The 1,153,433-nt window shown below is 41.6% G+C and overlaps 4 protein-coding genes, 1 non-coding gene and 1 pseudogene across 31 annotated transcripts in view; 3 read left to right on the top strand and 3 right to left on the bottom strand.

Moving 5' to 3' along the window:
* The window catches only part of PTPRG (protein tyrosine phosphatase receptor type G), a 908,944-nt gene extending 659,711 nt beyond the window's left edge, over nucleotides 1-249,233 (top strand). For 2 of the 5 annotated variants that reach the window (XM_066351767.1, XM_066351765.1), the window contains 26 exons: nucleotides 4,945-5,040; nucleotides 70,923-70,989; nucleotides 93,018-93,175; nucleotides 116,806-116,998; nucleotides 137,546-137,730; nucleotides 141,243-141,351; nucleotides 148,979-149,028; nucleotides 150,905-151,691; nucleotides 166,900-167,032; nucleotides 181,468-181,554; nucleotides 193,312-193,403; nucleotides 207,581-207,672; nucleotides 215,673-215,769; nucleotides 219,627-219,709; nucleotides 219,887-220,021; nucleotides 222,140-222,274; nucleotides 224,241-224,413; nucleotides 226,402-226,537; nucleotides 227,054-227,200; nucleotides 229,730-229,823; nucleotides 230,698-230,774; nucleotides 231,269-231,397; nucleotides 234,498-234,644; nucleotides 235,333-235,475; nucleotides 246,280-246,415; nucleotides 246,976-249,233. In XM_066351767.1, coding sequence (XP_066207864.1) covers nucleotides 4,945-5,040; nucleotides 70,923-70,989; nucleotides 93,018-93,175; nucleotides 116,806-116,998; nucleotides 137,546-137,730; nucleotides 141,243-141,351; nucleotides 148,979-149,028; nucleotides 150,905-151,691; nucleotides 166,900-167,032; nucleotides 181,468-181,554; nucleotides 193,312-193,403; nucleotides 207,581-207,672; nucleotides 215,673-215,769; nucleotides 219,627-219,709; nucleotides 219,887-220,021; nucleotides 222,140-222,274; nucleotides 224,241-224,413; nucleotides 226,402-226,537; nucleotides 227,054-227,200; nucleotides 229,730-229,823; nucleotides 230,698-230,774; nucleotides 231,269-231,397; nucleotides 234,498-234,644; nucleotides 235,333-235,475; nucleotides 246,280-246,415; nucleotides 246,976-247,122 — 3,828 coding nt within the window. In that variant the 3' untranslated portion in view covers nucleotides 247,123-249,233. The remainder of the gene's footprint in view (nucleotides 1-4,944; nucleotides 5,041-70,922; nucleotides 70,990-93,017; nucleotides 93,176-116,805; nucleotides 116,999-137,545; nucleotides 137,731-141,242; nucleotides 141,352-148,978; nucleotides 149,029-150,904; nucleotides 151,692-166,899; nucleotides 167,033-181,467; nucleotides 181,555-193,311; nucleotides 193,404-207,580; nucleotides 207,673-215,672; nucleotides 215,770-219,626; nucleotides 219,710-219,886; nucleotides 220,022-222,139; nucleotides 222,275-224,240; nucleotides 224,414-226,401; nucleotides 226,538-227,053; nucleotides 227,201-229,729; nucleotides 229,824-230,697; nucleotides 230,775-231,268; nucleotides 231,398-234,497; nucleotides 234,645-235,332; nucleotides 235,476-246,279; nucleotides 246,416-246,975) is intronic. The other 3 variants (XM_066351768.1, XM_066351769.1, XM_066351766.1) reach the window with 2 other exon arrangements.
* Nucleotides 249,234-279,353: 30,120 nt separating this feature from the next.
* Nucleotides 279,354-294,048, top strand: CEP15 (centrosomal protein 15). Of its 4 annotated transcripts, none has more exons than XM_066352070.1 (5): nucleotides 279,354-279,419; nucleotides 280,741-280,821; nucleotides 282,715-282,838; nucleotides 291,297-291,371; nucleotides 293,638-294,048. In XM_066352070.1, exons 2-5 carry the CDS (start codon nucleotides 280,769-280,771, stop codon nucleotides 293,752-293,754), a joined length of 369 nt encoding a protein of 122 aa, XP_066208167.1. In that variant the 5' UTR covers nucleotides 279,354-279,419; nucleotides 280,741-280,768; the 3' UTR covers nucleotides 293,755-294,048. The 4 variants fall into 4 exon arrangements, with proteins under 4 accessions (XP_066208167.1, XP_066208168.1, XP_066208169.1 ...); XM_066352071.1 differs by having other exon boundaries at nucleotides 279,361-279,449; XM_066352072.1 differs by having other exon boundaries at nucleotides 279,370-279,423.
* A 45,145-nt stretch (nucleotides 294,049-339,193) lies between these two features.
* Nucleotides 339,194-342,892, bottom strand: FEZF2 (FEZ family zinc finger 2). The gene is made up of 5 exons (XM_066350975.1): nucleotides 342,689-342,892; nucleotides 341,445-342,332; nucleotides 341,010-341,144; nucleotides 340,676-340,808; nucleotides 339,194-339,787 (listed from the first exon to the last, which is right to left on the bottom strand). The coding sequence occupies exons 2-5, from the start codon at nucleotides 342,273-342,275 to the stop codon at nucleotides 339,528-339,530; spliced, it is 1,359 nt and encodes a 452-aa protein (XP_066207072.1). The 5' UTR covers nucleotides 342,276-342,332; nucleotides 342,689-342,892; the 3' UTR covers nucleotides 339,194-339,527.
* A 25,015-nt stretch (nucleotides 342,893-367,907) lies between these two features.
* Nucleotides 367,908-966,532, bottom strand: CADPS (calcium dependent secretion activator). 20 transcript variants are annotated; one of them, XM_066352049.1, is made up of 32 exons: nucleotides 965,295-966,530; nucleotides 802,860-802,973; nucleotides 789,875-790,207; nucleotides 675,368-675,448; nucleotides 664,433-664,666; nucleotides 650,976-651,097; nucleotides 591,489-591,600; nucleotides 580,963-581,102; nucleotides 558,460-558,526; nucleotides 546,506-546,614; nucleotides 536,205-536,417; nucleotides 523,158-523,294; nucleotides 519,429-519,616; nucleotides 517,264-517,422; nucleotides 490,869-490,970; nucleotides 489,410-489,473; nucleotides 488,874-488,997; nucleotides 485,591-485,608; nucleotides 471,519-471,625; nucleotides 466,413-466,433; nucleotides 465,055-465,211; nucleotides 464,162-464,303; nucleotides 455,036-455,182; nucleotides 451,593-451,748; nucleotides 447,783-447,930; nucleotides 441,481-441,495; nucleotides 440,527-440,601; nucleotides 439,565-439,648; nucleotides 415,169-415,201; nucleotides 406,652-406,759; nucleotides 372,375-372,479; nucleotides 367,908-369,086 (listed from the first exon to the last, which is right to left on the bottom strand). In XM_066352049.1, exons 1-32 carry the CDS (start codon nucleotides 965,736-965,738, stop codon nucleotides 368,907-368,909), a joined length of 4,239 nt encoding a protein of 1,412 aa, XP_066208146.1. In that variant the 5' UTR covers nucleotides 965,739-966,530; the 3' UTR covers nucleotides 367,908-368,906. The 20 variants fall into 20 exon arrangements, with proteins under 20 accessions (XP_066208146.1, XP_066208153.1, XP_066208154.1 ...); XM_066352056.1 differs by lacking the exon at nucleotides 406,652-406,759 and having other exon boundaries at nucleotides 965,295-966,532; XM_066352057.1 differs by lacking the exon at nucleotides 455,036-455,182 and having other exon boundaries at nucleotides 965,295-966,531.
* On the top strand, nucleotides 392,427-392,560 carry LOC136382698 (small nucleolar RNA SNORA42/SNORA80 family). The gene has a single exon (XR_010747319.1). It is a non-coding gene; the product is annotated as a small nucleolar RNA SNORA42/SNORA80 family (small nucleolar RNA).
* On the bottom strand, nucleotides 795,570-796,760 carry LOC136382211 (sterol-4-alpha-carboxylate 3-dehydrogenase, decarboxylating pseudogene; annotated as a pseudogene).
* Nucleotides 966,533-1,153,433: the final 186,901 nt, after the last annotated feature.

Below are 1,153,433 nucleotides of genomic sequence, written 5' to 3'. Positions count from 1 at the left end.
AACACTTGAAGAACCAAAGTGTTCTAATCTCAAACATATTTGTAAACCACCTGAATTAGTAATATTTGTTCCTAAAATAAAAGTCCTCACTAAAGGGAACCAGGGTTCACTCAAGAAAGGACCAGTTTTAGGACTGGAGCCGGTAGAAGAAAAGGAGCATAGAACATCTGCCAGCTAATGGAGGTATTAAAAAATAGAAAGGGGTGGGAACATGGTAGACTGATAGACGAACCTGTTCAGAATGTCTCCTGTTGGTCAAATCTGAGACAGTTTGAGCATCGGCAATACATATCGTAATGGATTATAGTCCTCTGAATAAAAGCAAGAAATTACTTATTCCACATTAAATGAATATATAAATAACTGTGAAGAAGGAAAGGCTGTTTCTTTTTTTTTTTTTTTTTTTTTTTTTTTTTTATTTTTCTGAAGCTGGAAACGGGGAGAGACAGTCAGACAGACTCCCGCATGCGCCCGACCAGGATCCACCCGGCACGCCCACCAGGGGCCATGCTCTGCCCACCAGGGGGTGATGCTCTGCCCCTCCGGGGCATCGCTCTGCCGCGACCAGAGCCACTCTAGCGCCTGGGGCAGAGGCCAAGGAGCCATCCCCAGCACCCGGGCCATCTTTACTCCAATGGAGCCTTGGCTGCAGGAGGGGAAGAGAGAGACAGAGAGGAAGGAGAGGGGGGTGGAGAAGCAAATGGGCGCTTCTCCTGTGTGCCCTGGCCAGGAATCGAACCCAGGTCCCCCGCACGCCAGGCCAACGCTCTACCACTGAGCCAACCGGCCAGGGTGAAAGGCTGTTTCTTACCCTAGAATGCCATGGATGTATATAGGAATATGGCAGAGTTAGAAAATCATCAATGGATACTAAAAGGAGGGGATAAAAGTTAGATGAGGAAAAGGATATGTATCTAATCCCAGAATATCTCGCTACAAGATACTTTATAATTACAAAGGGAAAATTATTAACTTTATAGTAGAGAAGCCTAGCAAACATCACCTTAGCCATGTGATCAAGTTAAATGCCCATTTAATGTGCTTTCTGATATGGCACATTGAGAAGACTCAACATTATCACTGTGGTTACCTGCCCCAAATGCATCTCCTCAATCTAATGATAACAAATCATGAGACAGACCCCAATTCTGCATGATAACTGGCCTGTACATTTCACACTACCAAAGAAAAGAGAAAGCTAAATGATTGCTCCAGGTGAAAATTGGGGGTGGGAGAGGTCAGCATAGCGACATGATGACTAAATGCAAAGTTTGATTGTAGATTGCATTCCTGGACTGCAAACCAAAATAATGACCTATAATGGGCTTGTTTGGGCACTTGCCAACATGTGAAAATGTACTGCAAATGAGATAATAGTATTATATCAAAATGAAAATCACTAATTTTAATAATTATACTGTAGTTATATTTAAGAGAACATCCTTATTCTTAGAAACGATACACTTAAGTACTTAAAAGGAGTATATTTTCTTCCACTACCGGATGACTCAGACAAACATCTCGCATGCGGTAAGACAGGACGCAAGAGGGAAACGTGGATGATGGGCAGCAGCGGTGGGCGGGTGTGCAACAGTTAATAGATCTCTTTATTGCCACATTCCCACCTCTTTCAGCTTATGTCACCGTGTTTCTTTAGGAGGGTGCTAGTTGTCACACTGGCAGAATGAGCACGTTGGGGGTGCTGCAGGCAGGCTCCACGGGTGGTCTTGAGAGCAGGTGCAGAAAGTTGATGGGCTATTCAAGTCGCCACATCAAGTTTCCAAGATGTTCTTGGAAAATAGGTTTCTATCCTCTCTTCAAATATGTGTCATCAAGAAAAACACTAAAATAAAGTCCATTTCCATTTCACTCAGCAAAACTCCATCTATTTATTTTTGTATTTAAGATAGTTTCAAATGTTAACATAATTCAGTAAACTACAACTTGAGAGAAATAGCCAGGGAAATGGCTATTTCAGACCTATGCTGCTGTTCCTTTTATGTGACATTTTATTATCCTGATGGGTGGGGTCATGACTCAGAGTCATATATATTTTTTAATTTAGAAAATGAAATTTAATGGGCTGACATTGCTCAATAAGAGAATGCATAGGTTTCAGGTGAACATCTCTATAGCATTTGAACTGTGGATTGTGTTGTGTGCCATCACCCAAAGTCAAATCATTTTCTGTCATCATATATCTGTCCTCTCACCCTGGTAACTACTTCACTTTTGTCTATGTTTATGAATCTCGTTTTTATATCCCAACTATGTGTGAAATCATATAGTTCTTAGCTTTTTCTGATTTACTTATTTCACTTAGTACAATGTTCTCAAGTTCCGTCCATGTTGTCAAAGACGTTTTCTAAAAATGAATTTTCTCACCCAGTTGTAAATGAAAATGTCCTTGAAAAAGACTTAAACTATTTTGTACTGCACAGAATTCAGGCGCTGCATTAAACAACGCTCACAGTGCTCGTGCACTGATGAACAAGAAAACCTGTGGATGTACTTCATTTGAGGGTCTGAGTTTTAAAAGGAATCTGAAGTGTTATTTCCTGAATATACTTATGTGGAGTTTCTTCTCTGAGGTAGTAGCAATGTACCCAAAGCAATTCACCCAGTATTAAACTATTTTAATCTGCACCTCATTGAATAGATTTGTCTCAAGGTAAATTTATGATGTCTAAAGCTGTCCTAACCAAAAGGCAACACATTTCCAGGAAGCTGCCAGGTTCAGTGGGAGTTCACAGTCTGAGAATAATTCTTTTTTTTTCTTTTTTGTATTTTTTCCAAAGTGAGAAGTAGGGGGCAGTAGACAGACTCCAGCATGCTCCTGACCAGGATTCACCCTCCATGCCCACCAGGGGTCGATGCTCGGCTGCAACCAGAGCCATTCATTCTAGGGCCTGAGGCGGAGGCCATGGAGCCATCTTCAGCACCGGCCAACTTTGCTCCAATGGAACCAAGGTTGTGGGAGGGGAAGAGAGATAGATAGAGAAAGAAGAGGGGGAAGGGTGGAGAAGCAAATGGGTGCTTCTTCTATGTGCCCCAGCTGGGAATCGAACCCAGGACTTCCACATGCTGGGCCAATGCTCTACCACTGAGCCAGCTAGACAGGGCTGAGAATAATTCATTTTAAGAAAGAAAATTCTGGCTCCGGCCAGCTCCTCAGTGAATAGAACATCAGCCCAGGGTGCGGATGTCTTGGGTTCGATTCCCAGTCAGGACACACAAGAGAAGTGCCCATCTGCTTCTCTCTCTCTCTCTCTCTCTCTCTCTCTGGCTCGATTGGTCCAAGCATCAGCCCTGGGCACTAAGGATAGCTCGGTTGATTTATCCAGCCCCAGACAGAGTTGCTGGATAAATCCGAGTCAGGGTATATGCAGGAGTCTGTCTCTCTATCCCCACTCCTCTTACTTAAAAATTAATTAAGTAAGTAAGTAAATAAATCCTTAAAATGTATCTACCCATTCTTCTCTCATCCACTTGGGTACCTGAGTTTTCTTAAACAGTGTTCTGGTTTGGGTTTCCAGATTTCACCCTTCAGAAAAGAATGTCAACCTTGTCCTTAAGTTCTTGGTTAATCAATCAGCAGGACCCTGTTTACCTTTCACCTAGACTTCTGCTGGTCTTGGTGACTTCAGTTTCCCCGCTGGGAATTTATCATTCAGCATCAAATCTTTAACCTCCATGTGGGTCGTGGTTGTTCAGTCAGTTACAGAATAGCATTGTGACATTTGGAAAAGTGAAGGAAAAGTGGTCATGGAAGAGACCTGCTGATACTATAGGAGATTTGATTTCATGCAAGGAGTAGGGTCGTTCTAGAAGATTCAGTGGAATCAAATTCTTGTTAGAAATTTTAAAATGTCTTCAGATGTGTACCAATACGGTGGCAGTGGTGGTAGGTTTGCTGTACACTGGTGATCTAGGCATGCTGCTCTGTGCACTGACTTGTTTGGTCCCCATGCCCACAAGGGACAATGCTGGGTTCTGCACATGGGGAGGCTTGCCTGTGGTCTCACAGGCACGTCAGTGAAGGACCAGGCACAGGATTGCAGATCTGTTTTTATCATAAATGTGGTCTCAGGAGAATATTCTGTGGTCTGTTTTTGTTCTCTGAATTATCAGTGTTCAAGCATTGAAATTATACAATGCTTTTTAGGTGATTTATCTTTGTTCTGTGTTTTGAATAAGAAATGCCAGCCAAATATAAGAGAAAGTAGCCAAGGTTGGGAAGAGAGAGCCTGGATTTTACATTCTGCCTCTGAAGTTTCATCTTAGCCACGATAACAACTTCCTGAAGCACCATTTCTTTATTTCTGATTGAGTGTAGAAATCTTTGCCCTACCTTCAAAGCAGTTGTTAGATGGATTAAGTGCAAATGTATGTGATAGCTTTTCCCAAACTGTGGAATGTAAGGCATCATTATCATTACCATGATATTTCTTTGTGGGGGTCACTGAAATATTCCTTTTAGGCTATTTTTCCAGGCTCCTGAGAGACCCCATCAAATTCTCATTATTAGAATGGGGGTGTGTTTGTAAAGATGTGCCCATTTGATTATTTATAATTTTAACATGTGGATTCAGTTTTCTATTTCAAGGTGTATAACTCCATAACATTTTTTGCTTCTTCATAGCGAACTTCTACCATAACATGAGTATTAGGTAACAAGAAGGTGTTGGTGTTACTGATTTTGGGTAGCATGAAGGTGTCATTTATGTGGGAAAATTGGTGTTTTAGTGATGCCCACTGAAGTAGATAGACGTAAAAGGAAATGATGTCTGGGATTTGCTCTCAAGTAATTTAGCAAAGGAAAAATACAGCAAGATGAATAATCTTTTAGTAAGTAGAGAATTGGTTCATTGTACTGTTCTCCTTACTTTTGTGTGGGTGTGAAAGTTTTACTAATACGTATTCATTTTAATGGTTCTTTTACAGATGCAGATTTTCTTTTATAACCCCGATGACTTCGACAGCTTTCAAACTGCAGTTTCTGAAAACAGAATAATTGGAGCCATGGCTGTATTTTTTCAGGTAAGTTAAGTGGTCCAAGTGCTTCAGCTGGAGAGTTCTTTGAGTATTCCTTTCTAATTTACTGAATTATTATATGTATGATGAACGCAACTGTTTTCTAATTCACACCTGTCTGAGTGAAAGATATTTCATATTGTTTAATGTGTAATTTAAAATGTAAATAAATGTTTAGAAACATAATAGAAAATTTTGCATTAATTATTCTGATTTTATTGCTCCTTGACTGGTACACAGATTGAAGAACACATTTATCATCTAAGTTACTTCACAGCGGAAGCATTTTGCACAGGTTCTTTCTGCATATTAAGAGGCCAATGGAAAAAAATGGTGGTTTTTAAAGAAAACAGTGGTTTTCTTTAAAATTTGACATTACTTGCAAGTACATTAATAAATAGCATTAGTCACTTCTCTAAAGAGACCCCTTTTCATTCTATCCCAGAGATCCTCATGGTAACTAAAGGTTTTATTGAGACCATTTCTTGAGTTAGTGCGTTTATGATTTGCCACCCTTTCTTTCTCTGAGTGTGGGCTGAGTATGCATTAAGGAATGTTCCTGGCCATGTGTTAACTCTGTATCTAGAAGCCAAGTCTTACACCCTTCCATAGATAATGCTGTCCAGACTTTTAAATAAGTCAAATTAAATGAAAGGAATATTGATCACCAAGTGTTTTGACCAAGTGACCTAGAGACACCTGGTGCTTTTTGTATGGAAGGTAACCTGAGTAGAAAGTGTGTGACTGTTCTTTCAGTCTTAAAAATTTGCCTAAAGATTACACGCAGGTGTTCCTTTCACCAGTGACTAACTGTTGGGAAAAGATGTCTTTCTGACAAGTCAAAGGAACATTAAAGATATCAGAACCTTCTCCAGCATGGTTCTTTAACCTCTGCCTGTTGGGCAGGCTCCTTTGTCATTGAGATGGAGCTATTCTTGTTCGGAGTATGTTAATTTCACTACTCATTTTATTTATTTTTTATTTTTTAATTTTTTTGTATTTTTCTGAAGTTGGAAACTGGGAGAGACAGTCAGACAGACTCCCGCATGCACCCAACCGGGATCCACCCGGCACGCCCACCAGGGGGCGATGCTCTGCCCATCTGGGGCATTGCTCTGTTGCAACCAGAGCCATTCTAGCACCTGAGGCAGAGGCCACAGAGCCATCCTCAGCACCTGGGCAAACTTTGCTCCAATGGAGCCTTGGCTGTGGGAGGGGAAGAGAAAGACAGAGAGGAAGGAGAGGGGGAAGAGTGAAGAAGCAGATGGGCACTTCTGTGTGCCCTGGCCGGGAATCGAATGTGGGACTCCTGCACGCCAGGCCGACGCTCTACCACTGAGCCAACCGGCTAGGGCCTCACTACTTTTTTTAGTGATAAAAATAATACGAAGGCCTGACCTGTGGTGGCACAGTGGGTAAAGCGTCGACCTGGAATGCTCAGGTCACTGGTTCGAAACCCTGGGCTTGCCCGGTCAAGGCACATATGGGAAATTACTATGAGTTGATGCTTCCTGCTCCCTCCCCCCCATACTTTCTCTCCTTTTAAAATTTGATAAAGAAAATATTAAAGCCGGACTTGTGGTGGCGCAGTGGATAAAGCGTTGACCTGGAAATGCTGAGGTCGCCAGTTCGAAACCCTGGGCTTGCCTGGTCAAGGCACATATGGGAGTTGATGCTTCCAGCTCCTCCCCCCTATCTCTCTCTCCTCTCTTTCTGTCTCTCTCTCTCCCCCTCTCTCTCCTTTCTAAAATGAATAAATAAAATAAAATTAAATTTAAAAAAATAAGAAAATATTAAAGAAAAATAATATGATGGACAATTCTCTCTACTGTTTATCTCTTCCTCTTAACTAACCTTTTCTATTTTCTTTTCTCCAGTAAAGGTTCAAAAGGGAGATAATGTGTGGAAAATTGAAAAGCCTAATATCCTGCTCAAACATCAAAAACGGCCCTGGCCAGTTGGCTCAGCGGTAGAGCGTCAGCCTGGCGTGCGGGAGACCTGGGTTCGATTCCCGGCCAGGGCACATAGGAGAAGCACCCATTTGCTTCTCCATCCCCACCCCCTCCTTCCTCTCTGTCTCTCTCTTCCCCTCCTGCAGCCAAGGCTCCATTGGAGCAAAGATGGCCCGGGTGCTGGGGATGGCTCCTTGGCCTCTGCCCCAGGTGCTAGAGTGGCTCTGGTCTCGGTAGAACGACCCCCCAGAGGGGCAGAGCATCGCCCCCTGGTGGGCAGAGCATGGCCCCTGGTGGGCGTGCCGGGTGGATCCCGGTCGGGCGCATGCAGGAGTCTATCTGACTGTCTCTCCCCGTTTCCAGCTTCAGAAAAATACAAAAAAAAAAAAAAAAATCATCAAAAACAATGAATGTTGGTCATTAGCATTGGTTACGATACTCATTTTTAAACTCTGGCTTCTGACCATGATTATGAAGCCATTCAGGGAGTCCTAACCAGTATTTTAAAAATCATGAAATAGAATAAAAAAATAAACAAAATATTAGTATGTCACACATAGTTAGGTTAAATATGTTTGTAGAACTTTCCTTCAGTTGCTTATACACAGAGAAACATAGTGTGTATGTACTGGGTCATGTTATAAAAGGCATTTGTTATAGTAGGTTATAGACAAATATTTTGGAAGTCATCTATTTATGTTATACAGAGTGAGACAAAAGTAAGTTTACAGTTGTTCGTATGGAAAAATAATATAATTAATAAATAGTAATACAAGAATATCTGTTTCACATACTCACATCTGTAAACCTTCTTTTGATCTATGACCTCTTAATATGCAAAACCTACTGAAATTGCCATTGTTTTCATTGTTCTCTTCACACCTGTCTTTTTCCTGATTACTTTCATGAGCCATAGAGTACAGTGTTGTAAGAGCTTATTCACTGGGTTAAAAGTCATTTGCTTTTGAATCCCATCTGCTCTACTTATTGTCTGCATAATGGTGATGTAGTCATTTAAAATTACCAACCACAGTATTCTTATCTGTGAAGTGGAGATAGCAACTTCTACACTATCAAGATTGTAGAAATCCTTAACTGAAGTACCTAGTGTTGGTCCTGCCACATAGTAGACACAGAAATGACAAATGATCTCTATTCATGTCTGTCTATCTCTGTCATTGTGGGATGAAACCCTGTGTGTATGTGTCTTCTTTGCATGACAGAACTGTGTTTTAACACTGTCTTGTTGGCAGCTCACTTGGGTTCTGTCTAGACCCCTTCTGCATCTAAACCGTGATTCGTTTGTCTTCGACAAAACTTGGCTCACTTGAAACATTCTTACACAGTTGTTTCTTACTTGGTTAATCCAGTGTTTTCTGTTATTGCCCTCTGGACATGCTGCTTTTCAAATAACTGGACGTCTACTCCCCTAACTCTGCCATCAAATCTAACCGCTTCTTCCTCTGCCATGCCCACCATTACAAGATTAATCTGGCCTAAATTTATCGGCCTCCTTCTAGTGGGACAATAAATTCTAAAAATGTTTTAGAAGTCATAAAAGGGCTAGTTCATAGCTTGCTCTACACAAAAGCTTTCCACTTTTCTAGCTCTATAAACCCTTGTTAATTATTAGACCAATTAGTCTTAGGGTAAGCACATTGGTGTACAAACCATCAAAACACCTCAGAGTAAAACCCAGGTTTTGAATTTGAAAGGATTTCTAAGACATGATGACTACTGGCTCCCCAAAAAAATTTAAAGTGCATTTCATCTGTTACATCCTTCGTTAAATTTTAGATTGCTGTTCTTTAGATGCAAAATAGAGGGCAGATAATATAAAATAGTACGGTTATTTTAGATAGCACTGTGTCAAGCTGCTTTCTTTGTTCTCCTTGTAAGTCCATATATGCATTTATACATCTAAGTTCATACTATGACAAGCAACGAGAAGGAAAACTTTCTTTTTGGTATTTTAATTTATCAGTCTAGATAGATCTCGTCTTCTGAGATCTTTGAATTTTGAGTCTTTGTATAAGAATTTTAAGTTTTGGAGTTTGGTATTTCTCCCCCAAGCAGTCAGTTAAATGTTGGTATTGAGTTCCCAGTTCAAGCCTGGCATCTTACATTCTGATGCTGAAGTTTTATCATCTTTTCAGCACTGATTCAGAGCCAGGAATGCTACCAGTTGCTCCTTTAAGTACAGTAAACATGTGGGCTCAATCCCCGGTCAGGGCGCACATGGAAAGCAACCAAAAAATGCACAACTGAGTGGAACTACAAATGCTTTCCTTACATCCTCTCTCACTCACTTCCTCTCCCTCTCTCTCTAAAAATCAATAAAAGTTAAGGCCTAGCTGGCTAGCTCTGGCATGTTGTGTTAGAGCAGGGAGGTTGCTGGTTCGATCCCCAGTCAGGACACACACAGGAGCAGCTGGATGTTCCTGTCTCTCTCTCCCTGCCTCTCTCAAAACAACAACAAACAAACAAATAAAAAACAATAAATGGGATTAGCTCTTGCCTGCTAGGACCCCACAGTGCCGTGTGCTGATGGGGAGAAGGAGGGGAGTGGAGAAGTCCTCCAGTTGTGGAGAGGCCATGCCCTGACCGGGTGCTCCCAAGCCCACATACTCTTATCCGGAGGGACATGCAAATGTCCACAAGCCCGTGTCTGTGCAGGGCTCAGTCCCGCGCAGATGTTGTAGCCTTGATGCTGACCTAAGACTAATTTGATTTCACTAAATTTTTCATTATCTGTGTTTTTTTTTTCTTTCTCATCATGTGCCTATAATTCCCGATAATTTTAGCTCTTTTACTGCCTTTGCTGTGACTAGATGTGGAGAAGTTCATCTTTCCAAAGCACCGAAACAGTCACAAACTAAGGGCTGACCAAGGAGCCATGTATTGGCCTAGACTAGAGGTTGCTTGCAGGTGGTCTTATTGTGGCTCATAGGAATAATTGTGGAATGTGTGTATTATTTACAATTCTTCAGTTAAACAAACAGGAAAGATTTTTACATAAGATGTGCAGATGGTGTAGCAGCATTTGAGTCTGAGCCGTGGCTGTGTTGTCTACTTTGAAGGGGACGTGCATTCCCATTGCAGTGCAGTCTTATCACACCTTCCTGTCAACATGATCTTAAAGTCATGATCCTGACTGGACCCCAGAACTTTGAATGGTAGCTGACATCTTTTAGTTACAGACAGAGTTGAAAGTTAGCGTCAGTTCTGAAAGAAGCTGACCCAGGTCTCTCCTGAGTGCTTAGTGTGAACGCTAGTGAAGGAAAGAAGGGCCACCTGCACGTATGGAAGGTCGTGAATCACGGCAGCCATATAGGGTGTGCACATCTGGACCTGCGTAACTCTGGAGGGTGCCTGCATTGCACAGCCCCTGCTGAGTGGAATATTTGTTATACAGCAACACATGTTAGTAGTTTGTCTGGAGGAAGGATTTCTAATTCATATACAACTTTTGACCAGGAGCCCTCTGGAAGATACAGGAAAAAGGAAGGGAAGCATTTGATTTTAAAAAAATTTTAAATGAATTAAGATATTCATTGTTAATCCACTGAAGAAATAATTAAATGTTTGTTTAGCTAATTTATATAAGTGAAAAAATTAAAATGATTATTTTCTGTTCGTTAAAGTATTCTTTACTGCCAGTCTGATTTGAATTCCTGCAAAAATATACAATACCAAAAATTATTAAAATGCTCTTTGAAATATTTATTTTAATAATACTCTACATGGGTTTAAAGAGGTAAGAAATAAGAAAACCTGTGTTTACAGAAAATGGACGTGGCAATGGAATGATTAGGCAATCTGTAGAGGATACTTTCCTTCGAAATAACTAAAAAAAATTTTTATTAGTCGTGATTTAAGGTTATAGAGCAGGGTTCGGGAACCTATGGCTCGCGAGTCAGATGTGGCTCTTTTGATGGCTGCAACTGGCTCACAGACAAATCTTTAATAAAAAAAATAATAACGTTAAAAATATAAAATATTCTCATGTATTACAATCCATTCATTTTCTACCGCTCATGTTCATGGTTGCGGGTGGCTGGAGTCAATCACAGCTGTCCTCCGGGACAACAACAAATTTTTATTGGATAATGCGTAAGGTACACTGGTCGTTGTATGACTCTCACAGAATTACATTTTAAAATATGTGGTGTTCATGGCTCTCTCAGCCAAAAAGCTTCCCGACCCCTGTTATAGAGTAAGGAGTACCCAGTACTCGCAATTATCTTACCTTTAACTAGGTCTATATTTTTATAGACCAAGACTCTGAATTGGGTTCCGATGTGCCTTTCCTTTTTTACAATCTTTCCTTTACCATTTCTAATAAACACTTCTATTCATTTTTCCCCCCAGAACTAAAATGCCTTCGAACCAGGCACCAATCTTAATGGCTTTGACTCTGATGCTCATAGATGTTTGGTAACCCCAAACTTTTTATGGTTTTGATTATTGTAGTTTTATAGTTTTGATTATCATATTTTTTTTCAAGAGGTACATAGTCTTCATTGAGTTTTGATTTGGATGAGAACATTCCATTAATTTTACAACTCATTTGCCATTGTTATTTTTTTTCCTTTTAATTTAATTTATTGGGGTGATACTGGTTAACAAAATTATACCAGTTTTAGGTGCACAATTCCACAACACACCATCTGTACACTGTATTGTGTGCTCACCATCCCAAGTCACATCTCCATCCATCACTATTTATCCACCCACACCCTCTTCCACCTGCTCCAGCCTCTCCCCCTCAGAAATCACCATACTTTTCCATGAGTTTCTCTCTCTCTCTTTTCCTTTTACTCAATCTCTCCTGAAATTTTATTTATATTTTCTGATTCCAATGAACTTTGAAATTATAAATGCATGATTCTTTAAGAGCACCTATATTTAGAAACTTCTCTTTTGTGATATACTTTCCGGCTTCCTTATTAGACCTGTTTGGGTGTAGTCACTTCTGACTATTTGCATCAGACACAAACATATAAAATTTTCATCATGTCTGCATCTAGAGGCCCAGTCAATGACATATTTCTTGTACATTTCAGAAATAAATTGCATTCTGACTTATTTAAAGGTTGCCTTAAAGGATTACTTTTTGACAATGTATCTTCAACAATTCTATTGAGGTTTATTCATTCAATGTTAACAGTTTTACTTCTAGTGGGAGGGTTGAGCCCCTTTGCACCAGCATTTTTTTCTATTTAAATTTCTGCCTAGGATCAGATGAACTGCAGTGACTTGGTTTTCCCTATAGTCTGTGTAGCTCAGTCACTTGTCCATGTTCATTTCTGCCCTTCAGAATTGAATGCAAACTTAAAAATGAAATGTTTCAAAAGTTGCTACCCTTTTTTTATATCATGTCGGTACAGACTGCTTAATTATTTCTCTCCGTCTGGAGAGGCTTAGTAATTAAATGAAATGGCAGCACCTGGAATTCTTTATATACCCTGAGAAGGCAGGAGGAATCCTTAATGACACATGCATTCAGGGCTGGCAAGGGGCCTTTCTCTTCACTTCCCTGTGTTTCACCTCCCTCCCCCTCAAAGGTAGATATGATCCATCCTTCCTTTAACCATCTTCCCGCCCCCATTCCTCTTAGCCTGCCGTTGTGCATTAGACCTATGATTTTACTTGCCTTCTCTGTCTTTGTACTGTGAGATCACTGAGGAGTTAGGATCTTAGCTTACTCATCACTGCATCTCTTGCAAGTGACTAACTCTGGGGGCTGGTTGTGCAAATACTTAACTGAATTCAGTGAGAACATATTCTGTAGCCTTGATTAGGAAGGAACAACTTGATAGCCTATCAGCTAGGGAGTGTTCGCAGTAGGCAGTAGGATCTGTCAAGTTTGAGGTCCATGTCTTGTTTCTCTTCTCATTGTATCCCATCACCACTTTTCCCTGCATTCACATCAGTGTCTTAACCTGAATTGCAGCTCAAGAAATATATACTGAGTTGGACTGAGTTATAGGAAACTTCTCTGGGTGCTTACCACAACATTAATAATTTGGATTTTGGAAAAGCGTGTGTCTAGGTGGATATGTAAGCTTCACCTAAGAATGGTGATGCTTATATCTGAAGTGTGAGACTGTTGAAATGGTCAAGGAAGGACATTAAATTGAATGTTCTGGGTCTACTGACTCACTGTGGGTGGTAACTTTCTGACTTGGGCTCCACTGGGTCTAACTAACATGCTGTTAAAGGCATGTATCTCCTTTTATGCCTGTAGTTTTGAAAAAGCAACAGGGCTTTAAAAATGTTAAAGTAGTAGTGCATTCAGAGTGCCAAGAATATCTGGGCATATTTGTGTCTTTGAATGTTTTAATAAAGTTTCCCATCAGAATGCTTTTATCTCAGTAGATGGTGGGTTGAGAGACTCTTGGATTATTTTGCTATTTTTTTTTTTCTGGTTTGCCTCTGTCTTTTGTATTTCCTTCCTAGGGTCTCCCTGTGAGGTTAATGAGTTAGTTTCTCTGTGCTTCAGCACACCTATGTGTATGTTTCTTGCTCTTGCTATTCTTTATATGTCTCTGGTTTTTCCTTTTCCCTCCTTTTTCATCATCAGTCCCTAAGTAAACAAAATGTAATATTTTTTTATTTATTATTCATGCTCTCATTTGCTAAATCACTTGCTTATTCTGCAGTATTTAGGAGACACCTTCTTTATACCATTCTTCATGAACATTACAAGTGTATCCTCAGAATAGTAGCTTTACCTCAGAGTTGTTGGGGAACCATACATTTGGAAAAGGGTTGGGCTTTGGATTCTTTCATTGACAGGAGCATTATTTTGTCATTGGAGATAGGGGAAGCTGAAATATCAAGAAGCAAATACAAGAATTATATCTTTTGTATAATTTCAAAGTGATAAATATTTTATTTTGAGAATATAAATTTCCTATTTGTGAATTTTAGAATTGGACTCTCCAATTGTCTTCCATTTCTTTACACAGCAAAACACCAATATTAAAGTATAAATCTTCCTGTGGTGACCTAAATTGGTCATGTTGGGTTTTTTTTTACCATTCTGAGAAGTCTTTTTCTTTTTCGAATGAAGAGTACTTTTTCTATCATTACTGTAGGTCTAATGTTTAAAATTTTTTTTTTTTTACTGGTTCTCTTGGCAATATGAAACAAGGACTGCTACACCAAAGGAAGAAGGGAAGGAAGGATGGAAGGAAAGAAAGAAAAAGGAAGAGATAAGAAGGAGGGGGAAGGGGGAAGAAGGAAAAGAAATAGTAATTATAGTCATTTACCAAACATCCACCACAGAAAACCCAATAAGCAGTATTGAATTGGAGAACATGAGCTTATACTAGAGAGCAGGGGTAGGTTGTTAAGATTTTCTTCTTACACTGCTTTTCAGGGTGACTGCAGTATACTAATATGATTCTTAATTTATTCCTTTCCAGTTACTGCTGTTTGAGTATCATCTTTCTTACATTTTCCATATCCTTGGTTTGATCCCGTTATTAGTCCAGATCTTTCACTGCATTACCTAGAAGTGTAATTTCACAATGTTTTGGGTTGATTAAGAAGAACTTTTTTATACATACAAAAAATTTAAATGCATATGTTCCAATTAAATTTTTTATACAGATAATTGATTTCATAGGATTTGTCATTAAGTGAAAGCCAGAGTTATTTTTAATGTTCAGATACAGTTTTGGAACAGATTTGTGGTTGTACGACATTGAATCTATAGCCTAGCAGGTGTTTTCAGTACATCTCCTGTCTGCAAGTAGCCTATAATTTAAAATTTCGTTTAGTGAACATCACAGAGAACTGTTTAATAATTGGTGAAGCATTATATAATCAAGAGACTTCGAATTCTTTAATGTGACCCTGTGAGAATCTTTATATCATTGCACTTCAAGGGCAGTTAGCAAGTAGGTTACTTTCGTTTATAACTGAACAATGATACCTATCATTTAGTTTAGAATTGAGTTGTTTTGTTCATTAGTTCTGATACAAATCTTAGAATTTAATTACCATAGTTTCAGAAAAAATATTATAAACTCTATGGCGATCTCCCTAATCTGAGATGAGAGAGCTGGCTGTCTGAGAGGTTACGTGGTTGACCGTGGCGATCTCCCTAATCTGAGATGAGAGGGCTGGCTGTCTGAGGGGTTATGTGGTTGACTGTGGCAATCTCCCCAATCTGAGATGAGAGAGCTGGCTGTCTGAGGGGTTACGTGGTTGACCGTGGCGATCTCCCTAATCTGAGATGAGAGAGCTGGCTGTCTGAGGGGTTATGTGGTTGACCATGGTGATCTCCCTAGTCTGAGATGAGAGAGCTGTCTGTCTGAGGGGTTACGTGGTTGACCATGGTGATCTCCCTAATCTGAGATGAGAGAGCTGGCTGTCTGAGGGGTTACGTGGTTGACCATGGCGATCTCCCTAATCTGAGATAAGAGAGCTGTCTGTCTGAGGGGTTATGTGGTTGACCGTGGCGATCTCCCTAATCTGAGATGAGAGAGCTGGCTGTCTGAGGGGTTACGTGGTTGACCGGGGTTCTGTAGCTCTTTGGAATCTGCCAAGCCGAGCATTCTAGTTTCCTGATTCTCAACCCAGTTGTCTTGTTTTTCCTAACTGTGTCCTCCCTGGAGTGTAATCTAGTGGATGCCTTAGCTGATGAGACAGACCTCTTGAAAAAACTTACCCGTAAAGCACTTTGCATCTTAAGATTCGAAGCAATTGGCAACTTGCCTCTCCTCACCCTCCCTCTCCAAGATACACTACAGCTAGTGTTCCACGTATGACCACGATTGGTTCCAACAGACTGGTCATAACACCATTGGGTCGTAAGTTGAGTAGGCTATATGTACAGTACTGTGAAATGATGTTATAAAAATCTTTAAGTCATTTTATCATAATTTTCTTTCATTGTTATATGTCATAATTTTCTTTGTTCATTTTATGCCATTTATATCATCTCTACACCATTTTGTTTCTTATTTTTACATTAGTCAGGTTTAAGTAAAACACTGCATTACCAGTACAACTGGTTTAATATTGCAAAGACAATTTCCTCTTGGTAGATATCTTGGGAGGGGTTTGATGAAAAATATCCAAGACACAAAACACAAATTGCTGTACTGAGTCTGAGATAACAGTTGAAATGGTGCATGCGGAGATGGTAGTGCTGCCGGAAGCTGGTCCGCACTGTCCTATGCCCAACTGGGCAACGCTTGCACTGCCAGACGCGGAGCAGTCGTGGCTAGCGATTGTGGTCGTAAAGTTGAATGGTCGTAAGTTGCATAGGTCGTAAGTCGATCAATATTTGTAGTTGAAAGATGTTTCTAAGTAGAATAGATATACTGTTGATAACAGTTAACATTTATTGTGGACTTAATATATGTAAAATGCTAAAGTTAAGTCCTACAGTAAGTATTATCTTATTTAATCTTCACTGGGACCCTCTTAAGTTATTATTACATCTACTTTACAGGTGCAGAAGTTGAGGCATGGAACATTTTTCAATATAAATTCCTCAAGGTTACATAGGCCAATAAACGTGAGAGCCAACATTTCTTTTTTCTTTCTTTTTTTTAAAAATTATTTTTATTAAGTGAGAGGTGAGCAGACAGAGACAGACTCTCTCATACACCCTAACTGGGATCCACATGGCAAGCCCACTAGGGAGCAATGCTCTGCCCATCTAGGGCCGCTGCTTTGTTGCTTAGAAACTGAGCCATTTTTGTGTCTGAGGTGAAGCCATGGAGCCAACCTCAGCACGTGGGGCCAACTTGCTCAAACCCTTTGAGCCATGGCTGTGGGAGGAAAAGAGGGAGGTGGTAGGAGAAAGAGAGAGAGAGAGAGAGAGAGAGAGAGAGAGAGGAGGGATGGAGAAGCAGATGGTCCCTTCTTCTATGTGCTGTGACTGGTTATTGAATCCAGGACTTCCACATGCCCGCTGACACTCTACCAACTAGCCAATCTGTCAGGGCCCAGAGCCAACATTTCAACAGAAACTATATCTCCAGTGTCTGTGCTCTTAGATGAGTGCTGAGTCGGAGAAGTTGGATATTCAGTTGAAGAGGATGAAGAAGGAATTCTTGGTCACTGGTCCCAGTTATTAGCATGTCTACATAGTGCTTTAGAGACTATGTCAATTGTGCTGGTACCTGAGGAGGTGTTTTGGGGTTTTTTTGTAACTTAAAATTGTGTTTTCATTCTTTCTGCCTGTATTAAATTCTTTGATTCTATTCTAAATTCTCTCTGGCTCTGCACCTGTAATTAATTATTTTATAGATTTGAAGACAGTTTTGTGGGGGGTTTTTTGCTTCCTTTTCTTATGCAAAGGCAACGGAGAGTATTGAATGGATAGTGTGGTTAGATAAGAACAGTGTGATGAATGGGGAGAAACTTTAAACAGCCATTTAATAACTGTTTTAATGGTAGTTGTTCTTATGGAGAGGAAGAGAGAGGAAACAGAGGGTTTTGTCTCCCAAGGGACATGTAGCTGTGTCTGAAGGCACTTGGTTGTCGCATTGGGATGTCAGTTCACTGACATTCGGTGGATAAAGATGAGGAATGCTGTTCAACATGCTACAGTGCTCAGGACAACCCCCCACAATAGAAAATCATCTGGCCCAAAATGTCAGGGGTGGGGGCAGAGAGGGCTGTTTGGGTTATTTGAGTCTGATAGGAATAACTAATCATAACAAGAAAAACTAGCATGCCTGAGAAGTCCCCTAGTCCCTAACTAACCAAGGTTTAGTCAACTGGATTCCAAGATCAGGTATAAAGATTTAAATGCTGTTTAAATGGATGTGGCTCCACCAGTTGTGTGGAGGGTAATTTTGAAGAAGAGAATAAAGAGAGGGGTAGAGGTGAAGAGTGAGCCAGAGCCCAAAGCCATTTAAACATCTGGCTCAGTCTTCCTTCCAAGGATGGTAGATGAGCACAGCAGCAACTACAGCAATAACAGATCCAAGGCATATTTGGCAAGCAAAATAAGCAGGATTTGGTGACTGATTGAATATGGGATGTCAGGGAAAAGAAGGACCCCAGGAGCAGTGAGTGGATATGAGCAATGAAATGATGACAGGAGCAGGAGCTGCCCAGGAGATAATGATTCTGAGAGGCCGGTGAAATTTCTAAAGAGAGATATCCTGTAACCATTTGGAGCTGTGTGACTTTTAATCTTAGGGGAGAAATCTGGGCTAGAAAAGAATATAGGATCATTAGCCTATTTATGTGTGTCAGCTGAGATCAGGAGAATTTTTGAGATCAAAGGTTCAAGTCTGGAACATTCTGGAACAGCAATATTAAGGAACAGAATTCAGTGGAATAGTGGAGAGCTCATACTGGCTCTTGCTCATTGTGCAATTGTCTGGACATTTTGCTAACTTGTTAAATGCAGCCATTAGAAAAAATCAAATGGTATAAATTTAAAATTACAACTTTTGAAAACAAAGATAATAAAGAGGAATTGTTTTTTACTTTACATGAAAAAATGCTGATAGCCCCTTTTCTGAGTATTCCAGCTTCTTCTTGGTCCCCTTAAATTAAAGAGCTCATATGAGTATTGTTCTCAGACACTGCAATGATTTGTGAAAGAAGCACCAATATAGAAGGACATTCATTTAGTCATAAAAAAGTAACCAAAGGTAAGAGCATGTGCAAATGCCTTTGAACTTGAAATCAGTGGGAGCTGGTTGGAAAAACTCAAAGATCAATAAAACTCCCTTTGGTGGTTATAGGAAAATCTTGCCGTTCCCCTCCCCCCAAATTCCAGCACTACCCAGTTCCTCTGCCATTGCAGAGTTGTATCCCAGGGCAGAATTTTACAGCTGCTAATGCTGGTTTCATTTCTGAGGTTTGTTATTGTCTCTTTTCTAATCTTTTTTCTCTGGCCTTAATAGGCATTGTCTCAGAAATGTTTCATCATCTTAACTGTGTGGATCTTGATGCTGCTCACGTGGGGTGCTGCTTCATGGAGTGCCCCTGACTAGAAGCTTGCTGTTCTCTTTTGTATTCAGGTTTTACTCTAAAACTGCTGTTGGTTTTTCTGTCTGTAGCATCTTATAATATATGGTATGTCTATACCATCTGAATTCAGCCCAGGGCCTCGTTTCTCACTTTGTTCAGGATGACACCTGCCTGTGTCTTGAATGTACCTCTGACCTCCCAAAACCCATGTCATGTACACCACATTGCATAATTATAAAGACAGACCAGTTTGCACAGAATTTTCCTTATAGTAGAAATCCATTCAATCACTTTTACTTGATGTGAGAGGAAACAAGGAAGAAACATAATTTATTTATCTATGTGAAACTTTTTATGATTTATCCAGTTCCCTTTTTTTCTCTTAACACCTTGATCTTAGTAAGACGTTTGGACAACTGTTGTATTTTTCAGGAGAGCAACTCTTGTGTCTGCGAGGGGTTAGGATACAGAGACTACGGGAGAACTTCCATAATAGAAATATTTTAGCCTTTATGGCTTTTAACTTGCAACAAATGTGATATAGTAAAAGGCACAGGAGTTGGGACTCATATCATTTTTTTATTTTTCTTGCACAGGTGTCTTTTGAGAAAAATGATTCCCATGGGCTCAGCCTGTGTGGGGTTTTTAGGAGCTGTGAATGGACCGGTACATTGACTTTCCTGGCACCTTTGTGCAGTCGAGTTTGTCTTTCTTAGCCCTTTCTGTTCTTTGGATAGCTGCTAAGTTAGATGTGTTTGGTGTGTGTGTGTGCAAATTCCTATGTAGCTATATATAAAATGATAAAATCAAGCTATTAATTTTACTTCTTGCTTATTTGGAATTTGGGTTTGTTCAAAGTTGAAGTAAGCCAGGATTTACTTTGCTGAAGAAAGCGTTAATTAGGCACATTAATACTATAGATAACATTGCAGTGATAGGGATTTGCTCAATTTATTTGTATCAGTTGAGTATTATAAACTGAATTTATGTAGTATTCATTTCATATTAGTCCTGTGGTCATACAGAGAACGTATATGTCATATAAATAGATTTGGTGAGGGATACTCCTAGAATCACACTACTAGTATGAACCACATATAATAAAATAAAATTATATATCTCAAAAGGAATAACCAGTCTGACTTTAGATAATTTAATTCCTGGGGTTTCTCAATCCATATTACTAGAATGTTACTGGACTTTTGACAGTGTTTTCCCTGGTGGCCTCGCTCCTTGAACACCGTTCTAATGAGGTTTAAACGGCTTATTTCTAATTTTAGACACTCTCCAAAGGTGGCTGCCAGGCACTAGGTCTGGTTTTTTTAAAACTGAACTGATTACAGGCATACCTCGTTTTACTGTTTTGGTGATAACGTGTTTTTATCAGCGTGGAGGCCAAATGCTCCAACAGCAGAAAGATTATGTTGCACTGAAGGCTCAGGTGATGGTTAGCAATAAAGTCTTTTTAAATTGGTGTATGTAACATTGTGTTTTTAGACATAATGCTATTGCACACTTAATAGTACCATGTAGTATAAATATAACTGTAACATGTACCAAGAAACCGAAACATTTGTGCCACACTTTATTGTACTATTTGCTTTATTGTGATGGCCGCAACCAAAGCCACAATATCTCTGAAGTATGTCTGGCTCCAACGGCTGAGAAACCCTACCTGCTCACTAACCCAAGGCCCGTTACTAAATTTTTCAAGAAAGGAAATGAATGTCCAGGGCCACATCTGAACTTGGTAGCTTGGCTACCTGCTTTTATTTATTTTTTTTTTATGGAAATCAGCCTAATACTTGGATTCCTCTGTATTTTGAATTGTAATAGGTGGAAGGCGTCCTCATCCCAGTAAACAGTAGACAGATAAAATCGCAAGTCTTCTAATAAGAGAGTCCCAATTTCGGATTTTCCTTGAGTATAAAGAAAAATACAAAACAATAGGCGGTAGTTATGGACACTGGTCATATATTAAGCCCGCCGCCAGCTCTGCTAAGCAGCTCACGTTACATTAGCCTGTGTAATGTTCATAAAACTTCTCTGAGAAGGAGCTTCTGGTCACAGAACCTTTCCCAGTGCTTGGATCCACTTCGATTATGAAGTCAATGTCTGGGAAAGTCACTGGAAAGGTTCGGGGGTTTAGAGTGATAACTTCTAGGCTAGAATTCTGAGCTGCCACCTATTGCTTGTTCCTATGCACAACTGTATTTATTCCCTCTGCCTTCATGCCTTTGCTCATCAAATGGAAATATCAACACCTGATTGGTTGGCTGTGAACTTAAAGTGAAAGTGTGTACTGGAAAGCACTACAGAGTAGGTTTTGAAGCACTTGAAAAAAATGTGTTAATAATAGTTTTGATTATGGTGATATTACTCGCAACTAAGGTTGAAATGCTGATATAAAAGAGCATATTTTGAAAAATCTTTCCCATATCCCTGAAGCCGGATCCGGAATAGACACGTTAAAATAAACTTTATTTTGGTACATCAAACACATGCACGCTCCCAGTCTACTAGCATTTGGAGCAGGTGCTTCTGCTCTTCGACCCCTTGGCTGGGAGACAGGGTTCTGAAGCCTAAGTGTTGTTTTTGGTGTTCTAACTCAGTAATTCCAGAGCAGGTAACCAAATTCCAATTTCTCAAGGATCATCTCCATGTCTCACTACTTTGAAGAGGAACTCACTACTTTTACTAGTCGTAACACCTTGGATGATGAAATAAATACTGTATTTCTCCTTGTATAAGATGCTCCCATGTATAAGACGCACCTTGATTTTGGGGCCTGAATTTTTGAAGAAAAAAGAAGTATTACATAAATTTATTGAACTCAAGTTTTATTCATCATCAAATTCATACTACTCCTCATGACTGTCAAACTCCCATCCATTAGGTTGGCCTCATCTATGTCTGTTGACAAATCACTGTCTTCAACAAGGAGCGCAAAAACAAGTGCAAAAAAGTGGGAAATGCAAATAGTATATAAAAACTACAATCACTGTATAAGACACACCCAGTTTTTAGACCCCAAATTTTTCGGGGGTGAAAGTCTAACACATGGAGAAATACGGTGGTTCATTGGAGGAGATGGTCAACTTGAAGAGAGAAATTGAACACATTGGCATGGGCCCAGAGGCCTGAACATGGCGGGGACACCATTTGGAAGTGAAAGGTCCTCATCAACTTTTTTATGACCATCAAGTGACTGCTTAATTTCTAATAGTGAATTCCTTTCTAGTGTTCAAGTTATCAACTAGCAGCCTTTATGTGGCCTTGTTAGTGCTGGAAATGCTTCCTCTTTTATGAGAGCCCTTACTAGTGTCTGCTTGGTTAGAGGCACTGCCAGCAGTAGTGATGGATCATTAGAGAGTTTTAAGTACCGTGGCATGTGAGTTATGGCCTGTCCTGGGGATTCATTTAATCCGTCGTCCCCGCTCGCTGTGGCTGAAGGTTGGGGTCGTCAGTGGGAGATGGGCTCCCTTCTGCATTTTGGCACCTGTGACTGCGTCCCCTAGCTAAAGAGATGAGATTGCCCAGTGGTGGGATTCAAATAACTTAACAACTGGTTCTCTGCCCTAATGACTGTTTTAGTATAAAAAAAGATATACCAAAAGGTAGTTTATTATTTCATGCATTTAATACTTAAATAAGAACAATAAAAGAGGCATACAAAACTAGATTATGTTATAGGAAATAATTTTACAATATTAATGAAAAAATATTAAATAATACCTGACAAAAAAACACTAAAAGTGTTATTTAAGATATTTTCATATTGCTTCTTGATTGGCATCCTCACTTGCAATTTTTTTCACCTATGGACAGAATAAACATTACTACAGGCACTTAAAATATGCTGTTGCACAGATGAACATTTATAAGTAAGGAATGTAAATTTTTGATTTCCACATTGGGTGGCTGTCCAGGTGCCCACCTTAGAGAGAACCCTGATTACAAGCGCCATTTTAACAACCGGTTCACCAAACTCAACAAAAAAGTAGATATCGGTTCTTCTGAATGGGTGGGAACTGGCTGAACCTGCCACTGAGATCACCCCATAGACACACCCCTCCCCCCCATGCCCTTCCATTGCCTTCTCTGTTCGTTCCCTTTGCAGAGTCACTGCGGTGTGCCATACACAGTGGTCAGTAGTGGCCAGAGTAGATAACAATAGAGCACAATCCCTATCCTGAAGGAGATCACTCCATGCACACACAGACACACACACCTACACCTGTAAACTCCTTAAGACAAGGAGCTTTGCTTGTTTGGAGTTATAATCTCAAAGTTTGCCAGAGAGGGGTGGAATGTAAGCAACATAAATTACTTGAGAGCCTGCTTGATGACATGAGGAGACTCTGGCTCCAGACTGTTGGATTCAATTGCAGTTTTACCTATTAGTAGTAGTCGACTTCAGTCAAGTTCACTTAACCTTTTTATACCTCATTTTTCTCATCTCGAAAATGGAGACAGCTGTAAAAGACTCACCTGGAAGGATTGTTTGGAGGCTTGTGTTAATGCAGGTGAAATTAGCGTGTCCCTGGCACACGGTTAGTCTTCAATAAACGTTAGCTCTCACTGTAATTTAAACACTAGCAGGTATTGCCATTGATATGCAGGTGAACATCAGTTACCAAGTTCAGCGAAATTAGTTCTGTGGGAGTGAGAACGATGGCCCTGCCTGTATGAGAGGCCCAGCGTTCTCCCTGAGCTGGGCTTAGATCATGACACCTGTGATTTTATTTTCTCTTTCTCTCAAGAGAGAGGAAGAGAACAGTCATCATCAGCTGTGGCTGCATGCTGAAATCACTGAACAAACTTTAAATAACACTCGTGCTTGGGGCACGTGACAGAATTTAGGATGTTGGTCTGGGAGGTACCCTGAGCATCGCCTTCTCAGTAGTTGCTCGTGTAATTCTTCCGTGCAGCGCCCGTGGAGACCAGCATGGCCAGGCCGTACGTCCCCCAAGCCCACCCCTTCCCTGCCAATTCTGCCTAGACAGTTGACAATCTGTGGGATCCCACTTTTCCTGAGATAGTGTTCTCAACTGCTGGGGCCCTGCTAACCCTTTCTGCCTCCACATCTCAGGGCAGAGACCCACCCATTCCACGTGGATTTGTTCCTATTTAGTAGTGAGCATTTGCAGAAGTGCTGCTGGCTGTTGGTGACTCCACCTTGTACGATATGAAATAGTAATATTCTCTTCGGTGTCAGGGAACCTAATCCTTTGCCCCACCTCCTAGTTGGAGTCAGAAGAAAGTCAGGATGGGATTTGTTGGTGAAGAGTCAGATTGAAGATAGTACCACTGGAACTAGAGCTCAGCTGAGGCTCCGTCTTCTTTCCTTCAGAGGATGAGCAGGCAGAGGGAGCCCAAGCCATTCATGCCCCCCAGGGCAGGGGTGTAGGCTTGGCATCTTGGCCTGGCCCCTGGGTCCACTTAGTGCTGGTGGCTGGAAGCTGGGAAGCCACTCCAGAGCAGAGAGCTGGACTTGCTTTCCTCCGAGTGGCCCAGGACTAGGGGAGCCATCTCTGCCTTGGGGGTAGGGGGGGGGAGGGAGGGAGAGCTTATTCCCAAGTGCTGTTACTAAATTTGTGTTGATAACAGTTCCTACTTCTGTGAGCCCAGGAGAGACTGTGGGAGCAAGGGGAGCAAGTTTGTGTTTCCCCTCTGGCTCCTCCCGTTTCTTCTATCGCTCTGTTCCGTTAGAGAAGAGACATGTTTCTGTGGGCCAGTTCAGACCCATTGTCTCCTTCGGTGCCTCGGACTTGTGCAGCAGCTCCTGTTTCTAATGACAAATGGGAAAACTGAGCCACATACTCAAAATTGCTCAAGTCACATGACTCAGAAATGGTGGCATTTGAACTGCCATTAACCCCCTCCCCCCCAGGCTCTTCTCCCAACGGTCTTATGTTGCTCTACCGTCCTGTAAACACATAGCACCCTGCTGTGCCCGGGAGTTGGACCTGGGATGGGTGCCCTGGTGACGTGTGCTTGCGACCTAAGACAATTAGGACTTTAAGGAAAAGTTTTTATTGTGGAAACTTGTATTTTTGAACCACGTTTCTTGCCAGCAGCTCTCTTAAAATTTGGAAGGATGCTGAGGTTATAAGAGCTTTGCTTTCACCAGCCTTCTGCTGGAGCACAATTTATTTATTTATTTATTTATTATTTTTCCAAAGTTAGAAGCAGGGAGGCAGTCAGACAGACTCCTGCATGCACCCAACCAGGATCCACCCAGTATGCCCACCAGGGGGCGGTGCTCTGCCCATCTGGGGTGTCGCTCTGTTACAACCAGAGCCATTCTAGTGCCTGAGGCAGAGGCCACAGAGCCATCCTCAGTGCCTGGGCCAGCTTTGCTCCAATGGAGCCTTGGCTGCGGGAGGGGAAGAGAGAGACAGAGAGGAAGGAGAAGGGGGGGTGGAGGAGCAGATGAGCGCTTCTCCTGTGTGCCCTGGCCGGGAATTGAACCGGGACTTCCACACACTGGGCTGACACTCTACCGCTGAGCCAACCAGCCAAGGCTCGGAGCACATGATTTTTATGGGCTGCCTATGGGATCTTGCTTCAAGCTCATCAAAAAATTGGGTTTTTATGAGTTTTTTGCCATGCAGCTCCCCCAGTCCTGCTGCTTCAGTAAAAGATGTGGGGGCTTCTTTACTCGAGCGCTCCAAGCTGGGCGGCAGAGGCAGGCCTCACCCGCACTGTCCCCACTGAGTCCATCCAAGTGCCCACGCTGAGAATGGGCCAAGAGGGTGTTTGTCTCACGAGAGCGGCGAGGTTCCGTGAGTCCGTCCTTGGCTGCCGCTGGAACGCTCAGGGAGGCTCCGTGAGTCCGTCCTTGGCTGCCGCTGGAACGCTCAGGGAGGCTCCGTGAGTCCGTCCTTGGCTGCCGCTGGAACGCTCAGGGAGGCCCCGTGAGTCCGTCCTTGGCTGCCGCTGGAACGCACGGGGAGGCCCCGTGAGTCCGTCCTTGGCTGCCGCTGGAACGCTCGGGGAGGCTCCGTGAGTCCGTCCTTGGCTGCCGCTGGAACGCTCGGGGAGGCCCCGTGAGTCCGTCCTTGGCTGCCGCTGGAACGCACGGGGAGGCCCCGTGAGTCCGTCCTTGGCTGCCGCTGGAACGCTCGGGGAGGCCCCGTGAGTCCGTCCTTGGCTGCCGCTGGAACGCTCGGGGAGGCTCCGTGAGTCCGTCCTTGGCTGCCGCTGGAACGCTCGGGGAGGCCCCGTGAGTCCGTCCTTGGCTGCCGCTGGAACGCTCGGGGAGGCTCCGTGAGTCCGTCCTTGGCTGCCGCTGGAACGCTCGGGGAGGCTCCGTGAGTCCGTCCTTGGCTGCCGCTGGAACGCACGGGGAGGCTCCGTGAGTCCGTCCTTGGCTGCCGCTGGAACGCTCGGGGAGGCTCCGTGAGTCCGTCCTTGGCTGCCGCTGGAACGCTCGGGGAGGCTCCGTGAGTCCGTCCTTGGCTGCCGCTGGAACGCTCTGGAAGCTCAGAAGCGGTTCTGCTCACATTTTGCTGTGTCATGTCGAGAGGTGTTGCTTGACATTCGGATCAGAAAGGTGGCAAACTGCCGCCCAGGCGCACTCCTGCCCATGGGCTGAGGACTGAGCAGAATGATGACCTCCCTTCCATGCATGTATCCACCAAAGCACCAATGTAGTCATCTTCTACTCTCTGGTTTTATAAATGATGAAATGTTGCACAGCGTTTTTCTGTCGGGCAAATGTGTAAAGTCAGCCCAGGTACTGGGCAGAGTACCTTCAATTATATCCTTGTTATAAAAGCTTCATTTAAAAATTCTTGGGCCATAAAGCAAAGTGAGAGCAGTGTTTGCCATCACAAGTTGTTAAGCAGATAGTCTTGGTGTCAGAGGGGACTCTTTTAAGCAGTGATGCTATCAGTTACTGAGAATGTCAAAGTGACATTCCCAGTGTGGCCTTATGTGAGTCAGAGGAGGGATGTCTGAAAGGAAATTTTTGTGACTCGGTTTGGGCGCAGCCTAACTGGGGACTTCCAAGGCTCTTCGGGATACAAATGACAGTGGTTGTACATTACAGCAGTACAATGGGTCAGGTACCATACTGCATTCTCCGTGAAAGGTGAGTATTAATGTCCAGACCTTTCCAGTTTACATCTAGAGAGTGTTCTGGCCTCTCAGCATTCATTCACCAAGTAGCTCTCCTAGCCGAGTGTGTGCCAGGCACTCCACAGGCACTGGGCTGCCCTGGTGAGGGCATAGCCATGAGGTCGTGGTCTTTGGGCCTCCCAGTCTGTTAGGGGACTAGATCCTGATCACATAAATGTGCCAATGGATGCACAAGTAAACGTGTTATGTCAGAGAAAGAAAGAGCATTTGGTGCTTTGATAGCCAGTGTTGGGGATCAGGCCCAATGGGGGTGTCACCAAAGGCTACTGGAAGACACACCTGAGCAGAATTTAGCTAGGTCAGGAAGTTCCCAGCACAAGGGAACAGCCTATGAGATGTCCCCAAAGCAGGAGAACTGAGTGTCCGGGGACCTGAAAGGAAGCCACTAGGGCTGTAGCTGGATGCCACAGGGCTTGGAAGGCCATCAGCTCTGGGCTTTTATGGGGAGGCCAGGGCACAATTGGCTGGACAGCGGCCTACACTGGCTGGCCTTCCAGAGCAGAGCAGGAAGGACGGGGTAAGAAGGCTGTGCTGGAGAGAAGCCAGGGCGGATGCACTGTCATCCGTTTGTCATAAAGAAAAGAGATGGTGGTAGCTGGGACCTGGGGGAAAATGATCTCTCTCTATTACCAAGATTGGAGGGATTTTATGTTCTTATGTAGGAGGAAGAAAATTAGTTTCAGGCTCTGGAAGCATGCATTTGAAGCAACGTGGTAACTAATGAAAATAACACTTCTGGGGTAAGAAAGCAGGTCAGATGGGTTTTATAAATGCTGCTCGTGATCCAGTTTGTGGAAACAGCCTCGTTTTTGTTCTGATACTGGTAATTTTTCTGCTCTCATTTTTTACTGCTTTTCACATTTGATGTTTTCTTCTGCTGTGTTTATTTCTTACCATGTTTTATGTGCATTGTGTGAGTATATTGAATGGGCCTCCATCTTCTGGTTCCATTTCTATTTTGAAGAGCTGGACAGAAGCAGGATTATGATTATCAGTTCATGTGTGCATTTTGCTGTCAGTTTTGCCAATGCAACTGACTGCTTTCCGCTGTGAAGGTTAATTTTGCAGCCATATTGTAAAGTGTATGAACCCCATAGATCGAACTTCTTGGGGATTTCATTAATATATTTCTGCAAATAGCCCTGAGATGTCTAATATATAAAAATTACAGTCGTCATTCATGGTATCACATTATGTCTCTGCTCCCTGTGTTTTATGATAGATTGATGACCAGGCTGAAGCCTCATTACAATTATCAGATTAAAAGAACAAATTAGGTGGATGGTCCCTAGCTGGAGTGCCCTTTACTGCAGATCACATTTTATACCCTGTCAAAAGTTACAGTTCCAAAGACCTTCCTGTAGGTTTCATTGATAGCACACAAGGGTTTTGATACATCACAGTTTACCAGCTCTTTTTAAAAAAACTTAAAGCATAAAATTATTCATCTTGAAGGTGAAATTATTGGGCCAAGCCAGCTTAAGATTAGGAGCCCACTGTCAGAAACACAAAAAGCCTGCAGCTAGCTGGTGCTGTTATTGTACATTTAGGCAAAGGGTGAACCCAAGTTGCTCATTGTCACCAATTGTCATGTTCCACTTAGGACTGTAAAAAAGGGTATTGGTTGTAAAACCTAATGGTATGAAATAGACTTGGTGAAGGGTAGCCTTCCAAGTCCTTTAGATCTTTCTCATGTAATCTTCCAGCTGAGAAGTAAGAATATAACTCCTATAAAGTGCAGGTCAGGATGTTCCACCAAACGCGATATTACTGCAGACCTGAGACTGTTTCAGCCAATGTAAACCTAAATAAACCCACAACAGCACCTGATGTTCTCTAGTCTAAAGGACTCCCAGCCAGAGCATTTCCACATAAACAAACACTCACGAGTAATGGTGCATTTTTACAGGCTCATGTTATTGGTATACAACTGTGGAGGAGTGCACACCTCTTCTAGAGGCAAAAGAAGGTTCCTCTGCACCCCTCCCCCAAGTTAGAAAATACCAGAGCATTGTAGGGATCTGTTCAAAAACCAAATTTTAGATGGTATCCTTGTATGAACTGTTTGAAATAAAATTCATTCAATATTTTCTATTGTCTGTATTTAGAATGCTCAGAAAACAGAATTTCCAAGAACCACAATAGTCCAATAATTAAACTCACTGCATGTGTGTATTAAATAATGAAAATAATATTAGGTTATATATTTAGTAAATAATAAATATGCAATAATATGGTCAGAAATATACCTAAAAACTAGGAATCTCTTCTGTGAAATTTTTATTGTACTATATAGTCTTTCTATTTTGAAACTTGGGTTAAATTAAATGATACATTTTTAATACAGAGATATGATGTTGATTTTTGTCTTCAGCTCCCTTTAGATTTTCTATTATTTTATATGGTACACAAAATATATTATTTATGGTTTTAGAAAAATTTTAGTGGGAAGACCGACATGGCCAAACATCATTATCTCACAGAACACTCTGTAGAAGAGGAGGCATTTAAGATCCTCAGAAGTACTTGCAGTAAAAAATGTTCAATTTCACAATATAATGCTAGGAAATTCAGTCATTAAAGTAAATAATAAATATCTCGGGGTAATAATTACCACCATCATAATGTCCCTGGTTTGAATGGCTGCTATCTTAGAGATATAATAATCCTAATTAGAGATTATCTTTATTATGGATACTAAGCTTTTGAGAGATTACATGGCCAATTGATAAAAGAACTAGAACAAATATTTTAACATCGGTTTGCCTTTGTACACAGGTTGGCAGTGTATCCCACACCTTTACATTCATCGTTTGAGCCTTCGGGCAAGTTGAGAGATAGTCACTGCGGATTTTATTCCGGCTTCTGTCCTGGCCCCAGCTTTTTTTCTGGTCATTTTTCTTAACAGATTTGGAGGGTAAGGAAAGAGCAGAAATCAAGTGACTTGCTCAAGTTCACAAAACTGAAACTAGCACTCAAACCTTTAGTTTTTATGCTTGTATTCTTTACTGCCTTCCAGGAAAGCTGATGTTATATCAGCTGTTGGCCTTCCCTTAGATTTCATGGGTGGACAGGTCAAGTAAATATTCTGGAAAGCATGCTAAGTATTTTTATACTTTCTGTCAAAAAAATAGCAAAGTTTGGTAGTCCCTAACCTTCCATGCCTACAGCTCATTATTAACGATGGTAGAACTAAATGAATTAGATCCATGAACTTGAAGGGTTAAGCCACAGAACGTATTCTGAGTGGAAGGATGGCAGAGCTGAAACATAGATTGACTTAAAAAAATACAATGTCTTAGAAACATATGTGTGTTTCTCATTGTCACTGGGCAGATTTCGAGATGGTAAGTTTTAATCCAAATGTAGAATTTAGAATTAGTTGTTTGTCACATAAAATGGCTCTGATAGCCATCAGCCTGCATGTGTAGCTGTGCTTTCTGATTTCCACACTTAGGAATTCTCATCACTGGTCTTAGGCGTGGGGCCCTTGTCTGGGGTTTGGCTGTATCAGGAGGATTTGCTTGTTGGATTAGAATCCAAGGTTGGATTAGTTTGTGATTTTCATTAAGCACCTTCCTTCTTTCATCACAAATTCTGGTTTAGCAAACCCTTAGTGTAGAATCTAATTTTTTAATTTCTTATCATCCATCACTACTTAAATTAGTCTATCAAAATGGTATGTTGAGGCCTAATAAATAATTTTAAAGGTAATTCAAATATTGGAAAAGTTTGGGCTTCAAAAGTGTCAATTACACAATTATTTATGTTAGTACAATTGGGGGAACAAACCCAGATGCCCAACATTTTAGAAAAGATTAAGTGAATTAGGTCATCCTGAAATTGGAGTATCATGTAGCTATTAAAAATTATGCTGTATGGAGACCTTAAATGATATAACAGACATTATTAATTATCATTGTTATTGATAAAGTGTTAATAATATAAGCAAATCAATTAAGAACAGCAAACACATACATGGTAAATATTACCAGGCACTCATCTAAGCACTTTACATATATCAAATCACTTTGAGGTAATTACTCATAGTTCTTAGGAGGGAAATACTTTGTTGGTAACCTAATTTTTAGATGCAAAAACTGGAGTCCACAAACCAGGTCACACACCTAATAAGAAGAGAAATGGGGTTTTGGACCCCCAACCTGCTGTATGAAAACTGCTGTAGTTTCATACCCAATGATCTCATCCATACTGTAAAATATGTCCCGGTGTGCATGGAAAATTTGGAAGGGCATACGGCCCAATTTCCAGCACTGGTGACCTATGTTCTAGTCTTTTCTGTATCTTATACAGAGCGTGTGGTATTTGTGTTATAGAACATAAGGCAAGTTTAAGTAAATTAATCAATGGAAGACACCTCCCAGAATTCCTTTGTATTGAGTGAAAACCCACTCCATACACTCATTTCCGGTCTTCTCGCTTCTGTGCACTCAAACCACAGCAGCGGGGCTTTCTCCAGCCCTGAGTTGGCATCACTTTAGTGTGAAAGTAGATCTGGACACATACCAAATTTGTCTGGACACTTTTCTGTTTCCCAGCCATAAAGCAAAAGCCCAGAAGACGCACAGGATGGTATGATCTGAATTCATAATCCCTCAGTTCTCATAAGTTTCTAGTTGATTTGGCTAAATGCTTGGGCATTTTAGCTGTGGAATAAATACTAGTAAAGGCTTTATAGACTAAAAAGTGGGAAGTATTTTCAAATGGTGTACTCTTTCCATTGAGCTGTGGACAGAAGTGTTGTTTATGCAATTTCAAACAATCCCTTTTTTTTGGTCTTTTGCTGGTGAAAATAGAACCAGGGTTCTTTTAGGTTTTTTCCTTACCTCTCTGCTAATCCATGTTAAAACATTTTGCCTTATAAACTATCATTTGCAATGATAAAGTAGTATCCCAAATGCTAAAGGAATCATTAAAAGACATTTGAAAGAATCCTTTGTTTTAAAAATATGTATAAAAAGATTTGCCAGTAAAATACGATTGAACACTTTCCTTGAGCATAATTGTGGAGGAGTGAGAAGACACTGACAGAGAGGATGGTCATGTCACTGAGTGATGGGTACATGCACACGTTAGGCTACTCCTGCTTTTGTTGTTGTTGAAAAATGTCATAAAATAATGAAGCAGACACCTGACTGCTATCTCAGTGATTCAATTGCATCATGAGATGAAAGAAATGTAATTTGAAAGGGAAATTTTTAGGGAAGTTTCAAAGAACTTTAGTCTATAGTAATGCCAAAACAGGCGATTGAAATGTGAAAAATTTTGACAGTCTGTCAGTCTGTCACATTGTTTGCAAACCAGGGCTTAAACTGTGTTAAAGAATAATTTGACTGTTGTTTTTTTAAATGCAACTAATCTTTCAATAATAACATTAATGGGTTTTGGCACATATTAAGTCTGGCTTTTGAGCTATAAGCCTTTTGGAGATGCTCACTATCTTACCCTTGGACTTCTGTATTTGAAATGCTCGCTTTGATTTCAGTCTGAGGCTTCCAGGCCATCTTCCGTGGTTTCTCAACACTGCTAGCACATTGCCTTTATGTCCTTCTCCTTGTCTAGAACTTGTCCATCGATCTCTGGGTACCTGTTGATAAAGTCCAGATGTTTTAGTCTGGCCCAAACCTACTCTCTGCAGATTAATTTCTACTACAAACTACGTCCTAGATATGGAATCACATATACAAGAGAATGAGCTATTTAAAAATCCTCTCTTTTGTATATGTGTTGTTTTTTTAGTTTTATTATATTTATTGGGGTGACATTGGTTAATAAAATTATACAGAGTTCAGGTGTGCGATTCTATAATCCCTCATCTGTATATTGCATTGTGAGTTCACCAGCCCAGGCAAGGTATCCCTCCATCACTATCTGCCCCTTCCAGCCTCCGCCACATCCCCTCGCCCTCCTTTTCCTCCTGCAGTCCCCACAGAAAAATTCTTGATTCTTATTTCCAGTCTTCTGAGAGAGCTGTGCCCATCCATACTCCCAACAAATATGTAACAATGCCTGTTTCACCACAAATTAACAATGGACATTAGTAGTTTTCAAAACTCTCTCCTGATAAGCAAAAAACATACAATCTCTTTTTGAAAATTATCACTGAGGATGAAAAATTTTTAAATTTTCATTGTTTTCATTTAAATGTATTTGTTTATATTTCCTCCTATTTTATTATTATCATATTCTGTAGTATAGCAGGATACAGGTTCCTTATTCTCAAATGTAAGTTTCCCTACAGGGTCCTGTTACCAGACTCATTTTTGCATCCTCAGTACCTGGCCTACTACATAGTGCTGGGTAGGTCCTTAAATATTTGTCGTTACCTTTTGATTTCTTTCTTTAAAAATAACAAGAATAGAATAGTGTCCATTTTGAGTAGGAATTTCTGTAATACTTGCTACAGAAACTTTTTTCTTTGTATCTCCTGAAGGGTGTCCCCTGGAGAGGCCTGGGAAGGCAGGGCTGGGGCCGTAACTCAGGAGTAATTGCCCTTTTGATTTGTAAGCTTGCCCCACGTACTGGGGCACTATGTCGGAAAGGAAATGTTTGCGGCCAAAATGTCAAAATTGCTCAGCTGCACCACCTGGCACTTAACAGGAATTTCTCTTTCATTCTTGCTGTCATCTGAATCAAAGGTTTAGTGTGATTTAGCAAGTTTCCAGAATACTTTTCTTAGCTTGTTGCTCTAGATTGTTTTAGTAGCATTTTCCCCTCATTTTTTGATCTTGATAATAAAAATTAGGGATTAAATTGGAAGCCTTTTTGTTGTATTCTACTGGCCATCTTTTGTGGTATCCTGCTTCTCTTCTTCTCTCCATGATTTTTGGTTAAGTAAAATCACTTTTTAAGCTAGTCATTGTTTCATAAGTCCTGTTTCTCAGTGACTTCTTATCAGATTTTCTGTGTTTTGTATTTCCAGCTATTGCCTACATAACCCAAAGGCCATGCTCTTTTGCGCATGCTTGAGCTCACACCACATGAGGAAGCCAGATTTCTGCATCCTGACTGTTCCGCAAAGATATCCATCAAGTCACCCTCTTTCTTTTCTTTCTTTGAAGGTTTTATTTATTGATTTTAGAGAGAGTAGACAGAGAAGTAGGGGAGAAGCAGAAAGCATCATAAGAACTCATAGTTGCTTCTTGTATGGTCCTTGACTAGGCAAACTCAGAGCTTCAAACTGGCGACCTCTGCTCTCCAGGTCAAGACTCCATCTACTGCGCCACGACTGGTCAGGCTCGTTAAATCACTCTTAATGAGATCTGTAGCTCTCAGCTCTCACCGGTTCGCCACTCCCAGTGCTATGCAGAGTGCTATCTTCTCTGCCCACACGTCTATATTTAATTCTTCTGAAGGAGTAAAATAAGAGTGATATACCTAAAACACCTGAGATTCCGTTCTCATTTTTTAAAAATCTACCCTGTTTCTATAGTCTGCAATGTACCTAGGAGGGCCAGCCCTAGAAAGGAATATTTAATTGCTCCCAGTTCATTCCATCTCCCCGGTTCCCATGAAGAAATTCAAGCCCATGATGCTTTCTCCTTCTTTTAATTCTGATATCATTTTGTGACAGATGGTGAATAAAAACAGCATCCCGAGCCAGGTGACAGAGTGTCTGTGTCTGTACTTTGATGGCACCTGTCACTGGAGAAGCCAGGCACACAGACTGAGAAAGTGTCCAGGGGCAAGGCAAGGTACATGGGTAGCCTGGAAACCTCACAAGCTGAGTTATCTGGGGTCTCAAAAGCTTATGTGATTTAAAAAAAATTTTTTTTTTTTGACAGAGACAGAGAAAGTCAGAGAGAGGGATAGATAGGGACAGACAGACAGGAATGGAGATGAGAAGCATCAATCATCAGTTTTTCGTTTCGACACCTTAGTTGTTCATTGATTGCTTTCTCATATGTGCCTTGACCGCGAGCCTTCAGCAGACCGAGTGACCCCTTGCTCGAGCCAGCGACCTTGGGTCCAAGCTGGTGAGCTTTGCTCAAACCAGATGAGCCCGCGCTCAAGCTGGTGCCCTGGAGTCTCGAACCTGGGTCCTCCGCATCCCAGTCCGACACTCTATCCACTGCGCCACTGCCAGTCAGGCCAAGCTTATGTGATTTTGATGTGTTTTTCCACTTAACCCAAACTTTTAAGCAACCTTCATTTTGCAAGAGTGGGTCATAATTTGAGTCATGTTTTTTCTCACTTGACTTTTTCACCATTAGGTACAGGATTCTGTTTAAATAAAATCAATGAAATAACAGTGCCATCAGCATTATGCTTTCTTTCTAAGTGACCAACGTTATTAGCTCAGGTCCTAGAATTTTAGGTATCCTTTCAATTGTCCAGCATCGCTGCTCAGAACTGTTTTGGTAGAGAGTCGGCTGAAATTTTCTTTCTAGACCTGTATCAAATCCACGTGTCATTTCCTAGAGTAACTTACCAACAAAGGTCTGTCCTTAACTTCTTGCCAAGCTACATTCTGGAGGGGAGTGCAAAAACAGAACAGATGATAATTTTGACCTTTTGACTTTATAGGCTTTTCTGACACAAAGCAAAGAAAGGAAGAGTATACTTAAATTTTCTTCATAACTAGCTATTTTTCTGTCAGCCTCCTAATACTCTAGTATTCTCTCTCTCTCTCTCTCATATTTGTTTGTGTATATAATTTAGCTACTCACCGTCTCTTGAATATCACCAATAGTTCATTCTAAGATTCTCAAAATATAGCAAAGCAATGCTCTTCCAATTCTGTCTAACGTGTGGCTGCTGTACTCCGCATGGGCAGTCAGCCTTGCCTGGTGGGACTAGGAAAGAGGCTATGTGGCATAGATATATGTGTCCCTAAGTGTATCACTTGTGTGGTGTCCTCTTAAGGGCACACACCGCACCACAATCTGAACTCTACTACGTTGCTTTTTTTTCTGCCAATACACAAAATATACTTTATGACAACACTAGTTTAGAATCTTGCAAGCATTTTCTTTGTTATTATAAATGTCAGAAGGTCATTGTTACATGGTATCATTGTGGAATCCCTGTGTATGATCACTGTTCTCCATCGATCCTGCGCTGCTTGCTTTTGTAAGCCGAATGTGAGATGTGGGCATGAAATCTGACAGCTTTGGTAACTCCAGAATTGCTCTCTAATAGCCAAATTAAGTTGCGACTCTGCATGATCCTGAGTAGTCTGACCAAAAGAGCTTTCAGGCTCTTGCCTTGTTAATTGGAAATTGTCTTTTTCTTGGTAATTATCTTGTCTTTATTCTTTATTAAGTCATTCATTCAGTAAATTATGATGCAATACTTGGTATGTACCAGGCACTGTTGGACTATTTCATAGCAGTCTCAGTGTCCAGGGGAAAAGTATAGGCTGGTGAGTGTGTGATTATGGCATCAAGAACTATTTAAAACAGTGGACTTAAGCATAATCCTTTGTTACTCCATTAGGCCTATGTTGATGAGGACCAGAGGTCGCATAAGCACTGCACTGAGAGAAGGCCCTCCTGTACCTGCTTATGGGAATGAAGTCTGGAACATACAGTGCAATGCCATGTGTGACCATGAATCCAAAATTGTAGAGCTTTACAGATATTTTTAATATGAAAAATCTACCTTTAGAAGTTTATCCTAAGGAAATTAACATGAATAGGCACATGGCATAATAGTGAAAATTTCAAAATAATTTATGTGTTTCAATAGTGGGATGGACTACATACATTGTGGTCTATCTATACAGTGGAATCATAAGCAGCTACTAAAAGTGATGTTAAAAAATATTTATTAACCAAAAAAATTAGACTTTTTGTGCATATACTTTTCATATATTTGGGAAATAGGGTAATGTAGGGGCAAATGAGAATCTCAATTGGCAAGTCTTCACTTATAAGCCTGAGTTCCCTTATCTATAAAATAGTAATGCTTTTTCAGTTGCACAGGATCTTTGTGGAAATTGAGATAATTTTCATAAAGGGCTTAGCATACTGTTTACCGCAAGGTGATTGGATGTTGCATTGAATAAACACTGGGTGTCCATATATCAAAATATTAATGTCATTTATATCTAGATGATAGAATAACCTTTGGTTTGATTTTTTTTTAGTTTGCCTATAAGTATTTTCTAAAGTTTTTTTTGTAATTTACATGCCTTACTTAATGATGATTATTACAAAGAAATATTATTTTAACTATAGTTTAGGGAAGCACCTCAATTTAAAAAGTGTGGTCATGGCCCCGGCAGGTTGGCTCAGCGGTAGAGCATCGGCCTGGCGTGTAGGAGTCCCAGGTTCGATTCCCAGCCAGGGCACACAGGAGAAGCGCCCATCTGCTTCTCCACCCCTCCTCTCCTTCCTCTCTGTCTCTCTCTTCCCCTCCCGCAGCCGAGGCTCCATTGGAGCAAAGATGGCCCGGGCACTGAGGATGGCTCTGTGGCCTCTGCCTCAGGCGCTAGAATGGCTCTGGTTGCAACAAAGCAATGCCTCAGAGGGGCAGAGAATCGCCCCCTGGTGGGCATGCTGGGTGGATCCCAGTTGGGCGCATGTGGGAGTCTGTCTGACTGCCTCCCCTGTTTCCAGCTTCGGAAAAAATAAAAATAAATAAATAAATAAATAAAAAGTGTGGTCATTTTGGAGTTAGGAGTACCTGTGGTTTTTATTCATAAATGTAGGAACTTTATTGTCACAGTGGAATTAGAGGATTGAAACAATTGTCCACAGAAATTTATGGCTAGAGTATCACTAGGACAATAACATGCTTTAGTCATTGTCAGTGGGAAAATTTATTGTATTTCTAGGGCATCCGTATTGGCAGCATTGGCCAAGGAGTTATATTAATGTTCTAGTGTATGATTTGGGTTAATTACTGTCATAGTTTTATTAGGCTTTGACATGACTTTTTTTTTCTTTCAGCAAATGACATGGGTGAATTCAAGATTGGTATTAACTATCATGCTGCAACTGAATTTCTAGTATGAATAACTAAAATCAAGAACTATAAAATGACCCTATCAATAGGAGAGAGGAGATTTCCTAATAGAGACTCACATTTGAATTTTGACTTCCCTTTGGAAATGTATTAGTTCACTGGCCTAGATAGGCAAGCCAGAGGTTGTAGGTAGGCTTTCTGGAGAAGGGACTGATGGAGTTGTCTCCAGGTGGAAACTAGCTTGAGGGAGCGTATAGGAGACAAATTGGATTGATTCAACATTTCCAGTTTTGGCAATAAAGGGTGTGTAATTACAGGTCCTACGACTTGGAGAGAACATGGAACTAATCACTTATCTAGTAACGAGTTGTCCATCATTTTGCACATCAACTTGGAACTTGGTCTCTTCTCAGGCTGATTAATTTGTTCACTTAATAAGTGTTCCATGAACACTGCACAGTCTGGTTAGTATATAGCCGTGAGCATGGCAGATGCAATTTCTGCTATTATTCTAGTACTATTATTTTCTGTAGTAATGGTCACAGATTTAGGGATTATTGCTACTTTTCTTGTAGATGTCAAGGCTGTATCACAGTAGCTGATCTTTATCACATGTATCTAAAATGGAATTCTCAGGTTTTATTCTCATGGTAATCCCGTTGAATCTAATCTTGTTTTTATACATACATACATATTTACACACTATTTTTTACCCAGTTAAAATCACATCCTCTATTCCAAGAGAAGGTGATATGGACTGATATTCTTCCACTTCCATTCTTTTGTCCTCATGGGCACAGAGATGGAATCTGGAGGGGCAGGGACATTAGCTTATAGTAGGTGATTTTTTTTTAAGTTAGATGAACTAAAGCATCAGTTAGGTAGCAGGTTTGGGAACCATTTTAGCAGATAACACACACTGGACAGAGAAGTGCTGAAAGCGCTGCCTCGAGCAGAAAGGGAATGTCAGAGAGGAGAGCTTCGTTAGGAGTCCAGTGACTGCGCGTGGTCTCTCTCGGCGTGCTGGTGTTTGATTCTCTTCCAGTCCTAGTTCTGATTTTATTTGGTCCTCTGTATGGTAAAGCATATTTCTATAAAATAATTACTTGCTTCCAAATTTCAGTAAGATTTTGCGTCCTCTTGTTTTCATATGAAGGGGAGCCTAGGCTGCTAAGGTGTCCTGACATGACTATGCCATTACGCCATGGGAAGTACTGCTATAGCACGTCATGATAAAGAAGGCTTTTCATAATTCCACTAAGATGTTTCTAAGTCCCAAGCAATAACGTATCATATATTAACTTAGAGAAATGTTAATTTTGGCTATAAATACCAATGTGTAAATAGATCAGGACATCTCTAGAGATTTTTTTCCATGTAAATTCAGTTTTGAGATTTTTATATGTTACATATAAAAATTTTCTTAACTGATCTTATAACAAAGTATCTGAATACTGGCATTTCCCTCCCAAATCTGACAAACTAACCAGAATCATGGTTAAAGGTAAAACAGTAACAACATTTATTCATTCATTGGTTACATATTTATTGAGCACCTACTTGTATCAGGCACTTACTAAGTACTTACTATTTGCTAACTCTTCTGATATAGAGAAAAAAATTAGCATCAGTGAATTACAGAATGTTTGCCATCTGTTGATAATCAATGGAAATTCCTATTTTCGGACTCAAACTCTCTAATGGAAAGTATGCCATTGGCCATGCATTGTTTCTCAGTTTCAAATCTACCTTTCCTTGCCCATCATTGTGATATTGACCTGAACCATGTAAACATGTCTCCTTTGGTAGCTGGCATAGCGGTAAGTAAAGCTTGTCTATACAGGGCCCTGGGGGACACTGCCAGGGGTGAGCCTTCTGCATCGCTTGCCACATGGACAGGTAGGCAGCTCACAACAGCCACTGACACATACGTCAGCAAGTTTCTTCACCACAAGGTGGGCTGCCCACTACATTTTTAGTCTTTCATGTGCACTATGTCTGTGTGATCTGGTCAACCCCTTCACCACCCAACAAACCAGTCTCTGGTTTGCTCTGGCCATCTCTCACTCTGCAACAAATCTCTGCTACTGAGTGGACCGGCTCTCTGATCATTTCAGCCCACACATGCAGGTTCCTTGTCCTGGATTGCGTGTCCTGCAATATCCACACCCTCCCTAAAGAGGTCTGAATGTCTGGCTTGTGGAAAGGGTCCTCTTTGGAGTTCTTAATTTCATTCTTGCTCACTCCCTTTTTGTTCTACAGGTAGTAGAACTTTCTGCCTTTGCTTTTTCTCTTCTGGTTATAGCCTTCTTTATTTCCCATTGTGTTAGCCACCTTTACTTGTTAGTGGTTCTTAATATTTGAATTACGGATGTGATTTCTGTCTCCTGATTGGACCCTGGCTGAAAGAGAAGGGGCAAGAAAAGAGCCACTTGTAAAAAGAATTAATTGCTACTACTGAACTGCCAATTCATGATGACCAACCAACACCCTGTTTTCTTTAACATGTTCAATAACTGGTTTTTATTTCAGTATGGATTACATCAGACATTCTGGAATCAGGTGCTGAATATTCCCACCAGCCATATGCATTGGGTACAAAATAAGTACATACTCCTTTATGTCTCCATAATATGAAGGCAGTTAGCCACTCTGCAGAGATTTATTCTGCACCATTGGCCGGCTTGGCACAGGAATAGGGGCTAAAAATGCAGCGATGCTGCAGCCCTGCCTCCTGAGTGTGTCGGGGAGAGCAGGACCTAGGTGTGTGAAAAGTTAACCAACAATGCAATAGAGTTTGCAAGGCAGTGTACAGCCCCATTAGCATTTGTATTGTTTCATATTTCTTGACTAAGTAATGTTGCAGAACACAGGTATTCTGTTATGTGCAATCTGGTCACATTTCTAAGTGCATGGGCATTAGTTTATCTTTTCAATTGTTTCCCATTTTCTCTATATACACACTACTTGCTGGTAGGAATTAAAAGGGCTGCAAATTGGTACATCCTCTATAATCAATGAAAATAATTTATGACAATAAATCTTTAGAATGATGTTTGAATGCACACACTTTGGGACTTTAGGTGGCATGTCTTTTAGTGGATGACTTACTGGAAGCCAGCTATGTGGGACAAAGCAAGAGTGCTCTGTGGAATGTCATTAATTGGGAGAGTGTGAGCCTCCATGTGAAGAGATTCTATTCTAGTTCTGCAAGCTTGACGCAGGCAACATGCACGGAGCCAGATTGAGTCTGGTGTCCCTCATACATGTACCCTCTACAGAAAAATGTTGAAGAGGTTATCCTTCCAGATGGTTCTGGTGAGGCCCTGCAGTGAAATCAGTGCCCATATCTTGAAGAACTGTAAATCACAGTGACAGACAGTGCCTTTGCCTTCTGGACATCTGGCCAGTTGTTGAAGGTGAAGCCTTTGAATCCTTGACCAACATTTCCCAGCATGTACCTTGAAGAGCACTGGTCCTAGGAGACACTTGATCTTAATGGAGTCCTGGGAAATGCGATCTAGTACCTTGTCCTCCTCCTTTTAAGACTGACAGTGCATTAGCATAGCAAAGGCTCCCTGATGAAAGGGACGTGTCATTTTTCACCATGATATTCCTGAAATATTGTTCAACCTAGATACCTTTATAGCTGTTGTCCCACTGAAATACTGTTTTTCCTACAATAATTAGGAATCTGTTGTTTGTACATATCTTTCTTTTTGTGAGAGAGGTAAGGAGAGAGAGACAGGAACATTAAACTATGCCTGTATATGCCCTGACCAGGGATAAAACCGCAACTTCTGCGCTTCAGGATAATGCTCCAACCCACCAAACTATCTGGGCAAGGCAGCACATATCGGTCTTTAAAGCCTTCACAATGTGTGTGTTGGGGAAGGAACCTGAATGGCTTTCTTTTTTTTTTTTAATTAATTTTAATGGTGTGACATTGATAAATCAGGGTACATATGTTCAGAGAAAACATCTCTACGTTATTTTGAAATTTCATTATGTTGCATTCCCATCACCCAAAGTCCAATTGTCTTCCGTCACCTTCGAACTGGTTTTCTTTGTGCCCCTTCCCTCCCCTGACACCGCCTTCTCCTCCCCCAACCCTGTAACCCCCACACTCTTGTCCATGTCTCTGAGTCTCATTTTTATGTCCCACCTATGCATGGAATCATATAGTTCTTAGTTTTTTCTGATTTACTTATTTCGCTCAGTATAATGTAATCAAGGTCCATCCATGTTGTTGTAAATGATCCAATGTCATCATTTCTTATGGCTGAGTAGTATTCCATAGTATATATGTACCAAAGCTTTTTAATACACTCATCTACTAACAGACACGTGGGCTGTTTCCAGATCTTCGCTATTGTGAACAATGCTGCCACAAACATGGGGGTGCACTTCTTTTCTTTTCTTTTTTTTTTTTTTTTTATAATTTTTTTTAAATTTATTTATTATTTATTTTTTACAGAGACAGAGAGAGAGTCAGAGAAAGGGATAGACAGGGACAGACAGACAGGAACAGAGAGATGAGAAGCATCAATCATTAGTTTTTCATTGCACGTTGCAACACCTTAGTTGTTCATTGATTGCTTTCTCATATGTGCCTTGACCGTGGGCCTTCAGCAGACCGAGTAACCCCTTGCTGGAGCCAGCGACGTTGAGTTCAAGCTGGTGGGCTTTTGCTCAAACCAGATGGAGCCCGCGCTCAAGCTGGCGACCTCGGGGTCTCGAACCTGGGTCCTCCGCATCACAGTCCGACGCTCTATCTACTGCGCCACCGCCTGGTCAGGCCACTTCTTCTTTTCAAACAGTGCTATGGTGTTCTTGGGGTATATTCCTAAAAGTGGGATAGCTGGGTCAAAAGGCAGTTCGATTTTTAATTTCATGAGGAATCTCCATACTGTTTTCCATAGTGGCTGCACCAGTCTGCATTCCCACCAGCAGTGCAGGAGGGTTCCCTTTTCTCCACATCCTCGCCAGCACTTATTCTGTGTTGTTTCGTTGATGTGCGCCATTTTGACTGGTGTGAGGTGTTATCTCATTGTGGTTTTAATTTGCATTTCTCTAATGATTAGTGATGTTGAGCATTTTTACATATGCCTATTGGTCATCTGTATGTCCTCTTTGGAGAAGTGTCTATTCATTTCTCTTGCCCATTTTTTGATTGGATTGCTTGTCTTCCTAGTATTGAGTTTTACAAGTTTTATAAATTTTGGTTATTAACCCCTTATCAGACATATTGTCAAATATGTTCTCCCGTTGTGTAGTTTGTCTTTTTATTCTGTTCTTGTTGTCTTTGGCTGTGCAAAAGCTTTTTAGTTTGATATAGTCCCATTTGTTTATCCTGTCTTTTATTTCACTTGCCCGTGGAGATAAATCAGCAAATATATTGTTGAGAGAGATGTCAGAGAGCTTACTGCCTATGTTTTCTTCTAAGATGCTTATGGTTTTACAGCTTACATTTAAATCTTTTATCCATTTTGAGTTTATTTTTGTGAATGGTGTAAGTTGGTGGTCTTGTTTCATTTTTTTTGCACAAAGCTGTCCAATTTTCCCAACGGCATTTGTTGAAGAGGCTGTCTTTACTCCAATGTATGCTCTTCCCTCCTTTATCAAATATCAGTTGTCCATAAAAGTGTGGGTTTATTTCTGGGTTCTCAGTTCTATTCCACTGATCTATATGCGTGTTCTTATGCCAGTACCAGGCTGTTTTGAGTACAATGGCCTTGTAGTATAACTTGATATCCGGAAGTGTGATACCTCCCACTTTATTCTTCCTTTGCAATATTGCTGAGGCTATTCGTGTTCTGTTTTGGTTCTATATAAATTTTTGGAATATGTGTTCTATATCTTTGAAGTAAATCATTGGTATTTTATTTGGTATTGCATTGAATTTATAAATTGCTTTGAGTAATATAGACATTTTAATGATGTTTATTCTTCCTAACCATGAGCACAGTATATGCTTCCACTTGTTTGTATCTTCCCTGATATCTTTTATCAATGTTTTATAATTTTCCAAGTACAAGTCTTTTATCTCCCTGGTTAGGTTTATTCCTAGGTACTTTATATTTTTGGATGCAATGGTAAAGGGGATTGCTTCCTTAATTTCTCTTTCTGACAGTTCATTGTTAGTGTATAAAAATGCCTCTGATTTCTGAGTATTAGTTTTATATCCTGCCACCTTGCTGAATTCATTTATCAGGTCTAGTAGTTTTTTGACTGAGACTTTAGGGTTTTCTATATACAATATCATATCATCTGCAAATAATGATAGTTTTACTTCTTCTTTTCCAATTTGAATGCCTCTTATTTCTTTTTCTTGTCTGATTGCTATGGCTAGGACTTCCAGAAGTATGTTGAATAAGAGTGGTGAAAGGGGGCACCCCTGCTTTGTTCCTGATCTTAAGGGGATTGCTTTTGATTTTTGCCCATTGAGTATGATGTTGGCTGTGGGTTTGCCATAGATGGCCTTTATCATGTGGAGATATGTTCCCTGTATTCCCACTTTGCTGAGAATTTTGATTATGAATGGGTGCTGGATTTTATCAAATGCTTTTTCTGCATCTATTGAAATTATCATGTGGTTTTTCTCCTTCCTTTTGTTTATGTGATGAATTACATTGATTCATTTGCGAATATTGTACCAGCCTTACCTCCCAAGAATAAGTCCCACTTGATCGTGGTGTATGATTTTTTTCATATATTGTTGGATCTGGTTTGCTAATATTTTGTTGAGGATTTTAGCATCTAAATTCATCAGGGATATTGGCCTATAATTTTCTTTCTTTGTATTGTCTTTGCCTGGTTTTAGAATCAGAATTATACTCGCCTCATAATAGGAGCTTGGAAGTCTTTCTTCCTCTTGAATTTTTTAAAATAGCTTGAGAAGGATAGGCATTAGTTCTTCTTTGAATATTTGGTAGAATTCACTTGTGAAGCCATCAGGCCCAAGACTTTTCTTTTTTGGGAGTTTTTTGATAACTGTTTCAATCTTATTTGTTGTAATTGGTCTGTTTAGGTTTTCTGATTCTTCCAGATTAATTTTTGGAATATTATATGTTTCAAGGAATTTGTCCATTTCATCTAGGTTGTCTAGTTTTTTGGCATACAGTTCTTCATAGTATTTTCTTACAATATTTTTTTATTTCTGTTGTGTCAGTTGTTATTTCTCCATTCTCATTTCTAATTTTATTTACTTGAGTCCTGGTTAAAGGTTCATTGATCTTGTTTACCTTTTCAAAGAACCAGCTCCTGGTTTCATTGATCCTCTTTATTGTTTCTTTAGCCTCTATGTCTTTTATTTCTGCTCTGATCTTTATTATTTCCTTCCTTCTACTAGCTCTGGGCTTTACTTGCTGTTCTTTTTCTAGTTCTTTTAGATGCAAGGTCAAGTTGTTTATTTGAGCTTTTTCTAGCTTCTTGAGGTTTGCCTGTAATGCTATGAACTTCCCTCTCAGGACTGCTTTTGCTGTGTTCCATAAATTTTTTTTTTATTATTTTAAGTTGGAAACGGTGAGATAGTCATACAGACTCCCGCATGTGCCCGACCTGGATCCATCTGGCATGCCCACCAGGGGGCAATGCTCTGCCCATTTGGGGCACTGCTCTGCTGCAACCAGAGCCATTCTAGCACCAGAGGCAGAGGCCATAGATCCATCATCAGTGCCTGGGCCAACCCTGCTCCAGTGGAGCCCCGGCTGTGGAAGGGGAAGAGAGAGACAGAGAGGAAGGAGAGGGGGAGGGGTAGAGAAGCAGATGGGTGCTTCTCCTGTGTGCCCTGGCTGGGAATCGAACCCGGGACTCCTGCATGCCTGGCCGATGCTCTACCACTGAGCCAACTGGCCAGGGCCATGTCCCATAAATTTTGAGTTGATGTATACTCATTATCATTTGTTTCTAGGAATTTTTTTAATTTCTTCTTTGATCTCATTGTTAACCCATTCATTTTTTAATAATATGCTATTTAGTTTCCAAGTGTTTGTGTATTTTTCAGTTTTTCTGTTGTGGTTGATTTCTAGTTTCATGCCATTGTGATCAGAGAAAGTGCTCGATATGATTTCAATCTTCTTAAATTTGTTGAGCCCACTTTTGTGCCCTAACATGTGGTCTATCCTAGAGAATGTACCATGAGCACTTGAAAAGAATGTATATTCTGCTGCTTTAGGGCGAAAGGTTCTGAAAATATCTATTAAATCAAGTTGATCTAGTATGTCCTTTAAGTCTGCTGTTTCTTTGTTAATTTTCTTTCTTGAGGATCTATCTAGTGATGTTAGTGGGGTATTGAAATCCCCTACTATTATAGTATTGCTGTTGATCTCGCCCTTTAAATCCATCAAAGTCTGCTTTATATATTTAGGTGCACCTATATTAGGTGCGTAGATATTTATAACGGTTATATCTTCCTGTTGGATTGCTCCCTTTATCATTATGTAGTGACCTTCTTTATCTCTTACTATAGTCTTTGTTTTAAAGTCCATTTTGTCTGATATAAGTATTGCTACCCCAGCTTTTTTATCATTTCCATTTGCATGAAATATTTTTTCCATCCTTTTGTCTTCAGTCTATGTGCATCTTTTGTTTTAAGGTGTGTCTCTTGTAGACAGCGTATGTATGGGTTGTATTTTCTTATCCACGCAGCTACCCTATGTCTTTTGATCGGATCACTTAATTCATTTACATTTAAGGTTATTATTGATAGGAAGGTGTTTATTGCCATTTTATTCTTTAAAACTGTATTCCTCTTTTGCTATATTCTTCTTCTCCTTTGATCTGTTTACAACAGGCCCCTTATCAATTCTTACAGCCTTGGTTTGGTTGTAGTGAATTCCTTGATTTTTTTTTTTTTTTTTTTGTCTGGAAAGCTTTTTATTTCTCCTTCAATTTTAAATGATAGCCTTGCTAGATAAAGTAGTCTTGGTTGTAGGCTCTTGTTCTGCATTACTTTGAATATTTCTTGCCATTCCCTTTTGGCCTCAAGTGTTTCTGTTGAGAAGTTAGAAGTTATCCTTATGGGGGTTCCTTTTACGTGATAGTCTTTTTTTCTCTAGCAGCTTTTAATATTTTCTCTTTATCACTTAGCTTTGGTATTTTAATTATGATGTGTCTTGGTGTAGATTTCTTTGGGTTTCTCTTTAATTGAGTTCTCTGTGCTTCTTGAACTTGTGAGATGTTTTTCTGCCTTAATTGAGGGAAGTTTTCAGCTATGATATGTTTGAACAAAGTGTCTATCCCTTGTTATTTTTCTTCTTCTTCAGGAAACCCTATGATGCAGATGTTATTTCTCTTCATGTTATCAGAGAGCTCTCTTAGGGTTTCCTCAGACTTTTTGGTTTCCTTTTCTTTTTTTCTGCTCTGCTTCTGTGCTTTCATTATCTTGTCCTCTAACTCGCTGATTCGATTCTCAGGTTCATCCATCCTGCTTTTAATTTCTTCCATTGTGTTCTTGATTTCTGATATTGTATTTATCATTTCTGACTGATTCTTTTTTATTATTTCAATGTCTTTTTTTATATTTGCTATCTCTTTAATTTTCTTTTTTAAAAATTTTATTTATTTTAGAGAGGAGAGAGAAAGGGAGAGAGAGACAGAGACAGAGAGGGAGAGAGAGAGGAGAGAGAGATAGAGAGAGAAGGTAGGGAGGAGATGGAAGCATCAACTCCCATATGTGCCTTGACCAGGCAAGCCCAGGGTTTCAAACTGGCGACCTCAGCATTTCCAGGTCAACGCTTTATCCACTGCGCCACCACAGGTCAGACTATCTCTTTTTTTAGATGTTCATAATGACCATCTATTGTTGTTCTAATATCTTTGAGCATCCTAACAATCATTATTTTAAACTCTGCATCTGGTAATTTGGTTATATCTGACTCATTCAGGTCCTTTTCTGGGGATTTCTCTTGATTCATTTGTGTTGCATTTTTCTGCCTTCTCATTTTGTCTGTGTAAAAGAAGGTTTTGGCCACTGGAATCCACTGGGTGTGGCCTCTGTGTTCCCTAGGTGTGGTCTGTCTGCAGGCCCACCACACCCTCTGCTACTGCTGCCTAGGGCGCTTGGGTATGGGCGTTGGCAGTGCCTGCCCACTGGGGCTGTTGCTGTGGTCTACGCCTCTCCTTCCCGGGAATGGCTGTGATCACGTGCTCAGGTGTACAAGCCTCAGTGGCCTTGGCCTTCAACCCGCCCCCTCAGGTGGCGTTATGCTCAGCCCTGATGGCAGGGGTGAGCACCTTTGCTCATCTGCAGGTCTCTGCCTGATTCCGGGCTTTTGCCCCACCCTTGCAGGAGAAGCCCACCTGTGGGACGGTTGCAAGCCTTGGCTCCACAGGCCAGGTGGTACTGTGTGCCCACACTCAGTATTGGGACTCCGCCTGTTCTGGACTTTTGGCTTTACCTCCGCAGGAGGAGCCGGCTCCCAAGTCAGGCCACAAGCCTGGGTTCCACGGGTGGGGCAGGGCTGTGCTCCTGCACCCTTGCTCAAGGGTGGGTCTCTGCCCCTCTGGGGCTCCTGCCCTTCCCCCACAGGCTGGATTACAGGCAGGCCGCAGCTGGGCTTGACCACTTTTGCACATCCCTTCCTCCCCAGCCAGCCAAGACTGAGCTCACACCTGGGCCTCAGTGGTGACTGGCTTCCACCCTTGCCATCAGAACCGCGCTTCCGCATCCCCCACACCACCACCCGCCCTTGGGCGAGCCCTCCGCTGTGTGGGTGGGTGCGCTGCAGCTCAGACCCTAAGTCTCACTACTGTAGTCCTGAAAGCTTCCTCCTGCTAAGCGACTCTGCTCTGAGTGCCATGGTAGAGCTTGTTTGGCTGATGTCTGCTTCCCTTTGCTGGTATTGCTGTTTCCAGGGGAAATATTCACTTCAGATTTTGGGATTGACTCGTCCCAGGGGTTAGGGTGGCTGTCTCTCAAAATGTTTCTCCTTGTGCCTCCTAGATTACACTCTCTTCCTGCTACTCTGGTTCTCTTCTCTCTCCCTGTCCCCCGGAGCCCTGGGTGAGTGGTTGTGAGAGAGGTGTTCTGCGTGGTCCCTTTAAGAAGAATCCTGGGTCTGAGAAATCAGTCTCTTTCTCACAAACAGTATCCTGACTTGTTTCCAGCTAAATACTGTCCGTATGCCTCTTCTAGACTCTGAGGCTGAAGGCTGGGCTTTGTTCCTGGGATTCAGGACCCTCCCATCTCTGCTAAACTCACTTCCCGCCATGCGAGTCTCTCCCGGCTGCCGTTCGCTCTGGCGAGCTGGGCAGCCCTCTCCACATTTCCACTTTTCCTATCAGTCTCGGTGTGGCTTCTTCAGTGTTCCTTGGTTGAAGAGTCCTCTTAGTTTAGTCCAAAGTTGGTTTTTCCAGATGATAGTTCTTAAAATTAGTTTGTAATCCACTTTGGTTCTGGGAGGTGGAAGTTGGTACGTCCGCCTACTCCATCGCCATCTTGTCTCTCCCTGAATGGCTTTTTAAAGGATTTTTTTGTGGCTCCCACTGTCTTTAAGAATCAAAATGATTGGCTCTCTGGTCATGGGACCTGGAAGGAGAACCATGCACAAAGGGCGTTGTAGTTATGGTGATGCAGGTAGTAGCTTGGGGTGGACCAGAAAGCCCATGGCCTCAGGTTTAAAACCTATGCTGCCACTTTTCAGCTGTGACATTTAGCAGATTACTTGTTCTTCCAGAACCTTTGTTGCCAGATCTGTTCTATGAGAATAATTGATCTTACCATGCAGGTTGTTGGAGGTAGAGTGGGATAATGAATGTAAAGCATTGGTGTAGTGTGTGGCACATGACAACCTCCCAGGTGATGCTAACGGATCCTCACTGTTACTGTTTTGAAGAAGATGAGCTTGCGGCCAGCATTTGGGATGGTCCCCTGCAGGTCTTACCTGGCCATTACAGAGGAAGTGACAAATCATTCTGAACCAGGTTTGCACTGGTCCTGCTGATGGAATGGAAGAGACTATAACTGATACCAGGCAAAGCCAGAAACATTACTGTAGCCCTAAGATGTGTGTGTTCCTATCTATGAGGGGGGATCCTGGAGGACTGGAGAGAAAAGCAACTCACAGTCGAGGTTGTTTTTTCCAGCTTGGGTGTCTCCTGTTGACTCGCCACCCCTTGGCTGCGACTGTTCTGGCTGCCACTTTGGAGTGTAGCTCTTCAGGTCTTAGCTGCCTTTCCACATGGACCATGTCTCCTCAACTTTGGAGTGTAGTTCTTCAGGTCTTAGCTACCTTTCTGCACGGACCATGTCTCCTCAACTTTGGAGTGTAGCTCTTCAGGTCTTAGCTGCCTTTCCGCATGGACCGTGTCTCCTCAACTTTGGAGTGTAGCTCTTCAGGCCTTAGCTGCCTTTCTGCATGGACCATGTCTCCTCAAACCCTTTCCCTAAAGAATCACATGCATCTCAGTTCACAAGATAGGAATAATGAGGTCTGTCTGAGAGATGTTTTCATGCTGGGACTGTTGGAGAAAACAGCATCTTATACTCAGCAAAACATTTTCTGCTCCCCTTGCCTGGGTCTGGAGTAGGCCAGGCTCCCTAATGTCTACAAAGCCATTCGACATCAGCATTTTCCTTCCCCATCCAGGTCCACACAGGAGAAGACGGGAGCAAAGATGAGTGGTGTGGGGCCGTGGGCTCTGGTTTGCCGCGCTCTGGCCCTGTCAGAAAGACATGTTGGGAACCGAGGCAGCGCTGGTGCCGCCGGTCGCCCTGAGGTGTTTGCCAGAATGCTCGCTGAATCAGGCACATGTGGTTTTAATGCTTTTATCATTTATATGTTGGATGCAAATATGCATAAGTCAAAATCACAAAATACAGATATCAAACTTGATGTGTATACAAATATTATCAACATTGATATATGCAAATATCAGCATTTGAGTACAGTGTTTTTAAAAACTGCAGTTCATTTTTTTTCTGCTTCTAAAAAGAATCATATGTACAAATTTCAAGCAGTGGGGATGGAGGGCGAAGAGAGGGAAAATAAAATGGCCTTGTTCCAGAGGGAACCACTGATGTGTATTCTGTCTGCTGTCATAACTTTCAAAATCCTTTATAAATATGCATCAACTAAATAGAATGAAACTCTACTATAAAGTGCTTTTGGCCCTAATAATATATCATAGTCATGTCTTGATGTTGGTAGATATAGCTTTTCCTAATCCCTTTTTAAGCATTTTATGGTGTTACATTCAAAGCTGATATATAATTTATTTAAATTCTTAGCTATTAATGGGTGTTTTTTTGGTTGTTTCCATTTTTTTTCCTATAATGAATAATACCTGTTTGTGCCCTTTTTTTTAATCTTATTTTTATTAATTTTAATGCAGTGACATTGATAAATCAGGGTACATATGTTCCGAGAAAACATCTCCAGATTATTTTGACCTTTGATTATGCTGCATACCCCTCACTCAAAGTCAAATCATCCTCCGTCACCTTCTATCTGGTTTTCTTTGTGCCTCTACCCTCCCCCCACTCCCTTTCTCTCCTTCCTCGCCCCTTCCCCACCCCTCCACCCCACTCCCTGTTACCATCACATTTTTGTCCATGTCTCTGAGTCTCATTTTTATGTCCATCTATGCATTGGTTCATATAGTTCTTAGTTTTTTTCTGATTTACTTATTCAAGTTATTTCTCTTATTGTGTGTCCGGTAGTGGTGCAGTAGATAGTGTTCACCTGGGACGCTGAGGCCCTAGGTTTGAAACCCCACGTTCGCCAGCATGAGCATGGGCTCATCACCATGACCCCAAGGTCACTGGCTTGAGCAAGGAATCGCTGGCTTGGCTGGTCAAGACATGTATGAGAAGCAATCAATGAACAAAAAGCGACACAATTATGTGTTGATGCTTCTTCTCTCTCTCTCTCTCTCTCTCTCTCTCTCTCTCTCTCTCTCTCTCTCTGAAAAAGAAATTGTTTTACATTTATTTTAGAGAAAGAGGTAGGGAGAGAGAGAAAAAAAAAAACAGGAACATTACTCTGTTCGTGCATGTGCCCTGACCAGGGATCCAGCCGGAAACCTCTGTGCTTCAGGACAACGCTCTAACCAACCAAGCTATTTAGGCCAGGACTAAGCTGTTTTCTTTAGATAAATTCTTTGAAATAGATATCCTGGGTCAATGAGCATGCCCGGTATTAGTTTTGAAAGGTTATCCCAGATTACTACTACTCTAACCAAGTATGCCTGTACCTGTATGACAAGTTTCTCATCAACATGGGGTATTTTTGATTTGGAGATCATTATTTTAAATCATAGTTTTGTGCTATTACTAAGTCTCATTCTTTCTCTTTTCGATCTGCAGTAGTCTAATGATTTCATGCATTGCAACTGTTTATAATATAAGAAAGTCAATAGGAAACTAACAAGCAAAGGAGATGTTGACCTCTAAAGATACTGTTAATTTAAAAAGTAACCATTTTTTGGCCCTGGCCGGTTGGCTCAGTGGTAGAGCATTGGCCTGGCATGCAGAAGTCCCGGGTTCGATTCCCGGCCAGGGCACACAGGAGAAGCGCCCATCTGCTTCTCTGCCCCTCCCCCTCTCCTTCTTCTCTGTCTCTCTCTTCCCCTCCCGCAGTGAGGCTCCATTGGAGCAAAGATGGCCTGGGCGCTGGGGATGACTCCTTAGCCTCTGCCCCAGGCGCTAGAGTGGCTCGCTCTGGTGGCAACAGAGCGACCCCCCGGAGGGGCAGAGCGTCGCCCCTGGTGGGCGTGCCGGGTGGATACCAGTCGGGCGCATGCGGGAGTCTGTCTGACTGTCTCTCCCCGTTTCCAGCTTCAGAAAAATAGGGAAAAAAAAAAAAAAAAAGTAACAATTTTTTCAACAGAAAGTAAACATGGTAACTTATACCCTTGGGCCTAATATTAATGGATATAACTTTGCTAAAATGGATTCAGCTGAATACTTCAATTATACACAGACACTTTCAAAGCTGGGAAATTCTCAGGCCATCAGGAAATATAAATTTTCAGGCCATCATCATGTATATCTCTTTTTTTATTGTCTGAAATTCATGGATAAGCCTCCTGTCAGTGTATCTTCTCCACATTAATGCAAATGACTGAAAATCACAAACAAAACATTCCCCTTTCTCTCAGAAGATTAAAAAAAAGGATCTTAGGCACAGGTTCCCAACTAAAATTTTGTTCTGTAGTATTAAAGTAATAGCAGATTTTCAAGTTGTTGGGGATAAAAGCAGTGGGTGACTGCTCTGAGAAAAGGACTGATCATGGAAGACTGTGAAACTCCTGTTTGCTCTTCACGGACAGCTAAGCCCAAAGAGGAGAATTACTATGTCCCATATATGTGCTTGAAGTCAGTATTACTAATTTGTCTTTATTATCTAAGAATTCCAACTTACATTATAGAGCATAACCGTAACAGGCACAGTATTGATTGTTCCAAGTTACATTCCAATAGTGGGAGAGAATGTAAAACAGTGAACTGTTCACAAATATGCTTACTGTAATATTTTAATTAGCGAGTCATGGTTTTGCATATATTGAAAACAATTTTCCAAGCATGGTGTATTGTATATATTATAGTATTATAATACAGTAATAACTAGTGTTTGGTGGTGATGTTCAATGAATAGATTATTTTATTGGTTTCCATGACAGTTATAAGAGGTTATTGATGCTATCTTTATTTTAAAGTTGAAGGTATTGAATCTCAAAGAGGTAAGTGACTTGCCCACATTCAGCCAGGTAGATTAACTCAAACCTGAAAGTCTGCCTGACTCTTAAAGTCCTTGCACTTTACCATAATGCTCTGCTGATTCCCCTGGTCCTGGGACAGAATGAGAGTCTGTCATAGTATCTGTCATGACTTTTGGGACCATTTGACTAAAGTTCAAATTCAGTATCATTTCTGTGCTTCCTGCATTCCTGAAACATCACATCCGTTCTGATGTACGTAATTGGCTGGAAACCTTTTCATATCTACATCAAATTGGCGATGGTTTCTATGACAGAAAGAGAAATCATTGCTCACTAAAACAGAAAATTGTTGGATGAATAAGTCATGGCATTTTCATATGATAGGATTCTCTGTGGTAGTCAAAAAGAACAAACCACTGCTGCCTGGAACATGGATGACTCTCCAGATGCAGTGATAGATGAAAGCAGATAGAACAAGAGATTGGTGTATGATGCCATCATTACGTGGGGTGGGGGGCATCAAATAGGAGGCTTCTAGGGTACTGCATAGAAGTTGCATCTGTGAAAATCCACACAGCTGAACAATTCAGATTTGTGTGCTTTGCTATTTTATGTTATACCTGAATGAAAAGTTGACATAATAAGTAAATCACAACTCTCAGTTTGATCCAGGGCCTCAGTTTCTATGGGAAGTTCCTTTTAATGTAAAGACCTCTGTACTTAGAGTTGATGTTTAATAAAACCTCTTACTGGCACCCAATTCACATGTGGGGCCAGTTACCTGACGACCTTAAGAAGGTGATACACAGGCAGTGATTTAAAAGTAATTTGGAAAGTTCAGAGGAACCAGTGTATATGTCAGTTGCTCCATACACTAAAGAACACACATACATTCATAAGAGAGCTTTCCAAGGCTCTACCTTCTAATGACGTGGCATGAGAGAAAAGCACCCTGAGACTTCAATATTATTAGAACATGGTTACCTGGTTATTATGTAAAAGGACTAACTTAGTCATTTACCAAGGCTTCAGTTATGTTTAAGAAGGCAATAAAGCCTGAGATAGATTTTGTAAAGGTTTTATCTGAAATTATAAGAAAGTTTGAGGACTTAGGAGGGGCCTGCAAGCAAGCAGGCTCACAAGCTACATCATGTGGCCCCTTCACCAAACAGTTCTACCGGCAGAGTTATTCTACTGTGCCTCGTCTAACAGAGCTGAACATTGCGGATCTAACATTCCAAAAGGACTCTCACATTTTCTAGTGCACTCAGTCTTTTTGAATACTTTTACAGTGATACCAAGATCTGAATAATACGCCATCTGTGAAATGCTGTTCCTGGATTTGGAGTGATTTAATATGCCATTTACAGATAGACACAGGTCATTTACCAGAAGACTTGGGCAGGTTCTGCACCATCATTGGAAGCCTCTCTGCCTGGTAGTTGGACCTTTTGTAACAACCATCAATCCATTGTCTTTTCCCCGAAAGTTTTTGAAGGCTTACTGTGGGCCAGGTGCTGGGCTTTCTACTTCAGTGTCTCTGCAAACAAAACGAAACACAAAGTGTGGTTGACATTGTACTAATACTAAATCTACTAAGACTCATATCACTGTTACAAAACAATAGGCTTTGAGTACATTGCAGACAGAAAATTTTAATTCTATTTTTATTTTGGCTTTTGTTTATCTAATAATTGTATCTGCAGTAAAATATATCCTATTAACTTGTTGGCACTTATAGGTGCTTAGTATCTGTGGAATGTATTAATGAATGAGTGAATTAATGAATGAGTAGGTGGATGGATGAATGAATGGGATTTATTACTGATATTTTAACAAAAATACGTAATCAATATTTATTGAATTTTTCATATTTACCTGACATTGTGCTAAGTATTATATATGAATTATCTCATTTGACTTTCTCAACAACTTGGGGGGGGGGAAATACAGTTATTACCTCTATTCTATAGATTGAGGAATCTGAGGTTTAGGGAAATGAAGTACGTTAATTTGCTTAAAGCTGCGTTTGGCAAATTTCTTCAATAAAGAGATGAATAGTAAATATTTTTGGCTTTGGAGGCCATGAAGATTTTGTCCCAACTACTCAATTCCATCATAGTGAAAAAGCAGCCAAAGACAATGTGTAAACTAGTGGTCATTGGTGTGTTCCATTAAAACTTTATTTACACAGTTAATGAGTAGGACTGTCGTAATGACTATAGCTTCCTGACCCCATCACACATCGTCAGTGATGGAACTTTGACTTAAACCAAGGCAATAGAACTTTGAAACTGTTAACCAATTAGGAACAAAAGGCAGGAAACTTGCTTTTGCAGTCTTCATTAATATTTATGGTTTATTTTTTCCTTTCCTTTCAAAGCCCTCTTAATCCTCTACACCACTTTCAGTTCTGAGTTGAAAGAACATGAAATGACCCCTTGCCTCAGTGTCCTGGTGCCGCAGTCAGGACGCTGTGAAGTATGGTGCCCTTTCACACCTTTCACTTGACCCCTGCAGGACCACTCCAGGAGGCAGGCCCATCATCCACTTGTCCATTTGTCCAGAACGATTGGGTTCTTACTTCTGGACACTCAATACACGTCCAGGAGTTGAATCAGATTCTTTGGACATAAATCTCAAAATTCTTTCAACTCTATAGATCCCATGGCTAAAGTTTTCATTTATCTTTTTCTCCCTTATTCCTTCCCTGTTTTTCACCTGTTGTCCTTTTCAGAAAGCAAACATTTGTCAGCGTGTTCTCTGCGCTGACATTGAAGTGGAGCTGGGAGTTTAAGAGCAGGATGGATAAGTGGGTCCTGCCTTCAGGGAGCTCCCAGCCAGGTCAGGGAGCAGGTGTGGAAGCAGAGAATTAAAGTGTGGTAAGTGCTGTGAGAGAGGATGATATAGGTGGCACCCTGGTGACACTGGAGAAAATGAGGATCTCTGACCTGCTTAAACTTCAAGGGTTCTCCAGCCCAACTTTCCTTCCAGCCACCTGGCTGTACCCTGACAGGCAGAAGCTGGCGATAGGAGGGGACCAAACAGTAATGAGCTAGTATGTATTTAGGGTGAGCCGGTTAGGGTTCGTGGTCAGGGGAGAGTTCTCGATGATGTCACACTGACAGATTAGAAGAGTGACAGCCTGCCCTGCAAAGAGCTGAACAAGGAACACTCTAGGCAGAGAGTGGGGTCAGCTGGACGAAGGCCTGCAAATGCCAAAATGCTCAGAATACTTGAGAAAGAGGAAGGAGGCCAACAGGGCTTGGCTGGAGTGAAATGTGGGACTCACGGCAAGGAGAATCTACAGGTGGCCTGGGCCAGACCCTGGAGGGCTTATAGGCAGGCGTGTGTTAAATGTAATTTTTGAAAGATCATTCTGAGTGGTTCTAACTCTCAAAATTATGGAGGAAGCTTTTAAACATCCAGACGCCCAGGCCACACTCAGGTTAATCAGAACAACATTTTGTCACTGTTGGTGTCTGCCTTTGTTTTTCTTTTAAAGCTGATGAAAGGCGATGTCAGTGGGCAGCAGGCAGCGACTCCCTGGTCTCACTGCTGTCTGGAGAAGGGAGTGGAGGGAGTGGAGAAAGCAGGGAGCATCAGGGAGGCTGGGGCGTTGTTGTGGTTCAAAGTGACGGTGGGTTGGCTAGAGCTGGTGTGATGGAGCTGGAGGGGGGTGTTGGGCAGATTCAAGGATGTTTAGAAAGTAGAATCATCTGGAGTTTCTGATATATCATATGTGGGTGTGTCAAAAAAGGAGGAATCAAAATAATTTCTAGGTTTGGGGTTTGGTCTACTGGGTTGAAAGATGGTACCATTTTATTAAAATGAAAAATTAGGAAAATGAAGTAGGGTGGAGGTGTCATGGCTGACTGAATTTAGCTTGGAACCCCAAAGCTGTTCATCTGTCTGTAACCAGAAGTAAAGTTATTATTGTATCTGTATGTGTTTGTGTTGCCCGGCTGGGTGGGCACCAGCCGGGAATGCCTGCCTCTTTGGAACAAGGGTTGCTAAAGCCACATTTTATTTTATTTTTATATCTTAATTTTTGGATTTTATTTTTTGATTTTTTGAGAGAGGAGGGAGACAGAGCGAGAAAAGGGGGGGAGGAGCAGAGCAGGAAGCGTAGTTGCTTCTCATATGTGTCTCGACTGGGTGAGCTGGAGGTTTCGAACCAGCGACCTAAGCTTTCCAGGTTGACACTTTATCTACTGCACCACCACAGGTCAGGCACTATAGCTACATTTTAAAAAATAGTCAGATGTGGCCCTGGCCGGTTGGCTCAGTGGTAGAGCGTTGGCCTGGCATGCAGAAGTCCCAGGTTTGATTCCCGGCCAGGGCACACAGGAGAAGCACCCATCTGCTTCTCCACCCCTCCCCCTCTCCTTCCTCTCTGTCTCTCTCTTCCCCTCCCGCAGCGAGGCTCCATTGGAGCAAAGATGGCCCGGGCACTGGGGATGGCTCCTTGGCCTCTGCCCCAGGCGCTAGAGTGGCTCTGGTCGCAACAGAGCGACGCCCCAAATGGGCAGAGCATCGCCCCCTGGTGGGCAGAGCGTCACCCCCTGGTGGGCGTGCCGGGTGGATACCAGTCGGGCGCATGCGGGAGTCTGTCTGACTGTCTCTCCCCATTTCCAGCTTCAGAAAAATATATAAAAAAAAAATAGTCGGATGTGTTAGGCACTATGATAATGTTTATTTAATCCTCTTAATAATCCTGTGAGGTTATGGAGGAGTGATCTGTGCTTTACAAGTGGGGAAGTTGAGGCACAGTGAGATTTCAGTGATCTTCTCCAGGATTACACAGCTGTTCCTTGGCAGGACAAGATTCTAACCTGGGTTTACCAGCCTGGTTTCAAAAACTCTGCACTGAACCACTACACTAGTCTTTTATATACCCAAGTCACTGTTCAAAACTAGCTCTTCACAGTTGAACTAGAGCAGCGGTTCTCAACCTGTGGGTCGCGACCCCGGCGGAGGTTGAAAGACCGAAACACAGGGGTCGCCTAAAGCCATCGGAAATACATATTTATTATACATTTTTAAATACAATATGTATTTCCGATGGCTTTAGGCGACCCCTGTGTTTTGGTCTTTGGACCCCTGCCTGGGTCGCGACCCACAGGTTGAGAACCGCTGAACTAGAGGAAGTTTCTCTGCATTGTGTTCTAAGGAGTGACTTTTCTCCATTACTCTCAATGGCAGCTTTTATAAGATAAGCTTCTTCCTGCTTAAGTGTTACCTACACCTCCTTCACTGGGGCCATTTTTTCCAGCTGAACTGCTAGAAGAATTATAAGATCCTGAGCACAGTTAGTAGACTCCGTGCTCTGTGGAGAAATCGTATCATTTCCTCAAAGGAGAGAAAGCTGGCCCAGAGAGGCAATGCTGTATGGGAACAGACTTTCTGGTTTTCTGTTTTGTTCTGCTACAAATGGCACGTTCTATCAACCGGGGCTTCTGGGAAAGACTTTGTCTTTCTTCATTGCAATTTAATTTTATCCTCTGTTGAACTCAGGTGCATTTTAAATACAAAGTTGAAGTGTTCAGGTAGTGTTATTCTGTGTCCTCTTTGATGTGGGCTGGCCTTGGTTGAGACTACCACTTACCTGGAAGTTATTTCCCGAACTTGTGGATTTGAAGAAGACATTTGGCCAGTTAATCTTTTTGGACACCCCCTCCACACACACACACACACAAACATTGCTTACCAAAGGCTCTTTTCTCTGACAGCTTTAACACTGTCTAGAGAAAGTGGGACATTGAGATGAACTAGTGGGTCGGTTTCTGAAGGACCGTGACAGGGAACTGCAGCCCCTCTTACCATGTCAGGCACCAAAGCTCTCACGTGAGTGCGTGGTTCAGAACAGGGAACCCCTGTAAGGTACTGCTGAGGAGAGTGGATTGATTCTTGATCAGTCTTCAGAGATGGCAGTATGGTAGCAGTCCTTCGGTGCTCAAGGGCAGCACAGAGTGGAAATATCCTCTCCCCAGAAGAATGTGCTGGAGTGTGTATTTAGTTTGCACTTAGCTTGGTTGCTCTGAATTAGAAACAGTAGCTGTTCACACCAGAGCATGTTGCGATACACCTTGCCCAGGGACATCTTGCATTAAGGCTTTAAGTTTATTGCTGTAATGTATTGGTTTTCTATGTTTTTTTAAACATAAAAGCTGCTGAAAGGTCTTTGTCCCAGAATTATCGATGTATGCTTGCATCATTTGGAGTTTGCTCATTGTGTTCCCACATTTTCCCGGTTGGAACTTGGAGTCTAAGCATATTTTTCCCCTCAAACTCTAGAAACTGTGATGATAGCAGCTCAGGTTTGTGAGGGGTAGTTTTAACAGCTGGTGTGCCAGCATAAGACAAATGGTGAGGCAGGCACTCTTTACCGAAGCCAGAGCCCCCATCTCTGTGGGAACTAGAGCTGGGCTCTCAGCTCTGCAGGCAGAGTGTTGTGGTTTGTTCAGTGTCCTGTCCCCTCCCCAGTCCTTGGTGTGTGATTCTCTATGGCTATGTAGCCCATTTCTACAGCATAAGCAACTAAAACAACATGCATTTACCATCTCATGGTTTCTGGGGTCCCTCTGCTTCATGGTTTCTCACAAGGCCGCAGTCAAGGTGTCAGCTGGGCTGCGGTCTCAGCTGAAAGTTTAGGTGAGGTAGGGGTCCACTTCCACGCTCACTCAGGTTGTTGGCAGAATTCAGTTGCTCAAGGACCTCCGTTTCCCTTCTGTTGCTTCGGTTTCTATGTGGGCTTCTCTAGCCCAGCCATTGACGTCAGCAGTGTGTAGAAGCCGAGTAGGCAGAGATGGAGGCTGGACTCTCACATAACCTAATCGCAGAAGGATTTCCCTCTGCCTTTGCCATGTTCTGCTGGCTGAGAGTAAGCTACTCGACCATCCCACCCTCCAGGGGATGAGATTACACAGGGCTCGAGTTCCTGGAGCCAGGGATCACTGGGAATATTGTCAGAGACAGCGCACTGTAGCATGCAGGAGGCGCCCTGTTTGTATTGGGTGTGTGAGTGAGTGTTAGCTGCGTTCTTGTGACTTGAGCTAAGGACACCATACCATTTTCCCATCACCTCTTTATACAACTATAAGAAAAAGCAAGGTGGTTTTAATATGTTACAGATGGTAGCTCCATGATATTGACAGAGTCCTCCCTTAATCCTCATAATGCCATCTGGATGCTTGGTCACTGAACCTAAACTGTATCCCAAGTGATGACCTTACCTATTGCTAAGAAAAAAATGTTTAAAGGGAAGGATCAGTCTGGTGACCCCTTTGATCCTATATGCCTCATCTCATATTTTTTTGGTGCCTACATTGTGGAAATTTAAATTGGCCCTCACACAGGGCTCTTTGAATTCTGAGTCTTTTGTAAACGGAGTGCCCTGCACAGCTTTTTGCTCCGGGGGAATGAAAAGGCAAGGGTGAAAGCTCATGTCTAATGTGTTTCGGTTGAAGGCACTTGCTACATGTGGGGATGGCAGACTCTACGTTCTCCCCTAAGCCTTTGATACCGTTGGGGCTTTTTAGTGCATGGCCGGATTATTAACAAGAGAAAGTCAAAGTTGTCTAGCAAGGCCACACCGAATCAAGAGAAACTCGCAGGCGAGTCACTGAACCTGAAATAAGCTTCTTTTGCCCAGGCTTCCCCCAATCGCATGCTTTTTTAGATTTTTTATTCAAAGGTCCTGACCATGTCTGTGTGAAATGGTTTGCACTGGAGCTTAAGACTCTAGGCTGTAGTTTACTACGTTGGAATGTGTTTTTTGCTTCTTTTCGGTACAAGAGCAACCTTTACTTTGAGTAGACTGGCAGGGGTGGGACAGGTAGGGTCTGAGACTCTGTCTTTAAATTTTTTTCTGGTTTTTAGAAAGAGAAGAAGGGGGAGGGTGAAAGAGAGAGAGAAACATTGATTTGCTGTTCCACCTTTTTATGCATTCATTGGTTAATTCTTATACGCATCCTGACGGGGATTGAAGCCACAGCCTAGGCGTATCAGGACCACGCTCTGACCAGCTGTGCTCTGGCTAGGAGCCTGGGACTGTGTCTTGAGCTGCTGTAACAAGGCTTCCCCCACTCCCTTCTTGGCTCTGAAGCACAATGCCTGAGGAAGACAAAGGGAGACAAAGGTCACCATGTGGCCCCTATGAAAGGTCCGTTTGCCAGGGCCTCAGCCTGCCCTCTTCCTCTCTTCTGCTTCGGCTGTGAAACTGAGTGCTGAGGCCAAGGCCAGAGGAAATGGCATCGCATACCAGCCCAGGATAGTTTGATCCTGGTGAAAATGAGAAATAGCCTGTGTTCACAACAGGCAAGCCTGCTGCTGGCAAGAGGAGCTTGCTGTCGCCCGGCTGCATTGGTTTTTTTAGAGGCCCCTCTGAGCCAAGTCTGAGAATGAAGTGATGAACACTCTGGTGGGCTGGAGATGTGGCAGCAGAGGGAAGAGAGTGGTTAGTTTAAGTTGACTGACAAGCATTAAATTCATTTCCTCTGTGGCTTTCTCTGAGCATGAATCGCAGTTCTCTGGAGAGGAGCAACTTGGAATTGGCTGGTTTCCGCTAATAGTTTGAATTAACAGTAAGTACACATGTCAGTGCTCAAGCTCCATTCCAAGTGGGGAGGGTGAATCCTATTACCATTTATAATTGTGTTGCCTTTTCATATTAACCCCGTCCCCTAGCTGAGAAGTTTGGAGTTTTCTGGTCTGTGGATGAAAACCAGCCCAGGAGAGTGTGCTGTCAGGTGCCGGAAAGTGGGTGTTGATGAGGCCTGACCCTGTTTCTGTGCTGGGGCTCTGCCTTCTCCTGCGCGCTGCCTCTGTCGTGTTGTGTGTGTCTGTGAGATCAGGCTGGAAGTGTGAGGCTGGAAGTGGATGAGTGCAGTAAGCCCAGCCTCCTGGCCTGGAGACCACACTCAGTGATCTACCTTAGCTGATAGGGAGGCAACCACCCCTCATTTCCTGAAATGTCCGTCTGCTTCCGGAGCCACGCCCGCTCTGCACCGCACCTCGTGGTCTGCTCTGCCGGCTGCTCTGCCTGTGTCCGGCAGTTGGGGGTGCGCTCTGCACCGCACCTCGTGGTCCGCTCTGCCTGTGTCCCGGCAGTTGGGGGTGCGCTCTGCACCGCACCTCGTGGTCCGCTCTGCCTGTGTCCCGGCAGCTGGGGGTGCGCTCTGCACCGCACCTCGTGGTCCGCTCTGCCTGTGTCCCGGCAGCTGGGGGTGCGTTCTGCACCGCACCTCGTGGTCCGCTCTGCCTGTGTCCCGGCAGTTGGGGGTGCGCTCTGCACCGCACCTCGTGGTCCGCTCTGCCTGTGTCCCGGCAGTTGGGGGTGCGCTCTGCACCGCACCTCGTGGTCCGCTCTGCCTGTGTCCCGGCAGTTGGGGGTGCGCTCTGCACCGCACCTCGTGGTCCGCTCTGCCTGTGTCCCGGCAGCTGGGGGTGCGTTCTGCACCGCACCTCGTGGTCCGCTCTGCCTGTGTCCCGGCAGTTGGGGGTGCGCTCTGCACCGCACCTCGTGGTCCGCTCTGCCTGTGTCCCGGCAGTTGGGGGTGCTGAGCACTCCAAGCCCTCCGGCTCTACTTTGTGCCATCTTGTTGTAGCATGGCGTCAGGGAGAACAGAAAACATTGTTGGGGTGTCAGAAAGGAAAAAAAAAATAAATCTGTGCTTTAGAAACAGTGAGACAAGAATAAATGTCCAATCTGTGAGTATTGAAGAGGCATGTGGGGAAAAACAGTGTTCATACAATATGGGTCAGTGGTTGGTGGGTTCGTTGGTATCTTCTTGTCCGTAGACACATTATTGACAAATTATGTGTCATTATCAACACATAATTATTGACAAGTTTTTAATTTATTAATAAAGAATCTGGTCTGTGCTCTGTCCCAGTAAGGCCTAACTGGAATGTAGTGGTGTGAAAATAGCCAAGTTTTAAATGGTTTGTGCCAGGAAGTTCTTGATAGCAGCTGGAAACAGAATCTTGTGAATGGCAGCCAAGATGTTGGAGTCAGAATGGAAGAGGCCGCAGCAGCCTTGCCCCATGGCTATTTAGGTCAGAGCCATAGCCGGAGAGGGGAATCCATCCGAAATCACATCTGATGAGAAATGCCGGCCCTTGTCCTGGTCAGACACTATAGCTTCTGAGTACACATTACCTGCTGACTGTCAGCGAGGGCAGATACTCATCTCTGCGATTCAGGAAGGCCAGGCAGAGTCTCTAGCCCTGCCATTTGTCACTTTCATCTGCAGCCATGCTCAATGGTGTAACCATTCACCCTCAGCAGGTATAAATCCTTTCCCACAAGAGAACATTGGCTGGATGTGAGGTTTATAGGACTATCGGAGCAGCTGGTGGTGTCTGATTCAAGGCAGGCAGGTTGACTTGTACATCCTATTTAGCAGATAGCTAGGACTTGATAGATTGAAGATGGTCAGGATCCAAGTCGAGGGCCAAACGGCATGGTGGGCAGGAAGAATAAGTGCAGTAGGGATCTGTGTGGAGCCCTGTGTGGTCTGGCTGGGCCTTTCTGGCTCCATTTCATTTTGCTTTGAGCGTGAATAAACACAGACCCTCCTGTAGGGCCTGGATTACAGAGATATCTCTAGAGTTTATTGATAACTTGGTTATTAATTTGCTAGTTGGTTGAATCTTTATGGTGGGCTGTTATTTGGAAAGAAAATTGTATGAAGCTTAGATCAGCATTTACATAAATTGGGCCTTCTGCCCAAACCCTACGTGTCATGGTTTCCTGTATTGCTAGTGTCCGTGTATTTTGGTTGTGTTGAAAGACACTTCAGAGTTTTAACGCAGAGCCCTGTGTTACATGTGTCCACCGTCCTTTTGGAAGATGACTGATGCCAGAGGCTGCTCTGGAGCAGAGAGCCGAAGCTGAGTGCTGCAGGGCGAGTACCGGCTCTGCAGGGAGGTGTCCAGGTCTCCTGTCCACTGTCCACCGCGAGCTCCTTTGTGCTGCAGGGAGGTGTCCAGGTCTCCTGTCCACTGTCCACCGCGAGCTCCTTTGTGCTGCAGGGGAGGTGTCCAGGTCTCCTGTCCACTGTCCACCGCGAGCTCCTTTGTGCTGCAGGGCGAGTACCGGCTCTGCAGGGAGGTGTCCAGGTCTCCTGTCCACTGTCCACCGCGACCTCCTTTGTGCTGCAGGGGGGTGTCCAGGTCTCCTGTCCACTGTCCACCGTGAGCTCCTTTGTGCTGCAGGGGGGTGTCCAGGTCTCCTGTCCACTGTCCACCGCGAGCTCCTTTGTGCTGCAGGGGGGTGTCCAGGTCTCCTGTCCACTGTCCACTGCGAGCTCCTTTGTGCTGCAGGGGGGTGTCCAGGTCTCCTGTCCACTGTCCACCGCGAGCCCCTTTGTGCTGCAGGGGGCTGTCCAGGTCTCCTGTCCACCGTGAGCTCCTTTGTGCTGCAGGGGGGTGTCCAGGTCTCCTGTCCACTGTCCACCGTGAGCTCCTTTGTGCTGCAGGGCGAGTACCGGCTCTGCAGGGGGCTGTCCAGGTCTCTTGTCCACTGTCCACCGCAAGCCCCTTTGTGCTGCAGGGCAAGTACCGGCTCTGCAGGGGGGTGTCCAGGTCTCCTGTCCACCGTGAGCTCCTTTGTGCTGCAGGGGGCTGTCCAGGTCTCCTGTCCACTGTCCACCGTGAGCCCCTTTGTGCTGCAGGGGGCTGTCCAGGTCTCCTGTCCACTGTCCACCGCGACCTCCTTTGTGCTGCAGGGGGCTGTCCAGGTCTCCTGTCCACTGTCCACCGCGACCTCCTTTGTGCTGCAGGGCGAGTACCAGCTCTGCAGGGGGCTGTCCAGGTCTCCTGTCCACTGTCCACCGTGAGCTCCTTTGTGCTGCAGGGGGCTGTCCAGGTCTCCTGTCCACTGTCCACTGCGAGCTCCTTTGTGCTGCAGGGGGGTGTCCAGGTCTCCTGTCCACTGTCCACCGCGACCTCCTTTGTGCTGCAGGGCGAGTACCAGCTCTGCAGGGGGCTGTCCAGGTCTCCTGTCCACTGTCCACCGTGAGCTCCTTTGTGCTGCAGGGGGCTGTCCAGGTCTCCTGTCCACTGTCCACCGCGACCTCCTTTGTGCTGCAGGGCGAGTACCGGCTCTGCAGGGGGCTGTCCAGGTCTCCTGTCCACTGTCCACCGTGAGCTCCTTTGTGCTGCAGGGGGCTGTCCAGGTCTCCTGTCCACTATCCACCGTGAGCTCCTTTGTGCTGCAGGGGGGTGTCCAGGTCTCCTGTCCACCGCGAGCTCCTTTGTGCTGCAGGGGGGTGTCCAGGTCTCCTGTCCACCGCGAGCTCCTTTGTGCTGCAGGGGGCTGTCCAGGTCTCCTGTCCACTATCCACCGCGAGCTCCTTTGTGCTGCAGGGGGGTGTCCAGGTCTCCTGTCCACCGCGAGCTCCTTTGTGCTGCAGGGGGGTGTCCAGGTCTCCTGTCCACCGCGAGCTCCTTTGTGCTGCAGGGGGGTGTCCAGGTCTCCTGTCCACCGCGAGCTCCTTTGTGCTGCAGGGGGGTGTCCAGGTCTCCTGTCCACCGCGAGCTCCTTTGTGCTGCAGGGGGGTGTCCAGGTCTCCTGTCCACCGCGAGCTCCTTTGTGCTGCAGGGGGGTGTCCAGGTCTCCTGTCCACCGCGAGCTCCTTTGTGCTACAGGGGGGTGTCCAGGTCTCCTGTCCACCGCGAGCTCCTTTGTGCTGCAGGGGGGTGTCCAGGTCTCCTGTCCACCGCAAGCTCCTTTGTGCTGCAGGGGGGTGTCCAGGTCTCCTGTCCACTGTCCACTGCGAGCTCCTTTGTGCTGCAGGGCGAGTACCAGCTCTGCAGGGGAGTGTCCAGGTCTCCTGTCCACTGTCCACCGCGAGCTCCTTTGTGCTGTTGCTGCCTTCGCAGTATTGCTGCATAACTCCTTTGATCTTAAAGTGGAAGGAAGCAAATTTCAAGAGCCAGGAACACTCCTCCTGAGGTTTCATAAGGAATAGCATATTATGAAATTGAGCGGATGTCAAATAAAACATAAATTTGGATTTTCTTCTTTGTTGTTGTTTTTGAAATTTGAACTCAAGTAGTTATTACTTTTAGAGCTAAGTACATTGAGAAGTTCAGGGATAAAATTGCTGTTTTTTTATAATAATTTAAATTTGAGCATTTGGTTCAAGTTGTTTCACAGTCCTGTCCACCCCAGGCAATGTTGCATTTGTATGCAACATTATACAACAAGCTTTCCATGTTTAATCTCATGGCAGCATTATGAGATTATACCCTCTTTTTACAGATGAGAATCCCCAAGCTCTAAGGGTTCATCTCTGACACAGAATTTTTTTTCTATCTCTTCATCTCCTCTGCTCTGGACAGAGACCAGAATTTGTAAACATGAGTTTATTTTTTATTGTAAGCATATTTTAAAGCTGCCAGAATTGCTTAGCTTATATCCATGAACTGATTGAAACACAGAGTGGAAGGGATTATTTCATTTTGGGTTGTGCCCTACTGGAACAAGCCCACTTATTAGCATACTATTTGGATTCCCACCATGAGTTTTGGAACCAAGACATGAACTAGAGAATGAGCTTAGTATTATTACTAAATTACTCTGGCCAGCCAATAATCTTCATTTTATTCTCTCTCTCTCTCTCTCTCTCTCTCTCTCATCACCCGTTTTCTCAACCCCAGCCATATGAACCAGCAATGGAGGGTGTTGAGGTGAATGGCCATTGCAGAAGGGTTTCCATTTATGTGCTTGCTTTGAATCTGAGGTCAGGCCCTGGAGCTTGAATGAGACCAGATCTGAGTAATCCGTCACAAAACAATGTAGCAAAAGTGACCAGAAATTGAACTTAGGTTAGGTTGTCTGCTTATTTCTCTCTTGCAAGGGCTGTGGATGTTATCAGTGGGTGTAGTCATGGAGGATTAGAAACACTATGTTTGAGCTTCTACATTATCAGATAAAACCAAATGCATTTAAGAGTCCCTATAAATACAAAATGTTCCCACAGTAGAGGAGGGGTGGCTCAGTTTTGGAGAAGGATATGAGTCGATCAGGTTGACAGCAAATGCTGTGTCCTATGACATAGAACCCCATTGAGAAACCTGAAGACATACCACAAGCGAAGTGCATTGGTTTAGAAAATTATTGATATCTTAGCCTGCCCCCAATCTTCCATCTCTACACACTCATAGAAACTAACAGCTAAATTTTGTTCTGTAACAAATGATCCCAATTAGTTAAAACAAGTTATTTCATTACTTTATGATTCTGTAGATTGGCTGCCTGGGTCTTCCTGTCCAGGTCAGCTTACATGATCTCTTCACAATGCAGGTTCTTCTGAAGCTGGTGGTCTGGAGTGGACTCACTCTCCTCTCTGGTCGTTGGCAAGCTGGTGGGTCGGAACAGCGTGAACAACCTCAGCTGAGACTGCCTTTGTCTTCTCTGTGTGGTCTCTCATTCTCCCTTAGGCTAGCCTAGAATTGTTCACCTGGAGGTCCCAGGATTCAAAGAGTAACAAGAGAATATAAACCCCTGCACTGATGTTCTGTATAAACCTCTTTGTGCAAAATATTTGCTAATGTCACATTAGTCCAAACAACTCACACAGTCAAACCCTGTTTCAAAGAGTGGAGAATTTGATAAACACTGTTTTGTTTTGTTTTTTGTATTTTTCTGAAATGAGAAGGGGGGGTTGGGGACAGACAGACAGATTCCCACATGCACCCAACTAGGATCCACCCGGCACGCCCACCAGGGGGTGATGCTCAGCCCCTCTGGGGCATTGCTCTGCTGCAATCGGAACCATTTTAATGCCTGAAGTGGAGGCCATGGAGCCATCCTCAGCACCCGGGCCAGCTTTGCTCCAGTGGAGCCTTTGCTGTGGGAAGGGAAGAGAGAGACAGAGAGGAAGGAGAGGAGGAAGGGTGGAGAAGCAGATGGGTGCTTCTCCTGTGTGCCCTGGTCGGGAATCGAACTGAGGACTTCCATACACCAAGCTGACACTCTACCACTGAGCCAACTGGCCAGGGAGAATAACGCTCTTGATGGGAGGAATGGCAAAGTAAATTGCAAAGGTGCATGCAGTGACACAGAAAGCAGGACTTTGTGGCCATTTTGTCATTTCCCATAAGTATTAGAGTAAGTACAAGTATATAGTTGAGCTGGGTTTAACATCTCCTCCAGACTCAATCTGGAGATGGGCAGCCATTTTTTGTGTATGTAATTTCAGTTTGATATGGGGTAGTTTTCTCGACTCTTTATTTTATTCTGCCACTTTTGAAGTTTGGCTGCATTTACTGGTAGACTCTCTTGTGCTCTCTCGTGTTCTAGAGTTGCAATTCCATGTTTTGACCGTGGTTTAAAAGTTTTGTTCAGTTATTTGCTATGATGCAAAATTTTTTTTCCATTTTGGCATATTCTGTGGATGTTTGTCATTGAAGAATATTTCGTGCTTCAACATATTTGTTAAACCTCTGGCTTGAGCTTCCTGTTAAACAATTTGGAAGTACACTCTGCCAGCCCCTAGTATTACACCTTTATGATCTGCTATGCTGGGTTCCTGGTCTTCTCCCCTCCTCCCGTACTTATAGTATTTACGTTTAGGACCAAATCCCACATCATTTTATTAGTCTATAAACAACACCATACATAATGACTCCTGTGTTTGGATTTCATTATCTCTCGAAGTTCCAGACATTAATATGTAATCACTGTTAGCTCACAGAGCATCTAACCCAGGTTCTCCACCCCAGCTTCTGCACACCATTATTTTGAACCAGATAATCCTTTGCTGAGGGCAGCAGAGGCTGTTCTCAGCACTGTGCGATGTTTAGCAGCAGCCCTGCCTCTACCCTTTTGTACTAGTAGTCCTGTCTCCTCCACCCCTGTTTGTGACAACCAAAAATGTCTGTGGACATAGCAAATATTCCCCGAGAAGATGGGGGGTGGGAGATAGGTAAAATTGCCTACAGTTGAGAACTGCTGCTCTAACCTGGAGATGCAGAAGCTGAAGAGAGAAAGAAATATGTGACGTTCAGGTTATTACCAAAGAGCAAACAGGGAACAGCCACCAAACAGGAGACTATACGTGGGGAAGGAGAGTGGAAATTCAGTTCAACCTAAGATGGCCCTGGATTCCTCTGGATAACTAGGAGACATCAAGTTGTGCTTTGGCTACAAATCGAAATGTTCATTGATATCTCAGCTTCATTATATTAAAAGGGGATTACAAATAAATATCATCCCTGGAAAAAAAATTAGGAGCTATGCTGACCACAGATGATAGTGTTTGAGAAATTCTTTATTTGGGAAAAGTTAAACTTAACAAAAGTAGAGTAAGTTGTATCATGAGCCATCCAATACTCATCACCCTAGGTTATAAATGACTGGTGAATGGCCAGTCTTGTTACATCTATATCCTGTTTACTTCCCCTGCTATACATTCCTGCATTATTTTTAAGCAAATTCCAGTCATCATTTCATTTCACTTGTAAATATTTTAATATATGTCTCAAAGAAAGTACCTAAAAAACAAAATTATAATATGCTGGCGAAATTTAATTTTCTAGAAAGGGCAAAAATGAGAATTTATGCTGAGTAGTATCAGAAAGTTAAGGGGGAAAAGAGTGAATAAAGATCAAGATCAAAGAGGCTTGACTTTACAGAGGGATTAAAAACCCCAGAAGGAAATGAAGGTGGAAGACACTGTCTCTTCAAGCTCTTCTCTCCTCTCATCTCTCCTGCTTTGAATGACTCTTAGAGATGTCCCTGTAGCATGTGATAAGACACAAGAGACCAGGTCCTTAGAAGGAGTGTAGGCTACCAGGGAGCAGATCATGTTTTAGAAAGAAGAGAAATAAACACAATCACAGTATACCATTGGAATATTCAGTCAATGATGGATTGCTCTCTGATGACTTACAATGACTTTTTAATCTATCAGTGTGTCACTACTCTGAATAAAACAAAGCAAGTAGAGGAAGTCTTGCCATTGTTTTATAAAATTTTGCTGGGACTGTGGTATTTCTCTCCTGTTCTGATATATTCTGAGAAGTTTCTTTCTTTTGATTTAGACTTCCTCACTTGATTTTATTATGTCATAAATCTATGTTTGGTGAGAGCCATGGTATATGTGAGACCTAAGCAGCTTGCTAGATAACATCTATTTTTCCCTCCTTCTCTTTAGAAGATTAAACTGAGACTGTTGTGTCTGATGCCAGAATAGATTTAACCAATCATGTTTCCTTTACATATAGGTCAGTCCAAGGGACAATTCTGCACTGGATCCTATTATCCATGGGTTGAAGGGCGTCGTACATCATGGTAAGTAAGCCATGTACTCTTCCTTTTGCTGGGAGGTGAAGGGCTAAGATCTCTACCGAAAAAAATGGGGTTATCTCGCAGAGGACAGAGGGTGACACTCATTCCTCATCCACTGCTATTGAAGGGCATTAGAGCCATTATTTGGTGGGTAAAGAGCACACCCATTTATTACCTACAAATGGATCTGGGTTAACAGTAAGCAATTTCTTTCTTCTCAGGCACCACTTCGAATAACTGTGTCATAAATCAAAGTGCCCTAAGATGTACCATTCATATGCATTGGAACTGCCTCTTGTCTCTTATTTCTTCAAAAATATTCTTCTTTCAAGTATCTGTTAATTTATAAATTTCTTGATTTACCTCTCGGATTGAGGGGAAATTTTTAAGTAGCCATGACAAGTCATTAAACTTTGCCACATGCAAACAAGCATCAGCTCCTCAAACAAAAAGAGCTCAGCTGCTGTTCTATGTGGTAGACATCTCATCCTCAGGCATAGAACTGGGAGAGAGAGTAAGATAAATGGGTTCTATCTTTCCCAACTGGTTTTTATTGGAGAAATTTTTCTGCCACTTCATTATTGGTAATACATCATTACTGTGACATCAAGATCCTCTCATTTCAAAAATACTCTTGTCAGAAGGAAGAGTGGAGTCTAGGTGTAATGTAATGATTTGCAAAGGTTTAATAATCTAATTAGAATTTCAAAGACATTGACAGAAACAGCATTAGTAATTATAATAAATCTCCCCTTCATCTCCACAGCTGTGACAAAGTGTCTTCACACTTTACTGGGAGGATTTTCTTTAGACATTAGCCAACTCTGCGGAACTTAACAAGCCCTACCCCCTTTTTATAGAGAAATTAAAACCAATTGTCAGTGTTCAGTTGAAGCAAGTGAAAGTTTGGATTAATTATTCTGCTTCTATATTATATAGCAGGTGACAATAATGAACTCAGTCACCATAGAAAAAGAGAGTGACTGAAAACACCCCATAGAGGTATTTTATGGTAGGAAGTTTCCATTGCTTCTCAATTTCAGTTTGTGTCTTTAAAGCAAACCTCACAGAGCTGGGAAGTAGGTCATGTGACAGGTACCCTGGGCAGTGGTCGGCAAACTCATTAGTCAACAGAGCCAAATATCAACAGTACAGCGATTGAAATTTCTTTTGAGAGCCACATTTTTAAACTTAAACTATATAGGTAGGTACATTCCCTATCAAGGAAGCGCCCGCACGTGGTATTTTGTGGAAGAGCCACACTCAAGGGGCAAAGAGCCGCATGGGCTTCTGTCTGCACATTTGTGTTTTGATGTTGGTAGTAAGCAGGGCGCCTGGGGGTGGGGAATTTGCACTGTCCTCTGGGCAGCTTCAGAAGTGCAGAGAAAGCTGGTGTTGTCAGCACCGTATTGTGTATTCTGAGCTCCTTTCCCCAAAAATCCCTTGAACACTCAAGTGATCAGACTCCTTCTTAAAATTCTGGTCCATAGTGTAGATTATGAGTTTTGGAGTTTGAAATGTAGTAAATGGTGGATAGATCTTCCTTCCCCCAGACTAGTCTTCATGTTTTTAAAACAAACACACAGTAAAGAGTTCTACAAACTTCAAAACAAGTACCTGTTCTTCAGCCAGAGAGGAAGCACTCCGCTAGCTATGGCATTTGAGTAGATCTGGGTGTTCTTATTTCCACAATTATATCTGGGAGAGATTCTATATGTTAGAGATAAGCAGTAGGCTCCCTTTACCTCTCAGATCTCTGAATCTCAGTAAAGTCACGGCATAGTCATCATTCAGTTCATGAGCTGAATTATGTACAGTTATAATTGTGGTATCTTTCCTCCTTATCCACCACTACCTGTAAGAGGCTGTAATGAGGGAGACTTGACTTGGCATCTGGGAAGGTGGCAGATGCCTGGGCTGCACTTTCTACCATATTTTCGCATCGAGAACTCCAAGGAGACCTGAAAAAAATAATTCACCTGCAAAGATAGTTCACTAACTTTTCCAGCACAGAAGTGTTGCCTGTCTACTCTGTGAGATCGCGGGTCAGCATGTTGATTAGGGCTGACACGGGCCAGCCCTAGGGGACCTGGAGGGGGTGGAGTGCCGCCTCCCTCTTGCTCCAGCCTACCCAGATGTCACCCATTCCAGCTTCTGCAGTCACTGTTTCTTTTTCCTTTGTCAGGAAGGTTCCTGAGACCCTTATCTCACAGCAAGGTGTTGCTCTTAACTATAGTATTTCAGTTCTCAGTTCCTGTCTTGCCTCCTCAGGAAGTTTTTTCTGAATCCTCTTATGAAATCACCTTCCGTCTCCCCACTGCCTGTCACATCACCCTAAGTTTCTTTCTTCAAAGCATTTAAAAGTATCTGAAACTACCTTGTATGCTTATTTACTCATCTGTTGCCTAGTAAAGTGTAAGCTTCATGAGGACAAGAATCGTGTGTTGTGTGATGCAAATAGTAGATGTTCAATAAATACTAACCAAGTGAGTGAATCAAGTAAGCCTACAGATAAGTGAAAATATCAAAATGTAACACAGGAAAGGGCACTCAGTTCTGCTTCGATTGGGGAGAGAAAGGAGCAGGAGAACGCCTGGAAAGCATGTGCTGCCCTCAGTTCTTGGGCCGTTGTGGACTTCTGTTTTGATGTCCTCATCACTTTTGTGGACTTCCATTTTGATATCCTCATCACTTTGTCATCCTTGCAAAGGAGAATGAACATTTGAAATAGCTAAAACAAAAGTTTTTGTTGGAACTAGAAGCATTTTTAGTTGAAGGTCCTGGGAGGGATTTGAATGATCTGTTAAATTGGTAGGACATAAATTGTGCCCTTCACAGAATCTCCGGCTTGGGAATGATGGTAAAGATGCGTAAGGAGAAAGATATCAATATAGATTTTTGTTGTAGTTCAGAATTGGCTTATATTTCTTCAGCTCAGGGAGTCATATCTTAGAATATTAACTTCTCAGTAAGTGAATGTTTATTAAGAAGAAGCATCTTATATGTTTCTTTAGCTGAAATGGGAATGAGTAATCTGGTCACACCAGCCCCTAGGGTTCTCTAGGAAGTAGACACCATGATGGAATTTTAAGTGGAGGAGACATTTTTGTCAGGAAGGGACTTTCTGCAAAGGATGAGGAAGAGAAGCAGAAACAGATGGGGCAAGTGTGGAGACCACTGTGCAGCTCCAACACCTCTGAGAGAGGACAGAGCCCGGATGATGGCTGAAGGCAGCTCTAAGACAGTCTCGGCCCGCCTTTGGAGAACCACAGACAGCCCATGAAAGCCGTGTTCTAATGGGCAGAAGTGGGCCAGCCCTGGTCCCCCCAGCATGTTTAGTCATTGGCTGGAATACCTAGTGAGCATGGCATCCATGTGGACACAAAAGTGGGTCCCAAGGGTGTGATAGCTGCAAGCTGTCAGCTAACGAGGCTCCTCAAGGCAGTTTGTCTCTGGAAGGAAGGTCATAGGGGTGCCTTTCCACAGCTGGCACAGAGGTCCACATCTTTTCAAAGACATTTTCCTGATCACATTCTGATCCTCTCGCTTCTGAAATGTGCAGAAGTTCATACAATGGTGCTGGTCCCTTTTGTACATGGTCACTAAGTACTTACTCTAAGTATACCCTGAAGCTGGGCACTGAGGGCACGGCACATGTGGAACGGTCTCCAGAGCTCATAGGCTCTTGGGAGAGAGAGATGGTTAAGCATGCAATTACATTAAAGAATGGGGAGCCGCACATTGAACTCAGACTTGGAGGTTTAGAGAGGCGTCTCAGACAAAGGGACCTCTGAGCCTAAGAGTGCGTGGAGACTGGAAGGCAGAGAAGGGAGCGCAGGGTTTCCGCAGGCCCAGTAGAAGTGCAGGGCTCCAGGGGTGAGAGCTGTGACGAGTGAGGCTCTGGGCGCAGCGACTTGGGTTCTCCAGTGCTGCGGAGAAATAGCTAGAAACCTTTTGCCAAAATAGAGCACTGTTTCTTATGTGTTTATTTTTCTGTGTAAATAATGATTTTTTTCGAACTTGAGAACCATGGAGAAATATAAATAGAATGGAGAGAGGCCATTTGCTATGGATTCTGGTTCTGTCTACTTGTTGAGCAATAGAAGGAAGAACTTAGACATATCTAATTAGGTATTTCATCCACTAGAGAGGAAAGATTTAGGGAGAAATCGTGAATCCTGTGCACGGCATCCACTAAGTCATTCTGAGTGCTTTTTATGTACAAGAACCAGCCCTTACGAGGAGCCACACCTCATAAAGTTATTGGTTCTGAATTTAATCTAGTTCTAATATTTTTTATGCTGAATTTAGAAGAGGTTTATTTTGAAACATTGAATAGTGTACTGAAAAAGAATATGTTGATAAATCTTTTTTTTTTTTTAGTTCTATTTTTTTTAATTCGTTTTACTTGGTGTCCACCACCCACATCTACAAACTTGTACATGAACTAGTATAGAAATCTGGCCTTCCTTTTTAAGAACTTTTACCCAACTGACCAATGTTAAGAAATATATATTATATCTTATATCAATTAAAAAGTATTTACTGTTTTCTTTCAAACTTTTGGATTACTTACTTTTATTCTCTTTCATAGTTCTCCAACAATAGAAAATTGAGCCGGCTGTTTGTGTTCCTATCCTAGGATACTGTCCAAAGGCATTGAAACACTAGCCACTTCCTCACGTCAGCTGTCTAGGAAACACCAGTCTTTATTTTTGAAAGGCACTTGCTAGTAGTAATTGGTTGTTGAGCTTTGATGCGTCCCTCCTTTCCTGTCCCCCTGCTTGACATCACTTCTGTCTTCCCACATGTGCCACTTAGGTGAGTGAGAAGGTTTCTCTCTCCTTCAGAGAAAATGTGAGGGAAGGACAGTTAGAAATGGCCACAGACACCAGTCAGAGTGAGATGGGTCATCTCCCTGTCTGCCCTCCCCATCCTCTTCTGAGAAAGCTAATCAGTGAAAGTACAAATAAGTTATTACCTGGGAACACCCTTCTTTCTGTGAATATCACAAAATGAGGCTCTTGGAAGCTTTTGTCTAGAACGCTCCATGGGAATTGGGGCTGTGACAAAATCAAAAGTTCCCTTGGAGAGCAGCTTCCCTAACTGACCAGTTTGCTCACTGTGTTCACTTTTGCAGTCATTTCTACCCCTTTCCTCCCCTGCCCCAGGGTACTTACTCACTATCAACTCCCCAGATCTGTGGACAAAGTCATTGAACAAGTCAATCCAAGCATCTAGCAGGAAGGGAAGAAATGGAGTAAATTTGCCAAATGACTCCCAGCCAGGCGTTTTCCTATGGTGCTCAAAGCTGGTGCCGCCTCCTCTGTGCCCTGCTGGAAAGGAGGTTCTACCGTCAGAAATAACCTGGAGACACTCTGAGCCCAGAGCAACCTGAATTCCTTCTAAAGCAGCGGGTGGGCTTTCCCTGGACAACTGCCCTGGCCCCAGGCCCCAGAGGCACCTTGTAAGGAAGAAACAGCCCCGGGGTGGCGTGGCTCTCCCCACACAGCTGCTGTGCATCAGATGGTTCTGCCTTTCAAAGGCCATGGGGCCATTTCTGCCAAAGGGGCACATGGCTTACGCTCTGAGCCAGCAACGCCACATGCAGGTTACATACCCAGGAAAAATAGCCACAAAAGACTGAACATAGGGGCTTTATTCATAACAGTTCCAAAATGGAAACAGGCCAAATGTTCACCAGTGGGAAACTTGATATTCATGGTGCAGTATATTCATACCAGGGAATATTATTAACCAGCAATTAAAAATAAAGAATTATTTGATTTACACAAATACTAATGAACACATGCTGCATTTTCTATTTATGTCAAGTTATTTTTTTAATTTTTATTTATTTACTTATTTTAGAGAAAAGAGAGAATAAGAGAGAGAGATAGAGAGACAGAGAGAGAAGGGGGAGGAACAGGAAGCATCAACTCCCATATGTGCCTTGACCAGGCAAGCCCAGGGTTTTGAACCTGCCACCCCAGCATTCCAGGTCGACACTTTATCCACTGAGCCACCACAGGTCAGGCTGTGTCAGTTTAAGAACAGGCAAAACTAATCTATGATGACAAAAGTCAGAAAGTGGGGTAGAGGATGTATTGAATGAGAAAGGGTTATGAGGGAATTTTCTTAGGTGATAAAAGTAGTGTATATCTTGACCTGGAGGATGACTGCATAGGTATAATATAAAAATATAAGACTATCCTCTTAGATTTGTGCATTTGACTATTTATAAATTAAAGAATAGTCTATATATATTACACATTGATTTCTCAAAGATATCACATGCACAAATTTCAAAAATAATCTGGCATCCCCCCACCAGATAGATAATTATTAAAAATCCTCGCACTGTTATGTTGGCAATGGTCTGAGTGCTGGGATCGCTCCTACTTGCTGGAAACAGTTTAGCAGCATCTAGCCATGTTCACCAGTCCCACACCTGTGTGTGTTCCCGAGAGGAACTCAGGTGCACACGTGCTGTAAGCAGTGTACAACAATGTTTGTGGCATTGTTTTTCCCACTGCCCAAACCCAGGACTGCCCGAACAGCTGTCGTTAGCACGCGGGGCAGACCCAGCCCAAGGCAGCCCTGCAGTCGGACGTCGCAGCCCACAGGAAGGACTGGAGCCCGCGCCTCTGGCCTGCACGGACCTCCGGGAGCCGTGAAGGGAAGCACAAGTCTGAAGAATATGTAGAGCAGGGGTCCCCAAACTTTTTACACAGGGGCCAGTTCACTGTCCCTCAGACTGTTGGAGGGCCGTACTATAAAAAAAACTATGAACAAATCCCTATGCACACTGCACCTATCTTATTTTAAAGTAAAAAAACAAAACGGGAACAAATACAATATTTAAAATAAAGAACAAGTAAATTTAAATCAACAAACTGACCAGTATTTCAATGGGAACTATGCTCCTCTCACTGACCACCAATGAAAGAGGTGCCCCTTCCAGAAGTGCAGCGGGGGCCAGATAAATGGCCTCAGGGGGCCGCATGCGGCCCGCGGGCCGTAGTTTGGGGACCCCTGATGTAGAGGATTCCTCAACCTAAAGTTCAGAAAATGAGGAACCCCCAATCTATGTTGTTTAGGGGTGCACACATAGCCGGTAGAACTCAAAGAAACACCAGTGCTAATCATTTTTAAGAGAGACTGCTGGTGACCCTGGCCGGTTGGCTCAGCGGTAGAGCGTCGGCCTGGCGTGCGGGGGACCCGGGTTCGATTACCGGCCAGGGCACACAGGAGGAGCGCCCATTTGCTTCTCCGCCCCCGCCCCCTCCTTCCTCTCTGTCTCTCTCTCTTCCCCTCCCGCAGCCAAGGCTGCATTGGAGAAAGATGGCCCGGGTGCTGGAGATGGCTCCTTGGCCTCTGCCCCAGGCGCTAGAGTGGCTCTGGTCTCGGCAGAGCGACCCCCCGGAGGGGCAGAGCATCGCCCACTGGCGGGCAGAGCATCGCCCCTGGTGGGCGTGCCAGGTGGATCCCGGTCGGGCACATGCGGGAGTCTGTCTGACTGTCTCTCCCCGTTTCCAGCTTCAGAATAAAATAGAAAAAAAAAAAAAAAAGAGAGAGACTGCTGGTTCCTGTTGGGGCAGGAAGTTGGGGTCTGGACTGGCCAGGGTAGTGGGGCACGGGCTCCTGCTCTGTGTGGCCGTCACACCAGGTTGCACTTGATTACTTGTTAACAGGACATTTATGTTCTGTGCACTTTTCTGCATGTGTTCAGCTCACCATCAGAGAAGATAGTGCTTAGCCTTCCAGAGTTGGAGTTCAGACTGTGCTCTCCTCTGGGTGCATCAAGCACCAAGTGGCCTCATGACAGCAGAGAGGGGGTGGCGGCGCTCTCCAATAAACTGGACCGTAAGAAGCCCTGGCAGACTGTTTGTTGTCTCTATAAACTGATTGCAGGCCAAAGAAAGAACTGTGGCTGCCTTGGGATTGTGTCATTAAGAGATGAATTGGGAAGCCTATACTTCCTTTGAGAATTTAGGAAAGGAAGTCAGAAATCAAAGGGGTGGGGGCCCTTGGCTTCTGCTGTGCTGGTGCATGTTGGTCTGTACTGAGGGTGTGGTGTACTCAGCCCAGCAGGTATCAACGAATCCTCCAGAAACCCCCTGAGATAAAGCTCATGGCCTCATTATACAGAATGGCAAGTAAAGCAGGCAGTGACTGAGGGACTTGAACCAAGGTCTCTGTGACTTCAGACTGGCCCTCGTTAATCCTAGACCGCCTCCCACTCTGCTCTCGGCCACATCACCACCCACATCTTTCAGGCTTGCGTCAGGGCCATCATATAAACTGCTGAAGGGGCGAGCGAGGACATGCGTAGGCCACACTCTGTCATTGTCACTCCAGTATCGCTGTGATTATCCCTGGACTCGAACATCTTGATATAAATTTTCTGTCTGAAGGTAAATGTCAAAAGTTTCTAAACTATATCCTGAATGGACTTTGTAAGAAGATAAATCCTAGAACAAGGGACTTGGGAAAAAATAAACTATTAGGCAGAAATAGTAGTCTGCATCTTTACAGGCCAGCAGCATGAAGATGAAGCAGAGATGAGTTGAGGTGTTTGAGGGCTTCTGTTTTGTGTGTGTGACCTTGAGGCTCCTTTAATCGTAGCGTCTGTTCATCCTCCCCTCCATCCAGGCCCCGGTCAGTGTGAGTCAAGGTGTTACGGGTAAGCTTAATGAGCAAGATTTTCCCTCTCATGAGGAATCTTTTGTGTGTGGCCTTTTTTTTTTTTTTTTTTTTTTTTTGCTTCAAGTCAGAACGACTAATATTACTTGTCTGCAAAATAATCTCATGTGCACATGAATAAACAGAACTTTGGAATGAGTTTCAATAAAAAGTCTACTATAGAGCACTCTTAAATAAACGGACTTCTGGTAACACTGCGGAACGGGAATCCGGAGCAGTGCCTCCGAGTTCAGCTGTCCTGAGTCTGAATTCGGCTCCCCGTCCTGGGAGCTGTGTGATCCTATACAAACTGCTGCGCCTGTGTCCCTGTGCTCCACCTTGAGACTAAGGAGCATCCCTGTCTCATGGTTGTTAATGCTAAATGCTGTAAGGGAAGTACAGACAGGAAGGGTGCCTGGCATGTGGTCACTGTCCTCAATCTGCAGGCCTTTCTGGCCTGCTATTGTTGTAAATAAAGCTTTAGTGGAACACAACCACACTTACTAGTTTAAGTATTGTCTGTGACTGCTTTCACATGAGTAGAGTAGTTCTGGAACTGGCCTGCAAAGCCTTAATTATTTGTTCTCCATCTCTTCCCACAGAATTGTCTAGCCTGCCTCGTCTGTAGTAGCTATTACAGGGACCCCACCAATCCTGTCGTCTTCACACAGTGGCTTGTTAATGTTGGGACAATGTGAATGCCCAGACAGGTCCTTCCTTCCCATCTGACTCACTTTATGGAGATGGACTTGATTTTGCCCAGATCACCATGTGATCAAAATGTATTTCTTTTATTTATTTATTTTATTTAAAAAATTACATTTAAAGGGGTGACTTTAAAGAGGGTTCTGTTTTAGTGTTTACCTCAAAGAAAGAAATCATTCAAATTACTGTCTCCCTTGTGAATGGGAAAGCTAGTGGTGTATTTCCTACAGTCTACTGGTAATTTTGAACATCTTAACATGTGAGAGGATTTCCTGTGTGAAGCTGATGTTTTAATCACTTAATTATTTGGACGTTCCTGAAGTGCGCTAAAAATATGCAGCACTTTGGAGTTGACTAACTGACTTATGTCTGTGATGGGTCCGGGAAGGGCAGATGCTTATCTGAACACTTGTGATCTCAGAATCTCCTAGAAACAGTCACACTTAGGCTATTTCCGCAGCTGCCTGGACTCCGGTGTGTCTGAACCTCCACCATGGATGCTAGCTATTTCCCTTTCTTTTCTTAGCTACAGCCAGAAAATGGACGCAGGGTGACTTCTATGACATCATTAATAGTGTTGTTAACAATAGCGTGCAGACAGAAAAAGACTTCAAAAGTGATTCCTCTGGGATTAACTTTGAGTTTGAGGCTGGTTCTTATTTGGCCAGCCTTCTCTGTCACTGTTTTGTCATTTGAACAAAGTTACAGCAGCCCAGGGAAGCGGCCTCTTCCTGGTTGCGTCAATGGGACGTAGAGAGCAAAGAGACGTTAAAAATATGTCTCCAGTCGCCTATTGCAGGAGTGCTTGCTAAAGCATGAAGGCTACCTGTGTGATCTTTCCCTGCACACATGTGTCCTGTGTTGTAAAAGAGGCGGTGTTAGATGGTGTGTGACTTTCTTACCCTGTGCCCCTGTATCCCATGGTGTAGGAGAGGCATTGTTGGGTAGTGGCCAAGAGTTTGAATACTAGTCCTGCTTTTTGCTAATTGTACAGCCTGCTCAAGTCACCTAATGCGGCCCAATTTTCTCAAAACCTTACTGGTTTGTCCTGAGTAATCAGCGACTAGTCATATGCACTCGAGCCTGGCATGCGCCAGCACTGCCCCACCCCGCGCTGTCACCGTTATTTGTTGGCTGGAGTGTGGAGCCCATATGGGGACAGGAGATGATTGTGGAGCTCGGAGTTCTGTCTCCATCGCTGCCTGGCTACTGAGTCAGAATGTGTGCTGCTTGACTTCTCTGGGTCACACAAAAATGCGAAAAAGTAATTTGGGGTTTGGTGAGGGGTGTCCCTGTGTGATCGGGGGGAGGGTAGTCAATGAGGAACCAGAAGGTGAGTGAAAGGAAGAAGCACAGCCTTGCTGTCCACCCAGCTGTGTGCCCAGCCCAGCTAGGTGGCCTACACATACAGTCTTTCTTCATCCACAGCTGCACAGTAAGATAAGAATTTTTTAATTCCATGGGAAAGATGGCTATACTGAGGTTTGTAGAGATGGGCTAATTTCCCCAGCTCATGCATCAGAGTGATGATTTGAGCCTAGTATTGTTAGGCTTCAAAATGGCCAGACCTGTGGTGGCACAGTGGATAAAGCATTGACCTGGAATGCTGAGGTTGCTGGTTTGAAACCCTGGGCTTGCCCAGTCAAGGCACATATGAGAAGCAACTGCTACAAGTTGATGCTTCCTGCCCACCCTCCCTTTACCTTCTCTTTCTCTTGCTTTCCTCCTAAAATCAATAAATAAAACCTTTTAAAATTTTCAGATTTCAAAATGTACTCTCTTCCAAGCTCTGCTGGGCCAGTTTCTATTTCTAGCATTGACTATTTTCTGATTATTGTCAAAATTCCTTAACTCTTGTATGCCTCAGTTTCCCTCGTGTGAACGAGGTCTTTGAGCATCTAAAGGAAGTTAAAAGAATGTACACAATATGTCAGTTCTGGCCACCAGTCTCATGTAGGGGAGAGAGGCAAGCCACACAACTGTTCAGAGATAACATTGGATTTTGTCACTATGACTATATCATTTAAATGTTGCGTTCATTTCCTTGATTGTTAACACGACTCTGTTCTTTGCATAATTTCTTATTGGAAATATTAATGTCAACATGTTTCATTCAAACATCAATGCTTAAATCAAAATGCCACATTTGGCCAACTGAAACCTCCAATAAACTCAAGGGGGATAGATGTCTTTAAACCAGGGTGCACTATGTCATGGCCTTGGAGCAGCTCTGTGGGTGCTTGTGTACAGGAACTTGGTTAATCAGGTGGACCTTCTCCCTCTTGAGCCGCTCTTGCTCATATTTTGTAACACTGCTACTCGTGCATAATCTGGGCCTGCAGGCTTCCTCTGGCCTGTGCCCACTGGTGGGGGTGTCTGTGCCTCAGGGCACCCAGACCCACTCCCGACCTCACTGTGCAATCTTGGCGCAGTCGCTTGCTCTCTCTGGACCTCGTTTTCCTCGTTTGTAAAATGAAATGGAACTAGTGTCCTATGAAACTCTTCAGAGTACTCTGTGGTTGTTGGGTAACTTCCCTAAGATCTCCATGATGTCAACCTAGTGCTTATTCCTTAAGATCATCTCCGTGAAGCCTGGCAGGTAGCTGTTCTCTAGAAACGGGCCAGCCACATGTCCACTGTCCTGTCCTTCCCATTTCATTCTCACTGAGGATGAAGAAATGACGTGCCTGCAAGTCAGCATCTGGCCTTGTGTTACCTACAGGTAGTATCATTGGTTATATTTAGATCATAAAATTAATTCCTTGGCTCCCTCTGAAAGTCCTTGCCAGTGTCTTAATTATAATCTAATGCTTTCTGGTGATTTCTAGAAGCCAGGCTTCTAAAATTCCAGGGTCTGGTCCTTGGGATCTTCCTTTCCATCCTGACCTCCCAGGTCTGGCTCCAGTGTTGTCACCATCAGTCAGATCCATTGTGGCTCCCAGATCACAGAGTCCATTCTGGCTGGTCCAGACCTAACCCACAGCTGCTGGCTCCAGGTCTAGTGTTTCTGCTGCCTCACGATTTTTAGTCAAATTCCAGCTGTACTTAGCCAGCAGCTGATGGTTTCCTCCTAAAGCAGGGGTTGGGAACCTTTTTGCCTGAGAGAGCCATGAATGCCACATATTTTAAAATGTAATTCCGTGAGAGCCATACAATGACTCATGTATGTTACACATTATCCAATAAAAATTTGGTGTTGTCCCGGAGGACAGCTGTGATTGGCTCCAGCCACCTACAACCATGAACATGAGTGGTAGGAAATGAATAGATTGTAATACATGAGAATGTTTTGTATTTTTAACGTTATTATTTTTTTATTAAAGATTTGTCTGTGAGCCAGATGCAGCCATCAGAAGAGCCACATCTGGCTCGTGAGCCATAGGTTCACGACCCCCTCCCTGTCCTAGAGCCTGTCATATTTTGAGTTCTGAACCTTTTTCTTCTATTTTCCCTCTTGCTCATTTCATTAAAGCCACACAACAGACAGAATCCCTTTGTGCACTGGCTGTTCTCTCTGCCTAGGCAGGCGTCCCCAAACTACGGCCCGCAGGCCGCAATGCGGCCCCCTGAGGCCATTTATCCAGCCCCCACTGCACTTCTGGAAGGGGCACCTCTTTCATTGGTGGTCAGTGAGAGGACCACTGTATTTGGCAGCCCTCCAATGGTCTGAGGGACAGTGAACTGGCCCCCTGTGTAAAAAGTTTGGAGACCCCTGGAGAGCGTTCTCCCGATGTAGCCACATGGTTTACTCCTGCCTTCAGGTTTTTAATCAAATGATTCCTTCTTAAGGAGCCTTCCTTTAAAATTTGCATTTTCTAAACAGTATTCAGGAGAGATCTCATTGAGAAACATCATTCAAATATGACTAAGTTGTTATTAGCTGAAAGGCATGTGGTCTAAAATCTTCAATTAATAGAGAGCAGTGAAGAAATGTTCCAGACAGTGTGGAAAGCCAGTGCAAAGGCCCTGGGCTAGTATGATCTGGAACAGCATGAGCTCTACTGGAGAGTCACAAGTAGCAGTGGAGGAAGCTGCAGATGCTGCAGGAGCCCACTAATCCAGTCCTCAAAGACACTGGCAACTGGAACTCTGGCCCCACTCCAGACTTACTGGATTAGAATCTACAGTTAACAAGCCCCCCAGGTGATTTGCCTGCATATGAACTTTTAGCAGAACTGTCATAAGTGTTCTCCCATTCAAAGTGATGACCTAATACCCAGATATTTTTCACTGTCACTCCCTTCCTACCCTCCCTGACAAAAAGCAGAAGGCCAGCCCTAAACCCAGTAATTTTAAATGTCTAAGGGAATTTTTTTTTTTTTACAGAGACAGAGAGAGAGTCAGAAAGAGGGATAGACAGGGACAGACAGACAGGAACGGAGAGATGAGAAGCATCAATCATTAGTTTTTCGTTGCGCATTGCAACACCTTAATTGTTCATTGATTGCCTTCTCATACGTGCCTTGACCGCAGGCCTTCAGCAGACTGAGTAACCCCTTGCTTGAGCCAGGGACCTTGGGTTCAAGCTGGTGAGCTTTTGCTCAAACCAGATAAGCCCGCGCTCAAGCTGTCGACCTCGGGGTCTCGAACCTGGGTCTTCCGCATCCCAGTCCGACACTGTATCCACTGAGCCACCACCCAGTCAGGCTGTTTAAGGGAAAATTAATAGTTTTTTTCTTATAAACAGTTTTAGGAAATTCTGAGAAACTAAAACAATCATTGGTTGGTTCCTTGTTTTGGGGGTAGCACAGTTATTCTTTCCCAAAAGACCACCACATCCTGTCAATACACCTCTGAGTGTAATACTGTGTTCATTCGTGTGTGTGTGTGTGTGTGTGTGTGTGTGTGTGTCTGCGTTCAGATTAATTCCATGATTCTTAGTTATTGCATAGGTCTTGTCTGTATGTTGATTTCTTTTTTCTTAAATAACTAAAGCATTGAAAATATTAGGTTATTGCCTGACTAGTTGGTGGCACCGTGGACAGAGTGTCAGCCTGGGTCGCCGAGGACCCAGGTTTGAAACCTCAAGGTTGCTGGCTTGAGCGCGGGCTCACCAGCTTGAGCAAGGGGTCACTGGCTTGAGAAAGGGGTTTCTAGCTCAACAGGAGCCTCCCAGTCAAGAGCACATATGAATAGCTAAGGTGCCACAACTATGAATTGATGTTTCTCATTTCTTTCTCTTCCTCCCTATCTGTCCTTATTTGTCCCTGACTGCGCACCCCACTAATAAAGAAAAAAAGAAAATATAAGGTTATTAACACACTGAAAAAAAAATGCAATCAATCATATGATTATCATCTAATGATTTAATGATCACATTTTTAATCCAATTATGCATGTTTGAATCTTTCAAATTTTCTTTAATTAAAGATTGCCTTCTGGCACTGCTATCGGAAATAAGAAATTGAACAGAATTGAGCCAGATATAATTTAATGTTGAAAGGAAGCTGCCAGGATAACTGGGCCGCGCTGGGCTTAATGGTGGACCATGACTTGAAAGCTCTCATACAAAATTTTCTAATTGGTAAGAAAATTTTAATCATTTTCAGATATACTTCGTTTGCATTCAAATAGGTATTTCTCTTTTCTAAATAAACCTCTCCTAACTGATTATTCATATTGTCATTCAAAATGCTTAAAAATGAAAGACAGAGTTGGGTGAAATATAGACTACTTAACACAGTGTGTATTTAATATAAAAGTCATACATTATTCATTTCTGCAATTTGAATAACTTTGAATTTAGCATCCCTGTTCCTCATCTTTCTCTTTGATGAACAATTAATTATTAAAATATGATATTGTCTGCATACAGCACTGGGATCCTTGAAAGTAGAATATGAGATTCATTTCTTTTGAATTCTTTTATCTAATAATGCACAGTACCTGTTCATTATGGTATAATGAAATGAGTGGTAATATAACTAGAGTGTTTCAAATATTTTTCTCAACTAGTTAAGTGGCTGGGATAGGGGTGTTTTTAATTCAAATTACTAATTAAGATAAAAGTTAGAAGCAGAATGCTATGATCAGGACGGGTTTGAAGTCATACTGCCCTTTTATAATAAGATTTATTTAATAAGCACTTGAATGTACTTCTCTTGTGCCTAAACCTGTTACTATGGTGATTCATTCACTACTCAGAACCTCAGTGTGTGAGTGACACTATCAGAACCCATTTTACAGGTGAGGGGTCCATGGTGGGGGGATTTGATAAGTTGTCTTCTGTCAGACCTTTAAGTAGATGAGTTAGGATCTATATCTCGGGGGCCTACTTCTAGCACTTTTCTCCACTTTACCAGATCTACATTTGTTTAGATTTTCCTACTTGAATGGATTGAGTTTTTAGGTGAAAACTGCTATTTTCCTTCTTCCCGGTGGCTGTACTCAGGAACTCCTATTTTGGGGTCCAGCCAGTTGAGCACCTAATAGCTTATGTGAGCTTTGTGGATAGTGCTAGAAATATAGGGCTACTATTTCTAAATTTATTACTGAGTTAGAATTAAGCTCCCCATTTGTCAGCGGAGCGCTGCCTGTGAGACTCAGCAGGAAATGGTATTTTCAGGAAGATCAGTAAAAATTTATGTTAAATTTGAACTTAAAAAGCTGAAGGAGGAAAGTAAATAACTTAAAGAGTTAATTTTGTAATGTGATGTTCACAAAAGAAATTATCATAGTGATGGAAGCACCTGAACATGTAGTATGACCTGCCCCCCCCCCCAATTCTCGTTAGGACTACTAAGGTGACTTTCTAACATTTGCCCCCAATCCCCATCACAGCTTAAAATAAGAGAAGTAAAATGTGTCCTGAGGGCCAAATCAATTCTACTGCCTATTTTTGTATGGCCCCTAAGGTAAAAATGGTTCTTACATTTGAACCCTAATTAAATGAAATGGCATTTCTCCCAAATAGAATCCCATTCTTATTATAAAAGTCCCAGATTTTTAAAACTGTCCTCAGTGATTATTAGCATTTTGAATAACGTTAATAAGGTTGTGGAAATGTGTTTGTTATATAAGTAACTATATAACAACGTCGATTTTGCCTCTAGACCTGCAAGACCTAAAATATTTACTATCTGGCACTTTATAGAAAACATTTGCTAATCCCTGGCTTAAAACACAATATGAGTCAGCCTGCTCTCAGCCAAGTGCTTGCCTTGATAAATCAGGGTTCACAGGGCACTGTGTTAAGCCCCTTACATTATTAGCTTGTTTAATTTCCACAGCAACTCCGAGGAGTCCATGTTCTCAGTATTCCCATTTTATAGATAAGGGATGTAACCGAGAGGGGCAGGTCTTTCTCTATGGTCACACAGTTGTTAAATGTCAGTTGGTACCAAAGCCATGCTAGAACTTTGGCAAAGAAAGGTAAAAAATTCTAATCTGTGCTGCTCAGATTGATGAAGAGTATATCAAATAAGATGTGGCTTTAAGGCATTAGTAATATAGAGTTTAAAAAAAATGACACATATACAAACACTTAAAGAAAGAACTTTGTTATGTAAAGTGTACATGGCTAGGCCTTGGTAGTTTAGAGCAGTGGTTTTTAACCACCAGTCTGCAGTTGAAAAGGACTAGTTTAGAGGAATAATAACAATAATGCAAGTAACAGTTAAATACGAATACTATTTATTGTTTATGGCAGGTTTTCTATTTCCAAGCTGTTCCTGAAACTCTTTCTTGTGATAACTTAATTTTCACAACAGCCTGGGAAGGTTTGGGTAACCGAGACCACACAGCTCACAGATGGGAGCGTTGGGATTTGAACCAGCAGACTGGGCATCTGCTCCCTTCACTGGCTCCTGCAGGAATGGAGATGTGAGGTCTGAGGACTGCCGCAGTTCAGTTTCAGTTTTCAGCACGAGTCTGTTTTCCCTGACCCATGCTGACTGCGCAGATTCTAAGGGGTTTCCTTGAGGAAAGAATCCCATCCGAGCGTCGGGACTCTCCTTCAGCTTTTCACCTTGACTCCCTTGCAACCTTGGTCTTCCATCTACATAGCTATAAAATTAAAGAATTGGACTGATGTGGTGGTCTGCAGTGTCCCTGGGTTTCCAGCTTGGCTTCTGTGTAAGATTTTGTTAAGAGAAAGGGTTCTTTCACTCCTGAAGCGACTTGACTTGGACTGTCTAAGGTCCTTCCGGTCTCAGAGCGCTGAGATCCAAGAGCAGAGATGGTGACAGAATGAACGAGATTGAAGCCCCTCAGCAGGTCTGCCATCCGACCACCCATCTGACTGCACCTTCTCGTCATTTCTAGCCAGAATCAGCCCTTGGGTTGGTCAAGGGCAGACTAGCCCTGTTTTTTAGCAGTGGTCACAGCTGCAATTTCCATGTGTCCCGACTCCACTCATGAGCCCATACAAGAACTTGCTTTCCTGATCATGCTGAAACAGGCTTCGCTTTTGAAATCTAGTCTCCTAAGGTTGGTAGCGTAGTGTTTCTGCTTTATCTTTTATGTCCTTTGTAGCCTGGTCTCTCCCTCAAGGGGGTGCTTTGCCTCTGTGGGGCTTGAAGGGACCGTCTGGGTACTTCCTATCTGCCTACAGTGTTCTTCACTGCAGCCCTAATGTTGGGTCAGGCCCTTCAGGGAAAACTCTAAAGATTTTCTGCTTCTTCGTTCTGGAGCCCTTGATGCAGGCAGGTTTGTGCTGCACTGTCACTCCAAGTTCACTTAGTTGGCGAGGGCAAGCCCTACGCACCCTCAATTGCTTTGGGCCTTGTGTTGACTATTTACACAGCTCAGGAAATGCAAGCAAAGGCCAAAATATCTCCTCCCCTTAGCTCAGCGGTACTCAACCTGTGGGTCGCGACCCCGGCAGGGGTCAAACGACCAAAACACAGGGGTCGCCTAAAGCCATGGGAAAATACATATTTCCGATGGCTTTAGCTGCTGAGAAGCCATACTACCATCTGCAGCAGCGCTATTCAGCTTGAACGCAAGCCATTATGGACGTGCGTTCCAAACTGAATGCCTGCGGTCATGCGCAGATGTGATTGCATCATCCGTCCGGGGCCTAAAGCGGGGTGGGGGGGGGGGTGTACAGGACGCTCCACAGTCCATAGCAGCACGGCTGCTCGTCCATAGCAGCACATTACATGTGTCGGGGCTTGCTGACGTCATCAGTGGGCGGGTGCAGCAAGCGCGGGAGGACAGAAGCCTAGGAGGCGGAGAGGCAATGAGAATACATGATACATATCAGGTATTTACATTCCGAATCATAACTGTAGCAAAATTACAGTTATGAAGTAGCCACCAAAATTTTTTGGTTTGGGGTCACCGCAACATGAGGAACTGTTTTGCGGGGCTCACGGCATTAGAAAGGTTGAGAAGCACTGCCTTAGCTGAACCACCCCAGGAAAGCTCGAGTGCAGAGACCCCCCCCCCCCTCACTAAGCTGCTGGGAACCAGGTTTAAATGAAAGCCCAGACTTGTCATTGGGCAGAGGGACAATTCCATTATTATATTGGGCCTTTTGTCCAACAGAAACCACTTTTGTCATTTTGATTATAGAGCCCTATGATTTGAGGACTTCTGCATTTATTGTTATTATTTAATTCTTCTTTTTAAGTGAGAGGAGAGGAGATAGGCAGACTCCCACATGCACCCCAATGGGGATCGCCCCCAGCAACCCTTGTCTTGGACTGATGGTAGAGTCAACCAAGCTATTTAAAGTGCCTGAGGCCAATACTCAGACCAACTGAGTTATCTTATCTTACCAGGGTGGCTACAGCAGGAGAAGAGAGAGAGGAGGAGGAGAGAGAGGGGAAGCGAAGCAGATGGTCACTTCTGTGTGGCCTGAGTGGGGATCAAACCCTGGACATCTGAATGCTGGGCTAATGCTGTATCCACCAAGCAAAACAGCCAGGGCCTAAGTTTTGTTTTTAAAAAGCCAATTCTAAACCTATATAAGAGTTAGCCAAATTTCTGATTCTCATGGTTAACTGCTGCTACTTCACTATTCACTAGTGACCTTGGGCTTAGTTACTTAACTTCTCTGTGCTTTATTCCCACAGATATAAAATTATAGTATTAAAAGTATATACTTCAGGCCCTGGCCAGACGGCTCAGTGAATAAAGTGTTGACCTGGCACACCAGAAGTTGGAGGTTTGATCCCCAGTCAGGGCATGTATGAGAAGCAATCCATAAGTGCACAACTAAGTAGAACAACTTAATGAAACGAGTTGATACTTCTCTCTTTCTCTCTCTCCCTTCCTCTCCTTCTCTCTCAAATCAATGGAAAAATTAAATATAAAAATAAGTATATATTTTATAGGGTCTTGAAGTGAGAGAGGGCAGTAATGGTTTAAAAATAATAGAACCTGGATCCAGTCTACCTGGTGTTGCATTCGAGTACTGTAAACTCTTAGTAATAGTGAGACCTCTTCACAGGACCATTTTAAGTATTAGATAATTTAATAGTTATAAAGCTCTCAGAACTGGGCCTGGTACATTACAGTAAGTGTTACTTAAATGTTTGCAAAATGTTTTCAACTCAGAATGGTGCTTGGCATATACTAAATATTAAGTTTTGTTCAACTAATCTCTATTAAAAGAAATGCAATTTTAATTATTCCAATACAGTTGATTTCTATTGGAGTTTTTGCACCATTCCCAGTTACATAAACCTTTTGAGTTTAGGGATACACATTTGCCCAGATACTTGCACTCTCTGTTCTTCAAAGAAGAAGAGGGAGGAGGCATGAGGCTTGGGAAGAATATTCTTGTAGGCTCAGGTGTGTCCATGAAGTAAGGTGGATCCTGCAAGACCTCCAGGAATGTGCTGGGGCCCAGGAACATTGAGGCCATTAAGAAGTTAAGGACCGGCCCTGGCCGGTTGGCTCAGCGGTAGAGCGTCGGCCTGGCGTGCGGGGGACCCGGGTTCGATTCCCGGCCAGGGCACATAGGAGAAGCACCCATTTGTTTCTCCACCCCCCCCCTTCCTCTCTGTCTCTCTCTTCCCCTCCCACAGCCAAGGCTCCATCGGAGCAAAGATGGCCCGGGCGCTGGGGATGGCTCCTTGGCCTCTGCCCCAGGCGCTAGAGTGGCTCTGGTCTTGGCAGAGCAACGCCCCGGAGGGGCAGAGCATCGCCCCCTGGTGGGCAGAGCATCGCCCCTGGTGGGCGTGCCGGGTGGATCCCGGTCGGGCGCATGCGGGAGTCTGTCTGTCTCTCCCCGTTTCCAGTTTCAGAAAAATACAAAAAAACAAAGAAGTTAAGGAGCCTGACCAGGAGGTGGCGCAGTGGATAGAGTGTCGGACTGGGATATGGAGGACCCAGGTTTGAGACCCCAAGGTCGCCAGCTTGAGCGCGAGCTCACCTAGTTAGAGCAAGGCTCAACAGCTTGAGCCCAAGGTCGCTGGCTCAAGCAAGGGGTCACTTGTTCTGCTGTAGCCCCACGGTCAAGGCACATATGAAAAAGCAATCAGTGAACAACTAAGAAGCCACAACAAAGAATTGATGTTTCTCATCTCTCTCCCTTCCTGTCTGTCTGTTCCTATCTGTCCCTCTCTCTGACTCTCTCTGTCTCTCCCACAAGAAAAAAAGGAAAAAAAGTTAAGGAGAGCCATTAGCAGGACTATAATCTCCCAAAAGGGGGAGGAAGGAGTCTTGGACTTAAATTCAGGTCAGGGCTAGACCTTTGGATACCCAGGTAGAGACTAGATAGATCCTTCTCTGACTTGAGATAGAAGCTGGATGATCTACTGAGCCTGACTGGGAGAATTACAACACAAACCTAATCTATGTTGCACTGTTTCTTCCTGCCTCAGGACCTTCACACATGCTGTTCCCAAGGCCTAAAGTGCTCTTCTCCTCTGTTGCCCCCACCCTTGAGGATTTACCTAGTTCACTTTAGTTCCTTCGTTAGCTGAGTCAGACCATGCAGGCTCCCATGTCCACATGCCCGGGTTCATACCTCAGTGTTGCCACTTAGGAGCTGTGTAACCTTGGGAAGCTATTAACAACCCTTTTTTCTACCTTGTTGTCCTCATAGAGTTATTGAGAATTATCATTGTTAGGTCCCAGCTTAAATGTCCTTTCTTTTGTAAAAGTAAGAGGCCTGTTTCCAGGACCTCCGTTTCTCAGTCCATGGTCATTCCTGAGTTAGGGTTCACTTTGATATCCATAGGCCTTGGATGAAAACAGAATGGGATGTAACCAACTTTGGAGCTACACTTACCCTTTGATTTACAGTTCCTTTTTCACGCTGATTCTCGTGTGGTGCCCCAAAGTTTGCTTGACGAGTTATTTATTCTTCAGTACCAGCAAGGAAAGGGATCTCTGGTGACACACGATTGTGAGGTTTGGGGTTAAACAAAGTCAAACCATTGCACTTCTGCAGGACTGTTCATTTCTGTCCATTTCCTGGCAAACAAGGGAGGGACTGCAATTTTGCCCAGCGTTGTCCGTCATGGAACCTGTTCTACCTGAAATACAGTGCCATGCAGGTGTCTCAGAACACGCTCTGGGAAATGCTGCCTTGTTTTCTGGGCCTTTCCCACCCCCAATCATTAGTGCTTCTCAGGATGGAAACACACATGGGGCTTGTGATGTGGCCTCACACACAGAGCCTGTGCCCGGGTGTGTGCAGCCTGGTACAACTTACAGTGTTCTTTTCTTCTGCCTCTTCCCCACAGAGAAGGAGACCTTTCTGGATCCTTTCGTCCTCCGGGACCTCCTGCCTGCATCCCTGGGCAGCTATTACCGGTACACAGGTTCTCTGACCACCCCACCGTGTAGTGAAATTGTGGAGTGGATAGTCTTCCGGAAGCCCGTCCCCATCTCTTTCCACCAGGTAGATATTCAGCCCCCAAATGGGGCATCTGTGTTTATTTGTTTTGTGTTGTCTCAACTCTTTAACATTGCTAGATAGTGGGGGGGTGTTGGGGGGGGGGGTCTTTTGATTCTCATTGATTCCTTAATTTTTTTTAACAATCATGTTTCTGAACTAAGAATTGTAAAATATAAGACATGGTTTTTCAGCTACAAATTAACTAGCTGAAGAGAATTGCAGGCATGAAATCGGGGATTGTATAAGCATTTTATCTTGAGGTGCTAACAGCTTCCCGGGTTTCGGCACCAAATGTTGGAATCCATGGGAGACCGAAAGAACAGAGTAACAGGCTTTATTGAAAGGAAGAAAGGAACCCTGCCGGGCACTTCTCCAGGGAGAAGAGCACCGATTACAGACTAGGGGCAAATTATATAGTGTTTGGGACAGCCTGGGGGGATACTGAGGCAAAAGTCCTGGTATGTTCCCTTTTACGGTTTTAGGATTTCAGCTTTCTGGAATGCTCCTTCTTGGGGCAGGTTGACCAGCTTCTTGGAATTCTTGTGCCTCAGGGGCCATGGTCCAGAAAGGGTGAGGTCTGACAGATAAGCAGAACATCAAGTGGGCAGTTTGGAATTCCTGTATCTATCATTTCTCAACTCTGTGCTTACATATAAAAGAAAGGCAGTTATTAATTTTATAATATATGGTGAGGGGTGACAAGGAGAAAGAGGACAAAACATTGGAAAATTATTGCTTCTTCTGGAGAGAACTCAAGAAGGGAACCTTGCCAAGCCAAGTCCCTCATCCAGTTAAGGAGGTCGTCAATTTCCATGCTGCGAGGTCTGAACCAGGTGATGTCCTCGAAAACCTGAGTGAGGAAGTAAAAAAATCTTGCGAGGTAATAATTGTTAGTTGCTTGCTGCAAGTACGGATTGAACAGGGTGACATGGTGATACACGGTCTCCTGGATGAGCCTCATGAGACGTGCTGGTCTGGTTCCTCTAGAATGGGAGGACATGTGGAGATTTTTAGAGACAGGGAACCTGTTGATGTAAGTTTTTAGAAGGACTGAGTATGTGTGGTTTAAAAAGAAGGGGGTTTGGAGAACATTCAGGAGGGAACTTCTCGGGCTGAGGGGTGGCTTCTTCCTGCTGTCATCCCTACCTATTTGATATTTCCCTCATGAAGTTCTCCTTGGGGTATTGGGGAATAGGAGTGTAGGAGCATTTGATTGTAGGTAATCCTAGAGATTTCTCTCATCCGGGCCTGTACGAACCTGATAAAGAATGGGACAAGTATTTGGAGATCAGCAATGCAGAGATAAGGAGGGTTGTATAGTTGGGGGGAGGGTGAAAGTTCTTCCATGGTAAAGTTAGAGATATTCTTTCCTGGCATCCCTGGAGAGAGAGCAGTTAGCTTGAGCTAAAAGAAATGTTTCATGTCCGTTTGGAGGCTCTTCTTCAGCCAAGAAGACCCAGCGATCTTGTCCCCTTACTATGTGAAGGGTAAAAAGACTGAGAAGCGTTAAGAGGTGAATGCTATTCATTCTCCTAGTTCTTCACAGATATGGGAGAGCTTTAGGGTTAGGGGACCTGTAGGAGTTGAAAGATAGGATTTAGGAGGTTTGCTGATATAGGGTTTCAGATTTTTCTGTTTCGCGAGGGCAGGTTTCAGGGTTGGTGTGTAGGGTTAGTTAGATTTTTCCAATTTTCTGATTGGTGAAGGTCTGCATGCAGTTCTGTAAGAAACTTGTGAACAAATGTAAGAGGCAGGGTCCAACAGTTCGAAAAATAAATAGGAGAATGAGTGGACCAATGAAAGGCAATAGTCAAGACACCCAGTTTGTGCAAAACCACTGATTCCATGCTTACGAATTCGCTGGGCTTCAGAGAGAGAGAGAGAGAAAGAGAGAGAGAGAGAGAGTGGGAATAAATCAGGGCAGTGTGGCCAGTCCCCCTGTCCCTAGACCTACTTTTATAGAAATTTTTAAAGCAACAAGAAAAGAAATTACCTATACAGCTCGTTTAGTCCTTATATTGACGGGTAGTGTACTAGGAATTGAAAGAGGCTCATGGGGTGGGATGAGGTTGATATTTGGGGTGAGATAGAGTAGGGTACAGGTTTCTGTTCAATTAGTAGGGAGACACATATAGGTGTGGGTCCCACACAGGTAAAAAGCCCCTGTTTGGTTGATACAGGATGAGAGGTGGATAGAGAATTGATGGACAAGGGGTTGGTTTTGTCTGTCAGACTCTGAACTCCAGATGGTCAAGGTGGAGGAAAGTGCAGCCCTGACTAAGGGGGAGAAGACATGGTCAGAGGCCTGCTTTGAGCATTGCAACCGTGTGGTAGGGTAGTGAGCTGTGTGGTGGGATAGGAGTATTTATGTTGTGAAGCTGTAAGAGTAGGGGGTTTTGTGAATTGAACAGGATTAGAAAATCATTCATTTGTTTTTGGAGAAACTTGATAGTTGACTTGATGATTGTGATGGTTTTTCGGAAATTGGATAGTCATTGTGGTGTTGCAGAGGTTAGAAGGGCAGTGACCCACTGGGACAGTATCTTGAGCAGTAAAGTATAAAGGGGCAGGTAAAAGCAGGGGTGTTCAGAGTGACTAATTAAACATTTTTAAAAAACCAGTTTTCTGACTGTTCAAATTCTTTTTTCTCGGTACAAATCTCCTACTACCTGCACAAACCTTCTACAACTTACATAAACCTTCAACTTTCATAAACTTTCTTATTCAGAAATAACTGGCCCTCATAACAACTTGCTTTTTCCTTTTCCTTTCAAAAGTATTTCCATACCTTATACCTTCTACTATCAAAACCATATAATTCTTTTCTAGTCAGAACTATTGATTTTAAAATCTTTAACCTTTAGTGATAATTAAGTTGACTTTCTTTTTACCCTAGTTTTCCTTTTCCCAAAGTTTGATTAAAAGAGTCCTTAGTTTTTTCATATATTCGCCACACATAGACCAACCAGCTTCCGGTTTGTGGTTGGAGTAAGGCATGCTGTTTTTCTACCGTAGCAGCAGTGGGAGTTGTCAGGATCATGGTGTGTGGACCCTTCCATGTGAGAGTCAGTCCTTGGGTGATGTACTGCTGAAAGCGCCTCTTGGACAGTCTTTGAACAGTTTGCTGAGTAACCTGTAAATCCTGAAAGTACTTAGGGAAAGGGTGGTTACATTTCTACACTTTGCAGCTAGAGTTTAAGTTCTAGTGACCACTGCTTCCAGCTGGAATTAGCAGCAGGTCCCAGCCTACAATAGGCATGGGGCATTGAGACAAGGAATAAAGGAGATACTATACATTAAATAAAGTAACAAAATCAGACTGTAAATACCCACATTAGGGAACTTTGAGGGATAAATAAAATTCAAATATTTAGGCAAGGCATAGTAGATGGCCCTTGTGTTTACAAGAAATGTAATCAGTTTATCTACTACTTGGAAGAAATACCTTAGGCTCATGAACGATGTCCTTGGGCCTTCAATGGCAATTCCCAGCATGCTGGGCAAGGTCAGGTCACAGGTAGCTGGAGCAGGGCTAGAAGAGACTGAACCCTCCCTCCATGGAGCAAGGGGGCAGCTTACCTTCTCATGTCCCTCTTTCCACAGCACAGACTTGTCAACCAGTGGGGCCAGGATGCCTGGCAAGCTGCAGTTCAGTGACCTTTCTTTCCACTCTAGAGCAGGGCCCTGATGGAATCCTATGAAGCCCTTTAGGGCGCTGGAGTCTTTAAGAGCGTATGCCAAAAGCTGGTATTTTCTGACCTCTTTGGGGCCTTATTTGCCTTTTCTGTTACTTCTTTGGCCATTATAGACCTTAAAAGCCATGCTCAGAAGATCTCAGTGAAGGGCTTGACTAAGAGAGCAAAATTGGGAATCCAGTGTCTAAAGAAGCCTATTAGACTGAGGAAGGAAAGGATTTGATTTGCAGTGGTAGGTGGTTGGAGACTGCAGAGGGTCTGAGTTTGATTTAGGGTGAGACCTCAGGTGGTGGGGTTAAGGTGATGCCTAGATAGACTATGGACTGAGAATGAAGTTGAGCCTTAGCAGAGAAGACACAATATCCCTTCACAGTGAGGAAGTTAAGAAGGGTGGAGGTGTGTCTCCTTGAGGCAGGCAGGGAGGGGCTGCAGAGGAGTAGGTCATCTACATATTGTAAGAGAGTACTAGTTTTGAGATTGCATGCTGCTAAATCCTGAGCTAGTGCTTGTCCAAACAGGTGTGGGCTGTTTTTGATCCCCTGGGGTAAGACAGTTCATGTAAGTTACTGGATTGCATTAGTGTCCAGGTCAGTTTAAATAAAGGTAAACAGAAAGTAAGAGTCAGGGTATAGAGGAATGGTAAATAAAGATGGCATTCTTGAGGTCTAGGACCCTGAAGGGAGTGGTGTTTGAGGGAATGTGTAACAGTAACTTGTAGAGATTAGGGACTACTGGATGGAGGGGAACTATCGCCTCATTGATTAGATGTAAGGCAGGGGTCCCCAAACTACAGCCCGCGGGCTGCATGCGGCCCCCTAAGGCTGTTTATCTGGCCCCCACCGCACTTCCGGAAGGGGCACCTCTTTCATTGGTGGTCAGCGAGAGGAGCATAGTTCCCATTGAAATACTGGTCAGTTTGTTGATTTAAATTTACTTGTTCTTTATTTTAAATATTGTAGTTATTCCCGTTTTGTTTTTTTACTTTAAAATGAGATATGTGCAGTGTGCATAGGGATTTGTTCATAGTTTTTTTTATAGTCTGGCCCTCCAACGGTCTGAGGGACAGTTAACTGGCCCCCTGTGTAAAAATTATGGGGACCCCTGATGTAAGGCTTGTACGAGGCAATAAGCCCCTGAAGGTTTTTGAACAGGAAGGACGGGGGTATTGCAGGGAAAGTCCATGGGATGAGTAAGCCTGGTTTAAGAGGTGGGTAATTATTGGTTTAAGGCCTTAGAAACAGACACAGTTATACATTAAACAAAGACTTTAGATACACATTATGAATTAAGGAATTTAAATGAGTGTGCTTTACTTGTTTCAATTAAAATTATACTAGAGATATTTTCTGACAAACAAAAAGACAAAACAGATTACTCACTCACACAGCTCAATAGACAACTTTGCTTTTTTAAGCTTTTTGAGATGGCAGGGAGTTGTCAGCGTAGAGGGGAGGAAGAGAAAAAGCAGACAGATGGACAGTGTGAGCAGCTGGATGGAAAGAAGGAGGGTCAGAATCTTCAGGAGGAGGAGGAGACTGAGGTATTAGTGGTGGCGCCACATGGTTAGAGGAGTCAAAAGATTTAGTGTTCTGTAGAGAGGGGAGAGGACGAGGGGTAGTGGAAGGCACAAGGCACAGTCAGTCTCTGAGGAGGAGTAAGGATGGGTCAAAGAAGAAAAAAAAGACAGCTGAAGCCGGTAGGGTAGGGGGAGGGGTCAAAGAAGAAAAAGAGACAGAGCTGCCCATCTGCAAGGAGGGAGGAGGGGTTTAAGAACACAGTGGAAAAGGGAGGGGCCCCTGGCCAGCAAGGGAGGAGAAAGAGAGTGTGGTATTTGCAGGTGAATGAGAAACAGGTTTCTGCAAAGGGAGGGGGCTTTCTGGAGGGAAGAGACTCAAGTGGGAGAGATTTGCAGAGGGACCAGAGAGGGGTCCCAAGAGAGGGGTGCCCTCGGGGTCAGGCAGGAGGGGGAGAGAGTTGGGAGTCTGCGGAGAAGGAAAGATTAGGAGCAGAGGTTTTAGGTGAGATTTCTTTGGCCAAAAACGGCCTGAGTGGTGGAACAGAAGTCACAGAAATTAAGGACAGGAGAGAAGGGAGAGGAAAAACCTGCATGTAAGGAATCTCTGATGCTCTCCTCGTCTGGTGGCAAAAATTGTCAAGATCTCTTAGGATATTGTAATCAAGTGTCCCGTTTTCAGGCCAATGAGAGTCATTGTCTAGTCTGTACTGAGGCCATGCTGTGTTACAGAAGAAGATTAATTTCTTTGGTTTGAAGTCTGAGAGACCAAGTTTGGTGAGGTTTTTTATGAGACATCCTAGAGGGGTCTTGTCAGACGGCTTAGACTCTGAAGAGCCCATAGTGGAGACAGGTGAGCAAGAGGGGGCGTCCCCGCCTTTTGTCACTGTCCCAAGAGGAGAGAATCTTCGTGTGGGGGAGTCATCCCTGATAGAGGTCGTCACCACCTGTCAGGGAGCTCTGAGGACGAGAAGTCCGAGAGAGTGGAGAGGTTTGGCTAGGCGCCTAGTCTTCTGTGCTGTCCACTGAGACTGAGTCAAACCCCTCAAAACGTGAGGTGTGTCAGAGAAAACCATCCAACCAGAAAGGGGTGTTTTTAGAGAGAAATTTAGAGGCCAACCGGGGAAGGGGGAGGGAGAAACTCCTTACCTTTCTGGTCCAGCAGGGGTTCAGGACAGGGTTAGACTGCCGGCCAATCGACCTACAATTACACGTCCAAACAGAATCAGGGAGTAAGCCCGGGATGAGCTGCCACTGCCCATTGCTTCCCTGGTTGTAAGTTTGGACGGCAAAGAGGGATTGTCCAGGCAGTTAGTACCCTGTCCCAGGTTTCAGCACCAAATATTGGAATCCATGGGAGTCCAAAAGACCAGAGTAACAGGCTTTATTGAAAGGAAAAAAGGAACCCTGCTGGGCACTTCTCCCGGGGAGAAGAGCGCCGGTTACAGATTAGGGGCAAATTATATAGTGTTTGGGAGAGCCAGAGAGGATACTGAGGCAAAAGTCCTGGCATGTTCCCTTTTACGGTTTTAGGATTTCAGCTTTCTGGAATGCTCCTTCTTGGGGCAGGTTGACCAGCTTCTTGGAATTCCTCTGTCTCAGGGACGATAGTCCAGTAAGGGTGAGGTCTGACAGATAAGCGGAACATCAAGAGGGCAGTTTGGAATTTACATATCTATCAGTGAGGAGCCGCTGTATGTACCCTGACTTCATAGAGGAGAGACACAGAGTGCAGTTACTTACTGATTACCAAGTCATGATGTCTGATCCCAGAGATCATGCTTGAACCTGCTGAACTTTCTGAATGTTCCAGGAAGAGAGAGTTTTATATACACAAATGAATAAAAGGAAAGCGCCCTGATAGAGCTCTTTCTGGCACCAAACGTGCTGCTAAGCATTGTACATATGTTCAGTTTAATTGCAAAGCAATGGTGAGAGATGAGTGTGGCACTAAAATTGGATACATACAACATCATGGTGTGGAAGGAGTGGGTAACATGCCCAGGGATTCATGGTTTAGAAATGTTGAAGCCAGAAACTAAGCCTGGGTCTGTCTGATAATCAAAACGCTTATTTCTAACCTCTTCACTGAACTACTTACCTCTGAGTGTGGACTGGGCAATTTTCGTAAGAATGTGAATTTAGACTAAGTTGATAACCGTGGGTAGGAGTTGCTGAAGTAGACATGACATTGGGGCAATGTCAGAGGAAGTGGAGCCTCAGGGGAATTAGGGGCCTTGGGGGCCTCATCAGGAATACTAGATGAAAGGGGGAAGTTCTTGGAGGGATTATCTAAGTGGCCAAAAAATGTCGCCATACACTATGGTAGAAGTGTGGATCTCTTCTCTACAATTCCAGAAACAGAGCCAGGGACAATGAGCAGGATTTGTAAGAAAGGGATGTGAGCCATTAACCAGCAATGTCTAAAAATGGAAAGTTCCTATCTGGCCATTCATAGAAATGTCTCACCATAGCTTGACATCCAGGGGTAGAGATGTCGTACTGGGATGGAGGAGATTTTGCAATGTTGTAATTATAGCAGTAATATGACTGAAGGCACTGGAAATGAGATTATGAACCTGACCGGCCTGTAAAATAGTCCAAAGATTTTCCCACCAAGAGAAGAGACTGGAACAGGGAATACAGGAAATAGCGTTGGATGATGTGCTGGTCAGATCTGTTTTGGGAACAAGAAACAGAAGCCACTTAAAGTGGCTCATGTAGAGGCAGTATTTTCAGGAAACAGAAGTAGGGGCTTCCTGAGGCGAAGCCATTGTGACCAGGAATGTAACTAGAAAATGAGGTATGTGTTTACTCTTTCAGAGGGGCCACATGGACTCTTAAATAATGGAGTTTCTGCTATGGCTTTGTGTTTCTGTACTTTTGCAAAATTCTGACCCCTTCTCTCTCAGTCCCCCTATGTCCCAATATGGTTATTCTAGTACCATTGACCTTTCAACTCAAGGATCAGCTACCAACGGACAAGTCTGGGTCTTATGTCAGAATAGTATTCAAGAATAGATCCAGTAGACATTAGCCAACCAACAAATTGGCTGGTCTTGGGTCATGTACCCAATTTGAATAAAGCAGTAGAGTTATGGGTAGCATCCTGAGATATTGGGGTTGGCCCTGTGGGGGTAAATGGAGCTGATTGTTAGGAAGGAGCAATGTGCAAGGGACACCATACCCCACTACCATAGTTAAGTGGTGTGGGGCCAGGTGAAACATTTACTTGGCCTCACTGCTTTTGGCAAACATTTGACTTTCAGATTTTTTTTCATATTTTAATTCTGCTCTACTTTTTATTTAAATTTTTTTTCATTTTAAATTCAATAATTCTGTTCTTATCAAAAAAGAAGAACTAGCAATTTGGTTTCTGAACAGAATCCGCCAGCCTCAAGGAGATAATGAACTATGAAGCATTTTCTTCCTAATGGTGAAGCCAGCATTGTTTTATTAAAATAAAATTACTACCCACATGTTTAAATCCTGAGGGTTGGAGGAGGAGCTTTGAAAAGGAACTCTTGTTGTGGATTAAGATAAATGCTTTCATCTTTAAAGATATAAAGGCTTGGAATAATGAGGTTAAGAAATACAAGTCCGGCCCTGTGAAGGGCAGAGACAAAGAGTGGTAGTTGTGAACTTGGGGGAGATAAGGACCCTTAACACATACTGGGTTTTGCCTCAGTCTCAGAGTTTTAGGCTTGGATGTCTTGTCAGGTGTTTGTCAGAAGCATTTTGACATTTGGTAACTGGGCCTTTCGATGTTAAGAACTCCCTGCCACCCATATACTCAAAGAGAAGCAATGATGAAAGAGTTTTTCTCTTTGACTTTCAGTAGGTGACTTCTCTAGCTGTTAATTATTGTTTCGAAGAAATAGAGACTAAATAAATTAGTTATATCGGCTTCCCCATGTCTTTACTCTAAACCACATTTAGATACTTTACTTTTACCAGGCACAGCTTCATACACCCCTTTCTGCCTCCCAGGGAGGAAATAGCTCCTTTTTATGGGGCCAGACTGGATCCCTGCTGGTGAGCTGCATGGAGGTCACAGCTGTGTCAGCCGTCAGAAAGGAAGGCATTCGCCAGCCAAGTTTTATTGCCTCAGACCTTCCCCCTGGCACTACCAGAATTCTTTCTGAAGTTAGCACAGCATGTTCATTTCAGAAAAGTGAGTGGCCAGTTTGGAAGAGTCAAGTGACAATTCCACGTCCGCTTCTATGAGAGAGAGGAAATTCCGGTCCTTCCTCCTTCCCACTCTGTCTCATCTCCTGTCTCCTGGCTCCTCTCTAACACAGGGAGCGTGTCTGCCTCAGTGAGGGCGAGGGCACGCTCGCTGTAAACAGAGGGTCAGCGCCAGCAGCCAACTTGTGTGATGTGGTTTTCTTTCAAACCTTCCTGACTAAATATGAGCGACTACTTAACTTTATCTCTTTTGTTCGCTGTTGTGAGTCTGCTTGGACATTCACACCAGCCCTGTAGCCAGGGAGCCCTGACTCTGGCTGTGGCAATCTAGAGCTACAATAAATTCGGTGTTGCTAATGATGTCATTGTAAAGCCAGAAGCCAGGGCCAGGGCCACTATCAAAGCAGCCTTCAGGCCCATGCAGGTTCGCATTGGATTCGGACAGTCAGTGAAGAAACAATGGAGCCACAAACTGGTGGGCCATAGTCTTTAATCCTAGCTTGCACCCGGCGGGCAAGTAAAAACACACACTGGGCTCCAAAACCCACTCACATTCAGTGCTCACAAAGCCACTGACTTATCCGAGTTTCCTAGAATCAAAGGTTTCTAGCTCACCAGCCTTATTCTCCTCAGTTCCCCATCTCCTTCCTTCTCCAGCATCAAACTGCACAAACTGGCATCTCACTCAGCACCCCGCCATCTTGGCTGCTTCTCCTGGCCTACTCCACATGGCCTCCTTCTGCTCTCTGCTCTGCTCTCTTCTCTAATCATCCCAGGAACCAAGAGCGCAAGCTCCCCGCTCCGTCCCCATTTTATAGTGTAGAAATCCAAACCCTTAATCCAATATACAAAACAGGGAAGTCTCTAATACAAAAAGTCACTTCTCTGAGGCATGATTGGATTGTACCGCCCTACATCAAAAAGGGTAGGAAAGGCTTAATCCCAAAACCAAGCCCCAGGCTACAAGGATTCTGCCTGCCTTTAGCCCACCCCCAACACACATTAATATCACCTGGGCGACGGCCTCCTGGTGTCATCGTTAACAAAGTGAGCATAATACATTTTATCTGCCCAACAGTCATACATAGGCTTTGTTGGCCAGCAGTCAGGACAGCTCATGTGGCTCCACTAAGCATGTGCTGTTAATACCAGGCAGCAATCATGCCATGACTGTCACCCAGACAGAATGGTGGCACTCAGTCCTGGTGTGGCAGGTCCGAGGAGCAGGGCTAGGACATTGAGACTGGTGCCTACACTATGTTCATGACCACTCAGAAAACAATCATCTTGAGCCCAGTATGTATTTTATTCCTGTGCTTCTTGGAAACTATGAGAAAGGCAATGAATGTTTAAACATGTCTAGTTTGTTTTGTTTTGGATGTTTGATATCCTCCCCCCACACAATAATAGGCTAGAATGGCTAGGAAAGACTTGTTTGCATGACTTTTTTTTCTTTTTTTTTTGTATTTTTCTGAAGCTGGAAACGGGGAGAGACAGACAGACTCCCGCATGCACCCGACTGGGATCCACCCGGCACGCCCACCAGGGGGAGACGCTCTGCCCACCAGGGGGCGATGCTCTGCCCCTCCGGGGCATCGCTCTATTGCGACCAGAGCCACTCCAGCGCCTGGGGCAGAGGTCAAGGAGCCATCCCCAGCGCCCGGGCCATCTTTACTCCAATGGAGCCTTGGCTGCGGGAGGGGAAGAGAGGGACAGAGAGGAAGGAGAGGGGGAGGGGTGGAGAAGCAGATGGGCGCTTCTCCTGTGTGCCCTGGCCGGGAATCGAACCCGGGACTTCTGCACGCCAGGCCGACACTCTACCACTGAGCCAACCGGCTAGGGCCTGACTTTTTTTTTTTAACCAGTGTTTTCTCTCTCACAAACAGTACAACAACTCTTTTGAATTAAGACCATATTTCACTGGAGCCAAACTGCTTGAGTTTTCACTCCTGGCTCCATTGTTCAGACACATTACTCCACCACTCTGCTAACTCTTTGCCTCAGTTTTCATCTGTAAAACGGGGTGATGATAATAGCCCCGTGACAGAGCCATTATAACAGTGCATGATGGAATGTGTCTAGAATGTTTGGACTGGTGCTGGCTCTGTAGGGTGTGCACAGAAGATACTGGTGGGTTTTTTGTTACTGTTAGGAAATGATCATCCCCAAGACTGCATTTCTAGTAGCCACAGTAAAAATGTAAAGAGCAACAGGTGAAGTTAATTTCACTGTATCTTATACAGCCCGATATTTTGAAATTACTATTATTTCAACATGTAGGACTGGCCACATTTCTGGTGAAGCAGCTACATATGGCTACTGGTTGTTGCAGCTGTAATGTTGATGACAAGACCATAATAGCTAATGAATCACTTGATTCAGAAAATTTCTATTCAAATACTACATAATGGGCAATGCATGTGAATAAAGCTTTTTTAAATGGTGGGGTGAAGGTGTCATTACTAATCCATACCACAGAGCTTTCTTTGTTAATTATGGTTAAATCCGTTTTTTTCTGTGAAAGGCCTTTCTATAGTCACCTTCATGAAAAGCTGTAAAGTTGTGTGTAGCTATGGGGCAGGGGGATATGGTCCTGTAGTTAACCAGCTATTCTTCCATTTTATTTTGCAGCCATGTTTCAATAAGTAAATGCTTGGATGCTCCAGGTTATTGAGAATTTAATATTCCATTATCATTGTCTCGTTTAACACCGAGCCAACACAACAGCACCTCCCTTGTCACCTCTCAGATATATGGCGAAACTAAAGTGTCTCCTTGACCTTAGGTGTGACATTTCAGTTCCTGGTGCTTATCCTGGAGTTTCTCATTGTGCTTACAACAGACGCTGGAGTTGTCTAATTGCCATTATATACTCATTCCACAAAATACTGTGCATATCCACCTTGTCATGACTCATAATGTTATTAACTTTAATTTTCTCTCATTTCTCCCTTCAGCCACTGTGGTCCTCACCCCACGTCTTGTGGACGAGAACTCTCGCTGCACACAGTGGGTGTGAATAGATTCTAGTTTCCCTTTGATTCCAACCAACAGATTAAAACTAATTATTCTCTATAATATTTGTGTAATAAAAGCTAAGTTGAAATTATTTATATACACTTCCAGCTAACACATTTGCAATTTAAGGTAGAAATTGTTCTTGAAGCAGCACCAGTTAAAATGCAATTACAGCTCCCTGAGCAGGGATAAAAGAAAGAAATGTTTTACATGTTCACTTCAAAAGTTAAAAAGTCACCCTAATATTACAGAACTGAAAATTTTCAGTTATTTTTACTAAATGAGAACAACTTCCTTCATTATGTTAAAGCAAAGATCACTTCTTACGTGTGTTTACGACCTGTATCTGGAAAACAGTGAGGGTCTGACACATGGGCTCTGTCAGGTGGTGGCGGTTCCCCTCACGCCACCATGGGCATGCCTCCCGGTTTTTCCCACATTGGCCACAGGCTCTTTCTCACCAGAGCACCAGAAGTGCTGAGAGATTGATGCCCATGCGTGGTCTTTTGCGATTAGCTAAAAGGGAGTGTTTGGGGCACCACCATGCTCAGTTTCTCCTCACAGTATGACTCTCCCAGTGAAGAACGCTACGGGCCTGATGTGGGTTTGTCTTCAAGCAGCTGAGAGCATGAGGAGGAACGTTCCCTCTTGGCTCTTAGGTGATCTTGGGCAAGTTGTTTGATGTCTCAAAGCTCAATGTCCTCACTCGTCAAAGACAATAATGAGGTGATAGTACCACCCACCTCCTGGGGTGTCTGTGAGGATTGAGTAAGAGAAAGAAGCACAATGCCTTACATGTCATAAACACTCAGTAAGTATGAGCTGCTGGTGTCGATGACATAATAATATTGTTACAAATAATTTTAATTTAATGTTATTTTAAACCAAAAACAAGTTAGAAATCAACATAGTGTTTGTAAAGTGTGTAACTAAGCCCATGGCCCATGCGGGCTGGTGTATGTTGTGAAGAGGAAGAGGAGGGAGAGCAGGTGGAGCAGTTCATGCTGGCTGGGAGCTTCTAGTGCAGTCACGGCTTCCACAGGCCTCAAGAATAGTGATGATAGAAATAGTCATGATGATAATACTTACTGAGTACCTCCTGTGCCCTGGAGTAATGCCAGACATGTTAGAATCAGTAACTTGTTTAACAGTAACAAAAACCACATGAGGTAGGGGATGTTATCTCCATGATACAAGTAAGAAAATTAAAGCTCATCAAGGGAAAAAAAGAGATTAAAAAAAAACTAAGAATAAAATGGCAAAAATATAACAATATACTTTAATAAAAGTAATATGAATGACTTTGGGGCAGTTATTTGGTAAAATAAGGGTTAACCTTACACAAGCCCTGCAGTACCAAGACAGTCAATCTGATAACCAAGGTAGCTACTAAGTGACTAATCAGCAGGTATGTAGTATAAATACCATGATCAAAAGTATGATGCACCCTGGGCAGGGCAGAGCAGGATGCTGAGAAACTGGATCACAATCCTCAGAACTGTGTGCAACTTAAAATTTATAAAATGTGTATTTTTGGAATTTTCATTTAATATTTTGGGACTATAGAGGAATATAGGTAGCTGAAATTGCAGAAAGTGAAACCATGGATAAGGGGGATTACAGTAATGGATGGCTGGTTTAATGGCCTGGTTTTCTTGCATTCTAAAATAAAATCCATTTAAATGTAAAAATATGCAAGTTTTGTTACTATCCTTATTTCTCAAAATAGGTCTTTAATTTTGACTGTCTTTAATAAGTAAATCATTTGAACAATAAGGAAACATATTTGCTTGTTTTATAGATCACCATAAAATGACTCTATTAAAAGATTGTCTATAATGTTCAGTAACAATATTTAGACATAAGTTAACACTATTTTCTTAGCCAGTGTACCTCAATAGTGAGAGAAAACACCTAGTAGTTATTTTGTTAATCTAGAATTAATTTGAGCAAGAAATGCTAAGGGGCCTGTTGTAAACAGATCAAAGGAAAAAAAGAATATAGCAAAAGAGGAATATAGTTTTAAAGAATAAAATGACAATAAACAATTACAAATCAATAACCTTAAATGTAAATGGATTAAAGAATCCGATCAAAAGACATAGGGTAGCTGCGTGGATAAGAAAACAGGACCCATACATATGCTATCTACAAGAGACACACCATAAAACAAAAGATGCACATAGACTGAAGATAAAAGGATGGAAAAAAATATTTCACGCAAATGGAAATGAAAAAAAAGCTGGGAAGCAATACTTATATCAGACAAAATGTACTTTAAAACAAAGACTATAGTAAGAGATAAAGAAGGTCACTACATAATGATAAAGGGAGCAATCCAACAGGAAGATATAACCGTTATAAATATCTACGCACCTAATATAGGTGCACCTAAATATATAAAACAGACTTTGATGGATTTAAAGGGCGAGATCAACAGCAATACTATAATAGTAGGGGATTTCAATACCCCACTAACATCACTAGATAGATCCTCAAGAAAGAAATTTAACAAAGAAACAGCAAACTTAAAGGACATACTAGATCAACTTGATTTAATAGATATTTTCAGAACCTTTCACCCTAAAGCAGCAGAATATACATTCTTTTCAAGTGCTCATGGTACATTCTCTAGGATAGACCACACATTAGGGCACAAAGGCAGTGTCAACAAATTTAAGAAGATTGAAATCATATTGAGCACTTTCTCTGAACACAATGGCATGAAACTAGAAATCAACCACAACAGAAAAACTGAAAAATACTCAAACACTTGGAAACTAAATAGCATGTTATTAAATAAAGAATGGGTTAACAATGAGATCAAAGAAGAAATTTAAAAATTCCTAGAAACGAACGATAACGAGTATACATTGACTCAAAATTTAAGGGAAACAGCAAAAGCACTCCTGAGAGAGACATTCATAGCATTACAGGCATACCTCAAGAAGCTAGAAAAAGCTCAAATAAACAACTTGACCCTGCATCTAAAAGAACTAGAAAAATAACAGCAAGTAAAGCCCAGAGCTAGTAGAAGAAAGGAAATAATAATGATTAGAGTGAAAATAAAGGACATAGAGGCTAAAGGAACAATACAGAGGATCAATGAAACCAGGAGCTTGTTCTTTGAAAAGGTAAACAAGATTGATGAACTTTTAACCAGACTCACCAAGAAAAAAAGAGAGAGGACTCAAATAAATAAAATTAGAAATAAGAGTGGAGAAATAACAACTGACACAACAGAAATAAAAAATATTGTAAGAAAATACTATGAAGAACTGTACACCAAAAAACTAGACAACCTAGATGAAATGGACAAATTCCTTGAAACATATAATATTCCAAAAATTAATCTGGAAGAATCAGAAAACCTAAACAGACCATTTACAACAAATAAGAGTGAAACAGTTATCAAAAAACTTCCAAAAAAGAAAAGTCCTGGGTCTGATGGCTTCACAAGTGAATTCTACCAAATATTCAAAGAAGAACTAACTCATATCCTTCTCAAGCTATTTCAAAAAATTCAAGAGGAAGGAGACTTCCAAGCTCCTATTATGAGGCAAGTATAATTCTGATTCCAAAACCAGGCAAAGACAATGCAAAGAAAGAAAATTATAGGCCAATATCCCTGATGAATTTAGATGCTAAAATCCTCAACAAAATATTAGCAAACCAGATCCAGCAATATATAAAAAAAATCATACATCATGATGAAGTGGGATTTATTCTGGGGAGGCAAGGCTGGTACAATATTCGCAAATCAATCAATGTGATTCATCACATAAACAAAAGGAAGGAGAAAAACCACAAGATAATATCAATAGATGCAGAAAAAGCATTTGATAAAATCCAGCACCTATTCATAATCAAAACTCTCAGCAAAGTGGGAATACAAGGAACATACCTCAACATGATAAAGGCCATCTATGACAAACCCACAGCCAACATCATACTCAATGGGCAAAAATTAAAAGCAATCCCCTTAAGATCAGGAACAAGGCAGGGGTGCCCCCTTTCACCACTCTTATTCAACATAGTTCTGGAAGTCCTAGCCACAGCAATCAGACAAGAAAAAGTAATAAAAGGCATTCAAATTGGAAAAGAGGAAGTAGAACTATCATTATTTGCAGATGATATGATATTGTATATAGAAAACCCTAAAGTCTCAGTCAAAAAACTACTAGACCTGATAAATGAATTCAGCAAGGTGGCAGGATATAAAATTAATACTCAGAAATCAGAGGCATTTTTATACACTAACAATGAACTGTCAGAAAGAGAAATTAAGGAAGCAATCCCCTTTACCATTGCAACCAAAAAAATAAAGTACCTAGGAATAAATTTAACCAGGGAGATTAAAGACTTGTACTCGGAAAATTATAAAACATTGATAAAAGATATCAGGGCAGATACAAACAAGTGGAAGCATATGATGTTGGGATAATTGGACCGCTACCTGCAAAAAAATGAAACTAGACCATCAACTTATGCCATTCACAAAAAAACCCCCCAAAATGGATAAAAGACTTAAATGTAAGCTGTAAAACCATAAGCATCTTAGAAGAAAACATAGGCAGTAAGCTCTCTGACATCTCTCACAGCAATATATTTGCCGATTTATCTCCATGGGCAAGTGAAATAAAAGACAGGATAAACAAATGGGACTATATCAAACTAAAAAGCTTTTGCACAGCTAAAGACAATAAGAACAGAATAAAAAGACAAATTACACAATGGGAGAATATATTTGACAATACGTCTGATAAGGGGTTAATAACGAAAATTTATAAAGAACTTCTAAAACTCAATACCAGGAAGACAAACAATCCAATCAAAAAATGGGCAAGAGAAATGAATAGACACTTCTCCAAAGAGGACATACAGATGGCCAATATGCATAAGAAAAAATGCTCAACATCACTAATCATTAGAGAAATGCAAATGAAAACCACAATGAGATATCACCTCACACCAGTCAGAATGGCGCTCATCAACAAAACTACACAGAATAAGTGCTGGCGAGGATGTGGAGAAAAGGGAACCCTCCTGCACTGCTGGTGGGAATGCAGACTGGTGCAGCCACTATGGAAAACAGTATGGAGATTCCTCATGAAATTAAAAATCGAACTGCCTTTTGACCCAGCTATCCCACTTTTAGGAATATACCCCAAGAACACCATAGCACTGTTTGAAAAGATGAAATGCACCCCCATGTTTGTGGCAGCATTGTTCACAATAGCGAAGATCTGGGAACAGCCCAAGTGTCCGTCAGTGGACGAGTGGATTAAAAAGCTTTGGTACATATATACTATGGAGTACTACTGAGCCATAAAAAATGATGACATCGGATCATTTACAACAACATAGATGGACCTTGATAAAATTATACTGAGCGAAATAAGTAAATCAGAAAAAACTAAGAACTATATGATTCCATACATATGTGGGACATAAAAATGAGACTCAGAGACATGGACAAGATTGTGGAGGTTACGGGATGGGGGGGAGGGCAGGGAGGGGGTTGGGAGAGGGGAGGGGCACTAAGAAAACCAGTTAGAAGGTGACGGAAGACAATTGAACTTTGGGTGATGGGAATGCAGCATAATCAAATGTCAAAATAGCCTGGAGATGTTTTCTTTGAACATATGTACCCTGATTTATCAATGTCACCCCATTAAAATTAATTAAAAAAATTTGTGTTTACAACAGTTGTTAGAATTTAGAATCACAATTTGTAGGTTCCATAATAGTTTCACATTAGAAAGTGGTTTTCACTTTCTGAAAAGCAGAAGTGATTGATTACCTTGATATTTTTTAAAAAGCAATTCAAATATTACATTTTTCTTAAATGGAAATAATCAGATACTTTTTACAGAAGGCTACTAAGTCTTTTTCCATTTCATAAGTATATACCATTGAGTTTATTTATTTTCAAATAAAACAGACACACAATATTAAAATTATTTACAAGTTACTCAAAAAATGTACACCATGAAAAAGTAAGTCTCTCTTCTACCTTCTGTCCTAGCTACCCAGATCCTTCTCAGAACTATCTACTGTTTAAGTGTCATTTCTTAGTTGTTCTACAGATACAGGTGTGTGTTTGTATATGTGTATGTAAAATATATATATATACACATAATTGCATGAATTATCAATTTATTTCACCAGTCCTCTCCTGATTGGCAGTGTGTTCTTTTTAGTTATTTACTATTATAAACAATATAATATCAGTGTATTTCTGTGAGACTAGATTGCTGCATGTAGAAAGGTTGTATCAAATGGAATTTTTTAAAGTTTAATAAACATTGCTAATTATTTTTTATGGGGGAAAAATCCTGAAATTCAGAAATATTAACTACTTTGACCAGGGTCATATTTAGCAAGTAGGGATTGCAAACAGGGCTGTGAACCCAGGTAGCAAGGGTACGAGTTTGGAGGTTGGAGAATTAGGCACAGGCCCGTCTTTAGGGCCCCACAGTGAGAATGGGAGTTTGTTGAAAGCTCTGAGCGGAGACGTGACATGATCTTGTGTACATTTTAAAAGGGTTACTGTGTGGCTGGTAACTAAATCTAGAAGAGTTGAATGGATTGAGCTGGTCAGAGGCCCAGAGAAACTGCTTTGTACACTATGCTGTCTGGCTCCAGCGGTGTCAGGGCTGCTGTAGTGCACATCTCCAGGGGCCCCTTCTCATCATCTCTAGGTAAATGGCATCCTGGTAAGCAAAAAGTGGAGGCCCAGTGGCGGTCAGTTTCACCTTTGCGAGTGCGGTTACAAAGGCCAAGGGTAACGATCCAGGGACGATCTGAAGCATCTGAGTAATGATACACAGTAGTCTCCCCTTATCTGTGGGGGTTGTTCCAAGGCCCACCCACTCCAGTCGATGCCTAAAACCACAGACAGCACCAAGCCCCTCACACACATGTTTATATATTTCTACACACATCTTTTCAGGTAAAAGAAGCACTTTCTGGCTTCTTTGTGGTCTGAGTTGCCAGCATCACTACTCTGTGCTTTGGGCCATTATTAAGTAAAGTAAGGGTGACTTGAACATATGCACTGTGATACCGTGACAATTTATCTGATTACCAAGATAAGATGGCTTCTGAGTGACTGTGGAGACATTGGACAAAGGGATGATTCACGTCCTGGGCAGGACACCAGACGGCACAAAATTTCATCCCATTACTCAGAACAGCTCACAATTTAAAACTTAACAAATTGTTTATTTCTGGAATTTTTTATTTGGTACTTCTGGACTACGGTTGACCATAAGTATCTGACACCGCAGAAAGTGAAACTGCTGATAAGGGGGAGACGGCTGTTTCAGTAGATTTCTGCCCAGATGATCACTGCTTACATGTCAGAGTGAAGCGTGCAGCCTCCGTCTGCCAATCCAGGGATCACGGGGGTTTCCACTCAATACCAAGCCTGCCAGTTACCAATGAGAGAGGCCACTGGCAGTTTTCATTCAACTTAGAGGAATGACAGGGTTTCAGTGAATGCTGCCAACCTGCCGAAGGACATTTGATGAGTCTGCTAAGCTTGTCTTCCTTTTCCTCTTTTGTGTGACTGTCAAGCGAAGGTGTGATCCAGTTGACAGTGTAACATCTTTCAGGTCATTGGTTCACTCTTAGAGCCATCACGTCCTCCCCTCAAAATCTTTGGGCAAAGTGAGTTAATGACGAGAAAGTGACTGAGCTTTTAAGCCATAGCATGTGATTAAGCAGAAAGAAGCAGTTTTTAGGCAAAAGCATATTGTGTGTGTGTATGTGTATTAAACTTAGAACTTGCCTATTTTTATGCTTATATGGCTAATTCTTTCCAGAGGCATCAGAAATAAACTTTTTAGGAGAACTAAATGCTGTCCTGTAAAAGAAGCAAATATTCCAGGGAATAAACTAAGCTCAGGTCATATTGCTGAGACAGCCTCCCAGGCACTGTGCCCTGGAATCTCAGAGATTAAACTATTTCAGGACAGGTGACTGTCTTTTCCAGAGAATCTCCATTCCAACTTGCTATGTATGGTATCCCAGTCTATTTGGTTTTAAAAAGTTACTCGGATAGTTGAAGCCATGGCCAGATAGCACAGCTGGTTAGAGCACCGTCTTGAAGCTCAGAGCCCCCCCCCCCCAGGGCACATACACGAACAGATTGATGTTCCTGTCTCTCTCCCTCTCTCCCTTCCTCACTTTCTAAAATCAATACAATAAACATTAAAAAAAGAAAGAAGAGAAGGGAAGGGAAAGGAAAGAGAAAATTTTAGGCCTGACCTGTGGTGGTGCAGTGGATAAAGTGTTGACCTAGAACATTGAGTTCACTGGTTCGAAACCCTGGGCTTGCCTGGTCAAGGCACATATGGAAGTTGATGCTTTCTGCTCCTCCCTCTTCTCGCTCTCTCTCCTGTCTCTCTAAAAGAATCAATAAATAAAATCTTTAAAAAAAAAGTGAAAGTTAAGGAATTCTTTCCTCTATTCAACTCACATCTCCGAGGCTCTGATTTAAGCCAGTTCCTTCTTATTCGGCCTTCTCTGGCCATGGAGAGGGGCTGGTCAGCATCTTCCACATACAAGAGACTAATCACACTGCTCCTTGCTCACCTTTCTTCAGGCCGCAGGATCCTACTTGCTTTAACCTTTTCTGTGCAGGATTTATTCTCCATTCCTTTCGTCCTTTGGTTGGTCTTTCCTAGACTGTCCCAGAGATTCTTTAATTCCCTTCATGTATTTTTAAGAAGTTATTTTCTCTTAAGAAAACCTGAAACCTCTCACTTTTGGGTGCATTTGGTTCAGATTTTGGTCATCTTGTTAAGTGACTGGACCAAGCTTAGTGCCTTTTCTTTACAATACCTTCTATTACCTTCATCTGAGTGGGTCACACTGGGGCAGAGTAAACCACCCAATTTAAAAACTGATTTCTGCTATTCTTGCCTCTCTCCCTTAACTGTTGATAAAGAAGGAACATCTGAATGAAGAATGGGGGAAGACGCCAATCCCACATTGCACTCGTGTAGGTTGTTAGAAAAGACGTTGTGTGAATGTAGGGAGTTGAAGGAACACGGGATGCCACTCTGGCTTTTGGACCGGTTGGGAGACCACCTGGTTCACCTTGATGAAAAAACAGAAAAGGTCTCTGGCTTTATTATCACTTCACATTTGCATAATTGGAGGGAAGGTAGAATGATAGGGTAATCCATATACTTGAATGATTTTTCTTGGCCAGAATCACTCAGCGCTTTCTTTATGTTTGCATTGCTTTCTAGTGCAGAGAGGGGGTTTCATACAGAAGCAGGTGATTTTTTGCCTGCTTCTCTGAGCTGTTTGAGAAACACTAAAGTTCATTCTAGGCTTCAAGATGTCCCTCCAGAAACCTAGGTAGCAGTTCTCTTGTTTATTTCTGTGTTGGTGTAGACACCTTCCTGCCCCGAAGCTGAGGCAGCCCTCAGTGCCGGGCGAGAAGCCGCCGGGCCTTGCGCTGCGTCCTGCAGAAGTGTTCCGACTCAGCTTTCAGGGCGCAGATGGCCCAGAAAGACTTCATTCAGTTTCTCTCTTCACGCCATTTTCTTTCTGCACATCAAGGGGTTAGTATTTTTGGTGGCTGGCACTGTTTGGTTACAGTCCATTTCTTTGGTGACAGGAACTTTGTGGTCCATTAATCACAAAACCCCCGCTCCTCTTGTGACCTGTTTCTCTGAGCAGAATGCTAACGCCAAGGGGAATTTTTTTTTTTTAATCCTGGGGAAATAATCCTGGAGTTCTGAATCTTTTTTCTTTGTTTTCCATAAATGTTTGGTCATCAATCTTGTGGAAAATGTTTCTTAATAATATTAATAATGATGATAGCTGTACTGAGGGTTTCCTAGGTGCTAAGTGGTTTACATCGATTTTAATCTTTTTCACAACCTGGTAAGATTGATACTAGTATTACTTCTTTTTTACTGATGAGGAAAGTTGAGTTGCAGAAAGTTTGACTATCTCTCTGGGATTACCTGCCTGGTCAATGCTGACCTTGGTGAGCAGCTTACCTTGCAAACCAGGTATTTAGCAACTTTGATGCACTATGTCCCTAGTATGTGAGGAGATGCTTAGTATGAGTTAAACCACTAATGTTTATTGAGGTCTCATGTGCCAGGATCAGTTTTAAGCCTGTACATGGATTAATTATCTCATTTAATGCTGACATAAACCCTATCAAGTAGATGCTCCTGTAATTATCTCTAGTGAGGAAATTTTGAGGCTCAGAAAGATAGGCATCTTTGTCAGGGTCACAGAGTGGTTGAGCCATAGAGCTAGAATCCCACCCAAGCAGTCTGGATCTAGAACCTCTTGATTTCATCTAAACTCGATATTCCCATGCTGCCAGAAGTCTTGCCAGAAGGTGGCCGGGGGTAGAGGCAGGGAGGGGTGACCGTAGAAAATATGGGACTCCTACCTGAGACACAAACGAAGTTCTGTACAGCCTCAAATGAAGTATTTTCCTGGTTAGTTGGTAGTGCAGAAACCTGGGCCAGTAAGCCTACTGGCAGTGACCCAGGCCTGTGTCCTGCAGGGTTGGTCAGATCCAGGCCTGTGTCCTGCAGGCTTGGTCAGATTTGACGCCGGGCTGACCCAGGCCTGTGTCCTGCAGGCTTGGTCAGATTTGACACCGGGCTGATCCAGGCCTGTGTCCTGCAGGGTTGGTCAGATCCAGGCCTGTGTCCTGCAGGGTTGGTCAGATCCAGGCCTGTGTCCTGCAGGCTTGGTCAGATTTGACGCCGGGCATGTCCTGCCATTTTTGTGTTCTTGTCACCCCAACTTTCTCTGTACCATAGAGCTTTTATTTTTTCTTTTCTTTTCTTTCTTTTTATTTTTTTATTATTATTGAGAGGAGAGGAGGCAGAGAGACAGATTCCTGCATGTGCCCTGACCAGGATATACCTGGCAAGCCCCATGGGACAATGCTCTGCCCATTTGGGGCCAGTGCTCCATTGCTCTGCAACCAATCTATTTTTAGTACCTGAAGCGGAGGCTCTACTGAGCCTTTCAGCACCCAGGGCCAACTTGCTCGACCACTCGAGCCATGGCTGTGGGGAGGAGGGAGAGAAGGGGGAGGGGATGGGGTGGAATCGAACCTGGACATCCACATACTGGCCAATGTTCTACCACTGAGCCAACCAGCCAGGGCCAGAGCTTTTCTAACTGATGTTCTTTTTTTCTTCCCTCTCTGGTTCCCCGTTCAGCTCGAGGCTTTTTATTCTATCTTCACCACGGAGCAGCAAGACCACGTCAAGTCGGTGGAGTATCTGAGAAATAACTTTCGACCACAGCAGGGTCTGAATGACAGGGTGGTGTCCAAGTCCGCTGTCCGTGATGCCTGGAACCATGACATGACAGACTTCTTAGAAAACCCACTGGGGACAGAAGCTTCTAAAGGTATATTTGGATAATGTGCTCTTGCCCTGAGAAAGATTCCTTATCATAAATTACTTTAAATTAAAAGGAGTTCAAACAACCAAGAATTGGAACTCGGTGTTCAAAGCGTATGTTCTTGTAATAGAGAGACTTGTCTGGATGGTAAATGATAGCGTTTGTGGGAATAACTTCAATTAAGCAGATATATGCAAAATTGCCCTTTTGACTAGTAATATATTAGTCATTCTCTCTGATTCTTTACTTTGTAACATCAACACTAGTTAGTTTGTATCTAAAGATAGCTTTTGGGTGTCTTACTTTTTAACTGTTTACCTGATGAGTCAGGAGTTTATCTCTGAGCTCAACATCAGGACCTTGGACTTGTTCCCAGGACCCTGGTCTGCAGTTCTTACAGACAGCCACTCCAGGCAAGGACTCCACCTCCAGCTCTGCCCCAACTAGACACCACATGGCCTTTTAAAACTATTACTTTATTACTTAACAGTTTAATTTCCCTATCTTGATAAATGTAAGATTATTATTTTCAGGCATCTGATCTTTTTCATTTCTACTTTTTTATGTGAAATAACCATGAATTTCTTTCCCAGGAAACGAGAAAGTCTGATTCTACCCTGGCAGCCCTCCCTTCAAGCTCTGGGACTTGTCATAACTGTGGCTTAGAGCTTGGGAAACACTTAGAGGAGTAAAGGCTGATCAAAGTCCTATTACTAGGAAGGGAAGAAGGAAGAAGGAGGCATTTTTATGGATCTTCCCCAGGCCAGTGCTCTCCTTCTTTGAAATTATTAACATGGGTAATACAGGATGAGCTGTGTCATTTATTAACACTGGAATTTTTAGTGTGGTGAGTTACATGGGCGGCTTTATTTCAAGAGTGCCCCCACCCCCCAATAAAAGGAACCAGGTTACTGGCATATGACCTTTGTGGGAACAGGGGAACGAGGTTCTGTTCCACAAATAACTGCATTGATGTGCACTTTGATGGTAAGAACAAGCCCATTTTCCAGGCTCATATATCTGAAAAGGAGCTAAAAGAAAAGGGAGTTTAAGAGTGTGACTATATCCTTCCTGTCGGTGTTGTTTTGAGGATGGTGAGAAGCTAGTCTAGCTGGATTCCATCAAGAACTGCTTGAGATTCAAGAAATTTGGGGCTGACCTTGGGAAACAGGGCTCTTAGGGGCTATTTTGTGAGAGATGAACTTAGAGGACGTGGAGGGACGAGGAGTTTTTATCTCAAGTGAGCACCAGATCCGTTAGTTCAGAATTGCTGAGGTTGTGACAGTTACAAAGTTCCTTCCTAAAAGAACAGGCTGAAAATACAATATATACCAGCTGTGCAAAGAGAATGCATTCCCTTTTCTACCCAAGAAAGTGAAGATAATGGTTCCTATTGCATTAGATTCCTGAAGTGGGCCGGAGCCTCCAGTGAAAGGGCTTTCCCTGAATTTGAACAGAGCCATGGACCTGTTCTTAAATATAGGGGGTCAGTTTTTTATTTTACAAGTTTTCTTGCAATTATCACAGTGTCCATTGCTGACTCCTAAGCTATGTGAATATTAAGATATTTTGTGATCTTTCTAGAGGCAGAGAGAGATGTAGGTGCTGTGATATTTTTTAAACAAAGTGTTGGAGTGTGAACATGGAGAAAAGCATGCACATAATACATGCACAACTTGATGAATGTTCACAACTGAGTACACTTGAATAACTCACACCCAGGGGAAGAAGTTTACAACTCCACTGCTTTGTTTCCTGTCACAGACTGTTCCCAAAGGTAACCATGACCCTGAGTTAGCTTTGCCTGCTGGTAAGTGTCATATAAATAGAACCCTCCAAATGTCCTTTTTGTGTCTTGCTTTTTTTGCTCGTCACTGGGTTGGTTTGAGAGGTAACCTATACTGTCTCATGTAGTTTGTTCTTCTTTATTGTTGATTTTCACTGTGTGAGTGTACCTGAATTGATTTGTCCTTTTCCATAGACATGAATGTATGGATTATTTCCAAGTTTGGGTTTTTTAATAAGCATATGGAGACACGTCTATAGGGCATGCCCCCGGAGGTGAAGAGACTGCAGCCGGCACGCACAGGCGAGTTCAGGTTTGGTCGCCAGTGTACTGCTGAACATTTCCCACGCTGGCTGTGTGCACCGCGGCACAGGAAAGGTCGTATTTTTACAGCCCTTTTTTTTTAGGCATAATTTACATGCCATAACATTCAGCTATCACAAATGTACAATTCAACAATTTTTAGTAGATGTATATATACTTGTACAGCCACTAGCCGCCCAGAGAGACCCTCCCTGCCCGTCTGCAGCAGCCCTTACCTTTGCCCTCCTACTCCAGGTGGCTCTGGGCGGCCTCATCTTCCTCTTGGTGTTAAGGCTGCAAGATGGATCCATGATGTTGTATATTCATGTATCATAACTTATTTCTTTTTATTGCTAGATAGTCTATTTGTTTTATATTTTAATCACAGCTTTATTGAGATTTAATTTACATACCATAAAGTTCATTCTTTCAAACATACACGTCAGTGGTTTTTAGTATAGTCACAAAGTTGTGCAGTCATCACAACTATTTACTGTCATAATGTTTTTATCGCCCCCACAGAGAAACTCCATTCCTATTAGCTGTCACTCCTGCCCTCATTCCTTTTCTTTTTTCTGCCTCCCCCCCAAAGTTTCCAGCCCAAGGTAACCACTGATGTACTTCCCGTCTCTGGATTTGCCTGTTCTGGACACTTCCTATAAATGGACTCATGCAATCTATGATTTTTTCATCTCTGGCCTATTTCACTTAGCATTATATTTTTAAGGCTCATCCATATTCGAGCATATATTAGAATTTCATTCTATATTTTCCCTGGCCAGGTAGCTCAGCTGGTTAGAGCATCGTCCTGATACACTCAGATTGCGGGTTTGATCCCATCAGGGCACATACAAGAATCAACCAATGATAGTATGAATAAGTGGCACAGCAAATCAATGTTTCTCTCTCTCTCTAAAAATGAATAAATAAATTGATTAGTTAACTAAAATTTTTTTAAAACACTTTAAAAAAAAGAATTGCATTCCATTTTTGACTAAATATATAGTATACCATTGATTCGATATGCCACATTTGGTTTATCCATTTATCAATTGATAGACATTTGAGGTTTTACCACTTTTTTGGCTCTTATGAATGGTGCTATGAACATTTATATTTGAGTTTTTGTGTGAATATAAGTTTCAATTCTTTTGGATATAAAACTCAGGAGTAGAATTGCTGAATCATCTAGTAACTATGTTTACATGATTTTTTGTTTTGTTGTCTTTTTCTTTTTTTATTGGCTGATTTTAGAGAGGAAGGGAGAGAGAAAGGGGAAGCATTTATTTGTTGTTCCACTTAGTTTTGCATTCATTGGTTCCCATATGTTATATGCCCTGACTAGGGATCAAACCTGCAACCTTGGCGTTTTGGGACAATGCTCTAACCAATTGAGCTAACACACCAGAGCCTGTGCTTACCCTTTTGAAGAACTGCCAAATTGTCCCTGGCCGGTTTCTCAGTAGATAGAGCATCAGCCCAGCATGCAGACATCCCAGGTTCAATCCCAGGTTAGAGCACACAGGAGAAGCACCCATCTGCTTCTCCACCCTCCCCCTTCTCTCTCTCTCTCCCCTCCTTCTGCAGCCATGGCTCGACTGGTCCGCGCGTAGCCCTGGATGCTGAGGATAGCTTGGTTAATTTGAGCATCAGTCCCAACTGGGTTTGTGGGGTGGATCCTGTTCGGGGCACATGTGAGAGTCTGTCTCACTCTCTCAACTTCTCTCACTAAAAAAAAAAAAAGAACTGCGAAATTGTTTTCCAAAGTGGCTATGTGTTTATATTCTGATTGGCAGGGTAGGAGGGATCTGATTTCTCCATATCCTTACAACACTTGTTAGACCTCTTTTACTTGGCCAGCCTAGTGGATGTGAAGTAGCATCATTTGGGGGTTTTGATTTGCACTTTTCTAACGACTAATAATGTCCCTGTTTGCTTTTAAATGCACATGCCATGGAACCGTGGTCCACATGACCGAATGCTCCCCCTTCCCCGCTGCCCCCCAAGAAAACACAAGGAATTCCAGGGCACTGCAGGGCCTAAGGCAACACAGGTGCTGGCAGTCCTCGGCCGCCGGAGGACTCAGGTGACTGACGAGAGATCTAAGCAAGAAAGAGCCAGTACACGACTAGTTTCCTTCCCCTCAGTGTCCTGCAGAAAGGGTTTCAGAAAGAGAAGGATAGTATTCTGAAATTGTCAGGTAATTCAAAAGGAACCAATCCTGTCTGACATTCTCTGATCATTACTAGAAGCTTTCAGTGCTTAGCAGAGCTATGATGTTGAGCATGCACCTGTGCATTTATTGGGCTATTTTCACAGAAGAAAGAAAAATTAATTAATTAGATAGGACAAGAGTCCGTGAACTTCTTTGTGTAAGCACCATGTAGTGGGTGTGGTGGAGTCTGTTGGAGCTCCTTAGCTCTGCGCTGGAGCATGAAGGCAGCCGCAGACAGTACCTAAGTGCCTGGGTGTAGAAATCTTAAAACTTAATTTACAAAAATAGGTGAGAGTCTTGATTTGGCTTGGGAACCATAGTTTAAATGATCCCTGCCCTAATTGATGGCTCAAACTAAAATTGAACCTAATCACAGGTTTGCTTTAAAGTAACTATTTTCTGTCTTAAAGATGATAGCAGCCATGAGTGTGAAAGTGTCCATTGATTGGTTTTACTCCTCCATTCCACCACAGAACCCTTGGACCAAACTCTCCAGGTTTGTTAACTGGCAATTCCCCATCACACATGGTCATCTTTCCTACCAGGGCTGTAAGCAGAGCCTCAGTAGACTAAATACAGCATCCCACCTCTTTGTCCCCGGGCTGCGATCATTAACTCATGTGCACTGAGCAGCCCTGTGGGGGATGCTTGGGCTAATGTGCTCCCATCCTTCCCCCTGCCAGCAGGGTTGGATGTTCAAAATAGAGAAAACAGAATCAAGCCTTTCCATGCCGATAATGAGATGCATGGCCATGTGAGACACCAAAGGAAAGGGGGAAGTCATCATAAAGTAGAAAGCTTTAGTTCTAGTAAATGAAAACAATATTTAGGCTTGGCAGATTGTTCAAGGGCCATCCAGTCAGCTGGTCTGCCCGGTGTCAGTAAATAATGTGGATGGACTTTCGTATTTAATGGGCTGTCGTGTCCGTTACTCTGCAGCACATCCCGGGCCCACAGAAGAGCAGTCAGTGATTAAGTGCTGACTACTGTCGTTGTGAAGACTTTTGGAACAGTGAACTGAGAAAAGTAACTTTCCTTCCAACAACATGAAACATATGGTTTATTAATTTAACGAAAACTGTTCAGATCACAGCGGAATCAAAACCACTCGATCTGATAATTTGACTTGATGACTTAATTAAAGTGGCATTCTATGATGTAATGAAAGCGGAGGAAATGGCGAGGACACTGGCTACTGTGTACCCTCCAGTCTCCTCAGCCAAAGCCATGCTTTTTTTTTTTGAAAATGGCCTTTGCTTCTGCTGATGGAAGGATTCCTTTTATAGCCACATTTTCAATTCATGTTTTGGTTAAAGCAGTTTTTATTAAGGACATCTAGCACTGTGTGAGAATGCCTAAGTAACTAGCCTAGTTTAAATCAGCATGCTCAGAGAAAGAGCATCACACATACCACCCAAATTAGCAGAGAAAAGTAAATCCACGATTGCTTTTTAAGAGTTTGACACTGAAATCACGGTTCTCTGCTATTTGGGGAGAAAATATTAATGTTGGTCTATTTTCAATTTAATCATTTCCACTCACCAGATAAATGAGCTTGACTTATTTTATCTTATTTAAAGAAGCTCTGATATGAGTGCCTAATTTTTTTTGTAGGCAGCTGCCCTCCCAAAAATTCTTCCAAAAGTTACCTTGTTACTTCCAGAAACTTTCAGCACAGAAAAGTGTTAGGGAAAACACTTTTTTTTTTTCTTAAGTGAGAAGCGGGGAAGCAGACAGACAGATTCCCACATGCGCCTCGACTGGGATTTACCCAGCAAAACCCCCTAATGGGCTATGCTCTGCCCATCTCGGGCATTGCTCCATTGCTTGGCAACCAAGCTATTTTAGTGCCTGAGGCAAGACCATGGAGCCATCCTCAGCGCCCGGGGCCAGCTTGCTCCAACCAAGCCATGGATGCAGGAGGGTTAGATAGATAGATAGATAGATAGATAGATAGATAGATAGATAGATAGATAGATAGATAGATTAGATAGATTGGTAGGTAGGTAGGCAGATAGATAGATAGATGATAGATAGATAGATAGATAGATAGATAGATAGATAGATAGATAGATAGATAGATAGATTAGATAGATTGGTAGGTAGGTAGGTAGGCAGATAGATAGATAGATGATAGATAGATAGATAGATAGATAGATAGATAGATAGATAGATAGATAGATAGATGTGGGGAGGGATGAAAAAGCAAATGGTCGCTTCTGCTGTGTGCCCTGATCAGGAATTGAACCCAGGACATCCATACTCCAGGCTGATGCTCTACAACTGAACCAACTGGCCAGGGCCAAGAAAACACATTTTTAAGGCAGCCTTGTTGGAGTGTTTGTTACCTCCTTCTTTTAAAAATAATGATTACTTAGCTATTACTTCTTAACCTTGGGAGTGATAAAGAAATAAGGCAAAAAAATAGGGCTGGTTTTAAGGCTGTCTAAATTTCTGAGTCCCTCATAGCTTTGAAAGTCTTATAAATGTTATATCAAACATTTTTGCATGCTCAGACATCCCGTGTTAACTGTAATTTTATGTAGCTATATAAAGAGTTGGTGTAAGTTGTCTTTGATCTATTGGCATAAAGTTGATCTTTCGTAGACTTTTAACATGGCATTAACTACTTTGGCTTCATGTTTTGTAGCCAGTGAATTTCTTTTCATCTATCAGATAGCTCCATCCACCACTGAAGGGTTTCTCACCTCCAGGAGCTGTGCCTGAGGCCCTGGCAGTGGAAAAGGCTGCGGAAGGCTTTGTGTGTACCAGGTGCTATGCTAAGTGCTTGTAATCATGCATGTTTTTACTAATCCTCAAAACAACCTCTGTCACGACTCACTTTCCATCTATCAAGTATCTGTGGAACGTCTACTGCAGCACTGGAAATAAAGGGTTGGAACAAGGGAGAAGAGTTCGTCAGCATCAGCATACATTTTAGTGGCGGGACAGAAAGAAACAAGTCAACTGATGATAGAACTTCCGCGTTGTTCTGAGATCACGTCAGGTCATGTGCTAAGAGTGTTGCAAGGTGGGGAGGCAGCAGGGAAGCTTTCTGCCCTGTACAAGCCAGGTGGTGATAAGAAGCCAGCCCTGCAACGTTCTTAGAGGGAGTGGTTATTTGCAAAGGCCCTGGGGATGGGAACCAGCAGGAAGAGGGGGGAAGCAGGGGTGAAGTGCCAGAAAGACTTTTTCTTAAGGATTTAAGATCGGGAGAGTCTTAAACAGAGCTATAGAATGATCCGAACAGGGTGTTAAACCCATCATTCCGCGATGTGAGGACTGGAATCTGCAAGACCAGGAGGAGGCTGATGGGAGTGTTCCAGGCAGGATGCCGGCAGTTGGATGTAGGTGATCCTGGCAGAGGTAGAAGTGATACTTAGGGATGGACTTTGGACCAGAGCCCCTGAGATTTCTAACAGTTTGGATGGAGGTGGGCGGTGCAAATAGAGAAGTGCAGTGTTATTGTTTTTCTTTAACGGATGAGGAGTCTGAGACTCAGAGCAAGCGATTATCCAGAGCTTTTCGACCAGGTAGTGACCAAGCTGAGATGTGTACCAAGATTCTCTTATGTCCAACGCAGCATTTTCCGTTCTCCGCGGGGCCGCCAGGTTCAGTGGAGCCACAGCAGTGGCCTCTTTGGTTTTATGTCAGCTGGTGGCTTGAACAACAGTTTATCACTCCTTCCCCTAGTGAAGGAGCTTCATAATGAAACGTACTTGTGAGGATGGGTGCTTTTACTAAAGATTGAGATTTTTACCTTTTCTAAAGGAATCAGTCTTTATTTGCTTGGCTTGCTTTTGGCAGGTTATCTTGGGTGTTCAGCACTCAGCTACTGAGGCCTTGATCGTAGGTTCAGTTCCTTGCAGGGCCAGTGACCCCTTGATCTGGACTGTGAGGCCTTCTGGGCTGAAGAGCTTATGCACCTTTGGATCAGCAGAGCCTAACACAGTGCCTAGGACAGAGTAGGTGTACAGACATTGCTCACTGAATGGATGAAGGAGTGAATGAATGAATGGTGAGACAATATAAGGCACTGGGTAAGAATGTAAATTTTAGAGTCAAGCAAACCTGGACTCAAATACCAGGTCAACCGTTTATTTCTATATTTCTTGCTCTAGTTAATATCCAAGTCTTGGTTTCCTTGTTTGTAAAATGGAGATAATAATTAATGCTCCCTTCTTGGCTTGCAGCCCTTTTATTGTAGGGAACACACGGCAGAGCCTGGGACATGGAAAGTACTCTGCAAATGTCTGTACTTTCTAGTTTGTAGGTGAGCAGTGGCTTCTTTGTATGTTCAAAACAACCTGTTCTGTGTGACCTGATCACTAGAAAATAAATACCTTTCAGAATAGGGGACCATACTTTCTTCCTAATAGAAATGGGAATTCAGGTTGTTTGGAATTGTTAAAGTCTTTCCACTGAAATCCACTATTCCTAACATGGTCCGCAAGCCCTGCCCCCCTCCCAGCCCCATCTCGCATCTACCCCCTTGGCATCCTACCTCAGTCCACCGGCCACCCTCCCGTCCCGATGGCTGTTTCTTCTGAGCCTGGGTGACCCGTCCTCAGCTTTCAGAGCTCAGCTCTCAGGTCAGGTCCCTGTCCCAGGGAAGTATCCTGCCTGCTGTGGCCCAGCCACTTGTCAAAACACCAGTATTTATAGCACTTATCTCAGTTGAAACTGTACATTCCTGTGAATTTTTTTCCCTAATATTTAACTCTCCCATTACCACATAAGCTCCATGAGGGCTAAGACTATCCTTTTATTCTTTTTTGTTGAAAAGAGTACAATGTTCTCTCAGTAAATACTGGACTGGATGGATGGATGGATGGATGGATGGATGGATGGATGGATGGATGAGTGGGTGGATGGATGGATGGATGGATGAGTGGATGGATGGATGGATGGATGGATGAGTGGGTGGACACACAGGCATACTAAGCTAACCCACATATTGGATGGATGGGTAGATGGCCAAACAGATGGACTAAGCTAACCCACATATGCCATGTGACCAGAAGTAAAAAAGATTCTGTTCACAAGAACTGGAACGGCCGGAGTACTTGCGCCCGAGCCCCGGCTGCGCGCTCCTGTGGGAGAAGCAGAGCCAGGCACCGGGAGCAGGATTCCACATCATCACCAGGAATAGCCAGGCATTGGGAGCAGGATTCCACATCATCACCAGGAATAGCCAGGCATTGGGAGCAGGATTCCACATCATCACCAGGAATAGCCAGGCATTGGGAGCAGGATTCCACATCATCACCAGGAATAGCCAGGCATTGGGAGCAGGATTCCACATCATCACCAGGAATAGCCAGGCACTGGGAGCAGGATTCCACATCATCACCAGGAATAGCCAGGCACTGGGAGCAGGATTCCACATCATCACCAGGAATAGCCAGGCATTGGGAGCAGGATTCCACATCATCACCAGGAATAGCCAGGCACTGGGAGCAGGATTCCACATCATCACCAGGAATTGGAAAGGCTCCTTGGATTTCCATCTTCCATTTTGACCATAAGCTACTTGGATGAAAGCATTCATCTCAGAAAAACCATGAAGAGAGGGCTTTCCTTTCCATCCCATGGACCAACCACTCTCCCCCACCTCTCTGTAGGAATGGAGGAATTTAAAGCTGCAGGTGCTGGTGGCAGGGGGCTCCCTGGCAGACCTGTTTTACATCTGGGGAGCTGTTGAACTGATATTTTTAACTGACACCAGGGGCCATGTGTCGTCTTCACACTGTAAATATTATCCAGTTACTCAGTCCTCTCTGTCTCAAGGCAGGTTAGGCAGTTTGATCTTCAAGCCCAACTTAGCACCCTCCTACTTTAGCATTCCTTTGCTCTCTCAAAAAATCTTTCTTGGCATTGTGTTTATTTGTGTGGACACTGTGGTGCTTGTGAACAACAGTCTGGAAATGAACAAAGGCAGCAGTACCCTTGTTCCCGAGAGACTCACTTCTCTGTCTCTTGCTCACTAGGTTCCCAGCCGGGAGCCTGCGGCCTGAGAGGTGCCTGCGGCTCCCGGAGTCCCCCGAGGGGCTTTACAGGAGACAGACTTATCTTCCCCACTCTCTCCGCTCTTTATCCCACCAACACCTTAGTTAAGGTTGTTTTCCTTCAGGTACAAGGAACTGAGACAGGACCCTTGGCTTTGTGGTCTCAGGAGAAACAGTCTCACCTCCTCAGCCCGAGGCCTGAGATTCACGACCATCTGTAAAGGCCCTGAAGTGCATGCAGGTCAAGAGCTCTTGGGTCATCTTTTCCTCTTCTCTGTACAGCTAGTGGTCGCCATGGTTGCTGGCTTCACTCCTGGGCCCCTCCGGACCGGTTCTGTGATCCCAAAGCACTGGCCTGGACCAGAATGAGTGTCCTGGCTCTTGTTTCAAAGCCGTGCCTGTCCGAAGGCACTGTATGTGTGCTGACGCCGGCTGCTGGAGGGCAGTATACATCACGGCACGGAGTCCTGCGGCTTCTGCGCAGGCTGGCCCCGCGAAGGCTTCCCAGAGGAGAGGGGCCTTCTCAGAGAAGAGCGTAGCTACCATGGAAAACTGTCGGCTTTCCCCAGCCAGCCAGAAGCCCAGGCTCTGCAGAGCATGTGGACCCAGATGCCGGAGGTTCGGTGGCCTGGTCTCTCCATGTTAGTAATAGCAGGACCCTGTTTTCCTCTAAGTCCCCTTGACCAAGCCCAAGAGGAGCAGCCTGAAGCCAGATCCCACTGTGGGAGATCCTGGAGCTATACCATCAAGGGCCGTCCTTACCAGATGACCCACTGGTGCAGATGCCACATCTAGGGGTCAGACCAAGGTTGGAATCCAAACAGTGGGGCTCATCCTAAGGCCTCTCTGCTCCAGAACTAAAAAGAGAGGCTGGTGCCAAAGCTCATTAGTTGAATGTCAGGCAAGAGCCAGGGTACTCCTTTTAAATATGTTAGGTGCCAAACCTCAAAAGCACCCAATTCTAAGAGAAAATCATTTTAAGGACCAAATTGGAATAAATGAAGGCACTCTGACCTCTTTGTATCATGACCATTTAGAGTCCATGGGTTAGTAAATCCTGGCTGAACCCATCAGTGTGGGTCACTAGGTGACCACTTGACATGGCTTTGGGATTACTGATTCAGGCAGCTTGTGGGATCTTAGGTCTTGGACGGTGGTTAGATAATAGTCCAGAGTTCCTGAGGGCAGCTATGGGCCTCTAAGTGATACAGGTGTTTCTTTTGAATAAATGGGGGCTGTAACATCATCTGAGCAGGGGGAAACAGGAGACTCAGCCAGAGAAAACCCAGCCTCAGTGCAAGGGCACTGGGCTTTGCCCACCCTAGACCTGACCGTGGTCTCTGGTACAGACCCTTCATCGGAGTCCAGACTAGAGCAAGGTGGAAGTTAAGAGGTACCACGTGGACAGGATGCTGTGTTCAGTGAGAGAGGGAGATGTCCGCTGCGCCCTTTGGCAGGAAGCCACATCATCTTAAAGTTGAAGGGGAGGGAAGGTCCTGAGGGTTCATGGAATTCAGCCTTCCACCCAGTGTTCCAGAAGCCCCTGTCAAGTGCGGCTGGGAAGGTGCCTCATTCTGAACTTGGCTGCCTCCCTTTAGCGCCAAACCAAATGATGCTTTTTCCTGCACAGGACATGTACACTTCCCATGACCATTAGCTCTCAGAGGAAGAGGGATGTTGCGTAGGAAAAAGACTTTAAGGAAGTAAGAGAGGTCGGGAACATATAACATGGGAAAGTCAAAACCACATGTTTAGGGGCTGGAGAATTGAGCGTCCACCTCTGCCTTCCCAGGCACAGGCTGCGGCTGCTGTACAAGTGTGTGACTCTGTCACATGAACAGTGGAGACAGGGTAAAGAAATTTTCCAACTAGCTGTCTCCCGTGGGAGTTGCTACACTGAGCATCTCATAGTCGTCAGCTGAGAAAGAGCTGCACAGCAGGCTTGTTCATGGAGTCAGGGACGCCACGGGATGGTGTAGAGAAAACTCCACGGGTGGAGGAGGAAAATGCTTCTCCCTCCTGAGTAGGGAAAAAGCCACCTGTTCATTTCTTGTGTCTTTATCCTTTACTTTCACATAGAACACTTCACTTCTGCCGCTGCTGGTCACCAAATATGGGGGAGAGGTGCTCCCCCACCAAGCAATTCTCTGCGATACCAGCTGGGTGTCCTACAATTTATCTCAATTCTGAGTGTCTACCTGGAGGTAGCGTCAGGTCTCACAGGTTGAGGGCTCAGTCCTACAAGACTCCTCCCACCCTTTCAGGCACCAATCACAAGTTACAGATCCCTGGGTTACTAACAACTTCTGTCCAACTTGGCTACAAATCAGAAGTCCCTGTAAGTCTTTCTTTGGGTCAATTAATTGGTTGGAGTGGCTCACAGAACTCAGAGAAACTCTTACAATCACCAGTTTAATAGAAAATATGATAAAAGACATAGATGAACATCCTGATTGGAAGCTTCCTAACCCCCCCCCCATAAGTTTGGAATTATTATTGAGGCTTCATTCTATAGGTGTCATCAATCCCAGGTCCTCTTTCCTCTGGAGAAGTGGGGCACGGGGCTGAAAATTTCAAGTTTATAATCCTGGCGTGGTCTTCCCAACGACCGGTGCCAATCCAGAAGCCAACCAAGAGCCCACCCAGGATCCTCTACAGAACAGAATCCCTAGTGGTCTCACCACTTAGGAATTTACAAGGAATGTAGGAGCCCTGTGTCAGGGACTGGGGACAAAAACCAAATAATAGAATAAGAGAGACATACAAATAGCCAACAAATACATGAAAAGATACTCAGCATCATTAATCGTTGGGGAAATGCAAATCAAAATCATAATGAGCTATCACCTCACACCTGTTAGAATGGCTATCATCAAAAAGACAAGAAATAACAAGTGTTGGGAGAATGCAAACTGGTGTAGCCACTGTAGAAGAAAGTATGGAGGTTCCTCAAAAAATTTTAAATAGAATTACCATATGACCCAGCAATTCCACTTCTGGATATTTATTCAAAGGAAATGGAAACACTAACTCTGAAAGACAGCTTGCACTCCTATGTTCACTGCAGCATTATTACAATAAGCAAGGTGTGGAAACAAATGTCCATGGATAGATGAATGGTAAAGAAATCATGGTTTATATACAATAGAATATTGTTCAGCCATTAAAAAAGAGAATGAAATCTTGTCCTTTGTGACAACATGATGGACCCAGAGGGTATATATATGCTCAGTGAAATAAGTCAGATAGAGGACAAATATCATAAGTTTTCTCTTATATGTAGAATTGAAAAACAAACAAGCTTATAGAGAGAGAACTGATTGGTAGGGATTAAGTGGTTGGTGAGTTTCCTCCTATGGGCCCTAATCTCAAAGAGGTCAAAAGCCATGTCACCTGTGTTCACCTTTATGGCTAGTTCCTGGGCACGGTCCTGGCATGCAGCAGGCACTCAATAAATATTGAACAATAGCTACTCCGTCCAGCATACTTCTTATACATCAGTCAGCAGGTGTTTGGGCACGCCATGAATTTATGCAAGACCATGCAGCTGGTATGTCCAGAATGGAAGTAGTCTGACTTCAGGACAAATAGGTGAATGAATGGCCCTCTTGGATCTCGTCTCTAAAACAGAAGTGATGATGGAACCAGCAGCCCCACTGAATTACCGTGAGGACTTGATGACATAATTTGTGAAATGTGCTAACTCAGCCCCAAGCCAGGTTTGTCAGATGGGATTTGTTACTCTTGCTGTGTCAGCACAGAATAGCACGGAATAAAGGCCTTGGGGATGGTCACTCTGCCCACCGCATATATTTCCAGCATCCCAATGGTGGCCTAAGGGGCTGCGAACTTAGTTTTCATTTCTGATGAAGGAGAACAGCGATTGGGCTGCTTTCAGTATTAGAGGGCCTTCAAGGAGCTAAGGCTGTTCTGGAAATTGCCAGACCCTGTACTCTTACCTGTCATTGAGAAAGAGAAGCTTGGGAAGGCAGAGGGAGGGAGAGGGAAGGAAGCTGTTTTTGCACAAAGGACTGTTAACCCAGTGAAGAAATTGTAGACCTGAGGCTGCGGGAGGTCAAGGCTGGGACGGCCTTCGTTCTTTGACCCTGCTGACATCTGTGTTCCCATCTTGCAGATAGGAGAACAGGTGTGGGAGGTGTCTGGGTGGGAGACGCGCAACCTCCTGGTCTGGAATGGGACAGACTAGGTTCCGTCCTTGACCCTTCCGCCCACTCTGTGTCCTTGGTCCAGCCCAATGACTCGGCCTCTCTGGACCCCTGTGTCCTCACTCCTCTTTAGTGGGGAGGATGCTGAAGCCACCTCCTGGGTTGAGCTCTGTGCACAGACCCCGTGAGAGGAATGCTCAGAGCCTGGTCCACATGTGTCCTGGCCAGCCAGCAGCTTCAGACAGACGCTATTGGGACGCTGTAAATCCCTGAATGCTGGAACGGGGGTTGCTTTGACTTCCTCTGTCCCTGTTCTGGAACCTTTGTCCTCACACATCCCTTCTGACACCTCAGGGCTCCAATATTCCAGGTTTGATGTCCTACACGGTTTGCTTTGGGGGATTTTGTGTTTACCTAGACCTCTTTGATACAGCCCTTCAAAAAGAGAAATCCTTCCCTGAGGCCATTTCTTTGGAGATTTCCCCTAAAGGACTCCATAGTCAAGGGTTCTTGTGCTGAGTTGGCGATAAAAAAAAAGATACGTATTTAAGCCTCCTGAGGCAAAGCTCGTGTCTCTGTTCCACTTGACTCGCTCCCTTCTGCTGTGAGAGGAGACGGAGCCTGCGCACTCTCCCTGCCCGGTCCCCTCGGCTGGCTCAGGCCAGGCTGGTCCCTGACACCACCCTACGTGATGCAGGATGTCCTATCTCTACCTCTCCCAACCCCACCCCAAGTTCCATTTCTGTTGACAAGCACTGTGGAAACAGTGAACTGGCACCAAATTGCTGTTTGAGCCGTGCTTTTCTCTGACTTCTGACCAGTAATGGGCCTGTTGCCTCAGGTGTGAAACTCTTGGGGGACAGGGTGCCCAGGAGGACTTTCAACTCCAAATAGTTTAAGGCACTTGGAAATTACACCAACTTCACAGGGATCGGATCACATTAGTTTGTCTAATGTCCAAAGTGAAGAGGAGTGTGGTGGAGCCACTGAGAAAATGCCCTGATGTTGATTGAGAGTCAGAGACCTCGGGCACTCTGCGAGAGGCCTCTTCGTTATTTAACGAGGTCTGGGGTCATAATTACAGGTGGTTCAGAATGAAGGCAGAATTGTCAGGGCTGGTTGTGTCCAAGAGGCCTGTGAAAGGCGGGGAATTCAATCGGCGGGGAAGGGAGGAGCGCCTCACAGGGGTATTTATTTAGAGAACTGCAGGGTGCGGGGCTTCCCACATGGTGAGGCCTCAGTTCTGTGCAAAGGGTGTGTCGGGACGACTGTCTGACCCCCGTGTCAGCTGCAGTTTGCAGTGGGTGTTAGGTTTCTAGTGCCCGTTTTAGACCACGGGGGCCAGGCAGCTGTGGGTGAGGCGATCAGGGTAGAGGCAGGCGGGGGGGAGGAGGACTGACGCCAGGGTGAGCCCCACCCCCGTCTGAGCTGCTCTGCTGCTCCAGGTAACTGCTCTGCTGCCCTGCGCGGATGCGGACCGATGTGAAAACCCAGCTTTCTATGTAAAACATACCAATTTGTTGAACACTGTGAGGGCCCAGCAGCCTGCCCTTGGGTGTGCCGTGGCCACAGGCCCACTGACGCTGTGATTCTCACCTGATCCTGTGAGAGAATATTGCTGGACACTAGCCACCCATTTTGTAGATAAGAACACAAAGGGTCTCTGTGTGTGGCTCCAAAGCCCACACTTGTTCACAACAGCTTTTCCAAATGGTTCCATAAAACCCCATGATGCTACTTTTGTCTGTTTTGTGTTCAGAATTTTGAGGGAGGTTTTATTTGAAAGAAGGATTGCATCACTGAAAAATCAGGCGAAACTTAGAAGCACAGGCTGTCCTGTGCCTCTGTAAGTCCGCTCATTCCCATGGTCTCTGCAGGGATCTGGTCTTCTCGCCTCCCCAGCCAGCAAGCACACTGGGGTATTGTCACCTTTGTAGACCAAATGCTTTTTCTAATTAGCAGATGTCCCCTTGGTGAAGCTGTGAGGGGGAGGCTGGGGACAGACTCCTCACACTGGGGACAGACTCCTCACACTGGGGACAGACTCCTCACACAAACTCGCGGCTCCTGAACGTGAGCCCAGGAGTGGACGGTGTGGTATCAATTTCGAGTGGGAAAACTTGTATCAGTGGTCCTGACTAAAGGACAAAATACCTTCTCTCCTTCTGTCAGGGGAGTCTGAGGCCCTGGGCAGGTGTGGTGAAAAGCCTGGTGCCCGCCTGGAGGTGCTCACAGCTCAGGCTGAGGGGCGGAGCCACAGATGAGCTGTGAGTAGACGCACTGTGGGCCCTGTCAGGGGCACAGAGGAGACCTCCAACGGGAAACATGATGGTGAAGCTAGTTTGTCCAGTGTGTTAGGGTGGGGCTGCCAGTGATTAATACGTGAGGATAATGGAAGGCCATGAAGTTGGAGACCTGGGAGGTCGTGTCCTACGGGCCCCGTGGACCAGGAGAATAAGGAGTCCTATGCTGAGCATCCCCACACTAAGCTAACGTCTGCCAAGAGCCCACTGTGTGCCAGGCCCTGGTTTAGCATCCTGGGTAATGTAGCAAGCAAGACGGAAAAGGTGCCAACCTCAGGGAGTTCACATTTCTAGTGGGGGAGTTAGGTTATTTATTACATATATTTAGTGAAGTCAGTAGTTCAGCCCCACACAGCTCCGTGTAGATAGGCTGACTGGTGCAGAGGGCGGGCCTCAGGCTGTGCTGAGGGCAGAGCTCAGTGCTGAGGACACGAGTTTGCAGTAAAGGTGTGCCCTTCCTTTATCTTGGTGCGGGATCAGCAAACCATGGACCCAGACTTGCCCACCACCACTGTTTGTACAACAGTAAACGAGAAACAGTTTTTGTGTTTTAAATGGTTGAAAACATCAGGAGCAGTAGAATTTTTTTTTTTTTTCTGAAGTGAGAAGTGATTGGGGAGGCTGACAGACTGACTCCCGCATGCACCCGACCAGGATCCACCCGGCATGCCCACCAGGGGGTGATGTTTGGCCCCTCTGGAGCGTTGCTCCACTGCAATCCGAGCCATTCTAGCGCCTGAGACGGAGGCCAAGGAGCCATCCTTAGCACCCAGGCCAACTTTGGCCAGTGGAGCCTTGGCTGCGGGAGAAGAAGAGAAAGAGAGAAAGGAGAGGGGGAGGGGTGGAGAAGCAGATGGGCGCTTCTCCTGTGTGCCCTGGCCGATTGGCTCAGTGGTAGCATGTTGGCCTGGCGTGCAGGAGTCCCGGGTTCGATTCCCGGCCAGCGCCCATCTGCTTCTCCACCCCTCCCCCTCTCCTTCCTCTCTGTCTCTCACTTCCCCTCCCGCAGCCAAGGCTCCATTGGAGCAAAGTTTGCCCGGGCGCTAAGGATGGCTCTGTGGCCTCTGCCTCAGGCACTAGAATGGCTCTGATTGCGGCAGAGCATCGCCCCCTGGTGGGCATGCCGGGTGGATCCTGGTCGGGCGCATGCGGGAGTCTGTCTGACTGCCTCCCCGTTTCCAACTTCAGAAAAAGGAAAAAAAAAAGTACTATTGAGTATTTGTGACAGTGACAGTATAGCCTACAACACCAAATATATTTACTCTTAGGCCCTTGTCAGAAAAAGTTTGCCAACCCTGCTCTAAGTCCTCTTGACACTCTGCAAATGTCTCCCCCCAGTCTGGTCAGACAACTCCTCCCTGTCAGGGAGTTGGTGGCAGGAGGTGGCAGAAGAGGACTTCCTGTCTCACCTGCCTGTGCCATAGGCCTGGACCTCTGGCCCACAGCTCTGTTGCATTGTCTGTGGAGGCCCCTGGATCCCAAAGTTCTGTCCCTGGTAGGTGGTCCTGTTAGAGTGACACGAGACCTGCCTCGTTTGTGAGCTTAACTCAGTACCTTCTGGTCCATTGAGACAGTGGAATTCTGCACCTTCATTTAAAACGGGACACCAAGCTCTGTTTATTGACAAGGAAATGTCTCCATGACTTACTGAGTAAAACACAACAGCAACAATAAAAAATTCAGCTCTAAGGCTAAAATGCTTCATACCCCATCTACATCAAATTGTATGTATGTGCTGCTACACGTGTAGGAAGGGCCGTCTGGATGCTGACTCCCCGGAAAGTTCACTTATCTCTGCGTGTTGCAGTTTTCGGTGATTCTTAAAAACTTTCTTCTTACTTTTTTTTGGGGGGGTACTATTCGAGTTTCTTTAAAAATAACCAAAACATTAACATGAATCATCTTAATCAGCAAAGAAAAACCTGCTATTTTAATTTTAAAGAATAAATAAGAATGGTTGCAGCTGCGTGTGGGTGATAGAATTATTTGTGTGGTGGTGATGTAACCACCAGGGGCACAAGAATCCCCATCCAGCTCACCGATTGGGATGGGCATGCCGGCCGCAGAATAGGGGGGATAGATACGAATATGGTAGGAGGTGAGAGAATATGTAGAAGCCAGGAAACCTGACACGGTCATCATTGTGAGGGACAGGAGCTTCCAATATATAAATCTTGGTTCATTTTTGGCGTTTGGGAAGATAGGGGTGTAGGTCATCTGACTTTCCCCCCACTCTGCTGTCTTGAGAAACTGTTTCAGGGATATTTGAAATGGTATGTCAGCGCCACCTAGTGTCCACATGCTGTCATTCCCCCACACCACCACCACACACACACCTCTGGAAGCCTTCAGACTCTTTGTTTGATGTCCCTGCTCTAGTGGCATTTGTGCAGCAGAGCCAATGCCTGCATTTGTGCAGCCTGATGCCTCCAGGGTTCTTTGGGGCAGTGGGAATGCCTCATTAATTTATCCCTTCCTTCCTCTCTCAGCTACACAAAGCAGATCTCTCCGATTGCAGAGTGATTTGGCAGCTGAAGAAGGAAAGGATGCCTCCCTGTCAGAAGCAATCTCCTCTGTTCTCCAGCAGGCAGCTCCTTAAAACGGCCTGCACCCCTGGCCAGGAAGCCGTCGCGCTCCCCAGAGTGGCCGTGGGCTCTGGGCTCCGGGCTGCCGGCCGCGGCAGGCTCCTAGGAGATGGCAGGCCACGCCGTGCTTCCCTGGCTCCCCTCCTTGAGCGAGGCTCCCCTCTGCCACTCCAGACCTGACTGTGCCCTCACACCAAGTGCTCACTCTGGAGCCTGCTGTTCTTCCGCCCTCCCTCCCTGGTTTGCAAGCACCTGGCAAAACAAACTGTACTTATTTATACTCTGATCTTTTGACAATTTTTCTACAATTTTAGTTCATTGGGATACCTCACAGGTCAAATGGCCTGGCTTCCACAAAAACAGTCATCAAGGTAAAAAGGCCAGGTGACTGCTAGATTTAGAAAGGCTGAAGCCCCAGGATAATGAAATGCAACTCTGATAAGGGAAAAACAGCTATAAACAATCTTTTGGAGACAATGGGGAAGTTTGAGTATGGACTGTGCATCAGATGGTGCTATTGAATGAAGTGTATTTTCTTAGGCATGATCATGGTATTGGGGTTCTCATCACAGGCTGCTATAACAAACTACTACAGGCAGAGTGGCTTATACACTACAGAAATTTGTTCCTCACCATCCTGGAAGCTGGGGAGCCTAAGATAAGGCCCAGCAGGTTCACTGTCTGGTGAGAGCCCCCCCTCCTGGCTCATAATGCAGCATCTCATGGTGTCCTAACAAGGTGAAGGGGCAGGGAGCAATCTGCGGTCTCTTTTATAAGGATACTAATCCCATTCATGAGGGCTGCACCCTACAACACCCTCATGACCTAAATCCCCTCCCAGAGGCCCCACCTCCAAATACCATGACATACGGGATTAGGTTTCAACATGAATTTGCGGGAACAAAACATCCAGTTTCTTGGGTCATACAGGAGAACATCCTTATTCTATAGAGATGCAGGGTGGAGCAGGCAGGAGTGAAGTGTCAGGACGTCTGCAACTTGCTCATGATGGCTTAGCAGGAAAACAGTTGTGTGCAGGAGGGGGCGAGATGTGGCCGATGTAGGTGAAGGGAGTGCAGCTGTTCTGTGCACTGCTGTGAAGTCTCGGTGTGGGCTCTAAGGACACGGCCGCCCAGAGAGTGCCCCGTTGTGCCGGGAGCCCCTGAGCTGGTGATCTGTGTGTTCAGTTTGCAGCTCTCCGCCCATCCACATGAAGGTGCAGCCCCTGAGCCAGTCGGCGCTGCAGGTGTCCTGGAGCCCGCCGGAGACCGTCTACCACCCGCCCATCATGAACTACGTGATCTCCTACAGCTGGACCAAGAACGAAGACGAGAAGGAGAAGACGTTCAGGAAGGACAGCGACAAAGACTTGGTAAGACTTGGGGTGCCTGCTGCCCTTGTGCTTAGGAGAGGGGTCCCTGCCGCGTCGTCACCAGGCACTGCAGGCGAGCTCTCTCTGGTCACCCCAGCCGCACATGGACGCTGGCCCTGCAGCAAGGCAGTGGCTCCTCGTGTGGACTGGGGCTGGAGCAGCCCTCACACCTGCTGGCCAGCACCCCCTGGAAGAACTAGTTAATTTCTTTACAATTGGGCCCTTCAAAACTGACTCCTTGTCTTTCATTATTAGAAAAACAGAAAGCTTCTGTTAAGGTCTTTTCATTGGATAGGGTTATTGTAAATATTAAATGTTATGTGAACGTGCAACAGGTTCTGGCACATGGTGAGCACTAGGGAAGTACTAGCTATTATTACTACAATCAGTCCTCTTCCTCTGCCTTACTGCTAGTCACCGCCGCCACGAAACTGCCCACTGTCCCCACACTCCGTCGGCCACAGCTGAGCTGCCTCACACATTCCTACCTGCCGAAGCCCTGTGACCATGTGATTTTAACCATTGCTCTCGGGCTCTCAGCACAGATATCTGACCTCATTTTGAGCTATATAAGCCCAATTCCACATCTCTTCTTAAAATCTACATAAATGTTTAGTGGCCAACACCCAATGAAGCCCTTCAGAACAGATGTTTGTAGATGCCATCTTCTTCCCTGGTAAAAGCAAACCATCCAACAGCACTAGTCTTTAAGTCTTTGCATAGAAACTCAAAGTGACACAATTGGGTGCGAAAGCCTTTGCTTTTATTGTTAATCAAAGAAAAGCTTTGAAATAATGAAATTCATAATTGTATGTGCACATGAAAAATGCAATCGCCCAGAGTGGGATTCTTAATGACGGTATCACTTTTTTCCCTCCCAATACAGAGTCCCCAGGGCCCATTCAATCAGTTCCAGAATAGTACTTTTTACATCCCTTTAGATGAAGGTTCTTTTACTTCATTTCCATTTATATTTTCAATTTCCCCACTAGACATTGTTATCTGGGTCACATTAGGGAATGATGAGCTTCGTGAAATCAGAGAGGAATCTAGTGAAAGTTACCCAAGGTTAGGATGCAGTTTAACCTCTCTCTTGTCACTCCTGGAAGTCTACAAGGGATTTTTCTCTTTCTGAAGTAAAGATGTTCCATTAATCAGCAGAAATGATGTGGGCGCTTAGGCAGTTTCTTGTTCTAAGTGAAAAATAATTAAACATGCAAAGATGAATAGATGCGGGGTTGGAGTGAATGCTAATACATCCCAGCCGAGATGGAGCAGAGATTCTGCTCGGAACAGAAGTCGGGTCAGAGGGTTAGAGAATGAGGCATAAATTAGTTTCAGAGAAAGGGAGCGACACACAGAAAAATGTGTTTTGACAGCAAGTTTTTGTTTGTTTGTTTTTTTCTTGGTAAGGATTTCTAGGGGTGGTTAGTTTCTTTTGGGATATACAAAACTAATTTTCTTAATTCCTCAGGAAGTCAAGCATGTGCTGACTCAGTGGCAGCAAGGCCATTATATAACAGTTGCCTGCTGCGGGAAGTAACATGGAACATGGGTGAGGCATTTCCTGGTTTACGTGCCTCTTGCACATCCTTACCACAAACCTGTGGGGCAGATGTCTCCGATAGAGATAAATGAGGCTTCAAGTTAAATAATGTGACCCTGGCCTATGGCTCTGTTCCGGAAGCAGTTCTCTGGGCAAGGGCAGCAGGTGTGGCAACAATAGCGCTTTAATGCCTGTCGGAGGTTTTCAATAGCTGGCCAGGGAAGCCCACTGATGGGTAAGCTCCCAGCGCTGCCTTTGATACTTGGCCTGGGACCCACATATCAGTGACAAGGTACTTCATCCATTAGGGGAGTCTTTGAAATCAGTTGCTTTTATTGCTTTTTTCTTCACAAAGCAAGTGCTGTCTGCTTTTCTAGGTACTTTCTCTTTTCTCATTTTTAAAGACTCTTGGAATAAAACTTTGAGGAATGGGTGACCTGAACTTGGTGGGTATCTGATGACTAGGGATTAGTAAGCATTTTCTAGAAAGGGCCAGATAGAAAAGATTTTAGAGTTTATGGGACAAGGGACATAAGGTCATGTAGCAGCAACTCAACCCTGCTGTATGGTGAAAGCTGCCACAGACAGCCTGTAAATCAGGGGTCTCAAACTCGTGGCCCGCGGGCCGCATGCGGCCCACCCACCAATTTTGTGCGGCCCGCAGACTGGCCTGCAGATTAATCCACAAAGTTTGATTAGTCTGCAGGCCGCACAAAATTGGTGGGCGGGCCGCACGGCCGCGAGTTTGAGACCCCTGCTGTAAATGAATGGGTGTGGCTGTGTGCCAATAAAACTTTATTTACAGAAGCAAGCGGGGCTGGATTTGGCCTGTGAGCTGGAGCTTGCTGGCCCTGTGTTGAGTGGTGTGGGCTACATATGAACACAGTTTGCCTGGCCTGTGTCATAGAGCTTTGACAAGAGCTCTGGGAGGCAGCTGTTTCTCTCCCCCCTTCAAAGTGGAAGGTAGCAGAGGCCAGAGGTGTTGAACACTTGGCTCACCATCACAGCTTGTGAGTGAGTGGAAAGGCTACCCCTACCTTACCTGACTTCTGACCAGGGGTCCTTCCTTGCATCCTGCCCCATGTTGCCCGTGGACAAGCTACGACGAGGCCTTTAAACCATAGAGAAATAGAATGCAGAGATCCTTTTTTTTTTTTTGTATTTTTCCAAAGCTGGGAACGGGGAGAGACAGACAGACTCCCGCATGAGCCCGACCGGGATCCACCCGGCACGCCCACCAAGGGGTGACGCTCTGCCCACCAGGGGGTGATGCTCTGCCCCTCCGGGGCATCGCTCTGTTGCGACCAGAGCCACTCTAGTGCCTGGGGCAGAGGCCAAGGAGCCATCCCCAGCGCCCGGGCCATCTTTGCTCCAATGGAGCCTCGGCTGCGGGAGGGGAAGAGAGACAGAGAGGAAGGAGAGGGGGAGGGGTGGAGAAGCAGATGGGCGCTTCTCCTGTGTGCCCTGGCCGGGAATCGAACCCGGGACCCCTTGCACGCCAGGCCGACGGTCTACCACTGAGCCAACCGGCCAGGGCCGATGCAGAGATCTTACTGCTCGTGTTGAAACTCTGCCTGGCTCTGGAAACTCAGCACACTTGACGACTATAGATGCCGTTTCGGTATATAAGCACAGTCTAAAAGGTACAGTTGTGATAAAAGAAGTCCAAGACTTATGAGTGTAAGGAGTGCCAAAGACACGGTCCAAGCTGCAGTCAAGAATAAGAGTCCAAACTGATTCTGTTACCTCTTATCCTGCACATTTCCGTGTTGACAGCACATTCCCAGGCAGGCTGTTCTGACGGCTCTTTCCTCTCAGAGTGAGCCGTGGGCCCACGGGGGAGCCTCGTGCTGGCAGGCTGTGCGTGCACCAGAGACCTGGAAGTGACACTGAACATCACTTCAGGGTTGTCTTCAGAAGGTGAGTGCACTGGCCTTCACACCAGCTTTTCTTTCTTCACCCACAGAAAGCCACCATTAGCCACGTCTCACCTGACAGCCTCTACCTGTTCCGCGTCCAGGCCGTGTGTCAGAACGACATGCGGAGTGACTTCAGCCAGACGATGCTCTTCCAAGGTGAGGCGGGGCCACCCCACACCCTTTCCTGCCACTCTGTCTGCCCTGCGCCTGCTGAGCTGCTCGGGCAGAGGACGGCGAGCCTGGCCACTCTGTCTGCCCTGCTGAGCTGCTCGGGCAGAGGACGGCGAGCCTGGCCACTCTGTCTGCCCTGCTGAGCTGCTCGGGCAGAGGACGGCGAGCCTGGCCGCTCTGTCTGCCCTGCGCCTGCTGAGCTGCTCGGGCAGAGGACAGCGAGCCTGGCCGCTCTGTCTGCCCTGCTGAGCTGCTCGGGCAGAGGACGGCGAGCCTGGCCACTCTGTCTGCCCTGCTGAGCTGCTCGGGCAGAGGACGGCGAGCCTGGCCGCTCTGTCTGCCCTGCTGAGCTGCTCGGGCAGAGGACGGCGAGCCTGGCCGCTCTGTCTGCCCTGCTGAGCTGCTCGGGCAGAGGACGGCGAGCCTGGCCGCTCTGTCTGCCCTGCGCCTGCTGAGCTGCTCGGGCAGAGGACGGCGAGCCTGGCCGCTCTGTCTGCCCTGCGCCTGCTGAGCTGCTCGGGCAGAGGACGGCGAGCCTGGCCGCTCTGTCTGCCCTGCGCCTGCTGAGCTGCTCGGGCAGAGGACGGCGAGCCTGGCCGCTCTGTCTGCCCTGCGCCTGCTGAGCTGCTCGGGCAGAGGACGGCGAGCCTGGCCGCTCTGTCTGCCCTGCGCCTGCTGAGCTGCTCGGGCAGAGGACGGCGAGCCTGGCCGCTCTGTCTGCCCTGCGCCTGCTGAGCTGCTCGGGCAGAGGACGGCGAGCCTGGCCGCTCTGTCTGCCCTGCGCCTGCTGAGCTGCTCGGGCAGAGGACGGCGAGCCTGGCCGCTCTGTCTGCCCTGCGCCTGCTGAGCTGCTCGGGCAGAGGACGGCGAGCCTGGCCGCTCTGTCTGCCCTGTGCCTGCTGAGCTGCTCGGGCAGAGGACGGCGAGCCTGGCCGCTCTGTCTGCCCTGCGCCTGCTGAGCTGCTCGGGCAGAGGACGGCGAGCCTGGCCGCTCTGTCTGCCCTGCGCCTGCTGAGCTGCTCGGGCAGAGGACGGCGAGCCTGGCCGCTCTGTCTGCCCTGCGCCTGCGGAGCTGCTCGGGCAGAGGACGGCGAGCCTGGCCACTCTGTCTGCCCTGCTGAGCTGCTCGGGCAGAGGACGGCGAGCCTGGCCGAGCCTGCGGGCTTCAAGTCGCACCTGCAGCGCCTCCTGCACTTATGCCTGTCCTTTCGATTGGGGCAGACAGAGAGGGGCAGGGGACCAAAATAGTGGTTGTTAGAGTTGTTACTGTCATGTTGTTAGAGTTGTTAGAGTTGTTACTGTCATGTTCCAACTCTGGGAACTGAGTGTCTGTCTGACACGGTGTCAAGCCCCAGAACCCCTCCCGGTCATGCCGGGGAAGATCCAGCATTTCTAACGCGATTCAGGAACCAGAGCCTGACCGGGCGCCTGCCTCCAGCTTCTTGAGGACTAGGTATTCGTTCCTGCTGACCTGGCCGTGGGCAGGAAGCTGCGGCCAGGGCGAGGGCGAGGCAGACAAGGCGTCCGTCTGGGGCGAATGCACAGGGGAGAACCTGGGCAGTGCGCACGTGCTGCGCTAGTGGTGCTGTTTCTAACGCCAGGCCAGTCTTCACTGAAGACAGGGTCCGCTCTGTCCTCCTTGCCCTGACCCGGCCTGCAGCCGGCGTGCTGCAAGAGTCTTTCAAACATGCAGCACCTGACTATGCAGTCAGGGGACTGCCCTCCTTCCCTAGACTGTCAAATAAAGAAATGTCAACAGCCTACACAGCGATAGCCATCTGGTGTGAATGAATCAAAATTATACCGTTTTTATGTTTTTGGTCAGATTGGCACAAAGTAGAATATATTTTTTGGTATGCTGCAGAATTTTAATAGCTCGTTTATGTGTGCCATGAGATGAAACAGGTTGGAAATTGCTGCCTTCACCCAACTCCAGTCCTCCTCCCTGGGCGGCCAGCCTGTGGGCCCAGTCTGGGGCCGGGTTTTGTGATGTGCACTGAGCTCAGCTCAGCCAGCCTGAGGTCCTCCCTGACGACGGTCTCTTCTTCAGCCCCAGTTTCATGGAAACCTACCTCCCAGGCCAATGGCTCTTCATCTTTTTGAGTCATGTATCTGATAAAGGCTTCTCCCTAGAAAATGCCAAATTGAGCACGCAGCCCCAGGGCCCTGTAAAGCCTGGAGCACCAGCAGTCGCAGCGGTGTCTGAGACCTGGGAGGAATGCTCCTTCCTGGGCCCCTCTCAGATCAGTTGCCCCACAGTCTCTGAGGGTGGGGCCCAGGACTCCGAGTTAGCACCAGACGGCCCAGGCGACTGGCATGCCCATTAAAGATGAGAAGTCCTGGTTGAGAACTGGGACCCTGGAACAAGGACCCCAAGTTGGAGGCCTGGCTGCTGTTCTGAGAATGTTTATTCACTGGGCTAAGCTTCAGTTTCATAGCCCAAAATGTGAACATTAATAGTACCCACCTCACAGTGTCCTTACAGAATGACATAGGGGTGATGCACGTTAAGTAGTTCACATAGTGTCTGGTACCGACTATAAATATTCCCTTACTATTAGGTTTGATTTAAAAAGTAATGAATGATGAGCCATGGTAAGAAGCCCTCCAGCCTAGATTCCCTCCAAGGATCCCTCCTGGCTTTATAATTTTGCATTTAGTGCTTAAATATTCTTTGCTAATGTTCACATTATCTCATCCTTCCATTTAAACTAATTGAAATTAGCATGCTGTGCTTTTTACTTTTTTACAAATAAATCATGCTCACCATGTTCACCTGCGTTCTAAACATATTGGCCCCTTGCCTTTTCTGAGACGGGACCCTGGGCCAAGGTCAGGTCTGTGCTGACCCAGGGGATAAAGAACAGGAGGCCCAAGGGGATACTTGCTGAGGCTGGGGCCCTGGAAGCTTGGACGCATAAATCGTGGTAGGGCTTCCACGCGCTCCAACCAGGAGCCAGGACTCCGCAGAGTGGCCTCTCCTAACTAATAGGCCCCCAAGCTCACTGGCTTCCACATGGACTTTGAAAAATTAAATATTTGGGATGTAATATAATTCAAAAGGGCCTTGTCATCGATAAATTCTGAGAACGGAATATTTAAAGTGTCCGATCACAGTGACTTGTCAACATGCCTGGTGTCTCCTTTGTCCATAGACTTTCTTCTATCAGAGGTGGACATGAGTTTATTCACGTTATGTAGTGGCATTTGTCCCCAGATGCTAGCAAAGGTTACAGACCCTTCACTCCTCCCAGAATGGCTCTAGCATCTTTGCTACAGCATCGGAGGGGGGGGGGGGCAGTGTAAAAGCTAATCTTTGTGGAGGTGAGCGAACTTACCTCTCCTGGTGAGCCGAGCAGGGTCTGTGAGCATTTAAGGCCAGTGTACAAAATGGACTAACTCTTAGGGTGTAAGTTCTGACAGGGAAAGGAAAAAGCTTAGAGCATTTACAGAAGCCTTGTTTGGATTAACAAGGTTTCCCAGTGACAAACTACCTCTGGTTTGGGAGCATAAGGAAGCAATATGAAACATTTATCTTATCATGAAACATACCAATATTTCAGTTCTATGTAACATAACAATAAATCTGTTACATTTACCTTACTGTGCTGAAGACAATAATAACAACAATACCAGCAGTATCTATAGAATAAGTCAGTGACAGAGCATTTGCCCGTGAGTGACCTCCCCTGACCTCCTGACAGCCTGCCGGCAGGTGCCCCCTCACAGACAGGTGGCATTGCAGGCAGTTGAGTAACCGTGAAGAGTCACTCAGCTACTGAGCCGGGTCTGGTTTTCTTACTCCATAGCCCAGGCATTTATGCTCAGCAGGTGGACCCACCCCCGAGGATTGGATATTAGCCACAAACCCCTAGTCTTCAGCAAATGGATAGCAGTGGTGATTTACCAATGTTCAGAGCTCTTTTGTAACTCCCAGCAGTCACGGAAAATAGAGGCTCTGGAGTTTTTCTTTGAGCACAGACCCATTAGGCAGCCTGGTGGCAAAGCCGGCGGATCTGCTCTTGAAATGATTTTAAATGAAAGAGTAAAATACATAGGAAAGGAAACCAATTATGTTCAAATACAGTTGTCAAAATATTTTAAACAAACAAGTTTGAAATGTCATCCTATGTGTGCCTTCTTATTAGAGAATTACATGACAAGGGGTGGGTCTGTTAGCTGCTGTGGTTCCTGAGTAGCGATGAACAGCAGTGGTCTCCCAGAAGAGCTGCACGGTGAGGCAGTGAGAAACACCCGCTTCAGTGGCAGGTGCCGTCAGGTCGGGCTGACGCCGCTGAGTGCCACTGCTGTGCTACAGTGGGAGGAAGGCTGTATCTCAGCGGTGTGACTTCTCCCTGTCCCTGAATTCCGTGAGGTGATGGGCCCAGGTTGAGCACTCCTGACCAGAGAGGTCCTGTAGGAACTTCCTAGTCACCACAGCTAGAACTTTCCCCATTGAAAATTGTTCAAGAATAATAAAAAGTGGGCTCTGGCTGGTTGTCTCAATGGTAGAGTGTCAGCCTGGCACGTGGAAGTCCCGGGTTCGATTCCCAGTCAGGGCACACGAGAAGCGCCATCTGCTTCTCCTCTCTTCCCCCTCTCGCTTCTGTCTGTCTCTCTATCTCTCTCTCCTCCCCTCCTGCAGCCATGGCTTGATTGGAGCAAGCTGGCCCCATGAACTGAGGATGGCTTCATGGCCTTCACCTCACATGCTAAGAAGAGCTCTGTTGCTCAGCAACAGAGCAACACCCCAGATGGGCAGAGTATGACCCCTTGGTGGGCTTGCTGTGTGGATCCCGGTTGGGGCGCATGTGGGAGTTTGTCTGCCTCACCTCCTCTCACTGAATTAAAAAAAGAAAGAATAATAAAAAGTGGTCAGGCTGCTGGAGTGGCTATTTAGTTCATTGGCCTGCAGCAGAGCCTTTAGAAAGGACAGGCAAACTCAAGTGCCCTGGGGCCAGGCAGGGAACATGTACAAAACAGGGGACGTTGAAGGTCCTAGGCCCACTGACCTGGGGTGGTGGGCACATAGCCCTGGCCAAATGTTGCCCTGCAAAAAGATGAGCTCGGTTTTGCCAAATATTATGATTTTGGGATAAGCAGGAAATTGATTTTTTTGTGTGCTTGGTTTTGGGTTGTTTTGTATTTTGGGTTTTTTTTTAGGTAAAAGCTGGCATTTATAGTGTTTACAAAGCTACTGTACAAAGCTACTGTTTGCAATGGCAGCAAATTCTGTTTTTAAAAATAGCTTGCAGGCCAAATGCAAGTTTTGTTGGTACCTGCCGCTTCCGGCTCAGGTAAAACAACAGCAGTCACAAATGTTATTCATTGTGGTATTTAGCATTTTTTGATAATTTTTCAGTGCCATGTATATACAGGAAGCAAAGTTTCAGTTTACATAGCACTGTTGGTTTAAAGTTGGACTGGTTAGAGTTACTTACAATTACAAAAGGTTGGAAACAGACCAAACATCCATCAGTAGTGGACGGGAAAACAAAATGTGGTGCACACACAGTGGAGGTGCTCAGCCTTAGAGAGGGGGTGTGCTGATGGGGAGGGACCTTACCACACACAGGGGAGGTGCTCAGCCTTAGAGAGGAGGTGTGCTGATGGGGAGGGACCGTGCCACACACAGTGGAGGTGCTCAGCCTTAGAGAGGAGGCGTGCGACGAGAAGGGACCTTGCGGACAAGGGGCTGAATTACATAATAAGCATGTTACAAAAAGCCACACGTGGGGTTCCAGCTACAGGCAGTGCTAGAGGAATCAGACCTTTGGAAACAAAGTAGAATAGGGGTTTTCAGGGGCCGAGGGAGGGGGGACAAGGGCCTGTGTAATGAGGACAGTTTCAGTTTTACAAGATGAAAGTTCTGGAGCTCTATTGCACAACAATGTGAACATACTTAGCACAACTGAACTGTACACGTGAAAGATGGTAAGTTTTGTGTTACATGTATTTTAATACAATTAAACATTTTTTAAAGTTATATTTTTTAATAAGTGACAAATGGGTGAACAGAGCTGCAGGGCAATGAACACTAGGGAGAGTAATATGTGGTTAGCGTAAAAGAGTTTGACCATTTAAAATAATGGTGGGTATTAAAACTTAAGTAAAAATGAAATATATGATGATACACAAAATAGAGTTAAGTAATTGTACTTTTTTTGCATTCTGAGGAAGTGTTAAAAGTGCTAATTTAAGGTAAACTATAATAAATTTAGGATGTATATTATAATCACTCAAAGGATGATATAAGAAATTATAAACAAAAAGTGAATAGAGAAGAACAATGAAATAATATGATTTCATTTATATGAAGTTCAAAACCAGACAACTGCCTGAGCAGCTGTGGTGCAGTAGATGGAACATCGACTAGGACGCCGAAGTCCGCGGTGTGAAACCCTGAGGTGCTGGCTTGAGTGCCAGCTCCTGAGCTTGAGGAAGGGCTCCCTGGAGTGCAGGCTCACTGGCTTGAGCACAGAATCATGACCATGGTCTCAAGGTCACTGGCTTGAGCTAGGCGTCTCTGGCTTAGCTTGAGCCTCCAGTCAAAGCACTTAGGAGAAGCAATCAATGAACAGCTCAAGTTAAGCAACCACGAGATGATACTTCTCTCTCTCTTCTCTCTATCTCTATACCCCCCCCCACCTCTCTCAAAAACAAAAAGAAAGGCCAGAGCTCTGACAGATCAGGAGGGCAGTCCCCTTTGTGAAAGGGGTGGGTATTGACCGGACAGGGCACATGCAGACCTGGGCCTGGGCGGTGTCTCTCTCTGTGGTAGTTACATGGGTGTTTACAGAAGTAAAGGGGTGGGTATTGACCGGACAGGGCACATGCAGACCTGGGCCTGGGCGGTGTCTCTCTCTGTGGTAGTTACATGGGTGTTTACAGAAGTAACGGGGTGGGTATGGACAGTACAGGGCACATGCAGACCTGGGCCTGGGCGGTGTCTCTCTCTGTGGTAGTTACATGGGTGTTTACAGAAGTAACGGGGTGGGTATGGACCGGACAGGGCACATGCAGACCTGGGCCTGGGCGGTGTCTCTCTCTGTGGTAGTTACATGGGTGTTTACAGAAGTAAAGGGGTGGGTATGGACCGGACAGGGCACATGCAGACCTGGGCCTGGGCGGTGTCTCTCTCTGTGGTAGTTACATGGGTGTTTACAGAAGTAACGGGGTGGGTATGGACCGGACAGGGCACATGCAGACCTGGGCCTGGGCGGTGTCTCTCTCTGTGGTAGTTACATGGGTGTTTACAGAAGTAAACATTAACTGGACTGTACAGTTAAGACCTGTATATTTTACTTTACATAAATCTTACCTCAATAAATCATAAATCAGTAACAATTTAAAAATTTTTTTAAACTAACACCATAAGACAAGTTTCATCAAATTTTGGCCCACAGGTCAAATCTAGCCCTCTGCATATTTTTAATGACTCACAATCTAAAAGGTGTTTGACATTCTTAAGTGATTGGGGAAAAAATTAAAAAGGAATAATATTTCATGATATGAAAATTATATGTAATTCACATTTCTCTCTGTAAGTAATGTTTTGTTGGAACAAAAGCAAAAAAAATCATAGTTCACAATGTAATTTCTTTTTTCTCAGCTAATACCACTCGAATTTTCCAAGGAACCAGAATTGTTAAAACAGGAGTGGTAAGTAGAATAATGGTTTTGTTTTGTCCTGGTTGTTAATTTTGCATGCTTTCAAAACTATTACCACAAGGTGGCAATGTGATATTGTTAAACTGGTTAATGTGAAGAGGTTGAAATACTCTAACAAATTACATTATTCACTGTTTAAAATTCAGTACATTATGAAAACAAGCTGTACAACAGAGTTAAAGCAGTAGTGTTATAAAGTATAATTTCTATGAAAGTAGAAATTCTCCAGTTGTTAATTATTTATTATCTGTAGGATCATAGGGTATAAGGAGTACACAAGGTCTGCTCCAAGCCCATCGTTGGACATCTCTTAAAATTCAGAGGTTATCATTTGTTATATGGATTTCCAAATTTCTGGAACCTCAACCAGTATCAAAGTTTTTACATTTCTAGTGCAGCTGATAATCATAATATTGATCACATTATTGGTAATAAAAATAATAGCCTAAAATTTACTAAAACGTTTTCTGGGTTTCAAGCAGAGATTATTTTATTGACTCATTAGAGCCATAGTGACGAACCTTTTTATAAAAATCGCCCACTTTTGCAGTGCTGGTCAACCTGGTCCCTCCCGCTCACTAGTGGGCGTTTCAGCTTTCATGGTGGGCATAAGGGAGCAACCAGACGGACCAGGTTATTACCATTTTATGGTTGAGGAAACTGAGGCTCAGTGTTAGAGCAATGTGGCCACATCCCCTGGAGAGCAAGCGAGGCGCTGTGGGCTCAGCCAGCCCCGTTGGGCTGCACTCGCTCATCTTATGTGGCGTCTGGCATTTTATTAACCAACTTCAGAACTGAACATCTGCTAACTTGATCATATTTAAACTATAAAGGTTTCAAACTAAAACCTAATGATAAAACTATAAAATCTAAGGTGTTCTGGCTATATTGTTTTGAACTTTGTGAATGATCAGCTGGATTTCTGGATTCTGTACACCAGTTTATAAGAACTAAAATTAAACTCAAAACCTTGAACACAGCTGTTCTCCTGAGATGGCATGTGTGAGTGCATCCCACAGCTGAGCCCCAGTGTGGTGTGGTGGGAAGAGTGAGCTGAGGTTTGAACACAGGCAGCCCTGCCTCTGCCCCTTGACATCTCTGTGCCTCAGTTTCCTCATCTGTTAAAGTGGGTGATGATCCTCCAGGGTAGTATGGGAAGCCCTGGCCCATCGTTGGCATCATTCAATGGAAAAATGATTGTTGTCATGCACATGGGCAAAGATTTTGCCGCGGATAATCCCGGAGACTCTGAAAGGCACAGCAGCTGTGCCCTGCAGGACGGGGTATGGAGGGCTGTCAACGAGGCCCCAAAGCCTGCAGGGCAGAGTGGCTCCTGCTTCCGACCCTGCCACTGCAGATGTGGGCAGGACACTCCCACTCCATCCACCCACATCCTTCCTCAGATGGCAGACCCAGGTCCAGGAAGGCTTTTCTGGACCTGAGACTGTGTACTGTCCATAAGCACCTGTGACTTCTAACACAGCAAGGTCACCTGCCTCATCCAGAATCACCCAAGAGCAGTTGATCATCTGGTGTTGCCAATTTACTACTCATTTGACATTTGTCTTTCAGCCAAATTTAATGCTACTTAGTTTTTTGCCACTTACTCCTCCTGAACAGTATCAGTGAAAAGTTGGGTTTGATATGCTAGTTAAAAGTAATTATAAAACCATTAAGATCAGAGAAGGTCGTCCATGATCACCTAATGTCAGCTTTGGCACTATGCTTTGGGAAACCCCATGAGTAAAATAAAAAACCAGTAGAACCCTTTGAGGGTCGTAACCAGGACCTTCTTCCCAATCTAATGACTGACATTTCTTTCTCTTCCTCTGTCCCTTCTCCCAACCACCTGGGTGGCCCTTTCAAGCCCACTATGTCCCCTGCCTCTTCCGCCGACATGGCTCCCATCAGCTCAGGGTCTTCGACTTGGACATCCTCTGGCATCCCCTTCTCATTCGTTTCCATGGCGACGGGGATGGGCCCGTCCTCCAGCGGCAGCCAGGCAACAGTGGCCTCGGTGGTCACCAGCACCCTCCTGGCTGGCCTTGGCTTTGGCGGAGGCGGCATCTCCTCCTTCCCCAGCACCGTGTGGCCCACGCGACTCCCCGCGGCCGCAGCGGCCAGCAAGCAGGCCGGCAGGCCGGTCCTGGCTGCCACAGAGGCTGTCTCTTCCCCGGGCCCGGATGGCGATGCGGCACCGAGCAAGGATGGCGAGGGCGCCGAGGAAGGGGACAAGGACGAGAAAAGTGAGAGTGAGGATGGGGAGCGGGAGCGGGAGCACGAGGAGGAGGGGGAGAAGGACTCCGAGAAGAAGGAGAAGAGTGGGGTGACCCACGCCACCCGGGGGCGGGGCCGGGCCGAGCCCACCCCCGCACCCTCGTCTCCTGGTAGAACTGCCCAGGACCGAGGGCATCAGACTGTACCTGGGCCTCAGCAAGACCACACTGCCGTCCCCACTGACCGGCCCGATGACACAAGGGATGCCGACCGTGGCCTGGACTCCAATTCAGTCACCTCCACCCAAGTGCCCCCCACAGTCACAGAGGAACAATATGAAGGGAGTGACCCCAAGAGTCCTGAAATACCACCTAAAAAGCCTGTGTCCCGAGGGAACCGATTTACAGAAGATAGCAAATTTATCACTGTTAATCCAGGTAAGTGACATCCTCATAGGAGGCTCCATGCTGCTGCAAGCAGTCTTAACCTTTGAACGTTAATTGGGTTAGGGCATGATGACCTAGTGCTTGATATTCCTGGAATCGCATGTGTCCCTGGGATGGAGGGTGCGTGTGTGCATGTGTGCGTGCACGTGTGGGTCTGTGTATTTTATTTCATTAAGAGGAACCTACTGTCTTACTGTTGCTGGAATAAGTCTTGCCTTGATATTTGTTCCTGATAAAATCTACTTTTCTCTAAGCAACTGCAAGGACTTCAACTATATAAAGAAGTAAATGACTAGAGATGATATTGATATTAAATTTATTCACTAAGATTTAATTCCTTATTCACTTACTCAACATCTGTGCTTATGCCTGCCGGCCTGCTTGGTCCAGGCCCTGGGCTGGGAGCTCACCCAGGTGAGCCGGCCCCTCCTCTCCAAGCTCACAGGATATGAGCCCGGCCCCGCCTCTGCAGGGTACGAGCCCGGCCCCGCCTCTGCAGGCTCACAGGGTAGGAGCCCGGCCCCGCCTCTGCGGCCCCGCCTCTGCAGGCTCACAGGGTGCGAGCCCGGCCCCGCCTCTGCAGGCTCACAGGGTAGGAGCCCGGCCCCGCCTCTGCAGGGTGTGAGCCCCGCCCCGCCTCTGCAGGCTCACAGGGTGCGAGCCCGGCCCCGCCTCTGCAGGGTGTGAGCCCGGCCCCGCCTCTGCAGGCTCACAGGGTGCGAGCCCGGCCCCGCCTCTGCGGCCCCGCCTCTGCAGGCTCACAGGGTGCGAGCCCGGCCCCGCCTCTCCAGGCTCACAGGGTGCGAGCCCGGCCCCGCCTCTGCAGGGTGCGAGCCCGGCCCCGCCTCTGCAGGGTGTGAGCCCCGCCCCGCCTCTGCAGGCTCACAGGGTGCGAGCCCGGCCCCGCCTCTGCAGGCTCACAGGGTGCGAGCCCGGCCCCGCCTCTGCAGGCTCACAGGGTGCGAGCCCGGCCCCGCCTCTGCAGGCCCACAGGGTGCGAGCCCGGCCCCGCCTCTGCAGGCTCACAGGGTGCGAGCCCGGCCCCGCCTCTGCAGGCTCACAGGGTGCGAGCCCGGCCCCGCCTCTCCAGGCTCACAGGGTGCGAGCCCGGCCCCGCCTCTGCAGGCTCACAGGGTGCGAGCCCGGCCCCGCCTCTGCAGGCTCACAGGGTGCGAGCCCGGCCCCGCCTCTGCAGGCTCACAGGGTGCGAGCCCGGCCCCGCCTCTGCAGGCTCACAGGGTGCGAGCCCGGCCCCGCCTCTGCAGGCTCACAGGGTGCGAGCCCGGCCCCGCCTCTGCGGCCCCGCCTCTGCAGGCTCACAGGTCAAGGACTAGACAGAGACGCTGTCAGGTCTCCAGGGCTTGCACCAGGAAGTCAGGAAGCAGGAAGGTTAGAAAGCAAGCAGGATAGTGAGACGGCCAGCCAGAAGAGGGCTGATAAAGCTGGAGATGGTGACAGGGTAAGACAGGAAATAAACAGGTGCTGTTGAAGAGCATGGTGAAGAGAGCAGGGCCCTCTCTTCTCAGAGAAAGGCCACTCTGGACAAGTGACACTTACATGGAAACCAAAGCATGAGAGGCTGTATGCAGCCCTCGCAGCCCCCGCCTGCTCTCCGTCCCAGAGCCCTGGTTACGGACAGTGAGGCCAGGGCGTCCCAGAGCCCTGGTTACGGACAGTGAGGCCAGGGCGTCCCAGAGCCCTGGTTACGGACAGTGAGGCCAGGGCGTCCCAGAGCCCTGGTTACGGACAGTGAGGCCAGGGCGTCCCAGAGCCCTGGTTACGGACAGTGAGGCCAGGGCGTGGCCGGCCAGGCCTCCACTGTGCAGATGGGACTGCCACCACCCTGACCGTGGGCCGTTTTGCTCTATCATAGGTTCACATGTTAGTGAGACATCCTGATAGTTTCTGCAAGAAAGTCTTTAGCATCAAGGGTTGTTATTGTTGTGAGGGGTTTTCTTAAGAAATTCTTCCTTTTGCCAGACTACAAGATGTTTAACAACAGTTTTTTTGCATCTAAGCTGTTGTGGAGTTATAAACGTGCAAAAAAAAAAAAAAAGCAACTGGTAAATATTTATTTGCTTTTGCACTTGTAAACATTAAAATTCATCTAAAGCTGAGATCTCGTATGTTAAGATACAACTTAGAATAAATTTTCATGTTTTGAATTACGTGCCTCCTTAAAGCTGGTATGGAGTCATTTTTGGAAATGTGGGCTTCCTGTGGACGGCGCCTAGCCCATCCAGTTTAGGGAAGGTGCAGGCAGCCTTCCGCAGAATGGAGCGGAGAAACATCAGGCCACTTGTGATGCTGTTTGAAGCCACTCCTGCGTGACACTAGCATTCCCTCTAGGAATTGCTGTGGAAGAACTGAATTTCTTAGATTTGAAGATATTAAATAAATATTTATGGATTACCCAGTGTGTACCAGGCACTGAACTAGGCACAGGGAATAGGACACAGATCAGAAGAGGCCTCTGTACTTCTGGGATTGATGTTCCAGTAAATAAGTGTATAACCTCACCGAGTGTAAGTGCCAGAGTTGGGCATAGGGGCAGTGTGGCATTGGGTGGTGATGGAATAACATTTGAACAGAGACCCAAGTGGTAAGAAGGAGCTAGCCATGCCTAGATCCATGTAAGAACATTCTGGGCACCGCTGGGCCAGAGACCCAAAGGGGGGTCAACATGGAGCAGTCGAAGAGCTGTCAGAGAGCCCTTGTGTGTGGACCAGACAGTCAGGAGAAGGGGTGTGGGGTGAGTTCAGAGATGGGCAGAGCTCAGATCGGGAGGGGGCTTGTCAGCCACGGGGATTTGATTCTAACTGATGGCAAACCAGTGGTGGGTTTTAGCAGGAGACTGACTCACCTGATGAACTTCTCTTGAAAGATCATGCAGGTCTCTGTGGAGGTTTATGCAGAGGAGGTGAGAGGGAACAGAGAAATCCCTGCTAGGAGGTGATAGCGATGTGGCTAGGCAGTGTGGTTTCTTCAGAGAGAAGCGCTGGGCCTGGAATTGATTTTCGAGTGTGAGAGGCTCTGCCCCAGACTGAGGGCACTGGCCAGACAGTGTCTCGGGGCGCCTCTTACACATGGCTTTGCCCACATGCCTAAGAAAGATGGGTGCTAAGAGCTTAGGTTGGGAGTGTTCATACCTTAAGACTAGAGTGGGGCATGGACATGGGGCGTCTTCCAGGGAAGTGGAATGGCTCATTCCGCTTGAATCCAATTCCAGAGGAAGTGGAGAAGAAACAGATGGTGCACCCTGGGGATCCTCAGCTCCAGCTGTGGGGCGTGCGGGCATCTGAGCATCTGTGGTCTTGGCAGATTAGCTTTTGGAGTCAGATCCCAGTACTGTCTGCCCCTTATCCACTCAGGGTGCTCGGGGCAGTGTTTGCTCAGGGTCCTCTGAAAAGTGAGGACAGTCATAGCCATCAGTGCAGAAGGGGGACAGATAAACGGAGTCACCTTGCTGTCGTTGACAAGGAAGGGGGAGCGGTCCGAAGGCCACACAATCATAATGGCGACTGAGGGGGCTCCAGCAGGTCCCCCTTTGCGGCATCCAACAACAGTAAAGAGCATAACAGGACTGTGGTCCCAGTGACCTGGCATTACAAATGACCTCCAAGAACTGTGCTCCATCCCCAACACTGCAAATCAGAGTGCCGCCCTCACCCCTTCGTCTCAGTGGGACGGCTTACTTCTTCCCATGGTGAAGGGGGTCTCCCTTGAGAACTGCAGGCAATCCAGGCTGGGAAGTGGGGGCAGACTGGTGAAGCCAGAGGTCAGTAAACATTTCTGCAGAGAGCCAGACAGTGGCAGCTCCGGGTTTGTGGGCCATGGTGCATCAGAGACCTGTGGCCCAGAAGCGACCAAAGACCTAATGAGCAGTTGCAATTGAGTTCCAATCAAAATGTTTATGGAAACAGACAGTGGGCCTGATTTGACCTGCAAGCCATCGTTTGCTGACCCTGGGTTTAAACAGAAATGCTTGTGTCTGTTTGTCAGTAAAGGATGTAGCAACTTGAGGGTAAGACCTGCAACCCCCCAAAAGCGCCTGATCCCCAAGGACTCGGGTCACGTGCACACGTCTCATCCTTTCCCTGTCTGCCTCCTCCAGGCTGCTATTTATTTTTTAAATGAAATCACTATCGTTTTTATCTTAGTGGTGACTTATTTTAAAGTCTTTGCATGTACATTTGTTTAACTCTCTTCCACATTTATTTCCTTCTTCACTCTAAGTAAAAATGACTATATCAACTGATATTTAGTGTCTGTAAAAGGAGGTTTAACATTTAAAGTTACAAACTGTGTTTTTACCAGCATCTCCATGAGGCTTGTTTAAAGTCATTTGACGTTTGAAAACATCTTTCAAGTCCTATGAGTAATGGCTTTAGCATGTTAATTCACAGGGAAGAAGGGAGGGGAACCCTTCTGTGGAAGAAATAGCTAACACAGACACCCACAGAAATCAGACAAGTAATACCAATGAGAGAAGAAAACCAGGTGCTGGACACTAGGGAGTGGTGAGGACTATGGCACACTAAACAGCACATGTCCTTTCTAAAGAGGGCCACCTCACTCAGTTCCAACTGATTGTCGTCAGTGAGAATGCCTAGTGAGCCAGAAATCCAGGTCTTTGTGCAAAATCTCCCAATTTTTAAGTGAGTTCAAATTTTGAAACATTTCTCTCTTTTCTTCTTTTTTGTTTTTCTTCTCATGTGCCAACAAGTAGATAGGAACCAGTGGTTCTTGGCCTCACTACAGTGTTGGTTGCTGGAATTGGATCAGATGGATGAGAGGCCTATATGCAGTCGTTCTGTCTCTCATCAAGCATTTTGTTAGCATCTACTTAGTGTGACCCCCTCTGTGGGATGTGTGCTGTGTGGAAATCCAACATGGCCCCTCCCTCAGGAGCCACAGCCTGCACGTGGTGGAGACACCCCCAGAATCCACCTGATGCGGAAAAATGTCCTCAAGGTGGGGTGCAGTACAGAATGCCCTAGCAAAAGCATCGTGCAGCTGGCATGGTCTATAAACTCATTACTTAGTGCTAGGATTTTCCTTTTTATTTCCATAAATCAAGGCAACCTTTCTTTTCCATAGTAAATCTTGCTCAGAACCCCAGTATAAACACTCGTTCCCTGAGAACCTCCTCTGTCTGGACCAGCCCTAAACCAGGAGTAGTCCAGTTCAGGGCTCAGCAAGCTCCAGTTTGCAGGCCAAATCTGGCCATAGCCGTTGCCCCAGGAGCTAAGACTGCACAGAGTTGGTCAGACTCGGGCCACTGGTCTGTGTCCAGCCAGAAAGGAGGGTGCTGGGCTCCCCCTGCTCCTCTGCCCCTTTGGGCAAACCGGATGCGCCTGTGTGCATGCTCCAGCTCCAAGGACCCAGCTGGGGAAGCTTGGATTATTGAGACCCTAGTGTCCCCAGGTACCATTTGTTCCGGCTGGGGTTGCCTGTGCAGACAGTGCTGCCCTGTGCCAGTGGGGACACCGCGGCCCGGAAGGTGAAGGTGCGTGCCCTGGTGACACAGACCCTGGCTCCACAGTTCGGGGCAGTCCCCCCCACATGGTGCTTTCTTTCCCATGTTTGAGGCTTGCTCCCTGAGCGGGCCGCACAGGGTGATTCCAGATGAAATGTTCATTAACAGGTGAATATTTGAGTGTGTGCCTTAAAAAAAAGACAGCCGTTTTCCATTCACGGCAGAGGTTCTCAACCATCTATGATATTTCCACTTCCTCGCGGGACACGTGGCCACTTCTGGAAACATTGTCGGTTGTCATGCTGGGGAGGGGACAGCATGGCCTACAATGCGAAGGATAGTCCAAAGTCACTTATACCATGGTTGAGACACTGACTCACAGTATCAACAGAGTTTCCTTTTCAAAGAAGTTGACTCGAGGAGAAAATAGTAGTTAATTTAAGGACAAAGATAAGTAGTGGTACAGGTTCACAAAGGCAGGGCAGAACTCGGGGTTGTGACACTCCATGGGAGGGTCCGCACGTGGGGAGATGCCTGCTTTATTGAAAACAAATCACAGCAGCCCCTTGTGTGACGCTAGCCGGAAGCAGTTTTTACTGAGGGCAGGTGTTGTTGGCCAGCTTCCTTCGTAGGGTGACATTCCTCCATAAATGCCCCTGCTCTTGGCCACCGCTTCTTGGGAGTGACAGAAGGAACTGGCTTGGCGTGGCTTGGGCATTACTCAGGCCCAGTGTGGTTTAGTTTACTCCCAGAAAGTGTCTGGCTCCTTGGAAGTTTCTATCTACTGCTGAGTGGTCTTTGAACTAGGGTAGAATATATACATCCCTTTGTGTGGGAGACCAGACTCATGGAGAGCAAGCAGGTTTCAGAGAGGTTGACCTCAGGAACTCCGGGTGGGAGAGGCATCTGACATATGGCAGTATGTGTACAGCTGTCCCGCCTGGTGGCCGAGCCATCAGTGTGTGGTAGCATTGTGGTAGGTCAAGACAACCCTAATTATGGGCTTGGAATTTACCAAACACCCCTATGTTCCAACACCTAATTGAAATAGTCACGACAGACTTATCATTTTACTGTCTGAGTCTGATGAAGTGGGCTCTGTGTGAACTCCAGGGGTTATGGGCATGGAAACGGGTGACATCTCATCCAGCTCAGACATGTTAAGGGGGACACGGAACCAGTGTCCCATTGCAGGAGAATGTGTATATTTCATGACTATCCTCACGGCTCTGCAGTGGTGGTTTGGATAACATTGGGGCCGAGAGTCGCAGGCAGATATCCAGGCCCTTTCACTTCACACCTGTCAGGGGCTACCATCAAAAACACAAAGCAAAACTGAAAATAAACACATGTTGGAGAGGATGTGAAAAAATTGTGACCCGTGAGCACAGTTGGTGGGAATGTAGAATGGTGTGTTCACTGTGGAAAGCACTGTGGTAGTGCCTCAAAAAACTGAAAGTCCTCTATGATCCAGCCATCTCACTTCTGGTTATCTACCCAAAAGCATTGAAAGCAGGATCTTGAAGAGATACATGTACACTCATATTCATAGCAGCATTATTTACAGTAGCCAAGGGGTAGAACCAACCCAGATGTCCACTGACGGATGGATGGATAAACAAAACGTGGTCTATACACATAATGGACTATTATTCAGTCTTTAAAAAGGATGTTTCTTGCACGTGCTACAGTGTGGATGAACCATGAAGCAGTTATGCTGAGAAGAGCCAGTCACAAAAAGACAAATATTCTGCTTCTCCCAAGTGCTAGAGCTGTCAACATCACAGAGCCAGAGAGCAGAGTGGTGGTTGCCAGGGAAGGGGAAGGGGGGACTTGAATGGGGATAAGCTTTCAGCTTTGCAGATTCAAACATTCTGAAGATTGCTTGCACAATAGCAGTGTGAATATACTTAACACTGCTGAACTATACTCTTAGAAATGGTTATAATGGTCAATTTTATGTGGTTTTTTGGGGTTAGTTTGTTTTTGTTTTTTAAAGGCAGAGGCCTTAATTCACAGGTGCAGGTGGCTTTTACCCAGAACAAATACAGTTTGCCCACAATTGAGCCAGGCTGTAGAGTTATGAGTGTGCAGACTGTCACTCTCTTGATCTTTTTTTTTTTCTTATTATTATTTTTTGTATTTTTTTGAAATTGGAAACGGGGAGGCAATCAGACTCCCGCATGCTCCCTCCCGACCGGGATCCACCTGGCATGCCCACCAGGGGGCGATGCTCTGCCTATCTGGGGCGTTGCTCTGTTGCAACCAGAGCCATTCTAGCACCTGGGGCAGAGGCCATGGAGCCATCCTCAGCACCCGGGCCAACTTTGCTCTAATGGAGCCTCGGCTGCGGGAGGGGAAGAGAGAGACAGAGAGGAAGGAGAGGGGGAGGGGTGGAGAAGTAGATGGGCGCTTCTCCTGTGTGCCCTGGCCAGGAATCGAACCTGGGACTCCTGCACGCCAGGCCGACGCTCTACCACTGAGCCAACCGGCCAGGGCCTCTCTTGGTCTTTCTTGAAATGGGAAAGAATCCTGCTTTTCTCTATCCAGGTAGTGGCCTGTTGGCTGCAAGGTCGTTTAGTCCTGACGGTAGGCTGGTTGTCCTATAGCAGAAGTCGTGCCCTTCCTGTGTGCTGGGCAGCGTTTTGGATGAGTCCGTCTGATGCCTCACCGCCTGTAGCATTTATAGCACATTGTACTCCATTTTTATTTGCTTCTACTGGGATGAGAGCCAAGCCAGTAAAAGGCAAACAGCATTAATTCAGCGATGACATATGCCACTGAAAACTGTTTTTCTTTTCTTTTTTTAAAATTTTTTAAAATCGCAGAATGGAGGCACTTTACTCAGGTTCTGCTGGATTCTGATACAGAACCTGATCAGAGGACAGCTGTGTGTCTTTCGAGGGGGAGGGCCATCCAACCTCCCGGCCTCCTGTCGATGCCCGGGAGGCTCAGTGCGCTTCTTTCTCCAGGTTGCATTCGGAAGACGTTTCAGACACAGGCTCTTTCTCCGAGTCTCAGCCCCGCGGGCCTCAGACCCTCTGGCCCCCTAGCAGCCATCCTTCGTCCGCAGCTCACCTCCGGGGGGTGCGTGGTGCATGGTGTTACCCTCCATTCCACCCTCGCACAGACCAGCGAGAGTGTGGAAAATAGGTCACTGAGGGGAATGGGCCGTGTCATACCCATGGAGCAGCAGCATGATTAGTCTCTATTTGGTTGAGAAATGAAATCTCCTTGAAAATAAATGCTAGATTAGGAAAGGTCTCTTGTGCAGAAACAGTCTCATCTCTTGAGCAGGGTTCATGATTTCAGGACCATGGTTCTTGCATCGGAGTGTGAGGCCTTTTTGGAAGACCCACGCTGGTGTGGTTCTGCGGATGCCCTGCTTGGAGCGCCATCCTGCAGCCTGGAGTGGCAGGAGGAGGCGGGCTGGGGAAGGCACGTCAGGGGGTGCGCTCAGGAAGGAGGACACGGAAACTGAGGACACGTCCCCTGCGGGGAGGGTGTCCTGTGGGGAAGGCACGTCAGGGGGTGCGCTCAGGAAGGAGGACACGGAAACTGAGGACACGGACATGTCCCCTGCGGGGAGGGTGACCTGTGGGGAAGGCACGTCAGGGAGTGCGCTCAGGAAGGAGGACACAGAAACTGAGGACACGTCCCCTGCGGGGAGGGTGACCTGTGGGGAAGGCACGTCAGGGGGTGCGCTCAGGAAGGAGGACACGGAAACTGAGGACACGTCCCCTGCGTGGAGGGTGACCTGTGGGGAAGGCACGTCAGGGGGTGCGCTCAGGAAGGAGGACACGGAAACTGAGGACACGGAAACTGAGGACACGTCCCCTGCGGGGAGGGTGACCTGTGGGGAAGGCACGTCAGGGAGTGTGCTCAGGAAGGAGGACACAGAAACTGAGGACACGGACATGTCCCCTGCGGGGAGGGTGTCCTGTGGGGAAGGCACGTCAGGGGGTGCGCTCAGGAAGGAGGACACGGAAACTGAGGACACGTCCCCTGCGGGGAGGGTGACCTGTGGGGAAGGCACGTCAGGGAGTGTGCTCAGGAAGGAGGACACAGAAACTGAGGACACGGACATGTCCCCTGCGGGGAGGGTGTCCTGCTGGGTTCCAGCTCGTGTTTACCACGTGGGAACTCAGGCCTGTGCTGGCCACCTTGAGCATTTCCGGTAGACGATTCCACTGCTGATTTTTATATGAACTCTTGCTTATTAAATGTTGGCAGCCCCCTCACAATTTAATATATAATAATTGCAGGGGTAAAGGGGCACCAAGCCAGACACAGCTAGGGGCTGTCAGTTCACCCAGCCCATGGCAGGCAGGAATCAAAGGGCTAGTCCTGCTGGGAAGCCCGAGCCATCTGGAAGAATCAGATGGAGACGGGGAGAAGCTGCATTAACTCATCCTGGTGTCAGGATTTGGGCTTCACGAGGGAAGCAAACCCTTCAATGACTGGGCAGCCAGTACTGCTGGCCCTTCCGGGGGCAGCCAGTTACGCATGATGCTATGAATAAAGCAGGCTGCTCTGAACAGTGGGGAGCATCTAATGTTATCGTGCACTCGGCGCTGTTGCTTGGATCCATTGAAAGGAGAAGAATGAACATCCTCCAGGCTCCTCCACCTTGTGGGTCCCGCGCCTGTGCACATGACCAGCACGGCCACACGGACAGAGCCCTGTGCTGAGACCGAGCCCTGTGCTCCCATGGCCCAGCGCTGCTCACGTGCTCTGCTGTCGCCATCTGCAAACCCTTTCATCAGTTTTGTAAACAGGCCCGTGGTTTCATTTTGCATGTGGCACTGTAAATCAGGTAGCCATAGTTGACACATGTGGCACTGTAAATCAGGTAGCCACAGTCCGCTTCCCGTGGATTATCTCATTTAATCTTCAGAAGTCCCCTGAGAGATGAGCGTATCATCTGTCTCCCTCGATCGGGGGAGAATAGAGACTCAGAGAGGGTCAGTGACTTAATCAGAGTCACCCAGCTAGAAAGGCCTGAGCCAGAATTTGCAATCGGGTCTGCCTGGCTGGTATACAGGACCTTGGTTGCACTGAACAGTTAGCTGTATGTCTTGCTCTTTGGGGACCTGGCCTGAGGAAACTTGTCGGGAGTGAAGGCTCAGGAAGAAAGGGAACGAGGATGTACCAGCCCAGGCGGCATGTTCTGGCTTCTTAGTGGTTCCCAGGAGCTCACGGTCTTGTTAGCCTTCTCGTTTGTGCCCACTGAGCAGCACATTGAATCCGGCAGCAGGACAAGTTTCTCCTGGGGGAGGCAGGAATGTGGGGTGGCTGTGCCTCCGGCCCACTTGGAGGTCTGGCCCCCTGGTGTTCACGCCCCGCAGGTCTGAGGTTGCTGTGAATGCCACATACACACAGGTGCCATGCTCAGCTGCTGCTGGAGAGGATGGTGGTGGTGACAGCTAGTGAGACTGTGGGTGGTGAGGTGATGACAGCAGTCGTGATGGGTGACGTTCCTCAGGGCTGTGGAGGCCAGGCGGTGTTCTGGGTGTTCTGCTTTGGGGTAGGCAATGTTATCTCCTTTTAAGATGAGGAAACTGAGGTACAGAGAGGTTAAGTATCTTGCCTGGAGTTGCCTACCTAGTAGGAGACAGAACTTTTCCATATAAAGATGGAAATTGGCCCCATGCTTGGGGACCTTACCCTGATAAAAGAGCAGTGATGATTGGGTGTGGTATGTCAGCAAGAGAGGTGCAGGGCGACGATGACGACAACAATGACAGTGTTTACTGAGAGTTACTCAGTGCCTGGCTCACTTCTTAGCAGTTTCCTCTGACTGGACTTTCCCACATGTCTGTGAACTGGGTTCTTCTTGTCTCAGTTTACAGATGATTTCCAGGCCCAAACTGATTTAACTTGTTGGTTAAAGGTCACATAAAAAGTGGCAGAACCAGGATTAGAACCTGTGATCTTCACTCTGCCTTCCAGAGATGCCACAGCCCGGGGCTTGGGGAGGCTTCATAGAGTAGGGAGCCCCTGACACCAATGGAGGGATTAGTAGGAGCTGGGGGAAGGGGTCGGTGGGGACCAAGGCAGAGAGGTGGGGCTGTGGCCCAGCTGGGTCACTGGTCGGCTGGGTGTGGATAGGAGCACAGGGATAGGAGCCTCAGGAGCTGATGGGCGGGCCTTGCTTTTCCCGAGGGCAGTGCTGTTCCTCAGGAGAGTGACAAGGGCCTGTGGGCATTGAATGGCATTTAGGCTCCTGGTACCATGAAGACAAAACAATCCTATGAATTTGAAAATGAAATCAACTTTATTGTGCCCCGCATGGAAATCCAGTAGCACTCATAATTGTGCCTGGCCTTTATGGAAAAGACCCGGGCAAATCCAACTGCTGTTTGTCGAGGTTGAGATCAAACTGCTGTCAAAGTAACCTCCTTAGGTCTCTCGCTTGTGCCGCAAGTTGGTGCCGATGTGAAATCTCCGCAGAAACTGCCATTTGGGGACTGTCCAGCATGGGGTTTCATATGTACACCCCCTGACCCCCCCAAAAATTCTCATGCCGGCACTCAGAATTGTTAGGAAAATGACTGGTTTGTGGCACCTGTGTTTGAGCCTGGCCCTGCCCCAAGCTAGCTGTGACTTTATCAGGACATATGCCAACCACCTGGGTTTCAGGGACAATGTAAGGTGCCATGCACCCTCACAACTAGACCATCACTCCAAAAGCCCCTTTACGGCCCAGAAATTCTGGAGTGGCTGCTGTTGACTGGTGTTAGGGTGGCAGAAATACCCTGAGCTTCCAGTGACGGTGTAGAGATAGCAGTGTGAAGGGACTGTTTGGGCCAAGAGTCCTTTCCAGTGGTGTGAACGTGGGGTTTGCTTTCTGTCTCCTGCCTCATCTGTCTGCCCTGCAGTGACTTAGGCAAGCAGCTGTTTCTGTAGGAAGGAAGGGAGGGAAACACGACCCTGGGAGGCCCTCTAGGACAAGAGGGCCTCCCAGGGTGGATTCTGAGTTCACTGGACCCGTGGCCTATAGCGTCAATGCCCCCTGCCCCATTTTCCATTTTCAGGACCTCCAGGTCTGAGATACTTGCCTGGCTGGGCTGCTCGCTGCTGGAGCCCTGCGAAATAATTCTCATTTGCAACTCTGATGCCTCTGGCCAGTCCCCAGAGCTTTGCTAGTAAAGCTTTATGTCAAGGAAGAGAATGCACCAGAGCTTGTCTGCCTCAGTTTGCAACTCTGCAGTAATTCCCATTGACCTTGGGACTAAAACCTGTTGTTAATTTGGCCAACAAAGCCCTGGCTGCTGTGGCCTCTGACTGTCCAGCTAGGCCCCTCCCCCTCGTTCTCATACTCCCATTGCTTTAGTGCTCTCTGGCCAGACCACATACCTTCCTGCACTTGGCTGGCTCACACCCCTTCATTCCCCAGGTCTCACCCTAATGTCAGGGACCCCTGCCTAATGTCCAGACCCCTGGGCTAGGACAGCCATTTCTCCTGTTCCCTCTATGCATCCTGGGTTGTCACATTAATTTCAGTCTAATTACTCATTCCTATGTCCCCCTCTTCCCCTTTATTTTCTTATTATTCTTTGCCTCTCCCCCTTTAAATGATTCCTCGGGCCCCTCACCCCTGTCCTGGCATAGGGTCATTCTGGTGCACCCCAGCCCCTATCACCATGCCGGCACACAGTAGGGCTTGGCAAATACAGGCAGACCTCATTTTGTGCGATTCACAGATTTTGTATTTTTTTGCTAATTGAAGGCAAGACCCTCCACCAGCCAGAGAGACTATGATTTGCTTTACTGATACTCTTTACTGCAGTGGTCTGGACCCCGAACCTGTGATACTTCCGAGGTCTGCTTGTAGCCATCTCACAAAATTGTGGAGCTAGGGGTCCAAGGAGTGGGTGGGGTGGTTAGGAAGTGCTCTGCTGTGGGTTTCAGTCAGGGAGTACCTCACCTGCCTGCCTTTGTCCTCTGACCTGTGAACTGGGCATAAACCTGGCCCTGCCTTTGCCCCAGGGCCCTGCACTAAGCAGGTGATCAAGATGTGCTCTGTGCAAGGAAGCTGGGGAAAGGCCCTGTAACACTCAGGGGCCTTGCCCCTCTAAAACTCTGCGCCCAAGGCCACTTTTGTTTCCTTCCTGCTCAGCCCACCTTCTCTCCTTAGAAAGCCAGCCTGTTTAGCCTTCCTCAGTGCGTCCTGCTGAGGGAGTGCGCGGGCTCAGCGCTGGCCTCGTTTCTGCAGAGCAGGAGGAGCCCTCGCTGAGCACACGTCAGCCTGCTGCCAGCCTTGGATTTTTCCAGGGGCTTCTCCCTGCGGTCACAGTTAGCCTTTGCTTCCTCATCACCTGCCTCCCACGACTGCCTCTGCTCCCCTGTGCTCGTCTCAGCCCCACTCCACACCTGAGCTGTATTTGGGCTGCCTGGAGGTTTCCGGGCATCTGCCCTACACCAAAAGAAAAAGCAGGTTCGGCCCGGAGAGCCCTGGGGCCTGTGACGGTTCTTGGGCCTGAGACAGAGGAAGGCGCTGCTCCGGTAAGAGGGAGCGGAGGCGTGGGCCTGAGAGAGGGCCCTGGGCCGCTCCCTGCGTCCCCGTCACCTGCCTGCTGCTGCGAGAGAGATGTGTGTGGGGCGCGTGAGTGCAGCTTCCTGCCTTCTGTTTTCATAGAGCTCTTAGGAGGATGGGGTGGGGGCAAGGAAACCAAAGGAGAAGCTGCGGAGCCGTATGAGGAGAAGCAGGACCCAGGGCTTAGAGCTCTTAGGAGGATGGGGTGGGGGCAAGGAAACCAAAGGAGAAGCTGCGGAGCCGTATGAGGAGAAGCAGGACCCAGGGCTTAGAGCTCTTAGGAGGATGGGGTGGGGGCAAGGAAACCAAAGGAGAAGCTGCGGAGCCGTATGAGGAGAAGCAGGACCCAGGGCTTAGAGCTCTTAGGAGGATGGGGTGGGGGCAAGGAAACCAAAGGAGAAGCTGCGGAGCCGTATGAGGAGAAGCAGGACCCAGGGCTTAGAGCTCTTAGGAGGATGGGGTGGGGGCAAGGAAACCAAAGGAGAAGCTGCGGAGCCGTATGAGGAGAAGCAGGACCCAGGGCTCTCTCTGCTGAGCACGAGGCAGCCCCGGGTGCTCCTGCTGGGCTGTGCTGCTCTTCCCACCGATGGCTGGCTGAGGGGCCAGGGCCAGGGCACGCCCGTCCTCGGCGGGGACACGGGGCAGCCCCACGTTTGGGTGACTGTCCCTCCGTAACTTGGGGAGAGGAAGCTCCCCAAAGTAGAATTGGGGTGTGGTTACTAGGGGAAAGGTGGAGGCTGCTAAGCTCAAAAGACATTGTCTTCAGAGCTGGTTAACTCAGCAAAACTCATCCCGCCATCTCCTCTGCCCTGGTGCTGATGACCCTAGGAGCACCCCTGCCCCTCCCAGGGGCAAGTGTAGTGCTGCCTCCAGGCTGGAGCACAGCCCCGTGTCCAGGGGCTGCTCTGGGCCAGGGATGTCCCTGCAGGGAGGCTGGTGTCTGTTTTCCACAATCTTGTATTCTACCTGCAACTCCACCCCACGGCCGATACAGGACGAAGCCGTAGAGAAGGCCGCGTTTGGGTCAGGACTCGGCAGGAAATGGTGTGGGCCGCAGATGGCCTCTCCTGTTGTCAGGCGGTCAGAGCAGGAGCCAGGTGTCTGGAGGCACCCAAACCAGAGCAGAACTCTGGGTCACTCTGCCCCCCACCCGCTCTGACTGGCATGGTTTCTCTTTACAGCAGAAAAGAACACCTCTGGGATGATAAGCCGCCCTTCTCCGGGGAGGATGGAGTGGATCATCCCTCTGATTGTGGTTTCAGCCTTGACCTTTGTGTGCCTCGTCCTTCTCGCTGCCGTGCTGGTTTACTGGAGGTGAGTGAGCCGCAGCACCTGTGGGGGGCGGAGCTCTGGGGGAGGCATGCTGCCCGGGGTGGCAGCCTTGACCTTCGTGTGCCTCGTCCTTCTCGCTGCCGTGCTGGTTTACTGGAGGTGAGTGAGCCGCAGCACCTGTGGGGGGCGGAGCTCTGGGGGAGGCATGCTGCCCGGGCTGGGAGGGCCTGCAGGGAACGGAAGCCCTTGGCCCCTTCATTCTGTAAGGTGGGGCAGCTGCAATGTTTCTAGTGTCAACACCTGGGAGACCCACTTCTAGCTGGAAGAAGCCGATGGGTAGAGCCACTAGTGAGATGAGGCATCTATGATGAGGTTCTGGGATTTAGTGCCAACGAGGCTTATTATGCTTAGGAACCAGGGAGATCCAGGTTCAAGTCTCAGTCCTGGCACTTCCTGGATTCAAAAGCCCACTTTGAGCTTTAGTGTCCAAATCTGCCACATGAGTTAGGAAGTTTTATAGCATTTCTACTTTCTCGAGACCAGTGCCTCACTTTGTTATATCTACATTAGAAAACTCTGTACCTTAAGTTTTGTATAGCTTGTTGCTGTAAATTGAGTGATAAAAATACACTTAGCATATTATGTGGCATTTAATACATATAAGGTAAAAATGGAGCCACCCTTACGTCACCATTGTCCTGAACTGATTCTTACTGCTTCCCGCAGGAAGCATGCTGCAGTGTCTGCTTGAAGCCCTGTGTTTTCTCAGCCCACCCACCCTCTCAGCCAGTTTAGCCAAGGGAGGTAGATGGCTCATTTGTTTGGCCTGGCAGCTTTCACCTCTTGGACCAGCACAGTAGGCTTCTTTCCTTTATCTACCAAGCGTGATAAGTGATGAACAGGTGTCATATTTCCATCCCAACATCCTCAGTTTATTCAGTCCTTTTTGAGCCCCTGCTGTGGGGCATACATTTTCCTTGGCACTGGTGATTTAGAAGTGAGCAAACTAGGCAAAAATCCCTTCTCTCGTGGAGCTTACATTTTAGTGAGGGTGTCAGGCAGTAAACAAAGCTAGTAAGTAAAATGTGTAATTCCTAAGATGGTGTTGACCATGTAATGGAGAAAACAAAATCTTGAAAGGGAAGGGCATTCTGGGGCTTAGGGATGAGTGTCCAGAGTGGTTAAGGAAGGCCTAACTGGCACTGGCAAGTGATATTTGAGTAAAACTCTAAAGGAAGAGGGAGTCAAATGCACTTCATCTGGGGCAAGTTCCAAGTAGTAGAAACGGCATGTGGAAAGGCCCTGAGGCAGGAGCATGTCTGGCATGTTCTAGGAAGAGCAAGGGATCAATGTAACTGGAACATGTGAGTATGGAGAGAGTGGTAGGAGAGAGGGAGTCAGGAAGAAACAGGGTGAAGGGGAGGCCAGTCATGTACAGCCTTGTGGACCATAGTAAATGCATTGCCTTTTGCTCTAAGATAAGTAGGATTTTATACCCATAAGTGTTGTGATCCAGCTTCAGGATTACTTGAGTGCTGGGTTGCAAAGAAATTGAATTGGAGCAGGGACAGAAGCAGAGGGGCCAGCTGGAAGACCATCAAACTAGTCCAAGAAGTGGTGGCTTAGATGAGGGTCGCAGCGCAGGCAACAGGAACGGATTGAAGATCAACAGAAGCTGCTGATAGATTGATTGTGCATCCTCGGGTCTGCTCTCAATTGGGTGGAACAAGGGAAGAGGAAGGGGGTCATCTCAGCCTTCCTCAGGCACCTCACAGTATCTGTGGCACTGGTAGTGCTACAGACCAGCCAGATTATGAGTTACATGTGTTTTGGGGTTTGCCTAGGACACCAGTTTCACCTCTTTGTCATTCCTTCCCCAGGAAAAGTGGTTTGCAAAGTATGTAGAGCCCACTGGTAAACTAGAGGCTGCTAGGATGGGTTTAGCTGAGGACTTGGAGGTGATGGAAGGTCTGCACGAGCACCTCTTGACTCTGCTTGGCACTGGGTGGTGCTCATCTCTGACTGCCCACACAGGAGCAGAGGGGCCCACAGCTGCCCCAGGCTGGTGGCCCTAACATAGCAGCCTCAGCATTCAAATGTTCGTGTACGCAGCAGTTTCCAGCAGAGATGTCAGGATTATCCCACATTGTTCGTCTGCCTAGCCCAGCACAGATCTCCGACCCACTACAAGCTGCTGTAGGAAGGGGCTGTGAAACGGACGCCAGGGCGCTTGGAGGGCCTTCCATTCGAGGTGTGTTTTCTCACTAGAAAACGATGATCTCTACACTTTGTTTTACACACACACAAGCATGTGCATGTGTGTGCAGAGCTTGGTTTAAAGTAACTGTAGCTTCAAGCATCATCCAATAGCCTTGGTCTGCAAGCTTTACCAAATTCCGACTGCCCGTACCCAAAGCCAGCGCAGAGGAGCAAATTCTTACAGAGCCAGGAAGACAAACCTGAACTGGCATCCAGACGGATGAGTTGGCGTGAGGACAGCCTGGGAAAGGCCTTGTTTCTGACCGACTCTCTTGCTTTTCACTAGCGCGAAGGAAGGACGCGCCGGGGGCTCGCACAGAGAGCTGGTCCGTCCAGAGAGGGGTGTGCCTCCTGCTGGCGACGCCGTTCTGAAGCTCGGATGGCAGCAAGGCTCTTGGCCGTCCAGGGCGCAGTGAGAGCAGGGGCTGGCGGGCAGGCTCGGCACAGCCAGATCATGGCGGCAGAGCCAGACCTTCTGGGTCACGTCCTCGGCTGGCCGACCTGGCACCCGGGAGCTGAAACCAGCTCGCTGTGGTGGCAGTTTCTACAACCAAGGACTGACCCTTCACAGCTGCTGCTCTGGTGTCTGAGTGTGCTCACTCCGCGTCGCTGATGCAGTTTTATGGGTTCATGGAAAGTACGAAATGAAACCCAATGTCTCTGAATTCTGTTTCTCCACTAGGTTCCATTGTGCGGTGATGGAAGCACTTGTGAATGTCCCTGAGTTCTTGTTCAGTACCAGGCACTGTGCCAACCGTTGGGTGGCACCATCTCATGAGATTCTTACCACAGATCTGTGTGGCAGGGACTGTTGCTGTCCCCATTTTATGTGTAAGGAACCAGAAGGTCATGGAGATGAAGTGACCTGCCCAGGATCCTGCAGGAAGTGGTGAACCTGGTTCTGTACACAGGGCATCTTCGCTCTAGAACACAAACTCACTCAGTTAAGCACTAGGATATAGGCCTCCCACCTGTGTGCTCTGAAGGCTGAGTGTGACTGATGTTCAGCTGAGTCAGATGGAGTGGGATCCTGGCCTGTGTGCCAGTGCCTTACAGTCAGGCTCGCCTGCTTCCTTTGCCCAGAGGAGGGAAAGGGAACTAGCATTTGTTGAACGCAAACTGTGGGCTAAGCAGTGGGCAAGATTCTCACCTCTGTGTTGGTCAGAACCATTTTGGCTGCAGTTAACAAACATCTCTTTCAAACTGCCTTAACCACAAGAAGGAATAACAAGCGTGATTCATGAAATTAAGAAGTTCAGGAGCCCCGGGTCCAGGTGGACTCAGAAGTCGGAACAGGAACAGCAGGACTCTCATCCCGTTTGCTGGGATCAACTCTCTATGTGGTCCCTCTGTCCGGCAGGCCTTCTGGCCCAGATTGGATTTACATACCCCCATCCCAGTGGAAAGGGAATTTCTGATCTAAAATTTCCAGGTAATTTCAAGATGGTGTCTCTTTGGATTGACTCAGGTCATTTATCCATCCAGACCCTTCTGGTGGCCAAAGGGACTGGCGTCTTTTGTCAGGGCTGGGTCTTATATGTAAATCTGGAGCACAGGAGGGAGGTCACTGCCCTGAAAACCACCTGCCCTGAGGCTGGGTAAGGAGTGGTTTCTCCAAGGTGCAGAGAGAGGTACCAGGCAGACAGGAGCAGTTACTGTCCACTCCAAAATAGGCCGGGAAATTGGAACCGGGAGGGAAGGGACTTCCACTAAACAAACTCAGACTTGGATCGCAGGCAAATAAACACTTGAGTGGGAAGGAAGCAAGGGGGCACACAAGCTCAGCGTGGCCATCCCGTTCTCAGCTGGGGCCCGGTGTCAGGCACGCATGCGCCGTGGACTAGAGAAATCAGGGCTGCGTCCAGTCCTGTCCCAAAGTACATTGGACCCACTGCAGCTCCTGCTATTCGTGCAGGACTTACAGAGCCCTTGCTTCCATTGTGCTGGGCTGGCGACCAGGGATGAGGTTTTCCCAAGGCCCTTGCAGTCCAATGGCAGAGAGTAAATACAGTAGGATACGGAGAGTGTTTTGATAAGTCTACCTGGCTGGATAGGTTGGTTGGTTGGAGCATTGTTCTGAAGCACAGAGGTTGCTGGTCTGATCCTCAGTCAGGGCACATATGGGAAAAGATTGATGTTCCTGTGTCTCTTCCTTTCTGAAATTAATAAATAAAATAATAAAATAACATAGAAAATAGAAAAGGAAACAAGTCCAAGTTACTATGACAGCACATGGTTAGGGCTTCAGCCAGATCTGGGAACTGGTGGGGCCCGGGAAAGCTCCCAGGAGGGTCTAATTCCTAAACTCGGTTTGAAGCAAGGAAGCCAGTGCAGGGATGTGGGGGAGAGGCTGGAGAGGGGAGCCTGGCCTGTCGTAAGCAAGTGCGCGTGGTGCAGGGACGTGGGGGAGAGGCTGGAGAGGGGAGCCTGGCCTGTCGTAAGTAAGTAAATGCGCGTGGTGCAGGGACGTGGGGGAGAGGCTGGAGAGGGGAGCCTGGCCTGTCGTAAACAAGTGCGCGTGGTGCAGGGACGTGGGGGAGAGGCTGGAGAGGGGAGCCTGGCCTGTCGTAAGCAAGTGCGCGTGGTGCAGGGACGTGGGGGAGAGGCTGGAGAGGGGAGCCTGGCCTGTCGTAAGCAAGTGCGCGTGGTGCACGGTCGCAGGAGCACAGTGCGCGGCAGCAAGAGCAGGTCCTGACGGCTGTGGGGGACACCTGCAGGGTGTATGCCTCGCCCTGAGGATGAGGAGAAGGCACTGAAGGGGCCCAAGCTGCAGGAGGGCGAGAGGAGAAAAATGCCGCGCCGCATCGTGTGAAGGGGCCACGCGGGCCCAGGGACACACTGCTGCTCACCGACGTCACCTTAGAACCTGATTAACAGGGTTGCAGTCATGGGGGGGGGGGGGCAAAGCAGGTTCTTGGGAGGTGAACAAACTTACTCTTTCTGTGTATAAAGTACAGATATAGGATATGTTACAGGTGTTAAAATTTCATTGGGAGGTAGCAGTTAGGAAAAACATGTCTGTAAAGGACCCTTGGGAGAGGTAGCAGTGAAAGGAAAACACTGAGAAACACCGCCTGAGACAAGGCTCCTCCATCGCCTCCAGTGCCCTCACCTGCAGAGGAGAGCTAGGAAACGCACCCTTGGGGTCACGTGAGGGTCATGTGTGAGTGCTGGGGCATGCATTGGTAGGTATTAATTCTGGGGCTGGTGTGCCTAAAACAAAGTTGTTCTCTGATAAAGAAAGCTCAGAGTTGCAGATCTAAGTGAATGTTGTCCTTCACATGTAATCATACTACAGCCTTACATAATTTCTAGTCATGTGTCTATTGCTTAAGACATTGGCGGAAGTAACTTGGAATTTCTAGAGTTTATTCTTTTGAATGATCTAAGTAGTGCAAAGTATTTATCCTAGAAGTAGTTACCCATTATCTGTGTGAAACTATTAATAAACAGAGTATAACTGCAGGTGAACGGACTGAGCAGAGTCGCTTTGGTCCCAGAAGGGAGAGTTTAATGAAGTTGTTTTGGGTGATGCTCCCGATGGGCCCAAAGGCAGTTCCCGAGGAGCACACCCCTAAGTCCTTAGGGGAGACGCAGGACCCGCCCCACCGCCCTCCCAACACAGCTCTGGAAACTGGTGGTCAGCTGCCTGCACTCAGGTTGTAGAGGAAGCTTCACTAGCTGCTGCAGCAGATGTAACCCCGACACCCCGGGGGCCTCACAACTCGAGCTTCGTTTCTCACCCACGTGAAGTCCGAGGGGCTGGGCAGCCCTCCTCCACAAGTGGCTCTTTCTGGAACATGTGTCTTCCAAAGTGCTGCAGTGCGGAGAGAAAAATCGAGGAGGCACACAGCTCTTACTGTATAAGACACTCCCATGTATAAGACACACCTTAATTTTGGGGCCCGAAATTTTTTTTTAAATGTATTACATAAAGTTATTGAACTCAAGTTTTATTCATCATAAAATTCATACAACTCCTCATCTGCATGATGAAGCAGGAAATGCAGTAAAAAAAATCTACAACCACTGTATAAGACGCACCCAGTTTTTAGACCCCAAATTTTTCAGAACAGGGTGCGTCTTATACATGGGGAAATATGGTAACTGGTGCAGAGTGGAATCCTTCAACACCATTCACTCCCCATGGGCCCGAGATGGTCACACACTCTAAGAACACAAGATAAGATGGAGCACATGGGGATTTGATGACCACTGCCACAGTACTCTTAAGTATTTAGACCCATTGGTGTCACTGGGTTGAGCATGTTTCCTGAAAGGGACACCTTTGGAGGACAATCATCAGTCTCATCTCTTCACATCTGGCCAGAGCTAAAAAATACAGGTAGAGACTTTTTTTTTGTCAACTGAAAGATCTACAGAGGCCCATTAGAGACTATTTGAGCAGTATTTTTACAGGCAGCAGCGTGGATTTGTGGGAGAAATTTATTTAAAATATTAGCTGAGGTATTCCAGGTAGGATGCTATTGTCCCCTCTGGAATGCTCCTTGCAAAGGTCTGTCTTAAAGAGATATAGGAACCAAAATCCATGACAATGCAGAAGTTGCTATGAAGCTAGGCAGAAATACCTGCAAAGTGCCTGGGACGGGTCAAGGTTGTGGGGCAGCTAATGAAGATACAGTCAGTGAAAATCAACTCCTAGTTACAGCTTGCCTCGTCTTGTCAGCGATGCCTTATGTGTGCCTCTTCAATACTGCAGTGTACATCAACCATACAGTGGTTCAGAGCTGTAATAGTTACTATTGAAATGAGGGAGAAAATTGGTTTAATTGTTGTGGGAGTGTGTCATTTTGGCCTTAATACTCAATATGGTAATAAAACACACCTTTTAAAGACTTAAGTGCATTCCCTGAGCTCTGGCTCCCCTGCCTAACCCACAATGAGCTGTTTATGTACACTAATGTGCGACATTTTCTGAAGGGACTTGGAGTAGCAAGTAGTGCAGCTGCAGTCACTCAAAGAAAAAGGGGACATTTTAGGAAAGGTTTGCTTTTGATTTGCACTGCATTTGGTCAGTGCTGGGAGAAGCGCTGTGTTCAGGGTGTCCAGTCAGCACAGGAGGGTATGTGGCTTGGTTACTTACTAGCTTGTTCTGGAGAATAGCTTAGCTACTGTGAGCGATATGTTACTGTCCACTTAAAATTGTGAGTACTACAAACACATTTTTACCTTGAGTATTTTTATCTTCTGGAATCTTGAGGAAAACTGCTTTGAATATAGCTCTCCCCTCTCTGATCAGCAAAGTCTCACCCTTGAAGTGGCTTTATATACCAGAAGACTTACTGAGCCAAGAATCTTTTATTGAATATTTATCATACCAGACATGTGCCAAGCTGACGATATTGCCACCTGATCAGCATTCCAATTCTAGGAATTACAACCTGTTTTGCAAATCAGAAAACTGAGGCTTAGTGACATACCCAGGTCACAGGGTTGATCTTTGGTAGACCCTGGATTTGAAGCCGGCCAACTTGATAGCATACATAGCACACCGTCTTAATCATTACACTGTTTGCCTCAATGAGGAGTGGTGTGCCTAGAGCCATTGACTTCCTTCCATAGCCTGTTTTTATAGCACATGTTTGTATGTTGAAAAGATCTTATGGTTTGAATTGCCAAAAATTATGGAAGAAAAATTCTGAGGACCAACTGTCTGTTCAGGTGTTCTAGAAGCTCACTAGATTCTGATGTTGAATAATATAGCCTGTTTGTTTTCTCTTAGTCCCAGCTGTTCAATGCTAGTTACCTTGATGACAAATTGAGCATCTTACTGACCATATTGCTGGCTTAGAAAAGAACTTTCCAGAAGGGTAGAGCTGCTCTACTTCTCAGATTCAGAAAGGGCTGTACTAACTACATGGACTCTCGGAATAGAAAGCTAGGAACCTGAAGTGGGAAATGTAGCATCTGACCCAGGTTTGTTCCAGTTTAGTATTAGAAGGATTTCATGCTCTGGCTGAGAGAGCCACGTCACTGCTCAGCACATGACCACGCCACCTACAAATGCTGTAGTGAAACCAGTCAGTACCGACTTAGCCCCCGAGGCACAGAGAAGCGGGCCTCTCTTTCCCTCCCATTGTTAGGCTTTCAGAAGTGTTGCCACCTGCTGGTGCCCTTCATTAAGAATGCTGTTTGTGAAAACAAGTGAGTTTTGTTGACTTGGCAATTTTTTTCTCCCCTGGATGTCCAGTGGGGTTTGTGTTAGCACAACAGACTCTAGCGAACAAACAGATGCATGTGAAAGTGAGATGTGGGCGTGTGGTAACACCCTTCTCTTGCTCGTGGAATGACTGGCCACATGTGCCCCAGTAGAGCTCCAAACTGCCCGGCCCCAGCAGCAACAATGAACTCAGAGCTGCTGTGGCCGGGCACTCTGCACCCATGTGCTCTGGCCACTGGCCCTTCCAGTTTACTCAGTGATGGGGTCTGGCTCAGAAATTTGCTCCTTTTCCCCAGCAAAGCCACAAAGGAGACAGGTGCAATAGGAATGGTTTCTGCATGCAGGTGACTGTGAACAGTTGACAAAGGGGAAACATCACTAATCACAGCAACCCATAATGGTGGGATTCATACAAAGCACACATCATACTGTTTAACCTCATAGCAGCTAGGTGTAATAGCCAACGTGGCCAGGACTGCCCCCCTTCCCAGTGAGGGAAGTTTCCAAAATGGAAATGACTTGCCCAGGATCGCACAGCTAGTAAGTTTGGTTTGGTTTTGTTGACCTAAGACCCTTTATGGCTGACCCCTGTGTATTCCTTCCTCCCTTTGTTAGTCAAAAACATTTCTTAACCATCTAGTTTGTGGCGGGCACTGGGGATTCTGTGAGGAGATGGAGTTTCTGTCTTCAAGGAGCTTGTAGGTTAACAGAGGGGATAAGCCAGTAAGCAAAGGTTATCCCAAATAGAGGTCAAATACTTGTGGCCTCCAGGCCGATTTGATTTAGCTGACATTGTTTTAAAAAATCTGAATTATTTCAGGCCCTGGCCGGTTGGCTCAGTGGTAGAGCGTCGGCCTGGCGTGCAGGAGTCCCGGGTTCGATTCCCGGCCAGGGCACACAGGAGAAGCGCCCATCTGCTTCTCCACCCCTCCCCCTCTCCTTCCTCTCTGTCTCTCTCTTCCCCTCCCGCAGCCAAGGCTCCATTGGAGCAAAGTTTGCCCGGGCGCTGGGGATGGCTCTGTGGCCTCTGCCTCAGGTGCTAGAATGGCTCTGGTTGCAACAGAGCAACACCCCAGATGGGCAGAGCATCGCCCCCTGGTGGGCATGCTGGGTGGATCCCGGTCTGGCACATGCAGGAGTCTGTCTGACTGCCTCCTCGTTTCCAACTTCAGAAAAATACAAAAAAAAAAATCTGAATTATTTCAAAAATAGGAAAATATTACTTAAAACCCCAGCTGTCTAGGTTCTGGCCCTCAATTGGGAGAGCCAGTGATGTTCTCACATCCCTGTGACATGGGTGGGCTGCACAGAGAGACCCGCGGTGGCCCCTCTCCAGGGCACCCTCTCTAACAGACGTCTGCCCGTCCCTGCCCTCCCTGCAGTCCCCTGCCTGGCCTCCTTCTGCAGACAGTTGAATTCCCAGGTTGCAGTGGTGGGCACCCATAGTCAGAGAGCCTGTGCTCGGGAAGGCACTGACCCACCACGGGCTGTGATGGGAGGGAGATGGAGCCAGGATAGGCTTCTTGGATGAGAGAGTGTTTGGCTGTGATTTTTACAGAACAGAGAAAAACAACAAGTGCTCTGGGCAAAGGGAGCTGTGTTGGAACTGACCAAGAGGCAGTCAGTTGTGACGTGTCCAGGACTGTCACAGAAAACGCTCTCAAACTGCCCTTCCTCTATGCAAAATAAAGTCTACTGTTATTGGTAGACTCAAGATTCTTTTCCAGGCGATTCCACCTATGCAGAGGCACTGGGTCGGTCCCAGCGACTTCTGCAGGGGAGGGAATGAGAAACAAAGGATAGGTTCACGTGCAGCTTTTTTCAGTCTAGAAAAATCCGAGCTCACAAGTCATACTTTTTGGTGGTTTTGTACTATCACCATTATCTTTTCTGCAAACAGACTATTCATGGAACACTGGTATTCCCGCATTATATTTTTCTAAAACTGGTGAGGGTCTGACAGTCCTTTCTTTCTGGAACCCCTTTTTCTGTGGATGTATTTTGATAATGTTTTTAATCATTAGAAATAATTTTTATAATTCAACTCTTTAAAACCTGACAGTGTTTCAAGCTAGTGGGGAGAGCTAAGGTGCATTTCATGATCTGAAGTATTTATGGCTTGAGTTCAGGATAACGGCTGTTAAACTATCTTGCTCTGAGATGCTGAAAGGTGGGGGAGGCTCAGTTTCCCCAGCTGTTCCTGGAGGGGGGCACCTTTTCCTTCTTTCTCCAGCAGCCGGTGCAGGAGATCTGGGCCACGTGGCAGCTAATGTGTCCAATCCCTGGTAACTTTTTGCTCAATAACTATCCTAATGGCTACTCTTGGGCCTTTCAGAATTCAAGAAAACTGTCAGTTCTGCCCCCTGCTGTCGAGTTGGCCCTGAGATTCCGTCAAAGCTCTTGAAACAGGCTAACCTGTAGACTTTAGCTGAAAGCAGGGAGAGAGGGAGAGATTCACCGCCAAAGGTTGCCCCTTCAACATGCTCACTGCTACTTACAAGGCGGGCTGGGAAGGAAGACTTGGACACTTGTTTAAACTGAGCTCACTTCTCAGGAAAGGCAAACTCTGTTAAGGTGTCGGTGCACATAACCGACACCTTTCTTCGGATTTCTTAGGGTGACGTGTCCTCTCTCCCAGGGCAGCTTGTGTGTGCCCTGTTGGTGTGCTCACATCGTCCCCTGGTAGAGTTATTAGTTACTGGTGTGCTCATGTCCCCCCTGGGTGGTAGAGGTATGAGTTACTGGTGTGCTCACGTCGCCCCCTGGGTGGTAGAGGTATGAGTTACTGGTGTGCTCACGTCGCCCCCTGGGTGGTAGAGGTATGAGTTACTGGTGTGCTCACGTCGCCCCCTGGGTGGTAGAGGTATTAGTTACTGGTGTGCTCACGTCGCCCCCTGGGTGGTAGAGGTATTAGTTACTGGTGTGCTCACGTCCCCCCTGGGTGGTAGAGGTATTAGTTACTGGTGTGCTCACGTCGCCCCCTGGGTGGTAGAGGTATGAGTTACTGGTGTGGTCACGACCCCCCTGGGTGGTAGAGGTATGAGTTACTGGTGTGCTCACGTCCCCCCTGGGTGGTAGAGGTATTAGTTACTGGTGTGCTCACGTTGCTCCCTGAGGTGTAGAGGTATTAGTTACTGGTGTGCTCACGTCCCCCCTGGGGTGTAGAGGTATTAGTTACTGGTGTGCTCACGTCCCCCCTGGGTGGTAGAGGTATTAGTTACTGGTGTGCTCACATCGCCCCCTGGGTGGTAGAGGTATGAGTTACTGGTGTGCTCACGTTGCCCCCTGGGGTGTAGAGGTATTAGTTACTGGTGTGCTCACATCGCCCCCTGGGTGGTAGAGGTATTAGTTACTGGTGTGCTCACGTTGCCCCCTGGGGTGTAGAGGTATTAGTTACTGGTGTGCTCACGTCCCCCCTGGGTGGTAGAGGTATTAGTTACTGGTGTGCTCACGTCCCCCCTGGGGTGTAGAGGTATTAGTTACTGGTGTGCTCACGTCCCCCCTGCGGTGTAGAGGTAGGAGTTACTGGTGTGCTCACGTCCCCCCTGGGTGGTAGAGGTATTAGTTACTGGTGTGCTCACGTCCCCCCTGGGTGGTAGAGGTATTAGTTACTGGTGTGCTCACATCGCCCCCTGGGTGGTAGAGGTGTGAGTTACTGGTGTGCTCACGTCTCCCCTGGGGTGTAGAGGTATGAGTTACTGGTGTGCTCACGTTGCCCCCTGGTGTGTAGAGGTATTAGTTACTGGTGTGCTCATGTCCCCCCTGGGTGGTAGAGGTATGAGTTACTGGTGTGCTCACGTCCCCCCTGGGTGGTAGAGGTATGAGTTACTGGTGTGCTCACGTCCCCCCTGGGGTGTAGAGGTATTAGTTACTGGTGTGCTCACGTCCCCCCTGGGGTGTAGAGGTATTAGTTACTGGTGTGCTCATGTCCCCCCTGGGTGGTAGAGGTATGAGTTACTGGTGTGCTCACGTCGCCCCCTGGGTGGTAGAGGTATGAGTTACTGGTGTGCTCACGTCCCCCCTGGGGTGTAGAGGTATTAGTTACTGGTGTGCTCACGTCGCCCCTGGGGTGTAGAGGTATTAGTTACTGGTGTGCTCACGTCCCCCCTGGGGTGTAGAGGTATTAGTTACTGGTGTGCTCACGTCCCCCCTGGGGTGTAGAGGTATTAGTTACTGGTGTGCTCATGTCGCCCCCTGGGTGGTAGAGGTATGAGTTACTGGTGTGCTCACGTCCCCCCTGGGGTGTAGAGGTATGAGTTACTGGTGTGCTCACGTCCCCCCTGGTGTGTAGAGGTATTAGTTACTGGTGTGCTCACGTCGCCCCTGGGGTGTAGAGGTATTAGTTACTGGTGTGCTCACGTCCCCCCTGGGGTGTAGAGGTATTAGTTACTGGTGTGCTCACGTCCCCCCTGGGTGGTAGAGGTATGAGTTACTGGTGTGCTCACATCCCCCCTGGGTGGTAGAGGTATGAGTTACTGGTGTGCTCACGTCCCCCCTGGGGTGTAGAGGTATTAGTTACTGGTGTGCTCACGTCGCCCCCTGGTAGAGGTAGGAGTTACTGGTTTGCTGGCATGTGCTTCCCGGGGAAGTGTTGTCAGTTACGGGTGGAGTTTCAGGCGCCTGTGAGCGTCTGTGAGTGAAACTGCGGAGCTGCCGGCTCCACTCCAAAACTCCCGCAAGAACGAATCTGGCAGTATTCAGACTAGGGCGAAGGGTTGAAAAGAAGTCTAAATATTTTAGGAAGCTGCAAATTTCAAGTTTTTATGAAAATTTGCAAAAACACTAACACAGTCATGAATCTTCAGATTAATGTTTGTAGCCGCACTGAGGATATGTGCGTGGTGTTTTGGGGACAGTTGTAGTTCCAGAGTGTGCTCAATAGAGGGAGACAAGTTCTGAATTACAGCACTCCTCCCTCTCCTGCCCCCCTTATTAATCAGATTCCCAAGTTTTTATTTTTCCTGATTTTGGTTCCTGTGCCAAGCACTTTTACCCAATATGGAGCCTAATAATTATCAAAATAAACAAAAGCCTGTATTAGGGAGAAGAAACACCTAATGCTGGCGAGTTAGAGGACGTTTATTTCTAGAAGTAAAAGCTACTAAGTCAATCAGGAGTTAAACAATGTTCTTTGGAATTCTACACCTTATTCAGAGTTCTGCATGGGATTCATCAGACCTTCCTCAAAACAGAACCTCCATGTATCCGAGTTTGTCTTTGCTGTTATATTAACAGAGTTTGGAAATAATCGTACTCATGTCAGTGTGACATCCTAGAGCCCAGGTGGTCAGGGGATAAATAAAATTAAATAACCACTTTCCAGTGTTCTTATGACAAAGGGGCATCTTTCAAAATGCTAGAACCAAGCCTCAGATGCTACAGTTAAGTTTTAAAAGGAAACTAAATGTCAGACTTAGTGAATATTAATAACTGACAGCTGCTTCCCCACACACACACCTCTGAGTGCCTCTCCTACATCTTGCACAGTCTGTTGTGAGTCAGGAAAGTATTGACCAGCAGTGAGAAAATGCATGGGGAAAGACACTAAATTCAGAGAAGTTTGTGGCAGAAGGAATGTTCAAATGGTGCCCACTAGATGCCTGCTAATGAAGTTCTGTTCATTCCAGTGCTACTTTAAGCCATCCTGTTTGCCAGGACAGCATGCCAAACATGGGAAGATAGACATACAGATGAGAAGGGCCAAGACTGGATGCAACAGTCTTAGCCTTGTGTTAATACTCTGGTGATACAGGTTTCTAATATATGAAGACAGCTTTTTAAGAGCAAAGTTCCCATTTCGTGTTTTATACCTCAGCATAAAAATTCTTAATAAAACCAGCCACCTTTGTGTGTAAGCTCTTTTTTGAAAATGTCCCAAAGGAGTCCTGATGAGAGGGATGCCTGTGTTAGGTGGGAGGGAGGGTATTTGTATGGAAACCTTGGTGCAAAGTTGAAAGTACTGTCTTCTACACCTGTTTTCTCTCTCTCTCTCTCTCTCTCTCTCTCTCTGTCTTTTTTTTTTTTCTCGTTCATTTAGAGGGTGTAACAAAATAAAGTCGAAGGGCTTTCCCAGACGTTTCCATGAAGTGCCTTCTTCTGGGGAGAGAGGAGAGAAGGGGAGCAGGTGAGGGACGGTCGAGCTCCAGCGGGGGCGCCTCTGTGCTGGGACTGGCTTGCTGGGCTTCTGCTTTGTGGCCGTGATGGCTCATGCGCAAGCTCACCTGTCCTGACCCGCCAGCCCCAGAAGTAAGACTTGCGAGCACCAGTGCGGCTCGCGGGGAGCTGGCCCGCCCGGAGCGTGCCCGCGTGTGCTTGCTTTGCTCTCTGCCGCTCCACGGGCTGCTTTCTGTTTCCAGGCGGATACCTGTTGGGAGTGTTCTTTGCTTGTGTGTCTGTATGTCCAATGCATCCATTTTCTTTCTAAAATTTCAGATGTTTGCATGTTTTAAAGTTAAAACATTATGCATGCATTTAGCTGTGCAGGAGAAAAATATCTTTTAAGGAATCTAAATATTTATATATAGATAAGTTAGGGAAGAAGAGTAGGAAGTGGAGAGTAAAGTGGGTAAATGGGGATGTGTCATGTATTTTTCCATAAGAAGGATGAAATTTTAAAACTAAAGTAAAGGCACAGCTTCTGGATAGCTTGAATACTTGGAAAAAATGATTGTCCTGGAAAATTTATAATAAACCTTTAGAAGTCATGATTATGCGGTCTCACTCACCACACCTAACCTCTTGATGCTATTTCCGGACTATTATCTAGGCAAACTTCACTTACTATTAATGTGGTGATTATTATTTTAATATTAAATGGCCAATTAAGATCATTCACTAATCAATCAAATATTGTAAGAAATCCTTTATGCCCATTAATAGAATTTATGTTCAAATTTTTACATGGAATGATTTATCTAGATGTAACATCTGCAGATAAATCAGATTACTGGTGAAATTTTCAATATCCATTCACTATAATAAGGTCTACCTCTGAGGTCTGAGAAGGTATGCTAGAAGAATTACGGAAGATTAATGAGCAGCTCTGTGATCTATCTTCGTTTAAGCTGTATGGTGCACTTTTGGCCTTGCAGGTAAAGGCAGTCGCTGCTGACGCCGGTAACACAACTATTCTTTCTATGATCTATTTTTACTTATTGAAACTATTCTGTTTCTAATCCATTTTCAAAGCTCCAAGGGTGAAAACCGGAAAAGAAACCTGTCTGTATAGCTGTAGAGTCAGAGATCTAATCTGAGAGCCTCAGACATCTCATCACCTCCTCACTTCATGTGTGGTCCACTACACACCTAGTGAGTCTCGTAGCGCAGAGAAGCCACACCCCTCACACAGCTCAGACATCTCATCACCTCCTCACTTCATGTGTGGTCCACTACACACCTAGTGAGTCTCGTAGCGCAGAGAAACCACACCCCTCACACAGCTCAGACATCACCTCCTCACTTCATGTGTGGTCCACTACACACCTAGTGAGTCTCGTAGCGCAGAGAAGCCACACCCCCTCACACAGCTCAGACATCACCTCCTCACTTCATGTGTGGTCCACTACACACCTAGTGAGTCTCGTAGCGCAGAGAAGCCACACCCCTCACACAGCTCAGACATCACCTCCTCACTTCATGTGTGGTCCACTACACACCTAGTGAGTCTCGTAGCGCAGAGAAGCCACACCCCCTCACACAGCTCAGACATCACCTCCTCACTTCATGTGTGGTCCACTACACACCTAGTGAGTCTCGTAGCGCAGAGAAGCCACACCCCCTCACACAGCTCAGACATCACCTCCTCACTTCATGTGTGGTCCACTACACACCTAGTGAGTCTCGTAGTGCAGAGAAGCCACACCCCCTCACCCAGCTCAGAGGTAAACGCGCTCCCCATGTCTAAGTCCTCTCCAGAAACATCGCCTTAGCCACAGGCTGGATTAACTTGTAATTCATGTGCGTGGCCCAAATGCAGGAACATGCTTGTTATAAATGTATTTTTGGTCCTGAGAGGCTGTATTTTGTTACAAGCTGCTGATTTCCTCTGGTTTCCTACTTCTGATGCCCAAGCTTAGGGGAAGCACATCAATGTCATGTAGTTCTAGAAGCTGAGAGCCATCCTGGGGAACTACAGGTGTTTATACACTCCACCTGGTTGTGAATCATGCATTTTACTTGACTTTCTTCATGGAGTATCTGAGAAAGTCAGACTTGAGCTCTGGGTGATCTGGGATCTCACTGCAGCTCTTCCAGCCTCTGTGACCTTGAGCAACTATCTGAAGCCTCTGAGCTTCAGTTTCCTCATCTAGAAAATGGATCTAGTGCTCGTTCCTTCTCATGGGGTTGTGAGGAGTCAGTGAGGTTGCCTATGAAAACTGCCTTGTGTGTGAAGTAGATGATGACGCCACTGAGATGAGGAAGCTGCAGCTCTGAGCTGTCCTCGGCCCCGCCACCCGCATAGGTGGCTGAGTCCTGAACCGTGTCTCTTCTCACTGCGCAGCGAGTTGTGATGACTGCGCAGGGTGCCCAGGTCCTGCCCTCAGAGTCTTCTCCTCCCCACGCTGGCTGGCCTGCCACACTGTGTCCCCCCCAGAGCTTCCCGCCCCTGTTCTTCTCGAGCGTTCTGTGCTCTGAAGGTCCCCAGCCACGGCCCCTGCTGTATCCCAGGGGCTTCTGCATCAGCCTCCTGCCCAGTTCCACCCTCCGCTGCCTGTAAAACGCCTTCAGGACAGGGGCCCCGCCACTAGGGGCCTTCCCCCTCCATGCCTGCGTCTCCATCCAGAATATGGCAGGAAGTCAGGAGAGGAGCCTCAGAAGCTGACAAACATGGCGACCCTCCAGACATTTAAAATACCTGTCACAGAGCCCGTGCTCTCTACCAAAGGGAAGTGTCCAGTTTGCCCTTCTGTCTAACCTACTTGCCTTAACCTCCTCCCACCACGGAGGGAGGGGACCATGAGAAGTAAGAGCTGATGATCCCCCGCGCCCCCAAAAGGCAGACAAAAAACAACAAGAATTAGAAAAAAGTACTTTTCAAAAAGTTGTCCATTCAAGTTTTGTGTAGGTGGTACGTGACATGGTTCAAAAATCAAAAAGTTTAAAATTTTATATGTATATATATATACACACATAAATATATATGTGTGTGTGTGTGTGTATATAAATTTCCCTAGCTCTCCATCCTGTCACCCACCGCCCTGCTCCCTACCTTCTCGCAGACAGGTAACCTCTTCTACTGTTTGTTGTCTGTTCTCCCACACATTGTGTGCAAATGCAGGGTAAGGCCAATGTAGGTTTACAGTTTATTCTTGTTTATTATATATTAATTATTGTATTTTCCATACGAACAACTGTAAACCTACTTTGGTCCCACCCTGCATGACTCTCCCTTATCTCCTTTACACAGTACAATACTGCATACACCGTCACACACCTTTTTTCACGTAACAGTTTCTTTTCTGTGCATATGTAGTCTCTGCGTTCATTTCTATAGCAGCATGGTATTCCTCTGTACAGATGTGGTGTGATGTACTCAGCCAAGTCCCCTGCGGCTGTCATGGAGGTCAGTGGTTTTCAACCTCTGGTCTAGCGACTGGTGCCCCTCCACGATCATCAGGGTGATTAATTCTTTCGCGACTGGTGGTTGAAATACACTGATTTAGGGTTGTTCGCAGTCTTTGTTTTTACAAACAATACCTTGGTGAGTAACTTTGTTTCATTTTCAAGTAGATAAATCTATCTGTAGAATACATTTTTAAAATTGGTGGTATTACAGCTGCGTGCATTTTAATTTTGATGGCTGGTGCCACAGCGCCATCCAGAGTGGGACCTGGGGCTCCTGTCAGTAGTGTGACTTCCTCAGCACAGTGCATTATCTAACTCTGGCATTTTTGTTAACCTCATAGGTGAAAATAATGGTGTCTCAGTATAGTTTTTAAAGGTGTTTGCTCCGAATGGTGAGGTGGAGCATTTCATGTTTATGTCGTCTTTCTTGTGCTATAAACTTTTTCTCATTCTTCATTGGTGGTATTGGTCTTTTTCTAGTCGAGAGATATATCCCTTGTCAGCAATATGGTGCAAAAGTTTCTTCCTAACCTATGCTTTGCCTTTTACCTGTGTTATGCTGCTTTTTTTTTTTTTTTTTTTTTTTTTTGTATTTTTCTGAAGCTGGAAACGGGGAGAGACAGTCAGACAGACTCCCGCATGCGCCCGACCGGGATCCACCCGGCACGCCCACCAGGGGGCGACGCTCTGCCCACCAGGGGCGATGCTCTGCCCCTCCGGGGCGTCGCTCTAGCGCCTGGGGCAGAGGCCAAGGAGCCATCCCCAGCGCCCAGGCCATCTTTGCTCCAATGGAGCCTCGCTGCAGGAGGGGAAGAGAGAGACAGAGGAAGGAGAGGGGGAGGGGTGGAGAAGCAGATGGGCGCTTCTCCTGTGTGCCCTGGCCGGGAATTGAACCCGGGACTTCTGCATGCCAGGCCGACGCTCTACCACTGAGCCAACCGGCCAGGGCCATGCTGCTGCTTTTATAGACTCAGATTTATCCATAAATTTCTTTTCTGTTTTCTGGATTCTGAGTCATCCTTAGAAACCCTTTCTCTATTCTCAGGTTACTTTTTCTTTTAGATACTTTTATGATTTCAAATATTAATCTTAAATTCTTAAATCACTTTGAATATAACCTGGTTGATAGTGTGTTATCTGAAGTCAACTTTTTTCTTCCCCAGATGGTCCCAGGTATTTAAAAAGTCCTCCAATCTGGGGCTGTTCAGTGAAGAGGCACATAATACCTACTTAAAATAGCACTCAACGCAAAAGTCTGACTGACTTATTTCAGTCAGTGTGTTAATGAAATAAGTAGTTGCCAAACAGTTTTTTACCAGACGACTTTAAGATATAGATACTGAATCCTATCTGTAGTACATAAAATGTGAGTTTCAATTTCCTACCGCCTGCCTGAAGTGAGAGGGCCATCCTGTGCCCATTTACACACACACACACACACACACACACACACACACACACACCCAGTACATCGGGGATTGTGTCCCTGCTCTCAGTGGCAAGATGAGCTGGAGAAGCTTTCAAGCTTCAGCCCTGAAAACCAGAACATTCCAGAGTCCTAAGTGTGGAAAACCCCGCCTTCAAGCCTCCTTTTCTGAGTCTCAGCTTGGAGCTGTGGAAAGTGCTGTCCAGAGTTCCCTCCTTAAAGCCAGGTGTCACGTGAAAACTTTCCTGTTCAAGTTGTTGGTCTGGTCAAAATGTGTGTGGTTCATGAAATGAACTTAGCTCTTTTATCTTCTGGAAAGATTACCAGTACTTCAGTCATTCCTAATTGCCAGCAAGCTTAATGTTGCCTTGAGACCACTTACTTGTATATAATTTGTTAATTTTCTCCGACTTTCCTAAGATGTTAATTTCAGGCAATTTGTATCCTCCAACAAAATTATCACTGCAGAAATCAGATTGTTGTCACTCCCTGGTGTAATAAGGGTTGAATGGGACATCTCTCCTACCCATGTGAGATTCAAAATATTTTGAAATGTTTTCTCGTCATCTGGTATCTGTTTCCTCACTCACACCTCATCCATCTCCAAACTGATTTTGTTCACTTTCTCCTCCTTTGCCCCTTCATCTCCTCACATCTGACGAGCCCCACGTATGCAAAGTATGACAACCAGATGTCCCAGGATTTCCAGCAGAGCCCTCATGTGAAATATGCCTGTTGATTATCCCCAAAAGCACATTCACATTCATCAGTTCATACGTCCCTTTTATGGTTTGGGCAATAGGCAGATGAGAAGAGCAGGTCTGACTTCTTTGTAGACAGTCCCTTCCTGAAAAAGATACTACGCGTATAAACTGAGCTCCACAGAGAGTCGTTTAACCTACAGTACCGGAAACTTAGCCGCAAGGAAGTGGAACCACACAAGAAATCTCAGCTCCGCACTTACACGGGCTCCTGTGTGAGCAGGACCCACTCCAAGCAGATACTCCTCTTTGAGGAAAAGCCCAACAAGACCTGCAATGTTTTCCTTCTGTTGATGTCTTTGTCACTTCAATTTCTTTAAACATTTTGCCCTAATAAATCAATCCATGTCTTTTTAACACAGCTTTCAATCATCTTCCTTGAAGACGGGTGAATGTTTTCAACTTTGATTTATTAAGTGGTTCTTGCTCATACATGGTTTACTACAATAGACAAACCTGTCTGCAAAAGTAAATATTAATATGATTTCTGTACTTAACAGCATGAGAATAAATGGGATTATTAGCGGGCATGCCAGTATCCATTTAAATGAGGGTAGTATATAAATCAGTTAAGATTGCTTAATTAATATTCAACAGCAGCCCAGCCAACTGCCCTGTCCCAGTCTGCAATTAGCATTTTGAGCTGCATGCTGCTAAGAAACTCGTTGTCACTCTAATGTGATTGTAAATCCATTGAGTTTAATTTGAAGACAGTAACTTGGTGTTTAATGCTTTTATCGACATTTGGCTATTTTGTAATTGTGGTTTCTGTGGGAGTCTGGAAGTTGTGTTGTCTGTGCCCAGCAGTTGTAGTGACATTGAGGGCAGTGCTGGTGTGAGCCAAGGGTCCTGGAGGAAGACGGTGTGCTGTCTCCAGCTCATCAGAAGGGATGTAAAATTTTCCCCACGTGTTTGCAGACTCAGGAAACCCCTCCTGCATTAGATGCTCCATTTGATGGACAGCAGTGCCAAGTGGCATTCCAGACATTTTCAATATTCAGTCTTTCTGGGCTCAAGATTGGCATGTTGATTTTTAAGAAGTAGCAGTCAGGCCCTGGCCGGTTGGCTCAGTGGTAGAGCGTCAGCCTGGCGTGCGGAAGTCCCGGCCAGGGCACACAGGAGAAGCGCCCATCTGCTTCTCCACCACTCCCCCTCTCCTTCCTCTCTGTCTCTCTCTTCCCCTCCTGCAGCCAAGGCTCCATTGGAGCAAAGTTTTCCGGGCGCTGAGGATGGCTCTGTGGCCTCCGTCTCAGGCGCTAGACTGACTCTGGTCGCAACAGAGCGACGCCCCGGATGGGCAGAGCATCACTGCCTGGTGGGCGTGCCGGGTGGATCCCGGTCACATGTGGGAGTCTGTCTGACTGGCTCCCCGTTTCCAGCTTCGGGGGGGAAAAAAAAAGAAGTAGCTGTCATGTAAATTATTCCCAGATTCTTGTTAGAAGGGTGGAAAGAAAAGGAAGAAATTGTTAGGATATACCAGAAGCTATCTGAGCAGTTACCTGGAAAACAGGAGCAGCAGAAAGGAGAGTTTTTCTGGGTCATTCCAAGGCATCTGCCTTATGGTCGCATCACACTCCTGGGAGGAGTCCAGGGGCAGGCAGGGAGTCTGGAGGTTCCCTGCCTGCCTTTGCAATTTGCTGAATTTCATTTGAATAGGAACCCTCTGTAACTTGAGTATTTACTAATACCTGGAAAGCACTGTCACAGCTGCTGTAGGGTGTGTGTGTGAGTGTGCGTGTGTGTGTCAGTGTCAGTCAAGGGGTCCCGTCACATGCTGGCAGGGTGTGTGTCTCGGCACAGAGCAGGGAATGCCCTTGATGGCTTTACTGATTGGGGTTGCTATTTGCTGCATCCCGACATGAGGGTTGACTCTGACGGGTGCTGTGCTTTCTCAAGTGCAGAATTTTTGAAAAAGTGCCCTGGCCGGTTGGCTCAGCGGTAGAGCGTCGGCCTGGCGTGCGGGGGACCCAGGTTCGATTCCTGGCCAGGGCACATAGGAGAAGCGTCCATTTGCTTCTCCACCCCCGCCCCCCCTCCTTCCTCTCTGTCTCTCTCTTCCCCTCCTGCAGCCAAGGCTCCATTGGAGCAAAGATGGCCCGGGCGCTGGGGATGGCTCCTTGGCCTCTGCCCCAGGCGCTAGAGTGGCTCTGGCCACGGCAGAGCGACGCCCCGGAGGGGCAGAGCGTCGCCCCTGGTGGGCATGCCGGGTGGATCCCGGTCGGGCGCATGCGGGAGTCTGTCTGACTGTCTCTCCCCGTTTCCAGCTTCAGAAAAATACAAAAAAAAAAAAAAAAAAAAGAAAGAATTTTTGAAAAAGTAACTCTTTTCAAAATATCTCCCTTATCTGAAAGAACAAAAAGCCACTTTTAGAAATTTTAGCTGAAGGCCTGACCTGTGGCGATGCAGTGGATAAAGCGTTGACCTGGAATGCTGAGGTCACCGGTTCAAAACCCTGGGCTTGCCTGGTCACGGCACATGTGGGAGTTGATGCTTCCTGCTCCTTCCCCTTGTGTCTTCTCTCTCTCTCTCTCTCTCTCTCTCTCTCTCTCTCTCTCCTCTGTCAAATGAATAAATAAAATCTTAAAAAAAAAAAAAGAAATTTTAGCTGAAGACTGAATATTCACAACTGTAAGTATAAATTGTCCATGGGCTTTGTAGAAGCCAGACCGGTTCACAGACCACACTCCTACCTCAAGGCTTTGTGGGTCGGGACCATAGATCACAGGGTGAGAATTGAGTCCAGGGAGCTGCAAGCCACAATCCACATTGATTTGATCAGCTACCAAAAAGGATATCACGCATGACCCTCTCAACGTCTGTCCAATCAAGCCTGTCTTAGATATCTTAAAATATAGAGCCCGTGATGGTTTTCCAAAAAGGGAAGGAGGGAATGGAGAGTAACAGAAAAAGCTTGTTTCAATTTTGCTACCTAGAACTTTCTGTGAGAGGCACATAGATTTAACATGTTGCTCATCCTTGGTCAGGCACCAGAGTGTTTGGCTTGTATTTACGGACTGGGTTTTACAGGAAATGCATAGCTTTGAACAACTGACCCACCTGCAGTATGGTGAGGTACTTACTCAGTGAAAGTCATGTGACAAGTGCTACCAACGCAGGGACCAACAGATCCATAATCCCGTTCCATTTTCATTTCGGGCTGTATCCCCATTGGGTTTGAACTGTGGAAAAATTCTCTCATGAAACCAGATGTCTCCTCCTGGCTCCCATGTTGGGAGCACTCAGTGAATGTTGATGTCACTCTGTCTCAGTACTTCCTTCCTGGGAGTGTTTAGAAAGCCACCTAGTCACCTGACCTGTGGGAGCGCAGTGGATAAAGCATTGACCTGCAACACTGAGGTCGCCAGTTTGAACCCAGGCTTGCCTGGTCAAGGCACATATGGAAGTTGGTGCTTCTTGCCCCCCCCCCCTTCTCTCTGTCTCTCACACGCACATACACAGAAAAGAAAAAAGAAACAGTCAATAAATGAGGAAAAGTGTGCAATGATATATCCAAAAATGTTAAAACTGACAATCACAGTGAGAAAGATTTGGGATAATTTCAGTGGATCATTTTCTTTTTGTTCATTTATATTCATTTTTCTGCATAGATTATGTAAGATGTAGATAATTCTTTCTAAATTACTTAACTGCTGAAATGGGCTTAAGGAAGTGGTTCTCAGGCTTCTGGGCCATTGCAAAGAATGTGTTATCCACACACCTGATTCTGGGCAGCAGACGCTGATTAGTGTTCCCGAGTCCTTGACTCCTTTATTCTTAGAGAAGACATTCCCCGGAAGCTCTGTAGGCAGAGCCCCGGCCCGTCTGTGTGTGGGAGGCAAGTGTGGGAGGGGCGTGGAGGTGCAGCCGGGGGAGCTGTCTCCGCTCTGACCTCCATTCCCAGGCTGATGGGCTCCTCTCTGGCCACTAGTCATTTTTCTCCAGGGAAAATCCATTATAAACAATAGCACATGGGGCTCAGGAGTGATTTGCTTTGATACACACAGCTTTTCCCCAAAGAGAACATGGACTCTTCAGTTCCACATGTAACTGAGAGACTGAGGACTGCCTGCCTGTCTTCCACAGAAAAAAATCACCTCTGTATCCTTTCTAAGTCACTTGACATAATACCATGGCCAATAAAGATTCTCTATACTAAGCTTTATATTTCAGAAATTTAGTAGGCATAGTAAAGAAGACTTATGGGGGGGTATTCACTTATTTAGAGTGTGGCCTAGTCAGTTGGGTGCTGTTTGTTTCGATGTTGTAGAAAACTTCTTTGGATTAATAAAGACTCAAATGGTCCAGTACCTACCTCAACAAGAACAGGTTTTTCTTAGCTCTGACTCTGGGTGGTTAAAGTTCATTTGTAAAGGCCATAAATTATGTTTTTACTTGAATATTACATTTGGGAAATCTGTGCAAGTTACAGGGGAGAAATTCAAGGGTAGAAACTTTATCATTAATTTAGAAATAAAAGCTATTACCTCAAACATAAAAATTACAGTTTTTTTAAAAATGTGGATTTTCATAATTTCACATTCAGCAGATTACCACCAGATCTTAAAGTGTTTTGTGCATTTCATGTCCTAAAGCTTAGGTTAGCCTGGCTGATTTTCCAAATTTAGGTAAAGGCAGCTAAACAAGTGATGACAACTTGTTTTATTATTTATATAACAAATTCCAGGCAATTCATAGAAAAAGAACTGTCCATTGCTCCCCAAGAGCAGACCCATGAGACATATGCCAAGAGTGGAGTAGGAGGGGCTTCTGTTCAGACCCCGATGGTATGGAGCAGCAGTCCAGGTTGCTTCTAGAGCAGTGCTCCCATGTGCAACTGGTTACAGCGTCTTTCCATCAGAACACAGGCACTGCTCAGAGGAAAACACTTCACATTGTGATGTGTGATTATGTCTGATTGTACGTGGTTATAATAGCTAATGTGGAGTAATCCCTATGACTGAGCGTCCTCCCCCCTCCCACCTGTATTTTATAGAGTGGATTGATTTTCCCACCACTTCCCTCCCCCCAGCTCCCTTCTGTGGCTCCATGGAATCATGGTGTGCCCAACGGAACCATTCCAGGATGCTTCTGAGTAGACGAGCTAAGACAACTCGGAGGAACAGTTTACTTACTCCAGTGGCTGGAGTACAAAGCAGTGACGCTGGGCTTGGTGTGAGATGCCAGAGTGGGACAGATCCAGGGACAGCACCAGAAGGAAGCCGCCTGCTTGGCTAAAAGACCCAGCAGTAGGGCCAGCTATTGTGAAGCCCCTTCACCAGATGAACAGGGACCCTTCTCTGGTCACAATAGCCATTCATGCTGAGCAGCCTCATTAAACATTCAGCCTGTGCTTCCGGCAGCTCATTAAGGCTGCAGTGAGCAGTGACGTGGATGCTAGAATCCCGGCCGGCCAGCCTCAGAGGCAGAGGCTGAGTGAGCTGCTGATGGCTTTGATGTGCACTGCTTGTCCTATCATGACCAGTGTCTGCTCCCTGCTTTGCCTCAAGTACAGGTAAAAACAGAACAGAACCAGAACCAAGCAGATGGCACTGAGGGCTTTAGGACCTTCTTTCCAGTTCTGTCTGGCAGGGGCCTCTGATTCTGAGTGCTTGTCCTTGAAGCCCTCTGACCCCCTGAAGGAGCTGTCCGTGGCTCTGGCAGCCTTTGCAAAGCGCTAACAATGTGGTGCTATTGTGTCCTTGGGCTGTTTGATGACCGCTTTGGGAAGGTTGGAGGTGTGGTTTTGAACTAGTAGCTTGGGTTTCAAATGGCAGATTATTCCTCTGTAATGTGTCAGATTTAGAAATGTTATGGGGTAAATCCTTGCAGTTTGTGGAACAAGTTTACTTCCAAGTTTTCATGTATCTGAGGGATTCGTTACTAAGCCTTTCTTTCTGTTTTGACTCCCAGGATAGGTAGTGTGTATAAGAAAAATAAATATTCATCAGCTGTTTGGGCCTTTTCCAATGGGCTGAATGTTGTCCTTCTTTGTCTTGTTACTTTGTTGCTTGATACTGTGTGATATTTAAAGCTGGTAAGATCTGTGAAGGGAAAATTGGGAAATGATGGACTCTGACAAAGTGCATTTCTTTGGTCTTACTGTTGGCATGTTTTCCTCTTTCCTACACAGGAAGTGTTTCCAGACAGCTCATTTCTATGTGGAAGATAGCAGTTCACCTCGGGTGGTCCCCAATGAAAGTATTCCTATTATTCCTATTCCAGGTAAGTGAGACACGACTCTTCTTTCCAGTGGACTAATTGTTGTTCTCTTTTGTTCTCAGCCATCTGAGGCAGCCATGAAAAAATATTAGTTGTATAGCCTTTTAAAGCTTGCTCAGTTTTAGAGATTAACTAATGGTAATTTAATGAAATGTCTGCTCCTTTCTGAATCTACAAAGTAATGAAATCCTCTTGAGAAGAACAACTATGACTTAATACACTATAGATTCACATGCAGTGGAGGGAAGTAACAGTAGAAAAAGGGAGAAACATTTGCAATCTACTGGGACTAAATTTCATTATGATAGGCAGTTGTGCTTAGATTTATTTTTTTTTAAATCATAATTTGCGATACATTTTTTAAATTGAGTTTTCTCCTATGGTTCCTTACCCTGAATGTAATTTATGTTAGAATTGGAAGTTTTTGGTTCTCAAGGTGTTTGTGTGAAGGTTTAGGGATATGTTCTTGGTCCGGTATGTATTGCACATGTCCTACAAAGAAAGATGGAACACTCAGTCAGTCTTAGGGGTCGGGCTGGTGGGGTGCACTGTGGAAAACCCTAGCAGCCTACCTTTAGGAGTTTGACAGTGGCTTGGTGGTAATAGTCAGGATGTGGGGTTTGAAGATGGCCCCACCATTTTTATTTGGTGTTCCTTCTTTTTTGCCCATTTAAACTTATTCCTCTGGTTCTTTATGTACTTTACCTATCTGTAGATATCCATCCATCTTCTGGACATTAATTATTCTTTTGTAAACAAAGGTACCACTTTTACTTTAGTGTCACCTCCTGCACAGCCAAGGCTCCCCTGTCCCACTTGTCTGCCTCATTTTTCCAGAGCACTTTTCTCTAATACACTGTACACAGTACTTGTTTGTGGTGATCCCACTTTAAAATGAGAGCTTCCTAAAGGCAAGTGGGTGTCTCCTTAGGGCTAAAATAATACCTGGCACATAGTAGGCATTCTTTAACTCTGAGAGGGGGAGAGAGAAAAAGAGCTGGAGCAGGGGTCAGGAACGTTTTTGGCTGAGAGAGCCATGAACGCCACATATTTTAAAATGTAATTCCATGAGAGCCATACAACAACCCGTGTACATTACGCATTATCCAATAAAAATTTGGTGTTGTCCCGGAGGACAGCTGTGATTGGCTCCAGCCACCGCAACCATGAACATGAGCGGTAGGAAATGAATGGATTGTAGTACATGAGAATATTTTATATTTTTAACATTATTATTTTTTTAAAGATTTGTCTGCGAGCCAGATGCAGCCATCAAAAGAGCCACATCTGGCTCACGAGCCATAGGTTCCCAACTCCTGAGCTAGAGAATGAGAATGAATATGAATGAGTAAATGAATGAATGAATGTCAGAAAAATGTCCTGAAAGTCCCTAAAAAAGTCCCTAAAAGGCACCGTCACTCATTCTCTGAGTGCCAAGAAGGAGTGCCCTACTGTCTGTGTGCCCTCACTGGGTGCAGGCACAGCGGGGACTTTCCTGACCCTCCGTGTGTCTGTGTGTCAATTCATCTGCTCTTGTTGGAATTGCTCTTGTTTCAGCTTCTGACACTAAAGCTCATCGCCCAGAAACAAGAGGGTAGCAGAAAGTCTCTGATTGACTTCTTTTTTTTTTGTATTTTTCTGAAGTGATAAGCAGGGAGGCAGAGAAACAGACAGACTCCTGCATGCACCTGATCAGGATCCACCTGGCATGCCCACAAGGGGGTGATACTCTGTTGCAACAGGAGCCATTCTAGCACCATGAAGCCATCTTCAGCACCCAGGCCAACTTTGCTCCAATGGAGCCTTGGCTGTGGGAGGGGAAGAGAGAGACAGAGAGGAAGGAGAGGGGGAGGGGTGGAGAAGCAGATGGGTGCTTCTCCTATGTGCCCTGGCCGGGAATCGAACCCTGGACTCCTCCTGCATGCCAGGCCAATGCTTTACCACTGAGCCAACTGACCAGGGCCTTCTAATTGACTTCTTATTGGATCAGTCTGTGGCCACTCAGTGGTTCCCAGACAGGCAGGATAGGTCTCGTGTTACCCTGTGTCCTTCTTTACCAGCCCTTGCCCTTCATTCTTGGTGGAGGAACGGCACTCTTGTCTTTGGGAGGGGAGGAAGCAGGCAGGAAACACCAGCCCTTCATCTGCGTGAAATAAGTAGTTTTGTGGAATCTGCTGGATTTGCAGAATACTGTGTGGATAGTCATTTCCTTTTGCCTCGCCTCTGTTGCCCTCTGCAAAGTGCTTGGAGCTGATTCATGTGACAGACGCAGCTGCCGGAGAGCTGTGCAGTTGAAACCTGTTGTGAAAGGTTAAATGGTGAGACACTTCTTGTGCTGTCTGTGTTTTCATTTTCTTTTCCCACTGGATTAGGAATCAGAAAACCTAGGATCTTTTCCTGCATCCACTATGAAACCTTCAGTCAACAACCTCACCTCTCTGATCATTAGTTTTCAGAATCTGTAAAGTGAGGGGGACATCTGCTGTATTTGCCCTTGAAGCAGCATTAAATTCCATGAGATGATAAGAGCAAAAGCACTTTGGAAACCAGAAAATAAGCCCAAAGTGTCACCTGTGAAGCTTCTTCCCAAATCCTGGTAGCATTTGTGCCAGCAGCCGTGGAGGGTGAGCATTTGTGTGGCTCTCATTCCACTGTGCCACAACCTTTGACTCAGACTTGAGGACTTCCAGATCTCTGGGGTCCTCAGAAAATGTTCCTGCTCTGCCACACCTCTGAGTGGGAGTCTTAGACCAGAAACGCTTTTAAATCTTTTCTGATTTACTGTATTTCCCAGCCACCTATTTAATCACCAAGTAAAATACAACCTAGACACATTTTTTTAAATGTGACTTTCTGCTAGTTCTTACTCACTGGTAGTACATGGAAAGAAATTCCAATTCTCCACTGACTGGGTCATACCTCGCTTGGCATAGTAGGTGCGTCCTTGACAAGTTGTTATACACATTTGTAACAGTATAGTGTTCAAGGACTTACGTAGTGAGATTACTTTCTCTCTAATCTCAGTTTTTCATAGATAGCCCAGACTTTCTAACTATGAAGAAACACTAGGACAAACTCATTTCACCCTGTGCTAGGAAGGAGTTACCCTAGATGAACTTTCTTTAAAGAGCTTTCAACTTGATCCCAGTTTCCTATTTTTCTTATATAAAATTCCACAATCCTATTTACTAATTACATTTTCAATATTGTAATTTATGAAGCACTTTAACCATCTACTGTTCTCTTTATTCTTATGGTTTCTGCTAGTTATTACAGTACAAACTCTTATCTTGCATGAGGAAATTCATAATAAAAAAACCACAATTTTTAATAAGCTTGTGAGTTACTGGTATTTTCACTCTGTTAAAATTCTTAACACAACTTTTGTTTAATGCAGACCTCCTTGAGATGATTTTTTTTAATTCTAAAGAGGAAGGAAAGGAGGGAAAAGGAGAGAGAAAGAAAGAAATATTGACTTGTTCAACTTATTTATGAATGGATATTCATTGGTTGATTCTTAAATCCTGATTGGGGATTGAACCCACAACCTTGGTATATCAAGATGATGCTCTACCAACTGAGCTACCTGGTCAGGGCCCCTTGGGATTTTAAATGATTTACCTTAGGAATCATTTAATTGTTATTATTTCTTAAAATAATAGGATATTGGCTCTGGCCTGTTTGGCTCAACGGTAGAGTGTCATCAGCCCAGCATGTGGATGTCCCGGGTCTGATTCCCAGTCAAGGCACACAGGAGAAGCGACCTTTTGCTTCTCTGCCCCTCCTTCTCGCTCTCTGTCTTTCTCTTCTCATCCTGTAGCCATGGCTCGGTTGGAGCAAGTTGGCCCTGAGTGCTGAAAATAGCTCCTCAGGTGCTAAAATAGTTTGATTTCTGAGCAACAGAGCAACAGCCCCAGTTGGACAGCACATCACCTCATGGGGGACATGCCAGGTGGATCCCTGTGGAGGCGCATAAAGGAGTCTGTCTCTCTGCCTCCCCACTTCTCACTTGAGAAAAATTAAACAAGTAAAAAATTTTTAAAATAAAATAATAGGATGTTTATTGAGTTTGTATAATATACTTATTCTTCCCACTGGATCTCAGTTATATCTTATCCTTATTCAAAACTTAATAATAGGACTACTGGTCCAGATTTATCAACTTATTTTATCACTGGAATGCTTCATTTTTTATAATTGATTTTAGAAAGCTATTTTCAGACAACTACTAGTAAGCTGAACTATCATACTGGTTAAAAATTTATACAACAGAGTAAGATTCAAAATTCAGGTACCAAATTGTTATAAAATAGACCTCTTGGGTCAGCATTGTAGAATGTGTAACATATTCAGTTCCTAGGACTTATTTTACATTTAGCCTATTTTTAGAAAATATTATCATCACCATCTCATATTTATTGAGCATTGACCCTAGGTTCATGCTTTGTGTTTATTTTCACTCTAGTCCTAAAGAGATTGGTGCAATGAATGTCACCATTTTACAGATGAGAAAACTGAGGCTCAGAGTCATTATTTAATTTGCCCAAGGTGAAAGGGGTAAATGACAGGACAAGCACTATCATTCTCTGTGGGACTTCAAAGCACAGATGCTTAGAAATGGCTCTGCCACCCCTCGGTATGCTGTTTTTGCCATTCTGATGTCTCAGGTCTTGAGGCTCTTCCTTTGGATATTGCTTCATTCAATTAGGGTGTCTTCAAATTCAAAATGTGAACATTATCTATTTTTTTCTGAGTGCTTTCTCATTCCTTTCTTTCACTACCACTGACCATTTGTTTCTGCATTAAATTCTCTTTCATCTTCCTGGAGTTATTCATTCTTCTGTTAAAGTTTCCCCCGTATCAAAGAATCTATCCCATTACCTTTGTTCTCTAGTCATTTTTATTCTCTTACTTCCTAAGAAAATATTCTCAACCCACAAATACTTCAATTCCCTGTACAAAATAGGCCTGTGGGATTTAAATGACTTCAGGAGCAATTCAAGAACATGTCGAATGTTGAATAAACTTAGACACCAAATCAGCAACTTTCAGACGATTCTGCTATAGTAATAATCCATAAATAAATAGCTCTGATCTTTCAATCCCAAAGCATAAGTAGAACTTAAGTCATGCTGTCTTTAGGAAAACAATATAAAATAGGCAAATGGTTAAGGAAAGCTTTGCTAATAACCTTTTGATAGTCAGCCCTTGGAGACAGCAGTTTATAGAAATTTTAAGTTAATCAGTTTTACTAAATTTAACAAATTTAGGAATTTAGACTCTGCAGGGCACACAGTTATAAGAACGAAGGTGTTTTTTACTGGTCTCACCTGTACTTATGTAAAACATGGTAGCTCAGGTTAGTTAGCCACATTAGAACTCAGAATACAAGAGGGTTTGGCCTACAATGAAAGAAGTATGTTAGAGGTTAGGTTCCAATCACTATAGAAATGACATCAATTCTTTTTTTAAAATTTATTTATTAAATTTAATGCAGTGACATTGATAAATCGGTACATATGTTGAAAGAAAACATCTCTAGATTATTTTGACATTTGATTGTGCTGTGTACCCCTCCCCCAAAGTTAAATTGTCTTCTGTCACCTTCTATCTGGTTTTCTTGTGCCCCTCCCCTCCCCCAACCCCTCTCTCCTTCTTCGCCCCATCCCCCCTCCCCCCACCCCCCACCCCCCACCCCTGTTGCCATCTCATTCTTGTTCATGTCTCTGAGTCTCATTTTTATGTCCCTTCTATGTATGGATTCATATAGTTCTTAGTTTTTTTCTGATTTACTTATCAGGAAAATTGTGAATCGCAGTGGCCGCTGCCTGTATGATGTTTGGGGAAAGTGGTCCCCTCGCCCCAGATAAACTGTGACTTCTGCAGAAGAGTGAAAAGGCTTTGACTCTCATTTTTCACCAATGGTTTTTCTAAATTAAATAAATGTTCCATGGTTACTGGCCACCCTGCTTAAGGTGTGAGTTTAGAGCACACTTCAATGCAGTAGCTTCGCTGCTGTTCCTCTCGTAAGCTTTCTGTCTTCTAAGATACTGAAGTGGTCAAAATTTCTGCCCTTTTAGAGCCACATTATTCTGAAATCTACAAGCACTTTTAAAAATATAGTGTTTCCAATCTGGGAATATTGTTTTGAAACAAATTTGCTGCAAAATATTTGAAACAAAATATTTTGAAACAAAATATTTTTGCTGCAGTTAATAATGAAGTCTTATGTATATATGTTATCTATAAATTAAATTTGCTGTATTATATTATTCTTTTAGACTTTCGTCACAGATAGCTTTTAAAATCAGAACTTAGTTCATGAAATGAACCTGTTTACAGAGCATGTTGAAAGGGCTTTTCCAAATGTGTATATTGTCAAACAGATGTTCTTATAAATGCTTTCCTCTGGAAATTCAGAAATCTAACTTTCTAATAAGATCACTACAAAAGAAAATGTTGCTGCTAAGCAGTCGCTTAGAAATCCAGAAATGATTCATGCCCTTCCAGTAGTTAAAGACATCTTCATAATTTGAAGGTCACTGGTCTCAGCAGGGTGCCAGCACATAAAAGGGTTTTAAACATGCAGCTTTAAACCCTTGGGATTAAACCAACCTTGTTGGCATATTTTATTCATACAGAGATTATCTCCAAAGGAGATTCATTGGTCTTTTGACTATAATGAAGCGCTTTATTTATTGACTTCATTGTGTCATAAATGAAAAGATATTTCTTTTTATGGCAGGAAATAAGATGTTTCAATCTCCACAACAGTCCTTACATCCTAAGAGTCTGGACAAGAATCTACTTCTGTGTCCTAACTCAAGAACTGAGATCTCGATAGTGTTCTCTCATTTCATATTTGCTTATCTCCCTAAGTTGATACAGCGGTATTACCAAGCACAGAGAGAGGCCTGAGCTTGGCCTTGGAGGCTGCGAGGACAGACAGGAAGGGCACTGAGTTCCTCAATTCAAGGTCTGTCCACTGGAGGAGTGTACAGCACCTGATAACAGCCCAGTCCTTGGGGGTGGGAGAGGCATGTCTGAGCAGGAGTGACTTCAGCCAAGTATGACGCTGGGATTTTATAGGCTCTCCTTGCCCATGGACGTATGGAATTGGACTTCAGAATAGAGTTGAGGGAACCACTATAGGTTAAGTGAACTTTACAGAGACTGGTCACAGAGTGAATGACTTAAGTTCCACTGGAATTTTATTGATAATCCTATAATTGCCTATATACTGCCAGAGAAAGTAAGCAGGACTATATTTTAATCAGACCTTCACCAGTCGACCCAAGCCACTGAGCGTGTTGGCAGGAAGGTCAGTACTGTGACACTTGATTTGCCTGGCATCGTCAAGGTGACCAGAACAGCAGTGCGAGTGTCCAGGTAACTGAGGCTTACCCTTAAAGCTCTGTTTGTTGGAAAGTCTCTTTAAAATGTATTACATGGTTTTCTGCCCTCTCTAACCATGTATTTTCAGTTTAAGGTCTAGAGAGGTTCTGTAATAGGGAAGAAGTCAGCTTTGGATTCCATCACATGACAATGACAGGGGGCCTTGGCTAGGCTCGTTGGTCTCTGTTAGCCCAGTTTCCAGATTTATGAAACGGAGGTAATGTCAGCCCCTAGATCAGCGGGGTCACCTAAAGCCATCGGAAAATACATAATGCATATCAGGTATTTACATTCCGAATCATAACTGTAGCAAAATTACAGTTATGAAGTAGCCACCAAAATTATTTTTTGGTTTGGGGTCACTGCAACATGAGGCATTAGAAAGGTTGAGAACCACTGCCCTAGATCTTAAGGAAATTGTACATCAGGTGTGGGCAAAGGTAGATTTACAGTTGTTCGTATGGAAAATAGTACAATAATAAATAAATAATAATACGAGAATAAACTGTTGCTTGTTCTCAGAGCTGTAATCCTATTTTTGCCCTACCCTAGATAAAGCAATTAGCACCTAAAGGAAATCACAATGATTACATCCTTGATAAAGGCCAAGCACTCTTATAAGTACTTGTGTTATCTAGTTTACGACTCATAATACTCTATGAATAAGGCACTGTTGTTATCCCCATTGTACAAATGAAGAGATGGAGTCGCACAGAGGCGAAGTCATACCACCATGCACACTGGCTCTGGCTTTTGCATCCCCACCATGGCCCCTGGGTGCCTGATGCTCAGGAAGTATTCCACCACCGGCGGCTGACGGAGGGGCAGCTCCACAATTTTACTGACTTACAGGCAACCCAGCCTACCCCAGAGTGGTGTCCTGGGCTCTGCCCTCTGCAGTGCCCCCTGGGTAGCTCAGGGACAGCCTCAGCTACTATATTTTCCTTTTGAATATCCATCCAAAAATTGCAGACACGAAAGTTAGTTTTTCCATTTTTGTTTGTCTGTTATTCCTTAAGATTAACAGACAGCAAATTGAGCATGTGCAAGTAGGTTAGAAGCACAGGCCAAGTTTGGGTGCTTCCCCTCGAAAGCCTCTAACTATGCAAGTACAGCGGAGACAACCACAGGCTTTGGGGAAGAAACTTTTTCGTGTGTTCAGATACATTTTTCCTTATTTCCTGTGGTGTTGCAGGAAATTTGAGGTCAGCATTATTCAGCTTTCTCTTTGTCCTCCTCAGATCCTCTCAGCTGTGGTGCTTGCTTCTCACGTAGTGCCTGCCCCCGCCTGACGCTCTGCTTTGGTCCCAACAAACCAGAGGTTAACTTCAAGCTTCATAGAAGTGGTCCACAAGAACCCTTTATTGGCTAAAATAAAAGGCCTCTTGCCCACCAAATTTAATTCCAACCACAAAAGGCTAAAATCTTGGAACAAACTATAAATAATGTTATTTAACGACAACAGGCGCACTTTTCAGGTGATGATTCACAACAGACTATATCAAACATTTCATAGTAGGGAGGTTCAGTGATGACAGCAGTGGTCCCATCTTTGCCTAATGTAATACACCTTTGTTATCTGAAAATTCTGTAAGTAAGCTTTTTGGCACAAAATTATGAAGTAATGTTTTATCAGATTCACCGAGATACTCTTAATTCCTCACTTTTCCTTAAACTGCGACACTTTGAGAATGAAGCACAGAGCACAGGCGATGGGATCAGTACCCTGGGCTGCACGCCTGAGCTCTGCCACTGAGGAACTGTGTCACTTTGGACAGGTTGCCTGGGTGTCCCTGTGTGTGATGTGAGTGAAGATGGCATTGTCCCCTTTACCTAGTTCTTATAAATATATGAAAAGTATGTGGCACAGTTCCTGGAAACCAGTAAGGGCTAATAAAGGGTGGCTCTCTTCTCTGTATGCTGACTGTCATTAGACCGTGTCAGCCCCGTCTTCACCTGGGTTCCAGCTCAGCTCTGCCTTCTCTGTATGCTGACTGTCATTAGACCATATCAGCCCCGTCTTCACTTGGGTTCCAGCTCAGCTCCTCCTTCTCTGTATGCTGACTGTCATTAGACCGTGTCAGCCCCGTCTTCACCTGGGTTCCAGCTCAGCTCTGCCTTCTCTGTATGCTGACTGTCATTAGACCGTGTCAGCCCCGTCTTCACCTGGGTTCCAGCTCAGCTCTGCCTTCTCTGTATGCTGACTGTCATTAGACCGTGTCAGCCCCGTCTTCACCTGGGCTCCAGCTCAGCTCTTCCTTCTCTGTATGCTGACTGTCATTAGACCGTGTCAGCCCCGTCTTCACCTGGGTTCCAGCTCAGCTCTGCCTTCTCTGTATGCTGACTGTCATTAGACCGTGTCAGCCCCGTCTTCACCTGGGTTCCAGCTCAGCTCTGCCTTCTCTGTATGCTGACTGTCATTAGACCGTGTCAGCCCCGTCTTCACCTGGGTTCCAGCTCAGCTCCTCCTTCTCTGTATGCTGACTGTCATTAGACCGTGTCAGCCCCGTCTTCACCTGGGTTCCAGCTCAGCTCTGCCTTCTCTGTATGCTGACTGTCATTAGACCGTGTCAGCCCCGTCTTCACCTGGGTTCCAGCTCAGCTCCTCCTTCTCTGTATGCTGACTGTCATTAGACCGTGTCAGCCCCGTCTTCACCTGGGTTCCAGCTCAGCTCTGCCTTCTCTGTATGCTGACTGTCATTAGACCGTGTCAGCCCCGTCTTCACCTGGGTTCCAGCTCAGCTCTTCCTTCTCTGTATGCTGACTGTCATTAGACCGTGTCAGCCCCGTCTTCACCTGGGTTCCAGCTCAGCTCTGCCTTTGCTTCTCTCCCATCACCACTTCATCAGGGACATGGGTTCTCACCTTAGTCATCAGAGCCATCCCTTTGGTGGCTCTTGTAGTCTTCACCATGTGATCGCATGCTGCCCCTGGTTCCTCACTTCTACACAGAGGCCGCCCTTGGCCACAGAGCACCTTGCTAGTATCTGGCTGAGTCCTAGGTGCTCTGTCGCCGCCTCTTCCTTTCACTCTGCTCCAGATGATGCCCATTCGCTCTGAGCCAGAGCGTTCCTGACCTTGGGTCACTGGCCACTATTTGCAGCCATTCCCCTTTACTTAATCTTTCTGATCCTGTTTCTCAACTGTAAGATGAGTATAAAAATTATCCATGTTAATACAGCTAGTGCTCGACTTACGACCATGATTGGTTCTGAAAGACTGGTCGTACCACGATTTGGTTGTAAGTTGAGTAGGCTATTATGTACAGTACTGTGAAATGATGTTATAAAAATCTTTAAGTCATATTTTATCATAATTTTCTTTCATTATTGTTATATATCATAATTTTCTTTGTTCATTTTATGCCGTTTGTATCATCTCTACACCATTTTGTTTCTTATTTTTACATTCGTCAGGTTTAAGTAACACACTGCATTACCAGTACAACAACTGGTTTAATATTTGCAAAGACAGTTTCCTCTTGGTAGACATATGGGGGGGCGGTTGATGAAAAATATCTAAGACACAAAACACAAATTGCTGTACCGAGTCTGGGATAACAGTTGAAATGGAGCACGCAGAGATGGTAGTGCTGCCGGAAGCTGGTCCACACTGTCCGTAGCCCAGCTGGGCAACGCTTGCGCTGCCAGACGCAGAGCAGTCGTGGCTAGCGATTGTGGTCGTAGAGTCAAATGGTCTTAAGTTGCATAGGTCGTAAGTCGATCGATATTTGTATAGGTACATAAAAGGGCACAGAAAGTGCTTGGTTGGTGGTTGTGCCATTAACACTCTCAACTTTCATTAATGAAACTCAGCTGCTTAGGTGGAAATCTCATCTTACAGATGCATTTCTTATAACATGGGGTCTGTCCAGATGAAAACTGAGCAGCTTGGGTCTATGATGATGTCCTAATTGCTTGGCCTTCTGCTAGATACAGCAACTTTGTAATTATCTGGCTCATGCTGAAAGAAATTTAATAGAAAACTGTATAAGAGGAAAACTATTAGGACTTGTAATTAGTCATAGCCTTATATTCATCTTAATAATTGAGAAAAATTAATGACCTCCTTAGTTTCATTTATCTCGATTAAAAGACAAATAATAATATGTTCTCTGGGTAGCCAATGGTGGTCAGTACAACGGGCATGTGGTGTGTGTGTGTGTGTCTGGCTGTGTGCCAGATTTATGGTGTTCATGGTGGTGCCAGGAAATCCAGAGGATGAAGACTCAAATCAGAGAGGCTACTGAGTCACAGGTCGCCACGATTAACCTGCTGTGCTTGGCTGGACCTCTGCTGCCTCTAGCCACGGGGGCGGTAGTCAGGCTGGTTTCTGGGCATCATCGATGGCATTAGCTAGGATACTACAGTTGAGCACTTTGCAGGAAAAAATGAATTGTTAACATTAAAGCATGTTTTTAATGGCTTGAGGTGGGCTATGACTTTTAAAACGCTCTGGCTTGTACCTTACAGAGTGAAATAGCTCTCAAGCTGACATGGTTTTTTTGTTTGTTTGTTTTGTTTTTCTGAAGCTGGAAACGGGGAGAGACAGTCAGACAGACTCCTGCATGCGCCTGACCGGGATCCACCCGGCACGCCCACCAGGGGGCGACGCTCTGCCCACCAGGGGGCGATGCTCTGCCCCTCCGGGGCGTCGCTCTGTTGCGACCAGAGCCACTCCAGTGCCTGGGGCAGAGGCCAAGGAGCCATCCCCAGCGCCCGGGCCATCTTTGCTCCAATGGAGCTTCGCTGCGGGAGGGGAAGAGAGAGACAGAGAGGAAGGAGAGAGGGAGGGGTGGAGAAGCAGATGGGTGCTTCTCCTGTGTGCCCTGGCTGGGAATCGAACCCGGGACTTCTGCACGCCAGGCCGACACTCTACCACTAAGCCAACCTGCCAGGGCCCTGACATGTTTTTTGAACTAGAGTCCGTGTGCTTAATCATGGCACCAGAACTTTATTAGGAATCTACAATTCTAAACTACTATTATGGGATAAATGTCCTCAACCTGTTACCCTGTTAATGATGACACGCTGTCCTTGGAAACAGGGTTAAGTCTTTAATTTCAAAATAAACAGGAGAGAGATGCTGTAGTCTACATACCAGAGTGTTTGTGGGAATAGTCTGTGTTCCATCTCATTTCCTGTGTCTCTTGTCTGAAGATGAGTTTAATCTTGGGTGAACCTCTTAGACATGAACTTATTTTATACATACTAGCCCTTTTTTCAACCTAAGATCATTTCTTTGCCATTTGATCATTATTTTAGAATTTGCTTACTTCTGAACATTTTAAGTGAATTGATCAGATAATTTTGGAAATTTTTCTTCAACTGTGCATTCTGCTAAATATTCTGGGGAAACATTTTGGCTCTGCTTACTTTGTTAATGCCAGTTACATCATTACAGAGCTATAGATTTCTTGGGCTTGCAAAATGATTGCATATTCATGAATATCTTCGATCCTGAAATATTTGTAAATAACTTGGCAATTTTTTTCATAAGGTGGCCTATTAAAATGATTAGGTCTTTGATTGTTCACACAGAAAGAATTTGCACTTACAGAGCACCACCTTTTGATAAGTAACATTTCTGTGCTAAGTAGTTTGCATTATGAACATATAAATCACCTTCCTTAAACGAAATTAAGAGATGCTATTTTCCGCTTAAGAATGATTCAAGTTTGAAAATGTCAATAGATGCAAAAAGCCACCCCTAGAGCTTTGCTCTCTCGAAAGAAAGTAGAGAAGAAATGACATAGTCAATGTTAACTGTCACCAGATGAAGGGAAATCAGATTGTCAGGCCTGAATCTATAACATTCTTGCCAAAGTAGGATCTCATTTACACATACAGATCTTCATGCCCTTTGCTAAGAAAAGCATCTGTGGCAGTTTAGATGTTTGTGCGTTTGCCAAAGATCTTTCACTCTGAATAAAGTAAATGTCATGTCTGTTGTTTATCTCAAATTCAGCAGAGTATTTTTAAAAGGAAATATTTGTGGGGGAGGGAAGAGGTTGGGGAGCTCCAGTTAGTGGTTGTGGTATTACGACAAGACACGAGTATCAGTTCAGCTCTGGATAAAGACGCCGAAAATATACTTGGGGCTCATGAACTGAGAACGCCCCCGTGAAGTGACAGCACTGTAATAAATTGGGATGTGGAGTCTTCCTGAATATACCTAGTCTGTCAACACCAGAAAAACCCAGTTAATTCAGCCAAATGGATTATTTGGCATCATGTAGACACAGCTGTCCTGAACTAAAATTTTGAACACTTAAACATAGATGGCACTGGACCAGAGCCAGCTTGCACAGTGGCATCTATCTGTAATTGTATATAAAGGTTGCTTAGACTTCAGAGATTAGAAACAAAACTGAATTGACCCAACTTCAAGCTGGACCCAATTGAATAGCAATTAAAAAAAAAACAAAAAAACAAGGTTGTGAAAAAATTTGATAAATAGGTACCCCTTGCTAAGATCCCATTTTTAGTTAAGAGAGTGATGTAGTAATTTATGTGAATTACCTTGAATATAAAAATAGCAGTAATTTTTTTATGATTGACCTTTTTAGAAAAACAATACTTAACCTAGCTCATAGGCAAACTCATTATAATGAGCTCCTGATGTAAAATAAATTCTGATGCTTGTCTTGAGGACTTCTGTTTCAGGTGATACAATCATATCAGTCCTTCCACAAGTCAAATACTTGTCTTCCATGATCCCTTAACAGTGTTATGTGTTCTATGAAAGTTGACTATGTGGCTCTGAATGTCATTTTATCCCCACAGATGACATGGAAGCCATTCCTGTCAAACAGTTTGTGAAACACATTGGTGAGCTCTATTCTAATAACCAGCATGGGTTCTCGGAGGATTTTGAGGTATGTTTCAAAATGAAATTTCCAGTGACCTCTTATTTTACAGGGACTTTTGTAAATTTGAAATGAATTTAATTCAAGCATAACAATAAGGAAAGTAGAAATTGATTTTCTTTTTTTCTTTTATCTGACACTGATGTTAATAGGCATTATTTTCCAAATAAAAATTATCGTAGGTTGCTCATGTCCTAAACATGCAGTTCGATGAGAGAACAGGCTTAGTGGTTAAAAAAAAAAAAAAAAGCAAATTCAGGCTCTCTCTTCATTTCAATTCTAACTGGACAACAGCCATAATACAGGGGATGGGGCTCCTCAGACCACGTAGCTGCCAGGAGAGGATGCACGTGGTGGCGTGGAGACAGCAGATTTGAGGTCCAAGGAATGCAACGCGGCTCCCCTGGCAATGAGCTGTTATCCTTGGGCCAGTCACTTCAGCTTTGATCCCAGTGTCTTCATTGCTAACATGGTGTCAGCGTCACCTGCATCCTAAAGTTGTTGGAAAAAGGGATGAACTTGATCTTTGCAAGTGCTGGGTTTGCAATGAAGTCCATGCAAAGGTTGATTGCCGTTGTCACAATTACTAATCCTTGTAGAGAAGACTTGGGTCAGCTCAGCCTTCGGATTCTAAGAACTGGTGTGTGGGAAACAAGGTGGAGTGCAGCTCGTAGCACCCTGCCAGCTCCGAAACCCCTGCCAGTTCAGCAGTGACAGGGTGTCAATGAGCAGCTATTAAACAGACTGCCCTTTTCTTCACGGAAGCGCTCCACTCAGGCACATCTCTGGCAGCAAGACTTGCGCCAAAGGAGGCCAAGTTTTCCAAGCAGCTCAGCTGTCTTCTAGCTCTCTGGGTGAGTCGCTTCCTTTCTCTGTATCGTTTCTGCTCAAGTCTGGAAATGATGATGGTGATGCTACTCTGCCCACCTCTTTTTGCATAACTCGTTATTAGTATCAAACGAAAAATGGCACATAAGCACCAGGAGATTCTCCAGAGCCACACAGCTGGGAGGTGCAATTATTATGCGTGGAGAGTGAGAAAAGCTGTGGTACATATATACAACAGAATACTATGGGGCTATGAAAAAGAAGGAAATATTACCTTTTGCAACAATATGGAGGGACCTGGAAACTATTATGTTGAGTGAAATAAACCAGGCAGAGAAAGAAAAATATCATATGACCTCACTCATTTGAAGAATCCAAGGAATAATGAGAACTGAGGAACAGAATTGAGACAGAGGAGGGATCAAAGGGACCAGAGGAAAAGAGGACAGAGGGAAAGGGAATGACAGGATGGGATAAACCTGAAGGGAAGGGGGGAGGGTGCTGTCGGGAGGGGGGCAAGGGAGATGTTCAGGGGAATAGGGAGGAGGGAGGATGCATTCGAGGTGACCCTAGAATCTATGTAAACAATTAATTAAATTTAAAAAAAATAAAGAAGAAAAAAAAATAGGGCCAAAAGCCCCTGTCTCTGCATATTTGGAGTCCCCAAAGGCCATTACAAAGGCAATTATATATTGACAACTTGTTTTAAAGGAAGTCTTTCTTTTATTTTTTTTTTTTTTTTTTTTTTTTTTAGCAGAATCAGAGCAAAGGTAGAGTGAAGGAGCTCTCTGATTTATCCTGCAAAATCATATGGTTCATGGAACAAAAACATGTCGAGTATTTAATGTGCTTATTAGATGCTTACCAAAAAAAGGTGCCTGTTCAACTACAGAGAACATGGTTTAAAGTCAAAATTTAGTATTCATGAGGACAGCTGTGTGTGGTGTTAAAGTGATTTAGTTCAATTGACTGTTGGCTGGGTGACTGAGCAAAAATATTAAGGCATTTAACAATGTTGATGGTATTCAGGACAAACATTTATCCTCCAGAACGGAATTTGATTAGGATGATCAAATGCAACTCCAATTTCTCAATTATTTATGATTTGAGACCCCAGTGCTATTCAAAAATAATCAGCTACACCCCTGTAAACTTGATCTGACTTAAAATGGGCTTTGCCTCACAATCATGCCTGTTAACAAATCCTGCGCATCTGAATTGTCTTTCTATCCTAAAAAAAATACTGTGGCCAGAAGCTGCTGTAGCTACATTGACTCTCAAGCTTAAATACTATTTCTTAGCTGGTAGTTAGGGGAGGGAGTGGCGGAGACATTGTTCTACTGATGTCATTTCACGATCTGTCCGGTTTGAAAGGTTGAAAATCAGAGCTATTCAGAATGGAAAGATTATCCTTTCTTTTGCAAAGAACAGTAAGGCAACAATGTAAAGGGGGGAAAGAGAGACTGAATAAAAGATCACCGGGTACTGTAGTCTTCTAATTCAGGGAGATACTGAAATATTTCAGAACACTAATATTATTGCTTTTTGGTGGCCCCACTAAAAAGTAAAACTGCTAACAGGCTCTATACGAAAATATGAAGGCAGTTTTATAAACTAAGAGATACTAATAGGCTATAAAAGGAAGGTCAGGAAAAGAGATCTTATGTGATTTTCAAAAGCACAAAACAAAACCCTCATGATGGTAAGAGAGCAGCAACCTCAACCCCAGAATTCCACTTCTTTTCATGTGCAGTGACGATGACCAGCATGTCCTTGGGTCCCCAGTAGCTTCCCGTGAAGGGTGCTACTTCATTGTCACCACTTTATAGGTGAAGAGATTTGACCCCTGAGAAAATGACGGCTTTGGGTGGCTTCATTTTGAAATGATAGAAATAGGTGTTAAGACCAGGGCTTTCTGAAGCAGGCCACCTGTTCAACCTTGTCACCCTCCTGGATTTCATTAGAGAAGCGTCCTGTAATAAGTGGAAGTCAGAGGGGGAAAGCCAGAATTACCAGTGATTATCTGAAACTGGGCATGCCGCCGATGGGCCAGCACTTGCCTTGGCAATAAAAATGGGGTAGGGGGGCAGCTGAAATGAAAGAGCCCGCACTAGGAATACTAGGAGCCCATTACAGGGTCTTTTTGGCCTAGAGCAGCTGTAGTCAACCTGGTCCCTACCGCCCACTAGGGGGCGTTCCAGCTTTCATGGTGGGCAATAGCGGAGCAACTAAAGTATAAATAAAAAGATAGATTTAACTATAATAAGTTGTTTTATAAAGATTTATTCTGCCAAACTTAGCAAAAATCCGACATAAAGTACTTGGTAAGTAATTATTATTATATGCTTTAACTTGCTGTAACTCTGCTTTATAAATTTTATGAAGTAACTTCCCTACTTTATAAATCACCATTACTGTGGAACCAGTGGGAAGTTAGAAAATTTTGCTATTAACAGAGATACAAAAATGGGCAGTAGGTATAAAAAGGTTGACTACCCCTGGTCTAGAGCCTTCCCAGATTACTGAGAATCAGACTTATAAAAATCTTATATAGCATCTGAATAAAGCCCTAAAATTAAAGAACCTTAAGATTACAGAAAAATACCACTTATCAGTTGGTATTTGGTCACTAAGAACTAAAACAGTGCACTTAACCTTTAAAAGTGATATTCTCTGGGCGTAAATCAAGTCCAGGCTCAGTGTGCACTAGCCCAGACACAGCACCCTGGAGGCATGCAGAGGAGAGGGCCCCTGTGGATCTGGGTTGGGTATCTTACCAAAAGTTCTATTTGCCCCATTAGGTTTAAAAATCATGGATGGAAGTGAAAAAATTTTTTGGTGACTAGCTGTCATAATCTCAGAGCTTTGCTGCTTGGAAGAGACTGAGAAAAATGATTCACTGGTAATTTTGGTGATGGTGAAAGCAAGCTTTTTGTCCTTGTCAGATAAATTTTGGACACTGTTAAAAGCTGGTGACATTATACCTCTAACAGATTTTTTTACTCACTGGAAATAACATTAATTATTGTTTAATTATTGTCTCAGGGTGGCATTCAACAACTCTGTTCCCTCAGCTACCTGAGCTGACTTCAACCTCACTGTTCCCCAGCCTCCACCATCAGAATCCAGGAGGCTTCCTTCAGAAAGAGAGAGCTCGAGGCTCTGGGGTCAACAGAATTAATAGGCAGGGGTCAAGAGCATCACCATTTTAAACACTGAGGGCAGAGATGAAACCAGAGATCCAATACCCTTTGACAAGATCCTTTGGGGCATTGCCTCTGTTACATCTAACTCCACCGGAGCTGAATTTGGGCTGTTGGCTTATATTAAATCAAGAGAACAAAGCTGTGTCCACCTGAGCCCATGTGTTGAGGGACCAGTGACCACAGTCACTTTATATAAGATGCAGAGGTCGTGCTGCCTATGACACATAATGGGGAAGTGTGATGCCACATGCAAACTGCCATCTGCAAGGTTGCAGAAAATGACCCTGCAGTTTCCTGAGCCTCAGTGACAAAATGCCAGTTTGGATCTTAAATGTCTTGAAGAAACATTTTCTAAGCCCTTATGGGCCCTGGACGGTGGCACAGTGGATAGAGCATTGGCCTGGCATATAGACATCCTGGTTCCAATATCCAGTCAGGACACAAAGGAGAAGCAACCATCTGCTTCTCTCCCCCTTTCTCCCCCTTCTTTCCCTCTTCTTCTTCCACAGCCAGTGGTTCAATTGGTTTAAGCATGGCCCTGGGCGATGAAGATAGCTCCGTTGGAGCACATCAGCTTTAGGTGCTAAAAATAGCTCAGTACTCAAGCATCGACCCCAGACAGGGGTTGCCAGATAGATCCTGGTTGGGGCGCATGCAGGAGTCTGCCTCACTATTTCCCATCCTCTCGCCTTAAAAAAAATAAAAAATAAATAAACCCTTATAATGAAGAAAATCATGGCTGTTGAAGTTGAGATTTTTATGATGACTGAGACAAAAGCAAGGTAGCCAAATTTCACAAATTGCATAGGAAAAAATAATTTTCTTTTATAGACCTGCTATGGGATGATAGGCACTGTAATGGACACTCCAAAGACCAGTTGGTTTTCTGGAGCGGTGAGGCAGTGATTTTTGGTAAAGACATCTGGATTTGGAAGGGGAGAGGACAGGCAGTCCAAGGCAGGGAAATGGCAAGGAGGCAGAGAGCAGGAAATCATGTGGTCTTTTCAAAGGACACAGAGCTAAAACTGCCTAGGCTTGGGAAGGGGGTTCACAAAAGAGGAGGGGAATGTCAAAGGCTGGCTCAGGAATCTGGAATCTACCCCACGGTTACTGAGTAAGAGAAGGACAAAGTCAGAGCAGCATTTGAAGAAAATCAGTGTGACAGAAGAATAGCCTGTAGCCTGCGCAGAGGACAGGGACCAGCCCTGGCTGCAGTGTGAATGCTGGGCTGCCATCAGACCTGAGTCCCTCCGTCTTCTGTGGAACACCCGCCGAGCACCGTGTAGGCTGCCTGACCTCGGACACTAAGACTACTCCGCATACTCAGTAACCCGTGGTCACTGGACCCAAAGCATTTCCTCTCGGCTTGCTTTATGAGGCTGAGTAACCCGAAAGACTTCTGGATGTATATTTGTTCAATTATTTGTTCACACTGAGCACCAGAATGGCAGACAGTAGGTCTCCATGTGCCCTTGCAACAGCCTCTTAACCTCGACTCTGGGCAGGGGACAAGTTAGCCTTTCTCCCAAGAATTCGAAGAATATCAACGTATAGTGTTTTTGTTGGTCTGTTTTCAAAGTTCTACTGTATTTAAAATCTCTTGTTCTCAGTGGGCTGTCTTCTGTGGTGGTGTGCCTCTTAAATATTAAGAATATTCACTTTAAGAATCCCAGCCTTGTCATACATATAATAAAGTACAAACAAGCTTCAATATTAAATATCTGTCAAGAGTGCTAATAGGTAACTTTACTATGCACACCCACCGGCTAATGTCATTTCACAGGTTTTAACACCTATTAAAATGACATTAACTTTGAAATGCCAGTTCTGATGGAGAAGAGCCACTCCAGGATCGGATGATATTATCAGCATCTAAATGAGCTAAGCAGTACTGCAAGGAATTGCGGATGGCATTATTATCAACAAGACAGAATCAGAAGGCCTTAGGCAAACCGCTTGGGTTCTAACAAATCATATTTAACATTATTTATGACTATGCTTTGTTTTCTGTCATTCACATAATTGGAAAAGTGAAATAGAGGCAATGAATCAGACCAAGGGTTTTAGATAACAAGGAGTTTGGCCATTTTGAATGACTGTTTTAAACAGTGCAGACAGCTGCTCCCAAGCAGTCTCGGTCAATTGCATTATATTCTAATAGAGGCTCAACCTTAATCCAGAGCTTGGGTGGCCAGATTTACACAATGGGGAAAAATTATCAATAAACAAAGCAAATCTCAAACAAAAGTACTAAAGTCTGAAATCTCTCAGCACAAATTACCTCAACAACTCAGCCCTGAAAAGCTACATGCCAAAGGTATGACCTTCAAAACCCAGAAACAAAGAATGTCAGCTTATTTCAGGGGTTTGTATATAGACTGAATTAATGTCTTCCACAATACAAGTCCATTTCTGAAAGTTTTCTGCCCTGATACTATTCAGAAGAATATACCTTGGCTTCCAAGGCAATTCTAAAAGGCCAGTTCACCCAATACTCTGAGCGTGGCTAGCACTGCTTATGTTCTTTTCAATGTTAAGTTCTCAGACTCATTACTTGATGTCCAACACTTTATCTCATTTTAGGGGAAAGAGCCAAAGGCAGCATTAGGTCCCTTTAAACCAGCTCTGTCAAACCATAGGTTCTAAACCATTAGAATAGAAAATATCAGAGTTTATCACACTTAGTAAGAAAAAGATAAGGATTCTCACGAAACACAACTTTCCCCAAGGGATGTGTTGAATTAGTGTCTGTGGGGCTTTTTTCTCTTTTTTTAATGGACAACTGGGAAGGCCTACAGTTATGAAAAAGTCCGTCTACAGCATCTAATGCTCAGGAGTCCATGAATACAGTTTCTTTATGGTGCCCCTTTGTTTTTATACCTGAAAGTCTTTGATCCAAGTGAGCTCCTCCTTGGAGAGAAGAGAGGAACCTACCCTTGGAAGCAGTCTGAATGTAGAAGAGCCCCGCCCCTTGTTTTCATTATGCCTGATGTAACTGCTTGGAAAACATCCATAATTGCTGTTCAACTCCTTTGTGAAAAAAAATCTGCATGCTCCCAAACTCTGTTACATCTGCTACTTATAAAACTTTCCTCCTGATAATTTGTGTCACTTTGCTCCTGCTCCTTGCAGCAGCTGTGCACTGCTAATGACTTCCCTTATTAGTTAGCTCCAGTCCTTTCTGGGGTTTGAAGAATACAGTATAGAAAAATTGGACTCTTCTGCAACCTTGTTTTAGGCTAATGCATGATGTTTAGATCCATGGCCGAGACAACCAAAGAGAATGGCTTCTTCAGCTGGTTTTCTAAGGGAGGGCAATTTAAGTGAAATCACAGTCACAAATAATTCATCAGAGACATGTATTTGAGCTAGATAGGACAGTCGATTGGGCTATATATTAGTGTCATTTCAGAAAAGAGTCGTTACAATCAATTTGTGATCTGATAGTTTTAAAGCAAGGCTACATCACCAAAAAGCATACTGCAAATCACAGTAGAGATTATACATCTGCCTGGAACATTCTTGCTCGTCCTGTAGAAATCACGCCATTGATCTCCTATCCAAAGCCTTCCTCTATGCTCTGATCATAGTTTCTGCAGGTCTCTTTTCTGTTAATTACGTTTGGCTGTCCTTATCTTTTTGCATATTTTTCACCCCTTAGACTGTGACGTATTTAAATTGAGGTACTGTTTTGTAATCCCCAGGACCAGGTCAAAATGTGTAATAAAGTAGACGACTGATGAATTAGTAAAGAATGAAATCCTTTTATCTTGTTCACATCCTTCCTGCATTTGTTATGAATATGTCAGTAGTAATTATTTCTGAAGTTGAGTCTGGGGAGCTAACAGTAGCTGTGGCGAGGGAGTGAGTGAATACTGTATGCTCTGGGGTGTAGTTTCTTTCTATGACCTTGTTGTTCAGTGTCCTGAGTGTGTCTAAAATCTCTGAACTCCTGCTGTTTGTTTTCTGCACTAGGAAGTCCAACGCTGTACGGCTGACATGAACATCACCGCAGAACATTCCAATCATCCAGATAACAAGCACAAAAACAGATACATCAACATTTTAGCATGTGAGTAATATCTTCAGCTGTGCAGAAATGGAATCATCATGCTGGGTATAAGCTGCCAAAAGCAATGCCGGGTCCCCTGCCGTTAGTCCGTCTCCCACAGCACATAGGAAGAAATGGGGACTTTTTCTGCCCTCTTGCTTTTCATTAAGCTGTCAGATCTCTTTCATTAGGCTTAATAATAAGAAGATTGAAAGAAAATGTTCTGAGCTTCACTGTTTTCACATGATGTGATTCTGTATTCAATGCTGGGAACCAAAATTGTAATGTCATGTGGTTCTCTTGACATTGTTTTTAACCAATGAGAGCCAGGTGTTCTAACACAAAGAGAAATCCTGAGAATTGAATCCACTAAGCTGAATTTGAAAGCCATCTTTCTAAGACTAGATCATTGTTTTCTACCTTAAGTGATTAGCCCAAGTCCTTGTGGCCCACGTGCTTAGTCCTTCCTGTCCATCGTACGATCCTGGAGATCCTGGACACTATTTGTGTTCAAAGAAGTGTTCTTATGGAGCCTCAAGGGATACCCTAGGAGGACAGCCCACTTCTGTGGCTAAATGCCACCTATCATAGACGTTGGTGCTGGGGTCACTGGCAGATAATGTATGCTTTGATATTAAAAGTAGAGGCACAGCTGTTTGTGGCTAACATACACAGGGGTAAGGAACACATTACATAGAATTTTATGTAATAGTACATTTCAATGGAATCACTAAAATCTGGACACTACTGTAGATAGTCTTTAATAATACTTTAGTGAGATACAATTCACATACCATACACATTCACCCATTGTAAGTTAGTTTAAATTTGAATTTAAATTTAAAGTAGATTCAGTGCTTTTTAGTATAGTCACAGAGTTGTACAACCACCACCACTATCTATATAGAGAACATTCATATGACCCAATAAGAAGCCCTTTACACAGTCCCTCCCAATTCATCCTTTTACCCAGTCCCTAGAAAACACTGACCTACTTTCTGTCTATATATTTGCCTTTTTTGGACATTTTATATAAATGGAATCATACAATACGTGGCCTTTTGTGTCTGGCTTCTTCTACTTAGCATGAGGTTTTCAAAGATTATCCATGTTTAGCTTGTATCAGTATTTAATTCCCTTTTATAACTGAATAATACCTTATGGTATGGATACACCACATTTTGTTTACTCGCTTATAATTTATGGACATTTGAATTATTTCAACTTGTTGATTATGAATAATGTTACTGTGAACATTTATATATATGATCTTTTGTAGATGTTTATTTTTAATTCTCTTGCAATTATACTTAGGAATGCAATAGCTAGATCATGTGGTAAGTTTCTGCTTAACATTTCAAAGACCTGCCAAATTGTTTTCCAAAGTGGCTACTCCATTTTACATTCCAACCAGCAATACAATTTGGGTTCTAATGTCTCCACATCCTCATCAACACTTGTTTCTTTGTTTTTTTGATAAGGGCCATCCTAATGGATGTGAAATGGTAACCTCACTATGATTTTGATTTCCATTTTCCTGGTGATTAGTCATGTTGAACATCTTTTTATGGACTTGTTGGCCATTTGTATATCTTCTTTGGATAAATGTCTATTCAGATTCTTTGCCCATTTTTAAAATTGATTACTCATCTTTTTTTTCTAGTTCAAGAGTTCTTTATACATTCTGGATACATAACCCTGATTAGATAGTATGCAAATATTTTCTCTCATTCTGTGCATTGCCTTTTCACTTTCTTAATGGTGTCCTCCTTTGATGCATATATATTTTTTTTAATTTTGGTGAAATCGAATGTATCTGCTTTTTCATTTTGTGTCCTATGCTTTTGGTGTCCTATCTAAGAAACTATTGCCTAATCCACTATCATGAATATTTACATCTACGTTTTTGTCAAAGTTTTATGATTTTAGCTTTTACATTTAGGTCTTTGATCAGTTTTAAATTAATTTTTATATAAGGTATGAGGTAGGAGACAACATCATTCTTTGCATATTGATATCTAGTTGTCTCTGCACCATTTGTTGAGAAGAATTTTCTTTCCCCATTAAATTGTCCATAAGTGTAAGGGTTTATTATCTGTTTCTGTTATCTGAGAGAATGAGGAGTTAAAAAAGTAAACAAGGAAGAAGAGTCAAACTTTTCTTTTCTCTCCAAGTCTCTGAATGAATTGACTCTGGCAGTAGTTGCTGACTAACCAGTCAGGGCTCATTCTGCTGAGATTATGAGGATTTGTCTATGTAGCTTATTTCTAACCATATAACTCAGACGGGGATATATACATATACAGTATGTGTCTTGCATACGTCCACACATACTAATCTCTCGATCATAGCAATCTTTACTTCTAGTGACCTCACTGCCTTGGCTAAACATACATGGCAAAGAAGAGAGAGGAAATCAGAGCAACTTACCTATGATGTGACCACTAGTCATGGTGCTTTGCTGGAAAGCTACCATTTCCAGTTAGATGTAGTTATACTTCACAAGCTCATTGTAGTTGTACTTTCACAAATTCAAATTACATGTGATTTGATTTTTCTAAGTTTAGAGAGTTGCGTTTTGGTGTTCTCTTGGCCACTTGGTCAGATTCTGGGCGTGTCACTTGTCACCTTGGTCTTCCCCTATATAAATCCTTTATATAGCAAAGAGTAGCATGTAAACATCATAAAACAAGTAAAGTTTGTCCGTGAATGTTCCAGAAAAACAATGCAGGAAAAGCCTTCTCTCACAGAGCATGTCAGCTTCCAAGGTACATGCGGGGGCCCCTGTGCAAACCCTTATACTAATCTGTTTAGTCATTCTATTACCTTATTAATTAAATATGAAATTTTAACTTGAAGAATGTGTGTTTATTTGTCCATCTGAGAAATAATAATTTTCAGTATCATGCTAATATGGCAGAGCAGTTTATATCAAGATGCCTTGGTTGAAATTTTTCATTAGGGGTCTGTTTATATCAGGCAGCCCGGTTCAGGTCAACTATAGTCTGAAAGTTTGTCAGAACAACAAAAACAATTCACAGTTCCCAGGATATAGAAAGTTTTTAAAAGGTGCTTGGTATAGTCTGCCAGTTGTGTCTGGGCTAATTTATTCATTGGACTTCTTTTTGAGCTAGCCTTTGATGATCATGACTATAAATAAGAATGTAAATGGCTTTTGCCATCTCTAGAGAAAATTATGACCTCAGCTTTATTTTACTTAATTTGTTGTCTTAAAAATAAAAGGACTGGCTCAGCAGTTTCCTTCGAGTCAAGTTCACTTGTTAAAAGCCCACTCTGTTGGGCAACTACAGGCACACCCCCCATTTGTTCATAAGCTAAAATTAAGTAGGTCCTAAAATCTGGTCATTGACTTCAGATTCCTGCAGGGACATCACTGTTACGAGCAGCTCCAGTTCCCTCAATCATTTATGTTCTGTTGGGATGGTGAGGAGCCCAACTGAACTTAGCAGTGAAGCCTCCTGAAAAGAGATGGTGTGGGCTTGATAGCACAATCAGTTTTTTATATTTGTACTAATGGCGAGGGGATGGGTATCAAAGGCCTTGAAAATTGGTTTTAAAGTATAGGACAAGGAAATTTTGGAGGTTTGCGACTTGCAATTGTTTTATGCGGGTAAAGGACCTCAGTCTGCATTTCTGGGGCACTCGTGGGTCAGAGCATGAGGTGGAAGTGTCCTGACATTTTTGAGATGGGTTCAGATGCTGTGTCTTTCCGTTTTTAGTTTTCTTCTGCCAGAAGACTTCTCAGGGGCTCTCTGGGAGAGGCCAGGAGCCTGTTTGCCCTGTTAGCACTTCAGAATGTTTCCAGTGTTTAAATTACGCATTTTGGTTTTGCTTTTTCGTTTTCTTATCCTCTGTAGATGATCACAGTCGAGTGAAATTAAGACCTTTACCAGGAAAAGACTCCAAGCACACTGACTACATTAATGCAAACTACGTTGATGTAAGTTAGTTTTTATAAACCTGTTTCTGATCATTGAAGAATGCCACAGAGACTTTGAACGTGCTTTAATGCTCAGAGCATTTAGTAAAAACACAGCCTAGTCAGTATGGATGGCATTCAAGTTATTAACCGCTTGTGATTGTTTCATCTTTCTTTGTGCCTGTGTCATCTTTGAAGGGTTACAACAAAGCAAAAGCCTACATTGCCACCCAGGGACCTTTAAAGTCTACATTTGAAGATTTCTGGAGGATGATTTGGGAACAAAACACTGGAATCATTATCATGATTACAAACCTTGTGGAGAAAGGAAGAGTAAGAGCCTCTTGGCTTAATATCTTAATCATGTATCATTGTTCACAAAAATATTTATGGACTGCCTGCTGTGGGGTAGGAACCTGACTAGGTAGAAAGAGTTACAGAAATGAAGTGTCCCCTCTGCCCTGACCTCACTTCTGGACTGATGGGAATGAGAGCTATGCAGTCACGAGAGTGGATTAAATGTGATAAAGAGATGAATAGGGCATTGGGGGAATGCTGGGAAATGAATGACTGTGTCTTCTAGTGAAGATATTTTGTAAAGAAACCAATATTTGAAGTGAGGTGGAACAGTGAGTAAAGAGGAGAGGTACACAGGCTGGAAGAGCAGGGAGGGTGCCCACGTGCACCGGGAAGAGCAGGGAGGGTGCCCACGTGCAGCGGGAAGAGCAGGGAGGGTGTCCACGTGCAGCGGGAAGAGCAGGGAGGGTGCCCACGTGCAGCGGGAAGAGCAGGGAGGGTGTCCACGTGCAGTGGGAAGAGCAGGGAGGGTGCCCACGTGCAGGGGGAAGAGCAGGGAGGGTGCCCACGTGCAGCGGGAAGAGCAGGGAGGGTGCCCACGTGCAGCGGGAAGAGCAGGGAGGGTGCCCACGTGCAGCGGGAAGAGCAGGGAGGGTGCCCACGTGCAGCGGGAAGAGCAGGGAGGGTGCCCACGTGCAGCGGGAAGAGCAGGGAGGGTGTCCACGTGCAGCGGGAAGAGCAGGGAGGGTGCCCACGTGCAGGGGGAAGAGCAGGGAGGGTGCCCACGTGCAGCGGGAAGAGCAGGGAGGGTGCCCACGTGCAGCGGGAAGAGCAGGGAGGGTGCCCACGTGCAGCGGGAAGAGCAGGGAGGGTGCCCACGTGCAGGGGGAAGAGCAGGGAGGGTGTCCACGTGCAGCGGGAAGAGCAGGGAGGGTGTCCACGTGCACCGGGAAGAGCAGGGAGGGTGCCCACGTGCAGCGGGAAGAGCAGGGAGGGTGTCCACGTGCAGTGGGAAGAGCAGGGAGGGTGCCCACGTGCACCGGGAAGAGCAGGGAGGGTGCCCACGTGCAGCGGGAAGAGCAGGGAGGGTGTCCACGTGCAGCGGGAAGAGCAGGGAGGGTGCCCACGTGCAGCGGGAAGAGCAGGGAGGGTGTCCACGTGCAGCAGGAAGGGAACACGAAGCAGGGCGCGGGAAGAGCAGGGAGGGTGTCCACGTGCAGCAGGAAGGGAACACGAAGCAGGGTGCGGGAAGAGCAGGGAAGGTGTCCACGTGCAGCGGGAAGAGCAGGGAGGGTGCCCACGTGCAGCGGGAAGAGCAGGGAGGGTGCCCACGTGCAGCGGGAAGAGCAGGGAGGGTGCCCACGTGCAGCGGGAAGAGCAGGGAGGGTGTCCACGTGCAGCGGGAAGAGCAGGGAGGGTGCCCACGTGCAGCAGGGAGGGAACACGAAGCAGGGCGCGGGAAGAAACGTGGTCAGGGAACTACTAACAGTTGGGGGGGGGGGGTACCGACACAGTTTAAACACCCTGACCATCATTAAAAGAACCTTTTTTAAGGATGATAATAAGACTATAGAAGTTATTAGATAATGAACTTTTAATAGCTAATGCTAATTTAGGCTGGAATAAGGGCTAGGTTCAAGGTCCATTACTCAGAATCCCAGCTTCCCGTGGGCTGTTGGAGTTCCTGTCTTGCCTTTGGTGATGTGACTCAAGCTATGACTGCAGCCCAGTCTCACTTAAGCTCCCTTCATAACATCTACCCACATTTCTTAAACATCCAACATACAGATTTCTTAAGCCCGCTTTATAGTACATCCTATGTTGAAAGGAAACCATGGAAAAACATGTTTTCTCTGAACCTATATACCCTGATTGATCTATGTCACCCCATTAAAATAAATAAATAAATAGTTTAAAAAAAGAGAGAGAACCATGAATACTAGGCTCATTTCTCAAATGACCTTGGCAAAACTTGTCCCAAGGATAACCTCTTCAGAGGCCATGTTGGCTTGTAAGCAGTTCAGCCAGAGTTCCTTTTCCCATCAACATGGTGATAGCACCTGCATTTTAACACTGTTGTTTGAAGGTACATTATCAACAGTACAGTTAAGGCAAAAATTGCAGTTGTAGTTTACAGCTTTTTTCTTTTTGCAGCGGAAGTGTGACCAGTATTGGCCAACAGAGAATAGTGAGGAGTATGGAAACATTATCGTCACACTGAAGAGCACAAAAGTACATGCCTGCTATACTGTTCGTCGCTTTTCCATCAGAAATACAAAAGTGAAAAAGGTATTAGAGCAATGGGATGGGATGTCAGGGCATCTCTTTTCAAACTTGCATGAAAATGACTGTGCAACTAAGGCCAACTCTCATAACCAACTTGGTATTTAAAAAGTATTTTTAAACATTCATTCACAACTCTTTTGATTGACATCAATGTATTGTGTGAAAGATATTGGCAGAGCACATAATAGAATTTAACTGGCCTGACTGAGTTCTTTAATCTCTTTATGAAAAAGGTTTCATTTTTAAAAAATATCCTCTTAGGCTTTGGTAACCAGCAGATATGACAGCATCTGTTTGTTGAGTTAGCTTTTTAATTCCAATTTTCTGACAGCTTTAACGCATTGTTTCCCAAAGTATGTTCCAAGGAATACGAAGCCTGCAAGATGCTTGCAAAATTCAGATCCTGCTACCTAAATAAATATGTAAAACCAATGCTTCATAATCTGTGTCCCTCCCCCCTTTGAAATGTATAGTGGGCACAGGTGCAGGTGGTCAGAGCTGTAGCAAAGAAATATGTTTAACTTAGTTTGTCCTTGTGTTTCCCAATGTGACTTTACAACAGGACCCTTCTCTATATAACTGTGACCATCCTGAGAATTGCACCTCGTAGAAATGCTGCTTTCAAGTTCTCTCAGTTTTTTCTGGTTCAGAGTCTACTGTCCATCAAGACTCAGAGATCAGTACAGCAGTCTGTGCACTTTCAATAGATGCTCATTAAGAAAATGTAGTTATTCTACAGAGATTAAGGCACAGCAGCTGTTTGTAGCAATGAGTCTTTGTTGTTGAGTCTTGAACATCTTTGAGAATGTGATAAAGCTGGAGCCCCCTTGCTCCAAGAGAATTCATTTACTCAAAATTATTATTTACAGCCTCACAGGCTGTGAAGCTCATCTCTGGTCCAAGTCCAGTCCTTTCTATGCGCACTTTGTCCCAAGAAGTGCAGAAGCACATGGAAACCAGTAGCACTGGATTTTCTGTAATAAAACTGTTAGCTGGCTCAAGCTGATCAGTAATCAGTTTATACTTACAAAGCCCACACTATTAGTGGAAACCCTTGTATTTAAACTTGGCTCACCTACTCTTATTCTAGACACAGCTGAAGTCAGAAAGGAAGTCACATAGAAACTTTAGGTATTTCGCATACTGATGAGAGAAGAAAGTAGTAACTGAAAATGAGAAAGAGACAGGAAAATGAGAGTTTGGAGAACTAAGAAATCAAAGCCATCCAGGGCCTCTGTAGCACCAGGCCAGCCACCCTACCACGCTTCTGTGTTGCTTTATTAATGACCGAGATATCAAAGAATTTTTTTTTTTAATTCTTAGAGGTATGGGTAATAAAAGATTGATCCTAGGAAGTGAACTGTTTGGGAAATCTTTTATCCAGATAGTTAAGATGTAAAAAGTTCAGCCACTTAAAGGAAAACTACTCTGAAAAATTCATTTATGAAATAGAGAAGTTGATTTGCCTTTGACTGTAGAGCTTGAGAATCACTGTCACTTGGCTCCTCCCCACAACTCCTGGAGGTCACTCTGCAGCAGCCTCGCGTGGGCTGCGTGGGCTCCCGGAGGTCCAGCCTGGCCGGCGGGGAAGTGGGCGTCCTGGTCACCAGGCAGATGAGGGAGCAAAGCACCAAAGCCGCTGGAGGCGGGGCCAGGAGTCAGGAAATGAGGCCATGTAGGCAAATTACAAACTGCTTTGTATGGTGCCAGATCCAAAACCCTTACCGTGAACACATTCACTCTTGGTACAATCTAAAACATTTTGTAAGAGAGGTCTGATACTTCCCATCTAGCTAGGATAGTGTCTCCATTTATGGCAGGAGATGGCCCCAAATAGGAAATAACCAAGCCTGGGAACAGTAGTTAGGGTGAAAGAGATCAGAGACCCTGCTTCCCAACATGCTTACATTATGTTTATCCAGAATACTCCCAGTTACCTTAAAGATATCTTTTTCTACCTTTCTCCTAGGGTCAGAAGGGAAATCCCAAGGGTCGTCAGAATGAAAGGGTGGTGATCCAGTATCACTACACACAGTGGCCTGACATGGGGGTTCCCGAGTACGCCCTCCCAGTCCTGACCTTTGTGCGGAGATCCTCAGCAGCCCGGATGCCTGACATGGGCCCTGTGCTGGTGCACTGCAGGTAGGCCGGCCGCGCTGGCTCCGCCTCCGCCTCCGGCTACGGCCGGGGGTCCGCATGGGCTGGGCGGAGCCGGGCTGTGGGCTTGTGGATTTGGACTGCTGTGGGCCTGCTGCTCTTTTTGTTTTGTTTTTGGCCTGCTACAGTTTTGATTTAGAAACTGAGTTTTCTATTAAAAACTGGGACTGATAAGACTTGTCAGAACTACATAAAATAACTATATTCTCATGATATATGGTGTTATCTGCTGCTTCTGAGGTTAAAACAAAATCTCTTAGAGGAGGAAGCTCTAGTTTTTATAACAGTGGATATAGGGAAATTGCAGGCTGCTCATAATATGTAAAAATCTGACCTTAAACACAAGTTTAGAGCTCTCTACACTAGAAATTTTGAGTTTTTGTATATGGCTTTTCTTGTGGGTTCCTTGAAATAATAATTATAGTATATAGGAAATGATTTTATTTTCAGAACTTTTAGTGTATATGTGCTATATACACATTTAAAAATGCTGTTACTGAGTTTTGTTTGTAATGGTCTTGGCTTTTTTTTTTTTTTTGCTCTGGTATCGAACGGATGCTGCTTAGTCTGTGGCTTACATTGCAGGGCTGCACAATGCTCTCGAAGCACTGCTCTTCTGCTATGGCCTGCTCGTATGCTATGAAGGCCCTCTGCAGAAATTGAAGCCCATCTTCTGTTTAAAATCTCATGAGAACTCTACATGTTTGCTAATTCATTTAGGAATCATTAAAATAGAGAAACCCTGGCCAGTTGGTTCAGCAGTAGAGCGTTGGCCCAGTGTGTGGCTATCCCAGGTTTGATTCCCAGTCAGGGCACACAGGAGAAGTGATCATCTGCTTCTCCACCCCTCCCCTCCCCTCCCCTCCCCTCCCCTCCCCTCCCCTCCCCTCCCCTCCCCTCCCTCCCCTCCCTCCCTCCCTCTCTCCCTCTCTCTCTCTTCCTCTCTCTTCTCCCGCAGCCATGGCTTGATTGGTTCAAGCACATTGGCCCCAGGTGCTGAGGATGGCTCCATGGAGCCTCTGCCTCAGGCACTAAAAATAGCTCAGTTGCAGGCATGGTCCAAGATGGGCAGAGCATCAGCCCCAGACAGGGGTTGCTGAGTGGATCCTGGTCAGGGCACATATGGGAGTCTATCTCTCCTCCTCTCTCTTGGAAAAGAAGGAAAAAAATAGAAATATCTGTCAAAGGGCTTGCGTATCAGCAGACTTGTGTGAGATGGGGACCTGTTGGGGTGAGGAAGGAAGTCTGCCAGAAGGAGCTTGCTATTCAGTACTATGAAACTTAGATCTTCCTAATTTTATTTTTAGATTTGATTGATTTTAGAGAGAGAAACAGGAACATCAATCTGTTCCTGTGCGTGCTCCGACCAGGAATCAAACCGGCAACCTCTGGGCTTCAGGACACGGCTCTAACCAACTGAGTTATCTGGCCAAGACCTTAATTTTGTTTAAAAATAATAAAAAAATTAAATAAGAGGCCAAATTTTCCAGACATGACATTCTTATTTTCTTTAATAATCTCTCCGTGGATTATTAAAGAAAAGCACCCTTTTAAATAGGAACTTGCTCATGAGCAGACTGGGGGAACTGGGCAGAGGAGGGGCTGCTGGAAGGGTAACGGGCACTCTCAGAATCACTGGGTGAAGGGGAAGACTGGGCACTTGCCTAAGTAGCAAGGGAACTCCCTAGCAATGCCTCAGCAGCTGCGCTCTGGTGCGGGAGGGCTGCTGAGAAGGATACTCTATACATTTTCTTCAGCTCCCATGATATAATAAAGCAGTCTTTGCTCCCCACCAAAACTCGTGAAATGGGAATTATCCTAATTAAGTTTTTGGATGCTATCCAGAATGAACAACCTATGTAAGCAACAGAGTTATTTGTACACTCATTTAGCAATTGGGACTGTAATTTCTCCAATCCGCAGTCCAAGGCACAGTGAAGCCAGTGGTGCTAGTGTGTCCTCATCTCTTCCAGTGCTGGTGTGGGCAGGACAGGCACCTACATTGTGATAGACAGCATGCTGCAGCAGATCAAAGACAAAAGCACAGTCAATGTCCTGGGCTTCCTGAAGCACATCAGGACACAGCGAAACTACCTCGTCCAGACGGAGGTAAGAACTGGCTGCGGGTGGGCGTTCTCGCACTCAGCGAGGAGACATGCATTCTCTTAGGGCTTGAAAGAACTGACAGGTTTTATTAGAAGATATCCTGGGCGTGACACTCTTCTTTGGCTCACAGCTTTCCATTTCTGTATGGATCTTAAATTTGGATTTTTCAACAACTACACAAGCACTTATGTAGTCATACAGTTCAATCTAGGGCTGTGTTCAATACTATGGAGAGTGAAAAATAAATTTTTTTTTTCAGGTCATGTTGTTTGGCCTGCAAGATAATATACGTATATAGTATGTGAGAGAATGGTTCTAAAGCCCTTCACTGAACTCATATTTCTCCATTGCATGCTGCATTGAACATATTGTTTGGGGTGTGGCACGGAATATAGAACTACACTCACAGCTCTAAATGCTTGCAGGAATTCTCCGCGCCGTCCCTGTTAGGGAAAGAACTCATCAAAGGTAGATCTTATGGATGGGATAGAGGTGACTACTGTATACTGTACCTTTTAGGAGCAGTACATTTTCATCCATGATGCCTTGTTGGAAGCCATTCTTGGAAAGGAGACTGAAGTATCTTCAAGTCAACTGCATAGCTATGTGAACAGCATCCTCATACCAGGAGTAGGAGGCAAGACACGCCTGGAAAAGCAATTCAAGGTAGTGCTTGCATCAGGATCTTTGCTATAAAAAGCAAGGAAGTAAAGACATGCCCTAAGTTTGGGGGTTATGTCTTTTTCGCACGAACATACAGACTGAAATGGATTACTATTTATACTCCTCAAACATAATGAAAGAAATACATCGACCTCTGTCTGCATTGTTGGTTTCCACATAGATAGTGTGCTGCAGTATGTTCTTCTGAACAGTTTAGACCAGGGGTTGGGAACCTATGTCTCACAAGCCAGATGTGGCTCTTTTGATGGCTGCATCTGGCTCGCTGACAAATCTTTAAAAAAAAAAAATAATAAGGTTAAAAATATAAAACATTCTCATGTATTACATCCATTCATTTCCTACCGCTCATGTTCATGGTTGAGGGTGGCTGGAGCCAATCACAGCTGTCCTCCAGGACAACTCCAAATTTTTATTGGATAATGCCTAACGTACACAGGTCGTTGTATGGCTCTCACAGAATTACATTTTAAAATATGTGGCATTCATGGCTCTCTCAGTCAAAAAGGTTCCCGACCCCTGGTTTAGACCTTTTTCTGACCATACACATCAGCCTCTGGCCACAATGACAGTCCAAAAACTATCTTCTGTATTTTTTCTGAACTAATCTATCTTTTCCTAATTAAGAGTTGTTATTGTTGACATATTGTCCTTAAAAAGTGAAGCTATTTAAAAGACTATCTTAGCAGATAATTTAGAAAAGGGCTACTAAAGAATACTAGAGAAAAGTTCACTTTTCCTAAATGTCCTTTTTTTTTTCTTTTTCTTTTTTGGATGGGGCATGGAGAAGTTTAAAGGCAGTTAAGATTTATATGTAATTGACTGGAAGTAACAGTGAAAAAAGACTATCAGGACTGTTAAAGTAATAAGGATCAGAAAAGCTTATTAGCTCAGAGGGTTTATTGTAACTTTCAAATACTGTATCTTTAATCACTAAGTGCTTTCCTGTTTCTTAGTCTCTCAGTCTTGAATTTCTGTTTGTTTGGGTTTTTGTACATTGTTCTATCTGTAATACTTCATTTTGTGTCAGGGTGGAAAGAAAGATGAAATCTGTGTGGTAAAACTTTCCATAGACTCTGAAACCTTCATTTGAATCTCAAAGGAATAAATGAGACAGCCAAGCAAATTATAACAAGTGATACAAAGTGACAGAGTAATTTCACTGAGTTCAGTCTAACAATTTCACATTTCTAGCTCTCTTTTCATAACATTCAAATGACTCTAAAAACTATTTGAGATAACTAATAGTGGGGACTTTAAGATTCTTAAAAAATATCAAGTGCCGAGATTTCATAGATGCTGCCTTTTCTATTTCTGTAATATTTTACACATACTTTTTAAAAAATTCACTAAAGAAATCAGTTGATTCCTTTGGGAAGCAGGTAATTGGTCCTTTTACAGGTACTAACCACGTTAGAACTGAAGCAGAAGGGGAGAAAAAACACAAGATTCGAAAACTTGAAAACTACAACCAGGACCCTTGACATTAGTATGAAAGCATTTGGAGGTGACCATTTCCATATACTCTATTAAGGTGGACAAAATGTACACATATGCATATAAGAGTAACAAAGCAATTCAACCAATTTACATAATTACATAAAAGGTAGAATAACCAAGCTACTGAGCTAGTTATAACAGCTTTAGAACAATGTCAGTTCAACAGAAATTTGCTAAGAACTTAGCTCTTTAAGAAATATGATTAGCATCTGACCAGGTGGTGGCACAGTGGATAGAGCGTCAGACTGCGACACAGAGGATCCAGGCTTGAAACCCCGAAGACACTGGCTTGAGTGCAGGCTCATCTGGTTTGAGCAAAGCTCACCAGCTTGAACACAAGGTCGCTGGCTTGAGCAAGGGATCACTTGGTCTGCTGTAGCCCCCCAGTCAAGGCACATATGAGAAAGCAATCAATGAATAGCTAAGGTCCCACAATGAAGAATTGATGCTTCTCATCTCTCTCTTCCTGTTTGTCCTTATTTGTCCCTCTCTCCCTCTCTCTGTCCAAAAAAAAAAGAAAAAAGAAATATGATTAGCACTTACTACCATGAAGTAGTTTTTTTTTTTTTCTCATGTAGCTCTTGTGCTTGAGGAATTATGAGAAAACAGTTCACAAAAGCATTGACATCAATGGAAAACTCCACATTAATTCAGTAAATACCTTCTACTCTCAAAAAGAAGCCTGACCCCTGAGAGTGGAACTCAGTCAAGCATACAGCCAAGCTGATGAGAAGAACCACTAGTGAAACAGTGTTTCTCTGGGGCATGAAACTGTTTTTATCCTCAGTAGTCTGATTACTGGTATTTTTTCCAAGATCATCAAGCAGATGCTACCAATTGTTTATTGTTTTTTCCTACCTTTACTGACATATATTTGATATATAATATTGTATAAGTTCAAGGTGTACAAGATAATGATTTGATGTATGTATATATTGCAAAATGATTATCACAATGTTAGTATGTCCACAACTCTACATTTGAGTGAAGACTGAAATGTTGTTTTTCTTTCAGCTGGTGACACAGTGTAATGCAAAATACGTGGAATGCTTTAGTGCTCAGAAAGAGTGTAACAAAGAAAAGAACAGAAACTCTTCAGTGGTGCCATGTAAGATCTTAAAATCAGTTTGACTTGGCTGAGTGTGTTAGTATCTTTCCCCTTGGGTATTATGTATCATATAAAGAGGCAGCCACTGCCCCTGGAAAAGGACACCAAAGGCAGTTTGCTCAAACTAGGAGGGCTGTCTATCAGTGCCACTAGTTGCCGCATCTGCGTGACATGAAATCTAGTTTCTATTCACTTCAAAACTCAAGAATTAGGCTATTTTTACCATATCTTAACTAAGAAAAAAAAGTAAAGTCATTACCCATTATCACTGTGGCATTACTACTCTTTTAAAATTCAGATTCCCAGATTAACCTGTACAGTGGGAATTACATCATTAAAGTATTCTGGCTATTGAGATCAAAGCACTGTTGACAGATCATGACCTTTGTATAAATAACTCAGGACACAACAGAGGACACTGTGTGTGCTGCGGACACCAGCATGGGTGATCATTGGAGAGATTATCTCTACTGGAAAGGCCACTGTATTTTAAACCCTTCCTGAGGAGAAAGATATAGATCAGGGGATGGCAAAAGAGCAAAATGACATACAGTGGTACCATTGTAGTAATATCAAATTCAAGTACAATATATCTGAAACCCTCGGTCATCTCTGCATTAGTGAGCTGCTGTGAAAACCTTATCCACAGTAAAATTTTATTCCTACAATGCCTGTATCCTGGGAATGTGTAGCAAAATTTCATTTTACATTCTACCTGAGCTGACAACACTTTAGCTTGGTTAAAAATATAGATGAGTCTTAAAAAGGAAGGGGAGCTAGGGGGATACATTCTCACCAGGTGCATCTTAGGGAGCGCTGTTGGTTGTGTGTGTGTAATGGGCACATGTGGTGTTTTGTCTTTTCCATATGACAGCTGAGCGTGCCCGAGTGGGGCTTGCGCCGTTGCCTGGAATGAAAGGGACAGATTACATCAATGCTTCTTACATCATGGTGAGAGTCGGCAGTTAATTACAGATGAAGTCAATGAAATGAAAAGTGCTAAAGAGCATATACCACCTATGTGACTGATTTCATTTATCAAAGAATTCCTCAATGTGGAAATCCAAAATTATAGATATGTCTGTGTCTTGGAGCCTCTAACAAAAGACATCTAATCAGTGGGGGTACAAAAATGCTTAAATTAAGAAAAATGCTTGTTAGGGAATTAATTTTAACGTTCATTTCACCCATTTAGTCTTTGAATAAATGTTGAAATCACTTAAGTAAAAACAGCAGGGGTAACTAGAAGTGAATTGTTCACGGAAAGAATTGTCTAGATGTGTTAGTGGAAGTGCATCTAAAAATTAGCCAAATGCACTGAATGCGTTTTTCAATTATTTCAGTACGGTCGAAACAATGCTATCTTATTTCAGAAATATGTTTTACTACTGCATAGTCAGAATAAAACACTCATAATCACTGATCTTTCATCTTCCTAACTGAAGGGCTACTATAGGAGCAATGAATTTATTATAACCCAGCATCCTTTGCCACATACTACGAAAGATTTCTGGCGAATGATTTGGGATCATAACGCACAGATCATTGTCATGCTGCCGGACAGCCAGAGCCTGGTGAGTGAAGCACATCTGCTCTATATTCAATATTAATGAGCCGGTAGGGCCGCCAGCATCAATTCCTTGGATACATAGTGCCTGTAGCTGCTAGGGAGAGAAGTCAGACCACTTGTCTCCCTTACAGCCTCCCAGTGACTCGCCTTCCTTCCGTTGCTTGACTCCATGCTGGTGACATCACCCCACAGGCATAGTAAACATGGCAAAACAGTGTCAGTAAAACTGGGTAAAGAAGGGTCCTTTCACTAACTCATTAACGTATAATCGTAACCCAGCCTGTAAGTTGCTATGTGTCACTTTTCAAAAATAAAAGTAATAGCAGCTAACATTTGAGAATGTAACTGTTTATTACTTTATATGTATTAACTCTATTTCCCTTCACAGTTTTATGACAAAGGTGTTACTATCATCAAAGCTGGGAAAACAGGGAAGTAACTTGGCCAAGGGCATACATGAATAGTTAGGATTTAAACCTGAGTCACCTGGTTCCTGATGCTTTTCCTCATGCTTTTAACATTTTTGCTATACATGTCCCACCCATACTATTGGAATGTTTCCCAGCCACCACCCCCCAAAACTGTATCAAAAGTAATAACAACATTACTTTTCCCCTTGCCATAGGTAAGTCCATCACAGGGAAGGAGCTTAGGAAAGGCTATTTTGTTCCGACTTAAAGGTGTTTTTTGAACTTTACTAAGCTATGACTTCTTTCTCCTCCCTTAAGTCCTCCTCTATTGAGCTCTCTAAACCATATAGGAGAAGGGTCAACAAGTTTATAAAAATAAGCTTAAATGTTTGTGCTTAGATCTCTGAAGTTTCAGAATTAGTTGGGTTCAAAAGTTACTGTAAGGACATGTAAGCACATGAAGTAAAAAACAAAAACACAATGAGGATCTGTGTCCACGAGTGTCGGATTAGTGAGTTTTTAATCGGGAGCAAACGGCGTGTGATTGAATGCCTCATATTGGGGACGCGCCTTTGACTGTACCCAGGCCACAGTGCAGCGTCTCACCCCCTCTCCAGAACTGCCTCTGCAGGACAGAGTGGCAGCAAAGTTAAGAATCTGAAGCTCAAGACTGGTGTAAATTTTCAAGGTAGCTGGCAGTAGGGGTCTCGTCTGTTGGCATGTGGTTTGGAGGCTTTTAGGGTTGTTAAAACATTCATTTATTGGATAAGTTAGTATTTTGTTATTGTCACTTTCCAGGGGACAGTCACCAATAGCCTCTGCCCACAGGCTCATGTGTGGAGAGTTTGGGGGGAGACTAGACCACAGAAGCGGGTCCATGGTCTGCGACAGTGAGGACACAGGCGCTGCCTTGGACCCGCCACCACAGTGTCCCCGAGGCCGGGGGGCTGGGGAGTCACTGTCTGTGCTTTCAGCTCCAGGGGCAAAGTCAGGGTTATTTATTGTAATGTTTCCTAAAAATTTCTCCGGATTCCTCTGTTTCATTTATTGCTTATTACCGCTATAACTTTATAAGACTACGATTCTGTGCATGTTCCAAAAGCCACTGGTCCCTAATTCAGAAAACACTGTTAGAGATGCCTGGGCATCTTTGACCTATAGAAATGAATTTGTCAGCAAAATAAGCACAAGACCAGACTGCCTACTGCATGAAGAAGCAACATTTATTTTTCTCAGTCTTTCAAGATGATCAGTTCCCTAGTTTACTACCTGTATTCAGAAGTTTTTCTCTGCCTTTCCTTCCACCATAATAAGTCCCTTTGGTAGTGTTTAGACCAACTTGGTAATTTATTATTCATGTTATCATCACCAAAGTTCTTTGAGGTTGGTAGTTTTATTATACCCACTTTGCAGCTATGGAATTGAAGGCTTAGGTAGATTAATGTATTCAGGATCGCCTCCAACCCTAAATCCCATGTTAGTCTGTGTGTATTGGTTACATTTAGTGGCCTTGTCTGTCATTACATTGTATTTAATATCTGTTAAAAGGGCTCTACACTTTCATCTCCTTGGACAAAATGAATTGAGACATGTGACAGTTACAGACTTCTTTGTATAACCTAAACCCAATTGCTAATCTGCTTCCCCTTATGCTGAGCTTTAAAAATAAAAATGTACTTGGCAATAATCTGTACTGAAACTTGAAAGGGTGATAAGTCTTATTGGACTGTTGGCTCATTTCTAATGCAACATTGTAAGATTAAACAAAACCCTCTTTGTTTTGAACACTATTCAGAATTATTTCTGACTTCACTAGTAGTATCTAAGCATCTTCAGGAAAATGCCCATAGAAACTTCTAAATTATAGGCAAACTGTATTTTGAACTGATCAGAAAAGGGGAAGGAGGGATTCTTGTCAGTTGTATTTCTCAGTGTCTCCAACCTATGCAAAGATGAACCCTTTTTAGGCCTCCATAGTTTAAGGATAGAATTCAGGTACCAAACTTAAAAGACTTTCTGTTATCCCCTTCTGAAACCTAACGTTGACATACTAACTTTTCTTTTAAAGGACACCTTGTACTTACAGCCAACTTGCTTATTGATGTACAGCCTCTTTCCCAAAAAGTTCTATCCCTTAACATTTGTTAGTAGTGTGAGTTTTAGACAACTACAGACCTCTCTGAGCTTTGGTGTTCTCACCTGTAAAAGCAGATGATAAAATCCCTTACCTCACTAGTACATTGTAAAAATTTAAATAAGACAGCTAATGTTATGAAAGTTCTTTGCAAAATGCTAATCAACTGTAAAACTGTTACTAACATATTCCATAGGACATAACAATCATTATGTCTGTGTTGCTTGCACAGTTGTGAATAATAGGTTAAAACGAACCGACCGAAGTCCCGTCTCCTTTCTCGTGGCCGTTTTACTGCAGAGTGCTTCTCATCTAGGGTACTGCATCTCCTCTAGATGCATTGTAGTTGTTACAGTGACATAGGTGAGAAGTGCTAGAAAATGGTTATTATCACGTATGTGCCAATGAACTCAGCATGATTAAGTGGGGTTGTGATTCAGTGAATCAAACCTAAAACACAACTTGAGAAGTATGGAAAACATAAGAAATCATTTTACAAGAAAATTCATGAACCAATGTTTGATAAGACTGCAGAGGGTTTTTTGTTGTTGTTCCTATAGGCAGAAGATGAGTTTGTTTACTGGCCAAGTCGAGAAGAATCCATGAACTGTGAGGCTTTTACCGTCACCCTGATCAGCAAAGACAGACTGTGCCTCTCTAATGAAGAACAAATTATCATCCATGACTTTATCCTGGAAGCTACCCAGGTAACCTAAAGCTCACTTCCTGAGTGCAGCCATAGGTCGGCCCTGGCACATCCTGAGGAATACTGAAGTAGGTCACCACCCCTCAAGGCAGGACCAAGCATTTGAGGACATTTTCAATATGTACACTTTTCATTTTCTCTTCCTTCAAATATCTGCTTTCCCAGCTGGATAGATGAACTGTAACCAGTTCCTCTGATTGAGCACACATGCAAATAGGTCAGTTAACATAATTATAAGAATAGTACAGTAGAGCTCAGTATCTTCTTTGCCATCAGAAATGTAAACCTGGCCATGTGTTGCAGAGATGATAAGACACTGTTTGTTACACAGCATTGTGAGGAGTAATAAGTGCCTTCTTATGGGGTAGGTAAGAGGGAGCTAGCTTGCTTCTATTAGTCACTGAAATGATCTCCTCGCCCCTTTCTTTTTTCTTTCTGTAATTTTAAAGATAGGAAGAATTTTCACTTGAAATTTTTGCCTGAACAAAATAGGATTCTACTGTCACCCTGTCTGAGCTGCTGGTGTTGATGGCAGGCAGACCTTCCCAGCGCTTCCCTGCTCGTCAGCTGCACGTCTGTCGGTCGGGCGGGCTTGCTTCAGTTACCTTAAGATGGGCTTTCTCAGGAGCGGAGCGAGGTGTAGCTTTTAGATTACAAAGTGAAATAAACTCTTGTTGTCTTGGTTGTAGGATGACTATGTCCTAGAAGTTCGACACTTTCAGTGTCCCAAATGGCCTAACCCAGATGCCCCCATAAGCAGTACCTTTGAACTTATCAACGTCATCAAGGAAGAGGCCTTGACCAGGGATGGCCCCACCATTGTTCATGATGAGTATGTATCTGCCTTTTCCTGTCGCATTGCTGTGGCAGCAGAAAGGGGAGACAGGTTTTAGAGCCCTGCTCCTTCTCTCAGCTTGGGACAGTTCTGTCGTTTCTGACGAGTACCTGTGCAAGGTGTTTATGGTTCTAGCTGCATTTTAGTTGTTGAAGCCTTCCATGCTTCCGGGTCATATGCTCTAAGAAGGGTGAGAGGGCCGTGTCTTCGCCTAGAAGAGTAGGTTTGCATGCTTTCCAAGGTTTTATGTTTCAATCACACACATTAATCAGTTAAATTATTATTTACATTGATTAAATAGCTGCATTTATTTTAATGCTCCTACACTGAATTTTAGCAAATACTTATTGTGGAAGAAAGCTTTTTAAATATGGTTTAGTTGATCAGTAGTAAAAAAAGTTGAACTATGAGAGTTTACCATGTATCTTGAAGTTTGGAGTACTGTCTTTGGGGTTTAAAGGTAAAGAATACACATCAGTGGTTCTCAACCTTTCTAATGCCGTGACCCTGCAATACAGTTCCTCATGTTGCAGTGACCCCAAACCAAAAAATAATTTTGGTGGCTACTTCATAACTGTAATTTTGCTACAGTTATGATTCGGAATGTAAATACCTGATATGCATTATGTATTTTCCGATGGCTTTAGGCGACCCCGCCGGGGTCGCGACCCACAGGTTGAGAACCGTTGATATACATCTCAAAGAGAACAAGTTGCTCCTGTCCCAAGGATTCTAAGGTCCAAATAGTGTTCAAACCCAGCGCCTTCCACTTAACAAGAGGGGAAGGGTCATAGACAGACCTTATGCGATATGGATTTTTGAAGTCAAACTCCACAGCTGGAATCAGCCTGCAAGTCAGTTGTATAGAACCTCACAAACCTTGGCCAGCATGGCACCTGCTGTGCGTCCTCATCTCTGGGTTAGTTCCAAGGCAGCTAGCACCCTGGGCCAGCGGATTCCCAGCGTACCCATCATGTTCATTAAATTACCAACTATTTTAACAGCATAGGTATTCATAAGTTTGAAGGTGAAGCTTACTGGGTCTTTTTTCCTTGAACTAATGATGTAATAGAAAGTGCACAAAAATTTCCAGCCCGGGTCAGCACCTTTACCTCAAATCTGTAGTTCTCTTCTGTTTGAAGTAAGCATATTACTGGCTGCCTCCAGAGAGTTCTGTGGTCTTTCTTAGGAAATAGTGACTATTTCACAATGTTGGCCTGACTTAGAAGAGCATTATAGTCAAAGCTTTATTTAAATAGTTAGCACACAAGTAGGGTCCCTAGAAACATGGAAAGCACCAGTGGGGTATGAATAGCACACAGCCAGCCTCAGAGCAACGGGGCAGGTGCTGCTGGCTGTGCCACTTTAGGGCAGGCAGTCAGCATAAATCATAGATTTAGAGCTGTTTTTAGGAGGCCTTTCCCCCAACTAAAATGAATCAGATTTTAAAATTATTTCTGGGATTTACCATCTCCTGTCAATTCAGGCCAAATCCTAATGTTGGTGCCCAAGTTCTATGATCATTTTGGCTATTAAGATAGTGCTCCAAGGAATTTTGTCCCAAAGTCAGTAATGTAGTTAATCTTATATTTCATAGTAAGAAAAAAACACCACCACCTAGTTAAACTATTTTAACAGAACTGTTCATTTCATTTCTCTCTATTCAGCTTTGGGGTATATTTGTCCTACTCAGTATTTTTATTTTATGCCACATGCTAAATATGTCACCTTTGGAATTCTTAGGCCCAAGTAATATAAGAAAATTAACCTACACTAGTAGGTCTATGAATATATTAGGTGAACTGGATTAAAACCACCTAAAGAAATGTGTTCATTCATGTATCCATCTACCATCATTAAGAGATAAGTGATTCCATAGATGTTATTTTTCCATAGTACTCAAGAACAACTTTAAAATTTTTAAAGTTGCTAGTTCTAGTATAATTCCCTGTATGCCAGTTTCCTCTTACCTATTTTTTGTACCTATAAATATCCTTTCATGATAGGCTATAAACACCTCATATTTGCTTGTCTAAAACCAAACTCACCATCTTCCAGCCTGCCTCCACCCACAAGCCTGGTTGATGCTACTCATTCTTTCAGTGCACTTTTCAAATTCTTTTCCAGTCTGGTCTGTTTACTTTCCCAGCTATCATCCCAACCCCCTGAAGTACCTCCTGCAGGCCATGTTTCCTGGCAAACACCATCTCTTCTGAGTGCCCTTGCATTCAACACATAGTTCAAAAGTTGCTGTCTTAGAAACTGTGTCTAACTCATTTCAGAGGCAGTCACTGAAATCATTCATCAACATCATATCCTTACCGGTGCCATTCCTGTTGATCATATATTGTAATAATTTGTGTCCATGACAGTCACCCCACGTTGTTGAGACCAACAGGGGTACCATGACTCATCATAGTCTCCATAGGGTGAAGGGTGCTGTGAAGAATTTCTGATGACCTACCAAGTTTTAAGGCTGTGTACCCTTATGTGAACTTTCCCCAGAGAGCTCTGCATCTCGGTTTTGGTCATGTTTGTCATTTTGCCTGCTGAAGTTCATCTGTGAACTATAAAGCCAATTTGCAAAGTTTTTTTAAGCTTAAAAGTAGAAGTGAGCAGACTTGGAAAGAAGGCCTGACTCTTAGTGCACAAACTTCGTGATAGCTGTTCAGTCTTCAGAGTCCTCAGCTGCGTACCAGGTAGATGTTTTTAGATAAATATAAGGATAAAACCTCACCAGAAAGTAAACTGACTCTGTTATTTACAGCATTTTATATTCATCTGTTTAAGACAGTTCTGTTCAGAGGCTGGTCTGTAGCATACTGTGGTTTTTGTAAAACAGAGCCTGTGTTTCTCTAGAAGTTCGGGAGATAGGCCTGGGTCTCACAGGCTTGTGACACAATAGATCAGAACTTCCCTTGCAGAACCAAGAACAGCTCCCTGTACAAAGAGTTCCTGTTATTCACTCTGGAGATACAGCTGTCACCCTATCTGATGTCATATAGGTAAATTTCATTGAATAGTTCTTAAAGTGTGATCTTAGGACGCCTGGTCAGAGGATGTGGGGAAGGCAGTCTTTAAGGTCCTTCCAGGTGATCCAAGGGGTCAAAACTGTTTTCATAATGCAAAGCTACTCTCGGCCATGTTCCCTCCCTGTCACGGGTGCACAGTCCAGAGCTGCGTGGCACAGGGTGGCATCCTCACCCTGCTGGCTAGTGGGATGTGTATGTGCATGGTTTTGTGTTTCAGCATTTTTCTCAGTTCTAACTTCTGATAGAGTAAATGTTGATATAACAAATCAGAAAAAAGCTTTTTGGGGGTTTCCAGTAACTTATTTTAATTTCATCCTGAGATAGTGTATAGATGCAGAAATGTATGGAGTGCCTTCCCTACCAGCTACTGCAAAGACACTCATTCATCACTACCTCATTTAATCCTCACATCTACCCCACTATGACAGTGATTTTAAGATCCCTACATCACGGGGCCTGTGTGCTCATATAGGTAGTGTCAGAGCCAGGACCAGCTCCATAATTGTGGGGTCCAGGGTAAAATGAAAATACAGGAACATCCAAAAATTATTAATAATTTCCAATTGACAAGAGCAGAGCATTAAACTTAAGTTCAAGCCTCTTCTGAGTAGGGGATCCATCAATGCAGCCCCATCCCACACTGAGGGCTGGAAGCTGGCCTGTGGACTCCATAGCTAACTGCTGGTTTTCCCAGCAGTCACTCCTACACTCTTCTCTATCATTTTTTTTTTCTGAAGCTGGAAACGGGGAGAGACAGACAGACTCCCGCATGCGCCCAACCGAGATCCACCCGGCGCGCCCACCAGGGGCAACGCTCTGCCCACCACGGGGCGATGCTCTGCCCCTCCGGGGCGTCGCTCTGCCGCGACCAGAGCCACTCTAGCGCCTGGGGCAGAGGCTAAGGAGCCATCCCCAGCGCCCGGGCCATCTTTGCTCCAATGGAGCCTTGGCTGCAGGAGGGGAAGAGAGAGACAGAGAGGAAGGAGGGGGGGGGTGGAGAAGCAAATGGGTGCTTCTCCTATGTGCCCTGGCCGGGAATCGAACCCGGGTCCCCCGCACGCCAGGCCGACACTCTACTGCTGAGCCAACCGACCAGGGCCGTCTGTCATTTTTTCAGTGTATGGGGTTGCTTTCTACTTTATTTTCTAAGTCACATAGAGTGTTTTAATTTCTTCAAGTCCTGTGGAAGGCTTTCATATTGCTGTTTCCCCCCAGGATTGATATATATGCAGGCTGTAACTGTTTTTCTTCTTACCCTCTGATTTCTAAAGGAGGCTTCACTTGCTTCACAGTGACAGGACTCTGGATTGCATTTCTTGATTGTCATTTTTAAAACATATTAAAAGTACAATTGTAACACCTGACCTGTGGTGGCGTGGTGGATAAAGCATCAACCTGGAATGCTGAGGTCTCCGGTTTGAAACCTTGGGCTTGCCTGGTCAAGACACATATGGGAGTTGATGCTTCCTGCTCCTCCCCCCCCCTCCCTTCTCTATCTCTTCTCTCTAAAATGAATAAATAAAAACATTTTTTAAAAGTACAGCTATAATAATTGTGAGTAGTTAAAAAGAAGAGTAAAAAATGATTAAATGGCATATAGATTTTATGCATACTGACTATACAAGGAACCCCAGTGTGTTTTAAGATGTATAGTCAGGACACTTAAAAACACTGCATTGGTAACTCAAAGTGCTTTCATTTCTTTTCTGATTTCGTTGTGGCATAGACAGGGAAAGATGAAAACATGTTCGTTTTTTCTTAACAGCACTAGTTAACAAGCATTGCTTTGAGGAAGTGGCAAAAAAACTACCAAAGCCAGTGAATGTATATACTATTCTTATTTCATCTAGCTTATAACTTATTTGTTTCACATTTTTACCAGGTTCTGTCTTTTTTTTTTTTTTTTTTTTGTATTTTTCTAAAGTGAGAAGCGGGGAGGCAGCGAGACAGACTCCTGCATGCGCTCAATTGGGTTCCACCTGGCATGCCCAGTAGGGGGTGTTGCTCTGCTGCAATCAGAGCCATTCTAGCACCTGAGGCGGAGGCCATGGATCCCCCTTCAGCACCCGGGCCCACTTTGCTCCAATGGAGCCTTGACTGTAGGAGGGGAAGAGAGAGAAAAGAGAGGGGGAAGGGTGGAGAAGCAGATGGACACTTCTCCTGTATGCCCTGGCCAGAAATCTAACCTGGGACTTCCACATGCTGGACCGATGCTCTACTGCTGAGCCAACCAGCCAGGGCCAAGGCTCTGTCATTTTAAATGCAGATCTATGAAACTTGACAAACATCCTTTAATCCTATTTAATTCCTAACCTGCTAAAAAAGTGTGGCCTTTCTTTTTTAAGCTTTACTCTTTCATATTAATACTATGCTTGTAGCAGACGCAGTTGATTAATTTGACTTAGTTTTTAGTCAAGTTTAACGTCTCCTTGTGTAGGTACTTCCTTTTCATCTAAGTTCTGATTTAAGAGTGACTAAATATAGGAAAGCCTACCTAAGGAAAGACCAGAGTAATCCCACATGGAGGACATACTGCCTAATAAAATACAAAATACCTAACTTGTCTATCTGAATGGCTATGAATAGCATTAAGAATAAGTTATGGGGAGAGGCCTGAGTCTAACGGCTTCACTAGAACAGACTAGCAAAGGCTAAATTCTCCCCTCATGTAAAACTGTACCTTGCCAAAATGAAAAGCTAAACTCAGTTCAACTTAGCATCTGAAGACAAAGCAATAATAGTAAGATTTTAAACTGTTCTCAGAGGTCAAAAGAAACACTGTGTGAAGTAAGTTTAAACTGTGTATTGTGTGTCAAGAACAACTTAGAGCCTAAGAAGAAAGAAATAAGAGATGTGCTAGAGTAGTAGAATGGATGAAACTGAAATCAAACTGGGATGTGGAAGCTCGATACAGAAGTTTTAATATATGTCACAGAGGTAATCCTGTGGAGAGATTAAAGAGGAAAAAATGGCTGAGATCGAGAACTGAATAAAAAAAATTCGTAAATTTAATGATCAGGATACATTGGAACAGTAACATTCGGAGAGACTGAATATCCTGATTAACTCAGCTGATCTAACAGTGATATGTAAGATGGGCTAGAAAGGTACAGATATTTGGAAATGAGTGTACAAGTGAAAAACAAAAAAATATATATGAAGCACTAAAAACAATATAAAATGTAGAGACAGCCAAATCTATATAAATAGATTTATAGTACATTTTTAACTCTCGATCATAAGCATAATAAACGATACTTTCTGAACATATGGTAGATGTGCTGGTGTCTGTTCTGAGCTATTCACATTTATCAGCTCCAATACAGTCTCTGGTCACGAGCTATAAGACTTTGGCCAGAACATGCCTTCTTCCTTCAACCTCAAAATGAGAATAACAATAATACCTATACTATAGGTTACTGTGAAGATGAAGTTGATGCATCTTCTATTATCTTTTAAGTAATATAACTAAATGAGAGTCTAGCAACATAGTAAGAACATACCACACATTAATGATTACTAAGAACTAAATAAAAGGATGAGTTCTCAAAACTATGAAGGCCCACCAAGTTCTGACAGGCTGCATTTGAACTAATAACACACAGAACAGATTTAATATTAACTTAATTAAAAATAAAAATGGCTAGCACCAAAATGGAAACATATAGGCCAATCGTACTTATTAGAATATGTATACAGAAATCTAAATACTGTCAAATAAAACTTTGTGTGGTATATTAAAAGAATTATACATCATGTAAAAGTAAGGTTGGTCCTGGGATGTAGAGCTGGTTAAACATTACTAACAACCTCTCAGTGAATTCAGAACATTTATTAAAGGTATTTCTAAAAAAGCAATAGACGTTGAAAAGCATAAAGTGACACCCATTCAAAACCCTCCTTCCCCAAAGAAAACACACTCAGCAGACTAAAAGTATAAGGCATCCTCTTTAACTTGATCAATGTTATTCATCAGAAGCCTATATAACATTTTTATTAAATATTAAGAACTTAGCCCTGGCCAGTTGGCTCAGCAGTAGAACGTCGGCCAGACATGTGGATGCCTGGGTATGATTCCCAGTCAAGGCACACAGGAGAAGTGCCCATCTGCTTCTCTACCCCTCCCCCTCTTTTCTCTCTCTTTCCCCTCCTGCAGCCATGGCTTTATTGGAGCAAGTTGGCCCCAGGTTGCTAAGCAATGGAGCAGTGCCCCCTAGTGGGCTTGCCAGGTGGATCCCAGTCAGGGCACATGTGGGAGTCTGTCTCTGCCTCCCGACCTCTCATTGAATTAAAAAAAAAATTTAGAAGCTTTATTATTAAAGAATACAACATGATACATCCCTGTAGTGCTTGAATACAGAATTACTGAGGTCCTAGCCAACACAGCAAAAGCAAAAGATTTAAGAAGTATAGAAGTTGAAAAGAGGCAAAACTGACATTGGCAGATAAAGATGTAGCCAACTTCCTAAAGAAAGAATTTATTAGAACTTAAAACAAGTTCTGTGTGGCTGGATACAAGTGCACCATGTGAAAATGAACTATCAGCTGAAACCAAACAGAAAAGGTCATGAGTCCATTCTTAGTAACAAACTCTGAAGTACCTAGGAATTAACCTAAAATGACATTAGCCAAGACTAATCAGGAACTATAAAACCTAATTGGAAGCCATAAAAGACCTAAATAAATGGAGAAAAAAAAGATCATGTTCATGAACAGAAAAACTAAAAAAGATGTTAATCTCCTCAGATACATAAATATATTCCATGCCACCTGCCCAAGATCATAACAAAATGTCTTATCTACCTTGACAATCCAGTTTCAAAATTAATATGAAATGTAATGGGATGGGATAGAAAGGTACAGATAGTTGGAAATGATTGTATACAAGTAAAAAACATTTTTGAAGCACTAAAAACAATATGAAGTAAATGTAGAGACAGCCAAATCTAGCATGGAATGTTGCTTGATCAGATATCAAGACTTAACTAAAAATCTATGCAAATTAAAACAAATGTAGAAGAATTTAAAAATGGACAAATGGATGGAAGGGTGGAATGGAACTCAGAAACAGGCCAGTGTATGTGAGAATTTAGTATACGATAAAAGGCAGTTCAAATTCATGAGAAAATGAGACAATAAAAAATGCTGAAGTAATTAGTTACGCATTGCAAAAATAACTAAAATCAGACCCTACCTTATACCAAAACCAGAATAAAACTCAGATGAGTTCATTAAATGTAAAAAATAAAATTAGAGCAACGTAAAATACTGTGCTAGAGAAAGCATTCTCAGCAAGATCCCTAAAAGCCAAAAAATGAGAAATTGATAAGCTTGTCACATGTAAGCTATATTTCAGCACAACAAAAAGAACCATAATGTGAAAACAAAGTAGAAATGGGGGGGGGGGATGCAACACATGCCATAGATACTATAACTCCTATTAATCCATTTAAAAGAGACAAACCTAATAAAAATGGCCAAAGGATATTAATAGGCAGTTTCAGAAGAGGAAATACAGATGATCAATAAGCAAAAAGATATCAACTTCTCTGATAATCAAGGAATGCAAATGAAAACAACAGTAAGATACAGTTTTTCACTTACCAGACTAGCAAAAGCATTTAACTTTAAAATGATGAGGAAAAACAGTTCCTCATGGGAGGGATATGAACAGTTAACAACCACTTGGCAGAGAAATATGACAGTTACCTTTAAAATTAAAAATAATGTGCACGAAATACATACCTAGCTCTTCTACACATTGTGCACAAGATATGTACAAAACCTACCGTCAAAACTAAAAACAAGCCCTGACTGGTTGACTCAGTGGTAGAACGTCAGCCGGGCGTGTGGAAGTCCTGGGTTTGATTCCTGGCCAGGGCACACAGGAGAAGCAACCATCTGCTTCTCCACCCTTTCCCCTCTCTTTTCTCTCTCTTCCCCTCCTACAGCCAAGGTTTCATTAGAGCAAACTTGGCATAGATGCTGAGGATGGCTCCATAGCCTCTGCCTCAGGCGCTAGAATGGCTCCAGTTGCAACCAGCAACACCCCAGATGGGCAGAGCATCACCTCTTAGTGGGCATGCCAGGTGGTTCCTGGTCAGGCGCATGTGGGAGTCTGTCTCTCTACCTCCCCACTTCTCACTTCAGAAAAATACACACAAACACACACACACACACACAAACACCTAAAAACAATGTGCACAAGATACATACCTAGGTCTTCTACTACACAATGTGCACAAGATACGTACAAAACCTACCGTCATCCATACAGAAATGAGTGAGTCCGGTGTGCCTGCAGCACATGAAGTAGTGAGCTGGACAGAAATGCACTGATACCTACATCTCGGGCTGCATCTACAATTAAAACAGTTTTTATCTTTAGATAGTTGACCTCTAAAATTAATGTGGTGGTTAGGGGGACATGGGTCTTATTTGTATTAATGATGTCAAACATCTGTCTGACCTGTGGTGACGCAGTGGATACAGTGTCAGTTTGGAATGCTGAGGTTGCCAGTTCAAATCCCTGAGTTTACTTGGTCAAGCACATGCGAGAAGCAACTATGACTTGATACTTCCTGCTCCCCCTTTTCTCTTTCTCCTCTAAAATCAATAAGTATTTTAAAAATCTGTAATGTTTTAATTTCATGTAAGAATAATTCAGAAACTGCATATTTAATAGTTTTTAGCAGAACAGTAGGCGCAGGCACCTAAGTTCCAGTCTCATTTCTACCAAAACCACCACTTTGAATGATTTAATTTAATCCCTCTGTTTTCTCATCAGTAACAGGAACTAGGTGCCTTCACAGGTTCCTATAGAAACAGAGGAGCCAGCCTGGCCTGATGAAAAAGCAAAAAGAACTATATTTTTCCAAGAATTTTATAGAAGGTACCCTCCATTAGAAGTTCCACTTCAGTGCCAAAAATAATTATTTAATGTGGAACTCATTTTGAGATTTCTCTGACTGCATTTGAGCAATATATTTCTATTTTTATTCACATTTTTTAAGTTCAGTTTAGCTGTTCGGGATTTGTTTTGGAGCTTTTCACTTTTCTACATGTTCAACAGTTAAGCTTCTCATTATTTTTCCTATGATATCATCTTACTTGGCCCAACATCAGATCTTCTCCCTCCCAAGTCTAGTTTGAGCCTCCCATTTCATATTAAATATCAAACCAAATAGTTGATAAAATCAGTTTGGGAGAGTTCACATTCATGAAAAAATGTCACCTTCACCTGGAAATTTAGACTCTAAATCTCTTCCCCTGTCCAGTATTTCATTCATTTCTATGTCTGGAATAAGTGTCAATACAGCCTACTTAGCTTTTTTTTTTTTTTCTTTTGTATTTTTCTGAAGTTGGAAACGGGGAGGCAGTCAGACAGACTCCCGCTTGCACCCGACTGGGATCCACCCGGCATGCCCACCAGGGGGCGATGCTCTGTTGCAACCAGAGCCATTCTAGCACCTGAGGCAGAGGCCACAGAGCCATCCTCAGTGCCCAGGCCAACTTTGCTCCAATGGAGCCTTGGCTGCAGGAAGGGAAGAGAGAGACAGAGAAGAAGGAGAGGGGGAGGGGTGGAGAAGCAGATGGGTGCTTCTGTGTGCCCTGGCCAGGAATCAAACCCGGGACTCCTGCATGCTAAGCCGACATTCTACCACTGAGCCAACTGGCCAGGGCCCAGTCTACTTAGCTTTTGTGAAACTATGTGAGGGTAATAATTCTCGTCCCTTAGTAAATCTGAAATAACATTTTCTACCCCCAAGGTATGGAGCAGTTTCAGCAGGAATGTTGTGTGCCCTCACCACCCTGTCCCAGCAACTAGAAAATGAAAATGCCGTGGATGTTTTCCAGGTTGCAAAAATGATCAATCTCATGAGGCCTGGAGTATTTACGGACATTGTAAGTACTCTGCTTACTTAGGAATCCTGGACAGCATCAGTTAGAACTCAGGCTCATGCTTTAGAGCAGTGGTACTCAGCTGGGCATGATTTTGCCCCCCACCCGACCCCCAGGGGATATATGGCAATGTCTGGAGACTTTTTTTGATTGTCACAATGAGTTGGAGAGAAGTACTCTGGTGTCTAGTGAGTCCAGAGATACTGCTAAACGTCCTGCGATGTGTAACACAGACCTCCAAAACAAAATGATCTGGCCCAAAATGTCAGTCGTACTGAGGTGGAGAAACTCTGGTCTCTAGGATAATTATAAGGTGCAGATACACTGTTATCTTCACTTACTGTCAACTTTGAGAATCACTTCCTAATTACCAGAATTCCTAAAGGATGTGAAGAAAGCATAGGTCTTTGTTACAATATAAAGGACTCATGTTGATTTTTTAGACAGCATAAATGTATATTCCTAGTATGTTTTTCACAGTTACATTTATTATTAGTATTTCAACTTTAGATGAAATGACTAAGCTGTTCTTTGGCTCAAACTGTCTTCCTCTTGTTTTTCAGGAACAATACCAGTTTGTCTATAAAGCAATGCTCAGCTTAGTCAGCACTAAAGAGAATGGAAATGGTCCCATGACTGTGGACAAAAATGGTGCCATTCTAATTGCAGACGAATCGGACCCTGCTGAGAGCATGGAATCTCTCGTGTGATTGGAATCCTGACAGGGCACTTACTTTGTAAAACTTCTGAAGACAGTACTTTTTTGAGGCCTTTTTTGCCAGACTCTAGGTTATACAATAACCCAGTTACTTTTTTACACTGATAAAATTTTTGATATTTATTTTTTGCCATTTTATGTCTTAATGGTATCCTACTGAGCATTTGCACCTCTGTTCATGTCACCCAGTGAGACGCAATGGCCTAGTTTGCACTATATGATCAGTGTTACTGCCTACAATCTAATACTAAAGCAAACTTTGATGTGACATTCCGTAACAACACACATGCTATACTTTTTAGTTCAGTGCAGTAAAGGTCTTTGTTAGGACAGTGAATCTTGATTTTATTATTGCTGAAGCAGTTGCATTCTACTAGCAGGCAATGCTGTGTTTTTTCTTAGTACTCTTCTCCTATTTTTTTAGACATTGTTCAATACTGTATGCCTTCTATATTTTAATGACATGGAGAGCATTGTTTTCTTTTAAGAATGGCAGGTTCTTGGGAGCTCCTAAGAAGGTTTTGTGAACCTCATGGCCTTCAAAGAGTTCCATTTGTGATGGTGAAGACATCCATTAAGAAATTAGAAGGTTTAAGAGTTGCTTCATGTGAACATCACTTATTAGTTACCAACTTATATTCATAGCTTAAAAAAATGCCCAACTGTGACAAAATAAAGGATATCTCTGTATTCCAGTTTTCACAGTAGCTACGTGGACAGTGTGTGTTATTTCCATGTTGGGTTTCTGAAATAGCAACACCCCAAAATCAGGGCTAGCTTTTACCATACGGAGATGGCAATATTTTACACAACTCAGTTAAGAAACCCCTTAGTAACTCTCTATTCATGCTTCTTGGTTTATAATACCACACAGCAGGTGGAAAATAAAAATTCTTGCAGGTGTGTAATTTTAAAACAAGTCCTCAGATCCCTATTACTCACATAGAAATTGAATAAAAATTACCTATAGAGTTAACATTCTTTCCCTTTTTTGCCAAATGTTTCATAATAAATCTCATAATTACATATTCTACTTAGGATTAAATTGAAAATACTGTATTTAGCCAAAGAAAAAAGTGAATAGATCTTCCCTTAGGACTATCTAGACTCCCACACATGGATAAATGAGATTTGGAGAGAGAAAATAACCTTGAATAAAAAGGTGATATCAACATTTTCAAATAGTTTTAAAAGAGATGGCTTTGTTTTTGTGTTGTTTATCATCAAGAACAGATATGCTCCAGTAAAAGAGGCTGGTAATCATTACATGGAGCCCAGAAGTTATTTGGTCCAGCCTCGGGAGCCATAGTCACCTCGAAGTACATAATGGGAAAATCAGGAGCATTAATAAGGAATTTCAGTTCCATTAGAAATATAACCGACCTACTGAGACCTGTTTCTTCTGTTGCTTATTTGCTTTTGAGGGAAATCTGTCAGAAGTTAAATCATCACCAGAACTGGACCTGTTAAGAAAAAAAGGGGTTGGGTTATTTTTTTTGTCAATCAACTTCAACAAGAAGTCCACACTGGCTATATTATCATACTATCTTGGTAGGCACTGGAACATTAATGATGATCAGCACTGAAGTCTTTTTCTCTTGTGCTGGTTTTCTATGAACTTTCTCAGAATGGTGCTGAAGGACCAAAGCTACTAAGCAGAGAGAGGCTACAGGTCAAGACCAGGAAGTGTGTTCAGTACAGAGGCCAAGTCAATGAATTTTCAGGAACTCTGTAACTTTTCCAGGACTAGGTTAATCTCATCTTTTTATCACATGGATTCAGCAAGATAGAATAGTTCACTGTTCATAAACTGCGCAGGCTAAGGCTTGAGAAAAGGTGTGCAAATAAGCAAAGTTTGCCAAATTGTACGTGCTAGACAATGCAGACACCGTTGCTTCTCTGCTCTCAGCAGAGGCGACACAAGGAAGCTCTGCCTAACGCTTAAGGAAGGGAAAGGTGTTAGATCCTGGCAAGAGCTAGATCATTTTAATCAAGTAGGTTACTTTGGCTGTGTAGAGAATTGATAGGAGCTCCTTCCAGTAGTTCACACAGTAGACTCGACTCTCAGAAGTAATGTTCAACTTGGGGTTCATGTACTTTTTTTAATATAAAAAGTAAACACATTGATTAGAAGACATACTGTAAGGATTCCCTTCTATGCGATTTACAGAGGTGTCAATTCACAGAACTGCATACCCTCCAACACAGTTCTGTGACTATCTCTTCTGTAACCATCGGACTCATGATAAAAGATTTCTAGTAACAGAATAGAAACATTACAAGGATGCTGTAGAAGGTATTTGTGAGCCAGTTGTGTGTCTAGCAGTGGTCGGCAAACTCATTAGTCAACAGAGCCAAATATCAACAGTACAACGATTGAAATTTCTTTTGAGAGCCAAATTTTTTAAACTTAAACTCTATAGGCAGGTACATTCCTTATCAAGGTAGTGCCCACACATGGTATTTTGTGGAAGAGCCACACTCAAGGGGCCAAGGAGCCGCCGCATGTGGCTCACAAGCTGCAGTTTGCCCACCAAGGGTCTACAGTGAGGTTGAACCAAAATCTACAAATCCTGACCCACTGAACTATTTGCCCATCTTGCCGAAGTGATCCAAACACACTTCACTGAGGATAGTTACATTCAGTAGTTCCTCACTTTCACCACAGCGTGTAGCCACACTACTATTCTTCATTTGTTATCGGCAGAAAAGCTCACATCTTCCCCGAGGCAGAGCTTCAAAGATGGTGTTTTCTTTGAGACATAAGCACATTGCTTAACTACATAACAAGGTTATCACCACTTGCACTCAGGGGGAAAGGAAATAGCTGTTGGAAATTAAAGTGTACTATTTTAACAAATAGCTTATTGTGTGTATGAATTTAGCTCTAGGTAAACATAATTCATACGTCATGCGAAATTGAAATGCAATGATCAGACCAGGTGGCTGTGCTGGACATCAAAGAAAAGACACCTTATTTCCATCAGAAGAACTTCTTGCATCCCAAAGCCACAATATCCTTTTTTATATATATATAAATTAACTTCTGAATTTTCAAGAAGAATAAGATTACTTAAGTTGGTTTTCCTCAGTTTTATTCATTGGAGTCTGTTTGAAGTTGAAGAGTGCAGCAAGGTCAGAGAAGGTTATGGTATTCAAGGTCTGGCTGTTGGATTTTAGCCCAGAGTGACATTTAAATCAACAAGTAACCTTAATTTTTTTTAATGACAGCACAACTGCCTTGTTATGAATTTTTCTTAAATGCATATATACTGTATTTAAAAATTAAAATGCAGTACCAATTTACCAAAGATACATATTACTAATTTTAAGCAAAAAAAAAAAAACAAAAAAAAAAAACCCAAAAAAACCCAAACTCATTATAATTTAAGAAATAATAATAATCAAAATGTAGTTTGTCTTAACAAGTCAGCAGTTATACTGGAAAACACATTTCAACTCCTACAGTTTATCAGTGAATTTTTATATGAAGGGAAAATGCCTGCTTTTTTATTTTCCCTTTTATTTTCCCCTGACTGGGAATCACTTCCCCTTTGTACCCTCTGTTAGTCCTCACTTATCACACAATATTGGCTTCACTTGTCTCTAGAAAGAAGGCATGCTTCAAATAGGAAGGAATTGTAATAATATTTGGCCTCTACTTTGTCTTAGCTGTTAAAACTGTTTTTAGTATTTTTGTTAAATATTTGCAAAGGGAAGCATTTTCTACAGAGGATAATTAATTTCAAAAAAAAATCTTTTGAGTTTTAAGAAATAAACTTCTCCAGAAAAGGAGGCAGCTGATTTTATAAAATGTCGCAACTCTCCCAACATTTGGGGTAGTGACTCCTTTTTTGTTAGGATGTTTGAAACTAGCAAGCAGCCATTGTTTCTTAAAAAACAAAAACAAAAAAAAAACCTCAGACTTCATGTTGATTCTTGTTTATTTCACTTCATTCTGAAATAGCTAAAATCACTAAAACTAAATATTTTGTTGCTTGGATAAGCATCTTCTGGGAACTTTGTATCTATGGTATATAATCATAGAATTTTATATTTTCATATGAAGCTAATTTTTTTCTAGTTTCAACTCTGTCGTAGTTTCTTTTTTGTTTATTTTTTGGTTTTTTTTTTTGTGTGTGTGTGTGTGGTGGATATGTGCATTCATCTTTCTGTGTATTGAAGAAGCAAGAACCATCTTTGCATTCCAAAAGAATCCAACGTGTTATTTCTTTGAGGCAGTGATCATGAAAGTTGGATTTTCCTTTTTTAATTTCATTGATCATTTGTGCAATAGGAATTAGACATAGTCACCAAATACATTTGTTGCATTGACCCATTTGGAAAAAGATTTTTTTTTCTAAATTTGTTCTGAGTGGAGGGATTTTGTAACCTGAAATTTTTCCCTTTTTTCTTCTGTTTAAAACTATATCAAATCATTCTATTATAGTGTTATTTAATATGTAAATTGTATTGCTATACATAAATAAAGTATGGTTTTTGATGTATTTATTAGTGATGAGCATTTCTATGTAAATACCTGTATCCAATAAAACCAGGTTTCTAGTCTCCCTTAACAGATCACATTTACACCCACTGACCCTTGGTCTTAGTCTTCATGATAATAAATTGAATATTAGGAGTCTTCTTTACACAGAAAGCCAAAAAGAAGCGTCTTTTCTGAGTTCTTCCTCCTTTAAAGAATAGTGACAAAATTTTACCTGCATATTGAATTAAACTTTATTCACTTTATAAGTCTGCAAAGAATTACTGTTCTCCCCAGTGTATTGACTACAGTAGTAGCTACTTAATGTTTACTGTGTAGGATGAAAGACATATCCTAGAAAGACTTAGAGAATCTATATAAAATATATAGGATCATTACACTTGCTTCTACTTGCAAGGAATTTGACATTTCCAAATAGGGACCCTGAAACTTGCAGCTTCGACCCACCGTTCTTTATGAACTTTAGTTGTCCCTCATTCAGGAGTTTAACTCGACTACTAGGGTTCCAATTTTCCGTCCCATAGAGATTAAAGAGCTGTTATTTCATTCCCTCTAATTGGGAATTTAAGAAACAATGTATTAATTGTTTCCAGTGGCATCTGGACGAAAGACCAATTGAGCACAAAAGAATGAATCTTTGATGATACAATCCTAGGTTTCCTCAAATACACCCATCAGGTGAGCATGGCAACAATCAACTAGAGAGGAATAGCAGGTGTCATTTTCAGGTGAGGCATGTACTCTCCAGTTCACCCGAGTCTACATCTCTTCTATCACTTATGTCTGCCCATAATCAGTTGTTTAAACAACCTGCCTAGATCCTATGAGCAGCTGCATAAGAATTTTGAGGCCATCTTCCATCTCAGACTGGTAATCAACAATCAAGAACAGCAGAAGTGTTTATATTGGTCTTCCATCACAACCCTAGGCTCCCACATTCCTAACTACTATGTTCACCCAAGATGGTTCCATGAAGCAGCAGCTGTGACTGCTCACGGTAATGAACAAATCAGTGCTCTTCTCTATGGCTTTTTTTTTCCTTTTCTTTTTTTTTTTAAATGAGGAGGCAAGATAGACTCCCACATGCTCCCTGACCAGGATCCACCTGGCAACTCCAGTCTGGGGCCAATGCTCGAATCAACTGAGCTATCCTCAAACCAAACAAGCCACTGACTACAGGGGAGAAAGAGGGAGGGAAAAAGAAGGTGATGGTCACTTCTTATGTGTGCCCTGACTGGGAATCTGCATGCCAGGCCTACACTCTATCCACTGAGCCAGCCAGCTAGAGCCTCAAAACTACATTTTCTAACTGAATTTAAACTATTGAGAATTTAAGATTCAGAAACAAGTCACTACTAACTATATCTGGATTCAGAGATGGAATTGAAGACATTTACTTCATTTCTGCCTGTGTTGGTGGAATAGCATAAGGCATTAGAAGATATGAACTAGGCCCTGGCCAGTTGGCTTAGTGGTAGAGCATCAACCCAGCGTGTGGGTGTCCCAGATTCGATACAAGGTCAGGGCACATAGAAGAAACACCCATCTGCTTCTCCCCCTCTCCCCCTCCTCTCCTTTCCCCTCCTATAGCCAAGGCTCCATTGGAGCGAGTTGGTCATAGGCACTGAGGATGGCTCCATGGCCTCCGCCTCGGGCACTAAAATGGCTCAGGTTGTAACCAAGCAAGGGCCCCAGATGGACAGAGCATTGCCCCCTAGTGGTCATGCGGAGTGGATTCTGGTCAGGGCACATGCGGAATTCTGTCTCTGCCTCCCCTTCTTCCACTAAAATAAAAATAAGTAAAAAAAGAAGATAGGAACTAGAAGCTGGGTTTCCAGCAAGGTAAAAATTGGCTTTTGTGATTATGAAGTTTGCCAGAAAGATAATTAGACCAGCAATTTATCTGAATTTAATAATTACTTATGTTGCTTAAAAATTGACAAATAGGAAATTAACTGATTTGTGATCATTTGAAATAATTCAGCTTCTATAGTTACTGGCCTATAAATCTTCCTTTCCCTATACTATTTCTGCAAGGTGTATAGTCAGGCTTTGTGGCAACAACCAATGGGTTTTGCAAGGCTAAGGAGAACATTCTAAATAGGAGATATCTTGAACATTCCATTAGAATTCATTCCATGAGCATCTGCTAAATGTCTACCACAGGCCACCTGTTACATTCTGTATAGGTGAAGTTGTTGACAGGGACATTTCAAGTCAGATGAGGCAAAGATTGCAATTTAATCTTAATAGTTCTTTGATTTGTGCAGAAATATTTGGCATAATAGTAGAAATTACTTTTAGGGAAAAGGGTGAAAAAGAATTGTTCAGCAATGTGAGCAAACAAGTAAAACACAGATGTTCCCTAACAGATGATGCTCACAAAATTCAGTTTATTCTGCATTAAAATTTGTTACTGGAATTTAGTAACCATTGTCCCATAGTGGGAAAAGTGTTAAAAGAATGAGGACAATGGAGTCACACAGCCAAGGGTTCCAGTCAGTTCTGCCACTTTACTGGGCAGAATTGTCCAGTAATTTACTGGGTGATTGGAGCATATTACTTTACTTCTCTGTGTGCCATTTTCCTCATCGGGGAAATATAGAAAGGAATGTTCACCTCATTGGCTACTGTGAGGAGTGAATGAGATGATGTATTCCAAGATTTTGAGAGAATCAAAATTAGCCATTATAATTATCCTATAATCTTTTTAAATTTCTTTATTTCTTGATTTTTAGAGACAGAGGAAGTAGGAAAGACAGAGAGAGAGAAACATCGATTTCCTGTTCGACTTATTTATGCATTCATTGGTTGATTCACGTATGTGACCTGGACCAGTGATTGAACCCAAAACCTCAGCAGATCAGCATGATGCTCTAACCAACTGGGGGCCTATCCTATAATCTTCCTTTATTTTTTTAATTGCTTAGCAGACTTCTTGTCAATCATGAAACAAAAAGTCAACTACCATAGCTTGCCCAATTAAATAGTAATATTGAGATTATTTCCTTCACTGATTAGAAAATTCACTGCATCATTAGATCCAAGGGAGGTGAATGGGGATGAAGGTAGACAGAGAGCAATTCATTTGTCCTCCTGTCCAGAAACAAGAGTGGCGGAAGCACAGACTCGACAAACATACACGATGCCCCAAAGCTTCAACATGTCTCTCCTGAGGGCTTAAATATCTCAGTGCATTCCAAGAAAGATCTTTTATTTTTTTAAGAAGAAGCTTCATAATTCCAGAAAAGAGAAACAGTAATATTTGTTCATGTCAAACACCAAGTGCAGAACACTGTGCAGCACTGAAGAAGATAAGTGTCACTCTGTCACTAGCCACATGCTGTCTCCCAACCCCCAGACCCGATACACTGATAAGGACAGTGATACTTCCTTTTTCTTCAGACTTTTTATTTCCTATATAATCTCTCATTAGTTTCAATATACCACTGTCATTGTCAACCATCATCTTTCCTCACCCTAGGCCTACTTTGCCTCTTTAACTACTCCTTATCATACTGTGAAGTAGTGGCCATAATTAGAAACATTTGCTATTCTTAAAACCTATAAAGTACATTATTTAAGAGTATCTCACTACATGAATAAGATCATCTGTTCCCTCTGCCAAAGCCTTATTAAGTGTTAAAGAAAGAATTAGAATAAATTAAGATTATTTATCTTAGGACTCTTGGTATTTTAACAAGAAAATATATAGCCCAATAATTAACATTTATAACTCATGAATCCTATAAACATTTCAAAATTGATAATTTAAAAAATAATATAGGATGGACTGTTACAGAATACTAGGTATAAAATAAATTTTCATGGAAAGATGCGCAATAATTATGTGCACTTAAATGGAACTTAGCATTAATATTACTTATTAAGACACCTTTGTGGGGACAAAATTCTCACATTGCTTAAGAACATGTAAACTAGATTCTGTGTCAGAACATCCCAGCAGGTTGCATCGTATTCTTTCCTTTAAGCTCTCACCATACTAATAATTAGATATGCTCTACTAGATAAAGCATTTCCCATTTCCCCCTTCATCTTACTTCTTAAATGCCTCATGTGGGTGTGTGCACGTGAGCACCCAGACTATGTAGTTTTAGAATCATCCTTGGCTTTTACAAATTCTCTCAGGCATTTAAAAAATGATAAAGGTGTCCTTGCTATTCTCAAAAGGATTTCGGCCTAAACAGCTCCTCAAATTCTGAAATGGAGGGAAGCATAAAGCGCTGCGGCAGCGAACCCTGCCTTTATCTCCCTCAGGAACTCCCCTTTTTGTTCAGAGTTACAAATTTCTTCCAGTTTAGATTCATAGGTAAGCCATGTCTCTAATAAAGAGTGCGCCGGAGCAAGTGGACTGTGGTTCCTCAGACAGCAGTGGCTGCGGTCTCCAGTCAGCATCCCTCTCATAGTTTCCATTTATTAAACAGAACCCCTAGTGCAAGGCAGAGTTCTGTACACTGCAAAAGCATCCCAAGTAGGAATACAGTCTCTAGAGCAGGGCTCGGGAACCTATGGCTCACGAGCCAGATGTGGCTCTTCTGATGGCTGCATCTGGCTCGCAGGCAAATCTTTAATAAAAAAATAATAATATTAAAAATATAAAACATTCCCATGTATTACAATCTATTCATTTCCTACCACTCATGTTCATGGTTGCGGGTGGCTGGAGCCAATCACAGCTGTCCTCTGGGACAAAAGGTACACTGGTTGTTGTATGGCTCTCATGGAATTACATTTTAAAATATGTGGCGTTCATGGCTCTCTCAGCCAAAAAGGTTCCCGACCCCTGGCCTAGAGGCTCATGGTTTACTATGACACCATCTCTGACAACTGGGTGAGATGTTTACCAAAAACAAAAACAACATACAAACAAAGCATAAAGGACTTGGGGCTGCTCACTCCAGTAATTCAGCAAAAGTCAACTAAAGTCTTCCCTGCATCTGAAACTCACAATCTTCATTTCCCTCTCGTTACAGCAAAAGTATCCTTGCTCCTGTGTAAGCCAATCATTCCATCTTCCATTATTTATAGGTGGCCCATGTTCTCTTGTCGTCCAAAGGACTTCATTTGTGTAATTAGCCCTCCCCTTACTTAAATCAGATACTTCTCTGTCTCTACTGAATTATTAATTTTGTTATATAAATATGTTCTATTATCACCAACTTGGAAAAAACTTCTCTTGATGACAAGACTCCTTTGACTGCTTTTTCATTTTCGTCTTTCACTCTTGACTATAAAACTTGAGGGAGTTTTCTATAGTCACAAGATCCATTCCCTTCTTACATTCTCTCAAACTTTCTGAGCTGGGGTTCGATCATCATCCCACAGTTTTTAACAAGTTCTCCAAATAACTTGTTCTTTACCCTCAACTCTGCTAATTTGTTAGCAACTGACCACACTGCTGTCTGCTTTCAGTACATAGCAAATGTTTACACACCAACCACTGTGTACCAGGAGGAGTTCCAGGTGCTAGGGATAAATAAAGTAGTTCACAAAATAAAGTCCTTGACTTCATGGAACTTACAGTTGATAAACAAAAAACACATAAATAATATTTACTATAATGTCAGGTAACAAGGCAAAGAAGAAAACTAAATGGGGGGCAGAGCGTAATGGCAGAGTGATTGATAAAGTGGTCAGACATATTTACTGAGCAAAAAACACAAAGTTTAGAAGTTGAGCTGGCCTGTGATGGCGCAGTGGGTAAAGCGTCGACCTGGAACGCTGAGGTCGCCAGTTCAAAAACCAGGGCTTGCCTGGTCAAGGCACCTATGGGAATCGATGCTTCCTGCTCCTCCCCCCTTTCTCTCTCTCTCTCTCTAAAATGAAAAATAAAAGTTGGTGCTCCATTAGGTACTTCTGGAGAGTGAAAACTACTCAGGGTTTGAAGATAAGATTTTTCTCATACCTCAATATCTGCTATTTTTCAAGCTTCCATTGTTGGACTCACTTCATACCTACAACTCTAAATGCTGTCTTGCCACAGCCTTCTGTTAGAGTAGCTCCTTTATTCTCCATTTACGGTTTATCACATTCCGCCCAACCCATGGAATTAATGATTTTTATATGCCAATAGCTACCACTCTACCTCTCTAGTTCCAACCTGCACCTGCACTGTAGATTAATATCCAATTGAACATTTAACAATTGGAGATAGGTTAATAGATGTGACCCCCAAATAAAATGTAAAGAGAAAAAGAATGAACCAAGACATTACAAAAAGAATCTAAGTGCTATTGTGGGCAATATCAAATAATGTAACATATATAGTATTAGAATTCCAGAAGGAGAAGAAAGAAAAAACCATAAAAAACATTTTAGGAAATAAATGCTGAGATTTTCCAATATTAGTGACACTAAACCACAGATCTTAATGGCTAGAGAGAACACCAAACAGAATAGTTAAAAAAAAATCATTACACTTAGGAACACCCTATTCAAATTGCTGAAAAACAAAGTTAAAGAAGACACACATGGCCCTGGCCAATGGCTCAGAGGATAGAGCATTGGCCCAGCATATGGATGTGCCAGGTTCTATTCCTGATCAGGGCACACAAGAGGAGTGACTGTCTGTTTCTTTCCCCCTCCCACTATCCCTTCTTTCTCTCCTTCTTCCCCTCCCATGGCCAGTGGTTCAATTTGATTTGAGTCCCAGGCACTGAGGATAGCTTGGTTGGTCCAAGCATATCAGCCTCAGGTGCTAAAAATAGCTCAGTCCTCAAGCATTGGCCCCAGACACAGTTGCGAGGTGGATCCCAGTGGGGCACATGCAGAATTCTGTCTATCTCCCCTCCTCTCACTTAAAATAGAAAAAAAGACACGCACACACACACATTATCTAAAGGGAGGATGATAAGAATTACAGCTAACTCCTGGTCAGAAACCATGCAAGCCATAAAAGAATGGAGTGACATACATGAAGTGATGAGAGAAAAAAGAATGTCAATTTAGAGTTCAAAATCCAGTAAATAGCTTACTTTTCCAAAATGATTTATGTAAATGGTAAAACATATTGCTACTTACAGCCATATTTTTACACATTTTTTTCTTCCAAATTTTCTAGTCAACATTTGCTATAGGTATGTTTTCCTGGTGACATTCCACAAATATGACTTAATGATACCCTAATTAATCCAGGTGGAGATGCGCTGTAGAATTGGGCACCTGAAACCTATAAAATTATTTTAATCAGTGTCACCCCAATAAACTCAATTTAAAAAATTATAGCCTAATTAAGAGTTTTTAAAGTATTTTGTTTAGGGAAAAGTTTCAGAAATCAGTACAGCCCCTGTGTAAAATTGCTGAGTAAAAACAGTTAAAATTAGCAGAGGGAATGCTATTATATTATCATACTTTTGCCATTAAGATAGGATTATGTTGCTTTGTTAGAGTCCAACAGACCACAGGAATCTACAGTCAGATTCACATCTACATTATGTAGCAAGAGAAACAGAAATCAAAAAGGAAAAATTAAATCTATTATTGGAGAATAACCAGCATGTCTTCAAAAACACACTTTAGCAGAGTATATAAAGAAATCAAAGTACTATGCATTGTTGAGTTTGTATCGTGCAGGTTATGTACAAGCCATGTGCAATACAGAGCAAAAAGGATAAAGGAGAATATGTTTAAAAAATATATTAAAAAAACATTTTTAGAGAATGTAAGTACAAAGCTATGTTAATTGAGCTCTTTTAAAAATCAACCCAGCCCCACTTTGGTCAGATAGCTCTGTTGGTTGGGCATCAGCCTGCGCACAGAGTTTGCTGGTTCTATCTCTGGTCAGGGCACATACAGGAACAAACAGATGTTCATCTCTTTCCTTTCCTCTCTGGCTAAAATCAATAAAAAATAAAAAAAATCAACCCAGTCTTCCTGCAAACACTTAACAGTTCTTTTTCTGAATCATATCAAATATCATCTTGTATTAAAGATATCATCATTCCTTTCTAGACTAGTACCATTTATCCAACCTTATATTTCTTCTCTTCAAATCACAACTTTGCTCTAGGCAAGTCCAATCTATTCATTCATTCATTCATCCACAGACTCACTTGAAGATTTACCCTCATCATTCCCCTCACTAGAATGCCTTCTCCTTTACTCCTCCCCAATGCACAGATGATAACATTCTCCTGGAAACCGTTTCTGGCTAATTAACCTGTAACTTGTAATAGTAAGATGAATAACTGTGTTCTTATACTCTTGTTATGAAAATTTATCATAAATCTGTCCTTTATCTTTTTTTTTTTTTTAAGTGAGAGGAGGGGACATAGAGAGACAGACTTACACATGCATCTTGACTGGAATCCACTGGCAACCCCCATCTGGGGCCATGCTCAAAACAGAGCTATTTTTAGTACCTGAGACAGAGGCTCCACAGAGCCATCCTCAGCACCCGGGGCCATACATTCAAACCAATCTAGCCATGGCTGTGTGAGGGAAAGAGAGAGAGAGAGGGAAGGGGGAGTAAAGGAGAAGCAGATGGCCACCTCTCCTGTGTGCCCTGAGAATTGAACCCAGACATGCCGGATTGATGCTCTACCACTGTGCTAACCAGCCAGGGCCTGTTCTTTATCTTGTTAGCAGGAGTTGTTTCTGAGAAGATAAAGGTGGTGGGTGAAGAATGAAGACATGAGATCTGTGTTACCTTCTAAGGCAGTGGTTCTCAAAGTGTGCACCAGGGCACACTGGTGCACCCTAGAAAATTTCCAGGTGTGCCCTATCATATTCCAGAGAAATATGTGCCTGTTAGGGACCAAAAAACCAACAGAGTTTTTGGAGTTTAGATTTTTGGGGGGACAGAGGTGTGGAGAATTGGCTGTAAGCTGACAGTCTGCTCAAACCCCCACCTCACTTGCCTGATTAGGTTGCAAAAGGCTGTTAAGCTGTGGTGCTGGATAGTTTACACTACCCCCCATGTTCCCCAGAAAGACTGGAGGCAAGTTTCTTCTATCCTTTGTCTGGTGTAAAGTTAAGATGATATGTATGGTGGGGTTTTGGATTGATGATTAGATATAAGGAATTGTCTCTTGAAGCCTTATGGATTTCTATAAAAGAAGAAAGAATATGTGGCAATATCTAAAAAAGCTTTGAACATTTTACTACAATTTTCAACATCCTATTTATGTGAATTAGGATTTTCTACCCTCAACACAAGAGTAAAAAGAAAGGAATTCTTCAATATATTGATGAGGAAATGAGAGTTTGCCTTTCAAATATATGCCCAAACATTAAAGAAATTGCTAGGACACATCAGGCTCTTGTTTCTCATAAACACAAGAATGAAAAAACACATTCACTCCGGGACCTGCTAAATTTACTAAATCTTACAAAGAATGTATCTATAGGCCCTGGCCAGTTGGCTCAGCGGTAGAGCGTTGGTCTGGCGTGCGGGGGACCCAGGTTCGATTCCTGGCCAGGGCACATAGGAGAAGCGCCCATTTGCTTCTCCACCCCCCGCCCCCCTCCTTCCCCTCTGTCTCTCTCTTCCCCTCCCGCAGCCAAGGCTCCATTGGAGCAAAGATGGCCCGGGCGCTGGGGATGGCTTCTTGGCCTCTGCCCCAGGCGCTAGAGTGGCTCTGGTCGCAGCAGAGCGACACCCCGGAGGGGCAGAGCATCGCCCCCTGGTGGGCAGAGTGTCGCCCCTAGTGGGCGTGCCAGGTGGATCCCGGTCGGGCGTATGCGGGAGTCTGTCTGACTGTCTCTCCCCGTTTCCAGCTTCAGAAAAATACAAAAAATTAAAAAATTAAAAAATTAAAAAAAAAAAAGAATGTATCTATATATATAAAAAGATAACTTTTGTCAGGTTTTTTTTGTTTTTTAACCCCCTTTTTACGAATTCTAAAAAGCATAACAAAAAATGGAACATAAAAATGTTTTTTAATGTCAGAATAAATTTAATTTTGTCATATTTATTTCATTTAATTACCATAAAAGCACACTTGGACTTTATATATTTTTTTCTCTAATATTTCTTAATTATTATAACATATTTCTCAGAAATTTGTATATAATGCGCCTACAATTATTTGTAGGATTTTAAATGTGCCCCAACTTCAAAAAGTTTGAGAACCACTGCTCTAAGGAGAAGCCAACACTAAAAGATAATATGGCCAACACCCCCAAAAAGCTTTGGATGGAGTGGTGTTCCTTTAACATAATAACAATAAATTGACAGGTAGATGACCTCTCATTATTAACTATTTGAGGTAGGGGCATTCAGTAACTGCAAGCTGTATCAGAAGAATGAATGATGACTAAAGATTATTTCTTTTCTAACTAGTCTGTTTGTTTGTTTTTAGACAATTAATTTTAACATGGTGACATTGATTAATTAGGGTACATAGATTCAGAGAAAACATCTCCAGGTCATTTTGACATTTGATTATGTTGTATACCCATCACCCAAAGTCAAATGTTTTTTCATCACCTTCTATTTACTTTTCTTTGTGCCCCTCCCCTCCCCCACCTCCTACCTCTCCTTCCTTCTCCTCCCCCTGGTAACCACTACACTCTTACCTATGTCCATGAGTCTCAATTTTGTGTCCCACCTATGTATGAAATCATACAGTTCTTAGTTTTTTCTGATTTACTTATTTCACTCAGTATAATGTTATCAAGGTCCATCCATGTTGTTGTAAATGATCTGATGTCATCATTTCTTATGGCTGAGTAGTATTCCATAGTATATTTGTACCACATCTTCTTTATCCAGTCATCTATTGAAGGGCTTTTTGGTTGTTTCCATGTCTTGGTCACTATGAACAGTGCTGCAATGAACATGGGGCTGCATGTGTCTTTACATACCAATGTTTTTGAGTTTTGGGGGTATATACCCAGTAGAGGGATTGCTGGGTCATATAGTAGTTCTATTTTTAATTTTTTGAGGAACCATCATACTTTCTTCAATAATGATTGTACCACTTTACATTCCCATCAACAGTGAATGAGGGTTCTTTTTTCTCCACAGCCTCTCCAACACTTGTTATTACCTGTCTTGTTGATAATAGCTAATCTAACAGGTGTGAGGTGGCATCTCATTGTAGTTTTGATTTGCATTTCTCTAATAGCTAGTGAGTCTGTTCATGTCCTCTTCCCATTTTTTATTGGATTGTTTGTTTGTTGTTGAGTTTTATGAGTTCTTTGTATATTTTGGATATTAGGCCCTTATCTGTGCTGTTATTTGAAAATATCATCTCCCATTTTGTTGGCTGTCTGTTTTGTTGTCAAGTTTCTTTTGCTGTGCAAAAAATTCTTACTCTGATGTAGTCCCATTCATTTATCTTTGCTTTCACTTCTCTTGCCTTTGGAGTCAAATTCATAAAGTGCTCTTTATGGCCAAGGTCCATGAGTTTAGTACCTATGTTTTCTTCTATGTAATTTGTCTCAGGTCTTATATTTAGGTCTTTGATCCATTTTGAATTAATTTTAGTACAAGGGGACAAACTGTAGTCGAGTTTCATTCTTTTGCATGTGGCTTTCAGTTTTGCCAGCACCATTTATTGAAGAGGCTTTCTTTTCTCCATTGTGTATTGTTGGCCCCTTTATCAAAGATTATTTGACCATATATATGTGGTTTTATTTCTGGGCTCTCTATTCTGTTCCATTGGTCTGAGTGTCCATTTTTCTGCCAATACCATGCTGTTTTGATTATTGTGGCTCTGTAATATAATTTGAAGTCAGGTATTGTAATGTCCCCAGCTTCTTCTTTTTCCTTAGGATTACTTTGGCTATTCGGGGTTTTTTATAGTTCCATATAAATCTGATAATTTTTTGTTCCATTTCTTTAAAAAATGACATTGGAATTTTGATGGGAATTGCATTAAATTTGTATATAGCTTTGGGTTATATGGTCATTTTGACTATATTTATTCTTCCTATCCAAGAACAAGAAATATATTTCCATTTCACTGTATCTTTTTCGATTTTCCTTAACAATGTTTTGTAGTTTTCATTATATAGGTCCTTTACATTCTTTGTTATGTTTATTCCTATGTATTTTTTTTTGTTACCACCATGAAGGGGATTATTTTTTTGAGTTTGTTTTCTGATGTTTCATTGTTGGCATATAGAAAGGCAATAGACTTCTGTATATTAATTTTGTATCCTGTGACCTTACTGTATCGGTTTATTGTTTCTAATAGTCTTTTTGTGGAGTCTTTGGTGTTTTCAGTGTATAGGATCATATCATCTGCAAAAAGTGAAACCTTTAATTCTTCTTTCCCAATATAAATGCCTTTAATTTCTTTCTCTTCTCTGATTGCTCTGGTTAGAACTTCCAGCACTATGTTGAATAAGAGTAGAGAGAGTGGACAATGTTGTCATGTTCCTGATTGTAGAGAAAAAGTCCTCAGTTTTATGCCATTTAATATGATGTTAGCTGATGGTTTTTCATAAATGGCCTTTATTATGTTGAGATATTTTCCTTCTATACCCATTTTGTAGTGTTTTAAACATAAAATGATGTTGTCTTTTATCGAATGTCTTTTCTGCATTTATTGATAGGATCATATGGTTTTTGTTCTTAGTTTTGTTGATATGGTGTATTATGTTAACCGTTTTACGTATGTTGAACCACCCTTGTGATTCTGGGATGAATCCCACTTGATCATGATGAGCTATTTATTTTTTTTAATGTATTGTATTCGATTTGCTAGTATTTTGTTTAGTATTTTAGCATCTGTATTCATTAGAGATATTGGTCTGTGGTTTTCTTTCTTTGTGTTGTCCTTGCCAGGTTTTGGTATGAGGGTTATGTTGGCCTCATAAAATGTGTTTGAAAGTATTGCTTCTTTTTCTATTTTTTGGAATATTTTGAGGAGAATAGGAACCAAGTCTTCTTTGAATGTTTGATAGAATTCACTAGTATAGCCATCTGGCCCTGGACTTTTATTTTTGGGGAGGTTTTTGATAGTTGTTTCTATTTCCTCCTTGCTTATGGGTCTGTTTAGGCTTTCTACTTCTTCATGACTCAGTCTAGGAAGATTGTATTATCTAGGAATTTATCCATTTCTTCTAGATTGTTAAATTTGGTGGCATATATTTTTTCATAGTATTCTATAATAATTCTTTGTATATCTATGATATCTGTGGTGATTTCTCCTCTTTCTTTTGAATTTTGTTTATATGAGTCCTTTCTCTTTTTTCCTTAGTGAATCTTGCCAAGAGTTTTTCAATTTTTTTGATCTGTTCAAAGAACCAGCTCCTTGTTTTATTGATTTTTTTCTATAGTTTTTCTGTTCTCTATTTTATTTATTTCTGCTCTGATTTTTATTATTTCCTTTCTTCTGCTGGCTTTGGGTTGTCTTTGTTCTTCTTTTTCTAGTTCCTTAAGATGTGAAGTTAAGTTGTTTACTTGGGCTTTCTCTTGTTTGTTCATATAGGCCTGTCGTGATATGAACTTCCCTCTTATTACTGCTTTTGCTGCATCCCAGAGATTCTGATATGTTTGTCATTTTCGTTTGTATGTATCTTTTGATCTCTGCTTTTATTTCTTCTTTGACCCACTCATTTTTCAGAAGTATGTTGTTTAATTTCCACATTTTTGTGTGTTTGTTTACTTCTTTTTTGCAGTTGAATTCTAGTTTCATAGTTTTATGGTCAGAAAATATGCTTGGTATAATTTCAATCTTTCTGAATTTGTTGATGTTATTTTTGTGTCCAACATATGGTCAATTCTTGAGAATGTTCCATGTACACTGGAGAAAAATGTATACTCTGGCACGTTGGGATGAAATGTCCTGTGGATGTCTATTATATCCAATTGTTCTAGTGTTTTGTTTAAGGCCGATATTTTTTTTATTGATTTTCTGTTTGGATGAATGATCCAGAGATGTCAGCAGTGTATTGAGGTCTCCAAGTATGATTCTATTTTGTCAGTTTTTATTTTTAGGTTAGTAGATGTCTTATATACAGTGTGTCCATAAAGTAATGTGCAATTTTGACCAGTCACAGGAAAGCAACAAAAGACGATAGAAATGTGAAATCTGCACCAAATAAAAGGAAAACTCCCAGTTTCATACCTATTCAGTGCAGTTCTATGTGGGCTCATGCACAGAGTTTTTAGGGCTTCTTAGGTAGCTATTCCGTATAACCTCTACAGACTCATCACTGACTGATGGCCTACCAGAACGGAGTTTCTCCACCAAACTGCTGGTTTCCTTCAACTGCTTATCCCACTGAGTAATGTTATTCCTATGTGGTGGCACTTCGTTATAAACACGCCAATTTTCACGATGCACTTTGGTTACGGATTCGAATTTAGCAAGCCACAGAACACACTGAACTTTCCTCTGTACCGTCCACATCTCAACTGGCATGGCTGTGGGCTGCTCCGCTGTATACACAGTGTTATGTCATCATCTGCACATGCGCACATGCTGCCACATCATCCTACAGAAACTGGGAGGGTTTTCTTTTTATTTGGTCCAGATTTTACGTTTCTATCTTCTTTTGTTGCTTTCCTGTGACCAGTCAAAAGTGCACTATGACTTTATGGACACACTGTATTTTGGTGCTCCTTGGTTTTTATATATATTAAGTAGTGTTATGTCTTCTTGATTCAATGTCCCCTTTATCATTATGAAATGACCATCTTTGTCTCTGATTACCTTTGCTGTCTTGTAGTCAGCATTGTTAGAAATGAGTATGGCTACACCTGCTTTTCTTTGAATGTTATTTGCTTGGAGAATTGTTTTCTGACCTTTCACTCTGAATTTGTTTTTATTCTTGTAGCTTAGATGTCTTTCTTAAAGGCAGAATACAGTTGCATTTTCTTTTTTGATCCATTCAGCTACTCTGTGTCTTTTTATTGGTGAGTTCAATCCATTTATATTTAATGTAATTATTGACACTTGATTTCCTATTGCCATTTTATATATTGCTTTTTAATGGCTTTGTATCTTGTTTGGTTCTTCTCTTTTGTTTTTCTATCATTTGCTTTTGTTTGGTTGTATTCCATACTTCTTTCCTCTGTTTCTTCTTTTTTTAAGCCATGTGTTTTTGTGGTGATTTTTTCAGGGGCGGTTACCATTAAGTAATAGAAAGGATACATATCATATTCATTGTAGTACATTATCTCATGAGTGCTTCTGCACTTCATCCTCCTTTGCTGTTAATCTTTGTCCTCTCCCCTTTTTTGTTTTTGTTGTCACAGATGCTCCTGAGATTGTTTTTCTGTCTCTAGTTGTTGAATTTGTTTAAATTTCAGTGGGAGATATCGGGAGCACCCCTCACAATGCCATTTCTCTGATGTCATTCCTAACTAATCTTTTAAACACTTTTATTTGTCAGTTTTTTCTTTTTAATGAGAGTATTGTTCTGCTTAGAGAGCACTCATGCTGGAAGAGTCTATATATACTCCAGTTTCTAAGAGTGGATTGGGGGGGGGGGTCTGTCCATCTTTAAATTTTAAGTCAGACCTACAACCAAGAACTATAATCCTAAAGAAAGCAATTATCAAACATTTTAATATTTACTGAACATATTTCATATGCCTATCTCTATGGATTCTAAGCCCTAAAGAAGATACAAATGACGTAAAGTAATGTATTGTCTCTATATACACACACATAAATGCTCATTATGGATCAAGAATATTTACAGACCTGAATAGTTATATAACAATACAGTACAGCATATCATTATGTCCCAAATAGATCAGTATTATTAACATAAGTGCCACCAGAGTTTAGAGGAAAAGTGTAAGAAGAAAATGATACTTCAGTTGAACCTTAAAAGATGGATAGATTTTTGAATGACAAAGTAGGTAATAAAGGCCACTCTGTTTATGTAAATGTTGGAAAAAGTCCAGCATAAACAAAATTTTCATCTTAAAAATTAGGTGAGCCTGACCAGGTGGTGCTGCAGTGGATAGAGCGTTGGACTGAGACACAGAGGACCCAGGTTCAAAACCCCATGTTCGTCGGCTTGAGTGTGGGCTCATCTGGTTTGAGCATGGCTCACAAGCTAAGCCCAGGTTCACTGGTTTGAACAAGGAGTTATTGACTGGGTCTGCTGTACCTCCCCTCCCCCCAGTCAAGGCACATATGAGAAAGCAATCAATGAACAACTAAGGTTCTGCAATGAAGAATTAATGATCCTCATCTCTCTCTCTTACTGTCTGTCTGTCCCTATCTGTTCCTCTCTCTGTCTCTCTCTTTGTCTCTGTCACAAAAAGATAATTAGATGAAAAGTAAATACTATGGAAGATCTTAAATATCAAGTTAAAGAATTTGGTTTTCAGGGCCTGGTCAGTGGCTCAGTGGATAGAGTGTCGGCCTGGTGTATGGACATCTCAGATTCGATTCACAGTCAGGGCACACAGAAAAAGTGATTTTCTGCTTCTCTCCCCTGTCCTCTCCCCTTCTCTCTCTTCTCCTTCTCTCCCTCCGCCCCTCCTGTAGCCAATGGCTCAATTGGTTGGAGTGTCAGTCCTGGGCGCCAAGGATAGCTCTGTTGGTCTGAGTATGTCAGCCTCAGGTGCTAAAAATAGCTCAGTATTTGCACATCACCCTAGACAGGGTTGCTGGAAGGATCCTGGTCAGGGTACATGCAGGAGTCTGCCTCACCATCTCTTCTCCTCTCCCTAACAACAACAACAAAAAGGTTTGGGGCTGACCAGGCGGTGGCGCAGTGGATAGAATGTTGGACTGGGATGTGGAGGACCCAGGTTTGAGACCCTGAGGTCGCCAGCTTGAGCGCAGGCTCATCTGGCTTGAGCAAAGCTCACCAGCTTGGACCCAAGGTTGCTGGCTGGAGCAAGGGCTTACTTGGTCTGCTTTAGCCCCACAGTCAAGGCACATATGAGAAAGCAATCAATGAACAACTAAGGTGTCACAATGAATAACTGATGATTGGTGCTTCTCCTCTCCGTTTCTGTCTGTCTGTCCCTCTCTCTGACTCTCTCTCTGTCTCTGTAAAAAAAAAAAAAAGGTTTGGTTTTTACTTTGCCACTGAAGATATAGGTATACTAATAATGTTACTGCCAAAGACTAAAAAACAGACTAATTCTCTGAGTCCTATTTTTTCAATTTTCCTGAAAACATACCTCTTCTCAAAGATAGATAAGAATTTTCTTGTACAGCTTTAGATAAGGCTCACTTTTACTTGGAAGTGTCTTAAGAAAAATTACGAAACTTAAATTCAAATAGTACAGCTCTCTTTTAAACAGTCACTTAGAAATAACTGAATCTTTTTAATACATATAAAGATTCAATAGGATTATAGCTTTGTGTTTCCAGGAAATACCTCAAAGTCAAATAGATTTGTTTATTCTCCTCTCCTGGGAAACTTTACTCTATGGGTTTAAAAACATTTTAAAATTAAATTTAGATTGTTTACTTATCAGTGACTTTTGAGAATTAATTTTTATAAGTTTCAAAAGGAAAAATGAATACTCAGTCCTTTTGAGTCTAAAAAGCCTGGGAAGATTAGTTCACAAAGCTTAACAAAAAATGTAAAGCTAAGGATACTATTGTAAGATTTACTGTCAATAATTTACTTTTAATTGCATGTTTAATGCACAGATACCTTGATCCACATGCTAAATAATTTTTAGCAATTATCAGTCTATTCAGCACATGTTATTTCAGAGGAAATATTATCTTTGGAAAACTGTGAACTGGAAATTCATAGAATAAATCAGAGCTGTAATACACCAGAGCCATGTTATCAAGGAAACCCAAGTCCATGAAATAGAACCACATTTTACTTGAAATATTTTTTTTATTTTTATTTATTTATTTTTAAGATTTTATTTATTCATTATAGAGAGGGGGAGAGAGAGAGAGAGAGAGAGAGAGAGAGAGAGAGAGAGAAGGAGCAGGAAGCATCAACTCCCATATGTATCTTGACCAGGCAAGCCCAGGGTTTTGAACTGGCAACCTCAGCATTTCCAGGTTGACGCTTTATCCACTGCGCCACCACAGGTCAGGCCTAGAACCACATTTTAAGTTAAACAATTTTTAATAAAGTTTTTACCACACATAACAAGACAATGTGTGATACAGTCTAATAAAATAGACCAACTTTATCATTAATGCCTTTCAAAAGTGAAAATCATACTTTTCTCAGTTTGTATCAATTTTGAACCCACTTTCATATGCATTATTTTATTTGGCCCTCACAGGTATCCTGTGAAGTACAGAAAGAAGGTAGTATTTTCCCTTTCTTGTCAATGGTAAAACCGAGTTCTCAGGTAGGAAATTCGGAGCTAGAATCCATGCATTCTAATCTGGCAGCATCCCCATCTTCCCACACCACTTTTCCAGCTAACATCAGTGCAAGATTCTAGCACTTTTGTTTGCAAAAGTTAGCCTTCTTAGGTTTATATACAGCATCAACTGGGTTACAATTTCTTTATTTCTGGAATAGGAGGGTGAGTTTACTACTTTTATATTTCCTTTTCTATATATGCTAAGAGTGGTCTACTCTTAAGGTGAAAATTTCATATGGATATATTCATACTTGGCAAAGTTGGTAGAGAAATAAATTCATATAAAATAAGGTGGTTTTTTTCTCCAAAATTTTCCATAAAGTGATCCAAGTATTCTCAACAGACTATATTTATACTATCAATGGAAACAAAATAGTGGCCTTAAAAGGAATTTGAAAGCATTCAACAGCTGTCAGAAATTCATTTGAATCATAAAATTGTATAGCTTTGAGAAATAAATAATATGAGGTTCCATTGTCATACTTTTAAGTCATTTATTTTAGAAAAACTTGTCTTACACAAATAGATTAAAAGTTCACATGCAAAACAAAATTATTTTTAAAAATTATTCAAGAAAACTTTGATTTTAACAATGCTGAAATACTTTAACCAGTTAATATATTTTCTGTGTTGTCTCTATTTTGAATTACTTCTCTACCAAGAACTTATATACACCAAGGATATACAAAACACAGAAAATGCTACATAAATAATTATTTAATGTTATTTCTCTGAACCCTTAGTTATTTCTTAGCAATCCAGGGTATCATTATGAAACACATCACGACCCTCAGAAATGATAACTTTCTAATAGATATTATATTATTACAGTATAGTCTGCACTCAGAATCATACCATGAATTTAGTAAGTTATTTATGTGGCTATAGTTCTACAAAGCATGTTTAACATACCATTTTTAATCTATCCTACAATATAGAAAATCACATTTCTAAAATTCAAAAAAAAGTGATCGGAGGTCATGGGCTACAATGAAGGGCATATATATCAAATGTACAGCACTGAAGGACCTGAGTCATAACTTCCTAACTTTGCTGCAGCCCTTTCTAAACTCTTCTACCACTCAATACCACAGTGGCTACCTAGATCTTATTTCTTTTTTTACAATTCCATTATACAGAATAGGGCAAGGTGCTAGTATAGGTATTAAGGACATGGCACCAGCAAGATAGACAGGTTTACCTCATGAAATTTCTATTTTAGTGTGAGAGAAAATAATAAACAAGTAAGCAAATATATCACCTATGTGTGCATTTTACACTAATGGCAGTGGAAAGCCACTACAGGGTTTGAGGGTGGGGTTACAAATTTTGATTTCTGTTTTAGGGGAAAATTTTACTCTGACCATAAAGATGATTACAGAAAGAAAAAAGGTAGAAGAAAACTTAATTAAGAGGATATCATACATATCTTTAGTACTTGTATTTTTAGACCTCTTATTGGTACCAATAGCAAGTTACTCCCCAAACTTAATTTAATGTTATTCTTTGAGAATGGAATTAGGAAGGGTCCAAATGCAAAAGACAGGAGAGGTAGCTGTAGATATTACACAAGCTACTGATGGTGGATATGAAATTGAAGACTTGTAGAAAGAATCCAAAACCTAATTTTAAGATAACTAAGGTGTAACCTCAAAGAAGTATGGTTGAATTACAACCATAAATAAAAGATTTAAATTAATCAAATTTACAGCATGTTATAAAAAATAATAAGCAAAAACATGAGAGTGGTATACATGGAAGATTGGAAGCCGTCAGCTTGCTGGTGTGTGTGTATGTATATATACATCTGCCTTGTTGTTTTTTATTCGAATTAGTTGCTAACACTGAAAATATCAGAAAGATCTCATGTAAAAATCCAAATTTCTGTCTTCACTTGAAAAATCAGAAGCTCTGGCAATTTTATATTCATAAAAGGCACCAATCTGTTAGAGATGAAAAGTAAGTACATTAATCATTATAAAATTCTAGTAGACTTCTCTAAAATAAATGGATAAATGCTTTTACTTCAGTTTTTGAATAATGTGGGACTGGTTTTATGTTACTTTAAAAAGGAGAGAAAAGCAAAGCATTTATTCTGTTGCTAACTTATATTCAAGGAGCATTGATCAGAAACCTATTATAAACCAAGTCCTGCTCTTAGAAGTTTGGAGCCTAGGGAATAACCCCAAGGACACAGGAGCTCTACAATGTGATTACCTCTTTTGGAGAGTCTACTCAACATTTATTCCCCCAACTCAGAAAGTCAATGCTACTCCAGGATCTGAGCCTCTCCAGCTTGGTGGCTGACAGACACAGCTTCACTGTGCAAGGCCTACAAGATTTTGAAACTGCAGCTGGCTCTCTGTATCTATGGGATTTGCATCCCAGTATACAACCAACTGCAGATACAAAACAATCTACAAGTGGGAATCCGAGGATTCAGAGGGCTGACTACTTGCATTGTTTCACACCATTTTATAGAAGAAACTTGAGCATTTACAGATTTTGGTATCCACAGGGCATTCTGGAACCAGTCCCCTGCAGATAACCAGGAAGGACTAAACGGCCTGTGTACTTATTTATGGCAGGACCTTGGCTCTGGGCATCAGCTGCTGCCTATGCCCATTGTTTGGAAATAGACTCAGGGCATTAATTACTAAATACAAGGAAGGAAAAAAAGTCTATCAAATAAGTCCTCTCAAAGGGATTTTGATATTTTATATAAAATCAGCAATAAAATTTTTTTTAATATCACATCTTTTTCTAAGCCACCTGACAAATCGGAAGAGTAATTAGGTAGACTTTAAGTTCTCTTTGTCTTAGAAATCATAAACCAGAGGTGGTTACTCTCTACACGTCTATAGAAAGACAGTCTATTCAAACTGCTGAGACCCTGAGATGAGAACACAGTATGATCTGACAAGATTTTCCTTTCCCTTATAAATATTATCAGAAACATAATTTTGGTACCCAAAAAGAAACAAGCTAACACTGTGAATTAACTACTTACATGTAAAATACATTTTTAAATGTACAGCAAAGTAAAGTAAAAGCAATCCCAAATGTATATGCACAGATATCTATCCCAGATTTGGAATGGATTCTTATAGAACGCATTCCTTCATGAAAATAGTTTTTCTTATATTTAAAATTTTCAAGACATTAAATATGTAATAGTTTTCCCAATGGCATATGGTTTGAGTGGATATTGGTAAATAATTGTGCATAAAATGAAACTACACAGAATTAAATGCTAGTAAAAATGACAAAATACAAGCAATACAAAGCATTGCACAGGTGTATGCCATATTACAATACCAGCCAAAAAAAGTTTGCAGTGACAAGCCTACACTATTTATTCCACTTGTGGGTAATTACATATTATATATGTTGGTTTAGTAATATCAATCCAAGGCGTCATTTTGAGAATATAATTAACTGGATTATATAACTGAACAGAATGTGTATGTGTTTTACTCTTTTATTGTTTCTGTATTTCAAACAAGTCAGTCTTTGTTAGCTGTGTTTAACTGCCATCTAGAGTTAAAATGAATCCATTTCTTTCCCCTCTGCTATTCTTCTTCAAATTTGGGGCCCATAAGCTAACGTGTTTTACCCTTATTTTGTATAAAAAATACTCTTCAGACAACAAAACTGTAAAAGAATAACTTTATCCAATTTTTCCAGGTCCATATTATTGACATTTTATGACACCAGCTGGAGGTAGTTTAGGTTGACTAAAAAGTGAGGCTCACATTTAATCTAATTAAAAAATTAGTTTTCAATGTACAAACAACCCCATGAGCAATCTTATACTCATTTGGACTTGGGGAAATACATTAAAGTTTAAATATAATAAATTTGCAGTTTATATCTATGGCCTCCTATTTATACTTTTCTTATAGCTTAAGAAAAGCAGACCCATATATAAAGATATTCAAAAATTATTTTTTACCACTGAAAAATATGATTATTGAAATTAGTTAAATCCCAAATGTATATTAAACTAAAGATTTTAATTTTCTTACATGAAAGTGACATTTTAATCCAAATTTGAAGAAGTTTGTAAGACTAATTGCTCAGCTTTCAATTTAAGAAAGTCATTACTGAAAAGCAATGCAAAGGAATATCTAAGAGAAAAATAAAATCAGACTTGAAAACAAGACATATTCACATGAAATGTTTTAAAAAAAGTAAGTTAGGTAAAACATTTTCTCACACTGTTCTCATATGTATGAAGGACATGGATTTTTTTAAAATTATCTATTCCAAATGCATTAAAACCACAACAGCCTTTCCAACAATATTTTTACACATCATTAGATCCTGAAACAAAGAATTTGCAATGCAGTAAAACAGCAACTCTTGTTCTTTCAAAGAAAATTATATACAAGTTTTCAAGTGGCAAACAAGAATGATAAAGATGACTGACATAGTTGCAGTGCATTACAAAAGTCTGAGAATGGCAGAAATCAATGCTGACCAAGTAGTCAAGTATGCATTTAGTTTTTAATTGCTTACTCAATAGTGGGCTAATGATAAAGTTATTACAGAACTATATGTGTAAAAGGAAAAAAAAAACATGAAGAAAATAATCAGGCAGAAAGGCTATGACAGAGAAAATTCTTACTTCAAGAAAAGCCTGTCTGACCTGTGGTGGCATAGTGGGTAGAACATTGACCAGGAACACTGAGGTCCTTTGTTTGAAACCCTGGGCTTGCCCGGTTGGGGCACATGCAAGGGGCAACTACTAGGAGTTGATGCTTCTTGCTCCTCTTCCCTTCCCTACCCCTTTCTCTCTCTCTTTTCTCTCTTTCTCTCTCTCTCTCCTCTCTCTAAAATCAATCAATAATTTTTTTTTACAAAAGGCTGAGTTAAACAGTTACAGAGACTGATGAATGTAATGAAAGCAGCTGGGAAGTCAAAGAGATGGAATTTTGTGCACATACGTGCTCTCTCTCTCTCTCTCTCTCTCTCTCTCTCTCTCTCTCTCACACACACACACACACACACCTGTATAAATTATACACAGAAGGGTGTCGGTTTAAAACAAAAGGATGTGCGAGCTTTAAATTACTGATATTTGGGAAGTAAAAAAGTATACATATTTACTGTGTATACAACACACAAATGATTTGCCAGGAATTATCATGTGTGACTTTAATTTGAAAATGCTAATGTTTTCTCAAGTAACTTTTAGAACTAGTAAGGTTTTTAAATTGCTCTCTCAAAAAGAAAAGGAATATGCAAATTCTGCCTGGAAATCTTTAGGATTGCACATGGGTTTATCAGTATGGCCTTGTTCGCTTGACCAAGAATGTCTGCAGTGTTGGTACCAGCTGTGATAATGGTTCCCCCTGCTGCAGAGTTTTATTTGATTGGACCTAGATTGAAAGCTGATTCATTGACAAAAGATCCTAAAGAAGTATCTGGTCCAATTTAAAGCATTTCAGATATATTCTGGCCCTGACCAATTAGCTCAGTGGTAGAGCGTCATCCTGGCATGGGGATGTCCTGGGTTTGATTCCCAGTCAGGGCACACAGGAGAAGCAACCATTTACTTCTCTACCCCACCCACTCCCTTCTCACTCTCTCTTTCTCTTCTCCTCCTGCAGCCATGGATTGATTGATTCAAGCAAGTTGGCCTCAGGCACTGAGGATGGCTCCATGGCTACCACCTCAGGTGCTGAAAAATGGCTTGGTTGCTGAGCAACAGAGCAATGGCCCCAGATGGGCAGATCATCATCTCCTAGTGGGCTTGCTGGGTGGATCCTGGTTGGGGTGCATGCAGGAGTCTGTGTCTTTGCCACCTCTCCTCTCATTAAAAAAAAAAAAAAATCTTTGTGTGGAATATTTTCCACAGCAAAATGGACAGTTTCTTTAACTATGGAAAATGGTCAAATTCCAATGATTTTATTTTAAAGTGAAGAAAAACAGTACAGGGTATTAGACCCCTTTACTAAATTTCACCTGTGATTTCCTGAAACAGAAAGATAAACTAACTCCATTCCAGGTATGATTTTTTTTTAATTTTCTTAGTAATTGTCTACCCAGAGGAAACCCAAAGGAGGTCTAAAAAGGCTCTAGAAAAGGACTCTATAAACTATAACATTATTTACTGGTAGTAATTTGGAGTCACTGAAATTGTCAAAGATTCTGAAATTTTTTTATTTCTTACTCTATAAAGCTGTCCTTCCTCTTTCACCCTGAAGCTTTTTTTTTCTGTCCTCTCTTCTTTTTTTTTTTTTTTCTGTCCTCTCTTCTATTCTCACCTTCTCCAATAATTCCTCCTTATTACTGTCAAATCTTTATTTTTAAAGTTCTCTGACACAAGAAATGAAATCTTCAAAACTAGGGGAAATGAGGACAAAATATTCTTCTCAATGCTTCCTTCACACTGGCCCTCACGCCAGATGTAGTCTCATGTACACACTTCTGTTCACACTGCCCCCTTCACTTGGAAGACTTCACACTCTACTCTCCTGCTCCCTGCAAAACTGTTACAAAGACAGACCTCCAAATCTGACCCTGTTTTTAAAATCAGCCACTCAGTATTCTAAAATGCTGTCCAGACAATTCCAACTCACAGTGCTCTTTCTCCTGTAGCGCCCTTATTGTCTGCATGCTACTTTTTAATTGCACAGTCTCAATATAACATACATAATTACTTGACTACTAACACCAAACAAGCGGGGGTCATTTATTAGCACTGTGATCTTAAGTTATTTCTCTAAGCCTCTGTTTTCTCAGCTAAAAATAGGGATAGTAAGAGTTCAGTACCTTTGCTCACAGGGTTGTTAAAGGATTAGGCAAGGTTAATTCATGCAGTGTGCCTAGTACAGAATACGCATGCAATAAATATCAACTGTCATCCTCTAGCTTTTGGGTTTGTTCTTTTTTGTTTGTTTTTTGTATACTTTAAGAACCCAGCCAGATTCTAGGTTCTGAGAACAGAGACTACATCTTATTTTTAATAAATATATTCTTATAGAATGTATGACTAAATGACACAGTAATTTACCTATAATGAGGTTAAAAGGAAATTGATAGTGAGTTGGTGCACAGAACTGGTCTAAAGTTAGGAAATATTAACTTCACTACACACTTATAGAGTGCTCCACAGTGGACCAGGTGTTACTTAAAAGGTTGCAATAATTTGCAGAGCAGACCATGAATACCCACCCCAGGAAGTACCCCAATTTACCTAATAAATCCAGAAGCTGTACAGTTATAGACTGTAACTGCCTGGCAGTCTTCCTCCCTAGCTCTGAGTCCCACAAAAAGGTTCACCTGTGGGATGTGACTTGAGGAGGGGAGCCATCACAACGGATCTTTAAGTAGAGAGTAGGTACTTTTCTGGGAGGCTGTAAAATGATCACTATGTAAATAACCTCTAAGTGTCTCGGGTATTCCTGACAATTGTTCTCCTAAAACCTGCATGAAAATTTCCAAGGCAGGGAGGTGTTTCAAGCAATATACAAATGTTTAATGTGTTCTCTTTCAGTTCCCTATTTCATGCAACTCATTACCAAATTAAGAAAAGTCCTTATGTGTAAACTTACATAAACGATAAACAAGAATGCCCTATAACCTCTATTTCATTCTTAGAACACAGGATCAGTCAGGGGTCTACTTTTTATCTTTTCTAAGTAAAACTGTGGAACGGCTAAGTCAAAGTTCCTATGACCTAAAGACAGATCTCTCTGACATTACGATGAAATTTCAATCGGGGAATTATTTCATTCATTTATCCAAAATATATTTACAGAGCACTTACATGTGAGGCAGTTCTAGTTGCTGAGGACACAACAGCAAATAAAAGAGACAAAATACCTGTTGTTCAAAAACTTAAAGACACAGACCAGAGGGAAGAAGGTTTGGGGAGTAGTAAAGAACTCAAACATATGGTGACAAGAGGAGGGCTCACTTGGGGTGGTGGGTACACAATGCAAAGTACAGATAATATATAACAGAAGTGTATACTTGAAGCCTATACAATTTTATTAACCTATGTCACCCCAATAGATTTAATTTAAATAAATAATAAAAATGTAAAGATCCAAATTTTCTCCTAAGAAGGAAAACTTGTTCTTAGGGTATTCACATTCTAGTAAGGGTACATTGGTAAACAAATGAACAAGTAACTATAAGACCTGTGGAATAGTATGTACTGTGGGGAAAACAAAGCAGGTGAAGAGGTCAGAGAGAGAACTGGTGGAGGTACTGTCGTACGAAGGAGGTGCAAGGGCTGCTTTTATAAGGAGACAGCTCTGAAAGGCTAGAAACTGTGTCTGTGTAAGCATCTAAGGAAGGGGTTTTCCGAGCAAAGGAAACAGGAAGTGCCATAGTCCCCAGGCAGGAGCTAAGTTTTATGCAGATATTTTGGGAGGAAAAGAAGACAAGAACCCTGAGTTGGAGCTCTACCTTTTTACCTTTTACCAACTTGAAACTTTTAGGAAGAAAACAACTCTACCTCTTTTGAACCTCAGTTTCTTCTTCTGTAATTTAAGGACGGTACCACATAACTCATTAAGTTATTTGTAAGGCAAAAAGGATGCTTAAGGATGCACTTTACAGCACTAAGGAATGGTTCTCAAGTGGGTGTCCTGTGGGCTGTGGAAAATTTAATAAAGGCTCCGCTGACTTCAAACCATGACTAAATAAACAACCAAGCTTGTTTCCTCTCTGTCCAGTGAGAATAATGGTACCTATCTATCTCATCAGGCATAGTGGGGACTCAATGAAGAGCTAATCCAGGTAAATACAGCGACCGATACACAAACTAAAGACGGTGAACAATCCATACCGCTGCTCCTCTGTGTGAGCTACTGGTGGGCAGGCGCTCTGCTGCTCTGCTCAGCGCGCCACTCAGCCCGGAAGTCTCCAAAGTCAAGTGCTTCCACTGAGTTCAAAGTCCATTCAAACACATGGGACTACTTGGAAGAGTTTTTTCTCACATCCACATTCCACGGTGACATTCTAGCTTTTAACAAATCAGTGGATGGCGCAGTGGATAAAGCATCCAACTGGAACCCTCAGGTCACCGGTTCAAAACCCTGGGCTTGCCCAGTCAAGGTACATATGGGAGTTGATGCTTCCTGCTCCTCCCCCACCTTCTGTCTTTTTCTTTCCTCTCTCCTCTCTCTAAAGTGAATAAAATCTTAAAAAAAAAAAAAAAGATTCCTTTAAAAACAAACAAAAAAACCCAAATCAGCTTCACTCTCTGAAAGCTTTTGAACACATTCAGGTCTCATTTTAAAAGGCCTTGAGATTTAGCTACCAACAAATGCAGTTTCCCCAAGGTTCTTAATAACCAGCTACAGAAGAGCAGTCCTCAGAGTAGCAGAAAAGCGCAGCCTTACTATCTGGGTTTCAGAGGCCTTTTTATAATGCCCATGACATCACTTCAAGTTGCGCATGCGCAGATATGGCAGCGTGGCCCCGCCCCTGTCCACGCTGAGACCCAGACTCTGCGCAGACTCCTCACTTTCCCGGAAGAGGTCCCAGCGGGGCTCGGTGATGGAGCTCCCACAGAATCGTTACGCGGGTGGGTGCGTCACTTTCTCAGGCAGCGCAGGTGCCTTGCAGGGCCGGTGGGGACGATGTTCATGGGGGAGAGCTGGGATGATGAGCAAAGCTCGTGAGTCCTCTGGGTGTGAGCGGGACCTGGGATGACTGGAAGGTTCCTGACTCAGCCGGTTATGCTCTTGGGTTCAGAAGGCAAGAGTGCGTGTGGGTTTGTCTGAAGTGTTGATGGCAGGCTCACAGAAAAGGAGTTACCGTGGATAAACTTCCTGAGACTTCCTTGATGCTGCCCTGGAAACGGGGAGGGAGGTAGCAAGAATTGGCCTGCGGGAATTTGAGCGGAAAATATCTGTAATCCGATCCTTGCTGAGGACCCCGTGAGCGACCGCTGTCCTCGGTGCTGGCGTCAAGACAGGGCTGCCTGGAGGAGGAAACCCGCGGAGGGCGGGCGCCACGTGCGGTTTCGGCTGGCCCGGCGCCCTGCACTCTGCGTTCGCGCTGAACGAGGAGCTCAGTCTCTCCATCAGCGCGGGACACCTGGGCGATTAACAGTGTTTCATTTCATAAAACTTAGAAAAGCCAGGGCTTCGTTCCAGGAAGTAATTTCATTCCTGTCTTTCCAGGCAGGCACCTTCAAGTTTTATACCGTGTCAGATGATTCTGCCTTAAGGCTCGGACCCTTCAGAGCACTTCTCTAGACCTCTTTCTAAATTGGCCAGGGCTTTTTAGCCAAGCCAAGTGACCTTGCTCATGTCCTTTGAAAACGTGCATCCCAGACTTCCCAAGTGAGAGTCCTGGGCAGCCAGGGGAAGGTGAAGGGACCAATGGTGCTTCCCCTCCCCCCCAGTTACACATAAAAAATACTTTCCTATTTGGAAAAGAGATGGTAGGACTGGGAAGTCTTCCAATAAAGGGAAGACCACGAATATCCAGTTGGTTCTCACACTTGTTTGCCTTTTTCTCTCAGTGTGTGTGTGTGTGATGTGCATGAGGTTCCTGTGTTGAATTTTACAGAGTAGATATTTTTCTTTTTGTTGAGTCAATAAACTGTTTACTAATCTTAGTACCAGCTGCTTGTTTGTTTTAAATTCTGCTTAAGGTTAAAGTGTGGGGTGGAGGGGGAGGGGAAATATGAAATGTGTTGAATCTACCTGATTCACTATTCTTAGATGCATCTGGCATAAGAACAGCTATGCATTGGAAATAAAAATGTTTCATACATTATTACATCTCAAGTTTTCTCTCTTCTGAGAGAATCGATGGGATCAAGTAATAAAATGATCAAAAGTTGAGAACCTGAAGACATGGTAGAAGTAACTTTAAATGTTTTTATTATTTTGCAGAAAGCTTATAAGGCAGCTTTAACTGAAGATGACTTCCTTGTTTGCTCAAGAAATTCGCCTTTCTAAGAGTCATGAAGAAATGTAAGTTTTTTAAAAGGCCAAATCTAAATGTATTAACCCTTTGAGTAGTACAAACATTCATGTATGTCCTTGTGCCTCATGACCACCCAGAGTACAATTGTACTATGATGACAAATGTATGTTTCTTCTTGTTTCCATAAATTGATTATCAAACATGATTTTTAGTTAATAAAACAAACTGGAACTAATTTCATTTTTTGGAAAAAAAAAACTCACTCGTGGGGATCAGTGAGCATGAAAATATCTCACTACTCAAAGGGTTCATTGCCCTGACTTGATTAGTCAAACATTTTGTGCACAGGAAGACTTAAAAATCTGAAAGTGTGTCATTTTAACTTTCTGACACTTGCGAGATTTTGGTCTCAGGGAATGTCATTGTCTCTTAAGAATAACAAAGATTAAAAGGTTTAATTATGTTTTTACTTTTGTTACTAATATCTAGAAAATTTCACCCTTCCTCTCACCCTTTCTAGGCTACGCACTGACATTTACTGGACTTCTCCAAGCCTCTCCCCCTGGGCCAGCTTCAGGGGATATGCCCTGTGCAGCCACAGGCCCTGCACTTGGTTTAATGCTCTAATGTTGCACTCTTATCATTCCTAATAGTTTTGTAACAAGGGGCCTCACGTTTTCATTTTGCACTAGGCCCTGCAATTATATAGCCACTTTGCACTTGGATTTGGTATTAGCCCTTCTGCACCTCTGGCTGTGCGCTCTCATGCTTTCCTTTTCCTCTCATGAATTACTGGGCCCTCTTCCTTGGCCTTTTAAGATATTTTAATTATAAAAATGACTGTTGAAATATCAAATTTTAGTCCTACTCTCAATAACAACCCTATGAAACAGCATTTCTTTAGAATCTCCACAACTATTTGGGAAATGCTTAGACTATTATATTTGCCACTTACGTATTTTCTATCATCTGACATATTTACTTAGTAATCATTCAAGAGGACCAAAACTTGTCATATGAGCATTGGTCCAGTGAGAAAGTTTTTTTTTAATTTTTTTTATTTATTCATTTTTAGAGAGGAGGGAGGAAGGGAGGGAGGGAGGGAGGGAGGGAGGGAGAGAGAGAGAGAGAGAGAGAGAGAGAGAGAGAGAGAGAAAGGAGGGAGGAGCAGGAAGCATCAACTCCCATATATGCCTTGACCAGACAAGTGCAGGGTTTTGAACTGGCATCCTCAGCATTCCCAGGTCGACACTTTATCCACTGCGTCACCAGAGGTCAGGCCAGTGAGAAAGTTTTAAAGTATATTATATACAACAAAGTAGTTTGATAATTCACTTACAACTTTTTACATCTTTCTTCAATTACTGTTTTACCTTGTGGTGAGTATGCATACATACACACAGCCTCTCATTCATCTATGGAACCACCATCTTTCTCTTGAAAAAAAGAGGAAAAAATTATTTTTATTGCTTCTTCAAACATATGGAAGTTTAGCACAATTCTAAATGTGTAACATGAGATTCAAGTGTATTGAAGTGTTAAGCAGAAGGTTTCATATAGCAAGTTAGATGGATGTGTGTGTGTGGAGGTATGTGTACAAAGGGATGTGTATTACAGTTTGCATTTTCACCAAAAATTAAAACATATTTTCAACATTTTAAAATAATTTCAGAAGACCAGAGAGACTTAAAAAAAAAGACAGAAGCATGTACTTATAATATATATGTTAATGATAATTAAAACAATTTTATCCAGATTCAGACTTATTGAACTACCTAAGTGTCTCTCACTGCCTTATTAATTGACGTACCAATTGACTTTCCAAATAGGTTGAACCTAATGTGAAGTACAATGAAAAAGTGAATGTTTTATATTGGTCAAGCAATAAAATGTCTCCTTTTAAAAAAACTTGATATAGGATAATCTTCATTTTTTTCTAGAGTAGCACAAAGATTAAAGTTACTTCAACAAATGAAGAGCAAATTGGTAGATCAAAACAAGGAAAAGGCATCTCAGATTCAAGCAGCTGAGACTGCTTTTAAGCGGAACCTTAGTCTTTTAAAGGTAAGTTTCCATGACTTGAATATAAAGACTTTTTCCACCTTGCAAAAAGGTTTTAAGTGAATTTTGTAATTTTGATTTATATATTGTCTTTGTCATGAATAATAAATAGAATTAATGAAGCATTATCTGTTTTTTAGATCCATGTTATCTAGATAAGTATGGATTTTTATTTTTTAAATGAAAAAAAACGTGGTTTTCTTAAGCTAAATGTTTTCAATCAACCAGAAGATTGATGACTACAGAAGGAATTTTAAGGCCCCATTTTGTGCAATAAGTAATAAATACAAGATGTAGCTTTCCAGCTTTCATCTTCTTTTGTTTGTAGGGAGATCCTGAAATACCATAAAGTACCTATATTGTGTTTATATGTACCTCAAAACTGTTTAACATCATAAAAACAAGAACTTGATTTTGCCTTAGTGGGGTTACAGTCAACACACAGAATTCATATCTAAGATGACAGATTTTCAAGATCCTTTACGATGGTGATGGAGGGGGTGGTCAAAGTGTGTGATTGCGCAGGGCCTCACCATTTGGCCAATTTGCCCACTTGGAGTAAAATATATGTGTAACATTTTTGGCTGCTTGCTATACTTTGCTTCCAGAATTGTATGGCTTCATCCATAATTAAAACCCTAAAAGTTGCTTCCAGTCAAGCTTCCAAGAGATCCTATGACTAAAACATTTGGTAGTAAGGCTATATTATTTAAGTTATAAAGAAGTGTTTTCAGTTTTTTATTGTTAAATATTTTCATCGATAGGCATGATGTAGTTATCTTCTGTCTTCACTAGAGGATAAAGGAAGAGGAAAATTCATTTATCTTCTCAGCTTCTGGCAGTTTGATCCACAGTAATTTAAGTCACAGCCATAGTGCTACCAAAGCATTCTATATTGCCATATGTCTTACTTGCCCAATGGTGTTTGCAATATTTATTTTTAAACGGAAATATATAGGATAATCTGGAATTTGCTATGAAAAGTCAGAAAAACTAAATTAGGAGGCTTGAAGGCTCGGGTGCTCCTTATATGCAATCAGTAAGGTAGTATTTGTTTCTTAAGTATCTTTTAATGAGCAAGTATTTAATGAATGGCCAGAGGGTTCTTACTAGTTAGCTGGTTCTGGCTAGAAAGTGTTGACAACAAAATAAGTATAAATCAGAGTTCTTGACCTTAAGTAGTTAACAGGCTTAGTTGATGAAGTAAGGTTGTCACACATAAAATATGGAACTTTATATGATCAAACATTAAGTCATATAGAATACTCAGCACTCCTATTCTAGGAATAAGTGTAAAAGAATGAGTGGCCTATTAGTGTTCAGGGGGCCATGAGCTATCTAGCTTGGAAAGTCACAGGAAAAAGCTGAAAATGTATTGGGAGATCAAATGAGTAAGTTGAGACCCAATATGTAGAGATAATATAGTACCTGAAAGTGTTTGAGCAAAAAAAAAAAATTAAGACTTATGTAATAAACATATGAGTGTGTATTTAAGAAGGATTCATTTGCTATTTAGATGCAATGTGATTTTGAGAATGGAGAGATTGGATTTAATAGTAACTAGAAAATAACTTCATCATATCTAGAAGGAAAATAATGAACCATTTCATAGTCATCAGAAACCAGAGTGATATAGTATTTTCCCCCTGATTATCAAAGTGATATATTCGCACTGCAAAAAACTTGGAAGAGCAAAGATGAAATAACTTCCTCATCCTATCTAGGAATTAATATATTTTTGTATGTTTTCTTATAGTCTTTTAATAAACATTTATTGAGCACCTATTATATCTCAGATACAGATGCTGTCTCTTCCCTGTCTTTGTTTTACATATTTTGAATAGTTGTATATGCAATTTTTTATTCTGCTTTCTCTCAATTTTTTATCTTTGGAAATAATTTTAATGTCATTGTGAAAGTAAAATTAATAGGACTTGACTACAAAATTTTGTGTTGGGAGAGACGTTAAAATGCATATAGATTAGGCCCTGGCCGGTTGGCTCAGCAGTAGAGCGTCGGCCTGGCGTTCGGGGGACCGGGGTTCGATTCTGGCCAGGGCAAACAGGAGAAGCGCCCATTTGCTTCTCCACCCGCGCCCTCCTTCCTCTCTGTCTCTCTCTTCCCCTCCCGCAGCCAAGGCTCCATTGGAGCAAAGATGGCCCGGGCGCTGGGGATGGCTCCTTGGCCTCTGCCCCAGGCGCTAGAGTGGCTCTGGTCCCCGCAGAGCGATGCCCCGGAGGGGCAGAGCATCACCCCTGGTGGGCGTGCCGGGTGGATCCCGGTCGGGCGCATGCGGGAGTCTGTCTGACTGTCTCTCCCCGTTTCCAGCTTCAGAAAAATACAAAAACACACACACAAAAAAAAAAAAAAAAAAAAAAAGCATACAGATTAAATTAGATTGTCATCTAAAGGTCTGCAGTCTCCTTAACATAGTCACTATCCCAAATATGTAAAGTAAATAAACGTGGACAACTTTGGTCCAAAGTCCCACCCATTTAGCCCTTTTTTTGCCAGCTCTCCTGTGGCTCTAAGGACCTGTGAAAACCACAAATCTTCTCTAATTCCTTCATGTAGAGATGAGGAAACCATAACTACATCCAATAACCCTTGTCTAGAAAAGGTTGAGTTATATCAGGATATATACTTAAGTGCAGAACGTGCTTCAAAAATGGTTCCATTAACTCTTGAAAGCATTCCTAGAAAGATTGTAGTAACAAAATAAGGATGCCCTATATCATCACCGTTATTTGATTTTATTTAGATGTTCTGGTCAGTACTATAAACACGAAAAGGGACTGAGCTTTAACTTTTGGAAAGGAAGGTACAACACTAGCATTTTAAAATGCTATGACTATATACTTAGAAAAGCCAAAATTGTTTTAATACTAGTGTATTGAGTTGAGCAAAATTAAGGGATAGAAGGTAAACAAAATTAATGGCAATCCTACATTTCACTTTCACATTAGCAATAAAATTATAAAATTCATGGGAATGCTCTTAACAAGGGGTATGCTAGATTTGTATAAAAAAGTGATTACATTTCAGTGGGAGATTTAAGTGGAGATAAATGCCTTAATCCTGACTAGGGAGTATTGTTCTTCTAAAGTCAGCTTTCACAAAGTTTTATTTTTAGATTTAATGAAATCCCAGCAAAATGTGTATCACACCCAATAAAATTTCTCTAAATGCAATTGCAAAAATAAATTAGCAAGAATATGAAAGAATATTTTTTAAAGAGGAGTACTAGGAAGAGACTAATCACTTCAGAGATTCAAACATATTAGTAAAAGAACAAACATGAATATAAGCAGTGAAGAAAACTCACAGTGAAGGTTTCAGTAAATACTGTAACAGACAGTGGACTTTGAAAAGAGGCTGAGTGATTTTTCTGTTAGTATTAATAAGGTGAACTTCATCTGCCTTTTATAAACATAAGCATAGTTGGTATATATTTGTAAAGAGGATTTTGTTTCAATGAATATTTCCCACTTTTATCCCCAGAAAACTTAGTTTTACTCAAAAAGGGCAGTTCTGTGGTAATGAATGTCATCTCGTGACGAAGGTGTACAAACAGTCCGGGGTGGGAATGAATGGGACAGTGCTACTGCACATTCTTGATGTCCTGGAAGCCTTCGCCTGGCAGGTGGTGGTCAGACAGTGCATTCAGCACACTGCCTGCCACCCAGGGTGGCCAGTGACGTGCAGGCCCATGTGTGTGCCATTCCTCTTCACTTCTCACTTTCTCTAAGGCAATGAAGAATAAGTGTAATGAATGCTTAAGTGTTCCTTGTACCATTGACCCAGTAACTCATGCTTTAGTATCTTATCTTTTCTATCCCTGAAATCATACCTCCAGCAGATTAAAAGATTAAACCCAGCCCAGTCACAGCTGGGCTCACTCTAGACATTTATGGGGAGATACACATTGCTGGGTTGGGAGGGAGGGGGAATAAGATCTCAGTCCATGAGTTCGGTGCTGGTTTGACTTTTCCTAATCATGAGTCAACTCATTCATACAGGCTGCTGACCCCTGCCACTATGTAACACTTTCACCCTCACACACTGGAAACTTGGGATTTGTTATGAAAAATTTCAGACTTGTGTAGAAGAAGCACTAGAAGAATGTATTTACATGTGCTTATCACCCTGATACACTAATTCTCCAAACACAGCCAGTTGTGTTTCATTCATACTTCTCCTCCAGCTTCAGCCCCTTAGATTATCTTTTTTTTTTTTTTTGTATTTTTCCAAAGTGAGAAGGCGGGGGATGGGGGGCAGGCAGACAGACTCCTGCATGTGCTGGACCAGAATCCACCCGGCATGCCCACCAGGGGGTGATGCTCGGCTGCAAGCGGAGCCATTCTACATGGAGCCGTCCTTAGCGCCTGGGCCAACTTTGCTCCCATGGAGCCTTGGCTGCAGGAGGGGAAGAGAGAGACAGAGAGGAAGGAGAGGGGGAGGGGTGGAGAAGCAGATGGGTGCCTCTCCTGTGTGCCCTGGTCTGGAATCATACCTGGGACTTCCACACGCCCGGACGACACTCTATCGCTGAGCCAACTGGCCAGTGCCACCCCTTAGGATTATCTTGAAGCTAATCTTCAACATTGCATTGTTTCATCTGCAAATATTTCAGCATATTATATTATTATTTGAGTGTTTTTCACTAAAAGATAACTATTTTAAGCCAAATCACAATATCATTATCAATCTAAGAAATTAGCAATAATTCCTCATATTTCCCTATCTTATAAACATGTTTTTTACATTGTTTGAATCAGGACCAAATGAAATTCAATTTGTACTTGATTGCTAGGAGTCCTAAGTCTCTAAAAGGCCCCTTGTCCTTTTAATTTCTTTGTTGAAGAGACCAGATAATTTGTTCTATAGTTTCCCGGAGTCCAGATATTGCTAGTTGCATTTATGAGGTATGATTTGGTATGTTCCTCTGATTTCCAGAATTCATATAAATTGGTAAATCTAAGTTGTGCTGTGCAACAGAAATACAATGTGTGCCACATGTGTATGTAAATTTTTCTAGTAAACACTTTTTTTTTTTTTTTGTATTTTTCTGAAGCTGGAAACCGGGAGGCATTCAGACAGACTCCCGCATGCGCCCGACCGGGATCCACCCGGCATGCCCACCAGGGGGCGATGCTCTGCCCATCCGGGCGGTCGCTCTGTTGCATCCAGAGCCATTCTAGCGCCTGAGGCAGAGGTCACAGAGCCATCCCCAGTGCCCTGGCCATCCTTGCTCCAATGGAGCCTTGGCTGCGGGAGGGGAAGAGAGAGACAGAGAGGAAGGAGAGGGGGAGGGGTGGAGAAGCAGATGGGCGCTTCTCCTGTGTGCCCTGGCCGGGAATCGAATCCGGGACTCCTGCACGCCAGGCCGATGCTCTACCACTGAGCCAACCGGCCAGGGCCTCTAGTAAACACTTTTAATAAAATCAAATGAAATCTATTAAATAAAATGTTATTAAATGAATTTCATCACAAATATAAAACGTTTCAAATGTAATTGCTAGTCCTTTCCTCTGGCAGCATCTAGTCAAAGAAATTTTTCAGTCAGGCTAAGGACTTCATATTCATCCTCTGTGTAGTGGGTATCAATTATTTTCTTTTTTTAACCCAGGTAAGGACCTATTTAAAGTAGTTTTTAGCAAAACTAATCAATTCCATGCTCAGTATGAATTGAAGTAAAATGATAGATAGTCTAGGCATAAGTCCAAGTAAGTATTCAGTAAGTAATCATTGAATGAATAAGTGTAAAAAGAAGGCTACAGCATTGGGGATGACATAAAAAGGCTAGAGGAGATACCCTGAAGCTTTGAAATTTCAAATGGCAGGGAATTAGAAGAGTTGAAGATACAGGGTATCTGGGTGAATAGAATTCCACTATTATACATTCAATACCTATGGTGGCAAGAAGATGAGTTTCATTTTATTAGGTTGAGAAATAAGGGCTAAAAAGAAAAGGATCCTTTCCTCTACACAAACAGCTGAAGCTAGGGAGGAGACAATTTTGGATAGAGAAAAAGTAAAAAGATGATAACAGATGTCATAAATCTTAAGGAAGACCACACGTAAGATAAAAGAGAGAAAAGGAGCCAGCTAACTAGAAAGACAAGGAGCCAGAGAGGTAAGCAAAACATCTATGCAAGTGAAACCGCACTTCAGGAAGAAGTCTCTGGAGGGTGACAATTCCTGTGGAAGTGCTATAGAGGTGACAGCCAAGTTACTAACCACAGGCCTGCTCTACCCAGCCACGTGTCCCATTTGTACCTGCTCCTTTGGTTGCAGATCTGCTCTTTTGTCATTGATACTCAGTATATTTATGTTCTGATCTTTAAGAAAAATGTTTATAATCTTGTCTAAAGGTACTAGTGACATCTACATTACACCAGTAACAATAACTTTACAATTGTTCTTAGAATAGTGGTATAATTGGAGTTGTAGTTTTATTCTACCGCACTTCCCCATGTATAAGACACACTTTTCCAAAAAATTCGGGGTCTAAAAACTGGGTGCATTTTATATAGTGGTTGTAAATATTTACTTGCACTTCCCGCTTTTTCGTGCTTGTTTTTGCACTCACTGTTGAAGATAGTGATTCGTCATCAGACACAGATGAGGACAAGCTAATGGATGGGAATTTTGACAGTGATGAGAAGCTTTATGAATTTGATGATGAATAAATTAACTTGAGTTCAATAACGGTATGTAATACATTTTTTTTTTTAATTTCGGGGCCAAAAATCAAGGTGTGTCTTATACATAGGGGAAATACGGCGTTTGTTTTATAAAAGTAAAAAATTCTTCCAGGACTTCATCACATCTCAAAGTAATTACAGAAGAGTAGTTAGCTATCTGCTGTAGCTAGCTAAGAGCTATAGCTCTTCCCTATCTGCTGTAGCATTAGCATCAAAGCTCTTGCGCATGTCTTAGATGTAGACTTCTGGGATGGGATCAGCATGCTAATAAGAGGGGGTTTTCTTTCCCAAAGTGATGTTTCTTTTCCTCCTCAAATCACCTTCCTATAGACAGCAGGTGCATTAATGGCTGTGCAACTTTGGGGAGTCCCTTTAGGGAATTTCCTGTTTTTCCCTTTTCCATTTCACACCCATTCCGTGCTCTGCGCCGCTGCCATCTGCTGTCTTTTCCTCCTGTTCAGTGCTGGCTCCTTCACACCCCATTCCCACGCCCTTTTCTTCCTCCCTCCGTCTGTCCAACAGCCCTGGGCTTAGATCGCTCCAATGCTTGTACATGGATCAGGCAACTTTTTTCTTATCAAATCAGTAAGCTCAGAGGAGAGACAACATTTTTCATGGCCTTCAATCAAGGCCTTTGACCCTGACAAATACGAGCAAGCACAAGACCACACAGGTGCTGACATGGGGAGTGTGTGTTTAAACAGAACTCAATGTTTCAGGAACAACTTTGAAGGTCCTACATTTCTGGGCATGAACTTTATGCCTGCACCAAGGTCAAATCTTTCCCAGGATACAAATTAAGTTTAATTACCCTGTGTTGCTACAACCATAAGAGAAAATACATCTACAAGTTAAGCTTGGAATTAAAGCACACTGCTTGAATGCCATCACTGAGTGAGGTACCACCTAGCAATAAAACTGGCTACCAAGACCACCTTAGAAATCAAGTACTAAAAATCTAGATATTATAGTGAAAAGGTTCTTGTTGCAAAGTGCTGAGGTACCTTACTGACCTTTTAAATATGAGAAATATTTGCATTAGTTATAAAAATTTTAAAGTGGAATATTGAACAAGTGAAATGTGTCATTCATATACAGTATCACTCACATGATCCGGATAGAACCAGTCTCTATTTTTATTTTTTTTAGAGAGGAGAGGGAGAGACAGAGAGAGAGAGAGAGGGGAGAGACAGAGAGAGAGAAGGGGGGGAGGAGCTGGAAGCATCAATTCCCATATGTGCCTTGACCAGGCAAGCCCAGGGTTTCGAACCAGCGACCTCAGCATTTCCAGGTTGACGCTTTATCCACTGAGCCACCACAGGTCAGGCCAGTCTCTTTATTTTTGAGGTTAGCACAGTATGGGTCTGGGTAGCTGACTGTTTTTAGTATCTGAGTATGTGACTATTTTATCCATCTGTCTGTTTTTAATGATTTTAGAGTTAAGTTGGTACTCTGAGCAGTTTCAGAGGAAGTTTTTTTGCAAGAATTATTGACACTATTTAAAATGATAAAGCAGAACTTAGAAGTACCACTTCCCACCTTTTATTTTAAAATAAGAAGCCCTACATTCTGTATTTGAAGCTGATTAATTAAGCAGTGCTCAGCTCTCCCGCCTCAGTGCCCTCCCATCTTTCATGCTGTACCCAGAGAAGAGCTGAGGCGAGAGATATGGGCTATTGCTACAGCTGTGACAGGTGCCACTTGTGCATGCAACGAAAATACATGTTGTTGTCAAATGCTGATGCCTGTTACAGGATATGGAAGCCACAGAAAAGTCTCTACAGACCCAGACTCACCCACGTCCACTGCCTGAGGTGGCTTCTCTTGAGGTGAGATTCTTTGGAATGAATGTTCAAGAAGAGACTCAGCATTGTAAATGAATGAGCGGTTATGTGTGTATATACAGATTTATTTACTCAATTAAAATAAACAAGATGTATCTAATATGTCTATGTCCACAGAGCCATACTGTGGACATAGGCAATTGATAAGTATTTTGACTTTTTTTTTTTTTTTTGTATTTTGTATTTTTCTGAAGCTGGAAACTGGAAGGCAGTCAGACAGACTCCCGTATGTGCCCGACCGGGATCCACCCGGCATGCCCACCAGGGGGCGATGCTCTGCCCATCTGGGGCATCGCTCTGTTGCAACCAGAGCCATTCTAGCGCCTGAGGCAGAGGCCACAGAGCCATCCTCAGTGCCTGGGCCAGCTTTGCTCCAATGGAGCCTTGGCTGCGGGAGGGGAAGAGAGAGACAGAGAGGAACTAGAGGGGGAGGGGTGGAGAAGCAAATGGGCGCTTCTCCTGTGTACCCTGGCCGGGAATCGAACCCGGGACTCCTGCACACCAGGCCGATGCTCTACCACTGAGCCAACTGGCCAGGGCAGTATTTTGACTTTTAAAAAGTTTTTATCAAGTGAAAATTTTATAAATATCCTGTATCTTTTACCAAGTCACTCAAAAACAATTATCCTGTTAAACCCTAACAGACAACATGCACTAAATATTAAGGTGACAATATGCCTATCCAAAGTGCTTTTCCTGTTAGCTGATATTACATGTAGCAAGAGTTCACTTCGTCACCAGAAATTCAACCAACACTATTTAAGTGCATTTTATGCAGTGTAGTGTGGCTTTTGTCAAGAACAGATTGGGAAGATGGTTAGCAAAAATAAATCATATTTGGCATATGAATGTATTTTTGATGAAAGGAAATTTACTACATATAAAATAATTTGATTTGATATTTTTAATGACCTTTTTCAAATACAATTTTGCTTGCTGCCTAACCAGGGATGTGAATAGACTAAAATTTAAAGGCTCAGAATCTGCCCCTCAATTTTCTGTGTCATCTAGAGTAATAAAAAAAGCTGGCAATCAAGGAGAGAAAAACTCTGATACAAAGTTGTGCCCTGGACATGCCTTTCTCTTTGTTGAATTCTCCAATACCTTCGTCTGGCCTGTACAGCGCCCACACAGGAGGGGTTAATCCAGCCATGAATGGTGGAGAAAGTCCCAACCACAGGCCTCGGGTGGTATTTTTCTTAGCCAGTCTTGCACAGCAGGATGGCCTTTATTTGAAGTATGTCAGGCTGTTTCTCAGACCACATGCGTGGATGTATAGATATGTAGAATCCCTCACCATTGACAACTGTCAGAACCCATGTACCTTTTTAATGCTCAGAGTGAATCATTATGTGTTCTTAATGCTACCTAACTCTTTGGTTGCATTTCCCAAAGCGAGAGCGGTAGTGACGAACTGTATCAGTGCCCTCTGGTGGCACAGACCCTCTGGCAGCTTCCTCTTTGGCCCCCTTAGGGCAGCCACCCCAGAAACCATTACAGCTCCCACACGGGTGCGGTGAGGCTGAGCTCCCTCACTCAGAGAGCACCAGAGGGAGACCAGGAACACAGCACCTCAACCTCCACGGGCTTTGAATGAAAACATGCTTAGATCATCTTGGAATTATTTTTTGTTATGCAAAAAAACGGAAGGAAATCAAAATTTGTCATATCAAGTGTTTTGTCATTTTTAAACATGGATGCATTTTAAAAAATGTTTCCCCCATGCAATTAAGGGGTCAATTCCTCTGAATCCTACCCTGTAACATATTAGTTACATTTCAGTTCTTGATCTCATCCTAGGTCAAATATTTTTATGTTAATTTTAAAGCAATTCATGTTTAATCATTTTATTGTAATAATTATAGTGTGGGTAATCACTTGATATGATTTGGAACATTAAAAACATCTAATGACTTGGCAGCCATAAATGACACTACTGGTAATAATCACAAGGTTGGCCACAAGAGGGCGTGTAAAATCACAATAAAATTCTAAAACCTGTAATTCTGCCAGGCCCTGGTTTTACTGAGAAAATGGAAAATTAACACTAGTAAGTAGCCAGATTTTTTTCTAAAATTAACATAAAATATTCTGTAGAGAAAGTGTATTCTACATATATATGTGTGTGTGTGTGTGTGTGTGTGTGTGTACATGCACATGCACATTTAAGTGAATAAACATTTAGACTATTATGAAGAGCCAAGTTCAATTGCTTGATATGATTTTTTACTTTGGATTTTTTTTCCCCCAGACTCTTTACTGGGCATCAGTAGAAGAATATATTCCCAAATGGGAACAGTTTCTTTTAGGAAGAGCACCATATCCTATTGGTATTGAAAATCAAAATGAAGCAGAAAATACTATTTGAAAGAAGACACAGTGATAACTTCTTCACATACTAGTTCAAAAAACCTGTTTAGTAGAGCTGAATATTAAAGAAGATACAGGTCATCAGAGGAATTTTAGGAATTGAATATATTCATATTGTCCCATTACCTCCTTCATGACAGTAGAGACCTGGGAAACTCCTGGCCAGTCTCAAGCTATCCCTTAGAGACCTGCTACTATTTCCAGGGCCTGAATTTGCTTTCTGTCAAACCCATGCAAGTGTTAAAAACTAATACTGAAAGATGGACTGTTTATTAAATAAATTGTTAAATGACTATTGTGTGTGTTGTTCAACAAAAATCATTTGGTCATTCTTATCTAAACAGTGAATACCAGTTATGAGTTCTGATTTTACATTTTCTAGAATCTTTACTTTTCAATTATTTTATTATAGGAAGGAACAAGGCTGTGCACAGGGTCAAAGTGGTTGTTTGCTATTCTTTTAGTTTCTTTAATAGATGAAAAGAGTGACACTTAACTGTGAGTATAATAATATTTATCAGAAAATATATTCAGAGGATTTTGTTCCTCAGAGATAATCAAATGTCTAAAAGTTCTGCAGGAAATAACCTAACTATAAAGCGTTTGGTAAGTAGCCAGTTTCAGCAGGGCTCAGAGTTAGTTCTGAAAACGGGTCCCTGTTAGAGCTGGGGATGGTTACTGGATTTTGACTTGCCAACCCTGTGAATGCAAACAACTCCTCTCTCATCTTTTCATCTTTAAACTTGCCCTTCCCTCTCCCTTCTGTTTTCATTATTTCTGAAACAACTGTCAGCCAGAAAGCTTTGGGTCGCAACCTTAAACAGCGCAGAGATTCCTCAGTACACTGCTGCTTGAACATTCCAAAAAACGGTAACTTTTCTAATGATAGAGACGACTGCTAATAAAGGGAGTCTATGCTGTGTTACAATGAACACTTTTCTATTTCTAACTGGTTTGCGTCTTTAAAAGAAGATAATAGGACAAGCTAAACAAACCAACCATTGAAATGTCCATTGTGCTGATAAGTTCCTTGAAACTACCATCTTGGTAATATCCTGTTGAGTGGGTGTTGGTGTGGATAACAATAACGTTGTTTTCATAATATGCGCTGGCAGATTAGCATACTTCTCCACAGTGTTAACAGTTGTAATTAAGGAATAAACAGCACAGAATGTCAGTCCGATGACAATTTCATCTATAGTGTCACAATACAAAATGTCACAAAATATTAGTACTGTTATATAACTATAAAGAATGTCGACTTAAAAGCCAAATGCCTTTCAAAAAAGGAAGACAGAAAGGGAGAAAAAAGAAAGCTGGCATTGAGACCAGAAAATGTTATACTTTCTCAAGAATGTTCTGTCACGAAAATAAATTGATAATTTTTCTTCCCTGTTGCATTACAGTTTGGTTTCTAGCGATCCAGTTGATTTAGCAGGAGAATACAGCACTTTTTAGCAGCTCTGAATTGGTAAACAGATTTAGATGTAGTAGAAAGGAACATGAGGATTTTTTTTTAACATCCAATCTTTCTCAGCATATGCACATAAGAAGGTGAATGAAGCAATATGAAATTTATTTCTCTTTAGTCAAGTGAAAAAAAGGCTAAACATTTGTTGAGATGGTAAAATATTGTGTCAAGCAAGTAGGCACATTCCAAAATTAAACAGTGGTTGATACATTAACATCCTCAAATATTTGAGTGCACACTTGAGTTCTGTAAATTAAATCACCAGTAGGTTAGATTAAAATACAGAATGAATAGCAATTTATCTCAAAAAAGGTTCAGATTTTTTGCCCCTAAACTAACTTGCTAAATAGTTTTTAAAGAGCACATAAATTTAATATATTCTGGGTTAGGATTTAAGGCAGAAGGGATGGTATTTCTAGGTTTTAGCTGTATCAGTTCTCTCATTTCTAGTTAATACCTCAAAAACTCCCAGAGATGAGTTTATGCCTGGCCCCCATAGAGCCTTCTCCACCCCTCCGCTCCTTGTAGACTGTAACAGATTGCACCACATGGTGTGTGTGTTGTTGTTGTTTTTTAATTCCCATAGGGACCTGGATACCCTACTAAAGGTCTTTATCTTCCTCATGGCAAATTAGCTTTATACCGGAATTTCCAAATATTGTTTTCTTAAGGAAGGGAGAACTATCATATCTAACGTATATTTTTGTATACAATTAGTAGGAATCAGAGAAGAAAAAAGATGTCATCTACTCACTACCCCCCCAATTTAGTCCCCTTTCCATATGTTACATTTTATTTACTATTTATTCTCCATGAAAACTATGAATTTGTAATTTAAGAATAATGGGGTTTCAAAATAAAGACTGTTTTCCAGAATTTGTTTCCATGCCTTTCTTAGATTGCTGCAAATCTATAATAATCAAAACTCATTTTCTGCTAAAACCCTTCTAGTATATGAAATTTTTAAACTATAGAATGCTAAGATCAGAAGGAGCTGCTGTTTTTCTCCAAACTTCAAAAAATAAACTGTACTAAGTACTAAGGGAAAGGCCTAATACTCTGGAAGCAAATATCTGGCCTTCCCCATGCGTGGGAGCTGTGGATGAAACACAAGGCAAATGGACACAGCTTTTCTCTCATTGTGTGCAAGGTGTTTTACTTGTCAGCTTCAGACTTAGATGAGGATAACAATCACTTTCTTTACAATTTTCTCTTCTTTGCCTCATTCTCCCTTTGCATCCAACAAAGAATAATAATAAGGTGGATATGCGGATATATTTTAAAATCAAAATTAAATTTATTTGGAGGTTATTTTGTCACGGTGAGCTCCCTGGAGACAGGCTGAGGTGACGTGAAGTGAGGTGAGGATGGGGTAGGTAAAGAACCAGAGTTTGCCGTCACCAGTTTAAGACAGGAGGGAGGTATTAAGCTTTACACCCACTGTCGAGTGGTTTTAGTGTATAAAATTTGATGTACAAGCCCATGAACTTGGCTTATCTACAAAATATATTCTTTTCTTTTCCTTCTTTAATTATTAATTTGTTTTTTTACTATAAGCCAATTTACATCCTTTTATTTTTTTTTGTAAAAGTCTTTTATTTGAAACAAAATTGTTTTAAATCTCCCTAAAAAATGTCTTCTCCATTTTTAAGAATTGCCCAAATATAGCTACATGGCTTAAAATACTCTTCATTTCAAAAATCTATTTTGACCTCTTTCACTTTAATTAGGTTACTGAACAAAATCTACTTTTCAGAGAAGGCAATAACTACATGATGAGTTCAAACAGGAAAAAAAAAATCTGTAGAAAATGTGGAGAAGGGAAAGAGGAGAGAAGTTATTTTCGGAAAGCTTTGAGTTGGAACAGGAGGTCCTGCTCTCTCGCTGGTAATGTTTTTGTTTGTTTCTCTTATAATTTAGAAGTTAATTTGTGTACATAGGAAATTTAATTCCCTATTGCTAATAAAAGAACATACAGAGTTTTCTGGGATAAATATAGGGACGTTTCAAACTTCAGCAATCAAGGAGAGGATTGATTGGTGGATGTGACACCTGTCATTGTGATCTCCCTTTCTGACTACAACTGAGATTATATCCTTACTAAAATCCAAGACAAGGAAAATGACTCCAACCAAGACAGAGGCTAAAAAAATCCTCCCGGATATCATCTTACCTCTCAGAGTCAAGTTTCTGAGCTTACAAGAGAAAGGGCCAGGTCCCCTACCCTATAGTAATGTTTTAAAGTTCTTGCTATTTTAAAAACTCTAATGTGTGTATCAGACAACGACAAGACTGAAACTGAGACTGTGCTGTAGTAGTGTCTGCTTTGACCACAATACAAATCAGTAAGTAGTGGCATTAAGAGGGAACAGTATTTTCATTTCAGAAAGGGGTGATTTCGTTTGTCTCTATCTTTTTGATGATAATTGGGTCATTGAACCTCCACTGTTAAGGTCAAAGGATTCTTTATTATTTCCTAAGTCCAAGTTTCAATGTACAAGTTTTTTTGTTCTTCACAGTTCCATTTTGGGGACAATACAGTTAAATTAGAGAGAGAAAAAATTCCATTGCTATATTTTCTCTATTCCATCTCTATCTTTTCTCATCTCCCAATACAGCACAATTGTTCCTCTTATCTCTAACAGTTTATAAGATCTATAACAATTATAAACTTGTCAGTGTAGTAGAACGCTCTACCCCGAAGCAAATACTCAGATGTTCAAAAGAAGCCAAATCTAGAGCCTTTGGAAATGCTATCCAGTAAACATAAAGGTGGTTAACATTCAAGCACCATTAATTCAACAGGTCTTACTGACGGCCTACTGTGTACCAGGCACAGTTCTAAGCACCAAAAATATAGCAGTAAACAAAACACCCCAAAAATCCATAGTCTCATGGGATTTACAATCTGAAAGGGTTAGTGGGTGGACAAGGTTGAAGGCAGTGATAAAGAAGAGGTAATACTTGGTATAGTAAATGATGACAATATCTAATAGAGGATGAATGTATAAAATGTCTTCTCAATGCAAGAAAACAAAGCAGTTTTCATAGTTTCTCAGAAAATATGACTAGAACAAAGAGACATTCCCCCTATTCAAAGCAACATTTCCACTGCTACTAATTTGTACATTGCATAAGCTTAATGAATATGATTATGATAAAGAATGAAAAAATAAATCATCACTACCTCAACAGATATTTGTATATCATCACATCAACATTAATCACAATAGCCAAAAGATGGAAACAACACCAATGCTCACTGCTGGTTGAACATGTAAACAAAATGCAGTATGCCAAAGAAAGCAAGGGTAACTATGCTCCTTTTTAAACAAACTAGACTTGAACCATAAAACCATAACAAGAGACAAAGAAGGTCATTATATAATGATAAAGGGTTGGTTCATCAAGAAGCTATAACAACATACCCAATATTAGAGCACCTACATATATTAAGCAAATTCTAACATATCTGAAGAGAGAAATAGAAAGTAATACAATAATAGGAGGAGATGTCAGTACCCCACTTTCAGCAATGGATAAATCATCCAGGCAAAAAGTTAACAAGGAAACATTGGGCTTGAGTCATATAGTAGACCAAATGAACCTAACAGATATTTAAAACAGAATTCACATTCTTTTCAAGTACACGCAGAACATTCTCCAGGATAGATCATAAGATAGAAAACAAAACAAATCCTGACAGATTTAAATATTGAAATCAAATGAAGTACCTTTTCTCACCACAATGGGATGAAACTAGAAATCAACAAGAGAAAGGCTAGAAAATTTACAAATATGTGGAAACAGAACAACACACTCATGAACAAAGAATAAACCAAAGGAGAAATAAAAAAATATATATCTTGAAACAAATGAAAATAGACACACACACCCAAAACTGGGACACTGTAAAAGCAGTTCTCCAAGGAATATTTGCAAATTTCCCGACTATCCAAAAGTACAATGTTCCTATGAAACCTTTTGTAAACCAAAATGGCTTAAAGGGAAGAATGTCCTCTATTTTTCAAAAGATTGAATGACATCACTTTGGTTTACAAAAGATCTATATTACTACCTGTTTTTGTTAACTGAAAGAAATCCAAATAGAATTTTTGTTTTTATCAAAAAAGCCATTACTTTTTAAATGTAGGCCTTTCATAAAAGTAAAGTGGCACAATGCAAACTTTTGGAAAGTGGGAGATTACTAGGTAGTGATAAATGCATACATTAAGAAAATAGAAAGATCTCAAACGATGCAACTTGACACCTCAAGGAACCAGTGAGAGAGAGAAAAAAAGCCAAACCTTTGCCAAAGGAAAGAAATAACAAAGATCACAACAAAAATAAGTGAATTGGAGATCAGAAAAATAATAGGAAGAGCTGGTTTTATAAAAAGACAAGCAAAATTGACAAACTTAAATAGACTGAGAAAAAAAAGAAGACTAAGAAATTAAATCAGAAATAAAACAGGAGACATTATAACTGATACCACAAAGATTCATAGGATCATAAGACTGCCATGAACAATTATAACCAACACATTGGATAACAGAAGAAATAAATTCCTAGAAAAATGCAACCTACCAAGATTGAATCATAAAGAAAAAGAAAATCTGAATAGACCAGTAATCAGTGAGAAAATTGAATTTGTAATCAAAAACCTCCAAACACAAAAAAATCCTAGGACCAGATGGCTTCACTGGTGAATTCTACCACATATTGAAAGACTAATTAACAGCAATCCTTCTCAAACTTCAAAAATCTAAAAGGAGAGAACATTCACAAACTCATTTTATGAGGCCAGCATTACCACGATACCAAACCCAGATAAGATCACTACAGGAAAACTATCGACCACAAATTCTGATGAACATGCAAAAATTCTCGGTAAAATATTAGCAAACTAAATTTAATAACATGTTAAAGGAATCACACACCCTGCCAGGTATCTTCATGGTTAGAACATTGTCCCAATATGCCAAAGTTGTGGGTTTGATCTCTGGTCAGAGAAAATATAAGAATCAACCAATAAATGCATAGATAAATGGAAAAAACAAATCATCTCTTTCCTCTCTAAAATCAATAAAAAACATTTTTTTAAAGAATCATACACCATAACCAAATGGGATTTATCCATGGGATACAGGATGATTCAATATACTCAAATCAATAAATGTGATATACCACATCAATAGAATGAAAGATAAAAGCCATATATTATCTCAACAGACTCAGAAAAAGCATTTTACAAAATACAACATCTTTTCATGATAAAAAATTCTCAATAAATTGGGTATAGAAGGCATAAATCTCAACATAATAAAGACCATATATGACAAACCCATAGCTAACATCATACTCAATAGTAAAAGACAAAGACTTTAAGATCAGGAACAAGACAAGGATGCCTGCGTTCACCTCTTACTCAACATAGTACTGAAAGTTCAAGCTGGAGCAAGTAAGCAAAACAAAACCACTAAAGGAAAAGGAAGATGTGAAATTGTCATTATCTTATAGATGATATGATCTTATATAGAGAAAATCCTAAAGAAAACAACAAGAAAAACTGTTGGAACTAATCAAGGAATTCAGTGAAATTGCAGGATATAAAAATGAACATTCAGAAAGAATTTGCATTTCTATATAATAACAATGAAATATTTTAAAAAGAAATAAAACCATTTTATTCAGAATACCACCAAAAACAATAAAATGCTTAAGAATAAATTTAACCAAGGAAGTGAAAGGTCTGAACAATAAAAACTGTGAGACTCTGATAATAGAAACTGAAGATACAAACAAATGGAAAGATATCCCATATTCATGATTGGACTAATTAATATTGTTAAAATGTCTACAATATCCAAATCCATCTATAGATTTAATGCCATCCCTATCAAAATTCAAATGGCATTTTTTTCACACAATTAGAAAAAACACAAACCTAAACTTTGTGTGGAACCACCAAGACCCCAGAAAGCCATAAGCACCCCTGAGAAAGAAGAACAGAACCGGAAGTATCAGGACCGGAAGTATCACATCTCTTCATCTCAAGCTGCTCTTATACCACTATAGAAAACAGCATGGTCCTGGCATAAAAACAGATACATAATCTAATACAACAAAAGCATCCCTGAGAAAGAAGAACAGAACCGGAAGTATCACACCTCTTCATCTCAAGCTGTTCTTATACCCTATAGAAAACAGCATGGTCCTGGCATAAAAACAGATACATAATCTAATACAACAAAACTGAGAGCCTCGAAATAATCCCCTGAATATACTGTCGACTAATGTTTGACAGGGGAGCCAAAGAACACTCAATAAGGAAAGGACAGTCTCTTCAATAAATGGTGTTGGAAGACTGGATAACCACATGAAAGAAAATAAAATTAGATCCCAATCCTACGTAACTCACAAAAATTAACTCAAAATGTATATGGATTAAAGACTTAAACATAAGACCTGATACAGTAAAAAAAAAAAAAAAAATTAAATCCTAGAAGAAAACATAGGGAAAAAGCTCCTTGACATTGGTCTTGGCCATGATTTTTTAGATATTACACCAAAAGCACAAAAAATAAAAGCAAAAACCAACAAGTAGTATTACATCAAGCTAACAAGTTTCCGTATAGCAAAAGTAAAAAAGAAAAAAAAAAGGGCGGGGGCAACACAAAGAATGGGGAAAATGTTTGTAAGTCATGTAACAAGTAATAGGCTAATATCTAAAATATATGAAGAACTCATACAACTCAGTAACAACAAGACCCACCAACAATCCTATTTTAAAATGGGCAAAGGAACTGAATGGACATTTTCCCAAAGATGACATCCATATGGCCAACGGATACATCAAAAAGTGCTCAACATCACTAATCATCAGGGAAATGCAAATCAAGATGGCTATTATCAAGAAGGCAAGAGACAACAAGTGTTGGGTGGGGAAGATGTGGAGAAAAGGAAACCCTTGTACCTTATTGGTGGGAATTTAAATGTTAACCACCAAGGAGAATGGTATGGAGGTTCTCCCCAAAATCACAACTCCCATATTATCCAGCAATACCTCTTCTGTATAATACCCTGAATAATTGAAAACAGGATATTATAAAGGTTTCCCATGTTCACTGCAGCATCACTCACAATAGAGAAAATATGAGAATAACCTGAATATCCCTCAACAGATAAAGAAAATGTGTTATATCTATCTATATGCAAAATGAAATATTATTCAACCATAAGAAGAAAATCCTGCCTTTTCTGACAATATAAATGGACCTTGAATGTATTATGCTTAGTGAGATAAGCCAGATAGGAAAAGCCAAATATTGCACCGTATCACTTATATGTGTATTATTAAAAAGCTGAACTCATAGAAACAGTAGAATGGCGGTCATCCAGGCCTGGGGGCTTGGGGAATTGCAGAGATATTGTTAAAGGGTACAAAACTGCCACTGGAAAATAAGTTCTGGGGATCTAATGCACAGTTTAATGATAATATCCAACAATCATATGCTTCAAAATTGCTGAGGCTAGATTTTAAATGTTCTCATGTCAAAATAAGAAGAAATAATTATATGATGTATACAGGTGGTAGCTACAGCTATGGTGGTAATCATATTGCAATATATAAATATACCAAATCAACATGTCATACACTTTAAATGTATACAATGTTATATGTCAATTTTATCTTAGTGTTTAGAATGTGGCATATACATACAATGGAATGTTATTCAGCCTTAAGAAGGAAGAAAATTCTGGCCTGACCGGGAGGTGGCGCAGTGGATAGAGTATCAGACTAGGATGCGGAGGATCCAGGTTTGAGACCCCAATGTCGCCAGTTTGAGCGCGGGCTCATCTGGTTTGAGCAAAGCTCACCAGCTTGGATCCAAGGTCACTGGCTGGAGCAAGGGATTACTCGGTCTGCTGAAGGCCCACAGTCAAGGCACATGTGAGAAAGCAAACAATGAACAACTAAGGTGTCGCAACGAAAAACTGATGATTGATGCTTCTCATCTCTCTCCGTTCCTGCCTGTCTGTCCCCATCTATCCCTCTCTTTGACTCTATCTCTATCTCTGTAAAAAAAAAAAGAAAAAAGAGAGAGAAGAAAATTCTGAAACATGGATGAACCTTGAGGACATTATAGTAAGTAAAATAAGCAGGACAGAAAAGGACAAATGATTCCACTTATATGCAGTAACTAGAGGAGTCAAATTCAAAGGCAAAATAGAAAGGTGGCTGCCAGGAACGGGGGCGGGGGAGTTGGTGTTTAATGGGTGCAGAGTTTCAGCTCAGGAAGATGCAAACAGTCTGGAGGTAGATGGTGATAGTGGTTTCACAACAAGGTGAATGTGCTTAATGCCACTGAAATGTACACTTTAAAAAGGCTAAAATTGTTAAGTTTTATGTTATGTTGCCACACACACACACAAATTCTTTCCTGAACATAACCTGAAGTCTTCCATGGTATAAGTATTGAATTTAAATCTTATGTGGGACAACCAAGCATAGCTTGTTTATTCCTCCTAGAAATTTTCTCTATCAATAGTTAAAGCATTATAATCAGTGTGTTGAAATTCATTTGACTGTTTGTCTTCTGTAGGGTTGATGTTCTGGGTGTTTTTTTTAACGTTTATGAAACTCTTTAGAAACAAGTCCCAGTTCTGCTACTAACAGCCACTCAGTTTTTTCCATGAATTGAATTACACCTGCATCACCAACCAGAACTTTCTGCAATGGTAGAACTGTCCTACACCTGCCTTGTCCAGTGTGGTAGCCACTAACTGCATGCGGCTATTAAGCACTTAAATGGAGTTAGTGTAACTGAGAAACTTAACTTTAATTTCAAATATTTAAAAAAAAATTAATATGTTTGAAACAACTTGGGTATGTGAATCTACTTTTTCAATTTTAAGTTTTATGAAATCTAAATAGACACCCAATGAACATTTAGCATCCAAACAGAAATATGCTATAAGTGTGAAATACCATTAGATTTTGAAGACACTGTGTACAAAAGAATGTAGCTTATTAATTTTGTATCAATCACATATTGAAAATAGTTCCAATATATTCAATAAAATATATTAACATTAATTTCACATTAAATAAATTAACTATTTACTTTTCCTGAAGTAGCTACTAGAAAATTCAAAATTGCATGTGGGACTTACATGAAATTTCACTAAACAATATTAAACCAGGTTATCAATCATAAAAGCCAATGCATTTCTCTGAATCAGCAACTTTACAAGTATAAAAAATCTAATATTCAACAATGAAGAATATAATTACTGAATTTGGGAGAAAACTTAAGGTTAAATAGTTCATTGACATTTTCATACTTCACTTTAAACAGACTATATACTTCAGGAGGTAAGCAAAGGACATTTTTGGCACTGGCCGGTTGGCTTAGTGGTAGAACGATGGCCCAGCGTGTGGAAGTCCCGGGTGCAATTCCGAGTCAGGGCATGCAGGAGAAGTGACCATCTACTTCTCCACCCCTCTCCTCCCCCTTCTCTCTCTCTCTCTTCTGCTCCTGCAGCCATGACTCGATTTGTTCGAGCATATCAGCCCTAGCACTGAGGATGGCTCCCTGGAGCCTCTGCCTCTGGCACTAAAAATAGCTCAGTTGCGAGCATGAACCCAGATGGGCAGAGCATTGGCCCCAGACAGGGGTTGCTGGGTGGATCCTAGTTGGTGCACATGCAGAAGTCTGTTTATCTCCCCTCCTCTCACCTGGAAAAGAAGGGAAAAAAATGTTTTTTCTTTTTTTTTAATTTGGTAAGTGAAAGTTTATAAGAACAAGTTTATTGTTTTGACCTCAGAGTTGTATTTAGATGTATGTTTATTTTTAGAGTCCCAAGTTCAAGTCCTAGGAGATAGTAAATGCTTCATAAATATTTGTGAATGGGTATTAAAACTAGGACTTGCATTTTGACCAGACTCTTTTTTTTATTTTTCTAGTGATGGGGGTTGGGGTGGAGAAAGAGAAAGAGAGAAGCATCAACTCCTTGTTCCACTTAGTTGCTTCATTTAGTTGTGTACTCATTGGTTGTTTCTTGTATGTATGCTGACTGGGGATCAAACTCACGACCTCAGTACACTGGGATGACACTTTATGCACTGAGCCACCTGGCTAGGGCTTGACCAGACTCTTAATGAAACACATTTAATGAGAACATTTATTAAAGATGAACCAGCATGAGGCCGCAAGGAAGACAAATTAATTTGACACTGGATTTTTTTACAATACAAGATAGAAAAAAGCTGGATACTAAAACCAAAGGTTCATTTTTCCTCAAAGGACCCTTTTAATCATTGGAAACTATACTAATACTGATAACAAAGCATCTTGATAGGAAAAGTACATTACAAATACTATCATTTATAACAACATGGATGGACCTTGATAACATTATACTGAGTGAAATAAGTAACTCAGAAAAAACTAAGAACTGTATGATTCCATACGTAGGTGGGACATAAAAATGAGACTCAAAGACATAGACAAGAGTGTGGTGGTTATGGGGGGGGGGGAGGTGGGGGGAGGGGAGGGGCACAAAGAAAACCAGATAGAAGGTGACGGAAGACAATTTGACTTTGGGTGATGGGTATGCAACATAATCAAATGTCAAAATAATCTGGAGATGTTTTCTCTGAACATATGTACCCTGATTTATCAATGTCATTCCATTAAAATAAAAAAATATTATCAATAATCAAATGGAAGCAGTGTAACATTAAGTGACTGTTGACATCACACCAGGGGCTCCCTCTTATACCTGGGGACTCAGCAGTCTCAGTTTCTGCTTCTATGTTATTCCCTCTACCACACCAACAGGTTTTCCAGAGGAACTCTAGAGAAGTAATTACCAGTTAAAATTAAGTTGAAAGGAAACAGTGCTTTTGTGAGGTATGTATTTTAACTTCATAAAAGTAATAGGCTGAGTCCAAAATGGAATTAACATCACTGTCACTCACTTAGGAAAGGCTGTGAGCAAAGACCTTTGTATCATATTAACTTCATTCAAAATTCACTTTGTTTTTTAAGATACAATAGGTTCTGCACCAGTCTGCATTCCCACCAGCAGTGCAGGAGGGTTCCCTTTTCTCCACATCCTCCCAGCACCTATCATGTGTTGTTTTGTTAATGAGCGCCATTCTGACTGCTGTGTGAAAAACAGTATGAAGATTCTTCAAAAAATTAAAAATGGAACTGCCCTTTGACTCAGCAATCCCACTTTTAGGAATATATCCCAAGAATATCATATCACTGATTCAAAAAAAAGAAATGCACCCCCATGTTTATGGCAGTGTTGTTCACAATAGCGAAGATCTGGAAACAGCCCAAGTGTCCATCAGTGGATGAGTGGATTAAAAAGCAGTGGTACATATATACAATGGAATACTATGGGGCTATGAAAAAGAAGGAAATATTACCTTTTGCAACAACATGGATGGACCTGGAAACTATTATGTTTAGTGAAATAAGCCAGGCAGAGAAAGAAAAATATCATTGTTCTTTGAGGAATCCAAAGAACAATGTGAACTGAGGAACGGAATTAAACCTGAAGGGAAGGGGGGGAGGAAACTGTTGGGAGGGGGGCAAAGGAGATGTTGAGGGGAATATGGGGGAGGGGGGATGCAATAGGGGTGATACTAGACGTAAACACAATAAATTAAAAAAACAAAACAAAAAAATTTAAAAATACAAAAAGAAAAGATACAACAGGTTCTTAAAGTGCTCTGCCCTACTGTTATTGATGATACAAATGTCATGAGAAATGGTGACATTTTGCACCAGTTACTTGCTTGCTCATCTAATGGAATGTATTTTATTTACTTCTCTCTGTGCTCATCAAATTCAGACTCTCTTCTAAATAGAATAGACTTCTTTTACCCTCTTCTTTCCTTTTAAAATTGAATCAGAAGTGAAGTTCGATTCAACAAATATTACTGAGACTCAGAATGGACTAGAGATTCTGGGTGAAGACAAGTAATGTGGCTGCCCCAGAGCCTCTTGTCTATGGGGGAGTCAGCTGTATACACAGAGAGACTGTTATGAAAAGACCAAGGTAAGACTTCTAACACAACCTGGGACATGGGGGTATCGTGCATGGGGAAGTAAGGGATCTGGGAGAGAGAAAGAGAAACAGTGCTACATTTTAAATAGCTCTGAGTAGAGAAGTAGAATTAGCAAGAGACTTCCAACTTCAAGCTAGCAGCAAAGCAACACTGATAGCTCTCTCACCGTACCTAACAGTTACAAATTATTTTCTCCTCAACTCTCTCTACTGAGACTTTCAAGCTGAGGTCACCAATATTGTCTACTAAGTCTAATGTTTGTTCTAAGCATGCACCTTTCTCAGTCCTTTGACAGCTTTTGACACAGTTAGTCCCTCCCTTATTCTTCAAATGCCCTTGGTTTCCATAGCCCTGACAATCTCTTATCTTCTGGCTCCTTTTCCTCATCCCTGAATCCTAGATACTAGAGTGGCCTTTGGCTCAGACTTGGACCCTACTTCCCTCTCTAGCTATTCCCTCAATGATATTACCCCATGCATGCTGTTACATATTATCCCCTAAGAGGACAGCCCCAAATATATATTCTCAGTTCTAATTTTTCCCTTGAGTTGAATGTCCACCCAATCCCTGGATATCTAATAAGCATCTCAAATATAACGTGTCCAATACAGAGCCTAGATTTTCCCCTCAAACCTACCCCCACCTGCCATCTTCTCCCTCTTTGTAAGTGCAATCACTACCCTCCCAGTAGCTTAGGTCAAAATCCTGGAGTCACCCCCAACTCCTTCCCCCCACTAACACCATACATATCATCCATCAGCGTGTCATGCTGAGGCCATCTTCAAAATATATTCCTCACAAAAATTAGGGGATGTTTTATCACTTCATATTCATTTTGAAATATCCCCTAATTTTTGTGAGCAGTGTATGTCCCATATTGGACTATTCCTTACCACCCTAATCACCATGATCCTGGAAACCCTGGTCTGGACTACTGTTATACTCACTTGACAATCTGCATACTTCCTTTGACACTTGTCTCTCTTTTCAAGAGCAACTAGCATCATCTAAATGACACTCTACTGCCCACACACCACCAAAGCTTCCCATCATCCTTGAAATAAAATAAAGAATTTTTATCATGGCCTTCAAAGGCCTTCATGATCTGGATTCTGGCTACCTTTCCAATGTCGTTTTCTAAGCTCTGCCCCTTAACCTCTGAGCTCCAGCCACATCCTTTTCCCCATTTCTCATTTCCCTAAGTGCTTTTGCAGGCACTTGTCTCCTCAGAAGATGCTCCTCTCCCTCACTTCATTCAGGGCTCTGCTCTGACCTCACCTCTCAGTACAGGCCTTCCACACCACCTTCTCTAAAATAAGACACTGCCTGCCTTGTGCCTCAGAGCCTCTATCATTGTACCTGCTTTATCTCTGGAGCACAGGACATTGTAATCTGCCACTCATTAACACGCTGTTTCTCTCCCTGCAATGCAAGTTCCATGATGGCAGAGACTATTCTGTCACCAGCATGCCATCAACCCCACCACAGTGCACTCAATGAATGAGCTTTGAATAAATTAAAAGAGAATAAAGTTGCTGCCTGTGGAACTGAGGCTTGTGGCCTGACTTGGGAGCTGACTCCTCCCATGAGGGTGGAGCCAAAAGCCCAGAACAGGTGGAGTTCTGCTACTGAGCTGAGCATGGGCATGCAGTCCTGCCTGGCTGGTAGAGCCAAGGCTAGCAGCCGTTCCATGAGAGGGCTCCTCCTGCAAGGGCAGGGCGAAAGCCCTGAAATAGGCAGAGACCTGCAGCTAAGCAAAGGTGCTCACCAGTGCCCTCAGGACCGAGTATAACGCCACCCATGGGGGTGGGGCAAAGGCCAAGGCCAACAAGGTTTGTGCACCCGAGCATGTGATCACAGCCACTCCCGTAAAGGAGAGGTGGAAACCACAGCCCCAGCCCCAGTGGGCAGGCACCGGCAATGCCCAAACCCAAAAGCCCTAGGCAGCAACAGAAGAGGGGGTGGTGGGCCTGCAGACAGACCATACCTAGGGAACAGAGGGCATACCCAGTGGACTCCAGTGGCCAAAACCTTCCTTTACAAAGAGAAAATGTGGAGGCAAAGAAATGCAACACAAATGAACCAAGAGAAATCCCCAGAAAAGGACCTAAGTGAATCAGATATAACCAAATTACCAGAAGCAGAGTTTAAAATAATGATTGTTAGGATGCTCAAAGATATTAGAACAACAATACATGGTCATTACGAACACCTAAACAAAGAGATAGCAAATATAAAAAAGGACATTGAAATAATAAAAAAGATTCAGTCAGAAATGACAAATACAATATCTGAAATAAAGAACACAATGGAAGGAATTAAAAGCAGGATGGATGAAGCAGAGAATCAAATCAGCGAGTTAGAGGACACTATAAATAAAGGCACAGAAGCAGAGCAGAAAAAAGAAAAGAGACTCAAAAAGTCTGAAGAAACTCTAAGAGAGCTCTGTGACAACATGAAGAGAAATAACATCCGCATCATAGGGGTTCCTGAAGAAGAAGAGAAAGAACAAGGGATAGAGACTTTGTTCAAGCATATCATAGCTGAAAACTTTCCTCAATTAAGGCAGGAAAACATCTCACATGTTCAGGAAGCACAGAGAACTCCATTAAGGAGAAACCCAAAGAAATCAACACCAAGACACATCATAATTAAAATACCAAAGCTAAGTGATAAAGAGAAAATATTAAAAGCTGCTAGAGAAAAAAAGACTATCACCTACAAAGGAGCCCCTATAAGGATGATTTCTGACTTCTCAACAGAAACACTTGAGGCCAGAAGGGAATGGCAAGAAATATTCAAAGTAATGCAGAACAAGAGCCTACAACCAAGACTACTTTATCCAGCAAGGCTATCATTTAAAATTGAAGGAGAAATAAAAAGCTTTACAGACAAAAAAAAAATCAAGGAATTCTCTACAACCAAACAAAGGCTGCAAGAAATGCTAAGGGACCTATTGTAAGCAGATCAAAGGAGAAAAAGAATATAGCAAAAGAGGAATACAGTTTTAAAGAATAAAATGGCAATAAACAACTACATATCAATAATAACCTTAAATGTAAATGGATTAAATGATCCGATCAAAAGACATAGGGTAGCTGCATGGATAAGAAAACAGGACCCATACATATGCTGTCTACAAGAGACCCACCTTAAATCAAAAGATACACATAGACTGAAGATAAAAGGATGGAAAAAAATATTTCACGCAAATGGAAATGAAAAAAAAGCTGGGTAGCAATACTTTTATCAGGCAAAATGGACTTTAAAACAAAGACTATAGTTACATAATGATAAAGGGAGCAATCCAAAAGGAAGATATAACTGTTATAAATACCTACGCACCTAATATAGGAGCACCTAAATATATAAAGCAGACTTTGATGGATTTAAAGGGCGAGAGCAACAGCAATACTATAATAGTAGGGGATTTCAATACCCCATTAACATCATTAGATAGATCCTCAAGAAAGAAAATTAACAAAGAAACAGCAGACTTAAAGGACATATTAGATCAACTCGATTTAATAGATATCTTCAGAACCTTTCACCCTAAAAAGCAGAATATACATTCTTTTCAAGTGCTCATGGTACACTCTCTAAATAGACCACATGTTAGGGCACAAAAACAGTCTCAACAAATTTAAGAAGATTGAAATCATATCGAGCACTTTCTCTGATCACAATGGCATGAAACTAGAAATCAACCACAACAGAAAAACTGAAAAATACTCAAACACTTGGAAACTAAACAGCATTTTATTAAATAATGAATGAGTAAACAATGAGATCAAAGAAAAAATTTAAAAATTCCTAGAAACAAACAATAATGAGCATACATCAACTCAAAATTTATGGGACACAGCAAAAGCAGTCCTGAGAGGGAAGTTTATAGCATTACAGGCATACCTCAAGAAGCTAGAAAAAGCTCAAATAAACAACTTGACCCTACAAATAAAAAACTAGAAAAAGAGCAGCAAGTAAAGCCCAGAGCTAGTAGAAGGAAGGAAATAATAAAAATCAGAGCAGAAATAAATGACATAGAGGCTAAAGAAACAATACAGAGGATCAATGAAACCAGGAGCTGGTTCTTTGAAAAGGTAAACAAGTTTGATGAACCTTTAACCAGACTGACCAAGAAAAAAAGAGAGAGGACTCAAATAAATAAAATTAGGAATGAGAGTAGAGAAATAACAACTGACACAACTGAAATACAAAATATTGTAAGAAAATACTATGAAGAACTGTATGAAGAAAATACTATGTATGAATAAAATACTATGAAGATTGCCAAAAAACTAGACAACCTAGATGAAATGGACAAATTCCTTGAAACATATAATCTTCCAAAAATTAATCTGGAAGAATCAGTAAATCTAAACAGACCAATTACAACAAATGAGATTGAAACAGTTATCAAAAAACTTTCAAAAAAGAAAAGTCCTGGGCCTGATAGCTTCAAAGTGAATTCTACCAAATATTCAAAGAAGAGCTAACTCCTATCCTTCTCAAGCTATTTCAAAAAATTCAAGAGGAAGGAAAACTTCCAAGCTCCTTTTATGAGGCGAGCATAATTCTGATTCCAAAACCAGGCAAAGACAACACAAAAAAAGAAAATTATAGGCCAATATCCCTGATGAATATAGATACTAAAATCCTCAACAAAATATTAGCAAACTGGATCAAGCAATATATGAAAAAAATCATACACCATGATCAAGTGGGATTTATTCTTGGGAGGCAAGGATGGTACAATATTTGCAAATCAATCAATGTGATTCATCACATAAACAAAAGGAAGGAGAAAAAACACATGATTATTTCAATAGATGCAGAAAAAGCATTTGATAAAATCCAGCACCCATTCATGATTAAAACTCTCAGCAAAGTGGGAATACAGGGAACATACCCCAACATGATAAAGGCCATCTATGACAAACCCACAGCCAATATCATACTCAATGGGCAAAAATTAAAAGCAATCCCCTTAAGATCAGGAACAAGACAGGGGTCACCCCTTTCACCACTTTTATTCAACATAGTTCTGGAAGTCCTAGCCACAGCAATCAGACAAGAAAAAGAAATAAAAGGCATCCAAATTGAAAAAGAAAAAGTAAAACTGTCAGATGATATGATATTGTATATAGAAAACCCTCAAGTCGTAGTCAAAAAACTACTAGACCTGATAAATGAATTCAGCAAGGTGGTAGGATATAAAATCAATACTCAAAAATCAGAGGCATTTTTATACACTAACAATGAATGGTCAGAAAGAGAAATTAAGGAATCAATCCCCTTTACCATTGCAACCAAAAAAATAAAGTACCTAGGAATAAATTTAACCAGGGAGATTAAAACTTGTACTCAGAAAATTATAAAACATTGATAAAAGAAATCAAGGAAGATACAAACAAGTGGAAGCATATACCGTGCTCATGGTTAGGAAGAATAAACATCATTAAAATGTCTATATTACCCAAAGCAATATATAAATTCAATACAATACCGATTAAAATACCAATGACTTACTTCAAAGATATAGAACACATATTCCAAAAATTTATATGGAACCAAAAGAGAACACGAATAGCCTCAGCAATCTTGAAAAGGAAGAATAAAGTGGGAAGTATCACACTTTCAGATATCAAGTTATATTATAAGGCCATTGTACTCAAAACAGCCTGGTACTGGCAATAAAGACAGGCATATAGATCAGTGGAACAGAACTGAGAATCCAGAAATAAACCCACACTTCTATGGACAACTGATATTTGGCAAAGGAGGTAAGAGCATACATTGGAGTAAAGACAGCCTCTTCAACAAATAGTGTTGGGAAAATTGGACAGCTACCTGCAAAAAAATGAAACTAGACCACCAACTTACACCATTCACAAAAATAAACTCAAAATGGATAAAAGACTTAAATGTAAGCCATAAAACCATAAGTATCTTAGAAGAAAACATAGGCAGTAAGCTCTCTGACATCTCTCGCAGCAATATATTTGCCGATTTGTTTCCACAGGCAAGTGAAATAAAAGACAGGATAAACAAATGGGACTATATCAAACTAAAAAGCTTCTACACAGCTAAAGACAATAAGAACAGAATAAAAAGACAAACTACACAATGGGAGAATATATTTGACAATGCGTCTGATAAGGGGTTAATAACCAAAATTTATAAAAACTTGTAAAACTTAATACCAGGAAGACAAACAATCCAATTCAAAAATGGGCAAAAGAAATGAATAGACACTTCTCCAAAGAGGACATACAGATGGCCAATAGGCATATGAAAAAATGCTCAACATCACTAATCATTAGAGAAATGCAAATTAAAGCCACATTGAGATATCACCTCACATCAGTCAGAATGGCACTCATCAACAAAACAACACAGAATAAGTGCTGGTGAGGATGTGGAGAAATGGGAACCCTCCTGCATTGCTGGTGGGAATGCAGACTGGTGCAGCCACTGTGGACAACAGTATGGAGATTCCTCAAAAAATTAAAAATCGAACTGCCTTTTGACCCAGCTATACCACTTTTAGGAATATACCCCAAGAACACCATAGCACTGTTTGAAAAGAAGAATTGTACCCCCATGCTTATGGCAGCATTGTTCACAATAGCGAAGATCTGGAAACAGCCCAAGTGTCCGTCAGTAGATGAGTGGATTAGAAAGCTTTGGTACATATATACTATGGAATACTACTCAGCCATAAGAAATGGTGACATCGGATCATTTACAACAACATGGATGGACCTTGATAACATTATACTGAGCGAAAGAAGTAAATCAGAAAAAACTAAGAACTATATGATTCCATACATAGGTGGGATATAAAAATGAGACTCAGAGACATGGACAAGAATGTGGGGGTTACGGGGTGGGGGAAAGGAGAGGGAGGGGGTTGGGGGAGGGGAAACCAGTTAGAAGGTGACGGAAGACAATTGGACTTTGGGTGATGGGAATGCAGCATAATCAAATATGAAAATAACCTAGAGATGTTTTCTCTGAACATATGTTCTCTGATTTGTCAATGTCACCCCATTAAAATTAATTTAAAAAAGAACTCAACTAAACACTGTAACCAGCTTCTTCTGAATCCCTCCTATAGCACTCACTGCTCTTGGTTGCCAGCAACAGAAACAGACAGGAGAGTAGGAGTTTATGGAGCAACTCACGGAATCTACTGAAGGCTGGGAAACAGGCTCAGTCAGGGACCAAGAGACAAAGGAGGTGGAAGCACAGTCAAAGGAGCCACAGGACCAGTTCTGCTTGGGATGCTGCGGCTGCTGCTGGGCCCATGGCCCTTTCACTGGACGCCTCAGGGGTGTCCTCCGATGCTGGTGCGCCTTCTGTTTCTTCTCTTCGAGTCAAAGTTCTGAGCTAGAGCATCTGTGCCTTTAGTCACATTCTGTTTGGGAAGGAGGAAGGAACATCTCTTTCTTTTCAGTTTCCCTGGATTTTGGATTTGGATTTGGGAAGCCAAAATGAGAAATGTCTATTTAATCTCTTGTAAATGTACGTATGTATGAAGAAACACTCCACGTGTACATGCATACAGATAGATTTGCTTATTAGTTTTTACATTTCTTAAAGGCTGGTCTGCCCTTGATGCTTTTATTTAAAGACTCAACAATGTATCTTGGCCATTTTACATTTACCAGCATATATAAATCTACTGTATTCTTTTTTCCTGGCTCCATTGTATTCCATTGTAGTGAAGGCTGGAATTTATATCACTACTCTCGGGAGGCGTTTGAGTCTACCCTACTGAGGCAACATTCCTGGCATGTGAAATGCTGTTTCTATTCTGCTGTCTTCAGGCAAAGGTGTACCACAGTCCTTGCCTTGGGCTGTAGAGGGCAACTGTAACAGAGGCTGTTGGTGCTGTGCCCACTCCCCTGGACCTTGTCACTTCATTGCAACTAGTCCTGGTTTTCCCACAGCTGGTCTTACATTGATTTGCCTGAGGGCTTTCTGCGATGACCAGAGCTTTCTTTGTCCATCTGCTCTGCAGGCCTGAAGTGCTCGAGAATGATTCCCTGCTTTCACCTCTCAGCCACCCTCAACCCATGAAGAGAAGGGCTGGGGTATAAATATCCAGCTCTCTCACCTCTCAGGAGGGAAACTCCAAAATACACGTTGTAGCCTAGCTCCCATTTCTCTAGAGTGATCAATTACCAAATACCCACGGAAGGGAAGGTGGCCTCCTTCCCTTCTTGCTCTCCCGTCCCCATTCCTCTGGGTGTCCTGGGACCACCTCCCAAGTAAACTGTTTGCATTAGAATCCTCACCTCAGGGTCTGTTTCTAGGGAACCCAAATTAAGGCAGTGATGATAAAGAAGGAGAGACATGGAAATTTATTTATTCATTAATTCCTTCCTTTAATAATTACTTACTGAGATGCACGTCAGAGGAAAGTAAAGGAGAGTACACATAAATATGGACAAGGGGGACAAATTTTTCTTGTCCAAGGCACAGAAGCAAATGGTGAAAAAGGGATTGGGTGTTAAGAATACCTTGCTCAGCCCAGCTTCTAAAGGATGGTGACTTCGTCATAACTGAGCACTTGCTGAGCACTGAGGGATTTTTGTTAGTTTTTGTTTTTAGCACTTTATATGTATTAACTCATTTAATCTTGATGGTAACCCAATGAGTTTATAACAATAGGTCATGCTTAGGATATTAGTATTGTAATATCTGTTTTACAGATGAGAAAATGGAGTCCTAAGGAAATTAAGTAATTTAGCTAAGATCAGATGGCTAGTGATTGCTATTGAGTGAAATCTGGACCAAGGTCAGCCTGACTCCAGACCTGTGGTCTTCACCTCGGCTTCTGTCCCTCATGCTGCACTGTCACCCAGTGCTCTACAGCCCTGCGGCCCTTGTGTTCACCTTTACTTGAACATCTTATGAGAGCGGTTTGAGCCTCTCCTCTATTAACAGGATCTAGGTCCCTCCTGTTTTAGGGATCATCTTTCTCCAATACAGTGGGCAGAATGGGTATGTGTTTCATGTCCACTCCTGGGTCAGTTCCTCGTTCTGCCTCTGCCCTCTGTTCACTGTGTGGGGGGAGGAGAGAGACGGGGTTAGGGGAGGGGAGGGCCACAAAGGAAACCAGTCAGAAGGTGACGGAAGACAATTTTATCAATGCCACCCCATCAAAATTAATCAAAAGAAAAAAAAAAGAATGTGTCTCATGGCTAATTCAGGCAGTTAGAAGAATAGTATAAGGATGCTAATTCTGCTTCTCAGGCCACATCCTGCAAAAGGGGCCCCAAGCAAATTGGTGATTTCGCTCCTCTGATTTTGCCAATTGGATTTTAAAAAAATAGGTCAGGAACGCCTTAAAGTGGAACTAACAATACATGAGCATAAATTTAAAGGACTTTTTGATACTGGAGCTGATGTATCTGTCATTGCTAAGCTACATTGGCCTCCTTCCTGGCCCACTCATGCAGCAGCCACAGAATTACAAGGTATAGGGCAGAGTAAATCCTTTTAACAAAGTTCTAGCTTTCTACATTGGGAAGATTAAGAAAGTCATTCTAGATTTTTTAAGCCTTATGTGCTCCCTGGATGGCCAGTTAATTTGTGGGGTAGAGATGTTTTGAAAAATATGGGAGTCTTGCTTGTCAGTCCTAATGGTTTAGTCAGTACTCAGATGCTTGATTGGGGATTTTTGCCCACCAAGGGACTAGGGAAAGAACAGCGAGGAATTCTCACCCCCATAGAAGTGGTACCCAATACCAGAAGGTGTGGATTAGGATATCAAAATTTAGCATAGGGGCCTTGGTAGCTCCTGCTACCTCAATAATGCATTGTGCAGACCCAATTACTTGGAAATCAGATAATCCTGTATGGGTAGACCAATGGCCCCTTTCTCAGAAGAAACTTAGGGCAGCTCCTCAATTGGTACAAGAGCAGCTACAGCTTGGGCACATTGAACCATCTAATAGCCCATGGAATACACTTCCATATTTTGATCTTGTTGCCTCCTGGATTATCAAGGGGCATAGGCGACCCTTACAACTTATAGGTTTTGAGCATCAAAATTTATTGTTGTTCCTTTTTTCAAAGGATCAACAACAATGGCTCTGGGAAACTTCCACTAAATGGCAAATCGCTCTTGCAAATCAATGGACAACTTTATACTGAAACTATCAAATTAAAATCAGCTCAAAGTCTAGAATTATATGCCATTATCATGGCTTTTCAGCATTTGCCATATTCTCCCTTTTATCTATATACAGACAGCAAATATTTACTTATGGTGTTTCCACTATAAAGACTGCTTGCTGTCTTAGGGACAAATGCTGATGAACTATTTCAGCAGTTCCTCCTTCTTCAAAGACTTGTATGTCAACATAGAGCTCCATGTTTTATAGGACATACTCGAGCTCACTCCATGCTCCCTGGAGCTTTAACACAAGGGAATGCCCTTTTTTTTTAATTTTTAATTTTTTTTAATTTTTTTGTATTTTTCTGAAGTTGGAAATGGGGAGGCAATCAGACAGACTCCCGCATGCGCCCGACCGGGATCCACCCAGCACGCAAAAAAAAAAAAGGGGGGGGGAGAGAAAAAAAAAGGAGAACAATGTTAATACCTACAAAGCATGGCTCAAAAACAAGAGGAGAAACAAGCAAAGGCCAAGAAACAGTGAGAGCAGAGAAGCCACAACAGTGAATCATGGCTCAGACCAGAAGGAGGAGTGTCACAGAATAACCACCACCACCCACACTGAGGAAGAATGCGAAATCCCAACCACAACTAGGGAATATGAGTTAGACCAAAAGACTGTTTCTCACCTATCAGATTGGAAAAAGCAACCAAGTTTGATATCATTAAGTCCTGGTAAAAATATGGGGGAAATGTTCTCTCTTTGCTGCTTATAGCAATGTAAATAGTTGTAGCCACTTTGCAGGGAAATTCTGTAGTTTCTATAATCCCCCCAAATTCACACACCCTATGACCTAACACTTCCATGTATATTCCACAGAAACATTCACACTGTTGGACAATGATGCATATACAAGAATGCTTACCGAAGCTTGGCTTGCAGTATTAAAAAAAATTAGGAACAACTTGGATACCTTAGCAGAGAAATGGATAAAAACTCCATTATCTGTCCATACAATCAGATGCTGCAAATAGTTAAAAGGCATGAACTCAATCTACATGTAATATTATGGACACCTCTCTGAGACACACTTTTAAGTAAAAAAGAAAGTATGCAGAATTACTCGATATATAATTTTTATGAAAAATGCATACAGACAGTCTAACTATGTCTCACAGGAGACAGTGTGTGCCTGTATTCTGGAGAACACAGAAGAAAGTGAGTTGTCAGAGGACCTCATCTTTATACGCCACACTTTCATATTTCACAGGTAACTTACAAAAAATATGCATATATTGTAAAGTAGAAGGAATTTAGCAGAGAAAATTGGGATATGGTAGGTATTTAGAAAAGAGCTAAAAGCACAAAAGATTGAAAGAGTTGGGCACAGGTGAGGAACAAATAGTATATATAACCGGAGCATTAAGACTAATGCCAGAAGTGGCAGAAATTGAGACAAGAGAGGCTGCCTGGGCCACACTGGACAGCCCTTGTGCCAGGCTGATTGTGTCACCCAGTGGGTGCATACCATCTATTGATGTCTCCAACACAAGGCAGAACTTTGAGAACTATGGGAAGTTTCTCAGTAACTAGCATAAACCTGATTCTCAAATCACTAAGCTTTCTTGTAGTCTTACAAAAGAGTCATTATCTAAAAGCCCCTTTCCTAGTTTATAAAAGTTGCTCGCTAAAATTATTACATTCTTTCAGAAATCATAAAAAAACAACAGACTGACTATGGTACCTAGTAAATGACTCATGCTTACTTCTTTGAAATTTCAGGACAAAACTTAAGTTGAAAAAAAAATTAGGATGCTTAATTGTAAAGATGTCTTCAGCATGCATATTTAACTGTTGCAACCAGGGCCATTCTAGCACCTGAGGCAGAGGCCACAGAGCCATCCTCAGCGCCCGGGCCAACTTTGCTCCAATGAAGCCTTGGCTGCGGGAGGGGAAGAGAGAGACAGAGAGGAAGGAGAGGGGGAGGGGTGGAGAAGCAGATGGGCACTTCTCCTGTGTGCCCTGGCTGGGAATCAAACCCGGGACTCCTGCACGCCAGGCCGACGCTCTACCACTGAGCCAACTGGCCAGGGCCAAGATTTATTTTTTAAATGAGTCTATTGTGCAAACAAATATTTAGATATTTTGGAGTACGGATATTACAGAATATCAAATAGATTTTATTTTATTAGGAATGATACTGATTACATTGTGGTAATATAGGAAAATACCTATACTTTAAAAAAATCCTGAAATATATGGAGTGAAATGACATCTGGGATCTGCTTTAAGGTATATCAACAAAAAAAAAAAAAAAAAGAAAAAGGAAAAAGATGAAGCTGTATGGCACAAATGTTGAAAATTGTTGGATCTGAGTGATGGGTACATGGGGGTTCGTGATACTATTCTTTCTACTTTTGTTTGTGCTTGACATTTTAATAAAAAATTAAGTTCAAATGAAATGAACTTACTCTTACTTGTACTGTATAAAATTCTCTCTGATATACTTTTTTCTTAACTAGATCATATAAGACAGAAAGGATACAGGTAATGCCCTCTCAGTTGATTTTGTGATGCACTAAAGGCTTGTGACACGTGAGCTTGCTGGCTACCTTGGTCTTTGTTCTGCCCATATGGAGTCCTTCTAACATAAAAAATATTTTTGTTCACTTGAATGCAAATTAAAAACAAAAAGCCTAATTCTCCTCAATGTTTCCAAGCTCCAAATATGTAATGCTTCTTGACATTTCCATAGTTGCCTACTTAAGTTCAATGTAAATAGCTGCTGCCACTTTGGGAGTGCCTGGTGTCTATCACAGTGCAAGGATGGATGTCTCCCTGATGACATCTAAATGCTGATCCTGTAAATTCTACAGCAACACATAATGTAGTACAAAGATAATGCCAAGTAGCATCAAAAACATTTTTTTCAAATTCTGCATTTAATATAAATGTCAAATCACATTTAGAGGAAAACAAATTACAAAGAGTATTCAGATGACTTTAGCTAATTAATTCTCTCCATTGATAATATTTTGAACTTTGGACACAGGAGTTATTAAATGCTTTATTTCTGTTGTTAACTTATAATTGCTAATTTACAAAAATAGTTAACTATATAAGCTGCTAATTTTTAAAAAAAAGACAAATTTTACTTTTGTAGTAAGTGGGAGTTTTCAGCATTAAATAAATTATATATATATCCTGTTTTTATTGGGCTGAGCTGTGGATTAAAAAGAAAAAATGCTATGATCCAAAAGATAAATATATCACTTCCAACCTTTTGCTCACCTGGGGGCAAGTGTCCTTCAGTTCTAAAATGCCATTCTGACTTCATGAATATATTTCTTGTCCTTTTCCCAACATCATATATATATATATATATACACTGTAGACTGAGCATCCGTATCACTGCTTCTGGCCAATGAGAAAGGAGAGCAAGTCATAATTGCACATGGGGCTAGAACTGCTGTAGTGTCTTTCTACCAGCCCCAAGGAAAACTTCACATACAGGAGAGCTGATCTAAAGAACCACACAGGAACAGACCTGCCTCCTACTTCTGAGTTTCTTACAATGGGAAATTATCTATTATCATTTAAGCCATGTGCATGTTCCTAGCAGCTAAGAGTGCTAAATGATACAGTAACTTTTTAGAACTTCAGGCAAAATTTCATATCTACTATTGGTTATAGACAATTTTGTGTACTTAAACCGAGAGTGGGTCTGTGTGACTCCAAAACAGCTGGTCACTTCAGCTCAAAAACAGAAGCTAAGTACATGAATTGGTATGCTATCAAGGAACAACCCTAATTGCGCCAGTCTCTGAGAAGTGTAAGGGTACTCTAGCAAATGGGGTGAAGTTGAATAGTGAGAGCAAAAAGGTAGACAAAGAATTCTGCATAGGTTGACCTTATTAGAACAAGGAGAAGGCATCCTTACCCATCTCAATTTCACACATCATTATCCCCATTACATTTGGAGGCATGACTACAAGGTGTCAGCTGACACGAGAAGGATTTTAGCATTCTGGCTAATTATGAGACAAGCTGTACACTTAAAAGTCCAAATGGCTAAAGTTCTGTACACAGATAAGATGGAAAAACCTATCTCATTACATACAGTTTATGTACATAATGTACAGTGTACAGTGTATATACAGTGTATGTACATTGTATACCGTGTATATAAATAGGTGATTTTTTAGGTTAAGTGGTTAAGTGTCAGCAGAGGAATAGATGCTAACCTCATCTAATGACTGGAAAAGGGTGGGAGAGACAGAAGACTGAATTTTGACAACAGATCTTTTTGTGGGAAAGGAGAGGTTAGCCACCCTCACTGTTCAATTGAGAGATTACTGGGCAAGGCACTGGCAGAATTGACACTCTGTCTACCTTTACCTAGCAGTGTGTAAATTAGTCCTTTCCAGTTTTAATTTCCTAGAAAAGCATGCCTGGTGCAAGAAAATTAGGTAAGGCTTGGTTCCCATCAAGTTCCAGAGGGAAATGTGAGGGTAATTGTCTTGACTCTAAACATGTTGAGCTCCTTGAAAGCCAAGAACTATGCAATTTTAAAAGAGAATAATTATGTCCTTTATGGAAAGAAGTTATATGCTTGGCTCTTGATATTTAAAGCAAATAATCAGCACGTTTGTTTCATATTATTTGAGAAGTGACATTCAATTTTAGAACATCGCCTAGCACATAGTAGGCTCACAGTTACTGACTGAAGAAATATTTGTTTGTTGAATACTTGCTAGAAAAAAATTCAAAGGATGAAAGTACATTGGTCATTCATCTGAATGGAGGGGAAAGCCTTTTTAACTTCTAAAACTTCTAAATAAATTTAAAGCCTTTTTATTTTTTTGCATGATATATCCTTAGAATAAATTATTCCTATTATTACCTTTGGGATACTTTTAAAGGTCACAATTTTTTAAACTAGCAAATATGTTTTTAAACACTTTCTAAAACAAAATAAAACTTGATAATTGGGTATAAACTGAGATGTGAGTGGGAATTCTATTTAAACTCTTTAAAATCTATTCTATACTAGTATTTTTAATAAAACATTTAAATTTTAGAGGAATTTGAATGTAGATAATGTGTAGCTATATCTGCCTGCAACATACATTTCCATGGATTTATTTTAAATACATTTTGTTTTATTGTTTTTTAATCTTATAAAATAAGACTAAAAGTTCAATAGGAATAAAGGGGCAGAAAATTATAATCTACATTTGAAAAGTATACAAAGTACATTTAATTCTAATCTGACCCACACATGTACTGTTTCTTAGAAGCTTATAAAATTCAAGCCTTTGAAAATGCATACACTGTAACAGATTTTTCAAAAACATGATGGAAAATATATACCACCCAGCTAAACACACTCTTGATTTAGAATCGAGGCCTATATGATTCTATTTCCATAGTGACTATTGCTGTGGGATCGACATGTTTTAATTTAGATTTGAGATTATAAACATCATTTGGAGACAGAATTTATTTTTGCTTCTACAACTTCTGAAGATTGATCAGTCTAAGTGCTACAGAACAGAGGCAGATTCTGGAGCAGGAGTCAGACATTATTTGGACGTTTGGGACTAACAAAAGTTGAGTTTTTACAGAAATTCATGGTTTAGTCCTTAATTTTTTTGTGGCTTTTCATACTTTACAAAATAAGCTAAAAAGGGGATTTCTAAAGCCTTCCACAAAAGTATTTAAAGAGTACACATGTAACGTGTTTTGTTTTTAAAGAATCAGGGTGATTTGAGAAATACAGATTCTGTAAATATTTTGCCTAAATGTCCTAAAAAGTTGAAATGAGACATTTTATCTTCCTCACATGTCTAAGAAGAGTAGTGCAGATGTGACTCACACTGAAGTCAAATGAAGGCTAGCAAACCAAACTTCTAATGAGAGGAAAAGAGAGCATATTATGTTTATGTGTGTCCTTGTCCAGCAAACTTTTGGGGACACCCTCCTCTCCTTGCACTCAGAAAGCATGTGAATGAGGGTGACAGGAGGAGGGATGGGCAGGTAGCAGAGGCTGGTGCATGCCAGGGCACACAGCCACTCACGATACTGGAAAAGCAGAAAGGAGGAACGCAGGGGTGGCCCAGAAAGTGTTCTGAGATCTGGGCTGAAGGAAAGAGATTTCTACACAAAAAGGAGGGGCTGCTTCTTAAACTAAAACAGAAAACTCAAACAACTCCAATACAGTGAGTCACACAGTCCAACTGGCAGGCAGCTGGCTCCACCCCACATCCAGGACCTGCAGTTATTAAAAAGCCAAACTCATCAAGGTAAGCCTTGAACTGCAGTGCTTAGCCTTGAATAAACAAGGTTGAAAATGCTCTATGAATCCAACCTCACCAACTCTCTGCTTGTTTATCTCTCTCTCTCTTTTTCTTTTAAGTGAGAGGAGGGAAGGTAGAGACAGACTCCCACATGCGCTCGGACCAAGATCCACCCGGCAACCCCATCTGGGGCCCATGCTCGAATCAACTGAGTTATCTTCAGTGCCTGAGGCCGACATTCGGATCAACTGAGCTATCCTCAGTTCTTGAGGCTAACGGTCAAGCCAATTAAATCACTGGCTGCATGAAAGGAAAGAGAGAAGAGGGGAAGACAGAGAGAAAGAGAAGAGAGAGAAGGGAAGAGAAGAGAGAGAGGAAGGGAAGGGAAGGGGAGGCAGAGAGGAAGGGAAGAGGGGAAAAGAAAGAGAGAAGAGGGGAAAAGAGAGAGGAGAGGAAGAGAGAGAGAAGCAGATAGTCACTTCTCATGTGTGCCCTCACCAGGTATGAACCCAGGACTTCTGCATGCTGGACTGATGCTGTATCCACTGAGCAAACCAGCCAGGGCCTGCTTGTTTCTCTCTTAATTGTAGTGCTAAACCAAAAGTTAATACACCCCAAGGATTTCTATAGCTTCCCCGCCTTTAGAAGTCAGCTTCCTCGCCCAGAGAAGGTCTACAATGAAAGGAGAAAAAAGAAAAAACCAAGTCTGCAGAAGGGAACCTATGAGAGATATCAGCAGTGAGAAGGAAAAACAGATGGCAAGAAAAGACTCACAAATGAGAGTCTTTCATTAGTGATTAGCTAAAGTCACCAATGAGAGCAGAAGGTCAAAGCAAAGCTTATACAGTGTTACTTCAGTATTATTTTTCTGAAAGTTCTGCAAGTGTTTGCTGAAGATCTGCAGTTTATTCAAATGTGTCTGCTTTATATTTTGAAGGGACCATATTTAGGTCCTAGTGACAGATTCATTCATTCTTTAAAGTGATGTTCAGTGAAGGCTTAAGAACTCTGAGACTGCCGGAACTCTGAGACGGAAGAACAATGGAGCAAATCAGAAAGGAAGGCCAGCCATTCCTTCCATAGCTACTGAACACTGACTGCGTGGTTGGTGCTGTCTGGGATGCGAGGGATGCAGTAGTGAGGAAATGCAGAAAGACACCTGCTCCAATGGAGCATACGCTCTAGTAGGGGAGACAGGCAATAATAAAGCGGAGAAGGGAGAGAGAATGTGTGGGAGTGAGTGTGAGCATGGGCATGTGTCTGTGGGGTGTGGAAGGGGAAGCTTCACGTTTCAAATATCTCAGTAGGGGAAGGCTGCCCTCAGGAAACAAGCAAAGACCTCAAGGAAGAAAGGGATAATACATGAGGAAAATGGTTCCAGACGAAGACATAGCAAATGCACTAGTCCTGAGGCAGGAACTTGCTTGGCATGTATTAGAAACATCAAGGAGACCTGTGCAGCAGGAGTGGAGGGAGGAGAAGTAGGCAGATGAGCTCACAGGTATAAATCAAGGAGTAAGAAGCCTTGTAAGTCACAGGAAAGCCTTTACTCTGAGAGATAAATGGTAAAGCGTTAGAGGTTTTTTGAGCAGAGGAGTGACACAATCCAAAATTTTTCAACAAATATTTGCCGAGCATCTACTATGGGCCAGGTATTGTGGTAGGCCATATACTTGGGTGCTGGAGACATACCAATGAACATGACTGAAGTGGTCCCTGCCATCGTGGAGCTCATGTCAAAGTGGGAAAGAAAGATAAGCAAATAAACCTGCTCAGAAAAATACTCCTAGCTGTGATCATGCTGAAAACAAAACCCAGGACCTTGCACACTGACAGATACGGTGAGGAGCACACGGAAGTGACGACTCACTGTGTCCAGGCACCGGCAGATATCGCTAAGGAGGAGGTGTTGTAGCTAGGTCTTAAAGAAGGCAAGGAAGAGAGCAAAATAGAGCCCTGGGGAAAGAGTTCACTTGGCAGCAAAACTACATGTCCAAGGGCCCAAGAAATTAAAGTATGTGGCTTGCTGCAAGAACAGAAAGAAACCGGCACAGCTCATCCCCAGAGCAGGAAGGAGAGAGCCCCATAGGGTGGGACTGTGGCAGGGGCTGGAGCCAGGCCAGGCTGGCTGAGTCAGTGTCGGGAAGGGGTCCTGAGTAAGAAGTCAATGACCCAAGGTAGCAAAATGTCAGACATCACAGGAGAGTGAGGGATAAAGAGCTGTGAGAAGTTGGAAGAAACACAGCTCACGTGAGACATTTGGAGGAAGGAGGCAGTGTTCCACAGAGCTGTGTGGGTGCCTGGAATTCAGCCAGGTGGGAGGGGAGGTGGCATCCCGGGAGGTACAAAGGGACAGACTGGGAGGCTGACCCAGCCTCAAATGCCTCCTCAGCCAGGAACAGCTGGGCCAAGCTGCAGCCTTTGGTAGCCTCCTTTTACGCCAAATGAAATGATGTGCCTTGCAGGTTTGAGAGAATTAAAACTAATGTTCATAAAATTCCCTGTGCATAGCAAATGCCAAATAAATGCTAGTTCTCATAACAGAATCTACGTTCTTTGGGGTTGAGCTTCTGCTCCCCAGTTTGAGTGAGAGCATGGAACTGGAGACAGTTACAGTCTGAACCTTGCAAGGCATTTTCAACACATGATTTTGTCAAGGAGGAAGTAACTTTAGTCATACCTAGCCTTGATGAGTGCCTACACCATGCCAGGCACAGCTGGCCACTGGACACACACTGGGGACAACGTGACCCACACTCTGTACTTCCAGTGAACTTGGGAACAAATAAGAAAGGAACAAGTGAATATGTGACTTGTGGTAAGTGCTCTGAAGGGAAAGAGGGAGGGAAGGTGGGGGAGGAGAACAGAGGGAGTAGTGGGGGGGGGGAGACTAAGGTTCTTTCCAAGAATAAGCCTCTTTGTAGACTAAACCCACCTGAGCGTGAATACTTAGTCTATATAATTTAACTCCTCTTCCAAGGAGACCTTTCCAAAGTAAACTATACTCCAAGGATGAGAAGGGGGCAGCACAGAAGACTGAGGGGGAGGGAGGAGGCCACTCCAAGGGCTGTGTAAACAGATCAGCAGGTGGGAAAGGTCAAACTGAAGAGCAAATCAGTTGGCATTAAAAACTCATGGGGAAGAGAACGCCTCCCCATCTCTTCTCTCCAACAGACACTGTGGCATTTCTACTCCCAGAGGATGCAACGTATAACACCGACTTCAGAGCTAACTGATTTCCCGTGATCTCAGCAGAAGTGATGTGATGAGCACTTTAAGCTCAGAACAGCCACTTGAGAGTTCCACAAAGCACCCCTCCAGGGATACAACTGCAAACACCAGCACATTCTTTTTCTAACACAATCTTCCTTTGCAGTAGATAGTCAACAGTATTATGTCAATTTTATAGATTTGAAAGAAAACCACGGAAACCCTGCTCATCGTCTTCAAATTAATCTTAGACCTGCAGTTTAAATCCTACCTTTACTCTGGCTTGCTCAGACATCCAACTCTGCTCTCACCCCCAGAGAAAACCTGCACATTTCATTACAGATGTATAGGTATGAGAACATAGTAGGACAGAAAATTCCATCCAGGACAGCAATTTTACTAAAAACCATGCGTTCTCATGACTCTGCCCCAATAGTCAGGCCTTTGGCTTCCTTCGTCTCTTTTTCCAGGAACTCTGTGCCGTGACTCAAGTTGGCTGGCTGCGATCCATATGCAGGCTTCTGAGCACATACTTCGCCATCTTCAAAACTGAAGAGGTAACTTAAAAGGAAATCTACAAGAACATCTGACCAAAGAAACTGTTCTGTTTGCTTTCTGGTGTCTTAAAGAATGAGAGTATAATATAACCCACCGTCTTTCACTTTTTGGCTTAGCTACCAGGAAACTCAGTGTCTGTCAAAGCCAGTCCTCCCTCTCAGTAAGCCTGGTAGCCAGCATATTTTTTTCCTATTTTTTTTTCAATTTCTATTGACCACTTCACTGAATATATGAGGTTTTGAGTAAGTTATATTTTACATTTTGAAAAGGGACAAATGATAGCTAAATACCACTTCTTGCTCAGGTTTTAGGATTTGTGTTCTTCAATAAACAAAGCACAGACTTCTAGGCTCAGACCACCAGGAATTAAAGCCAGCCTTCTTCCCATTTCCCTGCTTGGTCTTAGGCAACTCTTCCTAAAATCTGTTGAGATGTCCTTCTTTTTTGTAGACTACACTTAACAAGTTGTTCCTACATCATAGAAGTGCTAGGGGAAATAATAAAATTATAGCCTGAAAACTCTTCCTGGGAGAAGGGGAGTTATTTTATTTTTGTTTGTTTTTTTGCCCCAGATTTACTGAGATATAATTGACATATTAGGTAAGTTGTTGTTGTTTTTTTACAGAGACAGAGAAAGAGTCAGAGAGAGGGATAGATAGGGACAGACAGACAGGAACAGAGAGAGATGAGAAGCATCAATCGTCAGTTTTTTGTTGCAACACCTTAGTTGTTCATTGATTGCTTTCTCATATGTGCCTTGACCATGGGCCTTCAGCAGACTGAGTAACCCCTTGCTCGAGCCAGTGACTTTGGGTCCAAGCTGGTGAACTTTGCTCAAACCAGATGAGCCCGTGCTTAAAAATGGCGACCTCGGGGTCTTGAACCTGGGTCCTCCACATCCCAGTCTGACACTCTATCCACTGCACCACCACATGGTCAGGCATATTAGGTAAGTTTAAGGTACACAACCCGTTGATTTGATACACTTATATATTGCAATATGGTTCCATGTTAGCATTAGCTAACACCTCCACCATATCACATCATTACCATTTCTTTTTTATGGGGAAGACATTTAGGGTCTACTTTCTTAGCAACTCTCAAATACAGAATACAGTGTTGTTACCTACATTCACAACACTACATATCAGCTCCTTGGAGCTTCTCCACGTCTAACTGGAAGTTCATATCTTTGACAAACACCTCCCCATTTCTCCCCAGCCAGAGCTCTTCCTAAGCACAAACCAAACCAAACCCTAAATCTCATCACTGTTATCACTGTTTTGCTGTGTTTTTAATCTCTCTTTTGCCTGACTTGTTTGTGTTAGCCTCACCTTAATCTGAAGACATTTTTACACTGAATATAAATGTGGGGTTTGGATAGGATTATAGGGGGTTTTTTGCTCCAAAATTTTTATATGTAGCAAATTTATCCATGTCTATTTGAGTCTCAACACTAAAAGAAGGGACTCTGACAGACAATAAAAATGCTGGACAGGACAATCCTATCTTGATCTTCAGATGCTGTTTCCAAGGACCATACGAGAAGGTGGGTCATGGGTTGGCAGATTTCTGTACAATCAACATCTTTGGTTATAAGCCAAAGAAAACTTTGGCCTATGTGGAATTTTAATTCATTAGAATGTTATGGGAGAGCCCACAGAGCAAAGGGAAGGTTGGAATACTAGATGTGGAAGGGCAAGGGCTAGGGCCACTCAGGCTGATCTACAGTCTCCTTAGAATGAGTGAGCATCAGTTATGGATAGTCTTAACCCTCTGCTCAAGGGTCAAACTCCAAAGAAAGCATCTGTATGACCCAGCTGTCTGTGGGTCTGTCCAATAGCCCATGGACATGTCATTGGGGCTTTCTTCACAAGTGCATTGGCCTGTGCTCAGTGGAGAAGGGCAGCTCCCTCAAGGCCAACTCAGAATGACAATAACCAGAAGAAGGGAAGGTGGGTGGTGGTCAGGCAAAAACAAACAATAGAACCCTCCTTATGCTTATGAATCATTCATTAGTAGCAGTCATTGGCACTAAGATATCCTATAAAGCTGATCATTCTACGAGCTGTACAATAATAGTTCACTCTATTATTCCCCTCTCCTGAAACCACAGCTAGGTATCTGACTTTTGTGACTTTAGGAAGTGTGAGAGACAGAGTGGGATCCTGGAAAGCTCTTACCCAAAAGTCTGTTGAGAGTCTCAAGTTCCTAAGACAAGCAACCACCTCCTTGTGGAAAAATATGGCCTACCCCATATAACTGTTAAACAGTCACATTTAAGTCAAGGATGTGTTGCTTCGGTGATTCCATCTGGAGACTTGGCTAGGATACGCATGCTTTTAAAGCATGGCAGCAGTATCTCTTTCTATAAATTTGTTTTACTTTGATCAATTACCATTCAGTGGGAAAATGGTATGTGGGTCAATGGCCTAGAGCAGCCCTGCCCAAAGGTGCTTTTTGTTTTCTATAGCATACCTTGGGAAACCTCTTTTCTGAGTCCCCTGCAAATCTGAGCTGCGCCAACCAATGGGTAATTTGGAGATTAGGGGAGGAGAGGCTTTTTGATGAAGTCCAAGTGGATGTACTTCAGGGACCTATTTGAATTTGGTTCTGTCAGTTTCTGGGTGCAACAGGGACTTGAATGGCACCAACCCTGGTACTGACCACTGACTTTAAGCAGCCTTCTTCCACACATGTTTTGTATGGTCACTTGCTCATTTCCTTCCTGGTGTTTTCAATAATCTGAAATTATTGCCTGTTTCTTGGCTTTGTTAAAGAGAGGACCACAGGCCCAAAAGGGCACCACTTGGGCTTTAGCATGATTTAGCCAATGACGCCAAACCTAGATTTAATCACTAACCTAAGTGTTCTTTTAACCTTTCCTAGAAATATAATCTTAATCAACCAGTCTGAAGTTTTCTGGTCAAGCACCAGATTCCCAAGGTAATCTGTCATATGAGCTCTCTCCATGGCCCTTACCACATCCAGAGAAAGAGGCGGCAGTCTGCATGGTCAAAACCCTGGCTCTTCTCCTCGCCCAAAAGAAATTGTTTTGGTTTAAAAATAATCCTTTTTAGCTCAGTTGATTTGAGCATCGCCCCCAGAAGGGGTTTGCTGGGTGGATCCCAGTCTAGGCACATGTGGAAGTCTATCTCTCTATCTCCCCTCCTTTCACTAATAATAATAGTAATGATAATAATAATAATAGTAATTCTTGTTTGGTAGTTAATAGCTCCCTTGCCCTACTCTTCTTCCTTTAAAAACCTTCCATTTTGTACAACCCTTTGATGACCCCTTCTAGTTGTTAGATGCGATGCTGCCCAATTCATGAATCACGTATAAAGCCAATTAGATCTTCAAGTTTACTCAGTTGAATTGTTTTTTTTTTAAATGAGTTATTCATCACCTATCTCCCACCATTGGGGTGTAAGTTCCACAAGGTCAAAGTCAGTCTTGTTCAGTTATATCTCCATCACAGTACCTGGCACGCAAGCCTTCAATAAACATTTGTTTTATGACTGAATTGCTACAGGATGGAATGCATGTGGCTGCCCAGAAAACTGAGCAGGGTAATCTTTTGCCCATGGAGAGGACAAACTGACCTCTAATTCTTAATTTTAGTGTACCTGTTATGTGCCAAGCATTGGAGACACAGCTGTGAACATAGCAGACAGTCTCCATCCTCGTATTGCTTACAGTGCTTTATTTGCCAAAGAAATGTCCTATTGTTCTGTGGACCAAGGATCTCAAAATTATTTGAATGGCAATAATTGTAATAGTAGTAATTAGTAACAAATAAATAGCCATAATTTATTGAACATAGTACCTAATTAAATCCTTCTAACACCTCTGTTAATGCTAAGATTTTAAAGATGGAGCAACTGGATCTCAGAATATTAAGAGAAAGAACCTATGGTTATACAGCTAGTGAGCACTGAAATCAGCTGTGCTATGTGACTCTGAAGCCTATGATATTTCGCCTACATCTCCTGCTTAACTCAGAAACAGGCCGGCTTCAGGAGCTGGGCAGATACTAAGAGGATTCTGGGGTACTAATCTTTTTCCCCAAGACCTCTCTGGCTCCAGTAGACCACTCCACTGGACCATGCAGGAAATTATGAACACCAACCAATCATTTACTTCTCCTCGAGATGCCTCACCCTCCCGTCATAACTGCAGTCATTTACGTGAATGTCTGCAATGGATCAGGTGTTTAACTTGCCTCATTGCACTGACTCAAAAGAGTCCTAGGTGGCATTATGATGTTATTAAATAACGAGCTGTTATTAAATAACGAGATGTTATTCTTGTGTTGATTCTACAGAGAAGAAATCTGAGGCTTAGAGAAAGCAAGCCTAGCCCCTTCAGCTGCTCAGATATAGCACTAGGTTTCAAAATTACACCTATCGATATTAAGCCCAGCCAGCCACAGCAAACAGTATCGAAGCTGCATCAACTCACCCTCTTTCTTTCCCCTCTGGACTTTCACTCAGGCTGCCAAGAGATCTCTTCCTTTTTATCTCCACAGTGAACACCTCCTACTCTTGGTCAACTCAGGCATCATTTCCTTTTTTCTGCTCAGTATCAGTCAGCCAGGAGTCTTGGGAAGAGAGCAGAGAGACTCCTTTGAGAATATCTATGAAGTCCACGTGTGCATTGGGCTTCAGTGACAGCAGGGCCAATGAGGTTTTTAGGGTGCTCTCAAGTCTGCTCCCTTTTCACCTCTAATACTGTCAGTACAGGAGGTCTTCCCTGATATTGTAACAAACAGTTTACTGGATCCCCAGATGAACATCCAACCCACTCCTAGACCCACAAGGAAAGGCACTGCTCTGAGACCAGGGTAGGATGTTTATTGGCCTCATTTGGGTCAGGTGGCCAGGAAGATGCTGTGCTCCAATTGGCCATCCCTGGGTCACATGCCCACCATGGAGGCATGGAATAGTGTCCACCTGAACCATATGGACTGAGAGTGGGGGAGGAGTGACGTCTCCAAAGGAAATGTCAGATGTTACCAGATGGGAGAATGATGATCAGCAAGCAGAAATAACAGATGTCCACTACACACCCCAACTCAGACTGACTGAATGCCCAATTTCATCTTCATAATCAAGTATCAGATGAGGATTTTGTTGTATGTGATCCGGCCCCCAAAACTATAAACTCCAAAGCAAAGGCTATGCCCTTCTCTGCCTTGTAACTCCAGCACCCAGTGTAGTGTCTGACACATTAGAGGTGTTCACATCATATTTGTTGAATGAATGATCAAACCTAATTTAGGAAGAGCGGATGGTGTTATCTTTCAAAGGCTGTGTCATTGTGAGGTGGAGAGAGCACAGATGCTAATCAGTGTTTCTCAAAGGACAGTCTGAGGAACCAGCTGCTTCTGTCTGAAATGGAGATCCCTGGGCCACGGAGCAGGTCTGTTGACTCAGCATCTCCGTGAATGGGATTCAGCTGCATTTTTAAACATCTTTATGTGATCCTTATCACATTCCTGGTGGAACCATGACCTCATAGTCAATCAGAATCACCTGAGTATGCCCCCCCACTCCAGCAAGTTTCAGCTGTGTAAAAGAAAGGGAATCATACCATCTTCAGAAGCTCAGTTTGCTCCTCTTTAAAACAGGGTTAAGAAAACCTACATATTACTATGTAATGAAAAATCAATAAGATAACACAGGTTAAGTTTCTTTATAAAGTACTATATTAAAGTCTTCCTACTTGAGTGTTTCTAATAATGATGCTAACTTCTGGAGTGCTTAGTATGCATGTGCCAGGTGCTATTCTAAATTCCAGTTATAAATGTTAACTCATTTAAGCCTCAAACAGCCCTGGGAGACAGGTACTCTTAATATTCTGGTTTTGCTGGTGAGGAAACAGAGACAAGGTAGTTTCTTGTGATAAGTGGCTGAGCTATTATTTGAATATGAATGGCTGCTCTGATGGCAGATGCCAAGCTCCTAAACCACTCACTCTGATTTCTTCTTATAGATAATGTTGTCCTTCCCTACACAATCCACTCCCACCCACTTTCAGGGGAAAATGAAGACATTGAAACTCTTTGAGGAAAAAACATCTTTAAATATAACAACACAAAAAAGCATAGACGAAAGGACAGAAACGAGGATTGTGTGTCGGTCAGATGGCCTCGACAGAAATGCCTTGCTGAAGAACTATTTATGTCAGACAGGTTTATCTGCAGTATAAAAGTCTGATTCCTAAACTGCACCGTGCTTGATTTTCTAACATCTCTGTGCTTTGAAAACCAGAACTAGCTTTGAATCTTAGATGACTGTTTTTATTTTGAATTGGTGTGTGTCTTCTTTCTCATTCTTTACTTCTAGACACCAGTGTATTTTTTTTCCATGAAGCATGAGAAAAGCCTGAAGTGCAAGCCAAGCCCCCCAAAATGTGAGAGATGTTATCAAGGATTTGAGAGTAAGAATACAAAACTAGAATAAAGACTTAGATGCTGCACTCTAGTATCTGAGATGGTACACATGTAATAAATAAAGCATTAAGAAACCACATAGTTTGTTTTGGGTTCCTTAGCTGGTGGACTTGGCTGAAAACCCAGCACACTGCCTGATTCTGATCACCTGGCTCTACTGGACATTGAGTATAAAATAACCTTCAAACTCTTGCTGCTGGAGTGCCTGGATGCTTATATTTAAGATGTACTGTTTATCTCAGATATAGACCATTGATCTACTTTATTTAAAAAAAAAGGAAAGCATTAAAATTAGAGGGTTTCTTAAAGCCAGATAAACAAATCTGAGAAATAATTTAAATACTTTGTGGCCTGTTCCACCAAGCCATGTGCCTGTCTTCATTTCCTTGCCCCTGTGCTCTATGCAGATTTGGGGGGATAATCACTTGGGGTGAGGGTGCTGAACGGTCACTAGGAGGGAGAGTAGAACTGAGTGTGAACTGGTACACATAGAGCCCTCGGAGTGGGGGCGGTGGCTGTAGAAGAGAAGATAGTCTGGTGAATGTCCAGATTACTTTAACATTTAGGTAACCCTCAAAGGTGAACCAGATACATTTTTCACCCATCATAGAAACATCCAGAGGATAGGGGTCGGGGCACCCACAGCTTCATGTCAGCGCATCCCCAAGGCCTGGGCCAGTGGCTGGCGCCTGCTCTGTGATGGAGGGCTGGCCCTTCTTCCTGTTCCCTGAGCATGTGGCCTGCTGAGTCCTGTCTCTGTCCAGTGTCCACCCCGGATCCGGCCGAGGCTCCCTGTTCTTGGGCTATGTACTTTCAACCAGTTTTGAGCAGCCCCATTTCAGATTGGCCTTTTTATGTTTGATATAAAGAATAGTTGTTGGCCAATTTCATCTTTTCATCGCTGTTCTCTAGGCCTGAATCCAAGCGGTTTGTCAGATGCTCATTAACTCCCCCTTTGGCTCTTTCTAGTGTGTCTCCTAAGCTCATTGTGCCAAGAACTAACGCTTTCTTTTACACGATTCTCTTTCTCTGCTCCATCAGGGAGACAAATTACTTTCCAAAAGGGATCGCCAGGGATGGTTTAATGAGAATTTCTTTGGGGCTAGGCATGGAACGCAATGTAGTTAACATTCGGTGGACTTAATTGGACTTTTCTTTTCTGCCTCTTTTTTAAAAAATCTGAAGCTATCCTGTTAATCTCTCATTTGTAATCAATTGTGTTGACTAAACAAAAGTCTAGGTCGTCTTTTCTTCCTGTCCCAGACAATCCTTTGTTGCCTCTAAATGCCTCATTCTTGAGTGATCCTGGTCTGGTAGATGGGCCCGATTGTTGACAGTTCATTATTGCGCTTTTGTCCATTTAATCTTTCTTGCTGTGTTTTGCATGTGCATGCTTTAATGAGCTCCATTGGCAATTAACATGTTTCTAGGAGCAAACTGGTTGCTCAGACGGTTGAGAGGGAAGTGCAGGGAAAAGGGCAACGCAGCTGCCTTGAGGTTGTTTATTTCCCAGCGTTCTCTCGACTCAGGTCCTCTCTTTGGCAGCCCCCCCCCTCACTTTGACTCCTCCCCTCTCCTCCCCCAGCCCACTCGGCACCACCACACCTGGATGCCTGGTTGCTAGAACCGGTGGGCCTGGCTCAGGCAGCCCTCTATCCTCTTGTGAGCCAAACAGCAAAATGGGGAAATGGGGACCTTATAGGTCCACTTCTGCAGCCAAGGCAAGAAAGAGCACAGTGTGCCCCCAAATATGTCTGGATGCTGGCAACTTCTCTGTGTCGCTCTCTGCAGAGAGGAACCTCTAACCCGCCTAAGGCAACAGGACTGTACAATCTGTTATGTACAAGGCTGTGGCTTTGGAAGGAGAGGTTTTTTTTTTTTTTTTTTTTTTTTTGTTTTTTTTTTTTGAGTCTTGCTGGCAAGATTGCTGAAGTGTGAGCAGTCATGGGCAGAACAAACATCTTGTAGGGAAGAGATAATTGGAGTCTTTTTTGTGTCTGTGACAGGATCCCCCCACCCCCGCAATTTGAATTTTTTCAAATATTTGTTAAGGGTGGCCTCTTCAATTTAATCAAGGTTAGAATATTAAAATACAGCTGATGACTACCTTGTTTAAGCTGTTTACTAATATTGCAACTATAAGTCATGCAACCAGTTTAATATTAAGAGGGGAGAAAATCAGAAAACAGAGCCTTTCACCCATCAATTCTGATGCCTGCTGAATTACTAAGAAGGCTCCTTAGCGTTGGCTTCGGACCTACACTGTCTGTGAAAGGTGTTTAGTAATTTAGGAGAAAGTTTCCTTTTATCTTCGTAGTACTTTTCAGGTGAAGAAATCCTTTATTGAATCCCACACCTGAAGGAAGGAGATATATTAAATCCGGGAAGCAGAGCTAAACCCTATAGATACAAAATAACTGTTTATCTACAATTACTACCAGATGTGAAATAACACCTTCTCAGGTGTGAGTGATTGACAGGAGCTGGTGTGAAGGTTAAGTAACAATCAGGTTATGAGGAAACAACCTCAAGGAGGTTGGAATAAGCAAGAAACTCCTGTTCAGGTTTGCCCCAGAGCCACTGTTACTGCAGAGATGAGCAGTTCAAGAGAAATGCCTCCATTAATTGGATTTCATTTGCTGTCTAGTTTGCAAGCATGCCATCTTCACCCCTCTTCAGAACAGTACCTGGAAACACATTTCTCCAGTTTTATGAGATGGGCAACCCTTTCAATCTCTTCTGTGAAAACTTACTTATTACAGAAGAATTCCTTAAAGTTCTCTCACTCGATGGTTAGAAAGTTACTTCCCTGGATGGAGATACCTCATTTATTTTTAATTTATATTTTCTTCTTAAAGGGAAAGAGGAGCACTTGATCATGACTTCCACATGCAGGCCAACTTTTAAACCCAATTCTCTAAGAGGATGCTTTTGCACCAATTTTTTAAATGGCTTCTCCTTGCCCAAAGCTCTGGAATTACATGTTTAGAAAGAAGGTGGGCTTGTCCTGATCATTGCCTGGTCTCCAAGAAGCACTTCTGCAAAAGATCCTTTCAGGAATGCAAGAAAGATGGATTTTGGTTGGGACGACTGTCACAGGGCATCCAGGATTTTCCAGAAATGGGGGAGAACTGTGCGTAGGAGGCAGGGCTAATAAAACCTATCCTAAGAACAAGAAACGGCGCTGACTCCTCAAACCAGCCCTGGGATAGATGTCTGGGAAAAGCAAGGCGATATTTCCATATCCTTAGCCGCCAAGTCCTCCTCGCCCATGCTGGGGTTTCCTGGGGTTTGCGGCAGCTACCGAGCTTTCGGAGTTAAATCTGCATATCCCTCTGGGCCCCGATCTCCCCTCAAGGAACCGCAGCCAGAACTAACTAACATTTAAATTCCTCCTCGCTTCCTCATCCCTGCCCCTCCCCTGGCTGCGTCTTCCCAGACTTGGGGGTGGGGTGTGGGGATACAAAAACGAGGACGCTCTCCTTTCAGGAAATGGAATTCTAATGTACACGTTCCTATTTCTGAATCGGAGATACTAAAAATACCCCTGCGACAGCCTGAGAAAGCTGTCGCCGTCCTCTGTGCAAACAAAATCGATGATTCTTCCCCGCGCAATGGGTCTGCGAATTGGACGGGGGCCGGGGACGCAACCGTTGACTGTGACCAGGACAAAGCTCCTGCCCAGCAGCCGCACGTCTTTCCTCGGGCCCCAATCTGAAGATTTCTCCCTCAACGACAAGGGCTGGAGGCAGTTTAGATTCCCGGAAAGTCCGGAGTTCGAGTCCCAACCCTACCTAGTACCCGTGACCCCGGCATGTCGTTTAACTTATCTCCTCCGGTAAAGAAGGAATAACCACCCCCCGCTTGCGGAGTGTGAACACTCGGAAGAATGTGTCGAGGGCCTGGCGTGGAACAAACGCTCCGGAAATGCTAGCTTTTTAAATTGTGTAAGTCCTGACGCGCGGAGCACTGGATGCCTACTGTTTCATGCCGGGCGTTGGGGCAACCAGATAACAAGTCACGCTCAGTTACTTTCTCATTAACCATTTGCGTTCTCTACAACCGTTTTCTTTATCAGTAACCATCTTTCCCCTGGAAACAGCCTCCACGTGCCTCGGAAGGCCGCGCCGGGTCAGGGCCCAGCCTCCGCCGCCCTGGCGCTTGCAGTCTCAGGACTCGGGGGAAACGCACTCCCAGGCCCGCGCCGCATATCCTCCCGGCGCGGGGAACATTGTCCCAGAAGACGTGGGCTGAAGCACCGCGCGAATCCAGTACTGAGAGTGTGTGAGGAGGAGGGCCGGCTCGCCGAGCCAGTAATCCGAGCTCTTGATTATCCAGATTCGGATCAAACGGGGCAGCGGCGGCCGGCCCCCTCCTGGGAATGATTAGATGATTAATGTAATGCTGTTTGAAGGGTCTCTGTTTTCTCTCTTAATTTGGGTCATTACTTAGGAAGCAAGCGTGAGATCATTTCATCAGCGTGCTCGGCGGCGGAGATAGCTATTCAGGAAATGGTGTAGCGCGCGGTAGTCCGCACGCCGGGGGCGCCGGCGGCGGCGGAGCTCCAGGAGCCCGGGGGCGCCCTCCCGCGGCCCGGCGCGCACCACCTGGAGGCCGGCCCCGGATCAGCCGCGGGAACCAGGGAGCGCCGGAGCTCAGACTGGGTTAGGGAGCCTTGACCACTAGCCCTTGCCTCCAGGAAAGCCTGGGAGAAAGAGTTGCCCCCACTTACGTTACCCAGAAAAGGGTACGTGACCGGGAGCGCCCCGGCGGGGCAGTGCCCAGGCTATCTGCCGTCGCGCGACTCGGCGTTTTGCTCGAAGACTCATCCCAAACCTGCTCCCCAACATCCAGCCACTTTTAATCCCTCTTTTAAAAAGAAATTCTCACTCAGATAACGCAACACCCAGAATTCCAAGCGTCGGAAGTCACCAAACAGAAAAAATTCATCACGTGGAGCCCAATGTAGGCCTTTTCACCCTGGCTCCTGGGAGGGAAGGGGAGTCTTAGCGCGCAAGCGCCACAGGAACACCAGTTTGGCCACACCATTGTCCCAGCTCCCCAAAGGAAGTCGCATTTGTCAGGGAAATGCTATTTCCTTTTCATTCTTCGGGGTTGCTGAGCTGACCTCGCGGCGGCGGGGGGGGGGGGGGGGGGGGGGGGGAGAAAACGCGCACTAATAATTCTGTTTATTGAGTTATATATGTATATATTCCGTGTTCGCATGTACAGGAGAATTTACACGGCTGTAGAAAGATGGCTGGGGGCGCCGCGCTCTTGTCTGGTGTTCACGTGACAGGCTGGGGTTAAAACCCACCGCCCGAGGAGAAGCGGAGGCCTGGAATGAAATGTGTCGGCGCACTGGGTTTAAATAAAGTTTCCCGAATATACAAAGACGGGAGCTACTCCTTTGCTTCCAGTCATCGAGGAAACGTTTAGCTTTCCAAAAATATGCTGGTTTCGATAAATAGATTTTAGCCTCTGCTATATAAGTTTATACGTGTGATCTGTTTTGGGGTTGTATAGGGCCGGGAAGGAGGGCGAGACAGTAGCTCTCAGCTCTGCACTGTCCGAGTCAGATCCTTTGTGGAGGAGGTGGCGGGGCCCACGCTGTCGTGGAGTTTGCGCACGTGTTTTTTTAGATCAAAGTTTCTGCAGAACCCTTTCCCGCAAGTGGCGCACGTGAAAGGCTTCTTGTCGTTGTGTGTGTGCATGTGGAAAGTCAGGTTGTAGACCTGGTGGAAGGCCTTGTTGCAGATGGTGCATTTGTACTGCTTCTCGCCGCTGTGGGTCAGCTTGTGGTTCTTGTAGTTTCCTACAGGAGACCAAAGACAAGAAAGTGGAGGGCATGGCGTGGAATGGGGACGGAGTCTGGGCGTCTCGGAGTTGGCTCAGGCGCCCGCTCAGAGAAGGCGACGCTTGGCTAAGCGGGCGCGACCTCTCCGAGTGAAGAAGTTGTCAAACTTCGTACGCATCAAGCCTTGTTTGGCCTCTCAGGACCGGCTGGAAGGCTGCGTCCCGCGGCGCCGCCCTGCGCCCCTGACCCGCGGTGTCCAGAAGCCCGCCCGGCGTCCCTCCCGCTGTGCTCGGCCGGCCTGGAAACTCGCGCGCAGCCCAGAGACACACCAAGCCTAACTCTCGGCTGCTACTTCGCTCCAAGAAATTCTCACGAACCCGGCCTTTGTCTCTCTTCCCCTCCTCATTAGAAGAACTACTTCCTCTGCTCCCCAACTATCATCTGGAGATCCGACAATGCTTTGGAAAATCCAAGAGGGGCGCAGGGGTTGGGGGATGCTGGGAACCAGAGCGGTTTCCCCAGGTCTTAAATTGTTCCCAGGTGGTGGGTTTTGTCTCGGTTTTTAAATTTTCATTAGAAAGGGGAGTCCCGGCTACAAAAGAAAGCTTTTTTTCTATAGGGCAATATCCTCTCTTTATCCTATTTTCTTTTCCTCTGTCCCTGCCTGTCTTCCTTTCCACTTCCCAAATTCGAAGTCTCTCCGTGCAACCAACCTGAATCCGGCGAGGCCCACTAGCCGGAACTGGAGAGCTTCCAGACAAACCCCGCGCAACTCAATTCAAAAGGAACGCTGCCCGGAGCCTGCCGCTCTCGCGGCCCCGCTTCGGATCGCTTTTGCCTTCCCGCTAGCTGTGACCCTCCGAGTCCCGAGACGAGATGAGAAGAGGGCCTCGGCCCGAACGTTACCTTTTTGGTGAAAGCCTTTGCCGCAAAATTCGCAGACGAAGGGCTTGTAGCCCGCGTGGATGCGGATGTGCGTGTTGAGCGTGGAGCTGCGGTTGAAGGCTTTGCCACACTGGTTGCATTTATGAGGCTTTTCCTGCAGAGAGGGGCGCGCACACAGTGAGGCTGAGTGCCACGCAGGGAAGGACCAACTCGGGGATACCTGAAGGAACACCTGGAGGGACACGGGCTCTCCGGGAGGGGCACTGGAAACCCTTGGCCATCCTTCCCCCAACAACGTCGTTTGGGCGCGGCGCGGGGTGATGCGCGCGGGCCGGTTGGGCCCGGGGCCACGTACCTGGGTGTGGATAATTTTGTGTCTGCACAGCGTGCTGGCCTGGCGGAAACCTTTGCCGCAGACTTTGCACACGAACGGTCTGGCTCCGGTGTGGACCGGCATATGACGAGTGAGGTTATAGTGAGCGTTAAACACCTATGGAAGGACACGAGGGGGCCTTACGGTGTGTCCATCAGCTTATCTTGCCCAACCAACCCTGCCCCCAACCAGAGCCCTTTTCACTATGAAAAGGGCTTCCCAACCCTCTGCTCACGCCAGTACTGTGTGGCCAGCGACACTGGCACCCCCACTTTACAGAACAGGAAACAGAGGCCCCTATTTGAGTAGACAGTTACTGGGGAGCTCCTAAACTTGAAAAAAGGGAGTTCCGCGCGGCTCCAAGGAATCAGCCGCGGCTGCTCACCCGTCCCATCCCCTACGGACCCCGAGCCTCACCTTGCCGCACACCTCGCAGGTGAAGTTTTTGGGCTTGCCGTCCGCGGAAGCCCCGGGTAGCTTGCCGTGGCCCTTGACGCCTCCGCGCTCGCCGGTCAGGGCCGAGTTTTCCTTCAGCACCTGCTCCAGCGGCGCGGGCAAGCGCTCCTTGTGGGCATAGGGGGCCGGGTGGGGGAACTTGTCCGCGGCCAAGCCGGCCAGCTTGGCATTCTCCAGCAGAAAGAGTTTGGGGTGCGCAGCCAGGGCAGTGGGGGCCTGCGCGCTGAGGAGGCCGGACGGGAAGAGGTGGCCGCCGAGGAGCTCAGAGGGAGGGTACGCCGCGGAGTCCAGGTAGTTGAAGTAGTAGAGCGAGCCGCTGGCCGGCAGCCCCACCGCGTGGTTGATGGCCTGCGGTTTGATGACCCTGGCCGCAGGCAGCGCCGACGGCGCCAGGCCCAGCTCGGCCTTGCAGCACACGCCACAGTTGGTTTTGCACAAGCCGCTGGCGCCGCACACCGGAGCCCCCCCGCCGCCGCCGCCGCCGCCGCCCGCCCGAAGGCTGCTTTTCCAGAGCTCAGAGTAACTGAGCAGCGTCTTGGACGGCACGTCGTAGCCTAGAGGCTGGAGGGGGATCATGCAGGGCAGCGGCGAGCAGAGGTTGAGCAATTTCTTGCCCTGCCCGCTGCCTGCCTCCAGTGCCCCTGGCCGGGGCTCAAAGGGCGCACGGGGTTCCGATGTCTTAGCCATGATGCGCTCAATGGAGAAGGCCAGCGTCTTGGAAGTGGCCGGCGACGCTCCGGCTCGCGGACAGGCCGGAGGCACCATGGTCTCCAGGGAAGCCGAGCTTGCCATGGCACGCCGAGCCGCGCCGCGCCGGACTGGGCCAGGTGCAGCCTCTCTCCACTAAGTCTGCATTCCAGAAAAGGCAGGGAGGGAAACCGCAATTTAATAAGCACCTTGTCGGGTCCAGGTCACCCATTTGCATTCAAATGAACAGGGGCAGAGCAAAGTGCACCCAAGGGTACCAAATTACCGCCCATTAACCGGGAGCGCAAACGAACCCACTCGCCCCTGCCTTGGGACTTTGAAAGGGGGATAAGGGGGAAGATTTACAAAGAAAACGGAGAGAGGGAGAAAGACAGAAAGAAAAGAGCCTCAAATGAACTCCCCTGAGCCGTTTCCTGGACCCCGTCTCCGGCACGCGTGCTCGGAGCTGGACAGCGAAGGGGCCAAGTTAAAGAGGGCCAAGAGAGGCCCGCGTTTACCTCTGTCCCCCGCCGCCAGGGAGATGCGTTCCGAGCCATGCAGCGTGTTTCCTCTGTCACATTTTGATGGCAAACATCTTCCCCTCCGCTCGAGATCACTGTCTTTTACATTCAGCTGACATCACATGAAGTCACTTCAAGTGGAATGACTTGGGCGGCGGCGCGGCTCCGGCAGCGGCCCCTGTGCTCCCTGCGCCTGCCCGCCGCCGCCGCCCCTCAAACTTTAAAAGGAGGCAACTGGCGCCCGCGCTCCCCTTGGGAAAGTGCGAACGGTTCGCGAATCGGGAAGGAGGAAAGAGATGGGAGGGGGAGGAGGAGGAATCGTGATGGTTTTGCTGGTGGATAAAAAAAGGGGGGGCAGCCCAAACCCAGGCAGAGTTCCGTGCGTGATTCCCAACTTTGGAGGCCTACAGGTTTGGGGGACGCGGGGCGGGTCGGGGTCCTGGACTAGCCGTCCCAAAGAGCCCCTGGGTGTCCGCCTAGTTGCCGAAGTATCCCTTAGCCCTCTGCAGCCGAGCTGGGCGTCCTGCTAATAAACTGCCATTTACCCACGGAGCCGGCGCCAGCCCCGAACACGCGCAAATGATAATTACCTCATTAGGATGTGGCGCATGGACGCGAGCGCCGCATTTGGAGGGGGAACTTGTTAATGGAGAAATATTAATTTATGCATAAACAACGAGCTCGCCTGGGCTGGCGTCAGAGGTCGGGAGAGAGCTCCCGCCGCCTAAAGACGACCCCGAAGCGTCGGGAAGAGCGAGGCCGCGAGACCAGAGGCCCCGGCCCCGTGCGGCCCGCGGGCGCCCTCTCCCTCTCTGGCCAGCTCCCCGCCTGCGCGGCGGAGATTGCGCGGCCAGCTTGGGGGACTGACTGAGATCCTAATCGATCAGAATCGCGGACTTGTGATCGGGCGTTTGAATCAAAGCCCGCTCTGCTGCTGGTTAGGGCTGCGTGCGGGGAGGACTCGGAGAGCAGCTCTCCCCGCTGGTGTGTACTTGCTGTTTGTATAATTGAGAAGGTCCAGTCTCCACCTGTTTAAGGAGCAGATTGAAACAGCATAACCTCCCCTGGATCCTATTAAAACGTTTTTCCTCCTAAGGCCATTCAGTCGAACCAATTTTCCGAAGTGATTCATAGAGCTGAATTCTGCCAAGGCAGCTCTTTCACGGTTAGCTACTAAAGCACCGCGTGGAACCGGGTTTTGTGTTTTTCTAAAATAAAGAGAAGGATTATCAGAGGGAAGAGGGAGGGGGCCGGGAGGGGGGCGGGAGAGACTTAGTGTGGCCAGAGGTACCAGCCAGGGGAAGAAAAGGCCCTTTTCTAGACAGGCCCCAACTAAGTTCGGAGGAATTCAGCGTTTTGTGCCTGGCACACAAAAGCAACGCGCTCAGAGATCGGTTTGGAGGGGCTGAATTCATCTGTTTGCAGACCGTTCCACCTGCGGATCACAACAAACTGCTCAAAGGCGCTCCAGCACTTTCAGCAGGACGGGTGCTCTTGGCTACAACAAAAGTGGTCGAGACTGAGGGTTCTTATGGGGAGGACCCATAAGAATTCTCTCTTTAGGGAGAGAATTAGGTTTAGGAAAGGAGGAGGGGGTGCATTAAAAAAATTTTTGGAGGGTTTTGTTTGTGGGACAATTATATCTTGCCAACCCATTTTGCAAGACCACCAGCTTTGTAGCTGCAACCTGAGTTTAAGAGGATTATGGTGGGTATAATATGCGCAAACAGGGTTGACGGGTTGAGAGTGAATTCCATCTCCAAAGACACACGATTTTGTGGCACTCAAGAAATTGTTGGTGGACACAAACTGTCTCCTTTTTCACTCAAGAACAAGTCTGGAGGGGACGAGGGTTCCAAACCAGGCCTCTCTGCTTCAAAACATCCCGGGAAAACCATCAAGGAAAGGTTTAGTTTTAACTTCAGGCAGATCACTCCTTTTTTTCCTTCAGAACTTCTTTCTCTTACCTACTGACCCTCTGCCTGTATTTTCAGACAGGATGTCGACAAGGTAGGTAAGGGGAAGGAAAGGTATACTTGGAAAGCAAGGAGTAGGAACAAAGAAAGCTCGCTGAGGAAAAGTGGCCTGGAGGGTGAATACAGTGGGTTAATATTTTTACCCTGCCAATCTCAGAAGGTACCCCTAAATTCAGCAGTCATGAGTCTGTTCCCCCCCCCCAACTTTGAGATTTCAAAGCTAGAAAGAGGCTTGCTTGTCTAGAGGAGAGCATTTCCACAGAACCCATTTAATTTAGATGTCCAGAGAGGCAGAATTCCAGACTCAGTGTACCCCCATCCCTACATTAATGTGAAAGCAAGAACACAGATAACTCCCTCCCCTTCCACACAGAAACACACCACCACCACCAAAACAAGAAACAAACCAACAACTCACCCCAGCATTGAAAGAGTATCAATACACCCACAGAGTCTGAAAACCTGAACTCCTATCCTGACTTTCCTGTGAATCCCGTGCAGTCACCAGCACTGTACCCCAGCCCCCTTTCCAAACTGGGTAATTGTTGATCTCGGCAGCAGTTTGAGAGATCTGCCGGTTTGAAAGCTCCAGCAGGCTGCAAGCCTCCCCAAGGCTTTCCGTGAACCTGCCTCGCCATGCCTAGTGCTTTTTGTAGCTTCATAAACCATCTCTCTCCCAGCACCACAAAGGAGTGCTACCTCTACAGAAAGAAAACGTTTGGGTAAAAACAGGTTGCCCCTAATGTGCCTCTCTTTCCAAATGTTGGGTGAATACACTGGCTTTTATGAAAGTATTTAATTAGCTCCCACAAACTTCTTCCCTTGTGTGCAGATTATACTGAAGTGGAGGGTTAGAAACTATTTTACACCTTGCCACTCACATGTTAATTAATCTCTATCTAACCCTAATTGCAGTTTATTCAAGCACCGCTCAACAGCTCACCCACACAATAAACACTGATCCTACTTTTATACATATTACTTCACGTTAACACATTGAGTAATTAACTCCAGTACCAACTAATAGTGAAAACAAATATTTTCTGTAAACGAGAAGATTTCAGGCAGAATAACAGAGACTGGGAGACGGTGCTTCAGGGGGGGTGCTGAGATTTCACTTTGTTGCCCCCAACCTTCCAAATTCCTTCTCAATTGCTGTATCTCTTTTTAAGGATGAAAGGCTTCCTTCCTTTTTTTTTTTTTTTTTTAAAGAGGGACAAACATAGGAGTAAAATTTGACAATTTTAAGGAATTGATGGAAGGGTTCTGTGAGCTAATGGGTAATTTTGTTCTACCTACACATTTTCAAAGAGGAAGAAATCCAAACAACCGGATGTGAAGGCAATAGGAAGGTCCCCGGGTAAGATGTTTCAGGGATGTGGATCCATTTACGGAAAATAAACTTTTCCAAAACTCTCATTCTTAGAAGCCCTGTTCTTCGAAGCGATGGTTTTCCCAGGGAGAGTGAGCCGAGCCCGCGGTGGCAGACGGCAAGTCCGGCGCTTTCCCGCCGGGACCGGTGTACGAGCTGCGCCCGGGCGGTTCGGACGCCTCGGGGCCCCCAGCCAGGCCGAGAGCGAGCCGCCTGCCCCCGGGCACGCGGTCGCGGCCCCGGCGAGGCCCGCTGCGCCCCGGGGCCCGGAGTCCCGGCTGCGCCCCCGCCGTCCCGGGAGAGCCAGGCCCGCGGCGCGGCCTCCCAGCCCCCCGCCTGGCCTGCGGGCCGGGCCCTCCGCGGGGCCCTCTCCGTCCTGAGGGCTCAGCTCCCGGCCCAGCTCGGTCCTGGGGCAGCAGCCGGAAGCCAGACGCTGCCCCGCGGCCCATCTGGCCCGCGTTCGGGCTCCACCGCGTCGGCTGCGGCGGGGAAACCGCAGCGTGGAGCCCGCGCGCTCCGCGGCCTGTGCGGCCTGCGCTCTCCCCGCCGCGCGCCGGGCCCCGGGCCGCTTCGCCGGGCCTGACCCCAGGCAGCCCCGCGGGCCTGCGGCTGGGGGACTCGCGCCCCGGCCAGGCCACTCGCGCGCCGCTGACTGGGGCGCCAGGCTCGACCCCCAGGACTCGAGCTCAGTGTTTTAATTGAAACCGCAGTTTAAACACAGCTGGCGGCTGTCTATTGATCTGCGGGGCTTTTCTTGTGGGAAGCGCATTAAACAGGACTGGGCGCTTGGCCTCTCCTCCTGCCCCTCCCTCTGGCCTTTTCACGGTCAGTACCCCGAACATTATAATAATGACTTTTGTTAAAAAAAATTTTTTTAATGCCAGAAATCGTCCTCGCTTTAGCACAAATTACTTAGTAGACGCCTTGCCACGGTGCAGACAACCTCAGAAGAAGATCCTTCTCTTGATCGAAAGCTCACACATTCCCAACACTTCTGGGATCATATAGGGGAAAGGCAAGCATTTCTACTCCAAAAAGGTGTCATTCTAGCCCTGGCGGCTTGTCTCTTTTGGTTCTAGGTGACATTAATTAAAATACCATCATTATTTCTCTCCTGATTATTGGATTGCAACACATAACGTGCCCTGCTACGCCGTGTCCCCAGGGGCTGAGGAGCTGGAATTTGGGGAGACACCCACTGTGTAGATGTGATGTTCTTTCTCCCCGCTTCTTGGTAACTTTTTTGAAAACAAAACAAACTAAACGAAACCCCCAAACTAAACAAAAACCCAAACTAAAAAAACTTTATGGTTTAAGGAGTCTCCCTCCTCTCTTCCTTCTTTCTAAAGGGATCTTTAGGATCTGATTTACATGGTGCCACGTTTAACTGCTGAAAATAGATGAACTCCTCAAGAGAAATTCTTCTGCAATCTCCTCCCCGCGCCCCCCTCCCCACACAAAGGAAGCATTTTATTGAAAACATTCGAAACGGCTTGCTGGTGGCGGCTAGTCCAGGCGCAGGGGCCTCGGCCTTCGCTGTGCGCGGTTTGCAGGATTAGTGCGACCGGGAGACAAAGAGCCCCAGACACCCGGCCAGGAGATGCTAGGCGCTCCCAGAGAGCGCCCGGGCTCCCAGTGCCCGCCTGCAGCGCGCGAGCACCATCTCGGGTCTGGCCTCCAGGGACAGATGGGCCAGAGCCGTTTGCGTCCGCCGGTGTGCTCGGGGAGGCTGCGGCGCCCACGCCGGGGCGGCCGAGCTCCCGTCCCACTGCATCCGGCCGCTGTTCCGCAACGCCAGTTGCATTCGGGAACTGGTTTGTAAATCTCAAAGCACAGACTAGGTTTCGCCCTCGAACGGGAGAGACGCCTATAAGCCAAGGGCAGTCGGCTTTGCAGCCAACGGGGGAGGGGGGGGGGGTGGGAGGGTGGAAGAGTTTGCAAACGTATCTTGGTTTCTAGAATACTCCTAACCCACTTCTTTATCACATCAGAGGACATTCGCTGAATCTTCGGAAATCTGGGCAGTGTGTACGCTCCTAGGCCAGAGGCAGTCTCTACTCTGCAACTTAGGTGTGTTCTCCTCTCTGTCTTGGATGCATATATAATCACACACATATTTAAAATATATTTAAATATATATCATATATGCATATGTATGCATATTGTGTATAGCGGTATGTGTGTGTGTACGTGTATGTATGTATGTATGTATATATATAGCATCGCTATCGACACCCCTCCACTTAGAAATGCCGTTTAATTAGGAGTCGGATCCAATACCCAAGCGCAGCAATTTGCCAGCGGACGAGTCATTTATGAGGCTCGTGCGGCCGCCTCGCACAAACGTTTTTTTTTTTCTTCCTCGACCCGATTATGGTGTTCAACCCAAAGGAAAAAATCGTTTATAAAGAACAATTATGATATATTAAATATATATATTTTATACACTCATATATGTGTGTATATAATATATATTTAAAACACATAAGTAATAAAAAGGCGTTATGGTGAGTGACGGGCCCTGCCTAGTTCGGGTGATGTCCACTTCTGACTCCCTGGGAAGACGGCTTTGGATCGTCTGCGTTATTTAACTTGGCAGCTAGTTAAAACTCCGTGGCGGAGCCTGCCTAAAGGTATTAACGTTAAGTGCTGAAAACAGGAGTTAAGGCGGTGGGTGAAGGAGCGACTGGAAGGGGCAAAGGGGTGAGGAAATGGTCTCAGGTTCCGCTACCTCCTGGACGTCTGCTGGGCAGCGTAGGTCTGACCTGGCTGGTGCATTGATGAAGAGCCTGAATCGCTGTGATCACTTTACAAGTGAAGGTCTCGGTTTTGTTCGGCTTGGTTTGGCTTTGCTGGGAACTTCCCAGGTGTGCATGCTAACGAAAGAAATGCCTTCCTGCCGGGCTTCCTTGAGCTTTCATGTGTTCCGACAAATCCCACCTTCTCCTCACCCGAGTGAACACTTCTTTCTGTCTGCTTGCACCACTCCAGGAGTTTGTGGCATGACTCAGGTAAAAGCAAATGGGAAACCAAACAGTGCTGAGTAGAGCGCCACCTGGAACGAGAGAACGACCCGTCTCTCTCTGTCTCCGTCGCCGCCCGCTTTCTCACACAGACCTTGCATGTTATGCTAGGCAGCATGGGTAGAGGGTTACTTATTACTGAGGGCCTATTAAATGCCAGACGCAGTACTAAGCTAAATACCCACTCCAGCCAGTTCACACTTCGTCCTAGGAGGTCAGTGAATATAATCAATATGCCCATTATAGAGATTTGAAAATTGAGGCTAGATTACATTCCTGATAAGAGGTCATTTTTGGAACTGTTCTCCTAACCAACTATGCTAAAAACAACAACAACAACAACAACAAAAACCAGAGCTAAACACCTAGCCTCAACTGCTAGTGGAGTGTAAACTGAGACAAACACTTTGTAAAACCAGTTAGCCGTGTCTACTAAACTTGAGTATATGACCCAGCAACCCCATCGATTACTAGTACCCAACAGAAATGTGTACTTCTGTTCACCAAAAGTCATGTAATAGACTGTTCTTAACAGCAGTATTTGTCATAGTCTTTATTGGAATCTGTCTGAAAAGCCATCAAGAGTGAAGCTCGTAACTACATAATGGCATGTTCACAAAATGAAATACTATACATCAGTAAGAGTCAACAAACTACTGCTACACTAAACAACATCAAAGAGTCTCATAAACATAATAGTGAGCAAAAGCAGCCAGATCCACAAAACTACATTTTGTATGATTCCATTTAATAAAGTTCAATAATAGGCAAAATTTGGGGGCGTTAAAGGGACTCCTGGGCTGCTGGTAAGGGTCCATTTCCTAGTCTTGGTTTTGGTTTATGAATATCTTCAAGGTGTGTACAGTTAATGGTTGAAATATTGTTTTATATATTTGTGGTACTTCTACATACAGTTAAATACAATTATTTGTTCATATTCTAGATACTTATTATAATATCTCTATATTTGTTAAATAAGTGTATACTCAGCATAAATTTATCTGACTTTCCCCCTTTCCACAGTTCTTCAAAGACATACTGCTCCTCACCTGTCTCTTAAACAATGCACCCTGAATTTCTTCCTCTGGTCCAGACAGCCACATCAATTAATTGGCATCTCATATAGACTTAAGAGCAAGCTGCATCTAAATTTCTAACATAATTATCTTGGAGCCTGGACAGTTGATCCAGCTTCCCAGGGCTCAAGAATGCTTAATCAGGGGAGCTTGTTTGAAGCATTCTTTTCACTCAAGACCTCAGCAGAGGGGTGGCAGCTTTGGGTTTGGACCTGTACTCCTTGCCCAGGGCTCCAGGTGAAGAACCTCAGTCCAGGAACTGCTTTAAACTTTCCAGACACAGAATCTGGCAGGTTGCCTTGGGAATTGGAGGATCTGGTTGAAGGTGGAATGGGGTGTGGGATGTTTGTAGGAACTGGCATTAATAGAAAGCATTGGCAAGTCTTTAGAGCTCAACTCACTGGATCTTGGCCCTAGACAAGACCAGGGAGAAAAAGACAGAATCTTGGCTCTCTGGCAAGTGACCCAGTTAGCAGAACTAACAATTTTGCTCTGAGAGAGGACAGGGAAGTTTATTTTAGCAGGAAAAAGCCTGTGGACACAGAAATCAAACCTAATACTTGACAATCCCTTTGTCAAATCCATGCTGAATTCTGCCAGTGGCACTGGAGACAAATCTGACCTCAGTGCTTTAAGAAACAAAAGAACCTACAACTAAAGTAATTAGGGTAGGGGCAAGGAGGTAAGAGCTGGTGTTCTAATTTAGTGAGACTAAAAAGATAAGAATTCTCTCATCCTAAAACAGTGAGAGGAGATAAGACCCAAGGTGGTAGAATTAATTCATTAGTTAGCTAGCATCCCTAATTTGACACTTTCTATACTGGGCACCACCCATATGCCAGGAATACAGTGCTTACTAGATAGATACAATTCCTGCCCTCACACAGTTTACATTCCTTCACTCAACCAATAGGCATGCATAAACACCTCTGCAAACCATGCCCCAGAAATGAGGCATGGACAATGGACATGGCTGGGGTTGTCCAAGACTCTCAGAGAGGGCAGACTTAAAGGGGAAAAGTAAACTATCAAAAAACAGCCAAAAAACTCCCTGACAGTGGACTTAGAAATTTAAAAAACTTTTTACTCCATCAGAAGTGGCAGGCTAAACTAATAAAGAAAAAGTTTCTGGAGGCATTTTCATGATGGTAGATAGACCCCCGTCTGGCAGCCCATTGCCTCGTTCTGGAGAGAAAATTCCAGGCCAGTGGGTCTTCCTGAAGCACAGCATCTCTTAAGACATTATGACACACACGAAACACTTTTCTGGGTTTTCCAGGGCTGAGTGTCTTTGAGGCAGAGTGGGTTCTGGAATCAGATCAAGTTAAAAGCCTGGCTTCTCAGTTAGCTGTGTGCACAGGCAGGTCGCTAAACCTTTCTGTAGGCCTGCATTGCCCATCTTATTTTTTAAATTTTTTTATTAACTTTAATTTATTGTGTTAACATGGATTCAAGTGTCCCACTCAATATAATACCCTCACCCCCACCCTCATGTCCCCCATTACATCCCCATTGCTCCTCTCCCTCTAACTCCCCCTTCCCTCTGAGACTTCCTGTCCTGTTATCTGTATCTATGTGTTATGTGTATATAATTTCACTAATCCCTTCACCTTCTCTGATCCCATCCCCTCATCCCCCTTCCCTCTGAGAGCTGTCCCTCTGGTCCCTGTGGGACTGCTCTGCCTGTATTCCATTTCTCAGTTCACTTTGTTCATTAGATTCCAAATATAAGTGAGATCATATGATATTTTTCTTTCTCTGCCTGGCTTATTTCACTTAGCATAATTATCTTCAGGACCATCCATACCATTGCAAAAGGTAAGATTTCCTTCTTTTTCACGGTCGCATAGTATTCCATTGTGTATATGTACCATAGCTTTTTAATCCACTCGTCCACTGACAGACACTTGGGCTGTTTCCAGATCTTGGCTATTGTAAACAATGCTGCCACAAACATGGGGGTGCATATCTTCTTTTGAATCAGCGATTTGGTGTTCTTAGGATATCTTCCTAAAAGTGGAATGGCTGGGTTGCATTGCCCATTTTTCACAGAAGAACATTGACTTTGTCACAGGGTGGTGGGAGTTAATGAGTTCAGCACCAGTGACTGGCCAAAGGAAAGCCCTCAGAGAATGTTTGTTCCTGTTATTAAAAGAACTCTGATCCTTCATAACTATGATCCTTCAGTCTGATGGGGGAGAGGGGAGAAGAGGACAGCACAGTTTCTTATTTTGCTTTTCACTTGTTTTTTTTTTTAAATAAAGTGAGATTTTTTCTGATTTAAAAGAAAAGTAATGGAGAAACTTTGGGAAAAGCAGAGAATTACAAAAGACACCATTAAAATTGTGCAACACCCAGAAATCACAGACTTTGGTATATATTCTTTCCATGCATTTACAAAGTTGACATCATATAATATACACTATTTTATAATCTGCTTCTTCACTTAATACAATGTGAATATTTCCATGTTTAAATATTCAAATAATATGTGATTTTAATGTTTCTATAGTACTCCACTATATGTTTTTTAACACAGGTTAAATAGTCCTTTGTTATATATTTAGATTATTCACAGCCTCGGGCTAATGAGGCCAAAGTGGTATATGTTTCTCCCAAAGGCCCCCAAAGGACCTTGCTCCGGCCTTAGTCAGATGTTTTGCAAATGCTAGCTGGCTAACAGGAAGGGCATACTCCTGAGAACAGCAGGACCAGTTTGAACCTCTCACCATGCCTAGAAAAAGGATCAGAAGCTGCAGGGGAAGAAAGTAATAGACATGGCAAGAGGGGTCCTGCACACACAACACATAGTAGAGAAAGCACAAAGATGCTGACTCATAGGGGCTAGATTTCCATGTTGGGTGTGAGTGTCTCTTTAGCTAGGGGACTGTGAGCTTTTCATTATCTCTCTGGTTGCTACTGCTCACTGTTGATTAAAAATAACCAAGCCTTATTATGAGTTTTAAACACACACAATGTACAGAAAATAGTATAATGAACCCACATATCATCATAGCCCCAATGAGATCAATCTATGACTAATTCTAATTCATTTACATCCCTATCTACTCACCCTCTCATATTATTCTAAAGCAAGCCCCAGGCATAATATTTTATCCATAAATAACTTAAGTATCATCACCTAAAATATTAATAATAATCCATTAACATTATACAATAGCCAGTAATTGTTCACATTTTCAATTTTCTTATTAATGTCATAATTTAAAATAATTCTTTGTTCAAATTATGGCCCAACTAAAAACCTTCTAACCAGCAAAAGAAATGAACAACAAAATGAAAAGGCAGCCAACCAAATGGGAGATGAGATTTATAAACAACAGTTCTGATAAGGGGTTAATATCCAAAACACATAACTCACAAAGTTCAGCAACAAACAAGCAAATAATCCAATTAAGAAATGGGGAAAGGACCTGAAAAGACACTTCTCCCAAGAAGACATACAGATGGCCAACAGATATATGAAAAAATGCTCATCTTTACTAGCTATTAGAGAAATGCAAATCACAACTACAATGAGATACCACCTCACACCTGTTAGCTTGGCTATTATCAACAATACAGGTTATAACAAGTGTTGGAGAAGCTGTGGAGAAAAAGGAACCCTCATTCACTGTTGGTGGGAATGTAAAGTAGTACAGCTATTATGGAAAAAAGTATGGTGGTTACTTGAAAAATTAAGAGTAAAGTTATAATATGACCCAGCAATCCCTCTATTGGGTATCTACACAAAAAACTTGAAAACACTGGTGTGTAAAGACACATGCACCCCCATGTTCATCATAGTGGAAACAACCAAAGTGTTCTTTGATAGAGGATTGGATACAATGGAATACTACTCAGCCATAAGAAATGATGACATATTGCCATTTACAACAACATGGATGGATCTTGAGAACATTATACTGAGTGAAATAAGTAAATCAGAAAAAGCTAAGAAGTATATGATTTCACACATAGGTGCTATATAAAACTGAGACTCGTGGACACAGATAAAAGTGAAGTGGTTACCAGGGAGAGTGGTGGGGGGAGGGAGTAAGGAGGGACAAATATATGGTGACAGAAGGTGATTTGACTTTGGGTGATGGGCAGACAACACAATAAACAGTCCAAATGCTATGGAAATGTTTACCTGAAACCTATGTACTCTTATTGATCAATGTCACCCTTTTAAATTTAATTTTCTAAATAAAAGAAAAAAATTATGGCCCCCAAAAAGTCCATACGTTATGATTGGTTGCTGTGTCTTTAAGTCTCTGTTAATTTATAGGTTTTTTTTCTCCATCTCTTTCTTTTTCCCTTTGTAGTTTATTTCTGGGAAAAATGATGTTTTTTTTCCTATGGAGTTCTCCACAGTCCACATTGTGCTGACAGCATCGTGTGGCATTGGCAATGGAAAACACTGACTTCTTCATCTGCTGCCCTTCTTTCTGCCACTCCTTCTTGAACGTGCCTTTGAAAGTAAAGCTGGGCTGTCTAAGTCCCCTGGCCCATGGACTCTGGGTGGGCAGAGACCTCTCTTGTTTGGCTTTGGAACCTGCAGTCACACCTACCACCTGGACAGCAACCACACTTGGTTTTTAGGATGAATCAAAGGACTGGAAGAATTATGCTCTCTTTTCTTTCTGTTCCTGACTATAGTTAACAGGCAGACCAACTTTTTATTCTCTCTGTTTCTGGAATGTAAGATGGTGTTTTCATTCTCTTTACTCATATTTAAAAAGGTAACCAGTTTTTAATGAAAGAGAAGAAAGCCATCCCAGACTTTTCCTTGGATATTGTGAAGATATTTATTTTAATTCTAGAATAAAAATTTCCTATAAAACTTCTCTCTCCTACCCACACCTCACAGGTCCCTTGGGATGGAAGCTGAGGTGGTCGGTGCAAGGAAAGCCCAGGAGCAGTTCAGTGTTCTGTAAGTGTGGGTTTGCCTGGGGAAGAAAGAAAAGCCAGAGCAAGTAAGTCTCTGCCCCGTTATTAAGTTAAACTAGAGCACATGCTTATTTAACATAGGTCAGTGTGGAAATTATTCTAATTTGATTTATGTTTGCAGAATAGATTAGGTTCTGAGAGAACATTAAGGATTAGTAAGTTAATATTGATCATTTAGGAGGTTATTAGTAGATCAGGGTTTTGTGTTTCTCCATTCAGTGACTTTGGGATGCAATAATACAATAGTAATAATTGCTGACCCTTACTGAGTTCAAGCATTACAATGCAGTATGCAGTGAAACCAAGTCTCCTTTCTACCCTAAAGCTTGACCTCTTTTCCCAGTGGCAGCCACTGTTACTGGTTCCTTTCTATGTGCCAGGCCCCATGAACTTAGTAATTATTAGCAATTATTGTTATTATGGTAATAATAATGTGACCCAGGTGGACCAGTTATTCCTATCTTCAAATGGAATAAATGAGGCTTGGCAGGCTTTAGTGATTAACCTAAGGCCATGTATTTAGGTGAGTGGCAGAGCCTAAATGTATGGCTATCCAGTGTGGGACTCCACATTTGTTGCTGTTATTTATTTATTTATTTATCTATCTATCTATTTATTTATTTATTTAAGTGAGAGGAGTGGCGATAGAGAGACAGACTCCCATATATGCCCCAACCAGGATCCACTTGACAACCCCCATGTGGGTCCAATGCTTCAATTAACCAAGCTATCCTCAGTGCCTAGAGCCAATGCTTGGACCAGCTGAGCCACTGGCTGCGAGAAGGAAAGACAGAAGTAAGGAGAGAGGGAGGGAAGAGAAGAAAATGGTGGCTTCTCATGTGTGCCCTGACTAGGGGTCAAACCCGGATGTCCTCATGCCGGTCTGACACTCTATCCACTGAGCCAACTGGCTGGGGCCAAAGAGATGTTTCTGTCTCTTTCTATGTCCTTTCCTCTCTCTCTGAAATCAATAATCAATCAATCAATTAGGAGCAGGATGGTGAAGTGAAAGATGAAAGAGCTTTGGCAGAGATTCTAAACCTATCTCTCTTTGTTTCTTTCTGTCTTTCTGCTTCTCATACACCATGGACCCCTTTGACAGCCTGGTCAGACTCTGGACACCTTCTCAGAATAAAACCTTTAAATGCATAAGATAAAATATGTACGATTCTAAAGGAGACTGTATATCATATTGATATACAGTCGTCAAAAATCTCAACTATTCCATTGATCTATATACCTGTTCTTATGCCAGTACCAGGCTGTTTTGAGTACAATGGCCTTGTAGTATAACTTGATATCAGGAAGTGTGATACCTCCCACTTTATTCTTCCTTTTCAAGATTGCTGAGGCTATTCGTGTTCTCTTTTGGTTCCATATAAATTTTTGGAATATGTGTTCTATATCTTTGAAGTAAGTCACTGGTATTTTAATCGGTATTGCATTGAATTTATAAATTGCTTTGGGTAATATAGACATTTTAATGATGTTTATTCTTCCTAACCATGAGCACGGTATATGCTTCCACTTGTTTGTATCTTCCCTGATTTCTTTTATCAATGTTTTATAATTTTCCGAGTACAAGTCTTTTATCTCCCTGGTTAGATTTATTCCTAGGTACTTTATATTTTTGGATGCAATGGTAAAGGGGATTGCTTCCTTAATTTCTCTTTCTGACAGTTCATTGTTAGTGTATAAAAATGCCTCTGATTTCTGAGTATTAATTTTATATCCTGCCACCTTGCTGAATTCATTTATCAGGTCCAGTAGTTTTTTGACTGAGACTTTAGGGTTTTCTATATACAATATCATATCATCTGCAAATAATGATAGTTTTACTTCTTCTTTTCCAATTTGGATGCTTTTTTTTTCTTTTTCTTGTCTGATTGCTGTGGCTAGGACTTCCAGAAGTAAGTTGAATAAGAGTGGTGAAAGGGGGCACCCCTGCCTTGTTCCTGATCTTAAGGGGATTGCTTTTAATTTTTGCCCATTGAATATAATGTTAGCTGTGGGTTTGTCATAGATGACCTTTATCATGTTGAGGTATGTTCCCTGTATTCCCACTTTGCTGAGAGTTTTAATCATGAATGGGTGCTGGATTTTATCAAATGCTTTTTCTGCATCTATTGAAATTATCATGTGTTTTTTCTCCTTCCTTTTGTCTATGTGATGAATCACATTGATTGATTTGCGAATATTGTACCAGCCTTGCCTTCCAAGAATAAATCCCACTTGGTCATGGTGTATGATTTTTTCCATATATTGTTGGATTCGGTTTGCTAGTATTTTGTTGAGGATTTTAGCATCTAAATTCATCAGGGATATTGGCCTATAATTTTCTTTCTTTGTGTTGTCTTTGCCTGGTTTTGGAATCAGAATTATACTCGTCTCATAAAAGAAGCTTAGAAGTCTTCTTTCCTCTTGAATTTTTTGAAATAGCTTGAGAAGAATAGGAGTCAGTTCTTCTTTGAATATTTGGTAGAATTCACTTGTGAAGCCATCAGGTCCAGGACTTTTCTTTCTTGGGAGTTTTTTTGATAGCTGTTTCAATCTCATTTGTTGTAATCGGTCTGTTTAGGTTTTCTGATTCTTCCAGATTAATTTTTGGAAGATTATATGTTTCAAAGAATTTGTCCATTTCATCTAGGTTGTCTAGTTTTTTGGACTACTCTTCATAGTATTTTCTTACAATATTTTGTATTTCTGTTGTGTCAGTTGTTATTTCTCCACTCTCATTCCTAATTTTATTTATTTGAGTCCTCTCTCTTTTTTCTTGGTGAGTCTGGTTAAAGGTTCATTGATCTTGTTTACCTTTTCAAAGAACCAGCTCCTGGTTTCATTGATCCTCTGTATTGTTTCTTTAGCTTCTATGTCATTTATTTCTGCTCTGATCTTTATTATTTCCTTCCTTCTACTACCTCTGGGCTTTACTTGCTGTTCTTTTTCTAGTTCTTTTAGATGCAGGGTTAATTTGTTTATTTGAAATTTTTCTAGCTTCTTAAGGTATGCCTATATGCTATGAACTTCCCTCTCAGGACTGCTTTATCTCTGTCCCATAAGTTTTGAGTTGATGTATGCTTGTTATCATTTATTTCTAGGAATTTTTTTATTTCTTCTTTGATCTCATTATTAACCCATTCATTATTTAATAACTTGCTATTTAGTTTCCAAGTGTTTGAGTATTTTTCAGTTTTTCTGTTGTGGTTGACTTCTAGTTTTATGCCCTTGTGATCAGAGAAAGTGCTCAATATAAACCCACACTTTTATGGACAACTGATATTTGGCAAAGGAGGTAAGAGCATACATTGGAGTAAAGACAGCCTCTTCAACAAATAGTGTTGGGAAAATTGGACAGCTACCTGCAAAAAAATGAAACTAGACCACCAACTTACACCATTCACAAAAATAAACTCAAAATGGATAAAAGACTTAAATGTAAGCCATAAAACCATAAGCATCTTAGAAGAAAACATAGGCAGTAAGCTCTCTGACATCTCTCGCAGTAATATATTTGCCAATTTATCTCCACGGGCAAGTGAAATAAAAAACAGGATAAACAAATGGGACTATATCAAACTAAAAGGCTTCTACACAGCTAAAGACAATAAGAACAGAATAAAAAGACAAACTACACAATGGGAGAATATATTTGACAATGAGTCTGATAAGGGGTTAATAACCAAAATTTATAAAAACTTGTAAAACTTAATACCAGGAAGACAAACAATCCAATTCAAAAATGGGCAAAAGAAATGAATAGACACTTCTCCAAAGAGGACATACAGATGGCCAATAGGCATATGAAAAAATGCTCAACATCACTAATCATTAGAGAAATGCAAATTAAAGCCACATTGAGATATCACCTCACATCAGTCAGAATGGCGCTCATCAACAAAACAACACAGAATAAGTGCTGGTGAGGATGTGGAGAAATGGGAACCCTCCTGCACTGCTGGTGGGAATGCAGACTGGTGCAGCCACTGTGGAAAACAGTATGGAGATTCCTCAAAAAATTAAAAATCGAACTGCCTTTTGACCCAGCTATACCACTTTTAGGAATATACCCCAAGAACACCATAGCACTGTTTGAAAAGAAGAATTGTACCCCCATGCTTATGGCAGCATTGTTCACAATAGCGAAGATCTGGAAACAGCCCAAGTGTCCGTCAGTAGACGAGTGGATTAGAAAGCTTTGGTACATATATACTATGGAATACTACTCAGCCATAAGAAATGGTGACATCGGATCATTTACAACAACATGGATGGACCTTGATAACATTATACTGAGCGAAAGAAGTAAATCAGAAAAAACTAAGAACTATATGATTCCATACATAGGTGGGATATAAAAATGAGACTCAGAGACATGGACAAGAGTGTGGGGGTTACGGGGTGGGGGAAAGGAGAGGGAGGGGGTTGGGGGAGGGGAAACCAGTTAGAAGGTGACGGAAGACAATTGGACTTTGGGTGATGGGAATGCAGCATAATCAAATGTGAAAATAACCTAGAGATGTTTTCTCTGAACATATGTTCTCTGATTTGTCAATGTCACCCCATTAAAATTAATTTAAAAAAGAACTCAACTAAACGCTGTAACCAGCTTCTTCTGAATCCCTCCTATAGCACTCACTGCTCTTGGTTGCCAGCAACAGAAACAGACAGGAGAGTAGGAGTTTATGGAGCAACTCACGGAATCTACTGAAGGCTGGGAAACAGGCTCAGTCAGGGACCAAGAGACAAAGGAGGTGGAAGCACAGTCAAAGGAGCCACAGGACCAGTTCTGCTTGGGATGCTGCGGCTGCTGCTGGGCCCATGGCCCTTTCACTGGACGCCTCAGGGGTGTCCTCCGATGCTGGTGTGCCTTCTGTTTCTTCTCTTCGAGTCAAAGTTCTGAGCTAGAGCATCTGTGCCTTTAGTCACATTCTGTTTGGGAAGGAGGAAGGAACATCTCTTTCTTTTCAGTTTCCCTGGATTTTGGATTTGGATTTGGGAAGCCAAAATGAGAAATGTCTATTTAATCTCTTGTAAATGTACGTATGTATGAAGAAACACTCCACGTGTACATGCATACAGATAGATTTGCTTATTAGTTTTTACATTTCTTAAAGGCTGGTCTGCCCTTGATGCTTTTATTTAAAGACTCAACAATGTATCTTGGCCATTTTACATTTACCAGCATATATAAATCTACTGTATTCTTTTTTCCTGGCTCCATTGTATTCCATTGTAGTGAAGGCTGGAATTTATTTCACTACTCTCGGGAGGTGTTTGAGTCTACCCTACTGAGGCAACATTCCTGGCATGTGAAATGCTGTTTCTATTCTGCTGTCTTCAGGCAAAGGTGGACCACAGTCCTTGCCTTGGGCTGTAGAGGGCAACTGTAACAGAGGCTGTTGGTGCTGTGCCCACTCCCCTGGGCCTTGTCACTTCATTGCAACTAGTCCTGGTTTTCCCACAGCTGGTCTTACATTGATTTGCCTGAGGGCTTTCTGCGATGACCAGAGCTTTCTTTGTCCATCTGCTCTGCAGGCCTGAAGTGCTCGAGAATGATTCCCTGCTTTCACCTCTCAGCCACCCTCAACCCATGAAGAGAAGGGCTGGGGTATAAATATCCAGCTCTCTCACCTCTCAGGAGGGAAACTCCAAAATACACGTTGTAGCCTAGCTCCCATTTCTCTAGAGTGATCAATTACCAAATACCCACGGAAGGGAAGGTGGCCTCCTTCCCTTCCTGCTCTCCCGTCCCCATTCCTCTGGGTGTCCTGGGACCACCTCCCAAGTAAACTGTTTGCATTAGAATCCTCACCTCAGGGTCTGTTTCTAGGGAACCCAAATTAAGGCAGTGATGATAAAGAAGGAGAGACATGGAAATTTATTTATTCATTAATTCCTTCCTTTAATAATTACTTACTGAGATGCACGTCAGAGGAAAGTAAAGGAGAGTACACATAAATATGGACAAGGGGGACAAATTTTTCTTGTCCAAGGCACAGAAGCAAATGGTAAAAAAGGGACTGGGTGTTAAGAATACCTTGCTCAGCCCAGCTTCTAAAGGATGGTGACTTCGTCATAACTGAGCACTTGCTGAGCACTGAGGGATTTTTGTTAGTTTTTGTTTTTAGCACTTTATATGTATTAACTCATTTAATCTTGATGGTAACCCAATGAGTTTATAACAATAGGTCATGCTTAGGATATTAGTATTGTAATATCTGTTTTACAGATGAGAAAATGGAGTCCTAAGGAAATTAAGTAATTTAGCTAAGATCAGATGGCTAGTGATTGCTATTGAGTGAAATCTGGACCAAGGTCAGCCTGACTCCAGACCTGTGGTCTTCACCTCGGCTTCTGTCCCTCATGCTGCACTGTCACCCAGTGCTCTACAGCCCTGCGGCCCTTGTGTTCACCTTTACTTGAACATCTTATGAGAGCGGTTTGAGCCTCTCCTCTATTAACAGGATCTAGGTCCCTCCTGTTTTAGGGATCATCTTTCTCCAATACAGTGGGCAGAATGGGTATGTGTTTCATGTCCACTCCTGGGTCAGTTCCTCGTTCTGCCTCTGCCCTCTGTTCACTGTGTGGACGGCTCTTCCCGAGGACATACTACCTTTTGCTTGCATTCTCCAAGGGATAATTAATCCAGGACTGTGTGTATAGCCATCTTGTTACACAGGTATGGTAGCAGCAGAGGGTAGATGTAATGTGAGTTTGTTTCCTTACAATGGAAGGATAAATGCCAATTTCAGAGATGTTAAAAGTGAGAAAAGGTGTTGTCTTAGTATCAATGAAATATAAAAATTGATTTGACTAAAAGTTGGAAAAGAAATGTATCAGAGATGGCTTTATTTGCTATCAATGCCGAAAGAAAGCCATTTCCTTGATTTGGTGATCATTAGTCTACGTTAATGTCTCCAGAATTATTTTACCAGGACTATTCTGGGTTTTGGAGAGGAACTCACTCTGCCAAAAATCATTTCATGGGAGTTTGACTTTCACAATCACAAAGCTAGAGGTGGTTGTTCAATCACGCAACCTCTGAAGAGTTCCACTGTCCAAATGTGCTCTGGAATTTTTAGTTTCTAATCTTGATCTTTAATTTTTTGTGAAGGGTACTATTTATTCAAAATGAAATTAACTGAACCAAAGACTACTGTGGAGGAATTTATTGTATCCAAAACCCTGTTCCAGGAAGCGTTTGAGGAGATTGAGTGGGGGACATTGTTCAGTAGTCCCATTCACAATAATATAGTGACATTAGAATTTGAAACCTTGTCATAGCTTCTACATGAACTGTGCGTTTTTTTGCACCCAGTGTTATTAGTATTTGTCTTCTTAGGTTGCCTTTGATTTTCTTTTAAGTACATTCCAAAATTTTCAACACTTTCTCTGAAATTTGTACTATCTTCAATTACGTTTCCTGCTTGGAGATTTAAGCAAAGCCTTGTTTATTCTTTGCAATTGCATTCACCAGCCAGGAAACAAGCCAGCTTGTTTCTGATGGACAGAGGGAAATATGCCAACTGAACCATGTCTGCAGTTGCTTTTCGTCATTGTGCTATCAATTAGGACATAAGAAAAAATTTTTATTTGTGTACTTCTTTGGCTCATTGTTGTCTTTGCATTCCTCATCTTGTAGTTGTGTGGCTTGCAACCATCTCATCCCTCTGGTAGCTGGTGCCTGTGACTGGTGTGGTGCGCAGTGTTGTGCCTTGACTGTCAGCGTGCTCTTGTCAGGGCGGAGAGCTCTGCTGGCAGGTCATACTGTCACTGCCCCTCTTCTCAGGGTGTGCTTAGTTACAACAAATGCAGGTTTACAAGTTTAGATAAAATGCACAGTTTCATGACAAGGAAACCAGATGATAATCTTAGTATTTAGATGAAGAAGCAAAACAATCTTGAATAAAAGATGAATATTGATTTTTAAAAATTTGTTTATCAAGAATTACAGAATTGTGCATAATTTGATTTTATTTCAGATTTCTTAAGCATGTGCTGATTGGACACAAAGTACACACTTATTTTGGAGTTTAAAATTTAAGTAAAATGAAGTTATTAAAATCTATGCTGAAACAATGATACAACCCTTGTTGATTGGTTGATTTCCTAAAGTTCTCAGAGAAGCCCAAATTTATGATGGCATAACTATCCATGCTGCTTTGGAAGTTTAGGTCATTGTCATGAGGAGGTAGGTGGTTTTCCTAAAGCTGTAGAGAGTCTTCACCTTGATCAGTAATTGTTTCTTGATCAACAGAGTGTATTGCAATACATTTTAGTTTATGCTTTCTTGGTCTTGATCATACTCCAGTGTGCGTCCCTGATGTTCACCCATTCAATTCAACCAATATTTACTGAGTGCCTACTATATCTCAGGCATCAGACTGGCGTAAACAATGGATACAGAGTCCTTGACCTCAGGAAGCTGGCAGTCTAGTGGGGAGACGAATACAGAAACAGATGATTATAACACAGTGTGGTTAGATAGGAATTGAATTTGGGAGGTTTCAGAAATTCTTTAGTCACGCATTTCAAACAGGGTCATTCCCACAGATGGCTCATTTCCTCCATGTGTTTTAATCTACCCGAAATCTCCTCCTGGATTTGCAGTTTACCTTACTTTGTTCTTGTTTCTTCTTTGACCAGAAAAATCTCCTTAAATATAGCACAACCATTTAAAGTAATTTGGAAATTCTATATGTGCAGACATAAAAATGATTTTACATTGATAAATGAAAAATATGATTTGCCTTAGTGGGATGAGCATAAATCCCATTTGTGAAAATACATTTAAAAATATAAATACATAAAATATATAAATATATTCAACTGGATATTGGATGGAGTGTGTATATATGTGTGTGTGTGTGTATATATATATATATATAAAATCTCCAATATACTTATATGTGATTTGAACATATGTGGAAGAATATGTGCCCATCTGTTAGCAATGGCTACTTTGGGGAAATGGGTTGGGGAAGGAAGAGACTGCAACTTTTTGTTTCATATAATTCTTCTCTATTTGATTTTTTTTAACTTAAAAAATCTCTTTAAATATTTTGAAAAAAAAAACCAGTATACCGGTTAGCTCTGTTCTTCAGACCAACAAACCCAAACTAAATGAACTAAATGTCCTCCTTTGAAACCTTGATCCACCTTTCTCATCTTCATCTCTCAACCTCCTGCACAAATCTTTCCACGAAGCCAGACTTCCCTAACACACTGAGCATACTCACTAATGTCTTAAGCCAACATGCATTTGTTGAATGTTTACTAGGTTCCCTGGGAATGCGTCAGAGAAGCAAACAGCATCAGCCAAGCAGCACATCTCTTCACCTCTTTCTGCTTTAGTATGTGTTCTTTCCTGTCCTCTTTACCTGCTCTTCAAGACCCTTCTTCTCCAGGAAGCCTTCCTTCTTCTCCCTCTTCTGAATCTTATAATATTTAATCTATTTGAATATTTGGAAGATTCATATCACCTAAAGGTTCTAAGAGAATAGTAATCAACATTTTTGTACTTTTAGCCCTCACTTATTAATCACATATGTAGCAAATACAATGAAGATGGAGCAGGGAAGCTGGTCAAGTCCATTCCCTCCTGAATCAGAGAAATGCTGCAGGAAACAAGCAATGATGCAAATAACTCATGTACGAAGAGTGTGATGAATACTATGAGAGACAAGTAGAGTGTGTTATGAGGATTTATACTAGGGAAAGGGATGCTGACTTGAGGGTGAGGTTTAGAAAGGCTTTTCTGGGCTAGTCAACTTTGGCTGGACTTGCAGGATGAGATGAGGTCCTTAGTGGGAGGGTCCCATGTGGGAAGAACTGGGGTGCACAGAAGGAAGTGAAAGATGGCACTAGAGTGACAAGGGCAGAGTTGACAAAGGAAGTTGGAGGGGTGGCAGAGATCACATCATATATGGCTATGCACACCACCTTAATAACTCTGGGATTTATTCTGTGAGCATGGGGAGCCACTGGATGGGACAGGCTACATTTGCTTCAGAAAGGTCCTGCTGGCTGATGAGAGAGAATGGGTTAGAGAGAGCCTGGCTGTTTCTACCAGTGCCAATCAATGTGTACTCAACTATTGTGGACTGCTTGTTAAAACTGTGAGTGCTTTTCTGTCAGGTTAACATTTCTCTCAGCATCTCTATGCCTCACTAACCCCTGGCACTTTTCCCCTATGGCCTCTTCTCTATCAGTTCTCAAATAGTTCTATAATTTTCCTCTGACAAAAAGGAAAAAAGAAATATGAATTTCCCAAATTGTCAATATGTACATTAAAAGTCAATCGACTCCATTTTGGTAATCAGTGAATCAGTACAATTTTAAACTACTACACTACTTACCAGAATGATGAAAATTAAAAAGAGTGACAAAACCTAGTGTTGTCAGGACTTTGCTACTCTGCTGGTGAGAGTATAGCTTTGTTCACCTACATGGAAAACTGTGGGTGTCTCCTAAAAACAAAAATACCTTACTCTATCACACAGCAATTGCCTCAAAACACATATACAAGAAAGTTCACAGCAGCCATATTTATAGTAGCCCAAAACTCTTACAAAACAAAGCACATTTTAACATAGATATATAAGAACTTGGGGTATAGTCATACTTTGGAATAAATATTACAAAGTAGTGAAAAGAAATGAAGCACAGCCATACCAACAATCTAATGTAGAGCAAGAAGAGGCCAGACACTAGAGAATATGTGCAGTGATTCTAATTATATAAAGGTTTAAATTCAACCAATGCTGTTAGAAATCAGGATGGTAGCTGGTTACCTGGAGAGCAGGAGGAGTGGGAGCCTGGGAACAGGCCTGGGCATGGGTAAAGATGGGGTATTCATTATGTTCTATTTCTTTTTTGTGTGTGTGACAGAGACAGAGAGAGTCAGAGAGAGGGACAGATAGGGACAGAGAGACAGGAAGGGAGAGAGATGAGAGGCATAAATTTTTCATTGCGGCACCTTAGTTGTTCATTGATTGCTTTCTCATATGTGCCTTGACCGGGGGGCTACAGCAGACCGAGTAACCCCTTGCTCAAGCCAGTGACCTTGGGCTCAAGCTGGTGAGCTTTGCTCAAACCAGATGAGCCTGTGCTCAAGCTGGTGACCTCGGGGTCTTGAACCTGGGTCCTCTGCGTCCCAGTCTGATGCTCTATCCATTACTACCACCTGATCAGGCCATTATGTTCTATTTCTTGACTTGGCGATTGTTGTACAACTGTGTCCTTTTTGTGATAAACTGAGCTGTACACTGAGGTTTGTGTGCTCTTTTACAAGTATATTTTACTAAAAAATAAAAATAAAAAGGAAAATACAGAAAACTGAAGATTTTGTCCCAAAGGAATTAAAACAAAATATCAAGATACCTAAACTGTCTCCTTCTCAGCTTTGAGAGTGTGTCAAGGATAACCTTGACCTAACCTTGGTCAGTTCTTTCTCTCTGATCTCTTCTGATTTCACTTCTTCTCCACAGCCCTCCTTCTACTGTGACCATCTGGGGTCACTACTCACCAGGACCCTCACTGTTAGGCTGTGGTCCTTTTAAAGGAATTTTTTTTAAAAACCTTGGTTTTGGAGATAGTCTTTCTGACTTGCTTTTTTTTTAATGCTTTTGGATTATGTCTTCTTGTTACTTTGCTAATTCACTCAATTGGCTCTCTTCCAGGGTTCCCGAGCACCCCCCACCTTTTCCATCTTTTATACACCAGGCAGATGTTCCCTCTTTACTTTGCACATTTTTGAATAGTTTGTAATTGTTCCAGGAATATGCTCTAATTTGTAACTCAGAACATAATTAATACAAGTACATTTATAAAAAAGTTAGCCACACAAATTAATTGGTGCCATTGGGCAAAGATTTTTCATGCTTGAACGATGCATCCCTAACATGTGCATTACCAGTTTTATGCTGGAACCCCTGGACTCATGCTTCTATAGGGAGTTGTGCCATGGCTGGGCAAGTGACCTTAACCTTTTTGACTTCAATTTTCTCATTTACAATCAGGAAAATAATTATCCCCTCCTCTTAACGTTATTGTGAAATTTAAATGAGGTAATACATGCAGAATTCCTGCACAGAAAAGCTGCTCAATAAAGGGTTATTCTTATAATCACACTCAGGGCAGGAAGTACTGGTGACTTGCACCTGCATACTTCAAGGATTAAACAAAAGTGGATGTGCCACTGAGAGGGGTTGATTTGTAGAGAGCAAGTAGTAAGCATTGTACCTGGTCCTATTGGAAAGGTAGTCATATCTCTAAAACCTCAGTCAGTCCCAGGAAATGTCAGCCTGATTTAGTGACTGTCACAGATAAAACAGATAAGGCGACATCACGTTTGATTTCTTTCAAACCTAGGTGATTATACCGCTGACAAGGGTTGGGGAACGAGAGGAGTGTTCCGTATCTCAGAGAATCTTGTAAAATGCTTTAACAAATATATAAGAATCATATATAATTGGCACACGCTTTGTTTGAATGCAAACACTGCTGTTAAAGTGCTGCTTAAAAACAGTTTGTTGGCCTTCTCTTCGTACAGGAGAAACATTTCTCTCGTTTACACTACTCTCTTGCTTAGCAAACCCTTATTTATCCTATAATGCAAGCGTAATCTGCCCAACGCGTCCAAATGCCCACAGATTCTGAATTAGTGGAGTCAGAAAACTACCCACTCCAACAGTTGTTAAGAGCACTCTATGAAAATGACTCCTCCCTCCTTTTCCCATCTCTTCCTGCGTCATGTGTTTTAGTTCTGACCTTCAGAGAACACAGGAAAAAAGACTCAGAAATGTATTCTTTGGGCATTTGAATAGTTCTTTATTGAGAAGCCACAGTTTCCCACACTTTCATAACTGTAGGCTTTATATAAGGCAGAAGCAAGATGGAGCCACTACTTTACACAGAAAGAAACAGCTCTGCAGAGGACCCCAAGGTCATGCAGTTATGGGTCAAAATGCAATGTACATGACAGATATAAAAACGTGTGGAACAAATAATTTAAATTATGGTGATAGTCTACTGAAGAAAATATCCACATCTTATTATAAACACGTTTATAGTCTAGGGTTAGAATTTAATTATTCGGTTTATTTTTTACATACACAGTTATTGAAACATAAAAGCAAAATGTAACATGTAATAGGATAAACTTGGACAGAAGACAGTTGCTCTGAACTGTGCTTGACGGGAAATCATGATAGGATCACCTCTGCCATGGCAATTAGGAGTTGATCTATTGGTACGTAGCCACCCTGTTTTGACTAACTATAAGAAATAAATGAAAATATAGGTTAACAAGGACACCAGGGGTTCATGTTTTTAGTTTTAGGGGAACAGAGAAAACCGCAAATTGGTTTCTCGTTTCAAAAAACAAAGCAGACTTATGTGTCTTAATTAATTTATTGTACTCATTTAAATAACTGGCATCTGCATACGTGAAACAAAGAAGTGAAAGTACTTGGTGTACTTGCCCTCACATCCATTTACTGTCAACGCATACACAGTACGTTAATGAAGCATCATTTAACTTTGCTGGTAAAAGGGACACGCCTAACACTTGGACTATGTATTATCCATAAACAGTATCTAAAGAATGGTGCTCCATATTGCTTGTAAACATATAGACATAGGTCAGGAATGGTGGATTTGAAGGTCATTTACTAATCTTGATACCACATAGCTAAAATGGCAATTGTATTGGTAAACATCTCATGGGCATGGTAGTTGACAGAAAATTCCCTAATGGGGTTAACTAACAGACTAAGGACATGCATTGATTATAGGATCCGAGGCCCAGGTGCTCTAATCGTCCTCCTCGTCTTCCTCATCGCTGTCCTTCATGCTGATGCCCTGCAGGCCCCCACCCTCGCTCACTGACGCTGTGGCCTCCTCCACAGTAAGACGGTTCCGGATGGTTTCATACGTCTTGCTGTTTAAAGTGGAGTCCAGGACCCCTTGCAACCGGAAGTCTCTGTAGGTTTTCTGAGGAGGGAAAAGATGCAGTGGTCAGGGAGACCTCATTTCCATGAAGGGGAGGAAAAGGACAGAAAGCAAGTGTAAGTGTGAGAACTGGCCTTCAGCTAAGGGTCACACCTTATGCATGGTTGAATGAAAAGCCACTTTACTCAGACATCACTTGTGCTGAAAACTGAGATTTGTTGAATGACAGAAAATGAGACATTGTGCCAGGATAAACCATTAGATGAGACAAAGCAAAGGACATAGCTTGTGTTTACTCAGTTCCATAAAAGGGAAATGTTCTGTAATTGTTTTGGTTCTTTTTAGGGGGAGATCTGCAGAGCCTGGTTCTTTCTCTCATATTATTATCAGAGAATATGATAGACAGTGTGAGGGGTTATAACATAAAAATAATGGATCAGTGATTATGGTATTTTGAGATTCCTGTGGCAGTCTGGCCTTTAATATTTTTGAGGTGTGTAACTGCATATCCCTGTCTCACTCATGAGAGAGACATATATATGTTGGGACATGCAGCCTATTAGGCACAGCAACAACTGTGGGGAAGATGGAGCGCCACAGCCTTGTCACTGTGTTGCAGGCATGTGACTCACTTCTCATCTCCTTGGAAAAGAAGTGTATCTCTTCTGTTCACAACTTCATGGTCTCAGGGAAGAAATTTGGCTCTTTTTCAAGATAAATGGTTTGGTATTGCTGCACCACAGATTCTTTGTTCCTTCAGGCAATTTCTCTCGGATTTCCTTAGGTATCCCATGGACTGTTTTTTGAGAAGTTCCTTAGCGTTAATTGAACATGACCAGAAGCATCTGGCTGTTGTCTACTTCCTAAGAAATTACATTGAAAGAGGTCTCTCTCTCTCTCTCTCTCTCTCTCTCTCCTATAACTCTTCTCATCACACTGCATATCATTTCAGCTACCAATTCTGCTGTTCGTTTCTCCTGTTGATGTGGGAAACTTGCTACGCGGGCAGGAGGAAGAATGTTAACTCACTTCAGCACCACTCCCAGCGTGATTTCTATTTGCTTGTAGTTTATCGCATGCAGTCAGAGTGTCATTAGTCACAATGTCAGCCCCTCTTGAAGGCCATGTGTTGTAATGACTGCAGAGCTCCCTAGTCAATGCGGTCCAGCTCATAGAGTCCAATCACATATAATTGTTGATGGGATTACTCCATGTCCGCTTTGCCAATTTATACCCTTTGCCTCAGCATGATTGTTCATAGAACCTGTTTCCCCTCTTCAAAGTAATCTGGTTTTGACATTAAATTAAAACCCCGTCCTAATTAGGGATCAAGGTGCAAGCTTTCCCAGGTAGCTGACTGAACAGGGGCTTCACCTTGCAGGGGAAGGCTAGGAGATGAGGAAAGGTAGGTGTGTTGTATACCAGATAACCAAGTTGTTCACTTGATTCCTTCTGTACTTTTCAATCAGTCATTCTGCTGATGCTTAGCATAACCTAATTATTGCCAGAATAGAATGGGTAGAAAGCACTTGAGTATGGTCCCCTTCATTCACATTTCAGGGCACTGTGTGCCTTGGCTTGACTCTAAACGCCTACGGGCTTGGACTATATCTCATGACTTTTTATCTTCCATCTTGTAATATACAAGAAGGGCTCAACAAATGTTTGTCCCATGTTGGACAGATGAATAGATGCTGTTGAATGATGAATGACTGGATGGATACATAGAGTCGATGTAGAGGCAGGAAAGAAAGACAATAATATTTGTATGTTTGCTTCCCAGAAGGAGACTCTGGGTAGGATACTTTGTAAAGAGGTGGTGAATTCTGCCCTCCTCCGTGTAGAGGCTCTAGTTAGACTGGGCCCACTTTTGGCAAAAGTGAAGGGGTTCCTTTGGTAGTGAAGTTTCTGTGTCCCTTTCCTATGGTTCATGCCTGTTTTTTTGTTTTGTTTTGGGTAGAAGGCTAAGAATAAACCTCTTCTCTGACATATTTTTTTCTTAATAAAATATTGCTAATTCCAACATTCCCAACATAGACCTGGAGATGATCATTAATGGGAAAATTTTAAGAATATTAAAATTAACGTCTTCTTTTCATGTCTAGTGAGTAGGGGTCAAACAGAAGTTCCTCCAAAGAGTATTTATACCCAGGAAGTAAAATTTAGGTGGTCAAACAATTATGTCTAGTGAGCTTGCCTTAAGGAACCATAATTTTAAAATGTGGAAATCAGACTGGGTCCATAGCCCGAGTGCATACATTTCTTCTTTAAAAGCTGCAGTACACTGCTGTCTGTTACCTTCCCTGAATGGACACGTTGTGAGATCAATGCAGCTGATAATAATTTTCCTTAATTACACTCCACAGAACAGTAATTGGTTTTAAGTCAGCACTAGAGTAGAGAAGCACCTTAAAGGAAACTGTGCTAATCTGAAGGAGACTAAGAAATGAGGCTGGGGGTGGGCGAGTGTTTGAGGTGAGGTAGGGCAGCAGGGTGGGGGGCTTCTGGCAAACTCTTAAGAAACAGAAAGTCAGCTATGTTCTATTGTTAAAACAAATATATTTTTAAAGGGACTTTGTGTTTTGAATGAGATTTTTGCATACAAATGTTTTAAAACCTGCTATGGAAAAGCATCAAATGGAAACTAAAATGATCAAAACGTATTTACCCCCTTCTGTGATCTTATTATTTCATGTAAACCACTGAGATTTCACGCTGAAATAATTATCATTAGTCCAAGGCGCACAGACAAGAACAGGGAAGAAAGCTACTTTCTGGGTATGTGATCTCACCTCTGTGAGCCTTTACATTAGATTGTATATACACATGATAAGAGAAACTATTTCAGTTCACTATGACAACAATATTGATTTGCATCCTGAGGATGATCTCAGGGACACATTTAGAAATAGCTGGAAGTAAATATTTCTATTAAACCAATTGTTGCAACATTTTATTGAATTAAACCCTAACTGAAGTTGGTAACTGCTGTGACTGGCACAGTGGCACCGAAGCCAGCTGCGGAAGGACAGCGCGAAGGGCACGGTGGCGCCACAGAGCACCGTCCTGGCGAACACGGAGAGTATGTTCCAGCCTTGATAAAACGTCAAGTGCCCTTTCATTAAATTTCCCTTTGATGTCTGAGTAATAAATTAGCTATGTATCCCGAAATGACTTTATAGATTTTTCTTGCATTTGAGATACTGTTGTAGAAATTATCTTGTTTTAAATGTAAACTCAGATTCTTTGTGTTAAACAAGTCCCGCAACTTGCCAATGAAACGTATTTCAGTAAGCTATTTGCAAAGAATCATAATTTTTTTTCTTTTACCTTTACCATCCTAATTAGTGTTTTCAACTGATAAATGTGAAGCTGTAAATCCATCCGGTCCGTCAACCAGGTGCAGATCACATTCATGGAGCTGTTGTACCATTGCTGAAAAAAGAGACAAAAGTTCTCCAGCCAACATATCATGGAGTGTGTATAAAGCAGAGAAGGAACAGGCCACATCTGACTACCCCACTCAGTTACAAGAGGAAACAAAATGGTTACAGAGAATTTGAGAGCACAGAGATCATGAGCAATGACTGACACAATCACAAGATACCAGGTCATCTTAAAAGAGATCAGTTTGAACTTTGAATTTAAAACAGAACTCCTCCATTAGAGACATCTCATGTCTGATCAGCTCACAAGACCACCCTTTGCTCTTCTGATTCTCCTTTGTGTTGGTTACTTTTACTCAGTTGATAGTCAAGTCACTGTTTATTTCCTAATCTTCTTGTCTCAGGTGCCCAGAAATATGGGGCTTCTCCAGTGAACTAATTGATGTCACTTACTACTTACCTTTTGAAAACTTGAGATCTTGTCTGCTAAGGACAATTCCAAGAATCATGGTTAAGAGCCTTGAAATTTTAAGGCGAAGTTTCCTTTCACTTCCCTTCCTGACTGGGGGGTTTGGACACAGACAATGAGGGAGTTCTCTGTAATGGCCACATGACACTCTGGGCATCTTCCATGCCCTTACATGGGCTGGCAATCTGCTTTAGTCTTAACACCAAAAAAATTATGAAAGATGAGAGAAAAAAAACATCTAGAAATGAGCTCATTTCAAGCTGTTGAAATCATACTTCCCCTTAAGGGGGTTAAATTTTGCTTCTTGTCTGTGAAAAATGCTTGAAGCTGTGTCACTTTAGACTGCCACCCCTGTGGTGCAGGAAGTCTCTGGTGCGGTATAATTTTGCAGTACTGCTCATATATTCATAAATCTCACTCGGAGACATATGAACAGTGTTATGAAGTGTCAGTATAAAAAAAATCTAATCTTTTAAACTTCACCAGGTTTTATTACGCATTGCCGCTTATACCAAACAATTTACAAATAAAATGAAAAGGTGTGGATGGACCTATATAGTTATTTACAGGGCATCTATATGAAGTGGGCAAAGAAAAGATGTAAGGAACAACGCACGGTGGTTAGAGAATTGAGATGATGCGTACATACTCTTATGCTACCAACACACACGCACACACGCACATGCACACACATTGCACACCAGTGGGGATTTGAAAAGCATAAATAAAAACATGTTTCTGATGGTAACTCCACCCTTTCTCACCTAAAGATCATCCAAAATCAGTTTATGCCTAACACTCACAGCTTTTCCGAAGCCTTGTTTCTGATTTAATTTCTTTAAAAAAATTAAGTTGGGTTTTTACTTGCAAGGTAGAACTGCCAAGTTTCACCTTGCAAAAAATGATGGAGTCTCAGCCACGCGTTCAGAGCCCTCTTTGAAATCTTTTACTTCTAGGCTCCTTCCTCCTCAGAGCCAACGTGGCTCTCCTTGGGGCCCAGCTGCCAGCAGGGACCGCACACCCCAGTCGAGGCAGTGCTGGGGCCTCGCAGCCAGCTTCTGCTCTTTTAAAGATCATGCAGGCGAGACTGTCGTTTTAGGCCCTTCTGTGCCTCCCAGGAGCAGGCGGGGGTGGGGTGGGGTTTATCAGGCAGCTCACTCCAGGGAGGGGTGGCTGGCCTGGCCAGGCTGCTTCAGGCATGGACAGGCGAGACTGTCCCTTTATGGCCCTTCTGTCCCTCTCGGGAGCAGGCGGGGGTGGGGTGGGGTGGGGTTTATCAGGCAGCTCACTCCAGGGAGGGGCGGTTGGCCTGGCCAGGCTGCTTCAGGCAGGGACAGGTTTTCCCCTCTAGGAGTGAGAACATTTTCCTGAAACTATTTTTTTGGGGGTAGTGGTTATTGGGGGTGTTTTTGGCACCTCCTGCCTTGGGATTCTGGAGCTTGTGCTGTCACTGTGTCTGGATTTGTTAAGAAGGAGACGGGGAACAGGAATTGCACTGGGTCAGTGGTGTTTCGTCAGCCCAACCTTGCTGTGTTTGCACTGGCCTCAAATTCCACATTGACTAGCTGTATCTTACATGCAGTCTGGGGGCTCAAATAACCCTTTCTGAGTGACAAGCAAGCCTCCTCGCTCTACCCCCACCTCTCCAGATCCTGGGGATGGAAGATGACCTTCAGAGGACCTAGATGACCTCCTGGTCAAACCATGAAGCCCAGGGTCTCCTGAAGTGTGCGTCTCAGGGACACAAAAGAAGAATGCAGCACTCTGGCTTCTAGGCAGAGGTGGCATTTCGCTTGGCTGTGACAACAGGCAAACTGTGCTGGCTGAGACGACTGCCAGCAAGCCTTGTGCAGTGTGCCTTTTCTCTCTGCCGAGAGACGTGCCACCTTCCAGGAAATGAATAGGACCCCCATCCCCGTTTTATATGAGGAGTTCCCATTCTTGTAAATGGCTGTGAGGTAGTAAAAAATAAAAGCAGAAAGGTAGAATGGCATCAGGACTCTCGCTGCCGAAAGGGGAGAGGGGTAGGCAATGCAGATCGCACTGGGCCTGTGTATCGCACCACAGATTCCCACCCAAGGAGGAGGAGAGAGCCCTGGAACATCATTCCTCTTAGATCTCACATCTAGCAAAAGAAGTGTAAAAAATGTATGGTGCCCCATTGGCTACACATTTAAAGAGGCAAAAGAAAGAAGTCGCTCCTTTCCAAACCTTATGCTCAGGAGATGAAACTGGCGGCACTTTTGGACGCAGCACAGCGCTAACTTGGTTTTCCAGAAAGACACTTAAAGGCATTTAGATGTCAGAGAAAGCAGGAGTCACTGCCTTCTAGAACTTTAAAATGGTAGAGGTGAAAAGGATCTTCTATATTATCCTTTGCAGAGGAGGAAACAAAGGCAGAGAGAGGTAAAGCACCTTGCCCCAGGTCATACAGCAAGTGAGTTCAGTTCTCCAGGCTTAAGCACTGGCCTGATACAGCTGATCATCTGATCACTCCTCCATAAGAGGCTATGATAATAGTGTGCTCTTCATGACAGCTGATCCTGTGCATCTCTTTCCAACTCCACACTCAGGGCTGCACAGCTACAGGCAGATATAGGCCATGGTGGGAATTTTACACCAGGGAAATTGGCTAACACCCCAAACCAGGGCATTCTCCCTCCCAGAAAACCAGTTGCTAAACACTGATCAGCAGACTCCTGGGTTTCTGGGTTGTTCCTGTGCTTCCTCGTGCAGTTTACAGGGTGTGTTAATTAGGTTTGCTTTAACTGAGATTGATGCTAACACAGCAGGTTTGCTATGAGTCTTCAGATGCAGAAATTAATAAAAACATTTTTGGTTCTCCCCATTTTGTTTTTCCTGTGGTTTGGATATGCCTTTCCAGGGATGTTTCAACACCTGGGCACTAAAATCAAGTGTTCTCTAAACACTTTGGACTAGAAATTGTGAGCTGATGACATGTACTAAGTACAATCACAACTCCTTCACTTCTTGCCCTTAATTCAGGTATATAAATTGGAAACTTCCTAAGTAAGGTTACTTTAATCCTAAAAAAGCATCAGAGAAATAAAACCCCCAGAGCTCTGGACACGTTTACAGTATGCCCCCTGGGGATAATTCTGTAAGCGCGTTCAGCTGGAAGCAGAAAGGATGCCCGTCATAGCTGCAGCCTGTGGGACAATAGAGCCCTGGGAAAGTTGGGGACTTCTCCAATAGCAGCAGCCAGTTCCGAAGGCTCTGAAAAGAGCTGGAAGGCTGATCTAAAACTTTGCCATTTAATTCTTCATTCTTCTATTCCACAATGTAGTCATTAAGAGCGTAGACCTTATCTGTCTTTTGCCTAGGTTTGTAATCTTGGACAAATAACTTATATTCTCAGAGACTCAGTTTCCTGATCAAAAAATGGGAATTAACCAGTCTTTCATAGGCTTTGAGATGACTAAATGAAATGACGTGTGTAAAGCTCTCTTCACAGTAGTCGGCACACCATAAAGACTCTGTAAGTGCTGCTACCACTACCACCACCCTCGTCACCATCACTGCCATCATCTTCCCCTCTTCTCCCACTCTGTCTTCTCCCCAAGAAATACCAGGAAACAAAGGAGAAAGCAGAGTAAGTGACCAGGAAAAGCCATGTGGAAGAGGATGAAATGAGTTTCTCTGGCATTGTATGCATAAGTCTCAAAGGACTAGCTCTCAGAAATGCAATTCTGTTGCAAACTTGTCCTGTGATAGGTCATCACCCAAACCTACAAAACCATCCTGGGTGTATAAAGTACATTTTAAATTATACTCACCTAGATTTAAAGACTGGATTAAAAAGATTCAGACACATAATCAAACCCTCGGTGGATGTTACATCTTCATCTTGGGTTGCCCCCTATTAGCTGGGTCAGCTCAAGCAAGATACTTAACTCTCTGACTCTCACTTTCCTCTTGTGGTTAATACCAGTACCTACTTCATGGGATTACCGTGGGCATTAAAAGAGATAATTACTTTACGTAAGTGCCTGAGTAACTGTCATATAGTAATCAGTCAGTAAAATTTAGGTACTTTAGTTACTACTCTCAGAAATATAACAGATATAAGTACTCTATCATCTATCTATCTATCTATCTATCTATCTATCTATCTATCTATCTATCTATCTATCTATCTAAATTATGTGAGAGGTGGGGAGGCAGAGACAGACTCCTGCATGCGCCCCAACCAGGATCCACCCGACAAACCCACTAGGGGATGATGCTCTGCCCATCTGGGCTGCTGCTCTGTTCATTGCTACTGAGCCATTTTAGCACCTGAGGTGGAGGCCATGGAGCCATCCTTAGCTCCAGGGGTGAACTTGCTCAAACCATTTGACACATGGCTGAAGGAGTGGAAGGGGAAGAGAGAAAGAGAAGAGGGAGGGGTGGAGAAGGAGATGGTCGCTTTTTCTGTGTGCCCACCTGCAAGTCGAACCCGGGACTTCCACATGCTGGGCTGATGCTCTACCGCTGGGTCAACCAGCCAGGGCCAATATAAGTACTTTCAAGATAGAACACAAAGGAATTTTCTTAACTTATTTCTAGTACAAGTTTAGGTAATTACTATGCAGATATACTCAGGTCACACATTCTGCCTTGTAAACATACAAACTTCATGCAGAGCAATCCTTACTTATAGCATGTTTCTGCTGCAATGTCCAGGTTCACTATAACCAGGGTTAGGGTGAAGCAGGTGAGGCAGGATCTTGCAAGTGCATCATTGGATACTGTCTTTGATTAATCTTTTGATGTTTTGTTTATTGTGCATTTTTTGCATTAATTCCTATTTTTAGAATATGTTGTGTTAAAATATTATTTTTTTGATTACTGTATTTTTTGAAACTGAGAAGTTCCAACATTTTGTAACTGAGAATTGACTCATACCTTTCTCTAGACCCCACCCTTTAGTTCTCCTGGAAACTTTCTCTCTTGGAAAGGTTGCAGGGTTGAAAGATAAGATAAATAATTCACACCTCACTGTACAATATAGAGTTCACAAAAAATAGACTTTCATTTAGATTTGGACAACCCCTAATCAGCAAGATGGAGCAGTGACCATGACTACCCCCACCTAGATGAGTCAGACTTCCTGACCCCCATCTTGATGTTAATTTGATGTCCTAAAGAAACTTTACTGCTAATGGCTCATTTATTTTAGAGCAAGTGATATATCACACATGAGTGGTAATGAAAACAAGGAATAGAGATTGAAGGGAGGTAGAACTATTATTCACTGTGCTTCCATAGTTGCTAATCATGAGGGTAACTTACCCTTAAATGTACACAACCCCTGTCAGACCAGAGCATTTTATAGGACTTCAAGGCTACTGTATTAACCAAATACTACTTAATACAAGGTTCCTAAGACACTCACACACACATACACACACACACACACAAACATCACAGTTAATAAAATAGCAAGCAAGTCATTGAATACTGAGCCCTTACAATGTGCGGACACCATGCACAGTGTTCTACAAACATTACATAATTTAATTATCAAGCTGACCTCGTAAGAGGGTGACACTATTTACAACCCTGTAAAAGGTGAGGGGCATAGATAAGTTAAATAAGTAGCCTGTTATTCAACTCAATAATTTTAAAAAGTAATGGATTGTTTATACAGAAACAGCTCTAGTTTTCAGAGTTTCCTCAGCCAAGTCATTCAGCTCGCAACTTCTCAAAGGAGAAGTGCGTGGGTAGTATAATGCTGTTGAACTTGTCTCAGAGCCTGAGCTTGGCTTGGTGTTGAAAACATTCTACTTTTTATGGGCTTAGAAAGTTGCTAAACCCAGTGTGGGAAGTCAAGGGGATTCCTATGGGGAACCACTCAACAGTCTTCAAGAACTGATGGATGAGAGTCAAACATTACTGACTCTTAAGGGACATAATTAGAAGAAGTTGGATGGGGATGAGGGATGTCATTTCATAGTCAGAGTCAAATATTATTTCTTCTCTCCTGCAGCACTGCCTGGCTTATTTCCCTTTAGGTTAGTAAATCATCAGTTACTACTCAGAAAAAATAAGAATGTTCTCACTTGTAGACAGTTTAAGTTTTCAAGAAGAAATGCAATTAGAATAGTAGCCTGTATCACAATGATTAAATTTTTCTAACATATTTGAAGATAAAAAGTTCTACACTGATCAAAATTTTGGTTCTGAAAAATTATACATTGTAAGCTTTAAAATGGAAAGTGAATAGGAAGAATAAAATGACAGAGCCTTGGGAAGTTCAGTTTCATGTGACATTAAAGAAGATGTCATCAGCATGTGCTGTTTCTCTTTAAAGAAAAAGTTTATTGATGTGTGACATGCATTGCATAGTGTATAACTTTTAGGAAAACAGACACACATATACACACACCCAACAGGACATGTTGCCCCATGCCTGTAATTGAGGGCAATATTTAGCCCAATGTTGTAAACATGAGCTGTTTTAGAAATTATGGTATTTGACCTCAGGACCAATAATTGTACCATGCACACTCACACACACACATCTTTTTTTATTAAAATGTTGTGACTCGGTCCAATATATCTTAAGCATGAATGTGTTAAAATACACAAAGATATAAGCTCTATTGTTAGTTTATCTCTAAATAAACTGGCATTTTCAAACCATGCCTAGGTAGTTCATAGCTAAACTCTATACAGTTGAATATCATCATCTATAGTCTCACTTTATAGATAATGAAAGTGAGACTCAGGAAAGTAAAGTGGTCTAGTAGCTAGCAAGAGTTGGAATCTGGACTCAAGAACTGAGAGGCACTGCAGCTTAGTGGCTAAGAGAACAGACTTGAATTAGACCTTTGCTGTGTTTGAATCTTCATAAATCCCTTAACCTCTCTGTGCCTCAGTTTTCTTATCTGTTAAATGGGGACAATAAAAAATCCTACTTGGGGTTACTGTGGGGATTAAATGAGCTAATATTTGTGGCATGTTTTCAACAGTTCCAGGCATATACCAAGTGTCAGCTGTAATTACCTACATGATCCACGCTGTCACACCCTGATTCACGAATAAGAAAACACACCTCACTAGGTAAGGGCTATTTAAGGTTGTACAAAGCTTTCTGAGCAGCTGCTATTCTAAAAATGTCTGACAAACAAGTAATTTGTAACCTCTTGGTAACCAAGCTGCATTTCTGGACTGAAGAAACACAGTAAAAGCGGGAGGGTTTTTATTTTTTCTTTGGACAGTACCCTTTCTCCAACTCAGCAAAGCCACACACCAGAGAAATTGCCTTAGCATCTTGTCTAGAGCATTTATGAAGAAAGGACAATTTGTTGGCAAGAAGTCAAAGAAAAAGATAATACCGTGACCACACCCATGAAACTAAGTTCTTTACTTTGCATTTTGTGACCAAAGTAGGTTATAATTAGTTAGGAAAAAAACCTCACAACCTATTTAAATTGCTATATTGAAATACTGTAATCAAATCTTTTACATTTGATGTTTTCAATGCATACTTCTTCCTTACAATTTGGGTAATCTAAGAGCATGTGAAAAGCATCATCCTGGGTTTCTTTACACTTCTACCGAAGTACCCATAGCTTCGTTATCCTGAGCCGCAATTCCACAGCCCGTCTCTCTCAGGCCTAAGGACTGTCAGGGATGTGGTTGTATTTAGTGTTCTAATTCTGACTCAGAGAGGATATGGCTAAGAAACTTTGGCATATTCAAGTCATCTATACCAAGTTGGCAAAGCACTGTAAGACTGCATGCAAGTTTCAGGATTCGTCAGAGCTAAGGGCTTATCTAATAGGGAATATCATCTGAGTGCTTTTATAAATGGGAGTGAATATTCACAAACAACAGCTCTCACAAGGGGTTAATATCTAAAATGTATAAAGAACTCACAAGCAAATAATCCAATTAAAAATGGAGAGAGGACCTGACAGACACTTCTCTTATGAAGACATACAAACTAACAAATAAAAAAATGAAAAGACACTCATCTTCACTAGCTATTAGAAAAATGCAGATCAAAACTGCAATGAGATACCATTTCACAGCTGTTAGATTAGCTGTTATCAACAAGACAGGTAATAACAAGTGTTGGAGAGGCTGCTGGTGGGAATGTAAACTGGTACAGCCATTATGGAAGATAGCATGGTGATTCCTCAAAAAATTAAGAATAGAACTACCATATGACCCAGCAATCCCTCTACTGGGTATCTATCTGAAAAACTTGAAATATTAGTACACAGACACATGCACTCCCATGTTCATTGTAGCATTATTCATAGTGGCCAAGACATGAAAACAACCAAGGTATTTCTTGATAGAGGATTGGATAAAGAAGATGTGGTACATATATGCAATGGAATACTACTCAGCCATAAGAAAAGACAATATATTGCCATTTGGACAACATGGACGGACCTTGAGAATATTATGCTAAGTGAAAAAAGTAAATCAGAAAAAGCTAAGAATTAAGTAATTTGAAACATAGCTGGGATATAAAACTGAGACTCATAGACATAGACAAAAGTGAACTGATTACCAGGGGGATGTAGCGAGAGCAGAGTAAAGAGGGGCATAAAATGATTTGACTTTGGGTAATGGGCACACAATGCAATCAACAGTTCAAATGAAGTTCACCTGAAACTTATGTAGTCTTACTGATCAATGTCACCCATTACATTTCATTTCTAAATAAAAGAATGCAATCTTCTGCCATATTTGAGTGGTACTGTGATTCAGGATTTGATTTACCAAAACAACTGCACCTAGAAATGGGTATTTCCTAGTCACAGCTTTCGGGTGCTCAGCTAAGAGCACAAAGGCACCAAAAATAACCAGACACCAAAATCAGAGGCCAGAGATAATCAGAATGACCTTCGAGGCTGTCCCGAATGTTCTTTGCAGTTGAGGGTATTTTTCCTCAACATCTGTAATTCTTTGAGTGCCTAAAACCCCATTTCTTTGAAGTCTTTGCAAAACTGTCTTAGTGCTGTGGCTCTTCAAGGTTCTAAACTCTGGAGTGTGTCTCCTGAAAGTCTGATGTAATCCAACTGATAGAGAAGTCAGGGGCACCTTGTTGAAAACTATGGTCCCAGAGACTGTAGTTATATACAACCTGGTGCTGAGAGTCTTCAGCTCTGCTTTTGCCTTTAGCTTCTTTTTCTAAGGAAGAGATAGTGCAAACAAAAATTTACTTTTTAAAATTTGATTTAAATGGTTACTGTTTAAAATTCTATAGAAATGTGTATAGAATTAAACATTTGGGAGCAATATCATTTTAACCTTTGATAGGGCATAAATAACACTTTAATATTATTTTATTCAAATAAGTGAGTGATTTTCAACCTTTCTCATCTCATGGCACACATAAATTAATTACCAAAATTCTATGGCACAAATTTTTTTCTGCTGATTTGACAAAAATAGGTATAATTTTAATTCAGCCACATCAGATGCCTATTATTGTGTTGGCAGTTGTCATTTTTTTAATTTGACAATTCTAGGGAAAAGAGGTCAGTATCCCTGACTAAATAGTCAAGTATTGTATATTTTAAAAATTCTTGCAGCAAACCAGTTAAAAACTGCAGAAATAAGTAGTTATCCATTCAATACCAAGTCTTAAATCTCTAACCCTGAATGTGGAGGTTAGACATTTGTCTTCAGTATTGAGATTTCATATGAATGATCAAAATGGTGACTTCATCCTTGGACTTCTGACCTAATGCTTCTGACCAAGTCTGACTTCTAACCAAGTCAGCCCTATGACCGTGAGCTGCCTGTGGAAAGCATAAGGGAAGTCAGAGTCCTGAAAGACCCTTTATGAAAGCAAATCAAGCAAGAGTTTAATTCAAAGCTAAGCTCACAAGAATCTCTCCCTGAAAGATACATTCTTTGTGTTTTTAAGTGGTTTGATTAGCTTGCTGGCAATCTTAATAAGCTATTCAACCTAGCCAAAGCCAGACTAGAAATGAGGTGGGTTTTTGCTGTTGTTTGCCTCTGTATCAATCAGACTGTATGAACCCAACCAGTCATAAATTCCTTTGTATCTTGCCCAACTCCATGTCTCAATGTGGTGCGTGATCACCTGCAAGGAGATGGAACGGTCTCTGAAAGGCTTTCTTTCCTAATACTTTCTAGTAGGTATTTCTGGAACTGGTGTACCATCTCTCAAAGAGAAAACTAAATGAAAAATCAACTCGTTGATATTTTCTAAAGACTAATATCTGCCTAAAGCAGAGGCATTAATGTGAATTTTCAATTGTGAGTGCTGTGTCAACTCAAGTGCACAGATGCCATTCTTCCATCATTTCTACAAACTAAGTAAGTGCTATTATAAAAAGATGGAAATCAAGTTTTGAGTATAGACATAAAGAAAAGGAAAGCAGGATCTCGAAGAGAGATTTGCTCATCCATGTTCATAGCAGTATTATTCACCATAGCCCAAAAGTGGAGACAGCCTAAGAACCACTGACAGACGAACGGATAAATAAAAAGCGATATATACATACAATGGAATAATAGCCTCAACAAAGAAGAAAATCTTGTCATATGCTGCAATGGGAGGAACCTTCAGGATAGTATGCAAATAACTAAAATAAGCCAGGGAACAAAAGGCAGATATTGGATGACTTCACTTCTAGGAAGCATCTGGAATAGTCAGATTCATAAACACAGGAACTGGAAAGGTAAGTTGCCAAGGGCTGGGGAGGGGGGGGGGAGGGGAGCTGTTTTACGGGATAGAGTTTTAGTTTTGCAAGATGGAGAGAGTTCTAGACACTGGTTGTACAGCAGAGTGAATGCACTTAACACTGCTGAAGTATATACACTTTGAAATGGTTAATGTGGTAAGTTTTATGTTCATTTTACCACAATTAAAACAAAAAGATAGGAAATGAAAAATCACTTCTTATACTGAAAAGGAAACTTTCCTTGAGAAAGCTTGGTTATATAGCAATGTACATATGCTAATCCGGAAATGCAACCATGTTTCACAAAATGCCAAGCAATTCTTTTGTAAGATGAACATGGGCATTTTATTTAATACTAGGTCTGAGACAATTTCTCAAGGCCGAATTTGGAGACTGAAGAACAAAGAACAAATCTGGTAGCATTTGCTCAGTCATTTATTTGGTTTATTTAAAACATGCTACAGGGCCAACATTTCTAAATCTGTGAAAAAGAATTAAATGAAGCCCAGAGATGAGGAATGAGAATCCTCATAGAAAAGTGGGTTCAAACGACAAAAAGAATGCATTTTTCACACTGCGTGACATGTCACGTCATGTTTTCACGAAGACTCCCCTCAGCAGCCCCCACCCCCTATTTTCCAAGCACAGATTAGATCAAGCAGCTCCGAGTCCTCTGCCCCAAAGGGGAGCGGCTCCCCACCCAGAACCACTCCCACCACCACAGCTTTAGTAAGGTTTGGAATGTGTGTTCAGGAAGCCCTTATTTTAGGAAACAATTAAGTAGAATTAGGCTAGTAATGCAAGGCAGGCAAAGCTTTTGCCCTTTGCTGAGAAATGACTCCTACATGGGACAGTTATTCTAATAAAAATCATTTATTTCTTAAATGCTTCAAAATGATCTTTTCACCAAGCACAGCAGTTAACTCTGCCCACTGAGGAGCACTTATTCCCCAGGCTGGGGAGGGCTAATCTCAGCATTCGCTCCACCAATGTCTTCTTTCTGTGAAAATACAGTGTGAGGCTTTGGGCAGGGAACAGAATTTCTGCAAGTGGAAATCTCACAAGAGAGTCGATTCCTCTGTCATCTTGGAGGGTGTCAAGGTGCACAGGAAGGGCTGGGCGCTCCCTGCCAGGTCCAGATACAGACCCAGGCCGAACATTTTCTTGGGCCTGCCTATTCCTGACCTCAAGGAAGGCAGGCCTCCTCTACTAGGGGAGTTTCCCCACCATCCCCAACCCCACTCCCCTCGTCACAGTGGTCATCACAGGCCTTCTTCTGGGCCAGAGGCAATAGATTCATCACCCCCAAGCCTGGGCAGGAAGTGACTGCTAGGCAAAAAGGGGACACAGACCCTCCTGTCCAATGCTTTGTCTCCTTGACAACACCCCAGCTGGTGGCCCGAGGAACAGACTTAATTTTTTTTTCGTTCTCTGCCCACCCTTCGCGCCCTACACGTCTTCCTCCCTTCTCTAGACGCAAATGTACAACATCCAATATAAAGTTGCTGAAATAGCAATCTTGTCTCTGAATATATAAATTGCAAAAATTGATATGAATAAATCTGCAAGTAGCACACTGATTGTGGCACATTTTATCAAAAACGGCGCTCTGGTGCCTGGTGGCTGGGGGTGGTGGTGTCATTACACATACAGACAAACATCTGCAAACTCCCAGTTTCTTTACTTAGAACTGAATGGAGGCATGACCTCCTGTTCCTTGCCATGAACTCTGAGTTCACACTCATATTTTACATGTTACAGGAAGCCACAGCTCGCCCCAGGGGTGCTGCAAACAGACACGCAGAAGCCAGATGCAGCCCCCGCTCCTGCTCCTTAATGCACCTGAAGAAGCCGGCAACTCGACATTCAAAAGCTGACAAGCTCGCAGCTTAAGGTCACTTCAGATTTTGTAAAGAGGAGGACAAAACCAGGAATGCTTCTAGGGCTGGGCTGTCAGCGGGGAGGTGGAGGGATTACAAGAAACCTGTGACTCTGCCTCTTTCTGCCTTTGCTGGTAGTTTTTTTGTGTGTGAACAAGTGCCATACAACAGATTGAGTCTCGTATAAAGGCCTGAGACTGTGCAAGGGCTCCCCGCTGGGCCTCAGCTGTGCTTGCAATTAGCAATAGGCACGGAGTGATTATTGTTGGGGTAGCGGATGGCAATGCGAAGTGACAAGTTTTCTGGGGGAAGTTGGGAGTGAGGACGCTCTGCAAGTTTCTCTTTCTTTCTTGTTCTGCAAAAACCCTTCCTTGGGAGGCTGCAACCTCCCATTTTAGTGAAAGCAATTTTTTCCCCCCTCATCATTCAAAAGAGCCTTCATAAAATTGTTGAAAGAATATTTTTCTCTGTGCTTTAGAATGTGGGTTTTCTAGGTCAGAGCTTCCTTGCTGCCCTATTTAATGTCAGAAATACCCATTTGCCTCAAATTAGCAGAGATCTTGGAGTTGAGAGCAGGAGATTAAGCTACAAAATTACTCAGCAGGTGACACTGGGGTGGATTTGGGGGTTGAGAAGTCTTTAAAACTGACTACAAGACATTATATACTTCTGACAAAAGAACATAGTAATCCTACCTGCTTGCTTTAACCACTGTTGTTTGCCTATTATTATGTGCTTTAATGCTCATGAGAGCAAAACTATTGCTGATACTACTCAATTACCATAGAAACTCACACCAGTGATCTCTTATCGCAGGGCTCCCAGCCCAGCTGAACCAGCGGAAAGAGTTTGTGTCTTTTTATTTATTTAAGTAATGACATAAGCTTGGACTGGAAAGCCCCAGAGAGAGGTTACTTCTCTCTTTGTTCAGGATAATAACTTGTTCTGAAATTTTGAGTAAGATCCTTTCACCTATTGAATCCACGGTGGTTCTGGAGTTTGTGGATTCAGGCTGTGGGGTGCTTTCAGAAACATTAGGAAGACACGGAACAATGCCCTCTACGAGGCCAAGGGCATGTGTGCATCAAAGGGCAGCTGCGGGGGAGTCCGTCCCTGCTTGAGCCTCTAGCCACTGGCTCCAAAGTTCTGGGGGAGGAAAATCGGAGGCTTTCCTGGGGAACATTCACTATTTTATCAGTTGGTTGGGCTACAGGCAGATTAGGTTACAAGTTTTTAAAAGGAAATAAAAGTAACACTAGCATAAACTTTTCCAGCTTTGTACCTTTCGCTGGCCCGTGAATGTATATGAGAGCACACATAGGCACACTGTGTACTGCGTCTGCGTACTACTGGTAACTCAGACTCACAGGGTGACATGAACACAGTAAATGCCCTGAGAAGTCCTGCAGTAAAAAAAGTCCATTTAACTTTGCTTTGTATTTTCCAAGTGTATTTGACTAAAGAACCACATTTCCCGAACCACCTATTTAATCTCTCTTAGGGTACTTAGGTGCCATTGAATTCACTTTGGGAAAAAGTTCTGTAGTGACATTAATAAGAATTAGCAATAATAATGAGAAAAATAAAATAAAAATTAGCAAGAAAAATAATGACTAAACGTTTAGTGAGCACTTACGTGTCAGGCACTTGTCTAAGCAGTTTATATGAATTAAACTCTAATTTGCCTAACAACCTCAAGATGTAGTTACGTTTTGAATCCCCTTTTACATTTCAATAGTATATAATATTTATATGAGTTTGTTCTCTCTGGAAGAGAGAGAAAGGGAAATGTAGTAAGTCGTATGTAATAAATTGGCTTTTAATTTTTATTATATTTTTCCTGCTCTGACTCTCCAGAGAGCCTGAAGCCCACAGGCTCCTTAAGTAACTGTTATTTTTTCTACAACTCCACGCCTTATTAATATTAAGTTAAATGAAGAATGAGGCATGATTTCCTGCAAAATCCTTCTACCCTTGAAGTTAAGGTACCCAGATAGCAAAGTATGCCTTTTCCTTCTATCCTGTTTGATTAGCCTCCACAGCCCGCTGTCCTGAAAGAAAGAACTCACGTTAGATCTGTGCTTGCCTGAATACCATCTGACTTCCGAAACTGCTGAGCGTCTAAGTAATTGAATAAAAATATAACTAGTGGTCAAACCCTGAATAAACCATGGAACATGGGCCCAACAGCAGCTGTTCTAATGCCCTCTAGGTGATCAGTAGGACCCAACACAGCAAATCAGGACAGCCTCAAGTTTGTGACTTCTGTTAAATAGACAGTTTTTTTGTAGCAGATGTTAGAGGCTGACACTGAACTTCCAGCAAGGGGGCTGGGGCACTGTGATATTTAAGAGAAAAGAAACAGCTCTCTTCTGTACCTGAATTTTCTCAGTCGATTCTTTCTTTCTCCACGAGATATAAATAATGAGGCCAATGTGTTAAGCCCCAATCAGCTTCTGACCAGGCCTTGCCTGCCACCTGGGCCGCCCAGGGCAGGTGTGCAGTTTGAGAATTAACAAAGTGACCATGGTTAACAATACCTTTTCCTGGGGCCTATTTTTCTCTGGACATGTTGGGGATTTAGTCCCAGGCCTCCCTGCACATTGAGAAAATGGACCCCCATGTTTTTAGCCTCTGTCCTCTCAATGGAACCTACTGTTTTGAGAAAATGCATAGTTACAATCCAAATTCACACTTTCAAGTCATCTCAGTCACTTTAAACTTAATTATATTGAGCACAAAATTCTAGTTTTGGTGTCACATCCTACCATCTATTATCCAGGAGAGGAGTGTGAATAATCTATCTGAAAACTATTCTCTGATATGCATTCAAGGACCTCAGAGGTAGGAAAAGGATTCATTCTATGAGCTGAACTCAGATTATTCATGAGCAGCATCTGCCTATCCCGACTGCTTCTTAGGTACACGAACTGCCTTCAGAGTTAACTACATTAATTCGCAAGCAGATTGACGTAAGCAACTGAATGAGAAATTTGCATGCCAAATAGAAATGATTATAGAAATCATACTCTAAAATAAGGATGGTAATGCATGTACAGAACGAAAAGACAAGGTGGAGTGCCAACTCTGTCTTTTTAAAAACAGGGTTGGTTAATTACATTAGGGCTAATTTTATAATTTGCACATATTAAACTTCCTTTGGTCATGAATCATAAGAGTTTTATGAGTTCAAGTTCTTATGCAAGAAAATTCATGCGACCTCAGGGAGTGGTTTTCCTGGCTGAGGTTGTTTTAATTATAACCCTTATTAAAATAAATAAGTAAACAAACAAATAAATAAAATAAAAACAAACATGATATGTGCATTCACATAGTTTCCATGTTACTATGTGGAAAACATTCAGGTAAATAGTCAAATGCTTTAGGTCAAACCACCTAGCTAGTTTCCAAGCAGATGATGAAAGGACATGAATATACCATCCAGCAGGCACTGTCCAGAGCTCCCGAATTCCAAGGCAACAAAAGCCAATAAGTATAACTGAGTCTAATTAAAAATTAAAAAGTCCTCTAAGCACCTGAATATCAAATCTATGTCAACATGGTCAACCTGGGCTCTATGGGGAATTTTTCATAATAATTTTAGGAGCCAGAGATGGCAATGAGTGGTTTCCAAAAAGCAGTCAACAAAGAAGTCTTGGATGCAGGGATGATATTCAGATGCTGGCCCAGGAGCTGGAAGGGAATGCTGGGTTTCAGCAGAGAAAGTGGGGTGGCATGAAGGCAGGAGAAAGGTGGAAAGTGACCGCCTGGGCAGAGCACGGTAGCACTGGGACTGGCGCAGGATTTTCAAACTCCTGGAGGAGACATTGGGGATGCACAGTGACCACCCTTTAAAGGAGGCAGGAAAACGGGTTCTGATGCCTGGGGCTCCCAGGTTTGAGAAAAAGAAAGACAAAGTGCTGCCTTTTAACAGTTCATGTGTGCTTTCCCTGTGTACAGCTGGGATCTGCCTCCCAACGACGCCCTTGCCTCTTGCTTTATTTTTAATCTCTGGAAACCATCTTCCCCTCTTACCACTTCTCACTGCATGTGACTCTATTTTTTTCCTCTTTCTGGGAGGGGAAAAGAACCCCATGTTCTCCAGATCATTTCCCCAAACCTCATCCTGGGGAGCCTGCCACCCCATCTCTGGAAAAGGCATGCACCTCAGACCACTGTCCTTATACAGGAATATGTAGACCTTACTGGGCACCCTCCATATCTACAGATGGTTTTGGATCCACCAGCCAGGAGAGAAGATGGCTGCGTCAGGTCCTCTGGGAAGCACTCCGACAGGGCTAGGCTGAGTACAGAGAGTTAAACCATAAATTAGCCATGAGTTCATACGTGCGGCTGAGATCAACCTGCCCTGCCATGAATGCTCCCTGTTTACAGCCTCCTGCCCCGCTCTTCTCCACCCCCCCCCCTTTTTTAGGCAACAGAATAAGAAATTAAACACTTGTGGGTTCATTCGAAAGAGTGAATGAAATTGAATAAGCTCTCAGTACTTGAGGCGCACAGCGAGCGCCTGAATGGGGCAAACCTCCTAAGTTGAATGGAGAGTCTTTGGGGACCAATTTGTCTCTTTTCGCTCTTTATTCTTTCCTCTCTGCTGACAGATGTACAAAGGCGGAACTGCGCCGTGCAGCTTATCCGCGTGCACCACAGCAGCTGTCACTTTTGTCGAGCGAGTTAATCAAGCAAATGCCACCATATCCCACTTTCTATAAGGAACAACATGTTATAGACAGTAGTCTTGCTAGAAAGAGACTTTATTTAACTTTGATTGGCTTGGTTTCTCCGACCCTCCCAATACTTCCCCCTTTCTCCCAAAAATAAAAGGAGGGGAGAGGGGAATATTGCCCAAGCTGATGACTTGGCTATGATCATGTTAGATTTAATAACAATACTGTGAGTGAGGCTGAAGACCCGTTTGGAGTTCTTTCCTGGGGCCGAGGGCTGCCTTGGGTCTGGGTTTTGGTTTTGTGTTTGTTTTTTGAGTGGGCTATTGTTTGTGTTGGGACTGCGAGGTGACGTGTCTTAAGGAATAAAAAGAAAAGCTGAGGGAAGAAAATAGTATTATGCCACGGATGTCTTGGATTAATTTTATTCTCTTTTCCTTTGTATAGCAGGCTGTGCTATTTACATATTTCTTTTGATAAACCTTCTTGCCCAGCCAAACTTACAAAGATGGATAAAAACATAACAGCATTTCTTTGTGCATCTTGCCGTTAGTGAGTTCTTTAAGCTGAATGCCCAAATTTATTTCTAATGCGCACCAACAAATGCAAACAGACCTCCATTTCTGTAGTTCTGTGAGCCAAGTGGGGAGCCTTTAAAAGAATTCCATCACGTACTCATCCATGTCCCCTGTGTGGGGTCACCACTATTTTATGAGTTCAGAAACCACAGGCAGGAACAGGCTTCACTAAAGGGTACACAGTGCTGGCTTGGCTACTGATCTGAGCCCCTACTCAGGAAATTGAGTGCCAAAAGCAGACATATTTTGAATAAACAAACTCTTTAGAAACAATGCATAGAGACCACTTTCCACAGGCCAAGGGTTTTGCCACTTTCAAGGGTTGGTGAACAGCTGAAGGTCTATCTGGTAAGCTCTCTAAAGCTTTAAGAGAAAAAACAACTCAACTCTTTTTCTCTCTATTTCATCGTTCCCTCTCTCCTTTTATTCTTCCTTCCTTCCCTCCTATCTTTCCTCTTTCATCACCTTGTCACATCACTTATTGTAAGCGTTGGCTGGAAATAAATCAAGGAAAGGCTTTGGTGATACCTGATCACAAATTTTCACATTGCTGACACCTCAGGCATTATTGGATAATGACTGCGCAATGATTTAGTTGCAACTACATTTGTATTATGCACAGGTTGTATAACCATGCTACTCTGTAATTTTGGACTACTTTCCCCTCCTGTAAAGGGCGCCAATCTGTGAAACCTCATAGTGCTGTTGAAAACTTAGCTATGTGAGTAGGTTAAAGGAGTCAACAGGGCTCGGAGGAGAATCCTGAGCACTGCTGTTAAATAACACCACTGTGTCAAGCTTTGTTTAAGGAACTTAAGCTGCTACCCTAAACCATTTATCAACTGTCTGGGATGTAATGATATTGTGTTACCATCACCCCTCTCCCCACCAATAAACCACAAAACTTTATTCTTATGGTATAAGTGATCTCAGACAGAATGCAGAGGGAGATACAGACTGAAAGCTGAGACCCACCCCTCAGCTGGACCTAGGTAGAAGGGGTTTTTGCAGCACATATGAAATGCGAGCTTCCCCACTGTGCTGTGGCCTCTCTCTGCTGAGGAGGGGGTTTTACCCTGACTTGGGGCAGTTGCATTTCCCGGGATTTCCCACCTTTAGGTCTAGGTTCTGCTGCTGTTCCTGGAACTTGAGTCCAGTGACAATGTCCTCAAATTAAGGAGTAGGCCTGCCCTGGCATGGCTGAATTTTCCTTAAGGAGTCTGTCCAATTAGCTATTCAACTCCCAAAATTGTTAGTGGATGAGCTGTGACTAATCAATCACTTTCTACCAGGGGTCATGAAATTGCAATTTCTGTCTTGTATACTTCCATGGTATTGCCATGTAGGCAATGGTGACTTCTGTCACAGTAAACCCCTCAGTGGAGTGGGAGTTTAGGGGCACATATGTGAACAGTGTAGGTTTTTTCCCTAACACATTGTGGTTATGTATCTGCTCTGCCTCAGAAAGAAAAGGGTTTGATTTGGAATTGATCACTTCCCAGGTTTTTGAACTTAGTGGTTAATTTATCTGTCTGTGGCCCAACATCTTTCTCTGTAAAAACCTAACTCACAGAAAGTAATGGCAATTACACAAATTATTACATTAAGTGCCTAGAACAGTATCTGGTACATAGCTAATACCTAATAAATACTGGCTCTTAGCCTCCACGGCTCAACAATGAGAATCATTAAGTACCTACCATCTGAGACTGTTAAGAGTATAAAAGACTCCGTCCCCCTGGGTCGCTCATAATGCCCCATGCCAGAGCAAACCGTGGCCCTGAACCATTGCCTGGCCTCTGCCCATAGGCTGCTGGCACTGAAGTGGGCTATACAATGGGGGGAGAAAAGAATATAAAAGACATAATATCTTTAACAAGATAATGCTATTGTCTCCAATGTACAGTTCAGGAAAATATGCATAAAAGAAATTTAAGTTATCATTGTTACAATTATAAAACGTCCATTTATTAAAACTCCCAATTAACTGTAATATTTTCTTATTTGCATTTGCCTTTTAGAAAAAATTCCCTTTTTCCTCTTCCCAAAAGTCCTCTTTGGGATCAAATTAGAAGAGCAGCTTTCAAAACGTCTTTGGGCTAATAAGCATCCCAGCCCCATCTTCTAGAAGCACAAGTGTGGCGGCAAGAGCCCCACACTTTGAGTGTGGGGAGTTAGCAGTGGGGCGATCCTGGGAACGCACTCTTCTCATCTCAGTGTCTAGGTCAGGGGTCTCAAACTCAACTCAGCATGTGGGCCGCAGAGCAAGATCACAGCCGTTCGGCGGGCCGCACTAGGTCTACAAAAGGCAACTGTTATGCAACACTTTTCTCACTGCAGTTGAAAACAAAAAAAAATCAATACAACAAGCACAATCGTACATGCAGTTTACTCAGTGTCACAAAACGACCAGAAACTGTAGTTCGCATCACAACTGCTGTTAACTAAGCTAATATCTAGCTAGGATGCTAGAGAAATGAAAAATACAAGTAGGCCCCTAGGCTTACTTAATTTTATCCAAAATATTTTGAACTTCGTGGATTAAATTGTTCAGCAGGCCGCATGCAGGCCGCGTGTTTGAGACCCCTGGTCTAGGTGGTGACACGGGCTGAAGGAGGGACAGCCAGAGCGTCGAGAGATCTTGACCCAGAGAATTAGATTCTGTTTCATGTGCTCAGTGAGGCAGAAATGAGAACTAAAACATTTTAGAAGTTGTTTCAAAAAGAGGAGTTGAAACAGGAATGGTTTTCCAATAAATCTTCAAATTAACCAAAAATGGGCCAAACAATTCACTCACTATTAAATTAATCAGAACATTCTATAGTCAAGGCTTCCAAAAAAATTAGGTGACAACTATAGTAATTCATAGTGAATAATATTCAAAGTCCTCAATTACTATTTTTGAGTTAGAATTAGAAATAGAAAATGTCCTTGACAAGGTACGCAATATACTATAAAGAGGCTAAGAATTCATCAATACCCGTTTAACAAATAATAATTGAGGGCTTACATATGCCAGACACTGGGGATGCAATGGTGAATAAGGCAGACAATATCACTGTTCTCAGAGAGAGGAATGGGAACAACCACAGTTTCAGAAGACGGGGCCCCTGGGGTCCCTGAAGTCCTGGGCAAGCTCTTCTGAACCTTAGGTTCTTATCTTAAAAGTGGAAATAATAGTACCTTCTCCCCTCTCTTCAACTGTTGCTAAGTAAATAAATAAAGTCATGACATTGTATTGCAGGACACCATGTAAGAAGAGTATTAACAGAAATAATAAAAATAAACATCTTTCAGTGTCTTTTATCCCCTAAATCAGGATTCATGAACCTCAGCACTACTGTCATTGGGGCCAGAGAATGCTTTGCTGTGGGGGCTGTCCTCGCAGTGTAGGACATTTGCCACCCATCATGGCACTAGAGAGGTCCTATGTTACTATTGGTAGCATCCAGCCTCCGCCTCCCAACACACCCCAGTTGTAACAGTAAAAAAATGTCTCCAGACATTTCCAAATATACCCTGGGTGACAAAATCACCCATAGTAGATGAGCACTCCTTTAAAACAATAGTTCTTGATCAGCTTGGATTAATTAACTAGCTAATTAATTAATTAATTTTAAAAAACATGCCCGAGCCCTTGCTTAGATCTACTGACTTGGCATTTTTGGTATGCAACTTAAATAAGGATATTTTTTAAATAAAAGATACATAAGTAATTCTGATGCACACCCCTAGTGAAGAAGCATGTAGTAAAAGACAAAACATTAATTCATATTAATATGAAAAGAATTTACTCTTCAAGTTTATGGAACAGTTAGTGTCTACAAAGCAAATATTCAGATGCCTAGATTGGCATCATCATAACCCCGGTGAATCCATTGTTGTCTAAATTCTAAAAGGACCTCTCCAAAGAGAAGCTCTGCTAAGGCTAATGAGGGTATGGTGTTGGTGGGTTAGCCGTGTTCCCCGAGGCAGCAATCATCTCTCCTTGCTTATGGCCTGAGCACATAATCCTACCTCCTACCCCTTCCCAAGTCCTCGATATCTGTAGATCCAACCATGGAGCTGCCTCCTCTGCGGCTCCAACTGCATTGGGTTCTTATTCTTCCTTCAAACAAATTTCCTGTAAGGATCAAACCATTGGACTCTTTGCTACTTGTTAGCATAGTCTCTGGCCAATTTATCTCTGGCTCTTAAAATTTCAGGAATGTATCACTGCTTTTCTTCTCTCTGCAAATTTGCCTTAGTATTAGGTAAGGGTGTGAGCTGGTTTTTATGTTGTTACTATTACCGATGGAGACAAAAAGAAGAAGAAACATTTGTGGAGCAATGTCTAGGTGCCAACCATTGAGGTTTTAGATTTCTAGGCAAAGCCTTATTTTGTCCTCCTAATCCAAAAGCCAGGTAATGTTTTCATCCCCATTTCACGGAGGAGGAAGCTAAGGCTTGGTAAGGTTAAATAAGTTATTCAAAGTCACACAACTAGTGAGTGGCAGACCCAGAAATGCAACCTGAGGGTATGTTACTCCAAAGCCTATGCTCTTAACGCCTGTTTGCTGGAAAGGAGCTGGTTCCTTAAAACCTTCAAGGGCCACTTTCTAGTAGAAAGAAAGCTGTTGTGATTCTTGTAACAGAACAGATTGGAGTTTTTGTTGAAGTACTGAGGCTCTGTGGGAACTACTCTTGGGCAAGGGTTAAGTGCAAGCTGATAAAGTTGTGTTAACAATTCCTTGCTTTTAATTTTTTTAGACCCTAAAAAGATAGTTTGTATGAAACTTGTTAAAAGGATTTTGAGACTAGTTTCTGAGCTATCTGCCAAGTAGAGAATTCTTTAGGGACAGTCACTGGAATCCCTGGGTTAGAGAATGACCCACAGCTGATTCTCCTGCTTTAGACCAAAATTTCAACTCAAAGAGCCCATGCCATGAAAGATCTTTTAACCTCCATGCTGTTGACACTTTGAGCTGGATAATTTCTTATCGTGGGGGGCTGTCTGTGCACTGAGGACATTCAGCAGCCTCCCTGGCCTCTCCACACTAAATGTGAATAGCACCTTCCCCACCTGCGACAACCAAACATGTCTCCAGCCATTGCTGAATATCTCTGGTGGGGCAACGCTACCTCTGGCTGAGAGACTGGCCTAGTGTTTCCACAGCTAGTGAGGCACCTGGTCACGGATGTTTTCTCTTTACCAGGATGGTCTTCAAGACCAAGTAATGGATTTTCTGAACAAAAGGAAGTGATAGTTCCCTTCCTTAAAAAAAGAGAGAATTTCATGAGAAAAGTCATAAAGTTAACTTTGCTTACTTCACAGATTATTTATTCTTTTAGAAATTTTTCTTTACATAAAAATGAGATGGTCTTTTATATACAGATTGGCATGCAGATCTAGTAATTAATAATACCCCCATCCTGGGAAAGACCTCAGGGTTTGTTGGTATAGCTGGCATTAGTCCAAGGATAGTTGGAGTGAAAAATTCTGCCAAAGGCAGTCAAGGCCCCCAACATGGCAAGTGGCACTATCATTGTAAGCCTTCTGATATGGGAATAGTCATATTGGAGGCCAATCACTTGACTCCATTAACTGGATTTTTAATCAATTCCACAGGAGTTTAACAGAAGAACAGGACCTGTTAACTATTCTTTTCTGAACTGGGAATTGGGAATGGATGAAGTATTCAAGTTGAGCCTTCATTTCCAATTTTTAGACACACAAAAATAGCTTATAGCCACCTAGTAGAAGTAACAATGTTTTAAAAAGCAAAGTCCAGGTGGAATCACCCAAAGCAAACTAAAGGAAAGCAACTGAGGGAGCCCTGTGGGAACCCACACTGCTGATCTAACAGCTGATCTAACGGGCGGCTCAGATCGGATCCTTCCCTGGGCTCCTGCGGGAGGCCATGCGGGAACCACACTGCTGATCTAACAGCTGATCTAACGGGGGCTCAGACCGGATCCTTCCCTGGGCTCCTGCGGGAGGCCCTGCGGGAAGCACACTGCTGATCTAACAGCTGATCTAACGGGCGGCTCAGACCGGATCCTTCCCTGGGCTCCTGCGGGAGCCCTGCGGGAACCCACACTGCTGATCTAACAGCTGATCTAACGGGGGCTCAGACCGGATCCTTCCCTGGGCTCCTGAGTAGGACTGTTCTGGGGAGAGACAAGGAGAGGGTGAAGAGTGTGAATATCTCACAAGTTTTTCCAGTCATTGCAGGACATTTCCCAACATGATCTATTTCTGAGACTCTCAAGCCAGCTCCCAGGCTGGCCGTGTCTGGAGACATGTCTGGTTGTCACAACTGAGAGGTGGATGCTACTGGCATCTAGTGGGTGGAAGCCAAGCAGGCTGCTCAACACGCTTCAGTGCACAGCCTGGAACCTGCAACAGAGAGTTACCTGGCTCAAAAGGTCAATAATGCCACAGGTGAGAAACTTTGTTCAAGGTGTAGTCTTAAACCTGAGGGTTGTGACCTATTAGTGTGTGTGAAATCATTGATTGGTTAGCAACTTTTTAAAAAATGGAATAGAAAATATCAGACTGTATTATATTAAATGCAAATATTTCATAAATGTTTGTATCACGTGTGTTTGTATACATACACATACTAGCATGCAATGTAAAATTTGTTTCTTACTGTGAGTCATAGACAAATAAGTTTGAAAGTCATCAATCTTATCCAGTATTTCTCAAACTTTAATGTTCATTTGAATCAACAGGAAATCTTGTTAAAATACAGATTTGGAATCATCTGGGCTGGGGTTAGGGCTCAGATCCTGCACCTCTTATAAGCTCCCTGGTGAGACTGATACTGAGGGCCCAGAAATGGCACTTTGAGTAATAAGAACCTGGATGACATTTTAAATTCATTCATTGAAAAAAATTACTGAAATCTATGTATTCTTATTGACCAATGACACTCTACTAAATTTAATTTCTAAATTAAAAAAAGATGTTATGAGTCAGTGACTATGACTCTAGGTATGGCCAGACAGTGAGATCTTTTTGAAAGAAGCTTCCACAGAGCTGAGCAGCGAGAGAAACAGTTACTTGGTTAATTAATGGGAAGTATTTGAGGGTTTAGCACAGCTCGTATCCTACCATGCAATGTAATGATATTTGTTCTACAAAACATGCCTTGGTTACTGTGTGTATGCTCATGCATGTGTGCACACATGGTGTAAGAGTGTTGCTTACTGCCTCCATGCTATAAGTCTGCCATAAGGAAATAAAAAACCTCTTTTTTTGACATGAAAGTATCCTATGTGTCATGTTAGCAAGGATTCTGTGACCTTAATGTAACAGAGCAATCAGTCTGCCTTCTTAGGATGATTATTGGAGCATTCTCTTCTGGAAAAGAAAATGAATGAACTGTATCCACCACATGTGTCCTGGAACACAGACAGCTGTTCTGATAAAGACACTTAGCAAAATTCTTCACTGCACACAAGCTCCAGAGAAATTTCAAGACTGGTTCTATGTAAGGTTTGCCCAAAAGTAAATGAGACCTAGTTCTCTGAATGCCTTTAGGAGGAAGAAGCTAGATTAGAAAAGAGCTACTTGGTCTGACCTGTGGTGGCGCAGTGGATAAAGCATTGACCTGGAAACGCTGAGGTCGCCGGTTCAAAACCCTGGGCTTGCCCAGTCAAGGCACATATGGAAGTTTATGTTTCCTGCTGCTCTCCCCTTGTGTGTCTCCCTTCTCTCTCTCTCTCTCTCTCTCTCTCTCTCTCTCTCTCTCTCCTCTCTCAAAGAAATAAGTAAAATCTTAAAAAAAAAAAGAGCTACTTGAAGAATGCCACTGAAGTGTAAGTCTATGAGGACAACGCTAACAACAACAAAGTAAATCCTTCTGGATGACCCAGTCACACAATCTGAGTAATCCAAAACTATTCATGAGCCCTTGCCATTCCTGCATGGAGGACTGTGTGGACCTTAAACCAACCAGGCGTGGGAGAGAAACATTCCCATGTTCACCTGGAATAGAAGTGTGTTCTATACCTAAGAACTCCAAAAGCAAAATAATCGACTGTTATCATTTGCACGTTATTGTGAAGGCCACGGGGCAAGAGAGGGTTCATTTTGAATATGAGATTCGTTGTAACAGAGCATCAGAGACATCAAGACACTCAGCTCCACTCTGTCCCACCCTAGTAGAGTTTGCTTTCTGTCATGTCAAAGGTCAAAACCTTCTATGACTTCTGCCCTTTTCTTTTGGCTAAGTATTTTGTTAGAATTGCAAATATCCCAACAGGGGGCAGTACTAAGTCTTTCTTACCTTAAGAAGGGAGGAAATAGTAAATCTGATCAAAGCAGATGTGTATGGTAAGAAGCAGGAAAATCATAAAGACATTAGATCTTTGAGGGGCAATGGAGGATGAAAGTCATGAAGATGAGCTAGGATTGTTATTTAACTTCAGTTTGGAAAGGTATTGATTCTAAGGTTCACTTCCAAGAACATAAACTTCAATCATGTGTTTATATACGTATGTGTGTATAACTATGTATCTATGCCTATCTGGTAATATTATATGTCTGGTTATATATGTGATCTATACTATATTATTATATATCCTACAAACGCCCTAAACCAAGGTGGGAGGGACAGGCCTGCTCTTTCCTCCCACGGCTCCTTTTCCGCTGACTCTGTGTCTAGTTTCCACACTCTCCTCGGGAAATGACAATCCCCTAAAGCACTAATGCACTGCCCAGGACGTGGTTTAACTATCAGAATTCACTCTGGAATTCAATATTTAGGAGAAAATCAACTGTATTTCCTTTCCCAGCTGCTTCTTCTGGTCCATGTGGAATTTGATTTCCGGCTCCAATATCTGTAATTACACAGATTCTAAAGGAAATCCTAGCAGGCTGAAGGGCACACTCTTCAGCTTGGTAACTGTGGGTGATGGGGACAAGGCCATAGTTCAATTAAAATTTGATCTGAAGTGTATGGAAAGCTCAGCTTCAGACTGATTTGAAGGGCTTAATTTCAGATTGATAACTTCAGGAAAATCCTAGCAGAATTAACAAAGGAACCTTCCTAATGGTCTAGGGGTGCACATGCCAAAGTGACTAGTCCACAGTGTCACCAAAGCAGTTGCAGTGACGCAAGAAATACTGGACTGTGACCATGAACCTTAGATGTACCTATTGAGCTAATTTATCTATGCCTTCATACATGAGGTGAAATCCCTGTAGCTCTTCACATGGCCAACCTGTACCCTGGCCTCTGTAAATTGCTTGCTATTTTTTTAAAACTAGCTTCAGAAATTCTCCTTACACACAGAGAACAGCTTTAAAACAAAACAAAACAAAACAAAACAAAAAAACCCTGGTTGAATTATGCTGAATTACTAATTATGTCTAAAAGAACTATTTGGTTGAATTCAGCTAGATTTTTTTCCTCCTCAGATCAGTTCTATGTTTAGATAGTAATATAATCCTCCAGTCTGCAGAACAATTGGCATGGCAGTCCTTTTAGCAAGTCAGGATCACGAAGAAGGACCGGGGCTGGGAAGAGAGATCGGGAGCACATGACAACCAGACGCTGTGGGGCCCTGCCTCGCTCTGGCTGGCAGAGACCAGCTGTAAAGGCTATTTTGGAGACAAGAAGAGAATTTTGAATATGAACAGTGTATTATTGACAAGCAAAGGAAGATCATTAACTTTAAAAAGGTAAATTTTTTTGCTTGCTTATTTTAGTAAAAAGTATATTATGTACACACACACAGGGAAGAGTCAAAAGAATGAACACTTGAGTAATCATTTTTGGGTGGGTGCTGGGAACATGACATTTTCTTATTATAGCCTAGCCACATTTTCTAAATGTCTGCAATGTCTGAATATTACATCTGTAATAATAAAAGGAATTAACCACTTTCTTCTCCCCATTAGAACTCCTCACATTAAGAAGATTAATTCTGATTTATCTGCCAGTGCGGTTTTGTTTAGGAAGTAGAGCATTTCAACACCAGTTGGAGGAGCTAACATAGTTCTACGAGGCGATGATGAGGATGGAAATGGAAGACCTGTTGAATGTTGCATTATGACAGGCTATATCCATTATGTTATTTAGTCCTCTAACAACTATAAGAAGTTAATTTCCTTACAGATGGGAAAATTGAGGCTCAGAGAAGCTAAATAATCCACCCAGAGTTAGACAGCTCAGACGTGGCAAAATCAGGATTCCTCCTCTTGCTGGCTTACTTCAGAGCCCCAATGTTGACCACTGCCGTTCTGCCTATTTCAGAGCTGTTTTACCACAAGTGATATGGTACCTCAGCCCACATACCTCAAGTCATTCCAGAGCAACTTGGGGTTAACATCTGAAAGTGATAGCAAGATTCCTAAAGCACCTTCGAACATATATGGAGTTTTGTTTTACAAGAAAAAAAGATGTCTGGGGAAATCATTCCATTTCAGGGAGATGATGATATAATGATGATGGGGGGGGGGGCTGACACTTACCAAATGCTTCCTCAGAGCCTGATGCTTGCAGCTGCACACAGCACTGCCTCCTGATGTTAACTCCATGAGAAGGTTCTGCTTATTAGCATCTCATCTCTGTTACGTAGATGTTTCAGCTGAGGCTCGGAGATTAAATACCTTATCCAAGGTCACCCAGCTTGTAAGGATCAAGGGTAAAGTCTGAAGGTGCCAGAAGCAAGGCACAGGAGGATGACACAACAGTTTCCATTTGGGGCAAAGCTGCTATTGCTTACAGGGGCAATAGCTCATTTTCTCAGGGTCTACAGACCCAGAATGCCTTGTCTCTCTTTAATCAGCCCCTGAAATGGCAACCTGTTTACTGCTGAGTTCTGCGCACTTTGCCCCAGTCATACTTTTGGAAGTAATTTCCCTTACCTGGACAGCTGGTAAATACCTTATGGATTTTACATAATAATGGAATATCTTTTTTGTAGCTTATTTCTCGGTTCTTTCTTGAGCAGGTTGACCCTACTTTGATTGCTCTATGTTCACATGGATAGCACTTTGCGTGGATGGTAATTTAATAAAGGTTATTAAAATAAGGATATCTGTGGTTTCATGCAAATATGTATTTTAATAGGCAGGCTTCATTTTTCAAATTACCCCTTTAGAGGGAAATATTCACACTCAATTATTGTGCTGACATATACAGTGGACAAATATAGGGTTTGATAATGGAATAGCAAGTTAAAATCTGTGCAAGGCAAAGAACCCAGAGCAGCAGCTCCACCCGCCCTGACCCTGACCGTGTGCCTGATTAAGTGCTTACGAGGTGGTTTGGTAAGGCGCCCTTTGCTGATCTGATAACTGCCACGGAGAAGCAGAGTCAATCTGCAAATACTTAATCCTCCAGAAGGCAGATTAAGTGTATAATTGACCTATATAATCCAAATGTCATCCCTGGGCCAAGGTTCCGGCCGAGTTCCAATGGCACGGCCCGAGGGAAGCCAGGCGGACCCACACTGCCCCCCGGGTGGACTCCATCCAAGTGCGGGTGGCTTTTTAATCACTCATCCCCGAGCCTGTGAGGGTTAAGCAGATGAATTCACCCTAAGCACATCTCTTTTTAATCCCGATTTTCTTCTCAGTCTATGTCTTCAAGAAGTACAAGGAGGAAAGAAGATAAATTAATTTTTGTTTAGACCTTGAAATCTTAGGTGCTTCTCTTGATGATCTGATCTCTAATTTCAAAAAGCATGTTTTTGTTTTGGGGAAGATGTTGAGTTAATCGCCAGAGAAGGGGGGAAAGCCATCTGCATGGTTTATGGACACTCGAGCTTTAAGTCGCAGCCTTTGAGCTATTCCTTAGGCTGTGCTCTCCGTCTCCCGTGCTGCATTAGGAAGCGGGGGATGATTTCATGTTCCTCTTTTCTGTTTTCTTTAAAAGTCAGCAATAATTTTCTTTAAATTTTTTTAATTTATTTATTCATTTTACAGAGGAGAGAGAGCGAAAGGGGGGAGGAGCAGGAAGCATCAACTCCCATATGTGCCTTGACCAGACAAGTGCAGGGTTTTGAACCAGCGACCTCAGTGTTCCCAGGTCGACGCTTTATCCACTGCGCCACCAGAGGTTAGGCATGCAATAATTTTCAAGGAGGCCAGGCTTCCTCTTGAGTGCAACAGCAACCTGATTCTCTTAAAGATTCAGCATCTCTCATATCATTTAAATCCATTGCTATCATATATATTCTCTTGCTTTTGTCTCAAAATATTATAAACTGTTATTTTGCAGCAGCTGAAACCAGTTCACAACTGCATGTCATTTTTTTAGAAAAAGAATTACAAAATGCAGATGAAATGCACAGTTGTATATTTGAAACATGTGAAGCAGGAGAAGGATTCTTTTTCTATCAGCACTTAATTGTAGACTAGATAGGGGCATTACCAAAAAAGCTGATAATGTTTTATAGAAGGACTATGTAAATAAATTATATTAATAAACAGGGAAACTTTCACTGCATTAAAAAGACCTGGTTAGGCAACATTGCATCTGAATATATTTCTTCAATAAATCTAGAGAATGCTTGTTTAAAAAAAAATTGGTGAAGATGAATTTGGAAAGCTGTTCTTAAGTTACATAACAAAATAGATTAAAAATGCAGAATATAAAATATAGAGGCCCAAATGATATGCCAATAATCTCCCACAAGCACCTGATTCCAGCCAAAAGTACATCGACAAAGCAGAGAGAAAACCGTCTCAGAGAGAGCACAGAGACTGAGGCTTGGCTGAAATGAAGGATGTACTCATTAAATGACCAGCTAGTAATCCAAATATCCCCGGAAACAAACACACACTAATGCCATCCAGCCTTTTCTATAAGGTACACTCAAAAAGGCAAAAAAGGGGACAATACTTAACAGCAAAAACTTAAAGGACTTATCAGGTAAATAAAACTAAGAAACATCGCAAAAACCACGACAGGAGCTCTGAGAACCTGCCTGGAGATGACAGGTGCCAGCCGGAACCACAGCCAGAGCATGACACACAGCAGAATCAACCACCCCCAGAGATAGAGATTTTCCCCTCATTCCAAATGCTAATTTTTTATTATTCATTTCTGCCATTTATCAAAATGCAACTATTTGGAAGGGAAACCTCACAGATCAACAAGTTTTTCTCAATAGATTTCTGCCAATTGCTAAAACCTGTCCCAGGACCCCTATAATTAAGAAATGCAGTTGAAAGAGTTATTCATTGCTGTAAGAGGTTTAGAGTGGCAGGTCACAGACCCTTCTGTCTTACTATTCCTGAGTCCCTTGTTTAGCTCGGTGACAGGAGGGCCTTGCAGTGCATATATGCAAAGAAATAAACACCATGCTTGAGGAGACAGAAGCCGAAAATAATCAAACATGTTGGTAATCTGATGTTTTGCTGATAGGTTATAGAAAAACAGTAAGTACTGAATTAAATTACTGAGACGGCATGGTAATGAAGCTTTCTGAGAAACTCTGGGTTTTTCAAATGACAAATGTTTCAAAGCCATGACAGATTCAATAACTTTTTTGTACTACGTCAGTTAGGTTGCCTAGCACCAATATTCTGTAAATTATGGGAGTAAGTTATTTGAAAAGTAATAAAGTAAATGGCAAAGAAATTTGTTATCTCTAAACAAGCTACTGAAAATTCTTTCTCCACTGGCATGGGAGTGGTTGGTGTTCAGTAAATAACTGTAACAGTTAATTCTTTAAAATCAGATACTTGGAGGACAGTAACTAAGACTCTCCTGAGAAAACATAACTAGGACAATATAAGACTAAATTGTGGGGTTCTCATAATGTTTCTGATGACTCTGATGCTGGTCAGTGTAATTCAACAAGGGACCAAAATACTTTATAAAATTTTGAATCACCCTAAACATAATTTGTCCTCTGAAGAACATGTTATTATAATTTTTCTTTTCGTTATTAATTCACATTAAAGGCCAGAGGGCTTGAGTTTGCCTGTGTTCTTCAATAGTTGAACAAGTCTATTTTTACCATCTGTGCTAGCCAATGCCGGACTCTTATTCTTCTTCAAATAGGGTCACAGAAGAGGACAATCTACTTGGCTGCCTTGGAGAAGGTTACTTTAAAAAATTGTCCACTTTTACTTATAATTTAAAAAAAGAAAGAGGCTGAGTGAGTTATTTGGTTATGGAGCGACAGGCAAAACAGATTAAACATCAAATTCAGTACTAGATGTTTTAAAGTTTTAGAGAGCACGAGGTTATTCACATACACACTCATACACTCACACACACGTGCACACAGAACCACACAAAACTGAGAATCAGAAGGTACCAATCAAAGGATAAAAGAAGGCAACCTAGGCATTGAAAAGAACAATCCCAGGGATTCCTGAAAATCTGTGGTTTGGAATTTAATTTAGTGGAGATGGGCAGCATGGCCACTCTAACTGCAGACCCAAAGGGGCTGCCTCTCTGTTTTCAATGCCTATTGGGTGCGTGACTGTCACCCAGACATTCTCGGCTCAGAACTCTCGTAAAGGCACGCATGCAGACAGGGAGAGGGCCCGCTGGGAGCTTTGTGCATGTATGTGGCATTCTCAGTGGAGGCGGGTCATGCTAGAAGATGTACACAGGAAGATTATTTGATCCTAATTCATGCCACTCGATAGAATGTGATAAAACATTTGACATGAGAGATAAGTTCCATTTCATCAGAGAGGGGCGGTGGGAACTACAAAGTAAAAAGGTTTCTCAGAGAAAGGTTATGCAGAGGAAGGAGCGCTGTCGGGCATAGAAAGCGGATGATTGGGAGAGAAAAAAGGAAAGGAGCCTTTCAACACACAGGGAAAGCAAAGGAGCTGGAAGACGAGGCATATAAAAGTCAGAAGCTGCGCTACCCCAGGCGGTGCCAACAATGAGCTCACTGAGCTGTGGAACAAAAACACACATACACACAAACTGGATGTAAACTGCTGAACACAATCACAGAAAAAGCATAGAAACACAGATACCATAGTAGACCAAAACATTAATGTTCGGCTGGCGCTCAAAATACAGAAACCTGGACAGGAGGAGCTCACGCTGGACAAGACAGAACACAATTAGAGCCACATGGAGACAAGTATGTCAGCTTCCCTGCACTCTGGCCAGGTCTACACTGGCAAATTGGGTGGAGACTTGAAGCAAAATCGCTGTCTAAATTAGAAAGCCCCATCTGCTTTGGCCTGAAAGAGGTGGGCGATTTGAGACTGAAGCAGATTCTTTTTCTTTTCTTTTTTGCCTCAGTGGCTTGCTTTGGGAGTGCAGATGTAGTCACGGTGAAAATAAGATTGCTCGGCAACTATTAACCACTGGAAATCAAGTCTGGGTCTGGCAGCCCGACGCACTTGCCCTTTGTGCACCTGCTTCTTTTCTCAAATTTTCAAGCAGGTGGGTGGGCAGGGGCAACTAGCTGGCAACTGACCGAGCAACTCGAGCAGAAGTGTTTGCCAAAACCCAGGGCTAAGGAATGAGCGCTGGTCTCCCAGAGACGGAATCCTTTTCTGCAGTGATAACAATGCCACATTTATGCACATCTGCCTGCCACAGCTGGTGTCAGAGAGGAGCCACCCCCAGGATGGCAGGCTGGCTCAGATGGCAATATCTCCCTAAAGCAAGGCCAGACTGCAAGGAGGAGAACCATGACCAAGAAAGGTCTTTGCCAGTTAGAGAAAGCTGCCTCCCAAGCTTCATGCAGGACCCGAGCCTGCCTGCTGAGAGGCTGGGCGCTATCCTACGTATCACACAGATTGAGACTGAGACGTGGTCACATCAGAGTGGGTTCAAAACAGACACACAACAGATCAGAGTCTAAGGCAGAGGGAGAGGAAAAGATTTTGTTTGCATCGGCACCAATCCGTGTTCTCAAAATGTGACTTATCCTCCTGTCTCTTATTTTGTCACATTTTGGAGGGTCTCCTCCTTGGTCTGCAAGGAGGAGAAGGCATTTACTTACATCAAATAACCTTTCTATGTACATCTCCTCATTGACCTTATCACGAAGGACATCCTGAGAGTGGCGGACAAAAGTCACATAGGCATCGGCCACGTCCATCCCAGGTTTCTGCAAAGAAACAGGAAAACATGAAAATGGGATTTTCAGACAGCAACTCTTCCTTAATTACCCATGCACTTCACCCCCGCCCCCACTGCCTTGCTTGGGTTTGAAGCCAGCAGCAGTACAGATGATAGCTGTCCCCAGCCTGGACTGGTAGGAACCGGTATTTGAACCTTCTCTGCTCTTTCTGGAAATCACATCTGGCTAAGAAGGGAGTTGGGATCACAGGGTTTTATAAATATTTTTCTACTATTAATATTTTGTTTCTGGCAAAGATACTTGAATGAATACATATTCACTGGGTAACCCAGAGATGTTATTTGGCTTGTCTTTGGATTGAAAACTCCCCATCCATTTAAAATACCCAAATATACTCTGTCTTCCACTGTGTGTCCTTAATATAACATTAGAAAGGTGACATCCTTCCCTATCCCTGTTTCTTTTTTGGAAACATTTAGAAAGTGCTAAGTAAAGAAAAAAAGTTCATTCTACACCCTTCCCACCCAAGTCACATATTGAGGGTAATTTGACCTGAGAGGTAGTATTTCCTAATCACTGGACTCAGAGGAAACATTCAACCAATTTGTCTTTGCTTCTAGGTGCTGCCTCACAGTCCAAGGATTAAAAAAGTGGGGCGGGGGAAGGATTTGATTTTTAAATAAATTAGATTTTCTGGAAAGGTAAGCAGGTGGTTCATCCAATGTAGGAAATGATTTATTGTCTGGGGGTGGGGGAATGAAGCTCAGATGTCACAAAGTTATCTCCACAGAAACCTATTAAAACACTGTACTATGGGTCATTAGGAAAGCTGCCATAAGCCCCTTACGTTTCCACAGTAGATATGTATCATATGTTTGCTAATCACTAAAAAGATTAGTTTTCATTGCTGTGCTTTACCTTAGATCACAAAGTATCATTTCTCTACAAGACGGGTCTGTCAGGCACTGTAAATTGAAGTTAGTTAACACTTCTGTGTAATTTCCAGGGTGAAAATGAGGAAGGTTTGGAAACAGTAGGACTGTATTTTTTTTTCCTTATACAAAGCAAACAATGATCAAGCAAAGGGCCAATGCTTGGTCCCTGGGATGCTAGTAACATTTTTTAACACCTGCTGAAACAATGACAAGGTATTAATTTGAAAAACAATGAAGACAACCCAAAGCCACAGTAGTCAACTGTTACACTTTCAAGCAATTTTCATAGAATGGATTGAGCAGGTTCTGTGATGGTCCTATAATTGTTGCAGCTTTATGATATGAAACAATAGAGGCTCTCCAATGAGATGTGATAGCTATTAGTTCTCAACTGGCATCTCTCTCCTCCTCTCCCTTTGGCAGCAGCACATCAAAAGGCATTCTCCATGGGGAGAAGGATCCCTACCTGGGAGACTTGAGAAACTTATTATTATTATTTCCATTTCTTTCTAGGTGATGCTTGTGGCAAACGTGGCCGTTTCCTGGACACATACAGCCATCTTATAGCTAAGAGCCAAAGCCAAATTCAGCACACCTATTAATAACCCACAATGTCAGAAACAGTGATTTACAATAATGGTTATTTTCACTGTCTCTTCTCTTTTCACTAAATTTGCTATCCTCAAAGGGCATGTAAGTTTTAAAAGCTTTGATTAAAAAAAAAAGTATGATCCATCTTCCCCAGGTAGTTAATAAACTCCACAGTTCTCTGTTTTATTTAATTAATTTATTTATTTTTTATTTTTCTGAAGTTGGAAACGGGGAGGCAGTCAGACAGATTCCCGCATGCGCCTGACCAGGATACTTATCAATATCTGACATTGTTCTATGTATGTATGTAGGCATGTATGTATGAATATATCTGTCTATTTATTTTTGGTCTCTCTTCGCCAACTAGAACATAAAATCCATGAATACAGTGACTTTACTTGGTTTATTTTCTATTGTATCCTCAGCACAGAGACTGATGCCTGGCACACAGTAGTACTCAGTAAATATTTGCTGAATGAACAAATCCATGAATAAATGAGGCTCCCTCCCATCTCCTTTTTTTTTTTTTTTTCCCCCAAAGCTGGAAACGGGGAGGCAGTCAGACAGACTCCCGCATGCGCCCGACCAGGATCCACCCGGCATGCCCACCAGGGGCGATGCTCTGCCCATCTGGGACGTCGCTCTGCCGCAATCAGAGCCAGTCTAGTGCCTGAGGCAGAGGCCAAGGAGCCATCCTCAGCGCTCGAGCAAACTTTGCTCCAGTGGAGCCTTGGCTGCGGGAGGGGAAGAGAGAGACAGAGAGGAAGGAGAGGGGGAGGGGTGGAGAAGCAGATGGGCGCTTCTCCTGTGTGCCCTGGCTGGGAATCGAACCCGGGACTCCTGCACGCCAGGCTGACGCTCTACCACTGAGCCAACCGGCCAGGGCCCTTCCATCTCTTTTTTAAAGTTCTTCAGTCATTCTACAGCAGGTCCTCAACACATTGTTTTGTTCAATGTCTTTTCATTATAACATTGATGAGAAGCCCTAGGAACTTAACTCTTGTTTACATCCATTAGCTATGGTAAAATTGGTTTTGTTATACATCATTTCACTTAAAGTTGTAGTTTCCAAGAACCTATCAATGACGTTAAATGAAGACTTACTATATGTGGATTTTTATTGGCTCCCCTACACATTGGAACTTGTGAAAATCATTTAAATTTCTCTGGGCCTTAATTACACTATCTGTAAAATGAGATAGCTCCCTACTTACCTTCAAACATTGTTATAATCATCAGTTAAAATAATGCATGTTAAATTGCTTTAAAAGCCATATCATTATGCAAACATGAAGTCACTATGACCCCCACCTAACACTGTATTACTTCAGAGCCTTACCTGCCTTTATAATTTACTTTGGAACCAAGAAGAAAAAAAGCAGCCTTGGAGAAACCAACGTCAAAATAAAATCGACAGTCTTTGCACAAAAATGTAGTTTTCTCTTAATTAGGTCCTCAGGGCCCCATTCACAACCATCTCCCTTTTTAACCAGCTTTACATCCAACTCCAACAAGTTTGCTTTTCATCCTTTGGTGGGCCAAGAAGGGGGAGAGGGGAGTTGTGTGAAAGAGGTGTGTTGATAGAAGAGTGCTATCACTCTTCTCGATGCCATGAGGTAAGGGAGCTGGCTGCCAAACTGCAGCTCCACACAAGTGGAGTCCCCAGTGGTGGGGCCTGGGGGAGGCACGCTGCCCCCCACGGAGGAGGCGCTGGGGGAGGCGGGGCACTGAGGAAAGTCAGAGGAAATGTTCAAGGACGGCTAGTTCCCTATTTAAAAAGGAAGGGAAGAATGTATATGCATTTTAAGTCAATTTCCAAACAAATGGTTAAAATAAAAACTGTTTACATACAAACAAGCTAACTTGTAGTTATAGATGGAAAATATTCTTGACTAAGCAACTGATACTATTAGATAAATTAGGCTTGATACCACATTGCTATCTACAAACAGTGAGAAAAATGTTAGGCAAGGGTTTGAATACCCCACAATTACACTGCTTATTTTAAATGTGGCTTGGACAGACTGATGGCATAGGATGTAGATTTCTAGAAGACATGTAAAATAAACAACAAAGAAATGAATCTCTACATAGCTAACTCCATCCACATGTGGAAGACATCATTTGTGAAGAAGCTACTCGGTGTCTTGGGAAAAATAGGACATAAGACATTTTAATTATAGTTTGTTCCTATCAGGGTACTTCTGAGTTTTGAGAAAACAAATTCAGATTTCCAGTTTCATAAGCAAGCATAAATTAGGAATGCAAAACTACTATATATAACAAAGGTTTGAATACTACGTCTAAGGCAAAGAGATACGCTTTGAGAATTAGGCAATGTTTGGAATGACAGGTAATAATGCTGCTCTCCATTAGTGTGGATAATTAAGTGACAGGTCCCCTAGGACAGTGGTCGTCAAACTCATTAGTCAACAGAGCCAAATATCAACAGTACAACGATTGAAATTTCTTTTGAGAGCCAAATTTTTTAAACTTGAACTATATAGGTAGGTACATTCCTTATTGAGGTAGCACCCACACGTGATACTTTGTGGAAGAGCCACACTCAAGGTGCCAAAGAGCCGCATGTGGCTCGCGAGCCGCGGTTTGCCAACCAGGGCCCTAGGGTAACTAACTACTAGTCCCCATAAACTAAAGCAATAAAACATGGACCAACCTCACACAGCAACACAAGTGAACTCACAGTCTCCAGAGCTAGAAACAACTTAAAAGACGATTTTATCCAATGATTCTTAAACCTGTTTGCAAAAAAGAAAGACTTGGGGAGGTTTAAAAACTACCAATGCCATTAGACTCCACACCCCAGAGGTTGTTTTTATTTGGCAAGCAACCCGGCACTAATTGTAAAAACTCCCCAGGCATTTCCAATATGTAGGCAAGGTCAAGAATCACTGATTGAGTCCATTTGTTCCCAAACTTGGACTAGATATCAGAATCATGTGGAGAACTTTTCATTTATTTATTTATTTTTATTTTATTATTTTTTGTGACAGTGACAGAGAAACAGAGAGAGGGACAGATAGGGACAGACAGATAGGAAGGGAGAGAGAGGTGAGAAGCATCAATTCTTCATTGTGGCACCTTAGTTGTTCATTGACTGCTTTCTCACATGTGCCTTGACCAGAGGGTTCCAGCCATCCCAGTGACCCCTTGCTCAAGCCAACGACAATGGGGTCATGTCTATGATCCCACCCTCAAGCTAGTGACCCCACGCTCAAGCTGGTGAGCCCTTACTAAAATCGGATGAGCCTGCACTCAAGCTGGCGACCACGGGGTTTTGAACCTGGGTCTTCTGCATCCCAGGCCGAGGCTCTATCCACTGCACTACCATCTAGTCATGCCTCGTGGAGAGCTTTTTAGAAAAAGAGTTCCAGGCTCCATCCCAGAACAACTGAATCAAAATCTCTAGAAACATGAGGCTAGAAATTGCTATTTAAAAGCAAAAATAAATAAATAAAACAAAAATTTTTGCCACTATTGCCACTGTATATTCTGCTTTAGGGACTATTCATTCAATAGATGATAGTCACTGGTGTGCTGATAGATTGGCTCTTCAAAACAAAAAACCAAAACAACAAAACAACTTAAACAACAAACTTTAATTTGTAGTGCTTGCCAATTTCCATGGTGTAAATACTTTCTCCATGGCTCAGTTGGTGCTACCAACGTGCTCTCACTGAAGGCAGATGTGGAAAGACATGCTCACAGTTGACTCTCTCTTGGGAGCCAGTGTCAACAGTTTCTATCTACTGGTCAAAGTACTAGCACCTGAACATTCACACTCCTACTCATTTGCTGGGAGACCTAGGGCATACTATTTAACTTCTCTTAGTTTCCTCAACTGTGGAAGAGGATGACAATATTACCTGCCTCATAGGATTGTTTTGAGAAGTAAATGATTAATGTTATTGTTATTTTTTAATTTACCATTTTAACCAATTTATTTAGTTTTTTAGAGAGAGACAGAAGCACAACTCATTGCTCCATTTAGTTGTGCATTGGTTGTTTCTCATACAATTCTTGACTGGGGCTCAAACTGGTGACCTTGGGATTGAGCTGGTAATCCTGGGCTTGAGCAGGTGACTCTGGTGTTCTGGGTTGAAGCTCTACCCAATCAGGCCCAAATAATTACTACTATTTACTACATGTAAATAATGTACATATAGTACATATTGTCTTTTATGCACTATTATTTTCTCTAAAATTGTTTATTTACTAAAACATTAATTAAAATGTTACTATATAATATTATTTGTTATAAAATACACTAATAAACTTAATTTTAAAGTTTACCTTTTTTCTAGGCTATGATAATTGGTGGAATCCTGAGTTTGAGGTGCTAATCATAGTGTTTCCAATACTAAAGTAACTACTCAGTTAATTAAATAAAGATGTTCATCTGTGCACTAACTAAGAAAACAGGCAGATGGCACAGTGTTTAAAAGCCTTGGTTGAAATCTCAGCTGTCCCACTTAGCAACTGTGAGACTCTAAGGAAATGAGCTCTCTGGGCCTCAGTTGCCTTACCTTTAAAGTGGGGTTGTCATAAAGATGAATTGTAAAGTGCTTAGAAGGTGCCCAGAAAACAGCCAGTGCTTTATAAGTGTTGGTTGCCCTTGTCATCATCATGCTGTGTGTCATCAGTGGTAAAGGGACTGCATCTGGGGACATGCCACATCATTTCCTTCCATCTCCCTAGAGGGCGGAGACTCTGCTAATTCACTTGGTCCCCCCAGAGCTGAGCAAATCTTCTGATTTAGTATCATTTATCCATGAACATGGAAGAACTACAGATCAGGGCACTGTTCTGTTGATGCAGAGCCCATTTTTACCCTCATCTTTACAATAAATCTGAAGTGAACCTGCCTTGCAGGAATTATGTTGAACCACATAAAATGGGCAGTTTTTGACCATTTTGCCCTCCCCAAATGCCGATTTGAGTTGCCAGTTCCAACTGCCGATCCCCGTGTTTGGGCCTTGCCTATGCCTCACCAGCTCTACTCTTGCTGGTGAGGTTTTCCTCTGCTTTCAGGCTGACAGAAAACAATCCTTAGCCCCCAGATCTTTGAGTTACGAGGCCAGAGCTAATGTCAGCAGGTCCAAGCACTCACTCCCACCCTTTTGCCACAGACTGTGTGGACTTCACACGCTCATCATCCACACGAGCCCTGCTTCTGTTGCTGAAACATCTGCTCAAGGCAAAGTACGGTACTGAGTACAGGGGGTCTTTGGGTTACGACAGTGTCGACATTCGACATCTCAAGTTTATGATGCTCACTCCCATAAAAACTTAAAAAAATTGAGATGTGAGTGTTTCGGCTTACACAGTTGGCCTCGTACGTAGGGCCTACGTGGGTGGACTAGTTTGGTTGCGTGCAGCGGAAGAATACACAGTACAGTGTACAGTACAGTTTATTTATGTCCTTTTCCTTTTTCTGCGGCTTAGTTGTGTTTTTATGTTCTAGATATGATTTTACAACTGTGTTAGGATAGATAAGTGACTTAGGTTAGGGTGTGTTTCGACTTACAGCAAAATTCAGGTTACGTCACTGTCGTAGAAATGGAACTGTGTCGTAACCTGAGGACCCTCTGTGTTCCATATACCTGTGTCATTTCATCTGCCCAGCAAACCAGCCTTGTTAGTATTATCTCTATTTTAAGGATGGAGAAACAATCTCAGAGAATTTGATTTACTTTGCTCCCTGTGATTTACTTTTGCTCCTTGGGAAAATAAATTACTTAACTTCTCTCCTTGTTGCAGTTATGTGAGCTTTTTCTCTTTCCCATTGTAAGGACTGTCTATGCAAAGGAGTCTGAGAACCCTCAATAAAAAATGTTATATGAATTCAAAGCATATTTATTGATTGTACATCTTTTCATTAAACAAACAAAATATATGCTAATGTTAAATTCACTCCAATTTTCCATTTTGCCTCCCTTTGAGAAATAAGCCAATAAGCCATTACACATTTAACTTCCTGGGGAAATGAATTTAAATGTTAATATAAATCCTTTTAGAAAAAAACAAATTTTAACAAATAAGTATTTGAACAATGATGGTACTTAACCACGTTCAGAATGAGAGGTGTTCAGTATGAGACCCCTTAGTGGCTGTTGAGATAAGCTCTCTAAATTTAATATTTTATAATAGCTTCACACCTCTTTTGCTAGAAACATAGAAACAGAATAATTTTCTTTTCCCCTTTATTGGAATATATTTGAATCTCTCCAATTTTATTTTGCTATTAGGCAGGGCAAAGTCTGTCCATAAATGTGTCCTGGTTTATCACAGGTAATCCCACATTCTAGCATTCATGTGTAGTTCTTAACCTCAATTTAAATGCAAATTTTGGGCAACTTCAAGTGCTTTATCTGTGAACTTTGAGAGCTCTCTTCATAAATGAGGTCTGCACTAATTATAAGCAGTTTTGTAAGGCTTCTTTAAAACAAATGCAGAATTGACCCCAAAATGAACAAATTCAGAATTTATTTGTTTAAAAAAATATATGGCACCCTGTGCAAATTTCTAGCTCATGACTTTACTTCCAACATGGACATGCAGGGGATGAGGTGAGTAGAGTGATCACAGAATGAATATATCAGAAAAACCAGTGAAGATAGAAATGGAAGTAAACTGGGTTTATCCTCAAATAGGATGTCTCCTCCTGATAAAAGAAACCCTACTCTCTTCTCAGCTGCTAAAAATTTTACCATGAAATGTTCTTGGCTTCCCTCTTTCTGGTGACTCAATTCAGGAATATATAATTTAGCAGCAACTAATGAAAACAGCACCATAAAAATTCTAATAAAACAAAAACAAAAACAAAAAAACAAAACAAAACCCCAAAACCAAAAAAATCAAACTCTCAAAACAATTTTCAAATACTCACAGGTACATCCACATATTTGGAAGCTGCCTTCACCTGAAAAGGAGAGAAGAGGGTGAAAGTGAGGCTGGTGCTTACGTTTGATTGTTCACAGCTCAGAGCAGTAGCATCGTCAGAGTTAAAACAATATGCTGGCGTGGAGCTGACTAGAAAACACAGAAAGGTACTACAAAGATAAAATCTGTTTGCTATTTTTCCCCAAGCCATAGCTACTGCTTGAGAGAGAAAAAAAGAAAGGAAGAAGGAGAAGGAGGGGCGGAGGAGGGAGGAGACAAGGAGACATGGGACAGAGGGAGAGCAAGTGAACAGGAAGAGAGCGCAGTGTTCCGGATGAAACTGTAGCTGGCGTGAGAGCACTTCATTCTCCTCCTCCCTCTGAAATGACTGGCGCTCACCCCAGCTGTTGAGTGGAGGGTTCCCCAGTCCAGAAAGGCACCTAAAGGCTGCTGTTACTTCCTGGGGCCTGTGTCACTTGGCTGCAGGTTTGTCTGAATGGAACTTTTAGTTCTCAGTGTTAATGACCTCTCTTTAAGAAGAGGGCTGCGGCCTTTGTGCATCCTTAACCCAGAGAGATAGGGGTGTCTGGGTGGGTTAGAAGGGTACCAGAGCTTTTCAAAATTGCCCCAACTGTAATGTTGTGTCTCTCAGTTTTAAATACTAGAAAACCCAGAAGAAAAGTGCAGGAAATTTATTTTCTGTTTTTTAGGGAGAGAGTCTGGCATGGAGTTTGGAGTCAGACCTGGGTTCAAATCCTGCCTTTTTAACTTACAAGCTATGTGACCTTGGCCAAGTGATGTTGTTTCTCTGAGCCTCAGTCATATCATCTGCACAATGGCTATTCTACTGGCCCCTACTTCAGCTGGTTGCCAGCATGGCGAATGCACACAAATCCTGGGACATAGTGCAACAAACAGTAGCTAAGGAGAGCGATTCATAACAAGCCGGGTAAGCTCTGGGTGCTATGAGAAGTCAATGAACAGCTGAATTTGAGGAACACCATCTATGGTGGTTTGTCTGATACTCTGTGTGTCTAATTTTGACTGCATTTGGTCACACATGTTCCTCTAGGCACAGGTAAGACTAGGGCTATTTGAGGTAGCAAGTTTCCAGTTTTATTGGCAACCACAGAGACTGATAGGCACACACAGCAGTGAGAATGTTTTTTCCCCTCTCAGGCAGGCTGAGGAGATCTATCCGCATGAAAGTATCCAAGGGAGCATTTGCCCTCTTGCCCTCTTCCCAAAACTACTCTGCAAAGTGTCTACTCCCAAGGGAGAGAGGCCAATGAGCCAAAGTGAGGGGTGGAAAGAGCCTAGAATTTAGAGTCAAATGTACTATAAAGGACAGAACCAGTTAACCCTGGGATAATCACTTCAGTACCTTAGTTTTGGTTTCTAGATATCCAGAATAGGATGATAATACTGTGTATTTTGCAGGGTGGAGAGCCCGATCAAGTGAAAAAAAAAATTAGAAAGTGCTTTTAAACTTTAAAGGGCTGAACACACATTGGCTAGTTAAGTAGAGAGCTAAGCATTCTATCTGGAATCATTGCCAGCATCTGGTGACGCCCAGATGCCCCCGTTGCCGGTTCCCCTGGAACCTTACACTTTTTCTATGCAGCCCTGATTGTCATTGCAAGTCAGAAGTCTTTGTGCAATGTCTATCTCCCACCATGTCAGGTCTTGCTCATGGCTGTCTCCTCAGTGACTTACTTGGAACCTTAGAAAGGGCACTTAGGAGAAATTTGTAGAAGGAAGGAAAGAGAAAAAACTAGTGACCAGTTCTGGCTTCAGAACAGTTGAGGAATAAGCAGAGGAATGACCAGAATGAAATGCCTCTGAAAGCCAACATTTTTATATAAAAAGCTGGCTGCCTGTAAAGCCTAGTGGGTGAGGCAAAGCTCTGGGCTATTGAAAGGTTTGAGGAAAGTGTTCCAGATTTTGCACAACTAATATTTCTTTTAAATGACTCACGACCCCAAATCATTCCTCTTTATTCCTGTTCCAGAATTTCATTTGAGCAAAAAGGTGGCTTTCTTTTCTTCTAAGTCTCCTCCTTTTTCTTCTAAGTTAGATTTGAAAGAACATCTAACACTTTTAGGATGTTTTCCACCTTGCAAAGCACTTTTTATGTACAGTTTCTTCTTTCAGTCACCTTGGGGGGGGGGGTATGAGTCATAGATATTTATGACAGAACACTAAAACCACAGAACTGAAGAATGTATTTTCTAAAGATCTCAGTCAGAAGGCAGAGGAGCCAGGACCCTTGAGCCCCAACTTTTTCTTTGAACTCCTGATTCCACCCCAGTGGTAGAAAGTGTGAGGAACTCAAGCACCAGTGGTCAGGGGAGGTGCTGGCAAAGTAATTATTCTCAGTGGGAAATTGCCTCTTTTGCTCTGTAGAGCTGGTGCTTGGCAGTTGGTCGGAGTTTTGCTACAGCTGAAATGATCAACCTTTAAAAATGCCTACTCTCCATTCACCACTAACATGCATTTACAACCAGGAGAATGACACCAGTCAAATTCTGTCCGTTTCCAGGCAGTTTGGAAGACGAAGCAAGCGCCATGTAACGAGTGAAAGCAGTCCATGCTGCTTCACGCACCAGCCTCAGGCCCCTGGGCTTCTTTTTCTCTCTGGCAACTGCTGACTTTCATGAAGTCTTATCGATTGTCCTACTGTCCCATAATAATAGGAAAAAATAGTACAGAGTAATTTGTGGTGCTATTATTTGGATAATATGGTATACCATTCTTGGTTCTAGCTATTTGAAGTTCAAAAAAGATGTCAATAAGGATACAGGGGAGTCTGGAAGGGTCTTGTGTAAGGAAAGTGAAAGCAGAGGCATCTGGCTGGAAAAGGAAGGGCTACTGGCAAAGAACATGATCATTGTCATGTAGTTAAGTAAGGGCTTCAATTCAGATGGAGCAAACTTGTTCACGGTCCTACTAGAATACAGAATCAGGATGCAAGAGTAAAGTGACAGGTCCTCCAAAGAAGGTGCAGAGAGCTATCTCAGTCCAGCCGGCATGGCCACCCTGGATGTCGAGACCTCCTCTGTGGGCAGCTCAGCAGAGGCTCTGTAGCAGGCTTTGTGTGAGAGCCAGGATTAGAACTCTAGTCCCTGGAACCTTTTCCTGTCTATGCCAACAGTGCTACCTTTCAGCATATAATTTCTTTCACATATGCATAGGGATATGTATTATGACCAGCTCTGCTCATAGGTATTACAACCAGCTCCTCCCATCTCACTGAGGGTTGGAAATCCAATAGCACACCACGCCCTGTCTCTAGATCAAGTCAATAACAGGTTTTACAATCTAGACAGAACTATTTTCCATCTTACGTAGGCTTTGATGAAGAAAATATCAATTTTTTTAAAAGTACTACCTGTTTTATAGAATCCTGTCACTGTATTTGTTCCCCATCCATGGATCTCAAAAGTTTGTGTTTATTTTATTTTATTTTGAAATTAAATTTAATGGGGAGACATTGATCAATAAGAGTACATAGGTTTCAGGTGAACATCTCTATAGAATTTGAACTGTTAACTGTGTTGTATGCTCATCGCCCAAAGTCAAATCATTTTCCGTCACTGTATATTTGTCCCTCTTCACCCCCCTCCACCCAACCCTCTGACTTTTCTAGCTTGGTGACTCTCTGAGCTGCTTCTGCAAAGGGGGCGATGATCACGTTACACAAGGGGATACTGCGGTTGAACGAGGCAATCAGACTGGTGAGCAGAACAGTGCTGGGTCCGTGGTAACATGAGCCTGTTCTTGTCATGACTAGTGGACATACTGGCGTATTGGTGTAGATGAAACACAGGCTCCTCGTTCTGGCGGCAGAGGCAACAGTTTCACTCTCCATCTCTGAGCCACAGGCAATTTCTTGCCATAAAAACAGGATGCTGGAACCTCCCCAGGTTACCAGCAGGTATCTGAGTGGGTTCTCAGTCTGGCATTTGCTGCCAAGTCTGTGAGCATCCTATGCCCTGGAGAACTTGCCCTTGAAATGCAGAGGCAGACAGCAAAGCCCTCTGCTCCTGACCTCAGCATGGTTGAGTGCAGGTTGAGCTGAGAGGACACTCCAGGCCAGTGCCCTCTGTCGTATTTAGTGACACCAACTTACTGCTCTCTGGGATCACGCTGTGTGCCGTGGGCTTGGGAGATCAGGGCAGTGAGAGGGGTGTGCCCCACACACTTGGTCTGGCACCCTTTTTAAGCGGGGACTCAATTGCCCTCAAAGGAGAGGCAAGAAGTGTGCCTTTATTTTTTGAGATTCCCTGTTTTTTCACAATCCTCTCTGGAGGGACAAAGACTATCACTCATTTAGTAGTATCCATGAGCTCCCCACCTGCCCCCAATACAGCCAGTTTTGGGAAAGGAATTTAGAAAAAGAGACACAGATCAGGAGAGGCTGTGGAGACAAGGGTGAAGGTTGGGAGACAAGCAGTCAGTAAACACTTGTTTGTGCTTCCAAACGCTCGAGGCACAGAGCATTCATTACGTACCAGGACCACAGGAGGGGCTCTGCACCATGATTCCTAATGATGGTGGATGATGCCTTTCTCAGATGACGCCTAAATGCACAATCTCTCCAACACTCAGAATGAGTCATGCCCATCCAATAATTCAGAATTATAAGTAACACTGCTTGAGCTTATGAGTTGCCAGGTGATGAGTTAGGAATATTGCATTTGTTATATTTAATCCTCACAACAATCTTTTGAGGAGGTGATATCTTAGTAATATTCCCTTTTTATAGTTGAAGAAACTAAGACAAACAGTGATTAAGCAACTTGGCTTAAGGTTACACAGCTAATAAGTTACAGCTTTGGCCCTCCCATTCCTAAGCAGCCTATTATTTGGTTAAAAAGAAACAACAACCAAAAACATTATCAAACCTCTTTTTTTGACTGGTCATATTTAAGTTTTGTGTGTGAGTGTGTAGGCACAACCTAAAATTGCTTCTCCAGGAAAAATGTACGAGGGATTCGAATAATTATCTGTGCTGACTCAGGGCTGAAGGTCCAATACAGTTTCTCTGGCCAAAAGTCCCAGCTAATTACCTTGGCCCTCCACCTGACTTAGCGTGTGGAGACAGGCTTAATGGTTTCTTTATTGAACTCTTCCATTATTTTTCAGGTGCCCAAGGTAATCTTTTCATTGAACACTCACCATTCTGGGATTTTCACAATGCTGATGACTAAGGGATTTTCTTCTGCCTGGTCCTAAGAAGGGGACCTGAGTTAATCATTGTGAAGCTTTGATAGGAAGCTCGGCGGGAGCTTAAACCACTTCTCTGGCTTCATTAGGGGAAAAGCGATCCAGGTGCAGACCACGTGGACTCAGGGTTTGATACTATTAAATCAATGCACAAACCAAAAAAAAAAAAAAAAAGTGGATTAGGCCCTTTTTGCAAACAGAAATCTGATGGGTAAGACTCAAAGATGGGAGAAAAAAGTCTGAACAGATACCACTGCATTAGTGGCTGCCAGGGTTCTCCTTTCTCCCCACAGTAGCTTGGAAAAAAAAATCAAACAAGGAAACAATTTATTCTCTGCATAGGCTGGCTCCACCCCTGCCTGTTTGACTTCTCAGGATCCCTGACCTGATTTCTCTGCCTTTGCCTAGAAACACCAACCACATCATCTCAAGAGGCTAGCAAAACTGACTTCAATGTTTGGCTATTGAAATTTCTGCTGCCAAGATAATGATGCAATGAGATTTTGTTCCTTTCTCTACTTCCTTAACTCAGGTGGTTTTAGTGATTTAGATTTTCTTTCTTTCTTTCTTTCTTTCTTTCTTTCTTTCTTTCTTTCTTTCTTTCTTTCTTTCTTTCTCTCTCTCTCTCTCTCTCTCTCTCTCTCTCTCTTTCTCTCTCCCTCCCTCCCTTCCTCCCTCCATCCCTCCCTCCCTCCATCCCTCCCACCCTTCCTTCCTTCCTTCCTTCCTTCCTTCCTTCCTTCCTTCCTTCCTTCCTTCCTTCCTTCCTTCCTCCCTTCTTTCCTTCCTTCCTTTCTTTTCCCTCTCTCTCTCTCTCTCTCTCTCTCTCTCGGCAGTTCAGTATGTAAAACTGTTACATATTGCCACTATTGTCTATAAAATAATTTTATCTTTATTACTTGAATTTTATCATCTGTCACCATCCTCATGTCTTGAATGTAGACTCTGTGAGGAATAAGAATTTCTCTCTCTCTCCTAGTCTACACTGCCTAGTGTATAGAAGGGGCTCAATGAAAATGTGTTGTATAAATGACTTCTGAGTATAGTCAGTACCCAAGGTAGAGGTTGCCAGGGCTTTCTTGAATTTGACTTTTAAGCTTTAACATTCTGAAAGGGACACTGAATTAGGTACTATCAATTAAAAAGAAACTGGTATTTACTGCCTCTATGAAAAGAGCTTGTTTTCCTATACTACAAGAGTATAGTGTGCAGGTCAGAGCTTGAGGTCCAGAGTCAGATGCCCAGGCTGGCATGGGGTCCTGCCATCTTCCAGCTGTGGGCCAGGTTATTGATGTCTTTAAGCATCAGTTTCCTTTTTAATAAATAAATAACAATAATATCTCCTCATAGGGTGGTTCTATGGATTATTAATTTAAAAAGTCAGATTTCTTAAGTGTTAGCATGTAAAGGACACACTTCTAAGCATCTGACCTCTACTCATTTAGTGCATGTCAAGGATTAAATGAGTTAATGTATGTAAAAACCTTTGCACAGGGCCTAGCACATAGTATGTATTCAATAAGTGTTGGCTATTAGTTTTGCAATCTCTTTTCCTTTCACCTCTGAAGAGGCTGGTTTGTAGGGTCAGGTTTCAGGATATAGACTGAGCTATGTTTGCTAGAGGTGGGGGTCAGTAATTCTCAAATACCTGCACACTTAGGTATGGTGCCACTGTTCTCTGGCTCAGGGAAGAGCTTGTGACTCACTGTGCAGTAATAGACTGGGCCGCCTTACGCTGATTTTCTTCTCTGGCCCTGTGCCAGGTTGTGGTCTAGGCTATCTCTCTGATTTTACATCTCCCTGGCTCCTCAGGCTCAACATTTTAGAAAGAGATCCCTGAAGACCAGCATGGATCGTAGAGATCTCTGCATTGAAATGTGAATTCCAAACCCAGTTCACAACATGTAGCTTGTTTCCAAGGATACTTGCCATCAATATTTTGCTCCCTGTGTGGGCATGCCACTCCCTCATTGAGAAGTGGAGTCTATGCCTTCACCCCCTGGAAGGCCTATGACTGCTCTGGCCAGCAGAACATGCTGGAGGTGACTACATGCCAGTTCTGAGCTGAGTTTTGGAAGAGCTGGCAGCTTCCACTTCCTCACTCTTGAAAGCCAGCTCTCCTACAAGAGCACTGTGGTAGGACTACCATGCTGTAAGAAGCCATGGCACATGGAGAAGGTCAGCAGAATGAAACCCCATATGGGGAGAAAGAAGCACACAGAAGTACATTGAGGTATCAGATGTCCAGCCCCAGCCCAGCTCAGTCTCCTGCTGACCCTGGTTAGTCATGAAACCAAAGACTCTCCTAGCAGAGCTCTTCCTAAATTCCTAACCCTCAAAATTGTGAGCAAAATAATCTGATTGTTTTCGGTCACTAATTTTGCCATAATGTGTTATGCAGCAATAGATGACCAAGACATTGACGAAGGTGTTACTTTGTCTCATATTTCCCCAACTGTACCCACTGCGTGCATTTCCCCAGAGGACACTGTTAGGAGGTCACCGAGTCTCCTGGCTATAAAAACATTAACAAGCAACTTGATTTTCACCTGATCTTTAATGATGTTTATTGAGCACATATGTGTGGAGCACTGTCTAGGCACCTTACATATAATTAACTCAGTCATCAGTGTGGCACATTAGAAGACTCATTTTGTCACTTTACAAATGAGGGCATAGAGGTTTAGAGAGGTTAAGCAACTCTCAAGAGGTGAACCAGTAAGTGGTGAAGCTGGAATACAAGCCCAGGTCTGGTTAGAAAGTGTGGAGTCCTTTCACTACATCAAGTTGTTGATATTCTGAAAATGATGTGTCATTCTAAAGCTATATCTTACCTACCAACCACCTGGGATCTGGGAGAAGGGGAAGCCTACTTTACGGGACATAGAAGGGTTTTGGGACAGAAAGATCTTGGTTTTCATTGTGTGCTATCACTGACTAGTTGAACAAGCTTGGGTAATTTCATCTTCAACATGAGGATAACAACATCTTTTTGAGAGGGTTCTTGTAAGGCCAAACAGGTTAACATCATACAAAGTGCTCAACACAATGCCTGGTACACAGTAAGAGCTCAAGAAGCATTATCTAATATTCTTACTAATATTTAATTCGCCTGTGGTTCATTGGATTTTTACTGCCAAGTGTGTTCCCACTTATAGTTAGCAAACTAGAACAAGGATCAGCCAATGATGATGGCCCATGGGCCAAATGTAGCCTTCTGCCTTTTTTGGATGGTCCACAAATTAAAAATGAGTTCCTCATTTTTTAAATGGTTGAAAAAAAATCGAAAGAAAAATACTATTTCCTGACATGTGAAAATGATAGGATATTAACACTTCAGGCTCCATAAGTAAAGTTTTATTAGGACACAGCCATGTCTGCCCCCTCACATCTCGCATATAGTTGCTTTCATGCTATAAGGGCAGAAGTTGAGTATCTGTGACAGGGACTACGCAGCTTATAAAGTCAAAATACTTATTGTCTGGTCCTTTCCAGAACTTTTCGAATTCTGGGATAGAACATGATTTAAGTGGGAGACAGAGAGCTGTGGGAAGAATAAAAAAATGTAAATTTCTAATCCTAATTTGAGCATTTACTAGTTGACTAACCTCAGCTACTTGCCTGCCTAATCTGTTGACCTCATGTCTTTATCTATTATAATAGTGCACCTGGCTAATTGTTTTCTCAAATTCCTTCCTAATTAAAAAAAAAAAAAGCCTGTAACTATCTGCTGGTGTATGAGGCAGGTTCTAGTTAGAATGTGGAATAGAAAACACTCCCCACACCTTGGAAAGGTTATAAATACTCTAGCAGTAAAGTAAAAGGCTATTACTATTTTATTAATAATAAGAGCTCTGGAAATGAGGCTCCAGGAAAAACTGTAGTAACAGGGAAAAGTAAAAAAACAGCAAAAAATAAAGAGCATTCACACAGGTACCAGACAGTGTAGTGTGGCCCAGTGGGTAGACTTGGCAAAGACATAACAGGATTACAATCGGAGCATGTGTTGAGTATTTACTCTGTGCCAGGCACTGTTTTTGGTGTTTCTCATGAACCACCTCACTTCACATTCCCAGCACTCTTTAGTTGGAGCTTCCTCAGCTGTACCTCTTTGGACTGTTGTAAAAATTAATGAAGAGGGTGCACAGAGAGAGGCAGAGCAAAGGAACATGGCGGACCCACAGTGCATGTGGTGATTCCTCTTGTTGGAATCACCAGGCCAGAGGAACAGCTTCCTGTGCCTGGGCTAATGGGCACTGCTTTCTGGCCCATATCCTCCCTCTGCCTCCAGTTTTATGTTCTCCTTTTCTGGCAGAAATGGAATGGGCAAGGTTTACAAATGAATGCACTATAAGCATGGCTTGGGGCAATAACATGGAAGAAGATGTGACCACATCATTCATTAGCAGATTGGAAATAGTATCTAAGAAAGGATGTTTCTAAAAAAGAGAACTTCTGAAGGGGATTGGAGGCAATATAGGGAAGTGGTTGAGAGCACAGACTCTGGGGTTGGATCACATGGGGCCAAATTCTAGCTCACCACTTAGTAGATAAGATATTCATCTTTTCCATGCCTCTTTTTCCTCATCTACAAAATCAAGGTAATAATGCTCACGATAAAGTTGTTGAGTTATTAACTGAGTTCCTAGAATTGTTTCCAGGGCATGGGAAGAACTATGAGTCAGTGATCATTATCATTTCTGCTGGAAATTCAGGCTGTCCTAGGTAATCAGATTTGTATATTAAGCTTGGTCTAGCACTGCATGATCCAAGAGCTACATGTGGCTTTTTAAATTTATGAATTTAAACAAAATAAAATGAAAATTTCAACTTTTGAGTGGTACTGGCCACATTTCAAGTACTCATGGGCCACATGTGGCTAGTGGCTATTGTATTAGATAGTTCAGATATAGAATATTTCCATCATTGCAGAAAGTTCTATTGGACAGTGCTGGTGATGATGCAAGAAACATTCATAAATATTCATTACTATGTTCTTAATGAAGAAATGAAGAGATTGTCATTCATTTCCCATTTTAGAAAGAAAGATCAGTTGGAGGAGAAAGCAGAGAAAAACAGGGCATGGGTATCCATAGCCTCATCTTGCGGACGGAACGAGAACTAAAGGTGGATGGGTATTATTTAAAGCTATAACGGTGCCAAGAAGAACAATCATGTTACACAATGTACCAAGGGGAGAAAGAGAAGTGGAAGCTGGTGAAGTGGGACGAAACTCTGTCTATTATAGTAGGGGTCAATCTCTAAGATCGATCAATAGAAGAATAGTACTTAGAGCTCTGAAGATAAACACAAAATTGTTTCAAAGGTCCCTTCTGAGATCAGGGATTATGGTGGAAAAAGGTAGGACAAGGAATGTTGCTTTTTAAAAACATTATTATTATAAGTGTTTCTGTACTATTTCATTTTTAACCATGTCTGTCTATATACTTCTTTCATAAAAAATTTATTGAAAAAAAGAACAGAACAAGTGATAGAATTTTTAACATTCTCATGGAGAAAGACATTTTGCAGGAAGAATGTATCTTTTCCAGGGTAAGTGCTTCAAGGGTTTTGCTTGATCAAAGTCAGGATTCCTCAGAATGATATGTCCTTGACAAAAGCACAAGAAAACCAAGCAAAAACCTCCCTCAATACATAAGTGCATCTTTGGAGGAAGGATACACTGTAAGTGCCAACGAAGGGACCGACTGCTGGGGGAGACAGAATGTGCCAGTGGGTGGATGTTCTGGGACTGTGTGTGCGAGTGAGCAGTTGAGCAAACCTCAGTGGCTCCTGCTTGGGGCCAAGTGATGATTACAGTGAAAGCCCTTCCAACAGTTTCTGAGACTGGAGACAAACACAACCCTTGCAGCATATCTGGAGTCACAGGCAGCATGATGAACTCTCAGAGCTCTGTCGCTGCAGGTGCCGAAATGTCTTCAGCGCCTGCCGGAGACCAATGGCATTTCTGCCCAGCTGGGAAGTGCTGGGCTGTGGAAATGCTACATAGAGGCACAGCTCTCCTCATCTCCCTGGCAGAGAGCGGGCGTTTATAAACCCTGTTTTTACAGATGTGGGAACTGGGACACCAAACATTTCTTAGGACCATGGCTCAGGAACAGGATCACTGGCTTTCAAAATTTGATTCATATTTAAAAGATAGGAGTTAAGCATTGGAATGTTTTAAAATAAGGTTTCCCTAAGTTGCCAGTATTAAATGGAATGAGTGCTATTTTTTCTTCTGATAATAGAAAGAGAATATTGGATTCCAAGTCTGGACACTCACTCCTACTCTCTCAGCTACTGTCTGTGTGACTTTGGGGAAAGCAATTGTTTAGTTTTCTCAAAGACAACAGAGAAATAATACTGATATCTAGTCACATATAAAAATATGGATGTATTTACCAATGATCAAGTGCCTGATTTACTCTATCTTATTCAATTCTTATTAGAACTGTCATCTCACTTTACAAATGAGGGAACTGTGGCTCAGAGAGGTTAAGGTGCTTTCCCTAAGGAACACAGCTACAAAGTGTTAGAGCTAGCTCTGCCGGACAGCTGGGTTGGTTAGAGCATTGTCCTGAAGCGCAGAGGTTGCCTGTTTGATCCCTGGTCAGGACACATATAGGAGCAGATCAATGTTCCCGTCTTTCTCTCTCTCCCTTCCTCTCTCACTAAAATCAATAAATAAATGTAAAAAAATAAAAAGAAGAAGAAGAAGAAGAAGAAGAAGAAGAAAGAGAAAAAGAAGAAGGAGAATAAGAAGAAGAGGAAGAAGAAGAAAAAGGGGAGAAAGAAGAAGAGGAAGAAGAAGAGGAAGAAGTGAGTGGTAGGACTAGGATTTGAACCTGAGTGGGTCTGACATCAAAGGATCTTGTGCTGTATTACGCTGCCTCTCTCCACTGCCTTCACCTTCTCACAAGACAGTCTACTCAAGTCTGGAGATAAAATACATACAATGACTGTGGAAGTACTTTGAAAATCAAAATGTTTTATAGTTATGATGATATATATTTATTACTACAAGCAAGACCTCATTTATAACTATCCACGTAACCACCATGGATATTCTGAAATGGCCTCTGAGGACCACTGTGCAGCTTCAGAGGGGCTGAGGGAGGGGGAGAGCGCAGGCTTTCCTGGAGAGGGTCTCTGGGTAAGAACACGAACGCCCTAAGTTGCAGGGCTACTGACTGATTGCACGGTTTCTGTGCATGTGCATAAATATTGATTGTGATTAAACTATTATCATAGTAATGAGGGTAATATTGCCTCATTACAATACAGCCCTTCCCACCACATTACTCAAAGTTCCTACCTTTCATTAAACAAAGAGCTGCTGGCACTGCTGGAAAGTTGGGCAAGAGGCAGGGAAATGATCTCTATTAAGCAAAAGCACTCTGTTCCACACGCCGATTGGGAGCTGCGCCTCACTAACAGGGAGGACTGTTCACGTCTCCTGTTGCTCAGGGTACTGTGTTCCGAGACTGGGTCCAGGAAGTGTATGTTCTCATCTCTCATCCCCCCACTCCCTACCCCCTGGGGCTTCTGAACAGACGCCCGATTGAAGTAGACCTGTTTTTCCTTCCGTTTTCCTCATTTCTGTCCCAATTCTTCATTCCCAGAGAGGATTTCTACAAGGACCACTGGCTCCTTCAAACCCACCCTCTGAAGGCTGCTAAGACTTGCTGCATGCTTACAGTTTGCCTGGCACAGAGCTGATCAGTTTAAATAATTAGCCCCCACTATGGTGGGCATGATGTTTATCACCATTCACAGATGAGGAAACTGAGGCTCAGAGAGGTGTGACCACTTCCAAAAAGACCCTCTGGCAGCTGGTGGCCTTATGGAGCTGACCTGGGAACACGGGTCTGTTGGACTTCAGGTTTTGTCTTTTTAATGATGCTCTACTGTTTTTTTACTTGTCTACATGGCAAATACTCATTTTAGAAGAAACTTGGGTGTACAGATGGGAAAGTTTTAATTTTGTAAAATCTCTAAGCAGGCATGAAGACTTATTTTTTGGTTCTAAGAGGAACCTCTCCCTACTTCTGGCATTTTTGGGTTTTGTCTTTTGAACATCCTTCAACCCTAAGGAGCCCTACAGAATGCAGGCTTACGGAGGGCAAGGGCCACATCTTCCTCGTGTCCGTGGCCTCTGCATGGCCTTGGTGCTGGGCAGAGGACGGCTGTGTTGTCACTACTGAACAGCAACGTTTCTGCACGAGGGTTGCCTGTCACCACTGAGGCCTCCCCTCCCCTCCTTGTCCGTCTCAGGCTGGACTTGAGGGTAGAGGTTGGTGAATCCTGCTGCCAGGGGCAACGTGTCCCTCACTATCAGCCTCGCTAAGCTGCACAGAGGAGTGCTCTTATTTCTTCTCCCCTCCCTTTTCTGATAAAGAGTGCGGAAAACAAATTGATGAAAGAAGAGATCTGGGTTCTGCGACTAAGCTAGCTGTTCAAGCCATTTTTCTTTTCTGGTCTCAGTTTACACAACTGCACGATGGGGTGGCTGGAATGTCGCACAGCTTCCCACACCCCTGGTGTCAATGCCACCTTTCTGACTTTGGCCACTGCCCTTATGCCACCTATACTATATTTAATTATTTACTTAATATTCTTTTTTAAATTGGCTCAATTTGAAAATACTTAAATATAAAAGGGAACTTTATATCATTACCAAAAATGGAAATCAATATTACTTACAAAAACAGAAGGTAAAAATATATATAACATAAACAAAATAAAATTATTACATTCTAGGTAGACAAGGTTGCCTGCTAAGGGTGCTAGACTGGGGCCTGCCCCCCTTTCTGTTACACATGAAGATGTGACATTTTAGTGATGTGTGAGAGAGAGAGAAGTATTCAATGGAGCTTTTTTTAAAATATAAGGATAAGAATGAAAATAAAATTATAAAGGGAATAACCCTTTCACACTGTGATTGGAGTTATTTAATGCTGAATTTTGGTAGTATCTGACATCTTCTCGGGTATCATATGGTACATATTCTATACTTGGAAAACACTTAATGGTATATTAATAAAAAGGTTCTGGAGAAGAAAAAGGAAGGAAAAAATGAGGAGAATAAACTTTCTCCCTCGTTAGTAGTGTTTGCTTATTTCAGTGGTGCCAATACTCAACCATGGTCAGTTTCAAGCTACCAACATGATATCACTAAATGGGAGGAGATGCGGAGAACTGGCTCTTGACTATAGGTAGCAAGTGAACAGACTCCAGAACATCACCAAAAACAGTGGACAGAATCTGAAGCCACTTCTGCTGTATGCACTCAATTCAGATAGCACTTTCCAGATAACAAAGACAAGGTCTTTTATCTTTCTTCCATATGTACAACTCTATCTCAATAATGTACGCACAATCGTCATTTAAAACATGGTAGCTGGCTGGATAACTGATTCTTATACTCAATACTTGGTGACATAACCACAGTAATAACCACTATGATAACAGTATCTAACAAATATTGAATGGTTGCTACATTCCAGGTACATAGCATTTTCTCATTTAATTCTAACAATGCCAGAAAATATAGGTCATATTATTATTCCCATTTTTTAGGTCAGTAAACAGAGTATAATGTTGGATAGATTAATTAACCTCTGACCTTGAGATAATCTAACTCAATTCAAAATATATCTGGAGACTGGATTATTCAATTCTGGTTAAGAAAATATTTTGATTAATAGAGAGGTAATCTAGAGACCACATATGTCTGAAAAGTTCTTGAAGAATTAAGATAAAACACCAAATGCTAAAAATACTCTAAACTTAATGGGAAATATCTTTGATAAATCAAAAATTTTAATGTAAGAATGTGCTGAAATAGAAGTTATAAGAGAGTGTTAGGTTGGTCCTGTTACGGAAAATAATTTGGGTTGCTTAGAAGAAGTGATTGCTATGCTAAGGACTGAACAGGTGAGAACATTGTTGGTTAAAAGCACGAAGGTCATTTAAAGGTTTAAGTTGAAAGTAAGGTTAAAATGGCTATTTATGGAGCACCTACACATGCCAGGTACCATGCAAGGCCCACTGCTCACTTTATTTCTAATTGTTCCATCAGCTCTCTGAAGTAGGTGTCACAATTCCCACTCTGCAGATGAAGAAACTGAGGCTTACACCTGGTCAATTACTCGCCCACACCACTCTTAGTCTGGGCTTCACAAGCACATCTCTCTAACTTTCTGGTGCTTAGCTTCTCACTGCGTGGGGCTCAGTGGTCAGGTCAGAATCTCTAACTTTTAATTTCAGAACAATTATTTCTTATCTGAAGCCACATACACGTTCAGTGGGTATTTCATAGCTGACATTTCTGTGACCAGTTGCTCAGCACCTCACAGAAGAAATTACTGTGTTTGTCTTATGTTCACTTTGAATGATAATCATCTGTCTACCAAGAAATATTAAGGGAAATGGTTAACTTTGGATGCTTATTTTTTTTCTTCTGAAAAGTTTTTGAAGGGTTGCTTTGGGCAGTAGGTATGTTAATTGTCAACTGTGCTTCCAAGGTATGACTTGAAAATGAGGATGATGTCCTACTAGGTAACAAAATTATCTGTCATAGACAGCAAAGTGGATGTCAAGTCTGGAATGTCGGGGAGCAGCTGATGAAAAAAGTTGGTAGGAACCGTGGCAGATGAGCACTTAGAGTTCTGGAACGCTTCAGGGCTTGGTGTTGTGCTGGCCTATGTGAACAAAATACATTAAACAAAATAAGCCATGCCTTCCAATGTGGCTCAAGGCTTCAGAATCAGAAGACCACAGACCCAACACTGACTCATAACAGGTAGCTGATCTCTCTGTGACCTCTTTTAACTTCTCCAGCTAAATCAATTTTGATAATGGCCCGGCATACTCCCTTAAGTTCCACCATCATGGGCAAGCTTCTTCCTGATCAGCCTTCTGACTGGCTCTTTAATCTTATCCCTGTCATTTTTCTCCTTTTGATCTGACCCTTGTCCCCAGTAACAATAAACTTCCAGTTCTCAGAATGTACTAGACCTTCCCTTTCTTCTTTGAGCCTTCATACCTTGGAATCTCTTGTTTTTTTCTGCACCAGGTGAAATTTTACTTATCCATTAGATCTCAGCTCAAATGTCATGTCCTTCATGGCTTTCCAGATGAGGTTGGGTCCCTTTCGGATATTGTTCCATTGCATCAGCTCCTTCTCTCTTGGAATATAATACTAGCCATGTTTAAACTATATACTGGTTGGGAATAGATCTCCCTCATGGGAATATACAATAAGAGGCACTGTCCCTCTTATCCATTGCTAAGCCACCAGTGCCTAGCACAAAATAGGCACTCAATAAAGGTGTTAAATGAAGTGTTAACACAAAACTAAAGATTATCTTAAAAGCGCAAAGGAAATAGGAAAATTTGAATGTTTATTCCTTTAGTTTTATTGCAAAACTGACTAGCTGGTGGATAAATTATTTAAAAAATATTTTTCTGGGCAGATGTGAAAAATGATGACTTTTTCCCTTAGGAATGATACCAGTTGGTAGATAGTTCCTGGAAGAATCACTCATTGACTTCATTTCTGGGTATCTGCGCTTCTATGGGAATAACATTCTGGTGATAAGAAAGTAGTAAATCTAAGGTGGAGTCTTAGTAGCTGTGAGACTTTGGACATCTTACTCCCTTCATCTGTAAAATGGGAATAATAATTGTATCTACTGCAAAGGTGAATGTGAGGATCAGATGACAAGTGCATGTAAATAAATCACTTAGCACAGAGCCTGGTACACAGTACCTGTTCAATAAGTGTCAGCTATTACTACTGCTGTGGCACCTCCACTCTGAGATGTGGAGGACAACTGATTTGAACTTCATGAATTCAGCATTGGATCCCTAAGGGTGGCCCAAGACTTGTCTGTCTGCACCACCACCACCAGCCCCACACTGTAAAAAGCCATCTCTCCCGTGCTGGGCATTACCTGAAGCCAAAGAAAAAATGGAATGCCATCAGAGATCACACTAACAACTTATTGTGAACACTCACCCCACTCTAAAATCTGAACTGCTTTCCGACCAAAATGTTGGTAGACAGAAGTGAATTTCCTCGATACAGTTCTGGCTTTCAAGCAAGGTGGCAGTCTCGCTCTCTGGCATGACATCGGGAGCTCTGCACAAAAGCGACCCCTGCTCCTGGCTGCTCTGTGCCAACACCGCCTGATCATGGGCTGCTCTGTGCCAACACCGCCTGACCATGGGCTGCTCTGTGCCAACACCGCCTGATCATGGGCTGCTCTGTGCCCTCTGTGCCAACACCGCCTGATCATGGGCTGCTCTGTGCCAACACCGCCTGATCATGGGCTGCTCTGTGCCAACACCGCCTGACCATGGGCTGCTCTGTGCCAACACCGCCTGACCATGGGCTGCTCTGTGCCAACACCGCCTGATCATGGGCTGCTCTGTGCCCTCTGTGCCAACACCGCCTGACCATGGGCTGCTCTGTGCCAACACCGCCTGACCATGGGCTGCTCTGTGCCAACACCGCCTGATCATGGGCTGCTCTGTGCCAACACCGCCTGATCATGGGCTGCTCTGTGCCAACACCGCCTGATCATGGGCTGCTCTGTGCCAACACCGCCTGACCATGGGCTGCTCTGTGCCAACACCGCCTGACCATGGGCTGCTCTGTGCCAACACCGCCTGACCATGGGCTGCTCTGTGCCAACACCGCCTGACCATGGGCTGCTCTGTGCCAACACCGCCTGATCATGGGCTGCTCTGTGCCAACACCGCCTGATCATGGGCTGCTCTGTGCCAACACCGCCTGACCATGGGCTGCTCTGTGCCAACACCGCCTGATCATGGGCTGCTCTGTGCCAACACCGCCTGACCATGGGCTGCTCTGTGCCAACACCGCCTGATCATGGGCTGCTCTGTGCCAACACCGCCTGATCATGGGCTGCTCTGTGCCAACACCGCCTGACCATGGGCTGCTCTGTGCCAACACCGCCTGACCATGGGCTGCTCTGTGCCAACACCGCCTGACCATGGGCTGCTCTGTGCCAACACCGCCTGACCATGGGCTGCTCTGTGCCAACACCACCTGATCATGGGCTGCTCTGTGCCAACACCGCCTGATCATGGGCTGCTCTGTGCCAACACCGCCTGATCATGGGCTGCTCTGTGCCAACACCGCCTGATCATGGGCTGCTCTGTGCCAACACCGCCTGATCATGGGCTGCTCTGTGCCAACACCGCCTGACCATGGGCTGCTCTGTGCCAACACCGCCTGACCATGGGCTGCTCTGTGCCAACACCGCCTGATCATGGGCTGCTCTGTGCCAACACCGCCTGACCATGGGCTGCTCTGTGCCAACACCGCCTGATCATGGGCTGCTCTGTGCCAACACCGCCTGATCATGGGCCGCTCTGTGCCAACACCGCCTGACCATGGGCTGCTCTGTGCCAACACCGCCTGATCATGGGCTGCTCTGTGCCAACACCGCCTGACCATGGGCTGCTCTGTGCCAACACCGCCTGATCATGGGCTGCTCTGTGCCAACACCGCCTGACCATGGGCTGCTCTGTGCCAACACCGCCTGATCATGGGCTGCTCTGTGCCAACACCGCCTGATCATGGGCTGCTCTGTGCCAACACCGCCTGACCATGGGCTGCTCTGTGCCAACACCGCCTGACCATGGGCTGCTCTGTGCCAACACCGCCTGATCATGGGCTGCTCTGTGCCAACACCGCCTGATCATGGGCTGCTCTGTGCCAACACCGCCTGACCATGGGCTGCTCTGTGCCAACACCGCCTGACCATGGGCGGCTCTGTGCCAACACCGCCTGACCATGGGCTGCTCTGTGCCAACACCGCCTGACCACGGGTTCTAGCAGGAAGAGGCATGACTACTTTCATTATTTCTAAGTTGCAAAACAAAATGCCAGGGGAAAAAATTGCGAATGAGGGTAAGTTGAGACCTAAGAAACTGGTCATACAGTAGGGTTTGGGCCCCTGATGACCCTAAAATGGACTTTCTTGTCTCTGTTCTGAAGGGTTTCTATGTTATATTGTGACCATCTCAAATGGATTTGGTGGGTGGGAGGATCTTGGGTGAACTCTAGGGGGCTTTAAAGGAGTTGATATAACTGTTCTGGTGCTCAGGGTGGGAAGGGTTTCTCCTACATCCTTCCTCCTCCTTGGAGGCTCCAGAGCAGGGGTCCCCAAACTTTTTACACAGAGGGCTAGTTCACTGTCCCTCAGACCGTTGGAGGGCCGGACTATAAAAAAAACTATGAACAAACCCCTATGCACACTGCACACATCTTATTTTAAAGTAAAAAAAACAAAATGGGAACAAATACAGTATTTAAAATAAAGAACAAGTAAATTTAAATCAACAAACTGACCAGTATTTCAATGGGAACTATGGGCCTGCTTTTGGCTAATGAGATGGTCAATGTTCGGTTCCATATTTGTCACTGCTAGCCGTAACAAGTGATATGATGCACTTCAGGAGCTGTGACGCATGCGTCCGGCGTCACTGGAAGTAGTACTGTACGTGAGCGATGCCGCGTTTTGCGGTGCCACCACATACAGTACTCCAGGAGCACAGGATGCACCCTGTGCTCCTCTCACTGACCACCAATGAAAGAGGTGCCCCTTCCGGAAGTGGGGGCCGGATAAATGGCCTCAGGGGGCCGAATGCAGCCTGCAGGCTGTAGTTTGGGGACCCCTGCTCCAGAGTTTAGCGAAAGGGAAGATGCTGGTGAAGCCGGAAGGCCTAATCTCTCTCGGAGCCTCAGTTCTGTCATCTGTGGAAGAGTGTTCAGGAATGGCAGTGTTCAGGGGATCCACCGAGAAAAATCTACTAATGCACACAGCCCTGTGCCAGGCACTTAGCAGATGCTTAAAAAATAGGAGCTGCAGCTCACAGCTATTTTAGACTTCAGAATTCATCTAATACAACTGGCATCTTAGTACACGGAAGGGAATTAAAAACCAAGCTGTGGTCTGTGTTCCAGGTAACACAGCTCCCTGGTGAGGGGCGGAGCTGGGGTCCTACCCCAGGTCTCCCCATTCTGTACCCACTGACTCTCAGGACTCACTCAGCTCAGCTGAGCCCCTCAGTACAACACAATCTTGGGCCTTCTACCTTGGCCCACCTCTAGCATCTACTCAATCCCTAAATCTTCTTTCTGTTACCTCCAACATTTCTAGCAAAATCCTTCCTGCTTTCCTGCCTTCCAGCCATGCAGTTGTTCTGACCAGAAGGCTCTCCCCTCCTCTGTAGCTGTGGCTGGCCCATTCAGTTTCAGCTCAGGCTGAGCTAACGCATATTCTGCCTTCCGTCTCTTCCTCCTTCTCTCCAGTTTGCGGCCTTGTCAGCACTTCCTCTATTCTGTACCCTCCTTTCCTTTTATATTGTCTGTCTGCTTTCCTAAACATGAGCTCCAGCAGGACAGAGGCGTGGCCCTAGCCCCTAGAACAACACATGACCCATAGGTGCTCAGTAAATATATGTTTGGTGGGCGAATGAATGGATTCCAGAACCAACATCTTAGTTAACACCTGATAGAATCAAGGAGAGGATTTAACTTGCTGGGAGAGGGACCTGGGCACCTGGTTGTCCCCCTTCTTTGCCTCCTTAAAAGAACAGTGTGAAGCTACCTGCAAATAGGGACTCTTGCAAGCAGGCAACCCACACAAAAGCACATCTTGCAGGCAGGAGAAATGGGCAGATAGTTGCTAATTGCAATTTCCAACTGGGCTGATCTTTCCAAAGTTCCAAAGGCGCCTGCCTCCATAAATCCCAGGCTGCGACTGCTGCTGGGCTGGGGAGGGAGGAGGGGCAGGGTGCGCTTGGGCGCCTCTCGGGCTGGCACAGAGAAGCCACAGCTCATCCTCCCTCCTCCCCCAGCTCCTCTCCAAGAGAGGAAGCAATGCAGATGGAGATGAGAAATAAATATTCCTGCCTGCTCTGTGCACTGCAGACGTTTTCCAAAATGTCTGGCTTGGACCATGAAATCAAGCCCACCCAGGAAAGGAGGCGCTCAGCGGGAGAAAGAGGGAGAAAGGGTGGCATATTTGTCGGTACTTGTCAGCTTTCTGGGGGGCAGAGCACATGGCTCATTCTTGGCAGGCCTGCTGAGGTGGGGATGTGGTAAGTGCACAGTAATACTTGAGGAACTGAATCAGAAATGGGAGCGGAGTTAAGGAAACCCTGCCAGGGTGTCAGCCCTATCCCTGCGCCTTTGTCCCGGGTCCCAGAACTCACTTCTGCTTCTCCCATTGTTGATTTCAAAACTGATCCCACAGCACCTGTGTCCTTTGCTCAACCCTTTCCCCTGCACTCCACTCCAGGGTAATCAACACGACTGGGTGGCAGGAAGTCTCCAGAGGCCCTTTCAGATTTGGGCAAGAGCTCAGAATCCACTTGTGGAGATATTCCTGCCACTTCTAAGCACAGCTTGTGGTCTCCAACACTGGAACACTAGTAGGAGATGGGAGCACAGGCTGCAAGTGATAAGTGGGTGCTTTTGGCCTGAGGGTGGCCATGGCGTGGGCAAAGTGTCACCGAGGAAGAGAAGTTTAGGCCCAGCAACGGCACTGAAGTGTTGTGCCGTGGCAGGGACTCCACGAGGAATGCGGTGTGGCTGCAAAATGTCTCAGAAAAGAGAGACGAGAGGCTGACAATTTCAGCTTGAGAACTCCTGCATAAGCTTTGCTAAGTGTTCTTTGTTCCAAATGTTCCCGTGAGCATCTCTGTAGAACCATGTCCTTGACATTGCTGCCATGGCACCACCTTTCATTAGTCTTCCTGCTGAGTCAGGAGTGAGGGTGGGGCCTTTGGTGGGTTGCATTCTGCTCAGAAAATTGCAGATAAGCTTTCCTGATTTTCACTGGTTCCAGTCCAGTGCAGTAAAAACAGTTGCTCAAAATGAAGACTCAAAGAAAGTGGCATCTTTTGTGGGTGTCAGGGGAACATTTTCCAGAAATGTTGCCTTTAATTCTGCCTCTTTTCACCATTTCCATGACTTCACTGAGCAATAAGAGATTATCTAATATTTCCCACTCATGTGCCCTGAATCCTTCCTTCTTCATGCATCTTCCCCACTCATCTGCCCATCTGCCTTCTAGTGCCAGCTGAATCCCACTCTCCACAGGAAGCTGCTCAGTGGTAGGGGGAAGCTGGGCAGGAGAGCTGGCTCCTGTCCTCACTCTGTCCATTGCTGTATGACCTTAGACAAGTTACTCCCCCTCTCTGGGCCTTGGTTTCTCTGTTTGTCAAAGGAGTGGGTTGGATAGGTTTTCTTTCAGCTGTGACACATTATGGGCAGTTCTACAGAGTGAAATTGGATAAAATTCCCATTGTCACAATCCTCTTCCCACCCCACCTTCGCCAATAAATTCCAGGGACAGGGGTCATCATGCTTTCTGGGATTGAGGTCAGTCCTCATACCTGGGAAGGTCAAAGTTACATATCAAAACAAGTAGGGCATATGTGGATGCTATCTAGAATTGTTTTAAATATTTTCTGTCTATATTTTCTTCAATTCCTCAGGAAATCTGTATGGGTTAGGGAAAGACAAGAGCAGGACCTATTTGGAAAGAACTTGTGTGTATGTATGTCTGCATTATATATAATAAACATATTAGATATCTTTTATTAACAATAGTTGCTTTTAATTGAGGGCTACTATGTGCTAGGACCATGCTAAGCCCTTTCACTTATGTTATTATCCTCACAAGAGTCCATTATGGAAGATATTATTTACTCTCCACTTCCACACAACATTGTTGGTTGACTGCCATTAACATGCACATGCAAATACACAAAGCAAAATGACATAAACACATACCTCCTTAAAATCAAAACCAAAACCAAAACTGAAACAAGCCCAGAGAGGATGAGATACCTACTCAAGATCACACAGCTGGTAATATTGGCAATAGGGTTTGAATTCAATTTTGTTGGATTCCAAAGATGATGATGTGCTACCTCCTACCTTGTGCTGGGCCTTGTCGTGGCATTCAATGCCCTCTTAGAAATCTTTTCATAAAGTAAGGCTATTTTATTTTTACTTATTTTTTTAAATAAATTTTTTAAAATTAATTGTAATGGGGTAACATTGATAAATCAGGGTATATATGTTCAGAGAAAACATCTCTAGGTTATTTTGACATTTGATTATGCTGCATTCCCATTGCCCAAAGTCCAATTGTCTTCCGTCACCTTCTAACCAGTTTAAAGTAAGGCTATTTTAAAGACCCATAGATAGTGGGCCCTAAACTGCGTTGCCTATGGCATTGTCAGCTCTCCCTCCCTTCCTGCGCTAGCCCACCTAGCACAGGAGGGCCGGAGAACCGAGCTCCTGGGGCAGTCCCCTTATGGTGACCATCACTATTCACCTACAGAGAATTAGGCCGGCTTCTGCCCGCCACCTAACTTCTATGGCTGGGCCCAATTCCAGCACAGAATTAGAGCCTCTCAGATTTTGTACAGACTTGATCACCTGCACCAGAGGTTGTAAACTCCAGTGTCTCCAAGCCCAGGCCAGTCTGCGAATGAGTGAAACAGCTAGGAGGCTTCCGGAACCTGGCAAACACGTGTCTGGACTGTGGAGACCACTGGGACTCGTCTCCAGCAGACTGTCCGCTTTATAAAGAAAGCTCTATAATACAAACTTCTAAGTGAATTTGCCTGATTTTTAAATGTGAGCAACTAATAATTCAGGTAACAAAAGTGTACCCCATACAGTGAGGATCAAAGAAAACATATTTACATATTTACAATCTCTAAAATTAATTCACAGATGAGGAAATGGTAGCTGAGAAATGTTAAGTGATTTGCCTAAGAAAGCTAAGGTGGGCTCAGGCCAGCAATTCTCTCTGGTTCCAAACACACAGCGACACGTGTGTGTGCATACACACACACACACACATATTGTATGTTCACAGATGAGATGGAAATGGCTTTGGATGACCTGCCATTACCAAATGTCCCCCTCGTTCCCCTCGTGCTCTCATCCATGCTTGCTGACACAGTTAGCACACACACACAAACAGAAACCGGATGCCACAACAGCGCCCTCCTCCTGTGTTGGCTCCTTGACATTTATTCGATCATTTTATCTATTTGAATTATTCCATATTTCCTTAATAAAAATAACAATGTAAAGCTCTTTACTTACGGTGAATGACAAAAAAGAAGAAAACAAGGTCCCTTCGTCATATCTGGATAATTTTGCCAGTACGCCTTCCAAGATAGTCACGAACTAGTAAAACAGAAAAAACAAAGAATTATTTCAAAATAAAATTGTTTCCAATAAAGAGCCACATTTTCTGACCACACAGAGACTAGCACTGGACCTCTGCTCATTTTTGTACTGTATTATTTGAGTTCAGCCTTTGGGAAAGGAATAGACTGCTTTACATAGAAATATCTGACTTATCCGGCTTTCTCTTCATTATTATGTGATTGCAAATAGAGAATGTTACAGAAGTGCAAAGTGACAAAATATTATTGAGCTGCATATAGCGTGCGATAATATTAAATGCACTTTTAAAATCCAAAACTGCGCGGAGCCGTTTTTACGTTACATATTAGCACTACATTTAATCCAATCTATTTTTATTTGTATTTTATCAGTAATTTTGGGGAAACAGAAGTTTAGCACTGGCAAATATAAATGTCTTCTCATTCAACATTACTTAGTTAAAATTCTGTAATTCATGAGGGTGACTGAAATAGCTTTATCTGACTTTTATATTTTATTATGACTCTCGCTGCATGTGAAACTAGAGAGAAGGGGCTTTTCATGATGGCAGGATTCCTTATTACTATTTAACTTTCTGTATTTAAAAATCTAACTTTGTCAGTGCTGAAAAACAAAACAAACATTTTCCACATAACCTAGTGCAACATTTGAGGACAAATTCTTATTAAGTTAACATGCCACTTCATCGATTTATCTTCACACGGCTCGCAATCATCAGAAAAATCATTCGGATCTAGGCTGGGTGAGGTACAATCATGTTTCCTGAGAGATATAAGTATACAGCTCAACTTTTTAACGTGTTACATTTTAATGGAAATGCAGGCATAACAAAGCAATGTTCACAATGAAACATTTCACCTGAAACTGAAGGTTACCTTTGCAACCAAGAGTGTTATCATTTCTTTAACAGTTTCTTCAATTAGTTCATCTATTTTTGAATGGTATTGATGCTAAAGAACACAGAAAGACAAATATTAGCATGTTGGGGAGGTGATGGCATTGCATCAGTCAGTATTTTTAGACAATGCAATTTACAAATAAAACCTGGCCCACAGACCCAATTTATTTCCACAGTCCTAAAAGCAGCTATAAGATTCTGAAACCAGGTCTTTGATGAGGAGAGATCCGAAGCTCTTAAAAAATTACTAGGTGCAATGTCCCTTACTCAAGGCTTTCAATGGTTTTGATATGTGTAGTGACATACACCCATTTACAAGTAGCTTGCCTGGGTGGCTTAACAGACTGGCAGTGTGTTGATCTGGATCTTACAAAGCACGATACCACAATAATTTAATACAGGAGGTGAAAAATTACCTTTGGAAAATTGCTGGGGGATGTGGCTTAGGAAGTAGAATCCTCCCAAAGGAAATTTGACCAACACATTGTGAATGATTTTGCAAAAACTGTTCTGAGACCTTCAGCTATTTTGGGTTAACGCCCCAGAACCCCGGTTTTGGATCAGGGTATTGATTCAGGGCCAAGGCAGTGTGGTATCCTGAAGCCTGTCACTGCCACTCATTCTCCCCATTCATGGATTAGCAGACCCAGGTTTAGAGCCTCTAATGAGACTGCGATCAAGTTTTCAATTTCCCTAATTGCTGCTGTCGGTTATCAAATTTAAATAGTAATGCAAAAACAAACCCCAACACAAACAAAAATCTGCTGCAAATGCCAGGAAAAAAAGAAAAAGCAATTTCAACAGAAAATGCTGTATGCCAGCTCCTTGACATTTATTAAATCACTTTAATATCCATTTGAATTATTCCATATTTCCTTAATAAAAAATAACAATGCAAAACATTGCTATTTGGAAAGGAAAATGCACTTACCCACTCTTTAGCAAACTTTCAGAAGGATGATTAATTAGGAATAAAAAAAGAAGGAACAGTGCAAATAAAATTAGGACAAAAGGACACATGAGAAAATAAAAATTAAGCAAACCATCCAAAGAACTATGAAAACGACAGAAATAATAAGCCGTAGTAACATTGATACTCTGGTAACTGGCAATCAGAATTAGCAAGGTGAGCGAAGGAATGTGAATTAAGTTAATTTGTTTAAAGGCATGGGGAAATTTTGTTCATAATTAGAAGACCTAGATAAAGTCCCAGTGCAAAGCTGGTTAGTTATGTTGCTTAAGAAAATATAGTTTGGTTGCTTCATCTGTAAAAAAAATAGGTAGCACTATTATCTAGGACAGTCGGGGGAGGGGGAAGCCAGCACAAATTACTGACTTCATTATGGCAATGAGGTGAACCCTGTTTAAAGATAGTTAGCAGGTCTGTTTTACTATTATTATTATTATTACTATTACTATTACTATTACTATTATTATTGGTAAAAAACTAGGGCCACATCCTTTCCTAGCATTCCTGCTCTCAGACTCATAGATCTATTTTGAAGATCTAATGAGGGTCTAGATGTGGAAACATTTTGTCAACTTATAATTGCAATTCCAATATTATTTGTTTAAGTTCATAAAGTAGAAGACAAGCATAGGGAGAGATGGTCTGATTGCTCAGTCATCTCATTTAATTTCTTTTCAGTTTGATTCAAGAAACATAAGAAAGTAAATGGCCTATAGTGTATAGTCCTAATAAATAGAACCCATGTTGGCTCTGCTGCTAACTTCACGAAGAATTTACTTGGAAGTGGCATAAACATGAAGCTAAATGCAAAAACGATCTGCAGAATTCTGTGCTAGAAACACAGAGAGACATCAGAAGAATGGAATGCAGGAATATTGATAGGGCCCCAAATTCACGTTCGGGTCTTGAGATAAGATCCAGATCACACACTTTCTCGCCCCTGCCCATGCAAGGCCTCCTTCTCATAGGTAGTCTCTGGATTGCTATAAGTGATTACTTTTATTTAATTAATTGAGATTGAATTAGCTCAGAGAAGCTAGTTGTAGGCAAAAATACAACAGTATGAAATAGTAAATGAGGGACTTCTAAACAAGCAAAGAACATCATAGAGAACAGAAACATTCTCTCAAAAAACTTGGCTGAACTGACAAATAGCCAACAAGTGTTCTCTATACATCAAACAAGAAAGATTTAGGCAAAATTTATCCTGAGGAATTAGCAAAGTCTTTCTTGAAAGACAAATAAGCTTTCTCTTCAGAAGTAGGGGAACTTCAAATCTTTCGATTCTCTAAAAAGTTCAGACAAAAGCATATGGAGACATGGTGGTTTCTGGGACCTTCTTCTTGCTTTCAATTTTTCCATAGCTCTGACTCCTATATGAATATTTTATCTCTACTCCTGTCCACATTTCTTTTATTTTGCTTATTAAAAAAGTATTTTGATATGATTATTCTTCTTTCTACTTCCAGAGGGTATTTCTTTGAGTATGTCATCTCTGTTTGCCTATTTCCTCATGTTCTCAATGGGGCTAGAATTATCCCTGTTCTGAATATAGAATATTCATCTAGCAAAGTAATGAAACAAGGCATGGAAACAAGGTTTAGAAACTTAGAAGTTCTAATGGCAACAGTACTGCTACCATAACTAAGGATTAACATGGTGATTACATGGGTGTCTACATTTCTCTAAACTCATCTAAAATCTATATACTGCATTATATGCACCGTATTTCCCCATGTATAAGACACACTCTTTTTTGAAAAATTTGGGGTCTAAAAACTGGGTGCGTTTTATACAGTGGTTGTAGGTTTTTTTTACTTGCATTTCCTGCTTGAGGAGTTGTATGACTTTTATGATGAATAAAACTTGAGTTCAATAACTTTATGTAATACTTTTTTTTCAAATTTCTGGCCCCAAAATTAAGGTGTGTTTTATACATGGGGGTATCTTATACCTGGGAAAATATGGTAAATTATAATCTCAATTAAATAAAACTTCTGCTTGTCATGTAGCACAGGGGTACTAATCAAAGTAGCCTCCATTCCTATACAAGTAATTATAAAATACATGGATTGGTTTTACCAGATTCTCCCAAGACTTATTTGATTAACTTGCTTTTCTGGTGCCATAGTGAGAACTCTGCCTTTACTCTGCTCTTTCATGGGAGAGTAATTGTTTCATACAGATGTGAAGCTCCCTGAAGGGGTGTCAATACCACTACTGGGGCACCATTTACTTACCATTTCTCCACCCCTACTAGGTTATCTTGTCATAAAATTTCTTGCAGTCAGATAACTATCCATTTTATCTGCATCTCAGTATGGGCCTAAAATCTTTCCTAATTTTGTAGGGTTTTTTCAGTCCCTTCTACTGGCCTTCTTGGATTGGCTTGATGATAATAATAATAATAATAATAATAATAATAATAATAATACTCCTAGATTATTCTGGGGCCCTAGATCATGCTGATAGCAAGATAACTACTACTCTTAAATGGCATGAGAAGTTTGGGAGTTCATTTTTGCTTCCAAATGGGTTAAGTTGCTAATTTACAATCACTTCATGGAAATCATTCCACTTGACTCCCTGAGCTGCACACTCTGCCTTGTCATGGAACAGATTGTGTGTATGTTGTCTTTCTGTTAAGACCATCTGACCTTGGAAATGAGATGAAAACACACTAGACCAAGTGAGAAACTATTTAATACACAATTTCCTCTCTATTGCTGCTTCACAAATTTTAATGAAAAAATAAATATTGAGGATGGAAAAGTATGGCTAACAAATGTTTCAACAGCTGCCTTTAGATGATACTTTACCCCAGTGATGAAATTCAGGAAGTGATATTAAAATTGGAGAATATTGTATCACCTGGCCAGTGTTTAGTCTAAAACACTTTGACGGCATTAGAATTCAGGTGGAAGCAGATATCATCAGTAACTAGATCTATAATACAAGTTTAATATCAAATACTCACAAAGTGAAAACTACAAAAAAATTAAACTTTTATTTATTCTCCCAATTTCAGGATGTTTCCAGTCATCCTTGGCTAATTTCATCTTAATGATTAAGTTTTACTTTGGAGATAAATATCCCCAATCTAAAAAGTGCGAACAGTTCATGAGAGACCATTTGCATGAGACTTCCCATTGCAGTTCTACTTAAGGTCACAGGCACAGAGCAAGGTCTCTCAGGAGACCTAATTATTTCTCATCTAAGGTCTTTAGTTTGTCCTAACAAAGTTCACAGGTCCCCTGAAATTATGTAGTAAAATTGTGTGAAAGTATTTTCTGGGTAATGGCTCCACACATTTCATCAGAGTTCCAATTGGGGTCTATGACAACAATTCTCCCCGTCTCACCACTCTCTCAAAGCCCTGGCTCAAATGGAAAAAAGGTTAGATCAGAGTGACTTCGTTTGTTTGAAAGAATGATTACTTAGCTGTCTGATCAGGTGTATGGGAGTCCTTTACATGTGGCTACAACCGAGTCAACCTAAGAGGGGTGGGAAAAGCTGCTGAGGAGAAGGGGGGGTACTCCTAGTATAACAACCCCCCCAGGGGCAGTGTATCCTTGTGAAACTCAGTTCAAATGGACACCTCGACAAACTCTGAGGAGTGAGTTCACGAAACACAACCTTTCGTGGTTTAAAGAATTAGTACCAAAAAAACTAAACACAACACCTACACAATTTGAGAAAATAGTTATAAATTATATATGTGATAATATTTCAGTACCAGAATATAAAAAGAACTCTTATAACTACATGATATAAGGACAACCCAATTTTAATAATGAGCAAAAAATTTTAAATAGACATTTCTTCAAAGAAGATATATACCAATAGTCAATAAGCACACGAAAAGATGGCCAACATCACTACAAATCAAAACCACAGTGAGATAGCAGTAGGATGGCTGTAATTCAAAAAGAGACATAATAAGACGTAATGGCTAAGATATAGAGAAATAAGGTTTCTCATACATTGCTGATGGGAATGTAAAATGGTGCAGCCACTTTGGAAAACAGTTTAGCAGTTTCTTAAAAACTTACACAGAGATTAACCACAGGACCTTGAAATTTCACTCCTAGGTATATATCCAAGAGCCTTGGAAGCATAGGTCCGCATGGAAACTTACACAGATGTTCATAGCAGCATTACTCATAATAACTAAAAAGTGGAAACAATTCAAATGTCTATAAACTGATGAGCTGATAAAGAAAATATGGCAGCTCTATATAATAGAATATTATTTAGCTGCAAAAAGGAATGAATTCCTGCTGCATGTAACATCATTGATAAATCTTAAAAATATTGTACCAGGTGAAAGAAGTAAAAAAAGGCCACATATTAGTATATTCCATTTATATGAAATGCTCAAAGAGGCAAGTCCTTATTAATAGAAAGTAGGATGGTAGTTACTTGAGGCTGGGGAATTATATTAATAGGTCTGGTTTTTTTTTTATGGTGATAAAAGTGTCCTATGATTGATTGTGGTGATGGTTGCACAACTTGGTTAAATACTAAAAACTACTGAATTGTGTACTTTAAAACACAGATTTTTTTTTTTTTGGTATGTCGATTATTGCTCAATTAAAAAAAAAAGCTCCAAAGGGGGAAAAATTCAGAAGGGATAGGATTCTGGAAATTACCCACATTCTTAGAGATCTCTCAAAACAGGGTTTTTAAAGCAGGCTCTGTGAGACCTAAGAGAGTGTGCAGTCACCTAGAGAAGTGTGGGTGGGTGGTTATGCCCCCAACTTCATCCGGAGTGGCTCTAATTTTATTTTTTCACATGCTGGCCTTTTTGGATAAGGTCTGAAGAAGTGATTCTACAGCTAAAAAGAGCCTGAATAAAAGAAGAGTAGTGCTCTCATTTTACAGATGAAGAAACTGAGGCCCAAAGAGGCAGATTGACTTGACCAGCTCCAGTGCAAGCACACCCTGGCCAAAGCACCCACCCGAACCTTCTTCAGGAGGCTGTCCTGCATGCCTACGTGCCTCTCCTTAAGTCAGTTTTGGATACCAAACCTCCAGACCAGTGGTTCTCAGAGGGTGATCTCCAGACCAGCCAGCGGCTTCAGTACCACAGAGAATTTGTCAGCAATGCAAATGCTTGGATCACACCCCAGACCTGTCACGAACTCTGGGGGTGAGACTCAGTAATCGGGTCTGAGGAGCGGATGCACACTGAAGTTTGAGAACAGCTGCCCCAGACCACTCCTATGCAGCAGATGGAGCCAGGAAAGAGATCCCCTTGCATTTGACCCCAGTGCCTAGAGCATAACTCCCAGGGAAAGGTGCCTAACAGGATAGTTAGGAGCAGAGGCTACCAAGAGTAGCCAAAAAAGCTGATCTGGAGGAAAAAGAAGGTTAAAGAGGATCTTGCCAGGAAGAGAATACCACCGACCCACATTTAAAAATGGAAGGTGCTGGAAGAGAAAATAAATAACGAATAAAGAGCAAATATAATTTAGTAAAAATTCTGAGCATGTAGGGCTGGTATCGAAAGATCTCATTTAGGAGCAATTTATGCCAATTGGCAACAACATGAGAGTTGCCAGAAATGTTTCTGAATTAATTCTAAATTGGTATATGAATATCTAGCTGGCTTAAGGCCATCAGAGAAAACTGATCACGGTAGTCTTTAATCAAGCCCAAGTTGCTGTTTCTTTCTCCCTTACATTTTAAAATACCACTTGGGAACTGGAAACTTAGAAAGGACTAAACTTTTGGTCAGGGAAGATTCACAATCAACTCAATCTCAGGACAATTCAAGTTGGCGATCTTGAAACTTCATAACCCGCTGCTGTGGATTGGGTAGCGAGGTGATCTAACATCGTACACCCTGGAAGATGCCTGATGCAGAAAAGAGAGCTCTCCTGCTGTCCAGATGTTCAGAGTGATAAAATGCACTGCAAATGTGAAAATGACTTGCATTCTGGCAAACATCTGTTGGAGATACCAGCCTAATAAATAAGATCATCAAACATCATTTGACTTCAAGGAATTTGACGGCCACCCAACTCCAGCCAGGAATCACTTCCACGCGACTGGCATGCTCATTAGCACATGCCTTAGACTTTTACTTAACAAACAGATACCAAACATTCATCTGTGGCTTAATCCACAAATGTCCCAGTGTATTTCTGAAACTAGCAGATTAGTGTAGATGGAAGGAATTTGTGAAGTTTTCTTCTACATGATCAATGGAGGGGAGGAAGATCTGTATTTCTTTTTTTTTTTTTTTTTTTTTTTTTTACCTCTTGGCCCATTTCCATGCTGCAAAGTTTTGTTGATTGAGCTTTGGCATCAACCATAACATTAAACATGGTGCATATTGACTGTGGGACTCGAAAATCTGTTGATCGACTGGTTTTTTGCAGCTTAACTTCAAATGCAATCCTGGTTCTATTAAAACAAAGTGGGAAAAGACCAATTCAGCATTCAGATGGCAGCAGGAGGAGGAGACATTTTCTGAGAGGTCAGTGAAAAAGAAAATTGAAGGCTGTAATCAGTTTCTATCAACAATGACTTCACATGTGTTCTTTTTAAAATGACTTTCCCAACTAAGGCAGGCCTATTCAGGGAGACAGCCATGCACACCCTTCTTTCTCAGCAGGATATGGAACACCTGTAGCTCCTGTATTTTTGTCTATAGTTTACATGCTATGGAGAAGCCTAATTGCAGGAGAATGAATGAATTAACAAAAACCCAATTATAGCATTATAGCATATGTAAGTTCTCTCACATTGGCAACTGCCTACCTTAAATCACTTCATTAAAAAAACCAAACAAAAAAAGCAGTTTCTAATCTTCAAAATCTCATGGTAGAGAAACATCTTAAATGGCATTTATTGTTTTTTTTTTTTAATTCTGGTTTTGAAAGACACTGAAGAAAAAAAAACCCCAACAAACTTATCATATTGCTTTAAAGACTAAAAACATAAGATGACTACCTTTGCGGAGAGGGTTGAAGTCAGAAGAGGCATTAGGGGATGTCCACTAGGTTGGTGTGTTGCACTGTCAGTGTTTTTATTTTGCAATAAGAATATATTATTTTTATAAATAATAAATGTCACAATATACTTACCAAATCAAGTCTTGTGTAATGGTGGGAACTTAATGTGACATAATTCTGACTTAGGTCAAACTACGATCCCAGCAGTAGGCTAACTGCTCACAGAAAAAGCCTGGTGTGACAGGTCCAGCTGGTCATTCAGGTGTGAGATCTAATCCTTGATATCAGCATTATAAAGGGGACCAGTTATATTTTAAAAGGTTTCAGAGAAGTGGGTCACATCATCACATGTCTTTGAAGAAAAACACCTGGGTAGTAAGTGGTTTTATTAAAGGTTCTTTTGTCCAATGCACCTTTTCAGCATTGTTCCTGGTCAGGTTCTGGAGACCATGCAGCCCCCAGGAAAGCATCGCTTTAAGAGGCATTTGTAGCAGTTTTTTAACAGTGCATAGATGGACCACACAGCTAGTTAGCTCAGGAAAGGATGCCAGCTTGCTAACACACCCTGGGTGCATGCAGGGAAGCCAAGTATAATTTCTAAGGTTGGAAGCCCAATTCTTAAGAAAACAACTAAAAAAAAGAATGCCTTAAAACACTCCTATGTATTATATGATCATGATAAGGATAAATGTATCTTGGCTTCTAAAGGCTCTGTACACTGAAGTAGCTTTCTAATCGTGATGATCATTTTAAGCTACACTGAAAATACATCATGTTCTGGTTTTGTGAACAGGAGGCCTGATGAGGACTGAGTTGGACAGGTCCCTGTGCTGATCTTCTGAGGCTCACATGCCAGTTCTGGCCCAATTTGAGAAATGGAAATGCTAAATTGATCCCTTACAATGAAGTTATCATCTTCTGTTTTCACAGGAAAGCTGTTCACAGCCCTTAGCATGTGGGACTGAAAAGAGGAAGCGAATGCACCATTAATGTAACTGAGAGCGCTCCCCGGGACCAAAAAGCCAGGAAGGGAGAGGCCACTTAATCCAACTGACTCTCCGGGAAGGCAGAGCTGGGTGACTTGTTTTGTGTGGAGTACAGTACCTGATATAGACTAGGCTAGAGGCTCAGTGAAGTCCATCAAAGAAATAATTTCAATTTGACTTTTTGGAGTATTTACATCCATGAACTCCTGTCCTTACTATGTTGTCCTAGAACCATTTATTCTGTTCCAGAGAGGAAAGCAAAGGTTCTAGGCTCTACTAATATGAATTCTGTATCTTAAAATGTCCCAGGACTGCTTCATGTTTTACTCTCTGACTCTGGAAATCTGGGGTGATATTTCCACTTCTATTTGCTCTTGACTATATTTGTGCTTATGACCGGGGTCTTCACTGAAAGAGACACCAGGGTCAGGGGTACATGTGCAGTTGACCAATTTCTACCAGTAAGGAGTTACTCAACAGCTACTGTGTGTCAAGCATGATGCTGGGACCTGGGGCGGGTGAGGAGGTTGAATGAATGAGCTACACTCCCTGCCTCCGAGGAGCTCCCACTCTGTGATATGCTGACCCATAAAGCTTTGTGATGAGGGATAAAATAGAGCCACTGCTCACCTTTCACATCGATTTGTCATCTTCCTATTACTTATTCCCTGCTCAAAAGATTGGCTCCTCAGAAAAGGACCCATGTATTTTTCTGTACTGTGTGCACGAATCAGAAGTTAGCAAGTCTTAATTCTAATATATTGTAGCCCCTAGTGCAGACCAGAAAAGAGCATTTTGCTGCAGATGAACTATTTTTACAAGCAGTTTTTTCCTTGAAATGGTTTGACCATAGGAAAAGATTGGCTTTTCCTAAAATTGATCGACTATGCAGGAGATGATGAGATTCAAAACCCAAAGGAAATATTTTGACCTTGGATTTGAGAAATATGCCTGCCTTTGATTCTAAGAGTGGGAAGAAAAAACAGAACACAAAATATAGATCACTGGGACTCCACGTGTCCCTGAGGTCCAGCAAACACTGACCAGATTCTCCATAGCATTTGGTTCTTTTCCTAACCCCCGCTGAGACACTCGCCTACCTGGGGTGGTGTTGTTCTTCTGCCCATTTGGTTTCCAGTTTTGATGCTATTACTTCTCTTTTCTTTTTCCAAGATTTCAGAACACTTCCAGCCAAACCCCGCCCCCAATTCCCACAACTGGGCCATCCATTAAACTACATAACATCTGGAGATTTGCAGTGCCTGCAATGCTTGTGGTATATACATATTTTGGAATGAGGAAAAATAATGGAATAGTTGTGAACTGGAAAATAGAACTTGGGTGTCTGTCTGGGGATAGACCGGGTGATGATAACAGTGTCAAATCTGAGGATATATAGGCGCCCATACTCCATGAGGGAAGGATGCAGCCCTTGGTACACCAAGCACATAGCGCTGTGCCTGCCATCTAGGAGGAGCTCAAACAATTCTGTTGAATGAGTGCATGTTGTTCTCCTATTTTTTTCTCCTTGCCTTCAGAACAGCTTACCTGGGAACTTGAAGTGCAGCCTTCCTACCTCACAGTGACAAGGCAGGCGAAATGTCTCATGCCCTCTTGTTGATATCTGGTTAGATTTTCCACAAGACAGCTAATAGTTTACATATACAGAATGAATGACACAGCTGAAGTCCTACCCACAAGGCTGAAAACTCACTAGGTTCCTGCTACCTGCACTGGACACACTGGCTCTGGAATTGTATATACTCCTTTGATTTTCATCTAGCTGTCCATGCAGATACTCTTACATTTAAAGGATACTTTGTTAAGTCTTTTGTGCCAGACACTGTTAGATATCAGGGCTACAGGGACAAACAAGAACCGACACGAGACCTTTCCTCAAGGAGCTCAAGGAGAAACAGGCCACCACATTGCTTGGTCTGGGAGAGGTGTGGGGCAGGGGAACAGAACTAGACTCGGATAGTTCTGACCCATCTGACTTTGACAAGCAATCACCTTCTCCACAAAACTCCAAACTATGGCCAATTGAAAGTGTGGCCATCTATCCTCCCCGAGTCAATGCGTGGTGGGGAAGGCATGCAGACCCTTTCCAGGCAGTTACACTTACCTTTTGACACAAGATTCAATCATGTCACTTGCCATCAGCTTCAGCCGCTGTTCCAGGTGCTTCCCGAACTCTTCCTCGGGCCAGTGTAAGTCCCGGATGAAGGTTTGGAGGGCATCGAGCTTCCAGAACAGGTCTTCTGAGGTGCCCGATCCGTTACTAACAGAATAAAAATCAGAAAACAAGAGTCACCCACTGGCCTCGGGCTCTGGAAGGTGACACAAAGACAACTGGGGACTAGAAGGCTTAAGGCAAACACTGGCTTCAACATACAAAACGACGCATGTTGGCAGTGGAGGTGGGGGCAGTCTCCACCGGCAGATTTTGAGTTTTACCATACATGACTCAGTTCAGCCAATTATTGCAGACTAGTGACAAGTCTGAGGAAGGTATTGCCCCATAATGGCCAGGAGAACAGTGTATGGTAAAAATCAGCCTTCTTTTAATAACCACATTAACACATGTGATGATTCAGATGAAGGCCACGAACCAGAGGTAGAAGTAAGTCTCAGCGAATAATAACTACATGGCAACATGCAGTTATTAAAATCCCGGGTTTCATGCATTTCCCCAGCTCCTGTCCAGAACGGGGGCCTCTTGGAGACTGCACAGACTCTGAGTTTCAAAAGGACAGTGCTAACAAAGTGGTGAGCGAGGACCTGCTTTCTCTCTTGAAGAGCTGGAAAGAAACTGGGGTGACTCAAATTGAGACGAGTACACCTGGATACCTTGAATCCAAGAATCTTGTTCAGATTGGTTATTATTCCAATAGACCAGCTCATTGTATAGGCAGCCCAGGACAAGGTTGGGCTGGGGGGAGGTGAGTGGACAAGGGATACTTTCAAAGCTTTAGGGCTCAGAACCTGAGCTTTTCTCTTTAACCATTGTACCATCTTACCCAGTCCTCTGTACAGATGGAGAAATTGGTCTTGATTTCTTTCTGTACAATGACATCAAAGAGACTTTTACCTGGGGCATCCATGGAAAGCCTGCGTCTGGGAAATGGTCCCTCTCTCACCCTCCTGCCCTCCTCTGGCTGGCTTTCTGTTTTGTAACAATCCCATTTGGAGCTCTGAGGGGTGGCCACCTCCCACCCCCTTCCTCGCATACCACTAATGCTAACACGGTAATTTATAAAATGTCCAACACACCATGCATTACCACTTGTTCTGACATCGTCTATAGAAACAGATGAGAGTGGGTGTTTCTATTGTGACAGATGCCAGCTGCATTGAATTAATGCTTCAGAGAGAAATATAGCTAGTGCATAAATGCATACACAGCTACTGCGGGGTAGGGAAGGGCGCACTCCCAACATGCCGAGAGGGAGCCTACGGCCTCAACCAACGGGGAAATGTTTTCAAGGACAGACCAGTCTGAGGTCAGTACATAGATGTATCTGACACGAAGGAGCAGGTAACATGGAAACACGTCCTTAAAAATGAAAGGTGGCAAAGGAGGAAACTCGAATTATGAAAAGATATAGAATCAGGCATTTCCTGGTGGGTGACTGAGCGTCTATGCCTTCTTTTCAGACACTGTCATAAGCATTGTTCAGAAGTGGGGGGGTGCCTCGCTTCTCCATGAAAGTTCAGCCTTCCCCCCGACCCCATCCTAGGCTTGGGAAAAAGAAACCCCAACTTGTCTAGTCTAAACCCCATTTTGGAACTGTATGGTTGTATGTTTTAAATCATTAAGTACATATGAATGCAATAATTGGTATTTATTACAACAACATTTTGACACCCATCTGGTTTCGGAGTTTCAAAAAATTCTTCTAGGGTTTTTTTCTTTTTCTTTGAAGAGCTTATTATTAAGTTTTGACATGAGGAAAAGAATATTTTCTTTTTATTTTTAAGATAAACTGTTAATGTTAAGGCAATAGCACCAAGATTATTTTGATTGCTGAGCAGTTACTAAAATGTGTTCCCACTCATGCCTTAATTAATTGAACATAGACTATTATCTGCTTTATTACAATGTCTTGATTCATATCTTTTCAAAAACAATGTCACAGAACATGCACATAAAGAAGCTTTCAGATATTTATTTTTTTTAATTATTAACAAATAATACCTAGCCTAACTTTTAATATAGTCATCTTAGCATGAATATGTTTTATGTTTTTAGAAGTTTTTTTTCAGATATAAATTTTGGGAGGTTTTGATTTGCCTTTAAGAGAGAATCAGACCCCGACTCTGGGATTTCACTGCGGATCGGAGTGAGCACAGGTCTGACAGCGGCGGCTGCGGAGGGGCCACAGGAGCAGTGGGTCCCTGCCTTGTTCTCTACCCAATTACAGCAGAAATGGAAATGTTGAGGGCCTTCTTGACGAATGTGATTTTGAGATTTCAAAACTCACTGCCAGTTTCAGATCATTTTTTATTCCTTTGATAATAACACTTCTCTTTGAAAACGTGCCAATTTATTCTTTCAAGAAAAAAGCTTATCTGGCCTATAATTAGCTGTGCTCTAAGAAAAGGATCAAAAGAGGGTGCAGAATCGCCAACCTTATTTCACTTATTAAATCATGCACGTGGTTCCAATTCTATTTCCCTAAGGTGGAGTACGGAGGTGCTGGGTCTTCTTCTTGCTGAGGGGGAAAAGAGGATTCATTTCCTGAGCCTTAGAAGAAATGACTGCTCGATGTCCATCCCCCCAAACTGCTGGCTGGCATTAAAGGAAAGGCGTGGCCTCCCGAAGCAGCACGCCCAGTGCACTCCTAGCATCAGTGTGGATGAATGTCAAGACTGTCTCTGCTCTCAGACCACAGAGCCGACAGCGACCAAACAACTTAACTACTGATTGTGAAAACCTTGCAGTCTCCAATTTACATATCCTGCTACTGAATCTCAGTGCTCTGTACTATATTATGACCTGAGTTGAATGAGGTTTGACCCATTCAGAAATTTTCATTTAGTCCTGAACATACTGTTAATATATCCTGCTATTTGCTGACACCAGAAATATACTTTATGGTTTAAACAGTCTCTAGAAATTTTTTATTTAAAAAAATAGCTTCTAGGTAGACATGTTTCCCTCTTAGATTTAAATCTGGTCAGAGATGAGTGGCCAGCCCATGAAAGAGATCTCCTAGACTATTTTTGGATAAATACCTCCTGAAGTCATGCCACCTGCATTAAAAAACAAATAAGAGAAAACCCCCAAACATGGGCAGAATCCTTTTGCAAAAGAATTCAGGAAGTAAAACATAGTCCTCAAGCCTTCAGTGGGCGTAAGACAAATTGTTAGTGCTGTATATATAGCAAACATCTTACTAACATGCCGCATGCCAGAAATAAACAATATTGTCTCTGTATGATCAGCAAAATATGTCTAATTATCCCTCTCCATCTCTGTTATATAGGATGTATAGAAATAAACAATACATATCCATGCCAAGATCACTTAAATTTAAATAGATCTAATGTGAACTGAATACACACTCAGCATCATATATAGCAGCCATCCATGACGGTGCCGAAAAAGTAGGCATTTGTGGGATGCCTAGAGGGATGTTAACTGGTAGATTTGGTACTTTGGGAAGGTTCACATTGGGTAGGTTCACATTGGGTAGGTTACTGGTTAAACTCCTGTGGAAGAAACAGACAGAAAGAAAAAATACCATCACAGTGACAATGCAGATGGGCAACAGCACATGACAGTTGTAAATAAATTGGCTAAGTCCACAGCAAGACAACAGCGAACGCATTGCAGAAAGCAGCTCACAATAGGCAGTGGTCATGTGGCTCAGTCAGAGAGAAATGACAGAAGTTAATGGAAAATAAATTAATCATAGAGTGACTCAAAAGCATGGACATGCATGGACACCAGTCCATAATGATCACATTATTGAAATGCCTTTTTGAAGGGTCTACAGTTTCCAAACCCATTGCCAGGAGAGTCTCTAACTGGTCTCATACTAAGAATCCATGAAATTGTGGGCGTCGCTGTGGCAGGGCCGCTCTGAAGTAGCTGGGATTGATAGACATGACAGAGCACTTTATTTCTCTTTTCTTTTCATTTTTGCCAGAGGCACATTCATCAGGCCAGATATTAGATACAGGATATAACAGAAAATTCACCATGTGAATGCATATGTAATGGTGGTGGACCGGAACAGAACTCTTTCCAACTGCTACTTCTGGAAAGAGTGATGTGTGTGCAATGGAGCATCAGAGTTGATGGTGAAGATGAAGGAATGGTATCAAAAAGTGACTAGCTTTAAATAATTTCATAGAACACTTAAAGAAAATGGGAACTTCCACTCCCAAAAGAAGTCTAATTAAAATGAAATATTTACACACACACACACACACACACAAAGAAAAAATCCCAAATTCAGCTCTATAGTAAATTCTTTGACCACAGGTGGATTAAACTATGGCCTCATGTTACAGTAATTACCCGTGACAGTGAGACAGAGACGTTAGTGTGAATGACAGGGGCTCCTGGCGCTGCTAGGGATGTGCTGTTTCTGATCTGTGTGATTGTTCTGTAGGTGTTTTTCATTTGTAAAAATTAAAGCTGTGTATTTTTCTATAAAAAGTTAAGGTTTAAATTAAAAAATAAATTGTTTTAAAATGTGATCTCATAGAACCTTTTTGTTTTTGAACAAAGACTGATCAACTGATGTGATGAAAGAAAGATGGATGTCTTTATGACTAGAGAGAGAAAATAAAACAAAACAGTAACCTCAACTTGAATCAACCATATCTCTTTGAAGGGACTGTGTCATGTACTGCTCCCCAAGCTGGCAACGCGTGTCTCTGTAGTGGCATTTGAAGGGTATTCCATCCAGCCAAAGTCACTGGCACTGCGGAGCCCAGCCTAACTCTGCAGCTGAGAGGAGCCTTCCTGTTTAAATAGAGTTGACAGCACTTTGGCAAAGAAGTTGAGGCTTTCTTTTTGGATCTTGTAGGAGAACAGCAAGTTTTGCCAAAGCAGCTCTGCCCCGGGCAAGCTGTGTTTGACTAACAGAACTCTTGCAAAGGCTGGAGCAGCCTCTGGGCTTGCTTAGGGGGGCAAGTCTCCTGATAAGTCAGAAATTCTGGCCCCTGTACATAGTCTGGACACCTGTCTCCTTCTAGAAACAAGTTGTTCTCTCACAATGATAATATAGCCCTGATTTGTAGATGGAAAAACCTAGAATGTAAAATGGCCAAACTGGCATTCTCTTCCTTAAGGGAAACAGGTGTCTCTCAGGTGTGTCCTTTACACATCACATGTGGGAAAGCCAAATGTACTTCTCTACTTGGGACTAAAGCATGCTCTTGTGGGAATGGTCAAGTGAAGAAGCTAACGATGACTATGAAGTAGAAGGGAAATGGGACTTGTCCTTCCACGTTTCTCCGTTTAAGCAGGGAATTTCCCTTTGAATTCAGTCCCTGGTGATTCTCAGCATTCAACACTATCATGTAACAAAAATGGTTGGCGATTTTCACTGAGACATGTGTAAGCCTATATAAGCAAATGTGATCATTAAATGATGCACACACTGAATAATGACCAAGGAATTAGGAGATCTTTAGAGATGGCAGTCTGGAAAGTTAAAATGTCAATTCTGAGCAAATTAAAAGTAGCTAGAAATGAATAACATACAAATGTATGCAAAAGCAACTCAGTTTAAACATATTAGAGGATGGTGGGTATACAAATTAGAAATAAGCTTTTTTTTGCACACAAAAATTAAAAAAATACTTATATTAATCAAAACATATTGTATTTGTAAAATATGACATTTTGGCTGTACTACTGCACTAGATTCAGAAACATTTCTTTCATGTGACATATTATAATGTTCTACTTTTAAAAGACTGAAACATGCTTGATATTTCTGCTTTTAGCAAAATAATATGGTATTATCACTAATGTTATCAATATTTCATTTGGATGTTAATAACTTATATTAATAATTAAAGAGCAATTCAAAGCATTATACTTCACTAATATATTTGTCAAAAGGGGAAAGTTTTTAGTAGCATTTGGGTCAGATGAGGCTCCTGGAGTTGCTGATGGATATAATGAATTATTTTAGAGGACCTTTTCACAACTACCTAAACAGGCCATTATGCTTCTCTGAGAAAATCATAATTGGATATCTCTGAATAGTAGAAGAGGTGTGAATTGCAATCCTAACAACTAATTTATGTTAAAAATCAGACTCGTTCATTTGGGCACGCTGCTGAAAATGGATCATTCCATTCATGCAAAGGGCCCATCTCTGGAACATGGGATTGAAAAATTGTCATCTGTTCTCTCCCACATGGATGACAGTCACAAATATGTGGGCACCTCATCTTTTCTACTGATGGAAATGACTGGGGGTAGAGGCATTCCTTGTTTCTAGAATTAATTATCACCATTATCGTGTTTCCATGCAGAAACAATATGGCTGGGTCTTCTCTCAAAGAAGCTTTAGATTTATGGATGGGGTTAGAGTTAAGATACAGATGTCTTCTACTTTATGAGCCAATTCTTACTGAATATATGTAATACATGTTGTCTTATTTTGGTGCTCTGGACACTAACGTCTCTCTTAGTGCTTATTTTTAGGTCTGATCCCTACTCTGGGGCATGGTTACTCTTTGATACCTTCTTAGAGTTTAGAGCGGTATTTGTCAACCTTTTATTCGTTATCACCATCAGATCACCCAACTGCCTTCCCCATGAAAATTCAGTAACACCAATATACTGTATATGCATACACATATAACAACAGTGAGATTTTTTTTGCCCTCCCCTACTCCAAGAACCAATATTCACCAGCTTTGGGAGTTGTAAAGACCCTGTTTTGAATGCATAACCTAGAGGATAAAGTTTTAAACTTAATAGAATTATAGAACGTCCCAAACACTTCTCCAGCCTTATCGCTTGCCTCTTTTATACTCCATGCCACCCCCGAGTGTGCAGTCCTATTGCACACCCCACTTTCTTCATGTTTCCACTTTTCCCGTGTTCTTTCCCAGCACCTCAGCCCCTCTTGAAACCTGTCTCCAAGCTGCCCCACTCATGGCTCCTCAGTGGAACTTCAGACCCTCTACTCTATGCTCTTTCTTGGGCTATTTGGTAAATATAATGTAAATTAAAATTTTATTTTATTTTTTTGTATTTTTCCATAATGAGAAGTGGGGGGAGGCAGACAGACAGACTCCCGCATGTGCTTGACCAGGATGTACCCGGCATGCCCACCAGGGGGTGATGCTAGGCCCTTCTGGGGTGTTTCTCCCCTGCAATTGGATCTATTCTAGTGCCTGAGGTGGAGGCCATGGAGCCATCCTCAGCGCCCAGGCCAACTTTGCTCCAATGGAGCCTTGACTGCGGGAGGGGAAGAGAGAGACAGAGAGGGGGAAGGGTGAAGAAGCAGATGGGCGCTTCACCTGTATGTCCTGGCCAGAAATCAAACCCAGGACTTCCACACGCTGGGCCGACACTCTACCACTGAGCCAACTGGCCAGGGCCTAACAATGGTGAGTATTTAAAATAATTTTTATGTGTTTGTTGCTTAGACCCAACTAGATTTAAATCTCCAATCAGAGGAATATACCTTTTTCTTTTCTATTACCCACGGTTTTTCTAGTGTATCCTTACAATCTTCAGCCAGTATGGGTTTCTTAATAAAGGCCAGTTAATCAATAAATACTGATTGAATACCTGTTATATCCCAGGCCCCACTCTAGGGAGGCTTTGGTGATCAAATATGATTATAGAGTGAACATGAAAAATCACATTTTCTAGAATGTTTTGTTGGAAAAGTCTTGGGTAGTCAAAGTCCTTGTTTTCAAAGAAAGATACCGAGGCTCAGAACGGTCCACTGCCTTGCCCCAGGTTGCCCAGCAAAGTGCTGGCAGAGTCGGGAGTTCTGACTCCACGTCTAGGACTTGCCCCAGGTTGCCCAGCAAAGTGCTGGCAGAGTCGGGAGTTCTGACTCCACGTCTAGGACTTGCCCCAGGTTGCCCAGCAAAGTGCTGGCAGAGTCGGGAGTTCTGACTCCACGTCTAGGACTTGCCCCAGGTTGCCCAGCAAAGTGCTGGCAGAGTCGGGACTTCTGACTCCACATCTAGGACTTGCCCCAGGTTGCTCAGCAAAGTGCTGGCAGAGTCGGGAGTTCTGACTCCACGTCTAGGACTTGCCCCAGGTTGCCCAGCAAAGTGCTGGCAGAGTCGGGAGTTCTGACTCCACGTCTAGGACTTGCCCCAGGTTGCCCAGCAAAGTGCTGGCAGAGTCGGGAGTTCTGACTCCACGTCTAGGACTTGCCCCAGGTTGCCCAGCAAAGTGCTGGCAGAGTCGGGAGTTCTGACTCCACGTCTAGGACTTGCCCCAGGTTGCTCAGCAAAGTGCTGGCAGAGTCGGGAGTTCTGACTCCACGTCTAGGACTTGCCCCAGGTTGCCCAGCAAAGTGCTGGCAGAGTCGGGAGTTCTGACTCCACGTCTAGGACTTGCCCCAGGTTGCCCAGCAAAGTGCTGGCAGAGTCGGGAGTTCTGACTCCACGTCTAGGACTTGCCCCAGGTTGCCCGGCAAAGTGCTGGCAGAGTCGGGAGTTCTGACTCCACGTCTAGGACTTGCCCCAGGTTGCCCAGCAAAGTGCTGGCAGAGTCGGGAGTTCTGACTCCACGTCTAGGACTTGCCCCAGGTTGCCCAGCAAAGTGCTGGCAGAGTCGGGAGTTCTGACTCCACGTCTAGGACTTGTCTACAAACAGGCCACCTACCTATCACTAAAGTGTCTTTGATTTGACAGTTTATTATCATTAAGATATTGACATCTTTGACAATCTGAAAAATGATACTATTAAAAAAACACTTTTCATATGTAAATCTCAGGCAGAGAGAGATAAAGTGCATTTTGAGAAATCCAGATTTTCCCATGCACATATATCAAGAAGCAGTGTTCAGTTTTCCCACTCAGAGCCATCCTAACCTGAAAAGAGTAGCCATGAAACATGGATTCCCTGTGCCTGCAGGTGTTCAAGCAGAAACTGAGAGATGAGATGTCAAGGGAAGGGCAGTGAGGACAGGGTACTACACTTGGCAGTCTTTGGATTAGACATTTTCTTCCATGATGACCTAACAGTGAACCGACCCTAAAGAGCTGGTGGAAATGTGGTCCACCTGCTAGTTAGAACCAAAAGCTGGTATTTATTGCTGTCAGGAGGGTTGTGAACCACTTGCCCCACTGTGGGTGGTAGCCCCGTGGCATTTCCTGATGGCTACCTGGGAGAGGGCAATGGCTCTAGTGTCAGCCTGTCTTCAGCTCTGGTTAGCAGCTAGGTGATAACATTTTCCACCAGAGCATAAAGAATCTAACTGTGACTCTCTCAGGCTTAATGAAAACTGAGGGGCAGCTTCTCTTTCCTCTCCTCGCAGAGACGGAGGGCCGCTCTGCTAGAGAAATGGCATTAGGATTTAGCCATTTTATCCTGTCTGCCAAATAACTTGTATCAAACCCAAATGATGGCTATATCTCATTTTCTTTTACATGGCCATATTTTGAAATAAAATCAGAAGAACATTCAAAATCTGTTTTTAGCAAGTTTGTTGGAGTGCTGTTTTTCTTTAACATATGAGTACTAGTTCTCTTGAAGGAAGCTTTTATAGGGCATCACTCAGTCTTTTAACCTGTAATCAGGTGCCTATAAACATGACTTTAGAAAGGTGGAAGAACAGGATGGAGTGTAACAACTGTTTGAAAGAAAGGCTGTGGTCTGTGCTGCGGGCAGGTCTATAGAGGGGATTGTGCGGCAAAACTGTAGAAGACAGAAAACGGGGTCTATTTATCTAAGTCAGTTTCTTGCTTTGGAGGAAGCTTGGTGAAAAACATCCCCCAAAAATTCATTCTTTACTTGGGGAAAAATCACAAAGAAAAATGAATCTCTGCTTCACTATCCACCCTCTCGCTGGTCAGGTAAACGGTCCCTCACACTTGCTTCTCCTCACAGGGGAGGGGGTGCCCAGCACGAAAGGACGTCGCTAAGCTCTGTCACCTGTCAGTTCTGCTGGCCACTCTGCCAGTCTGCCCACAGCACCTACGTTCTGTATACAAACCCCTGGTGAAATGTGTTTGGCTTCAAAGAATTTTATATAGCTTATGTTTTAGTTGGCACTTTCAAATATCTCTACATACTCTGAAAGGCATGTACTATTTAGCATGAATTGAACAAACCACAAGCATGTTAAAAGCTACTAAAACACACACACACACATCAACATAAAAGGTTTTTAAGTTATTTTTTGTGTAACTATTAATCCTCCAATAATTTTTAGATTTTTAAAAAAATTTTTTAGATCTTTAAATTACTGATCCATGAAGTTTAAATTTTATTTTTTAATCATTAAAAAAAGCCCCAACAATATATTCCCAGACTAGATCTCCGACTGTGAAAATGATTTTGATTCTACTTTTACTTCTGACAGTATTAAGAATGTTCAATGCTTAAAAAGGAATTAGCAGTAATTTGCTTGGTTTCTGAAGAATTTAACAGATTATAAAATGGTTTTAGTGACATTGTCACAGAATTTCATGACAATTCTCAGACAGAGTAGGGACATTTTAAAAAATAAGTTTTGCAGGTGAGAAGACAATTTAATTGTCTTTATTAACCTCTGGCTAGTGAGTGGAGGGGAGGCCCTAACTCCAGGGCCCTGTAGTAACCAGTGGAGGCTCCAGTCATTCCCTCCCATGTGTGTCAGCAGTAGTAGCCTTCACCTTTGAACCCAAGCAAGTATATGCTATTATAAGACCATAGCTATTTTCAAAATGTGACCATTACTCATTTTAACCTTTTCCTTTCACAACTTTTCTTCAAGAACAACTGTCTTGATTACAGTGAGCATTAAAAATAATAGAGCCCTTGTTGATCAAGGAGCCCAGTTTTATTTGCTTGAGTTAAAAGTCAGTAAGGCCATATTAAGAGACCATTACAGAATGGAGAATTACAAGCTAAAATTTAGATTTCTTGGTACTTGCAAATGAAAACCTACTACTTATTAAGCTGCTGGCACTTCCCTCCAGGCTTAGATGTGGAAGGGGGGGCTGAGAAAGCTATTTTGTATTAAGTTCTTTTTTTTTTTAAGAAAATTAAATTTAGTGGTGTGGCATTGCTCAATAAGACTGCACAGGTTTCAGGTCAACATCTCCACAGTGTCTGAACTGTCGATTGTGTTGTGTACCCATCACCCAAAGTCAGATCACTCTCCATAACGGCATGCTTGCTCCCCTTTATGCCCGCCTAATTTCTTTGTCAGTCAGTCTTACACAGTGTAAAGTAGAGGGAGGGTCTCAATTCAGAAAGTCACTTAAAGATGAGATATAAGTCAAGGCTTCCAAACTGGAGAAAATCTCTTGAACATTTGTTCAAGAGTGCCTGAAAGTCTGCTTGTACATACCCCCATTTTGCTCCATACAGGCTGCTACATTCCAAAGATGTAAGGGACTAGAAAGAACAAAATAATCATTTCTTACAGGAGAGAGGAGGAAGAGGGAAAGAGAGAGAGAGAGAGAGAGAGAGAGAGAGAGAGAGAGAGAGAATCTAACAGGGAAAAGCTAATAGCAGGCTTTACTGAAGCTTTTCAACTCACACCATAGAGTCCTCCCCATCTAGGAGCCCTCTGCATCTCCAGAGAGTGGAGTCTGGGACTGCCCCAGTGGCTCCATGCTCCCAGTCCCCCTCCTTGCTGGGGATGCAGGTGGCAGGGAATTGGCTAGACATTTCAAATAGATTGCCCAAGCAGTGATGGAAATTGCCAAATTCACGACCCACAGGAATTTCTTGTACTTTGTCCTTTAGGTTGACGTTCCATTTAAAAAAATGAGTACTGCCGTCAAATGCCTGTAGGAAACCCTAGATAAGCAGAATTAAATAGATTCTGTACTACTTACTAGGTATCAGAGTATCAAAACACACTGCTGTGCTTTGCGGCTCTCCGGGGGATAAGGGAGTGGCGTGCACGAATGAGTGCGCAGGGTGTCCTAACTGTAACTGACCACGGAGCCCTGTTCTTGAGGTAGGGGTCAGAGGCCCAGACCAGAGGATGGCAAACTTGCCCCCGGGCCAGTCTCTATTCTTGCAAATAAAGCTCCACAGGACCACAGACACATTTACCCCTTTACCTCTTATCTGGAGCTGCTGTGCCCTCCAACAGCAGAGTGGACATGTTGTGACAGGGATCATGTAGGTCAAAAAAGCTGAAATGTTTATTATATGACCTTTTATAGAAAAAGTTTGCTGCTCCCTTGCCTAGACCATCATGTAATACACTTTAGGAAATGTTAATTCCTAGGATAAAATATCATTGGAGTAAGATACACAGTCCAAATATCCCAGCCAGGTTTCTATCACTTATTCCTTATTTATCTTGTGCAGTAAAACAAAGATTTCATTTCACCAAACAATGATCAACCTCTTTTCTACTCCCCTGCTGGCAGGGAGCCTATGCTCATCAGAGTTGCAAACATACACAGTGTTTACTCTGTTGGGCTGACACTGAAAACCATAAGACACCATTCACCCATTTCTGTATGACTCTCCAGCTATTTGCACCCAAACTCCGATGGTATCAAAAGAGGTTTCCTTACTTGACTGGTTCCCATGACTCCCGCTCAAAGCCCCTGTGAATGGACTGTGCAATTGAGGACTCCATCAAATCCACATATCTAACCACAAGCGGGGCGAAGAGGTCTTGGAGGTGCTTGTGAAATTTTCCGTTGCACAAGTTATCTATAATAGACAAGCAGAGCTTGGTAAGGACCGCGGTCACTCTGTCAGCATACAACATGCACAGGATTGTCTTCGACATTAAATATACGGCCCCAAAAAAGAGAAGGAAAAAAAAGTACATGAACATCATTAAAGTTCATACTTAAATCTGTGTGGAAAAAAATTAATTTCAAAAACATTTTACCCAGTTGCATCCCCTAAAAGGGAAAAGCAATCATTTTTCTTTAAAAGCAAACAAAATAACAAGCAACTCTGTTTTCCAGTTGTTCTTGCAGCTGCTCCTCTTCTACTCACTCTGTTACCAGGAAGAGAACACTCCCCCCTTCACCAACCTCCCTATAAATGCATGTACACAATACATACACAATATGGCTACATATTGTGTATGATACTCAGAGATGTTTAGAATGTTACTTAGCTAGAATTTTTTTTATCTGAAAAGCATCTTTTGATAAAAATTGCAAAATGTAAAGAGGTTAATTAGCTTGTTCAAGAGCAAATAAAACACATGAATACCACTCCCGACACTGCTCTGGGCTCTTCTACCAGGTTAAGAGGAAGCTTCTCTATCACAGGACACTTGTTGGGAGAAGGAGAACGTCCATCAGCTGTAAGTTTCTTTCTCTCTGAATTAACAATAAAACCACAAAGAACTATGTCTACCTGCAGTCTGCCTGGGATAAAAATGCTTTGACAACCTGTTTATCTGCACGCTACTTAGGAAAGCCAAACAGTCAAAGACGATACATACAGTCAGTGCGCAGAAAATCATTCAGCAGCTGAAACAGTGGAAAGCTGTCCCACGTGTCCGGGGGCTGCACCTCTAACGCTGCGTCCATGTCCACCGCAAAGAGTGACAAGAATGTCTCGGCATGCTCCACCATCAAGTCTGACCACCACGCAAAAGCCTTTGAAATTTGGCAGAAAAACAACAGACAAACAGGCAATGAAGTTCTTTCTCCGACATAAGATGGGTAGTCAAGCAATCCCGCACTGTTCAAGATTAAGTGTGCATCCAGCAGGGTTTGGTGTTTTTATTGTAAAGAGAACAGCATTTTTGATACTATTGGGCCTCCACGTGGTCCAAGGCCACACTTTTCAGGATTCCAGGCCTGCCTGAGAAAGTTGACCCACTGGTCAGAGGATTCGGCTGTAGATGTGACAGACGTGGAATTTCTGTTCAATTTACAATAACTCCGTATGTTTTGAGTCATGCTCTTCATCACTGTTGTTGGGTAGTTCTTGCTCTAAGTTATCAGAATTTGGGAGTTTCTTCACTGTGTTTATGGGTTTTCTGCTGGTCTAACTTGAAAATTTGCAAGGATTGTTCACTTACATCTGAACATCTGGGGCTTAATTGTCTATGGTCTCATACAAGCTCAGTGACTCATGTTTCCCTACATCTTGGGAATGTTACTCCTATTTCATACCAAGGCAAAGGAAACCATTGTTGTCATTGTCACAAAACTTTGGAGTTAAAAATCTCTTCAGCAGGGAGCCCCTGGTTCTGCATCCTGTCTGCAGCAAAGACCAGGCTTACGCTAGAAAACACTGAGATGAGGACTTGCTTTTCTGGGGGTTGGACACATATGTACATTGAAAACCAAAAAATATCAGTGAAGTAACTCATTTTCATGCACGTGGGTCCTTGGAAATCACTGTGCAGGGTCTCGGGGCAACATTCACATCGGACTGGGCCAGATGTGAATGTAATCCAAAGGCATGCATGCATGTTGACTAATCATTTCTGACAGAAAGCATGCAGAATGAGTGGCAGTGTCAACAGGCCTTTTTTTTTTTTTTTTTTTGCTGATTTCAAAGACAGCAATAAAACAAGAACAAATCACCAGCCCCGTCTTGGCCCCCACCTCCCCACTTAATGCCATAAAGTATTTACATTGGAAACACTTTCTGGAGCATTCACCGAATAAAGATGGAAGGTGTTTGAAAACATGAACGATGATTATGGAAATAATTCCATAAATGAAAGTGTTTGTTCAATGGCCAAGCTCTTCTGTGATCTATTGTAATTTGGGGTTATTCTAACAGCCACTAGGAGGCAGAGTAGCGGTCCACCTCTCTTCTTTCATGAGATTTCATTTTACTTACTTCTCCTTTATCAACATGTGGCTGGTTTGCAAATTAAATAAAAAAAATCAAGTCATGGACTATTCTTCAAGGTCAGCTTGGCTGGAAATAGACACCTGCTGTTTCCATTTTAATTTACAGTAAAACCTCACTGATTCAGAGTAGTAAGAGTGGAGAGATGTCAGTCTGTCAGCATAAAAGCCTAAAGTATTAGGCTTCCTAAAAATAGATATTTGTTGCTTTCAAAAGCAATCTGTACTTGGGCATCAAAGAAGAAGGTACTCACTGGTTATCATGTGAATGCAACATAAATGTAAAAGTGTTTTTTTTTTCAAAACTTCCAATAATTATAGATAAATTGACATATAAATTGAAGTCAAAGACATGGAAGGTTTAATTTCACAGGTCCTGGGAGGAAATTCGTAAAAAGAGCTTTAGAATTTCCAGAGAAAATTGAGATCATGTAACACATTTTGTTTAAGAAAAATGAAGAGCTACATCTGCAGTTGAATTGTCATGAATTTCAACTGTTTGGGTCTGAATCAATGAAGTTCTATTGTAGTCGCACCCCTGGGGATGAGAGCCCTGCGGTTGCTGTCCGCTCCGCTGACTGGCTGAGTCCAGCGGAAGCAGAACCACCCAGCCCGCCCCCTGCGCTCCCCCACTGCGTTCCTTTTAGGGAGAGACCGTCTGCTCGCTAGAACTTGCTGGGGCCCCACGCCCACCCTCAACCTTACATGGAGGGCTGTCTCTCATCAGTCCTGAATGAGATATTGGCAAAATTCACAAAGGCAGAACAAATATTGGCTGGTACTTATTCTTTAATACTTGATCAACATTACATCTTCAGAGTCAGTCTAAGAAAACGAGCTCTGAGGAGACTGCGTTGCCTTCCCAGACTTGAGTTTGCTCTAGGATGACAGAACAAAACAAAGCACCAGCCCTAAACGCCTGAAACTAAAAATTTCTTAGCCCCACCTCAGACCTAGTTCTTCCCATCTTTATTTAAAAGTTGCAAACCAGAGACCATGAGCAGCACCCTCTTGTACTGTCTACAGAGCACTTGGTCCCTCACTGGGACCTGCTACATTACTGAGCAGGTGTCTACAGTTGTGGTGTTCATATTCACATAGAAAGCTAGCCCCGCAAAGAGCAATGGCTATTGTGACATGAATGATCACTTGAATTCTGGCAGAGGAACTTAGGATTCCAGTGAACAGCGAGAATTCAAATACAGGGGTTGCAGAAGTAAAGACCAGACCTGTTTCTGTGCATCCAAAGTGGTTCTTTCAGAACCTCATAGTCACACCTGACTCATTGAGAAAAGATTCTGGCAAGGGCAGTAATAACCAAAAAGCTGGGTCATAATTTAATCAAAGGAACAGTCTGTGACTGAATTGGGCAGAGCAAGTCTAAAATGAAATAAAATAAAGTAAAATTAAATTAAAAAAACAGTATTTATTGATTTTATGTTTGTTCAGACAGGTGGATGCCATTTTTGTACATTAGCTAATTCAACATTTGTGGTTACTGAAATATTTTCCAAAGGAAATAAGAAGTCAAATAAGCTTCTAACTATTGTACTTACCCAGTGCTTTTTATTATTTAAAGGCAAAGATGTATGCTTTAGGGGTACAGTCAACCATACTGAACACATTAGTTTTTATACAGAAATTACATGTATATATGTACCCTCTGTGTACCACATACATATATACATATACATAAATATACATAGAGAGAGATTGGAAAGTTGAAGCAACAATACATGAAGGTACAGTTTGTGTGTGTGTGTGTGTGTGTATGTGTGTGTGTGTCTGAATAACTGAGGCTCTGAGAGCAGAATTAAACTACAATTAAAAGAGAAATGGGTCAACTGCTATCACACACTGAATGTGTGTATATGTGATGTATTCTTAGCTAATGAGAATTTTTTCTCTTGAGACATTTAATTACTTTATATTGGAATTAAAAAGTGTTTTAAGGATTATTATTTTTTGGTGGGGAGCAAGTCTACTTGTCATTTTTATTTGTGGTGCCACCAAGCATATTGGCTACACAGCCAAGATCCATGCTTAGGATTTAGTAATTTTCTAGAGTTTATTGAACACTCAGAGAATACAGCAGTGAGTACTACTGGGCAGTGGAAACCTTTTCTTACTTAGACGTTGTCTCTAGTGTGCTAGAACACATTCTACCTGTGGTTATACCCAGTGGCTCCTGACTCGGAGCTGGGCAGTTTTAAAAAGTACCAGTACTCAGTCTCTCCCCATGAGAGTCCAAATAATTGAGCTGGGATTAGCCCTGGGCATCAGCCATTTTTTTAAAGAGCTTCCCAGGTGATTGCAATCTGTAAGTGAATTTGAGGGCAGGTGTCCCATCTGTACCCTGAAACAAATCCACTCACCTTTTAACATATTCTGTCTATAGCATTCATTTGGTACTTTCCACATAGTTTTGTCCTTTTTATGATCACATATTTATACATTTTGCTTCCTTATCAATTTGTTCCTAATCATACAACAGCCAAGCTTTATTGTGGGCTTATTCCGTGCCAAGCTTGATCTCAGATGCTATACTGAATGCAGCCTCCCATCCTAAAGACAACCATCTCCAATTTACAGGATGAGAGAGGTTAAGCAATTAGGCTGAGATCAAAAAGTAAGGAAGAGGCCAAGCTAGGATTCGAACTCAAGCTTCTCTGGCACAGAGCTCGAGCTCCTGGCCTCTCTGCTTGAAGGCCAAGGCTGCCTCGTGCCTCCTTGTTCTTCACAAAAGCACAGAGGTCATTGCCTCAGTGCTGAGCAGATAGCTAGGTATTGATTGGTTGGGTAAGGAAATTTTGTGACTGGCTGAAATGACTAATTCAGGAAATAATCCTGAAGATCTATCTAAAAGCAAATTGGGTCTCCAAATTCCAAAGCATGCTAAAGTTATCATTCTTAACTTCTAAAGTTAGTAAATGAAAACAGAACTGACTTGGTTTCTACCCTGTTTATTTACCCTGTATGGCTTTAGAATGTGTAAGATTAAAATATTTTTATGATTATGGTTACTAAGGCAGTTTGAGATGATAATCATAGTTAGTTAAAAAGTGTTACTGGGAAAAGTAAAAAACAAAAAGAAAAACCTCTTCTTTGGAATATCAGCTGTCCTTTGGTACTGTTTCGACTCTGGGGAAACGGTCCCCCTTCCTTAGCCTATAGAAACCTCAGAAAAAACTTGATTATAAATCAGATATTTCTGTCACTTTCCTTTCATCATTTAGTTAATAGCACAACTGTGACTGAGGAAGTCCATCTTTTTTGTATCCATGTCTTTAAAAATGTGTCATTTGATTCATCATTGTGGGAAGAGCCTCAACATCCGAGTGGGGCAGGGAGGTGGGGCAGACTAGAACCCACCATGCCTCTGGAGGCGCTTTTGTGACACCCAAAGAGAACACACTTACCAGCACTTGAACCCCAAATGCCCCAATGTGAAAAGAATGTCAGATAGCACAGAGCAAGAACAAGTCTAGGTCAACTTAATTTTCTGTGTCTGGAGGGTCTGGAGGTCACTCCTAGGTTTCTGTTTAGAGGGTGCTGGTTTGGCCCCTCTGCCCACCCGCAGCTGTGCACTGCTGGGGGCAGTAGAAGTCAGTTCCACCCACCTAAAGGGGGCTTCACGCCAATCTTAGAGGGTTCCAGAACAATAATGATTCTGTGGCACTCTCTCTATATATAAATACTGTATATAGGATTCACATACAGACAGCTGTAGACGAAGATTAGTATCACTCTGGCTAGCTACTGGTGACTACGTGAAGTGCACACCTGCTGTGAGTATAGACAAACAGAGGAAACCAGGACAGGCTCAGGACAGAACCAAGGCAGGTGGGAGCATGTGTCAGGATGTAACTGCAGTTGTGGTTAGGTGTATCAATTGCTTCATGCATGCATGAAAGAATCACCCCACATTTACCCTGCTGTGGAGGGACCCATTTCACAAGCAGCCCACTGGAAGTTGCTGTTACATTCCTTGGGTCAGTATTAGGAAGCAGGAACACTTGGGGGAAGTCCGAGTGGAAGACAGGATACTCGAAGGGCATGCACAGAGTATGACAGCAGGGGCTGGCTCGTTTGGTTTAGTCACATACCTCTTTCCCCTGCCACGATCAGCCATGATTGAGTGGAACAGTAGAAAAACAGGGAGGAAATTTAAATATGCAATCAGGCATTATTTGGGATGACTGGGTGTATGTGTATTAGATATTAGTTAACTGAACTGTCAATTTTTGTTTAATCATGGGAATGAGCATTTTAGGTGCTTGAGAAATTACTTTTATGGACTGCCTTTTCTTCCCTTTTTGCTGTAGAGTTGAATGGAGAGGAAGAGTGAGGATTAGAACAATTTCCAGAAAGGTTATTTTAAGAGATATGATCTTAACTCTCAATTTTGAAGCAAGCAGTGATATAACAATATGACCATAATGGGATCGTAGAATCTTTTCTTATAAGGTTTGGGTTGTTTTGGTCCTTACCGGTTTGGGATAATAGTCAGTTTTGAAATCCCTTGGTTTATAATTATTATCAAAATAGTCATTTTGACAGCAGTTTGAAAAAAAAGTAAGTGTATTTATTTAAATGTATGTTGGAGAATTGACAAGCTGAACAACACAGAATAATTCAGTTCTGCCACTGCGTTTAGCCACCCAGGTCAGCTAAGGTTCACAGGTGAAAAGTCTAGTGCAAGCACAGATAAATCCAAAAACAGCACGTGTGGTTCACACACCAAATAAAAGAAATTAAAACAATAGTAGTGGCAACAAAAACAACCACAAGAGACCAAAAAGTATTTTGTGTGCTCTGGACAATAACCAAAGGCTGCTTGAGTAATATTTTAAAAAGACACTCACCTCTTTTGCTTGTCGCTAAAAACATTTGAAAACTTAAGCTGAAATGTACAATACGCAATAGACAACCTTCCAAAGGCTTCTCCTTGCCAAACTTCCACTTCACTCTCTTTGCAAGGCCAGTTGAAAGAAAATGGGTGTTAAGGTGTCTCATTCACAGTGTCACCAGTAAAATCAGTTCTGCAACCTTAGCTAAGGAAAACCACAATGCACTTCCCACCACGCCGGCTCACCTCTGCGTGGTGCTCCTCGTTCTGTTGAAGAACTTCAATGACTAGTTCAGCAAGACGTATTGTATCTTCGAGCTTTTTGGCAGGAGTGATTAACCGTCCTACATTTTCTGTAGTACAAGAATTTGTGTTAAAATTCAGAGAAAGCGGCAGGCTTGTTTTATGGCCGTGAGAACAAGTGGATAAGAAATTTTGAATAGTTACCAATTTTTACAAAAAGTGTCATGCAAATGTTAAGAGCCACAACATTAGTAGTGAGCAAACCAGAAAGCCGCTTTGTTATTATTAGAACCATCATCATTATCATCAAATACATATTAAGAAAAAGCAGTGCTCCAGCTTCAAATTGGCACAGAAAGCTATATTGTCCATGACAGCCCATTTCAAATTGAGTGACACTTTCTACACACGTTCTTTAAAGACAGCATAGATATACTATCTCTGTGACCCTCTACTGTGTCTGTGCTACTTGTAGTGGGAAGATGAAGGAGAGGCTCCACCTTAATTGCTGCTCTATTAGTTTCCTGGATTCGTTTTTAACCATTTGATACTTCAAAATTGTTTTCATCAATAGGCCTGCAAGTTTAACAGGTATTGATTGGACTGTTCATTGAAACAAACAACAGAGTCAAAGATCTGGCTGTTTTAAGTTGTCCAGGGAGGAGATTGAAACTTAATGGACATTCCTGGGCTATTAGGAAGAAGGCCGGATCCAATTATGAAAAGGGTGTAGGGCAGGTTATTGGATGAAACAGTGGTAATTTGTACGTTGGTACAACTGAAATCTTATCAATTTGGTGGCAAGAGCATGGTCAGATTTTTCCTCTGTTTTTAGTTTGTGTGTGTTGAAAAGTTGTGTTTTTATCTGACTCAAGAACAAACTGAACTCTGGTTAAGGTTGCATCCTTTATCAAAGCCAAATCCATGGATGTTGGGCAATGTTGTTAAGTTACCCAAACTTAAAAACATATTTTCCTGGTAGAAAAGAGTAATATTTTAAAATATGAAATATTTTTGTTTGTTTGTTTTTGACCAATGAAAGTATCTGGAGTCTAGTCTGAACTCACAAGGGACCTTGCATTTCATGCTTAGACCCCTTCAAACCCCGAAGCCTCAGGTCAGTTGGAGCCCCTGGGGTATAACAGCAATAACGATCACTTAGCATGATCCCACAGGTAGGGGTGTATGTGGAAAAAAGGACTGCCCAAACGCATTTTCATCTATGCAACTGAAGCAGATACATTTTGGCTTTAGGATTTTTCTTGCTAGAGAAGACTACTTCACAGAAAGGTGTTTTTATTTATTTTTAAGTGGGGGTGTTTAAATAAACTCATAGGAGGTTGTCCCTTTACAAAAATGTGCCCCATAATTTTCTTTTTGTGAATTTGCTAGCTAGGCAATGAATATATCAGATTACCAGTGATTTAGGATTTAGTAATGAAAAACAAGTTCAGTGAAACGCTAGACAAAGTGAGTGTCCTAGCCCCTCTGGGAGCTAAAAGTGATGGATGGAACTGGGTAAAATTATCGTGGGAATTCAGTCTAGCAGGGACTGGTGGCTGATGTGAAAATGGGCCTTCTGAATTCCGGCCGGTGGAAAGCTCCGTTGTCTCTGCCATGCTCCGGTGGAAATGTAGCTGGATATGGTCAGGACACGAAGGTGGAAACTGCAGGGAACGTAACTGTGCAGATCAGGCAGTGGACACAACACTCAGAATACAGGCATGCGTGGAGTTTGGGGGCTGACAGCATACCGTCTGGCCCAGAGCAATAGATAAAATAGATAAGTGATTTGTGTGCTTTGGAGCACCTGGCCTGTTTCTAATTTCATATATGGACTATCATAATTTCATTAGTAGACTTTCAAGCATTTCTACAAACATACTGTGTATATATGTTTGGGTAATATGTGTAGAGTGAGGTACTTGCATTTTGATAGTAAATATGCATAAGTTACTATATTTTCTTAGTTGGTAGTCACATTTACACATCAATTTGCAAAATCCTCATTCTATGCTTATTACCCATTTGACACATACACCCACATACACACATCACACACTTACATACATTTTCTAGTGACCAGACAAGCCTGCACATTAATACAAATCTGCAGGAAATCCCACTTGGGGACATCTTTGAAATCTCTTGCTTTAAAAATACAAAGCATTGTCCTTTAGGGTGGAATACTCACCAAACGAGGGGAATCCTAGCTGTGTATGACATGTCATGTAGAAATAAAATAATTCCCACCAATATTGCTACGCACCTTTATTTTAAAACTGTGAATGATAATCATGTTTGGAGAAATCCAAGATGCTTAAGCGAAGACCACCTGAAGATTTGTTTGAATGTGCAGTCTTTGAGATTGACTACAGTATATATCGGTAGATACACATAGAGCGTACATGTGCACACAGCCATTCAGTAAGTGTGTGCACATGTATACAGGCATGTGTACGCTGATGTATATATACAAACAGTATGTTAGGATAATCTTTTGCAATTTTACTTTACCATGCAACCGTTAAGTAAGCAGGTTCAGGATCCGTTAATCTAGAATGCTTGATCTTCCATTTTACCCATGTAGCTAGACTTTCACTTCCTTAATTACTGTAATTCCATTGTCTGGAGATCAAGCCACTTTGTTGAGACATAATACTATTTACTTGCATAGCTAACTTAGTAGCTAAATGGCAAAAAATAGTACTAAAAACAACTTGTCTAAGATGTTGTCTTTAAAGAAAATATTGTGCAAAATTCTCTAGTCCCTCCTCCCTCCCCCTACAGAGGTCAAGGAGAAATTTGAGATTCTAAATGATTTTTTGTTCCTTCTGCTGTCTTGAAATGTATTGCAATATTTCTATCACCCAATCTTGTACTAGCTGGAGCACTGATGCAGGGAAACTAAAAATATATACTTAGTAAACATTTCATACAACAGAATTGAAGCTCATAACATATAAAAAAAATCATGCATAATGTTATGCAACAACAATGTTATTTTGTGCTGACATTGGGATTTGAAAATGTTGCATATGTCAGACATAGCTAGACAAAAGAAAAAATGTGGACATTTGGAAATAAATGCTCTCTTTTGCAAAACCTACAGTGTCAAACTTGAGAGCCTGAGCCTCAGCTTAGGATTCCAAACCAAAACAAATTTCAAAAAGAAAAATGAACAGAAAAGCAAACTACACTAGAAAGCTGCCGAGTAAAGGAATGGTGGGAGTTACAGTACTTGATTTTGGCCTAGGCATGCCTTTGAGCCTCCGACAGAGCATACTGGTCTGCACTGGATGGGTGAAGGAGGCCCAGGGGTTGCCGGGGAGCTGCCCGGATGGGTGAAGAGACCGTAAAAAAGCAAAGAGACAAGTGACTTTCACAAAGGGTAACAAGTAAGATGACAACCTCTGAAAAGAACCACCAAACAAGCAAAACTGATAAAACACAAATGGAGAGGGCTGCTGCTTTCTTGGCAGTACCACACCATTACTGGGTGGAAGTCTGGCCAGTGCCACCAGGACCATCCTACAGAGACATTCAGAGGTTGAATGCAAATACCGGATGCCTTTATCCAGATGGACACAAATGAATGATGGTGGAGGCATCACTGACAAAAGAAGATACACTTTTGTACAACAAAGGACACCTGTATGTTGATAGCTGCTTCTTCCTTCCAGATGACCAGGAATAGGACAAGATACAGTCACAGTTGGGAGACTGGCCTCTTCCCTCAATATGCTGCTTCACTTTCTGCTTACCCTTTCACCTTCTACTTAAACCTCTCTGCGCTTCAGTTTTTTCATCTATAATTCAAGAATATTAATATCTTTTTGCTATGCCTTGAAGGGTTGCTGATAAGAGCAAATAAAACAATGCCTGGATCAGATCTCTGCCAAGCCCAAAGTGCCTACAAACGTTTATTGTTCTCTCCAACATTGTGAAAAGGCAGGAATTAATTGCCTTGCAAGAGCAGATGAAGGGCCGTTATTAGTTCAAGTGAGTTAGGGAATATTCTTGCTCCCTTTGTGGAGTTGCAACATGTCAAAATCTGTCATTTGGGGGAAAAATGTGTGGTATCTGATTGTTTCCAGCTCATTTAATTATTTTCAATTTGAAATTCTCATGGCTTTTATATTGTGGGTTGAATCATATATAAAAACTTGCCAGCTTATCAAATATGTTACTTGCTATTCCAAATGTTAGAATACCGTAATCAGCACTTGACCCATCTGTCATGTGGTTTTACAATATCAGCACAGCAAACATCCTGTAATAATAGCCGCTCCTTCAGTACCAGCATGGAGCACTGTCAGCTTTTCGATGAATGCCCCATTAACCTTGGACCTGCTCCTTTCTAACAGTTCCCGTTTATAAAGCAATCTGTACAGTAAAGGGAGACACACTCCACTGCCAAGTTTGCAACTTGTTTTGCTTGGATTTTCAACTGGGAAAATGAATTTTACTGCAGGCTTATAGGAAATAAAATTCTAGTGACATTAATAAAAATATCAATAATAGGAATAAATATATTCTGGCAAAACTATCTATTAAAAGTAAAAGTTGCTGAAATCTTTTTCTTGTGGGACCACCTCAGTGTTTTGAATGCAGGGCTAAAAAAATGATTGACCCATCTCTTTTTATTTGAAGCTTTTGTTTGTGAAAGAATGTATGTAAATAGAATTTGGAAAAATCAGTTTTAAAAAACAGATATTTAAAGGAAGGCAAAAACTGAGCCTTTTTTTTTTTTTTATAAAATACAAAGTTCTTGTATTTTATTTTTCTTACAGTTTGGTCTTTCCTCTCTCTGGCAATATATCTTTAGTAATCCATCCCCCTGGCTTTTTTTTTTTTTTTTTTTTTTTTTTTTTGCATTTTTGCATTTTTCCAAAGCTGGAAATGGGGAGGCAGTCAGACAGACTCCCGCATCCACCCAGCATGCCCACCAGGGGGCAATGCTCTGCCCATTTGGGGCCTTGCTCTGCCTTGACCAGAGCCATTCTAGCACCTGAGGCAGAGGCCAAGGAGCCATCCCTAGTGCCCGGGCCATCTTTGCTCTGATGGAGCCTCGGCTGCGGGAGGGGAAGAGAGAGACAGAGAGGAAGGAGAGGGGGAGGGGTGGAGAAGCAGATGGGCGCTTCTCCTGTGTGCCCTGGCCGGGAATCGAACCTGGGACTCCTGCACGCCAGGCCGACGCTCTACTACTGAGCCAACCGGCCAGGGCTCCTCCTGGCTTTTTAATAAATGTGTTTTATCTGAGTGTGCAGTTCTCATGAAATCTCTTTACTCATTCTCACCTCGCTAACTGAAGCTGTGTAGAGAAATGCTTGTTCTGGTGGTTCATAAAACAATGAAATGTCCCCAGGCTGATCTATCATCCATGAGGCAGCAGAAACACTTTTAGCTCCATGGGTCTTGATGAAAATTTGTAGAGGGAGTCCCTGCTGCCAACTAACTGTCCAGAATTCTGACAGTGAGTTTGCCACTATAGAAAAACAAGCTCCCTATTTTTTTTTCCCTCACAGAGCTAAACAAAAACATCATACCTTGGTTTCCAACTTCATTTACCCAATTACCATTGCTCATGTTTACACAATTAAATCTGCTTGGCTTCCAGAGACAGAGTTAAATGTGACTGCAGAAAAAACAAAGAGAGAATTCCTCTGCAGGCTCAGCTAAGCCAAGGAAGAGAAGCATCCAGGAGCCAGAGACACTCCAATTAGTCCTTCAATAAACTGACCATCCCTAGTTCCACTGAGCCATTTGCCAGTCCCTGAAATATATGGGAGATGGATGTGGTTGATGGGAAGCCGACTTCTACCTAGTTCCAATCTACTGGTGTGTTGCTAAAGATGCCAGTGTTTGTATTATGCTGCTACTAAAAATAACTAGCCTGTAGCTGTTTGCTATGATTTGGGGATAGGGGTAGATAAAAGCTGGAGTAGGAATAGAATGTTAAGCAGATAGTCACATCATGCTTTTCAGAGTACCTGTCTCCCTAAAATGATGGATTCATGGGCCACACATTTAATACAGGGTTACAACTCAACACCATTTCTTCAGAGGGGCTGTAAATTGCATATACTTGATCCTGGGCATCCTCATCACTCCCCTTCAGAAGATTCCATCTTTAGGACACTATGAAGTATATGGTAATGAAGATGGTTAGATGAATCATAGATCATTTTCTCTGCTCTTTTCATTGCAGTTATTTTTGTCTCATCTCTATAGCATGCATCTGAGCCTGTCATATTCCTGCCCAAAAGCCTTTAAGAGATCCCTTTCATAGCAAGACAGTGCCTTCCTAACAGAGGCTCACATCCTCTGTTGACTCCTCTACTTGAGCATGTATGGCCTTTAACAACAGCAAATTATATACGTGTCTGTCTTCCTCTATGCCTAGTGAGTTCTGTACAGTGTGTCCGTAAAGTCATGGTGCACTTTTGACCAGTCACAGGAAAGCAACAAAAGATGACAGAAATGTGAAATCTGCACCAAATAAAAGGAAAACTCTCCCAGTTTCATACCTATTCAGTGCAGTTTGATGTGGGCTCACACACAGATTCTTTAGGGCTCCTTAGGTAGCTATCCCGTATAGCCTCTACAGACTCATCACTGACTGATGGCCTACCAGAACGGGGTTTCTCCACCAAACTGCTGGTTTCTTTCAACTGCTTATCCCACCGAGTAATGTTATTCCTATGTGGTGGCGCTTCGTTATAAACGCGCTGATATTCACATTGCACTTTGGTTATGGATTTGAATTTAATGAGCCACAGAACACACTGAACTTTCCTCTGTACCGTCCACATCTCGACTGGCATGGCTGTGGGCTGCTTTGCTGTATACACGGTGTTTCGTCATCATCTGCACATGCACACATGCTGCCACATCATCCTACAGAAACTGGGAGGGTTTTCCTTTTATTTGGTGCAGATTTCACATTTCTATCGTCTTTTGTTGCTTTCCTGTAACTGGTCAAAAGTGCACCATGACTATATGGACACACTGTATTTCTAGAGCTAGAACAGTGCCTGGCCCGGGGCAGGTCCTCCAATATTGGTGAAAGGAAATCCTCAATGGATCCACCTAGTACATTGCTTTCATGGCAAAACAAATACTAAGTGTTGCAATCTGCATGTAAATGATACTGGAACTTTTAACTCTTACTCAAAGCCCCTGGTGTACCAAGATAAATTGCTGAATAATAAACATTGTAACCTAAACTGCCAAATCAGAGAACAACTTCAGGTGTCTTAATGTGATTCAAAATGATTTAAGATAATTAAAAATAATTGTTATTTAAATTAAAATTGTAGCTACAAGGAAGAAATGGTGCTATTACAATATTTTTCTTTTCTAATTTGGTATCTTTGTCCTTAAGAATGAGCTGTTTCACTTAAGAAAAGTGAACTCAATTCTGGATAGGCTCAGTAGTGGATATCTGTTCTTCGTGTATGTACAGTAACCTCCTTAGGAAAATTGCCTTTCCCGCACTCCATGAGGTTTTGATGAGAATGTCAAGAAATGAATCCTATTGGGGTAGTCTTGTGAGCCATGCCAGCCTGAACATAGAACCTACATCATCATGGGAATTCTGATTGGTTCAGAGATTAACATGTGATCCAAGCATGCCAATGAGACACTTCTCTGGAATTTTATACAGTTGCTTGCAGAGGAAAGCTAATTTTCTGTTAGGGTTACTAGCTAGGATAAAAGCCAGTGCTATCTATAGCCATCTTGTTCCCAATCTCCCTACCTTGAATCCCAGTGTGGGTCAAATAAGTTTGCAAATATGATGTATATGTTTGCTCGCTTATAGTTTGCATCGGGTGTGGGGGACAGGCTGTAAGCAGGCAGGGTCCTTATAGCCTAAGGCTTAGGTTTAAGACTAAGCCTTTCCCGCCCTTTTAATATTAATATCTTTTCAAAACTAAGCTTTTCCCCACACCCTTGACTGTTGCATGATGTGGGGTGGTGCACTCTCATGAGGAATCCCATTATGGCTCAGATAAGTGACTTTGTATCAGAGACTTCCTTATTTGTATATTGGCTTAAAGGTTTTGATTTCTATACTATAAAATGAGGCAAACCAGAAGCTCACTTGCTTGGTTCCAAAAATTAGCGTTGCAAGGAGAAGCAGCCATGATGGCGGAGTGCTTGAAGGAGAAGCCAGTTTGTGCAGAGTTTGTGCAGAGAGAAGGAGATGGGGAACAGAGGTTCGGTGAGGTACAAACCTTTGATCTAGGAAACTTGGACGAGTAAGTGGCTTTGGGAGCCCTGAATGGAAAGGGAAGTGTTTTCCCACTGTGTGTATTTCTTGCTTGCTGGGTGCAAGCTAGGATTAAAGCTAATGGCCCACCAGTTCTTGGCTCTGTTGTTTCATTACCATCTGTCCGAATTCAATGTGAACCTGCATGGGCCAGGTGGCTGTGATGGTGGCCGTGGCTACTGGCTTTACACCTAGTCACATTAAAGAAGTCTGTCACCAATTGGAGAGATCAAAACACTTTAAAATTCTTTATCCCTAAGTCTAGTCCTCCAGGTATTTCTTAGCTATGTTGGGCAAAAATTCCTTTTTCTTGCTTAAGCTATATGAGGTTTGTTTGTTTGTTTGTTTTTATCACTTGCTTTATCAAGAATACTGATTTAATACTAATATTAAATCAGTTCCCAAATAAGCTCTCATGTATGTGGTCATAAGCTCTCTGGTGCAGGATCTTGGGGCATCTGGAAGGATGATGAATAGAGGCAAATACTTGACAAGGCCAGAACATCCTGGGCAGTTCTTCGGGAACCCGCCCTTGACCTCCATGTCTATGTCCTCCTTGCTACGCGTCAAAGACCCTAGTACAGTGACGTCTCCTGCAGCACCTTGCATGTCCCTTTACCGCGGTTAGAATGTAATTGCATGTTTTATATCTGTGCTCTCTACTACACTGTAAGCTTCCTGGGGGTAAGGGCTACAGCTGCTTTTGCTCATTGCTCACTTCCCAGATACCTGGCATGAATCTTGGAACTTAGTGGGCATTTAAAAAATATGTGTGGAGTTATATTGCAATGTTTTATTTTGAAATTAATGACAAAAAGATCACTCAACTGCCTCCTACATTCCACTAATATCCAAATTGTAATTTCTGGATCAACAGCTTCTGTATCATATGGGTGCTTATTAGAAATGCAGATTTTCAAGCCCCAGCCCAGACCTGCTAAATCAGAATATATGTTTTATCAAGATCCTCAAGGATTTGTATCATTTGAACATTGAATTGAGATACATTGTTTTATATTCCATTTCTGAAATCAAATACTGTGTCTATAGTACACATTTAGATTTCGAAGTTTTCTTTTAAATAATAATATACAAATAATAACAGATAATATATATAATGAGTGCTTCCTATGTGGCAGGCACTGTGCTAAGAGCCTTATTTGAAATATGTGATTTAATCTTTGTAACAACCTTTTGGGAGGAGGAAAGTAAAAGTGAGGCTTAAAGAGGTCAAAACATTCATTGGAACCAGGATAATGATTTAAATTTGGGGTGCAACAAATCCTGAGTATTCAGGCTGGTTCTGAGGTACAGTCTTCTTGACACTGCATGTAGAAAATTCTAATATGTGGGCATTGAATGTCATCAGCTTTATTATTGGAATCTCTGGCTTGAAGTTAATGGAAGTTAATGGCTTGGGGTGTGGCCATTATCTCTGGGCTGAAAGGTAAGGCAGCCCGAACGGGTGGTGGTGGTGGAGGCTCCTGAACAGTGTGCAAAACCCCAGACTAGGGTCACTGACTGCCTTGGTTTTCTGACCTGTCAAGTGAAAGTTTGGGGTTAGATGATTGAGGACCCCTTTTTTGATCTTAAATTTTATCACTAGAAATCACAAGTGTTTCATAGTTTAGAAGTGCAACACGTGGGCTTAGAAATTAGGCTAAGCTTCAAATTCTGTCTCTACAACTAACAAGCTGTGTGATCTTCGGCAAGATACTTAACATGTCTCTATTGTTATCTCTTTATATTTTCAGATACAAAGAATGATTTCTTTTTCCATTGAGTGTAAACAGCATATTTTAACATTTCTGAAATTTGATGCACTTAAGGTTTGATTGGGTCTAACAATTTAGCTGCCAGCATTGTTTTGTTCTTAGGAGTACATAAATTAATGGTGCAGTTTATGCTTGATGGCTGGCCTTTAAGATTTAATAAAATATGGTAATAAATACCACTTACAGAGTTGTGAGAATTAAATGAGATATGCATTAACTACTAAATGCATACTAAATTCTCAATAAAGGTAGTTGTCATCATAATCAGTAGCATCTCTTTCTAGTAGAAGAGGCACTGATTTTATATTTATTGGTTTATGGCATATACTGTATTTCCCCATGTATATAAGATACTCCTATGTATAAGACACACCTTAATTTTGGGGCCCAAAATTTGAAAAAAAATGTATTACATATTGAACTCAAGTTTTATTCATCTACAACAATGAGCACAAAAACAAGCAGGAAATGCAAATGAAAATAATCTACAACCACTGTATAAGACATACCCAGTTTTTAGACCACAAATTTTTCTAAAAATGGTGCATCTTATACATGGGGAAATATGGCATATTTTTAACATATCTTCTTTTCCTCCAAGATTGTCTTTGGTGACAGTGTTGGAAACATCTTTCTTCTTGCCTTCCTCACTTTTTGTAACATATAGTTGAGGTACCAGTCTGAAGGATAATTTGGGCTTGGAAACCCTGATTTATGCATCCTTGAAACAAGAAGAAAGGAAAGAGAAACATTGTGTTTCTTGTGTAAGATACAGAGCATGAGGTGGTGCTTGCTTCAGAAGGGCCTGGAGCATGGTGAGGTGGAATTTGCCTCCCTGGTCCCTTGGGTGGGTGGCTCTGCACTGTGTGTTTGAGCATTGCAAGCTTAAGTGTCTCTTCTTATCTTTCAACTGGCCTTGGACCTATAGGAAGTTGGTCTGGAAATAGGGAAAGAGACCGAACTTCAACAAGACAGAATTGTCTTGGAAGTCCTTTGAATGGATTTGTCTTGCTTTAGAAGATTTCTGTCAACTGGGGGGAGAAATGTCTTCAGCTCTTTGATAATCTCAGGAATCCCAATGGCCCTCAGGAAGCCTTCACAATGGACAAATTTCAGCAATGATTTGGTCTCAGAGAGGTCTGTTACGTTCTTTGGTAGTCCTCTCAGGTTAAAAGTTGTAGGTTTTTTTGAATTTATCCATTTAGCGAATAGATATTATCCAACTGCCCACTGTATCAGCTGGAAAGGCTACATGGAGTAGAGACAATAAAGCATGGTGTTGGAATCTAGAAAGTTCTAGTACAAATCTGCTTGAGACATTCTCTTATCCTCTCTAAAACTTAGCTCCCTCATCTGTGAAAGGGGTCAAGATTAAACCAGATGCTCTGATTAAAGTCCTTAGCATACTGCTTTGGGCTATATATAGGTGGGTTGGCTGGCTATCTATCTATCTATCTATCTATCTATCTATCTATCTATCACCTATCTATCATCTATCATCTATAACTGCTTATCTATCTATAATCTATCTATCTATATATTTATCATCTATCTATCTATCTATCTATCACCTATTTATCATCTATCATCTAAAACTGCTTATCTATCTATTATCTATCTCTCTATCTTCTATCTATATCGCTAATTTTGCAAACCTTTGGTGTGTTTGAAGGAAACTTGTTTTATTTCAAGTTCTACCAAAATTTGTATGATGCTCAGAAAATATACAAGTATTTAATCAAGAATTGAAGTAAAACAGCAATAGTAATGTATTCTCAGAGCTTGCTGGGTTCAGAATATGTGATAGTTTAAATGAAAATATATTAAAAAAATAAATTTATGTGCAGCAGTCAGACTTTTCTTATATAGAATAGCAGCCTTTTCCTATTTTTTGGAGATATTACAATTAAACTGAACATTTAATTTCTAATAATGCCACCAGGCAGAAGGCTTAAGTCCACCAGAGTGCTGTCTGCAGAGTCCCACAGCCTCACAAAGCACAGCCTCGCCGAGGCCCCTGCAGCCGTCTGCACTCCAGCCAGTGGGCACACGGAGCCCCAGCTGCCCTACCACCTCTGAGAGTTGGTTTGAGTGCCCACGCATGTGTTTGTGCTAAGTTCCCTCCAAGGAAATGGAAAAGGGAGAAGGAGGGTAAGGAAAAAGATTAAAAACTCAGGAAAGAAGTAGTTATGATTATGATCATGATCATGATTGAGGTTTTTTTGCTTAGAAAAGGCCAGAGACACATCAAGCTTCAAACCCATCTCGGCTCTGACCTTAAATTTTAGGTCCAGTTTTACTCTATTCCTCCTTCTCAGTCTTTTCTCTCCATAAACGCCAGTATGATTTTCCTGGAGTGCTAGTCACCAAGTCATCCTTTTGCTTAAAAAGCCTTTAAGGGTTCTATCACCTTTGGAAATAAGACCAGTGGAATTTCCCTCTGAAAAACCCATATGCCTGTAAAAGTAGGCATAGATTCCAGAATAAGAAACTTTAGAGCATGAGGTTTAGTCTGAACTTTGTATTATTAAGGCATATAAAGGCTTTGAGATCTTGCCTCCTGCCGACATTGCCATCATCAGCACCTGTCATTGCCTCATTTTCATGCTGTTCGCAACTACACTGAATACAGGGTAGTTAAGAGTATGGCTTCTGCCTGGGCTCAGATTCTGTCTCTATCCTTATTATTCTAGGAGTGTGTTACTTAATCTCTGTGTATGTCCATTTACTCTTCTCTAAAATGGGAATAATAGTAGTATCTACCACATAAAGAGTTTTGAGGATTAAATGAATAATACATACCAAGCACTTAATAGTCATACCTGGTACATACTACACATGAAATACACATTAGCTATTGTTATTAGATACACAGTTTGATGTACCTGCACACTCTCTCTAGCTCTTTCTACTTTCCAATCCCAGTTCCCTTTCACTGATTCTAATTAATCTTTCATGATGCAGTCCAATCTTTCCACCTCATGAAGATTTCCAGGCTTTCTGACAATGTCCTTTAATGCATAACTCTACCAGTTGGTGCTGCTGTATACTCAATTTGTAACTGACACTATGCACCCATTTGCAGGTGGGCTTCCTAAGGTTAACAGCTATTTCACTGTTGTTTAGATAGTCCTGGCTTTCACCATTGTACCTGGCACATGGTAGTCCCCTACTAACCACTTGTCGAATGAATGAATGAATGAGTAAATAACTGAATGAATACCTTCCCTTCCAGGGAGTGAAAGACACGTTTGTCTTGAACAGGTTTATGAGCCTTCAAGTACTTATTGCTGGCCTGGTTCTTGGCACATTCTCAAAAATCTTCCTGAAATATCTTCAACTTTGATTAAATGAAAATTATCTTTTGAGAATCTTTTAAACCTTAAAAACAATAGTTAACACTGTATTTTTATTTACTAGAGCTTCCCTCACGATATGATCAGAAGTTTTTAGGCTAAACAAGAAGAAAGTATCCAAAGTCAGAGGACATTCTCAGAGCTTTCCTCGCAGGGAGCCTCCGGCCAACCCCGTGTGGCCACCCGCCCTGCGCCTGGTTCCTGCCCCGTCACGTGGTACACACAAGAACAACACAGACGCAACTTCTCTCGGTCTTGACTGATACACATTCATCAAAGAACACAAACTTCTCATTGGGTAAAAACAGAAAAAAGAAGTGAAAAACAAAAGGGAAGATTATTTTGGTTCAATCACTATTTTTTAAAAAGCCCATGCGGCCAAATCACTGGGATCCTGAAACCGAGGTGAAATGACGTTCCATAGCAAAACAGCACTCTGTTCCTCCAAAGTATGTGCCTCTCCAGATATCCTGCTCTATGAAGGGCAACAGCTGATGGGCATGAGGGGTAAATAGACAGCACAAATTAACTCCTTAAGTATCATTGCAACTCCACACCAGTCTTTGGGAGTACATACATTAAGGAGCTATTAGAAAACAAAAACAAAACTGAAAACTAAATAGAACTCAACAATCCTGATAGTTTATAATGCATATACAATTAGTTCACCTGCGTCCTTCTGATTCTCTATTTGAAAGAGAGAGCACAACAAGGAGAGAAGAGAGAAACAAGAACACATACACAGAATTAATGAGCAAGTGAACCAAAATGCCCCCCATTTATGTGTGATACATGATATTGGAAGAAAAAGTTGCCCTTGGGTTCCCACCGTCCCAAAGTGTGGGGGCCAGCAAAAAAGGGCTCCTTCACAGAGGTGGAAATGCTGCACAAATAGAAAATTAGTAAAATTAAGTTTAATGTGAGATCAAGCTATGAAACATACATGAACTCTCCAAGTGACAATTAAGTCATATGTTCTAGCCAAAGCTTAGAGGACAAGGACAAGTCAAAATCTCCAGAGAACAAGGAAAAGCTTCCCAGCCTGGGAGAGAACAGACATAAGATCTAAATTTTATGGAGAACGGACCACCTTATGTGATCTTATACCTACAATAGTTTGACACAGTAAACACAGCAAAGAAGGCATGATTGTGCCCAGCTGTCCTTTATCTGACACTGCACACATTGCTCCTGGCCTAGACACTACCTTTTGATTGTGTACCAGTGACAAGCATTTTACAAACTGGGGTTACACACAAGCAAAGTAAAAATGCATTCAGGTCACAGACAGAATAACTGAAAAACTTACAGACAAATCTGATTTTATCACAAACAAATGGCTTAATTGTCTGACCTGTTTTAGGCTGATAAAAAGTGAGTGGACTTCTCACACCGGTTTCACAGACAGACTCAACAGACAAGCCAATGCTCAACAACTTGAAGCAAGGAGAGTGAGTTGGTTTGGATCTGGATTTTCTTGAAATAATGAAAACAGAAAGAGTGAAGACAGCATGGCAAGGAGGCGGTAGGTACTCACGAATGGTTAAATCCATCACTTGGGAGGCCAAGCAGAAGACAGGATGCTCATACATTTCTCTCTTTTTCCCTATAAAAGAGGATTTGGGCATGCAAGAGGCTTAGGTCAGAGGTAAAGAGGTTAAAGGTCATAGGTTAGAGGAAAACGTTACATTAGCTCAAAGGAAAATTAGCCACAGAGTATTTTGGGATAAACACAGGATAAAAGAAAAAAGGATTTTCAAAATTGGAGATCTACTGGATTAACCATTCAGCATGCCGTGAGTCACGAGAGAGGTTGTGACCATGATTTTACATGTATCTTTAGAACTGTTTGCAAGAATACAATGACTAAAAACATCATGGGTAAAGGGAAACAGAATTTCATTGATTTAAGGCTCCAAGATACTAAGGATTTCAGACTTTAGTATCTAAGGCTCTTGAGGTATTTCTTCATAAACATAGTCTCCAGCAATATTACTACAACTTCTACCCAAAATTCTCTGGGAACTAAGCTGTTAATGCTCACAGAGGGGCTCAAATGTAAAAATGGGAGGTTTCTTATCTGAGTGTAGGATTAGAACCTTTGTAAAAGAAAGTTGTCTGGTAGTAATATTCTTAAAGCTGCAATGTCTCAGCCTACGGTGGACTATGTTCATGAAAGAAAACCTGATACATGCAGCCAGAGGATGTTGGGTTGTCTGAATTAACAATCCCAGCATGCTTTGAAATTGGTGTCACAGCCACTTTTGCAGAGGTAATGTCAAAAAGTGGCTGAGCCAATCACGAACAAGGAAGGAGAGAAGCAAAGAGAGCAAGTAGTGTGGAATGAGGTACTTCTCTGAAAAGAGAATTGGAAAAAAAGATTGGTTTCTTCAAAGAATCCCCAGACCTAAAAGTCACAGTGCAAAAGATAATTAACACAACCAAGAAGAATTGAGGCACAAAAGGAAATTACAGACCAGCTGATCTACTTTGTAAATGAATGCATTTTTACTTACAGATCTTAAGATTTGTTTTTGGATATATTTATCTGAAAGAAGAGAGCAGATCTTACCAACACTAGTAACAGCTAGACCAAGACCTATGAGGCAGCAGCCATGGCAACTGAATGTTTCTTGACTCCATCCCATCTCTGGCCTTGCCTAGAATTATTAGGTGCCTGATTGACGTTACCAAATACAACCAATCATTATGTCCTGGGAAGGTAAATGCTGGAACAATTATTTGCTAATATAGCCCTTTTAATGATCTTCTTGTTTCTCTATTTTTGCCACTCATTACCAAGTCAACAGTTGATAAACATCCTTTTAGTGCCCAATTCTTAAGTGTTTCTCCCTGGATGCATAACAATGAATTCATTACCACTGGTACACAATTTGCATTGTCAGACAGATGAAATTGAGAGAGGGAGACATGTAATGTACAGAACACTGTGAATTTGACATGATCTTAACCTAATTCTCTAGGGAAATAAGGACTTTGGCAGGTAAGTGATGGGTTTTGCTGGTTGGTTAGGTCTTTTCTTTCCCTCCAGTCATGTCCTGTAGGCAGACAATGAGCATTTGCTGGTGTTTCACATGTGAGAGAACATCAGATTTCAGAATGCGGACACACTGAGTTTTGCACACAGAACTTCCACATTTATCCACTTACACCACTGGTCAAGTTGGGTGTGGTTTTCAAATCACCCTATAGCAGCCAACAGGGTAACAATGAAAAGTGATTAATACCTTTGCAAATCAATAGGTTTTAAAGAACCATATCTTTTCAAGTAGAGTTTACTCAAAGTGACTGTTGGGTGATTACTTGATCATCAGTGACTACTTCCCTCATATCTGGGAGGGTAGTGGTAATGACCATCCTAGGTCTAACATAACAATAATGAATGAGATAAAAAACAAACCAGGAGTCATCAGAAAGGGCTGGACATTAACTTGACATCAAGTTTAAAATGCTACCAAAGACAACCCTTTGAAAGTTCAGGGGGCAAGAAAGAGTTAAGCAAAATATTGATATTGCTTTATTCAATTCTTGTTTTGCTTATAATATTATCAATAGTGGACAATAAACTGCTTTGTTTTCCTCTATTTAAAGAAGGTAGCAATCCTACAGAACTCTTTAATAGGAAGACACTAGCCATAGAGCAAACTTAGGGCCAACACAGATTCTCAGAAGGACCTTAGTTATCTGATAACATCCCATGTTTGATATCCTTCCCTTGCAAAAACGGATTCCTGGGCACTTGTTCTTTAATTCATTTGTTTGTCTTATCCAAGGAAGACTGCACATTTTCACAGTTTGAGTGCTTTCAAGTTTCAGCTTAACATACTCAGATGGACCACTGTTTCCTGGTGCCCATCAGAAAAGAGAGAGACTTCTGCAGGGAGGCATACAAACTTTTAAATTAAAAATTGGGGATAGAAGGGAGCCTTACCTTCGATTTTGGCATACTCTGATAGCCGAGAATAGTTGACTAAAGCAGCCTGCTCTAGACATTTCCGGATGACTGTTTTTACCTCCTCTTGTGGCACTGGGGTAACAATATCTTTCATCAAAACCTTAAGGTGGAAAAAAGATAAGTCATTAAGATAGTTCAACAAAATGAATTACTCATTTATATTTCTTAAAGAGTTCAAGATTAAAATTAGTTGCAAATGCCTCCTTCCGAATTAATATTGATCAAGAGCCATTGTTAAAGAGAAAGCAGAGAATCACAATGCAGTCAGGATGGCAAAGCCCATCTGGGAATCAGGGAAGGGCTAGGAGCATATCTTCAATATCCAACTATTTCAGAGTCTGGAGATGAAACACCTAGATATTTGGCAGTTTCCTCATGCTTATTCGGATGTTTGCTGAATGGTAAACAAAACCCCAGAGAATGACAAACTAGGTCATTCAACCACAGTATTTCATGATGATTATGTTCACATCTCTGTATATATGTAATCTCTCTTTTGCTTTCGTTCTTACCCTTTCCAAGAGTGAGAGAGTAGCTTTCAAAGCACCTTCAGGTCGACCAAATGGAAAGCAGTACCTACAAAAAAGAAGATTCTTCAGGTTGCCCCAGTTTATTACATTTTAGCATGAAATATACTGAAATTTGATTTCTATAGAAATTCTCCCTGAGGAACAGAAAATGCTTTTTATTTTGTCACGTTGTGTTATGTTAATCTGGGTTCATACCATATATGTGTGTACTGATGTATATATGTGTGTATGTGTGAAGAATGACTAAATGGAGACTCTACAAGCAACTGCAGTAGAAAGGACTACTCATAGTGATGACAAGGCTCTGTTTAGATTTCTACTGTAAAGGAGAATAATTTATTAGCTCAAAGAAGACCTTAAATATCATTACAGAGACCAGCATTACAAAATATTAGTTAAAAGAGGGTAAAATTCAAACACACTTACTTATATCCCTAAAGGGTGAATATGGGAAATAAAAGAGGGTATTTTGAGCAAATTCATGAATCTGCACATTATCCTTCCTTGATTTTGGCTTTTAATTGCTATCGAATTTTTCATTATTGGCAATGCATCTGTATTATCAATAAAGATTTATCCAGAAGGATTTGCATGGCACAGATAGAATTGTGTCAGGTAACAACCAGGAGTTTCATCAACTGTTTCAGGCTGTTGCCAGCCCTTTGGGACACTGTTCCTCATGGTACAAAAAGGACCAGCATGGGCTTCTTACCATCACGTTAGCCTGGAGCAAGTTCCTGACACTCTCCCCTCCTCAGTTCTTGTTGTTTAAATGGAGATTATAATAAGTGTCTTACAAAATTGTTCTGAGAATAAACAATAATGTGATGCTTATCCAGCACCTGTATCTGGAAGTATTTAGTTAAAAGGGCCAATTTATTATGCCATTATGAATCCTCTTTTTATTTTTGAATTACTATTTCAGGCTTCCGGTTCAGAACCGTAAGTACAACATTAGAAATGTTTAATTTGTTCCAAAGAGAAGTGAGCCATATGGTACAAGGCTCAGTGTGGAAGCTGACAACTGTTTCAAGTGTGTGAAGGGTCAGTCTCCAAGGCTGATCTAAGTTTCTTCGAGTAGCCAGCGCATCCTGCTTGGAGGAGGTGGAGATTCTCTGATGGGTACCACTGCCTTCCTTCCCTGTTCATGAGATGTGATTCACAGGATTTTTCACTATTTTATTTAGGAACCTTGAAAAAGTTTCAAATTCAACTTTTTAATAAACAAATAAAAGAAAGAATAATGACCAGGGTCAACTTGCTAAGCAGGGTTTTGTTCTTTGGTGGAAATAAAATAAACTTAAGATTTCTAAGTCTCCAGGCTACCGTGAAGCCCAGTCTTACTGGTGTGCTTTTTCCTCCAGTTACTCTGCATACCCCACGTGCATCTGGGTTGACAGTTTCAGACACTCAAGCCCCCTCCCCGTCTCACTACCCTTACCTAAAATGTGTAATCTGGTTTTCCAACAGAACTCGGAGTCTCTCTTTGATTTCTTCAAAACGCTCCTTTTCTTCCACAGTCACAGTTCCGATTCCATCGGGCCTGAAGGAAGACATGTCATGAAGGGACGGGGACCTCATATGCGGACACCATCAAATCAAGTCTCTGGTAGAAGGAAACTGTTCATTTTAGAAGAACAACGGCAATGACAGATGAGTCCTTGGGAGAAGTCCTTCTTTCCAGAGCTGCCTACTAGAAGGGATGGGGTACTTTGGGGTTATCATTTGGAGACATTTTTTAAATTGTTGCTCATTTATTGTGAAATGGTAAAATGTGCAAACTAGTGGCTTGGAGGTTCAGCTTTTAGACCTGTTTGTCTCATAGTTTCTTAAAATTTTGAATACTTGCTGACATTTTTTAAATTAGGAACGTTTTATAATATAATTCTCTTGATAATTTGGAACTGGCATTTATTAATTGGTGAGTGCAACTAACAGCTTCTTTCTTAGCTGGGGTAGGCACTTACTGGCCCACATTTCTAATTTGCATTACCTCTTACAGGTAATTAGACTTGGGACCCCTGACTTATGCACAAAAATACCTTTGAGGCCCTGCCCGGTGGCACAGTGAATAGAGCACTGGCCTGGCATATGGATGTACTAGGTTTGATTCTCGGTCAGGGCACACAGGAGAAGTGACCATCTGCTTCTCCTCTACCCTTCTCTCACTCTTTCTCTCCTGGGGCCAATTGCTTGATTGGTTCGAGTGTGGCCCCGGGCACTGAGGATAGCTCTGTTGTAGTGCATCAGCCTGAGATGCTAAAAATAGCTTGGTACTCAAGCATTGGCTCCAGATGGGGTTTCAAGGTAGATCCCTGTCAGGGCACATGTGGGAGTCTGTCTCACTATCTTCCCTCCTCTCACCTAAAAAACAATGCCTTTGAAAACCAGATGCTTTATAAATGTCTATTTCTCCCAGTATTAAATGTTCTTCAGTGACTCAATTTCTAGCTTATATTTATAGATGTTCAGATTAATTTGAGTCCTTGAGTATTTATTGAAGATACTCTTAAATCCCAAAAGGATTAATATGGAAAAATAATCATTGTAAAAATTACAAGACATTGATAAAAGAAATTAAAGAAAACATACACATACACAAATGGAAAGACATTTCATGTTCATGGTTTAGAAGAATTAATAGTATTAAAATGTCCTTACTACCCAAAACCAACTAGAGATGCAATATTATCTCTATCAAAATTCCAGTGGTATTTTTTACAATAATTTTTTTTAAAGGCCTAAGATTCATATGGAACCACAAAGGGCCTAAATAGTCAAAGCAATCCTGAGAAAGAACAAAGTTGAAGGCATTGCAATTTCTGATTATAATTATTATTGCAAAGCAATAATAATCAAAACAGTATGGTACTAGCATAAAAACCAGACACATAGAACCACGGAACAGAATAAGAGCCCGGAAATAAAGCCTCACAAATATGATCAGCTAATATTTGAAAAGAAACCAAGAATACTCTATGGGAAAAAGATAGCCTCCTTAATGAATGGTGTTGGGAAAACTGAATATTCATATGCCAAAGAAGGAAATTGGACTACTATCTTATACCACTCACAAAACTGAACTTGAAACGGATTCAAGACTTAAATGTAATATATGAAACTATAAAATCCTAGAAGAAAACATAAGATAAAAGCTCTTTGACCCTGGTCTTGGCAACAATTTTTTTGGACATTATACCAAAAGCACAAGCAACAAAAGCTAAAACAGACAAGTGGAATGATATCAAATAAAAAAGTTTTTCTAGATCAAAATGAAAGGGCAACTTATGGAATGGAAAAATATTTGTAAACCATCAATCTAATAAGGGGTTAATATCCAAAACATAGAAAGAACTCATAAAACTCAACAGCAAAAAACCCCAAACAATTCAATTGAAAATTGGGCAGAGACCTTGAATAGATGTTTTTCCAAAGAAGACATCCAAATGATCAACCGGTACATGAAAAGATGCTCAACACATCATTAATCATCAGGGAAATGCAAATCAAACCCACAATGAGATATCACCTCATACCTGTTCGAAGGGCTATTAACAAAAAGACGAGAGATGTGTTGATCAGATGGTGTATGGAGAAGAGAAAACACTGTGTACTATTGATGGTAACATCTTTGGTGCAGCCTCCATGAAAAACAGTATGGAGGACCTCAAAAAATAAAAAATAGAACTACCATATGATCCAGCAATCCCACTTCTGGGTATTTATCTGAAGGAAAGAAAATCACTCTCTTAAAAATATATCTGTACCCTCATGTTCGTTGTAGCATTATTTATAATAGTCAAGACATGAAAACAATCTAAGTGTCCACTGACGGATAAATAGATAAAGGAAATTGTGTGTGTGCACGCACGCACACACACACATAAAACAAAGGATATCAAAAGATAAAGGAAATGTAAGTTATATATATATATATACAAGATGAAATATTCAGCCATAAAAAGAAGGAATCCTGCTTTCTGCAACAAATGAATGGACCTTGAGGACATTATGGTGAGTGAAATGTCAGACAGAGAAAGACAAACATCGTATGTTTTCACTGACATGGAGAGTCTAAAAATGTCTAACTCATAGAAATAGAGAGTAGAATGGTAGTTGCCCAGGCCCAAGGAGTGGTGTTAACTAAAGGGTACAAACTTCCAGCTGAAGATGATCAAGTTCTGGGGAGCTAGAGCACAGCATGATGACTCGAATGAATAAGATGGTATTATATACTTCAAAGTATTTAAATGTTCTCACCACACTCACACAGAAAGATGGTAATTATGTAAGGAGCTGTAGGTGTTAACTAACCTTACTGTGATAATCATTTCACAATATATATGTGTATCAAATCATCACATTGTATACCCTAAACTTACATATGTTATGTCTATATTGCAATAAAGGTAAAAAAATAAACACCACATAAGATGTTTTTCTTTATTCATTTTTAGAGAGGAGAGAGAGAGAGAGACAGAGAGGGAGAGAGAGAGACAGAGAGAAAGAGAAGGGGGGAGGAGCTGGAAGCATCAACTCCCATATGTGCCTTGACCAGGCAAGCCCGGGGTTTCGAACCGGCGACCTCAGCATTTCCAGGTCGACGCTTTATCCACTGTGCCACCACAGGTCAGGCCCATAAGATGTTTTTCTTTTTTCTTTTTTTTTTTTTTTAATTTATTTATTCATTTTTAGAGAGGACAGAGAGAGGGAGAGAGAGAGACAGAGAGAGAGAGAGAAGGGGGGAGGAGCTGGAAGCATCAACTCCCATATGTGCCTTGACCAGGCAAGCCCAGGGTTTCAAACCGGCGACCTCAGCATTTCCAGGTCGACGTTTTATCCACTGCGCCACCACAGGTCAGGCCATAATGTTTTTCAATCTTAGCAAACTATTGCTCATTTTACTACAAAGAACCCTAGCATAAATAAGTGAATCTCAGTTTACTCACAGTATTCTCATGTGGCTAAATTAGTGTTACTGTAGGTCCATATACATTTTTCCTATTTGGTTTGGACCATTTAAGTGGAAAATACAAAGGGGGGCTGCATATTTATAGCCCAAATTTTCCTGTGCCAAATTAGATGAAGGATAATCTGACCCATTCAAAGATTTCAGTTTCCCAGATCTGTAGTGACTTGTTTTGACCACTGAGTGAGCCAATTTGCAGATTGGTGCATCACCATGAAACTTCTATTGGAACATTCTTCAGTTTGCAAATGCAAGTCATCTTGAGACCAAACAAATGGTCTTATTTATAGGCCTTCTCAAGAATCCAGCATAAATTGGGAAAATCCTGTATTCTCGGCCAGTCTGACTACACAAAAGACTTGGCAAATGACAGCAATGTACCTCCTGTTAGGGGTGAATTGGTCAGCTTCCCTTCTTCTAAAATACTAAAAATGCCCCACTTGAAAAAATGAGAAAAATTTCCCTCCCCCACTTTATAAAATATACCACAAAATGGTAAAATTCTATTATGGCCCTTTTTTTTTTTATACTCCCCTGAACTTAAAAAGGCAAAATGGTAAATATCATGTAGGCTGTTGGGATCTATGAATATGCCCTTATTTTCAAAATTTCTGGAGAAATCTCAAATAATTAACAAAGTTTATTAAAAAATTTGGAGTGAATTGGCCCCAGGTGCTGATAATGGCTCCATAGCCTCCACCTCAGGCACTAAGAAGAACTCAGTTGCTGAGAAACCCCCCAGATGGGCAGAGCATCACCCCCTAGTGGATCCCTGTCAGGGCGCATGAGGGAGTCTGTCTCTCTGCCTCCCCTCCTCCCACTGAATAAAAAAAATTTTAAACATAAAATGTCTATATAAATTTGTAGTTAAATCTCAGAGTGAATTCATTAGCTCCTACAAAATACATGCAGCATTTTCTGTGGTAAATTCTTATGTTCCTCTAACAATCTACAACTTCCTTTAGTTATACCTTTTGAAATTTGTTTACACAAAATTTAGCTTATGAATGCACTGAACACACATTTATGCAATTGGCATGTGTGTGCACACACTTGATTTGGGGGAAAAAAGAGCCATTTTAAGTATTTTGTTTCTTAGCAGGGAATTAGCCCAGAGAAAAATACTTTTAAATATAACTTACAAGTCACAGAGGGGTTTAGGCATGGAAACCATTTAACATGGGCAGTCCAGTGAGGTCTGCTGCCATTATTAGGAAAAAACCTCTCCGAAGAAAATCATTCATTCCTTATCTAACATGTCTCTTAAGGCAATTAGAAGAGAACATTTAGGTTTGTGCTTGAGATGATAAAAAGTAAACATTTAGTGTGTGCTTGGCCTTCTCAGTTAAGTCTCACTACAAAGGGTATTCTTACAAAATTAAAAAATTCAATTATGTTTTATCCCTTTTGTTCTGAAGACACACGTTTGTAATTATTAAAGTATCAGCTCGCATCTCCACTTCCCTGACAACCTCTCTTTTCTGAGCAGTTAATCTCACTATTCAAAAAAGAGTAAACAACTAAAACTTATTATTGTTTCAATCTTTTCTTAAATTGGTTTCTTAATTGCCTATGTGTCAATGTGAATAGTTTTATTTTAAAATAAATAAAACTAACTTAACATCTGTAAGGCACATAGTGCAGAGTTCACACACACACACAAAATTTTGACTACACATGCAAATATGTTTGTAATGCCAGAATTGCTCTGAAATGGTGATAACAGGGATGTTCTTTTACAAAATGAGCAAAGACATGCAGGAATAATATAATTTGTTAAAGATTATAGGTTGTAACTATATCAGTTAATAGCAAAAACATCCTTTTAAATTTTATATTATTATTTTTGAAAATTCTATCAAATGTCAACTTGTTTTCTGTGGATCCCTACAATTTGCCAATATTAACTGTATGGGTTTAGAAAGATTTCTAGAGAGCTACTAATCAAAAGTCGAGGTTCAATATATTGAGGAGCACTGTTCTTAGGGAAGCAATACAATTCTCTGCCCAGGGCAGCGGTTCTCCAACCTGAGTGCCTCAGAATGACCCCAGGGATTTCGCCACGACCCTGATGACTGGGCCCTGCCCCAGCGTTTCTGATTCAGTCAATTTGGGGTGGTTTCTGAGAATTGGCATTTCTAATGTTATTCTCTGGTGCTGCTGGTTTGGAAACCACACTTGGAAGCCCTCTGCCCTAGAGCAATAAAATATTTGGTGACCAGCTCTTCCTATAGCCAAAAGGGTGTTTCTGATTCAGGGTTCCCAATTTCCCTTGGATTAGAGTAAATTTACAATAAGAGATCTCTTCAAAGTACTCGGTTTACTTGGGAAGCTAGCAACCCCTTCTGGAAGTGGGGTTTGCCCTGTTTCCAAGGTGCTGTCCCAAGCAGTGCAGGTTGCAAGGTACTTGAGAGAACTGGTGTGTCTTGGAAGCTATGCTTTTGTTCTTGTTGTCTCTAGAAACATTTGGGGGGGAGTCTATAATTGTCATAAAACTGGTTCGGCATCTTGCTCCTTTTTCAACACTTTTAACATTTTTAACACTTAAGGGGTCACAAAGAATGGGAAAAGAGACAAAGCTGGACTTAACCCCTAGCTAGTAAATCTCAGGCTAAGATATGTCTTTACTCAGAACACACATCTAGGAGCTTGAATACCCCAGTCCTCTTGTGACTGGTGCATTTCCCGCCACTGGTTTTTGGCTTACTGTTCATTGCTACCTCCAGAAAGCACTCGAATTTCCTCTGGAGGAATGACCTTGGCCACTTTGGTGCCCTTGGGGGAAGGCAGGTTGAAGTGCTTAGTCTCCTGTTGTTAATGCTGAAGGCCTTCCTACAGGAATGTCCTCCCTTCCCTGGTCACTACTGTGGCCTAAGCTCAGCAACGGGATGTTATTTTCTGGAACCCTTACAATGAGTAAATGATGCCAGAATAGAAAAAACGTGGAATTTGCTTATCCAGCAGCTGTGCTCTGAGCAGACCGTTTTCACCAGTCAATAGTTTGTAAGCTTTGGCTGTACTTTTTAGAACCAGGGGAGAGTTTGGAGAGGTCTCATCCTCAGGGTCTGATTCACCCTGTCTGCAGCGGGGCCTGCACATCGTCACGCCGAAGCTCTCCAGGTTGCTCTCACGTGCAGTCGCGGGTGGAGACCCGGCGCTGCGGCCCCCTCTCCCACTTCTCTGCAGCTGCCCCGATTTCAGTTTTCCCTCTCATCTCCTGAGCTTACCAGCAGCATCCCAATAAACTCCTTTTTGCTTAGATGATCCGGAGTTAGTTTTGTTATTTATATTGAACAAATGTAAATTCATCAAACACATATTCTCCTCCCTTGCCAAGCTCCCAATGGAGTAGAAGTGTTGATGCCTTTAAACATAGGTGTAGAAAAATATGTGTGCGCATGCCTACACACAGGTACATACACACTGGAAATGTGGCCCCTGGTCTCTGGTTCCGCCTAACTGCACACTGGCTAACAACTCATTTCTCGTATATCATGATCTGCAAACCGGAGACAATATGCAGGTCAAGTGCAGCCATGTCTTGGAGACGCGAGATCTCCCCCCACCTGCCATCGGTGCAGCCAGAAGTGGGTCTCTCCGGCCACTGGAGACTATATTGCATCTGACGTGGCTGCATCTCTGGAATCCACCTTTCAAGTTTTCGGCAAACCATTTTCTCACTGTCCTTCACCAAGTTGACATTTTCGGTAGCATGATAGGAAAGATGTCATGTCGGCTGCTCTTCAAGTCCTTGTCACTGTGGTTAGCACCAGTTCTGTCATCTTCACTCTCCTCACAGTCTCCCATCTTGAGCCATGTCACAAATAATAATATATCTAGAGTTCTGTTTTTATTTTTTTTTGTCAGATAGAAACTACCACAACCCAGTTGCCCATCCTTAAGTTACTAGTGTTGCAAATTGTTCTCCTTTTCCCCAAATGCTTGTGAGCCAGAGCTTATTAATTCATGTCTATTGTAGGATTAATTGAATGTGACTAGGTACTAGAATTTTAATGTGACATATTTATTTTGATATTTGAAATTATGATCAACCTAGTGGAAGAAATCAAGCTGCAGTGTGTCTCGTGAAAGTGAACTTCTCTGTTTGGGTGGGAAGCTGTCCCTACACACAGGTGAGCACAGAGTCTCAGGGTTTAACCATCTTCCTGCCACACTTGTCCATGTTATCTGGAAAGCTGGGCCACGAAACCTTTGTTTTCAAGGTCAGATACCCTTTCAAGGTCAGATAACGAAATTAATTCAAAGCTTACAATGATTGATGTGTTCTGATTTTGTACCAAGTGCAGAATCCAGGTGTAAAAAAAAAGTACGATTCAACAAAAGAGGAGAGAAAATCTGGTCCACCTCTCCACAGACAGCCAGCCTGGAGCTCAAATCAGTACCAACAAGGGGAATTAAAACTCCAGTTGAAGTGGGAATATACATTCTCTCCAAATGCAAATGTCCACATATGCTGGTGCAGGCACTGTAAACATGATATACTCTCTCTCTCTCCAAATGGATGCATGCCTGAAGACTGCATTATGGATCCATGAAAATGTCCTTAAACAAGCATGGTAACAGTCCTACTTGCTGCAAAATTGTTCCAGCCCAGAAACAGGAGAGTTTAAAGGGCCAAAGTGGGACAAAGTATCTTAATAATTTACCTTGCACTGCTCCCTAAATAGAACATTTAGACCAAACGCACTCTATTAACCTCTCTCCTTTTATTTTAATTGACATCTCCTAGGAATTCTCTATCCTTACAACTTTTAGAATGATACCTTTGAATTTACTCCCAGTATAGAATATTTTACTATGCCTCTTTTGAATGGTTGTAACTACAAATTCAAAATAGCACCAAATCATTATCACTTCAAAAGGAGACATTTTTGCTTGCTCATCTGGATGGTTTGTATAATCTGTAGGTTAATTATAAATGGTAATTAGGACTCTCACATCCCATGGTCATTGCTTGATTAGGAGAGCCTAATCTTACCCTTTCCTTCTCCACGCCCTCCAGCCTGTGCCCTTTCTAATTATGCCCTGATGCCCTTGGGCACAGGCACGCTGCTAAAACAAATATATCAAAGTGTTTGTATCACAGAGGGTAAGATAGGAAGCAACAACAAGCCATTTCTGCAACATTATAAATGTACATTAAAGCTTTTTGAGGTTGGCAATTTGAAAAAGAGGCCTGGAGATGGCAAAAATATATCAGTGAGGTCTTTTCTGACTTGTTTACTATTTTTCTAAACTTGTAACTATAACCCAAGAACACCAGAAGATGTCTATTATAAGGATGGGAGTGATTGAAAAGATTTCCCTACTGAACAATCTCAAAGAATACAGATGCTATTGACACAAGGACATTAGTCAAAGTGGCCCAGGCTAGGACCAGGTACTGAAATAAGCAAGAACTCAACAGATGATTAGAAAAATGGTATAAAATCTATGTATTTCAGGAAAGCTTATATTTCCTTTCCTGAAGAAGAGGCAATTTCCAAAATTTTAGATTTTTCTCTTTGAAAATTAAAGCAGGAGAAGAGTTTCTTTTCTTTCTCTCTTTCTTTTTCTTTCTTGCTTCCTTTTTTTTTTTTTTTTTTTTTTTAAAGAGAAGAGAGAGAGAGAGAACAGACAGACTATTCTGATTTTGCACCAAGTGCAGAATCCAGGTATAAAAAAACTAACTATGGATTCAGCAAAAGAGGAGAGAATGTCTGGTCCACTTCCCTACAGACAGACAGCTTGAACTTCCAATCACTACCAACAAGGGAGAAGTAAAACTCCAGCTGAGGTGGAAGAATATACTTTCTCTCCAAATGCAGACAGGGACAGACAGACAGGAAGAGAGAGGGATGAAAAGCATCAACTTATACTTGCGGCACCTTAGCTGTTTATTGATTGCTTTCTCATATGTGCCTTGATCGGGGGCTCCAGCTGAGCCAGTGACCCCTTGCTCAAGCCAGCAACCTTGGGCTCAAGCCAGCGACCTTGAGCTCAAGCCAGAGACATTGGGCTTCAAGCTAGAGACCTTTGGGCTCATGCCAGTGACCCTGCACTCAAGCCAGCAACCTTAGGGTTTTGAACATGGATCCTTTGCATCCAAGGCCGGTGTTTTATCCATTGTGCCACTTTCTGGTCAGAGGAATTTCTTTATTTATAGACAAACATAGATAATTAGGCCTTGGATTGTACTCTGAACACCTGGTGTATAGATTTCTAAGTGGTCAGAGCAGTAATGTGTGGCATTCTGGCATCACATCCACCCCGAAAGAGCATGACATCTAAAAATATGTTTTTTCACCTGACCAGGCCATGGCGCAGTGAATAGAGCATCAGACTAGGACTTGGAGGACCCAGGTTTGAAACCCCAAGGTCGCCAGCTTGAGTGCAGGCTCATCTGGTTTGAGCAAGGCTCACCAGCTTGAGCCCAAGTTTGCTGGCTTGAGCAAGGGGTCACTCAGTCTGCTGTAGCCCCCTGGTCAAGGCACATATGAGAAAGCAATCAATGAACAACTAAGGTGCCACAGCAAATAATTGATGCTTTTCATCTCTCTCCCTTCCTGTCTGCCTGTATCTCTTTGTCTCTGACACAAAAAAATAAAATAAAATAAAATTAAAAAAAATAAAAATATGTTTTTTTATCAGTGAATTCAGTGACCAAAGGATGAGTTCACATTTTTGGAATTTTAGAAAGGAAATGCATTTACTTAAATGTTTGTCATGGGCCAGAAAGATTGCACCGATGGGATAGATAATTCAGTACATTTTATAAGATTTAATGTCTGAGTTGGAAACTGCTGTTCTCCTGGGGCACATTTCCTTCAGGAAGAGTCACATTAAAAGCTAGAATGCAAGTTCTAAAGAGAGTTTCTCCCTGGGATACAGACTTTATTTAAAATGTGTTTGGACTTTTGCACCTACCTCTTTTACAAGTACTTCCTATTTGGTGAAGCTGTTTCTTTAGAATTTAGAACATGACTCAGCTGTATGCAAAGCCAACACCTGCTCAGAGTTGGAAGGCAAATTAGCCACACACTTCTGTCCACTAGTGCAATAATGTCTGTATCAGTGTGTAACAGGAGGCCAAGAATGTGAGGGCCACTGTCACTGCTGTCCACACCCGCCTGCTACTAAAGTGCTATATTCAGAAGTCAGTAAAGTAGAGCTATTCCTGCTATAACATTTTCTCTCCTTTTCTCTTCTAGAAGAGAAGAGTTCAAAAGCCTAAGACATAATGTCATAATAGGTATTTGTGTGTGTGACAGAGGGAGAGAAATGGAGGGAAGAAGGTGAGATTGGAATGAAAGGAAAAATAAAAATACGTAAAAATGACTTCTTTACTCCCCAGTAGGCATTCACAAAAAAGAAGTAAAAGAAACCATTATGAGCCATGGGTTGGGAGTGAGGGACCACCACTGGAGGCAAGAACACAGTCAATCTGGCGATTGTTGTGGTCCAGGGTAGAGTCAAGACCTGAACTCTGGTGATAACACTGAAGAGACGGAGAAGTGAATGGACTGGAGACATACTTAAGTGTTGTTGGTACTCAGGGTCTCATGAAGAGGAGCCGCAAAGGAATGAGGCAGCAACCATACTGCAAGTGGAGGACCCAATCTCCTCAGGACTGAGGTCTCTTGAATCGCCACTGTGCACACAGTCTGCAGCGTGTAAGCAGGCCCAGCCCTTTCCCGGGGTGCTCGCGAGTACTTGCAACTTTCCATCTTCAGAATGCCTGAGGAAGTGCACCATGGAGAGGAGGAGGTGGAGACTTTTGCCTTCCAGGCAGAAATTTCCCAGCTCATGTCTCTGATCATCAATACCTTCTACTCCAACAAGGAAATTTTCCTTCAGGAGTTGATTAGTAATGCTTCTGATGCCTTGGACAAGATACACTATGATAGTCTGACTGATCTTTCCAAATTGGATAGTGGTAAAGAGCTGAAAATTGACATCATCCCCAACCCCCAGGACCATACCCTGACTCAGACATTTGGTCAGGCATTGGCCTGACCAAAGCTGATCTCATAAATAATCTGGGAACCATTGCCACGTCTGGTACAAAAGCATTTATGGAGGCTCTTCAAGCTGGTCCGAGTGCAGTGGCCTCTACAATTAACTGATCATAGCCAGTTACAGATTTCTTTGTTCCTTCTCCACTCCCACTTCTTCACTTGACTAGAATTATGCCTGCCTGATTTTAGTCAGGGCATTTTCCGACAGAGAGATTAACGATGGATAGGACTAATCAAAATCTCCCTGAGGAAAAAAAACTCGTGGCCACTGAGAGATTTTGTAATCGGATCCATCAGGAGCCCCCCATCTAAATTTCCAGGCAAAGAATAAGAAAGAAACAAAATGATAGTTCAGAGGATTGTAGCTAAAACATGAAAGAAAACCAGACCATAACAGGAAAAGCTGTAACTTTCCTAATACTTGAGTCTCCTATCCATTCTCAAATTCTGTAGCTGCTGCAACTGGCAGTTCAGGTTGACCATGCTGAGACCTCTCCTCCACCCCAATTCCAGCTGAGCAGCAAGCTACGTTAATAAGTTCTAAGAACCCACTACGATCGGACCAGCCTTTCAAAGGAATGATTTCTGCACTTGGATGAGCTCTCCAGAGAGACTTCATTACTAATCTCCACTGTCATAAATTAAGTAAATTTTTTCCTGTGGGGATAAACCAATTACAATGCCTTCTAACTAAATACCATAGTTTGTCTAAAGTTTCTTTCTTAACTCTGATTTTGGAACTATGTAACAATCTCTTAAGCAACTGCGAATAGGCACTGGCTTCATAGTCACTTGATGGGGAATCCCCATTGCTCCACTATCCCAGAGTAGGGACTCACTCGTCCGCACCAATACCTCTGGTTCCCTTGGGCTGAAAAACCAAAAGCAGTCTCGAAGACTTATTTCTTTCCTCCTCACATCTCCTATTCAGGTGCCATTTGTTGTTGGTACTCAGGGTCTCATGAAGAGGAGCCACAAAGGAATGAGGCAGCAACAATACTGCAAGTGGAGGACCCCAATCCTGGCAAGATTGCAGTACTGTCGCTGCCTCATTCCTTTGTGGCTCCTCTTCATGAGACCCTGAGTACCAACAACACTTACAGGCATTGACAGGGCGTAACAACTGAATCCTTGTGATGTACTGAGTAAGAAGGAGGAAGGACAGCTCCTGAGGTTCTGTCTTGGACAGTTGGGTAAGTGGACCTACTTGCTGACTTAGGGACCCTGGTGGAGTAACAGGAGAGAAGTGAGTTCCATCTGATTGTTCAGTCACTCAATCTAACCCACAGGGATCACGTGGTCTCTGTACACAAGCAGCACCTTGACTCCAAATACATCTCCCATAGAATTCTTGGACACGTTTTCAGAGATTTTTAGGACTCCTGCCCTCGTACATCTGCTTGAAGACTCATTAATCTATGCAGCTTATTTTAGATTGGGCGGTTGGCATTATGGATTTGTTAATTGCTGATACAGTGTACTTTCTACGCAGGCCATATGTGAAGAGCAGCACTGGCATTCAAGAAATGTTAAATAATAATGTAAATGAGAAAAATTTCCCATCCCCATAATAAAGGGATCCAAGGAATATTGATGCAACTTGCAATCATTGCGCTGTTTAATTGCGTTGTCACTGTGAGACAGTGACCTAAGTGATGCTAATCTAAATGTCATCTAGAAAAAGTACTAAAAATATTATGATGAAAATTAAGTACTGCAACTGTGGGTGTTGATTTAAAAATTAGAAGATACAGTGATTTACATCTGTGCATTTTCTGATCACCAAGTGGAATCAGCTGAACCTACATTTTCCTTTTTCCTCTTGGAGAAAATGGGTTCAGTTTTAAAGAGCTGGCCCAAAATAATGGTTTCTCAGTCGATGCTTCTTGAACATTGCTACTTATAGTAATCACTTGAGGATATTTTATTTATTTATTTATTTATTTTTGTATTTTTCTGAAGCTAGAAATGGGGAGAGACAGTCAGACAGACTCCCGCATGCGCCCGACCGGGATCCACCCGGCACGCCCACCAGGGGGCGACGCTCTGCCCACCAGGGGGCGATGCTCTGCCCCTCCGGGGCGTCGCTCTGTTGCGACCAGAGCCACTCTAGCGCCTGGGGCAGAGGCCAAGGAGCCATCCCCAGCGCCCGGGCCATCTTTGCTCCAATGGAGCCTTGGCTGCGGGAGGGGAAGAGAGAGACAGAGAGGAAGGAGAGGGGGAGGGGTGGAGAAGCAGATGGGCGCTTCTCCTATGTGCCCTGGCCGGGAATCAAACCCGGGACTTCTGCACACCAGGCGGACATTCTACCACTGAGCCAACCGGCCAGGGCCACTTGAGGATATTTTAAAAACAAGATGTTTAAGCCATATCCCAGATTAATCAAATCAGCACCTCTGCAGGTGGGGCTGGTTGTCAGCATCTTTTAGACTCCTTAAGCATTTAATGTGCAACCAGATTGGACAAACGCAATCAGTGGCTCTGAAGATGCCTTAGAATTACCTGGGAGGACCTGGATCAAAAGTGAAGGTGCCTGGATCCATCTAAGACTTGCTGACTCACATTCTTTTAGGATGGGACCTAGCACTCTCGTGCAATTTACATGCATACCAGAGTGTGAGAACCACTGCACAAGTTGAAAGTCAGCATTGGCAGCTGTTAAACCTTTAGACCAGGGGTCCCCAAACTTTTTACACAGGGGGCCAGTTCACTGTCCCTCAGACCACTAGAGGGCCGGACTATAAAAAAACTATGAACAAATCCCTATGCACACTGCACATATTTTATTTTAAAGTAAAAAAACAAAACGGGAACAAATACAATATTTAAAATATTTAAAATAAAGAACAAGTAAATTTAAATCAACAAACTGACCAGTATTTCAATGGGAACTATGCTCCTCTCACTGACCACCAATGAAAGAGGTGCCCCTTCCGGAAGTGCGGTGGGGGCCGGATAAATGGCCTCAGGGGGCCGCATGCAGCCCGCAGGCCGTAGTTTGGGGACCCCTGCTTTAGACAGAGAACAAATCTGTGTAAAAGAGGAAAAAAAATCCAAGTAAAAAAAGAAATGTCAGCCCATCATCTGTGAAGTTTGTTTTGGGGGGCTTTGTTTGTAAGGGGCTACCCTTTTCATTGTAGGGTATTTAAAAACATCCCTGGCCTCTACCTGTTCAATGACAATAGCATTGCCTCTCTCCTGCGTAACAATAAAAAATGTCTCCAGATGTTGCCAAATATCCCCTGGGGGGAAAATCACCCCTAGTCAAGAACCACCATTCTAAAAGATGTCAGACATGTGGATGGTTCCAGATCTTCCAGGGAATGAAATCATGAAGAGCAAACATGTTCCTGATTGACCAGACACGCCTCCTTTGGACTAGGTGTTCACAGCTTACATGGTTTTTCAGGAGATCTGACACAGGCTTCCAGAGAACAGGGGAGAAACTCATTCATCAGCACCTGAGCACTCACTAATGACTTCCAGACAACACACAGCAGGGCACAGCTTTGGGGGCCACTGAGTTATTGATAGGTAAGAAGTTAATAATTAGGTAAAAAGTGACTTGTTATCTAATCTGAAGCTAGTTGCGAGATGACAATATAAATGAACTCTATTGTTTAGTTAAATCCTGTTAAAAGGCCATTTGTGTCCATGACTTATAAATTCTTTTTTATTCTGGGTCAAAGTTTACAGTGGTACTTTAAGATACGAGTTTAATTTGTTCTGTAACTGAGCTTGTAAATCAGTTAACTTGTATATCAAACAAATTTCTCCCATTTAAAATAACTGAAATAGATTTAATCCATTCCAGCCCTGTGAAACATCCCCAAACCATCCTAAATTATGAAAAAGTCATGTTTTTAATTAAGAAACACACATGTAAACTTTACCAATGCATAACAAAATATATGAAATAAAAGAAAAAAGTGTTATTTAGTACTGTATTCTTACCTTGGAGACAGACAAGTGTGGCTAATGGAGGTGAATGGCGGAGGGGGAGGGTGGGAGGAAGGGATGCAGGCACTGTAGACACGTAAACTAAAACTGCACTTTCTTAACACTAAATGTAAACTAAAACTGCATTTTCTTTACTTTAAACAAAACTAAAACTGCACTTTCTTTACTTAAAAGGAAACCACAAAAACTTAATTGTAAAAAAAATGCACTTTCTTAACTTTAAACTTAACCTAAGCTTAACATTACGTATTTTTCATTTAATCATCACCTGTTTTTGCCTTTTTGGCTGCACTTTCAGCACTTTCACTTGCAGGACTTTTGAATAAAAATCTATCCAAAGAGGTTTGCTTTTGCCTGCCTTTTATAATGTTATGGAAATGTGACAAACAAGTGTCATTAAAAAGTGCTGAAGCACGACCAGTTGAAAGTTTTTCTGGGTGTTTCTTTTTGATGAAACTTGAAAGCTTCTCCCACATTGAAGCATGTCTTTAATTTCACTTGTAGAAATCACTTCCTCCGACTCTACCTCCTCCTCACTACTAATCTCTTGCAGAAGCTCCGTATGTTGCATCATCTGTAGCTCCTTCAGCTCCTCAGTTGAGAGTTCCTCCTCATGTTCCTTGATGAGCTCATTTATGTCACCCTTATCTACCTCCAGACCCATCAACTTTCTGAGGTACATAATCTCCTCCAACGCTTCTACCTCGGTCTCGGTCTCTGGTTTTTGAATCCTTCAAAGTCCTTGACCGCAACAACATCAGGCCATAACTTTTTCCATGCCAAGTTCAAGGTTCTTCTTGTAACCTCTAGCCATGCCAAGTCAATAATGCCTAAACATATCATGTTGTTGTAGTGATCTTTCCAAAACTCTCTAAGGGTTAGAATTGTATTCTCAGTCACCTTAAAGCAGTGGTGGAACAAGTGCTTTGTGTAAAGCTTTTTAAAGTTGGAAATGACCTGCTGATTCATAGGTTGCAAGACTGAAGTTGTGTTAGGTAGGAGGTAGAGGACTTTCATGAATTTGAACTCATCGAGAATGTCATCTTCAAGACCAGGTGAGTGGGCTGGAGCATTATCAAGGATTAGCAATGCTTTCATCAGGAGTTTATTTTCTTGAAGATATTTCTTCACTGCAGGACCAAAGACGAGATTTATCCATTCAATGAAAAATGCCACGTAACCCATGCCCTAGCATTGGCGCGCCACATAACCTGCAGTTTTTCTTTAAGAATCTTGTGAGTCTTAAAGGCTTGAGGATTTTCAGAATGATACACTAGCAGTGGCTTTACTTTATAGTCACTGCTAGCATTTGCACACAATGCAAGGGTCAGATGGTCCTTCATGGGTGTATGGCCTGGCAGCTTCTTCTCCTTTGCGGTGATGAAAGTCCTCTGGGGCATTTCTTTCCAAAACAATCGTTTTGTCACAGTTGAACACTTGTTGGGGGATGTAGCTTTCCTTTGCAATAAGCGCAGCAAAACGTGCAATGTACTCCTCAGCTGCCTTAACGTCAGTACTCGCAGCTTCTCCATGCCTCACCACTGAATGGATGCCAGATCTCTTCTTGAAATTTTCAAACCGCCATGACATGCCTTAAATGTATTTTCTGCTGCCTCTTTTGAGGTCAATGGTACTTTCTTTTTCAAGTCACCATAAATAATATGTGCCTTTTTGCATGTTACAGTCTCCATCACTGTATCTCCTGCCAGCTCTTTATCTTTCACCCACACCAGCAGAAGCTTTGCCATTTCTTCATGAATATTTGTCCTTAATTTGGATAGAATTGTAGTTCCTTTCACTGGATTTGTGCTTTTGATGGCATCCTTTTGTTTAAGGATGGTACAAATTGTAGATGTATTGTGGTCATACAGCCTTGCCAGTTCAATCACTCTATACCACGCTCATGTTTTTCTATTATTTCTTGCTTTACTTCAGAGGTCAGGAACCTTTTTGGCTGAGAGAGCCATGAACACCTCATATTTTAAAATGTAATTCTATGAGAGCCATACAATGATCCGTGTACGTTATGCATTATTCAATAAAAATTTGGTGTTGTCCCGGAGGACAGCTGTGATTGGCTCCAATCACCTGCAACCATAAACATGAGCGGTACGAAATGAATGGATTGTAATACATGAGAGTGTTTTATGTTTTTAACATTATTATTATTTTTTTATTAAAGATTTGTCTGCGAGCCAGATGCAGCCATCAAAAGAGCCACATCTGGCTCGCGAGCCATAGGTTCCCGAACCCTGCTTTACTTCTATCAACATCATTCTCTTCTTCTCACCACTGTCCTTTACACTCACTTTCTTCAGCCCCATGATAGCACATAAAAAAAGTTAGTAAACAATGCAAAAATGATGCAAGAACGAGTGCAACACATGAGATTCAACTCGATTCTGTGGGTAACATGTGAGAAAGAATGAGATGCTGGTGTTGTGTTGCCAACACTGGACCTGTGCGCCAACGAGCCAACTAGCGGCAGCTTCCCGAATCATGACTCCTATCTCGGAATTTCGCTCGAATCTCGGACAATAATACAGACCGAGTCGCAGCTTGTATCTTAAAAAATTCGTATGTCAGTCTGCTCCTATCTCAAGGTACCATTGTATAGCATCTTTACATGCAAATAGAGTTCATCTTGGTGAAAGAAGTTATGGAAAATGTTTTGCCAACACCAAAGGCTGTTGATAGTGTTTAAAGGAGACACTTCCTTGGGAGATCTAACACTTCAGGTGCACTTTGGCTTTTTCCACCAGACCAACATTATCAGGGGGGCCAAACTGATTTTGGACATCTTTAGGACAAACATGAAAAACTCTAATTCATATGACTATTATATTTCTCACCTGAAATGTTTTAGCTCATATCATATGGCTGAATTTGGCATTTCACTCTGTATACTTTGCTATTGCTGGACAGACAGTAAGGCAGAGAGATTACAAATGCAAGCTCCAAAGTCAGAATATCCATGTTTGCATTAGATTCACACACTTAGCTGGCATGGTGTGACTAAACTTACATGAGCAACAAACTCATCATCCGTTAGATGAAGGTAAGCATAATGGTTATAGGGATATAATAGAATAAAGTAAGATAATATATGTAAATAGCACTTCACACAGTAGCTGGTATGTAAGGAGTGCTTGTTATGATGACAGTTATCCTTATTTTAATTAAACTTTATTTATGAAATCTGACAATGTACTTCATTTGCCATTATAACCTATAGAAGATGATGTAGAGGTTGACCAGATATTACTGATGCTATGTGCTCATTTTGTAGATGAGAAAACTGAGGTACAGAAATGAGGCAAAATAATCCATATCTATACGGAACAGGCTCTAATACTCAGATCTTTAGAATGCATGTACAGTGCTGATATACGCAAAGAGAAAAGTTTTGGACTTAGAAGATCTAGGTTTGCCACTTCAATGAGCAGACATTCAGTTTAATCTTCTGCAAAATGGATGTAAAAGTAGCTGAATTGAAAATGTTATGGTAGCCTGACCAGGCTGTGGCTCAGTGGATAGAGCGTCGGACTGGAAAGCGGAGGACCCAGGTTCGAGAACCCGAGGTTGCCAGCTTGAGTGCAGGCTCATCTGGTTTGAGCAAAGCTCACCAGCATGGACCCAAGGTCACTGGCTCAAGCAAGGGGTTACTCGGTCTGCTGAAGGCCCACGGTCAAAGCACATATGAGAAAGCAATCAATGAACAACTAAGGTGTCTCAACGAAAAACTGATGATTGATGCTTCTCATCTCTCTTCGTTCCTGTCTGTCTGTCCCTATCTACCCCTCTCTCTGACTCTCTCTCCGTCTCTGTAAAAAAAAAATGTTATAGTAAATGAGATCGAATATAAATATAAAAGTGCCTTGTAAACAGCTGAATGCTACAAAACTGATACTTAATATTACGATTTTTTCTTCATTAAAAAATGTATGTGAACACAGAACCTAGAGTACACATCAGCCTCTCAAAGTACCACTCAAGAACGCCCTGGATAGTTTTTCATGGTCAGGCTCCATCCAGTGTGACCATTTACTCTCTGTTCTGTTTGAATGCCAATCACTCAAAAAGCAGCACCTTGGACAACAGCCAGCGTCTTCCTTCTGGCACCTACAACATTCTCAAGGCACTTTTTTACTGACTGCAAACTACTGTTGCCTTACCTTACATTCTGACCTTCACAAGGAAGCACAAATAGAAACTCCACTTCACTTCCACCCTTACGTACTGCAAATTCAGAAGACGGATGTCCACATGGAATCAGAGCTTTCTTTTGTTTGTTTGTTTGTTTGTTTGTTTTTTCACATGCACACTCACATTTTCTGATAGAAACTGAAGCTGAAATTTTCTGTTTTCATTCCAAGATTGCTGTCTCCTCAGGGTGGGACTTTTAAGGTTATTAAGCAGTGTGATCCCTAAAGGACATGCCTTCCTGACGCTGAGCATGTTTGTACAGTATGAGCCCTCACAGACAGCACAACCTTGTTTAGGAGCAAAGTGTTTCTGGTGATTTTACACAGAATGACCCCACGGGGGAGGGGGTTGTGAGAAGTCCTTGGTTTTCCTCCAGCCATGTTTCCATCTGATCCCTGTGTTAGTGTTAGTTCTCTCTGAGTTTCTGTCGGATATGAAGCCTGGTACTTGGCTGAATGGTTTTATTATTATTATTATTACATTTTTAAAAATTAATTTTAATGGGGTCACATTGATAAATCAGGGTACATATGTTCAGAGAAAACATCTCTAGGTTATTTTGACATTTGATTATGCTGCATTCCCATCACCCAAAGTCCAATTGTCTTCAGTCACCTTTTAACTGGTTTCTTTGTGCCCCTCCCCTCCCCCAATCCCCTCCCTCTCCTCCCCCCACCCTGTAACCCCCACACTCTTGTCCATGTCCCTGAGTCTCATTTTTATGTCCCACCTATGTATGGAATCATAGAGTTCTTAGTTTTTTCTGATTTACTTATTTTGCTCAGTATAATGTTATCAAGGTCCATCCATGTTGTTGTAAATGATCCGATGTCACCATTTCTTATGGCTGAGTAGTATTCCATAGTATATATGTACCAAAGCTTTTTAATCCACTCATCCACTGACGGACACTTGGGCTGTTTCCAGATCCTCACTATTGTGAACAATGCTTCCCTAAACATAGGGGTGCATTTTTTTCTTTTCAAACAGTGTTATGGTGTTCTTGGGGTATATTCCTAAAAGTGGTATAGCTGGGTCAAAAGGCAGTTTGATTCTTAATTTTTTGAGGAATCTCCATACTGTTTTCCACAGTGGCTGCACCAGTCTGCATTCCCACCAGCAGTGCAGGAGGGTTCCCTTTTCTCCACATCCTCACCAGCACTTATTCAGTGTTGTTTTCTTGATGAGCACCATTCTGACTGGTGTGAGGTGATATCTCATTGTGGTTTTCATTTGCATTTCTCTAATGATTAATGATGTTGAGCATCTTTTCAGATGCCTATTGGCCATCTGTATGTCCTCTTTGGAGAAGTGTCTATTCATTTCTTTTGCCCATTTTTGGATTGAATTGTTTCTCTTCCTGGTGTTGAGTTTTACAAGTTCTTTATAAATTTTGGTTATTAACCCTTTATCAGACGTATTGTCGAATATGTTCTCACATTGTGTAGTCTGTCTTTTTATTCTGTTCTTATTGTCATTAGTTGTGAAAAAGCTTTTTAGTTTGATATAGTCCCATTTGTTTAACCTGTCTTTTATTTCACTTGCTCATGGAGGTAAATTGGCAAATATATTGCTGCGAGAGATGTCGGAGAGCTTACTGCCTATGTTTTCTTCTAAGATGCTTAAAGTTTCACGGCTTACATTTAAGTCTCTTATCCATTTTGAGCTTATTTTTGTGAATGATGTAAGTTGGTGGTCTAGTTTCACTTTTTTGCAGGTAGATGTCCAATTTTCCCAACACCATTTATTAAAGAGACTACCTTTACTCTATTGTATGCTCTTACCTCCTTTGTCAAATATCAGTTGTCCATAAAGCTGTGGGTTTATTTCTGGGTTCTCTGTTCTGTTCCATTGATCTATATGGTTGTTCTTATGCCAGTACCAGGCTGTTTTGAGTACAATAGCCCTGTAATATAACTTGATATCGGGAAGTGTGATACCTCCTGCTTTATTTTCCTTTTCAAGATTGGTAAGGCTATTCGTGTTCTTTTTTGGTTCCATATAAATTTTTGGAATATGTGTTCTATATCTTTGCAGTATGTCATTGGTATTTTAACTGGTATTACATTGAATTTATAAATTTCTTTGGGTAATATAGACATTTTAATGATGTTTATTCTTCCTAACCATGAGTACGGAATATGCTTCCACTTGTTTGTATCTTCCTTGATTTCTTTTATCATGTTTTATAATTTTCCAAGTACAAGTCTTTAATCTCCCTGGTTAAATTTACTCCTAGGTACTTTATTTTTTTGGTTGCAATAGTGAAGGAAATTTTTCCTTAATTTCTCTTTCAGACAGTTCATTTGTGGTGTATAAAAATGCCTCTGATTTCTGAGTATTAATTTTATATCCTGCCACCTTGCCGAATTTATTTTTCAGGTCCAGTAGTTTTTTGACTGAGACTTTAGGGTGTTCTATATACAATATCATATCATCTGCAAATAATGATAGTTTTACTTCTTCTTTTATCCTTTTATCCTTTTATTTCTTCTCTTGTCTGATTGCTGTGGCTAGAACTTCCAGGACTATGTTGAATAAGAGTGATGACAGGGGCCACACCTGCCTTGTTCCTGATCTTAAGGGGATTGCTTTTAATTTTTGCCCATTGAGTATGATGTTGGCTGTGGGTTTGTCATAGATGGCCTTTATCATGTTGAGGTATGTTCCCTGTATTCCCACTTTGTGAGAGTTTTGATCATGTATGGGTGCTAGATTTTATCAAATGCTTTTTCTGCATCTATTGAAATTATCATGTGGTTTTTCTCCTTCCTTTTGTTTATGTGATGAATCACATTGATTGATTTGCAAATATTGTACCAGCCTTGCTCCTCCCAAGAATAAATCTCACTTGATCATGGTGTATGATTTTTTTCATATATTTCTGGATCCAGTTTGCTAATATTTTGTTGAGGATTTTAGCAACTAAATTCATCAGGGATATTGGCCTATAATTTTCTTTTTTTGTGTTGTCTTTGCCTGGTTTTGGAATCAGAATTATGCTCGCCTCATAAAAGGAGCTTGGAAGTCTTCCTTCCTCTTGAATTTTTTGAAATAGCTTGAGAAGGATAGGAGTTAGTTCTTATTTGAATATTTGGTAGAATTCACTTGTGAAGTCATCAGGCCCAGGACTTTTCTTTGTTGGGAGTTTTTTGATAACTGATTTGATATCATTTGGTGTAATCGGTCTGTTTAGGTTTTCTGATTCTTCCAGATTGATTTTTGGAAGATTGTATGTTTCAAGGAATTTGTCCATTTCATCTAAGTTGTCTAGTTTTTTGTCATACAGTTCTTCATAGTATTTTCTTACAATATTTTGTGTTTCTGTTGTGTCGGTTGTTATTCTCCACTCTTATTTCTAATTTTATTTATTTGAGTCCTGTCTCTTTTTTTCTTGGTGAGTCTAGTTAAAGGTTCATCAATCTTGTTTACCTTTTCAAAGAACCAGCTCCTAGTTTCATTGATCCTCTGTATTGTTTTTTTAGCCTCTATGTCATTTATTCCCGCTCTGGTCTTTATTATTTCCTTCCTTCTACTACATCTGGGCTTTACTTGCTGTTCTTTTTCTAGTTCTTTTAGATGCAGGGTTAATTTTTTTATTTGAGCTTTTTTTCTAGCTTTTTAAAGTATGCCTGTAGTGCTATAAACTTCTTTCTCAGTACTGCTTTTGCTGTGTCCAATAAATTTTGAGGTGTTGTATGCTCATTATCATTTGTTTTTAAGAATTTTTTATTTCTTCTTTGATCTCATTGTTAATACATTCATTATTTAACAACCTGCTATTTAGTTTCCATGTGTTTGAGAATATTTGAGTTTTTCTGTTGTGGTTGATTTCTAGTTTCATGCCATTTTGATCAGAGAAAATGCTTGATATGATTTCAATCTTCTTAAATTTGTTGAGACCACTTTTGTGCCCTAACATGTGGTCTATCCTAGAGAATGTACCATGAGCACTTGAAAAGAATGTATATTCTGCTGCCTTAGGGTGAAAGGTTCTGAAGATATCGATTAAATCCAGTTGATATAGTGCGTCCTTTAAGTCTGCTGTTTCTTTGTTAATTTTCTTTCTTGAGAATCTATCTAGTTATGTTAGTGGGGTATTGAAATCCCCTACTATTATAGTATTGCTATTGATCTCGCCCTTTATATCCATCAAAGTCTGCTTTATATATTCAGGTGCTCCTGTATTAGGTGTGCAGATATTTATAATGGTTATATCTTCTTGCTGGATTACTCCCTTTATCATTATGTAGTGGCCTTCTTTATTGCTTACTATATCCTTTGTTTTAAAGTCCATTTTGGCTGATATAAGTATTGCTACCCCAGCTTTCTTTTCATTTCCATTTGCATGAAATATATTTTTCCATCCTTTTACCTTCAGTCTACATGCATCTTTTGTTTTGAGGTGTGTCTCTTGTAGATAGCATATGTACAGGTCCTGTTTTCTTATCCATGCAGCTACCCTATGTCTTTTGATTGGATCATTTAATCCATTTACATTTAAGGTTATTATTGATATGTAGTTGTTTATTGCCATTTTCTTCTTTAACATTGTGTTCCTCTTTTGTTCTATTCTTTTCCCACTTTAATCTGTTTACAACAGGCCCTTTAACATTTCCTGCAGCATTGGTTTGGTTGTAATGAATTCCTTGGGGGTTTTTTTGTCTGAAAAGCTTTTTATTTCTCCTTCAATTTTAAATGATAACCTTTCTGGATAAAGTAGTCTTGGTTGTAGGTTCTTGTTCTACATTACTTTGAATATTTCTTGCCATTCCCTTCTGGCCTCAAGTGTTTCTGTTGAGAAGTCGGATGTCATCCTTATGGGGGCTCCTTTGTAGTTGATAGCCTTTTTTTCCTTTTGCAGTTTTTAATATTTTCTCTTTATTGCTTAGCTTTGGTATTTTAATTATGATGTGTCTTGGTGTAGGTTTCTTTGGGTTTCTCTTTAACAAAGTTCTCTGTGCTTCTTGAACTTGTGAGAGTTTTTCCTGCATTAATTTAGGGAAGTTTTCAGCTATGATATGATTGAACAAAGTCTCTAACCCTTGTTCTTTCTCTTCTTCTTCAGGAACCCCTATGATGCGGATGTTATTTCTCCTCAGGTTGTCACAGAGCTCTCTAATAGTTTCCTCAGACTTTTTGAGTCTTTTTTATGTTTTCTGCTCTGCTTCCATGCCTTTGTCAAACTTGTCCTCCATCTCGCTGATTTGATCCTCAGCTTCATCCATCCTGTTTTTAATTCCTTCCATTGTGGTCTTCATTTCTGATATTGTATTTGTCATCTCCAACTAATTATTTTTTAATATTTCAATATCCTTTTTTTATAGTTGCTATTTCTTTATTTAGTTGTTCATAATGACCACCCATTGTTGTTCTAAGATCCCTAAGCATCCTTACAATCATTATTTTAAACTCTGCTTCCAGAAGTTTAGTTATTTCCATATCACTCAGCTCATTTCCTGGAGGTTTCTCCTGTGGTTTCATTTGGATTGTACTTCTCTATCTTCTCATTATGTCTGTGTGTTTGGGTGTATTGTTTGTAGAGCTGGTTGAGTCTAGGCTTGGTGTTGTCTGCCTCCAGTTTTCAGTTGTGTTATTTCTAGGTCTTCTTGGGTTGGTATCAGCTGTTATATCCAGAGCTTTCTTTGACCTTCCCTATTAGGCCTGCATACACTCATTGACTGCCACATGTTCTAGGAAATGAAAGTTGTCATTGTCATTCTGTTTGCCTATAAGTGAAGTGCATATATTTCAGGATTTAGCAATATTACAGTGGAGAAATTCATACATTGGCATAAAGCATACCTGCTTGAGAACTTTGTGTGGTTTGGCAATACCTACCATACTATGGTATGGTATTGAATACCATAACATCAATTTCAAGACTACAACAAATAAATTTGTACATATTTGTGTTAACTTAGTGTGATCATAGGGAAGGTGAAGAAAGACACATGGGTAACACAGGATATAACTGTAAATCTAGTATATAAAGGAAAAAAGCCTCTGAGTTGACATTTTACCAATTTACAAAGAGAGTGTCCCTAAAGGTGATAGGAAGCAGGAGAAGATAAACATAACTTTAGAAGTTCAAAGTGTCTTCAAGGTGAACTTATTATATAAGTGATTCTACTAAGAGTCAATAATTTAATGATAGGTTTTAGTTTGTGACTTTATCATAAATCATTATTTGAAGATTAATATCTTTTACGACATAAGTGTGGAACTCAGGTTTGCTGAAAATGATAGAGCTACTATAAATATATAGAACCATCTTATGCTGACACATTTTATTTGTTCTTGAAACATAATTTTAAAATATAAAGTATGCGTTGCTTATTATGAATGACTGGTAAGGGCCCGGGCCCCTAATTAGATGCCACTAAGAAAGCAGTCTGACTCGTGATTCTATTTACATATTGCTCAATTTGTTTTTCCCAATAAGAACATGTTTTAAGAGTCACAAAACACCCAACTCAAATTCGGTCTTAATACATGGCATTTTAACCTGTTTCTAGGATTATTTTAAAGTGCACTTATAAAAAAAAACTTTAAAGGAAGAGAGACTTCAGGAATACAAAAAGCCTGCTGGTTGCAAAAGCAGAGGTTGTGACATGGATAGGGGCACAGGGGAAGGTCACAGACATTGCAAAGCACAAGCCAATTCACATGTAACTTCTTACCTTTTGGGCTCGGGATTTGCCTGAGTTCTGAAATCTTTTCTTCTTTTAGATTCCTTTTTTATATCTTTTTTAGCCTCTGGTTCAGATGGGGAGGGAGTTTTGCTCCCTTCAGGGTCTGTATTTGGTGGCAGCCCACTAAGGTACACATGCATTTGTTGACTTTGGAGATGGGGTGGTGGTATGGAGCATATACAAAATGTGACCAGCCACAGGAGAATCAAGAGCGCACACACATGCACAAACAAAAGAAATAAAAAGAAGGATGGATCAAACAGCAAGAGCAAATGAATTCAAACTAAAATAATAAGCAAAAAAAAAAAAAAAAAAGATGCAAACTTACATAAGGAAAATGAGAACTGAAAAGAAAATAAGAAATTCAAAACTGTTTCCATGACAAGATGTATAAACCTAACTGTGAATCAAGTGGCAGTCTTACAATATGAAATCCAGACAATGTGTATCATAATTCATGATGATGTTTACCAGGGAGTTTACAAAAACACTTCATTATTTTATAACACTTTCTTATTCAGTAACATATGTAGAATACAGTGTGACAACCCAGAGAATATAATGCAACTTTTCTCTCTCTCTCTTTAAAGAATTCAGTCCAAGAGGCTGTAACAGATAGTCATCAAAGTGTACATATTTATAAAAAGCAGAATTATGTACAGATACTTCTCAGGTATCAGAGTTTTCATGAATATCTTTTATGCAAATAAAAGGCTATGTGCTGGGCTACTGAACCTGATAATAATGGCAGGTGATGAAAACCTCATTGCCTGTTAAATATTCAAACCTACATTGTTGCATTTCAGAAAATCTACTACCACTAGAGAAAGGAAGAGCATGGAACAAATCCCATGGACATTGCAGAATTGTATAGTTTGTAAAGATGAAGATGAATGACATAGCTCTGATTTAAAATAAATGCAGTCAATTCCAAATTCTCTCACATGTGCATTTCCCCAGAGCTACAGATTTGCAGCATGTCCACCACAGGCTGGGTTTCAAAGCATCTAGTTCTCCTGGGGTGTGCCTTCCCTTGCTGTTGGGTGGGGTGCCCTGGGGTAATGTAGGCTTTTCTTTATAGCAATGGGAGGCTACACACATTGGGATAATAAACTGGCTATGGCAGTGGTGAAATTTATTCCATGTTTTCAGAGCCAAATGGTAATTAATGTTCTTAAATTATTTGCTGTTTTACATTATTCAGAACTTGAGTCTTTTCCTCCAGGAGCTGGGCAATGTCTAAAGGAAGAGAGTACTTAGTACAGAGTTAGGGGAATTGATGTTCTGGTATTGTGTATAAAACCTAGAAAATGAATGAGCCGATGACACTGTGCTCTCTGAAGTTCTTCCCACTGCTATTATTAACCTGAGAGCCTTCCAGCTTCCCCTGCTGGTGGTAGCTCTGCAGTAGACGTGGCTTACCACTTCTGCAGGGCCTTGTCCACGCTGCTCCTTTCACCTGGCAGTGCTCAGCTCTCCACGCCCCAGGGCTCAGCCCGAGCATCTGTCCTCAGGGACCCTGCCTGCTTCCCTGCCCCCACAGCTGAGTTGTGTTCTTTCCTTCCATGCTACCACGGAACTCTACTGTTCCTTCTTGGAGCACCGACCCCCGTGCACCTCTGCCCTTGTCTGGGGCTTATTCAAAATGCATGTTGAATGTATATCAGAGGACCTGACATTCAGTTGGTAATCATTAAAAATCTAGGGAAACAATAATAACAACAAAGGCAAACATAACAAGTTCTTGCTGTATTCTAGGCATTGTGCTGAGCCCTTGATAGCCCCTTGCATCCTCCCAACAACCTCCTCATTAGGACACTATCACCCCTATTTATAGGAGAGAAAACTGGCACTGAAGGTTTAGTTACCGTCAAGGTGATTGCTACCAAGTGGAGGAGACGTGGCTTAAACCCAGACTGTTCTACTTTCAGAGACCGCTCTCGGAGCCCCTTTCGCTGTTTCCTGTAAGTCTCTTGAAAGGAGAAGAGACTAAGTAGACCCTGTGTCCTTTGAGTGTGTGGCTGGTGTATATGTGCACATCTGTGTATACTACTGAGGGTATGGGGATGGACAGAGTTCAGATGACCCTAAGAGCAGAGCCAGGCAGAAAACATAGAACATGGTTTTGAGGAGTACCTTCGGATGGTGCGTACCTGTTCCCGTGGACGTGGGACGCACAGAAGGCAAAGCTGTAGTGAAGGAGGGTAGGGTCGATCATGGCGCCATTTTCCGCCCGTTCAAGCAAGTCTCTGAGGTAGCAGAGATGTCGATGACACCCTCGGACTCCATTTCGGGCACAGTACTCATCTAGCACAAACACCTGGCCAGGACTGAACCAGCCCTGTTTGGGGAACAAAGGAGACACTTTCTTTTAAATACAAGTTGGATTTTTTTTGTTTTTTTGTTTTTTTTGAGGGATGCAAGAGTTGGGGGTGAGTGGAGAAAAGGGTTAAAAAATAGCCAGAACTAACACTTACTGATTGCTTATTAAGTGTCAGCCAGTGTGCTAAACACATTGCATCTGTGATTGTATATAACTCATGACAGGCCTATGAGGCAAGTGTTGTTATCCCTGTTTAATGGATGGAAAATTGAGTGCAGAAAGGACATGGAATTCCTCTAGAGTCCCAGAACTGGTAAGTGATAGAGTCTAGATTAGCAAAAAGCAGGATCCCAGAGAGGGTCTCCCCACTTTCCTAACACTGGACTGTGCACCTTAAAAGGAGTGGGTGTGGAGTAAATCTTTGTTACTGGTAAGAAAAAGATAACATTAATGCTTTAAATTGGTAACGCTTTATACTTTTCAGTGGGGACACACATAGCAACCTTGTGAAGCAGACAGGGCAAGTTTATCTACATTTTACAGATAAAGAAATGGAAATCAGGGCTATTCAGTGACTCACATAAATCAGGGCTATTCAGTGACTCTAGGCCTTCTGCTTTTTCACTTTGGAGCATAAGAAAGTTCTGTGATTGGTCTACATCCATTTCAGGATTTCATAAATCCTTTCACTTTGGAAGCAAACTTTTTTGAGGGAATATAGTCAATAATGTTATAATAACTATATATGATGCCAGGTGGGTTATGAGATAATTGGGGAGGGGTGTCACTCTGTAAAGAACATAAGTGTATAACCACAATGCTGTACATCTGAAACTAATATAGAAACTATTGAATGTAAACTGTAATTGAAAAAAATTGTAATAAAGAAAATAACATAATTTCCCAGAGAACAACATCCTAAGTCTTCATGTAGTGAGTCAGCTATGGCTCAGCTAAACAGAGGAGCTTCTGTGCCCTGGTTTGGCATTGTTTGTTTGTTTTGTTTTTCCCCCTTTGACAATTATTTGTTTTCTTATTTATCTGCTTGCTGTAGGACCAGACACCACTTTGCTAGAACAGAGGACTGGGGTGGAATCTCCGACTTCAAGCAGATTGAGAGACACCAGGATAGAAACTGTTTCCTCCGTATACACTCAGGACAGCAGATGCTCAGAGAGGCCAAGTGACTTGCCGCTCAAGGTCACCCCTGCCCCAGCCTGAAATAAAATTTTTTGAGTTCAGTACCTTTCTGAGGCCAGAAGTACACCCAGTTAGGTGGCATTTTGTAAGCTGGAAATTTAGGATTGTTGTAAATATAAATTTAAATGTACTCTGAGGGTCTTTTCTTGAGTCGCCTCATAAATACTGCTTTGCTGAAAACACAAAAGAAGAAAGGGACTGGGGGCAGGCAGAGGCCACAGCAGTGCACTGAGGAAGGCCTCTGCAACCCTCCAATCTCGTGCTAGTGATCGGGAGAACCTCCGGCTGACAACACGCAGCTCAGCGATGGATCCGAGAGCGGCATCTTTCCTGTTTCAAACGATAAGTTACTGCAGAGGGCGGGAGAGTAGTCGAGGCAGTGGGCTGCCCCTATAGGCAACTTCTTTGCCACTCCATCTGCTACCCCAAATGCTAAATCTTAGAAACAACACTGCTGTGAAAGATTAAAATATATTTTCTACAACTCAGATGACACCAAGTCTTTTGTAGATGCCAAAATAGCTGCTTTGAAAAGAGTTGAAGAAATATCAATTAGGAACTGAATCGAAGACACAAAAAAATTTATGTATCTCTGCTGGTTGGTCTCCAAAACTAACTGAAAAAAAGATTGTAATAATAAGAAAATGGAATATATAGGCAGGAGACAAGGCCTTTAAATTGCTGGTATTTTCTGAAACTTTGGGCTGATAATTAATAGATAGGTATACAAATGGAAAAAAAAACTATTTCATACTTTACATAATTAATTTTGGATTTTGGAGCATATTTTAAGCTTATGTATGGCTAATAGGATCCAAGCTTCAAAATTTTATTTCTGGTTTATTTTATTTTAGACAATTAAGTCTCCTTAGTCTTAGTAATAAATTTCTCAGTGAAAAAAAAGAATTGTTTGAAAAATGATGATATAAAAAAGAAGTCTTGAAAATAATACACCTCAAAATATTTTTCAAGAGTATAGAAATTATACGGAAAGGAAATGAGTTAAGTTCAGAGGCATATTATAACAAGCTTCACATGTGCAATTTATAATTACGCAAACAATCACAGTAGGAAACACATTTAAGAAAAACTGCCTTGCAATGCAAGGTAAGCTTCTCTTTCTTTTTTTTAAAATTAAAGTGATGTGTTCTTTTCCAATTGGGCAGAGTACAGATTTTTATGATAAAGTGATTCCAAACCTGAGATAATCAATGAATCTTTTATGAGATGCAGATTAATAAATCATTAACATAACCTGACTTTGATTTTAAGATGTATTTTTATCTACTATTTGTAATATTTTGGCTTCTAGTGCAGAAAGAATTTAAAATAAAAATTAGTTAGAATTTTTATAGATATTTTTATAGATATTTTATAGTATAGATTTAGGATACAGCTATGTTACTTAGAAAAGAAACAGATTTCCATTATATCTATGTTGATATCAATAATCTGCTAACCTTAGTTAAGTACTGTATATTCTATTACTTTACTAACATATGGATATATTAACCTTAGGGACAAGGTTGAGGCTTTTCTTCCGTGTAAAGTCATTTTGTCATTTTCCCTCACTTTTCTCATCTATAAAGTGAGATTAATAACATTTACCTTTAAGAAATAATTTATAATTTGCAGGAAAAAATAAATTGAGCCATTTTTAGGCTTCCAGCTTTGATAGTATAAAGCACCGAATGTATCTTCAGAAACCCAGGAAAGACACATAATAGTGGTCCCTTGAACTTAAGTGATTGAAATCTAGGCTTAAAACAAGATCGCAAGAAATGCAATCAATGCCCATGCTGGAGAACTGAGCTTCCGAGCACCTAAAGAACCATAAAAATTCCTCCAAAGGGTGAAGATGCTCTAAACACCCTTGAGAAAAAGAAGCCACCCAAACAAATAAACCCAAACCAGTTGAGTTTATAAAAAATGAAGTGGGGCTTTATTTACAAATCATTTTAATCTTTCAAAATAAACAAAGAGAACACATTCCTTTCTGAGATAGGAGCACAGGGTCTTATCATCTGGGCTGGGGACAGAGAGGGTCTTAAAGTCTAAGAAACTGAGTTGATTTTTACAAATTCTCCACAAAGCAGATGCCAAACTCAATTACCCTCTTGGGAATATTTCTCACGTAGCAGCTGAAAGGGGGGAAGCTCAGAGAGGGAGGCTGGGGAACTGGATCGTCTTTATTGATAACTTCCTCCCCTCTGTCTCAACTCAGGAAATCAAGAACACATCTATAATTGTTAAAAGGCTCTGGATTGGAGAAAAGAGCTTCTAACATCAAGGTAAAGAAATACTTCATTTAAAAAATGTGATCATGTTTAAATTGCTGTAGACCAAAGAATATACTTGCCAGGCAAGAATAGGAATCATTAAGTCTGTGATCCAAAGTAAGGCGTTGCACCATCTCAAAGAGGGAAGCGTGGTCAAAGTTACAGGGATTGGACGAGATAAATTCATCCATGCCATGCTTTTGCGCTCTATCTGCGTCTGTTCATTTATACATGTAGAGAGAGACACAATTTAAAGAAACATATCACATTTTCTTTGACATTTCAAAAACACAGGAATTCATTAGGCATTATGAACACTAGCTGTTTCCCATTGCCTCCCACCAACATCCCCAAGATATTCTTTTTACCTCCCATTGTCAACTTGCATCACTTACTGATGAGTTTATTGCATTAAGGCAAAAATATATTGGCATCAATATGTTTGTCAAATGATCACAACTCCAGCGCCTTTATGCCGTTCTTTAAAATCTAAGCACATGACTGTAACTTCGCCTGCGTTTCACCAAACACTGAAAGCAGATCGGATCTTTGCTTATCAATGCCTATTTAGCTTTTTTTAGATTTTTAATAGATTCTGCCATTCCAGTGGTTATGTCTAGAGCAATTTCTCTACAATTGTTGGGATTATCTGGAAAAGGGTTAAGCTGATTTTCAGCACAGTGACAATATTTGTATCCACCCTTCCAAGGCCACATTGACAATTTGGTTTCACAAAAGGTTTGGGTCCCCATCCTCCAAAAGTAAAAAAAAAGAATAATAAAAAAGATTTTCATTGAACCCTGAAGAATAAGTGAAATGGGAATTTAACTTGTGATAGCCAAGGACACTGCCTCCGAGTGTATTTACACAGCTAGCAAAGCTTAGGAAAGAGACAGACAAATTTATTCAGCAAGGGCTATGATCTGCCATGTATTATCGTGCATTAATAATCTCAACGTATTCACACTTTTCCTTACAGGGTGAAGGCTGCAGGCAAAACCTCCTAAGGGCTAACTAATTAATCTCAATATGTGTAACTAAAATACTCTATGCTCAATCGGCAAAGTAACTCAGAGAATTCAAGCAAATCCTGAAGAGGTAGGGATGAAGGTCCTAGACATGAAAGGAATCAGCTCAGTCCACCTCACATTTGTTCACTCTCCTGATAAGCAGACAGGGAAGAAAAAGAATCTTCTATTGAATCAAGCAAGAGCTTAGTCACTCCCCAGCTTGTGATATTCTGATGGAATACAGGGACCTGGCAGGGTCCAGGAACGGTGTCAGGACACGGGGAAAGTCCAGTTTTGACTTGAGAGGGTGTTTGGATAATGTTTCCACGTGTGGCCTTCAGCCCAGGCAGCATTTCTTCCCTCTTATGCTTGGGGAATGGCTGAAAACTTGGGTTATGGTAGCAGTGTGACATTAAGATGATTTCTACTCACATTTTTGATTTTGTGTATCATTTAAATGTAAGTGCTAGATTTATACCCTCCTTTTGTTAGAATTGTCAAATCTTCAGTCATTTTTCATAGAAGCAGCAAGCGGTCAGTGTTTGAACAGGATGTGTTGTTTATGCCTAAGACACACAGAAGCAATGGTTTCCAGAAGGCAAGCTGAAGAATGAGTGTTTTAAAAGCCAAAGCATTCCATTCGGGTGATAAAACACAGTTTTTAGAAGGGATATCACATGTGTAGAAATGATATTAGAGAATAGAAAAGAATCCTCTTTGCTGTGCTAATTGCCTCAAATTTGGATTCAAGGAAGTGCTTTCAGTTTGAGGTTAGGTGCTTTATTTAGGAGAATTCTTTTGTTTGGTTGTTTGGTCTCCAAGCTACATTTCTCCTTTGACTCAGGGTGGTTGGTAAGAGAGGTGGCCAGGAAGTTGATGCTGGAGCAGATAGTTAGCTGCTTCCAGGGAGAGAGAGAGAGAGAGAGAGAGAGAGAGAGAGAGAGAGAGAGAGAGAGAGTCCTTTGGCCCAGGACAAGTGTTTTGAAGCTGTTCCCATTTCAGGCCCCTGTAGAATGGCAGCCCTGCTCTCCAGGTGGCATGTCTGCCTCCCTCAGAACATAGTCTCCCCTCTCCGCTGCCTCCTGTCAGTCCCAGGTCGATTTCGTTCAGGAGAGACAGACAGTGGGGTACATGAACTGCTTACCCTGCAGCACCCCCACCCTGTGACTCCCCATTGGAACAGATAGCTGAGGCACCTTGGCTAGCACCAGCTTCTTGCTCTTGGATTTCTCAGAAAAGGCTGCAAGCTGATGCCAGGCTGTTTCTCTCCAGTTTGGCTCTGCTATTTTATTGCTCTTCAATTATGAGGGTGCCACTGGTCACTTAGCTCAAAGAGAAGGGAGCTCTTCTGTAGCTGTTAGAAATACGGCAGGCGTTTCAAGTCTCTTACTTTTTTTATGTCGAACCACTTAAAAACTTTGCGATGAACTATTTTGCCTGCTGCCCACTCAGGAAACGGATCTGAAAAGGCGACTTGGCTCCTTTGCAGAGACCTGAGACAGATCCACTCTCCGCCTCCCCAATCCATCACAATGCATCTTTCACCCTGCCAGTTCTTGGCTTACAGTACATCTAAAGAACAATTTTGGTTTTACTTATGTTACAAAGCCAGCTTACTGAAAAATAGGCTTTCGCTTGTTTTCTTTTTCAGAAAGTAACCCTATCAACATCCAGATTCATTTCTCCATTTTCCTTTCTTCTTTCTCGCTGGGTCCACGTGTAGAAAGAGCCTGGGGTGGACTTGGAGGTCTGGACTCGAGTGTGACCTGTTTCAGAATAGGGGTGGGATGCTGGCTGAGCTGCTGTCTCTCCATCCTCAGTTTCCTGGGTGTGAAATGAGCTGAACTTCGGCTTCCCTCTGTGCTGTCACTGATCCTTGATCATCCTTAAGATTCCTTGCCTACCTGCTCTATGTGTGGGGTGGAGCTTAGCGCAGAGTTAATTTCTGGCACGTGGAAGGAGCAGCCCCTGGATTTTACTTAGACAAAATCATTTACTCAGAATTGGGCTCCTTGTCTTACTGGTTTCAACAACTCAGGAGTGCTTAATAGAGGGGCTGGCTTCTGTTGGAATTTTTGAGAGTTTCATTGAGCTTATTATATGCAGAAAAAGAAAAAGAAAAAGGAGTGGAGGTGGGGAATGCTATTTTTAGGTGTCAATGGAAGGGATCTGATATTTTGGCTCCATTTGAGCAGGAACATTGTGTTGTACTCTGTTATAGTCTCCAAACTTAGAACAGTACCTGGTATAGAGCAGGCACTCCACAGATCTGTGTTCATCCAAAGAAATAAATTCAGTCCTTCAACACGTATTTTCTATTTTTTTATTTCATGGAACATTGAAATCATAAATAAATTCAATGGGAACAAATTTTTGGAGCTAAAAATAGCAGGTGGTTAAGTGGGTGGACATAGGGGATAAAAAAGACTGACTTTGAGGCTAACTCTGCCTTTTAATCTATGTGTAACATGAGGCAGGTTGATGAGTGTCTCTGAGGCCCATTTTTCTCACTCGTAGCTGAGAACAGTATGTGAGCCTACTGCCAAGCATTGTTGAGAGGCTCTGACAAGGGCAGCTGGAAAGCACCTGGGAGCCCGGCACAGAGCGGGAGCCCAATAGACTGCCGCTGTGAGTGAGTGCACAAGCTTCCTAGTGCTCCAAAGCCAGTCTGGTGAATGTTCTTAGAGAGTAAAGGATGTCTCCAAATTTTTAGCTAATGTTAGTTATAGGTTGTTTCTTAAACCATATTGTTGCTAGGAAGCTGGGTGTCCTTTCCAATTGTTCATCTTTACGCTTCTCCTTTGCCCTGTGTAGTCAATTCCCATGTCCTGTCTGTGGTTTTGCTAGATTATAGAGTCATTTCTCTGTGGACTCACATACAGCTGTATCCTTGGGTAGGCAATACGTTCCTTGAGGGAAAGGTTCTGACCTGTTACTTCCCCTGCCCGCTCCCAGAGGCGGCAGGTCCTTCAGAGGTGTTTATTAATGGGCTTGCTCTGACACCTCCATCCCAGGAAACTTCCTGCTGACTTTATTAAGGAGTCACACACATGGGGATTCAGATGGCATCTTGCAAATCCAAAAGTGGGAACATGTGCTCCTAGAGGAAAAAATCTTATAGAAGGAAACGGAATCTAGGTGCAGGTGTCTTTGGATACCATTCAGATTGTCTGCCTGTGTCTCCATACATGTCTAGGACCATATGCATTACATATGTTGTCTACTTTAAAATAAAACACTGCAGTTGTCCAGCTGTTCCAAATTCTGTTTCAAAGAACTGTGGGTGCTTCCCAAGCAACACCATCTAGTCATTCTTGCACTGTCCCAGTCTGCTCTTCAACAGCACAAACAGGAAAAACGAAATGCTCCTTGCAACTTCATTTCCCCTCTACAAACAATTAGATTTGGTTAAATTTTAAATAAGAAAAACTCCAAATGTTGACATTAGCAAGGGGGAAATAGCCCAGAGCCAAAGTATGAAAAAGTTAATTCTTGAATTCAGGACACCTAGGGATCATTTCTTTGCCAATGTTTGGCAGGTGTCAACAGAAGAAATATGAATTTTAAAACTAGGGTGAGCAAAATAGAATTAGGAGACTCAAGTCATTGCTTAAAACTCCAGTGATATTTGGTTTATCACTTGCTTTAGGGAGATGTATACCAATGCTTATGTTACTATTATTATTATTATTTTAGAAACAAAGGATTGACTACTGCATTTTAAGAATTGATTTTAATCTTTGTCCTTTAACTTTCCCAGATGTAGCTGAGCAGTTCCTAAAATGTGCTTGGTCTGTAAGGGCTCCACATATACTGAAATGAGCCATGAAGCTGTATAGAGTCTGCAGCTGGGGCATAATTCAACACATCTTTCAAACAATGCTACTTGTTTCACTTGCGGGGGTAACTGCATAAAGACTGTGAAGTCCTTTGCAGCATGAGCAGAGGAGTCTAACTTCAGACTAAACTTACATGGGTAAAGCTGATCTCTGTACCCAACTGCATTAGGAAACTCAACTCACTATCCATGGTGTCCATGACACAAAAGTGGGCTGATGGACACATAGGTTTATGGACAGCAGGTACACTTCCAAGTGGAAGCTAACCAAAACCTTTAATCCAAGTTTGCTCAGAAACAATTTTGGTTTGGCTGTAAAGGAATGTTGGGAAAATATCAGTCCCTAAAGCACTACCGTTACGTAGGTTTTATACTCCCATTTAACCTACTTTGTTAAAATTCAAGTGATGTCCCTAATTGACCACCTTGGCATTAATGTTGTTCTTTAATTGATCATGATATTTGGTATTCCCAAGAATGTCATGTTTGATATTCTTTTCCTCCACCCCCCACACAATGGGAAAAATATATATACAATATTTTTCATGATTACTTGTCTTAATAACAAGCATAGTTAATGTGAGCTTGTTTCAGATATAAAAAATTTTTAGATAAGTTTTCAATAAGGTCTACCAAATCAATGTAATTTCCTTCGGGGGAATAATATAGCTTTCAAATTTTTATTTTATTGAGATTTTCCTATTATTTTAACAGCTAAGAAAATGAAGAAAATAATTTAATCCCTTGTTTTTTGTAACATTACATTTTGAGACATTTTGTAGACTAGAGAAAAAAAATTCTGCTGTTGCAAATAATTATGATTGCATTAATAAGCTGTCTGAGAGAGGTTCCTTTCTTTAATGATTTCCTTCTATAATCAGCTAGAGGTAGCAATTTTATCACTGAGACTCAGAACACAGATATGGCTGTTGTTACTCCTGATGGATGCTAGAGGCAAGAGAATAGCTAATGTAACTCTAAAGTCATTGTGAACACAAACTGCAAATTAAAAGGTGACTTTGTATTTTTCTTATTTGGAAAATGTGTACTTGTCATATCTGCTTGACAGTACAAGAGTGAATGTATGGTTTCGACAATAATGCACAATGACATTAGTCAACCACATCAGAAGACATGAAATAAAGAAATGACAATGATTGATGGCAGCTGGCTGTTTACAGATTTTTCTAGAAGAGTTTTTTTTTGGCATGATCAAGTAACCAGGGGATGTTGTGCCCTTCCTGAGCTCTGCACAGCAAGCAAAAGACTGGCCCTCCCATGCCCTTTGCCCTTGAGAATTAACTTAACTCCTTCATGGTTCCTTTGACAAAATCACGCTAACTAGCAAGGCCAAGAGGGAATGGCTTCTTCAGAAGCTGTGAAGGCCACAGTGAATATTGCAGAAACCTTGAACTAAAAATTATGGCAATATACCCAAGGGGATAAATATGAGATGTATATTTCAATGTTAACTTTTATAATTCTTTTTAATTATAACTTATAAATTTAATTAGAGCTGCTTTGAGTAAAAATTGTAATAGAGATTTTGTTAATGACCCCAAAATAAATAAGTGAATAAATCCTATTTAATTTTTCATACTGTTGTTATTTTCAATTTATTTATAGAGCACTTAATGTTTTTATACTCCTCAAAACATGATCAAAATAAATTTTCTCTAGTTGACTAATTAATAATGTATTTTTCTGTAAATCATGATATGACATGCAAATTCTCAGGTGATTAGTGAATAATTTGTTAAATGTGTCTGAAGTATTTAATTAAAAAAAGAAGCTCCATTTAACATGGTCTATTTAGATCATATCACGGTATTTGGATAATTTGGGGTCTAATTATGGGGGGGGTTTATATTTTTAAAAGGTCATTTACTTTGACAATGAGAAGAAAAGTGATTTACAGTGCGGTTTTGGGTCATGCAAATTAAGTTAATACTGAATTAATTCTTTGATATTGCACTTCTGCAATGTAGCAACTGCAAGTTGACAATACAAGAAGAAATAGCAAAAATCTCATGAGATAAAACTATACAAAGGAATTAAGACAAATGAGTATCTGGAAATCTACTAGGATAGCAATGCATTATTGTGCAAATACATGTAAATTTACACAGAACAAAATCCATTCAGTCATCTATTCATCCATTCTTTCTTTCATTCTTTTAAAAAAATGTAGAGCAAAATCCTAAATTCCCACTAAGTTCACATTCTATGGTTAGCTTTTAAAAATACCTCACCAAACATTCAAAAAAAAAAGTAAAGTTAAATATCTGCTTGGAGTGTTAAAAAAATATCTGTCTGCTAGCCAGGGGTACATTTATGAAAAATAAAAGAATAAAGAAATAAAGGGTAAAAGAAAGCAAACTAAAGAAAGAAAGAGAATTAGAAGAAGGACTGTTATTAAATGACCAGAAGAAATGATATGACCTATGACTTCTAAATTAGCATTCAAAATACTCAAGTACATATTTGCCTGCTCTCTTGACCAATTTTTCTAGCTCCCTCTAATGCAGGGGTCTCAAACTCAACTCAGCATGTGGGCCGCAGAGCAAGATCACAGCCCTTCAGCGGGTCGCACTAGGTCTACAAAAGGCAACTGTTACGCAACACTTTTCAGTGTCACAAAACGACCAGAAACTGTAGTTCGTGGATTAGTCTGCGGGCCGCACAAAATTGTTCGGCGGGCCGCGAGTTTGAGACCTCTGCTCTAATGTCAAGTCTGCTCTCAACACATATTTTGGTGGTCAGGTTGTTCCTATATTAATAAAGAAATTGTATACTCTCTTTTATGAATAACTCAAATAGTGAAAACAGATTTTCCTAAGTTTTAGTTTCTTTTTTCACTTTCAGGTATATTTTTAGAAAAATTAATACAAATACAAATGACGTTGAAGAAGTAATTGCTGTCATCATTCTTGGGGCAGTAGCAGAGAGACATTCAAGAGCAGAAGTCAAAGCCTTTCGTGATATTGTGAGACTGTGAATAAGTTATGTGGACTCAATCATGTCTTTAATTTTCTGTGTTTGTGTGTGTCTTCTGTAGTGCTACTCTCCCTTTAAAATTAATCTTCCATTGGGTCTTATTTAGAGCACACCCTCAAGCCAGTTAGAATTAATTCTTTAGTGTTCAACTAATGTACTTACATTATCAACTGTAGTCTGCAATTTCTTAAAGTCTTGCTTAGTTAACATCTTTGGGTTTCCTGTCCTGCCTTTCTATTTGTTAGGGTATCTATGGTTACCACACCATTGGTACATTGAACATTCTAATCTTCGGAATAGGAAAGGAAAAACTACAGCAACAATAATTATCAGAGTGTAAAATGATCTGTTTTCAGGCATTAAGCAGTCAGGTAGCTGTGAATTGCGTGAAACAAAGGTATTATTTGCCATTTCATTGTGATGTTGATTAATATTCTTGGAATGAAAATAATTAGATGTTAATAGTTGGCTTTACTCAGGGGATCATTTGATGCCAATATGAAAGCCAAGGAGAGGAGGCAATTATGCATACATCACATGCATCCTAGTTTCAGTATGGAAGCTTACATTTTAAACCTAAGGTCAGGAAAATAACATGAAAAATTTTACTACAAAGTCTAGACAGGAGGAAGATATAAGAGGAGAGGGAGGAAGCACATTGCAGGTGTCAGATAATCTAGTCTGATTATCTGAGCTGTGCTGGCTATAGGGGAACACTTACCCTTCAGTCCAGCTAGAAGTTAGCAGGGTAAGAAGGAACAAACCAGAATAACATAAAGACTAGCAACAAGGCTCAGGAAAGCAGACAGGAGTTCTAACCTAGCAGCTAAATTTCTTGGGTTCGAGCAAAGATTGAACAAGAAAACTTAAAAAACAAAACAAAACAAAAACAAAAACAAAACTAATCCCTCCCCCCAAACCAATAGTAACCAAGACCCCTTGAATGGTTGAAGACTGTTCAGGTGATAGCAAAAATAGAACAATTCTCAAAAACACCCAACTTTGGGGATCTATGATGTGATTAACAGTTATTAATTAAATAAAAAACAGACAGTAAAATAAGACTCATTGCAAGTGATATATCAATCATTGACCATATTTAAGCAAAACTTAAAATACCACCCCCTCCCACTCTGAGGTACTGATTTTTCCCCTTTTCTCTTAAGATAGGGATCTGGCATCTCAATGAGAGGCCACTTGGCAGAATAAATTGTGATAATACTCAAATACAGATTTGGACATCATTTCCAAGGTAAGCAACACTGGCCTTAAAATTGAAAAATTGCAATTAGTTGTTTAAAAAGTACATAGCAAGGCACTGACTTAATTCTTCTCAAGTTTTAACCAAAAAAAAGGGGGGAAATTAAATCAACAACAACACACAGCAAAAGAACCATAAAAGAACAAAAAATGTTTTTAACGTTTGGTGGAACCCTCCCCAAATCATTGTAGAGTCTCATACAAACTAATGAATAGCAGGATCTATTTTTTTTCAGTATTTACAGTTTCATATAAATACTCCACTCCACTCTTTCTTAGACGTGTCTTTTCATTTTGAAATTGAGCTTTTGAAATTGCAAAAAATAAAAACTACATCCAGAAGTCTGTTAAACTGAATTTAGAAAGACCCAAATAAACTCACAAATATTCCCAAGTTTTCCAAACTGTAAAATATTCCATTCTCAAGTTTCCCTTGAACAGACAGCGACATGACAAGACTGGAGTGTTTATTTTTCTCTACCCAAAAGTCCTCTACCATTTATCTGTAGCTTCCTTTGGCCATGTAAATACTAGTAAAGTAAATACTAAGTTAACTCATTGAAAGTTACTCTTAAGAATTATTCACTTGCAAGAATGGTGAATACTTTGAACAATTATTCAAAGACAGGATTTGATGAGATGTGTACAAAATAAAGTATTTAACAATGACCCTTACCTTTTGGAAGTCAAGGAAACCTTTTTAAAATGCAATACTTGATTGTTTTTACTCCTTTTGTTAGAGAATCTGTAATTGACTTCAAGTGTGTCATGTGACTCAAAGCAAATCAATGCAGAGACTGAGAGACAAAGGTAAATGGAGGATCAAAATTTTCTATCTATTGCTGTGCTGTGATTGCTTTTCATTTTTTATAAGCTTGCTTTGGAGTACCAGGTGGCCAGTCTGTCCCAGTGTGCCCAGAACTGAGGGGTGTTGGGGGACACAGGACTGTAGTACTAAAACCAGGGAAGTTGAGGGCAAATCTGGATGAGCCAGGCACCCTAAGTATGAATCCACGTTGTTGGCCAATCTCTTTAATAGTGATGGTTTGAATTTAACAAATTAAATCCAGCTGTGAAGTAATTGTGAACAACCACCATTCTGTGAAAGACTCCAATAAAAATTATGATCTATCTCCCAAACTCTGGTCATTTTTTGGTATGTATAACCACTCATGACACCACAGAATGTAAAATTCCTGGTTCCATTTTTGACCTTTCTCATGAGTTTCATGTACCCCTAACTGCAAATAATCAGGTGCAGAAGATACAGGGTTTGTTAACTCCTGCCTGGTCTCCTCTGCTGGTTTCCAAGTTCTAGAAACAGATGCCTCACTTGTTGGTACTCTGGCTGCAGTTTTTATGAAGTGCCTGGACCAGCAACAGATCAAATTTGGAGCAGTGTTCAGGCTTTGTTTCTGGGGTAGGAAAGTAACTGTGGAGTTATGGGGTTCAACCCTGTTAAATCGAAGCTCTGGGTAAGGACTGTCATTTACTACAGGGTGACGGTGTACAGTTGTGCAGATGGTGCACTGCACAACTCACCAGGAGCCATTCACATTTTGTTTGTGCGAAAATCCCTCCTGCTGTGCACAGTCCACATGGCTGACAGTGATGGCCTTGTTCTTATAGAACCTGGGAGGCACAGAAGGGCCTTCCACTCTTTGGAGAACCCCTATTCTTGGGCAGTGACTAAGGAGGTGATAGGAAAGAAGGTGTCTCCAATCAACCAAGAATTGCTAAATCCCAGACGTGTGAATTATCTGACCTCACCTACTTCTAAGCCTGTCTTCCATGTTCTTTAATAAAAGTTTCTATGTCAACCAGGGGGCTGACATATATCAAGCTCACGTGTTCTCAACTGCATCTTCCTGCTGATGTCTAATGACTAGCATTTTCATTCTGCAGCTGAATGCATCCTGCCCACAGAGGGAACTACATCAGAAGCCCCTGAGTATTTCTTTAAAGAGACACACATCCCCTCTTCCACAACTTATATTGGTTGTCTTCTTTTTTGAGTCAGTTTTACACCTGAATTCCCCCCCCCTTTCCTACTCCAGTGAGGAGAAAGTAGGGCAGACACAGACCAGGGAATAATGTCTAAACCAGGGCAGATGACAGCACAGACACACTGAATGTAAGCTGAAACGACTCCAGGGAAAACAGAGATGGTTTGGAAATAAAAGCAGAATTTTCCAAATATCACCCAAGATACATGTTTCATTAGGTTGCGTTGGATATAATTTGAAAACTTTTATCCTGATACACAGATAACCATTTCAGAGGGCTGGAATACGGTGTGTTGTTTCCAAATCTATGAAAAAGGAGCCTATTGGGCAAGGTAAAAGGAGTTTTTCATCGCAGAGCGTTTTTAAGAATTAAATAAATAGTGGGTATACTTCATATAAACTAAAGAGTAAGCAGAAAGAGACAAGCCTTCTCTCTTTATAGGTCTCACACCTGAATGCCACAAGAAGAGAGTGGGGGCCTTGGGGGAAATTACAGTCAGAGGGCTGTCCCTTCTCTCCCCCATGCCTCTCCTCAACCTCTCCCTCATTCTCTCAGGGTTTTTGCACGGAAACCCACAGCGATTGTGTGATTATTTATAAAGTTCTCCAGGGACTGCATCTTTCTTTAAGAATCGTCTGTACTGGACAGGGATTACTGGGAGTACCTGATTGACAATATTTGTCATCCAGAGAGAATTCTTCCCAATCAGCAAAGGTATTAAAGGTTAAAGAGGATAGTCTTGTTAGACAGAAATGGGTGTGGCAGTGGGATTTATTGCAAAGAGAATTTGTCTCTATTTACTTGTTGTAGCTGCAAAAGTATTCCATCCATATCCATTCTGTTTAAGAGCAACAGAATAAAGACTGTGTTAGAGCACTGTGCTAGGGGTTAAGTGTGTGTGTGATGTGGCTTCCACACTTGCTCTCCCTTCTGCTGCACTTCTCTTGCTGCATGTGTGTGTGGGACTGACTCCCTATCATTTGAATTTAAGCTCAGATCATCTGTCTAATTCCTCTCTCCTCCCTCAGTCACCATGTACAACATTCTTCATGGTATTTCTCAATATCTGAAATGATCCTATTTGTTTTTTGACTTGCTTGCTCTCTAGACTCCCCCGCTGAGATACAGGTATCCTGAGATCAAGGACCTCACTTTTCTACCTCATCATCTAGACAGCTTCTGGAGGAACTAGATGGAATGAGTGGGTTTCATGCTAAAGTAAGGAATCACAATGAGGACTGCTACAAATGACTTGTCTCTGAGCTATCTCTAATTGACTTGATAATCAGGGTAAGGCAAAAGTCACTATGTAGGGTTAGTGTTTGTAACTAAAATGAATTACTTTTTTGTGCTTTATGTTTCCAGTGTTGCCATCTTCTCTGTTTTAATAAAGGTCTCCAGGGCATTGGGGGGTTTCTTCACACCCTGTGCATCACAGGGGCTGGGAGACTCAACTACCCTAGGTAGCAAGGAGGCGTGGCAATAAGGAAAAAAATTCAAATGCATGCAGAGGTAAGAGAAGAAACTGGATTATGAACTAGGGCTATTTAAGGAGATGAATTCATTTTGGGGTTCTGGTATTTTAGCTCAGAGTGGGATTTTAAGTACCCACTTTTTACTCATTTGTTTTCCACTGCATATGATAATGTCATCATTTATTTTTAAATGGTTCTAAGCTGCAGAATCTTTTTTTTAAGTCAATCCTCATTTTAATAGGAAGAAATGAAACAAGGACATATATAATCTATTTTTGAAGGACTCAAACAAATGCATGTTTGGTTGTGAATATCCAAGAGATAAAAATCCACTGAAACTATATTTCCCTTTGTGTATTCCTTAAAGTGTCAAGTATTGCACTTTAAAATTCTTTTCATCTAACATTTTTGTCCCAGCTTTTCCTGCTGTATTTACATGATTTTATGGATCTTTATTGTTAAAGCAACTAGGTTTTTCTAACTCAGCTTTGGAAGATTGACTCTACAGAACTATTTTGAACAAATGTCATATTTACTTACAAAATTGGGAGATGGGGGCATCCAGCTGAGGCACATTCCCTCCCTTGGCGTTGAGCTTCTGGACTTGGGTCGGGGGCACGGGCTTGTGTGACTGCCCAGTGGCCCGGTACATGGCTTGGACCCACAGGATGCGATCTTGCTCATCATCACTCGCAAATATCACGGTGTCTCCCTCTTTGACTGCATTGAAGAAGGCTCGGCCTCCCTCCAAACCTGGACAAAAAGTGAATAAAAACTACTAAGTTGAGCTGCAATGCCCTTGGCAGGACTGAGTCCAGAGAAAGGGGAGTCCTCCTGATTTCCCCTGAGCCAGAGAGGGGAGGAGCAGTTTATCTAACTCTAGTGGGAAGTCTGACACTCGCTCAGCCAGAATGGAGTCCTGATGGCAAAGAGGCAGTTTTGAGCCTGGCTCTTGTCTCTGTCTTTGTCTTGCTGGGGACAGAACTGTCAAGTAGGCTGTCCACTGGATAGGTAAACATCTGCTATAAATATGCTATTATTTTTCTTATTGTTTAAAAACAAACAACAAAAACATTTCCTGATCCCCAGCTCTTCCTTCTCTTTACAAAGCCGGACTCCCTGCCAGGGCTGCTCAGTTGTTAGTGCACATGCACATCTCCTGGGCAGCTTCCGATCAGGAGGTTTGGGCTAGAGTCTGCGAGTCCGCCTTTCAAACAAGCTCCCAGACCATACAGATGGTGTACGAGGACCACCCTCCGAGTACCAAGGGTCTCTCTCCTTCTATTCTGCCTTAAAGACTCTCCAATCAGGCAGCTGCCCCACCAAAACTTGTCAAGGTTCCCAGTGACTTCCACATTGCTGAATCCAATGATCAGTTCGAAGTCCTCATGTTATTTGATCCGTCTACTTATTTGCAAACTTGGACAGTCTAAGCTCTTTGAAATGCTTTCCTCAGTTGGCTCCAGGTCCCGTGATGTCTTCCTCCTTCCCTGGCTGCCGCTCCTCAGTCCTCTTTGGAGGCTCCTCCTCCTCCTGCCCTTTAAATGTTGGAGCATCCTGGACTTCTGTTTCTGGACCTCTTCTCTTCTTTACCTACACCTTTCTGCCATTGACAACATCCACTCTTACACACCATGAATGTGCTTGTGACCCCTACATGTCCATCTCCATCCTGGCTGTCTCCCTTTGAATTGCAGGTCTGAATATCTAATGGGTTTCTTGACTTCTCCACATGGATATCTAATAGACATCCCACATTTATTGTATCCAACACTGAACTTCTTGTCTTTCTCCCCAGCTCCTCTCCCCTTTGGTAAAGCTGAGCTCACCCTCTAGTTGCTCAAGCCCACAGCCTTGCTTTGGACTTCTCACTTTCTCTCACTACCCACTTCTAGTGGAATTCTCATCACCTAACCTTCAGGATGTTATTATACCTGAGCTTGGTCCCATCTTCCACCCCCAGTGCTGCCACCCCAAGCCTTGTCATGCTCACCTCTTGTCTGGATTACTTCAGAGCCTCCTATCTGATCTGTCTGCCTTCATCCTCACTCTCTGTGGTCAAGTCTCAACATGGCAGCCAGCGCCATCATTTCAGTGCAAGAGTCAGGTCATGTCCTGCTCTGCTCAAAACCTGCTGGTGACCACACTTCACTCAGGAAAGTTCAGGTCCTGACAAGCCCTGTGAGGCCCATGTGAATTGATCCTCTGCTACTCCTCCCCTCATTTCTTGCTCCCTCTCTCACATGCACATGTAAGCACTCATGGTGGCCACGCTAGCCTCTTACAGTTTCTTGAACACTCCGGGTATGTTCTCACCTCAGGACCTTTGTACTTGCTGATCCTGTGCCTAGATCAGTCTTGTTCTAGATGTCTGTATGATTCACACTGTCTCTTCCTTCATGTCTTTGTTCAAATGTCTCATTCTTTTTCAAGCCTTCCCTGACCTCTAACCCTTATTACTCCTCTCTCTCACCTTGCTGCAGTCTCCTCCACAGTTCTTATCATCTTACACACTATAGAATTTACTTTACTTTAGAAGGACAGGTTTTGTCTGTTTTGTTAACTGCTGGTACCTAACATAATGTATGGCATATAGTAGGGGCTCAACAAATACTTCTTGAATGAATGAATGCTCTATAGACTCATCTTTATGCATGGATAGTTCTCAAGGTTAAAATTTAGAAAAAGGCAAGTAGAAACCTCTCTTTGAACTCAGGCCAAAGTTATACCATGTCTGTTAACATATTCCAAAAACTGGTATTTGGGGGTTACTGAGAACCCTCTCACCAGATATAAAGCTTCATATCTTCATCAAGTTCATTACCATTGCACCCCATTATCAGTTAAAATTGACAGAACAATTGGAGTGATTAGCCACCCCAAATTTCCATCAATGCCCAGTCACAAATATGCTTGACATCTGGCATTGAAGAAGGTGACATGAAGACTTTGCTGTCTTGTAGATACTGTTAACTCAGGTATCTGTCTATTCCATGAGAGTGGGTATGCACTCATAGTTTTGCACTTAGAATTTCTAGGGATTCTAAAACAATAAGTGGTACTTCTTTATATGCAAGGTCTAGTGGTACAGTAATTTTAATTAAGGATTCTGGGTGGTTATAATTATGAGGAAATATTTTTCCTAATTTTTAAAAGGGTTTTAAAGTGTGTCCATTGGGTAGGATGATGTCCAGTTAGCAAGCTGAGAAAAATCTGATGAAGCAAATGAATGGCAGGATAAGAAGGAAGATTCTGGAGGGGCAGAAGAAAGAAGAGGAGCTCTGAGGAATGACAGAGCCCTGAGATGTGAGCGAGAAAGAGCAAAAAGCAAGAGGACCGACCTGCCGTTCAGGCCCATAATGACCTCCAGGGTGAGCTACTTTTTTTGTTACATTTATTTGTTTGTTTATTCGTTTATCTATTTTTATTGACTTTAGAAAGAACAGAAGGGAGAGAGAGAGATAGGAGCAGCAATTCATGCCTGTATGTGCCCTGACCGGGGATCGGACCCTCAACCTCTGCAGTCCGGGACAACGCTCTAACCAATCAAGCTGTCCAGCTAGGACAACAGATAAGCTACTCTGTTGCAGTCAGCGAATGCCAGCTAGACACAACTGGCAGGACTCTACTTGCCACCCTGCTGCTCCAGGGCCTGCAGTGACTGTCAGAAAGTCAGTTCATGGGGTTGCCTCAAAGTGGAGAGGTAAAGAGAGAAAGATGCTAAAGATTCAGACTTTTATTTAATCCTCCTAACAGCCTTCTGAGATAACTACTATCATTCCCATTTGTAAGTGAGGAAATTGAGTCACAGAAAAGTCAATAACTAGCCCACGACCACAGTGGGGCTGGGACCATCAAGGGTGAGTCTGACCCTGGCTGCTTAACTTCCAAGCTGACGACAGCAGCCACTGTGTGGCTCGCTGCTCAGCTGGGGCCCTGGGGCCAGACACATGGTGGGCCTGTGAGGGTCAGTTAGTAACAACCGCAGAGGGCTGACGGGGGCAGCCGGAAAAGGGGCCCTCTAAAGCAGCAGAAGCAACGACAGTGACAGCAGCGGAGAGCAGCAGAGCTTTTCCAGAAAGCAAGGGAGACAAGGACACATACAGGAGAAAGAGCAAGGGGAGGGCAGAGCCCTGGGAGACAGAAACCCGAGGGAGAAGAAAGCAAAGGCACGCTGGCATGTGCTTCGAGGCGCGGTCTCAGACCACACAGCAATTCCTGAGACTGAACCTGCAGTGTGTGACAGCGCATGGCTCTCCTCAGACCACGCAGCAATTCCTGAGACTGAACCTGCAGTGTGTGACAGCGCGTGGCTCTCCTCAGAGGACACAGCAATTCCTGACACTGAACCTGCAGTGTGTGACAGCGCATGGCTCTCCTCAGAGGACACAGCAAGTCCTGAGACTGAACCTGCAGTGTGTGACAGGGCGTGGCTCTCCTCAGAGGACACAGCAATTCCTGAGACTGAACCTGCAGTGTGTGACAGCGCGTGGCTCTCCTCAGACCACGCAGGAAGTCCTGAGACTGAACCTGCAGTGTGTGACAGCGCATGGCTCTCCTCAGAGGACACAGCAATTCCTGAGACTGGACCTGCAGAGTGTGACAGCGCATGGCTCTCCTCAGACCACGCAGCAAGTCCGGAGACTGAACCTGCAGTGTGTGACAGCGCATGGCTCTCCTCAGAGGACACAGCAATTCCTGAGACTGAACCTGCAGTGTGTGACAGCGCGTGGCTCTCCTCAGAGGACACAGCAATTCCTGAGACTGAACCTTCAGTGTGTGACAGCGCATGGCTCTCCTCAGAGGACACAGCAAGTCCTGACACTGAACCTGCAGTGTGTGACAGCGCATGGCTCTCCTCAGACCACTGAGCAAGTCCTGAGACTGGACCTGCAGTGTGTGACAGCGCATGGCTCTCCTCAGAGGACACAGCAAGTCCTGACACTGAACCTACAGTGTGTGACAGCGCATGGCTCTCCTCAGAGGACACAGCAAGTCCTGACACTGAACCTGCAGTGTGTGACAGCGCGTGGCTCTCCTCAGACCACTGAGCAAGTCCTGAGACTGAACCTGCAGTGTGTGACAGCGCATGGCTCTCCTCAGAGGACACAGCAAGTCCTGAGACTGAACCTGCAGTGTGTGACAGCGCATGGCTCTCCTCAGACCACTGAGCAAGTCCTGACACTGAACCTGCAGTGTGTGACAGCGCATGGCTCTCCTCAGACCACTGAGCAAGTCCTGACACTGAACCTGCAGTGTGTGACAGCGCATGGCTCTCCTCAGACCACGCAGCAAGTCCTGACGCTGAACCTGCAGTGTGTGACAGCGCATGGCTCTCCTCAGAGGACACAGCAATTCCTGAGACTGGACCTGCAGAGTGTGACAGCGCATGGCTCTCCTCAGACCACGCAGCAAGTCCGGAGACTGAACCTGCAGTGTGTGACAGCGCATGGCTCTCCTCAGAGGACACAGCAATTCCTGAGACTGAACCTGCAGTGTGTGACAGCGCGTGGCTCTCCTCAGAGGACACAGCAATTCCTGAGACTGAACCTTCAGTGTGTGACAGCGCATGGCTCTCCTCAGAGGACACAGCAAGTCCTGAGACTGAACCTGCAGTGTGTGACAGCGCATGGCTCTCCTCAGACCACGCAGCAAGTCCTGAGACTGAACCTGCAGTGTGTGACAGCGCATGGCTCTCCTCAGAGGACACAGCAAGTCCTGAGACTGAACCTGCAGTGTGTGACAGCGCATGGCTCTCCTCAGAGGGCACAGCAAGTCCTGACACTGAACCTGCAGTGTGTGACAGCGCGTGGCTCTCCTCAGACCACACAGCAATTCCTGAGACTGAACCTGCAGTGTGTGACAGCGCGTGGCTCTCCTCAGACCACTGAGCAAGTCCTGACACTGAACCTGCAGTGTGTGACAGCGCATGGCTCTCCTCAGAGGACACAGCAAGTCCTGACACTGAACCTGCAGTGTGTGACAGCGCGTGGCTCTCCTCAGACCACGCAGCAAGTCCTGAGACTAAACCTGCAGTGTGTGACAGCGCATGGCTCTCCTCAGAGGACACAGCAAGTCCTGACACTGAACCTGCAGTGTGTGACAGCGCGTGGCTCTCCTCAGACCACGCAGCAAGTCCTGAGACTGAACCTGCAGTGTGTGACAGCGCGTGGCTCTCCTCAGACCACGCAGCAATTCCTGAGACTGAACCTGCAGTGTGTGACAGCGCGTGGCTCTCCTCAGACCATGCAGCAAGTCCTGAGACTGAACCTGCAGTGTGTGACAGCGCGTGGCTCTCCTCAGACCACGCAGCAAGTCCTGACACTGAACCTGCAGTGTGTGACAGCGCATGGCTCTCCTCAGAGGACATAGCAAGTCCTGACACTGAACCTGCAGTGTGTGACAGCGCATGGCTCTCCTCAGAGGACACAGCAAGTCCTGAGACTGAACCTGCAGTGTGTGACAGCGCGTGGCTCTCCTCAGACCACGCAGCAATTCCTGAGACTGAACCTGCAGTGTGTGACAGCGCATGGCTCTCCTCAGAGGACACAGCAAGTCCTGAGACTGAACCTGCAGTGTGTGACAGCGCATGGCTCTCCTCAGAGGACACAGCAAGTCCTGAGACTGAACCTGCAGTGTGTGACAGCGCATGGCTCTCCTCAGAGGACACAGCAAGTCCTGAGACTGAACCTGCAGTGTGTGACAGTGCGTGGCTCTCCTCAGACCACACAGCAATTCCTGAGACTGAACCTGCAGTGTGTGACAGCACGTGGCTCTCCTCAGACCACTGAGCAAGTCCTGACACTGAACCTGCAGTGTGTGACAGCGCATGGCTCTCCTCAGAGGACACAGCAAGTCCTGAGACTGAACCTGCAGTGTGTGACAGCGCATGGCTCTCCTCAGAGGACACAGCAAGTCCTGACACTGAACCTGCAGTGTGTGACAGCGCGTGGCTCTCCTCAGACCACGCAGCAAGTCCTGAGACTAAACCTGCAGTGTGTGACAGCGCATGGCTCTCCTCAGAGGACACAGCAAGTCCTGACACTGAACCTGCAGTGTGTGACAGCGCGTGGCTCTCCTCAGACCACGCAGCAAGTCCTGAGACTGAACCTGCAGTGTGTGACAGCGCGTGGCTCTCCTCAGACCACGCAGCAAGTCCTGACACTGAACCTGCAGTGTGTGACAGCGCATGGCTCTCCTCAGAGGACACAGCAAGTCCTGACACTGAACCTGCAGTGTGTGACAGCGCATGGCTCTCCTCAGAGGACACAGCAAGTCCTGATACTGAACCTGCAGTGTGTGACAGCGCATGGCTCTCCTCAGAGGACACAGCAAGTCCTGAGACTGAACCTGCAGTGTGTGACAGCGCATGGCTCTCCTCAGAGGACACAGCAAGTCCTGAGACTGAACCTGCAGTGTGTGACAGCGCATGGCTCTCCACTGGACACCCCTACAGGATCCGTCTTGTCAGGAAGAAGAGCACAGGTCTGGGGATAAACGGAGGCAGACCAGGCAAGGAAGGCTAGCCCGCTCCTTAGGGAGAGACCGCCCAATAAGGCACGTGGACGTAACCCATTCATAATGGTAAAGTTGTTGAGGATTCAATTTAGTCATTTAAACTGGGCCACTGAATTATTTCAAATGAATATCCCTTTCTTTGAAAACGTCATCACTTATTCTAACAGGAATTGAGAGACTGCCACGTGTTGTTCGAACCACACCCAGGGAAGAGTAAAGCGGAGCCCTGCCCTCTTTAGCCTACTATGAGTAGCTTGTATGCAAAACTTACATCAGTTATTTACCAAGTCTCCAAATTTGTATTTGAAGGACTCTAAATAGGTTAAGTTAGTTTAGTGCTAATGCTTGTGTCTGGGCAGTCACTGGGTCCCAGGCTGGGACAAAGGAAGGACATGCACAGTGACAAGGCTACCTACCTCATAAACTCCTCTGCCATTGACAACCTGGATAAAGCCAAGGGGGGGGACAGAGAGACCCAGAGGGTTTCTCCTTTTCCACACTCACCCTTGGGGGAGGCTGGGAAGACTTTTCACTTCTCTGAGACATTGGCTACATTGCACTCCACCCTCTCTAGGTGGCAGAATGTACTGTGCATTAGAATACCCTCTGGGGCTTATTGAAATAGGAGGATTCTGCCCTCTGACTCTGGTTCATATGGTAGGTTAGGGGCCTAGGAATTTCTTTTTTTTTTTCTTTTCATTTTTCTGAAGCTGGAAACAGGGAGAGACAGTCAGACAGACTCCCGCATGAGCCCGATCGGGATCCACCCGGCACGCCCACCAGGGGCAACGCTCTGCCCACCAGGGGGCGATGCTCTGCCCATCCTGGGCGTCGCCATGTTGCGACCAGAGCCACTCTAGCGCCTGGGGCAGAGGCCAAGGAGCCATCCCCAGCGCCCGGGCCATCCTTGCTCCAATGGAGCCTTGGCTGCGGGTGGGGAAGAGAGAGACAGAGGTGAAAGCACGGCGGAGGGGTGGAGAAGCAAATGGGAGCTTCTCCTGTGTGCCCTGGCCGGGAATCGAACCCCGGTCCTCCGCACGCTAGGCCGACGCTCTACCGCTAAGCCAAACGGCCAGGGCGGAATTTCTATTTTTAATAAGCAATTTGGAAAAATTCTGAGTTAGACTTTTTTTTATGACAATTGGGAGTATTTATTTATTTATTTATTTATTTTTTGTATTTTTCTGAAGCTGGAAACGGGGAGGCAGTCAGACAGACTCCCGCATGCGCTCAACCGGGATCCACCCGGCACGCCCACCAGGGGGCGATGCTCTGCCCCTCCGGGGTGTCGCTCTGTTGTGACCAGAGCCACTCTAGCGCCTGGGGCAGAGGCCAAGGAGCCATCCCCAGCGCCCAGGCCATCTTTTGCTCCAATGGAGCCTTGGCTGTGGGAGGGGAAGAGAGAGAGAGGAAGGAGAGGGGGAGGAGTGGAGAAGCAAATGGGCGCCTCTGTGTGCCCTGTCCAGGAATCGAACCCGGGACTTCTGCACGCCAGGCCGACGCTCTACCACTGAGCCAACCGGCCAGGGCCCACGATTGGGAGTATTTAAATCTGAGTATTTAAATCTCATTGCCAATCAAACGTTACTTGGAAAACAAATAGGAGTTGGCACACAGAAAGAAAAGAAGCTGCTTATTATTCTCAAGAACATAATCAACTTACTTTTCACTTATGTCTTTGGTGAAGAAATTTATAAATTATATCCCATGGGATCAATGTGATAAAAAAAGAGAAGAGAAGCTTTTATAATATATGTGCACATTCCTTCTGCTTATAGATAGAACAGCTTTCTCCCCTCTCCACTTTCATGTGATAAAACAATTATAGCTTACTGCCAGTGCCAAAGGGTGGCATGGCTGGACCCTGAGTCCCAGCTTAATTTCCTCCCTGGCAGAACAGGAGGATATCTTGGTTCCTGTCTGCTTTCTGGGTAGGAAGGCATTGAGGGCGAAGTGCAATCATGCAGAGGAGAGGAGTTGGGGACTGGGTTTAATGGATTTACCATCAGACAATGTGATTGTTTTCCCTCGCACACCGGCCCTTTAGCCTCCCACTTGAACCTGCAGGTCTTTGGAAAGATGGAGTCCCTTTCTCTGAAGGAAACTCAGTGGCTTGAGGAGATGGCAAACCATCACAGAAGACCCTGAGGGTTGGCTTCCTAATGCTGCAGCCACATTCTTTCAATGAGATGCTGCATGAAATTGTTTCAAACTCATAGGTTCTATTTGTTCTGAAGGGTTTCCAGCCAGAGCCTTTCATTCCCGGCTTTCGTGGTCAGCTCTGTATCACACTCTGGCAGGATGCTAATTACTCCTCAGGCATGGGGCGGTCCGAGGCAGTGGGGCTGGGATCTGGAAGGTGCTAATGCCCCTCAGTGGGCCGGGCCTGCTGCTTTCCTTGCCACACCCTCAGGTTAACTCCGCATCTTTTCTCAAACTCTGTTTTTCTTTTATGTGTATTTTGTTGCATGTGGAAGAGCAATATGGAAGTAGAAAAAAAGGTTTTGGGCCAAATAATGCAGTATGGTTGGAAATGCTTCCCTTGTGCAGATTTGGCATAAAAATAAACTTCTCTGGGAGAGGGCTGTTGGTGCTTGTTGTTCATTAATATGCTGAAATGATTTCACACACACCCCTCATTTTGAAGGTTCTTTGAGGCTGATTTCTATTCATTTTTTTCTGGGAAGAAGATAAAATGGGAGGGGGGAGAAGGTGTGAGGGCAGGATGTAGAACTTATGAGAAATACTACCATTTGTGTGGTTCTCGTAGTTACACAGGCGTCGGAGCTCGGGTGTCTGTGCTTGTGGCTTGGTGTCTTCTTAGTAAAAGAGACATTTAGGGATGGCTGTCTCTCCAAATGCCATCAGCTAACCTAACCTTGAATTGTAGATAGCAGACATGGAGGCACAGGACAGGCACACTTGGACACAGGCACAATATATTAGCATGTATCACTTGTGTAAAACCACAACACACACACACACAGAGTCTTTGGTGTTCATGTAGGACTTACTTTTCAGGAGTTTCTTTTGGCATTCTAGGGTGGAGCACATATATGATATGAGCACAGCTATGTAAAAAAATATTTCATGTTTTTACATGGGTCTTTTTGCTTTTACATGGATTCCCTGATAAAATCAAAGTTCTTGGTTGGGGTATCATTGACTCAACTAAGATGAGGTAGGGGTTGTGGCTGTTCTGACCACTGGGGAACCCTGGGAACACAGCTTAGTTAAAGCCTAGCCTGGAGTAATGCCTCCCAGTTATTAGCTGGCCGTCGATCTGGGGAGGGAGAGCTCTGTGGCTCATGGCGGGTGGGTACCTGGCTGAGGGTCCGTGTAATCCACAGTGTAGCCGTCCAGTTGCAGGAGTTCCTGAGGCTCTGCTTTCTTCTCCCGGTAACTGCACATGGCGAAGGTGTACTGACTGACCTGGGAAGGAAGGCACAGGTGGTGAGTTCTGGTCCCTAGAGCCCATCTCCCCAGAAGAAACCCTCACTCTTAAGCACATCCTTTCCCCTGAGGGCCTGTGCCCAGGAGCTGGGTTCAAACTGAGTTTTGTTACCTCCTGGCTGTGTGACATGGAACAAATGATTTAGCCTCTCTGGCCCTGTGTTACTTCATCTATATCCTGTGTATAATCTGAGAATCTACCTTCTCACTCACTCAGTTTGAGCACCAAATGAGTCCACATGTGGAATGCACTTATACTCATTTTCTGATGCTTAGTAACTGCTTGATAATAGTTTGCTATGATCATTATTGCTGTTATTTTAATTGGGATGAGCCATATGAAATTGTAATTTGTGTAGGTCAATCCTCGCTGAAGAGTGGCAATTGACTGTGTGGCCCAAGCTGAGACTGCTAAGCTCAGACATAACACAGGCCTTTTAGTCAGAAGTTAGGGACTACAATTTTGTTTATTTATTTCCCAGCTTTTAAATATTGTTTTTTAGCATTTCCTTTTCTGCAGGCCAATTCTCTGCATCAAGCTGTACAATTCATCCCCACCTTGTCCTCTTTTCAGTGAAGGAGTGCTTTCCCGTTCCTTTGAAAAGTCTTCGTCTCAGACAAATGCAGGAATAGCACACTGTCATATGCAATGAGTCCTGGACTGCTAGGTGCCAGTCATGGTGGAACCGTCCTCTCCCCAACAGCAGAGCCGCTGCCTGGACTGCTAGGTGCTAGTCATGGTGGAACCGTCCTCACCCCAACAGCAGAGCTGCTGCCTGGACTGCTAGGTGCCAGTCATGGTGGAACCGTCCTCACCCCAACAGCAGAGCTGCTGCCTGGAGTGCTAGGTGCCAGTCATGGTGGAACCGTCCTCTCCCCAACAGCAGAGCTGCTGCCTGGACTGCTAGGTGCTAGTCATGGTGGAACCGTCCTCACCCCAACAGCAGAGCTGCTGCCTGGACTGCTAGGTGCCAGTCATGGTGGAACCGTCCTCACCCCAACAGCAGAGCCGCTGCCTGGACTGCTAGGTGCTAGTCATGGTGGAACCGTCCTCTCCCCAACAGCAGAGCTGCTGCCTGGACTGCTAGGTGCTAGTCATGGTGGAACCGTCCTCTCCCCAACAGCAGAGCTGCTGCCTGGACTGCTAGGTGCTAGTCATGGTGGAACCGTCCTCACCCCAACAGCAGAGCTGCTGTCCCTGGCGCAGCCTTCAACAACACAGGCAGGCATGCCAGTTCTGGGTGGCGCTCTGGGCTGCAGGCTGGCCTTCAGGACCTGTGGCCACAGTACATCCAGACCCAGCGTGGACACTTAGCATTTCTGCTCTAGCTCCTCTGTGAGGAGACTAGGGGAGCGAGCAGCCTTCCAGTTTTGGACTAAAAGCTCATAGGCATATTCACCATCCATGAATGTCAACTGTCTTGGCGAAGGCCATATACCTCCTCTCTTAGTTCCCTGTATTAAAAGAGACATTTTCTAAGTGAACGTTGATCCCTGCTGGGGACAGTCTTAGCCTCCTTCTCCATGGCAAAGGTTGTCTTTTTAGAGCATTTTAATTTTTAACTGGCGATAAGAAATGGGCATTCTCAACCTCTGCACACATCTCCTGCACAGGAGGTCTGAAGGCCCCAGTGGAGAGAGCAAGGGAGATAAACCACCAGAGAACGTTGTTCTGGTCGGTTTGTCTGTTGCTGCCCTCTGTTGGTCACTGCTGAAACCCTTCTGCACGGCATTGTTTCTCTACAATGCGTCTAGTTTGCAGAACCTGTTCCTTATACTGGAGAGCCTGACGGGCTTCAAGGGAAAGAGATCACTAAGAGTGTTTCCATCAGAGGACATATATCGCACTTTGTAATAAGCAGAACAGCCAACAGCATCTCTTCTTTTTAAAATGAGGTTTAAGATGCAAACTTGGTGGTCACACAGGTCTGCGCCCCATCCCAGCTTTGAGAGTTGTTACCTATATGCTCTCAGAACCTTCATCTGTACTTTTCCTGGTCTTATTGGTGCTAGAGGATTGACTGAGCAGCAAAGGGCTTTACACAGCGTGTGATCCTCACGCAGAAAACACTCAATACATACACTTATATGAGTGGTTTCCTGGCGTTCGGCACTAGCATTCGAATGTAGAGCTCTAACAGAGCCCTGAGTGGTGTGCTTGCCCACTAGGTGATAAACCTTTAGAAGGCTGCTCTAGGGAGTCCTTCATCTTGGCTTCATTCCCCTTTCCATAAGCAAATTCACCATACAGTGGGTATTCACTAACCGAGTCTAATTGTTTCTAAAATTTTGAGCATGTATAATCAAATAAGGAGGTATTTTTTTTTCTCACAAATGTACATATATTACTCCAAGCACAGAGCCGTGTTCTTTTAACCCATTACTGGCCATTTGGTACTGCGCCGCAGAGAAGGAATAAATAACTTACATTATTTCCATTTTATTTATATTTAAGTCTGAATGATGTTTTCTTTTTTAAAAATGACCAGATTCCCTCTGTTACATTCGTCTAAGACTCACTCTTGACGCTTGTCTCAGTCACATGATACATTTATCTGTCCCACCCTAAAGGCCAGTCTGTGAAAATATTTTCTGACATTAAACCAGTCCGTGGCCCAAAAAAGGTTGGGGACCACTGCTATAGATAACTGATCCCCAGTGACATAATTGTAATTACAGACACAGTTGGAAAGGCTGGACTGTGATTTTTACCTATCTCTGGCAACATGAGATGATACCGTTTGCTAATGTGATGATTAGCCAAACAAATAGAGAGTTGCAGACACTCCCTTGAGATCAGAAAAAAATCACAGCAGAAAGGTGATACTGTATTTCAAGATCACGCATTTACTATTACTACAGCTCTGGACTCTTGATTTTTTTCCTCTTGTTTCAGAAGCTTGCTTCTTGGAACACTGTACGCTACTGCCCTCTTCTGATAATATTGTTGAAGTTGTTCCTGACAAAATCTGGACTGAAATAAACTTGAGCTGGTGATTAGGACCATTTTAATTTGGGATTTGGCAACTTTAGGAGATAAAGAAAGGGGAAGGAATGATTTCTCTTTCAATATTTCTACTTATTTCGAATTTTGGGGGAACCTCAGTTTTTCTAGAGAGCTTAAGGGTGACAGAATAGCAGAGGTTTGGCAGCTTCTTGATTTTTTTTTTAAAGCATCTACAAGACATCATTAAATGAAAGCTATTTTTAATGAAATGCACGTGTATTTTTGTCATGGTAGGATTCTACTTAAACTGTGCTTTGAGAAAAATTAATGATATAGTGAGCACTGTTGAGATAACAACATAGAGAAGCCTGGACCACATGTTACAAGTCAGAGAGTCCGCCACCCCAGCCTGAGAACTTGGATGAGAACAAGAGAAAACATAAAGATCTAGCGATCTCAGATCACCAGCAGGCATCTGAAAATGCACTCTGGAGGGAAGGCAGGAAAGGACTACAATTTTCACATCTTTGGGATTTTCAGCTGCTATGCACTTTTTCATGGAATTATGGTATTGGCTGTCGGGACTTCTGAGGATACAACCTCCTAGCTGTTGTTTCAAAGGTGACTGAACCTCAGATACACAGGGAAACCCTTAGCTCATTTCCAACCACTTATTTAAACTAAGAAATGGTTTGCGATAGTGTTCTGTAAAGAGTCCAGTGAGGCCACATTCCTTAGCGTGTGTGGATCTAGTGGGGGTAGCTCATAAATACTCAGCTTCTTTAAGTCAGACCAACTGAAACAATCTTGGGTCTGGGTGGAGCTCAGGAAACTCTAGTGTTCATAAGTGTCTCAAATGTTTCTTAATGCACACTAAAATTTAAGAACCACATCTTAACACATAGGAACTATCTTTGTTTGCCTGAGTTTCAATTACATTTAGCACCTAGAGTCCAGTTATAAGATAAGAGGGTCAGTCGTTTCTTATCTTTGACTCTCCCTCCTCTTCTTCCAAGCACCCATGGAGACTAACCTACTTGAACATACAACTGGCGAAATATATTTTGTCTGAATTCCCTTTTCTTGCTTTTACTAGACTTCTTTGAGAATGATTCAGCTGTCATTTCTACTGACATCTGGTCACTAGCCCTTGTCCAAAGGTCACACATGTACATTTTAAAAAGACTTCTTTCTGTTTTATGGCAGATTCATTCATTCATTCATTCATTCATTCATTCATTCAGCAAATACTTATATAGTATGTTGGGTGTGTGCTGAGAATATGAAGATGTACAAAATTGGATAGGGTTCCTGCTCTCATGTCCTGCAGGAAGGCAGACATTAATTTTGTTATCTCAGAAATGTGTAACTCTAGTGGTGACAAGTATTAAGAGAACTCTGTGGCACTATAAGAGCTTGGGGATTTGGTCTATTTGGGTGGTCAGGAAAGGTTTTCCTGAGGAAACATTGATTAACTGAGCCAATATCTGAAGATGGATAAAATTTATATGGTGCGAAGCACACAGCTCCTGGGATCAAGGACCATTTTTATTGTGATGTGTTTGTGTACAAAGAATCACAGACTCTTGAGTGACACTGACACGAAGGCCACTTGGTGGAGTAGAGAAAGACTAAGTTTTGGAGCCATGCAGACCTGGATTTGATTCTTAGATTCGTTATTTTCTAAGTATGTGACCCCAGACAGTTCACTTAACTTTACAGACTGGTGTTAGGTTTCATACTGGCTGCCTGGAAGCCATGGGCTGTGAGCAAGTCATTCAACCTCAGTCTGCTCTAATGTAAAAGGGGGATAAGACTTGTTCTCTCTGTAGAACAGAAAGGTTGTGAAGGCCAATGGATGATCACTTTGTAACTCTGAGAGACCACATGAATATAAGCAACAATTAACATTATTAAAAGAATCACAGAATATTATAGTTTGTACAGTGTTAAAAGGGGAAAATATCTCAGAAATACTTTGGCAGAAGACCAATCAGAAACTGATTTTAACTTGAAAAATTTTAGGCATAGAAGAAAAATATTTTATAATTAGATTTTTAAAATAGATTTTTAGGAGAGAGGAAGGAAAACACACACACACACACACACACACACACACACACAGATCTGTTGATTCACTTATTCATGCCATCATGCCATCAGTGGTTGAGTCTTGTATGTGCCCTGACCAGGGATCAAACCCACCTTCTTGGCATGTTGAGACCACACTCTAATCAACTGATCTACCTGGCCAGGGTCAAGAAAACATTCTAAAACAAAAAGATGATAGAGGTGAGATGGATGAGGAGTTGGCGGCTTCCACTCCTTCCTTTACATTTCAGGGTGAAGAGCACAAGGTAGAACTCTAATGAACTAGTACCTTTATCTTTCTTGGTTTGGTAACAGTCCTAACAATATGGTTGGCCCTTATTATATTCCCTGGGGTTTTGAATGAGTGTGCCCAGCAATTTCTTGATTTGTGGTGCTAAGGACTCATTTCTCTTTAATCCTTGGATTAGAGTCAATAGCCATGTTCTTAGGGCATATATTGGAATTTCAAGGAACAGGGATGAGGAGGCTTTGTCATGTCATCTGTGTATAAGCATCAGTTTAGCTACGCTAGCTCCATGGAGAACATAAAATCTAAGAGGGTATGGTCTAAAGGGAATGGTAGCCTTTACTTTAAAAATGACAATGACTATTGAGGCAGTGTTTCTCCAAAGGTTGTCTCTGGACAACCTTCATCAGTATCTGCTGTGCATGTAGAACACACAGATACCTGGGCCTCGTCCTAGACATACTGCATTTGAGTCTTCTGGATGTTGCTTTGGGATCTGCATTTTTTTTTTTAATTTTGAGAGAGAGACAGAGGGAAGAGAGAGATGAGAAGCATAAACTCATAGTTGCTTCACTTTAGTGGTTCATTGATTGCTTCTCATATGTGCCTTGACTGGGGGGAGGGGTCAAGGCAAGCCAGTGACCCCTTGCTCAAGCCAGCTATCCTGGGATCATGCTCAAACCAACAACCCCCACTCAAACCGGTTACCTCAGGGTTTTGAACCTAGGACCTCAGCATTCAGGTTGACACTTTATCCACTGTACCACCACCAGTCAGGTGGGATCTGCATTTTTAACACCACCCAATGCAGATGGTCCAGGCCCCTTCATGGTAAACACTGGCTTACCTTGTAGGAACACTTAAGTCTCTGGACAGAAACAACATGCAACTGCATCATGCCTTTCACAGTTGGTGGGGCAGACTCCAGCCATGTCCATAATAATTTTAGTCCTGGTCCTTAGAGATGGGATTGCTGCTTTGGTTCAACACTCTTGGAGGATGTCCTTTGCCCTTGGCTAGTCAGAAGTCCATTTACAATCTACCTTTTGGCCCCCCAAGATGGTAGCATTAAAAGGGAACTTTAGGCCCTGGCTGGTTGGCTCAGCCGTAGAGCATTGGCCTGGCGTGCGGAAGTTCTGGGTTTGATTCCTGGCCAGGGCACACAGGAGAAGTGCCCATCTTCTTCTCCACCCTTCCCCCTCTCCTTCCTCTCTATCTCTCTCTTCCTCTCCCACAGCCAAGGCTCCACTGGAGCAAAGTTGGCCTGGGTGCTGAGGATGGCTCTATGGCCTCCGCGTCAGGCACTAGAATGGCTCCGGTTGCAACAATGAAATGCCCCAAAGGGGCAGAGCATCGCCCGCTGGTGAGCATGATGTGTGGATCCTGGTCAGACGCATTCAGGAGTCTGTATCTGCCTCCCTGCTTCTCACTTCAGAAAAATACCCCCCAAAAGAGGGGGGAATTTACTTGGGGAGGCTTTTAATAGTGCTGCATTATAGACAAAAATATAGAGTCTATGTGGGTAGGTGTGTGTGAGAGAGAGAGAAAATGAGGGAGAGAGAATGGTGGGCAGGAGGGGAGATGATTTTGAGGAGACTGGTATTGGATGTGTATTTCTCTTAGGATTTTTAAACAAAACAAATCTCCTTGTGTTAAATCTAACAGAACGCATAATTATGTAGTAAATTATGTGCTGCAAATTCTCTCTAAAACACACTGCATGAGACCTAATATCTGGGTGCAAAGGCACAAACATTCAGTGAGTCACCTGGATAGATATATTTCTTGTGTGGTAGTTTCACATTGTCTCCCAGAGCTCCCTCTAGGGCTGCCTGGGGACTTGAGGCAGGCTTTGTGGAATCTCTTTCTTTTCCCCAAAATGACCAGAATTATTTACCTGGTTCTACTTGCATTTTGAATTTCAGTGGAAAGGGTTGGTGGCTAAAAAGAAACTGAAAAATCATTTATATGCCTGACTGAATTCAATATTGTGTGTGGCTATTGGGGTATGGTCATTATGGCATGACTGCCATTCTTCCCTTCAAGCATCCTGGGATATGTTTGCTTCCCCTGAACTAGGCCCAAATTGGTGCCTTTGGACTTATCTCTTGCAACTAGATTAATATTAGAATTGTTGTTTTTTTTTAATAAATTAAGTGAGAGACAGGGAGGCAGACAGACAGGCTCCTGCATGTACCCCAACTGGGATCTACCTGGCAAGCCCTTTACCCAGCAATGCTCTGCCCATCTAGGGCTGCTGCTCTGTTGCTTGGCAACTGAGTTATTTTTAGTGCCTGAGGGGAGGCCATAGAGCCGTCTTCAGCACCCAGGGCTAACTTGCTCAAAGCATTCAAGCCATGGCTACAGGAGAGGAAGAAAGAGAGAAAGAGAAAGAGAGAAGAGAGGTGGAGAAGCAGATGGTCGCTTCTCCTGTGTGTTCTGACTAGGAATCAAACCCATGACTTCCACATGCTGGGCCGATGCTCTACCACTGAGCCAACTGGCCAGGGCCAAAATTGTTTCAAAGGGGGTGAGCTTTTACTTAATCACTTTGATAAAGCATCTGTGATAACTTGATAGAGAAGGAAAAAAAAAGGAAGAATCCAAAAATAATGCAGTATTTTTTTAAGTAGGCCACCAAAATTGCTTTTAGACATTGTTGTGATGAACAGAACAAGAAAAGAAACAGAATACCTGAGTTCTCATCCTGGCTCCTGCATTACCTTTGTGATGGTGGGCTGTCATGTCCCCTCTATAAGCCACTGGTTGTTAAGGGAAGAATCTCTCTGATTGAGGCTGAAACTGAAGTTTTAATTTGGGATATAGATGTGACCAGTGCATCTCCATGGCCCTTCAAGGTTAACGAGAATACATGTGTGTGAAATGTCTCATAATCCTGAAATTCTTCTCTCATGCCCTTCCAGGAAAGACTCCGAGCTTCAGATGGGCTCTGCCCTTTTCTGATTTTCAAAAGTGAGCACAGAGCTTTCTTTTTAGCTACTGTGTGACTGGCATCTTCTCTTGGTTAGAAGGCTCTGTGGGAAGGTCTTGAAACATCTGTGTTCTAGTTATGCAGCCTAAAACAATCTTTTCCACCTTTTCAGTTCAGTATGTGTTATACAGAAATGGCTTCATTGATAGTTTCAGCACATTTCCTTTTGGTTTTTTCCTGAAGATGCTCCCTCTACCCTAAAATCTCTTCCAAAATAAGAGGTCGGCTACTTCTCCAAGTACTTCATCATTTCTAAATCCATGTGTCAGTGGAGCAATAGTATGGGAGGTGAGACTCCGCAGCACAGTGAGAGGGCCTTTTGTCCCTCCCCGTCTGGGCAGTTGACACTCTCCAGGCTCTCCTCTTCTCTTCCTTATCCTTCTTCCTCCCACCACATCTCCTGAATGCCGAGCCACACACTGCGCTAGGGGAAGTGTATGTGTGTGTGGGTGGGGGGAAGAGGGAGGACCCCAAGGTGAGTCAGAAACAGGTCCAGCCCTGAAGCAGGGCATAGAATACTGGGGGAGGCCAGGAAGATTCCCAGGTGAGTCCAGGAGAGTCTGAGCACCAGCAAGAGCACTGAGGGGTGAACCACCCATAACTCAGCACTGCTTCTTTGGGTGCAGCTTGTCTCTCCATTGATACTGTGCTCCCTTCAGATAGGGCACCACTGGTGCTGCCTGCCAGCATCTGTTTCTCTTTCTGGTAATGGCATCCTGATTTTGCATAGGAGACAGACCAGTGGGACTGCTAATCCAAGTGCCACAGCCTGCCCCTGCTAAAAGTTGGGTGTGTGATCCTAGCTGGACCAACCCAATTCTCTCTCTCTCTCAAAGTTGGCTTTTGAGTGGAGACTGGAGGATAGAAAATGGTCAGAGCTGATTTTGTCTTATGATCACCTCATTACACTGGATTTCTGGAACTGGGTTCTGTTTGTAACAAAGACTGGTTCTTCAGGCTCTCCAGCAATCCCATGGATTACCATAAGTGCCTTCCAAAGCAGTCCTTTAAAAAATCTTAATTAGCTTGAGTTTGTTTCTGTTGTTTGCATATAAAGAACTCTAACAGGTATGCATAAGAAATGAGAGGCTGGGCCTCCTAGTCCTTCTCTGTGACCTGCCAGTGTGCCCTACACAAAGTGCTCAATAAATATTAGTTAGTTGGTAGTCTGAGGAGATGTATGTCAGGACAAAAATGTCTTTTATAGCTTGGCCATGGGTTATTGGGGGTTGGACATAATTTCAAAGTTTTCCTTTGGCTAATTTATTTCAAGTTTTTGTTGTACCCTGTAGTAATTATGAAAGCAAAGATGACCACTTGCTTACACCCAGAGAGATGCATTTTGTCTTTGAGGCAGACACTTGAGCAGATCTGTAGGTCTAGTCTCAGAAGCTCAGAGCTGGTGGAACTTTCAAGGCCTCAGGAGCAGTTGCTTCAGGGTGAGGTTTCAGTATTGAAAGTGATCTAAATACTAGTTAGTGCTGACAGCCAACATAGTAACCTGATCAACACCTTCGTCACTAAACCACAAGGTGATACACTTTGTGATGTCTTTCAGAGCACATCATAAATCAACTTTTCTTCAAATTGAATTACAGTTTTCATGCTCTGGTGGAGCCTGCAAATTTAAAAAGAGGCAATGGCAAATTCCTCTGTAAACTGAAAAATCCTAATGCAAACAATGAACAACCCCCTGCCCACAGCCACACACACAAATACAATGGGAGGGATTTTCAAAAAGATGCCTTACTATTTCCAGATATTTTTTTTCTTAAAGAAACACTCAAGAGAGCAAAGAGGCCTGACCTGTGGTGGTACAGTGGATAAAGCGTCAACCTAGAATGCTGAGGTCGCCGGTTCAAAACCCTGGGCTTGCCTGGTCAAGGCACATATGGGAGTTGAAGCTTCCTGCTCCTCCCCCCTTCTCTCTCTCTCTCTCTCTCTCTCTCTCTGTCTCTCTCTCTCTCCTCTAAAATGAATAAATACATAAAAATAATTTTTAAAAAAGAGAGCAAAGATACTATTTATATATTATTAATGTATTATTAATATCAATATTGGCATCTACATCGGTATGTGATACACAGATGTTCCATGCCACATGGTTAATAATAGTCCCAGTTGGGGAAGGTCAGAAGTCTATCAAAAAAGGACAATTCTAGTTGCTAAGAGACTAAATCTTAAAGTTCCCATTATAAGAAAAGAAATGAAAGAAAATTCACAGGTATCAGAGCCAGAACTGTGTGCGCAAACAGGGAAAAATGTCTACAATGATTCTTTTTAATATAAAAAAAAAACAATTTGCAGAACAACGTAAAGAGTTTATTTTTGTTTTTTAAAAAAGTCTATCTGGAAATAAATGTTCCCAATTGTAAACATAATTGTGAGAGGTATGTTAAGACATTGGAAGTCCAGGCTCTGGCTAGTTGGCTCAGTGGTAGAGCGTCGGCCTGGTGTGTGGCTGTCCTAGGTTCAATTCCTGGTCAGGGCACACAGGAAAAGCACCCATCTGCTTCTCCACCTCTCTTCCTTTCGCTTCTCTCTCTTTCTCTTTTGCCCTCCTGCAGCCATGGCTCGATTGGAGCAAGTTAGCCCCAGGCACTGAGGATGGCTCCATGGCCTCTACCTCAGGTGCTAAGAAGAGCTTGGTTCCTGAGCAATGGAGCAACGCCCCAGATGGGCAGAGCATTGCCCCCTAGAGGGCTTGCCAGGTGAATCCCGGTTGGGCGCATGCAGGGGTCTGTCTCTCTGCCTCCCCTCCTCTCACTGAGTTAAAAAAAAAAAAAGACTTCGGAAGCCCAGGCATCAAGAAGAGTGGAGTGCTTCCCCACAGGTCATTAAATATTAAACATACTAAATAATAAACTAGATGTAAAAAGTCCAACTAAATTCGGAATTTTCTCATGCGCATCTTAGTGCCTTAGAAACAGCAGACTCTTCTAAAACAATGTTGATGTCCCACTTCCCTAAACAGGCACATGCTCGCTCTTTCCCTGGGGTCGCCCCTCTGTGACAGGTGGGAGTCTACTTCTCTTACTCATCTTATATAATTCTGTATTGTCGGCATTAAAAAATAATGAGCGTGCATTATTTTTTAATTTTAAAGTGCTATAAGAATAGGAAGAGGAGCACAAGGAACACTCTGGAGTCGGGAAGTGTCCTCTTGCCCTCAGGAAGAGGAGCACAGGGAACACCCTGGAGTCGGGAAGTGTCCTCTTGCCCTCAGGAAGAGGAGCACAGGGAACACCCTGGAGTCGGGAAGTGTCCTCTAGCCCTCAGGAAGAGGAGCACAGGGAACACCCTGGAGTCGGGAAGTGTCCTCTAGCCCTCAGGAAGAGGAGCACAGGGAACACCCTGGAGTCGGGAAGTGTCCTCTAGCCCTCTGAACGGCTGTTATGTGGATATTAATACATAAGAATTCACTGAGCTAACTGCTTGAGCTTTGTGTGCTTCGGGGAAGTTTACCTCAATTACAAACCATTCATTAGTCCTATCAAGTCCATAAAACTGATGGCTCTTAATACTGATAATAGAGTTGAAGAGTTACCTGCACCAATACAAAAAACCTTTTCTTCCATCTCTTCCAGACATTCTTACCGATGGCCCATAAATACCTAAGAGAAAGGGGGAAAAGACCAGAGTTCATTAATGCTTGAGTGAGTGCATTGTTTGATACAATTCACTGCGACGCTTGGTGCTCATAAGCGAGGACACGCGGGCTCAGAGACAGAAAGGAGGTTTGGAGCTGTGTGGTTTCGGTTAAGAAACAGCAGGCGCTTGACCTGTGGTGGCGCAGTGGATAAAGTGTCGACCTGGAAATGCTGAGGTCGCCGGTTCAAAACCCTGGGCTTGCCTGGTCAAGGCACATATGGGAGTTGATGCTTCCTGCTCCTCCCCCTTCTCTCTCTCTGTTTCTCTCTCTCCCTCTCTCTCTCTCCTTTCTCTCTCTCTCCCTCCCTCTCTCCTTTCTAAAAATGAATAAATAAAAAATAAAATAAAAAAAAAGATTAAAAAAAAAAAAAAAAAAGAAAAGGTTTATTTAAGAAACAGCAGGCAAGGTTCGCTTCCACTTAGAGAAAGAATGGCGATCCATCATCAGACCTGACTTGGCTTGCTTGGCCGATTCCAGAAAGTGCCCTGGAAAATGTTACATTGTGACTTAACTTGTATATGCGCTAAAAGTCTTCTCCATGGGGGAAACTCCTGAAAAGGTATCGTGCAAAGAGAAAAAAATGAGTGCTAAGTCTCACCACTACCGATTCTTTAACCTCTTGTCAAGTTTTACTCAGGAAAACCTTCCCTCGCTTCCTCTTGCTGTGATTTTGCCGAAGGCAGGTAGGTGTATTACAAATGCAGGGAAGATGTTTCACGTCAACATGCAGTCCTCCCTGCACCCCTCTCTTTTCCCCAAATGCTCTTCTGTTGATAGAAATTCAATTTTTATGCAGAAAATGAAATAAAAAGGAGGGTTAAGAACAACAGAAGCACAGGTCAAAGCTGTCTGGAGATTTTAAGACCACTGTTACTAATTCATTCATGAATTATCCCTTGCGGGATAACTGGCCTAGTGGATTGTTGAGTGTTGAACTGGCACTGATCAAGGAAGTGAGGCTGGTGGTTTTCAGGCACAGTTAGACCAAAGAAGGCAAGACCTGGTCATACTTCTATACATTCAAATACTTGAGTTCCAAACCCGACTTTTCCTGCTAGCAAAACCAACTGGACAACTTCCAAATCCTCAGTTCACAGAGAATCAGACAGAATTTCCACTTTGTAACATAAAGAAGAACTCACCTAATCAAAATTTATACTGTTTGATAAATTTCAGGGGCTCTTGGGAATGGTTGGTGGCCAAAATCCAGTTAGAACTTCAAGACCAAGGAGTTGTCCTGGGTCCCTCATTCTTCCTCTGTCCTCAGTTGCCAAGTGCAGATGCTTTTTACCTCCTGCAAACTTCTTCCCTCTGCTCAGTCTTTCCACATCAAACCTCCACAGTTTCTGTCCCAGTCCACAAGTCTGCTTCCCTGGACAGCTCTAGGGAAGCCTCTTAATGAAATTCAGGGACACCAGAATGGTTTCCATCCTCCTGGTCATGAGACAGAGCCACCATATGCCAATGCCAGTGGGCCTTACCCTGCTGAAACTCCTCCACTGCCTCTCCCCTGTTTACGTGAGGGGGAGTCTCAAACTTTGGCCACTCCTACTCTACTTTCATGATTTATCTCATATCTGTCCACCTATTTATTCTATGATTTACTTGAAAATTTTCTTTAAATTGACTTCTTTAACATGAATATTTAACATGAATAAATTTATTATATTGTAACAACATTGATACTCTAATGGGATATTGTGCAGCACATGTTAAAATACATAAGTAACTATTTCACTAATACATGCTTGTCTGTGTATCAGGACTGATCTGTGTACGATTAGTGGTGTGAATACACTCGGGGAAACCTCAGCCTATAAAGGCAAAACCCAGCACTTTGACCTGACCTAGAAACCTCTTCATTTTCTGGCCTGGTTAACTCTCTAGACTCAGCTTCTGCACATCATATTATCTGTAATCCCCGACCACATTGTAGTTTCATACCTCTGTAACTTTGCACATTATTATGTTACCTGGAACACCTTCTCCCCAGTTCTGATGTTAGAACTCATATTTTTTATAATTTTAATCTTCAACTTGATGTTATCGCCTACTGGGCTGGCAGCAATAATTTATTTGCTTTAATATTGATCACACCTATTGGACTCTGAGCTCTTTGAGGGAAGAAACCTAGTTTCTTCTTTCTAAATTTCTAGCATGGAAACATCTTCTTTTTAACATCCTAGTACAGTTCTTTGTACAGCTGACCCTTGAACTACGCAGAACCACTAATACACAGATTTTTTTTTCAGTAAATATAGTCAGCCTGCCATATCCGTGGATTTTATATCCTCAGATTCAGCCAACAGCAGATCAAAAACAGAAATGTCACATTTCCAACCACAGTTTCCCAACCTCAGATTCCCGCAGATTTCAACCCTGGTTGAATCCGTGTATGTGAAGGGTTAACTGTTGAGTCAAAAGTCATATATAAATTTTCAAGTGTGCAGGGGCTTGGTGTCCCTAACTGTGACATTGCTGAAGGGTTAACTGTATATAGTAGGTGGTCAATAAATATTTGCTTTATTTTGTTTCTAAATGCTGTGTTTCTTCGGAAAACAAAGCAATCTTTATAATATATTTTGATGAGATTTTAAAACATTATACAAAGACATGCAATGCATTGCCAAATTTTCTGAGTTCTCCTTCCAAATATAACCCATCTATTTCTATTCCCACTGCTACTCCCCAAACTACCATTATGTCTACCTGGCCATGTAAACAGGCTCCTCACTGGTCTCCCTGCTTCTGCTCTTGTCCCAAACTCCATTCACTACACAGCAAACAGATTGTGATCTTTTTTTTTTTCCATTGATTGAGAGAGAGAGAGAGAGAGAGAGAGAGAGAAAGAGAAAGATGGGGAAGCACCAACTTGTTGTTTCACTTAGTTGTGTATTCATTGATTGCTATTTGTACATACCCTAACTGGGAGCCAAACCCAGGACCTCTGGCATGCTGGGTCGACACTTGATTCACTGAGCCGCCAAGCCAGGGCCCAGACCGGGATCTTTTAAATGAATAAATCATAACATTAACACACTCAATCTAAACAAGAATGAAAAACTAGGGAAGGATTTTAGGCAGAGGAGTGACATGATTTTATTTCTATTTAAGATGATCCCAGTGGCTGCTGGTTGTGAATGTACTGGAGGAAGGGGCAAGAGAGAAGCAAGGAGACAGTGAGGAGTGGGTTACAAGGTGCAGACAAGATGAGAGAGAAAGAGAGAGAGGATGGGGCTGGAGCACAGGCAGTGGTGGGATTCAGTCAGTTTGCACCAGGTCGGCAGAACCAATACCTAATTTTTTGTTTGGCAAACCAGTTGTTAAAATGGCACTTCTCATCAGGGTTCTCTCTAAGGTGGGTGCCTGGACAGCCACCCAGTATGGAAATCACAAATTTACATTCCTTACTCTTTTTTTTGTGTGTGACAGAGACAGGGAGAGACAGAGAGAGGGACAGTTAGGGACAGATAGACAGGAAGGGAGAGAGATGAGAAGCATCATTTCTTTGTTGCGGCACCTTAGTTGTTCATTTATTGCTTTCTCATATGTGCTGTGACTGGGGGGCTATAGCAGACCGAGTGACCCCTTGCTCAAGCCCATGACGTTGGGCTCAAGCTGGTGAGCCTTGCTCAAACCAGATGAGCCCACACTCAAACTGGCAACCTTGGGATTTCAAACCTGGGTCCTCTGTGTCCCAGTCCTATGCTCTATCCACTGTGCCACCACCTGGTCAGGCTACTTACTCTTTTTTTTAATGTTCATTTGTGCAACAGCATATTCTAAGCACCTGTAGTAATGTTCATTAAATCTATAGGTGAAAAATATTGCAAGTGAGGACACCAATCAAGAAGCAATATGAGTGACATCAGAGAAATGGCGCTGTGAGGGGTGTTCCCGATACCTCTCCCTGAAATTTCAACAAATCCAACAACTAGAGACAGAAAAACAATCCCAGGAGCATCTGAAATATATATACATCAAACAAAGGTACAATTAGGCGAAAAGGTGGCTAAATATACAGTGTGTCCATACAGTCATGGTGCACTTTTGACCAGTCACAGGAGAGCAACAGAAGACGATAGAAATGTGAAATCTGCACCAAATAAAAGAAAAACTCTCCCAGTTTCATACCTATTCAGTGCAGTTTGATGTGGGCTCACGCACAGATTTTTTAGGGCTCCCTAGGTAGCTATCCCATATAGCCTCTACAGACTCGTCACTGACTGATGGCCTACCAGAACGGGGTTTCTCCACCAAACTGCCGGTTTCCTTCAACTGCTTAACCCACCGAGTAATGTTATTCCTATGTGGTGGCACTTCATTATAAATGTGCCGATATTCACGTTGCACTTTGGTCACAGATTCAAATTTAGTGAGCCACAGAATACACTGAACTTTCTTCTGTACCGTCCACATCTCGACTGGCATGGCCGTGGGCTGCTCCGCTGTATACACAGTGTTACGTCATCATCTGCACATGCTCACATGCTGCCACATCATCCTACAGAAACTGGGAGGGTTTTCCTTTTATTTGGTGCTGATTTCACATTTCTATTGTCTTTTGTTGCTTTCCTCTGGTCAAAAGTGCACCATGATTTTACGGACACACTGTATAATCCACTCTGAAGGAAATAAGATGGGGAAATGAGTATTCCGCTTTCCTCACTGACCTGAGGAAGGGCTGCTCTCACTTGGAACTGAGAGGAAGGGAAGTCTAGGGTCTAGGGAAGAGGCCGCCTAGGGCAGAGACATTCAAGCCAAGGAGAGAGTGTGCCCACGGCTCAGCTTGAGATCGCCAACGCGGAGCTAATGCCAGCAGCAAACCCCGGCAGAGGAGAGTGGGCAGTTGCCTACAGAGACTGATACCACAGCAGTTTTGTGCTTTGTTTGTTCCCAGTCTCCCGGTTGGTGAGTGAAGGTAGCGTGTGAGTGGTTCCACCTGGTGCTTTGGGCGTGGGTGCCCATGTTCCCTGACGGAGGGGCCAGGTCGGAGACTGTCAGCAGTGGCCTTCTGCGTGAGCTGTGACCAGAGTTCCTGCATAATCCCTGCTCCCTGAACAATGGCACGCAGGAAGTGCATGGGGGCCAGGTTCCCCATGCCCACACCTGTCTCGGTGGGGCACCTCCGCCAGCCATACAGGCTAACAGAGCACATTCCCACAGAAGAGAGCTGAGGAAGCGCAGGGGGGAAGGGTGCGCAGGCAGCTTGCAGGCAGCCTCTAGAGAGCAGACCTGTGGAATGCTGAAAGGAGCCTAACTCACAGTCTGCTCACTGCCCGGCTGGCTTACACTGGCAGCTCTGGCTGACAAAGTCTTCTTTCCCAGAGCTGCAATTTAAGTGGACCAGAGGAGGGACTTGGTAGTTCTTAGGGCCTCTTGCTCTGCAGACAGTGGCTGGGGCAACTTCCACCAGCTGTTACAGGTTAAAACACACATTCCCATGGAACAGACCTCTGAGAACACTGTGCAAGTTGGGCTGGCTGGACTGTAGGCTTCCCAATAAGGGAGAAGCCTGTGGAGAGCAGACCCGTGGAGTGCTGAGGCAAATTTAACTAGACATACCCGGGGAACCTTAGAAAGGAGCCTGACCAGAAGTCAGCTCACTCCCCTGCCTGCCTAAGCTGATGACTCTGATTGGCAGAGCTGTCATACCCAGGGCTGTGCTTTGAACAGACCTGGAAGAGGAACTTGGCAGCTTTTAAGACCTCTTGCTCTGCAGGCAGTGACTAGGGCATTTTCCTGCCAGCAGATACAGGTTACAAAGTGCTAAAAGGCTGGGGAGAGTGGACCTGTGAAGCACTGAGGCATACTAGACATGCCCGGAGGCTCATAGAAAGACACCTGAAAAGCAATCAGCTCCCAACCCTGCCTGATTATGCTGTCGGCTCTGGCTGGCAAAGCCTTACCCAGACTCTGCTTTGAGTGGAGCTGTGGGGGGATTTGACAGCTATTAGAGCCTCTCGCTCTCCAGGCAGTGGCTGGGGCAACTTTACAGCCGGATCCTCAGGCTGCTGGTTCAGGAAAGAGAGATTTGGGGAGAGGCTCCAGAAAAATGAACTCTCCCATTGTCGAAGCCTGCAAATGCTAACAAGCCCTGCCTACCAACAGGACTGAGGTCTAGTTTATGTCATCACCATAGCAACACATCAACTGCAAATCTCAGCCTAAGAGTGCCACAGGGGCAGAACCTGTGGTACAGAACCACCAGCCAAAAAGAGAGAGAAGATAAAAAAGGAAGAAGGTAACCTCTCAAAAACAGGAAAAATCCACAATCTTTATAACTTTTCCATTATTTTTCTTGTATTTTTAATCTTTTTTTTCTTCTGCCTTAGTAATTTTATTCTCTTTCTGCTTTATTCTTTTCTTTTCATTTTGAACTTTATTACCCATAGGTGTTACATTTTCTATTCTTTTTTTTCTATGAGTGTTATTTTCAAAACCTTAACTCTCTCTTTTTTTGTTTCTTCTTTTTTCTTTCACTTTTTCTCTCATTTGAATTTTACCCACAAATTATTTTATTCTGGATTCAATTTTTTTGTGTGTGTGGAATTCTGTGTGCTTTTTACTTTGCTTTTTATCTTTGTAGCATTTCTTTCAACTCTGGCTCTCCATTCTATGTAGTTTTGTTCCATTTAATACAATAGAATTTTCATTTTTCACTGTATGTTTTTTCTTTTTTCCCTTCTTTTTTCTTTCACTATTTCTCTCACTTGATTGTCATTTACAAACAAATTATTTTATTTTTGATCCAAATTTTTCCTTGTGGCATTTTGTGGGTTCTTATCTCGTTTTTTGCCTCTTTGTCACTTCCCCCCAACTCAGGCCCTCTGGTCTATGAAGTTTTTGCTCTACTTAGCACAATAGAATTTTCATTTTTTCACTTCATTTTCTCAAAAAAATTAATTTTTTTTATCAACTCTTATTAGTATTATTAACTCTCAAATGCCATTAAGGAAAAAGAAATCAGAGATGTAGCTCAGATAGATGAGGAAAAATCTATAGAAAAAATTTCAATAGCTTGGAAACCTTGTAGTTAAATGACAGAGAATTTAAAATTGAAGTCTTAAATATACTCACGGATATACAAGAAAGCACAGAAAGGCAATTTAGGGAGCTCAAAAAACAATTCAATGAACAGAAAAAATATATCACCAAGAAAATTGAAACTATGAAAACAAATCAAACAGAAATTAAAAACTCAATTTATGAACTGAAAAATGAGGTAAAAAGCTTAGCCAATAGAACAGGCCAGTAGAGGAGAGAATTAGTGACATAGAAGACAGGCAACAAGAGACACTACAGAGAGAAGAGGAGAGAGACTCTCAAATTTAAAAAAGTGAGAAAGCCCTACAGGAATTTTTCTGACTCCATCAGAAAGAGCAACATAAGAATAATGAGTATATCAGAAGGAGAAGAAAGAGAAAATGGAATGGAGAACATATTCAAACAAATAATAGATGAGAAATTCCCAAGCCTGTGGAAAGAACTAAAGCCTCAAATCCAAGAAGCAAACAGAACACCAAGTTATCTTAACCCTAACAAACTGCTCCAAGGCACATCATAATGAAATTGGCACAAACCAATGACAAAGAAAAAATTCACAAGGCAGCCAAGAAAAAGAAGAATACAACATATAAAGGAAGGCCCATTAGATTATCATCAGATTTCTCAACAGAAACTCTACAAGCTAGAAGAGAGTGGACCCCAATATTTAAAGTTCTGAAAGAGAGAAACTTCCAGCCAAGAATATTAAACCCATCAAAGCTATCCTTAAAATATGAAGGTGAAATAAAAACATTCACAGATACAGAAAACATGAGGAAATTTATCACCAGAAAACCCCCAAGTAAGGAAATACAAAAGGGGGTTTTCTGACTAGATACAAAGAACAAAACAAAACTACAAGTAAAAAGCTCCATCAAGATTGCAATTATAAACAAGGTTAATCTGTGACTACAAAAACAAAAAAGGGGAGAGGACAAAGATTAACAGTAGCAAAGGAGGATGGAGTGCAGAAGCACTCATGAGATAATGTACTACAATGAATATGATATGTATCCTTTCCATTACTTAATGGTAACCACTCCTAAAGAAACCACCACAGAAGCACATAGCTTGAAAAAAGAAGTAACAGAGGAAAGAAGTATGGATTACAACCAAACAAAAACAAATGATAGAAAAACAAAAGAGAAGATCAAACAAGATACAAAACTAACAGAAAGCAATATATAAAATGGCAATAGGAAACCCTCTAGTGTCAATAATTACACTAAACATAAATGGATTGAACTCACCAATAAAAAGACACAGAGTAGCAGAATGCATTAAAAAATAAAATCCAACTGTATGCTACCTACAAGAAATACATCTAAGCTACAAGAACAAAAAGAAATTCAAAGTGAAAGGTTGTAAAACAATGCTCCAAGCAAATAACATAAAAAAAGCAGGTGTAGCCATACTCATATCTAACAATGCTGACTACAAGAAAGCAAAGGTAATCAGAGACAAAAACATTCATTTCATAATGATAAAGGAGACATTGAATCAAGAAGACATAACACTTCTTAATATATATGCACCAAACCAAGGAGCACCAAAATATATAAGACAGCTACTGACTGACCTAAAAACAAAAACCGACAAAAATACAGTTATACTTGGAGACCTCAATACACAGCTGATGGCTCTAAATTGTTCATCCAAACAGAAAATCAATAAAGAAATATTGGCCTTAAATGAAACACTAGAGCACCTGGATATGATAGACATCTACAGGACACTTCATCCCAAAGTGTCAGAGTATACATTTTTCTCTAGTGCACATGGAACATTCTCAAGAATTGAGCATATGTTGGGCCACAAAAATAACATCAACAAAGTTAGAAAGACTGAAATTATACCAAGTATATTCTCTGATATTAAAGCCTTGAAACTAGAATTCAACTGCAAAAAAGAAGTAAACAAACCCACAAAAATGTAAAAACCAAACAACATACTTTTAAAAAATGAGTGGGTCAAAGAAAAAATAAAAGCAGAGATCAAAAGATACATACAGACAAATGAAAATAACAATACAACATATCAGAATCTCTGGGATGCAGCAAAAGCTGTAATAAGAGGGAAGTTCATATCACTACAGGCCTATAAGAACAAAAAAGAGAGAGCCCAAGTAAACCACTTAACTTCATATCTTAAGGAACTAGAAAAAGAAGAACAAAGGCAACCCAAAACCAATAGAAGAAAGGAAATAATAAAAATCAGAGCAGAAATAAATGAAACAGAGAACAGAAAAAATATAGAAAAAATTAATAAAACAAGGAGCTGGTTCTTTGAAAAGATCAACAAAATTGACAAACTTTTGGCAAGACTCACTAAGGAAAAAAGAGAAAGAACTCATATAAACAAAATCTAAATGAAAGAGGAGAAATCACCACAGATATCATAGATATACAAAGAATTATTGTAGAATACTATGAAAAACTATATGTAGCCAAATTTAACAATCTAGAAGAAACGGATGAATTCTTAGAACAATACAATCTTCCTAGACTGAGTCATGAAGAAGTAGAAAGCCTAAACAGACCCATAAGCAGGGAGGAAATAGAAACAACTATCAAAAACCTCCCCAAAAATAAAAGTCTAGGGCCAGACAGCTATACTAGTGAATTCTATCAAACATTCAAAGAAGACTTGGTTCCTATTCTACTCAAAGTCTTCCAAAAAATTGAAGAAGAAAAAATACTTCCAAATACATTTTATGAGGCTAACATAACCCTCATACCAAAACCTGGCAAGGACAACACAAAAAAAGAAAACTACGGACCAGTATCTCTAATGAATACAGATGCTGAAATACTAAACAAAATACTAGCAAATCTAATACAACAACACATTAAAAAAATAATTCATCATGATCAAGTGGGATTCATCCCAGAATCACAAGGATGGCTCAACATACGTAAACCAGTTAATGTAATACACCATATCAACAAAACAAAGAACAAAAAACATATGATCCTATCAATAGATGCAGAAAAGGCAATCGATAAAAATACAACATCATTTTATGTTTAAAACACTTAACAAAATGGGTATAGAAGGAAAATATCTCAACATATTAAAGCTATCTATGATAAACCATCAGCTAACATCATATTAAATAGCATAAAACTGAGGACTTAACCCCTAAAATCATGAATAAGAGAAGGTTGTACACTCTCTCCACTCTTATTCAATGTAGTGCTAGAAGTTCTAGCCAGAGCTATCAGATAAGAGAAAAAAAAAAGGCATTCATATTGGAAAAGAAGAAGTAAAAGTTTCACTTTTTACAGATGATATGATTTTATACATCAAAAACCCCAAAACTCCACAAAAGACCACTAGAAACAATAAACCAATACAGTAAGATCGCAGAATACAAAATTAATATACAAAAGTCCATTGCCCTCCTATATGCCAACAATGAAACATCAGAAAACGAGCTAAGAAAAATAATCCCCTTCATGGTTGCAACAAAATAAATAAATAAATAAAATAACTGGGAATAAAAATAACAAAGAATGTAAAGGACCTATATAATGAAACTACAAAGAATTGTTAAGGGAAATCGAAAAAGATATAATGAACTGGAAAAATATTCCTTGTTCTTGGATAGGAAGAATAAATATAGTTAAAGTGACTATATTACCCAAAGTGTTATATAAATTTAATGCAATTCCCATCAAAATTCCAATGTCATTTTTTAAAGAAATGGAACAAAAAATCATCAGGTTTTCTATGGAACTATAAAATACCCAAATAGCCAAAGTAATCCTAAGGAGAAAGACGAAGCTGGGGGCATTACAATACCTGACTTCACATTATATTATAGAGCCACGATAATCAAAACAGCATAGTATTGGAGGAAAAATAGACACTCAGACCAATGGAACAGAATAGAAAGCCCAGAAATAGAACCACATATATATGGTTAAATAACTTTTGATAAAGGGGTCAACAACACACAATGGAGAAAAGAAAGCCTCTTCAACAAATGGTGCTGGGAAAACTGGAAAGCCACATGCAAAAGAATGAAACTAGACTACAGTTTGTCCCCTTGTACTAGAATTAATTCAAAATGGATCAAAGACCTAAATATAAGACCTGAAACAATAAATTACATAGCAGAAAACATAGGTACTAAACTCTTGGACCTTGGCCATAAAGAGCACTTTATGAAGTTGACTCCAAAGGCAAGGGAAGTGAAGGCAAAGATAAATGAATGGGAATACATCAGACTAAGAAGCTTTTGCACAGCAAGAGAAACTGACAACAAAACAAACAGACAGCCAACTAAATGGGAGATGATATTTTCAAACAACAGCATAGATAAGGGCCTAATATCCAAAATATACAAAGAACTCATAAAATTCAACAACAAACAAGCAAGCAATCCATAAAAAAAAATGGGAAGAGGACATGAACAGACACTTCTCCCAGGAAAAAATACAAATGGCCAACAGATATATGAAAAGATGCTCATCTTCATTGGCTATTAGAGAAATGCAAATCAAAACTACAATGAGATACCACCTCACACCTATTAGATTAGCTATTATCAACAAGACAGGTAATAACAAGTGTTGGAGAGGCTGTGGAGAAAAAGGAACCCTCATCCACTGTTGGTGGGAATGTAAAGTAGTACAGAAAAACCATTATGGAAGAAAGTATGGTGGTTCCTCAAAAAATTAAGAATAGAACTACCATATGACCCAGCAATCCCTCTACTAGGTATATACCCCCAAAACTCAAAAACATTGGTATGTAAAGACACATGCAGCCCCATGTTCATTGCAGCATTGTTCACAGTGGCCAAGACATGGAAACAACCAAAAAGCCCTTCAATAGAAGACTGGATAAAGAAGATGTGGCACATATACACTATGGAATACTACTCAGCCATCAGAAATGATGACATCAGATCATTTACAACAACATGGATGGACCTTGATAACATTATACTGAGTGAAATAAGTAAATCAGAAAAACTAAGAACTACGTATATGATTCCATACATAGGTGGGACATAAAAATGAGACTCAGGGACATGGACAAGAGCGTGGTGGTTGGGGGGGGGAGGAGAGGGCACAAAGAAAACCAGATGGAAGGTGACGGAAGACAATTTGGCTTTGGGTGATGGGTATACAATATAATCAACTGTCAAAATAACCTGGAGATGTTTTTCTGAACCTATGTAGCCTGATTGATCAATTTCACCCCATTAAAATTAATATTAAAAAAAGAAAAAAAAGCAATATGGAAATATCTTAAAATACAGTTTTATTGTTGTCAGGTATTATTTAATATTTTTTCTTAATATTTAAAAATTCTTTCTTATAACTTAATCTAGTTTTGCGTACCCCTTTCATTGTTCTTAGTTAAGTATCAAATGCATGAAATAATAAACTACCTGTCAGAAATCAATTTTTTATACTTAAAATGGCCATTAGGGCAGAGAACTGGTGGTCAAATTATTTGAATCCCATCCCTGATCTCAGGGATGGTTGGATGGCTGTTCATCAGCTCTGAAGCCAACACGGTCAGCTCTGTTGTGATGTGGATAACATCGCTGTCCTGGACAGTGCTCTCAACCTTCCTGAAATAACATGTTAACATATTCACAGCAGAAATGGCCATAAAAGGGAGGCTTGGCTGGGGACAGTGAGAGAAAGAGCTATTGGCCTGTGCTGGTAAAGAGCATAAGCCTCCAGTTCAAGTTCTGCCAGTTACTCTGAGGTTTTGGGCAAGCTGCTCAACCTCAGTGTACTGAGAAAACAGTTGGGGGTCATGAGGCTTAAAGGAGATAATGCTGGTGAAGTACAAGCACGAGGCATGGCAGAAGTACAGTGTGTCCATACAGTCACGGTGCACTTTTGACCAGTCACAGGAGAGCAACAAAAGACGATAGAAATGTGAAATCTGCACCAAATAAAAGAAAAACTCTCCCAGTTTCATACCTATTCAGTGCAGTTCGATGTGGGCTCACGTACAGATTTTTTAGGGCTCCTTAGATAGCTATCCCGTATAGCCTCTACAGACTCGTCACTGACTGATGGTCTACCAGAACGGGGTTTCTCCACCAAACTGCCGGTTTCCTTCAACTGCTTATCCCACCGAGTCATGTTATTCCTATGTGGTGGCACTTTATTATAAACGCGCCAATATTCACGTTGCACTTTGGTCATGGGTTCGAATTTAGTGAGCCACAGAACACACTGAACTTTCCTCTGTACTGTCCACATCTCGACTGGCATGGCTGTGGGCTGCTCCGCTGTATACACGGTGTTACGTCATCATCTGCGCATATGCACATGCTGCCACATCATCCTACAGAAACTGGGAGGGTTTTCCTTTTATTTGGTGCAGATTTCACATTTCTATTGTCTTTTGTTGCTTTCCTGTGACCCATCAAAAGTGCACCATGACTTTACGGACACACTGTAGATGCACAATAAATGTCATCCTATAATAAAATATCTCCGTGCACAGAGGAAATATTATTATATATATATAATCTTGGATATATATGTGATATACTTGCATACATCATTAGTTGTAGTAGATCACAGCTAGGTATGTGAAAGGAAATCTCCTTGAACATCTGTACATAAATGAAATAAAAGATCGAATAAGGAAAGTAAAAAACTTTATTTTTTTACTAATGACTGGCAAGCTGTAACCGTCTTGTACTTTTATGGAACTATATCTGGGAGCTCCTAACCATTTTCTCTTTCCCCTGAACTCAAATCCACAAAAGGATTTGAAACAGTGAATACAGCCACTGCATCTAAAGTAGTTACAGTTTTAATTGATGAGAATGGAAGTAGGAAAAGGACTTCACTTGTTCCCTTAGAATGCAATTCATATTGAATCATTAACTTTTCCTTCATAATAAAAATACTGGATACTGCTTGGGGAAGATTCACTGGTCTTCTGCGCTATGCCAAGCACCTTACATGAATTTATTATTGCCACCTTAGAGGGCTTAAGAGCTTGAATTTGAAGTCATGTTGCCTAGGTGTGTGTGTGTGAGACCTTGAGTTAACTCTACCCCAGCTTTCTCATCTGTACAATGGGGATGATAATAATAATGGTACCTACTTCAAGGGTTGTTGTGAGGATTAAAGTAGTTAATGAAATGTAAAGTGCTTAGGACAATAACTGAAAAACATAAAAACTTAGTATTAGGTATGCCATTATGCTATTATTCCTATTTTTCAGCTGAGAAACTGAGTTCAGAAAGTTCAAGTAACTTCCCTATGGCTCCACAGCTGGTGAATGTCAGCCAGAATTTAAATGCAGAGCAGCCTGGTTCTGGAGCACTGTCTTCACTACATTCTTCCTCCTAGGCTAGATGGCAGATCTGGTTCCTTCATTGAAGAAAGAACCTATTCCAACTGAACAGAGAGGCCTCTGGTGAAAGGCTCTGAATGGGCAAGCTGAGTGAGGTCAGAGAAAACTTAGTAATCCTCTTCGGGAAAGCATCAGTCAATTTGTGTGAAGGAGGGGCTCTTTCTCTGAGGTTTTCCTCAGAATTCGTTGCTAATTTGGCACATAACAGAGGTGTCAAAACAGAGAGAAACCGAGGGCCGTGAAGCACTGCTTCTGTCCGGTAGGCTCCTGAGCCGCATTCTCTCAGGTTGAAATGTGCTCATTAAGCAGAATGCCAAGTACCTGGTGCAGATGGACGTTGTGTCATTGCAGACACACAGGGCGCTCTCCTCCTGCACCAACACGGCACACAGCTCTATCGTGTGGGCATTAGCAGCCCTCAACTCTCTCTCCAGGCCATCTAGGTATGTGCAAACCTGGATTTATGAATAGATAAATTAACATGCTGGTGTAGTGAGTAGATGTTTAACCTAGTGGCTATACCTCCAACTTAGAGTGGGAACATCTAGGTGAGAATTCTGGGCCTGTCATTAACTGTCTCTAGGTTTAACTGCCCTGTGCCTCAGTTTCCTCAGCTGTAGGATCTACTCCATCCAGTTGTTGAAAGGAGTAGTGAAGATGGTCATGTAAATGTTAGGTATTATTGTGGTTGTTGTTACTCCTGCCAACACTAGTGGTACAAGTGGTAGAAATAATAGTCCTAGCAGAGACAGTCTGTAGCTACCAACTTTTCAAAGGATCCATCTTTGGATTCTTTATTTCAATTTACACTCAGCTTTTGGGCACTTACCCATTGGGAAATAAAGTGAGGTACACATGTCCAGGTTTGGATCTCCAGGTCATACTTTGCAACATGATCCCAATGTGTCCTTTTTTTGTAGCAGTTTTATAAAACTCATGCCAGAGGGTCACTGACATCCCTGTTACTCCCTGGGGACATTTTAGTTCTATGAGAGTCCAGAGTGAACTACAAATGATGAAAGAGAGATGAGGAAGATGATGAACATGGGTTCAACTTACGTCCCAGGAATCCCAATCAATGGAAGTCAATGGAGGACTCCCTGGCTTCAGGGTCTGTCTGCCCTGGGCAGGGTAACCCACAAGGTGTATTGAAAAAGGGGGCAGTCATCCTTCATGTGGTATTTATGATGTGAATGAGCCTCAGCATGCCTACTAAGTACTTTCTGCGCTTAGCACTGAGTGTGCACATGGTGGCTGCTCAGTAGCTATTCATGGGGAAATTGTTTTCTTCTTTTCCATGTGAGAAGAGGGGAGATAGAGAGACAGATTCCCACAAGCGCCCTGACCGAGATCCACCCAACAACCCCTGTCTGGGGCCATGCTTGCAACTGAGCTATTTTTAGCACCTAAGGCTGAGGCTACATAGAGCCATCTTCAGCGCCTGAGGCTGATGTACTTAAACCAATTGAGCCATGGCTGTGGGACAGGAAGAGAGAGAGGGAGAAGGCAGAGGGGGAGGGGTGGAAAATCAGATGGTCACTTCTCTTTGTCCTCACCAGGAATTGAACCTAGGACATTAACTTGCTGGGCCAATGCTCTACCACTGAACCAACCAGCCAGGGCCTCAAGGGGAAATTTTTTATTGGGCATTTTCTTTTAGGAAGTACAGGGAGATGAGTATGTGGCCTATTGAGGACATTTGCCAGAATCACTTGCCTCTGTGCATCTTACAAAGGGGTAAAGATGCTGGAAGGAAGGCACACACCAGGGATACCGAGGTTTCATTGTGGGGACTGTGCAGCCAGAAGGGACTGGAGAGCCGAGAAACGAGTGGTTGGTGCTCCTCTGGTTGCGGTGCAGAAAGGAGCATTGTTCTCCGTGTGCAAAATATATTTTCTTATTTGGCCAGAAATTCTTCATGAGAATCTTTTTCTAAGAAGAGCAGTCACAGTGAGACAAAACCCAATGATTCCCTCCAGGAGGCCTCTCTCCATTCCTGGGGAGTGAAGAGAACAAGGAGCCCCCCCCCCAGGCTCCGAGGCCCTGAGGCTGCAGTTCCATGTCTCAGTCTTTTTGCCTGGGCTGCAGAAGGTGCAAAGTGAAAGCATCAATAGTGACAGCCACAACCAGCCCCTCTGTAGCTGTAGCTCTAAGCATGTATGTAAATGCTTTATGCTTATCACCTCATTTAACCCTCACAACAACCCTACAGGCAAATGCTGTTATTAACTCTAGTCTATGCTGAGCAAAATGAGTTCCAGAGAAGTTATGCAACTTCCTTCTGCTAATAAGTGGTAGTGACAAGGATTACATCCTGGGAAACTGACCTAATTGGCATTTCTATATAATAATCCAAAAAAGAAGATAAAATGGAATCATAAAAGTATTAAATTAATTCAAAAGAGGAACAGAGGAAAAAAGGAACAATGATCAGATGGAACAAACAGAAAACAAATAGCAAGATAACATACAGCAATTTAATTTAAACCTAACCATAGCAATAATCCCATTAAATATAAGTAGGCTATATAAATATCCTAATTAAAAGGTAGATCTTCAGGTTAATTGAAAAGTTTAGACCCAACTCTATATTGCCCATAAGAAATTCACTTTAGCCTGACCAGGTAGCGGCACAGTGGATAGAGCATTGGATTGGGACGCAGAAGGTCCAGTTTGGAAATCTTGAGGTTGCCGGCTTGAGCATGGGCTTTTCAGCTTGAGCAAGGGTATCACAGACATAATGCCATGGTCGCTGGCTTGAGCAAGGGGTCATTCGCTCTGCTGTAGACCCTCCCCGTCAAGGCACATATGAGAAAGTAATCAATGAACAACTAAGGAGCTGCAACAAAGAATTGATGTTTCTCATCTCTCTCCCTTCCTGTCTGTCTGTCCCTATCTGTCCTTCCCTCTGTCTCTGTCATACACACACACACAAATTCACTTTATCTTTAAAAACCCATAATAGGTAAAAATTACAATAATGAAAAAGGATTTTAGATGGTGACATTAGTTTTTGAAAAATCTAGAGTGGTTATATTTACTACTGTCATGCAAATTAATTTTTAGGGTCAAGAGTATTACCAGGGGTAAAGAAGATCATTTCATAATGATTAAGGGGTTAATTCATCAAGAAGACAATAATTTTAAATGTTTACAAATCTAGTAGCAGAGAACAGAACTTAAAAATATATGAAGTAGTCCCTGGCAGTGGTAGAGCATTGGCCCAGCGTGTAGATGACCTGAATTTGATTCTCAGTCAGGGCACACAGGAGAAGCACCCATCTGCTTCTCCACCCCAATCCCTCTTGCTTCTATCTCGCTCTCTATTCCCCTCCTGCAGCCATGGCTTGATTAGAGTGAGTTGGCCCTGGACACTGAGGATGCCTTCATGGTCTCTACCTCAGGTGCTAAGAACAGCTTGGGTGTCAAGCAACAGAGCAATGTCCCAGATAGGCAGAGCATCACCCCATAGTGGGTGTGCTGGGTGATCCTGGTCATGGCACATCTGGGAGTCTGTTTCTGTCTCCCCTCTTCTCACTGAATAATAATAATAAAAAAATACTATGTATATATGTATGTATGAAGCAAAAATAAAGAGAACTAGAAAGAAAAACAAGTGGTGCAGTAGATAAAGCGTCGACCTGGAACACTGAGGTCTCTGGTTCAAAATCCAGGGTTTGCCTGATCAAGGCACATATGGGAGTTGATGCTTCCTGCTCCTCTCCCCTTTCTCTCTCTTTCTCTGTCTCTGTCTCTCTCCTCTCTCTAAAATGAATAAATAAAATCTAAAAAAACTTTAAAAATATGTTTGAAAAAAGAAAATCAAACAAATATACAAATATAGTCAGAGATTTCAGTACCTGTCTATTAATATTTATAGATAGTCAGTAAGGATTTGGAATATCTGATCAACCAACTAGATCTAACATTTATAGATTATCAGTTAATAAGGGACATAAAAGGAAATCTTAAAAATGTTGAATTAGTCCAGTCTAGGTAGTCTTATTTGTGAGGTGTCTTGGAGACTTATGGAGAGGAGAGAGGAGTATGATGATTTTGAAGAACAAGAAGTTTAGAATAAGGGCACAGGTAAGAAAATGGAAGACGAAAGGGGGTTTAAGAAGCATGGCTGAAACTTACCATTTGTATCCCCTTTAAGATTTGTTAAAACATGAAAGGAAAGTCAGAGTTGCTGTGAATTACTCCTGGTTGGTGGACTGTAGGTTCACTGAATTTAAGTTTCAGGTCAGCATTTAAGGCTGCACTGAAAAAGTTGTAGGCCTGGCTCAGGCTTACTCTGACCTGGGGAAAAATTTTCACCACTCTGAGGCTCAGATTCTTTATTTGATGTGGGGGTTCCCTTACTCGCTTACACAACAAATAATGTACTGGAGTTTTACTATGTTCAGGTCCTACAGTTTCTACACTGGACAAAGTAGACAGATGTTCCTGCCAATAAGGAAATCACAGTCCAGTGGAGAAGACAAAGAACAGACTAATAAAGAAATGTACAATATGTGAGATGATGATGAGTGCTCTCTTAAAAATAAAGTAGTGTAAGAAAGGGGGGGGGGGGAGATGCACAGGTGAGCCAGAAAAGGCATTCTGACAAAGTACAGAGACATGCAGAAATCTAGGCGAGCCATGGTCCAATCTGGGTGGTGAGAAGGAACGTACAAACCAGAGAAAACAGGAGGGAAAGAGCCCTGTGGCGGAGGTGCACTTGGAGTCTTTGGGAAGAACAAGGAGGCCAAAGTGTCTGGAGCAGTGATCAAGGTCAGCTAAATAGTGAAGTCCTCATCAGATAGGGCCTTGTAGTCATAGTAACAACATGGGCTTTTACTCTGAATGAGATGGGAAACCAGTGGAGGTTCTCCAGCGTTTGAGTGGAGGGTCTGACTTGTGTTTTACAGAGTTACTCTGGCTTCAGGTAGGAAATAGACTACAGCAAGGACAGCAGGCAGACTGCTTACAAGGTAGATACAACAAGTGAGGGGAGGAGTAATGGAGGCTTGGGTCCAAAGGGCAGTGTGGAGGTGGTGATGAGAGGCTGGATTTATTCTGAAGGTGGAGTAAAGAGAACTTGATGATGATGAGATGGGTTAGAGCAGTGGTCCCCGACCCCTGGGCCATGGACTGGTACCGGTCCGTGGGCTATTTGGTACTGGTCCACAGAGAAAGAATAAATAACTTACATTATTTCCATTTTATTTATACTTAAGTCTGAATGATGTTTTATTTTTAAATAAATGACCAGATTTTCTCTGTTACAATGTCTAAGACTCACTCTTGACACTTGTCTTAGTCACATGATATATTTATCCGTCCCACCCTAAAGGCCGGTCCGTGAAAATATATTCTGACATTAAACCGGTCAGTGGCCCAAAAAAGGTTGGGGACCACTGGGTTAGAGAGAAAGAGAAATGTCAAAGATGACTCCAAGGATCTTAGTCTGAGCAACTCGGTGAAGGGAGAAGCCATGTACTGAGATGGGAGGATAATAATACCTAATCCTTGGGAAGCTGTTTTGGAGATAAAATGAGATAATGCATGTGAATGCACTTCCTGAACTTAAAACACTATGCAGGTTATAAAGATAAATATTAGAAAGCTACTGGGAATTGCTAATTTGCAAATATGCCCAGATACTAACGTCTTAAGAAGAAAAACCAGTATTGATGTTTTTCTAATTAATAGGGAAAGTTATTCTGAATGAGTCAGTGGCTCATTCAAGGAACCATAGTCCACCAACAAGGAGTGATTCTTAGTTTCTTTTTATGTTTTAAAATATGTAAAATAGACACAATATATAACCTCAGCCATGCTCCTTAAAGATTCCTTTCCTAAAAAAAAAAAAAAAAAAAAAAAAGATTCCTTTCCTCGCCAATCCTCTAAGCAGGGACACTGCTTGATATTTCTATCAACTCTTCCCCACAAATGAGGCTCAATAAAGCTATTTTAAGTTAAATGAAAAACAAAGGTAGTTGATAAATATTTCTATTTTCCCTGAACCATCCCTTGTTCCACTAAGGTTGTTCAGCCTGGTGTTATAGTAAGGCACCCGTTGTTCCCTTTTCAGGGCTGTTCCAGGCCCTCCTGGTATATTTCCTGGTAGGGGTGATTTTTAAGTGGCAGCCTTGTGATAGTAAATAGCTACAGAATGTGTCAGAAGTGAGCTCCTTATTTCTTCTTTTATTTGTAGAGTCAAGGTAGCCTGAAATATATTAATAATTTTACAAATAAATCAACAAAAAGTTACTGAACCCGGATCAGTTCAATTTCCAGCAGAATCAATGAAGAGAATGTGGGAAGTTGTCTAATGGAGAAAATAGTCCCTGTGCCTGGTGTCTGCCAAGGGGAGGAAGTGAGAGAGTATTTGTGAAACTCCCAGTACAGGGTTCTCAGGGGCCCTAGAATGTGGGCTGATCTACTGATCCTTTTCAGGGAGTTGTTAAAACGCAGCTTTGGGTGCAAATACAGTCATGCATATTTTTGTTCCCTCCCTTTGGTCTGCCCTCCCCTCCTCACTTCCCTCCCCCTCCCTCTGTGAGCCAGTGTTTTGTTAACGATGCAGAATCTTCTCCTGTGTGCTACAGAAACCCGACAGAGTTCTCCAATCATCTGTCTGGAAACCCAGATGTTTATCTTGAAAGGAAGAGATATGAGAGAGAATTCCCATTTAACATTTATGAAATACATTCCAGGAGTAAAAGGAAGAGGAAGAGCTGACCTTAGAAACATTTCAGGAATGTTTTTGTGAGACACTAATCTAATTGTGGAGAAGCTGAGAGGCCGGAGAAAGACTGAGTGTGCAGCAAGGGCTGGCTTGGCGCTGCGGCCTCCGCATGGCCACAGCCGGAGTGCTAGCCAAATCCTTGAAAAATGACCCATTTCCTTCTGTTGGGTGAATGTTCCTCTACCCAGAATAGGAAAGCCCAACTCCTCCCTATGAGATCACATTTTCTGAGACAGTGGGGTCTAAGCAATGTTGTTAACAGGCTATTGCTCAGCATATACCTAGTTGTCAATAAACGTTTTCTGTACAAATCATTGATCTGCAAAATAAAACTGTATTTTACCTATTCTTTTTATCCTACTTGAAATTATTTAATTGGTCACTCTTCTTAACTTTTAAGAAACTGATGTTGATCAAACATTTTCTATTTTTGTGTCATTTATTTAAATGCAACACTATACACTAAAACTGGTTCAATGTGAGTCGATTGACTGAAGATCACCTATGGCAACTAATCACACTTCGTGTCTGTGCTTGTTCATGAAGGTGCAAGGGAGCAATGATGTCATAGAGTCTGAAGGATCTGAATACCTTTGAAAAGCTAGATGAAGCCAAGAAAACCGCCTATACCAGAGCCACACAGCATGCTTCTAGTAAGGTATTGAATTGTGCTGGAAACCCTATCACAGAAGGAGAAGGAAATGACTCTAACTTGACAGCACAAATGCAAATACAGTAATCCTAAGAATAGAGAAAACTTACAGTAGAGCTAACTCTTTGTATCCATGGGTTCCATGTCCTGGGATTTAACCAACTATGATAAAAATATATTAAAAAAATATATTGTTGCTGATGTGTACCATGTAGTTAGGCCTAGATGGCTGGGTCTGTACTGAACATAAATAGACTTTTTTCTTGTAATTATTCCCTAAACAATACAGCATAACAACTAATTACATAGCATTTACATTGTGTTAGGAATTATAAGCCATCTAGAAATAATTTAAAGTATATGGATGTGCCTAGGCTACATGCAAATGCTACACCATTGTCCACAGGGCGGGGCGAGGGCAGGGGTCCCGGACCCAGTCCTCCCTGGATACTGAAGAATGACTGCAGGTATCAAACCAAGAGTTGCAATAACCTCATTTGAATCCTTTATATTTCTTTCCATGTGGTTCACTAAAGATCAGTTCTTTTATTTAAAAAATATTTTAGAAATAAATGGAGATGTGTACAAAATTGCACCTCAGAGAAGAAACACTTACCCAGAATGCTTCATGTTTTGAGGTTTATCCATTCGGACAGCAAGTTTGATTTTGAGGTCTTGATCGGGGCAGTTTTTGGAGACTGTCATTTTGTGCCACTCTGACTGTTTGGGGCTGTTCGGGGTGGGATGGAGAATAACCTGCAGGGTGGGGGGAGGAGGGAAGATGATCATTTTAGCCAGAAAATAGAAACACTGTCATGGCATGTTTTCATACACAAGAAACTTTGTGGCTGAGAAGCAGGGTTGATTGTCCAGGTAGCATAGCCAGAGGGAAGGCAGGTGCCTGAAGTGGAGGCCTGGCCACCAGACTCAAATCCAAGGCTCTGCTTACCAACAGTGTCTGCCTCCTACCAAGCAGCCAGGACAGAAATGGTGTGCTCTTACTCCCTGGCTAATTCTATAAAAGGAAGGATTGTGTTTTCTGTGATCCTGCTTTTGTACTCTTCCAAAGTTCAGAAGTACTAAAGCAACCTAGAGCAGAGAATGTCCCCCACCCATCATTCTCTTCATATAGGAAGACGGTGGTGTGAGAGAAGAAGCATCCTTACATATCAGAGGGCACTTCTAGTCCGCTCTTCTTCCGTTCTTTGGGGTTCTATTTCAGAAGGAGCAATTGCACAGAGGCTGCAGGGGAAGATGGGCGGGATCTTATTTGATGAGTGAGAAACGTGCCCTTTAGAGAAGGAAAGGGACTTGTGGACAGTCACACATCTAGGGCCGACTTCACCTGCACTTTCAACCGTATTGCACGCTGGCCCACTCTGTCTTGGCAGCAAGGCAGCAGACACAGATGGGGAGGGTCACTGCGTGTGGAGACTGCTCCCTCCAGTGCGCTCCAGAGGTGGCGCTCGATCTGGGATTTCTCAGTTCTCGTGACCTGAGATGCTCGGAGTGAAGAACCCATTAAACCTACTTCTTTGTTTGAGATGAAAGAGCTCACAGGAGCCACGTGGGACCTGGTCAGAGGCGAATTTAATCAGCGCATCAGGTGCACGCCCTGCGCCCTGACTTCTGAAGGCCCCGACTTCTGAAGGGCCCCGACTTCTGAAGGGCCCCGACTTCTGAAGGGCCCCGACTGCTGAAGGGCCCCGACTTCTGAAGGGCCCCGACTGCTGAAGGGCCCCGACTTCTGAAGGGCCCTGACTGCTGAAGGACCCCACAAAACCACAACTTTACACTTTTTTTCTAATGACAAGGGGCCCAATATTCTGTGCTGGGTCCTCAATCGATCTTAATGTTGACTGGCAATTTTATGCAAAAGATGTCTAATGTCACTGGCTATTTTTTTGTAATTGAGTACGAAAGTGAAACAATCTAACTAAACTTCAGTATACTTTATTTATACATAATGAATTTAAATGAAACTTTGTACATATCTGCTACATATTATATTTTATACATATTATATATTTTAGTAATTTTTTTGGTGTGGTATACTGTATAGCAATGTCCTACAGGTAATGATATGCAACATGTTTTGCAAATATATCTGGTTTCGCTGCACTTTCCTTTTGAGACACACCCTTTATACGTTCTAGTTGGATTTTTTTTATACCAGTGACCACAGATCTGATGCTCCTTGGATCACTAAGGTCAGCAGGTCAGCAGTTACACCCTAAATATTTGAATAATCCTCCAAAGTTGGTGTAATATCATTTTCAATTCACTCTTCTTCAAAATCACTTTCACTATCAGATCTTATTACATTTCTTTTTTGTAGTTTTGGTGGTCTAATAGCCAACTCATTACTATCTTCTGATAAACTGTCAATTTCTATATCACTACAATATATTTCAAAATCACTTGGGCAATCATATAAAGTGTCTGCATATAATTCATTGAAAAGTTCTTCACCTTCACGATCTGTCATGGTTGAAACTTTTGTAATACTATAATTGTGATAAAAACCTAAATATCAAGAAAAGTCACTTTTTATATATCAGGTCTACCGGAAAGTTCTGTCCGTTTCTATCATAAGTTTTGACACGTAAGCACATGTTTATTTGGCGCATGTGTGCCTCTCTATTTTTATCACTTAATGTATACATACTGACGTAGCAAATTAACTAAAACAAAGTTGATTCATGTTAGTCTTATGTGTGAAGCCATAGTGTACCCATGGCTACTGATAAAGTTTATTTACACCACTGTATTTGATATGAATTTCAACAAGGAAGAAATGCTACAGAAGCATGTAGAAATTTATTGAAAGTGTTTGGTGAAGGTACAGTTTCTGATAGGACATGCAGAAGATGGTTCGAAAAATTCAAAACAGGTGATTTCGACCTTTCTGGTAAGCGACATTCTGGGCGACCATCTTTGATTGATGACGATGTTGTTAAGACCATGTTGGAGCAAGATCCTTTTCTAACAACATCGGAGATCGCAGAAAGGCTTAATTCAGCTCAGCAAACCATTTCGGACCATATTCGGAAGATAGGATTGGTGTGGAAACATTCAAGATGGGTGCCACACCCTGGCCGGTTGGCTCAGTGGTAGAGCGTCGGCCTGGCGTGCAGGAGTCCCGGGTTCGATTCCCGGCTGGGGCACACAGGAGAAGCGCCCATCTGCTTCTCCACACCTCCCCCTCTGTCTCTCTCTTCCCCTCCCGTAGCCAAGGCTCTATTGGAGCAAAGATGGCCCGGGTGCTGAGGATGGCTCTGTGGCCTCTGCCTCAGGCACTAGAATGGCTCTGGATGCAACAGAGCGATGCCCCAGAGGGGCAGAGCATCACCCCCTGGTGGGCATGCCGGGTGGATCCCGGTCGGGCGCATGTGGGAGTCTGTCTGACTGCCTCCCCGTTTCCAGCTTTGGAAAAATGCAAAAAAAAAAAAAAGATGGGTGCCACATGAATTAAGTCAGAAGAATTTGGATGATTGAGTCGTCATACACATCTGCTTGCTCGGAACAAACTCAAGCCCTTCTTGAACTGGATGATAACTGGGGATGAAAAGTGGATTACCTATGAAAACATCGTAAGGAAAAGGGCATATTGTGAACCTGGAAAACCTAGCCCTTCCACCTCTAAACCAAATTTGACTCTGAATAAGAGAATGTTGTGTATATGGTGGGACATTCGAGGACCAATACATTATAAGCTTTTAAAACCGAATGAAAAGCTCAATTCGGAGAAGTATTGTCAGCAACTGGATGATTTAAAGACAGCAGTCCAAGAAAAGAGGCCAGCGATGTTCAATAGGAAGAACATCATACTGCATCATGATAATGCCAGGCCACATGCTGCTTTGGGGACTTGTCAAAAAATTGCAGAACTAGGCTGGGAAATTCTGTCACATCCACCATATTCCCTGGACTTAGCACCCTCCAACTATCACTTGTGTTTGTCCTTACAAAATTTTTTGAAGGGCAAAAAATTAAAAAATGAAGAAGATATCAAACAAGCACTGGTTCAATTTTTCACATCAAAAGATAAAACATTTTTCAAAAATGGGATATACAAATTGCCCTCACGCTGGCAAGAAATCATTAATAATAATGGCAATTATATTATTTAATAAAGTTTATTGACGGTAAGAAAAATTTGTATTTTGTTTTATTCCAAAACCGGACAGAACTTTCTGGTAGACCGTATAATAAACTGAACATGATTGAAGACGACGAAGAAAGATTTTACAATATCCTTGATATGTATGTTCAAACTGCGAGCGGTGAGAAGCTAGTCCAAGTTTAGACGGCGGGACACTGTGATTGTTTTTGTTTACCGTACCTTCGATTTTGCGGTTTCACGCCTGGAGGAGTGGGAGAAAAGGAGTCCCCATGAGAATATAGAAGGGTGTGCTGTTTTTCGAACTTCGACCCTCAGGGTGAAGAGTCACAAATACTATAATCCTATATGACCCTGAGTTTCCAAAATGGAAACAGCCAATGCAAGCACAAACACGACTTAACTTGTGAGCAGTCAGCAATGTGTGCGCCAGCCTCTGGACCTGGGCTAACATGCACTCAGCAGAGTGGTATGGAGAATCCCGGACCGTGAACTAAATACAGGCACAACAAAAGCGGGGCTTACTAAGATCTGCTTCCGTAATGGCAGCATACCCTGCTTTGTTGCCTGTTGCTCTGGCTCTATTTTCAAAGTTATCTATTTTCTCAGCGAGGGGAAGCCCGGCTTCTTTCCTGGGTTTCTTCTACCTCTGGCGGGGATGGACGGGGCCCAGACTATCCACAAGGATGCTCTGTTCTCTCGCATGCTGCGCTGGCTCCTCCGCCATCACGGAACTCCACTCCTGTGCAGCGGGTAGAGCGTGGGGCTTTCTGGGTGACTGTGGATCAAGAGCTCCAAGGACAGGAAAAGACCACAGTAGAAAAGTGAACTCCGCCCATTTTTCTTTCCTAGCTTGTGCTGCTGTCTCACCCTTCTGATTTCGAGTCTGACCCTTTTTTTCTCATTAAATTCTCTCTCTCTGATTTAAAAAAATTTGTACTCGTTTGTTGAAGACAAACCAAAATTAGATTCTTCTCAATGTCTTAGGACATGATTGAAATGTAAGAAGTCCTGATACTTTGGACCCGAGGTTGCTAAATTTTTGATCATGCCCTAAGTCAGCAAAATATTTTTGAGAAATTAGCGCAATATCTGCAACTATATCACTGTCAATATAAAAATACATCAATATAAATACAGGCACACCTCAGAGAGATCACGGGTTCAACTCCAGACCACCACAATAAAGCGAGTATCACAATAAGTGAGTCACACAGAGTATTTGGTTTCTGTGTATATCTAAAAGTTATGCTTACACTACACTGCAGTCTATTGAGTGTATAATAGCATTATGTCTAAAAGGTATACAGACCTTAATTAAAAAATACCTTATCGTTAACATATGCCTGTTGAAAAAATGGCCCCAGTAGACTTGCTTGCCACAGGCTTGCCACAAAACTTCAGTTTGTAAAAATGATGCAATATCTGCAAAGTGCAATAAAATGAGGTATGCCTATATATAAATATCAGTAAAAAAAATATACCCATATATATTGTATTTATATGCTTACTTTGTATTAACATTAATTACATATATTATAAAACACAGATAGAAGTCTAAAAAGATAGGCTAAAGACAAAAAAACTTTTAAATATATTGCCAATTATGGTGGCTTTATTTAGGGCAAGGTTAATTGTTAATGACACTGGATGTAAACCTGTATTTCAAATACTCTTTAATCATGCCCTATATTAGTAAAAGAGTTTAACAATGTCTTTTTTAATTTTTATTTTTTTAAGTGAGAGAAGGGAAGATAGTGAGACAGACTCCTGCATGTGCCGTGACTGGGATCCACCAGGCCACCCCCTTCTGGGGCCAATGCTCGAATCAATTGAGCTATACTCAGTGCCCAGGGTGATGCTGGAATCAATCGAGCCACTGACTGCGAGAGGGGAAAAGAGAGAGAAGGGGGAGGGGCAGGGGGAGAAGCAGATGCTTGCTTCTCATGTGTGCCCTGACCAGAAATTAAACCCAGGACATCCATATGCCTGGCTATCGCTCTACCCACTGAACGAACTGGCCAGGGCCTAAATTCAAATGTCTTGACTGAGTTGTGATCCTGTCTAATACACTGGATTGCTTTTGTCTCCTGGGTGAACAGAACTCTTGTGAGCAGGGCTGGTGGGTCAGCTTCCCCATTTCCATGTTATTTGCCAGGCTTGCAATATTAGTACCATCTTCAGATCTGAGCTATCTGTAGCAATCTTTGTAGGCCATTTGCTCATTGTGTGAGGGTTAATTTTGTTGAAATTCTATCATAAAATATATAAATTCACTTAACTGGTGCTAGCAAGCTTAGATATGCTATAGGACACCGGAAGTGTCATTGGGTGGTGGGGACCTCTCCCTTCCTTCCAGAGAATGCTGTCCCTGTGTCACCCCTTCACCTTCTATACCAAGACCTGAGCCTTGAAGTGCCTTGATCCCAGTGAAGTTGACCCTCTCTCCCAAACTCCTAGCCTGAGAGGTGAGGTAGGCGTAATGTGCCAGGAAGCAAGGAAGGGGAGGGGCAGATAGGAGAAGCCCCAGCCAGGGCCTGTGCAGCAGCAGGCAAGGTCCTGGGCCTCCTTCTGCTCCTGCCCATTTGGCAGAGCAGTGGGAGCAGTGATCTGGGCTCCCGGAGCTCGTTAGCAGGCCTCCCACCATATGGGCTCTGGGCGTGCTTCCCACTGGCAATATGGTGTCCGTTCACCAATGCAAATGGCCTCTACTCGTTACTGGCTGCTCTACAAAGACTTCTTCCCCCACGTAGTGGCTCCCTGGGGAGACGTCCTCTCCAGGGTGGATAGGGAGATGAGGTCACTACATTTCTCCTCCAACTTCACCCGCACTCTCCCGACAGGTTGATGACTCCTTTGTATGTGTCAGCCTTGCTGAATTATTGGGGTCCTTCTGGGTGCACATGAGCCCCACGCGGGCCAGACACCTCATCTGGACATTCCAGGCTGCTAATCAAGCACTTCATCATCTCAGCCAAGGTCCATGTGTGCCAGGCTTTGATGTGGCGACACTGCTATGGGAACACAACACACCCCATGCAACAAGCTGCACACCAGCCTGCCCCAGCTGCTTGCAGCTGCCTGGACATGCAGGCAGGCCTTCCACGGGACTGTTTCACCCTGAGCCTTACCTGGCTGATCCCTCCGAGACTTAGCCCCTGTATCTCTCCCCCACCCGACTTCCTTGTCCCGGGCCCTGGACTGGGAAGGCATCCTGGCCCTCAGACTGGATTGTGGCCCCTTGCTGTATGCTTCCCAGCTGTCCTTTACCTCACTGCACTACAAGCCCTAGTATTATGTCTATATCCTTTCCCTTTTTTGAGGATAAGAGTTTTTGCCTGTTATTATTCCTGTTTGCTCTGTGCATAGCACAAATGATAGGACACAGTGGGCCCACATTCATACTTGATGCATAATTATTTAGTAATATTGCAGTGTAGGCATAGGTGTGAGAAAACAGTCACTCCAATGCCTTTAATAGAAGGATATATTGGTGAATACAGGGGACAATTTGGACAACCTATAAAAATTCAAATTTCATTCAGAAAAATATTTTTAACATTTATCCTATTTATATACACACATATGTACAAAGAAATAAATTGAAGATTATTTGCTAAAGCATTGTTTATACAGTCAAAGACTGGAAACAACCTAAATATATTATAATGCATCTCCATATGGAATACTATGCAGCTATGAAAGCAGGAAGGAAGTCAGTATGGGCTGCTATGGAGTACTCTCCAAAAACACTGACATTTCAAGGGAAGTGCAGCACAATATGTATTCAGTAACTTCCTAATGTGTTCTCTCTTAAAAAAATTAAAAAGTATATATATATATATATATGTTTACATATGCTGTGCTTGTAGATGCATAGACTATTTGGAGAAGAATATTCAATAAACTGAAAACAAGGTTTTTTTCTTTGGAAAATGATACTGGGGTAAGGTGAAAGTTTCACTATGTATCCATTTTAATTTTTTTACAGTACACATTATTTTTTAATTAGAAATATTAATAAAAATGAAACATAATAAAGATGGAGCAAGTTAATATTACTGAATGAATGAACGTAGCACTGGGATTTTGAACATGGCCATGTTCTGTTACATTTGGGAAGAACTGCAGCGTAGAAACACTCCTGAGGGCTCCAGGAATGGCTTCATGTTAAAAAAAAGACTGCTTAATAGTCATGCAGCAGTGGCCTGTGGAGGTGTTGCCAGGAGAGGGCGCCCCAGCTGGCATAAGGGCCAGGCTGGCCAGCTCCACTGCAATTGGAGAGTGTCTTTAGCGGGAACAATTTGAAATCAGTATCTGGGGGAATACATAGAGGAGAGAATGATTTATTAGGAAAAGAATGGCTGTGTGGGGGCTGGGGCAAGATCATGGCCACAGAGCTGAGGGTTTATTTTTGCCTAGGACACCATGGTGTAGGAAAAATGGCCTTGGAGATGAGGCAACATCATTCTTAGTGAGCTACTGCCTCTGGGACCGAGTTTGGTCACCCGTACGGGAGGAATAATAACTGCAGCTGCCTCACTAGAGTTATAGTGGAGCCTCAGTGAGGAGCTGCACACAAAGTCCTTAGGACAGTGGCCTGGCCAGTGGTAAATGGACAGCAAACTGGGTGGCTCAGGGCAAGTTTGCTGACTTCTTCAGGAATCAGTTATTTTCTATCTATAAAATGAAAGGGTTTGCCTGACCAGGCGGTGGCGCAGTGGATAGAGCGTCAGACTGGGATGCAGAGGACCCAGGTTCAAGACCCTGAGGTCGCCAGCTTGAGTGCAGGCTCATCTGGTTTGAGCAAAAGCTCACCAGCTTGGACCCAAGGTCGCTGGCTTGAGCAAGGGTCACTCGGTCTGCTGTAGCCCACGGTCAAGGCACATATGAGAAAGCAATCAATGAACAGCTAAGGTCTCACAATGAAAAACTGATGATTGATGCTTCTCATCTCTCTCCATTCCTATCTGTCTGTCCCTGTCTATCCCTCTCTCTGACTCTCTCTCTGTCCCTGTAAAAAAAAAAAAAAAAGAAAGAAAAGGTTTAGCCCAGTGGTTTTAACGTTTTTGTGTGGGAACAGCTTTGAGACGCTGGTGAAAGCTTTGAACTAGGGAGTTAGAAAAATGCACATACTCCCCACCACAGAAACATATACAATTTGCAAACAATTTCAAGGGCCCCTGGCTCCCCTGGAGCCCTGTGAGGACTCAGGTTGAGTGTTCTGGACTTGTCTCTTCTAACATTAACATCCTACTTCTCTGAGACTCATGATTCTTCCACGATTCTTCATGAAAAAAGAAATTTGAAGAAAAATAAAAGGCAGGCTACTTCCGTTCTCTGTTTCTCTTTCCCTAGGGACAGAGTGAATATTTGTCATTTCTTGAAGAAACCGCTAACCATCTTTTCTTTCATGCCCCTTCTTTTGTGTGTGGGGGGCACTCTTTTTGCTATTGACCTTGTTAACTCTTTGTTTTCCTTCCATCTGTGGCATGGGTCCCTGTAATATGATCCCAGGTCAGTTCTATAGATGGAAGCCAGAATAAGGAAGTGAAAAGACAAAGGAAGAAAGGAGAAAGCAGGTTAATGTGTTCCTGTGGGGCTGTTGCTGTGTGTGTGCACCTGAGTGCTTATTTTAGGGTATTCTCTTATCCTTCTAGATGAAATATCAGAGGCCCAGAGAGGTTAAATATCCTGGCTAAAGTCACATAGCTTTCAGAAGGGATTACACATTCAACTTGTATCAAATAAAATTAATTGAAAGCCTGTGTGCTAGGCATTGGGTACGGGGTGGTGAACACAAGAGGTTAGATCTCTGTCTCCACAGAGCTTTTACATGTGGGGGGTGGGGAGACAGAGGCCAAATTTTCTGTCAATTCTCTTTCTCTCATTGTTGCTAAGTTCAGTGGAGGACATATGCAGAGGCTGTGGTAGCAAATGGAGGAAAGGGGCAGTCAGCAATGGTGCTCTAGAAGGAGGGGCATTTATAAATACGCCTTTTAAAGACTTGAAAGGGGGCCAGTGCTCTAGGATCAGAAAAAGCCCGTGAGGTGGGGAGGAATTTGGTTTATTTGAGGAACTGAAATTTGGCTAAGGATGCTGAGGCACAGTGGCAGCAAATGGGCTGTGGGCCCACTCAACTGATCACCTGTCTTTGTAGGCTATGCTTCACAGTTTAGATTTTACTTAAGCAGAGTGAGGTGATGGAAGCTAACTTATGTTCTGAAAATACTGCTGGAGTTTTGGTGCAGCGTCAATAGCTGAGATGCAAGAAGCAGCGTCTTTATTATCTTAGTGATACTCAAAGGGAGTGGTACCACTTGCTGGATGCTCCAAAAATGTGGGGGACTCTTTTGGGCTGAAAGATAATTGGTGCAGGGCATTGTTGGTGTTGAATGGGCAGGTCCCAGGGATACTAGACATTCCAAAAAGGAGATAATCCTCTCCAATCAGGAATTGTCCTACACATTTTGCTTTTAGCCTTGTTTAGTTTTTGTTTTGACTTTTCAATGTTTCCACTGATTATGAATAGAGGTGGAAAAATGTTTATAATTAATTGAGTCTAGATCTTAATATTTTTTTAATTTTATTTCAAAAATTAAATTTAGATCCTAAATATTTTTTGTACATACATTCAAAGTATTTTTGGTATTTTCCCAGAGAAATCAAGGAAATTTTGTTACCAAGACATTGATTCAAGACACCAGTTCACTGACGCTCAGGCTTGTGAGTCGCCAGTCTCCCCAGAAGACGCTGTAGCTGCCCTGTCAGTGCCTCTCCCATCGGACCCTTGTTTAGTGCACACTGCAGGTGACCAGATTTAAAGAGGGGAAGCTGAGGCTTGGAGAGGGTGAAGGACTGACTTGCCCCAGGCTGCACAGTCAGTGCAGAGTGGAGCCTGGCATTTAACTTGCAAAGCCAGGTCTTTCGGTTCTTGGCAACACTGTCTCTTGGGACCAGGGATACCCGCTCCTTGGAACAACTTGTGATTACTATCCATTGGGCTGGGGAGCGCTTACTCGTCCAAGTTCCTTGTCCTCCAAGGCCAGGACGCCTGTGCTCTCTGTGAACAGCTTCACCTTCACTGCAGGCAACGCGTGGGTCGTCGAGAAGTCACCTTGGGTACCCCAGCTGTGGACAGGATAAGAAAGGTCAGTGTGGAGACCTCTGCCTTGACAATGCTAAACACAGCTGCCTCCTTCTCGCGTTGGGTGAATGCAGGGTTAACCCGAGGCAGTGTTGGTTGACACATCCTCCTCTCCTCCCCTCCAAAGCTGCCAGAGTGACAAAAAGTGTTAATTAATTTGTTAGACAAATGCAAGACAGATGCTTAGAAAGTTGCCACCCATCTTCACTGAAGGAATCCTGAGGACTGACTTAGCATGGAACCAAGTGGGTGAGAACTTTCTCATGGATTAGCTCTACCTACAAACTATTCCTTGGTCACTACTGGTAAATATTTCTCTGCATCTTCGAAATCCCTTGGTATTAAAAGGTGCAGTTCTGGATTTTGAGATGGGGCTTCATTTGGTCCGAGCCAACACCTGGCTTTACAATGAGATTTCAGCAGTAGTGGGTGGTAGCGTGGTGAGGAACCCCATTTCTTCTGGTATTTAAAGATGAGTTGAATAGAAGGGTGGATGGAGCTCAGCCCTGTCATGAAGGTCAAAGGAGTATGTGGTGAATTCCCTTCCCCACTCACGGTCTGTGGGTGTCAGAGTCTTAGGTCACCCCAGAGGAAAGCCTGGCTCACCAGCACCTCGGTAGAGTGCCAGGCTGGGCTGACAGGAGCCTCTGATGGGCCCTGCAGTGTGGTCTCTTCATTCCCTCATCATTATTCTCACAAAACCATCTCCTGTACCTGAGATCAGGGTGATCTTCTGGAAGTTTCACACAGTTTGCATCGAGCCCCTTCCCTCAGCCCTCCCGTGGCACCTGACTCATTGCACACAGGATGCCCACCAGGCCCCTTGGTATGGTCTCCCCTTCATCCGCTCCAATGTCACGTGTGTCCCAATTGGGCTACCTCAGGGCTGTTGCATGATTTTTCCACCTTACTCTTTCTTCTCTTGGTGACCTCTTATGGACTCAGCTTAAACACCACTTTCCCAGAGAGCATGTCACATGATCTCCTGTTGTAAATTTGGATCTAGTGTTAAACTCTTAAACATATTATTTAATTTTCTTTCCTAGCAATCATTGGATTTTTAATTATTGATTTATATGATTATTTAACAGCTGAATCCCCTCTTAATTTGTAAGTTCCATAAGCAGAGAAGCTGTTTTGTTTATATTGGGCACCCAGTGCTTAGCACAGGGCTTAGCACATAGGATACACGTAAGAAATGTTGTTGAATAAATGAAGGATGCCAAATAGCTATTCATGTACAAAACTAGGAAACAGGAATAGATGAAACTTTGTACAAAGATGTTTATTCTTTTTGCTTTTTATAGTAGCCAGTTTTCATATTATAAAATACTCATGCCTGACTAGGTGGTGGTGCAGTGGATAGAGTGTTGGACAGGGACACAGAGGACCTACGTTTGAAACCCCAAGGCCATCGGCTTGAGCGCGGGCTCATCTGGTTTGAGTAAGGCTCACTAGCTTGAGCCCAAAGTCACTGGCTTGAGCAAGGGGTCACTCAGTCTGCTGTAGCCCCCCCAGTGAAGGCACATATGAGACAGCAATCTATGAACAACTAGGGTGCTGCAATAAAGAGTTGATGCTTCTCATATCTTTTCCCTCCTGTCTATCTGTCCCTATCTGTCCCTCTCTCTGTCTCTGTCACATAAATAAATAAATATTTAAAAATATTCATTAAAATATGGTTTAATGACTATAATGTTATACTTTATGGGCACTATAATGTATCCATATTTTAATTATATTATTTATTTAATCATTGTTCTATTATTGAGACTGGGATAAACATTAATTTTTTTATTTCTTCTCTGATCATTTCCTTGGGATTGAGACTAAGTGGGAGATCATTTCTTTATGTGTCAACAAACACAATGGCCTTCCCATGATCCTGTAGGAACTGTGTGCGTCAGTGAGGGTGTCCCTCAAGTCCTGGGATACCCATTTCCAAAATGCTTTCCATAAAGGAGGTGACGGTCCTCCTACCATCTGGGAATAAGAGTGAAAATTACAGCACTTCTTGCCCATATTGGGTATCTTTTTACTTCTGTCCTGTTTTGTCATTGTCAGTTTCATGGGCATTTTTTGACTAATAGCAGTCTTGATTATTTTCCATTGTTCATTGGTTGAATTTTCTTTTGTTTGTAAATGATGGAAAGCTGACTTCTAATCTCACTGTTGCACTCAAATAAACTCAAAGACATGAAGACTCCAGAGTGAGTCGACAAGAGGCCCAGAACAATAGTGGGTGCAGCCAAGATCCAGGGGATCTCTCTGTGCGAGAATCATGAGGAAGCGTAACGGTCACAGAAAGGAAGGGGACACGGAAGAGGGTGTGAGACAGAACAAGGAGCTGAATATTTCAAACACATGTCAACATGTTAGCTAGATATATAGAAACTCTTAGTTTGGTCATCAGCAGTTGCAGCAAGCCCCTAAGAGCGTGCCGTCTTTGTCCTAGAGAAAGTGACGTGACAAAGCATAAAGTTTTGAACCAGATAGCCTTAGTTTAAATCCTGGTTAGTCACCTACAAACTGTAGGACTTGAAGCAAATTAATTAATGTCCCCTTATCCTAGTTTGCTCAGCTATAAAATAACTTAATTTCATAGGGTAAATTGTAGCAGGCTTAGAAGAGGATGAGAACAAAACAAAACAACAAATCTTGGCTAACTTCCCTTCTCCAAATAAGGGTATGTAAGATGTATTTTAGCAACAGTGATGATCACTTATATTTTGTGTAGTCTATTCAACACATATCTATTAGGCACCTAAATCTGCCCCCTTGCTGGGCAAGCAAGATAGACATTGCCTTTTCTAACACAAGGTAAGCAGTAAAACAGTTATTATCATCCCTTTTCACAGATGAAGAAATTCAAGATCTTACATATTTTATGCCAGCAAATTGTGACCAAGTTGGGCTAGAATCCAAATCTCTTAATTCCTAATTTACTTCCCACTTCTATTATTATTCCAAATCAATAATAAGCACTATTGATGATTAGCAATATTGGCAAAAACATGAGAATTAGTTTATTATGATGAATTGTGTTATTAATTCTTTGGGCATTTATCACGGTTGGTCAGAGAGGAGGAAGATTCCAGCTGGAAACCAAACTGGTTCTGAAAGGAAACACTTTACCACTAAGCCACAAAGAGTCCCTGGGGCTCCCTGTGCTGTATCTCCACGATATGTCCTTGTCCTGATTGGTAGGGATTTTGTGGCACGAACCCAGTCTGCCGGAACCCCTGCTGCTACCCACAGATGCTCAGTTCCACATGACTCAGACTGTGGGTGAGGCCTCTCGGACCCTGTCAGCTGGACGGAACTCACTGCGGCTGCCCAGACCACCCCTGTCTGCTTGGACACCGAGTTGCTTTTCCTTTCCACCAGGCCTGCAGCTGTGCTTGTGGCTCCCACCAATGTTAGGTTACTACTGAATCCCAGTTTATCCACTGGATTTCCACAAGGTAACCTGGCCCAGTGGGGTGCACAAAAAGATACAGTCTCCAGTCTAGTCAGAGCTGGCCCTGTCACTTTCAGGGCCCAATGTAAAATGAACATATGGGGTTCCTTACTCGATAAGCACAAAAGAAGTGCCATTCAAGTCACCAAGATAGAAAGCATTTTCCTTTCTCCTAGTATTTCCTTTGCTCAAATGCATGTACCATGGTTGTTTCAAACTTCACTTAAAAACACAAGTCAAAAAATAAGATAATTAAGAACTTCAAGATGGTAACAGCAGAACATTACACCCAACACAGGTCCCGTCTGAGCACGGGGTCTGTGCAGCTGCGGGGATCCCAAGCCCATGAGTCAGGCTCCGCGCCCAGTGCCCCTCCAGTCTGCTTAGCTCGCATGAGGGACGGGCAGTGGAGCAGGCTGGCTGCCGCTAGATTTGGTGTGAAACCTTTGCTCCTCCAATGATTCTGTGAAAACCGCTCATGGATTTTATTTTGTCAATGCATTCCAGTCTTAGGACTCAAGAAGATTTAACTATTTGCATCCTTCCCTGTCCCTTGACCCTTTGAGAAAAAGCATCATAAAAATTCCACTCTGTCTTTTTCCAGCCATGGAGAGACCTGACTGTAATAAAAACAGCTAATATTTATTCAGCAATTACAACATGTGAGGCACAAATTCCTATCTCAAAATGTTATATAGGCACACATACATTTTGTCTTGGCTATCCTGTGAAAGCTTACAAGTACACCCCACACTCATAGGTGAGAAAACTGAGGCTCAGCAGGCTAGTAGTGTGTCCAGGGTCACCCGTACGTAGGCTGCAAACGGCAGTCTGACTCCACAACCCAAACTCTCACCCAGGCTGCCACAACGCCTCCCTCACACACTCCACCAGCTCCCTCCTCTGTGTCTGGGTCCCGTTCACATCAGTTACCTGTGTAAATTGAAGGGGTAATTCTGTTTCAAGACTGATGGGACCCTGGGCTACTCCAGCTTCTCTGTCTGGATTTATTTCGTATGTTCAGTATACTCTGCAGAGTGTGACATACCTTACAGACAAACTAGTCTGGGGAGAAAGCACCAACCTTGGCCTTCAGGTTAGTGAATCTACTTCTCACTTTGCATTCTTCTTGGCTGATTTCTTTGCTTTTGCTGGGCATGGACTATGGCTATTAGGAGGAATACCTACTCTTAAAAGTTTCCCACAACTAAAATAACATTATATTTTGAAGAGGCTGAGGGTTGGGAATGTTAACAAACTAACTTCTCTCTGAACACAAGGTAGATAAAGTGAGGTGCCCCCTTCTGTGACCTTCGCTACCTCCCACTGTATTTTCACTGTATAGCCAGCTCACAAAAATGCTAAAAATTGTCAGCAGTTATTGGATGCTATGGTTTTCCAGCACCTGGGCTGAGTGTATTTCATGGATGATCTCATTTAATCCTTCTGCCAGCTGTGCGACGTGTGTTTGGTTATTGTCTCCACTTTACAATGGAGAAACTGGTGTGGAGAGGTTATGTAACTGGGGCAGGGTTCTAGGCTATCACAGAGCTGGAATTCAGACTCAGTGTTTATGAGCCCAAAGCCCAAGCATTAAACTGCAGAGCTTCGCTATTTTCTGTAATGCATAACACAGGATACAGTGCAGTCTGAGCGCATGGCTGGCTCTCTCTTTATGTGATGAGCTCCTTGGGGGCAGGGGGCAGAGTATGAATTCTTCTTGATCTCTTGCACCCAATAGAGAGCTTGGCATAAAATAAGTATTTGTTTAATGATTAGGAAGAAGTGACAAATTCAGAATAACTGTGTCACCAAAATCAGGATTCTAGGGAGAAGTGACACATATGATAACCAAGGGTGTGACCGCCTCCTTTAAACCACACTGAGGGCTGTATCTCCTTGAGGACCAGATATATCCCGGAGCTCACCCACTCTCCGTGGCGCATGCGGCAGTAGGCAGTGAGGGGGAGACCCTCATACCCCGCACATAGCACTCTGAGGAGCAAAGTGCAGGTCCTGAAGGTCCAGGTGTGGTTAGCTGATAAGGCCAAGGGCTGGAAGCAATGTGGGTGCCAACAGATATAATGGTAGAAAGTGCCACCAAGTTATGAACTGTCATTTCTGCTTTTGGTCTTTTCAGCCATCAGCACACGAGCACAGACTATAGAAATGCCATCACCCACAGTGGCATCTCCAAATATGAAGAAATGAGTACTGAAACATATATGCTAATTCAAACCAAATACCCTTTGCAAGAAGGTGGGGAAGAAATCGATGCAGCCAGCACACTGGTGTCCCTGCACCGTGTACTACGCACACCACTCCAACCTACATGCATTGGGGGAAGCTCTAACTTCTGCTGCGTGGGGATCCTACCTAGTTAGCCTTCACTTTTCCCTTTCTTTAGAAAACACTTCCTGAATGTCTACCATGTGCAAATCACTGTGTTAGGTGCTACTACAGATCCAAAGGTGAGCGAGAGATCAGTGCTGCCCTTATCGACATCACGTTCTATTTAGGGAGATGCCATGTGTAGAAATGATCACATGTATTAGGTGTGAGTTTGAGCCTTGGCTTTACATCTGTAAACTGGAGATAAGAACAGTATTGCCCCAGACAGTCCATGGAAGAATAAGTAGGAGCTAAGCTCTTATGTACACATCATTCAACTCAATACGCAGCACATAGAAAGCACAAAAAGTTTCAGAATTATAGACCAGGGGTTGATAAACTATGACCCATAGTTCAAGTCTTGGCCAAATACCTGCTTATGTATGGCTTATGAGCTAAGAATGGCTTTTATATTCTTAAATGGTTAAAAATAATCAAAAGAAGAATACTATTTCATGACACATGAACATGACATGAACTGACGTGCACTGTCCCAAACAGGACTGCCTCGTTGTTTATACATAACCGAGGCTGCTTTGGTGCTTCAAAGCCACAGTCAAGCCACTTAGGACAGAGACCATATGGCCAAGAAGCCTAAAATATTTCTTTTCTGGTCCTTTCCAGAAAAAGTTTACTGACCCCTACTAGATGCAGCAAAATTGTTGGCCCTATCTAATGGGAGCACTTTTATTTTCTTGTTTTTTTAAAGAATTTATTTATTCATTTTAGATATTGGAGAGAGAGAGAGAGAGAAGAGGAGGAGCAGGAAGCATCAACTCCCATAGGTGCCTTGACTGGACAAGCCCAGGGTTTCGAACTGGTAACCTCAGCATTCCAGGTCGACGCTTTATCCACTGTGCCACCACAGGCCAGGTGGGACACTTTTATTCTCACTAACAGATTAGAAGCATGCTCTCCTGAGCGCATCCATGAGGAGGAACAGCCCACCTGCGGTGATCCAGCTGCCACTGTATGTCTTTCACAGAGCTCTCTCCGCCAGTCTCGGTGCACTGGAAACTTTGGGATTTTGTATCACAGCCTTTCAGACACGTGGTGCCCAAATGTTGCTTCCGGAGCCACTGGAGTGGACTGACTCATTTAGTCACACTACATCATTATTAATACCAAATAATAAACATGAGTAGCAGATAATTCATATTTTGGGGGGGGGTAGAGATGACTTTTAGAGTCACAGCACATTATTTCTCCAAACCTATTCCATAGTGCCACTGCTTTGAAAGTGATCACTTTGATCTGGGGAAGACCAGGGAGAGGACTCTGCTCTGGGGAAGGAGGAGAAGCCACAGGCAAAGCAGCCTCAGACTCTGGGCTTGGAGAGCATCTGCTTCTTCGCAGCCACATCTCTGTTTACTATTTAAAGCCCTGTATTTGTGGAAGCCTCCTCAGACCATATGTTATCAGCAAATGTTGCTAATCAAATACAGCAATTTTCATTAGAAATTTTCCCCATCCCCCCAATGAACAAGAAACATTAGCCACAAAGGGAATTTGGCTCCTAAGACGATGGTAAACATCCACTGCAAACCTTTGACAACAGGGTGATGTTTATGAACGGGTATGTGAGTAAGCAAGAACACATCCACTCTCGGCAAATAAGGACCCTTGGAAAATTGAATTTTGTGCAGGTTGGTGCTGGGGAATGATGTCATTAGTTGCCATGGAAATGCCCAGCATAAGGCCAGATTCTGCCACCAAGACTGGATTTCCATTTATTCAAGGTATATGTGATCTGGGTGTTAAATTGGTTTGGTTCATAAAATTAACTGCGGGCTGTAAGAAGGGAAAAGTGTCATTTTGAGGACTGAAAATGTCTTGGTCCCGTTGCAAAGAGAGAAGCTTAATGCTTGCCAGGAGATAACTGCATCAAAACCTCTCCACCTGCCTTTCAGACAAACTGCATGGTACCTGGTGCCAAGCAAATCAATTGTGCCTTTGCAGTGTGTCTCATGCAAATGAATTGACAGGATGGGATTCGGGCCTCTAATGTACTAGAAAAGCTGAACTACCTCTTATCTACATAAAGGAGATGTTTGCTTTGAAGAAATTGGGTTGTCTGGGAAGGGTCTGGTGTGCCTACTTGACATTTTCACCAACTGTCCCCTCCCCTGGGAACTGAAATCAAATGTGTACAAGCCCCAGCTTAGCTGTCGCCCCTCACATCTAATCTTCTAAGGCTTCTCCACCTGAGTCATAGGAACTGCCTGCCATCTGAACATTACTATTGTTTCTCCTCTTCACCCCACATACACTCCATCAGCACATCTTTCATAGCTCCTACACATATCAGAAATTGCGGTGGCCCTGGCCGGTTGGCTCAGCAGTAGAGAGTCGGGCCCAGCATGTGGAAGTCCCAGGTTTGATTCCCGGTCAGGGCACACAGGAGAAGCGACCATCTGCTTCCCTACTCCTCCCCTTTCTCTCTCCCCCCCTCTCTCTTCCCTTACCGCAGCCATGGCTCAAACAGTATGAGCAAGTTGGCCCTGGGCACTGAGGATGGTTCCATGGCCTCGCCTCAGGCACTAAAATAGCTTGGGCAGAACATCACCAATAGGGGGCTTGCTTGGTGGGTCCTAGTAGGAGCACATGCAGGAGTCTGTCTCTCTGCCTCCTGCGTCTCACTGAATTAAAAAAAAAAAAATTGCTGTGGAGGGAAATAAATTAGACAAGGGAGAGTGGAAGTGCCAGGAGGAGGGTGGGTGGGATATTTATATACAGCAGTCAGCAATTATCACCTGTGATTCTTTGGGGTTTTTTTGTGTGTCTCCTCCTGTTAGGATGTAACCTGCACAAGGAGGTGGTCTCTGAATGTTTCTCTCATTGCTTTATCCCCATACAGGGCCTGGCACAGGGACATGCTCAGTGAGCATTTGCTGAAAACATGAATTCAGTGAATAGTGAATTCCTCCGCACACATATACACCCACGTGGAGATGAGATTCAAATGAAAAGTTAAACATAACAGTTTTGATTATTATGGACTTACATTCTTTTGTATGGTTAAGAGGAAGTTCAGGAAAACTCTATACTTCAAACTTCATAAGGGCAGGGACCAAGTCCATTTTGTTTACTGTTGTATTCCAATATTTAGCTCAGTGCCAGGTGCCGTTGAAGGCCTGATGGAATAATATATCCAACACTTGACAAAACTACAGGAGATCTGTGTATCAATCCTTATTTTCTCTTTAGCTATGTGAACTTGGGCAAGCCACTGGCATGGTCTCAGTTTGCTTATCTGTATAATAGGGGCTAATATATGTTTTTGTCCTAAAAACAAGATCCAGGGTATTTCATTTCTAGCATTTCCTTTTGATCTCTTCTTAGAGTTCCCATATCTCTGCTCACATTACTTACCTGCTCTTGCATGTTACCTACTTTCTCCCCCCCAGTAGAGCCCATGTTAACCATAGTTGTTTTAAATTCCATCTGATAATTCCCACATCAGTGCCATATCTGAGTCTGGTTCTGATGCTTGCTCTTTCTCTTCAAATGTGTTTTTTATTTTTACCTAATACTTGTGGAAAGCTGAATGTGATGTACTGAGTGAAAAGAACTCGGTGTGAGCAACAGTCTGCTCCAGCCAGCCCTTCTTATTTTTTATTTTTATTTCTTTTATTTCTTTATTCATTTTAGAGAAGAGAGGCAGAGAGAGAGAGAGAGAGAAGAGGGGAGGAGCAGGAAGGGCCAACTCCCATATGTGCCTTGACTGGGCAAGCCCAGAGTTTTGAACTGGTGACCTCAGCATTTCAGGTCAACACTTTATCCACTGCGCCACCACAGGTCAGGCCCCCAGTCGGCTCTGATGCTCTGTACCTGCCTGTCTGTCTTTCTAATTTTGGGGGGCAGAAGTGACCTAAATTCTCTGATGGATCTGAGAAGACTTGCTGAGCTTCAGTTTGTTCAGCCATTTTCTGTGAGGATGGAGCCAAGACTTCTAAGCCCTACACATGCCAGACTGGAAAACAGAAATCCGTTCGAGTCTGGGTATTTCAAGATCCTACCAGCTCTGACAGCTTGGATTATAATTCTTCACTGGAGGTTGATGCATAAGAAAATGTATATGTGGTCAAAAGGAAAACCTAAATGGAAAGCCCACGACTGGGGCTCAGGAGCCAGATGGCGTGGGGTTGCGGAGGTGGGGTGGCATGCAGCGTGGTGAGGTAGGGTGCGGTGAGCCTGATGCTGGCTGCTGTGGGCTTTGCGGGGCAGGGTGAAGTGGGGAGGATCTGTCAAGGGCTAAGTCATAGGGATGAGAGCACATTGCATGGCCTGAGTGGCAGGTTTACCTTCTCTGGAACGAAGCTTACAGAGTGGCCCAAAGATACCTTGTCTTGTGAAAGCAAGTGAGGTTCGAGTCCTGGGGATGCTGGCTGCCTTCCAGTCTGCGGTTCCCTACACTGCTGTCATCCAGTTGCCTTCTTTTAATCACCTATTTGTTCCAAGATTATAAGGACTATTAGAGAAAATAAAGTGCTCACTGCATGACAGATGAAAAAGAAAGAAAAAGAGCTGTCAAGAGGTTGCTGGGAATATGCTCATTCACCCTCTCCTCTCTGTGACTCGGCTGCCAACGATTTAATTTCCTACACTGAACTTTTTCCTGTAATTGCTCTTACATCCTAAACTGGTTATTATTGTTGTAACCTGTGACTCTCATAAACAACTAGGAGGTTGTATGGTTAATTGTATCTTTGGAACAATTGAATCTGCCTTAGGATACCTTGCAGCCTTCAGAAGATTCATGGAGACCAGCAACAGCTTGAGTTGAGAGAAGCCCTGAGGATCACTTTGGCCCCGCCCCTCCTGTGCAAACAAGGGAGCTGTGCAGCAGGGAAGGACTTTGGGGTCAGACTGATTTGTTTCTATCATCTAATAGATTTATTATCTCAGAAGAGTTTATTAGCCTCTCAGGTTTTACTTTTCAGGTCTATGCAATGGACATATTAACAGTATCTACCTTACAGGGTTTCCTATCTGCCTGTCCCTCAACGAAAGGAGAGAAACCCTGAGGACAAAGGAAGATTTTACTAAAGGGCAGTTCCCATTATCCAGGGAGCACAGGATTAAGAGTCTGGACTCTGGCAGCCTGGGCTCCACACCCAGTTGTGCCACCTTCTACCTTAGTGACTAGGAGCAGCTGACTGAATCTCTTGAAGCTTCTATTCTCTTACCTAGAATATGGGTGTATTAATAGTGCTTCCCTCTGAGCATTCTCTTGGTAGAATTAGATGAAAAAATGCTTCCCAGACTGATCAGCAATAAGCCCTCTGTAATTATTCAGTGACAGCTTAGAGATACATTAACAGCTTAGCCCAGTGCCAGCGCTAGAACCAAACACCAAGAGTTGAGATGTTTTCAAAACCACCTAAGCAATGACATTTGTATCTTCTCAGTCTGGGCAAAATGACATTAGGACTTGAACTCAGATTTTATTTTTTTGGCAGCTGTGACAAAGGAGAAGGTGCTGAAGACTCACTCTCAGTGTCCTCCGAGCACCAGGAACACGGCACTTCCTCTCAACCCCACCCACTTATCTTTCTTTGGCTTTCTCTTGACTTAGATCAGATTATTTTTCAAAGAGGTTCACTTCACTCCCTTCTGCCTTCTCTAAGAGGAGAGTTTTCTCCCTGCCCTGCCGATGTTGGGTTTGTCTATGTGTGTACCTGCTTTGGCATCCTTCTGGGCAGAGTCTGTATCTCCACAACTTGACTTTGAATTATTCATGTGGCTTTTGGGCCGTGGGGTATTGGCAGATGTGATGGGAGCAGAGGTTGGACATGTGTTGGAGTGGTGAGGCCTGCTCTCCTGTGCCCCTGTCATCACTATGTGCAGACTTCCTCCAGGCATCTGTCATCCCTTTGACCTGGATCCCGAGTGAACTGCTTGGAGCAGGCCTGAGCCCAACTGACCATGAGGACCAAGGCCAACCAGACCCACAGCTGGAAACACAGTCACCCAGCCAAGTCTGGCATGAACCAGCCAACCCAAAACAATCTGCAGATGAGTGAATGAAATAAGTGACTGTGGTTTTAAGCCATTCAGTATTGAGATGGCTTGTTATATAGCAACAGCTAACTGATGCAGAGCCTTTATCTGGTACTTAATCACATCATCTTGGTTTTATTCTCTGTCCTATAGATTGGGCTGGAGTCCTCAGAATAGCACATCCTGGAGATCCCAGACACATTTTATAGTCTTTTTATACAATTAAAAAGTCTATTACAGTTGCTCAATAAACACCTGCCTAACAACTTTGCTGGCTCGGCAAAACAGTTCCTGGCTCATGTGTCCTCAGAGAACAACTGCTCAGTTTGCAGGGTCAAATGAGGCAGTCTATCCACAGTGTGAGAACTGGACTGAGGCCTCACTGCACTGGTGAAGGCTGCCACAGGCACTGTCTAGGTCCCCTGATGAGCAAGAGTGTCAACATGTCCCAAGGCCAAGGCAGGCAGCCAAAGTCTCTCAAACCACTTGCTCCCAGGGGAAGCCCTAACCACATCAAAGTCACCCCAGATCAAGCCTCCCACATGGAAGAGGATGAGCAGTGAGCAAAACTCAGCAGTATTTGAGCGCTCCCAACATTTGTGACTTTGTCCGAGTGCCTAACCAAGCTGTGCTAGGCATACAGAGGTAGCACTGGGGGTCTCAGTGCCGGCCATTCAGAGCTTTGGCTCCCCTACGACCAGCCAAGCCCACCTTGTGAGACCTCCCTGTTGTTTTTGAAAGAGGGGATTATAGGAGCTGTTGCTGGTTTTTCTTTCACGGGCTGGGTTGCCATCATCCCACAAAGAGGAGTCCCCAAGGATACTGTTGTGAACCGTGCTTGTCTCTATCTCCAAGGACTGGCTTGTGGATTTGTTCTTTTTTCTCTCCGTTTAACATTTATGAGAAATCAATGGGAATGGTCACAAATGCCAGAAGTCTCAAAGGGAAATGGTGAATGGGCCAGCTGGCCAAATGCCCTTCAGTGAGGACTGAGATGTTTGTTTTCTTAAAGCAGTAGGGAGCGTGCTCTCACAGCCAAGTGCATGGCATAGGCCCAACCTGCAGGCAGAGAGCTGTTCTTGAGGAGTGACATGTTCTGCTGGTCACACTGTCTTGGGTGCAGGTGTAACTACAATGTCATGACTGTCATTTGGTTTTCACTCTAAAATAATAAATTTGAAGGCTCACTAATTGATAAGAGCCTTCAATGCCGACTTGCACACACTCTCCCAATAGAAATCAGTTCCACGTCCTTTGTCCAGGTAAAGCAATAGGGCAGACATCCTGCCATGTGAGCCCCATGCAGTCATCTTTTCTTTGTACTGGGGAGATAGAAAGTTAAAGGATGTTGCTCGACCCAGTGTACCTGCAAGGCCAATCTCTCCCCTAAGCTAGGTTTTCTCACTTGCTGTGGATTTGACAGTAAGAAAACTTGCCTTCATTAGCCCCCTGGGTAGATAATGCTTATAAAAACCTTTTAGTGCTTCCAAGGCCTTTACAAACATTAGTTATAATTTTACAGTAGAGCCTGTGCGTGTGTGCGTGTGCGTGTGTGTGTGTGTGTGACATTAGCCTGCTTCTTTCCTTCCTTCCTGCATTCCTCTTTCCTGTGTAGAGAGGGCGTAGCCATGCAATGGGCCCACTGGGAGCCCGTCGATCTTGGTGCCTCTCCATTCCCATCACTCTTGCTTGTCAGTGCTCTGCTTTGCTTTTTAAGATTTCCACCCTGTTGAGACTCAGCACCTTGGAAAATCAAGTGGCAGCAAACAAAGTGAGGTGTAGCCTGTGAGGACTCTGAAAATGTTGTGGTGAGTAGTATGGCTTTACAGTCAGATGGCCTGGTTTGAGTCTTGGTGTTGTCTCTTAGGAGCTGGGGGACTGTGGGCAAGACACATAACCTCTCTGAGCCTTAGTTTCCTCATCTGTAGACAGGATCATCAACACCTCCTTCATGGGCTTGTTATAAAAAATAGATTATGTAATTCAGGAAAAGTGCTTGACCTGTGATGGGATAGTGGATAAAGCATTTACCTGGAATGTGGAGGTTGCTGGTTCAAAACTCTGGGCTTGACTGGTCAAGGCACATACAAGAAGCAACTACTATGAGCTGATGCTTCCTGCTTCTATCCCCCTTTCCCTCTCTCTCTCTCTTTCTCTCTATCTCCTCTCTCTAAAATCAGTCAATAAAAAAAAAAAGTAATTCAGGAAAATCACTAACACAGTGAATACATAATACAGCTTGGCTGAGTACATGTTACTAACAGGGTCCTGGAGGAGACAGTGTTTGAAAAGGCCGATTAGAAATCCAAGTGGTTGAATTTGGAGGCTTTCTTGAAGAAAGCCATGACTACAGTTACATAAAAATCTTCTTTTGGCATAACTAGGTTGTGATGACCAGCTATAATTTACTTACCACCAAATTCTATGCAGCTTGATGGACCTGTTTGCAGATGTAGTTATCATGATAACTATGTAACAAGTGAAGCATGAGTTCCCTTTCTTGGTCCTCTCCCACCTTGCTGGCCATGCCTTCTCAGTCCTCCTGGTTGTTTTTCTTCACCTTCTCTCCAAACCTGAGCATACCCAGGCCTCAGCCTGCAGACTTCTTCTTATCTGTCTATATGAGCGGTTCTCAGTGGGGCTAGTTTTGTCCCTTCCCACTGATATATCTGGCAATATTAGTAAGCATGTTGGGTTATCATTACAATGGTGTGGACTTGTGCTGTTACTCGCATCTAGTAGGTGGAGGCCAGGGATGCTGCTAAATGTCCTACAAGGCATAGGATACTCCCCAGCAACAAAGAATTATCCATGTCATACTGTCAATAGTGCTGAGGTTGAGAAATCCCAATATACACTGATGAGCTAATGATGTCTAATAAGCAATTCCTATTTATTATGTTTAACACTCGACTTTAATTTTCCCCACCCAAAATCCAAATTGGCTCTTCCTGAAGTCTTTATCATGTCAGCAACTGGTCATTCTAGCCTTCTAGTTGTTCTGGCCAAAAGTTTGGAGTCATCTGTGACTCCAGCAATCTGTTGGTCCTATTTCAAAATATAGGCAGATTCCAACCACTTCTCACCATTCCACTGACCCCATCCTGGTCCAATTCATCATCATCTCTTCCCTGATTTATTACAATAGTCTTCTAACTTGTTTATCAACATTTCCCTTGGGTCTGTGAAACCCTGAAGAGTTAGAGTGATCCTTTAAAATGTAAGACAGTTCTCATCACTTCTCTGCTCAAAGCCCTCCAATGCTTCCCCACCTCAGTCAAAATAAATGACCAATTCTTCACTATGGCTTCCAAGATCCCCCATGAGTTGGACCTTCATTGCCTTGACCCTGTCACTTTCATTGTCGTTCACTCAGCTTCAGCCATTCCAGTCTTTCTGGAGTTCTTCAAAAATGCTAAGGCACATTTCTACCCCAGGATCTTTGCACATTCTCTTTTTTATGTCTGAAATGCTCTCCCACAACATTTTGCATGAATCACTGTGTCAACTTCCTGCAGGCTCCACCCAGAGTCACTTTGTCAGTGATGTCTTCCTTGAGTATCTTGCATAAAATAGCACCCGGCACTCCTTATTCTCCTCCCCTACTCTATTTTTTCTCCTCAGCACTTATTGTCATTCAACATTTATTTTACTTTTGTTCTTCTGTTTGTTGCCTGTCTCCCTGAAATACAGGCCAAGCTCTGTGGAGGTAAGGGGCTTTTGTCTGCTCTGTTCTCTGCTATATCTGTATCTAGATTAAAGCCTAACTCATTGTAGATGCTTCCACAATATTCGTGGAATAGATAATCAACTTTGAAATAGTGCTATTGAAGAGTTCTAATGTCAGAATAATTTTCCATTTGCCATAAATAGAATATCCCAAATGTGGTAGGCCAGCTGGGAATCTCTTCTTTGCCACTAATACATTGTGTAACCATGGGAGGCTATTTAAATTCTTTGGATCTTAGTTTTCTTATTTGAAAACTCATCAGAGTTTTAATTCTTAAGCTATTATGAAGTTAAACAGAATAAAACACTTAAAAAATTTGGCATAGTGTTTATAAACATATAAAGCATAGTATAAATGGCAACAGGTGTAGTGATGACAATGAGGCTCCAGGTAGGATGTTATCTAGTCAAGACAGGAGCCCACTAAGAAGCCCCGCGGTAGCTGTCCAGCCTCAGCTACTCTCCCAGAGGGTCGCCACCTGCCGCCACCCTATCCATCTTCTAGACTTTCTAGGCCAGGTCCAGAGTTCCCTAGGCTTCTGAGGTTTCTGATTCCACCTATTTTAATCCAAATCAATTCAACAGATAAGGGACCTACTGCTGACAGATACTGTTATGTCAATAATGGAGACAAGTCACTGGGTACTAGACGCATGACTTCTGTCCTGGATGAGCAAGGCAAGAAGCTGGAACAATAGTACAAATTGGGGACACCAGGACTGACTGGACAGCTGCCATGTCCCTCTGTCTGAGTTGCTAGTGAGTGAGAGAAGGCTATTGATTTAGTTTCAACAGTCCTCATTTATTGTTGTTAATTTGCTCTTCTAGTCACACTTTCATGCACCTGTCTAACATACGTTAATCACCATATGTGCCAGGCACTGTTCTCAGCTCAGGGCAAGACTCAATGGATAAGACAGAAAAGGACCCTGCACTGATGAAGAAGTTATTGTTTAGGTAAGACAAGCAATAACCAAATAAATAAATGTGATAATTTCTGAGAAGGATAGCAACTATGAAAACAGTAGACAAGGCTCAGGACACAGAGAATGGCTGGGGCAGGGCTCCATTAGGTAGGGGTGATCAGGGATGTCCTGTCTGAGAACATGCACTGAAGCTGAGACCAGAGGGGAGGGGTCCCCATCAAGCTGCTCACCTTCTTTTCTGTTCCCTCCCTTAGTGAAGTAAAGAGAGAATGAGCTGGGGTCACGGCTTCAAACCCACCAATAGAGAAAAACCTAAATTCTTGGTCTCCACTTTATTTATGGTACCCAACATCCTAAAAATACTCAGTAAGTGAATGAGTCTGGTTTGATATCCTCCCTTCCTACCATACTCCCTCCCTTTCTTCTTTCTTTCCCTATTTCTTTTCCCTTCCTTCCCATCCTTTCCTTCCTTCCCCTTCCCCTTCCTTTCAGAGCTCCACGGCAAACGTACCTGGCATGCACAGTTTGGTTAGCAGATGAGATGAGAGAAAAGGGTACCACTTAGGAAATGCTGACTCACACAAAGATGATTCCTTTGTGCAGGGTTTCTCAGAGTTTATTATGCTAAGGTACATTCTGAATCTTTAAGTGGGCCCACAGCATATAGCACTTCCCAAACTTATGTGATTATAGAACCCTCTTTCCCAAAGAGCATCATAAATGGCTAATGTTTAGTGGGTAGGTACTTTGGGAAACTCTGTAACAAGGAAATTCTCATTAGCTAATAAATTTGTTCTGGATAACCAAGGTCATCTTTAAGGTATATTGAGACCATGGTATCATCCTTCTGAGGTATAATCAGGTAAAACTGATTGCTACTATGTAGGAGAAAATAATCAAATCACTTAAAAGGCTTGGTTAGAAGGAAGAAAGGTAGGTCATTCAATTTGCTGTGGGTGGCACTGTTGGTGGGATAGGTCTGGGGGTCATGGAGAAAAGAAGAGGTTAGAGGAGAGACCTCTATATAAATTTTCTCTCTACTCCCCTCTGCCCTCCTGAGTTACTGCCAGTCAGCATTACCAGTCAGAACATCCTTCCCTCTCCCCAATTCCTCACATGCCCTAGGAGGGGAAGAGCCAGGGGAAATCTCAAATTGTTATACTCTCGGCTGAGTAATATAACTATTTTAATTACTAATCACTACCATGGTCATCAGTTCATCCCAATAGCTATTGTTTATCAGGCACTTACTATGAGCCAGCCAGGCACTGGTCTAAGTGCTTTCCTCATGTTATTTCATTTAATCCTCACTATGATGCTATGGGGTATTGAAGATTGTCATTCCTAATTCATAGACAAGGAAACTGAAACTCAGACATATGAAGTAATTTGACAGAAGTCACATATTTGCCATGAGGTAGATGTGATTTCCTCTTTCTGGTGTTTGAGTCCCATTCTTAGCCAATTTGCTTTGATGAACTGACTGCAGGATATCAGGTGGGGTCAGCAGACCCGAGAGTGCTCCAGGTATGCGGGTGGGTGGGTGGGTGGTGGGCAGAAAGGCAAGCTGGGCTGAACTTTGAGCCCCTGAACCTTTCAACTTTCTCTCTCTGAAAGGGCATCTTCTGCAGCATCTTTGTTTAAGGCCACTATGTCTTTGTTGATTCTCTGTTTGGATGACCGATCTAGAGCCGTCAGCGGTGTATTGAGGTCTCCAAGTATGATTGTGTTTTTGTCAGTTTTTGTTTTAAGATCAATAAGTAGCTGTCTTATATATTTTGGTGCTCCTTGGTTTGGTGCATATATATTAAGAATTGTTATGTCTTCTTGATTCAGTGTCCCCTTAGCCATTATGAAATGGCCATTTTTGTCTCTGAGTACTTTTGCTGTCTTGTAGTCAGCATTATCCGATATGAGTATTGCTACGCTTGCTTTTTTTTTGATGTTATTTGCTTGGAGTATTGTTTTCCAGCCTTTCACTTTGAATTTGTTTTTATCCTTGTTACTTAGATGAGTTTCCTGTAGGCAGCATACAGTTGGATTTTCTTTTTTAATCCATTCTGCTACTCTGTGCCTTTTTATTGGTGAGTTTAATCCGTTTACATTTAGTGTAATTATTGACACTTGTGAGTTCCCTATTGCCATTTTATATCTTGCTTTCTGTTAGTTTTGTGTCTTGTTTGATCCTTCTCTTTCGTTTTTCTATCTTTTGTTTTTATTTGGTTGTATTCCATACATCTTTCCTCTGTTGCTATCTTTTTTATCTCATGTGCTTCTGTGGTGGTTTTTTCAATGGTGGTTACCTTTGAGTAATGAAAAGGGTCCCTACCCTGTTCATTGTAGCGAACTATTTTGTGAGTACTTTTGCACTCCATCGTCCTTTGCTACTGTTAATCTCCATCTTCTCCCCCTCTTTCTTTTTGTTGTTGTCACAGTTTAAATTTGGTTTTATTGTGTTCTTCTTGGAGCTTTTACTTGTGGCTCTGTTTTTTTTTTGTTCTTTGTATCTGATTGGAGAACCCCCTTTAGTAATTCCTGGAGTGGGGGTTTTCTGATGATAAATTCCCTCATCTTTTCTGTATCTGTGAATGTTTTTATTTCTCCTTCATATTTGAAGGATAGCTTTGATGGGTATAGTATTCGTGGCTGAAAGTTCCTCTCTTTCAGGACTTTAAATATTGGGGTCCACTCTCTTCTAGCTTGTAGAGTTTCTGCTGAGAAATCTGATGATAATCTAATGGGCCTTCCTTTATATGTTGTATTCTTCTTTTCCCTGGCTGCCTTGAGAATTTTTTCTTTGCTGTTGGTTTGTGTCAATTTCATTATGATATGCCTTGGAGTAGGTTTGTTGGGGTTAAGAAAACTCGGAGTTCTGTTTGCTTCTTGAACTTGAGGCTTTAGTTCTTTCCACAGGCTTGGGAAGTTCTCATCTATTATTTGTTTGAGTATGTTCTCCATTCCATTTTCTCTCTCTTCTCCCTCTGATATACCTATTATTCTTATGTTATTCTTTTTGATGGAGTCAGATAATTCTTGTAGGGCTATCTCATTTTTTTTTAATTTTTGAGTCTCTTTCTTCTTCTCTCTGTTGTGCCTCAAGTGCCTGTCTTCTATTTCACTAATCCTCTCTTCTATATGACCTGTTCTATTAGCTAAGCTTGTTACTTCATTTTTCAGCTCGTGAATTGAGTTTTTCATCTCTGTTTGATTTGTTTTTATAGTTTCAATTTCCTTGGACATATATTCTTTGTGTTCATTGAGTTGTTTTCTGAGCTCTCTAAATTGCCTTTCTGTGTTTTCTTGTATATCTCGGAGGATTTTTAGGATTTCTATCTTGAATTCTCTGTCATTTAGCTCCAAGGTTTCCAATATATTAAATTTTTTCTCCATAGATTTTTCCTCATCTAGCTGTGTTACCTTTCTTTCTTTTGTATCCATGATATTCGATTTTCTCTTCCTTAATGGCATCTGAGGGTGGTTTTGTTGATAGTATTAATGAGATTTAATAAAGAATAAAAAGTTAAAAAAATTAAAAAAATAATAAAAAAATAAAAAATCGAAGAGTTTTTTAAAAAAAAAATAATAATGAAATAAAGAAAAATAAAATAAAAAATTTTAAAAAAGGTAATTATTCCCCCCCTCCTTTTTTCCTCTCCTCTCCTCTCCCCTCTTTCTTGAGAAAATCTTGTGGTGAACTGTGAATTATAACAAACAATGCCTGTGATGGAGGGCCTGAATTGGGGAAAAGTAATAAAGGGGCAAAAAAAAAAAAAGAAAAAAGAGAAAAAAAAAAGAAAAGAAAGAAAAAGAGCGTATGGACTCACAAAAAGCAAATAAGGAAAAAATTTGGGTCAAGAATAAAATGATTTGCTTTTAGGTGTTGGTTGTCTAAGAGTTATGATGAGAGGAATAAGAGGAAAACGGAAAAATGAGGGGACAAATTAAAAAATTACTATTGTATTTAGTGGAACAAAAACTAGATAAAATGGAGAGCCAGGGATGGGACCACTGCTAGTGAGTTAAAAAGGTGAAGTAAAAAACCCCCAAAATGCCACAAACATAAATTTGAGTCCCAGATAAGATAATTTGTTTGTTATTGAGGTTTGAATGAGAGGAGATATAAAGGAGAAAGGAAGAAACTAATATAGAGGGAGAAAAGAAAGAGAGAGAGAAAAAAAAAGAGGGAACCACTAAAAGAAGAAAAAAAGAAAGGAGAGAGAGAGAGAGAGAGAGAGAGTGAAAGAGAGAGAGAATTAAGGGTTTTGGAGTGCAACCCTCATAGAGAGAAAGGAAGAGAAGAGAAAAGATAATGGGAGATGTAACACTTATGGGTAGTGTAGTTCAAGGAGAGGAGAGAGTAAGACCGGCAGAGAGTTAATCGGCCAAATTGGAGGAGGAAAAAAAGTATCAAGAATGAAGATAAGAGAAACAAACGAACAAATATAATAAAATGGGATAGGTTATAAAGTCTGCAGATTATTCTTGATTTTGAGAGGTTATCTTCTTGCTTTTTCTTTTCTCTCCCTCTTCCTGGTCGGTGACTCTGTACCCCGGGTTCTGCCCCTTTGGCACGCTCAGGTAGAGGTTTGCAGTTGATAAGTCTCTATGGCAATGTCATGTATTGTGCTTTAGTCTCATTGGCAGTTGAGGCTCATTAGCATTTATAGTCTCCGACAGTGAGAGAGTCCGTGTTCCTGGAGCCTTTCTCCTAGTCTTTCCTTCCTCAATTAGTAGCCTGATAATCCAGCTATGGGGTTGCTGCTGCCTCTGCCTGGATAGTAAGAGGCTCAAAGAGTTGGCAACTCCCCACTCTATTTCCACTCAGCACAGGGCTCTGGGTAAGGCTCAGTCAGTCAGAGCTGCTAGCATAATCAGGCGGGCTTTCCGCCCACTCAAAGACCTCTGGCTCTGCCACTCTGTCCGGTAACACAGGCGGGCGCCCACTTCCGGGGTGCTTGGAGGAAACTCTCACTCACTGTCTGTGCGCGCAGACCAGGATATCCGGCCAGCAGTTTCACGCTCTGAGTGAAACCCCCAACCGCAGGGAAAAGTTGCAGCGTTGGAATTGAGTCTCGCTCCGTCCCCGTGCGCGGCTTTTGCAAGGCGCTGGGGCGGCCCAAGATTCCGCTTTGGCCCACGCAAAGGCCCCTGACTCTGCCCCTCTGTGCGATAACATGGGCGCGCACTGCCGGGGCACTCGGAGCAATCTCTCATTCACTATCTGCGCGCGCAAACCAGGATATGAGGCCGGCCGCGTTTCCCTCTGAGTGAAACCCCCTCCAGCATGGAAAATCTCCACCGTTGGAATTAGTTCTCACTCCCTTCCGTGCGTGGCTTTCCCAGGGCGCTGGGGCTGCCCAGAGACTCTGCCCTCGGCCCACAGAAAGGCCTCTGACTCTGCCTCTCCGTGGGGCAACACGGGCACCCACTCTCGGGGCCTAGGAAGAAATCTCTCGCCCACTAACTGCGCGCACGCCGACCAGGAGACCGGATAAAATGGCCGCCCCGCTTGTCTTTCTTTGTTTGGATTTGGCGCGAGTGTTAGCTTGTATTGCCCAGGTTGCCACAGGATCAGTTTTTCCTCGGCTTGGATCTCCGTGCCACAGCCTGGTTCGGCCGTTTGTGCCGCGGCCTGGATCTATTCACCCCCTTTGCCCGCCTCAGTTTCTATATTCACAGTTACCAGAGAAAGCCGCCCTGTTTAGGTTAGTGAGGAAGGCGGAGCATTTCTTACTCCCTATTTCCTTCGGGGTTTGGTTATATATTTAGCCAATTTTTCACTCGACCATACCTTTGGGTGTATTGCGAAGCATCTGGAGGCTCCAAGTATAGGTTTTTCTGTTTCTGGTTGAAGATCTTGTTGAGTTTTGGGGGAGATTTATCGGTATCGCTTCCTACCCCGCCATTACTCTGACGTCATCTCCTTCTGCAGCATCTTTATAAGCACCCAGCTTCTAAAGTCAGTGCCTGAACTATGATGTAGGTAATCTGTCATTAAGAAGCAAAGATCTAAAAAAGCACAATAAAGAGCAGTACTTCAATCAGTGCTTCTTGTTGATCATGTTGTTGATGATTTCCTGGAGGTAGAGAGCCAAGGACCTGGCCACTTTTTGAAAAGGCACTCACTGTACCTGGACAGGCATGAAGTTTGCTCACTAAGAGAAGCTTAGCTTCATTCCTTGTCCCCTTCATCTTCAGGCATCCGTATTTTTTGCCTGACCCTTGTAAGTATTTACATTTGTAATCCCTGCTACAGGGAATAGGGAGTCTTTGGCAGGGGAGTGACATACCAATTACTGTGTATGTATGTATGTACATAATGTGTACATAATGATGTAATCACAAGTATGTAAAATTTAGGAGCTGGAGCTCTGGAATCAAAGACACCTGGGTTTCCTGCGACGGCTATTAGTGTTGATACAGGTGTGGCAGATCACTAAGCAGCTCTGTGATCTTGGGGGGAGTCTTGTAACCCTCTGAGCCTCAACTTTCCTATTTGGAAATGGGGACATAATATCTACCTCTTTGGGGTATTGGGAATAACGTTTTGAGCTCAGCGTTGTGTCAGGTACCATTGAAAGTTCTCAATAAATATTAGCTGTTTGTAATTGAGGGTGATAATTGGTCAAGAATGTACAGGATATTTGAGATTAAGGGGAGGCCAGGAGCATGTAATATTGTACTTTAGATGGAACAGATAAGGGTCTCAGAATAGTGGGTTGGAGGGAGGAGGGGCGAGACACTAGAAGAGAGATTTGTAGTCTCTATTCCATGACCTCCTATGCAAGAATTTCTATAGAGAATAGCCTGTCCAACAGTGTTTGTTTTTAATAATCTTCCTTGGTGGTTTTGCTGCTTGGCTATGTTTGTGGACTACTGCAGAGCTCACTGTTCCTATCAGAGTATGAAACAAACAGCAAATAGACCTTTCATTAAGGTTCACAAAGAAGAGCAAATAGGCATTTGCCTCCTAATCATAGATTTCTCTTCAATATCAGGTGGCCTTTGAAGGAAGAAAAGAGTAATTACTGTCTCCTTGAGATGCTGACCATAGCATGTTCTTTTCTAGTTTGTGAGCCATTCATGGGTACATTGGAGCAGTGGTTCTTGAAATGACAATTTGAAAGTTACTACAACAGCGAGTCTTAGTAGAAGGTTGTAAGAGTGAGTCTCCCGCTCAGTAAAGAGCTTGCTAAGTGCTGATCACTGTTCTAGGTACTTTTACATAAATCATGCCATTTAGTAAACTAAAAATTGACCCTGTGTTGAATGAATGTTGACTAGTCACATGCCTCCATTGGATGAGATCAGTCAAAGTCAAGAAAGCTTGATTCGTGAAACATGTCTGAGACCTCAATGTACACTTGACTCCTAGGAAGCAGATCTAGATGAAAAAAAATGATCTGCATTACTGGGACTGCCCCCAGTATTGTCAGCAATCAACAAATATGAGACTGATGAGAGAGAGAGAGAGATAAAGAGAGAGAGAGAGAGAGAGAGGAAGAAAAAGAAGTAGAAAGAGGAAGAGGAGGAGAAAGAGGAGGAGGAGAAAAAGGAGAAGGAGGAGAGGGAGGGGTGAAGGCATTTGTCTCTGAGCAAAACATTGTGATACATAAATATGTTGAAAATAAGAATGCAGTAACCAATACTGTTTTAAATTCTTCCCTCATTACTTTCTAATTTACATAAGTAACAAGACAGCTTCATGACCTCTGAAGGTTGCCACATAGCTCTGCCGCCCTTCCCACGATGGGGAGAGCAGAATCAACACTATGCCGCTTTCAGTGAAGATCTTGTCCAGCTCCCCCTGAAGGAGACTATGTCTTTTTTCTCTGCCTACAAGTGCCTCCATCCCTAACCTGACCATCACTAGCTTAGGCTGTGACAGCTCATTACAAGGAAAATAAAATCAAGTTTATTTCCTCCATCAATCACCCCCAAAAATTCATATAATTATGGTCATTAATTTCTCCACTTTAAGTGATGAATAATTTCATTATCCATGATTGCTTGTAAATTTCTATAAGTTATTTCCTTCATTAAAATTCCAACATGTGTCTGGTGGCACAGTGGATAGAGCGTCAGACTGGGACACAGAGGACCCAGGTTCGAAACCCCGAGACCATCAGCTTGAGCGTGGGCTCATCTGGTTTGAGCAAGGCTCACTAGCTTGAGCCCAAAGTCGCTGGCTTGAGCAAGGGGTCACTCAGTCTGCTGTAGCCCCCCCAGTCAAGGCACAGGCACATATGAGAAATCAATCAATGAACAACTAAGGTGCCGCAATGAAGAGTTGATGCTTCTCATCTCTCTCCTTTCCTGTCTGTCTGTCCCTATATGTTCTCTCTGTCTCTCTCTCTCTGTCACAAAAACAAACAAACAAATAAAAAAACAAACAAAAAGCAAAAAAAAAAACAACCCCAAAAATCAAAACACAAAATCTAACATGTGCCTAACAGGAAAACAGAGATGTTTGGATCAGTCAGATTTCTTTTCTCTTCTCCCTCTGTCTTACATCAGGCACAAATATTAGTGATGTTAAGGGTGTTAAAGTGTTCTCTTTTTCTTCATAAAAGGTAGAAAAAACAAAGCTATATTCTGGTGGAAAGTGGGAGAAAGTGGCAAAAAATCAGGTAAGTAGCACAAATGAGTGACTGCCATGTAGTTTAGCTCTTCTTACAGCAGTGGTATTGCTGGACAGTTTAAATGTTTGATTTACAGTCACACCTTATCATAATGAATTAGATTGCACTTAGATGGTCTTAATCTAGGGATCTTGGCTTGGCCAATGCTTTATCTGTAATAATGAATCATGTATAGCAATTCCACATTTTTGTATACTGTCAATATCTTATTCCACTTGGGCTGCTATACAAGAAGTACCACAGACGAGGGGGCTTAAAAATGAATCCTTATTTCTCACAATTCTAGAGGCTGGGAAGTCCAGTACCAGCAAACTCAGTGTCTGATGAAAATTCTTCCTGGTTCTGTTTTTACTTGAGTGTGAGAGAGAAAAAGAGAGAGATCTTTTCTCTTGTGTATTTTTTTTATAAGGATACTAATGCCATTTATGAGGGCACCATTTTATGACCAATTTCCCTCCCAAAGGTTCCATCTCCAAGTACCATCTTATGGGGGATTTAAGGCTTCAACATATGAATTTTGTGGGGATATGCACATTCCATCTATAAGAGTCTGTCCCTGAATCTCCAAAATTCATGTCAATCTCATAGGCAAATACATTCAGTTCATCCCAACAGCTCCTCAAAAAGCCCAAAGTCTCATTTAAATATTACACAGACCTTGGCTTAGTCAATGCTTTATTTGTAATAATAGATCATGTCATAGCACATCTAGTCTGTAATCCCATACTTTTGTATACTATCAATAAGATTTACTAACTGCTGACTCTGTGCCAGCCATAATGCCTAGAACCAGACAGGTATCAGCTGCTTGAACCCTTGCAACCACCGAATGGTGTAGGTGTGACAGTGTTTATTTTACAGGTGAGGTGCCTTTGAGGTGCCTCCAGAACTGAGGGTAGTTTTTAGGTGTCTAATACCACAGATATTTATCATAAGCTATGATCTACCTATGTGTTGTTATTATGTCCAAAAGTTATTGTTGAAATAAACTTAGAAAAAGTTTTTGTATTAGAAATATTTTTTTCTCAAATGTCCTTTTAACCCTGTAAAAAATCCTGAAGAAAAAGATAGACATCTTAAATTTTTTAATTTTATGATACCCTGGCACCCTGGGAAAAGATGTACGATCTGTTGATAAATATTAATCAATAATCTACTGTTTATATACTACAGTGTTAAGTTTTAAGGTGCTACTAAGGTGCCTGGCTCCCGTTTCTGTCCCAGTTCATTTGAAATCCTGAGTAATTGCCTGAACAATGAAAGAACTGTAGAGAGGAACTAAAGAGTTTAAGATAGTGCAGAAAATGCCTCAAGGCAGAGTACAATGAGCTGATAAATGAATAACAGAGGTAATGAACACTGTGGTCCCGAGAAGTATGAGACTGATGCTTGTCAGACATTTGGGAGTCCATCATGGGGCTGGGGGAGTTGTGATACTAGGACAGGTCTTAAGAATGGATAAAATCTGGATAGGTATTGGGGAGAGGAAGTTGAATGCAAACATTACTAAACATCCTTCAGTTTTTTTTCCTTTGCTCTCAAATAAATGAAAACTCCATGTTCACTTAATCAATAAATACTTATCAAGCACCTACTGTGCTTGGGACTTGTTCCAGACAGGGCCTCTGCCTTTCATGAGCGCACAGGCTGGTGGCGAAGCCCAAAGATGGGATGTGTGATGATATTTCTGAGGAAAGAGTAGAGGGGCTGAAGGATCATACAATGTGGGACAGTGTTTAACAGGGGAGGGGGGAGGGGGAGGGAAAGGCTGTTCAGTAGTTCTGTAATAGCATCTAACACACATGGAGCCAAGCTTCATTTTAGATGGAGGGTGGCTAACTCAGGCTGCTGGATGAAGGGTAGAAATTTGCAAGTTTGGTATAATGAATGGGCAGTCACAGGGCAGGCAGAGTTGGTACGGGGAAAATTGGTGGAGTGGGTGGATCTCATGGTCACCTGTTACTTTTTTCTACTGAACATCTTTGCCCCTCCTTCTCCTTATAGCATTCCAGTTTTGCCTTGGGAACCACCTCTCCCTGGCCGTGGTCCATATGATTTGGGTATAGCTGACCACCGCATTTCCATAGCTATGATGACAGTCAGAGTGGACACCTGACTCAGTTGATACAATAAGGTTGAGCCACAAGATTTTGGCTAAAGCCACAGGAAAGAAGAGGCTTTATCTGTTTAAGTTACTATATTCATTGACTGTGACCCATGAACTATTGGGAACAACTCAATTGCTTCCATGAGGAAAGGGGAGTATCTAGTTCTCCTAGTCTGAGTATCTGAGAGTGGAGACAACCCAGAGAAAGGAGCTGAGAGGAGAAACTCATGACATCACTGGAGCCTCTTGATCCAGCTGTGACTGCAGGCCTAGACTTTTCAGTTACATGGAGTGACAAAACCTTTCCTCAGCCGAAGCCAGTTTGAATTAGGGTTCTGATACATAAAGCCCTGTCCATCTGCATTTTTTCACCCTCCTCCTTTTCCATGGTCATCCTCCCATATTCTCAGAGCCTGGCATTTTCTTCCTCCAAGTAGCTCCCTTATTTGAACATTCCTCGAGAACTCCTCTTAATCAGACCTTTATTGTCCTGAGTTTTATTCCTTCAGGTTCTTTTCTTTTTTTTGGGGGGGGGGACAGACAGGGACAGACAGGAACAGATAGAGATGAGAAGCATCAATTCTTCATTGCAGCACTTTAGTTGTTTATTGATTGCTTTCTCATATGTGCCTTGACCGTGCGGCTTCAGTAGAGCAAGTGACCCCTTGTCCAGCCAGAGACTTTGGGCTCAAGCCAGCAACCTTGGAGTCATGTCTATGATTTCATGCTCAAGTCAATGACCCCACACTCAAGCTGGTGACCTTAGGGTTTCAAACCTGGGTCCTCAGCATCCCAGGCTGACACTCTATCCACTGTGCCACTGCCTGGTCAGGCTCCTTCAGGTTCTTAACAGAATACTGACTAATCTGAAAACCCCAAATTTCCTTGTCTATTCATTCAACTCATTTACTGGCACTGAGTAGACCCAGGCACTGTACTAGGTATTTCAGTTAATTGATAGGAAAGGTCTCTGCTCTCATGAAACTAAGTCTAAGTTAGTTGTACAATAATTTAATCTTACTTAGGAATTGATGACTAGGGATGGTCTAACCCTGGGTTGACAAGCTATGCCCTCTGGGCCAAATCTGACCTGTTGCCTGCTGTTGTAAATACAGTTTTAGTGCGGGCACAGCCATGCAGAGGCGGATTTGAAGGTGGGTACACCGGGTGCGCGCCCTGAGCCACGACTTCTGAAGGGCCCCGCAAAACCCCATCTTTACACTTTTTTCTAATGTAAGTGGCCCAATATTTTCTTCTGCGCCTGGGGCCTCAACCAACCTTAATCTGCCTCTGTAGCCATGCCCACTTATTTACACATGTGTGGCTGCTATCATGTTAGAACGACAGAGCTGAGTAGCTGTAACAAGGACTGTATGGTTTGCAAAGCTGAAGTATTGAATATTTGCTATCTGGCTCTTAACCAAAAGTTTGCTGACCCAAGGTCTAACCTTGTTTCCTCACAAGGGTGACTGCAGTGTAAATGGGTTCCCAATAGATCTGGTGTTCCAACTCAGTTCTCTTTAATGGTGGAGCCACACCAAGGGTAAACTTGAATTCTGAAATTCCCCCCGCAGACACCACATTTATTCACAGTATTCTGATTTAAAAACCCTATACATTCTGCATTCTGCTCCATCACATGATTGTTGTAATGTGAAAACAGTGTTTCAGACTTGACCGGTAAGGTGATGTGAGAGAACATGCTCCCTGGTGATCTCTGTGATCTTGGGTTCTGTGCATGTTCGCCTGGAAAAGCATGGTCTACGTTCAAAATAATACGTCTCCAGTATGGGGCATTTTGAGCCATGGCTTAGAGGAGAGGAGGTTGACAGGGTTGGGAAAGGCCAGCACTTCTAGTTAATTTTTGGCCCTAGCATCTGCTCCTTCTGCCCTTTTGGAATACTGAAAATTTATAAGGGTCTGAAAAAAGTTTTTGGTGTACTATTTTTTAAATGTTTTTTTTTAAGGCTTGCAGTTTTCCTAACAAAAGGAAACATTTAGATATTATTCATCTCACTGTGTTCTATGCCCTTCCCCCTAGTGGTCGCTCCCTGAGATGCCCTGTTGGAGCCCATCAATATATTATTTGTTGACAGAGGCTGCTTAAGCTGCATCTCTTGGTTTGAGGTTAGAACTATGGATTGTTTTGTTGCTCTCATTTGTTTGGCATATTTAGCGGTAGAACAATTGTTCTATGTGGTTGGAGTGTTGCATTTGTTATTGATACACAAAAGGCACCATCACTTACTGGGTGTCACAGATTTATTTATTTATTTATTTATTTATTTTATTCTTTTTTTTTTTTTTTTTCTTTCATTTTTCTGAAGCTGGAAACAGGGAGAGACAGTCAGACAGACTCCCGCATGCGCCCCACCGGGACCCACCCGGCACGCCCACCAGGGGCGACGCTCTGCCCACCAGGGGGCGATGCTCTGCCCATCCTGGGCGTCGCCATATTGCGACCAAAGCCACTCTAGCGCCTGAGGCAGAGGCCACAGAGCCATCCCCAGCGCCTGGGCCATCTTTGCTCCAATGGAGCCTTGGCTGCGGGAGGGGAAGAGAGAGACAGAGGGGAAAGCACGGCGGAGGGGTGGAGAAGCAAATGGGCGCTTCTCCTGTGTGCCCTGGCCGGGAATCGAACCCGGGTCCTCCGTACGCTAGGCCGACGCTCTACCGCTGAGCCAACCGGCCAGGGCCACAGATTTTTTTTAACTCATGGGGCACTGGGATATGTTCATGTTTTTAGGTTTTATTTAATCCTATTGGAAAGAGAATGACTTAGCCAGACAAACCCAGCCCTCTCTTCTCAGCAGGGCAGGAGTGGCAGGTGGGGTTAAGGGACTGTTAGCATTTAGAGATGGATGTGTACGGGTTCACTCGCTGATGACACCAGGCGGAGGCCCAGTACACGTCTGTCTAAACGAGTGCTTTGCTTCAGGATCACTGAATCAGTGCCGAAGTCAATGCAAGATGGAGTGTTCTCTCCCATTCTATAGATGAAGACATTGAAACCTATAATCCTTAAGCAACCAGATCAAGGTCATTCAACTAAAGAACGACAACAATAATAATGTTAGCATTTGTTGAACACTCAATATTCTAGGCACTGTTCCAAACACATATAGTATCTTGTTCCTTTTCTTTTTCCTTAAGTGAGAAGTGGGAGGCAGAGAAACAGACTCCCACATGCACCATGACCAGGATCCATCTGCAAGAGCCCTACTGGGCAATGCTCTGCCCATCTGGGGCCATTGCTCTGTTTATCAGCAACAGAGCTATTCTAGCACCTGAAGCAAGGCCATGGAGCCATCCTCAGCTCCCAGGGCCAACCTTGCTCCAACCGGGCCATGGCTGTAGGAGGGGAAGAGAGAGGTAGAGAGAGAAGGGAGAGGGAGAGGGGTGGAGAAGCAGGTGGTTAATTCTTCTGTGTGCCTTGACCAGGAATCAACCCCAGGACATTCACATGCTGGGCTGATGCTCTACCACTGAGCCAACTGGCCAGGGCCACAGTATCTTGTTTCGTTGTCACAGCAGCCTTATGGAGCAGGTACTATTACTACTGTCATGTCACAGACTGGGAAGTTGAGGCTCAAAGACATTAGAGAACTCACTGCAGGTCACCAACAAGTAAAGGATGAAGCTGAGAATTCGAGCCTGGACAGTTCAACTTCAGAGTCATTTTTTAAAAACCTGGGCTAAGCACATGCCCCTATTTATTGGAAGTGTGAACAAACTCACACCTTGCATAACCAGTGCCCCAGCTGTCCCATTAGCACTGGCCTCCACAACCTGCCAGGGTGAGCGGCCCAGGGCCCTACTCTGGAGAACTGAGATGTTTCATATTATTAGGTCTTATTTAATCCTATTATAAGTTTTATTTATCCCTCTGGCACAGGGCTCGACCTTTCCAAATCTAAACAGGAACTCGAAGTGAATGAGAAACGCTGCCTCCCTGGGCCTCCCTCAGAGTGCAGAAGGGACATTAGAAGGACCTATGGACTGAGAATTTGGAGGGGCTGGTCCCACGCACTCTAAACAAACTCCATACTTTCCCTGGCCACTCACTTGTCTGTGAAGTTACAGATTGGTGAGATAAACACTCCCCTCTGGGTCCAGCATCTTTGTTTCTTTCATTTGATCTCTGTCCACACTGCTGTAGGTTTTCCTGTCACACATACATGGATGCAAACTATAGATAAATCTCTGGATGTTGGGAACCAGAGTCCTCTGAGAAATAAACTCTGAATATCACAATCCTAGGGGTATTCCTGAGTCCAGAGGCCCATTCCCTGGCTGGAAGGCTGGAAGGCTGGAAAGCATGTGGAAAGAGGTGCTGGTGTGAGCACTGGCTAACAAAAAGTCAGAGTCACAGGTGCCACGCAGGCAGGTCAGATGCCAGCCTTCAATGTATAGAAATGAACCTGACCAGGCAGTGGCACAGTAGATAGAGTGTTGGACTGGGATGCAGAGGACCCAGGTTCAAAACCTGATGTTGCTTGCTTGAGTACAGGCTCATCTGGTTTGAGTGTGGGCTCACCAGCTTGAGTGTGGGATCATAGACATCACCCCATGGTCTCTGGCTTGAGCCCAAGGTCACTGGCTTGAGCAAGGGGCCACTCGCTCTGCTGTAGCCCCCCTGGTCAAGGCACATATGAGGATGCTGTCAATGAACAACTAAGGAGCCACAATGAAGAACTGATGCTTCTCCTCTCTCTCCAGTTCTGTCTGTCTGTCCCTATCTGTCCCTCTCTCTGTCTCTGTCACAAAGAGAAAAAAAAAAAGAAATGAGTATGGGGTTGGCAGAATCCTAATGATGAAATCTCCCTTTTCCTCGCTCTTAATGGTAGCATCATTCTCTCCCAGCTCCCTCCATTCAAGGCCTGCCTCTTCTGTGCACCTTCCCAACAATCAGCTCGCGCTCATCTGTCCCTCCTTCTGCAGTTGCCACTACCACATAATGCTCCTTTAACTGGTTCCCTTGTATTGGTCTCAGCTTGCAGCTGGCATGGGCCCCCAGGGACGCTGGCCCCAGGGCTGCCTGTTGAAGAGGCCCTCCCCACATCCCAAAGGCTCTGGGGCACCAGGAGGAGATGCAGTGGGTGCACATGGACCTGACGTCTGGATTCTTCCCACCCTCAGCAAACACTGACTGCATTTCTGCTATGGGCCAGCTGGAGTTCTTGGTGTCACGAACACAGCACAGGACACAGACAGACATAGCACTGTTCTTGGTGCAGCAACCTTTTCTTAATTTTTTTGGGGGGTAGGGGGCACCGCTGAAACATCTTCCAAAAGATGAGCATTCAGGCTTATATGCACAGGCCCATCTGATGTGTTTTCCAGAAGATTGTAACTGTAGGCTTTCTTATCACAGCCAGTCTTGACAAAAATAAGAAATGTAAAAATGTCTTACAAAATGCAAAGGGCCAGACACTGTTGTCTTTTTAGGGATGCTGGCTCCTTCTCATATAATTCTTTGTTGTTTATCCCTGAACTGGGCTGCAGGGATACACTGGCCCATTTAATCATTTGTTTAGCGATAAAATACTGAGACAAACAAAGGACTCCAGGAGTCCAGGAAAAAGTGAAGTTATAATAGAATTCAGCCACTAGATGGCAGTCTCAGGCTGTACAGTCTTCCCCAATTTTGGCACCAGACTTCCAGGGGTTTCCCTAGCAACTACAGTGTGCTTTTCATCAGTGTTCCAGGCACATTTCCATTTGCTGTGGAAATATTTCAGCTGATGTGGAAATGTTGAGGAACACACTAGGTCCTTTGTATTCTTAACTACCTCGTTGACTCAACCAGGTACAGTTAATTGATAATAAAGAGGAACTGGATCTAGGATTGACATTCAAATGTAATTTAAAAATGCACCTTAGTTATTTTCTTTAAAATGGACCTTGATTCTGTTTTATGCAAAAGCATGATAGTGTCAAGAAAGCTAAGAATTCTCAAGAAAATCCCACTTTCTTTTCTAGGCGCAGGCCCTCACAGGTAGGGTGCAGGTGGGGCCCCCAGGGATGTGTCTATGCCATGTGGCTCTGTGCCTTGTCCAGAGCTAACGATGATGGGGATAAACACAAGGTCGAAGCACTGCCGTACTTGGGAGACTTGGAAAGTGAGGTCAGGAAGATGCAGAGATGAGGAGCTGAGGTTTTGAATGGAAAGTGCCACAGATTATTCTTTACTGGTGGCTGATAACTCCCTCGTGTTTCATTAATGCTGAAATCCAATCCCTCCGTTTCCTTTGATTGAGTCATTTTAATCAGGTTCTATCCCTGGATGCCATCAGGAAATGGACTAGAGAGGAATGGATTTCTATTTATTTGGGGCATTTAGGAAGATAATAGGACTCAGGAATAAAATCCTAAGTTAATTTACAGCAAATTTCTAGCCTTCTCAGTCACTATTTGTCTACTCTATGAGGAGTGTTTGGTTTTGGACTGCTAGGTCATTTTTCTGAATTAACACCAGGCACCCAAACTCTTGGATGCTGTTGTTCACTGATGATGCTGCCCGCGAGGCCAAAGAACAAACTGCAACTTCCCACAGCTGAACAAACTGCAACTTCCCACAGCTGGACAATCGCTTTCTGAAGCCATGCTCTTGGTCAGTAAAAATAAATTAGTTTGCTATCACAGATAAAAAGGGTTAATAACTAAATCAATGGTTCTAGCCTGTCCAGGTGATGATGCAGTGGATAGAGCATCAGACTGGGACACAGGGGACCCAGGCTCAAAACCCCAAGGTCACCGGTTTGAGCGCACTCTCATCTGGCTTGAGCAAGGCTCACCAGCTTGAGACCAAGGTCACTGGCTTAGCAAGTCACTTGGTCTGCTGTGGCCCCCCCAGTCAAGGCACATATGAGAAAGCAATCAATGAGCAACTAAGGTGCTGCAACGAAGAATTGATGCTTCTCATCTCTCTCCCTTCCTGTCTGACTGTCTCTATCTGTCCCCCTCTCTGTCCCTCTCTCTGTCTCTGTCACACACACAAAAAGTAAAAACATAACTAAATTAATGGTTCTCAGTTAGGGGTGATTTTGCCCTTCCCTCTCAGGGGACATTTGGAAATGTCTGTTGACATTTCTTTGGTTGACACAACGGGGGTGGGGCAGGTATGCCATATTTATAGACTTTGTTTTCTCCTCCCTTTTATAACTTTTGAAACCCCTTTTGAACATTTTAGAGTCCAGGGTTGCTGGTAAACATCCTACAATGCACAGGGCTAGAGTTAACTGGTTCTAAATGTCGAATTCTAAGGCTGAGATACCCTAGCCCCAAATATTTCAATTTCATGCAGTGGTCTGGAAATATTAGGTACTTTTAGGAGAGAGTAAGAGGACTGAGGGCTGTCTTGACCACTTCGGGAGGATGAAGTGCTCAGTCCCCGAGTCTCCACGGCACCCCTCACCTCCGCTGCAGGGTATCTGCACACCCTGCCCAGCTCCAGCTCGTTGACAATTGCATCAGAGTATCCATCTGTTTCCAGTAAAAAAGAATCCAAGAATGCAAACGACTTATTCTCAGCTAAGTACACAGCTGTGTGAAGAACCATTTAAATGAGGGCTGTTAATATTTTTTTAAGGAAATTATTCTAAAACTTCTCCAGTCTCATAAAGAGTTCCTTAAAAAAAATCCTATGGTTGGACTGAGAAATAAAGTTGCCCATCTCTTTTTAAATAAACTTTGTACTTTACTGAAAATTTGGAAATTCCCAGGAACAGATCTGCCTAACTTTCAAGTTCCTTCGCATTCCATAGGGCAAGTTGCCTGAGGTTGGAAGTCTCGGTTTACTGGTGAATGGGGATGATAACAGCTGCTTCACAGGGTTCTGAGGGAGGTGTGCCCTACAGTCTTCACCCCCCCCCCCCCCAGAGTAATCTTCTCTCTCTGGTTCCCTGCCTTCTGCAGCCACACCTGTGGGACAGAAGCGAGCCCTCCTTGCCACAGCTTACTGGTCCAGGCGTAGCCCTTCAGATTCCTTTCTTCTGAGTGTTCTTCCTCCACTTTTCCTGCTGTCCCTCTTAAATGTGCTTGTTTCTTTAAGTTCTTTCTCCTTGGTTTAATTTTCAAGGCTCTTTGTCACCTTGACTCAACCTATTTATAGATTTCATTCTCTTTTCCTCCTTTTATGCCCGTTTAGTTCCCGCCTTCCCTACACAGGCCTTCACCTCTGACCCTGTAGGCGTTGGTGGGCGTGGCTTCCCCTGCTGCAATGCCCTCCCTGCCAGCCTGCGCTCTCACAGTGCCAAGCTCGGGGCCATTTCAAAAACCATCTCTTCCAAGGGCATTCTTTTGTTTTCCCAACAAGAAGGAACCTACAGTTCTTCTCAAAAAGGAATCCTGTTTTATGTTTATTGTCCACACACACAGCTAGTTTCCTCGGACAGCATTCTAAGGGATGGTCTTTGTTTTCCTGTGTTTCAACCTTGGCATCCAGGAGTATTGCTTCAGAATGAATCATAAATAGTCAGTTGAATTTATCAAGTTAATAATTATTCATTCTATTTATTTATGGCTTGTGAAGTTCTTCAACAGTTCAGTTGTCATTTTATCTATTTTAAGGCTGTAATAAAATGCTGCACAAATAAAATTCAGAGAAAAGTAAGGGGCTATTTCAAATGTTTCCTTTACCATAAAGCTTTCTTTGTGGGTTTTTTTTTAATCAGGAATTAAGTATTTCATTTGAAATTTTATTCAGATAATTCAAGAGGCAAGCCAGTTGTAGAAGAAAATGTTTTCTTTTATCATGACTATCCACATTCCACAGAATCATTAATTAAGACTTTCTTATTCACTTCCTTTGCAAGCTGCCATGGAAAGATTGACTATGCAGAGAAGAAACCTTGGAATGTTCTAGAATGAATGTTTAGCCAGAGAAATTCAAAGTACAGTTCAACAGTTTGACAAATAGAGACTGGGCATTGTGATTCTCAAAATGCAGACCTCGTCATCCTGGAGATGATTACAGGTAGCACAAAGGTGAGACGCCAAAGGCCATGTGAGACAGCTGTTCCCCCTCGTCCCTCCTGTTCGCCTTAGGAAGAGGCCTCGATGAGGCCAAGGAAGGTCCTAGATGTGCTCATCCCCTTTCATTTCAAAGAGAGAGGGCAGTTTTGTTGACAGTTGAAGCCACCTTTTCCAGTTATTTTTATGGCAACTATTTGCCATCAGACAAAAAAAAAATTTTCTTTAAAATCTAAGTTTAAAAGTAGAAGTAGATGGAAAAATAAAAATAAAACAATAGTGTCCGTGGTGTGCAGCTATGGTGCGAGGGTGGTCAGGAATGACCCAGGTTCTAGATGTAGTTCACGCCCTAAACTGTAGGTTTAACTACAGTGAACATTAAAAATACCTCAGATTTTAAAAAGGAGGGTGACTTACAAGTAATTGATGTCCTAATTCTCCTCAAAGCCATATTTGGAACAGATTTTTCTATGAAGACTCATCATTAATATTTATATCTGAGGATTTATTTTTACATAACGTTAAGTGCTTCATTTCTCTGCACTATTTCCAGGTTACATTTTCCTTTCTTGCCAGTCCGGAGTGTGTACATCCTGCTCTCAACAGAACAGCAGACGCTCACTGTCACCCTCTGATTCTGACAAACCATGCACACCCCTGCCTAATCCAATTATCCTGTATAATTAAAGCAGATAGTTTTAAATCACAATTGAGCTCAATTTTAAGGGAGAAAAATAAATCTCTCTTTTTAATTTTCTATTGCCTTGATTTTATCCAGCTTTGCAAATTGTACTTATGACTTGTCTATAAAAATAAACCTAAATGTGAATTATGATTTAAATCCCCACGGGCAAGCTGTTCTGCCTTGTTAGAAAGCAAATAAGACCCACTTTCTGGCCTGTTTACTAAACTGAAAATTTCAAACCAAGGGATTTAAAAGACATCACCAAAAAAATAAATAAATAAATAAATAAATAAAAAAATAAACGACATCACCTATACTGATACCATAACTATAGAAATTATTAAACAGAGTAATGTTCTTAGGATAATAGAAGACTCTCTAAAATAAAACATCTAATGTTTTTCTTTTAAATTATAGGGTGATATGGAATTAAGAAAATATGTCCATTCGCATGACTTATGTTTACCATCTAAAAGCTATTGTTTAACCAATCTCTAGAGTCAAAAGACTCTGCCCTGTGCATATTTTGGTAATTTAGTATTGATCACCAGGGATCACTCAGCATGCATCTGTTCCCTCCCCACCCCCAATCTGGACTGTGTCAACATCAACACTTTAAAAACCAGTGGGATGAAATAGGATTCCCTTTCCTTAAAAAGCCATTATTTTCAAGGTTTCAAATATAGCCAGTCTCAAACTGTCATATGAAATCCTAATTGAGAAGCCCCAGGTGAGCAACTGTGTTCTTAAATCGGTTGATTCGCTACTTGCTCTGAGGAAGTTTTTGCAGGGACAATTTTCCGTGCTAATAATGTCTAAATATTTAGGTCTTCTGTATTGTAGGTGAAGCACTGTGTTTCTCCCCTCTTCAGATTCTCAAATTAGGAAGAAACCAGTTAGGAAGGTATTCTGCTCTGTGACTTGCTCCCATGGGCCCAAGCAGATCGGAAAGAGATGCCCCCTGCTGGGCAGAGGAGTGAAGCACAGGCTGGCTCTGCTGCGCCAGCAGGGGGCACTTCGCACCTCCACTGCACCACTGGCTCAGGGCCAGGATCTAGCCATGCTGGCCATGGAGTTCACTCACTCCCCGGCATGTCAGCCCTCAGACAGTCGTTCAGAATCTCCTATATTTGGTTAAATTTTCTGTGTGGGCAAAACTTAGAAACTAACTACTAGCCTACATGCTTCTTCTTGACGGTGACATACCAAGTTTGGTGACAAGTAACCTGCTCTTCTGCAGCTCAGGAAATGGCACCTCAACTGTCTGGTTGCTCGAAGCCCAAACCTAGATGCTACTCAAGATTCCTCTCTCAGCCCACTACACACACACACACACACACACACACACACACACACACACACACACAATTCAACCATGAGCCTTTCCGTACCATTATCTAAGACACACCTTTTTTCTTACTTGTCAGTGCAGTTGAGTCACCACCACCTCCTGCTTGGGCAACAGCAGTAGGCTCCCTACTGGACTCCCAGTGCATGCTCTCTTAAAACAAGAAACAGAGGAAAATTTTTTCTGATAACTTTTTAAATATCAGCTTTATTGAAGTATAATTTACATACCAAGAAATTCTTTTAAGTATATGATTCAGTGGTTCTCTGTAAATCTGCAACATTACACGGCTGCAATCTAATTTAGAATATAGCCATCACATCCACAGAGCCTTTGTATCTGTTTGCCTGCAATGCTATGCAGCTACTGGTCCACTCTCTCTCTCCAAGGGTTGCCTTTTCTGGGAGTCACAGAAGTGGAATCATGCATTACGGGGTCCATGTGTCGGGTTTCTTTTACTTGTAATGTTCTGAGGCTTGTCAGTATTATAACCTGCATTAATACTTCTTTCCAAAAGTATACCCAGATATCTAATTTCTGAGGCATAATTAAACAAACACCAGGAAGCCATCACTTAACTCCAAATTAGAATATTACAAAGCTACATATTTAGTGCTCCACTTCTCCCTGCAGTCCATTACCCAGTTAGGAACAGATATGGTGGTGGACAACTGCCTGGTGAATTCCTGTGACTGTTAATGTCAAGTCCAGAGTCCTTTAAGTCCTTTCATGGCCCACAGGGCTCTACCAGGTCCTTGCTGCTCTCTCTTATTGCTGTCATCATACTCATCAACTCCAGATATAAACTTCTTCTTCCTGCCCCTTGAATATCACAAGCTATTCCTACCCTGTTTTATTTTTTATTATTATTTTTTTGTACCTTTCTGAAGCTGGAAACGGGGAGAGACAGCCAGACAGACTCCCGCATGCGCCCGACCGGGATCCACCTGGCACGCCCACCAGGGGCGACGCTCTGCCCCTCTGGGGCATCGCTCTGCCGCGACCAGAGCCACTCTAGCGCCTGGGGCAGAGGCCAAGGAGCCATCCCCAGCGCCATCTCTGCTCCAATGGAGCCTTGGCTGCGGGAGGGGAAGAGAGAGACAGAGAGGAAGGAGGGGGGGGGGTGGAGAAGCAAATGGGCGCCTCTCCTATGTGCCCTGGGCGGGAATCGAAACCAGGTCCCCTGCACGCCAGGCCGACACTCCACCGCTGAGCCAACCAGCCAGGGCCCCTACCCTGTTTTAAACTTGCTTTTTACTCTTCCTTAAATGTTCTACTTGAGCTGCAGGTGACTGGATCCTGGACAGTGGAGTCTCAATTCCAATAGCACCTCCACAGAGACGAATTCCCTGACTGGTCTGTCAAAAGGGAATTTCTCTTTTCCCTGTCATTCCCACTGTGTCACCCTGTCAAATGTTTTCCAGAGCACTCGCTGCCATCTGCAGTCATCTTAGTTGTTTACTACATATTTTATGTTTCTTCCTACTAGATTACAAATTCCCCGAGGGCAGGGCCTGTGTCTGTCGTGTTCATTGCTTTATGCCTTGTGCCTCGAGCATTGTTTAATTCATATTCTATGTGAATGCCTATTTATTTAATGAATAAGGAAATAGGCATGAATCAGGATGCAGAACCAACAGGGACAAGCAGGATGCAAAGTGGACCTGGAGATCTGAAAAAGCAGACAACAGTGCACCAACCATAGTCTTTGTTTAGCTGAATCAACAATATTTTTGAATCTGTGTTTTCCCATTTCTTTCTTTCTTTCTTATTATTTATTTATTTATTTATTTATTTTTCTGAAGTTGGAAACGGGAGGCAGTCAGACAGACTCCTGCATGCGCCCAACTGGGATCCACCTGGCATGCCCACCAGGGGGCAATGCTCTGCCCATCTGGGGTGTTGCTCTGTTGCAACCAGAGCCACTCTAGCACCTGAGGCAGAGGCCACAGAGCCATCCTCAGCACCAGGGCCAAAACTTTGCACCAAGGGAGACTTGGCTGTGGGAGGGGAAGAGAGAGACAGAGAGAAAGGAGAAGGGGAGGGATGGAAAAGCAGATGGGTGCTTCTCCTGTGTGCCCTGACCAGGAATTGAACCCGGGACTCCCGCATGCCAATCCGACGCTCTACCACTGAGCCAACCGGCCAGGGCCTTAAGTAAGTATTCTTATGAAGAAATGTAATCACTTGTCCCTTGATTAGTTTTAACCTCATGCAGGGAAAGTATGTACTTTTGATCAGCACTTTGGGTCTAAAAAATCAGTGCAAGTACTGATGGGTTGGAGTTTTGTGTGAATTATATTCACCTTTTAACAAGGTATTTGATGTCAATGTCAAGAGATGTATGATTGAAATCACCTTGACAACCTAGGTTTAGAATTAAGCCCTATTAACTGTCTCTCTATTTAGTGTCCTCAAGGTTATACAGGTTTCTCATCTTATTTCTTAAGTTCCTGAATATTTTCTATTTCAAATATGGGTCAAAACTTTTTCTTAGTTTACTTATTAAAGAGACAATAAAAGCCAAAAAAGGAGAATCATTTTTTCTCTCTTTTCCCTCCCAACCTCTCTCTTTTTTCTCAAATTATTTTATATTTATTCTTTATATTTATACAGCCATAGTTTTTATATGTAACAATTTTCCCTAACCCTAGAAAAGTTTAAGTATTAGGTAATGAAGTTGTAGCTGATCTTCGGTTACTTTAGTTAAAGTCAGTGGTATTAACCTTGGTCTTAGGACTTGCTTGGAAGACCCATTTTTGCTTGAACTTGACATGTACCGTATAGATATGATATCCAGATTCCTGGTAGGTTAAAAAAACTGGGAAGGGGCCTTGTTTGTTTGGCTCAGTGGTAGAGCATCGGCTCGGCATGTGAAAGTCCGGTGTTCGATTCCTGGTCAGGACACATGGGAGAAGTGCTATAATGGCTCAGTTTCCAAGCAATGGAGCAGTGGCCCCAGATGGGCAGAGCATCATCTAGTAGGGGGCTTGCCAGGTGGATTCCAGTTGGGGCACATCTGAGAGTCTGTCTCTCTGCCTCCCCGCCTCCCTGCCTCTCACTTGATTAAAAAAAATGGGAAGGGATTAACAAACAAACTATTTAAGAGAAGGATTTAAATTGTTACTAGTTATTGCAAAAGACCTGGAAAATTCCTACAATGAGTTGTGTTTATTTCATTGTCTCTCCCTATATACTTGAATCCGTGACTTCATGACTTTGTTTTCTTCTGATTCTTTGAACAACTAAGATCCTAAACAAATATAATGAAGATGCTAATTGATCTCACCTCAATGTACAAATACCACAATGTAATCTGTTTGCTTAGTTATATGAAGTATCACTCTGTTGTTATACAATAATTCTAATCGTGAAGCTTTTTATGTATCCAAACAAATGGAGCAAATTGAGATTGCTCAGTGAGGCTGGAGAACGACCTTCATCTGGCCACAATGACTTGCTTGCTGTTTGTATACAAACAACTGAACCACATCTTAATTCCAGGCTCAAGTTTAAACGCGGCAATGAATTCTCAGGCTGCCAAAGATAAAGACAGCATTCTGATGGTGGAAGATGAAGAAGACACAGGGCTTCCAACAAATAAATTCAGTGAGTGACTTTCAGCCACACACTTTTCCCCAGGATGATAGAGGTCACCCAGATAGGGTGACCAACTGTGCCAGTTTGCCCCAGGACACAGGACTTTCAGTGCTAAGACCCAAAAATCCTAAATAAACCTGGATGAATTGGTTAACCTATTCACCAACACATAGGCAATAATGTGCTGTGAACTAATAATACCATCTCTGGGAATTTCTCCAAAAGAAACAATCATAGATGAGCATGAAGATTTCTATAAAAAGTTATCTATCCCTTGCACATATCTGTGGGTGTGTGTATACACATACTCAGAGAAACAGCAAAGCAAATTGGAATGCAACACCAAACATTTACAATTATTATTGCCAGGTATTGTGATCATGAGTAATATTTAATTTTTTCATACACTTTCCCTCAATTTTTGGCAACATTTTTTTTTTCATTTTTAGAGAGGAGAGAGAGAGGAGAGAGAGACAGAGAAAGAGAAGGGGGGAGGAGCTGGAAGCATCAACTCCCATATGTGCCTTGACCAGGCAAGCCCGGGGTTTCGAACCGGTGACCTCAGCATTTCCAGGTCGACGCTTTATCCACTGCGCCACCACAGGCCAGTCTTTGGCAACATTTTTTGATAAGAAATGTTTTAAGTACTCAGCCAATAATAAGATCAAGCCCAGTGCTTGATACAAAATAGACACAAAAAGAAAACATTATTTGAAGTATAGGCATAAAATACATCTTTCCCACCCAGATTTTCAGCCACTGTATCTGTTAGGAGAGCCCAGGATCTAAGGTTCTACTGCAAAGTTGGACTCAAGGCTGCTTACTTCAGTGTAATTAAGCATTTTCCTTATGAAAGATTTCATTATGTACAGAGAGCCACTCACTCCTGCAGTGAGATGGGACCCACTGTAGGCGATTTCTTGAGCTCCTTCCACATTAGTACCTCTCCACCAGTGGCAAGCATTACCATAAGTACCAAACACTCTGACTTTTAAACCAAGCAGGAAATGAAAACTTCAGGGGGAAGTGAATGTGTTAATTTTATTTTTTGATTTGGTGTCAATGTCACCCTAATGTCAGCATGTAACATTCTGTAAAGACATGTCTTTGCTAATGTGGAGAAAGAACAAATTCGGTACAGCTGTAGAGGAATCCTTGCGGAGAATGAAAGACACAGAGTGAGGACTGACTGTCCCAGTTCCCAGCTGTACAGCCATTATCCACGAGGTCGTGAGAAATGCTAGCTGGCTTCAACTCACTCAAGGTCATTCGCCAACACATTGGAACTACAAGTTGCAAATTAGTAAGCTGTGTGTGCAAAGCAAGGTTTCCAGGTAATAAACAACTGCAGACTCGGGAGAGGGCCGAACGCTGGCCAGGCCTGGCATGCAACCGCCAGAGGGCACGCACTGGCCTTGGAAGGACTAGAAGACTGGAATGGGAGGATCTTGGCTCTAGGGCCAGTGCACTTTGACCTTGTCCCTTTCACTCCCCTTACTGTGCCACTGCCAGCCACTACCATCTCCACACGAGAGCAACAGCCTCCCAGGTGGCCTCCTAGCCCCCACTGTTGCCCATACCCTATCTAGCCTTCTTCCTACAGCAGCCAGAGGGATTTTTCAAGAGGAAAATACCATCAGGTTACTTTTGGGCTTAAAATCCAAACTTCTTACCTTGGTCTCCAGACAGTGGGATCTGGCCTCACGGACCCCCCGCGACCCCATCCCCAGTCAATCTGTCCACTCTGCCCAGCGCCTCAGACCCACCAGGCTCCTTCTTAGCATGGGGTCTCTGAACTTGCCATTCTCTCCGCCTAGCATGCACTTTGCCTGACTGGTTTCTTCTTCAATCACCACTCCCTGCGGACACTTTCTTATCAACCTAATTAAAAGTTTCTCTTCCCCCACTTGGTAAGTGAGCTGAGAGTTACAAGCAAATATTTGGCCAAAGTATTGACATCATGAAATAAGCTTCTGGGAATATAAGAATCAAATACAATTATTAATAATTCAATTATCATTACAACTTTATTATTAACTATTAGTCAAAATTTAAACTTTTGCTATTATGATGTAGGAATGATAATTTCTTAGAACTATCAGCTAAAAACATCCCCCTGGTGCCTTTATATGACACATTTAATATAGATATTTATTTTGCTTTGAAGTTTGGTAGGGAAGTAAAATACTTGGGGGTCAGGTCTGCCGTGTGGGGTACTCTTAACCATGACAGCAAGTTATCCAGCTTCCCTTCCTCTCAGATAGGCCTGGAGTAAAATAAACACTATGTTATTATTATTATTTTTTTTTGTATTTTTCTGAAGCTGGAAATGGGGAGAGACAGTCAGACAGACTCCCGCATGCGCCCAACCGGGATCCACCCGGCACGCCCACCAGGGGGCAACGCTCTGCCCACCAGGGGGCGATGCTCTGCCCCTCCGGGGCGTCGCTCTGTTGCGACCAGAGCCATTCTAGCGCCTGGGGCAGAGGCCAAGGAACAATCCCCAGCGCCTGGGCCATCTTTGCTCCAATGGAGCCTCGCTGTGGGAGGGGAAGAGACAGAGAGGAAGGAGAGGGGGAGGGGTGGAGAAGCAGATGGGCGCTTCTCCTGTGTGCCCTGGCCGGGAATCAAACCCGGGACTTCTGCACGCCAGGCCGACGCTCTACCACTGAGCCAACTGGCCAGGGCCTAAACACTATGTTATTTTGTTTAGTGTGATGAATGCTACTATCCAAATGGGTCTACTATGATTTGAATTATAATATAACCTAATCTTTATTTTTCTGCCTTTCATTATTATTTAAGTTTTATAAATATTTCTTGGCTTAAAAGGGATATAATATTCGTCCTAAAGCTATCAAGTTACATTCACTTAATATTCATCTACTTATTTAACTGTTTAAATATCTTAATTGTTTTTTCATATGAAATACACAGTTTTCTATGGTCAATTATTACGTGTTGACATTTTTATAAATACATGTATATAAATATGTTTATAGTTCTACTGACTGAGAGTATTCTAACAAATAAAGCACATCTAAAGATTTTGACTCCAAAATACATTTGCAACACTCACTGGTATTTCAAAATGAATATTCAGATACTAACAACATGGAAGAATGATATATCTTGCTTGTTACAGACATTTGTCACACTGATAAGCTATGATGGTTGTATATGTATTATATGATCACAAATGCAGAGATGACTTGGAATTAACATTTGACTATCAGGCTTTCAAAGGCAAGTTTGAAGTAAGCAGTATAATAGAGTTTGACTGAATTGTAAGGCCAAAGCCAAACTGGGATTCATCTCTACTCAATGGTTTAAAAATGGTCTTATCTAATGATTGTCCCATTGTGGGTGTCATAGTGGCGGGATTTTCACTTCTTTTGTTCCCACCATATCCCCAGCACCTTGCACAGTGTTTACAGGAAATACCACTCCCATAGATGGGAAAAAGGAAGGACTGATTGAATGAATAAAGTGAATAGCATCTTGTGTTCTGCTCTCTGTAAGCTGATTCTTACCCTGATGTACATTATTTGTAGGCTCAGCATGCAGTGGGCCTTGAGATGAATTCTGGTCAGAGATAACCAAAGGAAAACAATGAGTTCTCCTAGAATCGCCATTCTAGAGAATAGGCTGGTTTTGAGATTTGTTTTGTTTGGGGTCTCTATGAAGAAGGAAAATGAGAAAGAGAGAGAAGAAGGCTTTTCCAAGTCCCAAACCTTGATATACTCAGTGCAACAGAAAATCACCTAGTTCTGTAGAATAGAAATTGTTTGCATGATTTGATCCACGGGGTAAAAAAACAGTGACAACACATGATAGGGCAGAACTGGGACTTCAGATGCCAAGACTCCTGCTTCCAAATTTGAGGACCTTCCTAATAGTCCTCAAATATTGATACTGCATTGCTGTTGTACTCCTTGATATGTTAAGGAATGGTAGACAGAAGTTCTCTTTCTTATTCCTTCTATCTCTCTAGTAAATTTACAAAAGAAAAATATCCAAAACAATGAAACCTTGCCCCAATTCCCAATTACACTGCATCACAGCCTGTTTGCTAAATGTCAAGATATCCCTAAATTTATTTATTTATATATATATATATATAGCAATTCCTTGGTGTGTGTGTGTGTGTGTGTGTGTGTGTGTGTGTGTGTGTGTATGTGTGTTGTTCATTACTTGAAATGTGACAATGGTTTGGTGTCAAGAAGAGCTCATACAATGAGTTCACTCGATTTTTCAGACTTTTTTCTTCTTTGGCTATTTTGCAGCCATTCCTATTCTCTAGAACAGGGGTCTCAAACTCGCAGCCCGCCCACCAATTTTGTGCGGCCCGCAGACTAATCAAACTTCGTGGATTAATCTGCGGGCCAGTCTGTGGCCGCACAAAATTGGTGGGCGGGCTGCATGCGGCCCGCGGGCCACAAGTTTGAGACCCCTGCAGTCTAGAATATTAAGCACTCATTTAAATGGAGAAATCTCTGCTCATTTTATCATTATGGTCATCAGTATTCTAAAGAGCTTCCCAAGCCTGCTACACTAAAAGGCCTCCTTTCTAGTCTTTCCCAGTAACTTGTACCATCATTAACCATTAAGACTTAGCTCTGAGGCCTGACCTGTGGTGGCGCAGTGGATAAAGCATCGACCAGGAAATGCTGAGGTCACCCTGGGCTTGCCTGGTCAAGGCACATATGAGAGTTGATGCTTCCAGCTCCTCCCCCCTTCTCTCTCTCTGTCTCTCTCTCCCCCTCTCTCTCTCCTCTCTAAAAATGAATAAATAAAATAAATAAATAAAAGTAAAGACTTAGCTCTGAGTCTAGCAAGTATCCTTGATCATCAATTACATGGAAGGCATTATAAGAAAACTAGACTGATATATAGATTTTTCCCAGTGCAAGTAAGAAATCTACATATACATGAACACATTCTGTGGAAAACTATAAAAGGGCATCCAGCTGAGGATAAACATCTCAAGTTCACGCCACCTGACTCTGACAGCGGTGCTGTTTTCCTTTGCGCCAGGCTCTACGGATGGCAACAATAATTAGGAAGATGAGAATAACAGCTCTTACATTTGTGCCACGTGCAAGCACCTATAATTAAATTTGAATTTTCATCAACAAGACTATAAGTATCCTTCATCTCATTTTGTAAATGGAGAAACTGAGGTTCAAAAGGATTTAATAACTTACCCAATGTAACAGTGTCAATGGCACATCTGAAATTCAAACTAGGGACTGTCTCACTCCAAGCTTTTGCTCTGATGTTTATGCCAAGCTTTACTCATACAACCACTTAAATATTTCCATCCAGGTCCCAGCTATAAAAACGTCCCTGAAATAGGTGTTTTACCCCAAATCCTCTGAACTAGAAACTATGGTTGGGGGAGCTTTTAAAGTCCTCACCAAGGAACCCTGGGGACTTTTCAAGGACTCTGGAATTTAAGCACCAAAGCCCTGTAATTTTCCAAATACAGTGATGATTGGCCACATGCCAGGCAGGGCATCTGTCTTCCCTGGAGGCCCCACACTCACCTGCATCCCAGTAGCGAGGGGAGCTCTATATCACAGCACTGGGGTTTTGCTCTAAAACAAATAAGGCACTCACTAACATACAGTGCTATCTCAGCAGCACTCTAACATCTCTGGACAAAGGCTCTGACAAAGGCAGCCAACCAAATAGGAGTTCATATTCACAAACAATAGCTCTGATAAGGGGTTAATATCTAAAATACAAAGAACTCACAAAGCTCAACAACAAACAAGCAAACAATCCAATTAAAAAATGCGGAGAGGACCTGAACAGATACTTTTCTCATAAAGACATACAAACAACAAATAGATATATAAAAAGATGCTCATCTTTACTGGCTATTAGAGAAATGCAAATCAAAACTACAATGTAGCCCTGGCCGGTTGGCTCAGTGGTAGAGCATCAGCCCAGCATATGGATGTCTTGGGCTCAATTCCCAGTGAGGGCACACAGGATCTGATTCTCCATCCCTCCCCCTCTTGCTTCTCTCTCTCTTCTCCACCCCTCCTGCAGCCATGGCTCAATTACAGTGAGTTGGTCCCAGGTGCTGAGGATGGCTCCATGGCCTCCATCTCAGGCGCTATAAAATGGTTCTGGTGTAATAGAGCAAAGGCCTCAGGTGGGCAGAGCATCCTCCCCAGTGGGCTTGCCAGGTGGATCCTGGTCGAGGCACATGAGGAGTCTATGTCAGCCACCCCTTACTTTCACTAAAATAACAATTTTTAAAAATACAATGACCCTGTACCTGTTAGACTGGCTGTTATCAACAAGACAGGTAATAATAAGTGTTGGAGAGGATGTGAAGAAAAAGGAACCCTCATCCACTGCTGGAGAAAAGTGTGGTGGTTCCTCAAAAAGTTAAGAATAGAGATACTATGACCCAGCAATTCCTCCTGGGTATCTACCTCTAAAATTTGAAAACATTGGTACGCAAAGACACATGCACACCCATGTTCATTGCAGCCTTGTTCACTGTGACCAAGACATGGAAACAACCATAGTGTCTCTCTATAGAGCAGAGGTTGGAAAACTTTTTGGCTGAGAGAGCCATGAACACCACATATTTTAAAATGTAATTCCGTGAGAGCCATACAATGACCCGTGTACGTTACGCATTATTTAATAAAAATCTGGTTCTGTCCCAGAGGACAGCTGTGATTGGCTCCAACCACCCGCAACCATGAACATGAGCGGTAGGAAATGAATGGATTGTAATACATGAGAATGTTTTATATTTTTAACGTTATTATATTTTTTATTAAAGATTTGTCTGCAAGCCAGATGCAGCCATCAAAAGAGCCACATCTGGCTCGTGAGCCATAGGTTCCTGACCTCTGCTCTAGAGGATTGGATAAGGAAGATGTGGTCCATACATACAATGGAGCACTACTCAGCCATCAGAAATGAGGACATAGTGCCATTTACAACAACATGCTGGACCTTAAGAACATTATGCTAAGTGAAATAAGTAAATCAGAAAAAGCTAAGAACTATATAAATTCACACATAGATGTGATAAAAATCTGAGACTCATGGACACAGACAAAAGTGACACAGTTACTAGAGGGAGGGGTCGGGGGCAGGGGACTAAAGAGGGACAAATACGTTCTGATGGAGGTGATTTGACTTTGGGTGATGGGCACACAATGCAATCGACAACTCAAATGCTATGAAGATGTTTACCTGAAGCCTATGTATTTATATGTAATGAGGGGCAGAGGTGGACTTAAGGGCAGGTGCTGTGGGCATGCGCCCTGGGCCGTGACTTCTGAAGGGCCCTGCAAAACCCCAACTTTACACTTTTTTCTAATGTAAGGGGCCCAATATTTTCTTCTGTGCCCGGGGCCTCAACTGACCTTAATCTGCCTCTGATGAGGGGATAGTGGTATCTGTTTCTTAACAGCAGCAGGTAGGATACAGGGAGACTATCGTGGGTTTTGGCTTTAATAATATTTCTCAAGAGGTTACAGTATGTTGTTCATTGAGCTGTGCCCTTAGCATGGGTTGTATCATCTTATTGACCAATGCACACCATTAAATTTAATTCTAAACAAAAGGCTCTGATCCGGAATGAAGTGAGAAAACAGGCTTGTGGAGAACTGGAGAAAACTGGCTAGAGCGGCTGGGTCATGTGGTGTGCTGAGATTCCGGATGGGGACTCAGGGAGGACACTGCCCTTTTCCACTTCTGTTGTCTTTGGGAGTCAGCTCTCGTGTCATCCAACGGCCAGCAGCCCCCCGAGGGTCTGTCCTCCGGCTTGGGAGAGCATTTTGGCACTCGTGCTCTTCTCACTCGGCACTTAGCTACTTGCTTCCCCTGGGTTTGGAGTCACAAAGCCTGGGTTGGAGGAGTTGTAGGTTTTTAGGGCAGGCTTTCTAACTTCTCTGGCTTCTTTTTCTTTATATGTAATGAGGGGATAGTGGGTATCTGTTTCTTAACAGTACCACATAGGATACAGGGAGACTATAGCAGGTTTTTGGCTTTAATAATATTTCTCAAGAGATTACAATATATTGTTCGTTGAGCTCTACCTTTAGCATGGATTGTATCATTTCTCAACAACAATACCATAGGGCAGGTTATATTGTTGTCTCCATTTCAAATATGAAGAAACTGAAGCTCAAGGTCACCCCCTGGTGAGTGGTGGAGCTAAGATTTGAACTAGGTCTGTCAGACTTAGCCATGTGGTATCGGCTAGCTCAGTGCCTGGCACCGAGAAGATATCAATAAATGGTTGGGACGACTGGTAATTGATACTGATTTCCATGAAGAAAGATGATGATAGCAATTTGAGGGCAGGGGCCACCTCTGGCTTCTCTCTGTAGACTCACCTGTGCAGCATTGTCAATGCGGGTTGGAGGGAGCCTGCTGAGTGAGTATCTGCAGCGAGATGACACCCCTGTGCTACTGCTAACATGTGGCAGCACATTCATCACCATTTAAAAAGGGCCAGTGACTCAACCCACAGAAAAGCTGAGTTTATGGAAAGGCAATGACAGTCTGTTACTTCAGTGGTCCCCAACCTTTTTGGGCCATGACCGGTTTAATGTTAGAAAATATTTTCATGGACCGGCCTTTAGGGTGGGACGGATAAATGTATCACGTGACCGAGACAAGCGTCAAGAGTGAGTCTTAGATGGATGTAACAAAGGGAATTTGATCATTTTTTAAAAATAAAACATTGTTCAGACTTAAATATAAATAAAACAGAAATAATGTAAGTTATTTATTCTTTCTCTGAAGACCGGTACCAAATGGCCCCGGACCGGTACCGGTCTGCGGCCTGGGGTTGAGGACCACTGGGTTAGATAGTTTGCTGAGTAGTCAATGCTAATTAAATTACCTCCTTTTAGTGGTGTGATTTCTTTCAGAAAGACAGGGTAGTAGAATGAGTTAAAAGTACAGGTTTGGGGTTTCACTCCTTGCTCAGCTATTTGCTACTTTGACCAAATCACTTAACCTTTCTGAACCTCAGTATTTCCATCAGTACAATGGGAATAACAATAGTTCCTGTCTTAGAGGTTTCGGTAGGGCATTAAATAAAACATTGACTATCAAATACTTAGCAGAGTACCTGGCCCATGGTACTGAATTAATGTTAGTGGTTACTAATTTGGACCCAGGTCACTCCCCCCCCATCTCTCCCATCTCCCTCCAAATAAGACTAAAGTCATGATAATAATAGCTAACATAATTAGTATGGGACAGGCACTGTTTTAGGTAGTTTAGGTATGTTGATTCATGTAAATTTTACAAGAATGTGAAAAATTTGGCATAAAGAGTTATGTGATCTGCCCAAGGTCATGTAGCTGATCCAGCACTGTGGCTTCCAATTCTGTACTCTTGTCCATGATGCCACAGTGCTTCTCTAGATCACTGACTCTAATCCAAGCTTCTCTTGTTATGTTATTAGTGAGCATGTAGAGCTTCTGGGCCGCACCTCATTATTACAGGTAAGCAACCATATGACCCTTCTTCCCAAAGTCTCTCTGGTTACTGAGTCACAAGTAGGGTGGTTTCTCACACTCGGGGAGAAATGTACTGAGTTGGATTTCCACTGAACAGTGATGGGCACTCAGCTCAGTGTTAGACTACTCAGCATTCAACACAATTGGCAAGTAATCTCAGGCAAGGTACTCAGGAGCTGAACCAGAAAGGCAGTGGACATTTTGTCACTTAGTCCCTAGAGGGCCAATAAAAAATACAGCCTTGTGTCATGCCTACCCAACAATGGACGACGCATGAAATAAGAACTTCCAAGGATTTTGCACATTTGGATGGAGCATTTCTGCCTAACCGCCAAACTCCAGCCATCATGTGGTCATCCAATGCTGGAACTCATATCAATTCAAGAAATTTTACTAACCGAATGCTACTTGCAATTCCTGAAAACCCTGCCTTCAGTTCTGCCATTATGGCTCTTCTGTGGATCCAACTGGATGAAAAAGAACTCTAGAACTGTTGAGAGAGAAGGGGTCTTGGATACCACATCTCAGGACCCGGTGACACTAGGAAGCATGGTAGCCCTTGCCTGTTAGCTCAGTTGGTTAAGAGTATCATCTGAAAACAAGGTTGAGGGTTCAATCCCCAGTGAGGGTACACATGGGAAGCAATGTGAGGGTACACATGTACAACTGCGTGAAACAATAAATGAATGCTTCCTTCCCCCCTCTCTTCTGTTTCCCTTCGTCTCTCTGTCTCTATTAATTAAGAAAAAAAATTACGGTAAGCCCTGGCTTGATAGCTCGGTTGGCTGGAGCGCTGTTCTGGAACGTGGATGCCACCGGTTCAGTTCCTCAGTCAGGCGACACACAGGAGCAGCTCCGTGTTTCCATCTCTCTCCCCCTGCCTCTCTCTCTCTCCAAAAAGAAAAAAAAAAAAAGCACGGTGATCCACATGAGGCAGGGTGGCCATTTATGTGGGGTCAGTGCCTCAGTGGGAGCTCCTGCCCAGCTCGTCTTCTCCTGAGCCCCACCCCTCGCCCTGCCACCCTGCTGGGGCTGTTTTATCAGCCACGGACTTCCACTCTCCAGCTCGCAAGCAAACACAAACTGGTGTTCAGTAAGAGTTGTGGTTTTGGACCCAGCTTTCTGGTCTGGGAGGCAGGACAGTCTCTAAGCATTCCGAACTGTGGTTATGGTTTTGCTTCCTCCCAACACTAATATCTTCAGGGACCTAGCAAATAGATTGTCTGGGGCATTGCTAGCCGTTGCCATTTATGAATGAAATAACTCTGAGAGAACCTAAGCCTTTTTCTCAGAAAGGAAACAAGAGAAATGGTGTATAAGCTCCCACTCAGTACTAGATAAATGTCTCCTGGACTGTGAACCTGAGCATGGGGTTTTGAGATAGGCAGACAGAAAGGAGCTCATTCTGAAAAGGCTCTTTTCCATGTGGTGGCTTTTGCAGTTCTCAATAAGCAATAGTGGCTCCTATGGAATTTAAGTCTCTGTGCCCCAGCACCTGGCTATTTCCAGCCAGCTTTTCTCCATGGCTCGACTATGTCAAGGGTCAGGTCCGCATTATTCCCCACTTTAACACTGACACTGAAAAAATAGTAGGTGCTCCATATTTGTCGACAATATGCCATTATTCTATCTGGTCCTTAAAGATGTTTCTGGTTTTCAGATGGAAATCTGATCATATTGTCCCATTCCTGGCTGAAAATTCTTTAGTGGCTTCTCTCCATGGTCTTGGAATGAAGTTCAAACCCTGCATGTGGCCTGTAAGGTCCTGATTATCGGGTCTGCCTTTGCTCTTCAGATGCTTCCGGTAGCACGCTTCCTGTACTGACCTAACTCTAGTCACAGTGCTCGCCTCTCTGGCCCAGGGGCACATCAAGCCCCTTCCTACCTCAAAACCTTTGCACTTACAGTTCCCTGTTCTTAAAATGCTTTTCCTAGCTCTTCTGATGGCTGGTTCCTTCCCATTCTTCAGGTATCAACTCACACATTACCTATTCTGTGTGGGCTTCATTGACCAATTGAGCATCCTGCATCTCCATTACTTTTTAGGGCAAAAACAAAAATACAACCTGCTATTACCTTAGATGTTTATTTGTTTGCTTGTTATTGCCTGTGTTCTTCACTAGAATGTACACTTGAGGAGGGGAAGACTTGACCTATATTATTCATGGATATAGCCCCAGCATTAGTTGGAAATAAATAGAGTACCTATTCCCAAAACACTTGTTGAGAGAATGCAAGTGCTGACCCCTTAAATTAGTCACTGACATCTAAATGTGAAAGGAACCACTCAGGAAAGATACCCTGTTTCCATTTAAACCATTGCAAGGCCCAGTACACAGAAAACATTTTTATTTCTATTGAGAAAGAAAGTACCATTAAGAAGATGACACACAAGGCAAGGAATTGGAGGCCATAACTTCCTTTTTCTGACTTTCCCTGACTTGATGTGGGGGAGATTTAATGGAACTGCATTTCTACAAATAATTAGGTTAATAAGCAGAGCCCATTCTGAATTGTACCATTAGGAAAAATAATGTATTTCACAGAGGAAAAATGTTATAGAATGTAATTGTGTTTGGCTCCCTCTTTTTTAAAAATCTGGTCTCATTGGATAAGGCGCCATGCAAACTGCTAGGACTACAGCAAGATTTACCAGTTAAGGTATTTTAATTTTTCATCCCTTGGAAAGTGGCAGGAAATAGTTTGATTGTGTTTTTGATTTCCTGACAATAATGAAATCCATACATCATGAAGCTCATAGCTTGTCAAGTAATAATGAACTTGCTACATAATCAAATGCCAAATGGCATCTTTGGTTTCAATTTTGAAAAATATAATTTCAAATAAGTCAGCACAGTATGGGCTGCTAACTCAATTTGCCTTTTCTTCCCTCTGGTACTTAATTCTCAGGGTATGCCTTCTTTAGAGGGTGACTTACACTATCCAACTCCTGGAGACACAGTCATTTTAGTGCGTGTCTTCCACTCATGGACCATGTCCAGCTCTCTTACATCAATTTTCCCAAAGTAATTTGAATACATCTTCCCAGTCTTTGCCATTTTTACATACCAGCACAAGATACTTTCAGGATCTTCCCACCCATCTGAGTGCCACCTGTGCTATTATTTACTTACTATATTTTAGTTAAATTAGTTCACTTTTTAAATGTTAATGTATTTCTTTAGAAAGGAAAATTCATGTTCCTGCTACAGTAGACACAACAGCACTACCAGCCACCAATGGAAGTAATACAAACTGCAATCTGTCGTCAGCCTTCATATTTATTTGTTCATTTGTTACTGCCTGTGTCCTTTGCTGGAATGTGCCCTCCATGAGGCCAACGCCTGATCTATTTTGTTCACTGCTAGAGCTTCAGCATTGTTTATAAACAAGTAGCATATTCCATATACACTTGTTGAGAGACTGCAAGTGCCTACCCTTCCTATCTTTCCTTACATCTAAATTTCAGAGGAGCCATTCAGGAAAGATATTTTATTTCCATTTGAACTATCCCAAAGACCAGAACCCAGAAAGCTTTTTTTGGCCCAGTGAGTTCTAAACAATGCTATTAGATTCTCCCTGGAGTCAGCTGCTTACAGCAGGCATGGAGTCCTGACCTGAGAGGGTGTTGATGGCTTACCAGAACCAAATTCAGACATTTTTCCTTGCCTTGACCGGAAGACCTGAGAAAGAATGGAGAAAAAGTAACTCCTTTATCACACAATGTTGCGTGACTCAACTCAGAGCCTTGGTAATTCCTAACATAATCTCTGTTACCAGCAGAGGTGAGAGCACCGTCCTTTGAAAAACACTGGCTCATGGCAAGAAAAGTCCTCTGCTCTATTTCAAAGGAGCTAGACATATATTTCAGAGATCTTTAATTTGCAAGTACTCCCCTCCTCCATTGCCACACCTTCCTGAGATTGCTCATCAAAAACAGGATTTCAGCCTCTACCCCCACTGGCTTCCCAGAGCAGCAGGGACAATGTGTTGCAAATGTAGGCAATATTGCTTAAAATAAATACAAATGAAAACTTTTGATCATATAGCCTCCTGGCTTTCCACATTAAAATCCCAGGAGAGGATCTCTAGTCTGCTTGAAAACAGTCCACATATTGTAAGGAGATTAATGAATGAAGGATGAGTCAGGGCTGCACACATGCAGACAGATGCATGCCATTTTTTCCAAACAGAAAGTGTATTTAACTCATGAGCACAGCATTCTTTTATGCAAGTAATCCAAATGACCAGGCCCAACAGGGTCCTGACACTAAGGGAAGAGATGACCTTGATAAAGAAGGTGAAGGAAAGTGTGGAACTCCATTACTGGGCTTGTACAATGCAGACCAGCATTTCCAGTGAATGCCAAGTGGTGTTAGTGAAAACAAGATTGGTAAATTTATGGATAAATAAATTTATTTACTGCTGGAAATCTTAAAAGTCAATACACTACTGTGAAAAACTCCCCACGAGAGCGAGATGGAATGTCTTACATTTCTCAACCTTACTTACTCTCTCTGCCCTTATTTTTCTTAGGGTATTCTACACATTAAAGTTCTAAAAGTATGCTCTTGGGACAAGTTGGGTTATGTAATCTACTCCTGGATTTGTGATTGTACCTGGAGACAAAAAGACAAAAGCCCAGTTCCTAGGCACATGATAGGATGAGGTGCTTGTGTTCCTGTCATTGGGAGAAGGGTTGGTGGCAGCACTAGTAGAACTTCTGAGTAATAAGTAATCCATAAAACAGGCTTGAAGGGATGTCAGTTTTGAAATGTATAAATAAAGTACAGCACCAGGTGGATGTAAGATGAGTCACACAGACAAGATTGAGAGGACGAACAGGGCAGGAAAAAGGCTAAGCTTCTCAGACAATGAAAGCAGTTATTAGGATATATGAAAGATAACCCTCCAAAGGGTACTTTTTTGGAGATAATCAAAATCAAGTAGCAACGATGACAGGTGGAGCATACTAATGGGACAAACTGTAAGAAGAAGAGGGGAGGAAAGGAGAAGAAATATAAGCTTCAAAGGAAAGAAATGATGGAGAGGATTCTGAGTAAGTCCAAGCGAGGGAGGGAGAAAGAACGCACATGCACAAACAGGCCAGATAAAGCTGTTGCAGAGGAAACTACCAGATCTTAACTATGACAAAGAAAAAGGTGAAGAAGTGAATCAGGAAAAGTACTGTGGATTTAAATGGAAGATGAGTCGAGGTTCCAAGAAGAATTTATATGGGAAAAATAAAGCAAAGGACAGAAAGAAACAAGAGTGTTGGTAGATTTCAGGCTCTGAGTCTATTTCTTTGGGAAACTATGAAAACAGCAAATACAGGGCAATCATACTCCTTCCACTCCCATGGCAAACATTATAAGTTGATCATGGAACTATTTTCCTCTGAATACACATTTGGCTTCAGAACCCTTCTCAGCATAATACCCTAGGTAGCTACCACCAACTGGTTTGACTTCGTGCTCGTCATGAGTCTTTCATTCCTACTGTATTAAAAAGTCAACCACTCTACCAACCTACCTACCTACCTAATTATCTGCCCTCAGTGGAGTTTTGTAATACATACTCACAGATTGAAGAAAAAAAAATTATATTTGAGCTATAAAAGCAAAATGTTTCAATGTGAGATGATTATTTGTATGGATATAATAATGTACATGTACAGATATGTGCGAATACATATATGAAGTATAGATACTTCAAGTAGGTAGACCCAGGTATTACATATTCATTTGTAATCTGAAACTCTGAACATTTCACAGCACATCAAAGTCAGCTCATCATTTAGCCTGGCGACTGAAACCTTTAAATTCAATAAAATGATATGAATTACATTTTGAGTTAAAAATACCACATATAAAGCAACAACAGCCTGTTAGAATAATCAGAGCCTTTTCCTTCTTTATCTAACTTGTGACACCATATTGGGTCCAATATTTTAAAATATTGGCAGAAACACCAAAAAAGTTTTTTTCCTCCATACATTGCACATTTTTAAAAGCAGATAAAAATAATGCAGCATAATATAATATTGATAATGATAAGATTATGGTGATAGCTGGGGGAAAATTTGAGGTTTCATCAATAATAGAAAAAACTATTCATTTACAGTTTGAAACTAAGTTCTTTTTTTCAAAGATTTTATTTATTTATTTTAGAGAGAAGAGAGAGAGAGAAAGTGTGTGTGTGTGTGTGTGTGTGTGTGTGTGTGAGAGAGAGAGAGAGAGAGACAGAGAGAGAGAGAGAGAGAGAAGTTGAGGAGGAGCAAGAAGTATCAATTCTCATATGTGCCTTTACTGGGCAAGCCCAAGGTTTTGAACCAGCAACCTCAGTGTTCCAGGTCAACACTTTATTCACTGCGCCACCACAGGTCAGGCCAGGAACTAAGTTTTAATAAGGGAGGAAGGGTGGTGTGTGACAAGTGGCACTGGTTTGTCTTTCCTTCTGCAGACACTCATTAATTTCACCCAGCTTCTGAGCATCTGAGGCCCTCGCTTCTTCCTGCAAAGAACCATCTTTGAAGACATAAAATGCCCTCATCTTTTCTCTAGTCTGGGAAACATTCAGTGCTTTCTTTGAACTGTTTTGTGTGAACAGCCTGGTAAGTTATTAGTGTTCTGCTAAATAGCTCATAATGCTGTGGGGTGGAGAGTCACTGAACTGCTGTTTAGAGTTATCCTTTCTATGATTTTTTTCTGAATTAATAATAATAATAACAATAGTAATAAAAAGATTCTCTTTTGTCTAAGATAGCATAAGTGATTTAGAAAAGAAAGAGAGAGACACTGGTTAGGATGAGCAGAGAGCAGTGATCTCTCAAGAATCCTTGAAGCCTCAGAGTCTATGGACCCAAATGAATTTATCATCATGCTTGTGACCTGTTGCAATAGAGTTCTAACTCATCTCCTCCATAGCCCTTCTTTGAGCCCCTCCACTGCAGCCAGAGTGATCTTTTCAAAACACACATCTAATCATGTATCTTCACGCTTTCTTCTTTGTGGCCTGACAAGGCCCTTCACAGTGTGGCCCCTTTCTGCCTCACTGGCAGCTTAGGTATACCTTATTTTCTCACCTCCAGCCTCACTAGCCTTCTTTTGTCTCCTTCTTGTCACAGGGCCTTTGCACAAACTGACTCTTCTTAGAACATTTTTTCCACTTCCAATTTACAAGATTTATAATATTAGTCCAATTTTTATATTGTTCAACTTTTATAATATTAGTCTAATTTTTAAAACACTATTCAACTTTTATAATATTGGTCCAAAGATCTTGTAACTCCTAAAGAAAACCTGTTCCGACTCTTTCTCCACAAACTGGTTCAGGTCTTCTACTACCTCAGTGTTCCTCTCAAAACACACTTTCCTCCTCAGCATTGTAACTCTTGGCAGTTATATACTTTTGTGATTATTTTTCTGATTCCCACACTCAAGTGTGAGCTCTGTAGGACTATTTCAGGGACTATTTTCTCTTCCACCATGCAACAGTACCTTGTACACACACAGTGAGCATTTGACAAATATGTACTGATCTAAGGAGTAATGAAATAGGTCTAATGTAACAGACTGCTTTGCCAATATATTTATAACTGTGGCATATAAATATTTTGAAAAAAATTGTTTATATAATAAACCAAATGTTATTTAGAAAATATAATAAAACAAATCTATATCAAACTCTTCTATACACCATACCAAAGGATGGAAGTTGTAACTCTCTAAAGGTGAATACAATAAAGCTTCTGGAAAAGATTGTTTCTTTAATTTCCTTCTATTCTCTGCTTTAAAGAAAGTTGAACATGTGTTGTGGCTGACAAATAAAAATGTAATCAAGTTATCTTGTTTGAAAAATAAACAAAGTGTATGCCATCTATAACTTCCCAGGGAAAGCAGACCTTTACATTGGAGTTGCCAAAATGGAACCCATGAACCCAACCTTGTGGGCGATGAACAGCGGAGAAACAAAACTTACGTGGGTTTAGAAGCCTCAGCCTGGTCTGTCTGTAGTTTCTCTCCCCCTTCCACTTCCATTGTGCAGTACACAATGCGATTGGGAGCCAAGGATTTGAGGCCTTGGACTTCCATGATCACCACCTGGAAACAACCACACAGAGCCAGGATTACTGCCAAAGCTCATGGTTAGAACTGTCTGCAGTGTTTGAAGACCTCTGGTCCACAGACAGTGTAGCTCATTGCCTCCCAATGAACTAATGAGACAAGGCTCACTAATTCGTATGTTCACCTGGGCCAGACATGTAATGTAGAATGGGCTACTCTTTTCTGTGTGGGTCATAGGATCCGTTCTTATTTCCACAAAAGTCTACTCTTTTCTATTTCTTTAAAAATAGTGTAGCTTTTAATTCAGCACTTGGCAGAGAGACAGGCCCATGAATTTACACTTTCCTTTATAATAATATAAGTGATGATGCAAGTGCTAAGATAAATGGCAAGTAGCATTCAGCATTAGAGTCAGAGACAATAGAGAGTAGTGGGGGATATAGCAAACTGGAGAGCACGCATGCGCACGTGCACACACACACACACACACACACACACACACACCATCTATATAAATGGAGCAGTTGGTACTCAGCTGTAGCCCACTGTTGCCTTGTCTTGCCCCATTCCACTGTTATCAGATACTCTAATTTTTCTACTAGAAAATGAAAATCTGAATCAGAATCAGTCAGAAATCTGATTTTGAAATTTTGATGATAATCCAAAAAAAAAAAAAAAAAAAAAGGAATAATATACATAAACTTTGTGCAGGCCACATTGTTGGGTTAAAACAAAGACATGTCTGTCGCTGTATACTCTCTGTTCTAGGCTAAAGGAAAGGACTGGTGTCTTGATGGATGAAGACATATCATTTAAAGCTCCTGGCACTTCCCACCTCTACCCTCAAACTCAATCACCTGCTGTTACTCTCCTATTCTCTGGTATGCCTGTCACTTCTCAGAGAAAGGGGAGGGGAATGAGGCAAGGCAGAGACACTGATTTAAGAATCTGAAACAAATAACACACATCAGAGATCTATAATGAGTTCTGTACAGTGTGTCCGTAAAGTCATGGTGCACTTTTGACCGGTCACAAGAAAGCAACAAAAGACAATAGAAATGTGAAATCTGCACCAAATAAAAGGAAAACTCTCCCAGTTTCATACCTATTCAGTGCAGTTTGATGTGGGCTCACGCACAGATTTTTGAGGGTTCCTTAGGTAGCTATCCCGTATAGCCTCTACAGACTCGTCACTGACTGATGGCCTACCAGAACGGGGTTTCTCCACCAAACTGCTGGTTTCCTTCAACTGCTTATCCCACCGAGTAATGTTATTCCTATATGGTGGTGCTTCGTTATAAATGTGCCAATATTCACGTTGCACTTTGGTCATGGATTTGAATTTAGTGAGCCATAGAACAAACTGAACTTTCCTCTGTACCGTCCATATCTTGACTGGCATGGCCGTGGGCTGCTCTGCTGTATACACGGTGTTACGTCATCATCTGTGCATGCGCACATGCTGCCACATCATCCTACAGAAACTGGGAGGGTTTTTCTTTTATTTGGTGCAGATTTCACATTTCTATCGTCTTTTGTTGCTCTCCTGTGACCGGTCAAAAGTGCACCATGACTTTACGGTCACACTGTATGTATGTGTGTGTGTGTGTGTGTGTATATATATATATATATATATATATATATATATATATATATCTCTTATATATTATATATATTATATATATTATATATATATTTAAGAAATCAGTTATACTCTATAAGATATAGTGACATTACACAAAGAGAGGATGTGGGTGTGCGAACACATAAACTTCTTTAATGGGCTCTATTTAAGGAAGTACAATAAGCCTGGCATTGAACCAGGATTCACAGGTCACAGTTTGGCTGCTAAATAGCCTGGTGGTTCTCAAACATAGTGCGAATGAAAATCAACAGGGCAAGGGGGGGTGGTGGAGGGGGGGGAGACTCGTTAATCCAGAGACTGCTGGGCTCCACCGCCAGTTGTGGATCAGTAGGTCTGGGGTGGGGACCAGGACTTTATATTTGTAAATATAAATTTGATATCCCTGGTGATAATACTGGGGTACTGCTGATCCAGAGCCATACAGTGGATACCATGGCACTTCTCTTCTGATGTTGGGCTAATCACTTGCCCTTCAAGTCACTCTACTTTTCTTTTCAAACTGCTGAGCCTCAGTTTCCTCATCTTTTAAGTGGGGATATGTGTCCTGTGGCTGTTGTGTGAGCACCAAACAATAATATGTAATTGAAAATTTTTACACTGGGAAGAACTATAGATGAAAAGAAATGGGAGGCACAGGAGAAAAAACACATGTTTTGAAATTTAAAAGATCTGAGTTCAAATCCTGCACCTGGATCTTCATTAACTGTGTAATTATTTGCAAGTTCCTTAACCTCTTGGAGGCTTTGTTTCCACATCTGCAAATGCCTTGAAAGGTTGTTGTGAGGACACCAAGTGAGTAATGGCAGGGTGTGGTCCACGGTGGCATTCTCTAAGTATCTGCGGTTTTTCATCAGCACACTCTCTCTGCCCAAGGCCAGGCCACTCAGTCCCCTAGCCCTCCGTTCTCTTGCTGCAGCTAACTACTCTGGTGTCCTTTCCAGCCAGGTACAGGGGTCCTTGGGTTATGACAGTTTCAACATACAATGTTTCAAGTTTGCTACTCTCATTCCCATGAAGAGAAACTATCTGCTGAGGATCTCATTCAGTTGGAGAAACAGCTGATTGAAGAGGAAGAGATAAAAACCCCAGAATCCAAGAGATTTACTACTAAGGGTTTGGCAGAAGGTTTCTCTATGGTAGAGGATGGGTTGGCAAAATTTCAGGCTGAGGACTCCAGCGATGAGAGATACAGTAAGGTCTACTGAGCTGTTATGGATGCCTTGCAATGCTATAGGCAGATTTTGGAAGAGAAGGAGTCATCAACCTTCCAGACTAGCCTGGAACAATTCTTTAATAAAGTAGACAGGCCTGCAACAGAACCTGTCCTCTCTACATCAGCTGCTTCCCGAGATGAAACACCTGTAGTACAGGTAGAATCATCTCCAGCATCTCCTGCATGCTCCTTAGGCAATCCTGATTCACCTGACCCAGTATCTCCAGCACCTTTTGCAGGTTCTCCTGCCTCCCCAGCTGCCTCCTCCCAATAGGTCACTCTCTCTTGCATTGCAATGCCCCTTCCAGTGTGCAAGCCAACCACAGGAATAAAGGTAAGGGATTATTTTACACTCATTTTTTGTCATTTTTTTGTTACTACAGTACAGTGTACAATGCAGTTTATTTATGTCCTTTTCCTTTTTCTGAGGCTTAGTTGTGTTTTTATATTCTAGATTGTGATTTTACAACTGTGTTAGGATAGATAAATGACTTAGACTAGGGTGTGTTTTGACTAACACCAAAATTTGAGTTATGTCACTATCATGGAAACAGAACTGTGTTGAAACCCGAGGACCCCCTGCAATTCTATAAATTCTGTCTTAACCTGAAAATCTAACCCAGTCCTCCCTAATGAGATGTCAGCCTGCCTCCTTCCTCTCCTCTCTTTGTGTCACCCAAAACATGTTCACAAAAAGATATACAATGACTTTTGCTGGCAGTTTTGGTGTGATGTGCAATTTCATGTTCTAATTAAAAAGTATTCGGGAGCCCTGGGGCATTTTATTCTTTACTTCTACTTACAAGTTGGAGCCTGTGTGAATCACGTACACATGCAAGTGTGTTTGGGGACTCACTCACACCCATATTTCAGATCATCAGCTATATAATATTGAGACTGATAAAGAATCAGAAAATTACAGATTTAAAAGGTTCATGAATATCAATAAACTGCTTTTACCCCTTTCTGTAGAAAGACAAGAGACAGTAGAGAATAAATTGCCACCTCTAACTAGCAATAATCAAATTCAAAGACACCTGAGGAAAAGCGATAGAACCTCAGGCAGCAGTTTTAAAAAAGAAAGAGGAGGATGACGTCAGCGTAATGGCGCGGTAGGAAGCGATACTGATAAATCTCCCCCAAAACTCAACAAGATCTTCAACCAGAAACAGAAAAACCTATCCTTGGAGCCTCCAGATGTTTCGCAATACACCTGAAGGTATGGTCGAGAGAAAAATTGGCTAAATATATAATCAAACCCCGAAGGAAATAGGGAGTAAGAAATGCTCCGCTTTCCTCACTAACCTTAACTGGGTGGCTTTCACTGGGAACTGAGAAAATAGAAACTGAGGCGGATAAAGGGGGTGAATAGATCCAGGCTGTGGCACAAACGGCCGAACCAGGCTGTAGCACAAAGATCCAAGCTGAGGAAAAACTGTTCCTGTCGCAACCCAGGCAATACAAGCTAAGACTCGCGCCAAACCCAGACAAAGAAAGACAAGTGGGGCAGCCATTTTCCCCAATCTCCGGGTCGGCGCGCACAGATAGTGAGTGAGATATTCCTCCCAGCGCCTCGGCTGTGTGCGCCCGTGTTATCCCACGGAGTGGCAGAGTCAGGGGCCTTTGTGTGGGCTGAAAGCGGAATCTCCAGGCTGCCCCAGCACCCTGGGAAAGCCGCGCACGGGGGAGTAAGAACTAATTCCAACACTGGAACTTTTCCGTGCGGGAGGGGGTTTCACTCAGAGGGTGAGGCTGCTGGTCTGATATCCTAGTCTGCGTGCGCAGATAGTGGGTACACATTCTTCCAAGTGCCTCAGCAGTGTGCGCACGTGTTATCCCACAGAGGGGTAGAGCCAGGGGCCTTTGTATGGGCCAAAAGCAGAATCTCAAGCCACCCCAGCGCCCTGAGGGAGCCGAGCACGGGGAGAGAGCGAGAGCCAATTCCAACGCTGGAACTTTTCTGTGCAGGCAGGGGTTTTACTAAGAGGGTGAGACTGCCGGACTGATATCCTGGTCTGCGCGCGCAGATAGTGAGCGAGAGTTTCCTCCAAGCGCCCCAGGAGTGGGTAACCACCCATTGTACCAGACAGAGTGGCAGAGCCAGAGGTCTTTGAGTGGGCAGAAGCCCCGCCTGATTATGCTAGCAGCTCTGACTGACTAAGCCTCACCCAGAGCCCTGTGCTGAATGGGAATAGAGTGGGGAGTGGACAGCTCTTTGAGCCTCTAACTATCCAGGCAGAGGCAGCAGCAACCCCATAGCTAGATTATCAGGCTACTAATTGAGGAAGAAAAGACTAGGAGAGAGGCTCCAGGAACATGGACTCTCTCACTGTCGGAGCCTATAAATGCTAATGAGTCTCGACTGCCAACGAGACTGAAGCACAATACATGACATCGCCATAGAGACTTATCAACTGCAAACCTCTACCTGAGCATGACAAAGGGGCAGAACCCGAGGTACAGAGTCACTGACCAGGAAGAGGGAGAGAAAAGAAAAAGCAAGAAGATAACCTCTCAAAATCAAGAATAATATGCAGACTTTATAACCTATCCCATTTTATTATATTTGTTCATTTGTTTCTCTTATCTTCATTCTTGATTTTTTTTTCTTTTTTTCCTCCTCCAATTTGGTCGTTTAGCTCTCTGCTGGTCTTACTCTCTCCTCTCCTTGAACTACACTACCCATAAGTGTTACATCTCCCATTATCTTTTCTTTCCTCTTCCTTTCTCTCTATGAGGGTTGCACTCTAAAACCCTTAACTCTCTCTCTCTCTCTCTCCTCTTTTTTCTTCTTTTAGTGGTACCCTCTTGTTTTTTCTCTCTCTCTCTCTTTCTTTTCTCCCTCTATATTAGTTTCTTCCTTTCTCCTTTACGTATCCTCTCATTCAAACCTCAATAATGAACAAATTATCTTATCTGGGACTCAAACATTTGTTTGTGGATTTTGGGGGGGTTTTTCTTCACCTTTTTAACTCACTAGCAGTGCTCCCATCCCTGGCTCTCCATTTTATCTAGTTCTTGTTCCACTAAATACAATAGTAATTTTTTAATTTGTCCCCCCATTTTCCTGATTCCCTCTTATTCCTCTCATCATAACTCTTAGTCAACCAACACCTAAAAGCAAATCATTTTATTCTTGACCCAAATTGTTTCCTTATTTGCTTTTTGTGGGTCCATACCCACTTTTATTTCTCTTGGTTTTTTTTTTTTTTGGTTTTTTTTTTTTGTGTGTGTGTGTGTGTGTGTGTGTGTGTGTGTGTGTGTATTTTTTTCTCCTTTATTACTCCTCCCCAATTCAGGCCCTCCAGTACAGGCATTATTTGTTCTATTTAGTACAGTATAACTCACAGTTCACCAAAAGATTTTCTCAAAAAAGAGGGGAGAGGAGAGGAGAGGAAAAAGGGGGGAAGCAATAATTTTCTTTTTTTAAAAATTTTTTTATTTTATTTTATTTTTCTTTATTTAATTATTTTTTTTAAAAAACTCTTCGATTTTTTATTTTATTTTTTTAACTTTTTATTCTTTATTAAATCTCATTAATACTATAAACAAAACCACCCTCAGATGCGATTAAGGAAGAGAAAATCGAATATCATGGATACAAAAGAAAGAGAGGTGATATAGATAGATGAGAAAAAATCTATGGAGAAAAAATTTAATATATTGGAAACCTTGGAGTTAAACGACAGAGAATTTTAAATAGAAATCCTAAAAATACTCAGAGATATACAAGAAAACACAGAAAGGCAATTTAGAAAGCTCACAAAACAACTCAATGAACACAAAGAATATATTTCCAAGGAAATTGAAACTAAAAAAACAAATCAAACAGAGATGAAAAACTCAATTCACGAGCTGAAAAACGAGGTAACAAGCTTAGCTAATAGAACAGGCCAGATAGAAGATAGGATTAGTGAAACAGAAGACAAGCAACTTGAGGCACAACAGAGAGAAGAAGAAAGAGACTCAAAAATTAAAAAAAAATGAGATAGCCCTACAGGAAATATCTGACTCCATCAAAAAGAATAACATAAGAATAATAGGTATATCAGAGGGAGAAGAGAGAGAAAATGGAATGGAGAACATACTGAAACAAATAATAGATGAGAACTTCCCAAGCCTGTGGAAAGAACTAAAGCCTCAAATTCAAGAAGCAAACAGAACTCCGAGTTTTCTTAACCCCAACAAACCTACTCCAAGGCACATCATAATGAAATTGGCACAAACCAATGGCAAAGAAAAAATTCTCAAGGCAGCCAGGGAAAAGAAGAATACAACATATAAAGGAAGGCCCATTAGATTATCATCAGATTTCTCAACAGAAACTCTACAAGCTAGAAGAGAGTGGACCCCAATATTTAAAGTCCTAAAAGAGAAGAACTTTCAGCCACGAATACTATACCCATCAAAGCTATCCTTCAAATATGAAGGAGAAATAAAAACATTCACAGATACAGAAAAGATGAGGGAATTTATCATCAGAAAACCCTCACTCCAGGAATTACTAAAGGGGTTCTCCAATCAGATACAAAGAACAAAAAAAAAAAAACCAAAGCCACAAGTAAAAGCTCCAAGAAGAACACAATAAAACCAAATTTAAACTGTGACAACAACAAAAAGAAAGGAGTGGGGGAGAGGATGGAGATTAACAGTAGCAAAGGACGATGGAGTGCAAAAGTACTCACAAAATAGTGCACTACAATGAACAGGGTAGGAACCCTTTTCATTACTTAAAGGTAACCACCATTGAAAAAACCACCACAGAAGCATATGATTTAAAAAAGATAACAACAGAGGAAAGATGTATGGAATACAACCAAATAAAAACAAAAGATAGAAAAAAGAAAGAGAAGGATCAAACAAGACACAAAACTAACAGAAAGCAATGTATAAAATGGCAATAGGGAACTCACAAGTGTCAATAATTACACTAAATGTAAACAGATTAAACTCTCCAATAAAAAGGCACAGAGTAGCAGAATGGATTAAAAAAGAAAATCCAACTGTATGCTGCCTACAAGAAACTCATCTAAGTAACAAGGATAAAAACAAATTCAAAGTGAAAGGCTGGAAAACAATACTCCAAGCAAATAACATCCAAAAAAAAGCAAGCGTAGCAATACTCATATCTGATAAAGCTGACTACAAGACAGCAAAAGTACTCAGAGACAAAAATGGCCATTTCATAATGGCTAAGGGGACACTGAATCAAGAAGACATAACAATTCTTAATATATATGCACCAAACCAAGGAGCACCAAAATATATAAGACAGCTACTTATTGACCTTAAAACAAAAACTGACAAGAATACAATCATACTTGGAGACCTCAATACACCGCTGACGGCTCTAGATCGGTCATCCAAACAGAGAATCAACAAAGACATAGTGGCCTTAAACAAAACACTAGAGCACCTGGATATGATAGACATCTACAGGACATTTCATCCCAAAGTGACTGAGTATACATTTTTCTCCAGTGTACATGGATCATTCTCAAGAACTGACCATATGTTGGGCCACAAAAACATCAGCAAATTCAGAAAAATCGAAGTTCTACCTAGCATATTTTCTGATCATAAAGCCTTGAAACTAGAATTCAACTGCAAAAAAGAGGAAAAAAATCCCACAAAAATGTGGAAACTAAACAACATACTTTTAAAAAAAGAATGGGTCAAAGAAGAAATAAGTGCAGAGATCAAAAGATATATACAGACTAATGAAATGACAATACGACATATCAGAATCTATGGGATGCAGCAAAAGCAGTGATAAGAGGGAAGTTCATATCACTTCAGGCATATATGAACAAACAAGAGAGAGCCCAAGTGAACCACTTAACTTCACACCTTAAGGAACTAGAAAAAGAAGAACAAAGACAACCCAAAACCAGCCGAAGATAAGAGATAATAAAAATCAGAGCAAAAAGAAATGAAATAGAGAACAGAAAAACTATAAAAAAAATTAATAGAACAAGGAGCTGGTTCTTTGAAAAGATCAACAAAATTGACAAACCCTTGGCAAGACTTACCAAGGAAAAAAGAGAAAGAACTCATATAAACAAAATCCAAAATGAAAGAGGAGAAATCACCACGGACACCGTAGATATACAAAGAATTATTGTAGAATACTATGAAAAACTTTATGCCACTAAATTCAACAACCTAGAAGAAATGGATAAATTCTTAGAACAATACAACCTTCCTAGACTGAGTCAAGAAGAAGCAGAAAGCCTAAACAGACCTATTAGTAGAGAAGAAATAGAAAAAACCATTAAAAACCTCTCCAAAAATAAAAGTCCAGGCCCTGAGGGCTATACCAGCGAATTTTATCAAACATTCAAAGAAGACTTGGTTCCTATTCTACTGAAAGTCTTCCCAAAAATTGAAGAAGAAGCTATACTTCCAAACACATTTTATGAGGCCAATGTAACCCTCATACCAAAACCAGGCAAGGATGGCACAAAAAAAGAAAACTACATACCAATATCTCTAATGAATACTGATGCTAAAATACTAAACAAAATACTGGCAAATCGAATACAACAACATATTAAAAAAATAATACATCATGATCAAGTGGGATTCATCCCAGAATCTCAAGGATGGTTCAACATATGTAAAAACGGTTAACGTAATACACCATATCAACAAAACAAAGAACAAAAACCACATGATCTTATCAATAGATGCAGAAAAGGCTTTTGATAAAATACAACACAATTTTATGTTTAAGACTCTCAACAAAATGGGTATAGAAGGAAAATATCTCAACATGATAAAGGCCATATATGATAAACCATCAGCTAACATCATATTAAATGGCACAAAACTGAAGGCTTTCCCTCTTAAATCAGGAACAAGACAGGGTTGTCCACTCTGTCCACTCTTATTTAATGTGGTAGTAGAGGTTCTAGCCAGAGCAATCAGACAAGACAAAGAAATAAAAGGCATCCATATCGGAAAAGAAGAAGTAAAGGTATCACTTTTTGCAGATGATATGATCCTATACATTGAAAACCTATACAAAGAATCCACAAAAAGACTACTAGAAACAAGAAGCCAATTCAGTAAGGTCGCAGGATACAAAATTAACATACAGAAGTCAATAGCCTTTCTATATGCCAACAATAAAGCATTTGAGAACAAACTCAAAAGAATAATCCCCTTCACGATTGCAACAAAAAAATAAAATACTTAGGAATAAACATAACAAAGAATGTAAAGGACTTATATAATGAAAACTATAATATAAACCATTGTTAAGGGAAAGCAAAAAAGATATAATAAGATGGAAGAATATTCCTTGTTTTTGGTTAGGAAGAATAAATATAATCAAGATGGCCATATTACCCAAAGCAATATACAAATTTAATGCAATTCCCATCAAAATTCCAATGACATATTTTAAAGAAATGGAACAAAAAATCATCAGATTTATATGGAACTATAAAAAATCCCGAATAGCCAAAGCAATCCTAAGGGAAAAGAATGAAGTTGGGGGCATTACAATACCTGACTTCAAACTATATTATAGGGCCACAACAATCAAAACAGCATGGTATTGGCAGAAAAATAGACACTCAGACCAATGGAACAGAATAGAAAACCCAGAAATAAAACCACATATATATATAGTCAAATAATTTTTGATAAAGGGGCCAACAACACACAATGGAGAAAAGAAAGCCTCTTCAATAAGTGGTGCTGGGAAAACTGGAAAGCCACATGCAAAAGAATGAAACTGGACTACAGTTTGTCCCCCTGTACTAAAATTAACTCAAAATGGATCAAAGATCTAAACATAAGACCTGAAACAATTAAGTATATAGAAGAAGACATAGGTACTAAACTCATGGACCTGGGTTTTAAAGAGCATTTTATGAATTTGACTCCACAGGCAAGAGAAGTGAAGGCAAAAATTAATGAATGGGACTACATCAGACTAAGAAGTTTTTGCTCAGGAAGAGAAACTGATAACAAAATAAACAGACAGCCAACTAAATGGGAAATGATATTTTCAAACAACAGCTCAGATAAGGGCCTAATATCCAAAATATACAAAGAACTCATAAAACTCAACAACAAACAAACAAACAATCCAATAAAAAATGGGAAGAGGACATGAACACACACTTCTCCCAGGAAGAAATACAAATGGCCAACAGATATATGAAAAGATGCTCATCTTCATTAGTTATTAGAGAAATGCAAATCAAAACTGCAATGAGATACCACCTCACACCTGTTAGATTAGCTATTATTAACAAGACAGGTAATAGCGAATGTTGGAGAGGCTGTGGAGAAAAAGGAACCCTCCTCATACATTGTTGGTGGGAATGTAAAGTAGTACAACCATTATGGAAGAAAGTATGGTGGTTCTTCAAAAAACTGAAAATAGAACTACCTTATGACCCAGCAATCCCTCTACTGGGTATATATCCCCAAAACTCAGAAACATTGATACGCAAAGACACATGCAGCCCCATGTTCATTGCAGCATTGTTCACAGTGGCCAGGACATGGAAACAACCAAAAAGCCCATCAATAGATGACTGGATAAAGAAGATGTGGCACATACACACTATGGAATACTACTCAGCCATAAGAAATGATGACATCGGATCATTTACAGCAAAATGGTGGGATCTTGATAACATTATATGAAGTGAAATAAGTAAATCAGAAAAAACCAGGAACTGCATTATTCCATACGTAGGTGGGACATAAAAGTGAGACTAAGAGACATTGATAAGAGTGTGGTGGATACGGGGGGAGGGGGGAGAGGGAAAGGGAAAGGGGGAGGGGGAGGGGCACAAAGAAAACTAGATAGAAGGTGACAGAGGACAATCTGACTTTGGGTGATGGGTATGCAACATAAGTGAATGACAAGATAACCTGGACATGTTATCTTTGAATATATGTATCCTGATTTATTGATGTCACCACATTAAAAAAATTAAATTATAATAAAAAAAAAGAAAGAAAAAGCTTCTGTGAAGTTACACTGATGATTTTTCCACACACCATACGCTCTATGTTTAATTGACTACTGCTTCTTTCTCCTGCAAAATATATGTTGAAAATACTGTAATACAGCCTTCTCAATTCAAACTGAGCATAACTTAGCAAGCCTTAATGATGTCCCAGGAAATGTGTTTTGTTTTTACAAATTCCAGTTTTATCTACAAAAATTTGATCGACTCTCTTGGTCTTCCCAAATCTTGGGCCATCATGATATCCTTGAGGGGTTTTGAGCTCTAATAAGTTACAAATGGTTCTCAACCTTAGGCATCCCTGGGCATTAAAATGCACATTCCTGGGCTGCATTCACCTAGAGATTCCTTTTTCTGATAACTTTATTGAGGCATAAGTTGACAGATCATATACTAACCCATTTTAAAAGTACAAGGAAGGATTCTAGTATATTTACTAAGTTGTGCAACCATCATCATAAATTAGTTTCACAACGTTTGAATCTCCCCCAGTAGGATCCCTCATATCCATGTCTACCCCTGCCTTTCTATTTCTGAAGATTTGCCTTTTCTGGCCATTTCATATCAATAGAATGAGATGATATGTGGTTCCTTGTATCTGGCTTGTTTCATTAGGCACAATGTTTTTGAGGTTTGAGAAATCAAAGCATATATCAGTAGTTTGTTTCCTTTAACTGCCAAACAACATTCCCTTGTTTGGATGTATAACATTTTACCCATTCGCCAGTTGATACACATTTAGATTGTTTCTATTTTGAGCTATTATGAATAATGTTGCTGTAAATATTTGGGAACAAGTCTCTGTGGAACATGTGTTTTCATTTCTCTGGGGTAGATGTCGAAGAGTGAAGTTGCTTGTGGTTTTATGTTTAACTTTTGAAGAAAACACCAAACAACAGTATTTCCAAAGTGACCCCCTAGAAATTTGGGTCAATAGGAACCAGCATACAAAACCAACTTTCCAGGTAATTCTTATGAAGTTAGATCAGAACCACTCCTTATATTATGTATATTTATGAAAAAGAAACATCTGAGTAGACATTATGAAGAACTATATTAAGCATTCTACCAAAATTCTGGCTCAAATGCGTTTTTCCTTTGGGGTCTGAGATAAACTAAAGGCCTCAGTACAGCCACAGGCTCTCCACATGTGGCCAAGGGAAGAGAGGGCGACATGGTGCTCAACTGCTTTTCTCACAACTTCAACACAGGCTGCCCAAATTTTTAACTTTCTAAATTGCATAAGTCTTTACAAAATCCTTGATTACTGCTTTAAGACAGTAAAGTGATGCAAGATTAAATTTAGTAAGTTGTCTTAAGACTGCATTTCCTTGAGAAAATTGTGGGTTCCTGCAGATGGGAAATCACTCGCTGATAAGCTGACCTGCACTCAGCAAGCTGCGATTTTAGCAACTGCTCCTGGGGCACAAGGAAGAACACAGCTGATTGCGATGTCTCCTTCCACCTGTGTTCTGCTTGCTGTGCCAGCAAACTCTGCAGGGTTTAGAGCTTTTTACCTCCAAGGAGAAAGCCAGCACAACATCTGACTTGGAGAGCTGGTTCTCACTCTCCTCGCCCATGTCGATAATGGAGGCGTTGTGGCTGCGTTTGAGTTTCTGAAGCTTGAACTCGCCACCTTTGGACACCGGCATGCTCTCCAAGTTGGCCATGAGCAGGTTGACGGATGACTTCAGCTCCTCAATGTACATGTTTTCCATTTCCTTAGACACAAACTTGGGAAATTTGCGTTCCTTGAAAAAGAAAAGCAAAATATGAACAGAGAGTAAATAGAGACTGATGTACATGGATAGTTTACATCTTATACCCAAGAGTTATAATGATATCTACTACTAGTGAATTTTGCCCAGATGTGGTGGCCCATGCTAGAAAATGCTCAGCCTGGTTGAATAGAAAACTGCCTGCCTACCACAGAGTAAGCAAGAGTTTAATGTTTTATTGTAGTTCTATTTTTCCCCATTTTCCTCCAGCAAATTTGATTTATAGAAAGAAAAATGGGGTGATATTTACCAAATCTTCTTTCAGTTGAAACAGCTGTCTTTTTTATAGCAGAACATGAGCAGTTGTTTTTAAGTTATGCACCAGAAAGACACCCTATTTCTGGATTAAAGATTTTCTCACATGAATAATTCAAAAGAAGCTCATTTGAGATATTTCAAATTTAGCTTGTGGCTATTTCTGAAAATAATACTTTTTTTCAAGAAAAATTAAAAAATAGTGAAGCAATAAAAACCATGATTAATAGTCTTTGGCAAATAATATAGAGCAATTCAATATCAAAACTGACCTGCTTTCTTTCTCCCTCGCTGTGAACTCAGCTCTAATGGCAATACGCTTTAGCTGTGCTGTTTGCTTGGTCAGGCCTCTAAATTGTCCAAGTGCCTTGAATATACTTTGGATTAATCACCTCCTCAAATAATCATTATCTACTTGGAGCATGAACCTGCCCTTTCTAGCCCCACTTCATACCTGATTAGGTGAGGGGCAAGCCAAATTAGTTTGACTTTTTGCAAGTGACAGAAAAAATCCAGTTCAAACTGGCTTAAATAAAAAGAATTTATTGGCTTGAAAATGTCCTGGGATAGACCCAGCTTCAGGCAAGGCTGACTCATGATATCATCACAACTGAATGAGTTTTGACTCCAAATCTTGGTTTGGGTTCCTTTATTGGCTCCATGCTCAGTCTTGTTCCCCTTAATGTCACAAAAATGTTGTGAAAGATCTGAACCTTACAACATTTTATCACACTATCTAAAGAAAGAGTAAATATCTCCTCTTGCAATGCTCATGGAAGATGGAGACTCTTTTATCCCAGGATTCTCACCCAGAATCTGAGTTATATATGTATATATACCCAGAAGCAGTTCCTAAGGTTAGTAACAGGCTGTGCTGAATTGCTTAGGCATGAGTTATCATATATCAAACATCCCTGAGGCTGAGGGTAGAACTCTACCTACATCACAAGAATATGAATTGGTTTTCCAATTCTTGGTGGCAAAACATATATATATATATATGGGCACCTGACTCAGAATCAACCAACCAATTCTATTAAGTGACCAGTAATCAACCAGATTTATTCTATCAAGCAATTGAACTGAGAGATACTGAGATTGCACTCAGTGGTGGAGCTGAAAGAGTAAAATCATGTAGACTCCTGGGTGGCTGCCATATTGGGTCAGGAGAAAGCTTACTAAGACCCTTGACAAAGAAGAGGGAGAAAGATGTAGAGAGAGAGTGAGGAAGAGAGAGGATAGGAAGGAGGGGGGAGGCAAGGAGGGAGAAAGAAAGAGAAGAAAGAGAATAGTGGAGAATAAGCTATCTAGAGTCATAGGAAAGAAGCTTTGACTTTTGGGGGGGGTTTTCTAATTCCCACAAAGTCTAGTTATTCCTTTTGTATTCTGGTTCCTTGAGATTCTTTTATTTTCCTTTCAATAATACCCCTACCCATTAGTTAGCTAGAAGGGTATTTCTTCTTTAATACCATAAAGCTTCACTCAGGTTGACATAGTGGATCCTCTATATAGACTTGGTAACTCTCAGCCATCTTGTCACCTTTCATATTTCAGCCTCAAAACTTAACTTCCCTAGGTTGAGTCCCCTATTGTACTTTCTTGTAATTCTTATCTCATGTTCTTGATAAAACTTATTACAATTAATTAATACATTATAAAATTTATCCATTTATTGTCTGTCTTTCCTACTGAGCCGCTAGACAGTATCATACCTATGAATTAAAAAAAATTTCTCATTATTTTGAGAGAGTGAGAAGAAAAAGGAGAGAGAGAGAGAGAGAGAGAGACAGACAGAGAAGAATCACCTCATTGTTCCATTTAGTTGTTCCATTTGGTTGTGCATTTATTGGTTGCTTCTCATTTATGCCCTGACCAGGAATCAAACCCAAAACGTTGGTACACTGGGACAATGCTTTGTCCACTGAGCTATTCAGCCAAAGCCCTCTGTTGAATTCTTAATATCTAGAATAATGTTTGGCACATAGTAACTATTCAATACATAATGAGGTAAAAGAGTGAGTAGATAGCTTGTCAAAATGTCCATATTATGTATCACTGCAGCTAAAACTCATCTGTGAGGATGAGATAAAGAGATGATGAGTTATGTTCTGGAAGAACATTGAGATTCTGCTTTTCCATATAAATGTGTACGGGAATCTGACATCTACCCAGCAGCTTTAAAGTACTGATTCCTTCTGGATCCTTATGGCATAATCATTTTGAGCTTTCCAGTTGGGTTCAGAAAGCCCACTGTGTGGTACTTTCTGAACATTGTGAGTGTGAGGGGAGGAACAGGAAGGACACCTCTGAGATGGGATGACAGGCAGATGAGCTTGACAGGAGCTGGTCCTGATTCAATGCAGGAGTCATTTTTCTAAAATTCCTGCATGGTGAGCTTGATTTTACCATTCTTGGACTCAATCAGGGTACAACAAAAAACCCCAAACACTTGGGTACCCTTTGTGACAAAGGTAATGGAAGTGATGACCTGGATGCTGGGTCATCATTACTTGGAAAACATTTAATGCTACCAACACTGTGCCTGGTGCAGTATTTGGCACAGAATGACCTGAGGGAAGGATATGGATGGGTCACCTGAAGCCTCCAGCTAGTAGGGAGAAAGACCTATAAGGAAGCATCAAGGTTGGTGTAGTAGCAGCAGTCTACAAGATGTGGACTCCTCCAGAGAGAATTAGAGTAGCTTTCCAGAGGAGGTCACCTCAGTTGGCTGAGACAGGGCCACTGCTATTTTCTCCTTTCCATAGAAAATATAATAGGCAACTGTGAATCAAAGGTCTACATAACTGTTTCTCTATATCCTTCTAAGTATGGCCTCTCATGAGAGTAAAGAAAAAATTAGGTAGGTTACTTAATGGTCAAATAGTGGTCTCCGAGGCTATGTTAAAGGAAGCCAAGCAGCAAAGGTTACATCCTAACAGTTTGAAGGCTGAGTCCAAACCTCATAACTACACAGGATTCTTGGGGAGTTGGCTTAGTGGTATCTTTGATTTTTACTGGCAGCTGCTGGCCTTACAGTTGCCATGGAGATAGCAAGAAAGCCATCATGGTCATGAAGTGCATTCTTTCCTGCTAATCAACCTTAAGAGACCTTACCATCAAGTGCAGATTCTTTTATCACACTCATCTTCAGAAATCACTCAAGATCTTTTGACTCTATAGCCTTGAAGTTTTGAAAGAAGACCCAGTGATCACTGACAGCATGACTCTGGTCCAGCGTTAGCATCTACCAGACTTTTATGCAGCAGAATATTGGAAAAATCCAAAGAATGATCATGCCTTTCAGAAGTTGGACAGTTCCTAATGACATCATAAAAACAGGCTCATAAAAACTGAAGTGTGCAAGGGAAAAATACAAGGCCATTTTTCTGCTGTAAGCACTTAAGCCTTGAGAACAAATAGCATTGTGGCAATCCAAGCTGAGGTTCTTGAGGGAAATTTTCAGCAGCAGACCATCACAAACACATTCCAAAGCTGAAGCTGTGCCAAAATCAGAAAACGGCAGTTGTTCATCACCACTGCTACTTTCCCAAGCATAGAAGTAAATTAGCCTCAGCAAAAGGATTAGTTTTTATACTGATTTATGAAAGACATAGCATACAGGTGAATAGAGTCCTCTCTATTCACCTGAAGAAAATTGTTGCTGAACATTTATTTTTGCTTTGGGCTGATGACATTCCTCAGTAGGGAAGGCATCCCACGGACAGTGTTTTCCAGGGTTGTACATGTTTAGCGACATTGAGGGATTTGGGGAGACATCTTGGAAAATAGCATTTGGAAGTGCTAACAGCTCTGTCAGCCATTTACTTTGCTTTGCTGCCTCTGCATTTTCCCCCAAAGAGGATGAAGTGGGTACATGTAAAAGTTGACAGAGGTACCCACACTCAGAGGATCCTTAGACCCCAAAGGTTCAAATGATACACACTAGTGAACAATCAGAGAAAGGAGGTGGCTGAAGATGACTTTCCGGATGTGGGAGTTAACCAGTGATGGCACAGCTAATTCAGATCATTCTCTTCAGTGCTTTCTGGGTTCTGACTGTGTGTCAGGTAGCGCGGCTGTTTCTGGATCGGCATCTTGACTCAAACCCTTCTTTGAGTGGACTTCCTACCACTGGAATGAACTTCAGAGGACTGCCTTGGCATTAATATTTTTCCTTAAACTCAGATCTCCCTGGGTTCTTAGCGACCTACAAGGCCAGAGTCAGGGAGATGCTCCCTACACACATTCTTTCAGCCATAAAAAAAAAAAAAGAAAAAAGAAAACTAAATTCCTCTGTGTTCACCAACACTGTACTACTTCTTGATGTAGGGTAGATGCCAGGTACAGAAAATTAATTTAAAAGCAGGGTGTAGTATCATTCCCTGGTAGGAAAGGAATCGATTTTTGTTTGATTTTTGGCAATGTATGGGGCAGGACTCTTCCATCAGGGAAATATTAGAATGTTATTTCTCTTCTGGGGGCTTATTTTCATCAATGAAATTTTCATCAATTTCAATCATAGTCTTGTAACAAGACTATGGAATAGCATGGGAATTTTGCTCTGCAGAGAATGAGGCTCTAAATGGCAATTTCACCTTTAAATGATAGCTTGAAAAAACAATGGTGGCACAGTGGATAGAGCGTTGGACTGGGATGCAGAGGACCCCAGGTTTGAGACCTCGAGGTTGCCAGCTTGAGCACGGGCTCATCTGGTTTGAGCAAAAGCCCACCAGCTTGAACCCAAGTTCGCTGGCTTCAGCAAGGGGTTACCCGGTCTGCTGTAGCCCCATGGTCAAGGCACATATGAGAAAGCAATCAATGAACAACTAAGGTGTTGCAAAGCGCAATGAAAAACTAATGATTGATGCTTCTCATCTCTCTCCATTCCTGTCTGTCTGTTCCTGTCTATCCCTCTCTCTGACTCACTCTCTGTCTCTGTAAAAATATAAATAAATAAATTAAATTAAAAAACAAACAAACAAAAAACAATGGTGTTCCATTTCCAGACCTTTGAGACCAATACTACAAAAGCTGTATTATTTGTCTTATCTAATTAGCTCAAGAATTTTGGAAATTGACCCTAAAGCATAGCCAAAGGACCTGGTGAACATTACAGCAGCACAATGCCACAATCTGCCTGTTTAAGCTCCAATGTCAACTTCTGATCACAAAATTCAAATAACTTAGACTTAATTCCTGGGTGAAATTTAGGGACCCTTTAATAGCAACATGAGAGGATTTGGGAAAATATTTGAACAGGGATTACAAAACCATTTCACCAGATTTAAAAAAGAAGATTTAGATCTCATGGACTTTGAAGGCAGCATATGTCTGGTGTTCACAGTGAGAGCTCCAGCAGCTGTCCCTGTCTGATGGTTCATGGGGTGATGGTGTGATTGAATTGATAGACGACAGTGTCAGGATTGTGGGTAGAAAAAAGCCACCTCACCCTTGCCTCCCTTCTCTCCTAGAAAGAAAAGTCAACCACGTGCCTTTTACACACGTGTGTTGATAAGCCTACTGCTGGAAGAACAACTAGGGGTCCTACACTTTCTTTCCCAGAGAGATGCCAGGGAAATCAAAGTAGAAAGGACTCAGAATTCCAGGAACTAGTTCTGCCTGATGCTGTTGCTTCATTTGGCCTTCTGGACAGACTAAAGAGAATACACAGCAAAGTGTAGTGGAAGAGAGAAAGCAGTTTTCCAGAGGGGCAACCATCGGGGAGAGAGGACCCGGGCACAGTCCTGCCCTGGCGTAACTTCCTGTCTTTTATATTACCACTCAAAAGAGAGAGCATGAAACGCAGTCAGAGCACTCAGCCTTTTACCTACTAGCTGAGTGAACTTGGGCACATCACTTAAACTCTGATGTGCCTGCCTGACCAGGCATTGGTGCAGTGAATAGAGCAACGGACTGGGATATGGAGGACCCAGGTTCGAGACCCCAAGGTCGCCAGCTTGAGTGCAGGCTCATCTGGTTTGAGCAAAAGCCCACCAGCTTGAACCCAAGTTTGCTGGCTCCAGCAAAGGGTTACTCACTCTGCTGTAGCCCCACGGTCAAGGCACATATGAGAAAGCAATCAATGAGCAACTAAGGTGTCGCAATGAAAAACTGATGATTGATGCTTCTCATCTCTCTCTGTCCCTGTCTGTCTGTCCCTATTTGTCCCTCTCTCTGACTCTCTCTCTGTCTCTGTAAAAACAAACAAACAAACAAACAAAAACTCTAATGTGCCTGAAGTGGGGAGAATTATTATAACTCACAGGATTGTCTATCATAGGTCTAAAAGAACTCTCAAGTTTAGGTGAAATTAAAGGACTGATTAGCAGAAAGAGAGAGGTCAGAATACCGTAAGGTGCAAGCCTGGGTAAAGGGCATGTTGGAGCCTTGGATTGGGGCCTGAATTTGGGAAGGTATTTTGTAATGGTAATGAATGTATACTGGTTAAGACTGTAGATTCTGGTCATTGGAAGACCATGAGCAAGTCCTCTGATATCTCTGCTTCAGCCTCCCTTGTGAAATGGGGATAATAATAGCATCCTTTTCATAAGGCTATTGGAAGGTTAGCTAGGCTATCAAATATAAAATGCTTAGAAGAGAATCTGGCACATACAAACACCATATAAGTGATAGTTCTTAATTTTGGGCATAACTTGGGGTGTCTCCCAATTCTTAATGACCACTCCACCCACAGCCGGACCAAGCCACCCTCACCCTCAGAGGGATGTTTCCAGCATTTGCTTGGTCAGTGATGCCCTCACCTCCTTCCTACATGGATTAATTAATTGCTTCAGGGGCTGGCCCTTGAACAAAGTCAGGCCAGTCAGAGGCCTGACTCTTGAAATTGTGAATTTGAAGGCAGTAATAAGAAAAGGGGTAAGGGGAGAAGGGACAAAGAGTTGAGAGAGAGGTTGTCTGGCCGATGATTTCTGCTTGGCCATAATGGTAACATGTACAGCCATGCGGCAGCCATGTTTCCCATGGGAGAAGCCAAGAAAACTGGTTTGCAGACAAAGAAGAAATAATGAGTGGGACACACAGAGTTAAGAGAGGAGGGAAGTCCTGACACTTAGCAGCCCCTGATTCCAGTTCATTCTTGGGGTACTGCTGCATCTAGCCCATGGGCTCTGTGAGACACTCTCAGATCCCTAGAATCAATCCCCATCATTACATCAGCTTCCTCAAGTTGATGCCTTTCACCTTCAATCAAAATGCTCTACCCATCTTTTAATTCAGAGGACAGAGTAAATTATGTATGGATGGCATGTATATCCAGGAATTTCTAATTATGATATTTACAGGAGGTGATGTTCAGCCATATAGGTTGAATTGCACACCCTACGAGAATGCAGTGTGATGCCAGAAATAGAGAAATTGGGGCATGCTAAGAGAAGGGAAGCCGAGAAGCTCTGTTTCAGTATCATTTTATGAATTGGCCAATATCTGAGACCTTGATATTTTATTTAATTTTGAGTAGATGAGCTATTTCTCACTTTTCCTCAGTATTAGCCAGGCCAGTATGAGGCAAAAAAAGAATTTATTTTTCTTGGAATCCAACTAAACTGAGGGAAAAGCAGTCCCACAGCTGAGTCTCAAGAATAAATGGATCCAGAGACCTAAATAGTCTGAGGATTTCAGTATATTCCGTGTCTTTGTTTCTCTGTCTCTGTTGGCTTCATTTTTTTTCTTCTTTTCCCTGCATGGAAAAATAAAAAATGGCTTCAGACATCTTTCTACCACTAACAGGCATAGCCCTGTTGGTGTGTAGTCCATAGGTCTCAGGAAAAAGATTCAATGGTTTAGTTGCATCAGACATCCATTTCTGGACCAATAACTCACTATGGCCATAACAGGCTGAGAAATGTGATTGATTCTGTTTAGGTGAAAAGCTCACTTCCAGGACCACCTAACTCTGGCAAGGGGCCATTGGCACAAATGAGCCCTGCAAAAGACAGTCAGTTGCAAGGAGAACAGGAGATAGTAGTGGTGCCACTGGTGGACAGACGCTCCCATAAAGATTCTCTATACCCTAAATGGTTGAAGGGATCTTCCACCTACTTTGAAATTATTCTCCATTCTCTATAAATAATGACCAAGATTCACTTTAACTGCCTACTTCATTATCTAAAAAAGTCTAGTTCTAAGTTTTTACTTAGATCCTACTTGGTATCAGAGTATCTGGTGGTATGGGCTAGAGAGAGAGTTCTTTGATCTACTGTAAAGAGATGAGCAACTTGGCTCACTAGATAACTGTTGTTCATCCATGGTCTTTTAAAAACTAAATATCATGTTAAATCTCAAAGTAAACAAAACAACTAAAAAGGTGCCATGACATTGTTTTTGAAGTGTGTGCACATGTGTGTGTGTGTGTGTGTGTGTGTGTGCACATGCACTATTTTCTTTAAATGGGATGAATACTTAGTTGGGGATATCACAGTTGCCTAAAGGCAGGGAATGAACCAAATGACCTTTTCTGGATAATTTGCTGAGAAGACACTGAGTTTACAGAAGTAAATTCTAAAGGCTTGTTGGTATTTATTCCCACGTGAAACAGGGTTTTCAAACATAAGAGCTTTTTACAGTACCTTTAGCCAAATCCATAACTGCATACTATTTTTAACCACCAGACTGACTATTGTAAACTTTGAAGGTATCCAAAAATAAGATATAAAACATTTCAATAAAACTGCTTGACAACAAATGGGGATTTCCATGCTTCTTGGAATCTCTCTTCAGTTTCTCTTCCAGTAGAATTCCTTTCCATGTGTCCAAGTCCTGAGACACTTCTTTCCATAAAGAGAAAGGCTGAATGCCAAGCTCTACTGTCTCTGCCCATCCTCTGTACCATCTCCCACAGCCTCTACCCTCACATGCACACATGGCCTGTTGTTACCATAGGAACCAGTAAGACCAGTTATTTAAAAGTTTGGTATTTTATTCTTCATGGATGTTTTTCATATTAATTATGCTTTTAAAAATATTGCATAAAGTATATTTTTATTAATGCATTTGTTACCCCACTTTTAAATTTTACACTTGAGTTGAATGCTTCACCTTTGTCCCAGCTCTGATTTTTAGACAGACTTGCATTAAGGGTCCAGTGTAGCCTCTAAACAGTTCCTGAGTCTGAATTTCCTATCTCTAAAACAAGGGTGATAACTGAAATGTCTTACGCGGTAGTTTTGAGGTTGAATGAAATAGTACATGTAATGTGCTTAGAATACTTGACACAGCATCAGCAAACAACACATACTGCTAATATGACTACTGTTAATAATAACACACATGACAGAGAGAGCAACTATACTTCAGCAAATAGTGATCAATAGTAAGGTATAATCCCAATGCTGGAGAAATCTGATCTACCTGGGATATTCAGACACACAAACAAATCATCACCATTCAACAAACCATTACAATTGAAGTTTCATACGTGGCATGATGAAAGAACACAAGTGGGGCAGACTGACTGCTAACCTTTCAGAGAGGGAGTTTTACATTGTGTGCTGAAGGGTGAGTCGGAGGAGAGAAGAGAGCTCATTCCAGGTGGAAACATTAGTGGGTACAAAGGCAATAGGCCGAAAAGAGCCTGGAATACTTAGAGGAAATATTCTCTCGCTGTCCTGGGGTGTTCCAGTGGAAAAGATGTTGAAGGTGAGGCTGAGAAGAAGGGTATGGTTTATAGATTAAGAGCCTTGGATGTCACTGTAAGAAGGTTAGCTTTTGTTTTGGGGACGATGGGCGATACTATTGAAGGGTTTTGAGGCTCTGTTTTGAGATGCTCATATATAAGTTTTAGAATGGCAACCACATGAATAATGAACCAGAGAGGGGAGGGACTAGAGCCAGGGATACCCATTAGGAAGCCATTTTGAGATTCAGGAGTAGAAGATGAAGGCCTGAAGCAGCGGTGCTGGAAAGCAGTAAAACCACAGGCACATTTAGGGGGTGGAATTAGTGAACTGAACTAGGGGATGGGGAGTTAATGGGAAAGGTTGGGAGGAGGAAGGAGAAGTTGAGAATGATTAGAAAAGTTCAGCCATAGTAACTAAATGGAGAATAGTGAGGAGCAGTAAATGTAGGGATATGTATATATGTGAAGATAAGGAGTCAAATTTTGAACACATTCCACTTGAAATGCCAGGGACTGTCCAAATTGAAAAAGTTGGAAATCTCAGTCTCGGACTCAGAAGAAAGGTGAGCTGGAGCCTGGGTAGTGATTGGTGTGTGGGAAATGCCTGTACTCTCTCTGGGACAGCTGCCCCAACACAGGACGGTGGAGGCCCAATCAGAGTGATCATCTGCATGGTCCCTCATCTCTGCTTCTTGGTTTAATCTTTTGATGGTCCCTTAATAATCTGTCTCTTCCTCTATGGGACTTTGGCTTGGTCCCCTAGCAGATGTCCCCAGCTTCCTTACCCGGGCTATTTGGTCTGCCATTTGGAGTCGTCCATCCAGCTCCCGTCGGATCTGTGCCGCCTGCTCATCTGGATTGTCCAGCTGTGAGAAAGAACAAACATGGAGTTTTAGTCTGAGTCACAAAAGTCACTAAACTCATACCTTTCCATTTACACCTCCCACTCTATTCCCCATGGATAAGTTTCACTTAACGTAAAGATTCTTGTAACAGGCAAGTCCAGTTTGAATAAAATCCCAACTTAAATTCTTTTAGGCAGTGTGAAGCGGCTGGCAGTTGCTAAGAAAAATATCTGAATGAGCCTGTACAAACATTGCTTCTGAACTGCTGGGCAGTAGCGATTCTAATGAGGCCCCATGCAGCACCTCTGTTTTGGTCCAATGAAGAAAGTGCTTACACGGCAGACATACAAGGAAGGAGATGGGACTGTAACTGTTAATAATGCATGGAGCAGAGTGTGTATCCATAGAGCCCACATGGCACATCTTTTGCTACTCTGCCCCTGGACCATGAAAGATTTATCAATCATTGCTTTCCTTCTCACTGAGCCTTTCAACCAGTACTCCGAAAGGCTACTTTCTCTCAGCTGGTATTGGTATCTAAGCTAAAATCTATCCTTGTCTTTCATGGTTGTTAGAGCAATTAGGATATGAGGATCAGAATACCCAAGCATAAGTAAATCCAGATAATTCCCTAACACCTCTTGTTTCAGTTTTCCCATCTATAGAATGAAGAAGGTGGAGAGTAATGGCGTGGTAGGAAGCGATACTGATAAATCTCCCCCAAAACTCAACAAGATCTTCAACCAGAAACAGAAAAACCTATCCTTGGAGCCTCCAGATGTTTCGCAATACACCCAAAGATATGGTCGAGAGAAAAATTGGCTAAATATATAATCAAACCCCAAAGGAAATAGGGAGTAAGAAATGCTCCGCCTTCCTCACTAACCTAAATAGGGCTGCTTTCACTGGGAACTGAGAATATAGAAGCTAAGGCAGGCAAAGGGGGTGAATAGATCCAGGCCGCGGCACAAACAGCCGAACCAGGCTGTGGCATGGAGATCCAAGACGAGGAAAAACTGTGCCTGTGGCAACCCAGTCAATACAAGCTAAGACTCGCACCAAACCCAGACAAAGAAAGACAAGTGGGGCAGCCATTTTCCCCGATCTCCTGGTTGGTGCGCGCAGATAGTGGGCGAGAGATTCCTCCGAGCACATCAGGAGTGGGCACCCGTGTTATCCCACAGAGGGGCAGAGTCAGGGGCCTTTGTGTGGGTGGAAAGCAGAATCTCGGGCCGCCCCAGCACCCTGAAAAAGCCGCACACGGGGAAAGACCGAGAGCCAATTCCAACACTGGAACTTTTCCGTGCGGGCAGAGGTTTCACTCAGAGGGTGAGTCGGCTGGCCTGATATCCTGGTCGGCGCGCACGGAGAGTGGGCAAGAGATTTCTCTGAGTGCCTCAGCAGTAGGCACCTGCCCGAGTTACCAGACAGAGTGGCAGAGCCAGAGGTCTTTGAGTGGGCAGAAGCCCCGCCTGATTGTGCTAGCAGCTCTGACTGACTGAGCCATACCCAGAGCCCTGTGCTGAGTGGGAATAGAGTGGGGAGAGGCCAGCTCTTTGAGCCTCTTACTATCCAGGCAGAGGCAGCAGCAACCCCATAGCTGGATTCTCAGGCTACTAATTCAGGAACGAAAGACTAGGAGAGAGGCTCCAGGAACATGGACTCTCTCACTGTCGGAGCCTATAAATGCTAATGAGCCTCGACTGCCAATGAGACTGTAGCACAATACATGACATCGCCATAGAGACTTATCAACTGCAAACCTCTACCTGAGCATGCCAAAGGGGCAGAACCCAGGGTACAGAGTCACCGACCAGGAAGAGGGAGAGAAAAGAAAAAGCAAGAAGATAACCTCTCAAAATCAAGAATAATATGCAGACTTTATAATCTATCCCATTTTATTATATTTGTTCATTTGTTTCTCTTATCTTCATTCTTGATTTTTTTTCTTTTTTTCCGCCTCCAATTTGGTCGTTTAACTCTCTGCCGGTCTTACTCTCTCCTCTCCTTGAACTACACTACCCATAAGTGTTACATCTCCCATTATCTTTTCTTTCCTCTTCCTTTCTCTATATGAGGGTTGCACTCCAAAACCCTTAACTCTCTCTCTCTCTCTCTCTCCTCTTTTTTCTTTTTTCTTCTTTTAGTGGTTCCCTCTTTTTTTTCTCTCTCTCTCTTTCTTTTCTCCTTCTATATTAGTTTATTCCTTTCTCCTTTACATCTCCTCTCATTCAAACCTCAATAATGAACAAGTTATCTTATCTGGGACTCAAACTTATGTTGTGGCATTTTGGGGGGTTTTTACTTCACCTTTATAACTTACTAGCAGTGCTCCCATCCCTGGCTCTCCATTTTATCTAGTTCCTGTTCCACTAAATACAATAGTAATTTTTTAATTTGTCCCCCCATTTTCCTGTTTCCCTCTTATTCCTCTAATCATAACTCTTAGTCAACCAACACCTAAAAGCAAATTATTTTATTTTTGAACCAAATTTTTTCCTTATTTGCTTTTTCTGGGTCCATATCCCCATTTCCCCCCCCCCTTTATTACTTCTCCCCAATTCAGGCCCTCCATTACAGGCATTGTTTGTTCTATTTAGTACAATATAATTCACAGTTCACCACAAGATTTTCTCAAGAAAGAGGGGAGAAGAGAGGAGAGGAAAAAAGGAGGAGAGGAATAATTTCCTTTTTTAAAAATTTTTATTTTATTTTATTTTTATTTATTTCATTATTAATTTTTTTTAAAAAAAACAACTCTTCGATTTTTTATTTTTTTAACTTTATATTCTTTATTAAATCTCATTAATACTATCAACAAAACAACCCTCAGATGCCATTAAGGAAGAGAAAATTGAATATCATGGATACAAAAGAAAGAGAGGTAACACAGATAGATGAGGAAAAATCTATGGAGAAAAAATTTAATATATTGGAAACCTTGGAGTTAAACAACAGAGAATTTAAAATAGAAATCCTAGAAATACTCAGAGATATACAAGAAAACACAGAAAGGCAATTTAGGGAGCTCAGAAAACAACTCAATAAACACAAAGAATATATTTCCAAGGAAATTGAAACTATAAAAACAAATCAGGCCCTGGCCGGTTGGCTGAGCGGTAGAGCATCGGCCTGGCATGCGGGGGACCCGGGTTCGATTCCCGGCCAGGGCACATAGGAGAAGTGCCCATTTGCTTCTCCAACCCCCTTCAATCCTTCCTCTCTGTCTCTCTCTTCCCCTCCCGCAGCCAAGGCTCCATGGGAGCAAAGATGGCCCGGGCATTGGGGATAGCTCCTTGGCCTCTGCCCCAGGCACTAGAGTGGCTCTGGTCATGGCAGAGCAAAGCCCCGGAGGGGTAGAGCATCGCCCCCTGGTGGGCAGAGCGTCGCCCTTGGTGGGCATGCCGGGTGGATCCCAGTCGGGCGCATGCGGGAGTCTGTCTGACTGTCTCTCCCCGTTTCCAGCTTCAGAAAAATACAAAAAAAAAAAAAAAAATCAAACAGATGAAAAATTCAATTCACGAGCTGAAAAACGAGGTAACAAGCTTAGCTAATAGAACAGGCCAGATAGAAGGTAGGATTAGTGAAACAGAAGACAAGCAACTTGAGGCACAACAGAGAGAAGAAGAAAGAGACTCAAAAATTAAAAAAAAATGAGATAGCCCTACAGGAAATATCTGACTCCATCAAAAAGAATAACATAAGAATAATAGGTATATCAGAGGGAGAAGAGAGAGAAAATGGAATGGAGAACATACTGAAACAAATAATAGATGAGAACTTCCCAAGCCTGTGGAAAGAACTAAAGCCTCAAATTCAAGAAGCAAACAGAACTCCGAGTTTTCTTAACCCCAACAAACCTACTCCAAGGCACATCATAATGAAGATGACACAAACCAATGGCAAAGAAAAAATTCTCAAGGCAGCCAGGGAAAAGAAGAATGCAACATATAAAGGAAGGCCCATTAGATTATCATCAGATTTCTCAACAGAAAATCTACAAGCTAGAAGAGAGTGAATCCCAATATTTAAAGTCCTGAAAGAGAGGAACTTTCAGCCATGAATACTATACCCATCAAAGCTATCCTTCAAATATGAAGGAGAAATAAAAACATTCACAAATACAGAAAAGATGAGGGAATTTATCATCAGAAAACCCTCACTCCAGGAATTACTAAAGGGGGTTCTCCAATCAGATACAAAGAACAAAAAAAAAAACCAAAGCCACAAGTAAAAGCTCCAAGAAGAACACAATAAAACCAAATTTAAACTGTGACAACAACAAAAAGAAAGGGGGAGGGAGAGGATGGAGATTAACAGTAGCAAAGGACGATGGAGTGCAAAAGTACTCACAAAATAGTGCACTACAATGAACAGGGTAGGAACCCTTTTCATTACTTAAAGGTAACCACCATTGAAAAAACCACCACAGAAGCACATGATTTAAAAAAGATAACAACAGAGGAAAGATGTATGGAATACAACCAAATAAAAACAAAAGATAGAAAAAAGAAAGAGAAGGATCAAACAAGACACAAAACTAACAGAAAGCAATGTATAAAATGGCAATAGGGAACTCACAAGTGTCAATAATTACACTAAATGTAAACAGATTAAACTCTCCAATAAAAAGGCACAGAGTAGCAGAATGGATTAAAAAAGAAAATCCAACTGTATGCTGCCTACAAGAAACTCATCTAAGTAACAAGGATAAAAACAAATTCAAAGTGAAAGGCTGGAAAACAATACTCCAAGCAAATAACATCCAAAAAAAAGCAGGCGTAGCAATACTCATATCTGATAAAGCTGACTACAAGACAGCAAAAGTACTCAGAGACAAAAATGGCCATTTCATAATGGCTAAGGGGACACTGAATCAAGAAGACATAACAATTCTTAATATATATGCACCAAACCAAGGAGCACCAAAATATATAAGACAGCTACTTATTGACCTTAAAACAAAAACTGACAAGAATACAATCATACTTGGAGACCTCAATACACCGCTGACGGCTCTAGATCGGTCATCCAAACAGAGTATCAACAAAGATATAGTGGCCTTAAACAAAACACTAGAGCACCTGGATATGATAGACATCTACGGACATTTCATCCCAAAATGACTGAGTATACATTTTTCTCCAGTGTACATGGATCATTCTCAAGAATTGACCATATGTTGGGCCACAAAAACAACATCAGCAAATTCAGAAAAATCGAAGTTCTACCTAGCATATTTTCTGATCATAAAGCCTTGAAACTAGAATTCAACTGCAAAAAAGAGGAAAAAAATCCCACAAAAATGTGGAAACTAAACAACATACTTTTAAAAAAAGAATGGGTCAAAGAAGAAATAAGTGCAGAGATCAAAAGATATATACAGACTAATGAAATGACAATACGACATATCAGAATCTATGGGATGCAGCAAAAGCAGTGATAAGAGGGAAGTTCATATCACTTCAGGCATATATGAACAAACAAGAGAGAGCCCAAGTGAACCACTTAACTTCACACCTTAAGGAACTAGAAAAAGAAGAACAAAGACAACCCAAAACCAGCCGAAGATAAGAGATAATAAAAATCAGAGCAAAAAGAAATGAAATAGAGAACAGAAAAACTATAAAAAAAATTAATAGAACAAGGAGCTGGTTCTTTGAAAAGATCAACAAAATTGACAAACCCTTGGCAAGACTTACCAAGGAAAAAAGAGAAAGAACTCATATAAACAAAATCCAAAATGAAAGAGGAGAAATCACCACGGACACTGTAGATATACAAAGAATTATTGTAGAATACTATGAAAAACTTTATGCCACTAAATTCAACAACCTAGAAGAAATGGATAAATTCTTAGAACAATACAACCTTCCTAGACTGAGTCAAGAAGAAGCAGAAAGCCTAAACAGACCTATTAGTAGAGAAGAAATAGAAAAAACCATTAAAAACCTCTCCAAAAATAAAAGTCCAGGCCCTGAGGGCTATACCAGCGAATTTTATCAAACATTCAAAGAAGACTTGATTCCTATTCTACTGAAAGTCTTCCCAAAAATTGAAGAAGAAGCTATACTTCCAAACACATTTTATGAGGCCAATGTAACCCTCATACCAAAACCAGGCAAGGATGGCACAAAAAAAGAAAACTACATACCAATATCTCTAATGAATACTGATGCTAAAATACTAAACAAAATACTGGCAAATCGAATACAACAACATATTAAAAAAAAATACATCATGATCAAGTGGGATTCATCCCAGAATCTCAAGGATGGTTCAACATATGTAAAACGATTAACATAATACACCATATCAACAAAACAAAGAACAAAAACCACATGATCTTATCAATAGACGCAGAAAAGGCTTTTGATAAAATACAACACAATTTTATGTTTAAGACTCTCAACAAAATGGGTATAGAAGGAAAGTATCTCAACATGATAAAGGCCATATATGATAAACCATCAGCTAACATCATATTAAATGGTACAAAACTGAAGGCTTTCCCCCTTAAATCAGGAACAAGACAGGGTTGTCCACTCTCTCCACTCTTATTTAATGTGGTAGTAGAGGTTCTAGCCAGAGCAATCAGACAAGACAAAGAAATAAAAGGCATCCATATCGGAAAAGAAGAAGTAAAGGTATCACTTTTTGCAGATGATATGATCCTATACATTGAAAACCTATACAAAGAATCCACAAAAAGACTACTAGAAACAAGAAGCCAATTCAGTAAGGTCGCAGGATACAAAATTAACATACAGAAGTCAATAGCCTTTCTATATGCCAACAATAAAACATTTGAGAACGAACTCAAAAGAATAATCCCCTTCACGATTGCAACAAAAAAATAAAATACTTAGGAATAAACATAACAAAGAATGTAAAGGACTTATATAATGAAAACTATAAACCATTGTTAAGGGAAATTTAAAAAGATATAATGAGATGGAAGAATATACCTTGTTTTTGGTTAGGAAGAATAAATATAATCAAGATGGCCATATTACCCAAAGCAATATACAAATTTAATGCAATTCCCATCAAAATTCCAATAACATTTTTTAAAGAAATGGAGCAAAAAATCATCAGATTCATATGGAACTATAAAAAACCCCGAATAGCCAAAGCAATCCTAAGGGAAAAGAATGAAGTTGGGGGCATTACAATACCTGACTTCAAACTATATTATAGGGCCACAACAATCAAAACAGCATGGTATTGGCAGAAAAATAGACACTCAGACCAATGGAACAGAATAGAAAACCCAGAAATAAAACCACATATATATAGTCAAATAATTTTTGATAAAGGGGCCAACAACACACAATGGAGAAAAGAAAGCCTCTTCAATAAGTGGTGCTGGGAAAACTGGAAAGCCACATGCAAAAGAATGAAACTGGACTACAGTTTGTCCCCCTGTACTAAAATTAACTCAAAATGGATCAAAGATCTAAACATAAGACCTGAAACAATAAAGTACATAGAAGAAGACATAGGTACTCAACTCATGGACCTGGGCTTTAAAGAGCATTTTATGAATTTGACTCCACAGGCAAGAGAAGTGAAGGCAAAAATTAATGAATGGGACTACATCAGACTAAGAAGTTTTTGCTCAGCAAGAGAAACTGATAACAAAATAAAAGACAGCCAACTAAATGGGAAATGATATTTTCAAACAACAGCTCAGATAAGGGCCTAATATCCAAAATATACAAAGAACTCATAAAACTCAACAACAAACAAACAAACAATGCAATAAAAAAATGGGAAGAGGATATGAACACACACTTCTCCCAGGAAGAAATACAAATGGCCAACAGATATATGAAAAGATGCTCATCTTCATTAGTTATTAGAGAAATGCAAATCAAAACTGCAATGAGATACCACCTCACACCTGTTAGATTAGCTATTATTAACAAGACAGGTAATAGCGAATGTTGGAGAGGCTGTGGAGAAAAAGGAACCCTCCTCATACATTGTTGGTGGGAATGTAAAGTAGTACAACCATTATGGAAGAAAGTATGGTGGTTCTTCAAAAAACTGAAAATAGAACTACCTTATGACCCAGCAATCCCTCTACTGGGTATATATCCCCAAAACTCAGAAACATTGATACGCAAAGACACATGCAGCCCCATGTTCATTGCAGCATTGTTCACAGTGGCCAGGACATGGAAACAACCAAAAAGCCTGTCAATAGATGACTGGATAAAGAAGATGTGGCACATATACACTATGGAATACTACTCAGCCATAAGAAATGATGACATCGGATCATTTACAGCAAAATGGTGGGATCTTGATAACATTATATGAAGTGAAATAAGTAAATCAGAAAAAAACATGAACTGCATTATTCCATTCGTAGGTGGGACATAAAAGTGAAACTAAGAGACATTGATAAGAATGTGGTGGTCATGGGGGAAGGGGGGAGAGGGAGAGGGAAAGGGGGAGGGGGAGGTAATAGAAGGTTACAGAGGACATTCTGACTTTGGGTGATGGGTATGCAACATAATTGAACGACAAGATAACCTGGACTAGTTATCTTTGAATATATGTATCTTGATTTATTCATGTTGCCCCATTAAAAAAATAAAATTATAAAAAAAAAATAGAATGAGGTGGGTGGTTGGTTATGTGACCTCTATCTTTTTCATATCATCCTGTATGAAAAAGATTGGCAACCATTTCTGTACAGTGCCATAAAATCAATATGGTAGGCTTTGAGGGCCATAAGATAGCTCTCTGCTACAATGACTCAGTTTTCCTAATGAAGTGTGAAAACAGCCAGAGACAATATGTAAATGAACGAGCACTGCTGTGATCCAAAAAAGTTTGTGTACAACAACAGGTGGTGGGCTGCAGCTGCTGATCCCTGCCCTCTGAATTACAGTCTCCTTTAATGCCCAAGCAGGACTAGTGCTATTCTTCAAACTGTAATTGAGTCTGCTTTGTTTAGTCATTTATGACTTATTTTAATCACAGTAAAGCTTAACAAATAGAGAAGAATAGCATTCAAGCAGGATGAGCTGTATTCCTCTTTTTTGTATATATTAACTCACAACAAAAAATAACTTAAGAAGTCCATGAGTTTTCTAAGTCCCTTTCTTTTAAAAGCCACTTTTATTCACAAATTGGAAAATGATGAAATTTTTATTCAGAAATTTGAAAATAGGAACCCAGCTTCATGCTAAAAGAGAAAAAAGAATCTCATCTATGCTGTTAAATAATTTAGCAAAGAAGTGATTTATACTTAGATGTAAACAAGAACACTAGAAAAAGTGTGGTCATACTTTTGAAGCATCATGACTAGTCTTCTTTGTTGTGTTTTATGAAGCATCTGGATTTATGCTGTGCATTTTAAAAATCATTTTTTATTTTTCAATTACAGTTGACATACACTATATTAGTTTCAGGTGTACAACATAGTGATTAGACATTATATAACTCACTAAGTGATCATATGCTGTGCACTTTTTATACCGTTTAGTTCACGAGTTGCCATATCTTCTCCTTTCCACAATTTTGAGAAGCAGGACTATTTTCAGACCATAAAGACTGCAATGTGGGCCATATCTTCTATTGTAGCATATCCCAAAGGGTGTTCTTCTGAACATCTACCTTATTGGTTACTCCAGAAGAATGAATTCCAGAACGAATCCAAAGAAATGGTCAAATAAGTTTGGGAGAATTCTATGTTGAAATGCATAGTCTCTGAGAAGTTATGCAGTAAGGATATCTGTCAGACTTCAAACAATTCAACTATTTTTTTAACTTAAAATTTTCATTTTTTGCATGATGTCCATGGACATGAGTTGGAAATCCTGTTTTAAATAAAGAAGGCCAACTGAAAACAGTCACATTGCTGACCAGTGGTCCATTGGTCACTGCTTGCCATGAGGTGCACATGAGAAACATGGGATCCCCAATGTCGTTTTTAAGTCCAATGAGCTGGTTTTATTTGATTCATTTGGAAGCCCATCATTTCTTTAGATTCAGGTGCAAACTCACTGGGAGCACTCAGAAATGTCTTGTTCAAACTACATATGCAAAGGAACATCTGACTACTTCACTGAGAAGCAGCAAAGTGATATAGTTAGGGGCTACAGTTAGGGATTCTATCAGATGATATGGTGCTCATAGAGGTTAAAACTGCAAAGAGAAAATGGCACAGAACAATCCCCACTGGTTTGGCAGAGGCATCTGAATTCTCCCACTGGCCCTGACAAAAGCAATAGAAACAGCAGAGAATGACAGCAATGAGGATGGGCATGCTGCATCTATACTAAACTTCATTCATTCATTCATTCATTCATTCGATTTCTATATAATGTCTTGATTTTGCCAAGACACAGGAATACAAAAAAGGAAGAGGCAGACCCAGAGTCAGCCTCCATGATGCCTAAATCTAGCAAGAACAGATACAGTTATTGAACAGTTTGGGCACAAGAGAGGGGATTGGTATTTATTGAGGCCAATATCAAGCCCAGGTACCCCATGACCTACATTTCAGCCTTTATTAAAGAATCTCAAGAAACAGATGTTAATATTAATTCTCCTAAGAAGAGGACTCTGTGGTTAGGAAATGCTGCTCCCTCCTGAATATTTCTAACACATCAGCATAATAAAGATTCTGAGAAATTCTAGAGTAAATAAGACTATTTAACTGCGTCTTTTACAAAGTTATATAACTGAAAGCAGATATTCCACATAGCAGCTGGAGAATTCCATAAGCCTTAAGAGGTAGGTACATTATTACCCCATTTCACAGATGAGGAACCTGAGTCACACTCAAGTTTAGGAATGTGCCCTAGGTCCCGCAGCTGGGAGAGTGGTATGAGCCATTTGAAATGTAGTCTGCCCTCCTCAAACTGGAGCTCTTTTGTTCTGTGCTATATTGGCTTCCTTCTTAAATATCCAGTTTGATTTTCTAATAGGTCCTGACAATTAACTAACCCAGTGCCCTCTTTGTTCCTTGTATACATGGGTTGATTTCACCACACATGGTGCCTCCACCAGGGAGTGCAGAGAAATTACCAACCCTTTGTCACCTATTATGAATGGCTGACTTCTTCTGGTTTTGGGGGAGGCTGTAAAAGACCCCTCACCCCAAGAAATGATAGCAATGGGTATATCCTTATCCTGGCTCTGCTATTTAGTAGCTGTGTGACATTGGAGAGTTGCTTAACCACTCTGTGCTTCATCTGAATGATTCCGATAATAACTCTACCTAAGGCTGTCATGAAAACTCACTGAGACAACAGATATAAGGTGCTCAGCCCAGTGCCTGGCATGCAGTAAACTCTCAGGAAATGGTGGCTGCCCTTGGTGTTCCTGAATTTCTGACATGGGCTATAGTGGGGCATCAAAGATTCAGAGTACAATGCTCCAGATGGGACAGTGTCCCTCCCCAGTGTGAATATGTGGTCTTGATTGGAGAGTCGGCATCAGAAAGAAAGGCGATCAGGGGCTCCCGCTTCTTGACACATTTCCCAGGCTTCTCAATATCTTTCACTTTCTTCAGGGTCCCTCAGATTTTAATTAGCAGGAATGAGTGGAAGGCGGACACTGCTGCCTGAAAGCTAATGATGTGAAGAGAGAATGAAAACGGAAATGCAACCGAAGTTCCCTAAAATAGCCTGGCATGATGAAGAAGGACACCCTCAATGGAGGAGCTGACAGCCCCATTGTACAAAATCCAAAAACATAAAAAAAATCAAGTAATTACCTTTTCAAGTGCTGAAAAGAAACAGGCAGAGAATGAGCTTCCATGGAAATGAGATTTCTGTTTACAAAGGGCAAGGGGAAACCTTGCCCTTTGACAGCTCATTAGGGTTAAAATTGGACATGTGCATTAAGGCTCTTTACCTAATTAGACAGATAATATTCCTACTAGCAGAGGTCAAGCAGAGGCAGTGTGGTTGTTTTGATATACCAGTCAAACAGAGGGAACTCTTTCTGTAGGTTTTTCTTTTTCCTTTCTTTTTTTTTTTTATTCAGTGAGAGGAGGCAAGGCAGAGACAGACTCCTGCATGTGCCCCAATGGGGATCCACCTGGCAAGCCCAATAGGGAGTGATGCTCTGCCTATCTGGAGCCATTGCTCTGTTGCTCAGCAACTGAGCTCTTCTTAGCACCTGAGGTGGAGGCGATGGAGCCATCCTCAGCACCCAAGGCCAACTTGCTCAAATCAAGCCATGGCTGTAGGAGGAGAAGAGAGAGAGAGAGAGAGAGAGAGAGAGAGAGAGAGAGAGAAGAGAGAGAGAAGCAAGAAAGGGAGGGGTATAGAAGCAGATGGTTGCTCCTTCTGTGTTCCCTGACCGGGAATGAAACCTGGGACATCCACATGTTGGGCCAACACTCTATCACTGAGCCAACCAGCCAGGGCCTGGGCTTTTCTTTAAAGTCAAGGGAGCTGAGGTCAGGCTTCCTGTGTGCAGACAGGCATCACCTTGGCTGTCAGGTCAAACTTGCCATGAGGCTGGGGAATCTCTCCGGCTCATGGCTGTGCCCCTTAAGTCAATGCCAAGACAAAAACTCAGACCCGCGGGGTTGTGGGCTGATTTGCACCTGTAGGAGCACCACGTGGTAGAGGCCATCACTTGGGGATATGGAGGAGGGGAGTTTGTGCCCAGCTATTTCACTCCTTGTTTGCATGATCTTGTCAATCTCTTAACCTCTCTGAGCCTTAGTTTTCCCATTTGCAAAGCGGGAATCATTTTTATTTTGCATGGCTATAGGGAAGATGGAATGAAACAATGTGTGACATGCTTTGAGGGAAATCAGGCTGACTTGGATCTAACCTTGGCTTTGTGATTTCCTTACTTAAAGGGATCAAACAAGTCACTGAACCTTTCTTAAGCCTCAGATAACTTGTCTGTAAAACTGTGATAAGATATCTACCTTAGTACGTTAGAAGAATTGAGATGATATGTGTGTGAATCACCTAGCATGGTGCAAGCATGGACTAGGTCCTATAGTTTAGCAAATAGTTTCTAGAATTATCCCCATTTTAGAATAGGCACTTATCAGATGTTAATTCCCCTCTTTGCCCTTTGTGATTTCTGAAAGAAACCAGACATAGGAACTGGGAAGTTCTGGTCCTGAGCAGGAGGATCTTGGGCCACAGTCATAACCTCTCTGTCACAATCCCTTCATCTGAGAAATGACAAAGTGACTGTGTTCCAGGAGTCTCTGAAAAACCGAGACGAGCATTCCTCAAAGTTATATTCTGGGGAACAATAGTCCTGCAGATGATCGATGAGAAAGGGTTCTGGGGCCAAATAAATCTGCTCACTCTCTTCTCTGCCTGGAGAGCGACAAGGCACAATCATGAGAATGCCAACATCGAGGCAGCCTTGTGTGGGCCCACATTCCCCAAACTTATCTGACCAAGAATGCAATACATTTGAGCACCCCTACAACACATTTGGGGATATGCTCATCTATGCAATTCTCTTGTGCACTTCACTTTTCTCATGGTCATGGGTAGATATTTTTGTGGGGTAAAGAGGGAGAAAGCAACCCTACTATGTAAGTGGATCTATATCTCAGTAAAAAGGTGCCCATTTGTGACCTCTAGGATGATAGAGAAGTCATTACAGGGCCCAGGCTTACAGCATCCTCATTAACCTCAAAGAGTTGGCAGATTGACCTTGACAGTGTGGTAGGGGGATATCCTTGAGCTCTGGGTTTCCTTAGGAATGCCTGAATTCTCTGATGCTCACATGTTACAATGATATGGAGGTGAGGCCAGCTCTGGACTCTTCCATTTTATGGCTGTAAGGCAGCCTTCAGTCGGGCAAAGAGGTGTGATTCAAGTATGTAGAAAATATAAAGGAGCCTGACCAGGTGGTGGCCCAGTGGATAGAGCGTCAGACTGGGATGCAGAGGACCCACATTCGAAACCCCAAGGTCACTAGCTTGAGCGCAGGCTCATCTGGCTTGAGTACAGGCTCACCAGATTGAGCATGGGATCATAGACATGATGACCCCATGGTCACTATCTTGAGCCCAAAGGTCACTCTCTGGCTTGAAGCCCAAGGTTGCTGGCTTGGGCCCAAGGTCGCTATCTTGAGCAAGGGGTCACTTGCTCTGCTGTAGCCCCCTCGGTCAAGGCACATATGAGAAAAAAAATCACTGAACAACCAAGGAGCTTCAACGAAGAATTGATGCTTCTCATTTCTCTCTCTTTCTGTCTGTCCCTATCTGTCCCTCTCTCTGACTCTGTCTCTGTCAAAAAATAAAAAAAGATAATAAAAAATAAATGTTTTAAAAAAAAGAAAATTTAAATGAAAATTGGCAGATTACTGAATGCATTATTTTAATAATTGTTCTGCTCTGGAAAAATCTATGACCCTCAACCTCAGAGGAAATTGACCCACTTCAGCATAAGGACTAAAACGAAAATAATCCAGAATTGTGTCTGAAAGCACTTTAGAGATGATGCAGTGACTTCAGGTTGAGTGTGGGCCCTGCCGAGCTCTACGGCCTGCAGGGTACCCTGTCCCCCTCAGGGTGCTCCACTGGGCCCCTCGCTGACGCTGTGGCAGGCTTAGCTTCCCTGTGCTTCCAGGTCTTTGCACATGCTGCTCCTGACGCCTGCAGCACTCCCCTCTTGTGTCTCCCTTGACTAGTCACTGGTTCTTGTCCTTCATCCCCCCTACCCTAGCTTTGCAGCATACTCCTCTAACTCTCCATACTCGGGGAGTTCCCCCTGTCACATGCTGTCCCAGCACCGTGCCCTCTCCTTTGTTGGTATTTAGCACCATTGGAATTTTACATGTATTCCTGTGATTATTGACATTTACCTGTTAGTTGTCATCTCCGTGAGGGCAGCAATGGGTGCGACTTTGCTCATTCCTGTATCCCTGGAACCCAGCCGGGTGCCAAAAACACAGCAGGCTCTGCTGATGCCTGACGGACTCAAATGCTGAGTTCATTAACTGTGACTTAAGAGGGAAGTGACCTGTCCACAGTGGCACAATCATCAGTGAAAGAGCTGGGACCAAGTTCCCAACCTGCTAACTTTTAGTTTGCTGTCTTGCAGTTTAGTGGCTGTGTCCTGGAAGTGCTCTTCTCAGCAGAAATTGGAAAAAACTAAACTTTGCTGGCCTACAAGCAGTCCCAATCCTGATAAAGGGTCCTTCATTCTGGGCTTTGGGGGCTAAGGCAGATGTGCCGGAAGAGCTGCAGTGCAAGCCACCTGCCGACCTGGGTTTAGCTTAATCTGCTCCTCCTCTTGTTTCCATTCCATTTCCCAGCCTTTGAGAGGGCTGGCAAGAGCTACTGCGGCGGAGGAAGGGCTGTGGAGACGAGGGCGGAGCTACTGCGGCGGGGGGCGGGCTGTGGAGACGAGGGCGGAGCTACTGCGGCGGGGGGTGGGCTGTGGAGATGAGGGCGGAGCTACTGCGGCGGAGGACGGTCTGTGGAGATGAGGGTGGAGCTACTGCGGCGGGGGGCGGGCTGTGGAGACGAGGGCGGAGCTACTGCGGCGGGGGTTGGGCTGTGGAAATGAGGGCGGAGCTACTGCTGAGGGGGGCAGGCTGTGGAGACGAGGGAGGAGCTACTGCGGCGGAGAACGGGCTGTGGAGACGAGGGCGGAGCTACTGCGGCGGGGGGCAGTCTGTGGAGACGAGGGCGGAGCTACTGCGGCGGGGGGCGGACTGTGGAGATGAGGGCGGGGCTACTGCAGCGGGGGGCAGGCTGTGGAGACGGGGGCGGAGCTACTGCGGCGGGGGGGCGGGCTGTGGAGATGGGGGCGGGGCTACTGCGGCGGGGGGCGGGCTGTGGAGATGAGGGCGGGGCTACTGCAGCGGGGGGCAGGCTGTGGAGACGGGGGCGGAGCTACTGCGGCGGGGGGGCGGGCTGTGGAGATGGGGGAGGAGCTACTGTGGAGGAGGACGGGCTGTGGAGACAGGGCGGAGGTATGCGGAGGGGGGCGGGCTATGGAGATGAGGGCAGAGCTACTGTAGCGAAAGAGGGCGGGGCACCTCCGTGTAAAGCACTCCTATCAGCAGCTGGCTGGCACAGCCCTCCTTTTCTCCACAGCCACACGTTTTCATCCTCCTTCAGAGACAATCTGCTCCAGCAAACGCTACCTTCCTGGTGCATTGCAGTCTGGAAAGTTACAGACGGGACAGTGTCAGTCCCCAGCCAGGCGAGGTGGCTGCCCAAAGCTCCTGTTTCCAGGACGTACTGAGGTTTGGACTGTGGCTGCATTACTGAATTCAGTGCCTGGTTGCCACCTTCGAATCCCTTTCCTTCCCTCTCTTACTGCCTGTCTCCCCTTCGTCCACCTCCAATATGAAGGTTGTAGAGGTGGTTGGAAGTCGATGGTCCAGGTTTAAACCCTTACCTTTCCACTTGGAAGTTAAGGGACACTGAGCAAGTTATTAGATCTTTCGAAGTCCTAGCTTTTAACTTTTAAAAGCTCCATTAACTCTAAAATGGGCATAATAATGGTAAGAGCTACTTCCGAGGATTGATAAGAGGTTAAATGAGATAGTGTGTATGACACTTAGCAGAGGGCAGTTACTTGCAGTAAATTTTAGTAGCCATTAGCACTTGGCACTCTGCAGACTGCAGGCTTCTCTCTTATGCTAATTCAGACCTTAATAACACTTCAAGTGAAAGAATAGGTTTCTTCCACCTTAAGGTAAGAAACCAAACTTCAAAAGATTACACAGTTTGCCAGTAGTTTCAGAGAGAATTGGCCCTGCACCTGGGGCGTAACCCTTAGTTCAAAGAGCAGGGATTTTAGAATCAGAATACCTTGAAATCAAACCCTACCTCTCACAGCGTGGCCAGGGCCAGGGCACTCGACCTCTCTGAGCAATTGGACCTGCAGCTCAGAGGACTATTGCAATGAGGATAAGAATAGGCATTTCACACTGTATGGCTCGATGCGTTGTGGGTTTAGTATTTCTGTTGTTATTACTGGGGCGAATCTGATTAATTCTGCAGTCTTGCCGCCCATCTGAGTCTCTACCAGGGCTCTGCTCTGGTGTTATTTGTAGTGAAAAGGTAGAGTTTGGTGTCCTACTCACACTCAATTACCTTCTGTTTTTATAAAAATCCCCAAGGCGATACCACCGCATTTGTGGAAGAGTTAAAATAAGATCATTTGTGTCTTTCTTTATCATGCCTAATTCATCACCAAGAGAAGACCTTGAGTAGGTCAAAGTTACCATTCTAAAGGATGACCTTCTCTTTAACTGCAAAGTGCAGGTTATAGCTCCCTGAGTGTGCCAGCCAATAGGAACATCTTCTGCATTTGAGTCATGGGTTTTATGTCTTTGCTGGCTTCTGGCTACACAATAAATATAACACAAGAGCTCCAAAAGCAGTAATTCTTTGAGTGAGAAGCAAATAAATACATAAAAAAATAGCCCAAACAGAAAACCAATCCTTTCCTTTATGATCCTGCATTGCTCAACCAATTTTTCCCCCTTCCCATCCCAGCCCTGCAGTGACCTCCTCTCTCCTTTCTCCTTTCCTTTCATTTCAAATCGGACACATCATTCAGGGTCTAGTTTGAGACCTGACTTGAGACCTTTCCTACTTCCTTCAGGAAATCCCTCCTTGATTACTTTAGTGTTGTACTTATCAGCTTGCTCTTACAGGCATTGCTCGCGAGTCCATTATGTGTCACAAACCTTCTATATGTCACATGTCATAGATTTCTCTTCCCTGCCAGAATAGTTGTAGGGCATAGTGAGTTGTCAGGGACTTGGGAACTGGAAACATATCTGCCCTTAAATCTTTGCTCTGCCACTTACCAGATCTGTGACATTGGATAAAATACTGAACTCTATGTCTGTGACCTTATCTGTGAAATGGGAGTCCTAACAGTAACAATGTCAAGAGCAGAGGCTTGTTATCAGAAAAAAAGAAGGTAATACTGGTAAAGCCTGGAGCAGGCCCACAAAGTCCAGGCTAAGGCCAGTCTATGGGATTTGATCCAGCATGCAGAGACACAGTTGTGTTTTCAATGGGTCATCTTAATGATCTTCACAGCTGGGGTTGGGAGATGGTCTAATTCACCTGCATGCTTTTGGGAACACAGGAACTGAAGGCATTCAAAGAAGAGAGTGGCATTGTCTTTCTGGGTGGGAAAGTGGCAGCTGTAGCCCAGGGTGTGGAAAAGCAGGTGGTTTTGTGAAGACAGGATGCTGAGGACTGACTAAGTTGGTTTATCCCCTCTGAACTGTAAAACCCTCTAAATATCCTTTTCATTCATCTATTACGTTTATCTACTTCCCTAGGCTGGAATGCCATGGTCTCTATCCTAGACCGCTTACCTGTTTACCTGCATCCTCTCTGATACAACAGTTCTCGAGCCTTGCTACAGATTAGAATTACCTGGGGGAAATAAAAGAAAATCCCAATATCCCAGATCAGCTAAATCAACTGGGGTCCAGGCATCAGTAATTTTTTAAATTGTCCAGGTGATTCTAATACACAGCAAAGAATGAGAACTTCTACCATGGTGATTCTTAGGTGCACCACAGTTTGAGAACTGGTACACCTAAGAATCAACCTGAGAAATTGGTAAAACAGAGTCATGGGCCTTAGCCCAGGAAAGTTTTGATTTAGTAGGTTTGGGGTAAAACCCAAGAATCTGACCTCCTAACAACTTCCTGGGTGATGAGTGATGCTGCGATCCACACTTTGAGAGCAAGGATCAAATCCACGCTCAGCACACTGCATTCTGTTTATCTTTATTGGGATGTGCATTTGCCCATGTTAATCTCCTGCTTAAGCCCCTTCAGTAATGCTCTGTTTTTCCTGGCAATTGGAGTCCCCAGATTCTTATCAAAGCTTAGGGAGCTGTTGCCATCTGGCCCTGGCACAGCTTTTCAGCCATATCTCACACTACTCTGTCTTGCCCTCTAGGCTCAGGTCATTACATAATGCTTCTGCATTCTCAGACATGACATATTCTTTCCTGGTCCCAGGCTGATGCACATGCTCTGCCCGCCTCTGCCACCTTCGTCTGCTAACACTTACTCATTAAGCCAACTTCCAGCCTCAATATTGCTCCCTTAGGAGCCTTCTTCACCCTAGCCAAGGTCACATTCTCTAGATCTCCATAACCGCCTGAACTTCCTGTTTTTTTTTTGTTTTTTTTTACCACTTTCATCACATTTGTGCTACTTTCTCCAGGACATGTTCTTGTAATTTTCTGAATGCCTGGAGAACAGAGCCTTATCTGTTTCATTCACTGTAAAATCTCCAGTGACTGATGCGTGGCAGGTGAGCAAGAATATTTGCAGAATTAAATGTGAGATGGAGATAAGGTATTTGCTTGGTAGGGTTGTTTTGATGAGTTAATGAGAAAAGTTTGTCCAAGCATTTAATGTGTTGTCTGACACTAAATAGGTGGTCAAATCATGACCCACTTAGAAATGGGAATGCAAACCGTATAAACTTAATAAATCCTTGTTGAGTATATCTGAGAAATTGAGTATTTAAGTGCAGAGGGAAGAGAATAAGTGACTAAAATGGTGTGAATAGAGGTGTGAACCAATTAAACTCTGGGAGCCTCAGTTTCCTCATCTGGAAACTGGAAATTTAACACTCAACTCACCATTTAAAAGATATTCATTAAATACTTGCTTTGTACAGGCATTTTTCTATGAGTTGTGAGAGCTTCTGGTCCACCTGAGAGCTAGCATAGATGAAATATTGAGTATTTCCTACAGCCTGGCACCATACCAGGTGCTATTTTTCACTATCCTGTTCAATCCTTGAGGAAGGTATTACCAATCAATACCACTTTACAGATGAGAAACTTAGGCTCAGAAGGATAGAGTAAAAGCTCACTGTAGAGGCGAACAGGGTTACGAATTCAGTTCTGTATGAGTTCGCAGTACATGCTTTTAACCATCTTACTGTCACAACACACGGTCGGGATAACTTTCAGAACTCTTTTCAAAACAGAAAAAAGGTGTTTGTTTTTCCCCCCAAAATTATTAAGTGTTGAATAAATGTAAATTGGCAAAAATAATGCACCCAACAGAAAATCCAGAAAACATCCAATTATGTCTAAAATACCTCTATACACTAATAACATTGAATGATTTTGCTAAAAATGCTTGCTCTTTTAAGAAGTGAACTTCATTTAAAAATATTTATAATGCAGTGTAAAAGTTACTTATAAGGTCAAAATGAAACCAAGTTTTCCAGCCTGTACAATTATGGGTCAGTCACTAACCATTAGTGAATGTATATGTGCATGCAGGTGAGTGTGTGTGTGTGTGTTTATAACAAATCTCAAGCAGTAAAAATACGCAGAGCTCTAAATTACAGAGCTGCCCATGTCAATTAAAACTGAGGCAAAGTAGTATAATCTCCAGGATATGTAAGAACTGTCACAGGCACCTCTGTTTCCTTTAAGTGGCATATCACAAATACAAGAAAGGCCTAATTTCTAGTCCCAGGCTGATCATTACACAGTAGCTGGTGGAAATCGGGTCTATTCATAAGTCTACCCACATATATCATTACCTCATTTTTCCTCTCCTGAAGAGTGCGTCTAAATTGGTGATAGCAGTGTTCAAAGACAAAAATATTTATAAAGGGTGTGTTTCACCTTGATTAAGACCTGTCATAGGAATAGTTAATTCCTAGTGTCAAATCCATAACCAAGTAGATATATATATAGTTTTTATAGTTATATTAAAAGTGTCTATAAACAAGAGGAAGAGGTAATATAAAAAAGAATAAGGTCCCAACTTTTCCAATAGATAAAAAGAAAGAAATGACAAAATATAACCCAAATTACATTGTCAGCATTTATTAAATGCTTCCTGCCTGCAGTACCCTCATCATATGCTACAGATAAGCAAAAGCATTGAGATGTCACCTATTTTAACACACATAACAGTTCTTAATTTATCTGTGGGACTACATAAATCACTGCTGCTCTTGCCATATTCAGCAAGTTAAATAAAAGTGGTTGGCACAGTGGGTGGAAGGGGGTTAAAACTGGAAGATTTTGTATTTCTGATGAAATTGAGGTTAATAATCCAATGTTGATCATAAGCAAGGCTAACCATGTGCAACACTAAAATTATAAGTAAATGTTGAAAAAGTAAATTTAAAAAGAGGAGCAAATCCATCAGGATTGGCTAATTTATTCCATGGCAACAAATTAAAACTGAAATCTCAGTGTCTTAAGACAACAATGGTTTGTTTCTTGCTTATCCTATGTGTCCAATGGGACAATGAGGGACTGTTTCCCACAGTCACTCAGGGACTCAGGGAGATGGAAGCCCCACCATTTCGTGACCCTGCCATCTCAATATGTAGCTTCCAGTTTCACTGTGACAGGAGACTGTGGAGCATGGAGAACTCATCGCCTGTTTGCTGGAACCAGTCACGTGGAAAGCTAGATGACGTAAGGGAACCCATAAAATATTTTGTGAGCATTACTGTCTCTGCAACAAAAAAAAACTACTATGGATTCTAGTTAAAGTGCTTAAAATATAAAGTCTATCTTGAGTATATGAAAATTGCTCTGTTCTCTATTTTACCTGACCTATGAGGACAACTCCATGTCAATTCAAGTTAACACAAGTGAACACATTGTAACATAATTAAATTTGCACTCTGAAAGGCAAATATGGCTGTGGCTTAGAGAAGGGAAATTAAAGAAAGACCTACTTTCCCCTGAGAGAGAAACCTGCAAGCAAACATTATTTTAAGCAGCATAAATGAGAACGGTACTGACTGAAATACACAGTTCTGGCACTGGAGAGGGTCTCCTCACGACCAGTTCATTTCTAATGCACTTACAATTGCCCAGGCTAAGAAACACTTGGAGGGCTAGACTACATTAAGGCAGATGACTTCTCTTCTCTTTAAATTTTATTTGTAGTAGACGTAAGACTACTATGCTGTGCAACTGTTAAGATTAGATAGTTTATTTACTAATGTTGCCCTTTCATATTTGCAGAAGCACCTTAATTAAATTTTCTTAGCAAAGGGGATGCTTTTTAGGACCTTCGGATCAGAAGCTTTGGAGAGATTACAGAAAATCTCTCTTTTTATAAATTATAGTAAAATCTCAAAGGAAACAAAAATTTAACTGGAGATCTCAGTTAACCACCTTTAAATTTTACTTCTTTTTAAAGAAGGAAAATAAATTCACAATTTGAATTGTGTTTTTTAAAAAGCAATAACAAATATATGTATCAGGTTAGCAACCTGCCCTTTTCAGGTAAGCATTGCCAGACACAGATTTGATTTGCAAAATGGTGACTTTCATCAAGATGTTTGTTGTAGGCAAAGGCAGGAGAGTGGAAAAATACATTTTTGAAAAATGGTGTTTTCTAAAATAATTTATTTATTGATTTTACAGAAAGAGGAGGGTAGAGCAAGAAGTATCAAGTTATAGTTGCTTCACTTTAGTTGTCCACTGATTGCTTGTCATACGTGCCGTGACTGGGCAAGCCCAGGGTTTTGAACTGGCAACCTCAGCATTCCAGGTCAACGCCCCATCCACTGCACCACCACAGGCCAGGTGAGAAATGGGTTTTGTTTTTTTTTACAGGGACAGAGAGAGAGTCAGAGAGAGGGATAGACAGGGACAGACAGACAGGAACAGAGAGATGAGAAACATCAATCATTAGTTTTTCATTATGCATTGAGACACGTTAGTTGTTCATTGACTGCTTTTTCATATGTGCCTTGACCACGGGCCTTCAGCAGACCGAGTAACCCCTTGCTGGAGCCAGCGACCTTAGGTCCAAGCTGGTGAGCCCTTGCTCGAACAAGATGAGCCCGCGCTCAAGCTGACAACCTCGGGGTCTCGAACCTGGTCCTCGGCATCCCAGTCCGACACTCTATCCACTGTGCCATCGCCTGGTCAGGCAAGAAATGGTTTTAACATGAAGAGAAACCAAAATAATTTTCAGGTTAATGGCTCAGCTAGTTCCTGACAAAAAATAAGTGTTAAATATACATATTTATTGAGTAATTGCCTATAAATATTTTATCTTCCTTGTAACAGGGAGCCCTCAGTATTTTAAGCTGATCGATGAACTTTTTTTTTTTTTTTTTTTTGTATTTTTCTGAAGCTAGAAACTGGGAGAGACAGTCAGACAGACTCCCGCATGCGCCCCACCGGGATCCATCCGGCACACCCACCAGGGGGCAATGCTCTGCCCCTCTGGGGCATTGCTCTGTTGCGACCAGAGCCACTCTAGCGCCTGGGGCAGAGGCCAAGGAGCTATCCCCAGCGCCCGGGCCATCTTTGCTCCAATGGAGCCTCGGCTGCGGGAGGGGAAGAGAGAGACAGAGAGGAAGGAGAGGGGGAGGGGTAGAGAAGCAGATGGGCGCTTCTCCTGTGTGCCCTGGCCGGGAATCGAACCCGGGACTTCTGCATGCCAGGCCGACGCTCTACCACTGAGCCATCTGGCCAGGGCCTGATCGATGAACTTTTAAAAATTTAAAAAATTTCTTCTATGCTTTTATTATTCAACCTACAATGGTCATCATTATTAACTCTATTAAGAGATTATTGGATCGGGTACCTCATAATTTTGCTTGATAAAAATAAGGGGGTGATCTAAAAATACAGGGTTTAGAGAAAATGAAATACTTAAATAGATATGAAAACCCTTCAAAAAGTTGAAATGACTGTACAGAGGTTTTATCATTATTTTTTGTGGTGTTTTTTTCCCTGAAGTTGGAAACAGGGAGGCAGTCAGACAGACTCCCGCATGCGCCCGACCGGGATCCACCCGGCATGCCCACCAGGGGGCGATGCTCTGCCCATCTGGGGCGTTGCTCCATTGTAACCAGAGCCATTCCAGTGCCTGAGGCAGAGGCCATAAAGCCATCCTCAGTGCCTGGGCCAACTTTGCTCCAGTGGAACCTTAGCTGTGGGAGGGAAAGAGAGAGACAGAAAGGAGAGGGGGAGGGGTGGAGAAGCAGATGGGCGCTTCTCCTGTGTGCCCTGGCCAGGAATCACACCTGGGACTTCCACATGCCGGGCTGATGCTCTACCACTGAGCCAACCAGCCAGGGCCTGTTGGTGGTGTTTTACCTCCTTTTAATTCCTGTAAGCATTCTGCTGACATTTTAGCAAACCATATGCTTCTGTAATTCCTTATTGTGAAATTCTGCCATAGAGATATCAAATCGTAATGCCACAAGGCCCCTACTGGTTTCAGACAGGTTTTTAATGGATTCTGTCTCTACAGTTTGACATGTGCAGTTGAGGTGGAAAATGGCTGATTAAAAAATTTAGTCAACACATATACAGCTAGCCTGCACAGAACAAGATAACGCTCTGGGTGACAGCCTGTGGCTTTGATGTAGGACAGTTGGAAGGAATCTTAGGCTCCTGATAGGAAGTCAGACTACTGCATCCAACAAGGAAAAAATTCTGAAAAATTCATAAACTTCCTTATCTTTAATAATTAATCTCTAAGTCAATAAGTGCTGGCAATTTATACTAGTCAGTGCTGGGGAACAGCCGATGACTGGAGCCTTCCACTGCAAACCCTTTGGGGTGATTATTTTCATGGCAATCTTCAATTTTCTATTGGCAAACAGGGCCGCAGACCTTCAGGAGAAAATCTTCAGCATGAACTGCGATATTAGCCACCATCATGTATAAGATGGAGAAACCAGATCTTTCCACAGTCTCCCAGTAGAAGATTTATTTCAAAAGAGACTTAGACTGGAATTTTTCTGATAAAATTCTATGATCTGTATTGATGATAAGTTCTCAATCAAATGAAGAGGGGCATGTGATTATGCCCCTCCCCCCAGGAAACATTTGATGAAGTCTGGAGACATTTTTGGTTGTCATGTGATAAGGTACCAAAGAATTGAAAAATTAATATTGATGTTTTAGGAGAAAAAGTCAGGTTTCTTGTCCTTTCCTTTCTGTGGGGAGTGAAGGGAAAGGGATGTGGGAGTTTTCTGGCTTGCAGAGACATACTGTGTAGGAAACCCCTTTTACTAGGAAGCTTAAGGAGCATTTTATAATTTGGGCTAAGCATACAGAGAGATTTTGTAAAAATGATTTTTATACTTGTGTGTGATTTGCACCAACTCAGGATAGACAACCACATTGTATTGTAAAGAGATTTTGGGACGTCACGGAAATGGCGCCGTGAGCAGCGCGTCGACAGATCTCCCCAAAATCTCAACAAATTTATCAACTAGAAACAGAAAAATTTATCCTCGGAGCATTCCGGACTTCCACACACACACACTGAAAGCAGAGGGACTGTTGCCGAGGAGGGAGTGCACCTGTGGTGAGTCAACCCACACGTGCAGCTGCCCACCCACACTCGGGGACGGCAGCCTGGGCACTGGCGGCCGCCCCAGCATACCCTGAGAAACCGCGCCCCCCCCCCCCCGTGCCGTGATCCGACCACTGGCGTGACGAGAAACCGCGCGCCCGGTGCCGCGATCCAGAGAGTCCCCGTCCACTGGCGTGCTGAGAAACCGCGTGCGCGCCCGGTGCCACGGTCCCCGGCCCCCGTCCACTGGCGTGCCGAGAGACCGCGCGCGCGCCCCGTGCCGCGGTCCCCGGCCACTGGCGTGCCGAGAAACCGCGCGCATGCCCCGTGCCGTGGTCTGGAGAGTCCCCGGATACTGGAGTGCTGAGAAACCGTGCGCGCGCCCTGAGCCACGGTCCGGGAGGGGCACCAAGGCGGTCTTTCCTAGTCAGGAGATTCTCTCCGTGGGCGGGGCACCTCACCCAGCCATTCAAGCTAACAATCAAGCGCTGGGGGGAGGGGCGCGCAGCCAGCCTGAAATACTTTCTGGAGCACAGCTGCGGATCCAATCACTGAAATTAGCTTAACCCACGAAATCTACACACCCACGGGGCTCTAATTGATAAGATCTTTCCCAGTTCAGCGATCCAAGACAAGAGGCGTGATATTTTTCAGTGCCTTTCGCTAAAGGGGCGGGGGCAACTTCTGATTGACAAAGCCTCCATATTCAGGGATATACCTAACAAGAAGGACTTGGCAGATATTAAGATCCATAAAGCAAACAGCGACTAGTGCTTCTTCTTCCCAGCCAAAACAGGCTACCAAGTGTGGAAAGCCTGGGTTGAGTGGTCCAACTGAATGATAGGCGCTGAACAGTCACCTTGACAACAATTGACTTCCAACCACACCTGATTACGCTGGAGGCTCTGACTGCCAAAGCCTTACCCAGAGCCTTGCGCTGAGTAAGGATAGAGTGGGGATTTCCCAGCTCTTTGAGCCTCTTACTCCCCAGACAGAAGCAGTGGCAGCCTCATAGCTGGATCACCAGGCTGCTAATTCAGGAAGGGGAGACTAGGAAAGAGACTCCAGGAAAGCAAACTCATTGTTGGACTCTGCAAACGCCAACAAGCCTTGACTACCAGCGAGACTAAAGCCAATTATATGACATTGCCATAGAATCCCATCAACTGCAAATTCCTACCTAAGAGTGACACAGGGGCAGAACCTGGGGTACAGAGTCACCGACCAGGAAGAGGGAGAGAAAAGAAAAAAGGAAGAAGTTAACCTCTCAAAATCAAGAAAAATCCACAGACGTTATAACTTGTTCCACTCATTCTTTGTTGTTGTTGTTTCTTTCTTCTATCTTATTGCCTTTATTATTATTTCTATTTCTTCCACCTCGGTCCTTTTACTCTATGCCCATCTTATGCTACCCTTTTCTTGAACTACACTACCCATGAGTGTTACATTTTATTTCTTTTCTTCATCCTAACTCTCCTTTAGGGTTACACTCCAAAACCCTTAACTCTCACTCTCTCCCATTTTGTTTTTTTTCCTTTCCTTTTTTCTTCCTTCGTTTCTCTCTTACTCTTATTTTTTCCTTTCTATTCATTTCTTCTTTTCTCCTTTTACTTTTCCTCCCATTTAAGCCTCAATCACGAACAAATTATTTAATTTGGGACTCAAGATTTTGTGGTGTTTTTTTTTTTGTTTTTCTTTTTTTTCTTCTTCTGCTTTTGTTCTTGGTTTTCCTTTATTTGTTTGTTTTTGTGGCATTTTGGGTACTTTTTACATTGCTTTTTAACTCACTAGCATTCCTCCCAACCCAAAGACTCCATTGTATTTAGTCTTCGCTCCACTTAATACAACAGATTTTTACTTATTATTTTTTACTTCTTTAATTATTGTTTTTTCTCTCCTTTTTTCTGTTTCCCTCTCATCCCTCTCATTATATCTCTTAGTCGACCATCACTTACAAGGAAATCATTTTATACATGTCTAAGATTTTCTCCCTTTTATTTTTTTTGTATTTAGTAGGTCCCTACTCCCTTTTTTGCCCCTTGAACTCTTCACCCCAAAACAGGCCCTCCATTATAGGCAGTTTTTGTTCCATTTAGCATAATATAATTCACAGGTCATCACGATATTTCCCTAAGGAGGTGAGAGGAGGGGAAGAGAAGAAAGAAAAAAGGGGGAAATAATAAATTATTACTTTTTTTTTGTGGAGTGTTTTTCCTTTTTTCTTTTTTTTTCTTTTCCTTTTTATTTTTTATTAATTCTAATTAACACTATCATCAAGACCACCATCAGATGCCAATAAGAAAAAGGAAATCGAACATTATGGATACAAAAGACAGAGAGGTAACACAAATAGATGTGGAAAAATCTATGGAGAAAAGATTTAACATATTGGAAGCCTTGGAGCCAAATGACAGAGAATTTAAAATAGAAATCTTAAAAATACTCAGAGATATACAAGAAAACACAGAAAGGCAATTTAGGGAAATCAGAAAACAACTCAATGATCACAAAGAATATATTACCAAGGAAATTGAAACTATAAAAACAAATCAAACAGAAATGAAAAACTCAATTCAAGAGCTGAAAAACGAGGTAACAAGCTTAGCTAATAGAACAGCCCAGATAGAAGACAGGATCAATGAAATAGAAGACAAGCAACTTGAGGCACAACAGAGAGAAGAAGAAAGAGACTCAAAAATAATAAAAAACGAGAAAGCCCTACACGAATTGTCTGACTCCATCAGAAAGAATAACATAAGAATAATAGGTATATCAGAGGGAGAAGAGAAAGAAAATGGAATGGAGAATATACTCAAACAAATAATAGATGAGAACTTCCCAAACCTGTGGAAAGAATTAAAGCCTCAAATTCAAGAAGCAAACAGAACACCGAGTTTTCTTAACCCCAACAAACCCACTCCAAGGCACATCATAATGAAGATGACACAAACCAATGACAAAGAAAAAATTCTCAAGGCAGCCAGGGAAAAGAAGAATACAACATATAAAGGAAGGCCTATTAGATTATCATCAGATTTCTCAGCAGAAACTCTACAAGCTAGAAGAGAGTGGACCCCAATATTTAAAGCCCTGAAAGAGAGGAACTTTCAGCCAAGAATACTATACCCATCAAAGCTATCCTTCAAGTACGAAGTAGATATAAAAATATTCACAAATACAGAAAAGATGAGAGAATTTATCATCAGAAAGCCCCCACTCCAGGAAATACTAAAAGGGGTTTTCCAACCAAATTCAAAGAACAAAAGAAAACATAACCACAAGTAACAGCTCCACCAAGAAAACAATAAAACCAAACTTAAACTGTGACAACAAAAGAAAAAAAAAAGGGGAGAAAGGATGAAGATTAACAGTAGCAAAGGATGATGAAGCGCAGAAATACTAACAAGAAAGGGTACTACAATGAATATGGTAGGTACCCTTTTCATTTGGTAACCACCCTTGAAAAAACCACCACAAAAACACTTGACTTAAAAAAGGTAGCAACAGAGGAAAGAAGTATGGAATACAAACAAACAAAAACAAACTATAGAAAAACAAAAGAGAAGAATCAAACAAGATACAAAACTAACAGAAAGCAATTTATAAAATGGCAATAGGGAACCAAAAAGTGTCAATAATTACACTAAATATAAATGGATTAAACTTACCAATAAAAAGACACAGAGTAGCAGAATGGATTAAAAAAGAAAATCTAACTATATGCTGCCTACAAGAAACACATCTAAGCAACAAGGATAAAAACAAATTCAAAGTGAAAGGCTGGAAAACAATACTTCAAGCAAACAACACCCAAAAAAAAGCAGGTGTAGCAATACTCATATCTAATAATGCTGACTACAAGACAGAAAAAGTACTCAGAGACAAAAATGGTCATTTCATAATGATTAAGGGGACACTGAATCAAGAAGACATAACAATCCTTAATATATATGCACCAAACCAAGGAGCACCAAAATATATAAGACAGCTACTTATTGACCTTAAAACAAAAACTGACAAAAATACAATCATACTTGGAGACCTCAATACACCGCTGACAGCTCTAGATCGGTCATCCAAACAGAGAATCAATAAAGATATAGTGGCCTTAAATGAAATACTAGAACACCTGGATATGATAGACATCTACAGGACACTTCATCCCAAAGCGACAGAGTATACATTTTTCTCTAGTGTACATGGAACATTCTCAAGAATTGACCATATGTTGAGCCACAAAGACAATATCAGCAAATTTAAAAAAATTGAAATTGTGCCAAGCATATTCTCTGATCATAAAGCCTTGAAACTAGAATTCAACTGGAAAAAAGAGGGGGAAAAACCCACAAAATTGTGGAAACTAAACAACATACTTCTAAAAAATGAATGGGTCAAAGAAGAAATAAGTGCAGAGATCAAAAGATATATACAGACAAATGAAAAAGAAAATACAACATATCAGAATCTCTGGGATGCAGCAAAAGCAGTGATAAGAGGAAAGTTCATATCACTTCAGGCCTATATGAACAAACAAGAGAGAGCCGAAGTAAACCACTTAACTTCACACCTTAAGGAACTAGAAAAAGAAGAACAAAGACAACCCAAAACCAGCCGAAGAAAGGAGATAATAAAAATCAGAGCAGAAATAAACAAAATAAAGAACAGAAAAACTATAGAAAAAATCAATAAAACAAGGAGCTGGTTCTTTGAAAAGATCAACAAAATCGAGAAACCCTTGGCAAGACTCACCAAGGAAAAAAGACACAGGACTCAAATAAATAAAATCCAAAACAAAAGAGGAGAGATCACCACAGACATCATAGATATACAAAGAATTATTGTAGAATACTATGAAAAACTATATGCCTCCAAATACAACAATCTAGAAGAAATGGATAAATTCCTAGAACAATACAACCTTCCTAAACTGAGTCATGAAGAAGCAGAAAGCCTAAACAGACCAATCAGCAGGGAGGAAATAGAAAAAACTATTTAAAACCTCCCCAAAAATAAAAGTCCAGGTCCAGATGGTTATACTAGTGAATTCTATCAAACATTCAAAGAAGACTTGGTTCCTATTCTACTCAAAGTCTTCCAAAAAATTGAAGAAGAAGCAATACTTCCAAACACATTTTATGAGGCCAACATAACCCTCATACCAAAACCAGGCAAGGATGGCACAAAAAAAGAAAACTACAGACCAATATCTCTAATGAATACAGATGCTAAAATACTAAACAAAATACTGGCAAATCGAATACAACAACATATTAAAAAAATAATACATCATGATCAAGTGGGATTCATCCCAGAATCTCAAGGATGGTTCAACATACATAAAACAGTTAACGTAATACACCATATCAACAAAACAAAGAACAAAAACCACATGATCTTATCAATAGATGCAGAAAAGGCTTTCGATAAAATACAACACAATTTTATGTTTAAGACTCTCAACAAAATGGGTATAGAAGGAAAATATTTCAACATAATAAAGGCCATATATGATAAACCATCAGCCAACATCATATTAAATGGCGTAAAACTGAGGACTTTCCACCTTAAATCAGGAACATGACAGGGGTGTCCACTCTCTCCACTCTTCTTTAACGTGGTGCTAGAAGTGCTGGCCAGAGCAATCAGACAAGACAAAGAAATAAAAGGCATCCATATCGGAAAAGAAGAAGTAAAGGTATCACTTTTTGCTGATGATATGATCCTATACATCGAAAACCCAAAGGACTCCACAAAAAGATTACTAGAAACAATAAACCAATACAGTAAGGTCGCAGGATACAAAATTAACATACAGAAGTCCATAGCCTTTCTATATGCCAACAATGAAATATTAGAAAACGAACTCAAAAAAATAATCCCCTTCACGTTTGCAACAACAACAAAAAAATACCTAGGAATAAACATAACAAAGAATGTAAAGGACCTATATAAAGAAAACTACAAGGCATTGCTAAGAGAAATAGAAAAAGACACAATGAGATGGAAAAATATTCCTTGTTCTTGGATAGGAAGAATAAATATAATTAAAATGGCCATATTACCCAAAGTAATATATAAATTTAATGCAATTCCCATCAAAATTCCTATGACATTTTTTAAAGAAATGGAACAAAAAATCATCAGACTTATATGGAACTATAAAAAACCCTGAATAGCCAAAGCAATCCTAAGGAAAAAGAATGAAGCTGGGGGCATTACAATACCTGACTTTAAACTATATTATAGGGCCACAATAATCAAAACTGCATGGTATTGGCAGAAAAATAGACACTCAGACCAATGGAACAGAATAGAAAGCCCAGAAATAAAACCACATATATATGGTCAAATAATCTTTGATAAAGGGGCCAACAACACAAAATGGAGAAAAGAAAGCCTCTTCAACAAATGGTGTTGGGAAAACTGGAAAGCCACATGCAAAAGAATGAAACTCGACTACAGCCTGTCCCCGTGTACTAAAATTAATTCAAAATGGATCAAAGATCTAAATATAAGATCTGAAACAATAAAGTACATAGAAGAAGACATAAGTACTAAACTCATGGATCTGGGTTTTAAAGAACATTTTATGAACTTGACTCCAATGGCAAGAGAAGTGAAGGCAAAGATATATGAATGGGACTACATCAGAATAAAAACTTTTTGCTCAGCAAGAGAAACTGATATCAAAATAAACAGACAGCCAACTAAATGGGAAATGATATTTTCAAACGACAGCTCAGATAAGGGCCTAATATCCAAAATTTATAAAGAACTCATAAAACTCAACAACAAACAAACAAACAATCCAATAAAAAAATGGGAAGAGGACATGAACAGACACTTCTCCCAGGAAGAAATACAAATGGCCAACAGATATATGAAAAGATGCTTCAGCTTCATTAGTTATTAGAGAAATGCAAATCAAAACTACAATGAGATACCACCTCACCACTGTTAGATTAGCTATTATCAACAAGACGGGTAATAACAAATGTTGGAGAGGCTGTGGAGAAAAAGGAACCCTCATACACTGTTGGTGGGAATGTAAAGTAGTACAACCACTATGGAGGAAAGTATGGTGGTTCCTCAAAAAACTGCAAATAGAACTACCTTATGACCCAGCAATCCCTCTACTGGGTATATACCCCAAAACCTCAGAATCATTGATACGTAAAGACACATGTAGCCCCATGTTCATAGCAGCACTGTTCACAGTGGCCAAGACATGGAAACAACCAAAAAGCCCTTCAATAGAAGATTGGATAAAGAAGATGTGGCACATATACACTATGGAATACTACTCAGCCATAAGAAATGATGACATTAGATCATTTATAGCAAAATGGTGGGATCTTGATAACATTATACGGAGTGAAATAAGTAAATCAGAAAAAAACAAGAACTACATGATTCCATACATTGGTGGAACATAAAAACGAGACTAAGAGACATGGACAAGAGTGTGGTGGTTACCAGGGGTGGGGGGAGGGAGGACGCAGGAGGGAGGGAGGGAGAGATTTAGGGGGAGGGGGAGGGGCACAGAGAAAACTAGATAGAGGGTGACGGAGGACAATCTGACTCTGGGCGAGGGGTATGCAACATAATTTAATGACAAGATAACCTAGACATGTTTTCTTTGAATATATGTACCCTGAATTATTAATGTCATCCCATTAACATTAATAAAAATTTATAAAAAAAAAAAAAAAAAAGAGATTTTGTGCTGGGGAGATTTAGCCTCCCCCTCCCCCACCTCTGTGAGAAACCGGGTAAACACCTAGCCAGGTGTGGGGAGGGGGGAGAGATTAAGAGATTAAGAGAATCAATTCCTCTCCTCTTCTTCCTTCTTTAATGGGCCGTTTACAAACGCTTATTCCTGGCACCATGCAGGCTCCCTGCCCCCTCCTGAAAGCCTGTCATTGATGTATATACCTCTAAACAAAGGAATGGCAGATGAACACTGAAAAATTTGGAAATATCTTTTAATATGTGAAACATTTTTCACTATTGTGTTACCTTGTAAATTTTAATGTGTAGAAATATTTTTATAAATCGTATAGATGAATGTTATAAGCTTGCTGATGAATTGTGTCATCTCTTCCCCTCCCCCCCCCCCCCCCCAACCTGTGTGTGATCAAAGGTATATAACCTGCCTCAGGACTGTAGTCGGCACACACATTTTGGGTCAGCTATGCCCCATGTTAGTCATATATGTTCGGCATATTATTAAATCTCCTCCTTTTAATAAAACTCCTTAAAATTCATTTGGACTTGGTGTCTCTACGTAAACCCGGCGAACCGGTACTTTATAACAGTCACAGTTGAAAGAGAGAGGGAGCTACTGGCAACTAGTGGCTAGGAGGCCAGGGATGCTGCTCAACACCCTACAGTGGACAGGACAGTCCCTGTAACAAGGCTGAGAAACTCCTGTACATGCTGACCTTGGGCAAGCAAAATGTTCACCTCAACATTTGCTGGTGGGTCAAAGAGAATGCTGCTAAACCGACATGGAGACTTGACCTCATCATGCTAATTCTCTGCCGTTAGACTCTTCTCAGTGTCACTAGCCCAGCTGAGATCTAAAACAAGTTGAAGAAAGAAAGAGGTTGGAACGGAAATTTCAGCAGTTTATACTGTGGTTGAGAAATTTGTTCAAGAAGGTGAACAAAAATGCTCTGGGCAGGTATTTGTGGAACCCGTTTTAGAGGTGATTTTGCTGAGGGGTGTGGAACATAGGGTGTTCTACCAGCACCTTGACCAGAGCATTGGAGTGTATCAGCCCCCTCGGTAGACACATATTCCTGCTGCAAGCTTCCTTGTTCCAGAAAACTGCTGCAGCAAGGTCCTGGAAGCACTCTCTTCTCTTACATCCTGGCAGATGTATACTGACTCACATACAAACAGGACCCCTATCTGTTGCTCAGGGGGAAAGGGAGACACAACATACAGCCACTTCTCTCCTTGATGTAGAAATAGGAGATGCTGCCCACAGCCGAGTCAGAAAGAGGAGGCGGCCAAGCTGGGCTAGGCAGGGAGCAGAGTTAAGGAGTAGGCTGTCTAGGCAGGTGACCCTTTGATCCTTTTATCTAATTCCTGTTGGGAGTAAATAGAAAACCTTCACTCTTTCCAATCAGGCAAAAGGTTTTGCCCTCCTCTCTCACTAAATTCCATGTTCAGTCTCTTTTTATGTTTTCCAAAGTCACTATTTCATAAGGAAGAAAAGATTAATGTTTTATTATAACATTTGTGTTTGGGGATTCTTTCACTGGAAACCACACTAATCTTGCAAAGATGAAAAAGCTTGCAATCAATTTATTTTACTGAAGAACATCTTCACCCAGTTTCTCTTTCTGGTAAGCTCACAGGTGAGTGGAAAGTTGAGATTTCTGGGACCAAGGTTTATATATCATTCTTCCTCTGTTAATTTTTTTGAAGCATAAACAGATGCATACTTTGCATAAAGCTTCTACTTGAACAAAGTTGCAAAGGAGAAACATGCTGCTGTGACCCAAGGGCATATCTGCAGGGGTAGTGGGGGCATTGAGGGAAATTATTTCTGCTCTTCAGTAACTGGAGAGATACCCTGGAGGGGACAGTCACATCCTCCCGGGCTAATTAAGAGCTGTCCAGCCTGACCTGCTACCACCAACCATCATACCAGTGACCCTCCACCAGCCTCATCCCCATGTCTATAGAAGCAGAGACTGGAAAAGGAGAGGAATGATGAGAGAGGAAGAGGAAACCACCAGGCTTCCCAGGGCACCAGCCTAGGGGACTGAGCAGGCTATCCTTGTGCTCCCTGTGTGGCTACTGCTTCCTCTCCTAAAAAAAAAAAAAATTTTTTTTTTAATCGCTTTTAGAAAGTGGTATGCCTTCAAGAAGGTGGGCATCTCATCCTTCCTATTAGATGTCTGCTTTGCCGCCGCTGGTTGGCTGTGTGGAGGGGAGTAGCTCTAGAACACAACAGAACTAGAGGGAGACTCAGGGTGAAGGAGGGATGAGCCTGAGGCCAGTTGTACTACAACCGTTTGGTGTGCCGAGGACGGATGGGTTCCTCCTGGGCCAGGGTAAAGGCAGCTGAGCTAGAGCCATCTAGCTGGACTTTTATCCCACAGGGTGGAGGCTGGTCCAGGGACTCAGCAACAGAAGGCTTTGGTATGAAGCCCCAGAGACAGAGGTTGATGTGTGGTTAGAGACAGCATCCTGGAAGGTCTCCCTCATGAGAACACACCTCTGCAGACCAACATCTCCCAGGATGCAGAGCCACCTTACCCATGCCGTCGCCCTGTCTAGAGTGTTCCTATTGCACCCCACCCCATGTCATCCCTGCCATCGTTCCTCTCTAGGGCAGCCTTCCCACCACATTCTTTCAGACTCATTTCTCAAAGGCTCTCAGAAAAACCGTTCACTGTCCATCACAGAGCCAGGGGTAGTTTGTAACTATACGTTGTTTGTGTGACTGCTAATTGAAGTCTGTTTCTCCATCTGACTGTAAGTTCCATAGTTTTTGCTCATCATGATAACCTTAGAGTTTTCACAGAGCCTGACTAAATTCTTATGGCAAGAAAGAAGAAAATGAACCTTCCATGTGTAACCCTACTGGTGGCCCCCTCACAGCATTTACCACTGCAGAACTTGGTATTATTATTTGCATACATAGCAAATACTTCTATGAGATGAGGCACTTCTGAGGGCAGAAACTGTATCTGGGTTCTCCCCAGATTTCTGGTGGAACCTTGGAGAAAGAATAAATGGTGGGCAAGAATGTTGTTGTCTGCAACGCCACATGAACAAAAACCCACACTGCATTCTTTTTCCCCAACACTTCCCCTCAGAATCCCTGCTACAAATCTTGTTTTGAAGAACTCTGGTTCTTCAGTCACAACTCAGTGACTTCAGGACATCTACATGACCTATGCAATTCCTCTGCTTCCCACTCAATCCTGTCCCGGCCTTCCTTCCGTCATGGGTAAGGAGGCGCAGGGTGGCTGCGTGTGGGGGACTGTAGGGGAAGAATGACTAGGCCTTTTGTTCTCCAGGGAACCAGGTGCCGAAAACTCCTGCTGAAGGAGAGCCCTGAGGGGGTAAATGTACCTGCTGCAGGGCTGCCTTATTTACTAACAAATTCTTGTCCAAGGCAGGAACTATTTCCAGCAGCACCTGAGCTGAAGGCCATGCGGGAAGGTGGAGGGGCTTTCTTAAAAATTGAAACCCTGTTTCACAGTCCACAGGTTTTGTGGCTGTGTCTTGATACCACAATAAAAGTATTTCTGGAATCAAGGAAAGAAAGCAGCAATTTTTTTTTTTTTACATTAAAGTAAAGTACAGGAGCCATTTTCTCCACTGTTCATTTCACTTTAGCACAGGAACCCTACACCCCAGTGTTGTAAGGTACCAAAAAGCTGAAAATTGATATTGATATTCTGGGAGGAAAGGTCAGGCTTTCCTGTCAAGCTTTCCTGTCCTGTCCCTCCTTTGGGGAGGGGAGGGAGAAGAATGTAGAAGTTTCTGGCTTGCAAGAACAATGGGTCATTCAGTTTTAAATCTAAAATAAAGGTTAACCGAGGAACTTCTCTTTCAATAAGAGGCAGAATTTATATACCACCTTGCATTGGTTGTAGTTCCTCCCCCTTCCTGAAATCTTGAGGGTAAAATACCTCTAGGCTAATGAGAGAAGATGAATCCTGAAAGATTTGTAAACACCTTTGATTGTGTTACCTTAAAAGTCTTAATGTTTCTGTGTATCCTCTAAACAAATGTTGTCAGCCTATACCATGATGTCATGCTTGCCCCAGCCCTTGTGTGATCAAGGATATATAAACAGCACTTGAACTATTTTTGGGGCTCGCACACAATTTGGGTCTGTTGCCCTGTGTCAGCCATATATGTCCGGCATATTTAATAAATTTCCTCCTCTAATAAAACTTTTCAAAACTTATTTGGACTACGTGCCTCTACGAACACCCGCGAAATTGTGAATTGGGTACTTTACAACACAGGAGGCTGTGAGTCACTCAATGACCAGAGATAGACCTGTTCAGTCTGTTATGTGAGACACTTACATCCTAAAGGAGCTTAATTCGGGACCCTTGCTAGGACGCCCGGGCAAGCGGCGCCAGCTCTCCGGGCCACGCCCTGCACCGTCTGCCTTCTTTTCCCACTCTCCCTGTGGGCGCATCAAACCTCATGTCTGAGGACTGTTTGCGTCCAGCACGTTGTCACAGGATTTTCAAACTAGTCTATTTTGATACTTTTTCTCACTTTGCTCTTCAGCAGAGTTGGAAGCTGAGAGGTCAGAAAACTAGTTTAACATTCAACATTCTTATTTATTTAAGACATTTGTATCTCTGGGGGAAAAAGTTTCCCAAAGGGATTGTAACAGAGACAGTTAATTTTTTCCTTCTGTCTTTTTCCTTCTTTCCACAAATACTTAGGAAACACGGACTGTGCCAAGCAATGTTCTAGGTGCTAGGCATGCAACCAGCAGTGTAACTGCACAGGATCTGCCCTCGTGGAATGTATGAAACAGTGAGGGACGCGAGTCAGCGAGCAACCATGCACATTAACGTACACTTACAGATAGACCATTGCTCCAAAGGATGAGAACATGATTCTGCAAAGAAGTCTGGCCAAGTGGCTATTTTTTTTTTTTTTTTGACAGAGACAGAGAGAGAGTGATAGATAGGGACAGACAGACAGGAAGGGAGAGAGATGAGAGCATCAATTTTTTGTTGTAGCACTTTAGTTATTCATTGATTGCTTTCTCATATGTGCCTTGACTAGGGGAGGGGGGAGGCGGGGGTTTGTGGTTACAGTAGACCGAGTAACCTCTTGCTCAAGCCAGCGACCTTTGGCCCATGCTGGTGAGCTTTGCTCAAATCAGATGAGCCTGCGTTCAACCTCAGGGTCTCGAACCCGGGTCCTCCGCGTCCTAGTCTGATGCTCCATCCACTGTGCCATCGTCTGGTCAGGCCCAAGTGGCTTTTTAATTGAGAACTAAAGATAAGTAGAAGTTAACTAGGCAAAGTGTTGGGGAGCACAATTCAGACAGAGATAATGTGTGAAAAGGGCCTGTGGCAGAAGGCAATGTGGGAGCAGGTCAGTGTGGCTACAGTATAGGGTCCAGAGGGAGAGTCCTATGAGATAAGGCTGGGGAGACAATCAGGGGTCAGGCTGTGCATGGGGTCATGGAAAGCCTGTTCACAGGGTCTTGTAGGTTATGAGAAGGTTATTTATCTTAGAAGGAATAGGAAACTACTGGCCTGCTTAAAGCTGGTAGGTAGGATGGAAAATGTAGGGGGTGGGGGAAAGAGAAGCTTGCATTAACATTTCATATGATTTAGTGGAATACGGATGGAAAGGATTAATAGTGAGTCCTGCTGCTACTGGCCAGTCAACTCAAAACATCAAGTGCCTATATTGGACTAGGTGCTTTATAATGTGTTAGAATCCATGGGAGTCCAAAAGACCAGTGTTAACAGGCTTTATTGAAAGAAAGAAAGGAACCCTGCCGGGCTGACTTGTAAGGGAGAGTAAGGGGGAGTTGAGTGCCAGGCACAGCCTGGGACTGGGTTTTAAGGGTTTAGGGGAGGGAGAGTGAGAAGGGTCATGGGCATCATTTAATTGGCTGCTGGACCAAGGATTGTCTTTTATGGAAGTCTGCCAGGACTTCTCGGCTTGTGACGTCAGACATTCCTTTGCGGCTGGCCGTCTGTGCGAGCCTGAAACAGACTTACTGGTGGGTTAAAGAGATGAACCTAAGGTAATGTACATACACTCATTTGATTGTAACTATAATTCGATTAAGGTCTTTTTTTATATTTAAATAAACTTTTTATTTTAGAGTAGTTTTAGATTTACAGAAAAGTTGTAAAGATAGCACAGGGAGTTCTCATGTACCCCATACCCAGTTTCTCCTGTTGTTAATATCTTACTTTACCCTGGTACATTTGTCAAAACTAATGAACCAATATAAATACATTAACTAAACTCCATAATGTATGTGGATTTCTTTAATTTTTTCCCTAATGTCCTTTTTCTGCTTATAGGATCCCATAGGATACCATATTATATTTTGCCATTATGTCTCAGACTCTTCTCAGACTTTCCTATTTTTGATGACCTGTACAGTTTTGAGGAGGACTGGTCAGATATTTTTAGACTGTCCTAGATTGGGGACATTTCAGTTTTTCTCATGGATAGACTGGGTGTTTGCGTTTTGAGGATGAAGACCACAGAAGTGAAGAGTCAGTCTCAGTATATCATATTGAGGGTACATGCGATCAATGTGAGTTTTTATTGATATCAACCTTGATCAGCCTGGCTAAGGCAACATTTTTCAGGTTCCTCCACTGGACACTCATTTCCCCTTCCCCACCCCTTCATACTGTTCTCCTTGGAAGCAAGTTACTAAGAAAAAGGCGAAAGATTTATACGATTTGAAGAGAAACAAGAGTATGCAAGTTACTAAGTATAGCCAGACCCACTGGGCAAGCAAGCTCCCTCTCCCGAACAGTATCTGCATGAATTATTTGGAATTCTTCTGTATGGATGATTTCTCTCCCATTTGTCTCTGATTCACCTTTATTAACTAAGTCATTTGTTTATTACAGTATGGATTTAAGGATATTTATTTTATAGTGTACATTATAATAACCCAATACATTATTTAATGTGTCAGTATAATTGTTATAGATTCAGCCATTGGGAGTTCTTTTTGTTAGCTCCTATGGTCCTTTTACATGTATCCATTATTGGGGGTTTTCCTTAAGCACTTCCTTGCCTTTTGTTACTCCATGATGGTTCAAGATTGCCTACCCTAGCCCTAAGATAGTGATTTCTCCAAGGAGCCCGGGTGCCTTTTGTAGGAGAATGGTATTAGAAACCAAGATATGGGCATTGCATGTGCTCATTGCTGCTGGGGAAGGAAGGAATTTTATCGTCAATTCAGATTGAAAGTTAAGTCACAAGCCCAAGTGAAGGACATAACTAGGCATCAACCAAACATCCTTCCCTCCATTCTTTTTTGTAAAAATACTCTAAATTTCATTTCATACCCATAATTTTCCTCATTGGCTCGTGCACTTTGGAGGAAGCTAATCCTATCCTCAGCTCCAGGTGAGGGTTCTTTCTAGTTTAAGCCTTTCAAGAGATCCCAATTACCTAGCCACAGTGACTGCATCATGGACACAATACTTTGATAAAAAGTACATATATGCATCATTCAGACACAAGATGATATTTTCTAGAGGGTTTCTGTGTAAGAGATTTTCTACTCTTCTGAGAAAGTTGCTGGGGAGAAATTCTTTCTGCTGGAGTGAATGAAACTGTAGGATGAATCCACAGCAGGATAAGACTGTACAGTGTTCCTGAACTCAGTAGTTTACAATCAGAGTAGAACATAAGATCATATTGAAAATTCTGCTACCAATTAAAGATATAAGTGATTTACCCCATTCATTTACCTTTAATTTATAATTTACTTATTTTGCTTCCCCCCCAAAAAAAAATTTGGTGGTTTCCAACAAGGCATGGATGCATCAAACCCCTATCAACAAGGCTAAAAAGGACAAGAATTGGTAGAAAAAGTGGCAATGGTAATTTCACTAAAGAATTTAGGCTAAGGAAACTTACTAAAATTGAGCAAAAATAGGACTGTGAACTCCTAATCATCAAAGGCAAAATGAGAAACATAACAAATTACTTTGTTCTCATAGTCACATTTCTAAACTGCTCGTTCTGAACTCTGAGAGAAAACTGCCACTGGACAATTTACAAAGGGGACACAAAATCTCGTAACAGCTGATGCCAATGAGAGTAGTGTCACCACAATGCAGGAACAATCCTCTTAAGGCCATTTCTTATATCCGTTCTCAAGAAAAGCCAAGGGTATCAAGGGAAGTTCTGTGAAGCCTTCCAAAGAAACTCAGGGTGAACTGTGCTGGTGTGCATCCTTCTAGTGAATGGACTTGCCTTGGGAGGACATTCCAAAGCCTCTCAAGGAATAAAAGGCTAACATGCCCTTTTGCTTCTCCCATCAAATATCAGTTGTCTTGGTTTCATTCTTAACTGGAGAGTCATAGCAGTAACACGGAAGTTAAAACTGGGTTTGAGTTCAGTATTGCATATTAAGAATTCTAACTGTGGAGGCAGACCTGGGTGGGAATTTGCATTATTATCACTATGTAATGGCTATTCACAGCTGAAGCATTAGTGAGCTAGAATTACTTTTCCTTTCTTGCACCACTCTTTGTGTTCCTTGGAGGTAATTACTTATATGTACTCCCTACTTAACCAATCCCAAGTTCTTTACTGATCCTAACTTTCCTCTGGAGATGTGCAAATGTTCACATTCACCAGTTATCCCATTAGTCTCCTCTTCCTAAGGTAACCTTTCGTTGAGTTTTCTGACCTGCTGCAATGGGGACTGGTTATGTTCCACAACTAATAAATAGATTTAATCATAGGATTCTCCCTACACAGTCACCTCCTGTTTTGTGTTAGCTCTCTCTGTTTATGTTAAGTATTCCTATTTCTTGGTTTAGTTCTCTCTTTTGGTGAAACACTCCCTTCAGTAGCTTTCTAAGAATGGATACATAGGATATAATTTCTGTTAAGACTTTGCATGTCTGAAAATACCTTTTTGTTTCTTTAAACTTTGATAATTTGGTTGGGTATGCAGCTCTTTAGGTAAAAAATTATTAATCTTTAGCAATTTGAAAACTTTACTCCCTTGCCTTGTAGCTTGCAGTGTTGCTATCAAAAAGCCCCAAGTCACCTAAATTACTTTTAGTTATTTAAACCTATTTCCTTCCCCCTTACCCCACCCACCTCTCTGGAAGCTTTAAGTTTCTTCTCTATAACTGACGTTCTGAAGTTTCACTCCAAAGTACATTGGTATGGTTTTGTTTTCATCCATTGTACTGGTCCCTCAGTGAGACCTTCCAATCTGAAATCCAATTTCCTTGAGTTGTGTAAAAGTTCCTTGAATTATTTCACTGATTATTTTCTCACTTCATCTTCTCTGGTCTCTATTTCTGGAACTCCTCATCTAGATGATGAATCTCCTGAACTGATTCTCTTATTTTCTTATGATGTCTTTCCTATTTTGAAAATCTTTTTAAGTCTTTGCTTTAATAGTCTAGAATATTTTCTCAATGTATATGCCAAAAGTTCCATTGAGTAGTCAACTGCTGTTATCAGAGTATTTATTTTTTTCCAAGAGTATTTTATTGTTCTTCAAATATTCCTTTCCCTGGAATACATTGTTCTTGTTTCATGGTAGCAATTTCTTCTCTGATCCTACCAAGTATGTTAACATCTGTTGATATTTTCTTTTCTCTTTAGTCTATGTTTTCTCCAAGTTGCCTTTTCTTCCTTCCCTCCCTCCCTCCCTCTTTCTCTTTCTTTCTTTCTTTCTTTCTTTCTTTCTTTCTTTCTTTCTTTCTTTCTTTCTTTCTTTCTTTCTTTCTCTTTCTTTCTTTCTCTCTCTCTCTCTCTCTCTCTCTCTCTCTCTCTCTCCCTTCCTTCCTTCCTTTCTTTCTTTCTTTCTTTCTTTCTTTCTTTCTTTCTTTCTTTCTTTCTTTCTTTCTTTCTTTCTTTCTTTCTTTCCTTTTGTGTGTATGTGTGTGTGACAGAGACAGACAGAGGGACAGACAGGGACAGACAGACAGGAAGGGAGAGAGATGAGAAGCATCAATTTTTCATCACGGCACTGTAGTTATTCATTGATTGCTTTCTCATATGTGCCTTGACTGGGGGATACAGCAGAGCTAGTAACCCCTTGCTCAAGCCAGCAACCTTGGGCTCAAGCTAGTCAGCCTTGCTTAAACCAGATGAGGCTGTGCTCAACCCACCAACCTCGGGGCTTCAAACCTGGGTCCTCTGCGTCCCAGTTCAACACTCTATTCACTGTACCACCACCTGGTCAGGCTCTCCAAGTTGCCTTTGATTTTCCTTTTGGTCTACATCTTTCATGTTAAAGGCTTTCTTAAGATGCATGGTAATATTTGGTTTTTGGTTGTTTTTAAGAAAAGAACTTGGAACTAAAAATCTAGTTGGAAGTGTTGAGAACTTATGGGAGATTTTAATACTGAGCTTCACTTAGGATGATCTGGGTGGGTTATCTGGGGCAAGCTCAATATTTGTAAATATGTCCTGTTGAATGCTACAAATTCCTCAGAGAAGATGCTTCCTGTCTCCTGCTTGGAGGATAAAGGCCAAATTATCAGTATTAGGTTGCTATGTAGCAGAAGAAAGCTGAAGAGCTCAATATCCAGTATGTATCTGCCCACTCACTCCCCATTCACTATGGTAGCTATACTCTCAGCTGTACCTGGTGTACCCATTCAGAGATCCTGTGTCTGTCCTCTTCAGTCCCTTTTCAGGCAGGATATGGTTGGAGTTCTGAGGATAGCAATGCTTCTTAGACTTCCAACACATTTTTGTTTTTAGCTCCTCCTCTAATTCCTATTTTCAGAGCAACACTGGTACCTAGTCCTGAGTCATTTAAGGATACATATATAAGAGGATACTCAGATTTCCTCACTGCTGATTTAGGATTGTGTTTCTTTCGGGTTGCTAAATCATCTACTTCAATTCTATTCTCCATCTTACATTACTTTGTCATTATCGCCTCTTCCCACCTACTTGAATGTTCAGAGAGGTTGTCGAAGGCAATGATAGTATTTATGTGTGTTTGGCTCACCCTCTGGAGCCAGTTTCCCAAACTGGGTTCTACTATGTCTTGGGGTTCCCTTAGGTCCCTCAGGGGCACAGAGGAGAGCAAGGCAGAGGGCGAGAGGAGGGCATCAGACTGTCCAGCCTCACTTCAGGCAGAGCAGATCTAGAATTTAATCCCATAAACATTTGTTAAAAAAAATCTGCTGCTAAATATAACTGCATGGAACTTGAGAAATTCTATATTTGACACTGAAATATAACCATGTGCATTCACTAGGACAGAGAAGTAGTAGACGGTAGTGACTAGTCTTCAAAATGGCCTCTGACAGGCCCTTCTGCCTTGTAGGCATGTGCCACTCCTGGAGTCAGGAGGTGGCATCTATTTTCCCACCCCTTACATTTCAGCAGGCTTTGTGACTGGCCTTGGCCAACAGGATGTAGTTCTGGAACATCTGAGACCAAGTCTTCAGTGGGCTGGAAGCTTCTGTTTCCTGTCTCTTGGTGCCCAGCTGCAATGCTGTGAAAAGCCCAACATGCCTGGAGAGGTAGGGTAGACAACTGAAGCTCTCTGTGAAGATGGACACACTAACTGCCACCGTGAGGTAAGCCAATCTTAATGTTCCAGCCCAGCGGACGCTGCTGGTCACTGCAATCCCAGCTGTCATCATGCAGAGCATAAGAACCACCTGTCAAAGCCCTGCCAACCCATAGAATCATGGGAAACAGTAAAATGGCTGCTCTTTTTAAGCCCAAATTTTGGGGTAGTTTGTTATGTAGCAACAGATAACTAAAAAAGAACAATTTCAGGGTCTGTTTGTTCCCTTCTATGTAGTTCTCTGATTTTTAAAAGTATTATTGAAAAATAAACAAGTTATTTAATCTACCTTTCTTTAAAAATAAGCCATAAAAATGTGTAAGTAGAGAAGTGATATTTTTTGCCTTTATGAATACTTCTTTTGTTCACTTTTTATAATTAATGGCATAAGATGGTCTCTCTCTCACACACACACATTCCTGGCACATGTGATCAAGACTAAAGGATAAACAATTACTAGGCTTTCTATGGAAGCATTTAGTGGAGTAAAAGCATGCTGTATAAATCAAAGAGCAATGATACTAATGCTAATATTTGGAAGAGAAAGGGGCTTAAAATAATCTAACCCTAACATTTCAGCTACACAGTTACTAAGTTGAGTTCTGGGGAGTGACGTGGAAAGTGGCCTGAGGCAGCCTTCACATGAAAAGCAGTGCCAAGAGAATAAGTCAGCTGTGTTCTAGCGAATGAAAAAAGAAAACCTACATGTGTTTAGCAAACGAAAGAGCATTTTACTTTTCTCGATATAATATTTCAAAAGCATAAAATACCTGGCCTTCCTACAGAGGAAAATAACAATAAAAATTTTTATTGAAAGTTATTTCAGAAAGTCAGGCAGGGGAGGATGTTGATGGACAGGCTGACTTCGATGGTCAGCAGGTATCTTTGGTCCCCAACAATGGAAACACGTATGTGTCAACTGTGAATATGGGAGGTATTGCCCTTGAATTTCCAAAGCTTTATTTTTTATTTTTTGGTGATTGGGATTAATGTACACTATAAGTCATAATGCAATAATAAAAAAAAGTAGTCGGTAGATAAGTAGAAGCAAATAGAATTCCCAGGTTTCTTAATGGCATATGCTTCAGGATTTATCATTTTATTCTTTCTGTGTTTGCCTTTTTGAATGTCCTGTTTATGGACTATATTTCATGATGATACCTTACCTAGCTTATCTTGGTGGCTCAAAATAAGTGAAGTCCAACTTATTTGTATTTCAGTATGTATTTCAAAATGACCATTTATTTAACATTATGCATTTTGAGAATATCTTCCACTTAGGGAGTGTTCAAGAATTCACTGGGTAATTAGGCAGCATTGTGTCATAAGCCATCAGGGACTAGAGCATTTGTCATGATTCCATATGCCCTTTGGTCTCATGCTCCTTCCCATACAGCAATGCCCAGAAGATGCTGGCCTTGTGCTAGTAATTAGTAACACAATTGTGATGATGGTGATAACCATGGCTGCGACCAAGCAGTACAGCTATGGCAGCTGTCACTACAGCTTGAGAACTGCCACCAGGAATGGGGTGCTTCCTTTATGGCCAAAGGTGTACAGCTTGAACAGCACGAGGAGCTTTGTTTGTGGCAGAGAAGAAGTATCAATAGTCTTGTTTGTGTAGATTAGGCTGAGGGAGGACTCAAAGGGGAATGGAAAATCTCTCCCATCTGTTCTTGTTTTTATAAAAGGCTGATGTCAGTGAACAATTTAAAATGGCTAATGTGCCCCACTCACTACCCTCAATAGCGGTTTATAGGTTTATAAGTTCACACTGACCTCTTTGGGGAATTTGTGAAAAAGTCCCAAATGGGTCAGGAAATACTGCAAAGTGCCATTTGATTCAAATAGATATGATTTCTTTCAACAGCAGGGGCATTTTATTAGGATTTTATTAATAAATTCTAAGAAAAGGGCACTTAACTGCTGCCAACTGAAGGGATTTCTTTATTTCTTTTTAAATTAAATGACAAGAAGGTAAATAATAAGAGAGAGAGGCCTGTGAGACCCCAGGGAACCAGGAAGTTAGTACTAGAAGAGATTGGCCAGACATTTTCCAGTTTCAGGGGTATCATTACTTCTTCTTCTCTCAGTATTATCTATTGTGCATTTTGAAATCTTGTCCTTAAATTTCAACATTGTACATTAAAAGTTTTTGCCCTGGCCGATTGGCTCAGTGGTAGAGCGTCGGCCTGGCGTGCAGAAGTCCTGGGTTCGATTCCCGGCCAGGGCACATAGGAGAAGCGCCCATCTGCTTCTCCACACCCCCCCTCCTTCCTCTCTGTCTCTCTCTTCCCCTCCCGCAGCCAAGGCTCCATTGGAGCAAGGATGGCCCGGGCGCAGGGGATGGCTCCTTGGCCACTGCCCCAGGCGCTAGAGTGGCTCTGGTCGCAACAGAGCAACTCCCTGGAGGGGCAGAGCATCGCCCCCTGGTGGGCAGAGCGTCGCCCCTGGTGGGCGTGCCGGGTGGATCCCGGTCGGGCGCATGCGGGAGTCTGTCTGATTGTCTCTCCCCATTTCCAGCTTCAGAAAAATACAAAAAAAAAAAAAAAATGTTTTTATTGCTGCTTCCTGTTTATCCTTCACATTTTTTTTTCATATCCACGTTAACATGTATGTAGGTAGAAGCACACTACTGTGAAGTGGGTGGAACAGAAATAAGTTAAACCCATTTTACAGTTGAGGAAATTGAGGCCCAAAAGGTACAGAAAAACTCCCCAGGTCAATCATTTATAAATCCCACCATGCATCTATTCACTGACTGCTGAGTGAGTGTGCACTGTGCAAGTGCACGATTACATTACAGCAGTGAGGGGTGAGGCAGTGTGGTCAGGAGTCTGTGTTTGGGAGCAGAGGTCGGGATTTAATCAAAAATTTCCATCAGGTCATCAAGGTTTCTCAGCCTCAACACTACTAACCTCTTGGAACAGACAGTTTCTTGGGCTTGTCCTATTCATTGTAAACATTTAGCAGCATACCTGGCCTCTACCCAACAGAAGCCTGTGACACTCCTTCCCCAGTTGTGATAACCAAAAGTGTGTCTAAGGTCCTGGCAGATGTCTTTTAGGAGGCAAAATTACCTCAGCTGAAAACCACAGTGCTAATGACATTTTGTGGCTCTCAGTCCTCATCTCTAAAATGGGTATAACAGTCTCTACCTAACAGCATTGTCGTGGCTAGTGAATTGGGAGATGTTGTTGCTGGGTTATCATTCTTGCTCAGGTCAGTATTTATGGAGTGCCTACTGTGTGCCCCGCAGACAGGAAGGTGGAGGCAGACTCAGCTTTAACCCCTGGGCTGCTTCCACGTGCAGTCTTCCATTTGTTCCGGCAGCTGGACACTCTTCTGAGCTTCCATCTAGCCAAAAGATGATTTAGTTTTGCTGTCGCTATCTGTAACCATCTTCTTGTTCTAGTTTGTCATCATCTCTTGTCACCTAAGCTCTCGGGTTTAGAAAAGACCTTCTCCAGGCCAAGATTTCAGAAACGTGCCGTGCTCAGAGGCCCCAGGTCAGCCCACTCTCGCTTCTCAGGAACAGCCCACACCAGAATGGCTGGCACCAGACGGAACTGGGGAACCATGACCCACTGTCCCCAAGGAGTCCAGGGCAGCAGTGGCAAGTGACAGGAGAAAAGAGGAAGAGAAGAACTGAGCTGACATTGTTAACATCTTTCTCTAAATGAGCCTCAGGAAAAAAAAATCTCCTCAGAGTGTGCATAAGAATAATACTATGACAACTCATGTTTCTTTTGACTCTCTTTGTTACTAGACTGTGATTTGACAGCTTTTAAGAGTTTTAGAAATAGTTATTTGTAGAATTTCCAAGTCCTAAAAATGAATACATCTTGAATAAGAGAGGGCTGACATTTAATTTCATCCAAGCAGTACAGTGTTTTCTGTAGGCAAACAGTAAAATTAGTTTTTCCATGCTGCACCTGAGCTGGAAAAAAATGCATTCTTCAATTACATTTTTTTTTTAGTTATTACCTTAGGTGGCTTATAAATACTTGCCCTATGATTTGAACTGAGACTCTAAAAAGACTGTACACAATGAAGTTTAAATCACAATGTAAACATAGTTAAGTTGTAATGCCAAGAGAATAGAATGTCATCTTGAGGTAATGATCCCCAACTTCTGTGAAAGATTGGAAAGAGAAGAAAACTGATGCCTAGAAATGTAGGTCGGGCATTAAGCCAAGACCTAGACTTGAACTTCAGAACCCTATGGCTCCCTGAGTGGGAACTAAGTCGCTGCTTTATAAAAGGTAGTCAGTCAGTTGTTCTACTTCCAAGGAGAAGAGTTATAAGGCATGAAACAAAAACAACATATTAATTTGTATTTGGATGATGCGTTTGTATAATCCTTTGGACACAAATGCACTTGACATTGTGGAATTTCCTTTTGCCAAGTCACCAGAAGTTTTCAGATCTATTTCTTAATCTTTCAAATCCTTAAGTTCCTCTTCTAGTTGATAAATCAATTCATACAAATGTGCTAATAGCTTTTTGAGTCTCTTGTCCGGGAGATACAGTTCCCTATTAATAACTGTTGACATTCAAGACCAATCAACAGTGGGCCTACAATCCTGCTGGAACTGGTGCCCAAGAGGAGCTAGCCTTATTAGGGGAGTTGTTCATTCTGCAGTTGGCCACAGTCCCCAGCATTCTCATTCATAATACACTGATGAATAAGGGAGTTGTGATTTCTTGTCAAATATTTCTTATGGTAGATAATCATAATCTCCAAATGCATGGTTGTATTATAGTTTTTTCTAAACTGAGAGTCATGAAAAAAAAAGTTGAATTTTCTTATTCCAAACTTATTTAACTCTTCTCCATTAACTTTGTCAGCCTTTGAGCTGATGACCCCTTTTGATATGGAAAGACTTTAAAATTTTTCGGACCAAGGAGTAACATGATCAAACTTATATCTCAGTTTGGCCATGAGAAACCACACTATATAGAAAGATGAAAGAATGCCGAAAGACAGAGAACAGAATCAGCAGGTGACTGTGGTACTACAGGCTCAAGATGACCAGGGTCTGCACCAGGAGCTCGAGATGACCAGGGTGTGCACCAGGCTAGTAGCAGTAGCAGTGGATTGGGCAGCAGTCACTCAGCCACAGGGGTGAAGGAGATGACACTAAGAAGTTTTTATTCTATAAGAGCTTCCTCAGTGTATGACAGACACTGGAAACTTGGAAGAAGAAACTGGTGTGCTGCGGTGAGTGACAGGCTTATTTTGGATATACTGAGTTAAGGATACTGGACGGATTAGTTGAAAATATGAGATTAGGACATAATGGCAAGACTGAAGCAAAGGGCAGGAAATTGGGAATCACCTGAATGGAAAAGGCAATTGATGTCATTGGAAGGAAGGTCAATAAGGTGGAAAACTGCAGAAAGAGAGAGTAGACATCCATATAAGAACCATAGGAAGAGCTACATTTAGGGGTATCTTGGTCCATTCGAGCTGCTATAAATTGGGCAGCTTTAAAACAACAGAAATTTATTTCTCTAGTCCTGGGGTCTGGAAAGCCCAAGATCAAGGCCCTGGAAGATACTGTGTCTAGTGAGGGTCCACTTCCTGGCTCACAGACGGCTGTCTCCCTGCTGTGTCCTCACGGCAGCACCAGCATCAGCACCTGGCACCCTCCTCAGAGGTCTGAGTTTCAGTTCCGTGGGCCCCCCCTTAACCCACTCTATTTGTTCCCACAACCCTAGGAGAAGTGGCTGCTTCCTGCTGCCTCTATGATACCATCAAGTCCTCTTTTTTACCTTCTGAGTAACTTAGTTAAAACTTTATAACTAGCTAACAATCCTTTAGGGTAAATCCTCTCTGTTCTAATAACTACTTTGTCCTTTGACTGGCCCTGAATAATACAAGCAGACAGACTGACACCAGTGGGTGCTGCCACAGCCTGAAAGAGCAGGTCTCAACCTTGCTTAGAGGGGAGGAGACACAGCCAGAGGCAAGCCCATTAGCAAAGGGAGCTGTTCCATTTAATGAACAGGCTACCCAAAACAATATGGAGATAGGAGTGCCAACCCTACTGATGATGTAAAAGGTGTTCTGTGGCAGTAGTGGGAGGAGAGACTGACCCCTTGAGGCCCAGTGCCTGTACTCATCTGCTTGGCACTGTGATGGTAGGGGCCACAACTCTATCTTGGTGGTGCAGTGGTCTGCACAGGCTTCCCTGTCAACCAGGGACCCCCGGGGTTGGCTGACCAGAGCAGAGCAGGACTATGCACGTGAGGACATCCTAATGGCTACCATTTCCAGAGCACCTCTCACTGACATTCTTGAATGTAAATATTGACCTTCTATAATAATGTCTGACACACACACAGGGCTTCAGAGCTTTTAATACATTTCATAGATGATCTGATTTGATCCTTACAAGAACCTTAGGAGATATAGCAAGGCAGTTAAGTACATGGGCTTTGGAGACAGAAAGATGGGTTTAAATCTTAGCTTAATCACCTCCTAGCTATGGGATCTTGGGCAAATTACTTCAATAGTTTGATCCTTACTTCCTTTTCAAAAATGCACACCCTAGCATTGCCCACCTCAGAGGGCTGTTCTCAGGGTCAGAAAAGAAAAAGTGCACAAAGCACTCAGCAGATTGCCTTAGACAGCAAATGTTCAGAAATGCTTGCTGGTGTGTTGCGGAGAGAAAGGTGGAAACTGAGAGGCAGATCAACTTGCCCAAAGTCACTAAGGAATGCAGCAGACCTCACACTTGTCTTTCATTCAAGTTCCTTTATCCTTTTTCATTAGCAGCTCCGCTCTTCTGGAAGTCTCTCAGATGTGTCCTGTACAGGAAATATCGTACACTTTGTTTCTGATGGTGAATAATTACACAAATGCAGCAGCCTGGGACCCCTTTTTCTGCTAACTATCAGTGCATCCTGTCACTGACATTCATTGTGGGTATACTTCAGGGTTTGACATTTGACCTTGCTGGGCTTCAGTTTCTTCAAGTAGAGTGATCACCTCCTACACTAGTGGTTCTTCTTAATGCTGGATGCACTTTGACATCACCTGGGAAGTTTTTTAAAAAAAATACTGAGGGTCTGGACAGTTAGTTCAGTTGGTTAGAGCATCATCCCAATATGCCAAGGTTGCAGGTTCAATCTCTGGTCAGGGCACAAGCAAGAATCAACCAATAAATGCATAAATAAGTAGAACAACAAATTGATCTCTTTCTCATATCAATAATAAAAAATTTTTTTTTTAAATACTGAGGTTGTTATGCCCAGAGATTCTGATTTAACTGAGTTGAATGGCCTAGACATTGGTCATTAAAAAAATAATCTCCCTTAGTCTGTTGTAAAGCTAGGGTTGATAAATATTGTGTAGGTCATAGGTTGACAGTCTATAGCCTGTGGGTCAAATCTGGCCAGTGGACTGTTTATATAGTCTTGTTGGAACACAGATGTACCTGGTAGTTTATATATCGCCTGTGGCTGCTTTGCACTATAGCAGCCAAGTTGAGTCATTGCAACAGAGACCAGATGGGCCACAAAGCTAAAAATATGTACTAAGTGACCCTTTACAGGGTCACTTGTCAACTCTGTTCCAAAGGTCTGTGTGATCTCTATGGGTCTTCACTCCTTACCATACTTTGGGTCCATGATTCCTGTCTGATAAATTAGATAATATGGTCAGCTTAGAGAAATGACTTTCAAACTTTTCAGACCACAACCTAGAGTAAGAAATACATCTTATATCTGTGATGGTTTTAAAAATATGTCTACGAAGTCATTGAAAGTCTTTCCTTCAAGAGGTGTAGACAAGTTCTTCACCTAATACTTGAGTGTGGGCTGGACATAATGACATGCTTCTAAGGAATAGAATTCAGCAGAAGTAGTCATTTGTGACTTTATTTTATTTTTTTAATTTAAAAATCTTTATTTATTTTAGTGAGGGGGAGAGAAGAGAAAGAGAGAGAGAGAAGGACGGGAAGGAGCAGAAAGCATCAACTTCCACATGAGCCTTGACCAGGGAAGCCTTGGGCTTTGAACTGGTGACCTCAGTGTTCCAGGTCCATGCCCTGGCCACCAAACCACCACAAGTCAGGCTCATTAGTGACTTTAGAGGCCATGTTATAAAAAGGCATTATGGTTTTCATTTGGTGGCTCTCTTTCTTGGATTCCTCCAAGGATTAAATTAGATAATACAGGTCAGACATTTGGTACATAGTATGTAATGTCTGGTATGTAGTAAATGCTCCTTTCATAAATCTTAGTTCTCATTATTATAAGTACCATAACTAAATCCTTGATAGTGGCCTGCTTCTATTAGGAATATTTTTACATTTTAAAGGGAGAAATTGGGGAGCTAATCCTATGATTCATTGGTATCTTTAAACTGGGATTCTAGGACTAACACTATTTAGCTTTTACCATGCCTCAGGCAATGTGCTTGAACTTCACATGCTTTGTCTTCCTCAATTCTTACACTAATTCTATAAGGGGTGTACCATTATTAGCCTCAGTTTATAATTGGAGAAACAGAGCAGAGATTTTTAAGTAATGTCCCCAAGTGGTCAAGGCAGCATGGGAACCCTGAATCAGATCCCAGAAGCTGCATTCTCACTCACATTATTCTTCTAGGACAAGAGAGAGAGCAGCTACTTTGGGGGAAAGTTATTATTAGAGTTGGTGGTTGTGAGAGGTGGGGGTCCAGGACTAAAAAATCCCAGTAAAAGGGCCCAGAGCTACCCCACATCAAGGCACAGGTGTAAACAGAATGTGAATAGAAGCAGAGCTCCTGGCCTCTCTCAGGGGACCATGTGACTACTGGGTAGTCTTTCTGAAAAGCCAAGGGCAAAGTGATGCTTGGAGGAGAAGCCCTGCTTGTCATCTGATTTCACCCCGGGTACATACAGGCTCATGCCTGTAGGCATTGCCTTGGGGCACAGAAGCCAGTTGAGAAGAGGGTGGGGTGCCTTGCAGAATGACTGAGAACTAGCTATAGCCTCCTACTTTCAGGCAGAGGGAGGTTTGTTCATGTACTCATAGGCTCACTCATGCAAACATTTGAATGCCTATTACTTGCCAAGGATATGGGAGACACAAAAATAAATAAAACATGATTTCTGCCTTTGAGGGTCATGAAGACTAAGGTCCAAGTGACCAGTCATATATGCTATGGGCTAAGGCTTACCCCACGCCCTATGGATGAATGAAGTCAGTGCTGTGGAGAAACTCCTGAGGGTGCCACAGAGGAGGAGAGTCACTGGGAGACCAGTTGAGCTGTGCCATCAAGGGGAATAAATGGATTGTTAATGATGAGAAGAGAGAGAAGGGATAAACATGAAAATTACAGACTCAAGAGTACCTGGTGACTGATCATAAGAAAGCAAAGGAAAGGCAGGAATTATTGAGATGGTTTTAGTCTGCTTCCAGCAATCTCTTTCCAATAGAACTTTCTGAGATGATGAGAATGTTTTATCTGCATGGTTCAATACCATAGCTACTAGACACACATTAACTACTGAACACCTGAAATATGGCTAATGTAGATGACTTAACTTGTATGTAATTTTAATTAATGTAAATTGAAAATACTTTAAATGAATTATTTAATTCTCACAATAATTCTATGCAGTAGATACCACCCTTAGTCCCATTTCATGGATAAAGAAACTGAGGCACAGAGAGGGAAGGTGCTTGACCAGGATGGCATAGCGAGCAAGTGGAACTTGAGCTGAGACATCCTAGCCCCAGAGCCTATGCTCTCCAGTCACTCCATTATGATGTCGACATTCTATTCATACAAATCTCTTTGTAGAAATAATTCCCATTGTGTAACAGACATACTAAGAGCTTGAAAAATTTTGACAGTAGAATTACTTACAAGGTATTAAGGCAGATTGTTCTTTAAATTAATTCATGTGTGAACATCCTGATTCAACCTTTTGGTAAATATTTAGAAGTTTGCTGATATGGTTCACACCTCCAACTAAGTGACCCTATTGAAGAAATTCTGAAAATGTAGTAAACTGCTTAAAGAACTCCAAACTCTTTTTTTTTTTTTTTTTTTTATCAGAAATCACTTAATCCAGCAAGGAAATTTTCAGTGGGAATGAAGAATGGTCCTGTAGTTAATCTAAGGGAAATCACTGGACATTTTTGACTGCCAGCGTAGGACTGGCGTTAGAACACACTGCGGAGATGCTGCTCTGTGGGTCTGAGGAATCTCCAGGGATATCTTCCCACAGTCCTTAGAGATGGCTGACATTTGGCCTTTCTGACTAGGAAGCTGAAATTGAATTCTGACACCAATTTTTTTCTTCAGTGGGATTAATGGTAAATTAAAGAGAAAAATCTTAGAAGTGGCAGACCCCAGGAGAGTTGAAATGAATGATGGACTCTAAGAGATTTGAACCAGTGCCTCCTAGGGTGATGTGGCATAGCTACAGGAGACCGGCAAAGGTCACATTAACTCCAAGATGAAAAGCAGGCAAATCATACTGAAATAAAATGCCAGATCATATTTTCTCTTAGTTGCAAAAGATTCAATTTTGAAATATGAGAAAAGACTTGCAATGAACCCATCATTGTATATAAAACAATATTCAATCCCCTTGATCCATCACCACAGCAAAGCATCTTCCTTTGCAAGTCCTCTCATCTAGAATAGGGTATCCACAGTGAATTCCTGGGAACATAGAGAATTTTTGGCTAATCAATATGAGGTCATCATGCTGCAGAACTTAACTCTGACTCTATTAAATTTCTTCTACTGACATATTGAACACCTACTACATGGCAGGAAGATTTTCAGTAGTGAGGGCACAGCACTGAATGACTTAAATGGTCTCACATTCTAGTGAGGAAAGAAGGCAAACCAAAAAAGTCAAACAAAGCAGACCATTTCAGATCATTACACCCGCGTTGAAGAAAATAAAGTTGGATGTGGTAATTCCATGGTCTAGTTGTCTAGGGACATTGCTCTTGACCTGAGCGATAAAAGCATAGCTTCATTCTTTACTCTCAGGGGTTATTCCTCCCCTGGTCTCTGAATCTGTTCCACCAGCGCTCCTGATTAACTGCAGCTGGGAGATGTTTGTCTGTGCTCTACTCATGTTGGGGTGCTCTTGACTTTCATTTGACTTGTTCCATTTTTCATTTGACTCACTTGTAGTTTAATGATATGTTAAAGTTTTGCTGGTATCCTTTGGGATTCTATTTATTTCAAGTACTGTTTTCTTTCTTCACTTTTTTTGCCCCCAACTAAAATCACAAATTAGGTTTGGCAGACTTTCCTTTACCTGCCCACTCTGAATTGGAGTTAGTGCTAATGATGATGAACTTGTACATGAATATTAAAGTTGTCATCACTAACATGTGCTGGGATGACTGAGGATGGTTCCCTCCACTTGTACAGAGCTAGTACCTGCCAGACACAGCACCCCTGGACTTCTAAGAGGATGCCATCAAATTTCAGAAGGCATGGGAGATATTAAATAGCATTCAATGGTGTCTGTTTTTATAGCATTTGTAGGTGTTCTATAGACTGACAACATTTTAATCAATTAACTAACTACAGTATGGGAAAACTGCTCTCCTCTCTGCATTGTACCACTTCTGAGAGCCCAGTTTGGGGGTGGGAGGAGGATTCTTCTAATATAGCTAGTAAAGTGGAAAGATTAAGAACACAGCAAAATAAAATCCCACTGAATTTAATCAATACCAGCAAACTAGCACTTTGATGATGCTTCAAATTCCAAATTGGTGCTAAATATAACCTATGACAAAAGTCACACTGCTGGGAGCAAGGTGAGGAACTGCTCTGGGGAAAAAGACCCGCTTCTCTGCTCTGTTCTCCTTCTTAATTTGATGATGATCTTTTCAGGATTTCTTCACCATTTGTGTCACATGCTCTAAGTCTAGGAAAGTGACAGTAGCCGGGTGGCTTCATCTGGGGCGCTGTACTCCCACCACCCCAAGCAGCATCTGCACCCCCCTGGGCAGCTGACATCGGAGAACACCACGGCTTCCTCCTCTCCTGCCCCTGAGCACTGCCTCTCCCAGCCCACCCCTCTTTCCTCATTGCTCCTGCTTTCCCACCAGACAAGCACACGGAGGGGCCTCCCCGACTTCCTCCAAGTCATTTTGCTCTCAACAGATTGTCTGTCTTCACATAGTTGTGTCCCTGTGTGTCTGTTCAAATGACCTTTGTATAAAAACACCCTCACACTATATTATGGCCCACTCGAGTGACCTCGTTTTAACTTGATTATCTCTATGAAGCCTCTGTCTCCAATAGAGTTGCATTCACTGGGAGTTAGCCCTTCAAAATATGAGTTTGTGAGGGACACACTTCACCCCTATCAGAGACTATGTCCCTTTGCCTCCATAGCATTCAACACAGTGCCCAACACATAGCAGCCACTTAATAAACACTTCTTGAATGACTGAGAGAATCAAAAGCTGATAAGGGGCCCTGAAGGAGAATTACTGGATTGGTAAGTTTCATAGAAGATCATGATGGGCTAAGGTGTTGCTGTCTATTACATTAGCCTCTAGCCCCACGTGACTATTGAACACTTGAAACACCACTAGTCCAAACTGAGTTGTGATCTAACTGAGAAATGCATTCCAGATTTCAAAAACTTACTAGATAGAAGGTAAGATTATCTTCATTTTTATATTCATTATATGTTGAAATAATAATGTTTTGGTTATATTGGGTGAAATAAAATGTATTATCAAAATTAATTTCACCTGCTTATCTTTTCTTAATGTGGCTTCTAGAAATTAAAAATAATCTATAGCTTGCATTATATTTGTACTGAACAGCACTGGTAGAAGTGGAGTTGAGCACACAGAAAGTGTTAAGGTGGGAGAGGAAGGAAACACTATTTATATTTGTCATGTGTATATTTGCATGAGTACTGGTGTCGGGAGCCGATCCACTAATGCTGGCTAACTAGGTCACAGCAGGAGAAGATCCACAACTGCTGGTTGACAAAGTCACAGCAAAAGAAGATAGAGTCACCGCAGTAAAGACCAACAGCTGCGGGTTGACAAAGTCACCGCACGGAAAGGCACGATACTTCCCCCTTTAATCTTTTGAATTAATCTGGCCTTATATCCCCCCTTTTTCTGGGTGTGTGCTATTATTTGTGGCACAGGGATAATAGTACCGTGCTTTCCCTGTAGATTTGTAGTAATTTCTTTGGAAATGAGACAGAGGGTGTGAGTTCCACAGAAAAGCCTGTAAGCCCCTTGAACTGGGCTCATAAACATAAGAGGCTGGCTATGATATCCCTCATAAAGGGTTAAGTTTGTAGGAGAATTTCTTCTTATTAATCATGTTAGAAAGAATAGATTGTGACTTGTGAATGGGTAGAAGGCAGTGGCTGTGCACAGAGCACCTTTTGGCCTTCACTTAATTCAACATTTTTCCTCCCTAGCCTTTTCATGTAATAGAGTAGAGTGAAATATTGAAACTTTCCTTTCTTCTTGCTTATTTGATCTGTAGATAGTGGAACACTCTAAGAAGAATATAGTTAGAACTTAACTAGTGTGTGAATATAGTAAATAAATAAAGTTTGACTAGACAATAGAATCTTAGGTAAGGTGTTATGGAATGGCCCGTTGCGTGGCCTGGGATGGGAACGCAGTCAGCAAGAAAAGAATGTTTTGCTAAGAGAATTGTTTTATGACTGAAGGCAGTTGCTGGATTTTCTCAGTGAGACACTCTCATGAGATTTATATACTTTCCCAAAAATTCTTTCTTCAGATAATGAGAGGTATGGAAGGGCATACATAGAAGCAATAGCAATTAATGTCTTCTGAAATTATGTTGCTACTAAGCTATCTTGCGAGTGCACTCTATATATCTTTAAGTAAAAGTTACTCTTAATGTTATGTCAATTTCTTAATGGGCAAGCCTTTTGTTATCTTGTGAGAAAAGTTAGGACACTGCATAAACTCAAGGCCATTTGCCTGAGCAAGCGGTGGTCATTTGCTAGTCCTTAATGATTTTGTCTGTTAATCTCTCTCTGCCCCTTGACTCACAACAACAATAAAGTTGAGTTATTAGTTAGTACTAATCCTTTAAAAGCTTTTACCGATGTTATCGCTATTCAAGTTATTTTTTAATTGTACTTTGAATGATTTGCCACCTGATTTGTAGTTTATAGATATAAATTAACTGTTATCTGGAAACATGTAAACATAGTGAAACAGAAGCAATGATTAATACCATGTAATTGTAACTTGGTGTGTGTGTATAAAAAAGAAGCTGTACTAGCATTTGGGAGATGATGCCTGGCAGTAAATGCTAACTAGAGAATAAAGAGAAAGAAAAGAATTCGGCTCTCTCACTCGATTTCGCCGACGCCGTCTCCTCCTGTGGGACCCCTGGATCCCCCCCGGGGCTGGACCCTGGCATACTGGTATGTATGTAGATATATTGCTGGTGTACATATTGTATGTATGCATGTGTATTATTAAGCATCTGTCATTGTGCTAAGTACAGTATATACAAAATCATATTTACTCTTCATGATCTGGTGTGATGTGCATTATTATCATTGCCACTTCACAGAGGAGAAAGATGAACTACCCAGAAGTCAGGTAACTTTCCCAAGGTCATGTAGGTGGTGATTTAAACCCAGACATCGTGTCCCTAGAGCCCACACCCTCACACACTGCTTTCTTTTCATGAGAGAACCATCTGTTTGGAGAGCAAAAGCATTAAGAGGTGCCATGCTTGTGTTGGGCATGTAGAGCCTCATAGGAAAAATTGCACTTTCTTCCCAGTCTCATTAGGACTGAGCCTCATCAGACACGATGAAGAAACCCAGCTGAGTCACTTGTGACCCTGCTGTAATTGCCTCCACAGTTGGATCAATGAGAAGCCAAGGCTGAGCAGCTGTGGCATCTCCAGTAGCTGAACAGGATGAAGAAGGGGCAGAGCCGTGGCCAGCGCATCTGGACTTCCAGGGAAGCCTGAGGGGCCAAAGTTGGCAGAAAGTAAGTGCAGACTGAACAATTAGCGAGCAGCCTCTGTCTTTGCCGGGGCCCTGCCTCAGAAGGTAGCTCTGTGGGATATGAGGAACTGGCTCCCATGCCAGAGCGCCTGCCCTTTCACCGCACAGGTGTTTGAAGGACTTGCAAGTGCTAACTCGAGCTTCCAGAGGAAGCTGTCTTCCAGCACCTCCCAGTTAACACTGGCTTTCCTTCATTTGGGTAGCCCAGCTCCTGCTCAAACGGGTTTCTGTCAGAGCAGGGATCTGACAGATCAGGTCACTGTCTCCTCTTCCCACCACACTAGTCCCTCTATTCCCTGTTCATCAAACCTCGGGAGGGGAACAAAACAAAACTACATTTGCTCATGAACATTCAGATTTGAGGTCATGTGAGAAACAGGTGATTTCCCACTCCCCAGCTTCTGGACTCTGGACTAATTGTTAACATCTTCAACTTGCAGTTTCTTTCTGTGTGAAACTGAGTGCCATTTAATGCGTACCATCAGAAAGTTGTTGCTTATTATTAAATTAGATACAGTATGTGAAGCACTTGGCCTATAACTCATACATTTGATAGCCATTTATTATTGTGCACCTACTATGTGCCAGACCGTGTGCTACTTTTTGTTCCTTAAGCGGATTCCTTAGGCCCCAGGTCAGACCTGATGAGTCGGAACCTCCAGGGTGCAGCTGGGGCACCTTGTTTTCAACACTCTCCCCAGTGATTCTGAGGATGGATGCGGAAGCTGGACAGCCCCCTAGGTTACTGCTAACATCACAACAGTGCCAATTATCACCTGTGCTTAATTTCACTTAAAAAAAGGTTTGAGAACAGAAATCATCTTTTTTTAAATTGAGGAATAACTGCACCAATCTTAAATGTATATAGCTCAGTGGATTTTTTACATTTAGATGCATCCATTTAGCCACTACCCAGATCAAGGCATGAACTATTTTCAGCTCTCTAGAAAGCTCCTTCATGCCTCCCTCAGTCAGTAACACACACACTGGTATTCTTCTAAAGGTGATTATAGTGTACAGGTTTGAAAACCACTGATTCAGACCCCAGAACATTGGACTTTTCATCTCTAACCTCTGCCACCGTATTTGTGAACTTGTCTTTGGGCAATTTCTTTATGAGATCATAGAGCATAGGAAATAATGGGATGAATCTTAATTAAGCTAATTATCAGGGCACAGAGGAAATGAAACACTCTCAGGCTACCCCATGCTTATTGCCTCATTCAATTCTTGACTGATTTCCTCTGTGCCTACTCCTCCATGCTGCCAGGACCCCCTGCGAATTGCTACTGTTCTGAGGTTTGTGCCCCTTCCCAGGGAGCCAGTCACTGGTTCAGGCTGCAGCAGGAATGCAAACAAAACAACACATGGAGGCTCTTCATTTCTCTTGAGCAGACAACTCCTTGGCAAAGACTGGTGAAGCCCATTGACTCCTTCTCATCATAATGTGATACGTAGGATTACAAAGATAACTAATTCTATAAGATATACAGATATCAAAATAATAAGAATAATAAGTTCTTATGTAATAACTCATTAAATAACAAGATCTAGAAACAAATCTAATATTTACAGTAACTTTGGTATAGTGATGAGTAGAAATAATATTTCAAGATATGTGCAGCAACTGCTAAGATGATATGAAAGTATCTGTTAATATTATTGCAGTTTCTTGCCTATATTCATAATTAAATGAAATGCTATTTCAGGTAAAGGCTAGTAAAAACAAGGATATAGCAATTTTTGCCAATTGAGTTCATGGACATCTTAGCGTTACTTACAGACTCTCCCTGACGCCTCCCCAAATCTCCTGTGTGAGACAGTTTTAAATTCTTGTCTTATTGTGACTTTCTGGATCAGAAGCCAGTAGCTGTTGAGGATGATTAGCTTGGCCAGCTTGGTCATATTACTTACAAGAAACTGAGATACAAAGGGCTGAAGTAACTGTCTAGTGTTACACAACTGATTGCTGGGATTTAATTCCAGATCTTTCCCATGTCAACACTCCCCACAGCTTAGAATGACCTGATTATTTTCTTGGTTTGTATCAGGTTTGCATAGTATTTATTATTTATTACTTAATTATTCATAGTGTTGCTTTATAGTCTTAAAGGTTTTTTTTATTTATTTATTCACTGTAGAGAGGGGGGAGAAAGAGAGAGAGAGAGAGAGAGAGAAGGGGGGAGGAGCAGGAAGCATCAACTCCCATATGTGCCTTGACCAGGCAAGCCCAGGGTGTTGAACCGGCAACCTCAGCGTTTCCAGGTTGACGCTTTATCCACTGTGCCACCACAGGTCAGGCTTTTTTAAAAAAAATTTATTCATTATAGAAAGGGGAGAGAGAGAGAGCGAGAGAGCGAGAGAGAGGCTTTATAGTCTAATGACCACATTTATATCTATTATTTTGCTTTTATTTTGATATATAGTTCAAGACCAAGGAATTCAGTATTATTTTATTTTGTTCCAGAAATAAACTTATGCACATGCAATCAATTAATTTATGCCAAAAATAGTCAAGAATAAATAATGAAGAAAGGACAAACTCTTCAATAAGTGGTGTTGGGAAAATCAGACAGCTATATGTATAAGAATGAAACTAAACCATTATCTTACAGCATACACAAAAGTTAACTGAAAGTATAGAGATTAAGGATATGAATGTAAGACTTGAAGAGAAACTCCTAGGAGAAAACATCAGTGATAAGCTCTTTGACATCAGTCTTGGTGATGGGCTTTTTTGTATTTGACAACAAAAACAAAAATTAAAAAGTGGGTTAAATTAAACTAAAAAGATTGTGCTCAACAAAGGAAACTATCAACAAAATGAAAAGGAAACCTACAGAATGGGAGATAATATTTATAGATCATATGTCTGATAAGGGGTTAATATCCAAAGTATGCAAAGAACTCAAACAACTCAATAGCAAAAAACAAAACAAAGCAAAACAAAACAAATACAAAAACAAACAAACAAAAAAGCCAATCTGATTATAAAATGAGCAGAGGGTTTGAACTGACATTTTTCCAAAGAAGACAGACATATGGCCAACAGGTACATAAAATGGTGTTCATCATCACTAATCATCAGGAAAGGAAAATCAAAACCACAATGAGATATCACGTCACACCTGTTAGAATGGCTACTATTTAAAAAGACAAGAAATACCGGGTGTTAAGGATGTGGAGAAAAGGGAACTCTGGGCACTGTTGGTGGGAATGTAAATTGCTTGCGGCCACTGTGAGAAACTGTATGGAGTTTCCCCCCACAATGTAGACTAGAACTACCATATGAAGCAGTTATTCCACTCAGAGTATTTATCTGAAGAAAATGAAAACACTAACTTAAAAAAGATATATGCACCTCACTGTTAGTGCAGCATTATTTATAATAGCCAAGATGTGGACACAGCCAAAGTGTTCATTAATGGATGAAAACACAAAGAAAATGTGACATATATATGTGTGTTTCTGTGTGAGTTTGTATGTGTAATATATATATATATATATATATATATATATATATATATATATATCATGTATATTGTAGAATATTATTCAGCCAAAAATAATAAATAAAATCTTGCCATTTGCAACAACATGGATGGATGGATCACAAAGGCATTTTGCTGAGTGAAATAAGTCAGACAAAAAAAGACAAATATCATATAATCTCACTTATATGTAAGATGTAGAAATTGAAAAAGAAACACAAAAGCAAAAAAACTCCCCTAATCTGAGCTCATCGGAGAATAGACTGGTTGTTGTAAGAGGTAGTGGTGGGTGGGCAAAATGGGTGAAGGGGGTCAAAACGTACAAACTTCCAGTTACAAAATAAGTCAAGTCCTGGGAGTTAATGTACAGCATGGTGACTACAGTTAACAATCCTCTATTACATATTTGAAAGTTGCTAAGAGAGTAGATCTTAAAAATTCTCATCACAAGAAAAAAATTGTAGCTGTGTGGTGATGGATGTTAATTAGTCTTACTGTGATCACTTCACAATTATACAACTATCAAATTATTGTGATGTACACATGAAACTAATCTTATATATCTATTTATATCTCTATATTATATGTAACTAATGTCATAACACTTTTACCTCAATTTAAATAGAAGAAAACAAATCAGTTAATAACCAAAACAGAGTACATGAATTTTGAAAACTAGAATACTTAAATACTGACAGTGTACTCTGTCTTATAACACTAAATAATGTAAAAAGAAAATACTAACAAAATCAAATCAAATATCTAGAAACACATTTTTACAAAATAGGGCCACACTATAAATTTAATGCAGCTAAGTATTTGTACTTTAAAATGTATTTTGGCTATCTTTCCATTTCAGAAGATAGATACACTTCATTGTTTAACAGTTGTAAAAATTTCATTTGTATGGTTATATAAAAATTAAACAATTCCTCAATAGATGACATTTTGATTGTTTTTAATTTTTAGCTCTTAAAACAATGCATACTCATCTATGTATTTCTTTGATCACATTTATAAATACTTTAGTAAAACAGATTACTAGAAGTAGAATTATTGGATCAAATGGTATTTTAAGGTTTAATTTTGAAAGATGTTGTCTTATTTGTCCTCCAGAAAGGCTGTGACAATTTCTACTCCCATGAGCAAGGTGTGAGGGTGCCAGTCCCCTGCATCCTTGCCAAACTAGGTATCAGTAGTCTATTTTTAATTATTGCCAACATGATAGGTAAAAATATGACACTGTTACACTTCTTCAATTATTAACAACATTGAAACTTTTTTCACATACTTTTTTGTATATCTGTGTTTATTCAGTGTTTACATCCTTTGCTCATCTTCCTGGTTAGATTATAGACATGTTTCTTAGATGAGGAATTAAAGCAAATTCTTGTTGCTCACTCCTGAATTACTCTTCACCAGCTTGCCTCTTTAACTTGACAGTTAAGAGTTGAATCACTGCTACTTATATAAAATATGAGCAGCCAAATATCCTCTTTGAATGAGATAGGATTATAAATTAAAAACACTTTTTAACATGTGAACTAGGATTGTAGGTACCTTGCTTTAGGTCCTCTTTTGAACTCCACTGAAGATGTTTGGCACTGAAATCCTTCTCTCTTTCCCTGAGTTCTGGACAATTAGTCCAAAATTGTGCTCTCCAGTGTTCTCTGACATACCAGGTATTATCATCACTGTTTTGTACAAGAAGGAACTGGCCGAACTGTTAAGACTTATAGTCATAAAGTTCTTGGGTTCAAGTGAGCCCACTTCAAACCTGGCCAATCCTGAGAGTTCTAGAGTTATAATGTCAGGACTCCTCACAGTGAAGGAATTGGTAATGATTCTCCGGCCTTGTATCATGGCAGAATGGCTGCTCATTTTCTCTTTTATCCTGTAATAATAATACTGGTTACCATTTATTGAGCTTTTACCAAATGCCAGACACTGAATTTTCTGTTTTATCTTCTCTACCCCTTATTATAACTCTGTGAGGTAAGGCAATGGGCATTTGCTTTATTTTTTTGTTGCCTAAACCAATTCTCTATCTCCTGGTAAAGGACTATAATTTACTTTAGGGATGACCTCTCCATCACTGTGTTTAGTTGTGATATGACCTGTCAATTAAGGAGCCTTTTCAAGGAGGGATATTGTGACCCAATGCTGGCCACTATCCCTCTCTGAGGAGTTGGAATCTTTTTTGTTACAGCTGATACTTCTCAGTGGTTGTCACCTGGGAGGACTTTTCAATAGGTTCTGGCACGTAGATCCCAATAGCTACCTGGCTTTATGCCCTTTCCAAAAGAGTTTCCGACTCTTTCAGAAAGCTAATAATAAAAGAATTTATTGTTAGTTCCATTGTACAGATGAGGTAATTGAGGTTCATCCAATTAGTATATTAAGGAGCTGAGAACTACGAAAAGCCTGTTGTATACCAAAAAGCTCTTAAACACCAATATATAGCCAAGGTCACAGGTAGTTGGTATGGAGCAAAAGCAAGCAAACAAACAGGCAAACTTTGGAAGTTTATTTTTAATTTCTCATTTATAAAATAGTTAAATTAAAAATATTTTTCATAATGGAGTCATATATACAGCATTAAAAAGTGTTGCATCATGATTAATTAATTGCTTTTTTTGCTACCCGATAGGGCACAATTTCCTCATTTAGGAGAGATCATTCTGGGAATGAGTTTCCCTATTAGACCAATTTTGGGGTCCTCACAAGGGAAGGCTGGCCCTGACTGTTTCAAAACTGATGCTTAGCTGTGGTAATAAAGTCCAGGAGCAATCATGGGAAAGCTGGCCCCTTCACAGCTTTGATGAGTGGAAATAGTTAGACAGACTCGAGCATCAACCCCAACTAGGATTTATCAGGCAATCCTTATCTGGGGCAGATGCTCAAATCAACTGAGCTATTTTTAGCACCTGTGACTGATGCTCAGACTAACCGAGCTATCCTTGGTGCTCAAGGCAGGCACTTGGACCAGTCTATCCGCTGGTAATGGTAGAGAAAGAGAGAGAGAAGGGGAGAGGGCAGGGGAGAGAAGCAGATGGTTACTTCTCTTGTGTGTGCTGACTGGGGATCAAACCTGTGATGTTCACACTCTGGACCGACACTCTATCCACTGAGCCATCCGGCCAGGGCCAGGGCTGTGATTTCAATGGCAAAGGGAAGAAGTGCAAGAAAAGAGCAGGGCAGGCTCCTTTGGTACAAAGCAAGCTACTTCTGAGACAAAAAGGAGAGGCCTGACTGGAAAACAGCAGGCAGTTCAAGAAATCCAATTAGATGGGTAGAACAAAATGAATTAAAATATCCCAGTATTTGACAAAATTCACAGGCATATATGAAGTATGGTTAGGTCAGAGTCCTAAAGAAAAGACACCTAAGTGCACAATATTCTTGTCCTTTTAAGTTTTTGCTGATACAAAATACCCTGCCATGTAGGACACTGATTTTTTCTGGAGTCAGCAAAATTTTTATTAAAAAAAAAAGTTTCTACTCTTAGATTTAAAAGAGACTTGAGAGATACTGTACTCAATCAGATGCATGGATCTAATTTGCATTGCAAGTCAAACAAACTGTAAAATAATTTCTTTCTCTATATAACATGCACAAAACAGGAAAATCTGAGAATATTTCATATTAATACAAAATATTTGTACATTTTTAAGGTGTAATAAATTTTTTAGCAATAACAATTTTGTCATGAGTTTCTATCTTTTAAAGATACATACTCAAATAAAGACAGATAGATAATAAGATGTTTGAACCTTGTTTCAAAATAATCTGAGAATAGAGGGTGTGGCTGGAGACAAGGATGAAACAAGAATGACCATAGCTCCTTAGGTGACAGGACATGAAAAGCTGAGGGACAGTTGCAGGGGGCTTACTGTACTGTTCTCTTTACTTTAGCACATGTGAGAGAGTTTCCATAGTAAAAAGTTAAATGAAAGGGTGAAGTAAATCTCCTAAGCTAGGTGCAGGTGTTCATTTTATTCTTATTTTTAAACTGTCTCTATATATTATATTATATATATTGTATTGTATAGATGATAGATCCATGTCATAAAATTAACCTTGTTAAATTTAGCCATTGTCTGCAATATTTATAAGATTCTAAATGTCCTTTGTGTGAATCTCATTTCTACTTGGCTGTCAGACCTTGGGCAAGTTCCTTTCATTCTCTGCTGCATCTCACTCTTCTTATCTTTAAAATCAAGATCATGATAAAGCACACCTAAGATGATTTTTGTGGCTATCAATTTTTTTTGTGTGTGTGACAGAGAACGAGAGAGAGACAGAGAGAGGGACAGACAGACAGGAAAGTAGAGAGATGAGCAGCATCAATTTTTTGTTGCGACACCTTAGTTGTTCATTGATTGCTTTTTCACATGTGCCATGACCAGGGGCTACAGCAGACCAAGTGACCCCTTGATCAAGCCACCGACCTTGGGCTCAAGCTGGTGAGCCTTGTTCAAACCAGATGAGCCCACACTCAAGCCAGCAACCTTGAGGTTTTGGACCTGAGTCCTCCATGTCCCAGTCCAACATACTTATTCTCTGCACCACCACCCGATCAGGCTGTGGCTATTAACTTGATAATCCCTCTAAAATATTAAACCTAGCACCTGAGATATTATTAAACCTTTGCAAATATTAACTATAACTATTATAATTATTATAGTATATGAAATATTTGAGGTATTTATTCATTCAATATTTATTGACTGTCAATTGTGATTTCAGTGTGTTTTGGGGAGCTTGTTTTTCCTCCTTATAATACTGTAAACAGAAGGAATTTAATAAAAGTGGAACTTAAGTATTACATCACATTTGTTTGAGTCACAAAAGATACTATATGACTTCTGCCTTCCGGTAAAAGATAGTTTACCTACACCTTAGGAATCATTGCTACACATTAACACATACACATTAAATATCATAAATGCTACTTGGAGATACATAAGTCTTTTCAAATGAAACATTAAGACATTATGCTTAGTAATTTAAAATTTGGTGTAACATTTAGAACATTAACAGTTATGCATATTCACATTTATCTCTTATTTATATATAAGAAAACAATAGACTGCAATGCATTGTACACGTTTCAATTTATATTATTGTAAATCTACATTCAGTAGAAAATGGTAGGAGAATTTCTAAAAAAATTTGTAAAGCTTTAGGTTCAGTTCCCTGAATGATAGTTTTTTAATTATGAAGCCAGACCTTTATGCAAACTTGAAACATTTGCTTGCTACACAGTCTGACAAATCAAAGCACTGTGCCATTTTCTGAAGATGGCACTACATTAGATACTGTCACCTAAATGGGAAGATTTTGCTGCTATTTTCTACCACTTGTCTAAATCGAAAACCAAACCTTTTCAAATGACAGAATTGGGTCAGAGAGATGACATGATCTTTACCTTTTACATCAGACTCATAGGTTATTACAATAATTAGCTGAAGATTATATATGTCCCTCATCATCTGTTTGCTTTGACTATCTAAATTCTATCATGTAGTATGATTAACTTTTAAGCTGAATTAGTGAATATTTTGGAGAGTTGGAGCATCACAAAGTCTTGAAAATCTAGTGTTCATGTCCCAAATGATCCCATTTTTCTAATCTCCTGATGGAATAAATTCAGATTCTAGAAATGTTAATGGTTCATAAGACCAATTCTAGGCAGGCAGAGACAATGTAAAGACTGGTGAAGTCCACAGCTCTTCGATCTTAGGTTGTTTCAGAATTTCTCAGTAGCCAGGTAATTTAGTCATTCTGCAATAGCCAGAGGAGGTTTGTACATTGGAACTGACTGATTTTGTTTTTTTCATCTACTATGTGCCAATTCATTCACCTCACTTTCAACAGACCCGTTAAACTCAAGTCTAGACAGAAAGAACAACAAATGACGAGTTCTATTACCTGCCCATCAAAAACCAAGATGAGCTCGTATCTGCTCGAGTTCCATAGAGAATATCATGTTACCATAGCAAACACATTATTTGCTGAATGAAAAAATGGGCCAAGGCCAAACATTCTTGTAATGATGCAAATTAGTTCTGTGGTATTTGGCATTTATTATACAACTGAATACCCCAAGTATATCTCCAGCCCTGAGCTCCATACATAGTTGTATGCCTCCTAAATGCATCCACTTAGATATCTAATAAAAGTATCAAAGTCAACTTGCACAGCAGAGACATTTTAGCTCCTCCATCTACTTCAAATTTGCTTTTTTCCTCTTTGAATATAATACCTAGATCTTATATCCCTCATCACTCATATTTAAAAACCTGAGATCGTCTCTATTTCCTCTTTCTCTCATACTCCCCAACCAGTCTACAGTAATTTTTACTGGTCCTATCTCTGTATTTTCCACCTCAGTATCGCCAAACCACCTTCATCTCTAGTGTGACCAATGCTCAGATTCCCACCTAATCTCCCTACATCACACTTGTTTGCTCTTCAGCTTGGTCTCCCCAAAGCAGCCAGAGTGATTTTCTCAAGTAAAATTTTACTACTGTCTTGCTTAAAATTTGCCCATGGTGTCTTGTTGCTGATAGAGAAAAGCCAACCTCATGATCATGAACCACTATACCCTGTAAGACCTGGGTCCTGCTCACTTCTCTCACTTCCTTTCTTATCCCCTTCCTGCCTGTCCTCTATGCTCCATAACACCCCACACTCATTTCTCCTTGCTAGTTCCTCTGCCAAGTAACTTGTCTCCATCTAGCTCATGGCTAACTCTTTCTCATTATTTAGTTCTTGGGCCAAATGTCACCTCTCGGAGTGATTTTTCTCCTGGCCACTCCAGCTAAAAAAATTGCTTCTCCCCTCCTTGACCCTATACTATTTTATTTAATTATTTACAGGTTTATCATCTGTCTCGTCTCACCAGAATGAAAGTTCCACAGAAGAGAGAATTCATTTGCCCTGTTCATACCTGCCACATTTCCAGGGCCCAGCACGGTGTCTGGGTCATTGTACATCCTCAATAGATGATGACTTTACTTTTAAATTAATTAGTACATTTAAAAAATCTACCCATTTCAATGTGTGAGAACTCACTATAAGTCAGGAACTTTTTTCTGAGGGTGCAAAGGTTAAACTATTTTTACCATTATTGAGTTTCTAAACTATATTTTTTAACCCAAAGGGAAATGCCTGGAGAGAGTTTGCTGTTTCTCTCTCCCAGTCTGAATGGCAGTCTCCAGGCTGCGTTCCCTCTCTCCTAGGATACGTCTGGGAGGTGAGAGTGTTAGAACACTACTTTGAGTAACCTTCCCAGTTGAATGACTGTTGCTCACATTTTCTCGTCCATGCTCAGATGTGGACAGGAGACTTGGTCGGCTTAGTATGTCTAGCCAGTTTTGGCAGCAGATCTAGAAACTCTACACATCTGGTGGACTGAGTGCAGTCCACATTCCCAGGAGGGGACAACATATTGTCAGTCCTATTAGCAGCATTTTACAGGCAGCTTCTTACAGGCAGTTGCACTGCTATGAGTGGACATGTCATTTCCTTCTCAGAGTTTGTGGGAAGCCTATCGGAATGTGACAAGCACACACAGAAAAGGACATATTCGTTATACAGAAGGTGGTCCTGGGTTCAGGTTTAGAGAGCAACTCAGAGAACTTGCTTTTAAATGCTGCCAGGAAAGGTATGAATCTATGACCTTAGAACACCCCAGTGAGGGAAAGGAATTCGGAGCCTTCCAAACACAAGGATGCCTTTGCAGCCTCAGAGTTCTCAGCCATGCCATCTGGGTTCATATGCTAATTCTTTTCGCTAAATCCTTCAAAGGCTTCAGCTCAAAGTGGAGATGAAGACTCCGATCTTAAGGGATCTTTATGACCTGGTCCCTGCCTGCCATTCCAGCACCATCTGCCACTGTGCCCCTCTTTGGTCCTGCTCTAGCCACACAGACCTGCTTTCAACCCTTCATACTTGACTCTCCTGGCCAAGGCCTCTGCATGTGCTGTGTGTCCTACATCCCGAAAGCTGCTCACTCCATCCTGACTTCACCTGGTGAATGTCTATACATCCCTTATACACCAACTCAAACATTAGGTAAACTTATAGAACCATATGGGACATATGTTTAGTAGGGTTGTTGTCATTATTATTATTGCTCCTGTTACCATTTGATTAAGGGGGTTTGGAATTAGCTTTTATGTTAGTCAGTGTAAGTTACCCTTGAGAAACAGCTACTCCTGACTCTTAATCTATATCCCATTTTTCCCACAGAACTCTGTTTCTTTCCTTCAGAAGTATATAAACTCATTGCTGAGATCTTTTTTTTTTTTTTTTTTGTATTTTTCTGAAGCTGGAAACGGGGCGGCAGTCAGACAGACTCCCGCATGCGCCCGACGGGGATCCACCTGGCATGCCCACCAGGGGGCGATGCTCTGCCCATCTAGGGCTTCGCTCTGTTGTAACCAGAGTCACTCTAGCTAGCGCCTGGGGCAGAGGCCATGGAGCCATCCCTAGCGCCTGGGCCATCTTTGCTCCAGTGGAGCTTTGGCTGCGGGAGGGGAAGAGAGAGACAGAGAGGAAGGATAGGGGGAGGGGTGGAGAAGCAGATGGGCGCTTCTCCTGTGTGCCCTGGCCGGGAATCAAACCCGGGACTTCCGCACGCCAGGCGGATGCTCTACCACTGAGCCAACCGTCCAGGGCTTGCTGAGATCTTTCAATTAATTTGGTCTGTAAGGTACCTGGGTACAGGGATTTTATCTATTTTTGCCTACCATTCTATTCCCAGTGCCCAGCACAGGGCCCACTATCAGAAAGTATTTGCTAAATATAAATAACTGGGTAATCTGTAAATTAAGGTGATGCAATCCTGGAACATACACGTTCTGAAAAATGCATCCACTGCCAAAAGGAAAAGTTCATGCTACCATTATCCTGAAGGTCATTTGTCCTGGTAGCAAACATTTCTGGCTCCCTATATTTTGCTAACACAGTAGTAGTCAACTTCCTATAACTGTTAGGTTTGGGTTTGGTTGCTACAACTAGTTCTGGCCATTGAGTTGTGAGCACATGTGCTGTGTAGGCTAGAACACAGGCTAGGACCTTTATTTGCTGGTGCAAGACCCTCCAGAGCTTTCTCCTTCTCTGGCACAGTGGGAATGTCATATGAAATGGGGCTGTGCCATCAGCCTGGATTACTGAGTAGGTATTATGAACAGTCCCTTGAGAACCTAAAGTGGACACATAACACAAGAGAGAAAGTAGCCCTTGTTTTTTAAGCCACTGTGATTTGGAGCTGTTTGTTACTACAGCATAACATAATTTACACTGACTGATATAAGAGCTAAATCCAAACTCCCTTAATCAAATGGTAACAGGAGCAATAATAATGATGACAACAACCCTACTAAACATATGTCCCACATGGTTCTATAATGGGTGAACTTAGCTGCCAGACCAGTGGTCCTCAGCTGGACGCAGTGCTGACACCTAGTCCCCCAACCTCCAGGCTGTTTTCCTTGTCTGGAGACAGTTTAGGTTTACCTCAGGAAGGGAGGGAAAGGTGCTACTGTAAGTCTCTCTGGTAGACACTAAAGACCAGGAAGCTGAAACACCCCACAGGGCACTGGACAGCTCCCACGACAGTTTTATGGGAATGATCTCATATCAGTCTCGTATGAACTGTATGAGGGAGTAATATTTTAATTCTTAGTGTACAGATGGAGAAATGAGGCTAGGGAGGTCTAGTAAATGTGCAGAGTCAGCTTGTTTGGGGGGTGAAGTCTAGTTCTGCCTTCTCCAAAGCTGGAAAAGGTCAGTCACAGGGAGCAGGCCTGCCCAGTGTGGGCACACCTGCATAGGACTAGCTTTATCCAGCACTGGCTTCTCAACCTCAGCACTAAGGACATTTCAGGCTGGGTCAATCTCTGTCGTGGGAGCTGTCCAGTGCCCTGTGGGGTGTTTCAGCTTCCTGGTCTTTAGTGTCTACCAGAGAGACTTACAGTAGCACCTTTCCCTCCCTTCCTGAGGTAAACCTAAACTGTCTCCAGACAAGGAAAACAGCCTGGAGGTTGGGGGACTAGGTGTCAACACTGCGTCCAGCTGAGGAGCACTGGTCTGGCAGCTAGGTTCACTCATTTGCTGAGGACTCATCTAGTCCTAGGCTCTGGGGTGCTGATGGGCGGGTCACAGGTGGCTGGGGCCTTCAGGAAACTTACACTTTTGAGAAAAGATACAGCTGTTAACCATACAATCCTGTGAATAATTCCTCGCAGACAGTGCTACAAAGGGAACCTACAGAGCCTTCAGCTGGAGGGAAAGATGTGCTTGGGCTCGGCTGCGAAGAGACAAGTCCTATTGGCTAGATTTTTATCAAGAGAAGGTGTTATATTGGTCCCCAATGAATGTCAGTAGATTTTGCTAAACCTGAGTGTGACCAGGCTCTAGATCACCTTAAACTCTAAGGTTTTTCCAGTTCAAGGGACCCTGATGTCAGCTTTAAGACCAACAGACAGGCAGAGGAAAAGCCCCGCTTTGGCAATGGAGGCACAGCACAAGAGAGGCGTGGAGAGGCCTCGGCTGTCTGAGCATATGTGAACTCAACTTATCTTGGCCTTTTATCTATTGAGTGGCTTTCAGAGGGCTCAGCAGGTCTGGGGATAATGTACTCAGATGTTTATCGGGCCAAATGGGAAAAGCAGCCACTGAGACTGAGGGCAAAATATATCCCTCTAAAAATAAACCTGGTTTTCATTTCAAACTGGGTCAGCTTGGCTTGGGAATTATTGGGGGTGTGGCTGAGCTGCTCAGGAGATGAAGTAGAACCCTTGCTAATTTAATTTGCACGTGCTGTTTAAAATGCGAGGAGCCTGCTGCTGGGTGCCTGGCAGCTCCTGGGACTGGCTGTAAGCTTTGTCACCTCTGCAGACTCTGTCTGAGAGGCACTGCAGGAGCCATGACTGCAGGGAGGGGCTGAGTCTCCCAGGTGCTCTGGAGAGCCTTCTCCTCAGCTGCGTGTCTAGTACACGCAGAGGAGGGCACGGGGTAAAGACGATCACAGGTCAATGGCCTCACCTAGGTCCTATGGTGTCTTAAGGGAGCCGGGCCTGTGGTTTTCTGCTGCCTGAGATGAAAGCCAACTGTTTCTCTGCATGCACTTGACCTTGCTGTATGTGTGCTCAGGACAGGTGCCTAGGAGCTCCCAGGAATCAGGGGTGAAACAGAAAGAGTGAAAGCTCTGCAGTGGGGCAACCCTGCTTCATTCAGGGGCAGAGAAAAAGCGCACACTCCTTCAAGAACACTCTTTCCTTGACTCCATTCTCCTTGGTGCCTCCCCAGCCACACATCTGCTGGCTTCTCAGTCCCTCACTCTCAAACCTGCCTCCTCCTTTCCCCAAGGGCTCGGCTCTCCCCTGTGCACCACTGTGATGGGACCACTCGGCAGCAGTACCCACTGGAGGCTGCATGCACTAAAAAATAATAATGTAAAAACAAATAAATCGAGGCATAGACAAACATTTTATTTTGTCTGGTAAGGTTGTAATTTTTTTTACCATCTATTATAATACTATGAGCAGTATTTTGATAAACAAAAGGCATTTTAACACCAAAAGGGTAGAAAAGAAGTTATCTCCAAACAATAAGGTGTTCTCAAGAGAGTAAAACAGTTAAAATTTCCACATATATATATATACACACACATATATATATAGTCATATATGCTTGTGCGTGCGTGCGCGCGCAAACACACACACACACACACACACACACACACACACACACACACACACACACACTTTACCTTCCTCATTTCTTGATGGATTAGTGAAAACTCTAAGAGCTTCACCAACCCAAGAGCCTGCATGTAGAAACCAGCATCCTAACTTATTATATTCAGCATCCTGACTCTAATTTTTTTCTTTCATCAGTTTTCTCCATGCAACCCCCAAAGACACTTCCTAAATGGCAAACCTTATCACACAGCTCCACTGCTGAAAACCCTCCGAAAGCCTCCTCGGGATCCTCAGAAGAAGGTGAAACACACCATGGCACTTACAGAGCGCTAACTGGCTTGCCTGAACCCCAGGTGAACACAACCGCAGACGATGCTGTTCACCCAGCAAGCAGCATGCTCCCTAGGTGGCTGGCCACCCTGTCGCCTGCAGGAAGATTTCATGTGTCTGCCTTTACTCCTTCCCATCTTGTGGGGTACCAAACACCTGAATTTCTGACCTTTTCCTCAAACCCCAACCTGACCTTCTCTGCCTCTGTTTCCTTTATTCCGAATCTGAAGTCTAACAGAACTGTCTGATGATGGAAATGGTCCCTATCTGTGCTGTCGAAGGCCAGCTAACAGCCCCGTGTGGCTAGTGAGCAGCTGAAAGGGGGCCAGTATAACCAAGGGATTAAATTTTATGTTTAGTAAATTCTAATTAATTTAAAGCTAAATAGCTACATGTGAACAGTGGCTACTGCATGGGTCAGTGCAGGTCTGGACCTTTCTCTGTGAATTTCATTCTTAACAATAACCTGGAGCCCAGATAAATTATCCTACAAATCTTCAAAGCGAGAGGATAGGAAAGCGGAGCCAGACTCTTGAGGTTTGATCTGTAACTAGCGTTAATTCTCTATGTGACCTTGAACAAGTTTTAACTGTGCCTCAGTGTCCTCGCTATAAAGCAGGACTAATAATAGTCCCCACCTCATAGGGCTGGACGATGACCAAATGAGTTAGTAATATGTGTACATGCTTACATACTTCCTGGCATACAGGAAGCATGGTCTGTTTGCCATTGTTACTCAGTTCATGCTAGGTGTAAGGCCCATGATTAAGTTTGGATTAGCTGCTAAAGACAAGAAACTAGTCTCTGCTCCCAAATCAATGCTTTGGAGCTTTCACCCTCACAAAGACAGACCATCAGGGCCTTGGCAGCAGTGGTGGAGGCCCTCTGTAACCTCGCACCGGAAACTCACTGCCCTCGGAGCAGAGGCTGTCAGCACTCCCCATCTCAAAGGGAGGGGAACTGAGGCATAGAGACGTCAGCAGTTTTGACAAGGTCCTGCTGCTAGAACATATCAGAGTCTGGACTTGAACACTACTCTCTCAACATGACACCTACCTGCCTGCTCTCTGCTCTCTGAGAAGGAAGTCAGATGCATCCGCCACGAAGAATGCTGCTCTGACGAAAGGCACAGGATGAGGAATGGACAGGGAGGGACACAGGCTGAGGGCAGTGCAGATGTTTCTAAAGCTCTCCTTGGGTGAGCACAGGATGCAGTAGTGAGGAGCTGCCGGGAAGTCAGTGTCTGCAGCTGTTGGCAGTGACCGCGGCCTGGCATGGATCCCCATGAGGAGGCAAGGGGACAGCGAAAGAAAGGCCCACTTGGGCCTCTGGAGACGCTTTTGAATTTATTTGATTGAAAGAGTACTTACACCATTTTCTTCCACAATGCTTCAGAGCATAAATAATGTGTTTGTACCTCTTTCCCCAAACTTCAACTCCTGACTTTTCTATATTCAAATTTAGAATAGAAGAGCCATATTCCCTAGACTAAACAAAAACCACCTTGAGGACAGAGTACAGCTTACTGCTGGCGGGAGCCACAGACACAGTCTGCGCTGGAGGAGGCATGGAATTAACTTATGATAGAAGGTGACTCTGCCAGGAAGCTTCATTTGCTTTATTATTAATTATAGTGACCCAATATTGCTCAGTTTCTAGTCATGCAGGGAATGTGCAATATCTTGAAGTGATCCATTAAATGTATTGAGCAATGGCTAATGATAAATAAGACCAGATTTAGGCAAAAGAAAGTAAAAGCAAGACTTAGCTCAAAGTAATTAACCTTTCTACTTCCTTTATATTTTTCTTTTTTTTTAAGTTCATTTATTTATTTTAATATTTGTTTTTTTTATTTTTATTTTTTTATTTATTCATTTTAGAGAGGAGAGAGAGAAGGAGAGAGAGAGGAGAGAGAGACAGGGGGGAGGAGCTGGAAGCATCAACTCCCATATGTGCCTTGACCAGGCAACCCAGGGCCTCGAACCGGCGACCTCAGCATTTCCAGGTTGACACCCTATCCACTGTGCCACCATAGGTCAGGCCTACTTATTTTTTTATTTATTCATTTTAGAGAAGAGAGGGAGAGGGAGAGACAGAGAGAGAGAGAGAGAGAGAGAGAGAGAGAGGAGAGACAGAGAGAGAGAAGGGGGGAGGAGCTGGAAGCATCAACTCCCATATGTGCCTTGACCAGGCAAGCCCAGGGTTTCGAACCGGCGACCTCAGCATTTCCAGGTCAACGCTTTATCCACTGCGCCACCACAGGTCAGGCCCCTTTATATTTTTCATACCAACCAACCAACAAATCCTCAAATAAAAATAATAAAAATTCTCTCTCTTAATGGCACAACAAGATCAGAAAAGCCATCCATAAGAGAGTCAAGTTCTAGCCCTATTCATGATTTAATCTATATCAATAGGCATTCGGGATTGTTATGAGGACTTGGACAGATTCTTAAAGGAAACTCTTTAAAAAATGAGTCATTGCTTTAATAACATATGTAAGAACATATATTTGTGGGTGAAAATTTGAAGAACTCAGATTCTCTTATGTTGCTGGTTGCAGTGCTTACTGGTAAAACCACTTTGGAAAATGGCTGGGCAGTATCTACCAAAGGTGAACATCTGCATACATATGTCTGTCCCCTGATCCAGTTTCACTCCTGGGTATCTACCAAAGGAATGAGTGCCAATATACAGTAAATAACATGTATAAGAACAGCATAGAAGAACAGGACTTCTGTCATGCTCAAATAACATGTATACGAATGCTCAGAACAGCTTTATTCATAATAGCTCTAAGATGGAAACAACCCAAATCTTCATCAACAGTAGAATAGGACAATTTTGGTCTATTCACAGCCTGGAATACTACAAAGCAATGAATGAGAATGAACTAATTTTATCCACAACAATAAAAAATAAATCTTATAGACGTGAAGTTGAGAAAAAGAAGACAGACATAAGAGGGTATATATATATATATATATATATATATATATATATATATATATATCATACTTCACAATTTCATTTATAGGGAAGTTCAAAACGGCAAAATTAATGCATAAGAACAGCTTCAGTTGGTAGGCAATCTGGGAAGAAATGTTGATTTTTAAAGCCCAATACCTAGGTTTTTTCCCCTGATTTCACAGTTGTTTCCATAGCAACAGTCACAGACTCTAAAATGGCTCTTAATCAAAAGAGGCATTGTCATTCCCAACAGCTGTCTGGGAAAGTCGCCAGTGCCCTGTTCAAGCGGCACCTGCAAGGATATGAGCTTCTTACACTTTTTCCAATTAGAGAAAGGTTTTGCAAATGATAATACTAACACAAGTTTGAATGAAAACACCACGGAGGCCTTTACAACCATTGTCTTGAGGGACAGGACTAACATTCATTTAGAAGTGAATATTGTTGTTTCACAGGCTGTGGGCCTGTGATACATCTGGTGGAAAATGGATACAGAAAATGGAAATCCTAAGTATAAGGTTGATGGATAATGGGGGATGGTCACGTGGGGAACTCAAACCGTGAACTTTGGCTAGGACCGCCCACAACCAAGCGCGCCAAAAGAGGCTTCACAGGAACCATTTGGAAAAAAAGACTGTCTACCAGCCAGTGGGATTTCACCACGTCATGTTAGCTCAACTTCCCTAGAGGGACCCCTTTAAATATCTCCCACGCGGTTTAATCTTTGCAACTTCCCTGGCCTCCATCTTACCTCAGGGCCAGGGAACCTTGCCAGGTGGGATGCGCACTCTGTACTCAATAAAGCCTTATTGTTATTCCACACTTTGTGGCTCTGAGCCCTCTTCCTTCCTTCTCAGCGGGGAAAAATACCTTACATTTTGGTGCCAAAAACCCGGGAGGAGTAGAAGTCTGCAAGGACCGCTCCTCTTCCTCATCCCCTCCAAGAAAGAACCAGGAGAAAGAACCAGGATCTCCAACCTTCCACCCACTTCGGCGCACAGTGCAGTAAGTCCCCTGCCTCTGCCTTCCTCTCAGTTCTTTCCTCCGAGACTTCCTGTCTGAAACCACAGCTACGTCAAGGAACTCTCTTCTGTCCGAGTGAGTGTGTGCTTTGGAGACATCCGGAGCATATCCACTTTACCTTTTACATCCGTGGCCAGACCTTGAGTTTTTAGGACGCTAATACTCAAATACTGACCACTCTGAGGACTGAGGGCAGCTGTGAGGGCACAGGAATCTCCCTCCCTAAAGAAGAAGAAACTGTTCTTCTCTGCTGTGGCCAGGCCACAGAACCCACTAAATTAGCCTCCTGAAGGGACTTTCGGTGTTAACAGCATCACCAATTTAACTATCGCCAAAAAAGCTGGGAACTGATTGGAGATCTCTTATATACATGGCTTTTAATTATTCGTGCACCTCTCTACATGGACAACAAGCCGCCCAAATGGGAGGCCAATCCAGCCAGGTGGGTGCATCGCTCAAACTCTTAGGACATGGCCTGGACTCGGAGAACCCAGGGTATGCTGCAACTAGTGGGTAAGTCCATCTCATTTCTGTGGACATGGGGGGCTACCTTCTCTGTTTTGCCATCACACTCTGGACCTCTAGTTCCCTCACAGGTCTCGGTTATGGGAATGGATGGGACCCCTTCCTTTCCCCTTTTACACCACTCCTGACATGCAGTTCTGCCTCAAGCTTGCCTCCTTACAGGACCACTGGCAGTCGGAACCATTGGACTCCATCCATCTCCAGCTCACCAAAAGGCTGGACCCTACAAATCCTCCTATTACTCCTCTTTTTTTTTAAATCCTTACAGGACCACATCCGCGAAGTTTCTCAACTCAAGGCCACACAGATGTTCCTCCTGACACCCCTCAAACCACCACCTTCCGATCTCCCCCTCCCCACGACACCCCTATTCAGCGGGAAGTAGCCAGACGAATAAACAGCGCCCTTTCTCTATTTAACACAAAAGGTCAGAATGTAAGGTCGGTGGGTAATGGGGGATGGTCATGTGGGGAACTCAGACCGTGAACTTTGGCTAGGACCACCCACAACCAAGTAAGCCAAAGGAGGCTTCACAGGAACCATTTGGAAAAAAACGACCGTCTGCCAGCCAGTGGGATTTCACCACGTCATGTTAGCTCGACTTCCCTAGAGGGACTCCTTTAAATATCTCCCACGTGGTTTAATCTGTGCAACTTCCCTGGCCTCCATCTTACCTCAGGGCCAGGGAACCTTGCCGGGCGGGATGCGCACTCTGTACTGAATAAAGCCTTTTTGTTATTCCACACTTGGTGGCTCTGAGCCCCGTTCCTTCCTTCTCAGCGGGGAAAAATATATAACACTAAGGAGGCCTGCCCAAATACTTAGTGTACATTTATTTGACTGTTTTATTTTGCAGGTAGGGGAGCTGAGGCTCAGCAAGATGAAGTCATGGCTCAAACTCACACAGCGAGTAAATGACAGGGCTGGAATTCAAGTCCATAATGGTCTAGCTGCAAAGTCCATGTTCTTTTTGCCACACTGGCTATTTCCATCTGGTGGGGATTGGTCTCTCCTCAGGCTTCTGCAGGGAGGGAGGTGCTATATGCTCCTTATTACCTTTAACAATATGTTGCAACTTAATGGGAGAAGTCTTTCTTAAATGTAATGTTCACCTCACTTTTTGCTTAAATAAATTCACTTAAATTTTTTGAAAGGTACTAAGAGCCACATCTCAGCTTGTCTTTTCCTATTGTATCCTCACTTCCTTAACATGACTTATCACCAAAGATCTTTAACATCCCCTTTAAATATGGCATTGAAAACTGAAGTTTGACACATCAACAAAATAACAAGGTAACTCTCTGAATGGGAGAAGACATTTCCAAAGGATATATCCAACAAAGGGTTAATATACAAAATATATAAAGAACTCAATATTTTTAAATTTTAATTATGATTTAAAAATTGGCAGAGAATCTGGACACTTCTCCAAAGAAGACACACAGATAGCAACAGACACATGAAAAGCTGCTCAACATCACTAGTCAATTAGGTAAATGGAAATCAAAACCACAATGAAATATGACCTCACACCTATCTGAATGACTATCATCAAAATGACAACAACTAACAAGTGTTGGTGAGGATGTGGAGAAAAGGGGACCTGCATGCACTGTCAGTGAGGTCGTATGTTGGTATAGCCACCACGGAAAACATTATAGAGGTTCCTTATAAATTTAAAAATAGAATTACAATATGTCCAGCAATTCCATTTCTGGATATTTATCTGAAAAGCATAAATACACTAATTTGAATATATATATGCTCACCTATGTTCAACACAGCATTATATACAATAGCCAAGATATGGAAGCAGCCGAAGTGTCCACAAAGCGATGATGGATAACGAGTCTGTGGCACACAGAGACAATGGAGTATGACTCGGTCACAGAAAGAATGGGATCTTGCCATTTGTGACAACATGGATAGATTTGGAGGGTATTTTGCCAAATAAAGTAAGTCAGAGAAAGACAAACTATATGATTTTACTTACATATGGAATTAACACAAAACAAAGTAAAACAAACAAACCAAACCAAACCAAAACAGACTCATATACACAAAGAACAAACTGATGGTTGCTAGAGGTGGGGAAGAGAGAGGGGCGGGCAGAAGGGGTGAAGGAGATGAAGAGGTACAAACTTCCAGTTATAAAAGAAGTAAGTCGTTGGGATGTAATGGACAGCATAGGGAATCTAGTCATAATATTGTAATAATAATGCAAGGTGACATATGGTCACTAGATAGAGCATGGTGATAATTTCATCTGGTATATAAATGTTGAATCATTATGTTGTACATCTGAAACTAATATAATATTGTATGTCAACTATATTTTAATTTCTAAAAAGAAAAGTTTGAGCTTGAGAGAGAGGTTGGCCCAAGTGCCACTTCATCCTCAAAGCTAAAAGTTCTTTCAGAGAGTAACTTGAGTATATATATATGGCTGGTACCTCATTCTGAAGGTGGTTTGGGGAGGCTCAACTGTATTGAGACAAAATAAATTCAACAACTCACAGGTAATCCTTTGGACAAAGGAAGAGATATGTAAAATAAATCTATGGCTTTTATTCTCCATCTTTGAAATAAATGTTGTAAGTTTGATTGGGAGGGGGAAACACACTAGAAGAGGGGTGTGTGTGTGTGTGTGTGTGTGTGTGTGTGTGTGTGTGTTTAAAATGCTAAGCAACTTTATGTATCCACTAGGCTGGATAAATGTTTGAGATCTGGAATCAAGTCTTTAATCTCTCTATAAACCTGCTCTGTGACCTTGGTTAGTTAACTTCTCTTAGCTTCATTTTTCACATCTCTAAAATAGTGATATTAATAGTATTATCTGCATGAGAAAATACATATTTATAACAATCCCTAAAATAAATATTAGTTATTTTTATTATTGTTTGCTTTTGTAATGAACCCCGTGGCCTTAGCACCTTGGATCTTGAAACCCTGCGTGGCCCTGCTTTCAGGAGAATGACCCTGCAATCCCACAGTATATGTGCTGCTGTGAGAACTGGCATAGGAGCCCATTTTCTTTTCTTTTTTTTACAGAGACAGAGAGAGAGAGTCAGAGAGAGGGAAAGACAGGGACAGACAGACAGGAACGGAGAGATGAGAAGCATCAATCATTAGTTTTTCGTTGTGAATTGTGACACCTTAGTTGTTCATTGATTGCCCTCTCATATGTGTCTTGACTGCAGGCCTTCAGCAGACTGAGTAACCTCTTGCTCGAGCCAGCGACCTTGGGTCCAAGCTGGTGAGCTTTGCTCAAACCAGATGAGCTTGCGCTCAAGCTGGTGACCTCAGGGTCTCAAACCTGGGTCCTCGGCATCCCAGTCTGACGCTCTATCCACTACCCCACCACCTGGTCAGGCGGGAGCCCGTTTTCTTAGTACCCAAATGGATGTAGAGCTCAATGCTGTTCTCTAAATGCCTGGAAACATTCTATTTACTCTTCTAAGCATGAGCACCCCATGAAGGACTGACTGAAGGCACTCTTCCAAATGCCCTAGAAATGGTGGAATTGATTAAGAAAACATATTAGGGAATGAAAGGCTGAAACACTCTGCGAATCCATCTCAATCATGCCTCTAGCTTAAACACAAAGGTGCAGAGGAGGTTACAGGAGAGACAGCTTGCTCCTTCAACCCGTGAGAGGAAGTGATTTACATGACAGCCAAATCGGTGAGGTTTAAGTGCTCAGTCTTCAATGTCAGATGGATCTTGGATCAAATCTAAGTCCTGCTACTTTCTACCTATGTGATTCTAAGCAAGTTACTTAAGCATTCTGTGTCTCAGTTTCATAATCTGTAAAAGAAAAAGAATAAAAGTATTTTTGACCTTTGAACAACATGGGTTTAGATTGCACAAGTCCACTTCCATTTGGATTTTTTTGCAACAAATGTGTACAGTACTATAAATGAATTTTCTCTTCCATATCATTTTCTTAATAACATATTAAGCTTACATAATAACATCTCTATATTGTAAGAATATAGTATATAATATATATAACACAAAATATGTGTTAAGTGACTGATTATGTTATCAGTAAGGCTTCTGGTCTATAATAGGCTATCAATAATTCAGTTTTGGGGAAGTCAAAGGCATATGTATTTTTGATGGCACAGGGGTTAGTGCCCCTAACCTTCACATTATTCAAGGGTCAACTGTACTTTGCAAATTGGGTTGTTGTGTGAGAATTAAATGTCTGATACATAATAACTATAATCTAAATTGTAGTTATTATTACATCAGTGTTGTGCTTTTTTTTTTCCCTAGAAGTACTTGGAAACCTTGTATATCCTGCCTTTAATATTTTCTCATTCTGTATCAACAGGGAAGAGAGGCATCCTTTGCATCTGTTGTGGTAATTAATGCTATTTGCCAAATATTTCTAGTCCCCTCTGCTGTGCTGATGGAAGGCTATATGTGCTGGTCTCCCTGTGGTAGACTAGTTCTGTCCAGTGGGCTAGGAGAGCAAGGGGTGTGGATATTCTAGGATGCAGCATTTAATTGTTGGTTTGAGATGCACCAGAGTCTTCTATTTCTCTGACATAGCAACTCACAACATTAGAAATGTTGGCTGAGTAACTGTGAAGTCTAGAATCCTTTTGTTGCCCCATGATGGTCCTGCAGTATGAGTAAGAAACAACCTTGCTTTCTTTAGATGCTGAGGAGTTGGCGTTGTCGGTCACTGTAACCTTTCTCAGCAGCCCTGACCATACCACAGCACTGCTACAGATGGGGTGGTGATTCGCAGCTGGTGAGGATCACGCGTCCACCCCCACCCCAGCCTTGGAACATTTGGAAATGTCTGGGGTCATTTTGGCTTCACAGTGAAGAGGTGTGTGCTACTGGCATCTAGCAAGTAGAGGCCATGGATGCTGCCAAATATCTTAAAATGCTCAGGACAACCCCCACAAGAACACATTACCTGGTGTAAATGTCAGCACTACTCTGGTCTAATACTGAGCTTTCTCAGCCCCTCATACTCCTCACCCTCTTGAGCCACCTCCATGCAGGCCCCACACCCTATCATCCATGAGAGAATGTGTCCACAGTGCCTGTGCACAGCACCAGGACCACGGTCACTGCTCGCTACACTGGCTAGCCTGTCACTGCGCCCTGATAGGACCAATGAGCATTTGTTCGGGAGGGTTCTGAAGACCTGAAATCCAGCTCTTGTAGGAGAAGCAGGCATTTTTCTCCTGAAGGGCCTCTTTCTGTTATTTTACTGCTAGGTGCCCACTTTGCCACTGAATTACATAATTTCCTGATGTCTTCTGGAAAGCTGACAGAAAAATCCATACTCTGGCTTATGAAACATTTCTTTTAAAAGCTTGGAAGGAAAGGAAATTTCACATAGATAAGAGATGTCCATTTGGATTAAGGCTTCTGGCAGTCAAATATCTTTGGGCAAGACCTGAAGTGGAATTCTAATAGGCCTCCTTCAAAGATACTGGCTGCCATATTTGACAGAAGTTTAAAAATGACACGTCCAGTATACCATGATTAGTGGCCTAACCAAGACTGGAAGCCAGACCTCCTGCATGCTCGCAAGTCTCCTGTCTTCGTATTTCTCTCTAAGTTCACTTTGTGGAGGGAAGGGTTGGTGAGCGGGCAGTGAATACACTCAGGGTGGATCCAGCTTGGCCTTCAAAGCCTGGCTGCCCTGAGCTATTTATTTTAGCTTATATGCACTTCAGTCTTCTATATAAAAGTTGTAGTGAGAATTGGGAAGAATATATGTAAAAAATTTAGTACAATGCCTGGCAATGTAGTTTTTACTTAGTAAACAGTGGCAATTACAGCATTGCAACATGCAGCCCTCAGCCTGGGGCAGGAGGCAGGGCTGAGAAGGGTGCCCCCAGGGGGTATAAGCTTTAAAGGTACTGTTATTTGCTTTAAAGGTGCAAAGAAGCCTGGAGGGTCAGGGAAGGGAACTGGCAAAAACCAAACACAAATGTTACTATCCTTTCTATGATAGTGTCTTAATATTGTTTGACTTCCCAAACTTAGGGAATCCAAGTTGGTTGTTGCAGTTTATTAATAACTTGCACAATTTTATTGGGATGCACACTCCCAAACCTCAGCACAATGAAGAGTCCCCTACCCTAGGACAGCACTGTTCTGATTCTAAACCTCTGACAACTATTACAAGTACGATGATTCCCAATGGCACCACTTTTTACAAAACAAGCAGTTTTCTTTTTAAGCACGTATTTTATTGAGTCCTCCCACGTGAGATGCACTGGTAAGACAAGAGGGAATAGGAGAGTCAGGCTGGGTTCCTAGCCTCAGGGAGCTTACTGTCCTTTGGAGGAACCAACAATAAGTGAATAAAAATAATAATGGATGGTCATTTGTGCTTGAGATAAATAGGGTGCTGGGTTAAAAGAAGGGCTCAGGGATCAAACTTGGATATTTAGTGTATGCCCCTTGGAGGTGGTGTCATTTAAGCTGAAACATGAAAGATGAAAAAGATGGGGGGGAATTCTAGGCAATAGAACAATCCAGAAGGAGGAAACAGCAAGCAGATCATGCTGTTCGTGGACACCGTCTCACTCTGGCCTCCCTCAGTGCCTGGTAAAGTATGCACTTCTGACACGGCCCTCAATGATCCCCATCCTGGTGTCCGGACCCTTGTGTAATCTCTCCCTTTTGAGTGAGGTCTGGACCTAGTAACTTGGTTCTCACAGATCAAACACAGCAAAAGCCATGGCATGTCACTCCATGATTAAGTTATACAAAACATTTTGACTACTATTTTCCTAGCAGACTTTCTTTCTTGTTGTTGTAACCTGCCACATTGACAAGACACAAGTTCCACATGGCAAGACACTGAAGGCTGGGTCCAATAGCCTTCAAGGACCTGAACCCTTCTAATAACCACTGAGTGAGTTTAGGAGTAGATCCAACACTAGTTGGGGAGATTATGGCTCCAGCCAATAAGTAAATTGTAGCCTGTGAAAGACCCTGGAATACAGGCCCAAGCTAAGCTATGCCCAGCTAGCTCCGTGACTCTTAGGAATTATGAGATAATAAATATGTGAAAGTTTTTGGGTAATATATTACACAGCAATAGATATTACAGCATTAATTCATTCAGTCACTTAATCTTTTTTGAGATATTCTGCAGCCAGGCAGTGGCCCAGGTGCTAAGGAAACAAAGATATATTTCACGGTCATCAGATACTCAGTCTTGTAGAGGGAGACGATGTGCCTGCTATTGAATTATAGGACAGCTGTGCTCTGTGCTGTTCTAGTGGTTGCCATGCCTCATGAGGCAGACAAGTAAAAGCGAGACAACAACTCTTCCTGACAGAGTCAGAGTCAGCGAAGGTAGGAAGTAAGGAAACTGAGGCTCAAGGAAGATAAGAAGTTGTTCAAGGTCACACAGCTCCTCTGATTCATTCTGCTCTGTTCAGACATGATGGAGGACATGTTTATTGTCAGTGTAAGACTGTCTATTTTGACTATTTTAATTCTCATACTGCTTCTCTCTTATGCTTCTGGATAATCTAAAACCATATATATGTTGAAAAAATTCTTTATTGACAATGCAAAATAGGCAATGGATTAATCAGGTTTCTGTGACAAAGATTAACATTATACTTCCCAATAACTTTCATAAAACGGAAATCAGACCACTCTCACCTAACTCATTACTCTGCATATATTTGCCTATGGTTGGAGTCACTCGTCTCTACACAAAGATGCTGGTGTTGAACAGAAAATGATTGAAACCATGGTTCATGAGGGAATCTAAATAAAAACATAGATTAGTTACGTAGAAATGTAACAAGGACAGTCATGCCAGAATATCCACAGATGTTTCGGAATTTGAGGAAATTTACCTAAGAGATCAGCCTAAGGTTTTTATTTTTGGCTTGATAATTTGCTCAACCTGCAAACTAGAAGGAGCCTAATTAAAGCTAATCATAATAATCTTCATTTTAAAAAGTTTTATTGTTATTTGTATACAGAGATTTTATGCCTTTTTCTACTGAGTTCACATCACATATTCCATTTAAAATTCAATTTTGAAATGCTTTTATTTGTAAGATTTTTTTTGTTTTCTCTTTTCTATTTCCTTTCTTGTGCTCTTTCCCCTTATTTTATGAGGCACAACACATTTATTTTTAAGTATATTTTGTTTGTGCAGCATACATATCATAAAATCGCAAATTTTAAGCATATGCCTTGATTGATTTTTACATATGTGTACTATGTTAACACCACCAGGCTCAAGATAAAGAACAGCCCAAAACAACTTTGTGTGATGATGAAAATGTTCTGTCTGCTGTTCACTGTGACAGCTTCAAGCTGCACATGGCTATTGGGCACTTAATATGCGGCTAGCGTGATTGAAGAACTACATTTTAAATTTGACTTAATGAAGCTAGCGCTACCATTTTGGACATTACAGATATGAAACATCATAGTAGTTGAGTACCTACAAATCAGTATTAACCCCATCCCCCTTCCTTCCTTTGCTGATGCAATTGTTACTCTGATTCATAACACCACTGAGGAGTTTTCCCTGATCTTGAATTTCATAAATTTCATATAAATGGAATAATAGAATAAAAACTCTTTGGATTAGGATTTATTCTCTCAATACAGTGTGTCCGTAAAGTCATGGTGCACTTTTGACCGGTCACTGGAAAGCAACAAAAGATGATAGAAATGTGAAATCTGCACCAAATAAAAGGAAAACCTTGCCTGACCAGGCGGTGGCACAGTGGATAGAGTGTCGGACTGGGGTGCAGAGGACCAGGGTTCGAGACCCCGTGGTCGCCAGCTTGAGTGTGGGCTCATCTGGTTTGAGGAAAAGCCCACCAGCTTGAACCCAAGGTCACTGGCTCCAGCAAGGGGTTACTCGGTCTGCTGAAGGCCCACGGTCAAGGCACATATGAGAAAGCAATCAATGAACAACTAAGGTGTTGCAACGCGCAATGAAAAACTAATGATTGATGCTTCTCATCTCTCTCCGTTCCTGTCTGTCCCTGTCTATCCCTCTCTCTGACTCACTCTCTGTTTCTGTAAAAAATAAATAAAAAGAAAAAAAAAAAAAAAGGAAAACCCTCCCAGTTTCTGTAGGATGATGTGGAAGCAAGTGCGCATGCACAGATGATGACGTAACACCGTGTATACAGCGGAGCAGCCCACGGCCATGCCAGTCGAGATGTGGACGGTACAGAGGAAAGTTCAGTGTGTTCTGTGTCTCACTAAATTCAAACCCATGACCAAAGTGCAATGTGAATATCGGCGCATTTATAACGAAGCGCCACAACATTAATCACTTAAAACAGAGAATCACAGACATTATTCACTCTGTTACACCAGACGTCCTTATCAGTGTGTGGCAAGAACTTCACTATGTGTGTGGCAAGAACTTCACCACCGTTTGGATGTGTGTAGGGCAACAAATGGAGCCCACATCGAACTGCACTGAATAGGTATGACACTGGGAGAGTTTTCCTTTTATTTGGTGCCAATTTCACATTTCTATTGTCTTTTGTTGCTTTTCTGTGACCGGTCAAAAGTGCACCATGACTTTATGGATACACTGTATATGTCTGTGAAATTAATCCTTTTTGTTAAATGTACCAGTGTTTTTGGATTTTTTTTTAACTGCTTGAGTATTACATTGTATGTACCAGTATCTGTTCTACTTTTGATGGATATCTAAGTTGTTTCCAACTTTGGGGTATTGGCGATGAAGCCACTGTAAATATTCTTGTGCACATTTTTTGGTGGGCAGATATAGTAATTTCTCTTGGTCTGTACCAATGGGTGGAATTGCTGAGTCTTATCCTTCCCATAGCTAAGTAGGAGAGGTCCAGTTTCTTTATTAAAGTTTTAACTTTTAAACTAAGACTCTTTGTAAAGAGTAAAACAGTTACTTCTATGTTGTTCAAAGGAATGTACAACTAATTGAAGCATTATTTGATAATATCTAATAACTGGAATGTGCAATTGCCTCATGTCCCAGTAAGTATGCTTCTAGTTACATCCCCTAGAGATTCTTGTACATGTGCACAAGAAGATATGCATAGGAATATTCACAATAGCATTTTTTTGGAATAGTAAAAAAATGGAATTTATTTATTAAGTAAATAAATGACAATATATCCATAATGGAATATCATCCAGAAAATAAATATAGTTACATGTATCAATATGAATGAATTTCTCAAATAATGATGAACCAAAACCAAAAAACAAAGAACAATAAAGAAAAACAGTGGCAAAAAAATATATAACAGTTCAATATGACTTGTATAAAGATTTCATACAACCATAATAGCACTAGATCTACTCAGGATACATATGTTGGTAATGAAAGTATTAGGAAATTATAGAAAGGATAAACAGCAACTGCCGGGGTCCAGCCCCGGGGGGGATCCAGGGGTCCCACAGGAAGAGACGGCGTCGGCGAAATCGAGTGAGAGAGCCGAATTCTTTTCTTTCTCTTTATTCTCTAGTTAGCATTTACTGCCAGGCATCTCTCTCAAATGCTAGTACAGCTCCTTTTTTATACACACACACCAAGTTACAATTACATGGTATTAATCATTGCTTCTGTTTCACTATGTTTACATGTTTCCAGATAACAGTTAATTTATATCTATAAACTACAAATCAGGTGGCAAATCACTCAAAGTACAATTAAAAAATAACTTGAATAGCGATAACATCGGTAAAAGCTTTTAAAGGATTAGTACTAACTAATAACTCAACTTTACTGTTGTTGTGAGTCAAGGGGCAGAGAGAGATTAACAGACAAAATCATTAGGGAGTAGCAAAGGACCACCGCTTGCTCAGGCAAATGGCCTTGAATTTATGCAGTGTCCTGACTTTTCTCACAAGGTAACAAAAGGCTTGCCCATTAAGAAATTGACATAACATTAAGAGTAACTTTTACTTAAAGATATATAGAGTGCACTCACAAGATAGCTTAGTAGCAACATAATTTCAGAAGACATTAATTGCTATTGCTTCTATGGATGCTTCCATATTCCTCTTTATTATCTGAACGAAAAACCTTGGGAAAGTATATAAATCTCATGAGAATGTCTCACTGAGAAAGTCCAGCAACTGCCTTCAGTCATAAAACAATTCTCTTAGCAAAACATTCTTTTCTTGCTGACTGCATTCCTATCCCAGGTCACGCAACGGGCCATTCCATAACACCTTACCTAAAATTCTATTGTCTAGTCAAACTTTATTTATTTACTATATTCACACACTAGCTAAGTTCTAACTATATTCTTTCTAACATGATTAATAAGAAATTCTCCTACAAACTTAACCCTTTATGAGGGATATCATAGCCAGCCTCTTATGTTTACGAGCCCAGATCAAGGGGCTTACAGGCTTTTCTGTGGAACTTACACCTTCTGTCTCATTTCCAAAGAAATTACTACAAATCTACAGGGAAAGTACGGTACTATTATCCCTGTGCCACAAATAATAGCACACACCCAGAAAAAGGGGGGATATAAGGCCAGATTAATTCAAAAAATCAAAGGGGGAAGTATCGTGCCTTTCCTTTTGCGGTGACTTTGTCACCCCACAGCCATTGGTCTTCACTGCAGTGACTTTGTCACCCCGCAGCCATTGGTCTTCTCTGCTGTGACTTTGTCAATCAGCAGTTTTTGATCTTCTTCTGCTGTGACCTTGTCAGCCAGCAGTTGTGGGTCTTCTGCTGCTGTGACCTTGTCAGCCAGCAGTCGTTGATCGGCTCCCGACAAGCAACAGCAGAAAATGGTTACTACATATGCAGGGCACGGTGAGGGCCTGAGACTTCATCTGCACCAGTAATATTTATTTATTAACTTGGAAAATAGGTATGCCTGTTTTGGTTTTATTATATTTCCTATCATTTGCATGCCTTTAAAAGTACATATGAGTCTGCCAAAGTGGTGGAGACTACTAAGTATGCCCTGGTATCCAAGTTTACTTTATCAGGAAATGAATGAGTTTCATGAATATCTAGCCCCCCCACACACACAAAGTTTTAGCTTTTTCTCTGAAAGGCATTTGAAATGATGATAATAAGCTGATGATTTTTTAAACTGCTAATTGAAAACACTATTAGATAAATCTTCCTACATTTGCTAATAGTCTCCTGAGAACAAAAATACTTCCCCATTTAAAATTTTGCTTCACTTTTCATGAGGATAGATCATGATCTTCATTCTTTGTTATATATCGTGTTTATTTTGACTATAGCAATAAAAATACTATTTTATAACAAAACACTACTCATTAAAAGAAATTGGTAAAATATGTTGGATGTATGTTGGCTTTCAACAGTTGAATAATAGGATCTGTCAACAACTGGGGTAGATCCAAAGGAAGCTACAGTTCTTCACTCTGGTTGTAACCACATCATTTGCAATGTGACTTTGCATCTCCTCCCATCAAGAAATAGAATTTGTTTCTCCTCCTCTTGAATCTTCATTGACCTTGTAAGTTCTTTTGGTCAAGAGAAGTGACGTGTGAGTTCCAGAGGCTTTGCAATCTTCCATTCTCTCACTTACACCCTGTCTAGCAGCTGTGAAGTCCAGGGTGTGGGATCTTTATGGAGAATAACTGCATAGTGCCAGCTGATGTCATACTAGGTCAATCTATAGCCAATTGACCCCCAAAGAGAAAAAACTTCCTACTAGACCCACAGCTAACAACAAACTTATAAATGAGCCCAACCATGACCAGACAAAGTACTCAGCTCATTAGTAGACCTGTGTGCAATAATAAATGCTTACTGCTTAATCTATTAAGTTTGAATGTTGTTTGTTATGCAGCAATCACTAACTGATGCAGGCAACAAGGCAACCGTATAATAAATGCTCTTGAAAGGCAAGGGCTTTGTAGATTTCTACCAATCCTTGTTAGTTTCCTTGACCTCACTAACAAATGGGGATTTCAGGCTTCCTGATCTCTTGTCCAGTTCCTAAAACTATCCACACTGCACACTTACTCTTGGATAATGAGTGAAACCATTTAGTTTTAGTTCTCAAATATTTGCCCCAGCCAACCTATCTCTCCTTCTTTCCATTTTCATAGATGAAGCCCTTTAAAGTTAGCATGTTAGCATGGGTGCCAGGATGCCAGCATATTAGTATATTCTGCAAAAGTGGACAATTCAGGTTTGCTAGAGAAAATGAGAGACACAAAAGCAGACATTCTGAATTAAGACAGTTGCAATAGTAATGAGAGGTTGTTAATAAACCCTAGAACCCCACTATACCTGGGGTTCTGTAAGATACAGTTAGACATATATCTTACTAATGGTCTGTTACTCATGATGCATACATATTTTATTATTATTATTTTTTGTACTTTTCTGAAGTGAGAAGGAGGGAGGCAGAGAGACAGACTCCTGCCTGCACCTGACTGGGATCCACCCAGCATGCCCACCAGGGGGTGATGCTTGGCCCATCTGGGGCATTGCTCCATTGCAACCAGAGCCATTCTAGCACCTGAGGCGGAGGCCATGGAGCCATCCTCAGCACCTGGGCCAACTTTGTTCCAATGGAGCCTTGGCTGCAGGAGGGGAAGAGAGAGAGATAGAGAGAAAGGAGAGGGGGAAGGGTGGAGAAGCATATGGATGCTTCTCCTGTGTGCCCTGGCCAGGAATCGAACCCAGGACATCCACACGCTGGGCCAACGCTGTACTGCTGAGCTAGCCGGCCAGGGCCCACCCATACTTATTTTAAATGTCATCTATGTTAGTGAACTATTGCCAAAATTATGCTGCACAACAAATCATTCCCAAACTCAGTGACTTAATTTAACAAACATTTGTCATATTCATAGTTGTATGAGTTGGCTGGGTTCTGTTGATCTAGACTAGACTTGGCTCTAGACTTTAAAGTGTAGGTTGCTTTAGATTGAAGGTGGGCTAAACTTGACTCTAGGTTATGGGTTTGGTTCAGGCCTTTCTGTAAGTATTACACTGATGCCCAGGCTGAAAGAGTAACAACTGCCCAAGGCATGTTATTCTCTTGGAAGATCACTAAAGTCCAACAGCAGCAAGATCACATGCATAAGCACATTTCAATTTTTCACTCTTCAACTCTGGTAATAGTCCATACACAAAGCAAATGTGATGGCTAAAACCAGTCAAGTGGTGGACAAGTTTACTCAATGCAATGGCAAAGTGTTTAATTCTAATACAAGTGAGTAAAGAATCTGGACCAATTATTTAATCAGCATAATCTTTATGATACAATTTCTTCTCCACTCAGTTCCATTACTGAGAAAAAGGGAGTAACAGGCATCTCAGATAATCTTTCTTTATTCAACTTAAACTGCCCTCTTATCATTTACATCCAGCTCAACTAGTACTTCCCCTGTGGAGAGGTTACTGACCAATCAAACTGCACTATTTATCTGAGAACTCCAAAGTCCTCCAACTGTTGAAGCTTACACCACTGTCCCACCAGTTCTACAGCCCCCATCACCATTGCAACTAACTACCATGACAAACTGAGGCTATGTTTACCAAATCTCTAAGATGGGACAGCTCATTTCTACCTTGTAGCTATTAATATCTATGTTTTATACAGACATTAATGAACTTGCTAAAGGTTAAATAGATAATAAGTAACTGGGCCTAGATTCATAACCAGATATGTCTTTAAACACAATATGTCTACCATATTATGCTACCCTTATACATTATAGCTATCTACTATGTTATATATTGACTTTATTGTGAATGGATTTTGTGTGCATATTAATTTTGTTCCTTCAAATTATATTTATATTTCTTGAAGGCAGATTTCTCCCTAGCACAATTTGATTGTTTGATTTCAAGAATTGATTCCAGAGAAGCAGCCTAATCCTAAACATCACTGTTCAATAGAATGGCATTTTCCCAAGACAAGACTTCGTTAATTAGTGATAGCTAAAAATAACAAGCAGCCTGACCAGGTGGTGGCACAGTGGATAGAGCGTCGAACTGGGATGCGAAAGGACCCAGGTTCGAGACCCCAAGGTCACCTGCTTGAGCGCGGGCTCATCTGGCTTGAGCAAAGCTCACCAGCTTGGACCCAAGGTCACTGGCTCCAGCAAGGGGTTCCTGGGTCTGCTGAAGGCCCACGGTCAAGGCACATATGAGAAAGCAATCAATGAACAACTAAGGTGTCGCAACGAAAAAAACTGATGATTGATGCTTCTCATCTCTCTCCGTTCCTGTCTGTCTGTCCCTATCTTTCCTTCTCTCTGTCTCTCTCTCTCTCTATCTCTGTAAATAAATAAATAAAATAATAAATAAATAAATAAAGATTAAAAAAACAACAACAAGCACCTACTATGTTATGGGATGGGAGCTATCCTTACCACCATTTTGCAGATGCAAAAGTAAGACTCAGAGAGGTTAACTAACTGGCACAAGAACTCAGAATAAGTAGGAAAGTAAGAATGTAAATGCAAATATATGTCACTTTAAAGTCATATTTTCTACCACTGGTATTCAGTGTTTAATTTCTGTACAATACTAGCATTAAATTATAACTATGCTGAAGGTTTTAGTTGGGAAAAGTCTTAAAGACCAACACTTGGTAAATTCCTAATCATGGACCAAGACTTGGCTCAAGTGTCAGTAAAATAAACAATGATACTTATACAAAATGTATATGTGCCAAGCATAGTGCTAAGTGATTTATTAACTTACCACAGTCTCATAATAAATTCAGTAAAGCAAATTCTGTTATTATTTCCATTTTACAGACAAGCACACTGACACTTAGGGAAGTGGTGTGTCCAACATTTATAGTACTAAGAAGTAGAGCCTACAATGAGTCTAGTATATTAAGATTCTGACACTTGGTTTCTACTTCATTTCTATATGATGATTATCTTCAGTTCCAACATTGTAAACAGTCATCATTGTCTACTCTTCACAGAATGGGTGGGCTAAGTTTTATGTTAAAACCTTTTGGGTTGAAAAGATAACATTGTATATCCACAGGGTAAGTTTTTGGGAAGTATACTTTCTGTTAAAATGTGATGTTTATTAATCCAGGGGTTGACACACTGCAGCCCTTGGGTCAGATAGATCTCTGCCAGATGCCTGTCCCATAAATATAGTTTTATTGAAACTGAGACATGCCCATTCCTTATAGACTATCTAGGGCTACTTTTACTACAAAGACAGGATTAAATAGTTGCTATAAAAGTGTAAGACCCACAAAGCCTAAAATATTTACCACCCCAGCTTAATTTTTAATTAAAAACCTTTGTAATTTGAATTTTCTTCTGTGCTTTTGTGGGTATTCTTTCTCCAGAGAGCTACTGTGTTTAATTCTGGGTCACTGAGCCCCTCCAGGCAGGTGCTCATGTTGTGAAACAACAAGTAGCCATTTTATAAAGTCTGCCAGTTAGCTCGATCACACAGGTGCAAGGACAAGACAAGAAAGATGAGCATTTCTGAGTCTTAACCATCCTCTGAACACTGTGGAGCTTTACATGTTTTCAAAAATTAGACCAGAGAACACTTGCATTGAGATGATAGAACTTTAATGAGCAAAACAAACACAAACCTAATCGGTCCCCGTTAAGTGAAGACACAGCCATTAAAATCATAATTAGTTAGCCTGACCAAGCAGTGGCTCAGGGGATAGAGCATCGGCCTGGAATGCAGAGGACCCGGGTTCAAAACCCTGAGATTGCTAGCTTGAGCGTGGGCTCACCAGCTTGAACACAGGGTTGTTAACTTGAGTATGGAATCATAGACATGACTCCATGGTCACTGGCTTGAGCCCAAAGGTCTTGGGCTTGAAGCCCAAGGTCGCTGGCTTGAGCAAGGGGTCACTCGCTCTGCTGTAGTCCCCTGGTGAAGGCACATATGAGAAAGTAATCAATGAACAACTAAGGTGCCACAATGAAGAACTAATGTTTCTCATCTCTCTCCCTTCCTGTCCATGTCTGTCTGTCTCTCTCTCTTGCTTAAAAAATAAAATTATAATTAGTCAATACACAGAATTAAGTCATCTGCTGACCTTTCTTTTAACCCAATAAATTTTAGAAAAAATAAGAGCAGGCTATATAAAAGGGACTTTTTAGAAGATTTAGTCACACCCACACTCACACCCACAAACACATTGCTGAAGTATAGGCAGGATCGATGAAATTTCTACTTACTCTCCAGAACTTCCTATATTAGTGAAAAACCACTACAATTTTTAGCAATTGAGCTCAAGAGCTTATTTTGGAGTCATGCAACCTTGAGTCAAATTCTGATTTTGCTGCTGACTGGCTGCTTGACCTTGGAAAAATTGTTTAACTTTTCCCTCCCTCTCTCTCTTTCTCTTTCTTATTAAAATGTGGGTAAAATGTCTATCCTCCACATTTATTATAAGGATTAAATATGATAATACATGTAAAGTATTAGCCTTAGTGCCTGGCTCATATTAAATACTCCCTAGCTGGTGGGCATTTTTACTGTTCAAAATGAAGGCTCAGCCTGACCAGGCGGTGGTGCAGTGGATAGAGCATCAGACTGGGATGTGGAGGACCCAGGCTTGAGACCCTGAGGTCACCAGCTTGAGTGCGGCTTCATCTGGTTTGAGCAAAGCTCACCGCCTTGGACCCAAGGTCGCTGGCTTGGTCGCTGGTTACTCGGTCTGCTGAAGGCCCGCAGTCAAGGCACATATGAGAAAGCAATCAATGAACAACTAAAGTGCCAGTGCCACAACGAAAAATGTATGCTCCTCATCTCTCTCCCTTCCTGCCTGTCTGTCCCTATCTATCCTTCTCTCTGATTCTCTCTCTCTCTGTCTCTATCAAAAAAAAAAAAAAAAAAAAAATTGGAGGCTCCAACCTCAGTCACAGAGCCTCCCAATGGAAACTCTACATGGCATTCTCGACTAGCCAGCTGGACACAGAACTGAAATAGGTTATGCTTGTTTTCAGAAAGGGTTAAAACAAACAGGGCTAACAACAAAATGTTATCGATATATTACACCCCATTACCCAAGTTTCTGCACACATTGAAGAGATGAGAAGGCTACATGTTGGGGGAAAAGGTAAATTCAAATCATTCGCAGTGGGGCATTGAGTGGCTAAGGCATGTCACAGGGCTTATAAAACATCTCTCCTTGCAAAGCTGTTTTAGCGGGTTTGCGATAGCTCCCATCACTTAGTGAGAGGTGGCAAGTGTAGAGAATACTATTTCTGTATGTCTTTTTCCAAAAGTGCACCTCTTTAACACCTCTGATGAGAATTTTGTAGTTCAAGGCTTATAAAAGGACTTTGAATAAAAGAGCATATTGATGATTTCATTCTGGCAACTAAGAGAAGAGATTGCTAAATGTCCATAGCTGCTGTGAAGGCTGCATAGAAAATCCCAATTCCATGTTCCCCAGATGCAGTCTTCAGCGTCAACTTTCCACTGCAGTTAGTCTTTTAGTAACAGCAGGTGCAGTCAGATAGAAATATCTGGCCTTGTGTTCTAGAAAGAATTTTCTGATGACATCATAAAAAATCAAGGTGGGGTCTTTGGAGAATTGTTGCTCTGGGAAATTAAATACTGCTTCCTGGCCCTGTGCCCTCTGCATCGTAATGTGCTCCAATTTGGTCTTTCCTAACAGAAGAGCATATGCTCATGGGCAGATGCATCTAGACCTCTTTCCACAACCCAAGAATGCTAAAATTAAAGTACACATGGCAAGCAAAGTCACTGAAAACTAACAATCCATCAAAAATCTGATGACTAGATGACGTCAGAGTAATGGCGGGGTAGGAAGCGATACCAATAAATCTCCCCCAAAACTCAACAAGATCTTCAACCAGAAACAGAAAAACCTATCCTTGGAGCCTCCAGATGTTTCGCAATACACCCGAAGGTATGGTTGAGCGAAAAATTGGCTAAATATATAACCAAACCCTGAAGGAAATAGGGAGTAAGAAATGCTCCGCCTTCCTCACTAACCTAAACAGGGCGGCTTTCTCTGGGAACTGTGAATATAGAAACTGAGGTGGGCAAAGGGGGTGAATAGATCCAGGCCGAGGCACAAACGGCCGAACCAGGCTGTGGCACGGAGATCCAAGCCGAGGATAAACTGTTCCTGTGGCAACCAGGGCAATACAAGCTAATACTCGCGCCAAACCTAGACAAAGAAAGACAAGTGGGGCAGCCATTTTCCCCGATCCCCTGGTTGGGGCATGCAGATAGTGGGCAAGAGATTCGTTCCAAAGCCCCAGGAGTGGGCGCCCGTGTTGTCCCACAGAGAGGCAGAGTCAGAGGCCTTTGTGTGGACCGAAAGCGGAATCTCTTGGCAGCCCCAGGGCCCTGGGAAAGCAGCGCACGGGAGGGAGCGAGAACTAATTCCAATGGTGGAACTTATCCATGCTGGAGGGAGTTTCACTCAGGGGGAAATGCGGCCGGCCTGATATCCTGGTCTGCGCGCACAAATAGTGAGCGAGAGATTCCTCCGAGTGCCTCGGCAGTGCGCGCCCGTGTTATCGCACAGAGGGGCAGAGTCAGGGACCTTTGTGTGGGCCAAAGCGGAATCTCGGGCCGCCCCAGCACCTTGCAAAAGCCGCGCACAGGGACGGAGTGAGAGCCAATTCCAATGCTGGAACTTTTCCATGAGGTTGGGGGTTTCACTCAGAGCGTGAGACTGCTGGCCTGATATCCTGGTCTGCGCGCGCAGATAGTGAGCGAGAGTTTCCTCCAAGCGCCCCGGGAGTGGGCGCCCGTCTGTGTTACCGGACAGAGTGGCAGAGCCAGAGGTCTTTGAGTGGGCAGAAGCCCCGCCTGATTATGCTAGCAGCTCTGACTGACTGAGCCTTACCCAGAGCCCTGTGCTGAGTGGAAATAGAATGGGAGTTGCCAGCTCTTTGAGCCTCTTACTATCCAGGCAGAGGCAGCAGCAACCCATAGCTAGATTATCAGGCTACTAATTGAGGAAGGAAAGACTAGAAGAAAGGCTCCAGGAACACAGACTCTATCACTGTCAGAGCCTATAAATGCTAATGAACCTCGACTGCCAATGAGACTAAAGCTAAATACATGACATCGCCATAGAGACTTATCAACTGCAAACCTCTACCTGAGCGTGCCAAAGGGGCAGAACCTGGGGTACAGAGTCACCGACCAGGAAGAGGGAGAGAAAAGAAAAAGCAAGAAGATAACCTCTCAAAATCAAGAATAATCTGCAGACTTTATAACCTATCCCATTTTATTATATTTGTTCGTTTGTTTCTCTTATCTTCATTCTTGATATTTTTTTTTCCTCCTCCAATTTGGCCGATTAACTCTATGCCGGTCTTACTCTCTCCTCTCCTTGAACTACACTACCCATAAGTGTTACATCTCCCATTATCTTTTCTTTCCTCTTCCTTTCTCTCTATGAGGGTTGCACTCCAAAACCCTTAACTCTCTCTCTCTCTCCTCTTTTTTCTTTCTTCTTCTTTTAGTGGTTCCCTCTTTTTTTCTCTCTCTCTCTTTCTTTTCTCCCTCTATATTAGTTTCTTCCTTTCTCCTTTACATCTCCTCTCATTCAAACCTCAATAACAAACAAATTATCTTATCTGGGACTCAAACTTATGTTTGTGGCATTTTGGGGGGTTTTTACTTCACCTTTTTACTTCACTAGCAGTGCTCCCATCCCTGGCTCTCCATTTTATCTAGTTCTTGTTCCACTAAATACAATAGTAATTTTTTAATTTGTCCCCCAATTTTTCTGTTTCCCTCTTATTCCTCTTATCATAACTCTTAGTCAACCAACACCTAAAAGCAAATCATTTTATTCTTGACCTAAATTTTTTCCTTATTTGCTTTTTGTGGGTCCATACCCCCTTCTTTTTTCTTTATTTCTTTTTTTTTTTTTTTTGCCCCTTTATTACTTTTCCCCAATTCAGGCCCTCCATTACAGGCATTGCTTGTTATAATTCACAGTTCACCACAAGATTTTTCTCAAGAAAGAGGGGAGAAGAGAGGAGAGGAAAAAAGGAGGGGGGCAATAATTTCCTTTTTTAAAAATTTTTATTTTATTTTTCTTTATTTCATTATTAATTTTTTTTTAAAAAACCAACTCTTTTCTATTTTTTATTTTTGTAACTTTTTATTCTTTATTAAATCTCATTAATACTATCAACAAAACGACCCTCAGATGCCATTAAGGAAGAGAAAATTGAATATCATGGACAAAAGAAAGAGAGGTAACACAGCTAGATGAGGAAAAATCTATGGAGAAAAAATTTAATATATTGGAAACCTTGGAGCTAAATGACAGAGAATTCAAGATAGAAATTCTAAAAATCCTCCGAGATATACAAGAAAACACAGAAAGACAATTTAGGGAGCTCAGAAAACAACTCACTGAACACAAAGAATATATTTCCAAGGAAATTGAAACTATAAAAACAAGTCAAACAGAGATGAAAAACTCAACTCACAAGCTGAAAAACGAAGTAACAAGCTTAGCTAATAGAACAGGTCAGAGAGAAGAGAGGATTAGTGAAATAGAAGACAAGCAATTTGAGGCACAACAGAGAGAAGAAGAAAGACACTCAAAAATTTAAAAAAAATGAGATAGCCCTACAAGAATTATCGGACTCCATAAAAAAAAAATAACATAAGAATAATAGGTATATCAGAGGGAGAAGAGAGAGAAAATGGAATGGAGAACATACTCAAACAAATAATAGATGAGAACTTCCCAAGCCTCTGGAAAGAACTAAAGCCTCAAGTTCAAGAAGGAAACAGAACTCTGAGTTTTCTTAACCCCAACAAACCTACTCCAAGGCATATCATAATGAAATTGGCACAAACCAACAGCAAAGAAAAAATTCTCAAGGCAGCCAGGGAAAAGAAGAATACAACATATAAAGGAAGGCCCATTAGATTATCATCAGATTTCTCAGCAGAAACTCTACAAGCTAGAAGAGAGTGGACCCCAATATTTAAAGTCCTGAAAGAGAGGAACTTTCAGCCACGAATACTATACCCATCAAAGCTATCCTTCAAATATGAAGGAGAAATAAAAACATTCACAGATACAGAAAAGATGAGGGAATTTATCATCAGAGAACCCTCACTCCAGGAATTACTAAAGGGGGTTCTCCAATCAGATACAAAGAACAAAAAAAAAACAGAGCCACAAGTAAAAGCTCCAAGAAGAACACAATAAAACCAAATTTAAACTGTAACAACAACAAAAAGAAAGGGGGGGAGAAGATGGAGATTAACAGTAGCAAAGGACGATGGAGTGCAAAAGTGCTCACAAAATAGTTCACTACAATGAACAGGGTAGGAACCCTTTTCATTACTTAAAGGTAACCACCATTGAATATACCACCACAGAAGCACATGAGATAAAAAAGATAGCAACAGAGGAAAGATGTATGGAATACAACCAAATAAAAACAAAAGATAGAAAAACGAAAGAGAAGGATCAAACAAGACACAAAACTAACAGAAAGCAAGATATAAAATGGCAATAGGGAACTCACAAGTTCCAGGAATTACACTAAATGTAAATGGATTAAACTCACCAATAAAAAGAGACAGAGTAGCAGAATGGATTAAAAAAGAAAATCCAACTGTATGCTGCCTACAGGAAACTCATCTAAGTAACAACAATAAAAACAAATTCAAAGTGAAAGGCTGGAAAACAATACTCCAAGCAAATAACATCCAAAAAAAAAGCAGGCATAGCAATACTCATATCGGATAATGGTGACTACAAGACAGCAAAAGTATTCAGAGACAAAAATGGCCATTTCATAATGGCTAAGGGGACACTGAATCAAGAAGACATAACAATTCTTAATATATATGCACCAAACCAAGGAGCACCAAAATATATAAGACTGCTACTTATTGACCTTAAAACAAAAACTGACAAAAATACAATCATACTTGGAGACCTCAATATACTGCAGATGGCTCTAGATCAGTCATCCAAACAGAGAATGAACAAAGACATAGTGGCCTTAAACAAAACACTAGAGCACCTGGATATGATAGACATCTACAGGACATTTCATCCCAAAGTGACTGAGTATACATTTTTCTCCAGTGTATATGGATCATTCTCAAGAATTGACCATATGTTGGGCCACAAAAACAACATCAGCAAATTCAGAAAAATCGAAGTTGTACCAAGCATATTTTCTGATCATAAAGCCTTGAAACTAGAATTCAACTGCAAAAAAGAGGAAAAAAATCCCACAAAAATGTGGAAACTAAACAACATACTTTTAAAAAATTAATGGGTCAAAGAAGAAATAAGTGCAGAGATCAAAAGATATATACAGACTAATGAAAATGACAATACGACATATCAGAATCTCTGGGATGCAGCAAAAGCAGTGATAAGAGGGAGTTCATATCACTTCAGGCATATATGAACAAACAAGAGAGAGCCCAAGTGAACCACTTAACTTCACACCTTAAGGAACTAGAAAAAGAAGAACAAAGACAACCCACAACCAGCCGAAGAAAAGAGATAATAAAAATCAGAGCAGAAATAAATGAAATAGAGAACAGAAAAACTATAAAAAAAATTAATAGAACAAGGAGCTGGTTCTTTGAAAAGATCAACAAAATTGACAAACCCTTGGCAAGACTTACCAAGGAAAAAAGAGAAAGAACTCATATAAAGAAAATCCAAAATGAAAGAGGAGAAATCACCATGGACACCGTAGATATACAAAGAATTATTGTAGAATACTATGAAAAACTTTATGCCACTAAATTCAACAACCTAGAAGAAATGGATAAATTCCTAGAACAATACAAGCTTCCTAGACTGAGTCAAGAAGAAGCAGAAAGCCTAAACAGACCTATTAGTAGAGAAGAAATAGAAAAAACCATTGAAAACCTCCCCAAAAGTAAAAGTCCAGGCCCTGACGGCTATATCAGCGAATTTTATCAAACATTCAAAGAAGACTTGGTTCCTATTCTACTTAAAGTCTTCCAAAAAATTGAAGAAGAAGCAATACTTCCAAACACATTTTGTGAGGCCAACATAACCCTCATACCAAAACCAGGCAAGGATGGCACAAAAAAAGAAAACTACAGACCAATATCTCTAATGAATACAGATGCTAAAATACTAAACAAAATACTAGCAAATCGAATACAACAACATATTAAAAAAATAATACATCATGATCAAGTGGGATTCATCCCAGAATCTCAAGGATGGTTCAACATATGTAAAACGATTAACGTAATACACCATATCAACAAAACAAAGAACAAAAACCACATGATCTTATCAATAGATGCAGAAAAGGCTTTTGATAAAATACAACACAATTTTATGTTTAAGACTCTCAACAAAATGGGTATAGAAGGAAAATATCTCAACATGATAAAGGCCATATATGATAAACCATCAGCTAACATCATATTAAATGGCACTAAACTGAAGGCTTTCCCCCTTAAATCAGGAACAAGACAGGGTTGTCCTCTCTCTCCACTCTTATTTAATGTGGTACTAGAGGTTCTAGCCAGAGCAATCAGACAAGACAAAGAAATAAAAGGCATCAATATTGGAAAAGAAGAAGTAAAGGTATCACTTTTTGAAGATGATATGATCCTATACATGGAAAACCCCAAAGAATCCACAAAAAGACTACTAGAAACACTAAGCCAATACAGTAAGGTTGCAGGATACAAAATTAACATATAGAAGTCAATAGCCTTTCTATATGCCAACAATGAAACAATTGAGAATGAACTCAAAAGAATAATCCGCTTCACGATTGCAACAAAAAAAATAAAATACTTAGGAATAAACATAACAAAGAATGTAAAGGACTTATATAATGAAAACTATAAACCATTGTTAAGGGAAATCGAAAAAGATATAATGAGATGGAAGAATATACCTTGTTCTTGGTTAGGAAGAATAAATATAATCAAGATGGCTATATTACCCAAAGCAATATACAAATTTAATGCAATTCCCATCAAAATTCCAATGACATTTTTTAAAGAAATAGAGCAAAAAATCATCAGATTTATATGGAACTATAAAAAACCCCGAATAGCCAAAGCAATCCTAAAGAAAAAGAATGAAGCTGGGGACATTACAATACCTGACTTCAAACTCTATTATAGGGCCACGACTATCAAAACAGCATGGTATTGGCAGAAAAATAGACACTCAGACCAATGGAACAGAACAGAAAGTCCAGAAATAAAACCACATATATATAGTCAAAACTGGAAAGCCACATGCAAAAGAATGAAACTGGACTACAGTTTGTCCCCCTGTACTAAAATTAACTCAAAATGGATCAAAGATCTAAACATAAGACCTGAAACAATTACGTACATAGAAGAAGACATAGGTACTCAACTCATGGACCTGGGTTTTAAAGAGCATTTTATGAATTTGACTCCACAGGCAAGAGAAGTGAAAGCAAAAATTAATGAATGGGACTACATCAGACTAAGAAGTTTTTGCTCAGCAAGAGAAACTGATAACAAAATAAACAGAAAGCCAACTAAATGGGAAATGATATTTTCAAACAACAGCTCAGATAAGGGCCTAATATCAAAATATACAAAGAACCCATAAAACTCAACAACAAGGAAACAAACAATCCAATAAAAAAATGGGAAGAGGACATGAACAGACACTTCTCCCAGGAAGAAATACAAATGGCCAACAGATATATGAAAAGATGCTCATCTTCTTTAGCTATTAGAGAAATGCAAATCAAAACTGCAATGAGATACCACCTCACACCTGTTAGATTAGCTATTATTAACAAGACAGGTAATAGCAAATGTTGGAGAGGCTGTGGAGAAAAAGGAACCCTCATACACTGTTGGTGGGAATGTAAAGTAGTACAACCATTATGGAAGAAAGTATGGTGTTTCCTCAAAAAACTGAAAATAGAACTACCTTATGACCCAGCAATCCCTCTACTGGGTATATAGCCCCAAAACTCAGAAACATTGATATGTAAAGACACATGCAGCCCCATGTTCATTGCAGTATTGTTCACAGTGGCCAGGACATGGAAACAACCAAAAAGCCCGTCAATAGATGACTGGATAAAGAAGATGTGGCACATATACACTATGGAATACTACTCAGCCATAAGAAATGATGACATCGGATCATTTACAGTAAAATGGTGGGATCTTGATAGCAGGATACGAAGCGAAATAAGTAAATCAGAAAAAACCAGGAACTGCATTATTCCATACGGAGGTGGGACATAAAAGTGAGACTAAGAGACATTGATAAGAGTGTGGTGGTTACGGGGCGGAGGGGGAAAGGGAGAGGGAAAGGGGGAGGGGGAGGGGCACAAAGAAAACTAGATAGAAGGTGACAGAGGACAATCTGACTTTGGGTGATGGGTATGCAACATAATTGAACGACAAGATAACCTGGACGTGTTATCTTTGAATATATGTATCCTGATTTATTGATGTCGCCCCATTAACAAAATAAAATTATTAAAAAAAAAAATCTGATGACTATTAGAAGCTGTGCTTGACTTTGGAAAAATAAGATTTAATTTCTGCCACATTGTTTTGGTAGAAACATGTTGAGCGTGACCAGAAGGAAATTTAAAATTTTATGGCTAAAAACATAATGTGAACCTCAGGTGAAATCTACACTATAATATAGAAGTATTGGCAGGTGAATTCAGGTCCCAGATTGACAGGCCTGTTCCATTGCTTTGGTTTACCTTACTAGAAAGAGACAGCCAAACAATACACACTTTTGTAAAATGTTGACATTTAAGCCCCAGGAGAACATAAATACCTTGGCCTCTGCATTTACTGGTTTAGTCCATATTTAGTTGAACATTTATTTTGTGCCAAGCATTGTGCTTAATGTTGGCCATATAGTGGTAAATGCAACAGACATGGTCTTGCTCTTAAAGAGATAGTTGGGGGAGATAGACAATAAGAGAATGAATAAGTAATATAATATGTAAGGTAATTTTATATCATATGTAGTTCTACAATGGTAATAAATAAGACAGTGTCACAAAACAAACAAGTAGAAGCCTACTGAGACAAAAATGATGAAGGAGAGCTTCTCTAGAAAGGACACATTTAAATTGATACTTGAAGAAGCAGGTCATATAAAAAATATCAGGATGCGGGAAGAGAACTTGTTGCAAAAACCCTAGGATAACAACCAGTGAGTCATACCCTATTATAGTCTCCTCTCCTTGAGTGTGGGTAGAGTCTGTTTTTAATCAATAGTGGAGAGATTTTACAGATGTAATTAAAGTCCTATATCAGTTGACTTTAACAGAAAAGGGTAATTATTCTGAATGGGCTTGACTTAGTCAGGTGATCCTTTTAAAAGAGGACCTAGAAATCAGAGCTATGAAGTACCAGAGACTCTTTTTCTCTCCCTCCTACTCCCGTCCTCTCTTTGTCCTCCTCTTCCTCTCCCCCCGCCCTCCATTCTAGTTTTGAAGAATTCTACAGCTGAAAGGTTATGAATTCTGCCAACAACATAAGGGAGCTTAAAGTAGATCCTTCTCAGTTGAGCCTACAGATAAGAGCACAGCCCAGACAGAACCATCATTCTAGGGCTAGGTTTCTGAGTCTCTGAGTGCAGAATCTAGCTAAGTTGTGCCTTGCACTTCTAGGCTAAAAAAAAATGTCATTAGATAATAAACGTATTCTCTTAAGCCACTATGTTTGTGGTCATTTGTTACACAGAAATACAAAAAATACAGACAACACTCTAAGTTGGACAAAAGCTCTAAAGTCATTGGGAGGTGTGTTGTTGTAAGCAAAGAGAAAGATGATCAGAAGCCAAATCATGGCTATTCTATGACAAAGTAGGAAAATTTAGCTTTATCCCCAGCATTTGGCCTTTGGTAACTAGTGCATAGTAAGTGCTTAAAATACATATTAAATGAATGGGTGAATTTATGAATAATGGAAGGCTGTTGTTAAAGTGTTAATATTAGAGTGTCATTGTCACACCCTTCAGATTAAAAAAACATTTTTTTCAGTAAGATTATTTATTGAAAGATCATTCTGTGCAAAGAATTGTATTGGTTTTAGAGAGCTAAGAACAGTGATTAAGAGATGGAGCCTGGGCCGAGAAGCAAGACCTCAGTCAACAGAGCACCACTGGGAGCTTTGGGACTAAAGACTCTATAATGAGGAATGGATTCAACCTAGCAATCTGGGTCACAGCTGAAAGCCTGATAATTTTAGGTTTCTCTTCAGAGTCTAATAAACTATCTGAAAAGCTGCCAAGTGCTAATCAAGCCAAAGAAGACAGCACTGTAATAAGAAAGCCACATTATCAAAGGCCATACTGATGATGGTTTGAAGAAAGAAAATACGATGTTAAGAAAATTAGTAGTTCAATAATGATGGGGAATTCAGTTTTAAAAAATGCAAAGGTGTTTCTAGATTGGGAAATTATATTCTATGTGTCTTTAGTGAAGTCTTACAAATTATACAATAAATCTCTTGAAATTCAGAGAAGATAAATGAAGAGATTCCTGTCATCTTCTGTTAGATGAAACATGCATGCTATCCCTGCTGCCCCTTCGGACAGGTGCTGACTGAGCAGAAGCCAGCATCATACAGCTGACATTTTGAGGAGCTACGGGGAGATCAGTAACAGACAGCCAGGGACTCCATTCTCAAAGGGCAGTGTTGAAATGCAAGGAACAACTGACTCCCTTAGCTCAGACTCCTTTTGGAAATTACCAGGTTTCTTAGGTTTATGTACATTCAAAAATATATGGAGATATAGACTTGCCTTCTTCTAAAACAAACCGCAGCAATGTTTTTCAAAAGAAAATGCCCACATGTTTGAGAATGAAGCAATTAGGAATAACTTGTACACTTAAGCACAGGGGTACAAAGTAGCAGACATTTGGTACACCTGAGTATCAAATTAATGTCAGTTTTGAGGCCGCTAAGGAGGAACAAAAAAAGATGGTGCTTTGCATTTTTAAAACTTTTAAAATATATCATCATCATCACTATAATCATCATTAGCTTTGCATTTTGTGAAGTTGGCAAGAGGTCTTTCTCTCACTGCCCAGATACTTCACCCATTCTCAAAGAGGTTTTCCTACATTTTTTGAGTTAGGGTTAGAATTCAACTTAAATGCCGAAACTGTGACATAATTTTCATTTCCTCCCAGAGTCCAGGAAAATAAAAACAACACTGATTCTGTAATAAAAGTTTCCAGTTATTTTACATTGATTATTATACTGAGTATAAGCAAACTTGTCTATGAAATAAGACCAGGCATTCTCAAATAAGCCAAATAGACTTTTAAAACTCTCCTGTGCAAATATGAGACACTTGTTAAGCCTCCTGGCTTTTTTTAAAGTTTCAATAGACATGGCACATCTTACAATAGACAACTAGTATAAAACTGATACAATTGTTCTTTGATAAACATTATTTCTCATTTGAAATAAAGACTGTAGTTACTGGAAGAACCTTCTAGAGATGATGAGAACCTTCAGAAGCAGCACACGAAATCAGATGCCAGCTTCCCCAGCAGGTGATATGAATGAAAGAAAATGTATACATGTCTGGTTCTGGAAGCACCTAAGGAATTGCTTTGTCTCATCAGAAGGTCCAGAAAATAGAAAACAAAACAAGAAATAATTTAAGCAGGGTGAGAATGAGAGCCATGCAATCTTTCCCTTCTATTGCTTTGCACCACTGTGTTACTAGAGTGCTGCAGAGCGCAGGGTAGTCTGTAAGAAAGTGAGGGGACGAATCTAGCCCTGGCCCTCTCTCTCTCTCTCCCTTCCTCTGTCCTCTCCTCTTTCTCGAAAATCAATAAATAAATTTAAAAAAAGGGAAATGAGGGAACGAATCTATAATTTCTGAAAGCTAAATGCAGGGCGTGAGAAGTACAGCCCTATGTGAAAGCTGTTGTGCTCAGTCTGGGGCTGTTTTCTGGAGGGTGGCAGAGGGCTCACCCACCTCAGTAAGTCAGGGCCTGGGTCGCCCCAGCCCTGCCTCCCCCTTCACTGGTGTGGATGACATTTGAGGACTGACTGATAAAGAGCTTCTATTTTACTGGTTATGATTCACTTTAATGCATGTTGTTGTTTTTTCACTTCAAAGCTGTGATTTTATATACATTACTTGTAAAGAGTCGGGTAGGTTTAAAAGTGAGTTAAGAGTTGGTTTAATTAGAAATATTAAATAAGTAATCATACAGACAGTACTTGGAAATGGCAAAAAGCATGAAGGTGGTATCTTAATGGCTGAAATCTAGAAAACAATGCAGAAGATAATTTTCTTCTTATCCTATTGTTTTGATAGCTTGAGCTTTTTGCTATTTGTTTCCATTTACAAAATGCCTATATGGTTAAGGCATAAAATTTGGAAACACAGAAAAGCACAGATGAAAACAATACAGTTCAACCATAATACTACCCCTAAAGATAAGCACGCTTAAAATTTTGTTTTTCACTCATCTGGTACTTTTTCCATAAAAATAAAATGATGCCTACATCCTCCGATTCATAGGAGGATTTTCCATTCAGCAGTTGCTAATCAACACTCTCCCATGTGGTCAGTTTCCTTCTGCAACAACAATTTTATTGGCTGAAGAATATTCTTTTGTTGGTTAAATAAACATCTAATTAACCTCCTACTATTGGGAATTAGAGTTGCTTCCACTTTTTTCCTATCATACAAAATGCTACAATGACATCTTTGGATTTACCACTCTTGTACACATTTCTGAATATTTACTTATAACAAATTCCTAGAGGTAAATCTGCTAGGCCAACAGGTTTGCCCTTTATCAAGGTGTTTTGCTGAAAATTAACAGATTACTCTACAGAAAGGTAAAATAATAAATTATTTCAACAGTCAGTTGTGAGAATACCCTCTTCTATAACATTTGCAATGTATTATCACTGCCATTATTATCTTTCTTTTAAAATAGTTTTATTGTTTGCCAATATGCTTATATAACTCAGATTACTAAAGACATGGAAAATAAAAGCAATCAGGTATTTAGAATTCATTTCTATTTTTTTCCTTTGTGAAGGACCTGCATATACTCTCTGTCCTAATATCTATGGATGTGAAGTCCTGAAGTAATAATCAGACTTAGGTGTGAGAATAGAATATAATACCAAATGCCTTAAGTATGCCTGTCCCAAGAAGTATGTTATAATTCTTATAATTTAGTTTTAGCTAAGAGGACAAACATTATTCTTGTGAGAGGACATTATTTTTTTTATTATTGTAGTTTTTTCTAACTCATGGAAAGTATTTTTAAAATATGAGTCAAATTAATTAAATTTTTTTTTTTTAGGGGAAAACAGTAAACTATGGTCTGGCCACTCAACAAGTTCAAAATCATGAAGATAAGAAATGGCATAGCAATGGGTTCACTCCAATGATGCTGATGTTTGAGCAAGAACAGAAAATACACATAATAAACCATTACAATAAGAAGAAAAATTAATCCCTGAATAATTTTTTGCCTTTCAGGTTTAGGAACACTTGGCTCTTACTTACCATCCAGGATGGTGATTGCCAATCTTTATTAAGCTCTGGTAACCGACCTTCTTGTGGTGGAGAGGGAGGTACTGGGGTTAGTGGGCCAAGTGGTGGTGCTAGATAGTGGGTAGTACCACCTGCCTACCCCATTCTAAAAGTGCCACAAGGGATGCTGTAATATTTTAAATAAAAAGAACAATTAAATTTAATCTTATGTTGAGATTTATTGGAGAATTTAAAAATACTTCTTGACCCATCAGAGAAACCCTCAACTGTGGGTTGGCAATCAGTGTTCTGGATTGAAGTGGCTGAGAAGAAAGTACAATGTCAGGAATGGTTTTAAATGTGATATATATTCTATTATAAAATGCTAATAGATTCCTACTTATTAAAATAAGCCCAAAAGCTCTGGGTAAGCCAAGAGGGTTGACAACAAGACCTTATTTACAAGTTAAAATAATCTGCTGTTATCCATTTATTAAAAATAGGCAATTCTTGATCACCACTATGTAAAAGAATTGTTTCATGTGCTGGAAATATTAGCACATAAAGACAAAGACGAATGAGGCTAACGTTCTGGAGAAGGAGGAGCAGGGAGATGGAGAGAGATAGTAAACAGGTAACAACGGAAGACAAGAAATGGACAATAGTGGCGTCGACCTGGAACACTGAGGTCGCCAGTTCAAAACCCGGGGCTTGCCTGGTCAAGGCACGTGTGGGAGTTGATGCTTCCTGCTCCTCCCCCTTCTCTCTCTCTCTCTCTCTCTCTGTCTCCTCTAAAATGAATAAATAAATTTAAAAAAAAGAAATGGACAATAGTGGTAAAGGTGGTGATGGAGATAGAACAGAGCTGTGGGCTGCAGTGACTTAGTGAGTGTGAGGCAAGGGACAACTGTAGCTAGGTGGCCTTGGAAGGCCTCTTGGAGAAGCTGGCATTTAAGCTGTGCCAGTCAGGCAAAGGTCTTGGCAAAAAGCATTGTAAACTGAGGGGAGAGCAAACGCCAAGCTCCAGAATAAACCTGCCCTGCTGGGAGAATGGAAAACAGGCCTGTGAGCAGCATACAGGGAAAGTGGTGTGAGCGGGGCTGGGGTACTACTGCCTCACATGCCTTGGGGTGCCCCCTGAGAGGGACAGGATGCCACTAGAAGGTTTTAGGCACAGGACTGGCATGATCCAATTTACATTTTAAGAAGCTCACTCCTGTGTTTGGTGGGTGCATTCCCCTGGACAAAAGAGGAGGCAACATTACCAGTTGGGTGGACACTGTAGTCACCCAGGTGAGAGGTGCTGATGCCTTGAACTAGGCCCTAGGGCAGTGAGGGCGAACCTTTTTATAAAAACAACCCACTTTTGCAGTGCTGGTCAACCTGGTCCCTCCTGCCCACTAAGTGGGCGGTAGCGGAGCAACCAAATGGCACCACGATTGGCCCACCATGAAAGCTGGGATGCCCACTAGTGGGTGGGAGGGACCAGATTGACCAGCACTGCAAAAGTGGGTGGTTTTTATAAAAAGGTTCACCATCACGGCCCTAGGGAGTGCCATGGAGGTGAAAAGAAGTTAAGCCTCAAAATCCTATAGTTCTTATGTTAAACACTGGGGGCAATGTTCTGATATTGTCGACTTCTTGCCTCTTAGATGATAATATATTTTAACTGCTACCATTTATAAAGTGCCCTACGTTGTGCTGGGCTTTATGTACATTAAATCCTAATAATAATTTCATCCCAAACTCACATGTGGGGAGGTTAATGACCTCTCCAAGGCCACAAAGCTAGTGAAGAGTCAGATTAAGATTTACACAGGTGTGTCTAATTCTGAGCAAGGCACAGAAATCAGCCATACACGATAGTATCTTCATTCAAAGTATCTTAAGGGCAGAGCTGGCACAGGAGAACCAGGGCACAGCTGAGTTTCTCTAATGGTTCTTAGAAGGAGAAAGACAGAAAAATAAGGGGGACTCTTGTGTAAAATGCAGATTCTTGGGTCCTGTGCTGAGAATGCAAAATTAGCATTTCTAGGGTTGGGGGTTGAAAATGAGCGTATGAAAAATACAAGAGGGAAGGAGGATGGGGGAGGCGGAAAAGGGTAGAGGGGGGTTAAATGGTGACGGAAGGAGACGTGGGGTGTGAACATAAAGTACAATATAGAGATGAAGTATATAGAATTATACACTGGAAACCTATACAATTTTACAAACCAATATCACCCCAATAAATTCAATTTAAAAAATGCTCCCAAGTGTCAATCATTAAAATTTGCAAAGACTATAAAGTATCACTCAATAAATATTTGTTCTATGAATGAAGGATTATACTGGAAAGATACACAGGAAATGAAGATCTAGGGTAACTCACTCTCCCAACCACCAATCCAGAGATAACAGAAGCCAATTTTGGGCTGGCCCAAGCAGAACCTCAGCTAGCCACTTGAGACCCACTCAGAAATTCATGATGTAACTAATATAAGGGCATGGCATACATAGGCCTACTGGAAGCTTTCTATTTTAAATAATGACCCTTGATGACCCAGTGCTAAGTCCAGTTGTCTCCTTAGCTGGGGAAATACAAGCCCCGCAAGTGATAAACACCATCTATTTTTTTTTTTTTTTAATTTTTCCGAAGTTGGAAATGGGGAGGCAGTCAGACAGACTCCCGCATGTGCCCAACTGGGATCCACCCGGCATGCCCACCAGGGGGTGATGCTCTGCCCATCTGGGGTGTCGCTCTGCGGCAATCAGAGCCTCTCTAGCGCCTGAGGCAGAGGCCATAGAGCCATCCTCAGTGCCCGGGCCAACTTTGCTCCAATGGAGCCTTGGCTACAGGAGGGGAAGAGAGAGACAGAGAGGAAGGAGAAGGGGAGGGGTGGAGAAGCAGATGGGCGCTTCTCCTGTGTGCCCTGGCCGGGAATCAAACCCGGGACTCCTGTACGCCAGGCCGACGCTCTACCACTGAGCCAACCGGCTAGGGCAAACACCATCTATTTTAAAGGCAAAACGATCTTTTTTAAAAAAATAATTATTTTAATCTTTTTGGACTTCTGATGCATGGGCCCTAGACCTTAGTCATGGGCAAATTTACTCTTAGACAAAATAAGCACATTGCCTAAAGCCCATGAGACTTTTAGGAGCTCATAAAAATATTTATTTTACAATCAGAAGAAACACATTCTAGCCTGTTTTAGTCTGAAATATACTCACATTTTGCCAATGTAGTTGTAAAATATAATTTTTAATGTTTTTGGTTTTAATCAAGAAATGGCCTAAGAGGCAACAGTGTCTAGGGCACACAGAAGTCATAATGTGGCCCTGCTTACTCACCACTTTGGGCCCAGGTGATAGGCAACTTACCTGGCAGGCATTGTACAAGAGCTGATGTTCGAACTTTTTGATCCCAAGAATGTTTTGGAACATCTCATAGAGTTGCTCTTTGCTCAGAATCAGCTCAGAGGCTGCACTGGCTGTCATCCGGGCCTGCTGCTTCCTGGGGTCCTCTTCCCCGCGGTAGATGGCATCAAACTTGGCCATCCAGGAGCTCAGCACGGTCTCCTTGCTGAGGCCATCGATCTCGGGCAGGCTGCGCACCCTCTTCTCAATGTGCTTCTTGAAGACCTCCCGTGAGTCATTAGCAGAGCAGCCTCCACTCTGCACCATGCGGGCCACACGATCGCTCTTCAGGAACACCTGAGCAAGAGGAGGGCCAGCAAGACTTTAGAAAGTTGGTCCCGGAGATACCTGCTCGCTGCATCCCAGAAGATGCAGTGTGCTCACACCCTGCAGGACCAGTCAGCCAGTTTGAGTTACTAAGAGTGAGTCCCTTCCCCTCCCTGGAGTCCTAGTCTTCCATCTATAAGATGGACTGAATGTAATGCCTACTTTCTATATTCATTTACTTTCAAAGAACCCAGCTCTGTGCTGGGGACAGATGATACTGTGGCGAACACAAGGACACACACTTTGCCCATGTGGAGTTTACATTTGGAAAGGGAGACAAACATTAAATACAGATTTACTTAGTATTTGTTCAGTTTCAATTGTGGTATTATTGAGAGGATAAAATGGGCTATAAACAGTAGTTGACATTTAAGTACTATGTGCCACACATTGGGCCAAACACTTCACATACAGTAATAATAAAACCACAACAACAACCCATAAGGCATTAACACGATCTACTTTTTCAAGTGCTTTTCATATATTAACTCATTTAATCCTCATTTTAAAATACCTGAGATGTAGAGTCTAGTATTGTCCCCAGTTTATAGGTCAGAAAACTGAGGCACAAAGAGATTAGTGTGACAAAAGAAACACGGTCACGAGGTGGCAGGAAAAGAACCCAGGCAGTCTAGGCTCAGTCTGTATACCATCTGCTGCCTCCCGGGATATGACTGTTTCATTGATCTTTGCAACAACCTGGTAAGGACTGCTGTTATTCTCATTTTCTGGATTTGAACCCAAAAGCCAAATGTGTGAGTGATTTCTTTGAATGTTCACAGCTAAGAGGCAGGGGGCTCCCGGGGTTCTTCCTTCCTCGGCGTCTCACTTGCCTGGTGGAGAGCTGTTTCCATCTGGGGGAGAACCCTGGGCTGTTCTGTTAGTGCCACCTGGGTCCTGGGACCAAGCCGTCCATTAAGAACGGTTTACTCTCCCTCCAGTGCCCACCGCTTGGAAGCGCCCATGCCTACATGGTTCTGGGTATAATACCAGAAGGTGAAACTGCTGCTTCAGTCACAGAGAGGACACACCTGACGCCTCTGAGCTGTGTCCTGGTCACACTCGAGAAGGTGCATAAATATCCTTCTAGAGGCAGCACAAATGTCCACTCCTCTGTCAGATTTCAGGAAAGGCCCTGGATGACCATGGGACAGCATTACTTGGGGTGCGTTTCCTTGCAGCCTGCTTCCCCACAGAGCCTTCCCTGGCAGGGAGAGCTGTTAGAAAGGCGGCCTCCAGCTACTGTGGCTTAATGAGCTCATTTAGAAGATGGGGGGTGGATTAAGGGTTTGCTTTGCAGGCTGGAGTCCATGGCCCACTCGCCTGTGCCTAAGAACTGGTACTCAGCTGAGACCTTAGAGTTCATTTAAAAATCAAATTTAGAAAAAAAAATTGAATGAATCCTTAGGCCTTATGAGCCTTAATGAGCTAAGGAATTCACCTAAAACACTGTAATGCGTAAAACAGATGTTTTCTCCATCTAACACACTATGTCTTAGTTTTATATGTAGATTTCAAAGTTTTGAGGCAAATAGAGAAATTTTGTTGAGAGGCGGGAGCTGTAAACCATGCTCTTAGGTCAGCTCTGTCACTAACTTGCTGTGTGACCTTGGGTAAGTAATCTCCCATCTCTGATTCTGCAGTATCTAATCTATTCACTGAGTGAATTGAACTATAAGATTTTGGGGGTCATCTTTCCAGCTGTAATAATTACACTTTTCCATATGAACCCATTCTTCATTTTTTGGGCACTCAGAAGGTAGAAGGCACTGTGCCAGGTGTCAGGGACACAATGGTAAGTGAAACAGATATAGACCCAGACCACAAGCTTCCATGATATCATCTTAATAATCCATCCAAATATGATTACAAGCTGGGACAAGTACTATCGGGGACAGTACAGGGGTCAACGGGTACCTAGAACAATCTATCCTAACGTGTGGTCAGGAAAGCCTGCCTGGAGGAAAACTCCTTAGAGGTGGTATGGGAGAGATGGTTAGGGGAAGAGAGAATGAGAGAGTATTTCAGAGCCAGGGAACAATATGTGTGAAGACTCTGAGTGTCTGAGGATGTCCGGAGAAGCCGGGGTGGCTGTGGCAGTGAGGGGTGAGGAGGTGACCTATGTAAGGTAGGTAGGAAGGGGTCAGGGGCTCAAGGGTATGGGAGGCCACATTGAGTGTGTTGGTTGTCATTTGAAGGGCACTGAGAGACCATTGAAGGTTTTAAGCTGGGACATAACACAATCAAGTTCGCATGCTCTGTCTTTAATGTGGAAAACAGATCTGAAAGGAGCCAAGAGAATTGGCAGGAAGCCCAGCTGGAGGTACTTGTAGAGCTACAAGTGACTGATGATGGAGGTGGGGACACAAAGATTAGGGGACTTAGAAATAATTAAAAATGAAGTCACACTCTCTTCTCCATCTGTTCATACCAGTGTCCCATAAGTCTGGGCCAGTCATAAGCCCTCAGCACCACACTCCTTTCCCCCAAAGACCCCAAAGCTTCCATTGTCATCTGTCTTTGCAACTCTCTGGTTAATATCTGCCTCTCAGGTAGGCCAGAATTGTAAATGCTTTTTTTTTTTTTTTTTCCTGTTATTTCTTCTAGTGCCTAAGACAGTGTCTGGCACACAGTTGGCACTACATTGAATGAGTGAATGAATAAGAACAGAACAGACTTCTCAAGGCAGAGACCCTATTGAGATTGTATCTGGATGGGGGCAAGCAGGGAAAGGAACACCACCAGCAAGCACAATATATTGGTCTCTTGAAACAACTGAGGCTAGGTAGTCTGTGGGGCCTGAGTACAGGTGGTAAGAAATGAAGATGTTGGTATACTAATCCCAGCTGGTGCCCATAACTGACAGGTGACTCCTGGGTCCTGCCCACATCATGTGCTTGACATCAGCCCTTCCTTCATTCCCAGTGGCCACTCAATAAATATTTGTCACTTAACCTCTATCAATCCCATTCTCCTTCACTTTCACATGGGTTCATGCAGCCAGCCTTCTTTGATGAGGATACAACCAAAGGCCTTTGAAGAGTAGAGGGCTCCAGCTGTCCAGAGGTAGAACATGATTGTCAGGCCCCGGAAGGAGGGGAGATAAGTGGAATGTGGGAAAGGAGGTTGAAGATTGAGGAAACAGCAAAGATGAAATGTCGAAAGGAGGCAAGACAGGCAGGGAGAGAGAGGTGGCTGCCGAAAATGAATCTTCCAGGCAACTATCTGTCTCGGCTTCTCAGTCTGTCAGAGGGGAAGTGGGCCTTGCCCTGTCGAGAGTGTAGCCACTCAGTACCCACCTCTTGTGTGTCTCATTTGTACTGGGAGCTCTAGCGGGTGTTTCTGTTTTCTGTTTTGTTTGGCTGTCGCAAGAGACTTCAACCGCAGGCACAATTCTCTGCGTGTGTCCATAAATCCTCCCTACTCTGTCAACTTCCAGATAGGTCATAATGGGAGATATAAGATAAACAAATAAATATGGAATGGTGAAGGGCAGTCAATTCAGTGACCGGACCTCCTCCATCAGTCCCCCCTCCCTTATCAGAGCCATGCGCACGGTGCGGGGGAGAGCTGGTGTGGTGCCCACCTCCTTGCAGACAGTCTGAGAAACGAGGACAGATCCCTTTCTGCTCTACAAAAGCACATTATTCCAAAATAAATAAGAAAGACCTAGATGTTAAAGTAATTAAGATTTAAAAAGCACACACAACAACCTGGATGCTACTTGTGAATGGCTCTATCACAAGAAGAGCAGGCTCTAGTATCAGAGGACCTGAGTTCAAATCCTGACTCCCAGTTGCTAGCTTTGAAACCTAAACAAGCTATTTAAACTTTCTGAGTTTCAGTTTTGGGATGTACTGTACAATGTCTTTATTCCAGGCTCGCCAATTTAGGACAAAGGCAGAGAACAGAAGTTTTTAAGATTACATGTCAATTAGTCTAAGAAGAAACCAGGTTCTGTAAGCAGAATATCACTGGAAAATAGAGAACACTGAATCATATGTGCTTGGCATTCTGGAAATTGGTATAAGGGTTGTGAGTATGAAGGGTTCTATGAGGGAAGCCAACCTTTCTGCACCACCTAATAAAATTTCTGCCCAAACTCCAAAGAGATAAAGGAGGCTCTCTTCTGTCCGACCTTCCTGATGCCTCAGTCAAGCAGCCAGATGTCCTGTATCAGGAGAGCAGCTGAACAGCTGCGTTAGCATGCCACAGGTGCAGCCCACCTCTGTGCCACTAAGAACAACAGGTCCCTGTTGATAAAGAGAAATGTATCCATGACAGAGTATTTTATGAAACACCAATGCAGGCAGGCACTGCCGCTGGGCCTGAGAGAACTTGGAGGCATGTAAGGAGAGGAGCATCCAGGGACTGGGGAGGAGGGTTACAGTTGTTTAGCTTTTTAAAAGTGTTTGCTCTAAACTCTGTATCTACTTAAAACATACATTTGAAGTTTCACCATGTGTTTCTGACTTTTCTTCTGCAATATTTGTACTGTGGCTCCTTGCATAGTCTGTGGCTTCTATTCTTGTAATGGTTTGCATGGAAATAAATCTAGTTCTCCATTCTCAATTAGCAAAGGGGTTGTTTCTTGCCTACAGCTTCCTTCATTATGTACAAGGACAGTGGGCTTGATAAGAAATGCAGGGGACCTGGCCGGTTGGCTCAGCGGTAGAGCGTCGGCCTAGCGTGCGGAGGACCCGGGTTCGATTCCCGGCCAGGGCACACAGGAGAAGCGCCCATTTGCTTCTCCACCCCTCCGCCGTGCCTTCCTCTCTGTCTCTCTCTTCCCCTCCCGCAGCCAAGGCTCCATTGGAGCAAAGATGGCCCGGGTGCTGGGGATGGCTCTGTGGCCTCTGCCCCAGGCGCTAGAGTGGCTCTGGTCGCAACATGGCGACGCCCAGGATGGGCAGAGCATCGCCCCCTGGTGGGCAGAGCGTCGCCCCATGGTGGGCGTGCCGGGTGGATCCCGGTCGGGCGCATGCGGGAGTCTGTCTGACTGTCTCTCCCTGTTTCCAGCTTCAGAAAAATGCAAAAAAAAAAAAAAAAAAAAAAAGAAATGCAGGGGAAAGGGGGGATGGGAGAAAGAGAACACAAAACAGTAGAATGCAAAGCTGCCTGCTAAAAGAAGTCCAAATATGATCCTACAAAGAGAGAAATGTCTGCTGTTTTTGCCCTGCTTGTGGTCATGGAAAGGCTGAGTGTGCTCCCGTTTATCTGGCAGGAGGGACCCAAGATCTGAGGAAATTCATTTGAAGGAGGTTAGTTTATTGATCCACAGGGGTGAGCTACTGGCAGGAAAATGTGGTGAGAGGGCCCACCTTTGGGGGCCTCACTTGACCCTCCGCAGGTGGTGGAAGCTCTGCACAGTTCTTTCCACAGCGTCGCCCATGTTGACTAGTGGCTGGTAGCCCAGGACCTTTTTGGCTTTCTTGCAGCTGTAGTAGTGGAATGTGCCAGCCAGTGCAACCCGCACTGGTGTGAAAGTGGGCTGGAGCTGGACGACAGGACTGATCACCATCACCAGGAAGGACAGCAGGATGGCCAGGTGGTAGGCCACTCGGTAGGGGATGTGGTACTTGGGGGCTTCATAATTCAGGCCTGTCAGGAGGCGGGACAGGAACATCCAGAAAGGGATGGGTTCGTCATTGGTGATGTGGAATGCTTTCCCACACAAGGCTGTGTGTTGGGAGAGGTGCTCTGCAGCCGGAATGTGTTTGTGTACCATGTTCTCCACAAAGGTGAAGTCCATCAAGTTCTTCCCATTTCCAATCATGAACTTCATCTTGTCTTTTTTGGCTGCCTCAGTGAGGATGGGGACCAGTTGGGGGTCCCTTGGACCAAAAATGCCATGGGGGCGGATGGCTGTGGTTAAGAAATTCCTCTCAGGATCATTGGCACCCAGGACTTCTTTATCCTATAAGATCTTTATTTCCGTGTAGTAGTCAATGAGTTTCATGGTGTAAGGCAGGTCCTCAGTTCCATTCTTGATGTCAATGCCCTCAAAGATGACACCAGCCCTGCTGGTTAAAACAAGTTTCTGAACACCAGCCTTTCTGCAAGTTTCAATGACATTCTTGGTGCCAATGTAATTCACTCTAAAAAGAGTCCCTTGTTGTTACTGGATGGTGGGGGTGATGCACAGTGGAAAACTGTGCTTACACCTTTCAGAGCTGAGTACAAGTCCTGTTGGCTGCAGAGGTCACCCAGAAAGAACTGCACCTGGGGGTTGTCGAAGCCCTGACGCATATCGAATACATTGATGGTGTAGCCTCTTGCCAGCAACTGCTCCACCATGTGCTGCCCCAGGAACCCAGAACCTCCAATCACTGTGTACTTCTTGGATTTTGGAATGTCTTCTGTCAAATATGTCCCTGTGACCTGGTCTCTCATTGGTTCGCAAACAGCTTGTTCTATTTCAGCTCCAGATATGATCCTGTTCGTGATCAACTCTTCCATCCTTAGTGGTCTCCCTTGCCGGTTTCAGCACGACTGCAGCCCACAACGACCCAACTCTGGTCACTGGCCGCCACCCTTTTCCTGCCGTCCACCCTGAGTTTCAGTTTTGAATGGGCAACATAACTATCCTACCTTGTAGGAGCTGGGAAAGGATTCAATAAGACAATGTGTGTCAACTGGTGAGCATGGTGCCTGCTACAAGAAAATAACAAAAATTACCTATTATTTTTTAATAGATTACCATGCAGCCATGATATAACTATTCTCATCAGCATTAAAAGATGTCCATGATCTGTTGTTAACCCAGACATTTCCAATGGTAGGGGTGAGGTGTGTAGAAATATTGGAGCATGACCCTGGATTAAGAACATTATAGGTAATAAAACATCTTACAAATGAGGTTGTCATATGTGTGATTTTTGCAAAGGTAGGAAGAAAATGGAAAACCACTGTGCTAATAAAACAAGATGATTATTAATATTTCGAAGTAATTTTCCATCTCAATATGGAAATCAAATAGCTATCTTTATGTATACAAAAATATTAAAAGTATCTGAAATGATAAACACCCCAATTTAATAGTGGTTCTTTAGGATGATGAAATTATAGATATTTTTCTAACCATCTCATTTAGATTTTTTCCTGCATTGTTCAGTTTTATAATTGGTATGATTTACTTTCATAATCACTTAGAACATGTCTTTTTATGGAAAAAAATACAAAATTTACCTTTGTTGAGGAAAGAGTAATGTTAATTTTTTAAATAAAATGCACCATTCCTTATCAAAAATTAAGGGATCTTTGGGCAAACTTCAGATGTACATCTGGGCCATGACCTGTGGTAGGTGGTGTTAGGTTAGGGGCTAAAGCAACTTCCCTTTCCCCTGCCTGGACCTTGCATCTTCCTTACACCAAGCCCAGGCTCAGACATTAGGGGCTTAGGGTGAGACATAGTAGGCCAGACATTAGTAATATTTAGAGTAAGTGTGTGTGTGTGTGTGTGTGTGTGTGTGTGTGTGTGTGTGTGTGTATAAAACTGAATCTTCACAACAATCTTATTCAAGAAAGGTCATAATACAGATGAAGAAACTGAGGCTAGGCTTAGACTTGGCTGAGGTCTCAAAACCTCTGCACAGCTGATTAGAATTTAAGCCCACATCTTTTTAACACTGAACTCACCTTCTTAACCACTCTGATATCTGCCTCCTCCTTCCTTGCCTGACTTTCCCCACAAGGACAAATGCCTTTAGAATGGGCAGATACTCTTCTCCTAGAGATATGTCTGTTTTGAGGCCCCTGAGCAGTTATATTAGCTTTGTGTATTAGAAAATCTATAGCAGCCCTTCAGAGAAATAGCCTGCTATTTTTGTGATCAGACTGCTACTTTTCTTAGATAAAAAAAAGTTCAATCACAAACACTAAAAAAAAAATATGTCACTGTGTGTACAAGACACCTGTGGTTTTTAATTGCCAAACATTCTTCCCATTCTGATTACAGCACCTTAGTCCCAGATCTTTTTGTCATTATATAAAGTTTCAGTGGGACTGTCAATTACAGACCTTGTCCTTCCTTAGCCAAGTGGTGGGTTGGGACCTGAGCTTAGCCAATCACACTTCCCCTTCCGGGTTCAGATTCAAAGTGGGGTGCCACAGGATGGAATGGGGCTCGAGTAGCTTCATACCAGCAATAGGGTATCCATTATATTCTGCTGCCAGGCTCCCTAAAGTCCATCTGCTCTGGTTTCCATTCCTTCGTATGCTTGGTTATTTCTTTTAATAGCAAAAACAACAACAAATTGTTGTTATTGTTATTATTAGGGCTTAATTTAACCACAGTCAGTTTCTATTGCTAGCAACTGAAGAATTCTGTATGATACAACATTCAAAGATAGCTGACAAAACCAGCTGGGCCTTTGTTAGAGGAGATCAGCTCAATACAGAATAAAGCAAAAGAGACCTTGGCAGAGCAGCCCCACCGGCTGAAGTGCAGACATCAGCTGTTGTGTTCTGAGAGCTGTTACATCTCCGGTGGTCTATATGCTCCCTCCCACCCCCATGTTTCCTGCCAGGTGGGATCTGAATGGGGAAGGTTTCATAAACCTTTTCCATTCACCTCTTTTCTCTGATGCTGGGACCAGCATGTGAAGGAACCAAAGTTAAGCAGGGAGATGGGGAGCTGTAAGTGGGGATGGAGGGGGGGAAGGCTTATGTTTAGACATTGGTCTTAAAAGAGCTGAGAGTTAGAAAAGATGTGGGGCCATGGAGGAGTGTGGCTGTGGAAACAGGCTGGGGTTGCCGGGCCCGATCTCAGGGTATCCAGCTCAGTGCCTGGCCCTCGGAGTCCTCGTGGAAGAGGTCAGACGATTGTTCTGCTGCCTTGTTTGATGGGCTTTAAAGTCAGGGCCACCAGGAAGGGATAAGGTAAACAAGGACACTCTCAAGAGCCATGAGGAGGCATGGCCTCCATAGGTCCTGGCCCAGCTCATGACCCAGGCCAACCAGCTCACCATTTAATGGTGGCAAGCTGGGCCCAGGCTGGGCTGGGCGGGCACAGATGGAAATTGTTCTTTACTCCCTTAGCATGTTGACAAACCATTATTGCCTTAGTAAGACAAGGCCAATACCCTAAACTGACTTTGACTTTGTCTAGTGTAATAATATCAGAATTTTTTGAAGAAAAAGTATTCTTTTTCCTTAATGACATTACCAGTGGTAAACTGGAATGTGAAGGTACGATATAGTGTGTGTGTGTGTGTTTGAGAGAGAGTTTAGAAATAGAATATAAGTGGGTTTTGTCTGACAGGCATACATTCCCTCTTCTTCTGGTAAAAAACACTCTAATTTCTTATTGGGAAACCATTGCATTTTCAATACAAATGGCTGTCGCGGGGCTGACCCTGCCTGTGGGCACTGGAGGTGGTGTGTGTGCCAGGCCTGCTTTCACCCTTTCTATTTGATTTGCTTCAGAAAGACACCTGACTCACGTCACGGCAACCAAGTCCTCCCTGGGCCTTGTGCTGGGACTCTCAGTCCAGACGTGTTCTCTTTGCTCCTGAGCTTGCATGGAGTGGACCTGCCTAAGAATAAAGCCAACAGAGACAAGAGCAAAGTGAGGTGTGTGGAGGAAGACACCCAGACTGCTGGCATCTTTGGAGTCTTCGGATGCAGCCATACTGAAGCCAGGTCTTTCTCTGGATTTTTAAGTCGCTTGAGCAAATCTCATTTTTGGCTTAAACTAGTTTGAAGTAAGTATCTGTCATTTGTAATCCAATTACTCCTGACAAAGACAGATACTGACAGAAAAGTAATTGGATTCCAGATTAGGGTAGAGAAAGAGCCATGAGCTTCTCCATTACCCAAGAGTGAAGGAAGAGGGAAGAGGGAGCGGTCATCAACCTGAGGCTCCTCCAGGCACAGGGTTAACTGCCCCCTTGCTTGGGGCCATTCGCTGGGGACTGCTGGGCTTTCTGGAACCACCGCCCCCCTTGCTTGGGGCCATTCTCTGGGGACTGCTGGGCTTTCTGGAACCACCACCCCCCTTGCTTGGGGCCATTCGCTGGGGACTGCTGGGCTTTCTGGAACCACTGCCCCCCTTGCTTGGGGCCATTTGCTGGGGACTGCTGGGCTTTCTGGAACCACCGACCCCCTTGCTTGGGGCCATTTGCTGGGGACTGCTGGGCTTTCTGGAACCACCGACCCCCTTGCTTGGGGCCATTCGCTGGGGACTGCTGGGCTTTCTGGAACCACCGCCCCCCTTGCTTGGGGCCATTCGCTGGGGACTGCTGGGCTTTCTGGAACCAGGACTCTCAAAGCCCTCTAAAGCTTCACTGATGAACATGGTAAATCATTCCTACCCCATATTGTTTCCTGTTACCAAACCTCAACATTAAATATTCAGTAATTTCTCAAAGCCTGTGTTCTCATCAGACTAAAACAAAGTTCTTTCAAACAAACTGGCCAATATAGAAGAAAATACCAGGATCACTAACAGATATGATGAAAATTACCAGAGACTCATTAGCATGTTAATGACTACTAATTTTCAAATCTAATTAATAGAATTGGGACTTTCTTTTAATTTATGTCATTAGTCAAATGACTTTCTAATTAAGATTAGCATTCTCGAAATTTATAAACTGGTGAATGACTTTAAACATGAGCTGTCGATAAGGGTCTGCTCGGCCAGTCAGACTGGCTTCCAGAGCTTGTGAAAGGGAGAGGAGGGGAGTTAAATTTGTTTCCTGGCCGTTTCTAGGCAGAAGTTTTTGTAAAATATATTCAAGTTATTCACTGCCGTACCTTCATTGTGATTCTAAATTTCATTTCCACTCGATATTAAATTCAACTGAAAAACTGCATCACATCAGATAAAGCAGTTAGTTTGACACTTATTGGTAATAATTAATATTGCTTGTAAAATGAATTAAAAAGCTTACATTTGACAAATAAAAAATGAACCCAACTTCTAAAAGAGATTTGAATAGAAAGTCTGCTGAGGAAATGATGAGTCTGTGGTCAAACTCAGCAAACATCACAGAGACAATGTCCGGGTGCTATTTAAAACGAATTGGCACTCTAATCAATCACATTTTCACGAGCTCTGGTTGCAAGTTTCCTCCACACCTGAGAAAGGAGGACTCAGGGCTTCGGTGAGTGGGGAGGAGGGTTTCAGCAGATTAACCCGCTGACATTGTGACAGCATCTGCTGAGGGCTGCAGGGGGAGTGCGAGCACCCGTGCTTTGGTTTTGAAATAATTCGCTACCTAATAATTTATAAAAGAAAGAAAAATATTAGTGAAGTAATCCATGGTGAAAAAAATGCCAGAATTTGTTGGATTTCTTTACACTTACTTAGAATTTATTATTATTACTTTGAATTGCATATGACAAGACACCGTAAGTTTTTCAATACTTAGGGGAAGCTTCCAAAGCTTTGAATCTAGTCTTGACAATGGATAAGACATTTGGGGTAGAGAATTCCAAACACAGAATATCTGAGTCATGTGAAAATAGGTAAATATAAAATAAAATGTCTTCCAATGCCAAATAATCATTTCTGAAAATATGTATGTCAATTAAACACTGCCAATAGGAAGGTATGGAATGTCCATCTGCCATTAATGGTGTACCAATGACAGCCAACATGCACATTATGTAAGAATAATTATAAAATTGAAAATAAAATTGTACATATTTAAGTTGTACACATGAGTTGTTAGGTGTGCAATGTGATAATTTTACATACATATATAGTGAAATCATTACCATGACCGAGCTAATCAACATATCCATCACATCGGATAGTTAACATTTTTTTTCCCTTAAGATTTACTCTCTCAGCAAATTTCAAGTATACAATGCAGTGTTATTAACTATGGTCATTATACATACACTAGATCTTCAGAACTTATTCATCTTGAAAGTTTAAAGTTTTACCCTTGGCCAATATCTCCCTATTTCTCCCACCTCCTCTAACTTCTGGCAATTATCATTCTTAGATTTATAAGTAAATAAATGTTTAATGCTAAAAAAATATGCTGGTAGAATCCTAAATCCTCTTCACTGATAAATAAACCACTGAGGTTTAAAGGTGAACATTTACTTGGTGATAAAACTCAGGATATATTCTTTCACCTATAGGCTCTCTCCTGAGAATAGTAGTGCATTTTGGATGGTGTTCCAACTAGCAGAAGAGAACTCATAGCACCATTTCAATAGAAAGAACAAGGAAGCTAGGGAAGGCACTATCCTTAGAAAGTGTTAACATCCTTCAGAAAGGTTGTAAGTGGTGGGCAGATGCCCCTGACTCACTTCAAGCCTTAGCTTGGGCATTTAAATAGGTGTGTGACCTTGAGTCATTGACCTAACCTCTCTGAGCCTCAGTCCACCAGTGAAATAAAGACCGTTGTAAGGATTAAACAAGAAATGGCATATAAAACACTCAGCACACTGCCTGGTATAAAAATCAGTTGGTAAACAATAGCTGCTTTTACAATTTCCCCCAAAATAAAATGCTGTTTATTCTTTAACCAATCACCAACCCCTTTGCTTTGAGAAGAGTGGTCCTGCAGAAGGCCCAGGCTGCAGTTCCCACTGACCTGCAGTTCAGACACCCTGGGTGGCAGGCCTGAGCAGCCTCGGCCTTCTATGTGGTGAGTCTCACCTCGTAGTAGCTCTGCACGGCATTCATGAAGGCTTCGTCGGCCACGATCTGCGTCTCCCCATTGAGGAAAGCCTGGAACCGGTCCTTGACTGTCTGCAGCTGCTGCTTGCTGATCTGTAAGAAACAGCAGAGGAGGGAACAATGAGGACTTGCTTCAGACAGGGATTATAGTGCTCCACACTGAAGATGCCAGGCCTGTTGGTGTGTTGGGGAGGCCTGGGCAGGCATATGAGAGCTGACTGCCATGTTTGCAGGAATTTTGTGAGGCAGTTATTAAACACAGCCATTCCTAATAAATAATATAAATGACGGTTAAAAAAGTTATATTAAAAATGAAGTGAATGCATATTCATTGCTTTTTGATTATTTTATCCTATTTTACTATTATCGCTACTTTGGGGGTTATTAGTATTGCAGAAATGACATATAATGGGGAACTACCCTGCATCTCTTCCCAACTCCACATTCAGGAACATTTTGTTGGAAGCTAGATATCAACCAAGGTGAGAATAGTTATACCATAGAAACTGGCAAATGCTGTCAGTCAGGGTTATTTGCTTATTTGTTTTAAAGATGATAGTTAAACACACCACTGCACAGGTCTCCAAGGTGGTCTGAAATATCCTGCTTTACAAAGCTATAGTAATAAAAAGTACAGCCCTGGCATTAAAACAGACACATAGACCAATGGGACCAAATTGACAGCCCTGGGATAAAACCACACCTATAGGGTCAACTAATTTTCGACATGGAGCCAGGAATACTCAATGGGTAAAGGATAGTCTCTTCAATGAATGGGTTTGGAAAAACTGGATGTTCGTATACAGAAGAATGAAATTGGGTTCTTATCTTACATACTCACAAATTAACTTAAAATGGATTAAAGACTTAAATTTAAGACCCTCAAACTATAAAGCTACCAGAAGAAAACAGAAAGAACCCCTTGACATTGTCTTATCAGTGGTTTTCTGACAGGAAAAGAACAAGGAGAAAAATAAACAAACAAACAAACAAATGGGACTACATCAGACTTAAAAGTGACAACATGGAGGTGGGTCCAAGATGGCAGAGTAGGTGGACACTGAGATTGCCCCCTCCTAAGAACACAATGGACAGACCCCTATATTTAGAGTAATTCCTTTGGAGAGACAAATATGAGCCTCATAAACAGCTTTTGCATGACGAGCATGAGAGAGGGACTATACAAGGAAGCTCAGGAGACCAGGAGAGCTCTCTGGGGGCTCAGGGAATCAACCGCCCAGGACAGGATGAACGGCGGAGTGCCGCTATTTACAGTTTCCCTGAATATGGGCAGTGGCTGGGAGCTCTATCCAGGTTCTTTGGCTGACTTGTAGGGTTCCGTGGTATGTCCCCACCACCCTGCTTGGAACTAGATTCAAGAGAAACAGGAGGGAGACATAGCATGCATTCAAGGGGTCCTTTCACCTGGATATTGATCTTGTGGGTGCAACACACACTGGGATGCACACGAGGGACTCCCCCACCTGGAAAAAGTGATGAGCTAATGAAATGCTGTGGTACCCACCTGCAGGACTCTTTGGTTCAGAGAAAGTGCTGAGATGACAGGGCACTGCAGTATGCCCATGTGGGGTTTCCCTGCCCAAAGAAAGTGTGGAGGTAGCAGAACTTTGTGGTAACCACACTCAGGGGTGTTGCTGGTGGAGTAAGTGGGGTGTTTCTATGCACATACAAGGTTGCCCCTCAGGAGAAAGGGCAGAGATAGTAGAGTGTTGGGAATCAGACATGCAGAGTGGCCCACCTAGACCCTTCTCTATGGACAATTAAAGCAACAGGGCACATAGGCAGAGATGACCGTGTTGAGTGAGAGTGATATGGCTGAGCATGAGAGGAGCCCAGAGAGGGAGCCAAACTAGTAAAGGGCTACCGTGTACACAGACGGACCTGTCCCACCTAGGGACGGGGGAGCCAGTAAGAGATTGTGCTGCAAAGCAGTCCCACCTAGACCCTGATCTTATCACAGACAGTCAAAGCAACAGGGCATGCTGAGCAGCCCCCTCTATATCAGGCAGCCCCATACAGATTAAAAGGGGAAGAATGCAAAACATTTCAGACTGCCCTACCCAGAACCCACTCTTTCAGACTAAAGGTTGTATCAGGCACCTCATGCACCCACTCCAATGACAACCAGCTTGCCAAAACTATTCAACACATAGTCTACATAGAGACCAGTCCTTTAAGACTGGGAAGGATAGCTATTCTATTCACATCATAGGAAGTCAAACAAAATGGGGAGACAGAAGAATATGTCCCAAATGACAAAAAAGAAAAATGTCCAGAGGAAAAGCCTTATGCAAAGGAGATAAGTAATTAGCCTGATAAAGAATTCAAAGAAATGGTCATAAGGATGCTCAACAACCTTGAGACTGCATAGAGGAATGAGAGAGCACTTCAACAAAGAGAAAATATAATAAAGAATCAATGAGAGTTAAAGAAATAATATCTGAAATATAAAATACATTAGAGAGACTCAGTAGCAGATTAGTTAATACAGAAAAATGGATTAAAGAATTAAAAGACAGAATAGTGGGAATCACCCAATCAGAGCAGCAAAATAAAAAAAGAATTAAAAAAATGAGGATAGTAAAGGAGATCTCTAGGGTAACACATGACATGCCCTAACATGTATTTATAGGGATTCCAGGAGGAGAAGAGAGAGAGAAATAAGCAGAAAGACTATGTGAAGAAATAATGTTTGAAAACTCTTAATCTGGGGAAGAAAACAGATATCCAGGTTCAGGAAGCACAGAGAGTTCAAAACAAGATGAACTCAAAGAGACCCACATCATGCCATATTGTAATTGAAATGGCAAATGCTAAGAATAAAGAGACCATCTTCAAGGTAGCAAGAATGGCACATCAGGCCATATAACAAAGGAAACCTGTTAAGGCTATCAGCTGATTCTCAGAGACAACATTCCAGGCCAGAGGGGAGTGTTAGTTGATAATTAGAATGCTTAAAGAAAGAAATCTATACAGCCAAGATATCATTTGGAATTAAAGGAGAGGGAAAGAGTTTCTCAGACAAGTAAAAACTAAAGGAGTTCCCAACTACTAAACTGGCTTTACAGGAAATGTTAAAGGGTCTTATTTATCCAGAAAAGAAAGGGCCATAACCAGAAATTTTAAAAAAATACAGAAAAGGAGGGAAAAAAATCTCAGTGGTAAAGGCAAATATACAATAATCACAGTGAATCAACCACTTAAGAAACTAACATGAAGGTTAAAGGACAATAGCAGCAAAATTAACTATAACTACAATAAATAATTAGGAATACATAAAACAAAAAGATATAAAACATGACATCAAAAACAGAGTGGATGGGGAGAGAAAATGTAGTGCTTTTAGAATGTGATTGAACTTTTAGAACTTAAATTGGACTTTATCAGCTGAAAATAAAATGCTGTAGATATAGGTGGATATATATGAACCTTATGGTAACTATCAACCAAAACCATACAAAAAAATACACAAAAACTGAAGAGCAAGGAAACCAATTAAAAAGTGGTATCATTGATGGACCTAGAGGGTATTATACTAAGTGAAATAAGCCAGACAGAGAAAGACAAACACTGTATGATTTCACTTATTTATGGGATCTGAAAAGCAAAACAAATGAACATACAAAAGTAAACAGAAACAAACTGCCCTGGCCAGAGAGCTCTTGGTTGGAGCATCATTCCAATATGTAAAGGTTACTGGTTAAATCGCTGGTCAGGGCACAAACAGAAGTAGATTGATGTTTCTGTCTCTCTCTCTCTCTCTCTCTCTCTGAAATCAATAAATAAAAAAATACTTTTAGAAAAAGAACAGAAACAAGCACACAGATACAACCTGATGTTCGTCTGAGGGAAGGGGGATTGGAGCGAAGACTGGAAAAAGGGAAGGGAATGAAGTACAAACTTCCAGTTATAAACTAAGTCACAGGAATGTCATGTACAGTGTAGGGAACAAGGCCAATAGTATTATAACTATATACAGTGACTGATGGTTACTAGACTTGTTGTGATGATCAATTTGAATGGTACATAAATGTTGAATCATTATGTTGTACACTTGAAACTATTTATTAATTGTATTATATATCAACTACAATTAAAAATAACTTTAGCCTGACCAGGCGGTGGTGCCATGGATAGAGCGTCGGACTGGGATGTGGAAGGACCCAGGTTCGAGAACCCGAGGTTGCCAATTTGAGCGTGGGCTCATCTGGTTTGAGCAAAGCTCACCAGCTTGGACCCAAGGTGGCTGGCTCGAAGGCCTGCTGAAGGCCTATGGTTAAGGCACATATGAGAAAGCAATCAATGAACAACTAAGGTGTCGCAACGAAAAACTAATGATTGATGCTTCTCATCTCTCTCCATTCCTGTGTCTGTCCCTATCTATCCCTCTCTCTGATTCTCTCTGTCTCTATAAAAAATAAAATAAAAATAAAGAAATTTAAAAATAAATGAAAAACCTTTGCATGTTCAACTTAAAAAAAAAAGAGCTCTGCATAGCAAAAGAAACCATCAGCAAAATGAAAAGGCAACTGTGGAATGAGAGAAAATATTTGCAAACCATTTGATAAGGAGTTAATATCCAAAATATATAAGGAACTCATACAACTGTATTACAAAAACAAACTGATTTTAAAATGGGGAGAGGATCTAAATAAACATTTTTGTGAAGAAGATATACAAATGGCTAACAGGCACATAAAAAGGTATTCAACAATAATCATCTTGGAAATGCAAATTGAAACCACAAGGATATTATCACCTCACACCGATTAGAATGGCTATCATCACCTGACCAGGTTGTGGTGCAGTAGATAGAGCATCAGAATGAGACATAGAAGACCCAGGTTTGAAACCCCGAGGTCACCAGCTTGAGTGCGGGGCTGCTGGCTTGAGTGTGGGATCATAGATATGACCCCATGGTTGCTTGAGCCCGAAGGTCACTGGCTTGAGCAAGGGGTCTCTCGCTCTGCTGCAGCCCCTCTCCCCCCGCCACCGTCAATGCGCATATGAGAAAGCAATCAATGAACAACTAAGGATACCAAGGAGCCGCAATGAAGAATTGATGCTTCTCATCTTTCTCTCTTCCTGTTTGTCTGTCCCTATCTGTCCCCCTCTCTATCTCTGTCACAAAAACAAAAACAAAAGAAGCAAACAAAAAGACAAGAAATAAGTGTTAGTGGGGATGTGGAAAAAAAGGGAACCCTCACTGTTGGTGAGCATGTAATTGGTGGAGCCACTACAGAAAACAGCATGGTGGTTCCTCAAAAATTAAAAATAGAACTACCATATTATCCAGCAGTCCTACATCTGGATATATATATCCAAAGTAAATAAAAACAGGATCTCAAAGAGATGCTGCCACTTCCATGTTCATTGCAGCATTATTCCCAGTGTCAAGAAACAACCAAAGTGTCCATCAACAGATGAATAGATAAAGAAGATGTGATTTTATATATATATACAACTAAATGTTATTCAGGCATGAGAAAGAAAGAAATCTTGCTGTTTCCACAACTTGGATAGAACTTGAGGGCATTATGCTAAGTTAAATGAGTATAGTATGCTATCATTTACATGTAGAATCTTAAAAAAAGCTGAACTCAGGGAAACAGAGTAGAGTGGTGTTTGCCAGCAGTATGGTGGTGGGGTGATCTTGGTCACGGGGCATAAACATCCAGTAATAAGATTACCAAGCTATAGGAATCTAAGATACAGCATAGTGATTATAGCTAATAATACTACATGGTAATTATGTGAGGGGATAGGGATGTTAATTAACCTTAATGTGATAATCATTTTACAACATATATGGGTATCAAATCAGTACATTGTATACCTTAAACTTTCATATGTTATATGTCAATAATAATTCAATAAATCTGGAAAATTAAAAAAAGAAAGAAATATCCTATTAAGTGCCCCATGGCAGTATGCAAAAGTTTTCCAACTTTGTTGTGGTTATTTCATCTATGACCACATGACAGATGATGTTTTGATACAGGATACACTACCAGGATGTGCACAGATAATTTGGACAACAGGTTATGCATAATTCCCTAACTAATCAACCCCACCTTTCTTTCCCACATAGGAAAGCCTTCATAAAAGAGTCCTATCTGTTCTCCCTCGTCCACTGCTTACCTGGCCATGTCCCACTGTCCCCCAGTCTCAGCATAAGCAGTGCTAACTGATGACACCCTTCCCAACCTTTAGTCGGGGCCTTCCTGCTATTCTTCTCATTCCACAGCTCACTGTTTATTCTAACTGCCTGCTAGTAAAAATTAAATTTGTGAAATGATCTGTCTTTTCTTGCTATTTTGTCCATTAATGTTTCCCCAGGTCCAACTTAGTGCTTTACACACAACAAACACTCTATGTCTACGTGCTTGTTAAATGAATAAATGAAGTGTGCAAAAGGCAAACTATTTTCAAGTATCTTCTAATCAGTTATAATTTATATAAAAAAGAAAGTGAGCTAAAAACTTAGCTCTTTTCACCATGATTTGTAAAAGTTAGTCTTCATTATTGATAATGAGGTGCTGTGTCTGAGGATTGCTGTTTTAGAACAAAGAGTAAGACCAGACCATTCCAGTCCCAGCTCTATGGATCATGGTGTCATCTTGGAAAAATCATTTGCATCCTCTGAATTGGCCAGAGAATTAAAAGCCTTTCTGGAACAGAATCAGGTTTATATAAACAAATGTTATCTCATTCTCAGTATTCTCACTTGGAAAATGGTGATAATTCTAATTACTCACTACCTTGGGATTGTTATAACTATCCAATGATATAATATGACCTCTTTTTTTTTTAAATTATGAGTTTCTATATAAATTTAAAATGCTTTCACATTTAAAATCAACACAAGTTTTGATAATACAAAATAAATCTTAAAGGTATGCAATACTAAGACTGGCTTGAGTTTTGACTCAATCAGGAAACAAAACAAAACCGAGTTTTGAGAATGGACATAGACCAGAGGGGGGATGTATCTAATTTTGTAGCTTTGGAAGAAGTGGGGAATGAATGGTGAAGTAGGGGGCAGGCATAAAAGAGTTAGGTTTTTATCAGATTCATATTTGTTACTGTCCAATGTTAGCCATATGTATAATTTCATATTTCCTAGTAGTCACATTTAAAAACATAAAAAGAAACAGGTGAAATTAATTTTAATATACTTTATTGAACCCATATATTCAAAATCATTTCAATATGTAACCATTATATGAATTATTAATGAGATATTTGACAGTCTATTTTTATAGTATGTCTTTGAAATCTGGTGTGTTTCACTGACAGTACATCGCAATGCAGAATAACCACATTGCAAGTGGTCAATATCACATGTCCCTAGTGGCTACCGCATTAGACAGCACAGGCCTATGGCATAGGATGAACTCACTTCTAAGCCACTTAAGCTTTCCTGTTCTGATCCAGAAATATTGGCATCAGTGGAGTTGTAGAAAATTATAGTTATTTTGTATGTACTCGAAACCATCTAAACTGAAATATTGGGCAGAAGTTAATTTGCGCATAAAAGTGACACAGTATAATGAATTTCTTTTAAGTATGCCAGCTGTAACTGCCTTAAGTCATAAATCTTCCTTTACTGTATAATACCAACAAAAATGCCTCACAGAATTTCTTGCTCAGAATTCCTTCCAAGACTGGGTCAATACCAATTCTGTGTGATTTTGTGTAGGGGGGGAGAGGGTGTGGATGGAATAAGGTATGGGCAGGAGAAGGAAGGAAGACCAATAAAACTTGCTTGCAATAAATGTCTAAGTAATTGAAATAAAATGAGGTGCCCATCCTCTGAATGATGAAGAGTGATTGTTGACCCAGGGCAAATTCATTATCACCTCTAACCTTTTGTTAAATAAGTATAGTGGTCATTTTTCAAGAAATATTTACATAGCACCTACCACCTTATTAAAGAGTTTAATGATCATCAAAATACACTCAACCTCTGATCTCCCCGGTCCTGGGAATCAAAGAACAGGAGGTTGTCCTCAGGGGCCTTACAGTCTAGAAGAAGAAATGCATAGGGAAATATGCACCAAGGTATGTTTTAGGGTTTCAGAGGAGAGAGACTGTGGAATATAAAACTCTCAGAAAGAGAAGCCTTCAGCAATATTATTTCAGTCAAGTTTAAGAACACAATACAGGAAGACCCACAAAACACCCTTACTTCCCCAGGCATCTCAAGTTCTCCGTGGGAGAGTCAGGGATACAGATACTAGTGGCAGAGCTCTGTTTTGTCTGGGTTTGGACACCTTCCAGTCCACGTTCACTACTTTTCTCACCACAGATTAAAAAGCATAGTGTGAGTGACGTCACGGAAATGGCGCCGTGAGCAGCGCGTCTGACAGATCTCCCCAAAATCACAACAAATTTATCAACTAGAAACAGGAAAATTTATCCTCGGAGCATTCCGGAGTTCCACACAAACTGAAAGCGAAAGGACTGTTATCATTTGAATCTGAGAGACGAGGGTGTGGAGGAAGCTACCGCAGGGACTTTCATTCAAGCCGAGAGGAAGTGTGCCTGTGGTGAGTCAGCCCACACTCGGGAGCCGCGAGCAGCAGCCGCGAGCAGCAGCCGCAGGCGCGCGCCCGGTCCGGTTGCAGAGCGAGCACCGCCCACACTCCGGAGCGGCGAGCAGCCGCTGGCGTGCCCGGTCTGGTTGCAGAGCGAGCACCGCTAACGTTCCTAGTGGCCCACGCACTGCGAGTGAGAGTCGCCAGCCACCGGTGCCTGGAGCACCCCATTCACGCATGTACCCTGGGCATTCCACGCGCCCAGAGCGCCCTGCTGGCCCGCACACCCAGGGTGCCCCATCATCCTGCGCCCGGTGCGCCCCAGCCGCCAGCAGCGGGGGGAGCGGGAGAGGCGCCAGGGCGGTATTCCCTACTTGGGAGATTCTCTCCGTGGGCGGGGCACCTCACCCAGCCATTCAAGCTAACAATCAAGCGTTGGGGGAGGGGCGCGCGCAGGCAGCCTGAAATACCTTCGGGAGCACAGCTGCGACCCAATCACTGAAATTAGCTTAACCCGTGAAATCTGCACACCCTCGGTTCTAATTGATAAGATTTTTCTCAGTTCAGCGACCCAAGATAAGAGGCGTGATATTTTTTAGTGCCTCTCGCTAAAGGGGCAGGGGCAACTTCTGATTGATAGAGCCTCCATATTCAGGGATAAACGCTAACAAGAAGGACTTGGCAGATAATAAGATCTATACTACACTAGTCGCAAGCAGAGCCTAGTGCCTCTTCTTCCCAGCCGAAACAGGCTACAAAGTGTGGAAAGCCTGGGTTGAGAGGTCCAACTGAATGCTAGGCGCTGAACAGTCACCTTGACAACAATTGACTCCCACCCCCGCCTGATTACACTGGAGGCCCTGACTGCCAGAGCCTTTCCCAAAGCCTTGCACTGAGTGGGGATAGAGTGGGGATTTCCCAGCTCTTTGAGCCTCTTACTCCCCAGGCAGAAGCAGTTGCAGCCTTATAGCTGGATCACCAGGCTGCTAATTCAGGAAGGGGGGACTAGGAGAGAGAATCCAGGAAAGCAAACTCTCTCATCATTGGACCCTGCAAACACCAACAAGCCTTGACTACCAGAAAGACTAAAGCCAATTATATGACATTGCCATAGAATCCCATCAACTGCAAATCCCTACCTAAGTGTGACACAGGGGCAGAGCCTGGGGTACAGTCACCGACCAGGAAGAGGGAGAGAAAAGAAAAAGGAAGAAGTTAACATCTCAAAATCAAGAAAAATCCACAGACTTTACAACTTGTTCCACTAATTTTTTTTTTTGTTGTTGTTGTTTGTTTCTTCTATCTTATTGCCTTTATTTCCTCCACCTCGGACCTTCTATTCTCTGCCCATCTTATGCTTCCCTTTTCTTGAACTACACTACCCATAAGTGTTACATTTTATTTCTCTTCTTCATCCTCACCCTCCTTTAATGTTATACTCCAAAACACTTAACTCTCACTCTCTCCTCTTTTGTTTTATTTTGTTTTGCTTTATCTTGTTTTTTTCTCTTCCTTTTTTATTTCTTCCTTCGTTTTTCTCTTTTTCTTATTTTTTCCTTTCTATTCGTTTTTTCTTTAATCGTTTTACTTTCATCCCATTTAATCCTCAATCACGAACAAATTAGTTAATTTGGGACTCAAGGCTTTTTTTGGCTTTATTTTTCTTTTTCGCTTTTGTTTTTGTTTGTTTCTTGTTTGTTTATTTTTGTGGCATTTTGGGTCCTCCCAACCCAAGGTCTCCATTGTATTTAGTCTTCGCTCCACTTAATACAACAGATTTTTACTTATCATTTTTATTTTTTTCTTCTTTATTATTCTTTTTTTTTGTCCTTTTTTCTGGTTCCCTCTTATCCCTCTCATTATATCTCTTAGTTGACCATCACTCACAAGCAAATCATCTTATGCTTGTCTAAGATTTTCTTCCTTTTTTTTTTTTTTTTTTTGCATTTAGTAGGTCCCTACTCCCCTTTTTTTGCCCCTTGAACTCTTCATCCCAAATCAGGCCCTCCATTATAGGCATGATATTTCCCTGAGGAGGGGAGAGGAGGGAAAGATAAGAAAGAAAAAAAGGGGGAAATAATAAATTATTACTGTTTTTTTTTGTGGGGTGTTTTACCTTTTTTTATTTTTTTTAATTTTTTACTCTTTATTAATTCTAATTAGTGCTATCAACAAGACCACCCTCAGATGCCAAAAAGAAAGAGGAAATCGAATATTATGGATACAAAAGAAAGAGAGGTAACACAAATAGATGTGGAAAAATCTATGGAGAAAAGACTTAACATATTGGAAGCCTTGGAGCTAAATGACAGAGAATTTAAAATAGAAATCTTAAAAATACTCAGAGATATACAAGAAAACACAGAAAGGCAATATAGGGAGATCAGAAAACAACTCAATGAACACAAAGAATATATTACCAAGGAAATTGACACTATAAAAACAAATCAAACAGAAATGAAAAACTCAATTCACGAGCTGAAAAACGAGGTAACAAGCTTAGCTAGCAGAACAGCCCAGATTGAAGATAGGATTAGTGAAATAGAAGACAAACAACTTGAGGCACAAGAGAGAGAAGGAGAAAGAGACTCAAAAATAATAAAAAACGAGAAAGCCCTACAGGAATTGTCTGACTCCATCAGAAAGAATAACATAAGAATAATAGGTATATCAGAGGGAGAAGAGAAAGAAAATGGAATGGAGAATATACTCAAACAAATAATAGACGAGAACTTCCCAAGCATGTGGAAAGAACTAAAGCCTCAAATTCAAGAAGCAAACAGAACACCGAATTTTCTTAACCCCAACAAACCCACTCCAAGGCACATCATAATAAAGATGACACAAACCAATGGCAAAGAAAAAATTCTCAAGGCAGCCAGGGAAAAGAAGAGTACAACATATAAAGGAAGGCCTATTAGATTATCATCAGATTTCTCAGCAGAAACTCTACAAGCTAGGAGAGAGTGGACCCCAATATTTAAAGCCCTGAAAGAGAGGAACTTTCAGCCAAGAATACTATACCCATCAAAGCTATCCTTCAAGTATGAAGGAGATATAAAAACATTCACAAATTCAGAAAAGAAGAGAGAATTTATCAACAGAAAGCCCCCACTCCAGGAAATACTAAAGGGGGTTTTCCAACCAGATTCAAAGAAAAAAAGAAAACAACACCACAAGTAACAGCTCCACCAAGAACACAATAAAACCAAACTTAAACTGTGACAACAAAGGAAAAAAAGGGGGGAGAGGATGGAGATTAACAGTAGCAAAGGACGATGAAGTGCAGAAATACTTATAAGATAGGGTACTACAATGAATATGGTAGGTACCCTTTTCATTACTTAATGGTAACCACCCTAGAAAAAACCACCACAAAAACACTTGACTTAAAAAAGGTAGCAACAGAGGAAAGAAGTATGGAACACAAACAAACAAAAACAAATGATAGAAAAACAAGAGAAGAATCAAACTAGATACAAAACTAACAGAAAGCAATTTATAAAATGGCAGTAGGGAACCCACAAGTGTCAATAATTACACTAAATGTAAATGGATTAAACTTACCAGTAAAAAGACACAGAGTAGCAGAATGGATTAAAAAAGAAAATCCAACTATATGCTGCCTACAAGAAACACATCTAAGCAACAAGGATAAAAAGAAATTCAAAGTGAATGGCTGGAAAACAATACTCCAAGCAAACAACACCCAAAAAAAAGCAGGTGTAGCAATACTCATATCTGATAAAGCTGACTACAAGACAGAAAAAGTACTCAGAGACAAAAATGGTCATTTCATAATGATTAAGGGGACACTGAATCAAGAAGACATAACAATCCTTAATATATATGCACCAAACCAAGGAGCACCAAAATATATAAGACAGCTACTTATTGACCTTAAAACAAAAACTAACAAAAATACAATCATACTTGGAGATCTCAATACTCCGCTGACGGCTCTAGATCGGTCATCCAAACAGAGAATCAATAAAGAGATAGTGGTCTTAAACGAAATACTAGAACACCTGGATATGATAGACATCTACAGGACACTTCATCCCAAAGCGACAGAGTATACATTTTTCTCTAGTGTACATGGAACATTCTCAAGAATTGACCATATGTTGGGCCACAAAGACAATATCAGCAAATTTAGAAAAATTGAAATTGTACCAAGCATATTTTCTGATCATAAAGCCTTGAAACTAGAATTCAACTGCAAAAAAGAGGGGGAAAAACCCACAAAAATGTGGAAACTAAACAACATACTTCTAAAAAATGAATGGGTCAAAGAAGAAATAAGCGCAGAGATCAAAAGATATATACAGACAAATGAAAATGAAAATACGACATATCAGAATCTATGGGATGCAGCAAAAGCAGTAATAAGAGGAAAGTTCATATCACTTCAGGCATATATGAACAAACAAGAGAGAGCCGAAGTAAACCACTTAACTTCACACCTTAAGGAACTAGAAAAAGAAGAACAAAGACAACCCAAAACCAGCCGAAGAAAGGAGATAATAAAAATCAGAGCAGAAATAAATGAAATAGAGAACAGAAAAACTATAGAAAAAATCAATAAAACAAGGAGCTGGTTCTTTGAAAAGATCAACAAAATTGACAAACCCTTGGCAAGACTCACCAAGGAAAAAAGGCACAGGACTCAAATAAATAAAATCCAAAATGAAAGAGGAGAGATCACCACGGACATCATAGATATACAAAGAATTATTGTAGAATACTATGAAAAATTATATGCCACCAAATACAACAATCTAGAAGAAATGGATAAATTCCTAGAACAATACAACCTTCCTAGACTGAGTCATGAAGAAGCAGAAAGCCTAAACAGACCAATCAGCAGGGAGGAAATAGAAAAAACTATGAAAAACCTCCCCAATAATAAAAGTCCAGGCCCAGACGGTTATACTAGTGAATTCTATCAAACATTCAAAGAAGACTTGGTTCCTATTCTACTCAAAGTCTTCCAAAAAATTGAAGAAGAAGCAATACTTCCAAACACATTTTATGAGGCCAACATAACCCTCATACCAAAACCTGGCAAGGATGGCACAAAGAAAGAAAACTACAGACCAATATCTCTAATGAATACAGATGCTAAAATTCTAAACAAAATACTGGCAAACCGAATACAACAACATATTAAAAAAATAATACATCATGATCAAGTGGGATTCATCCCAGAATCTCAAGGATGGTTCAACATACGCAAAACGGTTAACGTAATACACCATATCAACAAAACAAAGAACAAAAACCACATGATCTTATCAATAGATGCAGAAAAGGCTTTTGATAAAATACAACACAATTTTATGTTTAAGACTCTCAACAAAATGGGTATAGAAGGAAAATATCTCAACATGATAAAGGCTATATATGATAAACCATCAGCCAACATCATTTTAAACGGCATAAAACTGAGGACTTTCTACCTTAAATCAGGAACAAGACAGGGTTGTCCACTCTCTCCACTCTTCTTTAACGTGGTGCTAGAAGTTCTGGCCAGAGCAATCAGACAAGACAAAGAAATAAAAGGCATCCATATCGGAAAAGAAGAAGTAAAGGTATCACTTTTTGCTGATGATATGATCCTATACATCGAAAACCCGAAGGACTCCACAAAAAGATTATTAGAAACAATAAACCAATACAGTAAGGTCGCAGGATACAAAATTAACATACAGAAGTCCACAGCCTTTCTCTATGCCAACAATGAAATATTAGAAAACGAACTCAAAAAAATAATCCCCTTCACGATTGCAACAAAAAAAATAAAATACCTAGGAATAAACATAACAAAGAATGTAAAGGACATATATAATGAAAATTACAAAGCATTGTTAAGGGAAATCGAAAAGATACAATGAGATGGAAAAATATTCCTTGTTCTTGGATAGGAAGAATAAATATAATCAAAATGGCCATATTACCCAAAGCAATATACAAATTTAATGCAATTCCCATCAAAATCCCTATGAGATTTTTTAAAGAAATGGAACAAAAAATCATCAGATTAATATGGAACTATAAAAAACCCCGAATAGCCAAAACAATCCTAAGGAAAAAGAATGAAGCTGGGGGCATTACAATACCTGACTTTAAACTATATTATAGGGCCACGATAATCAAAACAGCATGGTATTGGCAGAAAAATAGACACTCAGACCAATGGAACAGAATAGAAAGCCCAGAAATAAAACCACATATATATGGTCAAATAATCTTTGATAAAGGGGCCAACAACACACAATGGAGAAAAGAAAGCTGCTTCAACAAATGGTGTTGGGAAAACTGGAAAGCCACATGCAAAAGAATGAAACTCGACTACAGCCTGTCCCCGTGTACTAAAATTAATTCAAAATGGATCAAAGACCTAAATATAAGACCTGAAACAATAAAGTACATAGAAGAAGACATAGGTACTCAACTCATGGACCTGGGTTTTAAAGAACATTTTATGAACTTGACTCCAATGGCAAGAGAAGTGAAGGCAAAGATAAATGAATGGGACTACATCAGAATAAAAAGTTTTTGCTCAGCAAGAGAAACCGATATAAAAATAAACAGACAGCCAACTAAATGGGAAATGATATTTTCAAACAACAGCTCAGATAAGGGCCTAATATCCAAAATTTACAAAGAACTCATAAAACTCAACAACAAACAAACAAACAATCCAATAAAAAAATGGGAAGAGGACATGAATAGACACTTCTCCCAGGAAGAGATACAAATGGCCAACAGATATATGAAAAGATGCTCAGCTTCATTAGTTATTAGGGAAATGCAAATCAAAACTACAATGAGATACCACCTCACCCCTGTTAGATTAGCCATTATCAACAAGACGGGTAATAGCAAATGTTGGAGAGGCTGTGGAGAAAAAGGAACCCTCATTCACTGTTGGTGGGACTGTAAAGTAGTACAACCATTGTGGAGGAAAGTATGGTGGTTCCTCAAAAAACTGCAAATAGAACTACCTTATGACCCAGCAATCCCTCTACTGGGTATATACCCCAAAACCTCAGAAACATTGATACGTGAAGACACATGTAGCCCCATGTTCACTGCAGCACTGTTCACAGTGGCCAAGACATGGAAACAACCAAAAAGCCCTTCAATAGAAGACTGGATAAAGAAGATGTGGCACATATACACTATGGAATACTACTCAGCCATAAGAAATGATGACATCAGATCATTTACAGCAAAATGGTGGGATCTTGATAACATTATAAGGAGTGAAATAAGTAAATCAGAAAAAAACAAGAACTACATGATTCCATACATTGGTGGAACATAAAAATGAGACTAAGAGACATGGACAAGAGTGTGGTGGTTACCAGGGGTGGGGGGAGGGAGGACAGGGGGAGAGTTAGGGGGAGGGGGAGGGGCACAGAGATCTAGATAGAGGATGGCGAAGGACAATCTGACTTTGGGCGAGGGGTATGCAACATAATCTAATGACAAGATAACCTAGACATGTTTTCTTTGAATATATGTACCCTGATTTATTAATGTCATCCCATTACCATTAATAAAAATTCATTTAAAAAAAAAAAAAAAAAGCATAGTGTTTATTCAGTCACCTCACTAGGTGGATCTCACTGGGCAAATGACTAACCTCTTCACACCTCAGTTTTTTTTATCTGTAAAATGGGGCCAATATAGCCCTCATAGGATTGCTGTGAGGATTAACCCAGATAAGTAAAATACTCACTGCAGAACCTGGCACAAAGTGAAAGCTCAATAAATGTTAGCTGCTATAGTTATTAATCCTCATCTCTGAGTCTTTTTTTTTTTTTTTTGTATTTTTCTGAAGGTGGAAACAGGGAGAGACAGGCAGACAGACTCCCACATGCGCCCGACCGGGATCCACCCGGCACGCCCACCAGGGGCGACGCTCTGCCCACCAGGGGGCGATGCTCTTCCCCTCTGGGGCATCGCTCTGCGGCGACCAGAGCCACTCTAGCGCCTGGGGCAGAGGCCAAGGAGCCATCCCCAGCACCCGGGCCATCTTTGCTCCAATGGAGCCTTGGCTGCGGGAGGGGAAGAGAGAGACAGAGAGAAAAGAGGGGGAGGGGGTGGAGAAGCAAATGGGCGCTTCTCCTATGTGCCCTGGCCGGGAATCAAACCCGGGTCCCCCTCACGCCAGGCCGACCCTCTACTGCTGAGCCAACCGGCCAGGGCCTCATCTCTGAGTCTTTGCACATACTGTTTCCTCAAGAAAGTATGCCTGTGGGAAAATTCTATTTGTATCTTCAAAATCCAGCCCCCGTGCTTGCTCCTTCCCAGACCTCCCTAGATGGAGCATGCTGTTTGCTCAGTACTTTGTTCCAGTCCTAATGGTGCATGGGTCATGCTGGGAGCTAATTATTTATTTGGACAGCAGTGCTCAGAGGCAGGGTCAGGAGTTGAGAATGCAGGCTTGTGTTCAAAGAGATATGGGTTCAAATCTTGGTGGTACCAAACACTTCTAAGTTGGGTGACCTTGGCAAGCTACTTTCCCTAAGCCTTGGTGCAGAAAATGGGAATTACTAGACCAGGGCTTCTGGAAAGAGGAAGAGGAAATGAGATGGTGTACCTGAGGATCATAGTATACTGCCTCACAAAAAAGATGAGTCAAGTGACAAGGGCTAGCCCATAAACTAAGTGGCCCCCAGGCCCTGAATGATGTGGCCTTTTGGCTGCTGGCTTTGTCTCCTTCCACTCTGCCACCCACTTATTCTGCTCCAGCCATGCTGACTTCTTTTCTGTTCTCAAATGCACTCCAACCTTGCTTGCCTGCGTCCCCTTGCACTTGTCATTCCCCCCGCCTGGGATGCTTTTCCTTTACCTCACCTGATGGCTGCCAACCTCTCACTCTTGGGGTTCGGTCAACCCAGCATCTCTTGGGAGGTCTTCCCTGAACACCTGTCTACAGTAGTGCCTCCATCCTAATCCCTGGCATATTGCCCTGGGTGCTGGTGTATAGTAAACAATCAATAAGCTTATATAGTCATTCAACAAATATTTGGTTATAACTCAGTATGTGCTAGACACTAGAAGCCCAGCAGTACACTAGATAGATGTAGCTCATGTACTTGTGAAATACATGCCTATAGGGAGGTAAATAATGAAAAGTCATCATCATTTTCAACATTTACCTTCACAGCGATTATCATTCTTAGCATTTACCTTCTGTAAGAACAATTTAGTTATTGAATTATAACATGCATATAGAAAAATATATTCAGAATCATAGAGTATGAGAAATTTTCACAAAGTAAATTTTCCCATGAAATCAACTCTTCATCAAGATAAAAAACATAACCTGGATTTCAAAAGCTCCCATGTCCCCAAAGTCATTGCTCCTCTCCAAAGGTGACTAGCAGCTGACTTCTATCATCATAGGTTTTTCTGCCTATTTTTGAACTTGATGTTTAAGCAGTCATGCATTATGAGATTTTGCCATGTGGCTTGAGGTAACAATAGCTTGTTCATTCTCATGCTGAGTAATATTCCATTGTATGACTCTACCTCAACTTATTTGTCCTCTTACTGATGGACATTAGGGCTTTTTTTGTGTGTGTGTGACAGAGACAGAGAGAGGAACAGACAGACAGGAAGGGAGAGAGATGAGAAGCATCAATTTTTTGTTGCAGCACCTTAGTTGTTCACTGATTGCTTTCTCATATGTGCCTTGACAGGAGGGCTACAGCAGACTGAGTGACCCTTTGCTTGAGCCAGTGACCTTGGGCTCAAGCTGGTGAGCCTTGCTCAAACCAGATGAGCCCGTGCTCAAGCTGGTGACCTTGGGGTCTCGAACCTGGGTCCTCTCCATCCCGGTCTGACACTCTATCCACTGCGGCACCACCTGGTCAGGCAGGGCCCTTTTTCTTTATTGTAAAACTGTACGTACTTTTCATTATTTACCTCCCTATAAAAGTATATATTTCACATCTATCTAGTTTACTGCTTGGCTTCTAGTGTCTAGCATATAATGGGTTATAACCAAATATTTGCTGAATGACTATATAAACTTATTGATGGTATACTATATACCAGCCATAGTGTTAGGTTCTGGAGATATAAAATTATCAGGCATAATCTTAAATTCCCAGTTTCCTTACAGTGTAGTCAGAGATCACATGTTCATCTTTGATTCCTTACCAGCCTTTTGCTGATTATCTGAGGGAATAAAAATTTCCCTTAGGATCTCACATAAATAATCAATCTAGGAACCAATCTATGGGACAGAATTTATTGCTGGGTAAAAGTTAACTGATTTAGATAGGCTTAAACCCTGAAGGTGACCTGACATGCACACATGGAGATAATTGGCCTGGCATAGCTGACAGCACAACTCTAAATAGATAACCGGGCTTCTGTGAGCTGCTTACAAACAGAACACCCCTGAAATAGAAGTCCATCTACAAACATTCAGTATGAATAGAAACCACTGCGCATCAGATCAGAATTCAGCATTGAAGTAATGAGTCCCAATAGCAGAAACTCTGAAAACACAAAAGGTACTCATTGAAGTTGCGTTTGCTAGAACTGTTCAAGCATTCTTGCTTCAATCCACATCGTTAAGCAAGGCCTGAAGAGCCTCACTGCGTTTCAGGCAGTTTGCAGTTTGCTGTGTTGCAGCATTTTGAAGCAGTGTGAAACAGGACCTATAGTGAAGACAAAACTGCACATTTGATGTGCTGCTCCAGGGAGAGTCTATGTGGAAGGAAGAGCAAGCTCGGGTCAAAGTACTTGGCTTTAATCCAAGTTCTTGGGCAAGGAGTTAACTTTGGCTTTCTTCTCTGTAAATAGGAAATACTTTTTATTATGTTATAAGATTTTCACGAGGACTGGATGAGATGATTTATATAAGGTATATAGCACAGTCTATGAAACAGAGTTAGGACTCAATCAGTAAAAACAATTAGAAGATTATTGTTATGACTTAGTTTCTCCATTTCACTTTCATTACCCTTTTCTCTTCTTTCAATGCTTCTTTTTCTTGGTTTATTTAGTCTGTTGCAGTTATGCTTATGTGGAATTCTTTACCTCCTTTTCCTTGGTCTGAGGAAAAAATAAGAAGCCAAACACCTTTTTTCAACTCCTGTGCATTGTGAGTAGGCAGGCGACAGAGGTAGAAAGTTATTGATGATCTTCTGGAAAAGCTTTTGAAATCCTTATAAAACAGACATGCCTGGTGATATAACTTTTTCTTTTCTGCAGCCTCCTTCTTCTGCTGAGAAACAAATATATTGTCTAGATTTCTGATATCTATTGTGTGACCATGAAGGAAAGGACAACAGCATCATATAAATGTTGCTCCTTATATCTTAGAGGAACCAAACAAATGTTTGCAAACACTCACCTCTAGACTTTTCATTATGTGAGAAAAAATGAATCCCTATTGCTTCAAGTCATTGTGTATTTTCTCTTACTTCCAGCCAAATGCTTGCATAATGGATACATATGGGTTTCACTAGGCATGAAAGAAAGCATGTTTATTAATGTGCTTATTGGTTAATACACCTCCTATGCCAGCAGCAACTGTATTACAGAAGAGGGGGAAGCAATGCTGACCTAAGAAAATGGAGCTCAAATGGTAGAACTCTAAGCATAGACAATTGGTAATAGATACTGTTTTAGGGTACAAGGAGATGTTTCAAATATACACAAAATTGAAGTTCTCTAAAATACAAGTCACTACTATATATTACAACCAAATAATATAAGCTATGCTTTTTCTTTTTAAAAAATAAACCATCATTTGAGAAAAATAGCTTTTAAACTCTTCTTCATTATACAAAGCTGGCAAATATGTCAAGTCAACAATGTATTAGAAGCCATAAGTTAGCTCAGAGAGAGGACAGCATTGTTTACTTAGTTTCCTTTCCTTAAAGAGTATCAAAAACTTGTCTTAGTTCATTAATTTTTTAATAATTAAAATATCCTCTTTCTACAACCAGATTACAAAATGTTTGATGCTAAATGAAGTCATACTTCTAGGAATTTTAGCAATTATATAATGCTCACCAAATATTTACTTAATTACATAAAATTCTTCTTACCATCTACATTATATACATTCACATAACATTCTGAAAAAGGTGTTTTAAGTGAGTTTTATTCATTTGATTTGAGAAAAAACAAAACAAAACAAAACTTGAAAGATTTCATTATGGATAAGAATGGCAGAATAATTCTTAGATGAAAGTTGAAGGGGCCAAAGTATTGAAGACGGGGCTGGTATAATGAAGCTGTAACCCTGGACGTTGCTTTGGATCATGTCTTCCCAGAATTCAACCATTTAAGTAATATGTTCCTAAGAATGCCCTTTCCATATACTAACTGTACTACTATTTTCTTTATATTTTGCCTTCAGTATATTGCAAATAACATAATTTCTGAAAAACTAAAACTTGTTTTCAGCAGTAATGCCTGCGAAATCATTGGTTCTATGTGCTAGCACCGTTTAAAGTAAATAGGTGCTTTCATCCTGCACATATCTACCACATTTTAAGAAGTGTTTCTAAAGAAAAAAAAAGTTTTAAATCTGCTATAAAAGCTCTTGCTCATTAAAAAAAAAGGATAACTGCAGCTGAATATCTTTAAGTTAATTGCTACTTTAAAAGATAACTGAGCCTGACCTGTGGTGGTGCAGTGGATAAAGTGTCGGCCTGGAAATGCTGAGGTCACCAGTTTGAAACCCGGGGCTTGCCTGGTCAAGGCCCATATGGGAGTTGATGCTTCCAGCTCCTCCTCCCTTCTCTCTCTGTCTCTCTCTCTCTCCCTCTCTCTCTCCTCTCTAAAAAAAATGAATAAATAAAATAAATACTTAAAAGATAACTGAGATTCCAAGATGGCAGCGGAGTAGGCAAATGCACAGACTCCCAACTCAAACTACCAAACTGAATTACAAATTAATTTAGGAACAATCAGTGTGAAAAACCAATTCTGGACTACAAGAACAGCTCTCAAAAACCAAGGAGCAAAGAAAAAGCCACACCGAGCTGGCAGGGAGTGCCGAGGAGCAGTGGATCTCTCCTGCTTATAGGAACGAAGGGGCGGCGAGGCTGAGAGCCCAGAATAGCTCTTATTCCAGGGAAAAGAGTAAAAAATATCACTCACAGCATCTTGCCTAGGGATCTGGGAATGAGGTGTGTTGAAAGGGCTGGCTTATCTTCCAAAAGGAAAGTGGGGAGAGAGAGACAGACTGTGACTGGCAGAGGAATGCATAGGAAGACATGAGAAGCTGACTCATTCAGTGCTGGAGGTGGCCTTAGCTGGGGGAGGTGCTGATCCTGCCACATAACAGAAGACTAAAGTGGTTCCGAGTCACCCATCTCAAGATATCTCTACAGCTCCAATCAGCACAAATAGCCAAAGCTGAAAACAAGAAGTGGGGAGGAAGGGCAGTAACTCAGGTCTCCATAGAGATCTGAGATACACCTCCAACCATGAAGCTGAGAAAACACCCCAAGAGACAGTAACTGACAGATCAGGCCTTCAGAGTCCCACCATGAAGCTGAGAAAACACCCCCAGAGACAGTAACTGACAGATCAGGCCTTCAGAGTCTCAGGTTATACCCACCATATTACAGGATACAGTTTCAAATAAGCCCCCTGCTGAGATAAAAAAACAAGACTACCAGGTGTTAAGAAAACTGAGAAAAAAAACCAAAACCAAAACAAGACTTCAAAGCAGATCTACTAAAAAAGCCAAAACGAACAGTGGATTACAAATAACAGCTGATGACAACCCAAGAAAAGATAGAAATAACACAACTGAAAACTGAAGGCAGACAACACCAAGCCTAGACCCAACCAGCTCTACAAACAATACACCCAAATACACAGACATAATGAGAAGACAGTGAAGTGCAATCCAAATGAAACAAGAGAAACTTCCAAGGAAATAAACTTAGTGATATGGAAATAAACAAACTTCCAAATGCAGAGTTTAAAATAATGATTGTAAGGATGCTTAGGAATCTTAGAACAACAATGGATGGTCATTATGAACACCTAAATAAAGAAATAGCAAGTATAAAAAAGGACATTAAAATATTAAAAACAATCAGTCAGAAATGATAAATACAATATCAGAAATGAAGACCACAATGGAAGGAATTAAAAACAGGATGGATGAAGCTGAGGATCGAATCAGCAAGATGGAGGACAAGTTGAACGAAGGCATGGAAGCAGAGCAGAAAACATAAAAGAGACTCAAAAAGTCTGAGGAAACGATTAGAGAGCTCTGTGACAACATGAAGAGAAATAACATCTGCATCATAGGGGTTCCTGAAGATGAAGAGAAAGAACAAGGGATAGAGACTTTGTTCAATCATATCATAGCTAAAAACTTCCCTAAATTAAAGCAAGAAAAACTCTGACAAGTTCAAGAAGCACAGAGAACTCCATTAAAGAGAAACACAAAAAAATCTACACCAAGACACATCATAATTAAAATACCAAACTAAATGATAAAGAAAAAACATTAAAAGATGCTAGAGAAAAAAAGGCTGTCACATAAAAAGGAGCCCCCATAAGGATGACATCTGACTTTTCAACAGAAAAACTTGAAGCCAGAAGGGAATGGCAAGAAATATTCAAAGTAATACAGAACAAGAACCTACAACCAAGACTACTTTATCCAGCAAGGCTATCACTTAAAATTGAAGGAGAAATATAAAGCTTTTCAGACAAAAAAAAACTCAAGGAATTCATTACAACCAAACCAATGCTGCAGGAAACGTTAAGGGACCTGTTGTAAACAGATCAAAGTGAAAAAATAATATAGCAAAAGAGGAATACAGCTTTAAAAATAAAATGGCAATAAACAACTACATATCAATAATAACCTTAAATGTAAATGGATTAAATGATCCAATCAAAAGACATAGGGTAGCTGCATGGATAAGAAAACAGGACCCATACATATGCTGTCTATAAGAGACACACCTTAAAACAAAAGATGCACATAAACTGAAGGTAAAAGGATGAAAAAATATTTCATGCAAATGGAAATGAAAAGAAAGCTGGATAGCAATACTTATATCAGACAAAATGGACTTTAAAACAAAGACTATAGTAAGAGATAAAGAAGGCCACTAAAAAGTGATAAAGGGAGCAATCCAACAGGATGATATAACCATTATAAATATCTATGCACCTAATATAGGAGCACCTAAATATACAAAGCAGACTTTGATGGATATAAAGAGTGAGATCAACAGTATTACTATAATAGTAGAAGATTTCAATACCCTACTAACATCACTAGATAGATCCTCAAGAAAGAAAATTAACAAAGAAACAGCAGATTTGAAAGACACACTAGATCAACTGAATTTCATAGATATCTTCAGAACCTTTCACCCAAAAGAAGCAGAATACACATTCTTTTCAAGTACTCATGCTACATTCTCTAGGATAGACCATATGCTAGGGCACAAAAGCAGTCTCAACAAATTTAAGAAGACTGAAATCATATCAAGCACTTTCTCTGATGACAATGACATGAAACTAGAAATCAACCACAACAGAAACTCAAAAATACTCAAACACATGGAAACCAAATAGTAGGTTGTTAAATAACAAATGGATCAACAATGAGATTAAAGAAAAAATAAATTCTTATATCAAATGATAATGAGCATATTACAACTCAAACTTAATGGGAAACAGCTACAGCAGTACTGAGAGGGAAGTTCATAGCATTACAGGCATACTTTAAGAACCTAGAAAAAGATCAAATAAACAACTTAACCCTGCATCTAAAAGAACTAGAAAAAGAACAGCAAGTAAAGCCCAGATGTAGTAGAAGGAAGAAAATAATAAAGATCAGAATGCAAATAAATGACATAGAAGCTAAAGAAACAATACAGAGAATCAATGAAACCAGGAGCTGGTACATTGAAAAGGTAAAACAAAATTGATGAACCTTTAACTAGACTCACCAAGAAAAATAGAGAGAGGACTCAAATTAATAAAATTAGAACTGAGAGTGGAGAAATAACAACTGACACAACAGAAATACAAAATATTGTAAAAAAAAATACTATGAAGAACTGTATGCCAAAAACTAGACAACCTAGATGAAATGGACAAATTCCTTGAAACATACAATCTTCCAAAAATCAATCTGGAAGAATCAGAAAACTTAAACAGACCGATTACAACACATGAGATTGAAACAGTTATCAAAAAACTCCCAACAAAGAAAAGTCCTGGGCCAGATGGCTTCACAAGGGCATTTTACCAAATATTCAAAGAAGAACTAACTCCTACCCTTCTCAAGCTATTTCAAAAAATTCAAGAGGAAGGAAGATTTCCAAGCTCCTTTTATGAGGCAAGCATAATTCTGATTCCAAAACTAGGCAAAGTGAAAACAAAGAAAGAAAATTATAGGCCAATATCCCTGATGAATATAGATGCTAAAATCCTCAACAAAATATTAGCCAACCGGATCCAGCAATATATGAAAAAATCATACACCATGATCAAGTGGGATTCATTCTTGGGAGGCAAGGATGGTACAATATGTGCAAATAAATCAATGTGATTCATCACATAAACAAAAGAAAGGAGGAAAACCACATGATAATTTCAATAGATGCAGAAAAAGCATTTGATAAAAACCAGCACCCATTCATGATCAAAACTCTCAGCAAAGTGGGAATACAGGGAACATACCTCAATATGATAAAGGCCATCTATGACAAACCCACAGCCAACATCATACTCATTGGGCAAAAATTAAAACAATCCCTTTAAGATCAGGAACAAGGCAGGGGTGCCCCCTTTCAGCACTCTTATTTAACATAGTCCTGGGTTTCCTAGCCACAGCAATCAGACAAGAAAAAGAAATAAAAGGCATCCAAATTGAAAAAGAAGAAGTAAAACTATCATTATTTGTGGATGATATGATATTGTAAATAGAAAACCCTGAAGTCTCAGTCAAAAAACTACTGAACCTGATAAATGAATTCAGGAAGGTGGCAGGATATAAAATCAATACTCAGAAATCAGAGGCATTTTTATACACCAATAATGAACGGTCAGAAAGAGAAATAAAGAAAACAATCCTCTTCACTATTGCAACCAAAAAAGTAAAGTACCTAGGAGTAAATTTAATCAAGGAGATTAAAGACTTGTACTTGGAAAATCATAAAACATTGATAATAGAAATCAAGGAAGATACAAAGAAGTGGAAGTATATATCATGCTCATGGTTAGGAAGAATAAACATCATTAAAATGTCTATATTACCCAAAGCAATTTATAAATTCAATGCAATACTGATTAAAATACCAATGACATACTTCAAAGATATAGAACACATATTCCAAAAATTTATATGGAACCAAAAAAGAACACAAATAGCCTCAGCAATCTTGAAAAGGAAGAATAAAGCGGGAGGTATCACACTTCCAGATATCAAGTTATACTACAAGTCCATTGTATTCAAACAGCCTTGTACTGGCATTAGATCAGGCATATAAATCAATGGAACAGAACAGAGAACCCAGAAATCAACCCACAGCTTTATTGACAACTGATATTTGACAAAGGAGGTAAGAGCATACAATGGAGTAAAGATAGCCTCTTTAATAAATGGTGTTGGGAGAATTGGACATCTACCTGCAAAAAAATGAAACTACACCACCAACCTACACCATTCACAAAAATAAACTCAAAATGGATAAAAGACTTAAATGTAAGTCGTGAAACCATAAGCATCTTAGAAGAAAACATAGGCAGTAAGCTCTCTGACATCTGTCGCAGCAATATATTTGCCAATTTATCTCTATAGGCAAGTGAAATAAAAGACAGGGTAAACAAATGGGACTATATCAGACTAAAAAGCTTTTGCACAGCCAAAGACAATAAGAACAGAATAAAAAGACAAACTACACAATGGGAGAAAATATTCGACATAAGGTCTGAGAAGGGGTTAATAACCAAAATTTATAAAGAACTTGTAAAACTCAACACCAGGAAGACAATCCAATCAAAAAATGGCAAAAGAAATGAATAGACACTTCTCCAAAGAGGACATTACAGATGACCAAATGGCATATAAAAGATGCTCAACATCATTAATCTTTAGAGAAATGCAAATGAAAACCACAATGAGATATCACCTCACACCAGTCAGAATGGAGCTCATCAACAAAACAACACAGAATAAGTGCTGGCGAGGATGTGGAGAAAAGGGAACCCTCCTGCACTGCTGGTGGGAAAGCAGACTGGTGCAGGCACTACAGAAAACAGTATGGAGATTCCTCAAAAAATTAAAAATCGAACTGCCTTTTGACCCAGCTATCCCACTTTTTGGAATATACCCTAAGAACACCATAGCACAGTTCCAAAAGGACAAATGCACTCCCATATTTATGGCAGCATTATTCACAATAGCAAAGATCTGGAAACAGTCCAAGTGTCCATCCGTGGACAAGTGGATTAAAAAGCTTTGGTACATATATACTATGGAATACTACTCAGCCATAAGAAATGATGACATCGGATCATTCATAATAACATGAATGGACCTTGATAGCATTATACGGAGTAAAATAATTAAATTAGAAAAAACTAAGAACTATATGATTCCATACATAGATGGGACATAAAAATGAGACTCAGAGACATGGACAAGAATGTGCTGGTAACAGGATGGGGGGGGGGGAGGAAGGAGGAGGGCGTGGGGGGAGAGGAGGGGCACAAAGAAAACCAGACAGAAGGTGACGGAATACAATTTGACTTTGGGTGATGGGTATGCAACATAATCAAATGTTAACATAATCTGGAGATGTTTTCTCTGAACATATGTACCCTCATTTATCAATGTCACCCCATTAAAATTAATAAAAAAAGATAACTGAATTTCTAAATCATTGAAAAAATAGAAAGACTAACTAGCCATGTTATTCCTAAAGACCAACTGGGACAGGAACAAAAGAACAAAGTCTCTGATGTCCTGAAGGGCAGTGACCTTGGAAACAAAATTTAAATATTGGGGCCCTGGCCGGTTGGCTCAGTGGTAGAGTGTCGGCCTGGCGTGCAGGAGTCCTGGGTTCGATTCCCGGCTAGGGCACACAGGAGAAGCGCCCATCTGCTTCTCCTCCCCTGCCCCTCTCCAAAATTTAAATATTTGCTTGGCTGGAATTCTTTCAGTAATCAATTATTTAGTAGAAGGAAAAAAAGTTATAAAAAATGCACACAGAGAAGGAGTGGGCTAATGGCTGGATTGAAAAATAGGAAGATGTGGTACATATATACAATGGAATACTACTCAGCCATAAGAAATGATGACGTACTGCCATTTACAATAACATGGTGGACCTTGATAACATTATACTAAGTAAAATAGTAAATCAAAAAAGCTAAGAACTATATGATTTCACACATAGGAGGAACAGAAAACTGAGACTTATGGACATGGATAAAAATGAAGTGGTGCCTGACCAGGCGGTGGCGCAGTGGATAGAGCATTGGACTGGGATGCAGAGGACCCAGGTTTGAAATCCTGAGAGTTTGAAACCCTGAGGTTGCTGACTTGAGCACAGGGTCATCTGGCTTGAGCACAGGCTCACCAGCTTGAGTGTGGGATCATGGAGATGACCCCATGGTTGCTGGCTTGAGCCCAAAGTTCACTGGATTAAAGCCCACAGTCACTGGTTTGAAGCCCACAGTCGCTGGCTTGAGCCCAAAGTCACTGGCCTGAGCAAGGGGTCACTGGCTCTGCTGTAGCCCCTCAGTCAAGGCACATATGAGAGAGCAATCAATGAACAACTAAAGTGCTGCAACGAAGAATTGATGCTTCTCATCTCTCTCCCTTCCTGTCTGTCTGTCCCTATCTTTCCCTCTCTCTGATTCTCTCTCTGTCTATGTCAAAAAAAAAAAAAAAAAGTGAAGTGGTTAACAGGGGGAGAGGGATGTAAGAAAGTGGATGGGGGGAGGGGATAAAGAGGGAGAAATATACAGTGTTAACTTTGGGTGATGGGTACACAACATAATCAACAGTTTAAATGCTATAGAAATGTTTACTTGAGACCTTTGTACTTTTTTTTCTTTTTTTTTTTTTTTCAGGGACAGAGAGAGAGAGTCAGAGAGAGGGACAGATAGGGACAGACAGACAGAACGAAGAGAGATGAGAAGCATCAATCATCAGCTTCCTGTTGCGACACCTTAGTTGTTCATTGATTTCTTTCTCATATGTGCCTTGACCACAGGCCTTCAGCAGACCAACTGACCCCTTGCTCGAGCCAGTGACCTTGGGTTCAAGCTGGTGAGCTTTTTTGATCAAACCAGATAAACCCATGCTCAATTTGGTGACCTCAGGGTCTCGAACCTGGGTACTCCGCATTCCAGTCCGACACTCTATCCACTGTGCCACTGCCTGGTCAGGTGAGACCTTTGTACTCTTATTGATTGATGTCACCCCTTTAAATGTAATTTTCAAATAAAATTAGAAAAAAAGAAGAAAATGGATGAGAGGAGATAAAGGATGAGGTAGTGAAAACGATTAGGAGAAGATGCTCTACAAACATGTAACACAGCAAGCAGATTAAGAGATGGATCAAATGCCCTATCACTGAACAAAACACATATAGTTTTTAAAAATAAGAATAAATTTTTCCAATTTGGATGCTCTCAGGCAGTATTCACCTGGATTCTTCTGACAGGTGGTCGAACAGAGACTTTTAGACTTGAAGGCTGCAGCAGGAGTTCTACTTGCCACATTTCTCAAACATTTGGCTGCAAGTTTCTTTATACTCAACATTTATTAAAGACCCCAAAGAGCTTTTGTTATGCAAGTTATGCTGACCCCAAAGAGCCTTTGTTATGCAAGTTATGCTATGTCAATTAAGATGTACTGTAATAGATCTTATACTGGAGAGTTTAAAATATTTATTAATGAAAAATAACACTGAATTCATTACCTAAACTTAAGTAACATGCTTTATGAAAATAACTGTATTTTGCAAAACAAAAATTAGTAAAACGTCTGGCATCATTTTTATAGTATTACAAGTCTCTTTGAGATATTAATAGAAGACAGCTTGATTTTTATATCTGTTGCTGCATTCAATCTGTTGTGATAACGCTGTTTTGGTTGAAGTATGTGAAGGAAATCTGGTCTCCCAGAAATAGGTTGTTGGAAAGGGGAGAAATATTTAACCCTTTGAGTAGTGAGTTTTTTTCATGCTCACTGACCCCTGGAAGTAAGGTTTGTTTTTCCAAAAATGAAATTAGTTCCAGTTACAGTTCTATTAACTTAAAATCATGTTTGTTTGATATCCAATCTATGGAAACAAGAAGAACACACATTTGCCTTTGTTTAATGTTGCCGTACACATTTTTACTCTGGATGGTCAGGAGGCACGAGAATATATATGAACATTCGTGCTACTCAAAGGGTTAATAGCCTTTTCAGGTACATATGGGTAGTCTTCTTTGATACTAAACCAAAGTTCAACCAGTGGTATTTTCTTAAATGTTACTTACAATGTAATACTATAAACCACATCAATGAACTTTTTGTCCTCTTAAAATTCATTGCTGGCCTTGGCCTGTTGGCTCAGTGGTAGAGTGTCAGCCTGGTGTGTGGAATTCCCAGGTTTGATTCCCAGTCAGAGAACACAGGAGAAGCGATCATCTGCTTCTTCATCTCCCTGCCCCCACCTCTCTCTCTCTCTCTCTCTCTCTCTCTTTCTCTCTTGGTCTTTCCCTCCTGTATACTTAGTTGGAATAGTTTGAGCAAAGTTCACCCCAGGCACTGGTTCCATAGCCTCAGGCACTAAAATAGCTTGGTTGCTTAGCAATGGAGCTGTGGTCCAGCCAGGCAGAGCATTGCCTGGTAGCACCTTGCTTGGTGGATCCTGGCAGGAGTGCGTGCGGGAGTCTGTCTCTGCCTCCCAGCCCCTCACTTAACAAAAATTAAAAAAAAAAAATTCAGTGCTATATCTTAGCTCTTTGAAGCAGTTTTCTACCCAGGCATGATTTTTAACAATATATCATACATTGGTAATATGAAAAATATTAGTTCATTAAGTTATATAAATATTCCAAATATTGAAACATTTCATTACACAATAGGAAAAAGAATCAAAATACTTATTTTCACCATTGATGTCACAAAAAATGTCTTTAGGTGTTGGGAAACTGCCTTAAGTGGTGACCTGAGAGCTTAAATTTTATCATTGGCAAAAAGTACTATAAGTTGTTTTTCTTAAGTAACAGGCTTTTTCACTTTATTTTCTGGAAAATATCTACTAACTACCCAAGTCTGAGTAGCCTGTGTTTGTCTGTCAGTAGTTTTTTCAAGTAAAACTGAAGTTCCATTAAAAATAATGACAAAAAAAGAAAGGAAAAAAAGAAGTCTGACCAGGCGGTGGCTCAGTGGATAGAGCGTCAGACTGGGATGTGGAGGACCCAGGTTTGAGACCCCGAGGTCGCCAGCTTGAGCGTGGGCTCATCTGGTTTGAGCAAAGCTCACCAGCTTGGACCCAAGGTTGCTGGCTTGACCAAGGAGTCACTCACTCTACTGTAGCCTCCCTGTCAAGGCACATATGAGAAAGCAATCAATGAACAACTAAGGTGTCGCAATGAAAAACTGATGATTGATGCTTCTCATCTCTCTTCGTTCCTGTCTGTCTGTCCCTGTCTATCCCTCTCTCTGACTCTCTCTCTGTAAAAAATTAAATAAATAAATAAATAAATAAATAAATAAATAAATAAATAAATAAAAACAATGACCAATGCAGGTGGGGCTCAGTACAAGCCTCTCTTCCACCAGACAACCCTGACCTTTGTTAGGTGCCTGGTGTTTACTTAATACTTTATCATAAGGAATGTTAAAAGACTGTGCCCTCAGGATCAGAACTGAATGAAATTAATAATTTCTACTTCTTCACAAAGAGTATTCTTTACAGCCAATGCGTGGCTGGGAGGAACACAGTGACAATGACTGTGCAGTCGGCCGCCACTACCTCCTTTGTATGACTCAGCACTTTCCTCCTTGCTTTCACCTTGTGAGTGCAACTGCCAACACAGTTGGGAAGAGGAGCAAATAATGTCTCAGGATTATTAAGAAAAGAAATCACTCCCCAGGTCTGTAGCCCACACTTGGAGACCCACTGACATAGTGAATCAGCAGGCTTGACCAGCCTAGGGGCCACAAGGTAGGAGAGCAGGAGAGTAAGCCAGTGAAGTGGGAGAGGTAGGCAGGGGACAGAGAGCTGAGCAGGGCTGTGTGTGCCAGGGTTCGGGGTGAGGATTTAATTCAAAGTAGATGGGAAAGCCCTGAGGTGTTTTAGTCAAGGGAGTGACCTGACTTGAGAGCATGCAGGGTCAGGGAACAGGAAGGAGTTCTAGAGTTAGGCGTAGCATTAGGAGAGCATGTCACCGAGCTGAGCCATCTGAGGAGAGAAAGGTCTTGAGACGTGTCTAGAATCTTAGCTGGCAGAGGTGGGAATAGCTGGAGTAGGGAGAGGGCAGGCGCATGGGAGTAGTGATGAAAAAGGCATTCCAGGGCAGAGGTACAAAGTGAGTGAAGAAAGGGAGAAGAGAATGTGGTACACAGTAAGGATTTCTTCTGTCAATTTATAATTTAGAACTTACTGACTTAAAAAGGGGCGGGGACTAGAGGCAGCTCTCAGTAGGAACATTGGAAGTGGAAACAGCAGATAGTCCATTTGGCCGAAGCCCAGATTAAAAAGACCAGCTCAGCAAGCTATGAAATCATGAAACACTATCCTGAGTCTTATGAGGTTTGACAGTGAATTTATCAGGAGCAATAATTTTCAGAGAAAATGTCTTAAAATCTGAATGCAGTCTATTCATAGGTTATAGGAGATTCTTTAATGTAACACCTCACCAACTGTGACTCTGAGCTTCACTGGAGTTAATTTAAAGAAGAAGCTTGTCTAGTCAGTCATGAACAGCTAGAGAAGGTAGAACTGATCAGCAGTTGCTCTTCAGGCTGCTGCGGAGTATGGAGGGACATGGAGACCTTAATTGGTTTGAACAATCTCAACTCATGATCCAGATGGCAGAGAAGAAATAGGTCAAAGTCGGAAGGTGCGCTGAAACTGGGAAATGCTAAAACACAGTGTAGACCCTAATATAAATAATGAACTTTAGTTAATAAGAATATACTGATATTAGATCACTAATTATAACAAATGTACCACATTAATGCAAGATGTTATAATAGGGGAAACTGTGTTGGGGAAAGGAGATATTGAGAATGTGGGAATTCTCTGCACTTTCTGTACAATTTTTTTCGTAAACCTAAAACTGCTCTTAAAAACTTAAGTATCTGAATTAAACACACACACAAACAGATTTTCTATAAAGGGACCCAAGTATAGTGGCATACAGAATACAGATCTAAGCCCATACAGGGGAGAACAGAAAATCCTTCCACTCAGGCTTGTTCTGAAATTCAGAAGCAGGAAAGAATAAAAAGCCATCGGTGTTTTTGGGTACCATCTTCTGACCGCCTGTGGCAATATAAACCAGCAGGGTTGTACAGAGGTTTCAGGAACCTTTCTGCACTCACAAATGAGTTCTGGCTTATTCAAATGATATAGATCACGGGCTCATTCCCTACCCCAAGATCTTGTGCTACTAATATTTTAAAGGTATCAGTGATTTAATCTTGCTCCATCTGATCAAGAAATAGTTCTGGTTTCTTTAGGAAGCAGCCGACAGGGTGAACTTTTTTCATGAGTGACAAGCAGTGTTGATTTCAAACATGGGTAAGCATGTGGGAAGACTTCATGGAATATTACTGAACTGAAATCTCCTTGTGGAAACTTCCTTTTTTACCTGTTGTAATAGTTGTCTACAATCAGGAACATGCTTTTCTGCTGTCTAGAATAATGCCTCTGTGATTTGTTAACAGTGATTCAAATCTCATATTTCTGCATGTCTTCACAATTCCACTTATGCTGCACTGTTTTTTGGCTATTAATGTCATTTAAAGAACTTTCCTTCTGTATTCTACCTTCACTTTCTTCACGTGACTGGCTAAACTTAACTTGTCTATCAAAACGGTTGGCATTTATTCTAATATTAATGTAAGGCATGAAATCTATGTCTGCCCTTCCTACTACACTGTTCCTAAGAAGAGGAACTTTCTTCTTCCTCTTTTTTCTTTTTCTTTTCCTATTTTTTTCCAAAGTGAGAAGCGGGGAGAGGCAGGCAGGCAGACTTCTGCATGCACCTGACCAGGAACCACCCAGCATGCCCACCAGGGGGCGATGCTCTGCCCATCTGGGGCGTTGCTCTGTTGCAACCAGAGCCATTCTAGCACCTGAGGCGGAGGCCATGGAGCCAACTTCAGCACCTGCCAACTTTGCTCCAATGGAGCCTTGGCTGTGGGAGGGGAAGAGAGAGACAGAGAGAAAGGAGAGGGGGAAGGGTGGAGAAGCAGGTGGGTGCTTCTCCTGTGTGCTCTGGCCAGGAATCGAACCTGAGACTTCCACACGATGGGCTGACGCTCTACTGCTGAGCCAACCGACCAGGTTCTCTTCCTCTTTTTTTTAAATCTCTGAACCCCAGGTCTTAGTAGTAGCCAAGAGACTCAATACATTTGGGGGTTCATCATTTGTATCAGCACTATCCACAAAGCTTGCAGAAAACATCAATGCCCCTGGTCCTACCGCAGACCTACTTCCTCAGATGTCTGGGGGTGAAGACCCAGGTTTGTACAAGTTTAGAAAGTTCACAAGTATTTCTGATGTACAAAGTTGAGCAACACTGCAAGAAAAGATTACTGAAGGAATTAAATCATGATGTATTTTTATAAAGGGTTATAGATATTTTTCCTATTCTCTTGAAGATGGTTTGATTATTCCGCAATGTCATGTGAATAGGTTGAATTTTTCCACACAGCTTTCGAACACTAAACTAGGAGCAGGTGGAAGGCACAGTGAAGTCAATTTAGAGGCTATGTCAAGACAGATTATTAATTATTTGGAACCTAAAAAAATGAATTAGGTTGCCCTTTGATGCAGGATCTCTGTCATTGCTAGTATTTGTTGTAGAAGGAAGTCATCACTGAGCTAACAATTGGAGTATATGGCAGCCATAGTTCTTTGACCACACAGTTGATGGCACTTTATTCTACAGGGGTTATTATCTAATCTTAGAAATATATATGATCAGTGGAGATAAGGAGCAGTTAGTTATCCTCTCTGAAAATGATAAATAAACCACTGGCTTTGAATTTCCTCCTGAGGAAGCTGTGGGTGTGTGATGATGAATGTCTAACAACTATATCTCTTCTTTAAAATCTAGAATTTAAAACTGGGATATATTTATTCCAGTACAAATTTGACCATTCAATACAGAGGTTTAATACCTGAACTGCTTTATTTCCCATCACCCATCCCAATTTTAACAGTAAGCTTGAGTGAAATTTCACTTCCTCCAGGAAACTGTCTCTTAACACCCAGATAAGCCTCTCTATTTCAGTGGCTTCTTGAATCTGTGATTCTCACCACCACTACATTCATCTGTGAATGTGAATCTTCCCTACTGTAATGTGCCCATAGATCTGATTGAGTCTGTATCACTCAGCTTTCTGCACTAGCAGTGTCTGATAACTAGAAGTTGCTTATTCAATATCTGTTAGATAAATGGATATAATAAGACACAACAGGACATAGTATTTTAAAATCCCCGGTGGGGAATGATGACCATGGCCCCTTTACCCCTTGGGGCTGGGTGGCTTTGGGCATTTTACCTAATTTCTCTAAGCGTGCTTGTCTTAAAATGGGGATGCTGATGTTTATAAATTAAATTCTTGGAGATTAAATTAGGAAATTTATTAAGAAAATAATACTTGGAACTTGGAAATAAAACTAAAAAGACGACCCTGTCACTTTTTTTTTTTTTTTTTCTTTTTCATTTTTTCTGCAGCTGGAAACAGGGAGAGACAGTCAGACAGACTCCCGCATGCGCCCCACCGGGATCCACCCGGCACGCCCACCATGGGGCGACGCTCTGCCCACCAAGGGGCGATGCTCTGCCCATCCTGGGCGTCGCCATGTTGCAACCAGAGCCACTCTAGCGCCTGAGGCAGAGGCCACAGAGCCATCCCCAGCGCCCGGGCCATCTTTGCTCCAATGGAGCCTCGGCTGTGGGAGGGGAAGAGAGAGACGGAGAGGAAGGTGCGGCGGAGGGGTGGAGAAGCAAATGGGCGCTTCTCCTGTGTGCCCTGGCCGGGAATCGAACCCGGGTCCTTCGCACGCTAGGCCGACGCTCTACCGCTGAGCCAACCGGCCAGGGCCCCCCTGTCACCTTTTTTTGTTGTTGTTGTTGGACAGGGCATTGTCTAACAAACCTACGCAGAGATTACCTCATTCTCAGAAAAACTGTAAATTTGTTTGATTTACTTGTTTCTATTGATTAGGGTCCAGATCCCGTGAAAATAGAGATTAATTTGTAAAATATTAATAAGCTGCAAATGATTTTCATCTGATAGAGAAAGATAACCTCAAAAGTTATAGCTTGATTGACCTGTAGGATAGCATCTAGTTCTGAATATAACTTGGCAAACTTACTTTAGCATTTTTTTGCTAGCTGACTATAAATCCCTTATCCACTAATGCTCTTTGAACCAGCTTCTCCCTCCTGCTGGTACTTTCAATAATGAGTTGAATACATCTTTGCTAGATGTTTACTATGTATTTGTATGTAAGTCATATTTTCAACTTTTTAAAAAATATACTTTTATAATATATAAGGGCTTATAATAGGACTTGGCGGTTAAGTGCTACCCAGTTAAGTGTGAGTCCTGCTCACTCACTCCAGGACCCTGTTTCTACACTTATAAAAGAAAAACTTGGCTGATGTTTGAAAAGGTCCACTCTGCTTTATGATCTATGACTGGCTGCTGATGTGAATGAGATGTTCTAGAGACAGGAAGCCTTGGGCTATAGGAGGTATGTTTTCCTAGGAGTGAGAGGACACACACTACTGCATTCACATATCATACGCAGGAAGCTTGTTCCTGGGAGACCCCACAGCCTCTCCTAGCAGTGTCAGCAGCTCTGTGGGCACACAGCAGACAAAGCTATTGGCTGCTTTGACAAGCTGGCTGCAATTTGAGGGTGTGTCAGGACACGCACTCCATGGACACACCCCCATTTGGAAGTACAGAAGCTGTTCTTACACAAACCTGCTCCTTTCAAAAAACAAGTAGCTTTGAAGCTGGGCGTGGAAACCCAGGAGGGCAGATATGCTGGGTCAGCCTGCTGGGCCTCTGACATACCAGGATGAAAGGATAATGACATATTTGTTTTTATTTTTAGATTATATTGATTGATTTTTGGAGAGAGGGAAGAGGGAGATAGAGAGTGAGGGAGAGGAGAGAGAGAGAGAGAGAGAGAGAGAGAGAAAGAAGAGGAGAAGCAGGAAGCATCTTCTCGTAGTAGTTGCTTCCTGTATGTGCCTTGACCAGGCCAGCCCAGCGTTTCAAACCAGTGACCTCAGCATTCCAGGTCGATGCTTTATCCATGACACAATCAAAGGTCAGGCAGAATAATGACACATGTGACACCCAATGAGGGAAGCCCAGAATCCTGGAGCAGAAATAGGGATGGGGGCAATTTGGGACAAGGCTTCTGGAAAGGATAGGGAAATTCTGTGGACAGGGCAAAGAGGACCAGAGTTCAGGACACACAGTATTTGTGTGGGGAGCAGAGGCAGCAGAGTGACCAGAGGTGCCCCATGGCAGTGGCACCCAAAGTCAAGCAGACCACAAGATGAAAGAGTGACACAGAGACTGGATATTCCAAACCTTAGCATCTCAGAGATCACCTTTTGAAAAACTGCCTCTTTGTTATAAAAACTAATAAGAGGTTAGAGAAGACTTTGCATCCTCTACTTCATTGACATTCTTCATTTCCTTTTGGTCCCCAGGACTGTGACAATTGAGTTTTGTTTTGTTTTTTTTTAGTTCTAATGAGCTCTTTGAAAAAACTAAATATCAATGAATTTTGAGTCATTCATACCCTAACTCTCCAAGCACCCCCACGCCAATCCTGCCAATACTGGGCTAACATATGTTCTATTGAAAGATTTAGACTTATGGTAAGGGCAGGGAAGAAGAGAAGCATCACTGTGGAACTCTTTAAAAATCTTCGGAGAAAGAAGAGGATATGCAAAGGCAGGATACAAAAAGAGAAGAACAGTGCGTTTGGGGCGAAGCACTTCCTCTTCTTGGTCATTTTTGCACAAGGCAGACTAATGAAGCATCTCTAAAGTTGAATATGAGCACTTACTGTTTAAATTTCTGGAGCCCAAATTCATTCATCCATCTATTCAGTCATTCAATTATTAATTGAGCATCATTATGTATCAAGTATTGTTATAAGCACTGAGGATTCAATAGTGATTTAAAAAACAGAAAACCTTCCGCTTCTGGAGCCCCCATTCTAGTAGACTCTCATGATACCTGATGGGTGGCATGAGTTCCAGTCCATTTCTTAGTATATAATAAAAGAAGACATAAATTTTGACTCATACATCTTCATGTAGTCACCAAAGGGGAAACGTCTTCATAGATCAAATTTGTCCATGAAGGATGGCCAAGTTTTTCTTTGTAAAAGCATATACAAACTTTGAAGAGCAGAGGTATTATGTTACCTGGAGGCCAAACCCTGGACAAGAGGAAAATGGCCTTAGAAATCATCTTTGGTGCTTAAGCATCAGATTCCAGGAGTTTTGAATATAATCTAGACTATTATTTTCTAATAACACCATCTGCCACCCCTCCAGAATATTCCTGTGGTTTCAGAAAGAAAACCCACAACAAAATGTATGGCTTTCCTTGAACAAAGATGGCTGAAGTGGCCAGGCTGAGACCTGGGTGAGCAAGCTCATTGATGTCTGTCTAGGTCCCAATAAAAGGCCATCTCTAGTTTCAAGCACAGTCAGGATTTGTACACCCTAAGTTTTTCTACCACCAAGAACTTCTAGTTTTCCCCCCTTATGGATCTAAGTTTTGAATGTTGTCTCAATCTTAAAACTTTGCATTTATCAAGCAACAGTCTCCCCCCTCCCTTACTTTTACTAATAAAGGCAGAGTGAACTTTAAACTTTACATCAGCAGTACCTCTACACTGAATTGATCTGGTTCATGTCCAGTGTTTTAGTTATCTTAGGATAATAAGGAGACAGCAAATAGAAACCTGGATTCTCTGTTCTGGCCAGCTGGCTCAGTGGATAGAGTGTCAGCCTGGCATGTGGAAAGTCCCGGGTTTGATTCCCAGTCAGGGCACATAGGAGAAGAGACCATCTGCTTCTCCACCTCTCGCCCTCTCTCATCCCTCCCTCTTTGCCTCCTGTAGCCAATGATTTAGTGGGTTTGAGTGTGACCCCAGGCACTGAGGATAGCTTGGTTGATCCCAGCACATTAGCCTCAGGTGCTAAAAATAGCTCAGTTGATTTAAGCATCAGCCCTAGACAGAGGTTGCCAGGTGGACAGCAGTGGGGGTGCATGTGGGTGTCTGTCTTCCCTTCTCTCACTTAAAAAAACAAACAAACAAAAAAACCTGGGTTCTGGAGCTGAATAGCAATGTGGGGTTTGAATCCTAGCTCAGCACTTAGCAGTTTTGTAACCATAAGCAATGTACTTAGGCTGTTGAAGTATTACTTAAAATATCAAATATCCATTATTAGGCTGATTGAATAAACTATTGTAGCACTATACCATACTATGGAGTATTATACAAAATTATAAAAAAGGAGTGGAGAATAGCTTTAGATGGTTATATGAAATGACCTCCAGTGTATATTATTAATTGAAAAAATGAGTCAGAGAAATGTGTGTAAAATATGGTTCTATTTACCTAAAAGAAAGGGAAATACACACACACACACACACACACACACACACACACACACACACACACTTATACAGTTGACCTTTAAAGAACACAGATTTGAACTGCATGGGTCTACTTATATATATAAATCCTATAAATATATTTCTCTTCCTTATGATTTTCTTAATAGCATTTTATTTTTTCTAGCCTATCTTATTGTAAGAATACCGTATATAATACATAGAACACACAAACTATGTTACTCGACTGGTCAGTTTTCAGTAAGGCTTTCAATCACCAGTAGGCTACTAGTGGTTAAGTTTTGGGGGTCAAAAGTTATATGTGCACAGGGGATTCGAGCCCCTAACCCCTGCATTATTCAGGGTAAACTGTAGTATTTAAAAAATGGGAAATAAGCAGAACTTAAAGTGAAAATGATTTCTACCTGTGATCTATAAATACCATTTCCCATGAAAACTGAAGAGGGTTCCTCAGCCATTCCATGCCGGAGGCATGCAATGTACACCATGACTCTTGTCTTTCCAGAAAGGAAGGAAGCTATCAAAGACTTATGGGATCTTGTCAAAAGGACTCAGAAGCCAACTAGAGCAGGCACACACTGGCCATAGGTGACCCGAGAATCAATACAAGTAATGACTACACAGATGCGCTGTCAAATATATTTAAATCATACCAGCACTAAAACAAACAAACAGAATAATACAACAGAAAGAATGTGACTGGTCACTTTCCAAAGATACTAAGAAACTAATCCATTGTTTTGATCATATAAATAAAGAGTAAGTATCAACTACTTTTTTTTGCCTTTTCTATATGATCTGAACCTCAGAGTAAACAAAAGATGAATGAAAGTTCCTCTTTAAAGACTTGTTCTAGCTAATACATAAAAAAAAAGAATGATAAACTGTCACCCTGTAGTAACCCCCAATAAAATAATCATGGACCTAAGCAATTGCCATTGAAGGCTATTAACATTGCCAAAAAGAAGAGAATAGTCATTATGTGACTACTGATAAAAGTACAAATACTGGCCCTCGCCGGTTGGCTCAGAGGTAGAGCGTCAGCCTGGCGTGCGGGGGACCCAGGTTCGATTCCCGGCCAGGGCACATAGGAGAAGCGCCCATTTGCTTCTCCACCCCCACCCCCTCCTTCCTCTCTGTCTCTCTCTTCCCCTCCCGCAGCCAAGGCTCCATTGGAACAAAGATGGCCCGGGCGCTGGGGATGGCTCCTTGGCCTCTGCCCCAGGCGCTAGAGTGGCTCTGGTCGCGGCAGAGCGACGCCCCGGAGGGGCAGAGCATCGCCCCCTGGTGGGCAGAGCATCGCCCCTGGTGGGTGTGCCGGGTGGATCCCGGTCGGGCGCATGCGGGAGTCTGTCTGGCTGTCTCTCCCCGTTTCCAGCTTCAGAAAAAAAAAAAAAAGTACAAATACTACTTCTGAAGTATTCTGGTAAAATTATTAAATCTTAATGTGATAAACTACTGGATCATGTTAGCCTTTTATGGGGAATGCAAAAGATCAAGTGAAATAATACCAAATAGGGTATAATCAGCAAAACACAGACTATGGAAATGCTCTAAGACAAATGACCTCGTATCTTCAACAATATATATATACACCCACACACACACATATACACATATATATGAAAGACACATAAGTAATAGATCAATCAATTCTAATGTATGCCCTTATTTGAAATCTGATTGTGAACTACAAAATATGTGTGAGACTTTAAGGGAAGTTGAAAATTGACTCGATAGTTGATAATAGGAGATAGTGATAACTTATCAGGTATAGTAATAGTACCATAGCTTATATTTAAAAAACAGACCCCTAGCCTGACCAGGCAGTGGTGCAGTAGATAGTCAGCCTGGGATGCTGACGACCCAGGTTTGAAACCCTGCGGTTGCCAGCTTGAGCACAGGCTTAAGCATGGGATCATAGATATTTGACCTTGAAGTCCAAGGTTGAGCCCAAGGTCACTGGCTTGAGCAAGGGGTCACTGGCATGGCTGGAGCACTTCGGTCAAGGCACATCTGAGAAAGCAATCAATGAACAACTAAGGGGCTACAACTACAAGTTGATGCTTCTATCTCTCTCCCTTTCTGTCTGCCTGTCCCTTTCTCTCTCTCACTAAAGAAAAAATAAAGGAAGAAAAAAAGAAAGAAAATAGAACAAGCCCCTAAAATGTGTATGGATGCATTAATATTATGTATGGGATTTCCTTTTATATAATTCAGTAGGGAAGCATGGGGAATATAGGTGAAACAGCCTGACCATGAAGTGATAATTAATAAGCTGGGTGATGGGTACATGAGGGTTTATTTCACTAACCTCTCTACTTTTCTATGCATATTTGATATTTTCATAATTTAGAAACAGGTTTCTAAGTTAATGAGAGATCTAACACTGGTGGTTGGGGCAGGGGTGGAGAATGTAAGTGACCAGGGTTAGTTCAATTTAACATCATTATTATGACATGGCTGAGTCTCAGGCTCCTAACACCATGGGTGACATTTGCTTGTATTGTTCTTTGAATGTCTTAAAAACTGGATTTTGAATGTCACACACCTTGAGGTTTGCTTTTGCCATCCAGCAAAAACAAACTTTGATACCAAAGTAGCGTTTCTTATAGAACTACAGTATTCATGCCCAGTTCATAATGGTGATATCTCTGGCTATTTCCCCAAACTAAGAGAACCTACAAAAAGAATGTGATGTGATGCTTAAAGGCTCCTCTGCTGTCCACTGCCCATCCTGCCTATGATAAAGTGGGTGACAATGAGATTAGCACAGCTGAGCAGGAAAATGGCAGAATGAACACCTCAACTCTGACTCCTCGCCAGCCATACTACAAGGTAGAAGCATTAAGCTTCTCCTCAATGTAAACTTATGAGAAAAATATTTGAAATATGGATAATCATCATCAACACTGAATCATGTCCTTCCTTGCACACTGTCTTGAGACATATGCTAATGATGGTCTAAAGCCATCCCCTTAGCAGGACACATAAATGCCACCCTGCTAGGACATAAAGACAAACTTTTTTTTTTAAAAAAACTGCAGTTATGGAGGGAGCGGTTTGAAAGCAGGACTGTTTATGGAAATCATTCTTTTATTGTGTAATGTCAGGATATGTCCACATACTTGATGTACCTATAAAAATCACTTTAAATTGTTGGAAACAATTTTATAAAACTGTTTCATCAGCTTTCAGAAGTTCTGAACAAAGAGAATTTATAAGTTTTACACAAATGTTTAAAAGCTATAAAGATCCAATATTTGTTGAATAACAATAGGTGGACATTGGAAAAGACAGCAACTTATGACTGGATTTCAACAAGAATCTCTGCATAATCGACAGGTAGAACTGACACAGAGATTTGATTTAAAAAGTGCAGCCAATGACACCTTCCAAACATCTGGATCTAAGAATCTTTTAAAGCATCTTTTTCAGTTGTGATCAACTAGTAAAAGACTTAAAACTGGGTCTTTGAGTTACTAATCCAAAAGCATTAAACAAAAAATTTCAAAAATATGGAAGCATATTTATGCATACTACTTATATCAAAACATTAATTATAATTATCTTTTTATAAGATCAAAAATACTTTTCTTCCATTAATAAATATAGTGAACCCAAACAATATTTCATCTTTGGTTTGTTCTTTTAAATTTATACTTTACATGTATTATTGTGTATAGTATTAGTTTTTAATAAATAAATATAAAGAGTGGGTGTCCTCAAAATGTTTTACTGATTGGGTGTGTGCTAAAAAGTTTTTGAAGACCATGAACATAGCGACTAAAGGGTTTTCATTTTGGAATCAGATTGTTCATGTTTGAATTTTAGATTTAGTGCTCACTAGCTATAAGCGGTTGGGATAAGAGCTTGACTTCTCTAAGCCTCAGTTTGCTGGTTTGTAAAATAGATATATAAATAGTATCTTCATTATAATTGTTGTAAAGGCTAACTGAGACAATGTGTGAAGTGGCAGCTCTGTCCTTGTGACATGGTAAGCATACCCAAATGTTAGGTGCTATCATCATCATCGTGATCACTGTGATACAACCCAGCTGTCTAGTCACTACTGTCTCTGTTATGCCCCAGATAATAAAAGTCAAGTAACCTCCAGTGTTTTTGTGGGAAGCTCAAAGTTGTATAAGAAATTCTATTACTTACTTTTGCAGTTTTATTAAAGGCATAGCTGATGACCTAGGCCACAGTTGCCTAAAGGCTTGTTTCAGTGACAAGGTTTGTACCACACACAGTCAACTCTGAAATAACCGAAGGGCAGAGCATGCAATATCTTTCCTTATGAGTTACCTCCCTTAATTTGTTTACAAAATACATGAATGAAAAATAAGAGGCTCTTGGAAGAAATCAGACAGGCACATTGCCAGCACTTGTCACCCTACGTTTCTTTTTCCAGCTTCATCTCAGGTTCTGCTTGTGTGGCTGCATTATATGGTTTCTGTATTCCTAGTTTTCCTTAGATGAGAACAAACCGTTAAAAGGAAGTTGAGATAAGTATCCACCTTATTGTGGGGATACCCAGGAATGTGGTGATTCATGGAAAGTTACTCATTTCTCAAAGTCCACTTAAATAAGATTCATGTCTTTCATCCACGTGCTTTAAAGAACTATCAGAATGGTCTGGGTGACCCACAAGCTGCATTTTATCATTCTGCAGAGCTACTGCATGTGCACTGTGGTCCATGCTCTAGCTCCTGACTCAATGGCATGACTTGTTGCTAAAGAGACTTTCCTGCAGCCAGGGCCTCTCCTAAATAAAGAGGTTATTATTAGTGTGCTTTCAATCAGATGACTTGTTTGTTTGAATAATCTGCTGTCTTGCTCCTCTCTGCCTGTTCAACCAGAAAGCCAATGAATGCAGGCAAAACAAATCTCTCCTTACAAAGAAAAGTGGGATTTCACTCAGATATTTTTCAAAGAAGACTTTAAAGATAAATTCTACTGAACTTCAAGTTTGAAAGGCTAGTGGTTTAGAATATTTTTTACTGATTTTAAATAAGACTGCAGATAGGAAACAGAGTTTAAGTTCTAATATTGATCAGATCTGGCTACATAATCAATCCTGGGGCTTTGGAAGTCTTTTCAACGATCAGAAAAAAATGTTCTCACTGATTTCTGCTGAGAGCAGGGACTAGCTTCTGAATGGTTGGTTTTATGGGGCCGATTGTGCTAGTCAGAAGTACAGGGTTTGGCTCCCAAAGGACTGATAGAACACCACAGTTCCCAGCTGTGTGATCTTGAGCAAATTAGTACATTTTCTCAGTTTCTGGGAAACGAGATACTATATAAATGCACACTACCTGGCCAAAAATAAGCACCCAATGTATGCAAACTTTCATCAACATCCTGATCATCACTGCCACCACCAGCACATTGGTAAGATTATCATGAAGTAGCCTGGCACTCTGCACTGTGAATAGAGACACTTTGGTTCAAGTTCCAGTTCCAACATTTTCTGGTTCTCTGGCACACCAAAAGTAATTGTTACATAGCTTTGGGTTCTATTTTCTCCAAGTGGAAAATGGGCTCAATAAAATTTGTCAAGATTCCCCCCAACTGGTAGGCTCAGCAAAATCTAATGCATTAATCTCATAGAATTTGAAAGCAAATGTCAAGTCCATAAAAGAGAACTAGGGGAACATAAAACAGTACATGTAGCCATTTCTCCAGCACTGCCAGGAGTGAAGTTATGGGATCAGTGGCCACTGTGTACTAGGTGTGCATTCCAAGCTACATTTGGTGCGAAGAGGTTTATGTGCACTGTCTCGGGGCTGTTCTTGACCACTGTGAAGTAGACATTGATATTACAGTTGAGGAAACCATGACAGAGAGACACAGAACTAGGACAGCAGACTCCACGTTCCAGACTAAAGACAGTGTGGTCAATAACCCCACTATGCCCATCCTCAAAGAGGGAGGACTGTGTGAGTCAGCCAGCAGACACTATAAAAAGCACTTAAATTGGAGATGGCTGATTATTATTTTCTTTGTTTTTCATAAATTCAATAGCACTTTGCTCAGGCTCATTTTGTCCCAAGGTCTTGTACTCTTTGGGCCCGAGCAGACACCAAGTGGCTGCACAGAACTTACACTGCCTAGGGAGGGGCAGAAACCAGTTTCACACAGAATGTGTATCAGAGATATTAACAAAGGAAGCAATCCACATGAGAACATAAAAGAGATTAGGTTGGAGTTTTCAGAAGTTTTATGTTTATTCTTAGACATAACCCCAAATAAACATATAAAAATGTTGCTGCACAGTGAGAATGTGTGTGCAATGAGAAGAAATATAACAACTTTAAGGAAAGTAATAATTGTTATTAACATTTATGAAGCATCATCATGTGCCAGCCTCTGGGCTAATAACTACTTATTGAGGTCTATACTACGTACATTTGAGATGCTGTTCTGAGCTCTGTAGACAGTCTCAGAGAAAGAAATAGCCATAGTTTGTATGCTCACAGAGTTTACTTTTATTTTGGATACTTGAGGTTAAGCTTTTTGGAGGGAAATTTGAAAACTTGCAGCTGAAACTTAAAATATTTTAAAATTTTTGATTGAACAGTTCTCATTTTATAGATTTATCCTACAGAAAGTTATGGTAATTTTTTTCCTACAATGATGCTCATCAGGAAGTTGTTTATGATAAGTAAAATAGCAATATAAATGTTGAACAACTGTGATTCAAATGATACATTTTGATATTACCATACAATGGAATATTACTTCAGCTACTGCAAATGATTTAGAAACTTATGAAATTATTTGGAGAAAATGTTGATATTTAAAAAAGAGTATATAACCTATTTTTATAAATCACACACAAAAAACAAGGTTACATAACCATCCAATTTATAGTAGTATCTGAATAATTGTGCTATAGGTGATTTAAAAAAATTTTTACTCAACTTTCTAAATTTCTATAATGAAAGTACCACTGATTTAAAAAAAAGACATTACTTTATAAATGCTATAGCCCTATTCATTTCCATTCCAGACAGTTTGTTTCTGGTTCTAATGTCTCCATGTGTATCATTGAGAGAATGCAAAGAAAGAGAAGTAACAAGTGTGATTTTCAGTGCCCACTGGGTGGCCCAGGTGATCCAGCGGGGAAGGGAACCTGATTCACATCAGTTCAGCAAATATCACTGTGCAGCTAACAGAGGCTCTAAGTAGCCCTAAGCGCAAATTACATCACCTATTTGAGCCTTTGTTTACTCACCTGCACAATGACAGAATAAAGAAAATGATTTTTTAAGGATACTGTTAATAATCAAATTATTTCTTTACTCTGTTGACAATGACCATGGCCTTTAGACTCCTTGGCATTCATGGAAGTTTAGTCTTTGACAAAGCTATGTGTGGAAAAACGTCATAGTTGCGACTAGAAAGCACTAGAGAGTGCGGGTTTGCAGATGCAACTTACATGGTTTCCAGAATCTAATTAGGGAACTTTCAATACAGTGCTGGTGCTTTTGGAATAACAACAATTCTCTGGTTTGTTATTTAAAAAGAACAGTGCCCGCCTGACCTGTGGTAGCACAGTGGATAGAGTGTTGATCTGGAAATGCTGAGGTCGCTGGTTCGAAACCCTGGGCTTGCCTGGTCAAGGCACATATGGGAGTTGATGCTTCCAGCTCCTCCCTGTCTCTCTCTCCTCTCTCTCTCTCTCTCTCTCTCTCTCTCTTCTCTAAAATGAATAAATTAAAAAAAAACAAAAAAACAGTGCCCTTTTTTACTCAAGGACTTATGTTGGGTCTTAACTAAATATATATATATATATATATATATATATATATATATATAGAGAGAGAGAGAGAGAGAGAGATGGTGGAAATGCTGTATATTAGCCTGTTTGCTATGAGGACAATTATCACAGGTGGCTATTTTAGCACTTGAAATGTGACTAGTATGAATGAGAAACTAAATTTAATTTTAACTGTTTTAAATCTAAATAGCTACATGTGGCTACTTTATAACTGCCAAATTGTACTTCTTAACTCTTTTAGCTTTGGGGATATAAAGTACACCAAAGGGAATATAGTCAATAATATTATAATAACTACTATATGTAAGAGGCCAGGGAGTACTAAACTTTTTTGGGGGGATCACTTTGTAAGTTACATAAATGTTTAAATGCTATGCTGTATACCTGAAACTAATACAATTTTGAATTTCAACTGTAATTTTTTTAAAAAAATTAAAAGTGAGAAAAATAGCTACATGTGGTTTGTGGCAACCTCACTGGACAGCTCAGATTAAAACCTAGCAATGCAAAGTGTGTGTGGTCCATGCATCAGCAGCAACATTACCCAGGAGCTTGTTAAAAATGCAGAATCGCATTTCCTACCCAGAATCTTCTGAACCGAAATCTGAATTTTATCCAGATCCCCAGGTGATTCATATGCAAACTAACACATGAGAAGCACCACACTATTCAACTTTCCATTCAAGCAACCAACTGATCTTTCAACCAGTCAGCTAATTGAAACTGGTACCTTAGCAGGCTACCCGTATCTGGCCATGGCACCAGGCATTGGATTATGCAGCAGGGAAAGCAAAGAAGGGATCAGAATGGGCATCAGGAGGCAAGGGTGGTAGTTAGGGCATGAGCTTGGGACTAAACTGTTCTGGCATCACCCTTTTCTAAATGTGTATTTTGAGCAAGTTATTTTATTTCTCTGAGATTGTTTCCCCACCCTTTAAACAGAAACTGTTTGTAAAGATTAAATGAGGTCATGCACATTAAGTGTTTAACACATGTCTGGCATATAGCAAGTTGCTGTTCTAATTATCAAGGCTCATACAATGCACCTTTCAGAGCCCTTAAAACCATGGACTCTTGCAGCAGACTAGAGGCCATGCTGAAAGATGCTAACTCACATGAGGCTCCATTCTCAAAGAATGTCATCTTACCAAAGTCAGCCTATAGGGAGAGATCGATCCTCTGTACATAAATACATTTTTCATTAAATAAAATAAGGTAATACACTTTTTGAATAATAGTATATTGTTTAAATTTTTTTTTTTTTGTATTTTTCCAAAGTGAGAAGTGGGGGGCGGGGGCAGCAGACAGACAGACAACCGTGCACCGACCTGGATCCACCCGGCACGCCCACCAGGGGGCGGTGCTCGGCTACTCTGGGGCGTTGCTCTGCTGCAACCAGAGCCATTACAGTATCTGAGGCAGAGGCCATGGAGGCATCCTCAGCGCCCAGGTCAGCTTTGCTCCAATGGAGCCTTGGCTGTGGGAAGGGAAGAGAGAGATAGAGAGAAAGGAGAGGGGGAAAGGTGGAGAAGCAGATGGGCGCTTCTCCTGTGTGCCCTGGCCGGGAATTAAACCCAGGAGTTTCACATACTGGGCTGATGCTCTACCGCTGAGCCAACCAGCCAGGGCATAAAAACATGCACTTTAAAAACCTACTCAGCCAAGTGAGTTTCTTTAAAAAACTGCCTAAAGGTTATCAGCTGAAGAAGTGTTTGAAAGTAGTCTTTTTCTTACAAATTACTTCTGCCCCTACTTTACTCGGCTTTCAAACCAAATATTGCAAGAACTTGTGAATGCCAAATGACAGCAGGCATTTTACAATGCTTGTGAATATAACACACAGAATTCCACATGTGTAGATTATGGCATCACTACTAATATGATTTCTCAGAACAAATATATTACTTGGTAGCTTTTCTTCATGGTATCTTTGGGAGTCAATGCAGCTGCTAGGGATGGAACTGAGTTATCTATATATATGAAGCAAGGTTATTTTGGTATTCTCCATAACTGTGTCTGTCCAATACAGACCTGAATTATACAGGACCAGTCTCAGTGGTGCTGCCGACTGAAGTCATCGATGAACTAAATAAAAATTACGGAAGAGGTTGGAGAAACAGATTTGGCATTTGAGCTAATATGCAGTACACCATCCCACTAAGCATCCTTTCTCTTTGGCCAGCATTAGGACTCACCTAGAACATAGACCTGTCGACATCAAGCACGGCTAGAACATGAAGGCTCTCCCTGACTCCTCCTGATCCTTGCTACAGAAACTTGCTTATCTCACAGTTAGAGAAGTTCATCTGGTTTTCAGAGAATTTCAATAGATATGTTTATGGATATCCAATTTTCAAAGAGAATTAAAGAAAAGAGAAATTATCCTGAGCATACATGTATGTGTGTGTATTATTTAATGAATTTGTTCCTCAAAATCATTATTATAAATTGTAGGCCTGGATTGGTTGGCTCAGTGGTAGAGCATCACAAAAGTGACTGTCTGGTTTTCCACCCCTTCCCCTCTCCCTTCTCTTTATCTCTCTCTTTCCTTACCACAGCCATGGCTCCACTGGAGCAAGCTGATTCGGATGCTGAGGCTGGCACCATGGTCTCGCCTCAGGTGCCAAAATAGTTCGGTTGCTGAGCAACAGAGCAACGGCTCCAGATGGGCAGAGCATCGTACCATAGGGGCCTTGTCCGGTATATCCTGGTCAGGCACATGCAGGAGTCTGTCTCTCTGCCTCCCCGCTTCTCACTTAAGAAAAAAAAATATATAGACAACACCTGAAAAGCAGGAGCTCCAATGAACTTCTTGTTTTTTGTGTGGACCTGTGGAGCTCTCTGGACTATCCCAGAGATCAGAAATCTGAGCAGAGCTCAAAACCCTTAGATTTCTAGCACACTTACACCCCTTTTATCTTAAAGCATCAAACAAACAAACAAACAAAACTTACAATCAACATCTGCCAAAATAAATGCATGAATGAATAAATAGGCTAGTTTACAACCAGGATGATAACTCCTATTTAAATAAAAAGTATGAAGAGTGGTGATTAAAAACTCAAGCTCTGATATCAGTCTTGCTTCTAATTCCAGCTCTGCTACAGGCTAGCTATGACACGATGGCAAGTTACATAAAGCCTCTAACATTTTTTCATATATAAAATGGGGATAATAATCTTTCCCACCTGATAAGGTGTTCATAATAATTAAATAACTTATTGATAGAAGCTTGCATTTACCTAAGTCTGTTGACTTTTTTTTATTAATTTTAATGGGGTGACATTGATAAATCAGAGTATATATGTTCAAAGAAAACATCTCTAGGTTATTTTGACATTTGATTATGTTGCATACCCATCACCCAAACTCAAATTGTCTTCCATCACTTTCTATCTGGTTTTCGTTGTGCCCCCCTCACCCCAACCCTTCGCTTTCTCCCCCCACACCATAATCACCACACTCTTGTCCATGTATCTGGGTCTCATTTTTATGTCACATCTGTGTATGAAATCATATAGTTCTTAGTATTTTCTGATTTACTTATTTCATTCAGTGTAATGTTATCAAGGTCCATCCATGTTGTTGTAAATGATCCGATGTCATCATTTCTTATGGCTGAGTAGTATTCCATAGTATATATGTACCAAAGCTTTTTAATCCACTCATCCACTGACGGACACTTGGACTGTTTCCAGATCTTTGCTATTGAGAACAATGCTGCCATAAACATGGGATGCATTTCTCCTTTTGGAACAGTGCTATGGTATTCTTAGAGTATATTCCTAAAAGTGGAAGAGCTAGGTCAAAAGGTGGTTCAATATTTAATTTTTTGAGGAATCTCCATACTGTTTTCCACAGTGGCTACACCACTCTGCATTCCCACCAGCAGAGCAGGAGGGTTCCCTTTTCTCCACATCCTCACCAGCACTAAATCTCTGTTGTTTTGTTGATGAGCGCCATTCTGACTGGTGTGAGGTGATATCTCATTGTGCTTTTAATTTGTATTTCTCTAAAGATTAGTGATGTTGAGGATTTTTTCATATGCCTATTGGCCATCTGCATGTCCTCTTTGGAGAAGTGTCTATTCATTTCATATACCCATTTTTTTATTGGATTGTTTGCTTCCTGGTGTTGAGTTTTACAAGTTTTTAGGGTTTTCTACATATATACAATATCATATTATCTGCAAATAATGTTAGTTTTACTTGTTCTTTTTTCATTTGAATGCCTTTTATTCCTTTTTCTTGTCTAATTGCTGTGGCTAAAACTTCCAGAACTGTTGAATCTTTATAAATTTTGGTTATTAACCCCTTATCAGACATATCAAATATGTTCTCCCATTGTGTAGTTTGTCTTTTTATTCTGTTCTTATTGTCTTTGGCTGTGCAAAAGCTTTTTAATTTGATATAGTCCCATTTGTTTACCCTGTCTTTTATTTTGTTTGCCTATAGAGATAAATTGGCAAATATATTGCTGCGAGAGATGTCAGAGAGCTTACTGCCTATGTTTTCTTCTAAGATGCTTATGGTTTCACGACTTATACTTAAGTCTTTTATCCATTTTGAGTTTATTTTTGTGAATGGTGTAGGTTGGTGGTGTAGTTTCATTGTTTTGCAGGTAGATGTCCAATTCTCCCAACACCATTTATTAAAGAGGCTGTTTTTACTCTATTGTATGCTCTTACCTCCTTTGTCAAATATCAGTTGTCCATAAAGCTGTGAGTTGATTTCTGGGTTCTCTGTTCTGTTCCATTGATCTATATGTCTGTCCTAATGCCAGTACCAGGCTGTTTTGAGTACAATGGCCTTGTAATAACTTGATATCAAGAAACGTGATACCCCCCGATTTATTCTTCCTTTTCAAGATTGCTGAGGCTATATGTGTTCTTTTTTGGCTCCATATAAAATTTTGGAATATGTGTTCTATATCTTTGAAGTATGACATTAGTATTTTAATTGGTATTGCACTGAATTTATGAATTGCTTTGGGTAATATAAACATTTTAATAATGTTTATTCTTCCTAACCATGAGCACGGTATATGCTTTCACTTGTTTGTATCTTCCTTGATTTCTTTTATCAATATTTTATAATTTTCCAAGTACAAGTCTTTAATCTCCTTGATTAAATTTACTCCTAGGTACTTTACTTTTTTGGTTGCAATAGTGAAGGGGATTGTTTCCTTAATTTCTGTTTCTGACAGTTCATTATTGGTGTATAAAAATGACTCTGATTTTTGAGTATTAATTTTATATCCTGCCACCTTTCTAAATTTATTTATCAGGTCTAGTAGTTTTTAGACTGAGATTTTAGGGTTTTCTATATACAATATCATATCATATGAAAATAATGATAGTTTTACTTCTTCTTTTCCAAGTTGGATGCCTTTTATTTCTTCTTCTTGTCTGATTGCTGTGGCTAGGATTTCCAGAACTGTGTTGAATAAGAGTGGAGAAAGGGGGCACCCCTGCCTTGTTCCTGATCGTAAGGGGATTGATTTTAATTTTTTCCCTTTGAGTATGAAGTTGGCTGTGGGTTTGTCTTAGATGGCTTTTGTCAGGCTAGGTATGTTCCATGTATTCCCACTTAGCTGAGAGTTTTGGTCATGAATGGGTGCTGGATATGATCAAATGCTTTTTCTGCATCTATTTAAATTATCATGTGGTTTTCCTCCTTTCTTTTGTTTATGTGCTGAATCACATTGATTGATTCGTGAATATTGTATTAGCCTTGCATCCCCAGAATAAATCCCACTTGATCATGGTGTATGAATTTTTTCATATCTTGCTGGATCTGGTTGACATATTTTGTTGAGGATTTTAGCGTGTATATTAATTTAATTTCTTTGTGCTGACTTTGCCTGGTTTTGGAATCAGAATTATGCTCGCCTCATAAAAGGAGCTTGCAAGTCTTCTTTTCTCTTGAATTTTTTGAAATAGCTTGAGAAGGATAGGAGTTAGTTCTCCTTTGAATATTTGGCAGAAGCCAAATTACTTGTGAAGCCATCATGCCCAGGACTTTTGTTTGCTGGGAGTTTTTTGATAACTGTTTTGATCTCATTTGTTGTAATTGGTCTGTTTAGGTTTTTTGATTCTTCCAGATTGATTTTTGGAAGATTGCATGTTTCAAGAAATTTGTCCTTTTCATCTAGGTTGTCTAGTTTTTTGTCATACAGTTCTTCATAGTATTTCCTTACAATATTTTGATTTCTGTTGTGTCAGTTGTTATTTCTCCACTCTCATTTCTAATTTTATTTTAGTCCTCTCTCTTTTTTTCTTGGTGAGTCTGGTTAAAGGTTCATTGATCATGTTTACATTTTCAAAGAACCAACTCCTGGTTTCATTGATTCTCTATTGTTTCTTTAGCCTCTATGTCATTTATTTCTGCTCTGATCTTTATTATTTCCTTCCTTCTACTACATTTGGGATTTACTTGCTGTTCTTTTTGTACTTCTTTTAGATGCAGGGTTAAGTTGTTTATTTGAGCTTTTTATAGGTTCTTAAGGTATGCCTGTAGTGCTATGAACTTTCCTCTCAGTATGGTTTTTGCTGTGTCCCATAATTTTGAGTTGTTGTATGCTCATTATTATTCATTTCTAGAAATTTTTTTATTTCTTCTTTGATGTCATTCTTTTTTTTATTATAAATAAATTTTTATTTTAATGGAGTGACATAAAAAATCAGGGTACATATATTCAAAGAAAACATTTCCAGGTTATCTTGTCATTTAGTTCTGTTGCATACCCATCACCCAAAGAGAGATCGTCCTCCATCACCCTGTATCCAGTTTTCTTTGTACCCCTCCCCCTCCCCCTCTTTCTCCTTCCCTCCCCCCACACCCCATAACCACCACACTCCTGTCCATGACTCTTAGTCTCGTTTTTATGTCTCACTAATGTATGGAATCCTGCAGTTCTTGTTTTTTTCTGATTCACTTATTTTATTCCGCATAATGTTATCAAGATTCCACCATTCTGCTGTAAGTGACCCGATGTCATCATTTCTTCTAGCTGAATAGTATACCATGGTGTATATGTGCCACATCTTCTTTATCCAGTCTTCTATTTTTTTTACAGTGATTAAAAGCCTTTAAGCAAACTCTTGGCCAATACAGCAAGAATCCATAAAAGAGTAGTGTCCTTAACATGTTTACCAAGTCCAAGTTGGCCCCATCACCATGCCAAATCCCTGAAAAATGCAACCCAACCACAGTTCAGTCTGTTAGGAGCTGTCACAAGGAGCAGGAGTCCAGAAAAAGTCCACATCCAGAAAAAGACCGCATGGCACTGGAGTTGTCACCATTCTATACTTTGCAGCTCATGTCCAAGTCCCAATGACCACTGCTTCTAGCTGGTAATGATTCAAGTAGACTGGAAAAGCCATTTGCAGCATGCGTGGATATGGAGCTTCTATTCTCCTCTGCCTGGAGAGATGAGCTAGGTTGCTTTTCCCTGGAGCTCTGCAACTGTTGCTTGGTAAAGAGAACCTTGGGATACACTAATCTGGGTGGCAAAGGTAGATTCATAATAGAGTTGGCAAAAGGGGGAAAGAGAGCTCTAAATTAGGAGTAGGTCCCAGCCTGAAATATGGGTGGGGCATGGAGGTAGGAGGGATAAAGGAAACACTATATATTAAGCAAAGCAGCAGAAAATAGGACTATCAACACCCACAACAGAGATCTTCGAGGGAAGAATAAAAAACCTGACTATTCAGGCAAAATACAGTTAAGTGGCCCTTGTGCAAATGAGATCAGTTTACCTGCTTCTTGGAAGAAATACCCTAGGCTCATCCACAGTGTTGTAGATGGGGCCGATGGCCCTGGGCACCCTCAGCCTTCAGTGGCAAACACCAGCTTTCTGGGCAAGGTTAGGTCATAGGTGGCTGGAGCAGGGCTGGAAGAGACTGAACCCTCCCTTAGAGGAGCGAGGGGGAAGCCTACCTTCCAGTGTCCCTGTTTCCTCACAGCAGAGGCATGAAAGTCTGGCAGGCTTTAGCTCAATGACCTTCCTTTCCACTATTGAAGCAGGACCCAGATGGCATCCTATGAGACCCCTTTGGGGTGTTGGAGCCTTTAAGGGTGTATCCTAAAAGCTGGTAGTTCCCCTGATCTCTATTGGGTTTTTCTGCCTCTAGGTATCTTAAAAGCCATGCTCAGAAGATCTCACTGAGGGGTTTGAGGATCCCCATCTGCCTATATAAATCTTTTCCATATATCTGGAGCTATTTGGAAAAAGACAAAACAATGTTATTAGCTGGATCTAATAAAGAAAGTAGTAGTTTGCAGGAGAAAAAGATTTGGTGTCTCCTGTTCATCAGCATTCAAAAGAAATGTAAAATTTTTTTTTAAGTAAAAAGTATGATATGGTAGACCCGTAGGAGTTCCAGAATATGACTACCCCCTTAAAAAAAATTTTTTTTTAAATTGACCTTAAAATGTTTGCTGAGTTCACTTTAATAATACCTTAACTTTAAAGATTGTAAGCATGACAAAATACAGTAAATGCTTTTGCTCCATATGCAGGAGCATTTTCAGTTTAGCCAGTTTAGGAAATCCAATAATAGAACAATGCATACAGACAATGAGCTATAACATGCTTAGCAGCTTCTCCTGTTCTGACAGAGGTTACTATAGATCCGGAATATGTATCCACTGTAATGTGGACATACGACTGTTTGCCAAATGAAGGTATATTAGTAACATCCATCTGCCAAAGTTGTCCTGGTAGGGGTCCTTGAGGGTTAACTCTAAATGAAGGGGCAGTATAGGACCCCTTGGACAGGATTTCCCAATCTGCTGTGCTGCTTCCCGAGAAAGTTGAAACGGTTTACACGGGGCTGCAGCATTCTGGTGATGAATAGTATGAGACTGACCTGCTCGGTCTGTCATGGTTGCTCTATATAATTTTCTTTTGGGTAGTTTGATCAACAAGGGCATTCCTAGGCCCTGGCCGGTTGGCTCAGTGGTAGAGCCTTGGCCTGGTGTGCCGGGTTCTATTCCCAGTCCGAGCACACAGAAGAAGCGCCCATCTATTTCTCCACCCCTCCCCCTCTCCTTTCTCTCTGTCTCTCTCTTCCCCTCCTGCAGCCAAGGCTCCACCGGAGCAAAGCACCCTGGGCACTAAGGATGGCCCCATGGCCTCTGCCTCAAGTCGCTAGCATGGCTCTGGTTGCAACAGGGCAACACCCCAGATGGGCAGAGCATTTCCCCCTGGTAGGCATGCCAGGTGGATCCCGGTCAGGCGCATGCGGGAGTCTGTCTGACTGCCTCCCCATTTCCATCTTCAGAAAAATACAAAAAATAAATAAATAAAAGAAAAAATACAATAATAAAAAAAATAAAGAAAAGAAAAGAGAAAAGAAAAAAAAGAAAACAAAACAAAACAAAAAAAAGGGCATTCCCTTGTGCTAAAGCTCCAGGAGGCATGAAGTGAGCTTGAGTATGTCCTATGAAACATGGAGCTCTATGTTGACATATAAGTCTTTGAAGAAGGAGGAACTGCTGAAATAGTGATCTCATTCTTAATCTATTCATTATTTAACAACCTGCTATTTACTTGCCATGTGTTTGAGAATTTTTGCATTTTTCTGTTGTGGGTGATTTCTAGTTTCATGCCATTGTGATCAGAGAAAATGCTTGATATGATTTCAATCTTCTTAAATTTCTTGAGACTGCTTTTGTGCCCTAACATGTGGTCTATCCTAGGGAATGTACCATGAGCAGTTGAAAAGAATGTATATTCTACCGCTTTAGGGTGAAATGTACTGAAGATATCTATTATATCCAATTGATCTAGTGTGTTCTTTAAGTCTGCTGTTTCTTTGTTAATTTTCTTTCTTGAGGATCTGTCTAGTTATGTTAGTGGGGTATTGAAATCCCCTACTATTATAGTATTACTGTCGATCTCACCCTTTATATCCATCAAAGTCTGCTTTATATATTTAGGTGCTCCTACATTAGGTGCGTAGATATTTATAATGGTTATATCTTCCTGTTGGATTGCTTCCTTTATCATTATGTAGTGATATTCATTTTGTCTTACTATAGCCTTTGTTTTAAAGTTTATTTTGTCTGATATAAGTATTGCTACCCCAGATTTTCTTTCATTTCCATTTGTTTGAAATATTTTTTCCATCCTTTTACCTTCAGTCTATGTGCATCTTTTGTTTTAAGGTGTGCCTCTTATAGACAGCATATGTACGGGTTCTGTTTTCTTATCCATGCAGCTACCCTATGTATTTTGATTGGATTGTTTAATCCATTTACATTTAACATTATTATTGATATGTAGTTGTTTATTGCCATTTTATTCTTTAAAGCTGTATTCCTCTTTTGCTATATTCTTTTCCCACTTTGATCTGTTTACAACAGGCCCCTTAACATTTCTTGCAGCATTGGTTTGGTTGTAATGAATTCCTTGAGTTGTTTTTTGTCTGGGAAGCTTTTTATTTCTCCTTCGATTTTAAACGATAGCCTTGCTGGATAAATTAGTCTTGGTTGTAGGTTCTTGTTCTGCATTACTTTGAATATTTCTTGCCATTCCCTTCTGGCCTCATGTGTTTCTGTTGAGAAGTCAGATGTCATCCTTATGGGGGCTCCTTTGTAGGTGATAGCCTTTTTTTTCTCTAGCAGCTTTTAATATTTTCTTTTTATCGTTTAGCTTTGGTATTTTAGTTATGATGTGTCTTGGTGTAGATTTCTTTGGGTTTGTCTTTAACGAAGTTTTCTGTGCTTCTTGAACTTGTGAGAGTTTTTCCTGCATTAATTTAGGGAACTTTTCAGCTATGATATGATTAAACAAAGTCTCAATCCCGTGTTCTTTCTCTTCGTCTTCAAAAACTCCTATGATGTGGATGCTATTTCTCTTCATGTTTTCACAGAACTCTCTAAGAGTTTCCTCAGACTTTTTGAGTCTCTTTTCTTTTTTCTGCTCTGCTTCCATGCCTTCATTCAAATTGTCCTCCAACTCGCTGATTTGACCCTCAACTCTATCCATTCTGTTTTTATTTCCTTCCATTGTGGTCTTCATTTCTGATATTTTATTTGTCATCTCCAACTGATTCTTTTTTAATATTTCAATGTCCTTTTTTGTACTTGCTATTTCTTCATTTAGGTGTTTGTAATGACCATCCATTTTTTTAAGATCCCAAAGCATTCCAACAATCATTATTTTAAACTCTGCATCTGGAAGTTTGGTTATTTCCATATCACTCAGTTTATTTCCTGGAGGTTTCTCTTGTGGTTTCATTTGGATTGCACTTCTCTGTCTTCTTATTATGGTGTGTGTTTGGGTGTGTTATTGTAGAGCTGCTTGAGTCTAGGCTTGGTGTTGTCTGCCTTCAATTTTCAGTTGTGTTATTTCTAGGCCTTCTTGGTTTGGCATCAGTGGTTATTTGTAATTCATTGTCGGTTTTGGCTTTTCTAGTAGAGCTGCTTTGAAGTCTTGATTTATTTGTTTTCTTCTCATTTTTCTTAACATGGTGGTAGTCTTGTTTACTGATCTCAGCAGGGGGCTTATTTGGAACTGTATCCAGGAATGTGGTGGGTGTAACCTCTGTTAAGTGAGTTTTAAGTGTTGTCTATATAGTCCTTAATCACTCCTCACAATGGGCCACAGCATGTGTGCCATTAGCTCCTCTCCCCCCATTTAACAGATGAAGAAATGAAGGCACACAGACTTGGCAACTTTCCAGAAGACAAAAGCTGGTAAGTACATGAGGTAGTGTTTGAACTCAGGGAATCTAACTTGACTCCATGGTGTTAAACCATTGTGCTCTAACTTGGCATAATCACTGATATAAATGATCTTTGATATTAGTTTTTATTGTTCCTGCATTAATGTTGAACAACAATGAAAAATAGAGCATACCCATTTCCAATGTCCCTAATGCTGTCAGCAGTGCCTTCCTAGGGCCCTGCAAATACATTTTTGTGGGCTGGAAAATCTATGGTTAGTGTTCACAAGGGAAAGGCAATGGCAATATGGTAATGACTGCAAGAGCCCTTCCCAATGAATGTTCTAGTCTTAGACATTTAGGTGAAGCAATTTCCAGAATACTGTCTCCCTTCTCTTGTACAGCAGTTTATGGAACGTGGATGCTGGTAAACAGCCTGAGAGAGGCTCTCCTTCAGATCCTCTCCTCCCGGCCATAGCATCATGGGTTCAAAGGGTTCCTTCTCTGCAGGTATCTCAGTTAGGGGCCTCAGAGTTACCCACAGACACCCTCATTTCTACTGACCATCTTCCTTCTGAACTCAGGCCTCTCAATTTCCCAACCTGATTTCTGTGTAATGGTAGACCATCTCTTACTCAAAATTTTGACCTCTGCCCCAATGCAGTACCTTTGCACACACTAGAATACTCTCCTGCCAGGTCTTGGCAAGGCTATCTCCCCAGCACACCCTTCCAGTATCATCTCCAAAATCTTCTCAAAGAGGTCGGCTCTGATGAAGCAATCAAAATCTCCTTACCACTCTTTATTGCATTCACTTTGTTTCTCCATAGCACTTAGCATATGTTTTTTTTTATAATCATCTGGCCATATGCCCTAGAGGTAAGCTCTGGGATGCAGGGTCTTTGTTCATCTTGCTCATTGCTGCACCTCCTCTGTTAGTGCATGGATGCTCCATAAATTCTGACTCAACAAATACATAATTTTTCTCCTGTTTGCATTAGCTGTATACCTCAGAGTTGTCTTCTTGCCTCCCCAGAATTGTAGTTCTAAGGTCTTTCTTGCCTCATTTTAGGTTCTCATGTATTCATTTATTCATTTGAAATATGTTTACTGAGGGCCCACAAATTGCCAGACAGCAGGGCACAAAGATAAATAAAACATATTCTGGCCCTTGTGAAATGTCTAGTCTACTGGTCAAGGCAGATGTGGGGAGATTGTTTCAACAGGTTCTGTCCACCACTGGTACCATGGAGTGCAGAGGAGCTCTCAGTCCAACCTACATGGTGGGGTACTCCCTGTAGGACACAAAAAGGAACTGGTTTTTGATAGAGAATTGGGAGACAGTTAAGAAAGGAAAGTTCTAACAGGTATTGAGGTAGCAGAAATAGCATCAACGTGGATACAGAAATCACAATGGTAGAGGGGCAACCTCTAAGTGGTTAAATACTAGAGGTTTAAGTGTGAGACAGAGGTGGCATTGGCCAGATCACAGATGGTCATGTATCACCTGGTAAAAAGCACGAACTTGATTCATTAAGCAATGGGGAGGTTTTATTCAGGAGAGTGAAATCTCCAGCAAAGGTATTAAATTCTTTGGATTTTTAAGAAGCAAACTCAAAGCTTCTATTCTTGAACTTCTGAAGAGCAGCAGTTTGCACTTGGTCAAGTTACAACAAGGAGTGATAAAGTCCATAAGGGAATTACCTAAGACAACTGCTGTGTTAAAAGAAATTACATGCTCTGCCCATTTGGGGTGTTGCTCTATTGCAACCAGAGCCATTCTAGCACCTGAGGCAGAGGCCACAGGGCCATCCTTAGTGCCTGGGATGGCTTTGCTCAGGGGGAGCCTTGGCTGCGGGAGGGAAGAGAGAGACAGAGAGGAAGAGGAGGGTGAGGGGTAGAGAGGCAGATGGGCACTTCTCCTGTGTGCTCTGGCAAGGAATTGAACCTGGAAATCCTGCACGCCAGGCCGACGCTCTACCACTGAGCCAACTGGCCATGGCCTAGGAATGCCCTTGTTGATCAAGCTACCCAAAAGAAAATTATTTGGAGCAACCATGACAGATTGAGCAATTCAGTCTCATACTATTCATCACCAGAACGCTGCAGCCCTGTGTAAACAGTTTCAACTTTCTCGGGAAGCAGCATGGAAGATTGGGAAATCCTGTCCAAGGGGTCCTATACTACAATCTGCCCCTTCATTTGGAGTTAACCCTCAAGGACCCCTACCAGGACAACTTTGGCAAATGGATGTTACTCATATACCTTCATTTGGCAAACAGTCCTATGTCCATGTTACAGTGGATACATATTCTGGATTTATAGTAACCTCTCTAAGAACAGGAAAGGCTGCTAAGCAGGTTATAGCTCATTGTCTGTATGCATTGGTCTATTATTGGATTTCCTAAACTGGTTAAACTGTAAATGCTCCTACATATGGAGCAAAAGCATTTACTGTATTTTGTCATGCTTATAATCTTTAAAGTTAAGGTACCCAGCAAATATTTTAAGGTCAATTTAAAAAAATTTAAAAGGGGGTAGTCATATCCTGTAACTCCTACAGGTCTACCATATCATGCTTTTTACTTAAAAATTTTAAATTTTTTTTAAATTTCTTTTGAATGCTGATGAACAGGAGACACCAAATCTTTTTCTCTTCCAAACTACTACTTTCTTTATTTGATCCAGCTAATAACACTGTTTTCTCTTTTTCCAAATAGCTCTAGATATATGGGAAAGATTTATATAGGCAGATGGGGATCCTCAAACCCCTCAGCAAGATATTCTGAGCATGGCTTTTAAGATACCAAGAGGCAGAAAAAGCCCAATAGAGATCAGGGGAACTACCAGCTTTTAGGATACACCCTTAAAGGCTCCAACACCCCAAAGGGGTCTCATAGGATGCCATCTGGGTCCTGCTTCAATAGTGGAAAGGAAGGTCATTGAGCTAAAGCCTGCCAGACTTTCATGCCTCTGCTGTGAGGAAACAGGGACACTGGAAGGTAGGCTTCCCCCTCGCTCCTCTAAGGGAGGGTTCAGTCTCTTCCAGCCCTGCTCCAGCCACCTTTGACCTAGCCTTGGCCAGAATGCTGGTGTTTGCCATGGAAGGCTGAGGGTGCCCAGGGCCATTGGCCCCATCTATGACACTGTGGACGAGCCTAGGGTATTTCTTCCAAGAAGCAGGTAAACTGATCTCATTTGCACAAGGGTCACTTAACTATGTCTTGCCTAAATAGTCAGGTTTTTTATTCTTCCTTTGAAGATCTCTGTTGTGGGTGTTGATAGTCCTATTTTCTGCTGCTTTGCTTAATATATAGTGTTTCCTTTATTCCTCCTACCTCCATGCCCCACTCATTTTTCAGGCTGGGATCTACTCCTAATTTAGAGCTCTCTTTCCCCCTTTTGCCAACTTCTATTATGAATCTACCTTTGCCACCCAGCTTAGTGTATCCCAAGGTTCTCTTTACAAGCCACAGTTGCAGAGCTCCAGGGAAAAGCAACCTAGCTCATCTCTCCAGGCAGAGGAGAACGGAAGCTCCATCTTCACACATGCTGCAGATGGCATTTCCAGTCTACCTAAATCATTACCAGCTAGAAGCAGTGGTCATTGGGACTTGGACATGAGCTGCAAAGTATAGAATTGTGACAACAATTCCAGTGCCATGTGGACTTTTTCTGGATGTGGACTTTTTCTGGACTCCTGCTCCTTGTGACAGCTCTTAACAGACTGAACTGGGGTTGGGTTGCATTTTTCAGGGATTTGGCATGGTGTTGGTGCCAACTTGGACTTGGTGAGCATGTTAAGGACACTACTCTTTTATGGATTTTTGCTGTATTGGCCAAGAGTTTGCTTAAAGGCTTTAATCACTGTAAAAAAAATAGAAGACTAGATAAAGAACAGGTGGCACATACACACCATAAGAAATGATGACACTGGATCACTTACAACAAAATAGTGGGATCTTGATAACATTATACGGAGTGAAATAAGTAAATCAGAAAAAAACAAGAACTGCAGGATTCCATACATTGGTGGCACATAAAAACGAGACTAAGAGACATAGACAAGAGTGTGGTGGTTACGGGGGACGAGGGGAGGGAAGGAGAGAGGGGGAGGGAGAGGGGGAGGGGCACAAAGAAAACTAGATAGAAGGTGACAGAGGACAATCTGACTTTGGGTGATGGGTATGCAACAGAATTGAATGACAAGATAACCTGGACATGTTTTCTTTGAATATATGTACACTTATTTATTGATGCCACCCCATTAAAATATAAATTTATTTATAAAAATTAATTAATTAATTAATTATTTAATTTAAAAAAGACATTACATTGTTTATTCTGCAGAAGCCTATAGCAGAGTCTAGGCTTAGGTTTAATTGCAATTCTATTTTTTTATACTGGCATCATTTGCTCAGACTAAAGGATGATTTCACTCTGATTGGAAGCCATTTCTGATTCAACTTAAATGACCTGCATAAATATTTTATAACCACTCAGAATCGGCATATTTGAGAATAAGCTAGGCTACTCAAAAAAATGTATGCTTTAGTGCTGCAGAGAAAAACTAAAATTTGAGTAAATGTAGGAAATGTTAGAATCAAAAAGAAGTGTTACAAAAATTTTTCAGCTAAACAAACCATTGCTGGGAAAACACTAGTTTCCATTAATTTAATTTTTAGTATGACCTACTGATCAAATAAATCCTAAGATATTTCTAAGCTTAACTCATCATTTTTCTTAAAACAATAAGCATTTTTACAGTTTCACCAATCACATAATTCTTTCTTTATTCTAAGGGAAAAACAGTGGTAAGATGGGCATGAGAAACACTGGAGAAACTGATGTACAGAGTTCACCTATATTATGTAATCAAAAAGTTTCCCTTCTAGAAAACAAAAAATTGAGGTACTGGATTTTTCTGCAGGAAATGTCCTTTAACTTTATTCATTTTTTTGTATACCTCTTTGTTTTGTTCTTTCTTATATAGTAGGCCCACAAACTGTGTCCCAGGCTATGTTTGATTTCCTCATGAATAGGGGTCACGTTCATGGCTTCTACATGACTGTTTAACATTCAGCCTTTTGCATGTAGTAGATTCTCAAAAAACATGTAATAAATAATGGATAAGTCAATCAACTCTCATTCCACTTTGCCTCCTGTCTTATATAGAAGATGTTACTGGGAAGGAAAATTTAAAAGGCTTTCGGAAAGTTACTTATAACAAAAAAATCTTTGGTACTGCAAAATGACCATATATTTCTTCTTCTTTTCCAAGTGAGAGGAGAGGAAATAAACTCCCTCATGTGCCCCAATTGGGATCCACCCAGCCACCCCCATCTGGGGCTGATGCTCTGCCCATCTAAGGTCATGCTTGCAACCGAGCTATTTTTAGCACCTGAAATGGAAGCTCCACAGAGCCATCCTCAGTGTCTGAGGCTGATGATCACTTTAACCAATCAAGCCATGGCAGCGTGAAGGGAAGAGAGAAAGAGAGAAGGGGGATGGGTAAAGTGGAAAGCAGATGGTTGCTTATCCTGTGTGCCCTGATTGGGAATTGAACCCAGGACATCCATACACCAGACCAATGCTCTACCACTGAACCAACCAGCCAGGGCTGTGTGTGGAAAACAAGCAGACCCTGGCTGGTTGGTTCAGTGGTCGTGTATCAGCCTGGAGTGCATGTCCTGGGTTTGATTCCTGGACAAGACACACAAGAGAAGTGACCATCTGCTTCTTTCCCCTTCCCTTTCCCCCTTCTCTCCCTCTTCCCCACCTACAGCCAGTGACTTGATTGGTTTGAGTGTGGACCGGGTGCTGAGGATAGCTCAGTTGGTCCAAGCATGTAAGCCTCAGTTGCTAAAAATAGCTCAGTTGATTCAAGCATCAGCCCAAGACAGGAGTTGCTCAGTGGATCCCGTTTGGGTCACATGAGGGAATCTGTCTCACTATCTCCCCTCCTCTCACTTGAAAAAGAAAAAGAAAAAAAACACAAAGAAAACATTGTATAACATTCATTTATTTATTCAATGATTACTGAGCAAATAATGTGTTTCTGGCACTATTCTTGGGGATATGGATACAAAAGTGGGTAAGGAAGACATGTGAAAACTAAGTTTTAAATAAATTAAGCATTCTATATTAATATAAATAAAATAAAAAACATCAACAAGGATACCAGATTTCTATTCATTTGTTAAAGCCCAGTCCAATATTACCCATGTGAAGCTCCCCAAAATGTCCCTGGGATGTGTACTTTCTCCCATTAAACTTTCTACTTAAATTCCTTATAGGATGAATACCTTTGTATTTTAATAACAGTCTTGCTTATCAGTATTTACATCAGACCAGGAACAGAGATCTCACATGTAGTAGACAGTCTATAAGACTCTGTTGAATGAAGGAATGACCTGACCTTGCTCTAAAATATCAGAATCTATATGTGCTGATGAAGAATCCACTGCCATGAGTCTCTCTAGATATCAGAAGATATTTTGGGCCTGACCTGTGATGGCACAGTGGATAGAGTGTCAATCCTGGAGTGCTGAAGTGTTGAGGTCACTGGTTTGAAACCCTGGGCTTGCCCTCTCAAGGCAAATACAAGTAATCAATGAACAACTAAAGTGAGGCGACTATAAGTTGATGCTTCTCACTCCACCTCCCCCCTCTGTCTCCTCTCTATATATAAAATCAATAAATAAAGTCTTAAAAAAAAAGAAAGAAGATATTTTGGCATTAACTTCACTAATATTGCAGGTGTTACCGATCAGAACTGCTTACTCAAGTGTGGGCTGCTTGTCATATTCCAGCATCCTGTTGCAATGGTCCCTCTCTGCACAGTCCATGTGTGTCATGTGTTTCTAAATTGCCCACATTCTCCAGAGGAAGAGCATCACTTCACAGATAGCAGACCCTTCTTGACAACACTTACCTCAGTGTTTGAGATACTGTGCATTTCTTAAATGGATGTCTAAAGCATCAAATAATGGGTTAGTTGCCAATAGTTAACTCAGGACTCTTCTTTTGTAACTGCAGGTTCACCTGTCCTGTATTGACTAAACAGCCTGCTGGTATAGTGCTCCATCACTGGATCTGAGCTCTGTCATCCTCTCTCCCAATTAAGCTCACTTGTGAAACATTCTCCCTTGAGTCTTGTAAGAAAAAAAGATAACTATAGTCCCAATTTGGAAGTTTTTGTATTTTTACATAGCAACTTGTTTCATCTATGACAAATATTGAGGCATAAGAATATTTTGTAAAACAACAAGGTAATGTTAGGAATAAGGGTGCAGATTCTTCAGTCAAATAGCCTGCTTCCAAGGGTTGAGTCTGCCACTTTCTGCATATTTGACCCTGGGAATGTTGATAAACCTCTCTGAGTCTCCACTATGTTTATGTATAAATGTGGGAAATACTGTCTACCTTTAGAATTGTAACAAGGGGCAAATAAGACCATGTCTATAAAGAATTCAATATCTGGGAAATAGGAGCTTAATAAATGTTACCCACTACCACCACCATCATTGTCATTGGGAAGTGACTCCTCATGGTGTTTCTACAATTCTTGAGAAAACTTTTGTTCTTGACTCTCCCTTTAAGAATGTTTATGTTTTGGAAGATGGAGATAGGGTTATTCTGCAGGGCAGAGGAAGGATGTGTTTACTAATGATGATAATAAAGATACTGTCTCCTTTCAGGACAAACATTGTACAGACTTGCTAGCAGTGGTGTTTGGGGTTTCCTACACTCAAGGTGCCTCAGCTATGACACAGATCCACTCAATATGCAGTATGTACCAGGACACTTTCATGTCACCCCTGTGAGATTGGGGACCATGAGGAACTAGTGTCAACTGGTGCCATGAGTATCAAAGTCCTTCTTCATTGATACAGGAGTATCATCGGTCAGCAGCTATGAATCATCAGCAAGTTGGCAAGTTAACTTGTTAACTTGCAAGTAGAGTACAATCTCAGACCTTATAGTTCTTGACAATCTATCATCATCATTATCACCATCAATTCTTTTAAGTGAAGAACTGTTGAAACCAAATATTAAGATTTTTATCTAAAGTGAAACTCCTTGGAATATTCAGGGGCGCCTCTTCCATAAAGGGCATGTATCATTCCCTTTAATATATGCACTGTGGCTGACTTAGGATACTTTCACTCAGACTTATGCAGAAAAATAAAGATTAAATTAACTGGGAAGATATTTTAATACCAGTTAGATTTGAGTGCGTTTACTGGACATCAATTAACCTAATTAAATATAGAATTACATTTAAGTTACAAATTGCAGATATGCATATTTCTTGTTAATATAAACAGGTTCCTTTATTTCGGCTTGCTTTAAAGGCTCAGAGTTCAAACAAACATGTATTTTCTTTTAATTTTATTTAGAATATTTAATTTAAAGGTAGACACTTATGTAGTGACACTCACAATGTTAGGCACCCTCACACTTTTCACATCAAAAATCTGAAGCTAGCTTACTATGGTATGCCATTTATTCCAAAAGTACATCATAGACAACCATTGATCAATAAGAGTACATAGGTTTCAGGTGAACATTTCTATTGCATTGAATGATGGATTATGTTGTGCACTACATGTGTAATTTTATATATAATTTGCACTGCCATGATCTTGCTGAATGTGTTTCTTGGTATTTTTTATCTGAGTCATTTTAGTTGAACGATTTGGAATAAACCAGAAAAACAACAAAAAGATTAAAACATCACTCCCAGAAAAACCATTTACTAGACATTCTTCCTTGATGTCTGAGTAATAAAAAATTTTACACCAAGACCCCCCACTTTAATTTAATTTTATTTTATTTTTATGCAAAGCTTTTTATTTCCCTGTCAAGGGAGCATATGACCCAGTTACATTTGTTAAGGTGGAAGACTAGGGTAGAGAATAAAGATGGAAAATAACAAGTTAAAAGGTCCTTGGTCCAAGTCCTGGATTCATCTCTGTGACTAACCTTGAACTCTGGACTCCAAATTCCTCATCAGTAAAACAGCACTGTAACACATACCTTTAGGACATACATAGAGGTCTGAGAGATAGCACTTCATTAACACTATTTAAATGCATGACTATAAAATAAAATATGCATACATATGATCTACATAATAAATACCACAAAATGCAAGAATATTTTGGCAGTTATAACACTAAATTAAAAGAATTTCTGAGACCTGAAGATGGTAGTGGAGTAGGCAAATGCACAGACTGCCAGCTCACACCACCGAACTGGATTAAAAACTAATTTATGAAAAATCAGCATAAAAAACCAAATCTGGACTACAAGAACAGCGCTCAAAAACCAAGGAGCAAAGAAGAAGCCACAAAAAACCTGGCAGGGAGCGCATAAATCTCCCCTGCTTACAGGAACAGGGGGTGGGGTGGTGAGGCTGAGAGACCAGAAGGAATCTCACTCCAAGAACAGAGCAGTCAATACTGCTCACAGCCACTTGCCTGTCCACCAGGGAAAGAGAGGTGTTGAAAGGGCCAGCTTGTCTTTCAAAAAGAAAGGGAAGAGTGAGAGACAGATGGTGAGGGGCAGTGGAATGCAGGTGGCTATCTGAAAAGCTGACTGATTCAGTGCTGGAGGCGGCCATAGCTGGGGGAATGGCTGAACTTTTCACAAAAGAGAATACAAAGTGCTTCCAGGTCACAGATCTCCAGACATCTCTCCAGCTCTAATCAGCGCAACAAGACACAGCTGAAAACAAGAAGTGAGGAGGAGGGGCAGTAACTCAGGTCACCATGGAGATCTGAGATACACCTCTCCCTACTGAAGATGAGAAAGCAACCTGCCTCCAGAGAGATAAACTGGCAGAGCTCACGTTAAACCCACCACATTCCTGGATAAAGTTTCAAATGAGACACCTGCTGAGATCAGCAAACAAGACAATCACCTGTTAAGAAAACAAACAAATCAAGACTTCAAAGCAGCCCAAATCTGAAAGTAGATTACAAATAATAGCTGAAGCCAACCCAAGAAGAACTAGAAATAACACAATTGAAAACTGGAGGCAGACCACACCAAGCCTAGACTCAAGCAGCTCTACAAACAAAACACCAAATACATAGATATGAGAAGACAGAGAAGTGCAATTCAAATGAAACCCCAAGAGAAACATCCAGGAAATGAACTGAGTGATATGGAAATAACTAAACTTCCAGATGCGGAGTTCAAAATAAAGATTGTAAGGATGCTTAAGGATCTTAGAACAACAATGGCTGGTCATTACAAATGCCTAAATAAAGAAATAGCAAGTATAAAAAAGGACATTGAAATATTAAAAAAGAATCAGTCGGAGATGACAAATACAATATCAGAAATGAAGACCACAATGGAAGAAATTAAAAACAGGATGGATAGAACTGAGGACTGAATCAGCAAGTTGGAGGACAACTGCAGTGAAAGCAGAAAAGCAGAGAAGAAAAAAGAAAAGAGACTCAAAAAGTCTGAGGAAACTTTTAGAGAGCTCTGTGACAACATAGAGAAGTAACACCTGCATTAAACAGGTTCCTGAGGAAGGGAAAGAACAAGGGATAGAGACTTTGCTCAATCATATTATAGATGAAAACTTCCCTAAATTTTTTTTTAATAAATTTTTATTAATGATAATGGGATGACATTAATAAATCAGGGTACATATATTCAAAGAAAACATGTCTAGGTTATTTTGTCATTAAATTATGTTGCATACCCCTCGCCCAAAGTCAGATTGTCTTCCGCCTCCCTCTATCTAGTTCTCTGTGCCCCTCCCCCTCCCCCTAACTCTCTCCCTCCCTCCCTCCCATGTCCTCCCTCCCCCCACCCCTGGTAACCACCACACTCTTGTCCATGTCTCTTAGTCTCGTTTTTATGTTCCACCAATGTATGGAATCATGTAGTTCTTGGTTTTTTCTGATTTACTTATTTCACTCCGTATGTTATCAAGATCCCATCATTTTGCTGTAAATGATCTGATGTCATCATTTCTTATGGCTGAGTAGTATTCCATAGTGTATATGTGCCACATCTTCTTTATCCAGTCTTCTATTGAAGGGCTTTTTGGTTGTTTCCATGTCTTGGCCACTGTGAACAGTGCTGCAATGAACATGGCGCTACATGTTTCCTTAGGTATCAATGTTTCTGAGGTTTTGGGGTATATACCCAGTAGAGGGATTGCTGGGTCATAAGGTAGTTCTATTTGCAGTTTTTTGAGGAACCACCATACTTTCCTCCATAATGGTTGTACTACTTTACAGTCCCACCAACAGTGGATGAGAGTTCCCTTTTCTCCGCAGCCTCTCCAACATTTGCTATTACCCGTCTTGTTGATAATAGCTAATCTAACAGGGGTGAGGTGGTATCTCATTGTAGTTTTGATTTGCATTTCTCTAATAACTAATGAAGCTGAGCATCTTTTCATATATCTGTTGGCCATTTGTATTTCTTCCTGGGAGAAGTGTCTGTTCATGTCCTCTTCCCAATTTTTTATTGGATTGTTTGTTTCCTTGTTGTTGAGTTTTATGAGTTCTTTGTAAATTTTGGATATTAGGCCCTTATCTGAGCTGTTGTTTGAAAATATCATTTCCTATTTAGTTGGCTGTCTGTTTATTTTGATATCAATTTCTCTTGCTGAGCAAAAACTTTTTATTCTGATGTAGTACCATTCATTTATCTTTGCCTTCACTTCTCTTGCCATTGGAGTCAAGTTCATAAAATGTTCTTTAAAACCCAGATCCATGATTTTAGCACCTATGTCTTCTTCTATGTACTTTATTGTTTCAGGTCTTATATTTAGGTCTTTGATCCATTTTGAATTAATTTTAGTACACGGGGACAGGCTGTAGTCAAGTTTCATTCTTTTGCATGTGGCTTTCCAGTTTTCCCAACACCATTTGTTGAAGAGGCTTTCTTTTCTCCATTGTGTGTTGTTGGCCCCTTTATCAAAGATTATTTGACCATATATATGTGGTTTTATTTCTGGGCTTTCTATTCTGTTCCATTGGTCTGAGTGTCTATTTTTCTGCCAATACCATGCTGTTTTGATTATCGTGGCCCTATAATATAGTTTAAAGTCAGGTATTGTAGTGCCCCAGCTTCATTCTTTTTCCTTAGGATTGTTTTGGCTATTCAGGGTTTTTTATAGTTCAATATAAATCTGATGATTTTTTGTTCCATTTCTTTAAAAAATCTCATAGGAATTTTGATGGGAATTGCATTAAATTTATATATTGCTTTGGGTAATATGGCCATTTTAATTATATTTATTCTTCCTATCCAAGAACAAGGAATATTTTTCCATCTCATTGTGTCTTTTTCTATTTCTCTTAATAATGCCTTGTAGTTTTCGTTATATAGGTCCTTTACATTCTTTGTTATGTTTATTCCTAGGTATTTTATTTTTTTTTGTTGCAATCGTGAAGGGGATTATTTTTTTGAGTTCGTTTTCTAATATTTCATTGTTGGCATATAGAAAGGCTATGGACTTTTGTATGATGATTTTGTATCCTGCGACCTTACTGTATTGGTTTATTGTTTCTAATAATCTTTTTGTGGAGTCCTTCGGGTTTTCGATGTATAGGATCATATCATCAGCAAAAAGTGATACCTTTACTTCTTCTTTTCCAATATGGATGCCTTTTATTTCTTTGTCTTGTCTGATTGCTCTGGCCAGAACTTCTAGCACCACGTTAAATAAGAGTGGAGAGAGTGGACAACCCTGTCTTGTTCCTGATTTAAGGTAGAAAGTCCTCAGTTTTATGCCATTTAATATGATGTTGGCTGATGGTTTATCATATATGGCCTTTATCACGTTGAGATATTTTCCTTCTATACACATTTTGTTGAGAGTCTTAAACATAAAATTGTGTTGTATTTTATCAAAAGCCTTTTCTGCATCTATTGATAAGATCATGTGGTTTTTGTTCTTTGTTTTGTTGATATAGTGTATTACGTTAACCGTTTTGCGTATGTTGAACCATCCTTGAGATTCTGGGATGAATCCCACTTGATCATGATGTATTATTTTTTTAATATGTTGTTGTATTTGGTTTGCCAGTATTTTGTTTAGTGTTTTAGCATCTGTATTCATTAGAGATATTGGTCTGTAGTTTTCTTTTTTTGTGCCATCCTTGCCAGGTTTTGGTATGAGGGTTATGTTGGCCTCATAAAATGTGTTGGGAAGTATTGCTTCTTCTTCAATTTTTTGGAAGACTTTGAGTAGAATAGGAACCAAGTCTTCTTTGAATGTTTGATAGAATTCACTAGTATAACCATCTGGGCCTGGACTTTTATTTTTGGGGAGGTTTTTAATAGTTTTTTCTATTTCCTCTCTGCTGATTGGTCTGTTTAGGCTTTCCGCTTCTTCATGACTCAGTCTAGGAAGGTTGTATTGTTCTAGGAATTTATCCATTTCTTCTAGATTGTTGTATTTGGTGGCATATAATTTTTCATAGTATTCTACAATAATTCTTTGTATATCTATGATGTCTGTGGTGATCTCTCCTCTTTCATTTTGGATTTTATTTATTTGAGTCCTGTGCCTTTTTTCCTTGGTGAGTCTTGCCAAGGGTTTCTCGATTTTGTTGATCTTTTCAAAGAACCAGGTCCTTGTTTTATTGATTTTTTCTATAGTTTTTCTGTTCTCTATTTTGTTTATTTCTGCTCTGATTTTTATTATCTCCTTTCTTCAGCTGGTTTTGGGTTGTCTTTGTTCTTCTTTTTCTAGTTCCTTAAGGTGTGAAATTAAGTGGTTTACTTCGGTTCTCTCTTGTTTGTTCATATAGGCCTGAAGTGATATGAACTTTCCTCTTATCACTGCTTTTGCTGCATCCCAGTGATTCTGATATGTCGTATTTTCATTTTCATTTGTCTGTATATATCTTTTGATCTCTGCGCTTATTTCTTCTTTGACTCATTCATGTTTTAGAAGTATGTTGTGTAGTTTCCACATTTTTGTGGGTTTTTCCCCCTCTTTTTTGCAGTTGAATTCTAGTTTCAAGGCTTTATGATCAGAAAATATGCTTGGTACAATTTCAATTTTTCTAAATTTGCTGATATTGTCTTTGTGGCCCAACATATGGTCAATTCTTGAGAATGTTCCATGTACACTAGAGAAAAATGTATACTCTGTCGCTTTGGGATGAAGTGTCCTGTAGATGTCTATCATATCCAGGTGTTCTAGTATTTCGTTTAAGGCCACTATATCTTTATTGATTCTCTGTTTGGATGACCGATCTAGAGCCGTCAGCGATGTATTGAGGTCTCCAAGTATGATTTTATTTTTGTTACTTTTTGATTGAAGGTCAATAAGTAGCTGTCTTATATATTTTGGTGCTCCTTGGTTTGGTGCATATATATTAAGGATTGTTATGTCTTCTTGATTCAGTGTCCCCTTAATCATTATGAAATGACCATTTTTGTCTCTGAGTACTTTTTCTGTCTTGTAGTCAGCATTATTAGATATGAGTATTGCTACACCTGCTTTTTTTTGGGTGTTGTTTGCTTGGAGTATTGTTTTCCAGCCATTCACTTTGAATTTCTTTTTATCCTTGTTGCTTAGATGTGTTTCTTGTAGGCAGCATATAGTTGGATTTTCTTTTTTAATCCATTCTGCTACTCTGTGTCTTTTTATTGGTAAGTTTAATCCATTTACATTTAGTGTAATTATTGACACTTGTGGGTTCCCTACTGCCATTTTATAAATTGCTTTCTGTTAGTTTTGTATCTTGTTTGATTTTTCTCTTTTGTTTTTCTATCACTTGTTTTTGTTTGTTTGTGTTCCATACTTCTTTCCTCTGTTGCTACCTTTTTTAAGTCAAGTGTTTTTGTGGTGGTTTTTTCTAGGGTGGTTACCATTAAGTAATGAAAAGGGTACCTACCATATTCATTGTAGTACCCTATCTTATGAGTATTTCTGCACTTCATCGTCCTTTGCTACTGTTAATCTTCATCCTCTCCCCCCTTTTTTTCCTTTGTTGTCACAGTTTAAGTTTGGTTTTATTGTGTTCTTGGTGGAGTTGTTACTTGTGGTGTTGTTTTCTTTTGTTCTTTGAATCTGGTTGGAAAACCCCCTTTAGTATTTCCTGGAGTGGGGGCTTTCTGCTGATAAATTCTCTCATCTTTTCTGTATTTGTGAATGTTTTTATATCTCCTTCGTACTTGAAGGATAGCTTTGATGGGTATAGTATTCTTGGCTGAAAGTTCCTCTCTTTCAGGGCTTTAAATATTGGGGTCCACTCTCTTCTAGCTTGTAGAGTTTCTGCTGAGAAATCTGATGATAATCTAATAGGCCTTCCTTTATATGTTGTACTCTTCTTTACCCTGGCTGCCTTGAGAATTTTTTCTTTGTCATTGGTTTGTGTCATCTTTATTATGATGTGCCTTGAAGTGGGTTTGTTGGGGTTAAGAAAACTTGGTGTTCTGTTTGCTTCTTGAATTTGAGGCTTTAGTTCTTTCCACAGGCTTGGGAAGTTGTCGTTTATTATTTGTTTGAGTAGATTCTCCATTCCATTTTCTTTCTCTTCTCCCTCTGATATACCTATTATTCTTATGTTATTCTTTCTGATGGAGTCAGACAATTCCTGTTGGGCTTTCTCGTTTTTTATTATTTTTGAGTCTCTTTCTTCTTCTCTCTGTTGTGCCTCAAGTTGTTTGTCTTCTATTTCACTAATCCTATCTTCAATCTGGGCTGTTCTGTTAGCTAAGCTTGTTACCTCGTTTTTCAGCTTGTGAATTGAGTTTTTCATTTCTGTTTGATTTGTTTTTATAGTTTCAATTTCCTTGGTAATATATTCTTTGTGTTCATTGAGTTGTTTTCTGATCTCCCTAAATTGCCTTTCTGTGTTTTCTTGTATATCTTTGAGTATTTTTAAGATTTCTATTTTAAATTCTCTGTCATTTAGCTCCAAGGCTTCCAATATGTTGTCTTTTCTCCATAGATTTTTCCACATCTATTTGTGTTACCTCTCTTTCTTTTGTATCCATAATATTCGATTTCCTCTTTCTTATTGGCGTCTGAGGGTGGTCTTGTTGATAGCACTAATTAGATTTAATAAAGTGTAAAAAGAAAAAAAAAAAAAGGTAAAACACCCCACAAAAAAAAACAGTAATAATTTATTATTTCCCCATTTTTTCTTTCTTCTCTTTCCCTCCTCTCCCCTCCTCAGGGAAATATTGTGATGACCTGTGAATTATATTATGCTAAATGAAACAAAAACTGCCTATAATGGAGGGCCTGATTTGGGTTGAAGAGTTCAAGGGGCAAAAAAAGGGAGTAGGAACCTACTACATGCAAAAAAAAAAGGAAGAAAATCTTAGACAAGCATAAGATGATTTGCTTGTAAGTGATGGTCGACTAAGAGATATAATGAGAGGGATAAGAGGGAACCAGAAAAAAGGAGAAAAAAAAAGAATAATAAAGAAAAAAATAAAAATAATAAGTAAAAATCTGTTGTATTAAGTAGAGCAAAGACTAAATACGATGGAGACCTTGGGTTGGGAGGAATGCTAGTGAGTTAAAAAGCAACGTAAAAAGTACCCAAAATGCCACAAAAATAAACAACAACAACAAAAAAAGCAAAAAAGAAAAATAAAACCAAAAAAAACCCTTAAGTCCCAAATTAACTAATTTGTTCGTGATTGAGGATTAAATGGGAGGAAAAGTAAAACGAGAAAAGAAAAAATGAATAGAAAGGAAAAAATAAGAAAAAGAGAAAAACGAAGGAAGAAAAAAAGAGGAAGAGAAAAAAACAAAATAAAGCAAAACGAAAAAAAACAAAAGAGGAGAGAGTGAGAGTTAAGTGTTTTGGAGTATAACCTTAAAGGACGGTGAGGATGAAGATAAGAAATAAAATGTAACACTCATGGGTAGTGTAGTTCAAGAAAAGGGAAGCATAAATGGGCAGAGAATAGAAGGACCGAGGTGGAGGAAATAGAAATAATAATAATAAAGGCAATAAGATAGAAGAAACAAACAACAGCAAAAAAAAAATTAGTGGAACAAGTTGTAAAGTCTGTAAATTTTTCTTGATTTTGAGAGGTTAACTTCTTCCTTTTTCTTTTCTCTCCCTCTTCCTGGTCGGTGACTCTGTACCTCAGGCTCTGCCCCTGTGTCACACTTAGGTAGGGATTTGCAGTTGATGGGGTTCTATGGCAATGTCATATAATTGGCTTTAGTCTTGCTGGTAGTCAAGGCTTGTTGGCGTTTGCAGGGTCCAATGATGAGAGAGTTTGCTTTCGTGGATTCTCTCTCCTAGTCCCCCCTTCCTGAATTAGCAGCCTGGTGATCCAGCTATAAGGCTGCCACTGCTTCTGCCTGGGGAGTAAGAGGCTCAAAGAGCTAGGAAATCCCCACTCTATCCCCACTCAGTGCAAGGCTTTGGGAAAGGCTCTGGCAGTCAGAGCCTCCAGTGTAATCAGGCGGGGGTGGGAGTCAATTGTTGTCAAGGTGTCTGTTCAGCGCCTAGCATTCAGTTGGACCACTCAACCCAGGCTTTCCACATTTTGTAGCCTGTTTTGGCTGGGAAGAAGAGGCACTAGTCTCTGCTTGCGACTAGTGTAGTAAAGATCTTATTATCTGCCAAGTCCCTCTTGTTAGCGTTTATCCCTGAATATGGAGGCTCTATCAGTCAGAAGTTGCCCCCGCCCCTTTAGCGAGAGGCACTAAGAAATATCACGCCTCTTATCTTGGATCGCTGAACTGAGAGAGATCTTATCAATTAGAGCCCGTGGGTGCGCAGATTTCATGGGTTAAGCTAATTTCAGTGATTGGGTCCGCAGCTGTGCTCCCGAAGGTATTTCAGGCTGCCTGCGCGCCCCTCCCCCAACGCTTGATTGTTAGCTTGAATGGCTGGGTGAGGTGCCCCGCCCACGGAGAGAATCTCCCAAGTAGGGAAGACCGCCCTGGCGCCTCTCCCGCTCGCCCCGCCACTGGCGGCTGGAGCGCACCGGGCACAGGATAATGGGGCACCCTGGGTGTGCGGGCCAGTAGGGCGCACCGGGCGCAGGATAATGGGGCACCCTGGGTGTGCGGGCCAGTAGGGCACGCACGCGAATGGGGTGCTCCAGGCACCAGTGGCTGGGGACTCTCACTCGCAGTGCGCGGGCCGCTGGGAACGTTAGCGGTGCTCGCTCTGCAACTGGACCGGGCGCGCGCCAGCGGCTGCTCGCCGCTCTCGAGTGTGGGCCAACTCACCACAGGCGCACTTCCTCCGCGGCTTGAATGAACGTCCCTGCGGTAGTTAGCTTCCTCCACACCCTCGTCTCTCAGATTCAAGTGATAACAGTCCTTGCACTTTCAGTTTGTGTGGAACTCCGGAATGCTCCGAGGATAAATTTTTCTGTTTCTAGTTGATAAATTTGTTGTGATTTTGGGGAGATCTGTCGGACACGCTGCTCACGGCGCCATTTCCGTGACGTCACTCGGAAGTATCTTAAATAACAGTTTTATTGTTTTTTGTCAGGTATTATTTAATATTTTTTTATTAATATTTTAAAACTCTTTCTTATAACATAATCTAGTTTTGTGTACCTCTTTTGTTGTTCTTTTTTTTTTAATTTAATGCAGTGACATTGATAAATCAGGGTACATATGTTGAGAGAAAATATCTCTAGATTATTTTGACATTTGATTGTGCTGTATACCCCTCCCCCAAAGTTAAATTGTCTTCTGTCACCTTCTATCTAGTTTTCTTTGTGCCCCTCCCCTCCCCTAACCCCTCTCTCCTTCTTCACCCCATCCCCCCCTCCCCCAACCCCCCTCCCCTGTTGCCATCACATTCTTGTTCATGTCTCTTAGTCTCATTTTTATGTCCCTTCTATGTATGGATTCTTAGTTTTTTTTCTGATTTACTTATTTCACTCCATATAATGTTGTCAAGGTCCATCCATGTTATTGTAAATGATCCGATGTCGTCATTTCTTATGGCTGAGTAGTATTCCATAGTATATATGTACCAAAGCTTTTTAATCCACTCGTCCTTTTGAGGTTGTGTCAAGACCTGTTAAGTTTCCAGAGAGAGGAATCTCAGTAGGCAACTAGTTTCAGGCTGACTGGAGGCTAGACCTTCAGCAATTAGTTTTTAAGATATGCAAATATAAGCAGTTCTATGGGACCACAATCATAAACCAATCTCTCCTCCAGACCAGGATATCTAGAGGGGTCCTCTTGATGACATTTGCAAAAGTTAGGGTTTCATACAAGTGTACAAATTCCCTTCTGGGAGGTACTGGAGAGCTATAGCAAGGCCAAGGGAGAAAGCAAAGATGGTGTACCATAGCCTGTGTTCTCTGAGAGGGCTTCTGAAACCTCTAGATATGTGATCAATCTGAGCTATGCCCCTTGGGCTGAAGTTCCAGGAAAAGTTAACAAGCTTTTGTACAGGAAAACTGGGTGTGTTTCAGTATGTTATCTGTGCAATGCCTTGGGAGTAGTAGCCTAAGAAGAACCATTTTTCAAATTGTTTCAGACCTGTGGGGCCCAGAAACACTATCCTCCCTGACTATCAGAACCAGACTGTGAAGGGACATCCCCTGTGTGGGCTGCACACGCTGCACTCATCTGCTGGCTTTGGCAGGGTTGTAGGAGCAGTACAAAAGTGAGTTGCCCTCACTGGCATTAGATTAGAGGGAGAATGCAAAAATGGTACCCAAAAGTGCCGCTGTCTTTGGAGAAATTTCTGTTCTGGTAGATGAGTTAAGGATAGCAAATAAGTCTCCTTCACATACAGTCTAGGCACTTTTCAAACTGCTGCTTTTGCACTGAGTCCTAAGGTGAGTGAGTTAGCATACAAGGCCTTTAAGAGTAGACTTTGCATTCTATACAGCCCAATGGTTTTCCTGGAAGTAAGCCCTTTTCTTTTTCAAAGCTAGACGTTTTGCAGTTTGTCCTTCTGGTGTAGATCCCAAAGGATGGGAATTGATGTGGGACACAAACCCCTTGGCTCCTCAGTGAGTAGTTCTGTATTTGTGAATCCTACTTGATTGTGAGTGGCTGTACAGGGAGTAGAATTCTGGCAAGACAATATTTCTGCTTCTCTTACCTGACTCACTGTGACTCTTTTATCCTCTCTTGTGGATCAGTTGTTCAGCTAGTTTCAAGGTCTTTTTCAGAGAGATTCGTTTCATGTGTAGCTGTATATTTGTTGTGTCTGTGTGAGAAGGTGAGTTCAGAATATTCCTATGCTGGAGTTAGAAACTATCTCTTCAAGATGATGGGCAAATGTCACTTTTGTCTTTTTTTTTTTCTGATTCATGTCTTTTTTTTTTTTTTTGTATTTTTCTGAAGTTGGAAATGGGGAGGCAGTCAGACAGACTCCTGAATGCACCTGACCGGGATCCACCCGGCACCCCCACCAGGGGGCGATGCTTTGCCCATCTGGGGCATCGTTCTGTTGCAACCAGAGCCATTCTAGTGCCTGAGGCAGAGGCCACACAGCCATCCTCAGCGCCGGGGCCAACTTTGCTCCAATGGAGCCTTGGCTGAGGGACGGGAAGAGAGAGACAGAGAGGAAGGAGAGGGGGAGGGGTGGAGAAGCAGATGGGCGCTTCCCCTGTGTGTCCTGGCTGGGAATTGAACCTGGGACTCCTGCACACCAGGCCGATGCTCTACCACTGAGCCAACTGGCCAGGACCTCATGTTTTTTTTTAAAATTAATTTTAATGGGGTGACATTGATAAATCAGGGTACATATGTTCAGAGAAAACATCTCTAGGTTATTTAGACATTTGATAATGCTGCATTACCATCACCCAAAGTCCAATTGTCTTCCGTCACCTTCTAACTGGTTTTCTTTGTGCCCCTCCCTGCCCCCAACCCCCTCCCTCTTCTCCCCCGACCCCATAACCTCCACACTCTGGTCCATGTCTCTGAGTCTCATTTTTATGTCTCATCTATGTATGCAATCATATAGTTCTTAGTGTTTTCTGATTTACTTATTTTGCTCAGTATAATGTTACTAAGGTCCATCCCTGTTGTTGTAAATGATCTGATGTCATCATTTCTTATGGCTCAGTAGTATTCCATAGGATATATGTACCAGAGCTTTTTAATCCACTTGTCTACTGATGGACACTTGGGCTGTTTCCAGATCTTCACTATTGTGAATAATGCTGCCATAAACATGGGGTGCATTTCTACATTTGAAACACTGCTATGGTGTTCTTGGGGTATATTCCTAAAAGTGGGATAGCTCTGTCAAAAGGCAGTTCGATTTTTAATTTTTTGAGGAATCTCCATACTGTTTTCCACAGAGGCTGCACCAGTCTGCATTCCCACCAGCAGTGCAGGGGGGTTCCCTTTTCTCCACATCCTCGCCAGCACTTATTCACTTTTGTTTTCTTGATGAGCGCCATTCTGACTGGTGTGAGGTGATATCTCATTGTGGTTTTAATTTGCATTTCTCAAATGACTAGTGATGTTGAGCATCTTTTCATATTCTTTTGGCCATCCGTATGTCCTCTTTGGAGAAGTGCCTATACATTTCGTTTGCCCATTTTTTGATTGAATTGTTAGTCTTCCTGGTATTGTGTTTTACAAGTTCTTTATAAATTTTGTTTATTAACCCCTTATAAGACATACTGTCAAATATGTTCTCCTATTGTGTAGTTTGTCTTTTTTTAAATTTATTTATTTATTTATTTATTTATTTTTATTACAGAGACAGAGAGTGAGTCAGAGAGAGGAATAGACAGGAAGAGATGGACAGGAACGGTCAGAGATGAGAAGCATCAATCATTAGTTTTAAATTGTGCATTGCAACACCTTAGTTGTTCATTGATTACTTTCTCATATGTGCCTTGACTGCGGGCCTTCAGCAGACCTAGTAACCCCTTGCTGGAGCCAGTAACCTTGGGTTCAAGCTGGTGGGCTTTTGCTCAAACCAGATGAGCCCGTGCTCAAGCTGGCAACCTCAGGGTCTTGAACCTGGGTCCTCTTCATCCCAGTCAAACACTCTATCTACTGTACCACTGCCTGGTCAACCTAGTTTGTCTTTCTTTCTGTTCTTATTGTCTTTAGCTGCACAAAAGCTTTTTACTTTGATATAGTCCCATTTGTTTATCCTGTCTTTTATTTCACTTGCCCGTGGAGATAAATCGGCAAATATATTGCTGCGAGAGATGTCACAGAGCTTACTGCCTATGTTTTCTTCTAAGATGCTTATGGTTTTATAGCTTACATTTAAGTCTTTTATCCATTTTAAGTTTATTTTTGTGAATGGTGTAAGTTGGTGGTTTAGTTTCATCTTTTTGTAGGTAGCTGTCCAATTTTCCCAATGCCATTTGTTGAAGAGGCTGTCTTTACTCCATTGTATACTCTTACCTACTTTGTCAAATATCAGTTGTCCATAAAGGTGTGGGTTTATTTCTGGGTTCTCTATCTGTTCCACTGATCTATATGCCAGAACCAGGCTGTTTTGAGTACAGTGGTCTTGTAGTATAACTTGATATCCAGAAGTGTGATACCTCCCAATTTATTCTTCCTTTTCAAGATTATTGAGGCTATTCGTGTTCTCTTTTGGTTCCATATAAAGTTTTGGAAGAAGATGTGTTCTATATCTTCGAAGTAAGTCATTGGAATTTTAATTGGTATTGCATTGAATTTACAAATTGCTTTGGGCAATATACACATTGTAATGATATTTATTCTTCCTAACCATGAGCACGGTATATGCTTCCACTTGTTTGTAACTTCCCTGATTTCTTTTATCAATGTTTTATAATTTTCTGAGTACAAGTCTTTAATTTTCCTGGTTCAATTTATTCCTAGGTACTTTATTTTTTTGGTTGCAATGGTGATGGGAATTGCTTCCTTAATTTCTCTTTCTGACAGTTCATTGTTAGTGTATAAAAATGCCTGATTTCTGAGTATTAATTTTATATCCTGTCACATTGCTGAATTCATTTATCAGGTCCAGTAGTTTTTTGACTGAGACTTTAGGGCTTTTTATATACAATATCATATCATCTGCAAATAATGATAGTTTTCCTTCTTCTTTTCCAATTTGGATGCATTTTATTTCTTTTTCTTCTCTGATTGCTGTGGGTAGGACTTCCAGGACTAAGTTGAATAAGAGTGGTGAAAGGGGGCACCCCTGCCTTGTTCCTGATCTTAAGGGCATTGCTTTTTTTTATCTTATTTTTATTAATTTTAATGCAGTGACATTGATAAATCAGGGTACATATGTTCCAAGAAAACATCTCCAGATTATTTTAACCTTTGATTGTGCTGCATACCCTTCACTCAAAGTCAAATTGTCCTCCGTCATCTTCTATCTGGTTTTCTTTGTGCCCCTATCCTCCCCCAACTCCCTCCCTCTCCTTCCTCGCCCCCTCCTCACCCCTCCAGCCCACTCCCTGTTACCATCACATTCTTGTCCATGTCTCTGAGTCTCATTTTTATGTCCCATCTATGCATATGTTCATATAGTTCTTAGTTTTTTCTAATTTACTTATTTCACTCTGTATGTTATCAAGGTCCATCCATGTTATTGTAAATGATCTGATGTCATCATTTCTTATGGCTGAGTAGTATTCCATAGTATATATGTACCAAAGCTTTTTTTTTTAATTAAATTTAATGCAGTGACATTGATAAATCAGGGTACATATGTTGAGAGAAAATATCTCTAGATTATTTTGACATTTGATTGTGCTATATACCCCTCCCCCAAAGTTAAATTGTCTTCTGTCACCTTCTATCTGGTTTTCTTTGTGCCCCTCCCCTCCCCTAACTCCTCTCTCCTTCTTCACCCCATCCCCCATCCCCCAACCCCCCACCCCTGTTGACATCACATTCTTGTTCATGTCTCTGAGTCTCATTTTTATGTCCCTTCTCTGTATGGATTCATCTTAGTTTTTTTTCTGATTTACTTATTTCACTCCGTATAATGTTGTCAAGGTCCATCCATGTTATTGTAAATGATCCAATGTCATCATTTCTTATGGCTGAGTAGTATTCCATAGTATATATGTACCAAAGCTTTTTAATCCACTTGTCCTCTGACGGATACTTGGGTTGTTTCCAGATCTTCGCTATTGTGAACAATGCTGCCACAAACATGGGGGTGCATTTCTCCTTTTCGAGCCGTTCTATGGTGTCCTTGGGGTATATTCCTAAAAGTGGGATAGCTGGGTCAAAAGGCAGTTCGATTTTCAGTTTTTTGAGGAATGTCCATACTGTTTTCCACAGTGGCTGCACCAGTCTGCATTCCCACCAGCAGTGCAGGAGGGTTCCCTTTTCTCCATATCCTCGCCAGCACTTATTCTGTGTTGTTTCGTTGATAAGCGCCATTCTGACTGGTGTGAGGTGATATCTCATTGTGGTTTTAATTTGCATTTCTCTAATGATTAGTGATGTTGAGCATTTCTTCATATTCCTATTGGCCATCTGTATGTCCACTTTGGAGAAGTGTCTATTCATCTCTTTTGCCCATTTTTGGATTGGGTTGTTTGTCTTCCTGGTGTTGAGTTTTACAAGTTCTTTATAAATTTTGGTTATTAACCCCTTATCAGACGTATTGTCAAATATGTTCTCCCATTGTGTAGTTTGTCTTTTTATTCTGTTCTTGTTGTCTTTAGCTGTGCAAAAGCTTTTTAGTTTGATATAGTCCCATTTGTTTATCCTGTCTTTTATTTCACTTCCCCGTGGAGGTAAATCAGCAAATATATTGCTCCGAGAGGTGTCCGAGAGCTTACTGCCTATGTTTTCTTCTAAGATGCTTATGGTTTCACGGCCTACATTTAAGTCTTTTATCCATTTTTAGTTTATTTTTGTGAGTGGTGTAAGCTGGTGATCTAGTTTCATTTTTTTGCAGGTAGCTGTCCAAGTTTCCCAACACCATTTGTTAAAGAGGCTGTCTTTACTCCATTGTATTTCCTGACCTCCTTTGTCAAATATCAGTTGTCCATAGAACTGTGGGTTTATTTCTGGGTTCTCTGTTCTGTTCCATTGATCTATATGCCTGTTCTTATGCCAGTACCAGGCTGTTTTTAGTACAATGGCCTTGTAGTATAACTTGATATCAGGAAGTGTGATACCTCCCACTTTATTCTTCTTTTTTAAGATTGCTGAGGCTATTCGTGTCCTCTTTTGGTTCCATATAAATTTTTGTAATATGTGTTCTATATCTTTGAAGTATGTCATTGGTATTTTAATTGGTATTGCATGGAATTTATAGATTGCTTTGGGTAATATAAACATTTTAATGATGTTTATTCTTCCTAACCATGAGCACGGAATATGCTTCCACTTGTTTGTATCTTCCTTGATTTCTTTTATAAATGTTTTGTAATTTTCCGAGTACAAGTCTTTAGTCTCCTTGGTTAAGTTTACTCTTAGGTACTTTATTTTTTTGGTTGTAATTGTGAAGGGGATTGTTTCCTTAATTTCTCTTTCTGACTGTTCATTGTTGGTGTATAAAAATGCTTCTGATTTCTGAGTATTGATTTTATATCCTGCCACTTTGCTGAACTTATTTATCAGGTCCAGTAGTTTTTGACTGAGACTTTAGGGTTTTCTATATACAATATCATATCATCTGCAAATAATGATAGTTTTATTTCTGCTTTTTCAACTTGAATGCCTTTTATTTCTTCTTCTTGTCTGATTGCTGTGGCTAGGACTTCCAGGACTATGTTAAAAAAGAGTGGTAAAAGGGGGCACCCCTGCCTTGTTCCTGATCTTAAGGGTATTGCTTTTAATTTTTTCCCATTGAGTATGATGTTGGCTGTGGGTTTCTCATAGATGGCTTTTATTATGTTGAGGTATGTTCCCTGTATTCCCACTTTGCTGAGAGTTTTGATCATGAATGGGTGCTGGATTTTATCAAATGCTTTTTCTGCATCTATTGAAATTATCATATGGTTTTTCTCCTTCTTTTTGTTTATGTGATGAATCACATTGATTGATTTACGAATATTGTAGCAGCCTTGCCTCCCCAGAATAAATCCCACTTGATCATGGTGTATGATTTTTTCCATATATTGTTGGATCCGGTTTGCTAATATTTTCTTGAGGATTTTAGCATCTATATTCATCAGAGATATTGACCTATAATTTTCTTTTTTTGTGTTTTCTTTGCCTGGTTTTGGAATCAGAATTATGCTCGCCTCATAAAAGGAGCTTGGAAGTCTTCCTTCCTCTTCAATTTTTTGAAATAGTTTGAGAAGGATAGGAGTAAGTTCTTCTTTGAATATTTGGTAGAATTCACTTGTGAAGCCATCGGGCCCCGGACTTTTCTTTGTTGGGAATTTTTTGATAACTGTTTCGATCTCATTTGTTGTAATCGGTCTGTTTAGGTTTTCTGATTCTTCCAGATTGATTTTTGGAAGATTGTATGTTTCAAGGAATTTGTCCATTTCATCTAGGTTGTCTAGTTTTTTGGCATACAGTGCTTCATAGTATTTTCTTACAATATTTTGTATTTCTGTTGTGTCAGTTGTTATTTCTCCTTTCTCATTTCTAATTTTATTTATTTGAGTCCTCTCTCTCTTTTTCTTGGTGAGTGTACTTAAAGGTTCATCAATCTCGTTTACCTTTTCAAAGAACCAGCTCCTCGTTTCATTGATCCTCTGTATTGTTTCTTTAGCCCTTATGTCATTTATTTCTGCTCTGATCTTTATTATTTCCTTCCTTCTACTACATTTGGACTTTACTTGCTGTTCTTTTTCTAATTCTTTTAGATGCAGGGTTAAGTTGTTTATTTGAGCTTTTTTAGCTTCTGAAAGTGTGCCTGTAGTGCTATGAACTTCCCTCTCAGTACTGCTTTCGCTGTGTTCCATAAATTTTGAGTTGTTGTATGCTCACTGTCGTTCGTTTCTAGGAATTTTTTTATTTCTTCTTTGATCTCATTCTTAATCCATTCATTATTTAACACCCTGCTATTTAGTTTCCATGTGTTTGAGAATTTTTGAGCTTTTCTGCTGTGATTCATTTCTAGTTTCATGCCATTGTGATCGGAGAAAGTGCTTGATATGATTTCAGTCTTCTTAAATTTGTTGAGAGCTCTTTTGTGCCCTAACGTGTGGTCTATCCTAGAGAATGTACCATGAGCACTTGAAAAGAATGTATATTCTGTTGCTTTAGGGTGAAAGGTTCTGAAGATATCTATTAAATCGAGTTGATATAGTGTTTCCAATAAGTCTGCTGTTTCTTTGTTAATTTTCTTTCTTGAGGATCTATCTAGTGATGTTAGTGGGGTATTGAAATCCCCTACTATTATAGTATTGCTGTTGATCTCACCCTTTAAATCCATCAAAGTCTGTTTTATATATTTGGGTGCTCCTATATTAGGTGCATAGATATTTATAATAGTTATATCTTCCTGTTGTATTCCTCCCTTTATCATTATGTAGTGGCCTTCTTTATCTCTTACTATATTCTTTGTTTTAAAGTCCAATTTGTCTGATATAAGTATTGCTACCCCAGCTTTTTTTCATTTCCGTTTGCATGAAATGTTTTTTTCCATCCTTTTACCTTCAATCTATATGTGTCTTTTGTTCTAAGGTGTGTCTCTTGTAGACAACATATGTATAGGTCCTGTTTTCTTATCCACGCAGCTACCGTATGTCTTTTGATTGGATCATTTAATCCATTTCCATTTAAGGTTATTATTGATATGTAGTTGTTTATAGCCATTTTCTTCTTTAAAGGTGTATTCCTTTTTTTTGCTATATTCTTTTCCCACTTTGATCTGTTTACAACAGGCCCCTTAACATTTCTTGTAGCATTGGTTTGGTTGTAATGAATTCCTTGAGTTGTTTTTTGTCTGGGAAGCTTTTTATTTCTCCTTCGATTTTAAACGATAGCCTTGCTGGATAAATTAGTCTTGGTTGTAGGTTCTTGTTCTGCATTACTTTGAATATTTCTTGCCATTCCCTTCTGGCCTCAAGTGTTTCTGTTGAGAAGTCGGATGTCATCCTTATGGGGGCTCCTTTGTAGGTGATAACTTTTTTTTCTCTTGCAGCTTTTAATATTTTCTCTTTATCGCTTAGCTTTGGTATTTTAATTATGATGTGTCTTGGTGTAGGTTTCTTTGGGTTTCTCTTTAATGGAGTCCTCAGTGCTTCTTGGACTTGTGAGAGTTTCTCTTGCATTAATTTAGGGAAATTTTCAGCTATGATATGATTGAACAACATCTCTATTCCTTGTTCCTTTTCTTCTTCTTCAGGAAACCCTATGATGTGGATGTTATTTCTCTTCATGTTGTCACAGAGCTCTCTAAGAGTTTCCTCTGACTTTTTGAGTCTCTTTTGTTCTTTTCTTGTCTGCTTTCATGCCTTCATTCCAGTTGTCCTCTAACTCGCTGATTCGATCCTCTGCTCTATCTATCCTGTTTTTAATTCCTTCCATTGTGGTCTTTATTTCTTATATTGTATTTGTCATCTCCGACTGGTTCTTTTTTTACTTGCTATTTCTTTATTTAGGTTTTCAAACTGCCCCTCCATTGTTATTCTAAGATCCCTAAGCATCCTTACAATCATTATTTTGAACTCTGCATCTGGAAGTTTGATTATTTCCATATCACTCAGCTCATCTCTCAAAGGTGTCTCTTGTGGTTTCATTTGGGTTGCACTCCCTTGTCTTCTCATCATGGTGTTTTAGTCTGCCTCCCGTTTTCAGTTGTGTTATTTCTAGGTCTTCTTGGGTTGGTATCAGCTATTATTTGTAATCCACTTTCGGATTTGGGCAGCTTTGAAGTCTTGATTTGTTTGTTTTCTTAACAGGTGATAGTCTTGTTAACTGATCTCAGCAGGGGGCTTCCTTGAAACTGTAACCGGGAATGCTGTGGGTGTAACCTGAGATGCTGAAGGTCTTTTCCACCAACTAATCTCACTGGGGGCAGGGTTTTTTCTCAGCTTCAGTAGGGGGAGGTGTATCTCAGATCTTCATGGAGACCTGAGTTACTGCCCCTCCTCCCCACTTCTTGTTTTCAGCTGTGTCTTGTTGCGCTGATTGGAGCTGGATAGATGTCCGGAGATCTCTGATCCGGAAGTACTTCAGCTCTGTTTTGTGAAGGGTTCAGTCCCTCCCCCAGCTATGGCCGCCTCCAGCACGAATGAGTCAGCTTTTTTATTTCGTTTCTTGCATACCTTAGCCCCTCACAGTCTGTCCCTCTCCCTGTCCTTTCCACTTGGGAGATAAGCTGGTCTTTTCAACCCACCTTGCTCCCTGGTCGCCAGGTAAGTGGCTGTGAGCAGTAGTTTCAGCTCTTTTTCCTCTGTGAAATCATCTCTGGGCTCTCAGCCTCACCCCCCCCCCCTTCCGTTCCTGTAAGCAGAGGAGATTCAGGCACTCCTTACCAGGATTATTGTGGCTTCCTCTTTGCTCCTTGGTTTTTGAGAGCTGTTCTTGCAGTTCAGTGTTGGTTTTTCATGCTGATTTTTCCTAAATTGATTTGTATTCCAGTTTGGTTTTGAGAGCTGGGCGTCTGTGCGTCCGCCTACTCCGCTGCCATCTTTTGTATGTACCAAAGCTTTTTAATCCACTCGTCCTCTGACGGACCGGTAAGAATGGCGCTCATCAACAAAACAACACAGAATAAGTGTTGGTGAGGATTTGGAGAAAAGGGAACCCTCCTACACTGCTGGTGGGAATGCAGACTGGTGCAGCCACTGTGGAAAACAGTATGGAGATTCCTCAAAAAATTGAAAATCAAACTGCCTTTTGACCCAGCCATCCCACTTTTAGGAATATACCCCAAGGACACCATAGAACGGTTCCAGAAGGAGAAATATGCACCCCCATGTTCATAGCAGCATTGTTCACAATAGCGAAGGGTATTGCTTTTAATTTTTGCCCAATGAGTATGATGTTGGCTGTGTGTTTGTCATAGATGGCCTTTATCATATTGAGGTATGTTCCCTGTATTCCCACTTTGCTGAGAGTTTTGATCATGAATGGGTGCTGGTTTTTATCAAATGCATTTTCTGCATCTATTAAAATTATCATGTGGTTTTTCTTTTTCCTTTTGTTTATGTGATGAATCATATTGATTGATTTGTGAATATTGTACCAGCCTTGCCTCCCAAGAATAAATCCCACTTGATCATGGTGTATGATTTTTTTCATATATTGCTGGATCCGGTTTGCTAATATTTTGTTGAGGATTTTTGCATCTAAACTCATCAGGAATATTGGCCTATAATTTTCTTTCTTTGTGTTGTCTTTGCCTGGTTTTGGAATCAGAATTATGCTCGCCTCATAAAAGGAGCTTGGAAGTATTCCTTCCTCTTGAATTTTTTGAAATAGCTTGAGAAGGCTAGGAATTAGTTCTTCTTTGAATATTTGGTAGAATTCACTTGTGAAGCCATCAGGCCCAGGACTATTCTTTGTTGGGAGTTTTTTGATAACTGTTTCAATCTCATTTGTTGTAATTGGTCTGTTTAGGTTTTCTTATTCTTTCAGATTAATTTTTGGACGATTATATGTTTCAAGGAATTTGTCCATTTCATCTAGGTTGTCTGTTTTTTTGGAGTACTCTTCATAGTATTTTCTTACAATATTTTGTATTTCTGTTGTGTCAGTTTTTATTTCTCCACTGTTATTTCTAATTTTATTTATTTGAGTCCTCTCTCTTTTTTTCTTGGTGAGTCTGGTTAAAGGTTCATCAATCTTTTTTATCTTTTTAAAGAACCAGCTCCTGATTTCATTGATTCTCTGTATTGTTTCTTTAGCCTCTATGTCATTTATTTCCTTTCTGATCTTTATTATTTCTTTCCTTCTTCTACATCTGCGCTTTACTTGCTGTTCTTTTTTGAGTTCTTTTAGATGCAGGGTCAAGTTTTTTATTTGAGCTTTTTATAGCTTCTTACAGTATTCCTATAATGCTATGAACATCCCTCTCAGGACTGCTTTTGCTGTGTCCCATACATATTTTTTTTTGTATTTTTCTGAGGTTGGAAATGGGGAGGCTGTCAGACAGACTCCCCCATGTGCCCTTCCAGGATCCACCCAGCATGCCTACCAGGGGGCGATGCTCTGTCCATCTGGGGCATCACTCTGTTGCAACCAGAGCCATTCTAGTGCCTGAGGCAGAGGCCACAGAGCCATCCACAGTGCCTGGGCCAACTTTGCTCCAATGGAGCCCTGGCTGTGGGAGGGGAGAAGAGAGACAGAGAGGAAGGAGAGGGGAAAGGGTGGAAAAGCAGATGGGCGCTTCCCCTGTGTACCTTGGCCGGGAATTGAACCCGGGGGTCCTGCACACCAGGCCGATGCTCTACCACTGAGACAACAGGCTAGGGCCTGTGTCCCATAAATTTTGAGTGGATGTATGTTCATTATCGTTTGTTTCTAGAAATTTTTTTATTTCTTTTTTTATCTCATTGTTAACCCATTTGTTATTTAATAACATGCTATTTAGTTTCCAAGTGTTTGATTATTTTTCAGTTTTTATGTTGTGGTTTATTTCTAGTTTCATGCCACTGTGATCAGAGAAAGTACCTGATATGACTTCAATATTCTTAAATTTGTTGAGACTGCTTTTGTGTCCTAACATGTGGACTATCCTAGAAAATGTACCATGCACACTTGAAAAGAATGTATATTCTGCTGTTTTAGGGTGAAAGGTTCTGAAGATATCTGTTAAAATCAATTGATCTAGTGTGTCCTTTAAGTCTGCTGTTTCTTTGTTAATTTTCTTTCTTGAGGATCTATCTAGTGATGTTAGTGTGGTATTGAAATCCCCTACTATTATAGTATTGCTGTCGATCTCACCCTTTATATCCATCAAAGTCTGCTTTATATATTTAGGTTCTCCTATATTAGGTGCATAGATATTTATAATGGTTATATCTCTGTTGGATTGCTCCCTTTATCAATATGTAGTGATCTTCTTTATCTCTTACTATAGCCTTTGTTTTAAAGTCCAGTTTGATGATATAAGTATTGCTACCCCAGCTTTTTTTTCATTTCCATTTGCGTGAAATATTTTTTTTCTATCCTTTTACCTTCAGTCAATGTGCATCTTTTGTTTTAAAGTGTGACTCTTGTATACAGCATATGTATGGGTCCTGTTGTCTTATCCACACAACTCCATATATGTCTTTTGATCGGATCATTTAGTCCATTTACATTTAATGTTATTATTGATATGTAGTTGTTTATTGCCATTTTATTCTTTAAAATTGTATTTCTCTTTTGCTATATTCTTTTTCTCCTTTGATCTGTTTACAACAGGCCCCTTAGCATTTCTTGCAGCCTTGGTTTGGTTGTAGTGAATTCCTTGAGTTTTTTTTTATTTTGTCTGGATAGCTTTTTATTGCTCCTTCAATTTTAAATGATAGCCTTGCTGGATAAAGTAGTCTTGGTTGTAGGCTCTTGTTATGCATTACTTTGAATATTTCTTGCCATTCCCTTCTGTTGAGAAGTCAGAAGTCATCCTTATGGGGGCTCCTTTGTAGATGATAGCCTTTTTTTCTCTAGGAGCTTTTAATATTTTCTCTTTATCACTTAGTTTTGGTATTTTAATTATGATGTGTCTTGGTGTAGATTTCTTTGGGTTTCTCTTTAATAGAGTTCTGTGTGCTTTCTAAACTTGTGAGACATTTTCTTGCCTTAATTTAGGAAAGTTTCAGCTATGATATGTTTGAACAAAGTCTCTATCCCTTGTTCTTTCTCTTCATCTTCAGGAACCCCTATGATGTAGATGTTATTTCTCTCCATGTTGTCACAGAGCTCTCTTAGAGTTTCCTCAAACTTTTTGAGTCTCTTTTTTCTTTTCTGCTCTGCTTCCATGCTTTTATTTATCTTGTCCTCCAACTCACTGATTTGATTCTCAACTTCATCCATTCTGCTTTTAATTCCTTCCTTTCTGTTATTTCTGATATTGTATTTGTCATTTCTGATGGATTCTTTTTTGCTATTTCAATGTCCTTTTTTATATATGCTGTCTCTTTAGTTAGGTGTTCATAATGACTGTCTATTGTTGTTCTAAGATCCTTGAGCATCCTTACAATCATTATTTTAAACTCTACATCTGGTAATTTGGTTATATGTGACTCATTCAGGTTCTTTTCTGGGGATTTCTCTTGATTCATTTGTGTTACATTTCTCTGCCTTCTTATTTTTTCTGTGTAAAAGAAGGTTTTGGCCACTGGGGTCCACTGGGTGTGGCCTCTGTGTTCCCTAGGTGTGGTCTGTCTGCATGCCCACCACCCCCTCTGCTGTTGCTGCCTAGGGCATTTGGGTATGGGCATTGCCGGTGCCTGCCCACTGGGGCTGTTGCTGTGGTTTCTGTCTCTCCTTCACGGTAGTGGCTGTGATCACGTCTTGGGTGTACAAGCCTCGGTGGCCTTGATCTTCACCCCATCCCCATGGGTGGTATTATGCTCAGCCCTGAGGGCAAGACTGAGCTCCTGTGCTCAGCTGCAGGTCTCAGCCTGATTCCGGGCTTTCTCCCCGCCCTTGCTGGAGGAGCCCGCTTGTAGGATGGCTGCAAGCCTTGGCTCCACAGGCGGGGTGGGACTGTGTGCCCATGCTCAGTAGTGGGACTCCACCTGTTCTGGTCTTTTGGCTCCACCCTCATGGGAGGAGCCGGCTTCCAAGTCAGGCCACAAGCCTCAGTTACTCGGGTGGGGTAAGGCTTTGCTCCTGCGCCCGTGATCAAGGATGTGTTTCCGCCCCTTCAAGAGCTTCTGCTTTTCCTCTGTAGGCTGGATTGCAGGTGGTCTGCAGCTGGGCTTGACCACTTTTGCAAGTCCCCTCTTCCCCAGCTGGGCAAGACTGAACTCACACCTGGGCCTCAATGGTGGCCAGCTGGCTTCTGCCCTTGCCAACAGAACTGTGCTTCCGTGTCATGCCGCCGCCTGCCCTCGGGCAAGCCCTCTGCCGTGTGGGTGCGGGCACTGAAGCTCAGACCCTAAGACTCAGTACTATAGTCCCGAAAGCTCCCTCCTTCTAAGCGACTCTGCTCTGAGTGCCGCGGGAGGGCTTTTTTGGCTGGTGTCCTGCTTCCCTTTGCTGGTATTGCTGTTTCCAGGGGAAATATTCACTTCAGATTTGGGGAGTGACTCATCCCAGGGGTTAGGGTTGCTGTCTCCCAAAATGTTTCTCCCTGTGCCTCCTAGAGTACATTCTCTTCCTGCTACTCCAGTACTCTTCTCTCTCCCCATCCCCCAGAGCTCCAGGTGAGTGGTTGTGAGAGAGGTTTTCTGCACAGGCCCTTTAAGAAGAATCCTGGGTCTGAGAAATCAGTCTCTTTCTCACAAACAGTATCCTGTCTTGTTTCCAGCTAAATATTGTCCATACGCCTCTTCTAGGCTCTGGGGCTGCAGGTGGGGCTTTGTTCCTGGTACTCAGGACCCTCCCCTCTCTGCTAAACTCACTTCCCACCACGCGAGCCTCTCCTGGCTGCCGTTCACTCTGCTCCGGGGATCTGGGCAGCCCTCTCTACATTTCCGCTTTTCCTACCAGTCTCAGTGTGGCTTCTTCAGTGTTCCTTGGTTGAAGAGTCCTCTTAGTTTAGTCCAAAGTTGGTTTTTTCAGATGACTGTTCTTAAAATTAGTTTGTAATCTATTTTGGTTCTGGGAGGTGCAAGTTGGTACGTCTGCCTGCTCCATAGCCATCTTGTCTCTCAAATGTCACTTTTTAAAAGCCTTTTCACCTTCATATGTAAGTTGACCTTCTACTGTGACATGATGATGTATAAATATTCTAGCTGATATGCCCATTGTTAATTAGCTATTGACTGAGAATCAGAGCTGAAAGTTGAACCTAGAAAGTTCAAAGTGATGTTTGAAATGATTCCTTCCTGCAAGAAATGAATGAACAGAAAGCCTTCCACACACATCTCTCAGCTTCAGTTATGCATACAATCTCATCTTAAAGGTAGCAGAGAGAACAACTGGCTTGTGCTATCTCAGGACACACATGCTGTTTAAGTCGTTCTTTAAGCACGTGCACATCAGCCACAGGAGCAGTTAAGCAGTTCAAACTGCCCTCTCCATCATTTGAAAAAATCTACACACACTCTTTTAGGAAACTGATGTTGAACTCCTTTGTAAATTGTAGAAGATCAAGTGAATTCTTCATCACTTCTTCTGAGACAGTGCTCCAGAGCATCAGCTCAAAGGCATGGTTCAACAGGCAGCTGATTCATGTACATATGGGGGTCCCCAGGTTACAATTCTCAACATATGACATTTCAAGTTTAAGATGCTCAGTCCCATAAAGACTTTAAAAAGTTGAGACATGAGTGTTTTGGTATAGGCCGTCAGTGTCATACTTATGGAATATGTGGGCAAACTAGTTTGGCTGTGCATGGCAGAAGAATACGTAGTAATGTGTAATTTTTGTGTTTCAACTGTGTTAGGATAGTTAAGTGGCTTAGGCTAGGGTGTGTTTTGACTTACACCAAAATCTGGGTTACTTCACTGTTGTAGGAACAAAACTGTGTTGTAACCTGAGGTCCATTTATGTATGTAAGACCCCCACTTCCCAGAACACTCTTCATTGGTGACCCTCTACATCCTCTGACTTCCTGGCTTGTTTCTGGGGCCGGGGGAAGCATGAAAGTAGAAGGTCACTGGTGAAAAGTGTCTAAAGCCCCTCATACTTCATCATGCTGCCCACTCCCTCCAGGGCCTCTAATGGCCATACCCTCATTATGTTTTCTTGTCTCCCTCTTCCATTTGACTCCGAGTTCCTTTCCCACAGAAGCCATGCTTTGTTTATCACTGAATCTCCCATGCTTTGCCTATTTGCCAGCACAGAGCAGAAGTTCAACATTGAATGAATGAATGAAACAAACATGTGGAACTTTTATCTTCAACCAGAGGCAGTGACTATATAACACAGCTCTCTTACCTCTGCACACAGTTGACACTTACTAGATGTCTATTAATGTTATGATAAAAACTTCAAACAACAAGGTAAAACATAGTTACAACCAAACTAAGTCCACATACACCATGGAATCTTTGGTTAGATGTGAAAAATAAGCATATTTCAAAAACTTATTTTTCTAATCCTCTCAAAACTCATTATCTTCTGAGCCAAACCACTAGTATTTGGTGGTGTGAAGATCTAAAAACATAATATAAATATAATGTGAGCTACATGTATAATTTTAAATTTTCTAGTAGCTGCCTTAATAAAGAGAAATATATAAAATTTGAATAATGTATTTAATCCAATATATCTACAATATTATTATCTTAAAATGTAATCAATATAAAAAGATATTCAGGTGATTTATTTTTCTGATTCTTCCAAATCTGTGTGTATTTTTCACAGTGCAGGTTTATAACTTTCCAAAGTGACTAATAAATTCTCAGGAAGAAGTTACACTATGGAAGAACCTAATTATGGTTGTCTCCAAATTTCAATTTTTTTTTTAAACTGGCAAGCCATATTCTGAAAATGCTGATGTAAACTGGTTTCTGGAAGAATATGTTTCCCAAGGGGCTGAAACACAATGCCTGTGCCCCGCCACGGTTGGGGGGACAGCCATAACACCAGTGCAGAGCACAGAGAGCACCTACTCTTCCTCTATCTACTGTCATTGTTACTGTAAAGGTCAAAGCACTTAGTAAAAAATATAAGTCACTAAGCAAGTTTTAACAAAAGCTACCTCAACTTTGAGGGCTCCGTGGAGACACAAACTTCACAAAAGAGGTTTTGTTTTATTTCCATCTTATTCTTACCCCCTCCCTCCTTAGCAGAGCTGTCAATCCTTTTAAAATAGTTCTATTTCAGCCTGACCTGTAGTGGTGCAGTGGATAATGCATCGACCTGGAATGCTGAGGTCGCAGCTTCAAAAGCCTGGTCAAGGTACATATGGGAGTTGATGCTTCCTGCTCCACCCCCCCTTCTCCCTCTTTCTTTCTTTTTCTCCACTCTCTAAAATGTATAAATAAAATCTTTTTTTTTTTTTGACAGAGACAGAGAGACAGAGAAAAGGACACACAGACAGAAAGGGAGAGAGATGAGAAGCATTAATTCTTCGTTGCAGCTCCTCAGTCTCCTTAGTTGTTCATTGATTGTTTCCCATATGTGCCCTGACCCAAGGGGGCTGCAGCAGAGCAAGTGACCCCTTGCTCAAGCCAGAGACCTTGGGCCTCAAGCCAACCATAGGGTCATGTCCATGATCCCACACTCAAGCCAGTGACCCCGCACTAAAGCCGGATGAGCTCGCACTCAATCTGGCAACCTCGGGGTTTCAAACCTGTGTCCTCCGTGTCCCAGTCTGACACTGTATTCATGGTGCCACTGCCTGGTCAGGCATAAATAAAATCTTTTTAAAAATTGTTCTGTTTCTCTTCTGAAGTATACAGTTAAAAAAAAAACACCTTAAATTTCTGTTTCCTAGATTTCTGTGAGACTATAGTCCTTAAGGTAAATGGTGACAAAATATTTATGCATATATTCACCAAAAGATATGTACAGGTGCCCCCTCCTGCTACTCAAAAGTAGACAGAAACCATGAAAACTTTTTAAAGCCTAAATGGCATAAAGTGAAGAAACAATTACCATTAATTTACATGGAAAAAATTTTGAGCACCCAGGCCCCATAAATAACTTACCAAATAATACGTATATAAAAACTAAAAAAAGAAAGAAACATATTGTAAAAGTGGGAATAATATAAAAATACAGTTTATATAAAGTAAAAATAATGTACGTACAGTATAGTTTCACTTATTAAAAAAACTGATTTCTCCTTAAGTATAAGATAATTTAAAAGAACACCATGCTTTGTACACTCATCAATTAACTTAAGCAACAGACTTTCCATTTTATCTATTACTGGATACCAACTCTATCAGACCACTTTGCTACTAGCAGAACCAATAGTAACTTCAGCAGCTGTCAAGATTCTTTTTCTCTGCGTGAAAATAGAGTGAATGGTGGATGCTTGCAACTTGAAGGCACACACAGGGCCTTTATTTCACACATCATGATTGAAGCAATTACATCCTGCTTGCCTTACAAGCTCTCTTAGGCTTTCCTGATACCTTAGGTCACATTTTGATAACAGATGCACAAAATAAATTGAGATAGAGCACAAATGCTCATGGACACAGTTCAAAGGTCTGGTGGCTTCATGCTGCCATGCTGAGTGTGGTTCCTGGGGAGGGCCCTTGGCAGGCTCACTCTTGCTGCTAGAGGTACACACTGCCTCTAGAATAACTTTCTGCCAAACAAACACTGAATGCTGCTTTCAATTTCTGCCTTTTTATGTAAAAGCAAAAATCTTCTTAGGATTTTATGTTGTTAGCAAAACCAGTTACTAATCTACATTATACTTCATAAAAGCAAGTGGCATAACGGTGAGCTTTCAAAAAATGGGGCTACCTGTACTAGGCTCATCATGGCAACATGAACTGTACTAGCTCCAAATTGCAAACAACTAGAATGTCCAACACCAGTAAAAGGGGTAAAAAGCTTGGTATACTCAATGGAATACATACGGAATGTAAACAAATGTACTTCTGCTACATGGAACAACACAAATGAACCTCACAAACAAATTGATGAGTGAAAGAAGCCAGACACAAGAGATATCACACTGTATGTTTCATTTATATTAAGTTCAAAGACAGGCAAAACTAGTCCATGATGTTGCAAATCAGAATAGTGGTGACATTCAGAGGGGAGTGGTTAAAGGAGGACAGAATACAAGTGTGTACATGTAAGGTCTGTGCAGTGTTCATATGTTCATGTGATGCCACTTACACAGAAATAACTGAATGTTAGAAGCTTGCTGTCACATGTTCCTGCCGCCTGTGTTTCTATTAAAGACTGGTCACCTTATGCTGCCCCGTGCTTCCACCTTTTTGAATTTCTAAGTAAATAAAACAACTGATATGGCTTTTACATAAAGGGTTTTTTCTGTGTACTTGAGTCTTTTGTTTTCTTCATTTCTGTCTTTCTCTGTTTCTCTGTGTGTGTCTCTCTTGGGCCTACTCTCTTCTTTAAGTGAGCTGAAAAAGGAGAGATGAGTAATAACTAAACTTTTCTGATTTAATTAGAACAGCTATGAGCTGTCTCTGAAACCTTCAAATTAATTTTGTCATGATGATGTAGGAAGCTTGAATAGTTAAAATGTTTATTGTTAATATCTCATTTCATTTTGCAAGTTGAGTTGGACAAAAGACCAACCAATTTTTCTCCACTCGCTCCTATGGACAGTGATTGTGGGAGATGAATAGGTTTCTATAAAGTTATAAATTTAATAATTATGTGATAGATGTGCAGACCCTATCTTGCTATGAACACTTAGCATGTAAGAAATACAGGCATAGCCGAAAGGACCAAAAAAAAAAAAATGTGATTAGAGAGCTTAAAAAAAAAATCTGTTCACAGCTTAGAACACTCATTTAGAGCAAACATATTACTCTAGGGTGAAAAGAGAGGAGAAAATTTTCCCTTGATGGCAAGTTGAAGAAATAATAAATTAAAAATAAATAATATCTGCCCTGGCTGGATAGCTTGGTTGGTTAGAGAGCATCGTCCCAAAGCGCAGAGGTTGCCAGTTTGATCGCTGGGCAGGACACAGAGAACAGATCAATATCCCCCCCCTCCCCTCCCTCCCTCTCTAGCTAAATTCAATTAAAATAATTTAATAAAAATAACTTAAAAAAATCTGGTTGGCTAACTGAAACCTTCCTTGCAGTGCTGACTAGGATGAGCCTACTATTCGCAGACTTCTGCCTTGCTGCAGAAGAGCAGTCCACTGGGCAGCCAGAGGGCCTCATGTCTCCTGGAGCACACCGAACAGAGCTGGCACATAGTCATCACTCCTTTCACATTTCAGCATGTTGTGCTAATCCCCCCACCTTTCAAATCTGCAGTCTGTAGTGACAAGGATAATGGAAACCTACTAGTGACCAGAAGCTGATCACAGCTCAGGGTTTCCTCCACCTTCTCCTCATCAAAATGTTCCAGCCAGAGTTGTAAATGAAGCGAAGGATCTGGGTTAAACTTTTCTTGGTCTTTCTCATCCTTGGTCTACTAAGAATAACATGAAATAGTCCAAGGTCAAGAAATAAAAACAAAGGCAGGTAAGGCCCCCAGAGCCTCTGAAGATTTGAACATCTTCCTTTCCTAGGATTTAAAATACCTTCCTTCACTCACATGGAGAATCAAAAGTTGGCTGATGAGCTTTTCTAAACATTGGAATAACAGGATATTTGGTAGACACTGCCTAATACATTGCTTTTGCTCTCTGGCTAACTTCAGAACCTCATATCTTGAAAGGCCAAGTACACAGTATTGGAAAGGATACTTTCTTGCTCAGGGGTGGTAGGCATCACAAATCAACCGCATCCCACTGTCCTAAAAAGCACAGAGATGGGCTCTGCATGACTCAGGAAACCACATCAATCTGCATTTTCCCACGAGATGCAACTGCATACCATCACTGTATCTGCTTATTGAGGCAATAGGGCATCACTGGTACATTTGTAGATGCCTACGTTGGTAGAAACTTTTGGATGCCTGGAACACTCTGATTCTTTAGCCTTTTAACCCTGTAGAATCATGAACCAAAGGTCAAAACAGCTTTAAAATCTGAAGGTTCCTTTAAAGAGAAAATGTGCAGAGTTTATTAAATAATTGGGTAGGTGGCCTGACCTGTGGTGGCGCAGTGGATAAAGCGTCTGACCTGGAAATGCTGAGGTCGCCGGTTCGAAACCCTGGGCTTGACTGGTCAAGGCACATATGGGAGTTGATGCTTCCAGCTCCTCCCCCCTTCTCTCTCCCTCTCTCTCTCCTCTCTAAAAATGAATGAGTAAATAAATAAATAAATAAATATTTGGGTGAAATTCTTTGTTTAATCTTTTTTTTTTTTTTTGAGGTTAAATTGAAGTCCTAGAGTTGATATTTTGTTTAATATGAATCACACTGAATCATATGAAGGATCAAGGAATTATTGAGTAGAAACCTAACATTTTGAGTAAATAAGGTTGTTGCTAGACAAATCACTATGAAATGAACATTAATAAAAGATTCAAGCTATTTCCAAACCAATATTACTTAGAAAAGAATATAAATTGCATTTAGGTTTCCTCCCTTTGAGGGAAGAAAATCAGGATGCAGTTTAAAATATTGCCATAAATAGACTCCAGTGTCCTTTAATATATCCAGTAATAGCCTTGTATGCAACCCACAGTTTGGTTAACTGACTGTGTCAACCGAGAAATTTTCTAGCTAAAGTTTAACCTTAAAATGCAGTGTCAAGTCCAGAGTGAGAAGGAAACAACACACTGGAAATCATTTCAATGTTTCCTTGACAATTTAAAATCACCACAAGCAAGCCTTTGAGTGGGAAAATCTCTACTTATGGCTGCTGAGAACAGGTGAAGTCTGAGCAAACTCACATCTTAGCCATCAATGTAGTAGTTCTCAGATTTTCTGCACTTCAGACACGTGGACCCCGCACTAGACCTACTGTGTCAGAAATCTCAAACAACAACAAAAACCTAAGCCAGAAACAGCACACTCCTTCAGCTCAATAATTGACAGTTAAACAAGCTAATTTTAAAAATGGGCAAAGACTTGAACAGACATTTCACAAATGAAGATGTAGTAGTGGCTAATAAGCACAGGAAAAAGTGCTCAACATCATTAGTCATCAAGAAAATGCAAATAAAACTACCATAGTGATACTATGAGGTATCACTCCAGACCTATCTGAATAACAGAAATTAAAGACAGACGACCAGTGTTGGAGAGGATGTAGAGCAACCATAGCTCTCATACACTGCTGGCGGGTGTGTAAAACAGGACAACCACTTTGCATAATGGTTCGGCAGGTAAGGTGAATGTATATCTACCTTACAAGCCTTCACTCCTAGCTAGTTGCCCAAGAGAAATGAAAATATGTGTCCACATACAGTGTATAGAGAGTTGGCCTGGGACACAGAGGACCCAGGTTTAAAACCCTGAGGTTGCCGGCTGAGTGCAGGCTCATCTGGCTTGAGTGGCAGGTCACTGGCTTGAGCCCAAGGTCGCTGGCTTGAGCAAGGGGTCACTGACTTGGCTGGAGCTCACAGATCAAGGCACATATGAGAAAACAATCAACGAACAACTAAGGTTCCCGATGAAGAAATGATGTTTCTCATTTCTCTCCTTTACTGTCTGTCTGTCCTATCTGTCCCTCTCTCTGTCTTTCTTGCTAAAAAAAAAAGAAAAGGAAAAAAAAGAAAGAAAATATAACATATATGTTCACGGGAAAACTTGAATGGGAATGTACACAGTCACTTTCTTCATTAATCTCAAAACTGGAAAAAATCCCAATGCCTCTCAAAAGGAAAATGGATACATAAATTATGTTATAGCCACACAGTGAAAAACTACTCAACAATTGAAAGAAACAAACTACTGACCCACACAACAATGTAGTGGATCCTCAACAGCATTATTACCAGTGTTTAAAAAAAAAAAAAGATGCAAAAGACCCAACTTAAAATCTGAGCTCTATAAGGACAAGAATGATGTGTGTAAGTCCTTATTTTATCTCCAGCACTTAGTTCAGGTGTGGCATTGATAACAACACTATTTTGGAAGGGTGAAAGCCTGAGTACTTTAGTTCTCTGCATGCAGTTGGCTCTTCTCTGTCTCAGAGTATTTGCGTATATTATTCCCACTGTTTGGAATAATCTTCCTTTTCTCCTTTCTGCTAGATCAGCTATGCTTTTTCTTTTTTCTCATCTTAAATATCCTTCTCAGACAACCGTCCTCAGATTAGTAGATTAGAAACTCTTCCCATACTCTTGTGTATTAGTGTTCTATGCTACAAAGCAGATGACGTCAAATAGTGGCTTAAAACAACACCGATTGAAATCCTATAGTCTGTATATCAGAAGTTGGGGTAGGCTCAACGGGGTTCTCTGCTATAGTTTCTGTATTTTTTTCCTAAGGCTGCTATAACAAAGTACCAAAAACTGGGTGGCTTTAAACAATAGAAATTTATTCTTTTTTAGTTCTGGAGGTTAGAAGTCCAGACTGAAGGCATTGGCAGGGTCATGCTTCCTCTGAAGACTCTAGTGAAGAACCTCTCTCTTCTTTCTGCTCTGGTAGCCCCAAGTGGTCTTTGGCTTGTGGCAGCATCATTCCAATTTCTACTTAGGTCTTCACATGGCCATCTTCCTTCTGTGCCTGTGTAACTTTGTTATCTTCCTATGGCATTATCTCTGTGTGTCTGTTTCTATGTGCAAATTTCCCTCTTATGAGGACACTACTAACCCTGAATGAAGGCCCACCCTAATTACCTTACCTTAACTTTATTAAACCTGCAAAAACCCCATTCCTAATAATATCATATTCAAAGACCATTGTCTTTTTATGGTCAACAAAATCCAACCTATGGCAGTCACACAAGGCTGACCTTAAGGTTTGAGCAGGTCAAAACTCTTATCTGGAGGCTCTGGGCCTGAATTCACTTTCCAGTTCATTGAAGTTATTGGCAGAATTTAGTTCCTTGTAGCTATAGAAATGAGGACTCTGTTTCCTTGTGACTGTCAGCCAGGGGCTGCTCTCAGCTTCTAGAGGTGACCAGCATTCTTCATCACACAGCTACCTCCATCTTTAAGCCAGTCATGGAGCATCGAATCCTTCCTATAATCAGATCTCTCTGACTTCCCCTTCTGCCCTCCAGCTGCAGAAAATGTTCTTGTTCTAAAGCAGGGGTCTCAAACTCGCGGCCCGCCGAACAATTTTGTGCGGCCCGCAGACTAATCCACGAAGTTCAAAATATTTTGGATAAAATTAAGTAAGCCTAGGGGCCTACTTGTATTTTTCATTTCTCTAGCATCCTAGCTAGATATTAGCTTAGTTAACAGCAGTTGTGATGTGAACTACAGTTTCTGGTCGTTTTGTGACACTGAGTAAACTGCATGTACGATTGTGCTTGTTGTACTGATTTTTTGTTGTTTTCAACTGCAGTGAGAAAAGTGTTGTGTAACAGTTGCCTTTTGTAGACCTAGTGCAGCCCGCCAAACGGCTATGATCTTGCTCTGCGGCCCACATGCTGAGTTGAGTTTGTGACCCCTGTTCTAAAGGATTCATAGAATTAAATGAGCCCCACCTGGACAAAGTCTGTTCTGCCATATAATCTAACATAAGCAAAAGAGTGATTTTTTTTTTTTATGTTCATAGGTTCTACCCACACAAAATGCACAGGGGATTATACAAAGCTGATAGTCCCTGGACCTCACTGTAATTCCTGCCACCGTATCTTCCTTGCCAAGATGAGACTAAGAAGGCTTTTGTTGAATGAATGAATCAACAAATGAGTGGGCAGGTGTATGGATGGATGGATGAATAGGCAATGGAAAGACAGATGGATTTCTCCTAGTTCAATGTAGTAGATGATTCATTAGCTTGCTCATTAGATATAGAAACATTAAGAAACATAGTCTCGACTGATGAGACTTTTGTTTCCAGGTAGGAAAATCATGAAAAAGAGTTGAATCTGCAGGTTAAGAATCCAGATGTCAAGGTTGAGATAATGAACCCAGAACATTGACTAATGACAGTTAGAAAGAAATTTATAAATGCTTAAGTTCTGTCATCACATGAGAAATAGCCTGCCATTTATGCTACCACTTTTTCTTGGTTTCTCCAGGGATAACTATTACTTTTTCAAAAAATTAATAGATGTTGACAATTTATGACAGCTTGTGAGAAAATAGACATGCATTTCGCAGCTGTACTAATTCAGCTGATACAACATCACCCAACAGACACACTTGCGTTTGAAGATGAAAAGCATACACTCAGCCCTCCACTGAATTGCTAAATCAATAAGCAGTTTCCTTGTGAGTACAAAATCCTAAATGGGCTGGAAAATTTTTTTGATATACAATCCTGTATCTCTGATGAAATAATCAGACACATATATTCCAAAGTTAATCATACTTCTGAAGTTTCCCTCCCTGAGGGAAATGAAAACGGTTACCTTTAATTATATTTTCCCTTTGGCTGGTTTGGTACAGTGCTATTTTTAAAAGAGTTTTCAAAATAATCTTATTTAAAATGTAAGAAAAGTGGTTGGGGACAGAAAGCCTTTAGCTAGTAGAAAAGCAGACCTGAAAGAGGGGCAAGATTAATGTGTACTATCTCCAGGATTCAGCTAACAGCTGTAGTTTGCAAATTTGAATACAAATTTTGCCATCCCCTAAAGTCCTAATCCTTTGACTGACATTACAAAGTCTTATCAGAAAACAAGGCTACATTTATTCTGGGTCACTGAAGGAGGTAAGCCTTAATATATTTAATTGTTTCATCCATGAATTCTTTGAATAAAGGAAAGCAATTACTATTTCAATTTCTGCTGGTCGTCTTTCTGAGGAATGAACCAGTTGGGGATTAGTCAATTTCATCTGTGCTGGACCTTAGGCGGCTTCAGGTTTAAAGTTGTGTGATAGCCTTAGGTGACACTGCTACACCTATTTGGCATGGCTGCTGCTGATGTTGTCCATCTGACTTCTCTTTGTAGACATTACATAATGCACAAGAGGGAAATGGCCTGAAATAATCTCAGATTAGGAAGACTCAGACAAAGAGTCAAATCCGAACTGGCATCCAAGGCTAAGATCACCATTCAGATCTCCTGATTCTGAAACAGTCTGCAGCTTGTGTTTTGGTACCTGTTGCTATAACCTCAGAAAAATTAATCTATCTTCATAGATACTTCAAAGCCTAGCCAGCTTTTTGACAGAAAGCTAAGGCTTTGATTTTTGGATAATGCATAAATATTCAACAGTTAACATCTGCTAAAAATGAAATGTTTATACCATTTGTTGCAGCGATGGGTTCAAGAGCACCTTGAATCTGGAAGTCAAATTTGGGGCTTGCACAATAAATCTGCTTTATCATAAGCTTGAGAGTGTTCTATCCAATGCTGGAAGTCAGTGCACATAAGGAGTCTGGTGGGAGAATTGCTAAAAAAAGATCAAGGGTTGCATGCAATGTCAGGAAATCCAGGGCACCAAAGATTATTACAGTAATCCCTCAAATTCATACCTGGGGTTCCCTCTCTTACAAAGACACATCAGTGGTGGCAAAGAAAATAATATTTTGAGTGATTTTCTTTGCACTCATAGCACAAGTGAATTAATTAAAAAAAAAAAAAGATAATTCCATTGCCTAGCCTACAGTTTATTGTATCAAGAACTAACACAATTTGGTGTATTTAGAAAATAGCCCAGAAACCGAAATATTTTAATTCTCCTCTCTAATGAGAGGTTCTTTGCAGTTCTAAGAACACTTGTTTTCTCAAGCTTCCTTCTCCCACATTCTCTCCACATGCACATGCCAGAAAATAGCATGTAAGGCGGGTGCTGCCTTGGGAAACGGTGTTGGGTGAAGCCGGCACACAGGGCCCCAGGCAGTGTGCACAGACGCGCCTGCCGGGACACACGTGTGCCCACACAGCCAGCAGGAAACCCCTAACCCTGTTTCTAGGGCAGGAAATCTCTTTTAAACTGGGAAATATCAAAACTGGCTTACTCTTATCAAATATGCTTAATAATTTTATAGGGTTTTGATTTACATTGCTTGTTTAGGTATTAACCAGAGGGCCAGTTTCTAGAAATTCAAAGAACTTAGTTTTGGGGGTTTTGGGGGGTTGTGGTGGGGAGAGAGGCTATCTCATTCCTATTGGTTTGGAGGGGAGCTAGCCTCCCCTGGGTAAATACCAATGGTCAGAAATGTTATTAGGTACTTTACATCCATTATGTTATGTTATGTTGTTTTGTTATGTTATGTTATGTTATGTTATGTTATGTTATGTTATGTTATGTTATGTTATGTTATGTTATGTTACGTTACGTTATGTTATGTTATGTTGTGTTATGTTATGTTAATTTTATTATATTATATTCCCAAAGTGGGATCCCAAAGGAATCACAGGGGTTCCCAGTGTAATTCCCCAAACGAGCTGCACCTGGAAACTTGTTAGAAACGCACACTATCAGGCCTCACCAAGACCTATGGATCAAACTTGAGGTGGGGTCCAGCAAGTCGCTGAGACAGGCCCTGCTGGTGATCCCAGTGCGCTCAAGTTTGAGGACCACTGTTTGATAGCATTGGGACCCCAACACTGCCTGATGAAGGATAGATCGTCATCTTCATCGCCAGTTTTTATGGATGAGGAAAGCAAAGCTCAGAGAGGTAAGGTCATTTGTTGCATAGCTGGTCAATAATAGGACTGGGATTTAAATTCCAACTGTTCAGGCTTCTAACCTTAAACTCTTTCCATGCAGTCTTCAATATATAGTCACTGTTGGCTATGGAAAATAGCTCTACTGCCCAGAAATGAGCAACTCCCTGGTGTAGGGGTGCAATGGGCCTCCTCTGAGGACACCTGTGGTCAGAAGTCTTCCTTACCCCGCTCTCTGACAAACAGAGGTCCTGACAGCAGCAAGTGAAGCACCAGAGTAGTAGCCCAGGGTGACATACAGATCTTCACATTTCCTAGCCTTACTGAATTCAGACTTCAGCATCCTGACTACACATGGGACATGGGCTCATAACGAATGAAAACATGAGCTGCTGTGCCTTATTCGACATCCTAATGTGACCTTGGGACATAACACTTCACTTCATCCTGAGAATTCTGGTCTAGGTGACAGAAGACACGGGGGAGGCAGAAGACAGAGCAAGAGAGACAGTCAGATAGGTTCTTGAGGAGCAGCTGAGATGTTTCCGATCCCACTTTGTTCTGGTCATGCTTTCAAATAAGGGAAGTTATCAAAAGAGACTTTGTAAAAAATGGTGTTTGTGGCACTAGGTTTCTATGTTCTTTAAAAATATAAATGGCCTTATAGTACATGTAAAACTGGTGAGATCTGAATAAGGCTTATGGATTGCATTAACATCCTGGTAGTGACATTGTACTACAGCTACAAGATGTCACCATGAGGAGAAACTGGGTGAAGGGTATGAGGGTATATAGGACTTCTCACAACTGCATGTGAACCTACTATTATCTCAAATAAAAGGTTATGAAATTTTGGTGTTGTGTGGGGAGATGGAGGAACTCGGGAGATAAGGGAAATGGGGAGATGTTGGCCAAAGGGTACAAACTTTCAGTTATGATAAGTTTTGGAGCTCTAATGTATAGCATGGTGGCTATAGGTAATACTGTATTGTAAGCTTGAAATCTGGGGAGAGAGATCGTATGTGTTTCACCCCTTCCCCTCACAGGGTAAAATGGCCATGTGAATGAACTTGACTGTGGTAATCATTTCATAATGTATACAGATATCAAGTCCTAATATTATACACATTTAAAAAATAATGTATATACAACCTAAATATAGACACTTATGTCAATCATACTTCAAATTCAATAAAGCTGGTAAAAATACTGGTGTCATGACATGGGCAGGAAGTGTGGCCTGGGGAAAGTAATCTGGGGCCATACTATTTTAGACCCTTAAATGTCACCCCCTCCAGGCCTTCCAGTCCCCATTGCTCCCAAGCAGCTAAAGAGAGGCTCTAACATTCCCTCATCCTTTCATAGGAGTCACTGACACCCAGATGCTCTGGCTCACTTTTGGAGTCACAGTCTTGAGGGAGGGGCTCCTTGATCTAGCAATTAGTGGGCACATCTAGCGTCCACTCTTAGGTGTGGTTGCTAGGTAACATGGCCACTCTGCTATTTTGGTATAACATATCTCAACCTATTTCTTCCTGGAAAGGGGTAAACAGGTTGTGGGAAAAGAATCTTTGTTGAATTGTTGAAATCTGTTGATTTCTGCCTATTCTGCCCACCCCCCCCCCCCCTGAGCTGCCAGACAGAGTATTTAAAAATATATCTAAGTTGTCATTGGGAACCAAGAATGTCACATCCATGGCCTGCCTGCTTGCCTGTTAATGGTTTTGATGGGAGACCTGATGTGACATACTCACATTCCAGTACTTCACTTGATTGCAAAGATCAGACACACACTGCAGAGTGGAGAGCAGAGTAGAGGCTATTTCTTAATTTTTCCTCCAGTTTTATGAAGGAATCTCTCCATCCTGTGACTAGAAATACAATATATTCTCTAACCATATATTTCCAGGAAGTCTAAAAATGGAATGAATGCTTCTATCAGAAGTGAGGTGTGAAAACAGGCAAACTGGCCACTTTTCAAGCAAATATTGGGGACTGTACAAGATAAAAGTATATTTTTATTGGACATACTCATTATGCCACAGATATATTATTTAATCTTCACCACACCCATGAGCTAAGTATTTTAATCCCCATTTGACAGATACCTGAGGATTAGAAAAGTGAATTAATTTGCCAAGATTTCATCACCAGTACGAATGTGGTGAGGTAGGCCTCCAACTGGATGCCTTTGGACTCTAAATTCATTTGCCTTGTGGTAATGCTGGATATGCCATGGAGACTTTTCCAACTGTGCATTTTTCTTTTTTTTAATTTTTATTTTTAAATTTTTTTTTTATTTTTCTGAAGTTGGAAACAGGGAGGCAGTCAGACAGACTCCCGCATGCACCTGACCGGGATCCACCTGGCACGTCCACCAGGGGGCGATGCTCTGCCCATCTGGGGCATCACTCTGTTGCAACCAGAGCCATTCTAGCGCCTGAGGCAGAGACCATAGAGCCATCCTCAGAGCCCGGGCCAACTTTGCTCCAATGGAGCCTTGGCTGCGGGAGGGGAAGAGAGAGACAGAGAGGAAAGAGAGGGGGAGGGGTGGAAAAGCAGATGGGCACTTCTCCTGTGTGCCCTGGCCAGGAATTGAACCTGGGACTCCTGCACGCCAGGCTGATGCTCTACCACTGAGCTAACCAGCCAGGGCCCCAACTGTGCATTTTTCTAAGACACTATAAATGACCTGAAAACAATTCTTTGGAACTTTTGAGTAGTTTGATGTAAATTAGGTATTGGTAAATGAACACTGTAGTTGATACTTTAAAATATAAACCCATCTTATAACTCAGGTGTGTTCCTAAGAATAGAGAGAACCTAAAAGGTCTTCATGGATCTTTTAAAACAATCATCTTGGTTAAGATTAAGCCATGTTAAAATAAAAAGGGAGATTATAGATCTGTACACTTCACAACTTGTTGTAAAGAACTTTGCCTCTCTGCCACTTAGAGAAATCATTCTAACACTTCCCACACATACAATGCTTAGGGCTGACACAGTATTTTTACAAGTACTATCTCATTTGATCATAATAATCTTATAAACTCAGTAGAACATTTCACTAATGAGAAAAAATGAGTTTTACAGAAGGTAAATAAATTGCCTAGAGCAGTTTCTCAAAGAGGAAACTTAGAGTTTTGTCCAGGACATTGCTTTACTGTGCAGGGCTGTCCAGTGCACTGCAGGATAGGGAAAGTCCAGGATTCCCACCCATTAAATGTCAACAGCTCTGCCTAGTTGTTGTCAGAACCAAAACCCATCCAACCACATTTTCAAATGTGTCCTAGGAAAGTTGAGGCCCATACCCTATAGAGAGCCACTGATATATGGTGGAGGTCAGGATGGGGTAGCACATTTATAAATCGTGGAACAGGGGCTTAGATCTGGTCTTCAAATAACAATTCTAGCATCCTGTCTACCACATTGCTATTTTCAATGTGTAGTGGAGTGGCCTGACCAGGATTGGGTGGGTTCCATAGAACAGCTCCCAATGTGTCATTCACCAGGGAGCATGTTTTAAAAGAACTGAGCAAAAAATAGATTATCACTAAAGAACTGAGCAAATGACCAATTGGCCATTGAGATCATCTTACCTTTGCCATAAAAGCTTTAAAAAAATTACCAGAATCTGCACGAAAAGGCAATGCATGATACAAGGGTTTGGTCTCGATTTATCTTGCATATGAGTAACTTTTGACTATTCATCTAACTTAATGATAGATTTGTAACTGGGGAGCCAAGTTAGATATTTATTTAAGTATACTTTTAATAACATGTAAATATATTAAGGTCATCTCATACTTATTCTGTTTAGGACTTACTTTTACTTCAATTTTTCTGTTAAAGTTGCAAAATGGATCTTTATGAACCTAGTCTTATCAATAAATGGGAATGTTTACTTTGGCCTACCTGTGTTTTTTACTAAGAGTTGTATTTTGGTTTCCTTTCAACGATGTTCATGCTCCATTCCATCATAGTCTCCACTACTTCTAACTATATTTCATTACGTTTTCTTTCATCGTTCACCTCATATGTATAAGCCCTGTAGACACTGAATTTGATGGCCATACAGAGGTGCATAGTCTAGCGCTAATTATACAAAAATAAAAGTTTGAGAATTAATAAAAAAGATGGCATATCAAGATGGCCAAATGGCTAATAGTTTAAAATTGTGCAGGTGTTTTAACTTTTGCAAGCATGAAAAATGAGACTAATATAATAAATTCACCCATGTTACATGAAGATTGAATTAACAGGTAAATATGAAAACACTTTGTCCTCAAAGTACAACATTTACTCATCCACGAACTATACCAAAAGCTAATGATTTACTAAATACTGTTGGTTCTTGGGTTCTGGGCCAAGAATAATGAACAAATCAAGGTTTCACGAAGCTAGTATTCACTCTTTAGGCTTCAAACTCAATGTTAATGAGCACTTTACTCATTTCTGACAGCCAACTCTTGATACAGGACCAAAAAATAGTTCATATTGAGCCTAACCTGTGGTGGTGCAGTGGATAGGTATCTACCTGGAATGCTGAAGTTGCCAGTTTGAGGCCCTGGGCTTGCCTGGTCAAGGCACATATGAAAGTTGATGCTTCCTGCTACTCCCCCTCCTTCTCTCTCTCTTCTTTCTCAAATGAATAAATACAATCTTAAAAAAAGATAGTTCATACTGAGAAGAATACAAGAAGGAGACAAGAGAAGTTGAAAAAACTGCTGACTTTCAACTATCTACTTGATTGTATCTTTCAGGATCTATTTCTGCTCAACAGCCAACCTGTTGTCAATTCCTCCAATCAAACTTCATTCTTCTCTTGTCTACCACTGCCAGGTGGATGGGCTCCCCTTTATTTGCTCCTATGGTATCCTGTGCTGAGCTCTGTTAAAGAACTTATCACATAATATTGAAATCATTTCATTACAAAAGAGCAAGCATCTTCACACAATCCTGTAGCTCAGAGGGAGGACTGGCACCTAATAGGTCTTCATTTTTGAAATATGTTGAAAGATCCAACTAGCATTCATATTTGAAAATTATTCTCCCTCCTCTCTAGTCCATAGCAAGTCACCAAAGTTCTGACATTTTTACAAATCAGAATATCATTTTTACAAAAAAGAGAACATTACCTCCATCTGAGTTAAAAGCTTTCTCTCAGTCTACTTTAATAGAAATCATCTGCCAGATGGCTTGTTTCTCCCTTGGATATGCTTATCAGCCAAATTGGTACACTAAGTAAGAGACACACTACAAATACACGTGCTTTTGGTCTTTGTTCTCCCTCCTTGTGCTATCTCTACAAGAATAAATACAGGAAAACCAAGGTGAAGTGATAATGGCTATGCTGAGTGCTAGAAGGTAAATTAATTAGAAACCCCACCACTGCCCTCAGTCATAAACAAAGTCTCCCAACAGGAAATTGGTTCTGTATCTTCCCAGACACTATTTAAGAAATCTTTCAATACATGGCCTTTTCAATCATGTTAAAGCTATTACACTGACTGATGTGTTGTCCTGGGCCTGGACATTTCTCTCCTAAGATAACCTTGTCTATGTTGTGTGGATGCTCAATTAGATTATTTTTACAAAACAGAAACACACGCAAGAGATCATCTCATCCAAAACCAGGCTAAAGATACCATATTTTTATTATCCAGTCAATTTTTTTTTACAAATGGATATATAACTTCCTCATATCCTCATTCAAATTGTGGACTTGACCAACTGTCGGCCATTGAACAGTTCTAATTTTGGGGGAGGATTTATTTCTTCAGATGTGCAAATGTCAAAACCATTGCATTTACTAGACATACATTTGTAGACCAGTATATACATTACAAAGATGATAACCAGGATACTTGCTGGATAACAAACCCCCACCATTTTAAGGGTAGCAAGCTGTGGAGCTTCTCTACAGTCCTGAAAAGCTTGTGAACAGAGACAGCTCACTTGTAACTGTAGCTATGATTGTAATTACCGTAAGAGCTGACATCTACCTTGTGCCATGTGCTAGGTACCAGGTAGCACTTCACATAGACTTAATGCTCACAAAAACTCTCTGAGTAAATATATATACTATTCTCTTCATTTTTCTGATAAAGAAACTGAAATGCAGAGAGGGAGGGAAGGAAAGAAGGAAAAGAAGGGAAAAGAAGGGAAAGGAAGGAAAGGGAAAGGAAGGGAAGGGAAGGGAAGGACAGAGAAAAGACTTTCAAAGTCACATAGCTAAAAAGTGAGAGTCACTAGTCACACTTAGGCTAACCACAAATTTATCCTCTACACGAGGCTATTTCTATGATAGCAGTCCCATGGGCACAGTCACTGGTTGGATGGGATTTTGTTTTGGGGAATGAGCACTGAGTAAATGTTTTAAAGCTGATTGCAGTCATGGTTCTATCACCAAATTGCCAAGAGGCCTTAGACAAATCTCTTCATCTCCTTAAACCCCAGGGTCCTACTTGATGAGAGCATAGGAAAACACAGGTGTTTATAAAGATTAAATGAGGTCAAAGGTACATACAGTCTTCTAGAATGTAAATTACATGAACATATTCTCTGCAATGTCTGAAACACCTAGAGTCATAGTAGGAAGTGCTAAAAACATTTTTTAGTGAATAAATGACTGATGCCAAGGAAAAATCACTACATAAAAGGCATTAAATTCAGCAAACATTTATTATACAGCCAATCCTAGTTGACTACTACTAAGTGCTACAACCTAACCTAAATAATTTCATTAAGCCTCAAACTGCTCTGCAGTATAGGAACTAGTATTCTCATGCATATGAAATGGGTAAGAAAGAGATGTAGAAGAGCCTGACTTGTGATGGCAAGTGGATAAAGTGTCGACCTGGAACACTGAGGTTCGAAACCCTAGGCTTGCCCGGTCAAGGCATACATGGAAGTTGATGCTTCCTGCTTCTCACCCTCCCCCCCATTCTCTCTCTCTTTCTCTCTCTCTCCCTCCCCTCTCTAAAATGAATAATATAAAAAAGCATTTTTTTAAAAAGAGAGATGCAGAAGAGCTAAGATTGTCCAAGATTGCATGGCTAAAAGTCTTAGAGCTAATTTTTGAACCTGGATCCCCTCTGGTCAAGCTATAATGGCAATACAAAGATCAAATATGCATCTGTATCTTCTCAGGAAGCTTATGGTTCATGATTGATTGTATTGGTAAGCCACATGCAAAAACAAAACAAAAAACTAAAGATCAGTTTAAAAATTATAAAAGAAAAACAGCAAACACAGAACAGTCATTGAGAATGGGTTTTTCAGGACTAGTATTTCTGAATCCTGGCTCTACTAGAGGGTCATTGGAGTTTGGTACAAGCACAGCTCAGAGATTCATGGGGTTGGTTCCAGACCACAGCCATAAAGCCAACAGTAATCTTTTTCGTGGTGGACAGTCTTGCCTTAAATTTGTGAAAGAAAGGAAGGAAGGAAGGAAGGAAGGAAGGAAGGAAGGAAGGAAGGAAGGAAGGAAGGAAGGAAGGAAGGAAGGAAGGAAGAAAGGAAGGAAGGAAGGAAACATCTGTGATGTACAATAAAGCAAAGCACAATAAAAGGAGTTAATGCTTGTACTGATAATTAGAAAGAAATACCCCACGTGATCCTATTGTGTAGGTAGAGTTGACAGCCACCAATCCATGCAAATCTCTTCAAAAAAGCACCTTATGTTAAGCTTTAAGGGATAAGTAAGGTAGCATATGAGCTCAGAGAAATAGAGAGCTTAAATGACTTGCCCAAGGTCACACACTTTTATGTCCAACACAAAAGAGACTTCAGAAACCATGTGCCTGGATCTTGGGAAATAGTCATGACATAAGGATGCTGCTGCTGCCTTAGAAAGCATACAATGTACTAATCCGGAAGGTGCACCACTCTATCAGAGGATGGTGTAGAGAATTAAGGATGCCTTCGGAGCAGAGTTTTTACCCAGCACCATGAATTCCAGCTTGAAACTCCTTGCTGCCAACAGAACTGAGAAATGGAGAGTGGGGGAAAAATCTGGTTAACCCTGTCTTCTCACAAGGCTCACCATCATTTCTGATGTGAAAACACAAAGCTTCCTGAGTCCACATCTATAGATCCCAAATGTAGAAAGAAGCTGCTCCTGAGACGACGCCCTGTGTGACAGATGAAGTCAACTATTGCAAGTGCTGAAAACTCCCAGTCTCACAGGCAATTAAGAAAAATAACAATTACCAACCATGTGTTTAGTATAACCTAATTTTTTCAAAAAGTATAATGTATATGTGTATTTATAATGATCAGAAAAAAGCATACTAAATAGATATAGGTGCCCTGAGTTCTTTCCTAAAGATGCAATTAGAATGATTCATATTTTCACTGTTTTGTTTACTTGGATTATCTCAGTTCTCTCTGCCATGGATTTTGTGAGAAGAAAAAAAACCCACAAGTATTGTAAAAAAGAAAAATCATGTTTCCAATAAATTTGAACTTTTGAGGACTGCTCAGCAATGTGAAGGTGTGGCTTGGTCCCACCTGAAGAGATGCTCTTCTAGAAATGCCATGTGAGGAAACGCCCTGCTCCTGGTGTGGAAGGCCCTGCTCGGGCACCTCTGCAGGTCACACCGGCGTAAATGGCACACCTGCTGGCTCTCAACTGGCCCCACCCAACATCCTATAAGAATCACCATTTCCAACCCAGTGGTGATGGGATATCTAGCAGCAAGCACATCAGACTTAAAGAGCAGTCTAATCATGTACTTGATCAGAGGCCCTGATTTTGCAGACAAAGAAGCAAAGAAAAGTCATTGCTGAAGCCCACCCCAAACTGGTTACTAGTTACAGAAAATCAGGACTAGGTCCTCAGTTTTTGGAGCTCCTCTAAATCAGCTGGGTGTTAGCCCATCTTCAGTGACAAATTAAGTCAGAAGCATAGTAGTTGAAGGCACCAACTTTGTTCAGACATCTCTCAAAACCTTGGCTCCATCCTTAACCAGCTGTGGAGGTCCTCTACCTTCTCCACACTTCAAGCACTAGGGTCACATCGTACTGTGGAGGGTTCCTGTGAGACGTAGGTTCCAGATCACCTTTGCTTTGGCTAACACAGGGCTGGACCTAGTCAGGGCTCTCCAAATTTTACTGGTGTGATAAATATCATTATTATATTTCCTTTGCTTTTCCCATCTATCTGCTTTTCCTGGAAGCATTGTATTTGATTGTAAGTTCGGTCAAGTTACAGAGGATGATAGTTTTCGGTAAGGGGTATCCTTGACATTTGGCAAAACAGGACAAGAGACTGCAATGTTCACCCAATTACAACATGCTGCCCAGGTAATGGGTGACAATGAGTAGGATCATGTCCAGCCTGTCATCAGAGTTCAAATATGGAATTTTACACTCATTTTTTTTTGCTTGGAAGAATGAATAATATTTAGAGGACCAGGGTTCATGGTTTGAAACACAAACTGTAAAGTCTGATGAAGCAGTCAGACATCTTTACTTAATTTAATTAGAAAGTTTTCTAAATCTTTGCTAAAATAAATCCAATTTATAAGAAACAATGGAGGTTTTGAACTGAAATAAGGAAGTCATACACATTCTTTTTAGTTTCATGGAATAAATATATACAAGATAGAAAAGTTACTTTTTCTCATTAAATACTATCTTGAATAAAAACAGAAGGAACTGATACTGTGAACTACCTTGTAGCAAATTAATCAGAAAACAGTAAGAAGATGGGTGTGTCTAACCCATTAAATTCCCTGTAAAAGGCCTCACGTGTTGAATTTTTGGAAAACCTATATTGAATCGGGTATTTACATAATCTTGACATTTGATTTTCTTGCATCATATCTGTAAATCATGTCTGCATTATGTGCTGGAACTGACACCCAAATACATCCTTCTTATGGCTTTTCATTTTAGAGTCTGTGATTTGTTTGTGCTTAGCTTTTGGTGAGAAAATACAGGGCCATGTAAATTAAACATCACTTTCCTTTATCATCAGGGTATACACAATGTAATCATGAATTATGCAGGCTCTTGTTAGCTGTCTTATTATGAGAGAAAGCAGCTGTATGGACCTCACAAAGGGGACATGGGAAGTCACAGAAGGGGCAAAACTGAGCCACATAGTCTCAACAGGAGGAACATTGTTTTTCAAGATACACTCAGAACATTTCAGGGAAACTCAGCTTCCCTATCCCAAACCTAGACTTAACAATGCCCAACAGAATTAGAAATGAAAGAGAAAGAAGAAACTGAAACTGTTTACATTAAATTATTTTTGAAAACAGTTTGTATTCCCAGGAGGGGGCTGGGGCTCAAACAACTCATAGGGGACAATGTTAAAAGCTACCAGTGCCCTTCTCTCTTCCCCTTCCACTCCTCTCCGTTCTCCTCTTGCCCTTCTCCCTTCCCCTTCCGCTCCTCTCCGTTCTCCTCTTGCCCTTCTCCCTTCCCCTTCCGCTCCTCTCCGTTCTCCTCTTGCCCTTCTCCCTTACCCTTCCGCTCCTCTCCGTTCTCCTCTTGCCCTTCTCCCTTCCCCTTCCGCTCCTCTCCGTTCTCCTCTTGCCCTTCTCTCTTCCCCTTCCGCTCCTCTCCGTTCTCCTCTTGCCCTTATTTATCCACAACTGTATCCGTTTAGACACATCACCCAGGTGAGATTTATTGACTGAATAATTCAATCACTGTACATATTGAGTGCCTCCTGGTTGGCAGTGTTTCTTAACCCTGGATGCATATTGGAAACATCTGAGGAGATTATGAAATGTACGGAGGCCTGGGTTTCTGGACTTCCTATAGCTCCTACGTTAATCCAGTGTGTATCCAAGTTTGAGAATAATGGTTTAAATGCATAAGATTCGAAGGTAAATCAAGCATTTCCCTTCTCCAGAAACTTGCTAAATTATCAGGCTAATGCGGATCCAAATAAATAAACAAAAACTAAGCTAAAATTGTCATATCCTTCCTCCCTCCCCTCCTTCCTTCATTTTTTTGTATTTTTTTTTTCTGAAGTGAGAAGCGGGGAGGCAGAGACAGACTCTCACATGCGCCTGACAGGATCCACCTGGCATGCCCAATAGGGGGCAATGCTCTGCCCATCTGGGGCATTGCTCCACTGCAACTGGAGCCATTCTAGTGCCTGAGGCAGAGAACATGGTGCCATCCTCAGCACCTGGGCCAACTTTGTTCCAATGGAGCCTTGGCTGTGGGAAGGGAAGAGAGATATAGAGAGAAGGGAGGGGGGGAAGGGTGGAGAAGCATATGGGCACTTCTCCTGTGTGCCCTGGCCAGGAATCAAACCCGGAACATTAACAAACCGGGCTAACATTCTACCACTGAGCCAATCAGCCAGGGCTCACCCCTTCTTTCTTTCTTTCTTTCCTTCCTTCCTTCCTTCCTTCCTTCCTTCCTTCCTTCCTTCCTTCCTTCCTTCCTTCCTTCCTTCCTTCCTTCCTTTTCCCTCCCTCCCTTCCCTCTTTTCCTTTCCTTCCTTCCTTCCTTCCTTCCTTCCTTCCTTCCTTCCTTCCTTCCTTCCTTCCTTCCTTCCTCCCTTCCTCTCTTCCTCCTTTCCTTCCTACCTTCCTTCCTTCCTTCCTTCCTTCCTTCCTTCCTTCCTTCCTTCTTTCCTTCCTTTCTTCCTCCCTCCCTCCCTCCCTCCCTCCCTTCCTTCCTTCTTTCCTCCTTTCCTTCTTTCTTTCCTCCCTTTTATTCAAACATTTATTGAATCTGTTCAAGTGCCAGAAACTGAGGCAAGAGAGACACTGCCCTATGTGCCAAGAATACACAGTCTGGTGGGGAGCTAGGCAATCAAAATAAGGTAAGGAGAAAGATAAGTATGGGGTTGACAAGGATCCCAAAAGGAAGGCCCTTTGGCCAGCCAGATTGCAGGTTTAGGGACAAGTCTTCTTAAGAAGGACTAGGTAACCTGAGATTTCAAGGTAGAGCTGGATTTAGCCCAAATAGTGTGTGTGTGTTTGGTTCTGTATACATAGGTGTGCGTACATCTATTATACCAAGGGCATTCTAGTCAAATGGGACAGTGGTGCAAAAGCAAAGATATGAGAAAACTGTGCGTCTTTACAGCCAGAAGTTTATCAATGGGGCAGAAGTAAAAGGTACATTTGGAAGCAAAATCAGAGAAGCTAGACTGAGATTCTGAAGACTTGTTTGCCGTACCCAGGAGTTGCAGCATGACCCGGTCAGCTCTGTGGAAGCTTCTGAGAACTTAAACTAGTAAAATTTAGGTTTTCAGGTAAATTCCAGAAACTGCTTTTGATACAAAAAGGGATCGAGGACACATTTGTTCATACCAGATGCCAACAGTAATCAATTTCTCTTCCATCTTTATGCCAATGTGGATACCAGCTGTTCAGGCTGAATTTATTAGACTTTTTTTTTTTTTTGGTAACTTGTTGCTAGGCAATGAGAAGCCTTTCACCATTTCTTAGTATTTGAAAGACATTAAAACTCCTCTTTCAGGTAATACTACAGTAATAATACTATTAATAATGATAACTTCTGTCATAGCCTATATGCCAGGTAATTTACATACATTTCATTGTTTGTCAATGTAATATTATAATTCTCATTTTACACATGGTGAAATGGAAGCTCAGTGAAGTTCAGTAACTTGCCCAAGATCAGACAGCTTGTATGCGACTGAGCTGGGATGACAACTCATACTTGACTGAAGTTAGGGCTCTTTCAGTTCCCCAGCTGCAGAGAGAACAGCCACCTCTTCTTACGGCCGCACAGCAGAGGGTAAGTGCAGGAGCTGCAACATCAGCCATCTGCCAGAGCACTCAGAATAGCACTGGTAGGAAAATAGCCCAAAGGGAAGATGAGGAAAGCATAACCAGTTTCTTCCCGTTACACAGCCAAAGCCTCATGAATGCTAACTGAGGCCCAGGCATGTGGACCAATCCGAGTAGCTTTATGTGCCAGATGTACCTTCCAGAAACAAAGTGTCATAGCCCCTGATTCATGGCTCAAACTATTCAATATTCCAACCTCTTTATACTTGTTGTGTTTTTTATCTTTTGAACTGCCCTATATCATGTTTTGCAATGAATTATGGTGACTTACTGCCAATATAGGAGGGTATAACCACGTAATAAATACTAAGTAATGTGAGAAGACCACAGAGCAAGTGATTATAGAGCAAAGAGTACGAACTTTGTCAAATACAAATTTAAATTTCGGTTTTACCACTTATTAACTAAGTGGACTTGAGGCAAAAAACAGCCTCTCTGGGTCTCAGTTATCATCTGTAAAATGCAGGGAAATGATTACCACTAATATAATACATGAAAGTCAAAGTCCTGTCACATAGTGAGGACTCAGGAAATGTAGAATTTCCATCTGCTGTGACTAAAGATGAATTAATTAAACATTAGGAAACAGCCTCCAAAATGGACATGCTAAAAGCCAGTGGACTAACTTTTAGGAAAGCAGATGTTGCTTTCTGATCCAGGTGACAAATCCTCATGCTCATGAAGTACGTCACTCAGGGTGAATCCTGTGCACCCAGCATCTCTGCAGACTCACAAAGACATGGTGCTTGTAGACATGGTGCATGGACATCAGGCTGCTATACCACTGTCCTTGTTCACAAACAGCTGATGGGATGATGAGGCTTGGTGATGCCTCACAAATGTGTTCCTGGTAGGACAGAGGTGTAACACACAATTTAAAATATAGGGAAAACAGTTGGTTTTTAGAAGATAAATTTAAAAATCAAAGTCAGGAGGCAGAAAGAGATGAGTCTGCAGTACTTTAAAGATCAAAGGATGTTGTCTGACCAGGCGGTGGTGCAGTGGATAGAGCGTTGGACTGAGACACGGAGGACCCAGGTTTGAAACCCCGAGGTCGCCAGCTTGAGTGAGGCTCACCAGCTTGAGCACGGTGTCACACACTTGAGCAAAGAGTCACTCGCTCTGCTGTAGCCCCCCCCCAATCAAGGCACATATTAGAAAGCAGTCAATGAACAACTAAGGAGTCACAACAAAGAACTGATGCTTCTCATCTCTCTTTGTTCCTGCCTGTCTGTCCCTGTCTGTCTCTCTCTCTGTCTCTGTCACACACACACAAAAAAAAGATCAAAGGGTGTTTGGCCCTCAAGAGGTAAAAAATACAGCCTTAAGGTTATTTAGCTGGGGTTGTCAAACAAGGGATTCTCATATGGTCTTTAGGGAGTCTATGCAACCCCTGTACCTGTGTGCCTCATAGAGTGTGGCTCTGTGTTTCAGGAGCAGAAAGTCTAATTTTCAAAGGGGTTAAGGGCATGTTCTGTGTTCAAATATTGGCTCTCCTAATTTCTAACTCTGTGGTTGCTATGAAAGCTACATAGTCCCTCTGAAATAATAAAATTCATCCCATTCTGCTGTTAAGATAATTAAATACATTAACATTTATAACACTCAAAAAATACCTAGAACATATTGTTTATTAATAATTATCATCATCTTGGATGTAGTAGAAGGAACTGCTTATCCCTGGGTTCTAGATAAAGCTTGTCCTGAAATGAATGACAAGCCACCTGAGAAACTTGGGCATCAGATGACCCATATATAAAATAGGGCACCTCTCAGTTCTAATACTTTAGAACAGCTGCTTTGTACCAGGCACTGGGTGGGCCCTCTAAATATAAAGATAAGATAATGCCCCTTTGCTGGGGTAACTCCTAGACTGGGATGGGTAGATAAGTACAAACTAAGCACAGATAATTATAATGAACAGGCAAGTTCAACAACATTATAGGGAACATTATAGGGTTTACATGGTGGGGTGAATCTGGCAGTGAGTGTAAAGAACAGGTTGAAGAGAATGGGGACTGATGGGTTTTGAAATAGACAAAGAAAAAAGGATGGCAAGAACAAAGGCCAAAGCATGAACTTGGTTCTTAGCTGAGAAGGTACAAGGAAGAAAGATACATGAAACATTAGGAGAGAAACACGAAGGACTTGGTGACAACACATGAGGTACAAGGAAGAAGCATTCAAGTACAACTGCTGCGATTTCCAGCTTTGTGGTAATTCTGAAATTAAGAGTGAGGAGGAGGCCCTGGCCGGTTGGCTCAGCGGTAGAGCGTCGGCCTGGAGTGCAGGGGACCTGGGTTCGATTCCCGGCCAGGGCACACAGGAGAAGCGCCCATTTGCTTCTCCCCCCTCCCCCCCTCCTTCCTCTCTGTCTCTCTCTTCCCCTCCCGCAGCCAAGGCTCCATTGGAGCAAAGATGGCCCGGGCGCTGGGGATGGCCCCAGGCACTAGAGTGGCTCTGGTCGCAGCAGAGCGACGCCCCGGAGGGGCAGAGCGTCGCCCCTGGTGGGCTTGCCGGGTGGATCCCGGTCGGGCGCATGCGGGAGTCTGTCTAACTGTCTCTCCCAGTTTCCAGCTTCAGAAAAATACAAAAAAAAAAAAAAAAAAAAAAGAGTGAGGAGGAGCCACAGATATGTTTAAGAAAATCATGGGCTCAGTATGAAATTTAACGAGTTGGAGCAAATTGAGTAGGAAGTATTGAGTGAGTCCTGACTAGGTCACTAATAAAGATTAAATTAGATAATGCACATGGATTGCTATGTAAACTACAAAAAACTAATTATCCTCATTACTATTGCCTTTAGCTTACAGCATGAGCCTCACAAGTTCTTATTCAGCCTCTCTCAGGCTTAAATTTTCCATCCAATTCTATGTGAATAATAACCACCCATCATCACTAACTGTTAATTATCACTAATACCCATCATCAGTATGATATTATATCATATGATATTTGGGTAGAGAATGAAATTGTCTATGAAACATTGAGTTCTTTGTGGGAAGACATATAAATCTCATATATTACTAAAAGGCATTAAATTCAAAGAGATGAGACTGTACAATAATGATTTTCCACAATATTTAATAATAAGAACAATTATAGCTCTGAAATGCATGGTTTAACATGACAGCCAGACCACCAAGACATTTTTAATCATATAAGTGAAAACTTAATTTTTCTATTAGTTATCTATTTTTCAGACTCTTTCCCAGAAAACAAAATATTGTTAGTTTTTGCGTGTATATAGTATATGTTTGTGTGCCTAGAAGTGTGTAGCCCTCACATGTACAGATTGAACATAAGCAATATAGCTAATAAGCTGGCTCCCTTCAATTGGTTGGTAAACCAAAGCTGAGGAAATAATACTTTTTATATAAAGTTTTTTATCACTTTAGTATAAATTTTTGAAATCATGACCAGCAGAACTAGCTCATAGGAAATATTGAAAAGTCAAAATTAAAGAATGGCAATTATCCAAGATATTTGGAGCAGCCAGGGTTCCAAAATGCACATTCTTGTTTGCATATCTAATTTTCTGGATTAATGTAAATCCTTTGTGACATATTGATCAAGTCAGGAAATTACAATAGAATCAGCTGAAATCCTGTTTTGGCCTGGCCTGTAGTGGCATAGTGGATAGAGCGTTGACCTGGAATGCTGAGGTTACCAGTTTGAAATCCTAGACTTGCCCCATCTAGGCACATAGGAGAGGCAGCTATAAGTTGATGCTTTCCACTCCTCTCCCATGTCTTTCTCTCTCTCTGTCTCTCTTCCCTCCAAAAATATCAATAAATAAAATCTTTTTAAAAATCCTGTTTTTTAGTGCTAATAATCTTGCTGTCTCCAAGAATCAGATTATCTTTGTATTCATTTATCTGAAAGTCCATTCACTTTTGAGAAAAAGAACCTCATTTACTCCATTCCCCATCTCCAAGCAGTAGATGGGATTTCTAAATTTCTCCCTGAAACATATTCGTTCTTTAAAAGCCCTTTTTGCCAGGAAATACCTCCTCTGAGTCTCATCTAAACCCATTGTTAGGCATCAACCAGCACACAAAATATTGAGACTTATTGACTAGTGAGTGAATAAAAGAAGAAAAAATCTTCAGTCCAGACCAACAAAAGGAAAGCCACTAGCCGAGATTTTCAGTGTTTATTCCTCAGTGAGACATGTGCAGGATACATGTGGCAGATTTAAACACTGTGTAAGTCTGTCTCACATCTATCTATGGGAGAGGGAGAAATCCTTATCACTTAGGGACTCGTGTTGGTACTTGGGTCTCCAAGACAAAAAATAATTCATCTCAAAAGAATATAAGATAGAAAATCCTATGGTCACACAGCATTCCTTTGTCATATTGGGACTTTCCATAGAAGGAACTTTGAAACTATGTTTGCTGACTATAATGTTTTCTCCAAATACATCAATATATTATCTCCTTCTGCTTTATGATTCTCACTCTCTACAAATTAAGGTTGAGAAAAATGATTTATTTCCTTTAAGTGAAGGCCATTGTTCACTTACTGAAAATGTTTCCGTGACAATTCTCATATTTGTGGCCTTTGACCATGAGTGTAGATTTGGACATCCTATTATCCTCAGATTAAAACCAAAAATGTAAATACACATCCAACAAGCCGGTAATACTATTTGAAATTAACCAAAATATTTGAGATGGTTTATAAAGAAGATAATACAATGTACATGGACCTTGTTCATGATGGGTCAAAGGCACAATGTTCCCACATCCACTTGGCAACAAGAGCTAACACTAAGAACTAAGATGGCACTTTAACAGTGCCAAGGACATGTTCTAAGAGTCTTACAAATAGTATCTCATCTGATTTTCACTAGTACCCAGTGAAGTAAGTACTATCATCCCTATTTTTCAGATGAAAAATCTGAGATACAAGAAGGTCAACTAATTTGCCCAAAGTTACACAGCTGATAAGTGGTAGGGATGGAATTAGAATCCAAGCGGGTCTGCCACCAGAATCTGCACTCTTACCCACTATGGAGTGTGAAGTTCCTTTCCTTTCCTTTCCCTTTCCTTTCCCTTTCCCTTCCCTTTCCCTTCCCTTCCCTTCCCTTTCCTTTTTCCCCTCCCTCCCTCCCTCCCTCCCTCCCTCCCTCCCTCCCTCCCTCCCCCCTCTTTCTTTCTTTCTTTCTTTCTTTCTTTCTTTCTTTCTTTCTTTCTTTCTTTCTTTCTTTCTTTCTTTCTTTCCTTTTACATATTTTTCTGAAGTTAGAAGTCAGGAGGCAGTCAGACTCCAGCATGTGCCCAACAAGGATCCACCAGGCATGCCCACTAGGGGGCGACATTTGGCCCCTCTGGGGCGTTGCTCTGCCGCAATCATAGCCATCCTAGCACCTGAGGTGGAGGTCATTGAGCCATCCTCAGCACCCGGGCCAACTTTGCTCCAATGGAGCCTTGGCTGTGGGAGGGGAAGAGAGAGATCGAAAGTAGAGGGGGAAGCATGGAGAAGCAGATGGATGCCTCTCCTGTGTTCCCTGGCCAGGAATCGAACCAGGACCTCCACACGGCGGCCCACACTCTACCGCTGAGCCAACTGGACAGGGCTAGAGTTTCTTAAGTAAATCTGTCCAATATGCAGCCAATCAAGATAATTCTGTTTTTAATTTCACAGTAAGACTGTGTTTAACTTTCTGCATGATCACCTCAATTATCTAGTTATTATCAATATATTAACAATAATGATTATATGTGCTTTTTATTGCATGTCAGTGATGCACCTACCACTATAATAGGTATGTTGCCTAGATTACCTTATTTGATTCTTATAAAATTTCTACCAAGGCAAATATTAACTTCATTTTATAGATTTATAAAAAACATCACTCAGAGAATTTAAATGCCTTTCCCAAAATCAAAAACAAAAAAGTTGAAAAGCTAGCCAGGAATCCAGAGTTCATGGCTCATGCCTCCACTGATGATATACTGCCTCCATCTCACTCTATAGACCAGGGTCCCCAAACTTTTTACACAGGGGGTCAGTTCACTGTCCCTCAGACCATTGGAGGGCCAGACTATAAAAAAAACTATAAACAAATCCCTATGCACACTGCACATATCTTATTTTAAAGTAAAAAAACAAAACAGGAATACAATATTTAAAATAAAGAACAAGTAAATTTAAATCAACAAACTGACCAATATTTCAATGGGAACTATGGCCTGCTTTTGGCTAATGAGATGGTCAATGTCTGGTTCCATATTTGTCACCACTAGCCATAACAAGTGATATGACGTGCTTCCGGAGCCGTGATGCATGCGTCCTGTGTCACCGGAAGTAGTACTGTACGTGAGTGACGCCGCGCTTTGCGGTGCCCTCACACACAGTGCTCCTCTCACTGACCATCAATGAAAGAGGTGCCCCTTCCAGAAGTGCGGAGGGGGCCGGATAAATGGCCTCAGGGGGCCGCATGGCCGTAGTTTGAGGACTCCTGCTATAGACATAGCTTTGGCTTAGAATGAAAAGTTTTATACTCCCCTTCATAATGGACAGGATTAGAGATTTACATTTGTGCAAGTCAAACATATCACACTGCTTAACCAAAGGTCACTTTAGAGTTCCGCTGTCCTATATACCCAGTGAGCTTGGCTGAGCCACTGGAAGGCATGGCATTTTGTAAAGCACATGACAAATGTGTTTAAATTAAAAGTGATGATTAATCTTTAAATTTAGTGTCACTTTCAGGCTCTGGTGTAATGAAATTTTTTTCATCTATGTTTCATTAGATAATTAATTTCCAATTCTTTTCCTGAACTGCAAAAACATCATCAGGTGTTCTATCAAAATGATCTTTCCCATGAGACAAATGATGCAGTTTAAAGTTAAAGTAAATTAATATCCCAAGTATTATACACAAATAATCATTTCAGTGATTGTTAATAATCACTATTAAGCAGAATAAAATTAAGTCTACATCATTTTCTTATTCTGTTTATAACTAAAACTACATGTATTTTCCATTATTAGTAAAATTAATAAATAATGAAGATTCATGGCCATGAAGCAGATATATCTGGGGTTTCTATGTTGTACAGACAATATGTCATGTTTGTATTTCTAACAGAAATACAATTGAATTACAAAAATGTCCCCAAATATTAGTGGCATAAACAAAATAGCAGTTGTGCATATGTACTTGTATACTTACACATGCAAACAACAGCAGAAGAGAGCACTACAGAGCAACCACATCTGAGCCCATTTATGTCCATTTTGTTGCTTCATCTGTTTCAAAACAAAACTTTTGCCTCATGGTTCAAAATGGCTACTCGAACTCCTATCATCGGGTCTGTTTTCTACACAGCAGGAAGGGGGGAAGAGGAGGAAGGGAGGGGCCCCTTCTTTAAATGATAGGTCTTAGAAATCACTCAAGCTCCTGTACTTTCATCTGATTTACTAGAACTTAGTCTAATGCAATATCTAGCTATAAAATAGGGCTGGGAAGTATCTTTATTTTGTCTTTAAAAATTAGGCCCTGACTTGACTTTGGGTGATGGCCATACAATACAATCAATAGTTCAAATGCTATAGAGATGTTTACATGAAACCTATGTACTCTTATTGACCAGTGTCACCTCATTAGATTTAATTTCTAAATAATAAAAATTTAAGGCCCCTTTATTAGGAAGAAGAGGAGGATGGATGTCATAAAGCAATTAAAAGTCTCTATTGGAGCTTACGAATATCAGAGCTTAATAGTGTACTCTTCTCCTTTAAAATAAGATATTACTTTGACCTTTGTAGGTATTTTCCCCTGCAACCCCCAAATCTAGGCCCTGGTAACTGTATAAAATCTAAAACCTTAACTGAGGTTGCATAATCCAGAGCTAAATGTAGATATCTTATATGTAGGAGTGAATGCAATGGCTATGCTCTTTTAAAATGTTTTTCATTGAGCCTCTACCTCCATTTTCTTGGAAAAGAGGGTCAGTCGCACAGGATCAAACCACAGCGTTATGGTTAGACCTCCTCTGATAAAGTTGACAAGCACAGATGTCATCCATTAGCACAACTCTGGTTCATCAGGTTTAAAGTCCACCAGGCTGGCAAACAACAGATGTCGTAGACTTGGCAAAACTGTAATGGAAAGGGGAGAATAAAACAGCAAAACTACCTTGTTGAGAACAAGAAACCAGGTTGAAATGTGCAGCCAAAGGAAAATCTGATTTAGATAGATAATACCCCCTTTTGACATAACTGCCTATTCTGATGGGTTCTTTCAGATATTTTTTAAATATTCAATTCATTGGAAGATTCCCCAGTTGTTTCTGCCTTTTGTTTTTCACTATCCTATGCTGAGGAGCAGCCTCCCTCTCCCTAATAATTGCTTGTCAAAGCCAAGGGCACAGAGCATTCAAGGTTGGAGAGGAACAGAAAATAATCTAAGAGTAAATACAAATTTAAAAGTCATAAGGATCCATATTATCATGGCCTGTGAACTAAATTAAAAGGTTAAAACTAGAAACCTAAAAATCTCAAGGGGTAGATTATTCAAAATACTAATGCAAATGAAAAAAAAAAGGATTCTTAGTATAATATATAAACTAGAAAAAATAGTTGACTGCTCTCTGGCTGTTTGTTTTATTTAATTATGTGGCAGTCACAAGCTCAGTCTCAAACACACCTGTGGTCAAACTCTGGCCAAGCTCATCAGAGTTCTTAATTGCAACAAGAGAAACTAATTCTGGTTCACTTAACCAAAAACAACTTATTGGAAAAACACTGGGTAGACGTCAGGGTCTTCAGAAAAGCAGAATGGGTTTGGAAAACAGGCATGACCAAAGCTAGCCTACTGAGAACAGAGCCAGATCATACTTGAAAACCATTGTGGACACTCACCATCACACACAGTGTGGTTTGTAACCCTGAAACCTCTATTTCCTACTGGAAGCAGGATGCTGTCCCTGTGGGTGGAATACATCCTAACTGGCTCCTGTTCCTTTGCTTCAACTGTTCCACACTTTTCTTCATTTCAGTAAGAAATTTCCATCAAATTGGTCAATCTAAGATCAGATTTTCAGGCCCTGTCAGAAGTCGGTGCCTGACCTGTGGTGGTGCAGTGGATAAAGCATTGACCTGGAACACTGAGGTCGCCGATTCGAAAACCCCATGCTTGCTCGGTCAAGGCACATATGGGAGTTGATGCTTCCTGTTCCTCTCTTTCTCCTTCTCTCTTCTCAAAAATGAATAACTTTAAAAAGTAAAAAAGAAGTCTGACTTTTGAGATTCTGTTGTAGAAGACTGAGCCCCATATCCCAAGACTCACATTTTCAGCTATTTTCCCCAAATCGAAGTGTCCAGATGTTGAGCAGTCAAAAATGTACTCCTCACATAGAATCTGCAACTTGCCAGATGTCTGCTCATGAGTAAGTTACATAAACTTTCAGGAACTCAAATCTCTAAAAAGGAGATAATTAATATTGAATACATATCTCTTACAGTCCTTTTGAGGAGCAAATGAGGTTATACATGTAACTGTAAGTAATGAGTCCCATAGAAGAATTCAATATGTTGGCCTAACATGCAGTTGTGAGAAAAAATAGGAAAAATACTTGATCCCATCAACATTAACAATTTTCATGACTGTTATCATCATAATTATCAAGAGTGAATTTTGAGAATTTAAATGCCAAACTCCATGTAATCTCTGCCACCCTAAGACATTGATATAATTGGTGGATGTCTCTTAAGTTTCTTTTCATCTATTAACATTTCCTCCTTTTCTGCTCTTCCTATCCCTTTCCCTTTCTCTCATCTGTCTCTCACTCTGATTTTGTTGTTGTGGTTAAAGAGACCTAATGTTTATTCTGAAGAATTCCTGACAGCCCAACTTGTTCTGATTTTATTCCCACCTGAGATGGGATATGTTCCTCTCTCACTTGCACTTCCTGAACTTTGATAGTTAGATGGAGATGACAGATTAGATTCAAGTTCAATTTTCTGGCAAGACTGTTCCATGGCAGGTGTAATGTACTTCTACAGGAAATATATAATGTCTATTTATTTGTCTGCTTATTTTGTCAGCATTTAGGGTTATTGCCTAGACCCATGAATTAGTTAGGAGTTATTGGAAATGCTCTATAAGAAAAAAATTGTCCCTTATGGTTGTCCTAAAGTATAGTCATAGGGAAAGACAGGGTAAATGCTTAGTTACCTTCATCAGTTTTCACAATATTTGGTGTTCTAAGATTTTTCCAAAAGTGATCAATAAGTAATATGAGTATTTTTTCTTAGTATTATTGTAATCATATATATATATTTGAATACATTCAATAGGTTCAACCCATTTCAGTTTTATCCTCACTAATGCTCATTTGGTCCATCTCTGGCCAGTTAAGAGTCTATTCTAGTAGGCTACTGAGTTACTTTGATAGGACCCTAGTAGTCTTTGGTAACTTTTTTGATAACATCTTTGCTTTTTGATATGACAAAATATTCCTGCCCTACCACTTACAGTCACAAAATCCCATCAGCGCCTTTGAGACTTTCCCATCCCCTTACCTTTTTCCTCTGCCAGGAGTCAAATTCAATTCATAATGGCCCCATCCGGAGATCAGATCGTTAACATTTCCTCCTTAACTTGACTGTGTTTCTCTAACCTTTCCTCACCTACACCCTAGAGACTTACCAAAATAACTCATCTAACCAGTTTCCCCTCATTTAAAAATATTTAGTAATTCATTCCTCATTAAATATATGTCCAAATTCACTGAGTTCTGAGATTTGCCAATGAAGCCCAAGTTAGCCCCATTTTACTCTGAATTTCCTGAAGCATAGCCTATGTCCCAGCCAAACTACTTCACCCCAATCCTTTAAAGATGCCCTGCGCCCTGGCCGGTTGGCTCAGTGGTAGAGCGTCGGCCTGGTGTGCAGAAGTCCCGGGTTTGATTCCCGGCCAGGGCACACAGGAGAGGCGCCCATCTGCTTCTCCACCCCTCCCCCTCTCCTTCCTCTCTGTCTCTCTCTTCTCCTCCCGCAGCGAGGCTCCATTGGAGCAAAGATGGCCCGGGCGCTAGGGATGGCTCCTTGGCCTCTGCCCCAGGCGCTAGAGTGGCTCTGGTCGCAACAGTGAGACGCCCCGGATGGGCAAAGCATCGCCCCCTGGTGGGCAGAGCGTCGCCCCTGGTGGGCGTGCCGGGTGGATCACAGTCGGGCGCATGCGGGAGTCTGACTGTCTTTCCCCATTTCCAGCTTCAGAAAAAAAAAAAAAAAAAAAAAGAAGCCCTGCACTTCTCTACATTCATGACTTGCCTAAGCTGACCATATTTTCCACTTTTTGAAATTCCAGAACATTCCAGGACACAGGTTAGAAGCCACCTCCTTCTGGGAGATTTCACAAGCCATAAACCATCTTTCTGTCTCTTCTCTGTGGCATTTTTCATGCAGTATTTCACATTTTACTTATCCATTTGTCTACATAGCATCAAATGAGTGAATAATAATTAGAACTTAAAATAACTCAGATCAGAGCTATCTTACTAATATTTTTAATATTCAATTATTCTTTTAAAAAATGTTTAAAAGATACTGAACTGATAACATCTTCTAGTATCTTTTCCCCAATTCTCCAGTGATATGCTGCAAGCTTAGAAAATCTGCCTAAGCAGTGGTTCAAATGCTTTATCTTGCACTGGACATGTTAATTTTGCACAAACAGAATGAACTCAATTCCTAAATGAACAGCAGATAAAATGAAAACATCACAGTGATCACTGCCACTTTTATCACCTTTTTCTGTAGGAAGACTAAAAAGAAGAAAGAACCTCCAGAAAATAAAATACAATTCTACCAGGTCCATTCAGAACGGATTATATCACACTCAATCACAACTTTGAAACTCAAAGCTGTTTTCAGTACTTTGGCCTATAGTCAAGGATACAGTGATATGAGAGAGCACCTGAATTATATGGCAAAATAAGTAAAAGGAAAAGTTGAATTCTCTTTCTGGTGTCATTTTATGCTTATCCTACTGCTGCTCCATTAGCATGTATCCGTGTTTTCAAGACCATTAGTTTTTTAAAAGTTACTTGTAATGAACAAAAATACAGGAATCATAACTCAGAAAGTTTTAAAAGTGACGCTTGTCAAAAACTCTAACCCAAAAGTTTAATATTTCTTTAACTATGTAAATTAGAGAATTAGAGATAGAATCTATGTAACTGGCATTTATAGATTTAAAATTACTAATCTCAGCGTCGGCCTGGCATGCAGAAGTCCCGGGTTTGATTCCCGACCAGGGCACACAGGAGAAGCGCCCATCTGCTTCTCCACCCCTCCCCCTCTCCTTCCTCTCTGTCTCTCTCTTCCCCTCCCGCAGCCGAGGCTCCACTGGAGCAAAGATGGCCCGGGCGCTGGTGATGGCTCCTGGGCCTCTGCCCCAGGCACTAGAGTGGCTCTGGTCGCAACAGAGCGATGCCCCGGAGGGGCAGAGCATCGCCCCCTGGTGGGCAGAGCGTAGCCCCTGGTGGGCGTGCCGGGTGGATCCCGGTCGGGAGCATGCGGGAGTCTGTCTGACTGTCTCTCCCCGTTTCCGGCTTCAGAAAAATACAGGAAAAAAAATAAATAAATAAAATAAAATTACTAATCTCTTTATTAAAACAATGTTTGGCTATGTACACTTCTTTCACAGTCTTGTCCCGTGAAGATCACAGCAAGCTATTCATATATCTGGTTCCAGGCACATTCATCTTTTTTCTTGGGAGGGGGGCAGTGCAGGGAGTTTTATTCTAGGTATAAAGAATGCAATTAGAATGCAATTTTAAGCCTCAAATCATACCTTTCTGAGGGAGAATACGCATTAATGACAAAGAGGATTTTGGGAAATGTCTATAAGGATTGGGTGTTCTCAACTATTAAAGAATATAAAAACCAAAACAAGAGTATTAACTCCTATCTTAGGATTTTATGTTGCTTTTTTATATGACTGGAGGTAAGAAAAATAAACAGATTGGGAAAAGTCTAACTTGCAAAAGATAACACATATATTTTGGTTGGCTAGTCTTGTATCATCGTAAGTAAAATGATATTGCTTCTCTCCTTCCCAATACAAAGCTCCTACCATGATCACGAGAATATTTTCCCTTTAATACATGATAAAATCTTCAGTAGAAAGATAAATAATAGCAAAATTTAAATGCAGATGAAGTGCTAGATTTTTGACTTTTTAAAAGATAGTTGCCCCTTATAGCTTATACATTTGTATTTCATAGATTTAAAAATGGAAATATTTAATACAAATATATTGAATTTTTTTTTATTCTAGTATGAGTTAATCAGAATGAGCCTCATTCACAATAAACATAGATGTCAGCATAGAAATTAGACTTCCCTTTCTTGGGGCATATACAATTTTTACTAAATACAAGTTTCAATTATTCTCAAAATAATTATAGACCTAATACAATGTATTGCCCTGATTTTTTAAGATTTTTTAAATTTATGTACCTCAAAGTATAAACACCATTTTATCTTGCCATGTACAGTAGAGAAGTCAATGTTAACCAAAGAAATTAGAAGAAAAGTTAAACATGTAGAAAAAGAAGCAAAATAATTATTTTAATTTGAAATAATTCAGGATCAATAGACACTAAAAAAAAAACCTTAAAACTATGTAGAATGACAAGCAAAAAAAAATTTTTTAATTTATGTTTTCTCCTACATGCCAACAAAAATATAAAATACTGTTGAAATCCTCTCAGTGCAATCATTGTGGGTTAATTTTTAAAAATTAATTGAAGTAGAGAATCTTAACACATAAGGTAACAAATATCTAATTTTACCTAGATTTTATAATTATTCATTTACAGACTTTTTGATGTAGGGTTGCAACCTTGTCTTTATGTATAAGTTCACTGATTGAAGTTTCAAACCTCATTAACAACCATAATACATGGCTATAAGTTTCAGTGTTAATTTTCTTAAGAGAAATAAAAAAAATTATGAAATTGTAAGGCAATCTGACCAAAGAATTTTTAAATTTCTATGACTTTTCTACTAAAATTTTACTGTAGTTTTGCCCAACTATAAAATAAGACATTTTTTAGATGTAATTGAGCCTTCTCAAAGCAATGAATTAGGTTACCATAAACACAATTTTGCTTTCACAAATCACAATTTATTAAGTTGAATAATAATTAAATTATGACATTACAATAACTGATAAAACTAGCTGAAACCGGTTTGGGAAGCGCAATCACTTATATTGAGCACACAGCTCAGCTGCTGGGGAGAGAAGTGCCAGGTGTGTTAGAGAGTAGCCATTAGCACTGAGCACCTAGCTTTGCAAAGAGAATGGTTAGTTTTGGTTAATGCAGGGAATCAGTTAAGGGCACTCATGTAAAAAATGTTATAGTTTACTTAGAAATAAATTTAACAATTTAGGGCATATATGTTGAAAACTACAAAAATAAACTGAGACATAAAAAATAGTTGAATTAGCCTGACCAGGCGATGGCACAATGGATAGAGCATGAGACTGGGATGCGGAAGACCCAGGTTCGAGACCCTGAGGTTGCCAGCTTGAGCATGGGCTCATCTGGTTTGAGCAAAAAACTCACCAGCTTGGACCCAAGGTCGCTGGCTCGATCAAGGGGTTACTTGGTCTGCTGAAGGCCCTCGGTCAAGGCACATATGAGAAAGCAATGAACAACTAAGGTGTCGCAACAAAAAACTAATGATTAATGCTTCTCATCTCTCTCCATTCCTGTCTGTCCCTATCTATCCCTCTCTCTGACTCTCTCTCTGTCTCTGAAAAAAAAAATAGTTGAATTAATGTAGAAATATTCTTAGTTCTTATGATTAGTCATAAATGCCATAAGAATGTCAACCTTGCCTGACCTGAGGTGGTGCAGTGGATAAAGTGTCGACCTGGAAATGCTGAGGTCGCTGGTTCGAAACCCTGGGCTTGCCTGGTCAAGGCACATATGGGAGTTGATGCTTCCAGCTCCTCCCCCCTTCTCTCTCTCTGTCCCTCTCTCTCCCTCTCTCTCTCCTCTCTAAAATAAAATAAAAAAAAAGAATGTCAGCCTTCTCTACATTAATCTTAGATTAATGGAATTTCAATCAAAATCCAAATGTTCTTCAATATAAAAATGACAGACTCATTAAACAAGTTTTCCCCCTAAATAAAAAGTACAAGAAGAGTCAGGGATATTCTGAAAAGGGTAATAAAAGAAACTTCTCTTTTAAAATATCATTAAAACTATCATAAATATAATAAAATCATAGCAGTGAAATCATTATAGTCTTGGAGCAGGAAGGGAAAGTTCGATTAATGACTTTATACTCAGAATTCAAAAATAAAACTAAATATTAATAAGAATTTAGTGTTTTTGATTAGGGGACATTTAACATAACTGGAGAGCAAATAGGTTTAATCCAGGGGGAGTCAACCTTTTTATACCTACCACCCACTTTTGTATTTCCGTTAGTAGTAAAATTTTCTAACCGCCCACCAGTTCCACAGTAATGGTGATTTATAAAGTAGGGAAGTAACTTTATAAAATTTATAAAGCAAAGTTACAGCAAGTTAAAGCATATAATATTATAATAATTACATACCAAGTATTTTATGTCGGATTTTTGCTAAGTTTGGCAGAATAAATTTTTTTTTTTTTGTATTTTTCTGAAGTTGGAAATGGGGAGGCAGTCAGACAGACTCCTGCATGTGCCCGACCGGGATCCACCCGGCACACCCACCAGGGAGCAATGCTCTGCCCATCTGGGGCATCACTCTGTTGCAACCAGAGCCATTCTAGCACCTGAGGCAGAGGCCATGAAGCCATCCTCAGCGCCCAGGCCAACTTTGCTCCAATGGAGCCTTGGCTGTGGGAGGGGAAGAGAGAGACAGAGAGGAAGGAAAGGGGAAGAGGTGGAGAAGCAGATGGGCTCTTCTCCTGTGTGCCCTGGCTGGGAATCGAACCCAGGACTCCTGGGACTCCGATGCTCTACCACTGAACCAACCGGCCAGGGCCCAGAATAAATTTTTATAAAACAACTTACTATAGTTAAATCTATCTTTTTATTTGTACTCTGGTTGCTTCGCTACTGCCCACCATGAAAGCTGGAACTCCCACTAGTGGGTGGTAGGGACCAGGTTGACTACCACTGGTTTAATCAATAACGTTGAGAAAACTGGCTAGTTGTTTGAAAATTGATTTGTGTTCCTACTTTATTCGTTGAACCATTATAAATTTCAGATGAGTCAAAAATATAAAGGCAAAAAATGAAACCATAAAAGTAATAGAAGAAAATATGTATGAACAAACAGTTTTATAATCTTTGGGTGAAATAAGTATTTAATTGCATGAAACCCAGAAGCCATAAGGGGGTAAAGTGAAAAGATTTTGCTACATTAAAATTTTTGTTCAGGTAAACATAAATCAGCCAACAATATGACAAATAAATAGAAAAAAAAGTCCAATAACAAAAACAGAACATAAACTAACACATATGACCAAGTGTTAATATCATTAAAATAAAAACTGCTCTTAAAAACAAATAATAAACAGAAAAATGTATGGGAAGTAACAGGAAATTTATAAAAGGAGAAATCAGAATAGGCAAGAAATATGTAAAAAGGAAATGCAATACTAAATTAAAGGTTGCCAAAGTTGAAAAAAAAGGAAGTCTAGCCTGACCTGTGGTGGCGCAGTGGATAAAGCGTCGACCTGGAAATGCTGAGGTCGCCAGTTCGAAACCCTGGGCTTGCCTAGTCAAGGCACATATGGAGTTGATGCTTCCAGCTCCTCCCCCCTTCTCTCTCTCTGTCTCTCTCTCCTCTCTCTCCCTCTCTGTCTCTCTCTCCTCTCTAAAAATGAATAAATAAAATTAAAAAAAAAAAAGGAAGTCTAGATTTAACATCGGGAAACAGTCTCATTACCTACTAGTAGGAGTAGAACTGTTAATAGATGCTGTGAAAATTGGTAACAAAATTTTAAATGAAGATACTCTTTACATTTAAGAAAATATGTATTTGTGGATATGTACTAAGATATGTATACAAAGAAGCTCATTATAGAATACATACAGTGGTAAGAAACAGAAATCAACAGACAACTGGCTAAATTATAGTGCATCCATATGCTGGATTGCTCCAGCCATTTAGAAGATTTGTACTTACTATATTTACTGACAGGAAAAAATTTATTTTTGTGCAAAAATCAGGTTGTAAGACAGCACATATAGAATTATTACTTTTATATAAAAGTTTATATAATATTGGGCTCTCTCTATATATATAGTCCATGAAGATAACATAAATACATTTTATGTGTAGGGTGGATGACTTTAGGTGGTATGATGAGGGGATTACTTTTAATTCTAGTTTATATATTTCCACATTACTTGATTTTTCTGTAATAAACATTTTATATTGTTTATAAAAATATGTAAAATAATCAATTTAAGTCAGTGAGAAAGAATATTTCACTGAATTCACTTTATCCTTTTAGTTATAACAAAAGATAACCTTGTGCTAAAACATGATTTATATCTAACCAACAAACTTTTGGAGCCAAATTATAGAGTTAGAAGAAAATAATTAATATTATTTTTTGCTTCTTACATGGTAAATAGGACTGTTATTTCTTCTTAGGACTGACTAAATATGCAAAATAAGAGTTAAGAAAAGTTCCAGAACTTTTATTCTGAAGATTAATTTTGAATGTTAAAGAAAACTACCTCAAAATGACATACACAATAAGGGAATGTACTACATTATTGGAAGTCCAGACAAAAGGTGAACTCCAGGTCTGGCTCAATTGCTGTGGTCCAATATACAGCCACAAGAAACACAAGTTATTTCCAAATCTCAACTACTTCACTATCTTCAACCTCCATTTCAGCCAATTGGGTTTCCTCATGGTTCTAAGATGGCTGCCAGAAGCAGTGATAGCATGCATCCTTGTATGTCCGTAGGAGAGGAGTAAAACGTTTTTCCCAAATGTAAAACTCAAGTCCTTCCCTTCAGTCTGACTGAATCACCTTAAGTCACCTGGTCACTCATAAGCCCATAGTATATCCAGTACAACAGTGTCATGTGCTGATTGGCTTGGACTAATCTGTATCTATTTCTGAAATTGGGGATGGAAATAAATTACATGAAAAAACTGTAATTCTCTTTGGAAATGAGGTATCAATAACAGGTAGGTAACCAATAGTGTTCACTAAAAATAGGATATATAGATTTTTTTTTAAATATTTACAAATTACAATTGAAAATGTTACTGTAATCATCTCAATTGACTGATAATACTGATTAATTTTACTGTGTAATTTGGGGATTCTTCATATCATTTGAATCATATGTGCTGCTTATATATCTGAGGTCATGAAACAAATATAAATTTTGACCCAACTTAACATGAATGTCTCATATTGTTATTGTTCCCAAAGATACATCATTTCAAGTAGGCAGATAAATTTAGTTTAAATCAAATTTTTAAAAATGAAGGTATTTTCTAAAATAACTTTGTTACTATTATATTTATAGGAAACCTTTTTAAATCCTAGAAGTAAATTATTTTTGTTTCTTTTTTTGTTTTTAATTCAGTGTGAGGAGGGGAGGCAGAGACAGACTCCCACACACACTCTGACTGGAATCCACTGGGCAAGCCCAGTAGGGGGCAATGCTCTGCCCCTCTGGGGCATTGCTCCATTGCTCAGCAACCAAGCTCTTCTTAGTGCCTGAGGTGGAGGTCATGGAGCCATCCTCAGCACCCAGGGCCAACTCACTCCAATCAAGCCAAGGCTGCAGGAGAGAAAAGTGAGAAAGAGAGAAAGAGGGAGAGAGAGAGATTGGGGAGGGATGAAGAAGAAGATGGGCACTTCTCCTGTGTGCCCTCACCTGTATTTTTGTTTCTGAAACCATAATTCAATGACAAAGATAATATTAATAGATTGTGCTGAAAACAAAATAAGATGCCAAAGTACAGTAATTAGAGAAAACATTATACAAAAGCATTTAGAGGAGTATACAAAACAGAAATGCATAGAGTTCTTACAGTAAATGAAGAAGGAAATGTTCTAGATCACAAATCCCCCTAAATTGTTGCATATACAAAATATGTAATGTTAAATTTGGTTTTTTCCCCCAACAATTGTTTTCTAACACTGTCATTTATTGCCAGGTCCTAAAAAAATAAACACTTAATTTGGCATAATATTTAACTTATGTTGAAGCAGTCCTACATTTCTTTAGTGAAAAATAGTTTGTTTTTTGCATACGGGCAAATGAAGGCAAAAGCAAGTGTCTACACATTATGCCTCTCTGCAAGAGCTCAACACGGCCTTCCACCTCAAAGCCTAATTGAATATTGACTAAAACTCAGCCTTTGAGCTCTTTGTGCATAAAAATGGAAGGAAAAATATGAAAAGCTCTTTGGACTAAATGACAGATTTACAATGGTTTAGAACTGCTGCTTTCAGGGGAGTGGTGGGGAAGGCACTTGTGATTAATTAAAGCAAATACAAATATTAACCAGTGTCTGTCCACCTTGAAGGTCTATAGTGCTGAATCATAATACATGACAGTACACAAGCTGCCTGTGGAATGTAACTAGTAGAAAGAAATCATTTTCTTTCCTCCATTGCCAGGCCAACAGGAAGGCAGGAAAATTATGTGGGGCCAATGTCAAAGCTCATAGGAAGTTGTTTCTAAGCTGGCCATGCAAAAATGCTGGAGTGGCCCTGGCCAGCTACTCAGTTGGTTAAGAACATTGTCTGGAGCCTGACCAGGCAGTGGCACAGTGGATAGAGTGTTGGGCTGGGATGCAGAAGACCCAGATTCAAAACCCTGAGATCACTGGCTTGAGTGTGGGCTCACCAGCTTGAGTGCAAAGTCGCTGGCTTGAGTGTGGGATCATAGACATGACCCCATGGTTGCTGGCTTGAAACCCAAGGTCACTGGCTTGAGCCCAAAGGTTGCTGGCTTGAGCAAGGGGTCACTTACTGTGCTCTAACCCCCCAGTCAAGGCACATATGAGAATGCAATCAATGAACAACTTAGAAGCTGCAACAAAAAATTGATGCTTTTCATCTCTATCCCTTCCTGCCTGTCTGTCCCTATCTCTGTCTCTGTCACACACACACAAAAAGAACATTGTCTAGATCATCGACCTGGAATGCTGAGGTCACCAGTTCAAAACCCTGGGCTTGCCTGGACAAGGCACATATGAGAGTTGATGCTTCCTGCTCCTTCCCCCTTCTGTCTCTGTCTCTCTCTTCCCTCTCTAAAATGAATAAGTAAAATCTTAAAAATAAAAAAGAACATTGTCTAGAAATGATAAGATTGAGGGTTTGATTCTAGTCAGGGCACACATGGAAAGAGACCAATGAATGCATGACTGAGTGGAACTATAAATAAATGCTTCCCCTCCCCCAACTCTTTCTATCCCTTCCTCTCTTGGTGTCTCTAAAAATCAATCAATTGATTAAAAAAAAGGAAGAAGAAGAAGGAGGAGGAGGAGGAGGAGGAGGAGGAGGAGGAAGAGGAGGAGGAGGAGGAGGAAGAGGAGGAAGAGGAGAAGAAGAAGAAGGAGGAGGAGGAGGAGGGGGAGGAGAAGGAAGGTAATGGAGAGGAAGAAGAGGAAGGAGAGGAAGAAGAAAGGAGAAGGAGAAAGGAGAAGAAGAAGGAGAAGGAAGAAGGAAGAAGAAAGAGGAAGAAATGAAGAAGAAAAGAAGAAGAAGAAGAAGAAGAAGAAGAAGAAGAAGAAGAAGAAGAAGAAGAAGAAGAAGAAGAAGAAGAAGAAGAAGGAGAAGGAGAAGGAGAAGGAGAAGAAGGAGAAGAAGGAGAAGAAGGAGGAGGAGAAGGAGGAGGAGAAGGAGGAGGAGGAGAAGAAGAAGAAGAAGAAGAAGAAGAAGAAGAAGAAGAAGAAGAAGAAGAAGAAGAAGAAGAAGAAGAAGAAATAATTAAGCCCTGGCCAGATAGTTTGGTTGGTTGGAGCATTTCCTAGAGCTAGTTTGATTCCCTGGTCAGGACATACACAGGAACAGCTCAATGTTCCTGTCTTGTCTCCCTCCCTCTCTAAACAAACAATGGAGCAAAGTATGTCCTTTGCAAATAAGCCATTTTGCTTGTGTTAACAATATACTTTGGAAATTTTGAATCCTCCAAGTGCCTTATGGGAAAACACATCACTTCAAGACAAGGTCAAGATCAATCATCCCTTAAACCACCACCATCACCATCACAATTTGTCAGTCACTAAGATGGCTACGTTATCTTTGACAAACTCTATGGCTCAGTTCAGTAGTATTTCCATTGGGGCTACTTAGCAGTACAGATCATTTTCAAAGTCTGCTTGACAAAATGTAGTAGTAGTCAATATTCACCACTACGTGGTTCCAAGCCATCTTTCTAATCTTATGCCTTGTATGTGCTCTTTGTTCTAGCTTTGTATGGTTTCTGTCTTTGCGCCTGCTGCCCCTACAGTACCTGTTTTCCTGACTCCCTATGTTCAAATACTACGTATCTTCAGCTGCAGTGCAGCCTCCTTTAGAAAAGGGCTGTGTACCTTTGGTAATTTATATGGTATTCTTAACTTCTACACATGGTATAGTGACTCAGAAGTCCCTGAATTTTATCTTAAACCAAAGTCACCTATCTTCTCAAGAGAGCTGCACACACAGATACCAATGGCAAATAAAACATAAAATCCCAGTTTATTATTAAAAATTTGGGAAACCTGGCTGGAACATGTAAACTTTCTCTACCAGAATGCCTAAACCCAAATCTTGCCATTTCTATTAACAGATAAAAGATAAAGAAGATGATGGTACCCAAAGATGTGCAAGAACAGAGAAACTATTGAGAACCTTATGCTTTCCTTTTGATGTAGTGACTCTGACCAATAATAAATGCAAACCAGTAACTTTTCTTGAATCATCACTAAGATCAAACTCTTTCTACTTGAGGAGTGAGGAAAGGCAGGGAGGATGATGTACTCAATCTTCTAGATGTTTATGCAACCTAGTTAGTTTCTAGGATAAAATCATATGATGGTAGAGACAAACCCAAGATCCTCTTCTAGTTCTGTTGGGCATGCCTTGAAATTTTCTTTCTAGCCTGACCAGGCAGCAGCACAGTGGCTAGAGCATCAGACTGGGGTGCGGAGGACCCAGGTTCGAAATCCTGAGGTTGCCGGCTTGAGCACAGGCTCACCTGGTTCAAGCAATATTCACCAGCTTGAGCCCAAGGTTGCTGGCTTGAGCAAGGGGTCACTTGGTCTGCTGTAGCCCCCTGGTCAAGTCACATATGAGAAAGCAATCAATGAACAACTAAGATGCCACAACAAAGAATTGATGCTTCTTATTTCTCTTCCTTCCTGTCTGTCTGTCCCTATCTCTCCCTCTCTGTTTCAGTCACAAAAAAACAAACAAAAAACAAACAAACAAAAAAAACTTTCCAGATTCACTACATATACCATAAGCTGGCTCCCTCTTTGGTCCTCCGGTAAGCTTGATATAAACCTGGGCTTACTGTGAGACTCCTTCCCTTTTGGGCCCAGATTTAGCTCCATCTGAATCCTCTAGGTCAGCTGGAACCTGAAATGTAATCACATATACCATTTCTGAAATTACACCATGTCTGGCTTTGTGATCTTTGTCCAACAGACAAGTTCTCCACAATGTCATGTAAGAGTGTTTTTGCATGTACGTAGGAAGGTATCAGAATATTGTTCACTGAAATTAAATACAATTTAGAGAGCAGGCAACTTGCTTCACAGTTTTAAGATTTGTAAGAGGAGAACCAAACATTCATATCTCACAAAGTATGAAAAATATATAAAAATTCCTCTTATAAAATGAAAACAAGAATCAACCATTGTTCTAATGAAATGTCTTTGAACTAGTAATTCGAGATACTTGTTGGTTTGTTTTTTTGGGTTTTTTAAAAATATTTTTCCAAAGTGAGAAGCAGGGGGGGAGGCAGGCAGACTCCTGCATGTGCCCGACTGGGATCCACCCGGCATGCCCACTAGGGGGAGATGCTCTGTCCCTCTGGGGCATTGCTCCATTGCAACTGGAGACATTCTAGCACCTGAGGTGGAGGCCATGGAGCCATCCTCAGCGCTCAGGTCAACTTTGCTCCAATGGAGCCTTGGCTGTGGGAGGGAAGAGAGAGATAGACAGAAAAGAGGGGGGGAGGGTGGAGAAGCAGATGGGCGCTTCTCCTGTGTGCCCTGGTCAGGAATGGAACCTGGACTTCCACACGCCGGACTGACGCTCTACCACTGAGAAAACCAGCCAGGGCTTCAAGGTACTTTTACATATAGGTATAAATTTGCTGAGATTTTCCGCCAATTTCCCCACAAAACTATAAAGATTACCTATGCTAGATAACTCATTCAAGCATAATTAGTGACCTTGTTTCACAACATGGAAACATTTACAATCCTTCTTTCTCTCCATTCTCCATACTGTCCACACATTTCACTTACCAACCTCCAAATGCTACACTGGTCACATCACTGCTCTGCTCAGAAATCTTCAGTGGTTCTCTGTTGCCTGCGAGATAAAGTCCCCCACCTGTCCCACCTAGTCCCTTTACTCTGATGTTGATGAGCATCCACATCACAAACCAATCTGTTTTTTTTTTTACTTTTATCTCCCAGCCCTGGCCGGTTGGCTCAGCGGTAGAGCGTCGGCCTAGCGTGCGGAGGACCCGGGTTCGATTCCCGGCCAGGGCACACAGGAGAAGCACCCATTTGCTTCTCCACCCCTCCGCCACGCTTTCCTCTCTCTCTCTTCCCCTCCCGCAGCCAAGGCTCCATTGGAGCAAAAGATGACCCGGGCGCTGGGGATGGCTCTGTGGCCTCTGCCTCAGGTGCTAGAGTGGCTCTGGTCGCAACATGGCGACGCCCAGGATGGGCAGAGCATCACCCCCTGGTGGCAGAGCGTGGCCCCATGGTGGGCGTGCCGGGTGGATCCTGGTCGGGCGCATGCTGGAGTCTGTCTGACTGTCTCTCCCTGTTTCCAGCTTCAGAAAAATGAAAAAAAAACAACAAAAAACTTTTATCTCCCATATTGGAACCTCATCCAATTTATTTTTTTCAGAGTTCCTCAAACTTGTTTTGCATAATCTCATCTCTGACTACCTGGAAGAAGTATCTTTCTTTTTCTCAAAATATATCACATCCCTATCCTTTGATCTTCTCAGTCAGTTTGAGGCTTAATTCAAATGCCATTTCTTCCATCAAGCCTGGTCAAAGGCTTGAGCAACAAAGGAATGGTGACCAGTGATGTAAAACTCTCCAGGGTTCCAAAAAAGTCCGAGATCTTAATTAAAACGTATTGTCTCCCAAATGGAAAACTAATACTGGGAAATTAAAATTACTAAATGTTCAGTTAAATGACTTCCAAACGTATGTCAACTTCACTAATTGTTCAATTTAGTACTCATAAAATATCACTATACTGGTAAACAATTGGTGAGAATTTTTTTTTTTCAGTTTTCAAGTATTCCTATGAATACATTATAATGCCTAAGAAATCAGTCATTTCTTAACCAAGTAGTGTAGGTGAATAGTTTCCAAAGATTGAATAAATTCTTTCCAGTTTTTTCATAACAAAAAAGATAGTGAATGTGAGGTGTGAAGTTCATTTTAATCTGGGTGTTATGAGTTGAGACGGACCTTCTGGAAGGGTGAGTCACTATGATTTCAAAAGTCTGCTGTGGTCTGGCCACACTCGGTGTGAGTCTGAGCCTGCCTGCACAGTATGCAACCCCACATGCATGCAGGAGACCCAGGTGGAAATTCTGTGATTCTGTCCAACCAGTGGAACCGTGCTGGACCTCACTTTTGCCTATTTTGTACAAAACATAATTTTAGCCTGACCAGGCGGTGGTGCAGTGGATAGAGTGTTGGACTGGGACACGGAGGACCCAAGTTCGAAACCCTGAAGTCGCTGGCTTGAGCAAGGCTCACCAGCTTGAGTGCGGAGTCACTGCTTGAGTGTGGGATCATAGACATGACCCCATGGTCGCTGGCTTAAGCCCAAGTTCATTGGCTTAAAGCCCAAGGTCACTGGCTTGAGCAAGGGGTCACTCGCTCTGCTGCAGCACCCCAGTCAAGGCACATATCAGAAAGCAATCAATGAACAACTAAGGAGACTAAGGAGCCACAATGAAGAACTGAGGCTTTTCATCTCTCTCTCTCTTCCTGCTTGTCTGTCCCTATATATCCCTCTTTCTGTCTCTCTCTGTCTCTGTCACAAAAAAACCCCAAACAACAACAACAACAAAAAACATAATTTTAGAGTTCATGCCCCATCTACTGAAAAAGTTGGTTTTTTTTTTTTATTTTATTTTTTTAATGGGGTGACATCAATAAATCAGGATACATATATTCAAAGATAACAAGTCCAGGTTATCTTGTCGTTCAATTATGTTGCATACCCATCACCCAAAGTCAGATTGTCCTCTGTCACCTTCTATCTTGTTTTCTTTGTGCCCCTCCCCCTCCCCCTTTCCCTCTCCCATTCCCCCCTCCCCCCCTGTAACCACCACACTCTTATCAATGTCTCTTAGTTTCACTTTTATGTCCCACCTACGTATGGAATAAGGCAGTTCCTGGTTTTTTCTGATTTACTTATTTCGCTTCGTATCATGTTATCAAGATCCCACCATTTTGCTGTAAATGTTCCGATGTCATCATTTCTTATGGCTGAGTAGTATTCCATAGTGTATATGTGCCACATTTTCTTTATCCAGTCATCTATTGACGGGCTTTTTGGTTGTTTCCATGTCCTGGCCACTGTGAACAATGCTGCAATAAACATGGGGCTGCATGTGTCTTTACGTATCAATGTTTCTGAGTTTTGGGGGGTATATACCCAGTAGAGGGATTGCTGGGTCATAAGGTAGTTCTATTTTCAGTTTTTTGAGGAACCACCATACTTTCTTCCATAATGGTTGTACTACTTTACATTCCCACCAACAGTGGATGAGGGTTCCTTTTTCTCCACAGCCTCTCCAACATTTGCTATTACCTGTCTTGCTAATAATAGCTAATCGAACAGGTGTGAGGTGGTATCTCATTGCAGTTTTGATTTGCATTTCTCTAATAGCTAAAGAAGATGAGCATCTTTTCATATATCTGTTGGCCATTTGTATTTTTTCCTGGGAGAAGTGTCTGTTCATATCCTCTTCCCATTTTTTTATTGGATTGTTTGTTTGTTTGTTGTTGAGTTTTATGAGTTCTTTGTATATTTTGGATATTAGGCCCTTATCTGAGCTGGTGTTTGAAAATATCATTTCCCATTTAGTTGGCTTTCTGTTTATTTTGTTATCAATTTCTCTTGCTGAGCAAAAACTTCTTAGTCTGATGTAGTCCCATTCATTAATTTTTGCCTTCACTTCTCTTGCCTGTGGAGTCAAATTCATAAAATGCTCTTTAAAACCCAGGTCCATGAGTTGAGTACCTATGTCTTCTTCTATGTACTTAATTGTTTCAGGTCTTATGTTTAGATCTTTGATCCATTTTGAGTTAATTTTTGTACAGGGGGACAAACTGTAGTCCAGTTTCATTCTTTTGCATGTGGCTTTCCAGTTTTCCCAGCACCATTTATTGAAGAGGCTTTCTTTTCTCCATTGTGTGTTGTTGGCCCCTTTATCAAAAATTATTTGACTATATATATGTGGTTTTATTTCTGGACTTTCTATTCTGTTCCATTGGTCTGAGTGTCTCTTTTTCTGCCAATACCATGCTGTTTTGATTGTCGTGGCCCTATAATAGAGTTTGAAGTCAGGTATTGTAATGCCCCCAGCTTCATTCTTTTTCTTTAGGATTGCTTTGGCTATTCGGGGTTTTTTATAGTTCCATATAAATCTGATGATTTTTTGCTCTATTTCTTTAAAAAATGTCATTGGAAGTTTGATGGGAATTGCATTAAATTTGTATATTGCTTTGGGTAATATAGCCATCTTGATTATATTTATTCTTCCTAGCCAAGAACAAGGTATATTCTTCCATCTCATTATATCTTTTTCGATTTCCCTTAACAATGGTTTATAGTTTTCATTATATAAGTCCTTTACATTCTTTGTTATGTTTATTCCTAAGTATTTTATTTTTTTTGTTGCAATCGTGAAGGGGATTATTCTTTTGAGTTTCTTCTCAGTTGTTTCATTGTTGGCATATAGAAAGGCTATTGACTTCTGTATGTTAATTTTGTATCCTGCGACCTTACTCTATTGGCTTATTGTTTCTAGTAGTCTTTTTGTGGATTTTTGGGGTTTTCGATGTATAGGATCATATCATCTGCAAAAAGTGATACTTTTACTTCTTATTTTCTGATATGGATGCCTTTTATTTCTTTGTCTTGTCTGATTGCTCTGGCTAGAACCTCTAGTACCACATTAAATAAGAGTGGAGAGAGTGGACAACCCTGTCTTGTTCCTGATTTAAGGGGGAAAGCCTTCAGTTTAGTGCCATTTAATATGATGTTGGCTGATGGTTTATCATATATGGCCTTTATCATGTTGAGATATTTTCCTTCTATACCCATTTTGTTGAGAGTCTTAAACATAAAATTGTGTTGTATTTTATCAAAAGCCTTTGAAAAAGGTTGTTTTAAAAAAGAAATGAGATCATCACCCTGGTCAGCAAACTGTGGCTCGCGAGCCACATGCGGCTCTTTGGCCCCTTGAGTCTGGCTCTTCCACAAAACACCACGTGCGGGCGCTACCTCGATAAGGAATATACCTATAGTTTACGTTTAAAAATTTGGCTCTCAAAAAAATTTTTAATTATTGTACTATTGATTTTTGGCTCTGTTGACTAATGAGTTTGCCAACCACTGTTAGGGAATATGCTATAAATGGTGAGAAATATTTATTATTGTTCTCTAAGCAATCATGAATTCAACAATCATGAATTCATGCACCTATTAGTTGTATATACTATCTACCAGGTACCAGGGAATACTAAATGCAACCATCTCTGTAGAGTCAGGAGGAAGAAACAGGTATACACTGAAGTATGGTATGCTCAATGCTCTGGTGTAATAAATACAACACATGGTGAAGAGCGCAGGCTGAAGTCAGACTGCCTGGGTCTGACTAGCTTTACCATCTACTAAATGTATGACCAAGGCAAGTTTAACTGCTTTGCTTCTTGGCATTTTTGTTGGTGTTGGGTTTTTTTTTTTAATCTCTAGGATTGAGATGATTAGTACCTATCTTATATAATTACTGTAAGGATTAAATGAGCTAAGACTTATAAATAAATTTATAAAATGGTAACTATATAAGTAAACATTCAGTACTCGTTATTTATTGCTGTTCTATGACTGGGTGCCATTGTCTACATAGGAGAGTGATGCAAGACAATGTAGGATGGGCTTTGCAAGCAAGAGAGATAGCACAGCATGTGCAAAGATACTGAGGCAAAAAACAGTAACAACAGTGCAGAAACATTGAGTGGTTTAAAGAGCTGAAGGTAAGAGTATGTGCAGAACTGCAGGGGTTAAAGCTGGATAGGAAGAAAGAAAACAGTTATGCTATGCAAATGAATTTAAAGTTTATCTAGTGTATGGAACAAAAAGCTACATTGGAATTCTGAGCAGGGCCTGACCAGGCAGTGGTGCAGTGGATAGAGCGTTGGATTGGAATGCAGAAGAACCAGGTTCAAAACCCCGAGATTGCCAGCTTGCGCAAGGGTTCATCGGGCTTGAGCAAAGGCTCACCAGCTTGAGTGCGGGGTTGCTGGCTTGAGCATGGGATCATAGACATGACCCCATGGTCGCTAGTTTGAGCCCAACAGTTGCTGGCTTGAAGCCGAAGGTCACTGGCTTGAGCCCAAGTTCCCTAGCTTGAGTAAGGGGTCACTCACTCTGCTGTAGCCCCTCCAGTCAAGGCACATATGAGAAAGCAATCAATGAACAACTAAGGAGCCACAACAAAGAATTGATGCTTTTTATCTCTCTTATTTCCTCTCTGCCCCTATCTGTCCCTCTCTCTGACTCTTTCTCTGTCTCTGTCAAAAAAGAAAAGAAAAAGAATTCTGAGCAAGGAAAGATCATGATTGGATTTTTGCTTCAGAATGGTCACTCTGGAAGCTAGATGGAATGTGGGCAAGAGAAGAGGCAGATAGAACATTAGAAGGTTATTGCAAAAATCCATGTAAGAAATTATAAGACCCAAAGCAGGGTACCAGTGATCAAGATGAAGAAGTGGAGAAAAAGATGAAAATTTTCTCAGCAAGAACATCAACATCTGACCTGTGGTGGCGAAGTGGGTAAAATACCAACCTGGAATGCTGATGTCGCTGGTTTGAAACCCTGACCTTTCCTGGTCAAGGCACATATGGGAGTTGATGCTTCCTGCTCTTTCCCTCCTTCTCTCCCCTCCCACTAAAAATACATAAAAAATAAAAACATAAGAAGATAAATATATATATATGAAAAGAACATCAACAGGACATATACACTCTTTGGTGGAAACTATAAGCAACAATGAAGATTTGAAGTTGAGTTCTGCACTTCTATCTAGGTTATATAGTAGGATCAGAACCATAGGACAATTAATTTGTCTTCACTGAGTTAGAAAATAGAGGAGGCAGGAGTGTTGGCGAGAAATTCTATTGTTGAGTGATCTGAGGACATCATAAGAGAGGTGTCATAGAGGTCAATGCTCATCCTCATCTGTAGACCTGTCCCATCTGTGAACTGCTTTTATTAGTCTTCACCTAGATAAGGTTCTAGTATGGAAAACTGCATCAACTTCATCACTATGCTGTTCAATTCAACTGACATTTTTTATAGTGAGACTTTCTTGATGAAAGCAGTGCATTGCCTGACCAGGCGGTGGTGCAGTGGATGGAGCGTCGGACTGGGATGCAGAGGACCCAGGTTCGAGACCCCGAGGTCGCCAGCTTGAGCGCGGGCTCATCTGGTTTGAGCAAAAGCCCACCAGCTTGAACCCAAGGTCGCTGGCTCCAGCAAGGGGTTACTCGGTCTGTTGTAGCCCCACAGTCAAGGCACATATGAGAAAGCAATCAATGAACAACTAAGGTGTTGCAATGCGCAATGAAAAACTATTGATTGATGCTTCTCATCTCTCTCCGTTCCTGTCTGTCTGTCCCTGTCTATCCCTCTCTCTGACTAACTCTCTGTCTGTGTAAAAAAAAAAAAAAAAAAAAAAAAAAGCAGTGCATTGGTTTGTATTTTAATGTAAATTCCTTACCACTTTGTAGACCCATGACAAACTGTTAACTGACTTGGATCAGTCTGACATCACACCTTCAGCAGCAGTGATGTAAATGACTAGATGCATGGGTTTGAGATCTCAGGAGAGGCCTGTGTTGGATGTAATAATTTGAGAATGGAAGTGTAGAAATGTTATAGCCATTCTGCAGTGGTGCGGTTGCTGAGAGATGGTAGAGAGATGAGAAGAGGGTTGAATTGATTGACTAGGGCTGTTGCAACAAAGTGCCACAAACTATGTGGCTTAAACAATAGCAACTTTTTTTCTTACAGTACTGGAGCCTAGAAATTTGAGATCAAGGTGTGGGCAGTGTTGGACCCTCCCGAGGGCTGTGGGAAAGAAGATACTCCATACCTCTCCCCTAGCTCCTGGTGGCCAAGGTGTGGGCAGTGTTGGACCCTCCCGAGGGCTGTGGGAAAGAAGATACTCCATGCCTCTCCCCTAGCTCCTGGTGGCCAAGGTGTAGGCAGTGTTGGACCCTCCCGAGGGCTGTGGGAAAGAAGATACTCCATGCCTCTCCCCTAGCTTCTGGTGGCCAAGGTGTAGGCAGTGTTGGACCCTCCCGAGGGCTGTGGGAAAGAAGATACTCCATGCCTCTCCCCTAGCTTCTGGTGGCCAAGGTGTAGGCAGTGTTGGACCCTCCCGAGGGCTGTGGGAAAGAAGATACTCCATGCCTCTCCCCTAGCTTCTGGTGGCCAAGGTGTAGGCAGTGTTGGACCCTCCCGAGGGCTGTGGGAAAGAAGATACTCCATACCTCTCCCCTAGCTCCTGGTGGCCAAGGTGTAGGCAGTGTTGGACCCTCCCGAGGGCTGTGGGAAAGAAGATACTCCATGCCTCTCCCCTAGCTCCTGGTGGCCAAGGTGTAGGCAGTGTTGGACCCTCCCGAGGGCTGTGGGAAAGAAGATACTCCATGCCTCTCCCCTAGCTCCTGGTGGCCAAGGTGTAGGCAGTGTTGGACCCTCCCGAGGGCTGTGGGAAAGAAGATACTCCATGCCTCTCCCCTAGCTCCTGGTGGCCAAGGTATAGGCAGTGTTGGACCCTCCCGAGGGCTGTGGGAAAGAAGATACTCCATGCCTCTCCCCTAGCTCCTGGTGGCCAAGGTGTAGGCAGTGTTGGACCCTCCCGAGGGCTGTGGGAAAGAAGATACTCCATGCCTCTCCCCTAGCTCCTGGTGACCAAGGTGTGGGCAGTGTTGGACCCTCCCGAGGGCTGTGGGAAAGAAGATACTCCATACCTCTCCCCTAGCTCCTGGTGGTCAAGGTGTGGGCAGTGTTGGACCCTCCCGAGGGCTGTGGGAAAGAAGATACTCCATGCCTCTCCCCTAGCTTCTGGTGGCCAAGGTGTAGGCAGTGTTGGACCCTCCCGAGGGCTGTGGGAAAGAAGATACTCCATACCTCTCCCCTAGCTCCTGGTGGCCAAGGTGTAGGCAGTGTTGGACCCTCCCGAGGGCTGTGGAAAAGAAGATACTCCATACCTCTCCCCTAGCTCCTGGTGGTCAAGGTGTAGGCAGTGTTGGACCCTCCCGAGGGCTGTGGGAAAGAAGATACTCCATACCTCTCCCCTAGCTCCTGGTGGCCAAGGTGTAGGCAGTGTTGGACCCTCCCGAGGGCTGTGGGAAAGAAGATACTCCATACCTCTCCCCTAGCTTCTGGTGGCCAAGGTGTAGGCAGTGTTGGACCCTCCCGAGGGCTGTGGGAAAGAAGATACTCCATGCCTCTCCCCTAGCTCCTGGTGGCTTTCTGTCAGTCCTTGGAGTACCTTGCTTGTAGAAACATCACCCAATGTCTGCCTTCTTCTCCACAGGGCATGCTCCCTGTGTGCATCTCTAAGTCCACATCTCCCTAGTCAATAAGCACACCAGTCATTATGGAGTAGGGCCCACCTTAACAAACTTATCTTTAACTAATTACAGTTGCAAAGAACTTATTTCCCTATAAGGTCACATTTTGAATTACTGGGGCTTAGGACTTAAACATATGAGTGGGGGAGGGGGACACAAACCACCCATAATAAGAGCCAAGAATAGAGACCTAGAGAACACCAGTAATTCAGATTTATATACTCATCAAACCCTGCCTTACAGTATAAGGCATGTTCTAAGTTGGTGCACTTCAACTTCTCAACCAGATTGATAGGTTTTTAGAGATCAGGAAGAGAAAGGCTATCTAAAATGTCTTTGCATATTTTGCCTACAAAATTTAGTGAGTTTCTTGTATGTATAAGTGGCTCAAAACAATGTTGTCTGATGATGTGTAACAAACAAAAATTGAATATGGAAGAGCCCCAAGAAATGTTTTGAACACAGTATGACACTCTGCCTTATAGATAACAGTTGCTCTACTGCTGTACTTGTCAGAAAAATTGCCAAAGTAGATGTTCAAGATATGTTTTAAATCATTTGCTTAAACAACTCTATGCCTATCATCCACACCAAAAGGCTGTTTTTCTTTATGGGCAACAGAAGGCATAATTATTTGCAAGACTTTTCAATGTTTATCCTTTGCTTTCCTAAATGGCACAGCAGATTCTCTGTACCACTCTGCATGGTTACCAAAATCCCATTGTCTTTTTGAAACACGACATCCCCTGGAGCACTGGCAACTGGGCATGTGCTCCTGACACTTTGGAATAATTTTGTTGTTGTTGTTTTTTTACAGAGACAGAGAGAGAGTCAGAGAGGGAGATAGATAGGGCAGACAGACAGGAATGGAAAGAGATGAGAAGCATCAATCACAGGTTTTTGTTGCGACACCTTAGTTGTTCATTGATTGCTTTCTCATATGTGCCTTGACCATGGACCTTCAGCAGACTGAGTAACCCCTTGCTTGAGCCAGCGACCTTGGGTCCAAGCTGGTGAGCTCTGCTCAAACCAGATGAGCCTGCGCTCAAACTGGCGACCTCGGGGTCTCAAACCTGGGTCCTCTGCATCCCAGTCCAACGCTCTATCCACTGCACCACCACCTGGTCAGGCACTTTGGAATAATTTTAAAGTTAACTTCAAAGTATCCCAGAACTTGTCTACTGCACATGAGTGTTCCTGAGAAATACCACATGGCAGACTGACACTCTCCTCCCAGAGGCTGTCGTATAATATTCATTATCAATTATCATGATCAAGTTCCATCATTATTATCAGCACATTATCAGTTACTCCATATCTTTCAATTTTAGAATAGCAGCTGAAAGCATGAAACACTTGGGAATTTGATAATTAGGTTTATTTTTTAAACTTCTCAGTGTTTGCGCTGCTTGTTAAAATGAAATAAATGACTTGGCAAAGGTAATTTTCCCTTTGACTTGTTAAAGGCATCAGAATAATCCATACCTAAATGGTTTTATTTTCTCACACTTATTACACTATCCACTATATGATAGTGGTAGAGTTATTGTTTATTTCTATCCTAACTGCACTCATGAAAGACTTCCAATGTAAGAACAGCTTACGGTAAGAAATAAAGCAGTGCCCAAATCCCCTGAGACTAAAACTAGAGAAAAGAAGCATATTTATAACTTGGGCAACACTGAGGCTGGTATAACCACCTAACTTTCACTAAAATACTGTTGACTGCCCCCACATATTTTTTCAGAAAGAGCTAAATCAAATAAAACATCCTAGAGAACATACATCCAATAGAGTCCATTCTCATGTGGGCTATTTCTGACCTACTGTTGGCCACTTAACCATTCACTATAGTGATTCAAATTCAACTAGGATACAGTCTTTGTAAGAAATTCATAGTTGCTTATGGTTTTTAAAAGAACACTTTTTCTGTAATTAATCAGAAATTTATCAGTTGTTGGTATAAACAAGCTAAATGGGGAATTGATTGACGATATGTTTCTGCAATGTGAATAATGTTGAAATCATTTGGTAATTGGTTTACCCTTCATGTTTTTCCACTGAGAAGCTTTTATGAAAGTAAATAAATTGTGTTTCTATAACAGAGGCAAACTATGTTTAAGACTCCTGCACTTCCTCTTCTAGAATCTCCTTGGGAAATAAAGCATCAGTGTAGAGTTTAAGCAGACAGAATGTTTACAAGCAACTACTGTGTGCCAGGCACTGTTTTGGAAGATGAGGAATCAAGAAGTCAAGTGTGGTTTCTGTCTTTGAGATTCTTACAGTCTAATGGGAGAGATGCACCCACACAAACAGATATTTAAATATAATGTACAGGGGGTAAAGACATACACTAGAGAATTGTGGGAATATTTAGCCCGATATAAAGGTTTAGGTAACATTTCTTGAAGGAGATAACATCTGAGTTCATTAAGAGACAAACAAGAGCAAATCAGGTGAAAAAGGTGAGAAATATGTTCTAAAATAAGAAACAGTATGAGAAAAGGCATTGTAGTATAAAATAGCATGGGGGCATTTGATGGACAAAAATGCAATAATACTATTTTAACTGTTACTGATAACATTTGCTCAACATTTATCACATATTAAGGACTTGTTGAACAATTACAATGTTACAATGTTTTTGGTTTTTTTTGTAATCTTCAATATTATTTCCTCTCATTTTACAGATGGGGAACCTGAGATTAAAGAGATTGGATACATGACCAGGGATTTGAACCATAGACTGCAGAGTTAGTGAAGTGTCTCAACAAAAGGAATAAAGGTGCATTGTAGTTTCTACCTCATCTGTTTTATATATATACAATGCTATAATCATAACCACTGCCCTCTAGGTCTGCTGATTATGCCAATAATGATGTGATCACAATGATAGCAATAATAAACAAGGCTTGTTATAGTCTATACTTTACATATATTAATTTTTTAAGTCCTTTCACCAATAAAAATAACACTGTACATACCAACTTAGCAATAACAACACATAACACTTTTTTTTAAAGTGAGAAGCAGGAAGGCCATGAGACAGATTCCTGTATGTGTCCCGACTGGGATCCACCCAGCAAGCCCCCTACTGGGCAATGCTCTGCCCATCTGGGGCCATTGCTCTGTTGCTCGGCAATCAAGCTATTTTAGTGCCTGAGGTGAGGCCATGGAGCCATCCTCAGTGCCAAGGGTCAACTTGCTCCAACAGAGCCATGGTTGCCAGAGGAAAAGAGAGAGATAGAGAGAGAATATAGAGGGGGAGGGGTGAAGCAGATGGTCGCTTCTCCTGTGTGCCCTAACTGGGAATCGAACCCAGGATGTCCATACAACAGGCCAATGGTCTACCACTGAGCAAATTGGCCAGGGCCCAACACATAACATGTAACACAAGCCAGACAAAGCTTTATCCTATATTATCTTAATTTTTACAAGTACCAATGATGGATATATCACTACTATCCCCATTATATTGATGGATAAACTGAGTCACAGAGAGGTTAAGTATGTTGCCCAATATCACAGAGCCAGTTTGGGGGATAGGAAGAAGCAAACTCAGGTATTCAGTTTTCAGAGTCTATGCTCTTTTTTGTGTGACAGAGAGAGAGAGACAGAGAGAGGGACAGATAGGGACAGACAGGCAGGAAGGGAGAGAAATGAGAAGCATAAATTCTTTGTTGTGGCTCCTCAGTCTCCTTATTTGTTCATTGATTACTTTCTCAGATGTGTCTTGACTGGGGGGCTACAGCAGAGTGAGTGACCCCTTGCTCAAGCTAGTGACCTTGGACTCAAGCCAGAGACTTTTGGGCTCAAGCCAGTGACCATGGGGTCTTGTCTATGATCCCAAACTCAAGCCAGTGACCCTGTGCTCAAGCTGGTGAGCCTGTGCTCCAGTCAGATGAGACCATGCTCAAGCCAAGCCGGCAACCTCGGGGTCTCGAACCTGGGTCCTTGCATCCCACTCCGATGCTCCATTCTCTGCGACACCGCCCAGTCAGGCCAGAGTCTATGCTCTTAACTACATTCTTCACTGTCCATCATCAGTCAAAAAACAATGACCAGACTTCAAACCACTGATTTCATTTCCCTTTCTTTATCTGCTAATGACAGAGAAGTAATTCTATCATATGTTTGGACTGACAAATGAAAAAATAACAAAGTAATTCTGACCATAAGCCCTTTAATTCTGCAGAAACTATAAATCTAATCCTTACATGGAAACTGATGCCAGAAACAGGGAACATAGAGCTCCAAATGGCAGTTTCTTTTTTTGGATGCCTTATTCGGGCCAAGGTCAGACCATCAGCATCTTCGCGTCAGTGGTAAGAAGAGATGTTGGCAGATAGTCTCGCCATCTAGATATATATGGTGTCCCTCTTAGAACAAGCACAGTTTTAGTTAAAAGTGGTCAACATTCCATTATTTAAGTAATGGCATGGTAGTCTTATTTCTATTGCTTTTTACAAATTCACAAAATCTCAGGCCCAGCTTTGCTATATTTTCCAATTATAATACAGGTTTTTAAATGTAAAATATATTAGTAGTTATAAATTCCAAGAACTAAGTTTTTAAATTAAAGAATTCATTGTAGGAAAGAAAATACATTTGTGGGTCACTTTCAGCCCACAGGCTAAAGCTTACAACTTTTGTGTAGTCTGTAGTCTTATAAACTTTTAAGATTTCACCTCCTTGCCTGAAAATTCAGATAACTGGACAAAGTGAATTCATTTCTAACCACATCAGATTTTTTTCAGACACCGCCTTATTTTTTAATGTAAAAACATAGCAAATATGGGTTTGAATGAAATTGTAAGTCTTGGTAATAAGTAACTTCATCGTCCAGAAAAAATAAATCAACTATTATATAGAGAAGAAACATAAAGAACATCTGATGCTTTCCTATCCTGTCTCCATATGAATGACTCCAGAGACAGAAGATGACTCGCATTAATCAACTTGTAGAGTTTGAGCTTAAACACAGATATTAATATATATCCTTTTCTATCACCACCAGCCAGCTTTCTTCATTCTGTTGAGGAAGTTAGTTGAACTCCTAGATTCAGCCATTCCTATAGTCACCTCTGTACTGGATTTTTATTACATGCACTATAAATCTTTCCCCTTCCCATTATTTTCTTCTTGATTTAACCATGTGAGTTGGGTTTCTGTCACTTGGAGCCAAAAGAAGCTGACTAAATAGTGTCCCACAAGCAATGACTCTTTTCCATATTTCTGCTATCTCATGCTTTTCTCTAGGCTGGAATACCTGTCTTTCCTTATGCTTACAGGTCATACAAGTGATTTAAGATGCAACTTCCTCAATTAAAAGTTTCCCTACTATTAAATCCAACCCTGTGTATGTGTAGGCATACACTCTCTCCCTCCACCACTTTCATATTGTAATCAGCCATCTTATAATGAGACAGTTTCTTGTTCTCAACTTATTTAACATCTGTATCTGTTAACTTCCAAACTAGAACATAGCTCTCCAACTCAGGTGCATATCTCACAGGTATCTTCTGGTTCAGCCACCAAGTGTTTAATGAAAAAGTAACTAGTCACTTCTTCAAAACTTACTTCTAAGTTAGGAGAACTCTCCTGATCATTCCAACTGAAGTTGTATAGACACCTGGCTCCACATAACAAATACTGATTATATTCTAGTGTACAGCCTGTTATTGAGTATTAAGTTTGCTTTTGTAGGGGAATGAGCTCTGAATTATTTGCTTTTACCACTTGACACAGTACAATTCTTCTGGCATGAATATTTAATTTCCTGTGTTCTTCAATCCAGTTTTTAGAGAAGCACAAGGCTATTCCAAGTGTTCAATGAGGCAAGAACCTCTCTTATTACTTTCTTCAGCATCTTCAGAATGCCTTTGCCAGTACCAGTGCATAACAGTTCCTGCCCATTGCACTGAGGATAGGGCTGCCAAAAAGCACATTTAAAGAATGCAGTTTTTTGCCTGACCTGTGGTGGCGCAGTGGATAAAGCATCGACCTGGAAATGCTGAGGTCGCCGGTTCGAAACCCTGGGCTTGCCTGGTCAAGGCACATATGGGAGTTGATGCTTCCAGCTCCTCCCCCCTGTCTTTCTCTCCTCTCTCTGTCTCTCTCTGTCTCCTCTCTAAAATGAATAAAAAAAAAAAAGAATGCAGTTTTTTTCCTTGATGAAAAGAGAAATACGTAATTCTTTTCAAAGAAATCTGGTTTAATAGTCACACAGTTCTCTCAAAGGTTAGAATATTTATTTCCTGAAATGAAAATCACACATACACTGTGAAAGCAACCCTTAAGAATTTTGAGTAGTGGAACTAGTCCAAATGCCTCACAACACATCTGAACGGATGAATCACTAATTTTGATTTAAAACACACACAGTCTACATATATAGCAGGGGTCTCAAACTCAACTCAGCATATGGGCCACAGAGCAAGATCACAGCTGTTAGGCGGGCCGCACTAGGTCTCCAAAAGGCAACTGTTACGCAACACTTTTCTCACTGCAGTTGAAAACAAAAAAAAATCAGTACAACAAGCACAATCGTACATGCAGTTTACTCAGTGTCACAAAACGACCAGAAACTGTAGTTCGCATCACAACTGCTGTTAACTAAGCTAATATCTAGCTAGGATGCTAGAGAAATGAAAAATACAAGTAGCCCCTAGGCTTACTTAATTTTATCCAAAATATTTTGAACTTCATGGATTAGTCTGCGGGCTGCACAAAATTGTTCGGCGGGCGAGTTTGAGACCCCTGATATATAGTTAGCTGGCAGTAGGTCTTAGATTTTAGGGAAGGTATAGGCTTCTGAGTCATGACCAACTAACAAAGTCAAATAAATAAATGAAGACAGATGGAATTTCTGAAGCTAACAGTGACTCAATGTTAGTCATATTTTCATGGCAACATATAAGCTGAATTACATGGAAGTGAGTAGCTTGAACTACATCCTATTTGATCTAAAGTCCTCCTGAATGAAATGAAAGTTCATATACAATAGAAATGACTTTAGGATTGTACCCTTCCTTCATCATCTACACACGTACACACAGACACAGACACACATGTATACAAACCTACACATGCTCCCCATATTCATTCTGGACACCTGTAATGCAGGAGTTATAAATAATTCCTAGTCACTTTTTAAAAACTTGGTTATATCAACCTATTACACAATTGTTTACAGTGCCTGCATTTCATTCCCTCAGCAGCATCTATAAGTAGCTAATTCACAGGAGGTAGCCACCCATCATCATTACTACATAATTTAGAAACATATGGTATAGCTTTGCCATGCCCACTGCTAGGTATTCACTCTACCATTCTGACAAAAGAAGGAAAATAAAGAGCACAGGATTGTTTTTCAAATTGTCATTTATGAGCTGCTGAACCATACACTGAAGGCCAGATTTATATTTTGGTCATAAATTATCATTACCAGCATGTTATATTTAGATTCATAATAGTACAAGAAAAATAAACCTATCAATGATAAACTATGTTTTCACATAGTCTGCTTAAAGTCTCTTCTTTTAACTGGGAAAATTGTTGAATGCCTGGGCACTCTTTTTTTTTTTCCACTAAAAGTGAAACCAAAGTAATTAACTATCAGAATCTTCACCCTCTGCTCCTTCCTAGTTGTTCTTCTAAGCTAATATACTTTTTAAAGCTCAAACCACATAGAAAGACTGACTATGGTCTAGTGATCAATTTATCAACTAACATAACAGCCTATCTCTTTCCTCCATACCCTGGTATCTAAATGTGCATTTTCTCAGGTTGAATATAGCAGTCCCAGTTACTATCTGCAGTTTCAGTTACTTGTGGTCAACCATAGTCCCAAATTTTTAAATGGAAAATTCCAGAAATAAACAATTCATGTTTTAAACTGTGTATCTTTCTGAATAGCATCATGAACATTCATGCCACCCTACTCCATCCTGCCCAGATGTGAACTATCCCATCCAGTGTATTCATGTTGCATGTGCCACCTCTCTATTTAGTCACTTGGTAGTGTTCTGGGTTATCAGGGTTGACAGTTGTGGTTTCACAGTGCTTATGTTCAAGTAACACTTATTTTACTTAATAATGACCCCAAACCATTTACAAAACTTTCATTATAGTATATTGTCAAAACTGTTCTACTTTATTTATTGCTGAACATCTCCAGTGTGCCTAATTTATTAATTTAATCATAGGAGTGTGTGTATAGGAACAACATAGTACATATAGGGTTCTGTACTATCCACGGTTTCAGGCATCCACTGGGGGCCTTGGAACATTATGCCCTGCAGATCAGAGGGGACCACTGTATTTGATAGGTGCCCTAAGGGAGGGGTGTAGGTCTCTCTTAACTATAATAGAAATCACCCTGGGAGTGAAGTGCACTTCAACATGTCATGATGCTAGGGCTCTATTTTTCACTTTAGAATATTTCTGGCCAGTGTCGCGTATTGAAAAGGCAGGCTTTGGAATCAGCATACACCAGGCCTCAGCCTCCACTCTTCCAACTATTTGCGCAGTGCTTTAGGCAAATTACAAAACCTGTCTCAGTCTCAGCTTTATCTTCTAAAAACGACAGTAATTCCTGCATTGATAGGGTTATTAAGATAATTTAAAATGATCTAAGAACAGAAAAAAGAATTTAGGTAAAAACTAAGGAAATCAGAATAAACCATATATTTTAGTTGATAATGTATCAATATGAGTTCTTTAATTGTAACAGATATGCCATATTATAGTAAGATATCAATAATGGGGGAAAACTGGATGAGGGCGATATGGGAACTTTCTGTACTATTTTCTCAATTTTTTAGTGAATCCATAACTTGTAATAAATAAAGCCTATTTTTAAAAAGTAGGTATTTGAAAAATGGTTGCCAGTATTATGAATATAGACTATTTCATGACGTATATCATATGCAATATAATATGATCTTGTTTTTATCCCCAGCTTTGGAGATATATAAGTGACATAGAACATTGTCTAAGTTGAAGGCACATAGTGTAAAGATGTAACAATATGATCTTGTCTTTTTCTCAATTCAGCACTTCTTTTCCAAGGGCAGTTTTCTTTCTCTCCATGTCACTCTATTTCTTTTGCTACATCTTTTTTTATAGCTTTTTCTAGTTCACCCATTTTCAGGCTACTACAAACTCATATGCAATCTACAACTTGTTTATACTTCTCCAAGACTAATTTTAGTTTATCAATATTACTTGTCTTTAAATTTTACCACAGTGATTATGCAAACTTTTTAGTTACTTCTAATAATGACTCATTATTTTAAAATCAAAGTTTTAAGCTTGGAAAAAAGTAGCAAAACACTCTATTCCAGAAGGACACTAAGAACTTAAAGATATAGCAATGGCAAAGTTTATTTTTGTGGGGGGTTTTTTGTTTGCTTGTTTGTTTTTTTGTAATAAGGAGGCAAGATATTCAGCTTCCCAATAGTCAATAGCCCTGAGGCAGCTTTGCTGGGATGTGTATTTAGCACTAATTTGCTGCAATAACTAAAAATAGCTTGACCAAATGCCAGTGTTATCCAATCTGTCCTGTGGTCTCTCTGATGCTAAGGTCCTGTGTGAAAACAAAACCCACCTGCCCCTCAAAAGCACAGCTTTGAATGAATTCAAATAAAACATATAATCAAATCAGAAAAATTTAGCTTCCTGATAATCCTGCTCAGGTGGCCGTAGGTTGTTTAGAAGAACTGGGTCTCCGTGAGCCTGTATTCTCTCATTCTAGTGCCCAGATGTAAGCGTCTATATAAAAAAACAGAGCTCTAGAGACTTTTGACTGATAAAGGGAAGTTTGTTTCTTATTTTTTCTTTAAACCACAACAGTTTTTATTGCCAAAGAACTAAAACATCTTTGGTTGGTGGGCTTATTAACAGATAGATTTTAAAGATGAAATTTCCCCACGTTATAAAGACAGTTACCATAATCATTTCAAGCTGAAACCTGAAATATAAGGCCGTGTGTGTGGACCCAGTACTCAACCTTAAAAGAATATCCAAAAAAACCACTTTGACTGTTCTGAGTATACCCTTGCTCTACTGTAGTCCAGAATACAGGTTGAAAAAGCAAGGGGCTACAGAAGGGGACGGGGGAGGGTCTGAGAATGGAGTGTGTAGCCCAGTAGCTATTTCTCAACCAGGAAATGAGTTTTATTTTTAATAAAACTGATACCTGTGTGAAGCTTGTGATCGTTGATATCACCAGTGCTGCCTGGTGTGTGTACATATATAAGCAAAACAAACAGAGAAATCTGTGTTCACTCAAGATAAGGACGAATAAATACAGGAAAACCTCAGGCTGTACTACAGCAACACAAAATTCAGTCTTAACTAGCAGCAACCAGAAATTCACTGTTTTAAGACACCGGTCTCACAACCTTGATGGGGTTAGAGCTGCTTCGCACACCATGCCTCGGGTCCTTCACTGTCTATTCTGATGCGTTCACTTAGAACAGAGGACTTTCTTCACTGAGTCACTTCACCTGAGTACCTGACCCCTTCCCTCCTGGTCCCGTGCCACCGCCGCTCATTCTGCCGTAGCCACCCGCCTCCTCTGCCGGGCTGGAGAACAGCTGATAGAAATAGGCGTTTTTCTTCACATCAAAGGCGGCCTGCAGCCGCCCCAGCCTCAGCCACAAAAAGCTTTCTGATGCTCATAATTGCGAGGCTTTTTGCAGCTGCACTGCATCTAGCCTGCAGCGATGAAGACAGGGCTTTGAGGGCCTCGGAAAGCTCGAAGGTGGCGAAGTCACCTTGGGAAGAGGGGAGGGTCAAAGGGAGAACGGTAGAGGGCCTGACCCGGGCAGAACCGGAGTGCGTGCGGTGCTCTGGGGTCAACGCGGAAGGAGAGGGGGACTGGAGGGAGCTCAGGCCGGAGCGAAGCCGTGCCTGAGGACCCGTAGGCGACCCGGGTCAGTGGTCTGCTGACCCGGGCGGAGGGAGGAGGATGCCCTTCGCAAATGCCTGGAAGCTTCGCCTTCCGGGCTGGCTCGCTCCCGCCCGGCCCGCGATGCTCTCAGCTCGGATGCGCCGAGCGCTGCTCGGAGGCGCTCCTTCCTCTCCACACCGGCGCCCCCACCTGCCAGGCGGCCCTGCCCGCCGAGCTCACGCCCCGGAGCGGAGTGCTGCCGCCCGCCTCTGGACAGTGCCAGGAGCCCTGCAAGCGAGCAAGGCCTCTGCGGGCGCGCAGCTTGCAAGTCACTCCCGGAGCCTTCCGGCCACTACGCCGGACCTGCCAGGCTTGCTGCCCAGCGCACCCAGGGAGGCCTGGGCGCTCGGCACGGCGCTTCAGGACCTCAGCGGTCCGGGCCGCGGAGACAGGGCCTCGCAGCCCCGTCTCCAGGGTGCGGTCTCCACCTCCTTTTGCTCCTCCGTGCCAGGTGCGCCGCCAACTCCCATTGTTTGCCCCACCCGCCCGGCGACGTCCCGGCGCTGCTGACCCGGCCTCCCGGGCGCACCTACCTTCTGCTGCCGGCGAGCCATGTCGGTGGGCTGCTTGGCGTTGAAGGGGTAGGCGATGCAGCGCATCACGAAGACATAGAGCTGCAGCTTCTTCTTCCTTTCCTCCTCCTCCTTCTGCAACCGCTCCAACTCCTCCTTCTCCTTCTCGCTCACCACCGACGGGCTGGGGCTGCAGGGCCGGCCGCCCCCCGCGCGGCTGCTGGGCTGCAGCCCCCCGGCCCCGCCGCTGCCGCTCGCGCCGCTGCCCCCCGCGCCGCCGGCGCCCACCCCGGGCCCGGCGCCCGCGCCGCCGCCGCCCCCCAGCCCGGCGCCGCCGCCCGAGCCCTCGCTGGTGCGGCTGGGAGACAGGCGAGCGCCGGGCGCGGCCGAGCCGAGCACCTCCTTGCCGCTCTCCTCCTCCACGATCTCATCCGACTCCTCTTCGCTGGACGAAGGGTCTAGCATGGTGGCGCCTGGAGTGGGCGGGGGGGGGGGGGCCTGGAGCCCCGGCTTGGGGTGCAAAAGATGGGGCCGCTGGAGGCAGCCGGGTGTCGGCTTTCCCGGAGGGGCGCTTCTCCGAAATCAGGGAGCGAGCTCCCTGCTGCTCAGCACCGGCCGCCGCGACTGCTTTCTTAGCCAGCGATCCCGAGCTGGGCTCAGACCCAGGAGCGAGGGGGGAGGGGATGGGAGAGGTGCGTCTGTGGACCCGAGGTGGGCAAGGGGAAGTCAGCTGCAAGCCCGGAGCCCGCAGCCGGATGCCATCTGCAGCCGCTGAAGGAGGCGTCGCCGGAAAAGATGCCGAGCGTTGCAAGCTGTCGCTGCAGCCGAGAGCCGAAGAGGCATCTTGCCGATTGGGGAGGGCGCGGCGCTTACGTGTTTATTGGCTTAACTCTCCCCTGTCCGTGGCGTAAAGGGTGGCTGCAGAGGACTAGAGCGAGGACCGTGCGAGCGTCCCCAAAGTCCCAGAGCTTCAATGCTACCCTAGCGCTTTCTACCCTCGTCACCCCCTCCCTTTTGTGGCTAATTTCCTCATTGATGCTCAGCTCTCATTACCTCGACCTTTCTCCCCCTCCCGCGGACAAGAGTTCTTGGGGGAGGAAGGAAGAAATAGACAAACCAGTGATGTCCTGTTAGCGAAGACGCTACACCCAGAGGTCTCACTAAGAGAAAGTCGGCGAGACCCCATGCCGTGAAGAGTCTCTCTCCCTTCCCCAGGCTTCTCCGCACCTGGGGCGTGGGGCTGTGGGGCTGGGCGGCGTGTTTGTCCCACCTGTGCACTCTGATTCCAGCAACTTACTTTACGTACTCCCACTCATTAAAATGAAAGTGAATCAGATTTAGAGAGGATTTGTGTATCGACCGTACAGCTCAACCAATTTAAGTAGAATCCCCGCCCTTGCCTACCCCTTAAAAGCTATGATGAACATCATTTAATTCCAAGGACTGGGAACCCTTTCTGCCGTCGAGAGCCTACCGGAGAACTAGAACGGCTTCTGGGGCTGAGCCCTTTCTCCATTCTGGCTCCGAGGGTCTGGGTAGAGGAGTGGGGATCCCGAGGTCAGACAAAGACACCCCAAGAACTCGGCGCATCAATGTCTAATGCAATGGCTCTATCGCACTATCTTCATCCTCCTGCTTCTCAGTTATCAATTCAAAAGCAGCAGTTGGTGCCTCCCTCCCCCTACTCCTTTGGCCAATAAATAGGCGGACGGTGGAGCTGGCCAGCGTGCTGAATCTAATAAGCGATCCGCAGACGGATTGAGAACAAACCAACACCCTTGGATCTTGGGCTATCTGGAGACTTCTCTCCACGCCCCTACCCCATTTCCTGTATCTATGTATTTTCTAATGCTTTAATTATTCGTGGGTAGTCGTGGGAGTTGTAAATGTGTAGCCAGAATTTAAAGTTTACATCACATCTGTCTATGTATTTTCACACAGTATCCCATTGTGTATATGTACCACTCCTTTTTAATCCACTCGTCCACTGATGGACACTTGGGCTATTTCCAAATCTTGCTGCAATAAACATGGGGGTGCATCTCTTCTTTTGAATCAGTGATTTGACTGTAGGCTTTGATACTCAAGTGAAGTTTCCTAGCCAGAATCTTTGAGAACTTAAACTCAAAACAACATCTAGTTTCACCTTAACTCTAACCATCCTGTTTGATTTTTAAAATTAAATAATATATTTAATTTTACTATCATACTCACTTCAAGGGCATAACTTCTGTGGCCATTACTTATACCTTATCAATTTAAATAATCCAGCGATATGGAAATTGCTACATTTTGGCAGTCCTCACTTTATACTTCTCTTAAAGAAGTAAAAGGTGTTCAAATTATGTTTTACTGGTTTTCCTGAAACAGAAAATATAACACGCCAAACAATCAAGCAATAACTTTGATTCAGCACCTTTTTATGCAGTGAACATTGTTTTAGGTGCTTGGGCCGGATTGAATTTTTAGAAGATAATCTCTTAAAGAGTTTATAATCTCCTTTGGGAGATACAAATAAACATGTGAAAAGGCTGACAGCACTTAATTTCAAGGTAACATACCAACAAATCCAAGTGAGTACACTGCTAAAAGCTCATATGGATGAAGCAACTGAGAATGAAAGAGAATCACAGTTCCCAAAAAGGAGAACCAAGTTTTATATTATTTTTTAATATTTTTGGCTTTTTATTTTATTTTAATATTTATTTTATTAATTTTAATTTATTGTGTTAACATAGATTCAAGTGTCCTACTGAATATAGCACCCTCACCCCCCATCCCCGTGTCCCTATTTACATCCCTTTTGCCCCCTTCTCCCTTACTCCCTCCCTGCCTTCTCTCTGGAATTTGCTGCCCTGTTATCTGTATCTATGTGTTATGTATATATAATTTCACTTATCCCTTCACCTTCTCTGATCCCATCCCCTTATCCTCCTTCCCTCTGAAAGCTGTCTCTCTGGTACCTATGACCCTACCTCTGCCTCTATTTTATTCCTCAGTTCACTTTGTTGCTCAGATTCCACATATAAGTGAGATCATGTGATATTTGTCTTTCTCTGCCTGTCTTATTCCACTTAGCATAATAGTCTCCAGATCTATCCATTCCATCGCAAAAGGTAAGATTTCCTTCTTTTTCATGGCTGTGTAGTATTCCATTGTATATATGTACCACTGCTTTTTAATACACTCATCCATTGATGGACACTTGGGCTATTTCCAAATCTTGCTGCAATAAACATGGGAGTGCATCTCTTCTTTTGAATCAGTGATTTGATATTCTTAGGATATATTCCTAAAACTGGGATAGCTGGGTCAAAGGCAGTTCCATTTTTAATTTTTGAGGAAATGCCATACTGTTTCCACAGTGACTGCACAAGTTTGCATTCCCACCAGCAGTGCAGGAGGGTTCCCTTTTTTCCACATCCTTACCAGCACTTATTGTGTGTTGTTTTGTTAATGAGTCCCATTCTGACAGGTGTGAGGTGGTATCTCATTGTGGTTTTAATTTGCATTTCTCTGATGATTAGTGATGTTGAACATTTTCTCATATGCCTATTGGCCATCTGTATGTCTGAAGAGGACCAAGTTTTTTTTTTAATTGAATTTATTGGGGTGAGTTTGCTTAATAAAAGTATATAGGTTTCAGGGATACAATTCTATAATACACCATCTGTATTGTGTTCACCACCCCAAGTCAAGTCTCCTTCTGTCACCATTTATCCCCTCTCTACCCTCTCCTACCTCCCCACCCCCCTTTCCTCTAGTAATCACCATACTATTGTCTCTGAGTTTTATGTTTTTGCTTAATCCCTTTACTTTTTCACCCAGCCCCCCTACCCTCTGACAGCTGTCAGTCTGTTTCTTTCTCTGAGTCTGTTTCTATTTTGTTTATTGGTTTATTTTGTTCATTAGATTCCACATATAAATAAAGTCATATGGCATTTATCTTTCTGTGACTGGCTTATTTCACTTAGCATAATACTCTCCAGGTCTATCCATGTAATCACAAAAGGTGAGATTTCCTTTATTTTTTACAGCTGAGTAGTATTCCATTGTGTAAATGTACCACAGCTTTTTTATTTACTCATCCATTGATGGACACTTGGACTGTTTCCCAGTCTTGGCTATTGTAAATAACACTGCAGTGAACACAGGAGAGCATATATTCTTTTGAACTCATGATTCAGGTTTCTTCAGATATATTCCTAGAAGTGAAATTACTGAGTCATAAGGCAGTTTCATTTTTCATATTTTGACGTAACTTCATATTGCTTTCCACAGTGGCTGCACCAAGAGGACCAAGTTTTAAATGAAAAAATTATATGTATGAATGATGCAAAGGGAAAGCATTATAAAGGGAAAAAGTGAGTTTCAAAACTGTAGTGATTGATAGAACACGGGACCAAATGAGTTACAAAATATTGTGGAGATGGGGTGTGGGCAGGTAAGGAGGAAGTGAGGAAAAAAAGCTGAAATTACCCATTTGGTCAATAGGAGGACTGTGCTTAGGGCACAAAGAAATAAATTTAATTAACTAAGGAACATGTGATGATTTGTGGAGGGGGTGCTCTTGAAGGCCAGACAAACACCATTTACTAATTAAATATCTCTTCTTTATGCAAGCTTAGTCACTTAAGTTCTATCACATTAAACATTGATAAAGACTGACCATGAATTCTGTGTTCAGAACCATTTGGAACTTCTCAATTGCTATAATAAGACTTTGTTGAGTTTTATATTTTTACAAATTCCTTTAGATTTCTGTTTGGTTATTTTTTTTGCCAATTGTACCAATTAAAACAAACTCAGTGTTTACCTTTGTTAATGATATAAATATAAAGTAGCCTGACCAGGTGGTGGCGCAGGAGGTAGATCATCTGCCTGGGATGCTGAGGACCCAGGTTCAAAGCCCCAAGGTCAGCTGCTTGAGCGTGGGCTCATCTGGCTTAGGCATGGGTTTGTTGATTTGAGTGTGGGATCATGGACATGACCCCATGGTTACTGGGTTGGGCCCAGGGGTCACTGGCTTGAGTGGCAGGGAAAGTGGGGGGATCACTGGCTCAGCTGGAGCCTCACCCTTCATCAAGGCAAATATGAAAAAGCAATCAATGAACAACTAAGGTGCTACAATAAAAAGTTGATGCTTCTCATCTCTCCCTTTTTGTCTGTCTGTCCCTCTCTGTCTAAAAAATAAATAAATAAAATTAGATAAATATAACACTTTTTAATCCCCCCTTGAGTATTCAAAGATATATATACAGATTTTTATTTTAAGTGACTGAATATATTTTTAAAGATTTCATCTACTGATTTCAGATAGAGGGGGCAAAGAGAGAGATAGAAGCGGTGGAGTGTCAAGCCAGTAGCTGCGGCCACCATCACAGCCGCCTGGCCTGTGCAGGTTTGCATTTGATTCAGACAGATGGTAATGAAACAATGGAGCCAAGAATTGGTGGGCCGTTACCTTTAATCCTAGCTTGCACCCGGCAAGTGAGAAATACACACAGTGGGAAAACACTTCCCTTTCCATTCAGGGCTCCCAAAGCCACTGACTTATCCAAGTATTCCTAGAATCAAAGGTTTTACCTCACCAGCCTTATTCACCTCTGTTCCCCATCTCCTTCTCTCTGCACAAACTCTGCACAAACTGCCTTCTTTTTCAGCATTCCACAATCCTGGCTACCTCTCCTCTGCAATGCTGATGACAGGATCTGAGCAAGAGAGTTCCCTGTCTGCCTTATTTTATAGTGTAGAAATTAAAGCCTTTAAGCCAGTATACAAATAAGGAAGTCTCTGATACAAAGCCACTTATTTGAGGCATAAATGGGATATTTCATAAGAGTGCACCACCCCACATCATGCAACAGTCAAGGGTGTGGGGAAAAGCTTAGTTTTGAGAAGAAGTATTAGAAGGATGTTGAAAAGATCTTAGTATTAAAAGGGTGGGAAAGGCTTAGGCTTAAAACTAAACCTTAGGCTATGAGGGCCTCGCCAGCTTATAGCCTGTCTCCCACACCCAATGCAAGCAAACATATACATCGTATTTACAAACTTATTTGACCAGCAGGGTGAAATGGGAAGCATCAACTCATAGTAGTTGCTTCTCAAACGTGCCTTGACTGGGCAAACCTGGGGATTCAAACTGGCAACCTCAGCATTCCAGCTTGACACTTTATCTACTGTGCCACCACAGGTCAAGCTATAAACAGATTTTAATTGAAATATTTTTATGATTTTTAAATGGTGTTCACTGCTGTCTATAAAAATGTACATCCTTTCAAAGATATCTTTTACCTTAGATAAAAGTAAGTTCAAAGTCCTTGGGGATGTCATAACTCTTTGCTACTGCTGAAAATCAGATCTGCCAAGCAGGACTCCTTGAGCATCTATACCAGTAGTCATGTCTTTCCTAGATTCAAATTTTAATAAACAAGAAGGAAAATAACCCCAGAACACATCCAAAGGCTCTTAACATCTACCTTTTGTCAACATTCATATTCTTATTCTAGAAAAAATGCAATTCTACCATAGATTTCAATACACATAAGTATTTATATTCTCAAATAAGCTCTTCTATGTTTTCACATGTTTGCCCCCACCTCCTCCAGTTCTGCTTGGAATAACTTGAATAACCTCAAGGTGATGGAATAAATTTTAGTCAGTCATCTGGAAACAATATCATGAAAGTAGAAGTTAGAACACTGATTTTTTTTTATCCCACCCATTAAAAGCAAATCTATAGGAAACAGAAGTGACTGAAACACTAACCCAAGTTTTTCTAATCTAGACCTAGATTATCTCATTCTCTTCTGCAGTGTTTGCTCTGATTATATAAGAGACCACAAGTATGAGGTCTAACTCACTGGTAACTGATAGACATGTTGATGAAAAACAATCATCTTTATGTTACTCATATAACATGTTTCAAAATAAAACTAAATTTGATATCTATTTTAATGTTTGTGTGTGTTTGTTACTAAAGGTGAGGAGTTTGGCCAAGTGAATTTTTTTTAAAATCTCACAATAAAGTTTATATTATCTAGATGTAATCATCTCATCCAATCAATATTTCATTTTTAATTTGAAGAATACGTTACAAGCACCACAATGGTAAATTGAATTTATGGTATGCCTATATCGAGATAAATGCTTGGTTCCCTCAACCCCAATAGCAGAGTTATTCTGAGAAAATTGTTTAATAACTTAGAATCAATTTCCTCATATGTAAAATAAGGAATAGTAGTGCTTAATTAGTATGGAATGAAATGAAAATTAAATTAGATGTTACATTAAAAGTATGTTTCAACAGATTTTAGGCTTAAACTCTTTTTTCAACTAGTGGAAGAGGGACTGGTAATAAATGAGGTGATTAAAAATTGAACACAAATCATTAGAAGGAAAAACAACATAAAACTTAAATAACAGACATAGATTCTTGAATAAAATAATACTTGGTTATTTATTTAATTGATCCCTGTCTCATGTTAGATAATATTTTCAGAGACTTTTGAAATTGTTTGTTTGAAAAATCTCTTCATTAATACTCTATCCTCTGACGATTCTTGCTGCAATGAAATGAAATAGATTAGGATGGAATTAAAAAGAAAATTATAAGGCATAAAATAATAAAATCAAGTCACACAAAAATATCATCTTTTATTCCAGGGAATAAGACATATTTTGAAATGATAAATAATGCTACTTGCAGGAATTGGTCTTGGAAAACCATCTTATTGGTTAAGAAGATAAAAAGAAAGTGGGACAATGTATTTTACAATAAAATATTTAACTTGAATTCTGAAAACCAACTATTCACAGAGGGAATCAAATTTCTTGCATACACAGTTTCTTTTCATAGAAGAGGGAAGCTAGAGGTGGTATATATTGAAATGCATACCCAAGTAGCTATTCCCTCATGATAAAAGGTAAATGCTTTGCTAAACCCAATTATTCAGTTGGGCTTACCCAAGTAAATTCTGCTATTATATCTCCACCTTTTCAAAATAATTTTCTTGGTTGATTGTCTCAGTTATATTTATTTTCACAAACTACAGTGGCTTTAGACTGGGAGGCTGTCTGCAAATTGTAAATGGGAATGACTGAAGTCAGGGTTTCATATCAACATGTTTATTTTCAATTGTATAGAACTGAAAATGGAGAGTGCTTTCAAATGTAAGCTATTTACAAAAAATATGGTCTTAGTCTTTTGGAGGAAGAAAATGAGTGGTATAAGGCCAGTGGTGGCCACCATCATGGTCATGCAGGTTCTCACTGGGTTTGGGCAGATGGTAAAAAACAGTGGAGCCAAAGAATGGTGGCCCATTCCATTTATTAAAGTCTTGAACTGGCAGACAAGCAAACAGGCAGGGAAGACAATTTCCCTCTCATTCAGAGCTCCCAAAGCCCTGACACATTCTCTTGGTTCCACAACCCGGAGAATGGAAAATCTTCTCCAGTTCCTCCTGGAATCAAAGCCTCCCGCCACAAGCCTTAATAGGGCTCTCAAAACCCTTCAACACTATTTCTTCTTACTCTGCAAACACAGCTTCTTTCTGCCTCTTCTCCTTCTCTGCAAAACAGGCTAGGGGCAATCAAAACCCTCCCCTAGCAAACATTAGCAAACAATGGCCCCTCCCAAGCAGGAATTCAATCTGCAATTTGCAACCAACTGCCCTGCTCTAAGGGCAAGCACACACATGGCTGCCCAGCGCCATTTTTTTAACAATAAAAGTGAGCAAACTCAAAAATAAGGTGACCAACATTTTTACAATAAAAAAAGGACAAAAATAGCCTGACCAGGTGGTGGCACAGTGGATAGAGCGTCGAACTGGGATGCGGAAGGACCCAGGTTCGAGACCCCGAGGTCGCCAGCTTGAGTGCGGGCTCATCTGGTTTGAGCAAAAGCTCACCAGCTTGGACCCAAGCACTCTGGCTCGAGCAAGGGGTTACCTGGTCTGCTAAAGGCCCATGATCAGGGCACATATGAGATGGCAATTGATGAACAACTAAGGTGTCGCAACAAAAAACTAATAATTGATGTTTCTCGTCTCTCTCTGTTCCTGTCTGTCTATCCCACTCTCTGACTCTCTCTCTGTCTCTGAAAAAAAAAAGGACAAAAATAAATTGAAGAAAACAATATTGTAAATAAAAGAAACATTTTATTCATTGCAACAATAATACACTATAATATGATAAATGCATAATAAAGACATTTGTAATATTTTATATTGTAATTATACTTACATGCTTATTAATTTTTAATAATAATTGTAGGAAGAAAGTAGTCATTTAAATACAAATACGTCACATCGCATGCAATGGATCAACTTTGCATCTACCGAATATGGACATTTACTGATTAGTCTTCCAATATCAAAAAGGAGGGCATGTAGGAGGACACTTTTTGAGGGAGGACGGAAGTTACAAAAGAAGGATTGTTGTTGGGCAGATAAAATATATTATGCTCACTTTGTTAAAGATGGTGCTGCCCAGGCCCTGGCTGGTTGGCTCAGCGGTAGAGCATCGGCCTGGCGTGCAGGGGACCCGGGTTCGATTCCCAGCCAGGGCACATAGGAGAAGCGCCCATTTGCTTCTCCACCCTCCCCCCCTCCTTCCTCTCTGTCTCTCTCTTCCCTTCCCGCAGCCAAGGCTCCACTGGAGCAAAGATGGCCCAGGCGCTGGGGATGGCTCCTTGGCTTCTGCCCCAGGCACTGGAGTGGCTCTCCTTGCGGCAGAGCGACGCCCCGGAGGGGCAGAGCATCGCCCCTGGTGGGCGTGCCAGGTGGATCCTGGTCGGGCGCATGCGGGAGTCTGTCTGACTGTCTCTCCCCATTTCCAGCTTCAGAAAAATACAAAAAAAAAAAAAAAAAAAAAAAAAAGATAGTGCTGCCCATGAGGAGGCCGTCGCCCAGGTGATATTAATGCGTGTTGGGGGTGGGCAAAAGGCAGGCAGAATCTTTGTAGCCTGGGGCTTGGTTTTGGGATTAAGCCTTTCCCACCCTTTTTGATATAGGGTGGTACAATCCCATCATGCCCCAGATAAGTGACTTTGTATTAGAGACTTCCCTATTTTGTATATTGGATTAAAGGTTTGGATTTCTACACTATAAAATGGGGGCAGAACAGGAGCTTGCTCTCTTGGTTCCTGAGATTAATATTAGAGGAGAGAGCAGAGAGGAGAGCTGAGAGAGGCCATGTGGAGAAGGCCAGGAGAAGCAGCCAAGATGGCAGAGTGTTGAGTGAGAAGCCAGTTTGTGCAGAGTTTGTGCAGGAAGAAGGAAGGAGATGGGGAACAGAGGTGAATAAAGTCTGGTGAGCTAGAAACCTTTGATTCTAGGAAACTCGGATAAGTCAGTAGCTTTGTGAGCACTGAATGTGAGTGGGTTTTGCAGCCCAGTGTGTGTTTTTACTTGCCCACCGGTTGCAAGCTAGGATTAAAGATAATGGCCCATCAGTGTTTCTTTACCGACTGTCCGAATCCAATGCGAACCTGCATGGGCCAGGCTGCTGTGATGGTGGCCCTGGCCACTGGCTTTACAATTGTCCTCCTTAAAGGAGAATGATTGGTCACCTTAAACACGTGTATGTGCTTAGAATAAATTCTAGCCCATAGAAAGCTTCTGATTTGCCAGTGGATATGCAGTTAAGTATTATGAAACTTTTATTGCAAATAACAAGGGCAGGCCCTATTTTTGAGTAGTATAGGGACACACCTAACTGAGGCTATTGCAGGAATCAAAGAAGGACAAAAACACCCAGACAATTTGATGAAGGAAGTAGGATTTATTTAGGCGGTGGAGCTGTGTGACCCCAAAAGAGGCAACAAAACACATGCTCCCCAAAGTTGGATTTCTTACATCTTATATACCTTTACAACTTTAGCTTTCACGTGACAAATGCCTGATTTCTATGACTTCTTTGTTTGCAGACCTACATGACTTTCCTGTCTTAGAAAGAAAAAGGGGAGAAATAGCTGGAGGGTCTCTGTCCTTGATAATCCTATCACTCATTCTTCTTACTGGAGCTGCAAGTTTATTTCAAGGAACTGATAACAAGCAAGGTCCACACCTGTGGTTTGTTAGTTTTCAAACTTTTCTGTCTGCCCTTGTTCCTTCAGTCAAGAACACTGAGGTCACAAGCTGGAGTGTAAGACCTCAGACATTGCAGGTCCCCCCTCTCCTCTGCATTCTTTTGGTTTTTCCTCCTTTAAGGCCAGTGAGAAACACCTTGTATCTTAAAAAAAAAAAGGACAAGTTAAGACTGGATAGCTGTAGTAGCCAACAGAGTCAACATCAGAGTCAACACAGGTCTTGGAAGTAGTAGGCATGCTGTTCTTTTAGTTTGGATTTAATACCTATCCTTCTTCACTCCCTCTAATATCTTGGTACCCTTTCTACAATTTTATAACGTATATCTGCATAAGGAAAAGAGCTAAATAAAGGGAAGAGGCAAAGTAGTAAATCTAGAAGGGTTGGTGTTGGTCAAATAAGTTTGCAAATATGATGTATATGTTTGCTTGCTTATAGTTTGCATTGGGTGTGGGGGACAGGCTGTAAGCAGGCAGGGTCCTTATAGCCTAAGGCTCAGTTTTAAGACTAAGTCTTTTCCTCCCTTCTAATACTAAGATCTTCTCAACACTAAGCTTTTCCCCACACCCATGACTGTTGCATGATGTGGGGTTGTGCACTCTTATGAAGAATCCCATTTATGCCTCAGATAAGTGGCTTTGTATCAGAGACTTCCTTATTTGTATAAAGGCTTTAACTTCTACACTATAAAATAAGGGAAACCAGGAGCTCTCTCTATCTTGGTTTCTAAAATTAGCATTGCAGAGAAGAAGTAGCCAAGATGGCAGAGTGCTAAAGGAGAAGCCAGTTTGTGCAGAGTTTATACAGAGAGAAGGAAATGGGGAACAGAGGTGAATAAGGCTGGTGAGCTAGAAACCTTTGATTCTAGGAAACTCAGATAAGTCAGTGGCTTTGGGAGCCCTGAATGAAAAGGGAAGTGTTTTCCCACTGTGTGTATTTCTCGCCCTCCGGGTGCAAGCTAGGATTAAAGCTAATGGCCCACCAATTCTTGCCTCCATTGTTTCATTACCATCTGTCTGAATCAAATGTGATCCTGCATGGGCCAGGCGGCTGTGATGGTGGCCATGGCTACTGGCCTGACAGTTGGCTAGAACCCATGGAGTCTATTTAAGCAATTGTCACAGAAATACTTTTGTACCTTGGCTTTGCAGAGCAGTATGTTATGCCATAAAAAGACTTGTGTACCAACTTTCCTTGGATTGGTTAAAGTCCCTCTCCATTTCAGTCAACTCATCATAGAAAATGCAGTCAATGTTTAAAGACTATTATGCAACAAAAGTCAACTTACAGAAGAGAGATTGCAGAAGCTAGACCTAAATCATAAGGCTTCATCTTTCCTTGCATTATTATTTATACTGCATAATACAGTGAGCTGTGTATGAGTCACCAAGGCATCTGTAATGTCAGCTATTAAAACAGCACATTTGCCATGCAGTGGCCATAACCCATTTGATAACTTCAAAAAATCTGTGAAAAGTGAAAACCTTACATGTGTGATGATGCCTTTGGATAGTCAGTTAAATAATCACATAAAACCCAGTAATTATTTTTTCCCACCCATGTGTATAGTCCCTGGTGACTTCATAGGCAGTAGGAATGATGTGATGTAATGTAAAGCCAGTAGCCACGGCCACCATCACAGCCACCTGGCCCATGCAATTTTGCATTTGATTCGGACAGATGGTAATGAAACAACGGAGCCAAGAACTGGTGTGCCATTACATTTAATCCTAGGTCGAACCCAGTGGGCGAGAAATACACACAGTAGGAAAACACTTCCTTTTTCATTTAGGGCTCCCAAAGCCACTGACTTATTCGAGTTTCCTAGAGTCAAAAGTTTCTACCTCACCAGCCTTATTCACCTCTGATCCCCATCTCCTTCTCTCTGCACAAACTGGCTTCTCCTTTAGCACTCTGCCATCTTGGCTGCTTCTCCTCTGCAATGCTAATTTCAGGAACCAAGAGAGAGAGAGCCCCTGGTCTGCCCCATCGTATAGTGTAGAAATCAAAACCTTTAAGTGCTCTGGCTGGTTGGCTCAGTGGTAAAGTGTCGGCCTGGCATGCAGGAGTCCCGGGTTTGATTCCTGGCCAGGGCACACAGGAGAAGCGCCCATCTGCTTCTTCACCCCTCCCCCTCTCCTTCCTCTCTGTCTCTCTCTTCCCCTCCTGAAGCCGAGGCTCCATTGGAGCAATGTTGGCCCGGGTGCTGAGGATGGCTCTACGGCCTCTGCCTCAGGCACTAGAATGGCTCTGGTTGCAACGGAGCAATGCCCCAGATGGGCAGAGCATTGCCCCCTCATGGGAATGCCGGGTGGATCCCGGTTGGGCGCATGCGGGAGTCTGTCTGACTGCCTCTCCATTTCCAGCTTCAGAAAAAAAAAAAAAAACCACAAAATAAAAATAAAACAAACAACAACAAAAAAAACCTTTAAGCCTATATACAAATAAAGAAGTTTCTGATACAAAGCCACTTATCTGAGGCATAAATTGGATCCTTCATAAGAATGCACCCCCTATATCATGCAACAGTCATGGGTGTGGGGTAAAGCTTAGTGTTGAGAAGATCTTAGTATTAGAAGGGAGGAAAAGGCTTAGTCTTAAAACTGAGCCTTAGGCTATAAGGACCCTGCCTGCTTACAGCCTTTCCCCACACCCTATGCAAACTATAAGCAAGCAAAAAAAAATATATATATATATATACATCATATTTACAAACTTATTTGACCAACATGTAATCAGTGAGTAACTTTGGTGTAGGACTCAATGATTTATTTAGGGTTACTGAGGGCAACTGGGTCTTCAGTTCCTTGCTGAAATTTTCATTTGGGTGGTAAAAAGTGATGACTATTTAAATTGTGCTCAAATTCATGGTACAAAATATATAACTGTAAAATTAATCTCTCATAGGAGTAACTAGTTTAAAAATAGAGAAATTGTAGCCTTTTGTCAGTCTTTCCCCCTTAAGTTTTCCCAAGTTGGAATCTAGGTTTTAAAGGCAAATTTCTGACAAACCCATAGTGTCAGGCAGATAAAGTATATTATGCTCACAAAGATGGCGCTGCCCACATGGGAGCCAGTCACCCAGGTGATAGTATTGTTTGCCCTTCTTGCTTGGAATGGGCGTGATTATATTAATGTGTGTTGAGGGTGGGCTGTGGGCAGGCAGGATCCTTGTAGCCTAAGGCTTGGTTTTGGGACTAAGCCATTCCCACCCTTTTTGATGTGGGGTGCTGCACTCTCACGAAGAATCCCATTATACCTCAGATAAGTGACTTTGTATCAGATACTTCCTTTGTATATTGGATTAAAGGTTTTGGTTTCTACACTATAAAGTGGGGCAATCTTGGACCTTGCTCTTTCTCAGTTCCTGAGATTAGTATTAGAGAGGAGAGTAGAGTAAGGCCATGTGGAGGAGTCCAGGAGAAGCAGCCAAGATGGTGGAGTGTTGAAGGAGAAGCCAGTTTGTGCAGAGTTTGTGCAGAGAGAAGGAGATGGGGAACAGAGGTGAATAAGGCTGGTTAGGTAGAAACCTTTGATTCTAAAAAACTCAGATAAGTCAGAAGCTTTGTGAGCACTGAATGAGTGGGTTTTGGAGCCCAGTGTGCGTTTTTACTTGCTCACCATGTATAAGCTAGGATTAAAGCTAATGCCCACCAGTTCTTGGCTTCGTTGTTTCATAACTGTCTGTCTGAATTCAATGCAAACCTGCATGGGCCAGGAGGCTGTGATGGTGGTTGTGCCTACTGGCTTTACACATAGCAACCTTATATTCTATAATTATTGTTAAGGCCTAAGGTCCAATAATTTTTTTTTGTCCTTTCACTTACCTTGCTATTGTCATTGTTAGCATATTCTTTTTTTTTCCCCCCTCTGGCCAGAAAAATGCCTGCGCGGTGGAACAGGCAGCACAGAGATTAAGGACAGGTGCACAAATAATTAGAAGCCGTGTATGTAAGAGATCTCCAATCAGTTCCCAGCTTTTTTGGCGATAGTTAAATTGGTGAGGGTGTTAACACTGCGAGTCCCTTCAGGAGGTTAATTGAGTGGGCTCTGTGGCCTGGCCACAGCGGAGAAGAAGAACAGTTTCTTCTTCCTTAGGGAGGGAGATTCCTGTGCCCCAACAGCCGACCTCAGTTCTCGGAGTAGTCAGACTTTGAGCATTAGCGTCCTAAAAACTCAAGGTCCAGCCACGGATGAAAGTGTATGTGCTTGGGGAGGTCTCCACAAGCACACGCTCACTTGGATGGAAAAGAGTTCCCTGATGTAGCTACGGTTTCGGACAGGGAGTCTCGGAATAAAGAACTGAGAGGAATGCTGGAGGCAGGGAACTTACCGCACCGTGCGCTGAAGTGGGTTGGAGATCGGAGATCCTGGTTCTTTCTCCTGGCTCTTTCTCGGAGGGGAGGAGAAAGGAGCGGTCCTTGCAGACTTCTAACTCCTTCCTGGGTTTCGGCACCAAAATGTAAGGTATTTTTCCCCGCCGAGAAGGAAGGAAGAGGCTAGAGCCACAAAGTGTGGAATAGCAGACGGCTTTATTGAGTACAGAGCGCACATCCCACCCGGCAAGGTTCCCTGGCCCCGAGGAAAGAAAGATGGAGGAGAGATGGAGGTCAGGGAAGTTGCCTGCATATTCTTTATTTTTTATTTTTTTATTTTTTACAGAGACAGAGAGAGAGTCAGAGAGAGGGATAGATAGGGACAGACAGACAGGAATGGAGAGAGATGAGAAGCATCAATCATCAGTTTTTTGTTGCAACATCTTAGTTGTTCATTGATTGCTTTTTCATTTGTGCCTTGACCATGGGCCTTCAGCAGACTGAATAACCCCTTGCTCAAGCCAGCAACCTTGGTTCCAAGCTGGTGAGCTTTGCTCAAACCAGATGAGCCCACGCTCAAGCTGGCGACCTCAGGGTCTCGAACCTGGGTTCTCCGCATCACAGTCTGACGCTCTATCTACTGCACCATCGCCTGGTCAGGCTGTTATTCTTATAGTTGTAGTTCACCAGATAAGATAGGTTGTGGACAAAAAACAAACAAAAAAATTTAATAAATCAAGATATGACCATGAACTAAACCTGAAAAGCTCAAGGAAAGCCTACAGAATGGCCACCTGAACTCAGAGAACTAAGGTAAACACAGGATGGTCTAAATAAAACATTTCTAACTAAAAGCAGTTTATGGTGGGTAGACATATCCTAGGGCAGTGGTTCTCAAAGTGTGCACCAGGGTGCACTGGGGTGCTCTAGAAGATTTCCAGGTGTGCCCTATGGTATTCCAGAGAAATATGTGTCTCTTGGGGACCAAAAAACCAACAGGGTTTTTGGAGTTTAGATTTTTGGGGGACAGAGGTGTGGGGAATTGGCTGTAAGCTGACAGTCTGCCCAACCCCCCACCTCACTTGCCTGATTAGGTTGCAAAAGGCTGTTAAGTTGTGGTGCTGGATTGTTTACACTACCCCCCATGTTCCCTGGAAAGACTGGAGGTAAGTTTCTTCTATCCTTTGTTTGGTGTAAAGTTAAGATGATATATATGGTGGGGGTTTTCTGCATTTAACACAATTAGGAGTAAAAAGAGAGGAATTCTTCAATATATTGAAGAGGAAATGAGAGTTTGCCTTTCAAATATATGCCCAAACATTGAAGAAATCACTAGGACACATCAGGCTCATGTTTCTCATAAACACAAGAATAAAAAAACAACACATTTGTGGTGGGACCTGCTGAATTTACTAAATTTTACTAAGAATGTATCTATATATATAAAAAAGATAATTTTTTTCTTTTTTAATTTTTTAACCCCTCTTTTCTAAAAAGTTTAAAAAATATAATGCAAAAAATGTAACATAAAATGTTTTTTAATGTCAGAATAAATTTACTTTTGTTGTATTTATTTATTTTAATTACCATAAAATCACACTTGGACTTTATATTTTTTCTTTAATATTTTACTTAATTATTATAACATATTTCTCAGAAACTTGTATATAGTGTGCCTACAATTATTTGTAGGATTTTAAATGTGCCCCGACTTCTAAAAGTTTGAGAACCACTGTCCTAGGGAGTTATTCTGTATCTGAACAAAGATCAATATTTCCTATAACGCCTGTCTGTTGCAATTTGCATCTGCAATAATGTACCTGAAAACATGCCTTAAAGGTGTAGGGGTAATCTATTTTTCTGCCCCCTCAGGGTAGGCATCCTACCAGAGGAGGAACCAACAAACCCTTTCGTTGTTATTATCATGTTAATTAACTTGCCTGTTTTGTGCCTTGCTATCTACAAGAGGTTTTACTGCAAACATTTTCAGTTTTATCAAATCCCAGAGATTTCCCTACTTTGTTTTCTCCAGCCTCCCTAATCTATTACTAATAAATTTTAAGTCACCCCCCTGAGGCTTCCCCTTTGATTCTGATGTATAAAGTAAGTGGTGAAACTGCCATTTGTGGGAGCATTTTCTCAATCTGTTGGTTCTTTGCTTCCTGGCATTTGTTGACAGTTTGGCTCAAATAAACTCATAAAATTTCTTACAGGTTTTTAAATTTTATTTATTTATTTATTTGTCTGTTTCTTTATTATTTTTTTTACATTGACAATGTGCAGGTACCTGTGTTGCCAGAGGCTGCTGCCATCACGGCCATGCTCTTGTAAGTTCTCGCTGGATTCGAGCAGATGGTAAAGAAACAGTGGAGCCAAAAAATGATGGGCCAAAAAAGAAATGGTGGCCCATTCTTTTACTAAAGTCTAGCATCAGCCAATGAGCAACACACAGAGAAAAAACTTCCCTCTTTATTCAGAGCTCACAAAGCCCTGACACATTATCTGGATCCATAACCAGGAGAATCTTCTCTGGTTCCTCCTGGAATCAAAGGCCCCACCAGTCTCAGCAGAGTTCCCAAAGCCCCTCAGCTCTGGTTCCCCATCTGCACACCTTCTCTCTCCCTGCCAACATGGCTTCTTCCTCAGTACCCTGCATTCTCCCTGCTCTCACTCTGCAAACATGGCTTCTCTCCCCTTCTCCTTCTCACTCTTAGAAACTTTCTGGCTGGAAAACCTTTCCTCCAGCAAACATTAGTAAAACAATGGCCTTTCCCAAGCAGGAAGGTAATTTGCAATTTCACAGACCACATATACGTGAGGCTGCCCAGCTTCCAATGCAAACTATTGAGCAAGCAAAAATTACTGTAAGAATCCATGGGAGTCCAAAAGACCAGAGTAACAGGCTTTACTGAAAGGAAGAAAGGAACCCTGCCGGGCACTTCTCCTGGGGGAGAAGAGCACCAGTTACAGACTGGGGGTGAGTTATATAGTGTTTGGGAGAGCCTGAGGGGATACTGAGGCAAAAGTCCTGGTATGTCTGGAATGCTTCTCCTTGGGAGGCTTCGAGCATGTGAGTGTTGAATCAAAAGCCCTGGTATGTCCAGAGCCCCTCCCTGGGGTGGCTTGTCAGCTTTTTGGAATTCCTCTGTCTCAGGGTCAATAGTCCAGTAAGGGTGAGGTCTGACAGATAAGGGGAACATCAAGAGGGCAGTTTGGAATTTACAAATCTATCATTTGTAATCTCAACTCTGTGGTTACATATAAAAGAAAGGCAGTTATTAATTTTATAATATATGGTAAAGGGTGATGAGGAGAAAGAGGAGAAAAATTGGAAAATTATTTCTTCTTCTGGAGAGATCTCAAGAAGGGAATCTTGCCAAGCCAAGTCCCTCATTCAGTTAAGGAGGTTGTTAATTTCCATGCTGTAAGGTCTGAACCAGGCGATGTCTCTGAAAACCTGAGTGGGGAAGTAAAAAAATTTTGTGAGGTAATAATTGTTAGTTGCTTGCTGCTAGTGCCAAGTGTACAGAGTGACATGGTGATACATGGTCTCCTGGATGAGCCTCATGAGAAGTGCTGGTCTGGTTCCTCTCGAATGGGAGGACGTGGAGATTTTAAGATACAGGAAACCTGTTGGCGTAAGTTTTTTTAGAATGATTGAATATGTGTGGTAAAGAAGAAGAGGGTTTGGAGAACATTCAGGAGGAAACTTCTCGGGCTGAGGGGTGGCTTCTTCCTGCTGTCATCCCTACCTATTTGATATTTCCCTTATGAAGTTCTCCTTGGGGTACTGGGGAATAGGACTGTAGGAGCATTTGATTATAGGTAATCCTAGAGATTTCTCTCATCCCGGCCTGTAGGAACTTAATAAAGAAAGAGGCAGGTATTTGGAGATTAGCAATGCAGAGATAAGGAGGGTATATGGGGTGTGTGTGTGTGAAAGTTCTTTCATGGTAAAGTTAGAGATATTCTTTCCTGGCAGCCCTGAAGAGAGCAGTTAGCTTGATGTTGGGCAGATAAAATATATTATACTCACTTTGTTAAAGATAATGTTGCCCACGTGGAGGCTGTCGCCCAGGTGATATTAATGTGTGTTGAGAATCCTTGTAGCCTGGGGCTTGGTTTTGGGATTAAGCCTTTCCCACCCTTTTTGATGTGGGGTGGTACAATCCAATCATGCCTCAGAGAAGTGACTTTGTATTAGAGACTTCCCTATTTTGTATATTGGATTAGAGGTTGTGAAGCTACAATATAAAATGGGGACGGAGCGGGAGTTTGTGCTCTTGGTTCCTGGGATGATTAGAGGAGAGAGCAGAGCAGAGAGCAGAAGGAGGCCATGTGGAGTAGGCCAGGAGAAGCAGCCAAGATGGTGGAGTGCTGAGTGAGATGCCAGTTTGTGTAGAGTTTGTATCTGGGATAAGGAAGGAGATGGGGAACTGAGGAGAATAAGGCTGGTGAGCTAGAAACCTTTGATTCTAGGAAACTCAGATAAATCAGTAGCTTTGTGAGCACTGAATGTGAGTGGGTTTTGGAGCCCAGTGTGTATTATTACTTGCCTGCTGGGTGCAAGCGAGAATTAAAGATGACAGCCCACCGGTTTTTGGCTCCGTTGTTTCTTTACTGACTGTCCGAATCCAATGCAAACCTGCATGGGCCAGGCGGCTGCTTTGATAGTGACAGCTCTGGCTCCTGGCTTTACACTTGAGTTAAAAGAAATGTTTCATGTTTGTTTGTAGGCTCTTCTTTGGCCAAGAAGACTGTTGGTCAAATGAGTTTGTAAATATGATATATGACTCAGGGGTCTCAACTCAGCATGTGGGCCACAGAGCAAGATCACAGCCGTTAGACGGGCCGCACTAGGTCTACAAAAGGCAACTGTTATGCAACACCTTTCTCACTGCAGTTGAAAACAAAAAAAAATCAGTACAACAAGCACAATTGTACATGCAGTTTACTCAGTGTCACAAAACGACCAGAAACTGTAGTTCGCATCACAACTGCTGTTAACTAAGCTAATATCTAGCTAGGATGCTAGAGAAATGAAAAATACAAGTAGGCCCCTAGGCTTACTTAATTTTATCCAAAATATTTTGAACTTCGTGGATTAGTCTGCGGCCGCACAAAATTGTTCGGCGGGCCACATGCGGCCCGCGGGCCACGAGTTTGAGACCCCTGATATATGTGTTTGCTCGCTTGTGGTTTGTGTTGGGTGTGGGGGACGGACTGTGGGCAGGCAGTGTCATTGTAGCCTAGGGTTTAGTTTTAAGACTGGGCTTTTCCCCACACCCTTGACTGATTGTATGATCTGGGTGGTGCACTCTCATGAGGAATCCAATTATGCCTCGGATAAGTGGCTTTGTATCAGAGACTTTCTTGTTTGTATATTGGATTAGGGGTTTTTGGTTTTCTACACTATAAAGTGGGACAGACCAGGAGCTGGCTCACACAGTTCCTGCTATCACAATTGCAGGGGCTTCCCTGATCCCTTGCCCTTCATGGGAAAAGCTGGTTTTCTGCTTTTCCCTTGTCTTCTTTTGTGGTTTGCCTATCTTGGTGAGACACCAATAAATAGGATGGCCCACCATCCTCTGACTCTGCCATTTCTTTATTGTCTGCCCGAATCCAATGGGAACCTGCATGTGAATGGCTATGATGGCGGCTCCTGGCCTTACAAAGACCCAGTGGTCTTGTCCTCTTGCTATGTGAAGGGTAAAAATACTGAATGTTATTTATTCTCCTAGTACTTCAAGGATACGGGAGAGCTTTAGGGTTAGGGGACCTGTAGAGGTTGAAAGATAGAATTTAGGAGGTTTGCTGATATAGGGTTTCAGATTTTTCTGTTTCACAAGGGCAGGTTTCAGGGTTAATGTGTAGGGTTAGGTAGGTTTTTCCAGTTGTCTGATTGGCGAAGGTATGCATGCGGTTCTGTGAGAAACTAATAAACAAACATAAGAGGCAGGGTTTAAAAGTTAGAAAAGTAAATAGGAGAGTGATTGGACTAATGAAAGGCAATAGTAAGACACCCGGTTTGTGTGAAAACACTGATTCCATGTTTACGAATTCGCTGGGCTTCAGAGAGAGAGAGAGAGTAGGAATAAGACAGGGAAATGGCCAGTCCCCCTGCCCCTAGATCTACTTTTGTAGAGATTTCTAAAGCAATAAGAAGAGAAATTACCTGTATAGCTCGTTTTGTCCTTACATTGATGGATAGTGTATTAGGAATTGGAAGAGGCTCATGGGGTGGGATTAGGTTGATATTTAGGGTGAGATAGATTAGGGTACAGGTTTTTGTCTAATTAGTATGGAGATACCGATAGGTATTGGTCCCACACAAGTAGAAAGTTCTTGATTTGGTGAGGTAGGTTGAAAGGTGCAGTGGGAGTGAGTTGTCAGGATTATGGTGTGTGGACCTGTCCATGTGAAAGTCAGTCCTTGGGTGATGTAATGCTGGAAGTGCCTCTTGGACAGTCTTTGAATAGTTTGCTGAGTAACCTATAAAACCTGCAAGTACTTAGGGAAAGGGTGTTACATTTCTACACTTTGCAGTTAGAGTTTAAGTCCTAGTGACCACTGCTTCTAGCTGGAATTAGCAGCAGGTCCCAGCCTATAATAGGCATGGGGCATTGAGATAAGAGGAATAAAGGAGATACTATACATTAAATAAAGTAACAAACTCAGACTGTCAATACCCACAGTAGAGATCTTTGAGGGATAAATAAAACTTAAATATTCAAGCAAGGCATAGTAGATGGCCCTTGTGTTTACAAGAAATGAGATTAGCTTATCTGCTACTTGGAAGAAATACCTTAGGCTCGTGAACAATGTCCTTGGGCCTTCAGTGGCAATTCCCAGCATGCTGGGCAAGGTCAGGTCACAGGTAGGTGGAGCAGGGCTAGAAGAGACTGAACCCTCCCTCCATGGAGCAAGGGGGAAGCTTACCTTCTCGTGTCCCTCTTTCCACAGCAGAGGTGTGTCCCTTGATGGGGCCAGGAAGCCTTGCAGGCTTCAGTTCAATGACCTTTCTTTCCACTCTGGAGCAGGGCCTTGATGAAATGCTATGAAACCCCTTAGGGCGCTGGAGCCAAAAGCTGGTATTTCCTGACTTCTTTTGGGCCTTATTTGTCTTTTCTGTTACTTCCTTGGTCATTATAGACCTTAAAAGCCATGCTCAGAAGATCTCACTGAGGGGCTTGACTAAGAGAGCAAAATTTGGAATTCAGTGTTTAAAGAAGCCTATTAGACTGAGGAAAGAAAAGATTTGATCTGTGGTGGTAGGTGGTTGGAAACTGTGGAGGGTCTGAGTTTGATCTAGGGTGAGACTTCAGGTGGTGGGGGTTAAAGTAATGCCTAGATAGACTACAGACTGAGAGTAAAGTTGAGCCTTAGCAGAGAAGACAGAATAACACTTCATAGTGAGGAAGTTAAGAAGGGTGGCAGTGTGTCTCCTTGAGGCAGGCAGGGAGGGGCTGCAGAAAAGTAGGTCATCTACATATTGTAAGAGAGTACTAGTTTTGAGATTGCATGCTACTAAATCCTGAGCTAGTGCCTGCTGAAACAGGTGTGGGCTGTTTCTGATCCCATGGGGTAAAATAGTCCATGTAAATTGCTGGGCTGCATTAGTGTCTGGGTAAAGGCAAACAGAAAGTAAGAGTCAGGGTGTAGGAATGGTAAAGAAAGCATTCTTGAGGTCTAGGACCATGAAGTGAGTGGTGTTTGAGAAAATGTGTGACAGTAATTGTTGGGCAGATAAAATGTATTATGCTCACTTTGTTAAAGAGGCCGTCGCCCAGGTGATATTAATGCGTGTTGAGAATTGTAGCCTGGGGCTTGGTTTTGGGATTAAGCCTTTCCCACCCTTTTTTGATGTAGGGTGGTACAATCCAATCATGCCTCAGAGGTGACTTTGTATTAGAGACTTCCCTACTTTGTATATTGGATTAGAGGTTGTGAAGCTACAGTATAAAGTGGGGGCAAAACCAGAGTTTGCCCTCTTGGTTCCTGAGGTTAGCATGAGAGAGAGAGAGTAGAGCCAGCAGCGGGAGGAGGCCACGTGGAGGAGGCCAGGAAAAGCAGCCAAGATGGCGGAGTGCTGAGTGAGATGCCAGTTTGTACAGAGTTTGTATCTGGGATAAGGAAGGAGATGGGTAACTGAGGAGAATAAGGCTGGTGAGCTAGAAACCTTTGATTCTAGGAAACTCGGATAAGTCAGTGGCTTTGTGAGCACTGAATGCGATTGGGTTTTGGACCCCGGGGTGTGTTTTTACTTGCCCGCCGGGTGCAAGCTAGGATTAAAGACTATGGCCCACCAGTTTGTGGCTCCGTTGTTTCTTTACCGACTGTCCGAATCCAATGTGAACCTGCAAGGGCTGGGCTGCTCTGATGGTGGCCCTGGCCCTGCCTCCTGGCTTTACAGTAATTTATAGAGATTAGGGACTACTGGATGGAGGGGAATTACTGCCTCATTGATTAGGTGTAAGGCTTGTACGAGGTGACAAGCTCCTGAAGGTTTTCAAACAGGAAGGTTTTTGAACAGGAAGGATGGGGGTATTGCAGGGAGAGTCAGTGGGGATGAGTAAGCCTGGTTTAAGAGGTGGGCAATTATTGGTTTAAGGCCTTAGAAACAGACACAGTTACACATTAAACAAAGACTTCACATATTATGAATAAAGGAATTTAAATGAGCGCGCTTTACTTGTTTCAATTCACTAGAAATATTTTCTGACAAACAATGAGACAAGACATATTACTTACTCACATAGCTTAATATACAATTCTGTTTTTTAAGTTTTTCGAGATGGCAGGGAGTTGCCAGCAAAGAGGGGAGGAAGAGAGAAAGCAGACGGATGGACAGTGTGAGCAGTTGGATGGAAAGAAAGAGGGTCAGAATCTGCAGGAGGAGAGGAGAAGGAGGTTAAAGTATTGGTGTGGTGCCACATGGTCAGAGGAGTCAAAAGGATTTAGAGCTCTGAGGAGAAAGGAGAGGGGGAGGAGGAAAGAGACACAGTCACAGTTTGTAAGGAGAGAGGAGGGGTCGGAGAGGAGACAGACAGAACTGCAGTTTGTAAGGAGGGAAGAGAGGTCAGAGATGAGACAGGCACCACAGCCAGAGCCACAGCTTCTAAGAAGGGGGGAGGGGAAGAAGAACACAGTGGAGAAGGGAGAGGCCCCTGGCCAGCAGGGGAGGAGAAAGAGAGACTGATGAATGAAAAAACAGGATTTAGTGAAGGAAAGAGGCTTTCTGGAGGGAAGAGACTCCAGCAAAAAAGATTTGCTGAGAGACTAGAGAGGGGTCCCAAGAGAGGGGTGCCCCGGGGGTCAGGCAAGAGAAGGAGAGAGTTTGGGAGTCCGCGGAGAAGGAAAGATTAGGAGCAGAGGTTTTAGGTGAGGTTTCTTTGGCCAAAAATAGCCTGTGTATAGAACAGAAGGCACAGAAATTAAGGACAGGAGAGAAGGGAGAAGAAAGCCTGCACGTAAGGAATTTCTGATGCTCTCCCCATCCGGTGGCAAAATTGTCAATATCTCTTATTGTTAATCCAAATTCGGAGGGACCCAAAATATGGAAGACAGGAGCAAGGTCCATCGTTTACACATCAAAGCTTTATTGTCTAGCTTGGGCAAGTGGCGGGAACTCCGACAGAAATCTGACGGAGAGCGCGCCGGCTCTTTGTTCTACTTAGTTTTTATAGTTTTGTAAGTGGGAAGTACAGAAGCAAAAATTGCAATTAGGAGCCCCTTACCGCTATTGGTTATAGTCATATGTCCTTTAACATGATAGGACCACATTCAATTTGCAAACCGTACATCATTTTGGAGAAAACAAATTTACAAGCCAATACAATGGTAGAAAGATGTATCCTTACATATTAAAGGCATTCCTATATTATCTAGTGTTTATCTGCTATCTCTCTGTCCAGAGTCACACACTCATTTACATAGGAGAGGTAGTTTCGGTGGGGACAAATGCCTGCAAATGGCTCATTGCTATAAGAAAAGGTTTATTTTGGCTTTTCTTTCCCTGTACCTGGCTAGCCATTCACCCTTTTCCCCACAGGCATTGGTGAAATGTCTGGGAATCCATGTTTTCCTCCCCTTGCATTTACAATACAATGCCAAGGGCCATCCTGGTTATGCCAATCACACAGCACAGAGACTATTTCTCACAATTTCTCTGCACACCTTAACCCAAATTAATAAAATGTTCTCCAAGCCTCCTAAAATATTAATATTAATTCTGTAGCCTTTGGTACTTTACAACACCTGCGGGTGAAATGGCTCAGTGGCTCCTCACTTATAATATTGTAATTGAATGTCCCATTTTCAGGCCAATGGGAGTCATTGTCTAGTCTGTACTGAGGCCATGCCGTGTTACAGAAGATTAATTTCTATGGTTTGAGGTCTGAGAGACCGAGTTTGGTGAGGTTTTTTATGAGACATCCTAGAGGTGTCTGGTCGGAAGGCTTAGACTCTGAAGAGCCCATAGTGGAGACAGGTGAGCAAGAGGGGGCGTCCCCGCCTTTTGTCACTGTCCCAAGAGGAGAGAATCTCCGTGTGGGGGAGTCGTCCCTGATAGAGGTCGTCACCACCTGTCAGGGAGTTCCGAGGACGAGAAGTCTGAGAGAGTGGAGAGGTTTGGCTAGGGGCCTAGTCTTCCGTGAGACTGAAAGTCAAACTCCTCAAAACGCGAGGCATGTCAGAGAAAACCATCCGACCAGGAAGGGGTGTTTTTAGAGAGAAATTTAGAGGCCAACTGGGGAAGGGGGAGGGAGAAACTCCTTACCTTTCTGGTCCAGCAGGGGTTCAGGACAGGGTTAGACTGCCGGCCAATCAACTTACAATTACACGTCCAAACAGAATCAGGGAGTAAGCCCGGGACGAGCTGCCACTGCCCATTGCTTCTCTGATTGTAAGTTTGGACGGCAAAGAGGGATTGTCCAGGCAGTTAGTACCCTGTCCCGGGTTTTGGCACCAAATGTAAGAATCCATGGGAGTACGAAAGACCAGAGTAACAGGCTTTATTGAAAGGAAGAAAGGAACCCTGCCAGGCACTTCTCCTGGGGGAGAAGAGCACCAGTTACAGACTGGGGGTGAGTTATATAGTGTTTGGGAGAGCCTGAGGGGATACTGAGGCAAAAGTCCTGGTATGTCCGGAATGCTCCTCCTTGGGAGGCTTCGAGCATGTGAGTGTTGAATCAAAAGTCCTGGTATGTCTGGAGCCCCTCCTTGGGGCAGCTTGTCAGCTTTTTGGAATTCCTCTGTCTCAGGGTCAATAGTCCAGTAAGGGTGAAGTCTGACAGATAAGCGGAACGTCAAGAGGGCAGTATGAAATTTACAAATCTATTACATTTTACAAAATTATTTGACCAACAGTACTTATTGCTTTATTCATTTAGTTGTTTCTAGACAGAAAATAATACTCCAGCTAAAAATGGAAAAAACTTAATTTTTCATAAAGGGATGAGTTATGCCTTTGGAATCAGACAGACTTGGGTTCAAAATCTGATTCTGCTAACTGTGTTACTTGGAAAAGGGATAGTTAATTCTTTGGTTCTTAGTTCAACCTTGAAATTGGTAATGAAAGTACTGTGGACAAAAAAGAGGCCACCTGCTGAACCTGACAAGCTCAAGGGAGGCCTGCATTATGGCTCTGCAGATTCAAAAGCCTAAGGTAACCACACAGAATGGTCTGAAATTAAAATTTTCTAACTAACAGCAGTTCACGGTGCTTAGTCTTGTCCTAGGAAAGTATTTTTCTATAACAAAAGTCAGTGCTTACCTTAATTGAACCTGTTTATTGTCTCTTGCAACTACAATAATGTACCCATAAGATCAGTGGTCCCCAACCCCTGGGCCGTGGACCGGTACCGGTCTGTGGGCCATTTGGTACTGGTCTGCAGAGAAAGAATAAATAACTAACATTATTTCCATTTTATTTATATTTAAGTCTGAATGATGTTTTATTATTAAAAAATGACCAGATTTTCTCTGTTACATCTAAGACTCACTCTTTTTTTTTTTTTTCCTTTTTTTTTCATTTTTCTGAAGCTGGAAACGGGGATAGACAGTCAGACAGACTCCCGCATGCGCCCGACCGGGATCCACCCGGCACGCCCACCAGGGGCGGTGCTCTGCCCCCCAGGGGGCGATGCTCTGCCCATCCTGGGCGTCGCCATATTGCGACCAGAGCCACTCTAGCGCCTGAGGCAGAGGCCACAGAGCCATCCCCAGCGCCCGGGCCATCTTTTGCTCCAATGGAGCCTTGGCTGCGGGAGGGGAAGAGAGAGACAGAGAGGAAAGCGCGGCGGAGGGGTGGAGAAGCAAATGGGCGCTTCTCCTATGTGCCCTGGCCGGGAATCGAACCTGGGTCCTCCGCACGCTAGGCCGACGCTCTACCGCTGAGCCAACCGGCCAGGGCTAAGACTCACTCTTGATGCTTGTCTCGGTCACATGATACATTTATCCATCCCACCCTAAAGGACAGTCCGTGAAAATATTTTTTGACATTGAACCAGTCTGTGGCCCAAAAAAGGCTGGGGACCACTGCATAAGATGACTTTGAAATGTAAGGGTAATCTTTTCCTGCCCCCTCAGGGCAGGCATCCCACCAGAGCAGAAACCTACAAATTCTCTCCTTTTATTATTATTATGTTAATTAACTGTTAACTATCTTATGCCTGTCTGTGTAAAAGAAGTTTCAGTGTGTACATTTTTACTTTTCATCCTATCCTAGAAATTTCCCACTTTGCTTACTTCCATGTCCCTAATCTATCACCAATCAATTTCATGTAACCTCTTACATAAAATAAGTGGTAAAACCGCCATTTTCCAGAGTATTTTCTTAATCTGTTGAGATTTTGTTTACTGGCAATTGTTGGCAGTGTGGCTCAAATAAATTCATAAAAGTTCTTAGTGTTTTACGTTTCTTAAGTTAACAGTACCAACAATGCATAGGGTTTTTATAGGTGAATAAAGTTCATGCACCATCTAAAATGCTTACCACAATGTCTGGCACAAATTCAGGAAATAGAAACTATTATCAACATAATACATAAATTTGAGTCCCACTGAATAGGAACACTAAATGAAGAGATATAGGTAATGTTTGCCTTCTGCAGAGAGTACAAGTCCTTTTGGAGAAAGTTGTGCAAAAATTGTTTGCTATCAACAACTTGACCCTGAATAAAGAACTTCAAGATAGCTTATAAAAATATGTGAAGTTATCATTATATATTTTATTAAAATTCATCTAAAAAAAACCCTGATTTACCAAATGTCCATGAAATAAGGATGTTATAAGCAGACTTGTAATGAGGTTGACATTTCTGGAAGAAAAAAGATAGAAAAGCCCATTGAAACATTGTTTTATGGGGGCTCAGCAAACAGCTTTCACGAAGAGCTTCCATTAGCTTGCATTTGCATAACAAGAAGGTCCCCCCACCTTCCTATAGCCTTATTTGCAGATTCCCAAATAGAATATTTATTAAAGTCTAGATGCAATTAAACTTTTTGTGAAATTTGCATTTGATCATGAATAGCGATGAGTCAGAAAGTCTGTGAACATAAAGGGAAGTATACAAGAAAGCATTCTCATCTTATATTTAGCAATAACAGTCAAATAAAAAAAGAGAAGATTTTAAAGTGAAATAAAGTTTTCTATTAATTGTGTTCACCACTAATCTTGATTTCTTTGTTTATTGCTCTCATTAACTCAACTAACATATGCTGAATGTTGGTACATTTGCTTATAAAATGGTGATGGAAAAGGTAGTCTTGCCCTAATCTAATCTGTCTGGATTCTGAAAGTACTTTTTTATTAAAGGAAAATATAGTGAGTCCTCAAATAATGGTGTGTTTCATTAACATAACAAAACCCATCTTTCAGATTACCACAAAAAGATTACCATAAAAGCAAAGCTTTCTTACTTCTCTCCAGAAACTTAAAAGGAAGTTGGCTGTCACCTCTACTATTTTTTTGAATTAGGAATTCTTTTTAAACTGTCTACATTTTACTATGAATATTTTAAAGAGGTGGTTCCTAAGGAATTTACCTAATCTGCAGAGGTTTTTGGCAGATCAAGCAAGGTGATCTTTTTGTTCACATAAAGAGGGCTTAAAAAATTCAAACTATTTGTCCATAATTCTAAGAAGACCAGAGAAATATTATGTACATGAATACTGTGATTGAATCAGAGAGAACAAATTTCCTTTTGCTATGATTCTATAAATTGGAATTTCACAAAGTAATTTTCCTGCCACATGACCTTATTTTCTTTTGCAGAAGCAAAACAAATCAACCTGAGAGGAAAAGGGGAGAAAAACAATAATCCATGTTTTCATGTTCGTGGGTTGTTTGATTCCCTGGTAGGCTTGTCTTGCTTACTTATAACCATACCAAAATATTCATAATTTAAAAATTGGCAGGAAATAAAACTGCAATCCTTTTGTGCCTGCTAGAATATATCAGGGAATTGGGATTTTTTTTTCTTAACCCTTCCAGCATGCGCCAATTTTTTTTTTTTTTTTTTGTATTTTTCTGAAGCTGGAAATGGTGAGAGACAGTGAGACAGACTCCCGCATGAGCCCGACCGGGATCCACCTGGCATGCCCACCAGGGGCTGATGCTCTGCCCACCAGGGGGTGATGCTCTGCCCCTCCGGGGCGTCACTCTGCCATGACCAGAGCCACTCTAGCGCCTGGGGCAGAGGCCAAGGAGCCATCCCCAGTGCCCGGGCCATCTTTGCTCCAATGGAGCCTTGGCTGCGGGAGGGGAAGAGAGAGACAGAGAGGAAGGAGGGGGGGGGTGGAGAAGCAAATGGGTGCTTCTCCTGTGTGCCCTGGCCGGGAATCGAACCCGGGTCCCCCGCATGCCAGGCTGACGCTCTACCGCTGAGCCAACCGGCCAGGGCCCATGCGCCAATTTTTGAGTGTAGGGATGCTGTTATAAAGTACCCAATCCACAGTTCTGCGGGTTTTTGTAGAGACACCAAATTCAAATAAGTTTTTGAAGAGTTTTATTAAAGGAGAAAATTTATTAAATATGCCAGCTGCATATAGTTTACACGAGGCAGTCCCAAATCGTGTGTCCCTATAATATTCTAGGGGCTGGTTATATACCTTTAATTATACATGGGCGGGGAAAAAGCCTGACATCACTGCATAACTTATACCTTTTGTTTTCTCCTATACAGGTTTGGGAAAAGGATAAAGGGAGGGGGGATGGGACACAATTCATTAGCAAGTTTATAACATCTGTCTATAGCTGTGATGGCAGATTTTTTTTTTATAAAAACCACCCACTTTTGCAGTGCTGGTCAACCTGGTCCCTTTCGCCCACTAGTGGGCATTCTAGCTTTCATGATGGGTGGTAGCAGAGCAACCAAATGGCGCCATGATTGGCCCACCATGAAAGCTGGAACACCCACTATTGGGTGGGAGGGACCAGGTTGACCAGCACTGCAAAGTGGGCAGTTTTTATAAAAAGGTTCGCCATCATGGGTCTATAAGATTCATAAAAAGACGCTTCTACACATTAAAACTTATAAGGCAACACAATGGTAAAAATGTCACTTTACATACCATAAGACATTTCTACATGTTCTAGTGTTCATTTGCTATTCCCTTGGTCAGAGATACACACATTAACTGCATGCTTTCAGGAGGGGAGAGATAGTTTCCATGGGGACAAATGCCTGTAAATGGCCCAATAATATAAGAAAAGGTTTAATTTAATTATTCTTTGCCTGCACCTGGCTAGCTATTCACCCGTTTCCCCACAGGTGTGGTGGAACATCAGAGAATCCAAGTCTCCTTCCCCTTTGCATTTATAACACAATGCTATTGGCCATCTTGGTTTCATGCTAATCACATAAGTACAAAGATCATTTACAAAATCTCTCTGAACGCCTAGCCCAAATTAATAAAATGTTCTTTAAGCTTCCTAAAATATTAATATTAATTCTGTAGCCCTTGGTACCTTACAACAATTCCCACTGGTTCTATTTCCTAAGTCAAATCCTTGACTTAACTTACTGCTGAGCATAAGGCTGTTGTCTAGGAATATTAACTTATAGCATGTTACAGATATTTAACAGACAGCATTAATAGCAATACAGTTCACTAAAGAAACAAATATTACTAATTGATTTTCTATAAATTGCACAAATCTTTTTCAATTTACATAAAATGAATTGGCTTTTATAATAATTTACCTTTAGTTAGAATTTTTAATTTTAAGATTTTTATCCTTTAGTGACAATTAAGTTGACTTTCTTTTACTCTAGCTTCCCTTTTCCCCAAATCTGATTAAAAAGAGAGTCCTTAGTGAGTTTCTTCATATATTCACTGTACGTGGACCAACCAGCTTCCGATTTGTGGTTGGAGTAAGGCACGTAGTCTTGCTCAGAGTTAACTTACAAGGGTTGGTGGGGTCAGTTTTTGTCATCCATGAGGGTGTCTCTGCTGGGTTTTCAGGCTTCAACTGGCTATGATGGACCCAGGCGGGTATGCCTACTACTTTGGCAGCAGTGGGAGTTGTTAGGATCACAGTGTGTGGGCCCGTCCACATGGGAGTCAGTCCTTGGGTGATGTACTTGATCTCCTGGTAATGCTGGAAGTGCCTCTTGGGCAGTCTTTGAACAGTTTTCTGAATAATCTGTAAATCCTGCAAGTACTTAAGGAACAGGTGGTTATGTTTCTTTTACTATTTGATTCATGTAATTTTACTTGCCTTGAACCTTTGGGTACTTGTGGGTACAATGTAACTTTAAATTAGTTTCTAATTAATATTGGGATTCTTTCCTACTAACTTTGAGACTGTGGCTACAAATACAGGTCCAATACTAGAATGGGCAAGCTAAACCTGGAAAGAACCATATATAGCAATTTCCTAACAATTGTCAATTATTTTTTTAAAGTCTATTTTCAAATATTCCTAAATGTTTACCTGAGAAAATCCCTTTCTTCCCTGTTTTTAAATCTTTTCTAATTGGTTTCAAATAAGCCTTTGGTAATAAGGGTCCCAAAACCCCACTGGTTCTGGGTGGCATCTATTCACTTGAATTACTATGTTCCGATTTTGAGGCAGACTGGAAGAATATACAATTAACAATAAAATTCAAATAGCTAATGTTAACAAATACTATAACAAGCATCTTAATACAATAAAGGACTAAAGCCTATTAGATTATTAAATGAAACAAAGTTCTAACTAATATTATAGGATTCAAAATAAAATTCTTAGTTACAAATGTTCTTACCATGTTAACATAATTTTACTAAGTCTATGTAGACACTATTGCTGCTTTATAGTATTTATAAATGTAACTCAATTTCTATTTCAGTCTGAGAAATGTCCTAAAGAGCATGAGTCATATGTATTCAGAAAAAGTCTACAAGGCACTGGAACCGTGAACACATTTCTACACTTTGCAGCTAGAGTCTAAGTCCTAATGATCACTGCTTTTAACTGGAATTAGGAGCAGGTCCCAGCCTACAATAGGCATGGGGCATTGAAACAAGAGGAATAAAGGAGACACTATACAATAAATAAAGCAACAAAAATCAGACTGTCATTACCCCCAGTAAAGAGCTTTGAGGGATAAATAAAACTTAAATATTCAGGCAAGTCATACTAAATGGCCCTCGTGTTTACAAGAAATGAGATCAGTTTTACCTGGTACTTAGAAGAAATACCCTAGGCTCATAAGTGGTGTCGTGAGATGGGGCCAATCTTTAATCCTTCAGAGGCAGGTCCGAGCAGGCTGGGCAAGGTCAGGTCACAAGTAGCTGGAAGGGGCTGGAAGAGACTGAACCCTCCCTCTATGGAGCAAGGGGGCAGCTCACCTTCTCATGTTCTTTTTTTTTTTTTTTTTTTTTTCAGCAAAGGTGTGTCCCCTGGTGGGGCTGAGAAAACTGGCAGGACTCAGCTCAATGACCTTTCTTTCCACTCTTGAAGCAGGGCCCTGATGAAATCCTATGAAGCCCCCTCGGGCCTTTAAGGGTATATGCCAAAAGCTGGTATTTTCCTGATCTCTTTTGGACCTGATTTGCCTTTTCTATTTCTATTTTGATCATTATAAACCTTAAAAGCTATGCTCAGGGGATCTCACTGAGGGGCTTATGAACCCTTTTCTGTTTATATAAACTCTTGGAAAAAGACAAAACAGTGTTATTAGCTGGATTAAACAAAAGAGGGTAAAAGCTTGCATGAGGAACAGGTTAGTTTGGTGTCTCCTTTAGAATTCCAGAGTCTCTTTGTTGCTGAATAATTCAGTACATTAGTATTTAAAATAAATTTCAAACAAAGAGCATGATAAAATAGATTTGCAGGAGTTCCAGGATATGACTCCCTTTTTTTTTATTACCTAACATTTAACAATATTTTTGCACAATGATAATAAACTAAACATTACATAAAAAGACATTATTAACAACTCCTAATATGTAAACTAAGATTCTAATATTACAGGGCTATAAAACAGCAAATAAAGAATTAACAAAAGGCCTTTGAAATAACATATATGGTCTATGGCCATACCACCCTGAATGCGCCCGATCTCGTCTAAAATAACATATACATTTCTAAACTGGAAAATACTTTTTACACAACAGTGGGGGGAACAATAAGTCATCACTTCTAACCCAGCAGTCAGAAAACCTATTAGTTAATAGAGCCAATTACTATCAGTACAATAACTGAATTTTCTTTTAAGAGCCAAATTTTAAATTTGAACTATATATGTAGGCACCTTCCCTATTGAGGCAGCACTCTCACTTGGCACTCCATTGGAGAGCTATACCTAAGAGGCCTTATGTGGCCTGTGAGATGTTTGCAAATGGCAGTTTCCTGACCAGAGTTCTTAGGAGAGGGGAAAAGGAAGAGGCATTCGATGTGTCTGTCTGTCCCTCTTTGCACAACTTGAGGGCTGACTGAAACCTAGCCTGGCCAAGTGCAGGATGGCAGCAGTGGCGAGGCTCTGGGTTCAGTCCCAAAGCAGCACTTTCTCAGGGCTCCTGTTCCCTTCTCCTTTGCCACCAGATTAGGTACACGGTTGCCATGGGAGAGGTGGTGCGGATGGTTGGACATTTGGACCTAGCATTTCCAAAAGCCAAGCTGACTTTCATTCACTCCCCTGGCATCTGTTTAGCTTTACTTCTAATAATTTTAATTTTATTCCCTATAATCCTGTTACTCATGATTCTATGACTCCTTCTGGAGCTGCAATTTAATTTAAGAAACTGCCAATTAACTAGCAAGGTCCACACCTATGGTTTGTTAATTTCTAAATTCTTTTTCTCTTCTTTAAGATTTTTCTAAAGCAAAGTTCTATTTTTTATTTTATTTCTACCCTGTATTTTCCAAATGGGCAAAACCTCTTTTGGTCCCAGGTGGATATTTGAAACTAATTTCATTTCTATATTTTAGTTATCTTGTCCTTTCTCTATTGCTCTTTCTCCTGTGCACCACACACAGCAAGCTGAACCCTAGTCTAGTCATGCATCTGAAGGTGGTGGTGGGGCTTACCTTTTGGCGCTCGGCCTTCTGCCTGATGTTTGCCTTCTGCTTGGGTGCGCTGTGGGGGCAAGGGCAGGAGCGCAGCTAGAGAGGGAGGAAGAATGTCCACGTTCGCCGCTTCACAGCCACAACCCCACTTCATCGCTCCACACACCACGTATCCCAGCTCAGCTTTTATCTCTTCTCATATAAATTGCTTACTTGCCAGCCCTTTCCCCTAGAGGCTGAAGAAACACTTTTCCAGCCATATTCCCTATTGTAATACACACATTGATTTCTTCCTGAGTTCTAATTTTGTCTCTCGAATCCCTTTTCTGTCTTAGATATGTCTGGCCGGACTAGGAAGTATCACCTTATCTCTATTGAACAAACTTTTAGCCACTGTGGCAGATCTAATGTTAAATTTAGCCATTGACCAATGTATGGAAACTGATCAGGGTAGCCTGGATCCTCAGTTGCAATATTCCAAACTTCCTCTACTAGCTAGAGATTAAAGGTCCCAATAGCCGGCTATCCTATTCCTAAAATAGGCCATTTTGATTCACAGAGATAGCTTAGCCTTTTATTGGACCATTAACTTCTGTATTTACAACCATCTCCATAAGCTTTTATATATAATATATATAATATATTATTATTATTATTATTAATTTTAATGGGGTGACATTGATAAATCAAAGTACATATATTCAGAGAAAATATCTCCAGGTTATTTTGACATTTGATTATGCTGCATTCCCATCACCCAAAGTCAAATTGTCTTCCATCACCTTCTATCTGGTTTTCTTTGTGCCCCTCCCCTCCTCCTCTCTCCCCCCATCCCTGTTAACCACCACACTCTTGTCCATGTCTCTGAGTCTCATTTTTATGGAATTATATAGTTCTTAGTTTTTTCTGATTTACTTATTTCGCTCAGTATAATGTTATCAAGGTCATCCACGCTGTTGTAAATGATTCAATGTCATCATTTCTTATGGCTGAGTACTATTCCATAGTATATATGTACCAGAGCTTTTTAATCCACCTGTCTGCCGATGGATACTTGGGATTTTTCCAGATCTTCGCTATTGTGAACAATGCTGCCATAAACATGTGAGTACATTTCTCCTTTTGGACAGTGCTATGGTATTCTTAGGGTATATTCCTAAAAGTGGGATATCTGGGTCAAAAGGCAGTTTGATTTTTAATTTTTTGAGAAATCTCCATACTGTTTTCCACAATGGCTGCACCAGTCTGCATTCCCACCAGTAGTGCAGGAGGGTTCCCTTTTCTCCACATCCTCACCAGCACTTATTCTGTTGTTCTGTTGATGAGCGCCATTCTGACTGGTGTGAGGTTATATCTCATTATGGTTTTAATTAGCATTTCTCTGATGATTAGTGATGTTGAGCATTTTTCATATGCATATTGGCCATCTGTATATCCTCTTTGGAGAAGTGTCTATTCATTTTTTTTGCCCATTTTTTGATTGGATTATTTATATTCCTGGTGTTGAATTTTACAAGTTCCTTATAAATTTTGGTTATTAACCTGTTATCAGACATATTGTCAAATACGTTCTCCCATTGTGCAGTTTTCCTTCCTCCTGAATTTTTTGAAATAGCTTGAGAACGATAGGAGTTAGTTCTTATTTGAATATTTGGTAGAATTCACTAGTGAAGCCGTCAGGCCCAGGACTTTTCTTTGTTGGGAGTTTTTTGATAACTGTTTTGATCTCATTTGTTGTAATCGGTCTGTTTAGGTTTTCCGATTTTTCCAGATTGATTTTTGGAAGATTGTATGTTTCAAGGAATTTTCCACTTCACCTAGGTTGTCTAATTTTTTGGCATGCATTTCTTCATAGTATTTTTTTTTTTTACAATATTTTGTATTTCTGTTGTGTCAGTTGTTATTTCTCCACTCTCATATCTAATTTTATTTATTTGAGTCCTGTCTCTATTTTTCTTGGTGAGGTCTTATTGTCATTAGCTGTGCAAAACGTTTTAGTTTGATATAGTCACATTTGTTTATCCTGTCTTTTATTTCACTTGCCCGTGGAGATAAATCGGCAAATATTATATATTGCTGCAAGAGATGTTGGAGAGCTTACTGCCTGTTTTCTTCTAAGATGCTTATGATTTCACGGCTTACATTTAAGTCTTTTATCCATTTTGAGTTTATTTTAGTGAATGGCATAAGTTGGTGGTCTAGTTTTATATTTTTGCAGGTAGATGTCCAATTTTTCCAACACCATTTATTAAAGAGGCTGTCTTTACTCTATTGTATGCTCTTACCTCCTTTATCAAATATCAGTTGTCCATAAAGCTGTGGGTTTATTTATGGGTTCTCTGTTCTGTTCCATTGATCTATGTGCCTGTTCTTATGCCAGTACCAGGCTGCTTTGAGTACAATGGCCTTGTAGTATAACTTGATATCCAGAAGTGTGATACCTCCCACTTTATTCTTCCATTTCAAGATTGCTAAGGCTATTCGTGTTCTTTTTTGGTTCCATATAAATTTTTGGAATATGTGTTCTATATCTTTGAAATATGTCATTGGTATTTTAATTGGTATTGTATTGAATTTATATATTGCGTTGGGTAATATAGACATTTTATTGATATTTATTCTTCCTAACCATGAGCATGGTATATGCTTCCACTTGTTTGTATCTTTCTTGGTTTCTATTATCAATGTTTTATAAATTTCCAAGTATAAGTCTTTAATCTCCTTGGTGAAATTTACTCCTAAGTACTTTACTTTTTTGGTTGCAATAGTGAAGGGGATTGTTTCCTTAATTTCTCTTTCTGACAGTTCATTCTTAGTGTATAAAATGCCTCTAATTTCTGAATATTAACTTTATATCCTGCCACCTTGCTGAATTCATTTTTCAGGTCCAGTAGTTTCTTGACTGAGACTTTAGGGTTTTCTATATACAATATTATATCATCTGCAAATAATGATAGTTTTACTTCTTTTCCAATTTGGATGCCTTTTATATCTTTTTCTTGTATGATTGCTATGGCTACAACTTCCATAACTATGTTGAATGAGAGTGGTAAAAAGGGGCACCTCTGCCTTGTTCCTGTACTTAAGGGGAATGCTTTTAATTTTTGCCTATTGAATATGATGTTGGCTGTGGGTTTGTCATACATGACCTTTATCATGTTAAAGTATGTTCCCTGTATTCCCATTTTGCTGAGGGTTTTGATAATGAATAGATGCTGGATTTTATCAAATGCTTTTTCTTCATCTATTGTAATTATCATGTGGTTTTTCTCCTTCCTTTTGTTTATGTGATGAATCACATTGATTGATTTGAAAATATTGTACCAGACTTGCCTCTCCAGAATAAATTCCACTTGATCATGATATATAATTTTTTTCATATAATATTAGATCCCATTGGCTAATATTTTGTTGAGGATTTTAGCATCTAAATTCATCAGGGATATTGGCCTATAATTTCTTTCCTTGTGTTGTCATTGCCTAGTTTTGGAATCAGAATTATGCTCGCTTCATAAAAGGAGCTTAGAAATCTTCCCTCCTCTTGAATTTTTTGAAATAGCTTGAGAAGAATAAAAGTTAGTTTTTATTTGAATATTTGGTAGAATTCACTTGTGAAGCCATCAGGCTCAGGACTTCTCTTTGTTGGGAGTTTTTTGATAACTGTTTCAATCTCATTTGTTGTAATTGGTCTATTTAGGTTTTCCGATTTTTCCAGATTAATTTTTGGAAGATTGTATGTTTCAAGGAATTTTCCACTTCATCTAGGTTGTCTAATTTTTTGGCATACATTTCTTCATAGTATTTTTTTACAATATTTTGTATTTCTGTTGTGTCAGTTGTTATTCCTCCACTCTCATTACTTTTTTTTTTTTAATTCATTTTAGAGAGGAGAGGGAGAGACAGAGGAGAGACGGGGAGGAGGAGCTGGAAGCATCAACTCCCATATGTGCCTTGACCAGGCTAGCCCAGGGTTTCGAACCGGTGATCTCAGCATTTCCAGGTCAATGCTTTATCCACTGCGCCACCACAGGTCAGGCTACTCTCATTTCTAATTTTATTTATTTGAGTCCTGTCTCTATGTTTTTTGGTGATTCCGGTTAAAGGTTTATCGATCTTGTCTACCTTTTCAAAGAACCAGCTCCTGGTTTCATTAATCCTCTGTATTGTTTCTTTAGCCTCTATGTCATTTATTTCTTTTCTGATCTTTATTATTTCCTTTCTTTTACTACATCTGGGCTTTACTTGCTGTTCTTTTTCTAGTTCTTTTAGAGGCAAGATCAAGTTGTTTATTTGAGTTCCTCCTAGCTTTTTTTATGTTTATTAATTTTTAAAATTAATTTTAATGGGGTGACATTGAAAAATCAGGATACATATGTTCAGCGAAAACATCTCTAGGTTATTTTGACATTTGATTATGCTGCATTTCCATCATCCAAAGTCCAAATGTCTTCCCTCACCTTCTAACTGGTTTTCTTTGTGGCCCTCCCATCCTCAACCCCCTCCCTCTCCCCTCCCCACCCTGTAACGCCCACACCCTTGTCCATGTCTCTGAGTCTCATTTTTATGTCCCACCTGTGTATGGAATCATATAGTTCTTAGTTTTTTATGATATACTTATTTCACTCAGTATAATGTTATCAAGGTCCATCCATGTTGTTGTAAATGATCCGATGTCATCATTTCTTATGGCTGAGTAGTATTCCGTAGTATATATGTGCCAAAGCTTTTTAATCCACTTATCCACTGATGGACACTTTGCTATTGTGAAACATGTTGCCATAAACATGGGGCTGCATTTCTTCTTTTCAAACCGTGCTATGAATATACTTGGGGTATATTCCTACAAGTGGGATAGCTGGGTCAAAAGCAGTTTGATTTTTAATTTTTTGAGAAATCTTTATACTGTTTTCCACAGAGGCTGCACCAGTATGCATTCCCACCAGCAATGCAGGAAAGTTCCCTTTTCTCCACATCCTTGCCAGCACTTATTCTGTGTTGTTTTGTTGATGAGCGCCATTCTGACTGGTGTGAGATGATATCTCATTGTGGTTTTAATTTGCATTTCTCTAATGATTAGTGATGTTGAGCATTTTTCATATGCCTGTTAGCCATCTGTATATCCTCTTTGGAGAAGTGTCTATTCATTGCTTTTGGCCATTTTTTTTTTGGATTGTTTCTCTTCCTGGTATTGAGTTTTGCAAGTTCTTTATAAATTTTAGTTAATAACCACTTATCAGACGTATTGTCAAACATATTCTCCTATTGTGTAGTTTGTCTTTTTATTCTGTTCTTATTGCCTTTAGCTGTGCAAAATGTTTTAGTTGATATAGTCCCATTTGTTTTTCCTGTCTTTTATTTCACTTGCCCATGGAGATAAATCAGCAAATTTCTATATATTGCTGCAAGAGATATCAGAGAACTTACTGTCTATGTTTTCTTCTAAAATGCTTATGGTTTCATGGCTTACATTTAAGTCTTTTATCCATTTTGAGTTTATTTTTGTGAATGGTGTAAGTCGGTGGTCTAGATTCATTTTTTTTTTTTTTTGTGGGAAGGTGTCCAATTTACCCTACACCATTTGTTGAAGAGGCTGTCTTTACTCTATTGTATGCTCTTACCTCCTTTGTCAAATATCAGTTCTCAAGAAAAGTGTGGGTTTATTTCTGGGTCCTCAGTTCTGATCCATTGATCTATATGCCTGTTCTTATGCCAGTACCAGGCTGTTTTGAGTACAATGGCCTTGTAATATAACTTGATATCTGGAAGTGTGATACCTCCCACTTTATTCTTCCTTTTCAAGATTGCTGAGGCTATTTGTGTTCTTTTTTGGTTCCATGTAATTTTTTGGAATATGTATTCTATATCTCTGAAGTAAGTCATTGGTATTTTAATTGGTATTGCATTGAATTTTTAAATTGGTTTGGGTAATATAGACATTTTAATGATGTTTGTTCTTTTTAACCATGAGCATGGTATACGCTTCTACTTATTTGTATCTTCCCTGATTTTTTTATCAATGCTTTATAATTTTCCAAGTACAACTCTTTAATCTCCCTGGTTAAATTTATTCCTAGGTACTTTATTGTTTTTGGTTGCAATGGTAAAGGGGATTGATTCCTTAATTTCTCTTTCTGAGAGTTCATTGTTAGTGTATAAAAATGCCTATAATTTCTGAGCATTAATTTTATATTCTGTCACCTTTCTGAATTCATTTATCAGGTTAAGTAATTCATCTGCAAATAATGATAGTTTTACTTCTTCTTTTCCAATTTGAATGCCTTTTATTTTATTTTTTTCTTGTCTGATTGCTGTGGGTAAGACTTCCATAACTATGTTGAATAAGAGTGGTAAAAGGGGGCACCCCTGCCTTGTTCCTGATCTTAAGGGGATTGCTTTTAATTTTTGCCCAATGAGTATGATGTTGGCTGTGTGATTGTCATAGATGGCCTTTATCATGTTGAGGTATGTTCCCTGTATTCCCATTTTCTGAGAGTTTTAATCATGAGTGGGTGCTGGATTTTAACAAATGCTTTTTCTTCATCTATTGATATTATCATGTGGTTTTTCTCCTTCCTTTTGTTTATGCGATGAATCATATTGATTGATTTGCTAATATTGTACCATCCTTGCCTCCCAAGAATAAATCCCACTTGATCATGGTGTATGATTTTTTTCATATATTGCTGGATCCAATTTGCTAATATTTTGTTGAAGATTTTAGCATCTAAATTGATCAGGATATTGGCCTATAATTTTCTTTCTTTGTGTTGTCTTTGCCTGGTTTTGGAATCAGAATTATGCTCGCCCCATAAAAGGAGCTTGGAAGTCTTCCTTCCTCTTGAATTTTTTGAAATAGCTTGAAAAGTTTAGCAGTTATTTTTTATTTGAATATTTGGTAGAATTCACTTGTGAAGCCATCAGGCCCAGAACTTTACCTTTATTTATTTATTTATTTATTTTTACAGAGACAGAGTGAGTCAGAGAGAGGGATATACAGGGACAGACAGGAATGGAGAGAGATGAGAAGCATCAATCATTAGTTTTTCATTGCGCATTGCAACACCTTAGTTGTTCATTGATTGCTTTCTCATATGTGCCTTGACTGCGGGCCTTCAGCAGACTGAGTAACCCCTTGCTTGAGCCAGCAACCTTGGGTTCAAGCTGGTGGGCTTTTTGCTCAAACCACATGAGCCCACACTCAAGATGGCGACCTCGGTGTCTTGAACCTGGGTCCTCTGCATCACAGTCTGATGCTCTATCCACTGCACAACCACCTGGTCAGGCCCGGGACTTTACTTTTTTGGGAGTTTTTTGATAACTGTTTCAATCTTATTTGTTGTAATCTGTCTGTTTATGTTTTCTGATTCTTCCAGATTAATTTTTGGAAGATTATATGTTTCAGGAAATTGTCCATTTTGTCTAGGTTGTCTAGTTTTTTGTGTACAGATCTTCACAGTATTTTCTTACAATATATATATATATATATTTTTCATTTTTCCGAAGCTGGAAACTGGGAGGCAGTCAGACAGACTTCCGCATGCACCCGACTGGGATCCACCCGGCATGCCCACCAGGGGGCGATGCTTTGTCCACCAGGAGGCGATGCTTTGCCCCTCTGGGGCGTCGCTCTGCTGCATCCAGAGCCATTCTAGTGCCTGAGGCAGAGGCCACAGAGCCATCCCCAGCGCCCGGGCCATCTTTGCTCCAATGGAACCTTGCTGCGGGAGGGGAAGAGAGAGACAGAGAGGAAGGAGAGGGGGAGAGGGTGGAGAGGCAAATGGGCACTTCTCCTGTGTGCCCTGGCCGGGAATCGAACCCGGGACTCCTGCACACCAGGCCGACGCTCTACCGCTGAGCCAATCAGCCAGGGCCCAATATTTTTATTTTTATTAATTTATTTATTTTTTTGTATTTTTCTGAAGCTGGAAACAGGGAGAGACAGTCAGACAGACTCCCGCATACGCCTGACCGGGATCCACCCAGCATGCCCACCAGGGGGCGATGCTCTGCCCCTCTGGGGCATCGCTCTGTCGTGACCAGAGCCACTCTAGTGCCTGGGGCAGAGGCCAAGGAGCCATCCCCAGTGCTCGGGCCATCTTTGCTCCAAAGGAGCCTCGCTGTGGGAGGGGAAGAGAGAGAAAGAGAGGGGGGGGGGTGGAGAAGCAAATGGGCACTTCTCCTATGTGCCCTGTTCGGGAATTGAACCTGGGTCCCCTGCACGCCAGGCTGACGCTCTACCACTGAGCCAACCGGCCAGGGCCCAATATTTTTATTTTTGTTGTGTTAGTTGTTCTTTCTCCACTCTCATTTCTAATTTTATTTATTTGAGTTCTCTCTTTTTTTCTTGGTCAGTCTGGTAAAGGTTCATTGATGTTGTTTACTTTTTCTAAGAACTAGCTGCTGTTTTTATTGATCCTCTCTATTGTTTCTTTAGCCTCTATGTCATTTATTTCTGCTCTGGTCTTTAATATTTCCTTCTTTCTGCTACCTCTGGGCTTACTTGTTGTTCTGTTTTTAGTTTTTTAGATGCAGGGTCGAGTTGTTTATTTGAGCTATTTCTAGCTTCTTCAAATATGCCTGTAATGCTATAAACTTCCCTCTCAATACTGCTTTTGCTTTGTTTCATAAATTTTGAGTTGATGTATGCTCATTATCGTTCGTTTCTAGGAGTTTTTGTATTTATTTTTTTTTATCTCATTGTTAACCCATTTGTTATTTAATAACATGCTATTTAGTTTCCAAGTGTTTGAGGATATTTTAGTTTTTCTGTTGTGGTTTATTTCTAGTTTCATCCCATTGTGATCAGAGAAAATGGTTGATATGATTACAATCTTTTTAAATTTTTTGAGACTACTTTTGTGTCCTAGCATGTGGTCTACCCTAGAGAATGTACCATGAACACTTGAAAGGAATGTATATTTTGCTGCTATAGGGTGAAATGTTCTGAAGATATCTATTAAATTCAGTTGATCTAGTGTGTCCTTTAAGTCTGCTGTTTCTTTGTTAATTTTTTTTCTTGAGAATCTATCTGTTGATGTTAGTGGGGTATTGAAATTTCTTATTATTATAGTATTGCTGTTGATCTCACCCTTTATATCCATCAAAGTCTGCTTTATATATTTAGGTGCTCCTATATTAGGTGCGTAGATATTTATAATGGTTATATCTTTCTCTTGGATTGCTGCCTTTATTATTATGTAGTGACCTTCTTTATCTCTTACTATAGCCTTTGTTTTAAAGTTCATTTTGTCTGATATAAATATTGCTACCCCAGCTTATTTTATTTCCATTTGCGAGAAATATTTTTTCCATCCTTTTACCTTCAGTTTATGTGCATCTTTTATTTTAGGGTGTGTCTCTTTTTTATTTTTATTTATTTTTATTTTTTCAAAGCTGGAAATGGGGAGGCAGTCAGACAGACTCCCGCATGCGCCCGACCGGGATCCACCCTGGCATGCCCACCAGGGTGCGATGTTCTGCCCCTCTGGGGAGTCGCTCTGTTGCATCCAGAGCCATTCTAGCACCTGAGGCAGAGGTCACAGAGCCATCCTCAGTGCCCGGGCCATCTTTGCTCCAATGGAGCCTCAGCTGCGGGAGGGGAAGAGAGAGACAGAGAGGAAGGAGAGGGGGAGGGGTGGAGAAGAAGATGGGTGCTTCTCCTGTGTGTCCTGGCTGGGAATCGAACCCAGGACTCCTGCATGCCAGGCCGATGCTCTACCGCTTAGCCAACTGGCCAGGGCCTAGGGTGTGTCTCTTGTAGACAACATATGTATGGGTCCTGTTTTCTTATTCATGCAGCTACCCTATGTCTGTTGATCAGATCATTTAATCCATTTACATTTAGGGTTATTATTGATACGTAGTTGTTTATTGCCATTTTATTCTTTAAACTGTATTCCTCTTTTGCTATATTCTTTTTCCCCTTTAATCTGTTTATAACAGGCCCCTTAGCATTTCTTGCAGCATTGGTTTGGTTGTAGTGAATTCCTTGAGTTTTTTTTTGTCTGGGAAGTTTTTTATTTCTTTTTCAATTTTTAAAGATAGCCCTGCTGGATAAAGTAGTCTTGGTTGTAGACTCTCGTTCTGCATTACTTTGAATATTTCTTGCCATTCCCTTCTGGCCTCAAGTGTTTCTGTTGAGAAGTCGAATGTTATCTTTATAGGGCTCCTTTGTTGGTGATAGCCTTCTTTTCTCTAGTTGCTTTTAATATTTTCTCTGTATCACTTAGTTTTGGTATTTTAATTATGATGTGTTTTGGTGTAGATTTCTTTGGGTTTCTCTTTTAATGGAGTTCTTTGTGCTTTTTGAACTTTTGAGTCATTTTTTTGCATTAATTTAGAAAAGTTTTCAACTATGATATGATTGAACAAAGTATCTATCCCTTATTCTTTCTCTTCTTCTTCAGGAACCCCTACAATGTGGATGTTATTTTTCTTCATGTTGTCACAGAGCTCTCTTAGAGTTTTCTCATACTTTTTGAGTCTCTTTTATTTTTTCTGCTCTGCATCTGTTCCTTCATTTATCTTGTCCTCTAACTCACAGATTCCATCCTCAGCTTCATCCATTCTGCTTTTAATTTCTTCCATTGGGTTTTTTATTTCTGATATTGCATTTGTCATTTCTGATTGATTCTTTTTTATTATTTCAATGTTTTTTTTATATTTGCTATCTCTTTATTTAAGTGTTATTAATGATCATTTATTGTTGTTCTAAGATCTTTGAGCATCCTGACAATTGTTACTTTAAACTCTGTATCTGGTAATTTGGTTATATCTGATTTATTCAGGTCCCTTTCTGGGGATTTCTCTTTTTATTTATTTATTTATTTATTTATTTATTTATTTTTTTGGTATCTTTCTGAAGCTGGAAACGGGGAGAGACAGTCAGACAGACTCCCGCATGTGCCTGACCGGGATCCACCTGGCACGCCCACCAGGGGCGACGCTCTGCCCACCAGGGGGTGATGCTCTGCCCCTCCGGGGCGTTGCTCTGCCATGACCAGAGCCACTCTAGCGCCTGGGGCAGAGGCCAAGGAGACATCCCCAGCGCCCGGGCCATCTTTGCTCCAATGGAGCCTCGGCTGCGGGAGGGGAAGAGACAGAGAGGAAGGAGGGGGGGTGGAGAAGCAAATGGGCGCTTCTCCTATGTGCCCTGGCTGGGAATCGAACCCGGGTCCCCTGCATGCCAGGCCGACGCTCTACCGCTGAGCCAACCGGCCAGGGCCTCTGGGGATTTCTCTTAATTCATTTGTTTTGTATTTCTCTGCCTTCCCATTTTGTCTGTGTATATGAAGGCATTGACCACTGAAGTCCACTGGGTGTGGCCTCTGTGTTTCCTAGGTGTGGTCTGTCTGGAGGACTGCCACTTCCTCTTCTGCTGCTGCCTAGGGCATTCAGATTTGGGCATTGCCTGTGCTCTCCATAAGCTTTTTGAAAATGCTTTAAAAGACAACCTAATGGGGTCTTCTGTAAACTGGCCCCTCATCCCATATTTAATAGCCATGATTACAATTACAAAATTAAAACTACTTCAGAAAAATCCAGAAATGAGTACACCAATAAAAACAAAAAGATAAGACAGATAATTAACTAGCACCCAGAATAAAATATGTTTGACTATAGAGATATTACTTATTACACTAAACCAAGGAGGAAGCCAACAGAAGAGAATGATTTTTTTCAGAGGAGAAACCTAACAAGTCACCTTGAAGCCAAAGATTCTGAATCCAAGAGAAGATATGCAGTGGAGCATGGGAGAGGGGTCCAAACCATGAAATGTCATGAGAGATCTCTCGAAGAAACAATGAATATCTGCAGTATATATAAGTCACCATTTGAGATTGCTTTTTAGTCAGAAGCTTCTAATTTTAACATGAAAGACTGAAGTCAGGCTTTAAAACACACATTTTAACATTAAACAGAAAACTTATACACACACACAGACACACACACATACATGAGCATGCTTTCATAGACGAGGGAAGGGCTTCCCTCGTTGCCTCTCAGGTGTACACAGGCCATGTCCCAAAAGGACTTTAGACTTTAATCCCTGGAATTTTAGACAAAAGGAAGGAGAACAAAGAAGAATGAGATCTCGACAAATACAAAGGTGTCCCTGAAAAGTCCTGAGATGGGTCTGATTAGCTCAGCATCGACTCAGTCCCTACTCAGGCTTCCTCCCGAGAACATCATCAAATGTGAAGAAAAGTTTTCGAATCAGTAAAGCAGCTGGTTTGTCCTACACACTGAAGTTTCAAATCAGTAAAGTAAAAGATCCATTCCACCTAGACCTCTGGAGTTTCAAAGTAGTCAAACAGAAGATTTACTTCACCTACACACCAGAGTTACTGTAAAGCCAGTAGTCAGGGCCACTATCACAGCCGCCTGGCCCATGCAAGTTCTCATTGGATTCGGACAGTCGGTAAAGAAACAATGGAGCCAAAAACTGATGGGCCATCATCTTTAATCCTAGCTTGCACCCAGTGGGCAAGTAAAAACACACACTGGGCTCCAAAACCCATTCACATTCAGTGCTCACAAAGCTACTAACTTATCCAAGTTTCCTAGAATCAAAGGTTTCTAGCTCACCAGACTTTATTCACCTCTGTTCCCCATCTCCTTCCTTCTTCCTGCACAAACTCTGCACAAACTGGCTTTTCACTCAACACTCTGCCATCTTGGCTGCTTCTCCTGGCCTCTTCCATGTGGCCTTTCTCTGCTCTCCTCTCTGCTTTCCTCTCTAATGCTAACCTCAGGAACTAAGAGAGCAAGCTCCTGTTCTGTCCCACTTTTAAAGTGTAGAAATCAAAACCTTTAATCCAATATACAAAATAGGGAAGTCTCTAATACAAAGTCACTTATTTGAGGCATTATGGGATTGTACCACCCCACATCAAAATGGATGGGAAAGGCTTAGTCCTAAAATCAAGCCCCAGGCTACAAGGATCCTGCCTGCCCCCAGCCTGCCCCCAGCACACATTAATATCACCTGGGCGACAGGCTTCCATGTGGGCAGCGCCATCTTTAACAAAGTGAGCATAATATATTTTATCTTCCCAACAGTTATGAATTAGTAAAACCACAAAACTAGATTGGTCACAGATCTAGTTTGACCTTACATACAGGCTACCAGTGTTTCAAATTAGCAAAACAGGAGATCTGCCTTACCTACACACTGGAGTTACAAATTAGTAAGTTACAAGCCTGCCTTACCTACATCTAGTCCCAGACCAGTACCAGTCCTAAGCAGAGAAGTAAAAGCAAGTATTCAGAGGAAAGCCAGAAAATTCAGTAAAGCAAAATTTGCCTTACCTACCTCCTCAATTTCTCTGCTGAATTATCCAAATTGTCAAATTTTGGAACTGAGAGGCATCTGCCAGAAGGTTGTCTGGACCTACAGGAATACTGTGCACCCTGACAACATTTTAGGTGGCACGCCTTTCCTCAGGACTTAAGAGGGACCGGGTAGCCTCCCAGAGAGACCAGCCGATTCACAGTGCCTCTACCCAGTGACACAACACACTGTAGGCCCCGCATGGGCACCAAATGTTATAAAGTACCCAATCCACAATTCTGTGGGTTTTTGTAGAGACACCAAGTCCAAGTAAGTTTTTGAAGAGTTTTATTAAAGGAGGAAATTTATTCAATATGCCAGCCGCATATAGCTTACATGGGGCAGTCCAAAATTGTGTGTTCCTATAATATTCTAGGGGCTGGTTATATACCTTTAATTATACATGGGTGGGGAAAAAGCCTGATATCACTGCATTAGCTTATACCTTTTGTTTTCTCCTATACAGGTTTGGGAAAAGAATGAAGGGAGGGGGGATGGGACACAATTGATTTTCAAGTTTATAACATCTATCTATAGGATTCATAAAAAAGATGCTTCTACACATTAAAACTTACAAGGCAACGCAATGGTAAAATGTCACTCTACATACCATTAGACATTTCTACATGTTCTAGTGTTCATTTGCTATTCCTTTGTCCAGAGATACATACATTAACTACATGCTTTCAGGAAGGGAGAGGTAGTTTCCATGGGGACAAATGCCTGTAAATGGCCCAGTAATATAAGAAAAGGTTTAATTTAATCATTCTCTGCCTGCATCTGGCTAGCTATTCACCCATTTCCCCACAGGTGTGGTGGAAGGTCAGAGAATCCAAGTCTCCTTTCTCTTTCTGTATTTACAACACAATGCCATTGGCCATCTTGGTTTCATGCTAATCACACAAGTACAAAGATCATTTACAAAATCTCTCTGAATGCCTAGCCCAAATTAACAAAATGTTCTTTAAGCTTCCTAAAATATTAATATTAATTCTACAGCCTTTGGTACCTTACAAAAATGTTAAGTGACAAGAATTACAGATGAATCCTTACAGTGAGCCAAGAGTTCTTATGGGTGCTCTGAAAACATTCCAGGTCCTCAAAGGCATTTTAAGTCTGCTAATTGAAATATAAATGCATTTTTTACCATTGCAACCAACATCACTTATCATTAAAGTTAGATTTTGTGAACAGAGACTCTGATAATTTTTATCATTTGTGGCAGGTATATATAGACACTTCTAATGCTTAGTAACTTGACTTGAGAGTTTACTTTTTATTGATTTAATAAATGTACATTGAAGCCCTATTATGTACCAGCTTCTGTGTTATATCCTGAGCATCATGCTGAGTGAGTAAGCCATGCTTTTTGCTTCCAAGAAACTCAAGGGTCTAGTTGGGAAAATACAGTCAATGTAAGAAGAGTGATAATGTCCTCTGGAAGGTCATTATAGGTCCTGGGTGCTATGAGATCAGCTAGGAGGAGGACCTCGATCTGGGATGTGAAACAGTATAAGGAACTAGAAAAGCACAGTTGAAAATGGGCTCTAGTCTGATGTATCTGAAACATGGAAGATATCAGAGAGGCTGATCTGAGGAGAATCTCTATTTTGAAGTAAGTCTTTATGATAGTGCCAGAAAGGTTGTAAGGTCAAAGGGAGTTTTCTGGTATACATAAGGATCTGCTCAGATAGGCCTGGATTCAAATCTTGACTCCATGACTCTCCAGGAAATAATAAACCAAATGTAGAAATTTCCTAGAGCAGTTGAATCTACTCACAACCTGCTTTACTTTTCTGTTTTTGATTTAGACTTTTACTGTGAACTTTAGAGAAGCCTAAGTTTAGTAGCCTTAAAAACTTGTCTTATTTGGGAATAATGGTAATGTTCATAAAAATGTGTTGTTGAGATAATAATGATGATGAACACAGTATTCATTTATGGGATGCTTGCTTAATCTATATAGACACTAAGAGTTTTAAATGTTTTCTCTCTCTCCCTTTTTGTAACAAGTGCTTCACAGTCTTGATTTGAATTTGTTTTCTTGGACACCTCAGTGTACTTTAGGGCAAATGTGGTTCTAAGATCACTTCTTCCTTGTGGTTATAATTTCAGTCATTACAAAGGCCCTAAAAGATATAGGTCAAATCTTTTACCACAGTAACCTGGATTCACCCTGGCCATACTACATGATAAATATACTGCTCATAAAAATTAGGGGATATTTCAAAGTGAATGTGAAGCGATAAAATACCGTCTAGTTTCTGTAAGCCATGCACATGTGTCCTGGGCAAGTTACTAAATGAATTAGGTCTCAAGTTTCCTTTGCTATGCTACTTCATAAAATCATCTCAAAGATTAAGAAATAGGGTGGAAGAAGTGAGTGATTTCAGCATAATCATCTCCTAGTTTTTTTCTCCATACTGATGGATACAGTTTCTACCAACAACAGCATAGCTCAGGACTTCTCCTTTTTTCTTTCTTCTTCTTTTTTTATTTAATCATCTCACTTTAAGGGAAGATTCCTGAATTAATACATTTGAACTTGTGTGGTCAATCATTATTTTATTATCTTTATACTGCTTCCATGAGACAACATTCAAATACCATTAAGGACAAATCTCCCCTTATTATTTTAAACTTTTTTAGTGTGTGAGAGAGAGATAGATAGGAAGGAAGAGAGATGAGAAGCATCACCTCACAGTTGTGTCACTTTAGTTATTCATTGATTGCTTCCCATACGTGCCTTGTCCGGGGGCTTCAGCCAAACCAGTGACCTTGGGCTTCAAGTCAGTGATTTTTGGGCTCAAGCCAGTGACCATGTGATCATGTCAATGATCCCACACTCAACCTGGCAACCCTGTGCTCAAGCTGGATGAGCCTGCACTCAAGCTGGTAACCTTGGGGTTTCAAACCTGGGTCTTTAGTGTCCCAGGTGGATGCTCCATCCATTATGCCTCCACTGGTAAGGCACTCTCACCCTATCTTGTCTGCTCTCTAGAAAGGCTCTTTGGTTCAATTTGTATCTGTTAATACTTTTATAACCCTTGTCCTATCAATAACTTCTAGTATCTATTTATCATCCTTTCCAAATTTCTGTTAAGAAATTTTTCATTTTTCTTTTGTTTCTCTCCTGGGCATTATTTTAGCCTCAGAACTCAAAGGGCATGACTATAAAATCACCTCTGTTCCCATTACAAAAATCCAGGTTATGGTGTGTAATAAAATAATTTTCACAGCACGTTGCCATCTCACGTGGCATGAGAGACAGACAAAACTCCAAAGCTTATAAAATAGAATTCATTAAAGTGAATTTGAGTTGAAATTAGGGAGGAGCTTGGAGGTCCTGGAATTTTTTTTTTTTTACAGAGACAGAGAGAGAGTCAGAGAGAGGGATAGACAGACAGGGACGGAGAGTTGAGAAGCATCAATCATTAGTTTTTCATTGTGCATTGCAACACTTTAGTTGTTCATTGATTGCTTTCTCATATGTGCCTTGACCGCGGGCCTTCAGCAGACCGAGTAACCCCTTGCTCGAGCCAGCGACATTGGGTTGAAGCTGGTGAGCTTTTGCTCAAACCAGATAAGCCCACGCTCAAGCTGGTGACCTCGGGGGTCTGGAACCTGGGTCCTCAGCATCCTAGTCCGACGCTCTATCCACTGCACCACCTCCTGGTCAGGCAAGTTCTGGAATTTTTAAGGTCTCTTTCCAGGAACTAAGCAGAAACAGAATCTATTGCTTTGACAGTGAAGTGGGAGGGAAAATGCAGGTTTATACTATATACTTCTGTCCCTTTTTTACTTCCCACTGAATCAAATTTGAACTCTACCATATCACATGGGGCCTTTTCCTGGAGATCAGAGGGCATATGGTGATAAGAAGCCCCACTTTGCATCTGTCTTAGGAACATAAAATGTATGCTCTTACCATTGGGCCACGGTTTTCAAATTTTAGTGTGCAAAAGGATGCCAGGGAACAGTCTTAAAGATGGAAACTTCTGGGCTCTGTTCTCCAAGTTTTTGATGTGTTAGGTCTTTGGTATATTTCTGAAATATGCATTTCTGTCAGATGCCTTAGGAGGAATTGGTGCAAATGGTCTATATCCCTCTTAGAGAAATGCTCCTTAGGGAATTCTCATTCTGATGACAGGTAGATGGAGGATATGAGACAGAGATCCCAAATTACTACCTGTGCAGGAAGTACTAAATGGGACCTGAAAGAAAGATATTTTCTACTATATAGGCAGGAAAGAGAACACTCGGGGGTACAAACCAGAATGTCTTAATGACAGTGTCATTCTAACAGAGTCAGAATCAGGAAATACCAAAGCCCAAGAAAAGGATGTTGTCACGAATTACAACCAGTCCTGAAGTATTTGCCTGTTTCTGAAGATTGATTCTCTCCCTCTTTGCTGTCCACTCAGCTGCAAGATAATCTAAGCAGCCACATTCTTCCTATAGGACTTCTCAGCCCTGTTTCAAGTTGTCACTCTCAGCGCTTCAGACCCTGCTTCCCACTCTTGGCTTCCAGGTTTCAGTTTGATGGAAACAGGATGTGAACAGCAGACGCATCACTCTTAGCAAAGAGATCTCTGAGAGCTTCCCTGGCCTGATGCTTCCCGCCTGAAGGAGGAGGAGCGACTCACCACAGAGACTTGGGAAACGTGGGCAGGAGTCTCCTTTCAGGATTGGAACCCCTGTGCCCAGTATCCAGGCAAATAACCACCCAGAACACCAAGGCTTTATGTCTTCCTCTGTTTCAAACCATAAAAAAGGTGAGCCAGGGCCCAGATAAAAATTTTCTTCTGATTACTGCTTAATGGAAAATATATTTTAAGGAGAGAAAGCTATTTTAAGGATTCCTTTTATTAGTCTATTGATTCCAGACTCAGAAATGGGTCATCTCTCCTCCTGTGCTGCTAAAGGTATTTTTAAGAAGTCCTTAAATAAATGCAAAGTCACTACTTTGCCACTTGGAGTCCTGACTCATTTTTATGCTCTGCTGAGGATAGGAGATGATTTTGTTCTTAGCCTATTTTGCTGTCAGCCTGTTTTTCATTCACTGAACACCTCTGACCTCTTCATCCCAGGTCAGGCAGTCAGGAGCCCCAGTGGCATTCTCAGACTCGATCTGCAGTTATTTTAAGAATTTAAATGACATAAGCAAAGCTGTTTTTAGAATCCTTCTTAGGGCCAGTTCCATCCAGGACATCCTTAAAATTGCTGCTATGGGCACATGAGCAGTTTTCCCTTTGGTCCTTTATGACTAGGGCTCCACAGGGGAGCCGAGTGCGGGTCATCTGGCCCTTACTCCAACAGAGTTGCTGGGAGCAACACTCTTAGCAGTGACGAAATGGTGCAAGGAAGAGCCTGTTTTGGCTACAAGAAATAGAAACCCAATTACAGTTGGTTGAAGCACAGAAGGGAATGTGTTGGCTCACATACCCAATGTCCAGTGATAGAGCTTCAGGCACCACCAGTCCAGAGCTCAAGAGCAGCCAAGACTCGCTTCCCTTTCTTTCAGCTCTGCTTTGTACTGACTTTTCTCAAGGTCAAGCCTTCTTTGTATAAGGTCCACTGGTGACTCCAGACAATGTCCTTTCAGTTTAAGTCTTTCTTCCCAAGAGTCCTCCAAAAGTTGTGACTTGAACCTCATTGGATTGATTTGGACCAAATGCCACTTATACTCGATCTTCATGCAGTGCTCTGATTAGGTGATCTAAAATCACATGCCCAGTCTCAGAGTCAGAATCACCCACTGAAGAACACAAAGTTCAAGGGAAAGGAGACATTCTCTAGGTAAAATAAATGTTTAGTCTCCAGAAAAAAATCAGTGGATGTTGGAGGGAAGGGGGAAACAACTCTATTACATATTACTTGATTAAACAAAACAAACGACAATTGTGAGTCCCTTGCTGGACTCCTGAATTTGGGGGAGTACCCACTACCGCCACAGCTCTTGCACCTCCAGATTTCATGAAGCCTCTACAATATGTTAAAGGGAGAAACAGGAAAGCAAACCCTATCATGGTACCACTAGCTTGTCCTGCCATTGAGCCCAGTGTGCAAAATGCTAAGGGCATCGCAGAATCTTTTTCAGTAAGGGAGAAATTTAACTACTTAGCAAGTTCCTACCATGTACTAGGCACTATGCTAGATCTCTCTCTCTCTCTCTCTCTCTCTCTCACACACACACACACACACACACACACACATGGCAGATATTACTAATCTATACAAACTACTGATCTATGCATACTATTTAGACTCACTATATCAGAAGCAGTAAAATAAATAAAAACCCTAAAGATACAACAATGGCAAAAAAAAATTTCTTGGGAGTAGAGAATACATAGTTTTCATTTCTGTATCCTCATATCATTGAACTGAGCACAGGATCTGGCATATAGTGGAGACTCAAGTGTTGGTTGAATTAATGCCTGCCTGCCTAAATAAATCTATTCAGTTTTTATTCTATTCTGGGATCTATGTAAAGTACTTTTTAAACTAAATAATTTAACATTCATAACAGCCCTGAGAAGTTGTTACAGTTTTTTAATATCCATTTATAGGTGGGAAACTGAGGCTCAGAAAGGTTCCACAGGTAGTAAACAGAGGAGCTGGGATTCAAGCCCTGGCAATCTGACTGGAGAACTGCTCCCAGAGAGTAGACCAGTTCTCAGGGATGTGAACGTGGAAATCGGGGTCTAGTTCCCTGTCTCACAATTTTGACAAAACCATACTGAGCAGCAGAGAAATGGTCTATATCTACACCGTTCCAATATGTTACTAGTATCATGTTGTCATTTAAATTAAAATTAATTAAAATTAAATTAAACTAAATTTAATTTCTTAGTATACTAGTTACATTTCAGGTGCCCAATAGCCCCATGTGGCCAGTGTGGATATAGAAAAATTTTATTCTCACTGACAAGTGGCAGTAGTAGATGAATTCTAAATGTATCACATTAATTTTCAATCTTGATATGGGGCGGGGCACTGACTGTTTTTGATGAAGCATCTCTACCCACCGTGCTGGCTGCCTTTCCTATTTGCAGTCTCCTCCTTAGTCACAATGGGCAGCCTTCTGTGCCCCCACCCCTTACACACTGTCTGCTCTGGTATTCTTTATAGTCATACCAGGCAGGAGTCAACAGCTCATAGCTGCCACCCCTCCCCCAAGTCTTACTTGTAGCTTAAAGGCAGAGTATCTGGTTGCATTGTTGGTAGGAAACAGTGGCAAAGGTGGAGCTGAACATAAAACTCTGAGTTTGGCCTGATAGGTGGTGGCACAGTGAATAGAGCATCAGAATGGGACATGGAGGATTTAGGTTCAAGATCCCAAGGTCGCCAACTTGAGCATGGGCTCACCAGGTTGAGTGTGGGGTCTTTGGCTTGAGCATGGGATCATAGACATGACCCCATGGTCACTAGCTTGAGGCCAAAGGTTGCTGGCTTGAAGCCCAAGGTCATTGGCTTGAGCAAGGGGTCACTCACTCTGTTGGAGCCTCCCCCCCCCATCAAGGCACATATGAGAAAGCAATCACTAAACAACTAAGGTGCTGCAATGAAGAATTGATGCTTCTCATCTCTCTCCCTTCCTATCTGTCTGTCCCTATCTGTCCCTCTCTCTGACTCTCTCTCTGTCTCTATCAAAAAAACAAAAAACAAAACACACACACACACACAAAACCTCTGAGGTTGGTACCCTATGACAGCATTTAGTCTACCATATATCTTGTGCCAGTCTGGGAAAGAGTTAAACACCCTGATGTTGTGTGAACATTATAGACCCAGTGATCTTAGTCAAATTTGCTTATGCTTAGGGTGATTTCTGCTTTAGTGGTCCTTGAAATAATTTTATTTTCACCAGTGCCCAAATGTAAAAAAGTTGAAAACCACTGTCCTACAAGATGCTGCTTATGTGGCGGAAAGCCTTATTTTTGGAGACATACAGTCCTGGGTCTGAATTCTGCATCAGGGCGTACCTATGGTAGCACCTCAAACAAGGAGCTTGAGCTTCTGATCTTCACTTATAAAATGAAGTTAAAATGGTCTTAGCCACTTATATCAGCATTGATACTTTTTAATAGTGTTTACTAACCAAGAATTGGCAGCTGCAGAAGTCACTATTATGATGATTACTCAGTGATACAGAGTTCTCCAGCCTGTGAGATCAACCTTTTGTTTAAAGCCGGCAAGACAATCCCCTGAGCCAAACTCAACAGACCATGATTTTCTCCCCAGGTAATTTCTGGGACATGGAAAAATCTGTCTTGGAGACTTCAGGTACCCTTCTTTGCTCTGAACTACATCTCCAGTGCAATTTGTGTTAGTAGTTTTGTCATGTTGCAACGTTTTTTCCTCTTTGTTTTATTCACAACAAGCATGACCGCAGGCCCTTCTCTCAGCCATTCAAAACACAATGCTGACAAATTAGTTATTAAATCATAGCTATTTCTATTTGTAATGTCCATTAATTGGGTAATTCCAGAAGGGACTCCCAGCTTTCTTATCTATCACCATATTACAAAGGCCTTTGTAATCTATCAATATGTTACAACCAAATTATTTTGGCTATGACCTAAGGTCAGAGCTGCCTTTTACCCCAGAGGTACTGTAAAATGATCCAGCTTCAGCTGAGTCAAATACAAATTGGCCTCCATACTTTTTTTTTAAAATGACTGATTCAGGCAAATAATCTCTACTTCTTGATTTGAGGGCAACAAGTAGAAATAAAATGACATGGAAGCTAGTGAAAGGTCAAGGCAAGGGAATAAATACATTTGCTGATTCCTTAATTCCCCCAAACCAACATACTTCATCTCAGAGTGGATGGGAGGACATTTCTCTGATTACATCTGGCTCTATTTGCTGCTCTTTGATTTCTTGGTTTGCTCTGAGATGCAGAGCAACCAGGAGTTAATGTGCTGTTCACGCTGTGGCCTGTTTGGGGCCTGAGGAGTCCTGAGCACTTGGCTTTCAATCAAATCGCAAGCTGGATGACATGTTTTCACCCCTTTTCTGCAGCCTTGATTCTATCATTGAGGCCCCTTTTTATCTCTCAGAGATAGGACAAATGAGCCTTAGCAAGAACAGAGGGCTCAGGAGAGAAAGAAGAGCAGCTACTGAGTGGAAAAAAATGCTTAAGTGGCCTTATAGGAAACCTTGAGCTTCCTTAAGGAATTATCATGTTTGAGTGGCACATTACAAATAATAGCGCTCATTTATGGAGCTCTCACTATGCACCAGCCATTACGCTTGCACTGTTGAAGTATGATCCCATCTCATTCTTAAATCAGCGTTAAAAGTAGGTAAAGTAGGTATATTATCGTCTTTTGGAATGCTGAAACTCAGAGGGCAGGTGATGGGACCAAGATTGCTCATTAGTAACCAGGAGTGCCACAGTCAGAGGTTGGTGGACTCCTGACTGTGTTTTCAATGTCATTATGTTGGCTTCAATGTTCTTCCAGGTATGCTGTTTTATTGACCACAGTGAGGTCACAAGAGCAGGGACCAGTATTACCTTCATTTTGTGAAAAGGAGCTGGAATCTCAGAGATTTTGCTCAATGTTACCTGGGACTCCTGCATTCTGGTCTAATAGTTGCCATTATGTTGAGCAGAAGTGGCTGAGCTAAGATTCCAGCTAGGACTTTAGAGATAGAAACTCTTCTCTACTGGGCATTTGGAAAGATCACAGGGGCCTAATCTGTTTACATAGCCATCTCAGTGCCAAAGTTTCTGTTGAGGTATAACATTATATTCATAAAAGAATTGATGTTCATTATAAGTATTCTAATATTTCAAATGAACTCCAGTGTAAGAAAACGATTTTTTCCCCCTACTCTAGTAAGTTTTCCCAAGGTCAAAAAGTATTAGGTCACCTTGAAGGAAAATTGCTTTCCTTTTGTTATTTGTGTTGCCCTAAGTGATTATTTATAAAACTGCTACTATTTCCAAAGACTGCCACAGTCCCTATTCTTCAAAAAAGAAGTGTCCAGTTTTACTTTTTGGGTTTTTTTTTTTAACATTTAGGTACTTTGAATCTTCAAAATAGGAACAATTATTATTATTTTTTTTTTTTCTGAAGTTGGAAACGGGGAGAGACAGAAAGACTCCCGCATGCGCCCGACCGGGATCCACCCGGCACGCCCACCAGGGGGCAATGCTCTGCCCCTCTGGGGTGTCGCTCTGTCGTGACCAGAGCCACTCCAGCGCCTGGGGCAGAGGCCAAGGAGCCATCCCCAGCGCCCGGGCCATCTTTGCTCCAGTGGAGCCTCGGCTGTGGAAGGGGAAGAGAGAGACAGAGAGGAAGGAGAGGGGGAGGGGTGGAGAAGCAGATGGGCGCCTCTCCTGTGTGCCCTGGCCGGGAATTGGACCCGGGACTTCCACATGCCAGGCCGACGCTCTACCACTGAGCCAACCGGCCAGGGCCCAGGAACAATTATTGAAGGGTAAATCTTAGCATTCCAAGGAGAAAAGCACCCTGGAGAGTGTTAGAATCTCCTTTTCCTACTCCTTTTAGGAAGTTGTCATGGTGATGGGAAGGGCTATGATGGAGCAGGGGCTAGTGAAGTTACCATCATACTTTGTTTTATAAAATTTCTGTGAAAAACTCTTTCCATCAAGCTCAGTTGGGTACTCTGCTTGGTCCTGTGACATGCAGGGTGTTTGTGCCAATAAATTCACTTTTAATTCTGCTGATCATTATCTTTTTATGTTACTATGTCCCTCAAGGGATCTCAAATATTAAAAGAGAAAAATGGATACTTATACTTGCCTCTACATCTGCCTTGGAAATTGGGTTGCTTCTTTGAACCAATAATCTCATTTCAGAGATTATACAATGTTGGGCAAATGAGTTTGTAAAATCTGTATATTCTGGTTTTGCTCATTTTTATTGTTAAAAATGGCCACTGCTCACGTGATGATGCTGCCACATGATATGTCTAATTACCTTTCTGCTTGGGAAGGGGTTTAGTTATGCTAATATGTGCTGGAGAAGGAATTGTCCTGCAGAAAAGTTTTAAAGGGAGGAGCTAGGAGGCCATTTTGGAGAGAGGCCACATGGTGGTTGGAGAGAAAGTGGCAATAGGGCAGGGTGCTAAAAGGGAACAGAGGTGAGGGGCTTTGTAAGCTCTGCTGAACTGTTGATGGCCTTTGATTCTAGGAAAACTCGGATGAGTCAATCAATGGCTTTGGGAGCCCTGAATGGAAACAGAAGTGTTTTTCTGCTGTATGTATTTACTCGCTGGCCTAGTGTGAGGCTAGAAATAAAGAAAACGACCCACCAGTTCTTGGCTCCGTTGTTTCTCTATGATCTGCCCAAATCTAATGTAAACCTACATGAGCCAGGTCACTGTGATGGCTGTGGCTACTGGCCTTACATAGAAATAAATCATTTTATAGAAATAAAGCATCTATATAGATCTATTTACACAAAATTATAATATTTAATATATTAATAGATATAGATAGATATAGATATCTATTGTAACATTGTTATAGTGGAAATCAAAATAAAAAATAAAGTCCACCAACAGAGAGCTGTTGATTACATTATTACACACAATTAGAAACTAAATTAAATCTGTGTGCATTGGCCTGTAGGCATGTTCACGATATAATTGCCATATAAAAACAAGCTTCAGAGTAGTAGAGTGGTGATATGATTCCATTTTTATAAAATATTGTGCCCAAAACTTATTTGTGAGCATATGTCTTTCATGTTTGAATGAGCATAAATACAATGTGGAGTGATACCTACTCATCTCGTAATATTGAATTGATTATCTGGAGGGTGTGGGGAAGGATAGTTGGAAGGAGCAGCATATTAACTTTTGTTTGATTTGTTCTGATAAATACAGTTATGTTCCTCATTATGATGTTTTGGTCAACTACAGATCACATATATGATAGTGGTCCCATAAGAGTATAATAGAGCTGGAAAATTCCTATGGCCTAGTGACTTCATAACTGTCATAACATTGTAGTGCAATATGTTGGACTTGCAGTGATGCTGGCATAAACAAACCTGTACTACAATATGTAACAATAGAACAAATGACTCTGTTACTGGTTTATGTATAAACAACTTTCATCATTATTTTAGAGTATACTCCTTCTACTTATAAAAAAAAAGAAGTTTGCTGTGTAACAGTATGTTATACTACAGCAGCAGCAACCTCATACATCTTGTGTTTGCCACACTTTTGATTGGGTCATTTTCTTTTATGCTTGATTCGGTCTAGTGTTGCTTTATAAATTTAGTGTAAAGTAAGTGTACAATGTTTATAGAGTCAATGATAGTGTATAGTAATGTCCTAAGCCTTCACCTTCATTTACCCCTCAGGTTGGGACTCACCTAAGAGCCACCTTCAGTCCTGCAAACTCCATTCATGGTAAGTGCCCTATTTAGGCATACCATTTTTATCTTTTTTTTATTATTAATTTTAATGGGGTAACATTGATAAATCAGGGTACATATGTTCAGAGAAAACATCTCAATGTTATTTTGACATTTGCTTATGCTGCATTCCCATCACCCAAAGTCCAATTGTCTTTTGTCACCTTCTAACTGGTTTTCTTTGTGTCCCTTCCCTCCCCCAACCCCCTCCCCCTCCTCCCCCCACCCGGGAACCCTTGACCACACTCTTGACCATGTCTCTGAGTCTCATTTTTATATCCCACCTCTATATGGAATCATACAGTTCTTAGTATTTTCTAATTTACTTACTTCACTCAGTATAATGTTATCAAGGTCCATCCATGTTGTTGTAAACGATCTGATGTCATCATTTCTAATGGCTGAGTAGTATTCCATAGTATATATGTACCAAAGCTTTTTAATCTACTCATCCACTGACGGACAAATGGGCTGTTTCCAGATCTTCGCTATTGAAAACAATGCTGCCATAAACATGGGGGTGCATTTCTTCTTTTCAAACAGTGCTATGGTGTTCTTGGGGTATATTTCTAAAAGTGGTATAGCTAGGTGAAAAGGCTGTTCGATTTTTAATTTCTTGAGGAATCTCCATACTGTTTTCCACAGAGGCTGCACCAGTCTGCATTCCCACCAGCAGAGCAGGAGGGTTCCCTTTTCTCCACATTCTTGCCAGCACTTATTCTGTGTTGTTTTTTGATGAGCGCCATTCTGACTGGTGTGAGGTGATATCTCATTGTGGTTTTTCATTTGCATTTCTCTAATGATTAGTGATGTTGAACATTTTTTCATATGCCTGTTGGCCATCTGTATGTCCTCTTTGGAGAAGTGCCTATCCATTTCTTTGCCCATTTTTTGATTGGATTGGTTGTCTTCCTGGTATTGACTTTTACAGGTTCTTTATAAATTTTAGTTATTAACCCCTTATCAGACATATTGTCAAACATATTCTCCCATTGTGTAGTTTGTCTTTTTATTCTGTTCTTATTGTCTTTAGCTGTGTAGAAGCTTTTTAGTTGGATATAGTCCCATTTATTTATACTGTCTTTTATTTCACTTGACTGTGGAGATAAATCGGCAAATATATTGCTGCGAGAGATGTCGAGGAGCTTACTGCCTATGTTTTCTTCTAAGATACTTATGATTTCATGGCTTACATTTAAGTCTTTTATCTATTTTGAGTTTATTTTTGTGAATGGTGTAAGTTGGTGGTCTAGTTTCATTTTTTTGCAGGTAGTTGTCCAATTTTCCCAACACCATTTATTAAAGAGGCTGTCTTTACTCCATGGTATGCTATTACCTTCTTTGTCAAATATCAGTTGTCCATAGAGTTGTGGGTTTATTTCTGGGTTCTCTGTTCTGTTCCATTGATCTATATGCCTGTTTTTATGCCAGTACCAGGCTGTTTTGAGTACAATGGCCTTGTAGTATAACTTGATATCTGGAAGTGTGATACCTTCCACTTTATTCTTCCATTTCAAGATTGCTGAGGCTATTCGTGTTCTCTTTTGGTTCCATATAAATTTTTGGAATATGTGTTCTATATCTTTGAAATAAGTCATTGGTATTTTAATTTATTTATTTTTTTTTTTTTTTTTAAATTTTTTTATTTATTCATTTTAGAGAGGAGAGGGAGAGACAGAGAGAGAGAGAGAGAGAGAGAGACAAAGAGAGAGAAGGGGGGAGGAGCTGGAAGCATCAACTCCCATATGTGCCTTGACCAGGCAAGCCCAGGGTTTCGAACCGGCAACCTCAGCATTTCCAGGTCGATGCTTTATCCACTGCGCCACCACAGGTCAGGCCAAGTCATTGGTATTTTAATTGGTATTGCATTGAATTTATAAATTACTTTGGGTTAATTAAAACGTATAGACATTTTAATGATGTTTATTCTTCCTAACCATGAGCACGGTATATGCTTCCACTTGTTTGTATCTTCCCTGATTTCTATTATCAATGTTTTATAATTTTCTGAATACAAGTCTTTAATCTTCTTGGTTAAATTTATTCCTAGGTACTTTATTTTTTTGTTGCAATGGTAAAAGAGATTGCTTCCTTAATTTCTCTTTCTGACAGTTCATTGTTAGTGTATAAAAATGCCTATAATTTCTGAGTATTAATTTTATATCCCACCACCTTCCTGAATTTATTTATCAGGTCCAGTAGTTTTTTGACTGTGACTTTAGGGTTTTCTATATACAATATCATGTCATCAGCAAAGAATGATAGTTTTACTTCTTTTTTTTTCAATTTAGATGCCTTTTATTTCTTCTTCTTGTCTGATTGCTGTGGCTAGGACTTCCAGAAGTATGTTGAATAAGAGTGGTGAAAGGGGGCACCCCTGCCTTGTTCCTGATTTTAAGGGGATTGCTTTTAACTTTTGCCCATTGAGTATGTTGTCGGCAGTGGGTTTGTCATAGATGGCCTTTATTATGTTAAGGTATGTTCCTTGTATTCCCACTTTGCTAAGAGTTTGGATCATGAATGGGTGCTGGATTTTATCAAATGCTTTTTCTCTATCTATTGAAATTATCATGTGGTTTTTCTCCTTCCTTTTGTTTATGTGATGAATCACATTGATTGATTTGTGAATATTATACCATACTTGCCTCCCAAGAATAAATCCCACTTTATCATGGTGTATGATTTTTTTCATATATTGCTGGGTCCGGTTTGATTATATTTTGTTGAGAATTTTAGCATCTAAATTCATCAGGGATATTGGCCTATAATTTTCTTTCTTTGTGTTGTCTTTGCCTGGTTTTAGAATCAGAATTATGCTCGCCTCATAAAAGGATCTTAGAAGTCTTCCTTCCTCTTGAATTTTTTGAAATAGCTTGAGAAGGATAGGAGTTAGTTCTTTGACTATTTGGTAGAATTCACTTGTGAAGCCATCAGGCCCAGGACTTTTCTTTTTTGGGAGTTTTTTGATAACTGTTTCAATTTCATTTGTTGTAATCAGTCTGTTTAGGTTTTCTGATTCTTATCAATTAATTTTTGGAAGATTATATGTTTTAAGGAATTTGTCCATTTCATCTAGGTTGTCTAGTTTTTTGGCGTACAGTTCTTCATAGTATTTTCTTACAATATTTTGTATTTCTGTTGTGTCAGTTATTATTTCTCCACTCTCATTTTTAATTTTATTTATTTGAGTCCTGTCTCTTTTTTTCTTGGTGAGTCTAGTTAAAGGTTGATCGGTCTTGTTTACCTTTTCAAAGAACCAGCTCCTGGTTTCATTGATCCTCTGTATTGTTTCTTTAGCCTCTATGTCATTTATTTCTGCTCTGATCTTTATTATTTCCTTCCTTCTACCACCTCTGGGCTTTACTTGCTGTTCTTTTTCTAGTTCTTTTAGATGTAGCATCAAGTTGTATATTTGAGCTTTTTCTAGCTTCTTGAGGTATGCCTGTAATGCTATGAATTTTCCTCTCAGGACTGCTTTTTCTGTGTCCCATAAATTCCAGTTGATCTATACTCGTTATCATTTGTTTCTAGTTATATTTTTATTTCTTTTTTGATCTCATTGTTTACCCATTTGTTATTTAATAACATGCTATTTAGTTTCCAAGTGTTTGAGTATTTTTTAGTTTTTCTGTTGTGATTGATTTCTAGTTTCATACCATTGTGATCAGAGAAAGTGTTCGATATGATTTCAATCTTCTTAAATTTGTTGAGGCCACTTTTGGCCCCTAACATGTGGTCTATCCTAGAGAATGTGCCATGAGCACTTGAAAAGAATATATATTCTGCTGCTTTAGGGTGAAATGTTCTGAAGATATCTATTAAATCGAGTTGATCTAGTATGTCCTTTAATTCTGCTGTTTCTTTGTAAATTTTCTTTCTTGAGGATCTATCTAGTTATGTTAGTGAGGTATTGAAATCCCCTACTATTATAGTATTGCTGTTGATCTCGCCCTTTAAATCCATCAAAGTCTGCTTTGTATATTTAGGTTCTCCTATATTAGATGCGTAGATATTTATAATGGTTATATCTTCCTGTTGGATTGCTCCCTTTATCATTATGTAGTGACATTCTTTATCTCTTACTATAGTCTTTGTTTTAAAGTCCATTTTGTCTGATATAAATATTGCTGCCACTGCTTTTTTTTCATTTCCATTTGTGTGAAATATTTTTTTCCATTCTTTTATCTTTAGTCTATGTGCATCTTTTGTTTTAAGGTGTGTCTCTTGTAGACAGTATATGTATGGGTCCTGGTTTTCTTATCCACACAGCTACCCTATGTCTTTTGATCGGATCATTTAATCCATTTACATTTAAGGTTCTTATTGATATGTAATTGTTTATTGCCATTTTATTATTTATAACTGTATTCCTCTTTTGCTATATATTTTTTTCTCCTTTGATCTTTTTACAACAGGCCCCTTATCATTTCTTGCAGCCTTGGTTTGGTTGTAATATATTTCTTGAGGTTTTTTTTTTATCTGGAAAGCTTTTTATTTCTCCTTCAATTTTAAACAATAGCCTTGCTGGATAAAGTAGTCTTGTTGGTAGGCTCATGTTTTGCATTACTTTGAATATTTCTTGCCATTTCCTTCTGGCCTCAAGTGTTTTTGTTGAGAAGTCAGAAGTCATCCTAATGGGGGTTCCTTTGTAGATGATAGTCTTTTTTTCTCTAGCAGCTTTTAATATTTTCTCTTTATCACTTAGCTTTGGTATTTTAATTATGATGTGTCTTGGTGTAGATTTCTTTGGGTTTCTCTTTAATGGAGTTATCTGTGCTTCTTGAACTTGTGAAATATTTTCCTGCCTTAATTGAGGGAAATTTTCAGCTATGATATGTTTGAACAAAGTCTCTATCCCTTGTTCTTTCTCTTCTTCTTCAGGAACCCCTATAATGCGGATGTTATTTTTCTTCATGTTGTCACAGAGCTCTCTAAGAGTTTCCTCAGACTTTTTGAGTCTCTTCTTTTTTCTGCTCTGCTTCCATGCTTTTATTTATCTTGTTCTCTAACTCGCTGATTCAATTCTCAGCTTCATCTGTCCTTCTTTTAATTCCTTTAATTGTGGTCTCATTTCTGATATTGTATTTGTCATTTCTGACTGATTCTTTTTTATTATTTCAATGTCCTTTTTTATATTGAATATTTGCTATCTCTTTATTTAGGTGTTCATAATGACCATCTATTGTTGTTCTAATATCTTTGAGCATCCTAACAATCATTATTTTAAACTCTGCATCTGGTAATTTGGTTATATCTGACTCATTCAGGTCCTTTTCTGGGGATTTCTCTTGATTCATTTGTGTTGCATTTCTCTGCTTTCTCATTTTGTCTGAGTAAAGAAGGTTTGTTTGGGTTTTTTTGTATTTTTCTGAAGTTGGAAATGGGGAGGCTGTAGACAGACTCCCACATGTGCCCAACTGGGCTCCACCCGGCATGCCCACCAGGGGTCCATGCCCTGCCCATCTGGGGTGCTGCTCTGCTGCAACCAGAGCCATTCTAGTGCCTGAAGCAGAGGCTATAAAGTCATCCCCAGTGCCCAGGCTACTTTTGCTCCAATGGAGCCTCAGCTGCAGGAGGGGAAGAGAGAGATAGAGAGGAAGGAGAGGGAGAGGGGTGGAGAAGCAGATGGGTGCCTCTTCTGTGTGCCCTGGCTGGGAATCAGACCTGGGACTCCTGCATGCCAGGCCAATGCTCTACCACTGAGCCAACCCGCCTGGCCCTAAAAGAAGGTTTTGACCACTGTAGTCAACTGGGTGTGGCCTCTGTGTTCCCTAGGTATGGTCTGTCTGCAGGCCCACCACTCCCTCTGCTGTTGCTGCCTAGGGTGTTCAGGTATGCGCATTGCTGGTGCCTACCCATTGGGGCTGTTGCTGTGGTTTCTGCCTCTCCTTCACAGGAGTGGCTGTGATCATATGCTCAGGTATACAAGCCTCAGTGGCCTTGGCCTTCGCCCCACCCCTGCAGGTGGCATTATGCTCAGCCCTGAGGGCAGGGGTGAGTACCTTTGCTCATCTGCGGTTCTCTGCCTGATTCTGGGTTTTTGCCCTGCCCTTGTAGGAGGAGCCCTCACGTGGGAAGGCTGCTAGCCTTGGCTCCACAGCAGGGTGAGACTGCGTGCCCATGCTCAGTAGCTGAACTCCGCCTGTTCTGGACTTTTGGCTCCACCCTCGTGGGAGGAGCCGGCTCCCAAGTCAGGCCACAGGCCTCAGTTCTGCGGGCGGAGCAGAGCTGTCCTCCTGTGCCCTTGCTCAAGGGCAGGTTTCTGCCCCTTTCAGAGCTCCTGCCCTTCCCCTGCAGGCTGGATTGCAGGTGACCTGCAGCAGGGCTTGACCACTTTTTTACATCCCCTTCTCCCCAGCCGGGCAAGACTAAGCTAAATCCTGGGCCTCAGTGGTGGCCAGCTGGCTTCCATTCTTGCTGACAGGACTGCACTTCTGTGTCCTGCCTCCGCCCGCCCTCGGGGGAGCCCTCAGCTGTGTGGGTGGGGGTGCTGCAGCTCAGACTCTAAGACTCACTACTGTAGTCCTGGAAGCTTCCTCCTTCTTAGTGGCTCTGCTCTGAGTGATGTGGGAGAGCTTGTTTGGCTGGTGTCCTGCTTCCCTTTGCTGGTATTGCTGTTTCCAGGGGAAATATTCACTTCAGATTTGGGGAGTGACTCATCCCAGGGGTTAGGGTGGCTGTCTCCCAAAATGTTTCTCCCTGTGCCTCCTAGAGTACACTCTCTTCCTGCTACTCTGGTCCTCTCCTCTCTCTCCATCCCCCAGAGGCCCGGGTGAGTGGTTGTGAGAGAGGTTTTCTGCGTGGTCCCTTTAAGAAGAATCCTGGGTCTGAGAAATCAGTCTCTTTCTCACAGACAGTATCCTGTCTTGTTTCCAGCTAAATACTGTCCATACGCCTCTCCTAGGCTCTGGGGCTGCAGGCTGGGGCTTTGTTTCTGGGACTCAGGACCCTCCCCTCTCTGCTAAACTCACTTCCCGCCACACGAGTCTCTCCTGGCTGCCATTTGCTCCGGGAGCTGGGCAGCCCTCTTCGTGTTTCTGCTTTTCCTACCAGTCTCAGTGTGGCTTCTTCAGTGTTCCTTGGTTGAAGAGTTAGTTCTCTTAGTTTAGTCCAAAGTTGGTTTTTTCAGATGATGGTTCTTAAAATTATTTTGTAATCCACTTTGGTTCTGGGAGGTAGAAGTTGGCACGTATGCCTACTCCATTTCCATCTTGTCTCCCTGCTTGTTTGAACCATTTTTATCTTTTATAATGTATTTTCTCTGTACCTTTTCTGCATTCAGATATACTTAGATACACAAATACTCACCACTGTGTAGCAGTTGCTTACAGTATTGAGTACAGTGACATGCTGTAGAGGTGTGTAGCCTGGAAGCAATAGGGTGCACTCTATAGCCTAGGTGTGTAGTTGGCTGTACTATCTAGGTTTGTGTAAATGCACTTTATAATGTCATACAAGGATAAAATTGCCTAATGATGCATTTCTCAGAATGGATCCCCATTGTTAAGCAATGCATAACTGTAAATATTACTCTTATACTTAAAAAAAAAAAGAAAAACTCTACTGAACTAAAGTCAATAATAAAAGGGAGAGGGTAGAAGAAGGAGAGGTTATTAAGGCAATAACTGTGCCTGAATGTCTCTCCTGGCCAGATATCTGGGAAGTTAGCACAGGTCTTCCTGAGATTCTTCTGATCTTTAAAACCAACATCTTATGACCAAAAACAATAACAAACCCAAAGAAAAAAGGAGAGGTGGATGTTATCTGCTTAAGTTCTTCTTCAGAATGCCATTTTCAATGAGACCAGTAGAATGGTTACTGTCTAACAAGGACCCAGTAGACAAATCTATTATTTTTCTTCCCTCTTAGAAAGCATTATATAACTGTGGGAGTGTTCCTCAAACTCAGTATTTCTGGAAAAAGAACACTGTTTAAGCATTTTGAGTGGGAGAAGCAATGCTGGTGCATTAAATCATCCCCTAACAGCGTCTGGTTTGACCAGATCTGTTTACCCTCTGCTCCTTCTCATCTTTCACCCTCACTGCTTTTCTCCCTCATCTCCTTCCTACTTTCTCCCCTTTATTTCTTATTTTCTTTCCTTCTTTGTGTTTTAAAATTTTTTTTTATTTATTTAATATTTTAAAGATTTTTTTATAAATAAATTTTTATTAATTTTAATGGGGTGACATCAATAAATCAGGGTACATATATTCAAAGAAAACATATCAAGGTTATCTTGTCATTCAATTATGTTGCATTCCCATCACCCAAAGGTAGATTGTCTTCCATCACCTTCTATCTAGTTTTCTTTGTGGCCCTCCTCCTCCCCCTTCCCCTTTTCCTCCTTCCTTCTCCCCCCCCCCCCCCATAACCACCACTCTCTTGTCCATGTCTCTTAGTCTCATTTTTATGTCCCACCAATGTATGGAATCCTGCAGTTCTTGTTTTTTTCTGATTTCCTTATTTCACTCCATATAATGTTATCAAGATCCCACCATTTTGTTGTAAATTATCCAATGTCATCATTTCTTATGGCTGAGTAGTATACCATAGTGTATATGTGCTACATCTTCTTTATCCAGTCTTATATATATATATATTTACAGTGATTAAAGCCTTTAATCAAACTCTTGGCCAATACAACAAGAATCCATAAAAGAGTAGTGTCCTTAACATGTTCACCAAGTCCAAGTTGGCACCAACACCATTCCAAATCCCTGCAAATGCAACCCAACCCTTCAGTCTGTTAGGAGCTATCACAAGGAGCAGGAGTCCAGAAAAAGTCCACATCCAGGAAAAGTCCACATGGCACTGGAATTGTTGTCACAATTTTATACTTTGCAGCTCACATCCAAGTCCCAATGACTGCTGCTTCTATTAAGATAATGTTAAATTAATTTACTCAATTCTTTGGCTTGCAGGTAAAGAAGTAAGCAATTTAGTGTTTAAATTATATTATTCATGATTTATAATAAGATGTATATTACAAAGAAAATCCCAGAATATTCTGTATTACTTTCAGTTTAAAATCAAAAGTCCATTTGAATGTCTATCATGTGTTAGAACTTATATACATTCCTCAGTTTGTACAGAATTCAGCTTGCATCATAGTTTTTTGTTTTATCTCACATTTAGGGGAATTATATATATATTTTCCCCTTCTTTTCCAAGTGAGAGGAAGGGAGATAGAGAGACAGACTCCCTCATGTGCCCTGACTAGTATCTACCCTGCAACCCCTGTCTGGGGCTGATGATCTGCCCATTTGGGGCCATACTTGCAACCAAGATATTTTTAGCACCTGAGGTAGAGTCTCCATGGAGCTATTCTCAGCATCTGGGGCTAAAGCACTTGAACCAATAGAGCCTTGGCTGCAGGATGGGAAGAGAGAGATAGAGGGAGAAGAAGAAGGGGGAGGGGTGGAGAAGCAGATGGTCACCTCTCCTGTGTGCCCTGACTGGGAATTGAACCCAAGACATCTACACATTGGGACAATGCTCTACCACTGTGCCAACTGGCCAGGGCTGAATCACATATATTTTAGCAAATAAGTTACCTCTGTTGGACAGTTTATTATAGACACTTTCACTAAAAACTGTGACTCGCTCTTAAAGTGCAAAATATCATGTCTAGGCATGAGTCCAGTTAGTGCATAGCAGGGATTTAGTGAGTAACTACTTGATGTTAAATAACAGAATCCTCAGAAGACAGAATCCAATGTCCTAAAGGTGCTATGGACTTTTCCTAGTTGTGAAAGCCTTGTGTGTCTCTCCTTTTCTCCCCTGATCTGTTAGAATGTGGCTGGTAATTTTTTTAAATTTGATCTTTAAGTTTGATACCATAGTAGTTTTCTAACTTTTGCCATCTTTTTTTTTTAATTTTTTTTAATTTAATTTAATTTTATTTATTCATTTTAGAGAGGAGAGAGAGAGGGAGAGAGAGAGACAGAGAGAGAGAAGGGGGAGGAGCTGGAAGCATCAACTCCCATATGTGCCTTGACCAGGCAAGCCCAGGGTTTCGAACCGGCAACCTCAGCATTTCCAGGTCGACGCTTTTATCCACTGCGCCACCACAGGTCAGGCCACTATCTTTACATATAAGTTTAGGGGCTTCCCACATAGTCTTTTTCTTAAAAAGTTTAGCCCTTTTCCCTCTTGGATGTGTACATTTATGTAATATGAACATTTTTATGACTGTTGATTCTTGAAACCAGGCACAACACTATGGACTAAGAAATATCCTCATGCCAAGACAATCAGTTACACAAACTGGAATATTTCCCATGTTCATAGACAGGTATTCTATATCCTGAGATACTAAGTCCTGATAGTAAAAAGAAAAACTTGCTGGTGGAACCCTCTGTGGGTGAAGTGCTTCACTGGGAACCAAGGTCACATTTGTCTGCTTGCGGTTTCCTCCTCTATGATACCACTGTTGCTATGGTGATAAGGGTAAAGAACACTGAATTGCAAAACCATTGCAAAAATATTGCAGTTGGCTATAAGGGGTATGTTAAATTAACCTATTTTTGCAATAATTTCACATGTACAGGGTAGTTGGAAAGATAGTTATAGATAGTTCCCATATACCCCTCACTCATTTTTCCCCATTGTATACTATTATGGTATATTTGTCAAAACTGAAAAACTGACATTGGTATATTATTAAATAAGCTCAAGACTTTACTTGGGTTTCACCACTTTTTTTTTTCATTAATTTTCTTCTTCTGTTTTAGGATCCAGTTTAGGGATCTACAGTGCCTTTAGTTATTATACTTCCCATATCTCCAGTATGCCCCCAAACTTTCTGCATCTTATGACAGTTTCTTCATCTTTATTTTAGAAAAGATTTTAATCTAACCAGAATTTTATAAAGTTTACTCCTTTGAGCTGGGCTTGAGATGTTACATTATTGCTTCTTTTGTGTTTTCTGTGGCTCTTATGAGGATAAAATAGTTCTTAAGACTCTTAAGACTTGGCAAATAATTTTTCTGGTTTTGTTCTTTTTACATTAATCCTTTGACTGAAAGAGCTCATGACCACCAAGAAGGGGATGTTTCTGGCTAGTGACATTTTCCTTCTGATAGGCACATAATCTTAGTTCTGGTTTAACTAATTTTACAAATAATTTAAACCTTCATATTCAAAATATTCACATATTTTTATACCACAATGGCAGATTGCGTGGAATGGGTTTCTTCCCTTCCCCTCTCCATCTTCAGTCCTCTACAAGTAGATAGGAGTTTGCTCTAATGAGGGTCTTTAAACAATCTGCTGGTGCCACCTCACAAGCTCCATGCCTCAATCTGTTGTTTGGCTCTAGCTATTTAAGTGCTGAAGTTGTTGCCAAGGCAGAATGTCCAAAATCAATCTTGTTGCTTGATTTTTGTCACCACCTCTCCATAAGATCTGTTTTGAATTCTAAATTGAATACTCATTATCCCAAGCAAAGACACTGAACTCAAATTTTAGCTCTGCTGCCCACATTAAAACCTCAAGCAATTACTTACCTTTTCTGAGCTCCTGTTTCCTTATCTGTAAAATGAGGGAGACAGTTTTTCTTCTGGATTTGGTTTTTAAAACCTTTAATATTTTCTGAGTTGTTCTCTTTGTAGCTATTTGCTATTATCCTAAGGTTAGCCAGGAATGAAACAATCTAAAAACAGAGATAGCTGCTTCTGGTTCTCTTTTTCTTCCATCACTGTCAAATACCTGTTGAAAAAGAAAGGGATAGAGATAGAAAAGATGCATGACCATGAGCCAAGTGTCTGCAAATGATGATTTCATCAGGACACCTGGAAAAGGGCAGTGTCTGCTGCACTGGTAGCCAGAAAGGAGCAGCATTGTGCAGCTAATTCTGGGGTGGGCGGAAACGGTCAGCAATCTGCCTTGTTTCAAGTTTGTATCCACTGTATTGTCTCATGTGGTAGGAAGTCTGGTCCTTGTGTTGGGATTCTTACCTGAGAGTGAGGCTCCCTTTCTCTCCTCATGTTCATGGAACCATTCTAGCCATCTTCTCTGTATTCTGGAACCCTTGCCATGACACATAATCCATAAAAATATATATCTGTGTCACAGATCCCATCATACTTTAATTTTAACTAACACTTTGCCATTATTTCTGATCACTTATAGAGGTGAACTTAAGCTACAACTACAATCCAAAAAATACATTCACATTTTTAATCATTGTTTTTCCATTTAACAATCCATGTTTGTGAAGGATATTTGCACAGCTCTTCTGATTGAGATGTTGAATCACTATAGATTTTGTGGAAAGTAATAAAGAGAGGCTCCTTAGGTCCCCCACCTCCAGACAGATCATCTGATACTCCCTACTTTAAAGCATTAGTTTGACTGATTCAACATATATTTGGTGGCTACTTATTCTATGGCATGCACAGTCTAAGGGCAGTGCTGGTGTGTTGATTAAAGGAATAACTATGAAAAGCACTTAGCACAGTACCTGATGCATGTTCAATGCTAAACATTTTTGCATTCCCTCTCCTTCTCCTTTGCCAACAGCCATTGATTTATTGATCAGAGTGGTTAACAGTGTCTGGAACAGTGGATTTCCATAGTTATATAAAGACTCAAAGAAGAAATGCTGAAATATTCATGCTATTTCCCCTTCCCACTCTGCCATTTAAAGAAAATTTATGGAGTCAATAAAGCTAGGAACTAAGGGGCAGGAGGTAGTGTCAGACTATGTTATTTTGAATCCCATTTCACTTCTTGCTATGTGCTAATCTTGGTCAAATTATTCAATGTTTCTGAGCTTCACTTTTTTCATCTATGAAACTAGAATTACAATAGTACTTCATAGGGAGGTAAAGATAAAATAAACTGATAGATGTAGAACTTTTATCATGGTGATTGACATACAAAACAATACTCAATAAACAGTAGGTGTTACTATCATTAGTATTATGTAAATATTATGTTCTGGGAAATGATTACTAACTATTTTGTAAAGTCTTATTAGATCAAGCTACCCTGAGAGGGTTATGCAACATTAGTTATCTGATTCTAAATGTCTATTTTCAAAGTAGATGGAAAAATCTATTTTCCTACCATATTCTATTAAAGAGAGATCTCAACATGCTATTTGCTCCTGGGATCACTTTTTTTCTCATAATTGTTTAAATAGCTTGTTATCCAAAGAGAGTGAAATGGTCAATATGACTTGTGAGGGAAATTTGTCTTTCTCATCAAACAGTATATCTCTGAGATATTTCTATCTTGGGCATAGAAATCACAACCTTTAGTTCCTCCCATTAAAATGGAAATATTACCTGGAATGATAGTTGTTATTGTCTAATTTGAATACTTGCTGAATGACTGGACAAAGTAGGTGAGAGAAAGAAATGATAGGTGGTATTAGAAATAAATTTTAAAAAATTAATTTCAAAGATTAAGTTGGTGGCTATTTTTAGTGTAGATTACAAGGAGAAAAATCCCTCAAGGAAGATTGTTAAGGTAATTATTTGTAGTCTAATCTGATGTCTTTTTATTGAGAGAGACATGACATTAGTAAACGAGGGATTTTTGGCAATTTATTAATATCCTGCCTTAATCCTTCAAGGATTCAGAGTAGCTTAAGAACTGTAATATTATTCTCATTAGAAATTTTGGGTTTTATTGTAATCTAAATCATTCATTCTTTCATTCATCTTTCCCACATATCTATTGCATGCCAGGTATACTGTGTTGTTGTTGAGTATAAATTGGTTGGTAATATGATCATGCCCTTGGCCCTGTTGAGTGTGTAATCTATTTCTAGCTGATGAGAAATTCTGTGTACCATTTTGTCCTTTCCTGGGTTTAAGCTAAACATGTTTTTCATTGGGACGTTTTTAAAAAAACTTCTTTGGTTTAGAACACAGATGTGCTTCTTATCACCAGAAGGTGGTAATCTTATGGAAGGAAACAGATTATCCCAGGAAGACACTGCTTAGAGTAGGAGATACATGGAAGATCCATGCCTCAGGAGGCAATCAATCATCATGACAACTGTTGAAATAGCTAAGGTTAGACTGGAGTTTAGACCCCAATTAAATGCAATTAAATAAGCCAAGATGACTAGTTAGAATATTTCAAAAACTCTTTTGATTTCTCCCATTTTAAACTATCAAATATTGACATTTTGAGTAACACTTTAATCATATAAGCAAAGATTCTTTCTAGTGTAACTCACCAGGATAGTCAAAACAAAGAGACAGATGAATGACTTGGTGAATTTAACTTACCACAATCAGCCAAAGGTCTTAGAGAAAAGGTAGAAAATGAATGAATGACTAGCATTGGGGAATGTTGTTATGGCAGCTATAGTTTTAGCTAACATTTACTGAACATTATGTGCCAGGTACCATGCTGAGTGTTTTATGTCCATTATCTTGTTAAATCACCAAGGAAACTCTATAATACAGTATTTCATTTAACAGATAATACATTTTAGGTTCAGAGAGTTTGAGTAATGTGTCCAAAGTCACACAGCTTGTAAGTGGGTGTCTAGGGCAGTGGTTCTCAAAGCGTGCGCCAGGGAGCACTGGTGTACCCTAGAAGATTTCCAGGTGTGCTCTGTTAGGTATTCCAGAGAAATATGTGCCTGTTGGGGACCAAAACACCAAAAGGGTTTTTGGAGTTCAGATTTTGGGGGGACAGAGGTGTGGGGAATTGACTGTAAGCTGACAGTCTGCCCAACCCCTCACCTCACTTGCCTGATTAGGTTGCAAAAGGCTGTTAAGTTGTGGTGCTGGATTATTTACACTATCCCCCATGTTCTCCAGAAAGACTGGAGGCAAGTTTCTTCTATCCTTTGTTTGGTGTAAAGTTAAGATGATATGTATGGTGGGAGTTCTCTGCACTCAACACACTTAAAAGTAAAAAGAGAGAAATTCTTCAATGTATTGATGAGGAAATGAGAGTTTGCCTTTCAAATATATGCCCAAACATTGAAGAAATCACTGGGACACATCAGGCTCATGTTTCTCATAAACACAAGAATGAAAAAACTTAACACATTCACACCAGGACCTGCTGAATTTACTAAATCTTACTAAGAATGTATCTATATATATATATATATATATATAAAGATAACTTTTTTGTCATTTGTTTATTTTTTAACCCCTCTTTTTTATGAATTCTAAAAAGCATAACTCAAAAAATGTAACAAAAATGTTTTTTAATGTCCGAATAAATTTAATTTTGTCATATTTATTTCATCTAATTACCATAAAAGCATGCTTGGACTTTATATATTTTTTATTTAATATTTGACTTAATTTTTATAACATATTTCTTGGAAATTTGTATATAGTGTGCTTACAATTATTTGTAGGATTTTAAATGTGCCGTGACTTCAAAAAGTTTGAGAACCACTGGTCTAAGGATTCAAACCTATGCTAGTCTGACTGCTGAGACTTTGCCAAAGTATTATATACTGCTTTTCTTTGTGGTTTTCCTTTTCAGCAATCTTCTGCTAGTTGTGGAATACATTTTTTTCTGATAGCCTTTAATGTTTATTTAACTCCTAGATTTAGAAACATACTTGACCTGAATGACTCCCTGTTATTTACTGATAAAATAAGTGTTCATGGTCAGGGGGACCCAGTTGAAGTCTGGCATGGCTATAGGGAAGAGATAAAACTTGAGCCATTACAGGGAGGATGAGTGGAGCTTGAATGGGTAAGAGGGCAGAGTATAGCATTACCCCTAAGAGCTGATACAGGCAGCAACAGAGGCAAAGGCCAGGCCTGAGCTAGCCAGATTGAAAGCTCATGTTGAAAAGTCAAGGCAAACAGTATCATATTAGCAAGGTGAAGACAGTCTTAAAGATCTTGCATACCAGGAAGAGGAAGAGTGTGGAGAAGCAAAAATGAAAATATCTGTGATATGTTGATTGCATTTTTTGACCCCCATTAATGGCTTCCTTATACCCATTACCTTTGCAATGTGACTTTGCAGCATCTCCCATCAAGAGATGGAGTCAAGTTCCCCACCTGTGTATATGGGTGGTATTGTAGCAATCTCCGACTAATAGTATGTGGAAAACTAAGTTTCGAAGTGTGGACTTCTCAAGACAGCTTATGTACTTCCACTGCCTCTTTTGAACTCTTAACATGCCTTGAGAAAGAGTTCAGTCTAGCCTTTTGGAGAAAGAAAGATTAATGGAGGAATGCCAGCCTAAACATTTTAGCCCCCAGCTAACTCACAGCCGACCTCAGACATATGAGTGAACCCAGTGTAGCTTAGCTGAACTTTCCCAGATCACAGGGCTTCCTAGGCCACCCATCATAGACCTACGAGTACAGATAAATGTTATTTTACACCAGTGATATTTGATATTATTTGCTACTTTGCATTATTGAGGCAATAGATAATGATATATAGTACTGTTCTTTATGGGTACAGATGCAAAACTATAATGCCTTTCCATTGTTTTAAATGGGAGCAGTCTAGAAAATTAATAATTAAATAGTCAGGGATTAAAAGGGCAGGTAGTAGTGTCAGATAACTTTTTTTTGAATCTCATTCTGCTCCTTGCTGCATAGGTAATCTTGAGCAAGTTACTCAACATTTCTGACCTTCAGTTTCCTCAAAAATGAAACTGAGATTATAACAATTGTTACTTTTGCCTGACCAGGTGGTGGTGCAGTAGATAGAGCACTGGCCTAGGACACTGAGGACCCCAGTTGAAACCCCTGAGGTCACTGGCTTGAGCATGGGGTTACCAGTTTGAGCATGGGATCATAGACTTGACTCTATGGTCGCTGGCTTGAGTCCAAAGATCACTGGCTTGAAGCCCAAGGTCACTGTGCTTGAGTTCAAGGTTGCTGGTTTGAGCAAGGAGTCACTGGCTCGGCTGGAGCTCCTTGGTCAAGGCACATGTGACAGAGTAGTCAATGAATAACTAAGGTGCTACAACAAAGAGTTGATGCTTTTTATCTCTCTTCCTTCCTGTCTGTCCCTGTCTGTCTGTCTCTCTCCCTCTCTAAAAAAAAATTGCTACTTTATAGAGAGGTGAGGATTAAATAAACTGATAGATGTAGAAACTTCAGCATAGAGACTGCCGTAAGTAATAAATGGTAGATGTTATTTTTATAATTATTAAATTTTTTTAATTGCTTATTTTTTTAAAATTTTTATTTATTTATTTATTTATTTATTTATTTATTTATTTTACAGAGACAGAGAGAGAGTCAGAGTGAGGGATAGACAGGGACAGACAGACAGGAATGGAGAGATGAGAAGCATCAATCCTTAGTTTTTCATTGCGCATTGCGACACCTTAGTTGTTCATTGATTGCTTTCTCATATGTGCCTTGACCATGGGCCTTCAGCAGACCAAGCAACCCCTTGCTTGAGCCAGCGACCTTGGGTCCAAGCTGGTGAATTTTTGCTCAAACCAGATGAGCCCATGCTCAAGCTGGCGACCTCAGGGTCTTGAACCTGGGTCTTCCACATCCCAGTCCACCGGTCTATCCACTGTGCCACCACCTGGTCAGGCAAAAAATTTATGTTCTGGAAATGATTACAAGTTATTTCATAAGATCTTAATAGTGGAACAAGCTATTCTAAGAGGTTCTCCAATGCTTAGCTTTCCATCCACTGTGCCACCACCTGGTCAGGCAAAAAATTTATGTTCTGGAAATGATTACAAGTTATTTCATAAGATCTTAATAGTGGAACAAGCTATTCTAAGAGGTTCTCCAATGCTTAGCTTTCCATAGGAGTCAGTTATCTTAATCTAAATGTTCTTTTTTTTATTATAATTTATTCATTTTAGAGAAGAGAAAGAAAGAGAAGGGGGGAGGAGCAAGAATTATCAACTCTCATATGTGCCTTGACCAGGTAAGTCCAGAGTTTCAAACCGATAACCTCAGCATTTCAGGTTGATGCTTTATCCACTGCACCGCTCCAGGTCAGACTAAATGTTCTATTTTCAAAGTAGCTACATAAAACTATTTCCCCGCCACATTGCATTGCAGAATCTCAACATACTGGATGATGTTATTTGCTCTTGAGATCACCATTTTGCTCCTAATTATTTAAATAGCTTGTCATTCAAAAAGAGTGAAAGGGTATCTGTATACAGGGGTCCTTAGGTTACAACACAGTTCTATTCCTACAACAGTAATGTAACCCAAATTTTGGTGTAAGTCTAAACACACCCTAGCCTAAGTCACTTACTTACCTATTGTAACACAGTTGTAAAATCATAATCAAGTACATAAAAACACAACTAAGCCACAGAAACAGAAAAAAGATATAAATATACTGTACTGTACACTGTACTGCGTATTCTTCTGCCATGCACAACCAAACTAGTTCGCCCAAATAGTCCGCGTAAATACAACGCTAATGGCATAAGCTGAAACACACATGTCTCAATTTTTAAAAGTTTTTATGGGAGTGAGCATTGTAAACTCAAAACGTATGTCGAGACTGTTATAACCTGAGGACCCCCTATAGTTTGTGAGGAAAATTTGTCTTTCTCATCAAATGGTACATTTCTAAGACATTTCTAACTTGGACATAGAAATCACAACAGTTACTCTGATTGAAATAAAAATATTACCTATAAGTAGATTTTTATTATATCTAAGTGAAATATTTGATGAAGGAGTGAAGAAAGTAGGAGAAAGAAATGATAGGTGGTGTTATACATAAATTAATGAAAGATGAAGTTTCAAGATTAATTTGGAGGCAATTTATAGGTATAGATTAAAAGAGAGGATCCCAAAAAATGCTGTGAAGGCCACTAGTCTGGAAAGTCAGGGCACTATCATAGATATAGCATGTCTGAACTGTATAAAATTATAAATGTGGCAAAATTTTTCATGAAATTCAAAAAAGAAAAAAATTAACAAGATAATAGTATAGCAAGGTGTAGTAGATTAAGAATGCACTTCCAGAAGGGATAAATAATTGTACTTGTGCCCACTAGAAGTCCATGTCTTTAGTATGATCTGTCAACACTTTCATCAACAACTTGTTATACAAATCTATAGGTGACCCAAAACTGAGAGGAATTCTAAACAGCCCAATAGATGCTGACCACAAAAGATGAAGTCAAACATATTTTAAAGAAAGGTAATGAAAAGTTTTCTAATTGGCTAAAGTATTCAAAAGATGAAATGGTGAATGGGGGTGATGTTACAAACCATTCATGTGATACATATACCATATTTCCCCATGTATAAGATGCACAATTTTTTTAAAAAAATTTGGGGTCTAAAAGTTGGTTGCACCTTATACAGTGGTTGTAGATTTTTTCACTTGCATTTTCTGCTTTTCTGCATTTGTTTTTGTGCTCATTGTTGAAGACAGTGATTAGTCATCAGACACAGATGAGGACAAGCTAATGGATGGGAATTTTGACAGTCATGAGGAGATGTATGAATTTTATGATAAATAAAACCTGAGTTCAACAACTGTATGTAACATTTTTTTTTTTTTCAAATTTTGGGCCCTAAAATTAAGGTGTGTCTTATACATGGGGAAAAACGTACATGATAAAGACATATGCATGGTTCAGTAAACAGTGGCAGACTGGGATCTCTATGAGAACAGGGCTAGTGTTCATTCAGCCTGCAGCACAATGCTTTGTCCATAATTAGTGCTCGATAATTATATGGAGAGGAAGGAAAATCTGAAAGACTTTGAGGTGAGAGTATAAAGAAACACAAAAAAAAGTGATCAAGTTCCAAACTTAATGATAAAGACAATTAAGTGATGTAGACACTATCTGTGCTCTTGCCAGGTCCTGGAATCTCCTTGACCTTGGCCCCCTTCCCCAATCTACTGTGTGAGCCACACCTGCAGCTCTCATTGGCCTGAACCTACTACTATTGTTTCAAATGGAGAGGTGAAAGTATTTGGGTGTTTATTTACCATCGGGACACCCTGTAGCCCAGGACTCACTAATGTGAAGTAGGAAAGCCCTGCTCTCCTGCCTCCAGTAGAAACAAACTCTGAGAGGTAATTCAGAGTCCAGTCCTCTCTGGTAGGACCAGTCTGAGAATAAGACTTTGCCTGATGTGGTACCTATGGTTGGCTCTTACCCTATCTGTTCTCCTGATTCCCCTTCTCCTTACTGGCTTCTCTTGAGAGCACTGGGTAAATCACTTGTAAATGAATCCTGGTCTTGGAGACTCCTTCTGGTGATTCTGACCTAAGACAGTAAGTGATTCTATACATTTCAAAGATTGTGAAGTTTTCATCATCTCATCCCCAGAAAGAGATAGAGTGCTATGCATTCTGGAAGGAAGGAAAGAAGGAAGGAAGAAAGGAAGGAAGGAAGGAAGGAAGGAAGGAAGGAAGGAAGGAAGGAAGGAAGGAAGGAAGGAAGGAAAAGAGGGAGGGAGGGAGAACATGAAGAAAGGAAAACCTGAAGAACTGTGAAGAAAAACTCTCTATATAAATATAAATAAAGTGTATGCAAGTTCCATACATAAATACTCAGATTTTTGTGGGACATAATTCAGGCATGTACAAAACTTCTAAGGATAAGAAGAAGAAATAGAGATGCCGGGGTCCAGCCCCGGGGGGGGGGGGATTCAGGGGTCCCACAGGAGGAGACGGCGTTGGCGAAATCAAGTGAGAGAGCCGAATTCTTTTCTTTCTCTTTATTCTCTGGTTAGCATTACTGTCAGGCATTTCTCTTTTTTTGCTAGTATAGGTCCCTTTTTATACACACACTGAGTTACAATTACATGGTGTTAATTATTGCTTTTGTTTCACTATGTTTACATGTTTTCAGATAACAGTTAATTTATATCTATAAATCACAAACCAGGTAGCAAATCATTCAAAATACAAAATAACTTGAATAGTGATAACAACATCGGTAAAAGCTTTTAAAGTATTAGTACTAATAGTTAACTAACTTTACTGCTGTTGTGAGTCAAGGGGCAGAGAGAGATTAGCAGATGAAATCAGTAAGGACTAACAATGGACCACTGCTTGCTTAGGTAAATGGCTTTGAGTTTAAGCAGTGTCCTACTTTTTCTTACAAGATTCTAAAAGGCTTGCCTATAAAGAAATTGACATAACATTAAGAATAGCTTTCACCCAAAGATATACAGAGTGCACTTGCAAGATAGCCTAGTAGCAACATAATTTCAGAAGACATTAACTGTTATTACTTCTATGGATTCCCCTACATACCTCTCATTATCAAAGAATTTTGGAAAGCATATAAATCTCATGAGAACATCTCATTGAGAAAGCCTAGCAATTGCCTTTAGTCAAAAGACAATTCTCTTAGTAAAACATTATTTTCTTGCCGACTGCGCACTCATCCTAGGCCACACAATGGGCCATTCTTCTATACCTTATCTAAGATACTATTGTCTAGTCAAATATTACTTATTTATTATATTTAAACACTAGTTAAGTTCTGACTCTATTCTTCTCAGAGTGTACCACTATCTGCAGATTAAATAAGCAAGAAGAAAGGAATGTTTCTCTACGCTATCACATGAAAAGGCTAGGGAGGAAAAATGTTGAATTAAGTGAAGGCCGAAAGGTGCTCTGTGCACAGCCACTGCCTCCTATCTATTCACAAGTCACAATCTATTCTTTCTAACATGATTAAGAAGGAATTCTTCTACAGACTTAACCCTTTACGAGGGATATCATAGCCAGCCTCTTGTGTCTATGAGCCCAGCTCAAGGGGCTTACAGGCTTTTCTGTGGAACTCACACCCTCTGTCTCATTTCCAAAGAAATTACTACGAATCTACAGGGAAAGCATGGTACTATTATTCCTGTGTCATAAATAATAGCACACACCCAGAAAAGGGGGGATATAAGGCCAGATTAATTCAAAAAGTCAAAGAGGGAAGTATCGTTGTGTCTCTCCTTTGGGTGACTTTGTCAACCCGCAGCCATTGGTCTTCTCTGCTGTGACTTTGTCAATCAGCAGTTTTTGATCTTCTTCTGCTGTGACCTTGTCAGCCAGCAGTTGTGGGTCTTCTCCTGCTGTGACCTTGTCAGCCAGCAGTTGTTGATCGGCTCCCAACATAGAGAAAGGTTAAAGAAAGGCATATGTATATCTAGAAAGGGCTATTCATTCCCATTTTACAACTATTTACTGAGCACTTTCTGTATGTCAGTTTTTATTATAGGTACTTGGGATACATAAAGATCCCTACATTCATTGAACTTACATTTTAGTGGGAGAAAGAGACAGATATTAACATGAAAGTAAGTAAATTATATAGTATGTAAGAAAGTTACAAGTGTTTGAAAATAAGAAAAAAGTTGGGGTAGTTGAGAACAGGGTGGGTGGAGGGTAGGCAGGGCAGTTTTAGTGCGGAACTGATCAAAATAACTCACTGGAAAGATGAGAGGTGAGTGAAGACTTGAGAGGAGAGACTGAGTCAAGCAGATATTTGAGGGACAAATGTTGAAAGCTGAGGGAATAGCTAGAAAAATGGCCTAAGTCAGTGCTGGGCTTGGCATCTTCAAAGAATGAGGCCAGTGTGTCAGGAATGGCATGAGGAAGGGAGAGAGAGGTTAGAGAGGGAAGAGGGTGCCAGGGCATTTAGAGCACTGAAGAACTCTATAAGAATTCTGGATTGTTGGCACGGTTTCACCCATATTTTGATAACATGGGCTTTGGAGTTGGGCAGACCTCAGTCTGAATCTCAGCAAGTTACTTACCTTCTTTGAGCTGTTGTTTCCTCATCATTGAAATGGGTGCAGTAACAGCACCTACTTCAGAGGGTTGTTACAAGAATACCATTGGGCCTTTAGCAAGTATGAAAGCTCAGTAAAATTCTGCAGAGTAGTGTGCATATGACAATTCAGATTTATGTTCAGTCAGTGTCAATGCTTGATACTCCCCTTCCTACTCTGGGAGGTATTCTGTAGAAAGAGGCAGGAAGTTACACTTGGACTCTCAACAGCTACTCTCTATAAAGGAGGATTGAGCAAAAGAAGGCAGGGAAAGTGGGCATTCTATCTCTCTATTTAAGTGAAGATAATGGGGCAGACAGAGAGGAGACCGTCACCCCAGCCACCATAAGGGATGGAGAAGCATTAATGAGCCTTTGCTTTTATAAAGAGAGGCAAATGACTCATGCTTATGCCAAGCTTTAAACCTCCCAGGTCTGGGTGTCTTTTAAATTGCTTTCTCTCACCCTGTTCCCCACAGCTTCTCTTCGGGGAAACTTCCCAACTCAGTGAACCTCAGACATTGGTTCCTAAAAGTTCTACTTTTCCTTTTCGTATCTGCCAATGTCTATAGGAAAATGGTCTGTCAAAACAAATAATGAGTAGCTCTTTCAACAAATGATAACTGTAAGTGCTATTCCCAGGAAAGGAAAAAAGAAATGAACCTTCTTAGTAGAGGATGTCAAGACGTAGAGGACAAACTTTGGACTTTGAATTTGTGTCTCAGTTCCATCACCGGCTAGCTGGGAGGTTGCTGAGGCTAACAATTCTTTGTTAGACGATGATCAGCTTTTTAAATGGATGAATCTTTTGCATAATAATAAATCACAATTCACATTTATATAACAATTTTTATGTCCCAAGAACTGTTCTAAATAAATGCTTTATATTTGTTAATTTCTATGATGTTCAAACAATGTCATGAATATATGGTATGATTATATCCATTACAGAAACCATGAGACAAGGAGGTTAAGCAACTTGTGAAGTTCAAAGAGCTAGAAGATACTAGAGTTGGTGTTTGAGGCAATTTGATGGCAGGGTTGGTGAGTGTAACCATTGGTCTGCTGTTACTCACAAGGTTTTATCTTGCTTATCTTTCATTTTCTCAGTATTCTATCTGGGAACTGTTGTGGGCTTTGCTTTAACCTTTGGTATATTCTCTAGATGTTATTTAACTCTATTATCTAATATTAACCTGCTAATAAAGTAGCTTTAATTGGATGACATGAATACTGTGCAGTCTTCTGAAACCAGAAGGCTGAAATGTCACAATCAGCTTCATAGTTACTTTCTAAATATATTACACAGGAGCTGCACCAAATTCCAGCAGGAGTCCCAAGCAGGATTGCTTTTCGGCACAAATTGCTTGAAGTCTTATTCAGAAGATAATCAATGGCCCTTTCAAAATATCATAGCATTTGATTCCTTGGCACCTCACAAGATAGGACAATCTGAATCTCATTGGATTGTACCATGGAGGACCAATTCTGTAGTTGCTTTCTTGGTTTCCAGCTATTTCTGTGAATACAGTGCACTCTCACAGTAGCAATTTATAGTAATGATATTTTGTTAAGAGAATGGTTGTTACTTCCAGGAGTTTCAAATTTGGTCATTATCTCCAGGCATTGAATCACAATTTTGTTTTTATTCTCAGATTTTCCCAGTAACTTTATCCAAGAGATGCAGCACTTGGGGTGTGTAGAGAACATGAGACTGGAAGCAGAAATCTCAGGTTTAGTCTGAGCTTTGCTTAGATCCATTCTGTTCAGTGTCTCTCAGTTTTATCTTCCATAAAATAAAGTGTTGGATAAGTCATAGTTCTTACAAACTAACATTCTTTCATTTAAGTAACAAAAATTTATTGTGCACTTCTGGGACTCAGTTCTCTTTTAGACAGTAAAGCCAAATAGGCAACAAAGCATCCTCAAATTCTTCCCATATGACATTTGTATTCTATAGCAAGATTACATTTCTCCTAAGTGGTCTCAACAATATTTCTGTCCCCACAGTTTTTCCCAGAACTTTGTCACTCCTCTATCCAAGGTGAAGCCAATTCTCTCCCTTTGTATCTGAGTGGGCTTGTGACTGCTCCAAAGAATAGAGTATAATGAAAGTGATGCTGTGTGACTTCCAGGCCAAGTCACATTGCCTGATGCATGCTCTCTCTCAGGATGCTTGCCCTTGGGTCCCAGACACTCTGCAGTGAGAAAGCCAGACTAATATATGTACAGCCATGAAGAGGCCTATGTGGCTTGGAATGTAACAAGTGCTTACTATTGACTTCTATTATCTTAGCATAAAGTAGACATAAAGATAATATTTTAGCAAGAAAATAGAAACATCAGACACGATATAGTCCCTCTCATCTTACACCAATCTTGCATTTCTGTGAGAGAGAAGGAACCAGGATCAGAAAGGTTAACCTGTCCTGGGTAACACAGGTGGCAAGAACAGAATTTTGGTGTAGGAAGAAGAGTCCTGGCTGATGGGAGGACGCCTGCTCCTAGATCTCAGTCTGTCTCTGACTCACCGTGTGACCGCAGGCCAGTTATTCCAGCTCTTCACTCCTCCCCTGCCTCATTTATAAGATGAATCCAGGTAGATTAGCTTTGCCAGGCAATATATACTCTAGTGAAGAATGGCTATGCTGTAGTCTGTGTTGCAAAGAATTCTGGGGTCAATCCAGGTCAGGCAGGAAAGATGTTTCATTTAGCTACATCTGCCATGGGGAGGGAAGACACGAGGAAGCACATGATATGGACAAATAGAAAGTAGGTGGTTGAGGACTCTGAGCAGAAGCAATGAGCAAAGGCAGAGGGTAGAAATTTGCTGCTGGTCTTCAGTTGGGAGAGAGAATCAGTAAACCAACTTGATGAGATTGACCCATTTTTCATACTTCCATCACAATACTCTTCATGTGTATTTAACTGTATTTAAACATCTATTTCTTCTTTTAGAGAATAAACTGCTGTGGGCAGGAACTGTGTAGATCTCATTCTGGGGATGCGGTGGGGAGCAATAGCTCAGTATTTAGATTCTGGAATTAGAAAGACCTGAGGTTGAGTCTTGGCTCTCCCATTATTAGCTGTGTGGCCCTTAGGCTGGTTGACACTGTCTTTAAGTTTTTTTTCCCCTCAACTGTAAAATGGATAATAATTGTACCCACTCCTATACTTATGAAAAACATAAAACTAGATGGTGCAACTAAATTCCTTAGTCTAGTATTTGGCCTGTGTTAGACTGTTGATAAATACTAGTTATCATTATTATAATTATTATTATTAATTTTTAAATGCCCAATGGCTAGGGCAGGGATAGTACTGGTAAGGACACAATAAATGTTCTCTGCACAAGTACAAACATAAATACATACATACATGAATGTATGAATGAACTGTGGAATGTAAGGTGGGTGTTCTTACATTTTAGGTCAATTTCAGGTACAAACCACTTCCTTTGTAGTTCCACTGAAGTAGCTCATTGTCCAAGCAGTACCAGAATTGTATTATAATTGCATGGGCACTCGCTTTCTTGCCCCTTTTAGGATTGCTAGATTTAAGTGTGTGTTTGGGGAGAAGAGAGCAGGATATTTAGTTACGTATGAATTTCAGATAAACAATTAATCACCTTCTTAGTATACCCTAAGTATTGCACAGAATATACTTACCTAACATTCAAATTTTACTGGGTATTGTGTATTTTAGCTGGCAACCTGAGCTCAACTGGATTGTAATTTCTTGAAATTAGGTACAGTAGTTGCCCCTTATCTGAGGGAAATATGGTCCAAGACCCCCAGTGGATGCTTGAAACCATGGGCAGTACTGAACCATACATGCTGTTTTTCCTATATATTCATACCCATGATAAAGTTTAATTCATACATTAGACATATTAAGAAATTAACAACAATAATTAATAAAATAGAATAATTATAACAATGTACTCTAATGAAGGCTATCTGAATGTGCCATTATTAAGTAAAATAAGGTCACCTGAATACAAGCACTGTGATACCATGACAGTTGATCTGATGACCAAGATAGCTACCAAAGGAAGTATGGAGACATGGACAGCGGGATGATTGACATTCCTGGCAAAACAGCCAAGATTTCATCACACAATTTAAAACTTATGAATTGTTTAATTTTGGGATTTCCCATTTAATATTTTCTGACCAAGGTTGATGACCAAGGAACAGTGGAAAGTTGAAACTGCCGATAGGGGGCTACTGTACTATGACTGACCCACCGTTACCTACTTCAAATCTAATCATAAATTCTCCTTGGGTGTCCTCCTATTTCCCTGGAAGTGATTACAACCCTCTCATGTAGAGCCAGAAAGCATTTCAAACCTGTTACCAAATTACCCTAGTAGCAGAAAAATTAACCCCAGTGGCTGAAAAGAGGGGTTGTATGATGAGAAAAATTAGTTCATCTCAAGCGCACGCGCATGCGCGCGCGCACACACACACACACACACACACACACACACATTGCTCACACATTTACAATAGCTCTGTTTTTTGATGTTTTATATTGCCTACCAAGGAATAAAGCTTGACTCTCAAAAGCAAATAAAAAGGCCCTTTTACATTACACCTTTGCATAACTTCTGTGCACTTTGCTTAGCTCTGGAGAGATCCCAGCTGAAGATATATCAGATAGGTTGGTTTGAATCACATCTGAGTGACAGGACAGCCTGGGGGTGGCTGGGGGAGAAGATGGAGCTGGGGAAGTCCCAGCCATACAGCATCTCAGAGTGGGAGGAGGGAAGAAAAGCCAGCGGTGTTTCCCAAACCTACTTCATCAGGAAACTCACCTGTATGGTTCACAACTGCTTCCAGCAATTCTTACCATTAGGCAACAGAGACTCATGGGCATGCTCAGGCTTTGCAGTCAGAAGTGGAGCTGTTTCTTGCCTCAGCTTACTATCGAGCTGTGTGGTCATGGTCCTTCATGTCATTCTGTACTTCAGCTTCCAATACAATGTTTATTTGAATAGTTTTTTGCAGAAAAGCCCTCGCTAAATAAGCCCAGACTCTCACAAGCTTTTCAGGGATGTGCTTGTTCTAGGAAAGTGGGCTTCAAAATATGGTGTTCCAAGCAGTGTCAATAGCACCACTTGGGAACTTGATAGACCTGAAACTCAGCCCTGCCCCTGTCTTGCTGATGGAGACTCTGGGTGTGTGGCTTAGGGGGACTTAAACTGCTGGAAAATCAAAAAGAGCATGAGTAATAATTGATAGATATAATATTTATAATATTTAAACAAAATTTAAAGATTAGGAAGCCACTTATAAAGTCCTATAATAAAAAAAGGGTACTTTACTTTAAGAAGGAACCCTAACTGGAAATGATGATTGAAGTACGAATGCTTTCTTTTCTTATACTTTTTAAAAATTAATTTTAATGGGGTGACATTGATAAACCAGAGTACATATGTTCAGAGAAAACATCTCCAGGTTATTTTGAGACTTGATTATGTTGCATAATCATCACCCAAAGTCAAATTGTCTTCTGTCACCTTCTATCTGGTTTTCTTTGTGCTTCTCCTTGCCCCCCACCCCTTCCCTTACCCCCCCCCCCCCGCCCGCACCCCGTAACCCCCACACTCTTGTCTGTGTCTCTGAGTCTCTTTATTATGTCCCACCTATGTATGGAATCATATAGTTCTTAGTTTTTTTCTGATTTACTTATTTCACTCAGTATAATGTTATCAAGATCCATCCATGTTGTTGTAAATGATCCGATGTGATCATTTCTTATGGCTGAGTAGTATTCCATAGTGTATATGTGCCACATCTTCTTTATCCAGTCATCTATTGAAGGGCTTTTTGGTTGTTTCCATGTCTTGGCCACTGTGAACAATGCTGCAATGAACATGGGGCTGCATGTGTCTTTACGTAGCAATGATTTTGAGTTTTGGGGGTATATACCCAGAAGAAGGATTGCTGGGTCATATGGTGGCTCTATTTTTAATTTTTTGAGGAACCACCATACTTTCTTCCATAATGGTTGTACTGAACTACTTTACATTCCCACCAACAGTGGATGAGGTTTCCTTTTTCTCCACAGCCTCTCCAACATTTGTTATTACCTGTCTTGTGGATAATAGCTAATCTAACAGGTGTGAAGTGGTATCTCATTGTAGTTTTGATTTGCATTTCTCTAATAGCTAATGAAGTTGAGCATCTTTTCATCTATTTGTTGGCCATTTGTATTTCTTCCTAGGAGAAGTATCTATTCATGTTCTCTTCCCATTTTTTTATTGGATTGTTTGTTTGTTGTTGAGTTTTATGAGTTCTCTGTATACTTTGGATATTAGGCCCTTATTTGAGCTGTTGTTTGAAAATATCATCTCCCATTTAGTTGGCTGTCTGTTTGTTTTGTTGTCAGTTTCTCTTGCTGTGCAAAAGCTTCTTAGTCTGGTGTGGTCCCATTCATTTATCTTTGCCTTTGGAGTCAAATTCGTAAAGTGCTTTCTATAACCAAGGTCCCTGAGTTAGTACCTATGTTTTCTTCTATGTAATTTATTGTTTCAGGTCTTATATTTAGGTCTTCAGTTCATTTTGAATTAATTTTATCAATAGTACAAGGGGGCAAACTGTAGTCAAGTTTTATTCTTTTGCATGTGGCTTTCCAGTTTTCTCAGCACTATTTGTTGACGAGGCTTTCTGTTTTCCATTGTGTATTTCTGGCCCCTTTATCAAAAATTATTTGATCATATACATGTGGTTTTATTTCTGGGCTTTCTATTCTGTTCCATTGGTCTGAGTGTCTATTTTTTCTCCAATACCATGCTGTTTTGATTATCGTGGCTCTATAATATAATGTGAAGTCAGGTATTGTAATTCCCCCAGCTTTGTTCTTTTTCCTTAGGATTGCTCTGGTTATTCGGGTTTTTTATAGTTCCATATAAAGCTGATGATTTTTGTTTCATTTCTTTAAAAAAATGACATTGGAATTTTGATGGGAATTGCATTAAATTTGTATGTCACTTTGGGTAATATAGTCATTTTGACTATATTTGTTCTTCCTATCCAGGAACAAGAAATATTTTTCCATTTCATTTTATCTTTTTCGATTTCCCTTAACAATGCTTTGTAGTTTTTATTATATAGATCCTTTACATCCTTTGTTATGTTTATTCCTAGGTATTTTTTTGTTGTTGTTGCAATCATGAAGGGGATTAATTTTTTGAGTTCATTTTCTGATGTTTTCTTATTGGCATATAGGAAGGCAATAGACATTTGTATATTAATTTTGTATCCTGCAACCCTACTGTATTGGTTTATTGTTTCTAGTGGTCTTTTTGAGGAGTCTTTGGGGTTTTCAATGTACAGGATCATATCATCTGCAAATAGTGAAACCTTTACTTCTTCTTTTCTAATATGAATGCCTTTTATTTCTTTCTCTTGTCTGATTGCTCTGGCTAGAACTTCCAACACTATGTTGAATAAGAATGGAAAGAGTGGACAACCTTGTCTTGTTCCTGATTTAAGGGGGAAAGTCCTCAGTTTTATGCCATTTAATATGATATTAGCTGATCATTTATCATAAATGGCCTTTATTCTGTTCAGATATTTTCCTTCTATACCCATTTTGTTGAGTGTTTTAAACATAAAATTGTGTTGTATTTTATCAAATGCCTTTTCTGCATCTATTGATAGGATTGTGTGGTTTTTGTTCTTTGTTTTGTTGATGTGGTGTATTACGTTAACCGTTTTACGTATATTGAACCATTCTTGTGATTCTGGGATGAATCCCACTTGATCATGATGTATTATTTTTTTAATGTGTTGTTGTATTAGATTTGTTAGTGTTTTGTTTAGCATTTTAGCATCTGTATTCATTAGAGATAATGGTCTGTAGTCTTTTTGTGCGTGTGTTGTCCTTGCCAGGTTTTGATATGAGGGTTATGTTGGCCTCATAAAATGTGTTTGGAAGTATTGCTTCTTCTTCAATTTTTTTGGAAAACTTTGAATAGAATTGGAACCAAGTCTATTTTAACTTCTTCTTCTTCTTCTTTTTTACAGAGACAGAGAGAGAGAGTCAGAGAGATAGGTAGGAATAGACAGACAGGAACAGAGAGAGATGAGAAGCATCAGTCATCAGTTTTTTGTTGTGACACCTTAGTTGTTCATTGATGGCTTTCTCATATGTGCCTTGACCGTGGGCCTTCAGCAGACTGAGTAACCCCTTGCTCGAACCCACGATCTTGGGTCCAAGCTGGTGAGCTTTGCTCAAACCAGATGAGCCCGCGCTCAAGCTGGCAACCCCGGGGTCTCAAACCTGGGTCCTCCACATCCCAGTCTAATGCTCTATCCGGAACCAAGTCTATTTTAAATGTTTGATAGAATTCACTAGTATAGCCATCTGGCTCTGGACTTTTGTTTTTGGGGAGGTTTTTGATAGTTGTATCTATTTTTTCCCTGCTTACGGGTCTGTTTAGGCTGTCTGCTTCTTCATGACTCAGTCTATGAAGATTGTATTGTTCTAGGGATTAATCCATTTCTTCTAGATTGTTAAATTTGGTGGCATATAGTTTTTCATAGTATTCTACAATAATCCTTTGTATATCTATGATATTTGTGGTGATTTCTCCTCTTTCATTTTGGATTTCGTTTATATGAGTCTTTTCTCTTTTTTTCTTAGTGAATCTTGCCATGGGTTTGTCAATTTTATTGATCTTTTCAAAGAACTAGCTCATTGTTTTATTAATTTTTTTCTGTACCTTTTCTGTTCTCTATTTCATTTATTTCTGCTCTGATTTTTATTATTTCTTTTCTTTTTCTGGTTTTGAGTTGTCTTTGTTCTTCTTTTTCTTATTCCTTAAGATGTGAAGTTAAGTGGTTTACTTGGGCTCTCTCTTGTTTGTTCATATATGCCTGTAGTGATATAAACTTCCCTCTTATTACTGCTTTTGCTGCATCCCAGAGATCCTGATATGTCGTATTGTTATTTTTGTTTGTCTTATGTAACTTTTAATGTCTGCTTTTATATCTTCTTTGACCAACTCATTTTTTGAAAGTATGTTGTTTAGTTTTCACATCTTTGTGGGTTCGTTTACCTCTTTTTTGCAGTTGAATTCTAGTTTCAAGGCTTTATGATCAGAAAATATGCTTGGTATGATATCAATCTTTCTGAATTTGTTGATGTTATTTTTGTGGCCCAACATATGGTCAATTCTTGAGAATGTTCCATGTACACTAGAAAAAAAATGTATACTCTGGCACTTTGGGATGAAATGTCCTGTAGATATCTATCATATCCAATTGGTCTAGTGTTTTGTTTAAGGCCAATATTTCTTTATTGATTTTCTGTTTGGATCAACGATCTAGAGCCGTCAGTGGTGTTTTGAGGTGTCCAAATATGATTATGTTTTTGTTCGTTTTTGTTTTTAGGTATGTCAGTAGCTGTCTGATATGTTTTGGTGCTCCTTGGTTTGGTGCATATATATTAAGAAGTGTTATGTCTTCTTGATTCAATGTCCCCTTTATCATTATGAAATGACCATTTTTGTCTCTGATTACCTTTGCTGTCTTGTAGTCAGCATTGTTAGATATGAGTATGGCTAAACCTGCTTTTTTTTTTGGATGTTATTTGCTTGGAGTATTGTTTTCCAGCCTTTCACTTTTAATTTGTTTTTACCTTTGTAGCTTAGATGTGTTTCTTGTAGGCAGCATACAGTTGGATTTTCTTTTTTAATCTATTCTGCTACTCTGTGTCTTTTTATTGGTGAGTTCAATCCATTTACATTTAGTGTAATTATTGACACTTGAGGGTTTTCTATTGCCATTTTATGTATTGCTTTCTGATAGTTTTATATCTTGTTTGATTCTTCTCTTTTGTTTTTCCATTATTTGTTTTTGTTGGTTGTAATCCATACTTCTTTTCTCTGTTGCTTTTGTTTTTTTCAAGCCATGTGCTTCTGTGGTGGTTTTTTCAGAGGTGGTTACCATTAAATAATGGAAAGGGTACCTGTCATGTTCATTGTAGTACATTGTCTCATGAGTGCTTCTGCACTCCATCCTCCTTTGCTGTTGTTAATCTTTGTCCTATCCCCTTTTTTGTTTTTGTTGCCACAGATTAAATTTGTTTCATTGTGTTTTTGATGGAGCTTTTACTTGTGGTAGTGTTTTGTTTTGTTCTTGGTATGTGGTCGGAAAACCCCCTTTAGTATTTCCTGATGTGGGGTTTTTCTGGTGATAAATTCCCTCATCTTTTCTGTATCTGTGAATGTTTTTATTTCTCCTTCATATTTTAAGGATAGCTTTGATGGGTATAGTATTCTTGGCTAGAAGTTTTTGTCTTTCAGAACTTTAAAATTTGAGGTCTACTCTCTTCTAGCTTGTAGAGTTTCTGCTGAGAAATCTGATAATAATCTAATGGGCCTTCTTTTATATGTTGTATTCTTTTTTCTGGCTGCCTTGAGAATTTTTTCTTTGTCATTGGTTTGTGCCAATTTCATTATGATGTGCCTTGGAGTAGGCTTGTCAGGGTTAAGATAACTCGGTATTCTGTTTGCTTCTTGAATTTGAGGCTTTAGTTTTTTCCACAGGCTTGGAAAATTCTCATCTATTATTTGTTTGAATATGTTCTCCATTCCATTTTCTTTCTCCTCCTTCTGATATATCCATTATTCTTAGTTGCTCTTTTTGATGGAGTCAGACAATTCCTATAGGGCTTTCTCATTTTTTTAAATTTGTGAATCTCTCTCTTCTTCTCTCTGTAGTGTCTCTTGTTGCCTGTCTTCTATGTCACTAATTTTCCCCTCTCTCTGGCCTGTTCTAATAGCTAAGCTTGTTATCTCATTTTTCAGTTCATGAATTGAGTTTTTCATCTCTGTTTGATTCATTTTCTTTTTTCTTTTTCTTTTTTTATCTTAAGTGACAGCTTTATTGTTTTTATCAGGTATTATTTTAACATTTTTTCATTAATATTTTTTAATTTATTTATTAAATTTAATGCAGTGACATTGATAAATCAGGGTACATATGTTGAGAGAAAACATCTCTAGATTATTTTGACATTTGATTGTGCTGTATACCCCTCCCCCAAAGTTAAACTGTCTTCTGTCACCTTCTATCTGGTTTTCTTTGTGCCCCTCCCCTCCCCCAACCCCTCTCTCCTTCTTCACCCCATCCTCCCTCCCCCCACCCCCCACCCCTGTTGCCATCACATTCTTGTTCATGTCTCTGAGTCTCATTTTTATGTCCCTTCTAGGTATGGATTCATGTAGTTCTTAGTTTTTTTTTGATTTACTTATTTCACTCCATATAATGTTATCAAGGTCCATCCATGTTATTGTAAAGGATCTGATGTCATCATTTCTTATGGCTGAGTAGTACTCCATAGTATATATGTACCAAAGCTTTTTAATCCACTCATCCTCTGACGGACACTTGGGTTGTTTCCAGATCTTCACTATTGTGAACAATACTGCCACAAACATGGGGGAGCATTTCTCCTTTTCGAGCCGTTCTATGGTGTCCTTGGGGTATATTCCTAAAAGTAGGATAGCTGGGTCAAAAGGCAATTCGATTTTCAGTTTTTTGAGGAATCTACATACTGTTTTCCACAGAGACTGCACCAGTCTGCATTCCCACCAGCAGTGCAGGAGGGTTCCCTTTTCTCCACATTCTCGCCAGCACTTATTCTGTGTTGTTTTGTTGATGAGCGCCATTCTGACTGGTGTGAGGTGATATCTCATTGTGGTTTTAATTTGCATTTCTCTAATGATTAGTGATGTTGAGCATTTTTTCATATGCCTGTTGGCCATCTGTATGTCCTCTTTGGAGAAGTGTCTATTCATCTCTTTTGCCCATTTTTGGATTGGATTGTTTGTCTTCCTGGTGTTGAGATTTACGAGTTCTTTATAAATTTTGGTTATTAACCCCTTATCAGACGTATTGTCAAATATGTTCTCCCATTGTGTAGTTTGTCTTTTTATTCTGTTCTTGTTGTCTTTAGCTGTGCAAAAGCTTTTTAGTTTGATATACTCCCATTTGTTTATCCTGTCTTTTATTTCACTTCCCCATGGAGATAAATCATCAAATATATTGCTCCGAGAGATGTCGGAGAGCTTACTGCCTATGTTTTCTTCTAAGATGCTTATGGTTTCACGGCCTACATTTAAGTCTTTTATCCATTTTGAGTTTATTTTTGTGAGTGGTGTAAGCTGGTGATCTAGTTTCATTTTTTTGCAGGTAGCTGTCCAATTTTCCCAACACCATTTGTTAAAGAGGCTGTCTTTACTCCATTGTATTTCCTTGCCTCTTTTGTCAAATATCAGTTGTCCATAGAACTGTGGGTTTATTTCTGGGTTCTCTGTTCTGTTCCATTGATCTATATGCCTGTTTTTATGCCAGTACCAGGCTGTTTTGAGTACAATGGCCTTGTAGTATAACTTGATATCAGGAAGTGTGATACCTCCCACTTTATTCTTCTTTTTTAAGATTGCTGAGGCTATTCGTGTTCTCTTTTAGTTCCATATAAATTTTTGGAATATGTGTTCTATATCTTTGAAGTATATGTCATTGGTATTTTAATTAGTATTGCATTGAATTTATAGATTGCTTTGGGTAATATAGACATTCTAATGATGTTTATTCTTCCTAACCTAGAGCACGGTATATGCTTCCACTTGTTTGTATCTTCCTTGATTTCTTTTATCAATGCTTTGTAATTTTCCGAGTACAAGTCTTTAGTCTCCTTGGTTAAGTTTATTCCTAGGTACTTTACTTTTTTGGTTGTAATTGTGAAGGGGATTGTTTCCTTAATTTTTCTTTCTGACTGTTCATTGTTGGTGTATAAAAATGCCTCTGATTTCTGAGTATTGATTTTATATCCTGCCACTTTGCTGAATTCATTTTTCAGGTCCAGTAGCTTTTTGACTGAGACTTTAGGGTTTTCTATATACAATATCATATCATCTGCAAATAATGATAGTTTTACTTCTTCTTTTCCCACTTGAATTCCTTTTATTTCTTCGTCTTGTCTGATAGCTGTGGCTAGGACTTCCAGGACCATGTGAAATAAGAGTGGTGAAAGGGGGCACCTTGCTTTGTTCCTGATCTTAAGGGTATTGCTTTTAATTTTTGCCCATTGAGTATGATGTTGGCTGTGGGTTTCTCATAGATGGCTTTTATCATGTTGAGGTATGTTCCCTGTATTCCCACTTTGCTGAAGTTTTGATCATGAATGGGTGCTGGATTTTATCAAATGCTTTTTCTGCATCTATTGAAATTATCATATGGTTTTTATCCTTCTTTTTGTTGATGTAATGAATCACATTGATTGATTTACGAATATTGTACCATCCTTGCCTCCCCAGAATAAATCCCATTTGATCATGGTGTATGATTTTTTCCATATATTGTTGGATCCGGTTTGCTAATATTTTGTTGAAGATTTTAGCATCTATATTCATCAGAGATATTGGCCTATAATTTTCTTTCTTTGTGTTGTCTTTGCCTGGTTTTGGAATCAGAATTATGCTCGCCTCATAAAAGGAGCTTGGAAGTCTTCCTTCCTCTTGAATTTTTTGAAATAGTTTGAGAAGGATAGGAGTTAGTTCTTCTTTGAATATTTGGTAGAATTCTGTTGTGAAGCTATCGGGCCCTGGACTTTTCTTTGTTGGGAGTTTTTGATAACTGTTTCGATCTCCTTTGTTGTAATCGGTCTGTTTAGGTTTTCTGATTCTTCCAGATTGATTTTTGGGAGACTGTATGTTTCAAGGAATTTGTCCATTTCATCTAGGTTGTCTAGTTTTTTGGCATACAGTTCTTCATAGTATTTTCTTACAATATTTTGTATTTCTGTTATGTCAGTTGTTCTTTCTCTTCTCTCATTTCTAATTTTATTTATTTGAGTCCTCTCTCTCTTTTTCTTGGTGAGTCTAGTTAAAGGTTCATCAATCTTGTTTACCTTTTCAAAGAACCAGCTTCTAGTTTCATTGATCTTCTGTATTGCTTCTTTAGCCTCTATGTCATTTATTTCTGCTCTGATCTTTATTATTTCCTAACTTCTACTACATTTGGGCTTTACTTGCTGTTCTTTTTCTAGTTCTTTTAGATGCAGGGTTAAGTTGTTTATTTGAGCTTTTTCTAGCTTCTGAAAGTGTGCCTGTAGTGCTATGAACTTCCCTCTCAGCACTGCTTTCGCTGTGTCCCATAAATTTTGAGTTGTTGTATGCTCATTGTCATTCGTTTCTAGGAATTTTTTATTTCTTCTTTGATCTCATTCTTAATCCATTCATTATTTAACAACCTGCTATTTAGTTTCCATGTGTTTGAGAATTTTTGAGCTTTTCTGTTGTGATTCATTTCTAGTTTCATGCCATTGTGATCGGAGAAAGTGCTTGATATGATTTTAGTCTTCTTAAATTTGTTGAGAGCACTTTTGTGCCCTAACATGTGGTCTATCCTAGAGAATGTACCATGAGCACTTGAAAAGAATGTATATTCTGCTGCTTTAGGGTGAAAGGTTCTGAAGATATTTATTAAATCGAGTTGATCTAGTGTTTCCAATAAGTCTGCTGTTTCTTTGTTAATTTTCTTTCTTGAGGATCTATCTAGTGATGTTAGTGGGGTATTGAAATCCCCTACTATTATAGTATTGCTGTTGATCTCGCCCTTTAAATCCATCAAAGTCTGCTTTATATATTTAGGTGCTCCTGTATTAGGTGCATAGATATTTATAATAGTTATATCTTCCTGTTGGATTACTCCCTTTATCATTATGTAGTGGCCTTCTTTATCTCTTAATATATCCTTTGTTTTAGTGTCCAATTTGTCTGGTATAAGTATTCCTACCCCAGCTTTTTTTTCATTTCCATTTGCATGAAACTTTTTTTTCCATCCTTTTACCTTCAATCTATGTGTGTCTTTTGTTCTAAGGTGTGTCTCTTGTAGACAACATATGTATGGGTCCTGTTTTCTTATCCATGCAGCTACCCTATGTCTTTTGATTGAATCATTTAATCCATTTATATTTAAGGTTATTATTGATATGTAGTTGTTTATTGCCATTTTCTTCTTTAAAGGTGTATTCCTTTTTTTTTTTTTTTGCTGTATTCTTTTCCCACTTTGATCTGTTTATACCAGGCCCCTTAATATTTCCTGCAGCATTGGTTTGGTTGTAATGAATTCCTTGAGTAGTTTTTTATCTGGGAAGCTTTTTATTTCTCCTTCGATTTTAAAGAATAGCCTTGCTGTATAAAGTAGTCTTGGTTGTAGGTTCTTGTTCTGCATTACTTTGAATATTTCTTGCCATTCCCTTCTGGCCTCAAGTGTTTCTGTTGAGAAGTCAGATGTCATCCTTATGGGGGCTCCTTTGTAGGTGATAACTTTTTTTTCTCTTGCAGCTTTTAATATTTTCTCTTTATTGCTTTGCTTTGGTATTTTAATTATGATGTGTCTTGGTGTAGGTTTCTTTGGGTTTCTCTTTAATGAAGTCCTCTGTGCTTCTTCGATTTGTGAGAGTTTCTATTGCATTAATTTAGGAAAGTTTTCAGCTATGATATGATTGAACAAAGTCTCTATCCATTGTTCTTTTTCTTCTTCTTCAGGAACCCCTATGATGCGGATGTTATTTCTCTTCATGTTGTCACAGAGCTCTCTAAGAGTTTCCTCTGACTTTTTGAGTCTTTTTTCTCTTTTCTTCTCTGCTTTCATGCCTTCATTCCAGTTGTCCTCTAACTCGCAGATTCGATCCTCTGCTCTATCTATCCTGTTTTTAATTCCTTCCATTGTGGTCTTTATTTCTGATATTGTATTTGTCGTCTCCAACTGATTCTTTTTTATACTTGCTATTTCTTTATTTAGGTTTCCAAACTGCCCCTCCATTGTTGTTCTAAGATACCTAAGCATCCTTACAATCATTATTTTGAACTCTGCATCTGGAAGTTTGATTATTTCCATATCACTCTGTTCATCTCCTGAAGGTTTCATTTGGATTGCACTTTTTTGTCTTCTCATCCTTTTTTTGTTTGTTTTATTTGTAGAGTTGGTTGAGTCTAGGCTTGATGTTGTCTGCCTCCAGTTTTTAGTTGTGTTATTTCTAGGTCTTTTTGGGTTGGTATCAGCTGTTATCTGTAATCTACTTTCGGATTTGGGCAGCTTTGAAGTCTTGATTTGTTTGTTTTCTTAACAGGTGATAGTCTTGTTTACTGATCTCAGCAGGGGGCTTTCTTGAAACTGTATCCAGGAATGCAGTGGGTGTAACCTGAGACTCTGAAGGCCTCTTTAGCCAGCTAGACTCACTGGGGGCAGGGTGTTTTCTCAGCTTCAGTAGGGGGAGGTGTATCTCAGATCTCCATGGAGACCTGAGTTACTGCCCCTCCTCCCCACTTCTTGTTTTCAGCTATGTCTTGTTGCGCTGATTGGAGCTGGAGAGATGTCCGGAGGTCTCTGATCCGGAAGCACTTCAGCTCTGTTTTGTGAAAGGTTCAGTCCCTCCCCCAGCTATGGCCGCCTCCAGCATGAATGAGTCAGCCCTTTTAGCTCCTCTCCTGCATTCCTTATCCCCTCACAGTCTGTCCCTCTCCCTGTCCTCTCCACCTGGGAGATAAGCTGGTCCTTTCAACGCACCTCGCTCCCTGGTCGCCAGGCAAGTGGCTGTGAGCAGTAGTTTCTGCTCCCCTCCCTCCGAGATCCTCTCTGGGCTCTCAGCCCCACCCCCCCATCCATTACGGCAAGCAGAGGAGGTTCAAGGGCTCCCTACCAGGACTCCTGTGATTTCCTCTTTGCTCCTTGGTTTTTGAGAGCCGTTCTTGCAGTTCAGAGTTGGTTTTTCATGCTGATTTTTCCTAACTTGATTTGTATTCCAGTTTGGTGGTGAGAGCTGGGCATCTGTGCATCTGCCTACTCTGCTGCCATCTTTTTTCTCTGATTCATTTTCATTGTTTCAATTTCCTCAGTGATATTCTTTCTGTTCGTTGAATTGTGTTTTGAGCTCCCTAAATTGCTTTTTTGTGCTTTCTTGTATATCCCTGAGTGTTTTTAGTATTTCAATTTTAAAGTCTCTGTCATTTAACTTCAAGCTTTTCAAGCTTTTAAAATTTTTTTCTATAGATTTTTTCTCATCTATCTGAGCTACACCTCTGTCTTTTGTATCCATGATATTTGATTCTTTTTTCTTAATTGCATTTGAGAGTGGTATTGTTAATAACACTAATAAGAGTTGAGAAAGAATAAAAAATAAAGGTAAAAAATAAAAATTAAATAAATTTATTTTTGAGAAAATACAGTGAAAAACTGGAAATTATATTATGCTAAATGGATCAAAAACTACATAGAATGGAAGGCTTGAGTCAGGGAGAAGTGACAAAAAGGCAAAAAACAAGGTAAGAACCTACAAAATGCCACAAGGAAAATATTTGGATCAAGAATAAAATAATTTGTTTGCAAATGATGGTCAAATGAGAGATATAGTGAAAGAGAAAAGAGGGAAAAAATACAGTGAAAGATGCAAATTCTATTGTGTTAAGTAGAACAAGAGCTACATAGAATTGAGAGTCAGAGTTGGGGGAATGCTAATGAGATAAACAGCAAAGTAAAAAGCACACAAAATGCCACAAAAAAAATTTTGAATCTAAAGGAAAATAATTTGTTTGTGAGTGATGATCGAATGAGAGCAAAAGTGAAAGAGAAAAGAAGAAACCAAAAGAGAGGGAGAAAAAAAGAGAAATGAAAGAAACAGGAGAGAGTTAAGGTTTTTGGAATGTAACCCTCTTAGAGAGAGAGAGAGAGAGAGAGAGAGAGAGAAAGAAAGAATGAAAAATATAACACATGGGTAATGAAGCTCAAAATGAAAAGATAGAAATAAAATGGAAAAAGGATGAAAGGACCAAGGTGGAAGAAAAAAAGATACAAAGATAAATAGAAAATAATTGAAAAAGTAATAAAGACTGGATTTTTTCTGGTTTTAAGAGGTTATGTTCTTCCTTTTTCTTCTTTCTCTTTTTGGCTGGTGGCTCTGTACCCTAGGTTCTGCTCCTGTGGTACTCTTAGGTAGAGATTTGCAGTTGATGTGTCGCTATGGCGATGACATCAACTAGGCCTTAGTCCCATTGGTAGGCAGGGCTTGTTAGAGTTTGTAGGCCCCAACAATGGGAGAATCTTTTTTCCCGGAGTCTCTCTCCCAGTCTCTCCTTCCTGAACTGGCAGCCTGGGGACACAGCTGTAAAGTTGCCGCTGCCACTGCCTGGAGAGCAAGAGGCTTTAAGAGCTACCAACCCCCCCTATATCTCCACTCAACATAGGGTTCTGGGTAAAGCCTTGCTAGCCCCAGCTGCCAGCATAATCAGGCAGGGCTGGGAGCCGATTGCTCCTCAGGTGTCTTTCTACGAGCCTCCAGGCATGTATAGTATGCCTTTGCGCTTCACAGGACTACTCTCCCCAGGCTTTTTGCACTTTGTAACCTGTATCAGCTGGCAGAAAGATGTCCCAGTCACTGCCTGCAGAATAAGAGGACTTAAAAGCTGCCAAGTCCCTCTTCCAGGTCCTTTTAAAGCACCCTGGGTATAAAAGCTCTGCCAACCAGAGCCACCAGCTTAAGCAGGCAGGGTGGAGAGCTAACTTTTGGTCAGGCTCCTTTCTAAGGTTCCCTGGTTATATCTAGTTAAATTTGCCTTAGCACTCCACAGGTCTGCTCTTCACAGGCTTTTTCCTTGTTGGGAACCCTACAGCCCAGCCCGCCCAACTTCTGCAGTGTCCTCTGAGGTCTGTTCCGTAGGAATGTGTTTTTTATCTGTATCAGATGGCAGGAAGTTGCCCCAGCCACTTCCTAATGAGCAAGAGGCCTTATGAACTATCAAGTCCCTCCTCTGGGTTCTCTTAAATCATAGACCTGGGAAAGAAGACCTTGTCAGCCAGAGCTGCTGCCAGCGTAAGCCAGCCAGGCAGTCAGTAGAATGCAGATTAGGCTCCTTTCAGTGATTCACGGGTCTGCTTTTCAGAGGCTGTCTGCAAGCTGCCTATGCACCCCTCTCCCCAGCACTTCTGTAGTTTTCTTCTTGGGGAATTTGCTTTGTTAGCCTGTATGGCTGGTGGATGTGTCCCACCAAGAGAGGTCTGGGTATAGGGAAGCTGGCTTTCATGCACTCCCCACGCACTGTTGTTTGGGGAGGAGGGATCACACAGAGACTCTGGCTACAGCTCATGCAGAAGGTCACCACTAACAGTCTTTGACCCAGCCCCTCCATCTGGGAACACGGGCACCCATGCCTGAGGCGCTAGGAAGAACCACTTGTACACTGCCCATGCTCACTGATCCGGAGACCGGGGATAAACAAAGCCCACTCTGCAGGCAAGCCATTCACCTACCTCTGCCGGGGTTTGCTGCTGGTGTTAGCTCTGTGTGGGCTGAGCCACGGGCAAACTCTCTCCTTGGCTTGAATGTTTCTGCCCTAGCTCTTCCTTCCTCTCAGTTCCAAGTGAAAGCAGCCCTTTCTCAGGTCAGTGAGGAAAGCAGAGTACTTCGTTCTCCATCCTATTTCCTTCAGAGTGGTTTTTCAGCCACCTTTTCACCCAATCATACCTTTGTTTGATGTGTGTGTATTTCAGATGCTCCTGGGATCGTTTTTCTGTCTCTAGTTGTTGAATTTGTTGAAATTTCAAGGAGAGGTATTGGGACCCCCCTCAGGGCACTATTTTTCTGATGTCACCCCAATGATTTATTCAGAATAAAAAACTACAGAGTAAGATGCCTTTGGGACTGCTAACCTGAGTTAAATAAAGTGCTAAAATGTCAATTACATGCAGGATATTGAAGCAAATCAGGTACATGTTCCAGTAGTGGGACATAATTTGTCAGATTTTACCAATTTTTTTAAATAGAGAAATCATTGTATTTATAAAACTCTGGAAAAGGCTGTCTGCAACATTGCTGTTGCTGCTGTGGCTGCCTTTAAACCCATGCTTCATCAAATGTTACTTGAATAAATTTAAAAATATTTTAAGAAATAAGCAAAACTTTTCTTGGCATGTCCTAACTCCTCTGCCTCCAAGTTTTGCCTCTACTTAGCCCAACATCATGAGGAGAATATTCTACTCAGTACTTCTCAGATGATTTCCAATTTTTGAAGCTAACACAAATTAAATAGAAGCCACTTAATCTTAATTCCAGATTTCCAGAACAGCTACCAGTTAGTCCTTCTTGAATGAGGTATCTAACCCTAATAATAATAATCAGGATGATCAGGTCACATACACCAAGCTTGGCTGCCAATGAGCCAACCTGAATGAGACAGGCCAATGGATCTGCAAGGCTTAGTGTTTGAACATGGGTTCTAGAATCAGACCTCTGGATTTGATTTCCAGTTTCATCATTTATATATATGTGCAGTTGAGTAAGCGACTGAATGTTGCAAGTCTCAATTTCCCGGATATGCAATGGGAACAAATAGGCTTATGTCATAGCTTGTTGTGAGGACTAAATCAGCTGATCTACATAAATATCTTAGCATGATGCCTTGCAACCAACCATTAAGAGGTGGGAGGCAGATATAAGAAGGCGTGTATTACAGTTGCATTACAGCACATTTTAGTGACCAAATTTTAATTCCTCAAAACATGGGATTAAAATGCCAAGATTATTAACTCAAGCAATATAGAGAATCTTTTGTGAAGGCTTTCATAGATGAAGATCACAAGGGCTAATTTAGAATTTCATTGAAGAAAATAGTGTAATTATTTTCTTTATTTTCTGTATTTTTTATTGATTTTAGTTTATTGTGTTTCATAGATTTAAGTGTCCCACTGAATACATCCCCCACACCCTTGTGTTCCCCTCAATATCCCCCTTGCCCTCCTCCCCCCAACACCCTCCCTTCTTTCCTCCAGGATTTGCTGTCCTGCTTTCTATAATGCTGTGTTATGTATATATAATTTCACCAATTCCTTTCCCTTCTCTGATCCCATTCACTCAAACCCTTTTCTTCTGTCCACTTTCCCTCTGGTCTCTTTGATCCCACCTCTGCCTCTATTCTGTTCTTCAGTTCACATTGTTCATTGGATTCTTCAAATGAGTGAGGTCATATGATATTTTTCTTTCTCTGCCTGGCTTATTTCACTTAGCATAATAGTTTACAGGTCCATCCATGTTGTCATAAAGGGTAAGATTTCCTTCTTTTTCATGGCCCCATAGTATTCCATTGTGTATATATACCACCGTTTTTAATTCACTGGTCCACTGATGGAAACCTGGGGTGTTTACAGATCTTGGCTATTGTAAACAATGCTGCAATAAACATGGGGGTGCATTTCTTCTTTTGAATCAGTGATTTGGTATTCTTAGGATATATTCCTAAAAGTGGGATGGCTGGGTCAAAAGGCAGTTTCATTTTTAATTCTTTGAGGAATCTCCATACTGTTTTCCACAGTGGCTGCACCAGTCTGCATTCCCACCAACAGTGCAGGAGGGTTCCCCTTTCTCCACATCCTCGTCAGCAATTATTATGTGTTGTTTTGTTAATGTGCACCATTCTGACAGGTGTGAGGTGGTATCTCATTGTGGTTTTAATTTGTATTTCTTTAATAATTAGTGATGTTGAACATTTTTTCATCTGCCTATTGGCCATCTCTATGTCCTCTTTGGAGAAGTGTCAATTCATTTGTTTTGCCCATTTTTTGATTGGATTGTTTATCTTCCTGGTATTGAGTTTTACAAGTTCTTTATAAACTTTGATTATTAACCCCTTATCAGATGTATTGTTGAATATGTTCTCCCATTGTGTGGTTTGTCTTTTTATTCTGTTCATATTGTCTTTAGCTATGCAAAACCATGTTAGTTAGATGTAGTTCCATTTGTTCATCTTGTCCTTTATTTCACTTGCCTGTAGAGATAAATCAGCAAATATATTGTGGGAGAGATGTCAGAGAGCTTACTGCCTATGTTCTCAGCAAGGTGGCAGGCTATAAAATTAATATTCAGAAATAAGAGGCATTTTTATACACCAAAAATAAACTCTCTGAAGGGAATTAAGAAAACAATCCCCTTTACTATTGCAACAAAATAAATAAAGTACCTAGGAGTAAATTTAACCAAAAAGTTTAAAGACTTATACTCAGAAAATTAAAAAACATTGATAAGAGAAATCAAGGAAGATCCAAACAAATGGAAACATATACTATGTTCATGGTTAGGAAGAATAAACATCATTAAAATGTTTATATTATCCAAAGCAATTTATAAATTCAATGCAATACCAATTAAAATACCAATGACATACTTCAAAGATATAGAACATATATTCCAAAAATTATGTGGAGCCAAAAAAGAACATGAATAGCCTCAGCAGTCTTGAAAAGGGACAATAAAGTGGGAGGTATCACACTTCTTGATATCAAGTTATACTACAAGGACATTGTACTCAAAACAGCCTGGTACTGGCATGAGAACAGGCACATAGATAAATGGAACAGAACAGAGAACCCATAAATAAACCCACAGCTCTATGGACAACTGATATTTGACAAAGGAGGTAAGAGCATACAATGGAGTAAAGGCAGTCTCTTTAACAAATGGTGATGGGAAAATTGGACAGCTACCTGCAAAAAAATGAAACTAGACCACCAGCTTACACCATTCACAAAAATAAAATCAAAATAGATAAAAGACTTAAATGAAAGTTGTGAAACCATAATCATCTTAGAAGAAAACATAGGCAGTATTTTCTTTATTCTGACTACATCAGTTGTAACATAGAAATCACAAATTAAATGAGGCTTTTAATTCTAAAAGAAAGCCTTAAACTCTGCTCAAAGAATAAAATGCATCTGAGGTAGAAGAGAAGTTTGGTATTTGGGATGACGTCAGAGTAATGGCGGGGTAGGAAGCGATACCGATAAATCTCCCCCAAAACTCAACAAGATCTTCAACCAGAAACAGAAAAACCTATCCTTGGAACCTCCAGATGTTTCGCAATACACCCGAAGGTATGGTCGAGCGAAAAATTGGCTAAATATATAACCAAACCCCAAAGGAAATAGGGAGTAAGAAATGCTCTGCCTTCCTCACTAACCTAAACAGGGCGGCTTTCTCTGGGAACTGTGAATATAGAAACTGAGGTGGGCAAAGGGGGTGAATAGATCCAGGCCGTGGTACAAACGGCCGAACCAGGCTGTGGCACGGAGATCCAAGCCTAGGAAAAACTGTTCCTGTGGCAACCCGGGCAATACAAGCTAATACTCACGCCAAACCCAAAGAAAGAAAGACAAGCGGGGCAGCCATTTTCCCCAATCCCCTGGTCGGCACGCACAGATAGTGGGCAAGAAATTCCTCCCAGCACCTCAGGATTTGGCACCCGTGTTACCCCAATGAGGGGCAGATTCAGAGGCCTCTGTGTGGGCCGAAAGCGGAATCTCCAGGCCGCCCCAGCGCCCTGGGAAAGCCGCACACGGGGACGGAGCGAGACTCAATTCCAACGCTGCAACTTTTCCGTGCGGGAGGGAGATTCACTCAGAAGGTGAGGCGGCCGGCCTGATATCCTGGTCTGCGTGCGCAAATAGTGAGCGAGAGATTCCTCCGAGTGCCACGGGAGTGGGTGCCCGCCTGTGTTATCAGAAAGAGTGGCAGAGCCAGAGGTCTTTGAGTGGGTGGAAGCCCCGCCTGATTATGCTAGCAGCTCTGACTGACTGAGCCTTACCCAGAGCTCTGTGCTGAGTGGAAATAGAGTGGGGAGTTGCCAGCTCTTTGAGCCTCTTACTATCCAGGCAGAGGCAGCAGCAACCCCATAGCTGGATTATCAGGCTACTAATTGAGGAAGGAAAGACTAAGAGAAAGGCTCCAGGAACACAGACTCTATCACTGTCAGAGCCTATAAATGCTAATGAGCCTCGACTGCCAACGAGACTAAAGCACAATACATGACATCGCCATAGAGACTTATCAACTGCAAACCTCTACCTGAGCATGCCAAAGGGGCAGAACCTGGGGTACAGAGTCACCGACCAGGAAGAGGGAGAGAAAAGAAAAAGCAAGAAGATAACCTCTCAAAATCAAGAATAATCTGCAGACTTTATAACCTATCCCATTTTATTATATTTGTTCATTTGTTTCTCTTATCTTCATTCTTGATATATTTTTTTCCTCCTCCAATTTGGCCGATTAACTCTCTGCCGGTCTTACTCTCTCCTCTCCTTGAACTACACTACCCATAAGTGTTACATCTACCATTATCTTTTCTTTCCTCTTCCTTTCTCTCTATGAGGGTTGCACTCCAAAACCCTTAACTCTCTCTCTCTCTCTCCTCTTTTTTCTTTCTTCTTCTTTTAGTGGTTCCCTCTTTTTTTCTCTCTCTCTCATTCTTTTCTCCCTCTATATTAGTTTCTTCCTTTCTCCTTTACAGCTCCTCTCATTCAAACCTCAATAACAAACAAATTATCTTATCTGGGACTCAAACTTATGTTTGTGGCATTTTGGGTTTTTTTTACTTCACCTTTTTAACTCACTAGCAGTGCTCCCATCCCTGGCTCTCCATTTTATCTAGTTCTTGTTCCACTAAATACAATAGTAATTTTTTAATTTGTCCCCCATTTTTCTGTTTCCCTCTTATTCCTCTCATCAATCAACACAAAAAAGCAAATCATTTTATTCTTGACCCAAATTTTTTCCTTATTTACTTTTTGTGGGTTTATACCCCCTTCTTTTTTCTTTCTTTTTTTTTGCCCCTTTATTACTTTTCCCCAATTCAGGCCCTCCATTACAAGCATTGTTTGTTATAATTCACAGTTCACCACAAGATTTTCTCAAGAAAGAGGGGAGAGGAGAGGAGAGGAAAAAAGGAGGGGGAGAATAATTTCCTTTTTTTTATATATATTATTTTATTTTATTTTTCTTTATTTTATTATGAATTTTTTTTAAAAAAAACCAACTCTTTTCTATTTTTTATTTTTTTAACTTTTTATTCTTTATTAAATCTCATTAATACTATCAACAAAACCACCCTCAGATGCCATTAAGGTAGAGAAAATCAAATATCATGGATACAAAAGAAAGAGAGGTAACACAGCTAGATGAGGAAAAATCTATGGAGAAAAAATATAATATATTGGAAACCTTGGAGCTAAATGACAGAGAATTCAAGATAGAAATCCTAAAAATCCTCCGAGATATACAAGAAAACACAGAAAAGCAATTTAGGGAGCTCAGAAAACAACTCAATGAACAAAAAGAATATATTTCCAAGGAAATTGAAACTATAAAAACAAATCAAACAGAGATGAAAAACTCAATTCACGAGCTGAAAAACGAAGTAACAAGCTTAGCTAATAGAACAGGTCAGATAGAAGAGAGGATTAGTGAAATAGAAGACAAGCAACTTGAGGCACAACAGAGAGAAGAAAGAGACTCAAAAATTAAAAAAATGAGATAGTCCTATAAGAATTATCGGACTCCATCAAAAAAAATAACAGAAGAATAATAGGTATATCAGAGGGAGAAGAGAGAGAAAATGGAATGGAGAACATACTCAAACAAATAATAGATGAGAACTTCCCAAGCCTGTGGAAAGAACTATAGCCTCAAGTTCAAGAAGCAAACAGAACTCCGAGTTTTCTTAACCCCAACAAACCTACTCCAAGGCATATCATAATGAAATTGGCACAAACCAACAGCAAAGAAAAAATTCTCAAGGCAGCCAGGAAAAAGAAGAATACAACATATAAAGGAAGGCCCATTAGATTATCATCAGATTTCTCAGCAGAAACTCTACAAGCTAGAAGAGAGTGGACCCCAATATTTAAAGTCCTGAAAGAGAGGAACTTTCAGCCACGAATACTATACCCATCAAAGCTATCCTTCAAATATGAAGGAGAAATAAAAACATTCACAGATACAGAAAAGATGAGGGAATTTATCATCAGAAAACCCCCACTCCAGGAATTACTAAAGGGGGTTCTCCAATCAGATACAAAGAACAAAAAAAAACACAGCCACAAGTAAAAGCTCCAAGAAGAACACAATAAAACCAAATTTAAACTGTGACAACAACAAAAAGAAAGGAGGGAGAAGATGGAGATTAACAGTAGCAAAGGACGATGGAGTGCAAAAGTACTCACAAAATAGTACACTACAATGAACAGATTAGGAACCCTTTTCATTACTTAAAGGTAACCACCATTGAAAAAACCACCACAGAAGCACATGAGATAAAAAAGATAGCAACAGAGGAAAGATGTATGGAATACAACCAAATAAAAACAAAAGATAGAAAAACAAAAGAGAAGGATCAAACAAGACACAAAACTAACAGAAAGCAGGATATAAAATGGCAATAGGGAACTCACAAGTGTCAATAATTACACTAAATGTAAACAGATTAAACTCACTAATAAAAAGGCACAGAGTAGCAGAATGGATTAAAAAAGAAAATCCAACTGTATGCTGCCTACAGGAAACTCATCTAAGTAACAAGGATAAAAACAAATTCAAAGTGAAAGGCTGGAAAACAATACTCCAAGCAAATAACATCCAAAAAAAAGGAGGCGTAGCAATACTCATATCTGATAATGCTGACTACAAGACAGCAAAAGTACTCAGAGACAAAAATGCCATTTCATATTGGCTAAGGGGACACTGAATCAAGAAGACATAACAATTCTTAATATATATGCACCAAACCAAGGAGCACCAAAATATATAAGACAGCTACTTATTGACCTTAAAACAAAAACTGACAAAAATACAATCATACTTGGAGACCTCAATATACTTCAGACGGCTCTAGATCAGTCATCCAAACAGAGAATCAACAAAGACATAGTGGCCTTAAACAAAACACTAGAGCACCTGGATATGATAGACATCTACAGGACATTTCATCCCAAAATGACTGAGTATACATTTTTCTCCAATGTACATGGATCATTCTCAAGAATTGACCTTATGTTGGGGCACAAAAACAACATCAGCAAATTCAGAAAAATCGAAGTTGTACCAAGCATATTTTCTGATCATAAAGCCTTGAAACTAGAATTCAACTGCAAAAAAGAGGAAAAAAAATCCCACAAAAATGTGGAAACTAAACAACATACTTTTAAAAAATGAATGGGTCAAAGAAGAAATAAGTGCAGAGATCAAAAGATATATACAGACTAATGAAAATGACAATACGACATATCAGAATCTATGGGATGCAGCAAAAGCAGTGATAAGAGGGAAGTTCATATCACTTCAGGTATATATGAACAAACAAGAGAGAGCCCAAGTGAACCACTTAACTTCCCACCTTAAGGAACTAGAAAAAGAAGAACAAAGACAACCCAAAACCAGCCGAAGAAAGTAGATAATAAAAATCAGAGCAGAAATAAATGAAATAGAGAACATAAAAACTATAGAAAAAATTAATAGAACAAGGAGCTGGTTCTTTGAAAAGATCAACAAAATTGACAAACCCTTGGCAAGACTTACCAAGGAAAAAAGAGAAAGAACTCATAAACCAAATCCAAAATGAAAGAGGAGAAATCACCACGGACACCGTAGATATACAAAGAATTATTGTAGAATACTATGAAAAACTTTATGCCACTAAATTCAACAACCTAGAAAAAATGGATAAATTCCTAGAACAATACAACCTTCCTAGACTGAGTCAAGAAGAAGCAGAAAGCTTAAACAGACCTACTAGTAGAGAAGAAATAGAAAAAACCATTAAAAACCTCCCCAAAAATAAAAGTTCAGGCCCTGACGGCTATACCAGTGAATTTTTTCAAACATTCAAAGAAGACTTGGTTCCTATTCTACTCAAAGTCTTCCAAAAAATTGAAGAAGAAGCAATACTTCCAAACACATTTTATGAGGCAACATAACCCTCATACCAAAACCAGGCAAGGATGGCACAAAAAAAGAAAACTACAGACCAATATCTCTAATGAATACAGATGCTAAAATACTAAACAAAATACTAGCAAATCGAAACAACAACATATTAAAAAAATAATACATCATGATCAAGTGGGATTCATCCCAGAATCTCAAGGATGGTTCAACATACGTAAAATGGTTAACGTAATACACCATATCAACAAAACAAAGAACAAAACCCACATGATCTTATCAATAGACACAGAAAAGGCTTTTGATAAAATACAACACAATTTTATGTTTAAGACTCTCAACAAAATGGGTATAGAAGGAAAATATCTCAACATGATAAAGGCCATATATGAGAAACCAGCTAACATCATATTAAATGGCACTAAACTGAAGGCTTTCCCCCTTAAATCAGGAACAAGACAGGGTTGTCCACTCTCTCCACTCTTATTTTATGTGGTACTAGAGGTTCTAGCCAGAGCAATCAGACAAGACAAAGAAATAAAAGGCATCCATATCAGAAAAGAAGAAGTAAAGGTATCACTTTTTGCAGATGATATGATCCTATACATCGAAAACCCCAAAGAATCCACAAAAAGACTACTAGAAACAATAAGCCAATACAGTAAGGTCGCAGGATACAAAATTAACATACAGAAGTCAATAGCCTTTCTATATGCCAACAATGAAACAATTGAGAATGAACTCAAAAGAATGATCCCCTTCACGATTGCAACAAAAAAAATAAAATACTTAGGAATAAACATAGCAAAGAATGTAAAGGACTTATATAATGAAAACTATAAACCATTGTTAATGGAAATTGAGAAAGATATAATGAGATGGAAGAATATACCTTGTTCTTGGTTAGGAAGAATAAATATAATCAAGATGGCTATATTACCCAAAGCAATATACAAATTTAATGCAATTCCCATCAAAATTCCAATGTCATTTTTTAAAGAAATAGAGCAAAAAATCATCAAATTTATATGGAACTATAAAAAACCCCAAATAGCCAAAGCAATCCTAAAGAAAAAGAATGAAGCTGGGGGCATTACAATACCTGACTTCAAACTATATTATAGGGCCACGACAATCAAAACAGCATGATATTGGCAGAAAAATAGGCACTCAGACCAATGGAACAGAATAGAAAGTCCAGAAATAAAACCACATCTATATAGTCAAAACTGGAAAGCCACATGCAAAAGAATGAGACTGGACTACAGTTTGTCCCCCTGTACTAAAATTAACTCAAAATGGATCAAAGATCTAAACATAAGTCCTGAAACAATTAAGTCCATAGAAGAAGGCATAGGTACTCAACTCATGGACCTGGGTTTTAAAGAGCATTTTATGAATCTAACTCCACAGGCAAGAGAAGTGAAGGCAAAAATTAATGAATGGGACTACATCAGACTAAGAAGTTTTTGCTCAGCAAGAGAAACTGATAACAAAATAAACAGAAAGCCAACTAAATGGGAAATGATATTTTCAAACAACAGCTCAGATAAGGGCGTAATATCCAAAATATACAAAGAACTAATAAAACTCAACAACAAACAAACAAACAATCCAATAAAAAAATGGGAAGAGGATATGATCAGACACTTCTCCCAGGAAGAAATACAAATGGCCAACAGATATATTAAAAGGTGCTCATCTTCTTTAGCTATTAGAGAAATGCAAATCAAAATGGCAATGAGATACCATCTCACACCTGTTAGATTAGCTATTATTAGCAAGACAGGTAATAGCAAATGTTGGAGAGGCTGTGGAGAAAAAGGAACCCTCATCCACTGTTGGTGGGAATGTAAAGTAGTACAACCATTATGGAAGAAAGTATGGTGGTTCCTCAAAAAACTGAAAATAGAACTACCTTATGACCCAGCAATCCCTCTGCTGGTATATACCCCAAAAACTCAGAAACATTGATACGTAAAGACACATGAAGCCCCATGTTTATTGCAGCATTGTTCACAGTGGCCAGGACATGGAAACAACCAAAAAGCCCATCAATAGATGACTGGATAAAGAAGATGTGGCACATATATACTATGGAATACTACTCAGCCATAAGAAATGATGACATCGGTTCAATTACAGCAAAATGGTGGGATCTTGATAACATGATACGAAGCGAAATAAATAAATCAGAAAAAACCAGGAACTGCATTATTCCATAAGTAGGTGGGACATAAAAGTGAAACTAAGAGACATTGATAAGAGTGTGGTGGTTGCAGGGGGTGAGGGGGGAAAGGTAGAGGGAAAGGGGGAGGCGGAGGGGCACAAAGAAAACTAGATAGAAGGTGACAGAGGACAATCTGACTTTGGGTGATGGGTATGCAACATAATTGAAAGACAAGATAACCTGGACTTGTTATCTTTGAATATATGTATCCTGATTTATTGATGTCGCCCCATTAAAAAAATAAAATTATTAAAAAAAAAAAAAGTTTGGTATTCATTTCAAGCCTAATCCAAGTCTTTAAAGCGAATTTTAAATATAATTCATATGCATTCTTTGTCTTTTATGTAAATATTGGATTTGAATTTGAAAGGGACATTCTTGTTTTAGATAAATCTTAAATTTAAGATTTGGCCCAGGTCATTTTGTCCTGCTATTGTAACAAATATCTTGCCTTATGAAACATAAGATTCCATTCACCCTGGGGCTAGAGTCGTTCTTTCAGACTACATTAGGCATTTACACAGGGATCCTAATTCTTTGAAGTCAATTCTTTGCAGGCTGCAATATTTTTCATCCACTGCTCAGGGAGACAGAAGCGTTGGGGAGAACTATGTCCATAAAAGACTTATTTTTGCCATTTGAAGGACTCATTTTTTTTATGGGCACTTGGATGATTGGATGGATGAATAGATTAATGACTGGATGGGTGAATAGATGAGAAGATGGGTCATATAGTAGATATTTATTTTTTTGTTGTTTCTGTTGTCCAAAATCTTATCATGACAAGGTACTGTGACTATTAAAACCATTTCTCCTCTTAGAATGTGCCATCATGTGCATTTTGGGGAAATGGAAAACGAGTGGGGCCAAATTCCCTTTATCTCTATTCTGGCAAGTTCAGGGGCAGGCATTTGACTTCATCTTGGCCAATTGTTTTTTTTTTTATAGTCTTTGGAATTTGAGTTAGTGCTGCAGGTTGTTGTGGGCCTTGGAGGTTATCAGCTGTGCAGCAGAGGTGGCCTGGGGATGTGTATAGATGGATGTGACCCTGCTGGTAAAACCGCTCTGATTCCTGAGGCCTGGCCTTCCAGAGGTTACTTGCTGCTAGCTTTGGGCTTGTTTTCTTTGCCTATTTCTGCAGCCTTCCTGGTCTCTTCATAATTTTTTTTTCTTAAGTTAGCAATATTATTGCTGTTACAACCTAGAAGTCTGACTGATAAAGAAATTGAGAAGTAGCTAAGTTTCACACACATTCTAAGTTTCTTACAGGCATTAATTTCTTTGGTATTTATAATGCTACTATGACTAAGTACTTGTAGTATTCCTGTTTTACAGAAGAGTAAACATAGATAGCTTATGTAATTTCCCAAGATCACATAGCTACTAAGAGCAGAGTTTACATCTAAATCTTGACAGTCTGACTCTGAAGTATACTTGACTCTGCGTTTTTTAACTGTTTTGTAATATTGCTTCTGCAAAGATGATAGAAGGAAGAAGAGATGAGGAGGGGAGTATGGCAGATACTATGACAATTTCATCAAAACCCTGTCCCTTTTATTTCTGGCACACAGTCAGATTCTATTGCCCTGCCTGCTTTTTACTTGGGTGTAGACATATGAGTGAATTCTGGTGAATGGGATGTGAAGAGTAGTGATTTGTGTCCTTTCTAAGCCAAAGTGGTTAAGACATGGGTGTGCTTTTCCTAAGTCTTTCCCCCCCCCCAAACTTCTGACTGAATGAAGAGGGTTCTGAGGGCATAGAGAATGGTGAAGCCATAAAATGGAGTGACTGAGTGGAAGGAACAGGTACAACCTAATGGGATTGAGATGTGAATGAGAAATCTTGATTTTGCTAAGCTAATGTAATTTTAGGGTTGTCAGATAAAGCCTTTACCTACCCTAATATGGTATGCAAGTAGACAGGGAGATAATTGAGCTAAGTCAACTTGCGGTCCAGTGACAGGAGACCTCTGACATTTTCATGGATATATGTTTTTCTACCTGAAGGTGAAATTCTAATTCTCTTGAGAATTCTTCTTGGAATATCCACTGATCCTTTATCATTTCCATCAGTACTTTCAAATGTCCTGGTTTTCATAGTTCTCTCTCTCCTCAAATAACTTCATTTCATTTTTTACTCATCCCAAAGCAGATGGGATTTGAAGATTGTGCCATATTTTAACATTTGCCTTTTGGAACTTGTCCAGAACCTTGATTATCCTGATCTCTCACCTCTCAAGCCCTCTTTTGTTATAAGTCATATCTTACATATTAGAAATGAACATTTTTCCGCTGTGCCCGCAAATTTTGATGCTAGGCAAGAATAAAATGCAGTAATTTCATGACATTGAGTTTGTTAAATTATGCACTAAGGAGACTTCATATTTCTTTGCCTAATTAGAGGGTAAGAGTTGAGTAATAGCAAGTAAATTACTGCAACATGTCTAAACGTATTATTTTATCTTGAATGACACCCTAGTAATAAGAAGGACTAGTTTTAAAACAAATCTCTTATCTCAAAAGGTCAACATAGTATATATTTTCAAAAGCTTTCTTACCTGCAAAACATCTTCTAGGAAATGTAATACCCTGCCTTACAGAGAAAATAATTAGCAAGGGATATAGATGCTCTATCAAAGAATTATTAAAATATGAGGCCTTTCATAAAAGGAATTTTTCTTTGCTAAATTGTACAAGAAAAATTTCATCAAATACATGTAAGACTAAAATGGATAACTTCCAAGGCTATCCATTGAAGTACAGGTGGGAACATTTAGGCTTATGATATAGATAAATAGTTATTTTTTATATGCCCTTGAGCTCCATCAAAATGAAGATACTCTGTATAAAAAAACCTTTGCATATTTTTCAATTTAGTTCAGAGACTAAGACAGAGGATTAGATGACATCTCAAGGCCCTTCTAATCATAACTACTGTACAAATCACCTTTCTTATCTGTGAAGAGGTCAGAAATGGTCAGCACCATTTATTTTATCAGTTGAAATCAGGTCAATTTAGGAATTCTATCAATGAAGTTACTAATGCATGGTTAATCACGATATCAAAAGATAAAAGATTTGAAAGATATCTTAGGCAGTAATTTGGTCTAATTCCTTTATTTTGTAGATGAGTATATTAAATTCCAAAGAAATAAAGGTCATCTATAAAGTCATCGCTTGATGACTTATATCACTGAGAAGTCTAGGAGTGCAATACAATGGAGTTCAGTAATAGCTGGATCCAGGGCTTCACTCATGTCACCAGGATTCTGCTTTTCTATATGTTGCCTTCTTCTTGAATTTGATCTTGTCATTCAGTGCCAAGATAATCTCAGCTCTGGGTCCTTCATCTCAGTGGCTCCCGCCACTGGAGAGCTTCCTTATTCTCCTATTTCCAGTAAAAGTCATTAGTCTAGTTTGGGTGGTTCTAGACTTTTTTGTGATCTGCATCAAGGTGACCATCAGCAAGGCAGGGGGTCAGGTCAGCTTCACATAACCCATATGGGACTGTGGTTGGGGGGTGAAGCTCCCAAAAGAGACTCCTGGCAATGTTGCCAGAAGAAGAGAAAGTGATGCTAAATTTCCAAGCAACAAATATTGACCACACACTAGAATGTTTCATGAATCTTCTTGACAAGTTAATGAATATCTTCATCATTTCACTTATGGCATGTCATAAAGAACTGATTTTCTTTAAAAAAATATTTTAACCTTTATTGTAAATAAAACAAACTTTTAAATAACCATCAATAGCAATCACTTTCTATGTAAAAAAAAAATGTCAACTTTTCTCCTTAAAGGAGACCATATGCCAGTTAATGTGTTTTGAATTAATTCTAGAACAAAAATACATTTTAAAAAGACATCATCATATTTTAGTTTGAGGGTGGGATGGCTATTAAAATAGAGATTTTCTTTAAAAATATTTTTATTGATTGATTTCAGTGAGAGAGGATGAAGGAGCAGAGAGAGATAGAGACAGGAACACTGAGTTGTTCTTGTATATGCTGAGTGGGGATCGATCAGGCAACCTCTGCCCTTCAGTATAATGCTCTAACCCAGTGTTTCCCAACCTTTTTTGTGCCATTCCCCATCTTAACCTTTCTAAAATTTTTATGTCCCCCCTATGTAACATACATAATTTTTAACATTAAAAAATTGATTTGTTCACTTAATAAACATAAATGATAGGTTCTAGGAAGAAATCACTATGAAATTGTTAACAAAACACAGCAAGTAAAATTTCAAAACATATAATGAAAAACAGAAATTTAAATTCCAAATAATTTTAATACAGATTTTTCTATATTAATTTATTATTTTAATTTAGTGTGATCCTTGCGCTTGATGCTTGCTGCACAGAGATTTTATTAGGTTCCAATTTGGTTAGCTTTAGTCTCAAGTCTCCACGTTGTGTTATATGCAGCCAATTTCTTTTTTTTACCAGTAAATCATTTACAGCACTAAATCCACATTCAGCTAAAAATGAAGATGGAAACGGTAGCAATAGTTTTCTTGCACATTTGGTTGAATTTGGGTATTTGATTTCTGTTTCCTCACAAAGCCATGCCATCGCTCCTTTGATATTAAATAAAGCTTTAACTGACTCATCATTTTGCAATTCTGCGAGTTCTTCTTGATACTGCATATTTGATATATCAGACAAATCCACTAACATTGGCTGCATCATCCATGTGGGGAAATCAATTTGTTTTAAATCAGAAAATCTTTCTTTTAAATCAGCCCATAGAATATTCAAATGATTGACAACAAGTAAAGTAGTATCAGTTACTTCACATTTTTGGAGGCAATGAAACTGTTTAAAGTTTTTGTTGTTAATATGTTTCTGACATAACTCAATATTGGTAATGAAACCAAATATCTTTGCTTTTGCATCGACAAGAGTTTTATTTGTTCCTTGAAGTTGCTTATTTGATATATTTAGTTTTTCAAAGATATCGGCTAAATAACTCACAAATGCTTTACCATCTATTGTTAACAGATACTTCATTTCAGGTTTGTCGCTTAAAAAATCACTAAGAGTATCAAACAGTTCCATAAATCTTTTCAAACAGTTTCCTTTAGATAGCCATCTTACTTCAGTATGAAGTAAAAGTCTCACATGGTCTTCATTTTGTTCTTCACAAAATAGCTTGAAAAGACGCTCACATTTGGCACTAGCTTTAATAGCATTAACACACTTTATTACTGTATGTAATACTTCATTCAGAACAGGCGAGATGTTTTTAGCTACCAAGTTTTCCCTATGAATAACATAATGCACAAGAATCATTTCTGGATTTGCATCTTTCATCAATTTTAAGCAGCCATTTTTCTTGCCCATCATATTGGGAGCACCATCTGCAGCACAAGATGTTATATTTTTCATTGGTATATCATTGACGTCTAAGTAGTTTTTTAGCTTATTATATATATCTTTGGAGGTAGTGGTGCTTTCTAACCTTTTACAGAACAACATTTCTTCAGCAAAATGTCCTTTATTGATATATCTTATGTAAGTTATCAATACTGCCTCACTGTCTCTCAAAGTTGATTCATCCATTTGCAAGGAGAATTTTCTTGTTTTCAGCTTTTCAATAAGTTGTTTTTCAATATCCTCACTCATTTCGTCTATTCTTCTGCTAACAGTATTGTCACTGAGTGGCATAGCTTTTACATCTTTGTCATCTTTTTCAAGAACCGTTTTAAGAAATGCTGATATTGACAGTTTTATTAAATTCTCTCCTATAGTGTGATTTTCTCCAGTTTTAGCGATGAATAAAGAAATTTGATAACTAGCCTCAAGAACACGATTATTAGTTGAAGTATGAGCAGTAAATAGAGACTTTAATGTTGTTCTTTTTTCAAAATTTTTCTTTAAAGTTTTAAAGTAACTCAAATCTGAATTAATATGAGCACTATGTTTTGCCTTCAAATGCACCTCAAGACGACCTTGTTTCATTGATTCGTTGGTCAAGCATTGCTGGCATAAAAGACAAAAAGGAATCTGCTCATCGTGAACAGCGGGTATGAACCCAAATTTTAAATATTCCTCCGAATATTGACGAGTTTTTTTCTTGCTTGCACCACTCATTTTACTATGGGGTATAAGAAATAAAAATAAGATCAATTAAAAACTAATATTAAAATATGTGTTAAAATATATTCAATGTGACATAAACATATACTAAAAATTCATATTTATTTAAATGTATATAACACATTTACTACACTACCACCGCAAATCAAAAGGTATCTATATTTTTTCCACTTGACAAAATTTTCTGGAAAGTTATGCTTCTAAAATTAAAATTGTCATGCATGCACTATTATAGCCCCAATAATATTTATAAAATATTAGTGCTTTCTAGCCCCGATGCAAGAAGTACTTAATAAAGAGTTTAATATTGATAAAAATAAAATCAAATACTTACCAATTATATCTATACAATATATATGTATATTTATTAAATCAACGAGCTTTTACAACAGTTTTGACTGACACTTATTTTAAATTAACACCAACTGAATGATGTGAAACACTACAGAAGTTGCGATGGGCCAATTAGGTGAAAATAACTGCGTTGTTTAGCGAGTTTTTAAAACGTCCGCGGTTCCCCGCAGCAGACAGCACACTCTGCGGTGAACCCAGGATGAAGTTTACTTGACGACGCCAATCACCCAGTTGATATTTTGGTCTCGTCAAACGAAATTATACTTAATAATTATTTACCGCAATTATTTAAGAATTGCATTTTTTGTTAAATTTGGCACCGATATCTAGCATTGCATTTAAATGGCCCGGGGCGAAAGAGTTAAAGTCGTGTCGAGTCCATTTTCAAATTGCCCCCCTTAACTATCGAATTGCCCCCCTGTGAGGCATGGGCCCCACGTTGGGAAACACTGCTATAACCAAAGAACCTATTTGGGAGGGCTAGATTGGCTTTTAACAGATGTTACAGCATGAAAATAGATTTTTTTAAATGGCCTCATAACTTAATTGTTTGGAATGCTTGAACTTTTTGCTTTAAAGTGCATTTTAATGGTTGTCTGTTTTGTTTCCAAATAAAAAGTTATAAAGTTAATAAAGAAATTTCAGGGCTTCTATCTGAAAAATTTCTCTGCAAATAAACATCATATGGGTAGTTATTATTATTTCTAATAAATCAAAAGCCAAATTAACTATAATCACCAAAGAAGTGCTTTCCTGAGCAATGGGTGTGGGAGGCAGTAGACACTTCCTGATGTGCGGTTTAAAAATTATGATCAAATTAATGAATATATGGATCCAGAAAGTACCAGCTGGAGAGGAAATTGTAGATTTATCCTCATTTTCATGACCATTACTTTCTTGCTTTTCTAATGCTTCCTAACTTTATCCTGTCTAGTAAGAGTACAAATTAAATTAAAAAAAGAAAGAAAGAAAGAAGGAAGGAAAGAAAGAAAGAAAGAAAAGGAAAAAAGACAAGTAAAACTAGTATGTACCTATGAAGCTCAGTCTGACCAACAGTATTTAGTGAAAAGTGGCTGTACACCTTGAAAGCATTCCTGATAAAAGATGCAAGTCCTCAAACTATTTTTTTAATAGAAAAAAAAACTTACCTATTTATTTTACAGCCTTTAAAAATCAATAAATGCAGCCTGACCGGTGGTTGCGCAGTGGATAGAGCGTTGATCTGAGATGCTGAGGTCCCCAGTTCGAAACCTCAAAGTTACAGGCTTGAGCATGGGATCACTGACATGATCCCATGGTCCCAGGCTTGAGCAAGGGGTCACTGGATTGGCTGGAGCCCCCTCCTTCAAGGCATGTGTGAGAAGCAATCAATGAACAACTAAAGTGATGCAATGAGTTTATGCTTCTCATCTATCTACCTTCCTCTCTCTCTATAAAAAAAAAAAAAAAAAAAAAAAAAATCAATGAATGCAGATGCCACAATATCTCCAACAATGTAAATCCTCAGAGTATCTTTAGTGACCACCTGGGCTTGGCAAAATGCTCATTTGCAAATACTGGCCTACTCCTTGCTATTTACCACGTCACTGTGAAGACTTTTATTTCTTCTTTTTCTTTTCTTTTTATTATTATTTTAGAGCAGGGGTCCCCAAACTTTTTACACAGGGGGCCAGTTCACTGTCCCTCAGACCGTTGGAGGGCCGGACTATAAAAAAACTATGAACAAATCCCTATGCACACTGTACATATCTTATTTTAAAGTAAAAAAATAAAACGGGAACAAATACAATATTTAAAATAAAGAACAAGTAAATTTAAATCAACAAACTGACCAGTATTTCAATGGGAACTATGCTCCTCTCACTGACCACCAATGAAAGAGGTGCCCCTTCCGGAAGTGCAGCAGGGACTGGATAAATGGCCTCAGGGGGCCGCATGCAGCCCGCAGGCCATAGTTTGGGGACCCCTGTTTTAGAGAGTGGAAAGGAAGCACAGACAGACTCCTGCATGAGCCCCAACCAGGATTCACCCAGCAAGCACACTAGGGGGTGATGTTCTGCCCATTTGGGGCCTTTGCTTCATTGCAACAAAGCCATTTTAGCACCTGAGGTGGAGGGCACGGAGCCATGCCCAGGGCCAACTCGCTCTAATGGAGCCATGACTGTGGGAGGGGAGAAAAAGAGAGAGAGAGACGTGAGACTGAGAGGGGTGGAGAAGCAGATGGGCACTTCTCTTGTGTGCCTTGACTGGGAATCAAATGCAGGACATCCACATGCCAGGCTGATGCTCTACCACTGAGCCATCTGGCCAGGGCCCAGACTGTTAATTCCTAAGGATGACTGCTCCATTCCTTTAGGTGACAACCAGTTGATTACTTCAATTAGTCCTCACTTCTCCACTTTATTATTATGAGGAAAACAATCCCAAGTGTTTGCCTCTGGCGGATTGCTGCATCACAGGTGTTCTCATGCAGGCATCATGGGTGGAACGTGGCGTTTGGAGCCAAGCAAAACTGAGAAACCCAAACTCTTTCTTTTGACATTGGTCCAGCTTTTCACCTGATTGCTATGAGACTTAGTGTCTTTGCCTATGAGGGAGCTGTGAGCTTCACACTGGTGGTGAGCTGTGGGGGCTTGTTTGGGACTGTGCAGACCCAGACCTCGACTTCACCATGTGCCAGCAGTCAGCGTGACTTAGCCTTCCTCAACTCCGGCTTCTCATGGGAAAATGGGATAACAGTAATACACATCCCTGAGGGCTGTTGCAAAAAAATATATATATAATCTGTCACATATGAACTTGCTCTCAAATCCTCTTTTCCCTGCTCTATTCCTGGGAGGCTGACTGATACGGACTACCTCAATAGACCCCTCACCCTCTGATTCTTCCTGAGCTGTGGGAGCACCAGCAGGAGACCTGGGGGCCAAAGGAGCCTGAGGCCAGGATGCTGATTTCTGCAGCTGCCCCTTCTGGGTGGCCTCTCCAGAAGGCCACAGCTCTCCCAGCAGACTCTCCTGTGCAGTTCTCTCCAGGTCCTGGCGATCCATTCCTCCTCTGGCTGCTTTGGACTTACCTGCAGCTTGGTAAATAATATCCTGATTAATGTCTCCTCCAATATGAATGTGCCCTCTCTCTCTTGTATGTACACCATGTGTTTCCTAGCATGCACACCAGGGAAAGTGCTGAGCCTGGTGTACAGCAAGTGCATGCTTGGTTGCTGGGAGATTTAGATGAAACTATGTGCATAGAATAGTTGATGCAAAATGGAAGTCAATTTATGACAATAATATATTATTATTAATAATAAATAAAATATTATGTAATACTATACCAACTGTTTTAAGTACTCATTATAGACAAGGCACTAGACTAACACTTTACATTCATAATTTCATTCTGCCCCTCTTACCCCATATCTATAAGTTGTTAAACGTTGTCTCAGTTTATGAACAAGAGAACAAAAGTTCAGCAAATTAAAGTAACTTGCCCAAGGACACACAGCAGTTTTGTTCTGAATCCAAAGTCATTTTCCTAATCAATTCACTGCCTTTTATTATAAGAGTTTCTAATACTGCTATCAGATATAGATTTTTTTTAAGTAGCAAGTTATTTTAAAAAAATAAAATAAAACAAAACTGCAAAATTAGCACAAAGCCTTGACAATATGACAAACATTTGCTCCAGATGTTTGAAGAATCCTAAGAGACCCTGTGGTCAGGTCTCCCACCTATGAATTTTTTGGACCATATTACAGAATTTCATCAATTGAAATTCTCTTACCAGAGGTGACTTAGGCACTGCTGCCCGTGTAGGGCTGCTTCCACTGCAGAAGCTCATACATGCGCACAAAGTGCGGCTGCTCGAGCAAACACCAGAGACTGGATGACTTGAACTACAGGTCTGACATCTGCAAGCCTGAGATCAGGGTGTCGGCATGGTCATCCTGTTTTGCAGGTTTACAGATGGCTATCTCTCATGGTCTCCTCATGTGGAACAGGGCAAGGGGAGAGAGAAAAAGATAGAGAAAGAGAGAGAGGTTGTCTCTTCTTCCCATAAAGAAGGTCATTAATCTATCATGAAGGCCCCATGTCATGACAGAATTACCTCTCTGGGATTGGAGCTTCAACATGCTAAAATGGGGGTGGAGGGTCACACACACTCAGGCCATAACATAGCAAGGCGCTTGTTGAAGAATGATGTGTTCTGTGTGGATGGGGCTGCAGATGGCAGCAGGGATGGGAGTCTGGAAGCTACTGCAGTGGTCCAGTGGGACACATACAGTGATTGCTTTGACTTGAGAGGCAGCAACAGGAATGATAAAAAGAGATAAGAGTTGGGATATGTTTGGTGACAAAACCAAAAGGACTTGCCGGAGGAATGAATGTCCTGTGAGGCAAGGAGAAGAATGAAAGAGTTCTCTAAGAGTTGAGGCCTCAGAGTTCCAGTGAAGGGTGGGTCCTTAACTGAAAGAGGAAGCTTGGAGTACAATAAACCCAACTATAGGTCTGATAATGAATTTGCTGTTCAAAACATAAAAGACTCTTATGACAGGAAATAGTTATGCCTTTATATATATTTTGTTCTAAAACTTCTAAAGCATTCTTTTTCATTTCTATGTCTTTAATAAAATGTGTCCATGTTCCTCTTTATGGTTTGTGACTTTCAGATTTGGTTTTCATATATCCCTATATTTGATTTCTAGAGATGCCATAATAAAATATCACAAACTGGGTGGTTCACAATAATAGAAATCTATTCTCTCATAGTTCTAGAAACCAGAAATCCAAAATCAAGGTATTGTTAGGGTTATGCTCTCTCCGGAGCCTCTAGTGAAGAATGCTTTCTTTCCTCTTTTTAGTGTCTCTCATGAGCTGCCTGTAGTTGTTGGCACTCCTTGGTTGTGGCAACATAACTTTAATATCTGCCTTCTCTTGTTTCTTCCTCTCTGTCTGTGTATCCCTTCTATAAGGACAACAGGGACTGGATTAGGCACACCCTGATCCAATATGACCTCATTTCAACCTAACTACATCTGCAAAGACTGTGTTTCCAAATAAGGCCACATTCACAGGTAGCAGGAATACGGACTTGAACATAACCTTTTAGGGGATACAATTCAGCCCACAGCAGTCCCTAAATATATTTCTGGCTTTTCTATTCTGTTTTCTGTCTATTTGTCTATAACTAAAACAACACTAGACTGTGCTAATTACTATAGATTATATACTGTATCTTGATACCTAGAGAGCAGGTTGCTTTCCCAACCTCATTTTTCTTTAAAAGTGACATGGCGGTTACGGGGGGGAGGGGGGAATGGGAGAGGGATAGGGGGTGGGGAGGGGCACAAAGAAAACAAGATAGAAGGTGACAGAGGACAATCTGACTTTGGGTGGTGGGTATGCAACATAATTGAACGACAAGATAACCTGGACTTGTTATCTTTGAATATATGTATCCTGATTTATTGATGTCACCCCATTAAAAAAATAAAATTATATATTAAAAAAAAAAAAAAAAAAAAAAAAAAAGTGACATGGCTTATCCCTGTCCTCCTTTATATGAAGTATAGAATCAGTAAAACTTCTAAGGGACGTATAGGAATTTAGATGGGAATGAATTTACAGTGTTTTTGGAGAGAATCAAGTACTTGATGAGGTGGAGTCTTCCTACCCGTTGACATAGCAGCCGTTTTTTGAGCTTTATTTCTCAGTACCATAAAATATTATAAATTGAGACCTTTTTTTTTTTTTTGTATTTTTCTGAAGCTGGAAATGGGGAGAGACAGTCAGACAGACTTCCGCATGCGCCCGACCGGGATCCACCCGGCACGCCCACCAGGGGGCGATGCTCTGCCCCTCCGGGGCGTCGCTCTGCTGCGACCAGAGCCACTCTAGCACCTGGGGCAGAGGCCAAGGAGCCATCCCCAGTGCCTGGGCCATCTTTGCTCCAATGGAGCCTTGGCTGTGGGAGGGGAAGAGAGAGACAGAGAGGAAGGAGGGGGGGTGGAGAAGCAAATGGGCGCTTCTCCTATGTGCCCTGGCCGGGAATCGAACCCGGGTCCCCTGCACGCCAGGCCGACGCTCTACCGCTGAGCCAACCGGCCAGGGCCTAAAATTGAGACTTTTAAAATCAATTTTTAAAGTATTTGATATTGACAGATAGGTTTATTTTTGCATACTGAGTTTAAATCCAACCACTTTGCTTAGATTCTCATTAATCTTTTTTACCAATTGTGAATGACAGTTTTCTTTCTTTCTTTTTAATCCTTATATTTTTTATTTCTATTTCTTGTCTTAGTCCAATTACTGAGACCTCTAGGGTTATAGAAAAAATTAGGGGGATATCCTGGGATTTTCTTTGATTTGGAGAGAAGTATATATATCACCATTAAGTATGGGGCTTGCTCTAGGCTTTTGGTAGATAAACTTTATGAGGTTAAAGATATTCTTTCTATAAGTCTCCATCCATTTTTTAAAAAAATTTTTTGTCTTGTATTTATTAATTAAGGGAGAATTGCACTGTTTTCGGTCAATAACAATCTTATTTATTTTTTTTATTTTTCTGAAGTTGGAAATGGGGAGGCAGTCGGACAGACTCCCACATGCGCCCGACCAGGATCCACCCAGCATGCCCACCAGGGGGTGATGCTCTACCCATCTATGGCATGCTCTGTTGCAACCACAGCCATTCTAGCGCCTGAGGCAGAGGCCATGGAGCCATCCTCAGCGCCCGGGCCAACTTTGCTCCAATGGAGCCTTGGCTGTGGGAAGGGAAGAGAGAGACAGAGAGGAAGGAGAGGGGGAGGAATGGAGAAGCAGATGGGCGCTTCTCCTGTGTGCCCTAGCCGGGAATTGAACCCGAGACTCCTGCACGCCAGGCCGATGTTCTACCACTGAGCCAACCGGCCAGGGCTGGTCCATCCATTTTTTATTATTGTCCTTTGTTGGTACTTTTTCTTTGTTTACCAGTCCTGTCAGATACTTAAGAATATCTCCTCTTCATTTTAAAGCATTTAGGGTAGACTAACTAGATAGATTTGTGCCTTCATTGAAACATATACTCTGTATAGTTTTTGAAAGAAGCAGAAGTTAAGTCCATTACTTTTGTTAAGAACTACCCTACCAACACCTTAAAAAGCAACACGAGTCAATAAAATTGTTCCAGACTTTGAGTGAGGAGATCAATGGTTCTCATCCTACTACATTAATGAAGGCTTTTGTCAAAGTCCTGTTTTCATTACTGTTGTACAACAATTTGGAGACTTGTTTGGATGATTGTAAAGCTGAGTTTAATGGTTGGTAACTGGGCTTCTATTTCTGGTTTTTCCTGAAACATTCCTTGCACGAAAGCTCCAGGGTCTGTAGTTGTCAGGACACTCCTTTCTCCTCTCTCAAGATGTGAAAGTGGAGGAAGGAGGAAGAAGCAATCTCAAAGGAGAAGGGCTCTACTTGGTCTGATAGAAAACACCTCCCAGCATGTTGGGCTCTGTCTGAGTGAGGGACAGTCCCACAGGGCACTGTTAAGCGAGCTGGGATCAGTGATTGTGAGCAAAAAAGGGAAGTTTCCTTAGGAGGTCTTAGGAGAGCAGGCGGTAGCTGGAGTAAAAACAATGCCACTTGTTATTACTGAGGTGTGATTCTGAAAAAGACACTCAGCTCTTTTCTGAGAAGAGGTTGTGGACATTCAGAAAAGATCTAAAAGAGAGGATTTAACACTTGAGCACCCAGGGGAAATTAGGAGTGAATGATAGACACTTTTTTTCCAGCTTTTTCAGTGGCTGCTGATGCTACTAATAGAAAGTCATGTTGTGTCTTAGTAGGCAATGATAGGCCCTTAGCACCACAGAAAGCAGAGGGATGGTTAAAGCACCTAGCATCTCAGTCTAGACTCTACAGGATTTAATTCCCCCTCAGAAACATTTCACCATTGAACACAGCTCACTTTGATTTCTATTTTTGCATTCAAGGGCTTTCCCTTCTCCCACTTGAAAAGTGTCTGTCCATCCATGCATCCTCCCACCCATCCATTCGCCATCCATCATTGAATCAACATTTATTGAGTATTATTATTGTTATTATTATTACTAACAGCTAACATTTGTTGAACTCTTACAAAATTTCACTAATTTTACATGTATTTTTTCATTTATTTTTCACACAACCAGTGAGATACCATTATTACTTCATTATGCAAATAAGAAAAGAGATACACCGAGGTTGAGCTGATTTGGTCAGTCTCAGGGCCAGTATTTGGAAGAGTCATGACTCAAACCCACATGACTCAAAACCACAAGCCCTTTACAGGGACAACTGAAGTCAGATTGTATTGGCTCACAAGAAACAACTGTTAAATGTTCAGTAATTTTGAGCACCAGTAATTAAATATAATCATTATTAAAATTAAATTATACAACTTTTTGATCAAATAAATTATATTTAAAAAGGTATTAAATAATCAAACTCATAGCTTTCTAATTATTTTATTCATTCTACTTATCATTGTTTTTGAAGTTAATTCTGCCTGTTGAATCTCTGCAGTGGGAATACTATATAATGGGTGCTGCAGCACATTATTTTGTAATTCTGCATCCAGTGAGCTCATGTGGGCATCTTGAAATCAGCCATGGTGGGATCGTTACACCTTGGAAATTAGCAAATGCTACAAGTCAGAACTCTTTTCCTCCTGGAGAGCCAGTTGTTAAACATTTACCAGCACTCCGATGGCCCTCTCTCTGAACTACTGTGGCATAGAACTTCTACATAGCACTATAATATTGAGTACGAGGCATCATGTTGGATATAGCAATACAAAGCTGAATCATTCACAATAGAAGTAAGAAAGAAAAGAATCTCACCAACTAGAAATTGTGGATGCTACTTAACCACAATTTGAAACATCAGTTCAAGGAAATTATTCTGATATAATTTTATGTATGGTAAAACAAGACCAAAGGTAGCCAGGAAAAATATAATCAAAGGTCTCAATGTACTAATTTGCTCAGTGTCTTCACTCTTACTGTAGAGAATGCAAAACTGTATGGTGTGCAGGACACATTTCAGGTCCAATATATCCTCAACTTGCATGAGTCTCATTGGTTGATTCAGATTTTCTGAACGTGACCAAGGAAAACACAATTCCTTATCTAGAATGCTTTTGTTTAAAAACCAACTAAATATTAAACCAGACTTTGAATTATCTGGAAAATGAATCCTCGAAGGTACAGTTAAATGTCATTGATATGGCAGTTTCAGAGAATTTGATCAGCCAGCTGTTTTCTCAGTGACCCTACGGAAAGGATGAACAGAAAGGTGGAAAGCAAGGGAAGAGGCAAGAGTGTAGCAATTAGGGCAGATGGATTTCGCCCAGACCTGCCACTTACCGGCAAATTATTTCCACTTTCTGCACATCAGTAGCCTTGTTTATAAAATGAAGGGTTTTGACCATCCACATTTTTATATTTTTGAAGTTTAGGCTGCATAAGCATCACCAATTGAGTTAATAGGCAGTTCTCTGGTCCCACCTGCAGATCATTAACTCATTAGAGCTAGATCATACCCAATAATTTGCATTTTAAGCCAGCACCCAAGTTAATTCTCTTCCCGATGGTGTGCTGTGTCATATAACCCTATCAACTAGACTAGGCACTCTCTAGTTCTGCCTGAATCTTCTGCAGTTTTGAGGTTAAAGCAATATAGTTTCATTGTTAGTGAATAGATTTTTTTGTTTTTTTGTTTTTTGGAAACAACATTCTTATATATTATTTGAAATGTGCATTCAAAATAGGATTATTTTGCCTTGTGTTACCTATTGATTGATTTCTATTTGAGCCTTAACTGTTATTTCCCTAATTTGATGGAAATCATTTATATTCTTTTATCATTTTTATCTCAGGGTTTAGTGGCTAAGAGGATTCCAGTAATGAAGTTCCCGACAGGGAGAATAATATAAAAGCTCTCATAACTTATTTACTGGGAAGAGTTCTGAAAGTAATTGGAAAGTGACCAAAATGTGAATAATTTTTCTATTATATTCAAGTCAGTATTGTAGAAAGCAGAAACATTACACTGGCTAACTTAAATGCCTTGTACAACTGAGGCTTATCCTGTAACGAGAAATATAATTGGAAAATAAACAACTATGTGCTATTATAAAAGGAGAATCTAGTTTCCCCAATTTTAGATATGACTAGCTTTTACTCCAAAGCAAGAGATACCTACTACTCCCATCTTTTCCCTAATTAGATAAGTGGTGTGAACTTCTGTGATTTCTACCTATCTGCCCTCGATTCATACTCTTTCTGATAGTGTCACCCTAGTTTGTCCTGGGCCACCAGCTTCTCTCGCTCTCAGATCGTGTGCTTTGCAGGGGAAGTGGGGGAGAGGAAGGCATGTGCTTTGGGATGGAAGAAACTTTTTTTGGCACAGTGATTGGTTCAGGGATGGGTATGAGACCATATATACCATTAAGAATTAAGCTTCAGACTTTCCTTGAATAGACAGAGAAGAGACAAGCTCTTTTCATTTTGCTAGACTTGAAGCTAGCTAGAATGTGAGGCTAGAGCTGCTGACCACTACTATTTCGTCACTCTATGGAATCTAAAAGTGGAGGCAACCTGCAGAGAACAGAGCCAAAAAAAGGAAGGAAGAGAATGAATAGCCAAGATGTCAAGCTGTGTTTGAAGCTGTCAGATCTACCCATGAGCTGATCTTTTTTTTTTCTTAAACCTGCTTTTTTTCAGTTACTTGAAACCAAAAGAATCCTAGTTGATTCACTGACCAACTTTTCCCAAATCATGTAAATCCTCTAAGCCGCAAGACTTTAGTTTTTTTCTTAATATGCAAAATAAATTGAAAATAAATTTCAATAAATTGAAAAACACTTTAGTTCTATCAAGCTGTAATACAATTATCAGAACATATAAGCATATACTATACAAGGAAAGAAAGGCTATACAAGAAACTGGTAATCATGTTTCTTTTGAGGGATGGAGAATTAGAGTTGGGAGGGAGACAGTTTTCACCAGATACCCTTTTGTACTATCTGTATTTTTTATTTTTATTATGTATACATTTACCTATTAAAAACCTCATTTCTGTAACTCTACCAAGACAATTTCTTTGATAAACAATAGCATGTTTATTGTTTACAAATCAAATTTGTCTTTTGACAAGTATTTGGCAGCACTATGACAGGGAGTAGATGCCAAAGTTTATGTTTTCATTGGTTAAGATTCTTTTTTGCCCCAAAATGTGCTAAAACAATGATGATGACACCAACATTTAAATTAATCTTCAGATTGCTTCAAAATAAACCATGTTTTTATTTCACTAGAAACTGATTTTGAATTTTATAGGTGATGCGTCTCCTCTGTCAGTCAGAGTATTAATTTAATTTATCAGGATGCCATCTGTTAAATTCCTCTAATCCTCAGCTCACCCATTTGGAAGATGAAATGTGTTGAAGCAAATGCATCATTCAAATTGAGGCCTTGGGGTGGCTTATGGCTTATGCAATGCCATAGCATTGCCTCTTCAGTTTTGGGGATGGGTTATTCCACCTCATTTTTGTTTCCTATTGTCCCTACATATTGTTTTGTTCTTGGTAAATAGAGCTTATTGAAATGACTTAAGTGAACCTTCTGCTCAGAGGAACAGAAAAACAACACCTAGAAATGAGATCTATAAAGATGAGTATGAATTGGGTACATTTAGATCTTCCGGTGTTTTTATTTAGCTTCATGAAATTACAAATGAGGGTCAGAACAAGGTGGTCTTCAGAGGCTGCGATACTGCCTAGCTATTCATTTTCTACTCCTGTCTTCTTCAGATCCTGACTGCAGTATCATTAATAATTTGTACCTAAACATTGGACTTGAAAGAATCCTGTCAGAACTCAAGGATCTAGGGTTACTTTAGCAGTCTAGAGCCAGTGTTATAAATTTATTTCAATGTGGTATAACATCAACTAAATAACATTAAGGAGAATAGGATTATAATTAATAATAACTAATTTTATTAAATACTCTATGCCAAATATTTTACCAAATGTTTAATGCTTATTTATTTCTCTCAACATCTCTTTTAAGCAAATGCAATTATTATTCCCATTATACAGATGAAAATAAGAAGATAAATAGAGCCTGAGTTGAATAACTTATTCAAGGTCCCACATGTAGGCAATAGCAGTCTTATCTCAGAACCTGTGTTCCTTACTTCTCTCCATAGGCTCAGACTCAAGATGGCAGATCTCAGCTTAAACAAGTAGTAAGGATGAAAAAAAAACTCAAGTACAATGCACAAACATGTACCAGAGAAGGGCATGATTAATTTTATCTGGAGAAACCAGAGAGGCTTCCTAGAAGATGTGATATAATAAGTAGGTTTTGGAAGATAAACGAGTGTTTATCAAGCAATCATAAGTGTATATCAGGCAACCATAAGCTTCACATGCAAAAAATGAAAAAGCAGTTTTATTCACTAATCTCTGGAATATAACTTCAAACTACCATAGCATATATGTACAAATTAGAGGCCAAGGTGCTAGAAGTAAATAGAAACTTCAGCATTGAAATAACTCATAGTTGTCCTACTAAAATAATTAATCCTCTTTATCCTTAGGGATGTGTTTAGATATATGAAAATGCAACAATTCTTTGCAAAATTCACAAATCACAGAGAAATGTTAGTTTTTATTATGCAAGTTTGTATGGCATATTGATTGCATAAATAACCTCAATTTTCTACTCTCTCTTGTATGCCCTACTTTTGTTATGTGATTTTGCAATTCCATTCACTGAAGACACAGGATTTACTTCCTCAACCTTGAATCTGCGTTGTCTTAGTTGCTTGCTTGGTCATGGGGATTTTAGCAGACATGACACATAGGCTTAAAATAGCACTAGGAAAGAAAATAAGGGGAGAATATAAGACATATTTTGAACAAAATGATGAGGGGAGAGCACTTGGGCATTTTTGCTTTTGCTTACTCATCTCCCATCAAGAGAGTGTGCCCAGCAGAGCCTGCTAGAGGATGAAACCACGTGGAGCAGAGCCTCAGCCCCTATAGCCTGCTAGAGGATGAAACCACGTGGAGCGGAGCCTCAGCCCCTATAGCCTGCTAGAGGATGAAACCGTGTGGAGCGGAGCAGAGCCTCAGCCCCTATAGCCTGCTAGAGGATGAAACCACGTGGAGCAGAGCCTCAGCCCCTATAGCCTGCTAGAGGATGAAACCACGTGGAGCAGAGCCTCAGCCCCTATAGCCTGCTAGAGGATGAAACCACGTGGAGCAGAGCCTCAGCCCCTATAGCCTGCTAGAGGATGAAACCGTGTGGAGCAGAGCCTCAGCCCCTATAGCCTGCTAGAGGATGAAACCACGTGGAGCAGAGCCTCAGCCCCTATAGCCTGCTAGAGGATGAAACCGTGTGGAGCGGAGCAGAGCCTCAGCCCCTATAGCCTGCTAGAGGATGAAACCGTGTGGAGCGGAGCAGAGCCTCAGCCCCTATAGCCTGCTAGAGGATGAAACCACGTGGAGCAGAGCCTCAGCCCCTATAGCCTGCTAGAGGATGAAACCGTGTGGAGCGGAGCCTCAGCCCCTATAGCCTGCTAGAGGATGAAACCGTGTGGAGCGGAGCAGAGCCTCAGCCCCTATAGCCTGCTAGAGGATGAAACCGTGTGGAGCGGAGCGGAGCCTCAGCCCCTATAGCCTGCTAGAGGATGAAACCACGTGGAGCAGAGCCTCAGCCCCTATAGCCTGCTAGAGGATGAAACCACGTGGAGCAGAGCAGAGCCTCAGCCCCTATAGCCTGCTAGAGGATGAAACCACGTGGAGCAGAGCAGAGCCTCAGCCCCTATAGCCTGCTAGAGGATGAAACCACGTGGAGCAGAGCCTCAGCCCCTATAGCCTGCTAGAGGATGAAACCACGTGGAGCAGAGCCTCAGCCCCGATAGCCTGCTAGAGGATGAAACCATGTGGAGCAGAGCCTCAGCCCCTATAGCCTGCTAGAGGATGAAACCATGTGGAGCGGAGCCTCAGCCCCTATAGCCTGCTAGAGGATGAAACCACGTGGAGCAGAGCCTCAGCCCCTATAGCCTGCTAGAGGATGAAACCACGTGGAGCGGAGCCTCAGCCCCTATAGCCTGCTAGAGGATGAAACATGTGGAGCAGAGCCTCAGCCCCTATAGCCTGCTAGAGGATGAAACCATGTGGAGCGGAGCCTCAGCCCCTATAGCCTGCTAGAGGGTGAAACCACGTGGAGCCGAGCAGAGCCTCAGCCCCTATAGCCTGCTAGAGGATGAAACCGTGTGGAGCGGAGCCTCAGCCCCTATAGCCTGCTAGAGGGTGAAACCACGTGGAGCAGAGCCTCAGCCCCTATAGCCTGCTAGAGGATGAAACCACGTGGAGCAGAGCCTCAGCCCCTATAGCCTGCTAGAGGGTGAAACCGTGTGGAGCAGAGCCACAGCCCCTATAGCCTGCTAGAGGATGAAACCACGTGGAGCAGAGCCTCAGCCCCTATAGCCTGCTAGAGGATGAAACCGTGTGGAGCGGAGCAGAGCCTCAGCCCCTATAGCCTGCTAGAGGATGAAACCGTGTGGAGCGGAGCCTCAGCCCCTATAGCCTGCTAGAGGATGAAACCACGTGGAGCGGAGCCTCAGCCCCTATAGCCTGCTAGAGGATGAAACCGTGTGGAGCAGAGCCTCAGTCCCTATAGCCTGCTAGAGGATGAAACCACGTGGAGCGGAGCCTCAGCCCCTATAGCCTGCTAGAGGATGAAACCACGTGGAGCGGAGCCTCAGCCCCTATAGCCTGCTAGAGGATGAAACCGTGTGGAGCAGAGCCTCAGCCCCTATAGCCTGCTAGAGGATGAAACCACGTGGAGCGGAGCCTCAGCCCCTATAGCCTGCTAGAGGATGAAACCGTGTGGAGCAGAGCCTCAGCCCCTATAGCCTGCTAGAGGATGAAACCACGTGGAGCGGAGCCTCAGCCCCTATAGCCTGCTAGAGGATGAAACCACGTGGAGCAGAGCCTCAGCCCCTATAGCCTGCTAGAGGATGAAACCACGTGGAGCGGAGCCTCAGCCCCTATAGCCTGCTAGAGGATGAAACCACGTGGAGCAGAGCCTCAGCCCCTATAGCCTGCTAGAGGATGAAACCACGTGGAGCGGAGCCTCAGCCCCTATAGCCTGCTAGAGGATGAAACCACGTGGAGCAGAGCCTCAGCCCCTATAGCCTGCTAGAGGGTGAAACCGTGTGGAGCAGAGCCTCAGCCCCTATAGCCTGCTAGAGGATGAAACCACATGGAGCAGAGCCTCAGCCCCTATAGCCTGCTAGAGGATGAAACCACGTGGAGCGGAGCCTCAGCCCCTATAGCCTGCTAGAGGATGAAACCACGTGGAGCAGAGCCTCAGCCCCTATAGCCTGCTAGAGGATGAAACCACGTGGAGCGGAGCCTCAGCCCCTATAGCCTGCTAGAGGATGAAACCACGTGGAGCAGAGCCTCAGCCCCTATAGCCTGCTAGAGGATGAAACCGTATGGAGCGGAGCCTCAGCCCCTATAGCCTGCTAGAGGATGAAACCACGTGGAGCAGAGCCTCAGCCCCTATAGCCTGCTAGAGGATGAAACCGTGTGGAGCGGAGCCTCAGCCCCTATAGCCTGCTAGAGGATGAAACCACGTGGAGCGGAGCCTCAGCCCCTATAGCCTGCTAGAGGATGAAACCACGTGGAGCAGAGCCTCAGCCCCTATAGCCTGCTAGAGGATGAAACCACGTGGAGCGGAGCCTCAGCCCCTATAGCCTGCTAGAGGATGAAACCACGTGGAGCAGAGCCTCAGCCCCTATAGCCTGCTAGAGGATGAAACCACGTGGAGCGGAGCCTCAGCCCCTATAGCCTGCTAGAGGATGAAACCACGTGGAGCAGAGCCTCAGCCCCTATAGCCTGCTAGAGGGTGAAACCGTGTGGAGCAGAGCCTCAGCCCCTATAGCCTGCTAGAGGATGAAACCACATGGAGCAGAGCCTCAGCCCCTATAGCCTGCTAGAGGATGAAACCACGTGGAGCGGAGCCTCAGCCCCTATAGCCTGCTAGAGGATGAAACCACGTGGAGCAGAGCCTCAGCCCCTATAGCCTGCTAGAGGATGAAACCACGTGGAGCGGAGCCTCAGCCCCTATAGCCTGCTAGAGGATGAAACCACGTGGAGCAGAGCCTCAGCCCCTATAGCCTGCTAGAGGATGAAACCGTATGGAGCGGAGCCTCAGCCCCTATAGCCTGCTAGAGGATGAAACCACGTGGAGCAGAGCCTCAGCCCCTATAGCCTGCTAGAGGGTGAAACCGTGTGGAGCAGAGCCTCAGCCCCTATAGCCTGCTAGAGGATGAAACCACATGGAGCAGAGCCTCAGCCCCTATAGCCTGCTAGAGGATGAAACCACGTGGAGCGGAGCCTCAGCCCCTATAGCCTGCTAGAGGATGAAACCACGTGGAGCAGAGCCTCAGCCCCTATAGCCTGCTAGAGGATGAAACCACGTGGAGCGGAGCCTCAGCCCCTATAGCCTGCTAGAGGATGAAACCACGTGGAGCAGAGCCTCAGCCCCTATAGCCTGCTAGAGGATGAAACCGTATGGAGCGGAGCCTCAGCCCCTATAGCCTGCTAGAGGGTGAAACCGTGTGGAGCAGAGCCTCAGCCCCTATAGCCTGCTAGAGGATGAAACCACGTGGAGCAGAGCCTCAGCCCCTATAGCCTGCTAGAGGGTGAAACCACGTGGAGCAGAGCCTCAGCCCCTATAGCCTGCTAGAGGGTGAAACCGTGTGGAGCAGAGCCTCAGCCCCTATAGCCTGCTAGAGGATGAAACCATGTGGAGCGGAGCAGAGCCTCAGCCCCTATAGCCTGCTAGAGGGTGAAACCGTGTGGAGCGGAGCCTCAGCCCCTATAGCCTGCTAGAGGATGAAACCGTGTGGAGCGGAGCCTCAGCCCCTATAGCCTGCTAGAGGATGAAACCATGTGGAGCGGAGCAGAGCCTCAGCCCCTATAGCCTGCTAGAGGATGAAACCACGTGGAGCGGAGCCTCAGCCCCTATAGCCTGCTAGAGGATGAAACCGTATGGAGCGGAGCCTCAGCCCCTATAGCCTGCTAGAGGATGAAACCGTGTGGAGCGGAGCAGAGCCTCAGCCCCTATAGCCTGCTAGAGGATGAAACCACGTGGAGCAGAGCCTCAGCCCCTATAGCCTGCTAGAGGATGAAACCACGTGGAGCAGAGCCTCAGCCCCTATAGCCTGCTAGAGGATGAAAGCATGTGGAGCGGAGCGGAGCCTCAGCCCCTATAGCCTGCTAGAGGATGAGACCACGTGGAGCGGAGCCTCAGCCCCTATAGCCTGCTAGAGGGTGAGACCACGTGGAGCGGAGCCTCAGCCCCTATAGCCTGCTAGAGGGTGAGACCACGTGGAGCGGAGCCTCAGCCCCTATAGCCTGCTAGAGGGTGAAACCACGTGGAGCGGAGCCTCAGCCCCTATAGCCTGCTAGAGGATGAAACCGTGTGGAGCGGAGCAGAGCCTCAGCCCCTATAGCCTGCTAGAGGATGAAACCACGTGGAGCAGAGCCTCAGCCCCTATAGCCTGCTAGAGGATGAAACCACGTGGAGCGGAGCCTCAGCCCCTATAGCCTGCTAGAGGATGAAACCACGTGGAGCAGAGCCTCAGCCCCTATAGCCTGCTAGAGGATGAAACCACGTGGAGCGGAGCCTCAGCCCCTATAGCCTGCTAGAGGATGAAACCGTGTGGAGCGGAGCCTCAGCCCCTATAGCCTGCTAGAGGATGAAACCGTGTGGAGCGGAGCAGAGCCTCAGCCCCTATAGCCTGCTAGAGGATGAAACCACGTGGAGCGGAGCCTCAGCCCCTATAGCCTGCTAGAGGATGAAACCACGTGGAGCGGAGCCTCAGCCCCTATAGCCTGCTAGAGGATGAAACCACGTGGAGCAGAGCCTCAGCCCCTATAGCCTGCTAGAGGATGAAACCACGTGGAGCAGAGCCTCAGCCCCTATAGCCTGCTAGAGGATGAAACCACGTGGAGCGGAGCCTCAGCCCCTATAGCCTGCTAGAGGGTGAAACCACGTGGAGCGGAGCCTCAGCCCCTATAGCCTGCTAGAGGATGAAACCGTGTGGAGCAGAGCCTCAGCCCCTATAGCCTGCTAGAGGGTGAAACCACGTGGAGCAGAGCCTCAGCCCCTATAGCCTGCTAGAGGATGAAACCGTGTGGAGCGGAGCGGAGCCTCAGCCCCTATAGCCTGCTAGAGGATGAAACCACGTGGAGCAGAGCCTCAGCCCCTATAGCCTGCTAGAGGATGAAACCACGTGGAGCGGAGCCTCAGCCCCTATAGCCTGCTAGAGGATGAAACCGTATGGAGCGGAGCCTCAGCCCCTATAGCCTGCTAGAGGATGAAACCGTGTGGAGCGGAGCAGAGCCTCAGCCCCTATAGCCTGCTAGAGGGTGAGACCACGTGGAGCGGAGCCTCAGCCCCTATAGCCTGCTAGAGGATGAAACCACGTGGAGCGGAGCCTCAGCCCCTATAGCCTGCTAGAGGATGAAACCACGTGGAGCGGAGCCTCAGCCCCTATAGCCTGCTAGAGGATGAAACCGTGTGGAGCGGAGCGGAGCCTCAGCCCCTATAGCCTGCTAGAGGATGAAACCGTGTGGAGCGGAGCAGAGCCTCAGCCCCTATAGCCTGCTAGAGGATGAAAGCATGTGGAGCGGAGCGGAGCCTCAGCCCCTATAGCCTGCTAGAGGGTGAAACCACGTGGAGCAGAGCCTCAGCCCCTATAGCCTGCTAGAGGATGAAACCGTGTGGAGCGGAGCAGAGCCTCAGCCCCTATAGCCTGCTAGAGGATGAAAGCACGTGGAGCAGAGCCTCAGCCCCTATAGCCTGCTAGAGGATGAAACCACGTGGAGCAGAGCCTCAGCCCCTATAGCCTGCTAGAGGATGAAACCACGTGGAGCGGAGCCTCAGCCCCTATAGCCTGCTAGAGGATGAAACCACGTGGAGCGGAGCCTCAGCCCCTATAGCCTGCTAGAGGATGAAACCACGTGGAGCGGAGCCTCAGCCCCTATAGCCTGCTAGAGGATGAAACCACGTGGAGCGGAGCCTCAGCCCCTATAGCCTGCTAGAGGGTGAAACCACGTGGAGCGGAGCCTCAGCCCCTATAGCCTGCTAGAGGATGAAACCACATGGAGCAGAGCCTCAGCCCCTATAGCCTGCTAGAGGGTGAAACCACGTGGAGCAGAGCAGAGCCTCAGCCCCTATAGCCTGCTAGAGGATGAAACCGTGTGGAGCGGAGCAGAGCCTCAGCCCCTATAGCCTGCTAGAGGATGAAACCGTGTGGAGCGGAGCAGAGCCTCAGCCCCTATAGCCTGCTAGAGGATGAAAGCATGTGGAGCGGAGCGGAGCCTCAGCCCCTATAGCCTGCTAGAGGATGAAACCACGTGGAGCAGAGCCTCAGCCCCTATAGCCTGCTAGAGGATGAAACCGTGTGGAGCGGAGCAGAGCCTCAGCCCCTATAGCCTGCTAGAGGATGAAACCACGTGGAGCGGAGCCTCAGCCCCTATAGCCTGCTAGAGGATGAAACATGTGGAGCGGAGCAGAGCCTCAGCCCCTATAGCCTGCTAGAGGATGAAACCACGTGGAGCAGAGCCTCAGCCCCTATAGCCTGCTAGAGGATGAAACCACGTGGAGCGGAGCCTCAGCCCCTATAGCCTGCTAGAGGATGAAACCACGTGGAGCAGAGCCTCAGCCCCTATAGCCTGCTAGAGGGTGAAACACGTGGAGCAGAGCCTCAGCCCCTATAGCCTGCTAGAGGGTGAAACCACGTGGAGCGGAGCGGAGCCTCAGCCCCTATAGCCTGCTAGAGGGTGAAACCACGTGGAGCGGAGCCTCAGCCCCTATAGCCTGCTAGAGGGTGAAACCACGTGGAGCGGAGCCTCAGCCCCTATAGCCTGCTAGAGGATGAAACCACATGGAGCAGAGCCTCAGCCCCTATAGCCTGCTAGAGGATGAAACCGTGTGGAGCAGAGCCTCAGCCCCTATAGCCTGCTAGAGGATGAAACCACGTGGAGCAGAGCCTCAGCCCCTATAGCCTGCTAGAGGATGAAACCACGTGGAGCAGAGCCTCAGCCCCTATAGCCTGCTAGAGGATGAAACCACATGGAGCAGAGCCTCAGCCCCTATAGCCTGCTAGAGGATGAAACCGTGTGGAGCGGAGCAGAGCCTCAGCCCCTATAGCCTGCTAGAGGATGAAACCGTGTGGAGCGGAGCCTCAGCCCCTATAGCCTGCTAGAGGATGAAACCGTGTGGAGCAGAGCCTCAGCCCCTATAGCCTGCTAGAGGATGAAACCGTGTGGAGCGGAGCAGAGCCTCAGCCCCTATAGCCTGCTAGAGGATGAAACCACGTGGAGCAGAGCCTCAGCCCCTATAGCCTGCTAGAGGATGAAATCATGTGGAGCGGAGCGGAGCCTCAGCCCCTATAGCCTGCTAGAGGATGAAACCACGTGGAGCAGAGCCTCAGCCCCTATAGCCTGCTAGAGGGTGAAACCACGTGGAGCGGAGCCTCAGCCCCTATAGCCTGCTAGAGGATGAAACCACGTGGAGCGGAGCCTCAGCCCCTATAGCCTGCTAGAGGATGAAACCACGTGGAGCGGAGCGGAGCCTCAGCCCCTATAGCCTGCTAGAGGATGAAACCGTGTGGAGCGGAGCCTCAGCCCCTATAGCCTGCTAGAGGATGAAACCACGTGGAGCAGAGCCTCAGCCCCTATAGCCTGCTAGAGGATGAAACCACGTGGAGCAGAGCCTCAGCCCCTATAGCCTGCTAGAGGATGAATCCGTGTGGAGCGGAGCAGAGCCTCAGCCCCTATAGCCTGCTAGAGGATGAAACCACGTGGAGCGGAGCCTCAGCCCCTATAGCCTGCTAGAGGATGAAACCGTGTGGAGCGGAGCCTCAGCCCCTATAGCCTGCTAGAGGATGAAACCGTGTGGAGCAGAGCCTCAGCCCCTATAGCCTGCTAGAGGATGAAACCACGTGGAGCAGAGCCTCAGCCCCTATAGCCTGCTAGAGGATGAAACCGTGTGGAGCGGAGCCTCAGCCCCTATAGCCTGCTAGAGGATGAAACCACGTGGAGCAGAGCCTCAGCCCCTATAGCCTGCTAGAGGATGAAACCACGTGGAGCGGAGCCTCAGCCCCTATAGCCTGCTAGAGGGTGAAACCACGTGGAGCAGAGCCTCAGCCCCTATAGCCTGCTAGAGGGTGAAACCACGTGGAGCGGAGCCTCAGCCCCTATAGCCTGCTAGAGGATGAAACCACATGGAGCAGAGCCTCAGCCCCTATAGCCTGCTAGAGGATGAAACCGTGTGGAGCGGAGCAGAGCCTCAGCCCCTATAGCCTGCTAGAGGGTGAAACCACGTGGAGCGGAGCAGAGCCTCAGCCCCTATAGCCTGCTAGAGGATGAAACCACGTGGAGCAGAGCCTCAGCCCCTATAGCCTGCTAGAGGATGAAACCACGTGGAGCAGAGCCTCAGCCCCTATAGCCTGCTAGAGGGTGAAACCACGTGGAGCAGAGCCTCAGCCCCTATAGCCTGCTAGAGGATGAAACCACGTGGAGCAGAGCCTCAGCCCCTATAGCCTGCTAGAGGATGAAACCACGTGGAGCAGAGCCTCAGCCCCTATAGCCTGCTAGAGGATGAAACCACGTGGAGCAGAGCCTCAGCCCCTATAGCCTGCTAGAGGATGAAACCACGTGGAGCGGAGCCTCAGCCCCTATAGCCTGCTAGAGGATGAAACCACGTGGAGCGGAGCCTCAGCCCCTATAGCCTGCTAGAGGATGAAACCACGTGGAGCGGAGCCTCAGCCCCTATAGCCTGCTAGAGGGTGAAACCGTGTGGAGCAGAGCCTCAGCCCCTATAGCCTGCTAGAGGATGAAACCACGTGGAGCAGAGCCTCAGCCCCTATAGCCTGCTAGAGGATGAAACCACGTGGAGCAGAGCCTCAGCCCCTATAGCCTGCTAGAGGATGAAACCACGTGGAGCGGAGCAGAGCCTCAGCCCCTATAGCCTGCTAGAGGATGAAACCACGTGGAGCAGAGCCTCAGCCCCTATAGCCTGCTAGAGGATGAAACCACGTGGAGCAGAGCCTCAGCCCCTATAGCCTGCTAGAGGATGAAACCCCGTGGAGCAGAGCCTCAGCCCCTATAGCCTGCTAGAGGATGAAACCACGTGGAGCAGAGCCTCAGCCCCTATAGCCTGCTAGAGGATGAAACCCCGTGGAGCAGAGCCTCAGCCCCTATAGCCTGCTAGAGGATGAAACCATGTGGAGCGGAGCCTCAGCCCCTATAGCCTGCTAGAGGATGAAACCACGTGGAGCGGAGCCTCAGCCCCTATAGCCTGCTAGAGGATGAAACCACGTGGAGCAGAGCCTCAGCCCCTATAGCCTGCTAGAGGGTGAAACCATGTGGAGCAGAGCCTCAGCCCCTATAGCCTGCTAGAGGATGAAACCACGTGGAGCAGAGCCTCAGCCCCTATAGCCTGCTAGAGGATGAAACCGTGTGGAGCAGAGCGGAGCCTCAGCCCCTATAGCCTGCTAGAGGATGAAACCACGTGGAGCGGAGCCTCAGCCCCTATAGCCTGCTAGAGGGTGAAACCGTGTGGAGCAGAGCCTCAGCCCCTATAGCCTGCTAGAGGATGAAACCACGTGGAGCGGAGCCTCAGCCCCTATAGCCTGCTAGAGGATGAAACCTTGTGGAGCGGAGCCTCAGCCCCTATAGCCTGCTAGAGGATGAAACCATGTGGAGCGGAGCCTCAGCCCCTATAGCCTGCTAGAGGGTGAAACCACGTGGAGCGGAGCCTCAGCCCCTATAGCCTGCTAGAGGATGAAACCACGTGGAGCGGAGCAGAGCCTCAGCCCCTATAGCCTGCTAGAGGGTGAAACCACGTGGAGCGGAGCCTCAGCCCCTATAGCCTGCTAGAGGGTGAAACCACGTGGAGCGGAGCCTCAGCCCCTATAGCCTGCTAGAGGATGAAACCATGTGGAGCAGAGCCTCAGCCCCTATAGCCTGCTAGAGGATGAAACCACGTGGAGCAGAGCCTCAGCCCCTATAGCCTGCTAGAGGGTGAGACCACGTGGAGCGGAGCCTCAGCCCCTATAGCCTGCTAGAGGATGAAACCACATGGAGCGGAGCCTCAGCCTCTATAGCCTGCTAGAGGGTGAAACCACGTGGAGCGGAGCAGAGCCTCAGCCCCTTTGTTGCGGCCACAGCTGCTCTGAAGCAGCTCACAGCCAGACTAACCTGGACATGTTTTGAAAGTAAATCCAATCCAGATCAGCCAAGCCCAGCCTTATCAATGCACCTTGAAGCCTTGGAGCTGAATTCATGCTCATTACTGTAGGCTGCAGAGCTTTTTATCTGGATTTCCTCTACCCATAGATAGTTTTTTTTTGTTTGTTTGTTTTTCTGAAGCTGGAAACGGGGAGAGACAGTCAGACAGACTCCCGCATGCGCCTGACCGGGATCCACCCAGCACGCCCACCAGGAGCGACGCTCTGCCCACCAGGGGGTGATGCTCTGCCCCTCCGCGGCGTCGCTCTGCCGCGACCAGAGCCACTCTAGTGCCTGGGGCAGAGGCCAAGGAGCCATCCCCAGCGCCTGGGCCATCTCGGCTCCAATGGAGCCTTGGCTGCGGGAGGGGAAGAGAGAGACAGAGAGGAAGGAGGGGGGGTGGAGAAGCAAATGGGCGCCCCTCCTATGTGCCCTGGCCGGGAATCGAACCCGGGTCCCCCGCACGCCAGGCTGACGCCACCGCTGAGCCAACCGGCCAGGGCCCCCATAGATAGTTTGAGGAGTAACTCATGCTGTAGTTACCCCAGGGAAAAACATGAAATAGTCTACTACTCTCAAGGAAGCTTTGTTGCTGTGTCAATTTTGCCTATTATGTAGCATTATTGTGGCAACTGATAACTGATATAGTATATAAGGCTATTTATAGATCACAACATAGAAAACTCTTGGAAGTCAGTGTCTTCTACTTATTTTATGCTCTGAATAAAAGTAGAAGGAATAGGCACATGATGCATGCTTTTTAGGCAAAAATCTCAACAGTAATCTCATTTCTTTGACTGTAGTAGAATATTTCATGTTTATCCCTAGGGGAACTGCAGGGTGAGTTACTGTAACCCATCACTTGTCAAATAAAATAAAAAATTAATTTTACATAGGATGAGCTAGCAGCTAATTTAAACACCTTTTTTGGAACTAACAGGTAGAAGAGATGGATATATTACAATTTTGGTGTTGTTTTTGTTTGTTTGGTTTTTTTTCTCTGTTTAAGGAACTACAAACCAAAGCTATTATTCAAAAAGACCTTTACATTTCAGACAGGGAGGAATTAAAGTTACAATATTAGGAATGGTTTTAAATGTTAAATAGTCCCAGAATTTTATTATTATTATTATTCTTGAGAGAGAGAGAAAGGGAAAAAGATGAGAAGCATCAACTCATAGTTGCGCCATTTTAGTTGTTCATTGATTGCTTCTCATATGTGCCTTGACCGGCGGGCTCCAGCTGAGCCACTGACCCGGTGCTCAAGCCAGCAACCTTGAGATCATGTTAATGATTCCACACTCAAGCTGGTGACCTCAGGATATTGAATTTGGGTCCTCAGCATTCCCAGTCAATGCTCTATCCACTGTGCCACCACCAGTCAGACTAGTCCAAGATTTTTAGACCCTTCATATATGGGTAGAGATGAGCTAGTGTTAATTTCAAATAAAAACTATTTTATTTGTTTCTAATTATAGTGGTATATGTGCTCAATATAGAAGATAGAAAAAATAGAATTAAAAGAAAGCAAGTAAAAATATTCCCACCATTAAAATGCAATCATTATCAATATGCTGGTATTTTAAATGTATGTTTATCTTATTTTATTTTAGCAATAGTAGCACACTCTCAGGCACAATGCTAGGACTTTTACATTCACTTTTTCTTTTAATTGTCCTGGCTCAGTGAGTTAGTATTAATTAGTATTATCTCCATTTTTTTAAATCTCCATTTTTAAAGTAAGGAAACCGAGACTATAATAACAGAAATATTGCCTGCATCTGAGCCCCTCCCTGCTGCTAGAGAAATTCAGCTCTCCTCTTCAGGAGTCCCCCACTTATTCTTCCTTTATTTAATCATCTATTATGGAAAATTCATGCTTACTGAAAAGTAGAGTGAACCTGTCACCCAGGTTCAATAATTATCAACATGACTGTCTTGTTTCATTAATTTCACCCTCTTTTTGTTCATGTCTTTTAATCTTCTCTGCATGTAGATCACATGAGGATGATTCACCCTGTATAACCTCAAAGGTAAACCTGGAATAGCCTCCTCCTTTCAAAGAGGCAGTCTTGTTCTGTTAACTCTGCCTAAGAAAGGAAATTTAAAATGTGACTGGTGCTTATGACAGTGGGTTGAGCCCCTGGTTACAGTGCAGCATAAGGCACTGAGTTTCAGGAGCTGAGTGCATGGATGCTGTCATGAAATGTACCTATTTACGTACAGAATGAGAAAGAACGAGATGCTATATAGTTTGCAAAGCGCATACATGTGATGAAGTGTCTTTTTTTGAGAAAACTGCTCAGCTCAGGACATGGTTTCTCTGGCTCCCAGAGAAAGCCTTTGAGGTGCCAGGACGGACTGACCCGACTTCAGTCCTTCTCAGTCCAGGCCCAGGCCCTTCCTCATGAGGTGGGCTGGACTTGGCTGTGCCGCCGAATTTACCCTAAAATATGTAAGAGGTTAATATTCATGAGGGCTTCTACTAGTGGAGTCTGTCGGGACATATGGGAAGCCCAGCCTCTGTTCTCAGCAAATTTGCACCAAAATTGTCTGAGTCTATTTACTCACAATTTGCTGATGTTTTGACATTTCCTTGCTGATTTGCTGAATGCCTCCCCTCGTGACACATTTGTGATCCGAAAGTGATATCCCAGTGAGCCAAAGATTAGCTTTCCCTGTTGCCATGAGCCATCCTGTCTCATTTTCTCACAGAATAAATGTTTCACTCAAGGAAAATAAAATAGTGGCAGTCCTGAATGTCTCCAATTTCTGTGTCTTATGCCTCGTGTCTGGTGAGAAAGGAGAGCCGAGCCCAGACAGCTCCCTGCACAGCAATGCTTCTGTGCAACATTTCCACCTGTCTTGCGAGACAGAATAAAGACATTCTCAGACTTTTGTTTTAATTTAAAAAGTGAAACATGTTTGCTGCCAATACTACACAAGAAATGTAAAATCTGAAAAGCAAAACTTCTTCTTCCCTCCCACTCCCCAGCCCTTTTTCTTCATGTAAAAGAAACATATATGAACATAAAACATAAAAGAAACATCTATGAATACACCCATTCACATATTTATGTGGGTTTTTTTACTTTTGCATACTGCATTAAATCTAAGATGTCACTGATGATACAATCTGTCTTTATTATATACAGCATCAAGAATGTTGCCTGGCTAATAGCAAAGATAAGATACTGTAAATTATAAAATTCATCTTATAATAATGTGAAAGTGTGAGAAATGCACATCTTAGAATCAATGGAATATGGGATTGTTTTGCATCTTTTTTTTTTTCATTTAACAGTACAGTGCAGATATATTTTCAATTCAAAGAAAATTGACCCACTTCTCTTTAAACAGTTGCCTATTATGACATAGTTAGCTGTCCCACAATTTATGTTGCCATTCTCATATTATTGAACATTTAGGGTGCTTTTAAATTTGCCATCAAAATAGTACTGGATGAGTATATATCTGTATAAACCATCATACACTTATATGCAGACTTATATGAACATTTGATTAAATATATTCTTAGAAACAAAACTGTTGGGTCAGAAGTTATGAGCCAGTAAAATGTTTATAGGTACCGAGAGAACAGGAACTGGTGTTTTTAATCCCCCTTCTTCGATGGGAATACTTGGTTCTGAGGATGGGAGTGCCTTGCTCAGGCTCACGTGGTTAGCAGGTTTTCTGACCACAGGACTCTCAGCTGCGCACTCCCCCTCCTCCGTCCTTTCCACTATGGATTCATTTTTGATAGAACATAAAATGACCAGTAAGTTTAACAAACAGGACATTTCAACCCTTGGGGTAAAAATACCTAACTCTTAGCATTGTTGTAAGGCGAGAGCTAGGCACATGGTAAATATTCAAAAAAGATGAGCTGTTACTGTTGTAAGGTATTTTTCCCTGCCGAGGAAGAAGGGGAAGGGGCCGGAGCTACGAAGTGTGGAATAATAAAGGCTTTGTTGAGTACAGCGCATCCTGCCTGATGAGGTTCCCTGGTCCCGGGGACACAGAGGCCAGGGAAGTCGCATAGGGTGACCTGCGTGGGGGATATTTAAAGGGTCTCTAGGGTGGTTGAGCTAATATGACGTGGTGAAATCTCACTGGCTGATGGACAGTTGCTTTTTTCCAAAGGGCTCCTGGGAAGTTTCTTTTGGCGCGTATGGATGTGGGTGGTTCTAGCCAAAGTTCCAGGGTCTGGATTCCTCATGTGATCATCCCCCATTGCTGACGGCCCCACAACTGTATTATTTTTACAATTATTTTACTTATTTTTTTTTAACTCTCCAGATCTCTGGACAAAGAAAACTTCTTTACATTGGCTGTGTGTGTGTGTGTGTGTGTGTGTGCATTTATGTGTTTCCTTCCTGATTATTCAGAAAGCACTGGATCTGAATATGACTTTCTCCCCAAACTTTAGTATATGTGCTGCCGAAGTGAGCACTCTCCCCAAACTTTAAAAAGAAAGGTTTAACAATTCAAGCATAGCTTCTGACATTGAAATCTCTCTTTGATTTAAGACCAAAGCTAGAATGGCTCTCTTGGTTCCCAAAACAAGCCTTTATGTGTTTCTCTACTTGCTTAATCTGCCATCAGTGAGGTACTAATGGTGACATGGCCCCTGGTGAGGAAGGGTGGAGAGGACAGGAGGAGGGTTTACTCTCTCAGCAAGAGAACAGCCTTTGATGGGATTAACTAGGACTCCCTAGGGCAGTGATGGGCAATCTTTTGAGCTTGGTGTGTCAAAATTCGCCAAAAAACCGAGCATAACTTGGTTTCACTTCGAGAAAAAAACCATAATTTCATGATATTTATAGTTTAAATAACAAAAATGTATAATTGTAATGTATAACTATTTAATAAGCCAAAAACTAATTATTTAATTTACCTACTTAGTGCCTTCTTTGTTCATCTGTCAGTCGGGTTCTTTTGTTGGTCTTGATATTATTTCACTTGTGTGGGGTGCCGTGAACTAAGATAAGTGAGGGGGAGGGGGAATTCTTTAACTAACCTGCCTATTAGCAACTTTTCTTGTTACTGAATTTCATTGGCTAAATCTTCAATTGAAGGTTGGTATTTTGTACACTTCAAACCCAAGCAAGCGCTACTAACGTCATCTGTCAATCTGTTTCTTTTGTTGGTTTTGATATTATTTAACGCTGAGAATAAGGTCTCGCAAAAGTACATAGAGGGGAAAATTGTGAGTAAAACCATTGCTATATTTTTCAGGGTGGTAAAAGTGTCTGGTAATCGGTTCCAGGCACTCCAAATTTCCTGCTTGTAGTGGCACTCCTCTTGATTCTCCAAGCGGCACCTTTCCAGATTCTCAAGCTTTGACCTCAAGTTGACAAACACTTGAGCCCAGATGCTGTCTTGAAATTCTGCAAGTTGCATCTTATGTAAATTAAGATGACTGTTGCTATTTCTAATGGCGGGAAACGGAACCCATAGCACAGGCCCTTGCCTCTCCCAGCCTCCCCCTCACTTATCTCAGTAATGATGGTCAATTAGAAATCTACGACACCCCAGAACAGTAGATTGGATGATGGTTGCTGTGGTTATGTGGTTGCTGGTAATGGCGATCACAGGGCCCCCAGAGATGCGTCCCCCACGGCATTCCACTGCTCCCTGCTCTGCTGGCCGGAAATGAGGTCAAAGATCCCCTAACGGCCTAACCAAAAGTCCCAGGACCAGACGCTCTGTGCCGGAGTTCTGTTGTTTTGGCCTACAGACCTCCGGCACAGAGTGTCTACACTACAGCAAATGTTTTATCCTCGGCTACTGCACCTGGCTATGCAGGAGCTGAGGATGAAACGTACTTCTCGGCATGCGGCCCCATACTTCTGTGGTATGCGGGCGCGTGCGGCCACATGTTATCAAAAATGGCTATGTGTGTCAGTGCTGACATGCATGTCATAGGTTCACCATCATGGCCCTAACATAACCACCAATAGCCATTATGCTGAACAGCTGAGGCAAATTTTTAATTTATTTTTTATTCAATTTCAAAGAAAGGCTGGAAGAATAAAAAATATATATCTCTTGGTCATTGGAAACCTGCAATGTTTATGTTATTTTGTATCTATATTCAATCTTTAACATACTGTAAATTCCATATGGGTGAGTATGATGTAAACCTCAATTTTGTTTCCTAAAAAGCAGATCTTGAAGCCAAGATTTAAGTGTAAGTCGTTTATTCGGGAGGTAGGGAAACAAAGTAGGCAAGAAAAGGCAGTGCAATTTGGCGTGTTTACCCCTCTGGTTTCAGCATCTAGTGCATCTGTGGACCTCCATTCTTATCTTCTTGAGAGAAAAAATTCAATCAAGAGACTAAATGTAGCAAGAAAAGGAAGAATTATTGGCCATGCAGGAAGAAAGAGGAAAGGGGGCCTTGGAGAAAGGTTCAGGGGCCTAGCCTGGGAAGAGCTGCTGCCCACTGCTCCCCTGGTTGCAAGTCTCTAGGGTCACTTAGAGTTTAGGAGAAAGAGAGTGGAAAGAAAAATATGCCTGGGGGAAGAGAAGGAGAAGGAGAAGGGAAAGGGAAAGGTGTGAGAGTACTCCTGGAAGGGAGAGTGCCCTGAGACCTCTGTCATAAGGAATTTTAAGGGTAAGGATTTTAGGAGAGGTCCCAGGGAAGGATGTCAATAGAATATTCATCAGCTCTTGTAGGGCCAGTAGCCTCGGCCACCATCACAGCTGCCTGGGCTCTGTAGGTTCACAGTTAATTCGGACCAATTGTAGAGAAACAACAGAACCAAGAACTGGTGAGCCATTTTCCTTTATTCTAGATTCGTACCGGCCAACGAGTAAAAAACAAACACAGGGGGCACCAAAACCCACTCACATGTTCCTCTAGTTCCACAACCAGGAGAATCTTTTCTGGGTATTTTGCTAGGATCAAAGACCCTCACCACTCTTATTCACCTCTGTTCCCCATCTCCTTCTCCTGCACAACATGGATTCTCCTTCAGCATTATGGCATTTGGCTGCCTCCTCTCCTCCACATGGCCTCCCTGCCCTGCTACAACACAGGCTCCTCCTCTCTACAAGAATGTGGCCACTCTTTCAAAATGGCCTCCGAGCTCCACCTTTTAAAACCTTTTGGCGCAAAAACCCCTCCTCCAGCACACATTAGCATAACCAAGCCCTTTCCCAAGCAAGAAGGCAATCTTTAATGAAGTGAGCATAAAACAACTTATCTGCCCAACAGCTCTCCAAGTGGGTTCTTTCAGGGTCGTGCTCTCCACTGATTGGTTGGTGCCAGGCAGGGTCAGTTCAGCTGTGCTGGGGTCCAGCCCTGGGGGGGATCCAGGGGTCCCACAGGAGGAGACGGCGTCGGCGAGATTCGACTGAGAGAGCCGAATTCTTTTCTTTCTCTTTATTCTCTAGTTAGCATTTACTGCCAGACATCTCTGCCAAATGCTAGTACAGCTTCTTTTTTATACACACACACCAAGTTACAATTACATGGTATTAATCATTGCTTCTGTTTCACTATGTTTACATGTTTCCAGATAACAGTTAATTTATATCTATAAACTACAAATCAGGTGGCAAATCATTCAAAGTACAACTAAAAAATAACTTGAATAGCGATAACAACATTGGTAAAAGCTTTTAAAGGATTAGTACTAATAACTCAACTTTACTGTTGTTGTGAGTCAAGGGGCAGAGAGAGATTAACAGACGACATCATTAAGGATTAGCAAAGGACCACCCCTTGCTCAGGCAAATGGCCTTGAGTTTATGCAGTGTCCTGACTTTTCTCACAAGATAACAAAAGGCTTGCCCATTAAGAAATTGACATAACATTAAGAGTAACTTTTACTTAAAGATATATAGAGTGCACTTGCAAGATAGCTTAGTAGCAACATAATTTCAGAAGACATTAATTGCTATTGCTTCTATGGATGCCCCCCCATACCTCTCATTATCTGAAGAAAGAATTTTGGGGAGTATACAAACCTCATGAGAGTGTCTCACTGAGAAAGCCCAGCAACCGCCTTCAGTCATAAAACAAGTCTCTTAGCAAAACATTCTTTTCTTGCTGACTGCGCTCCCATCCAAGGCCACGCAACAGGCCACTTCACTACACTTTACCTAAGATTCTAATGTCTAGTTAAACTTTATTCATTTACTATATTCATACACTAGTTAAGTTCTAACTTTATTCTTTCTAACATGATTAATAAGAAGAAATTCTCCTATAAACTTAACCCTTTATGAGGGATATTATGGCCAGCCTCTTATATTTATGAGCCCAGTTCAAGGGGCATACAGGCTTTTCTGTGGAACTCACACCCTCTGTCTCATTTCCAAAGAAATTACTATGAATCTACAGGGAAAGCACGGTACTATTATCCCTGTGCCATAAATAATAGCACACACCCAGAAAAAGGAGGATATAAGGCCAGATTAATTCAAAAAGTCAAAGGGGGAAGTATCATTGTGCCTTTCCTTTGTGGTGACTTTGTCAACCTGCAGCCATTGGTCTTCACTGCGGTGACTCTGTCAACCAGCAGCCGTTGGTCTTCTCTGCTGTGACTTTGTCAATCAGCAGTTTTTGATCTTCTTCTGCTGTGACCTTGTCAGCCAGCAGTTGTGGGTCTTCTCCTGCTGTGACCTTGTCAGCCAGCAGTTGTGGGTCTTCTCCTGCTGTAACCTTGTCAGCCAGCAGTCGTTGATCGGCTCCCAACACAGCTGGTGCCGAGGTCAGCAGTGGCTTCCCTTTGTCTGGTTTTGCCACTTTCCTGGGTCTGAAGCTGAAACACCACGGAGGCCTGGATGTCATCTCTAGTGGTTAATGCTTAAGCACTATTCTCTGGCTTTCTTGTTTGTTCTTCCTCTAAAGGGGTCTAAACCTACATGACTTCTGATATGCCAGTGGAGGAAAGGTCAGGATAGGGTTCAAATTCCACAACCAGATGTCTAAACCCCATGACCAGCTAGAGGAGGAAGAGTCACCTTGGGTGTGAGGTCCTTATTTTCCCAGTTTTGCCCATTGCTAGGCACCAGGGGCTTTACACTCTGATGCTGCACTGCTCATGTTTGTCTAACTGCCTCCCACACTGCTGCTGTTACCAAACAAAGGTGGTGCATCTCATTGCCATTTGCACCGAGAGAAGCCAAAGTCTGAGGCTACAGGTTTTTTGCAGAGAGAAAGTTTTGTCAGGCAGCCAGACAATGAGACCAAGAGAGGAAGCTCAAACCAGTCACCCTGAATGAAGACTTAAGACAAATTTATAAGGTAAGGGTAAGGAGAGACTACACATATTTATTAATTCTAATCTATGACATCTGATTGGACATTCTTGGAACTAAGCTATCTAAGTAAGGAACATGAAATGACTAAGAGGGCAGAGTCTAACTGGTCAATCCTATATGTGTTCATATTTGTTCTGGGCACCTGATCTTCCTTATAGATGGATAGCTCACCTTTTAAAGGCTTCTGGGTGACTTGAGTTCTGTGAATCTTGGTTCCACTGTGCCCTGGAGGTCAGCTTAGGGGCACAAGGCTACTAACTGCCCCTGCTCATGCCTCTGGGACCAGTTTGACCCAACTTGGTCTGGTGGTCTCCAGAGCACTATGAGCAGGCCCGGTATTATCTCCTGAAAGATGTTAAAAATAAAAACAAAAGCAAACTGGAGAAAAAAAAATGAGGGTCTGGTTTCAGTGTTAGGACCCAGTTTCACTGAGAGCTGAGGGTGCCAGAGATTTTATTCACCAACTCCTATCACTAGGTTATTGCTTAAGAGTTCCCGGAGGGGGTGTGTTACTTTTCTGACATTTCTGACTATGAGAAGTAGTTACTGTACATTGGAAGCATCTGGGGAGCATTTAGTGGTACACACAGGGCACAGAGAGCATCTGGACAGATTGGCTATTTCTACTTCCCAAGCCTGAAGTTTGTCAGACTAAGTGCTTACTACATGTAGATTGTGCTTTACTAAGTGAATCTGGGCATACAAATCAAACCTAGGTGGCACACTGGAGAGCAGTGATTAAGGGAATTCAAGCATTTATGAAAAGTCAATGACAGAATGCTTTATGCTATAGAGATTTTGACGAGAAAGAGTAAAACTACCTTGATACTGATGGGGGTTGGGACACACTTTCCCCAAACATGATATTTGGGCACAGTGTATATTTTAAACTGAAGAAATTTGAGAAAATGGCAGAAGTAGGAAGGTCGCTATGACCTTCTCACTCCCTTCCCATCTGGTCACAAAACACTTTTGCAAGGAGTACCTCCCTAAGCCCAGAGGAAGGGAGCACCCTTGTCTCCAAAGATAAGGGGTGCCACGAGGGATGCAAAGGACAGGCCTTGCTCATTGCCCCAGGACAGGCCTTGCTCATCGCCCCAGGACAGGCCTTGCTCATTGCCCCAGGACAGGCCTTGCTCATTGCCCCAGGACAGGCCTTGCTCATTGCCCCAGGCTACTTCGCTGACCGCATACTCTTCCCGGTCACTTTCTCCACAACTGTCCACTCTCTATCAGACCGAGCATGACAACACTCAGCTTTATCTGTTCCTTCGGGTCTTCATTTGTTGTTTGAAGGCTTCCATGTCAACATAAAACTTATATTTAATAGATTTGTATATGTTTCCCTGTCAATCTGTCTTTGTCGGTTGCATATTCAGACACAGCCAGGGACCCTCAGAGGATGGAGAAAAACTTTTCTCTCCCCTGCAATGCTCTAAGTATCAGACGGAGAAGCTGACAAAATAATGAAAAGAATAAATTGAGGTTCTCTTTTCTCACACTTCTCCAAGTCAAGCATATGTTTGTCTTTTATTTTTCCTAAGGTAAAAATTTTATACCTGGGGTTATACTAGAGATTAGGATGACAGTCAGATGATATAAAAAAATAATGCTGGCTAGCTCAGAGGTAGAACATCGGCCTGGTGTGTGGAAGTCCTGGGTTCGATTCCCAGCCAGGGCACACAGGAGTGCCTATCTGCTTCTCCACACTTCCCCTTCTCCTTCCTCTCTGTCTCTCTCTTCCCCTCCTGCAGCCAAGGCTCCATTGGAGCAAAGTTGGCCCTGGCACTGAGGATGGCCCCATGGCCTCTGCCTCAGGCGCTGGAATGGCTCTGGTTGCAACAGAGCAACATCCTGGATGGGCAGAGTATCGCCTCCTAGTGGGCATGCCAGGTGGACCACAGTCAGGCACATGCAGGAGTCTGTCACTCTGACTCCCCGCTTCTCACTTCAGAAAATAAAAAAAAAGATAAATAAAAAATAATGCAAAACTGATCAGGACTTGTGTTTTGGAGACAATGATTTTAAATGTCTGGGTGTTAAACCTTCAGTTTCTGAGAAGTAGTTGCTGAGATGTACCACGCAGGAGGTTGATATAAATAGTTTCTTAGGATCAGCACCTGTGGAGGGAGGGAAATTAAGGACTGAGCAGAAAGAAACTTAGCTGTAATGCAGGCCCCAAAACAGCTTCTGCCAACTGATCACGGAATTCAGGGGCTAGAAAGGCCTTCGCTAGGTGTCCTCGGTAGAGCTAAGATGGCCAGCTCTTCATAGTCCTGACCATCTCTTTTGTATTGCCACTGAATATGGAACACCCTGGAATGAAAGGTGATCCCTCTAGCCAACATCATCCTTGTAGGGCAGGGGTCGGGAATCTTTTTGGCTGAGAGAGCCATGAACGCCACATATTTTAAAATGTAATTCCATGAGAGCCATACAACGACCCGTGTATGTTACACATTATCCAATAAAAATTTGGTGTTGTCCCGGAGGACAGCTGTGATTGGCTCCAGCCACCTGCAACCATGAACACGAGCAGTAGGGAATGAATTTATTGTAATACATGAGAATGCTTTATATTTTTAAGGTTATTTATTTTTTTTATTAAAGATTTGTCTGCGAGCCAGATGCAGCCATCAAAAGAGGCACATCTGGCTCGTGAGCCATAGGTTCCTGACCCATGTTGTAGGGGCTGCTCATACTCTTAGCAGCTGGGCAATGCGTCCTTCACTGAAGGGACAGTTGCATGGCACATCAGTGTCCCTCACACTGAATATTCTTAGCTTCCCCCCACTTCCCCAGTACTCTGCTCTCACTGTTGGCTTCAAAGATTCTCTACCTTTATACTAGTTGCATGATTTAAATTTGGAGGTGATTTTCACGCTTTACAGTTTTTCTGGAACGCGTTCTGCCTTCACCATTATTTATTGCTATTAGACTGCATTATGAAGCTATTGGAGTGTCACTTTATCACTGCAGACTACCTGTGATGTGGGGCAGATAGGAACCGAAAATATCTGCATGCTTGCCCTCCAAGTCCTGACATTCAGATTTCCAGTCTTAGTTTCACCCTCTTGGACATAAGGTATCTGAGTAAGTGGTCTGTGTTTAGATACTACATCCTCTGTAATCTAGGTCATAAAATCTCATCTTAGTTTTAATTTTCGTGGAGCTCAAAGTAGCTAGAACATTGTGTTAATAACTATTTTGGATTCCATGGAGTTAAGCATACAGAATATAGCAATGGCTAAGGTGTGTCGGTGGGTGTATGTGGGTGTGTGTTAGGCAGTGGGCTTTTAACCTGCTTTTAGCCACAGGGAAAGCAGAAGTCCCAAGCAGAGCTGGGGCTAAATTTTGAGCAGCACCATGTGAATGGAGACTGAGAAACATCAACACAGGCCTCCCTTTGGAGGCAACGCCTGCACAGTCTCATATTACCACTTGTAGCCATGAAGAGTTCCCCAATATTTAGTGAGTATAAACTCAAGAAGATTCTGCCTAAACCAAGGTTACCAAGATTGACTGCTATATTTTTAAATAAGAGTCTTAGGGTTTTATCTTCTACATTTAGGTCTGTAATCTATTTTGAGTTAAGTATTGTAAATGTAAAGAGAAAAGGGGGTCAACTACATTCTTTTGCATGAGGATGTGTAGTTCTCCTAGCAACATCTGTTGAAAAGACAATTCTTTTCTACCACTGATTTGTAGCAACATCCTTATCAAAAACCAACTGACTATAAATATAAGAGCTTATTTCTGGACTTTCAATCCTATTCCACTTGGTATTCCTACCTTGTGCTAGTACTACACTATCTTATTACTTTAGACTTGTACTAAGATTTGAAATTGGAAACTGTGATTTTGCAACTTTGTTCTATTTTAGGATTGTTTTGGCTGTTCTAGGTTTCTTAAATTTGTGTATAAATTTTAAAATCAGGTTGTCAATTTCTTCAAAGAAGATAGCTGAGATCCAGATAGGGATTATAATTTGTAGGTCAATTTGGGCAATTCAGGAGGTCCTTGGGTTACAACACAGTTCCGTTCCTATGACAGTGACGTAACCTGATTTTTGGTGTAAGTCGAAACACACCCTAGCCTAAGTCACTTACCTACCCTAACACAGGTGTAAAATCATAATCTAAAACATAAAAACACAACTAAACCACAGAAAAAGAAAAAGGATATAAATATACTGTACTGCATATTCTTCCACTGCATGCAGCCAAACTAGTTCGCCTATGTAGTCTGTAAGTATAATGCTAATGGCATAAGCCGAAACATGTTTCCATTTTTAAAGTTTTTTTATGGAAGTGAGCATAATAAACTTGAAACCCTGTATGTTGAGACTGTGGTAACCCGAGGATCCTCTGTATTATAATTTTTTTTAAGTGAGAGGAGAGGAGATAGACAGGCTCCTCATATACCTTGATGGGGATCCACCTGGAAACCCTGTCTGGGGGCAATGATTGAGTCAACCAAGCTATTTTTAGTGCCTGAGACTGATGCATTCAAACCAAACAAGCTATCCTCAGCACTGGGGCTGGCGCCTAATTGTACCACTGTCTGTGGGAGGGGAAGAGGAAAAGAAGGGAGAGTGAGAGGGGGAGAGAAATAGTTTGTCACTTTTCTTGTGTGCCCTGATCAGGCATTGAACCAAGATGTCCATACACCGGGTTGATGCTCTAGCCACTGATCCATCAGCCAGGGCTAAATGTTATAATCTTAACAATATTGTTCTCTGATTCATAAATATAAGATGTTTTTTCATTTATTTGGGCTTTTAAAATTTCTTCCAACAATGTTTTGTAACTTTTAAATAATATGTTTTACCCTGTTTTTGTTAAATTTATTAAGCATTTTATTTATTTGCCTATTATTTTAAAAGGGATTGTTTTAGTATGATTTTCAATTATTCGTTGCTAATTGTTTTTGTCTTGAGCTGTTATAATACCATACACTGGGTTGCTTAAACAACATACATTTTTTCTCACAGATCTGGAGGCTGGCAAGTTGGAGATTTAGGAGCTAGCATAGTCTAGATCTGGTGAGGACCTTCTTTCTGGCTTGCAGATTACCCTCACATGGAGAGGGCAGGAAGAGTGAGAGAGTGAGAGCGAGCAAGAGAGAGAGAGAGAGAGAGAGTTTCTTTTTATAAGGGTAGTAATTCCATGTTTAGGACCGCACTTTTATGACCTTATCTAGACCCAATCATCTCCTAATGACCCCACCTCCAAATACCATCAAATTGAAAGCCATGGCTTCAATATATGAGTTTTAGAGGCACACAAACATTCAGTACATAACACTAGAGTAGAGATACAATTGATTTTTGCATATTTTTCTGGTAAACCGCAAACTTGAGCTTATTGATTTTTTCTAATCACTTTTAGAGACCTTTTTAGAATTATTAATATATAAGATCATGCCATTTGCCAACAGAGATAGTTTTATTTATTCTTTTCCAATCTAAATGCTCTTCCTTTCCTTTCCTTTCCTTTCCTTTCCTTTCCTTTCCTTTCCTTTCCTTTCCTTTCCTTTCCTTTCCTTTCCTTTTCTTTCCTTTCCTTTCCTTTCCTTCTCTTTCTTTCCCTTCCCTTTCCTTCCCTTTCCTTCCCTTCCCTTTCCCTCCCCTCCCCTCCCCTCCCCTCCCTTTCTTTTCCTTCTCTTCTCTTTTCTTTTCTATTCTTTTCTATTGGTTCAGCTAGAATCTCCAGTACAATGTTGAATGGAAGTGATGAGAATAGATATCATTGTCTCATTCCTGGTCTTATAGTCAGTGTTTCACCATTAATTATGAGATTAGCTGTTGGTTTTATACAGTTGTGAATTTTAGCAGGGTGAAGACATTTTCTTCCCTTCTTCATTTGTTGTACATTGTTATTATGGAAGGGTGGTGCATTTTTAAAAATGTCTTTTCTGTATTTACTAAGATAATCATGTCATTTTTGGTTTATATTTATATAAAGTATTACATTAATCTTTGGACATTAAAGCAACCTTGCAGTGCTGGAATAAATCTCACTTGGTCATAATGAATCATCATTTTTTTTATGTCACTGGATTCAATTTGCTAATATTTTATTGAAAACTTGTGTCTATGTTCTTTTTTTTTCACAGAAACAGAGAGAGTCAGAGAGAGGGACAGATAGGGACAGATAGACAGGAAGGAAGAGAGATGAGAAGCATCAATTCTTCATTGTAGCATCTTAGTTGTTTGTTGATTGCTTATTTATTGATTGTTTTCTCATATGTGCCTTGACCAGGGGGCTAAAACAGAGTGAGTGACCCTTTGCTCAAGCCAGCAGCCTTGAGCTCAAGCCAGCGACCTTGGGCTTCAAGCAAGTGATCTTTGGGCTCAAGCCAGAGACCATGGAATCATGTCTATGATCCCATGCTCAAGCCAGTGACCCTGCACTCAAGCTGGTGAGCCAGCACTCAAACCAGATAAGCCTGCGTTCAAGCTGGCAACCTCAGAGCTTCGAACCTGGGTCCTCCACGTCCCAGTTCACTGCTCTCTCCACTCCCTCATAGAGCTCATATTTCACCTTTTTGTGAAGTACAAATAAAATAATAGGGTTAATGGAATATAGTGACTGTCCAGAAAATGAGAGTTATTATAACTGTATCCACTGTGCCACTGTCTGGTCAGGCTGTGTCTACATTCTTAAGAGATATTAGCCTATGGTTTTCTTTTCTTGTGATGTCTTAATCTGGATTTAGTATCAGGGTTGCTCTGGCCTCATGGAAGGAGTTGGAAACTATTCCTTCTTTTATTCTTTGGAAGAGTTTTGAAGAATTGTTATCAATTCTTCAGATAAATCTTTTGAAAATGTTTAGAATAATTTACCAGTTAAGTTATGTAGGCCTGGGCTCCTTTTTGTGGGGTGTTTCAAAATTATCAACTCAACTTCTTTACTTTATAGATCTACTAAAAGTTTTCATTTTTAATTTTTGAGGGAGTCAGTTTCAGTAGTTAGTGTCTAACTAGGAATTTGTCCATGTCATCTAAGTCATCTGACTTGTTGATAACTTTTTATTTCTGTGAGATGAGAAGTGTTATCTCCTCTTTCATTTTTTGTTTTCATAATTTGAGTCTTTTTTTTCTTGGTTCATTCCAAGGATTTTGATTAGAAAGAGTAGGATCTTTGGCACTAAACTGATCTTGGTATAAATCCTATCTTCTTCACTATGTGATTGTCATCCCTAAACCTCTGTTTTTAATTAGAAAATGGAGATAATTCAATCTATTCATTCTTCTAACAAATATCTATGGAGTACCTACAATATACCAGGAACTGTTTATGGTTGGGGGTAAAAGAGATAAGTCCTTTCCCTCATGGAGCTCATATTTCACCTTTTTGTGAAGTGCAAATAAAATAATAGAGTTAATGGAATATAGTGACTGTCCAGAAAATGAGAGCTATTATAACTATATCTTCCACTCAGGCGGTGTTGGATGGCAGCTCAGCTCTCTTTAGAAAGGCGTTGAATGACTTGTATTACTTTCTTGCAGGCTTGTCTTTCTCATACCTCCTCAGAATCAATTCTGCACAAATACAAACATTGCAGCAACAATTTTCTTTCATACCTAACTTCTAATTATCTATAAACACATGCTTTTCTGAGATGGTTCTCATCCTTTGATATATGATATCAGGCATTTAGCTAGACAAAACTCTGCTTTACTACCATGCTTGCTGCACTGAAACTCAAGTAGTAGAGAGCTTTGATAGAACTTTTTTTTAATTTATTTTTTATTTATTCATTTTAGAGAGGAGAGAAAGAGACAGAGGCAGAGAGAGAAAAGGGGGGGAGGAGCTGGAAGCATCAACTCCCATATGTGCCTTGACCAGGCAAGCCCAGGGTTTCGAACCGGCGACCTCAGCATTTCCAGGTCAACGCTTTATCCACTGCGCCACCACAGATCAGGCTGATAGAATTATTTATAAGCATACTAAAGTACATATCTTTCCCATGTACTTTTTCCCCTTTCTCCACTCAAGCAGGTAGCCAAGTCTTGCTCTCTTGCCTCAGGGAATGCTAGCAACAAACAAGAAAGAGAAGGAACAGACCCTTTTGAGCTTTTTATCACAAAAGTCTAAGTCCATTGAACAGGTGATGTTAGACTTCTGGCAGGGAGATAAGAAGGAAGGGGTCCTCTATGGAAAATAAGAGTAGAAAGGGAGAAAATATTTACTTTGGATTACAAGGAATTTTTTATGATAAAAGTATGTATATTTATGTGTATATGTGTGTGCTCCCTAAGCAGCAGAGTGTTGCACTATTCTCCCTGGAAGTGCCCTTGACCTGTGTCTAGACCACCAAAGGGAATAAGCAAGTGAGGTATCTATAGAACCCCTAGTCTTCCCAAAGTCCACAGGCCCTGAGCATGACCCTGAGGCAGTCATCTCATCAGAACTGGAGGGACAGTGTGGGCTGCAGGCACTTTGGACCCTCAGTGATGAGCAGGATGGGTTAGAGTTGATGACCAGAGAGGTGTTCCAGAGGTTGTACTACTACATCACCTCCAGGATGTTGGTAATCTCAAGGAAGGAGAATATCTAATGAGATAGTGTAGGGACCTTGGACCTGAAATGGGTTCCCAGGAAGCCAAGTTAAGACAAGGTGGTCAGAAGAAACTGGGAGTAAGCTGACCACAAAAATATTACCACCCCTTCACTTTCTACTCAAAATGCACTGGCAGCTGATTTTGTCTTCTAATTGCTTGCTTAAACTACTGACCAGCATGCATAGTGGTTAAGGTTTGACTGCTAGGGTGACAGCAATGAGCAGTCTGCTATCTTGCCCCCACAGTGCAAGTGTGAACATAGTTATCAGACAAAACAGCTGGGGAAAAAAGTCACCGGACACTAAAATGGAAAATTCCACAAGCCTGCTTTTTACAAAAAGCCCACTTTTTCGCACAAGCCTGCTTTGTCTTCACTTATAAAAACAGCCAAGAAGAGCCAGCCATCAAGTCAGTTCAGAGGACCTTTCTTTCCTCTGTGCTGCCTCCCTTGTGCTTAAGCATATGCTTAATAAAATCTGTCTGGGAATTTCTCTGGGCTTTCCTTTTTATTCTGTATTAGGGAACACAAGAATTGAAATGCTGGTGATAATAATAACCCATCTCCCACCACTCAGCCAAGTCTTGTGGACTCTGTATTGATACCAGGTGGCTTTTAAAAAGATAAGAAAAAATATAGTTTTGTTTTGGGTTTTGTTGTTGTTGCACTTCTAAGCTCATGAACTGAGAGTCATATTTTCTGTCTAAGTTGGCTACAAGACAGGAACTATTTAAATTTCAGACTTTTGGCTCTGTTCAGTTAAGTCACACCCTCTTCTGATAGTCGATAGCTTAGAGTGTGGGCACTTCTCTGTTCATTTGATCCTTTGCTCCAGAACTTTTCCCAGTCATTTGTCCCTTATTCCAAAGTGAGAAAGGGACAGAGAAACCGAGCACAGACTATGATTTATGCACAATCTTAAACAAAGCAGTGGCTGAGTAATTTTCCTGGATCTCACTGGAGAATAACAAAGCAATGAGGGGTACATTTCTGTAACACATGTTCAGGGAACATTTATAACTGAAGAGCATGTCGAATCTATCTTCTGATTTATAAACCCAGCTCCCCCACTGTGAACTTGTTGATAGCAGGAACTATCTTTTATTGCCTTTCTCCCTGTGACTTGCAGGCACTTAACATATGTTAATTAATTAAATAATAAAAACATTTTATTATTGAAAATCTACTATGTTCCTGAAATAGACCTAGGCATTGGGGAAAATATTATCTCATTTAATCCTGTAAACAACTCTTAAACTGAGTTGCTCAAAGTCTCAAAATTAGTAAGTGGCAATTTTCCAACCCTGGTCTAACTATAAACCCATCATTTCTGTAGATGTTTGAGTCTTTTGGTATGACAGTTCTAGTTATAAGTTAATCATTTGGGTTTTAATTTGCATTATTAGTGAATCCATTTTTCTCATTTATTCTTTCTATCTATTCAGCTAAAAAAGACATATTGAGTTATACATGCCAGATACTTGTCCCTCTGAATTACTTTCCAAATCAGTAGGAAATTCATAGGGTTTGGTAGAGTAAGAGAAAGAATATTCAAGTTCCAAGTATGTCCAGTCATCTCATGACCTCCTCACTAAAGTTGCTTAGGCTGGTGAAAGGTTTTAGGATGTGTAATAAAAAGACCTGGGTTTAAATATTGGGTTAATTATATCTTAACTTACTAGTTAGTTTTGCTTTGAGCAAGTTTGTTATCCTCTCTGAGTATGAATTTACTTATCTGTACATTAGGAATAATATATACACATGAGAAACTTGTGAGGTAATATATGATATAATAATTTGGGAACCTAAACATATGCAATCCTTATTATAATCATCATTATTATCTATAAGAGGAAGTTTAATGAATATATACATTCATACATAATAAATCTACTGTGGGGGGAAATAGAGTTTGAGGGGATTAAGGTCACTATGGGATTTTATAAATTCTAGGGTTGAAAAACCTTAGAAATATTTTTGATATCTCTGAGGAGATACATAAAGAGGCTAGGGTAGAAGGCCATGTAAAATTAAGCACTTCTGAGCTGCACAGGATCACCTGGCCAGAGAGGCAAGAAGGTAGACTGAACTACGGGTTATACTTGTCCAGGAGTGCCTATGTCATCTCATAGGAATGGCTGCCTTTTTCCTTTTTGTAATTTTTCCACCAGAGATGTTTCAGTCTTATTCACCCATCTAGGGGAATCTTTTTGTAATTTTCTCAGTCTCCCCTGAAAGCAAATTCTGAGTCAAGGACTTGAGTGCAGATAGTTTATTCAGGAGGAGATACCAGGAAGCAGAGTGAAAATAAAGAGTTATATTGGGAGTAAAAAATTAATAAATTTGAATTATCAAACTGGTTTGTACTGTGGGCCACTAGAGCTCAATGACACTGGGGACTTTCTGAGGAAAATTTGGAGAAATAGTCAACCAAAAGGGGAGACCGCGGCACTTATTTACTGATTTCTATCCACCATTGGTTAAGTTTTGACCCTGGGGCACCAATTATCTCACATTCTAGGGCCAATTCACCTTCTAAGGCAGAAAAGAAGATCAATTTTTTAAAGTATGCCCTTGAGGTGGGTAATGTAAGTGGAGCTGTCCATCACAGTGGTGCTGAAGTTGGTGGGCTCAGGGAAGTGCTGCAGGGCAAGGTTGGAGGCCAGGGTTTTGCCTAGAATGCTCTTGGCAGAAGTGGGTGTGAGAAAGGGGCATGCTAAGGAGGCCCCTGTATTTACACAGACCAGGCCAAGAACTGTTATTTGTTCAACACTCATTTTCACTTCATTTTACTTCCACTTGGTCTCTTTGTGCCCATGAATCACAGAGAACCTAGAGTCCACTCCTTCCTCTCTCCCTGTAAATAGCTGTCTGGGTAGCCAAGCATATGACCAGATACTGAGGACATTAAAATGATAACTTGTCTATTCACAGATGACTGCAGACCTGCTGACTCATCAACATGCTTAAATGCCACAGCAAAACAAATCTACCAGTGATCATGGTCTCCAAGGGCTCTGAAGTATCACTCTTTTTTCTTCTCTCTGTGAGTTCCTGTCCATCCTTTTTTAATTTTACTAAAATACATTAGTGAGAGTGACACTGTAACCTGAATAATTACAATCATTCCAAATTAATTGAGGTATTTATTCATTCAAAAAAGTCAAATGTTTATTAAAAGCTCACCCATGTAAACTCTAGAATGCAGAAGTAAACAATGTTCAAGGTTTCTGCCTTCATGGAGTTTACATTTTGGTGGGGAATAAATAAGAATGAGAAAAACACAATAAAGAAAACAGAGTGATATGATACAGAGTTGCTGGAGTGGGGGAGGGTCCTACATTAGATAAAGTGGTCAGGTGAGGCCATTTTAGAGGTGCTAATTGAACTGAGACATAAATGACAAAACAATCTTCTTAAGCAGAGGGAAATATAAGTGAAAAAGTCTTAAGTAAGAAAGGTCGTTGTGTTAGAGGGTCTAGAAGGAGGCAATGTGGTTTTAGGGATTATAGTACAATGGTTTATTGGATGGTCTCTGGAGCACACCACTTAATAGCTCTGTAACCTTGGGCACATCATTTAACCTTTGGGACCTTCAGTTTCTTCATCTCTAAAGTGGTAATAACAGAATTATTACATCATGTAGATGGTATGAAGATTAAATAAAATATTGTACATTAAGTGTTTATTACCATTACTTGCATATGCTAGGCACTCTACAAATGCCATTAGGTTGGTCATAACTCCTTTGCCCCCAAAAATTCAATTCAGAAAAAAGTGGAATGTGTCACATGACAGACCATTCTAAGACAAGTCAAACTTTTAGGCATAGTTTAACCTCATTCTGTTAATTCTCTTAGTTATGTCCTCCAGGTGATTCTGGATTTGCATCTGACTGGCTTCTCACATGATGACAAAGATGTCCTTATTTGGCCCAGCCCTTCAGGTATTCCAGTCCTCACACCCACACTTCATTCCATTCTATCTAGAGAAAGAAAGCATGTGTAAGAACACTTCTTGTTGAAGTTCTGAGAATCAATCTGATTGGATTGGCTTAGGTCACATGCCTACCCTGAACCAATCACTGCAACCTAAAGGTAGAATGTACTGATCAACTTAAGTCATGTGCTCCTCAAGTTGGAAATGGAGTTAGTTTTTTGAAGTTTCTGTGAATATCCAATGAAAATTGGGAGCTGATGGGAAAGCAGAAGGGAAAATGATGCTGGGAATACAACAGTACGTCCAAGGATGTAATTATTTCATTATTATTATTCTAATTAGTTAATAGAACATTGGGTTAGGGTAAATTAAGCAACCTATGTTGTAATTTTGATCCTCTCATGGCTTACTCAATTAATCCTCAGGATATTGGTTTCCTCATCTTAAATTTACTTGCTCAAAAAATTTCTCAAACTTGTATTATGGGCAAGACATTGATTGAGTGGAAATAAGCAGAACAATCCCTATCCTCATCACACTCTTGGATTAGTCTAGTGGGATTTAAATATAAATTTTATAGTCTCATCAAGATGTTCTTAACATCAAGGTACAATAAAATGTGGTACAATCTATTTATTTTGCCCTGGTGTCCTGATTCCTCTATTTTACTTTGCATGAGGGTAGAAACTAAAATATATTAAAATTGGAAAAAAGTTTAAATTTTATTATTTTTTTTCTTTTCAACTTCTCAATCCAAGGGAATTTGGCTCTTTTTAGAAACTGTCCTTTCATAATTTCATTTTAATCGCTTTATTAACTACCAGATTATATAAACATTTATTATGAAAAATGTTAGGGCATAAATGTAGAAACAATATTAGAAGAAAATATAATTATTTGTCAAAAGGAAAAGTTACAGTAAAGATTTACAGCATCCCTGGGAGAAGTGTTTGATTTAATAAGAAATCATTCCAATTAACTTGGAAAAATGAATCATACAAAATAAAACATGTAATTCACTATTTAAATTATAAACTTTAATTTTTCTGGTTTTCTTTTTGAGCTAACTTCCCTAGTTGGAGGTGTTTTCTGGTTTTGTTTTACAGAAATAATCATTTTTTCCTATTGAAATTTATTGTCCTCACAAGAGCTGAGAGTGGTAATTTATTTTATAGTGAGTTCCAAACACAGGCATTATTACTGTCACTATAAAAAAAGGACAACCAATTAAAATGGTGGAACATGATGTGCATCCTTTGACCATCACTACTGACTGATGAATTTTTTCTTCTAACTAATAGAAATGATGAGCCACATCCAGCCTATGCTGCCTCTGCCCTTGGTTGGACCATTAACTCACCAACCATAGCGTCATGTAGGACACTTACTACTTCAGAACATTCTCCTTTTAAAAAAGAAAATAAACTTTATTGAGGTTTAATTGAACTATAAAACTGTAAGATATTTAAAGTGTAATTGTGATGATTTGATAAAAATATACATGATGAAAATATTTTCCCCAGCTAGTTAATAACATATCCATTTTCTCATATTACTGTGTTTTAGAATGTAAATGTTTAAATAAAAAAAGATTGAAAATTCTCTTTTTAAGTCGCATTGAAACTTGATCATGTCATTAAACATCTAAAGGCAAAGTCATACCTCCTGCCTGGTGTTGTCAGGGGCAGAGAGTGGCTGACCTCTCTGGTTTTCCCTAAGAGCAAAACTTGCTCATTAGGCCAGAATCCTGACCTTCCTCTGGGAGCCCTCTTACAATGTCAGCAAAGTGCTTCTGGGTGAGGTTGACTCCACCCACAGTTCCAGGTATAGATCTCATGACCTAGGCCTATGCCAACTGAAAGATTTTTCCCTTGCCTATATGATTAGTTCATCAATAGGTACCTCACCAAATATATTAAATCAAAGAAGCAATTCTCCTCCTATATATGTATACACCCTAGGGAGAAATTCTTGTATATTTGTGGACCAGACATGTACAAATGTCTAAAGCAACATTGTTTATATAACAAATAAGAAAAAGAAAACCAAAATATATAGATAAATAAATGGGTAAATGAATTGTGGTATGTTCATAAATGGAGTACTATATAATAGTGGAAATAAATTACAGTAAAAATAAAAACAAAAACAAAAAAAGGAAGAAGGAACAGCAATTCTCTGAGGTCCTTGGCGATCCCTGGGACAAGGTTAGTGCTTTATGAGTAATGTCTACATTTCTAGATCTCTTTCCCCCATGTAAGAATTTTTACACTAGAATAATTAGAACAAAAATTTCCTAACTAAACATGATCTCAAATTGAAAGGGGAGAGGTGACTCATTGGGAATATTTACTTAACCCAGAGGGAATAGTTGCTGCTCTTTTATCTAATAAGTTCTACTCTTTACCTCAGAGTTCCCAGGTATTAGTGTCTTTGTAAAATGTTTCATTTCAATAGTGCATATTCTTTCCTTCTAAATTCTTGAATGACTTCATTAAGTTCTTAATTTATACCCTTTACAAATGAGTCCAGATGAGGTGCATGAGCCTCAGTTAACTCAACCGAAAAGGACTCAAGACACATATAGTGACTTTGGATGGAAAATAATGTAGAACTCAAGTCTCACTTTCCTGGATTACATAGCCATAGTCATGCAGCACTATGATGATATTAGTCTAGTGATAAATGAAGCAGAGTAAACTAGTGGTTAGCACACAGACTTAGGAGCTGTGCTGTCTAAAAACTCCACTTGCAAGTCACAGGCATTCAGAGTACATGAAATGTGGCTACAGGGATTATAGAACTGATTTTTAAAAATGTTATTTAACATTAAGTTTAAATTAAAAAATTAATACCCTGTTCAGTTGTCAGCATTTAATTATGCTTGGAACTTTATGGGCATATGAATCTTCTTTTTCAATTGTATGAAATATAAATACAGATAAGGTATTTCTTCTGAGAACTTAGCATTCAAATGAATTTCAAACCTGACCTGTGGTGGCACAGCGGATAAAGTGTGGACCTGGAATGCTGAGGTGGCTGGTTTGAGACCTCGGGCTTGCCTGGTCAAGGTGCATATGGGAGTTGATGCTTCCTGCTCCTCCCCCCTTCTTTCTCTCTCTCTTTCTCTCTCTCTCCATCCCTACATCTCTAAAATAAATAAATTTTAAAAATGTTAACTATTTAATTAATGATCATTATATTGGTTATATATTGAAATGATAATATTTTGAATATATTAGGTTAAGTAGAAATTATTGTTAATGTTAATTTCACCTGTTTCTTTTTACTGTTTAAATATAGTATCTAGAAAATTTTAAATTGTATTATATGGCTTGCATGTATTTCTATTAAAAAGCACTGCTCTCGAGTAGAATTATAGCTCTTATAAACTGGGTGACCGTGGCCAAGCCATTTAACCTCTTTAGGCTGAATAAGACATAACAGTAATGTTCATCTTTTGTTTCCTGTTTCTTTAAGGATAACATAGCAATACATACCTTGTGTTTTACACAATTACACATCATAATATACAATAAATATTAGCTCTTAATATATTTAATAGGTATAAATTATTATTGCTTTGCATATTTAGTATCTATGCTATAATTTTCATTTGGTAAAATACCAAAAAGCTGTTACCATATTTTTCATTGCACTGTGGCCAAGTTCCTCTAGCTTGTATTAAACATAAAAATTGATACAATATTACCTAAAGCAATTAGGAATTTGTGGGGTAGGTTAGAAAGAACACTGATTTTGGAGTCAAGGGTATGTTTGTTCATTCCTGATCTGCTGGAGTCACACAGTGTGACCTTGTCCGTTCACTTTTCATCTCTGTGCCTCAGTTCCTTCCTATACAGTCAGTGATACTGGAGGAGGAACTGTCTCCTTCTGTTTCTGTATAAGCAGTTTATAAATTTTCAAGGCTGTTTGAGTTCCAACACCATTCTTTTGTTCTCCAGCTTTTAGTCATGAGCTCCATTCTCACTTCCTGGGTAAACTGTCTCTGACTTTCCTAATCTAGTCCATTCCTCCTTTTGCTGTGCTCTTGTAGGGCTATACCTGCCTCCACCCGGCTCTTAGCATTGCTTACCTATATCGTGTGATTCTTTAATTAATATTTGTTACTCATCAGACTGTAAGATCCATAAGAGCAAGGACCAGTTTGTTTTGCTCAACATTACTTTCCTACCACTTAACATTTGTTGAATAAATGAATCTAAAGATATTTCAGACAATATAGTTATTAGCTTAGAATGATCATTTTGAGTTCACAATCATCCTTTAAAGCATACCCCATCAGATGAAATACAAATGAAATTTAGATGGTGCACTATTGTAATCTACTAACAAGGTACACATGCATTTGGCCTCACGTGCCTTTCTGGGAAGCCTGTACAAATCATCTGTATTCACATTGTTTTCTAAGTAATATACATTATGCAGAAAGTACACTGACAGGTCTATGAATGAATTGGAAACAAGCAATCTTAAAGTTTCTCTATTTTGAAAGAAAAGTGGGTAAATATCCTTAAAAATAACGTACAGAACACGTTACCTTATTTCTTTAATATTTCTAGGCAGGGAATCAAATGCATTATTAATAATTAGTGCCTTTGAGTTTCTTTTCTGCATGTTTTTTCATTTTAGACTTCTTATTAAAAATCTAACAAGTATTAAGAATTAATGTGTTTTGCATTATTATGTTAAATAACAGAACCAGACAAAAGCATATATATTTTATAATTTTATTTGTGTGAAGTTTAAAACTAGTTAAAGTTAATCTGTTACTAGACGTCGAGTGAGTAGTTACCATTGTGAGGGCAGAGCCCGGGAAGACCAGGGGCATTCTGGGGCTAGGGGTGTTTCCGTTTTGGTACATGGGTGTGTTGAGTTGGCGAAGATTCATCTGGCTGTAGAATTAGGATTTGTGCACTCTTCCTTCAATAAAGTCCTGAGTGCCTATTCTGAGGCATTCAGTGTTTTTAAAGCAAGGAATTGACCACTTTTTTTTAAGTCAATTGCCATTGACTTAGATGGAGGGCCATATTGAGATGACTAAAAGTTGCGTATTTCAGGAAAATGCCTAAAAAAGATAGTTGAAGTGGTAGCATTGGATTCTGGTCATTATTTCTGAGAATGGGTTCTGAATGTGGCTCTCTCCTAGGGTGGCTGAGTGTGTTATCCGGGAACTTTAGGAACTCTGGAGAAATCTGGAGGCTGAATGCCCTAGGAAGCTGGCTCCGGAGCCTGCCTCCTGACCCATATGTTTGACTGTGGGAAATACCACTGGTCTTTCAACCTGGCTCTCATTGGAAACACCTAGAAGCTTCAAGACAACAATGTGGGTGTCCCACCATTGGGATTTTCAGAAGAAATTCATATAGCATCTGGGCAATATAGCAGAAAAAAGTATGCAAAATTCCTAACTTTGTGTAACTAACATTTTAGTTAGGGCAACCAGACAATAAGTAAACACACAAATAAATCTATACCTCATATGACCATGATTAGTGTTGTGGAGAAAAGTAAAGCACGATAAGGGAATGTAAAATTCTGAGACTGGGTTGGGGAGAGAGACCTAGTTTGTTTAGGGGGTCAGAAGAGTCCTTTCAGATGAAGAGACATTTGAAAGAGAAGTGAGAAACCTAGGGGAGGTTCGGGACAGTGTGGCAGGCAAGGAGAGGGTCCATGGGTCATACTCTCTAGCGCTAACACTAGAAATGGTGTCTAGATGGAGATGAGAGGAGACCAGTGGGGCGGTCAGGAGGTGGGGGGTAAAGAGGTGAGGAGGCAAGGAGGCAGGGAGCATCTCAGGTAGAGCTGTGAGGCCAGTATTAGAGTGACATTTTATTCTGTATGAAACAGAAAGGCTTTGGAGTGTGCTGCATAGAAAAGTCCTGTTCTTTATGCCTTTCATGTATGCCTTCAACATTTCATAATAAGGTTTTAAAATAGAGACATTATTAGGCCCAGATATTGCAATGCAGATTATTTTATTAGCTTTATTCTCTCTATGATAAGAGAGGTTTGGGCAACTTGAAGGTAAATTTATTTGACATGGGGTGAAAAGACCCAAGAAAGGGAGTGTGTGTGCATGCATATGTGTACGTGTCTGTGTGTCTTAAGGTGTGGCTGCTGAAGACTAATTGTGCCTTCTCAATTTGATGATCAGATAACAGCACACAAACAATGCGCAGGGATGTTCAGAAAATGCCAACCTCCATGCAGAGGGTTTTGTAGGTATTGGAAGACCAGAGAGCACTCTCAGTCAATCTATGGGGAGGTAACAACTCAGATCAGTGCACAGTCAGGAAGGCAAACTGATTCTGCCTTGTTTGAAAGCTTGCTTTGTAAATGCCTCCTTTCTTTCTTTCTTTCTTTCTTTCTTTCTTTCTTTCTTTCTTTCTTTCTTTCTTTCTTTCTTTCTTTCTTTTTTTTTAGTTCAGCTATATTTTTGGAAGAAGAGCAGACATTCTAATGTATTAAAACTTAAAATGACTTGACTGTTCTCAAAAGAGACTCTAGTAAATAAACTTTTTACAGACTCATCCCTCATCTCCAGGCCATATGCTCTGGGGCAGCATGCTGCTCGGAAAAATCCCAATGGTTTGTGCCATCTATTTGAAATTCATAAGCACTGCATTGCCTTTGCTAGGCTCCCAGCTCCTTCTCAGAGGAGAAGGAGAATTCTCAAAGCCAAATGCTAAACTACTTATTTCTCTTAGAAATAAATGTTTCTCTTGTGTGTGCTGAAAAGACAGCACACACAAGTGTATTGATGCAGAGGGGGAAAAATCCATGAAAGAAAAAAGCATTGTGCCCCTCCACCCAATACGTATCACTTCTGAGCTTTATTAAAACAGACCCAAGGAAATTAGAAATAATTACCTCCAAAATTTGTATCCTTTGTTTCTGTATATTTCATCTTTTGCTGCAACTGTGTGTGTGTGAAAGCAGTGACAGGCTTCTAGAGTGTGAAGAATTCATTTAAAACCAATATATTTGTTCATGGCTGTGGGAACAAAAATGGTCAATTAATTTCATTTTAACATTAGCTTGTCCATTTTGAAAAAGCTATAAGTTTGTAGTACACAAAGAAATCTGGCCTGCTTTTTAGGTGCTGAATGTTTACTATTGCATCCTGGTTTTGATAATCAAACCCAGGAAAGTGAATATTTATACTAAATGCTGTACATGAAAAGACAGTTGATCTTCAAAATAACAAAATAATTCTAAGAAGGTAAGAAATGTACCTGACTCTCCTTTCGGGGAGAATGGAACTATTATTTAAATTTCTAAATTTTTCCAAAGAATAATACTAGCAAATAATTATCCAGCACTTATTGTGTACCTGGCATGTGTCCTGTGATTAAGGTTTGCATTTCTCAGACTTGAATATGCATACAAGCCACTTGAGGATCTTACTAAAATGGAATTGCTAGTTCAGAGGTCTGGGGTAAGGCCCAGAATTCTGCATTTCTAACAAGCTGTCAGATGATGTTGGTATGCTGGACTACCATCTACAACTTGTCTAGAAAGTAATTTTATAATGCATTACAAAATTTAATCAGAGTGCAACTCAGAGAGGTTGTTAGTATTATCACCTCTATAGGTGACAAAACAAAAGGTCAGAAAGGTTAAGCAGATTTCTAAAGGTCTCAGATTGGACATGGTCGATTGCGGACTCCATAGCCTGAATGCTCAAGAATTATCTTCCAATTCCCTTCTATCAAAATGGAATCATCTTGATAGCTTTGTCTTGTAATTAATGACTAAATTTTCATAGGCAATAATATGTCTAAGACTTTCAGTTTAGTCAAGTCAGTCTCCCTTCATTTTTTGGGGTTTCCACTGCCTGTGTAAGATCAGTTTAATAAAGGGAGCTTGTTTTCTTCATTTAAACTCGCTGGTAATTGCAAACTACACTGACATTTCCAAGACTGCTTCTGACATGCTGTTTCAAATGTTAATCTGTTTTCACAGGAGACAAAAAGGAGAATGTCATTCTCAGGTCAGAAATGTGCCCTGCATTAAAATGCAGGCTGGGTAAGGGTTTCTTTTAACACTTTCCAAACTAATTATTATGGATAAGTCAATTGTATCATTTGTATTTGACGTTACAGCAATTTGTCTACATTCGGCTCAATTCCAGAAATGTTTATTGATCACCTACTAGATTCTAGATGCTATGGCTTAGGCTATAGTAAAGGCAGTGACAAATAAAGGTAAGCAGGCAGATTGTCTTAGAATCTATAGCAGTACCCTAACCTGTCAATGAATCTGAATTTTGTGTCATTAATTAAATCAATGCTAAAGTGTAGAAATTAACCAAGGACATGTTCATAAACCAGGCAATGTCTGCCTGCATTCGATACATTTAATTTTAAAGAATCTTGAGAATAAATAGGTTCAATGCTGTTGGTGTTATCACTTTCCTCACTTTAAATGAATATTTCACCTTGAGTAGAAATAATCACTCCTGTCTATTTGCTCAAATTAACACCTATTTAAAAAAAATTTTTTTAAAGTCACATGTACGTCATGGATAGGGACATGGAAAAGAGAAGAAGAGATATTACCTACCTATGAGCATAAAAAATTCATCCAATCAGCTGTGTATAGAATACTTACTAAGTGCAATATTTTTGGCCAAATTTTGAAAAGCATAATAAATGTATTAGGCATTGTTCCCACCCTTAAAAAACCAACAGTTTAGTTCAGTGATTCTTACACTTTCATGTGCATAAAATTACTAGAATTCTACTTAGTCATTATAAGTCCAGGGTCCGCCACCATTGTGGCCATTTACATGCAGATTCCCATTAGATTTGGACAGATGGTAAAGAAATAGTGAAGCCAAAAAATGGTGGGCCATTCTTTTATTCTAGCCTTGTACCTGGCCAGTGAGTAAAACACACACAGAGGGAAAACACTTCTCTTTCCATTCACAGCTGCCAAAGCCACTGACACATCCGGGTTTTCCTAGAATCAAAGGCCCCCACCAGTCTTAGTCACCTCTGGTTCCCCATCTGCACATCTTCTCCATCCTCTCACCCTTAAAAAATGGCTTCTACTCTCTTCACAAACTGGTTGCTTTCTCTTTCCCTGCCATCTTAGCTTCTTTTTCTTCTTCTCCTCTATGCACAAACTGCCTTCTCCTTCAGCAACCTGCCATCTTGGATTCCTTCTTCTTTCTTCTCCTTCTTCCTTCTTCTTAAACTCTACCTGGGCCCACAAAGATCCCACTTCCAGCACACATTAGCATAACAATGATCCTTCTCAAGCAGGAAGGTAATTAGCAGTTTCACCTGGACAGTGCCATTTTTAAAAATTTCTATTGTTTTTATTTTTTATTGTTTTATTTCATTAATTTTTTTAAATTTTTATTAATTTTAATGGGGTGACATCAATAAATCAGGGTACATATATTCAAAGAAAACATGTCCAGGTTATCTTGTCATTCAATTATGTTGCATATCTATCACCCAAAGTCAGATTGTCCTCCGTCACCTTCTATCTAGTTTTCTTTGTGCCTCTCCCCCTCCCCCTCCCCCTCCTTCCCTCTCCCCATACCCCGTAACCACCACACTCTTGCCTATGTCTCTTAGTCTCAATTTATGTGCCACCAATGTATGGAATCCTGCAGTTCTTGTTTTTTTCTGATTTACTTATTTCACTCCGTATAATGTTATCAAGATCCCACTATTTTGTTGTAAATGATCCGATGTCATCATTTCTTATGGCTGAATAGTATACCATGGTGTACATGTGCCACATCTTCTTTATCCAGTCTTCTATTTTTTTTTTACAGTGATTAAAGCCTTTAAGCAAACTCTTGGCCAATACAGCAAGTATCCATAAAAGAGTAGTGTCCTTAACATCAAGTCCAAGTTGGTACCATCACCATGCCAAATCCCTGAAAAATGCAACCCAACTCCAGTTCAGTCTGTTAGGAGCTGTCACAAGGAGGAGGAGTCCAGGAAAAGTCCACCTCCAGGAAAAGTTTGCATGGCACTGGAATTGTTGTCACAATTCTATACTTTGCAGCTCACATCCAAGTCCCAATGACCGCTGCTTCTAGCTGGTAATGATTCAGGTAGACTGGAAAAGCCATCTGCAGCATGTGTGGAGATGGAGCTTCTGTTCTCCTCTGCCTGAAGAGATGAGACCAGGTTGCTTTTCCCTGGAGCTCTGTGACTGTGGCTTGGTAAAGAGAACCTTGGGATACACTAAGCTGGATGGCAAAGGTAGAGTCATAATAGAAGTTGGCAAAAGAAGGAAAGAGAGCTCTAAATTAGGAGTAGATCCCAGCCTGAAATATGAGTGGGGCATTGAGGTAGGAGGAATAAAGGAAACACTATATATTAAACAAAGCAGCAGAAAATAGGACTATCAACACCCACAACAGAGATCTTCGAGGAAAGAATAAAAAACCTGACTATTCAGGCAAGACATAGTTAAGTGGCCCTGTGAAAATGAGATCAGTTTACCTGCTTCTTGGAAGAAATACCCTAGGCTCATCCACAGTGTTGTAGATGGGGCCAACGGCCCTGGGCACCTTCAGCCTTCAGTGGCAAACCCCAGCATTCTGGGCAAGGTTAGGTCATAGGTGGCTGGAGCAGGGCTGGAAGAGACTGAACCCTCCCTTAGAGGAGCGAGGGGGAAGCCTAACTTCCAGTGTCCCTGTTTCCTCACAGCAGAGGCATGTAAGTCTGGCAGGCTTTAGTTCAATGACCTTTCTTTTCACTATTGAAGCAGGACCCAGATGGCATCCTATGAGACCCCTTTGGGGTGTTGGAGCCTTTGAGGGCATATCCTAAAAGCTGGTAGTTCCCCTGATCTCTATTGGGCTTTTTCTGCCTCTTGGTATCTTAAAAGCCATGCTCAGAAGATCTCGCTGAGGGGTTTGAGGATCCCCATCCGCCTATATAAACCTTTTTCATATATCTGGAGCTATTTGGAAAAAGACAAAACAGTGTCATTAGCTGGATCAAATAAAAGAAGGTAGAATTTGTAGGAGAAAAAGATTTGGCATCTCCTGTTCATCAGCATTCAAAAGAAATTTAAAATTTTTTAAGTAAAAAGCATGATATGGTAGACCCATAGGAGTTCCAGGATATGACTCCCCCCTTTTAAATTTTTTAAAATTGACCTTAAAATATTTGCTGGGTACACTTTAATAATACCTTGACTTTAAAGATTGTAAGAAATACACATATTCTAAAGGTTTGACAAAATACAGTAAATGCTTTTGCTCCATATGCAGGAGCATTATCAGTTTAACCAGTTTAGGAAATCCAATAATAGAACAATGCATACAGAGAATGAGCTATAACAGGGGTCCCCAAACTTTTTACACAGGGGCCCAGTTCACTGTCTCTCAGACCGTTGGAGGGTCGGACTATAAAAAAAACTATGAACAAATTCCTATGCACACTGCACATATCTTATTTTAAAGTAAAAAAACAAAACGGGAACAAATACAATATTTAAAATAAAGAACAAGTAAATTTAAATCAACAAACTGACCAATATTTCAATGGGAACTATGCTCCTCTCACTGACCACCAATGAAAGAGGTGCCCTTTCAGAAGTGCAGCGGGGGCTGGATAAATGGCCTCAGGAGGCCGCATGTGGCCCACGGGCCGTAGTTTGGGGACCCCTGAGATATAACATGCTTAGCAGCCTTTCCTGTTCTGACAGAGGTTACTATAGATCCAGAATATGTATCCACTGTAACATGGACATAGGACTGTTTGCCAAATGAAGGTATATGAGTAACATCTATTTGCCAAAGTTGTCCTGGTAGGGGTCCTTGAGGGTTAACTCCAAATGAAGGGGCAGATTGTAGTATAGGACCCCTTGGACAGGATTTCCCAATCTTCCATGCTGCTTCCCAAGAAAGTTGAAACTGTTTACACAGGGTTGCAGCATTCTGGTGATGAATAGTATGAGACTGAATTGCTCAATCTGTCATGGTTGCTCCAAATAATTTTCTTTTGGGTAGCTTGATCAACAAGGGCATTCCCTTGTGCTAAAGCTCCAGGGAGCATAGAGTGAGCTTGAATATGTCCTATAAAACATAGAGCTCTATGTTGACATACAAGTCTTTGAAGAAGGAGGAACTGCTGAAATAGTTCATCAGCGTTTGTCCCTAAGACAGCAGTCTTTATAGTGAAAACACCATAAATAAATATTTGCTGTCTGTATATAGATTAAAGGGGGAATATGGAAAATGCTGAAAAGCCCTGATATTGGCATATAATTCTAGTCTTTGAGCTAATTTTAAGTTGACAGTTTCAGTATAAAGTTGTCCATTGATTTGCAAGAGCGATTTACCATTTAGTGGAAGTTTCCCAGAGCCATTGTTGTTGATCGTTTGAAAAAAGGAACAACAATAATTTTGAGGCTCAAAACCTATTAGCTGTCAGGGTTGCCTATGCCCTTTCATAATCCAGGAGGCAACAAGGTCAAAATATGAAAGTGTATTCCATGGGCTATTAGATGGTTCAATGTGCCCAAGCTGTAGCTGCTCTTGTACCAATTGAGGAGCTTCCCTAAGTTTCTCCTGAGAAACGGGCCATTGGTCTACCAATACAGGATTATCTGATTTCCAAGTAATTGGGTCTGCACAATGCATTATTGTGGTAGCAGGAGCTACCAAGGACCCTATGCTAAATTTTGATATTCTAATCTACATGTTCTGGTATTGGGTGCCACTTCTATGGGGGTGAGAATTCCTCGCTGTTCTTTCCCTAGTCCCTTGGTGGGCAAAAGTCCCCGATCATGCATCTGAGTACTGACTAAACCATTAGGACTGACAAGCAATGCTCCCATATTTTTCAAAACATCTCTACCCCACAAATTAAATGGCCATCCAGGGAGCACATAAGGCTTAAAAAATCCAGAATGACCTTCTTAATCTTCCCAATGTAGAAAACTATAACTTTGTTGAGGGGATTTACTCTGCCCTATACCTTGTAATTCTGTGGCTGCTGCATGAGTGGGCCAGGAAGGAGGTCAATGTAGCTTAGCAATAACAGATACATCAGCTCCAGTATCTAAAAGTCCTTTGAATTTATGCTCATGTATTGATAGTTCCATTTCAGGGCATTCCTGACCTACTTTTTTAAATCCAATTGGCAAAATCAGAGGCGTCAAATCACCAATGTTCTTGGGGTCCATTTTGCAAGATGTGGCCTGAAAAGCAGAATTAGCATCCTTATACTATTCTTCTAACTGCCTGAATAAGCTGTGAGACAACATTTTTTTTTATTAATTTTAATGGGGTGACATTGATAAAATTGTCTTCTGTCACCTTCTAACTGGTTTTCTTTGTGCCCCACCCCTCCTCCAACCACCTCCCACTCCTTCCCCCCTCAACCCTATAACCCCAACACTGTTGTCCATGTCTCTGAGTCTCATTTTTATGTCCCACTTATGTATGGAATCATATAGTTCTTAGTTTTTTCTGATTTACTTATTTCGCTCAGTATAATGTTATCAAGGTCCATCCATGTTGTTGTAAAAGATCCGATGTCATCATTTCTTATGGCTGAGTAGTATTCCATAGTATATATATACCATGCCTTTTTAATCCACTCATACTCTGGCAGACACTTGGGCAGTTTCCAGATCTTTGCTATTGTGAACAATGTTGCTATAAACATGGGGGTGCATTTCTTCTTTTCAAACAGTGCTATGGTGTTTTGGGTGTATATTCCTAACAGTGGTATAGCTGGATCAAAAGGCAGTTCAATTTTTAATTTCTTATTTATTTATCTTTTTCTGAAGCTAGAAATGGGGAGGCAGTCAGACAGACTCCCGCATGCGCCCGACCGGGATCCACCTGGTACGCCCACCAGGGGGGGATGCTCTGCCCATCCGGGGCGTTGCTCTGTCATGACCAGAGCCACTCCAGCACCTGGGGCAGAGGCCAAGAAGCCATCTCTGGCACCCATGCCATCTTTTGCTCCAATGGAGCTTCAGCTGCGGGAGGGGAAGAGAGAGACAGAGAGGAAGGAGAGGGGGAAGGGTGGAGAAGCAGATGGGCTCCTCTCCTGTGTGCCCTGGCCGGAAATTGAACCCAGGACTTCCGCACGCAAGGCCGATGCTCTACCACTGAACCAACTGGCCAGGGCCGATTTTTAATTTCTTAAGGAATCTCCATAATGTTTTCCACAGTGGCTGCAGCAGTCTGCATTCCCACCAGCAGTGCAGGAGGGTTCCCTTTTCTCCACATCCTCATCAGCACCTATTCTGTGTTGTTTTATTGATAAGCGCCATTCTGACTGGTGTGAGGTAATATCTCATTGTGGTTTTAATTTGCATTTCTCTAATGATGAGTGATGTTGAGCATTTTTTCATATGCCTATTGGCCATCTGTATGACCTCTTTGGAGAAGTGTCTATTCATTTCTTTTTCCCATTTTTGGATTGGATTATTTGTCTTCCTGGTATTTAGTTTTATAAGTTCTTTATAAATTTCGGTTATTAACCCCTTATCAGATGCATTGTCAAATATATTCTCCCATTGTGTAGTTTATCTTTTTATTCTGTTCTTATTGTCTTTAGCTGTGCAGAAGCTTTTTAGTTTTATAAAGTCCCATTTGTTTATCCTGTCTTTTATTTCACTTGCCTGTGGAGACAAATCGACAAGTATATTGTTGCGAGAGATGTCGGAGAGCTTACTGCCTATGTTGTCTTCTAAGATGCTTATGGTTTTATGGCTTACATTTAAGTCTTATCCATTTTGAGTTTATTTTTGTGAATGGTGTAAGTTGGTGGACTAGTTTCATTTTTTTTTGCATGTAGCTGTCCAATTTTCCCATCACCATTTGTGAAAGAGGCTGTCTTTACTCTATGCTCTTACCTCCTTTGTCAAGTATCAGTTGTCCATAAAAGTGTGGGTTTATTTCTGGGTTCTCTGTTCTGTTCCATTTATCTATATGCCTGTTCTTATGCCAGTACCAGGCTGTTTTGAGTACAATGGCCTTGTAATATAACTTGATATCTGGAAATGTAATACCTCCCACTTTATTCTTTCTTTTCAAGATTGCTGAGGCTATTTGTGTTCTCTTTTGGTTCCGTATAAATTTTTGGAATATGTGTTTTATATCTTTGAAGTAAGTCATTCGTATTTTAATTGGTATTGCATTGAATTTATAAATTGCTTTGGATAATATAGACATTTTAATAATGTTTATTCTTCCTAACGATGAGCATGGTATATGCCTCCACTTGTTTGTATCTTCCCTGATTTCTTGTATCAATGTTTTATAATTTTCTGAATACAAGTCTTTAATCTCCCTGGTTAAATTTATTCTTGGTACTTTATTTTTTTGGTTGCAGTGGTAAAGGGGATTGATTTCTTAATTTCTCTTTCTGACAGTTCATTGTTAGTGTATAAAAATGCCTGTGATTTCTGAGTATTGATTTTATATCCTACCACCTTGCTGAATTCACTTATGAGGTCTAGTAGTTTTTTACTGCGACTTTAGGGTTATCTATATACAATATCATATTATCTGCAAATAATGATAGTTTTACTTCTTCTTTTCCAATTTGGATGCCTTTGTTTTTCTTTTTCTTGTCTGATTGCTGTGGCTAGGACTTCCAGAACTATGTTGAATAAAAGTGGTGAAAGGCGGCAACCCTGCCTTGTTCCTGATCTTAAGGGGATTGTTTTTAGTTTTTGCCCATGGAGTATAATGTTGACTGTGCGTTTGTCATAGATGGCCTTTATCATGTTGAGGTATGTTCCCTGTATTCCCACTTTGCTGAGTGTTTTGATCATGAATGGGTGCTGGATTTTATCAAATACTTTTTCTGCATCTATTGAAATTATCATGTGGTTCTTTTCCTTCCTTTTGTTTATGTGATGAATCACATTGATTGATTTACAAATATTGTACCAGCCTTGCCTCCCAAAAATAAATCCCACTTTATCATGGTGTATGATTTTTTTCATATATTGCTGGATCCAGTTTGCTAATATTTTGGTGAGGATTTTTGCATCTAAAGTCATCAGGGATATTGGCCTATAAGTTTCTTTCTTTGTGTTGTCTTTGCCTGGTTTTGGAATCAGAATTGTTCTCACCTCATAAAAGGAGCTTGGAAGTCTTTCTTCCTCTTGAATTTTTTTTTCTGTGTTTCTCCAAAGCTGGAAACGGGGAGAAACAGTCAGACAGACTCTCGCATGTGCCCAACCAGAATCCACCCGGCACGCCCACCAGGGGGCGACGCTTTGTCCACCAGGGGGCGATGCACTGCCCCTCTGGGGCGTCGCTCTGTCGCGACCAGAGCCACTCTAGCGCCTGGGGCAGAGGCCAAGGAGCCATCCCCAGCGCCCAGGCCATCTTTGCTCCAATGGAGCCTCCGCTGAAGGGGGGGGGGGAAGAGAAAGACAGAGAGAAAGGAGAGGGGAAGGGGTGGAGAAGCAGATGGGTGCTTTTCCTGTGTGCCCTGGCCGGGAATCGAACCTGGGATTTCTGCACACCAGGCCGACACTCTACCACTGAGCCAACCGGCCAGGTCCCTCTTGAATTTTTTGAAATAGCTTGAGAAGGATAGCAGTTAGTTCTTCTTTGAATATTTGGTAGAATTCACTTGTGAAGCCATCAGGCCCAGGACTTTTTTGGGGGGGGAGTTTTTTGATAACTTTTCCAATCTCATTTGTTGTAATTGGTCTGTTTAGGTTTTCTGATTCTTCCAGATTAATTTTTGGAAGATTATATGTTTCACGGAATTTGTACATTTCATCTAGGTTGTCTAGTTTTTTGGCATACAGCTCTTTATAGTAATTTCTTACAATATTCTGTATTTCTATTGTGTCAGTTGTTATTTCTCTACTCTTGTTTCTAATTTAATTTATTTGAGTCCTGTCTCTTTTTTTCTTGGTGAGTCTAGTTAAAGGTTGATCGATCTTGTTTACCTTTTCAAAGAACCAGCTCCTGGTTTCATTGATCCTCTGTATTGTTTCTTTAGCCTCTATGTCATTTATTTCTGCTCTGATCTTTATTATTTCCTTCCTTCTACTACCTCTGGGCTTTACTTGCTGTTCTTTTTCTAGTTCTTTTAGATGTAGCATCAAGTTGTTTATTTGAGCTTTTTCTAGCTTCTTGAGGTATGCCTGTAATGCTATGACCTTCTCTCTCAGGACTGCTTTTGCTGCGTCCCATAAATTTTGAGTTGATGTATGCTCATTATCATTTGTTTCTAGGAATTTTTTAATATCTTCTTTGATCTCATTGTTTACCCATTCGTTATTTAATAACATGCTACTTATTTTTTAAGTGTTTGAGTATTTTTCAGTTTTTCTGTTCTGGTTGATTTCTAGTTTAATGCCATTGTGATCAGAAAAAGTGCTTGATATAATTTCAATCTTCTTAAATTAGTTGAGACCACTTTTGTGCTCTAACATGTGGTCTATTCTAGAAAATGTACCATAAGCGCTTGAAAAGAATGTATATTCTGCTTTTTAGGGTGAAAGATTCTGAATATATCTACTAAATGAAGTTGATCTAATATGTCCTTTAAGTCTGCTGTTTCTTTATTAATTTTCTTACTTGAGGATCTATCTAATGATGTTAATGGGGTATTGAAATTTTCTACTATTATAGTATTGCTGTTGATCTCACCCTTTAAATCCATCAAAGTCTGCTTTATATATTTAGGTGCTCCTATATTAGATGTGTAAATATTTATAATGGTTATATCTTCCTGTTGGATTGCTCCCTTTATCATTATGTAGTGACCTTCTTTATCTTTAACTATAGTCTTTTTTTTAAGTCCATTTTGTCTAATATAAGTATTTTTACCCCAGCTTTTCTTTCATTTTTATTTGCGTGAAATATTTTTTCCCATCCTTTTATCTTCAGTCTATTTGCATCTTTTGATTTAAGGTGTATCTTTTGCCAACAGCATATGTATGGATCCTGTTTTCTTATCCACGCAGCTATCCTATGTATTTTGTTTGAATCATTTAATCCATTTACATTTAAGGTTATTATTAATATGTAATTGTTTATTGCCATTTTATTCTTTAAAACTGTATTTCTCTTTTGCTATATAGTTTTTCTCCTTTGATCTGTTTACAACAGGCCACTTAGCATGTCTTGCAGCCTTGGTTTGGTTGTAGTGAATTTCTTGAGGTTTTTTTTTTTGTCTGGAAAGCTTTTTATTTCTCCTTCAATTTTAAATGATAGTCTTGCTGGATAAAGTAGTCTTGGTTGTAGGTTCTTGTTCTGCATTACTTTGAATATTTCTTGCCATTCTCTTCTGGCCTCAAGTGTTTCTGTTGAGAAGTCCGAAGTAATCCAATATCTCCTTTGTCGGTGATATTGTTTTTCCTCTAGCAGCTTTTAGTATTTTCTATATATCACTTAGCTTTGGTATTTTAATTATGATGTGTCTTGTTGTAGATTTCTTTGGGTTTTTCTTTAAAGGAGTTATCTGTGCCTCCTGAACATGTGAGATGTTTTCTTGCCTTAATTGACAGAAGTTTTCAGCTATTATATGCTTGAACAAAGTCTCTATCCCTTGTTCTTTCTCTTCTTCTTCAGGAACCCCTATGATGCGGATGTTATTTCTCTTCATGTTGTCACAGAGCTCTCTTAGAGTTTCCTAGATGTTTTGAGTCTCTATTCTTTTTTCTGCTCTGCTTCCGTGCCTTTATTTATAGTGTCCTCTAACTCGCTGATTTGATTCTCAGCTTCATCCATCCTACTATTAATTCCTTCCATTGTGTTCTTCATTTCTGATATTGTATTTATAATTTCTGACTGATTCTTTTTTATTACCTCAATGTCCATTTTTATATTTGCTATCTCTTTATTTAGGTGTTCGTAATGACCATCTATTTTTGTTCTAATATCTTTGAGCATCCTAACAATCATTATTTTAAACTCTGCACCTGGTAATTTGGTTATATCTGATTCATTTAGGTCCTTTTCTGGGGCTTTTTCCTGGTTCATTTGTGTTGCATTTCTCTGCCTTTGCATTTTCTCTGTGAAAAGGAAGGTTTTGGCCACTAAAGTCCACTGAGTATGGCCTCTGTTCCCTAGGTATGGTGTGTCTGCAGGCCCGCCACCACCTCTTCTGTTGCTGCCTAGGGCTTTTGGATTTGGGTGTTGCCGGTGCCTGCCCACTGGGGCTGTTGCTGTGGTTTTCACCTCTCCTTCATGGGAGTGGCTGTGATCACATGCTCTGGTGCACAAGTCTTGGTGGCCTTGGCATTTTCCCCGCCCCCATGTGTGGCATTATGCTCGGCTGTGTGGCCAGTGGCAAGCACCTATGCCCAGCTGTGGGTCTCTGCCTGTTTCCAGGCTTTTGCCCTGCCCTTGCAGGAGGAGCTCGCTTGTGGAACGGCTGCTAGGCTTGGCTCTACTGGCCTGGCAGGACTGCGTGCCCAGGCTCAGCTGAGTAGTGGAACTTTGCCTTTTCTGAGCTTTTGGCTCCCAAGTCAGGCCTCAAGCCTCGGTTCCATGGGCGGGGCAAGGTTGTGCTCCTGCACCCTTGCTCAAGGACTGGTCTTCACCACTTCTTGGGTTCCCACCTTTCTCCAGCAGGCTGGATTGCAGGCTGCTGGCAGCTGGGCTTGACCGCTTTTGCACGCCTAATCCTTCCAAGCTGGGCAAGACTGAGCTCACACATGAGCCCAGTGGCGGCCAGCAGGCTTCCGCCCCTGCCGACAGAACCATGCCTCTGTATCCGGCCGCCACCTGCCCCTGGGGAAGCTCTCAGCCACGTGGGTGGGGGCGCTGCAGCTCAGACCCTAACACTCACTACTGTAGACCCGAAATCTCTCTCCTTCTAAGCAATTCTGCTCTGAGTGCTGCAGGAGAACTTGTTTGGCTGGTGTCCTGCTTCCCTTTGCTGGCATTACTGTTTCTGGGGGAAATATTCACTTCAGATTTGGGGAGTAACTCATCCTAGGGGTTAGGATGGCTGTCTCCCAAAATGTTTCTCCCTGTGCCTCCTAGATTACACTGTCCTCCTGCTACTCCGGTACTCTCCTCTTTCCCCATCCCCCTGGAGCTCCGGGTGAGTGGTTGTGAGAGAGGTTTTCTGCACGGTCCCTTTAAGGAGAATCTTGGGTCTGAGAAATCAGACTCTTTCTCACAAACAGTATCCTGACTTGTTTCCAGCTAAATACTGTCTTTACACCTCTTCTGGGCTCTGGTGCTGCAGGCTGGGGCTTTGTTCTTGGGACTCAGGACCCTCCCCTCTCTGCTAAACTCACTTCCTGCCATGCGAGTCTCTCCCGGCTGCCGTTCACTCCGGGGAGCTGGGCAGCCCTCTCCTTGTTTCCACTTTTCCTACCAGTCTTGGTGTGGCTTCTTCAGTGTTCCTTGGTTGAAGAGTCCTTTTATTTTAATCCAAAGTTGGTTTTTCCAGATGATAGTTCTTAAAAGTAGTTTGTAATCCACTTTGGTCCTGGGAGGTGGATGTTGGTATGTCTGCCTACTCCACCACCATCTTGTCTTCTCTCCTCATTGATTTTTTAAAATTAATTTTAATGCACTGACATTGATAAATCAGGGTACATATGTTCAGAGAAACATCTCAAGATTATTTTTGACATTTGATTATGTTGCATACCCCTCACCCAAAGTCAAATTGTCTTCCGTCACCTTCTATCAGGTTTTCTGTGTGCCCCAACCCTCCCCCCACCTCCTGCTCTTCTTCCTCCTTTCCCCTTTCACTTCAGTTACCATCACATGATTGTCCATGTCTCTGAGTCTCATTTTTATGTCCCACCTACGTATATGGAATCATATAGTTCTTAGTTTTTTCTGACTTACTTATTTCACTCAGTATAATGTTATCAAGAACAATTCATGTTATTGTAAATGGTCCGATGTCACCATTTCTTATGACTGAGTAGTAATCCATAGTGTACATGTACCAAAGCTTTTTTTTTTTTAATTTTATTTTTATTTTATTTATTCATTTTAGAAAGGAAAGAGAGAGGGAGAGGGAGAGAGAGGAGAGAGATAGAGAGAGAAGGGGGAGGAGCAGGAAGCATCAACTCCCATATGTGCCTTAACCAGGCAAGCCCAGGGTTTTGAACCAGCGACCTTAGCATTTCCAGGTCGATGCTTTATCCACTGCGCCACCACAGGTCAGGCTGTACCAAAGCTTTTTAATCCACTTGTCCACTGACAAACGCTTGGGCTATTTCCAGATCTTCACTATTGTGAATAATGCTGCCATAAATATTGGGGTGCATTTCTTCTTTTGGAACAGTGCTATGGTGTTCTTGGGGTATATTCCTAAAAGTGATATAGCTGTTTCAAAAGGCAGTTCAATTTTAATTTTATGAGGAATCTCCATACTGTTTTCACAGTGGCTGCACCAATCTGCATTCCCACCAGTAGTACAGGAGGGTTCCCTTTTCTCCACATACTCACCAGCACTTATTCTGTGTTGTTTTATTGATGAGCACCATTGTGACTGGTGTGAGGTGATAACTCATTGTGGTTTTAACTTGAATTTTTAATAATTAGTGATGTTAAGTATTTTTTTATATGCCTATTTGCCATCTATATGGTTTTTTTTGGAGAAGTGTCTATTCATTTCTTTGCCCATTTTTTTATTGAATTGTTTGTCTTTCTGGTGTTGAGTTTTACAAGTTCTTTATAAATTTTGGTTATTAACCCCTTATGAGACGTATTGTCAAATATGTTCTCCCATTATGTAGTTTGTCTTTTTATTCTGTTCTTATTGTCTTTAGCTATGCAAAAGCTTTTTAGTTTGATATAGTCACATTTGTTTATCCTGTCTTTTATTTCACTTCACCGTGGAGATAAATCAGCAAATATATTGCTCCGAGAGATGTCTGAGAGCTTACTGCTTATGTTTTCTTCTAAGATGCTTATGGCTTCATGGCTTACATTTAAATCTTTTATCCATTTTGAGTTTATTTTTGTGAATGGTGTAAGTTGGTGGTTTAATTTCATTTTCTTGCAGGTATATATCCAATTTTCCCAACAACATTTATTAAAGAGGCTGTCTTTACTCCATTGTATACTCTTACCTCCTTTGTCAAATATCAGTTGTCCATAAAGCTATGGGTTTATTTCTGGGTTCTCTGTTCTGTTCCATTGGTATATATTCCTGTTCTTATGCCAGTACCAGGCTTTTTTTAGTACAATGGCCTTGTAATATAACTTGATATTGGGAAGTGTGATACCTCCCACTTTATTCTTCCTTTTCAAGATTGCTGAGGCTATTCGTGTTCTTTTTTGGTTCCATATAAATTTTTGGAATATGTGTTTTATATCTTTGAAGTATGTCATTGGTATTTTAATTGGTATTGCATTGAATTTATACATTGCTTTGGGTAATATAGATATTTTAATGATGTTTATTCTTCCTAACCATGAGCATGGTATATGCTTCCACTTGTTTGTATCTTTCTTGATTTCTTTTATCAATGTTTTATAATTTTCTGTGTACAAGTCTTTAACCTCCTTGGTAAAATTTATTCCTGGGTACTTTATTTTCTTGGTTGCAATAGTGAAGGGGATTGATTCCTTAATTTCTCTTTCAGACAGTTCATTTTTGGTGTATAAAAATGCCTCTGATTTCTGAGAATTAATTTTATATCCTGCCACCTTGCTGAATTAATTTATCAGGTGCAGTAGTTTTTTGACTGAGACTTTAGGGTTTTCTATATACAATATCATATCATCTGGGAATAGTGATAGTTTTAATTATTCTTTTCAATTTGGATGCATTTTATTTCTTTTTCTTGTCTGATTGGTGAGGCTAGGGCTTCCAGAACTATGTTGATTAAGAGTGGTGAAAGGGGGCACCCCTGCCTTGCTCCTGATCTTAAGGGTATTGCTTTTAATTTTTGCCCATTGAGTATAATGTTGCTGTGGGTTTGTCATAGATAGCCTTTATCATGTTGAGGTATGTTCTCTGTATTCCCATTTTGGTGAGAGTTTTGATTATGAATGGGTGCTCGATTTTATCAAATGTGTTTTCTGCATCTATTGAAAGTATCATGTGGTTTTTCTCTTTTCTTTTGTTTATGTAATGAATTACATTGATTGATTTGCAAATATTGTACCATCCTTGTCTCCCCAGAATAAATCCCACTTGATCATGGTGTATGATTTTTTTCATATATTGTTGGATCTGGTTTGCTAATGTTTTGTTTAGGATTTTAGCATCAAAATTCATCAGGGATATTGGCCTATAATTTTTTTTTTTTTTTTTTGCATTTTCTTTGTCTGGT

Source organism: Saccopteryx leptura, chromosome 10, assembly GCF_036850995.1.
Source record: "Saccopteryx leptura isolate mSacLep1 chromosome 10, mSacLep1_pri_phased_curated, whole genome shotgun sequence".
In the NCBI taxonomy this organism is placed as follows: domain Eukaryota; kingdom Metazoa; phylum Chordata; class Mammalia; order Chiroptera; family Emballonuridae; genus Saccopteryx; species Saccopteryx leptura.
The sequence above is the reverse complement of the archived record's forward strand: the minus strand, read 5'-3'. Positions and strand labels throughout refer to the sequence as shown.

What these genes read in the sequence shown, in the direction of transcription:
- CADPS (XM_066352049.1), bottom strand. Translation starts at nt 965,738, where the DNA reads ATGCTAGACCCTTCGTCCAGCGAAGAGGAGTCGGATGAGATCGTGGAG. An exon ending in GCTGAGGCTTCTAAACCCAC is followed by an intron (nt 591,601 to 650,975) that starts GTAAGTTTTGTT and finishes TCCTGTCCACAG; the next exon opens with CTGGGGTACCCAAGGTGACT. An exon ending in CACATGTTGATAAAGGAGAA is followed by an intron (nt 465,212 to 466,412) that starts GTAAGTAAAATG and finishes CAAATTTCAAAG; the next exon opens with GCTTTTGCGTGGTGGTCAGA.
- CEP15 (XM_066352070.1), top strand. Translation starts at nt 280,769, where the DNA reads ATGACTTCCTTGTTTGCTCAAGAAATTCGCCTTTCTAAGAGTCATGAA. An exon ending in TCTAAGAGTCATGAAGAAAT is followed by an intron (nt 280,822 to 282,714) that starts GTAAGTTTTTTA and finishes ATTTTTTTCTAG; the next exon opens with AGTAGCACAAAGATTAAAGT. An exon ending in CTGAGGTGGCTTCTCTTGAG is followed by an intron (nt 291,372 to 293,637) that starts GTGAGATTCTTT and finishes TTTTTCCCCCAG; the next exon opens with ACTCTTTACTGGGCATCAGT.
- FEZF2 (XM_066350975.1), bottom strand. Translation starts at nt 342,275, where the DNA reads ATGGCAAGCTCGGCTTCCCTGGAGACCATGGTGCCTCCGGCCTGTCCG. An exon ending in CCTGCGAGGTGTGCGGCAAG is followed by an intron (nt 341,145 to 341,444) that starts GTGAGGCTCGGG and finishes GTCCTTCCATAG; the next exon opens with GTGTTTAACGCTCACTATAA. An exon ending in ACAAAATTATCCACACCCAG is followed by an intron (nt 340,809 to 341,009) that starts GTACGTGGCCCC and finishes CCCTCTCTGCAG; the next exon opens with GAAAAGCCTCATAAATGCAA.